The 1,153,433-nt window shown below is 37.5% G+C and overlaps 5 protein-coding genes across 18 annotated transcripts; 2 read left to right on the forward strand and 3 right to left on the reverse strand.

The window, feature by feature from the left end:
• Positions 1-12,318: 12,318 nt before the first annotated feature.
• On the forward strand, positions 12,319-49,444 carry RAB23 (RAB23, member RAS oncogene family). Of its 4 annotated transcripts, none has more exons than XM_036766133.1 (8): positions 12,319-12,443; positions 17,698-17,859; positions 22,980-23,199; positions 25,672-25,757; positions 37,724-37,880; positions 40,123-40,205; positions 45,964-46,056; positions 46,831-49,444. In XM_036766133.1, the coding sequence occupies exons 3-8, from the start codon at positions 23,045-23,047 to the stop codon at positions 46,968-46,970; spliced, it is 714 nt and encodes a 237-aa protein (XP_036622028.1). In that variant the 5' UTR covers positions 12,319-12,443; positions 17,698-17,859; positions 22,980-23,044; the 3' UTR covers positions 46,971-49,444. The 4 variants fall into 4 exon arrangements, with proteins under 4 accessions (XP_036622028.1, XP_036622029.1, XP_036622026.1 ...); XM_036766134.1 differs by having other exon boundaries at positions 12,351-12,557; XM_036766131.1 differs by lacking the exon at positions 12,319-12,443 and having other exon boundaries at positions 17,756-17,859; positions 23,044-23,199; positions 46,831-47,711.
• Positions 49,445-50,712: 1,268 nt separating this feature from the next.
• BAG2 (BAG cochaperone 2) lies at positions 50,713-93,325 on the reverse strand. The gene is made up of 4 exons (XM_036766136.1): positions 93,288-93,325; positions 92,863-92,996; positions 59,579-59,688; positions 50,713-54,893 (listed from the first exon to the last, which is right to left on the reverse strand). The coding sequence occupies exons 1-4, from the start codon at positions 93,291-93,293 to the stop codon at positions 54,484-54,486; spliced, it is 660 nt and encodes a 219-aa protein (XP_036622031.1). The 5' UTR covers positions 93,294-93,325; the 3' UTR covers positions 50,713-54,483.
• Positions 93,326-111,632: 18,307 nt separating this feature from the next.
• On the reverse strand, positions 111,633-217,734 carry ZNF451 (zinc finger protein 451). 7 transcript variants are annotated; one of them, XR_005010871.1, is made up of 17 exons: positions 217,166-217,716; positions 216,457-216,534; positions 189,340-189,420; positions 157,152-157,277; positions 154,583-154,694; positions 148,825-148,975; positions 147,020-147,146; positions 142,821-142,974; positions 141,702-141,846; positions 135,943-137,567; positions 134,310-134,453; positions 132,146-132,276; positions 128,809-128,995; positions 121,684-121,761; positions 115,339-115,406; positions 114,737-114,773; positions 112,366-112,408 (listed from the first exon to the last, which is right to left on the reverse strand). XR_005010871.1 is itself a non-coding variant. In XM_036766854.1 (16 exons), the coding sequence occupies exons 1-16, from the start codon at positions 217,283-217,285 to the stop codon at positions 112,339-112,341; spliced, it is 2,979 nt and encodes a 992-aa protein (XP_036622749.1). In that variant the 5' UTR covers positions 217,286-217,716; the 3' UTR covers positions 111,633-112,338. The 7 variants fall into 7 exon arrangements, 6 of the variants coding, with proteins under 6 accessions (XP_036622749.1, XP_036622745.1, XP_036622751.1 ...); XM_036766854.1 differs by lacking the exon at positions 115,339-115,406 and having other exon boundaries at positions 111,633-112,408; positions 136,330-137,567; XM_036766850.1 differs by lacking the exon at positions 115,339-115,406 and having other exon boundaries at positions 111,633-112,408.
• A 23,091-nt stretch (positions 217,735-240,825) lies between these two features.
• On the reverse strand, positions 240,826-355,334 carry BEND6 (BEN domain containing 6). Its single transcript, XM_036767664.1, has 9 exons — positions 355,176-355,334; positions 300,359-300,592; positions 300,096-300,235; positions 292,896-292,994; positions 290,289-290,466; positions 268,453-268,670; positions 267,449-267,641; positions 265,178-265,316; positions 240,826-242,855 (listed from the first exon to the last, which is right to left on the reverse strand). Coding segments are annotated over exons 2-9 (1,164 nt in total). The 5' UTR covers positions 300,555-300,592; positions 355,176-355,334; the 3' UTR covers positions 240,826-242,854.
• Positions 355,335-355,825: 491 nt separating this feature from the next.
• Positions 355,826-967,061, forward strand: DST (dystonin). Of its 5 annotated transcripts, XM_036768011.1 has the most exons (103): positions 355,826-356,190; positions 356,764-356,825; positions 453,891-454,079; positions 521,211-521,418; positions 637,989-638,050; positions 678,753-678,842; positions 679,369-679,467; positions 681,157-681,234; positions 688,656-688,748; positions 714,024-714,190; positions 743,550-743,662; positions 743,764-743,870; positions 746,961-747,080; positions 750,871-750,966; positions 751,061-751,188; positions 754,160-754,253; positions 755,260-755,414; positions 755,906-756,368; positions 756,456-756,584; positions 757,492-757,569; positions 757,720-757,881; positions 757,986-758,090; positions 760,706-760,801; positions 761,474-761,599; positions 762,108-762,260; positions 762,493-762,647; positions 762,870-762,996; positions 764,020-764,203; positions 765,621-765,778; positions 767,568-767,746; positions 769,443-769,581; positions 770,637-770,830; positions 773,394-773,556; positions 775,389-775,472; positions 776,251-776,358; positions 776,668-776,766; positions 787,514-787,642; positions 792,666-792,754; positions 794,065-794,197; positions 795,522-800,912; positions 801,323-801,472; positions 801,640-801,855; positions 802,016-802,162; positions 803,910-804,143; positions 805,168-805,320; positions 807,301-807,534; positions 808,242-808,508; positions 814,295-814,819; positions 818,312-818,488; positions 820,469-820,592; positions 823,374-823,582; positions 824,201-824,518; positions 825,034-825,200; positions 829,747-829,903; positions 831,078-831,204; positions 832,805-832,867; positions 835,681-835,916; positions 836,796-836,925; positions 840,979-841,178; positions 843,151-843,646; positions 845,634-847,105; positions 865,976-866,137; positions 867,841-868,011; positions 873,027-873,193; positions 875,923-876,082; positions 877,609-877,935; positions 878,337-878,421; positions 879,231-879,472; positions 880,493-880,699; positions 893,215-893,334; positions 893,519-893,626; positions 897,626-897,844; positions 900,802-901,005; positions 902,797-903,028; positions 904,386-904,612; positions 906,201-906,323; positions 906,423-906,524; positions 910,080-910,181; positions 911,918-912,091; positions 912,990-913,145; positions 915,829-916,026; positions 916,355-916,483; positions 917,903-918,073; positions 919,285-919,440; positions 919,659-919,865; positions 923,131-923,250; positions 928,343-928,512; positions 931,659-931,818; positions 936,241-936,435; positions 936,974-937,102; positions 943,135-943,278; positions 944,076-944,264; positions 945,584-945,713; positions 947,623-947,786; positions 951,540-951,702; positions 952,410-952,564; positions 952,738-952,812; positions 954,329-954,346; positions 957,307-957,424; positions 959,357-959,562; positions 959,937-960,047; positions 964,358-964,481; positions 965,952-967,061. In XM_036768011.1, exons 1-103 carry the CDS (start codon positions 356,010-356,012, stop codon positions 966,212-966,214), a joined length of 23,271 nt encoding a protein of 7,756 aa, XP_036623906.1. In that variant the 5' UTR covers positions 355,826-356,009; the 3' UTR covers positions 966,215-967,061. The 5 variants fall into 5 exon arrangements, with proteins under 5 accessions (XP_036623906.1, XP_036623907.1, XP_036623908.1 ...); XM_036768012.1 differs by lacking the exons at positions 355,826-356,190; positions 356,764-356,825; positions 453,891-454,079; ... (5 more) ...; positions 802,016-802,162; positions 803,910-804,143 and adding an exon at positions 528,693-528,800; XM_036768013.1 differs by lacking the exons at positions 355,826-356,190; positions 356,764-356,825; positions 453,891-454,079; ... (7 more) ...; positions 877,609-877,935; positions 959,937-960,047 and adding exons at positions 528,693-528,800; positions 958,389-958,460.
• Positions 967,062-1,153,433: the final 186,372 nt, after the last annotated feature.

Consider the following 1,153,433-nt stretch of genomic DNA (forward strand, 5'->3'; position numbering starts at 1 on the left):
GTAAGGGGAAAGAGAACAAGGTTGGGCAGGGGGAGTAAGGTGACAGAAGGGAGGGCTGGTTGGGGAAAGGGGCAATCAGAATATGTGCCATCTTGGGGTGGGAGGGGAGGGTATAAATGGGAAGAAAATTTGTAACTCAAAATCTTGTGGAAATCAATGTTGAGAACCAAAAATATTAAATAATAAAAAATAAATTTAAAAAATAATGTAACTCCTTGGGGCCCCTGCTCCCTCACAACAAGAAGTGATAATGCTCTCAGGGCCCCTGCTCCCTGCTGAAGGAAAGTGTTCCTCTCCACCCTATTGGTGATAGAGTTGCCAAACAGCATCTGATCCTATGTCTAGTGCTGTCACAGGGGTCCCCTGTAATCTCTTTCTAACCAGTTGCCAGAATCTCTTACCATCTCTGTCTTGAGAGCTCCAAAGCTGCTGCTGCTGCTGCTGCTTTTGTTACAGTTATCTAGTCCCACCACTGATGCTGTATGCACTTGGGCTCCACACCCATGTCACAGATTACTTTTTCTGACCTCCTAAGTTGTCTTGGGCTGGAAGAATATCTCTTCCTGATATTTTGTACCTCTGCCACTCCAGAATTCACAATTTGAGGCATTTTTTAAAGTTGTTTGAAGAGGAAAGATGGGGAGAGCTCAGCACTTCCTCTACTCTGTCATCATGGCTCCTCTCCCTCAGATGAATCTAACCTAAATAATGAAACTAGTTCCCACAGACATAGTCTAGAAGGCAGAGTTTTCATAAATGGTTGTCATAAATTCTCATAGGAGGTCAAAGGGAAAACTGGGATACAGTCACAGTATTAATTACATTGTTAAGCACAGTATCAATGAACGAATGTTAACCTTTCTGTGGTTCAGTTTTCTCATCCCTAAATAGGGGAATAGACTAGCCCAGTGGCTGTCAGTGATAGAATCCTTCAGTGTAAATAAAACTTTGACAGAATGCTTGTAGTAAAATCCTCTAAAATTATTTTTAATATTTATTAATACCACAAGGTTCATTTTAAAATAAGGTGCTTCAGGGTGCCTTATAGCACAATTTGAAAAACACTGAACTTGATGATCTTCACAGAAATTCACAAAAAAGACAAAAAATAAAATGGCTTTGTTCAGCAACCAATGTAGAGCTGCTACCTGAGGAACAGAACTACACCAATATTAACTTTCTCCCTAAATATGCGACCAGAAGAAATAAAGAAAGTGCATGGAAGAATTACTCACATATTCTCTTCAAAAAGGCAAATAAAATACTTAATTACTTTCTTTCCGTTCACACAGCCTCTACCTTAGTTCAAGCTGTCATCATCACAATAGCCATCTAATTTAGGTGCCTGCCTCTACTCCCTCCCTTCTTCAATTCACCTTCCACAGCAATGCTAAACTGACATTCCTGAAACACAGATCTGACCATGTTACCTGCTTTTTTTGAAAATCTTTTATGCTTTCCTTTTACTTCTAAGATAAAATTCAAAATCTTCAATCGGTTATTTTGAAGCCCTTAACAATTCAGTTCCCTCTTCCCTTTCCCATCTTATTTCATATTTTTTTCCTTTTCACACACTTTGGCCTGATAGATGTTCCTTAATGTATTCAACATTCCATTTCTTCCTCCATGCCTTTGCATAAGTGATTCTCCCATATCTGAAATGCACTCCCTTCTTGCCTTTCCCTCCCAGGGTACCTAGCTTTCTTAAAAGCACAATTCAGGACCTACTTACATGAGACCTTTCTTGATCTCTCCCCTTCATACGCAGTTGTTGGCACTCTCTCCCTCCTAAAATTATTTTATATTACTTTGAATATATTTTGCAATTACTTGTCTATGTGCATGTTTTTTCTTTCCATAGAATGTAAAAAGCTCTTTAAAGTTGGGGGCTGCTTTGTTTTTTGTCTTTATATGCCCAGTGGCAAGCATAGTGCCTTGCACATATAATAGGTGTTGATAAGTGTTTGTTTAATTGAGTTGCTTTCGTTATGTGCTCAAAGGCAACATGAATCATAATTTTATATATAAAACAATTAATGGGTCCAGGAACCTAAGGTACTTTATTTACTCCTTTCTCTACTAAGGACCCCCTCTCAGCCACATACATCATCTTCGGGTTCAGTCTTAGGAGAACCTAGGCATGTAGAAGAAGGAGTGAAATTCCTTTTTCTCATACTTATTGGCTCCTTACCTCCCCTATCTGGCACCTCAGGAAAAAATGCCTAAGGCTTACATATTGGCTCATGTCTATGGTCTCCCCATCATGAAGAGTACAAAGTACATTTGAAAATAAGGTGCTTCAGGGTGCCTTCACAATTTGAAAAACACTGAACTTGATGATCTTCACAGAAATTCACAAAAAAGACAAAAAATAAAATGGCTTTGTTCAGCAACCAATGTAGAGCTGCTACCTGAGGAACAGAACTACACCGATGTTAACTTTCTCCCTAAATATGCGACCAGAAGAAATAAGTAATAAGAAATAAAATATGGGTCAAGTATGAAACAAGTCTTTATTATCTGCCCACAAACAGAACTGCTTAACAACAACAACAACATCGAGATGGGCTGAGTGCCATTTTGCCACTTAGGACCAGGTTGATGGCCACACATGTTACTTGGTGGTCCATCTGACCTAAGGAGCCCAATTGGTCAGGAATAGTTGCATCATCCTTAGAGAGGTAATATAGTGCCTCACCTAGAACAAAATAGCATTACCAACTCCATTATACAGATTGGCAATGGACCCGCCCCCTAATCTATACAGTTCTTATAATGGTTCCAACCTTGTTGTTTAATTCAATGGAAAGCATATATCTTTGATGGGTACTGCAATGTTTACAAACACTGTGAAGTATTGTTAAAATTCCTTGATGGGTTTTGATCCCAAAAAGAAGAGCCTTTGATTGTCCAGGCCTATTCTTTCCAGAACCCCTCCCACATTGCTGTGCTCTCACACAAGTGTGTTCCTAGATACACTTGACCCCTAGGGCACTGCCTAGGAATAAATAATGATTAAGATCTTCTCTATCTTATCCCTGAAGACTCTCTCACATGTTAGTCAAACAACCCAGAGTTAAACTTATGGGGAGGAATTGCCAGGATTCCTATACCGTAGAGGGTATCTTCTATAACCAGATTAGAGACTAATGAAATTCAGCAGCCTACATCTCTCTCATAGTAGATGAATCTGTTGGTTAACTAGGCAAAATGATATTCTTCAGGACCCAGGTCCTTATAGGTGGGGGCCTATTGGGCTAGCAGAAGAGACAGGGTTCCAAGGGCTTCAATTATAGGCCTCAGATTATGAATGACATTAACACCAAAGGAATATAGTGAAACATGATTTTGTTTGCACTTTATCCACTTAAGAAGCCTCTTGCGACCTTCAATCTTCCTCCACTTAGCCATTTGCTGTTAGTTAGAGAAAAGTTTGTGAGGTGAAAGTTGAGGTGAAATATCTTGAAGCCTGGTCTGCTTCCCAACAATGCTACCTTCAGGGCCTGTCAATTCGGTGGAGTCGACCTGGAGATGTCCATGCTTCACTCAGGCCAAACCTCAACCCCCAGAGATCCTGTCTTTTCTAAAGTCCTTGCTAGTTATTCTGGGAGGACAACTGCTTTACCCCTTTATTTTTGCTCCTCTACATTCATTTTGTGGAGATTTTCTGTCTGTGGATGAAATTTGGAGAGCCTGGAAATTTCTGACTGTGAGAGATGATCTCTCAGAAGGTGAAGCCTCCTCAAAGAGTTAATGATTTCTTGTGTTCCCTGTTCTAATAAAATGTACTCCCTTATACAACACAATACCTGCAGCAAGCTAACTTTGGAAAAACATGCTCTGAGCAATGAGGGGCTGAACCCTTTCTCACAAGAAAGTAATAAACTTCTTTCTGCTTTCAAGGTATCCAAGTCTTTGTCTTGATTAATTTGAGTAGTGGTCTTTATCCCACACATGACCTTCTCTGCCATTTTCCCAGACCTCCCATCTTGTTACAGGGGCCATCTTGCATCATCCAAATGGGTGATTTCTTGCTTTCTGGTTGAACCTTATAGTTTGAAAGCAGAGAGAGGAATTTATACTTTCCTATATGAACTGCTCTTCTAACTACAAGTCTCAGAATCCCTCATGCATTGGAAAGGTTAGGAATGAAGTATAAAACAAGAGAAATTCCTAGAAATAACAGTAGAAACCATAGTGATTCTTGTGATGAAGGACTCAAAGCTCCAAAAGGCAATAATGATCTGAAATGAAATAAAACATAGATAGGGCTAGTTTTAGTGGGAAATAAACAGTTGTGATTCCATGTACAAATATAAACTAAAGGAAGAAACAGGAAGCAAAAGGACAGAAATCAGTCCTCCAGTTTTCCAAACTGTTCAAAGCTTCTGGCATATCATGATGATGAAAAAAATCTGCTGCCAAATACACTGCACGATAGTTCATCATCAAAAGAGAATATGCTAATGACCATTAGCAGGAAATAGTTTTTAAAAAGAAACAAAGCCTAATGGGAATGTTTGTACTTCAATATCTAATTCTTCTCTTTCCCAAAAACCAGGCTTAATGCCTGAACCGAAAAAAATGGGAGTTAGCAAAATGAATTAGTCTATTTATAAAATGTCTGAAGATAGGTTGATTCGTTAGAACAAAATTACGCCCTTGATTGAATAAAGTCATATTAAGATGAACAATAAAACAGTTATGAAACAGTCAACCATTAGATACAATTTCTAAATTAAAATATTAGACTGTTTATCACCCCCCAAGATTTTCGAGATTAGATATCTGCAATAAAAGAGAATGTATGTATGTATGTATGTGAAGGGTGTGGAAATAATTGCTTTACAAAATTGTACATGCTCGATGAAATTACACTTCCAGGCTGACTGGGGGGCCATTGTACAAGTTGATGCTAGGACATTATCCAAGCGTCCAATATAGCTTGTTTAGAGATAGAAGAGGGGACAGCTAGGTGGTGCAGTTAGTAGAACACTGGCCCTGGAGTCAGGAGAACTTGAGTTCAGATGTGGCCTCAGACACTTGACATACTTACTAGCTGTATGACCTTGGGCAAGTCACTTAACCCCAACTGCCTTGCCTTCTTCCCTCCAAAAAAAAAATAAAGAAATAGAAGAGAGATGGTAACATTTTGTTTGAAAAGGATTTGGACTACAAACTTCTAAGCCTAAGTGTGATATAGCTGCCAAGAAGATGAAAGCAGATTTTAGGTTGCATTAAAAATGAGGTAGCTTTCAGGCATAAGGAAGGGATAGTTCTGGGGTACTCTGTTCTTATCAGACCACATATGTATTACTGCGTCTAGAACTGGATTCCACATTTTAGGAAGGATGTTTTTGATTCTGTAACTATACCCACAACAGTTGCAGCCCTTACCAAACTATTCGGTTAACTAGCATTTATTAAATGCCTACCATGTGCTAGGTATTGTGCTAAGCACTGATACAAAGAAAGATAAAATTGATTTGAAGCAGCTCACAGTCTAATGGGCATATAACCTGTAAACTATGCACAAAAAAGATATATACAGTATAACTGTAATGGAATATTATTGTGCCTTAAGACATGACAAACAGTATGGTTTCAGAAAAACTTGGAAAGACTTACATGATGATGCAAAGTGAAATAAACAGAACCAGTAGAACACTGTACACAGTAACAGCAATACTGTTCAATGAGGAATGACGAATGACTTAGCTATTCTCAGCAATACAACGATTCAAGGCAACCCCAAAGGACTCATGATGAAGCATACTATCTGGTGCCAGAGAAAGAAGTGATATTGTTTGAACACAGACTGAAGCAGGCTATTTTTCACTTTCTTTTTCTTTTATTTGAATATTTTTATACAAAATGACTAATATGAAAATGTTTTACATGATTGCACATGTGTAACCTAAATCTTATTCTCTCAGGGAGAGGGGAGGAGAGAAAGAGGAATAGAATTTGGAACTCAAAACTTTTTTTTAAAAAGTTTAAAATTGTTTTAACATGTAATTGGGGGAAAATAATATGTATATATATTTAAAGATACAAGATAAATTGGGGGTGGTCTCAGAAGACATAAAGATTAAGAAAGACTTCTTGCAGAAAGTGAGACTTTAGTTAAGACTTGAAGGAAGCCGATGAATGTAGGAGAGAGAGCATTCTAGGAATAGGAGACAGCCAGTAAAAAAAGAGTCAGGGTCTGGAGATGGAGTGTCTTGTTGCAGGAATAGCAAGAAGGACAGTATCACTGGATAACAGAGTATATGGAAGGAAATAGAAGACTGGAAAGCTATGAACAACCAGGTTATTAAAAGGCCTTAAAAGCCCAACAGAGGATTTTATATTTGATCCTGGAAATAATAGGTAGCCACTAGAGTTTATTGAATATTATTTTTATTAAATTATTGAACCATGTGTAATGGGGGATGTCCCCCCACCAAATGCAGCATTGGAGTCTCACTGTGTGGCTTTAAGGAAGCAGAATTGACATCTCTAGCATATTTCTTCTTCAAGGGAGACTTTATTTCCTCCCAGAAGGGAATGTAGGAGGTTGGAGCCAGAAGCTTGACCATTCTATTGTCCTCAGACAGAAGGGAGTACTGGGCTCTATCTAATCACTAAAATGTTATTCATCGAGGGCAGAGTTTCTTAAACTTTTCCCATTGGCATGAAGCCTTAAGCACTTCTTAAACTGTGGGTCGCGACCCCACATAGGGTCACGACCCACAGTTTATGAAGCACTGAGTAGGGCATGTGCTTTTTCAGGTTCAAATTAAATTTCTGATCACTATTGCTCATAGGGCAAGCAAGATTCCCAAGCTCTATATCTAAAGGTTGACTCCTTTCCCATCAAATACCAGTTCTACAATGAAGACATATACAGAAAGTAGCCAACAAACAAAAATGAAACCCCCCCATAAAAACAACCCCGACCTATTTATCCAAGTTGATAGCAAAACAGAAATCAAAGAAAGTATACATAGGAGTATACAGATAATACAGAGTGAAGGAGCTCTTCCATCGAGACTGAGGAAACAGCTCAGTCCAAGGGGAAGTTCCACGTGTCTCTAGTGTAGCAAGTTGGGGATAGTGACATGATGAAGACTGCCAGCTCCTCTCTTGCTGGCTTCTTCCTAGAGTCTTTTCTTTTAGCATCCTTCAATGGGATTGGCATCTTCCATCTTCCCTCTTGAAGGCAGAAGCCAGAAGCCTTGGATGAGACAACAGAACTCAAAGAAGACTTGAACAGACCAAGAGCCTGGGGCTCTCTTATCTCTTGCTCTTACCAATTCTGCCCCGCCCCCATCATGCAGTCACAGGTTGCTGATCTCCACCAATGAGAAGGGAGTCTCATACCAACGGACTTCGGGACTCAGGTTACACATTTCGGTTGAAAAGTTAAAAAATAATCTAGGACCAATTTAGAACATCAAATCATAAGTTTAGAGCTGGAAGGTACCTCAGAGATTATTAAATCTATCTCCTACATTTTATAGATGAAGAAACTGAGGCCCAATCAGGTTAAGCAACTCGCTCGTTGCCATATAATTTACAGGTGTCTGACATAGGATTCAAACTAAGAACTTCCTCCCTTGGAGTCCAATCCCTTATAGCTATACCGCATGCACTGAGTTAATTAGATGAAATTTTCTTTTAGTGACAATTCATTTCCAAAGAACTTTAAAACCATTCTTTTTTGGTAATATTGTTCATAATTTTTAAAAAGGGAAACCATATTGAACCAGTTTTTGCTGCAAAGTAGAGAACATAGAAAAACAAAAGCAATTGAGCATATTTAATGGCAGTACATCATATCTATTCACAAGAAGTGAGAAAAAGCATTCAATGAATATAAAAATATGAAGTATTCATATTAATTCAAACTAAAAGTCTAGATTTAACTAGTCTTGGCAAGATAACTTTTAAGCATTTAAAAATTGTGCTTATCCTATCTTTAAAGCAAATATTTGGACATTTTTAATTTGGAAGAAACGTTGTTGATTATTCTATAGTTTTCTTAACCTTAAGGTTTGAATTAAATTACTTTGCTATGATGTCCCAATGACCTCAGTTCAAAAAATTAAAATATTTCTCACTTCTTAGCTAATCTTATCCTTATTTTAAAATGCTACCTGAAAAGCAATTTAATTAAGGTAAAAAGATTGTGAAGAATGGTGAAAAACAGATAATATATCTGGTCACCCAGCCTGATTATTGCATCTCCTTAAAATGACAAATTTGTGACCATAAGTTTTATATCTGTGGTGGTTAGTTTTTCTCATTTAGACAAGATATTTTTCAGTTAAAAAGTTTTGTTTTTAAAGTTCTCATTTTTGAATTACAAAAAATTTCTTTCATTGTTTGATTCACATGAAATATTCTCTCTGCCCCAAGATACCGTAAGAATGAATAAATAATTCACTTTCAAAGCTCTGAGTCCTCAGCCAGAGGGCAAAACACTACAATTTTAAACTTCCCTTCCTCTCTACTGTTCTCCAGTTGCTTCTCTCTACTACACTCAAACAATGATACATAGTTTAGCAATGCTTTTAAGAAGCAGGCTTTTTGTAAACCTAGGGGAAAGATCTCAGGCTTTCTAGTCTCCAGAAAGGGGGAGAGGGAGGAAAAGGGGAGAAAGGAATGAGCAATCCCCAAGAGTTTCCCCAACAATTCCCTTGGGTCAACACTCTGTGTGTAAGGGATGGGGGGTATTGTTTTCAGTGAGACAGGAGCCACTTTGACACTCTCTGAGCTCACTGCTACCTTGGATTTGGAATCTGACACTGATGACTTCATGTATACAGCCCCTTTGCAACTTTCATGGCAGCTGCACGTCTCTTCAGTTTCCCTTCCTGAGCTCTAAAGGGCTTCTCTTTTCCCCGCAGCCCCTTAGGATGACAGAAATAGATGTAAGAATTATATCAGCCCCTTCTTGTAGTCCAAAGGTCTACAGGAGTTAAAGAGGAGTAGGAAGCCGAGAAAGAGCTTTTTTCTCCTCTCTCCCCTGCCATCTTCAACCCCGCCCCCCATCAAGCATTTGGTTTGTAGCCTCCTGATCTTTTTGGCCTAATATGGGGATTGTTTATTTCCTTCTCCCCTTTTCATCCACCTCCCCCTTTCTGAAGAGGATGAAAGCCTGAGATCCTAGGTTTAAGAAAAGTTTGTTTCTTAAAAGCACTGCTTAACAAGGCTAAAGGAAGGCAAAAATAATGAGGTGATTCTAACGAGATAAAAGTCAATAAAGATAAATGTAGTATCTTCTTTTAAAATCATTACCATTATAACCTGAGCACTTTCCCAAAACTTTGGCCAATTTTTTACCCTGGGTTTTGTTTGAGAAGAAAGACGCTCCAAGGAGGGAGGGGCCAGAGGAGAAAATCATGCCCAAGGTGAGGAATAGCTTGGCCCACAAAAGAAAAAAGTGGGATTGAGTAAGAGTAACTGACAGCCCTGACTACTCACCAGCTAGCTACCACTGCTAGAATAATAGTAATTACCATTTATTTATATAGCACTTTAAAGTTTGCAATTCATTTTATGTATATTGTCTAATTTAAGTCTCACAACAACCCTGTAAGAGAGACATTGATAGTATTATCTCCATTTTGCCAGTGAGGAAAATGAGGCCCAGAGAAACTGAGTCCCTTGTCCATGATCTGAAGATCAGAAGTAGGATATAAATTCAGGTTTTCCTGACTCTGAATCTAAACTCTTTTGCTTTGTGCCATATTGCCTCTCCTGAGAAATCATATGGATTCTAAACTGATAATCCAGCAAGTCACACATCATCTGTACATTTGATAAGCAGGTCATTATATTATCAACCAAGCATAGCTCCAAAGAAGAAATAGAAGAAGACACCCTCACTCCATTGCTTTGCAGAGGTGGGAGGGCCAAAGGTGATATAAATTTCAGACTTTTTTCAACATACTATTCAGTTTTACTGATTTTGTCTTTTCCTCTGTTTCTTTTTCAATTTATTTTATTTTTCATTTATGGAATATATCAAGCATTTTCATAACATAGTATAATAAAAAAAGATTGCACATGAAACTATAAATCTCTTATGTACAACTTGCTATTCTTTTTAAATATATAACAAAGTTATCATGTAGATTTCTTTTTTTTCTTCCCTTTCCCCTCTTGCCCCACCCTAGCGATGCCTAACATTAGACACAAATAGGTGTGTATATATATATATATACACACATACATATACATATATATATACACATAAATATGTAAAATTATTCTATACATACTTCCACTTATCAGTTCTTTCTCTGGATGCAGATAGCATCTTTTACAGTTAATTTGGGTATTTATAACAGACAAAATGACTTATTCGCTTAATGTTGTTCTTAAAACAATATACCATATACAATATTCTCTTGGTTCTTCTCATTTCACTCTTTATTTCATGCAAATCATTCCATGCTTTCCTGAGATCACTGAGCTCATCATTTCTTCTAGCACAGTAGTACTCCATCACAATCACATACCACAACTTATTCAGCCATTCCCCAATTGATGGGCATCCCTGCAATTTCTAGTTCTTTGCCACCACAAAGAGAGCTGCTATAAACATTTTAAAGCATATAGGTTCTTTTCCTTTTTCACTAATCATTCCTGAAAATAGGCCTAGCAGTGCTATTGCTGGGTGGAAGGGTATAGGCAGTTTAATAACTCTTTTGGCATAATTCCAGATTGCTCTAAAAATGGCTGGATCAGTTCACAATTCCACCAACAATGAATTAGTGTCCCATCCCCTTTTCCTTTTAAAATATTAATTGTTATACAGATAACTCTGGGAGGGGAAAGAGGGAGACATACCAAGAGAAATTCTGTTGACATATGAAAGAAATTAATAAAAAATTTTGTTTAAAAAAGTGTGGTTAGTTCTTCCTTAAGACTGCTTCTTCCACCACTAAAATCCTACTTGAAGGTTTCATTTGAGGGTAGAGGTGACCTTGAGTTCTCCCAGGCTATACTAGCAGAGTGAATGGTTTTGCACTTGGATCCCAATGGAGAAGATGGCTACATGATGAGTCATTCCTCTGAGGACCATCCCGGCTAAATTCAGAAGGCTTGGGAACAGATTTGTACCGGAATGATGAATTTTTCTGCCACAACTCTTAAGAACTATCTACCATGTTAACTTAGAGGGATTGCAGTCTCCACAGGTGAAAGAAATACCCACACAACTGAAACAATGTTCCCTTGAAATGTGGAAGTAGTGATTTTTTTTATACCATTCCTTCTCATTTAGCTACCTTCTGTGATCCTAAATAGTGCTAGAACAGAAAGAGTCAACAGAAATCTCTGCTGGGCCAGGCTTAGAGAGCAGTAATGTTGAATAATTAGTTTAATTATCTCAAATTGACCTTTCCCCGCACATTTTTTCCAGAAGTAATTTGGAATATCTCATTATTGGGGACAGCATTCTTTCAAGAGCACGGATACAGATTCTTTGCACATTTTAGTTGCAGTGTAAATAGAATTCAGATGACATTCTCTTTGTAGATTTGCTTGGTCTCTACAGAGTACACAAAGAGCATTTCTGCAGGGAAACAGAACTGAGGCAAACGAAGAGCCATCTTAATTACCGTAAAGTGATTAACATCGCCACGGAAAAGAAGAAAAAAGTTGGGGGAAGGCGAGAAGGGAGATTTTCCCCCCAAAGGCAAATATCCACTGTGTCCAAGTACAGAAGTTCTGACGTTAATGGACCTAAACATCCATTAGTGTAGCATCTTCCTGGGATAAACCTATCCCAACTCCACCTTAACCCTGCAATGGACAAAATTTATCTTTTGTATATATCCCCACAAAAGAAACTCTGACAAGTCAAAACCAAAAATAAACAAACCCACATTTTGGCCTGAAATATCCCGGCAACCAAGCAGAATGTTTATTTTGTTTTGTTAGGGCTTCTCTGCCTCTGTGTTTAGACAGGGCCACACTTTCCACTTTCTTGTTGGGTGTTGCTGGTCAGAGCTCCACTCTGTGTTTGGAAAGAAGGTGTCTTGTTATGCCTTCCTCTAGAGAGCGAGTTACCCCTCTGGGGATTTGGGCAAAGCCTGTCTCAGCTGAAGCTTCTACCACCTTTTCCGCAGCCCTTCTCAGTTCCTTGCCATTTTCCACTCTCGGCCTGTCTCGCATTCTTTTTACTCCCTCTCCACACCCCAAACCCGGGAAGAGGAATCCTGGCTTCCCGGGTTCCTCCCCAACAACGCCTCTTAGGGAATGGGGGATGGGAAGGGGGGAACACGGCAGGGGGTAGAGAATGAGCAACCTCATTCTGAGCATGCGCGAGCGATGATTCGCGCATGCTCTGGAGTACGGGCAGGTTTGCCGATGGCGAGGAGTAGGTACTGCCGCTCCCGCCGCCGCAGCTGGAGCAGCCCCTGAACATCTCTGTTCACATTCCCGAGGTATTAATAAAGTTATCGTTAAACATTTTTTTTCAAGTAGGGGGCGCGAGGAGGCGGCGGCGGCGGTGGTTGCGCCGCGACCACGACTGAGAGAAGCTGGTCTCGCTGGGGCGGGTGAGTCCACAGCTGATGGGTGAGGGAGCGGGGGGCGGCCCATTTCTCCGTGGGGGCAGCTTCCTCCACTTGGGCCTCCTTCCCTGACTGGGCTTCCCGCGTCCCCCGAGCTTGGCAGCTCTCGCGGGGCTCCAGGGAAGGGACCGATCTTCCAGGAGAGGGAAGCCGAGGTGGCGACCACGGCCCAGCCGCCGCCCCCAAGGGCCCCCCAGGGCGCCCGGGCTGGAGGCAGCCGCAGTCCCGCCCCCGATCCCCGCGCCCTGCGCTGCCTAGCAGCCGGGCTTCTCGCGGCTCCCGCGCCTGCCTGGTCCTCCCTGCGGCGGCTCCCGGCATCCACTTAAAGTGCCCTCTGGGCGGGGGCTGCCAGCCGCGGATTTCGGTCCTACCCCCCCCCCCCCAGCATCTTTCGCACCCGAGCCTGGCGTGCCACCCAGAAAGGAGCGGGCACTCCTGGCGTCTTTAACGCGGTTCCCAAGCCCCGGCTGGTCTTCTGGGCTTTGCCTCCTTCACCCCAGGCCCGCCCCTGCCTCTCCCTGGCCCCCTCACCCTCCTGCGGCTTCGTGCAGCTTGAAGAATTTGAATGAGCACCCGAGGCCGGCCCTCCCTCCGGACCTGGGTGTGAAAAATGCTGCCCGGCGGTCAGTGGAGGGGGCTGCCGGCTGGCAGATGACTGCGGTGCCCTCCAGCCGGCGGGACTACCTTCACTTCCCAGTGACTGGGGAACTGAGGGTGAACAAAGATTAAATGTAACTGCTTGGCAGAGTTTCATCAGTGTAACTATCTGTGTAGCTGCTCAGGACTGTGGCTTCTCGGTTTAATATAACTTCAGCCATATTCTGGGCAGTCGGTAAATGTGGCTGTGGAGGATGCTTTTAAGATCAATCTCTTCCACAAGACAGGCCAGTGGTTTTATGGATGCCGATGTTTAATCCTTAGAAATATTTTGACACCTCCCCCAACTATAAATCTGTCTGCATTCATAACGACACTACCTGATTTTGGGCAGCCTGGTCTAATGCTAAGTGTAGCGCTAGAAATCAAGCAGTCTGTGGCACCTCACGTAGGTGATCTGCCTTCCCTTACTAATTCACTGGTCCATAAAATGGGAATATCCTGATCTTTCTTTGTAAAGATTAATAAACTAGAAAACTAGATTGTGTAAATAATTGTCACTGTCATCCTAGGAACTTTGATTATTTAATTTTTCTGTTGTTTTGACATAACATTTTTATACGGTATTCAACACTGAAGACAACAAATATTATTACTCCACACAGTAAGTAATTTTCCTAAAGCAGAGGTTTGACCATCATAATCCTTTACTCAAACTTAAGGGACTATTACCTCCAGCATCAAATAAACCCTCTGGCGTTTAAAGCCCTTGTCAACAGGCTTCCAACCTATCTTTCTAGCTATCTTATATAATAATCTTTGTGGTCAAGCTAAAGTGGCCTTTCCTCTCTGGTACTTTCAAGTGCTCTTCTCACCTCTCCTTCTTAGGATTCTGTTTCCTCTGCTCTGCTCAAACACTACCTCCTACTTGAGTCCTTTCCTGATTTCTCTCTCTCTCTCTCTCTCTCTCTCTCTCTCTCTCTCTCTCTCTCTCTCTCTCTCTCACTCACACACACACACACACACACACACTACTGCATTACCTTGTATTTATTTTGTATGTACTTGTACATATACATATTTTCTCTCCTTATAGAGTGTCAGCTCCTTGAGAGCAGGAACTGTTTCATTTTTGTGTTTGTTCTAGCATGGTTTCTAGCATGGACGTGCTTTTAGAAATGCTTGTTGATTGGTTGCTACTTAATTTGGAATTGTAAGTGTCCACCATTTGGAAAACATGGTATTAATGTTAGAGATGCAAAGATAAAAACAATCTCTACTTTTCAATCTTATATATAGAATAAGACATGTACAAAAGGTAGAATGTAATAGCTAAGAAAGGATAGAGGTGTAATAATGTATTGCAAAAAAGGAGACATTCCTTTCAATTAGGGGATCTGGAAAGGCTTAATGAAGGAGGTAGCATCTAAGTTGGACCTTTAAAGAAGAGAATTCTCTGTAGGTCAATGCAAAGTAAAAAAAAAAAAAAGCAGAACAAGAAAAAGAGGGTATAATAACTAAGATCATAGACAGTAATAGAAAAAAATGATGGAGAATAATATTTGGACAAAAGAATAAAAATAAAGACTTAAGAGTGACAGAACCATTCCTATGATTCTTTGTAATTGAAATTAAAGCTTAGTTGGTTACATTGATAGAATTGTTTTTAATAAAGCACTTAGTTGTTTTTTTTTCTTAGGACTCTCAACAAGTAGGGATGTGGAGAAAATATTTTCCGGACATGGGACTTTCTTGTGAAAATATTGGGGCAGGAGAATGTAACATGAGATTAGGGAACAATTTTGTAGTCCATTTGGCTGGAAGGTAATAAATGTGAAAAAGGGATTGGATGAAAGGAAAAGTAGGTCATAGCTAGACTGTGGGGCACCTAAAGTCCAAAGCTAAGGTGTATGTGCTTTATCCTCTAGTCTAGACAGTGAAAGGCAGCTGGGTGGTGCAGTGGATGGAGAGCTGGGCCAGGATCAGGAAGAACTAAATTCAAATCCCACCTCAGATGCTTTCTGGTTGTATAAACTTGAGCAAGTCACTTAGCCTCTGTTTCCCTCAGTTTCCTCAAATGTAAAATGGAGATAATAGTACTTACCTCCTAGTGTTGTTGTGAAGAACAAATGAGACAATATTTGTAAAGAGCTTAGCACATAACAGGTGCTATATAAGTGCTAGCTAGTATTAGTGAGTGAGGAAGTGGAATGTGAACAGTAGGGAAGTTGGCTTGGAGAAGGGAGAGGCCCAGAAACAAAGAGAAAAGTAAAGAGTCAGGGAAGCTGTAACGATCCAAGATAAGGATGGTGGCAGTGTGTTTGTGTGTGAGAGAGAAAGGATGTGAGAAAGTTTGTGAAAGTAGAGGCTGTAGAATTTAGCAGCTATTTAGATTCGAGAAGCTGGGGTGCGAGTAGGGGGAGAGAAAAGGAAGAGCTAAAGAGGACTTAGATTTCAAACCTGAGTAACATCTTAAAAATGGGAAAGCATAGGAAAGAGGGCAGATTTTTTTTAAAAAAGAAGATAAATTCAGTTTAATTTATCATTTAAGGTTGATTTGCCAATATGAAATCCAGGTTGAGGGAGATAGCCATTGAGAAGTTAAAGATGCGGAACTGGACTCCAGAAGACAAATTAAGACTTGCTTTATAGTTTTTTTTTGTTTGTTTTTGGCAGGGCAATTGGGGTTAAGTGACTTGCCCAAGGTCACACAGCTAGTACATGTGTCAAGTGTCTAGGGCCTGATTTGAACTCACTGCACCACCTAGCTGCCCCTTGCTTTATAGTTTTAGAAATCATCTGAGGGATAATAATTAAACCCATGAGAGTAGATGATACCACTAAGATGGACAAGATCTAGGGGATACCTCCATTTAGAGCAGTCGTGAGATAATGACCATAAAGGAGATTTTACAATAGTTCAGGATATTGTGGGACAGTTTGGAATGTTGGTGAGATCCTCAGTCCTCTTTGTTACCTGAGGTGGAATGAAGACATAAGCCATGTGAGTTGAAGAGGTTAATGGACTGGGAACCCAAGGAGTTCAAGAGATTATCAGGGTGTTTATTGAAGCCCATAAATATGAGGTCAGGAGTGAGGGTGGAAAAGAAGACTTGTGAACTAGGCACTGAAATACTTAAGAAGGGAGGAAGAACAACCTGGAAGAACCTATGTTAACAGCAACAAGGATCTGGGCCAAGTAGCTGAATAGGATGAGCCTGAAATGAGGAGAGACTATTTAGTGATAAAAGCAGAGGGAGGATCTGACAGGGACTGTAAGGAACAAGGAATATTCTTTCTACTCTTCCTGGCTCTGGCTTAGTATTCTAAGGGCATGAAAGGAACAAAAAGCTTTGTAGAGGGTGACCAGGAAAATTGTGGGAGACAAAGACTTTGGTTGAAGAGAAATCTGTTAATTACGGGTGGGGTTAGAGAGGAAGTTTTCAGAGGTTCAGTGGAAGAGAGAGGGCAGAAGACTATAGGGACAGGGAATGAGGTGGGGTAGGATTGGATGAGGGTGCAGAGAGTAGTTATAGGATCATAGATTTAGAGCTAGAAAGGACCTTAGAGATCATTTACTCCCACTTCTTCATTTTATAATGAAATTATGACTCAGAGATGATTTATCGAAGAGCTACACAGATGTTAAGTAGGAAAGCCCAGATTGAATCCAGGTCCTTTGACACTAAATTTAGTGTTCTTTTGAATAAGACCTCAGAAATTAAAATGTTCCTAATATTTTCATTCAGTATATATTCAATGTCTTATGTACAAAACACTGTACTAGGCCCTGAGGATAAAATGACAAAAAAAATTTGTCCTTGCCTTCAGGGAGCTTACCTTGGGGGGGGGGGGGGCCGGGGATGCTAGGGAATGGAACCAAAGGTAAGTAGTGCTAAGGATGTTCGTGCTAGAATAAAACAAAGAAAATGTTTTTGAGATATGTTGTAAAGGTAGGGGGGAAAGGTAGAAATGGCAGGAGTTGACAAGTGATTGGTAATGTGAGGTGAGAGCGAGGAATATAGAATGACATCTAAGTTATGAGCCTGGGTGTCTGAAAGGATGGTGGTACCCTCAGCAGTAAAATAGGGAAGTTTGGAAAAAAGGGAGGTTTGAGGGAAAAGACAGTGAATTCAGTTTTCAACATGTTGAGTTTAAAATATCCGTAGGACATCCAGTTCAAGATGTCTAATACGAAGCTGGAATTACAAGATTAGAGATTGGGACAGAGGTTAGGGCTAGGCAAGTAGATCTGAGAATCATCTGTATAGAGGTAATAGTTGAAATCATGGGAGCTGATGAGATTACCAAGTAAAATATAGAGTTGAAGAGGACTAGAAATGGGAAAGTTTAGGATGAGTGGAGAAAGGGGGACAGATGTGGGAGATGTTGGGTTAGGATTGAAGTTATTTGGCAATTTAATGCGTTAAAGGTTCCATTTAAAGTGTAAGTGCTTGGCTTCTGTTAGAAGGCTCTTACGTCTCAGTTTTCTGACCCAGTTTTATGGCTTTTTTTTCCCCTGTCTCAGGCTTGGAACAGTGGTATTTCAGTTCAATTCAACAGACATTTATTAAGCATCAACTATTTGCAAGGCACTATACTAGGTGCTGGGAAAACAAAGACAAACAATGAAACAGTCCCTGTCCTCAAGGAGCCTTCATTCTACTGGGGGGATACAACACATGCACAAGTAAGTAAATGCAAAGCATGTACAAAATAATCCAAAGCTATTTCAAGAGGAGTAGAGTTTCTAATGAGGTCAGGAGTCAGGAAAAGTTTATGGAGAAAATAGTCCTTGAGCTGTGCTTTGAAAGAGCTAAGGATTATAGGAGGTTGCAGTAGAGAAGTACACTCCAAGAATAGGAATCCCCATTTCAGTGGGAAAACTTCTAACTTGCCTAAGTGCTTTAAAGGTTGTAAATCTGAAGGATTATTATAGATGTATGAAATGTATTAAATGTAAAATTAAGTTACTCTCTAACATAATTTCTGGTTTAAAGAATATCTAAATTGAAACAATAGATTTTTAAATATCTGTGATTATTATTGCAAAATATCTATGCCTACAAGTCTTCAGGAATCCATCTCTTTCCATAAAATCAGACCTTCCTAAAGTTCTGCTAAAGCCTTACTGCTACATGAGTTGATGCTGGCTATTCCAGTAGTGTGAAAGTTCTGAACAGTAATAGCATCCTAGATGTTGAGGTATAAAGGACAGTAGAGGTCTTCTAGTCTCATCCTCTTATATTACAGATGAAAATACTGAGGTATAAAGAGTTAATGCTTGGAGTAAACCAAGCTGGAAAGGATTCAAAGACAGGCTAGAAAGACTATATGTGTTTTGTCTGAGGAACATCTTAGTTGAATTCCAAGAGGCTCCATGACCATTTTGGCTCTATGGTGAAGAATTTTTCAGAAACAGCATCCCCCACCCCTACAGATCTGTTAAGTTATAGAAAGATTATGATCTATTTGGGTGGAGGGAGTTTTCATATCAGTGAATTACAGATCCTCAATATGGTGAAATGAGCTACTTGAGGCATCTATCCTGTGGTTCTGCTACCCAAAACTTCAGCCGCTTCATATATTCATCAGCTTTATTGAGAATTTGCAACAGGCTTAATAGGTACTGTGGAGAATATTTCTTAAATACTTGAAGTATTGGTGATTTTGTTTTTATGTGAATTCCTTCCAGTTACACAAATCACACCCTTCCTATAACTCAGTATAATTGTTTTTTGAGGTTTTTGTGGCTGAAAAATTCATTATGCTGTGACTATTCTGGTGATCAGTTTCTCCTTCCAGGCTGTCCCAGTATGACCAGTATAGTCTATCACCTGGGCCATTTTTGAAGCTTTTGCAGCTTGGTGTGAGGCATTACAGGGTATGGGGTTTTGAGGAAGGAATAGCATCTCTGGTATGAGTGCTTGCTGAGGACTTTTCAGGGCTGCTCATCCACCTTTGGTGTCCACCTGGCACTTAACTCTCACATGTGGTTCCAAGAAGCCACACCCTCATAAACCATCTTGGCAGAGAGACTAAACCAGGTTGAGGGTAACTGACAGACCATAAACCACTCGGTGAATTAGGGGAGCATCTACCCCAAGCGTGTGAAGACTTCGCCTGATGATATGGGTGGATGAGAACAATTTGTTCCAAGGGCCATGAAGGTGGCTGAAGCAGGTGCTGTGGAGCACTTAGAGCTTGATCAGGTATTGAAGACACCAAGGTCAATTTACTGCATCCCAGGCCTTTGCCAGTAGTTCTGACTTTTGGCTTGCCCCAAGACCAATATGACTTAGGAAGACAGAGTGATGCTGATGACTTTGTGAGGCTTAAATCCAGTTCATGTATGAGTCAAGACATCACCATGATGCCATTGGTCCTCTTCAAAAATGAAGGACAAACAACAAGAACAATAAGGCATGCCAGAGCTTGACCTTTGAGAATTTAGGATTACTTTCATCCCAGAATTAAACATTAAAGGAGGAACTAGGCTATTGACTTGTCTCTCAAGTCATGTACTAATTGCTGTTTTATTCCAGTTGTTGGGCTTTATGATACTATACTATCCCCTTTTTGTCTATCTCTATAGAATATATATTTTGTGTATCCATTTTCCATATTTTCAAAACCTTTTTGTCCATCATTTCCTCTCCATGATCAACTTTTAATTCTGTTAAACAAACATTATGAAACACTATTTGAACAAAGATGACATGCAAATTAGTGATTTTCATATTTTACTTTCCTTTTTCCTACAGATATGACCATAGCTCCCTTATCTTTAAGAAACTTTCACTTGATCCTGTCATAACTTCAAACTATCATCAAATACATGTATCTCTTTTCCCATCCATAGCAGTCTCTTAGGGAAAAAAAAGTCCATTTCTTCCTCCCCCTTCACTTTTCATCTCTTTGCAATCTGGCTTATGACTTCACCATTTGATTGCTCTGACGTTACCAAATGACTCCAGTTTCTAAATCAAATAGCCTTTTTTCATACATTAACCTTCTTAACTTTTATGCATCCTTTTATACTCTTAATCACCCCTTCCTCCACTATTCTCTTGCTTTCCTGGGTTTTTCTGATACCACCTTCTCCTAGTTTTCCTCCTACCTGTGTGACTGCTCTTCAGCCATCTTTGTTGGCTCATCATCTGTGTCCAACACTTGGTAATACTATAGGAAAATGTCCTGGGTCCTCTTCACTAACAAAAGATATAAAGGGAGGGCTTGTCGGCTGAGTTCACTTATCTCTTTGTAGATGATATGATGGTATTTGTAGATGAATCTACCAATTCAGCCCTCTCTTCTCTGGGATTCAGTTATACATCTGCTTGTTGGATATTTATATCTGGATATCGCAAGGTTTTTTATACTAGACATGTACAAAATGGAGCGTGTTTTCTTTCCTCCATTCCCACCCCTATTTTGAACTTCCATTTTCTTTTAAGGCACCACCATCCTGACATTCACCTAGGTTTGCAGTCCTAAAGTCATCTTCAACTCTTTCTTCCTCAGCCCCTTATAATCAACTAAGTGCCAAGTCTTTTTTGAGTCCCCTTTGCAACATCTCTTTATATATCCCCTCCTTTCCACACAAGCAGTAATAACTTTAGTTCAGGCCCTCATGCCTCTCTATTGGACTGTAACAGTCTCCAGATAGGTATCCTTCCTTCCGGTATCTCCCCTGTCCAGTCTTTCATCCACATAGCTACCAAAGTGAGAATCATAAAGCATAGGTTTGACCATATCACTTTCCTTAGAACTTGATTGCTTTTAGGATGAAATATAAACTCTTTTGGTATTTAAAACCTCTCATAATCTTTTACCTATTTTTCTAGATTGATTTTATATTACTCTATTTTGTGCATTTTACATTCTAGCCAACCTGTGCTACTTGTCATTCCCTGAACTTGGCCTCTGCACAGGCTGTGCATGTGCACTGCTCACCCACTACTGGAATGTTCTTCCCTTCTCTCTTTCTTAGAATCCTTAGCTCCCTTGAAGGCTCAGCTGATACTTCCTATAAGAGATCCGTTACTTATGCCCTAGTTGTTAACACTTCCCCCCCTCCATCCCACCTATTTGATATTTATGTTATACACTAATCTGTTATGAGTTATAGTTCCCAGAGAGCATGGGGTGTTTTGTTCCTTGCATCATCTGAATCTTCAGTGCATTGAATGGAATTGGCACTTAATAAATACTTACTCAATTGAATTCATAAGGCATTGTGAACTCTCTTCTCTCTGTATTCTATTATCTGTCATCTGCTGCTAAAGTTAACCTGACTTCTCATATAGGGTTTTACACATCTATACGTATATGGGGGAACGTGTGTGTTCATATATCCACACATAGTGAACAAATTTTATTTTTTAAATATTTATTTTTCTCCCTCCCATCTCCTTCCCCACTAGGGGTAAAAAAACTCTTGTAAAAATATGCATAGTCAAGCAAAACAAATTCTCATATTGACCATGTGTAAAAATATATCTCATTTTGCACATTTAGTCCATCAACTCTCTATGAGAAGGTTTATAGCATGCTTTATCCTAGGTGCTCTGGAATTCTGGAATCACTGCATTGATGAAAGTTCTTAAGTGTTTCATAACTGTTTACTTTTTTTTGCAATTTTTTAATAGTATAAATTATTCTCTTGGTTCTATTCACTTCACTCTGTATCAGTTCAATACGGGTCTCCTGAGATTCTCTGAAATCATGTCCTTAATTATTTCTTGTGGCATAATAGTATAGTAGTACATAAAGCCAGGATGCTATATAGATTCTTCTGTCCACTCTCTGTATATTTTATATATTCTTTCTCTATACTTATAAAAACTATTTTCTTTAATGCATATATGCACACTATTTTGAACATATATGAAACTTTGGGTGTCTATGGCAACATTTTAAAAGTTATTAAATTTTAAAATTATTATATGATGTGGGTAAAAATAATTATATAGAGTTTGCCTGGTGACTGTATTACTGAAATAAACTTTTATATTAAATGCATTCATTGCCTCAAATAACTACAAGACTTTAAGATGAAATATAGTTTATTACATTGAATTAGTAAAGTGGGGAGAAAAGTACTTTGAATTCATTGTGGGAATTAGGGGGTTGTCATCTGCTTTGTATCTCCATTCCTTTTAAGTTTTAGAATCATTTGTTTTATGTAGTGGTGAGTTTTATTGACTGGTTTTGTAATTTGGTTAAGTTTTTCCAGTAGTGGTTACTTGAATATTTGATTAGGGGAGAGGGAATTAAAGAGTCACTTTAACTTTGTAGAAAGACAGAAGAAGCTGAGTTTAGATTTCTTCTTTTCCTTGCCAGTTAAGTAATACAAAATCAGGTTATACAGAGTGATCATTACTTGCTTGGCTTAGGACTGGAGAAAGCACTTTGCGTGGATTATTCTTTGTAGAAAATTCATTTCATTGAAGCTAAATTAGCAAAGAAGGATTATTAACAGCTAATCACCAGCAGATGGATATAATTTTATTTTACAGAATCTTTCTTGGTAGTAATATTATTCTAATGGAATTTCAGCAGCATTGATTTTAGGATTTTCAGAAATTGCTCTTATTTCCTGTGCTTGTTTCCAGTATCGCAAAATATGGAATAATTATTGGATTTCATCTAAAAACTGAGTAGGATCTACCTTATGGTATTGCACGATAAAGCCAAGTAATATTTTTGTGTCAGTAAATTTTGACAAACAAGTTGGAATTATTTTCCTTTGTGGACTTTTTAGTAGCTTTCTCTAACCTCATGATGAACATAATTTTTTTATTACAGATTTGAGAGAAAAAATCTAAGTATCTGAAATTAGTGTTGATACAAAAATTTATCTTCAACTCAGAATGTTGGAAGAGGATGTGGAAGTGGCCATCAAGGTGGTGGTTGTTGGGAACGGAGCTGTTGGGAAATCAAGTATGATTCAACGATATTGCAAAGGCATTTTTACAAAAGACTACAAGAAAACAATTGGAGTTGATTTTTTGGAGCGACAAGTCCAGTATGTACTTGATTTTTTTCCTATTGGTTTTGGCATGTGATGTAAGTCTGGGAGATCTATAGGGATATCCTTATAAATAGGCAGTATGAGGTGGGAGCATTGAACTTAAAGTTGAAATATGTCTGAGTTGGAACATCTGACCCATAGTAGCTGTGTGGTCATGGGCAAATAACAACCCTGCTGAGCCAGAATTTCTTTATCTGTAAAATGAAGAAAATGTCTATGATATCTACCTTACTAGGTAGTTGTAAGAATAAAATGAAATAATTTATGTTAGGTGTTTTTATAACTTTAAAGTGCCGTGTATATAGGTCAGCTGTTACTGTAACACTAATTTCACAAACTTGTTCGCAAGCAGGTTTCCTATGACACAGGTCTGAGTTAATGGCACATGAGGCGATTATTGATGCTGTACTATTTATTATCTGTATGTGCCTCTTTCTTTTCTATTCCTATTCTTTCTTTATACTTTTTTTCTCTTCCCTTTTTTCCCCTCTCTGACTTTCCTTCCTTTCCTTTCTTTTTTTTTTCTTTTCCCCTACCAGCAGCACATTCACTGGTGACACTTGACTTACTCTAGTTAATTTTTGGCTCTCAGAAAAATGAATTTATAGCTTGTATTAAGAAGTCTTATCTGCACCAACACAGGATGTCCTTTTGTTGGCAGAGAACACATTGATGTTAAGGATTTGATAGCAGAAAACAGATTTGGAGAGGATTAAAGACTTGTTGGTAAGAGAATAGTTAATTTAATTGAGTCTTAGGAGAACAGGCTTGCTCACAATTAAAAACTGAATTTTAAGAAAAGACAAAATAATACTTTTTGTTGGTCCTACCCAGTTTTGAGTAGGGCAACAAGGACAGGGGTGGAGATCCCATGTGAATAAAGGAAACCTTCCTTCCCTGGGCGTCCCCAAGGGCTAATAGCAACCAGCTGGTTATAACTAATCATATAGAGATCCAGTCAACAAGCAGTTAAATACCTGCTATGTATAAGGAACCATAGTAGGCAATAGGTATAACAAGAAATAGTTTAAGTCTTCAGGGAGCATATAATCAAATAGTGTGACAAAATATGTATTATAATAATTTGTCTTCACGGAATGGTGTGATAAGTATACAGGAGAGATCTAAACAAAGTTCTATAAGAAGTTCAAGAAGGGAAAAGTTACTTCTAGCTGGGGAGATCAGAGAAACCTTCATGGAGCAGGACAGCACATTAATTGGGCCTTAAAGTAAGAAAAATATTTGAGTAGAGATGTGGAAGGAGTGTTTTCAGGTCTGTTGATACAAAAGAATTCATTGTGAAATCAGAGAATAACTAGTAGTTCAGTTTTCTGGGAAGGTAGAATGTGCAGAATATTAAATAGGATAGAAAGCTAAGTCAGAACCAGAGTGTGGGGGGAGCCTTATATTCCAGACCATGGAGTTTGTATTTTAATCCTGTAGGCAGTGAAGCAGCAGAGTGAGAAGAGAAATGTGTGGTAGATGTATTGGGGAGGGTTAGAAACTAGATGCAGAGCAATAATTAAGAGGCTATTAACGGTGGTTTAGGCAAACTGAAATGAGAACTTCAATAAAGGTGGTAGCAGTGTGAAGTAGAAAAGAGAGGAAGGATTTGAAAGAGGTTGTGCTCGTACAGGTGGGAAGACATGGCAATTAACTCTGTAGGAAGTGAGAAAAGAATTAAAGAGGACTCTGAGGAAAAGGAAAAATTCTTTGCTATGGCTCTCTAGGAGGGAGAGAGGAGGTCAGATAAGGGGGAAAGTTCAATGAAGCAAAAACAAAAGATATCAGTAATTTTTTAAAAAGAATTCTAGAGGAGCAGCTAGGTAGTGCAGTGAGTAGAGCACCGGCCCTGAATTCAGGAGGACCTGAGTTCAAATCTAGCCTCAGACGCTTGACACAGTTACTAGCTGTGTGACCTTGGGCAAGTCACTTAACCCCAATTGCCCTGCCTTCCTCCCTAAAAAGAAAGAATTCTGGAATTTCATGCTTGGTTAATGGGTAAGGTAGCAGTACCATGAACCCATATAAATAAGCTTGGAGGAGAAGGACAAGCTTTGGGAGGGATGGGAGTGGTGAAGAAGGTGAGTGTTCAAGGCAAGGGAAGAGAAAAAAATAAAGGCAAGAAAGGGATTCTTAATGAGAGACTTAATGTTAAAGCAACACTGCCAAAGCCTATCTAAAAAGGTAGTTTATTTATTTATTTACTATGTATTTTCTCCCTTTACTCATTCCTTTTTATGTAACAAAGGATTAATTGGAAGCAAAAAATACATATTTGTTAACACATAGTATTAAAAGTGCTCTAAAACTTGTTTAACCTTGACAAGTCTAATTTTACTTTCTAAGTTGGCCGATAGTAAAAACAAGTAATGTTTAAAGAACTTCAGTTTTAAAAAAATCAAAATATTAAATGTCATTGGATTTTTCCACTTAAAATTTGAAATAGCATGTCTTTTATTTCAGAGTTAATGATGAAGATGTCAGGCTAATGTTATGGGATACAGCAGGTCAAGAAGAGTTTGATGCAATAACAAAGGCTTACTACCGAGGTAAATTTTGGTTTTGTTCTTGTTTTGTCCTGTTCTTAAGGATAAATAAGAAAATTCAGTTTTGTTGCCTAATATTTTCTCTTAAGAAATAGTTATAATTTCAAAATACTTTAGAAACCCAAGTTCCTAATATTCTTCATACCTAAGTAGGTGACTAATAGTGCCTCATTTTATAGTAAAAATCATATGAACATCCTGAAGTAATTTTATCTAAATTTTGTAAATCTTAGAAAATCTGTGAATTTTTATTCAAGAAATCAGGACAAAATTTATTTGTCTTTTCCTAAGATATTGGTTCTTACTTAGTAAAAGTAATAGCTAATTATAAGGATACCATCTATCTTTCTCCTCTGCCTTGAAAATATGGGATCCTTTATAAGACCTAGTCTAGTTGTCAAAGTGAATCTTCTGAGGGCAGGAAGTTTCAGAACTGTCTTACCATTAAATACTTAGTGAGGGTCTACTGTTTATTCAATATTATCCAAGGCATTGTGGAAAATACAATAAAAGTATAAGATATTCCCTTTCTACTTGAGAAGATAAGCCTAGTATTCTTGAAATAACTGCAAAAAAAAGGAGAGAGAATATAACTAAGTATTAAATTATATAATATAGACTATAAATAATAAATTCTGAGAAGAGGAAGATAAAAGAGGGTGGAAGGAGCAATAACTACAAGATTAGAGCTTCAAAATAGAGTCAGGAGCTAGTAATAAAACCTTCAGGTCTCTAAATGAGGCTGAGGTGAATGATAATTTCCTGGAAAAATAACCCTTTTATTGTTAGAATTTTAAAATGTTATTTTCTTGGATTAGTATGACTCAACAGTGACTATAATGTGTTTGTAATAACATAGCACTAAGTAAATTTATTTAGCACATAGTATAGTGTAATGCAGTCTATTAACACTAAGTAAATTCTTCAGTCTATCTGTGATTTCATCTCCTCTGTTTGGATACTCCTATCAACTTTTCAGATTTCAGCACATAGTTGTTCTCTTATCCCTTACAGCTCTTGTTCATGTCCTGCCAGCATGTTAGAGGCAGACTGCTTGGTCTTTTAATAATGTTTGTGTACCAGTGTACCATCAAATTGTCTTATCTGTTATGTCTTGTCCTAGCTATATGACTGACTCACCTTGTTTTCTGGGCAGACAGTTCTTGACTTACATCTCTGCTACCACTTCTTGGTGGTGCAGACTTAAAGAATCTCAGAGTTGGAAGGCACCTCAATGGCCATCAAATCCAAAACATCTACAAAAGCAGTCCTTTCTGTAACATACCAGATATGTTCATTCAGTCTCTGCTTGAAGACCCCAAGGAATGGGAGCCCACCACCTCTTTATGGCTTGCTCCATTGCTTCTTTCTCTATTTCTTGTTCCTATATAGTAGAGGTATTCTTTATTTCTGTAAATACTCAATCCATTTCATCTCAGTGATCAATTTTGTTGGTTTATAATTGGGCAAAATTATTTTGAATAATTTCATCTTTATTTGTTCCGAATTCTCCTTTACTTCATTTTTGATTCTGACAGTTTCATTTTTCTCTACTTTTCTGATTGTTTTAGCTAATGTTTTATATTTTGTTAGTTTGTTTAGCTCTTAGTTTTATTTATCAGTTCAGTTGAGGTTTTTTTGTTTGTTTTAATTGTATCTCTACTTTGATTGCACAATTTCCCTTTTTGTGTTTGGTTGGGTTTTTTGATTTGTTGCCATCTTTTTTAGCTCTGTGCCCAATTTAATGACCTATTTTTTTCTTTCTTTGATGAAGTATTTAGAGATATATATTTTCCCCTAAGGAGTGTTTTGGCTGCATGCTGAATGTTTTGGTAGATTGTCTCATCATTGTAATTTTCTTTGATGATGTAATTATCTGTTGTTTCTGATTTGTTCTTTGACCTGCAGATTCTTGAAGATGCTATTTAGTCTCCATTTAAATTTGTATAATTTTTTCAAGTACTCTTTATTGACTGTGCTTTTTATTACATTATGATCATAAATGGGGATTTTTAATATTTCTCCTTTTTTCATTTTTATGTATGAGATTTTTATGCTATAATGCGTGGTCAGTTTTTGTAGATACACCATGCACACCTGAGAAATATGTATACTCTTTTTACCAGAGATCTATCTGATCTAACTTTTATAAAATTCTCTGTATGTCCCTAACTTTTTTGTTGTTTATCCTTTTGTTAGATTTATCTAGTTCTGAAAAGGGTGTATTGAGGTCCCCAACTATAGTTTTGCAGAGCTTTCCCCCCTATAATTCAGTTAGCTTTTTCTTCAGATACTTAGATGCCATGCCATTTGGTACATATAAAGTGTTGGTATTGTTTCATTATTTGTGGTGTCTGTAAGCATAATGTAGTTTCCTGTCTTTTAGCCCATGTCTGTTTTTTACTATTGCCTTGCTACCTTTGCTTTTTAGAATTCATCTCAGGTAAAATCAATTCTGCCCAAGTCCTTCATTTTAACTATTTGATTTTTTAATATTTCAAGTATGTTTCTTATAAACACTTTGTTGTTGGATTCTTCTTTCTAATTCATCCTGCTACTTTCATCTGTTTTATAGGTAAGTTCATCCCATTCACATTCATGGTTACATTGTTAATTGTGTTTTTCACTCCGTCATATCCTCTTCCACTTTTTAATCTTTCTTTACCCTCCTCTTTGCAGAGAAGATGTAAAAGACTTATCCCATTCCTCTATTCTTGTTCCCATCATCTCACCTGGACTTCATATATTGGTTCTTATGCTTTTTCTGTTCTCTTGATTTCTCTTTTATGATGATCCACCCTCCAGAGTTGAAGTTTGGAAGTTTGTGACTGTTCTTCCTCTAGTAACTCTCTTTCTTAAACTTCTTGTCTACTCACCACATGTTTTTCTACACCAAATTCTCCTTTGCCTAGCTCAGATAAGAATGGACGTTCATTAGTTTTCCGCTCCTTTATGTTTATACTTTTCTTGAGCACCCCAGTTATAAGATATAAATTCTCTTTTCTTCATTTCTTCCCTCCTGTATTCTCTTTCTTTCCTTTTTCTTTTCTCTCTTAAAACCAATAAGAAGAAACAAAACTAATCCTCAGATCCTGTGTTTTTCTTTCTTTCTCTGTGGCCTCTGAAGACAGAGCCATTCCAAAAGGATACCAGTCTTTTCTGTCTCTAATAGAATCTAAGCGCTTCTTCATCATTAAATGTATTTACCTTTTGAAGTTTCTCTTATTTTTTTTCTATTTCTTCTTCTATCCAGCCTCAGTTTCTGGATTAGGACTTTTAACTAAAGACCGACTTCACCCCCTTCTTATGCTCTTGGATGGGGCAAGTAGGTTCTGTTTATTCTATACCTTCCAAAGTCTGGATATAGCTGTTCTGGATGTCTTCACTTTTACTTGGCTCCATCCTCTACTTCATTACCTGCCTTCTGGCTCTCTTTTCCATTAGCCCAATGCAAGTCCAATCTCTGTCTACTTCTTGCACAGTACACAATCAGGAATTTACTTTATCCCTTGCATTGGCCTTGCCAGTCTTGATTTGAGGATAGAGATTGGGATGATCTTGGACCTCTTGGAAGGCTCCCTATTGTATACCTTATTGTTAAATTGGCTGTGCCTCTTGCTGCTGCCCTGAGAGTAGAGGGATAAAGTCCTACATGTTGGTGTGGCTTCAGACCTCTCTTTATAGGTCCCTGTTAAGAGCTCCAGTTGGCTTCAGACCCTTTTTTACTAGAACTTGCACTGGCTTCTGATTCCCACATTATTGTCCTTCTCTAAGTGCCTTCCAGCTTCTAATTATCTACGTTTGAAGTCCTGTACTGAATGGTGGAGTTCATGTTGTTTCCCTTCTTTCATCTGGTGTTTGTTAAGTTGGTGCCCTTTTAGATCTGTGCTGGCATGTGTGTGAGCTGGAGTCTTCTAGGGGCTTCCATGTTACAGTCTTAAAAGGAGGTCCGCTACCTTATTAAATTTCATCTTATGGCTTCAGCCCAATTCAGTGGTCTGTCAAAATCCTTTTGGATCCTGAGTATCATCAATTTGTTAGCTTTACGATATCTTAAAATTATCTGAGCTTGCTATCTATGTCTTTATTCAAGTCATGTATGAGTACATTAAACTGCACAGGGCCAAGCATAGATATTTCAGGATGCTCCTTTACAGACCTCCTACTTTTAACCATTAACAATTTCCTTTTGAGTCCTGCCATCTAATCGTCTCAGAATCTATCTCTAATCCACATCTCTCCATTTTGTCCACTAATAATTGTATGATGTGCTTAGCAAGAGCTTGGTTAACATCTGGGCAAACTATATTCACTGCATTCTCATCTACTGGTTGACCAGTCTTGTCAAAAAAGATTAGTATAAACTGGCATAGCCCATTCTTGGTGAAATTGTGCTGGCTCTTTACAATCACTATCTCTCTTTCTAAATGTTTGCCAGCTGTCCTTTCTTTAATAATCATTCATTGCAGGACAAACAGGTGCTTCCTACTCAGAGCATCTAGCTCCTTCCCCTTCAGGTACAATCTCAAATCTTTTTGTAAGCTCTAATTATATAGCTCTCCTTTTCTTTCTTTTCTGTTGTATGCTGTCTCCTCTGCTCATTCTCAGATTCCCTTCTTTGCTGTATTAAAGCTTCATTTCTCTTTACTTTAGAAACCCTCCATTCTCTCTGACAACCTGAAGTATGTTGCGGCATTTTGAGTCCCTGCATATTCTCCAGGAAGATCATCCTACACTTGGAATACAAATAACAGTCACTTGACTGTGGCAGAATTACAAATATTGCGCATTTGATTCAAGGCATTGCACAATTTTCCCTTTCCTCCATGATGATTGAGATTTTCAGCCTTTTTTTTTTTAAACTACTTGTGGGTGTTTACACCTCAATCCTAAGTACCTGGTTAAAACTTTTATAGCTAATTAATACCTCCCTCAACTTGACTGGCCCACTCACCTTCCTTTACTTAGTCTAGATAACAATTTCACATCCACATCTACCTCTCTTACAGCCTGTTATCTCTCACCAATTTGTCCCACCCACCAATCCACTCTCATCAATTTGTTTTATCCTCTTAATTTTCCTTTTCTTATTTACTGTGCCTTTCCAACTGCCTTCTCCTTTTCCATCTTGAATCTACTGTTTCAGGTTCTACTCCCTAGTCTATTTTGATTTGCCTTAATTCTCTTCTTCTGCTCCTTCTCCCATAATCTCCTATAGGAGCTGAAAATAAAATCAAAATTGTAAAAAAAAATTGTAGACTTTATTAATAACTGTTAAAGGTACTGATATCACCAAATTCTCGCTGACGTATGTCTGTATACACTTACTTTTTTTCTTTACTGTGTTTTCGTTGACCTTCAGTTTTGGTTCCTTGGAGTTGTAGCCATATAGCATCTCTGTAAGGGCAGCTAGAAGGCACAGTGGATAGAGCACTGGCCTTGGAATCAGAAAGACTCATGTTCATGAGTTCAAGTCCTGCCTCAGACACTTCTCATTATGTGACCCTGGGCAAGTCACTTAACCCTGTTTGCCTAAGTTTCCTCATCTGTAAAATGAGCTAGAGAAGGAATGGCAAACCACTCTATTATCTTTGCCCAGAAAACCCCCCAAAAAGAGGTCATGAAGAGTGGGACACAACTGAATAACGAAAAGCATCTCTGTAAGAATATGTATACTAAAAGATGGGTTTCAGTTTAATGGAAAAGCTTGGTGTCATTGAAAGTGATGCATAATTTTCTAAATGCAGTCTAAACTATCATCTTCTTATTCAATTTTGCCCTCATCTTAGTGTTCATCTACATTGTATATCAAAACAATATGGAAAAAACAAGCTGTTCATATCCAGCATTATATCAAAGCTTGAAAAAAGGTTATTCTTTGTTAGCTTCCTTTTTCTATGAGGATCATTAGACTAAATTCTTTTTTAAGTTGTTATAAATCTTACTTAGGAAGCTTTATAATGTTCTGGGACTTGATGTAGTCAATACATTATCATCTGTAAACAGGAGTATCTGCAGGGATATTCCACCAACTATAGATAATCCCTTTTCCATTTATACCTTGTGGTCCGATATCGAATATCATTTGTGGAAGTCAGTCTTTTCAGGTATAATCTTTTCTCAGAAGTGAATATGATATAAAAACAAAAGACATCAATAAAACACGTAACAGTTTTTAAGAAAAATAATCTACTTGTCATTGATGAAGAAATTAGTTTTTTATAAAAATATTGATATCAGATTTACCATTATTTTTCCAATGAGTTCATGTGGAAGGGAAAAAGGATTATATAAAAAACATTTTAGAGCATCACCTCTCTTGTTTTCATTTTTACTTTATTCTAGAAAGAAGCTGTTGGTCTGCTATGATTTTCTTTTCACAAGGTGGTGTACATTGTTCTCCCTCATCTTATATTTTTCTAAGTTATAGCAAATTAATTGTTTTAGGTGGATGATAGAACCTTAAATTACAAAGGACCCTGGTGATTATGAAAGTCAAAATGATGCTGATGAGAAAAAGAAGATGGAAGTTAAGTGACTTATCCAAGATTTTACAGCTAGTTATTTGCAGTAGGCATTCATGATTCATTTTATTAAAGTTAATCATGAATTTAAATTTTATAAACTCAATTGTTTACTTTCAGGCCAATACTTTCAGCTACCATAATTAAACTTCATATAAGTAGTATGGAGAAAAGAAAAATTATGTGTAAGTACATAATTTTTGGGACTCAACAAAATCAGGACAGAGGCTAGATCTTACTCCTGAATCAAATTTTTTTCTGATACTTTTGGAAATCAAATCACCTTGTTGGGGTACAAGATGAATCTTTTGTTATTATTAAATTCCATATAATTTGAGATTGTGTTATGGTGGTGTTCTAGAGTTTAGTGTGGTTTTTGAAGGGTTTTTGATACTGCATAATAATTTAAACTATATACAGTTCATAATAGTAGCTAACATTTAGATGTTGCTTTTAAGTTAGCAAAATCCTGCCTCTGACATAGACTAGCTATGTAATCTAGAGCAAGGCACTTAGCCTTTCAGTAACTGAACCAACTTTTTTTTTTAATTTATTTTTTATTACTATGTTATTTTCCCCCAGTTACACATAAAAACAATTTTTAACAGTCCTTTTTAAAACATTGAGTTCCAAATTCTTCCTTCTCCCCTGCCCCCTCATCTTGAGAAGGCAAGCAATTTGATATAGGTTATACAGGTGTAGTCATGCAAAATGTATACATAATAGTCATGTTGTAAAAGAACACATAGGCAAGGAAAAAAAACCTCAAGAAAAATAAAGTTAAAAAAAAGTATGCTTCAATCTGTGTTCAGATACCATCAGTTATTTCTCTGGGGATGGATGCATTTTTTCATCAAAAATCCTTTAGCATTATCTTGGATCATTGTATTGCTGAGAATAGCTGAGTTATTCACAGCTGATTATCTTACAATATTGCTGTTACTTTGTACACAGTACATTTCACTTTGCATCAGCCCATGCAAGTCTTTCCAGGTTTATTCTGAGAGCATCCTGCTCATCATTTCTTATAGTACCTTAGTGTTCCATCATAATCACATACCACAACTTGTTCAGCCATTCCCCAACTGATAGGCTTCCCCTCAACTTCTAATTCATTACCCCCAGAAAAGAGTTGCTATAAATATTTTTGTACATATACATCTTTTTTGTTTTATCTCTTTTGGGGTGCAGACCTAGCAAATGGTATTGCTAGGTCAAAGGGTATGCATGGTTTTGTAGCCCTTTGGGCATAGTTCCGAATTGCTCTACAGAATGATTGAATCAGTTCACAATTCCACCAATAGTGCATTAAAGTCTCATTTTTCCCACCTCCCCTCCAACATTTATTTGTCATTTACCTTTTCTGTCCTATTAGCCAATCTAATAGGTATGAAGTAGTACCTCAGAATTGTTTTAATTAGCACTTCTCCAATCAATACTGAGTTAGAGTATTTTTTTCATATGGCTTTGATTTTCATATAGCTTTGATCACTTCATCTGAAAACTGATTGTATCATTTGATCATTTATCAGTTGTAGAATGGCTCTTGTTTTTATAAATGTGACTCAGTTCTCTATATATTTGAGAAAAGAGGCCTTTATCAGAGAAACTTGCTTCAAAATTTTTTTCATAGTTACTGTTGCTAACTGTATTTCTCTCCATCCTATTCCCTTCCCCATTTATTCTGTTCTCTCTCTCCCTTCACCCTGTCCCTCCTCAAAAGTGTTTTGCTTCTGATTGCCCCCTCCCCCAGTCTGCCCTCCTACTATCACCCCCTCCCCACCCCTGCCACTTTCTCCTATCCCCTTCCTCTCCTTTTTTCCTATAGGGTAAGTAAGATAGATTTCTATACCCAATTGAGTACATGTTATTCCCTCTTTGAGCCAGTTCTGATGAGATGAAGGTTCTCTTCTCCCCCTCATCTTTCCCTCCTCTGGGAAAAGCTTTTTCTTGTCTCTTTTATGTGAGATAATTTATCCTATTCTACCTCTCCCTTTCTCTTTTCCCCCCATATATTCCTCGTTCACCCCTTAATTGTATTTTTTAAGATATCATCTCTTCATATTCAACTCACACTGGTGCCCTCTGTCTATATATACTCTTTCTAACTATTCTAATAATGAGAAAAGTCTTATGAGTTACAAATATCATCTTCCCATGCAGGAATGTAAACTTAATCTTATTAAAAGTCCCTTATGATTTCCCTTTCCTGTTCACCTTTTATGCTTCTCCTGAGTCTTGTATTTCAAAGTCACATTTTCTATTCAGCTCTGATCTTTTCATCAAGAATGCTTGAAAATTGTCTGTCTCGTTGAATGTCATTTTTACCCCTGAAGGATTATACTCAGTCTTGCTGGGTAGGTGATTCTTGGTTGTAATTCTAGCTCCTTTGATCTCTGGAATATATTCCAAGCTCTCTGGTCTTTTTACATAGAAGTTGCTAAATCTTGTGTTATCCTGGTTATGGCTCCATGATACTTGAATTGTTTCTTTCTGGCTGCTTGCAGTATTTTCTCTTTGACCTGGGAACTCTGGAATTCAGCTATAATATTCCTGGAAGTTTTCATTTTGGGATCTCTTTCAGGAGGTGATTAGTAGATCCTTTCAATTTCTAGAATATCAAGACAGTTTTCCTTGTTAAGTTCTTGAAAGATGATGTCTAGGATTTTTTTTATCATGGCTTTCAGATAGTCCAATAATTTTTAAATTATCTCTTCTGGACCTATTTTCCAGATGAGTTGTTGTTCCAATGAGATATTTCACAGTCTTCTATTTTTTTCATTCTTTTGGTTTTGTTTTATTGTTCTTGAATAAAGTCATTAGCTTCCATTTTCTCCATGCTAATTTTTAAGGAATTATTTTCTTCAGTGAGCTTTTGCACCTCCTTTTTCGTTCTCCTCATTGACTTTTTGGACTTCTTTTGCCATTTAGGTTCGTCTATTTTTTAAGGTGTTATTTTCTTCAGTATTTTTTGTGTGTGTCTCCTTTAGCAATCTGTTGATTCATTTTTCATTATTTTCTTGCATCACTCTCATTTCTCTTCACAATTTCTCCTCTACCTATTTTACTTGATTTTCGAAATCTTTTTTAAACTCTTCCATGGCCTGGAACCAATTCATATTTTTCTTGGAGGCTTTGGATGTAGGAGCTTTGACTTTGTTGTCTTCTTCTGGGTGTATTTTGATCTTCCTTGTCACCATAGTAACTTTCGGTAGTCAGAGGTTTTAGTTTTTGGTTTTTTTTTTTTCTGCTATTTGCTCAGTTTCCCAGTCTATGATTTGACTTCTAACTTGTTAAAGTAGAGCTCTGCTTCCAGGGTGGAGGGTACAGTGTCCCAAGCTTCAGAGGGTTCGTGCAGCTATTTTCAGAGATACTTCTAGGCACCTGTAAGTTTTCAGTTCTTCCAAGGTGGTGTGATCTAAGGAGAGGTGTGTTTACTACTCTCCTGGCCCGTGCTCTGGTCTCTGAGTGACCACAAGCACTCTTTTCGTCCTGAAACTGTGAGGAGAGTCCCCGCTCCACTGCTGTCACATGTTCTGCTATGGTGTTGCTCCTTCTCTCCCTGGGACTGCCGCCCAGGACTGTGACCTGGATCCAAGTATTGGCAAAACAAGAGAGTCCTGCCTCAGTACTAGCAAAAAGACCCCATAATTTCCTTCTGGCCAGTTGTTTAACCCCCTTACCGTCTGTAGGCTGAGAGCTCCAGAAGCAGCCACTGCCACTACCACTGCTGATTGAGTGGCTTCTAAGGTATGCTCCTGGTTTGCTGGGATGCAGGTCTATTCTGTGTCTTTGGCATCTGTGGGCTGAGAGGTCTGGAAACCACAGCTGCTGCCAGTGATTTAGTTGCCTCACGGCCTGCTCCAGGTTTGCTGGGGCCTGGTCTGCACTGGGCAGCCTGCACTGGACTGCTCTCTTCTCTTACCCTGGTGCAACAGACCTTTCCTGCTAATTCTCAAGTTGTCTTAGGCTGGAAATTTGTTACATTCTGTCTTTTTGTGGGTTCTGATGCTCTAGAATTTGTTTAGAGTCATTTTTAAAGGTATTTGGAGGGGTTTTTGGGAGAGCTCAGGTGAGTCCCTGCCTTTACTCTGCCATCTTGGCTCTACCTCCCCCAGCTTTCTAAGTTACAGAGAAAACACTGACCTGCATTGGTAGAGGGAGGTATCCATAAAATTTCAGCTCTTCCTGTTCTATCCCCATTCCTTGTTTTTGCCCATAGTTATTAAATATACATCTTGAGCTTCTTAGGAATTTAATTGCTTGTCAGGGGTTAGTATTTTTTTGTTTGTTTTTCAAGGTATATTTACTATTTGCTGAGCTTTAGTAATTTTCCATTTCATTCTAGGTAATTAAAAGTACATGTTAGGAAATCTAACAGTGTTTGGAATTCTTGCAAGTCATTTGTATTCTTTAAACTATATTGTACTTTTAGGAAGATTGAAGAAGCCTACCTAGAGATTTTTTTTCCTACCTAGAGATTTTAATGTTAGCTGAAATATTATCTTTCTACAGTCATGAAATATGTGCATACTTCTGTGGAAACAGGAGGATGAGCTGGCTCACTTGTGACTTCATGATTCCAAGAAGTGATACACTAACACAATTTTTTCTCCACATTATTTATATGAATTTTAATTTTAGTAGCTGTTAATGTATAAACAAGCAAGTGGTTTATTGAATTTAAATCATGGTTAATCTTAAAATAAATTATGAATGCCTATTAAAAATAATTGTATATATCTACTTATACTTATTTGTCACATGTATTTCTCCTAATTTTGTAGGAATACTTTTTCTTTGCATAATTTCCTCATCTTTCCTTGACAACCATTCAGCCTTCCACTGTAGTAGGTAATAGTTTCACTGCTGAAGCTTCCATTTCTACAATCTAATTCCTCTTATTATTATTTTCCATCCCTTTGCTTTATTCATGTTTCTCTAGTGAAACAGAAGCCCCTTTTCTTGTAGCATGTTAAATAGTCAGATTAAAGTTTTGGCTACTAATAGGAAGCTTGGAATGATTCTAAGAAAATGTCTTGGTTTCTAGAAAAAATATTTTTCTTCCACTAGCGGAGCTTTTCTCTCTTCTTGCGTAGCTTCAGTTGTAAAACCCTCTTTTCCCTAGAGGTAGATCGCCCAGTTTTCTGCCCAGTTGTTTTCTTTCTTAAGTGGAGGAGGAGTGAGTTAAGTTTGTACAGGTAAACATGATCTAGACTAATTAGATCATTTGAATGTTTTCCCATAATATAACTCTTGAAATGGAGTTCAGGGCTTGTTAGATTGGGGAGTGGGGGCAGAACAACCCTTTCAACTTTTCTCTTACAAGTATAACCCACTTAAAACATTTTTAATAAGCAAACTTTAGTACAAGTGAAATAAAATCTCCTTTTCCGTGATGATTTCAGTAGTTTTAACAACAGTTTCTGTTTTTGGTATTTGTAGGAGCCCAAGCTTGTGTACTTGTGTTTTCTACTATAGACAGGGAATCTTTTGAAGCAATTTCCAGTTGGAGAGAGAAAGTAGTAACTGAAGTTGGCGATATCCCAACAGTACTTGTACAGAACAAGATTGACCTCTTGGATGATTCTTGTATAAAGAAGTAAGATGGCTGCCCTCTTTTAATTTTACAGAAGTCAAGCATTAATTAAATTTGGTATTACTTATCATTATAAAATTTAGGAAAACTGATTTTAAAGACTACATTACACCAGAAATCAATGTGGACTATTCTCTGTGAATAGCTTGTATAGATACGTCAGTGCTGAATTTAAAAGGGGAGAAAAATTAAATATGTTTTAAGGGGTCTTTTTGCGTTCAGATGTTAGATCCTTTTTTTCCAATCCTTTCTATTTATGGAATTCAAGTAGTGGTAGCTTGAATTTATATTCAATTCATTTTTAATTCAGTAAACATTTATTAAGTACCTATTATGTGCCAGGTACTATGCTAAGTACTGGGAATACAAATAAGAAAAGATAGTCCCTGCCTACAAGGAGTTTCAGTCTAACGGAGGAAGACAACATACCAAAGGGAGCAGGGAGGGATCACCTGGAGATACCCAGCACAAGGGCATGTTGTTCTGTGGAGTCAAAGCCAAGCTATGCAGATGATGGAAAATGGAGTTACCAGGAAGGTTGTGAGCACTAAATAAAGGAAGGCTTTTATATAGTACTTTAAGGTTTGCAGAGCACTCTGTTTGCCAGTAGGCAAGGATAATATGGTTAATATCCTTAGGTTGAAGACATTTTAAAAATGTATTGATATCTTTAGTTTTTATACCACCTTGATTTCTGAATATGAATCTCCTCTACCCAGTGAGTAACCCTGTAACACATAATAGGGGCAGGGGTGGGGAAGCAGTTAAGCCAAATTATTCAACCTATCACCAGTCCGAGGCCAAATTAGTTTCACACCCATAGTGCTCATTTCTGCAAAGAGAAAAGCAAACATATTTTCTCAGTTCTTCTGGGCCAAGCCTTTTCATTATGATTATGTAGCTTCCAGTAGTTGAAGACATTTGAGATACCACAGATTCTATAATACTTTTACTAGATGTTGAAATATTCAATTATTTCAAATGTTTTTAATTCTCAAAACAGTCACTTATTGTTTATTGTGTTTGGTAAGTAAATGAAAGGCAGTATGGCTTAGTGAAAAAATTATTCTGCTCTAACACTTACTAAGTGTATGACCAGATAATTCCATCTTGGCCAAAGTTTCCTTAGCTGGATAATAGAGATAGTGATACCTTTAGTACTTACCTCGTAGAGTGGTTTTGAGGATCAAATAAAACAATATAGGTAAAGTACTTTGCAAACCTTAAAGCACTATCGAAATATCAGAAGTTTTTTTTTGATAAGGCATCTTTCTATGCAGTTTAGAACTATAGAATTCAAATCCACAAATGGAATTTAGCAATCAGCTTGATCCTACCATTAAATAGATTTGCAGAGTATAACTTGTGGTTATTGATAATTCTGAAAAAATCTTGGCTTTGTTTTCTTTTTAAAACAGTTCCCAGTAAAATAAAAATTGGAAGTCCATGTTGGTATCTTTGTTCACGTTGTAATGAAGATGCCAACTTTACCTTTTGCCAAGCAGTATGCTTTTGTGGCCAGAATGAGTATAAGAAATAATTTGAAGCTTTCAGTTTAGTGTGTTGCCTTTTTTCAGAGTGGAAAGAGTTGCTAGTAAGAGTCTCACATAAAATGAAGTGGTACCATACCAGCTATAATGACTTTAGGGTCACAGACATACAGGGTGATGGCTTTGTAGAATTGTTGTTGCTACTGGGGATGGAGAGTGGTGGGTTATACACAAACTTTTGTTTAGGGCTAGCAAAGAGTGAAGAAAGGTGTTACTACTAAAAATTCTGACCCCCATCACTAAAAGTGTAGTTACTCAATTTATTTCATTTAATTGGGTTTCAAGAATCAAACTCTTCTAAAATCTAAAGAGTAAAATAAGATCTTGGTCTGGTCATTTTTCGCAAGTTATATTCAGCAAGTAGTATAAATTTGATAGAGCAGCTAGGTGTTGCAGTGGATAGAACCCCAATACTGGAGTCAAGAAGACCTGAGTTCAAATGCGTCCTCACACTCTTACTAGCTTATGTGACCCTGGGCAAATCACTTAATCTTGTTTGCCTCAGTTTCCTTATCTGTAAAATGAGCTGGAGAAGGAAATGGCAAACGACTCCACTATCTTTGCCAAGAAAACCCCCAAAATAGGGTCATAAAGAGTCATGCACAACTAAAAACAGCAAAAATAAATTTAATAATAATTGTCATATTATAAAATGATGTCTTTGTAAACATTTTCTTTTCTGAATTTATGTGCAGTGAAGAAGCTGAGGCATTGGCAAAAAAATTAAAGTTAAGATTCTACAGAGCTTCAGTGAAAGAGGACCTAAATGTAACTGAAGGTAAATTGCTTTTTAAAAAATTCATTGTAGGGTGTTGATGTTGTTTCATCCTTCCTGTCACTATTCATTAATGTACCTGTCTTTTCACAACTCCTTCAACCTGAATTATAGTATCACTATTGTTAAATATGAAATGTTTTAGTCATATAATCATATTGACCTAATATTTTTTTATTTTGGTGCTTATTTAGCCATAACATATCTGTTTTTTCTTTAAACAAACCAGATATTTTAAACAAACCATGTTTTCTCTTTAGTTTTGTAGTTAGCATACAGCATACATCATTAAACAATATTTGAAAACAAATGTTGGTTCTTTTAGTTGGTGGTAGATTGATATTATAAATGCATATTGCAGTGTATATAATGTATATTTCTTCTGAACATGTACCTTTTGTGGACTTTTGTACCAAAGATTACTGAACTGCTTTAAATTCCCACCTAGTTATTTGCTGCCACATCAATTTCTTATAAGTAAATGGCATTCAAGAAAAGTAATAGAATTAGCATAGCGGATTCATTATGTATTCCCGAACTTGTCCTTCACTTGGATAGCTCTCTAGGGTAGGTTTAGTCTTCAGTCTGGACAGTTTTCACATATTTAAAGCAAATACTTAAGAGTGAATCCATTTTGAGATCGTAAATATCAGTTGTGTAAATACTTAAAGAAAAGGGTTAAATGTATGCCAGTTTGTACTCTAACCAATGCAATTATAAAGATTTGAAGTCCTGTCCAGGTGTTTTGTATACCTTAGCTGTAAATATTTCAAGACAGTTAACCTCCTCTCCATTCCTGCAAGTCCTGTTCACCCCCACCTTAGCTCCAAGGCTCTACTTCTCTAGGTTAACTGTCCCAACTGATACTCAGTTTGATGGCAGATCGTGGAGGGGGGGAGGTTAGAAAAGATTTGTAGTCTAGATTGAAATTTTATTTATATCCTAAACTCATCAGGCAGGGGTTTGTTATGAACTAAAAATATGATGCAATAAGCATTTATTAAAGGACTTATATATACAGAAGACTCTATTAGACAATGAGATAAGTTTAGAAAAGACATGGAGAAGGAAATGGCAAACCATTCAGATAAGACGTGGCTCCTACATTTGGTGAGCTTAGTCTAGTAGGAGGATTAGCCATAGATATAGCTATACACAATAGAAAATGATGAACATGTTAGAAAGGAACAAAATAAATTGCTACAAGAGAACTGAAGGAAAAGGTCATTGTCAACCAGGGAAAATTAAGTAAGGCTTCTTGGAGGTGGAAATATTTAAGTTGGATTTAAGTGCTTAATCAATAAGCATCTATTAAGCTTCTCCTACATGCTAGGCACTGGGGATGCAAAACCAAAAATGCCCCTCAAGGAGATTATATTCTATTTGGGGAAAACTTGTAACACATATAAGCATATACAAAATAGTTGGGTTTTTTTTTAATCAAAGCTGTGATTTTATCAGTATAAGGAATTTCTGATGAGAAAAAATCTCACACACACACACACACACACACACACACACGTGTGCGCGTGCGCGCGCGCACACTTGTTGAGTATGTGTCAGAGATGGGATTTTGAACCCAGATCTTCCTACCTCAGAGGTTGACTCTACTCCTTCCTAAACCAGATTGCTTCTGTTGTGAATAAATACTTACAAAAAAGTGGAGGTGAGGGCATAGTTTCAAAAGCTGTGGAGATGAGGAAAGGACTCATATACAAGGTGGTACTTGAACTGAGCTTTCAAAAAATTGAGAGAGTCTAAGATGAGGAATCCTCTAAAAGCATGGAGGCAAGGATGTGAGGAATAGGAAAAAAATGTCACTTTGATTGGACTATATTAATTTTAGAAAGTGGGATAGTGAGTAGCTTAGAAAAGCAAGTTGGAGCTACATTGTAGAAGGCATGTGGTACTACTTCAGCTCCCAGCACTCATCGCCTCAATGAACTGCCTAAGCCCCTGAGAGAAGTTCTCTCTGAAACCTCTTTGGATAATGAAAACCTAGCTGAACTCATTGCTCATTAATTAACATAGCCCACCCCAGGTCATACCTTCCTCATCTCTGTGATTCTATACCCCTAGATTGTCATCGTTCAAACCCTGTCCTCCGTCACCTAGTCACCTAATCCCTCATTCCCATTCCCCTCATCCCAACTCCCACAACATCCCACTCTAAAGCTATCCTCCCCTTCTGCTATGTCCAACAAACTTACTTTCATCTTAAATTTTTTTTCTTTTCCCACTCCTTCCATCTTCTGAGTCTCACAGAGACCTGGCCACCTCCTATTTACACAGTCTCCCCTTCTAGCACAATCTACACTTTAATTTATTTCTTCTGACTCACTGGTCGAGGTAGGGGAGTTGGACCACTCCTAGCTCCCCATCGCTACTTTCAGCTGCACCCTCTACCACATCACTCAGTAACCTCCCCTTGTTTAAGGTTCACTCAATCTGTATCTGGCACTCAAACAAAATGCCGGTAACTGTTGCCTACTGACCTCCAGGACCCTTTTCCTCTTTCCTCAGAGTTTAGTACTTGGCCCATGGTCTTTCTCTCATCCTCAGCTCCTGCCCTCATACTAGGAGACTTCAACATACATATTGATACTTCCTTAAAAACCCTAACCCAGGGGTGGGGAACCTGTAGCCTCGAAGCCACATGTGACCCTTTAGGTCCTCCTCAAGTGTGGCCCTTTGACTGAATCCAAATTTCACAAAACAAATCCCCTTAATAAAAGGATTTGTTCTATAAAACTTGGACTCAGTCAAAAGGCCACACCTGAGGACCTAGAGGGCCACATGTGGCCTAGAGGCCAAAGGTTCCCCCCACCTGCCCTAACCTCATGGTTCTTCAGCTTACTCATTTCATATGACCTACTCCTCCACCCCTACCTCAACCACATACAAAGGTGGCCATGCCCTTAGTCTTGCCATCATTCACAAATGCACCACTTCCTTGTTTATGAAATCCCCTTATCAAGTCACAATCTATTGTCATTCTACTTCTTCCTCTGCCTTGAAATCCCAAACTCTGTTCTTCTATACTATTACTTCCATTCCTTCAACCCTTCAGTTCTTTCCCAGGTTATGCCTGTCAGTAGCTATACTTTTCCTCCCTTCCTCATTTTGAGCCCTTGACTGTCTAGACTGTCCTCTTGTGTCCCTTGCCCCTTTATTCCCAGTCTTCCCCTGCCAAGCTTCAGCCCGGGATTACTCTCACCATCCACTTCCTTTGCACCTAGACACATGTTTCTGAATAAAGCTAAAGAAAATCATGAAACCATGCTGACTAGGTCCATTGCAGGTTTATGTTACATAACCTCAACGGAGCCCTCATTTATTTTCCAAGGCACTACCTCCCTAATGAACTCACTATCCCATTCACCATAGCAGATCTTCCAAACCTTTTCATCTCTCCTTAAGTCTATCATAGTTCCCCCTAAGCTCAGAACTTTATCTCATATTTTTGGGGGAAAAAATGATACCATTCTCCAAGAGTTCCCTCTTCTTTTCTCCCCCTCATCTCACATCACCCAGATGCCTTCTACCTCTCTCTGTTCTTTCAACTTATCTCCCATGAAAAGTTGGTCCTTCTCCTTGCCAAGGCATACTCTTCTACATGAACAAGTGATCTTATTCCAGCCCTTCTTCTCCAGCAGGCTGTTCTTTCTGTCATCCCCACTCTCACTTTTCTTCAATCTGTGTTTACCGGCTGCTTCTCTACTGCCTTCAGATATTCCCATGTCACCTCTGTCCTCAAAAACCTTCACTTGATCCATCCATCCCCTCTAGCTTTTGTCTCATATCTCTTCTCCCTTTTATGGCTAAACTCCCTGAGCAGGCCATCTACAATAGCTACCTCTACTTCCTTTCTTCCCACACTCTTTTTAACTCTACCATCTGCCTTATAACCTCATCATTCAACTGAAATTGCTCTCTCCAAAGTTACCAATCTTTTAATTGCCAAATCTAGTGACCTTTTCCCAATCCTCATTCTTCTTGAACTCTCTGTAGCCTTTGACGCTGTTACCCTCTTGATACTTTCTTCTTTCCACATTCTGTCACTCCATACAGATATGGCATAATTGGGATCTTTCGTTTTTAAAAAAGTGGAACTATTTAGAGACATCAAGAAATAATTATGAGCCCTCATAGTAATGTTTGTTATCCACTCTTGCTTAATAATATGGAATAATTGCATAACAAGAGAATACTTCACTTCTTGATGGGTGACCATAGTTATTGTCTTCTGGACTCAGTCTCTTCTAAAATCTCCAAAAGTTGTTTGATCCAGACCAAATACAGAGGTACTCACTTATATTAAGCTTGCGCTCATCGCCAGAGCCCTAGTGTAGTAAATTATCATAGAATCATATGTTTAGAGCTGAAAGTTACCTCAAATTATCAGATCTAATCTCTTCATTTTACATATGAGGAATCTGAGGCCCACAGAATTGAAGTAACTTGCTCAGCGTCAAAAGAGAGGATTTAAAAATCCCCAGATTTTCTTGACTCCCAAGTCCAGTGTTCTACCCACATACTACATTGACTCTCTAAAATATGCATCAAGAAATAGAGATAAGAGGGAAGCAACTACCATGTGCCAGGCCTTCTGCTAAGTGCTTTACAGTTATTTGATTCTTACAGTCACCTTGGGCTGTTATCATCCCCATCTTACAGTTCAGGAAAAACTTAGGCAGACAGGTTAAGTGACTTGCCAAGGGTCAGATTTGAACTCAGGTCTCCCAGACTCCAGGCCCAGCATTCTATCCACTGTGCCTCAAGCTTCCTGTAAGGACCTGGGATTTCACAGATCTAAGGATGTCTCATGAGAAACTATCATTTCAGGTTGGCACCTTGTCTATGATTTACAGCCTTTGTTGCCCAGAGTAGTAAAAGGTTAAGTGATTTTTCCAGGGTCACACAATGGATATGTTCTGTTTCACACTCAGGTACCCTGCTTCTGCAAAGAAGTTGGGGTGAGGGTAGGCAGTTGTCTTCTTAAATCTCTTCTATGAGACCGATTTTTATTGCTGTAGTTTTTCAGCATTGATTTGTCATCATTGTATACATTATATGACACTGTCTTTCCATGCTTCTCTGTATTCTCTGTATAAATGTAATGACATTTATAATTTCTCATAGCATAATAATATTCCATTACATTCATGGACCATAATTTTTGTGGCCATTCTATAATTTAATCAAGTAAGCATTTACTGTAGTTCTTTACCACAAATCGTGCCACTATAAATATTTTGGTATGTATGGGGTCTTTTTTTTTTGTCATTAATGTCCTTGGTATACATAGCTGGGTGGCACAGTTGATGGAGTACTGGGCTTGGAGTCAGAAAGACCTGATTTCAAATTTGACCTCAGATGTTTACTAGCTATGTGACACTGGCAAGTCACTTAACTTCTGTTTGCCTTAATCTACCACAGAAGGAAATGGCAAACCAGTCCACTATCTTTGCCCAGGGAACCTCATGGACAATATGGTCCGCAAGGTCATGAAACATCAGACACGACTAAACAACAAAATACATACCTAACAGTGGAACCACTTGGTCAAACTATCTCACCATTTTATTCCCTTTGTACAATTCCACATTCACAATGGTTGGTTGGATCTATTCACTGCTTTACCAGAAGTGAATTGGTGTGCCCCTTCTTCTACAACTACTCCTCTGCTGACTGTAATATTATTGTACATGTGAAATATTTTATTCATATAATATTGACTGAATTTTTTTTTGCATTTTAGTTTTTAAATATTTAGCAGAAAAATATCTTCAGAAGCTCAAACAACAAATAGCTGAAGACCCAGAATTAATGCATAGAAGTAGTAACAAAATTGGTAAGTGCTAAACATGAAATACCAGATTTCATAACCTTATTTTCCATCTTGTTTCTTCATTTAAGTGACCATTTACCTTTTTTAAAAATAGGTTCATTTTCCCTTTGTAAAATGTAAGTAGGAAAGTACAGACTTAGTGGTGTTTAAGTGTAAGATAAAGACATAGATTCCGTGAATTACATATATTATGCAGTTAGCTGGATTTTATTTCTTTGGATTTCTTAACACATTTGAAATGTGAACAGTAGAGATATGTGAAATAGCTCAACTTTATTAAAGAACCTTCATATAATCTTAATTGTCTTTTTGCAGGTAAGAACTTTACTGCTAACCCATTTTAAAATTATTTTATCTAAGACAGTAGAAATTAGGCCACTTGAATTTTTTTTCAGTCTATCCCCCAGTTTCCTATCACGTACATGTTATGTAAGCAATTTTGTATCCACTGTTTAGTTTTTGTGGGAATAGTTTATATTGAAACCAAGTTTTAGATCCATAGTATCTTTCCTAATGTTCAAGTAAAATTAAAAACAAAAGCTATCACTAACATTTTATAAAGTTAAACTCTCCAAACATATTTTAATCTAATCAACTGCCCTTCAAAACTAGCACCTGAAGTTTGGGGATAGAAAAGATAATTCAGAATATTAGAATTAGCATTTTTGAAAATCACATTTACTAATAATAACAGTCTGAGCTTTTTTTAGTCGGATGATCAGCGTGCCGCCTAGCTGGCCCAGAATAATCTGTGCATTTTCCCTTCACTTTATATAGGTGTCTTTAATACAGCTGCTGGAAGTCACTCTGGCCAGAATTCTAGCACACTTAATGGTGGAGATGTCATCAATCTTAGACCTAACAAACAGAGGACCAAGAAAAACAGGAGCCCTTTTAGCAGCTGCAATATACCCTAAAGCCATTTTGGGGACCAAGGAGGGAAAAATTGGATTAGGCTGTGCAATGAAGGTATGCACTCAGCTGTAATGGTATGTTAATGCGTTTTCTAGCAGACTTTGCACCTACTGGATCTCTGATAGAAGTTGAATATTAAATATTGCTGCGGCAATGTTCTTTAGTGTGTACAGGGAGACCTCTGGTGGCAAAATGGGAATCATTGCTACCCCTGTACACTCATTTTAATTTTTATATAGATATATATACATACACACAGACACACACACACACACACACACACATATATATATATAATTAGACGATGCTTCTCCTGTTTTGAAGGGACATTTTAAAAATATGAAAAACAGGTTTTGCTGAATTTCAAAGGATATTAAAAACACAATGTATAATAAACATTGGTACAGATCTTCATATTAAATATGGACCAAATGATGCAGCATTTTTTAATGGAATTGATCAGTCAGCCTTTAGGGAAAAGTAGTATTGAATCTTGATATCTTGGATCTAAAGTAATACTGAGGGGCAAATTTTAAATCTTGCCTGGACAGCATTAGTGTATTGGCAACTTTACTCGTGCAATATCTGTATAATATGTGAATGTTATCAGAGGTATGCATGTAGATATCTGGTACTAAAGTTAAGCTGAATATAAGTACAGTATTTCACTTAAAGACACTAAGTTTCTGATCAACATGCATAAAACACTGCTACTACTGCTACACACACACACACACACACACACACACACACACACACACACTCTCTCTCTCTCTCTCTCTCTCTCTCTCTCTCTCTCTCTCTCTCTCTCTCTCTCTCTCTCTCTCTCACACACACACACACAAGTAAGAAATTCCAAGCCTGTACTCTGCAAAATGAAATCCCTTCTTCCTGTACTTGGGTCTAAAAAATTCATTGTGCCAAAAAAAAAAAATGTTTTCTTGAGGGGAAAGCTTCAAACTATCTTACTTTTTATTGACTGATGATGTCTTTTAAAAAGTTTTCCAGTCTAAAAAGTTGTATAAAAAGAGGAACATAATTCAGTAATACTGAGCTTATTTCAGGCTAATAGTATTGCTTTTTAAAATGTGTAATAACTAAATTTTTCACATGATCATCTGTAATAGTGATGCACTTATACCATCACAGGTTGGCAGAGTATCTATTAAGATTCATGAATATCTGTAGTTATCCATAAGATTCTGCAAAATTATATGCCATGTCTAGCATATTTAGCTTCTGGCCAAGTTCCAAATTAAAAACTTTGAATTTATGAGCATATAAGCATATGAGCATATATGAGCAAATAAATCTCAGCTTAAAAAATTTTAATTCCACAAAAGGTATCTTTTTTTTTACAGATTCTTTTTTAATGGCCAACATCTCAGAACCATCCCTTTATTTATACAGTTTGTAAGATGTTTTAAGCTTATCCCTTGAGAATTTGTATAGTAAAATCTCAAATTTATATAGCACCTTTCTTCTGGAAAGCTCCATTGGCAGAAAATGCAAAAATAATTTCCTGTAAGAAATATTTTAATATTGTAAGCAGTAAGTGCCAGAGTATAAAAATTGTGAGTAGAGACTATTTACTTAGATAATGTATATATCCTATTAATATTTGTCATTATAAGTTAATGACAAATGTTAACAGGCTTGTTTACTCTGTCTGTATACCATTTTAACATAGTCAGATGTTAGAGGATTCTACAGTGGTACTAGGAAAGAAGGTTTCTTGAAAAATGTAAATGTCCTGAAATCATTTTACATTTACTTGTACTTTGTATTTGATTTTTTTTTTAAGAGAACTTACTGTCCCAGGTTTTCATATGGTATGTTTGATATTTTAAGGCAGCATGGTATGTTAAGATAGAGAACTAGCCTTGGAGTCTGGAAGGTCTCAGTTCAAGTCCTGCCTATGCCACAAGTTGTTTCTATGACCCTCAGCAAATCATTTAACCTCTCAAAGCCCCAGGCAGTTCTCTAAGATCATAAATTACAGAACAATTACAGACCTGCTTTGATAGAGGGTATTTGCTAGCTGGGAGTGCTAAACTGGAAGTATCATACTCTGCCTGCAACATTGCAGGGTGGGCTCCCTCTCCCCAATCAGATAATAATGTAATTGGGATATTTAACAAATAAAAATACAGTAAAACGTAGACAGTGTTAATTTGTGGTTTTCTAAGTCATTTTGCAGCCAGCAGGAATCCTTTTCTATTAGAATTTGACACCTCTTCCCTAAAACCAATGAAATCCTAGACTAACAGTTTGGAATTTTCGTGGGCATCCTTTTGCCAAGTGGTTATCTGCTCTACAAACACTAAAATAATCTGGAGTTTGTCAATTAACATAGTAATAAAATACTTAATTCTTGTAATTGTAGTTGTCAATAATACATAGCCCATTGCTGGCAGTGGGACATGCATTGAAGAAAACCTCAGTCCCCAACATTAAACATTTCATATTTGCTACAGTGTTTTGTCTTTCCTTATATAATTTCTTAGATCAGAGTCTTTTATTTTTTTGTGGGAAATTATCTCAGTTTAATAAAATCATTCATCATATATGTATGTACACACACACACACACACACACACGTGAAAACATCATATTGAATTTGTTTCAGGTAGCAGCAATTGAGTATATGTGTTCTTTTTTACTCTGCTATATAGTAAATGCACATGCTGATGAGGGTTCCAGTTTATCCATAGTCTTTTTGTAATAAGATTTGATGCATTTTTTTTTTTTACCAAAACAGAAGAGCATTCATTTGTACTACTATACTTTTGTCTTACTATATCAGTCATCACTTCAAAATGCAATCTTGGCTTCAATTTTGTAATAGGATAAAAACTGCTTAAATCAGATTGTGAAAACATTTCCCAATTTAATTGAGCTTTAAAATCTTTAACATATATTTTGTTTTCTTTAAGTTTATTTTAAAACTTCAAATTAAAGCACAGATAATAAATAAAACAGCCCTTTTCAGGTTCCAGGTTATTGTACAATTGTGCTGCTAATCTAATTTTTAAATTAAAGTTAACTAATAATTCTTAGCATGCTGACATGCTGAGGAAAAATTGCCATATTTGAGAGTTCCTCAGGTACTCATTTTCCTTGTCAGGAATAGTCTGTCTACTGTTAAATAACATATAGAATGGTCTGTATAGGACAAATACAGTTTAAGCGAAGCCTCATTCAAATGGGCTGCTTTTTATCTACTCCAAATTTATAGCACGCTTGTATTTTGGAAAAACTAAAATACAAGGTAACACTAACAAAAAGAGAGTGACACATTCCATATTTATGGGATGAAAAAATGTGGTTGTCTTTTAGAAGCTGGGCAATTTTAGTGCTCAAATAGAAATTTCTCTCATTAATGTACTCCATTGTGCCTCTGAATTTTAGGAATCATGATCTTTCTAGATCTCCAAATAGTAATTTGGCCTTAGGAGTTAATTCTCCCACTTAAAAGTGTTGTACTACTTTAAGTGAACACTTCGGTGTACTACAGTAATACCAGTGATTGTTGGCCTCAGTTTCTGAACCTCTGAAATAGTTGTTTACTTGCTGAAAATGCTGCCATTGATATGATGTTAGGATATCCATTTTCTCCAAAAATAAAATGAATTAGCTGGGTAGAAACATTCAAAATAATTGTGAAACACTGCATAATGGTCTAATAAATATGTAGATCAAATACTATTAATTGTTGATTGAACTGAATACCATTTGCACTGGAGAAGATGTCAACATTTAGATGTTTATTTTCAAAACATTTAAGCCTATCATACATTTGAGTTATTTCCATCAACAAAATTTTTAAATGTCATTAAACTTCAATCACCACTACTGAAATAATTTGGCCATCCCTTTTCATCTTGAGAGATGTGTAGTGGGATGTTGATTAATGGTCATTAAAATTTAGTAGTGTCAGAATTAAAAGGAAAATTGAGCCCCTTTTATAATTTTGTTATTTGAACATGAATCTTGTGCATTTGAATGGAAAAACCATTGTATGTAACTTTGGATTACAATTATGGCCTCAAAATTAATTTGAAGTGTATTGTGTGAAATAATTTCATAACAAATCTGAAGAAGTAAAAAATAAATTAATTTAAAAACTGACTTTCTGTTAGTCCATTATTTCACCAACGTTGAATTGGAACTTTTTTCCCCAAAGTGATAAAAAGAGTGACATACTAGTGAAAAAAGTTTAAAAGAGCCCAAGAATATCCACACTTGCCATACAATGACAGTGCTTAACCTATCAATATTTAAAATAAAATTTAATGTCACTTGGTTGAAATAGTTTTATTTGCAGCAGTACAATCACTTAAAAGCTTGTTTGTCAGTATTTATCTTTTTTTTTTAGGGGAATGGTGCTTTGAAAAGGCTGAAGCTACTATCCTACAATAATGACTTTATAGATGGCCTTATGGTTTCATTAAGTCGAAATTGTATTCTGTACAATGTTGGGCCAGTTTTAGGCTTAGACCTTATTTGTTACCAGTATTGCTGCATGGAAGTAAAACATGGAATTTATCAGTCTCTGCAGAATTAAAAACGTGTCTGAGATGTGCATGATGGGTGTGAGCAGGCTGCAACATAGAATCAATGGGGAATTCTAATGGATCAGAGAACGGATTAAAAGACGTCAAGCAATTGCATAATAGGAAGAGAAAATGGACTGGGCACATAGTGACAATGAGAGAGGGCAGGTGGGCAGCCTGAGTGCTCCACTGGTACTCTCAGAATGTCAGGAGAAAAGGAGGTAGGTCTCTAGCACATTCAGACACACCCATGACAGATTTAAGGGAAGACATGGAAAATAGTCGTGCAGGATAGGCAGGCATGGATGGGTTGCGATCTGCATTGCTGGAGAGAATTTCTGAGTTGATGAGATCAGAGATGTGTTTGATTACCTGAAGTCAGGTCAGGCCCCATCATCTTGAGAAATATGTAGTAGCATGTTTGTTAATAGTAATTTTAAAAAATAGTACTGTCAGCACTTAAGGTGAAGTTGAGCACCTTTAATAATTGCTATTAAAACATTTTTGTGAATTTGAATGGAAAAATCATTATATAACTTTTTGGATTGCAATTATGACCTCAATAAGTACTTTTAAAAATGTCAAAACATGAGGGCTTTTGGGGGGTTTCCCCCACATTAATATAATTTATAGCTTGCCAAATAGTTGCACATTTATTTGCACATTTATTGTCAATATTTATTCCATATGGTCATAGGTTTGATAAATGTGTTTGATACCCAAGTAAAATAGAGGTTCCCAACTCCTTGATCTCAAAGCTTGATCAAGCCCTTGTGAAACGAGAGTTGCACCTATGCTTACTCTTCCCCTTCCTCTCAACAAGTCTTACTTATTTATTAACTTTTCAAGCTGGGAGGGGGTACATACTTGGAAACCACCCTTAGGCTTCTCTATGGCCAGAATAACTGAGCCTCCTGTGATTTTACTGTCATCCTCTCTTCTCCCTCACCCCCTACTCTTTAAAAAAGATGTATTTTTCCCCTACAAAAGTTGAAGGATCCCTTAGCTTTTGTAATAAAGCCAAACATTCAGCATTGTCTTGTTGAACTTTAAACTGAATACTCTTTCAGACTGTCATCCATTTGGATCTATTTTCTACCTTAGTGTTGACTCAGCAGTTTCAATCTGGAGAGCAAAGGATGGAAATGGAAGAAATAAGGCTAAATAAGGCTAGGGTAAGCAGGGGGAGAAAAGGTATTGAGATGGGGCTCAAGATCCCAGAAAGTAAAATATTTTGAAATGTGTAAAGATAGCAGACTTAGAGTGTGGTGGTGGTGGTGGTTGTCTGTTCTCAGAGTACCAAAATGACATCACATCAGTCTGAGCTTCAGTGTTTTAATATGTGAAATAAAAATGATACCTGTGCTATCCTTCCTCCTGAGGTTGTTGAAAAGATCAAATGAATGGGTAAAGCATATGATTAGCCTTATAAACAGCACATAAATGTCCACTGTTACTATCCAATAAACATTTATTGTATATTATGTGCTAGATGTTAAGGACACAAAGATTAAAGGAAAAAAAAGTCTCTTCCCTCAAGGAGCTTACAATCTAGTAAGAGTATAAAAGTGTATGCCAAAACATGTAATAAAGTTAGAATATACTAAGTACATAGGAAAAGTCAAACAGGCATAAGAAATTCTAGGCGAGTGGGACCACTTCTAGCTTGGGCTATCAGGGAAGACTTCATGGAGACCATATCACCAGAGCTGGGTTTTAAGAACAAAGGAAACAAGGAATAATCAATAACATCTATACCTGTGAAGAGGACCTGAAGTATGGAGAACAACCCCAAACTACAGAGCCCAAATCGTATTTATCTTCAGAATGTTGTATGTCCATTAGATTTAACTTCCAACCAAATAAAATTCAATTTTTAAGGGCACACTTGCTGGATTTAGGAATAGGGAGGTAAAAGCTAAGCGTTTGCTGAACATTGGGAAGATGCCAAACTAGCATTAGCAATTTGTGTTAGGTTACAATTCTATACCGAAGATAATTCATATAAATTAGAATAAAGTCACATTGGTGGTTCCCCACCCCACCCCAACACATGATTCTAGTTTAGGAAATTTCATTCTTTGGAATTTCCTCAAATTATCTTTAGAATGAAAGCAAACTGTTCAGAACCCAACATAGATTAGGGAGAGCCATATATCTCCAGGAATAAGTCAACCTTTAAGATAAAGATCCTCGAGAGCAAGGATCGTGCTTTACTCATTTTTGTCTGCATAATAGTATGTACCATCATGTCTTAAGCTTAGAAGACGCTCCACAAATATCTGTAAAATTAATTAAAGTCACTTTTCTACAGCCAGGTATTCTGGTAGAAGCTCCATCAGGGCAAGGACCATATCTTGGATTTCTCTTAAGGCACTCAGTGTTGATTGACTTAGGGTCTCATGGTCAACTTAATAGGTATTTAATAAGTAAGTGTTGAATGAATGAATTTGCTTCCATGCTGTTGTACACCAGACAGAACCTAGGACTGGTCTGTGTTCTAGCAGGAGGAGTCAGAAGTACATCAGCCAGCTGTTGCATATACCCTAACCTATATGACAGATTTTAGATGAAAAAATTTTGGTTCATAAATTTGCCAAGTTGACTTGTACTGCAAGATAGATGGTACAAGGGAGGAAACAGTACTGATGAATACTGCTACCATCTGCACACTTTTTATTATCACATAGTTGCGCGTTTTTACCCAAAATATAGTCAAAAGTAATGGTGTACCAGATAATAAGACAAACATTTACTTAAAAAATAGAGCTATAGTTAATATTTTCTATTTATAAATGTCTCCATGGTGAGAACAATGACACTTGGAATATTTTTATCAGCTGAAACAGAATGAATGGGTCTGCCCAACATTTACAAGGGAACACATATTATCTATCACTTGAAATAGTACTTATCTTTACATGGAAACTCATTTGCGCCTTTAAGTTGCCCAAGCTATTTAAATTTGCTTTAAGCTAGTTGGCTTCAAAGCTTTTGAACCAGCTCCTTTAGAATGCTCCAGCAACCTGATAGCTTTATCAGAGTTTTCAATATTTCTAAGCAAAGTCTCTAATCTCCTCTTAATTTTCTTCTGATCTTCAAGAGCACATCCAATTACTATGGATTGAAATTTCTGATCAATTGGTCCAGGTGGTACCTCAGATGAACAAGCCCCATACAGTGACATTAAGTGACTCTTGGCATTTCCCAAATCATCGAGAAACTTATTGACCACTTCATCTATGATCATTGTGGCATGCCTAAGCGATTCTTGTTGCTGGGGATTTCTAATTGTTTCTACGGAAACTTCAACAGTGAGGGTTCTTCCCATCAGACGATTTGCCGTTAGACTTAATTCTTCTCTTTCTCCTGAATAGAAAGAAAATGTTTTGTATAGTTAGCCGATACCAACAAGAAACATGTCACAACTACTTTGGTTGCATTAATGTGGTGTTATGTATGGAGAACTCTGTTGCTTTTCTTTCTATACTCTATCTTCACAAAAGTAAGAGGAAATGTAATTAAAATGAAGTATAAGGAATTTACTAAGAGGCAAACAGGATCAAACTCTTGTGGCCATGGCATAAAATACAGGAATGATGAGCTCTTCTTCAGAGATTGAGTATAACCAACAATGGCGGGAAAGAATGTATTTTCTTGGAGACTGACTGAAGGAAAGATTGAGTCCATGAAAGGCCTCTGCATTTCTAGCCTGAGATAGGGACAGTCAAGCTCAGAAAGAAAAAAAGAATAGCAGTAGATATACCAGTGGGATACAATAAAAATGAAAGTGGGAAAAGTATCTTTAGGTTTAGGTATGTAACTGTGCAGGGAGTATATAACAGTGTGAACTAGAAATCTTGGTAATCAGAAGTAAGTGTGTCACTGAGTCCTAGTGAGCCTTATGAGCTGCAGCTCATAAATGGAATATGGCAACGGGACAGTACACCTTATTCAAGAGACCAGCATAGGCAGAAGGGGAGAAAGTATCGTACTGTACATCAAGAGGATGATTCATCTATGTGGAGATCCGCATCTGAGATGAGGGAGGCATAGTAAAGAACGTTTCAGTATGGATCAAAGGACTGAGAAACAGATACTATGAAGATGGGAGTCTGCTACAAGTATTTTGGCTAACTGAAAGGATTAGATGATGAGTTTATGACCTGAATCAAAAAACTGGCTGAGATGAGATATATTTGTGATGAGGCACTTCAGCTATCCAAGACATTGAATTTAGAGCCAAGATAAATTAGCCTATCCCAGCTCTGACACTTCCTGCGATCCTGGGTAAGTCACAGCCTCTTTTGGAAGTCTGTTTCCACATGTGTAAAATGAGGGGATTCAACTTGATGGCTTTTCCAGCTCTAAATTTAGGATTTGTTGTTTAGTCATTTCAGTCATGTTCAATTCTTCATGATCCCATTTGGGGTTTTCATGACAAAGAGATTACAGCGATTTGCCATTTCCTTCTCCAGCTCATTTTATAGATGAGGAAACTGAGACAAACAGGGTTCAGTGACTTGCCCAGGGTCACAGAGCTAGGAAGTGTCTGAGGACAGATCTGAATTCAGGAAGATGAGTCTTCCTGACTACAGGCCCAGCACTCCATCCACCGCGCCACCTAGCTTCCCCCAAATTTAGAATACATATGACAGTATCTTCACTTTCCAGATAAAGAAAAGCTGTGACTTATCCACAGGCTGTAAGTGGGAAAGCCAGGATGTGAACCCCAGATCCAGTGCACTTAACACTCTACCAGGTTACCCTGCATGGTGTAACAACACTTTGGCTAGCAGCTGCTGCTGAGGTGTAAGACCCAACACAAGCTGCCAGCACAGGTTCTGCCTTACTAAGGAAAGTAACTGTAAGGGGTTAGCAATCTCACTTTAATTAAACATACAAATATCATTCACTTAGTTCAGGAAGAAAAGTCAACACTCTGAACTCCAAAACAAATACAAATAGAATTTACAAACATCAACAGACAGCCCTTGTCTGATTCAAATTTCAATTCATAGTTACCAGGGTTTAACAAAGTCCCAACATCTGAGTTTACAAGCCGGGGGACTCAACAATGGCTGACCAGAGTCTCTTCAAGTCACATGACACTCTTCCAGTGAGTGAGAGCCCCAAGGAAAAATGCCAACCTGTGAGTTTATATATCCTGTTCAGGGTCTAAGGGTGTCACAACATGCGCCTCAAACCCACATGACCTAAAAGCTTCTGGCGTCACAAACATGTGACTCAAACCCATTTAAACTAGGCTGTCCCTTGAGGCAAGCAACTCATCAAAGATGTTGATCCCTAGTGTTTTATAACATATTCATAAAAAGAGGGTGTGTGAGCCCTTAGGAAATATGGAAGTCATTAAGAACAGTCATGTCAAACTTACACTATATCCTTTTTTAAAGAGTAACCATACTAGTAGATCAGGAGAAGATCATGAACTGAGGATCTGTAAGTTACAGCATATGTCTTAAAATATGTTCAAGGAAAAGACGAGGCTAGTTAGATTAGTAACCCATTAGTGGAGGTCTTCACGCAGCAACTGAATATGTCTACTTGCTGAGATACTGTAGATGAGATTCATGATTTAGGTAGGGTTAGATTCACTTATCTCTGAAATCCTGTACAAGTCTTAAGGGTCTGTGAGATGTTAAATGAAATGGTTTACAAAAGGAGGTCACAGGAAATTGGAATAAGTTCTCTGGAATAATTTATTAATAAATTTTACCTGAAAATAACAAGATAAACCTAATAGCCTCCCAAGGTTCTAGATTGAGTGGGTAATTGAACCTGAAGCATATTTACTCAAAACAAGGATATGATATTTATAGCAATACTTTTTGTCATAGCAAAGAATAGGAAACTACTGGGGTGCCCATCAATGGAGGAAGAGCTGAACAAATTATGGCATATAAATATAATAGAATATTATTGTGCCTTAAGAAATAACGGAAGGGATGGATTCAGAGAAACCTAGAAAGACTTGTATGAAACTGATGCAAAGTGCAGTAAGTAGACAATAACTTACACAATGACTACAACATTGTAAGGAAAAGCAACTTTTAAAGACTTGAGAATTCTGTCTAGGGCAGTGATCAAACATGATGCCAGAGAACTAATGATGAAATATTCCAGCCTCCTTTCAGAGGAGGATTAAAGTTGTTAAATGAGATATACTCATTAGACATGGCCATTGTATAAATTTGTCTTGCTTTACTATGATTCGTTGTTATAAGGGAGGTCTTTTTTAAAAATTGGGAAGGTAGGGCAGAGGAAAAAGAGGTTACTGATAATGATGCCCCCCCAAAAAGTGAAGCATTTTTAAAGCTACAGAAGAGAACAGAGAGGTTCAGAGGGAAATAGACAAACAAGACAACTTTTAAACCAATGTATTAAATTTATTATATAGTTTTAGAAAAAGGAAACAAGTTGGATATAGTGGAGATTAATGGTTTCATATGTAATCTTTTTCTGTTTTTTTACTTGAAAAAGATATGTTTGTTGGTATTTGTCAAGTTCATAATAACAAAAAAATTAAATTAAACAACTTGATAAATGGGAGAGGGGAGGAAAGGCTAACTAACCAAAGGGATCTTAATATCGTAGGAGATAGGCACGGACCATTGTGTACAATTGAAGGGTTCAGAATTTGCTGGAAAAATTACAGCATGTGGGTAAAGGGGAAATCATACTGTCCAGAAAGTCACCCTATTATTTCCAGATAGAAGATCAAAGAAAGAAACGAGCAATTTAGCCAAGTCTAGTAGATAGACTATAGGCTAGGTGAGTGGCAGGAGTAATAGTGAGGAAATAATCTAGCGCATAATTACTCACAAGGAAATAATGGGCTTTCTGTCTCTATTCTACAACTTTATTTCAGTATTCTCTTATTAACTGCTAGTCGATTAATATATAAAATACATTTGAGACCAAAGCTGATGTTTGTATGATTCAATTCACTTGGTCTGCATACCTAACCCTCATTTTTGAGCTCACCAATGTATATTTACCATTGGCTATAAGAGGGATTGAGTCAGGTTACCCAGTTCTTTTTGAAAAACAAGTCAAACCAAAGTCCCATCATATTTTTTATACTAAGGGAACATTAATACATCAATTGTTCTTTTTCTTTCCCACCTCATAATTGATCTAAGTTTCTTTGGGTTTTTTTTTCTCCTTCCTTTCTTTTTTGATATTTACTTATTTTTTGTATATTACTTCTGAGCATCTAATCTCTAAACTTTATTCTTTATTTTCTTTTATTATGAGCTTCACAAATATTAACACAAAATTCTAATATGCAGAACCCCCAAAAGATTGTATATGAAACTAAACTTCTCTTATGTATAGTTTGTTGTTTAAAAGTGCTTACAGAATTTAACATGGTAATAACAAAATTGCCCTGTTTGTGTCCCCCTTCTGAATTTTTAGTTCTTTGTATTTTTTTATTGATGCTCTTTTGGGGCATCTATCTCTTCCCAAAACAGAAACCCTGATAAGTATAGTCAATTAAAACAGATGAACACACTCCAATTTCATGTTAAGGTTTGTATTTTAAATTAGGAAAGAGACATGGGAGAGTCTTAAGAGGAGAGTGTGGGGGAGGGGAAGCCTCAGGCCTTTTTCAATTAATTCCAATTCAAGATCTTAAAGTTTGACTTTGATTGAAGACTAACCATCACATAAATGAAGGTCTTAACATAATACAGTGTTGGAGCTCACATTTTCTACTGAAACCTAATACGCTTCCACCAAATGTCAAGCAGTGTATTTCTGGTGTGGCCCTCTTCCCAGGCTGAGACTTCCCTCGCTGGTTTTAACTGTTGTATTGACTTACATTTCTACAGCAAATCAACTGGTAGAGAAAAATCTGGCATTAAAAGTACAAATAGCCACATTTAGCTTAAGTTCCTTAGTTAAATCAGAACTCCATGTGAAAGATAAATGTATTTTTTAAAATATTAAGATACACATAAAAGGAACTACTCACACACTGCAAGTGTTTAATAAATATTGATGATGTAGCTTTGGGAAAGAATTCTTACCATCACTGATCTGTCTCATTTCTTGGCTGTTTTGTATAGAATGGATCATTTCTAGGAGAATTTCTTTTTCTTGCTCTACAGCAGATGCTGCTTCTCTCAAAGCTTCAACCCTATGTAAATTGGAGGAGAAAATCTGTTACCATATGAAAAATACTCATGCTGTTTTATTGTTCATGTTTGAATCATTAAATCTAATTCAGAATTGAAGATAATGAAGAAAGCTAGTCTTTAACTTCTTCATGTCATTTATCATTTCTTCTTGTTCAAAAGGGCTGTATATAGTACAGCCAGAATGAACAGTAAAAAAGTTAGTTCCCCTCTCCCCAGTCAGGTGCACAAATAAACTGTTATCTCCTTTGCAGACTCACAATCCTTCTTCCCATTCATTAGGGAACAACTGAAGGTCAGTGTGAAGGAAGACCAGCTCTAGGTTATGGAATTATAAATGTAAGCAAGAGAAAAATATCCTGTACTTTTGAATGTTTTATTTCCTAATCATGTAAACATTTCTAGGATCACCCCTCTATTATAACTGGGTAAAACCAGTACCTTCCTATAGCTGCCCTCATTGAACAGGTAATTCTGGAAGCAGGAATTGTACGAGTACCTTTCATCTCTTGCTCATTATCTAAAATAAACATACAAACAAATTCAATACAATTTTGTACTCACTCCCTTGGCCTTATGTGTTTTTTTAACTACACTCTTTTGACTCTCTCCAATCATCCACCCGCCTACCTGTTACAAGCTAACGGTGTTATCCACAAAGTGGTTACGTATAGTCCCAGTGTCCCTTATTCATTCCCAGATAGCTCCAAACATAATTTTAATCCAGTCTTCTTCAAGACCAGGCCACAAAAACTGATTTTTAAAAAAGCATCCCCTGTAACCTAGACAGGCAGGAAAACACTATAGCCTTAGGTAATAATAATTCATATTATATCACATTTTAAGGTTTTCCATATGCATTCTCACAACAATCCTGTGAAGCAAGTTATGGAAGTAGTATTCCCATTTTGGAAATGAATTAAATTGAGGCTCTGAGGTGAAGAGATCTGCCCAGCTGTGTCTGAGGTGGGATTCAAACCCATATAATGATGGCAGCCACTGAGGTTTTCTAACTTTAACCAGTTATGATCACCAAGGTGAAGCTAGAAGGGCTTTTAGAGGTCATTTAATCTAATACCCTCACTTTTTGGAGGGAAAAGCTGAGCCCAGAGAGATTAAGTAATTTGCCTAAGGTCACATACTAAGTAGCAAAGGCAGTATTTAAATTTAAGTTCTGCACCTCCAAGTTCATGCTTTCTCCCTGTACCATGCTTCTTCCATATAGTGGTGGACATGCCTTTAACAACATATGTGACATTTTAGAAAGCAGTTTGGAATTATGCAAAGCAAGTGGTTAAAATGCCCATATCTTTTCACCCAAAGATTTGACTGGCACATACGCAAAGGAAGCAACTGATCAAAAAAAAAAGGGCAGAGGAGCTGCCACATACACCAAAATATTGATAGCAGCACTTTTTTGTGGTAGCAAAGAACTGGAAGCGAAGCAGATTGCCCAGCAACTGAGGAATGGCTAAACATATTAAGGTACATAAACAGAGTATTACTGTTCTGTAAAATTGGACAAACTTGAGGAATACAGAGGAGCATGAGAAGACACATGACTGATGCAAAGTGAAGTAAGCAGAAGTAGGATTATAATAAACACAATGACTACAACAATGTAGGTATAAAGAACAACTGCCACAAAACAAATTGACAATGAATGCTGCTAAATTATAAAGAATAAGCTTAGCCCCATTAAGAGATAACAAGATTTTCCATACCAATGAATCCCCTCTACCTTCCTACCAACTCTTTTGCGGAAGTGGAGGAGTGGAGAAGTCCCTGGGTATGAAACATTACATATATTAGATTTTTTAAATGTATTAATTGGTATTGCTGATTTTTTTTTAATTCTTTGTTACAGATGATAGTTCCCTAGGAGTGAGTGAAAAGAGGGAGGAATACGGGGAGAAATCTAGACATATAAAGACAAAATGTATCAAAAATAAAGAATGAGAGAAATTAAATATATCTGATAGCTATGTCTAGGGGCTGAGTTCTTAACCAAACAAGACACAGAGGTGATTATGAAAGATAAAATGGATAATTATTATTACCAAATTGTTAATATAATAATAATACCAGCTTGAGTTTGTATAATGCCTAATATGTGCCGGGCATTGTGCTAAGTACTTTTTGCAAGTCTCTCGTCTGATCCTCAAAACAACCCTGTGAGGTAGGCAAGCTTATCATCATTATTTCACAGTTGAGGACACTGGGGCAAACAAATGATTTGCCCGAGCTTACACAAATATAAATTGTCTGAAGTGTTATTTGAACTTGGGTCTTCTGACTCCAAGTCCAACATTCCATCCACTGCACCACCTCGCTGCCTAATTATGTGAAATTGGAAAGCTTTTGCACAGACGAAATTAATAGAGCTAGGACATGAAGGGAAACAGTTGACTGTGAAAATAAAAATCTTCATATCAAATATCTCTTATAAAGGCTTACCTAATATCCAAGATGCCTAGGCAACTAATAGGAATTTAATGGATATGAACAAACAGTTCTCAAAGGAAGAATTGCAAACTATTAAAAACCACAAAATACTCTAAATCGCTAATAATAAGAGAAGCAACTCTGAGGTTTTGCTTCACAACCACCAAATTGGCCAAGATGACAAAAGATGGGAAGTCAATGTCAGAGAGTTTCTGAAAAAATGCACACGCTAATGCACCGTTGGGAGAGCTATCAGGTTTAATCCTTCTGGAAAGCAATATGGAATTATGTGAAGAACGAAATTAAAACATGCTTATTCCTTGACCCTGAGGTTCAGCTGCTATATAAGTAGCTCTACGCATACACCAAAATATTTAAAGCAATACTTTTTGTAGTAGCAAAGCACTAGAAACAAAGTAAATGCCCACTGATGTTAGGAATGATTAGTTTTGGTATATAAGAAATGGAATATTACTGGGTTGTAAGAAACAGTGACTATGATGAATACAGGGAAACATGGATATATGAAATAGATAAAATAAGATAAAACACCATCCACACTGCTATATGTGTACATGGACATGTAAATGGAAAGAAGAATAAAATAATCAAAATTAAAAGTTAGAAAGTTAAAAATGAAAGCTTGGCCCCAAAGAACAGATAGGAAAATATCCCTTTCCCAACTTCTTTGCAGAGGTGAAACACTACATACAAACTCAAACTTTTTTGATATATTGGTTTTGCTGAACCCTGCTCCCCCTGCCATACACATACAAACTCACCTTTTTGTATTGTTTGTTTTAAGAGATGATTCTCTGGGAAGAGGAGGGAGGATGGAAAAGGGGATGGGTTGGGAACTATAAGTGATGTAAAAACAAAAATATTTCAATAATAACTTATTTTTAAAAACAAAAATGTATGTGATACCCTGCATTATATATTATTATTCTTACATTCACTCACAGATAAAATTAAAGTCCAAAGCGTATGAGAAATACTACAGTTCACCATGAAAAATTCATGCTACGAACAAAAACTTCTGAATCTAATTCCTTGGTGTTGACACAGATAACGAACATAACTGATGAGTAAATGAGGAGGTGCTGAAGGAAAAGATTAATTTTTCAGTACACCTTTTGAGTTCATGTTCAAACGGAATACAGTGAAGGTAGAACAAAACATTACTTGTCCTAAAAGTGGTGATGTAATTTACCACTATAAACTGGTGGAACTACTACTAAGAAAATAGATGAAAGAAAGTACTCAAGAATGAACATGTGGTTTATGTGATGCATCCCTTGTCATCATGGAAACTGAAAGCAAATATTATAGAAAAGGATTTTTTGAATAGAAAGGAATGATTAAAGATCTCCCACAAGATTCTCCCACAAGAAATAAAAGATCATAGATTTAGTCAGATAGGACCTTAATTTTACAGAGGAGGAAACTGAGGGACAGAAATTATGTGAATTGCCCAGGGTCACGCCCAGCCAAGGTCTGTGGCAGAATTTGAACCCAGGCATTTTATACTTTCAAAACTCTTTATTTAAAATTTTAACATGGTTATAAAAATTAAACATAAAGTATGTTATTTTACATAGCTTAAAGATTCCAAAAGCTAGCTCATTTTATTTTATGCCACAGTTATGTTACCTTTTGATATGCTTATTGAATCTAAATTACCTACAAATTTCTAATCTTTCTTATCAATCAAATTTAGGAACGAACAAATATTCTAAGTAAGGAAAAACTGTTGTATCCGAAGTGTAAAACTTCTAATCTGTGACGGCAATCTGTCCTTTATCTTAATCTCTCAGATGTTAGTGAACTGACTGTGGTAGCAGGTGGCTTCTTCTGATTCCTGCCCTGCCCCTCAAGGGTTTTTTTGGGCTATGGAGAATTTTGCAGACACTGGGAGCAAAGTAATTAATTCCATTTTCTTTTAAATTTTCTATTGATATCACTTTTTATAGTATCTTAATGCCTAAATATATGCCTCCCCCTCCCCCGCACCCACCAGGCAAGTCATCCCCTTAAAAGGAAGAGTAACAAGAGAAAAAGCAATTCAGTGAAAATTACCAACACATTAAATAATATAACAGTATATGTAATGTCCCATTACTCTGTCCCCTGTCCAACAAGAGAGAAAGTGTGTTTTCTTTAGGGCTAAGCTTGATTATTATAATTACACGGTGTTCAGTTTCTTTTTGTTTTTATTTGTTATTCGAACGACTGGAGATGACCCAGGATGCAACCGGAGACCTTGCCCTTTTAGGCTAAGGCCTTTTCAAGTACTCAGACTGTGGTGAAATTCAGTGAATAGGCCTCTTTAAGAAGTGAGTCAAGGGATGGCCCCTTAGAAAAAAAGAAAAAAAAAAACTCAAGCTAGGAGGGGAAGAGCCTCAGGGTTGCTGTAGCAAAGAGAAACAGTTACCACTGACATTCACTCTAAGCCAGGAGAGCCCAAAATACAGCCATTAAGTAGAGCTTGGGCAGGGACCTACCGTGGTAGGTGAATATAGACAAATATATACAAAGCAAGTTATCTACAGGATAAATAGCAAATTTGGGAAGGGTTCCAGTAAAAGATGGGATTTTAGTTGAGATCCAAAGGAAGCCAACAAAGTCAGTAAACCAAACAGAGGAGAGAGAGTATTCCAGGCTTGGGAGACAGCCCAGAAAAATGCCTGGAACTAAGAGATGTAGTGTCTTGTTGTTCCTGGAACAGCCAGGTTAGGCCACTGTCACTGGATCAGAGTCATAGGTGTATCGGTATAAAGAGTTTATATACGTTTTCCCATGCTTCAGTGAATGGAAAGTACAAACTGAGGGTCAAGTGAGATAGCATATAAAGAGCTCTGCAAATCCTCAAGTGCTATGTAAATGCTAGCTATTACTATTATTGTGATTGTCAGCAACCACAATATTTCCCATTTTGTAAGATATTTGGATGGAAATTTTCTACATTCATTGTCTTTAAAATATGAATAAATCTAATACTTTTAGGTTCTCAGCCCCATCAAGTACCAATTTCCAAAATTCTAATAGTCTTTAGTGAGAGTACTAAGTTTGACATTTGAATAATATGCCTTAATTTAAAATATTCAAATCATTGTATTTGTACATTCCCTTAATTCTCAACTATTTCCTAGTGAGTGTGATACCATTTCTAATCGTTTGATCCTGACAGTTAGTGAACTATGGCCAAACTGTGACATCTTGTGAATTTAAGCCTGATGAAAAACATTTTGTCCTACTAGTTCGTTTAAGCCATAAATAAATAAATAAAATGCATCTTTATATTTACATTTTATATGCACTTATTACCACAGATTTGAATGTGGATTCCATTTTATCCAAATGTATATTTTTATATTTTCATGCTTTTTTCCCTTAAGGAAAAACTACTTTTAAATTAGGCTTCTACTAATATCTAACTTGTTATTCATGAGACCTCAGTATTAGGGTAGCTGAAGGGAATATGCATATATATATATATGTGTGTATATATATATATATATATATATATATGTGTGTGTGTGTGTGTGTATGTGTGTGTGTGTGTGTGTGTGTGTATGTGTATATATATAGAGAGAGAAAGACAGAGACAGAGAGAGAGAGAGAGAGGGCACAGGGTGAGTTGAAGGTGAAGGGATGATATCTAAAAGAAATAAAATCAAATTAAGGGATGAGAGAGGAATATATTGAGAGAGGGAGAAAGGGAGAGATAGAATGGGGTAAATTATCTCGCATAAAAGTGGCAAGAAAAAGCAGTTCTGTAGGAAGAGAAAGAAGGCAGGTGAGGGGAAATGAGTGAATCTTGCTCTCATCAGATTTGACCTGAGAAGGGAATACCATACACACTCAACTGGGTATCTTACCCCACAGGAAAGAAGGAGGAAGAAGATAAAAAGGGGGGATGATAGAAGGGAGGGCAGATGGGGGTGGAGGTAATCAAAAACAAACACTTTCGAAAAGGGACAGGGTCAAGGGAGAAAATTCAATAAAGGGGGATAGGTTAGAAAGGAGCAAAATATAGTTAGTCTTTCACAACATGAGTATTGTGGAAGGGTTTTACATAATGATACACATGTGGCCTATGTTGAATTGCTTGACTTCTTGGGGAGGGTGGGTGGGAAGGGAAGAGGGAAGAGAATTTGAAACTCAAAGTTTTAAAAACAGATGTTCAAAAACAAAAAAAGAAGTTTTCGAATGCAACTAGAAAATATGATACACAGGCAATGGGGCATAAAAATTTATCTTGCCCTACAAGAAATGAAGGGAAAAGGGGATGGGAGGGGAGTGGGGTGACAGAAGAGAGGGCTGACTGGGGAACAGGGCACCCAGAATATACGCCATCTTGGAGTGGGGGGGAGGGTAGAAATGGGGAGAAAATTTATAATTCAAACTCTTGTGAAAATCAATGCTGAAAACTAAATATATTAAATTAAATAAAATTTTAAAAAAAGAAGAAGAAATATCTAACTTGTTAACTCCTTTATGTAATCTTAAAATTGCTTGTAAGTGGTAAGAATTATGTCAGAACATTTTCACTGGATTAGTTTCATATCTGATCTTGAAGACAATTACATATCTAGAATGCAGAAGGGCATGTACATTTAGTAAGCACCAGACCTTGCTTTTAGTCAAAAGAAAAGATGGATCATCCAGAAAATTTGCTCTAATGTATGTCTTCATGAAATCACAACAGAGATGTTATAATAAAAAGTAACTGAATCTTTTATTCACCTCTGGTCTTTTAATTAGAAATGCTTGAAAGTTTTCTACTTCATTATCCTTTTATTCCCTGAAAGATTACATTCAGTTTTGCTGGGTAAGTGATCCTTGGTTGTAATCCTAATTCCTTTGCCTTCTGGTGTAATATATTCCAAGCCCTCCCATTCTTTAATGTGAAAGCTACCAAATCCTGTGTAATCCTGACTGTAGTGCCACCATGTTTTAATTGTTTCTTCTTGGCTGCTTACAATGCTTTCTCCTTGATCTGTGAGCTCTGGAATTTGGCTATGATGTTCCTGGGAGTTTTCATTTTGGGATCTCTTTCAGGCAATGATTGGTGGATTCTTTCAATTTCCGATTTGCCTGCTCGTTCTCATATGTCAGTTTTCTTTGATAATTTCTTGAAAGATGTTATCTAGGCCTTTTTTCCCCCATCATGGCTTTCAGGTAGTCTAATAATTCTTATATTATCTCTCCTGGATCTGTTTTCTAGGTCAGTTGTTATTCCAATGAAAAATTTAACATTTTCTTCTTTATTTTTTTTTTACTTTTTAAATTTTGTTTTATGTCTCACAGAGACATTATTTTCTACTTGTTCAATTCTAATTTTAAGGAATCATTTTCTTTAGTGCACTTTTGTACTTTCTTTTCCATGTGACCAAATCGATTTTTAGGGAGTTATTTTCCTTGGTAAATTTTTGTATATCTTTTCCCATTGCTATTGACTCTTTTTTCATGTTTCTCTTGCATTTCTCTCATTTTTTCCCCAATTTTTCTCCCACTTTTCTAATTTGCTTTTAAAAATCTTTTTAAAGTTCTTCCAGGAATTCTTTCTGGGCCTGAGGCCAAATTACATTTTTCTTTGAGGCCTCACATGTAGTGATTTTGACACTACTGTCCTCTTCTCAATTTATGCCTTGATCCTCCCTGTCACCATAGTAACTTTCTATAGTCAAGCTCTTTTTTTTTGTTTTTTGCTAATTTTTTCTGTCTTTTTTTTGTGACTTGTTCTTTTTATGTGAGAGTTGGGCTCTAGTCTTGCACTATCCCAGGCTTTTTTTGCTGGGGCTCTGGGTCTTACTGCTGGCTTTCACTAGGCTTCAGGATTCTACTTATTTTCTGTAGAGGGTAGGCTTTCCTTCTAGCTTGTACTGGGGGGTGGGATCTCCCTGTTGGCCTCCCCTGGGTATAGGATTTAGCTACTGTCCTGCTCCAAGAGTGGGGCCTTGCTGCTGGGTTGTTATGGTAACAGTCCTTCTAGTGGCTAGCCCAGGGGGAGGGATTTTGTTGTTGGTCTACCCCAGGGCTGGGGCCCTGCTGCTGGGTTGCTACAGAAACAGGATCTCTCTGTTGGTAGGCCCCAACCCTGGCGCAGGGCTTTACTATTGGTCAGCAGAGGGGTCAAGGTCTGGCCGATGGTTTGTGCTGGGGGTGGGGCCTTACTGTGTTGCACAGATTGCTCACTTGTCAAGGGAGCTGCTGGCTTGCAGGAGGGTGGGGCCTTGCTGGTGGGTTGCTCCAGGCTTGGAGCCTTACAGCAGGGCCCCTGCAGTGAGGCTTGCTGCTGCTGTTGCTGTTGCTGCTGCTGCTGCTGCTACCACAGCTTCTTGGACCTCCATCCCCTCCCACCCCTGTGAGACAGACCTTTCCAGCTGGGCTGGTAAGTTGCTTCACTGTTCCTACATCAATTCTGAGGCAGTTTTCTAGTTGTTTGGAGGGGAATTTAGGAAAGCTTCAGAGGGCTCCTTCCTCACTTCACCATCTTGGCACCAGAAGTCCCCCTCTCCTCTTAATACAGTAGCTAATGACATCATCGTAAAGAAACACAGGCAATCCCACAGTCTCTTTTCCATGGATGATAATTAGCCTTAGGCAGACTGGTACTGACGTACAATCTCATATGACTGTATTGTCCTATTCTTACTGTTCCTCATTTCAGCTCCTGTCATGCTTGTAAGAGGGTTGTGTGAGGGTCAGACTTAGTACTCCTATTTCTGTACCAGCCCATATTTTGTCCAGATGCCAGGTTGTTTTCATCTCTGATATCACCTCATGGCTGGATCTCCTCTTATGTCTCTGAAATCTTGGCAGCTAACACCAGCACACCTTCTACTCTTTTAAGACCAACTTTTACCCCGTAACAACTACTCCTCTCACACACTGATGAGAAGCAATTCACAAAAACTAGCGTTGTTAAAAAGTATTTTCATGAACTCTCTTTGCTATATCTTTTAGAGGGTTTCCTTCAGTAAAGAGTACTCAATTATACATTTCTTTGATGACAACTCTTACATCACTTCTTCATAAATTCTGCAGTGTTGTATATTGCTCCCTGCTCATGCCTGCTATGGGCTTTTTCATTGCCCCACTGGGGAATTCTCAATATCATGTCTTCACAGATCATAGTGTTCTATGACACAAAGTCCCACAACGTAACTAGAAGAATACTGGTATTAAAATATGGGCCATTATTTCAAGGATAAGCTTAAGGCCATTGAAAAGAACTTGGAAGTATCTCAGTCAAATTATTCCATTCTGTTCAATTCTGGGCCCAGCTTATTGTCTGTTTACACGTATAAATACAAACATGTACGTATGTATACTTTCACAGAGAGAGAATGAGACAATATTAGTGTTTTAGTCCTATGAACAATGACTGTCTCAAAGAAGAGAGGAAGAAAGGATTGTAGAATCACAGAATTATGGGGTTTTGGAGATAAAATGAGTCACTTAGTAAATTCTTCCTAGCCTACCCCACCTCAGTCCAATCTCATTTTACAGAAGAGGAAATTTGAAGCCCACAAAGCTGAAATGACTTGTCCAAGGTCACTCAGAAAAGTGGAAAAGCTGGGATTCAAGCCCAGAACTTCTGATTCTAAAGCCATCATACCATGTGAAGGAAGATACAGGGGTAGTCTAGTACTGAACAATAAGCGGGAATTTTAGAGAAAGCCAGTTTCACAGTTCTGGAAATTCTCCCTTCCCTGTCCTTCACAGGAAATGCCGCATCCATCTTCAAAATCATCAGGAGAATTCTAGAAAATACCCAAACCTGTTCTGAACTTGGGCAAAGGAGCCTATGTAATTCAGTGAAACCATGGTGCCTCTTTCCCCTTCATGTCTGCATGTGAACATCTTTTCTTCAGTGCTGTCATTGTCTTCCAATCATCAAAAAGACACGTGCAAAAGCAAAGGGAATTAAGCATTCCAGGGAAGAAATGCTTACTAGATCAGTAGTGCTACAGATTTATTGACATGGCTGCAGTCTGATCTCTAACAGGTTCTCTTTCCCTCCTGTTTTGCCCCATTTAACTGACTTAATGATGGTAAAAGTTCATTTTCTTCCACCCCGCCCCCATTGTCATATTAATTTCCATACCTAAGTCTCCAAAGGTTTCAATGATGGAACTTCCTAGGACTGCATAAAGTCATGTAGCCTTGGTAACAAGTTGTTGGATTCTGATCTCGAGAGCCGCCTGGTGTCGTAAGTGTGTCACAGATACACCCCAAATTCCTAAGAGCCATTCCTTTTGTCAGCCACCCTCCTCATGCAGATGCCATTTAGTCATGTTGCTATGTGCAAATGTCGTCTGTGGATGAAAAGTTTTTCCCACACTCACTAATTGGTATAGCCTGAATAGTTCAGTGAGTGAGTGAATGAATGAATGAAAAAGCATTTATTAAATACTGTATGCAAAGGGCACTGTGCTAAGTGCTGGGGATAAAAATAGAACACTGAGACAATCTCTGCTTTCAAAAGCTCACATTCTAACAGAGGGAGACAGCACAAATAGGAACATTTTTTCAGCAGGGTGGATAGAAAGCTTAACGGTCCTTACTGCAGATGGGAAGGTATATTGTTCTGGATGGCAAGTAATCCAGTTCTGCTGGAGTAGAGAGGAAAAAGATAAGGCTGATATACAAACACAACTTTAGTGTCCTTCTAGTTGATACAACTATATTCCTTTTTTGTTCATGTTTGCCTCCTCCTCCTCCTCCTTCATCTTGATAATATCAAGGATTTTAGTGATAGGAATCTTTGTTTTCTGGGACTTCAGAAAAGGTGACTACAGAGGAGGTGTGGAGGCCAAATCTCACTCACAGATCTAGTTACCCAGTCACATCTCCACTGGGCCTGCTCCTCCGGACAATGCTGGTGGAGGCAGGGCCAGTTGCCTGAAGACAGTGCTACTCATGGGGCTCTTGGTCCTGTACTGCAGATAATAATCCATGCAAAATAGGGACGAAAACAGAGTGGCCTCAATCAACAGCTAAACTAACAATAATGATGACGATAATAATAACGAATATTTATAAAGCACTTCCTATGTGCCAGGCACTGTACTAAGCATTTTACAATTATTATCTCATTTGCTTCTTCCAACCGTCATGGGAGGTAGGTGCTATTTTTTTATCCCCATTTTACACGTGACAAAATTGAGGCAGAGATTAAGTGTCTTGCCCAGGGTCACACAGCCAGTGTCTGAGGCTGGATTTGAACTCAAGTCTTCTCGACTCCTAGCCCAGTGCTCTATCTACTGGGCCACCTATGTCAAATGTTAACATAGAACCTTTTTAAAGCATTAAAGAAGAAATCAAGAAAAAAAGGACAAATATCATATTTTAATATATAGGATACATAATACCATAGAGATACAGCTAGAAGCGACCTAGAAGGCATCTGGTCTAACCCTCTCATTTTGCAGATGGTGAAACTAAGGCCCAGAGAGATTAGACTTACCAAAGGTCGCAGGTAATAAGTGTCAGGGGTGGAATTCAGCCCAAGTTCCCTGACTTCAGAAACAATGTCCTCTTTTCCGCTGTGTCAAGATACAGATATCTATCTGTCTGTCTGTCTACGTGTCTATCTACCTACTACTAAACTGCAATAGATCATTGATCTAGAACTGAAAAGAACCCTAGAGATCACTAATCTAATAACCCCCTTATTTTGCAGAGGATAAAACTGAGACATAAAAAGGTTAAAAGACTTGCCCAAGGTCACATAGCTAGTAAGTGGCAGAGCAAGGATTCAAAGTCAGGTCTTGTGATTTCATGTTCAGTGCCCTTTTCCTCATGTCTTATTCCTCTTCATTTCTTTTATAATTAAAGAATTATAGTATGCTCATCATTTTAAAATGTTCTCTATTTTTACTGGTTAAAACTCAGATTGGTATACTCATGAAGTAAATCATAAGTATATACATGTCTTAAATGAGGAAACAAGTTTAAGAATAAGGTGAATGACTAGTTGACTTCCAGTGTCCTATTCAATCTTCATTTGTCTCCTTTCTAACTTACCAGCTAACTTTCTTACTAGTAATTCCTTACTAGTAATTATCTTCTGAAAAAGCCTACAGATTCAAAATCCCTTTGTTGACTTACATGTTTGATCTCAACAACATTAACTTCTCTGTCTACTGAATCCAGGAGTCACAGTTCTAGAGTCAGTTCTGCTACTAATAAGCAATGTAACTATGGGCAAGTCACTGCTGTATTGTGCCTCAGTATCCTTATCCATTAAACGGAGATAATGAAGCCTGTTCAACCTATCTCAAAGCCTTGCTGTGGGGATCAAATGAGATAATTAAGAGATAGGTTTGCCTTTAAAGTTTTTTCTTAAAACTCCCACTTTAATCCTGTGCATATGAAACAAGTCTATGCATGTATTTACTGTTGTTGTTCAGTTGTATCCAACTCTTTCATGACCTTGAAGATGACCATGAACATGCCTGAATGGTTCAGAATTGTGAAGCATAAGAAATTCTCTAGATAGAAGGCAAAGAAAGTATAACATTTATTTAGACATAAGAGAATCCAATCCTAGGACCAATAATTCCAATTCCATACAGTAGCAATTATATTCCAAAACCAGTAAGCCCACCTCAGTATAGCAACGAGGAAATTATAACAAAGTATTATAGCAATGAGCCAAGCCATACTGTAACCTCTTTCCTCCTGCTAGGGCCTTCCTGTAAACAATCACTTAGGAATCCTAACTCTAGGCTCAGCTCTCTCTCCCGAAGCTCTGCTGACTCCAAGTTCCTTGATCTCCGCAACTCACTCCTGTTCTGCACTCTCCACTCTCTCTCAATGCTGGCTCTCCCTCATTGTCTGCTGCCTCAATGTCTTCTTGATGTCTGCTTCTGAATCCTGCCACCCTCCATTCTGCTGCGCCCAATTCTGGGCTCTCTTTTTATACAGTCCTAGCTGGCATCTGATTGGCTAGAATTCAGGTCTCTGGCTGAATTCATGATTGACTAGAACTCAGTGCACATACCATTGGCTCTGGTCTTAGCAACTCCCCTTAGGGTCTTGAGGGCTTCACACCCACATCTGGGCTTAGCATCTAGTAAGTAGGGGCTTTAGGCCTACTTACAAACAGATATAATCAGGCTTTTCCACCTATGCACACCTGAGGCCTATTGAATGGGTGGAGAAGATCTTCAATCACATTAATACTATACCTAGTGCGTGGGCCATACAGTCCAAGGGGTTTTCTTGGCAAAGACAATGGAATGGTTTGCCATTTCCTCCTCCAATAGATTAAGTCAAACAGAGGTTAAATGACTTGCCCAGGGCCACATCGCTAGTAAATGTCCGAAGCTGGATTTAAACTCAGATCTTCCTGACTTCAGGCCCAGTTCTCTATCCACTGAGCCAGCTAGCTATCCCTACAGGTTTACTATACTGTGTCAAATATTATAAATAAGCACATTGAACTTCTTTATCTGTAAGGTCCTGCTATAAAGTTTCCAATACAAACAAAAGGAAATCCTCTAATTTTGCTTTTACAGTTTTCTGGTCTGACTGAGCCAACTATTCCAATAGGACTATTATTCAAGGTTCAGGTTGGAGCCAAGGAAGAAGTCATCACTTTCCACTTGCCTGAGTCAGGCTGTTAATTGATCATGTTTAAGAGGAACAGGTGTACTTTTACTGTAATCACTCTGGGCCCCTGGATTTCCAATCACAGTGCAAGTCGTTATGGCATAGCAACTGTTGTGGGAGTTTTATTTCTTATGAATGGAAGTGAAATGAGCATGTTTGTAGGCAGTAGGGAAGCAGCTGATAAACAAGGAGAGATTGAAAATAAGTAAGAGGCTGGGGATGATGAAAGGGGCAATCTGCTGGAGAAGATGTGATGAAATGGGGTGCAATGTAAAAATCTGCCACCTCAGCACAATGCCTATTGCGTACAAAGCACTATTCTAGGCACTTGAAGAGACATAAATTTTAGAAACTATATTATTCCTGACCATGTGGAACACAGAGTCTAGTAAGGGAATAAGACCCATATATAGACAATCATAATAGATAATAATACATCATAAATGTATTATTTGTAATACATTTATAATATATAATACATATTTATAATATATAATATGTATGCATATATTATATTTATATTTATAATATATTTGTTATTTATTTATAGCATACATTTTTATATTTATATTTATTTATATTTGTATTTATTTATATTTATAATCTATAATACATATAAGACATGTGCCAAAGTGCCAAATGACATTCATGGAGGAAAGCTGTTACTGACAGTGGGGAATGAGGGAGGATTCATGGATGTGGCAGATGACCTAGCAATAACTCACATAATAATAATTAGGAGTAATTATTTTTATGTGTTCATGTTTGGGAATTCAATATATTTCGTGTGTGTGTGTGTGTGTGTGTGAGATATGTTCACATATATACGTGAATTAGATATATTTTATCCTAAAAATGTACGTGCAAATTAACATATACATATTAAATATGAAAGTAAGCATGGTGTAACGGATAGAAGGCTGGCCTTGAAGTTAAGGAGACTTGAGTTCTAGTCCTGTTTCTGACATATACTAGCTGTTTGTTCTTGTACAAGTCATTTAACTTCTTAGTAGCTCATGCAGCTAAGACTAGAAGTTACAGATGTATTGCCAATCTGCATCAGTGGCTGGAGTTTCCACACTAGGAGTTCCAAATAAATCTACACTTAACTAAACAATGTGCAATTACTCTAATGAGATAATATTTGCAAAGTGCTTATCACTGTGCCTGGCAAATAGTAGACATGTAATAAATGCTTGTTCCCTTACCTCTTCTCTGCTCAAATGCACTAATGAAATCATAGTCCCAGAACCTACTTATATACCTACATATCTCTATCTACCTACCTATCCACAAATCTGCTTTTCTTTCTTCCTTTCTCTTTCCCTTCCTTCCTTCCTTTTTCTTTTTCTTTCTTTCCATTCATAGGTATCAAAAAATTAAATGTTTACCTCTTATTTAGGACATCGTTATAACTTAGCACCAGTTTCCCACAATCCTACACTTTTCATATAAAATATTATTTGTACATTGACCCTCAAACCTGTAGTCCCAAATACCTGGTAATCCAGATCACGTTTGAGTCAAAGCTAGTGCTTTTTTGTAATGAAAAAAAGAGAGAAGAGGAATGGAAAGAGGAGAGAATCTATAATGAGGGTCACTGGCCACTGAACAATGTAAGCTATGTGTGTTCAGCTCCTAGCCCAGTGCCTTGCACATAGGAGACAATAAATGATGCCATAATAATATGCCATTCAAGAAGAAACAGAAACAAGTTAAGAAAAGGAGCTGTAATTTATAGCATTACCTACATAGAATAATCCCAGATCATATAGATAAAGATATTGTGTCTGCCACTTAGTACTCTGAATTTTACTAGCTCATTTGAATCCTCATCTCCCCCCACCCCCACCCCCACCAAGAAATTCTGGACAGATGGCAGTCTGTTAATGTCACATTCAAGGATTTTAATTTACAGACAAGTAATAATACAGCATGCACCACAACTAGATATTAAGTGTGGCAGCCTGACATAGTGGATACAGACCAGGCCTCAACATCAGGAAGATCAAAGTTCAAGTTTTGCCTCTGAAGCATACTGGCCACGTAACCCCCGAACAAGTCACTTAAGCTCTTAGTGCCCCCATATAACACTCTATAAAATTACACGTTTCAAATCAGTTGTTGATCTGTATCCACAGAGGGCATTTCTTCACCAGTGGCTCCCTATAGTGATGAAATTAGCAGTCTAGATGAAAAAAAAGTGAATTTTTAAAGTTTCTGACAATTTCAAGGAAGATAAATACTGAACAAATCCAGTCTATTACCTGATTTTATAAAGTCGTGGACATATATTTTAAGTTTTAATCATAGTACTAAAAAGGTTGAAACATGTTCAGTTTTAACAGTGGGGTACAAGCTGGGGTTCTGGAGCACATGTAAGAACTCCTTTAATTCTCTCAAGCAATGTTGCATTAGCTCTTAATGCTAAAAAGGTATGCGGACACAAAGGAGAAAACAGGTTTTGTGAAGTCACATAGGCCAACAATAAGCCTCCAGTTAACTAAACAATGTGAGATTACTCAGATCCACAGGTATGTCCTTTTTATACAGAACAGTTTATGAGTCTCTGACGACAATCAGTTTCAATACTTTAGGCTCACATGTCGTTTTTCATTCCAACTTCTCCAAACCAAAAATGGCATTAGACAAGCTTGATCATCCACTTTCTTCACCAGACTTGGCTGGATGACTTTTGTTTCTCTCCAAAACTCAAATTCAACCTCAGAGGATTAAGCCTGTCCAAAACAAAGTGGCCCTGACTCTGAAGGCAATTCCAAAAGAGGAATTCCAAACTTGTTTGCAGTGGTGGCAGCACTACTGGAATGTGTGTGTGTGTGTGTATGTGTGTGTGTGTGTGTGTGTGTATGTGTGTATATGTTTCTAAGTGAACTCCTTTAAAGTGGAACCCTTAGATGTTTATGTTCTGATGTATATGTGTGCTTATTTTTTAAAAAGTTCTAAAAGCACATACTAATGTACTTGGTAGATATATTAGCTTTTCTAAACTTTTTTCCCTCCTTTAAAATACTAATTTGTTATGAGAGATGACTGTCTGGTTGAGGGAAGGGAGGAGAATATACTAGGAAATGAATGTGATCTAAAAAAAACTTATGTAGCTTTATGGTCTACGCCAACAAACATATATAATAGCTAGAGTATTATAAATACATATAAACAAAACATATTAAAAGAAAAAACTAAAGTCTAGTACATATATGTGTGTGTGTATATATACATATGTATATGTATATGTACGTGTATGTATATATATACGTGTATATGCATATATACACTATGTGTACTACATATATGCATACCTTTGTGCGTGCGTGCGTGTGTGTAATTCAGCTACAACAATGGCTTGTAGATTTAGAGCTAGAAGGGACCTTGGGGGCCATCTAGCCCAGTCTTTTCATTTTACAGATGAGAGATTGAGTCTTTGAGAGGTTAGCTGATTTGCCCAGCTCACACAGATGACACTGGGCAGCTCCTTTGAATCCAAATCCAGTGATCTTTCTACTACACCAGTCTCCCCCAACACTCATAAAATATAACCTATTTCTCTCGGAAATCTTGTTTAATGGTAAAATTTCACTAAACAGAGGCAATGGGATCAGGGACAAGAGGAAATGCAATGACCCGTACATATCTCCTGATTCAACTCCTTCATTTTTTAGATGAGAAAACTGAGTCTCAGAGAGAAGAAACTGAAGCCAAGAAAAGTAAGTTGTTCAAGGTGATCTTGGCTGAGCTGGGACTAGCAGACAGGCTCCAAGACCCTAGGTAGTATGCTCCTTCATTACACCAAGGAGCTTAAAGTAGCCATGTAGAGGAAGAGGCCAAAGACCAAATCCTGTCATTGGTTCATGCTTTTTGTTGACCTTATGAGCATTAATTCTGCTACTAATATCAAACCTTTGTTATTTTTATGTTCTGCAGACTTCTGAACAGCTGACTAAATTTTCTTTGGTTAATTAAAGTATTGAGATATAAAATTAATTTCTGTAGGCTCACTAAAAATATCTTCTGGACAACTCTTAAACTCCCCATTCTTCAAGTATTTTTACTCTTAGCTAATGCAGGAAAGTGGATAGGGGGAAGGGTATGAAGGGCAGGGAAAATGGTAAAGGGAAGTGGAAATCAGAGAGAAAGGGAAGACATAAGTCAGCAGAAAGGGGAACTGGGGACGCAGGATTGTAGCAGCCAAGCAGCTAGAGCAACACAGAAAGGAATTACCTCAAAAGTTCCTGCTTTCAATTTTAGTGCCAGAGCTGCTACAATATGCTAGAGGGAAGAAGCTACTGTAACTTCTTCTCAAACTTTTGTTTTTTGACCTGAAGGTCTAAGGTTGCCAAACACAGTTCCAGGAACAAAAAATAAAACTTACCTCCCTCCTCTTAGCAATGAGGTGCATAAATTGTCAAGACAAGGTCACTTTATCTGTTGTTTTTGCCTAACTATTGGTTTTGAGGTTTGTATGTTTTTTTGTTTTCCTATAGAAGAGAGTTCAAGGGTGGGAGGTAGGTGGAAAGCACATCCAAAAATAATGGTGTGATATAAAAACAAAAGCTATCAAAACATTAAAAACAAACAAACAACAAAAACAAAAACAGAAACTCCAAGGGTTCACTGACCAAAGTTTCTTGTAGAAGCACAACCCTGGGTGAGGGGTATTGGCAGTAGCCCTGATGCTATTGTTGATGAAACTAACTGCCACTGTTCTGGGCACTTCCAGGCAGTCCCAGGCAGCTCCTTCCTTGCCTCCAGCCCAGACTGCGTGCTCTACAGCAGCTTTGACTAAAATAGGAATTAGAGCCAGAAGGAGAATGGCCAGTTCCAGGCACCACCTGCCATGACATATGCCTCCTCCTTCCCTCCCCGCAAAGGCTGCAAACAGTGGAACTTGGCAGGTGGAGCCTAGTGAAGACAGAAAAGTGGATGGCATGTGCTTGCCGACCATTTAAAAATTTTCTCCTCAAGGCAAACCCACAGGGGCACATGGAATATGTGTGAGAAACACTGCTCCAGTTGGCCCAAAGTATTTCAGCTCAAACCTTTCCCATCACTCTTTCTCACTATGTTCTATAGAGCTCAAACTTTGTAAACAATTCAAGAAACTGCTGTGAAAGAATATATTGTGCTAGGAAAAAAGCAATCAGATGAACAACCACTGACCTAGGAATCCAACCAACTTACTTGGGCAGGAACACCTAAGTTCAAATACTGCCTCAGCAACTACTGCTACTAGCTATGTTAACATACTAAATATGTTAATATAGCAGCTAGCTTTGTTACTCTAAGTAAGGCACATCCCTTGGCCTCAGTTTTATCATCTGTAAAATGGAGATACTACCTACCTCACAAGGTTGTTGTGAAAATCAAAATAGATAATATATGTAGAGTGATTTGCAAACTTTAAAAAGGTATTTGTGTATACATACATAATACATATACATATGTATTGTGTATATATACACACACACAAACATATTTTTTACATTCATGCTTAGCTAGGTAGTACAGTGGATAGGGCACTGGGTGTGGAGTGGGAAAGACCTGAGCTCAAACCTGGAATCAGACACTTACCAACCATGTGACCTTGGGCAAGTCACTTAACTTCTGTTTGCCTTGTCTGTAAAATGGGGATAATAATGGCAGCTACCTCCCAGGGGGTTGTTGTAATAGTCAAACAAGATAATAACTGTAAAGCCCTTAGCACAGTTCCTGGCACATAATAAGTGCTATGTAAATTGTTAGCTATTATATTCCATATATATATATATATATGTGTGTGTGTATATACATATATATATATATATATATATATATATATATAGTGGCTACTATTACTATGCCAAATGAAATGATTCAACAGCAATGGACAATTGTTCAAAAGCTAATTTAAAATGCATTAGCATTTCAATAAAGATATCAGCACAGGGGCTGGAACACAGCAAGTGGTTAATAAATGCTTGTTGAACTGAAGAAAACATGAGACGTGTGAGCTGGACTCAGTGGGGAATTTGAATGTACTGCCCTTACTAGGCCTTACTGGAAATCTTCTTTGATAGCCATTACTCACATTTTTAGAGTCTCCATAGACATTCCTGGTATTCCATTCGTACAAAATTTCTGTAAAATTCCTGACTGTGGGTTATAAAGTTATAATGCATCTTATACTGAACTTTAGGAAAATTTTCTGATCAAATAAAAACACAGAGTCTGGTTGGAATTAAAGTAGAAATTCACAGCTAGAAGATGCTATTCTTGAAAATTGGAACAGAAAAGAAAAAACATTACTGAAGAAAACACTTAAAGAGTCAGTCTAAAGAAAAAGGTTGTCATCACAATGAAGGCCTATTAATAAAAAACAAACCAAAATATTTATCATAACTTTTCAGCATGCCACAATCATGATTTAGAACATTATAAACTTTAAAGCAGGGCTTACGACAATATAAGCTACAGTTCATAAAATACTTGACATAATATTGCCTTCATGTTACATAAGGAAGAATTTTTTACATTAAAGAATATAAAAAACAGATGGTAGAACAGATTGATTGTGGAACACTTGAGAACATTTTACACTTATGAGTATAAACTATAATATTATAGTATTCTTAAACTTACTACAGAGTCTTATATGAGACCTAATATTATATTAGAGCTGGAAATGGCCTTGGAGGCTATGAAGTCCAACCACCTCCTCATTTTATGGATGAATCTCAAAGAGAGTAAGTGGCTTGCACAGGGTTACACTGGTAATAAGTGGCTGAATCAGAATTCAAACTAAGATCCTTTGATTCCAAATATAACACTTGCCACTACATTATACTGCCTCCCTCTTCAATACTTTATTCAATGGGTCTGTGATGTCACTGACCTCCTCCATATCAAACATTTGCCAAGTCCTGTTGTTTTAACAACTAAAGTACACATGACATACTTCTAAGTTCAATCTGGAATATTAACATTTTCTTCAATGCTTTCTTAATTCTAGACAATCAACAGAATTCTTAATTAATTAATTAATTCTAGACAATCAAGCCCAGATTTGCAGCTTTCCAACTGTTGAGGTGTAAATGGTCACAATGAAAATTTGACAACTGGCTCTCTTAACATACCCCTGGTTTCTATCTCCAATATGCCCTCTAATTCTCTGATACTGCCACCAGCCTGCTCCAGGTCTTCATCACCTCATGGTCTGCATTATTGCTATAGTGTGCTGGTTGGTCTCCTTGCCCCAAGTCTCTCTCCACTCCAGCCCATCTTCCAGTCAGCTGTCAAATTAATCTTCCTAAAGCACAGGTATGACCGTGTCACTCCCATATTCAATCAATTCCAGTGGCTTCCTATTACTTTCAGGATCAAATATAAAATCCTGTTTGGCTTTTAAAGCCCATCACAACCTAGACCCTTCTTCCCTTTCCAGTCTTCTTACCCCTTACTCTCCTTCACATATCCCATGAGTGACACTGCTTTGTCTCCTTGTGTTCCTCCTATATCACATTTTATCTCCCAACTCTTTCACTGGCTGTCATGATATGCCTGGAATACCTGCCTCCTTATCTCCCTCTTCCTGGTTTCCTTCAGGTCTCACATTCTGCAAGAAGCCTTTTCCTAACCTTAATGCCTTCCCTTTGAATTTATCTCCAATTTCTTCTCCGTAAATCTAATTTGTATGTAGTTGTTTGCATGTTGTCTCACCTATTAGACTGTGAACTCCTTGCAAAATGAGACTACATTTTGTCTTTATGTGTATGCCCAGCACTTAGCATGAAATGTTGAGGGATGAGGAAGATGAGGTCCAGGAACCCCAAGCCTGGAGATCCCAGACCGGCTCATTGAGAGGGTGTGCACCTCAAAGACCCAAGGACTTGGAGAGAGTCGGGGCCAACTGGAATGAATTCACGATCCCAAACATTCTTCAAGTCAAGGTGGCAAAGATTTGTTACACTTTACAGTGGGCAAGAGTTCTTAGGGAACCTGCAACCTTACAGGGCTATAGGGAAAGTTTAATTATGAGATTTGGGGGTTAAACCTGTCAATTAGGTGTTTTGGGGTGGCATTAGGGAGTGGTTAAGGGGTGGTCAGTTCTTAAAGGAACATGCATTTATTGTATCTACTGCGTAGGTATCTTACCCAGAGTTCACTGGGAAATAGCCCAAGGGGAGGCTACCTGGGGGTGTGGTTTTGACTGTGAAACATCACTAAATCACCCATCAGTCACAGCTGACTGTAATATCCAGGTTGCTTCCATCAAATGTCTTGTTAGACAAGATGAATGTAAGGGAGTATACATTTGACTATGTCTAGGATACATATCAGGAAGGTCAGTAAGTAGTAAATATTGTTATGTCCCAGTGCACAGCCAATTAGCACGTAAACAAGGAGTTGGACCAATAAATTCTCTATATGCAGCTGGCCACTGTATCAGTGTGTTGGTAAGCAAAATGGGCTACTTAGAACTTAGTTCAACAAGTGCCCTTGAATAGTTTGGCTTTTGTTCCCTTTGAGTAATTTAGTGTATTTCATTGAGCCTTACTAGGTGCTAAGCCCCAGGCCCAAACCCCTATTAGGTGTAAAACCTTAGTGGGTGTGGATTGGCAACTAAGGTGGGGCTCAAGGTGGGGCTAACTCCAGGGAGGGCCTAGTTTACATATCTGGGAGAACAGAGGCTCTTAGACCACGTGGGTTTGAGTCACCTCTTTGTGAGGACTCTAGGTCACGTGGGTGAGTCGCATGTGTGACTCACCTCTGATGCTGAAAAAGATATAAAAAAAAGGGGTTGGCCTTCTCTTCCTTGGAGCTCATTCCCGCAGCAGTGGTGGTGCGCGTGACTCTGGGCCAGCCCTTGTTCTGAGCTCCCGGGCTGAACCTAGATGTTGGTAACTATGAATCTCTATTGGATCTGTCTGTTGATGTTTGTAATTTGTTTGTATTTTGTTCTGAAGTTCAGCGTGCTGGCTTTTTCCTCTGAACTAAGTGAATGATATTTGTATGCTGAATTAAAGTAAGCTTGTTAACCCCTTCACTTTGCTTTCCTTAGTTAAGCAGATCAAAAGAACCTGTGCTGTTGGCAGCTTTCTGGGTGCTGGCTGTGGGTGGATCTTACACCCCCACAGAAGCTGCTAGCCGGATTGTTGAAACAATCAGGAAGTGAGATAAGTGTTCTGCTAAAGCATGCTGCCCTTGAACTGGAGAGGAACTGCTAGGGCCAATGCTTTGAAGCTAGGGAGAGATGTGATTTTAGAACTGGGGTCCAGGCACAGGCACTCAAGCAGAGACTAAGGAGAAATGTGATGTTAGAGTTAGGGTCCAAGCACAAGCACCCCATCAAAAGGAGTCCATGACACAGAAAAGGTTAAGAACCCCTGACCTGGAGGAACATGTCCAGCATATTGGGTGGATTCTACATGGGCAAGAAATCACAGGATGAGATGACATAAATGGATTGCCATCTGTACCAATGGAGGGAATCCATCCAACATCTGTCATGGACCCCTTTGGCAGTCTAGTAAAGCCTATGGTCTTATTCTCAGAAGAGTGTTTTTAAATACAAAGTATTACAAAGGAAGCCAATTATATTAAAATAAAGATATAATTTTCCCCATTTTTCCCATGGACCCCCTGAAATTTATCCACAGACCACCATATTAAGAACTCTCAACCCATCCTTTTTGGTAGAAAGCAGCAGAACAATCAATTAATGAACATGTACATTAAATGCCTACTATAGTATATGCCAAGCACTATGCTAGACAATGGGGAAAGTTCTTGTCCTCAGGGAGCTTATAGTCTATTGAAGGATACATATACATATATGTATATGTGTATACGTATACATGATATGTAATTTAAAATACTTCTATGGCAGAGGTATGTGTAGATGGATAGTGTCAACCTGAAAGTTTGGTTAAAGGAGGCAAACAAGCTGGGTGGTATGTAAATTCATTATGCTTATTCCCTTAAAGCTAGCAAAGCTATCTTACTTGTATGCACAAGGAGCCAGAACATAAGTTCTGATTGCCTGAACAAAGGAATGAGGTTTAAATACATTTTTAGTCCCAACTCAGCATGCCTGTGTTACTCAATTTTATGATCCCCATGTATGTTTAACCATGATACAAGAAAAGGACTTCTCTTAATTGAATAGGTTGTACATACAATAAGATAAGAGAGTTGACAAAGTGCCCATCGAAATTACAACCCAGGATCTCTATGTTTAATTTACCATTAACATGCTATAATATAGTATATGCCCATAAAATATTAAGATAAGAAAAAGTCACATTATTCAAGATAGTGTCTCAGGTTAAGGGTCTCATCCTTAATGGCCGCAGACAGAGGAAAGACTGCTCTTAAGTCAGCCTGTTCTGGCCTTGTTGACATAGGAAGGGATATTCTCTGAGTAAACTCAGAGAACAAAGAAGCTTAGGTCCAGGCTCTTCTTCTGGTTGATTATTAGTTCAGGCTCTCGTGCTTATTGAAGTTACTAAATTGATATTAAATGATTATCTTTAGATAAGAAAACACCACCCCCCTAGCTTTGTTCACGGTTCTCGTTCACAGTTTTGTTTCATTTTTTTTTTCTTGAATGGAATCAGGCACTATGGTAACCACTCATATGTTTTCAAATTCACTCATTCACATTTGTACAATGCTTCAAAGTTTACTGTGCACTTTCATCACAATGAAGCTATGAAGTAAGGAGCACAAGTATTACCATTCCCATTTTACAGATAAGCAAAGCTCAGAGAAATGAAGTGAATTGCTCTTAATCAGAGCTAGGATTGGACCTCAATTTCCTGATTCTGGAGCAAGTGCTCTTTTATACTACTCTGTTTCTAGTTCAACCTAGCTTGGTTATTTATTTCAAATTGAATTAAATTTACTTTTTTAAAGTCACCTTAACTTAGTCTTTTTGGATCAAAACATCAAACTGCTTTTATATCTTACTTATTCCATGGATCTGAAAGTCTTCTGACTTCGTTCTCCAGTGAATTTTCAGAAGGAAAACTAAAACTTGCAATATTCCTGAATTAATGAAAAATTCCTTGAACCAACTGATTAGGCATAGTGCTAATCAGCAGTTTTTCTCAACTCAAGTACTAAATCAAGCATGATTTGTAGGCTAATCTTTTATGTTTAAATAATCATGCCATGGTTTGCATTGATCAAACATTTGAATACAATGAAGGATTAGTACTAATGACTCTCTTTTTTAAAAAGAACAAGACTTTTAGAATTGCAAAAAATGTTGGCTCCTATTCTCCTAATTAGAAAATAATCAAACAGCACACAGTTAACCCCACTTTGAATAAGCCTTATCCCTCTAGAAAGAATTAAAATAGCTTACTTTTTGAAGATATATAAATTTTCAGGCTATAGATGAGAATTTATGCATGTGTGTACATATGTATATGTAACATACTAAGTCCTAGAAGAATTAGTAGACATTTTAAAATAAGTAAATTTTTCTTTTACTGGCAAGTTCAAGAGAAAATATTTTAAGTGTATTAGAAAGAGTTCCAGACCTGGGTTAGAACTCTAGCTCTGTGTTTCAACAATTCAGCTAGCAGCTACTGTAGCTGTGTAAAACCAACAACAACCAGCACACCAAATGCTGCAAGCCCAGGTTCTTTTGATCTGCTTTACTAAGGAAAGCAACGTTAAGGGGTTAACAAGCTTACTTTAATCCAGCATACAAATACCATTCACTTAGTTCAGGGGAAAAAGCCAGAACCCTGAGCTTCAGAGCAAATACAAATAAATTACAAACATCAACAGACAGACCTTGTCTGATTCAAATCTCAATGCAGAGTTACCAGAGTTTGACAAAGTCCAAACAGCCGGGTTTACAAGCTGGAGGGCTCTTAACTACAGCTGCCCAGAGTCTCCACATCAGCACACCACCAAGAGTGAGAGCCCTAAGCAAATACCTCTGTCTTCTCTTTTTTATGAACTCTTTAGCTGTCATCAAATGTCATCTGAGTTACCAGAACTTAAGCTCTTACTGTTGGTTCTGGTCTTAGCAACTCCCCTTAGGACCCTGGGGGCTTCACACCCACATCCATTTAGCATCTAGTATTTAGGGATTTTGGGCCTACTTGGGAGCGAAGATATAATCAGACCTCCCTTCACTGACCCCACCTGGAGCCCCACCTTAGTTACCAATGCACTCTGATACTTTTTTTTTAGGACAGCATCTGTGATTTCATTGGTGGAAGGAAGTCCCTTTACCAATGCAGATAAGAACCTGCTTTGCAACTAACAGTCTTCTGTTGAGATACTGTGACATGCCTGGGGTCACAGTCAATATTAATCAATCAACAAGCATTTGTCAATGATCCACCAGGTGGTAAATGCTGGGGATACAAAGATAAAAGTAAAACAGTCCCTGACTTGAGACATATACATAAACAAATATGTCCACACATCATATGTTTATATAGTACAGATATGTCTATTTATATACACACATATATGTGTATGGGAATACGTGTGTATAAAATGTATGCATATACATACACAGCTGTACACCCACACATACATTTTAGTCTTCTTGACTCAAGTCTCTCCCCACCCAAATCATCCACTATACAGGTGGCAAAGCAGTTTTCCTAAATTGCAGGTCTGATCAAGTTTTCAGACTATCTCAAATATAAACCTCTCTGGCACTTAAAGCCTTTTCCAATCTGACCCCACACTACCTTTGAATTCTCCTTATTCATTAACCCCCTACATGAGCACTGCTGTCCTCCAAACCCACAAGGCATTCCACCCTCACTTCCACTTCTTATAATTCCTAACTTGCTTCAAGGTTCAGTTCAAGCACCACCTTCCACATGAAGTCATTCCTGGATTACCTTCCCCCCTCCACTGCTCATTCCTTCCCTCCAAAATGATCCGGTCTCTACCAAAAAAAATTTATAGAGCTAGAAAAAATAATAACAAAATTCATCTAGAAGAATAAAAGGTATAGAAATAATATCAAGGGAATTAATGAAAAGAAATGCAAGGGAAGGTAGCCTAACCATACCAGATATCAAACTGTATTATAAAGCAGCAATCATCAGAACTACTTGGTGCTGGCTAAGAAATCGAGTAGTAGATCAGTGGAATAGGTTAGGTACACAAGACACAGTAGTCAATGACTATAGTAATCTACTGTGTGATAAACCCAAAGGCTCCAGCTTCTGGGATAGGAACTCACTATTTGACAAAAACGCCTGGGAAAATTCAGAAACTAGGCATAGACCAACATCTTACACCATATTGATAATATATTTTTGTTAATTTGAAGATCTTCCCCATCCATTAATAGGCCCCTATGACCTGCTTATGTGACAGTAAGCCTAAGTCACAAGTGGTAGGAGGATACATTATCAATACATACACCATATACCAAGATAAGGTGAAAATTGGATACACAATTTAGACATTAAGGCTGATACTATAAGCAAATTAGTTTACCTGTCACATCTATGGAGAAAGGAAGAATTTATGACCAAATAAGAAATAAAAACATTATGAAATGCAAAATGGATAATTTTGATTACATTAAATTTAAAAGTTTTTGCACAAAGCCAATGCAATCAAGATTAGAAGGGAAGCAGAAAGCTAAGAAAAAATTTTTATAGCCAGTGTCTCTATAAAGGCCTCATTTCTAAAATATATAGAAAACTGAATCAAATTTATAAGAATACAAGTCATTCCCCAATTGATAAATGGTCAGTGGATATTATGAATAGGCAATTTTCAGATGAAGAAATTAAAGTTATCTACAGACATATGAAAAAATGCTCTAAATCACTATTGATTAAAGAAATGCAAATTAAAACTGATAGACTAACATGACAAAATGGGAAAATGATAAATGCTGGAAAAGATGTGGGAAAATTGGAACCCTAATGTATTGTTGGTAGAGTTGTGAACTGATCCAATCATTCTGGAGAACAGTTTGGCACTATACGCAAAGGGCTATAAAACTGTGTATACCCTTTGACCTAGCAATACCACTACTAGGTCTGTATCCCAATGAGATCATAAAAAAGAGAAAAGGATCCACATGTACAAAAATATTTGTAGCAGCTCTTTTTGTGGTGGCAAAGAATTGGAAATTAAGGGGATGCCCATTGACTGGGGAATGGCTGAACAAGTTGTAGTATATGGATGTAATGGAATACTATTGTTCCATAAGAAATGATGAGCAGGTGGATTTCAGAAAAACCTGGAAAGATTTACATGAACTGATGCTGAGTGAAGTGAGCAGAAGCAGGAGAACATTGTATACAGTAATAGCAACACTGTGTGATAACCAACTTTTTTAGACTTAGCTCTTCTCAGCAATGCAATGATCTAAGACAATTCCAAATGACTAATGATGGAAAATGCTATCCACATCCAGAGAAAGAACTATGGAGTCTAAATGTAGATCAAAGCATACTATTTTCTCTCTCTTTTTTTTTGTTTATTCTTTCTCGGGGTTTTTCCTTTTTGTTCTGATTCTTCTTTTACAACATGACTAATGTGGAAATATGTTTAATATGATTGTACATGTATAGCCTATATCAGATTTCATGCCATCTTGGGCAGGGGAAAGGGGAAAAATTTAGAGTTACTTTTTAAAAACCCCAAATGATCAGGTTTCTATCTTGTATATACATATATAGAGGACAGCCTGTACAAAGCCACAGTTATATGAGATGGAGTGCTGTATATGATGAAGGCCAGTTTGGCTAGACCACAGTGTTCATGAAGAACAGTAATACATATACAAGATGGTTGGAGAGGTAAAGTGGGACCAGACTGTGAAGGGTTTTACATGCCAAACAGAGGAATTTCTACTTAGTGCTATTTTAACTATTAAAGCTTTAGCTGCATTAAATCACTTTGCCACCTGGGTGGAGGATGGTTAGAGTGGGGAGGGACTTGAAGTGGGGGACCAATGAGAAGGCTATTGCAATGGTGTGGGAGACAAATGATGCCTGAACTAGGACGGTATCTGTAGGAGTAGAGAGAGGAGAATGCGGTCTAGAGGTAGATCATCTTGACTGAGGCATGCTGCCTTTCTCTGTTGCCTACATAACCATGAGTATGTCACTTTATTTCTACAGGCCTTAGTTTCCTCTTCTGTGAAATGGGGGTAATAACACTGTTGGGAGGGAAGTTCTTTAAACTTTAAAAAGCACAATGAGTTACTGTAATGCATGTGGTGGTGATATTCTGAGTACACCCATTACATTATTATTAGTCATAAAATATGTCTCCCGAAAATTCCTTAACCACAATGTACAAGAGACATTGGAGAAGACTTTTGAAATCATCCAGTCCATGAAAGTATCCAAGGGAAAATCAATTTTTCAAATTCTGTCATACAATTAGCTATTAGTATGTTGAGTAGCTGGATAAGATTTTTGTTAGTGATGAAACCAGTTGCTGATTAAGATAATTCTCACAAAAACAGTTCAAATATGAGGTTGTGAATATTTAATTAGGGCTTGTACCTTATAATAAAGAGTAAACCCTTTAATCTAGTCTGTGAAACTTCCAAAGGCTGCAACAGCACATACAGGTTAGTACAGGATTAGACTGCATATCAGACGTAATGTAAGTAGGTTTTCATTATGTAGGGAGCATCCACCACATTTTAAGAGTTAATTAAAACAATACTATTTATTTTTAAAAGTCTAAGTTTGGAGAGAATGACTCAGCATGCAGAAACAGGGACATAGAAAGGATGGGTTTTCAGTAATGCTATTAAAAATACTCTTACCACCTTTTTTTTTTAAAAGCATCTTTTGTTTCTCAGTCTAGAATAAAGGGCTCTTAAAACTGTTGAAAGGATATCCCCAACTTTTTGCCAAACAGAGGAGGTGTCAAGGTTATTTGATACATAAGGATACATATAATCAGAGCAATAAGTACCAGTTTTGGTGCTGAGGCAAACTGAACTTGGTTGTGTGTACGTGGGCAAGGGGCAGGTTGTTTAGAGACCCTAGGACACTGCAAGGTCATCATTGATAGAGAAGGCTGTCTGAAGGGGATGGGAACATGAGGCCAGGACTGGAAGCAGCAAACCTGGAATGCTCACTAGGAAGCACAGCCATCTGGTAACTTCCTACCTGAACTAATTAATTATTCTTGTTAATTAGGTGCTAACGTCTACACTACCACTGAAGGACTACAAGCATTGGCAGCACCCTCCGAATTTTAATACCAAGAAATGGTGGTCTCAGTCTAGTTACAGCTCTGCATATAATTCTATTGATAGAAAACAAGGAGACCAAGTTGGAAGAACTCTGATTTTAAATCTTCTTTAGTCAATTATTAGAATTAGGATTGCCCGTTCTGTAGAGCCCCCAATAGAAAACTGTTAACTAATCCAATATTTATTTTGTTAATTCTCTAACCTTTTAATTTTCAATTCCTGGGGTGTTTCATCCTGAGCAAAGATGGAAGAAAAGTAAAGACCTAGAAATAGCGGTTTCTGCTATTTCATCTTTTGCTTTTGCCATTAAAATTGTGAATAGAAAATCAGTTCCTCTCCCTTTCTGGCTCATTGCTACTTGGGTTAGCAATGCCACAAGCCTCAGTTTCTAGGAGAATACATTCATTAATCCTATACATCTTTTTATAAATGAAAGATTTATCCCTTGCTACATAGTAGGCAGCTAGGTGACACAGCGGATAATGTTGGACTTTGCAGTCAGGAAGGGAATAAGCATTTATATAGCACCTACTGTATGTTGGGCACTGGGCTAAGCACCCCAGCAAGACAGGTGCTGTTATTATTCCTGTTTTACAGCTGAAGCAACTGAAGTGATTTGTCCAGGGTCACAAAAGTGGGTAGTATCAGGACAGATTTGAATTCAAGTCTTCCTGACTCCAGGTCCAGCATTTCTATCCACTATGCCACTCAGCTGCAAGAAGGAAGACCTGGTTTCAAATCCTGCCTCAGATATTAGTTATGTGACCCAGAGCAAATCAGTCTCACTCAACCTCAGTTCCCTCATCTGTAAAAGGGATAATAATAGGACCCACTTTACAAGATAATTGTGAGAATCAAATAAGATAATGTATGCAAAGTGCTTTGCAAACCTTGAAAACTGCTATGCAAATGTTAGTTTCTATTACTTTGAAAATAGCTTACATTTTTGGTACTTTAAGATCTGCATGTCATTTTATGTACACTTTATCTTGTTTCATCAATGACAAAGTAAAAATATATTAAAAAGTGAATATATAATATATATTTATATATTATATATAATAAAATAAATTTGTTATATATAATAAAATAAAATGTATACTTATATTATAATAAATAATATATAAAAACATATATTTAAAAAGTAAACATATTTAAAAACTATAACTGCTCATGATTAAAGTTTATACCACGCTTTTAAAAAATCACCAAGGACATTATAATAAATATACATTATTCCTCTTATAGAAAACGTTATTATTGGCTAACAGTTTAAAATTTTTATATAAATCTATTCCTAAGTGTTAGAGAAGACTATAGCAATTAGAAAAGTACACACACACACACACACACACACACACACACACACACTGAATAAACTTTCTACACTATCTGGCCAGAATGGCAGATTATGAATAAAAGGCCCAAATAGTACAAAGTGGTGCTACATTAGCATGAGAAAAGTAGCATTAATCTGTTTATTCCACAAAACCTTCCAGCTGTCATTCTTCTCTCCACCCATTGTTACTAGTCCCAGTGGAAGCTATTCCACAAGTTTTTTTGGATAACCTTCTATTTTGAGGGAATAAACCCTTAGCAGTTAAGAAGATAACCAATCTATTGGGTGTTACGAAAGTTTTAGTGCAGTTCTAAGCTATTAAAAGATTAAAATTGCAGTAAGACTTTTGGGACACCCTCTATCAGTGACTATGTAAACTCCTCTAAAGAAGAACCAGCAGAAGCCAAGTTAATATAAAAGACATTAAAAGAGCACTTCAGAATCAGATGCTGAAGCCTATAATCAGATGATGTCACAGATTTTGCCATCTGTTTTTTTTTTTCTAAATACCATATTCAGATGTCCAAAAGGATCATGGGAATGGGACTGTAAAAGTGGCCAAACCACCCGAAAGAATGCTCAGACAATGAAGTTACTCAGATTTTATCTGGCATAAGCATTCACCAAGACAGACAGCAGTGGCATACAGGATACAGGGTTGGCCTTGGAGTACGGAAAATCTGGGTTTAAGTCCATAGACAAAAGTCGTTTAACTTCTCAGTGACCCTCTTGTATATCTGAGTTGTATATCTGTATGGTGGAAGGTGGGAATATTTCCACACCAAGAGATGCCACTGACGAAAACATAGGTTTCGGTTCCTAACCAACCTTTGATCTCATGAAATGTGGCGAAATAGTCTTAGTGAGTTGCATATGGCACTGAGATTGGATATTTTTGTGAGTCAGTCAGCAAGCATTTACTTATTAAGCACTTATTTTGTACCAGGCATTGTGCTGAACGCTGAGGATACACAGAATGGCTAAAAGAAAAATATATATACACGTGGTTCCTGCCCTAAAAGAAAACACATTTTAATGGAGGAGGCAACATACACAAAGACTGTACGTAAAAACTAAGCCCCTGGTCGAATATTATATATGAGTGACAAGGCTTGAACCCAAGTCTTACAGCCTTGAAAATCCGCTCTCTATTCACCAGGCCACACCGCCTCATTATAGATATGGACCCCCAAAGGGATGCACCAGCCAACCAAAGGGCAAAAAAGTGCCAGAGATGCTCCACTTCTTCGTTCTCCTCCCACCCCCGGCCCGGTCTCTTTCTCTTTTCCCTAAAGTCTGCCCTCTCTCCTCTAAATGTTCAAGTGTCCTAGGAGCGCCTGCCTCGCACCTTGCCCCCCAGCTCCACAACCACCCCCGCTCCCTGCCCTAGCACGCCGTCCCTGCAACCGGCCACGAGGGCGACCCGGCTCCAGCTCCGGCCCTGGGAGGGCTCCCGGGTTCCGGGGCGGCCAGCAGGGACCGCGTGCATGGGACAGGACCTGTCCGGACGCGGGGCGGGCTTCGCTTCCCCCCTGCCCGGCTCACCTGAGCTCCAGCTGGTCCAGGCTCTCGAGCAGGCGGCTGGAGCGGTCGGCCATGGAGGAGGAGCGGCAGAATCTCCCCTCGTTGGCTTTCGCGTTGATCTTCGCCTGGGCCATGGGGCAGCTCGGCAGCGGTGGCTGCAGGGACAGCGGCGGGAGGAAGGAGGAGTAAGGGATTACGCGGCCGGCTGCGGTGGTGCCACCTCCCTCTTTTCCTCCCTCCCTCCTTCCCCCCCGGGCAGCCGCGCGCTAGTGGCAGCTCCGGACACCTCCTCCCTCTGACGCCTACAATGAGAGGCCGCGGGCTGGCGGGCAGGACCCGCTGACAACATGGCCAAAGAAGGACACAGGCGCCGCCCGCCCGCCCCGGCGACCCCCACCCTCTCCTCCTCCCGGAGAGGGCAGCCCCCCACCCCCACCAGCATTCACCTCCATACCCCCAGCCCCGGCAGCAGAGGTGATTGACCCCTGAGCTTCCTTCCCAGCCGTCCCGGCGAGGTTCTAAGCAGGGGAGGAGGGAGCCTGCCTTGTCCCTGGGAAGGGCACGGGTGGGAGGCCCAGGGGCCAGCCAGCCCTCTTTAGCCCAGGAAGTGAGAGGACGTGACAGCTGCCAAACTGGGATTGTCTCATTCCAGTGGGGATGGCAGTTGGGCGAATTCAGGGGGCGGGGGGGTGGGGGGGGTCAGCTGCCTTGTTCTCGTAGGAGCCACCCACAGAAGTAAGGAAAAGTCCGTGGAAATCACCTTCAGTGCTGTCTGGGGTTAAAGGCGAAAATTAATAGGGTTTGAAAGAGCAAAGATTTAAATAAGCCACTCAAAGCTGTGCCATGAATTTAAGCATCTCGTAGAGTTCCCCATCCTTCAAGAGTCTTCGTGAAACTAACTCCCCAAAGGGAAGCTATCTAAGCCCGATCTGAACTTTAAAGAGTTAAACCAATTGTTTAGGATCCTTGAATGATACTAAGTCAATAAGAAGGAAAAGGTCATTTCATCTTATATTATTTGGCTTAGAGGTGCGGGAAAAGGTGTGAGGAGATGGGAAGGACAGAAAAAGTCTAAAAATCATTGTATCTTTATTAGTTGTCCCCCACCACCACCACTTTCTTCTCCCCCTCCCAATATTTGGAACCTCCACCTCAGCTCAAATACGGCTTATTGAAAGAGGCCTTTATCAGTGTCCACTATCCATCTAGAATGAAAAAGAATTGTTTGTATGTTGTCACCCGGTTAGAACGTGAACTCCTTGCGAGCAAAGGTCGTGTTTGTGTCTTTCTTTGTTTAGCACAGTGAGTAGAATAAATTATTCTTCAGTCTTATCTGACTCTCCATGACTCCATTTGGGGTTTTCTTGGCAAAGATACTTGAGTGGTTGGCCGTTTCCTTCTCCAGCTCATTTTAAAAATGAGAAACTGAGGCAAAAAAGGGTTAAGTGACTTGTCCAGGGTCACACAGCATAGTAAATGTCTGAGGCCATATTTGAACTCAAAATAGGAGTCTTCCTCACTCCAGGTCCAGCACTCTCTTCACTGAGCCACCTAACTGCCCTGACTAGAACGTTGTAAGCCCTTAACAAATGCTACAGACTTGATTCCAATTTACCTGCCGCAGGAAATCATTCTGTTCTCTAATTCCCAGAGGTGAGCAATGGTGCCAAAATATCAGGAATGACTGACTGGGGCCCTGAGAAGGATGGGAGTGAAAAGAGGGAGGAGATACGAAAAACTCCCTAAGGTTACCTTATTCGATGGTTTTGTAAACCTCAATACTAAGAATTTGCTTCAGATCCATTCATTCTCATTGAAGTAATTTTAATTACTAATTCTTTCTAGTAAGAAAAGTAATATGAATGAATGCAAGAGCTAACACAGTTTAATGGAGATGCCTGGTGACTTGTCTTGACTATCCAACAACGTGTCATGTTTCAACAAAATTCAGATAGCCTATATACTAGCCATAGAAATTCCTCTGCTTAAAGAAACAAAAGCTTTGCACATTGTCCCTTCACTTTTTTTTCATTACCTAACTATGAACTTAACCTTAAGTATCAACAGAATCCATTAAAACATGGTTTATGACTATTTATGCTATAAAAAAGCATTTTGTAATGGTAATTAAGGTGGGACTTTTTTACTGTTTTCCCTTTTGGAGCTGAATTACTGAAGTAATCAAGTGCCTTTGATGAGTCTGGCCTTTGTTTCTTTGATTAAATCAGGAGTCTTTGATGACCTGCTTAAGAAACAAGAAAGTCTAGTTCACATAGGTTTGAGTCATATGGTTGTGATGCCCTTTGACCCTGAATAGGGTATATAAACTCAGAGGTTAACCTTTTGTTTGGGGCTCTCACTTACTGGAAGTGTTGTGTGATTTGACCAGATGAGACTCTGGGTAGCCACTGGAGCTCCCTAGCTTTGAAAACCCTGATATTGCTGCCTCTCTCTCTGGTAACTGTAATTCTTTGGTCAGATAGCTAGAGGCCTGTCTGTTGATAACTGTGTGTGTTGGCTCTGTTTATATTGTCTCTGTTTATAATTTCTGTTTGTATTTGCTCTGAAATTCAGGGTGCTGGCTTTTCCCCCTGAATTAAGTGAATGATATATGTATATTTAATTAGAGTAAGATTGTTAACCCCTTAAAGTTTAGTAGAAAAGCAGATCAAAGAACCTGTGCTAGCAGCCCTCCTGTGTGCTGGTGTTATTGGCCTTACGTAGCCACAGCAGCTGCAAACAGCATTGTTGCTAAACCTTTCAACAAATAAACTGTCCATACCAGTTACTCCCTATGGCCCTTCTGGTTTTGCTAATCCATGTATGCCTTTTGGAGGCAGCTGGCGGTACAGTAGATAGAGCAGGGCCTGGAGTCAGAACAGATCTGAAATCCAGCTTCAGATAATTACTAACTATATGACCATAAGCAAATCACTTAATCACTGTTTGCCTCAGTTTTCTTTACTGTAAAATGGGGATAATAATAGTACCTGCTGTGGAGTACTGTTGGGAAGATCAAATGAGATATTTGTAAAAGTACTTAGCCCAATGCTTGAGACACCACAGGTGCCATATAAATACCTATTCCTTTTCCTTCTTATTCCCCCTTATTCCTATCCCTTCCTATTTCTCTTTATACATTTTTTTGGTTACATATAATCTAAGTGTATATACTATTTTTAACTTCCATGTTATTTTAACTTTCCATATTTGTATTCTTCAAACTTACTGATTTTAATTGCATCATGGTATTATATTGACATACTCATTTGTTAAGTTATTTCCCCTTTGTTTGACATTTAGGTTTTTGCCAGTTTTCACAATTATAAATAATGCTGCAATAAATACCTTTGAACTAACGGCTCACTTTTCTTTTCAATAATATTCTATTTTCCCAATAAAGATAATATTAAATCAGAATGATTTTTTTTATAACTCCCATAGTGTAATTCTAGATTACTCTCTGAGAGATTGAAGTATCAACAATTTGGAATTCCATCAGTATGAATATACTTCGCGACACAGTTGAGCCAGTATTGTATTGTTACTTTTGTCAGATTGAGATTGGGGTGGTACCTCAAAATTGTTTGATTGCATTTTTTTTATTAGTGAGGTTAAGCATTAAGTGATTGCCATTTGTATTTCCTCTTAAAAATTGTCTATTCCCATTTGCTGGATATTGAATGTTGGCCGTTTTGGTCCATGTTATAAAATTTAGGTATTGTTTTTAATCTGTTGTATTGACCATGATTATTTTCCCCAATCTATCACTTTTATTTTATTCCTATATTTTAATATACATTTTACTGACGCCTTTTGTCATTACATTAGCCATTTTTTGATACTCCTTCTATAATGAACCTTCCCTTGCGTAAAAGAAAAGTAATCAAAAACTTCTGATAAAGACCCCTTTCTGGCATTGTATGTTGTATTCTTTTCTAGTGGTCCCCTATTTCTCTACAGTGAGGATGTATATTTCATTTTATCTTCTCTGGGGCCTTCAATGGCTTTTCTGTTGCTCAAAGTTCAACTTCTTTTTAATTATTTGTTGATTTGTGTTTTTCTAAGTTCTGCATATTTTGTTCTGTTTCAGTTCCTACAAGTTTTCCCACCTTTCTCTGAATTCCTGTCATCATTTTACTATACAATAATTTTCCATCGTACTCATATGACTTAGGGTTGTTGTTGTTTAAGTTACTTAATTAATGAACACCCATATTATTTCTAGTTCTTTGCTACCAGAAATAATTTTACTATGAATATTTTGTTACATATTGAAACTTCCTTTCTGCTTTTGCAATCTATAAGGGTGTATTCCCAAAAGTGTGATTGCTGGGTCAAACGGTGTGGAAGGTTTAGTTGCTTTGCTTTAAAAAAAAAAAAACAAAACCTCTTTATTGATAACATTTCTTTTTATATCACCTTCATCTAATATCTGTCCCTTTATTTTCCACTCTGAGAGCCATCCCGTTTAACAAAGAATAAAAAAAGTTCAGCATAATTAACCAATAGGTCACTTTAGTCCAACCATATGTGATATTCCATATCCCTAACCTCCAATTTTTGCTTAAGGATATGTGTGTGCATGTGTGTATGTGCATGTATGTGTGTGTGCATTTTCATATCTCTTCTTTTGGATCATTTGATCATTATAATTACATAACATTCAGTTTTAATTTTTGTTGTTGTGTTCTGTTTACTTTATTGTAGTCATGTTTAGTTAGCAAGTATCTATTCTAGTCCAACTAGGAGTGATTTGGTAAATATTTAATAACTGGCTACCTGAAGAAAAAAATGTATGGAAGACATTTTAAAGTTTAATCTGCATTATTAACAATTTCTCCATCACTTTCATAAGACTCGACAATCAACAAAAAACTAATCGAGCTCTGATTTGAAGAATTTGCAGATTTCTGAGGTGTAAATGCTCACACTAAAAATTTAACCATTGGCTAACAATTGGAGCCAGCTGGCTCCAGCACATACTTGAATCCAACTCATATACAAAAGGAAATCTCCACTATAACATACTTGACAAGTGATCATCCAGCCTGTGATTGAAGACCTCCAAGGAAGGGCAACTGTCCACCTCTTGAGGGAGAGCAAGTAAGCTCTGCTGTTAGGAACTGATGTGGATACAAACAGTGCCCTAACGGTTAAAAATATCAAGGTGTTGCTTTTCCAGTACTTTGTGAAGTCCCTAGTTTGTTCTGTAACCTGAAGGTGTCCTGAAGTCCACTTACCCCTTATCTTGAATCTGTACCAAAAGAATTGCTTTTGTCTCCCTTATGCTGTGTTCCCTGGGTCCTTTAATTTTTAACCTGTGTGTCCTCCTGCCCCGTCCTTAAATCCTTAAACCATAAAACTTCCCCTTATCCTGGACCATAAAATTCCTTGTCTCCTTTATCTTGTCCTTATAAAAACAAGCCCCTGTCCCTCTGAAAATTGCTAGTCCTTCTTCCATGGCTAGCCTGCTGCTTCTGCCTCAGTAAAGCTCCCCTTGGCTAGGAGAAAATCGTCTAAGTGAATTCTTTCACATCTGAACCAGCTCTCCCAACTGGCACCTTAACACTCTTAGTGCAGCTTAATATCACATTAGCTTTTTTTTTGGTCTGCTGCTCATTTTCACATTAGTCCACTAAAATTCCCTACCTTTGAAAGAACTGCTGTTGAAATGTGTCTCCCATATTATACTTGTAATTTTTTCTTAATCCAAGTGCAAGATTTTACATTTATCCCTATTCAATTTCATCTTATTACATTTAGTCCAATTCTTAGCCTGTCAAGATCCATTTGGATACTGACTCTGTCATTCACTGTGTTAGCTATCCCTCCCTGCTTTGTGTCAACTGTACATTTGATGTGTACTATCTATGCCTTTATCTAAGTCATTGAGAAAAATTGTCAGATATGACAGGGCCAAGCACAGATCCCTGGGAGTATCCACTGAAAATCTTCTGCCACGTAAACATCAGTAACTGAGTCCAGCTGTTTAACCAGTTATACAGTAATATGCCATTACATTCATATGTAATTAGTTGCTTAGCCATCCCCCAATTTAGGGATATCTAATTTGTTGCCAATGTTATAAAATGTGCTGCTATATTTTGGTGTATATGGAAACTTTGCTTCCATTTTTTAATTCCATGGACTATATATCAGGCAGTATAGGTCAACTGGTAGAGACATTTTAGTTCCTCTCTTAGCATAATTCCAAATTTGTTTTTCAGAATGTTTGGGCCAATTCACAGCTCTGCTAACAGTGTATTAGTGTGCCTGTCTGCACAGCTCTCTAATATTGACTATTCCCATCCTTTGTCATCTTTTTCAGTTTCCTAGATGTGAAGCCTCAACAGTGTTTCGATATGAATATTATTATTAGTGAATTGGAACAATCTTTCCCATGAACAGTCACTTTTTTTTTTTGCATAACTCCCAACTGAAATCTGTAACAGTTGGACCATTTCATAGATCCACTAACGGTATATCACTCTATCTACACCCTCTCCAACATTGACTGCTTCCATCTTTTTTCATCTCTGTCAAGTGGCATGGTGCAAAGTGAAGTCTGAGTTATTTTAATTATTTTTGTGTCAGTGATTTGGAATATCTTTTACATAGCCATTTATAGTTCATAATTCTTTTGAAACTTAGTATCTTTTGACTGCTTATTGCTTCGAAATATTCTTTTTGTTGTGCCAATTCCCTGATTACATTTTTGAGGCACTTTTTGTTTTGTAATTGAGTACATCTCTGTTTGCCTAACAGATAAAAATGTAGCTACCCTCCACAATTAAGATAAATGTATTATTACATTTTTTGATTTTATGATTTTTAATATTTAAGAAGTCCATGATCCAGCTGGAACTTATGGTAAATGGTATGGTAAATTTATTTTATGTGTGTGTATGTATATATACTTCATTTATACATATATATATATATATATATATAATATATGAGTTTTTTTTTAAACATAACTCCTTTTCTCAGTTTTTGTTTTACAGAAATTTACCAGATACTAGCCTCTTTATACATGCTTGGTTCTATTTTGGAATCTCTATTTTGTTTCATTGATCTGCCAAAAGCAAAGAAGGGTTATGATATAGATCAGTGGAAGGAGTACTACACCAACAAAATCACAGATCTTAGGAAATAGTGGAGAAAATACACACACACACACAATGTATGTATGTGTATATGTCTGTTAGATCATAAGCTCAATGATGGCAGGGATTGTCTTTCTTTTTATTGTGTCCCCAACACAGCACAATGTCTGGCACTTAATAAATGTTGACTGGATTGGATATACACCATATATATACACATACATGTATATACGTATATATGCATAAGTACATATATACATATATTTCTGGAAACTCATGTGACCTTGATCTGTTCTGCTTAACACTATGTGACTAGACAGCTAGGTGTTGCAATGCATAGAATGCTGAGAAGATGCGAATTCAAATTTGGCCTCAGACACTTACAAACTGGAAGAACCTTGGGCAACTCATTGATCCTGTTCAGCTCAGTTTCTTCATCTGTAATAGCCCTACCTCCCAGGGTTGTTGTGAGGATCAAGTTAAGATAATATTTGTAAAGTACTTAGCATAATGCCTGGCACATAGTAGGCTTTACATAAATGCTATTACGTTGTCATCACTGCTGTTGTATATGTATATGCTGAATATTATATGTCACATAAAACTGATATATTGTGTATTTTAAAGTCTGGAAAAACAAATCAATCCTCATCAGTCCCTTTGATATTTTTCCATGTAAATTTCATTTTGCTTTAATATAATTCTTTAAAGAAATCTGATGGTATTACTATTAGCATTAACTATAGCTAGTATTTTTATGAGGCTTGAGGTTGTCCATAGGCATATGTACATTATCTCATTTGAAACTCACAACAACCCTATGAAGGTATAGGCTTTATCTCCATCTTACAGATGAAGAAGCTGAGGCTCATAAGTTAAATGTTGGAATCAAGATTTAACCTCGGTCTTGACAGACTTCAAGTCTATCAATCTTTCCACTACACAACACTGATTATTGCATTAAGCATATAGGTAATTTGAAAAGATCATTATTTTCACCTAACAAGCATTTATTACCGTAAAGGTAATCAGTGAATAGGAAGATCCTTCCCGCCCATTTGAATGGGCTTCGGGGGCGGGGCTCTCAGGGTCCTGGAGGGGAGTGGCTAGGACTGGAGCCAATGGTAGGGGCCGGAGTTCTGGTCCACGTGATGACATGAAGCCTGTGGTGGGAGGAGCTTGCTGAAAGGTTGGAGCAGAGCTGAGAGGCAGTTGGTGAGAGCAGTTAATTGCTGAAGGAGAGAAGCAGCAGTCAGCTAGCTGCAACACAGCTTGGAGATTGCGGCAATGGCGGCAGGCACTACAAAAAAGCAGGACTGACCCTCGTGGAGACACAAGAGTGCTGAGCAGGGGCTTGAGGCCAGTGGGTGGTCTTCTTGCTGGAGGGCCCTGGCATTGGGGGGGGGGGGGCGGGAAGCACCAGTATGGCATGGCTTGCTGCCATAATGTTTTTCTGTGGCCTCCTGGTCACTATTGTGAGATGGGCATACTGGTTTTGGAAGGTTCTTTCTAGGATGTCAAATTGGGGACACTGGTCCGTGGGTCTGCTACTTTTGAGTTTCAATAATTGCTTTAACTCCTCTGCCTTCTACTTAGAGAATTCCTTATATCCTGCGATTCTGGACCATTCAGGCACATTCATGGTTATCTTTGAAGTCATGAATTCTGCCTTAATGATATAATTACATGCAAGACAATCCTCAGAAGCTGGGAATGCCAGGACAAAAATGAACCCATCTCTGCCCTCAAGCTGATTATATTCTACTCTATATAAAAGTACAAATATGGGTTTCATGCTGTTAGGCCTTGTTGACTCAATTTATACTGTATCAATTAGTTCTTTTGTTGAAGTCTTCGGATTTTCTAGCTACACTACCATGTTTTTTATAGATATTTTCACCCTTTTCCCATTAATCTCTTTTGATACCTATGTTTTCCAATTAAATTAATGATGGGTCTGCCTTCATCAAGTCTCTCCTTACTCCAATCCATCCTCCATTCAGTCATCAGTGATTTTCCTAATACACAAGTCTGACCACATCACTTTCCTGACTCAATCAACTTCAGTGGCTCCCTATTACCTCCATGACCAAATACAAAATCCTCATGTTTGGTATTCACAGCCCTTCATCACCATGCTTCCTATTATCTTTCTAGTCTTCTTATACCTTACTCCCCTCTACGTACTCTTGAATTCAGTGAAACTGGTCTCTTATTCCCTGAGTAAGATACTCTTGTCTACTCAGGGAATTTTCTCTGGCCACCCCCCATGGCTGAAATGCTCTTCTTCCACATCTCCACTTCCTGGCTTCCTTAAAGTCTCAATTAATCTTATCTTCTACAGGAATTATTTCATTTTAGTTATTTCCTATTTAGCCTATACGTAGCTTGTTTGTACATAGTTGTTTGCTTGTTGTCTCCTTTGGGGCAGGGGCTGTCAGTTGCCTCTTTTTGTATTCCCAGCTCTTAGCAGAGTGCCTGGCACATAATAAGTGCTTAATAAATGCTTATTGAGTGACTGCTAGCATTTCTAATGATATGCCAAATAGAAATACTCAAACTGAACACCTTTTGCTTCCTATGTTTCTACTTTAGAATACTGCTGCTTCACCATTAGATAAAATATTGATTTCAAGTGTGCAGGTTTAAGATGAGGAAAACCAAATAGCAGTGCAGGCCACACTGAAGGGCCAGCAGTGGGCCTTAAATGGGAATCATATAACTGATCAGAAGGAGACTGCAGGGGACCCTTTTCTGGTGCTGGGTTCACGACCTTGTTGCACTGCCCACATGTGGCTCAGGGCCACAGTCCCAGGGCCAAAAGAGGGAACTGCACCTGTGGCCATAGGGAAACAGGGTTCTAGGGCAAAAAGGAATGCTTGGGGTCACTCATATAGAAGTAGGCACCCTAGTCTTAATTCCAAGACAAGAAGCAAGCATCAGCAATTGAGGCTACAAGAGAACAGGGGAGCCTGGTCACAATTCCAGTGCTGGGAGGAGTGTGAGCATTGGTGGCTAGCTCTGAAAACAGCATCACAAGAAACTCAAAGCTTGGGACAATGCCCCTTCTACCTTAGGAGTGGAACCCAACTTTAACAGAAAGTTAAAAGTCAAGAAATAGGCTGGCAAAATGAGTGAATAACAACCTGACCATAACAAGTTATGGTGACAGGGAAGATCACGACACAAACCAAAAAGATAACAGTGCTAAAGGAGCTAATAAGACAAGCCTCAAAGAAAAATGTGAATTAGACACAAGCCCAACAAGAATTCCTGAAAGAGCTTAAAATGGATTTTAAAAATCAGAGAGGTAGAGGAAAAATTGGGAAAAGAAATGAGGATGACGAAAGAAAACTATGAAAAGAGAGTCAATGGCTTGGTAAAAGAGGCTCAAAAAAATAATTAAGAAAATAGCACCTTAAAAAATGGAATTGGCCAAGTGGAAAGAGATACAAAAGCTCTCTGAAGGAAATAATTCCTTAAAAATTACAATTAAGCAAGTGGAAGCTAATGACTCCATGAGATGCCAAGAAACAATAAAACAATTAAAAGAATGAAAAAATAGACGAAAATGTGAAATATCTCACTGGAAAAACAAGTGACCTGGAAAATAGACTGAGGAAAGATAATTTAAGAATTAGTAGATGGCATGAAAGCCATGATTAAAAAAGAACCAAGACATTATAGTTCAATAAATCATAAAGGAAAACTGCCCTGATATCATAGAACCAGAGGGTAAAATAGAAATTGAAACAATCCACTGCTCAACTCTGAAAGCGATCTCAAAATGAAAAGTCCCAGGAAAATTATAGCCAAATTCCAGAGCTCCAAGTCAAGGAGAAAATATTGCAAGGAGCCATAAAGAAAGAATTCAAATATCGTGGAGCCACAGTCTGAATTATACAAGATTTAGTAGTTTCCATATTAAAGAATCAGAAGGCTTTTACTACGACATTCCAGAAGGCAAAGGAGCTAGGATTACAACCAATAACCTATCCAGAAAAATTGAGTATAATCCTTCAGGTGGGGAAAAAATGGACATTTAATGAAATAGTTTTTAAATATGCCTGATGAAAAGACCAGAACTGAAGCGAAAATTTGACTTTCAACTATATTATACACTTATTTAAAAAAAAATGATTCTTGCATACTGAAACATCCTACAAAATGTAAATACTGAGAACCTTAGAAAGCTAGTCCAACTCCATCATTTTAAAGAAAAGGAACTTTAAGAAGTTTCCCTAGGGTCACATAACTATTTTAGCTAGGACTAGAACCCAAGACTTCTGAATCGAAATTAGTGTTCTTTCCATTACATCAGGCTAACTTCTGCTTGGTAACAAAAATTTTAAAATGTATTGTTATAGTCTCATAGTGAATACTGTATTTGTATTTTTACATGTGTTGATAAAGAAACTGGTCTACACCTTTATTTTCAAGTGTTCCATTTACTAGGTTTTAAACACCAAACTCACATTTGTCTCACAAGAGGAATGATATCTGAATTTTTATCTTCCCTTGTATTTATGAATAATCTTATGCAATGTTATTTGTTCTTATATTTGGAAAAATTAACATGTGATCCGCTTTGGACTAGAGGTCTTTTATTCTGTTCTCTGTAATGGGTCTGTTGAAGTCACTTATTGACAGCTTTAACAATTCATATTTTTGCAAATTATCACACATTTCACTCCTTTATTAGCATATCACTATACATACTAACCAATCATCTTTTGTAGTTTTGTCTTATTTAGTGTCTAGGTGTTGATAATGTTGGTTAATCTAAAAATCAGTTTTATTGGTCTTTTAGCAAAAGGTTCTTTCATTCTTGGTTTTCTAAAAAAATATTTTCTATTCTATTTTTGAGCTAGTTACCTTCTGCTCTTTTGGATATGTTTTTCCTTTTCTAATGATTTTACATGGATGATTAATATTTAATATTTTAAAAGTTCAGACATGTTCAATTCATGCTATTGTACTTACTTTTAATTATGTCAGAAAGTATCATGTAAAATATCTTCCTTTTAGAACTTATAAAGGGATTACACAAAAATAAAAAGATGTTGCATAAACACCAATGCAGCCAAAATTAGAAGAGAAATAGGACAATGATGAAACAAATCTTTGTGGCAAATTTCTCTAAGAAAGGTATAATTTCTAGGATATTTAGGGGAATGAATCAAATTTATAACTATAAAAGCCATTCCCCAATTGAAAAATGGTCATAGAATATGAAGAGGCAGTTTTTAGAGAAAGAAATCCAAGCTGTCAATAGTCATATGAAAAGAATGCTCTAAATCACTATTAGAGAAATTATAACTATCTCACATGATGGTGCTGTGACCTGACCCAAAGATTCTGGAAAGCAGTTTGGAACTAAGGCCAAACAACTATTAAACTGTGCCATACTCTGTGCTTTGACTCAGTGATACTGCAACAAGGTCCATACCCCAATAGGTCCAAAAGAGGAAAAGACCCACACAAAGAAAAATATTTATAGTAGCTCTTTTTGTTGTGGCAGAGAATTGGAAAGTGAGAATAACCCACAATAATGGGCAAATGGCTGAACAAGTTATGGTATACGAATTTGTCAGAATACTGTATTGCTGTAAGAAATTAGGAAGGGGGCAGTTTCAGAAAAACCTGGGAAGACATGAAATTATGCAACATGAAGTGAACAGAACCAGAACAACAATTTATACAATAGTAATTTTGTAAAGATGACCAATTCTGAAAGGCTATGATCCACACAATGACCAACCACAATTCCAGATTCATGATGAAACATGCTATCCACCTCTGGCTAGAGAAGAGACCCAAAGTAAAGATTCTCCTTTCTTCCTACCTTTCTTTCTTTTTGGACATGGCTAATAAGAGTTTTTTGCATGACCATACATATTTTTAATGTTATTTTTCTTGATTTCTCAATGGGCAGGGGAGGGAGGAGGGAGAGAAATTGGAACTGAAAATTAGATTTGAAAAAAACCAAAACTTAGCATGGCTATCATTCATTCAGGAATAGATAGATGGTAATCCTCCTGGATGAACCATCACAATGGCCACCCAAGGAAAATGCCAAGTTTAGTTAAAACTTTTTAATAATTGTTCATGACGGAGATATTGAAAAAAAAATTTGTAAAACATCACCTGACTGGTGAATTCGAGATGTACTTACCTAGGGTATTGATGTCCATCCCCTTGTGTTCCATACAAATAAATGTCTTATTAAATTCCATGTATGGGATTCAGCTGGCTAAGAGAAATTTGGTGGTCTAAGAAATGGTTTTTATATCCAGGCCTAGTATAACATTATCTTTAATGTAACATTGAGAATTACATATGTGGAAGTGCCCAACTAGTATAGAGATCTGGTACTATTAGTATGTGAAAATATCCTTTTAAGTGCTGTGTGACAAAGTGATATTAAAGGCAGAAAAATCAAGGCCCAATCAATTGTATTGCAGAAGAAACATCTCCAGGACTATGACATTTCATCCAAAAGAAACAACTTTAAGAAGTCTCTCCTTTGGCTTGCAAGAAAACTAATTGGAGACTCTCATTTGGAGTTTATTACCATTATTACTAGAGTATCTCCAAAGGTCGTCAAAGACCCAATACTGGCAGTGGCAGCACAAGACAACTAAGATTTCTATTTTTCTCCGACAACTGCATTTATTGACAATAGATGACCTTTCAGGGAATAAAGCTAAAACCTAGCATCAGAGATCTAAGTTTACAAGCAACTGTCATTATGGTAGAAGTAGAGCATGTTTACTGCTTTATTACGTAGCAAAGCAGAACATATGTTTATATTTAAGTAGATAAACAACCTTCTGAATTAATGTGGCAGTTAAAAATGATTCATATTTCAGACTTGCACACATAGCTCTTTTGAAATACAATTACGTTCTCCTTGAGTTGAAAACCTGAGTGTTGCAATCCCATCACAATATTCAGTCATAGACCCTGTTACTGTCATTTCCATTCTTTTGCTTTGTTTAGATACTATATGTATTTCAATTAAAAAAAAAAATAAAGGCCCTCTTTGTGACCAGGTATGGGATCAACTTTTTGAGTAGTGTTCACTTGAATACATTCCTTGCTTCTGTTAACTTGCCCCTGTATTTCCAGTTTAATAGTTTGTATCTGATTTCTTTCTGATACCTTCACAGTGGATGCGGCAGTCTGATAATTACTAATTCCCTACTATTAAGTTTGTTCTCTGTGAACCTAACCACTGAATTGGTCCTTATGTATTTAAAAGTTTTAATATTCACTAGTGTTCCTTTTACCATTATCCTGTATAGCACCCTTGTCTACCTCTTGTGTTCTCTGATTTGAATTCAACATTTTTATTTCATTTGTGCCAGACCTACTAAATTGTGATTAACTCTTAGTAGTAATAAGTTTAAATAATACTGGCTGATCTCCCTGCCTCAAGCTTCTTCCCATTCTAGATCACACTCCACTCACCTGTCAAATTAATCTTTCCAAAGTGTCTATTTGATCAAGACATGCACACACACAATCTCTCTCTAAACTCCAGCACAGATGGGGAACCTGTGGTCTTAAGGCCACACTAGGTCTTCAAGTACAGCCCTTTGCCAGAATCCAAACTTCACAAAACAAATCCCCTTAATAAAAGGATTTGTTCTGAAAAAGTTGGATTCGGTCCAAGGCCACACCCAAGGAACCAGAAGGCCACATGTGGCCTTGAGGCCATAGGTTCCTGACCCCTGACCTAAAGGATCAAACGTAAAGTCCCTTTTGGCATTTAAAGCACTTCATTTAAAGCACTTCACAATCTACCATCCCTTTTCCTTTCCAATCTTTCCAAACCTTGCTTCCTTCCTCCTTCACATCAAGTACTCTGCGGAGCAAGTGACACTGGCCTCCTGGTTATTCTTCAAATACAATCTTCAGATTCTGGGTGTTTTCACTGTTCCCCATGCCCTAATCATTCTTCCTTCCTCATCTCTAGCTCTAGCTCTTGGCTTCTCTGGCTTCCTTCAAGTTCCAGTTAAAATCCCATCTTTAAAAGAGAAGCCTTTCCATATCTTCATTAATCCTAGTACCTTCTACTACCTTCAACTTAGTAAAAAACAAAAGCAAAAAGATATATACAGGATAAATATCTCCAACTGTCTCCAAGTAACCACTATAGCAAGGACCTCCAGTGCTTAGCATACCTAGCATATAGTAGGCGCTTAATACCTTTCAACTGACTGATAACAGACTAATGAAATTTCCTACAATTATGTTTGTGTTTTATGAATCTAATTACCAAAACGTTTAGTGTAAATAAATTCACAATCATTTCAATATTCATTCACTAGTATTCTTTTAAACATTATATAGTATTGTATACTTTGTTTTCTGATTTGAGTTGAATTTTATGTCATTACTGATACTTTATTCTAAAATTGAAAATAGGTTATTTTGTGATAAACAAAAGTGGTAACAAGTATAAGTACAAACACATTTAATACTGCTGTTGAAATCTTATCTGTACATCATGAATGACAGCCCAGACCACTTATGAAGTTCTTTACAGTTCTGGGGTTTTTGCTGATTAAGTCCTTAAGGGTTTGTTGATTTCTGAATAACAGTATGTTCAAAGTTTGTAAGGAAGGTAGTTTGCATATGTCAATTTTTTCCAGCTTTGTCATGTTTCCTGTTATAGCTAAAAAATTACAATCTAATTGTTTTTAATAGGTAATTGCTTTTGCAATTTCAAAGTTTGCTAATTATATGAATAGAACTCTTTTACCTCCACTTGTGAATTGCTGCCTGTTTTCGTGCACTCCAGAAAACTTTTCCCAATTAGTTCATTAAGTATTTATATTTTGTTGTCAACAAAATTCAAAATCATGATTAAAGGTTTAAACTTTTTTTGTTGTTTTTTTGAGGGGGGAAGGCAGGGCAGTTGGGGTTAAGTGACTTGCCCAAGGTCATACAGCTAGTAAGGTGTCAAGTGTCTGAGGCTAGATTTGAACTCACGTCCTCCTGACTCCAGGGCTGGTGCTCTACTCACTGCGCCACCTAGCAGCCCCTAAGATTTAAACTTCTTAACGTTTTTATAAGCTTGTTCTTTTGCCTGCAAAGGCCTTTTTAAGTTGTATTCTAAAATTACTCAATTTTATTTCCATTCTTTTCGTTTTTTACTTATTTAGTGGGGTTCTGCTGCTTCCCATTGACGGTTTCATTCTACAGTGTTGCTTCACATTATTTCATATTCTTCTTTGAATTTGACATCCAATTTATTCATACTCACTTCACTTCTAGCATGGTTTTCCTTTGGTTCTTTCAAATAGTAAAACTGTATTAGTTTTTCTTCATCCTTTGGATATTTTATTTTCTCTTGTTCTGATGGATTTACTTTTACTCTCTTTTCCCATTTAAAAAAAGTTTTGCACAGAGGTCATGATCATTGACAACTTAAGATGTCTGTCACTTCTGCAGAAGCAAAGGTGACCCATTAGCGTAGTGTCACTTCTGAACAAAGAAGGTTGCAGCAATTTCTGGGGGTGATACTTAAAGTGTGTTTTATTGCTGACCTCTCTCTTGCTGTTTCCATCACTTACCCTACCCTTAACTTCCTAGGGCAAATTCAATGTGGAAAGGCTGCTTTTGCCACGTGCTCAGTGAGCTAGACCTCAATGTACTCCCCTATTTGTTAACCCCATTCCAAATTTGCTATAATTTGGTCTACAGATGGTAGCATCAGTGATGACCTAAGCTGGAAAAAAAGGTTGGACTAGGCTGAGGGCACTGGCTGTAGGAATGAGTTGATCTGGAGAAAAGGAGCAACAGGTCCATCCCTCATCTGTTTTTAATAGATTTCTAGACTGCAGTTCCTCTGCCCCTTGTCATTCCCCAGCATTTTTCTACTATTAAGATATTAGTCCGAGCTGATTTCCTTGCTTTTTAACTTCCACATATTACTGTAAGTCCTTAATTTAGTGTTTATTTTGCAAAGATGTAAAGCCTGTTTATGATATATAAATCACAGGTAAACAATACCTTTAATCCTTTAATCCAAGGAGATAAATGTTTTATATATACATCAAAGAATGGAACTATAAAATCCTTAAATCTAGAACTATTTCATCAGGTTGTAAATGACATCCACTATATATTAAGTCACAATAAAGGTTAAAAATACACCTTCTGACATAAGAGCTACAGCTAAATGCTGGAGTAACCATTTGTACCCAGGTTTTAAAACCATTTTCAGCACTACTGAATACAATAATCAATGGGTGACGTATGTGAATTAGCAAGCAATGAATGAAAGAATGAAAAGAAAGCTGGCAGTTAACCAACCTAACAAATGACAAGTCTTTCAGTTATGGCAAGCGGTTGGGGGTTCCATCACAGGAGGAATCTCCTTAATTCCTAGGGTTATGCATAGAATTATATCCTTGCAACCAGGTGAATTCAATCCTTATGACACTTCATATGAAATAGTTTAAAACATGAATTTTGGCGAGTAAGCAGTAGATTGATCAAGTGACAATTATCTGTTAAAAATATGGAAGAAAAAATAACCCCCATCAACAAATATCTACAATAAGAGACTTGAGAAAACTGCTTTCTTCTCAATCAAAATAATCTTTCAGTGATTATACTATATAGAAGGCTAAATATAACTTCCTCCTAAACTTTTATCTCTGTGCATGGAACCTGTGACGCTCATCTCTCCCTCTATACTTTTGGTTGCACAGCTCTCCATGTGTAGTCCTTTCCAATAATCTCCCCTTCCTACGAAGGCAATACATACCTATGCTTGAGGTTGAGCTCAATTACCATTCTCCATGACAAGGCCCACTCATAATGATCTCTCCCTCCTCTGAATTCATAGCATTTTAAAATTTGTAATACTCGAGATAGCCCAGAACTGAGGGTGGTGGCACCCACTTCCCTCTCTCCCCTCCCTCAAGGGGCTGGACTCAGGTTAGTTTGGAGGTAGGGGTGGAGGATCAAGGTTGGGGGGCCTCCTGCACTTTGGCCCTGGGTCGGCGGGGGGGCAGGGCAGGGTGCACCCCTTTCCTCCTTACCTGCTCCCCCACCAGGCTGTACTTTCTAAGAAGGCAATTTCCCTGTCCCCCCACCCCCACCCCTGGAACAATACATGTTGATCATGTGCAATATTTCTTACTGTGCCGAGAAGCCTCGAAGACCGAGATTAAAGCTGTTTTAACACACACACACACACACACAAAAAAATTTGTAATACTCATAAAGCACTAATATAAGGCCATAAAACATCTCTTGCATTATTCCACATTTAATTTCTTGTGTATATGCCTGTTTTCTTGTTTTAGATTATTACATTTATTGAAACAACTTTATGTTTTTTAAGGCTACTAATATTAAAAAACATAGGGTTTTGTTCCATTACTAGTCAAATTTTGCTAGCCATGTAAAAACACAAGAGCAAATTCTTTCATTGTATTTCCAATATCCAAAGAGGGGTCTCAGAACTTTAAAAATTAAATGACTATTATAGAGAGAATATTGAAAGCTTATTCTGTTTATTAATCTAGAATGAGAAAGACCTGCATATAAATCTCAAGCCAAGATCATATGGAATATTGCAGAAAAAGGTTTTAATGGGAAGTTTTGTTTAAAAACAGGTTATTTCTAGGAAATAACATATATAAAAAATCAGGACCCAACTTATTTAGAATAAATTTAATTCTACTCAAATACTTTAATAATACCTCTTTTAAACAAAAGAGCATAAATGTATATAACATTCTATGTAAAATAAATGGAAAAAAGAACGCTTTAAATCATTTCCTTAGAAAAAATAAAGTTGCCTTTTTTATGCATCAACAATGAGTTACCTGAAGACATGGACATAAATTCATGTGCAACACAAGGGACAAAGCAAGTAACATAATTTTATTATCTCTCCAACTAATTATTAAGAACATTTTAAAAAGACATCAGAAAGACAGTAAGAGATCACACTCTCTATGCTACATGGACTTTAGGAAAATTAGAACAGAGTAGAGCTTATGTCTGTAAAAAACAAAGGCCCAAAATAAGATGCATGATTAAAAGTCAAAAAAGATTAATAAGGAGAATACAAAACCATAGAGAAGAGCTTACTTTCTTTAACTATATACAGCCATATGGCTAATTGAGAGATTACAGCAACTATATTAGAACATGGCAATTCAGATTTATATTAAACATTTATTCTCTTCCTTCTGTACATTTTATAAATCCACATTAGTACAAGAACATAAATGACATCATCTTTCAAGTCTAACAAGTAAATGCATAAGCATGTTTTCAAATATATCTTTGCTATTACGGTTTTTGACTGAAGTAGAACTCAAGATTCTACTATTGTGAGCACCTTCAATGACAGCTGTTATTGTGCAGGAGACTCTTCAATTACACCTCTTCCAGACTCCTTTTGAGAACTTCCTGCAATTCCACATCTGTATAAAAAAGATTAGAATTGCAAAGTTAGGGGCTGAAACAAACACATACGCTTTATGTCAGTATAAGTCAGCAGGGTGACGATCATGTTTTCAATATCACAGTATATAAAATCTTGTTCATCCTTGCAAGCAGGGAAAAAAAAATAAGTGGGGTAGGGAGAATGTGTGAAGGGAGGGCAAGGGTATAAGAGCCTGAGGAGAAATAACATAGCGTTTTAATAATCATGATATTCATACAGCATTTTTGAAATATGGTAATTTAGAGATCATAACCTATAAATTCATGATGATTTATTTAAACTGCTCTGTTTTACAGATAGTCACTTTCTTCTTCAACTGAGGGTACTTTAGACAGGGGTATGTGTAAAGACAACATGGCAAATTATTATTTAGGATTTTAGTGGTGTTTCCATAGCTACATAGTGGCCTCAGCATTTAAAGATTTAATACTTGACACTATACAAAGGAAATAGGACAAAAATCAATGACTTCATTTAGAATGAAGGGACTCTCATTTCAACAAACATTTATGAAATAAGGGCCTGTTATGTCCAAGGTCCTAGACGTGTAACTCAAACTTGACATTTATAGGGAAGATGTTTTGGTTTTTGGTAGTAGAAAAAACATGGATAATGGATAGAACACATCAGGAGTCCTTGACCTAAGCTCTTTCGTGAACTTTGGCAAGTCATTACCTAAGCCTCAGATTCCCTAACCGTTAAAATAAGGGGTTATGACTATCTATTGTCTTTTAAGGTCCCTCCATTTTAAATTTTTTTTTAAGTGAAAAAATTCTATACAGGTGAAGAATTTCTCCTGATCGGATGGCAGCAATGTTATCTGTTAAAGTCCTTCTCCAATGCCTCAATCATGGCATGAAGGTGACTCAGGGTTCTCAAAAGCTTTGCCAGTTGAGCACAAGCTATGGCACATATCCTGCCAAGCTGGAAAGGCTTATAGAACTGGCAACAGACTGTGTATTTGTTGGCCAAGGAACATTCTAAGTTCAGAAATATTCATCACCATGAGGTTGGCCACCAGGTGATGAATTTTATTGGCCACAGCAACTCATAGAGACCATCCAGAGGCCTGAAAGCGTTGCAATCAGTGTCGGTGAAGGGAATGCCTACACCAAAGAAGCCACAAATCTTTGAAGTCAGAAAAGCACATGGACTGATTGCAGGAATGGCAGACAAGTAACACATATATACATATATATATATATGCTTTTCAAGCTGCATCCCTGCAACAAAGTAAATAAAACTGTATCTGATGCCGGCAATGTGCGTCCTAGAGTGGCTGGGCCAGTGACACTTGGCCCAGGCTAGAGCCGGTGGAAACTGCTGTACCAGGAAGCCTAGCACTCCTCCTGCTACCAATGATCCCTTCCGGGAAGCAGGGTGGAGGGGTGAAATGGCCATTGGCTGAACTAAACCAGCACACCTGGAGGTCCTGTGAGAAGGGCTCATTGGTCTCCAGTAGCATAAAGCATTACTGAGGGCCAGCAACCCGAGTGATTTGCTGCCATTTTTACCAAACAAAAAAACACCAATTTAAGAAATAATGATAACCTGTTGGCAAACATAATATCACTACTAGTATTTGGTAGTTCTATGATCTAGTCATGATGAATGACCTATTCAAATGGAATAGAATGGAATACAACTGATATGTTTTGGGACAAGGTCATCATGAATCTGATAAAGACTGAAAAGAGGCTAACCCTTGTTAAGCTAACGTTTTTTAAAAAAAATTGTACTACAAATATCTAAAGAACCAGCCGTATCAGTTAGTCCCATAGTTTTAAGTATGAGTTATTTTTCACATGAATTAACACATTAAGAGATGACTAAAATAATGATGGTGATAATTTATCATCACTACAGAATGCACTTTTTGTGCTGATCTTTTCATATATTTATGTCTGTGACTTAAGGTACAAATTTTCAAGGCAATTAACTTGGATTACCCTTGCAATCTATTATCAATAAGTAGTGAAGCTATTTCGTCTGTGGGGGGAATCAAACTTACTATAGCTTGGAAGCATTAGCATTGTAAAATTAACATTAAGTGAATACATATGCAAAACAACTGGGAGTTTCTGCTACTATAGCTACTACGATAAATTCACATAAATACAGGGTTTCAATCTCCAATGCCATATAACTCAAGGATAAGTTATGAAGGTTTTGTGTAAATTCCAATAGTACAATTGTTTTTTTGTAAATTTAATAGCCATCAAGAATAGTCTAAAATATAAACAAACGGATTAAATAACTGGAAATATGTTAAATGACCAACCCACATCAAAATCCCAAGTTTTACCTGGCCATTTGATTCTGTATTTCACAGCTAAAGAGAACTTGAGTAAATGAGAAAAAACAATTAGCACATTCATAAATTAGGGTCATATCAATTCATTTCATTTCAAGTCCATTAAAAAACACATAATTAGCACCTACTATATGTGTGTATATGTATGTGTGTATACATGTGTAAATATGAATATACACACAACACTATTTGAAAAGTAACATGTAACTCAGTTTCTGCTCTCAAGGAGCTTACACTCTAGTTATGGAGAGGGAACATAAACATGATATGTTTAAATTACAATACAAAAAATGAGCAGTCCTTTCCAAACGTACATGACTTCTTGCTATTATGTCTTTCTTCAATTTCATTACTTCTGGCCAAAGGCAATATTAGAAGACTAATAGCAAAGAAAAAATACAATGTGAAAACATTTAGAATTATAAAACTAAACAAAATTAAGATTTTTGAGCACAGTGGTAAAACACTTCACACTGAAATATCATGTTTTCTTAACTGTGGTATCTAATAAAGTTTAAGTCTGAAGCTTGAGGCGCCTAACAAAAAAGGGACCTTACAATTATTCATGCGTTCAAAGACAATAGGTAACTTACCTTTTTTATAGCATTATTTTAGAGTGGATACTTGTTAAAAATATGCCCAGGAAAGTCTTGGCATGGTACTATAAATAAATGGAATAATAAAAGGTAATGTGGAATGTCCTCTATTTCAGAAACAGGTTAGATAGCATAGGTGGGGGAGAAGGAAGCCTGAGAGATATACAGAAATGCTTTCTACCTTTGAGTATGGTAATAGGCATTTTTTAGAAATAAATGTTCATAGAGGCAATTAAAGAGCAGGAAGGATAAGAATGACCAGATAAAGTGTTCTGAGAATCAATTACTTTTTAATTATACCATAAGGTTGAGGAAAGTTTCTATTCAAATAACCAGCCAATTGAATATGGTATTTTGACTGAACATTGTAGAAATAGGCCATTTCAGAAATGAAAGGTTCATATATTTTGAGCTCTCATTTCAAAAAACAAAAAAAAGATTCCCAGAGAGGAAAAGTATCTTAACTCAAGGTCAGAGAGCTGATGGGTTATTAGGACTAGAACCCATGTCTCTTGACTTTCAGTCCAAAAATATTTTTGGGGGTGGGAGGGCGGGGGTGGGACTAGACCTGAGATTAATTAGTGTGGGGCATTCTCTCTACCAGTAAAGACTGGCAACTGGTATGCAACTTCCAGACTTAGAGAGTTGTCTTGAGCACCAGGAGAGTTGCCTGGAGCACCAAGAGATTAGAAGACTTGCCTAGTAGGGTCTCCATGGTCAGTAAAAGTATATGTCAGAGGTAAAACTTGAACTCAGAACTTCCTAACTTCCAAGATAGCTTTTTATCCACTACACACTGCAGAGCCTTTATTCCAGGTACACTTCCTACTTTATCACATATCTTGAAGTCACAAAAATTAATCCTGCCTAAACCTGTGAATTTGAAGGGCTTCAAGAGAGGCAAGGCAGCATGATAAATTAAGATTTCCCTTGAGGACCAACTGTCAAGACTATAAGGACTAGTTTTCATCAAGTATTTCACAGAATCACAAATTCTGAGTTAGATGGTAACCAAGAAGTCATCAAATCCAGTCTATACCAGTATAGCAATCCCCTTTGAAAATCTTGACATGTCTCTGAAACTTTCTAATTGGGGTGGGGGTGGTCAAACTGCCTTCATGAGGCAGCCCATTTCATTCTTAGATAGCTCTAATCTTTAGGAAGTTTTTCGTGACAGAGGTGAAATTCTCTCCCCAATTTCTACTCACTGCTTCTAGTTCTGTCTCATGGGTCTGTAGCAAAACAAGTCTAATCCTCTTTTTTTCCACCTGATGTCTTCAAATATTTAAAGATAGCAATCAAGTTCCCTCTAAGTCTTCTCCATGCTATATATCCCCATTTTCTTCAATCAATCCTTGTATGGCATCATCTTCAGGACCATTCCATGCCTTCTCACTGGCTGCCTTTTTGGACTTGAATCAGATGTGAGCTAAGAAAGAACAAAGTGAAACTACCGCCTCCCTTGTTCTTGGTATTAACTCTACTGATGTCTTAAATCACACTAGTTTTTTCAATGCTGTGTCCCACTTATGTTTATGAATAAGGAGCTTATAAGCCTAATAAAAGTCTCAGATCACTCAAACAAATCATATTCTATCAACACTACCCAAGTGCTTTGTAAATAGAAAGAGCAGAACATTACATATATTCCCCATTAATTCTGAACAACAAAGTACCAAGGAAAGATACCCTGGTCCCTCCCTATATAAGTTAACTGATCTGTTTCCAGACTGTGTTGCCTCCTCTCCAGCCTGGTTGCTCAACTCCCTCCCTCTGGAACCTGGGTTCTGCTCCATAGGACCCTGAATGAGTTTATGTGTCAATTCCTGATCATTTCCAAAATGTGCCCCGCCTCTCCAGCCCGTTGGAGTTGTCTTCCCTCCCACTCTTTTAGAGTGTAAGCTCCTTGACATCGTTTGTACTTGTATCTGCACCATTTAGCACAGCGTCAGGAATGTAACGCTTTAGTTGATACAGTGCTGGACCCAGAATGAGGGATACCTTTGTTCAAATCTCACTTCAGATGCTTTCTAGTTGTGTGACCCCAGTCAAGTCACTTAATCTGTAAAATGGGAATAATACTAGCACCTACTTTAAAGTTGCTGATAAGATCAGGTGAGATTGTATTTGTAAAGTGCTTGACACAGTGTGTGGCACAAAAGAGGAGCTAGCTATACAGAAATATAAATGCTGCTTCCTCCCCCTTATCACCAATCCTAAATCCATCTATCTGCACGGTTGTTTTAGTCTATATGTCTTCCTCTTATCCACAAGGATTGCACGACAGTCATTGTGAAATATCTATAGCATTTCCTTGATCCATCGCCTAATAACATGTAAAGGAATCATAAAGTTAATCTGGCAAAATCTGTTGTTGGTGAAGCCATGTTAGTTACTGTGGATTTGATTTTAGACAACACGGCCATGAGCTGTAACTAAAAGGATGCCAATTTCAGCCCATATTAGAGAACAGAGATGCTGGGGAGAAGGAGCTTCCAAGTTTTCATTCCATACCTTGTCTTAGCTCTATACTTTTGTTCAACCAAGGAATCAGGCCACTACTTTACTATGTAAGATCATTCAAGCTGGAAGGAACCTCACAGTCCAATCTCCCTCATTTTACAGGTACAGAACTGAGGGCAACAAAGCTTAAAGTGACTTGCTCAGGGTTATATAGTATTAAGTGTCTAAGGTAGGATTTGAACCTAAGGCTTCCTGACTCCACGTCCAACACTCTAAATACTGTATCATGTTAGTTCTAGAGTTTTAGGAAAGGAGCAGGTGGCCACTTTTTATACACTAGTTTTTATACAGAGTTTTAGGCCTATAATACATTGCTGGTAGATGATTTTTAGGTGTGTTTCATTTGAAAAGATCCCTAGATATTGAAATGTTATTTATTATCAGAAAATTACAATCTACCAAAAGTTGTTAGTCTCCCACTATAAACCATTACTTGGCTACGTGTGAGTAGTAGCTATCAGCTGTGTGATCTTAGGTAAGTCTTCTATAAGCCTCTATGTCTATGGAGATAATGAAACCTGAACTATCTGTCAAGAGAATAATTTGTGGAAAAAGTGCTTTATAAAAACAAAATATCACATAAGTGTGTGCTACAATTTCTTTGGAAGATAAGGACATTAACATTAATGGATTCTTCTTTGCAATAGGCACAAAAAGTTAATAATACAAAGCATTAATCATAAAAAGCAAATCAGTCCTCCTCTTCAGGCCTCATTTTTTCATCTGTAAAATGAATATGACCTAAATGATCTCAAAAGCTCCTCACACAATTCTAAATCCTATGACTTTGCTTAGGAGAAATAAATAACTGTGCTTAGATTCTACAATATCCCTTTATTCTTCAGGTTCACTCAATATTTTAAAAAGAAAACAGAAGTAAATCAAAGCATGGTATTTTACTTAAGGTTACTATGCTTTAAGATAGAACTATAAATATAATCTTAATTAATGAACATACAAAATAAGCCTCCATTCCCTTTTATGGCCATTAAGCCCTGATAAGTCTTAGCCCAACGATATAAAAAAATTAATATGTGAATTATAAACAAATCTAAAAGTGAATGAATATGCATTTTAATATATTGTAGTATAAAGTAAAGATTTGCTAGTTTTCTCATACTTTTCTCTTTTGGACATTCAAATGAGATGAGATGTCAAAATATTCCAAATTTAAGTGGGTAAACTGGGGTCACTCAACATGTGAAAAAATGATTTTATACCAACTTGATTTATCATTTTGTCTGGTTATTATACATAGAAAGGGGTTAATTTCTTTAAACTTAAAGTTATGTGGGAAGCTTTATGATTATTTTCTTTACAAAAATTATATATCACAAACATTTTTCCTACTTTTTTTTAAAACAAGAGGGCAGTAGAGAAACATGTTTGTTTTTAAGGTTAAACAGTAAAATAAATGTTCTCACTTTTAAAAGCAAAAGGTCTAGAAATGCTACAAAGTATATGGTACTATAACTTTTTTTTAAGCTAAGAAAGTTTTAAATCTTCAAACTATAACCCTAATGTGGATAAGGAAATACTAAATATTATATAGAAGATGATTTCCTTGAGTTCCCTCCTGAGCTCAAACTCCTCAAAACAGGGTAGTAGAGGAGGATTGGGAAAGCACAGAGGGTATGGTCACTTGAAATGACCACTTGCCCAGACATTTTCAATGAGATGAGTCACAAACTGGTGTAATGAGAGCTTGCTAAGTCAGAATTTCTTGGATGTTTAATCATCTTCATTTTTTATTAGTTTCTTTAATGAGCAATGACTTCGTCAGCTGCTTTTGTTTGAATTTCAAAATTTGTCCCCATTCTTTTAATGAAATATTATGTGGCTACTAGGCACTGACTTGGACCTTATCTGATCATGCTGTAACAAAAAATAGTCTTAAAAAAACACACAAACAAAAAACTGTCTCTAAGTTATAAATTATCTAGTCAATTTAGTCAGCCACAGTAAACTTCAATAATAAAAGATAAATTTTAAGTTTTCTACTTCATTAAATACATTCTGCTGCTATAATCAACCTCCCCATATCACAAAGCCTTCGTAGGTCTTAATCAATTGTGATATATGTGAGAACAAGATTACATATTAAGTTCTAACAGTTGTCTTTCTCTTGCGTGTTTAAGTGCGGGCCTCATTTACTTAGCTCTTCACTCCAAAAGCAACTATTGTCAATGTCAACTGTACTTTTGAACCCACATAAGTGCCTGGACAAGACAGATTATGACAAGTTCTTCCTTCTGGCAAGTTCAAAGCACTTGGACACATAAGAATCAAAATATATGTTCTATCAAAACTATGTATAAGATATAGGTACAGATGATGGAAAATGAAGCATAAGTAAGATTAACCATCTTCACAGTTACGGGGGAGAGGAAGGGGAAAGGCAGGGAGAAGAGACTTAGACCTGAGGATTCCATGGTATAGGGAACGCCTAATTAAGAGAACACCTAATGGCAACTATTCTAGAAAGTTACACGGGGCACTGAGAGTTGAAATAACTTGCTCAAGGTAACACAGCCAGAATGAGTCAAAAGCAAAGAGTCTTCCCAACTCCAACGTACCCTCTAAAGACATTTAATGTAAATATAATGGGAAAGATAATACTTGCGCTACCTACCTAGTGGGGTTACTTTGAGGAAAGCACTTTGAAAACATTAAAGGGCTTTATCTAAATATGATTTATGTTATTGTTGCTGTTATACTTCAAAGATCCATGAATACATTTCCACGGGTGATTCCTCCACCAATGCAAACTGCAACCCCACCACACATTAGTAGGAAGCTGAAAGTACTTGTGGCCAAAATAAATCAATCACACAGTGCCAACCCTCTGGTGATTCTCACTTCCCAAAAATTAGCTAGGATGATAACTAGATGACAATCTGTCATCACACTTTACTCAGAGCTTCTCCAGCTTGACAGGACTGCCAGAGTTTGAGCTATGCCAGCATACTCTTTGAGAATCCAGGGTCATTTCCACACCATGATTTGGTAAAAGAAAAGACATCTCTAGGAGATAAAAGCTTATTTGGTAGAAATGGTCTATTAACTACCCATGTAAAAGTACATACTTGTCTAATTCCATTACAAAGCTTTTAAGGATAGTAGTTGACTAAATTACTTTGAATTTTTCAGATGAAAATCTGAAAGTAAAAAACACGTCTATTTTAACATTAAGTGAAATGGAAATGGTATTTTAGGGATCTAGAATCTTGATTACAAAAAGAACCAAAAACTTAGGTCAGAGTCTTAAATTTGCCATCAATTTGCTGTGTGATTCTGGAAAAGTCAATTTCACTCTCTCTATGCCTATCTTCTTATCTATAAAAACAGGAATAATACAAATGTCTTAGCTCTACTTCACAGTACTTTATGACCAAAAGCAAACAAAGCCCACAACCACAAAGCAGATAACATCTCTGTGAAAACTGTTTTATAAGCCATAAAGCTACATGTAAGTGCAAACATAAATGATGCAAGAATCAGATATCTATTATAAAAATTTTTGCCAAAATCCCAATTTACATATTTCTTCTAGGGTACTTGTATTACTTTTCAAATTGAAGACTACTTTTTGAGCAAAATGATATTTGTACACCATCACGAATCACTGTTATACAGGTATAATCAAGTGGCCCTTGAAGTTTTCAGACTATGTCTGTGATACAAAATGGCTTTATCAAGTCTTTTATTTTCCTTAAAAATATTTGCTAATATTCTGCGAGTCTATCTAAATTAACTACACACTCCATAGAGTTGTGTTTTCATTTCATTGGAACAAAAAAAGGGAAAACTCAACGATACCTTCTCTGGACTTGATTTCCTCTTCTTCTACAGTATTTCTGCTTGTTCTTGTTCGATCACTTTCACTACTGTCACTGTCTGTAAAGCAGCAATATGTCAATAAATGTAAGTTAGCTTACTAATTATTCCACTTCATTGATGTTTTTAATGGTCTTGATATCTAATTTTGCTACAGTGTCAGAAATTTAGTAATTTTCCTATCACCCTACCCACACACCAAGAAATATCAGATTAACTCTATAAATCTTAGGTTTTTTAGAGTAATACTACCCAAACCACTAACTCAATTTTATGTGCTTCCTTTAAGATATGTATATCCTATATTTAAAACAGGGTCTTCCACTTAAAGGCCTGTTCTAATTCCTATTGTGATATGGGCGTTGACTCTCCTCTTTCTGAAAATTTACACTAAGCAAAAGTTCTGGCTGGTCTTGCCAAGTTAGAAAGGCTTTGAACAGAGGCCTAGTGACGGATTAACCCTGTTAACCAAGGTTCACACTGCCTAAGTTTGAAAAGGCTCATTATCAGAAAAATTGTCCATTAAGTGATTTTACAACAACTCACAAAAACTTATCTACTAGTGTCAAGTGGCTGTGATTTTGTGTCAACGGAAAGTCACTCACATTGATGCATTCATGGAATCTTGTACTGAAATAAGTGGTAAGAAACATATACCTGGACACTTAGTTAAAGGTAAGCACTAAATAAAAAGAGAGAATTACAGCTTTTAGAAAAACCTAGAAACATGAAAGTTATATATATATATACTTGACCACAGGCAATAAAATCTGAGGATTTCATCAATTAACAAAAACATTTTTCCTGTCTTGAATAATATGTAGACCCATTTCTAAGGGATTCCCCCAGAAAAGTATCAAAAATAGACATATTCTAATAACTTTTTTCTTATTACAACTACATCTCTCTTAGAACTGTTGCAAGATTTCATTATTAGAATGTTTTGCAATTACTTTATGAAAAACAAATTTATTTAAATCTTTGTAATTCCAATACCTAGTTCTTCTCCAGATAAGGTTTAATTTTTCAAAATTTGAGAACAGAATGCTTTTCACATGAAAGTCTTCTCAAATGGCCAAATTCAAGGTATATTTTAACATGCTTCCTTACATGTAAACATGTCAATATCTGCTGAAATATTCAAACCAATAAATGACAGCTAAAGAAATCAAGCTAATATATCTGATATTATAGTTTACTTTTACCTGTTTTTGAGAAGTGTGCAAAAACTTATTATTTTAGAAAACATTCAATCTATATCTACTTCAAATTAAACTCAAACAAAATCAAAAGTTGGTGGAAATAATTATGCCTTTTATTATAGCCTAAAAAAAAAAGTGGTCTTTTGAAAACAGTGGAATTTAAAACCTCCATCTGTCAGGAAAAGCACCTTAAATAAGCTCAACTATCATAGGAACAAAAAAAAATGCAAGATGAGATTATAACGGAATTAAGAGCTGTGCAAAAACACCAAGTTGTGATGACTTTGAAAAGTGCCTTGCTCCACAAAACAAGGCAAAGCTTGTGGATGAATAATTAGAATAACTAGTATTAAGTTACCATATTTTCACTACTTTTGTGGAGTACCACCAAAATATCATTAATAAAACCATCAGACTGACTTCTATAATCTAATGTAGTTATTAAGTGTATGAAATCCTTAATAAAGGCATTGTGATATTACTTGGAAATAGTAACTCACAGCAGCTGTGCTATAGAATATCTATAGCATAAACATTCCTTCATTGCTATGAGTTACTAAGACAACTCAATATGAAAATCTTTGGTATCTACCTTTACATCCTGAATAAAACTTTAACGACTTTAAAAGATCAGTGATTTTATCACTATGGCTTATTCTCTTTCTTCCAAAGAAATCATAAGCCTTACTTATTTTAGCAAGCTGTTTCATGATGGGCCTTGCTGGAGTGTGATCCTTAGATGTCGGTCTGTTGTTCAGAATCAGAACCTTTCCAATTTGTGCAATTTAAAAGAATTTCTTACAGAGGTTGTGTATTTTGTTGGCCTAGCCTTTCAGAATCCCAGGTCACATGCTATATATATATATGTATATATGTGTGTGTGTGTGTGTATGTATGTATGTGTATGTATGTATATGTATGTATGTACGTATGTATATGCATGTATGTATAAAGCATCAGAGGAGAAGACAGAAACACAAGCCACAGCAACACTAATACCACAGAGTTCAAGAGATTTCATGCAGACCATGAAGTTACCTCTTCCTAAAAAAGAATTTTGAATTACAATAAACCTTTTAAAATTCGACATTGTTAATTCTGAACAAGTGTTAATTCAGTCACGGGTAGTATTTATGTGAACTTATATTGAAGTTGACATTTGGTTAGCTAAGAATGAAAGATGAGTAAAATTAATGGTATAAAAAGACTACAAGGTAACTCCTTTACTTACTTAAGAACTGAAAAGTAAACTTGTTTTCTTATAAACAAAAACAAAACTTAAAACAAAAAAGCCTTCCCCCCAAATTAGTCCAAAATAATGAGTTTATACTTTATAAACTAGATCTGTTCCTATGCCAATTTTTCCTGTACTCCTCAATAAGGGAAACTACTTAAACATATGGAAAATATTAAATGAGCAAAAAGGCACAGCTCAGGCTACTTGACATAGGAATCAGCAACACCTAGGATCTAGTCTTGGGCCTGCCAAAACTAGCTCTGCAAGCTTAGGCAAGTCCCTTCCCCTTTCCAAACTTCAGTTTCTTCATTTAAGTGGTTTTGGATCTGTTAAAGTCCTTTCCTGGCTCTCAAGTTCTACGATTCCAAAAATTTAAATTAAAAAAAAAAAAAAAAGGAATTATCTGGTATCTCCAAGTAATCAAGGCTGGTAAACGGTAGAGTAGTGCCTCTTCCCTTCTAGAAGCTTAACATGTGATCATCCACATTCAATATCACAATTTCCCTGAAGATGGAAACAGCAATCAAATACCAAAGTCTATACGAAGCAGATGTTGAAACAAAATGAAGAAAATCCTAAAGGTATTAACTTCCAGTTATAACGAAGTAGGTTTAAAATTTTCGTCAGTCTCTGTGAAAGGCAGATCTTTCTAAAAGAACACAGTAAACCAGAAATTATTGGTGGAAAAAGAGCTTAATAGAGTTACAGGCTCATCATTCCATGTTCCAAATTATAGTAGTTTTTCAGATATGATATAATTTTGGTAATGTGGCTGTTAACAATTGTTAATAAAAAGATGATTTAAAAAAAAAGTTGAAATACTATTTTGCTTTTTCTTGGCCATCTAACAGGTACATAAACAATGACAGAGAAATCTATAAAATCTATAGTTCTTCAGCCAGTGTACTATCTTGTGACTATCATCTACTGATCTTTCTTACCAGCAGGAAATTTATGTACTTCTCTAGGTTTTAAGTAAGTACCTACTTTTGGTCCATATATTTTTCACATATTATCCTGATTACTTCTTCCCTCCAAAATGGGTATGGACCAATAATCAGTGGTGGCTAGACAGTTATACAAAGGGACAGTAGGTACACCCACAAGTGAAAAAATTAGCCATGGGAATTTTAAAAATACTACATTCTGAGAATGCTGCTTAAAAGATGACGGAGAGTAAAAGTGACACAAATTTAAGGTTAGAATAAGGTTGGGTGTATCCACATGGGCACATTTGTGAAGCAAACAGAAAGGGACCAGAAGGGCAAAAGTCTATTTGTGCTGCATTGTTTGGGTATTGCTAGAGGGGTTTATTCTACTGTGTTAGCAACAAAATGTGCAGATAAGAAGGATAGCAAGGAAAATAAAAGTAACAGAGGATAAAAGTCTAAGGAAAGTTCTAATAAGGGCATATATAAGTAAATGCAAGTGTAGAATAGATTCTGAAAAATAATTCACTAGTATTCTCTGGTTAAGCTAAATATTGGTGGTCTGATCTTGATGATTTAAAATTTTTTCATAATCAACTTGATATTTTTAAGCAGCTCTACATGCTGATGTTATAGAAGTAGTGATAATAAAGAATCAAAACTACCCCACTTCTGTAGCTATATCCTCCAAAAAGGTTTACTGAGAGCAAGAAAATACTCATTTCTAACACGCAGAGACAAGTAATTACCTCATAGCAGCATTAGTTGTGATTAAAAAAAAAAATCATGTACCAAATGCCTGGGGACTGGGGATGGCTAAAAAAAATTCTGGCATATGAATATAAGGGGACGTATTTGTATTCAAAAGCCTTCAAAAGAATGATAATGTGTATAACATAGAGAGCAAAGAAGGCAAAGCCAAAAATAAAAGCAGAAAAAAAGTTAAATATACATCCTTTCTATTAAGAGTCCAAAAGTACAAATTAGGGTGTACTATCAGTTGCAACCACATGATTAGATGGTTTGGCTTGACTGTTTTGGGAGACTGCCCCCTGGAGGTGGAAAGATTAGATGGGATAGGAAGATATTTGTGTCTGGAAGTGTCTTCAATATCAAAACAGTCTGGAAGACTACTTATACCTTAAATTACAAACTCATCACTTTACAAATAAGGGAAGTAGAAAACATTAAGCAACTTACTCAAAGTCAAAGACCAAAATAATGGCAGAACTATGAACTTTTTCACATCTTCCTCTACCTCACAAAACTATACTCAAATAGCTCCTAAAATTTCAATAGGCCAGTATTACAGGTGTCAAGCCACAAATTCCACAGATCCCTGTGCTTCTCTAACTCTGTATCTGCACTGAGGTGAGTGCTTTCTGAAATGACAGATTTAACATTGCTTCCCTGAAAGTTAGAAAAGACTGAATTCCCTACTGATCAATGTACAATGTTACTGAAGATTTCTTTCAGTTTATCCAGGAAGCAGTACCTAGAAAGACAGATTCTACCTCCCCAATACTACCCAGTATTTCAGCTGTCTAGAAGGAGAAACAAGAGCTACGGTTTAATTTTAAGCTATGTGGAAATAAAGGATGAAAAAGTTACACAATAAACAATGACAAATGTCTGAGTTAGTGTACAGTTCTAAACTCCATTCTCTTCCCTACCCCACCCCAGTATCACAAAAACCTAAAAATGACAGCGATGATACAGATCTCAGTTCAAGTAGTTATTTGGACTCAAGTAGCACCTGGAGTCCTCTTCCAAGGTATCGTTAATATGACTGAAGTGAAAATAGAATAAAGATGCTAAAAGTAAAAAATTGTCCATAGCTCTGGAATAAAGATACTTATCCTGTACACAGGAATCACAGCTACCTAAAACCTCAGCTAAAATTACATCCCTTTTGATTAATGTTATAGGGAATAATAATAAGAATAAGAGCCTCTTAGATAGCTGGTATCTAATTCAAGTGAATCTAATCAATTCAAGTAATAATATGATTCCTTTTTAAAAATGAGCAAGTAAACGTAGCTTTCAAACGTGACAAAGATGACTACTCTGATTAAAGTTGCTGTTAAGACAATACATTTTGTTCTCATCCGAGATCCAAAAAGATACTGATCCCAACATATAAAATGTTCAAGGGCAACACTGAGAAATCATTACTATGGTTAACACCTTTAGGTATGCTTGTATTTAAATTATCAGCAGTTTGGAGTTTTTCAAACAATTTATCAGATGATACACATTATATATAACATAGTGATGTTTCTTCAGCAAGTATCATTAATAACATGTTGAGATACACTCCTTGTACTGCCATTATGTGATAACTTCACTGCTTTCAAAGGCCAGAAAAATAAGCATAATGATGCGCTGTGTGTGCCAAAGGCACACAAATATCCCCAAACAGATCATTAAATAGGGGAGGATGAGAGGAAGGATGAGATAAATTGACACTCAGATACAAGAAAATCATATTTTAGGGGCCATCTAGTATGACGGACAGTTACCAGCCCTTTTCCTTACAGCCCCCTCATCTTCATGTCTTGGCTACTGATTTTCCTACAGTATCCCATCCAGCACTCAATCCAGGCAACACAGTACTGAAATGCATGGGACCAAATCCCATTCACATTCCTTAAAAGTGCTTAGTATAGCAATGAAAAAGGAAAAACTGAGACAGGCACAGATGAGGTGGCAGAAGTAAAAATAAAGGCATATAATTTTGAGAATCAGTAACAAGGATGAAAAAAATGGCAAAGAAGTTAATAAAAGTAAAAATAAATTGAAAGAAGAAAAAAAGTAAAGATTGGGCAGGTAAATTGGGGGGAAATACCTATTAGAAAGAATAAAAATTGTAAAATAAAATGTAAAAAGAATTCAATATAAATATAGGAGAATAACTATGTTTAATCTGTTTGACTATTCTTTTAGTGTTCAGACTTGAGACAATAAATCCTTTGAAATGATCATGTTTAAAAAGTCATTGTTAGTCTAGAAAAATAACTAAGTGGAGCAGTGAACATATTTAACCCCTCAGGCTTTACTCCTCGATTCAAGTAGCAAATATATTGTGTTTTCCTCTTTTTCTTCTGTCCTTTTTTCCTTCTTTCTTTTAAAGAACATTAGCGACTTTAAGGTAATCTTTAGCCTTAGATTTTTTTCTTTAAACATGATGTGGAAAAGGGGCAACATAATGTAATTAACAAATCCTTTCACTTAATTCTTATACAATTCAGATAATATTGATGGTCTTCAATAAGCTTATAAAACAGAGAGCTAAACATACTTAAACAAATGATTCCTACACATACTCAGACCACTCATACTAGTCAAGAGTAAGTGAATCACGTCTTCTGTAATGTTTGCTATCTACTGTTGGGAAAATTGTAATTGTGTTTTTTCTCCATATAATTTTCAAGTGGATCTATGAAATGCAACTGAAGTTTCTTATCTACAAAACTGCATTCATAAGATATCCAACCTATCAATCACCCAATAACTATGAACTGTTGTACCACACGGCAGACTCAAGAAAATTACAGTAAATCAATCCTCCTTCTATATGTTTGCCAAAGAGAGGGGAAAAAAAGATGCAAATAAGATATAATTATGATGGTTTAGTAACTGGGGAAACAGTTTCCTTGTGGACAGCCATTTATTGGTTTCTTTCAGCAATGAAGTCTCCTCCTCTTTGGCATTCTGTATGGTATCTCCAGCTGCGTACCTTTGGTTGTATCAGATATACTATTTAATAAAGCACACATCATATCCCCTTCTAAGTGATGAGGGTTTAGGATGTGAGCTGGTCTCTGAGTCTTCTTAAATTGATTCTGTAGCTCCAGAAAACCTTGATCTCCCGAGAGAATAGTGAAAGGAATTTGCTTAGGTAGCTGTTCATCTAGACGGCCAGCCTGTAGGACAAAATGTAAAAGTCGGGAAAATAAAAGACATACTGAGTTACAATTTATACAACATTCTTTCAGCAAATACTTATCAGCTATGTGCACAAACACAATCATCGGTGCATTATGGATAGAAAAGTATGAAGACAAACTCCCTGTACTCAAAACATCTTCTGGTAAGGAAATAAGGCACATTTATGCAAATAACATGATACAAACAATTTCAGTATATTATTATGTAGTGAGGCATTTGGGAAAGCTTATTAAGGTAATGAGAGCTTCAAACAGAATAGTTGGACAATGAGTATGAGAAGGAAATCCAACTCAAATACTAGAGTACTACTGGGGCTTAGTGATTATTAGAGATAGAGGGGGGAAAAAAGAAAGGACCTAAAACAACTTTGAGATATTGAGTGAGGTTATTAGAGGACGAATTTAGTAGAAATAGGGAAGTCAGTCAAAACTTGATTATCTTGTAGAGAAAATAATGAGTTTGGGATACTAAGGTCAGCTGGACCAGGATGAGGATCAGGTACTAGACGTGATATTAACAGAAATGGAAACGCCTGTGAGACACAACTCTATCAATATAGATTGGCACCTTTTCCAAAACTTCTATTTGTAGAGAGATGTATGTATCAGAAATGAAACTCGAATACAACAGGTGTTTTCTCACACTGCCCTCTTCAGTCTATAAGTAACTGGAAATGGTCAAAAATTGAAGAGAAGTTGAAGCTGGTTTTGGAGACCTCTTCATAAAGGTATAATTAAAGCTGTGAGAATAGATGAGCATAAAGAAAAGTATATAGAAAGAAGAGGGACATGCCTATATCCTGGGATAGTAGTAAGAAGAGCCAAAAAATGGTCAGAGATGAAAGAAATCAGACAGTACAGAGTCATAAATGTGAATGTTTTAAGAAGGGTGATGGGGGAGGGAGGAAAAGAAGGTGTATTGACCCAGGAATGGACCCTGTCCATCCCCAAAATATCATAAAAAGGACAAATACAAAAATATTCTACACAAAAATACAAATACAAAAATATTCACAGACACTCTCCTTATAATAACAAACAACCCCAGGAAATTTATATGTTTAAGAGAACAGATAAATTATGGAACACTGATGTAATCAAAATATTAACGTGCCATTAAAAACAATAAATATCTGAAGCATATAAGAGCTATATGAGGTAATACAGTGCAAAATCAGTAAAACTAGAATTTTTGCACAGTAAAACTGGAATTTTTACACACATTGACTATAGCTAGATTAGAAAGAAGAAAAAGTCAGACAAATAAGACCAAAGGTGGTAGAACTATGAGCAAGACCTAGAAAAGGGGACAAAACATAAAATATTTTCTTTATTGTTTTGTTTTTTATTTGTTTTGTTCTGCATTTTAAAAAGTTAAAGGTAAGGACAGTTCTTCTGGGGGGCAGGAGAAGAAGGGATACAGAGGAAAAATCTAGATAATATAGCATGTATTAATAAAAATCAATTTTTTAAAGCTAAGGGTTTTACAGTAAGATTTTACTATTTATTTTCCATGTTACTTTGTTTTTTTTAAGTAATTTGAGGGGGATAGCGGGGTAGGGTAAAAATGGTTAGCAATGTAAAATTCCACGAAAAGTAGAAAAAAATAATACTGAAAAGACTAGACTGGACAACAGGCAATTTTTAAGAAAAGATTTTGGCAGAATAGAAGATGGGGAAAAACCAGATTTTGTAAAGCGTGCTGTAGTGACAGAATAGTGAAACAATGAGAACATCCAACATCCAAGGTAGATCATTCTTTCCAAAAGATGGACAGAGATAAGAGAGATCCATGAGACATAAAGGGTGGTGGTGGTGGAGTCAAAGAAAGGATGGTTTAGGAGAAATTTGAGCATATTTTCTAGGCCAAAAGTAAGTTGCTAATGTAAATGCAGAGTCTTAACAAGAGAGTTGATTAGATATGGTACTAGAGAAAAAAGGAAGGAACAGGACCCAAAGGCATATATACATATATACATACATATATACATATATACATATATACATACAGTAGCTCAGTCTTAGACAAAGTGGGAGAGAAACAAAATAAAAATATAAATATACTGCAAGTAGAAAAGTGAGGAACGGAAAGGACAGAAATTAAGGGAGAACTCAGGTATCTACAATGAACAATTTTAAAACCTACTGTGAAAAATGATAGGAAACCAAATGGAGATAAATAAAAGAACTGCTAACCACTCCAAATGAAAATAAATCTATGAAAGCATTAAGCTTAGAAAACTATCAGTGAAGTTTGGTGTGGAAAAATTTTCCTATAAATGAAATGTGTGTAACATTGTATTCACCTGAGTCCACAATATCAAATATTTTTTGTTTGTTTAAAAAAACTCTAGATAAAGCTATAAAGAACTGAGCTGCACTAGTGGTTGGTACATAAACTTTCATATATTTCAAGCACTCTTATCAATGACAGCTATTAGTGACAGTATGGCTTGCTCAACTTGAAGGCAGGAGGGTGTGAGGTTGACTCAAAACTTCAGAGAGACACTGACTAAAAGCAGGTCATAACTTCTCAGAACATTAATTTTCTTCTCTGTAAAACATATTACCTACATCAACAGCTTATGTGAGAAAAGCATTCTGAAAACCTTAAAACATTATGTACATGTGAGTTTTCCTTTTATTATTAGAGAAAAACCACGTACTTAAATTAAGTCAAGAATGATGTACTTACTGCTCTTGATCTGTATAAATGGATCATTCTGCAGGCCTCCATATAAAACAATTTTATGTAATGTCAATTTGCCCAGACATGGGGAAGGAAAGGAGTGATTCTAGTAGGAGTGTGGGTGGTCTCTTTGTAGACCATTCTGCTTCACTTAGAGGGTTTGTTTTTTGGTGGGGCAGTGGGAAGCTGCAGAGTGCCGGGTTGAGAGGTATGAGTTGCAGGAGTAGACAGGGAGCACAGTACTGTATTGTAAAATTAACATCGACATCTTTTTTGGAATGCAGAATTCTTTAAGTAAAGTCAAATTTGTGTAATGTGAATTCACATAAAGTGAGAACTGCCTTTCTTTCCTTTAAATTTAAATGGAACCAATACGTCAACACAGAATCAAGTGAGCTGTAGATACCAAATGTACTTTAAGTCCAATTATAACTTACATGCATACAGATGGCAAAGTCAGCAGCATCTTTTCTCTTACTGCATCGTGGATGAAGGAAGAAGCATCCAATCCTATTAAGGTAATTAAAGATCTTGCAATTGACTGGAGGCTTCCAATTGGTATTTCCTCCTAAGATTTCAATATTAAAAATGCAAAAAATGATAGTCAAATTGGAGAAGAAAATGGCTGAAAAGTTCCACTAAATTATTTTTAAATCAAATCTTATATAAAAAACTAAAATTAATTATATTGTATCTGTTCTTACTAAACTGTCATTTCTTTACTTTGGTGGAAGAAATTATATTCCATATTTTAAAAGTACAAAGGATTCCAAATTCTATTTTTCAGCTTTGACATATTATTAACGCTATAAATACAATAGTAAATAATAGGTTTCATAAAATTCTTTGAGGGAGGAAATCAGATATTAAAATAACTTCTCCTTGAAGATCAGGGCAGTAGATGTAGAGATACTTTTAACAGAATGAAGGTAGACCCATTAGCCCTGAGGTTTTATGGGAGGTTTGTTTATATAACAAACAAGTAGCAAAACTCAAACTTTTAGGTGTTTCGGTACTAAACGCATAAAATGAATTTTGAGCTATGATTATGTCAGAACCAAGCAAATGATCTCTAGATTCCCAAATACAGTTGATGATAAAAGAGAAATTACCAAGACTCTAAGAGACTTTAGGGATCAACAAATTTGAATACAGCTAAGATTATTAAATATCGAATGATTCTCAAAACACATAGAGATACTGAAGGCTACGATAAAGAAGATTTCAAAACAAATTGCTTATTTATGTAATCCTATTAATAATTGGAAATATTTTTATAAATTCCTCAATAAAATATGTACCACTAGCAAAAACCAAGACATTTTAATAATTCAATGTCAAAATGTTCCTATACAATAAACACAGAATATATTCAGTATGCAGCTGTGATTGCAATCAATACAGAGCAAGTAGTAAATCATCAACTTTAAAACACTGACAAGACTAATTTGTATTTGCCATTTTGAAAGAACACTGCCTTTCAGTATATCAGAAAGACCACATGAGCATAACTTTAGAGTTGAAAGGGACCTCTCTGAGGTCATATACTCCAACACTTTCATTTCACAGATGAGGAAACTGAGAGGAAAGGGATTAAGTGATTTGCCCAAGATAAGACAGTTTGGTAAGGATTTGGTGAGCTAGGATTTGAACCCATATTTTTTGACTTCCAAATCCAGCACACATTCCACTATATTAGCACTGTATCATCAGACTCAAGAGTCCTAAGAATTAAATTCTAGTCCTGGTTTCTCCAATTCAGCAAGTCACGCAGTCTCTCCTAGACTTAACTTTATCAGTATAATGGGCATTCTCTTTCCTTGCTTGCCTCAAAGGGTTTTACATGTATTTACATGTGCTTATTAAACTCAAATGCGCTATATATATATATATATATATATATATATGATGTAAATTACTAGAAGGCAGCCTCAGTAGTGGCTGATGACCATGATGGATGGGGCAGGGTGGTAAGAAGGGGTAAGATGATCCTAGAGCACCTCATTTGTGCTCAAATTCCCCAGAACTTTCAGGTTCCTCCTGGGAAAATCTACTGGTTAGCCTGTAATAACATGTTGTGGTGCTTTAATTCCTTGTTTTATCCTTGATCCAGAGCCTTTGAGTTCTTTCAACCAATTGTAAAATCTTTAAGAAGCTCATACACTAAAGCCAGATTCTCTAATTAGCAAATAATTAAATCAAGTGCCTCTAGAAACGTTGAGAACTTTACTATTAATAAACACTTGGTTCTTATTGTCATAATATACATTCTAAATAATGCTCCTAAGATTTTGAGAGCATTACTATTTTATTTTACATATCTAAATGAAACTCCTTAACTTTGGAAAGCATTACTATTTCTCTACACTTCAAGGAAATTTCTTATATGTATGTAATCAAAAAACTCATGGTTAACACTTTTCAAAAATAAATTTATAAAGTAAGGGTTCAAATGTGAAATGTGGAGAAATAATCATTACACAATGTATCATTTCAATCATGTAGCTGAGTTCCATTACAGGAGAGTTCAAAAGCAGTTCTGTTTAAGTGGGCCACATTATATTTAAAAGGGAGACATATCCAACTCATTGTTAACTTTACCTTGAAATCCCCAGACAAAGGTTCCCTGATTAAGGAATCCTGGTAGATGACCAAAAAAATTTGACCAGTTATCAAAATCCACAAAGACTATATGAGTCATGGTTCGCAAGTAGTCCAAATCTGGTAGCTCAACATCTCCTTCATCTGGTAAAAGACACATAGACACGGTTGCTGTCAGTAAGAATTTCTCTAAAACTTTTAAATTTCTTAGTATGAAATCTTGGCAAACAAAGACCAAAAAAAAAAAAAAGGGTACATATATATATATATATATGCATGTGCGCGCGCACACACACACTTTCCCCATATCTACCTAAGAGAAGTAGCTGCAACATTTGTTGTACACAGTACAACAAAATAATGGCAATTAAATTCTTAGGTATGCAACATGGGTTAATATGCCAAGTCAGAATCTGATTTCATAACAATCATGTATTACTTTTTTGGCAGTGTAACAATTTTTTAACCCCATCCTCATTTTTCCGCTTTGCCTTGTCCTAGGGTCACAGGGCTTTTATTTTTACTAAAAGCCTCCAGGGCTAAAGAGTTCGTTAATGCCTTTCGTAAAGCAAACCTTGTGAACCAGTTAAGATGAGGAACGGGAGCGCAATGGAAAGATATAGTGTGCTTTGAGGTTAAAGAACTTGGGTTCAAATTTTTACTGACAATTACTACTTACTTAATCTTGGGGTTTTATCTGTAAAATGAAGGGTGTGAATGAGATGACTTCTAAGGTCTCTTCCAGTTTTAAATCTATGCTATTATCTGAAAGAAGGCACTTAAGAATGAATGGAGGGAAAATGTATATACAATAGGTGGCAGTATGTCACTAATTTTAACTTTCTGTTTTATACTCTTACAATATGGGATCCATTGGATGCTTCATCAATGGGACCAAAACATTTATGCTCCTTTCCTTGCTATCATTTTAAATCCCATCACTAAGTCATTTTTTTTAACATGCAGAAGTTTTCCCTCCACATTAAACATTATGGAAACATACCCACCAGATTACATGAAGGGTACTCGTACTTTTAAAAATGACTTCTTTATAGCCAAAAATTGAAACCAAAACAATAGCTCCTAAAAGGCCTTTCAAAAATCAACTGGCTCATTTTTGAGGGTGCTTGGATGCTGTTAAAAATGACAGCAATAACATCCAACAAAAGAAATTTTACACTGTCTAAGAACAGGGACAAAAATCCCAAACTAACTTCCTTTACTGAAGAATTTCCTGTGCCATATGAGAACCATGCCAATGTTGGGAAGAAGAAAATGCTCTATGATAATACTCACTCTCTTTTAAAAAACCAATATGTACAATTCTAAGTCCCTTAAGTTTGGACTTTGGCTAAGAAAAACAAGTAAATGGGAGATAACAAAGGAAGCCCAGTTACTATAACCTGGTTGGATCTATTAACTGAAAGCTTTAATTTTTTTCGTCACATTTCTGGTTTAAAACAGATGAGCTATGGTTTAGCTTTCATTACAGATCTTATTATAATTCAGTTAAGCCACTTATTATATACTGTCTTAGTGGAGACACGCTGATTATTGCTGGATCTATACGTTAAGTTTCTACACAACTGTATGAGATTTGCATAGACATTAAATCATAATTTTAAGGTCATACCTATCTTTTGACAGCCTATGTCATTCTTAGCTCCTGAATCCATGTTTAGTAGTCTATTTGAAGGAGATTCTGAAATTTTTGGGTGGCTTATGGGATGTTTCAGTTTTCTGTCTACACGTGCACCACTGGCAGTAAACTTGAATGGGCTTAATTTTTCTGGTCCAAAGTGAGCTATGTTGGGTTTTTGTAAGAAGCAATGTTTTGTGTGAAAATGTTGCTGAGCACTCTCAGCATCGTGAAAGTTTTTGCTGCAGACGGCGCACTTCACAAAGTACTGCTCTTCTTTATGATCGCTCTCTCCCTTGTGACGTTTAAGAACATGGGCATTCATGTCTGCTACATTCTGGGCTGTGGCCGAACACCAACCGCAACGAAACCACAGATTACCTTTGTCAAGCAAGATCTGTAGACATCTACTGTGATCATCCTTCCTGTTAGTTTTGCAGATGTAACTCTCCCGGCAGCCACATGTTAACAAGTTACTTTTCTCCAATACTGGGAAGTCATCCTCATTTTTAATTGAAGTTTCAGGCTTTTCTGATACAAACACATAGTCTATGCTGTGGACATCCTTATAATGACTCAAAAATGCTTCCTCCGCATCGAAAGTCAGATCACAGAGCCCACAGAAATATTTAATTTTTATGTCATTGTCATGCTGATCTTGGCAGTGTCGGTATAGTGTCTCTATCTTGTGAAAGGACTTTTTGCAATGGTCACAGCTGTACCTATGAAACTGATGACTTGTTAAACACATACAGTGATGTTTAACACTTTCCTGGGAGTCAAACATATCTTCACAAATTCGGCACTGCCATTTCCCCCGTGGAGGGCTTTTTGGAGGACTTTTTGGAGGGGACTGAAGAACAGGCATAATAGTTGAAAGACTACTCCTATTAACAGGGCTACTCATCAATGTCTTAGAAGAGGATGGCAAAGGTTCCTCTTCTCCAGCATCTTGCTCATAAAAATAAGTGTGTCCACGATGATATTCAGTCACATGAGCCATAATAGTCTCTTTTCTCCGTAATTCCTTTTTGCACGTCCGACACCAAAAAAGAAAATTATTTAAATGCGCCCCTCCATGAAACCGGCTCATGTGCAAACGCATAACACCTGCATCTTCAGATACTTTCCCACAGACTACACATTTATGGCACATTGTATTTGCTGAGAATACATGCTTTTCTGCTGCATCTTCACTTAGGAACTTTTGTTGACATTCACAAAACCAGACTGACTTATTTTGTTTTGTATGTACTACACCTTCACTATTTTGATCATCTGAGTTTTTCTTCTTCTTTGGAGTAGTGCTGCATGTCCTTGAATCTTTATTGGATAACATCCTTTTAAGTGATGAAAATTTTGAATGTTCTAGCAGGAGGCGCAGGTCAGAGGGAGGTTTGTTGCCTCCATTGACATGACAATACATCAAGATGGATTCTTCCATTGAGGCAATGACTCGGACTTTGTGTCCCGAATTCTGCTTGTGATTACTGGTACTGCTCTCATCCACAAAGAGTTCATTGCAATTTAGACAATAACCTCTTGCTTTGAATCTCTCTGCAACCTGGGAGACACTCTTCTCAGCTACTGCTACAGGACCAGCATTTCGACAATGGACTCTGAATTAGACACAAAAAATAAAACATCTTCATACACTAAATCTTTCTAAAATTCCGTAATTATGCATGAACAAATAAACACAAATACTTTTTAATAATGGTAAAAGGTACAATGACATCAAAACACCTCAAAATACTTGTGTATGGCTTATATCTTGCCCGTTTGCAATTTCCATGGAAGAGGTCAAAGAGAATGGAGGTGGCTGACACATATTAGAGAACTGTAAATAGTATCAAATAGTATATATGTAAAATATATAAATATAATATATATTGTTATATATAATATAAATAACACATAAATATGATATATAAATACTAGATATATAAAAATAGATATCCTATAGGGTATAAACTATTCCTGAAGAATAAATAGCTTAATATGTGAGTATTTTCTTGGGCAACGAGATGGCTTATTTTGAAGAATATAGGCTAGAATGATGGTCTGAATCAAGAAAAATGAAACTTAACAATGTTAAGTTTAAAGTCCAAAACTTACAGGAAAAAACCCCAAAATAAATAAGGACATGGCTGCTCAGGAGAAATGGTTAAACTGATGTATGTATGTATATTTGCATATATAGATAAATATATTTCATATTTCTACTACTTCCTTACCACTAATTTTTTATTTAACTTCTCCAATATGGATTTTACCTCTCCTGTCCCTATTGTAATGATAATGAATTATCTAATGACTTTTTCTTGATTTTCATTCCCTTTTACCATTCCCCAAGTATTTTTTCATACTATTCTGTTCTCACCCTATTTTTTTTCCCAATTAAAATCTTCACATTTTAATGAGAGGTGAACTTCCTAAGACTCTGACCAATTCTGATTCTCTGAATGTAAATAACCGAAAGGGTTCAGTCTTCAACCCTTTGAATGCTTTTTCCCTTCTTATAAATCTTATCCATTCTCTTTGCTTTAAGCTTTAATTTACCCTTATCAATATTCGCCAAATGTCCATCTGCATACTTGATTTTTCTCTGTAAGTTCCATAATAACACTCCTCCTACCATCCTCTTGTGGGATACACATTTCCACTTGGCTATCTTGCTACAAACTTCAAGCTTCGAGCCTCTTCCCCCAACTCCACACTCCCAAAATAATTTTGCGATATTTGCCAAATCTCTCTCCTTTCCTTTTCCATTCTCCCCAGAACCGTTTTATGATAGGACTTACCCTATTAAACAAGGACCACTTAGAAAACCCTGATAAAAGATCTCCCAGGTTCTAGACTCTCCCAACTTTCAATTTACCACAGTGTCATACAATCTTTCTAAAAGACTTCTTGGACAGGGAACTTTCTCAACTCATAAACCTTAAATGATTTTCCATTGTCTGCAATATATATATATAAAGTTCACATTCTTTAGGCCTGACATTTATCTTCACATTCACCTGCCCCAAATATTTCTTGCACTGTTACTTAACTTTTTACATATTTATGCTTCAGCAAATAAATATAATCAATCAAGACAAGATTGTACACAGTCACTGAAAATTTTCTAACTTGGGCATTAACCAAAAAGTAAAAAATAAACTTCCCAAAACTGAATTAAATCAGTACTTCTACTATAAAGTATGGCTCAAAGGAAAGAAATGAGAACACATTCCCAACACCTCATTTCTTCGTAGAGGTGGAAGGTATACAAATGTGGTACACTGCACACTTTCAGACTTTTTAAGCATATCAATCAGTTATGTAATTTATTCCTACTTCATTTTCCTGTCTTGCTATGGGAAAAAGTAATTAAGATTTATGGGGGAAAAAATGATGCACTGTGATTTTTATCAGTGTATAATGGACTATCTATAAATATTAGTTCATCATTCAGAACATGATAAATAATTTGCTTTCCAGCTTTGCTGATAAATAAAAAAATACCACAAAATTTCTTATTCATGAAAGCTTTGAAAAAATATATTCCTATTTCACACATCTCATTCTAATATTTGCTCAGTCAGGAGGTGATATCTACAAATTGTTAATCTTGGCTATCTCAACACAAGTACATAATAATAGGGTTGAGAGTAACTTTGGAGAGATCATTAAGTCTAATTCCAAACCCAACAACAGATAAGAATTGACCTCATATCCCTGGCAAAGCTTTGCCGAAGGTACCTCATGAATATTCCTTCCTAACAAATAATCTAATTAAGGTCATGGTTTTTAAGGCCCATTTTTCTAAGAAATAAAACAACTGTTGGTGTCACTATCCTCTGTACAATATAATAATAAATCACATTAAATAACCCATCACATGCTTTAAGAACTCAAGTTTCAATACAGTTTTCTTTTCTTCAGGTAGAATAATCTACATTCTTTTAATCTTTCTTCAAAGGTTTTACTTTCCAATCTTTAATTATTACTATGGCTGGTCTAGCCAAATATCCTGTTTCTGAAATAAGACCAGAATGGAGACTCTGCTGAAACCTAAACGATTCCTTCCTTCCTTCCCCCTTCTCTCTCTCCTTCTCTCCCCCTTCCATGTTTTACTTCCCCCCTCCCTCCCGCAAAGGCTTTTTGTTCTTTCAGGAGGACCGGAGTTCAAATCCCACCTCAGACACTTGACATACTTACTTGCTGTGTGACCCTGGCCAAGTCACTTAACCCCAATTGCCCTGCCTATCCCCTTCAAGAAAAAAATAAGAAATGCATGGTGTTTTCAGTAGATGTATGCTCTAACGCTTCCTTCTCTAAGTATACTGAACTCTTTTAGGCAGACTTTTATTTATAATCTTGGAAAGAAAAACTTTCTTAAAAAGGGATATTATTATATAACTGCTAACAAATTGTTTACTGTCTCAGGAAAGGGAAAGGGGGGGAGGAAGAGAGAAAATCTGAAACTGAAAATTTTACATAAAAAACAAATGTTAAAAATTGTCTTTACATGTAATTGCAAAAAATAAAATACTACATAAAAAAGGAAAGAACTGATAAATGTATAGAACGATTTTACATATATATATATATATGTGTGTGTGTGTGTATGCACACACACAATATTTGTGTCTAATGGTAGCCATCTTTAGGGTGGGGGAAGAAATGAAAAGAAATTTATATGATAATTTTATTATATATTTTAAAGGAATGGCAAGTTGTATATAAAAGATTTGCAGCTTCATGTGCAATCTTTTTTATTATATTAAGTTATAGAAATGGAAATTTTTTAAAAAGGGGATGTTATTTAGCTTCATATGATACGAAATGGAGACACAGAAAGATGATCAATCCCTCACCCATTTCAAAAACTTCCTCTGGAATTGATGCTGTCTGAATACAAACTGAAGCCTACTCTTTTTTTACTTTCTTTTTCTTTTTGGTCTATTTTTTCATGTACAACATGACTATTATGGATGTTTTCCATGATTACACATATATAACCTATATTGAACTGCTTGCCTTCTCAATGAGGGGGTGGGAGTGGGGAGGGAAGGGAGATTTTTTTACATGTAATTGAGGAAAAAATAAGAATAAGATTCCTCTGATACTTTAGTTCACAGTAATGTTGCCTGTTCTACTTACTAATGTCATTATATAGTTGTTTCATTTTCTACATGTATATGTTTTTAAAGGTCCTGGAAGAGAACAACTGGTCTTACACTTCTTCCTATCTCCCATGACATCTAGCAAAAAGTGATAAAAACATAACAACCTAGCATTTATTAAAAATATTCTTACATTTTATCTTCACGACTACCCTTGAAGACAGTGTCTTCATTTTAACAGAGGAAACTTAGGTAGCAGAGGTTAAGTGACTTTCCCAGAGTCACACAGCTAGTAAAGCGTGAAGCTGAATTTAAACTCAGGTATTCTTAGAGCCCAGATTCAAAGTATTTTTATCCTCTGGACGCTACCCTAGAGTGCTTCTAAGTAAAACTAGTAACTTAATAGTTCAATTGCTTTAGAGTACTTTAAATATGTAAGACATATTAAAAGACATGAAATTTAAGAATTAAACTAGCTCCTTTATACAGGCAAAAACTTAAAAATATTCAGTTTCACCATTCTTCTCCCAACTTGCCAGGTTATTCTACTTATAATGTGTCTATTCAGAAGCACATCTTCATTAGCATTGGCAGTTAAAACCATAATTGAAACTTTTCTATTACTTGAGTCATACTTACCTGAAATGGGCCGTGAGATCCATGTGAGAACGTAATGTTTTGTGGCAGGCCATGCATTTCACTTGAAAGGGGACTTCTTTACAGAGAGATATCAAAAGTTTCTTTGCAAAAGATGGAAATGGTATAGGACATATTTCCTTGTCATCTGGGGGAAAACAGGCAAAATAAATTAAAAATATTCCTCAAATCCTCAACCCATATAAAACATAAACTAATGATATTTTAAGGAAGTCACTTTTCAGCTTATATAGGAAGAGACATTCTTACAGGAATGTGAGGCACTTCACTAGAAGTAAACCTAATTAGGTTCAAGTATTACAGATACAAAAATAGAGACCAAGTAGTTTCCTTTGACTCCCAAGAGTAAATTTATTTTATTCGCTGAAAACTGAAATTTTCCTCTAACTTTCAGAATTCTCAAAATGTTGCAGTGTTAAAAGCAGTCTATAATTCTCTTCTGAACTGGAGGTTATCTAAGAAGATTCATGAAACACAAATAAATTGGTCTTGTGAGAAAATTTTAAAAGAAGATCAATAATAGTTGAGTATCAAACCTCAGACACTATAAAGAGCTCATGTGACAAATGGGTGTAAGTCAAAACACGTGAGTCTCAAGTTCATCATTAGTAAAATGGGGATAAAAATACTTCTTACACATAGTGGAAAAATATACCTGGCCACACGGATTCTGCCCTAGAGGGCTAAGTCTGGCTCTCACCCAAACAAGAAAAAATATGTTTTTGTACAGTATATAATAGTTACATGCATATACACTGGAATAAAGTAACAAAGCTACTTTAACTGCGTTGACCTTAGAAGCACTAATTCGTTTCCCTTTCTGAGGCTCAATTTCCTCATTTATAAAATGAGGGTGGGGGAGGGGGGTAGGGGATGGGGGTAGGTGGGGGGGAACAAGGGAGTTTGGACTAGTTTATATCTAAAATCCCTTCTAGCTCTAACATTTTATGAGTTTGTTTTAGTAATCTTTACAACTTCCCTGATCCTGCTCACCTCCCCCAACCTGCCCCCACAGGGCTATTGTACATACTAGACCCTCAAAAGAAGCTTGCTGAACTAAATTAAATATTGGGAAAAAATATAAAAACAATATAAACATACCACCCAGTTTAAAACTCTGAAGGAAATGATTTTTTCCAGACATATGCCGCAAACATTCATCCTTGTTGCTAAAAAGGAGGAAGCAATTTGGACATGCAAAGCACTGAATAAGCTGGGGAAGAAGACTGGTTTTATGTCCATCAGCTGCAGCTGCCTAAAATAAGACAAAATAGTTTATAGATATGCAACCAATTGTCAAGTTCAAGGATTTAATAGTTAAAAGACAACTGCATAAAATTATTTTAGTTAGCTTTCTGCAAGTTTTATGACATAAGCAATTTATAAGTACACACATATATCAGACAAATACATCTTCATTTATATAACCTGATTTAATCTGAAACAAGAAACTAAAATTTAGCAATGTATTACCACACTGTATTTATGTTAACATTGTAGCAGAATTTTCAATAGTTACTCCTACTAGTCAATTTAATTCTAGACACATTAATGCCACTGTGCAGTTTTATCAATTGCTTAACATTTTCAACACTGAAGTGAATATTAACATATATAACAATTACAACAGTCCTTTTTTCCCACAAAGCAATTTTGTATTTTAAAGATTCCTTAAAGTAAATATCTCATAGAATTAAGGCATCTGACAAGTGTTACTATATTCATCAATGTGTGATTTTAGTCTCTTCCCTAGCTTTGGGCCTCAGTTTTCTCACTTGTAAAAAGAACAGGGGTTGGAGTAGCTCTCCAAAATCTTTTCCAGCTCTAGATCTGTGTTCTATATGAGTACTTAGGCATGAGATGACAGCTTGTATTAAAAAACAAAACAAAAAAAACCAAACCAACAACCCAGAAAACACCACAGAAATGGGAAATGAAATGTACTGAACAAGGAACAGCAAAAGTTTGGCTGGAACAGAATTTTTCGAGGGAGAGTAACGTGAAATAAATAATCGCAGAAAAGTTAAGCTTAGATCCAGGTTGTAGACGGCACTAGAAAAGCCAGAGTAATTGGCATGTTATCCTTTATGCAATAGTCACTGCAACTTCTGGAGAATGACATGGTTCAATACACACTTTTAAGATTAGTGAGTCAGTACAGTAGTCTTACTTGGAGAAAAAGGCTGGACACAGGAAAATCAATCAGGATCCTGACCCTACATTCTAAGTATACACTCTGCTGTCATAGTTATGTTCACATACTGTTTTTTTAGTAAACCGAAATATGTTTAAACGTTTAAGGGAAGTTATTCATTAAAAATTTTTTCCCATTGACACTCAGGAAAATTCAGACCTAAAGCTACATCTATTTGTAGTTGCTTTAATGGCCAGAAGAGGTCACTAGAGGGTTTTCTGAAAGTTCACTTTTCCCAACTATAAAATCAATTTTGCATCTGATGGTCTCTTCTGTTTCAACAATCCAGCTAGCAGCTTCTGTGGGGGTGTAAGATCCCCCCACAGCCAGCACCCAGAAAGCTGCCAACAGCACAGGTTCTTTTGATCTGCTTAACTAAGGAAAACAAGGTGAAGGGGTTGGCAAGCTTACTTTAATTCAGCACACAAATATCATTCACTTAGTTCAGGGGGAAAAACCAGCACACTGAACTTCAGGACAAAGTACAAACAAATTACGAACATCAACAGACAGACCTTGTCTGATTCAAATCCCAATACACAGTTACCAGGGTTCAACAGTCTCAGCATCCGGGTTTACAAGCTGGAGGGCTCCTTAGCTACAGCTGCCCAGAGTCTCCTCATCAACACCATCTCCAGAGCCCCGCACAAATGGCTCTGTCCTCCCTTCTTATAGGGCTTCAGACATCATCAAACGTCATCTGAATGACCACAGCTTAGGCTCTGGTGATTGGTTCTTGAGTTGGCCCCTCCCCTTAGGACCCAGGGAAGTTCACATCCACATAGATTAGGTTAACACCTAGTAGGGCATGGCTCTGGAGTTAGCACCTCCCCTTAGCCAGCCCCACCTTGGCCCCCTCACCAATCCACACCCACATAGGTTCCACACCTAATAGGGGTTTGGGCCTGGGGCTTAGCACCAAGTAAGACTCAATGAAATACACTGGATTACTCAAAGCAAACAAGAGCCAAACTCTTCAAGGGCACCAAGTGCTAAGGAACCCATTTTGCTTACCAACACATCTTCTCAGCCTCAAAGAAAGTGAACTCATTCCAAACACTGATAAGATAGGTATCCTTATACAGCGTAGGAGTTTAAGCTCACTTGGGCAGCTTCTTTCAGTTACCAATGCCTACTTACCTTATTTGCTGCCTTTCAATTGTGTTTAAGACAATAAGGATCATTTAATTAACTCAAGATGAGAAGCACTAAGAATATTCTATTGTTGCCATTGCTTTAGGATGTCTTTGGCAAGACATCATCTTGCTCTCCAGAATTACTGCTGCTTCTGTTTCCTGATTTTGGAGATTTCAAGAAATGTTAAGTGCATACTCTACACAAGGTGCCATGCTAAGTTCCTCCTTCCAAGGAATTTATTATAATCTAGTAAGAGGCAGATCTAAGATATATACATACGATTGATGAGGTCAGAATACGGGGCAGCTAGAAAAAGACAGAAAAGTGCTCTAGGAAAATTTAAGATGGGAGCTTACTTTTTGAGGCGTGGTTAAAGAAGAACTTTATTGAGAAATGGTAGCACACTATCTAAGCTCTGAAGAAGAGCGCCTTCATAGGACAAGGACAGAGAGGTTTACACATTTATAAAGTAAAATCAATGAAAGGATAGCTGTTTCTGTAATGTTAGGGCTTTACAGAAGAAATGTACTTCCTAAATCTTTTTAAAGTAGTTATCCCAAAATAATTTTAAAAGTATTAAAGCACTAATTTGATTGATTTTATAGTTTAGTCAGTTGGGGTTCCCCCCCAACAAGTTATCTTCTCATGCCTAAATACTCATAATAGAACACAGATCCAGAGCTGGAAAGAATTCTGGAGAACTACTCCAACCGTCCTCATTTTACAAGTGAGAAAACTCAGGCCCAGAGCTAAGGAAAGAGACTAAGCAAGTTAAAAAAAGCTTTTAAAGGTACAGTGAGAAGAGAAGGGGCATGTGAGGTGTCATGAGAAACAAAGCTTCTCTGTGCAACGGAGACCGAAACATTCAAGGAAAAGTGTAAATAGAGTTGCTATGGCACTGTTTCCCTGTGATAGTTATTTTCAGGAAACCAGTTATGTTTGAATACCTATACTTTTGTATTCCCCGGTCAGATATGCCCTTGGTACCCACCGTGTCTTCTAGTGCTCACAAGAATAATTCAATAGAACTAAGTATGGTCAATCTTGTCCATGAAGATTATGAGAAGTTTACATAACATGTACTCAACTAAATTCTAAATTCCCTTGCTCTGCTGGCCCTCGTGTTGCTATCTATCTGATGAGACAAAGGCACAAAACTTTGTATTTGCCTTAAGGTTCTGAAGTGGCTAATAAAAACTATACAGTTGGTCCCCTTTCCCTGAAAAGGAAACCTCCAACCACAATATTCTGAACCTACATCAACAATCCATCAGTTACTATTCACTATCACTTTCTAAAATTAGTTATGTATATCAAGTGTTGGGTAGAAATAAAAACCCTATCTACCATGATGTGATGAATTATATAATTTTCTATCATTTCAAAGCTCAGTTTCAAGTATGGTAAAAACACCACAATCTTGCTCATTGTTACACAGATTTCACTAGTCAAATCATATCCCAATGCCACATAAATAAAATACAATATTGCCTTTTTTTTTAGACCAGCCTAAATAAAAGGTACAGAACATTCTTTCATGGCCCATGAGATTGCAAAGGATGTATGACAGTGGGTAGAGAACATTGGATTTGTTGTGAAATGAATCCAAGACCCCAGAGTCAGGAGGCCTGAGTCCTTGGTCCCATTTCTGCTGGCAATCTCACTTTCAACTAAGGAAATGTGCTTAATGCTCCCCTGCCACCCCCACCCCTGCCTTCAGTTTCTTCACCCGCAGATCTGTGATATAAGGGGACTGGAACAGATCATTATTTTATGACTATGATAATGCTCTACAACTATTGTTCCTGTTCATTACTATTCTAACCATCCATAAAAGTTCACATTTTTGATGCCCAAGGCTTTAGATTTTAGAAATGAAAAATTAAGAATTATGAGGAAAGATACTCAACTCCATATATTTCAGACAAAACAGAATACATGCCCTTCCTTACCTTATAAGGGTTCTTACCTTAGCAAAAAGGTGATCGCTATATTGCTGTTGGGTAGCAAATTTTTTATAACATATTACACATGCAAAGGAATTGGTGAGAGGTCCATGCAGTGTAATTGTTGGATCACATGGAGAATGATCAAACCTGCAAGGTAGCAGAGATTGGTATAAAAGTTTAAGTTTCACACTCAATCATTCAAGAAGGATTTATTAAATACCTACTATGCTATATGCCTGTGCTAAGGATAGCTATAATCACAAAATGAAAGTATTTGCCCTCAAGATTACCTTTTAAGCATGGAGGGGAAGAGAAGCAACATTTCAAAGTCAACATAAACATACACAAAGTAAAAACAGTTTAACTTTGAAATTTCACAGGAGACATACTAAAATGTGACTGGGGTGATCTCAGGAAAGCTTTTTCATAGGTTGTGATATGAGATGTTCCCCAAACTAAGCTGTCTATAATCTATAGCAATAAAGGGAATTTTGTAAAAGCTATCTGCCACTATAAAATTACTTTCTTACTGAATATCATTTAAACTAGAGGCCCAGTATCAAATTAACAATTCAAAGCAGTTCACTAGCCTTCCCATTTTTTTTTCCAGATGAGGGAAGGGGCAAGGCAATTGGGGTTAAGTGACTTGCCCAAGGTCACACAGCTAGTTCTGGGGCTGGATCTGAACTCAGGCCCTCCTGACTTCAGGGTCAGTGCTCTATTTACTGTACCACCTAGCTGCCCCAGCCTTCCCATTCTTTACCAAGATCCAAGGGAAGTAGCATCTAAGGGCTGTTGTGACTTAGCTTTTATACAGAATCTGGAGGTCCAATATGTAGAATTTCATTCCTATAAAACAGATGATGAATACAACTACTTTGTATATACTGACTAAAGACACAAAAGTATACAAAATTCCTTAATTCTCTCCAGATTTCCCTGAGTTTGTTTATACCAGAATAGTCCCTCAGTCTACAGTGAAGCACTAGGATCTGGTACATAATGGTCCTGGACTCATCTTTTTCTGGTTTCCTCCTTCAGAGCAAACTCTAGACCTGGAACCCCTACCCTGATAGTAAGGGATCTCGGTTCTGTCATTACTAAGAACAGGTCTGTATTGTTACACCTTTTTTGAGTTTGAGAGAAATCAAGAGAGAGAGGGAAGGAGAGGCTCTACATAAATTTACTTTGCCACTGTCTAGGGGTACAACACACTATTAAGGGCCTATCTAACCTAACCAATGTCTAACAAGGCGGCTACTTAGGTCTTGTGTTTTGGTAGCAAATAACAATGGCTCTTACAATGATCACATTTTTTGGCAGTGGTGTGGTTAGAAAGTCTTACAGGCTTGTCTACAACCCCCTGATTTAAGTCCCTCTACACCTCAGTCATCTCACGTTGAAATCACTGAGAAAACTAGGCTTGAAATATGGAGAGTTCTATAGCTTTCCTTTCAGGAATTTTTTATTGAGTATCAAAGGCTATATCCTTTAATTTGGTTCTCAATAGAAAAAGGATAAAAACCCAAGACAGCTTTTTAAGACTAATTTTAAAACTCTTTAAATCATCCTTGAGTTAAATATGAAGAGTTTGGGTTAAGTTTTCAAAATATCATTGTAAAAAAAAAATCTATGAATTTATCAATTATCTAAATATTTGAAAATAAAGATGTACTATTTTAAAGCCACAACACAAGCACATAAAATTAAATATTTGACTACCTCAAATATATATTAGAAAAGAATTAATATTGCAACAACGAAAACTCGATGTAACACAATTATTTGTATATTTATTCTAAATCCTGAGAAATGTCACACTGACCTTTTCAAATGACCTAAGAGAAGGTGTCCGTTGTCAAACTCTTTGTTACAATACATTATGGGGCATGAAAGAGGTTTGTTGGACATTGGCATCTGGCCTGCTCTTCGAATTGGACCTCTTCTTCCAGAATTAATTGTGCCTGTTTTGAGTCCTGCAATGGAAAGGCAAAGTACAGATGCCTGTCATCAGTGACAGCAATTACTGAATTTACAAGAAAACAGTCATTAAATATTTCCATATTGTGCACAAAACTTTACAAATAAAATAAAAACTGCTAAAAAAAATTTTTCACCCAGCAACAGACAGCAGATAATCCCTTATTTAAAGAAAGGAAACAGTTTTAATAGTTTCAAAAGTACCCTGATATTTTATACTTAAAATTTTTGTCTGAGATCTTCTGCAGAGTTGTAATTTTAATAAAAGGCCTCAATCTTCCATTCAACATTTAAAAATCCAAAATAAAAAATGTTAGGGTTTTCAAAAATGCTTACAATTCCAATGAAACCCCTTATTAAAGTATAGAGGATAAGCACAAACACACACACAATAGATCTTTAGTCTCTATGATAACTTTTAAAAGAGAAAAACTGTTAGTAAAGGGTTTTTTGTCTTTCCTACTGCTTTCCTCTTAACAAATTAGGCATTTAGCAAGTTTTTAAGATTCAGCTCTTTTAGAAGGCCTAGGTTTCCAGGAAAAAATAAATCTTCAGAGCACAACTATCCAAAAACCTTTACAACAATACAGACAATCCAAGCCAAACAAGAAAAGCTACTCTTCCAGAGAATCATGCCAACCCTGCTTGTCAAACAAACTGTATCTCATAACTATCAAATTAAATTCCAGAGAAGATCAGTAGTCTTCCACTATTTTATATACCAAAACTTGCATTATCAGCACGGTACCAGTTGGAAAAAGCACTAGCTCTGGCCTAAGGGTCAAGGGGATCCAGGTTCAAAAGTAGCCTCAGATAATATATATCACCTGTGTGACATCAGACAAATTACATACCCTCCAAGTCTAAAATTTTAAGGTTTCCTCATCTGGAAAACGAAAGGGGTTGGACTAGATGGTCTCTGGTATCCTTTCCAGTTCTAAATCTATCATCACAGGGCTAAGCTTCATGAAAGCCAAATTGGAGAAAAGTTCTATTTTCCTATTTCTCTTCTTAATTAGTTCCTTTACCTTTCTTTTCCTACCCATTCTTTCAACCAATCTTCTCCTCGAGCCCATACCTCTCTCCAAGAGTATAAGAATATAATACAAAATTTCTGCTCATAATTGTGCCAACTTCTAACATATTAAATGTCATTAAAATCCAGATATGCTTCCAGATATCACAGAACATACAGAATTGTGAAACTGAAATGTTTGAATTAAAGAGCTATATGTACATAGCCTATCACTATGTATCAAATAATAAAAATGGCTTTATGAGATCACTAAACACTATCTTTATTTTTGTGTTCTTCAAAACTTATCAATTAAAAGACAACTGGGTGGCACAGTGGACAGAACTGGACCTGGAGTCTGGAAAGACCCGAGTTCAAATATGGCTTCAGATACTACTACTGGAGCAACTTTGAGCTTAGGGAAGTTCACTTTTTAAGTTACTGCTTTTCCCTGGACCGGATCCCCATAGGTTGAAACTTAATGGCCTCTAAAATCCTATTCCAGTTCTAAATCTTTGGATCTATGTGAAAGTAACTTGACGAGCTTCTAATATTTTATAGATAAGAACAGTATTCCCTCCTAGAAACTTAGATCACAAGTAACAAATCTTATAGACTGTTAGAGCTAGAAGGGATCAATGAAATTTTCTAAATCAACTCCCCCTATTGATAATTGTGGTATAGAATGAGATGAAATTATTTGCCTAAATTCATATATGTCAGCAAATAGCATTAAGCAGAATCTCAATCCAGGTCATCTTCGGATTCTAGATACACTACCTCTCTTCCAATAAGCTTGCAATGTCACCTCCTGTTCTCATAATTTGGGCCAAGTTTCTTTGTTTCACTTATACAGTGCTCATGGGGTCCTAGAGAGATGAAAATGACCTTTGTTTTACAGAAGAGGAAACTAAGGCCCAGAGAAGTTAAGTGACTTAAACACTGTCATATAGCATCTAGCCAGGTCTTCCTCTTGAACTTTGACTGTTACTGCACTGTCCTCCAGGCAAATAATAAGTATCATGAGTTTTTAGCTAGAACTACACTTACTAAACTTGGATATCCACAAAGTAGAAATGGTAGTGTGCAATTCAATAATTTATTAAGCACCTACCACGTACAGAGTACAAAGCAAAAATGAAAAAGGCCCTACCTTCAGAAAGCTTACACTGTTAATTTCTTCCCACTGATTTTTAAGACAGAGAAAATACAGTAAATACAAGACACTAAAATGAGCTCTAAAAAGTTTATTTTGTTAATGTCATTGTTCATTTCATCTCTATGATTTTAATTTTTGAGACAACTAAACTATGACAAGAATAAGCTCCCCCTTTCTACATTGCCTTTCCAACCAAATAAATACCAGTGAAATTCTGAAATATGACCATATATGATATTAACTAAAATAAATACAAAGTAGAGATAGTGTGCAATTCAAGTCACTTATTAAAAAGCATCTATTATATATGCAAGCACAAAGTCAAAAATGATATCTGCCCTTTAGGATGCTTAAGTTTTATAATTTTTCCACTGATATTTTTAACATTGGAAATAAATTACTTGACACTAAATGAGCTCTGAAAAGCTTACTTTGTTAACATGTTCATCAGTTTATCTTAGGTTTTTTAATTTTTCTCTTAAGTACACATAATAGGCTCAAGATTATGACATAACATTCATTATTGCTCAGTCATGTAATGCTGATTATGTTTCCCATGAGGAGACTCTACCAGTAGTAACACCTTTGTAGATGAAATTGCAGGAAAATAACCGGGGAAAAGTCAACCAAAAAGATGATCACTCCCCACGAAACAATAACAAATGACACGCAGTTCAGCACCACAACCCCTCTCTTCACAACTCAGAGGTTTAATTCAAGGTATATGAGTCCAATGGAAGTAAGAGTGCTGTAATTTAAAACCTATAAGGGGAATTATGGTGACCTATTAATGATATTCTCCCATAAAGAGGCCATAAGACTAGCATAAGCATTACTCATAATAGCTACAGACTTTTAAAAAAAGAAAATCTTTTAGCTACTGAGAAGTGGGATTTTTCTCAATTAAAATAGGTCATTTAACTCTAGCCACTCAAAGAACAGTTTCAACTATATAAACTTGGTCCCTTCTTTCGTATAACATCATCATGCAAATGGCAAATAAAAAATATAGGGTAGTGTGCAGCTCATTATGTATAATATGTAGCAATAGCCCCCAAAACCCATTTTCACAATGCAGATAAGGACTGAGAAACATGTTTGATGTGAAGATGATGGACTGGAAATTAAAAAAAGAAAAAAAAAAAGGCAAAGTACTAACCTTAACCCCCAGGCTCATGCTTCTCAGTACCCGATCAGCCATCAATGAGCTAGGTACAACCTGATCCTATATAAAGCACCAGGTCTTGCATGCATCATAAAGCATGGCTAAATGACACATTTGCTCCCACTTGTCTGCTCAATGAAGGATATATTATAGTCAGGTGTAACTTAATCATGCCAATGCATTAATAAAGTTGTAAAAATCTAGATGCAAAGAACACTTACTTACTGTATGTACCATTATAACCTAAGACATCAAAATAAGCACCAAGAATTGGGTGCATGCCTAGATATTAGGTTTTTGAATGAAGTTAGATTTAAGAAGCCATAATGCATAACTCCACAACATCTAATACTGTTCAAAATATTAAATCTTTAGAGCCTGTCACGGATGATGATTGCTCTGAAAATAATCTTACTTTTGAATTCAAGTATCCGACATCTTGTGCAATAGTATATCCGAATTCTCTTTCAAATAAATGAAAATACAAGGAGTCAACAATGCATCATCCTGAATGCCACCAGTAAAGCTAAGCAGTAACTCTGAGTAGCATTCCAGCTGTCAGCAAGTTGTCTCCCCTGCACAAAGTCGCCTTTACAAACACAATGTATTCTACTTATTAGAATAATTTTGGCCTGGGGTGATCTGATTTTTTGAAAAAGACATTTGTGAAAAGCTAGGCTTCTTCCTTATTACCATTTCCCTAATTCTAAACTTTAGATCTACAGCAGATACAACCTCAAAGTTCAATGAAAAAAGGCACTGTATAAAGAAACGGTTGATAATTGCTCGCAATCACCTTGTTGAATTATTTAACCCACACATGTAACTTATGACTTCCTGGTACCTGGGGATCTTGAGCTCCTTGCCCAACTTAGTTGAAATAAGTACTCCATGTTAAAAAAAAAAAGTGTGCTCCACATGTCAGACCTTTGAAAATTACCCAAGGTATCTGGGCCAGCCTCTGTTTTTATCAACTATCCGTAGTAACCACTTAGGGGATGACTCTATGGAACAGTGTTGCTTTATCCCAAAATTAAAAGATGTTACTTAAGCTGGTCCCTTTGTAGATAGTTATTTACATACAACATTTCCAGAAGAAGTTAACTATAAAGATACACAACAAAATCTGGATGCAAACACTAATTATCTCAATGATGGCATATAAAAGACATTTCTGTTTGTATTTCAAAAAACTTCAAAATTTGGCTCCAAACCTACCCCCTCTCCAGATTTATTAGGCATTATTCTCCTGCATAAACTCACCTATCTCTGGTTCAATTTAGCTGGCTTTGCTGTTTCACATAGATGATATTCTACCTTGCGTCTCCATGTCTTTGCACAGGCTGCCTGTCACCTATGTCTGGAATGTACATCCTAAACAGCATTTCTCAGAATCACTTTAAAGCTTTCGGTCTCTAGCCAAAATTACCTAGTATTTACTTTATATGTACTTAAAACATACACATATACATACATATATATACATATGTGTGTGTGTGTGTGTGTATGGGGGGAAGGATCTCAGTACCATCGAATGAATTAAAAAAATAAGAAAATCACAATTATGAGACATACATTGAAAATATACAGTTTTGTCTTTTTCAGGTGGTGCTAACAAGTAGCTTTATTAAGTATTAAACATCTAGGTAAAATGACTATGTCAATAAATTATTCTGTGTACATACTGTGGACAAAGTACTATCAGCAATCTTTCTATATGAACCACTGATAGGGTCAGTACTTTAATGACTAAAGAAACCATTACTAAGGGATAGAAGACTTATTTCTCCAAAACCACATTATTTTACCTCATGACGGATATCAAGTCAAACTTGAATTAGGATTATAAAATGTGAGCATTCAAAGGACAACGCATATAGCATCTAGCATTTCCCTCCCAACTACTAAAACTCTTCCTAAGGTATTATACCAGCAACTTTTTAATATGAAATTTATCTTCCAGATAGAGTTTAACAATATGACACAGACATTTTGATAGCTTTATGATAGTGCAACAAATATGTGGGACACATTTGAGATTCACAAATATGAACTATATACAAGTAGTCTGTACTTCAAAGGGGATTTTACAAATGGGAAAAAAAATGCTGTTTGTGTGTGTGTGAAGCCATTATGAGGTTTTACTTAAACTGGCTTTCAGTGCCATATATGATTAACAAGAGCACAAACATACTAGTTTACCAAAAATAAGTATGGTTCACAAAACCTTAATAGTCCTTGCTTTTCTCATTCTGAAAAAGTACCTGGCATTTTAAGCCATTGGTCCACACACAATCTTGCTGCTTCTGTGTCACTACGGCCTCGAATAAACTCCAGTTCCTGTAATCCATGAGCATGCTGAAAATCTATTTTTTCCTAAAGATTTAAAAAAAAAATCAGATCAATGAATGATTATTATGCCCTAGGTGCACAAGAAAGAATGCTATATATCATTCCTAAAAACCAATGATTTCTTTATCAGTCATTGTTACTACTATGCTAAGCACTTTCGAGACAATTTTTAATAGGTAAATCTTTGATCTCAAATGTTCCTTTCTTAAAAGAGTTATATTAAAGTCATGGTCAGTCATAAACAGTGATCAGCAAATTAAGGGGAAAAAACCTAACTTAGGGTGCTGGATGGGTATTGGTTGATTGAATAACTGATCTTCTAATTGGTGGGGTTTAAAAGAGTCTGGAGAAAAAAGATATACTTCTAAGTAGGATCTTTTTCAGAAGGCCTGCTGAAAATTGTCAATAATTATGAACTTTAATATCAGACCAATTTCTATTTTTTTTAAAAATACATTTTAAAGTCAGGATAAAATACACATGTTGGCATGTCTCTGTCTCCATAATATTCAGTCAAAAAGAATGGAAGCATTTTTTAAGTCCAGACACTCCAAGTAAGCTACAGCTAAAAGATATTTTCTAAAGTGAAAAGTACAATCATAGGTCACATTGTCTTATAACAATAAATCCATAATGAAAAGCCTATTAAGTCATATATGATAGTCTAGTATCAAACAAAATAAAATAGTACAAAATCTCAGACTCATACATGGACATTCCTTGAAATGCCTTATAATGGAATTTGATCTCTGTTGACTCAATCTAAGTTGCCATTTTTGCGTTATCAAGGAATCTCTTCCATTAATAATAGACTGACAGTGTATTACTTGCAAGTTGAGGATTCCATCTGCTGGAATGTCAATGAACAAAGCTGGTCAAATTCATGATGTTCTCCCATCATAACTCGATCTTCATTAAGATGATTTATCCACTCTGAATGTTAATTTTTTCATTAAAAACTCCCCATGAGAAAGAGGAAACTTCATTTTGAAGTTAACCAAGTTAAGTGAACTTGGAATAATTCAGAAGATTTTCCCCAGGTTATCTTATTACTGCCATTACACATGGACATGCTAAAATTCTTGATGTTCCACTGCTCTTTCACTGTCCATTTGCTTTTGTTTTTGGTGGTCTGGTACATCTGAGATAGAAATGGTCCATAACAGAAGTCAAGGTCTGGAGGAAAAATGATGGTTGGCGATAGAGAACAAATAGACTGAGGCATCTCTGTAGAATTTAGTGAGATCTGATCTAGTAAAAAAACATCTTTTTTTAATAGTTTGACTAATAAAGGCTTCCTGAACAGAAAACTAAAGTGAACTCCTGATTTCAGATCCAATGTATGATCCTCTCCATGGGTGGAGGCTGAAACTACCCTTGGGCAAACCCTAGTTGTCATAGCGACAGTAAGATTCTCAACGACATCACAACAGCCTCATTATCCATGTGGGCATTGACTTTACTTGGGAAAAGAAGCCAGTATTAGTCAGGAAATGTAGGGGGAAAGAAGACAGCTCAAAAACTCTTCCTCCCAAATAAGATTTCTTTCATGACTATGGCAAAGGCCTACTTAAAATCTAGTTTTGGAATAGCATCAATCTAAAAACTGATGCAACACCCCTTTTCTAATTTAAGGAAATGAGGATATTTTGCTAGATTTATACTGCACTCTAGTTTTAATTATACACTAAGGTTAAGTTTCAATAACTTTTCTCCAGAAATTTTTGACAGAAAAAATAATGATTTACATTAGACTAAAGTGATAACCATATAAAATAAGAATATGAAAAAAAATAGAAATGAGAAGTTTCAGTGTAAGATCTAATTAGCCAAAGAATATAAAATATTACAGAATATGTACCATTAAAAAGTGACAGTACCCAGTTTATTATTTTAAATAAAATAACTTCATTTGGGGATTTACAAAGTTCACTAAGAGACATGCCCACAAATATTTCCTAGCTTTTAAGTTGGGCTCAAATTTGTTACAGTGTTTCTCCTACACATTTGTGCATAGCATCTTCTTCCTGATGATGGAGCTGCTTCTAAAAGAGAAGTTTATCAAGCTTCTAGAATTCTTTGAACTTTGGCATGAAAAGACAACATCTAAGAAGTTTAATGCTATGTAGACTCCAATATACTCTTCCATCCAGTTTAATCTGCTTCTAGTCACTGGAAGTATCCCTTTAATTTCTTCTACAATGACTAATCTCATGAATCTCTAACCCTAACTCTTAACACAAATAAAATCCAAGGCCAATTCACCTTTATTTTCTTTCTCTTTCTATAAATATAAAAATGCTCAAATATTCACAAGCTAATAACCTAGAAGTAAAAGGCTAATGAAAAACATAAACTGATGATCCAGCTATGCTTGAATTCAGTTAGATTTTTTTTTCTGTCCTAAGTTTCTCCCTTACAACATAAAACTCAAAAAGATTCTAGATTTTAGTTAAAGAACATATGAAATAATCACATTACCCTGAAAGCTTTATTCTTCTCTTCTTTCTGCTGTTTGTCTACCTCCACATGGCGAGCTAGACGAGCCAGAGTTAAAGCAACTCTGTCCTTCTCCTGGTCAACATAGTCTTTCCTTTTCACTTTTTCCTGTAATATAAAGGGCAATGATTCATTTAGATTTTTTTTTAAGTGCAGCTATAGTTAAAGAGCTTAATTTACTTTTAGCAGTAGCAATAACAAATTTCTCATTGGCTCCTACATGCGTGGCAGTATATTAAAATCTATGATAACTTTTAGAGAACAATCATTAATAGTAAAAATTTGAAGTTATCTACCTGTATCATCTTTAGTTCTCTGAAGGGGAATATTAACAAGCTAGCAAGTAAAAAAGTTATCTTTAGCTACTTCAAGGTTCTAGAAATAGGGAAGTTTTAAGCTGCTTTTTGCCACAGGGTGACCTGGCAATATCATCAAACAGAATTCCGTAGGAGAGTCTTCTTGTATAAAGGTCCCCTCACCTGTAGCTTCTCAACTGTTGCCAGGAAGTGAAATGAAGTTAGATATAGAACATAAATCTCAGAAATTCTTTATAAAAAAGCCTTTTTCAAACTGACAAAAGTTCACTCAGAAAGTCAGTTTTGAATGACAAAGTTATTTAACTTACAGTCCTTCAAGTGACAAATTGCACACTTCCAATACTACAGATCAAAGATCAAACTGTATAGTAAGGCAAGGAAGAGGTACAATCTATATAAAAGCTAAGCATTACTATGCTTTCCTATGGTCTTTAATATAAGTTCTTAGAATAATTTTATCTAAAAGGACTCTTACACAAAAAAAGACTGGACATGAAAGTCTGGTTCTTGTTAATGTACTTGCCAAACAAATAAAGCTGTCCAGGTTAGAAATTCTTGTAGTCAACTACAATCAGAAATTGGAAGGGTATTGTTATATGAGGGTTATAGGTTGCTCTTATTGGGGTTTTAATTTGAAAACAAAGAAAAAAAGTAGAAGTATGCTTATAACTTTGTCATCTATGAGGCAAATTAAAGCCTAAAACTGCTATTGATGATTTTGAAAGATCAAAAAGAACTAAGTATCATAATACTGGGTCAGTTAATCTCTTATCATTAGCTAGACTTTCTGTTTTCAAATCTTTTAGGAAGCAACAGACCAGGCAGGAGCAGATGGGGCTGAACAGGCTTCAGGGCCCTGAATCACTGAGCTGTGGCAGTTTCCAGACTTCTTAACCCACAAATGTCAAAGACAACAGCAGTTTTCCCACTGACCTGCTCTGTTGTCTTTGACATTTGTGGGTTAAGAAGTCTGGAAACTCTGCTTGGATCTGGGTTGCGGTCCTGATTGGCAGTTCTTGGGAGAGGAGGAGCACTGGTATGGAAGAGCTTCCAGTGACTGTGGAGAGAGAGTCCTCCTGGTAGTTATATGGCAGAGAAAGGAGTGCCTACACTCACAGACCAGAGCACAGGCCAGGAGGGGAGTACCAGTATCATACCACCTCAGAATAGAAGTAGCTCTGAAAACAGCAACACATAACCCCAGAAACATGGGACAAAGCACTCTCCACTCTGAAAGCAGTCATATCCTGACAAAAAGTTCAAAAGTCAAGTAACTGGCTGGGAAAATGAGCAAGCAGCATAAAAGGACCCAGACTCAGACTACAGAATCTTTTTTTGCTGACAAAGAAGCCAGAAGAAGTTAACAAAGTCCAAGATCCTACATCAAAAGCCTCCAAGAAAAATATGAAATTGGTCTCAGGCCATGGAAGGGCTCAAAAAGGATTTGGAAAATCAAGTAAGAGAAGTAGAGGAAACACTGGGAAGAGAAATGAGAGTGATGAGAGAAAACCATGAAGAACAAGTCAATGACTTGCTAAAGGAGACCCGAAAAATACTAAAGAAAATAATACCTTAAAAAATAGACTAACCCAAATGGTAAAAGAACTCCAAAAAACCAATGAGGAGAAGAATGCCTCAAAAGGCAGAATTACCCAAATGGAAAAGGAGGTCCAAAAGACCACAAATATCACCTTAAAAAATAGTCTGGAGCAAGAGGAAGCTAGTGACTTTATGAGAAATCAAGAAATTATAAAACAGAACCAAAACAAAGAAAAAATGGAAGACAATGTGAAATATCTCACTGGAAAAACCACTGACCTAGAGAATAGATCCAGGAGAGATAATTTTAAAATTACTGGACTCCCTGAAAGCCATGATCAAAAAAAGAGCCTAGATATCATCTTTCAAGAAATTATCAAGGAAAACTGCCCTGATATTCTAGAACCAGAAGGTAAAATAGAAATTGAAAGAATCCACTGACTGCCTTCTGAAAAAGATTCCATAAAGAAAACTCCTAGGAATATTGTAGCCAAATTCCAGAGTTCCCAGGTCAAGGAGAAAATATTGCAAGCAGCCAGAAACAATTCAAGTATTGTGGAAACACGATCAGGATAACACAGATTCTAGCAGCTTCTACATTAAGGCATCAAAAGGCTTAGAATATGATATTCTACAGGTCAAAGGAGCTAGGATTAAAACCAAGAATCACCTACCCAGCAAAACTGAGTATAATACTCCAGGGCAAAATATGGACTTTTCAATAGAATAGAGGATTTTCAAGCCTTCTCGATGAAAAGACCAGAGCTGAATGGAAAATATGACTTTCAAAAAAGAAGGTGCTTCAGGCTAACTATTTCTTCTTTTCCCATCTGGCTGAATTCTTCTGGACTTCTCCATCATGTCCTTCAGTGGGGGAAATACACCCCCTTTCAGCTCTCTTTTGTGTGTTGTTTTCTCCCATTGGACTGTAAGCTCCTTTAGGGCAGGCACTCTTTTTTGTCCGTCCCCCCCCTTCTGTATACCCAGTGCTTAGCACAATGCCTGGCACTTAATACTTATTAACATGAAAAAAAAAAAAGAAAATTTGACTTTCAAATACAAGAATCAAGAGAAGCATGAAAAGGTAAACAAGAAAGAGAAATCATAAGGGACTTACTAAAGCTGAACTGTTTTGTCTACATGCCTACATGGAAAGATGATGTGTGTAATTCATGAGATCTTTCTAAGTATTAGGGTAGTTGAAGGGAATATACACATATATAGACAGAGGGCACAAGGTGAGTTGAATATGAAGGGATGATATCTAAAAAAACATAAAATTAAGGGGTGAGAGAGGAATATATTCGGAGAAGGAGAAAGGGAGAGATAGAATGGGGCAAATCATCTTACATAAAAGTGGCAAGAAAAAGCAGTTATAATGGAAGGGAAGAGGGGGCAGGTGAAAGGGAAGGAGTGAATCTTGCTCTCATCAGATCTGACTTAAGGAGGGAATAACATACACACTCAATTGGGTATCTTACCCTACAGGAAAGTAGGGGGGAAGGGGATAAAAGTGTGTATGTGGCGGGGGAAGGATGATAGAAGGGAGGGCAGATTGGGGGAGGAGGTAATCAAAAGCAAACACTTTTGACAAGGGACAGGGTTAAGGGAGAAAAGTGAATAAAGGGGGACAGGACAGAATGGAGGGAAATATAGTTAGTCTTTCACAACATGACTATTATGAAAGTGTTTTGCATAATGATACATGTATGGCCTATGCTGAATTGCTTGCCTTCTCAAGGAGGGTGGGTGGGGAGGGAAGAAAGGAGAGAATTTGGAACTCAAAGATATAAAAACAAATGCTCAAAAAAAAGTTGTTTTTACATGCAACTGGGAAATAAACATACAGGCAATGGGGTATAGAAATCTGTCTTGCCCTACAAAAAAGTACCGGGAAAGGGGATGGGGGGTGGGGGGAGTAGAGTGACAGAATGGAGGGCAGACTGGGGAAAGGGACAATCAGAATATATGCCATCTTGGGGTTGGGGGGAGGGTAGAAATGGGGAGAAAATTTGTAACTCAAAATCTTGTGGAAATCAATGTTGAAAACTACAAATACTAAATAACAAAAAATAAATTAAAAAAAGACCAACCTTTTACTTGTATCACACTTAAACCTTTTACACCTCCTTCCCCTTCCCAGCTGGCAGATGACCTACCTAGCCGTCTACTTTCATGGCCATTCACAAAGAGTTTCTCCTTCACCTTCATTCCAAATTTGTGTTACCATCTTTAAAAAGAAATTTCATAATGAATGGCTTGTCAATTTTATTTTTGAAAGCCAACCTGGGATTTTGGCTATTCTTTCCATTTTTTTTCTATTTCATAGTCTAATAATTTCTTAGATTTTATGTGTAATGTATTTTATTTTAAATATTTTGTTGTTAAGGATTTCTTAAGAGGCAGATAGGTGGCTTAAGTGGAGGAAGTTTTGGCCTGGAGTCAAGAAGAACTGAGTTCAAATCCTGTCACAGACACTTTCTAGCTCTGTGACCCTGGGAAAATTATTTAATCTATCTGCCTCAGTAGCTTCAATTATAAATTGGTATAATAATAGAGCCTGTCTTTCAGGGTGGTTGTGGGGATTAAACAAGATAATATTTGTAAAGTATTTAGCATATAGTAGGTAATAAAAATAATTAAAGGAAAAATCACTCAAAAATTTTAAAAATTAAGACTATGAAGATTACTAACAGCGACAGCTAATAAATTTGGAAACCTGAAAAACAGTTTAACATGAATAAAAATTTAAAAAGCCAAAATTAAACAACAGGAAAAAACCAACTTTGCGGGAGGGCAAAATCAGGCAGACCATTAGGTATCTGTCCAATTTTTAAAAAAAGTTAAATCAGACAAATTCTTAAATTGCTTTTTCCAAACCTTTTAAGAACAAACAATCCCTATGCCACGTGGACGGAAGCAGCAGAAGTCAGGCAAAGAAGAGGATTCACATCATCATATAAATGTCTCAACTAAATTGAAGAGATATTAAGTCTCAGGGTGCTAAAGACACTAGAGAGCCTATAGTTCCCAAGACTCAAGAGAACAGAAACTGAGTGCTATTCCATATGTGGAATGAATTATAAGTATGCCTTATCCCCTTGCCATTTTAGAATTTGTCAAATCCCGGGAGTGTGGGGTAAGAGTAAAGAATTAACGATGACACTGAATTTGCAAGACTGAGTGACCAAAATGATAGAGCTGTCTTCAGCAGTAAAAGGGAAGTCTGGAAGAGAGAAGGGAGTTCTACTTTAGATAATAGACCTCAAGACACCTCTAAGGTTGTTTCCATTTTCTCTTTTGTCTTAGTGTATGGAGAAAAGGTAGCACTTCTTACTTGTGTTCTTGACCCATCCCTTCTGGTCCAGGAAATCACACCGAATCACCAAATTTCAGAATCTGAAAGGACTTCATTAGTCATTAGTTCAATTGTACCTGAAAAAGAATGCCCACTATAACCTACCCAAAAAGTGGCCATTCGGCATTTGCTTGAAAACCTGCAATAAGGAGCAAATTATCACTTCCTGAGGCAATATATTCCACTTCTAGATAGCTGAAATTATATAAGAAGGCTTCCCTTACATCAAATCTAACACTTGCTTACTTTCAACTTCCATGCGCTGCTCTTCTTTTGGCCCTCTGGAGCTAAGAACAGGTTAAATCCCTCTTTTCACAGAACAGTCCTTGAAATAGTGGAAGACAGCTACCATACTTCCCTCCCTCTTTCACTCCCTCCCACCCACCAAATCTTCTCTACAAGCTATATATCTCTAGTTCTTTCATCAAGCTTCATAAGACACAAACTGGGGATACTTTAGAACCCCCTTGGTTACTCTCCTCTTGATAGTTTGCCTACTGGCCATATTCATTTTGACTAACTTTCCAGTACAAAGTCCATCCTACTTGAAAAAGAAAATTAAAGCAAAATAAGAACTAGAGAACTCTGCCTTCCCTCTGTCACCTGTTGTCACTATCCTATCCTATCTACCTTAAAAAGCAGTCCTTTGATTCTCTATGTTCTCCTAACACAGACTAAAAAAAAAACAACTATCTCCTTTTTAATTTTTGGCTTTAACAGCCAAACTCATTCTGAGTTTTAGCACTTTCGAAACAATCTTTACAAAAGGTTATCTGTCCTTGCTTCCATTTTTTAAATGTCTTTTAGAAAACTTAAGTTGGCTGGTGAGTTCCCCATTTACTCAATATAGATCCCTTTAGAAAATTCATGAATTACCCTTTTTCCTACTCATGAGAATTGTCTTTGTCTTCAAAATTTCAGTTTTTGGAATTTCTCATTCTCCCTGAATTGACTTCCCTTGTAAAATTTTAGGCCATTGGATCCTAACTACCATTACTTCTGAGCCCTGTAAAATCTGTTCTCAATATTTAGGGTTCATGTCACCAGATGAAATGTTGTTCCCTTCTCTAAGGTATTCACCACTTCCAGTACCATAAAAACATCTCCGTTGGTGAAAATCAAATCATATTCCCTGCTCCCTCTGACCCTCAATTTGTCTTTTACTTGTTCCTTCCCAGTCATCTAAAAAATATGCCCAAGTCTCTCCCCATACTGAAAAAACCTTCAATCGGCTCTGCCAGGCCACTGTCCTGTATCCCTTTTCCTTTTTATGGACAAATTCCTAGAAATAGTACTCTGTATTCATGACCTTATTTCTTCACCCCTCTCTCATTTCTCGACTCCTTGTAAAGTAGTTTCTGACCCCACTACTGAACTGAAAATTTTCTCCCCAGGTATCAATCATTTCAACTGTAAAATGATTACTTTTCTTTAATCCTCATTCTAAATAACCGCTCTGAAGCTTCTGACACTGCAGATTTTTTCCTCCCTTGGATTCCCTGATACTGTTTCCCATTCCCATCTCGGGCCTCATTCTTTTAACTGTCTGGATGCTGGATCATCATCCATCTGTCCCACCCACTAAGGATCAGTGTCACCCTAAAGCTCTGTCTTGGGTTCTCTTCTATCTTTGGGTGTCTAAGTAAATGATGTAAAATTCTACATACCTATTATAAAGTTTTATTGATTCTACCTCTATAACCTCAAGTCTTTCCTCATCTCTCTATTCACAAAGATATTACCATCATTCAGCCATTTATCATATCTTGCCTTAATTGTTTCAACAAATGGTACTTCCACTTAGAATCTTTCACCTCTCTAATCCACCCTTCACAAAGCTGACAGGCGTTCTAAGACACCAGTCTGACCATATCATTCTCCCGCTCAAAAACTTTGAAGATAAAATATAGACTCTTCAGCCAGACACTTAAAGCCACTTAAAGTAGGCTCCCACCTACTTTTCAACATATTTCATGTTATTCAACTCATGCATTATATGATCAAAGCAAACTAACCTACTAGCAATTCTTTGGACTTAACATTCTAATTCCTGGCTCCATGGCTCTGTGTAGGTCCTCATAATGAGAATGCCTTCACTTCTGCCCATTTAAATGTGGATTTTTTCTTTGAGGTTCTGTTAAAGTACTATACGTGTCCTTCATAAAGCCTTTCCTAAACCCTCTCCTCACCCAGTTATTATAATGCATTCCATTCTCAAATTATTCTTTATTTACTTATTTGTGTATAAGTCAGATTCTTCAAAGGTCTCTGTATCACCAGCAACAAGAACAGTGCCTTGCATATAGTCATAGCTTTTTAATAAAATTCTATTGAATTTTTTTAACACATGTAGAAAAAAGAAAATAGGCCACTCAGTTCTCTTTACGAAACAATTAGGCTATCTGTTCTAAAACATGATAATAAAAACAAAAATTGTAAGACTACCTCACTAATCAACAGGAACACAAAAATATTAAACAAAGAACTGATTAACTGAATAGAACAAAATGAAAAAATTCATCCTAACTCAGTAGGATATGAGGAACGCAGAGATGCTTAAATATAAGGAAAGAAATTTTAAAATTACAAAAGTAGTATGATGATATTGGTAATTCGGCCAACAGCTTTGCTGAAATACAAGATCCATTCATGATGCTATTGAAAAGTCAGTCAGCTAACAAGCATTTACTATATGTAAATGTGCCAAGCAGTGGAAATAAAAATGTAAGCAGAAAGACAGTCCCTGTGTCTCCAAGAAGCTTTAGATTCCAATGAAGAAAGACAATGTATAAAATGAAGCTGAAAAGCAGGGGGAAAAAAAGTCCAGAGTTCAGCCTGGAGAAAAATGAGAACCTGAAGAAGTCTAGAAAGATATTCTATAGAAACACAACAGAGTCAAGCTAAACCATTCTGGAGAGCAATCTGGAACTATGCCCAAAGGGCTTTAAAAATGTGCATACCCTTTGATCCAGCAATACCACCAATAGGTCTGTATCCCAAAAAGATCATAAAAAAGGGAAAAGAAGCCACATGTACAAAAATAGTTATAGCAGCTCTTTTTGTGATGGCAAAGAATTGGAAATTGAGGGGATGTCCATCAACTGGGGAATGGTGAACAAGTTGTGGTATATGAATGTAATGGAATGCTATTGTTCCATAAGAAATGATGAGCAGGTGGATTTCAGAAAAACCTGGAAAGACTTACATGAACTGATGCTGAGTGAACTGAGCAGAACCAGGAGATCATTGTACACAGTGAGAGAAATATTTTGCGATGACTAACTTTGACAGACTTAGCTCTTCTAAACAATGCAATGATCTAAGACAATTCCAAAAGATTCATGCTGGAAAATCCAGAGAAAGAACTATGGAGTCTAATGCAGATCGAAGCATATTATTTTCTTTTTCTTTCTTGTGGTTTGTCCCTTTTGTTCTGATTCTTCTTTTCACAACATTACTAATGTGGAAATATATTTAATATGATTGTATGTGTATAGCCTTTATCAAATTGCATGCCATCTTGGTGAATTTAGAATTCAAAATCTTATAAAAGTGAATATTGAAAACTATAAATTAATTAATTTTTTAAAAACAGGAACATAACTTTCTTGAGGGCAGGAACTGCAGTAATAGTAGTAGTAGTAGTAGTAGTAGTAGTAGTAGTAGTAGTAGTAGTTGTAGCAGTAATTAAAAAGTGGCATAGCAAGGCAGCTGGTAAAGGTAACCTTTAGCATCTGTAAGCCTCCACCTTTCTACTAAAGAAGAAAAGCATGTTTCCACCGTTTTCTCAAGGGACAATATTGGTATTTCTTTTCACTTACATAATTTACATTTACATTTACATAAATTACATTTAATTTACATTATTAGGTTCTGCTTTCTTGCTATTTTTCAGAGCGTACAAGTCTCACATTTCTGATTTTCTCAATTTGTAGTTTTATATGATCTAATAAAATTCCATTATATTTACGCTGCATGATGTAAATTATGTAAATTCCCTAATGAATGGGTACCCACTTTTTTTCCAGATTTTTTGCTACCATAAAGTGTTATAAATATTTTAATATACATAGTACATTTTCTTCTTTGAACTCCTTGGGGTACATACATGTCCCATAATGGGGATAGCTGGGTCAAAAAATATGAAGTTCAGTAATTTTAAAAAAAGTTCCAAGACAGACTTGCTTTCCAATTTTAAAAAAACAACTATGACATGGCCAGGCTTGGTCCAACCACAGGCAACCTGGGGTGACATCATCCCATACAAGTCTTATTGAGTAGTTTCTTGCTCCTCCAGACATTCATCTATTCTGAGGCACAGGTCAAAATATGAAATCAAGGAGCAGGATTTAGTTTAGAAGCATGTTATGTGGAGAAAGAATTTTTCAGGCTGAGCATATAATTTTTACGTGAAATTCTGCTATGGCCAAAAAGATGGCACAATTATCTTGGCTATATGAAATGTAACTTCAGAGACACTGCTCAGGGGTATGAATTGTTGTTTGTTCACATATGGTAGGGCTAGAAGTAAGGGTGAAGTATAGCTCAACTTGTTATACAGTGAAGAAGACTGTCTCAAAGTGATAAACTATGGTCTATGATGTAAAAATGTGCTCAGGAAGGCTGTAGAAGCTAAAAAATCTCTCATATAAAATGTAATTGACTTCTAAAGCCTTGGGATATTTGACATAGGGGACATAGTGGGCCATTTTTTTCCCTGAGTGCATACTATTTTTTATTGCTTTTATAAGAAGAACCTTTGAGTCATCCTTCCATTCATCTGTGGCTTCTTTATGTCCTCCAGTTTCATTTACAGTAAGATTGTCAACATGGAAATGATTCGGTTCTTCTAACAGCATATTATCTTGCTGATCAATAAAAAAAGAATATTAAAATACCCAACAGAAAATATTTGTAGATGACCTAAAAACTAATTGGAATTGACAACATGTTGTACTGGATAAAATGCTGTGCTTGAATTTTGCCAAGGGCAATTTACAAGTTTTATGACCACTGGCAAGTCATTTAATCTCTCAGTGCCTCAGTTTCCTCAGCTGTAAAGTGGGTATAATAGCAAATATGGCACACAGCACCTCACAGGGACACTTCAACAGTTTACATGCCAATATGCATTACAGAGGATGAAATGGCAAGAGTTTTAAAAGAACTTGTGAAGATCCACAAAACAAGCCAACATACACCTTGATGCAGAGGGCTTCTTGTTGCTCCAGGGAGTAGAATCAAGGGCTGTAAAAAATAACACCAGGGAACAAGCTGATATAATTCAGGCACAAGAAAGATGGAGAATACTATGCTAGAAAATGTGAATCAGTATCAAGAAATTAAAGAAACCAAGGACATCCAAACTACTAAAAAGATCCATGCCTGTATACGATGAGTATGTTCATCAAGAAAAGAGTCAGTTATGAGAAGCACTAAATGTCTTCATAGAAAAATGAATTACAGAAATTCAGAGTTAAAAGGGAATTCAAGTCATCTATTCTAACCCCGAAGTAGGAAAGAATGCTCTATATCACATAACCAACAAACAGTTATCTAGCCTCTGTTTAAAGACCTTGTGAAGAAGAAAACACTATCTCCTGAAATTTGTTCCTCTTTTGGATTCCTTTAAGTATAAGAAAAACTTCCTTAACAGTAATACAAATTTTACCTCTTTGCATCTTCCACTCACTGTCTATCCTCCTGCTTTTGTTTTTTAAATCACTGGTCATTACAGATTCTAAATCTCATTCCTTGAACTTCAATGCTCCACAATGATTTTCATTCCTATAATTATTTTCATCTTTACATTAAAAAGAAACTTACTAGATTACTGTCATTTGGCCTTTCAGGTATTAGAATCTGAAAATTAGGGGCAGCTAGGTGGTGCAGTGAGTAGAGCACCAGTCCTGAAGTCAGGAGGACCTGAGTTCAAATCTGGCCTCAGACACTAGACACACTTACTAGCTGTGTGACCTCGGGCAAGTCACTTAACCCCAATTGCCCTGCCTTCCCCCCCTGCAAAAAAAGAAAAAAATCTGAAAATTAATTTCATTATATTAGTAAAATTCATAATATCACTTCAGGGATAATATAACACTTTCTGTTAATTATTTCTTTGTGGAATTTTAGAATTTAAAGCTAAGATACTTAGGCTTTTCAATTTGTACCAATAACTTCAGTGTGACTTGATAATTCTTGCAAACCCACTATTGGTTTTTATAATTCTATTGCCAACAACAGTAAAAAAAAAAATCGGACTACAAATAAATGCTAAATAAATATGCCATTCAGCAAAGAAGTCACTCATTTCACTGTCCAACAAATGTAGTTTTGATGTGAATGGTAGTTGATATTTTTGTTATTGTTAATGAGTAAGACAAGGTAAAACAATGAAGATACATGTTAAAGCTTTACTTGTTCATAAATGATGTAAGCAACTTCTTTGCTGAATGAGGCAATAGTTTCAAAAACTGGAAGACTTATTTCCACAATTTTTTGTGATACTCAAAATGTAATGGCAACTGACACTACATACTTTTAAGTTTAATGTGCATTATTATAACACTTTTTCCATTACTTTCTTAAGTCTAGACAATCAACAAAACAATAAATCAAGCCCTGGTTTGTAGCGTTTTAGCAATTTCCTTGGTGTAAATACTTCCACTACACATGATTTCAGCCTACCAACATTGCTGATGCCATTGAATGCGAAGCAAGAAAGAGACATACAGTAATAAAATCATTATATAGTATTTCCACTATATAGAAACAATAGGCATAAATAACCTTGATAGCATATTAATAGAAAAATTATTAAACAATGAGTTTAGGGTTATTTATGTTTGTTTTCCATATGACATGTTTAATTATAAATATATAGAGAGCGAAGCTTGTTTATAACAATGGCTATTTAACAAGCAGAATACAAATTCCCTGAAAACTTAACAAACTGGCTCCAGTGAGCTAGTAGAAGCCACCTCCAGCAAACCACTGTGGGGTAGGCAAGAGGGTGGAAAATTGTTGTCTTCTAATTCTTCTTTCAAGCCATGCTTGGTTCATCATTTTCCAACATATTTGTGTGTGTGTGCCTGTGTGGGTAGGTGTGGTTCTTCACGATACTGTGTATATTATTTTCTCAGCTAAGGTTGTTTTACTTTCCATCAGATCATCTAAGCCGTTCCATACTTCTTTGTGTTCATCACATCTTTTCTTATAGCACCGTAATATATTTTTTTAGTTTTTTTTTCCCCTTTGGCAGGGCAACTGGGGTTAAAGTGACATGCCCAAGGTCACACAGCTAAATGTGTCAAGTGTCTGAGGCCAAATTTGAACTCAGGTCCCCCTGACTCCAGGGCAGGTGCTCTACTCACTGTGCCACCTAGCTGCCACACAGTAATACTTTCTTACTTTTATGTGTCATGATTTGCTTAGCCATTTCCCAATCCATGGGTTCCACTTTGTTTCCAATTGTTTATTATCACAAAAAGTATTGCTATAAATATTTTGACATACATGAGGAACTTATCACTGGCCTCCTTATGGTATAGGTCTGGTATTGGATTCTCTAGATCAAAGCATAGAGACATTTTAGTCACTTACTTGCCTTATTTGAAACTTGCTTTCCATAATGGTTACAGTGATTCACAATGGTTACATTATCTCCACCAACAATGCATTGGTGTGCCTATTTTCCCCATTAATCCTGAAAACTGTTCATACTATTTGACCATTATCTACTGGAGAAGGGCTTTTGGTTATATTGTTTAAAAACATTGTTTACATATCTTAAATAAACCCTTAGGGAAATCGGATACAAATATTTTTGCCCCATTTGACCATTTTCCTTCTTATTCCAGGTACATTAACTTCACATATACAGAATATTTTCAGTATTATGTAATGTTATACATTTGATCTTTTAAAATTGCCTCAACCCCTTGTTTGGTTAAGAGTACATCTAGTCACAGCTTTAAGACATATACAATCTGTTTCTCTTTTTGGGGGGGAGTGGGGGCCATAAATATTAATGTCACACATTCATTGAAAATACACTGTAGAAATGGTATACGGCATTAGTCTATGTCTAATTTCTGTCAGACTACTTGCCAGTTTTCCTAATCATTTTTATCAAGGAGAGAATTATTTCCTAATTTATGTTTTCTGGTCTATTAAAACACTAGGCGTTACTGAATTCCATTGTTTTTGATTATCCCTTGCCTAGTCTGTTCCACTGATTTAACTCAAATATTTATTATAACATAATACTTATAACACAATTTAAGGTCTAGAGGTACTATTCGCCCTCTTTCTCTACCATCTTTCTTTACTTCCCTTGATATTCTAGACCTTTGTTTTTCCAAATGAATTTTGCTACTATTTTATTGTTCATAAAATATACCCTCGATAATTTGATTGGCATAACATTAATGTATGAATTAACTTTGATAGTATTGTCATCTTTATTATACTGGCTGAGTATATCAATGAGCTGTAGCTATTTAAGTTGTTCTTTATTTCTTTTGATATTTTATTTCTTTGTAATTGAACCTATACAAATATTTTATCTGCTTTGATGATTGCTGCCCAGGTATTTTATGCTTTTTATAGTTATTTGGAATGGGATTTCCCTTCAATTACTGCCTCTTGGAGTTTGTTATTCATATATAGAAATGCTGTTGATTTGCAGAGTTTATTTTGTAGTATAAAATGTTGCTGAAGCTAGTCTCAATCTTCGCTGATTCTCTAAAATTTTCTAAGCAAATCATCAGCATGGATGCTTCTATCACCTCTTATCCCCATCCCTTTACTTTCTTTCTTTTGTTTTGTTATTGCTAGCATTTTCAGCATTATTTGAAATAGTGAGAATCTTCGCTTTACTCCTATATTTATTGGGGAAATTGATATTCATTAATATGTTCTATAATTCTCCTTCTGTGCTTTATCTTTCTCTGCTTTAGGTATCAGGATATTTGTCTCATAAAAAAAATCTGGTAAGACACTTTCTTTTTCAACTTTTGAGAATTATTTATGTAATATAGACTGTTCTTTAAAAGTTTGATAGAATTTTCCTATGAATCTACCAGGAATAGAAGACTTTTTTCCTTTAGTAGTTCCTGCTTTTCTGATACTGGGTTACATAAGATCTCTACTTGGTCTTTTGTCAGTTTGGAAATTTTATATTTTAAAAGATATTTCCTCTCTTTTTTATTCTAATTTTAGTTTGGAAGTAACTATGTAGGAACTAATAATTATTTTTATTTCTTCTGATTATTTCACCTTGTTCCTTTTCTATTTTGTTGTTTTTGTTTTTAAGATTAGCTAAAAGTTTATCAAATACTTTATTAGTCTTTTCAAATAACTAGTTTTTATTTTTCATTTTCATTTCTAGTGTTTTTTTAGTTTCCACTTTATTTCTCCTCTGATTATTAAAATTGACTCTTTTGTGTTTATTTTATGTTTATTTGTTGGCATTCTGATTTTTATGTGTATTAAGTTCATGAATCCTCTATTTTGTTCAAGCATGCTTATAGTGATATTTTTTAAAATGAGGACTATATCAGCTATATCCTAGAAATACTATTTTTTTCATCATTATAATTCTTTTCACATGATTATTGTTTCTACAATTTGTTCTAACCTACTTAGTGGTGAGAAATGTGTGTTCATTTGCAGTCTTTTTGAGAAGTCATCACAAGTCTTTTCACTCATTTCTTCAGCAATTTGTTCGGTTCTATATTTCCCTTGTGTTTATCATTCTGTAAGACTTACCCTTGGTAAAGTCCCCATGTCTCCTTATAGACTTTCTCATCCCCCATGGGAACATTCCTCAGTGGCACCCTCTTCCACAACTTAACAAGATTTCCCCCTTTACTTTCCCCTGTTTCAATCCCTCCCTTGTCTTCTTGCCCATTCTCTTGTAGGCTCTCTTTCTACCTGAAAGATCACAAGAGTTACTTGATTATATTACATCACAATCTTTTCGATCTTCTTCTTCCCCTCCCACCCTTTGTGCAGTCTCCCATTTTATAATTTATTCCCATCAAAAAATTTGATTCCAGGGGTGCTGTGATATTTAGTCCATGGTATCTCAGGCCTGTTTCTCCACCTTCATTTTATTTTACTTCTCCTTTCACTCATCTCCCTTTGTGTACTTTTAGAAACAAATATCTTAAAGGTCTTCTTGTGGTTATTTTGTTGTTTTCCTTGGTTGCTGCATTTGTTTCTCTTACTATTTCTATGGTCTGGAGTGTTTCAAAAAGCAAATAATTTGTCTTGGTTTGATTTTCTTTCAAGAAAGTGTCACCTGCTACTTTTTATTCGAAGTCTATCTTCTTTCATTATGATTAAATTTTGCAGAGTAGGTCACCTTGAATTATATCTTGAGCACCTTTCTTTTCCAAAACACATTAATCAGTCCTTCCTGTGGCTTCTCATGAGTGCAGAACAGTACTGTGTCATTTGAATTTCCTTTCCTTTATATTTGAAGGTTTTCTTGGTTGCTTACAGAATTTTTTGTCATTGAAATTGTTCAACGTAACCACTGTATATTTGGAAGTTTGTAGCATAGGTCTTTACTCCACTTTTCTAGAGGTGATCTGTGAATTCTTTCAATTGGTACGGTTTAGTTTAGAAATTGAGTAGTTTCCTTATATTGCAGTATACAGAATTTTTGACTTGTAGTCTTCTTGAAGATCTAAAATTCTTAAGTTGTCTTTACTCATACTGTACTGGAGATCAATATATTTTGCTTGTATGGAGAACATGTTTTCTTTTAACATTGTTTTTTTTCTTTAGACTGAGAATGCAAATACACAGAAATGGAGGACAATCAGTTACTTTCCTTTGTTTCTTTGGTGAGAATTGTCACAGTAAACTTAAGTCTTCCTATTCTACCCCCATTATTTCTGCTGTGCAGATCATAAATTATGCTTTTACCATTCTTATCTCGTCTTTCAAATCATTCAGAAAACTACTGCTGTGGTTGCATCCCCTCTTGAAACTCACTCAACAGAATCCTCTGTCTCATCAGGTATTGATTTATTTTCAAATTCTTCTTGCAATATTTATTCACAGATACCAGAATTCTTTTACCTAATTTGGATATAAACTTTCTGCTATTTATATCTTCTCTGTTGGTTTATCTGCTTATGTTCAAAGTATTTAACTGAGTTTTCCACCCCTTGAGATCTTTGGTAACTTCAGTCTTTCTTTACACCTTATATTCATTCCCCTATCGCTCACTTTTTAACTTCTTTCCCCTTTGAAGGCAATCTCCCTTCTCCCACACTGGGTAATTTAGGTTGCACCAGCTTTGCTTTTCACCCCAAGTAACAAGGAGACAGAACTCTTTGGTTGCTGTAACTGTTCCCCTCAGGCCTAGCAAAGTGCTATGCATACACATGTTCTATGGCTCAGTTGTCTGGTTGAGCTCTGCTGTAACATAGAGCACTGGCATGTTGCTGTTCTAGTTTGAGCAAGCTTTTGCCTTCTGGTTTTCCACGGTGCTAGAAGGTGGAAATAGGATAAAAGGAAATTTTATCACAAGCTTACGGTCAGCTTATGCAGCCCTGCCACTTGAGAGTGGTTAACAGAGAAAGAAATGGTACAAAGTGAGCACATTAGGGGTTAGAGATCAGCCTTTTCTGTTCTTAGTTCGTTAAATTGTTACTCCATTAGGGTTTTTCATGTCCTAAGCCATGGAGACAGCTAAAACTGATTATTTATCTGTTGGATATAATTCCTATTTCAGAGAGATCTGTGAAGACATGAGAATTAGAGAAAGTGTCTAGTCCTCTGTCTTGTTGGTCAGAAACCAGCAAACATCATCTTACATAATCTTCTTTGGGGAGGGTGGGGGTGGGGTCACTTGACTTGTCCAGGGTCACACTGCAATTAAGTATCTGAGGCTGGATTTGAACTCAGATCCTCCCAACTCCAGGGCCACTGCTCTATCCACTGTACAATCTAGCTGTATCAGCAAGATAATCTTAAAGGCACTAATGAACTGATTATGAAACTATCTTAAAGAGAAGTTTCCAAAAGAACTTAAAAGATCATGGATAGGGGGGCAGAGCCAAGGAGGTGGCTGGAAAGCAGGGATTTGCCTAGGGCTATCCCCCAGGATCCTCCAAACACCTATAAAAATGGCTCTGAACAAGTTCTGCAGAACCCACAGAATAGCAGAGGGAAGCAGGGCTCCAGCCCAGGACAGCCTGGATGGTCACTGGGTAAGGTCTATCACACGGAGATGGGAGCAGGGCCGAGCAGAGCCCAGCACGGGACACACCCAGACCAACCAGACTTGGAGCCAGGTGGAACAGGCCCTACCACCCTGAATCAATGAACTGTGGCAGTTTCTCAACCCACAAACACCAAAGATAACAGAAAAGGTTAGTGGGAAAAACTGCGGGGACAGAGTGAAGGGAGTTCGCAGTTCAGCCACTGTCCCGGGGGGCAGCGGAGGTGGTGCAGCTACAGAACTACAGCCGCAGTTGCTTCTGGCCCCAGGTCTACCTGGTGGGAGGAATTAAGTGGAAGATCAGAGCAGGAGTGCAGAGTCTGCTCAGATCTGAGTCATGGTCCAGGTTGGTGGTTCTTGGGGTAGGAGGAGCACTGGTGTGGCAGAGCTTGCTGTGTAGAAATAGCTCTGAAAACAAGAGCGCAGCCCCTCAAGCTTGGGACAAAGTACTTTCTACTCTACAAGCAATCATACCCTGACCAAAAATTCAAGGGTCAAGTAGTTGGCTGGGAACATGGCCAGGCAGCAAAAACACACTCAGATTCAGACTCAGATTTTGGAATCTTTCTTTGGTGACAAAGAAGACCAAAACATACAGCCAGAAGAAGTCAACAAAGTCGAAGGGCCTACAGCAAAAGCCTCCAAGATAAACATGAACTGGTCTCAGGCCATGGAAGAACTCAAAAAAGGATTTGGAAAAGCAAGTTAGAGAAGTAGAGGAAAAATTGGGAAAAGAAATGAGAGTGATGAGAGAAAACCATGAAAAACAAGTCAATGACTTGCGAAAGGAGACCCCAAAAAATACTGAAAAATATACTGAAGAAAACAATGCCTTAAAAAATAGACTAACCCAAATGGCAAAAGAGCTCCAAAAAGCCAGAGGAGAAGAATGCCTTGAAGAGCAGAATTAGCCAAATGGAAAAGAAGGTCCAAAAGACCACTGAAGAAAATACTACCTTAAAAATTAGATTGGAGCAAGTGGAAGCTAGTGATTTTAGGAGAAATCAAGATATTATAAAACAGAACCAAAGGAATGAAAAAATGGAAGACAATGGGAAATATCTCCTTGGAAAAACCACTGACCTGGAAAATAGATCCAAGAGAGATAATTTTAAAATTATTGGACTACCTGAAAGCCATGATCAAAAAAAGAGCCTAGATATCATCTTTCAAGAAATCAAGGAGAACTGCCCTGATATTCTGGAGCCAGAGGGTAAAATATAAATTGAAGGAATCCAATGTTCGCCTCCTCAAAAAGATCCCAAAAAGAAAACTCCTAGGAATACTGTGGCCAAATTCCAGAGCTCCCAGATCAAGGAGAAAATAGTGGAAGCAGCCAGAAAGAAACAATTTGAGTATTGTGGAAACACAATCAGGATAACACAAGATCTAGCAACTTCTAAATTAAGGGATCAAAGGGCTTGGATATGATATTCTGGAGGTCAATGGAGCTAGGATTAAAACCAAGAATCACCTACCCAGCAAATATGAGTATCATGCTCCAAGGAAAAATACAGACTTTCAACAAAATAGAGGACTTTCAAGCTTTCTCAGTGAAAAGACCAGAGCTGAATAGGAAATCTGACTTTCAAACACAAGAATCAAGAGAAGCATGAAAAGGTAAACAAGAAAGAGAAATCACAAGGGACTTACTAAAGTTGAACTGTTTTGTTTATATTCCTACATGGAAAGATGATGTGTATTATACATGAGACCTCAGTATTAGGGTAGCTGAAGGGAATATACGTATATCTACATCTATATCTATATATAGACAGAAGGCACAGGGTGAGTTGAATATGAAGGGATGATATCTAAAAAAATAAAATCAAGTTAAGGGACGAGAGAGGAATATAATGAGAGAGGGAGAAAGGGAGAGATAGAAAGGGGTAAATTATGGGGATAGAAAGGGGTAAAAAATATGGCAAGAAAAAGCAGTTCTGTAGGAAGGGAAGAGGAGGCAGGTGAGGGGGAGTGAGTGAATCGTGCTCTCATCGCATTTGACCTGAGGAGGGAAGGAGGGAATAACATACACACTCAACTGGGTATCTTACCCCACAGGAAAGAAGAAGGAAGGAGATTAAAAAGGGGGGACAATAGAAGGGAGGGTAGATGGGGGAGGAGGTAATCAAAAGCAAACACTTTTGAAAACGGACAGGGTCAAGGGAGAAAATTGAATAAAGGGGGATAGGATAGGAAGGAGCAAAACATAGTTAGTCTTTCATAACATGAGTACTGTGGAAGGGTTTTACATAATGATATGCACGTGGCCTATGTAGAATTGATTGCCTTCTTAGGGAGGGAGTATGGGGAGGGAAGAGGGGAGAGAATTTGGAACTCAAAGTTTTAAAAGCAGATGTTCGAAAAAAAAAAAGTTTTTGCAAGCAACTAGGAAATAAGATATACAGACAATGGAGCATAGAAATCTATCTTGCCCTACAACAAAGTAAGGGAAAAGAGGTTGGGGGGGAGTGGGGTGACACAAGGGAGGGCTGACTGGGGAACGGGGCAATCAGAATATATGCTATCTTGGAGTGAGGGGGAGGGTAGCAATGGGGAGAAAATCTGTAATTCAAACTCTTGTGAAAATCAATGCTGAAAACTAAAAATATTAAATAAATAATAATTTAAAGAAAAATATCATGGATAATGTTTTTTACAAAAAAAGAGTGGGAAGAATGAACCAAGATGTAATCAAGCACTAACAACTCAAACTGATCAACAGGCATTTATTAAACACCTATTATGTGCCAGTCTTTCTCTTTTACCTCTGTGAAAAAATCTTTCTAAGAATCATCTAAGAACATATCCAGGACATCCTTGAAGAAAACATAAAAGAGGAGGCTTTTGCAAATGATTTTGGATAGCCTATCACATCTTCATAGTAGCACAACTTAAAGATGTGAATATAAGATCCAACTTTTTTTTATTCACATTAGAGACTGAGACCTTAGAGGTCACTGAATCCAATCCCCTCAATTTACAGAAGAATTTGACGCACAGAGGAGTTCAGCGCCTTTACAGTGGTCACCTAGCTAGTAAGTGCTGCTAGCTCCAAGTCCAATGCTCTATCCACTATGCTAGTTAGCTGTTGACTGACACAAAGAGAGCACTTGACTCAGAAGAGTAAAATGTACCCTTCTAATACTAACCTCAGACAAGATGTCTCCAACAACTAAATCAAAATCATGCAAATGTAATTGCAAAGCTATTTTTCAACAATTGCTTTTCATGTGCATCAAGTGTTAAATGTGTTCCAATACACTTTGCAGCATAATGGAAAATGTCCAAACAAAATATTAATGTTTTATTGATGGCAAGGTAATCAAAACGTTTCTATTCAGATAACAATGCAATAATAAATCAAGCCCGCAAAACTTCCAAATTACTCTGACATCTACTTAGGCCAAAGTAAACGAAAAATGCACGCTGCACAGACTATACAGTTAGAGAAAAAGCCCATAGAACTAGTACACCAGTATGTACCTCTTAGATATTGTATGCAAATGAACAATGATCTCAGCCTAAAATTTAAGAGATCAGGCTAGACAGAATTTGACAAATCACTCAGTCTTCAAGAATTCCAAGTTGTTTACTATTGTTAAAGCCCATCTTTTTAACACAAATCATCTCCTTGTGACTCTACTAGGCCATGACACATGGAATACCATAATTTCAGAAAAGCTCAAATGGAAATAAGGCAAAAGGGGAGGGGAAAGACATACGATGGGCATAAGAATACTGTAGCATATTAGTCAATAAAATTTGCATGCAAGATATGGAATAAAAGACCCTATCTAGGGCATTTATAACTAGAAAAGGTAATTCAGTGAAAATAAAATGATAATACATGAATAGCACAAATGTTAACACCAAAGTTAATATCCCTGAAATAGTAAAAGAATGAGACAAAGACCTCTGTAATATCAAGTTGATCTTCTATGGAAAGTTTATAACAAAAATATACATAAATCACACAAAATGAAAATGCATAGAGTGGTTATGATTTATATTGGTGAGAAGTACCCATACTGATAAAATCACTGATCCACCAAATGACCACCACCACTATGATTAAACATTGGACCTGGGATGGAGAGAGAGGTACAGTAAAATACAGAGATATTGGCAATCAAGGTTGTAATACATCAGAGCAGGTAATAGAAGCCTTGGAGACTTCCTGCCTGAGGCCTTAGTCTGAAGAGAAAATTTCACAGGTGTTGGTGTCCTAGATCAGGGAAGATGGGGTCATGAGTAGAAAAAGTTCAAGAAGCCCTGTCCTAGATCATCTTATCATACATCTACAAAACAACAGAAGTCCCAGGAGCAAAGCTAAGCTTAGCTCTCTTCTACACAATTCCCCCAGGAATATATACAGGCAGAAGCTGTATGGTGGACCGTTAGCCAGGAATTTCCCTCTTAGGGAAGGAGTAGAAAGAAGTTTTGTCAATCTGGATACATGCATCCCACTGCTCATATTGATAAAAGTGCTTAATCACTGTTTTTATAACATTTTTGGCTACAGTATTACTTGAGCTCGTATACTAAATCCAAAAATACAGGGTTTTGTGACAGAGCCATCAACCTAAACAGATCCTGTCACCTAGGCCATAATATGTGTATGTGTGTGTGTAAAATTAAAAAAAAAAGTTAGAGGGGAGGTGGAAAGGGCCCACTTGACTTGTTGCTTGGCTGACTATAAGTGCCTCCACACCACAGTGTGGTTTGCAAGCATCATGTTAAGATGCTGGCTAAATACTTTACTTCAGGTGCAAGTACTTTACTTCTCCCATACCATATAACTGAATTTTGCTGTGGATATTATGAGAAAAGAAATGTACATTGTCAATGGAAAAGAATGACCCCCCCAATAGCAACACTGGAAACATTCTCTCTACCACAAAGGGGTAACATGGTATAGGTAGTCTTCAAGGGAACACAATGGTGTAATGTTCTTGAAATATCTGCTTATCCAACTACAATCAGCTGTATAAGGTTATAGACTACGTATGCTACTAAGAGGCTGATAAAACTCTGTTAACAAGTTAATGTTCAAAGGTTTTTTTTTTTCTTAAAAGAGGTAACATCATTAAGTTTGACAAAATAATTACAATACATAAAAGAAAAGAAAAAAAACTTAAAGAACTGCACTTTGTGATTGGGCAAAACTTTTGATACCATTATCATAATCACATCATAATCATAATCATTTTATTCTCATAGACGTAGAGCATGTATACATCAACACCTCTGCAAACAGCAAAGAGAAATCAGAGCTCAAAATCCAGACATTTTAAGACAACATACATATTGTCAAGCTATGTGAATCCCCAAAACATCTATAGGCCCCTTTAAGTGACAGATGTTGATAATGAAAACAAAAGTGAGTATTAAATGTTGGACAAAGAATCACACCTCCAGTATAAATGCCATGGAAACTAGATGCTACTTTTTTACCAGGGATAGATGTGTTAAGAATAGTAGATACAACTAATGGAAGTAAAAGGAATGCCTTTAAAGTTCAGCAAATGAAGAAAACTAGGGAAATATAAAATAGAATCCCTACTCATGAGAGACAAGAACCAAGAACAAGGCCTCAGAATTCATCACAGGAATGGAAAATTCACAAAAGGAAATTTTGAACTGTTAAAAAACCTTGGTACATCTGGAAAAACAGCAAAAAGATTTGTGCTGAATAGTGACATTAGTTACAAGGGGTGAAATATTAAAATCAATTCATAACCCCATTTTAGTCAAATAATTAGATCATGATATACATATATATGTAACGAATCTGGAAAAGTAGATATGACACGTATTACCTAAATAAAACAAAAGTAGTAGCTGTATAAATAACCACTAGCTAGAACTAAATCATAGAAAAATAAACTTTAAAGACCTGAAAAAGGAAATTAAGTATCTGGAGGAGATGGTGCTTCATTTTACACAAGATATTAAAATATCTATTATAGCACTACTAATATATTTTAACTTATTTATATAAAGATGACTATATTTGTTAATAGAACTTTTAATTCATTTTGTCCCCATTATTATGATTATGTCATTTTACTAGACAGTCGTTCAGGCTGAAAAAACATTGAGTATCTAATCTGGATTTAGAAAAATCATCAGTTCAAACTCTTATTTACAGTATCACACAGGCTGCCCTAAATAAATTAAGCTGCTTGGGAAATACACTAACAAGTTCATGCCACACTAAAGTACCACGTAAGAAACGTTATGGGTGCCATTTAGTATATTAATAAAGTGGTCAAAGAGTCAGCACCTCTTCCAAAGTGCCTCATACAATACGACTAAAACACTTAGAATTACAGTGATAAGTAAGATTTCATAAGCTCAAAACAATATTCTTTCTAGCAAACTTTTCCCCTCTAAATTTCTTTTTTCTTAGTAAATAAACAAAGTTACTTACCAGTAATCTAAGAATTCAAGATAATGTTATTACCCCAATAGAGGATAATGTTTAACTTGTAAACCAAGTGAATGAGTTAGGCAAATTGGTGCATACTGATATTTTTTAAAAGCTGCCTTGAATGTCCAAATAATTGTGCCAATTAAATAGCTCAAGGATCTATCATAATTTAATAAGAAAAAAACCCCACTAAATCCTACTTAAGTTAAACAGGGCAGAGCATGTATGACAGCAAAACAGTGAAGGAAAACTCTAGATCTAAAAATTCTTTGGGAGACTTGTAGGCAAATTCTTAAATATCAAAGATTAGCCCATGGAGTTTAACATAAATACAAGCAATTCAAACTACATTAAACTCTTAACTGAGTGGAACTTGAAAAGGCAATAATATAATCACTGTTTCTGCACACAATATGTGCAAGAGCTCAAACTGGTTTTATATACATTTTTTATCTGTCATGAAAAAAATCTCTTTAAAGGAATTGCAGGGCCCTTAAAGATAATTCTCTCAGGAATAATACATCTAAGGTTATTGTTAATCTACTCACTTTCGGAAGATGTTGAGTTATAGGGCTTAAGAGGCTAACCTTGTAGAGCCCTACTCTGGGTGACTGCATACAGTGGCCAATAAACACTTCAAACATATTTACTTATTGACCAACTACAATCCCCACATACTAGCCTATGCAAATCTAACTCTCATTTCTAAGTTTCTGAACACAGCTTAATTCAACAGAAAGAAAGAAGAGGAAAAAGCTGTTTTGGTAACATGAAAGTAATAATGCTATTGGCTTCACAGATGGATAAGGATGTTTGGGGGTATGGGTATGATAACTGAACTTTGTCCAAGCACCTTTGGAGAAGTGTATCTACAAGCATCTATAATAGGAATTTAGATTTGAAGATCTTTCCCACTCATTAATAGGCCATGTGACCTACCTACATCACAGGAAGCCTAAGTCATATGTGGTAGGAGGAGCTTGCTAAGAGGAAAAGGAAATTGTGTCACAAGAAATGCTGAGGGAGCAGTTACAACAGTTAGAGTTGAGGGAAAGAGCAGGTGTGTGGTAGCTGTTTTTGGGAAGGTCCCAGCAGGGGGGGCAGATGGTTTGGGATGGTGAGGCTCCATGCTATGATATTGTGTTTTAAGTTCCTTGCTATTATGATAAAGTGTGCTTACTGGCTACGGGAGTTGGCTGCTTGGTTATGGGATCTGGTCCTCTGGTCTCTGAATAAATGGTTTACTTCTTCTACCTTTTATATGCAGAGTCTCTCATATTTTGTGATACAGAACTACATAGGCATATTCATGTTTATCATCCATGTCGTGTTTATTGCCTTGCTGATACACCTTACCTTTTTCAAAAGATAATGAGGACACGTCATCAAGTTAGTGAAGACAGGATTCCTAAATTTTGGGGGGTGAGGGGGTAGGGATGGGCAGAGTATATGTGTTACATACACTGGAAATAATTGCTGGAATACATAAAGACTCCATGTAGCAAAAATACATACTATAAAAACATGGCAAGTTTTAGTCTGCGTCAGGCCTGTACAACTTGCAGCCCTTGGGCTGCTTATGATACTCTGTCCTTCTGGGTGCCAGGCCACTTGCGGTACGCAAAAGGATTTCAGGAGGCTCTAGAAAAATGTAGAGGAAAACATCCTTTGTATGTAGAGGAAATCTTTGGCATGCTGCAAGTGGCTCAAGGGTCATAAGCAGCAGCAGGCTGTGCAGACCCCGTCTCTGTAGACTCTCTTCCTTAAGCAAAACACTTAAATGTAGTCACAAAGGAATGAGTCATGGCTTTTCCTTCCAGGTAAAAATTGGGTCTTTTCAGAGCAAAGACTTGGATGGATGGATGGATGGATGGATGGATGGATGGATGGATGGTATAATGGCAAGCAAAATGGGACTTTTCACTGTTCTTTGTTTAAATGGGGCAGGTAGGATGGGATCTTTTTTGTCTTGGAGTGTTTCTCAGCACTGAGACAACTGAGAGTCATTGAATTGTATATGATGTAGTGCTGGTGGTTGGAGCTTTCCCACATTGATTTCTCACACTCTAAATGGTGAGCCTCAAGTGCCCCAGGGCACTGAGACAGGTATATAAGCTCCAAGGTTGGCGTTTGACTTTTGGGGGTACACTCACTGAAAGAATGTGTGTGATGAGACTCTGGGCAAGCCATTGAACCTGACCCCCCCCCCCCCGCCCCAGCTTTGCAACCCGGATAGATGTTGGTGCTTCTCTGGTAACTACGAATTGTGATTTGATCAGACAAGGTCTGTTGATGCTTGTAATTTCTGTCTGTATTTGCCTTGAAGTTCAGGGGGCTGATCTTTTCCCCCAGAACTAAGTGAATGATATATGTATGTTTGATTAAACTGAGATTGTTAACCCTTTCAAGTTGCTTTCCTCAGAAAAGCAGATCAAACAACCTGTGTTAGCAGCCCTTCTGTGTGCTGGTTGGGACTATTTGGGAAAATAGGTGAAGGAGGAGTCCCACCAAATTCTTTTTATGACACAAACATGGTACTAATACCCAAACCAGGTAGAGTCAAAACAGAGAAAGAAAATTATAGACCAATTTCCCTAATGAATATTGAGGCAAAAATTTTAAATAAAATATTAGCAAAAAGACTGCAGCAACTTATCACGAGAATAATACACTATGACCAGGTAAGATTTATTCCAGGAATGCAAGGCTGGTTCAATATCAGGAAAACAATTAGCATAATTGACCATATCAACAACAAAACTAGCAGAAACCATATGATCATCTCAACAGACGCAGAAAAAGCCTCTGACAAAATACAACACCCATTCCTATTAAAAACACTAGAAAGCATAGGAATAAATGGAGCCTTCCTTAAAATTTTAAATAGCATCTACCTAAAACCATCAACAAGCATTATTTGTAATGGGGATAAGCTAGATGCATTCCCAATAAGATCAGGGGTGAAACAAGGAATTAGAACAGGAAAAGAAGAAACTAAATTATCACTTTTTGCAGATGGTATGATGATTTACTTAGAGAATCCTAGAGAATCAAGTAAAAAACTACTTGAAATAATAAACAACTTTAGCAAAGTTGCAAGATATAAAATAAACCCACATAAATCCTCAGCATTCCTATACATTACTAACAAAGCCCAACAGCAAGAGATAGAAAGAGAAATTCCATTCAAAGTTACTGTAGACACTTTAAAATATTTGGGAGTCTATCTGCCAAGACAAACCCAGGGCCTATATGAACATAATTATGAAACACTCTTCACGCGAATAAAGTCAGATCTAAATAAATGGAAAAGTATCAGTTGCTCATGGTTAGGCCGAGCTAATATAATAAAAACGACAATTTTACCTAAATTAATCTATCTATTCAGGGCCATACCAATTGAACTACCAAAAAATTATTTTACAGAGCAGGATAAAATAATAACAAAATTCATCTGGAAGAACAAGAGGTCTAGAATATCTAAGGTATTGATGAAAAGAAATGCTAGAGAAGGTGACCAAGCCATACCAGATATTAAGCTGTACTACAGAGCAGCAGTCATCAAAACTACCTGGTACTGGCTAAGAAACAGAGTTGTGGATCAGTGGAATAGGATAGGAATACAAGATGGAGAAGTCAACAACTATAGCAATCTACTCTTTGATAAACCCAGAGGCCAGCTTGTGGGCTAATAATTCACTATTTCACAAAAACTGTTGGGAAAATTGGAAAGTGGTAGGGCAGAGACTGGGCATAGACCAATATCTTACACCATATACCAAAATAAAGTCAAAATAGGTTCATGATTTAGGAGTAAAGGCTGATACTACAAGTAATTTGGGGAAGCAAGGAATAGTTTACTTATCAGATTTATGGAAAAGAAAAGAATTCATGACCCAACAAGAGATAGAGAGCATTACAAAATGCAAAATGGATAATTTTGATTATGTTAAATTGAAATATTTTTGTACAAAAAAAGCCAATGCAACAAAAATTAGGAGGGAAGCAGAAAATTGGGAGAAAATCTTTACAACCAGTGTCTCTGATAAAGGCCTCATTTCTAAAATATACAGGGAACTGAGCAAAATATATAGGAATAAAAGTCACTCCCCAATGAGAAATGGTCAAAGGATATGAACAGGCAGTTTTCAGAGGAAGAAATTAAAGCTATCTATAGGCATATGAAAAAATGCTCTAAATCACTACTGATTAGAGAAATGCAAATCAAAACAACTCTTAGATACCACGTCTCTCCTGTCAGATTGGCTAAAATAACAAAACAGGAAAATGATAAATGCTGGAAAGGATGTGGGGAAATTGGAACATTGTTACATTGCTGGTGGAGTTCTGAGCTGATCCAGCCATTTTGGAGAGCAATTTGGAACTATGCCCAAAGGGCTATAAAAATGTTCATACCCTTTGACCCAGCAATACCACTTCTAGGGTTGTATCCCAAAGAAATCACACAAGCGGGAACAGGAGCCATATGTACAAGGCCATTTATAGCAGCTCTTTTTGTGGTAGCCAAGAATTGGAAATCAAAGGGATGCCCATCAATTGGGGAATGGCTGAACAACCTGTGGTATATGAAGGTAATGGAATACTATTGTGCTATAAGAAATGGGGATGATACGGACTTCATAACAACCTGGAAAAACCTACATGACATAATGCTGAGTGAGCAGAGCACAGCCAGGAGAACATTATACACAACCACAGATATTTGGATTCTGTGAGGACCAACCCCGACAGACTTTGCTCTTCTCAGCAACACAAGGTGCAAAGACAACTCCAAAGGACTCATGATCGAGAATGCTATCTACAACCAGAGAAAGAACTATGAAGTATGAATGCAGATTGAGGCACACTTCATGCTAGCCTTCCCCACCCCCCTTTTTTTTCTTTTTCTCTCTTTTGTTTTTGGGTTGTTTTTTTTTTTGGTCCTGTTTCTTCTTTCGCATGATTCATTTCATTGATCACAGTTCTTCTCCATAACTTGACTAGTGTGTAAATTAATTCAATGTGAGTTATACGTGGAAGCTATATGGGATTCCATGCCGTTTTGGGGAAGGAGGGAAGAAAATCTGGAACTCAAAATTATGTAGAACTGAATGTTGCAAACTAAAAATAAAAAAAAGAAAAGAAAACAAAGCATGAATCTTCCAAGCACTGCATTTCATTCTAAATCTAGGCAACAGCAAACTAATACTTAAGCTATATTATATTTAGAATTCAGCCATCGGCTGTGTCATTGCTCAAAATCCTACATAAAACTGGGATGGAGAAATAGGATAGGGGTTTAAAACCTCCACTGAGGATGTTCCTGAACTTAGGGTTCTTGTGCCCATAGTGCTTATGAAACTCTGTATTAGACAATTTTGAATCTCCTGTGATGTGCTTTATTATCACGGTTACGGTAGAATTGAAGGCTGTTAGAAATAAATCTACAGTTTACCATAATCTTCTTTGGTAATACAATACCATCATCTAATTCATAATGATAGTATTATACCAACAAAAAGCTACACGTGAGATCTTTTGTATTCCCTTGCAGAGTAATACAGATTAGAGCCAAATCTGTCATCTATAGCTTCCAACAGTCCAAAGAATTCGTTGCAACTTTGATCGTACAAAGTTACCGAGAGTCATCCTCCATCTATTCTGTCAGCAATGATTTCTTTCTTTTTTGTCTCAATAAGTTCTGGGTCTAGTACCACGTCCTCCTACCGTATGAAGTCACACGGGTCATATAGTTAAGAGGATGTCTCAATGAAAGCAGCTTCATTAGAACCTGTAGCCCATGCCATCCATTTCTTTTGAGGTAGAATCTAGCTTGAAGATCATGTTCCTTTATTTGTTGTCCATGAACATCTCTACAATCAAGCCCTTTGTTGAAGGGTCAGCTTGGAAAAATGAAGTTCTTGGCCATAGGGTGGGTATATATATATATATATATATATATATACACAGTGCTTCATAATGCAGGACAACAGGTGTATTCTTAAAGGAGTATTCTTAAAGATCTGATTGATGTTTCTTAGAATAGATAGGATAGGGTATCCAAAAACTTGTTGATGGCAAATTCTGAACTCCGATAATTTGACTTCGGGTCATATAGGTCATATGTACATCTTTAGGTTCTTAGATCCATTCTCTTTATTCAATGCATTTGCAAAATTAGAAGGGTACAGGGAAAATAATTAGCCTTCATCATCACAGTAAAGGAATTTTTAATAGGTCTGAATTTCCATTTCATTTTATTTTTTCCTCCATGAAAAGTGATGTTCCAGCAAACCAAAGGAATCTCTCAATTTCTAAACATGGAAAACTTAAATTCCTTCTAAGCTTGAGTTCATGATCTAGGACAACTTAGCCATTTATATCCAAATACGACAAATGAATTTTGTTGTTTTTGTAAGGTTCTAAAGAGTAGATCTCCAACCCCCTGTACCCCCTGTTGGTTTCTAGTGGATCTAAAGGTTCTTGTGAAGTAAGGTGCATAGAGGAAGATAGGACCCTCATAACCTAATGATGATTTATATATGCCTTAGCTGCGGCTAAGTCCATTTCTGAATTCCTTTACTGACTGACTTTCTAGCACTTGAGGCTCTCAAAGAAAGGTGACTAGTGTAGTTTCCTACAACAGTTCCTGGGATAGAAGCAATTATGTTTAATAGGGGTGAGGACAACTATAGCTGGAGAAAATTCCTGGGTGCTCAAAGAGGATGACACTCTGTATTCAAGCATTCTTTAGCACAGTCACCCAAAGGAGGGAAAGAAAATGATTTTACTACTATATTAAGTTTCAGATACAGAGATGCATGTCCAGTGACTGAACAGATACCTTAACTTGATAAAGAATTATTAATACTAAAAGATGAAATTCCCTTGGCAAAGAGATTATGAAGCCCAGTTCAATGATTCAGTCCCCCACACCTGGTTTTCACTATTAACTGTTAACCAGGGGCCCTATCTCTTTGAGAAGGGAGGGAGAAACAAAGACAGGCTGCTAAGTTCCATATGTTTGTGTCTATACTACACATCACTTTTTGTTTGCCAGGTATAGATCAAAAAGGGCAATTTCTTGGCCCACCACTACGTTGGTCCCATGTTGGGAACAGGTGAAGCAGAAAAGCCACTGGCACCCAGAAAAAAAAAAACAGCTCCTTTGCTAAAAATGGGGGAAATGGCAATAGAAAAGACTGCTTGGGGAAGGGCCTACTTGAAATAAAATATCTCATCACTATTTAAGGCCACTTTTGCTTTCTTTTTTTTTCCGTTAAAAAATAAGCGGGGAGGGTATGGCCAGCTGTTCAGTCCTATGGAAGAAGTGGGAGCGGAGAGCTTTCTGTTTACTACTGTAGGATACTAACAATTTACATTTAGTTGGTGCATTCTTCCCATGAGGTAGGTAGTACAAGCAGTGAAGATTCATTCCATTTTATGGATGAGGAAACTGGGGCTCAGAGAGGTGAAATGACTTGTACAGGTTATACAATAGTTCTCTCCTCAATCCACAAAAAAAGGGAGCAGCTGGTTTAAAGAACAGAGCACAGAGCTAAGATACAGGTTAGCTCCTTAGCTCATTATGGAAATCTACCTGGTAAAGTTAACACTTGGGTCTTGCTAGTCTGCTTCCCCACAGTGGGGGCTGAGTGACATAATTAGGAAGTCATAATTAATGACTGACTAATACTTACATTTGGGAGGGGGAATTTATAGGATTGTTGGTTAATCATGTTGTTAGGGAATGAATAACAATTTATGGAACCCCACTTCCTAAAGAAAACGTAGGTCCTTTCCTTCTTTACCAAGAATAAATAGGTGGAATGTGTCCCCCGCCCAAAAAAATAATTTCTGATGTTCTAGGACTGGAGGTCTCAGTCTTATAACATGTCTGATGAAAACAATGAAGAAAGAGATGAATAGGAATCAAGAGGGTTTAAATCTTCCATTTTCCCATTATTCATACCAACTTCAAGACCGTCAGGTAGGACTTACCTTAATCATTCTGAAGTCTTCTCATATCCTTACTGGAAGGGTGGCAGAGGAAAACTAGAAATAGAAGTTTAGTCTCTAGAGAAGATTCTGGATGTACTCCTCTCTAATTAGCCCACCTGAGTGAGCTACACAGGCAAATCTCTGAAGGTTTCTATCACCAAATCCTCCAAAGCAGAAAAAGTATTAACTAGCTTAACTAGGATCTGCCCTTATTCTTGGAAAATGCCATTTTAATTGAAGAACTGGAAAATGTAATAAATAAAATGCAATGTACTTACATTAGCATGAGAAGTACTAGGTCCTTCATCATCACTACTAACCAGATCGATGTATTCAAGGACAGGTCTCAATGGTCCTTCCTAAAAAAAAAAGGAAAAAAAAGAAAAGAAAAAATTTACAAATCACTGAACAGTTCTTCAAATCACAACTTCCACCATTAACCAAATGCTTTTTGGCTGAAAGGAGCAAGACGACAGCATTAAGAAGGAAAACCCATAGATGCTATGCAAGTCCCCAGGAAGAGCTCAAGAACAAAAAGATATTATATAAAACCCAAGGAGAATAAGTAGAATCTTTATGGAATAAACTGAAGCCACACTGATCCCTTTCGAAGATGGGAAGAAATTGGTACCAAATTATTATGTGGATATATTTTTTCATTGGGCATGAAAAGCTGTTTTGTATTGGAGGCCTATCTTTGATACCACCATTCTCAATCATTCAGGATCTAAACCTTAAGAGTCATCTTCAAATCACCCTTTCTGTCACAAAATCTGTACAACAGGGGTGGAGGTGAGTTGGACTATATAGCCACTGAAGTTTTTGTAGTTCTAAATCTATGACCAACCTATATCTTTTTTTTCCAGCTTATTTGCAACACTTATTCTCAACTCTTAAAATGACTTACCAAGGTTGATTAATCAGCCTCATTATAAGAAACACTGTGAGAAAACTGGTTCCTAAGGCTTGGGGTCAACATGTAATTTCCATTACTGAAGGGAGAAATTACTATGGAGAAGAGCTACGACCATAGGTACTAAAGACCCAAAAGAGAAATTTCTTATCACCAAAGTCCTTGGGACAGTTAAATGGTTCAACATCACAAATTGATAGGACTTTATCAGTGGAACTGGTATTAAAGAAGAGGCATTACCATCTGCTTTACCACGCACCCTAAGGACCACTGGACCTATCCATCTGACTTGCAACTGAAACCTTCCATATGTATTATCTCCCTCATTTGAACATATAAGTGCATAGTAAGCTCTTAATAAATAAATGATTCATTCAGTCATTCCAACTCCACTAGAATGGCAGCAAGTCACAAATGATAACAATTCATAACTCTTTCCAGCCCCCTGAGAAAATGCTAAAAAGTCTTTAGATAGATACCAGAAGCCTGGCCTTTTAATATCCTATGGAGACCTGATTAAGGACCACTGAATTAAACCACAAGTTCACAAGTGTCAAGTCAGCAGGAGAACCACACTTTACCAAGAATTTCTCCAAAAAGCAGTTAACCTATCCTGCCACTCCACTATATTGCCTCCGCTCCAATCTACCCTATGTACCACTGCTAAACTAATTCTTCTCAGAACAATGCTTTAATCGTTTAGTTGGTCTACTTGAAAAGCTATAATGACTTGTTGAGCAAAGCTAGCTCTACTGTATCCAACTTTACTTTCGACTACTCCATGATACCCTCCGTTCCTGTCAAGATAATGTGTTCACTGTGGTGCATGTATGTATTCTTATTTCTGCTTTCTGTGCTGTTGTTTCATGAATAATATCTTCTTTTCCATCCAACTATCCAAATCCTACTCACTTCAGAGTCCAATACTAAGTACTAACTCCTACCCTCTTTCCTAACCACTCCCAGGTACACTGTTCTCCCTCTTTTCTGAATTCCTCTAACAACTGTGGCTTATGCCATACAATTTGTGCAACAAAATACTTTGCTTCATGGGGTCTTTTATTCATTCATAGTGCATGAGGTCCCTGAAAATCAGGCAGACAGGCTTGTATTTGATTTGGTAGGTGGTAGGGAAGCATTCTAGGTTTCTGAAGAGATGAACAACATAAGAGCATTCATTAAGCCCCTAATACGGGCCAGCCATGTGCTAAATTTTGGGGATACAAAGACAAAAGCCAAGCAGTAACTACCTTCAAGGAGCCTAATATATTCAATTCGGAGGAAACAACACTGACATAAAAATAAGTAAATACAAAATGTTTACAAAGTAAATTTGGGAGAGAAATCAATCACTTCAGTTGAGCCTAGAAGGAAGCAAGTAAGCAAGTGAATGGCTTTAAGACCCAAGGCTTTATTTTATCCTAGAGATAATAGGGAGCCACTTCCTGAACAAGGGAGCAGCAATATAGCCCAATTTGTAATATTTAAATGTCAGAATATCTATTTAGCAGCTATGTTACCAATGGAGTTAAGAGGAGAGACTCCTAAGACAGTGAAACAAAAGAGGATGCTATTTCAATTGTCCAAGCAAGAAGTGCTGAGAATCTGAGCTAGGGCAGTGGCTGGATGAGTGAAAAGAAAGGAAAGGGAGAGTACTGAGAGAGGTGGAAATGTTAGGACTTGGCAACTGACTAGATTTAAGGATGTGAGTAAGTAGATTTTAAACCTGGGTTACTAGAAAATCATATTTAGATTGAACTTTAGGGTTTGCAGAGCACTTACATCCTTTGTCACAAAACTCTGCAAGGTAGGTGCTATTATTACAGTCATCTCATTTGTCACAACTACTGGGTAATGGAGGTGCTATTATTGTCATCTCTGTTTTAAAGGTAAGAAAACTGAGGCTAGACAGGTTTGACTAATTTGCCAGGGCTCATGCAGCTAGAGTCAGAGAAGAGATTTGAACTCATTTCTTTCCCAACTTGAAATCCAGGATTCTATCCACTATACCATTCAAGGGAAATTGTGTCTTCAACAGAAACAAAAGGAGAATGGGGTGGATAATGAGTTTTGTTTCAGATATGTTAACTTCAAGATGCTTCAAGACAGTCATTGGAAATAGTCTATTGGTGAACTGGGGCAGGAAGGCAAGAGAGGCTATAAGAAATGATGAGCAGGATGCTTCCAGAAAAACCTGGAAAGTCTCACATGAACTAATGTGAAGTGAGCGGAGGCAGAACACTGTACAAAGTAACAGCAATAATGTACAATGGATCAATTGTGAATGACTCTGCTATTTTCAGCAATACAACGATCCAGGGCAATTTCCAAAGGAATTATGATGCAAAATGCTATCCATCTCCAGAGCGAGAACTGATGGAGTCTGAATGCAGACTGAAGCATTCGGTTTTTTTACTTTTATTTTTGGGTTTTTTGATCTGTGTTTTCTTTTGCAACATAGCTAATATGGATATGGTTCCCATGACTACATATATATATATATATAATCTATATAAAAATTCTTCCCTTCTCAAGGAAGGAGAAAGAGAGGGAAGGCCAAAGAGAATTTGGAACTCAGAACTTTAAAAAAAATGAAAGTTAAAATTTGTTTACATCTAATTGGAAAAAAGAAAATTGTAGGTAAATATAAATAAATAAAAGGATAGAGTAACAGACTCTGATGTGTATCTCCACCAAGCTACAGTGAAGGAAATCTGGTTTAAGGCACCTAAAAACACACAGGAGACAAAATCCAAGAAAAAAGCCAGTAGAATAAAGCCCATAGCTTCAAACGTCATACACAAATGGCCAAAGTTTAGGCAACAAGCAAAAAGAACAAGTTGTTCTAATGAAAGAAGGCAAATGCAAAGTCTTGATGGGATCAAACTTACAGTCAGAACATGGGTATAGCTTATTAAGAAAAAACAGGGAAGGGAAAATGGAATCTGAGGGTACTAGACAGACTTGTGAAGAAAACCAGGAGTCAAAACAGGAAAGCATGGTGGGAAGCACTTGGTTAAAAATCAATGATGGGGAAAAAAGAAATGATTCTGTCATCAGAGTACACTGAAGACCAAGGAGGGAGAAAGAGATAATAGTTAAATAATTAAAGATACATTTTAAGCCTGCTATAGAGAAAGAATCTAGACATCTTATGGCACCCCCTCTTTGCCAAAACCAAAATTTCTAGTAACTTTGTGACATAATAATTTTATCCTCCTAAAGGCAGAGAAACGAACCCAGCAAAATTCTAAACTGAATCAGATGCTTACCCAAAGGGAGGAACGAGTTGCCGCAGTGGAAATGATAGACCCTTGGGGGAAAGTGACCACTCTCTGCTAGGGTGCATGATGGAGGATTTGTGTGACATACACTTTAGATTTCGGAAAAAGTAACAGGAAAATTGGAAAGAGGATTTGGGAGAAAAAATGTATTCTGATTTGAATATGCTGAGTGTGAGATACCCCAGAGACTTCAAATTCAGTATGTTCTCTGCCTTGAGTTGATATCATATGATTATCAATTTAAGGACCTGGGGTTGTTTAGCCTGGCAAAATGGTCTTCAAGAATTTGAAGGCTATCAAGTGAAAGAAGAATTAGACTTGTTATTAATTTCAGAAAGCAGAACCAGGAACAATAAATGGAAGTTATGAAAAGGTGAAGTTAGGCATGATTATCAGGGCAAATTTTCTTAATACTTCTAGCTGCCCCTGTTGGTGAAGTTGTGAACTGGTGGAACTATGCCCAAAGGAATATAAAATACTGCATACTTTTTATCCAGAAATACCACTACTAGGCCTGTACCCCAAAAAGATCAAAGAAAAGGGAAAAGGATCTATTTATACAAAAATATTTATAGTAGCTCTTTTTGTAGTGGCAAAGAATTGGAAATTGAGGGCATACCCATCAAATGGGGAATGACTAAACAAGCTGTGGTATATGATTTTGATGGAATATGATTGTGCTATTAGAAATGACAAGCAGGATGGTTTCAGAAAAACCTGGGAAGATTCACAAGAACTCATGCAAAGTGAAGTGAGCAGAACCAAAAGAGGACTGTATGCACTAATAGCAATACTTTTAGTGAAAGACTTAGCTACTCTGATCAAGATAACGATCCCAAGACAATTCAAAAGGACCCATGATGAAAAATGCTCTCCAAAGATAGAGCTGATGAATTCTTGAGTGTACACTGAAGCATACTTTTTGCACTTTATTTTTCTTGGTTTTAATGTGTATATTTTCTTTTGCAACATGGTTAATATGGAAATGTTTTTCATGACTTCACATGTATAACTGATATACTGAGCAGGAGAAAAGGAAAGAATATGGAACTCAAAATTTTTAAGACTAATGTTAAATTTTTTAATGTAATAGGAAATATTTAACAAAATAAATAAAAGTATATTTAAAAATAAACAGAACTGTCCAAAAGTAGACTAGAGAATGGCATGGCTCAGAGTGGGATTTCAGTCTCAGCGTGTAGCCCAGCCTGAAGAGGAATGACAGAGTCAGGAATCCCAGATATCAAGAGCAATTCTGCAATTCTGTCATGCCGAACCAGTGGAAATTCCCAGCTGGCTGACAGGGGCTTAGCTCAGCAGCATTCTATGACTGTTCTAACTAAAACCCAGATCAGGAACTTGAAGAGTTCAGAGCAGGAGGGGAGCAATGGATCAGACACGCCCCACCAAGGACACTGAAAATGCTTAACAGTTCCCCAATCTATTCCTAAGATCTTGGAATAACACTATACTCAATACTCCAAAAAAGTAGCAACAGGATCAACTCAGACCTTCTCTTTAGAAGTGTGGCAAAACCTAGTCCTAACATCAAATCCAAAGTCAGGAAGTAGACTAGAAGTTCAAGCAAACAAAAAAAAAAGATGTCAACGTAATAAAAGAGCTATTACAGAGGCAAGGAAACTCAAGACACAAACACAGAATAACTCCAAAACATCTATAAGCAAAGCCTCAGAGGAAAACACAACTTGGGCACAAACTCAACTAGAATTCCTGGAAGAGATAAAGAGTTTAAAAATTATTTTAAAATGTTTTTATAAACGAAATGGGAGGTTTTGAGGAAAAAAAAATGGAAAATGAGAGTGATGCAGGAAAAAACTGGAAAGGGAATTAAAGGTTTAGCTTTGAATTAAAAGCTTAGGTTTTAACTAAAAGCTTAGAGGTGCAAAAACTTGCTGAAGCAACAAACTCCCTGAAAATTAGAATGGACCAAACAGAAGGCAATGATTCCATGAGTCAATAAGAAATATTAAAACAAAGGCAAAAGACTGAAGAAAAAAAAAAGATGTAAGGTATCTCACAGCAAAAACAGAACAAATCGAAAATTGAAGAATCATTAGAGGATGTGAATGCCATAACCAAAAAAACGGGTCTAGATATCATATTAAGAAATCTTAAAAAAAAAAAAATAACTGTCCAGATCTCTTAGAACTAAAGGGCAAAGTAAACATGGAAAGAATCTACTAGTTGCCTCCTGAAACTCCAAAATGAAAACTCCCAGGATCGCAGTTAAAACTCAAAGATTCCAGGTCAAAGAAAATACTGCAAAGCAGCCAGAAAGAATGAATTCAAGTACCAAGGAGCCACAATCAGGATCACACATGATTTAGCAGTCAACATCATAAAGAGTATAAAGCTTAGAAGCAAAGGGCATAGACTTAGCACCAAGAAAAACTTACAAAACAAAAATGAATATAATGCAAAGGCATTATATTACGGGGGGGCCCACGCGGGCAATAGATCTTTAACGAAGGAGTATTCTGATTATTCTTGCTGAAAAGACCACAGTTGCATAGAAGCTTTGAAGTTCCAACACAAGAAAAGAACCATAAATGAACAATGCAAAGGGACTAAACAAGAATAAACTGCACAGATTCTGTTAAGAATATAACTAAACATGACTACTAACAGACCTCATGGAAAGTATATATTGGCTCTTTGGCAGAAAGTATACACAATAAACTTGTCCTGTGTCTTATTCCACCTTAAGAACAAACAGCATGAAAAAAAAATTAAAAAACAACAAGAGATAGAGAGCATTACAAAATGCAAAATGGATAATTTTGATTATGTTAAATTGAAATATTTTTGTACAAAAAAAGCCAATGCAACAAGAATTAGGAGGGAAGCAGAAAATTGGGAGAAAATCTTTGCAACTAGTATCTCTGATAAAGGCCTCATCTCTAAAATATACAGGGAGCTAAGCCAAATATATAGGAATACAAGCCATTCCCCAATTGAGAAATGGTCAAGGGATATGAACAGGCAGTTTTCAGAGGAAGAAATTAAAGCTATCTACAGGCATATGAAAAAATGCTCTGGATCGCTGCTGATTAGAGAAATCAAAACAACTCTTAGATACCACATCTCTCCTGTCAGATTGGCTAAAATAACAAATCAGGAGAATGATAAATGCTGGAAAGGATGTGGGGAAATTGGAACATTGTTGCATTGCTGGTGGAGTTGCGAGCTGATCCAGCCATTTTGGAGGGCGGTGTGGAACTATGCCCAAAGGGCTATAGAAATGTTCATACCCTTTGACCCAGTAATACCACTTCTAGGGTTGTATCCCAAAGAAATCATGCAAGCGGGAAAAGGACCCATATGTACAAGAATATTTATAGCAGCTCTCTTTGTGGTAGCCAAGAATTGGAAAGCAAAGGGATGCCCATCAATTGGGGAATGGCTGAACAAGCTGTGGTATATGAAGGTGATGGAATACTATTGTGCCATAAGAAATGGGGATGATGCAGACTTCATAACAACCTGGAAAAACCTACACGACATAATGCTGAGTGAGCGGAGCAGAGCCAGGAGAACGTTGTGCACAGCCACAGATATGTGGATTCCGTGAGGACCAACCCTGACATACTGCGCTTCTTTCAGCAACCTAAAGGGGCAAGGACAATTCCAGGGGACTCACGATGGAGAATGCTATCTTCATTCAGAGAAAGAACTGCGAAGTTTGAATACAGACTGAGACACACTACATGCTCGCCTTTTCTGCTTCTCTTTTGTTTTTGTTTATGGGGTTTTTTTTTTCTTGTTTGTTTTGTTTTTTTTTTTGGTTCTGTTTCTTCTTTCTCATGATTCATTCCATTGGTCAAAATTCTTCTCCACGACTTGACTAGAGCATAAATTAATTCAATGCGAAGTTATATATGACAGTTATATGAGACTTCATGCCGTCTTGGGGAGGGAGGGGGGAGGGAGGGGAGAAAAACTGGAACTCAAAACTATGTAGAACCATGTGTGGTAAACTAAAAATAAATAAAACACCTTTAAAAAAAAAAAAAAACAACAGTATGGTCACCAAAAGTGCTTTTAGACAAGCCAATGAAAAATGGTGCCAAGAGATAGTTATACTTCTCCCAAAGAATCAGTATTAAGTCCCTATATTTCCTCTATAAAATGTGGGGGGTGAAAAAGGGCTGAACTTGGTACTGATTGTAGCAGTAGACATCAATCAAGTGTTCATTAAATAAAGCTTCTGGCATCAACCAAATTGGGTCAACTGAACCACCATTTTCTTAGTGATACAGTAAAGAACAGAATCAAATATAACTCTCAGCTGAAGAAGGCTTTTCTATTTATTTAAATGGTCCCACAAAAGAATAATTTGGAAATAAGGGCACAGTATCATCTGGTCTGGTTAAAAGTCAAGTAACTAGCTGTAAAAACAAGCAAGCAACAGAAAAAAATTCTGACCATAAAAAGTTACTATAGTGACAAGGAAGATCAAAACATACAATGAGAAGAAGATAACAAAGTCTAAGCTCCTACATCCAAAGCCTCCAAGAAAAATATGAATTGGTCTCAGGACATGGAAGTGCTCAAAAAGGATTTTGAAAACCAAGTAAGAGAAGTAGAGAAAAAAATGGGAAGAGAAATGGGGGTGATGATGCTTCCACAATCTGGCTGTTGTGGGGGTGAAAGACCAACACAAGACCAACAACAGGAATGCTGCCAAAGGCCAGGTTCTTTTGATCTGCTTTACTAAGGAAAGCAACGTTAAGGGGTTAACAAGCTTACTTTAATTCAGCATACAAATACCATTCACTCAGTTCAGGGGAAAAAGCCAGCACCCTGAACTTCAGAGCAAATAAATACAAACAAATTACAAACATCGACAGACCAAATACAATTCATAGTTACCAACATCTAGGTTCAGTTAATGACAAGGGCTGGCCCAGTGGCACGTGCACCACCATGGCTGTGGGTAAGAGCTCCAAAAATGAGAAAGCCAATCCCTGATTTTGTATCTTTTTCAGGGTCAAGGGTGAGTCACACATGCGACTCACCCACGTGGCCTAAAATTGTCACAAAGAGGTGACTTAAACCCACGTGGTCTAAAAGCCTCTGATGTCCCAAACATGTCACTCAAACTCATGTGTAAACTAGGCCCTCCCCCGAGGCAAGGAGGCACCAAGGACTCTCAATCTAATCAAGGAAACAAAGGCCAAACTCTTCAAGGGCACTTGGTTGAACTGAGTGCTAAGAGCCCATTTTGTTTACCAACACAGATGCAAGAAAATTATGAAAAACAAGTCAACAGCTTGGTAAAGGAAACAAAAAAAAAATTGAAGAAAATAACACCTTAAAAAATAGACTAGGGGGGCGGAGCCAAGATGGCGGCTGGAAAGCAGGGACCAGCCTGAGCTCCTGCCGAGCCCCTCCAAAAACCTATAAAAAATGGCTCTGAACCAATTCTAGAACGGCAGAACCCACAGAACAGCAGAGGGAAGCAGGGCTCCAGCCCAGGACAGCCTGGATGGTCTCTGGGTGAGGTCTATCCCGCACGGAGCTGGGAGCTGGGAACGGAGTGGAGCAGAGCCCAGACTGAGCGACTTGGACCATCCAGACCAGAAGCCGGGCGGAACAGGCCCTAGCGCCCTGATTCAGTGAGCTGCAGCAGTTACGAGACTTCTCAACCCACAAACACCAGACTGCTGAGAAGGTTAGTGGGAAAAGCTGCGGGAGTGGAAGGAGTTCGCGGTTCGAAGCCCCGGGGGCAGCGGAGGTGGGGCAGCTACGGCTGCTGCTGCTTCTGGCTCCAGGCCCACCTGGTGGGAGGAATTAAGTGGCGGATCAGAGCAGGGGTGCACAGCCTGCCAAAGATCTGAGCCCAGTTAGGGTTGGGGGTCCTTGGGGAAGGAGCAGTGCTGGTGCGGCAGAGCTGGCACCTCCCCCCCAAACGTGGAACATAGAACTCTGTAGTCTACAAGCAGTCACACCCCACTGAAAAACTCAAAGTTCAAGTTAGCTGGCTGGGATTATGGCCAGGCAGCGAAAACGCACCGAGACTCAGTCTCAGACTCTGCATTCTTTCTTTGCTGACAAAGAAGGCCAAAACATACAGACAGAAGAAATTAATAAAGTCAAAGAGCCTACAACAGAAACCTCCAAGAAAAACATGAACTGGTCCCAGGCCATGGAAGAGCTCAAAAAGGATTTGGAAAAGCAAGTTAGAGAAGTAGAGGAAAAATTGGGAAGAGAAGTGAGAAGGATGCGAGAAAACCATGAAAAACAAGTCAATGACTTGCTAAAGGAGACCCAAAAAAATACTGAAAAATACACTGAAGAAAACAACACCTTAAAAAACAGATTAACTCAAATGGCAAAAGAGCTCCAAAAAGCCAATGAGGAGAAGAATGCCTTGAAAGGCAGAATTAGCCAAATGGAAAAGGAGGTCCAAAAGACCACTGAAGAAAATACTACTTTAAAAATTAGACTGGAGCAAGTGGAAGCTAGTGACTTGATGAGAAACCAGGATCTTATAAAACAGAACCAATGGAATGAAAAAATGGAAGACAATGGGAAATATCTCCTTGGAAAAACCACTGACCTGGAAAATAGATCCAGAAGAGATAATTTAAAAATAATTGGACTACCTGAAAGCCATGATCAAAAAAAGAGCCTAGATATCATCTTTCAAGAAATTATGAAGGAGAACTGCCCTGATATTCTAGAGCCACAGGGCAAAATAGAAATTGAAAGAATCCATCGATCGCCTCCTCAAATAGATCCAAAAAAGAAATCTCCTAGGAATATTGTCGCCAAATTCCAGAGCTCCCAGATCAAGGAGAAAATACTGCAAGCAGCCAGAAAGAAACAATTTGAGTATTGTGGAAACCCAATCAGAATAACCCAGGATCTGGCAGCTTCTACATTAAGAGATCGAAGGGCTTGGAATGCGATATTCCGGAGGTCAATGGAGCTAGGATTAAAACCTTGAATCACCTACCCAGAAAAACTGAGTATCATGCTCCAAGGCAAAATATGGATTTTCAATAAAATTGAGGACTTTCAAGCTTTCTCAGTGAAAAGACCAGAACTGAATAGAAAATTTGACTTTCAAACATAAGAATCAAGAGAAGCATGAAAAGGTAATCAAGAAACAGAAATTGCAAGGGACTTACTAAAGTTGAACTGTTTTGTTTACATTCCTACATGGAAAGAGGACATGGATGATTCATGAGACCTCAGTATTAGGGTAGCTGAAGGGAATATGCATATATATATATATATATGTTTATGTATATATATAAGTGAATGTGTATGTATGTATATATCTATGTGTATATATATGTGTGACACAGGGTGAGTTGAAGATAAAGGGAAGATATCTAAAAGAAATAAAATGAAATTAAGGGATGAGAGAGCATCATACTGAGAGAGGGAGATAGGGAGAGATAGAATGGGGTGGATTATCTCACATAAAGGTGGCAGGAGGAAGCAGTTCTGTGGGAGGAGGGGAGAGGGCAGGTGAGGGGGGAATGAGTGAACATTGCTCTCATCAGATTTGGCCTGAAGAGGGAATACCATACATACTCAGTTGTGTATCTTACCCCACAGGAAAGAAGAGGGAGGAAGAAAAAAAAATAAAAGGGGGGGGATGATGGAGGGGAGGGCAGATGGGGGTGAAGGTAATCAAAAACAAACACTTTGGAAAGGGGACAGGGTCAAGGGAGAAAATTCAATAAAGCGGGATGGGTTGGGAAGGAGCAAAATGTAGTTAGTCTTTCACAACATGAGTATTATGGAAGGGTTATACATAATGATACACATGTGGCCTAGATTAAATTGCTCGACTTCTTAGGGAGGGTGGGTGGGAAGGGAAGAGGGAAGAGAATTTGGAACTCAAAGTTTTAAAATCAGATGTTCAAAAACAAAAAAAAAAAGTTTTTGCATGCAATTAAAAAATAAGATACACAGGCAATGGGGCGTAGAAATTTATCTTGCCCTACAAGAAAGGAAGGGAAAAGGAGATGAGAGGGGAGGGGGGTGATAGAGGGGAGGGCTGACTGGGGAACAGGGCAACCAGAATATATGCCATCTTGGAGTGGGGGGGGGAGGGTAGAAATGGGGAGAAAATTTGTAATTCAAACTATTGTGAAAATCAATGCTGAAAACTAAATATGTCAAATAAATAAATTTAAATTATTAAAAAAAAAATAGACTAGGTCAAATTGTAAAAGAGGTCCAAAAGGCCAATGAGGAGAAGAATGCCCTAAAAAGCAAAACTGGCCAAATGGATTAAGAGGCATAAAAGTTCACTGAAGAAAATCACTCCTTAGAAAGTAGAATTGACCAAATAGAAAAGGAGGTACAAAAGTCCATTGAAGAAATTAATTCCTTAAAAATTAGAATGGAGCAAACAGAAGCCAACAACTTTATGAGAACTCAAAAGACAATAAAACAAAACCAAAAGAATGAAAAAATAAAAGACAATGTGAAATATCTCACTGGAAACACAAATGATCTGGAAAACAGATCCAGGAGAGAGAATTTAAAAATTCCTGGACTACCTGAAAGCCATGATTAAAAAAAAAAAGCCTACACATTATCTTTCAAGAAATTATCAAGGAAAACTGCCCTGATATTCTAGAACCAGAGGGTAAAATAGAAATTGAAAGAATCTACTAATCATCTCCTGAAAGAGAGCCCAAAATGAAAACTCCCAGTAATATTATAGCCAAATTCCAGAGCTCCCAAGTGAAGAAGAAAATATTACAAGCAGTCAGAAAGAAACAATTCAAGTATCGTGGAGCCACAGTCAGGATAACACAAGATTTAGCAACTTCCAACTTAAAGAATCAGAAGGCTTGTACTATGACATTCCAGAAGGCAAAGGAGCTAGGATTACAATCAAGAATCTACCTACCCAGCAAAACTGAATACAATCCTTCAGGGTGGAAAAAAAGGGCATTTAATGAAAGAGTACTTTCAAGCATTCTTGATGAAAAGATCAGAGCTAAATAGAAAATCTGACTTTCAAATACAAGACTCAAGAGAAGCATAAAAAGGTAAAACAGGAAAGGGAAATCATAAGGGACTTAAGGTTAAACTGTTTACATTCCTACATGGGAAGATGATATTTGTAAGTCATGAGACCTTTCTCATTAGGGTAGTTAGAGTATATACAGACAGAGGACACAGGTGTGAGCTGAATATGAAGGGATGATATCTAAAAAATAAAATTAAGGGGAGAGAGAGGAATGTAAATGGGAGAAAGGGAAAGGTACAATGGGGTAAATGATCTCATATAAAAGAGGCATATAAAAAAGCTTTTACAATGAAGGGGAAGAAGGGGTGAGTGAACCTTCATCTCATCAGAACTGGCTCAAAGAGAAAATAACATACACACTCAATAGGGCATAGAGATCTATCTTACCCAATAGGAAAGTAGGAGGGGAACAGGATAAGAAAAGACAGGGGGTGTCTGTAATAGAAGGGAGGGCAGATTGGGGAAGAGGGTAGACAGAAGCAAAACACTTTTGAGGAGGGACAGGGTGAAAGGAGAGAGAGAATAGAATAAATGGAATGGGGAGAAATAGGATAGATGGAAATACAGTTAGAAATAAATAGTAACTGTAGAAAAATTTTGAAGCAAGTTTCTCTGATAAGGCCCTATTTCTCAAACATATAGAACTGAATCAAATTTATAAAAATGAAAGCTATTTTCCAAATGACAAATATTCAAAAGAAATTATCAGTTTTCAGATGAAGTAATCAAAGTTATCTACAACCATAGGAAAAAATGCTCTCACTATTGATCAGAGAAATGCAAATTAAAACAATTCTGAGGTACTACCTCGTATCTATTACATTGGCTGATAGGACAAGGAAAATGACAAACGGTGGAGGGGATGTAGGGCAAAAAAGGAGACATTAATGCATTGCTGGTGGAGTTGTGAATTGATTCAACCAACTGATTCAACAATTTGGAACTATGCCCAAAGGCTAGAAAACCATGCATACATACCCTTTGACCTAGTAATACCACTACTAAGGCCTATATTCCAAAAGAGATAAAAAACAAAAAGTAAAAGGACCTAGTTGTACAAAAATATTTATAATAGCCCTTTCCTGGGGGCAAAGAATTAGAAATTGAGGGAATGCCTATCAAATGAGGAATGGCTGAACAAATTGTGGTATGTGACTATGATAGAATACTATTGCGCTATAAGAAATGATGAGCAGGACACTCAGAAAAACCTAGAAAGACTTACAAGAGCTGATGCAAAATGAAATGTACTGTGTACAAAGTAACACCCATATTGTAGGATGATCAGCTGTGAATGACTGAGTTATTCTCAGCAATATAATGATCCAAGACAACTCTGAAGGACTTATAATGAGAAATGCTTTCCATTCCCAGGAAAAGAACTGATGGTGTCTGAATACATATTGAAGCTTACTTTTTTTACTTCATTTTTCTTGAGGATTTTTTTTTGGTCTATGTTTTCTTTCACAACATGACTAATACAGAAATGTTTTGCATGACTATACATGTAGAACATATATTGAATTGCTTGCCTTCTCAATGGGGGTGGGGAGAGGGTGGGGAGAGAGGAAGGGAGAGGATCTGGAACTCAAAAGTTTTAAAAACAAATGTTAAAAATTGTTTTTACATGCAACTGGGAAAAAATACTAAATAAATTTTCAAAAAAGAAAATATTCTGCCTTCTAATCAGCTAGAGGTAGCAAAATCAGAAATATCAGATAGTTTTGAAGCAATTGTTCTGGAAGGCTAGAATATATTGCAACATGCTGATAGTGAAGGTCCTAGGAGGATAAGATCCACTATACTACCTAAATTAAAGATCAGTCTGAAGCATGCTTGTGTGATAAAGAATGTGATGGTACGGGACTCATCAGATGGAGCAGAGACATACATATTAAAATATAACAGGAGTAAAGCAGTACACAGAATGAAATCTTGAGAAGAATATGTTGAAAAGTGAATGAATTAACTTATTAATTTATATACAATGTTCTGTTTCTTTGCGATCTAGTTTATGATCTAAAGACACATATCTATATTTAACTCTTGATTTTATAGTGCACATTTACTATTATCAGGTATTTGATTGTTTAACCTTATAAAATGTGTGTGTATGTATACACACACACACACACACACCCATCTATATTTTTCCAAGCACAAAAAATCTGCCATCTTATCCTCCCTCACCCAACTCCCTTCCCTCTTCACTTAAACATTAGTTGAATAAAGTAAAAATATCTCTTCTTATAAGCTGATGATACATGTATAGCTTTCGAACTATACTATCATCTCAGGTCAAAGAGAAAGTCTAAGCCTAAATTAGACAAGACCTGGGAGTGCTTCTATTGTTTTGAAGCTCTAAAGAGAAGAAAGGAAAGAAGAAGAGGGAATACGTTGTGGGGCTGGGAGGAGAGACGACAAAGCAAAGCTGTGGAAAATAATTCACATAATCAGGATAGCAAGCAGACATCTATTCAAACAAAGGGACGGGAGAGCAGCTGACACTTCGACTTTACTCATACCTGAATTGACTGAAGAAAGGAAAAACACGCACAGACACACAGACATAGAATGGGGTACAGAAATACATTTCACTGAAAAGGAAATAGGAGGAAAATGGGGATAGAAGGAAGAGGCAGAATTAAGAGGGTAGATAGATTAAGGAAAGAAATTAGTCTTAATTAAAACAAGCTCCAAGGATGTACAAAAATATAGCTCTTATTGAAGTGGCAAAGAAGGAGAACCTGAGCAGGAACATATAAATTGAGAAATGGGTGAAAGGATGAAAGAGTTGTGGAATATAAATGTAACAGAATACTAAGGTACTGGAAGAAATGAAGACAAGGCGATGGTTTCTGAGAAACCTGGAAAAACTTGTCTGAACTTATATGATACATCGTGAACAAAACCAGGAGAATTTATACAATAACAATATTGTAAAGGCAAACAACTTTGAAAGTATTAAGAACTCTTATCAGAGTAATGACCAGCTATGATTCCAGAGCTAATAATGAAACATGCTACCCACTTCATGATAGAAAGACTCAGAGTGCAGAATGAGACAAAATATTTTTTAGACAGAAACAATGTAGATATCTGTTTTGACTGACAATACATAATGGGTTTTTTCTTTACTTTTCAATAGGGGAAAGGAATTGGGTAAGGGAGGATATGATGGCAGATTTGTGTGCTCTGAAAAATAAATATAGATGTGATACAAGCACACATATTTAATTTTTTAAAAGTGGACTAGGATGTCTAACAGGATGTGGTGGGTTCCTCCTAATGAAAGATCTTCAAGGAGAGGTTGGATTACCACTTGTTCAGATACAGAATCAACCATGTTTGCCTAAGCCCCTTCCGACTCTCCAATTCTTTGATTATACATCTTATAGTAGATTTAAAGAGCAGGTCATGGAAGCTGAAGTTGATGAACTAAAAAGCCAGAATACTTAAGAGAAAGTCAACATATATACTGAAGTCTACAAATGTAAAAGTAGGGGATAAAATGGAGAGAAAGACTGAGTCAAGTACTGAACTCTTCTAAGGAAGGATGGAGAGTGAAATTGGTGCTAACAGGTAATTGCCACCATGATCTGATTAAGGTGATATAGGCAAAATCTCAAAGGAGAGTTCTACCAATGCCAGAACAGAAAAGAAACGCAGGAATACAAAAGAGAGAGATTCAAAAGGGCACAAAGGGTAGAACAGAATTGGATGGAGACTGGAAGAGAAATAGCAGAGGTAGTTAAGAGATGAATTTTGTCATCCTTGATCATCAGCCTATTGGCGTTTATAATCTTTATGTTTAGCTAAATTGGGTTTCATGTGGTCTGTTGCTGGGAATGTAACTGAAGCCTTTTTAGCATGGCAGAACCTGAAAAGGCTAGCACTCTGTCCACAAGAGAGTTACATGTTACAATGTAGCTTTGGAATAGGGCTTTTGTTGAACTACTCATCTCTAGGGTTTAAGAGTCAGAGGACTTTGGTTTGTATGCCTACTATCAGTGTAATTTTGGACAAGTTCACTGATTTCTTTCTTGATCTCAGTTTCATCATTTGTAAAATGAAGGAATTAGACTGATTTCAAAGGTCTCTTCTAGCTCTAAACCTATTAATCCTATGATCTCAGTCTCCCAGGGAGCTGTAAGTTGAAGTAGAAAAGGTATTCAAGAAAACAAAGATAGGAAGAAGAGCTAGACCAAAGCAAGTACAAACGGAGTTCCATGCAGGAAATAATAATTTTAAGGGCACTAAAAGGTTAATTCTCAAGATATCTTGAGAGAAAGATGCTGAATGACAGGGAGAATCATGACCACTACCAACTAACCCAAAAAAGCGACAGAGAGGACCTCATTAACTACCAACCCATACGCCTCCTTTCTCATGGCTAGAAAATTACAAAAGTGTTTTACATATGATAAAAATATGAAAAGCAAGCTTTTGTAAAAGAGAGTCTACATCAGAAGCCCATCTTTATTGTCCCATAACCTCTAGAGAAGTACAGAGAAAACAAGTTGTTATTGTGTTTATGTTGACTATAAAAAGTAATTATTCAATAGAACAAAATGCAGACTTAAAGGCTCTCCTCTAAAAGGAGCTACTCATATAAATTTCATTGACACCTTCAACAAGAGATTAACTTTAACGATAAATATTAATAACAACTACAGCATAAACATAAAGTACAGATATACAGAGGTATATATGTATGTATATTCATCATCAAACATGTTTGTCATTTTCATGGAGGACGTCCAGCACAAAGTATAAATGGAAAAGGGATTCTTTATAAGTCCTTTAGATGCCATTGTGCTCATTATAAGTACCACTGAATATCTTAAATAAGATTCAAAAACACTAATTCAGTCAAAAAATCCACAGCAGAAAAAAACACGTGGATAAAGAATGCCTACCGTCCAGACTCTGATATGCAGCTGGAAGACTAGTTCACTTAGCTGATCCTCTAATAAGTGTATAGACACTACTAATAGACAATGAATTGGGCCTAGAATTAAACTGGAGGAAGAAACAGAAATAGATGACATTTGGAAAATTGTGCGATGTTTTAATGAACCCAAGGTTCTTTCTAAAGAAAAAAAAAAACACCACTATTATTCCAGTCTTATGGCTACAAATTATGGAACATTATAATCTGGTAGGCCTAATAGGCTGCAGCATATTATTACTATAAATGATTTGTACTAAAGATAGGGGGCATTGAAGACATTATCTATGTGTTTTATGACTACAGAAGAGGTTGGGACCAGTTACACAGTGAAGTGGGAGATAGGCAGCCCAAGTGTTTCACAAGTGTTACCTATGTATGTATGACCTTGAAGAAAGTTTTCTGTGTGTTGGGTGGACCCCCTATGAAAGATTAACATGGACGAAAGTCACTCCAGATGAGGAGTAGGTAACCTGTGAAGTTGGCAGGAGTACTCACACTGATAAGATCCTATATTTGCTGATGCACTGAAGCAATTATGTTGTTTTGTACTGTCAATAGTTTCATGGTATTAGTCCTATCTCTATCTCCTTAGCTAATCTGTAAGCTCCTTAAAAACGGAGACCCAATTTTGTACTTCTCCTCGATTATCATAAGCACTTAGAAAAGGGCTAGACACTCCATAAAAAACTCTTACTTCAACTGAATTAAAAACCTTTTCATTCAATTTCTCTTGCTCTAGGAACCCAACCAAAACATTAGAATCAAAAGAAAGCAGTGTAGCCCAGATGCCCCAACAATTAGTAATCCAAAAAAGATTTCAGAGAAACATCAGCCTGAATAGCAAAATCCAAGGAAAAACCAATGGGTCGTCTTTTCAACAAAAGATCACAAATTAGACCTGGCAAGTGATAAAGGCAAGAACTGTAGAAAGGGATGGTCCAGGATATTCAAGCTAGTCACATTCCTCCCAAAAACTATTAATATCAACCAGGGGAACTTGAAGCCAAATCTGTGGGCAGGAAAGGGGCCATGGTGATATCCTCTAAACTAAACTCAGAGCTAAACATCACAGCAGCAGAAGGTTGTAGAGCTGCAACTCTACAGCAGCACAAACACCAGATAAGACAGGCCAGGATGATGTAAGACCATTACAATCCCACCAGAATTGCACAAAACCTAACCAAACACAAAAGTCCCAATCCATGAAGAAAGGCTGAGAAAATGAGAAAATAAAAAAAGACAGTGCCAGGAGAATAATTTCAAAATTCCTACAATTCAAAACACAAAACAAGATCAATTAAAATTCCTAACAGAAATGATGCATGAGTGTTTTAAAAGTTTAAAAAATGATTATAATAAAGAGCCAGAGGAAAGAAGTGAAAAATAAATGAGAGCTGTACCAGAAAGACCTAGAAAGAGAATTGACTGACAGGCACAAAAGGTATACTTAGCCAAGTAACAGATTCTCTGAAAATCAGAATGAGGCAAACACAAGTCACTGATTCCATAAGGCAACAAGAAACATTTTTAAAATTCAAAAGACTGAAAAAAGTGAAGTAAATGTAAGACAGACAATATTTTTCTTTTTAATTTTAATTTTCAGTTCCAAATTCTCTCTCCCTTCCCTCCTCCACACATTGAGAAGGCAAGAAATACAATACCTGTTACACATATGAAGTCATGCAAAACATTGAGCAATGTTGTGATCAAAAATGGAGAAAAAATATACTTCAACTGCACTGATTAATTCTCTATCTGAAGGTGGATGGCAATTTTCAGGTAGATAAAAAAAACAACAACTTGACCTGGGAAACAGATCAAGTTAAGGAAATTTTTAAAAATCACTGGACCACCTGAAAGCTACAACTAAAAAATAGCATAAGGCATCATACTTCAAGAAATCATGAAAGGAAAACACCGAAACATATTATTAGAATAAGAAGGCAAAGTAAAAAAGGAAAGAATACACTGATAACTTACTGAAAGAAACACAAAAATGAAAACTAGAAGAAGTGATTGACTGTAAATTACTTTTAACTCATGACTACACAAATCTAGACCAAAAAATAAGCAAGGAGTTAAGACAAAGAATTTTAGAAGAGTGAGGCATTAAAGACTTCTAACAATTTTGAATGCAAATAAAGGGTATAAATATTTCTTAGTTGTGCTTTTTCATGAGTTTAGCTGAGAAAGGAAAAAGAACTTATTGGGTCATGGCTTAAGGGAGTTACAGGGTCTAGTGAAGGTTTTTTAAGGATAGTGGAAAGTTGGGCATGTTTGAAGGCAATAGAAATGGAACCAGTTGAAGGGGAAAGATTAAAGGATTGGAGAGATAGAGGATAAGATCAAGCATAAAACTTTTTAGGAACATGCTTTATAAAGCAAGGTATACCTGTACTAGAGATTACAATGATACATTAATTAGCAAGTTATAAAAAGTAAAAGTTTTAAAAATCAATATTCATTACACAAATCACAAAAGTAGACACTGTTTCTGCCTAGGAAAAGGATCTTCCTTTTCTAGTCCTTAACATTAGAAGAGTGATTTGCTATTAAGTAAAGAAATATTTTAAAAACAGGGAAAAAAATTTTTTTCAACTTGCTTAAAAAATCATCCTTAAATGGGAGCACCTGTCAATATTACAAGTTACCTAAAAGGTAGGTATTGTCCCCACTTCATAAACTATTATTTATCATTTGCTCTGGGCCTTCCATTTGCAAAGTAAAACAATATGGTATGTAAATTCCTCACGGGCAGGGATGATTTGTTCTTTGTATCCCCAGTGACAGAGGTTCCTAAAGTGGGTGATACTGTCCCCTGGGGAGCGCTGGAATGATGGGAGGGGGATTATCTCGGGTGCATTTGGGGGGCACTGAATAAAAATAAGGGCATGGTGGAAGCATAAGTCAAGAAGAGAAGAAAATTTTGAAAAACTATTCGTATGTTTCATCTATTGTATAACAGAGTTAAAGTCACAGTGATTACATTATTTTCCAAATAAACACACAAAATGCAAGTTATAACCCATTGGTGGTCAAGTCCACCAAGAGGTCTTAACAAGCAGGTGAGCATGTCGAGCATTGTTGGGAAGTCCAGCCTGCATCTGCAAGAATACGTGCACATAATGACTTGTTTACAATACGATACTATAGGGTTACATGATGCAATGTTGTGTCATCAAAATTTCAATGCAGGAAAAACCCCACAAATGTACAATAAATTATTAAATTTAAGATGTCATTTAAAAAAATATATTTTATATATTTTTGAAATGATGCAAATTTCCAAAAAAAAAAAACATTAAAGAAAGCAGATTTCCAGGGGGGTACTGAGTAATTTTTTTTTAAGGGGGCAGTAGGCCAAATAAGTTTGGGAACCTCTGGTCTAGTACATTACCTGGTACAAAATAGGTATTTAGTGTTTTTTGAGTTAAAAGTGCTTTATAATCAATCATTTTTATTAAAAATTCCTGTACTATTTGAATATAAGCCAATATTCTTACTTCACTGCATGTATGAGAAAATAAACTGTTACAGGGCTCAGATGACTTGGAAGTAGAGATATATTACATAGATTGTTAAAGGAGAATATTCTAATGTTTTCTAAAGTTTTAATGAAATGAAAGGTTTTATGTCCTCTACACTAGATTAGAATTTCTTGAGAAAAGATGTTAAATCAATGCATCACATTACTGCTTCAACAATTTGGGGAAACTATCAATATATTAGTCAGAAATATTAATCAAAGAAGAAAATAACTTATCATATCTTGAGGGAATTACAGTATCTAGTCTGAAGAGCTCTTATTAAAGAGCATTTAGTTCAAGCTTTTCATTTCTCATAGGAAAACCAAGGTCCAGAGCAGTTAAGTGACTCTCCTAATAGGGTCACTCAGATAGTAAAGATTCAAACTAAGACCCATTATCTCAAAATCCATTGTACCACACTAATACTAGGGCCATTTATGAATTTATGAAAAGAACATGGAGGTGAAAGCAAACACAAGAAAGCAAATGTTGCATATACACTTTTGTGCATACAGTCTAAAATGTCCAGTAATCAAAACTTTTTTCTTAAAAACAAACAAAAAAACCCTGTCCTATTCTAAGTCAGAGTACTTAAGGCCAGGAACAGGAAGGGCCCTTGGTTTTCTCACGCTGATCTCCATAGTTCAACTGAGAATCATGAAATTCTGTATTCTTTAATCTCTCACTTTCAGTTACAATGATTGTGTGACTGGCTGCAGAAGTCTCACACATGTACTCCAACAAAGATCTAAAAAGGATCAAAAGACCAAATAATGGTAAAAAAAAAAAAATCCAAGAGTAAGCACCTTCATCCAGCCCACAACCGCACAAAGGGGTCCAGTGCAAGACAAGTACTTCCTGGTTGATCAGAGAATTCAGAAGCACCCGAAACCTCTCTACCCAGAAGGCAAGAAAAGAAGAATGCTTGAAGAAGCTATGTACAGGATGAGAAGCTGAGGGCAACAGGGCAGGAAACCAGCAGTGCTCGCTCAGAGACAGAAGCACTTCACAGCATGCTGATCTGACCGAGTTAATCCAGTGGGTCCTAAAGACCAAGGGCTCTGAAACCAGACAATGCAAGGGGGTCTGAAACCTGCCCGGGCTTTTTAAAGAGACATAGTAGAAAAAGTAGAAGCCAGCAGCAAGAAATCAAGGTTGGACTCAAAGACTAACCACCCATCCAAAAATGCAAGGAGGGCGTAGAGCCTAGTCCTGGCACAAAGGTCCAAAACAGCAACTGAGTACACAGGAGACAGAGAACACTAATGAAAAAAAGTCACAGATCTAGGTGTCCAAGAGACAAACTTAAGAAAGAATAACTCCACAAAAATGACAAAGCAGAGGCTTAGAGAAAAAAAATGGCTTGGGCATAAAGACTATTAAAGAATACCTGGAAGAAAAGAAGCAAAAAATAAAAAGTTGAAATTATAAGTGATATTAGAAAGCTCCAGAGAAAAGAATCAGGAGAATAAATAACTTAGAATAGAATTAGAAAACTTTACTCAAGTATTAGACTATCTGAAAATTAAAGTGAACCAAAGAGAAATCAATGACTCCACAACAAGAGAAATAGAACAAAATCAGGGCAGCTAGGTGGCACAGTGAGTAGGGCACTGGCCCTGGAGTCAGGAGGACCTGAGTTCAAATATGGCCTCAGACACTTGACACATGTACTAGCTGTGTGACCTTGGGCAAGTCACTTAACCCCAACTGCCCTGACAAAAAGCCAAAAAAAAACAAACCAAGAGAAATACAACAAAGTCATTACAGTGGAAAAAAATAGAAGCAAATGTAAATTACCTACTACCAAAAATAACTGACCTGGAAAATAGGTCAAGGAGTTAAATTTAAGAAATCTTCAAACTCCCTGAAAATCAAGACCCAAAAATAATTAAATACATAAAAATACAGTTAGATAAAATCCTAAATACACTATGTCCTTTAAGTTGTTCTTAAAACAGCCTCTCTCTCTATAAAACTCCCTTGACTATATGCCTACAATTTCAGAAAATTCATTCCAAGCTATAGTAGAAAACTGCAATATTTATCAAGACAAAAAAAAAAATCAACAGGCTAAATGTGCTAGTCACTCTTGAAAATAAGTAACATCCAGACTTCATCCAACAAACAGCCTAATTTTCATGCTTTCTAGAGTGGAAATGTAAACAATCATATCACACCTACTCTTAATTTGGGAGATAAAGATATTCAAGATATATATGACTCTTAGAAAACTACCATAACGATATCCCAACAAGGGTGCAGCTCACCCTCCTGATTGGTGCGTCTCTACCTGGGCCACCACTTTATGAGGGGCCTCAGCCACAGTGACTTCACTCCCTCCTGGACTTCCTCTCTGAAATTCCTTTCTAGCTCATCAGTAGCCTTATCTTCCCAACAAGTTCCCCTTTATATGTTGTTTTCCCCCCAGCCCAGAATCTAAGCTCATTGAAGGTAGAGGAGGATCTTCTTTTCACATTAAGTGCTTCCTTACTTAATGCTTGTTTTATAACGCAGATATAAGCTGGGAAAATCTACAAAAGCTTCTCAAGCTTGTTCAATTCATCTTTTAATATGAGTGTTTTAGCTTTTTTAGATTCTTATCTCATTGATGGTGAGTAGTTTTCTCTATGAGCCCATTTGGGGTTTTCTTGGCTAAGATACTAGAATGTTTGCCATTCCCTTCTCCAGCTCATTTTACAAATGAAGAACTGAGGCAAAAAGGATTAAGACTTGCCCAGGGTCACACAACTATAAAGTATTTAAGTCTTAGGGTTTTACTTTTTCCTTTAATTCTCACCTCTAGGGCTAAGAATAAAAGATGCTAAGAGTTTAGAAGTATACTGTCTCTGGCAAGCATTCTTGCTCACTTGAGTAAAAAAGGAATTATGATGCAACAACCGCTTGTTTTGTTTTTTTAAAAGCTACTACCTCGTAAGAAGACAAGCTAAAAATACTAACTCCTCCGCACGTTCAGAAGTCCTACTTGTCTCTCAGATATGAGCAAATTTGTACATATTCTGCTTAATATTAATTTGGTCCCACACGTATGTTCCCATCATTCATAGTAACAGCATAAATTTTACTTCTAGAAGCTCTTAGAGAGATCAGCTAGGCCAAGCCACTATTTATACAGACGAGAAACTGAAGCTCAGAGAGGGTGATACATGATGCTGACTATAAATTAGCAGGGCTGCAATTCAAACCTAGACCCTTATGACTACAAATTTAATATTCTTCCCACTGTACCAAACACAATTTACATTTCCAAGTATTAGGGACAGAGTACCCATTCTGCCACTAATTAGTAAGAAAACAAGAGGTTTGTTTTAGTGAAAATTTTCCAAACAATCCTACTAAATTACTTGAATGTAACAATGTGACTAGATAACGGCCTAAATATTTCATAACCAGTGGTTTACTTAGTAGGCCTTAACCATGTGCCAACCAAGATAAACAAGGGATACTCTAGGTCTTACAGGACCTAGGAGAACCTGTGACCTTGGGGCCACATGTGGCCTTCTAGGTCCTCAAGTGCAGCCTTTGACTAAATCCAAACTTCACCAAACAAATCCTTTTATTAAGGGGATTTGTTCTGCGAAGTTTGGATTCAGTCAAAGGGCCTCACTTGAGGGGAGGTAGAGGGTCTTGTGGTCTTGAGGCCACAGGTTCCCTACCCCTACTCTAGGACAAACAGAATTACTATAAAATCTTAACCAAATCAAGTTGTTCTGGATGGCTGAGGATTTAATATAGTAACAGTCATAGCAGGATAGTTTTCCTTACAACTTGAGAGGTAGCATAACTAATAGGTGGCAGAGCTTTAACTTGAACTTAGGTCTTCTAAATCCAAATCCTGTGCTCTTTCCACTATATGATAATGACTATTTTGAGACACTAAAACTCTCATCTTATCCTCTTTGGATGTAAATATTGTCTAAAATATATACTCAACATAATTAAACATTCTTGATAGCACAGGATTATTGACTGTAAGGGGAATTTTGCCCCAACAGTAAATGATCCTAACACAAGCTGTGCTTTTGGAAGATTTGGGGTCTGCTTTCTATTTGCTGAAGATGCTGTCTTTGTGTTTAACTACATTCTACAGCAGCTCCTTTCCAGTCCAGTTGACTGTGAACTTAAGAGATCACTAATATTTGTTAGTGTGCCTAAAACAATAGCAAACAGGCTATGATCCCGAAACTCAATATGCCCAAATCACATTCCCCAAACCTTCCACCCCTCTACTTTACTATTTCTTTTACCTTTTTTGTTCTCTATTGATGGTACCATCAACCTCCTGGGTCACCTAGCCTCATCAACTCCATGTCATTTTTGACTCTTTCTTCTCCCTCACATCCAAACCGTTGCCAAGATCTGCGTCTATTTTACCTCTGCAATATTTCATCTATATTCTCTTCTCAATTCCTACTGCAACTACCCTAGCTCATATCTTCACTACCTCTCTTGAACTTGGAACTACTATAAAGAAAAGGTTTCATTATCTGGTCTTCCTGTCTCCAATCTATCCCTTCTCCAAATCATCCAATGTACAAACTTCCTATCACACTGCTCTCATCATGTTATTTCTCTCCTCAAAAAACCATTGGTGGCCCCTGCAACTACCTATAAGTATAAAATAAGTTCCTGTCCTTGGTATTTTCAAGGCCATCTATAAATTCTCTCAAACCTACCTTTCTAGCTTTCTCTCTAGCCATTATTCTCATTCTGATCTCTATCTTACCTATCTCTGTCTGGGCTTTTTACTCATTCTGTTACCCCACCTCTAGCTGCTAAAATTCCACTCTGGAAAATCACACGGCTCAACTCAGGTTTCACCTCCTCCATGAAGCCCTGGGGACCACTCTTCTTCTACCTGAAACTCTAATTCCTCACAGCACTTTGGCCTTATGTATTTCACTTTGTATATGCTTATTTGTGTATATGTTTTACGTCCATCGTCAGGTGGTTAACTTTGGAGAGAGAAATTGCTTTGTTTCATCTTTGTACGTCTAGCACCTAATAGTGTCTTTCAAATAACAAATGGATGACAAATGTTTGGTGAACTGAAGTGTGTGGACTTTGTTACATACTCTGGCTTCTTGAATGCTTCTATGCTTCTCAACCGCCATGCCTCTTCCAGCAAGGTGAAGCTGATTAACAGCTGAATTCCAAACTGGTGAGGCATTACGGTGTAGGAAAAACAGCAAGGCACACAAAGAAGGCAGCATACAGAGGAAAAGGCATGTGGGCTGGGTTCCCCACTCTGCCATTTCCAAATTGTGTTACCTTGAACAAGTCACTTATCTTTTCTAAGCCTCACTTTGAGTAAGTTGGGTCAGATGACCTCTCCAAGGTCACTTCTTGTTCAAAATAGATTTCATATGGTGCTAGGCTTGGAGTTAGGGAAAAAAAAAAACAACCCTAGAATCCTGCATCTGACAATTCCGTGCTGCTGCTCAAGCAGAAAGTCCCATTATCAACCTCTCTGGTGCCTCAGTTCCTTCATCTGTAAAATGGGGATAATAATTTTAACATAAACCTCACTGGCTTGTTTGTGGCTCAAAATAAGTAAATGGCTGAAAATGCTTTGAAACCCCAACAGAAATGCTAGCTATTATCATTACCGTGTAATGACGGGTTAAAGGCATCAGTTACTATGGTAAAACTGAATGCAGTAGCTACTTACACTAACAAATTGAATGTCATCTTCAGTGTCTTCCTTTGGTGACTCAGTCTCAGAGTCAGTTGAAGATAATTCCATTATCTGCACAACACAAACCAAAACATTCTTTATTAACTCTATTGCAAGGTAGTTCTTCACGCCACTTTTTTTCACTCCCTCAAGATGTACGCTGCAGAAGCAACCGGAACTAATAGCAAAGGGAGGAAACCCAGTAGAGTACTCAGGGGAGCCCGATGTTAAGATGCAAATCAAACTAAAGAACAAGGAGGGCAGAGGCATGCCCCGATATTTTCATGCAGACTGGGGGCGCAGTGAGGGGGTCGAGACAAGAAAGTGAGGTGGGTTTCCCCATCGCCCGAGTCACCGGGTTCCAAATACCTCCCCAAATAAGGAGAGAGGCGCGCGCGGCAGCCTATCTCACAATGCTCGTCTCCTCCTCCTTCACAATGCAGCCGCGGGCAACAACAGAGCCGCTTAACAGCTGCAGAAAAACTCCGGACTCGGTGCAAGGCGGCCGAGGCTTAGCCCCACCGCCGGCCATTGTTGCTGAAGCAACAGCCCGGCTTGCACCAGGTAGGCCCCCTTCCACTGCACGCCACGCCACCCTGCAGCGGGCCCCACGGGCTCCTGCCAGCAGCTCTCCCGCTACTGCCCCCCTCCTCCACCACCCCCACCCAGGCCCCTCCAGCAACCGAAGGGAAACCGAACTCACTCCTCCGCCGTCTTCTCCGCTGGGCGGCCGCAGCCTCGGGGCGGTCACGGTCACGGGCTTGTGCTTTTCATCCACCTCGGAGCCCGGCTCTCTCTTTTTTCTCGGCTGTTCCTCTGACATCTTCCCGTCTCAGTCACCGCCGCCGCTGTTCCTGCTGCTACTATAAGAGTGCCTGTAGCTGTCGGCACCCCTCGCGGCCCGGGCTCGCTTTCCTTCCCCGGTCCCTTCCCGCTTCTCCGCGCCACCGCCACCCACCGTGGACCCGCCCCCGCGTGACCGCCTACCCGCAGGGGGGCGGGGAGGCGGCCGGCAAAGGGGGGAGGGAAAGGAAGGGACGGGAGCTTCCAGTTCAAAAGTAGTCACAGGCCGAGGCGCTGGCTGGCCTCCTGCTGCCGCCGCGGCGGAAAGAAACCAGTCCCAAGGAAGTCCTTATCCTTCTCCGCCCTCCCGTAACGGCCAGGTTCTATCTCCCGGGCCACCGCACGCGCTTCTGGGATTTGTTGTTCTCCCCGAGTCCGAAGCGGGCGCCGGAGGAGACGGGCTAAGAAAGACCGCGGCCGGGAAAACCTAGAAGCGAGCGAAGCGCGGAGGAGCATGCGTAGTCTGTCCCGCTGACAGGGCATGTTTGGTGGGAGGGGTGAGCAGGAGGTGGAGGAAAGGGGTGGTTTGAAGCGGGCCGCGGAGTGGGGAGGAGTTTTAGAGTTTTTTGTATTAACTTTAAAGTAACAGGCTCTTCCTCCTCCTTGTAGTTTAGGCGCACCCTTCCCCCTCCTTGTTGTGCCTTGACAACCCTCCCTTTTGGTGCCCATTCTCATACCCTGCACCCACCTGGACTCTCCCCACCCCACCACCCTCCTGTGGTGTGGGGAGAAGCAGGGCCCCTTTCAGGAAGGCTAATGTGACTGGAAGGAGGCAACTGAATATGAAATATGTACATCCTCTTATGATTTCCACCTTAGGCCTTCCTTCCTGTCCCCAGTAAACATTGGCCTGGAAATCACTTTGACCCAGCCTAACGCTTTTTCCTACACTCCTATTCCACTCTTTCCCCATCCCCTGCTAGCACTGGAAGAGCAGTCCATAACTCCGTGCAGCTCCCTCAACAAACTCTGCAGGGATGATGGGCCTTCAATTATGGCAAATGGAAGAAGCCTCTCAATTCGTGCGGCCAATAGCCCAGGCATTTCCAGGACAAAGATGGTGAAAGAAGGGGGATCATAAGGATGTGTCATTAGATAGGTAATAAGGGGATTTGGGGCCTTCATGGGCCTTTCAAAGTAACTGTGGTGACACACAAGGCCAAATCACATAGATTATCCTGTCAACCATAAGCCAGTGGTCTGATTATTTGGATTTGGGAGCCTAACAAAGCTTTCTCTACTCTATATCCAGGATTAGCTAACAAATAGTCATACCTAGTAGTATCCAATCCTAGATGTCCAGTGACAGTCTTCTGGCTATTTGTAGGCTGCTTTGGCCTATTCTCATAAGTCTCATAGTAGCAGAAGTGAATGTATATAAAAGTGAGGTGGAGAACAGACTATATCCCTCTAGCACCCTGGGAAAGGTGGCCTCAAACAGTCGTGGTGTCCTGTATAAATTCATCCAATTATATTTGCCTTAAAGACACTTGATAGGATAACCACCAACCAGCCTCTCACCATTTTTAGCCCTTTAGCTCTTGGGCCAAGAATAATTCTAGGGATGAGAGAAGACTTGAGAAGAGACTATGAAGTAGGGAATACTGTTAGTAGTGCTAAAGGGTCTTTTCCAGCCCTAACATTCAGTAACTTTATGAATTAAATACACTCTGACACTGTCCCACGTGGAGTAGCACATTGTAAACACAAACCTCCCGGGCTCCCCAAAAGCCACACCCCCACTTGAGGACACGTGGGGAACTGACTGTCAAACTGTAGGGGAACAGAGAATACACTGTAGCCACAGAATGAATGACTCAATGGCGGGGTGGGCGGGAGTAAAGAGAAATAGCTGTAATTGCGCCCAATAGTTTTTACTCTAGTTTTCATTCGCTGACTCTGTAGCCAATAAGCATGAGCAGCAGGCACCCCGTGATTTGTGTAGCTGTTTAACAGCACCCTTCAACCACGTGTCTTTGCGCAGGGGTGTGGCTTCCAGGGAGTCCATGTGGTTGTGTTTACTTTCCGTCCAAGAACCACGTGTGGGAAAATGTGGCAGCCAACCAAAGCAGAGGGTAAGACACGTCACTTTTCAGAAGCCCAGCCCCCAAATCTTGCTTCCGCAGCCAATATTCAAAAACATTTCCGCCCCAAAACTAATCAGTCTCCAAACTGTAATTCCTGGGGGGTAAGACGGAAAAAATGTGGATGATGGGGAGAAGCAATGCTTAAAGTTATGATACTTTTCAGTAAGTTACCTGTGGGCCTTTCCAGTTTGGACTGAGCAACACAAATTCACCGATATTAAGCTTGGTTCGGTTCGCGATACTTGCCAAAACGTAACCTGTAGGCAAAGGCAATTTTAGGTCAACTGCCCTACAACAGAAGAGACTCCATTCCATTAAACAACTAGGTGAAGGATGACTTCCTCTGGGACCATCTTAGTAACTTTTTATCCAGCAGCAGCAGCAGCAGCAGCAGGGGAGGGTGAGGAGAGGGGGAAGGGAAAGCGGTGTCAGCCGTGAGTTCTGATTGGTGGGTAAGAGAGAAAAGAAGGACTCGGAATTCCTTTTGTTTTCCTATTGGAAAATCCACAGGGTTCCCATCCTCCTTTGATTGCGACTTTCAAATTAGGAACCTGGGCCTGGGGCGAATATCTTACCTGAGATGGGGGAGGAGTGGTTCCCTTCAAAAGGGGAAAGGAAGAAGGGGAATTTAAGGAAGCAATAGAAGAAGATAATAGCTAACAGTTAAACCTTAAGGCTCACAAAGCATTTTATTTGCATGCAATAGAAGAGCTACTATTGGGGCCTGATACATTTGCTCTCTAGTGATGCAGCCTGTAGTTTTACTTAACTCAGACATCAAATGGATAAGGTGCCTGAACTGATCTGATTTGAGCTGCAGATAGCTCAGGCAGAAGTTCTAGTGCATACTCTGATCAGTAGAAAGGACGATGATTTTATTGAAACCCTGGTCAAGTAGTGTAGGGTAAAGGGAATTTCAGTCTGCTGGCAGAAATATTTGGAGGCTCACACAACCAAATACTTTTCTTCCGTTGGAAAAAAAATATTACTACAGACAAAAAAAAAGGCAAAAAAAAAAAAACAGTTCGAGGGAGGTAAAGATGTTGACAGGTTCCCAACTGATATTCTTATTTCCCTATAATGCCCACTCAAAAATTTGAAATTTCAGCTAACTTTAAATGAAATTCCACTTCTCAAGTCAAATCTGGAAAATAGAGCAGTTCAATTAGATTGTCGAGGAAGTGATATTCCCTGCATCTATCTATTGTGGAGTCAGGAGAAACATTCATGGAAAGGCAAGTGATACTCAGAGGAAGAAAAAAGATATAAAAATTAAGGCACTGGAGTAGTTTACAGGGAAAATACATCTCACTAGTCAGGACTAGAAGCAAATTGGAGCTTTCCGTTATCTCCATAGTATAATATGTAAATTGTAGAAAAGTTACTTTGATCAAAGCACTAACTTGTGAGTACAACAAACCTCACTATCAGCTATTTATTTACACTCTGGATAAATTATATCTAATGCCTTCCTATATTGACTTTCACTGATATGTCTCAATGTCCTTGTGACCTCATTGAGTCCCTTTTCCAGCTACATTGAAAGATGTGGCTTATCCATATGTAATGGCCTATATGAGGGACACCGGTCACACAGAAACTGAAGGCAAGTATTTGAATTGGGGGAAGGATATCTGCTGGAAATAATCTGTATTTGCAAAATCAATTGCTAGACTCAATTATAAAAAGTCATAATGGTGAGTTTTTAGTAGAATGGTATGACATATGAAAGGTAATTGTGACTATGCTTTTATTTCACTTGGATTGAAACAGGTTCTTTGCTTTTTTTGTGTCATAAGTCTGGTGAAGCCTATGGACTCCTCAAAATAATAATACTTGTCCTTTTCTGCTGGCAAAGAATTGGAAATTGAAGGGATGCCCATCAATTGGGGAATAGCTAAACAAGCTATGGTATATGATTGTGATGGAATACTATTGTGCTATAAGAAACGATGAGCAAGATCCAACCATTGTGGAGAACAATTTGGAACTATGTCCAAAGGGCTCTAAAAATGTGCATACCCTTTGACTCAGTGTAAGAAATGGGAGGAGGAGTTTTGTTTCCACAGAACTAAAAGTGTACTTCCCCCCTCCCCCACCCCAGCTTTAGCAGAAACCAGGCCTCAAGGTCGGTCAGGTGAGAGGTCAGAGGCATGCTTTTTGAGAAGGCAGTCTGGGGAATTAGAGAGACCAAACCCGCTTGAACCAGTTCAAGCTTATTTAGGGTCTGGTCTTGGTCAAGAATCCAGGCCTACTGATTTGCATAATTTGCATATGTTAAAGAGGGAAAGTAGGGGAAGTAAAAGAATATAGTTTAATCCTAAACTAAGACAAGGAAAATCTAATTAACTTCACTTTTGCTTCTGTATCCTTATTATCCTACCTGTATAAACTGTGTAACCTAGGAAAACTATGTAAAAAAAATAAAGATTGTAAACTAACCGTAACTCCAGCAGGAGTGGAGGGAATGGTTACCCGTGTTCCTGCAGCTATACCAGTGTGAGTGTTCCAGTGAGCACTACACCTGCTCTCTGGAGGAGCATAATAAAATGCCTTCCTCTGCCCACTCTGGTCTTGAGTTCTTTGGGTGAGAATGGGCAAATCACTAAGGTCAAGTGAAGGGAAGCATGGGTTTACTCCTGGATCTTGCCTTGGGGTGTCCTGTGATTGCCACTTGAGTGTTAAGAGGGCTACCACTCCAGATTCCCTTGGGGAACCTTGTGGTCTGCACAGCCATCTTAAGGGGACATCACTTGGGACTTCTGGCCCTGTCTCAGGAGCCTTGTGATTTTACTGCCATCCTAAGGGGCCATCACTTGGGTCCTCCTTAGGGTCTGACCCCTAGGAGGCCCTGTGATCCCCACAGATTAAGGGGGGGCTACCACTTAGTCTTCCTCTGGGAGTCCTGTGGTCTGTACAGCCTTCCCTAGGAATTATCACAGGATTCTTCCTCAGGACTTTGGCCCTGCCTAGGAAGTCCAATGATCCCCAAAGCCGCATGGTTCTCACAATTTGGGGAAGTCCAGTGATCCCCAAAACCATGTTTCTCACACCCAGCAACACCACTTCTGGGCTGTATCCCAAAGAAATCATAAAAATAGGGAAAGGACCCACATGTACAAAAGTATTTATAGCTCCTCTTTTCATGGTGGCCAAGAACTAGAAAGTGAGGGGATGCCCATCAATTGGAGAATGGCTAAACAAGTTGTGGTATATGAATGTAATGGAATACTATTGTGCTATAAGAAATGATGAACAGGCAGAGTTCAGAAAACCTGGAAAGACTTATGTGAACTGATGCTGAGTGAAGTGAGCAGAACCAGGAGAACACTGTACACAGTAACAGCCACACTGTGCAAGGACTGATTTTTGATAGACAACCCTTTTCAGCAATGCAAGGACCTAAATCAATTCTGATGAGGGCACAGTCTCTGGGAACCCCTTTGAACCTGGAGTACCGTCTCTGGGAGCCTGCTTGAACTCTCCTTGAGTCTTCCAACTGGATCTGGCCTTCCCCTATGGCCATGGGCATTGCATTATCATTGGGCCCAAGTCTCTGCCTAGCCTAGCCCTCTATTGTCCAGCTGTTTCCCACACTTAATCCTGATCAAAATATCTATACCCTAGCTCTGTTACCCTAGCCGTCTAGTGTCTGTCATCTCCATGTAGCCTTCAGCTATTTCCCACCCTGGAGTCTGACCTCATCTCAGTCCCATCAAGCTCCTCCTTAGACTCCTCTTCAAGTCCCTCCCTAAATCCCTCCTCTAGTCACCCCAGACCACCCCTCAATCCCTCTCACAATCTTTATGTATATAATCTCGATCTTGCCTCCATGAAGGCGCTCAGATTCAATTGAGTTTAGTAGATTGAATCTGGCCCGCTTGTGAAAACAGGCGTCACAAAGGGTGGGATTTCTTAAGACAACCCATTATGGCAAACCCTTGATAAACTTTGTCTTTTCCCTTGGCTGAGAAGGCTTGATTCAGCAGGACCCCGCATGTCGGTACTTTGGGGAGTCAAGCACCCCTCAACCCCAAACCTCTTCAATTCCAAAGGACACATGATGGAAGATGTCATCCACATCTAGAGAAAGAACTATAGGATCTGAATGCAGAGCAAAGCAGAGTATTTTCTTTTTTGTTTTGTTTTTCTTTCCCATGGTTTCTCCCACTCATTATAATTCTTCTATGCAACATGAGTAATATGCAAATGTGTTTAATAGGAATGTATGTGTAGAGCCCATATGAGATTGCATGCAGTCTTGGGAGAGGGAAGGGAGAGAGAGGAAGAAAATTAAAAACTTATGGAAGTAAATGTTGAAAACTAAAAATAAATTAATTTTAAAAAAAGAAATGATGAGCAAGATGCTCTCAGAAAAACCTGGAAATGCTTACATGGAATGATGCAAAGTGAAATGAGTAGAACCAGGAGCACATTGTACACAGGAATAGCAAGACTGTAAGAAGATCAACCATGAATGACTTAGCTATTCTCAGCAGTCCAATGATCTAAGACAGCTCTGAAGGACTTATGATGAAAAATGCTGTCCATCCCCAGAGAAAGAACTGATGGAATCTGAACACAGATCAAAGTGTACTTTTTTTTTTACTTTATTTTTCTTGGGGTTTTTATTTTGCTCTTTTTTTTTTTTACAACATGACTGCTATGGAAATATGTTTTGCATCACTACATTTATTTATTATTGTCCAACTTATTGTTGTTCAGTCATTTTTCAGTTGTGTCCAACTCTTCCTCACCCTATTTTTTGGGTTTTCCTTGGTAAAGATACTGGAAATTGTTTGCCATTCCTTCTCCAGCTCATTTTACAAATGAGAGAAACTGAGGCAAACTGTGAGTTGCCTGGGGTCACACAACTACTAAGTGTCTGAGGCCAGATTTGAACTCAGGAAGATCAGTCTTCCTGACTACAGGCGCAGCACTCTATCTACTGCACCATCTAGCTGTCCCTAATTCCCCCAATATCTCTAGGCAATACTGTTACTTTGGTTTCTGGAGGAAGAGACTCAAAATTTAACTCAGATTCTACTAAGTTCATATCCAAAGGCAGTCTTGCTATCAGATGAGCCTTGGGGTGGGTCCAGAAAGTTGCTTCCAAAAATGCCCCTTGCCCCTCCAGGCATTGATATTGGCCTGGCTGCAACAGTCAGATTGGGACCCAAACTCTAGAATGCTAGGACTCCAGAGCATCTTCATGATGACGTTTCAAACTCACTAAGTCATATAGCTCTACTCTGGTCATCTCTAACAGAAAAAGAACAAGCAATAGGCTCAAGGATCAAGGCTCATTTCGTGGGGCCTACTGCTTCCCTTGTAGCATGGTTTCTCACTAGAAATTATGAACAGAATTGTCACTGAGCTCTCCTCCAGATATGAATGAAAGCAAAGAGGCTGACTCAAACCTTTTTGAAGACTCCAACAGACAGTTCCACCTACATGCCCAATCAAAAAAGCCTCCTACCCAACCCATGGTTAGCCAACCAGAATCAGTTACAGAACATCCCTCTGTTTTCAAGGCTCTCAACCTCTTTGCTGGAAAGGTCTAATTAGTTAAGCAAGCTAATGAGATGCCCTAGATGCACATGCACCAGACTTTCATTGCATACATACGTATATCCATACATATATACATGCACACATACACACAGACACAAATATAAACATTGCATATATATAGCATATGCATAGTATATGCAAGATAAATACAAAGTAGGTTTGGGAGGGAATATAAAAGCAGATAGGGGAATCAGGAAAAGCTTCATCTAGAAAATGATGCTTGAGCTAAGTCTTGAAGGAAATAAGGGATTCAGAATAGTGCAGGGAAATAAGAAATGCTTTCCAGGCATGGGGGTCAGACAGTAAAAAGGCATGAGGATCAACCCCATTGTAATAATTCCATAGGCCTCCAAGATTCCCTGCCTCTTGGGCTAGAAACCATGTGCCCTACAGCCTTAGATCACTTCCAGCACCTGTTATCTTTGTTCCTACACAGGTGATAGTGAATGAAGGTGGAAAAAATTTAAGTTCACTGCAAATTTATTGTTTCACAACCTTAACTCATACCTCACTGCTGCTAGGCAGTCCTACCATGCTGCCTCAGCTCACTATCCCGTTCTCCACAGCAGCTCTTCCAAACCTTTTCATCCATCTTCACACTTCCCATAGCTCCTCTGCCTATCATCTACTCAGCTAAGAACCTTGTCTCAAATTTTACAGGAAAAAAAAAAAACGAAGCTTTTGCCACGAGCACCCTCCTCTCCCTTCTTCCTAATTTCATACCACCGATATGCCTCTTGCCACTTTCTCCTCCTTCACCTCTCTCTCACAGGATGAGGGAACCTCACTCCTTACCAAGGCTTAACCTAAGCTGTCTGTCTAACTGCTCAGTTGGTCTCATTACATATCGCCCTGTCCAACAGACTGCCCCTTCTGTCATTCCCCACTCTATCACTTTATTTATGTTCATCTCTCACTTTCTACTGGTTCATTCCCTACAGCCTACAAACATGCCCTGTTTCTTCTTCTTCTTCTCCATCCTCAAAAAACTTCCAACCTCCCCCACCTCACCCCCACCAACTATTATCCTCTTCTCTTCTGACCTTTGGGGCTGAAGTTCTTTAAAAAGCCATCTACATAAAGTGCCTCCATTTTCTCTCCTTTTACTCTTTTCTTAACCCCCTATAACCTGACTTCCAACCTCATCATTTCTGCTCTCTCCAAAGTTACTGGTGGTCTCTTAGATGCCAAATCTTAGATACCAAATCCAGCAGCCTTTTCTCAATCCTAATTCTCCTCTACATCACTGCAGACTATTGATCTGTGTTGAACAGTGTTGACACTGCTGATCACCTTCTTTTGCTTGAAACTCTCTTCTCTCTAGATTTCTGGGATACCTTTCTCTTCTGTTTCTCCTCCTACCTAACTTATAATCTTTCCCTCTAAAACATCCCCACCTCCTATTATTTCCTATTATATTCCTATTCCCTATTCCCTTTCCTATTATTGTAGAGGGCAACACTGTCCTCCCAGTGAGTCCCTTAGGCTCAAAACCTAAGTGTCATCCTCAACTCTTCACTCTCTTTCACTTTTCATATCCAATCTGTCACCAAGGCCTGTTGATTTTGCTTTTGTAATATTTCTCGAATACACCCCTTTTAATCCCCTAACACTGCTACCACTCTGGTACAGACTCATCACCTCCCACCTGAACTATTGTGATAGCCTTCTGATGGGTCTCCCTGCCTTAAGTCTCTTCTCACTCCGTTCCATCCTCCATTCAGTCACCACAGTCATTTTCCTAAAGGGCAGGTCTGACCATGTCACTCCCTTACTCAGTAAACTCTAAGGGCTTCCTATCACCTCCAGGATCAAAATTTTAAAATCTCTGATATTCAAAGCCCTTTATAAGTAACCTCCTCCTACCTTTTCAGTTTTCTTACTCTTATTCCTTACCATATTCTTTTTGATACAGTGACATTGCCCTCCTTGCTGTTCCACGAACAGTACACTCCATCTTTTGGCTCTAGACAGTTTCTCTGACTGCCCCCATTCCCCAGAATGCTCTCTTTCTTCATCTCCACTTACTGGTTTCCCTAACCTCCTTTTAAGTCGCAACTAAAGGAAGGCTTTCCCAATCTCTTAATTCTAGTGCCTTCTTTCTCAGTTATTGCTTATTTATCTTGTAAATAGCTGGTTTATACATATTTATTTGATTGTTATCTCTCCCATTGTGAGCTCTTTGAGGGCAAGGACTACCTTTTGCCTTTTTATTTTTCATCTCCAGAGCTTAGCAAAATATCTGGCACCATAGTAAGCACTTAATGTTTTTTGACTGACTGATTGACTTTGTCAAATCATTTTATCATCTTCAATCCAAATATACTATTCCCATAATTGCTGTTTTGGTAGCAATTTTCTGCCTTGGTCTATAGATCTTTCATCTAGGTTATCTTCCAGATAACTATGAATATTGCTCTTCTTTTGGGAGTAGCTCAAATTTGAATATTTCTAATTTTTTCTATCCCTTGGAAAAGGTTTACTTGCTCTTTTACCATTCTGGGTATCATCACTTAGAATCAAATTGTCTGGTTTTGTTTATTTACGTCATCCATTTTGTCACATTATTTCCATATCATTTGTCACATTTTATTTCACATTATTATCATTTTGTATTATTTATTTGAGTTCATCCCACTTGATCTTCTTACTTATTCTACTCTTGCACAGGTAATGTGTTAGCATCTTCAGAAGCAATTATTTTTTTAGCAGGCGCTTCTTAAACTAATAAGCAGATCTGATCATTTCTTCTCTGTTATATTTTTCGTGTTAAAAGGCATAATAGAAATGTTAGAACTGAACATAGGTCTCACTGTGTTTTATGCAACAGGTAATGGAATGATAAAGAAAAGAGGAGAATTAGGGAGACTAGAAAAGTAAATAATTTCAAATTTGATTTGGATTTCATGTATGGATTTAAAGCTTATATGAGCCTATTCATACATAAAAATCCACCTAATTTTGAAATGACCGGTTTTCTAGTTTTGAACATTTTAAACTTATCTTAGGTTCTGTTCACTTTTTTTTAAACCAGAGTTGTACTTTCATTTTTATAGGGAATTCCCATTGAGGAAATTCCAATACAGAACAACAACAACAGCTCTACAGTTAATAGTCTGGGAGACTTGCCTGGGTCACTGACAGCTTAAGTGACCTGGCCAGGGTCATATAGCCATTATACCTACAAGGGAGTGCTGTGCTGCAGTCAGCTTATGCTGGTGGAATAATTGTTAAGCATTTGCACCTTGGAAATCAGCAAATCCTGCAAATCAGGGCTTGATTTATTGTTTTGTTGATTGTCTAGACTTAGAAAAATGATGGAGAAAATATCAATTATGTAGATGATTGAAAAATGGTAAAACAAATTATGGTCTGTGAATGTAATGGAATATCATTGTGAACCATAAATATGAGTAATTAGAGAAACAGAAAGAATTGAACAAAGTGATGCAAAGTGAAGAAGGCAGAACCAAAAGAACAATATACAAAATTACAACAATATAAATGGCAACAAAACTTGAGTCAAATGCAGTGAACAATCTTGGTAGAAATAATTGCTATCCAATATCTCACACCATATACTAAGATAAGGTCAAGATGGGTACATGATTTAGACATAAAGGATGATGACATAAGCAAATTAGGGGAACATGGAAAATTTTACCTGTCAGATCTATGGATAAGAAAGAGTTTATGACCAAAGAAGAGATAGACAGCATTGTGGGAGGTAAAATGGATAATTGTGACCACATCAAATTAAAAAGGTTTTGCCCAAACAAAGCTAATGCAGCCAAGATTAGAAGGAATGCAGGACACTTGGGGGAGGGGGTGATTTACGGCAGGTTTTGCTAGTAAATATAAGGATATAAAAATATAAGGAACTAAGTCAAATTTATATCAAATTTATAATACAAGATATTCCCCAATCAATAAATTGTCAAAGGAGATGAACAGGAACTTTTCAGAAGAAGAAATCAAAACTATCTATAATCATATGAAAAAATATCCTAAATCATTATAGATCAGAGAAATGAAAATTAAAACAGCTCTGAGGCACCACCTTGCACCTGTCAGATTGGCTAATATAACAGAAAAGGAAAAAGAATAATATTGGAGAACATGTGAGAAAATTGGGAAACTAATAAATTGTTGGAGTTGTGAACTGATCTAATCATTCTGGAGAGCAATTTGGAACTATGCCCAAATAACTATAAAACTCTGCATACACTTCGATCCAGCAATACCACTACTCAACCTGTATGCCCAAGAGATCAAAAAAAGGGGAAAGGATCTATTAATACAAAAATATTTATAGTAGGTCTTTTTGTGGCGGCAAAAAATTGGAAATTGAGAGGATGCCCATCAATTGGGGAATGGGTGAAAAAGTTGTGATATATGATTATAATGGAATACTATTGTGCTATAAGAAATGATGAGCCAGACAGTTTCAGAAAAACCTGGCAAGATTTACATGAACTCATGCAAAGTGAAATGAGCAAACCAGGAGAACATTGTGCACAGTAACAGCAATATCAGTCAATTTTGAATTACTTAGCTATTCTCAGCAATACAGTGATCCAAGACAATTCCAAAGGACTAATGGTGAAAAATACTATGCACCTCTAGAGAAAGAACTGACAGAGTCTGAATGTAGAATGAAGTATAATTATTTTTACTTTATTTTTCTTGTTTTCCTTTTTATTTATTTATTTTTGCGACATGGCTAACATGGAAATACGTCTTGCATAATTTCACATGTATAGTTGATATCACATTTCTTCCCTTCACAATGGGAGGGAGGGAGAGAATTCAGAATTCGAAAGCTTTTTTTAAAAGTAATGTTAAATATAAATAAATAATATTTTTTTAAATGAAAAGAAATTATTGGTACCTCCTAGATTCTCTATTTTCCTTCAAAGCTCAGCTCAAATTCTTCTTTGTAAATATGAAAGAAGCATTTCTTGATCTCCCCAGCTTCTCGTCCCTTTTCCCAAAAAATTACCATGAATTCCTTGTGTGTATATAAATATAAATACATACAGGGCAGCTAGGTGGTACAGTGGATAGAGTGCCAGGCCTAGAGTCAGGAAGACACATTGTGAGTTCAAATCTGGCCTCAGATACTTACTAGCTACGTGACCCTGGGCAAGTAATTTAACCCTATTTGCCTCAGTTTCCTCATCTGTAAAATGAGCTGGAGAAGGCAAACTATCCCAGTATCTTTTCAAGAAAATCCCAAAAAAGGTGGCCATGAAGAGCTGGACATGACTGAACAACAACAAGCATAAATAAATGTACATGTTGTCTTCTCTGATAAAATGTAAACTTCTTGAGTGCAAGGACTGTTTTATTTTTGTCCTTGTATCAGCAGTGCCTAAAATAATGCCTCACATATAATAGGTGTTTAACAAATGCTTGTTGATCAGTTATTGAAGCAAAAGCACACTTCCTCCTTTCTAATAACAAACGATGATCTACAAAGGTGGAAAATGACATGCACCATCAACCACACTCACTCTTCTAACCATTTTTGCTTAAGTGTTTTGGGGCAATATACTTCGTGGGAAGCTTATTGGTGTTTTTGTTGGAATCTATTTGCTGTGACAAAACAAAATGTATTAGTTGAAAGGAAGAAAGAGAAAAGGAAGGAAGGAAGGAAAGAAGGAAGAAAGGAAGGAAAGAGGGAAGGAAGGAGGGAAGGAAGAAAGAAAGAAAGAGAGAAAGAAAGAAGGAAAGAAAAAGAAAAAAGAAAGGGTATGTGCTTGTACTTCATCCAGAATCTGACAATGATTTATGAACTTTGTCTTCTACTTTAATGAAATTTTTTATTATCATAGATTTAACCTCAAAGGGACCTAAGAGTCTGTTTAATCCAACCCTAACATTTTTTAGAGGAGGAAACTAATGCCCAGAGAGAAAGTTATGTGCCCAAGGTTACACAGATAAAAGTGGCAGAGCTAGGGTTTGAATAAAAGTGCTCTGACGCCAAATCCAGCCTTTTTTTTTTTAGTGTCCCATAGTACATCTATCTACCTCAGAAAATGAAAATGATTAGAAATGGAAGAAGTATTTGTATTCAAGTGATTTATAAACATGTCTCTAAATATTCTTTTAAAAAAAATCCTAGCCATTAAAAACCTTGTCTCTATGTCTACAATTTGCTCAGAGAGGATGATGATGTTGGTGCTTTTGTGTCATAGATCTGGCCAATACATACCCAAATGTGAGTATCCCAGAGATAAGAGAATTGTTTAAAGTGCAAAATTTTAACTCTCCCTTTTCTATAGCCTTTTGTTCAGTGTGGCTTACATCTGCATGGAATTTACCTGCCCAAAGATTTAGGCCATGGCTCCTGATTTATAGGATCATAGATTTAGAGCTGGAAGTGACCTCAAAGGCTGTTTTTTCAGAAGAGGAAACTGGGGTCCAAGGAGATCAAGTGATATGTTGAAGCTAACACAGGAAATATCTGAAGTTAGATTTTTAACCAAGGACTCCAGAGCCAGTTTTCCTTCCTTGAACTACACTGTTCATTTGCACAAAATATTCTCTTTTCTTTCGGAGGGACAGGAAGTCAGTGTGCCCAGCTTCTCCCCATCCTATCTGATGGCAACACCCCTGTAAAACTCTGCATATGGTTCTTCAGTGTACCCTGTGCCCAAACCATACCATCCTAACTACCTTTGAATTAGCTGATAATTCCAGAGAAGCTTTGGGAATTCGAGGGTTAAAAATTAATCTCTCCCCTCCCTCATACTTGCAAATTTGTTATTCTATTAACATGCTATGTAGGTTTTCTCTTTCACTACCCATTTTCTTATCTGGGTGGTAACAATAGCTTCTCCAGCACTAATGAAATTCTGGAAGAAGAAAGACTGGTAATAAAAATTGGGGAATACAATTGCCGTAGAGAAAAGCAAGGAAATGGACAGTCATGTGGTCACAAGATCAGTCAACTGTGGTCATAGGGACAATTGAAGTAGGGCCAGGATTTGGAGTAAGCTGGGTTAGATAGACATTTGGATCACAAGAGGGGGGCTTAAGAAATTAGCACTATCCTAAGGAGATGTCATTTGATGGTTCATCAAAAATGGTAGAACAGGGCTAGAGAAATTCTTGGTGTTAGGTTGCCATGGTACCTAGAAATTTTATCACACAGCTTAATATTTTGTGTCCAGTATTACCTGAAATAACAGCTGCCATGGTGTCATTGCCTCAGGCTCGAAATCTATTCCCTCCATTGCAAGAAGGGAGGGAATGGAAGAAGCTATTGGCCACAGAGGCTTCTAATTTCAAGGCTGCATAATTTAGTAAAAAAAATACTGGGCTTGTGGTTAGAATGCTTGGATTTGAAGCCTAGCTATGACAATACATTGTGATTGAAGGAAGAGGCACAGTCCACTCACAGGGAACTCACATAGTCAGGAGTTATTGATGAGAAAAACAAAGAATACATCAAAGCTATGTGTCAGCCTTTGACATGGTCACTCAGGTCCCTTTTGTCCTGATCTGGGACATGCCACAGGGCATGAGATCCAAATAGCAGCTATTCAGGTCTCCTAGGACTACCAACTGACATGTGTAGCTCCTGAACATTGAGACTTAAGCTGTTTTATACTAAGGGAGCTGGAGCCCTTTAATGGATTACTCTAGGTACTTTTGAATACACCAGTAACTTTGTACATATATATAACTTATATCAAATTGCTTGTCTCAGGGAGGGGGAAGGGGAAAGAAAGGGAGGGAGGGAACTTGGGACTCAAAATTTTTAAAAATGAATATTTAAAATTGTTTTTACATGCAATTGGGGAAAAAATAAGATATTTTTAAAGTTAAAAAAAAAATATACCAATCATGAGTAAGCTAAATAAGGATCTATTGCGGGCAGGCTAGACTAGTTTTTCTCTAGTCTAGGAAATTCCCCAGACAGTGAAACTGTCCTTGTGTTTTAACTGGTCTAGGAGGCTAGAACCATTGAAATCACTTTACAGTTGCCTAAGTAACCCAATACAAGAATGGGGAAACTCCTCAGATGTGATATACAACTACTGCCTGGGTACACCACTGTGGCAAATAGAGAAGCAGGAGAATTGTGACCAGCTGAATAAATGCTGTGTCCTTGCTAAATATCCTTTCCATGCTATTAAGTAAACTTCCTTTTGCTAAATGTTAGATGATCTATGAGTACAGGCATGCTGGAGCCAGCTCAAACCAGTCAATTATTAAATTTTCAGTGTGAGTATTTATACTTCAAAAATCAGCAATGCTACAAATCAGGGTTTGATTCATTGTTTTGTGGATTAAGCCTTAAGAAAGTGATGGGGAAAAGTTAATAATGCAGGTTAAATTTAAAAGTGTGTCATGGGCATATTCCCCCCACCAGGGAACTGGTTGATAAATATTTACCAGCACAGGTCTGTCTACAAGTGACTCATTTTTTTCCAGTTCCAAGTCTAAACTTCCATTCCAGCCTGAGTCAGGCTTTGCCCAGATCAAACACACAGAGGTTAGTCAGGCAACAGGCATTTTTCAAGTGTTGATACTATGTATCAGGCTCTGTGCTAAGTGCTGGGAATAGTAAAATTCCTTTTCTCAAAGGTTACATTTAAGTAATCACCATATGTTACACACAGGGATTCACCCCATAATAGCTGTTTGTCTATGGGTTCCCCGTGCTGGATCTGGGGAAAGAGGCCTAATCTACTAGATTTCCTACCCTACATATGTGTCCTTGGATTCTACTGAAAGGAAACATCAAAGTATTGTAAATTGAATGCTGAATTTAAGGAAGGAAAACCCAGTTAAAATCCTGCTTCTAAGTTACTTAGCCTTCATGATCTTCAGTTTCCTCATCTATAATATGTCAAGAATAATACCAACAATAACTACTTGGCAATACTGTTGAGAGTCTCAAACAACAATATATATAAGCCAATTTTTATAAACTTTAAAGCACTACATAAGTGTCAGTTTCATTATGAAGAGTACACTAACGCAGCACTGTGTCCTGGAGGTGATGCTGATTTTTCAAAGGCTACATCAGAAAAGCCGTTAGAAATTTGGGTAGGGCCCAGTGATGGAGTGTTTTTCTGTTATCCAACACAGCAGTCCTGGCTAATTTTAGAGAGAAGCTCAAAAGGTAGGACCCAGCAATGCGTAAAGTCTGCCTACTAAAATACAGATGGGTAGAAATCCACATTGGGTAGAATAAAACAGAATTTAGTCATGTAAAAATTACTTTCTATGTTAGTTGACAGCAAAGATTCTGTTATTTTTTTATTTAGAGCCACAGCACCAAGCCCATTGCTTGGTACACAGTAGGCAATTAATAAATGTTTGTTGATTGAGGTAATATCCATATTGATAAAATCAATGATCCTTTAATTAATACAGTATAAATAAGTCTCAGTTTTCTAATCTGTAAAATGATGCATTAATACCTGAGGTAATTGTCTCACAGGGTTGACGTGAGGAAATAACGAACCATAAAGTGCTATATAAATGAGATTTACTACTGTTATTGTCAGAAAACTGTCACTCTCTGAATAAGTTATAAGGCACCACATATCACCTTACCCTCTCTGGGCATTCCTCCCAAAACAGCCTAGACAAAAATAAGAAAAAGCTCGATTTATATATCTGGCATGTGACCAAAATTGATCAACAGCCTGTCTTCACTGCTGTTCTGTGCTGGACTAAATACTATATACTGTATGTGGGAAGAGGAAGGAGAGAAAAAAAAAAACTATTACCAAATTGATTCACTTACAATCTTGTACACAGACCATCTTAAACTAGTGCTTAATCTAGAACCCAGCTCCTCACTTTCCTAGAACTCTCTTTTCCATACCATTCACTAAATTAAAATGTGATAACATATGTCAGCTATTATTATAAATAATTACAGTTCTCTATTCTTATACCTGATTCTACCTCATTCTACAGTCTTCTTTTTCCACTCACCTCTCTCAAAGCCCTGTCCTTTTCCCCAACCTCTTACAGTTATTAGCTGGAAAATATGTATAATAATAATTTTATAACCTACTTTGTTCTGAAGATCAAATAAGATAAATGTGTAAAATGGTTTGTGACCATAGAGTTCTGTATAAATGCAAGCTGTTATTATTTTTACTTTTATCTGGCTCAGAAAGAACTGCAGAATGGTTTTATATATGTGTGTGTATACATATATGTGTATGTATATACATGTATGCATATACATATATGTACACACACATACACACATACATATTTATGACTAATTATAGCCATTTCTAGGGTGAGAGGAGGAAGAGAGATGAAAAAAAGGGAAAAAAGAAAGTTACAGATAATTTTTATTATATATTTAAAAGGAATAGCAATTTGTATATAATAGATTTGCAGTTTCGTGTACATCTTCCCCCCCATTCTACTATGATATAGAAATGCTTGTTTTATTTGAGTTTTAAATAAAATAAGTAAACTTTTTAAAAAATAACTTTAGTAGGTATGCTCAGCTCCCCCATTTGAGTTTCCAGATGATTCTTTGACACCTTTCTATGGATCTTAGTCACCCTTAATTTGGGTTTCAATTTGAGACTGAGTTGCAAAACAGTTGATGATATGCATTGGTAGAGGGAAACCATAGGACAGTACCAGAAAAAAAAGTGTTATAGATATTTGAGCATCTTGCTATACCTCACACATGTGAGGTATTTATTAAGTGCCTATTATGTTCCAGCCTTTGCCTAGGCTGTCCCTCATACCTGGAATGTACTTCCTCCTCCCCTGCACAGCTTAGAATCCCTCACTTCCATCAAAGCTCAGTTCAGGCATCACCTCCTTCTACAAGAGGCCTTTCTTCTTCCCTAGCTACTAGTGCTTCCCTATCCTTCCCATATACTGAGACATACACACACACACACACACACACACACACACAGAGAGAGAGAGGGGGAGGGGAGAAGGAGGGAGGGAGGGAGGGAGAAGGGAGAATGTTTATATGTGTATATACAGGAGTATGTTAGACCCAGCTTGAACATGAGCCTAGAGACATTTGTTAAATTTTTAGTGTGAGCACCTACATCTTAGAAATCAGCAAAACCTACAAATCATGGCTTGATTGTTTCATTGATTGTCTAGACTTAAGAAAGCTTTGGAGAAAATGTTAATAAAACAGATTAAACTTTAAAATGTGTCAAGTTAATTTTGGGAGGTTGAGTTGGTTGTTAAACACTTATACAATGCATTGGTGTCTCCCCTGATAAAATGTAAGTTTCTTAAGGGCAGAAATGTTGGGTTTCTTTTTTTTTAGTTTATATCTCCTGTGCCTAGCATAATGTCTGGCACATAGTAGGTAATTAATGTTGTTCTTCCTTCATTTTCAAAGAGAACCAATGACATCACAGGACAATGTCTTGACTCACTCATGAATTGGATTTAAGTGAAGCAGAGTTGCTTCATCAGCCTCACTTTCTCTTCCAGAGTTATCGAAGTTCAGGGGCAAGACAAAAGTCAAGCTGGCCCTGGATATAGTAGATGGTCAACCTCTAAGTGTTCCACAGTACCTGCTTTAGCTGTCTTCATGACTGTTGGAATAAATTGTTCTTGTCTGCCCATGCAGCCAGGGGAATCAGACTGAGGTAGTTAATAAATGCTTGTTGATTGTTCCACTTGTGATCAAAAAGCAGTGGCAGTTACCAGACTTCTCAACCCACTAACACTAAAGACAACTGAGCAGGTCAGGGGGAAAACTGCTGGATCTGGGTGAGGAGAGTGCTTGGTCAGGCCACAGCCCCTGGGCAGCAGCAGCAGTAGCAACAGCAGCAGCCAGCAGCTGCTTCCGGCCCCAGGCCCACACAGTGGGAAGAATCAAAAGGTGGATCAAAGTAGGAGTGCAGGGAACACTTTGCTGGCACTGAGGTAAGGTTCTCTTGCTTTGCCCTGCTTGGATCTGGGTCTTGGTTCTGGTTGGTGGTTCTTGGGGGTAAAAGAGCACTGGTGTGGCAGAGCTTTGTGGTGACTGTGGAGAGGGAGTCCTCCTAGTGGTTATACAGCAGAAAAGAGTGCCTGTGCTCACAGACCAGAGCACAGGTCAGGAGAGGAGCATCATACCACCTCAGAACAGAAGTAACTGAAAACAGCAGTGCAAAACCCCTGAAGCTTGGGACAAAGCACTTTTAACTCTGAAAGCAGTCCTACCCTGACAAAAAGCTCAAAAGTCAAGTAATTGGCTGGGGAAATGAGCAAGCAGCATAAAAGGACTCAGACTCTAGAATCTTTTTTTGGTGACAAAGAAGATCAAAACATATAACCAGAAGTCAACAAAGTCAAAGATTTTACATCAAAAGCCTCCAAGAAAAATATGAGTTGGTCTCAGGCCATGGAAGTGCTCAAAAAGGATTTGGAAAATCAAGTAAGAGAAGCAGAAGAAAAATTAGGAAGACAAATGAGAGTGATGCAAGAAAATGATGAAAAAGAAGTCAATGACTTGCTAAAGGAGACCCAAAAAATACTGAAGAAAATAACACCTTAAAAAATAGACTAACCCAAATGGCAAAGGAGCTCCAAAAAAACAATGAGGAGAAGAATGACTTAAAAGGCAGAATTAGCCAAATGGAGAAGGAGGTCCAAAAGACCACTAAAGAAAAAACTACCTTAAAAATTAGAATGGAGCAAGAGGAAGCTAGTGACTTAATGAGAAATCAAGAAATTATAAAACAGAACCAAAAGAATGAAAAAATGGAAGACAATGTAAAATATCTCATTGGAAAAACCGCTGACCTGAAAAATAGATCCAGGAGAGATAATTTTAAGATTATTGGACTACCTGAAAGCCATGATCAAAAAAAGAACCTAGACATCATCTTTCAAGAAATTATCAAGGAAAACTGCCCTGATATTCTAGAACCAGAGGGTAAAATAGAAATTAAAAGAATCCACAGATCGCCTCCTCAAAAAGATCCCAAAAAGAAAACTTCTAGGAATATTGTAGCCAAATTCCAGAATTCCCAGGTCAAAGAGAAAATGTTGCAAGCAGCCAGAAAGAAACAATTTGAGTATTGTGGAAACATAATCAGGATAATACAAGATCTAGCATCTTCTACATTAAGGGAGTGAAGGGCTTGGAGTATGATATTCCAGAGGTCAAAAGAGCTAGGATTAAAACCAAGAATCACCTACCCAGCAAAAGTGAGTATAATACTCCAGGGCAAAATATGGATTTTCAATAAAATAGAGGACTTTCAAGTATTCTTGATGAAAAGACCAGAGCTGAATAGAAAATTTGACTTTCATATACAAGAATCAAGAGAAGCATGAAAAGGTAAACAGGAAAGTGGAATCATAAGGGACTTACTAAAGTTGAACTGTTTTGTCTACATTCCTACATGGAATGATGATATTTATAACTCATGAGACCTTCCTCAGTATTAGGGTAGTTGAAGAGAATATACATATATATAGATATAGATACAGATATGGATATAGATATAGACAGAGGGCACAGGATGAGTTGAATAGGAAGGGATGATATCTAAAAAATAAAAATTAAGGGGTGAGGGAGGAATATATTGGGAGAAGGAGAAAGGGAAAGATAGAATAGGGTAAATTATCTCAAATAAAAGTGGTAAGAAAAAGCAATTATAATTGAAGGGAAGAGGGGCCAGGTGAAAGGGAATGAATGAATCTTGCTGTCATTGGATTTGACTTAAGGAAGGAATAACATACACACTCAATTGGGTGTCTTACCCAACAGGAAAGCAGGAGAGAAGGCAGGGAGCGATGATAGAAGGTAGTCAAAAGCAAACACTTTTGACAAGGGACAGGGTCAAGGGAGAAAACTGAATAAAGGGGGACAGGATAGGATGGAGGGAAATATAGTTAGTCTTTTACAACATGACTATTATGGAAGTGTTTTGTATAATGACACATGTGTGGCCTATGTTGAATTGTTTGCCTTCTCAAGGAGGATGGGTGGGGAGGGAAGAAGAGAGAGAATTTGGAACTCAAAGTTCTAAAAACAAATTTTTTTTCAAGTTGTTTTTACATGCAACTGGGAAATAAGATATACAGGCAATGGAGTATAGAAATCTATCTTGCCCTACAAGAAAGTAAGGAGAAAGGGGATCAGGGCTGGGGGGAGTGGGGTGATAGAAGGGAAGGCAGACTAGAAAAAGGGGCAATCAGAATTTATGCCATATTAGGGTGGGGGGAGTGTAGAAATGGAGAGAACATTTGTAACTCAAAATCTTGTGGAAATCAATGTTGAAAACTAAAAATATTAAATAACTAACTAACTAAATGAATGAATGAATGAATGAATGAATGAATGAATAAAAAAAGAAAGCAATCTACCACTCCTGATAAGTAACCTTATGTCTTCAGTGCCTCCCTTCCTCCCTTCTTTATCTTTGAGTTGGTGATCTCTCTATGGTCCACTCAGAATCCCATGGCTAGTACATCATTATCAATTCAACCATACTAACACTGTTCTGTCAGCTTAGGTTGGTGGCAGGGAGCACTCAATTCTCAAGACAAGATATGAAGTTCAGGCAAAAGTCAGTGACCTAAGAGCAAGAACTCCTTTAGAGCTATAGCATCTCAAAATCATTAGAAAAGTCAATAATGCATCCAGATCTGGCATGTGCAGCTGTAATAGCTGAATTGCAAGAAAGACACAGTAGGTAAAAAATGTTCATTCCTTGCCTACCTTGCAGAACTGTTGTACTGATCAAATTAGCTGCTGCTTGCAAAAGCTTGACACAATCCTTTGCACTCACTTTCTGGATGAATTCTGCTGTAACCTAAATCACAGAACTAATGGTCCCTGAGCTCAGTATGTGTCAATGCTTAGCCTCACTACCTTGGGCCTCCTCCTAGAGGAGATCCTGGCACTCATATCTAGTTTCCCTCCTCCAACAAATAAAGAAGGCTTTCTGCCTATATCCTCTGTGAGCTATTTGGTTTTATTTTATTTTTCAGAGTTCACAGTTAGGATATTACCTTTATGAGCTCTTAGGTATTTTTCAGAGTTAACAGTGGTTGCATAACATCTGTGCCTCCTTGGTCATTTATTTTCAGAGCTGACACTAGTTTTATAGAGTTGTCTAGAGCGTTGAAAAGTTCAGTAACTTGTTCCATGGTTACACATCTAGTATCTATCAGAAGCAGGACTTGAATCATGTCTTCCTAGCAATGAAGCAGTCACTGTATCCACTATGCTATGCTACCTCTCTCATTGGGCTTACACCATTAAAAATTATGGCTTTTATCTCTCCCCCTTCCCCTCATCACTTCACAAAATGACAAAATTTCAGAGATCGGAAGTCCAACTCATACCCCCCCCCAAAAAAACCAACCCCTCCACAACCTAACAAACAAGTGTTCATCCAGCCCTTGCTTGAAGACCTCCAATGAAGAGGAAACAATGCATAAGGCAAGCACATTTCATTTTTAGTTAACTATAGATGTTGGGAAGGTTTTTATTACCTCAATCCTAATTTACCTCTTTATAACTTCCAAGAAGTGCTCCTAGTTCAGAACAAACCTAATTCCCCTTTCAAGGAATGGCCCATCAAACACTTCAATATGATTATCATGTCCTCCTCCTTAGTCTTTTTTCCTCTAGGCTACGCATCCTCAGTTTCTTAAAGTAATCTTCGTATGGCATGACCTTGAGGCCATTTGCCATCCTTGTCACCCTCCTCTGGACACTCTCCAGCTTGTTACTCTCCTTTCTAAAATGTAGAAAATCCATTTTCTTAATTTGGCTGCAGTAAAGCCAACATATTAAACCAAAATATTAAATAAAAAAATAAGTAAGCCGAATCTGAAGATTTTTAGCCCACAGAGAATCCAACTGAACAATAAAGTTTTTTTTAAAAGCAATTTATTTAAATTGTGATACAATGATATTTCTGATATCAGTAGCCACTTTAAAAAGCAAACAGGATGAGTGTCACTATTATGAGAGAGAGAGATTAATACTGTCTTTAAGAAAATGTCATTAGAGGTATACATTTTGACAGGCACTATGGTTTAATTGAAAGTGACAAATATTAGAGTTTTTAAAGTGCTAAAAGCAGAGATAAAATCAATACATTTTAAAAACATGATAATTATACTTGACACCATTTTAAAAAAAACCCAGATTTGTTTACCTTTCTTGATAGTTTTTTTTTAAATCTCATGTGGTTCATAGCTCCAGATTGAACCCCCCCCAAAAAAAATCTTATTAATGCATCTTGGAGTGAGTAACAAACATCAGTCTAAAAAGCCTTTACTGTACATTAAAAAAATACATTATCTTTATTATAGATCCTTTTAAATGTCAAAGCCTTATTCCCCAACCAAACTTGCATAATTCATTCTCTCTAAACAGAGGTTTTTTTTCATTGGCACAGAAACTTGCGAATGTTTACTGTATAATCATACTGTCATCATCAAGAAACTTTTATTAAATTTCTATAGAGTACATGGCAGTAGGCTCGTATTTATATAACTCACAAACTGTAAGCTTAAAGCAGTAACCTTGCACATGAAAGAGTTTGGGAATTAGCATAATTAGGTGTGAAAAGCATAAATAAAGTGATTAAGCTTCTATTGAAAAATGTACCATTTTTCTATAAACTTTGTTATATCAGTTTTCAAAATGGTGTTCATCCCCATATGGGATCCCCAAATAAATTCATGCTACTTTTGTGTTCTTGTCCTCTTTTTTAAAAACAAAAGATTTAAAACTTTTTCTTCTGGCACAGTTAAGATAAATTAATTAATATTGAGTATAGTTATATAGCAAGACTGAAATATAACAGATGGAAAACTCAGATGTTATGCTGGTATTCATGAACACAGTGGAAGATCTCAAGCACATTTGAAGGTCTTCAGCCTCTATGTCAAATTCATGGAAGGACATGGACAAGAATCACAGAAGAGAAAAAGGCCTGGATGGGGTGAAATCTGCACCAGTGGAAGAATGAGCTCCTAGATTCATCCAAGTAAAAATACAATAACTATGAAACTGATCATGCTGATATACATTAGGTTTGTATTTTTTGGACCCATTTAAAATTTAGAAAGTGAAAAGTCAATGTAAAAATCATGACCAGTAAATATTTTAAAGTTTATGTTGAAAGTTGATGCTATATTTCTAATATTAACAAAAAAGGTTAACTTTCTTCATTGTCAGGATAAAATAAACACAAAATATTTGAAAACAACAGTGTAATATTTCTACCACTCTTCTGTTCCAACTTTTTATTTTATGTATTTTAAATAGCTATGAATAATTTTGTAATCAAAATGCCCCAATGACATTTCTCCATAACACACATTATCTTTCTAATATTATCTTTAATTAATTCATGAAGCATTAAAGATAGCCCAATACAGACTTTCTTTGCTTAGTGAGAGAGTATAAATCTAAATTCCAGGGTAGAAAACTCTAAATAAGGAGACTTTTATATGAGGAGTAAATATCAGAATGCTTAGTTTTGCCATGGCGATAATTTTTCAAATACTTTAAATCAGCAACCTAATTTTTTTTAAAATTTTTACTTAAGGAATCCTTGTCATTAAAGGTTCTTAGAGTAAGTAATAATATAGTAATAATTGTGCTCACAGTCACTAGCAAATGAGTTGAACAGAGACATATATGCACATATATTAAGAAATATAAATATTCCAGAGTAACCTGTACTACATATTTATTCTTATTTGAACAAGTTACATTTCTCCAAATTCTCTGGCTTGACGATCTGGGGTACAACATTGAGTTCTTTCTGTAACTTGTGTTTCTTCATCAGAAAGGCCCAGGTCATACTGTAGCTGTTCCATACCGGATCACTTCGTATATGTTTCCATACAAATACTGTATGTGTAGTTGTCGGTTTTTCCATATTACCAATTGTTCTGTAATGGAAAGTGATTTTTTTTTCTAGTTTAGAATTTTTTAAATCAATTTTTTTTGTTAAACATTTAAAAAAAATAATTGTGTAAGGGTTGACTTCCTTTGATTATCCCACTTACTTAAAAATAATTGAATCTATCAATCAGACCTGAGTGTGAACAGGGCCTGTTACACCTCTCTCTTAACTCTAAGGAATTTGAATAAAAGGGAGGAGCTACCTTTGAGCCAGATAGATATTCTGAGCTCAGGAAGAGGACAGGAGGGGGTGGGTTGGGGATGGGGTATCACACAAAGCTGAGTCAAGAACTGGCAGGCCTTAGGCAACCAGCAAAAGGAGATAAAGAAGGTGGGACTGGTCTCTGTCTGAGAAGAGAGATAGGGCATCTCTAAGCAGAAGACCTGCCAGTGTGCCCACTGACTCAGGGACCTAGGAAAACCCCATTAAAATGTCTGCTTCTTTTCCAATTTGCCCTCCTGGTGCCTATCTATCCACATACACTAAAATATAATCTCCTCTTTCACCAAACATTTCAAGAAATCTGAATATTGTCTCAACCACAGAGGGGTCAGGGATTAGATAGAACTAGATCTAAATATGAACCATACAGAGAGCCCAACCTCCATCTAAAAGTTATGAATTTTCCTAATTAAGGGTTTAGAACAATTGTGATTGAACTCTTAGCTTTTCATCTAAAATAAATTCCCTTAAGCATCAGAGAGAACCATGTATACCTTAGAGGCCATTGAATTTATCCTAGGCTTAAAATAAGCTAATTATTGTAATAGAATGTTACAAATGTAAGATCCAGATAGTAGTTAGTCATTATAAATGAGCAGTATGTGATTTGTTTTCATATGTGTGACATTTTTTAAAGTTAGAAAATAGAAATTTATGTTACTAAAGTTCAAAACATTGTTGTGATGGTAAATGAAATATTTAGAGATAACATTCAAACTGGTATCAAGAGAACTGAGGTGATGGTGTCCTAACTGCCACTAATGGAGAGATAATTGAGTAGTAATAAATGGGACTTTGGCTGCATTGAGAAGGTGAAATATTGATCCCAGAGGTATGGAGGGAGTAACTATGAGTCCAGAATTTGGCAGGGGATGGGAAAGGAGTATGACTGCTAAAACTGCAGGTAATGCCCTTCAGTCAGGATCTAAAGGATATCTCCCATCTAAGCAAGCTACTGAGGACAAGCTTGTCTGAGCATAAGGGAAAAAAGAAAAAAGGACCAGAGAACTGTTGAATTACCCCATTCCCCAGTAGGGAGCTCTAGGAGAATTTTAGCTACCTTTAAACCTGCTCGTCTGGTTGCCCTCCTCAGGTGGATCAGATTCAGAACAAACTTTCACCCTCTCCTGTTTCTCAAGGATTTGATCATGAAAACTGTGAGCTGCTGCCTATTATGGGGTTGTACTATTCCTTAAAGAGAAAAAAAATTTTCAACTGTTGCCAACTTGTGCATGAATCAAGACCCTCTGGGCTAATATTGTTTTTTACTTGTTCCTGTCCTGCTTAGGTTCTATTAGTAATCAAAATGGGAGACAACTAGGGACTAGGTTTTCCAAATAGTCAGTAGTCCTGTATCCACTCTTGATAGATCCTGAGGGCCCCAGGATGAAATAGTCTTTAGCCCTTGAAAATCAAAGGAACAAGGAAAGAGCTCCAGTTGTCTGAACCTAAGGCAAATTGGAATGAGATGTGCTATGTAGGACGATTAGTAGGAAAAGAAAGCAACTAGATGAAATGCCTCTAGCCCCTGTGAGTGAGTAGCTTAATGTGTGCCCAAATTATTCTCCAATATGATATGGAATCTTAGGAATATCCCTTTTTCACTTCCCAACATATGCAGAACATGGAAAAGAAAAAAAAACAATTGGCAAGTGGCCCCCCAAAATATAACTTGAGTGGGAAAAAAATCCCTCAGTGTATAGAAAAGAGAGAATTAATTGTTTCAGTGACAGAATCCAAAGATTCCTCAATTTGGTGATAAGAACCTGCAAAGGTAATTTGGAATGCCAAGACAAACTGAAAGATAATCTCTGTATTTTATTCCTATCCAGGAAATGGGTAAAGGAGCAAGTTATGGATCTTGCTAACCGGAGGAGAAAGTGAGGCTGGTGACCTTGCACAGCCCTCCCTCACTCAAGTCAAAGTCAACTGCGAGTCATGTCATCATTTCCCTGATGTCATGGTCCTCTTTGAGAATGAAAGACAAAAACACACAAAAACAACAACAATATATGCATATATATGTAAAGCTCGTCAGTAAGAATGGGAAATAACCCCTAAGAAAATCAGAGTCAGCAAAAAGAGAAATATGAGTTAGTTATCCAATTTTTTAAAACTTCCAAACTATGTAGCCAGGATTAGAATCTGATCTGAATTGTGATTTTGCTTCATTTTATCTAATCTATTTTCCTCTTGGTCTGGCCAATCAGGAAGGAAACAGTGAAAAGATAAAGAAATATATAGAAAAAGACTCCCTTACTCCCTAGATTTGTTGAACTAAAACAAACAAACAAGAAAAAAAAATCCCTAAATTCATGACTCATAGATCTAGACCTGAAAGGGATCTTAGAGGCCATCTAGTACAACCACTTCATCACTTTATTTTAAATGAGGAAACTGGGACCCAGGCAAGTTAAATGACTTGCCCAAGGTCATACAGGTAGTAGGCATCAGAGGTGGGATATGAACTCAGATTCTCTAAATCCAGCCAATTCTCTTTCTACGATATAACAAGCATCCCCTTCCCCTTCTCAAGCATTTATTTGAAGTCCTAAAGCTACAATTATGAAATTAGAAAGTAGTCCCTATGATATAAATCAGTCTCCATGTACCTCTATAAATGTACAAAAGGAAACAAGACAGAGATGGGCCTAATGTTTTGAAATATAATATTGTCATAACCAATGGGCTTGGATAATTTGGAACCTTGATATTGTGCAAAAAGTTTTTTTTTAATTCCTAGCCCAGCTAAAGGAAACAAAATAAACACGACCCAAGACCTTGAAAAGTATGTCCCAATAATTCTAGCTGTTAAAAGCTAACAGTTTTGACCTTGAAAATTTGGCCACTGGGCAGCCTCCCTCCCTAATTGTTTACGTGAAATGATTGCTCTGGACTTAGATTCAAGAAACATCTGGAATCAGGCCTTGCCTATAATACTCACAAAGGCTTTCAGTTCCCTTTTCTGTAGCTTATAGTGCTTCTCTCACAGGGTTGTTGGGAGGACCGAGTAATATATGTAAAGTGTCTTACCTATCCTCAAGGCACTATATCAGTGTCATTTATATTATCTTGTTTGTTTTTTTATGAAACCACCCCTAGAGAATTTTGAAGATTGCTAATGATTTTATACTTGATTTCACAGATGCTAAAGTCCTGTTGTGGATCTGGAAAAGATAGATGGAATCTTGTTAGAACATTAAGTAATGGAGACATTTGTCCTTCAGACAAAAGTCCCCCTCTCCTGGAATGATCTCCCTCCTGATCTCTGCCTCCTAACTTCCCAGGCTTCCTTCAAGTCCCAACTAAAGTCTCAATTTTTATAGGAAGCTTTTTCCAATCCCTCTTAATTCTAGTGCTTTCCCTCTGTTGATTATTTCCAATTTATCCTATATATAAAACTTGTTTGTAGGTAGTTCAGTAGAGAGAGCTCTGAACCTGGAGTCAGGAAGACCTGAGTTCAAATCTGGCTTCAGAAACCTACTAGCTGGGTGACACTGGGCAAGTCACTTAGCCTCTATTTGCTTCAGTTTCCTCATCCTTAAAATGGGGATAATAATAGAACTTACCTCCCAGAGTTGTTGTGAGAATTAAATAAGATAATAATAATTGTAACATGTTTAGCACTGTGCCTAGTACATAGTAAGTACTACATAAAGGTTATCTATTATTGTTGCTGTTGGTATTATGTATCAGTAAGGCAATAAACACAACATCAATGATAATCGTGAATATGCCTATGTAGTTGTGTATTGCAAAGGATGAGAGACTCTCCATATAGAAGTAAAAGAAGTATAACATTTATTCAGACACCAGAGAATCATACCCTATAACCAAATGTTCAGCTCGCACAGCCGGTTAGCCCACTTCATCATAACAGCAAGGAACACAAAACACGATGTCACAACATGGAGCACTGCCATCCCAAAATCTCTCTGAAGCCCCTGCTTGGGTCTTCCCGAAACAAACTCACAGTACAGCTAAGTCAGCCTGTTCAGTTCTAACTATCACAATGGCGGCCATTAGCAGCCATAACTGCTATCTCTCTCTCTCTCTCTCTCTCTCTCTCTCTCTCTCTCTCTGCGTTTCATGTGACATAACTTCCTTTTCCTGCCAGGAAGCTCCTCCTACCACATGTGTCTTAGGCTTCCTGTGATATAAGCAGGTCACGTGGCCTATTAATAGGTGGGAAAGATCTTCATGTCTAAATTGCTACTACACATTATTATAATTGTACATAGTTTGCATTTTGTGACCTCCATTAGACTGTAAGTGCCTTGGGAGCAAGGATTGTCTTTTATGTTTCTGTGTATCCCTACTTAGGTAACAGTGCCTGGCATGTAAGAAATGTTTTATGACTGATGTAGTTTCCTCCCTTTGGCAAAGAAGTATTGTAAAAGCTTTCATAGTATATGTATACATTTAGGTGTATACCAGTGCATCATGAATTAATCTGAACTGGGGAAAACATTCCTCTAGGAAGTTACAAAGAACAAGAGACCTTGAGAACTTAGAAATCATATCAGGTTGTTGGCAGCTTCAGTCAGAAAAAAAAGTCTTCATGAAATTTCAGCTGCCTGAGAAAGATAATATTAAAAAAAAAGCTGGAATAGCTACATATTTAAATGTAAATTCAATGGTTCTCCAATATAACCATTAAAAAACTGGTTTTTGGATTCAAAAATTTCAAATTGATTGTGAATAAAGGCTACTTAAATTTTGAATATTTTACATTAGGAGATGTTTCTTTTAATGAGAGAAAGAATTGCATAAGGAGTAGAGTGCTGGCCATGGGTCACAGAAGAACTCTGTTCAAGTAACACCTCAGATACCTACTGGCTCCATGTGCCCTGGGACAAGTTATTTAATCTTCAGTGCCTTAGGCACCTAGTGCTATAAATTAAAGCAAGTCTGTCAATTTGTATTGATGGAGGGAGTTTCCTTGTTAGAAGCATCTTATACTAAGGAAATCGTAGATACAATCCCATCCCATACACTAGGGTTTTAACTTGTCTGTATCTTCTTATATACCTTCTTGTATATCATCTAAATAGGAAACATAATGGTAGCTGACCACTTCTCTCAGATAGGAGAATGGAAATTTTGGTAAGGGTTGCTTTGATCTTAAATTCATTTCTGATCTTGTAATAACTTTTTGAAAGAATAGGCAGACATTACAGTACCTCTTCCTTGGGAAGAAACAAACACAAAAGCACAGAACGGAATGATCCCTTTTGAAAACAACGTAAATCACTTGGAAAGACTTATATGAACTGATGCAAAGTGAAGTAGGCAGAACCAAGAGAACACTGTACACAGTAACAGCAATATTGTATGATGATCGACTGTGAATGACTTAGCTATTCTCAGCAACACAATGATCCAAGACAATTCCAAAGGACTTACAATAAAAAATACTATCCACCTCCTGAGGAAGAATTGATGTAGTCAGAATGCAAATCTGAGCATATTTTTTGACTTAATTTTTCTTGAGGTTTTTTTTTTGGTCTGTGTTTTCTTTCATAACATGACTAATATGGAAATATGTTTCGTATGACTGCACAAGTATAATATATATTAAATTGCTTGCTTTCTCAAAGAAGAGAGAGGAGAGGGAGAGGAGAGAATTTGAACTCAAAAATTCAAAAAACAAATATTAAAAATTGTTTTTACATGGAATTAGAAAAATATGTAATTTAAAAAAAAGAAAACTATGTAAATCATAAGAATTGAAATCAAATACAAAATTGCGCAGATTATATACTTCTTAAAAGAAGTTTTTGATGCACCATCAATGTTCAACTGTGTAAATTGCTTTGTTCACAATGGTTTGAAGTGAGGTCATTCCCAGGGAAGGCCCAGGAGACCACTATGCATATTTTCTCCCAGGTAGCAAGCATTAAAGCAGTTCAGAATGTTCACTTAACCTCCTATCTATTGTCAAGCACCTCTTTACTACAAAGAAGTCCAAATATTGTGGACAGGATTCTGACCCTGGGAGGTGCTACCTACATTATGTCCTAAAACAGGCATTCTTCACCTTCTTTGTGTCATGAACCCCTTTGGCAGGTAGTAAAGCCTATGAGCCCCTTCTTAGAATAATTTATAAGTGCATAAAATAAAATACATCGGGTTACAAAGTAAGCCAATTATATTGGAATATAGTTATTAAACTGTATTAAAAATAAAAGTTCACAGACATCATATTAAGAGACTCTGCTTTACAGCATACCAAGGTCTGAGTAATAGCACAGAATAGGTTCCTTTTTCTAAACAGGGGCACCCTAACTGCACAGTGGGAAACAATTGTACTTTAAATCCACCTTGTCCCTGAAGATAAGAACTAATTTCTACTATTTAGGAGAGACCAGGGCCTGTGGGGACCTGGACAGTTTCCTCATTTGGGCAATAACAATGCCGTTGTACATTTAAAAGTACCAGTAAGGCATGCAAATATTAGCATATCAAACTACCTTCCAAGTTCCTGAGTATGGATGCAGCTCACTCATTTTCTATGCTAACTCTGTTCTCTAATGAACTTTACAGTGTGGCGAACACTCTGGGACAGATGGAAGGGAGTCATGGACTTTGTATGCTATGTCATGCTTCTCATCATAAGGTTAATTTCACTTAGTTTTTCTTGAAACAGTTTCCTTTCTGAGTTAAACAGTATAGTATATTTAAAGCAGAGACCTGGAGGGTTGTTCACCAGGTTCTTTTACCTGAAGACAGAACTTCTGCACCTGAATATTAAGCCTAAAGGGAGCAAATGGAAAACAGAGAGCCATGAATCATGTTCGGGTAGTAAACACAAATTGGCTGTCAGTAGATAGCAGTGGATAGAGTGCTGGGCAGAGTTGGAAGAAGAACTGTGTTCATACCCAGCCTCACTAGCTGTATGATCCTGGGCAAGTCACTTAACTTCTGTCTGCCTCAATTTCATCTGATCTGTAAAGTAGAGATAATCATAACACCTATTTCTCAGAGTTGTTGTAGGTGCATAATGAGATATTATTTATCAAGTGTTTTACAAACCTTTGAGTGCTACATAAAAGCTAACTATTATTATTGTTTGTCTAATCTCCTCCACACCTACAGGGACATGGCTTCCCCCTTCAAGATGCACATCTCCCTGATCCAACAGATTTCTGTAATCTCCCTCAGCCAGGGGTAATCCTTGTTAGAAACTGCCTACACCATTCCTGAAATGTAAACCATAATGAAATTTGTGATTTGTTCATTCCCTAGAAATGTGAACCCCTTTGCTGTAACTTCTTCAATTTGGGCTCATCAGAATGAGTGAATGGATTCCTCTTATTCTTTCTATGCAAAATCATATAATCCTATTGATTTATTTGCTCTCTTATTAATTTGCCCCCATACTATTTGCTTCATACTGTGTTTTTATGATTATATGGTGTTGTATGCACTTAAATAAGATGTGGGTATGCCCCAGCACTTTATCTTGGGTCCTTTTCACTCCACTCTAACTTGCTAACCTCATTGGCTATCATGTGCAAACAGCTCCAAAATCTGCATATCCACCCTAGTCTCTCTCCTGAGCTCCAGTCCTATGTAACTGCCTATTGAACATCTTGCATGGAATGTCTCTTAGGGAATCACAAATTCAGTATGTCTAAAACAGAACACATTATCTTTCTTCCCAAACCCACCCCTCTTGCGAACCTACCTATTACTATTAAGAGGGCAGCCACCACCTTTCCAATCCGCCAGGGTCACAATATTGGAGTCATCCGCAACTTCTCACTTTTATTAATCCCACATACCTAGTTAGTTGCCAAATCTTATTTTTCTGCCTCTATAATATCTCTTGCATAGGTTCCCTAGGTAATACTGGAAAAACTAGGAACCCCTGAGAAACCCCTAGCTACTGACAAGCACCCCCAGAAAGAATGGACTCAGGTCTCTTTGGCATTTAGCAGATATCCCTGGGGCCCTGCGACTCCTCCAAGGAATGTCAATAGATACGACCATCCCACTGAAGGATAACCTGGCAGACCCTTTCTGTCTAGCAGATATCCCTGGGGCTCCGTGACTCCACCAAGGAATATCAATAAGATTATCCCACTTAACGATAACCTGACTGGATCTTTTGATCAGCCAGGACCTTTGTTGCTCTTCCCCCACCCCCTCAACCCTGTGACCTGGCCTGTAGGTTCCAGGAGATAATTAACCACTGTACCCCCGCATGTCCTATATAAGTCAAACTGTTACCCCAACACGGGGCCATTGATTTAGGTAGCAAGACCCCGATGGCCGCTGGCTAATAAATTCTCCATTTAAAACTTACTCTGTGGCGTGTCTCACTTGCTTCTGGTACAACACCTACTCTCCACTCATATAGCCAGCATTCTAGTTCAAGCCCTACTGTTCTCTGTCTGGGACTATTTCAATCACCTCCTGATTTTTCTTCCTGACTTAAATCTTTTCCCACTATAGATGTTCATCAATTGGGGAACGGCTGAACAAGTTGTGGCATGTGATTGTAATGCAATACCATTCAGCTGTAAGAAATGACAAGCAGGGTGATTTTAGAAAAACTTGGAAAGACTTACACAAATTGATACTAAGTAAAGTAAGCAGAACCAGGAGAATATTGTACACAGTAACAGCAATATTGTACAATGATCATCAGTGAATACCTCAACTATTCTCAGCAATACAATGATCCAAGACAATTCCAAAGGACTCATGATGATAAATGTTATCCACATCCAGATAAAGTCTGAACACAGATCAAAGCATACCATTTTTCTCTGTGTGTGTGTGTGTGTGTGTGTGTGTGTGTGTGTGTATGCGTTTGCGTGTTTGGGCAGTTGTATCTTCTTCCACAACATGACTAATACAGAAATGTTTCACATGATTGCACATGTTAACCTATATTAAATTGCTTACTGTCTCAGAGAGGAAGAGGAAGGAGGGAAGGAGAGAATTTGGAACTAAAAAATTTTTAAAAAATGTTAAAAATTGTTTTTACATGTAATTGGGGAAAAATAAAATATTATTTAAATTTTTTAAAAGCTTCCCCCACTCTAATTAATGCTCCTTACAGCCTGTCAAAATGATTTTCCTAAAAGGCAGGTTGGATCTTGTCACTTTCCCCTAATCAATAAACTCCAGTGGCTCCCTGTTCCCTATTATCTCTAGAATCAGTGAGAAACAAAAGAAGGAATTCTGTTTCCACAGGATCAACACTACTCCCAGCTTTGCAGGAGTGATAACAGGATGTAAGAGGTGACTGGTTCTAATCGGAACTGTGACCAAGCAGAACCAGGTTTCTGATCAAGTAAAAGATCAGAAGCTTGTAAGCATGCTTAACAAGCTGTTTAATATTATCCAACTCACTCCCAGGGTAGAGCAAGCTAATTTAAATGCACATGGTATGCAGGACAAGGGAGGGGGAACACATCTATAAGCAGAACATGGAATAGGTGGTTCAGGAAGTTGCTTCCAGCCAATGGAGAATAGCAGGGAAAATTTGAATTGGTCACAGGAAATAAATAACCTTGTATTAGCCTTAGCAGGTGTGCTCCTTTAGGGAGTTACCCAATCACGATGAATGTAAAATAAAATAAGAGCTTTCCTGGCTTCAAAATGAGTATTATTCTTTCTAGAGCAAGCACATTTCTCACAGATCAGATAGAAAATACTCTGAAATTTAAAGCTCTTTAAAAGCTGACCCCTTTATACCTTCCCAGTCTTTTTGTACATTGACTCATTTCTGTACTCTCTGCTCCAGCCATATTGGCCTATTTGCTTTTCCTCACACATACAACTCTCCATCACTCATTTCCATGCCTTTGCACTTGCTGACCCCCTTGTCTAGAAGTTTCTCTCTCATTTGTACCTCATGAGATTCCTGGTTTCCTTCAAAACTCAGTTTAAACACCACTTTATACATGAAGCCTTTCATAATTCTCCAGCAGCTAGCATTCTCCCCCCTCCCCAAATTACCTTATATTCATTTTTAATATATTCTGTATATACCTATAGAAAGTATGTATATGTTGTCTTCCTCATTTAAATGTAAGCTTCTTGAAACCAGGGACTATTTCAATTCTGCCATTGTGTCTACAGATTTCAACATGTATGAATTGATTCAGGGGTTCATTAAAGGATGGACATATGAAATGATTGTTACATATTTTCTCTGTGTAATATTTATCCAACACCATAGTATTTGGAGAACCAAATCTCATGCATATTGTCATGTCATGAAACCAGAAGATAATAACAGCTAAATGGAAAGATGACTTTCACTTTCTTCTCAAAGAAGGTAAGCAGGGGGATTGGCACAGGTGGTTTCACTATGTGTCCAGAAATAACTGAAAGCAGTACATACAGTGAAGTCAAGCAAACAGAACAAATTTTTTAAAAAAATTACAATTTCATAAAGGATAAAGTAATAGAGAAATTAAAGTTTGTATTATAAAAGTCTCATATCTAAGATATTGAGAGAAATTATTATTTTGCTATTATATTAACAACCATTTATTAAATTAGGATCAAGGCTTTTTTCTCCTTTATTTCCTCATTTAGGGCACACCCCCTATAGAAGGTTAGTTAGTCTCTGAAGAACATGGCTGATTGATCAGATGTCCCTAACCCTTGTTGAATATACTCCTTGGGCTTAGACCACCTGCACCCTACCCATCCAGGATAGGGGGGCATATAAACAGAATCGAGTCTGGATGTGTTCTAGCCCCAAGCAAAACAGCCCAATCCTTGTACCTCTCCATTAGAATTTAAGGTGACCCTTGGTCATAATTCTTCTCCACAACTTGACTAGTGTATAAATTAATTCAATGCGAAGTTATACATGGTAGTTATATGAGATTCCATGCCGTCTTGGGGAGGGGGGGAGGGGAGAAAATCTGGAACACAAAATTATGTAGAACCGTGTGTTGTAAACTAAAAATAAAAATTAAAAAAAAAAAAGAATTTAAGGTGACCCAGCTCATGAAGGAGAAAACCAGAGTGGTCTGGATGGAAATGGATTCCTCTGTCCAGATTGCTGGAGGGAGCTGAGTCTCATAATCAAGCCACATTTTCAGTAGGAAGAGCTGAAGACTTTTAGCCCACCTCCTTATTTAATGTCCACTGATCAAGGTTGATTTTCACTTGCAAGGGCATACCCTTTTACAAAGATATTTAAAGCATTGTGTCTGCATTGGAGGTCTTTGATTTTCAGAGAGAAACCACTGACCATTAATTTATTGATTATTAGCTGGCTTAATTAATAAATTGATTATTAATTATCCAGAAACTCTGTCTCTCCAGTTTTTCATTTGTCACAATATGTAAGAAACTAATTCAAGTATATAAGAATAAGGGCCATTCTTGAATAGACTTATGGTCAAAGGATATGAACAGATAGTTCTTGAAGGAAGAAATATAAGTTTTAAACAACTATATGAAAAAATGTTCCAAATCACTGAAAAACTAGGGAAAATAAAATTAAAATAACTTTTGAGGTTCTACTTCCTAGGCATCAGATTGGCAAATATGACAAAAATGGGAAAAAATGACAATTGCTGAGGGTCGGGGGGAAACGGGCATATTGATATATTATTGTTGAAGCTGTGAATGGGTATAGAAATTCTGGAAAACAATTTAGAATTATTCTTCCAAAGTCACTAACTATTAGTACCCTTGCCTGTTGTGAAAGCAAATTTTTAAGTCTCCTTTTTTAGTTTCTCTAGAAATATTAAATAATATTTCTTTGGCTCCAAACCCTTTCCAGACTTTTCCCTTTCTCCCACATTAGAAAGTAAGCTCCTTGAGACAAAGACTGTTTTTACTTTTCCCTTGTATCATCAGCACAGTGTCTGGAATATAGTAAGCACTTAACAATGCTTGTTGATATATTAATTGATAGTAAAAAAAAAATTAGTGTACCAACTCATTCATGGTTGTGAGACTTCTAGCAGCTCAGAAGTAGGAGGAGAAAAGGTCAGTGGTGGGCAGTCGTCCAAATTTTGTGTTGGGAAAGGCATGAGGCAATAAAACAAAGGGTCAAAGTATTCAAGGGTAGAGTACTTTTGTTAAGTGGAACTGACTAATAATAGCATGAACATTTCAATGAGAGAAAAAGTGGGTCAAGACAGGGGTAATAGACTGGGAAAGCTGGGAGGAGTGAAATGATTAGAAGAACAATAGATTTGGGACAGGCTAGGCAAGGAAAACGTAAGGAAAGAGAAGAGAATATTAGAATATTGGATTCTAAGAATATTAGAATTTTGGATTGTGAACTTGGAAGTCTAGGGTGTGACTATCTTTTTTGTGTGTTTCTGTAGTTAATGTGCTCTGAAGTTGCAGGTCATGAAAGCTGAGGAGGTTGACAAACTGGAAGGCCAATGTTTGAAGGAATGTCAACTTGTACACTGAATTCTCTAAGTATAAGGACTGAGCTAGAGAAGAAGCCTATGAGCCAGGTATTGAACTCTTTGAAAAGGGAGGGGAGATAACCTGGCGGTAGTGGATAGCCGTCTCATTGATATCCTGGCTCTGGAGAGGGTGCTAAATCTGGATGGAGTGAACCTCAAAAAAGGGTAGGTTGCTGAATGATGGTGACTTGAAGAGGGAGAATGTAAAAGTGTCAGCAAAAAATAGGCTTGTGCCTCTTCCTGGCCCTCTGTATTAAGGAGCAAGAGAAAAGGATGCCCTAGCATGCCCTAGGAAGCTTCTGTGGTTATTAGGAGATAGAAGGCATGTATGATAAGAATACAAGTAAGGTAAAGGGAAGTTTGTTAAGGAGAGATTGAATTTCCTGAGGACACAATTGAAGGGCAAAGGCAGATCCAGAGGGGCAAGGCTTAAGTGGATGGGCTGAAGTAATTGGGAGTGCTACAGGGAAGTGAGTTTTCATCTTATCTAAACAGCCTCACCTCAGAATTACACTTATTTTAGGGTTTCTGAGTAGAGTAAAAAAGTTTTGTAGCCCTAGATCAGGGTGGATTCCTACTTTATATTCAGCCAGGAAGAATAGGTCTGTCTATCTTCAGCCCTAACTCTTTTGTTCTGTGTTTTGCCTACTCCCACACCACCAAGATGGGAAACCTGTTTCTGGTTCTGGATTGTATATCTGGTCCTGGACTATGGACCTTCCCTAGTTATTGGGCAGGAGCTTCACTTATTTTAATTAGTCAGCAAGAAGAGGATCCAACTCCAATGCTGTTTGGATGAGAGAAACAGAAAGAGAAAGAGAAAGAGAGAAATAGAAAGACACGGAGGAAAAAAGACAGAGACAGAAAGACACAGGGAGGCAGAGAGAGACAGAGACAGAAAGATACAGAAAAAAGAATGACATGGAGTGAAACACACAGACACACAGAGAAAGAGACAGAAAAGTAAGGGAAAAAATGGAATACCTTTGGAATGGAACTTACTGGGGTTTTCTTTTTTAATATGGGCACTACAAAAGAAAATTATACAATCACAGAGGAAAAGATGTTAACAGTGAGGATATTACGGTTTACTTAGAGAACCCTGAAATTCAACTAGACATTAATTGAAGTAATTAGTAACTTAAGTAGCAGGATATAAAATATATCAATAAAATTAATTAGTCTTTACAAATATTACTGTTGCAACCCAACAGAAATCTATAGAAAAAGAAATTCCACTGAAAGTAACTATAAAATGCATGAAATATCTGGAAGTTAAATGCCCAACACACACAAGATGTAAACAGTTACAAAATAACCTTTACAGAAATAAAAAAAGACATAAATATTTGGAGATATGTTTGTTGATTGTGATTAGGTCACGTCAATATTTTAAACTTAAAAACAACCTCAACAAATAAAAAACCCCAACAAAATAAAGTACAGTATCCCAAATAAAATTATGGTCTGAACTGTTTATATTTTCTTAAAAGAAAAAAAAAAGCTTTTCTAAAACATTTATTCTGTGTACTTTTCCAATCTTATTTCCATGTTTCCTTAGTTACTGCATTTCTTATGCCCTTAGAACCAATGTGTATTTTCTTCTAATTTTGTTTGCTTTACATAATTTTATATAAATCTTTGCAATTTTTTAATTTGTTATATTATGTTTTATGGCACGAAAAATGAAAACAAAAACCCTTACATTAATAATACTTATGATTTCATCAATATGAGAATTCCCTTGCTGAGGCAGATCACAACTCACATATAAGGCATAGGTTTAGAGAGTTGCCTGAAGCTCAGAAAAAAATAATACAAAAATCTTGCTTTTACCAAAACAAACAGAAGACATCAGGAATTTTTGAAACATAATTTTTTTCTCATTACTTTAAATTCTTTATGAAAATCATATCTATTGCATGACATACAGTATGTATTATATTATAATAATGTACATATTGGGGCATCAAAGTGTTTATGTACATATTTAGCATATGAAATGAGACAACTTGCAGAGCACTTAGAAATCCTTAAAGTGTTAAATCAATACTATTACCATTATTATAGGAAAGCTCCTTGTATAGGTCCACTACTGGATAAGTCAGGAAAATACCGATAAGTATTGCATACAATAAGAATGTGGATAGTTCTGAGATTTCTAGCTAAAAAATGTTAAAATTCATCTAATCATGGGATCATACAGCTGAAGAAACCTCAGAAGCTATTTAGTCCAACTTCTTCTTTTTACATATTAGAAATCAGAGGCCCACTGACTTGCCTAAGTTCTCACATCTACTATCACATCACGGGTAGAATTTGAACCCAGGTCCTCAGAATCCAGGGCCAGGGTTCTTTCCTCCATGTTATGCTGCCTATTCTCCTCATTTTACAAATGAGGAACCTGAAGCCTAGAAAAATAAATGTTTTGCCTCAGTTTGCATAAGTAACATAGCAGCAGAATCAGAATTTGAACTCAGGTCCTCTGACTAAATCCTGTGTCTTTCCCACCATTCCACAATTCTGTAAGTGTAGAAAATGCTCATATTGATTAAATTTCACAGTTTTTAAGAGAATATAAGTTCCTTGAGGATAGGCTTGGTTTTCTCTTTATAGTCTCTCAAAGTCTCAATGCAGGGCTTTGTATACAAGATTCTTAATAAATGTTTTTAAAATTAAATTGCAAACTAAGTATCAAAGTTATAATCAAATAATTACATAATTTTGAAAGACATGTACAGTAAGGCAAGGATCTCTAAGTTCCCTCACAGTTCAATCTATAAAGTAAGAAAATACTGATTCCTATGACCTTTATCAAAGGTAGAACAAAGGCCTGCCAAACATGATGGGTCTGGGAGCTTCCGGCAACTTGGAAAGCATAGGAGTGAGAAGGAATAGTATTAGAAAAGAGAGAGAAGTAAACTCTCCTTGTGGAAGAGGATCATACCTGAGACAGAATAGGCACTTTGTAAATGGTTATTGACTGACTGACTGACCTTAGGGAAATTATATTGAAGAAGTTTGCCAGTTATAGCAGCTGGGCATCGCCAAATGGAAATTGCTTGCTACTGGGGCATAGCTGTTTTGGGCATCTCAGTTAACAGTGATATGCACAGTTGTGGACGATAGTTTGTCCTAATAGCAACACCTTGAAAGTTTCTTTTCCATAAATACAAATTTTACATGATACTACTATCCTTGGCCTGAATGAATAGGCTCAATTTCTGTTTCTGGTCTGTTAAATTCCCCAGAGTGGGTGAAACAAGCAAATAGTATTCTACCAGATGGTGCTGTATCTAGACTAGAAATTAAAGATTTATCTAGCCTAAATACCAAAAGGACATTTTCCCCAAACCATTTCTTCTATTCTCTCAGAAAAAGATATAATTCAGTCAGAAAATTCAGATATCTAATAATTGGCAAAACATTTAGGTTTTATTTCAAAACCAGATTTGTCCTCCAACTTTCCTTTCATTTGAGAACTGAAAGCAGGTGCTCTGTGACAGCATAAAACTCATACCTGGGTTATGGTATCTATTACTGAACAGGTGTCCTGATGCAATGACGGAGTTAATCTCTTTTGGTTTTAACGTACTAAAGAATGGGGGAGGCCTAAGTGAGAACATAATCTCCTGCCCTAAACTAGGAAGAACATAGAGCTGACCTGTAGTACATTTCTGATGCATTCAAATATGCAAATAAATACATTTGTAATTTTGCGCTTAGCCTTGAGAGGTTAAAAAAGGCAGAGGTCCAAACAATAGACACTCAAAACATTTTTGGATTACATTGATATGATTATATATGTGACATGAGAACCTTTCCTATGTCAGTAGTCAATACTCAATGAGTATTTATTAAACACCTACTATGTGCTGAGCACTGTGCTAAACTCTGGGGATACAAAAAGAGACTAAAGATAGTCCCTACTGTCAAAGAACCCACAATCTAATAGGGGAGACGACAAGCAAACAAAATATGCATAGACAAGTTTTATACAGGAAAAATGGGATATAATTAGAAGAGAGAAGGCACTAGAATTAAGAGAGTTGGGAAAGGCTTCCTGTAGAAGATGGGGTTTTAATTGGGACTTGAGGGAAGCCAATAGACCAAGATGAAGAAGAGCATTCCAGGCAAGGGGAAAGCCAGAGAAAAGGCTCAGAACCAAGGAGATAGAGTCTTGCTTGTGGAACAGGAAGTCATTGTCACTGGATTGAAGAACATATGGCAGAGTGTAAGAAGATTGGAAAGGCAGGAGGTGGCCAGGTTATAAAGGACTTTGAATACCAAATAAAGGAATTTTATATTTTATCCTATAAATGATAGAGAACCACTAGAGTTGACTGAGTAGCATGGTGACATGGATGGATCTGTGCTTTACAAAAACTTTGGCGGTAGAATGGAGGAGAATAGGAATGAGGAGAGACTTGAGGCAGGCAGACCCACCAGCAGGGTATTACCATTGTCCAGGCATGAGGTGATGAGGGCCTCTACTAGAGTGGTGACGGTATCACAGAAGAGAAAGGGGACATATTCTAGAGATGTTCCAAAGGGGAAATGGACAGGCCTCAGCCATGGACTGGATATTGGATATGGGGTGTGTGTGTGTGTGTGTGTGTGTGTGTCTGTGTCTGTGTCTGTGTCTGTGTGTCTGTGTCTGTGTCTGTGTCTGTGTCTGTGTGTCTGTGTCTGTGTCTGTGTGTCTGTGTGTCTATGTGAAAGATAGTAAGGAGTTGAGGATGACACCAAGGTTTCAAGCTGAAGGGACTAGGAGAATGGTGGTGTTCTCTATAGTTATAGGGAAGTTTGGAGATGGGGAGGGTCTAGAAGAAAAGCTAATGAGTCTGGTGTTGGATAGGTTTAGGTTAATATGTCTCCTGGAAGTAGTACATAAAAGCATATAAAAGATAGTTGATGATGCCAGGTCAGCAGGGAGGTTAGGACAGTAGAGGTAGGTTTGAGAGTCATCAGCATAGAGATGGAAAGTGAACATATGGATGCTGATGAGATCAGTGTAGAGAGAGTAGAGAAGAGGGCCCAGGAGAGAACCCTGGGGGACATTTATGGTTTAGAAGGATCTGAATGAGAATCCATCAATGGAGATTGAGAAGGAGTGGTCAGATAAGTAGGAGCAGGACCAGGAGAGAATGGTATCCCGAAAACCTAGAGATGAAAGAGTATCAAGGAGAAGAGGGTGATCAGCAGTGTCTAAGTCTGTAGAGACATCAAAGAGAATGAGGATAAAGAAAAGGCCATTGGATTTGGCAACTAAGAGATCATTGGGAACTTTGGAGAGAACCATTTTGATAGAAGAATGAGGTCAGAAGTTGTATTGTAAGAGGTTAAGAAAAGAGTGAGAGGAGAAAAAGCAGAGTAACTATTGTAGAGAGCCCTTTCAAAGAATTTAGCATCAAAGGGCAGAAAAGATAGAGGAGGATAAGAGAAACAGGCATGTTTGTAGGCAGTATAGAAGGAGCTAGTAGACAGGGAGAGACTGAAAATAAGTGATAGAGTGGGAATGATAGAGGGGTAAATCTGTTGGAGGGGACAAGCTGGAATGGGATTTCTTGAGCAGGTAAAGGTAATATACTAGGAAAGTCACTTTTTATTCTGAGGTTAAGCAGAAAAACACAAAATCAACTAAACAACAAGCATCTATTAAGTTCCTATTATATGCTAGGTGGGCAGCTAGGCGGCACAGTGGATAGAGTGCCAGGCCTGAAGTTAGGAAGACTCATTTTTGTAATTTCAAAATCTGTCCTCTGAAACTTACTAGGTGTGTGACCCTGGGCAAGTCACTTAATTCTGCTTCAGTTTCCTCATCCGTGAAACAAGCTGAAGAAGAAAATGGCAACGTACTCCAGTGTCTGCCAAGAAAACCCTAAATGGAGTCATGAAGAATTAGGCATGACTGAAATGACTGAACATCAAAAATATGCTAGGTAGGCACTGGTGATACAGACATTAAAAAAAAAACCCATAACTTAAAAAAGACCTAAATTTTTCCATATTCTTCTCCTTTCCCTCTCCAAGGAGCCATCCCACATAAAAATGAATTTTACATCCTAACTTTCTAGATATGGTAGTCTACACTGCATTTCTTTACTACGCACTTATTCCTCAACCTTTTATAATCTGTCTTCTGCTCCCCACACTATACTGAAACTGCTTTCTCCAGGGTCATTAATAACCTTTTACTAACAGTGTACAAAGACATTTTCATAGTCCTTATTCCTCTTGGCCTCTTTGGAACAAATCACACTGCTGGCAATGCTCTCCTTTGGGATATTCTTTCCTCTCTTGGTTTCTATAATATTGTATTCTCTTGGTTCTCTAAGATAGCTACATTGCCTCTTTCACTGAATCTGATCCCTTCCCTTACCCACCCCACCCCCAGGCCCCAGAAGGAGGGGTGATGTCAGAAAGGCTGCTCATCTTTGATCCAGGGTATTTATAGCATCATGCCACCAAAGGAAGCATAGTAAGCAGAAAGAGCTTTGGCTCTGAAATCAGAGGATGAGTGTTCATAATCCTGCCTCTGATTTTTGCTACTTCTATGACTATGAGTTCGAGTCAAAGTTGTAGCCACATCATAAAACACCTCCTTATTGAAAAGGTACATTCAAGGTATTACTCTTGGTAGGTAGTCCACAATTATGTACATTCTTATTACCTCACATGCCCAGAATATCTGAGACCTAGTAGCAAGTAGTTAAGCTCTCTGGGTTTCGGTTTCATCTGTAAAATGAGGGTTTTGGATTAGATAGTCTCTTAGACCTCCTACAGCTTTAGACTGATCTTTTATATTCCAGTAGTGACCTATAAAGGATTAATTAATATATTCTAACTTTGTAAAATCTATAAGAATATGAGTCATTCACCAATTGACAAATGGTCAAAGGATATGAACAGGCAGTTTTCTGATGAAGAAATGCTCTAAACCATTATTAATTAGAGAAATGCAAATGAAAACAACCTTAAGGTATAATTTTACGCACATCAGTTTGGCTAAAATGGTTGAAGGGAAAGTGACAAATGTTGGAGGGGATATGGAAAAATTAGGATACTAATTCATTGTTGATGGAATTGTGAACTGATCCAACCATTTTAGAGAGCAATCTGGAATTATGCCCAAAGAGTTATTAAACTACCTTATACTCTTTAACCCAGCAATACCACAACTGGGTCTATTTCCTGAGATGATTAGGGAAAAAGGTAAAGAACCTGTATGTTCTAAAGTATTTATAGTAGCTCTCTTTGTGGCAGCAAAGAACTGAAAATTGTGGAGATACCCATCAATTGGGAAATGACTGAACAAGCCATGGTACATGGTTGTGATGTTCTATAAGAAATAATGAACTTGATGATCTCAGAAAAACCTGGATAAACTTGCAGGAAATAATGAAGAATAAAATGAGCAGAACCAAGAGAAAATTGTGTATTGTAACAGTAATACTGTTTTAAAAACAACTTTGAGTGAATAAGTCATTTTGACTATTGTAAATACCTAAATTGATATCTGCATCCAGAGAAAGAACTGATAAATGGAAGTATATTTAGGATGATTTTATGTATATATGCATACATATTTGTGTCTAATGGTAACCATCTTTAGGGTAGGGGTGAAGGGAAGGAAAAAAAAGGAAAAAAATTTACATGATAAATTTATTATATATTTAAAATGAATAGCAAGTTTTACATAATAAATTTACAGTTTCATGTGCAATCATCTTTTAAAAAATTATACTGTGTTATGGAAATGCTTATTTTATTCCACAAACTAAAAATAAATAAAAGTTTTTCAAAAAACAAAAACAATTAATATTCTGTGCAGATGTGTGGGAATTCTAGTTGTCTTAGCAAATATTGGAAAAAATGAAAAAAAAAACCCATACCCTAATCATTTCAGGCAAGTAGATTAATAGCCAGTGGCAAAATAGCAGTGTCACAGTCAAGTGAGAACATATGGGAAAACCCTGGTGGGTTTGGGTTTTTTTGGCATGACATCAGTCACTTTGTTCATATCTGCTGCAAACCTTTAAATTGCTATGTTAAGGTATGCTCTGATTTGTCTTATGCTTATCATTAATAGCTAATAATAATAGGTAACTTTTATGTAGCACTTACTATGTGCCAGGTGCTACAATGATTATTATCTCATTCGACCCTCACAACAACACTGTGAAGTAAGTGCTATTGTTATCCCCATTTTAAGGATGAAGAAACTGAGGCAAATAGGCTAAGTGACTTGCCCAGGGTCATATAGCTGGTATGTATCAGAGGCCATATTTGAACTTAGGCCTTCCTGATTCCAGGTCCAGAGCTCTATCTACTGCACCACCTAGTTGCCCATGCTTTGTGCATGGGAACAAATGACCTGCTCTACCTGATTCATAGGGTTCCTTTCACGTCTTCCTTTCTGGGGACGCCCCTTATACTTTTGAGCCCACAGCTATTTCTGTAATTAGAGAATTTCTGCAATTGCCAGGGTTGGGGTGATGAGTCAATAAATGTGAGAATTTGGGAGCCTACTTCCACTATCAAGAAGTAAGGAAACCCCAGCGATGAACCCATTACAAGTCTATGGCAATTCTGGGCACAGAGCAGAAAGGGGTGGATACACATACACACAAAGACACAGAGAAAGACAAAAAAGCAGAGACATAGAGAGACAGGGATGCAGCAACAGAGCTGTATAGACAAGCTACAAATATAGGCCAGGGATTAAGGACCTGGTACCTTCAGAGCACTAAGCCTATCTTATCTTTCCAGCTGTTCTTTTGAGGGGGAGAGTTCTAGTCACATCCTCTCATTAGCTCAGTAGGCCCCAGCAGCAATTGTAGGTGTTTGTGAACCATAACATTTAGACATATGTGTATTTGAAGTAGGCCCTCTTCCCTCAACACACATTTATGTAAAAGGGTTATAGAGTCAGAAATATTACTCTATAGTAATATATAGTGTATGTTGTATATATACTCTGTGCATATATAACTTATGTACATATATAGGATACATCCCACATATACACAGAGTAGGCAATTTTTGTAGATTATTGATTTTATATCTGTATAGATCTATTGATAGAGGGTTTCTGATCAAATGCAATTCCTGCTGGCTTCACTGAGCTGAATAGGAAGATGTGACTCATACCAGATCAAAAGGACTTATGGAAAGAGGAGCCCTTGGCATGAGAAATTGTTAATCTCTGACCTTTAATCCAGTTCTCTTCAGATTTCTTGGCTGTTATGGTTGGTTATATGGTTATATGTATGTGTATGTATGTGTGTATGAATGTATGTATGTATATGTCTGTCTGTCTACCTATCTATATCTATGGGCCCTGATTTAACCTAAGGTCTTCTCTGAGGTTTGTTTGCTGCTTTATGGTTGAACTGCCACACCCAGTGAAGAAGTTAGTCTCCATTACTATCTCACAATTCTTAGTTGATTTTTGACTGTTCTGATCCATGGCTTCATTCTGATAAGTCTCTTTTTGCCTCTGTTCCCGGGGCATTGTCTTGAAGCTCCCCCTCACTGACTCCTTTCCTTTCCCGTTCCTCTGTGTACCCCAAAGAATATTCTGTCCAGAACAATATTCAGATTCCTTGCCCATCTGGTTCTATTCCCAGTTGTGGCTGGGTAGAACAGGGTAATGCCATAGATTTAGAAGACTTACCAAAAGGCATGCTTCCTAAAAACATGGAGATTAAGATCTTGGCTTAAAATTGGCCTCTTAGTACAGTTATTTAACTTTTGACCCATCATTCTCCTAATTAAAGCATCATCTGTGTTGGGAAATAACTCTTTTGTGACCCCTATAAAATTTAAAAAAGAAAGAAAGCATTTATAAGGTACCTTGATTGCAAAGAATGAGTCATAATAACAATAATGCATATTTATACAGCTCTATTTTAATAAAGCACATCATATACATTGTTTCATTTGATTCTTACTTACTAGGGAGTTTGATAGTAGAAGAATTATCATCCCTACTTTACAGATGAAAAAATTTAACCTCAGTGAGATAGCTATTAACCAACAGAGTAAGAAATTCTTCTAATCTATGTACTCTTCCCTAAAAACTCTGCTATCCCTACAAGTAGGTGAATTAACCACCTTCCTCATTATAAATTATCTCACCTCTCTAATTTTCTAAAGAAAACCCCCAAATAGGGAAGAGTTTAGCAGAATCATTTAAGGAGATGAAAAAAATGGCTGGTTTTGCAAAAAGGAATCAGTAAATACAAGAGATGTTAACTTACTAGTTTTATAACTAAGGTATATAAATCCATTTGCCTCAAAGATGAGGCTCTTTTGTACCTGTTTCTAGCAAATCCTGGTCAATGTTTATCAGTCAGCTGGAAGGGAGGGAATAAATTGTATGCAGGACACACTTTAAAGTTCAATTTTCTTTATTAACATTTTCTCCATAGCTCTCTTAAGCCTATTCAATCAATAAAACAACAAATCAAATGCAGATTTGTAGCTTTTGCTGATTTCTGAAGTATAAATGCTTAAACTGAAAATTTAACAATCACACTCATGACCAGTTAGGAGCTAGCTCCAGCACAGACCTGCTTATTTCCAGTATCTGATGAAACAACTGATTGACATTCCACCAATTAAAAACCCATATGCTGGTGAAAAATGCATAACATATGAAGGAGAAAATTCCAAAACTGACCAAACCTTTGTATTATGATCCCATATGTTTATATTGACGTTCACAATTGAAGTGGGCCCCCCATTCTCAAGTGCTTAAATGGATTCTTTATAGATGAAGGATTAATAATATTTTTTTAAAAAAGGGCTAATTTAATCTTTCTCTGGGCTCTATTAGAGGTGAATAAAAATTCAAAAATAGTTATGACAAGCTATAAAATGGCTCACTGAATTTTTTATTTCACATTTTGAACAATTAAAGCTTTTAAGAATTTCAAATTGTGGCACTTCTGGTTAATAGGGTGGTGTGTAAGCTCCCAAGGATGCCCAGGTCTACCACATGTACTTCAGCAAAAGTCAACACCCAATTGGAAAAAGATCAAGAAATGCATACAGGAACTATAGCAAATGTCGTAATCCAGACCAGGACTATATAGAAAGACACCTGTGGAGCCAGGCATCATTTTGACCACTCTACCCTAGGGTAGCTGAAAGTCAGTCTTTAGCTTTCTGACCTAGGAGGCACGAGAGGGCACTGAAACCTGTAGAACTTGGTATTGGGGAGACAGCGAAGTCCTGGGGTAGGGGTTAGAAAACCACAGCACCTTGTTCTGACTGCAGATTGAGCCAGGAGCCAGCGGTTCTCTTTTTGGGACAGGAAGGCAAGTCTGCAGAAATGTAACCTGAGATACTCAAAGGCCTTCTAGACTGCAGGGTTTTAAAACCAAAACATGAGGGGAGACCTGAAACCTGTCAGCCCTTTGAGCACAGACACATTAGGAGAAGTGACTATGGCAGAAGGAGCCCAGGTAATTGAGGTCAGGACAAATAAGGCCCAACCATCTCATCTAAGAGTGTGGGAAAGGGTAGACACTGGCTTGGCACAAAGTGTCAAATCAATAACTAGGGCTTGAGATATGAGTAAACAGAAGACACTAAACACTATGAAGAAATATAATGGATAAAGAGACACTCAAGACACAGAGACAGAAGTGACTCCATAATTACACACAAAGACTCAGAATAAAAAAAAATGACTTGACCTCAAGTACTATAAGAGTACCTGGAAGAAATGAAGCAAGTGACAAAAGTGAAATTATAAGTGAAATAAGATCTTTAAGACAAAGAAATTTTTTTAAAAAAATCTAATAATAAAAAGTAACAATAAATTTGAAATTTAAAGACCACAAAAGAATAAGTAATAAGTGATTAGATCATAGCTACAAAGAGTTTGTAAAATATTACATTGAATTTTAGTGTGAGAATATTGAAAACTTATTGTCACCTATGATTTCCTGGACTTCATTTTGATTCATAGCTGGCTTTGCTGCTCTCTCCTTAGAGGAAGAGGATTTTGCCCCTGTTAAGCTATGTGTTGCCATATATTCGTTGGTATAAAGTGCTTGCATTATATCATTTATAAATTTCTGAGGCTTGCTCTTGTTGCAAAGGGCAATCTGCCATTTTTCAATCTTGAACTGAAAAATAAAACAATGTATAGATATTAATATTTAATGAAATTCAACAAAACAATCATTTCCCTTTGACTGAATCTTTATTTTTCTTAATAACGCTTACTTTATTTTTCTCCTTGGGTACAGAACAAAGGCTGAACCTTTGATTTCATTGGAAGAGAGTCCTGGTATGGGAAGTTCCTTCACCAATGAAGATCAATGTAACTGATAGTCTTGGGGTTGCCAGGGGAACTGACAAGTTGACTCTTAGCTAAGAGACACATGTTCATAGAGCCAGTATATGTCAGAGGCAAACTTCTGGACTCCAAAGCTGTCCCTCTATCCACAATACCTATTGTGGTTATTTGTACTATATGAAGTAACAACATCATTTTAAAAGTATTACATTTGACAGGCTAGGGACTGGACATGTGATTTTCATTGGTATAGAGAATTCCCAGATGAAGAAACTCCCTCTGTCCATTGAGATCTGCAGGCATCTCCTTTGCTACTTACAGCCTAAGAGAGCTATCGAGTACATTTAAAGGGTACCCGGGGTCATAAAGCCAGTATGTGTCAGAGCCAAGACTTGGTCCCAGGTCTTCATGGCTTCAAAGCTGGCTCTACAGTTACCATGTCATACTACTTCCCATACTATATTTAACATATTTATGGATGGATAAAAACAGGAGACAGTTGAGGTAGTTATAGAGGCTCACAATATTAATCAAATGGTTAAATGTCAATTTGTCATTTGAGTTGTAAAGAATGCTCTATCCAATAATTTTCATATTTTACTATCCCAGAGATCGACAATTCATATCACTTAACTAACCTCTTTGTCAACGGTCTGCTCATCCTCCTCCACCGTCGAGGAGAGAAATGATGTGGAATTACTGTCCAGTGTCGAATAAGAATCTGGTATCGAATTTCCTGTAGCCTTCCAGATGCCTTGGGATTGAAGGCCGGATGCAGAAGGGGCTCCTCCCCTTTTAAGCAGCGATTCTGCCATGCCCACTAGCTCTTCAAAGTGGGTAACTGCCTGGGGTAACACTAAAACCAAAAGAGAAATACAGGTGATGTGTAACCTTATTTGGATTCATAACTGCTTCCATTCCCAAGCTCCTTGCATGAGCATGAGATCACATTAGGCCATTTTCAGGTCTACCACACGATGACCTGTAATCTCTGATAGAAGATGATTTTCCCATGGCCTATTTATGAGTTTTTAAATAAGGCAAAAAATGAAAGGAATGAACATTTATTAACCATATGTTGGACACTGTACTAAGTACTTTACAAATATTACTTCATTTGATTCTCTTAATAACCATGCTATTATGATCCCAATTTTACAGTTAAGGAAACTGAGGCAGGGGTTAAGTGACTTGCCCATGGTCACACAGCTAGGAGGTATCTGAAGCCAGATTGGAACTTAAGTCTTCCTTGCTGAAGGCCCAGTGCTTTATACACCACACCACCAAGCTTCCTGCTTTTCATAAGGAATAGGGACTGGACCTGTGATCTCATTGATGCAGGAAGCTCCAGGTGAGATAGAGAATACAATACAGCTTTTAGACCCACTCTATGCTTTTTTCTTTTTATTATGGTAACAGAAATATTCAGTGTTCTGCCTCTTATAGTATTTTGTGGTAGCTCAAAATAGAGTGGTCTTGAACCTACATCTAGCTCACTTTTCCCCCACATTAACCAATCAATGAATGCTTTAGTAGGTGTTTAACCTACTAAAAGCCAATTAGTCAATAAACATTTATTAAGTGTAATGCTGGCTGATGGAGAACCTGTGCTTTCTTGGTGTTGTTAGGCCAAAATTAGCACAAGCAGCAGAGAATCAATTCATATTTTGTTACAGTTCAGCATCAGAAGTCGCACTGAGTGCACAGTCATCTGCAAACAAAAAATCATGCACCAACTCTCCCTCCACTTTAGTCTTGGTTTGTAGCATTTTCAAGTTAAATAATTTACCATCAGCAGTAGCTGATTTTGATGCCGTGTTCCTTGGCGGTATACTTTCCAGGGATGTACACATAGATGATGATATCGATGCTTGCATTGCCAGAGCTAGCTTAGTGTTTGGAAGACTCCAGAGGAAAGTGTGGGAAAGAATTGGTATTAGACTGCTAACCAAACTGAAAGTCTACAGAGGCATTGTGCTCTGACCTCATCATTGTAAGCCTGTGAAACCTAGACAGTCTACCAGCACTATACTAGGAAATTGAATCATTTCCATTTGAATTGTCTTAGGAAGATTCTGAAGATCACCTGGCAGGATAAGGTACCAGACACTGAGGTCTTTTCTTGTGCCAAACTGCCAAGCATTCAGCCTCTACTTCAGAAAGTGCAACTCCAATTGGCTGGCCACGTTGTTTCAATGCCAAATGTACATTTGCCTAACAGACTATTTTAGAGGGAAATACGCAGGCATTTACATGGAGGTCTAAAGAAGCAATACAAGGATACTCTCAAGGTCTCTCTGAAGAACTTTGGAATTGATTCTATGATGTGGGAGACACTGGCAAAGGATTGCCTAGCATGGCATGCCAGCATCCAAAAAAGCACTGTGCTCTATGAGGGAAGCATAATTGTAGTAGCTCAAAAGAAATTTAAAGACATCTCCACTCCAAATGGTCACATGGACTATTTGTGCCCGACATGTGGTAGAGCATTCTGAATTCATATTGGTCTGATCAACCACAATTAGACATACTGTAACTTGACTCCAACACAGTGATTTTGGTCCTCTTTGAGAACCAAGAACAACTACCACCATCACCATGAAATGTGAGGTGATAAGGGTCTCTACCTTGGGATACCACTCTCTTTTGGTTCTCCTACCTGGCAGATTAAGTACCTACTATGTACCAGGGACCTACTATGTTCCCCTCCTGTCATGTTGGAGGAGCTTGTGTAGCTCAGGAAAACTATGAGCTATGGTTAACTTGGACAGACTTCAGGAGAAAGTGGAGGACAGAAAGGCCTGCCCATGGGGTCATGTGCCAGGCACTGTGTTTAACCTGGGAATACAGAGAGAGTCCCTGTTCTCAAGGATCTCACAGTCTATTGGGGAAGACAACATACAAACAAAAATGTACGAACTAGATATATACAAGACAAATTGGAGATGATCCTGGAAGTAATAGAGAAATCACTGGAGTGGATTGAATAGGGGAGGTGCGGTGCCTAAACTTTAAATTTAGTAAGATCAGACTTATAGATGAGTGAATAGAAGGTGGACTGGAATGGGGAGAGACTTGAGGTAGGGACTAACTATGAGGCTATTGCAGTTATCTAGATTTGAAGTGATGAGGGCCTAGACCAGTGTGATGAGGTCAGAGGAGACAAAGGAGTATATCTACAAGATGTTGTGAAGAAAGAAATAAAGAATTTGGCACCTGATTGGATTTGGGGGATGAATGAGAGGAAGGCCTGATGTAATTGAAAGGAAAATTCTTTGTTTGGACTTTTGCCCTGATTTATAAGGCAAAGCTCAGGACTGAGAGAACAAAAAAGAGTTTATTATAAGTAAGTAAAGATAGCAATAAGTTGTTGGGCTGACCAACAGAGATCGCCAATGGCTTCAAGATGGAGCCAGCTTTTATGGGTAACTTTCCTAATGAGATAAAGACAATTCAAGTAAATCCATTTAGAAAAAGGGGTTGGGTCTTTGCATCTCAGTTCCTCCCCCAGGTAGCAAGTACTTAACAACTTCCTACATCAGTACAGAGAGCAGAGGACTAGGTGACTGATGCCCCCACGCCCCTAACTGAGCCTCTCCCCATACTGATTGACAAGCAGGGTCACTGACTAAACAAAACTTTCAATAATGCTTAGGTTGTAAGCCTGGATTACTGGGAGGACTTCGGTACCTTCTATAGTAGTAGGGAAATTAGGAAGAGGGAAGGGTTTGGGGGGAAAGGTGATGAGTTTTGGACGTGTTTAGTTTAAGATGTCTATGAGACATTCAGTTTGAAATATCCAATAGGCACATGGAAATTTGAGAATGGAGGCCAGGAGAGCAGTTAGGGCTGGACAAATAAATCTAATAATCATCTGTATAGAGATGATTATCGAAACTACAGGAGTTGATGAGATTACCAAGTGAAATGATATAGAGGGAGAAGAAAAAAAAGGCCCAAGAGATTGGTATTGTGGACATGAGCTCTGTCATGACTATATTATGTGTTAGAACTTCCCTTCTTTATAGGAGAGTAGGACAAATATACAATAACCAGCCAATTAGAAGGATTTCTGAGGCTCAGAGCTGTTTGGCATACCAGTGATCCTATGTGAAGTGAACTTTAGATGAACTTGGAGGATGGCTGCAGAGGCCAGACTAGCCTTGAAAGGCTCAAGGGCAACCTTGAGCAGCAGCTGCAGACTTGGGACTTTCCAAATACCTTACTTCCTGGCTTATTGTATCTACAGATGTCTTCTCCCATAAATCCCCCCACCCTTCTGAAAGCCTCTAGAAAGTATATTATTTCACCTATTTTCTCTCTCCTTTGAGCATATATAAGAACTCTCTCTCTGCTCCCTTGTAGGATCTTCTCTCCCTGACAAGCCTTTTCTCAGACAACAAATGCATTTAATTGGTGTATTGGACTCTGTTTCATTTCAGGTCCCTTTATGGGGCTGAGGAACATTTGCTAATGGTAAACTATTGGTGAAAGAGATCACCAAGTGAAATAGTACAAAGAGTGAAGAAAAGACGTTCCCCATTGAGGACACCTGTAGTTAAATGGCGTAATCTGGATGAAGAGCCAACAAAAGGGACTAAGAAAGAATGGTCAGACAGGTAGGATGGCAAACCAGAGCAGAAAGCAGTATCATGAAAACCCTGAAGAGAATATCAAGGAGAAGGGGATAGACAGTACCAAAGACTACAGAGAGGTCAGGAAGGATAGGCCAGGCCTGGTGCCAAATGTTGGAAATAAAAAGACAAAAGTGAAACAGTTCTTACTCTCAAGGAATTTACATTCTGATATGGGAAATAATGTGTGTGTCAATAAATATACCCAGAATAAAAATGAGAATAACTTGATGCTTTGGGGGGATTAGCAGGAAAGGGTATTTCACTGGAATGTATTTCTTGCAAGATTATGAAGCACTTATTTTGACAACTTCTGTGAAATGTTCCCTGATCTGAGAGCCAGAGTGGCAACAGGCCACTCAAGTTGAAACCCTGTTCTACCATTTACTGGCTGTGTGAGGTTGGACAAAATCACAACCTTTCTGGTTAAGTTTTCTCATGGATAAAATGAAGGGGTTGGACTGGATCAATGGTGTTAAAAAGAAACAGGGGCCATTAAAGCATACATAAGGATCTCTGTGGGCCACATATAGACCTTAAAAATGTAATCTTACATATGTGTCATTGTATTTTTATTTATTTTGTTAATTTTCCCAGTTATATTTTAATCTGATTTGGGTTACACTCAGGAGTGTTGTGGGCCTCATGCATCCTGATACCTCTGGATTAGATGATCTCTTAAAGTCCTTTAAGCTCAGGATCAAATTACCCATTACAATTTAGTATTAGGTAGATGGATACACTTCTATGATCTATGATCCTAAGTGGCTTTTCTTTCTCTCTTGGATATTGTATGTGGTGCCTTGAACATGCTTTGTTCTCTCTTTAAGGTGTTCATTCCATATTACATTTGTATTCTAGTTCTTGGTATGTCATCTCCCTCAGGTAGGGTTAAACTTTGTAGGGACTGAGCCCAAACACAGGGTTTTGTACAGAGTATGGAATTTAATGAATGTTGTGTTGAATTGAATTCAATCAATAAACTTTTATTAAGCGCCTACTATGTGCTAGGCATTCATCTTCCTTAGACATTCATATTAAGTTTTAGATTACTTTAAATGCCCGCCTCCCATTGGTTTGATAATCTGAAGATCTCAAATGTAGTTTGGCTTTGTTTTCAAAAGGAAAGAAATTGTAAAATTAACAAAAACATATTCTATTGAGTGTAACAGTCCAGTCTTCGTCCAGTGACTTTGGACATTAGAATAAGGGAGTTAAACAGCTCCCAGCTCCCTTAGCTTTTGACCTTTGGAGCGTCACAGTTTATGTTAATAGCCCTGTAATTGACATGCAGTTATTTCTTAGCCACCTGCTTCCTGACTTTTTTTTTTTCTGGACTTGTCTCCAGCCACGAGCTCTTCAGAATTTGCTAAAAGGTTTAGAGCAAAGCTTTTTAAAACAGAAAAAAATAACCCAAGCAGGTTTCAAAACAGATTCTCTCCTCTCCTCCCTCCTCCCCCTCTCACCCCTGCCCTTTTCCTCCAAACCTCCAACTCTGCCTCCCTATGAAGCTGGTTTGAGAGAGGTTTGCTACAGTCAGAGCATGTGGTTCTGCCAGTTCAGGTAGTGAATAGAGCTCCAAGTCCTCACCTGTCCCCTACCCCTGGGTGCCAACCTAAAAACAAATCTGCCTCTCACATGTGAATATAAAACAAGTTACTGCATCACAGACACTCAAGAGTCAGCATGGACCTCAGAGGGCACTTAAAATACAGAGAAATTTTATCTACCTCACTCCCCATCTACCTATTTAATGACTCTGTCACAAGGGATAAGATAAACTTGGCGTGACTGGTTCTTGATGAAGCCAACGTTGATATTTTGTGGTTACCGTTTCTTTTTCTAGACGTTCACTAACCATCCCATTAATAAACATATCTTGGAATTTTGCAAACAAAGCTATTGGCTAAAATTACATACAGGTAGCCAAACTATAGGTAAGTGGCCACAAAAGGAAATAACAAAATTAAGGGCATGAATCTATAGGGTAAAATTCAGTAGGAAAAAACTTTGAATTATACCAAAAAATCAAGCTACAGTAAAGGTGAAAAAAATAAAGTAAGGAAGTGATTGCTATTTGGTACTTTGCCAGAAGAATCCTGTGCTGGATCCAATAAATTGGATGCTTTTAAAATTATCATCCCTACACTGATGTCTTTCAAATCTATCTGTTTTGTCCTAACTGCTACTGACCATTAGTCTCAAATTTCCAATTGTCTTTCAGACATTTCAAGTGGATGTCCAGGAGACATCTTAAACTCAGAATGCTGGTAAGTGAACTCATCTTTCCCCCTAAACCCACCCCACCTCCAAATTTCTCTATTGCTATCCTCCTCCCAGGCCCCTAGGCTTGCAATCTATGTGTCATCCTTGACTCTTCATTTTCTCTCATTCTCCCCTGCCCCCCAATTTGTTGCCAAGGCCTGTTAATTTTTACCTTTGCAACATCTCTGGAATAACCCCACTTCTCTGCTCTGATACTGCCACTACCCTGATACAGGCCTTCATTATCTCACACTTGGACTGTTGCAATAGGCTGCTGGCGGGTCTGCCTACCTCAAATCTCTCTCCACTCCAATCCATTCAGCTGCCAACACGATTTTCCTAAATTGAAGATTCTCCCCACCCCTCACTCAATAAATTCTAGTTTCAAATACAAAACGCTCTATTTGCCATTTAAAACCCTTTATAAGCTAACCCCCACAAATGCCTCACTTTTCCAGTCTTCTTACACCTTATTCTTCACCACATACTCTTCAATCCAGTGACAGTGGCCTCCTTGCTGCTTCATGGGGGAAAAAATAAAAAACAACTCCACCTCTTGGCTTTGAACATTTTTTCTGGCTGCCACCCATGCCTGAAATGCTCTTCCTTCTCATCTCTGCCTACTGACTTACCTGGCTTTCTTCAAGTCCCCTATTCTAGAGGAAGCCCTTGCCATCCCTCTTAATTCTAGTGCTTTCCCTCTGTTGATTATTTCCTATTTCGATTGTACATAGCTTGTTTGTACATGCTTATTTGCTTGTTGTCTCTCTCATTTACTCGTGAGTTCCTTAAGGGGAAGGACTGCCTTTTGCATCTTTATATATTCCCAGAATACCTGGCACATAGTAGTGATGGGGATGGGATATGGACCCCAAAAAGCCCCTGGACTTTTCCACATGGCCCAGGTCCCTAGCATTTGCTTGGGACATCGGGCCCTTCCCAATTAATAATCCTTTCATTGTGGCTCTCATAGTCTGCACCTGGTCCCACCCTAGACCTCCACTCCTTATAATCCCATCTAGACCCCTTCTCTGTTCCCAGACTACTTGGCTACTCCCACAGTTTTACTGTATAAAAGGTCCATCTTGCCATTGCTCAGAAGCTGTAAGAGTCTAGCTAATGGCTCAGATTCAATCTGGCCCACTCGTCAATATAAGCACCACAAATGCTCAGATTCTTCAAATCTCGCCCCACCCCATTCAAGGCAAGACCTGTGTCGCTATTTTGGGGTTGCAGCACCCCTAGATCTCACAGTAGGAGCTTAATAAATGCTTATTGACTAACAGACTCCTTTAACGGAACTTTTTCTTGTTCAAATTCTGTGATCTGTTAGTATTATCTGTCTAAAGGTTTTATTAATGCCTTTTTTTTTAAAAAAAAGGTATCATTTCTTGATATCTGTACCCTCAACACTCATTTAAATCTCCCTAAAGAAAGAAGTTACACAAAACTGAACAGTTAAACAAAATAGATATGCAATATTTACTTCCCAATGAGGATACTCTGTTTTGTAATCTATTCTTGGATATTATGATTGCTCATTGAAATTAATCTGAGTTTGGGTGCCTTTTAGAGTTGTTTTTGTTTTACATTACTGCTATGGGCTATGCCTGACTCAAATCAGTTCCCTGATAGTTTAGGTTTGGAGCAAAATGAGAACTCATAGGTCATTCAAACCTTAACAAAAGGAGATTTGCTCAGCCATAGCAGGAGAAGGCTATTATTGAAGATAACTATTGAGAACAAACACCTTGAGATTATTCAGCTAAACAAAATTCCTGCTGGGATTCAACAGCTGAATATCTTAGAGCCCTTTTAATTCCTTGTTGCTGCTTTGTATTTAGTTGTTGAGGAAATGATATCAGTAATCTGAGCCCTTAGTCCCCTGAACTAACCAAGTCTCAAGGAATATTTCAGTACCTTATAAGGAAAAACTGGTCTAACTCTGAATGGAAAGGTAAGGTTATTGCTTTATTAATCCTCCCACAGTCCACCTCTTCATAGTAAGCTCCTTAAGCTTTATTAAACTGTTAATAAATACAAGTTTACTGACTAACCTCCACCAGTTGAACGACTTTATGACTGTTACCAGTCAATACTGACCTCTGATATTCAAGATGCCTGATATAACACAAAAGGAGGAAGATTAAAAACAAAAACCAAAGGAATATAATGGAAAAAAAACACAATATAATAGTTTCCTGAAGGAGTGACTAAATCAGGAAGAGTTCCAGGAAGGACCATGTGAGGTCTAAATGATCAGGTCCATGTGGTTAGTGATGCAAAATCTTTGTATTTCTTCGTGGGTCTCAATGTAAAAAGGTAATACAAATGGAAGAAGCACCATCAAGGTTACAGTGAAAATTATGATACTTCCTGTCTAGTCATGGATCTTCATCACACATTGGGGAGAACTGGTCTGTATCATCACCTTAGTCTACCAGGAGTTCCCCTTTCTTGGGAGGTCCACAGGGTTAATTCTTCGATTTATGAGAGACACCTTTGAAAGACAACTTGTGTGTGTGTGTGTGTGTGTGTGTGTGTGTGTGTGTTATACACTTTTACTTGGCCTTTGTGGCCAAGAATAAGCTCCCTCTCCAAAATGCCACCCCTTGGTCCCCTAGCCCCTCCCTCTAAGGAGCTACACAAGGATTGCTGGGTGTTGTACGGGTAGTAATGTCAAAGTTCCAGTCAATTTTACATTGTAGTAAGCAATGGGCTATAGTGGGTCTGCCTTTAGCCACTGCAAATGCCAGGGACTACTTTCCTGCCACTGCATCTGGGAACTGATCTGCCATCTACTACCACTGAGGCCCACATCTTTGCCTGCTGATCTTAGGCCAGCACTACAACTAGGTGGAGCAGTGGATAGAAGGGTAACCCTGGAGGCATGAGGATGTGAGCTCAAGTCAAGCTATGTGATCCTGGGAAAATCACTTAGCCTATATCTTCAGTTTCCTCAACTATAAGGTGGGGATAATAATAGTACCTACCTCCTAAAGTTGTCCTGAGGATCAAATAAGATCATATCTGTAGAGTGTTTAGCATAATGCCTGGTACATACTAGGCACTTAATAAGTGTTTATTCGTTGCTCCCTTCCCTTCCCTAAGCCTGCTGTCTACTCTAGCTATTCCCTGTGCCCAGACAGAACAACTGCTTTTGGTAGGGCTTGAGTTCTTCCACCTTAGGCTTGGACAGCTGTATACATTACTATATCCTTATTCTTAAGCCTTATTCTTACTGGGGCTTATCCTTATCTTACTGGGGCTTAACTAGGCCCTCCTGTGTTAGGGAAAAGATACAGAGCAACATAATAACCAATAAAGCCAGAGATTACTGAAGGCAAGTCATTTCTGATGCAGTTGGGAAATGCTTCTGGAGTCTGAGTTCTGCACTCTTTAGGGGCTCTTCATTGGAAGCTCCAGCAAGAATATTATAATTCAAAGTTTATAGTTCAGAGGTTAAACTGGAAACATTTTAAAACTGATGCAGCACTCTGCTTGTCCCCAGATAATTAAATGGAGTCCAAATTTTCCATATCCCTAATTCCAGAAATGTCTCTAGTTCCCTGGGAAGAATTTAGCACTGTGGTTTCAAGTACCTAGTCCAAAGAATCACCACAAAATCAATTTGGGAAAATTGTGATTGGTCTCTTAAATTCCAAATTTAAAACCAAACCAAACAAAAAACCCCACCTCAAACAGTTTCCAAAATTCTAAAATTCCATAGTTCTCACTGTTGAATTCTCTCCTACTACTCTTCAATGGTTTGGCTATGTCCACATTTGCTTCGTAGGACTGAGTGATGGGGTGCTTGGGTGCCTGTGCTTTGACCCCAGTTCCAAAATCACATCTCTCCCTAGCTGCAAAACACTGTCCCTAGCAGTTTCTCACTAGCAAAACAGGACGGCATGCCCTAGCAAAACGTTTATCTCTCTTCCTGATACAGTGGCCAGCTGCACCTATAGAATTTATTAGCTTGAGCCAGCTGTGCACTGGCTGAACTGGCTATGTACTGGGTCATAGAGATATTCACTGCTCACTGACCTATCCTAGATTTAGATATATGTATACTCCCTAATATTTATCTTGTCTAACAAGACATTGGCAGGAGCAGCCTGGGTATTTCCCAGTCAGCCCTGACCATTAGTTGACTTAGTGACATTTCAGGCATAAAACCACCCCTTCATGTAGCTCCCCCCTCCCCCTGGGCTATTTCCCAGTGAACTCTGGGTAAAATACCTGTGAAGTAGATACAAAAAGTGCATATTCCTTTAAGAACTGACCACTCCTTAACCACTCCCTAATCCTGCCATGAGTCTCCTAATTAGCATATTTGGCACATGTTTTACTATAGAATAACCTATATAAATGTCACCTGCACCCCTCCAAGGTTGCAGGTTCCCTAAGAACTCTTGCCTGCTGAAAAACATAAAAATAAATCTTTGCCACCTTGACTTAAAGAATGCTTGAGATGGTGAATTCATTCCAGATGGCCCCTACCCCCTCCAGTACTCTGGTCCTTGAGGGTATCGTATCCCCCCCTCAATAACCCTGTCTGGGAACTCCAGTCTTGGTGTTCCTGGAGTTCGTCTCAACCTCAACATGAGGACTGCTGGTTCAGCTGTACTGGTATTTCCAAAAATCAATTCAAAATGGAACAGTTTACACAAACTTAAGTCTCTTAAAGCTGCAAGGCCTTCTTTTAGGAGGCTTCCTATAAGCAATTGGGTGATGATGACATTAGCCATATAAAACATCCCCTCCTGGCCAGGACTCAGCACTACTACTACTTATTCTGAATTTGTCCTTTTCTTTCTTTTTTTTTTTGGCAGGGCAACTGGGGTTAAGTGACTTGCCCAAGGTCACACAGCTAGTACATGTGTCAAGTATCTGAGGCCGGATTTGAACTCAGGTCCTCCTGTCTCCAGGGCCGGTGCTCTACTCACTGAGCCACCTAGCTGCCCCAATTTGTCCTTTTCTAATGAAAAAAAAATCTCTTTCTTGATGCCCAAAATTTTATCTTCTCTAGGTTGCTTTGAAGGCAAACTGAATTTTGAAGAGATATACCTATTTTCTAACTTAATTTACCTAACTTAAATTACCAGGTTGGCAAGGTCCAATAGAGCTGGAGGGTCTAAAACACAGTTTACCTCAATTATCTTCAAGGTACAGTTCTTAAGTACAAGGCATATTCACATTGTTTTCTTCTTGTGAATGGCCACAGTTTACTCTCTAATCTTCCAGGAGCCTGGAGTACCTCACAGTTAGCAAACAGATTTCTAGGGACATCACTAAAACCACCATCAGATTCATGAAGGCCATGACTAACTCATTTTCCTTTGTACTGCCCATCCCCCACTTCAATGATTTCATCATGTTCCAATGCTATAATATTACGCCCATTGTTCTGGGCAGAGCCTAACTCAGACTAGTCCCCTGGTAGTTTAAGTCTGATATTGAAACATCATTCCTAATTGTAGAATGTTACAGTTAAAATGAGACTTACTTAGGCATGGTGACAAGGTATTCATCAAAGATAGACACTGAGAACCCCTTGATTTGATTCAATTGGGCAATTCAACAGCCAAGCATCAGGTGATGAGGATGTAATTTGAACAGTCTGAGCCCTTCAATCCCCAGAGCCAACCAGGTCTTAAGGAATGTCTCAGTACCTTTTAAGGAAAGCTTAGCCTAACTTGCGTGAGGAGAGGGATTAGTATATTGCTCCTACCACAGTTACTTTAGTCATTTTTGTTTTGCTCTGCATTAGTTCAGACTGGTCTTCTCATACTTATGTGAATTCCTCATTCTTCATTTCTTTTGGCCCAATAATATTCCAACATTCCTTTAAAAGAGGTAGCATAGCATAGTAGACAGAGGGTTGGTCTTTGAACCATTAAGAACTAGACTCAGGTTTTACCTCTCACATATACCAGTTTTATGACCCTCATCAAGTCATTTAACCTCTTATCAATTTAAGCAGTTTTCTAAGACTGTATGTTAAAGAGGAGTCTTTGAAACTGCATTAGTAAAAGGGGTTTTCTGATCCAGGGAGTTCCCTATAGGAGTGAAATCCTATATTCATTTACAGTTTGTTTAGCCATTCCTCAATTGATGTATATCCAATTTCTTTTAAGTTTGTTACTATCTTTTAAAAGTGCTACTATAGATATTTTGGTATATTTAGGACCTTTCTGTCTTTATGATTGAAGATATCCACTATGGATGCCTAGTAGTGGGACCTCTAGGGCAAAGGCTGTGAAGAGTTTAATAACTTTTCTGATAATGCCAAATTGTTTTCTCAAACAGTTGTGTGTTTATGTGTTTGTCTTCCCACAATCATTCCAAACATTAAGTAATTCTGTGTTATCACATTTACCTGTATGATGGATGTGAGGTAAAACCTAAGAGTACTGTAGTTTTCATTTGTTTTTTTCTTATTATTAGCCAGTCAGTCAATAAACATGTAATGTCTACTATGTGATAGGCACTTAGACCAGTTTTTCACATATTTGTTTATAGTTTACATTTCTCCTTTGAAAAATTTTTCTTATCCTGACCCCATTTATCTATTAGTGTGGAATAAATCTTGGTCTCATATATTTGTATCAATTTTCTATATAACCTATATGTCAGACTGATTCGAGATATTTGATGTAAGGCTTCCCCCCCCCCCCCCGCCCCCAGCCTGACTTGGTTTCTTTTCTTGTCTTCCGTTTTTTTCACTGACTCTCCACCATACCTTGGAACATTTCCCTTCAACTTTGAGAATTCCTGGCTTCTTTCAATACTTAGGGCAAAAGTCACTTTCTGTAGAAGGCCCTTCCTGGTCTTCCCAATGCTAATATCTTCCCCTCTAACTTTACTTTCCTCCATTCCATGCTATATATCTTGTTTATATCTAATTATGTATATATTGTCTCTTCCATTAGATATTGTAAGATCCCTGAAGTCAAAAATTGGTTTATTTCTTTTTGAAAGAACTGTTTTTGTTATTTCTTTTCATTCTTGCAGCTTAGCTCAGTGCCTGGCGCATACTAGCTACTAAATACATGTTTGTTTATTGATTATTCCAGCTCCATTGATTTTGTTTATGTCAGAGCTTTTAAATTTCATCTTGTTGAAGTTTTCTGTTTTGTCTTTTATGGTCACCTCATTTCTCCCCTGTTTGGTTAAGGATCTACTCTCTAACCATAAATCATATTGTGGCAGTAAGCTTCAGTTGTATTATAAAAACATTAAGAAATAATATTATGAGCAGTATACTGGTTTAAAGTTCTTGGTCTGACTTGAATAAAAGACCTGATTAATCCATGAGCAGAAGAATTAATCAGTTTCTGGGAGGGATATTAATTACCTGAGATTAAGATCATTAGAGAATTTTTCTGGTTTGTAATTGAAAGGTATCTCTTTGTTCTCCTTTGACAAGATTGAAACAGGGAGTCTTTAAAAGGAGTGGTTAAAGAGGTAGTAATTGGATTCAGGAAGAACATTACTATTGTTCTGTTTGGGAAAAGCTCCAAATCCTAAATGAAAACTATCCTTGTTTGACTTTCCTCAGAAATTTTATCTGGTTTAATTTTTACTATGAAATATAATTTGGAAGTTGTTTGGAATCCAAAGAGAATTCAGATTATTAGGCAGAACCCTGTCTGTCTGGACCTCCCATGTAACAGAAATGCTTGTATGTTAATAAATTGTTTTTGACAATTGCAGAGTATGGAATTTTTCTTCCATAATTCAAAGGTGCCAGAATTCAGATTCTAATGCATAATAACAGTCCCCATGACTGAATCACAACTCTTCAAAATATACTCCAGTTAACAAATATAGGTAAGGGGTCCTTCTGGTAATCCTAAGGATAATGCCTATCCTTGAAGAATATCCTTCTATGGCTAAATAAATCTTTAAAAAAAATTAGAATGGGTTTTTTGTAGAGGGGCAGAGCCAAGAGTAGAAGCAGGGACCTGATTGAGCTCTCCCCCCAAAACCCCTCAAAATACTTGTAAAAAATGACTCTAAACAAATTCTAGAGCAGCAGAAGCCACAAAATGACATGGTGAAGCAGATTTCTAGCCCAAGACAATCAGGAAGGCTGACAGGAAGGGTCTATTGCACAGTGCTTGGAGCACAGCACAGTGCAGCCTGGGCTGTGCTGGCATAGATGGGACTGGAGCAGGCCTCAGGGCACTGAATCACTGGCAGTTGCAGTGGTTTCCAGACCTCCCAACCCACAAACACCAAAGACAGCTTCAAAATGACAAGGAAGATCAAGGTATGCAGCCAGAGAAAGACAACAAGGTTAAGGCTCCTACATCCAAAGCCTCCAAGAAAAATATAAAATAGTCTCAGGCCATGGAAGAGCTCAAAAAGGATTTTGAAAATCAAGTAAGAGAAGTGGAGGAAAAATTGGGAAGAGAAATGAGAGTGATGCAAGAAAATCATGAAAAATGACTCAACAGCTTGCTAAAGGAGACCCAAAAAAATGCTGAAGAAAATAACACCTTTAAAAATAGACTAACTCAAATGGCAAAAGAAGTCCAAAAAGCCAATGAGGAGAAGAATGCCTTGAAAGGCAGAATTACCCAAATGGAAAAGGAGGTCCAAAAGACCACTGAAGAAAATACTACTTTAAAAATTAGAATGGAGCAAATGGAAGCTAGTGACTTTATAAGAAATCAAGAGATTATAAAACAAAACCAAAAGAATGAAAAAATCGAAGACAATGTAAAATATCTCATTGGAAAAACAACTGACCTGGAAAATACATCCAGGAGAGATAATTTAAAAATTACTGGACTACCTGAAAACTATGATTAAAAAAAAAAGTTTAGACATCATTTTTCAAGAAATTATCAAGGAAAACTGCCCTTGTATTCTAGAACCAGAGGGTAAAATAGAAATGGAAAGAATCCACTGATTGCCTCCTGAAAAAGATCCCAAAAGGAAAACTCCTAGGAATATTGTAGCCAAATTCCAGAGTTCCCAGTTCAAGGAGAAAATATTACAAGCAGCCAGAAAGAAACAATTAGAGTATTGTGAAAACACAATCAGGATAACACAAGCTTTAGCAGCTTCTACACTAAGAGATCAGAGGGCTTTGAGTATGATATTCCAGAAGTCAAAGGAGATAGGAGTAAAACCAAGAATCATCTATCCAGCAAAACTGAGTTTAATATTTCAGGGGAAAAAATGGAATTTCAACGAAATAGAGGACTTCCAAGCATTCTTGCTGAAAAAACCAGAGCTGAATAGAAAATTTGACTTTCAAATACAAGAATCAAGAGAAAAATGAAAAGGTAAATAGAAAAGAGAAGCCATAAGGGACTTATTAAAGTTGAACTGTTTACATTCCTACCTGGAAAGATGCTCAAGAGACCTTTCTCAGTATTAGAGGGAATATATGTATATATACATATATATGTACATATATACACACATACATACACACATGTGTGTATGTGTATGCATGTGTGTATATATGCATATGTATATGTACATATGTGTACATATGTGTGTATGTGTATATGTGTGTATATATGTAGACAGAGGGCACAGAGTGAGCTGAATGTGAAGGGATGATACCTAAAAAATAAAAATTAAGTGTTGAGAGAAAGGGAAAGGTAAAACATGGTAAATTATCTCACATAAAGGAGGCAAGAATGAGCTTTTACAATGGAGGGGAAGAGGGGAGAGGTGAGAGGGAATAAGTAAGCCTGACTCTCATTGGATCTGGCTTAAGGAGGCAATAACATACACACTCAATTGGGTATGGAAATCTATTTTACCCTACAGGAAAGCAAGGGGGAAGGGGATAAGAGAGGGGAGATAATGGATTAGCGACCCCTATTTCTATTTGAGTTTGACTCCACTGGTCCAGACAAAGATCTGGTAAGGACTACAAGAAATGCTGCAGAGCCAGAACAAGAAAAAAAGCTTTAGGAATGACCAGGGAATCTATTCATGAGTTAGGCTTAGTCTAGATTCCTGCCAGAAAGTAAAGTCATAACCCAGATTTCCTGAGTTGGTAAGGTTTGAATCAGGCTCCTGAGAATTGATGAACATTGAGGTCAGATGCCCCACTATTGAGGAGAAGTCAGAATGAAATGTCTAAAGAAAAAAAATAGAAGGAACCTCAAAGATGGGAAACAGTGTTTAAGGATAAGAATAGCTGTCCCGGAAAAAGGCCAGCATTTTATTTTTTTTAATTCTGTGCTCAACAAATATCAACTTCAACGAGTCCTTCCATATATAGCAAAATAGTAGTGTTGTACATGAAACTATCATTTCTGTTATTAAACTATTAAATGTTATTATTGTACTAATTATTATCTTGAATATTAAATTGTACACCTCTATTTTTCAAAAAGGTTGATTTTCTTTTTAAAGATCAACATGTAACTTTCAAAGCTGTCCTGTTTCTGTTTTATATTTCACAAGTTACAGAAACAAAATTTCTAACAAAAGGAATTGATACATTACAGATGGTCAGGTTAAAAAGTTTCAAAAGAAATATCTTTTGTTCTAACTGTGCATTCAAAGAGTTTTTAAAAAATTGATTCAATGAGTGGTTACCAGCAAAGAAGTGTTATTTTTGTCCTCTATTTATTTAATGAAACTGGTTCAGTAAGAAAGATGTTTAGTCCCTGACAGAATCAAAAACAACTTGTGTGTGTGTGTGTGTGTGTGTGTGTGTGTATGTGTGTGTGTGACAACAAAAGAAAAGAATCCTCTAACTAAGCAGTTTTATAAAGCAGTCTTACAGTTACATTCTACCCTGCATGTCTTTTTCTTGTCTTCAACTTAGAGCAGGAATTTATCTTTTTAGAGATAGGAAGCAGATTTGTGATTTAAGTATATTTAGTATATAGGATTTCCATCTGGTGAAACTTCATCTACTGGTCACCTTCTCTGCAATTTATAGTGTTGGAGAGTTGTCCAGAGCACTGGGAGGTCCTGTAACTTGCCTCTAAATTTTGGTCAAAGGAGGGAATTGAACTCAACAACTGCTTGACTCTTAACATATCCTTAAGGAAATAAAGTGCCTCAGGAAAAAAAAAAAGATAAATACTTTTGGAGAAAAGGCAATACTTCTTTTCCCATCAGGCAGTTTGATTTCCCAGTAGGCCTGACTAGCTGGGCAAATTCGGATGATTTGACAGAATTTAATTGTCAAGTATATTGAAAGCAAAGTCACCTAAAAGAAATTAGATAGAAAAAATTAGAACAGATCATGCAATTGCAGGTACTTAACTAAATTAGAAAATGAAGTAACCTAAGTGCTTCAAGGCTATAGAGAACTGTCTAGCAGGATTGGAAGTTCAGGGCATTAGAATGGATCATCTGGGAATGCAATGGCAAAACCAAACTTCTTGATTCAGGATGAGTTGGAGCAGCTGGGCTTGAGATTAGTTTCCATTTCTGGAAGTAACAGTGGTGGCATCTACCAGGGTTGTGGAGTGGTTGTGGTGTCCACAGGTAGTAATTTTTTTTTTTGAAAGTAGCAAGTGTGGAGGCAAAATGTTGTGCTATTACTATGGTTGGGCAGAGAAGCCTCAGCAAGCATTTTGTGATAAGATCAGACTAGAATCTGAATATGTCAGGCTTGGCTCCAGGAGCCAGCCTTCTGCTCTTTAGAACAAAGAGTTCTAATGGAAGTGGCAGAAATAGACTGACATCGATGGCAATGATAGATCCTTTGGGTCAAGGAGAAGCCAATAAAAGTTTAACTCCCTTTTCTGAGGTCTGGTGTGGGCAGGTGCATTGCACTTGATTTTCTTCTATCTCATGATTTTTGTCTCCTATAAATCATAACCAGTCATAAGTGATTTGTGATTCATGTATATTAATTAACTGGATGGTGGTAGTCGTGCCTGGGGTGGGGCAGAGGAGGTAATGCAATGGAGGACCCCAGGGACTTGTGTTGTGGTTTGTCCTTCATTCTTGAAGAGGACCATGACATCAGGGAGATGATGACATGACTTGCAATTAAATTTGATTTGAGTGAGGACGGGCTATGCAAAGTCACCAGCCTCTCTTTCTCCTCCAGAGCAATCTGTGTCCAATGGCTAGATATCGATCAGAACAACTGGAGATGGCCCAGGATGCAATGGGAGACCTTGGCCTTTTTAAGCTAAGGTCTTTTCAAGTTCTCACTTTGAGTGAAGCAATGCCTATTCAGTGAATAGACCAAAGAACTAACTAGATCAAAGGTTTTGACTTCTATCCAGAATACTAAGGTTTTCCCTCCCTAAATGGTAGTTGAGGCAATTGAGACAAGAATTTTAGGGTTTTAATTTTCATAATTTTTGTAAGTTCGTAAGTAGCAGAGATGGATGAACTACATATCAATAGATGATGGACCACTCCCTCTCCTCCCAGGAAAATGGAGTCACTGGTAAGCCAGAGTCATGTGTCTTAGACTGGTAAATGTCTTAGGGAAGCTTTTTGTCTCTAGAGTAAAGGCTGGAGTAAAGGTGTAAAACCTCCTGGGCAACTCAGGAGAAAGGTGTGATTTGGAAAGAATTTTCCCATTCACATTCCTAAGATGGAGGTGTAACCTAGGAAACTGAGTAGTCTTCATTTTGGGTTGTCAGTCAGTCAGGCAATAAGCATTTATTAAGGGCCTATTACATACTGTTCTTAGTGCTTTTTCTTTCCACCCTAAGTCTTCAAATGCTCTTTGTGTATAACTTTAATTTTTCTCAATGAACAGAAATCTATTTTCTCTTCTCATCTCTTCCCCCTCTCCACCATGGAAAGGAGTGGGGTGGGCAGGACAAACACTTGTACACATATGCATAATCACATAAAACTAATTCCTATACTGACCATGTAAAAAAAAGTCTACCCCGCTTTGTATCCTAAGTCCATCACCTATCTCTCTGTGAGGAGGTAGGGAGCAGGTTTCATCAGGAGTCCCATGGAACTGTGCTAAATTTCCAAACATTGACAAACAAAGACACCTTCTGCTTACAGAGATTTACATGGCAATATGAGAAACTGATTGTAAACCTAGACATTTCACTTCTCACTCAGTAGCAAAAGTGTATAATGAATTTCAGATATTTTGTTCAACCCCTCTTCTAGGGCTACCTTCCCAACTTGCACTAGAACTTGAGGGTTGGATCCCCCAGAAGGTGAATGGGTGACTACTCTAGGGTTCTAGAGTAGGAGTAGAATGATGAAACTTCACTTCTAGCACTGTGGCTCCTGAGCCCTCACCGGTGTGCTTCTTAACAATCAACCAGCAGTCTCAATTAGCTCTTATCAAAGGCATTTACTGAGATGGCATAGTAAGAACAGTTATTATAAAGCATTCTCCCCAGAACCTGGGTACTTCCACAAATAAACACAGCATTCATAAGGAGAGTGGGCTCAGACTTAGAGGGAAGAGAGGAACACATGTAGGGAACATGTGTGGCAAAGGGACAACTCACTATTCTTAGTTCAGGAAGGCCTTTCCTGAGTCCATAGCCAGCATTCATCTCTGGTACAAGGAGTCATACTTCCTGATGCTACCTCCTTCCTTGATGTGTCTCTTCACTCCCAGCTGGATGCATTGTCTCTCATTTGTCCGGTGTCTCTGGTGACATGGTCAATGGTGGGGGTGAGGGTGGGGGGTGGGAGGGGGAATAGTTAAACCACCCCTTCTATGTTTGCTTCTCTCCCCCTCTTCTGCACAAGGGTCTGACTTCACAAATTATTTCCAAGCCTGAATCTTCCCTCAATGGATTGCTTTATTCCATTATTGGTGTTTTTCTACATCCACCCTAGAGTTGGGACTGATCCTTTTCAGCCAATCATATTGCTTTCTTTCTTTGCCCAATTGGAGACAAATTTGCATTTGATACAGTGATTAGGGCTTAATCCTATCATGTTTACTCATTAAAATCTGATCATATGTGACTACATTGTTGTAGATTTATAGGAAAATCCCTTAATACCCATCTAATTTTTAGGTTTATTGATTGATTGATTCTATGGTGCAGTCAAAGAGGCTTTGGCACCTAATTAAGCTATCAGTGCTTAGGCATATCTTATTTATAGATTTATTATGGAAGCACTAACCTCTGTCCTCATTTAAGTTGAGCTTTTTTTTTCCCTAAAAGTTATTGAAACCATCCTTAGACTTGGTTCAGAAGACTAAAAGTCCAGGCTGTGGACATTACTTCCCTGTCACCTGAGCACCCATCAGCCACTAGGAGCTCTAAGAGTTCTCTGATGCTTGTTTGGCAACCTTAAAAATTGAATGCTTTAAAGTTTAGATTTATATTAGATAGATGACTTAGGGGCAAGTAGTCTGTGCAAGACATAGTTGCCCTGTGTTCTGGATAGTAATTGATAGGCAATGGTGTCACACCTTTGTATCTGTGAGATTGAAAGTGAAAATTTGTGTTTTTCTCTGAAAGCAAACAGCCAAAATTGAGGGGGTGAGGGAAAGTAATATGATTAGAAGCATGAAATTCTGACTATCTGAACCTTGATCCAAGTAGAAATACTCGTATGCCAATGGGTTGTTTTTGATAGACTCTAGCTAAAGTATAGTATAGAATTTTTCTTTTATTTTTGGAAGGTACCTTTTCATATTCTCCTCTAATTCTTTTTATGATGTGAACCATTATGTAACCTTTATGTAAATGTTGTTTATCCACTTGAAGTTTATTGTGGCATATTGTATAAGATGTTGGCCTAAACCTATTTTCTGCCAAATTATTTTTATTACTTATTTAATCTGCTGTACTTATCTTTTTTTTTTTTTTGCCTTTTAACCAGCATCAAATAGTTTTGATGATTACTTCTTTATAATCTCCTTTGAGATCTGGTTTTGCTAGGCCTCCTTCATTCCTACTTTTTAATATTATTTCCCTTGAGATTATCAATTTTTGTTCCTACCAATGAATTTTGTTATTATTGTGATTAGTAATCCCTTGTCAATTTGTCATGACACATGATCTGAGAATTAATTGAAGTCATTTTCTTATTTTTATTATTTTGGCCAAAACCCAACCAAAAATAATCTTGAATTATTTTTCTTCTTTTGTTTCTGTAAAGAGTCTTTTGCTCTGGAACTCAGATGTACTGTGTGTGAGTCTGGCCTCTGACACATAATGACGTTGTGACCCTGGGTAAGCCACTTAATTTCTCAGTACTGGAGGCCACTCTCAAAAACATTAAATTACATATAGTTGCTGATATTCAGTGGTAGAGGGGGCTTTCTCACCAGGACTTTTGACATCAAAGAAATCACAAAATCTTATGTAACTTATGCATTTAAGTCCTCAGTATTTCTTGGTAGGTTAACATCGAAATATTTTATACATTTGGTAGTTATCTTGATGGGAATTTCTCTTTCAATTATTTTCTCCTGATTTTTGATAGTATCATGTAGAAGCGCTGAAGATTTTTTGTAGATTTACTTTTTTATCTTGCTACTTTACTGCTTATATGATTTTGTCAAATTATTCATAACATTGAATGGTTTTGTTATTCCTAAAGTACTCTTTACATTATTTTTCATTCCTATTAGGCTTTCCCATTCATCCAAAATGTCAAGTTCTCTCAGATTTTACCTTGAAGTGTGACCAGTGACTGCCGAAGACGGCAGTTTTCTGTCATGGTGTCAGAGAGTTTCTGTTTCAGATTTTTTATTTTGGCACACAATTCCACTTTCGATAACTGGATTAAAGACTCTTCATCATCACTGCTGCTTTCAGTGGGCAGAAAGGCAGTTCCAGAAGAAGGTTCTTGCTTTCAAAAAAAAAAAGAAAGAAAGAAAGGAAAGTGAATCAAAGGAGCACATGACATATTTTTAGGTTTTATCAAAATATGCCAATGCTTCATGTCCCTATTCCCATAATCTGTGAAATTACTTTTCACCCTTCTCTTACTAGCTGTGTGACCATAGGTAAATCTCTTAACTTCTCTAAGTCTTATTGTATAAATGCAGATAAAACTTACAGTACTTACCTCATAGGACAATTGTGAGGATCAGATAGAACATGTAAAATGCTTTCCAAACTTTAAAACAAAATACAAGACTTAGTTATTGGTTTTTATATCAGAAATAGACCAATGGTATAACTATCTGCACAACTCAACCTTTTGTTTTTAGTGTAATAGCAATATACATGTAGCTGACAGACCCATACCAATTTCTTAAATCCCAAAGAAGTGGTGCTTCCTATAATTCTTTACTGATGCATATCCTGTTACTGTGGATACTCCCTCCACCAACACATGTAGCAACCCCACTTAAAGCTTTTGATAGGTAGTGTTCAAGAACTGGTCAGTGGTTAACTGGTAATGAGTCTTTCCCAATTTACCTAGGTCATTTCTTGTATGACAGACATAAACACCATTCCCTAGCCCATTTTATGTTAAGAGGGAAAAATAATAAATATAAACATAAGCATAGATCCCCCTAGTCTCTGTTTCATTTAAAGACTAGCAAGCAGGTTCTGAAGAAATGAGCCACTCTTACTAACCACTTTGGGTATGAATCTCAGTAAAAGCATATGTGGCCTATGCATTCTGGAAATCTTCCATCCAGCTCCAAAAACATTAATAATAGAACTTGAGTTTATATTTCCTAGGCTGAGGAAAAGAGTTTCTAGGCTGAAAGGATGAAAGAATCAGAAAAAGGAAAGTAGAGAGGAATTATAAATGTACTGCATACTATAGCTATGTCAGTCCATTTAGCTTTACAAATGGATTAAAAAAACCCTAAAGTTATCTCTTCTGCATCATGGTGGTTAGAGGAGCAGCACCTCTATGATCTGGAAAATCCATGTAAAATTTTTTGGCCTCCCTTCATACCAGAAAAGAAGTCTTCCAACTTCATGGATTTTTTTCTCTTTTTTTCTTGATATTATGCAATGCTATACATATACTTTATGCATTTTTGAGTTTCTAAACTTTTTCTGTGTTATCTGCTGGCCTTTGTGTGTCATCTGCAGCTTCTGCAAAACTCCCAAAATTCCCATTTAATTTCTTATGCTAACCTGTGATTTATCGAAACCACAATGAGGAAAGTTGGGGATAACTGTACTTTCAATTGCTTCATATAGATGAAAGTTAGAAGTGTTGGATGAGTCAGAGAATTGGATAAGGCTCTGGTAAAAATGAATGATTGGTTATTAGGAAAAATGCAACAGAAAGAGGGAGGAATAAGTAAAAAGAAGGAAATAAAAGGGAGGAGACTGGTTACTTTCCTTTTAACTTAATTTTTTTGCTCCTTCCATCAGGGACTAGAAAAGTGTGTGCCTCTTCCATTTACTAGTATACTATTGGATGGGCATGGTTATTTGAATTTTTTTCCTTCCCTGTCGGTGATTTCATTAATGTGGAGAAAGATGTAGAGTGAGAAAACTCTCTCCTATTATAGTTTAGCAGCTTTTCTGCAATTTATAGTGTTAGAAAATTGCCTGGGGCACTGAAAGGTTATGTGACCTACCCAAAATCATATAGTCAGTGTGTCAGAGGCTGGATTTTGAATTCAGGTCTTCATGTTTTGAAGGTCAGCTTGCTATCTAAGCTTCCTCTCACATCTATAAATTTAAAATATTTTTAGATTTAAAAAAAATTACAAGCATTCTTTTCTGCCCTTTCCACACACCCCCAACTAAAAAGAGAAAAGAAAAAGGAAAACCTTGTAAGACAAATTGCCTCTATATTTTAAAATAATACACAGGGTGTGGATTGGTTAGCTGTGATATTGCCAGGAAGTGTCTTTAAAGATACAGTAAATAGTATGCAGGTTGGTGAGTATTTGGGCAGGCTGACAGGTTTTTCAAATCTGTAAGGTTCACACAAGTAGTCATCAAATAATGAGGATGGCCACAGTGAAGATCATATAATTATTTCTTCTCTTCGTCTAGCATAATACTGATGCACGTCTGTTAGAATGTTAACTCCTATAGGCCTGGGATTATTACTCATCTTCATCTTGAATGAATTAATAAATGAAGAGATGTATAGGTCTACTGAACAGTCACCATGAAAGCTTTGAAACTATGAATGATATGTAATTATTGAACTCATAAATACAAATCTTTAAAATATCCACATATTTGCAAACCACAAATCTTTCCAGTACCCCTCTGATGCTCTATGCTCAGGACAATAGCTTCTGATTTTTCACATTTATTGCTGAAGACTGTGGAAGATGAAGGATTTACCAGTTTGTCCATCACAGGTGTTTCCATTTGATTCAATATGTTGGCAGGAGAAGAATCTTGTAGGGACTTTTTTCTTTTTGCATTCTCTGTTATCTGATCCTGAAAGATGTATTTTAACAGTGTTTATTACATTTAATTTCATAGCTCACATGATGTCTAGAAACAAGGGGGAAAATTTTTTAAATTTCATTAAATTACTTTGAAAAACTAAGTAACCTAAATTCCAAATTTTAGAAAATTTATGTCACTATCTATAATCCTTATTTAATTTTGTGTTCATGTATCCCCAGCATCTACTAGGTGCTTGCAACATAGTAGGCAGCTTAAAACGTGCTTGTTGATTGATTGATTGTCTGAATCTAGCTTTTACTATATGATAACATATAGACAGTGCAATGTTAAAAAAAATGAATGTAGAGTCAGTAAACATGGGTTTGGGTTTTGACTTGACTATTTTGTAGCTGTATGATAATGGGTCATTTGTTTATTATGTGTATGCTTCTTTCTCTGAAGTGGATACAAACACCTGCTCTGACTATGTCACAGGGAGAGTAAGAAGAAAGCAGTTGGTAAACCATAAAGTCGTATTTATATTTGAGTTTCTCTTAGGGACAGTTCTTATTTTAACAAAGACTCAGGCTCAGTATTTTCACATATTGATGCTTAAATGTCTTATGGCACTAACGGCCAAGTGGATGGATAGAGAACTGGTCCTAGAGTCAGGAAGACCTGAATTCAAACCCAGTCTCAGATACTTACTAGCTGTGTGACCCTGGGCCCAAAATGGGGATAATAATAGCCCTTACCTCAGAAGGTTATTATGAGAATCAAATGAAGTAATCTCTGTAAAAAGCATTTGGAACAATGCCTGGTACATAAGTAGGTGCTATGTAAATGCTTATTCTCTCCTCACCCCTCTCTTTTGCCTATAGCAAATAAATGAATTTCTTTATCAATCAACCAATAAGCATTCATTAAGCACCTGCTGTATTCCAGGGATGCTGCTAGGTGCTGGAGGTAATAATAGCTAATATAAATAATGATAATAGCTAACATTTACACAGCACTTACTACAGGTGGGGCATTGTGCTAAGTACTTTGCAATTATCATCTCATTTCATCCTCACAACAACCTTGGGAGGCAGAAGCTATTATTATCCTCATTCTACATTGAGGAAACTGAGGCAAAAAGAGGTTAAGTGACTTGCCCAGACTCACACATGTAGTAAGTGTCTGAGGCTTGATTTGAATTCTTCCTGACTCCAGGCCAGCGCTATCCACTGCAACACCTAGCTGATTTCCAAATACAAAAGTGAATAAATAAGTCTTTGCCATCAAAGACCTTACATTCTATTAGGGGAATGTATGTTCTCAGGTAAGGAAATAAGGATATATGCAGCAATACATACTGATTTAGTGGGGATGGGGGACACTAACGTCTGGGGGAATCAGGATAAGCCTCTTGAAGGAGATGATTCTAAAGTTAACCTCAAAGGTAGTTAGGATTTTTTTTTAATTTTATCATTTTTATTTAATATTTTAGTTTTCAACATTGATTTCCACAAGATTTGGAATTACGAATTTTCTCCCCATTTCTACCCTCCCCCCATTCCAAGATGGCATATATTCTGATTGTCTCATTTCCCAGTCAGCCCTCCCTTCTGTCACCCCACTCCCCCTGCCCCAACCTCTTTCCCCTTACCTTCTTGTAGGGCAGGATAGATTTCTATGCCCCATTCCCTGTATATCTTATTTCCCAGCTGCATGCAAAAACAACCTTTTTTTTTTTGAGCACATGCTTTTAAAACTTTGAGTTCCAAATTCTCTCCCCTCTTCCCTTCCCACCCATCCTCTCTAGGAAGGCAAGCAATTCAACATAGATCACACATGTATCATTATGTAAAACACTTCCACAATGGTCATGTTGTGAAAGGCTAACTATATTTCCTTCCATCCTATCCTGTCCCCTTTTATTCAATTATCTCCCTTGACCCTGTCCCTTTTCAAAAGTGTTTGCTTTTGATTACCTCCTCCCCCTATCTGCCCTCCCTTCTATCATCCCCCCTTTTTTATCCCCTTCCCCTTACTTTCCTGTGGAGTAAGATAACCAATTGAGTGTGTATGTTATTCCCTCCTCAAGTTGAATCCTTTGAGAGCAAGATTACTCATTCCCCCTCACCTGCCCTCTCTTCCCTTCCAACAGAACTGTTTTTTCTTGCCACTTTTATGTGAGATAATTTACCCCATTCTATCTCTCCCTTTCTCCCTCTCTCAATATATTCCTCTCTTACCCCTTAAGTTTATTTCATTTTTTTAGATATCATCCCTTCACATTCAACTTACCCTATGCCCTCTGTCTATATATATATATATATATATATATATATATATATATATATATGTATATTCCCTTCAACTGCCCTAATACTGAGAAAAGTCTCATGAATTACACACATCATCATTCCATGTAGGAATGATTTTTAAAGAGGCAGGTGAAGAGGAAGATCATTCAAGACCTCAGGAATAGCCTGTACAAAGGCATGAAATCAAGAGCAGGAATGTTATGTTTGAGGAAAGCAACAAGAAGTTCATTTTGGTTGTGAGGAGGAAGTAATGGGTATCAGCCTGAAAGATAGGTTTAAGCAGTTCTGGGAACAGTTTTCAAAGCCAAAGGAAGGAGTTTGTATTTTAATTTTAAGACAATGGGGAGCTATTGAAGTTTATTGGCATGAGGAGTGACATAGTGAGACCTGAACTTTGCAAAAATCACTTTGTTGGAATATGGTTTGGAGAGGGGAGGGGCTAGCTGTAGGGGGTCAATTGGAAAGCTATTATAATAGTCCAGGTGAAAGGTAGACTAGGATGGTTGTGGCGGTCAGTCAGTGTTACTTGGTTACTACATACAAGGCACCCTGCTAAGCCCTGGAAATATAAAGAAAGGCAAAAGAGAATTTCTGCTCTTTAGGAGTTCATAGTCTAATTGGGGAGAGAAAAAGCAAAGAACTATGTACAATCTATATATATGAAAAACTGGAGATGATCCAGAGAGAAATTTTAGTTGTGTCTGACTCCGATCCCACTTGGGGTTTTCTTGGTAAAGATAATGGAGTGGTTTGCCATTACTCATTTTACAGATGAGAAACTGAGGCAAACAGAATTAAGTGACTTGCCCAGGGTCACACAGCTAGTAAGTGTCTGAGGCCAGATTTAGAACTCAGGTCTTCCTGTCCCCAGGTCCAGCGCTCTATCCACTGTGCCACCTAGCTGCTCCAATGGAGGGAAGGCACTAGAATTAAAGGAAATTAGGAAAGCTTCTTGTAGAAGGTGGTATATTAGCTGGAATTTGAAGGAATCCAGGGACATTAGGAGGCTGAGATGAGGAGGGAAAGAATTCCAGGAATGGGGGACAGCCAGTGAAAATGCTTATTCAGGAGGTGGAGTGTTTTGTTCTATGAGCAGCAAGGAGACCAGTGTGAATGCATTGCAGAGACTTGAGGGAGTAGAAGATGTAAGGTATAAGAGAACTGGAAAGGTGGAGAGGGGATAGGTTTTAAAGAGCTTTGAATGCCAAACAGATGATTTTATATTTGATTTTGGAAGTGATAGAAACCCACTTGAGTTTATTGAGTGGGTGACATGGTCAGACCTGCAGTTTAGGAAGATCACTTTGGTAGCTGAGTGGAGGATAGCCTGGAGTGGACAAAGATGGGAATGACTGGGAGACCAACCAGGAGGCTATTTCAATAATCTAGACTTGAGGTAATAAGGGCTGCCATCAGGGTAGTGGCTGCATCAGAAAAGAGAAGAGAAGATATATGAAATATTATGAAGGTAATATTGATAGGTCTTGGCAATAGACAGAGGGTGGGGATGGGGTGAGAGATAGTGAAGAGTTGAGGATGACACTTAGGTTGTGAGCCTAGGTGATGAGAGGATGGTAGTACCCTCAATAGTAATAGGAAAGTTAGGAAAAGGGGAGGGTTTAGGAGGAAAGTTAGTAAGTTCTTTGGGATATGTTGAGTTTTAGATGTCTACAAGATATCTAATTCAATAAGTCTACAAGATGTCCAGTTAAAGATGTCCAATAAGTAGTTAGAGATACAAGATATGGAGGTTAGCAGAGAAGTTAGGGCTAGATAAAAAGATTTGAGAATCATCAGCATACAGAGGATAATTGAATCAATGGGAGCTGATGAGGTCATGAAGTGAAGTAGTATAGAGGGAGAAGGGAAAAGGGCCCAGGACAGAACCCTTTGGGATACCTATGGTTAGTAGGCATGACTAAGATGAAGCCTGACGAAAGAGTCTGAGGAAGAATGGTTAAACAAGTAGTCTGACAATGCCAGACAAGTCAGACAATGGTCAGACAAGAACCAGAAGAGAACAATGCCATGAAACCTAGAGAGAAGAGAGTAGCAAGAAGGTAATTAGTAATTAAGGGACAGCTAGGTGGTGCAGTGAGTAGAGCACTGACCATGGAGTCAGGAGGACCTGAGTTCAAATGCAGCCTCAGACACTTGACACTTTTACTAGCTGTGTGACCTTGTGTGTGACCACTCAACCCCAATTGTCCTGCCTTCCCCCCTCAAAAAAAAAAAACAGTAATTAAGAGATTAAAGAGAGATCAAGAAGGTCATTAGATTTGGCAATTCAGCACTTAGTAGAGTGCCAGGCACATAGTAGGTACCTAATAAATGTTAATTGACAGATTGAAAAGGAGAAAAGGAGGGAAGGAGGGAAGAGAAGAAAGAAGGAAGGAAGGAAGGAAGAATGAAAGAAGGAAGGAAGGAAGGAAGGAGCTGCATTGCCCAACTGGAACTGGTCAGTTGAGTCCCCACTGGGACAGCTACTAATACTCACAGATTGTTGATTGTTGTTTGTTCTTGAAGAGGACCACAACATGGGGAAGGTGATGTCACAACTCGCAAGTGAATTGGATTTAAGTGAGGCAGTGTTGTGCAAAGTCACCAGCCTCACTCTCTCCTCTAGAGCCATCTGGGTCCAGTGGGAAGATACAGATCAGGATGACTGGCGATGGCCCCAGATGCAGTAGGAGACCTTGGACTTTTTAAGCTTAAGGTCTTTCCCAGGTCTCAATTTGTCTGAGGCAATGCCCCTTCAGGGATTAAGGCTAGGTAAGAAATGAGGCAAAGAATGGCCTCTTTTACCTAGTCCAAAAAAAAAAAATCAATCTGGGAGGGGAAGACCCTCAGTGATTTTGGCCAAAACAGATACAATTGCTATTTACACTCAGTCTGTTGTCATACCACCTCCTTCTGCCCTGCATCCCCAAACTCTGTTCTTTATCTTCACCACGACCTCTAATCCCTCAACCCCTTAGTTCTTTCCAGGTTACCTTCCCTCTCTTCCCCATCTTGACTGCTTAGTGAACCAACTGAATTCTATGCGGTCCCCTTCTCATAACCCCTTCATCCTTTGTCCTATTTCCAATCCTTGTCCTGTCAAACTTTAGCCCTGGATTACCATCTGCTACCTTTGCTCCTACTCACATGCTATTGCATGAAGCTGGAAAAAAAAAATCACAAAACTGCTGACATTCTTCTACAAATTATGATACAGAATTTCAACTGGACCCTCACTGCATGGTAATCTTTCTGTACCTTACTAATTGCCTCACTGTCCACTTACCACAGCAGCTATTTCAAACCTTTCCATCCCTCCTCGAATCTTCCATATCCCCTTCTCTCCCCACCCTCTAGCTGAGAGCCTTGTCTCATACTTACAGAGAAAAATAGAGACCATTTTTCATGAACCCCTCCTTCTCCCCTCTCCCTCAGCTCATATCAGTCAGATGCCTGAACCCCTCCTTCTCCCTTCTCCCTCAGCTCATATCAGTCAGATGCCTTCTGCCACTATCTTCTTCTTCACCACCTGTCACACAAAGAATGGTCCTGCTTCTTACCAAGGCAAACACCTCTACGTGCACAAGTGATCCCATTCCATCCCTTCTTCTCCAGCAAATTTTCCCCCTTTTTACCCCTTTGCTTTTTTTCTTCAATCTCTATCTGTATACTGTCTCTTTCCCTACTGCCTGCAAACATGCCCATGACTCCCCCATCCTCAGAAAACCATCACTTGATTCATCCATCCACACAGCCATCATCCCATGACTCTTCACCCTTTTGTAACTAAACTCCTTGAGAAGGCCATCTGTCGTAAGGGACTCTATTTCCTTTCCTGTCACTGTCTTCTTACTCCTCTACAGTCTCCAACCAAAACTGCTATCTCCAAAGTTACTAACAATCTCTTAATTCGGTCAATCTGTCAATTGTTATTGTTTGTTTGTTTGTTGTGGTGGTTTGTCCTTAGCTCTTGAAGAAGACCGTGACATGGGGAAGTGATGTCATGACTTGAAAGTGAATTTCATAGTTCATAAACATAAAAGCGGAGCATTTGTGGATGATAACAAAATCAAGGGTATGGCCAGCTCTGTGAGTGGCTGAAGTGAGGTAGAGGAGTAGTTCATGGGAAATGAGCAAGTTGAATAACTGAGATAAGATTGTTTGGGGAAATATCAATATGTATTTTGAAGTTCCCTAGTATGATGGCAGAAGTTGAGGAGAAAGGAAAAGACAGTGAGGCAGTCACTGAACTCATTGAGGAAAGAAGGGGAATGTCCTGGAGGTTGTTACACAATAGCTACCAGAATTTAGATTGGGTAATAGACATGGATTGAATGAACTTCAAAGACAGAGACCTTCCTGAATGATGGTGGTAGAGAGAGAACCTGGAAGTGGTGATGGAGAGCAAGGAATATTCTAATTTCCCCTCCTAGATCAGTGGGTCAGGGAAAATAAGAGAATGTGCAACCAGTGCAGGAAAGGGTGGTCAGGGAGGTTGCTTCACCAGAAAAGAGTTTGTTCTCACTGAGGAGAAAGAAGCGTATGTATGCTAGAGAGATTGATGAAATGGAATTGATATGACTGGGCTCTAATTTATGAATTTGCTAACAATTCCTCTCTGTTGTCAGTCCATTATTAATAATAGCCAAAGGGTCCACTTGTTCATAAAACCACCCATCCATACAAGTGGTTTTGGTACCTAGTGTAAGAAAATAGCTCTTTGAAATCAATGCCTCTGCCATGTTCATATACCACCATGAACAGCTAATCAGGCAGGATGAGTTCATTGATAAACTGCTGCAGAATTAAAATTTTATCAAAATGAACAGAAACCAACCTGCTCTTGATCAGTTTCCTTCTCTTCATTGTTTGCTGTTTCAGTTTGTTTCCTTTTTCCTCTTTGAAGTCCTTGTATTTCTGTCTTTTCATTTGCTTCTAAGATCTTCTGAATAATCTCGACCAGCTCTTGAGGGTCATCTGAAATGGGATTGTGGGGAAAGGGAAATGGCGAGTGCGGATGATGCTATCTGTGGATAGTCAAACTCACCAAAATATTTGTGGGAAGAAAAAAGTGAAACAATGCTTCATAATGTCACTCACCACTCATGGAAATTACTTTCGCTAACTGTTTCTCTGTCTGTTTCTCTTTCACTGGCCAGCTTACTAACACATTTTCATTTGCGTTTAGTAGACTGGCAACTTCTGTGTCATCACTGGGAAGGTCCTGTATCCATGAAGTCTCTCCCACACGGAGGGAGTTGTCATTTGTGAAATCAAAGAGTGTAAACTTTTTCATCTTCGTAAATTTCTTTTGTCAGAGAGTTGTGTATAGGTCTAAAAAAAAATAGAAAGAAACAGCACACATTTATGTATTCCTAGTGACTTGGGAGATATTTTCCCAGCCTTCAGGAAAATATAAAATGAATCATAGCAGATCTGGCTAAGAGCAAGATTTGCAATATGAGGTACCAATCAATAATAACTCTTCTGAGGTTTATTGCTTAGCAACACTGAAGTCTTGGTTTTAAGGAATTTTCCTATGGGGAGAAAAAAAGCAATGAATCATACTGGAGGAAACTAAGAAAGAAACTGTTTACACCAAGAGTCTGTTTCATGACATTCTTAAGGAATTCCCAAGTTTGTATTGTTGTTGTTCAGTCATGTCCAATTCTTTGTGATCTCATTTGGGGTTTTCTTGGCAAAGCTTCTGGAGAGGTTTGCCATTTCCTTCTCCAGTTCATTTTACAGATGAGGAAACTGAGGCAAACAAGGTTAAGTGATTTGCCTACGATCACACAGTTAAGTGTCTGAGACAAGCTTTAGAGACTGATAAAATGGTAACTGTAGACAGGAACTGCTCTTTGTGGAAATAGTTAAGGGAACTGGAGGGAAGAGTGAATGACTTTGTGAAGCTAGTGCCCTGTATAGCATTGCTCAGAAGGAAGTGATCTTGGCTCTTTTCACTAAAAAGTCCTTTTAAGAGATTTGGGTTCCACATAAATGTTTAGAAGGTGATTGTGTGTATGTGTGTGTGTGTGTGTGTGTGTGTGTGTGTGTGTGTGCGCGTGCGTGTGTGTATTATGTACATAAATGTTTTAGGGATATTCTTGCCAAAATTGCTTGTCAGTCTTTCTTAAAAATAGATTTTAGGTTTTCATATACAGAGATAGAGGCAGCTAGGTGGTACAGTGGTTAGAGCACTGGGCTTGGAATCAGGAAGACTCATGTTTATGAGTTCAAAGCTGGCCTCAGACTACTTACAAGCTGTATAACCCTGGGCAAGTCACTTAATCCTGTTTACCTCAGTTCCTCAATCTGTAAAATGAGCTAGAGAAGGAAATGGCAAACCACTCCAATATTTTGTGCCAAGAAAACCCCAAAATGGGGCCACAAAGAGTTGGACACAACTGAAATGACTCAACAACAAAAATATATAATAATACCTCAGAGAATGTAATGTTTGGGCCCTTATAAAATAGAGCTGGCAAGACAACCTCCAATGTCCTAGAAGAATATTTCCTATGTTTGCTGAATTCACAGCTCTTTACATAAAGGCACTTATTAAAAAGTCCAGTAATGAAGACCTAATAGGATCATAGATTTAAGAGCTGGAATTGTAGAGGTCATCTAGTCATACCCACCTCACTATACAGATGTTGAAACAAAGACCATGCAGGGATGAATTCCCTATCCCAAACTCAACATTGGCAGAGGTGCCTCTAGATGCAATCTTGTTTCTACTGTACCACATTTTTTCTACAAGTCCAAGGTAACTGATTATCTATGGTATCAATTCCCTAGGGATACCTCCTAGCATCACTCCTTTACTGTAGTGTTTCTTCCATCTCACAGTATAACTACTGAGCAGAATGAGAAGATGGCCCTCTCCCACTTTATAGACATTGAAAGGGAATACAGTATAATGGGGGACAGCTAGATGGCTTAGTTGATAGAGTGCTGGTCCTTAGAATCAGAATAGACCTGAGTTCAAATCCAGCCTCAGATACTTACTAGTGTGTGACCTTGGGCAAATCACTTAACCTCTGTTTGCCTTTAGCCATTGGAGAAGGAAATGGCAAACCATTTCAGTATCTTTGCTGAGAAAACTCCATGGACCATATGGTTCATGGGGTCATAAAGAGTAGTAGGACACTACTGAATGACTGAACGACCAACATTATAATGGAAAATGTGCTGGACTTGGAGTCCTTGCAGACCTCGGTTCAAATCCTCCCTTTGACCTCTCCCAGCTGTTGTAGCCACGGGAAGGTCACTTAACTTTTCCAAGCAATCATTTTCATATCTCTAAAATGAGAATAATATCTTTAATACTTACCTTACTGGCATTGTTGTGAGAATCACATGAGATAATGCATACAAAGTGCTATACAAATGTCAGCTACTATCATATAAAGTGAGTTTATACTTTATAGTTTGTTGTTTCCAAGTTAGACACATTTAGTGTTGTTGTTGAATGGGATGGATAATTGTGAAGATTTCACAGGGTATGTCTAAGGGACTAGGAGAGGTTTGGGATTTGGCCTTGCGATTCGATTCTGGAAGGTCAGGGCCTGGAGCTGTGGGCATGCCCTACCCCCCTCTCAGATGTTAGAAGATAATGAACTTCCTGTGAGCTATTTGTTCCTGGAGGAAGGTCTCTTTTCCCCTCCCCACCCCATTTCTTCTCCTAGACTTTCCGTCCCCAGGCCAGCAGTTAAGTTCCCTTAGGGAAAACCTGAACAGACCCGATCAACCTTGGGTCCTCTGTGTAGTTTTTGGGCCTAGACTGTAAGCCCACCTCCCAGCCAAAGGTGAGAATGGATAGAGGTAGGTGGGAATCTTTTCATTAAGAGTATAAATTAAGGTGGGTTCCCTTTTACCTCGCCTCCTCCATTATGGAGGTGTGCCCAAATCTTGCAAGGTTTGTAAAATAAATTTACTTTGTTTCTCCTAAAGATGTCTCTCCTATTATTTGAAAATTCTGTCCTGCACATTGTGAAGGAAGCTAAATATGAGCTATTATTTGAGTATTATTAGGTCTTTGGGTTTTACTCTTAGCATTAAAGCTCCTAAAGTTAGATTTTAAAAGAAGTCTTTATTACCACTCCCTTTTTAAAATAGATCTGACCCCGTCACCCCTTCCCCCATTCAATAAACAACAGTGCCTCTCTGTTGCTTCCACGAACAAATATAAAATCCTCTGCTTGTTGTTCAAAGCTCTTCACAACCTGCCCCCTCCTACCTTTTTAGTCTTTTTGTACCTTACTCTCCTCCACATACTATGAGATCTACTGACATTGGCTTCCTTGCTGTTCCTCACACAAAACACTCATCTCCCGACTCCTGGCATTTTCACTGGCTTTCCTCCATGGCTGAAATGCTCTCAGTCCTCATCTTTGCCTCCTGGCTTCCCTGGCTTCCTTCAAGTCCCATCTTCTACAGAAAGCCCCTCCCAATCCCTTTTTAATTCTAGTGCCTTCCCTCTTAGTTATTTCCCATTTATCCAGGACATAGCTTGTTTGTATATATTTATTTGTTTATTGTCTTCCCCATTAGATTGTGAGCTCCTTGAGGGCATTTTGCCTCTTTTTATATCCCCAGAGTTTGGCTCAGTGCCTGGCATATAAAGAGAGGCACTTAGTAAATGTTTATTGACTGACTGCCCCAGGGAGGTAGCAGTGACTGGGTGTGGGCCCTGGAAACCCCCCTCCCACTTTGAACTTCCCAAGTAGTCCCGGCATTTGCCTGAGGCCCCTCTCAGTATAATCCTTTCAACTGTCCTTGCTTTATGCTTTGACCCTGCCCCAATCTCTCTTCTCTATTACCACTAACTTAGCCCAGCCCTTCATTGTCTGTTACCTCCCAGTCACCCCAAGCTGTTTGTTGATCACATCCAGATCTTTCCACAGTGTTTCTGTGTATAAAGTCCATCTTGCCCCTCTCACTAAATTGCTCAGATTGCTTAAGAGTCTGATCAATAGTTCAGTTTCCTTAAGAGTTTGGTATACCTGTGTAATGGCAAGCAAAAAGGGACTTTTCATTGTTCTTTGTTTGAATGGGGCAGGGACAGTTGGATCTTTTTTGTCTTGGGGTGTTTCTCAGCACTAAGACAATGGAGAGTCATTGAATTGTATATGATGTGGTACTGGTGGTTAGATCTTTCCCACATTTTTGGTGTTAGTGATTGGTGAGACTTGAGTCCTTAGGGCCCCTGAGAAAGGTATATAAGATCTGAGGTTGGCAGTTGACTTTGTAAGAAATGGGAGGAGGAGTTTTGTTTCCACAGAACTAAAGGTGTGCTTCCCTGCCCTCCCCCACCCCAGCTTTAGCAGAGACCAGGCCTCAAGGTCGGTCAGGTGGGAGGTCAGAGGCTTCTAAGCATGTGCATGCTTTTTGAGAAGGCAGTCTGGGGAATTAGAGAGGCCAAACCCACTTGAACCAGTTCAAGCTTATCTAGGGTCTGGTCTTGGTCAAGAATCCAGGCCTAATTTGCATATGTTAAAGAGGGAAAGTAGGGGAAGTAAAAGAATATAGTTTAATCCTAAACTAAGACAAGGAAAATCTAATTAACTTCACTTTTACTTCTGTATCCATATTATCCTATTTATATAAACTGTATAACCTAGGAAAACTATGTAAAAAACAAAGATTGTAAACTAACCATGACACTAGCAGGAGTGGAGGGAATGGTTACCCCTGCTCCTGCAACTGTATCAGTGTGAGTGTTCCTGCGAGCACTATACCCACTCCTCGGGAGCTTAATAAAATGCCTTCTTCTGCCCACTCTGGTCCTGAGCTCTTTGGGTGAGAATGGGCAAATCACATGGATCTTCCTAAGGTCAAGTGAAGGGAAGCATGGGCTTATTCCTGGATCTTGCCTTGGGGTGTCCTGTGAACCCCACTGTAGTGTTAAGAGGGCTACCACTCTGGATTTCTTTGGGGAACCCTGTGGTCTGCACAGCCTTCTTAAGGGGACACCACTTGGGACTTCTGGCCCTGTCTCGGGAGCCTTGTGATCTTATTGCTGTCCTAAGGGGCCATCACTTGGGTCCTCCTTAGGGTCTGACCCCTAGGAGGCCCTGTGATCCCCACAGATTAAGGGATGGCTACCACTTGGTCTTCCTCTGGGAGTCCTGTGGTCTGTACAGCCTTCCCTAGGGATTATCACAGGGTTCTTCTTCAGGACTTTGGCCCTGCCTAGGAAGTCCAGTGATCGCCAAAACCACGTTTCTCACAACTTTTTGGGGGTACACTCACTGAAAGAATGTGGGTGATGAGACTCTGGGCAAGCCATTGAACCCACCCCACCTTGTAACCCACATAAATGTTGGTACTTCTCTGATAACTATGAATTGTGATTTGATCAGACAAGGTCTGTCTGTTGATGTTTGTAATTTCTATTTGTATTGGCCTTGAAGTTCAGGGGGCTGATCTTTTCCCCCTGAACTAAGTGAATGATATATGTATGTTTGATTAAACTGAGACTATTAACCCCTTAAAGTTGCTTTCCTTAGAAAAGCAGATCAAAGAACCTGTGTTAGCAGCCTTCTGTGTGCTAGTTGTTGTTGGTCTTACACAGCCACAGTAGCTGCTAGCCATGTTGTTCCTACAACCTGTCAATACAAGCATCATAAGCTTGTCTCTGAAAGACTTGAGTCGAATTCTTTTACCTGCGTCTTTTGCGCTTGAATTTTGGTGTTCCCAGCACCCCTAGACCGCGACAGCACTGTCAGAGGAGAAAAGGAGGCATATTCAAGAGATGTTGCAAAGGTGAAATTTATAGACCTTGGCCACACACTGGATATGGAGGGTGAGAGACAGTGGGGAGTTGAGGATGACAACTAGGTTTGAACTTGGGAGATTGGGAAGATGATGCCCCTGACAATATTAGGCAAGTTTGGAGGGAGAGAATTTGGGAGAGATTTAATGAGTTCAGTTTTGTACATGTTGGCTTTAACACGTCTGTTGGGCATCTAGTTTGAGATGTCTGAAAGGCAAGATGTAAGGCTGGAGGTAAGCAAAGAGATTAGGGCAGTGTAGGTAGATTTAGAGCATCAGCAGCATAGAGATGGTAATGAAATCCATTGGAGCTAATGAGGTCACCAAGTGAAATTGTATAAAGGGAAAAGAAAAGAGGGCCTTAGGACAGAGGCCTGGGGGACACCTGTGGTTAGAGAATATAACCTGGATAAGGATTTGGCAAAGGAAAATGAGGACTGGTCTGATAGTAGGAGAACCAGGAGAGTGTGGGGTCCTGAAAACCTCAAGAGAAAAAGAATAGCAAGGAGAAGAGAGGAAATCAATATTGTCAGTGCAGAGAGGTCTAGGAGAATGAGGATTGAGTATAGGCCATTGGATCTGGCAATTAGGAGACCGTTGGTAATAATGGAGAAAGCATTTTTGGTGGAATGATGAAACCAGAAGCTACAATTGTAGGGGTTTAAGAAGAGACCTAGGGGAGAAAAAATGGAAGCACCTATTGTAGATGGTCTTCTCAAGGAGTTTAGCCACAAAGGGCAGAAGAGTTACAGGACAGTAGTTAGCAGGAATGGAAGGATCAAATGAAGAGGGTGAGGATTGAATGAGATGGTGAAGCCCTCTCGTGAAATCTGGGTCTCAGCCTTTCTGTGAATTGAGTGGGATGAACGGAGGTGGGGACGCAGGGCTTCTGATTAACAGCTAGGCCTAAGTCTTTAGGTACTAAGAAATCACCTGAACTGCGTCCTCGCCAAATAAGGGAAAAAGTGTCTTTAAGAGTTTGGCATTGGCTAAAATCGTACCTGGGGTAGTAGATTTCTGTGAAATTGTGAGCCTGTACTCTACCAATGAGAGTAAAAGACCAGTGGTGGTGGGGCGGGGACTTATTTAGTTAGAGTATGAGGCTGGGTTTTGCCCTTTGGGCCCCACCTCTCCCTACAGATCCTCTATTGGGTTCGGAGACCACCCTTTCCCTGCGAGATCATAATAAAGAAGTTTTTCTGTTTCTGAATTTGAGAGCCTTCTGATTTTTTTAATTAATTGCTGGCAGGTGGTCTCACCCCACACAGGATGGAGGAGATGTGGGCATAATGTAGGGAGTAAGGAGGGAGCCAGTTAACAGGGAGAAATTGAATATTGAAGTGAGAGTAGGGATGACAGCTACAGCAATCTGTTGGAGGAGATGGAATGGAAGATAGTGACAATGTCTTCATTACAATACAATAGTTGGTTAATGACGTCAATCTGAAACAAAGAATACTACCAAAGTAGTAAAAACTAGGATGTTTGATGGAGTGAGGGGATCGAGATCTACAGCCATCACCATAGCAGCAGCAGCAGTAGAGTACAGGGATTCCCCAAGAGGAGTACAGGGGGAGACAGGGTTAAATACATTTCTCAAAGGAAAGTCCCCTTAGAGAGGGCTGGGGGAGTCTTGGGGGTAACAGCACCAAGAGGATCAAGTAAAGTTTGTTTTACAAAATAGTTAGGGGAGTGTTCCTTTCTTTCTTCAATTGGAACTGGTTTTGACTGCCCTTGGGCAATTCATAGCTCTGAGGACAGCCAAGTTCAGTTCTTACTTGCATGTAACTATGACCTTTGTGTAATATCAGCCCCTTCGGATTTCTGATTGGAATGAATTGGTGTCCATCTCATAGAAATCGCCATTATAATTTGCAATCTCACGAGCAGTTTGATTGGAGAAATTAAAATCTTGATCACGATGAATGATCAATCAAAAAATCGACAAGTGTTTATCAAGCACTCTCTATGTGCCAGGGACTTTGGTAAGCACTAGGAATGGGATAGGATGGGACCGACTTGTGATTTCATTAGTACAGAAACTTCCTCATGAAACTCTTGAAAACTGTAAGTTGTGCATGTACACCATTTCTGCAGCTAGGTGGGCAGTGTTGTGAGGGCACACGAAATAGAGAGCAGGCTTGGAGTCAGGAAAACCTGAGTTCAAATCTGGCCTTAGACACTAGCTGTGGCAAGCCTGGATAAGTGACCTAACCCCTGTTTGCCTCAGTTTCCTGATCTGTAAAATGAGGGAAATAATAGCATTTACCTCCCAGGGTTGTTGTGAGCATCAAATGAGATAACAATTAATTGAAAAGTGCCTGGCACTTTGTAGGCACTATAAAAATATTATCTTATTGACAAACACAGTTAACTAAGAACTCAAGCTGACCTTACCTCCACTCCCAAGCCAATGACCTGCCTGACCAGACACTGTCACTTCCAGCCTTGTAGGTCTCCCAAATCCTCCCCTCCAGAGATTCCCAAGCTTTCTTTAAGGACTTTTGCTTGTTATGCGAAACAACTTACCTAGTGAAACTGTGAGATGCCTGACCCTTGCCACCTGCAGCCCAGTCATTTTCTCTGCCTTAGAACCCCATATAAACCCTGTTCCCAGCCCCCTCCTATGTAGCCCAGTATTTGCTGTGTGGCACCCTAAGCTGCAATTCACCTGTCCTGATTAAAGACCTTGCTAGATGCAGAGCCCCAGGTCCATATCCTTTTGCCAATCAGATGTGAAGCTTTGGGGCCCTGAACAGGGTATATAAACTCAGAGGTTAGCATTTTGTTTGGGGCTCACTCATTGGAAGAGTGTTGGTGTGGAGACTCTGGGCAGCTATTGTTAAGAGGCCCCTCCCCCCAACCTCTCCCACCCCCTCCACCCGTCACCCCAGATGTTGGTGCTTCTCTGGTAATTATGTATTGCTTGGACAGACAAATAGAAGCTTGCCTGCAGATTAGTGTTTATTTGCCCTGTTTATATAATGTATGCTTGTAATCTGTTAGTATTTGCTCTGAAGTTCAGGGTGCTGGCTTTTCCCCCTGAACCCAGCGAATGATATATGTAAGTTAGATTAAAGTGAGATTGTTAACCCCTTAAGGTTGCTTTCCTTAGTAAAGCAGATCAAAGAGTCTGTGCTGGCAGCTCTCCTTGCTGGTCTTGTTGGGCCTTACGCCCCCACAGCAGCTTCTAGCCACATTGTTGTTACAACTGGGAAGAAACTCTGGTGTCAATCAATAAACTTACTAAGCATTTACTAAATGTGCGTTATCTCCCAGGCATTAGGATTAAAAAGATAAAAGTAAAAAACGTGCCTGCCTTCAAGGAGCTTTCATTCTAATGTGAGATACAACATGTACATATGTAAATGTGCACAGAATACGTACAAAATGAATACAAAGTAATTTTGGGAGGGAGGGCACTAACGGCTGGGAAAGGTGAGTCAGGAAAAGCTTCATTTAGAAAGTGGTATTTGAGATAAGTTTTTAAGAAAACCAGGGATTCGGATAGGTAGAGGGGAAGAGGAAAAACATTTCAAGTATGAAGGACAGCTGCTGAAATTTATTGAAGTGGCAAGAAAGCTGATGTAAGACATGGTTAGGCATGCACTTTAAGAAAATGGATTGGGGAGAAATGAGGCATGGAAACCAAATACAAGCCTTGCAATAATCTAAGCTACAGATGACAGAAACCTGAATTTAAGGTGGTGCTATATAAATTGAGAGAAAGGGTCATATATGAAGGTAGTGAGGAGATAAAAATGATAAGATATGATAACTGACTTGATATGTGAGGTAATGGAGAGAGTGTTGAGGACGATTCTAAGGTTATGAACCCGGGTGGCTGGAGTGATGGCTGTATGTTTGACAGCAATAGATAAATTTGGGAGAGAGGTGGCTTTAGTGGGGAAAGACACTAAGTTCTCTTTTGGACATGTTCACTTTGAGATTTCATCCAGTTCAAAATATCTAATAGGCAGTTGGTTAAATGGGACTTAAAACTCTGGAGTGAGATAAAGGTTGGTGAAAGTAGATCAAGATTACCATATTTGGTAGGTGGAGAGGAAGAGGAAGAGGAGGGAAGTCAAGAGTGAAGTCACTGAGACAGTTAGAATAGGGGAAAAGGACACTATGGAAATAGGTTCTGTGGCTCCCATACAATTTAAATACAGTTATGAAGCATTTGTTATGTAAAAGTATGCAAGGTGTTGGAGATACAAAAATAAAAAATGATACAGTCCTTGCCTTCAAAGATCTTATAATATACATGGGTACAAATAAGCATAACATGAGGCAGACTATGGTGGGGTAAAGGGGAGCTCCAATCCACATATCTTGGGAAAACTTTAAAAGGGAACATTACTTTCACCTGGGGAATGAAGGAAAGTGATACATGATTTAAGCCTCAGAGGAAGAGAAGAGGGAAGGGAATAAACATTAATTAAGCACCTATCATGTGTCAGGTACTGTGCTAAGTGCTGAGGATACAAATATGAAAAGAGAAAAATCATTCCTACCCTCAAGGAGCTTACAATCTGATAGGGGATGACAAAAGACACAAATGGTAAAGTGGGTGAGGGGGCAGAAAGAATGTACCCAATCTAGGGGCATGATGGAGAAATTAGGCGGTGAAGACCCAAGATGAGAAATGAAATGTCTGAGCTGAGCCCTTTCCTGAAATGGAGATTTGGAGTTCATGGCCCCATCCTCCAATCAGAAAGGCAGATGGTGGTGATGAGTTGGAGTCTGAAGGTACACAAAATCTTGGGACAATGGGATTATCCCAATAATTAACTTTCCAGAGCTTGGTAGAGAAGTGAATGAGAGCAGTTCCAAGGTAGTGCAGCCAGATGAGAAATGAAGAACTTAAATTTAACTTTGTTAAAGTCTAGAATTTGTGTTTAGATGGACTTTAGGATTTCATCAGTACAGGTTCTTCCATTCTGGGATAGATCAAACCCTGTCATTCTTTCCTATGCTTTGTAATTCTTATCCATATTCTTATGGAAATCCTGAAAACTCCTTAGTAAGGGATTCAGCCAATGTGCTGGAGGTCTTCTCTTGGATCTTTTAATATTTCAAGGGTATTTTTGAAGGTAGCACTCTAGCTGTTTAAATATCATCTCTCATTCTTGATGCACTGACAGATTCACCTCCCTTTCTGGTTATTCACATCCTTAATGATGTCTCTCATGTCAGCTAATAAGCAGCAACCAAAACACCCCTCAAGCATCTTTTGATTACCCTTTGGATTACTTGACATGCCACATTTTTTTAGGTTGTGCTGTTCCATTATTCATGGCCCTCTATTATCAAGAAGAGAATATTATATGTGTGTATGTACATATATACACACAGTATTCTCTATTCTATAATATTCTCTATTACACATACACACATACATATATAATATTCTCTAGCTGTCTATGTTTATAGAAGGTAGACTTTTGAGGCAGCAAGTATATTGGGATCACTGAAAATGCTATGTACTTTCCAAATTCTGTTTGGTTCAATCATATCCTTTGTTTCAACTTTGGGCTGAGCTCATTTCCCACCTACAAAAATTTTTTTATTTTTGTTTTTGTTTTTTTGGCAGGGCAATTGGGGTTAAGTGACTTGCCCAAGGTCACACAGCTAGTAAATGTGTCAAGTGTCTGAGGCTGGATTTGAACTTAGGTCCTCCTGACTCCAGGGCCAGTGCTCTACTCACTGCACCCACCTACAAAAACTTTAAGATAAAAAGTGATGGAAAAGGACAAGAGAGAGTGTGGTGTTTGAGTGTCTGTTATGAAAAGTTCTCAGGGACATGATGATGGGTAAACTTAGATTATGAAACTTATAGCTTACCTACAAAGGTGAACTAAGAAAAGAGCTTCAATTTTGACAGAATCCAATAATTTTGAAGAGTTAATTTATATTTCTTTGGCCACTTGTCTATTTTTTTCCTAGATCTCAGATGTAATTTGATAGATCAAAGAACTTTGGTTATTGGGACCCCTTGGGTGAAGATCAGCTCTGAATAACCAGGATTTCTAGAAAGGTTAGATTTTATCCCTTTAGACTCATGGTCATCATTAGGAAAGTTAATTTTTATACTCTGTTGTTATAAAATAATGCTTTCAAGACCTATTGGCATATTTGTTGATATGCAACATGGCCCAAGACTTCTGTGCTTCTTAAATTCTTGTGTCTGCTCTTTGTAGTTCTTCTGCCTCCTATCTGTCAGATTAGCAGTTAGCACATCTCTGAGTGAAAACCTGAAGAGATCGTCTGTAAATAAGAAGCCTGAGCTTCAGTGCATGAACTGTGTGGCATCCATTTAGGGCTCAGAGACTTTTTTCTTTACCTATATCTCTGTTTTGTTCTGGATAGACAATATTGCTGGATAATTAAGTCTGAGATAAGGTTGGTATATTAGAAAGAACACTGAATGTAGAGTCAGGAGAGATTTCAATGTAACCCTGGCCCTACTACTTATTACCTGTGTGACTTTGATCATGTCACTTACTCTCTCTGGAGTAAATGTCTTCAACAATAAAATGGGAAAATAATATTAAAATATATGTGATATATATTACACATATAATATATATATTTATATATGTAATTTATAATAACAATTATATAATAATACTTCCTGTCTCAAAGGATTGTTGATAGGAAGAAACCTTAAAGTGATGTACAAATGAAAGTTGTTATTATTACCATAATCAGCTTGTACAGTCAAGTATAAATTTTTTTTGTAGGATTATAATCTAAATATAACCAGAGTTTTGAAAGCACCTTGGTAACTATTTACCAATTACTCTGCCTTTAAAATGAAAATGTGATCCTTATGAAAATATTTTAACTCAAACTTGTTCTTTTTCTTGGCCACTGAAACCAGAGTGCCTATGAGAAAAGACAAAAGGAAGTAACCAGTTATATGGTGAACAGAAGAAATAAAAATAAATAAATTATTATTCAGGATAGTAAACTAGATAGGTACTAGATAGGCAGCAAATACACGTGAGCCCAAATGACATTAACTTATTACAAGCTACATTTTAGGAGAAATTAAATTCTTGTAAAAATAATTTCCTTGTGGGTGACCACTGATATATAAAATTCCATTTTGTTTGAAAGCTAAATACATGAATAGCTAAAAGAAATGAAATGAGATTTAAAAATGAAATAAAAGCTTTGTAGGGAAGAATTGGAAGGAGAATAAATAACTTAGAAGAGAAATGGGAAACTTTACCAAGTAAAAGACTACCTGAAAATTAGAATAGATTAAACAGAAATTAATGACTCTATGAGATAGCAAGAAATATTAGAACAAAATAAAAAGATTGAAAAAACCAAGAAAATGCAAGCTATCTGATGTAAAAAACAACTCACCTGGTAAAAAGGACAAGGAAAAAGAATTTAAGAATCATTAGACTACGTGAAAACTATGATTAAAAAAATTTGTGGATACTATATTTCAGGAATTCATAAATGAAAATTGTTCAGATCTGTTTGGACCAGAAGGCAAAGTAAAGACAGAATCTATTGATCACCTACTGAAAGAAACTCCCAAAAGGTAAGTCACAGAAATGTCATAGCCAAAATGCGGAGCTCCTATGTCAAACAAAAATATTATGGCAAGTATCTAGAAAAAGTACCAAGGAACCACAGTCAGGATTACAACAGACATGGCAGTTTCTACTACATATGAAAGGAGATCTTGGAATACAATATTCCAAAAGGCAAAAGATATAGAATTACAACCGAGAAAACTTATTCTACAGGGGTGAATAGTTTACAGGAAAAAAAAATGGATCTTTAATGGAATAGAAAGCTTTCAAGCATTTCTGATTTAAAAAAAAAACAGAGCTGAATAGGAATGCTAAAAAATAGAATAAAAAGAAGCTTAGAAAGGTAAATTTATATGAAAAATTACAAGGGAATTTTAGCATTCTAATAGGAGGAAAAGAAAGAAATAAGAAAAGAAATGTTACATGCTTCAGGTATTTAATGTCTTCAAAGGGTATTGAGGGAGTCAAATAAGAAAGATAGAGGACCTGGGAGTGGATTTATTCTGTTCTGAGGGTTTGAAGAGGGGAAAGAGAAGGGTGAGTTAAAGGAATATGATAATAAAGAAAGTAGGGGTGGAACTTGCTATTTCTGATATTTGGAATATGACAGAACAATATATAAACTTAGAGGAAGGGGTGGAGGAATAAGCACCAAGTGAACCTCACTTATTTCAGATGGAAAAAGGAAGGTTCAATACAAACACACAGACACACAAATAGTTTAGTGTAGAAATAGGAAAAACTCAATAGGGAAACAATGGGCAGGGCTGGTTAAGAAAGAAGATAATACCTGCCAGGGAGGGAAGGTATGAAAAAGGTCTGGAAAAGTATGAAAGTGCAAGCTATGAAAGGCTTAAAAGCCAGAAGATTTTATATCTTATCTTGGAAGTAATAGAGAACCAGAGTAATATATTGAATGAAGGGTGGGGGATAACATGGTTAGATTTGTACCTTAGTTACATCACATAGTTGAGTGTAGGAAGGAGTGGACAGGGAGAAACTTAAGGAAGGAAGCTGACCAGCAATCGGGCTATTACAATAGTCCAGGTGAGAGGTGATAAGCATCTACATTAGGATGATGGAAATGTCAGAGGAGGAAAGGGGGAATATATGAGGGATGATCTAAGGGTAGAATTGACAAGGTTTGGCAAAAGGTTTTTAATGGGAGGTAGGAGAGAGAAATTAAGGATAATAGAGGGGTCAATCTGCTGGAGAAGACAAGATGGAATGGGATTAAGGGTGCACATAGAGCGGTTTGCCTTGGAGAGAAAGGCTACCTCTATCTGTGAGACATAGGTAAAGGGAGAGTTAATGTGTGTGTTTGCGGGGGGTGGGGGGGCACAAGTTTAGGCATATGAGTTTTATGAGATAAGGAAGAGGGGAAAAGAAGGAGCACTTAATCAATGGCTTTAATTTTTTTCAGTGAAATGAGAGGTGAGATTCTTAGCTGAGAGACTGAGAAACGGGGAAACCATGGAATGTTTTACAAATGATAAAAATGTTTGGAGAAGCTGCTGTGGTGAACTGGATAGTGAATCAGTTAGGGAGGTATAAAAGGACTGTCTTGCTGTAGTGAGGGCCCAGTTAAGGTTATGTAACACATATTTATAGTGGACTCAGCATAGTTTCATGATTTTCTCTGGCTTTATTCAGCAACATTGTGAGCAGGTGTGAAGGCAGTGAGTTCTGGGGGTGATCTAAAGGTGGGATTTGGCGGAGCAAGCTTCTTAACAAGACACAAAGGATTTGAGAAAAGAGTTTAGTGTAGAGTTGAACTGGTTTAGCAAGGGATCAAGATGGGAAATGGAGGAGAATATAGGCTGCTAGGTAGTGAAGTGGATAAAGTACTGGGTCTGCAGTCGGAAAGACTCTTCTTCCTAAGTTCAAATCTGATCTCAGACACTAACTAGCTGTGTGACCCTGGGCAAATCACTTAACTATGTTTGCCTCTATTTCCCCATCCGTAAAAATGAGCTAGAGAAGGAAATGGCAAACCATTGCAGCATTTTTGTTAAGAAAACACCAAATAGGGTCATAAAGAGTCAGACAGGGCTGAATCAAGTGAAGAACAAACAACACAGGCAGTGCAGGGTTGATGGCCTGGGAAAAAACTGAATAAAAGGGATTGGAGGATGAAAAACAGGATGAAGAACAATGGGGAAACACATTAGGAAGAATTGTATTGGTGCAAGTAAGTGGTAGCATATATCCAAATGATCTATGTGAAGAGGTGAGAAAAAAATCGAGGGACTATATGTTGGGAAAGAAAGGGCTCATACATTAAGAATAAGGATAACAGATGTAGAGCTTAAGTGTTTCATTCACACCCACACAATGTAAAAACCCCTGTAGAAAGTCCTCCAGCCTATTGGATGGCTCCTTGGAAGTCTTATGGGAGAGCACAGTCAAGGACTGCACAAGATGAGAATGCTTGGGTGTGTATTATCTGCACTGGTGGGGGGATCAAAAACCCATTCAAATATTGAAGATGTCTCAAAAACGCTCTCCAATAAATTTAGGACATTCAAATATAATTGACTATCCATACAACTTTAGAATCACTTAAATGGAAGGTAATAGAAGAATTTACCCTGTCTCCTCTGCTTCAGGTAGTATAATGCCAGATATTGGGTAGCATTTGGACAAAGCAGAAGACCAGGACAAGTTCAAGAAGGAACATCTCATTGTCTGGCTCCCAACTTCTCATTTAGAGATAAAAGAGAACATGACTGGAATTCTTTAGCCCACTATTAAAAGGAAGCTGTGCAGCTCAAAAGTTCATTCCTTCTCCATTTTATTCTCTTGTACTGCTCCTCCAGTATTCTATTTCAATCAAAATTTTAAAAAGAGGAAGTATGGTATAATGGACAAGAGCCAGATGGAAGATTATGACACCCTGGGTTCAAGTCCTACTTCCTGCATAAGAGGCTACGGCTTAACTCCATGGTATTCCAGGCATCTCTCCAAGACTGAGTAACAATGCTCATATAGAACTACATTGGTGTAGGTAGTTTCCTACAACAAAGAAATCATAGATCTGTTAAAACTTATTTTTTCCAAAAATTCTTTGTTCCCTGTTCTTGAGCTTTCTTCAGTTCTATTTCTGACTTCCAACTTGATCTTTGACAAAGCTTTAGGGTTCTTGAAATTTCCTTTTTTAATGTTCCTTCAACTTGGCAGTTTAAAAAAAAAGTCATTTAAAAACAAGTATTGTTTATTTGGCTTTTGTTAAAAATAAGCAAAAGATTTTGGTGGACTAGCTGGGTGGCACAGTGGATAGAGCACCAGCCCTGGATTCAGGAGGACCTGAGTTCAAATCTGACCTCAGACGCTTACTAGCTGTTTGACCCTGGGCAAGTCACTTAGCCCTGATTTCCTAAAAAGCAACAGCAATTTTTTTAAAGGAAGGAACTGGTTTTAAAACACAAACATTCAGTCATTTCAGAAGATCACATGGGAGAATGGCACTTGGTTGCCTCCTTCAGGCTGAGAGGCATAGTTCACCTGCTGGCAGACTATCTCTTAGTATCTTCAGTTGCAAAAAGCTTTTATCAAAGTGAGAAAAAGGAAAATGACACTTGTTGGAAGAGTGGTAGTACGATAGGCACACTAATGCACTCACTGTTAGTATGGCTATGAATTATTACAGCCATTCTGGAAAACCATTTTGGAACTACACCCAAAAAGTCACTAAATTGTACATATCCTCTGACCCAGTGATATCAGTTCTAGGCCTATACCACAGAGAAATAAAAGAAAGAGGAATAGGACTCGTGTGTGTGTGTGTGTGTGTATGTGTGTGTGTGTGTGTGTGTTTAAGAGTGTAAGAAATGGGAGAAGGAGTTTTGTTTCCACAGAACTAAAGGTGTGCTTCCCCGCCCTCCCCCACCCCAGCTTTAGCAGAGTTCAGGCTTCAAGATCGGTCAGGTGAGAGGTCAGAGGCTTGTACACATGTGCATGCTTTTTGAGAAGGCAGTCTGGGGAATTAGAGAGGCCAAACCCACTTGAACCAGTTCAAGCTTATCTAGGGTCTGGTCTTGATCAAGAATCCAGGCCTACTGATTTGCATAATTTGCATATGTTAAAGAGGGAAAGTAGGGGAAATAAAAGAATATAGTTTAATCCTAAACTAAGACAAGGAAAATCTAACTTCACTTTTGCTTCTGTATCCTTATTATCCTATTTATGTAAACTGTATAACCTAGGAAAATTATGTAAAAAAATAAAGATTGTAAACTAACCATAACTCTAGCAGGAGTGGAGGGAATGGTTACCCCTGCTCCTGCAGCTGTATCAGTGTGAGTGTTCCCGTGAGCACTACACCCACTCCTTGGGAGCATAATAAAATGCCTTCCTCTGCTCACTCTGGTCCTGAGTTCTTTGGGTGAGAATGGGCAAATCACAGGGATTTTCCTAAGATCAAATGAAGGGAAGCAATAGGCAGTGGAAGCTTGCCAGGCTTACTCCTGAATCTTGCCTTGGGGTGTCCTGTGAATCCCACTGTGGTGTTAAGAGGCCAGGTTTACTCCTGAATCTTGCCTTGGGGTGTCCTGTGATTGCCACTTGAGTGTTAAGAGGGCTACCACTCCAGATTCCCTTGGGGAACCCTGTGGTCTGCACAGCCTTCTTAAGGGGACACCACTTGGGACTTCCGGCCCTGTCTAGGGAGCCTTGTGATTTTACTGCTGTCCTAAGGGGCCATCACTTGGGTCCTCCTTAGGGTCTGACCCCTAGGAGGCCCTGTGATCCCCACAGATTAAGGGGTGGCTACCACTTGGTCTTCCTCTGGGAGTCCTGTGGTCTGTACAGCCTTCCCTAGGGATTATCACAGGGTTCTTCCTCAGGACTTTAGCCCTGCCTAGGAAGTCCAATGATCCCCAAAGCCACATGTTCTCACAATTTGGGGAAGTCCAGTGATTCCCAAAACCACGTTTCTCACAGAGAGCTCCTTTTGTTGTAGCAAAGATCTGGAAACAAAGAGGGTGCCTATCGTGGGGAATGGCTGGACAAATTATGGTATATGAATGTAATGGAATATTATTGCATTGTAAAAAAATAATAAAAGGAATAGTTTCAGAGAAACCTTGGAAGATTTATTTGAATAGATGTGGAGTGAAGCAAGCAAAACCAGAACAATTTATAAAATAACAACAACATCGTTGTGAAAACAATTTTGAAAGACTTAAGAAATCTGATTATTTCAATGATCAGTCACACCTCCAGAGGACCAATGATGAAATAAATATGCTTATCACCTCTTGACAGAAAGGTGATGAACTTGAGGTAAAGAATGAGACATACCTTTTTGGAAATGGCCAATGTGTAGATTTTCTTTTGCTTGACTATGATTATTTGCTACAAAAGCTTTGTTTTTCTTTTTCTTTTTTCAGTGGTGGAGTGGGTAGGAGGTGAGAAAGATTTGGGTAGGAGAGAGGAGCTATTGATAATGTTGTCAGAAAAAAGAAGACAGAACAGAGGGTCATTGAAGCTTTTAAAACAAAATGCACAGAAGGGAACATCAGGAGGATCAGAAAGAAATAAAGACTAGCAGGACAGCTTTGAAAGTAATATGTAGAATTTACTGTATTTTTTTTTAAAAAAACAATCTGTATGTAATAGAGATTCATGGTTTATTGAAAAATCATCTATTTTGTTTTTACTTTGTAGGTGGAAATACTTTTTTGGGTATTTGTTAAATGTACAATTAAAGTTTAATTTAATTTTTAAAAAATCTTTTGTCAACACTTCCAGATCTTTGTATGTTAAGTCTAACTCTTTAACTGTAGCCTAAGAAATAGTTCTGCCTCTATCAGTCCTGGATAGCTGTTTTGGACTGTTGACTTACTGCCACCTAGTGGTAGGATATGTTAAATACTGCATATCAAGGTAAGGAGCCAGTTGGAATTCAAGGAAATGGGAGAAATAAGATGGGTAGAGGATAGCACTTCAGATTAGATAAAGTTGGCCAAATTCAAGGTGAAGAAAACTAGTGACATTACAGAAGCATAGGCTAGTACTGTCCGTCCACAGAGACAAGTAGATTCCTGGAAGAGGAAAGTCAATAAAGGCAGAGAAGACCAGGCAATTCAGGAAGTTCAGAGAGAATAACTTGTGTTGTGATTTTTGATTTTAAGCAAAGGCACTTTTGCCCTGTACTCTGATTTACATTCCCTGCTCTACTTGTCCAGCAAGGACTCTCAGGAATGTGTTTGCCTCCAGGGAGTGTCGAAGCCCTATAGCTACAATGTATCTTCTAATGTAGGTCTGGTGAAAGGTTTGTATCTTTGCAAGCTTATAAATTTACAGCATAGATCCCCATGATTGGTGGTCCCTGGTCCATAGAGCTGATGATTCATTAGATGATAGAGGTACCTTCAGACGCTTCTGACACGAATGATTTAATGGACCTCATTTTTTAGTTCTCACCCTGTGTTCACAGCTGATAGCAGCAGGAACCAATGAGGAACTTGGAATGATGGAATGAGTGCAGGAGTAAAAGCCAGGAAGTGTATAAAAGTTGCAATGTTGTCAGGAGGCATTAGGGCCACTGCCAGGGGAGTAATCTTTGCAAGTTAATAGAGTGAGTTGTCCTACTGTTACTCTGGGTAACACCTAAGGCATTTTCTCAGGTTTCTCCTTTCCCCTGTGTTGTATAGTGGGAATCTGAAGAGACTTGAAATTTGAATTCTGCTTCATACACAAACTACCTGGGTGACCATGAGACAATTCTGTCTCAGTTTACTCATCTATAAAATCAACCAATAAAAAAGCATCCATAAAGCATCTAACACCTACGGTACACTGTGCTAGGTACTAGGAATACTTAGGGTTGTTGTGAGGATCAAATGAGATGATGTATATAAATTGCTGAATAAAACTTAAATTGCTGTATAAATGCCTTCTTTTTTTCTTATTAATTATCTTCTGATGAGTATATGCTGGGAAAAGTTAAATGTAGATTTCTGATAGATCTATAAGGATACTGCAGAGATGGTGAGGGGAGAGTGGTGTAAGTGATGGCGTGCTTGGGTGCTTGTGCTTGGACCCTAATTCTAACATTTCTCCTAAGCCTCTGCTTGAGGGCTTGTGCCTGGACCCCAATTCCAAAACCATATCCAGTTCCAAAATCACATCTCTCCCTAGCCTCAAAATATTGTCTCAGGCAGTTCCTCTCCAGTTCAAGAGCAGCATGCTTTAGCAAAACACTTATCTCTGCTCTTATACTGTGGCCAGCTGAATCTATAGAATTTATCGGACTCCCTGTGTACATGCTAATTGGCTGTGCACTGGGCCATAATGAAATTTACTACTTACTGACCTTACTGATATGTATCCTAGACATAGTCAAATGTATACTCCCTTACATTCATCTTGTCTAACAAGACATTTGATGAGAGCCACCTGGATATTTCCAGGCAGCCCTGACTGTTAGTTGACTTAGTGACATTTCATGGTCAAAACCATACCTCCAGGTTGCCCCCCCCGGGGGGGTGCTATTTCCCAGTGAAGGTAAGATACCTGCGCACTAGATACAAAAAGTGCATGTTCATTTAGGAACTGAGCATTCCCTAATCCCACCCCAAAACACCTAATTGACATGTTTCACCCCCAAATCTCATATAAAAACTTTTCCTGCAGCCCTGTAAGGTTGCAGGTTCCCTAAGAACTCTTGCCTGCTGTAAAGCATAATAAATCTTTGCCACCTTGACTTAAAGAATGCTTGAGATAGTGAATTCGTTCTAGATGGTCCCGACCCTCTCTAGTACTCGGGTCTTTGAGGAGTACTCCCCCTCAATGACCCAGTCTGGGAACTCTAGTTTTGGGGTTCCTGGACCTCGTCTCCCTCAACCTTCAACATAAGGACTTTTGCAATATGGAGATAACTGTGCAAATAAAAACCATGGTCCAAGATGACCTGTGGTTTATGGAATGCAAGATAGGGAGGCAGCTAGGTGGCTCAGTGGATAGAACTCTGGGCCTGGAGTCAGGAAGACCCAATTCAAATCAAATACTCACTAGCTATGTGACCCTAAGCAAGTCACTTGATTGGGGAAGGAAATGGTAAACCACTCCAGTATCTTTGCCAAGAAAACCCCATGGATAGTGTGGTTTACAGGGTTAAGAAGAGTTGGACGTGACCTAACAATAACAGCAAAAGATAGAGACCAGACCAAAATGACCGTACAGATATAAGATGGGGACAGACTGATCACAGGATTTAAGTTTATTGAGGGTAAAGACTATTTTGCTTGTCTTTGCATCTCCAATGCCTGGCACATATTAGGTGCTTAATAAAAGCTTATTAACTGACTGATTAATCATGAAGTTAAAGGGTATATTGTTTCAAGGCCTTTAGCAATTTTAGACCCTTAGAACAGGATATTTGTGGAGAGGCAGTGTAGTATAGTGGAATAAGTGCTGGCCTTAGAGTTGGGAGACCTGGGTTTGAATCTTTATTTAGTCCTGTATGACCAGAGGCAAGTGATCCTTGTGTAGTTTTTTCCAGCTCTAAGTCTATGAACTAAATCTCAGTTTCATTATCTATAAAATGAGAATAATATTTATACTGTATAACTCATAAGGGTCATATAGGGAAGTTCTCATAGTGTTTTGTATACTTTGTGCATATTTATTACATAAACATAAATTATGTACCATTTATATTATTTATGTGTTATTAATGCAGATTGTGTCACACATTCTAGTCTTTGACATCTTTTCAGCCAGTTGACCATCAGAAAGTCTAGTATATTAGATGTAGGATTTTTCATCAGTCCCATTACCCTACCATGGATAATTTAGAATTATAGTATAGCTATAAAGCTTGCAATCAGAGAGGTCTAGGCCCAGGGGAAATATGTGTTCTTCATGATGAACTAATACCCTAAATGGGACAGAAAAGACAGCTTACCCTAAGGTTCCTTCCTAGGTGAAACTGAATGGTGCAAAGAATGGGACCTACCAGATCTGGCAGAATTAGTAGCATTTCATGACTGAGATATTCCATGTCCTGGTGAACTGTGAAGAACTGCCCTGGAAGATGAACAATCTTGAACAAATGTTGACACTTTCCAAAGGTAGCCTTAAAGATCAAGGAGGCCTCCATCTCAAAATACTCAGATTCTACCCTGCAGATGTCAGTTGTTGGGAGAAGAAGGTGCCTCAGCAGAGCGAAACCTGTGCTCTCTGTCACTGAAATAGGCCTGCCTAAAGGTGTCTGCCTTGGTCATAAATGGTTGGATGGGATCTAGGTGAAGTAAAACTGGAGCTGCAGGTGAGAACCACCCCATGTAGTCAAGGCTCATGGGAATCAGGTGCTTTAAAAAAATAAAGCTACCATAGTTGGCCTTTTGCCAGTGTTAACTTTTTTCAGACTCTTTATTCCTTTAGTGGTTTCCACTGTCCTACTTTCTCTCTCTCTCTCTCTCTCTCTCTCTCTCTCTCTCTCTCTCTCTCTCTCTCTCTCTCTCTCCTATTATATGCCAGGCACTGTGCCTTTACAAATATTATCTCATTGGATCCTTACAAAAACCATGGGAAGTAGATATTATTACTATCCCCATTTTACAGTAGTGGAAATTGAGGCAGATAGAGGTTAAATGACTCACCCAGGGGCACAGAGCTAGTAAGTGACTGAATCTGGATTTGAATTCAGGTCTTCCTGACTCCAGGCCCAGCATTCTGCTCTATCAACTGCAGTGCCTAGGTGCCTAATTATCTTTCCTCCCAAACTCGCTGCTCTTCTGAGATGCTTTCTCTGTTAAGAGCATCACCATCCTTTCAGTCACCCAAGTTCACAACCTTGTGGTTATCCTTTGCTCTTCTCTCTCTCTCCCCACCTATCCAACCAGTTGCCAAATCTTATTACTTCTTCCTCTGTGTCTCCTCACTCTTCTCCCCACCTCTTCATTTTACTATCTCCCCCTTTACCTCTGACTCACATGAAGAGATGGTGTTTTTCCTTGCCCAGGCAAACCTCTTTACATGCACAACTGATTTCATTCCATCTCATCTTCTCTAGAAGATTGTGTCTTTTATCATCTTCACTTTATCACCCATCTTCAGGATTCCTTGTCTCCTGGATGCTTTATGATGCCCATCTCTCCCTTATCTTAAAAAAAACCCTCAAATGATCCAACCATCCCCACTAGCTATAGTCCTTGACCTCTCTTCCCTTTCATGGATAAACTACTTGAGAAGGCTGACTACAATCAGTACCTTCACTTCTATTACTCTTATTCATTCTCTGCAGTCTGTTTTTTAATCTCATCCTTCAGTTGAAACTGTTCTCTTTAATTTTACCAGCTATCTCTTAATTGCCAAATGTAGTGGCTTTTTTACAGTCCTCATCCTTTTTGACTTCTCTTTAGCCACTGACGCTGCTGAACATCCTCTCTTCCTTGATACTCTTTCTCCCTAGATTTTTGTGACACTGTTCTCTCCTACTTCTTCTCTCTGACCATTCCTTTTCAGTCTCCATTGCTGGGTTTTCATCCAGTACTCATTTACTAAATGTGGGTGTGTAATGTTAATGGGATAGGAAGATCTTCCTTGTCCATTAATAGGCCTATGTGACCTGCTTTGAGCTCTGGCCCAGCTCACAGCTGTGATTGTAATGGGTAATCAGGGCAGGATTTTTTTGCTGTCAAGAGCCTTTGATGAATCTGGACTTTGTTTGAATGGGGAAGGTAAAGTGGGATCTTCTGTCTTGGAATGCTTCTCAGCACGGGGCAGTGGAGAGTCATTGATTTGTATATGATGTTTGAGGAGGCTGGTGGCTGAGGAGCTTTCCCACACTCTAAATGCTAAGTTGGTCCCAGCCCTCAGGGTCCTGAACAGGGTATATGTATTGGAAGGTTGGGGTTTCACTTTTGGAGGTACACTCATTGAAAGGGTGACAAGACTCTGGGCAAGCCGTTGTAACAGTACCCCGCCCCCCCACCCCCATAACCCAGATGTTGGTGCTTCTCTGGTAACTGCGAATTGTGATTTGAATCAGACAAGGTCTGTCTGTTGATATTTGTAATTTCTGTTTGTATTTGCCCTGGAGTTCAGGGGGCTGATCTTTTCCCCCTCAACTAAGTAAATGATATATATGTTTAATTAAACTGAGATTGTTTACCCCTTAAAGTCGCTTTCCTTAGAAAATCAGATCAAAGAACCTGTGTTGGCAGCCCTTCTGTGTGCTGATGTTATTGGTCTTACGCAGCCATAGTAACTGCTATCCACATTGTTATTACACTGAAACATCCTGAGTCACATAGAGGCCATTGGGGAAGGAACCTTCCTAAGGAGAAACTTGCTTAAAGGGGAAGCTTGCTTACTGGGAGGCTTGCTTGTAGGAAGGCTTTCACATCTGTTGGTACTAAGCTAATTAGGCACTGAGTCATGAGGGTTGTGATGCCTTCTGGCTCTGAGTGTATTAGCCAAAAGTGTATATGTAATCTGAGGTGAGACTTTGCTTTGGGGGCTCACTTATGAGAAGGATCTTTTGATTCCCTGGTCAAGACTCTGAGCAGCCATATGTTCAGAGCTCCCTGACTGCTCAGATGTAAAGGCTCTCTTGATCCAGTGGTGTATGTAAAGTGTATAGCAATATTGCTTTGGTTCAGGCAGTTAAGAGCCCTGTCTGTTGGTCTTTGTGTTAATTTCTCTGCTTGTATTTTCTCTGATGTTCGGGGGGCTGAACCTTCCCCTGAACTAGTGAATCCAATTAAAAGTAGGATTATTAACCCCTTTTTGAGCAGTCTTTCCTAGAAAAGAAGATTTAAGAACCTGTGCCAGCAGCCATCCTGGGTGTGCCAGCGTGGTTACCCCTACAGGGTGTCTCCCAAGGTTCTGTCCTAGGCTTTCTTTTCTTCTCCTTCTATACTATTTCACTTGGTGATTTCATCAGCCCCTATCAATTCAATTATCATGTCTATGCAGGTGATTCTCAGATCTACTTATACAGTTCTAGCTTCTTTCCTAATCTCTAGTCTCACATCCTCAACTGTGTATTGAATATCTCAAACCAGATGTCCTCTTATTAAACTCAACATATCCCAAATGGAACTTATGATTCTTTCCCTTCAAATCCTCCCCTCTTTCTAAATTCTGTATTATTGTAAAGAGCACCACCACGTATCTGATCATGCAGGCGCACAACCTAAGTGTCATCCTTGACTCCTCACTCTCTCACCTTGTTGTCTAATTTGTTGTCAAGTCCTATCAAGTCAACCTTCACAACATCTTTTATATATACTCCCTACTCTTCTCTGATACTGCCACCACCCTAATGCAGGACCTTATCACTTCAGTCCGTCAACAAACATTTATTATGTACCCACTTTGTGCTAGGCACTGTGCTAAGTACTAGGGATATGAAGAATAATGTGAGAGACAACATGCAAATAACTATGGACAAACAAGCTATCTACACACCTTGTATAAACTATTTATATATACTTCATGGCTGGACTATTCCAATAGCTTATGGTTGGTCTCCCTCCCTTAATTCTTTTCTCTCTCCAGTCCATCCTCCATTTAGCTATCAAAGCAATCTTCCTAAATGCAGATTTGACTATGTCTCCTTTCTGTTCAATAAACTCCAATGGGTCCCCTGTGACCTCTAAGATTAAATATAAAATCTTCTATTTGGCTTTTAAAGCCCTTAAAACCCAGCTACTTCTTATCTTTCCATGCTTCTTATATCTTCTTCCTGTCCACATACTCTGTAGTCCAGAGACACTGGTATCCTTGCTATTCCTTGCACACACCACTCCGTCTCCTGACTCCAAGCATTTTCCCTGGCCATCCCTCATGCTTAGAATTCTCTCCTTCATTTCTACCTCCCAGCTTCCTTGGATTTCTTCAAATCTCAGCTAAAATCCTACCTTCTATGAGAAGGTTCCCCTTAGTGCTAAGATCATCTCCAATTTATCCTGTATCTTGTTTGTATGAAGGATCATATGATTGTAAAGTCCTTAACGAAGTGTTTGGCATAGAGCAAGTGCTATATAAATGCTAACTTATTATTATTTCTTGAATTAGATGTAATTGCTTCAAACCTGATAACTTTACATGGGGTTTTAGATGTGATCAGTGTACAGTGACAATGGTGATGAGATGAACGATTTTCTGCATAAGGTAATTTAGAAATGCATTCAACTGAATGAGACCATGTAATGGGTTTTGGGTTTTGTTTCAAATATATAATATTGTTTATGGTATCGTTGTGTTTCTAAATTTTCTTATAATGTAAAATCCAGTAACGCTATTTTAAAAACTATTATAGCAGATGCTGTTAGAAAAGCAATTTCTTTCATAATCTGGATGTTGTTAGATTATAAATTTGTACTGTTAAAAGAAGGTAAAAAAGTTTGAAAATTGTTATATCATTTTATCATCCCAGCTGACCATGTGTCATAACATTCTGAAGTACTATAATTTAAGAAATTATAAACTCTCAAATTTGCCTGTATTCAAGAAAAGGCACTTAAAATTATTTGACTATCACTTATTAAAATTATGAGATTATTGGTTAAATTATTAGGGATTATTATGAGAAGGTTAATTTAATTGGGTATATTTTTGGCATTGATTCACTTAGAAAACTGAATCTCCTCTGCATTGCAAATACTTTTTGATGACAAGGGAATGGCAATCGGAATTTATTTGTGGTAATTATGAATTTATTTCATCTGTAATTTGGAATTTATTTCTGATACTCGGGATTTAAAAAAAAACAATTTAAGTCTTAAACTCCAATTACTTTTAAAAAATTAATTTAATTTTAGTTTTCAACATTCACTTCCATAAGCTTTTGAGTTTTAAATTTTCTCTGCCTCCCTCCCCTAGATGGCATGTAATCTAATAAAGGCTCTAAATATACATTCTCATTAAACATATTTTCACATTAACCATGTTGTAAAGAAAAATTAGAATGAATGGGAGAAACCACAAGAAAGAAAAAAACAAAACAAAAAAAAGAGAGATCAAAGAGTATGCTTTGATCTGCATTCAGACTCCATAGTTCTTTATCTGGATGTGGACAGCATTTTCCATCACGAGTCTTTTGAAATTGTCTCAGATCCTTGCATTGCTGAGGAGAGCTAAATCTATCAAAGTTAGTCATCATACAGTGTGGCTGTTGCTGTGTACAATGTTCTGTTGTTTCTGCTCATTTCACTCAGCATCAGTTCATTTAAGTCTTTCTAAGTTGTTCTGAAGTCTGCCTGCTCATAATTTCTTATAGCACAATACTGCTATACATTCATATACATTACATTCATATACCACAACCTGTTCAGCCATTCCCCAATTGATGGGCATCCCCTCAATTTCCAATTCTTGGCCACCACAAAAAGAGCTGCTATACATATTTTTGTACATCTGGGTCCTTTTCCCATTTTTGTGATCTCTTTGGGATATAGCCCTAGAAGTGGTATTGCTGGGTCAAAGGATAAAGGATATGCACATTAAACTCCAATTTTAAAGATTTATTTGTGCATTAAGAATTGAATAGGAGATATCTGTCAGTTTAGAAGTTTCCATCTATATTACTCTGTTGGGTGCTTATAACTGCCTTTTTACATCAGGATAAATTTTAAGCTGTTTTCAAGAGAAATACTTTTAGAAAGGAATGTTTAAGAAAAAATCTTTTGTATGATTCTTAGAAGGCCTGATAAATTTTGTTAGTTAAATTATTGCAATAACCTGGTAATATTGATAACAATTATGTTCAGTCCTACTGTGATTAGTGAGTTTTTACTCTTTGAGGTGAAACATTTTTTGGCACACTGGATATTCTTTTTGAATTTCATTCTTAGGTTTGTTGTGTCTTGTGAGTGCTTCAAGAAAGATGTCATCAATCAGTAACTCAATGGAAATAATATCTGAGACCTAAGGCTAGTGGATATCTGACCCTGGGAATAAGGTTATGTTGGGAAGACTAAGGTTGGACTCTCTTAATTAATTTTCATTGGACTCTCTTTAATTCATTTTCGACAAGTCATCCTTCTACCTGGTTCCATATACTTGGTTACTTATGGTGGTCTAGTTAAATGTGTCAAGTGTCTGAGGCTGGGTTTGAACTCAGGTCCTCCTAACTCCAGGGCCACTGCTCTACTCACTGAGCCACGTAGCTGCCCCTATCCCTCTTCTTTTATGGCAAAGTTTGATAATTATATTAGGTGATCAGTATAAACACAATATTATATCTTTTAGGCTAAGACTGGAGTACATCTGTTACCATAGTAAAATGTAGGTATAAGAATTGAGCTATTTGGCTTAGAATTTTAATCCTTTCTGAACAAGAATCCTATTCTGAACAAATAAATAAATAGGCATTTAGCCTTGTCATCTGTCTGTTACTAGTTATACATTCATGTGTATGATACGGTCCTTTAATTTCTCACAATGGTATGGGGACATTCACGATGATGTAAAGACTTGTGGAACCCAGGCTGTAATTCTATCATTTAGCGAGGTTAATATCATAACTGTCTTAGTTCTGGGTTAGTGAAAAGAATATCAGCACAATTACTTAACTCAAAAGAATACTGCCTTAGCTTTTAAATGCCTTAAAGAGACATCTACTTAAAGAGATATCCACTTTTACTAGGGGTTATTCATTTGAACATGGCTAAGAATTGAAAATGTTTTATCACAAAGAACTTATTTAATAAGCATTATTTTAAAATTATGTATTTATGTATTACATTCCAACATCTTTTGTTACACTTGTATTAACATGGCAACCATTAAAAGAATTCATTCTTTCATTAGAGTTCATCTTCTTATAAAAAGTGCTCTACTATTAGTTCCTTAGCAGAATCTCATCTTCATAATGGGAGGTGGGGTGAAGATGAACAATGCCAGGTATGAAAACTGGAGTCAGAGTTCTCTAATTTTTCGGTTTGTATTTGAGTTTCTTGACTATATCAACATGACAATTGGCTAACCTAAAAATGTAAATTCTCTGGTCAAAAAGATTCCCTAGTTCGATTTTCTTATTAGTAGAGACAAAGTTTGAGTTAACTCTCACTGATTGACCTGGTTATTGGCAAAACAAATTTAAAATTGCGTTACGTTGTGTGATGATCAACTATGAATGACTCAGCTCTTCTCAGCAACAATGATCCAAGACAAATACAAATCCAAGACTCATGAAGGAAAATGCTCTCCATATCCACATAAAGAATCGATGGACTCTGGATGCAGATCAAAGCATATTTTTTTTCACTTTATTCTTTCTCATGGTTTTAAAAATCTGTTTCTTCTTTCACAACTGTGATTAATATAGAAATACTTTTTTATATGATAGTACATGTGTAAACTATATATACCATTTTCCAAAGAGGGGAGGGGAGAGAGGGAGAAAATTTTGGACTTCAAAATCTTGCAAAAATGAATGCTAAAAATTTTCCTGACATGTAACTAGGGAAAGAATAAAATACTATAAAAATAAAATTGTGTTAAGACCAATTTTGGAAGAGATTCTTAGCAGAGAAGGGCATCTCTGCCAGTGACCTGAACTAGAGAAGCTAGTCAGCTGGAAACTGTTCTAAGACCCCACCCAGACCAGAGGGCTGCATCAGGAGATATTTCCAAAGAACCAAAAAGCTGTATGAGATGAGACATCTGAGCCTTAAGATTTGATGGACTTATGAAATGGACAATTTCTTTTTTACTATTTACTTTTTCCTTATACACCTTTTATCTGTAAGGTCTGCTTACCAAAGGGGACTGGCCGCAATGGGTCATGTCAATACATCAGTCAGTATCTGCCTTTTCTCCTCACATTGTTTTCCCATCATAAGCCTCATAGTTAAAAACCTTTAAAGAAGAGTTTGTCATATCAATTAGTGATTCATTGAGGAAACTGTGGCTCTCAAAAGAATCAAACGGGGGAATGAAAGAAATGATTATTTCTCTCATATTAATAACCAGTTATTAAGTTAAGATTAAGGTTTTCCCATCCTATTTCCTCATTCAGAAACCAACTCCTGTATGTTATTCAGTCAGTTTCTGAAGGACGTTGCTAATAGATGAGATTGCCCAAATCCTCAGGGTATGTGCTTTTTGATCTTGGGTGGGACCCCACCCAACTAGAAGTTCTTACAAATAGAATCCAGTCCTGGTGAGATCTTGCCCTTAGGAAATCAGTCCCTGTCCTTGGCACCTTCCATTAGAACTTAGGGTGACCCAGCTTATGAAGGGAGAAACCAGTCAGAGTCATCTGAGTAGAGATAGATTCTTTTGTCCAGATGGCTGGAGGTGGCTGAGTCTCATGATTAGGTCATGTTCTCAGCAAGAGGAGCGGAACACTTTTTGTCCACCTCCTCATTAATATGCCCACCCCCTCATTGATTGTTAACCAGTCAGAGTTGATTTTCACCCTCAGGTACGCCACCTTTTCCAAAGACTCTTTAAGCATTTCAATCTTCTCCAGGTTGGGGGTCTCTGGTTTATGAAAAAAAGCCACTGACTTCAATCTATTAATTATTTGCTAGCCATAATTAATAAGTTGGATATTAATTACTTAGAAATTATGTCTCTCAGACTTTTCATTTGTCACAGTACAAAACATTTTGTGACACACTTTTTCACAAGAACATACTGAGTTTGGGGTAAAAGAAGCTCAAGTTTAGAGAGAATATGAGGCAAATATAGTAACCTACAGTTCTTGATTGTTGAAAGTCCTTTTCTCCCATTGGTGGGTGCTCAAACAGTTCCTCTCAAGTATGGTATAGTTTTGTTTATTTGTTTTCTTTGGCTGGGCTCTGTGTGGAGCAGTGAATTGATGTCCAGTCTGTCCTCAATTTCCAATGCAGACACTGCCTGATGGCAATGAAGTGGGATGGCAGTGTATGGATGGCTGAACCAAGATGCCACTAGAAAACCAATAGGAAAGTGGGAACCTTTCCAGCCAAGTATAAAATTGAAGCTTCCCCTTACTGTCTCTTCCCCAGGCAGTTCCTTCTTGGGAGGTGTTGCTAGAACCTCCTGATCACTCTAGTTTCTGGAGTGACTCTCTTTTCAACTTATTTGATAAGTTGTAGTTGACCCCCTAGGGTGTGGAAAGGTTTCTTCTGCCTAATCAAACATGATTCTTGTGTAACAACACAACTTTCAACTTTGTTCAAAGCCTATGACTGATTGATTGATTGAGGCATGTTCTCATCTGATTAAGGTATTTAACTGAAAATGAGATAGGGGTGATTGCAATTCTACCCTTAAACTTATATGTGTACCTATTATCTCCTTGGATAAAATGGAACCTCCCTGACAGTGAGGACTATTTCATTTTTATGTCTGTATCTCCAGCACTTAGAGTGCTGGCAATACAAAAAATTGCATATTGATTATTTGTCTTCTGAGGGTTCTAGAGAATGCTTCTCTGGTACCACTGGTGTGGGTTTGATTAGCTGGCCACTGAGATCTCTTGTAGCTTTCAGACTCTATGATTCTGTAATTATCTCCATCGCTTTTCCTGCTTGGGCTTCATTGCTCATATTCTCTTGTGGAAAAGTATCCAGATATCTAATGTTATCCCTCTCTTCTTCTGTCTCTGATATAAGCATAAAATCTTTCTATAACTTTCCTATTTCTGGCATGTAGGGGGACCAGCCAAGTGTTTAAAATAACAAGCAGAAAAGTAGTTATAAAATTGCAAGTCTTAAAATCCTATCCTAGGAGTGGAAGCCATGGTGTGGTGGCTAGAGCTCAAGGTCAAGGTCAAGAAAGATCAAGGAAACTTGCATTCAAGTCCCACCTTTACATGTACTTGCTGTGTGACCCTGTGTTGTCAACTCTCTAAGGCTGTCATATGCAGAGAAGGCATCAGATTTATGTTAGTAGAGGAAGGCCCTCACTGGGAGCTCACTGCACTATGAATTAAATTACAATTCTAGGAAAAAAAAGATATCTGCACCTATCTATCTCTATGCTAACCTTCAATGAAACAGAATGGAGACAGGGCTGTTTTTTTAAGTTCTTTCTTCTGTTTTTGACTCATCTTTTGTATCTGACTGCAATTCACCCTGTTGCCTGCACTTGAACCTTTAAGGTATCTCATACAGCACCAATAGGGTCTAAACAATTTGCTAGGGCAAGGAATACTGCCACTCAGCTGGCCACATTAAAAGTGGTGCCCCATCCCAGTGCCAATCATTGTCAAAGTTAAGCATTTGAAGGCAGCCACAGACTACAAACCTGTTGAATATGGCACTCCTTCACCCACCTGCATGGTGCAGTCACTATAATAACTAATGAGAAAGAATTCTCCTTGGCTATTACATCCAGATGTCCAGGGCCCAAAGCTCCCCACAGTTGGCTGGATTGCTTCCATTGCACACAATGTATGGGTACTGACCCTTGGATTGCTTCTGGAAGAGAAGGAAGGACATTATTAAAGAATTTGTGGATCAAGCTAGGGTTCATTTGGCATTCTATCCTCCACTATCCTCGCCTATAAATCTGTTTGACTTCCCCGGGAGGTTAGAAGCTTTGGTCACTAGCTTAGAACAGAGTTGTCTTTTTATATTTTGGTGCTAGTTTTTGTGTGTTACTAGCTCACATATTAGCAGGAGCTAGCTGTCATCCAAACTAGGATAAGCATTTGAATGGCTCACTTTTACAGCCAGTCCATCAGTATATATACATGTATGTGAGTATGCATGTATACATATATATGTAAAGTGCTTTGTAAACCTTAAAGAATACATAAAGTGATTATTTTTATTACTCATAACTATTATAGTATAAACTATTATCATTATTATTTTTAGTGACTTACATTTACAATGAAGAAAGTTCAGTTTTTTAAACTCATCTACAAATGTTGATTAAGTGCCAGCTATGTTCCAGGCATCGTCCTGGACGCTAGGGATAAAAGTAAAAAAGAAAGAAAGAAAGAAACAATGCCTATTTGTTTATGTTGTATTCTAATGTGGATGACAAGTAGATGTATAAGTACCTACAGGATAAATATATAGAAAATAAATACAAATAAATAAAAAGTAGTTAAATATAAGTTAGTTTGAGAATGAGAGCACTAGCAGTTGAGGGGACTGGGAAAGGCTAGGTTTCATGACATAGGTTCTTGACCTGAGTTCTGTGAATCTGTGTTTAAAAAAATATTATCGTAACTGTATTTGGATGAAATTGGTTTCCTTTATAATCCAATATGCTTTTATGCATTTGAAAAAACTTATTCTGGAAGGATCCATAGGCTTCACTAGACTGCCAAAGGAATCAATAACACAACAAAGATTAAGAGCCTCTGATGAAAAAAAAAATGTGGGGCTGGAGTTATATCTTGAAGGAAGAGGAATTCTGAGGCAGAGGTGAGAGGGAAGAGTATTCCAGGCATGGAGGATGGCCAGTGGAAAGGTACAGAGATACGAGATAGAATGTAGAATATCAGAAAGAGAGAGAAAACCTGTTTGGCTGGATTGAAGAAAGTGGGAGGAGGACTACAATGATGCTGGAAAGAAAGGGTAGGACAAGATTTTAAAGGTCTTTAAAAATGAAACAGTTTATATTTTATCCCAGAAGCAACAGGAGCCACTGGAATTTATTTAGTAGGGGAATAACATCCAAATCTGCACTTAAGAAAATTTACTTTGGCAACCATATATGAAATTCAAGCTGAAGGCTCCAGGTAGTTCACAAAACACCCGAGTGCCTCCAAACCGGGTGAAAATGTAATTAAGAGATGTTTAACAAAATGAATTAAAATGAATAAAGCAATGTTAATCTGTGGTTTCCTAAGTCAATATGTGGCCCACAGGGTTTGTTATTGTCTGGTTGTTTCAGTTGTGTCTGACTCTTCATGACGCCATTTGAGGTTTTCTTGACAGAGATACTGGAGTGATTTTCCATTTCCTTCTCCAACTCATTTTACAAACGAGGAAACTGAGGCAAACACAGTTAAGTGACTTGTCCAGGGTCATACAGCTAGTAAGTGCCTGAGGCCAGATTTGAAACTCAGGAAGATGAATCTCCCTGACTCCAGGCCTGGCACTCATTGTGCCACCTCACTACCCTTCCACTTTTATTTAAGGGACATTAACATAACGCCAACAAGTTGGGCATTTGCAAACTTAGCATTTTCTGTACTAGGTAATATTTATAGTAAAAAAAAAAACTTGCTTGCTTTGTGATCCTGGGTAAGCCACTTTTGGTTTTTCTGGCTGAATTCAGGTTGTGACATCCATGTAGTATTTCCTCTGAGATGTAAATAAATTTTACTTGGGCTTTTGTGAGTTATTTGAACTGACATCTAACACCTAACTCTCCCCTCCTAGGGACCATTAATTGGGAATTTTGTAATGGGTAGGAGTCCTCCATCTGCTTCCTGTTCAAAGAAAGTGGGGAAATTTAGGAAGACCAATTCCAGGAATAAAAGGAGAGGATGGAGAGTTGAGTAGACTAAAATATAAGGACCCTAGGAAAGATTGAAGAACTGTAATCAACATTATGATCAACCACAGTTTTAGAGACCACGAAACGTGCTACCCCTCTCCTTTGCTGAGAAGTGATGAGTCAGTATGCAATGAGACACACACCTTTTTGGACATTGCCAATATGGAAATTTTGTTGTGCTTGATTATGCATATTTATTATGAGGGTTTGTTTTTCTTTTCTATTTCTGGGGGGAACAGGGAGAGGTGGATTTGATTAATGAAAAAAAATTTAATTAAAAAAATAAAAACAAGGCCCTTAGCTATTCTTCTAAATAAAGTGGAATCCCAGATTAACTCTGTCTTGGGCAATCTGTGAGCCAAGCTTGCTCACTGACCATAGACTAGTGTTAGATCATCACCGTGGGTACTTTCGGTTTTTTTTTTTTGGAGGGGGGAAGGCAGGGCAATTGGGGCTAAGTAACTCGCCCAAGGTCACACAGCTAGTAAATGTGTCAAGTGTCTGAAGTCGGATTTGAACTCAGGTCCTCCTGACTCCAGGGCTGGTGCTCTACTTATTGTGGGTACTTAGAGATAAATCATAATCCTTCATTATCTAGTTCCTCTGAGAGAAGCCTTGCTTTTGGAAAGAATATTTTTTTTCTTTTTGCTTACACTTGTTTTCTAGAAATTATTTAATAATTTGTCTACAAAAATAGAATTTCCTCTTGAATTTACATGCCTTTCCCATTTTGCTTTTCATGTTCTCAATTTAGTTTCAAAAATGAGTTTATTTTCTTATTACTACGGATATTTATTAAATGCTATCCTAGACAACATAGCAAAAGTCATTTAAACATCCTGGTACAGCAGAAAGATCTCTGATTTGGGAATCAGAGGACCTGAGTTAAAACCTTGCCTTTCCAATGTGCAACCTTAGGCAAGTCATTCAATTTCCTGGGCCCCAGTTTCCTTATCTGTAAAGTGGGGAAGTTGGATTCAGTAGCCTCTGAGGTCTCTTCTTCCTGAAAAATATTCTATCCTATAATCCATCCATGCATTCTCACCCTTTAAGACATTTTTCCATGTCTTCCCATAAGCCCTTCACAGAAAGTCCGCCCGGCATTTTGGGGCCTCTAACTTTCTTGATACTATGTATAAACCAGGGGAGCACAGAGGCAGTCTGTCTTCTTAGTAGCCATACATTTTTTTGCCTTTTTTGTATCCCTAGTGCTTACCACAATGGTGGATATGCAGGAAGTACTTCATAAAGTTCATCAATCGACATACCTTTGATTACATCCTTTACTCAGGATTTTCTTACACAATTCTTGACTGGTCATGCATTATGTCTTACTTATAACTTCCAAACTTCTCTCCTTTGTCTTTTGGGTGACTTGCAACTTTGATTCTTCAGATACTCTACATAACTCATCCACAAAACAACTCTGAAAGAACATTATCCTTTAAAAAAGAAGGGCCTTTGTTTCATGGAGAAACATGAGGTCATTATAAGCACTGTAGTTTTGCAAAGGCAATCTAGCTTACTCTCCTTCTTTTCCATTCTGGGCTCAGATCATCCATCCACAGAGCTTATGTAAGATACATACAGACAATTCTCCCTGGAGGTAGACTTCTATTTACAAGGTTTGCCTCAGATTGGAGAAGGGAGGGAGGCAGGAAAGGGGCTGTAGGAAGTGGAGGGAGGGGGCGGCACACCGTTTAAGGCCATGTAGTAGGGCAGAGGCAGAGATGCTCTACTGGAGCCTGCGTTAACCTAGAGGAAGAAGAGGAGGAGGCAGGGCAGCCATGTGGGGACTTGACACTAATAGAAACAGGAGAGAATTGGAGACAGGCAGGGCAGAGACAGACAGTCAGAAGATAGACATAGACCTGGGGCAGGTGGGTGGAGCAAGGCAAAGGTCTCTTTTCTCTGTGCTAGGGGTCTCAAGCCAAGCCCCCTTCTCCGCTCCCCCAGACAGCTCATCCTGGCCCAGTGATAGTGGTCTCTCCTTTAGTCAGTTCTGCTTTCACTTGGATTTTTGGAGGGGGGAAGGTGTGTTGGAGGCTGGGAATACCTAGCTGAAGAGCAGGAACTGAGAGAAAGCACAGTTTAATGTTGTTTGGTTGTTTCAATTGTGTCCACAACTCTTCATGACCCCATTTGGGGTTTTCTTGGCAAAGTAGTTTGCAATTTCCTTCTCTAGCTCATTTTGCAGATCAGGAAACTGAGGCAAACAGGGTCACTTAGACTTGCACAGGGTCATACAGCTAGTAAGGGTCTGAGGCCAGATTCAAATTCATGCACTGAACCCACCTAGCTGCCCAGAGAACACAGTATGGAACAGTAAAATTAATCTAGGTGTTTTTTTCTAAATTCTTTACATAAAGTAAAATTTGCATAATGTGAATTTATGTAAAGCAAGAATTGTGTCCACACAAACACACACACATATGTATGTATATACATATGTACGAATGTATGTATATAATGTCATCTGAGCCTCACAACAGGTAAGGTCAAGTAAGTATTATAGGTATTATCCCTGTTTTATAGATAAGAAAATTGAGGCTAAAGAACCCAAGTGATATGTCTATAATTACGTATATAGGAATTGTCATTTTGAGTTTTGAGATCACAGATCTAGAATTGGAAGGAATTTTAGAGGCCATCTATTCAAATTCCTTCATTTTTACATATGAGGAATCTGAAACCCAGAGCTGCGACATGCCCAGAGTCAAACAGTAGTGTGAGAGGTAGGATTTGAAACCATGCACTTACATTGATTCTAGAGCCAGTGTTCTTCGTACTAGATTATGACACATTGGATCTTCAGATGTAACTGTGTTGTGTGATATCTTTGTAACCACTATTTGTAATAGTTCTATGGTTTCTGGAACCTAAAAAATTTTATTGCAGTTAAAATCTGATTTTTTTGTGTTCCTGAATTTCATATGATCATAAGAGCTAAAGCCTGAAGGGCCATCTGAGGCTATTTAGTCCAATCTCTTCATTTTACAGATAATAAAACTGAGGTTCAAGAAGGTTGAGTGATTTCCTACTTATTTTCTTCACTAATTCTTGCCTACTCTGTATTATATATCAAATTCATCTCCTTAATTTTTTTTAGGCCTAAAAAGTTTGATGCCTATGTCCCTAATTTGAATGGCTAGGTGGCACAGTGGATAGAGTTGGACTTGAAGGCAGAAAGACCTGAATTCAAACCCTGCTTCAGTCACTGAGTAATTGTGACCCTGCACAAACCACTTCACCTCACTCTGCCTTAGTTTCCTCATCTGTAAAATGTGGATAATACCAGTCCCACAAGATTGTTGTAAGGATCAAAGCAGATGATGGATGTAAAGTGAAAACCTTGAAGTGCTATATAAATGTTAGCTCTTAATTACGCTGTATTAGTTTAATAGAGAGCAGTCTAAATTTCTTTCTGAGACTACTGGAATATCATTCATGGTTATGAATCAAAATGCATTAATATCATATTAATCAGACTACCATAAATCTCTCTGAAAATTTGTTCCTTCTCCACTGTAGAATGGAGAGATTGTTTTTACTTCAACTGAGTCTCATCTCTAAAGCTAACCTCTTCAGCTTTCAAACTCAATTTGTTAATTTTCCATTCTTAAATGGAACAGTCATTTTACAATATCTGAATGAGGAGAAAAACCAAATGGTAACTTACAGTTCTAAAGGTTCTGGCTACTCCTCACATTTTCTGTTGGCAGCTAATTCAACTCTGAGTAAATTTCCTGGAACAATGACTCAGTATTTTGTTATATGACTAATCTCACATTAAATTCAAATCTTGTATCCATCAATTCCATTTGCTTATGGATAGTAAATGATTACTTTCTAAAACTGCCTTTGAAGCACTGTGTGATGATATAGTATGAATACTGTAGAACGAGATTTTATTGACAAAAACACAATAACAAAAAAAACCCCTTTTAAAGCAACGCAGATTGTCTGTGAAACTCACGAGAGACTGATTAATTTCTCAACAATACTATTGACTCAAGATCTGGTAATCCAAAGGACAATCATAAGCTTCTAAACATACTAAAATATAAAATGGAATAAAATGGCATTTAGCTATCAGTGATAACTGATTATCTTTGGCTACAGTTATTCCTGTAGTCAAAGGACTAAACAACTTTCTTTTAAAGTCTTTAATATAACAAAAATTAATCTCCAATAAGTCCAACATTAGTGTTTCATTGTCATATGAAGGTGGTCTTAGGTTCTCGAAGGTTCTCTCTATACCAGCAGAGCACAAGCTTTGCCAGTTCCTAGAAAATGGGAAAGATTATGAGTGAATGGCAGCAAACTGACTGTACACTTGTTGTTGGTGGAGTAGTCTAGCTAAGTTCTGAGAGGGTCACCACTAAAATGCTGGATACTGAGCTCTGAATTTTTGTTTCCCCTACAGTCACTAATAAAGATAATCTTTAACCCTAACATAGACTTGTTAGTTCCCTCTCCCGCAAATCACTTTGTATTTATTTTTTATACATTCTGTTGTAACATGTATGCTCTGATCTCTCTTTCTTAGGGTCAGTCTTATTATCTCTCCCCCCAACCCCTTTCAGCGTTCTTGAGGTACTCTGAGAGGGTTAGAGCATTCCTCTTCTCCAGTGCCATTAGCTTGAGCCTCCAGTGACAATGTACCCCCTCCTTAAGGTTCAATATTAGCACCCTCATTTCCTTTTAACCATTTAACATTGGAACAGCTTTTACAAAGGGATATTTACTTCACAAATATACAACAAATGAACAAAGTTTTCCTTCAAAACCTGGGTCAAAATCCATCGTATGCCACCTGGAGCCTGTCTCTGGGAGTTGGAGGGGGAGAGGATTGGGTTAAAAATTTAGCTCACATGTGTAATTGGGAAAAAATGAAATACTATTTAAAAAAACTTGGCTCACTTCCTATAGAGCATTGATCCTACCAAGTTCATGTCTTGATTTACCATGATTGCTAGGTAAGCCTTTGTCCCACCGAAGGTCATTCCCCAATATTATTCCTCACCTCTCAGGGCCTTAAAGCTATGCTACCAGCAAAACCTGGGCTCTGGAATCACTGAGGAAGTCTCTGTTTTTTCATACCTTGAGGCATTGATGTGTTTTGACTGAAAACGCAAACCTGGAATATAGGATGCTGAGGAACTTTCTGGACATTTTGAATTTGGGTTCCACTCTTTTCACTAAGGGCTGAGCTCCTCCAGTAGCACTGAGGCTGAGATACATCTGAGGCTGACAGGTGTTTTTTTTAAGGCTTTTATAGCCTTAAATGGCCTTGTCTTCATCAGGTGGCTAGCTGACTTGAGACAGTTATAGAATTCCTATGCATGCTTCACAGCCTATCTCTCCAAGGCACTTCTTGCTCACATTATCACAATTCTCCTGGAAGAAGTTCCCTGGCGTCCTTAGGTACATGCCATTGTAGCAAGCTGATAGGGCCTTCACAGATGCCAGACCCTAATTACACTGTATTTGATTGTGATCATGTTGTCTCACCTTAATAAAATGTGAGCTCCTTGAGGGTAGGAATTCAGTTTTGAATTTGTATCTCTAGAACCTATAATATTCTATTTTTCAGCCTAAACCTTTGATTTCATCAGCATAGGGATCTCCCTACTCAAGAAACTGTCTCTACAAATGCAGATCAACAACTCTTCTACAAATTAGATAGTCTTAGAGAGTCATCCGAGGTCACTTAGAGGTTAAGAAACTTCCCCAGGATCTCATAGCCCATGTGTATGTGGAAATGGGGGACTTTGATACAGGTCAAAGACTACCTTTCTATCCACAGTATTGTACTTCCTCTGTAGCACATAGTAGGTGTTTAATAATAGGCATTTAAATCCTTGTTGCTTTGTTTATTGATAATAGGCTTGCAATCTAATGGTGAAAGGAATAATTACACAGATGAATATGGATAATAGGATCAAGTAATAGAAAAGACCTCAGAACTTATCTAGTCCAACTCCCACATTTTACAGGTGACAAAGCTAAGGCTATTCCAGGTTATATGACTTATCACAATCACAAAATTAGCAAATAGCAAATAAAATATGATGGAAGAAATGGAAACTCATTTTCAGGAAATATTGTCAAGAAACTGTATTTGTATTGTTTATAACTTCAATATTTGTTCTTATTGCTTTTTTTGTTAAGAAATCAAAGCAGCAAAAATGGTGAAAAAAATATATTCCTCAAATAACTTTACTAATTCAAAGGGTTGGCTATCCTTATCATGTTTGTATTGCATTAGTAAAATATCCAAATCAGGATCACACTGATGAGTATGTGGGTTCCTGAATAAAGATGCTCTATTTGGCTTTCTACATCAGTGCACTCATGGGTTCCTGGCACTAAGCCTAGTCTCAAACTAACGTGACAAACAGTCTGGCAATAAATAGGCCATGGAACATACATTATCCCAGATTTACCTCAATTCCTTCTGAAGTCAGTCATTTTGAAGAATGTCTTCAAAATAATAGGTTCTCAATAGTGTTGTTAAATGAATGAAGGAATTGGCAAAATTCACCCAGAAACAAGTGCTAGATAGCCTATCTAAGCAGAGAAGCAGTCAAAAGTTAGTGGCACTTAATAATTCAGCTATAGACCCACTCCTGACTATAATTTTGGGTCTCCTAAAATAAAGCTTTTAGTATTTCACACTGATGTCACCCATTGGACAATTTGCCTGACTTTGTATGGGTCAGTAACAGAAAGTTAGAAGGGCTGGCCAAATTATACTCCAAGGTCTTCTCTGTCCTTTATATTCAACAAAAAAGTCTTCTGGCCAAGGTCCATACTAAGTTATTCATAGCCAGGGGCTAATGGAAAGAACCCCAGCTACAATCTGTGAAATAACTAAGGTTAAGTCACAAAAGTAGATTTTTTTTTTTGGAGGGAGGAATGTCAGGTCCTGTGATTTTTATTGGTGCAGCTCTACCTCTTCCAGCACACATCAGCAGCTGTTTAGAAATTTATAGTCTCAGAAAACTGCCCAAGGCAGTGAAAGGTTAAGGTACTTGCCCAAGGTGCCACAGCAAGTATTTGTCAGAAGAGAAACTGGAATCCAGGTTTTTCTGACTGTAACCAGCTTCACAGAGTCACTGCATTTCCCTGTCTCACCACAAGATGGATTTTAACCCTGCATATTCAACTAGTAACCTAAGTAGTCTATATGGGAGAATGTTACATGAATTATAGGATCATAGATCCGGACCCGGAAGAGGCCTCAGAGTCCATTTGGTGTAGCCTTTTAAATAAAAGGATTTGTTCTGTAAAAAGCCATAGGTTTCCCATCCCCATTCTAACCCATTTGCTTAACATTTGAGGAGACTAAGGCCCAGGAAATTAAGTGATTAGTCCAAGATCACACAGATTATCTAAATGTCAGAGGCAGAAAAATAAATAAAACATTGGACCACCAAATCACTATGTTTGGGGATATGATAAAATCAAGCAAGAATTTACTCCTTGCTTTAGAAAAAATAAACTATCTCAAATTCCTGCCAATGCTCCATCTTTTGGGGGTAATATGTTATGAGCAGAAGGTAATTCTGGACTAGAAATGCAGTTGTTATTTGTTGTCTAGTGAGGCATTTCTCTCTTATGTTAATAACCAGTTAATATTGGAGGGGATCCAGATTTTTTTTTTTCCTTGTTATTTCCTCATTCAGAAATTAAACCCCTGTAGGTTATTCGGATATTGATAGATGAGATTGCCCAAATCCTCTGAGTACATGCTTCTCATTCCACCCAACTAGAAGACCTCACAAGAAGAATCTAATCTAGGTGGAATTCTTACCCTACCATCTTTTATTGTTCACTGATGGGGTGGAGGATAGATCTTGGAAGGGTGCCCTTGAGGATATAATATTTTTCAGACTATCCCAAGGAAAGATGTGTCAGGGGCCAGACAATTACATGGGGCATCTGGGGTCCAGGATGAAACGTGTTGATTGAATGGATATTGGAAAGGAGTACTACATTGCAGGAAGACTTAATGCTTGTTAATATCGTTGCCCATTGTTGTATGCCTTTGGCTTTTATTTTCTGTATCTGTACCCTACATTCTCTCCATTATCTTGATGTTGATTAGTTTTCCCCTTTGAATTAATGCCCAACCTTGGTCATTTTTACTATTGCTTGTACTGTGCTTGTTGATGATTCTGATCTCACTTTGTAATTGTAGCTGTTCCCAGTAGTATCCACAGTCCTGTTTTACTCAGTGGTCATTGGTGTACTCAGAGGTTGCCTTTGACCAATGGCGGGGTATTAAGGACTGTTAAGAAGTCCTTTGAACTTGTCTTTTTAAGTTGCCATATTATCCAGAAACTCTGGACCCAGAGTATGCAAAAGGCTCTGAATGTGTCAAGGATGAAGCCATTCCCTCCCCCACTGCCCCTTCCCAGATGACATAATTTGTTCTCTGCATCCCAAAGTAGATTCCCTGTGTGTCCTTGGGAGTCAAGACAGGTTCCAATAAGTCTGCACTAAACTGGGAAACTGCTTGTGAAGCTGAGACCCTTGTAGATAAGCAGACCACCTTCACATAAGCACAGAGGTGGGGAACCTGCAGTCTTAAGGCCACGCGTGCCCTTCTAGGTCTAAATGGGGCCTTTTGGCCTAATCCAAATTTTACAGAACAAATCCTTTTATTTTTATTAATATCTTTTTGTTTGTCTTTTATATTTTATTTTTAAAATGAACAAACTTAAAATACCAAAGAATAAAATAAGTTTCAATGAAATAATCCTCCCAGATTGACCAACACAATTAGAACATTAGTAAGCCTTAAGGGTTAAATTGACAGCTGCTAGATCATTGTTTAGTACTAACTTCCCCTGCCCCACTGGTGCCACTATTGCACGAGGCTGGTTGGGGAGAGTTTATGGGGGTTGAGTATGCCAGTCTGTTAACAGCTTTTGACAATGGTGCACTGTGTTTCTGTGTGAAGTGGAATTTGTGAATAGTTGCACAGTTAGACAGTATTTTTTAATTCTGTCTGCCTAACAGCCCATCATGTCAAAGAAGACCAAGAGAACGCTGATGGAAGAAAACAGATTTTCAAATGAGGATTGGGAATTGCAATATTATCTTGTTTCTACTAAGGATAAGATGGTTTTCTTGCTTTGTGATACTGCAATATCAACATTAAAGAAATTCAATGCTCATCAGCATTATAACACTCATAAAGACCACAAATATTTTAAATTAGAGGGAGAGGCATGACAGGTTGCATTGCAGAAATTAAAAGATGAAAAGGAAAAGCAAAGACAATTCTTTCAAACAGCAGTAAGACTTGAAAATAATGCCACTGAAGCAACTTGTAGGGTAGCTTATATACTCAGGAAAAACGGGAAGCCATTCAGTGATGTAGAAATTGTGAAAGAATGCATTGTCAAAGGTGTAGGATGCTTAGACTTTGATAACATTTCAAAGTACAAACAACTGCCTCCTTCAAGGAAAACCATAAGATTTCTATAGGAATGCTTCATTTTTATGGGATATGTCAAATCAAGGCAACTTAACTATTTCTTTACAAGGTAAAACCAAGTCTAAATATATATGTATAATATGATATGTGGTCAAAAATCCAAGCATTTAAAAAATTATCTTTTTTCAAAACACTTCTTCTTCAAAAGGAAATTTTGGATGAATATTTTCCCCAGTTAGCAAAAGTCACTGATGAGCAGGATGATCTATGGGAATCATTGTAATGGCAAGTAAAGTGGGACTTTTTGCTGTCTTTTGTTTTGAAGTGCTTTTCAGCACTAAAGCAATCAAGCGCCTTTGAGTCTTGCCTTTTCAATCAAGTGTCTTTGATTGAATTGGGAGTCTTTGATGACCTGCTTAAGTCATGGGAAGGCTTAGGTCACATGGGTTTGAGTCCCATGGTTGTGATGCCCTCTGACCCTGAAGAAGTGTTTAAATGCTCTGAGGTTAGCATTTTCCTTGGGGATCACTCACTGGAAGAGTGTCATATGATTTGACCAGATGAGACTGTAGGTAGCTGTTAAGAAGCCCTCTGGCTTTGAAAACCTAGATGTTGGTGCTTTTCTCTCTGGTAACTATATATGGTCAGATATAAGCCTGTCTGTTGATTGGTATTTATTTTGCTCTGTTCATAATTTTTGCTTGTAATTTCTGTTTGTATTCTTTCTGAAGTCCAGGGTGCTGGCTTTTCCCCCTGAACTAAGTGAATGGTACATGTATGTTTAATTAAAGTAAGATTGTTAACCCCTTAAAGTTGCTTTCCTTAGAAAAGCAGATCAAAGAACCTGTGCTAGCAGCCCTCCTATGTGCTGGTGTTGTTGGTCTTATGCCTCCACAGCAGCAGCTAATAACATTGGTGATACAGCCTGTCCCCTCCCATGCCATGTCCCTTTAGGTAGATATTTCTGGTATCTCCTCTTTCCTTTGTACTGCTGTTATAAAAATGCAAACTTCTATATGGATTGTGAATTCTCTGGGTTCCATATGCATGTTCATTTCTCTTGTAATAAACCTAGTTTTCACATAAGTTTCATGAAGTTTTGCTTGCCTGTTGACAATCCTTTTGTACAGATTTCCTGGGGCAGGAGTAGTCTCTCTTTTTCAGGAGTGACATGATCAGAGTCACATATCCAGCTCCTCATTAGAATAGGCCCAGGTCTCATAATATTCATTCTCATTAATTGTTAACCAATCAGAGTTGATTCCTGCCTGTTGGAAATACCCAGTCTTCCAAGGGCATATAAACATTGAGATGCCTCCATGATTTGTCTTTGGTTTATGAGAGAAAGCCAAACGAACATCATTTTATTAATTATTCCTTAGCCACAACTAATAAAATGATTAATTACCCAGAAATTATGTCCTTCAGACTTTTCATATGTCACTCTAGTAAGAGGCAGTGGTGTATAGTGGGTAGAGATCTGGCCTTGGAATTTGGAAGACCAGAGTTGAAGTCTTGCTTCTGACACATGCTGGCTATATGATACTGGGTAATTTGGTAATTTACTTAAACTCTCACTGCCCCCAGACGACTCTCTATAATTATAAACTGCAAAGCAGATATAAATTTCCTCACCAAGGCATTATGTAACCTGATGAAATCACAGGTCTAAACAAAAAAGAATGTTATCTGGGAATGGAGAACTGTAAGCCAGTGTCATTAATCAACACTTTCCCTGAACACTTTAGCATAACATAATCTATTAGATTAACTGATAAAGAATAAGCCCTGATAGCATGGGAAAAAATAATTGATATCTTCCTGAGTTCAAATCAGGCCTCAGATGCTTATGAGCTCTGTGACCCTGGGCAAGTTACTTAACCTTGTTTGCCTCAGTTCATCATCCACAACATGAGCAGGAGAGGTAAATGGCAAACCACTCCAGTACCTTTGCCAAGAAAACTCCAAAATGGGGTCATGAAAAGTCAGACATTACTGAACAACAACAACAAACTTCTATAGCCCTAATCCAGTGAAATACATAGCAATGTGAAAACTTTTAATCTAATCATCCACATTACAAAAACAAAGTAGGTGGAAAATACATTGCGCTCAGATTATGGACATAAAGCTATTTGATTAGTTCATCAAATATATCTTAGGTAGTGGCTGTAAATGGACAATAAGTTAGGTCCAGAATTAAGTAAGAGGAAATACAGTTGGATATCATTTGCAAAACTATACAGTGGTTTTTTTTTAATGGTCCCCAATTGCTTGCTGTGGCAAAAACTCATCGCTATTGCTATCAGGGGCACCTAAATTCTTTCAGCCATTCACAACCATAGTGTTATCCTCAATTACACTCTTGCTCACTTCACATATCCAATCAATTGATCTTGGAATTACTTTCTCTACATTTCTTGCATAAATTCTCTTATTCCACTCACCATAGCCAGCATTTCAATTCAAGCCCTTACTATCTTTTGTCTGGACTATTGCAACAACTTTCAAATTATACTTCTTGACTCATATCTCTCCCTACTCCAATCAATCCTTTATACAACTGCCAAAGTTATTTTCCTGAAACAGGTCTGACCACGTCATCTTCTACTTGTGATCCAGCGACAGTGGCCTCTTTGCTGTTTCTCATAAAAGACACTTCATCTTCCAACTCTAGGCATTTTCAGTGGTTGTCCTCCTTGTCTGGAATTCTTTGCCTCCTTACCTTAGTCAATAAACATTTATTAAGCACTCTTTATGTGTCAGGCACTATGTTAAATGCTAGGGATGCAAAAAGAGGCAAAAGACAGTACCTGTCCACAAGGAGCTCACAATCTAATCTAATGAGAGAGACACCAAGAAAACAAATACATACAAATAAGCAATATACAGGATAAATAGGAAATAATTAAGAGAAGGAAGGCCCTAAAATTAAGAGAAGTTGTGAAAGGCTTCCTGTAGAAGATGGTATTTTAATTGGGATTTAAAGGAAGCAGGAAGGCAGAAGGTGGAAATGAGGAGGGAAAGCATTCCAAACATAGGTGACGGTAAAAAAAAATTGCATGGAGCCGAGAGATATAGTATTTTGTTCATTGAATAGGAAGAGGTGAGCATCACTGCGTTGAAGAGTATGTGGTGGGGAAGAAAGTATAAAAAAACTGGAAAGGTGGAAGGGGGCTAGGTTGTGAAGGGCTTTGAATGCAAACAGATGCTAGAGGAGGTAGGAAGCCAGTGAAATTTACTGAATAGAAGGGTGATCTGCACTTTAGGAAAATCACTTTGTTGGCTGGAGGATGGATTGGAGTGGGGAAGAGACTTGAAGCAGGCAGACCCAACACTATGCTATAACAGTATCTAGGTATGAGATGTTGAGGGCCTGCACCAGAGTGGTGGCAGTATTAGAGGAGAGAAGGGGATATATTTAAGAGATATTGAAAGGTGAAACCAGCAGGCCTTGGCAATAGACTGGACACAGAGGGTAAGAGATAGTGAGGTATTTAGGATGACACCAAGGCTGCAAACCTAGAAGGATGGTAGCATTCACTACAGTTAAGGGAAGTTTGGAGGAAGGGAAGGTTTAGAGGGAAAGATAAGAAATTTAGTTTTGGTCATGTTTAGTTTAAAATGTCTCTTGGATGTCCAGTTTGAAATTTCTGAAAGGCAGTTGAAGATTTGAGACTGGAAGTCAGCAGAGAGATTATGGCAGGATAGGGAGATTTGAGAGTTGTCAACATAGACATGATAATTAAAGCCATGGGGGTGACGAGATCACCAAATGAGGTAGTCTAGAGGGAAAAAGAAAAAGGGCTCAGGACAGAGTCCTGTGGGACACCTACTGTTAGAGAGTATAATCTGGATAAGGATCCAACAAAGGAGACTGAGAAGAAGCAATCAGATAGCTAGGAGACCCAGGAGAACCAGTGGTGTCCTGAAAACCTAGAAGAGAAGAGGAAAGGGTGATCTATAGTGTCAAAGACTACAAGGGTATTGAGGAGAATGAGAATCAAAAAAGGCTATTGGTTTTGGCAATTAAGAGATCATTAGTTACTTTGGAAAGAGCTGTTCTGGCAGGATGATGAGGTCAGAAGCTGTATTGTAAGGTATTAAGGAGTGAGAGGAAAGAATGTGGAGGAATATATTGTAAAAAGGTGTTTAGCTGCAACAGCCAGAAGACATACAGGATGACAGTTAATGGGGATGGAAGGACCAAGTGAAGGTTTTTTTCAGGATGAGGAAGACATGGGTATGTTTGTAGGTAGTAGGGAATGAGCCAGTAGGCAAGGAGAGATTGAAAATAGTGCACTTTAAAAAAATAGTGGAGATGACAAGAGGGTGCAGTTTGTTGGAGGAGATGGGATATAATAGGATTGTTTGAGCAGGTAGAGATCTTAGTCTTTGTAAGAAATAAGGCCACCTTATCTCGTGAGATAAGAGTGAAGAAGATAGTAGCAGAAGGCATATGAGTGATATGAAATGAGGAAGAGGGGAGAAGTGGGAGGATGGCCATGATTTTTTTTTCTGTAAAATGTGAGGCGATGTTTTGAGTTGAGAGTATGGGGTAAGGGGGAGCTATCAGAGGTTGAGGAGGGCTGAAAAGGTTTGGAAGACCCACTGTGGAAAGTGACATAGTGAGTTGATGAGGGAGGTAGCATAGGCTTGCCTAGTAGTAGTGAAGGCCCACTTGAGATTGTGTAATATAAATCTTACTCCTGATTTCCCTGAGGAAGTGAGCTAAAATCCCACCTTCTGCAAGAAGGCTTTTCTGATCCACCTTAATGTTAGTGCTTTCTCTCTAAGATTTAGCTCAAATTTATCCCAAATATATCTTGTGTATACATGTTGTTTGCATGTTGTCTACCTTATTAGATTGTGAGCTCCTTGAGGAGACAGGTTTTTTTTTTGTCTTTATACTTTAGGTACAGTCAATAGTCAATAAACATTTATTAAGTGTCTATTATGTAACAGGTACAGTGCTTAAAACACAGTGAGTGCTTAATAAATGCTTGGTGATTTGATTATTCAATAAACTCCAATTTCTCTCTATTACATCTAGGATCAAATATAAACTCTATTTGGCAAGTAGAGCTCTTTACAAGGTGGCCTGTTCCTAACTTTTCCAGTTTTTTTAAAAAAAACAACACATTTTTCTCTGGTATAAACTCTATGATCCAAACATACTAGAGAACTATTCCTCACACAGGATGCTCTATCTCTCTTGTCCCATCTCCAGGCTTTTGCAATGGTGGCCCCCCACTTCTAGAATGCTCTCCTAGCTAACTTCTGACTGAGAATTCTTGGCTTCCTTTAAGATAATCTGATTTTGCCTTCTTACGGGAAGTTAAGGGGCACAATGGATGGAGTGACAGGCCTGGAGTCAGGAAGACATTTTTGTGAGTTCAAATCTGGCCTCAGACACTTAGGAACTGTGTGACCCTGGACAAGTCACTCAATTCTGTTTGCTTCAGTTCCTCATCAGTAAAATGAGCTGGAGAAGAAAATAGCAAACCACTGACAAGAAAACCCTAAATGGAGCCAGGAAGAAAAGGCTATCTTTGATCTAATCTGTATGCTGTCTTTCCCATTAGAATGTAAGTCCCCTGAGGAAAGCACTTGTTCGTTCGTTTTGTATCCCTAGTGCTTAGAATAATGTCTGGCACATATAATTAAGTTCTTAACAAGAGTCTGTAGATTGATAGACCTTTAACACCAATACATTCCTATGGTACCTTATGAAAATGAAAGAATATTATCATCTCTGAAGAATTAAAAAATAAAAGGTAATGAAAAGACTAACGGTAGGTATAAATAAGAAGTGATGAAAAGACATTATAAAGGATATTTATGACTAGAGACAGGTAAGCTGGTCATATAGAGTGAGAAATAATAGACTAATAGTGCTCTACTCACTGTGCCACCTAGCTGCCCCTGTCACAGTGCTTTCACCAATTTCCATGTGTTATCTTTTCTAAGCACATGGTTCTCAGGTCTTTATGCCAGTTCTAACCAAGCTCTTGACCTCCACTCTCATATTATCAGCTGTTTGCTGGTTATGTCTGAAATGGAACTACATATATTTGCCATTGATTAAATTTTTTTAATATAATATTTTACATATATAAATATTTGAAAAACCTGCTGCTATACCTTTCTCTAACTCCCTCCTAAACTGGGGATGGGGAAAAGAAAATCCTTGCAAGAAATAAGCGTAGTAGACAAGCAAACCAAGTTCTCACATTAACTGTGTCTGAAAATGTATGTCTGTGCACCTTGAGGAAGATAGAATGCTTCATCATCCATACCTTGGAGTTGTGATTGCTTATTGCATTGAACAGAACTCCTGTATCCCTTCAAATCCATCCCCCTTTCTCGACTAGCCTATCTCTATTGAGGGTATGGCAATCTTTCTAGCCACCCATATTCAAAATCTGAGTCATTCTTACTTTTTTCTCTCCCTCACCTCCCACATCCAATCAGTTGCCAAGTCTGTTTGCACGTCATCACCTCCGTTAGATTGTGGAACGCAGGGAGCAACTTTTGGTGTATCCCTAGCCCTTAATTCAGTGTCTGACACATAGCATGTATTTAATAAATGCTTATTGGTTGCCTTTTAACCTCCTCTTCACAACTGATTTATGAGAGATTCCCAGAACTCATTTTGCTATCTAACATCTCTGCCTTAGGCTGTTCCCTTGTGCCTAGAATGAAACCTCTCTTTACCTTTACCTCTTAAAATCTCTATTTTCGTTTTAGAGATCAACTTAGGTTCCATTTCCAATTGGAAATCTTTCCTGTTCCCTCCATCATTAGTGCTGCCTCCCTCCTGAAATTTCTTTGTATTACTTTAAAAAAAATTGTATCTCTCTAGTAGAATGTGACTTCTGGAGGGCAGGACTTTTTGCTTATTCTTTGTGTCCAGAGTGCAATGTATGTGGTAGACCCTTAATCAACTGTTGTTTTTTTTACTCCAAATGGATTGTTTTTAGATAGCAAATTTACAAAGACTTTCTCATGCTAAGCAACATAATTTAATCTCACTTTTTAAGAAAATGTATGTTATAGCTCTTTTTATAGTGGCAAAGAATTGGAAACTGAGAGGATGCCTATCAGTTGGGGAATGGCTGAACGAGTTGTGGCACATATATGTGATGAAATGCTATTGTGCTATAAGAAATGAAGAAGACGATGGTTTCAAAAAACACTGGCAAGACTTTTATGAACTGATGCAAAGTGAAGTGAGAAGAACCAGGAGAACAATTTATACAATAACAGCAAAATTCAAAAGATAATCAATTTTCAAAGACTTACTAACTTTGATCAACACAATGACCAATCACAATTTCTGAGATCTCATGATGAAACATGCTAACCATCTCCAGATAGAGAACTGATGGATTTAAAGTAGAGACTGAAGCACATTTTCTTCTGTTTCTTTCCTTTTTAGGACATGGCTAATGTAGGAATTACTTTTGCATGACTATGTATATTAGTGATGGATTTTGTTTTTCTTTCCTTCTCAATGGGTGAAGGAGGAGAAAGAATATAGAGAATTCAAAACTGAAAATAAAATAAAATTGAATTAAAGATGAAGTACATAACAACAATTAAATAAATGTATGTGCTATAAACACAAGTTGGGGGTTAATTTTATTGAAAAATGTTTAATGACAGAAGTCAAGGGTATTTCCAACCTAGGGAACTAATGACGGGCAATTATTTTAATTAAGTTTGGACTCAATCAGTAAATTAACATAGCTTTCAAATTCTAACATAATAGTCTCGAAATTCTCTGCATAGTATATTTCTTGCCATTTCCTCACTAATCTGTGAATCTGTCACAATGTTTTAAAATCTTTGCCTTTTTTTGCATCCAACATTATGAAATGGAGTGAGCGTAGAAGCTAAATTAACTCTAAAAGGATTAATTGGCTAAAATAATTTTTATGGAATATCCACAAGTGGGCTAGGAATTATACAGAAATAGAAACATACTTAAAAGAAACAATAACATGCTATTATTTGAAGGAAGAAATTATAAATTAGCCTCAAAAACTAGTAGGAAAATGCAAGAAATGTAGATTTTTCACTAAATGCAATATACCTTCAGTGATTTAATTCACCTGTTCTTGGTGCATCAGTTGGTCATAACCAATGTAAGAGGGAAATTAAATTAATTTTCTGAGAAGTATGCATAATCCTCTTTGAGTGCCAGCCAGCTCTGTATTTGCTAATACAGGAAGATAAATGCTGTTCTCTTATGCACCTGAAACAAATAAAGGATGCAGCAAAATTTATGGAGCTGGTAAATTGCTTTAAAGATATCAAATTATAGCTAAAAATTTAGTTTGGAAACAAATTAGTTCTATATTGCATTCACAAAATGTGGTATCTTTTTGTCCAAGGATGTTTTAGACTATTTTATCACAAATCAGCTTTAAGTGAAAAAAATGTTTTCTCAAATGTATCAGAAGAATTCATCTTCACATACAATATGTATTAAGTTCCTTTAAAACTTTCCTGTTACTGCAACATAACATTGTGATAAACTGAATCAGAAAATGATTTTGTTGCAAAGTGTTTTACAGTGTTTGGCCATATGTTGCAAACTACCAGGATGCTTTTTAATAATCTCCATTACTGCATTAATATTATTCTGCCTTACTGCAGTCTACTGCGGTATCAGGAAACATTCAGGAGTACTAGATCACATGATGCAGTGCTATTTGATAGCATCTGTCAGTTGCTAGAGATACTGGTAATGCCTGTGATACTATAAAATTCTACTTTTCTAATTACATAGCCTTTCCAGGTGTTCATTCACAGCAGACATAGGGCATCTTCAATTCTAAAACAATAAAATGAAATACCAATGCAGATCAGTACTCTGTATATAACATGGAGTCTTAGAGTCAACATACATTTAAAGAATTTTCTGGGGGCTCTGAAATATTAGGTGACTTGCCCATAGTCAAGGAAGATCTATTCTTAGGTCAAATCTTATCCTTTATCCACTAAGCCATGCGGTTGCTCTTCATCTTCCTCTACTGTAGAGTTATTTACTGAACCCATTTATTACCTGTGCGAACTGGGACAAATCACTTAACCTCTTCTTGACTTCAATTTCCTTTTCTGTCAATTGAGAAGGTTGGCCTAAATGACCTCCAAAGTCCCTTCCAGCTCTAAATCTATGCTGTATGAACAATATATTAAAGCTGTTCCTACAGTTCATTTCTTTTGACTGTGTAAGTATCCCCCAAAAGCGCTTTTTTGGGGGGCACTGCCAAATTGTTGTATCAAAAAAGTTAAACAGGTTTTCAAGGAGTCTTGGCATTTTGTTGGGTTCTAAATTTAAGTCATGTGCAAATCTGCTTTCTGGAATACTACTTTCCAAAAGAAACAATTTCTTATAAAAAAAATCTGTGAAATATTCTCAATTTAATACTTGTGCGACCTAGGGCAAGTTATTTAACTCCCATGGGTCTGGATTTCCTTATCTGTCAAACAGATATTTGGACTAGAATGATTTCTAAGGTCTCTTCCAGCTCTAAAGCAAAGATCCCATAGGACAGCAAGGGTGGTTAAAAAGAAAGCCATGCGTGTCATTATAATTGCCCTTACGGATAAAATATTTAAACTAGAATTGTCTAGCAGCTTTCTAGTTACTGAATTCTGAGCCATCCTTTTGGGATGACAGCTCATGAGGAGGTTCACTCACGCAGTAGTTATTGCTGCAGCAAGCTGCAGTTTACTGCAGGAGAGTAATGTATCTCCTCGCTGTGGATACAATGCAACAGTCAGCCCCTGAGCTTGGCTAATGCCTAAGGAGCCTTAGATGTCATAACGTAATAAATCGTAGCTTCCATAGTTTATTCAACAAGCGTTTCACAACTGCGATAACATAAAAATCCATCCACTCTAAACTGCCATAGCCTTCTTGGTGACATGTGGGTCTACAACGGAGCAATGAATGCTACTGCTTCCCAGTCTTCCCCAGGCCTTTATAAAAAAGAGAATCAACCCCTACCCCTCCCGTTTCCCCCACTAAGGAAAAAAAAAATCAATCAATTCAATTCCCAAGCAAATCCTTAAATCCCTTGAGGCATCAGGCCAAAGAGTTTGAAATAGTTGTTTCCATCAGGTTCACTAAATGAGACAAAATTTAGTACCCATAACACTAGACTAACCGCCCTCCTTTTTATCGCGGACCCTCCAAGCACGAATTCAAGCTAAATTCGAGGGAAAAGGGGGGATGATGCAGTTCACACCTCCTGTCCATCAACAGAAGCTTGGCGAGTCAGGGAGGGCTCTGTAGATAAAGGGGTTGCAGGGGGGACAGTTTCCTCTTCCACCCCACCCCCACCCCCACCCACCCCAGCTTTGGAAGCCGCCGAACTTCCTCAGTTTTCCGCGCATGTGAGCACTTGATTCTCCTTCCCTATCCCTATCTCATCCCTAACTTCAGAAGCTCCGGGTGCAGTGTACTAGGCAGGGTAGAACCTACTGGAGGCTAGGCAATACTTCATCATCTTACTTCTCTCCCACGCCCCCGCCTTCCCCTCTCCCCTATGTCTTACTCCAACGCAGCTTTGGACAGTGAGGAGAGCTGGGGAGCCACAGACTATTCAAAACCAGAGGAAAACCATCGGTGTGTGGACAGTCAGCTTCCCCTCCATCCCCCACTCCTTACCCCCTCCACCCCCCACTGCCTCATCCGCTTTACCAGGGCCGGATCCTTCCTGCCTGAGGGGCTTGCAGCAAAGCCCAAGCCTCCTGGCCGCGGGCAGGGCCCCCCCAGAGGGGCTTCCGAAAGCCTTTCGAAGTCGTGCGCTGCTCAGGACTCAGTGTACCTCCCTTGAAGCAGCCATGTTCGCTCTCCCCCTCTGCAGCATCCCCAACCTGTGATGTCATCAGCCAGCAAGCCAAGTCAAAACCACCCCCCTCTTTTCCCTCCTCCTCTCCTCCCCCCTCCCGGGGAGCCGCCGGCAGCAGGGAACTCGGGGATGCGCTCGCGCGCCCCACCCCCACGGCTCCTTCCACGCCAACCCCTTCTCCAGTCCTGGGGTCAGCATTTAAATTGGGCGCTGCTGGGATGCTGGAGCTGGAGGCGTCTACTGGGCAATGCGGCGGGCTCGACCGGAGCAGGGGCTCCCCTCTCTCGGTTTCCATGCAGCGCTGCCGCTGGGGGCTGAGCCGCACCAACGCGGGAGGCTGGGGGAGGGGAAGGGTGAGGGCAAGGAGGGAGGTAGGGAAAAAAAATCCCCGGCTGCCGGGTCGCTTCCCCGTCGCCGTCTGCTGAGTCATGCATTGAGCTCCCCCCCAGCATTCAATCATCAGCTCAGATCTGCTCGGTGTCTGCAGCCATTGGGGAGCCTCCTCGCGGGATCAGCAGCCCCGAGAATGACGCCGCCGCCGCCGCCGCTCTAGAGCCAACACACATTCTGCCATCCATCCATCCATCCTGCGTCGCTCGTGTCTGCGTGTGCGTGTCCCCAGGTGCTTGTGCATGTGTCTCCGTGTCCTTCCAGCCTAGCCTGAGCATCCCCCACTTCTCACCATGATTGCCGCAGCCTTCTTGGTGCTGCTGAGACCTTACAGCATTCAATGTGCCCTCTTCCTCTTGCTGCTCCTGCTGGGCACCATCGCCACCATCCTCTTCTTCTGCTGCTGGCACCGCAGGCTGCAGAAGGGGAGGCATCCCATGAAATCTGTCTTTTCGGGTCGTTCCAGGAGCCGAGGTAAGAGATGCACTGCCTACGTTTACCTGGACAGGAGAGATGTTTGGAGCCGATAGAGGAAGGGATGCAAAAGCGCTCCCTCTTCTCCTCCACTATCTCCCACCCTCAGTTACCCACTCCCCACATGACTCCGATTATTTACCCCCATCTTAGATGATCTAGACATTGCAGAGAGGGAGAAGAAGGAGGAGTGAGGGACCCACATTTTAACCTTAGTTTGCTAAAACCTGAAGGGATTCCAAGCAGAGTCCAGGACTGCGGCAGCCTGGTCCCCACCCATCCTTCTCCTCAGGAGCTCAGCCAGGGGGTAGGAAGAAAGTCAGGGATGCGAGAGCTAGGGTTCCCCATAACTCCCCGATAACTTTGGCGGGACCTTACCTCGGATAGAGCACGGAAGGGGTGATGGCTTTATATTCTCTCACGATCTCCCCAACTAGATAAGACGGTGTGTGTGGGGGTGGTGGGGATTGCCTGACCTGGACCGAGGTCACCTAGTATAAGTTATTAATTATGATTCACCTGGTGCTGAAATCAGGGTCCGATACAGTTCTGGCTTTTCTGTTTTCTCTCCAGATGCGGTCGTGAGATCTCACCACTTGCGTTCAGAGGTAATTTATTTAGCCCGCACTCTCAAGGTCAGAAGAAGTTCTATTTCCTGAGTACCAATATTCATTGTGTTCATGTTATGAAATCACTAGGTCACTGAGTTTCTAGCATGTCGGTCCAACTTAGGTTGGTATTGAAGCAAATCTTTCCAGGCGATTTCCCAAACAGCACTGCTCAACCAGCTCAAGAAGGCTCGGCAAGCAGATTTAAGAGACTTTGCTTATGTATTTATTTATTGAAAAGGGGGCTAGTTAAAAAAAAAAAGAAATATCACAGAGGCAGAGAACAGCTAGCTGTAGAGTAGATGTGAGTTTACTTTTTAGTCTGCAAGGTATAATTTACTGGTAGATGTTTCCTACATGTGGTTAGCTCACTGTTGTTGCCAAGTTGTTCACTTGGATGAGAGACACAGAGAGGAGAGGCCACTTTAAAATGAATTAGGAGAGGGATTGGATACAACTGCCTTTCATTTTCAGCACTGGCAAATTTATTTTCATAGGATTATAAATCTAGAGCTGGAAGGAAGCTCAGAATCCATCGCCAACTCTCCTCATTAGCAGATAAGAAAAGACTTGGTTCTTTGAAGAAGATGTTATATTTAGGAGTTTTTGATAATACTTGCAGAATGATGATAGCTCTGATTGGGTTGAACAACGAGAGTGTTTAAATTCGTTTGTTGATCTCCTAATATTTGGAACCATACCTTTCATTCTGATGCAGGTGATGTAGTAACAGTGGTTAGGTGGAGCTTTTTAAATTCAGTTATAGAAATAAATGATACTTTTCTTCAAGTAGCACAACAGTTTTATATTGACATTTTAGCCAACCACTACTGGAAGTTCACCATTGTCACTCTAAGTCCATTCAGATATTAAGCTTTCAGATGAGGTGGCTCTTTTCTTCCTAAAAGTGTATTCACATAGCCAGTCTTGAAGCATGGTGGTGGAGATATTTGTGCAACTGAGAAAGGACATCACAGAGTTGTGGGAAAGAATTGTTATTTTATTTAAAGCGAAAGCACACAATGAACTTCAGTTAAATGAAGAACTGCATTTTTGCTCTCTGTCCTATATGCGAATTCATTTTGCCTGAAAAAATATATTTCATCAAGTTCTTGGTTAATAGAAATTCCATTTTTTGGACCCTACATTATATTCTGACCTTTGCTGCTTATAATTGTATTATGTTATAACAATACTTTGGTGTAATATAATTAGTGATATCTCTATAAATAGAAAGGGTAGAAGCATTCTCTCTTCAATTTAAGATGATGGAGGACAATGGTCCACCAACCAAGTAGTATGAAATGGCTTGAAGCATGTACAAAAATGAATGTTTTATTTCTGAAAAATTTAAAAGTCATTAATCTGCTGAATTGCAATGTCTAGTAAAGAACTAGTATACTACTTGAACAATGTTACAAAAACACATTATGGATTTCTTTCTGTAGTAATACAAAATATCGGGCTTTATTTTTCTTTCCTTCTCAGTGATTGAGGAAGGCAGAGCAAGAGAATTTGGAACTGAAAATAAAATGAAATTGAATTTTAAAGCAACCCCAAAGTAATACAAAATAGATTTGAGGATCTTAATATAGCAGTCTCTTGGATGTAATAGAGTGCATATGGAAATGCTGCAAAAACTAAAGTTGGCTGAACTTTTTTGTCCGAGAAATAAACCATTCATCATGAAGAAATGAATGCTACCATTAAAAGTGTTTTTAGGTCCTGTAATAGATGATTTCTACTGATGATTAGTCATTTAGTCTAAAATTACACATGATCTTATGGAAGAAAAGCGTCTGTGGTAAGTACAGTCATTGGATGGTTTATCCCTTAGTAAACATAGTTTCCTCTGAGATGTTTGTTAAGTACAGTGACTTTATCCATTGACTCATTCATTGAGACCCAGGTCCAATTTACATGTGAGTATGTGTTTGGTAATCTGAAAAGTCTCTCTGTGGATATTGCTTGTCAGATTTGCTTGTTAGTTAGTTGCTCATATAATCGGTTGCTTGTAATCAGGTCACATGCCTGCAGAAATTCGATTTTGTATTGATAAGGATGATGTAAATTTGCAGACAAGACTGCAGGAGGAAGCTTATTCAGTACTTACCTTTGTTGAGTGCTAACATTCCTCTTCTTTCCCAATATCTAGAAGCTTAGTTTTAAAAATATATGTGTATATATATGTATATTTATACACCCATATGTATGTATACACTCATAATATATAAAATACGTCTATATAAAGTGCATCCAGGTGTATGTATGTATATATATATACACACATATATGTATACATGTGATTTTTACTATCTTTTGTTTTCATATCACCTTCATTTCCCAAAATATCCCTTCCTCTTCTCCACTCAGTGAGTCATCCCCTGTTAATAAGGAAAAATAAAGAGATAGAGAGAGAGAGAGATAAGAAAAAAAAACCACTTAAATAAAATTAACTAACCTATCAGTCAAGTGCGATAATATATGTAGTGTTCCACCCTCATAGTGGCCCGTTAAGAACCGGAAGTACATTTCTTCTTTGGGGGCCAAGCTTCATCATTTTAGTGACAAAGTGTTCATTTTTTCTTTTCCATTTACATTGCTGTAGTTGTTGTGGTTATTTTCCCCCTGGATCTGCTTACTTCACTCTGCATCAATTCATCTAAGTCTTCCCATGCTTCTCTGAGTTCTTCACCTTCATCATTTCTTATGGTACAGTGATATTCCATTACCACAGATTGTTTAGCCACTCTTCCTTCTATAGCCCTGATCCATGCAATTAAACAAGAACACAAACTTCAACTCAGTGAGTGTTGGGGCAACTAGGTGGTGTAATGGATAGAGCACTGGACTTAGAATTAGTAAGACTCATCTTCTTGAGTTCAAATCCAGCCACAGAAACATATTAGTTGTGTGACCCTGGGTAAATTATTTAACCCTGTTTGCCTCAGTTCCTTATCTGCAAAATGAGCTGCTGAAGAAAATGGCAAACTACTCCTGTATCTTTGCCAAGAAAACCCCAAAATGGGGTCATGAAGAGTCAGACATGACTGACTGAACAACAACAAAAAACTTCTATAGCCTGAATCCATGCAACTAAACAACAACAAATTTCAACTCAATAAGTACAGCAGAATGGACAGTATTAGACAATTTATGCCTCTTGGACATTTATCTGAACTTGATATGAAATGAATATGATTTTTTATACCTAGTTCAGTTGCACAGTCTAATGATACATTCAAAAAATGAATTAATTCATTTCATATGGAAATAAATTAAAATGTTATCTTGTGTAGATTTTTTTAAGATAAAAGTTCCACTAAATTCACAAGTAACCAAACACATTTTAAAAATTGGGATTGGAACAGATACAGGTTTTAAAAAATTGGCTGCTGTTTAAAAGCAATCAAGTATCTAAGAAAGTATTCTGATTTTCTGAGAGTTTATAAGTACCCTGAGCTAGGACTTCCAATATTGTATTTCTTTGTTTCAAGTTAAGTAATTAAATACTTGACATTTACCATTTCTATCTTGGTCAAAAGAGGGAGATGAATTTAGAATTTGCCAGTTCACTTTGCCTTATGGTCTACAAACATTTTTTGTTATGCCTCCTCATTAACAAATTTGTTAGCATGATGCTTCTATTATGTGTATATTATTTATTTTCATGTTGCATACGTGCCCTACTCTACTAATACTATATTATGCATATTATGAAACATACACTAAAATTAAAAGAGGATAAAGATGATTTAAATATTTTAAAAATTCTTTTAATGGTACAAAATCTTTTTCTTAAACTACTAATTAGTAATATTAAGATTAATAACAGTTAATTAATTAGTAATAACCATTTTCTGTGGGAACAGTGTGATTCAATATGCTGTGTTATTTTAGAAAATCTTGGCATTACATTGTGATATGCCCATTCAAAATCCAAAAATGTGGTTCTAAGTTCAATTGATTTAGTTACTTGGCTGTCGTTCTTGGTGGAAAAAAAGAACCTCACAAAGATAGGTAGATTCAAATTGAAGAAGTGCATCCATCATTTACTAAATTTGACTAAATGATCACATCACTTTTTCAATCTTATCCAGCAATTATATGTATAAAGATATTTTTGGAAAAAAAATTTGGCTGATTAGTTTTGCCTTCCCTGATGTCAATCAAGGTTCTTGTAAACTAGTTGGAAGATGCTGCCTTTCTATATTTTTAGCAAATGAATTCAAAACCCACTGAACCTCTTAGTTTGGAAAATTTTCAAATAGGTTAAAAATTTTGTTAGCATGTTTTTAAAGTATTTTAAAGTTTTTAAAGAGTTTTTATAAGTCGCATGCATAATTTCCATCTATAGAAGCTTGGATTTTTAAATGTCTTGCTAACTGATGGCTTCATACTATCATTGGCACAGTATCTCAAGGCATAATATGAGAGTGAGGTAATCATTAACAACAATAGATGTAAATATTTCAAATAATCTTCTTGATAATTTAGACTTTTTGACTTCTTGTGAGAAGAGATTAGATTATCATTGGCTATGCCTTGTAATCTAATTGATGAAGAGCTAGTACCAGGATTACAGGTGCCTGTTCTGTCATTTTCTAGTTTGAGTTCTCATTATTAATTTTATCGTCAAGATATCTGCAGAAATCTGCTGATTTTTAGCTAAAACTAGACGACACAATTGGGAAATTCAGTTAATCAGGCACATATAAACTGCAATATAATATTTTGATATCAAATGAATGAATGTGGGTGCCTTGTCAACCCTTTCAAGCTGTGGAACTCCTGGGGTACTAATATGTGACTGTGTGAATGACCAGAATGACCATTGGACACCCAGAGTGAAGGTACCAGTGTCAATATATTAAATGTTAGTAAATCTTAATCCCTTCGTTATTCTTAGATAAAAATACACCCAAATAGAAGTTTTAATATTTTCTTCTTACATCCCAACTAATCATCATCCCATTTCCTCGTACATAGACATCCCACTTTTCTTTTTTTCAAAACATTATTTAATATTTTATTCCGCCTCCCAAGTTATATGTAAAAACAATTTTTACAATTTTTTTAAAAAAAATTTGAGTTCCAAATTCTCTGACTCCCTACCTTCCTCCCCATTGAGAAGGCAAGCAATTTCATAAAGGTTATACATGTGCAGTTGTGCAAAGCATATTTCCATGTTAGTCATATTGTAAAAATGTAAAAGAAAACACAGACCAAAAAAAAAACCACTCAAGAAAAATAAAGTAAAAAGAATAAAGAAAATAAAAAGAAAAGTATGCTTTGCTCTGCATTCAGGCTCCTTCTCTGGAAACATTTTTCATTATACATCTTACGGAATTGTCTTGGATCATTGTATTGCTGTGCATAGCTAATTCATTCATATTTGATCATTGTACAGTATTGCTGTTACTATGTACAATATTCTCCCTGGTTCTGCTCATTTCACTTTGCATTAGTTCATGTAAGTCTTTCCAGGTTTTTCTGAGAGCATCCTACTCATCAATTCTTATAGCATATTAGTATTCCATCATAATCATATACCACAACTTTTTCATGCATTCCCCAACTGAAGGGCATCCCCTCAATTTCCAATTCTTTGCTACTCCAAAAAGAACTATTTTAAATATTTTTGTACATATAGATCATTTTCCTTTTTGTTTTTTATCTCTTTGGGATACAAAATCTGCTAGTGGTATTGTTGGGCCAAAGGGTTTGCATGGTTTTATAGCCTTTTGGCATACTTCCAAATTGTTCTGCTTAGTGGTTGAATCAGTATACAACTCCACTAATCTTGCATTAGTGTCTCAATTAATCGTACTTTTCTTAAGGCAAGTGTTTGAATGGATAAGGAGAGGGACTGTAAGCACTTTGCCCCTTTGCCTAGCAATGAATGATCTGCCCTATTCATGGCCTACTCTACCTAGTTTACTTGGAATGATTCCTATTTGTCAGGGGATCAAAATGGGTTCCTAAGCAATTTCAACTTTGACAGAAATATTTCAGTGAAGTATAGAGCCATGCCACTAGGAACTAGTTTACTTCAAGAAAGTCCTACGACAGTGAAGAACTAAATAAGGAGGCCTAGAATAATTTTGTTGACCAAGTAGGTATATAATCATAGTACTTCAACTTGATTTCCTTATTTGTAAAATGAAAATAAATAATAAATAAATATAAAATGAACTAGCACTTCTGATTTCTTATTTCCTTGTTCTAAGCTAAGTAATCAAATAATTCACTTTTACATTTCTATCTTAGTTAAAAGAGGGAGATGAGTTTAGATTCTACTAGTTCACTTTGCGCTATGAAAGACCTTTATAGAGATGTTCTACAAATATGGTTTTTTAAATCACATACCCTTATTAATAATTTTTTAGTCTGATGCATCTATTACACAAATATTTATTTTCATGTTATGTACATGACTTACTCATATTGTATACACTATAAAATATATATTAAAAAGAAATTAAAAGGAGGTAAAGATGATTTAAATATTTAAAAATTATGTGATGGTACAAAAATCCTTTTCTCAAATGAATATTAATTATTAATCATATGCATGTAATTTAAATTCTATTTAAAATAATAAATCTTCTAAAATAATAATCCTTCTAATTTTAATAATAATTCATGAAGACAAGAAAGTGTTAGCTCATCCAACAAATCTTGAATGGTGTATCTTTATCTTGTTCATACATTATCTTTATCTTATTGATCTATTATGTCATAAGTTATTAGGGTTTTTTTGTATGTATTTAAGAATTAATTTTTATAGTAGCTACTTTTTTTTCTTTGTGCTGAAGAAAATTCTCTGTTGATCTAGGGCAAGAGTTCTTAACCTTTTTTGTGTCATGGATCACTTTGGCAATCTGGTGAAGCCCATGGGCCCCTTTTCAGAACAATATTTTTAAAAGTATATAAAATACAAAGTAAAACAATTATACTGAAATAAAGATTTTTTTTCTCTTCCAAGTTCATGGACCCCATGAAATCTATGCATGGATCCTTTGTATACCCCAATATAAGAACCCTTGATCTAGCACATAGTTTCTAGTTAAAAATCTTATCTTTGTAATCTTAGAAGACAGATCAGTATTCCCAAATTTACAATGCCATTTACATTGTGACTTTATATAAATGATAAATGATTGCCATAATCTCCCCTGGTGAAAATAAGACTGGTGACAATATTTACTTTATGGAAGTTTCAGAAAACAACTCAAAGGGACTTAGCTAATTGCACTGTGATTAGATTGCGGGTAATCTTTTCCAGAGCCCTGTAATAGAATGACAGTTATAAAGTCCATTGAGAGTCTACTAAATGAATACTGTTAAATGATCCCTATTCCCTAGTCCAACCATAAATAAAGGAAATTTTGTTTTCTGCTTTTTTGCTTTCTGTTGTCTTAAATTTATGAAGATTTTACGAAGTTCCCTTAATTTCCTGACCAAGGAATAAAAATAGTTAATTTGGGCAGCTGGGGCAAAGCAATTCCTCTGGAGTCACAGGTTAAATAAGGGGTAGAGATCTATGAAAAGGTATCAGCCAAATTTTCAGGCTGCTGTTTCTATCTTGCAGTCTCCTTTTTTAGTTCACAGCTAGTGACAGCACAGTAATATTTCTACAATACTCAAATTACAGGAAAATAAAGAAATTGAATGATTTTTTAAAACATCCATTTCTCATAATCTGACACCAGATGCTGTCTTCAGATAAGCATCAATACTACTAAACTACAACTCAATACTAAGTCAGCTCCAGATAAAGGATGTTTCAAATGTATGGTACTATTGTGTTCCCTAGGTTATTCTTAACCAAACACTAGGAGGAAAGCCTGCAAAATGATCACAGCTCCCCAAAGCTACCATATGATTTGCCCAGTTTTGTGATCTATGTATACTTCAGTCCGGTGCATCTCAAAATTTCTTTTTTCTTTTTTGCTCATGGCACGCTATTTTTGTCATGAGGAGTTGAAGCACAATGAACATTTAAGTTGGCTGCACTACAAGAGGCTGATCCATGTGATTGTAAACTCCATGCAGTTTGTAGCACACCTTCCCAGTAAAACTTGGAGCACATTTATTTCATGGTATATACTTTCAGAAATCACTAGTCTAGTAGATTAGAAAAAATAGTTATTTGTGCCATGGTTGTTTATATCCATTACAATTAGTTTAGCTGTCCAAATGAATTTTTTAATGACATTATGATCTCAGCATTAATTTTTTTGTATTTTATTTTTTCCAATTACATGTAAAGATAGTTTTCAACATTCATCTTTAATAAGATTTTGAGTTCCAAATCTTTCTTTCTCCCTTTCTCCTCTCCATCTTTCCCAAGATAGCAAACAATCTGATATAGGTTATACATGTGCAATCGTGTTAAACACATTTTCACATTAGTCATGTTGTGAAAGAAGAATCAGAACAAAAAGGAAAAACCATTTTTAATAAGATTTTGAGCTCCAAATTTTTCTTTCTCCTTCCCTCCTCTCTCTCTTTCCCAAGATAGCAAACAATCTGATATAGGTTATACATGTGCACTTGTGTTAAACATATTTTCACATTAGTCATGTTGTGAAAGAAGAATCAGAACAAAAAGAAAAAAAAACCAAAAAAGTGAAAATAGTGTGCTTTGATCCGCATTCAGACTCCATAGAGCTTTCTTTGGATGTGAATAGCATTTTCCATTAAGAATCTTTTAGAATTGTCTTGGATCATTGTTTTGCTGAGAAGAACTAAGTCTATCATCACTGGGTCTTTGCAAAATAACATTACATTTCTTTATGATATTGCTTATCCTCTGACATTGTACAAATATTATTATACTAACCTTAGCCTAAGATAGCATTGTTATCAACAAAAAATTTAGTGTCTACTTTGTTCAGGTCAATATTTCAGATGCTAAGGATACAGAAAGACTTAAGACAATCCTTATCTTCAAGGTTTAGATTGTGAGCTCCTTGAGGGCAGGGAATATCTTTGGTCTCTTTTTGTATACCTAGCAATTAGGATAGTGCCTGGCATATAGTAGGAACTTACTAAATGTTTTTTGACTAACGTTATATCAACACCAGTCAGAGCTTCAATTTCTGACATTTTCTCATTGCTTCTCTCTTTGAAATCTTAGTGGATTTGTAACCTCATTCATGTGAGTTTCCCCTTCGCTTGCAGATTGCATCCCATTCACGACTTTTCATCTTATACAACTTTTGTCATAGATTCATGAAATTTTAGAGTTGGAAGTGTTCCAGTGATCATCCAGTCCAACCTATAGAAGCAATTCCTGTAACAACATTCTCCACAAGTGATCATACAGTGTTTGCTTAAAGACCTCCAGGGAGGGGGACCTCATTACTTCCCAAGGCAACCCATTCCATTTTTGGATAGCTCTAGTTTATTAGTGCTTGGGGTGACCACCTTGCTGCTCTAGGAAGTTAAGTAGGGAAGTGCAAAAGCGTCAAACATGTGGCCCGCAACACTCCTGAGTGCTGCCTAAACTAGAGTAAAATGTAATTGGAAACACAATAAAAATACAATGAAACACAGATAGTATTAATATGTATGGTTTTTTAAAATCAGTATGTGCCTGGCAGGGATACTTACGTATCATTAGTGGCCCCGTTTCTATTTGAGTTTGACGCCACTGGTGTAGTGGATAGAGGGCTGGACAGGGACTCAGGAAGAGTTGTGTTTGCATGACCTTGGGCAAATCACTTACCTGATTTCATTCTCAGTTTTCTCACCTATAAAATGAGGATAAGAATAGCAACTTCTTCACAGGTATGTTGGGATAAAATATGTAAAATCTTTTGCAAACCATAAAGCACTATGTAAATGCTATTACTGTTACTTTGCCATAATTGAACTGCTCTTTCCTGTTGTTAATAAATAATGTGACTGATGTCAGGGTTTATGACACATAATTGCACTTGGCATCTCTGTGCATCAAATCAAATGGCACCATATTTGTCAAAGTGTTTAGCATAGCATCTGGTACATAGTAGGTGCTTAATAAATGCTTGTTCCCCATTCTCTTTCCACCTACATACAGTAATTAGGCTCATAGATTTGAATAGGGAATCGATCTTGGTGATCATCTGGTGCACCCTCTTCCTTTGATAGATGAGGAAATTGAGACACAGTGGGGGTTAAGTGTTTCGTCCAAGATCAGGTGGTAGAGCTGGGTTTGGAATCTTCAAAGCCGGGACACTTTTATCCAAACTAAGTTTTCTCTCGTTTATAGCATCGAAGTAATGCTACCATATAATTACCATCATCCACTGCCTAATTCCATGGCAATGAAGAAAACAAGTAGATTACTGAGAGCAAAAAATTTTTTTCCCAAGAAAATACATCAGTTGATTCACAAATATAAACCAACACATGTATAATATTGCCTGATGTTACTCTGAGGTTAAACCAAGACTTTGACCCAGACATTTATTTCACCTATAAGATTTGAGAACAAGGGTCAAATATCCCTCAAAGTCAGGGCAGGTAGATACTGTAATAGATAGAATGTCAGACCTGGAATCAAGAAGATTCGTCTTACTGAGTTCAAATCCAGCTTCAGACACTTACTAGCTGTGTGACCCTGGGAAAGTCACCTAATCCTGTTTGCCTCAGTTTCCTCATCTGTAAAATGAGCTGGAGAAGGAAATGGTAAACTACTCCACTTTCTTTGCCAAGAAAATCCCAAATGGGGTCACTAAGAGTTGGGCACTGTGGAAATGACTGAACAACAATTCCTTCAAGATTTGAATTACATATTGAGTGCAATTCAAATCCAGTAAACAATTACGTCCTACAGTTAACTTAAATTCATCATGTCCAAAATAGATCTGGAATTGATCTGTTTATTGAGTACTCCCAAATGAAATTCATTATCTTTTCCCATGAGTCCCCACTTCTTTCTAACCTACCTACTCCTATTGAGGGAATCATCTTTCTCAGCCATCCAGGTTTGCAACCTTGGAGTCTTCCTGGATATTCCACTTTCCATTGAGGTTGTTGGTAGCACAGTGGACTAGTGTGAGGCCTGAAGTCAGGAAGTCCCAAGTTCACATTTACCCTCAGGCACTTACTAGCTGTGTGGTCCTGGGAAAGTCATTTAATCTCTGTTTTCCTCAGTTTCCTCAGCTATAAAAGGGGATAATAATAGCACCTACCCTAAGGGGTTGTTGTGAAGATAAAATGAGTTAATATTTGTAAAAGCATTTATAACAGTGCCTGGAACATAATAGGCTCTATATAAGTCCTTTGTCTCCCACATCCAGTCAATTTCCAAATCTTGTTTCGAATTCCACAATATCTGTCAAATATGTCTGTTCATTCAATTACCACCCTAGTTCAGGTCCTCAGTATCTCTTATCTGGATTATAGCAATAACCTCCTAATTGGGGCTGGGGCGTGGAGGGCAGCTAAATGGTGCAGTGGATAGAGCACTGGGCTTGGAATCAGGAAGACTCATCTTCGTGAGTTCAAATCCAGCCTTATACACTTACTAACTGTGCGACCCCAGGTAAATCACAACTCTATTTGCCTCAGTTCCTCATCTGCAAAATGAGCTGGAGAAGGAAATGGCAAACCACTCCAGTATCTTTGCCAAGCAAACCCCAAATGGAGTTACCAAGAGTTGGACATGACTGAAATGACTGAACAACCAACTCTCAACTGGAATTGTCCTTGCCTTCAATCACCCTCTTCCAGTTTACCATCCACACAGCTGCCAAACTGATATCCCTAAAACACAGGTATGACCATATCACTCCCCTGTTCAAACAGCTTCAGTGACTTCTTATTGCCTCTAGGATGAAGCAAAAACTTGTCTATTTAACACTTAAAGCTCTTAGTAATCTGGTTCCCATCCATCTTTCCAGACTAACATTATTCACTTTCATGTATTCTATGTTCCAGCCATACTGGACTATTTATTACTTGCCGTTTCATCACCTGCCTTTGTTACCTTTGTTACCTGAGAAGCATCTCAGGTGCTACCTACAGCAGGCCTCTTCTCATCTCTTCCCCCAAATATTTTGTATTTATTTTACACATATTTACATATATTTACCTATATGTGTACAAGTTGTTCTTCCCTTCCTCCCATGAATATAATATTGAGAAAAAGATGCAGGTAGCTGGTACTATGTTTAGTCACCGAGAAAACTAGGAAGGATTAGACAGAATCCCAGTCAAAAATCCAGGAGTTTCTATTCCATTTGAAATGACAAGAAACATAGAAAAATAATGAAGACTTCCAGGCAATAAGTGATAAATGAGTGGCACTGCTCTTTACTTTTGTAATCTCTGGCCCCCCACTCCCTCCCTATTCTTCTATAATTGCTATAGGAGCTCAGAAAAGGGTGAGATTGTTTCCAGCTGGGATGATCAGGAAAGCCTTTGGTGAGAAGGTGAGATGTCATCTGAATCTTGAAGGATAGAGAGGGGAAGGGGATGTGAAGAAAGGGACAAAGGCAGGATAACATAGGTCATAGTCAAGGAATGATGAGTAGTGTGGTCTGATGGGAGTGGAGGCTTAGGGGAAAAAAGCCTCAAAAGGTCAGTTGAGATCAAATTGTGGAGTCCCTGAATGCCAAGCCAGTTTGTGCTTAGGTCATTCAACAGGTATTCTTTCTAGTAGAAACAAAAATGGATTAGAAATGTCACCCTGACTTCCTTTCCAGATGCTCTGCTAAAAGTGCCCACTGACATAATCAGAATATGATGCCAATATATGCCAGTATACTACTATGTTAGTATATTACTATGCCTAATAGATGGAAAGCACTGTGATGAGCTCTGGCCATATAAAGAGGGCAAAAAGACAGTCTGCCTTGGAGGAGCTCATAATCTGATGGGAGAGCCAACATGAAAACAAACTATGTACAGACAAGCTATATACAGGATAAGTAGAAGGTAATCTCAGAAGGAGGGCAGTAGAATTAAGAAGGATTGGGACCTTCATGTAGAAGATGGGATCTTAGCTGGGACTGGAAGGAAGCCAGAAAACTAGGAGGCAGAGATGAGGGAGAGTGTTCCAGGCATGGGAGACAGCCAGTGAAAATGCCCAGAGCTGAGAGATGGAGTGTCTGGTTCGTGGAACAATGAGGTCAATATTACTGAATCAAAGAGTACATGGTAGGGGATGTAAGGTGTAGGACTGGAAAGGTGTGTGTAGTTGGGTTTTAAAGGACTTTGAATACTAGAAGGTTTTATATTTCATAATGGAAGCATTAGGAAACCAGTGGATTCTATTAGATGTGTGAGGGCCTGTTATGGTCAGACTTGCCCTTTAGAAAAATCACTTTGAAAAAAAAAATAAAATAAAAACAAAAAAAAAAAGAAAAATCACTTTGGAGGCTGAGTGGAGGTTGAACTGGGGTCGGGGGAGCTTTGGAGCATGCAGACCTGCCAGGAGACTGTTGCAATAGTCCAGGTGTGAGATGAGGGTCTGCACCAGGGTGCTGGCAGTATCAGAGGTGAGAAGAGGGCATATCTGAGAGATGCTGCAAAGGTAAAACTGGTGGATGGTAAGAGATAGTGAGGAGTTGAGGATGACACCCAGGTTGCCAACCTGGGGAACTGGAAGGATGATGGTGTGTTCAGTAGTAATAGGGAAGTTTGGAAGGGGGAGGGAGATGGGGAGAAGATAATGATTTTAATTTTGTACATCTGTTTACATCCAGTTTGAGATATCTAATAGGCAATTATGAAGTAGATTTTCCTAATTTTGCCTCTTTCAGTCTTTCTAATATTCCTAAATTTGATAAATTCTCACTGTATCCTTTTCATTGTTTTGGAGATTTTTGAGTATTTGATAGAATGGAAACTCTTTGAGGGCAGGAATTGTTTCTTTTTTTGTCTTTCTCTCTTTTGCACCTAGCATGATGTGTAGCTGTATCACGGATACAATATTCACAGTGCCAAGGGTGATTATGAGTATGCTGGCATAGTTCTGAATCACAGAATATAACAGACTCTCTATATGGAAGATAGAATCAAAACATTTATTCAAACACCAGAAAGACAGATCCCGACACCAGAAAACCAAATCCATCACAGCAACAAAGAAATCCATACACAATAACAATGCAGGGGGCACTGCCATTCCCAAGCCTTCCCCCTGTTAGGGCCTTCCCACAAACAAAAACTCACAGCTAGCTGCTTCCTCGCTCTCCCTCAGCTCTAACTGCTCTGACCAACTTCTGCTCCACCCTTTCCTGCTCCACCCTTCAGCAAGCTTCCCCCACCACAGGCTTCATGTAACTTAGGCTTCCATGTGACTTAAACAGGTCATATGGGCCTATTAATGGATGGGAAGATCTTCAAATTTACATTATCATTACACTAGCACATGTTTACTTCTTAATAAATTGTTTTTTTATTGATTGAAAATACACGTTTTCTGTTGTTTTGAAGAAAAAGGACTATTAGACATAATCCCAATTTATTTATCCAGGGGTTTATATTATGTTTGAACAGGTAAGACATGTAGAAAGAAAATAAGCAATCCCAGTCAGTGAATAATAAATGAATGGCACTGAAGAAGAACAAAGGATCATAGATCTAGAGCTGCAAGACCCTTTAGAGGGTACCTAATCTAAGTCTCTTGTTTTACACATGAGGAAACTGAATCCCATAGAGTTTAAATGACTTATCAAAGAGTCAGAGCCAACATTTGCATTTGAATTCAGGAGTTCTTTTTTTTTTTTTTTTTGCTTTTTGGCAGGGCAATTGGGGTTAAGTGACTTGCCCAAGGTCTCACAGCTAGTACTTGTGTCAGGTGTCTGAGGCACATTGGAACTCAGGTCCTCCTGACTCCAGGGCTGGTGCTTTACTCACTGCACCACCTAGCTGCCCCTGAATTCAGGAGTTCTGATTCCAAATCTAGCACTCTTCCCACCATACCATACTGTACTTAGTATAGAATGGATGTGACAATGACTTTGCAGTAGCATGATTGGCCACTAGATCTAGGGTTACGCTTTATAGTCCTCAGTCACAGTCAGGGTGGTCACAAAACCTGCAGGTAGCATCGGCCTAAAAAGTATAAAACTTGCTCTTTTACTCAGTGCTGGGGAACTAGACACATTGGTCACTAGAAAACATATCGCAAAATGGATTATTATGGAAATATAACGTACCATATATAGCCATATGCAGTCATTTATATTGGTGTATATTGTATACTAACACTAAGGCCATGTTGTGTAGTGGATGGAGTCAGAAGGACTTGGGTTCAAGTCCTTCTTCTGAATCACACTGCCTATGTGACCTTGGGACAAATCACTTAAACTAGCTGTGTCTCAGTTTCTTTTTAAAAATACAAATGCAATTTTTAGGAACATTTGCATAACATGCGACTATTTTTCTAAAATAAAAATTGCTCATCATAGAAATAGTCTCATTATGTAATGAGATACAATTCTTTCCTAATTCATACAGAAAAGAACTCGAACAACCATTTATTGTTTGTTTTCTATGGTGTGTGTTAGAAATACCTCCTGTAGAGCAACAGGTGACATAAATTCAAATGGTGGTACTATGAGGTCAATCATTATGTAGATATCAGTCTATTATAGCATTAATAGTTGCATCTTATTTACATATAGAGATCAACCTTGGTCCGTTAACATATATAATAGAGTACTGCAGCTAGGAGTCTTTCAGTCAACGTACCTAGCTGGCAGGATCAATAATTACTCTTTTCATTGTGTTCTGTAGGCTAGTCCTTTATCTATAGAAATCTGACAGCAATTAAATTCTGATATTTTCCAGTTACTGGATGAACAAAGTGCCAAAGGCCGCCATCATACATCATACTGCTACATAAGGACTTTTTTGTTCAACAGTTTTGGCACAATTCTAAAGTACACCAAACTGTCCATTTTTATTTTGGCTGGAGATGAAAATCAGAGAGATATATGTATAGGTAAACATAAGCAGCAAGATTATTGTTGTTAGGCTCTGAAAGTCGAAAATAGCAGACAGTGACACCTCCATACCCCCAGCCACATCACCTTTCTAGGGCATTGGGTAGAAGAGGCCTCTTAAGTTTTTGCATCTGTAAGATGAGAGGCTTACACTAGCTGGCCTCTAACTCTCAGAGAAAGTATTAATCAAAATTAGTAGAGGGGGTTTCCTCATTAGGTATTCCCTATAATATTGGAATCATGCCATCTCTAGGGGAGGCTGGGGGGAGGGAAGAAAAAAAAAGAAAAGGAAAAAAATTTACATGATAACTTTATTGTATATTTAAAAAGAGTAGCAAATTGCACATAGTAGATTTGCAGTTCCATATGCAATCATCTTTTTTATTATACTGTGTTATGGAAATGCTTGTTTTATTCCATCAATTAAAAATAAAATTAAAAAAGAAATCACAAATTCAATCCCATCTTTCTAATCTCCTGTGTATAGTGCATGACTAGTATTTAGGGTAAATTTGTTTTAAAATTTTTCTGGGACCATTTGAAATTTCCTTTAAGACAGTTTGATTCTCTTCAATTGTTATAAAATCTATAAATATGCCCATTTCCCAATGGAATTATGAAGGGAAGGACACAGATGCTTTTCATTTGTGACTTCAAATATACTCATAATTATGTCTAAATTAAAATTCACAGTTTATACATTTATTCAGAAACAGAGAAATGTGTACTGTAAATATCTATTAAATCCTCCAATATTTTAGCTACTAAAATGATGCCCAAGGATATTGCCATTTTATTTGGTTCTATATGGAAATATAACGTAATCTTTCTTATCCAATAACTCTGGTATATAGCCTTTGTCTTAGAAAATAGATTAAGGCATTGAAATGAGCAGAGTATGCCAAGAGAGTCTTAGATGTGAAGAGACTGTAAAATTTTACATATTTTTTCTTTACTATGTCAGAAGATAAGTGATTTCTTTTTTTAAAAATTTACTTATTTTCAGTTTTCAACATTCACTTCCATAAGTTTTAAATTTTCTTTTTTTTTCATAAGTTTTAAATTTTCTCCCTTTCCCTCCCCCTCTTTCCCCAAGATGGCATGCAGATATGGCTCTACACATACATTCCTATTAAACACATTTTCACATTAGTCATGTTGCATAGAAGAGTTATAACAAATGGGAGAAACAACGAGAAAAAACAAAACAAGAGGGAAAATAGTCTGCATTCCAACTCCATAGTTCTTTCTCTGGATGTGGATGGCATTTTCCATCACAAGTCCTTTGGAAAAGTTTTAGGTCCTTGCATTGCTGAGAAGGGCTTAAATCTATCAAAATTAGTCCTCACACAGTGTGGTTGTTACTGTGTACAATGTTCTTTTGGTTCTGCTCACTTCACTGAGCATCACTTCATATAAGTCCAGGTTTTTCTGAAGTTTGCCTGTTCATCATTTCTTATAGCACAATAGTATTCCGCTACATTCATATACTACAGCTTGTTTAGCCATTCCCCAATTGATGGGCATCCCCTTGATTTCCAGTTCTTGGCCACCACAAAAAAGAGCTGCTATAATATTTTTGTAATGTGGGTCCTTTCCCCATTTTTATGACCTCTTTAGGATACAGCCCTAGAAGTGGTATTGCAGGATCAAAGGGCATGCACATTTTCATAGCCCTTTGGGCGTAGTTCCAAATTGCTATCCAGAATGGTCAGATCAGCTCACAGTCCCACTAACAATGAATTAGTATTCTAACTTTCCCTCATCTTCTCCAGCATTTATCATTTTCCTGTTTTGTCATGTTAGCCAATCTGGCAGGTGTGATATGGTACCTCAGAGTTGTTTTGATTTGCATCTTTCTAATCAATAGTGATTTAGAGCATCATATGACTATAGATAATTTTAATTTTTTCCTCTGAAAATTGCCTGTTTATATCATTTGACCATTTGTCAATTGGGGAATGACTTGGATTCTTGTAAATTTGACTCAGTTCTCTATATATTTTAGAAATGAGGTCTTTATCAGAGACAATAGTTGTAAAAATTCTTTCCCAGTTTTCTGCTTCCCTCCTAATATTGGTTGCATTGGCTTTGTTTGTGCAAAAACTTTTCAATTTAATGTAATCAAAATTATCATTTCATAATGTTTGCTATCTCTTGTTTTGTCATAAATTCCTCCATTCTCCATAAATCTGACAGATAAACTATTCCTTGCTCCCCTAATTTGTTTATAGTATCAGCCTTTATACCTAGATACCTTTATACCAACCTTTATACCTATACCAAAAACAATTTGGACTTTATTCTGGTGTGTGGTGTCAGACATTGCTCTATGTCCAGTTTCTGCCATACTATTTTCCAGTTTTCCCAGAAGTTTTTTGTCAGACAGTGAGTTCTTATCCTAGAAGCTGGGGTCTTTGGGTTTCGCAAACAGTAGATTTCTGTAATCATTGACTACTGTTTCTTGTGTACCTAACCTATTTTGCTGATCTACCCCTCTATTTCTTAGCCAGTACCAAGTGGTTTTGATGATTGCTGCTTTATAATACAATTAAGATAAGTGATTTCATCCATTGGAATACTCCCTCTATTTCCAGGAGATCACATGCTTTAGTTAATAATTTTCCTGAGTTTTCATGGCCAAAATTAAATCACCTGGGGGCAGTGTCAATTTTTTGGTGATAAGCTTCTCTGAATTTAGGTGGGTTGGCCCTTGGAAAAATGTTGATGCCTGGACCCATAATTGAAATTTCTTTTTTTTTTTTTCTGGCAGGGCAGTTGGGGTTAAGTGACTTGCTCAAGGGCACACAGCTAGCACATGTGTCAAGTGTCTGAGGCCAGATTTGAACTCAGATCCTCCTGACTCCAGGGCCGGTGGTCTACTCACTGTGCCATCTAGCTGCCCCATAATTGAAATTTCTGTGATCTGGAAAGATGCACTTTTGCTTAAGCTTTGTTGACAGTGCTTTTGAGAATCCAAGGTCATCTCCATGCCATGATGAGCCTTCTGAGTATCACTTTGGTGGAAGATAATACATTCATGTATGCATATTCAAGCATATATATTTATTGCATACATACATGATATATACATACAAATTAAATTACCTTCAGCTTTATTTCTCTTCAGTCTTTCATAAGCACTACCACATGACCTCATTATCACTTGAAACTGTTCTTCCAGGATCTTGAACTCTGTAAAGTCCCTTCTCTGATGGAAACCTACTATTCTTCCATTTCTAAGACTCCCTTATTCCTGCTGCTTTTTTTCTTTATCATTTTATATGTGCATTGCACCCAATTTCCTGACCCCTCCCTCTTCTGCCAGTCCATCAGGCACAATCTGGATGCATTGAAATTCTTACCCATCCTGGTTTTCATGGTCAGTTGTTTAAATATTGCTGTTATAATCTTAAAATCTTTTTCCTTCTTTTTTTTCCTGTCATAGCTACCGTTGTCAAGGGACAAGGGAACAGTAGTCCCCCTTTCCCCTCTGCTTTCTCTTTTCCTGCTATTAGACTGCTGATCATTGCTAGAAAAAGTAATAGACATGGGACAATCAGCTCCATTATAAAGTAGTACAATTTGATTCATCTGGGCCCTAATGATGCTCAGCATTATTGCATTTCTTGGTGTGGTTATTCTTTTTTTTTTTTTTTTTTTTGCTTTTTTTGGCAGGGCAGTTGGGGTTAAGTGACTTGCCCAAGGTCACACAGCTAGTACATGTGTCAAGTGTCTGAGGCCGGATTTGAACTCAGGTCCTCCTGACTCCAGGGCCGGTGCTCTACTGACTGCGCCACCTAGCTGCCCCGGGTGTGGTTATTCTAAAGCTTTTCCACTTTCCTCAGTTCTATCCTTATTCCTTTTAATTTTCTGCAGATGACTCTTCACCTTTCATGTAAACTTCCTCAACTATCTCAACATTTCCCTCTCTCTTTTTATTTTGGTCTTTAGCTATATTCTCTTTATCCCCTTCTGTCCCAGAAGAAAGTGTGCTTCATTTCCAAGACTAACTTCTTTACTTATGTCCTCAATAACATCTCTCAATTCTTTCAGGCTTTTATTTCCTTATCCTTTTTTCTTTTATGTTTTCAATCTTCTCTGACTAAAAATAAACTTCTATACCTTGCACCTAATTCTTTAACAACAGGCATTTTTTTCCTCAGGCAGTAATACTACTCTAGGCCCTACTCTGCCATTCGGGTAGCCACAGACAGACATTCCATATTTAGTGGAATTCCTAGATTCCATTTTCTCAAGGAATGTAGACATAGTATATATCCCCTGGGTGTCCAATTGAACCTCCAGAAACCAACAAAAACTCACTTATGAGAGCCAGAATCAAATCTGAGATTGTGTTCACTTTTACTCCCTTTTACCTTTTTTTCTTTTGCTATTCCTTTTCTTTTTTTTACATTCATATATATATATATATATATTTATATATATATTTCCCCCAATTACATGTTAAAATAATTTTCTGACCTTTTTTTTAAGTTTTGAGTTCCAGATTCTATTTCTTCCTTCCTATCCTCCCTCTTCCCTGAGACAGTAAGCAATCAGATACGTTCTACATGTGCAATCATGTAAAACACTTCCATATTAGTAATTTTGTACAAGAAGACTTGAATAAAAGAAAAAGAAAGAAAGTGAAAAATAGCATGCTTCAGTTTGTATTCAAGCAATATCTTTTCTTTTTCTGGAGGTGGATAGTATGCTTCATTATTAGTCCTTTGAGATTGTCCTGGATCATCGTATTGCTGAGTTTGCATTCACAGTTTGCACTCCCTTTCACACTGATCACTTGATGCTCTTTCGTGACAGAATTGATGGTGGTCAGTCTTAAAATCACCAGTCATCACTTGTTGCTGAAGTCTTCATGAAATGTCTAGCATATTATTATTTTTTGTTTTTTAAACAGTATCTTTTTCCAATTATATGTAAAGGCAATTTTCAGCATTCATTTTTACAAAATTTCAAGTTCCAAAAATTTCCCCTCCCTTTTTTCCTAAACTGTAAGCAATTTGATATATATCTATGCAATCATTAAAACATATTTCCATATTATGACTAAAGTTGTGAAAGAAAAAACAGATCAAAAGGAAAAAACCATGAAAAGAATAAAGAAAGTGAAAATAGTGTGCTTCTGTCTCCTGTATATTATTGTAATGTCCTCTAAGGAAGAATTCCCTGCAAGCACTCTTCACCAGTTATGGTTTTGTTCTGTACATTCCCTTTTCTATCCTGGACCTGGGTTTGATTGTCCCTTGTCCCTTCTGCTGATATACTTCCATAAGGAATTTCCTTTGATCTTCTGAGAAAAAAATAATTTCTTTGTCTTCTGAAGTCATGTAGTACTTTATACCTCTTTTCCCCCTCTACTTTCACATTCTACTTTATGTTAATGCTAATAAAAAGGTAATGTGGTATGTTGGACAGGAAATGTGGTATGTTGGACAGGAAAGACCTAAGATTGAATCTCATCTCCAATACTTACTAGCTGTGTGATTATAGCTAAGTTGATTTGACCTCTGAGCCTTAGTTTTCCTACCTAAAAATGGGAATAATATCTGTCTTACAATACTGTTGTACAGATCAAATGAAATAAAATGTTTCACAAATATTAAATTGCAAATTAATTTACAAATAAAATTAAATTGCAAATATTAAAGTACGTGAGCTAATATAATTACTTGTGTATGCATCATTTTCCCAGCTATACTCTAAATCCACAAGGACAGGGGTATGTGTCCTTTTTTGTCATGTGGTAATAGGTGCTTAATAAATGTTTATTGACTAACCGATTTTTCATCTTTCTATCTCTAGGTTCCTAGTATAGAGCCTTACATGTAGTTAGAGCTTAACAAATATTTATTCAATGAAATTGCATTAAATCTGTATACAAAGAATGTGTACATATATAATACACACAGGTAAATATACACATATGTGTCTGATGACTCTCCTTTCCTGTCACTGATACCACTATCCTTCTAGTCTCCCAAGTTTACAGCCCTGGTCTTATTCTTGAGTCGTATTTCCTTATCTGTTCTCAATCCTTATTTTCTTATAAGATTCACTTGCTCGATCTTGTCATTTCTCCCTCCCCAAAATCTCTTACAACTGACCCCTTCTCTCTACTCACTCAGCCATCATGCTAGTGCAGACCCTCATCACCTTTCTATAGCCTCTTAATTATGCTGATATCTCTCTCTTCTCCAATATAACTTCCACATAAGTACTAAAGTGATTTTCCGAAAGCACAGGTCTGACCAAGTTACTTCACTGTTTCATGTTTCCTCTAGAACAAAATGTGAACTTCTCTGGCTTTTAAAGCCCTGTGCAACCAGGGCCTAATCTACCTTTCTAACCTTATTACTCTGCAGTCCAACCAAACTGGCCTTCTTAATAATAACTAATAATTAATAATAATGTTCTTATATATAGTGCTTTAAGGAGGTTGTTTTGCTTTTGTCTTTATATATTCAGTCCCTGGCACAGTATCTGGTACTTAATAAATCCTTATTGATTAGTTGGTTTAATTATCATCCTTTTGTGTGAAAAGTAGCAGAGTTTGAAGGAGAAAAAGTGAGAGTGAGGTATCTTAGAAGCATCTGTTTTTTAATAACAAGTCAGAGAAAATGTAGATTGTTTGTGTCAATGTTGTTGTGTTTGTCCTTTGTTCTTGAAGAGGACCGTGACATTAGGGAAATGATGACATGACTTGCATTTGACTTTGATTTGAGTGAGGGAGGGCTGTGCAAGGTCACCAGCCTCACTTTCTCCTCCAGAACCATCTGGGTCCAGGTGAGTGAATATGATATTTACACACACACACACACACACACACACACACACACACACACACACACACACACACACACACACACACACAATGATGGTCAATATGTCCAGCACAGAACAGTAGAAGGTTTATGATCAGCAGCATCATTTTCCTTTCCTTTCTAAACTAGTTAAATAAAAGAAGAGTATAGTCCCCCACCCCCTTATACCACTTTGGCCTTGGGGGAGAGAAGAGAGATTAGGTTCACATCTTAACTAAATTCCTAACTGGCAAGGTCCCACCAAATTCTAAGCCCAAAGCCTGCCTGGACTCTTGGCCTCCAGCACTTTGTCTTCTTGTGGTTTCTGGGCTATCAGGAAAGTCTGGCCTGAAATTCTATCTCCAAGTTCACCATTGCTTGAGCTCTTGGGTTCAAGGACTCCAGCATCTGTGCATAGAATTGTAAAGGACAAACAAAATAGACAAAAACATAGGGTCACAGGGCCTAAAAATCTGGATGTGTAGAGAAAGCATATTCTAGGTCCCCATGTTGTGGGTGAACAAGATCTTCACCCCCTTGACACTGCTGGGAAGAAAAAGAGAGACACAGAGAGATAGAGACAGAGACAGAAAGAGACAGAGAGACATTTTTTCAGTCAGCCTACCTGCTCCCACCCATGTGGTAAAGGAAAACTGTCTTCTCCCAGAAATAGTTCCCTACCATCTCCTGTATGTATTTTTCCACCTTAGGTGATCTGGGTATGTGCAAAGCCCTATTATAAGAGTAAGAGGCTGCAGAGGCAGATTGAACAGGCTGAGAGGGTGAAGGTTGGAATGAACTTCCAGGGTAAGGAGGACCAGAGGGGACAATAAGTTAAATTTCCAGGGTGGGAAGGCTGTTGTGGTGTGGTTGATAAAATATAGAGAATTAGGATACTGTGTACTGATGTACTAATTCAATGGGCTGCTCATTCAGTTGCAAATTATGACTTGGGCAATATGTCTTTTCCTGTGTAGGTTATTAGACTGAACTCTTTGAGGGGCTATTTGCATTCAGCATGATGTCTTATGCAAACAGAAGCATATGGAGAACCTCATCATCCGTAGGGCATTCCCTTTTCACTAGGACCGTGCATAGCACATCCTCCATTGCAAAGTAAAATAGCTTTGTTGAGCCTATGACTCCTTGTTTTACTTTTTGTTTGATATGGTTAATCAGAGGATCAATAAATAAAGTTATCTGTACAATTGCATCAGTCAAGTTTCTTGTATGAATTTAACATATGCATGGGAGACACCTTGTTGGAGGAGAACCTCTAAGATTGCATTTTGCTTTTACTTAATCAAATATTTAAAATAAGTGAATATAGTAGGATCTTTTATTATCTGGACCTCTCATTGTTATGTAACAAAGAATATAAGGCCTACTTCAGAAAATCATCTGCAAAACCCTATAAAAGCCTCATATTTTCATCAAGGATACTCCTAATTCATTCATAGACAATTCCCACAAAGATGTTAGACAGACGAAAAAATAGGCATAGAGTTAGTAGTTACTAATAATTTTTAATTGTCTTTTTTGGTTAATAATACTACATGATTTTTTTCATTCTTCTTTGCCATATATTTCTTTCTCTACAAATGCTTTTAGGACTATTTGGCTTATAAGGTTTTGCTCTAAAAAGGTCCATTCTGCCCTTCAATTGCTTTATGCAGTGACACTGCTTAAAATCGTTCTGCCTCTTCCTTCATAATGTTTTACATTAGTAAATTTGTGCTCTGAACCTGTTTAGGAGATCAAATGTTCTTTGACTGAGGCCATTTCTGGTGTTTAAAAGAGACTCCTTGGAGTGCTTCATAAACTTCCCTTTAAGTGATCATAATCAAAGACAATGTCTTTATCTTTATTTCCAGCTTTTCAGCATCAACAGCTTGTTAAATAGATTGGATTGGAGCTATAATGATTGCATCCAGTATCTTCTCATCTTTTACCTTTCTAATAATTTATTAATTTTGAATTTTGCTCTACCTTGTTTATGATCTGACAGTATAAAGAAATACATTGACTTGGTTTTGAGGGTCTTGTTGATTTCTTTGTAGAATCCTCTATTTTTTCATTTTCTACAACAGACACTGTCTACAAATTCAAATTATCTTCATAGTGCTTTTTGGTTTATGCATCTCGAGAATGGCAACAAACTAGTCAAATAATAAGTACTTATTTAGCACCTAATATGTGTAAGAACTCTGCTAGGTACTGGAGATGCAAAGACAAAAATGAAACTTTCCATTCTTGTAAGGCTCTTGTATTCTACCAGGGGAGGTCACACAGACGTGCATAAATAGATATACAACTAATATAAAATAAATACAAGGCAGTTAGGGAGGGAGAATATTAGCAGTTGGGGAATCAGGAAAGGTTTTGTGCATAAGATGGTGTTTGAGTGAGTATCCTATGAAATTATATCCCTTGTTGTTTTGGGCCAAAATCAATCAGCCAATAAGCATTTTTAAAAATAAAATTTTGTTTTTTCAATTATCAAACATTCATTCTTTATCTTCCTATCTTCTCCTTACTTGAAAAGAAAAAGAAACCCCTTGTAACAAATAAGTGTAGTCAAACAAAACAAATTTCCATATTGGCCATGGCCAAAAACATATGTTTTATTCCGTTTATTTAATTCATCACCTCTCCGACACGTGGTGGGTAGCATTCTTCATCATGGGACCTCTGGAATCATAGTTGATCATTATACTGATCAGAACTTTGAAGTCTTTCAAAAAAATTTTTCCTCCTAATCAATAAGCACTTACTAAGACAAAAATGAAAGTGTTCCTGCCCTTAAGGAGCTTGCATTTTAATGGAGGAGACAAAACATGTGGATAAATATATAAACCAGTACATATACATACAATATATATACATACATATATATGTATATATGCAAATGACCATAAATGAAATAAAAAATGTCAACTCCTTTATTCACTTTTCTGGGGATAACTTGTGAGTTCTATTTAACTTTAACCTCTTTATGTCTTTGGGTTTCAAATATTGCTGTGGATCGGTTCTTCCGTTAGTGTATCAATTTGTTGGTTATTGGAACAGGATCAACAATTAAATGTTCACAGGTGATCTTTTCTTTCACTATCTTTGTGGAACTGGAAGGGAATTGATTGCATAGGACTGAGGTTCTATTTCATATTTTTTTTTTCCTTTCATGAGATTCTTTCATCTCCTTGTGGCCAAGCTGCTATTGAATGCACCTCACAGCTAGGCTGGTCTTTGGACAGCTAGTGTAATTTGTTGTTGGGGCCTTACTTGAAGACTTTCTTGGTCTAATTGGATATCACATATTAGTTACCTATTAGATATTAGATACCAGTTATTAGAACCTTTTCTTTTAAGGTCATCTTCCATCTCTGCTGTATTGTGTATGTACCAATTTATATACATTGCTCTCTGATTAGAATGTAATTTCCTTGAAAACAGGAACATTTTTGCTTTTTTTTGGTACCTCCAGTGCACAGTGCAGTGCCCAGTGCTTAGTAAACAATAATAAATGCTTATTGACTAACAGCTTACTGAATTTCCAGCCTGTGAGAACCTATCAGAGTTTAAACTCTGCTGATACAGCCTTTAAGAATCTCAGGTACTCATTCTGATGCAATGTGGTATTGGGGGAACAATCATGGGGCCAGTTTTCAGCTCAGATAATTTTGTCTTTATTCAGAATAGTGCTGAAAGCTGCTCAGCAAACAGCTGCGACATTGACAATTTGGAACTGTTTGCTTAGTATTAGATGTTGTAACAGAAACATTATTACTACATATCAGTTACCAATACTGAAATAAATGTTTGCTACCACCCAAGGCATTTTTTTTACTTCATTTTTTTTTCCTTTAAAGGGAGGGAGAATATGAATAATGGGTGGGTGAATGTAAGGCTCAGTTTAAGCAGATAAATAAATTATTATTTGCCGTTTCTCTTATGAATGGGTAGTCCTGTAGTTAGTTTAGAAATGAAAAAAATGCTGCTAGGAATAAAGGCTAGTTTAATTTCATCCATCCTGTTGGTCTCATCAAGTCAGGAGAATTCAGTAAATATTTGTTAAATGCCTACTATGTGAACCCTGTACTGGGTTCTAAGGGTGGGTATGTGTAGGGTAAAGGAGTAGAAGGTATGATAGTGATACAGTTGATCTTCAGCTTTCATGGGGTCATGGTCCTAGAAAATGGTGCCAAAGTAAAAACATGAATGTTGATACATGGGACCTATGGGAAATAGAGGGTTAGGTTCCCATGATCACCAAAAACTATAATATTTCCCTAGATTGCTGAAAAGATACTTTTCTGCATACAGTTCTGGTAATAGGCACTTTTCCTAACATAGCAACAATGAAATAACCCATAAGGTGTAGGGTAGAGGAAGGGGGCTGACATCAGAAGAACACTGAGTTTAAAAAAAGAAAAAAGGAAAGGGGCAATACCTACCATCTCAAATCTCCCTTTTGGCTCAGTGGTTGAACTGTTCCCTCTCGAAAAGCACATGCCTTGAGGTAAATCCTGGGCCCCATTAGAGCTCAGATCTCCTGCCTGGGGCTGCTCCACTCGTATTGTGCCTCTCACGGTGTTTTCTCTACTGAACATAGCCACAAAAGTGAAAATGAGGTCACCAATCAGGGGAACCCTTGAAGTCCAGAAAGTTAAATGTGCAGATGTTGAGGACTGCCTGTATGTGAAGCATTGTCCCTACCTGCAAAGAGCTTGACAATGAAAATAAATGAGATGTGAGAAAGCAGATGTGACCCATAATGTCTGTTTCCTATCGGCAAAATTTTGTAGGGACACTCACGCACACTTGCAAATATAGCCTGGCTACGAAAAGGTTACAAGCACTGTGTGTCTTCTTTTTCTGATTCATTGTTACCATTTTTATGTCCTACAAGTCAGTAATTAAATAGTCCTTTGCCATGGCACACATACCTAGAAAAGATTTAGAGTAGGAATATACATCTTCAACTTAGCCCCTCATTAGAAGAGTTTTACAGGAAACTTCAGCATAATACATGAATGATGGGAGGATTCTCAGGATGCCAATTACTACTGAAGTGACTGTTTTTGTGACACAGCTGGGCAGTATCTGTTTCCTCTAAAGTATTGGTCTTTCCTAATAATGGCGGGACTAAGGATTTCTGCCCAGAAGTTTGCCTCAGGGAAGACATTCTTTATTGGCCCCAGAACAGTAAACTGGCTGTCCGAGTTACAGTGTCCTCACAGTACCAGGGGCTAATAATTTTGTGCACAGATGATCCGCTTCTCCCAAGGGACAAATGAGGCTTATGTTCTGGGCAGCAATTAGAATATATGGGAAGGCTCTCTATTTTCAATTGCAGGGGACAGGGAGAGAGAGAAATTAAATGCTTGTTAATTTAAAAAATCAAAGTTTTTTTTTTAAGAAAGAAAAGCTCCTTGCCAGCAGTAATTTATGATACTGTCTTTAGTTCTTTTCCAGTGTTTAATTCTCTTTAATTCAATTTAAGTCTTTAATTCTCCTCTTTCCCCCTTGTCTTTTGCTTTTCTTTTATTAATTTTCCTCTTTTTCTCTTGAACTGAATTAGTATTGCTTTTTCCCTTTTCCCTTTTCTGTATCAGTGTTCTCATCAGTGTGGGTGCTTCCTCCACTGTGGCAGGTCATAATCCCCTTTTACTTTCTTATTAGGTATGATTCTTGTCCATTTCATTCCACAAATCCTCTATAGATGAGCTTCCCAATGCACTAGATACTTCCTTTAGATCTTTTAATATTCTATAGATACTCCTCTTCCTATCTCAAGACAGCAAACAACTTGATATAAGTTATATAAGTATAATCATGCTAAACATATCTCCACATTAGTTGTGTTATAAAAGAAGAAACAGAACAAGAGTAAAATAACTATGAAAAAGTTAAGTGAAAATAGTATATGCTTCGATCTGCTTTAAGACTCCATCAGTTCTTTCTCTGGATATGGATAACATTTTCCTTCATGAGTCTCAGATCATTATACTGCTGAGAAGAATTAAGTCAGTCATAGTTGATTATTGAACAGTGTTGCTGTTACTGTGTACAGTGTTCTCCTGGTTGTTCTCACTTCACTTAGCATCAGTTCATGTAAGTCTTTCCAGGTTTTTCTGAAATTCTCCTGCTCATCATTTTTATAGCACAATAGTATTCCATTACAATCATATACCACAACTTGTTCAGCCATTCCCCAGTTGATGGCCATCCCTTCAGTTATATGGAGTCATTTAAAATGCTTAGCCAGTTTGTTAACACTGTAGAGCCCCAGATCCCTTCACAGAAAAATGTGGAAGAAAGGACCTCTCCCAGGCCCTCAGGCTTCAGATTGCTCTGCAGGTGGTAAATTTCATATTCAGTGAGATTTTGGGACCAGGGAACCCTTCGCTGGAGTTCTTCTCTGTCTGTTCCCTTAACTATTATGGGTCAGAATTTTTGCACTATGTGGAAATTTAAAAGTCCAGTCATTCAACCATTATTTCTGGAGTTCCTGCATGTGTGAGATACTTTTTTAAGGTTTTACTTTTCTGTCCCTCACTTCATAGTCAGAGATACTATGTAGTCACTTTATCTCACAAACTCTTATGATAACCTGCTTACTTGTGCCAGAAAAGATATATGTTATTTCAGGAAGCAGGATAGTTTATTGATCATGTGAGGTGAAAAGAAAAAGGCAGCTACATGATTTCAGGGTCTTTGGAAAAGAAGAGAGACAGCATCTTCCATCATCCTGTCCCATCCTTCTAGATATGTGAGAAATGAGGAAGCTGGTCTGAATAATAGCCAGAGTACAGCTAGCATTAATACATTTTCCCCAAGGTTTTACAGTCTTTTTATGACTATTTCTTAAACTTGAATGTTACTAATGAGCTTTGTGTTAAAATGGCTTTAAGATAGCAATAATTGCCGTCGAAAGGGACTGTCAGACATAAAGGAGTTGGATTAGCTTTAACTGAGAATCTGGATCCAATGGTGTCTTTTCTGAAATTAGCCTTTCAAAAAGGAATTTGCATTAATTTGTTTTCTTTTTCCTTTATGTAAAAGAGAGATTTATATTTCGGAACATGTTGGGAGAATTCTTCAACATTTTTTAGTTGCTAGTAAATGTGGAGCTGTTTGAAAATCATAACTATATAGGAACAATGAATTTTACCCATTAGTAATGGTCAGAAAAAAATGTGCTTACTTTTTCTTTAAAAGCAGATTCCTACTTTGTCAAGCTGGTGTGCTAGAAAAGAAGAAGAAATTGAAAGGTGAAAAACCTTCCAAAACATGGAAACTGACAGTTTTTCATTTTGTCTTCATATCCCTAGCATCTAGCAAAGTGTCTTGCCCATACTGAGCACTTAATAAATGCTTACTGAATTGAAGTCTAGAAACCAGTGTTTTTTTAAGACTACCTTAAAATCTTGTAGAATAATTATAGGCCGGAACCATATGGGCTGTCTTTGGTAGAAGATAAAATTTTTTAAATTGAGTTTTTCTATTGCTATATTATCACTTCTCCCAAGATCTCAAGAAAAGAATGGTTTTTTGAGAAACTATGGCAACATGTATTTTCGTTAAAGTAGTATGAGTTGCCAGCTGCTATAGAGAAGATACTATAATAATCTGAATCGATGAATTATTAAAAATGCTTCTGTATACATACATTTAGCTGTAAGTTATCCACTCAAGTGAAATAAGCTATGCAAAATGAGAATACATTTCTTGTGCACGCATTGCCTGATAGCTGAAGGAATCTGCCCCAAAGCATGCTGAGTTATAGGAGGAAGACAAAATAGATCATGGACGTCAGAGAATTAGAAATGAAGGAGTCATTTAGGCCAAACCTCTCATTTTATAGGTGGGGAAACAGAAGTTCATAGAGGTTAAGTAACTTGCCCAAAGTTACACAGGTGGTAAGTAGCAAAGGTGGCATTTGAACCCAGGACCCTTCAGTCTATCTTTCTTTCTATGGTACTATTAAGACTCTATGAAAATATATGAATCTTTGTGCTTATATTTGAGAATTTAACTGCGCGTATACTGTAGCTAAAGTACACCAACTGGCATCAAAAAATTAGAAGTAGCCTCTTTTTGGGTTAATGGGACAGCTTTTATCAACAAAATAATGGTTTATTTATGCAACTTTTATTTTTAGGTATTAACAGAAGTAACTTATATTTATAGATTTCTTTAAAGTTTACAAAACACCTTTCTTAAAACAACCCAGTGAGGCTGGTAGTTATCATTAAATCTACTTTATTATTATTATTATTGTTAGCAGCAACCATAATAATAATAGCTAATATTTGTAAAGGAGCAGCTAAGTGTCAAAGTAGATAGAGTGCCAGGCTTGGAGGCAGGAAAATTCATCTTCCCCAGTTTAAATCTGGCCTCAGACACTTACTAGCTGTGTTACTCTGGGTAAATAATTAACACTATTTGCCTCAGTTTCCTCATCTTTAAAATGAGCTAGAAAAGGAAATGGTGAACCACTCCAGTATCTTTGCCAAGAAAACCCTAATGAGGTCACAAAGAGTCAGGCACGACTGAAAAATGACTGAATAAATTCTTTTGTGAGGGAAGGAAAAAAAGAGACAAAGACGGAGACAGAGAAAGAGAACCCTTTATCACTATTCTGTCATACCTTCGTGCTATGCTTATGATCTACTCCTCTAATTCTACATCTATTTTTTATTCTGGAGGAGAATAAATTCCGTTGGCAAAATTGCTTGTGTTTCTCTCTGGCTAATCTTCAACCAGATACATTTTCACCATGTTTCCCTCTTCTGGAGTTCTTCACATGAGTGTATCTTCCTATAATATTTAGGGAGATTTAGAGGTTTTTCATTGGCCAAAATATAGCATCGAAGCCAGAGGAATCCCTCCCCCCACCCCCCAAAGATAATGTGTATGTGTGGGGAGGTATCTTGTAGCTGGAAGAGAATAATGTACTTGTCTCCATAGCCTAGCTTTTGTTTGAGTTTAAATTATTTGCAAACCAAATGTGAGAGGATCTTGGGAATTTCAAACCCTAAGTCTGAAGCAAAGATTTGTTTTGCCCCGGACACTGAGGTTAAGAAATATAAATGTTAATTGAACGGCTGTCTGTCTTTTGTTATTTGAGTTTGGTCCTTTCTAGCCTCAGGCTATGGCCAAAGAGCTATCTTACTGTTCTCATTATGGAGATTTTCTAGTTGGCAGGGCCTCTTGGTAGAGAGGAAGTGAGATAGCCAACTAGAAGCCCTGAACGGAGCAATGACCTAACAGTGGCCAAGTGATTAGCAGTGCACCATACTCATGAAAAATTAGAGAATCCCAGGAGGCAGAAAGATGTGGGAGTCAGCAGACATGTAGTGCCCAGTGAGGACATAAATTGCTACCCATTGTTAGGCCCAACATAGAGCAGAAAACAGAAGGGAGCAGGCTGAGAGAGCAGTGCAGTAACGTCATCAGTGTCCATGTTGTGTTGAAGTGTAAAGTGCCCCTGACTGTGCGTTGATCACTGATGTTCCCTACGTGTGTGATTCCCATACATGTCCACTTTCTCTGATGATGGTACCCTAAGTTTATGGAGTAGAATTTTATTGCTTCTTATTAATTTCATTAAATCCCTTCATTTTGAGTTATATCCTCACACTGATTATAAAAGTAAGTACATCATCAATTGGGGCTCATGAGCTATAGTTTTGAGGGGATATGAAACTACAGAGTGCTTAGAATTTGGGGTAGCTTTTTGAGGGGCACTGTGAGTGAGAAGGGGCTGCTCCCGGTGCTAGAAATACAGCGCTACTCTTCTCCCTCTCTCCCTCCTTTTATCTGTCCTGTTCCTTTTTAAATGAAGTATACTCTTCCAGGGTCATATTTCAGTTATGAGACATATCTCAATAGCAGTTTTGGATGAAAATCTTTTTAAAATGTATTAAACACTTCCCTGCTTTCTTAAACAGAGCATAATGAACATGCATTAACCTTTTCATGATGCCTCACAGGCTCATCGTTATGAACATCAGATATTGTTCTGTGCTGAAATAAAGCAATGTCCTTAGGGGTTATTGGGGCATGGTGGACTCTTTGTTGCTACATTAAATGATTCAAGACTGCTGTAATTTTTTAATTCTTCTCTCTGCTTTTTGTTGTTTTTGTGATTCACCTCTCCTGATCAGGCTCATTTATTTATTTATTTTTACTGCTATCGGTGTGCTTCCAACAGTCCCTCTTATAATTTGCCATTTCTAATCTTCTGCAGACTGAGAAATCAGATAAACAAGGTTGTTAAAATTTTGTTCACAATCAGAATAAATGAATTTTAAGTGGGAGTCTGGGACCTTTTGAGTGAAGCATGTCAACTTTGTTTTGTACATGGATTTCTGATGTCAGTTTTGGTTGTTGAAAGGCAGCATCGAAACTATGCCTAGCATCTAGTTAGTTAGCAAGAGCAATTAACTAAAAGTGGAAGATTCCCAGACAGCAACTTCCTCTCCTGTCCCTCTCTCCATTCCCTATACCCCAGGTTATTTCATAGCCTTGCCCACTCCTGCTCTCCATTCTGCTTGATGACAGCCTTCTCAGCAGTGGCCTTGAAGCAAAGCAGAGTCTCTGCTGCTCCCATCCCAGATGTATTAAGGGTACATTTTGTGCCATTTGCCCTGGTTGAAAAAATTGCTTAATACAATGTGGATTAGCAGCTAATATGTTAATACCATCCACCGATGTATAGCATTGTTGTTGTTTGGTAGCTTCAGTAGTGTCCAACTCTTTATGGCCCCATTTGGGGTTTTCTTGGCAAAGATACTGGAGTGGTTTACAATTTCCTACTCCAGCCCTTTTTTGGATGAGGAAACTGAGACAAACAAGGTTAAGTGACTTGCCCATGGTGACACAGCTACTAAGTGTCTGAGGCCAGATTTGAACTCAATTAGATGTCTTCCTGACTTCAGGCCCAGCACTCTACTGTGCCACCTAGCTGCCCCATATTTGATTTTTTTCCTCTTTCTTTTCTAATTAAAGGGGCCACCCCTTGACTCACTTCTTAAAGAGGGCTATTCACTGAATGGGCATTACCTCACTCAAAGTGAGAACCTGAAAAGGCCTTAGCCTGAAAGGGCCAGGGTCTCCCAGTGCATCCTGGGCCATCTCTAGTTGTTCGGATGAACATCAGGCCACTGGACCCAGATGGCTCCGGAGGAGAAAGTGAGGCTGGTGACCTTGCACAGCCCACAGCCCTCCCTCACTCAAATCCAAGTCAATTGCAAGTCCTGTCATCATCTCCCTGGTGTCATGGTTCTCTTTGAAAACAAAGGATGAACACAATACAACCTAAAGATTAAATGGTTGCCAATATGGTGTGAGTTGAAAGGCACTGAAATTTTAGGTTTCCCTTTGTCGCGAAGTATCACCCTAAGCAACTCTTGTCATTTAACCATTAAGAATTCATTCCTTTTAGTTCCGAAGGGGCTGCAGAAATTCAAGGTAGTGTTGGAACTACAATGCTAAATTTGAAATTCAACCCCCCACCCCAAACCCAAACCTAACTCAAGATGTTCTACTAAGACAATGTAGGTAAATGTTTTGCAAAGTTTAAAGCATTACTTAGCTATTGTTAGTTTCCAATGCAGGCCTCTTATTTTGTTCTTCTTTTGTAGAGAGAAATGTTCATGTCTGTCAAATTCATAATGATAAAAAAGAAAATTTAAATTAAAAATGCATTCCTTTGAGTCTGAAAGCTGTCTGGTTTAAAAAAAATAAGGGAAATGTTTTATTTTTGTGTAACACTCATTTCACAATATATTCATCTCTCCTCTCCTACCCAGAAAACCATCCTTTATAACAAAGAATAAAAAGGAGGGAAAAAGTTCAGCCAAATTAACATATTAACTGAGTCTGTCATATATTCGGCCATTCACAGAGCTTTCTCCTTTAAAGAGTCCCTTATTAATATGCAAATTGGTACCACTTTGGTTGCTGCAGGGGGACCAAAGTTGTTTTGTTTTTGCTGCCATCCCTTTCATTATCCATGTCCCTTTTCTCCTGGGTACACATGCTGTTCTCTGGCTGGCCAAAGCCATTCCATTCACACTGTATCCATACCTGACATCCTCAATATATCCAAATGTAATCTGCCCATTCCCTCCATGCAAGATCTCAGTTAGGTGGGAGGGGATTAAATAACTCATTTTAAGATGACTGATAGATGTAATATTTCGGTGATGTTGTAGTTTGAAGGAACTTATTAAAAACTTAAATAGAAGTAACCACACAAAAAAATAAAAAATGAATGCAACAAAATTACATATAAAATTTAAACATGACTCAAAAGAAGAAATGAGAAGATTCCTCTACCTACCTGTTGGTGGAGGTGGAAGGTCTATAGGTGTTGCACATTGCACATGTTTGGATTTTTTCAGAGTATTGATCAGTTGTACAAAATGTTCCTCTTTTTCTTTGTCTTTTAAAAATGCTACTTGTTATATGAGATTGCTTTCTGGGCATGAGAAGGGGAAGAAAACTGGTGATACTGGAGTAAACTATAATGACGTAAAAAATCAATAAAAACATTAAAAAAATCCAAAGTGAATGTTCCAAAATTACAAAGAATAAGCATGGCTCAAAGGAAGAGATATGGGAAGACACTCCCACCCTATCTTATTCTGAGCTGGGAGGTCCAGGAGTGCTGTATATTGCACATATTTTCTTATTGTTCCAATGTATTTGTCAGCTATGCTGATTTTCCTCTTCTATTTTTGTCATTAAATAAATAATTTTTCTTATGTCAGGGCACGGGGGAAATTATAGTGACTTTAAAAAAAGAGATATAAATAAAAGCTTATTTTTTAAAAAAGAAAATAATTGATAAGATATGAAATGCCACCAGAGATTAGCAACTTTTTTTTTGAAAACTAACAAGGTCTTCCTTTATTGGGGGTGTGTGTGTATGGAGAGGTTGGATCAAAGATCCAGAACTGGAAGGGACCTGAGAGGACTTCTGTAATGGCAAGTAAAGTGGGACTTTTTGTTGTCTTTTGTTTTAGAGTGCTTTTCAGCACTAAGGCAATCAAATGCCTCTGAGTCTTGTTTTTGTTTCAATCAAGAGTCTTTGATGACCTGCTTAAGTCACCAGAAAACCTAGGTCACATGGGTTTGAGTCCCATGGTTGTGACACCCTCTGACCCTGAAGAAGTGTTTATATACTCTGAGGTTAGCATTTTGCTTGGGGCTCCCTCTCTGGAAGAGTGTCATGTGATTTGACCAGACGAGACTCTGGGTAGCCATTGTTAAGGAGCCCTCCAGCTTTGAAAAACCCAGATGTTGGTGCTTCTCTCTCTGGTAACTATCTATGTATGTATTGCTATGGACAGACAGAAGCTCTGTCTGCTGGTTTGTGTTATTTTCTCTGTTTGTATAATCTCTTTTTGTAATTTCTGTTTGTGTTTTCCCTGAAGTTCAGAGTGCTGAATTTTTCCCCTGAACTAAGTGAATGATGTATGTATGTTTAATTAAAGTGAGATTGTAAACCCCTTGAAGTTTCTTTCCTTAGAAAAAGCAGATCAAAGAACCTGTGCTAGCAGCCCTCCTGTGTGCTGGCGTTATTGGTTTTACACAGCCACAGTAGCAGCAAGTAGCATTGTTGTTATAACTTCTAATCCAGCTTCCTATTTTAAGATGAGGAAACTGAGTTGATAGTAGTTGTGGCATTTCTCTTATTATTAGTGAATTCTAGCATTTTTAATGGTTGCTAATAGTTTATAGTTCTCTTGAGAAAACTACTTATTCATATCCTTTGGCCACTTGTCTATTGAGGAATGGTTTTTGGTCTTATGTATATCCGTTACTCTTCATCAGCTATTTTCAATAGGAAATAATTGCAGATACGATGACTATCCAGTTTCCCCCTTTTTATACTTTAAGGCTGACAGCAAGTTCATCTGACATAATTCAGATAATTTGTGGTAGCCTGGATATGACTACTTAATCTATTGATCAATCAAAGGCATTCATTAATGTGCTAGTTGTTGTTCAGACATTTCAGGAAGATGAGTTTTTTTGGCTTCAGGTTTGGCACTCTATCCACTGGTGCTAAATGCTGGAAATTGAAAGAAAAAGCAAAAACAGTCTGTGTCCTCAAGGAACTCACATTCAATGGGTCCTGTGGTAGTAAAAGCCATGAACCTGGTCTCTAGGCATGCACAGACTGGGGGCCAGGTATGCTGGTTGTGCCTGGATGCACTTGAACATCCTGGTAAGGAATACCATTGGCACTTCCCCTTAGTAAAAGTGCTTTACTCTGGCCCATATTCAAGGCATGCCTCTAACCTGGGCCGACAAACATCTATAAATACCTTTCCTTCTCCCCACCTCTCTCAACAATAGTGACACCACATTAGGGAGAAGAGTCAAAGACCAAACAGCCTGAGTATGGCAATTGATTGTCTCTTACCTTTTAGCCTCTTGATATCTTTCCCATTCCTCATTTCTTGGATTGAACAAATGTGTCTTCATTACCACATTATCTCATCACCAAGGTAACCACTTATGCACCAGCAACCTTCCAAGTATCCTGGTACCTTTAAAAAATATAGCAGAAGTTCTTAGGCCATCAGCTTCCACTTGCTCCGTTCTTCTTAGCAACAGTGAAAGAGCCTTTCCCACATCGTGTGACTTTTTCCCACACTTACTCACAGCAGCTTGATCTATAGGATGGCAGAGAGGAAGCATGGTGTAGCATTCTGAGCTTGGAGTCAGAACTACCTGTGTTCAAATTCTGCCTTTTATGCTTAGTAGTTGGGTGAACCTTGAACTAGTTACTTAACCTTATAAGCCTCAGTTTCTTAGAATATAAAATGAGGAGGTTGGACTCGTTGACCTCTAAAGGCCCTTTCCAGCTCCAAACCTATGATTCTATATCCTGTGATCTGACAGTTGAAAATATTGATGAATTGCACGTGGCTATGCGGATCCTGATGGAAATGCCATTATATCACACCCCTAATGATAAATTATGTTACAATTAATCCACTGAATTTGGAAGGAAAATAATACAGTATTTTCATGCAGGGCGAATTTTTAATGTTCTCCATTCAGATTGCAGACATTTTTTTCTGTCAGGATATTTTTTTCCTAACTTGCTTTCTCTGAGAGACACACCCATGAGCATGAAAATGAAAAAATTGCTTTCACTGCTTTCAAATCTAAAATCCTCTGGTGGCTTATAGTAATTTGGCCTTTGTTGTCAGGAAAACTGCTTAGCTCCTGCTTCAGGAAATTAGGTCCTGTTTCAGGAAATGATGATAGTAGAGACAAGAAAGAAAAATAAAAAAAATGTTAAAAAGCATAAAGAATTTGAAAGTCTAGGCTAGGTTTTGGTAAATGACATTGAATATAAGTCTGACTGTTAATTTAAAAATTCCCCTTCTATTGCTTTTAAAAAATGTTGGGAGGAGAAAAAACCTGACCACAAAATATTGGATGGGGAAAGAGAAGAGAAAAATAAAATAAAAAGCTATTTTCATTATGTCCCCACCTGAAAAATAAAAAAACAGCATTAAATTATGTTTTGCTTTCATGCTTTTCCATTGTGGTTCCTTGGAAAATTTTTAAATTCAGTTTATATTTAGAGGCAGGTGGGTGGCACACAGTGGATAGAATGCTGGGCCTTTAGTCAGGAATACATGACTTCAAATCTGGCCCTAGATGCAAATCATCTGTCTGACCCTAGGTAAGTCATAACTTTATGACCTCTGTTTGCCTCATTTTCCTCAAATATTAATTGGGGATAATAATAGCACTTACCTCCCAGGGCTGATGCGAGGGTAAAGTAAGATAATAATATTTATAAAGTGCTTTGCAAACTTTAAAGTGTTATATAAATATATTAGCTATAAATGATAGCTATAAACAGGCAGGCTGGATGACATATGAAGATATAAATTTCCTTTTAACCATTTCAGCCATAATCGGAATGCAGGACTATTGAATCATCTTTATTTTTATTCTGTTATTTATGCTGACTAAGTCATGTTACCCAAAGTAAGTATTAATTCTTTACTCTTATCTTTTTATTATACTTTTTCCAAGTAGAGCTCTTTTCTATACTTTTGTTGTATTGAATCTGGTGGGGGTAGGACCACTTCGGAACTTTAATGTGTGTACATTACTCTAAGAATCTGTGATTCAATTATTGTGAGTAGCCCCTTTACTGACAATAGATCATAACTTTTCAGTACCTATAGGGTTCTTAACCTGGGATTCAGAACTATAAAAATATTTTTTCTTTATAACTATTTTAGTATAATTGGTTTTCTTTGTAAGCCTGTATATTTTATTTTATACATTTAAAAACATTGTCTTGAGAAGTGGTCCATAGTCTTTACCAAATAGCTAAAGGGGTCCAGGAGAATAAAAATTTCTTCCATTTTAATTTTTTAGTTTTTGAAACTGGGTCTCCCTATCTTGTCTAGGCTGGAAGTGCAGCAGCTGCTCCTGAGCCTGATCCCAAGAATGATCAGCATGGAAGTTTTAACTTACTCTTCCCCCTCCTCCCCAACCTGGATGAGTTTACCCCTTCATAGGCAGCCTGGTGGTATTCTGCTACCTGGAGCTTATGCTATTGGTGCCAGATATAGTGCAGTCACCCAATTGACTTTGGCCGTATGAAAGTTCAGAACCCCCAGGTTTAAGAGATCCACCAACCTCAGCCTCATTCCCCTAAGGAGCAGGACCTGGAGACACATGCTATCCTGCTCAGCCAAAAAAGGATACAAACCCCTCCTATGTTGATGTTTTATAAGAGGTGTGATAGCTGAAAATTCATTGCCCTATGGCTGTCCTAGTGATAAGCTTCTCCATCTTAAGCTTGACTAGTTCTTTGATCATGGACATATTGCTCATCACTAGACTCACATTTTAAATCTTTCTAATTTTGGTACAGCTTTTAAGAGCTTATGTTCTGCTAGCATTACCCACCATGCTGAGGCATTGCAATGAAACTAAAGTGAAGGATGTGTACAATACTATACCTAAGGCAACATGGGGTCATAGAGAAAGGACTGACCTCAGAGTTAGGAAGACCTGGCTTGTTTGTTTCTTTCTCCTTCCTTCTTTCCTCCCTTCTTTCTTTTCCTTCCTTCTCATTTGCCCTTTTCTTCCTCCCTCTTCCCTTTAATTTTCTTTTGCACTTCTGTTCCATCATTTATCTAGTAAGAAGTGGGAAACATAAGCTTTATCATTGGGGAAGTTTCAAGTTCTTCCTCTGACACATGGTGAGTGGTGTTGTGACCATGGATGAATTACATAACCTTAGTATCTCAGGCAACTCTCTGAAACTAAAAGTTTCAGAGGAATTTCTGATCTGCATGGGTATCCATAATAAGAACCCCCTGCATTAATGAGTCATGAGTCCTTCTTACCCCCCCCCCCCCAAAACTCTCTACAAAAACAAAAATGACAACCCTGAGCCTAGTTGGATTAATAAAGATATATTTAAGTTTTCACATCTCAGTAAGGAGAAAAGGCACATGTCTGAAATCGTAGAGGCAGCAGAGAGTAGTAGAAAAAGCACTGGTCTTGGAGTCAGTGAGTCAATCAACAAACACACACAGATATATCTATATCTATATGTATCTACATATACATACATACATATATACATATGAATGTGATATATACATATATATGTATATCTATCTATCTATCATCTCTCTATCTATCTATATCCTTGAGGCTGGGATATTGCACTCATTTTCTGTTTTCCATAGAAGCATGTGGTTTGGATCAGGTTCAGTATTGAGGACCTTGACCTTTAATAAGAGAGGACTGAGCTCTCTATTTTCATAGTTTTTGGCTCATTAAATCCTCCTCCCCAGGACCCTGGAGACAATCTTATTTACAGCTTAATTTGTGGGTCATGTTTAGATTTTTTCCTCAAAGGGGAAACTAAAAAGATACTCAATGTATAATGTGGATTGGGACAAGTAATTTATTCCTACACTCAAAAGAATCACTAAACACATGAAATTCACAATTTGACCAAAATAAACTTAAAATAGGATTTAGTAACAATTTATAACTACAATTTCAATCTGCTAGGAGGCCTGTCTTTAAAACTCATCAGAACATAGAGCGGTCTGCTGAACATTTTGTCTGTTTGTAAAATGGTCTGACACTGCCCAGTCCTCTTGGTGGCTATGTCCTACAAGAGCATTGAAATAGTTACCAACAACTTCTTCCTTGCCACCATTTAGCTCTGACCCACTGGAGCTTCCAGATTTCTCAGATTCACAAGGTTACCCTGAAGCCTGGATATTTCTGTCTTGAATTTTTTCCTCCTTTTTTTAAATGAAATTTTTTTTCCAATAAAAAATTGACATTTCTCTCTCTTCCATGTGCTCACCATTAAAAAGAAGGAAAACAAAAACTCTTGTAACAAATATGAATAGACAAACAAAACAAATTCCCACATTGCTCATGTGCAAATAAATGTCTCAATCTGCACTTTGAATTCATCACATATTTCATTATGAGTCCTTTAAAACAGCATCAGTGGGTTGATCAGAGTTTTCAAGTCTTTTAAAGTTGTTTTTACAATATTGCTATTATATAAATTGTTCTCCTGGTTCTATTTACTGCACTCTCCATTAGTTCATAAAGTCTTCCCACATTTTTTGAAATCATCCTCTTCATAATTTCTTGTAGCCCAATAGTATTTCATCACATTCATATGCCATAACTTTTGTTCAGTCACTCCTAAGTTTGTGGGCCTCCCCTCAAGTTTCTAGTTCTTTCCCACTCTGACAAGAGGTGCTATAAATATTTTTGTACTTATTGGCTCTTTTCTTCTTTGATTTCTTTGTGATGTAGACCTAGTAGCAGAATCACTAGGTCAAAAGTTAAATAATTATGCACGATTTCATAGCTTTTTGGGTACAATTCCAAATTGCTTTTGAGAATGGCTGGACTAGTGCATAGCTCCACCAACAATGTCTATTTTCCCAAAATCCTTCTGGCATTTATTATTTTCCTTTTTTGTCAACTTTGATAATTTGGTGGGTATGAGGTAGAATCTCAAAGTTGTTTTTAATGTGCATTTCTCTAATTATTAGAGATTTAGAATCTTTCTTTCATATAACTATTAATAGCTTGGATTTCTTCCTCTAATAACTACCTCTTCATTCCCTTTTATCAGTTGGAGTCAAGTGTAATTTCTACCATACTGTGCTTCCATTTCTACACACCCTCAATTTAGTCTGGTCATTCTCTCTCTCTCTCTCCCTCCCTCCCTCTCCCTCTCTCTCTCTCTCTCTCTCTCTCTCTCTCTCTCTCTCTCTCTCTCTCTCTCTCTCTCTGTCTCTCTTCCCAAGGCAACTCATTTCACTCTGAAGAGTAGCTGGTATTGATTTTTCTTATACTAAACTGAAATCAACCCATTGTTTCTAGTTTAACCCTCTGGGACCAAGCAAAGTCTATTCTCCTGGCTAGCCCTCTGAGTACAAGTACTTGAAGATAGCAGTTATTTGAGTTTTCACTTTAACAAATAAATGCTTCTTTTATCCCTAGTTCTTTCTACTGATTGAATCTGTGGCATTATCCCCAGTCCTCTGACCATCATGGTCATCTTCCTTTGGACAGTTCTAATTTGGCAATATCCTTTCTAAAACGTTTTTCTGTAAAAGTCTTTGTGTGCTTACATTTCCCCTGTGCTCTTTATTCTTATTTCCCTTGTTTTCTTCCTAAGCTGAACTCTCTGTTTCCTTTCCTCTGTCACTACTTTAATCCTTGCCCTTATCATCTGATGCTAAGACTACTGAAATAGACACCTTCCTTGTTTTGCTGCCTTAACTTAACCACCCTCTAGTCTATTAGAAGCAAGTCCAGGCTGATCTTCTTAGAACTCTGCTTTCATTCTGTCACTGCCTATTCAAAAAACCTTTAGTGGCTCCACTGTCTACTGAATCAATTCCAAAACCCTTAAACTTTTATTAAAAACACTTTATAATCTGTATCTAACACTTTTTCCCCTTGGAACATAGATCTTATGTTTAGAAAAATATATCCTTATAAAAACTAATGAAAGTCCCTTAGAAGAGACAATGCAGCATACCTCCTTCCTTCAGAGTTAAGAGATGACAAGGACAGAATATAAGTATACATTCTCAGATAAAATCTCTGTAGATGTTTTTGCGTATCTTTTAAAATTTGTTTCAAGGGAGGTGTAATGGCAAGTAGGGTGGGACTTTTTGCTGTTTTTTGTTTTGGAGTGCTTCTCAGCTCTAACTAGATGGATGATATATTTATGTTTAATTAAAGTGAGATTATAAACCCCTAAAAGTTTCTTTCCTTAGAAAAAGCAGATCATAGAACCTGTGCTAGCAGCCCTCCTGTGTGCTGGTGTTATTGGCTACAAGTAACATTGTTGTTACAGGAGGGTTCAATCTTTAGGAGGTGGATGGGAAACAAATGTTATATAAAGACAAAAAATATTAATAAAATATATGGTCCTTGCCCTTGAGTTTATAAGTCTATTTCTTTTTGACAGTTTTCATAGTCTATTTCTAATAAATATTTAAACTTAATTAATAAAACTATTACTTTGTAAAACCACACACCCCTTCCAATTTCCTACTAGCCTCTTAATTTATTTGCTTTGGTTGTCCATGCCATTTAAATGGGTACCACTGAATCAATTATGTTTCCACAGTGCAGAAAGATTCTTTGCAGTTATCAAGTGTGTAATTTTTTTCTTCCTACCTCCCCCTTCCCTTGGGAAAAAAGTAAAAACAAAAGCCTTATAACAAATAAACACAATCAATCAAAACACATTCATAAATTGTCCATGTCCAAATATGTGTCTCTTTCTGCATATGTGTCCATCACCTCTCTGTCAAGAGCTAGCTAGTAATACTTCATCATTGGTTCTCTGGAATCATTATTGATCATTGATTTATTAGAATTCTTAAGTCTTTCAAAAATTTTCCCCATTACAGTGTTAATATTATAGTATAAATTGAAGCAGGGAGCTTTGTTAATGAATGCCCTTCCTCTTAATCTCTGCTTGTCCAAGTCCTACCCATTTTTCAATGCCTGGATCAAATGCCATCTCTTCCATGAAGCCTTATCTGATCCTGCTATCCTGTGCTCTATTTGGGTCCTTTAATGAAGGACCTTTTGGTATAATTGTATATTTGTCTTATTTCCCTTTGCTTGATGGGCAGCTCTGAGGGCTGACCTTGGATGCTGTGTTTTTTGTATTCTCCATTGCCTAATTTTGCACATAGGTTCACAAACATTTATTGAATTGGTGCTTTCTTTTCCCAACATACATAATTAATGGATCTTTTTGCCTTTTGCCTAATACTCCTGAGAAATGTTACAATAGGTGGTAAATACATTAGCAAAGCAAGAAATAGGAGTTTGAACTTTTTCAGAAGATCATTTTAAAAAAGCATTTATAAAAAGTTTAGCTTCATTCACTTTAATTCCTTCATATTCCACTACTGCAAAAGTAGAAGTTCCAGGATTTCAGTGCTCTATGAAGAAAAGCAACTCAGAATGTCTTGATAAGATGCCTTCCCTGCTCTCCCTTCTCCCTCAGTCTCAGTACCATCTGATGACTATGCACAGAATCACAGAGTCTCAGATTGAAGGGATCTAAGTTGCCCTTTAGTCCAACCCATGCCTATAAAAGAATGCCTTCTACAACATATCTAATAAAGGACTATTTGAACTTTGCTTGAAGACTTCCTAGGTCCAGCAAGGGTGGGGAACTTGTGGCCTCCTAGGTCCTTGGGTGCAGTCTTTTGACTGAGTCCAAGTTTTACAGAACAAATCTTTTTATTAAGGGGATTTGTTCTGTGAAGTTTGGGTTCAGTCAAAGGGCTGCACTTGAGGATCTAGAGGGCCACATGTGGCCTCGAGGTCACAGGTTCTTCACCCCTGTCTAGAGGAGCAAGAAACCAAGTACTTCCTGAGGCAGCTTATTTCTCTTTTGGGTAGCTCCAATTGTTAGTAAGTTTTTCCTTATATCAAGCCTAATCAATCAATGAAACAACAAAAAGTTATTAAGTTCCTCTTATGTGCTAGGAACTATACTAGGTATTAGAATTATACAGAAACAAAAGTAAAGTAATCCTTGGCCTCAAGGAGTTTATATTCTTTTGGGATGTGTGTGAATATACATACATACATATACATACATATGTACATGTAATACAGTCATTTTTCAGTTGTGTATGACTCTTCCTGGCCCCTTTTGGGTATTTTTTTTGGGCAGAGATACTGGAATGGTTTACCATTTCTTTCTCCAGCTCATTTTACAGATGAGGAAACTGAGGCAAACAGGGTTAAGTGACTTGTCCAGGTTCACACAGCTAGTAAATGTCTGAGGCCAGATTTGAACTCATCGTCCTGAGTCCAGGTCTGGCACTCTATCCACTGTGCTACCTAACTGCCCTTGAACTAGGATGGTGGTTGTCTAAATGGAGATAAGGGGTTAGATGTGAGAGATATGGAAGTAGATTCAATAAAGCTTGACAACTGACTGGAGATATGAGATGAGGAATCAAGGATGACTCTGAAGTTGTAAACTTGGATTATTGGAAGGATGGTGGTACCCTTGACAGAAATGTAGACGTTTGGAAAGGGGTGCTTTATTCGGAGGGGCAACAATAAGTTCCAGTTTGGATGTGTTGAATTTGAGGTACCCATGGGAGATCCGAATCCATGTCTAATAGGAAGTTGGTGGTGTGGGAGCAGAGCTCAGTAGAGAGACCAGGGCCAGATGTGCAGATTTGGAAATCGTATGCTTAGAGATAGTGATTGAATGGTTGGGATATCTTGAAATCTCCAAGACAGAATTTAGAGAGAGAAGAAAGGACCCAAGACATTGTTTCAGGGTATATCTCCAGTTAAGGGACAGGCCATGAATGATCATCCATGTACAAAGATAGAGAAGGAGCATTTAGGGGTTCTTAACCCATTTTTTATGTGTCATTGATTCCTTTGGAATTCAAACCTATGGACACCTCAGAATAATGTTTCAAAATACGTGAAATAAAATACAGAAGATTATAAAGGAAACCAATTATATTGAAATACAGTTACCAAAATATGTGAAAAAAACTAATCTTAGGTCCAAGGTTAAGAACGCCTCGATCTCTTGTCCATGTTGCAGTCCTTCAAGTACTTGAATATACCTATTGTGTCCCTAAGTCTTCTTTAAGCTAAATACTCCCATTTCCTTCAATTGGTCCTTATATTAATACGAGCCCCTTGGGGGCAGAAACATTCATCTATTGTCTTTGTATCAACTAAGTGCATAGTAAAATGTCTATAAATGTTTGCTGAATTGAGAATGAAATGAGTTTGAGGCCCTCTGTAATCCTAATTATTTTCCTTCAGATGCTCTCTAGCTTAACATGTCCTTCTAAAATGTGGCACCTAGAACTAAACACAGTACTCAAGCTATGGTCCTGTCATAAAAGATACGGATCACAAACCAAACAGAACTGTCTCCATATTGGTGAACTGAGCACAACTCCCTCTATCTTGTGTTAAGCATTAGTTCACCAATTAAAGCACCTTCTTGCCATACTCCCTACCCAATGACCCCTTCACAAGAGCATCCTGTGTGATAACATCTGTTCAGGAAGACTTTGAAGGTTCCTTGATTTCAGGGATCAGCTTGTATCATATCTAATCAGCCAGTTCTTGCAACATCTCCCAATCTCCTTTTGCTTGAAGCCTTCCCCCGCCTTTGTGGTTTACTCATATGTAGACAGTTCGTGCTTTATGTAAGTGGACTGTTCCCCCAGACCAGATGTGGAGAAGGGAGGGAGGCAGGAGTGGGGCCATGTGTGTGTGGAGGAAGACTTACACAGAGTTCAAGGACACATGGAGGCCAGGGACAGAGAAATGAGAGCAGGAAGAGGAGCATATGGGCAGGAGAGTAAAGCAACACCTGATCTTGAAAGGAAGACAGTCCCGCAGGGGCCAGACATGCTGGTAGGTAGATGGAATGGGCAAAGGAATCCTCTCTCGGTGCTAGATGTCTCAAGTCAAGCCCCACATCTGGCAGTGGCAATGGCAGTGGTAGTAGTTTCTCTCTGAGCCTCACTTGACTTTTTTTTAGGGTTTTCTTTTTTTTAGGGTTTTCTTTTTTTTAGGGTTTTTTTTTTTGGTGGAGGAGTGTGGGAGGCCCTGGTGCACTGAGCCTACCTTAGAGGCAGGAGTGGAGAGAGAGAGCACAGAACCTTACAGTAGAGTTAACATAAGGTGTTTTTGGAATGCGGATTTCTTTCCTAATTCTTTACATAAAGTTGAATTTCCATAATGTGAATTTATGTAAAGTGAGAATTATCTGTATGGGGGAGTAGGGATCCCTTGCCTATGAACTTAATAAACCTCCAGATAAATTTGATACTCCGGGGTCTGGTTATTCTTATGTCATCCTTACAGAATACAGCAACACTATTCTATTTGAGCATGGTAAGACTGGCTTCTACTGATTAACATTTATAGTTAGAGTTTATTTTCAGGGAGTTTCTACACTGGGCATTCCTTATACCAATGAAATCATAGGACTTGTTGAAATAGAGGAAGGAAGGAAGGAAGGAAGGAAGAAACAAAGAAACAAAGAAAAAGAAATGGCTCTAAGATTGTCATTAGTGGAAAACAAACCAGATAGCAGTTAGATTCTTTTTTTTTTGGTGTAATATAAAATTTATTCATGCAGCATTTAGATTCTTAACAGGTGACATCATACAGCCTGATAGTTTAACAAAAACTAAGGAGAATCAAGTTCTCACAGTTGAGCATTTGTCAGTGATAAACTACAGCACTTGGTTTTAAAAGTGCTTTTAAGACTGCTTTAAGAATGCTTTTGAAATCAGTGGAGCTTAGAACATTCTGCTGGTGGAGGTCAACAGGAACCATGTGACAGGGATTATGTAATTCATAGATCAGGTTGCACAAGTATCTGCAAGGAATGAGACAAGGTGATAGAATATCACCAAAGCTTTTAGCTGATGCTTCAGGCTTTTTCTTTAATGATGTCATCTTGGGAAAGAGAATCAGCTCATATTGACTTCTAATGCAGAGAAATCCTTGCTGATGATTATGTAATATTTTCCAGTAGGAGAATAGAAGTGAAAGCATAAGTAGTGGTGGTAAAAAATGGATGTGGGGTGAACACTGCCCATAATAAGTTTTTGCACATTGGTGGTTAAGTATAAAGGTATAAACATGATTCTAATCAATTTATTTGTTAAAAGAGCTCCTGGGTTTACAAAGATTGATCCAAATTCTTTGCCCATTGCACCAAGATAGAGCTACCTGTCAATTGACATCAAAGCCTTTCCTCATCCTCTGCTTCGTTAGTGTTTTCCTTCCTTGAGTCTTTATTTCAGTCCGCTATTTGTTAAATTATTTGAAAATGTGTTCTATATCTTAACACCCCCCTCCCTGCCCCGCCCCTGTAGCATGTAATATCTTTCAGATCGAGAGCTGTTTTCTATTTTGTCCTTGTATCCCTTGGATCTAGTACAATTCCTCTCCTAGAGGAGGCAATTACTAAGTGTTGAATAGAAAGCAGCTGTTTATTTAAAGTCTCCTTAATTCAAGGATTCAGTGAATGGAGGTAAGATAGGGAAGATGGAATGGAAAGTTGGTTTTGGCAGGCCCTAGGGGTAGAGGACAAGATAACCCAAACAAGAGGAAAAACTAGAGAATCTTTAATAACTCATTGGATTATAATTTCCAGAATAATCTACTCCTGACTGGCATCATCTGTGCAGCTGAGCTACCTGCCCTAGATCTGGGCAGTACATCAGACCCCTATGAGAAAGTGTTTCTATTGCTTAATAACTAGATATTTGAGACAAAGGTGTACACAAAGACCCTTAATCATGTCTTCTATGAGCAATTTACTTTTGTGGGGAAGATTACCACATGGATGGTCTTCTAGTCTGGGTTTACATTATTTACCCTTCAAGCTCCGCTTTCATTTTTCCCTGGGAAGAGGAATTAGAGGAGGTGGTACCAAGGCTTTGTCATTTAGGGAAGATTTTTTTTTCTGCAGCAATAGCTATAAAGATTTTGGTAATGAGAGATTAGAAGCATGTGTGGTAGAGTCATTCAGAACAACAGTATCTCTTCTTACAAGTTAACCAGTAGATATAAATCTAGGCACAAGAGTTCATTATTTTAAGGTAACTAGTGAGGTTGGTGCCAGAGGCAGGATCCAGAAGCACAACTTAGTAAGATAAAGATCTATAGGAAGAAGCAGGCAAGCATTGTCCAAGGCAAAGGTCCTTAATCAGAGGTCCAGGGACACTACCCCCACCCCACTCCAAACTCCCAAAAAGAGGGCCAATGGGTAGATTTCAGAGGGGTATGTTAACTTGGATGGAAAAATTTACATCTTTACTTTCATTAACACCTATCTGAAATTTACTATTTCTTTCAATTATTTAAAAACATTATTCTGAGAAGGGGTCCATAGGCTTCAAAAGACTGCCAGAGAGGTCCAAGACATAAAAAAAGGTTAAGGACCCTTGGTCTAAGATGTCAGGCAAAAGTCGCAGAAACTAGGTATTCATATTAGTTTGAGCTTACATAAAAGATGCATTTTCTGCTCTAAATGACTATTGATTAGAGAAATGCAAATTAAAACAACTTTGGGGTATTATAAGAAATGATGAGCATGCAGATTTCATAAAAACCTGGACTTACATGAACTGATGTAAAGTGAAGTGAGCAGAACCAGGAGAACACTGTATACAGTAACAGCAATATTGGATGATGTTCAACTATGAATGACTTAGCAGTTCTCAGCAATGTACTGATCCAAGACGATTCCAAAAGTCTCATGATGAAAAATGCTATCCACATCCAGAGAAAGAACTGATGGAGTCTGAATACAGATTGAAACATATTATTTTTCACTTTATTTTTTTCATGTTTTTTTTCTTTTGGTCCATTTCTTCTTTTACAACAGTACTAATATGGAAATATGTTTTACATGATTGCACATATATAATCTATATCAAATTGCTTACTTTTTGGGGAGGAGGTGAGAGAGAGAGGGGGAAAATTTGGAACTCAAAATAAAAAATGAATGTTAAAGATTGTCTTTACATGTAATTGGGAAAAATAAAGTACTATATTTTAAAAGAGGCATATTTTCTAATTTGATTTGTTTAAAGTGGTGTTTGATAGGCAATGTGGGATAGTGGATAGAGAATCAGTCTTGGAGTGAGGAAGACCTGGTTTCAATCCCACCTCTTACATGTATTAGTTGAGTGACTTTGGGTAGGTTACTTATCACTACCCCAGAAAACTTTCTAAGTGTATTAGTTGTTAAGTGGATGCTGATTTACATTTGTAGAGGGAGTTTTTTACACCTGTGCAATGACAGGTCTGGACCAAAAAAATGTGGTGATCGTCTTATGTCCTTTTTGTTTCTACCATTTGGGGCTAACCTTGCTCTCCTTGATTTTCTGAATGAGCCTCAGCTGCAGATAGTTGCCCCCTTCTGTTAGTGTTTCCTGCACGTAAAACAGTTGTATTCCAATAGGAGTGGACAGAGAAGAGCCAACAGATAAAGCAGAAGAGTAGGTCTTGGGATTTAGAGCTGCAAGAAACCTTAGAAGTCTCTAGTCCAACCTTATTTTGCAGGTGAGGAAACTGAAGCCCAGAGAGATGATTTGTTCGGTGTTACACAGACTGTAAGTATCAAAGCTGGGGTTGGGACCCAGGTCATTTGACTCCAGTTCCAGTGATTTTCCAATATATTGTGCTTCCAGATAAAGCTCCCAAATCAACCAAGACTAAGGGAGGAAAGTTTTTAAGAATGAAAGGGTGGTCATTACTGTTCAATAACAAAAAGTGTCCAGGAGAGTGGCAATTAAGAAAAGGCCATTGTATTGAGAGATACAGTAATTCATTTGAGAGAGAAGTTTTAGTGCAGCAGTGGTGAAAGTCACATTATTGTGGGCTCAGGAAGGATTTAATGGTGAGAAAATGAACAAAGTAGATGTAAACTTGTAATGGAGGAGCTCAGCTCCAGGCAGTTTCACACTGGATTCAGCCAAACCTAAGACAGACAATGGAGCAACAGACAGGGAATTCATACCAGTTTATTACTGCAAGAGGCTGCCAGCAAGGAGAAGTGAGGAAAAGGCACTTGCACCACTTAGCCAATGCCTATTTGATTTACAGGGTTACTAATAGAGAAAGAGTAGCTTCATAAGATTACATTAACTTTTAGCAATATCATGTTAATTCAGCATAGTGCACATGCAGTACATGGTTTGGTTTTTTTGTTGTTTTTTTTTTTGGCAGGGCAATTGGGGTTAAGTGACTTGCACAAGGTCACACAGCTAGTACATGTTTGACTTTAAGCACAAATGTTTATATTTGGCAAGGTTATATAATGATGTGCAAGCATAGTAAAACTGTTTTTCAGGCCAGGAGCCTGGGAAAAATTATCTGAAAAAGAATACACCTTACATACACTAAAATCCATCGTATATACATTCCACCACTCCAGGATCCTGGCCCTTACAATCTAAGTAGAAAATACCTTTCAGGGTCCTCAAGCCAGGAAACTGGAACATTGCATCCATAATCCATGGCAACAATATAAACTACAACAACAAACTACCAAAGTGGCCACAAGGCCTAAAAAAGGCAAGAGGGTGGTTTTCCATATTCAGGAAGCACTGGCCCACCACTCAGCAACAGGGTCTTGAGAAAGGGCAGTGATTTGAGAAGATTCCTGTTGCAATTCTTTAAGGGCCACAGAGACATTGTGTTGGGCATCAGGTATATAAACACAGCATTCAGTATGTAGCATAGCACACACTCCTTGAGATGCAGTAAGGAGGTCTAGGGCCATACAGTTTTGCAAGACTACAGTATGTAGTTGTCCAACTTCATTATTAAGTAATGAGAAGGCCCTATAAGTAGAATTCAGTGCTTTAGCCGTGTGCACCTCTAGAGCAGTAAGCTCATTTTGGGTCACAATAAAAGCTGCTTGTGGGGAGAAAAGGGCCAAAGGATAGTACCACCATGCAGTACATGGGGCACAGTGTTTGTGCCTGTACGTGTCCCAATTAGCAGGTGTATCTGGCAACGTTTTCAGAATACGGCCCGGTACATATGGCTTTCCCCAAGTGTAATGACCAGTCCAATTAAAGGGAAGATATAGCCAACCATACTGACCACAAATCTACAGGTTGCCCTAAGGAAGTATATGGGTACCAGTTTTAAGATATTTTGGGGTTTTTTTTTTTTGGTTTTTTGGAGGGGGAGGGCAGGGCAATTGGGGTTAAGTGACTTGCCCAAGGTCACACAGCTACTAAGTGTGTCATGTGTGAGGCCAGATTTGAACTCAGGTCCTCCTGACTCCAGGGCTGTTGCTCTACTCACTGCTCCACCTAGCTGCCCCCATACCAGTTTTAATACTTGGATTTTGGTTATGCCGGCCTTTGGATTAATTGTATTCAGAGTACTGAGAATCTTTATGGTGTGACATAGAGAAATAGGTGTCCACCCCATTGCCGTAGTATCCAGCCTATCAGTACATTCTATACAGAGTTCAGCAGTGACCACCAATTCTACCATAGTGGCAGTGGTCCATCCCAGCCCAGACCACCCCAAGTAACCTAAAGGGGGGTGAGTTTGGTTAATCTGCTCCTTGATAATAGGTTTCAAGTGCTGTGTTGTCTTATTTCTTCACCCCTCTGGGTCAATCCAAGTAGAGTTCCATGAATGAATTCAACACACCAAGCCAAACGCCATACTAGTTGAGATCTCAGTGTAGACCCAACAAGCCAATTTATTGGTCACCCCGGCCAGCACATGGGCCCAGTCCATGACCAAGTTGGGTTCTGTGTATCTTAAGGATAAGACAAATGGCACAAAGTCACTAACAAAGACAAATACTGACCATTAGGAAGTACACATGCAAATGATTTATCTTGTGATAATACTATGGCTGGAATAGGGCTCCGGCCTGGTTTTGTGTATCAGACTTTTAGCCCTTCTGCAATGGGAGTTACACAAGGGTCAATGTGGAGAGCCACAAGGGATGTGTGGAAAATCCACCAAGTCAGTACAAATGTCCACTCAAAATAACTTTCCCCTCCTCTGTGTGAGATATACCACTATCAGGGTTGGCAGCCACATGGCCATCACAGATGGCACACAAAGAAGTCTTGCTTGTAGTTCTGCCCCCCAAGGGGCCGACAGAATCAGCCAACAAGCATTGGCTTGCTTGAAAGTCCATGGCCATGTCCAGACCTTTGTATCTCCTAGGTTCAGTGCTGTTGGTGCTGGCAAAAGAATGTTATTTTGCTGTCCCAAACCTGGTTTCAACAACTCATCTTTAGTCTGCCCTTGTAGCTGTATTGGGGAAGCAACATACTGCAGAAGGGCATCTGCTGGGGCCACCCGTCCTTGCTGAGGCCATTCATTAAGGGCTCGAATAACAGTCCATAAACGAGTGGCCCACCCCTTCATAGTCCCTTGTTCCACTTTTAGGGCTTACTTCAGCTGCCCACTGTATCACTCTATGATGCCAGCCCCTTGTGGGTTGTAGGCTGCATGAAAATACCAGTCTATGCCCTGGTCCTTTGCGCAGGATTGTATAGCATGACCAGAAAAGTGAGTACCCTGGTCACTTTCCACCACTTCAAGGCACCTATATGCAACCTACAATTGCTCATGTCCCTTCTTTGTATGGGCTTGATCAGCATGCTGGGTGGGAAATCTCACTAACAGTCTGGTAGCCATGTTGACACATGTCAAAACATACTGATACTCCTGTGAAAGTGGGAGAGACCCAATATAGTCAATTTGCCACCTTGCTAGGGATTAGAGTCCCTGTGCCACAGAACTGTCCACCTGTGGTATGTGCTGGGGGTCCTGTTTAGAACAGGCTACACAGTCACATTTGGCGGCAACAACAACTTCTTCATAGATTAGGGGCAAGCCCCATTCCTTAACAACCTCCCACGTTGCGTGGGGCCCAGCATGTTGCAATCTACAACATAACCATTGTGCCACATCTGAGGCCAGGGCATCTTGAAGCCACCATACTCATGCTAATGCATTGGCTTCATCATTCCCTGGTGAAGCCAGGGGAGCATGACCAGTTACATGATACATGGTTACCACCTTCTGCTGTACAGGACCACAAGTCCTTCCACTTGTCCATGCCTGACAATGGTCGATGACTCATTAACCATTGGGAAGAATACCAGATGGCTAATCATCTTGTTTGGCCTTGGAATACAGCCTGACAGTACATATGGTTCAAGGGCCTTTCTCATGGCTTATAATTCAACCTGCTGACTGCTTTACCCTTCTCCTGCCTCCATCCACATAATCTCAGTCTCTGGGTGGAAGGCCATAGCCTCCCACTTTGGACCCATCCGTATACCAAGCTATAGGAGATATAGGTCCCTTGCCCTCTTTAAAGGGGCTTTCCAACACAGTCAAATCAATAGCCTCCTCTGCCTTATCAGACACATATGTAACAGGTCCTAAAACTGCCTGAAGCTCAGCACTCAGTGGACTAGTGAACACTGAGCTTCACTTTTGTAGGTAGCAACCCCATCTAGCCAGATTTGGGGTCTGTGCTACACTATTTCTTGGTTTTTGAGTCCAATCATGCACCCATCCTCCTATGGGGTGAGTTGTACCCACTGTTACTGGTGCCCCTTCTGTGATAGGCTCTGTTGCAAGGAGGGCGTGGTACACAGCACATAACTGCTTTTCAAAGAGTAACACACCTCTGCTCCCTTCTATAATTGTGACCAGAACCCTATTGGTTGCTGGGTTCTTTCCATTTTTTTTTTTGCCAAAGTCCCCATCCATATCCCTCTGGGGTTACATGAACACCCAATTCACAAGCACATGAAGGATCAGATACCTAAATCCCGCACAGCCTTAATGGCCACCTTGGCAACACTAAAGGCTCAGGTATACTCCTCATCCAGTCCCACTGACCCCCTTTAAGTGTCATACCATGTAGGGGCTTCAGGATCTGAGCTAGGTGAGGGATGAACATTCTCCAATATCCTAATAAATCTAAAATTTTCTGCAGTTGCTTTTCAGTTATAGGGGTGGGGTAGGCTTATATCTTATCAATAACTGCAGAAGGCATAACTTCATCTTACCTGACCAATCAACACCCAAGAATTTGACAGATAAGCCAGGCCCTTGGACCTTGTCTTGATTGACCACCCATCCCCTCTCATGTAGGTGAGCCACCAAGGTAGGGGCAGTGGCTTCCAAGTATGCAAGAGAGTTAATAGTTAATATAATATCATCAGTATAGTAATACAATTTCACAGGTTCTAGCCTGGTTCATTCAGCCAAGTCATCAGTCACCAGGCCATGACACAAAGTGGAGCTGTGCAAATAACCTTAGGGTAACACTTGAAATGTCCACAGTAGCCCCTTCTACGAAAAGGTAAACTGTTCTTGACTTTCCAGGGCAATAGGGATAGAGAAAAAAGCATTTGCCAAATCTAAAATGTAATGATAAGTTCCTAGCTCATGGGTCAATTGGTACATGAGGGCCATTACAGAAGGTACCGCTGCATGCAAGAGGGGTAAAACTTTATTCAGTTCCCTGTAATCTACAGTCATATGCCATGAGCCATCAGGCTTTCTCACTAACCACACTGGGAAGTTATAAGGACTATGGGTTGGTAGAACTATGCCAACCTTCTCAAGTTCTAAAAGTCTCACCAATTTCCTTATGCCCTCCAGGTAAATGATACTGCTTTGTATTAGTAATCCAGTGAGGGGTCAGAGAAGCCACAGGGGTGTATGCTTCACATAACCCCTGGTGACTGCCTTCACCACACTGACACTCAAGTGAAACACACCCATTGAAGTCAGTGATCACAAACCTTTCAGTATATCGATACCTAGAATATATTTTGGAATGTGGAAGATATATGCCTCATATTCTTTAGGGAGTAGCCTTCCTATTCCCAGGGGAATAGCTGCTTTCTTAACCCAAACTGATCCTCCCCCATATTCATTTCTCATAGCGGCCTCCCCAGGAAACTGCTCAGGATTACCATACCCCAAAGAACATTCTGCTCCAATATTAACCAATGCTAACAACCTTTGTACATTTTTGGGGGACCAATAAATTGCAAATTCAACATAAGACCTCCAGTCCCCACCTGGTCCTGAAAGATGGGTCCCTTGACCTTCCCCTCAGTCAAAGCAAAGAAGCCAGTCTTCCTCCTGGTGAGAGTCATTTTGGGCATGAGCTGTGTCCTTCATGAAATCCGGCAATGACACTGCCCTTGCCCTTGATCTTGAACCCTCTTTGGCTGGCACCTCAGGGCTCTTTTCATACAATGGCTTGAACCTTTGTTCAGGTTTCAACTATTGCCACAATTCCAACAACACCTTATTTGTCTGCCCATCTAACTTGCTCCTGTCTCCCCAGCATCTATCAGGTCCGTCCACATCTGATTACGGGTAACTCTGACAGGTCCCTTCTGGGCTCCTTTCTCTTTATTTTCCTTGGCAACTGCAGTACATACTCTCCTTTTGCTGCATATGTTTTTAGCCTTTCCTAGATTCGCAACAGTGTGGGTCACCACATTGATAGACTGTCCCACATATGGGGCTGATATAGCCAATAAGGATCCAAAATGGTGAGAGGGTGCCATCTGCAGCACTAGGTCTCTCATGCCTACTGTAAAAATCTCCTCATCAGGGCTTCTGGTGTTCAAATTATATATAGCTTTCTTCATATCCAGTTCCCTTATCACCTGCTGTAGGTCAGCACAACTCTGCCATTGGCTAGAGGCTGAAGCCAAATCCCCCTGATTTGGCCAAGCTTCCCCAGTAGCTGCCATTACCCATTCCAGCAGGGAATGATTCCCTTGGGTGTGGTGGGCTACCTGCAAACACTGGCTCGGGGAGGAGTGAGTAGTTACAGAAGCTAATTTAGCTGTCTCTATTCCAGACAGCAAAATCCCATCCATCCCCACATTCCACAATCTCAACTACCAAGCAGCCATCAGCTTAGAGCTCCACTGGTGAAAGCGGGTACCTAAACCCACCAATTCTGACTGGGTGTAAGGGCTAAATATAGAATGCTCCACCACTTGTGTGTGCATGTGTGGGGGCTAGGAGGTGGGGTTTGTGGCTGTCCCTCAGGGACTTGTGGCTGTTGAATTTTTATTGTTTGCTGCACAACGGGCTGCGCTTTAACATAAGAAAATTCAAAAAAGGTTTTTCCTCTTCCTCCACTACAATATATCCAGGCTTTTCCTCCTCTTAGTCATCCTCCGAGGAATCTGCCTTGGGAATGGAAGTGGAGGGAGCATCAACCACCCGAGCTCTAAGAACTCTAGTTTCAGTTTCTAACATTTTTCTGGGTTTTTCCCATATCTCCCTTTCCTCCTGCTCTTGAAATAAATCAGCTTGAACCTCCCCAAGCCAGGCTTCCACTGACAACAGCTTGTCATTACATTCTTTACAACATTTAGCATCAACCAACAACCCCCAGCCTCCACTGCACTTCCAGTTCCCTTGATGTAGGGGGCACATCCTCCCATTCCTGCAGGGGAGTCCAATTTTCTAGGACCTATACCATATGCCAGTCGAGGGCCACCTCGAGACCCCTTCCCATTCCCCATTTTTTCCATGCTTTCTTTTATTTGGGCTCATCCTTATCGACTATGCCAAGTGTAACACAGGAGCTCAGCTCCAGGCAGGTTCACGCTGGATTCAGCCAAATCAAAGAAAGACAATAGAGCAACAGACAGAGGATTCATACCAGTTTATTAGTCCAAGTGGTGGCCAGCAAGGAGAACTGAGGAAAAGACATTTGCACCACTTAGCCAGTTCCCACTTGATTTATAGGGTAACAAACAAACAAGGCATTTTGCCAAGGAGTAGCTTCATAAGGTTATATGAACTTTTAACAATATCATGTTAATTCAGCATAGCGCAGGCGCAGTACATGTTTATGACTTTAAGCACAAATATTTATATTTTGCAAGGTTATATAATGATGTGCAAGCATAGTAAAACTGTTTTTCAGGTCAGGAGCCTGGGAAAAATTATCTGAAAAAGAATAACAAAAATCTACCTTACATACACTAAAATCCACCTTACATAGAAAACTGTTTTTTAGAAGTTTGGCAATGGATAGGAGAGGAATAGAATAGTAACTAGAAAGAATAGAATGCTTACTATCTCATAGACATTTAGATGTATATACATGGTTTTTCCTATTTGCGGTGTAGGGAAATATTTTCTCATGTTGTTTAGAAAACCTTATTAATATTGTTTGGACTTAGCTTTATGTGGCTAGAAATTGTCTAACCCCAAAGTTTACAGTAGGGGTCAGGCTGACCTCGGAAGCCCTTTGGGAATCTGGATGACTGCAAGGAATGCTTGGATTCCACCCAGGTCTTGGGAGGTCTTGGGTCCACCCAATGTTTGTGTTTTGGGTTCCTCAAATTTGAGTGTTTATACCTACATCTCTGTGTACCTTAATTAGAATGTTTTTGGTTACTGATACTTCATTGGACTTTTTCTGGGAACTGCCTGTCTTACCAGCTTGCTTAGCAGCTTGTTGGTGCTGAGACTTCTCTGAACCATATATAGGGAAAACTAGACTGGACAGGAGCCTTCTTCTACCTTTCCTCTTCTACCAGATGACCAGTAAATTTCTTTCTAAAACTATTTCAGAATTTGGAGTTCCTTCTCATCACTAATAGTGGATATAGCTGCAGGTGGTGATCCTATCAATGTATCTTAAAGACCCATATATCTAAAAGGCTCCCTGTGAGAACCTTTAGCAGTTACAGCTCCCATTTCTAGAATGCTTTAGAGTTTATAAAGCATTTTCTTCACAAAAACCCTCTGAAGTAATTTATATAGCCAGCATTTATATAGCACTTCAAGGTTTGGAAAGGGCTTCACAAATATCTCATTTTATCCTCGCCACAACTCTTGTGGGAGGTAGGAGCTATTATTATTCTGATTTTATAAATGAGGACACTGAGGCAGACACCTTAAGGAACTTGCTTAATATCATATAGCTCATGGGTATTAGGCAGGATTTGAACTCAGGTCTTCCTGACTCCAGATCCAATGTGCTATGCATTTCACCCCCTGAGCTAGGTAGGACAAATGCTGTTTCTTTTTGGAGGGGGAGTGGTGTTCAGACCTGTGATTTTCATTGTAGTGGGGAACTCCCAGTCCTTAAACTTCCTTCACTAATGCAGGTTGGAAATCCAGCTGTAACTTATACAACTCTTAGAGAATTCCATGGGGTTCTGAGAGGGTAGATCCCTTGGCTTATGGTCACATAGCTAGTGTGGGTCAAAGGCAGGTCCCAAACCCAGGTCTTTCTGACTTCAGGGCTGGTAAGTCCTTTATCTACTTAGTAATTCTAAACCTTTTTTTTCATGGACTCCTTTGATAGTGTGATGAGGCCTTATTCTAATGGCTTATTGTAAGCCATTCTTAGAATAATGTTTTTAAATGCATAAAATTAAATAGCTAAGATTATAAAGGGAACCAATCATATTGAAATGTAGTTACCAAAATATATATTTTTTAAAGTTCACAAACTTCATATTAACTCCTGCACTATGTATGGCACGTTGCCTCTGCTTATGTCTTCATTTCCATCTAGTCTGCACACCTGACTCTTTAGACTTTCTCTACCATGTTTACTCTGACTTCTCTGCCCTACCCCAAGCCAGTACAATACCTTTATGTCTTCCCATTGAGCCCTGGGCAACTTTCTAAAATTGTAAGTGGTTGAGCAGGTTTTAAAAATTTTTTTAAATAATTTTTTTTCCTATTACATGTAAAGACAGCTTTAAAAATTCATTAAAAATTTTTTGAGTTCCATATTCTCTCTTTCCCTCCCTCCTCCCTGAGATGGTAAGCAATTTGGTATAGGTTATATATGTGGGATCAGCAAAACATATTTCCATATTAGTCATGTTGTGAAAGAAAACACAGACCAAAAAAGAAAAAAAAACATGAAAAAATAAAGAAAGTGAAAAACAGTGTGTTTCAATCTGCATTCCTTCTCCAGAGCATTTTTCATCATAGGTTCTTCAGAATTGTGTACAAGGTTCTCCTGGTTCTGTTCACTTCATTTTGCATCAGTTTGTATAAGTCTTTCCAGGTTTTTCTGAAATCATCCTGCTCACCATTTCTTATAGCACAATAGTATTCCATCATAATCTTATACCACAACTTCTTCAGCCATTCCCCAATTGATGGCTATCCCCTCAATTTGTCACCACGAAAAGAACTGTTATAAATATTTTTGTACATATAGGTCCTTCCCCTTGTTTTTGGATCTCTTTGGGATATAGACCTCATAGTGGTATTACTGCATTAAAGTGTATATACAGTTTTATAGCCCTTTGAGATAGTTCTAAATGAATATTAATAACCAATATTAATAACCAACTATTAATTGAGATTAAGATTTTCTTTTTTCTATTTCCTAATTCAGAAATCAGCCAGAGGTAGGTTATTCAGCCAGCATCTGAAGGACATTGCTGATATATGAGACATGCTTTTTGTTCTCAGGTAGGACTCCATCCAACCAGGAGACCTTGCAAACAGAACATAGTATAAATGAGATCTTGCCCTTAGGAAATAAGCCCCTGTCTGTCTTTTGAACCTTCCATTAGATTTTAGGGTGACCTAGCTTATGAAGGAGAATGGAGGTCATGTTCTCAACAGGAGAAGCTGAACACTTTTTGCCCACCCCTTCATTAATATGTCTGCTCCCTCACTGATTGTTAAGCAGTCAAAGTTGATTTCCACCCTCAGGTGCACCTCTTTTTCCCAAGGCTTTTTAGAAATTTGTTTTTTTATAATTAATTTATTTTTAGTTTTCAACATTCATTTCCATAAGATTTTGAGTTTTAAATTTTCTCCCCCTTCTTCTCCTCCCCCCTCCCCAAGGTGGCATGCAATCTGATATCAGCTCTACTTATACATTCATATTAAAAATGTTTTCACATTAGTCATTCTGTAAAGAAGAATTAGAACTAATGGAAGGAGCTAAGAGAAAGGAGAAACAAAACAGAACAACAAAAGAAAGGGAGAACTAATGGCATACTTTCATCTGCATTCACACTCCAAAATTCTTTCTCTGGGTGTGGATAGCATTTTCCATCATGAGTCTTGTGGAATTGTCTTAGATCCCTGCATTGCTGAGAAGAGCTAAATCTATCAAGGTCAGTCATCACACAATGTGGCTGTTGCTATGTATGATGTTCTCCTGGTTCTGCTTATTTCACTCAGCATCAGTCCATATAAGTCTTCTAGTTTTTCTGAAGTCTGCCTGCTCATCATTTCTTATAGCACAATAATATTCCATTACATTCACATACCACAGTTGTCCAGCCATTCCCTAATTGATGGAAATCCCCTCAATTTCCAATTCTTTGCCATCACAAAAAGAGCTGCTATAAATATTTTTGTACATGTGGGTCCTTTTCCTGTTTTTATGATCTCTTTGGGATATAGGTGTAGAAGTGTAGAAGGCCCCCAAGATTTGTCCTTGGTTACAAGAGAAAGCCAAATGACCGTCCTTTTATTAATTATTCACTAGCAATAATTAATAAAATGATCAGTTACCCAGAAATAATGTCTCTTGGATTTTTCATGCATCACACAATTTAATCTCCAGAATGGTTTGATCAATTCACAACCCCACTAAAAGTGCATTAGTGTCAATTTTCCCACATGCCCTCTAACGTTTGTCATTTTCCTTTTCTGTCATACTTGCCAATCTGATAGGTGTGAGGTGGTACTTCAGAATTGTTTTAATTTTAATTTCTCTAATCAACAGTGATTTAAAGCATTTTTATGTGAGTATAGATAGTTTTGATTTCTTTGTGTCTCAGAGCTGCCTGTTCATATCCTTTGACCATTTATCAATGGGGGGAATGATTTGTATTCTTACAAATTTGACTCAGTTCTCTATATATTTGGAAATGAAGCTTTTATCAGAGATACTTGCTGTAAAAATTGTTTCCTATCTTTCTGCTTTCCTTCCCATCTTGGTTGCATTGATTTTGTTTATGCTAAACTTTAAAAAAATTTAATATAATCAAATATATCCATTTTACATCTCATAATGCTCTCCGTCTCTTTTTTGGTCCTAAATTCTTCCCTTCACCATAAATCTGACAGACAAACTATTTCTTGCTCTACTATTTTATTTATACTATCACCCTTTATGTTTAAAGTTTAAAAAATATGCTTTAATTTGCACTCAGAATTTATTAGTTTTCTCTCTGGAGGTGGACAGAACTTGTTTTTTATGAGTCCTTTAAAATTGTCATAGATCATTGTATTGATCAGAATAGCTAAGTATTGCTTTTATTATGTATGCTGTTCTCCTGTTTCTGCTCACTTCACTTTGTATCAGTTCATATAAGTCTTCCTAAGTTTTTCTGGAACCATCTCTTTTGTTTTTTAACAGCATAATATATTCCATCACAATTGTAAACCATAACTTGTTCAGTCATTTCCAATTGATAGGTATCCCCATAATTTCCAGTTCTTTGCCACCACAAAAAGAAGTGCTATAAATATTTTCGTATGCATGTCCTTTTCCTTTTTCTTCAATCTCTTTGGGATGTAGACCCATTGCTGGGTCAAAGTAACTAAGGTTGTTTTAGGTTGTTTCGAATTCTTTGTTATAGTAACTGATTTATACTGGTTAGATTTCTATGTGAAATCATGGTAGTCTGTGTCTATGTCCTTCTTCCCTATGTCCAATGGTTGATCATAAATAATTTATTTACATTGGTCCAGATTGGAGTTGTCCAAATGTGGAATAGGTTGTCTTGGGAGGTGAGTTCTTGTTTTTTGGAATCTTTAAGTGGGCATTGTTCAGTTACTTGCCAGAGATATTGTAGTAGAGATTTCTGTTCAGGTATGTGTCACACCAGATGGCCTTTGGCGTCCTGTCCAATTCTGTGATTCTGAGAATAAAAGCTGTATTGCCAGATAACTAGGTGCCCACAAATTCCTTTGTCATGCCAGCTTCGATATTCAATACTGAATAGTTATCTACTTTACTCAAAAAAGAAAAGCTACCTATAATCCTACTCCCCTCAAAAAAGGTTATGGAGTGGCTAATGTTTAAAATCCTGTTTTACAGTAACATCCTAAATGCAGATATTTATTTTTTTTTTATCATTTTTATAACCATATGATGTGACTCTTAGAAAGGTAATTCATGTACCTTACCTCCCAGCGGCAGCATGGCGCATTGGAAAAAGTACTGAATTGAAGACATGGGACTTGAGTTGAATCCCCTGTTTGCTACTTACTACCTGTATAATCTTGGACAGGTCAATTAACCTCTCTGGGCTTCATTTTCCTTATCTCTTAAAATGACTGGGTTGGATTATGTGGCGTATACAGTCCCTTACAGCTCTAGATCTGTGGTCCTACGAAGGGTAGTAGTTTAGTAATATCATTTGTGATGTCAAAGATAGCATATAACAGATGCCATCCAATCTGCTTATGAAACCAGGAACATATGGTTATGACGTTCAATCTACCATCAAGAAAGCATTGTGTGACCTTTCATTTTGAGCATAGTTTATGGATTAAAAGCATTCTCTCAATAGATCCCAAATCTGTCAGGTTAAATAACTGACAAAGCCTTTTTGATCTGTTATGCAAGTATATGAATACCTTAAGGATCTGTGATTGAATCAGCTGAGGAACTTCTGGTGTGGAAACTCCTGCCACCAATATAGATCACAATCCATTTATAATTCAGTGGGTAAATCCTAGGAAGTTGGTGAAGTGTAGAAGTCAAATGACCTGTCCAGGGGCACACAGGTAACAGGGAGGATTTAACTCAACATGTAGCAGGAAGTCAGAGGCAAGATTTGGATTCAGATCTTCCCTATTCCAAACTTAACATTCTATCCACGAAGACACTCTGCTTCTACTTAATGGAAGTAACAAGAGTATAAGTAGTTGAAAATTAATAACATGCAGGGGCAGCTAGGTGTTTTGGTGGATAAAGTGCTGGACCTGGAGTCAGGAAGAGCTGAATTCAAATCTGGCCTCAGACACTTACTGCTGTGTGACCCTGAGCAAGTAACTTATTCCTTTTGCCTCAGTTTCCTCATCTGTAAAATGAACTGGAGAAGAAATGGCAAACCACTTCAGTATCTTTGCCAAGAAAACCCTAAATGGGGTCACAAAGAGTTGGACACAGCTTAAACAACTAAACAACAACAACAAATTAAAAGAACGCTTTCACAAACATCTCTTTTGCTTAACAGTCTATGAGATAATCAGGGCAGGCATCATTAGCTCTATTTAATGAAACTGATATTCAGAAAAGTTAAGTGAGTTACTCAAGGTCCTAAAGCTAGGAAGTAATTGAATTAGGACAAGAACAGAGATCTTCCAATCCCAAGTCAAAGTCTAGTGTTCTTTCTACTACATAATACAACTCTCTAGCAGGGTCCCTTAACTTGGGGTCTGTGGATCCATGCCAAAGAGTCTATCAATCTATTTTATGGAGTCTTCAAGCTTGGATGAGAAAAATATTTCTATTTTCCCTAATGTTGGACTGAAATTTAGCATTTTCTTTAATTATTTAAAAATATTTTTCCTGAGAAAGTATCCATAGGCTTCATTAGACTTCCACAGGGGTCCATGACATAAAAAAGTTCAAGAAGCCCCATTGTTTAGGAATATATACAAAATGAAGGACCACAAAGTTATGTATAATAGAGTTTTTGCTAATCTACATGTAGCTATTCCATGGGGTGTGGTAAACGGCATAATACTACACAAGTGGTCTTGGGAACAGAGACTTCAAACCCCCTACCCCTCAGATTGCTACATGACTCATTACCTATTCATTCTCCCAGATCACATTTCAAGGCAATAAAGGGTTATGTTCTAATATTTCCTCAAAAGAAATCCTAAAAATGTAACAACTCTGTCAATAATGATTGATTCATTAGGTCTGAACCTCTTCTACAGTTTAGAAAAACTGGACAAACCTCCTTTTCCTTAAACTTTCTCCCTTTTAATATTAAATTGGTCTCCAAGACTTAGATATTAATGTTGCCGGCCGTATGATTTAACAGTAATATAACACCATGAGGTATGTACGCACGTATCAATGGTGTGAGGAAAATCGTACCTAGAGTTGCTGATAGTCATTGACTGCAATTGCTGATTCTTCTACATACACTGAAACCATAGTCCAACAATTTAGTTCCTTCAGGATATCTGCCCTATAAAATGTTTTATTCACAGATATGAGTTAAATATAGTTGCTTCAGATTTATTGTCTTTCCAGATTAAAAAATATGACATTGAACTCTCATAGACTTTTCCTCCCTGACAGTTAACTTACTCAGTGTCTTCAGGAGAAAAGTTCTTCCCTCTTCTTTATCCCTACAATTTAAATGTCACTCAGCAAGATTCTATTTCCTCTTTCTTAAAAATACAGTAATTAAAGTTTCTGTGACAAGGGCTAGTCATTCAGTCGACAAGCACTTACTATGTGTCAGGCACTGTGCTAATCTCTGGGGATATAAAGAAAGGTGAAAGCATGCTCCTTGTCCTTGAGGAGCTCACATTTCAATGGGGGGGACAACATGCAAACAACTATGGACAGGCATATATACATATACACACACACACACATATATACACACACATACATATGTGTGTATGACATATTTCAGTCTGAGTACCTACCATATGTCTATACCTATAAAACTGTGAATGCCCTTTGACCTAGCAATCAAGACACCCATGGTTACTGGGCACAACCTGGAGGAGGAAACTGGGAAGGAACAGTTGGACAGGTAGGAGGAAATTCAGGAGAAAGCAGTGATATGAAAATCTTCTAGAAGAGGAGGATGATTATTGAACTACAGAGAGGTCAAGAAAGATGAGAAAAGGTTGTTAGATTTGGCAATTGACATCACTGGTAACTTTGTAGAGAATAATTTCACTTGAATGATGAGGTTGGAAGTAAGACTACAGAGAGTTAAGAATCAACAAAACCAATGCAGCCAAAATTAGAAGGAAAGCTGGGAAATGGGAAAAACAAATTAGAGTAAGTTTCTCTGCAAAAAGCCTCATTTCTCAAATGTATAGGCAACTAAGACATATTTACAAAAAAGAGCCATCTCCAAATTAAAAATGGTCAAAAGATATGAATAGGAAGTTTTTAGAAAAAGAAATCAAAGCTATCAATAGTTACATGAAAAAATGCTCTAAATCAATATTAATTAGAGAATTACAAAATAAACCAACTCTGAGGTACTGCCACATGCCTAACATGACAGAAAAGGAAAATGACAAATGCTGGAGAGGATGTGGAAAAAATAGATATACTAGTGAAATGCTGTGAGTGTGTGTGTGTATTTATATTTATATGTTCCAGAGAAAAGTGAGGTCAAGATTGGAGACCAGGTGTGGCAATTTCTGGAAGTCCTTTTTTCTGTAGTCCCCAAGATACTCCCCTTAGGTAGAGTGTACCTTTTCTTCTTGACTCTTTGTGAAGCACTGGTGGGGGGCTGGTTGGTGACATGCTCTATGCTAGAGATTCTTGCCTTGCTAATTCCTTGAGCTGACATTTCTGAGATCCTTAGGGCATGTCTATATCTGGGGTTAGGTGATTGCATGAGCAGAGAAGATGAAGTAATAATAAACTAGGTTAATACTTGAAAAGGGCTAGACATATGGTAGGTGCTCAGACTGAAAGATGTCATATCTAAATTTAAGGATTATTAATTATAAAGTCTCCCTGAAGAATCAAAATGTTACATCATATTTTACCCACTGATTCCCTGTGCATTAGGGTATGCTTATTTTCTTAACACAAAGAATTTTTGTACCTCTTTAACCACATTTCTTCCTTATTCCACAGTCTAGGTGGCTTCCACCTCTAATACTTTTTACATTATTCCTATAGCTACATATTAAAGTGTTATTAGGAGGGCACAGGAACTACTGAATGTAGGGTGGTAGCTACAAATGTAGACAGCCTCCTATGTTTGCAATGTGGGAGTAGCGTGGTATGACTAAAGCTATTCAATTCTCATATAGCTGGGAATGAGGAAGAAGTAGAAATTCTCTCCTCTCCCCTCCCCTCCCCTTTTCTCTCTCCCCCCACACATATATTTATATAAAATACATACATACATACATACATACACACGCACACGTGTGTGTGTGTGTGTGTGTGTGTGTTTGGAATAGGGATCTATATTTTCTAATTTTCATTGCATGAGGGACTCTGGGTTAGGAAACTCCCACTACTAGGGCATATCCATACTTTCTCTGCAACTTCTAGTTCTGGAGAATTTCCGGGGGCACTAAGAGGTTAAGTTACTTTGCTAGGGTCACATAGCTAGGGTGTGTCAGAAGTAGAACTTGAGTCTAGATCTTACTGACTCTTATAAACCATATAAGAGGTAATTGAGTTTTTCAGGTGTAGGAACTAGCAGAAACATGGTTGAGAAAATTATAAACATGACTCAGATGTCATCAGTTTACACACTGTTCCAGTTAGTAGAACACAATGCTATTCATCAGTAAACCTAATCAGAATTTCACCTTGCTATGTGACTAAAATTCTTATTGTGTAAACATCTGAAAAAATAATTTCTCAAGTTACTATGGTGTGATGTTTAAAAAGTTTGAGAACCAGTAGAACATTGTACACAGTAACAGCAACATTGCGCAGTGACTAACTTTGATAGACTTATCTCTTCTTAGCAATGCAGCGATCTAAGACAACTCCAAAAGACTCATGATGCTGTCCACATCCAGAAAAAGAACTATGGAGTCTGAATGCAGATTGAAGCATACTACTTGCGTGCTCTCTCTCTCTTATTTTGTTCCTTCTTTCTAGTGGTTCCTCCCATTGGTTCTAATTCTTCTTTACAACATGATTAATGTTAAAATATGTTTAATATGAATGTATATGTAGACCTGATATCAGATTGCATGCCTTAGGGGTAGGGGAGGGAGGGGGAGAAAATTTGGAACTCAAAATCTTATGGAAGTGAATGTTGGAAACTAAAAATAAATAAATAAATTTTAAAAGTTCAAGAGATATAGTTTCTGGGTAATTAGTCATTTTATTAATAATGCTAGCATTTTATTAATAAAAGAGGTCATTGGCATCTCAAATGCCAAAGATCCCTCATGGGAGTGGGCTCACAGTTTATATGCCCTTGGAAGAGTGGGTGTTCCTGAGGATAGCAATCATCTCTGATTGGTTAATAAGTAATGAGAGATTTAATATTATAATGGAAGGTGGGCTATATTACAATGAAGGTCTTGAGGTATGTGACATAGCACCCAAATCTTGATCATAAGATTTCAATTTCTATCAATTTCTAGAGATTCTTGCCTTGCTAATTCCTTGAGCTGACATTTCTGAGATCCTTAGGGCATGTCTACATCTGCGGTTAGGTGATTGCATGAGCAGAGAAGATGAAGTAATAAAAACTAGGTAATATCACCTATCTGACAAAAGGGAGAATCTTGACCTGTCTGAGTGAACACAGTGAGCAGGAATCCATCCAATACCCTCAACTTAGAATTTTTTTTACTGTCTTTGATTAAATCTTAGCCTGGATTAAGTCTTTACCTAAGATTTCCCACACTGGTTGATTTCTGGATGAGGAAGTAGAAAAAGTGAAAAACCTAGGTCCTAATTCAATAATTAGTTATTAATACAAGAGAGAAATAATCATTTCTCTCAATGGTTCTGCCCTATTTAATCATATTGTTTATACCGACCTCCAGCAGAATATGAGCTCCTTGACATCAGATAGTGTTATCATTTTGTCTTTTCTTAGTGCCTGGCATAGTGTCTGGCACACAGCAGTCAACTAAATAGTTTTTGAATCGAATTGTATTTTCTTTTATTCTGGTTTGGGTGTTACCTGGGTTAGAACCTCAATTTCTTCCGGCTGAAATTTTTGTCTTAATCCTTTATTTGTTGAATGCCCAACACTATGCTAGGCACCATGGGGGTGGAGGGCAGAGAGGTTATCCTGTATAGTCTCTGGTCACCTCCGCTTTGATGCCAGCCCTACAAAGCTAGGCAGGCTCCATTATCTCTGGCACAAGATGAAGATAGAACAAAAGAACTGAAAACAAACTGCAGAAAGGCTTTGGGGTAATGGACATTTACTAGCCAAAGGATACCTGGTCAACATTGAATGTTAAGGATCATAGATTTAGAGTTGAAGAAACTTTAGAGCACACCCAGAAGAGTAATGCCAGATCTAAAAATTATAATCCCTCCTGAAGAGTATAGCACCACCTACTGGTCTAAAATAAAAATTTTCAGACATAAAGGGAGTGTATTTTTAAACTATTTGTCAAATAGATGTGACAAACCAAATGACAATAGCTCCATGTAGGGGTTTGATGAGGATTAGAGGTTGAGAAGTCAGGGACTACAAGGTGTTTGTAGTGCCTGCAAACCTTAGTCAGACTTGAGAGCACAGGAAGGAGCAGCTGCTGTAGCTAGAAGGAGTAGAGTAAAAAATCTGCAGTGAAAACTCAAATCTTCTGTAGCAGGAGTCAAGGCATTTATCTCTAATAACCTGGGGGTTGTTTGAAGTGCCTACACGATTCTTTTGGAGCTGAAGTCACTCTCCAAGAGGACTTTAAGAGAGGATCTTGCCAGTGTAGTGCATATTTGGTGAAGAAAATATATCTGGCACTTTGATTCCCATTCTCCTCAAGGTCTGATTAATAACACATTTTTATCTTGACATTCTCTGTCACTTTCAGAAAATATGATTTTATTTTCTCTAAGTATTTTAAAATTTGTGGACAACTGGGGACTACTCAGAGAGATAAAGAGTTCCATGAAATTCAATTATGTATTTCTCACACATGACTGTGACATACATTTTGACTAAAGGAACCCATCTGGCTTCCCTGTTACAACAGCAATGATTTTACCTGAAATTGCTGGGCTATTCGATCTATCAGTTATACAAATATGGTGTTAAAACATGGTTTGACACATTGGGTGGCGAGGCAAGACTATATAAGTGAATGATGTCTAGTAGATGGAAGTTGAATTTTGAAGGCAGTCTAGGAAGCCATTCGCTCTGTTATCCCAATGCGGCGTGATCATCCATTCCTCCTTCCTTGTCTTTGTTCATGCTGTGTCTACTTCCTGGAATGAGTTCCACCTTTTTTTTTCCTAATCCAAATCCTACCCAGCTTTCAAGGTCTAATTCAAGTCCTACCTCTTCCATAAAGCCTTCTCTGAATGATTTAAATCCGCAATGATCTCTATTTTCTTTGACTTTCAGTTGCAATACCCGTTCTGACACTGTGTCACATACTATCTATGTTGTGCTTTATGTGGGTTATGTTTTGTCTCTCCAATCATATCATTCACTCCTTCAGGCGAGGGACTATGTCCTACTTATTTTCTATGCCCCAGAGTACCTAACAGTGTCAATAAAATACTCGTTTATTGATTAATTGATATACTATCGTGATTTTTCTCCTACTATTTCAGCTGATTCCTTTCTCATAGAGTCCTCTTTCTTCTGTCTTTCTAATTCTGGATATTTCCCAAGGATCAGCTCTTGGCTTTCTGCTCTTTTCTCTCCAAACTTTCATCCTTAGAGATCATCTATTCCCATGACTTCAACTATGACCTCTCTTCTGATTTGTTGTTGTTCAGTCATGTCTGACTCTTAGTGACCCTATGGACCACACTGTCCATGAGGTTTTCTTTTGCACAGAAACTGGAATGGTTTGTAATTTCCTTCTCCAGTGGATTTAGGCAAACAGAGGTTAAGTGACTTGCCTAGGGTCACACAGCTAGTAAGTGTCTGAGACTGGACTTGAACTTAGGTCTTCCTGACTCCAGGCCCAGAGCTCTATCCACTGAACCAACTAGCTGCTTCCTGTTCTGATTACTTCCGTATTTTTATCTCCAGCCTTGTCCTCCCACTGAAATTCTCTATTTAACTGCTTACTCTGTATTTCCAACTTGAAGTCTTGCTGTCACCCTAAATTCAATTTATTTTTGCCCCCTGGAATTGCAGGTTTCCTTAAGATTCAGCTGAAACACCTCCTTCAGCAAGAGGCCTTTCCTGACTCTCTCAGCAGCTAGTACCTTCTGTTGCAAGGCTGCCTCACATTTGCTTTGTATGTGTTTTGTACATACCTAAATTTGTATATACCTGTTATATTTTGTATGTACACGTTTTGTCCTCTATTGGACAATAAGTTCTTTAAAGCCATTGTCTAGTGCAGAGCCTGGCATATAGCAGGTGCTTAATAAATACTCAATTGCTTGATATCCCAAGATGAACTTCTCTTTCTCTTCAAAGCAGCTCCCCTTTCAGCGTTGCTCTTCAACTTTATGTCTCCGCCAAGGATACCATCATGAGACCTTGGAGTCATCCTTGCAATCTACTTCATTTTCTTTATTCAATTAGCAAGTCCTATTACTTTTTCTTTCAGAATGTCACCTTTATCCATGGAGAGACAGTGTAGTGCAGAAAGAGTGCTAGATTTGGAGTCAGAGGACATAGTTTCAAATTATGCCCCTACTACTCAATACCTTGGGTATGTCATTTTCCTTCTTCAGGCTTTAGTTCCCTTATCTGTAAAAATGAGGGAGTTGGACTATCAGAGATGTCAAACTGGGCTGCTACAAAACTCCCAAGCGTGACAGAACCAGATTAAATTTAATTGGGAAATGTTTAACAAAATAAATAAAAATACAATACAGCATAGATAATATTAATTTGTGGTTTTCTTGGTCAATGTGTAAGGGCAGCTAGTTGGAGCAGTAGATAGGCACTGGGCCTGGAGTCAGGAAGACTTGAGTTCAAATATGACCTCAGGCACTTACTAGCTGTGTGACCCTGGGCACGTCACTTAACCTTGTTTGCATCAATTTCCACATCTGTAAAATGAGCTGGAGAAGGAAACGGCGGTATCTTTGCCAAGAAAATCCCAAATGGGGTCATAAAGAGGTGGACGTGACTGAAACAACTGAACAGCCACAACAAAAGTCAGTATGTAGCCCAAAAGGACCACAGGGATTCGAGGTGATCTTTAAGGTGCCTTCCAGCTCTAAATCTAGGAGCCAGTGACCCTTATAAATCTCATAACTAGCTTCCTTGACTCCAATCTGATCCCTTCAGCTTACTTCTATTAGATTAATAGTCTTTATACACTGCTTTTACCATGTCACTCCTTTCTCAAAAAAACTTAGTAGGTTCGTCCTAAACTCATCAACTCTAAAATCCTGTGCTGGTCTTTAAATATCTTCGATAATTTGGCTTCACCTTCTCTATCCACTAATTTTGCTCTGTTCTCCAACACCTGAGAGGCAGCTTGGCATAATGGATAGGGAGCTAGCCTTAGAGTCATTGACACCTGGATTCAAAACCTGCCTCTGCCTCAGAATGACTGTGTGACTCTGGTTAAGTCAACCTCTCAGTGTTCCCAGCAACTTCTCATTATGCAGGGTGTCCCCCTTGATAGCTTGAAACTGAACTAAGACTTTGGGGACATACCCTGTAAGTTGCCCAACAGGTACTAATTTGTGTTGGAAGAAGTCCTTCTCTGGCAGCTCCTCATTCTAATGAAATTACAGGTTGAGTTTAATGTCTCCAGCAATACTTTCTGCTATGCTTAGGCCACTCTCTTTGATAACTCATACGTATCCCAGTCTCCAATCATACTATTATTTTTGCTAACCAGCTCCAGTGTCATCTCTGCTTTGAAACCTCATATGACTAAAGTCACCATTGATTTACCCTTTCTCTTAACCTCTATAGCACTTTTAATCTATGCCAAGGACAATTCAAAGAATAATTATAATTAACAGTGCAAGACTTTGGATGACCTGTTCCCTTCAACTTGAATGCTGAAGTCAAACTACATGAATATTTAGAAGTGAAACGCGAAATAAAAATGAAATCATAGGAAAAGAATTAGAAGGAAAATAAATAACTTAGAAGAGAAATTGATTGACCTTGCCCAAGAAGTGGAATAACTGAAAACTAGAATAGAACAAACAGAAATCAATAACTCCATGAGACAGCAAGAAATATTAGAATGAAATAAAAAGATTGAAAAAATACAAGAAAATGCAAGATATTTGAAATAAAAAAGAACTTCCCTGATTAAAAAAAAAGGTCAAAGAGAGATAACTTAAGAATCATTGAACTTCCTGAAAACCATGATAAGAAAAAAGCTTAACCATTATATTTCAACACATAATAAATGAGAATAGCCTAGATCTATTTGAACCAAAAAATAGAATCTTTTGGTCACCTCCTAGAAGAATGCCAGAAGGAAAAGTCCCAGGAATGTTGCAGCCAAAAGATAAAGCTCCCTTATCAAAGAAAAAATACTGTAAGCATTCAGAAGGAAGGATGGACCCACGAACTCCAGGACCACACCAGACCTGGCAGCTTCTATTTAAAACAAAAGTCATTTATTTCACAGATATAACAAGAACAAATATACAAACACTTTCCCTAATACCTGTGGGGCATAATTTCTCCTATACCACCTCAGACCCTGGTTGGGCAATAGGTTTAAAACTTAACTTAGTTTATATATAACATCGGTCCCACCAAATGTGGCATTGCTGCCAAATGAGTCCTTTCACTAGGCTGGAGTCCTGAAAATCAACCCCAGAGATGACTCCTTCCCCTGGGCACAAATGCTGTCCTGGATGTAAAATGCAGCTTGGGTTCTGACTTCCAGGTTCCTGTGGCTTGCTTTTTCAAGGTCAGAGACTCTACTACCTTCACCATGAGTGAAGGAGTTATCTAGGTCTCTCAAAAGTAAATGAAGCAAAGAGACAAAGTAACAAAGTAGACGAAACTGGCAGGCCTCTTGTCCTTTGCAACCAATTAAAGATACTTGTCTTCAACAAAGAATGATTTACCATCCTCATGCCATCCATTGTCTTTCCAAGGCAATACCCTTATGTAACATCATGATTCTGCTGGAAGCAGCTCCCTATCTTCCTCCAAATGGAAAGATGCCATCTTCTCCTTAGGTTCTCCATGAGGAGATGCCATCTGAGGCATTCAGTGAATGTGCCAGACCTTCAATATACCCAGAATACACACCCTCCTTAACTCTGCTTTGGAGACCTTCTTTTCCTTTTAAGATGCATCTCAAGTACTGTTATACATAAAGTTTTTCCTGATCCCCTCAACTGCTAGTGCCCTCCCTCTCAAACTACTTTTGAACTTCTTTGAATGTATTTGTATAGAATTCTTTGTATATATTTGTATTTATTCACTTTGTTTTTATGCTGTATACACACATACATAAACATGCACATGTATATGTATAGACACACATTGTCTATACACATGTATATGTGGGTATACGCACATATTATTTGCTTTTTTCTCCCCGATTATAATATAACCTCATCATTAGGAGAGATTCTTTCATTCTTTTTATCTATATCCCCAGCATCAAGCACAGTGCCTGGGGTATCTAAGTATGTTATATAATATATTATAATCATATAATAATAATTTTATATGTAATGTAATATACAAGTAGGCTCTTATATGTTGTTGATTGATCACCAGAAGGCAACTATAGAAAGATCAATCTTTCCTCATTAAAAGAGAGAAAAAGGATCAATAGATATTCTTAGCATGTAATTAAACAGTTTGATAGCTTCAGGAGATGCTCTCCCTCTCTCCTTAAAGGAATAGCACAGTTCATCTTTCGTCATTATATAAAGCAGGGCTGTCCAACCTTAGGTTTTTATTGAAACAATAGATAATCTATCTTGATTTTCCATTTTAGTGAGAGCTCTGCGGTAGCTGGGCTTCATTTACTAAGGCATTTATGTAAATTTCTATGCTTGCAGGCGGGCTGCATAAATTGCGTTGTGGGCAGCATGCTTTTGGACATCCCTGATATAAAGCACTGAATAAGATGCCCCTAAAAGGAGAAATTAAGGAGTTAGAGGAATTAAGGAGAAAGAATCTCTAGGCACATATGGCAAGGGTATAATATATGGAACCCGTGAAAATCCAGTTTACCAATACTTATGCTAAATAGTGTGATGGAAACCTTAATTAAACTTAACACTCCTCAATGCTAGCAATCAATATTTATTAATCAAATGCACGTAAACAGTTATTTATATTGTAAACATTAACCTCACTAGGAACAAACCCTGATTTCCTAGGGCTATCCAGCAAGAATGACTTGTGCAGTACTTAATGACAAGGTTTCCTCTCTGCCTAGCTGGAGGCCTTGTGTCTCTCTCCAAGGTGATGAAGTGGTAAGTCAGAAAATCTCTTTCTGTCAGCCAGTCAGTACTGCCCTCAAGCTAACGTGGGGGATGCTTGAATCTCAAGTGCTGGGTAATGCAGATGACAGTTTCAGTCACAATCCAAGATCAAGAGGAAGCCTTGGGGTCTGCAGTGGGTTTTTTATAGGGCATTAACTGGTTGCCCGAGTTCTGACTGGTGATTGATTATCTAAGCTTATGATGAAAGGAAACGATCAATCAAAGCTGACATCTTTAGCAAGTGTTTGTCAGTTATTTACCAAATTTTGCAGTTACACATATCATTAGTAGTTGTTTGCCAAATATGGGGGACTCAGATGCCATTGTCAAGACCTTATCTCATTACAGAAAAAACAACTCATAACTATTCAGTCACAAAATGCAAGCTTAAAATAAAATGGAGTCAGTTATTTCAAGGCATCCAACTTATTCTCACTTCAAAGAGGGTACAAACACAAGCTTGCTTTTAGTGACATGAATGCATGGTGCAATGTATGTGGGCCCAGTAGTTTGGTAGCTTCTCAACAATGACTCCTACTGCCCTGCTTGCCACTTATATAAAACAAGCACAATTCCTACCACTGACTACAAACATACTGACTTCTTGTTCCTTAAAAAACCATCACTGGATGATACCATCTTCATTAGCTCTTCTCTCCTCAGCTATATTTCTTGAAAAAGTAATTATTCACTTAGACCTTTACTTCCTCTCCTTTCCCCTCCCCTCCCTCCGATCCCCTCCCCTCTTATCTCCTCTTCTTTCCTTCTTCCTGTAAAGCATCTCCTTTTATTTGAACTAGTCTTAAGTGACTGTACAGGCAAAGTTCCTCCCCTCTTCCAAGAACTGGCACCAATCGCCTGGAACTCCTGGAGAGACTACAAAAAGCCTTTCTTCACATTTGTGTTTGGAAGCATGGAGGGAAAGAAGGGGGAAGTTATGGCTCTGATAATTAAAAAATGGAGTGAGTATTAAGGCAGAAGATACAAAAAGTCCTTTTTTTTAAAGGATTACATAATTTACATATAAGCAATACTACTGCCTCCTCACCTCCCCCTCCCTTGTCTGGATTTATGTTAAGTAGCTTTTTTGTGTAGAGCAGAGCAGCCTTCATAGAGGCAAGCAACTCCCTGTAACAATGCATTACACAATATTTGGAATGACTATTAAAAAACCAAAACAAAGGTACAATCAGAATCCTAAAGACTCACTGTAGAACGCTGGGGATATTTGCCTCCAACATAGTTAGACTGCTTGTTAGTTTTACCATTCCAATTTTTAAATATCGAGTTAAGTCCTAGAAACTCTAATTAAAGTCATGCCAGTCTGATGTGCGCTCTCTCTGTCTCTCTCAGCAATTATCATGTCACACCCTTTGACAAACAAATCCCCTACAACAGTTCTTTTAGAACCATTTGTGGTGGACAGCAGAGGCCCAGATTGGTCATATTCCTTCCTGCTTGCTGATCCACATCTACTAGAAAGTGAAAAGGGAGGCCAGGATGGAGCCTCCATTTCAGACAGACTGTTCGTGCACAGGTGGAGCAATGAATCTCCTTCTGCCACCTGTCAGCAATGCCTGGGTACATGGTGGTGCCACCAGATAATATGGTATTGGCATACAGATCCTTGTGGATGTCAACATTAAACTTCATGATTGAGTTGAAGTTAATTTCATGCATTTCACAGGATTCTATACCTAAGAAAGATGGTTGGAAGAGAGCTTCTGGGCACAACCTTTTCTTGTCAATGGTGATAGCCTGATCATCAAATGGCTCATAGCTCTTTTCCAGGGAAAAGCTAGATGCAGCAGTGGCCAACTCCTGCTCCAAGCCTAGGGCAATATAACACAGCTTCTTCTTGATATCATGCATGATTTCCCTCTCAACTGTGGTCATGAAACTGTGATCCCTCTCAGTCAGGATCTTTGTGAGCTAGTCCATCAGGTCATGGCCAGCCAGATTTAGATCGAAGATGGCATAACCTTCATAGATGGGGACTGGTCACGCCATCACCAGAGTCCAACATACAGATCTGGAATGTTAAAGGTCTCAAACACAATCTGTCATTTTTTTCTCTATGGGCTTTGAGTTTCAGGGGGTCTTCTGTGAGCAGCACTGGGTGTTCTTCAGGGGTCACAAGGAGCTCATTGTAGAAAGTATGGTGCCAGACTTATTTCATCCCAGTTAGCTGGCAGTGCCATGTTCATTGGGGTACTTCAGGGTCAGAATACCTCTCTTCCTCTTGGCCTCATCCCCCACTTAACTACCCACTATCATACCCTGATGTATGGGGTACCCAACAACAGAGGAGATGACAGCCCCCTACAATATGACAGGAGGATCATCTCCTGCAAAGCCAGCTTTGCACATCCTAGAGCCATTGTCAACAACAAAGGCGACAATATTGTCATCCATGGCAAACTTTGAAATGCCAAGTTTAAACCCTTAAGAGAGAGTGGGAGGTGATGCTGTACCTGCAGGCAGGGGGGAAGCAAGTACATGCAGGGTAGAAGAGCTCACAGCTCCAATCACTCTTTCCTAAATCCGCTGTAGTCTGGCTTCCTCAAAACTTGATTGAAACAGCTTCAAAATTACTTCTGATCACTTAATTGCCAAATCTAATGGCCTTTTCTCAGTCCTTATTCTTTTTGAGCTTCCTGCAGGATTTGGCATTAATGACCATTGCCGCTTCCTGGATACTTTCTTATTTCTAGGTTTTCTTGACATTGATTTCTCTTCGTTCTTCTCCTCTCTTTCTGACTACTTCTCAGTTTCTTTTGCTAGATCTTTATCCATGTCATACTTTCTAATTGTGTCTGTACCTTGAGGTCTGTTCTAGACTCTTTTCTTTCTTCTCTATTTTCTCACTTGAAGATCATATCAGTTCCCATGATCTTAATTATCATCACTTTGATGATAATGTCACGATCTGAGTATCCCATCCTAGTCTCAGATCCAATCACAGACTGACTATTTTACATTCTAAACTGGATGTCTCTTAGATTTTTTAATCTCTATATGTCCAAAATTGAACTTATATTGTTTCAATAAAATATTCCAAACTATCCTGTTGCTGCCAAGTGCACCACTAACCTTCTAGTCACTGAGGTTTACAAACATGGTATTATTCACTTCCTTGCTCTCATTCACCTAAATATCTAATTAATTTCTAAATCTTATTATTTCTTTCTCCACAACATCCCTCACTTATGTCACCTCTTCAGTCACACAGCCACCACTCCAATTTAGGCCCTCATCATTTCTTGCCTAGACTCTTGAAGTAGCCTCTTAATTAGTTTCCCTGCCTCAGATCTCTCCCCGTTCCAATCTGTCCTCCACAAAGCTGCCAAAATGATTTTCTTAAATTCTGGGTCAGATTGTGCTCCTCTCTTCTAACCCTCAATAAATTCTAGTGGCTTCATATTGCTTTTAGGATAAAATATAAACTCATCTATCTGGAGTTCAAAGCTTTTCGTGGCACCTTCCTACTTTTCCAGTCTTCTTATACATGATTCCCTCCAGGTATCCTAGGCCCAGTCATACCGGGCTACTTAATATTTTCACACAAGATGCTCCATCTTCCATCTCCATACTTGGAATGATCTTACTTTCTTCAAGACTCAATTCGAGGGTCCCCTGTAGGAGATTTTTCTTAGTCTCCCTTTCTCTGTTAGTGTCAGTGCTACATCTCTAAGGTCATCTTGCCTCTACTTTGTATGTAGCTTGTATATTTCTGTGTCTGTACATAATGTGCATATATACATTAGGATCAAACTCTTTGTGTATAGGTACTTTTGCCACTTTTTCTTTGTAACCGGTACTTAGCCTGACATATTAGTGAATTATAAATGCTTGACAGTTAGTTGATAAATATCTGTCTCTGTCTTATGACATCAAATCTGGCATTAGTTAGGATATAGGTCAATGGATGATGTTCTTCACTGAAAGTTTTTGGTCGCAGTTTACTTCAGGGCTAAAGCTTCTAACCTGTCATTGAATCCCTTGCTAGCAATTACAGTTGGCTTCTGGTAGTCATCAGTTTTCTGATTTAAAATCCTTCCAGTCTGGCACCTGTGTGTAACCCAGAGGGCTTATTTAGATTAGCAAAAGTCAATACCTTTGAAATTATGAGGCTAATAATTAGGTCCTTACAGACTTGATTACATTTCTCACTCGAGTAGTCTCCAAAGGGCACCAAAGGCTCATGTCTGTACTTTCCCCCTTTATGGGGATGCCAGAAATTTCTGAACCTCCCTTCTACCTTTCTACTTGTGATTCCTTTCAACAAGATAGTCATAGGTGAGATGGCTTTGTTATGATTAAATTTTTTTCCAATAATAACCCATAAGAAATGTCTTTAGTTTTTGATAATTCTTTGGAGGCAGCTAGGAATTTAGTGCTCCCAATTAAGATTCTATGTAGACTATACATTTTATAGGTGCTCTTCAAAACTGAACTTTGTCGCTAGACCTTTTAGACTAGCAAGTCTTTAGTCTAACATCCTTCAGTAATTTTTCCTCATTTCATTCCAACAGCTTCCCAAAAACAATGTAAGCCATTTAGGTAGACCAACACTTACAAGTATTTTGTGATGTCCATTACGTTATATATATATATATATATATATATATATATATATATATATATATATATATATATATATATATATATATATATATAGTATATAATGTGCACGTGTGTATATAAATATAATATGTATGCGCGCACATACACATATACACATAAAATATTAGTATATATATGTATGTAACATGTATGTGTGTATATATGTGTATATGTGTGTATGTATATCTTCCTATCTCACCCAGGCTAGAAGTGCAGTGCCTACTCATAGGTCCCATCCCACTACTCACTGAGGTGAGAGCTTTCACCTACCGTATATCTGACTTGGGCTGGTTTACCTGGTGGCCCCTTGCTTCTAAGGATTCATCATATTGATGCCAAACTTAGGGGTGACTGTTGCTCAGCTTAGCCCATTGGAGTTCAGCACCATCAAGCTCAAGAGACCCCCTAGCTTCAGCTTCACTGGTAGCAGAGTTTATAGGTGTTTGCCATCATACCTTGTCTACCATATTCTTCAAGAATTACTTACTGGTGTCCTGGAAATCCTTTGTGATGTGGCAAGCACTCAAATAAGCAGAACTCTACTGGGCTTACGATGGTAGTCTTGTTCTCTTACAAAGCTGGAAAGTGATACTGATTGCCTTGTGGGCAATCCAGAGTTATTTTGAACACGATGGGATAGCGTAATGATCCATTCAAGTTTTTCTAGTAAAAGTTTAGTTTTCTACAAACATTCTGATGTTCCCGTTCTTTTGCTTCACTGCTATGGGTGAAGCATAAAGAGTATGATGTAGTAATGACAAATAGTCTTGCAGGTGTTTCTTTTGTCTTCTATCTCAGAGAGACCAATTCCTTGGGTCTATTTCCGGAATGGTCTGGAGTTACATAGGTAGTGTTTAGTTTTCTGATACTCTGCATCCCACATTCACTATTTCTTTTATATTCATCCCCTTTTTTATTCTCATATAAACACTTCTCTAATTTGAGTCCGTATCATCTTCTGTCTGGACTATAGCAATGGTCTGCTTATTAGTCTCATCACCTTAAGTCTTTACCCTTTCCAATCTCCTCTCTAAATAGCTCCCAAAGTGATTTTCTTAAAGCACAGATCTGATCACATTATTCCCTTACTGAACAAACCCTACTGGTTTCCTATTAGGATCAAATATGAACTCCACTGTTTGTTATTTAAAACTCTTCACATTTTGACCCCAATTTATCTTTCCTGCATTATTGCTCATTAGCCCCCTTTACTAATTCTATGGTCCAGCCTTATTGGCCTTTTTTCTGTTCTTCTGCACAACATTCCATTTCTTTTCTATGTACTTCTGTGTGTGCATGTAATGTACCTTATTTATGTATACACTGCCCACCCTCTTAGAATATGAGCTTTTTGAGGCCAGGGACTGTGGCATCTTTGTCTTGGTGTCTTTAAGCTGTGGTGATTACATGAAGTATCTTCCCATCTTTTTAATTTGCTCTTATTTGGTATTAATTTAGCTTTTGCTGATGAACTACTATACACAGAAAGCTGATTTGGAAATAATTTTCCCTTGTTCAAAACTAGTCCATTAAGACATATACATATTATATATGTATGCATAACACTTCTTTTATCTGTGACAATTTTCATGTCCTTTCTGTGTCCTGCATCTTATAACTCTCTCCTTGAAGTAAGAATTTATGGCATGTTGCCATAAGACTTCTGAGTAATATATACACCTCTGGCTTCTTTTGTTTCTTGATGTTGAACCATATTTCTCAACATTCTTTACAAGGTACTAAACTGTGCCCTTTTTTACATGGAAGTAACTGAATATCACAGCATATATTGATTTAGTTTGGTGGAATCTTGTCAATTTAATTTAATTCAATTCACTTTAGTAAGTGGTTTGCTAAGAACTTTATGCCTGGTAAAAATGAACTAGTCTCTGTTCTCTGGTAAGTTCTTTATAGACATTTTCTACCTCTTGACAACTTCATCATTTCCAGGGACTTCATCTTCCATTTGGGTCTTGTGTGTAACATCCTCCATTATAATGGTGAAAATCTTTGGTAAGCATTAATCTCTCTATTTTGCGCCTTAGTTGACATTAGGAATTAGAAGATCCTTGAATAAACTTACCTGTCTGAATTTTTCAAGGAATCATAAAAAATCTTCACATATGAATGAGAGAGCCATTGTAATCAGCCACAAACATAGGGAATCCCATATTCTCTGAATTTCTCAGTTAGCTATGTGACTATAAAGAACGGTCAGCTTTAGAGGATCATCTGGAAAAGCCTGTGTCTTGCCTTCTCATATTTCATCAAAAATATCTTCAATGTATAAATAGAGCATTCACTTAAATATTTTATAAAGACAAGCATCTAGGCATTTGTTTCTTTAGTTGTTTATCTCCTCTCAGTTGCCTTTTTATGTAGCACATGCTGTGGAATTACTCTAGACATCTTTGATCATACTGGCATGTTGTATCCCTAAAGGGTTTGCTGCTATGTCTCCCTTCAGGGTTTTAGGGAACCCAAGGAGTTGGGGGTGGTTTTTTCTTTTAACTTCTTTTAAAAATTTTCAATTAACAAACATTTTTCTCCCCCTTACAGTTTAAAAGAAAAAAAAGGCAAAAGCCAAAACCTTTGTCACAAATATCCATAGTCATAAACAAAGCAAAACAAAACCAACCATTCCTATGTTATCCATGTCCACAAAGATGTGTCTCATTCTTAATTATGAATCCATCACTACTCTGTCAGAAGGTGGATGGCATAGTTCATCATGAGTCCTCTGGAATTGTGGTTGGTCATTGCATTTATCAGAGTTCTTAAGTCTTTCAACGCTGTGTGTTATTGTATAAGTTGTTCTCTGGGTTCTGTTTACTTCACTTTGCATTAGTTCATACAAGACTTTTCAGGTTCTCTGAACCCATCTGTTTCATAATTTCTTGTGGCTACAGCTATATTCCATTATATTCATATACCATAATTTGTTTAGTCATTCCTTAATTAATGGGTACCCTCCCCCCTCCAGTTTCTAGTTATTTGCTATAACAAAAAGTGCTGCTATGATAGTTTGTATATATGCAACTTTTTCTTCTTTCTTTGATCATTTTGCAGTATAGATTTGATAGAGGTATTACTAGATCAAAGGGTATATACAGTTTAGCGACTTTTAGGGCAAAGTTATTTCCCCCCTTTACATTAGTTTTATTATTATTATTAAATTTTATTTTATTTTTAGTTACAAATTCTCTCCTCCCCTTTCCCTCCCCACCCATTGAGAAGTCAATAAAAAACAAAACCCATTACAAATATGTATAGTCATGCAAAATAAATTCCCATATTAGCCATGTCCAAAAAAAAAGAGAAAAAGAAAGAAAAGAAAATATGTTTCATCTGTATTCTAAGTCCATTAGCTCTCTATTTTGTTTCAACATGAGTCCTTTGCAATTATGGTTGGTCATTGTGTTAATTGGAGTTCCCAAGTCTTTCAAAATTGATTATCTTTACAATATTGTTGTTATTGTATAAATTGTTCTCCTGCTTCTGCTCACTTTACTTTGTAGCAGTTCATCCACATCTTCCCAGGTTTTTATGAAGCCATCTCCTTCATCATTTCTTATGGAACAGTAGTATTCCATCACATTCATAGTCTATAAATTGTTTAACCATTCCCTAATCAATGAATATACACTGAGTTTCTAATTCTTTGCTGTCACAAAAAAGAAGTGCTATATATTTGTACTTCTTTCTTCGATCTCTTTTGGGTATAGACTGGTAGCAGTGTCCCTGGGTCAAAGAATATTCACAATTTAATAGATTTTGGGGACACGGTCCATATTGTTTTCCAGAATGGGCAGACCAGTTCACATTTCAATGAACAGTACATTAATGTTCCGGATGTCTCACAGCAACCTCAATATTTATCATTTTTCTTTTTAAAAAATCATCTTTGTCAATCTGATGAGAGATTAATTAGGCAGAAACCAACCTTGTAATGAGTCTTCACATACTAGGCTGGTCCTAAGACATTACTCTCCATTTTCCCAATATTGGGACCATACCCAAAGGCTTACCATTGTGTTAGAACTCATGAGAACTTACCTTCCACTGTCATAGCCTTTGAGAATACAAGGTCATCTCTACACCATTATGAGGTATTAGATGGAACTATGGATCTCATTGCTAAGGTTTACTTCATCTGTACCTGCTTATCTTGTGCTACTCTTGCTTGCTGTCTCAGAAGAGGTTAGCTAAAGATGGAGAGACTCATCACCAATAGGTTGGCCACTTGGTGATGAATTCTTTGGACATGACAACTCATGAAACAGACAGACATGTACAGAATAATGCTTGGTACTATTTAACATCATTCCATTTCAGTAGTGACAAGGTCAGTGGCAGGGAGGAAGACAGAGGATATAGCCTAATAGTTAGCACTTACATAACACTTTAAGATTTACACAGTGTTTTACAAATATTATCTCATTTTATCCTCACTGCAACCCTGGGAGGGAGTCATTATTATTATCCTCATTTTACAGGTGAGGAAACTGAGACTACCAGATGTGAAATGACTTTACCCAGGGTTATACAGCTCTGACTTCAGGTCTAGTAGTCTTATCTATTGTTGCATCTAACTGCCCTGGCTAAGAACCACACATTTGGAATACAAATAGTTAAATTAATGTTTGGAAATCTTCTAAAACTGTTTTCTTCATCAGTTCCTTTTTCCTCTTCTAAGCCTTCTACAATACCATCCCCCCCTCCCACCGGTGAGGATATACTTTAACCTCCTCAGTTACTCAGAATGGATAGGGAAGGGGAAAGGAAAAATATACCAGCATTTGCTGTAAATATAATTTTTAAAAAAGTGATCCATGCCCAAGAGAATTGAAAGTGGTGTGCCTTAAGAAATCTAAGAGAGGGAAAGATTCCATACCTAACAGTTATGTTACAGTGACTACTCTGGTCTCTCCTATCTGAGAGCCTGGAGTATGACATTTCCAGCCTTCTCTTGGGTTCTCTGGTACTCTTAAGAGAGTTAGGAAATATCTAATCTTTGCCGTTGGCTCAAACCCCTACCGGTTGTGTCACCCAATTTTATGGATCCATTTATTTACTTTAACAGTCAGAGTAGTTTTTTACAATCAAAGATATAACAAGAACAAACATATAAACATTCACTCAACATCTGGGGCCATAACATCCCCTTTACCTCTTCAGCTTCTGGGGAGGGGGATTAGGCTCACAGCTTAGCTCTGTTCCTATGTAGCATTAATCCCACCAAATTCCAAATCCAAAGCTCCCTTGAGTTTATGTCTTAGCACCCTGGCTTCTCAGGGCTTCTCTACTGGTCTAGCAATTCTTATCCAGACTGGAATCCCAGCTCCGAGTTTGCCATGGTATGAGCTTCCAAGTCCAGGACTCCACAACTTGCACCTTGAACTGAAAAGAACAACCCAAACAAGTCCAACTTGTTTCTTGGGATCTTGGGATATAAGGAAAAGGGAAAGATGGTCCTTCTCCTCACCTAGCTTAGTGCCCATCCACTGGGTGAACATAACCTTCACCTTTAGACGCCACCAGAAAGAAAGGCACTACTGTGCCTCAGTCAGGTAGATTTAACTATACAGTCAGTTCCAGAAACACAGACAATGGAAAGAGCCTACTCTCACTCACATAGTAGGGGAACACAGAATGTCTTCTCCCAGAAGAGCAATGGCATCTACTATGTGAATTCTTCCACATTTGATGATTTGGGCATGTGTCAAAGCCCCATTATAGGGAGAACCATGGGAGATCATTTATAAGGTAGCTTTTCAGCTGGGCTTCAAAGGAGACAAAGGATTTCAATAGACCTGAGGAGTAGTACTGGAGGGATGGTGTGTGGAAAAGCATGGAAAAGGTCACTGCAGACCTATGGAATAGAATGAGCAAAGGGACATAGATGAGAAAGCAGGGACAGTAATGTGATATTGGCCTGACAATAATGTGATGGATGAGTTAAAGAGAGGGAGAGTGGGGGTGGGAAGACCTATTAGGTGGCTGTTGCAGTTGTACAGGTGAGTGTTAGCATAGGGTGGTATAAGGATGGAAAGGACAGAAAGAGGATGAATCAAGGCAATATTGGGAGGGATCACACAATTTAGCACAATCTAGCATTTTCTTATTAGATAATTATTTCATATGTTTTAGCTTTATCCCCCTATGAAACAAACTAACGAATATTAAGAAACAATTTTCTGTGATCCTTTGTATCCCCCAGAGATCTAGCGTATAGCCATGCAGAATAAATATTGAGTAATTAATTCATTAGTTGTTTGCATAGAGTCTTTCTCAGATCTATACTAGGTAGAATCTCTTTCATTTGTGGCTGTGGTTGCCTGTTCTAAGAGCCTTATTTTAGTTTTAGATATTGACTGTATATTATTTTGTAGTGCTGTTGAAAACAGATCAATTATATTATTGAAAAACCTAACTTTTCATTCTTCCTTTTTTGCCCTTTAAAAAGACACAATCTTCAAGGATGCAGAATGGCACTGTGAAATTAGATGAATTAACTTTAGGGCTATGCCTAACTAGCCCAGGACTAGTATGAAGTAGCATATGCAGCATGAAGTAGTATCTTACGTACTTCTCCGCTCAATTCTGACTATTGACAGATTTGTCGATTTATTCATGGAGTTCAGCTTTGTTTCTCAAAAGGAGATCGTAGATCCAGGGCTGAAAAAGACCTCATAGAACATAGTCCAATTCCATCATTTTACAGATGAAAAAAAAAGCCTCAGAGAACTTGGTGTCTTGCTCAGGATCACATAGACAGTAAGTGGCAGAGCTAGGATTTGAACATAAATCCTCCAACATCAAATTCCGCGTTCTTTCCACTTTTTTGCTCTGAGCTAAAAGGTCTTTTTCTTCACCTTTCCCTCCTTCCCCACAAACAAACAAAACAAACGAGTGAACAAATAATTAACATTTAATAAAAGTTAGGAGTCTGATAAATGTGTGTGGAATTAACTAAAGGGAACAAGAAAAGGCAGCTAGGTGGCTCAGTGGATAGAGCCAGGAAGAACTGAGTTCAAATGTGGCCTCAGACACTTCCTAACTGTGTGACCCTGGGCAAGTAATTAACCCTGTTTGCCTCAGTCTCCTCATCTGTAAAATGAGCTGGAGGAGGAAATGGCAAATCACTCGGTTATCTCATAACGTTAATTCTTTGAAGACTATGCTATTCTAAAGCTCAGCTGTAGAGGACACAACATATTTTGTTGAATTATGCAAAATGCAAATTAATCTGTGTTTAAGTACCTTAATGGATCTATGCTCTCGTCAATGTAGATACTCCCTCCATAGGTGGAGATTGCAGCCTATCCATAACTGCCCATTCTAGATGACTTTTGTCCAAATATTTCTTTCTGTAAGTCCTTTGTAAGATTCTACCAATGTGCTAAGTAGTTTTTCTAGATCACTTGGCATTCTAGAGGGTACAAATGGGATTTTTCATTCATTATCCTGAACCCTCAGTACACGACCAACCCACCTCCTCTGCCATTTATACATCTCTTTGGTGATATCTTTTATGCCATTTCTCCTGCATAATTCATTATTAATAATGTACTTATACCCTTAATATGCTTCTCCGTTGCTTTTTGAGTAACTCACAACCTTTATTTCTTTGGAGACTGACATTTCATCACTTACAATCAAAAAGCAACACTAGAAAAGTGTTGATGTTAAATGTGTTTTTATGGTAGAAGTTTGTTGTTGTTGTTGAGTCATTTCAGTCAAGTCTGACTCTGTGACCTCATCTGGGCAAAAGATACTAAAGTGGTTTGTCGTTTCCTTCTCCAGCTCATTTTACAGATGAGGAAACTGAGGCCAACAGGGTTAAGTGACTTGTCCAGGATCACACAGCTAGTCTGAGGCTGGATTTGAACTCAGGTCTTACTGACTCCAGGCCCTGCTCTCTATCCACTATACCATATGAAAAACACTGCATAATTTTCCAATGTAATCCTGTCCATTTCCTTCCTAGTCAATTGTGGGCCCAGTTCATTGTTCATCTAAAATGTCTGCCTAATATACATGTACTGATGAACCAGCACTGTGGGATATACAGCCAACTGCATATCAATCATAGCCTTTTCCTGTATGTGTTATTAAGGTTGAGCTTTTTTTGTGTGTGATTGTGTATCTTGTTTAGAAGGCTCTGCAATCTTCTGGGACAATCAGTGGAATATCATAATAAAATGTAAAAATCTGGAAGGCCTGACCATTCTAGGGAATTAATAAATCGATCGACCAAGAAGCATTTATTAAATGCCAATTATGTACCAGCCACTGTGCTAGGTGCTAGGAATAAATAAACAAAAATGAGATAGTCCCTGTCCTCAAAGACCTTACATTCTTTTGGGGGTGGGGTGGTGGTGGAGATAACATATACAGATGACTAGATGAAGAAAATATTTATTAAGTGATTACTCTGTGTCAGACAATTTTCTAAGTCCTGGGGGATACAGATACAGTCAAGCAAGACAGTCTCTGCCTTCAAGGAATATACATTCTAATAGGGAAGATAAAGAGTAGCTGGAAAAGAGATATACAGGGGTGGGTGGAGTACACATATGATGGGGCTTGACTGGGAAGTGGAGCCCTGGTCCTAGGCAAGGTAGAGCAAATATCGTCTATGAAAGCTGAGGGACCTATAGGTTACCAGTTGGTAGGAGGTGGAGGTCTTTGTAGAGAAAGCTTGATGTGTGGTCGACAAAGTCTTCAGCGAGGTAATTTTAAGGAGGTGCTAGATTTGAAGGAGTAAGTAAAGGCCTCCTGTCAGTGGTGGTTCACTCAAGTTTTGAAGGAATCTAGATATTCTAAGAGCAGAGGAGAGGAGGCAGTGCATTCTAGGAGTGGTAACACTGAGGACAGAAGATAGAGTATCTTGTATAAGGAATAGTAAGAATGCCAGTTTTGCTTGACTTGCTGGTTCTTGTCCTTCATTCTCGAAGAAGACCAAAGTGACATCACTATGCTACAGTCACGTTTCAATGTATCTGACTATGGTCAATCAGACAATACAAGCTCTACCACCGGTTTTGTTCTCTAACTTGACTTGCTACATGCTTTTAGAGTACATGAAGGGGAGTATTGTACATAATAAACTTAGAAAGGAAGGCTAGAGCCAGTTTATGAAGGGTTTTAAATGCAATAGAGAATCTCTGGAGTAGGAGATCAATCGATTTATTAATTCCCTAGAATGGTCAGACCTTCCAGATTTTCACATTATATTATGATATTCCACTGATTGTCTTAAGTCCCAAAAGATTGCAGAGCCTTCTAAACAAGATACACAATCACACACAGAAAAAGTTCAACCTTGATAACACATACAGGAAAAGACCGTGTATAGAGTAAGAGAGTGAGTGAGTTGGTCATAACTATATTGTTGTGGCATTGGTGTGGAGGACGGATTGTCCGAGGTTTGAGACTTAAGCAGGAATCCCTCTTTGATTTAGACTCTGTGTTGGACATCCTTCCATTCCAGTGGCAAAAACCTTTAGTTAGCAAATAACTTCCTATTTGTTTTTTATGTAAATAAATAGAACAAAGAGATCAAAAGAACCTAGAAACTTTCTCATCCAGCCAATGCTTGATCTCCTCACCAAGAAGAGAAATATAGTAGTCAAAGGCAACAGTGGCTTAAATTAAAAACATTTTTGTAAAAGCCTATAGAAGTTGATGGTAAAAGATTATGAAGAGTAATGCTTCATTAAATAGTGAGAAGCGATGGAGGAAAAAAAATTCCAGCAACAACTTGGCATTGATTAGGCCAGATTATTCTGAGTGCATTTAAAGATGAAACTGGAAGGAAGAGATAGACAGAAAGGGAAATAACCAGTCTCGTTTTCTGTAACAAATTTTTTCCCCTCAATCATAGTGGAGCCACACTGAATTTATATTTATATCACTGTCCCTGATGTCCTATGTCAGGAAATAGAAATGGCATTTAAGAAAACAAAGATATAAAGAGCAGCAGATTAGACTAAGAATATACAGAGGATGCCCATCCTGGATGTGACACATTTTGAGGGTATGGAGGGATTGATTTTTATCTCGCTGGAAGATGGGAGACTTCCACATGCTTGGGGAAAAACTTATAACTTTGATTATTCCTCTCCCTTACATATTGAAGTAATTTATTATCTTTAAATTTTTTTCAAAATTAATTTTTATTTTCAACATAAGACAACAAAAGCAAAACGCATTACAAATATGTGTAGTCATTTGTAAAACAGATTCCCTGAATCACCCATGGCGAAGTGACCATGTGGATAGAGTTTAGACCTGGAATCAGAAAGACCTGAGTTCTAATTTAGCCTCATATACCTACTGACTCTGTGACCCTGAATGAGTCATTTAACCTCTGTTTGCCTCAGTTTCCTCATCTGGTCAGTGGGGATAATAACAGCACCTATCTCCCAGCGTTGTCAGTGAAGATCAAATGAGATAACAACCATAAAGCACTTAGTACAATGCTTGGCACATAGTAAGTGCTATATAAATGTTAACTATTATGAGTGATGTCCCCCTCAAAAATTTAGAAAAAAAAGAAAATATACCTCAGTCTATACTCTGAGTCCATCAGCTCTCCAGTTTCTGCTCACTGCACTTTGCATCAGTTCATACACAACTTAGTTATTAGCAATAATCACTGATCCATTTGTCTGTGTTCTCATTTCTACAAAATTTGAGAACAGTTTACGCATACACCCACAACATGTATCCTTGATGAGGATATGAAAAGGGAACAGGCAGTTGTTCACAAACCATATTCTGTAGGGGACTCTCTCTTCACAGTCACACAATTGACTATAAGGAGCAGAAAACATAAGACCTCATTGTGCTTATTTGTTGTTTGTTCTCCACTGAAAAAAGAAGGTTTTATTTGAAAGATCAAAATAATACCTTAGAGACTGTACTTACAAGGTATCTCCCCTGTGCCTGTCAAAATCATGTGAGATTCTTTGAAACATTTGATAAGAGAGCTAACTGATGACATTATGCTTATTATGAAATTGAATTTGTTGTTGTGGTTCAATCATTTCATCCTGTTTGATTCTTTGTGACCTCATTTTGGGGTTTTCTTGGCAAAGATATTGGAGTGGTTTGCCATTTACATATGCATCTCATTTTACAAATGAGGACCTGAGGTAAATAGGGTTAAATGACTCGCCCAGGGTCACACAGCTAGTAAGTGTCTGAGACAGGATTTGAATTGATGATCTAAGCCTAGGGCTCTATCCACTGTGCCACCCAGCTGCCCAAATTGAATTTTTACTAAATGCAAATTATACATATTATTTATTTCTAGTCTTATTGAGATTTTGCTCATTTTATGCCAATATGAAATGAAGCAATTTATTTAGTCCTTAAATTAAATTAGTGGAATGAGCATTGACTTTGTAGTCAAAGGTCCTAGGTTCAAATTCTGCCTTTGACACTTAGTACCTAAATAGCCTAAGTGCATATGCCATATATTTATATATAAATTATCCATCTATCTGTCTATCTATCACTATCTAGTCTAACTTTCCATCTAATTGGTTTTCTTTGTAGTCCTACCCCTTTTATGCATTAAAAAAATTATTCTGTGAAGGGATCCATAGGCTTCACTGGACTGCCAGGGGCTCCATGACATAAACAAGATAAAGAACTGATCTGGCTTGATCTTTTACATATGGAGAACCTTTGAAAGGAAATTGCCTTATCTCTAGGTTATACCTATGGTAGTAAGTTATTAAGAGAACCAGGATTTGAACCCAGGTTTTCTTACTCCAAATTTAATCAGTCAGTCTGCATTTATTAAACACCTGTTGTGTTTATTACTGCTGGGCTAGTCCCTGGGGCTATAAAGACAGAAAAACAACAAAACCCTGTTCTCAAAGAGTAAAAACAAAACCCTGTTCTCAAGGAGTTTACTATCAAGGGAGATGTATGCATGTAGTGGTAGATACAAAATATATGCAGAAAAAAATATGAGGGTTTTTTTTTGAAGAGACCTTAGCAGCTTTTGGGGATCAAGAAAAGTTTTCTACAGAAAATATCGCTTGAGCTGAGTTTTAAAGAAAACTAGGGAATTGCTTTTTCCAATATCTATATCTATAGTCTACCATTACTAAGTTCGTCCTTAGAAAGACAGAAAAAATTAGGCTGAATATGAATGTTTGGTTCTCTCGAAGCTTGTGGAACATGCAAATAGAGATACACATAGGAGTTCCTCGTAAGACAATGAATTCAAGGCTGGATAGACGAAGCAGACCTTTTATCTTTAGAGCAATTTCCTCTCACTCTTCCCTCCCTCCCTGGCTCAGGATGCCTATGTCAGTCAGAATTATAGTCTCTATATGGGTTAACCATGATATGAGAAAGGAATTTCTTAAGTGAATAGGTTGTAAATACAAGAAGATAGGAGAATGTCAAAGTGTCAATTGAAATTATAATCCGAGAATATCTATGTTTCCCCTACGTTGCATATGTCCATAAAATACCAAGATGAGAAGTTCCCATCATTCACAATAGTGTCTGGGTTAAGGCACCTTGTGTTGTAAACAGAAGAATGCTCCTGGTCAGCTTCATCTGGCCTTGTAGTGTTGACACAGGAAGGGTCATTTTGAGTTCACTTAGAGAGCAAAGCATATCTGTTATGCCAGAGCATTGCAAAGCATTATGGTAGACTAAGCTTAGAGTGGGACACAATGCCTCTCCTGATTGGCCAATCCAGGTTTTAGGCCTTTCTCAGGTCTTGGGGGTTCAAAATGGTTTGGGGAGGGGTCTACACTATTTATCTATCTGTCCATAGCTTTTGTGGAAAAAAGAAACCTGTTTACAGGCATTGGTTGGTTGCTAATACAATTTAATATTTTAATACATTGAAGCATTTTAAAATCTTTCTTTGAATATTATTTAATTTTTTCTGAATTACATGTAAAAACAATTTTGAACATTTCATTTTTTAAAATTTTGAGTTCCAAATTCTCTCTCTGCCTCTCTCCCCTTCTCTCTCTCTGATATGATAAGCAAGTTGATATAGGTTGCACATGTACAATCATGTAAAACATATTTCCATATAAGTCATTTTGTGAAAGGCCAGTTAATCTTTAAAAAAATAAATGAAATGTATGTGCTTGTTTTTGTCCTTAGATTTTTTTTATTAGCTATTGCAGCAAATTTTATTTTAAGCAACAATTTTTCAAACTTTCATTATGCTGAGAGAAGCTTCTTTTATTTCTAATTCTCAGTGTGTAGTAAGTCTATAGACTCACTGAGTTTTTTTTTCTGCTTCATAAAAAAAGAATCACATTTGTCTATTCTACTCCCAACCCTAATAAAGCATACTGGTGAATTTAAAATATTTCTTACTTCTACTACTGATAAAACATACAAGTGTAAAGAAAAGAACCATTGAACCTCAATTTAATTTCCCCAAGCCTGTGGTGGTCTTTTCATATCAAAAATTGATACTCATTTTGGTGAGGTGAAGACTGCTATAAGGTTTCAGTACAAGTAACATACTGCACTTTGTTGAGTTTCCATAGCAACTGACTGGATAGTCTCTTCTGTTTTGCTTTGGTCTTTATGAACTGGTATAGGAGTCTCTTCAGCCATTCAGAGATCTGTAATTTCATTAAAGTGGGTGCTCCCTTGAATGACACAGATCATAACCCCTTTTTAGCTTAGGGGATGGTTTTTGAGAGCTGTGGTGGCCAAAAAACCCATACCTCTGTCCCCCACTAGTAAAGAGTTTCTTCGAATTTAGCCGGGCTGATCCTCAGGCTCTAGACACAAACACAGCCCCTTATTAATCAGTGTTTGAAGCCTTTTAAGTTTAGGTAGAACCCTCCAGTACTTCCACTCCCCTGGTCTGGCCTCCGAGTGCTTAGAGTCACCTGTGGCAATGTAGTCAATCTTTTACATACTCCAAAATAAAGAGGGATAGGAATGGGATTGTAAAGCATTTCTTATCTAAAATAATACATTCTTTTTAGGCCATTGTTAGATGATACACAGTAGGCGCTGGAGGCTTCGGACTCCAGCCTCTAACAAGTTCACTCTTGATCTGGTCGGACAGGAGAGACAGCTTCAAAGGGGTTAATAATAAGCTTTATTCTAGTCTAGTCTTCTCTAACACAGCATTGCTGATAACGGAAGCACCACAAATCCTACACTATTCCCTAATCACCCTTCTTGCAGGGGCCAGCAAGAAGAGGGGCGCAACTACCCTTACATCTCAATGGGGTCAATCGAGACAGGCGCAACTTGTGTATTCAACCCTAAAGGATTCCCTTAAATCCCCTCAAACCTCGATGGGGAGCCGGTTGAGGCAAACACAAATTACCCCCTCCCAAGCCTTGATGGAAGCCGATCAAGGCACACAGCATTCCAGTTTGTGCATTCAACCATAAAGGTTCCCCAACTCACTAACCACTGACCACTTGTTTTATAGGGCATCAGACAAAGAAGGCATATTGCCAGCAATAGCCTCACAAGTTTACATCACCTCATTCCTATACTCACTGCGCAGTTGCAGTGGATTATTTATCCTTATATGATGCTGTGCAAGCATGGTGGAGATGTTTTGAACCATGAGTTTGGGAACTCATATCTAATACCTGGGAAACTGAGATTGTTATGGTCATAGATCTTGGGAAACTGAACTCTAAGAAATAATAACAAAAATCCACTTTGCACACACTAAAATCTACCTTACAAATATTTTTGCAAATATTTGGTTCAGAGTTAGCCTTATGAGTGGACAAAGTAGGCAGCAGCCTATATGTTGTGATTTCAGGGGTTCTCTGAATGTATGTTCCCCATTTCTACCTCTTACACTCAGGTCCTTGTGTCTGAAATGCCATTAGTTTATATATTCCTTAGGTTTAATACATCTGTTAAAATACCAAGTACCCCTAGGAGAAGTAACAAATTAATCTTTGTCAGCCTTTAATTTTTTTTATTTAATCTAATTTTATCCATGTTTACTTTGAAGTAGAGAATATATCATTCAGTAAAAATATACAGTCATTACAACATATCTTACCATATGCAACCTTTAACCTACAATGATGATGTATCCTAATTATGTTATTGCATGCATCTAACATTACAATAAAAACTGGAAACAATTAAAACTTTGTAATTTTTCCTTGCAGATAGAAACAATACTTATAAAATACAAATTTTTATATGCCATTTTTATACTGGGGTCTCTGAACTTTTTTTTTATTTTCATGGCTGTATTTCAATATAATTGGTTTCTTTTGTAATTCTGCATACTTTATTTTATGCATTTAAAACATTATTCTGTGAAAGGGTGCATAGGCTTCACCAGACTGTTAATGGGGTCCATAACATCGAAAAAGTTAAGAACCCCTGCTATATATGGTGAATACTTTACTTTTAATGAACTTCAATTAAATTGAATATATGGACAGCTTCAGAATAAGGTGGCATTGTATTTAGCTAGGCAGGTGTCTTAACACAGGCTAAAAAACCTAGTATAAGGAAACAGACAATCACAACAGTAGTAAAGCAAGCCAGCTTTATTGAAGGGAGATACAAAATGAAGGACAATCAAGGAGAGTGACTGAAGCAGGGCAGGTCTGCTGGACCTCAGGGTGGAATTGGATACCCCTCCCCAGATAGAAAAGTCTGGTGAGTTTTTATAGGGTTCACGTCTGAGTCTACCAGGACCAGGCTTTGGGGGAAGGGAACAAGGTGTCCAGGTCTAGGGACTGGGGAGGAAAAACTTCTAGGGAAAGAGAAGGTAGTTGATTATTTTCATAATATTATCTCATTTGATCCTCACAACAAAGCTGTGAGGTTGGGGCCATTATTATCATTCCTGTTTATAGATGAGGTTAAGGGATTTACCCAGGGACATACATCTAGTAAACATCTGAGGTGGTATTTGAACTCAAGCCTTTCTGACTGGCTACTTTGGAAACAGAAACCTGCTTATTAAGCCTGCATGATCATTTCTATGTCTTTTTGTATAACTATTCTCTGGTAATTTACATGTTAATAATACACATGTGGGGTTTTTATTTTAGGGCTACAGGGATTTAGTGTCAGGTATGGGGGAGAAAGGGACTTTGGCTCAATTTACTGCTGGTCCTATTCTGACAGAATGACTAGGGTTTTTGAGTTTCCAGGTTTTCCTTTAGGAGGTTACTGTCTACCTTGCAATGGGTAACAAACTATAGTTTTATATATTTATATTCATTTATTTATATATTTATATTTACATATTATTGGCAAATATCTTAGTTTTGAAATTTAACTTTCTGTAAGTTAGAGAAACTATGCTGATTTGCTAAAATAAACAAGACGTGGAGTTTTAACACTTTTCTCTAAAGAATGTATGCCAGAACATTTATAAAGAGTGATTCTTATCAAGAAGTTGCTACAATTACACTAGCTAAAATAGTGTTTGTTGTAAAGCATTATGGATGGTATATGTTTTGCCATATACTTGTTATCTTGAAGAAGATAACACATGTTAGATTTGGCATTCATTTTTGGCTGCTGTTGATATCATGTGTTTTAAGAAATACAATATAAAAAGCTTGAAAATACTCTTGAGTAAAAAAAAGTTTTAAGAAAAACTCCAGATACTTTGTTAGCCTTTTACACCTTAATGTAAATGAATTTATGGGGGTGATTGGCACCATCAAAGGGAAGAAAAATCAAGAGGCCCTCTGGGTCCTTCTAGGTAAATTATGGGCAGTTTCTGGTCTCTGACACTTGCTAGACCCTGGGCAAGTCACTTAACTTTGTTTGCCTGGGTTTCCTCATCTTTAAAATGAGCTGGAGAAGGAAATGGCAGACCATTCCCGCATCTTTGCCAAGAAAACTCTAAGTGAGGTCATGAAGAGTCAGATACAACTGAAAAACAGCTAAACAGGATGGTATCCAGTGTGACTAATTTTAAGAAACAAGGGTGTCTTGTACATTGAGCCTGCTTTTAATATAATCACTTTAAGTTTTGCATGTTATTATGTTTTTTGATCAGCACAACAAAACTGTGAGGCTGGGACCGTTTTTATCATGCCCATCTTACAGATGAGGTTAAGAGATTTACCCAGGGACACACATCTAGTAAATGTTTGAGGTGGCGTTTGAACTCATGCCTTTCTGACTCCAAATCTAGCACTCATCCTTTGTGCCTCATAGATGGCTACTTTGGAAATAGAAACCTGCTTGTTAAGCCTGCATGATTGTTTCTATGACTTTTTGTATAACCATTCTTTGGTAATTTTCACATTAATAATACACCTGTGGGGTTTTTATTTTGGGGCTACAGGGATTTAGAGCAAGTCCTCGCCATACCAGAAGAAGGGTACCAGCCCGCCTAGAAGAAACTGAGCCTTTAGCAGAAGTGCACCATCAGAGCGAACAAGAAACGTCAGTGAGAAAAAGAAAACTCAAGAAAAGCAGCCGAGTTCAGCCAGAATTTTACCACTCTGTTCAAGTTCCTTCAACTAGAAAACCTGTGAGTATAAATCATCTTTTAAGAAAATGTGAAATTCACCATCCAGTCATATCTTATTTTTACTTAGAATGTTTAAAATTAATGTCAGACGTGGTCACATAGCCTAGCAGAACGTGCCTAGTGATAATGAGTTTGTTTCCTTGACACTTCTGGATTTGGGAAATTTGGCTCTGGGAAAGTTAGAAAATAAAACTTCTATGTTTTTATTTAGTACTTTATGATGATGGTAACTTTAAAAAGGTTTTTAAAAATTAAAAAATTTTTTGTGGCTCAGTACAGGTTATATTATCATCATTCATGAATCATGCTAATGTAAGGGTGTGCCATTGATTTGATGAGATAAATAATTTTAAATTATGAAAATAGCATTGACCTAGAGTGATCATGTACAGAGTTTAGTGGTGTCTGAGTCATAGAGTCATTTTTTCCAAAGAAAGGAAGAATTTATGTCTATTGGAGAAGGAAAAAACAGGCAGCTGGAAAAATGTCTCTCCGAATCTAGTTTCCTCTCCTTTGCTTTTTTTTTTTTCTCATTATGGCCATGTGGACCAGTGACACAGAGTAATTAACTCTGAAGCCTAATCCCTGATCTTTCACAAACTTTACAAGTTTATAAGATTTAACTGAAGTGTGTGTTTGTAAATGCACTTATAATAGGGACTTAGACATCTCTGATAACTCAAGTTTTTGTTGGAGAGTCTTGGAACCAGGAAGACTCAGATTCAAGTCCTAATTCTCACATATGCTGGCTTTGTGACCCTGGGCAAAACACTCATCTCCTCCCTGCCTGTGGTTCTCAAAGTGTGGTCCATCTCAAGACCAGTAAGAGGACCCTTGAGATCAAAACTGTTTTCATAACAATATTAAATCATTGTTTGCCTATTAAAATATTCATCCCTTTTCCAACTAAGTATCCGTGTGAGGCAGGATTTTCTTCATACACTTCAACCAAAACAACACAACATGTTGAAGACAAAAGCAAATAAGAGATTTCAGCTGTTTTCTATTAAGAGAAACGTTAAAGAGTTTTGCAAAAACATGTAAAACAATATTATTTTTTTTACTAACATTTTTGGTTTTGGAAAAGATAGTTAATGTTAATAAAACATTATTTACATTAACATATACTTGACTTCATTATTTAAATTAATTGATATACACATTTTAAATTATCTCAATTTTAATGTTTAATATGAGATGATAATATGAGATATCAATAGATATCCAGGAGTGTGCTGGTTTAGCAACTAGCTCTCTGGGAGGAAAAAAGTGCTCAGGACATGCTTATAAGTTTGACCTAACAAATCAAGCCCTGATTTGTAGCATCTGTCAATTTCTGAGATGTAAATATTCATACTGAAAATTTAATAATGGAGCAGAGCTGATGTACTGGCTCTAGTATATGGGTCCCTGGGTCATATATAACCCACTTAAACAAAAGATCTTTGGGGTCCTCAATAAATTTTAAGAACGTAAAGGGGTCCTGAGGCCAAAAAGTTTGAGAACCTCTCCTCTAGGCAGCTCTCTAATACTGAATAGTGGAGAAGGTGTCCACCTGCACTAGTAGAGGGAGGGGGTCCCCTATATCAGTGAAATCATAAATCTAGCCCTATCCTAATCTTTAGTTGAATAACCAAGACATCCTGCACCACTGTGGATTCTGGGAAGTTCTTTGGAGTCCCTTCAGTCTTAAGACCTTCAAGCCTTTTATGAACTGCTCAGCTTATTGAGATTATAGACATGAACATCAGTTTTGTGTGCTATTGCTAAGTTTGTGTCTGCTGCCAAGGATATCTGGCATCCTGCTGGTTTCTGTCTGGAGTGATCTCTCTTGTTGGCTGCAATATAATGATTGCAGTTGAGTATACCCACCCATCTACTAGGCAAAATTCAAACCAAAGCTAGGCTTGGGGCAAAGAATCAGAGAGAATGCCCTCACAAAAGCTAATTTCCATGACATCCGTCTGAGAGAGTTTTAAAAATCATAGGCTATTTATCCCACAAACAAGTGGATAAATGCTTGATTTCCTTCCGGGGCTTCCTTCACTTGGGTGTGGCTCTATTTATTGAATTATCTTTTAGAGAAAAATCTTTTTCAGTTGAAAGAGGCTGTATCATGAGGGGCAAACAGTTCCTCTATAGGCTGTGTGTTGTAGTGGAAAGAGCCCTGTATTTTTAATCCTGCTACTGTTCCTTACTCCCCAGCAGACTTTGGGCAGGTTGCTTTCCTCTCTGGGACTTACCTGTTAAATGAAGGGGTTGGATTGGATGACCTCCAAGGCCCCTTGCTGCTCTAAACCTTTTGATCCTGAGAGCAGGGATCTATCCACAAAGTAGAATCCTGGCAAGAGCAGGATATAGAGTGCAAGCCATCAGTGAGACATTGTCCCTCATTGTACAAGAAAATATCCTTTGATAATCCTCTCCTTTCCAGTCCTCACTTATTTTTATCTTTCTACTCCGGTGATTTAAAATACTGTTTTAAAAGAAGATCTTCACTGCCATCTAGAGTCTTTTGATTTCCTTTTCATCAAGATGTAGTCAGTTACTCACACTATCTACTGCTTAGCAAAGGTGAAAGCGTTTGGGTTTACGTCAGTGGAGGCCCTGCAGTGAGTGTGAGCACCCCTGCCCTGAAAGGTCCCGGAAGGCCTTATGTGGGTGTTTTAAACCATAGACTCCTTTGGAAGTCTGGGGAAGTCTCTAGACCTCTTCTCAAAATAATCTTTTAAAAAATTCGTAATGAAAGGAAATCCTAAATTTTAGTTAGCAGTTAGTAAAAATAAAGATGTAATTTTTTTCCCCATGCAAGTTCATGGACTCCTTGAAATCTATTTATAGTTTATGGACCCAGGTTTAGAACACTTACTTGCCTTATTGTATCTGGATTTAAGCCATGAAATTTGCGGGTGCTATAGTCACTGATTAATCAAAATCTATTTATTCAGTAGCCTCTGGTATGATGAAAAGAACACTGATTTTGGAGTCAGAAGATATGGATTAAAATCTGGCCTCTGATGAATTCTACCTATGTGACCTTGGGCAAGTCACTTACCTTCTGTAGGACTTGGTTTCCTCATCTGTACAATAAGGGGGTTGATTTGAGGGGTTCTCAGGTCCCTTCTAGTTCTAAATCTATTATCTTACTGCTTACAAAGCATAAATATAAGACATAAGAGAAGAAAGAATAAATACAAATTCACAGTCGACTCTTTAGTCTCATTATTATCTAGTTGGGAAGATAAGATATACATGGTGTTGTAGAGGTAACTAAGTAGGAGGTAACTAAGTAGGAGGTAACCAATGGGCCTCAAAGCCATTGGTGAGTTAGGGGAGTGTCTACCTCAAGCATGTGAAGGCTTCCCCTGGCAGAGTGGGTGGACGAGAACAATTTGTTCCAATGGCCATGAAGGTGGCTGATCTTGATCAGACATCAAAACTGCAAAGTCATCCACTGCATCTTAGGCCATCACCAGTCGTCTTGACTTTTATCTTGCCCCTGGATTTGAGGAGCTTATTGTCAGTTCAATAATAGGGAATTATATTGGGAATCAAATAGGTGCAATAGAACATAAAATACAAGAGAGAAACAAAGTACTATAAAAATGTGTCAAATGCTACAGAAGCTCAGGAGAGGGAGGTCATTTTCATTTGGGATGCCAGGAAAAGCTTGGCAGAGTAGATACAATCTGAGCTGGGTCTTGAAAAATGAATATGTTTAGAATAATTAGACCAAAAGGATGCAGGAAATTGTAGGAACTGCGTGAGCGTTGGTTCACAGGTAGGAAAAATATGAAGTGTGTTTGGAGGGATACTGAATAGAACAGTTTGGCTGTAGCAGCTTTAATACAATTAGTTGTATGATTAATTAGCACCTTCCTCACAAATTTGTTGTGAGGATCAAATGTTTAGTGTTTTGCAAACTTTAAAGAGATATATAAATGTTAGTTGGTGTTCTGAGAATTAAGGTTGGCTGGTTCACATCGTGGAGGAACTTGAAACCAGGTTAAAGAGTTTGGAATCTATTCTATAGGCAACGCACAGCCATTGAATGTTTTTGAGCAGGGGAATGATGTGATGAAAACAGTGCATTAAGAATATTAGCCTAGATGCAGCATTCACAGATGCTCAGGGGGAAAGACTGGAAGGAGTGAACTAGATGTCATGTTTACTCACTTGCTTTGGGAAAGAGATTTCGGAATGGCTATTTTGCCCCTTCCCCTCTTCTTGATATTGTCTCTGCCAGTTCTATTGGAGACAGAAACTTCCAGGAGTAGCCTATTGTAGTCCTAAAGACATTGTTCTTGACAGTACTACTATTGCTTCTATAAAGGGCATGTCAGTTTACTTCCCTATACCTTCACTTATATTTTCCTGGTTACCAATCTTGTTATTTGTATTATCTTTCCCTAAGTAAGCTTTTTGAAGGCAGGGACTGTTTCTCTTTTGTATTTATACTCCCCTCCCGCTTTGTACCACTTCAGTCTCGGGGGAGGGGAAGGGTATTAGGTTCGTAGTTCAGCTCGGTTTCCATAGAGCACAGTCATACTTCCAAGTCGCAGACACTCTGGCTTCTCAAGGCTTTCCTGCCAGGCTATTGGGCTGCACCATTCTGCCTGCGAACCTGACTCCAAGATTGTCATGGTTCAAACTCCTGGCTCCCATGAGGCTCATCTCTGGCACAAACTGAGGAAGATGAACAATATGGAACAAAAACAAGTATGCTGTCACCCCCAACCCACCCCGTACCCCATCCCCTCTCCTGCCAAGGCCCATTTTTTTAGAGCTGGAGCCAGGGCAAAAGAGAGGGAGCAGGGAAAGGAAACTCCTTTACCTCTCACCGGTTCAGTTCATGGAGCCCATGCATTGAGTGAGCCCTAATCTTTACTCTCTGAATATAGCAGATAAAAGTGTCTGAAAGAGAGTCGGAAAAAATATATCCCTATCTCTTAGCACAGTACCTGACAAAAAGGAAGCACTTAGCAATGCCCATCCATCCATCCAGCCATTCATTCACTCATTCACTTTCAGTCTTCTGGAGTGAACAGTTATTACTGATCATTTCCCAATTTTTAGTCTAGGTATGAGCTTATGCAGATTGATGTCTCATGGTTCTGTGCTGGACTGTGTAAGGACCAGTTAGTGACTACAAGAGTCTTTTTTGTGCAGATAAGGTAATATATGAGAAAGCCTTGCCAGCAACCTTCCTAGGCTTCATTTTCCTTAACTGTAAAATGAGGCAAGGGGTTGAATTAAGTGGCCTCTTTGGTCCCTTCTAGCCTTATAGATCTATATGGTCTTATGGCATTGTATATGACCTTAAAGCACTATATGAATATGAGCTATTATTATTGTTTATCTTATGTGTAGACAGTGTACACAAGCAAAGCCAAAATAAAAAAGTGACAGGATCCATTTGGAGTAGGAAAGACACCAACGTGGAAACTTTGAGGCAAAATAAAAATGAATCATCTGTGATGACTCAGCTTTTTATATTAGAGACTCCACATTTCTGGTAGAGAAGTTGGGGCCCAAGGTGTGAATGATTTATCTGATAATGGCTCAGCTTAGAAAGAGTAAAAGGATGTTGGTAAAAAGCGCAGCATCGGAAGATCTGACAGTGTATTTTCAGCTCTCTTATGTTTTGTATATCCTCTTAGTGAAGGGGCTATGGGTTGCAAAGAACTCATTATATTTTTGCTTCTATGGCTGCACCGATCTCTTTGTTCTTTGAGTATTCAGTTGTGCTATCAGGAAATTCATAATTTATACTTCAGAGGTACTCACTGACATTTATAATGGATGTGGCCTATTACAAACTCAATAAATAATAAGCACATGGATAATTGAATCCCTTCGGGGAGTTAAATATTCAAGTCAGCTAATACTTTTTGTTATTCAGTGGTTTTTAGTCGTGTCCGGTTCTTCATAACCTCATTTGGGGTTTTCTTGGCAAAGATACCAGATAGGTTTGCCACTCATTTTACAGGTGAGGAAACCGAGGCTAACAGAGTTACATGACTTGCCCAGGGTCACGAAACCAGTAAGGGTCTGAGGTCAGATTTGAAGTCAAGAAGATGAGTCTTTTTAACTCAAGAACCCGCACTCTATTTGCTGTGTTACCTAGCTGTCCTACTACTTATTGAGCCCCTACTTTGTGCAAACTACAATGTTAGGTGTTTTGGTGTGTATGAGATGCTATCCCTGCCAACAGGGAGCTTATAATCTAGCAGGAGATGACACACATGCAAAGAGAACATAAGGAATAATGCCATACCTGCTCTAAGATAAATACTAAGTGTCATGGACACTCAGAGGAGGGAGGTACAAGTTGCTTTTGGCTGGTGGTGATCACTTTGGCAGAGGAGACATCTAAGTGGGACCTTGAATAATGGGTGAGACACGGTCTGGAGGAGAAATGGAAGAAGGACATTCCAGGTAAAGGGAAGATTATGTGAGCGAAGTAATGAAGTCAAAAAGGACAAAAAGTGTATTCAAGGAATGGTATATAGTCCAATTTGGTTACAGCATAAATAGAGGAGATGAAAATGTGTCCTTTAATGGTTCCCTCCCACCTATAGAACAGAATACCAAACTCTTTACTCTGATATTCGAGGTAACCTGAGAATAGAGAATATAGGTAATCTATTCCCATGCTAAAGATTTTGGACTTAATTCTGTGTAGAGTCCCTGTAAGTTTCTGAGCCTTAAATACTGTATTGATCTGAACTTAGACCACTCTAGAGGCAGGTAGGTGGTGCAAGTAGACAGAGCTCTGGACTTGGAGTCAGGAAGACCTGAATTCAAATGTGGCCTCAAATACTTATTAGCTGGGAGACTCTGGGCAAATCTGCCTCAGTTTCCATACTTGTAAAATGGGGACAATAATAACATCTATCTCTGAAGATTATTGTGAGGATAAAATAAGAAAACCTTTGTAAAATGCTTAGCACAGTGCCTGGTATATTTTTATTGTTCAGTGCCTGGTACATTTTTATTGTTCAGTCATTTCAATTGTGTCTGACTCTTCATGATCCCATTTGGGGTTTTCTTGGCAAAGATACTGGAGTGGTTTGCTAGTTTCTTCTCTAGCTCATTTTACAGATGAGGAAACTGAGGCAAACAGGGTTAAGTTACTTGCCCCAGGTCACACCACTAGTAAGTGTCTAAGGCCAGATTTCAACTCATGAAGATGAGTCTTCCTGACCCCAGGCCCATCAGTCTCTCCACTGTGCCACCTAGCTGCCCCTGCCTGGTACATAGTAGGTGCTTAATAAATGTTTGTCTAAAAAAAAGCCTTTTATCCTGCCATACCCTCAATATAGCTCATATGAAATTTGTATGTGATCTGTGATCAGTGATTTTCCCCCATTAATGTCTGTTTATTTTTCTTTTTCAAGAAATCTCGTTTTAATGAGTATAGCCCATATTTGAAGATAGCTTATATTCATAGTCATATGATATGTGCTGAGCCTCAAGTCAATGGGTCGATCAGCAAGCACATATTGAGTGCTTCCTTCTTGACAGACACTGTGCTAAGTGTTAGGGATAAAAAGAAAGTCTCTAGGAGCTTGTATTCTTTCCTTTTTTTTAAACATTCATTTTAAAAAAACTGAGTTCCAAATTCTCTCTCTCCCTCCAGGCCTTCTCTCCCTCTCCCTCCCCCCCATTTAAAAGGCAAGCAACATGATATCCATTATACATGTGAAGTCATGCAAAACATATTTCCATATTAGCCATATTGCAAGAAATACAAGAAAAATAAAATAAAGCAATTATGCTTCAATTTGTGCTCAGAGTTCATTAGTTCTTTCTCTGGAGGTGGATAGCATTTTTCATCATGAGTCTTTAGGAATTATCTTGAATCATTGTATAAATCAGAGTAGCTGCACAGTTGATCATCATTACAATGTTGCTGCTTTTGTGTACAATGTTTACTTCACTTTGTTTCAATTTATATGTCCTCCCAAGTTTTTCTGAAACCATTTAGCTCATCATTTCTTATATTACAATAATATTCCATCACAATCATATGCTACAACTTGTTCAGCTATTCCCTAATTGATAGTATTTCCAATTTCCAATTCTCTGCTTCCACAAAAAGAGCTGCTATAAATATTTCAGTATTTATACGTACTTTTCCTTTTCTTTTGATGTCTCTAGGTTGCAGACCTAGGGTGTTGCTGAGTTAAAGGATGTAGATAGTTTGATAGCTCTGTGGGCATATTTCCAATTGATCTAAGAGCCTACGGTCTAATGGGAGAGACAACATTCAAATATCTATGTACATATAAGATCTCTACAAAGCAGATAGAAGGTAATCTCAGAGGAAAGAGGAACGTGTGTGTGTGTGTGTGTGTGTGTGTGTGTGTGTGTGTGTGTGTACACGTACCTGGAAAAGCCTCCTACAAAAGATGGATTTTAAGTTGAGTCTTGAAGGAAACTAGGGAAGCCAGGACACAGAGAAGAAAAGGGAAAGTATGCCAGATATAGGGATAGCCATTGAATAAACAGAGAGTCAGGAGATGGTGTTCCTATTCAAGGAACATCAAGAATGTTGATGTTGCTGGGTCATAAAATATGTGGGGGTGGGGGGAAGTAAGGTACAAGAAGACGGGAAAGATAATGATCATCCCTAATATATATCAAAATTGTTTTAAAACCTTACTTTTTTAGTACTTCAAAAGATATGCTTTTATTTGCTTGGGCATTCCCTCAGCCATTCCAATTCACACCAGCTCCATACATTAGCATACAGTTAAGAAAAAGTTGTATTGATGTGTTTTTTTTTTTTAAAAATCACAAATGAACCTTCCACTGTGACAAAGAAAAACAGAAAAGCGAAAACAACTGCTGTAATTTCCTTATCTGACAGCTGAAAATTTTCCTCTTTCATATGCTTTTTAATAGACAGTTTCATAACCTTCTGTGGTCAAAAAAGCCTTAAGGATCTGGGGCTCACTTTTCTAGCTTGGTCCTTAGTAGACCATATTGTACTGATGCTTGAAGTGTTGGTGTGATCTGCCAGATTTTGAAATCACTGGCATAGCTGCTGAGAAACCAGTTAGGGTCATTTTCACATGCCAAGGAGGTATCAGATAAGTACTACAGTGGTTTTCAAAACTATGGAGCTGAGGATAGAAATGATCCCTAGGCTCCTATCTGATGCCAATGTTTTTGCCTTTATGTATTTTTTTTTTGCTTTTTTTTTTGGCAGGGCAATTGGGGTTAAGTGACTTGCCCAAGGTCACACAGCTAGTACTTGCGTCAAGTGTCTGAGGTCGGATTTGAACTCAGGTCCTCCTGACTCCAGGGCCAGTGCTCTACTGACTGCGCCACCTAGCCGCCCCCTTTATGTATTTTTTTAAAAATAAAATGCCTATATTTGAAGGAGTTTTTAAAAAAATTGTTAACTAGATTGATTTCCAAATGCTGAATTTGAAGACATAAATTCTACTTTCAGCTATCTGGCTTATTTAACCTGTACCAGCCCATTCAGAACCTCTTTGAATCTCAGTTTCCCTGTAAAACATAGCTATTATGAGAACAGATGAGTGCCTTAAAGCTCTTCAAGAGAATGTTACATTTAAATTTAATGTATTAAACTTTTGTGGGAGTTACTGAAATCCACAGACAATCCTCAAACCTCATTTTAGCCATCATTTTCAACCTTTCTCATCATACCTTAGCAGAGGAAAGAGCATAATTTTTTTTCATGTCCTTGGACGCCCTCTGCTGGAGATACGGATGAATAGTAAAATGACTTGAAGGTAGGCCACAGTAGAGGAGAGAACCAACATTTTTGCTTTTATTTTTTTGTTGTTGTTGTTAAGTCGTTTCAATCACGTCCAACTTTCTGTGATCCCATTTGGGGTTATCTTGGCAAAGATACTGGAATGGTTTGCCCTTTCCTTTTCCAGCTCATTTTACAGATGGGGAACTGAGGCAATAGAGTTAAGTGACTTGCCCAGAGTCACGCAGCTAGTAAGTGCCTGAGGTCACATTTGAACTCAGAACCTCCTGACTCAAGGCCCAGCTCTCTATCCATTATGCCAACATTTTTATATCATCTGTAAATAATTATGTATTGAATATACATATGTAAATATGACATACATACACACTATATATATATACATGCATATGTGCGGGTGCATATATATGTATATATATATTTATCAGACCTATGATTTCATCAGTTTAAGGAGCTCCAAGGAGAAACTCCTTGTACCAATGCAAATCAGCACTTACTCTGCAACTTACAGTGTTAGAGAGTGTGTTGCTTGCGTCCCCAAGAGGTTAAGTGACTTGCTTGGCATCACACAGCCTGTGTCAGAGGCAGAATTTGAACCTAGATCTTACTGCCTCCGAAGTCAGCTATCTGCCTCCTATTTCAGACTGCCTTTCATGATGTTATTGTTATGTCTTCCTTCCTTCCTGCGGTATTTAAGGCAACAAATTTAAAACATTATGTCAATACAGGCATTTATCATTTATCACTTATTGTTTATCACCAGGAGACCTAGAAAACATGGCTCAGAGATCCTTTAGAGGTTGCCTCTATGTACAGGTGTTATGGCAAAGCAACTTAGCTTTACGGGCTAAGACAATTTCCTATTTTCCCCATAAATAAGTGAAAAGGTACTGGAGGTGTCTCTATGTGCCTTCTGTCCCAGTTCCTCCAAAGAACTTAGAGCAAAGAACTCCCTTGAAAGTTAAGGACACCAGAGACATAGATTATGTGACATCCACAGGTGAGACACTGTTAATTGAGTATAACTCGACCCCATGTCAAATGCTCACATTTGCCTTTAACGACCTCAGGCCCTAAGGCCATGGATCATTGATTTTCCAAGGTGTCATGGTAGAAGAATATGATCAGGTTAGTGTAATAAATAACTTAAAAAAATTATTTATGCTGGAGGCAATATTACCTCAGCAATCATTTAATATGCAGGCCCTAAACTATTTTATTCCTAAACAGACCTTTGATTTCATTGGGAATACCCATGAAACTCTCAACCACTGAATGGGAAATACCAATGAGAACTCTCACCATACAAGACTTAATTTATAGATTGTTTGAGAGGCACGAGGGAAGGCACATGAAAGGGCAATACTTCAGCTTTCCCAAGTCACTATAAAGTTATCCAGAGACAGTCCAGTAAGGAAACTCCCTCTGTCACAGTGCTCTGCAACTTATGGACAGCTGGGTGGTACAGTGGACAGATCATGTGCTTGGAATCAGGAATACTTGTCTTCCTGAGATCAAATTTGGACTCAGATATATAATCCTGGGCAAGTCATTTAAATAAATGGCAAGCCACTCTAGTATCTTTGCCAAGGAAAACTCCAAATGGAGTCACAAAGAATTGGGCGTGACTGAAACAGCCGAATAACAACTTCTACTTTAACTTCAACTTAGTCTTAGAGAGTAGCTTTGGGACAATGAGAACTTAGATGACTTACCCACAATCACATAGCCAGTATGTATAAGAGATAGGTCAGTCTTCTTGATTCAAAAGGAAGTCAGTTCTTGATTTCCTGACCAGTATTCAGTTCACTGGACAGCCAGGTGGTGCAGTGGTTAGAGTGCCAGACCTGGAGTCAGAAAGACTGAAGACACTTAGCTGTGTGACCCTGGGCAAGTCATTTAACTCTGTTTGCCTCAGTTTCCTCATCTGTAAAATGAGGTAGAGAAGGAAAGGGCAAACCACTCCAGTATCTTTGCCAAGAAAACCCCTAAAGGGGTCACAAACAGTCAGACGCAACTAAAATGACTTGTTCACTAAGCCACATCATCCGTCAGGGACCAACTTATGAGTTTACGTGTTTATTTGTAAACTAGTTGTTTGGAATTTGGAATTAATACGACTATGGAAACTTTATTATTAATGGTAGTTCCCAGGCCAGTCCCAGACATCTCTTTAACCTAAAACAGGGGTTCTAAAACTTTTTTGTGTCATGGACCCCTTTGGAAGTCTGGAGAGCCTGCGGACCTTTTTTCAGAATATTTTTAAATGCATAAAATAGAATGAATAGGATTAGAAAGGAAAGCAATTGTATCAAAATAGATAGAATTTATTCTCATCTAAGTTTAGAAATCTACCCATAAACCCCAGGTTAAGATACCCCTGACCTAGAATGTACCACAAGCATCTACATCGAACTATTATTGATGACTTTGTTTCTATGGGAAAATACATTATGAGTTCCGACTTTGCATTTCAAGGACGAGTCTCTAGCCTCCTTGGCGGCAGAGTCCCTGGCAGACATTCAACGTAGGGAGTCGAGAGCACAGTCAACTAAAAGCCTTAGTCTTTTTCACAGTAATTACTTTTAAGGCCAGCCTCTCTTTTGAGGTTTTTGACCTTATTGCTAAAGTTGAGCAGTTAAGGGCTTGTAATAAATGTCTGCCCACACCCTGGGCTGGGACTAACCATTCCCTATGCTATCCCACCCCCACAGCTGAGATCACACAGATTGTTCCTGGTAGGTAGGTAGATAGGTAGGTAGGCAGGCAGGCCCTGGTAGGTCTTGTGATGTACTAAGTATTGCCTGGATGATCCAGTCCCTACCTTTTAGATGGGAGGTACAGCTCATTTTATAACCTATATCTTACTCACTTTATTAGTCATATGCAGCTGGTAAAGTTACTAACTTCTTGTTTTTTTGCTTTTTGTTTTTGGAGGGGGAAAGGCAGGGCAATTGAGGTTAAGTGACTTGCCCAAGGTCACACAGCTAGTAAATGTGTCAAGTGTCTGAGGCTGGATTTGAATTCAGGTCCTGAAGTTACTAACTTCTTAAGACTTCTTATGTTACTTCCATGTAAAATTGATTACTAAGCCTCATTCCTTGGGCCCAGGAGCTTCACACAAACCCTCAGTGGGAGGATCCCCATAGGTTTTGTGGGATGGGCTTTGTGTTCCTTACATAGGAATAGAGTTTATCTCCTGGGACCATGCTAATGGAGTACTTCTGTTCATGTCTCTCAGTAGCACATGTATAATTGCCCAAGGCAAAGCTTTGGCCTAAGGGTCCTGTATAATGATGCTTGTCAGTGTGGACAGAAGCACCACTCAGGGTCTGAGGGCCTGGGTTAAATCCTGGTGCTCTTCCTTGGGACCATCTTTGGTTCCTCATTTAACACAAGTCATAGTTTTAGAGATGGAAGGGAATTTACTAGTCTTATATTCTAATGCCCCCATTTTATAGATGAGGAAACCAAAGTCTAGAATGGTGAAGTGATTTATCCAAGGTCACACAGCACATTTTCCCCTCATCTGTCAACCTAGAAGATCATACTAGCTGTTCTCTAAGGCCCCTCTTAATCTCAAATCCTTTTTTTCTGTCTCACAGAAGAGAATCTAGGAATGGAACCAAGGGAGGGTTTTTTGCACAGCACAGCTCATGAATGTACATTATACTTTGAGCCAAGGCTGTTACTGGCATGAGGGTAAATTGGGCTTTGCTCAGGCTACTGACATCCTGGGGGGAGGGTGGCAAACTTCCTCCCTAGGTGAAAACCATCCCTTGTACCTTGACTCTGGTCCTTTGAAGGGCTGTACCACCATATGGCCATATGGGATAGCTGCCACTACTACCCACTGGAATATGCCATTACTTGGGCTATATTTCTGCCAGTATCTTCCTTCCTGGGAGAGAGAGCAGGACCATACCCTCATTCAGACTCTCCTTGGTGCCACTGCCTCATCTCATCTCCAACTATTTTTTCCAGGTGAAAAAATTCACAGCTCTGCTGTGTGCATAAGAGAACCCAGCAGGATGAAGCTTAGGTACTCCTCCCCTTCCCTTCCTTGCCCTCTTCCCTACTCCAGGCCTTCCTTTTCACCTCAGGAACCCTTCCCTCCCATCCTTGGTTTTTGTTTCTGAGTCTCAGAGACCTTCAGCCTAACTCGATTCTAGCTAAAATTAGTATCTGGCCCCAAGGAGTTTCATGTTGTCGATTATTTTCCTTTTCTTTCCATCAAGATGCCTTTAGATAATCTGCTTAGTTTGAAGTTTGCTGGAGTTTGGGGAAAGCTAGGAAACACACCCTTAAAATCATGGCTGAATGTTTTTCTTTGCCTTTCCTGCTTATTTAATTAAGGACTCTTCCGTCCCCCTTTCCTTTTCAAGTATGTAAGAACAGATCATTCAGTAGAACTCCTTTATTTAAATGACTCCAGCAAACTTCCTCTCTTGAGAGTGGTTTTGGATTTACTGTGAAACTGTAACTTTTATTCAATTAAATGGTGACCACAGAGTTGAGGGAGGAGGGGAGAAAACATTTGTTTCCTTTCCCCGTCAGAGTTGTGAAGCACTAAGCAAAAGGGGAAAGGGATTTGGTATATTGGTTTGCACACTGGTTTAGGAGTTAGAGGACTAGGGTTCAAACCTTAGAAATTTATTATCTGTGTGACTTTTGGGCCTCAGTTTCCTCATTTGTTAAATGAGGAGTCTTGGCCTAGAAGGCCTGTTAGCTCTCTCGTCCTGCTCTGCATTTTCGTTGTTGTTCAGTCATTTCTGACTCTTTGTGACCTGATTTGGGTTTTTCTTGGCAAAGATACTGGAGTGGTTTGCCATTTTCTTCTCCAGCTCATTTTGCAGATGAGGAAACTGAGGCCAAGAGGGTTAAGTCACTTACCCAGGGTCACACAGCTAATAGTGTCTGAGATTTGAGATCAAGACAATGAGTCTTCCTGATTCCAAGCCCAGTGATCTATCTACTGCACCACCTAGTTACCCAAGAACAGGGATGGAGATAGGGTTAGATTTTGGGCCTGTGATTTTGTTAATATAGAGAACTACTGAGTGGGGAAATTCCCTCTACCGATGCAAATTATGGTTTTAGAGAGTTTCTTAGAGAACTGAAAATTTAAGTGACTTGCCCAGGACCATAAAACTACTGGATGTCTGGGATAGGGCTTGAACTCAGGTCTTCCAGGTTTTGAGGCTGACTCTCTATACATTGTTTAAGGTCAATGGAGAGGAGATGACAGTATTGGATTGGGTGCAGGCTTTAGAACTAGGTGCATATTGCTATACTTTAATTTGCAGTTTCTAAATTCACACTTAAAAAATATTTCTTCCTTTCTTTTTTTCTTCCTTTCTTTCTTCATTCTTCCCTTCCTCCATTCCTTCCTTCCCTCCCTCCATTCCTTCCTTCCTTCTTTCCTTTTTTCCTTCCTTCCTTCCTTCCATCCTCCTTGCTTTCTTCTTTCCTTCCTTCCTTCCTTCCTCCTTCCTTCCTTCCTTCCTTCCTTCCTTCCTTCCTTCCTTCCTTCCTTTTTTTTAAAAACAAGTTTGCTATTAATGTAATTTCTTTGGATTTGCTGTCTGTACTTTTGAACACATTTTTTGGGAGGTCAGCCGTTTCCCCAGAACTCATTTAGTTTATCAGTTTCAAAGCAGTATTGTCCCTTCCCAGAAAGGCTGTTATAAAGTTCTTTATTTTAAGATGTGCTTGCCACAGGCTTCCCTTGGCTTTCTGTTAGTGTTTAACATACTTCACTGTCTGCATCTTTCCTCTAAACTCTAGCTTATGTCTTTTGTGGCAATTTAAGTCCACTCCCCCTTTTCTGTTCTCAATGGAAAAGGAAGAGCAGCTGGTGACTGGCTTCTGTTGCTGAAAATAATAGACTTTTTTGGGCATGATCCAATCTGACAGCTGGAAGGGACCCTTGAGGTCATCTAGTCAAACCACCCTCCCAATGTAGGAGTCCTGACAGATGGTCACTCAACCTCTGCTTAAACATTTCCAGTGATGGGCAATTCATGATATCCTGAGATAATGTAGAACCAACTTTGGAGGTTGGGATTATATGCAGAAAGAAAATGTCCCTTGCTGGGCTTGCCTTATGTACATGAAAATAGCAAAACAAACAAGCAAATAATCAAAGCCCTGGAAACAAAAAACATAAAGCACTTTAAAATAATAGTGATAATGACAACAATAATAACAGCTTCATAAAAACCTAATGCTAGTTTCCCAGGAGTTCTCTCCCAGCTCTCCTATTCTAGGGATATGGTCCCTGAGGTGGTGTAATAGCAAGCAAATTGGAACTTTTTGCTGTTTTTTCTTTTGAAGTGCTTCTCAGCTCTGAGGCAATTAAGTGCCTTTGAGTCTTGCCTTTGTTTCAGTCAAGAGTCTTTGATTGAATCAAGAGTCTTTGATTGGGGCAGCTTGGTGGTGCAGTGAGTAGAGCATGGGCCCTGGAGTCAGGAGGACCTGAGTTCAAATCAGGCTTCAGACACTTGACATACTTACTGGCTGTGTGACCTTGGGCAAGTCACTTAACCCCAATTGCCCTACCTTCCCCCTGCAAAAAAAAAAAATTTAAAAAGAAAAGTCTTTGATGACCTGCTTGGGTCACAAGAAAGCCTAAGTCACATGAGTCTGAGTCACATGGTTGTGATGCTCTCTGACCCTGAAGAAGTATGTGTGTGTGTGTGTGTGTGTGTATATGTATATGTATATATATATGTATGTGTGTGTGTATATGTGTATATATATATGTGTGTGTGTATATACACACATACACACATGTGTGTATATATGTATGTATATGTGTGTGTATATGTGTATACACACACGCACGCGCGCGCACACACACACACATATATATATGTATGTATGTGTGCATATATATATATATAAACTCTGAGGTTAGCATTTTGCTTTGGGGCTCACTCATTGGAAGAGTGTTTGTGTGATTTGACCAGATGGGACTCTCACCCCTACCCCCCTACCCCTCCTTTGAAAACCTAGATGCTGGTGCTTCTTCCTCTCTGGTAACTATGTATGTGTTGCTATGGACAGATGGTCAGAAGCTCTGTCTGCTGATTTGTGTTATTTGTTCTGTTTATATAACTTATTTTTTTTTGAAACAACCGATTTTTTAATTATTTGCATGGTTTTTCAGACATACTACTATTGCACACTTAACACACTACAGTTTAATGTGAACATAATTTTATATGCACTGAGAAACCAAAAACCTTCATGGGACTTGCTTTGTTGCAATTTTCCCTTTATTGCAGTGATCTGGAAATGAACCCGCAACATCTCCAAGATATGCCTGTCTGTAGAGCTGGGATCTAGGATTCTATTTCCCATCTAAATTGGACAGTGAACATTCATTCATTCAACAAACACTCAGCACCTATGGAGGCTGGCTGAGCAGAAAGCGTGCCTGGCACATGATAAACACTATATGTTTATATAACTTATAATTTCTGCTTGTGTTTTCTCTAAAGTTCAGGGTACTGACTTTTTCCCCTGAACTAAGTGAATGATATATGTATGTTTAATTAAAGTGAGACTGTAAACCCCTTAAAGTTGCTTTCCTTAGAAAAGCAGATCAAAGAACCTGTGCTAGCAGCCCTCCTGTGTGCTGGTGTTGTTGGTCTTACATTCCCACAGCAGCTTCTAGCAGCATTGTTGTTACAGGTAGTAGTATGGTGTAATAGCTGGGGCACTGGACGTGGGATAGAGATGAGGGCCGGAGTAAGGCCCCGTTTCAATTACTTTACTAGCTGTGTGACCTTAGTCCAGTGACTTGTCCTCTCTGTGCTTTAATTTTCTTGTTCACATAACGAGAGGGATGGAATCAATTACCCTCCCCACTCTAGATCTATGAACCTCTTATTTACGATACTTTGTGCCCCACGCATTAGGACAAGAGTATTGAGCCAGCTGCTCTATTTGTGCGACACAGGCCTCCCATATATTGAGAAATTTGGCTTCTAGTCACCTCCCCCCACCCCAACCTGCTCTGTGACTGCTATAAAAAGGATCTTTTCTCCTTTCCCTCAATCCTCATCTAATGAATGGCTCTGTGGTGAGGTGTATTGGGTAGTGCCAGGGTTACTACGTATGGCAAACCCAAAGTGTATAACCAGATGTTTTTCAGTTATGGAAAACTTGCAGGGAATCATAGTTCCTAGGTAAAATATAAGTCTTCATTTGTATCTCAGTTTTGGCTTTTTCTCTTAATGCCGAGGAACTTTATTGCTTTTTCTCTGTAGCTAGGTGGTCGAGAGGGTAGAGTAATAAACTTGAGTTCAAATTTGGCCTTACCAGCTGTGTGATGCTAGGCAAACCATAGCCTCTGTTTGTCTCATGTATAAAAGGGGGCAATAATAGCACCTACCTCCCAGGGTTGTTGTGAGGATCAAGTGAGATGGCAATTATAAAGTGTTTAGCACAACGACTGGCACATAGTAACTCTTTCAAAATGGCAGTTATTATTATTACCATCTAACTTTAGACACTTATTGACTGTGTGACCCTGGGCAAGTAATTTAATTTCTACCTGCATCAGTTTCCTCATATGTAAAATGAAATGAGATAAAATTTGAAAGCATTTAGTACAGTCCCTGGCACATAGCAGACTCTAAATAAATGCTGTTTCCAGTCTTTTCGTTCTTTCATGTTGAAACCAAATTCTCTCCTCTCTTCCTGCATCCATCCATGGCCATTATAGCAGGTGGCTTCCTTTCTAGCTCTCTAACATGAAGGTAGATTGGATGGTGTATCAAAGATTGGACCAGACCTTGGGTATATTATCAGTCTCATTAAAAAGAAAAAAGAGGGCTCTGGAAGGGGGTAGGAGAAATCAGATCCTCTCACTGTCAGATGCATAAGGAACACTCCAAATCCTTCACCAGATGGATAGAGGGCATCTCAGGATTTCTAGACCAATCCACATTGTTCATGGACTGCCATCCTTGAGAGATTCCCACAACCTGGACTAGTGTGGATTTCATTGTATTATGCTTGATGGGACGGGCTAGTCTGATGGATCAGACAATGTAGACATAGTATATTTTAGGATGTGTTCTATATCTGGTTTTGGTCTGAAGTTGGCACACTTCTGATTTATTGTGTTTGAAAGGAGCAAGGGACCATAGTAGACTATACCAGTTCCTTTCAGGGTCTGAGACAGCACAGAATCTTCTCAGAACAGAGTATTTCTCCTTTCCTGGTTCAATTGGTTACTGGATTAGTTGTCTTAGGTCAAAGAAAAAGAAGTCTCCTTGAGGGTAAGGACTATCTTTTTGTATCCCCAGTGTCTAGCCCAGATTCTGGCGTACAGTAAATGCTTAATAAATACTTTTTCATTCATTAAAAAACAAAAGTTTGCCCACCTGCAATGACTTAGTGTGAATAGAGGTCATCAAATCTTACCTTCAATCCTGGAGAGACTTGTGGCAGTTCTTCTGTCTTCACTTTGGTCATGCATTTGCAGTTCATTATGACACTGGGATCAGTATTTACTATGAGAGGCACTCTGTCCACTCCTACCATGTCACCCATACTCTACCATAGGTTCCCAAAGTCAGCGATACTGTCCCCTGGGGGGGCGCTGGAATGATGGGGGGGGGCAGGGCAGGTAGTAGCCTTAGGTGATGCAAATTAAAAAAAAACATTAAAGGGTTAAATAAAGTAGATTTCCAGGGGGGCAGTGAATACATTTTTTTTTCAAAAGGTATTAGTAGGCCAAATAAGTTTGGGAACCTCTGCTAGGCACTATCCAGGCATGAGACCATCCATGGACTAGCCCTACTTATCACCATGGATAAGGAAATATTGACAGTACCCCCTTCCCCATGCATCCCTACTCTGACCAGTTTTCATAGCCCAATTTGTGGCTATTTGTTTTTGACCCTTGAAATTCACCTTCTAATTCATCAAGTATTATAGATCTCAGCTATGGTGGACTCAAGGGACTTTGCAGATTTTTTTGAACTCAAGTTTTCATTCCAACACAGCAAATGTTGGTGTAATCCTGTGCCTCTCCAATCATAGTGGGAACACCCATAGTTAATGGGTATTCACTCTAGTCCAGACAGGTCACCTAGGAGATGCTGCCTAGGTTCAAGTAGGCAGAAGCATTGTCAAGTACCCACCCTAAACATAATCCTTTCCTCCCTCTTCCCAATGGTTCTTTGGATTAGAAGGATTTCATTGCATAATTTAGCCTGAAATTGCCTTATCTCTGGTGCATAATTCCTATTTTGGAAAGGTTGGAGAAGTCATAAGGATTGGAAAAAATCCCTAGTTTTCCATCTTGTTGATCACTTCTCTCTATAGCCTCAGTATCATTTATTAAGAAGAAGAAAATGGAACTATAACTCTGCCACAACCACAGAATCTAAAATATTATCACCATCTGGTATCAATATCCCCAGTGTTTGATATTCAGGCCTCCTTTATAAGCTGATGAGGCAGTAATATTTTCCATGTTAGTCCATTGTGGGGTGTATCATTTGATCTAAATATGGGAAAGTAACAGATGGAAGATAGTCTCCTAGCTATGGCATGTCCTATATTAATACTGCTTCTGGTAGAGAGAATATTATAGTAATAAAACTGAAACAATGGAAGGCCATATGAATTTGTTAAAAAAGTGCTATAGGCAAAGAGGTGATGGAATCGAGATGCCAGAAAAGACATACATTTTTGGACATGGCTACTATGTTGGATTCATTTTGCCTGAGGAAAGCCATTGAAACATTTAAAAAAAATGCACCCAAGAGAATAGAAAGAAGTTTAGAAGGAAGCACAGACAACCAGCACAGTTTTCAAAGTAATGTATAGGATGTATTATATACTCTTCAAAAACAACAGGTGTGAAATGGAAATTCATGGTTTCATATAGAATCTTTTTTTGCTCTCTATATGGGAATTTTTTTCTCTTTAAATTCAAAATAAAAACAAAACAAAACAATGTATTACATAATTTTCCACAAATGTTTTGTTGGCTGTGCATATGATATGATGTTGTTGAAGATGTCTGGTCTTGTAGCATATTGGCTCAGGCCAAAGACTCTGTAGGAGAGACTAGTGGGCTTATTGTAACCCCTGCTACTTCATCTCCATTCCTGAGGGAAGAATTAACACTGGACTCCATCATGGATCCTGACAAGATGATTCATATCCTCCCCACTGTTGCCAATTGCTGTTACTGCTGCTGAAAGGACTTTTCTGTCTCTGTGGTCTTCTCTGATCAAGGTTCCCAGATTATCTTTCATTTTAAGATGGCATTATTTGTGGCCCTCCAAGGCAAAGGGTCACCTTTCCATGGTACATCATCCTAATTCCATTGAGAGAAAAGAACACATTGAGAGAAATGATTGTTTTGTTCTTATATTAATAACCAGTTACTATTGGAGAGATCTAGGATTTTTTTTTCCTTCCTATTTCCTCATTCTCTATTAGGTCAAATTAGCTTCTGAAGAATAGGGTTGATAATGAGATTGGATTTAACATTGTCCTCAATCTTGTTCAGACCCCACCCAACTGAAGAAGCTTAGTTTTGATTAAAGAGTAAAAAGAACCTAATCTAGGTGAATTCTGGCCCATTGTGTTCTACTCAGGCTTGAGGTGGGGCAGGGTAGATCCTTTGTCTAGGTTGCCTGAGGCAGGGGTACTCTGGAAGTAAAAGTGACAATCAAAGTCATGTCCGCCAGCCTCTCATTAGAATAGGCCTACCTCTCATTATAATATTCATTTTATCATTAATTGTTAACTAATCAGAGTTGATTGCTCCCTGTTGGGAATGCCCGCTCTTCTAAGGGTATATAACCATCAAGAGGCCTCCAGGAGGGGGTCTTGGATTCATGAGAGACAGCCGAATGACTCTCCTTTTATTAATTATTTCCTAGCCATAAAATGATAAAACCCAGAAATTCTGTCTCTTGAACTTTTTATTCATCACAACATGAACCAGACTCTTGAACAGGGTCTAAAATACTATCATTTATTCTTTTAAGATGAGTGGGTTGCCCTGCCATTGTGGTATGCTACTGATGTATGAGGATAGTTCACTTGTTCATCTAGGAATTTCATTTTTATGTGAACTATGGATTTCCTCCCCATTTTTTCTCCGCCTTCCTTGGTTACTTGCTGCCTGGGTAAATTGGGAGCTTCCCAGTCCAACTTGCAATGTGCAGCAACACCACTGTACCTTTTGGTACATATAAAGGAGATTGGGTCTGGCTGTCATCTCTGAATCTGTCCACCAATAGACCTTCCCATCAAATGGAGGATGGGGTGATAGTCCTATCTTCATCACTTAGGTGGTGATCCTAGTGGCCTAGTCTTGGGATTAAATTAAGCCTCCTTGTGACAAATCTGCCCTCATTCCTTGTGATGGGTCTAACTCAACCCTGAATTGTGTCTATTGAATTCTTCCCTTCTCTTGGCATGGAAGCCTGATTGAAGCCTTTCCTGAACTCCCAATTATTGCTTTTTCTACTCCTCAAATTAGCATGTATATACTTGTCTAATTATATGTTCTAACTCTTCTCCCTCTCCCCACCCCAGTATAACATAAGCTCCCTGAGGAGTTTTCTCCAAGGACTATTTTTCATTTCCTCTTTTTATCATCTATACTTAGAAAAGTATTTTACATATAGTAGGGGCCTCATCAATATTTGTAAAGTTGGATATATTGGAAGAGTAGTAATTAAAAAAGAGGAATAGACAGTCCAGAAAGTTCTAAGCTCCCAATCATAGGCAAAACACCAGAACTAGGTATGGAGAAGTAGAAAGAATGCTGCATGTGGAATTGGCACATGTGGACTCCAGTCTTGGCTCTGTCACTTGTGATCTTGAGCCAGTCACTTAAATTTCCTGAGACTGAGTTTCCTTATCTGTGAAATGAGAGACTTGGGTCTAGATGATCTCTGAAGTCCCATGTAGCTTTAAAAATTTAAAAAACAAAACCAAAAAACTCTAAGGTTATAGAACTGAGTAATACCTTCCTAACAGGTCAAGGTGGAATTCCTAGGGAGCATTCTAGGAGGAAAGATGACTTTTCAGCTCATGGAAATATTGGTTCCACTATGCAAGGAAGGCATATAGCTTGCACACTGACATGATGAAAAAATGTTATTTTGGGTAAGGAATGCATATGGGAACAAAGCATCATATTGGGATTGTTTTGATTACTCCTGTGTTAATACTTTCAACCTATGCCCTTTAGGAAACTTAACTTTTCCAGCTTTGGAATGAGATTGCTGTATATAATAGTGAGGAATTTAATTTCCTTCCTACCTTATCTTTATGAATGCAGTGCTTCCATATGGATGCAATGCCTACGGTTCAACCTCAAATGAATTTTGCAACTCAGACTTTCAATTTGGTTCCCTTCCCCAGGAGGGTCTTTCCCATGTGTTCTCTTAGAATGGGATGATATAGGATGGGACTGAATCTGTGATTTCATTAGTGTAGGGGAATTCCTAGGGTGTGTCAACCTGAAAGTTTGGTTAAAGGAGGGAAACAAGCTAGGTGATATCTAAATTCATGATATTTATTCCCTTAAAACTAGCAGAGCTAGCTTACTTGTACATACAAGGAGCCAGAGCTTAAGTTCTGACTGCTTGAACAAAGGAATGAAAAAGTTTAAATACATTTTTAGTCCCAACTCAGCATGCCTGTGTTACTCAATTTTATGATCCCCATGTTTGTTTAACCATGATACAAGAAAAGGACTTTTCTTAATTGAATAGGTTGTAAATACAGTAAGATAAGAGAGTTGACAAAGTGTCCATTGAAATTATAACCCAGGATCTCTGTGTTTAATTTACCATTAACATGCCATAACATAGTATATGCCCATAAAATATTAAGATAAGAAAAAGTCACATTATTCAAGATAGTTTCTTGGGTTAAGGGTCTCATCCTTAATGGCTAATAGGCAGAGGAAAGAATGCCCTTACGTCAGCCCTGTCTGGCCTTGTTGACATAGGAAGAGGTATTCTCTGAGTTTACTCAGAGAACAAAGAAGTTGCTAGATTCAGACTCTTCTTCTAGTTGATTATTGGTTCAGGCTCTGGCCCTTATTGAAGTCACTAAATTGATATTAAATGATTGTCACATGGAAACACTTTCTACCAATGATTTAAAAATATTTTTAAAAAATTATGAACTTAACAAACACTAAATAAGATAAATGCTTCTATATTCAAAATAGGGCGGAAAAAAGATCGCATATGAAACTGAGAATTCTCTATGTAGCTTGCTTTTCCTTTATGACACTGTTCTCTCTCGATTCTCTTACCTGTTTGACCACTCCTCAGAATCTTTTGCTGGCTCTTCATCCAGGTGACTCCCAGTAACTCTGAATTTCCCCAAAACTCTGTCTTGGGCCCTCTTCTTTTTTCCCTCTATACCATTTCATTTGGTGGTTTCATCATTTCTCATGGGTTCAATTATCATCTCTATACTATTGATTCCCAGACATATACAATCAGTTGTAGTCTGTCTCCTGAACTCTAGTCTTTTTTTAATAATATTTTCTTTTTTCCAATTACAGATAAAGATAATTTTTAACATTCATTTAAAAAAATTTTGAGTTCTCAATTTTCTCTCTCCCTTCCCACCTCCCTACAAAGGTAAAAATTTCACATAGGTTATATGTGTGCAATCATATTAAACATATTTCCATATTAGTTACTTTGTGAAAGGAGAAACAGATGAAGAGGAATAAAAACCATGAAAAAAAATAAAGTGAAAATAGTATGCTTCAATCTGCATTTAGACTCCATCAGTTATTTCTCTGGATGTGGATAGCATTTTCCATCATGAGTTCTTTGGAATTATCTTGGATCATTGTATGACTAAGAAAACCTAAGTTATCCATAGTTGATCATCACACAACATTACTTTTACTGTGTACAATGTTCACTCTCCTGTGAGTTCTGCTCACTTCACTTTTCATCAGTTCATGTAAGTCTTTCCAGGTTTTTCTGAAATCTGCCTAGTGAGCTCTGGTCTTGCATCATTAACTCTCTTGGACATCTTGAACTGGATGTCCCATGTACACCTCAAACTCAACATGCCTAAAACAGAACTAATTATTCTCCCCCTCAAATCCTCCCTTCTTCCCAATTTTCCTATTGGTGTTAAAGGTACTACCATCCTTTCAATCATCTAGACTCATCACGTCAGTGTCATCCATGTTTCCTTATTGACACTTTTCTCAACTCATATGGCCATCACCCTGGCACAGGCCTTTATCATCTCACATCTGGACTATTGTAATTAATAGCTGTATGATGGTCTTCCTGTACCAAGTCTTTCCCCTCTCCAGTCCATTCTCCACTTAGCTGCAAAAGTGATTTTCCTAAAGAGTAGGTCAGCCCCTGTCACCCCTGCCCCCCCCACCAATTAAATAAATGCCAGTGTCTTCCTGTTATCTACAGGACCAAATAAAAAATCCTCTGTTTGGCTTTTAAAGATCTTCACAACCTGGCCCTTCCTACTTTCAGGCCTTCATACAGTTTACTCACTTCCACACAATCTACAATCCAGCCATACCACCCTTCTTGCTGTTCTTGGATCCATCCTCTAACTCTATGCCTTTTCATTGGCTGCACTCCCCTCCCCCCCCATGCCTGGAATTCTCTCTCTCTTTACTTCTGCTTCCTGGCTTCCTCAGCTTCCTTCAGGACTTAGTTTTTAGATCCCACCTCTGCAGAATGATTTTCCTAGGACCTTTTTCCTCTTATTGCTAGTTCCTTCCCTCTAGTACATAGTTTTTGCATGTGGTCTCTTCCATTACAGTGTAAGTTCCTTGAAGGCAGGGTCCATGTTTTTAACTTTCTTTGCTTCTCCAGTGCTGAGCATCCTGGTGCAGGATGACTTGACTTTAGCTATATAAAAAATTAAAAGCGTAACTTCCAAAGATGGCTTGCTTGTCTATGTTTCCTTCTGGCCTTCCTTTAAAAGATGCTCCAAAGACTTGTCTTTCTTTTCTTTTTCTTGGCAGCCCTATGATTAGCTCCTATCTTCCTCCCATCTCATCATCTGGAAAAAAAGAAAAAAAAACATTGTAACAAATATTCATAGTCAACAAAACAAATCCCCCCCAGTCTTCACTAATGCTGATTAGCATATGTACTGCACTTATTGTTTTTGAAAAGTGCCTGGGGGCATTGAGAAGATAATGATTTGGCTAATTCAGATAGCCAGTATCAGAAGTGGGACTGGAAACCACATCTTCCTGACTCTTTGGCCATCTCTTAATCCATTAGGCCAAGTTGTCTTTCCCAGTGTCTTGCCCAAGGACATACAGTTACTAAGTGTCACAATTGGGACTTGAACCCAGGATCTTTGCCCCCAAACCCAGGTCTATTTCTGTTGCATTATGCTGATGGAAAAGAGGAGAGGAAGTATGTCTCAAGTGTGGTCAGGTAATATAGACTGTTATTCATATTGTGTAAATCAGATTCTGGTTTACCTACTTGTTGAGGCAAACTTTCCTGAAGTATAAATTCCCTCACAGTAAGTTAGGCCCTTTTTGAAGCTGTGTCCATTTTTTTTGGAACTGCATGTATGCTAGAAGGGGAAGAAATCAGATAGTTTCACAAACCTGGACTTGCAGTAAAACGATCTGGATTCAAATTCTGGCTCTGATACTTAGTAGCTGTATGACTGGTCATCAACAGAAGGAACCATGTCATATTCATTATCAAAGGGTACAGTGAGATCCTTGGCATTAGAGATGGTAAATATTGCCAGTTCATTGGCACTGAAGCTGCATTGGATACAGCCCAGCCTTTCCAGGTTGGATGACAGCAGGACACTTAAGAATTTTTTCATGTCAAGTTAAATCACAAATGAGTATAAGCAGGGTGCTCAGAGGAGTAACTGAGAGACTCAAGAAGAGCCAAGCAGTTTAGGGCAAAGCAGGCATTAATTATTGGCAGTGTAAAATGACAGAATTCAAGGAGATGGTTGTAGCTCTAGCATTTGATGAGTCTGAAGTTTAAAAGTGACTTATTTTAAGCATAGGGGTCATGCCTCAGATGGAACAAAAAAGCAAGGATACAGAATTACAAACAGCCAATAGAGCAAGGTTTGAATGACTATTCAGTGGACAAATTATTAACATCACCAGGAAAATGATTGTGGGTTAGTGTCAGACTTCAATTTAATAAGCATTTATTGTATCTGAGGTACTTACCAAATCCAGATCTAGAGTCCTGTTCTATTTGCCAGGCATCATTCTGGGCCCTGAGGACAGAAAGAAAAAAAAATTCATATTCATGGGAAATAATAGCATTGACAGTGTTTTCTTTAATAGAATAGATCTTTGGGCTGTAAAATATCAGTCTGGGTCTTAAGAATTATTAATAATCTAAAAAATTTGGAATTGAGTAGGAACATTCTGCTCTTAAATCAAATTAACTTAATACAACCTCTGTCTGCTTTGATTTAAGAGAACTTAAATCTGTCTGTTCTTGAATTTTTATTTTACAAAATATTTAAACTTAAAAAAATGTTAGTTTACAGTGCCAACACCCTGTTTTCCAAATACCAGTTCTGGCTTCCCTGGGAGGTAGCATTGTGTAGTGAATAGGGAATGACATTTGGAGTCAACAAGACATCAGTTTGAATCTTTTCTCAGAAGTTTGCTAGTTTGTGATCTTGAGCAAATCACTCTCTTAGTCTCAGTTTTCTCTTTTGAAAAACAGGCATAACAATAGCACCTAACTCACGGGCTAGTATAAGGAACAATTGAATCAATGTATGTATTGCACTTTAAACTGGTATGTAAAATGTTAGCAATTAGTATTATTTCCTTTGATTAATTCTAATTTCTTATTCATTCTCAGTTCCAGATTTTAGAGAGGCATTCATTGTCTGAAGTTTGAGGGATTTTTCCATAGCTGTATGTAATGTTTTTTTTTCTTTAAAAAAAATCAACAGAGGAATTGCTTTATTTACTTAGGGCTGCCATTCTCTACAGACCTAAGACCATTTCAGAGGCTTCTTGAGGTCAAAACGTTTTTTCATAATAATAAGTACCACGTTGAGTGCCTATTAAAATACTCCTCTCTTTCCCAACTACATATCCATGCAAATCTGGATTTTCTTCATAAACCTCAACCAAAACAACATATTTCAACAGAATACAGAAGCAGTTAGGAAAATCCTTTGTTGTTGTTCAGTCATTTTCAGTCATGTCCAACTCTTTGTGACCCCATTTGGGGTATTCTTGGCAAAAATACTGGAGTAATTTGTCATTTCCTTTTCCAGCTGATTTTACAGATGAGGAAGCTGAGGCAAACAGGATTAATTGACTTGTCCAGGATCACACAGCTAGTAAGTGTCTGAGGCCAGATTTGAACTCATAAAGATGAGTCTTCCTGACTCCAGCCCTGGTACTCTTTTATGCTACCTAGCTGCCTAAGAGATTCCAGCTGTCTTCTATTAAGCCAGACATTAAAGGCTTTTGCAAAAATATGTAAAAAATGCCACTCTTCCCACTAAATTATTTTGTTTTGGAAATAGTTATTTTTATAAAATGTTATTCATGTTAACATGTTAACAGTTTGTTATTATTTAAATTTATCAATTTTAATTTTTAATACAAGAACTCAATAATTTTAAGGAGTATTAATGGAGTACTGAGACCAAAAAGTTTAAGAATTGTTGACTCAAGGTATTTGGTGATGCCATAGCTATCAAGGATTCTTGTTTTTCCTCTTTTTAAATTAATTAATTTATTTTTAGTTTTCAACATTCACTTCCACAAGATTTTAAGTTCCAAATTTTCTCCTCGTCTCTCCCCTCCCCCACCCCAAGACAGCATGCATTCTAATTACCCCTTCCCCCAATCTGCCCTCCCTTCCATCACCACCCCCCCTTCTCTTCTCCCCTTCCCCTTCTATTTTCCTAAAGGGCAAGATAGGTTTCTATACTCCATTGCCTGTATATCTTATTTCCCAGTTGCATGTAAAAACAATTTTCAGCATTCGTTTTTAAAACTTTGAGTTTCAAATTCTCTCCCCTCTTTCCTCCCCGCCCACCCTCATTGCGAAGGCAAGCAATTCAATATGTTATACATTTGTAGTCATGGATAATACTTCAATAATAGTCATATTGTGAAAGACTAACAATATTTCCCTCCATCCTATCCCACCCCCCATTTATTTCTATTCTCTCCTTTGACGCTGTCCCTCCTCAAAATGGTTTGCTTCTGCCCTCCCTTCTATCATTGCCCCTTCTCTTATTCCTACTTTCCTGTAGGGTAAGATAGATTTCCATACCCAGTTGAGTTATTCCCTCCTTAAGCCAAGTCCAACGAGAGTAAGATTCACTCATTCCCTCTCACTTCCTCCCTCTTTCCCTCCATTGTAAAAGCTTTTTCTTGCCTCTTTTATGTGAGATAATTTATCCCATTCTACCTCTCCCTTTCTTCTCCCCTTACATTACTCTCTTACCCCTTAATTTTATTTTTTAGATATCATCCCTTCATATTCAACTCATCCTGTGCCCTCTGTCTATATATATAAATATGTTCCCTCCAACTCCCCTAATACTGAGAAAGGTCTTATGAGTTACAAATATTATCTTCCCATGTAGGAATGTAAACAGTTCAACTTTAATAAGTCCCTTGTGATTTCTCTTTCCTGTTCACCTTTTCATGCTTCTCTTGAATCTTGTATTTGAAAGTCACATTTTCTATTCAGCTCTGGTCTTTTCATCAAAAATGCTTCAAAGTCTTCTATTTCATTGAATGTCCATTTCCCTCCTGAAGGATTATACTCAGTTTTGCTGAATAGGTGATTCTTGGTTTTAATCCTAGTTCCTTTGACCTCCGGAATATCATATTCCAAGCCCTCTGATCCCTTATTGTAGAAGCTGCTAAATCTTGTGTTGTCCTGATTACGTTTACATGATACTTAGATTGTTTCTTTCTGGCTGCTTGCAATATTTTCTCCTTGACCTGGGAACTCTGCAATTTGACTACAATATTCCTAGGAGTTTTCCTTTTGGGATCTCTTTTAGAAGGTGACCAATGGATCCTTTCAATTTCTATTTTACCCTCTGGTTGTAGAATATCTGGGCAGTTTTCCTTGATAATTTCTTGAAAGATAATGTCTAGGCTCTTTTTTTGATCATGGCTTTCAGATAGTCCAATAATTTTAAAATTATCTGTCCTGGATCTATTTTCCAGGTCAGTTGCCTTTCCAGTGAGATGTTTCACATTGTCTTCTTTTTTTTTATGCTTTTGGTTTTGTTTTTATAATTTCTTGATTTCTGATAAAGTCATTAGCTCCCATTTGATCCATTCTAATTTTTAAGGAATTATTTTCTTCAGTGATCTTTTGGACCTCCTGTTCCATTTGGTCAAATCTGCTTTTCAAGGCATTCTTCTCCTTATTGGTTTTTTGGACCTCTTTTGCCATTTGGGTTAGTCTACTTTTTAAGGTGTTACTTTCTTCTGTATTTTTTGAGGTCTCTTTTAGCAAGATGTTGACTTGCTTTTCATGATTTTCTTACATCACTCTCATTTCTCTTCCCAATTTTTCCTCTACTTTTCTTACTTGATTTTCAGAATCCTTTTTTGAGCTCTTCCATGACCTATAACCAATTCATATTTTTCTTGGAGACTTTGGATGTAGGAGTTTTGACTTTGTTATCTTCTTCTGGTTGTATGTTTTGATCTTCTTTGTCACCAAAGTAAGATTGTATAGTTTGATTTTTTTTTCTGCTGTTCGCTCATTTTCCCAGCCAATTACTTGACTTTTCAACTCTTTGTTAAGGTAGGACTCTGCTCCTAGTGTGGAAAGTGTACTGTCCCAAGCTTCAGGGGTTTTGTGCAACTGTTTTCAGAGATATTTCTAGGGACCGGTAAGTTTTCAGTTCTTCCAAGGTGGTATGATCTAAAGAGAGGTGTTTATTTCTCTCCTGGCCTGTGCTCTGGTCTGTGAATGACAATAAGCACTCTTTTCTGCCTTGGAACTGTGAGGAGGATCCCCTCTCCACTGCTACCACAAGTTCTGCCAAGCCAGCACTCCTAGCCCCAGGATTGCCACTCAGATCCAAGCAAGGGCAAAGCAAGAGAAACCTGCCTCAGTGCCAGCAAAGAGATCCCTGTAATCCCCCTCTGATTAGCTGCTGGATCCTCCCACTGTCTGTGGGCTGAGAACTCCAGAAGCAGTCACTGCAGCCATCACCACTGCCCTGGGGCTGGGGCCAGACTACGCTTCTCTCACCCAGGTCTGATAGACCTTTCCTACTGACCTTCTACTTTCTCTTTGGTGTTAGTGGGTTGAGAAGTCTGGAAACCACCACAGCTGCCAATGATTCAGTCACCTGAGGCATGCTCTGGGTGGGGCAGGTTTGTGCTGGCATGGCCCATGCTGGACTGTGCTCCTCTCTCAGGCTGGTGCAACAGGCCTTTCCTGTCAACCTTCCAGGTTGTTTTGGGCTGGAAATTTGTTTCACTTTGTGATTTCGTGGGTTCAGCTGCTCTAGAATTTGTTTAGAGTCATTTTTACAGGTATTTGGAGGGGTTTGGGGGAGAGCTCAAGCAAGTCCCTGCTTTTACTTTGCTGTCTTGGCTCCACCCTCCCCACCCTCCATCAAGGATTCTTTAAGATAATAACTTTTTTTAAGGTCATCATATTTAGATCTGGAAGAGACTTTAGATATAATCCAGTTGCAAGCCTTTATTTTACAGATGAGGAAAATATGACACAGAGAAGTAAAGTATTTTGCCTATGGTCACATAGGTAGTGGTTAGATCTAGAAATTTTAGAGATGGGGAAACTTAGGCTGAGAGGTTATGACTTTCTAAGAGTCACAGAGTTCATAAGTGTCTAAGGTAGAACTTGAACTCAAGTCTCCCTTACTCCAAGTCTAGCTCCCTATCCACTGTGCCACCTGTCTTTTTAAAAATTAATTTCTGAAAGTTTATTTCTTCTTGTATCATTTTTTCTTTATGTATGTATTGAATCTGAAATTGAATACTAAAAGAACAAAGAAGGGCAGGATTCAATCTGCTTGGCTGTGTCTTTCCAAAATTGTGACATGAAGGCTTAATATTATTTTTTTTTTAGTGTAGAGAAACGCCTTCGATTCCCAATATTGCTTTATTGTACTACAATGAATGGAATCCAATATTTCTGACAAAGGTCATGAAATTTTGATGACAACTACGAGTTACTGGATCTTCCTGAGTTAATTAGTAATGCTGACATCATTGCAATTTTATACCTAACTCTTCATTATGCAAGCAAGCATAAGTTATCTGGTTTGTGGATTATTCTCTTCTTTTCTTTTGCAGCTTACACTTTTACCGTCATCCTGATCTGTATCTGGCTACTGGACCCATGTGGCTCCAGAGGAGAAAGTGAGGCTGGTGACTTTGCACAGCCCTCCCTCACTTAAATCCAATTCACTTGCAAGTCATGGCATCACCTTCTTGATGTCATGGTCCTCTTTGAGAATGAAGGACAAACAATAACAACTACATGTTTACTTATCATCGCTAATTAGGAACAAGAGTTTGTCAATTTATGCTTTACTACCACAGGTAGAAGGTTCAGTTGGTCAGTATGATGCTTTAGGATAGTCGGATACATTAGTAGAGTACTGCCTCAGCACTTATCTGGTCTGGGTTTGAATCTTGGCTCTGCTACTTACTTACCTATATTATCTTGAGCAAGTGATTTCCTCTCTCTAGGTTTCATTTTCCTCATTTGTAAAAGGAGGGAGGCATTAGATGTCCTCTGAGACCCCTTCCAGTTCTAAATATGTGTTCTGTGTATTTCCTTTAAATACCAGGGACTGGCATACATAATTATGAATTGGTTGTAATAAAATTTTTTTCCAAGGGTGACAAAACATAAAATTTGACTTTTGTACAACTGGTTTATTGTCTTTTAGAAACCATGAGGTCTTTATTGATCAGCCGCTGTTAATCTGTTAATATGCAAACCCTGTAAAGAAAAAGTAATAAATACCTTAAACGTGCCAAGCACAAGTTTTGAAAATAGAGTCCTTTTTCTTTGTTGAATGAATGAAAAAGCATTCATTATGTACTTCCCAAGCTCCTGACACAATACTTAAGTGCTAGACAAAGTCTTTGTGCCCTAGGAGCTTGCATTTAAATTTGGGGAAGATTATAACATAGAAAGAAGTGAAGACCAGCTAAGGGAGCTTTAGTCTGGGGAGTTACAGGGGTAGGGTCCTTTCCAGAAACAATGGTACTATTTATTTGATTAAATTCTCAGAGTAAGTGGAAGTGGAAAGGGGGAAGGTAGGTTGTGGGATTAAGTGTGTAAATGACCAGATAGCCTGAGTTGTCTGCAGGAGGCAGACTGGAATGTGAAGGTAAAGCATGGTATAAAGTTTAGGGCCAGCTCTATCTAATGAACCAAGTAATGTAGTTTGAACTCAATCACCAGTTTGTCTGGGATTGGGTCAGACATTACAATGATTAGTTATCACAGAATTGCCATTCTCTTTGAACTATGATAACATACAATTCTGTCATCTAAATACTTTAGACTGCTTCTTGTATTTCCACATTCTAAGGGGGTTAAACATTATTGAGCATTAACTCCTTGTCCCAGGAATTCAAGGGCTAGGAAGTTTGCTTTATCCTGGTAGCCAATGTGAATATATCCTTAAAAAAGTAAAGCTTCATGATTCAATTTAATTCAACAAGTATTTATTAAGCAACAATTATATGCAAGGCATTGTGCTAGCCAGGGGTGGGGAACCTGTGGCCTCAAGGCCACATGTGGCCCTCTAGGTCCTCAAGTGCAGCTCTTTGACTGAAAGGATTCCCCATCCCTGTAGCTAAGCAGTGTAGATGCAAAGACAAATAGAAGACTTTTCCTGATCTCCAGGATTTTATGTCCGACTAAGGCATTTAATAGTTAAATAGATTAGTAAATATACAGTAATTTGAAGGAGAAAGCACTAAGGTGGGCAAAGTATGTTATACTGGTGGATGAAGGAGATCAGGAAAGCCATTAGGCAGGAGAAATCATTTGGATTTCTGGAATTTTTAAAAACTAGGTTTTATAAACAATGTGGAGTTTTGAAACACAAGAAAAGAACATATGGCTTCTAGTAGCCAATTATCAGTATTAATTTTTTCATCTTTTAAATTTTTTGGTTCTTCTAACCTCTGTGAAGCATAATTGACTGGAATTGGACAAGTTAGCTTCATCCTGACCGATTATGTGTGGTAAAAATGGCAGTCCTGGTTTGATGTGGAGAAAAAACTGGTTTCAAATGTCTGAATTAATACTCTTTATTTTTCTGTGTTATTGTGGATAAAGCGAGGTAGAGGGTTATATATATAGAGAGGTTTGAAACTCCATTATCCATTAATTAGGCTCAGCTTGTTTATCTTTTTCCTCAATGTAAAATTTAATTGTTAAAACTGAGACTTATGTACCTATTAGAATGAAAAAGGTGACTGTATCAAATGATTTAAGTATTTTTTTTCTTAAGTGGCTCTATCAAGTGAGGGTACATTGAACCTGAGGCACAAAGGAGATTTTAAAAACACATTGTATATTTAATTTATGTTTCCTCTTCACTTTTGTCATTTTAAGATAAATAGGTCAAGTAATTGAGAGTTATTTTCTAAGCTTATTCTCACTTTCACGCTCCAAAGTGATCCTTGCTCTGAAGTTTTTTTAACATAGTGTCTCTACCATTCATTTGACACTTGGATTGATACTTATCTTTTCATATATATGTATATATATTTATGTGTGTATATATTGCATACACACACATACACATATATACACACATACACATATGTTCTCCCCAATTGTTCTGTAAGCCCCCTAAGGGCTGGAAAATATTTAGTATTTTTAAAAATCTCATAATGCTTTATGTTATATAGATAAATACTAAAAAAATTGCTAATTGATTCTTCAAGATAATTAATTTGCCTGATAAGCCTATTAACAATAATTGGTTAAAATTTGATGTTAAGTAGAAAAATACCACAAGTAAATATTGAAATCAGCAATGAGGAAAGAAGTTGGGATAGAGAGGTAGACTGTGAGCCAGTCATTGAAGTTCTCAAGAAACAAAGGCAACTGAACTAGAAGCCGTTAATGACAATAAAAACGATATATAGATGGATGTATTGAACCTCAAAAGAGAAAGGTTGCTGAGTGATTGTGGCAGAAGGAATGTCTGGAAGTGATAGGAGCAAGGAATGTTCTAATTTTTCCTCTTGGCTCAATGTGTCAGGGATATGAGTAATGGAGGAAATAATATTGGAGACATCAATTTGGGATATAGCCAGATTTCCTAATACACAAGAAAATAGGAATGTGAGAAGAAAAAAGCTAAGATGAAGGGTAGTTGGTTAACAATAGAATATGAATGTACATATCCTCTGACAGAGAAAGTTAATATATTTGCAAAAATTTCATATTTATAAGATATTTATAACACTTTTTGTTGAATCAAAGAACTGGAACAGAGTTGGTCCTTATTGTGGTATATAAATATGATGGAACATTTCATTGTGATTTAAGAAATGAAAAATGCAGAGAAATGGGACAACTTACAGGAACTAATGCACAGTGGATTTTACAGAACCAGGAGAACCATTTAAATAGTGACCACAGTAATGCAACAGAAAATAATATTGAAAGGTATTAAATCTTCAATCAAGGCAGTGACTAATTGTGATATCAGCGAACTATTGATAAAGTATACCTCCTTCCTCTCAGAGGAGAGGTTGTAGACTATTTGTATGGAATGAGGCACATGTTAGATAGGACTTTAATAGATTAATTTTACTTAGCTGTATTTCTTTGTTTCTAGAAGAGTAATATTAGAAACTAGGGGTGGGGATAGGAAAGGGGGTAGGCTATTGGAAAGTGAGAGAAATGTAAAAAGTGTCAATAAAATGTTTAATTGAAAACATTCATTTTTGGAGGGGCTGTGAAGAAAAAAAAAACTATACTAGTTTACTGCTAATGAATCTAAATTGGTCCAACCATTCTGACAATTTAAAATTATGTAAGCAAAGTTACTAAATTGTTTATAGGTAAGAATTCCTAGTTATGTCTCTGAGAAGTAGAGAAAGGTATTGAGGAGACATCTGATATTGACTTCAAATCAGAGATTTGAGAAGTAGAAGGTAGAAGTATGCTAACCATAGGACAAGGGAAATTGATCAAGTTACTCAGTTGACTAGACCAAGGAATAGGAGGGTTGATGGTAATGGAGTTCAAAAAGTCATGTTATAGAGAATTCTTGTTCAGGTATGGGTTGAACTAGATCAATGACTCTCAAACTTTTTGGTTGTGAGACCTCTTTAAAATCTTAAAAATTATTGAGGACCTTTGGTTTATGTGACTTATATTTATCAATATTTATTATGTTAGAAATTAAAACATCTCAATATTATTATGAAATAATTTTGACACCAAGGACCCTCCGAAAAGGTTTTAGGAACCCCCTCCCACTCCCCAGGATCCTCAGGCTACATTTTGAGATCCGCTGGTCTAGATTGTCTCTGATGTCTCTTCAAATTTTTAAGAATTATCACGTTTTGCTTTTGGTATCTGTTAGTGTTCAGAACTCAGTAAAGGAGTTAAATAATTTTTGTGATGAGCTGGAAACAATAAAGAAGGTTTGTTACACAATATCACTGTGCTGCTTAGGTATATAGAAGAGTATTCCTCATTTTAGCAACTAACTAACAAATATTTATAACACTTTTTGTTGAATCAAAGACTGGAAAGTTATGCAAAGATATGTCTCTCAATTCTTTTATATCCAGTATAATTTCAGTTGAAAGTACCATATGGAACAATCAACCTATTTCCTTGTCTCTTGTTCTTAATGTAGATAGGAGTAAGAGACTAGAGTAATTTTGTTTCCTGCAGAGCCAGATTCATGTTCACGTCATTGAAAAGTAATTGTGGTAACCATTGAATATTTAATTAATTCATTTTTCAAACTCAGATGTAAACTAATTTTAATTTTCCTTTGGCAGATAAATCCCCCCCCGCCAATAGAGCAGGAGACAAACTTGGTTTGTATTTTTTTTAGGTTAAACTAAGCATATCTCCTTGTTGAACATTCAATCCATCCATCCAACATTGATTAAGACTTTATGTAGTGCAAAGTACTCTTCTAAGCATTTAAGGAAATGAATAAGGTACAAACCTATTTCTCTGATACTTTACTGTCCAATTTGTCCTATTGATTGTACAATGGATGATGAAAACCCCTAATGGTAGGTAGGTGCTCAAAAAAAGTCAGCTTACCTATCCACCCTGGAAAAAATGAAGTGGATAAAGAACGTTTATTGCCCAGACTCAGATATGCATTTGGATGCACAGACACCTTGAATGGATAGTAAAGGTTTAGAATTGAATAGAAAGAGGAGAGGGGAATGAATTGCCTTTAGGAAACAGTGCTGTGATTTCTGGGATCCTAAGCTTCTCCCTGAAATGAAGATGTATTTTTAAACATTGGTATTAATAGTAATAGCTAACACTTCTATAGTGATTTAAGCTTTTCATTTTATCCTCATAACAACCCTACATTGGTGCTGTTATTATCCCCGTTTTACAGATGAGGGAACTGAAGCAGACAGAGATTAAAATACTTGACCAGGGTCCCACATCTAGTAAGTGTCTAAGGTGGAATTTATATAAAATCTTCCTAACTCCAAGACCAGAACTCTATCCGTTAATGCCACCTAGTATTCTTCCAGTGATATTATTTAGCTGTGAGTGGTGGAATAACACACAATTCTTCTCTGAAGAATTTAACTTGCATTATGAATATGTCTGTAACATGTCACCAATGCATAGTCTGTAACACAACGCAAATGAGGTGTTATGATGCAGGAGAAGAAGGATATGGGATATAGTTAGAGAGATGTGTGACTCTAAGGGAACAATCTTTATGTTTCATTTGTATCAACTCAATGCCTAGAGGAAAGCCTGAATGTATTGGGTGGACCCTCTGTGGATGATTTATGGGAGGTTATGAACAGGAGTCATAGGCTCATAGGGACCTTAAAGGTCATCAAGTACAATGTCCTCACTTTATAGATAAGGAAACTGAGACCCAGAGAGGTTAAGTGGTTTGCCCAGGGTCATACAGTTAGTAAAAGATTTCAACCTAGGTCTTCCTGAATATACCCTGCATACGGGATGAGAAAATGTTTGTAGGTTATGATCTGCATGACTGGAAGAAATTCCACATTGGTAAGATCATAAATTGACTGATGTTTGAATTTTAAATGTGGGTAGGAGTTAATCAGGCCGACCTAGGAGAAAAGATACTATAGGAACAGAAGCAATAGTTTAAGCGGAAGCAGGGAAGTCAGGATAGGATCCATTTAAGGAAGTGTAAGTATATAGTTTGATGGGAATATAGCATACATGAAGGGGGATAATGCTAGATAAAGCTACAGAGGAAGACTGGAACCAGATTGGGGAGAGTCTTAAATGCCATGCTTACGATTTTGCTTAGTAAGTGATATGGAACTATTGAAGATATTTGAGAAGGGGAGGGTTGTGATCAACGTGAGATTTCCTCTACCACATTAGTCCTATGACCTTCTGACGTAGGGGTGCCTAGGTAATATGGAAGGGCTTAGAAGGTATTGTCAAGGATACAACTGTTAATGACCTCATAACACAGCTTCATCATGCCATGCCCTCTGGTATATTCTATGCCTATGATTTCAGGCAGCTTCCAGCATGGCTTGACTTACACCAGGGTTACCAGGCCAGCAAAGCCATGCTATTCCATCATGACCAGTTATCACTTGACTGTATTTCTCAACCTCTTCCCAGGCATTCGGCTCTGCAACTAGAGTACAGTGGACCAGCCTGAAAGCATTAGTGTAGGGCAAAATTTTTAAAATTTTTCTATATTGCATACCCTTTTAGCAGTCTGATAAAGGCTATAGAATTTTCAGAATGATTTTTTTGTTTGTTTTCAGAATTCATAATTGAAGGAAATGCTGAGTCTCCATTAGAGGTTAGTGAAAATAAAGATGTATTTTTTTCCTTTCCCACTTTGTAGAACCCCTTAAACCTATCCATGGACTCCTCTGTGGCCTAGATTGTGTATTCCTGCCTGGATTTACTTGCTATTGATAGGCAGCCATAGAGTAGAAGAGATTGATTTAGTCCTCAAGGCTTGTGTCCACACCTGCTTCTGGCTAGATCCTCAGCTCAGATGTCTTGTTTTTCCTAATATGGTAAGAGTATTTCCCCTCTAAGATTTTTATTCCTCACTTTTCCTTGATGATGTAGGTGTGCTCCTGCCTTTCCACATTTGCCTATGACCACAAAAAGCCCTCTTTGTGCTCTAGCCTACTGTTGGCTTCCTTCTCCTGGTTTGGTGATTCTGCATGAGTAAAGGCCTATATAGTATTTCTCAGTGAATCCCTGTCCAGCATCCTCTGAACCTTCTTTTAGAGGGCTGGGTTGTGTTAAGAGCCACTCTTATTATTTCTTTTCTTTGTACTTTTTGAATTATTCCTTCTTTATATCCCCAGTGCATATCCCAGTGGCTTGCACATAGTAGGTTCTTACTCAATACTGGTTGACTTGACTGGACTTGAAGAGGCATGAATAGATAGTTCCTGTATTTATTTTCCTCTTTTTGTCTCTGAACTTGAATAGAGGCTTAAACTCAAAGGTTTTATCCCTGAGGAATTCTCCTTATCCCAGAACTCAAAGTCTGTTGTACCAAAAAACATTGGGTTTAGAGCCAAACAGCTTGGGTTTGAATCACTACTATGCTCCTCTGTCCCTGAAATTCAATTCACTTCCCTTCCAGTAAGATGCAGCAGTAAGGTTACTGCCTTTGGAGTCAGGAGCTGTGTTCAAATGCCAGCCCTGCCACTACCTGTAAGATTTTGGACACATCACTTACCTTTTCTGAGACTATTTCTTCAACTTTAAAATGTGAAGATTGGATGAGATTAGCAGATCATCAATTTTGACCTGGAAGGGACCTCAGAGGCTATCTAGGTCAAATCCTATAATTTTACAGATGAGGAAACTGAGGCCCAGGAAGATTCAGTGACTTGGCCAAGATTACACTGGTAATAAGGGTCAAAATTGGAATTTGAATCTAGGTCCTCTGATATTTCTTTACTGTATCACACTGCCTCTTCTAAGATCCTTTCCAGTTTGAAGTCTGTAATAAGGAAGCACAAATGGGAAATATTGTTGGTTTTAGACATTGGATTTATGGAAAACATCTACACAGTTTTAAGTAGCAGTTGGAAGGCCCATGAGCCTTCATAGGCACCTTTATGGGATATTCCTACCGTAGCACGAACTGAGAAACTACCTCCTGTACTTCCTAGAGCTATTTCCTTAACCCATGTATCATTTATTTCAGATGGTCTAGGACTACCGGGGGTGGGGGGCAGGGCAGGGAATGAGTAGCAGGAAGGAAATAGTCTTTATGATGCTGCTGTTATTCTCTTGGTCCCTTAACCTATGACAGTATTGTACACTCCCCAGCCATGGAGCAGACGCGTGCCTGTGATTATGACAAACGTAAGGTTTGGGGTAATTCCCTGCTAGGGAAAGAGTGACAGGGTCCAAATAAAGATACAAAAGAGTAATAATCCAAAGGCCAGGATGGGTTGGGACAAGTGCTTTTTCTGAAACGCTCAAAATCTAATGGGTTGAGAAGGAAGTGGAAAGCTACATGCGGAAATTGCAATTTAAAATCCAGGAGGTCAACATCAGATCAGGAAGCAAGATGTAAGGAGTTTGGGCAGGCTGATTGTGCCTGACTCAGCCCTCCTTTAATAAGTTCTGGCCTTTGTTTCATAGTGTTATGTATTTTCTATCCCCACCTGGCTTTATATACAGGTTTGTGTTTGTATTGGCACACAGGGCAGGGCCCTGTTTGGTTGTATTGGAAAATCTGTAAGCTTGGTTACCATCCTTTAACAGTCTTTGTAAAATGTTGTCTTCTTGAAACTGGACTACAGAGCAAGATAGATCTTAGCAATGTCATCTTCAAAGTTATTTAAAATTTTTTTAATACTTTATTAAAATGTCCTTTAGGTATACAAGATTTAATTTTTTTTTCATTTGGGCAGAATGTTTTAAATAGTTTAAATTTTTTTTAGTATTTTTTAATCTATTTTTGCAAATATTCTTTTCTTTTTAAAATTTGAATTCCAAATTCTCTCCCTTCCTCCCATCTTCCCCCTCCCACTGAGAAGGCAAGCAACATGATATCAATTATACTTGTGAAATCATACAAAACATATTTCCATATTAGCCATGTTTCAAAACAAAACCAAGGAAAGTAGGGAAAGTAAGAAAGTTATACTTCAGTTTGCACTCAGAGTTTATCAGTTCTCTCTGTGGAGGGGGGAGAGCATGTTTTCATCATGAGTCCTTTAGAATTGTCTTGGATCAGTGTGTTGATCAGAGTAGCCAAGTCTTTCACAGTTGATCATCATTACAACATTGCTGTTACTACGTCCAACAATCTCTTGGTTCTTCTCACTTCGCTTTGCATCGGTTCTTATAGGTCTCGCCATGTTTTTCTGAAACCACTGCCCTAGTCATTTCCCATAGCATTTCAATACTCCATCTCAATCATATGTGACAACTTGTTCAGCCATTCCCCAATTGATGAGCATCCCTTCAATTTCCAATTCTTTGCCACCACAAAAAGTGCCACTATAAATATTTTTGTACATGTAAATCCTTTTTCTTTTTTCTTTGATCTCTTTGGGATACGGGCCTATATTGCTGGGGGAAAGGGTATGCACAGTTTTGTAGCCCTTTTGGCCTAGTTCCAAATTGTTCTCCAGAATGATTGGACTAGTTCACTACTCCACCAACAGTACATTAGGGTACCTATTTTTCCCTCATTTCTTCAGTATGGGGAACTCCCTTTACCAATGCACATTTGCAACTCATCTACAACTCTTAGAGAATTTGTTCAGGGCACTTAGGTGTTAAGTGTCTTGCCTATCACCTTTCTAGACCTGTCAAAGGTGGGACTTGAATCCACGTCTATGTAACTCCAATACTGCTCCTCTAGTCATTTATGTCAGGCTGCCTCTCTTACTAAATATGTCTGTGTGTGTTTATATATATGCATATGTACATATATACACATAAATACATATATACACACATACATATGTATATATACACATATACAAACATGCATGTTCCCCACAATTCAAAAAGTCTTTAAATGGAACCAAAAGACTTCTTTTAAGCATTTAAAAATGAATTAGGGTTAAAAGATACTTTTGAAAAATAACATAATAATGCTATAGTCCTTAAAGTAGATATTCTTGGCCTTTTTGTGTCATAGACCCTTTTGGCAGTCTGGTTAAGCCGTAGATCCCTTCTCAGGAAAAAGCTTTTTTAAAAAATCAAAATCAAAGAAAATGTTAACTTTCCATTAGATGTTAGTGAAAATAGAAATGTAATTTTTTTCATCCATGTTCATAGATAACCTAAAATCTATCCATGGACCTCAAATTAAAAACTCACTCTAGAGAATGTTGCTCAGAGCAGAGAATTTTCAAGTTTACTTTCTGAAACGTGACATCTCCATGACTCCAAGTACTTTCCCATGTTTATTGGAGAGGAATCAGGAAGTCTGAGACCTCGGTTTTCAGGATCCTAGGGAAAGAAGAAAATAGCTTCTCCTCAAACTTAGGAAGGCTATTCTTTATGAAGAAATGACAATCATTGTTTCCTGTTTTTTAATCTTAGTAAGAACAGTTTGGAATTTTATCAAAACACATGTATAATTTAAACATTCCATGGGACTGAATACTAAAAATTGAGGAAATTATATGGCTGAAGTTGTCTGTGTCCTTAAATTAGAGAGGCCACAAAAAGGGCTAGAGTTGTTCCAAAATGCTCACTGTTCTGAATTCCCTATCACAGGGCAATCCTCTTTCTGAGGGCTGCACTATCCTTTATTATGTTTCTCTCTTAACTTCTTCCAACCTAAGTAACCTTGGAGTCCCAGTTGTTTAATAGGTGCTCACATCAGCTTTACAGTTAACACCATAATTGCAGACATAACAGATGGCATTAACAGGAAAAATCAAGCCAACCCTAGGTAAAATTATGATTTAGGTTTGGTTTTCACTTATGGTTCTCACACTTTCTTGTACCTTTTCCAGGACAAGGAATACCTAACTTAGAGTCAGAAAATCTCTGTAACTTTGAGCCAGATACTGCCTCTCTGGACCTCTTTCCAAGCCTGTTTTTTTTAAAAGGTATAATTGAGATGATCTCTAATGCTCCTTTAAGTTCTGATATTCATAGAATCACAGGATCTTAGATTTGGAAGGGATTTCAGAAGCTGTTTGGTCCAACTTGTATCCAAACAAGAATCCCCTATATATCACACCTGACATGTAGCCATCACTACTTTACCTTAAGACCTCCAGTGAGGGGGAACCCACTATGTCCTGAAGCAGTCCAACATTCTTTGAAACACTTCTAATTGTTAAGATTTTTTTTTAACATCAGGCCAAAATGTACTTCTTTGAAACTTTCACCCATTGCTCCAAGTTCTCTCTGTGAATCTATGTGGGCCTCCTCTTTCTCTAGTATCCTTAGGCTCTGGAAAACCCATCCTTCCTGTTAGAGAGAATTAATTTAATGTGTCAGCCCTCCTAAGATTATTTTAATTTTTAAAAAGGATCATAGGGACAAAAGAATTATCAAGAAGAAATATCTAATGGTGGGATTTAGGAAACCATAGTGTGTGAATGAAGGGAATTTAAACATTTTATTTTTATATTTTTTTTTGAGGGAGGAGCTGTTGGACCTCTTGGTGTCCTCTGAATCTTAGGAATCCAGCCACTGCCTCAACTGTTCCTCATTTCTCACCTGGGAGTCCCTTCTCTCACTTGTGAGTTCTTCTCAGAACCTCCATTTTGGGGAAGGACCCAGAGCAGCCATTCCTCATTCTCTGGATTTAGTCACTATGTCCCTCCTCTTCCTTCTCCTCCTTTTCAGTTTCCTTTTTATGTCTTATCTTCCCTAGTTAGAATGTAAACTTCTTGAAAGAAGGGACTACCTTTTTTTTAACTTTTTTTGTTTATTACGATCTCTTAGCACAGTGCCTTGCTCATAGCAGGGGCTTAATAAATTCTTGTTGACACCCTGCCTGAGTCCACATAAAATGGTGAACAAACCATCAGATGCAGAGCGTAAAGATTATGCTAACACTAGAGTAACTAGAAGGTAGGTAAGACAATAAACATTTCTATTTACATTGGTTATCAGTGAGGAAAACAATACAAACTTCTTTGTGCTATTAAAAAGTGGAAAATTGCTAAATTCATATTCAAAGTTTGTTCTCCAGGAAGTGTAAATTACTGGGTAATCCCCTAATCCTACCTTGGATTTATGGTCAGGTTGTTTTTCATTTGTTCCTACTGAGTTAATTTGGGTGTTGAGGATGCTCAAAACACTGTCACTAAGGTTAAACAAAATCAAGGAAAAATTAATAGTCAATTGTTTATAAAAACACTTCTTAAGTTTTAGACTTGTGTTTTGACATCCCTTAAGGATGAATTATCAAGTCTTATCCAAGGTAATATTATAATTTGTAAAAAGGAAAAGTTTGTCCACCTGTACCCATAGGTATAGTGGATAGAGTGCTGGGCCTGAAGTTAGGAAGACTCATCTCTCTGAGTTCAAATATGGCCTCAGACACTTACTACCTATGTTCCCCTGGGCAAGTCACTTAACCTCATTTGCCTCAGTTTCCTCATCTGTAAAACGAGCTAGAGAAGGAAATGGCAAACTACTTCAGTATCTCTGCCAAGAAAACCCCAAAGAATTGGACATAACTGAAAATGACTGAACAACAACCAAAGTCTAAAACTCTCTTCTTCTCTACAATAATTGCTTTGAATAAAATTTATTCACACTATGGTATAGATGCTATAAAGGTTTGAATTTTAATAGAAGGTAAAATAATTTTTTCCTTACTAGTATTTTTTCCCCAACTACACGTAAACATAGTTTTCAAGATTCATTTTTGGAAGCTTTTGAGTTCCAAATTTTTCTCCCTCCCCACTTCGCTCCCCTCTCCCTAAGCTGTCATGTTAAACATATTTGCACATTAGTCATGTTGTGAAAGAAGAATCATAACAAAAGGGAAAAACCACAAGAAAGAAAAAACTAAAACTAAAACAAGTGAAAATAGTATGCTTTGATTTCATTCAGTCTCCATAGTTCTTTTTCTGGCTGTGGTTAGCATTTTCCATCATGACTCTTTTGGAATTGTCTTGGATCATTGTATTGCTGAGAAGAGCTAAGTTTGTCATAGTTGATTATCATACAGTGTTGCTGTTACTGTGTACAATGTTCTCCTGGTTCAAAGATAAAATATTTAAACCAAAAGGAATTAATTTCTAATGGTGAAAATCCAGGGGTTATTGAGTCAGTCATTATGGGGAGCTCAGTGCTCCCAAACCACAGATTTGCCTAGCTTTAACTTTAATTTTTCTAAGTATTTTCCATAGGAAGCCTCATTTTATCTTCATAACACATGTACAAAGATATATTTTAAAGGTATAATTATTCCATGTTAAAGATTTAAATGGGGGAGGGGGGCAGAGCCAAGATGGTGGCAGGAAAGCAGGAACTTGCTTAAGCTCGCCCCCAAATCCCTCCAAACACCTGTAAAAAAATGGCTCTGAACAAATTCTAGAGCTGCAGAACCTGCGAAATAGTAGAGGGAAACAGATCCCCAGCCCAGGAGAGCCTGGATGGTCACCTGGAAGGGTCTATCACACTGCTGAGAGCGGAGGGTAGCCCAGTGTGGGCAGACCAGACCCGGAGTCAGCCAGCCAGAAGAGACCTTGGGGCCATGAAACAGTGAGCTGTGGCAGTTACCAGACTTCTCAACCCACAAACGCCAAAGAGCAGGTTGGGGGAAACTGAGGGATCGAGTTCAGAGTGGTCCAGCCGCCAGCTGTGGGGGTGGAGGTGCAGTAGTGGCGGCAGCAGCAGCAGGAAGTTCCTAAGGCTGCCTCCAGAGTGCCAGCATCAGCAGCTTACCAAGTCCGTGGCTCACAAGGTGGGAAGAATCTAGCAGCAGATCAGAGCGGGAATGCAAGGAGCGCTTTGTGGCCACAAAGGCAGATTTTCTTGATGTGTCCTGCTTGTATCTGAATTGTGGTCCTAGTTGGCAGTTCTTGGGGGATGAGGAGTGCCGCTATGACAGAGCCTGGGGTAACAGTGGAGTAGAAGGAGCTCTGAAAACAGCAATGCATGGACCCTAAACCTTGGGACAAAATACTCTCTACTCTAAAAGCAGTCATATCCTGGCAAAAAGCTCAAGGGTCAAGTAGTTGGCTGGGAACATGAACAGGCAGCAAAAAGGGACTCAGACTCAGACTCAGACTCAAACTCAAACTCTAGATTCCTTTTTCGGTGACAAAGAAGATTAAATCATACAGTCGTAAGAACTCAACAAAGTCAAAGAGCCTACATCAAAAGCCTCCAAGAAAGATATGAATTAGGCTCAGGCCATAGAAGAGCTCAAAAAACATTTGGCAAAGCAAGTAAGAGAAGTAGAGGAAAAATTGGGAAGAGAAATGAGAGTAATGCAAGAAAAACACGAAAAACAAGTCAATGACTTGCTAAAGGAGACCCAAAAAAATACTGAAGAAAATAACACCTTAAAGAATAGACTAACCCAAATGTCAAAAGAGCTCCAAAAAGCCAATGAGGAGAAGAATGCCTTGAAAGGCAGAATTAGCCAAATGGAAAAGGAGGTCCAAAAGGCCACTGAAGAAAATAACACCTTAACAATTAGATTGGAGCAAGTGGAAGCTAGTGACTTTATGAGAAACCAAGATATTGTAAAACAGAACCAAAGGAATGAAAAAATGGAAGACAATGTGAAATATCTCATTGGGAAAAGCACTGACCTGGAGAATAGATCCAGGAGACATAATTTAAAAATTATTGGACTACCTGAAAGCCATGATCAAAAAAAGAGCCTTGACATCATCTTTCAAGAAATTATCAAGGAAAATTGCCCTGATATTCTAGAACCAAAGGGTAAAATAGAAATTGAAAGAATCGGGGTGAAGCCAAGATGGCAGCTGGAAAGCAAGAACTTGCCTAGGGCTCTCCCCCAGGACCCTCCAAACACCAATACAAAATGGCTCTGAACAAATTCTAGAACTGCAGAACCCACGAAATACCAGAGGGAAGCAGGGCTCCAGCCCAGGACAGCCTGGATGGTCACTGGGTAGGGTCTATCGCAGGGAGCTGAGAGCAGAACGGAGCAGAGCCCAGTGTGGGCTGCGCCTGGACCAACCAGACCAGGAGCTGAGCAGAACAGGCCCTAGCGCCCTGAATCAGTGAGCTGTGGCAGTTATCAGACTTCTCAACCCACAAGCACCAAAGACAACAGAGAAGGTTAGTGGGGAAAACTGTGGGGACAGAGTGAAGGGAGTTCGTGGTTTAGCCACTGCCCTGGGGGCAGCAGAAGTGGCAAAAGAGCTCCAAAAAGCCAATGAGGAGAAGAATGCCTTGAAAGGCAGAATTAGCCAAATGGAAAAGGAGGTCCAAAAGACCACTGAAGAAAATACTACCTTAAAAATGAGACCGGAGGTAGTAGAAGCTAGTGACTTTATGAGAAATCAAGATATTATAAAACAGAACCAAAGGAGTGAAAAAATGGAAGACAATGTGAAATATCTCATTGGGAAAACCACTGACCTGGAGAATAGATCCAGGAGACATAATTTAAAAATTATTGGACTACCTGAAAGCCATGATCAAAAAAAGAGCCTACATATCATCTTTCAAGAAATTATCAAGGAGAACTGCCCTGATATTCTAGAGCTGGAGGGTGAAATAGAAATTGAAAGAATCCGCCAATCGCCTCCTGAAAAAGATCCTTCATAGGAATATTGTCGCTAAATTCCAGAGTTTCCAGATCAAGGAGAAAATACTGAAAGCAGCCAGAAAGAAACAATTTGATTTTTGTGGAAACACAATCAGGATAACCTAAGATCTAGCAGCTTCTACATTAAGGGATTGAAGGGCTTGGAATATGATATTCTGGAGGTCAATGGAGTTAGGATTAATACCAAGAATAACCTACCCAGCAAAACTGAGTATAATGCTCCAAGGCAAAATATGGATTTTCAACAATATAGAGGACTTTGAAGCTTTCTCAATGAAAAGACCAGAGCTGAATAGAAAATTTAACTTTCAAATATAAGAATCAAGAGAAGCATGAAAACTGTGGCTGCTGACAAGAGGGGAGCTTCACCACCTATTATAAAAGCAGCTTCCAGTTTGTACTTCCATAAGAGCTAATCTGGATGGCTCTGAGGTCTGGATCTGGAGGACTCTGTGAGGACAAGGAAACAGAGTGACCAAGAAGGAACCCTGTGCTATGCGCCAAGAGATCTGGATTCTATTCACTATGGCTTTACCTGAGGTACATCACCTTTCTGGCTATCAGCTTCCTTTCCTGTAAAAGAAGTGGACTAGATATAATTCAGTTCAATTCAACAAACATTTATTCAGCACCCACTTTGTACAAAGCACTAGTGCTAAGCACTGAGGACACAGATCCTGTACTGTACTATATTTCATGGAACCATCACTGTGGATATCCACAGAGCTTCACTTCCTGCTTCTAGATGGCCACCTGTACTAGCCCAGAGCTTGGGCATTTGGGGGACAATGAAACCCCTGGCTGGTTTTGGCTGGCTATGTGTTTGTTCCATACATGATTTATACTACACATCGAGTACCTTTCTACTTCCTCTTTTTGGGAAGATTTTAGACATGAGGCAAAACCTAAGCTTTAAGTAAATCGTCTCCAGGGCACTGGGGTGGAAGCATAATGAGCCAAAGAATGTGAGAAAAGGGAGCCTAATCCCTCTAATTAGAGGCCAAGATCCCCTAGGACTGAACCTGGTCAGGATCATGTGCCCAGGTCCAGCACAGAGGGGTCCCTTAGTGGAGCTAGGAAAGGAAAATTGCACCAGGTTCCGAGTGTTTGGGGCAGTGGGGTTGTTTTTAGAATCATAAGGTGCCTTTAAGATCTAACATTCCCTACATCTAGGAGGTAAAATTTTGCAATGGGATGATCAGGGAAGGGGTCATGAAGTAGGTGACTGGAACTGGCAAATATGATGAAATTAGGGGAACCAGTACAATACTGCTCTCTCATATAACTGCTCCAGAAAATATCAAGGAATAGCACAAAACCTTTTTCCAGCCAAGGTCAGCTCAGAGAAATAGCCAAAATCCTGAGAGACCTAGGGAGGGCGTTTAGCCAGTCAAACCCATGCAGATGCATTCCAGCTGTGTGCTGAGGCTAGGGTCTGCACTTGTGTATCCAAGGTAGCGAGCACAAATTAGAAGTGAGCCTGCAGTTACTATGTGACTATGTCACTATGACCCTGAACCAGAGGCTAGGGCCTGTACTTGTCTACTTTATCTTCAACAAGGCCTGAGCCTGTAGCTTTGTTGTCCAGGCTCTGAACTGGGGTTCTGACCCCAGGCTTAGCTTTTAAAGCTAAGACCAGGAGGGCAGAAATCAGACTATAACCTAGATCAGATCACTTGGGGTATTGAAAATTTTCATCTCACTGATTTTAGCCACCCCTGAGGCCTTTGAAGGGCACAGACTTCAATATACAGAGTAGGCAATAAAGAATTCTAGATAATATAGAATATATCAGGACTAAACAAGACTTCACCATTCCCTCCAGGAGTATGCAAAGTCTTGCCCTAACACAGTCACAATTTAGCACACAAGGCTAGGAAAAATGAGTGAACAAAAGAAATATTATGGATTTAGGGACCCTCAAGAAACAAACCTAGGACAAGAAAACAACTCTACAGCACTTTAAGCAAAGAATCAAATAAAAAACTAAGTTTGGCCACAAGGTCAACTAGAATTGCTAGAAGAAATGAGGTTTTTTTTTATTATATTAAAAATTAAGTGAGAGCTTTAAAAGAAATAATCGGAAAAGAAATGAGACTTCTAGTGAAAAGACTTGAAAGGGATATTGTAATACAGGAAGTACAAAACCTCACCTAAGTAAAAGACTCCTTGAAAATTAGAATTAACTAAACAGAAATCAATGATGCTGTGAGATAAAAACAAATATTAAAATAAAGTCCAAAGGTGGAAAAAAAAAATAAATTGAAAGAATACACCGATTGCTCTTGAAAAAGATCCCAAAAAGAAAACTCGTAGGAATTTTGTTGCCAAATTCCAGAGTTTCCAGATCAAGGAGAAAATACTGAAAGCAGCCAGAAAGAAACAATTTGAATATTGTGGAAATATAATCAGAATAATACAAGATCTAGCAGCTTCGACATCAAGGGATCGAAGGGCTTGGACTATGATATTCTGGAGGTCAAAGGAACTAGGATTAAAACCAAGAATCACCTACCCCGCAAAACTGAGTATAATGCTCCAAGGCAAAATATGGATTTTCAATAAAATAGAGGACTTTGAAGCTTTCCCAATGAAAAGACCAGAGCTGAATAGAAAATTTGACTTTTAAATACAAGAATCAAGAGAAGCATGAAAAGTTAAACAAGAAAGAGAATTCATATGAGACTTACTAAAGCTGAACTGTTATGTTTACATTCCTACATGGAAAGATGATGTGTGTAATTCATGAGACCTTTCTCAGTATTAGGGGAATTGAAGGGAATATAGACAGAGGGCACAGGATGAGTTGAATCTGAAGGGATGATATCTAAAAAATGAAATAAATTTAAGGGGTGAGAGAGGAATATATTGAGAGAGGGAGAAAGACAGAGATAGAATGGGGTAAATTATCTCACATAAAAGTGGCAAGAAAAAGCAGTTCTGTTGTTGTAAGGGAAGAGGGGGCAAGTGAGGGTGAATGAGCTAATCTTACTCTCATTGGATTCAGCTTGAGGAGGGAATAACATACACACCCAATTGGGTATCTTGCTCCACAGGAAAGTAAAGGGAAGGAGAAAAAGGGGGGGGGATGATGGAAGGGAGGGCAGATAGGGGGAGGAGGTAATAAAAAACAAACACTTTCGAAAAGGGACAGGGTCAAGGGAGAAAATTGAATAAAGGGGGACAGGATAGGATGGAAGGAAATATAGTTAGCCTTTCACAACATGAGCATTGTGGAAGTGTTTTATATAATTATACATGTGTGATCTGTGTTGAATTGCTTGCCTTCCTAGAGAGGATGGGTGGGAAGGGAAGAGGGGAGAGAATTTGGAACTCAAAGTTTTAAAAGCAGATGCTTAAAAAATTAAAAAAAAATTTTGTATGCATTCCCATATAGGGAATGGGGCACAGAAATCTATCCTGCCCTACAAGATAGTAAGGGGAAAGGGGATAGGGGAGGAAATAGGGTGAAAGAGGGGACGGCTGACTGGGGAACGAGGCAATCAGAATATATGCCATCTTGGATGGGGGGGGAGGGTAGAAATAGGGCGAAAATCTGTAACTCAAAATCTTGTGAAAATCAATGTTGAAAACTAAAATATTAAATAAAATATATGCAGAGGAATAAAATAAAATAAAATAAAAGAATTTAAATGATTGGCTCTGTGTAGGTAGGAAGACCACATCTTACAGATCATTACTTTTTTGTACATCAAGAGTCAGCAGAGTGCTTCACATATAGTAGTTGATCAGTAAGTTTCCTGGAATCTTGAAAATGTTATCAAAAAGGCTTTAAACTGAAAAGGGAGGATAGAGAAAACAGCTTATGTATGTTGGTCAATCTAGATATAATTCTATACAATCGCTACAATGTAGAAAAGAATAACACAAGAGATACTGAGTAACTCAAAAGAGTCTAATAGAACCCAAGTGAAGAAGCAGCAGTAGAACACAAGGCTTCAAATTTCTATGCACATCTGCACAAAATATGGATAACAAGCAAGGTGAATGAAAAATCCTAACATTGACACAAATTCAATTTCATAGGTATCTCTGAGACTTGATAGGATGGGACCTATGACTAGAATATGACTTTGAAAGGATATGCATTATTCAGAAGGAACAGAATAGATAAAGGGAAGGGGGTGGTGAAGGAAGGTTGTATATTAAGAAGATAACATGTGAAGAAATTCAAGATCCATAGAGGGGGTTCAGTCTGGTGAGTTTTCTAGATCTATCAGAGGAGTTTTTGTAGGGAAACTTACGGTACTGCTTGCTACGTCTGTGCCATCTGCACTCACCTGTGATTTAAAAAAAAACACAACCAAAACACTTTTAAAAATCAGTGATGAATGAACACATAGATGATATCTTTATAAAATGTGTAGAATGAAGCTGAGGGGGAAAGTTAACATGTTGGGTCACAGAATCAGGATCCAAAAGGAGCTGAATAGTTGGACCAAATCTAGTAAGATGAAATGTACTAGGAATGAATGTAAAGTCCTACAGCTGACTTTCTCCTCCAAATCAAATTCACAAGTAAAAGAGGGTCAAAGCATGGCTAGATAGATGTTTGTGTGAGAATGATTTGGAAGTTACAATTGACCGCAAGTTTAGTTGTGAGATGTGGCAGCCAAAAAAAGTTTATGATAGCAGACTTCCTTGAGATACATAGTGTTAAGAACCAGGATGGTTATAGTTCACCGTACTATGCCCTGTTCAGACCACATCTGAGGGAGCTGTACTAGGTGACCTTTGAGATACTTGCCAACTCAGAGATTCCGGGAAAACCTTTCGGATTGACTGAAATTGCACTAATAAGATGTTAAGTAACTCTGAGTAATATTTTAGTAGCCACATATTTAGGTTATAGAGCTTAGAGTCCAAGTGAGGAAACTGAGGCTCAGAGAAATTAAAGTAAATTTCTCATTTAAAATGCTTGCCTTTCTTAACTCATGTGGGGATCGAATGGAAATAATGAACTTGAAAGCATTTTGAAAATTGTGAATACTATGCAAATACTATTCAATAAACCTTTTATTAGTTTTGTGAGCTCATTGTTTTGGGCACACCATTTGTGTTGTTTCTTGCTTCCATAAACAGTCCAAGAAGTTTTCCCTGATTCACTTGAGGCCTTCCTTTCAGTAATTCATGGGTGCCAATGCAACACTCAGATTGTCCCTCTGCTATCTGTCTTTTTAAATACACGTCCAAGAAAATTTGAATTGGAGGCTTTCTTTTCTCGGAATAACTTCCCTTGTAGCAAGCAAAGACATTTAAAATCATTTCATTGAAGATTTTTTTCTTTAAAAATTCAATATTAACAGCTAAATATTTGAACGATTTAAGTTGGGAAGTTTTTGAGAGTCTATTCATTTTGGGTCCCTGTTTAAGGTTCTTATTGCTGCTGTTTTTCCTCCTCCTTCTTTGTCCCTTCCCAATATTCAAACTCCATCCCTTAAATAACAACGTGCAGGGGGAATCCTGAAAAAAAAAATCACAAAAGGAACATTCTGAGGTGGACAGATGGAATGGAGGAAGGATAGGCAACCATATTCCTCCTTGGAGATCAGGCTTTTTTATATACTACTTGGCAGAGCTCGGCCTTCTTTAATCTGTTCACTCCCTGAGTCCACGAACAGAACCCAGTGACCATGTGGATGGAAGGTTGAGAAATGAAGTAAAGGTGCTAATTAGGCAAGGTCGAATGAACATAGCAGTGACAGGCAAAGAAGCATGCTGTGTGTACCTACAGAAAAGTGTTACATACATATCAATATATACATATATATTTATATATATATATGTGTATATATATATGTATATATATGTGTATATATATGTATATATATATATGTATATATATATATATATATGTATATGTATATGTATATATCATATAGCTGTCCCAATGGAGAACATCAACTTCCTTTATCAGTCATTTTCTGACAGGTCCAGGGAGAAGCCAGTACCAAATAGGAATTTTCCAGGAAAGCAGAGCAAATTTACAATGCACATCTATCATTGAGATCTCTGAATTGATGACTTCAGTAAGGAGCTGGAGTTAGGCCATTTTTGCTGTTTTCTCCTTACTGCTTATTCTATTCATGCACGCATTTGCTCCAAGGAGATACTCTGATTATGGGATTTAGGGCTGGAAGTGATTCCTGATCTGAGATACTCATACCCCTGCAGGATATGAGAAGCTTGTCAAGGAGGTACAGGGAATATTTGGTGGATATTATCTTATTGAACTACTTCAAAACTAGCAATATTCATGAAAAAAATTGTGGGTCAGAGAGGGGATGATGAAGAGGTAGGGGTAGAGAAGGAGAGTGAGAGAGAGAGCGAGTAAGAAAGAGTGAGAGTGAGTGAGAGAACATTGAGTGCAATTGAAAAAACTTACACGGCAAAAGAAATAAGTCCTGACCAAAACCAAATAAATGAGATTTGACTCTAAACTGAGTTCCAGCCAGCAAAGTTACAAAATGTTTGGTGTACTTTTGAAGAAGTATCTCCTATTCTTACTAAATATGTGCAAGGTTTTAATGAAATTTATAGCTATCTCCATAAATCAAGATTCTCAGTCTTATTGCTAATCAAATCAAAGCAAGAAACAAATATATGCAGGTATCTCCTTCAAAAAGGATACTGCACATAAAACTGTTGGATGACAAACAGCAGAACCAGGGAGTCTTAGTCATTTATTTGATTAGGTTCTGATAAGTATTGAAAAATTTTATGATATTAAAATGTTTTTATGTGCCAAATGTCTTTATGTAAAAAATAATCTACTTTATATGCACATATATGGTAAATGCTCGATTTTATTTCATTTATACTTATATTAATAAGAGATATAGGGAGGTTTCATGAAAATCAAGGAGTACAGAGACTAAAAAAAAATTGAGAACCCCTGCTCTAGTCTCACCCCCCTCATTTAAAAATTATTTATTTTAATTTGTGGAATAAAATAAGCATTTCCGTAACATAGTACAATAAAAAGATAATTGCACATGAAACCACAAATTTCACTATGTATAACTTGCTATTCTTTTTAAATATACAACAAAGTTATCATGTAAATTTCCTTCCCCCTTTTTTCTTTCCCTCCCACCTCGTTAGACACAAATATAAATATATATGTACATGTAAAATTATTCTATACATACTTCTATTTATCAATTCTTTCTCTGGATGTGAATATAGTCCCACCCCCTCATTTTACAGAGGAGGAGACTATGTCTTAGGTACTTAACCTTCCTCACTCACACAACATAAGCATCATAGTAGGGATTTAAACTGTAAGTCAGTGCTTTTTCCTAATATACTTATACATACATACACACACACATATATAGAAACATGCATATACGTATCTCTCTATGATAAATGTATGTATAAAGACACACATTTTTCTAACCAATCTTTTATCTCCTTCATTTGTGTCTCTTCTTCCAAGACACTTGCTGTCTACAGTCATTCCCCCAAAGTACTATCTTATGTTCCCTTTCCTTCTTTGACCTTTCATTCTATTCTACTGCTCTCTCTATACATACTTTGTTATTGGGTAATCTTACTGATTCCCATGACTTCAGCCATCAGCTTTTTGTAAATAACAATTAAATCTAAATCTGTCTCTTATTTCTTTTCTGAGATCCTTTAGCTGCTTCTGCTGTTTTCTACTGTTCAAGTAGATGTGTGGCTTTACCTGGGTTCCCTCAGGGTTGTGGCCATGGTGGACTGGCCAGGGTCTATAGCTGAGAATCCTCCATGCTGCTGGTCCATGGGTACAGTACTGGAGTGGAAAGTCATAAATAGTAAGATTACAGTTCATGAGAGGCCAGATTTTAAGAGGCAGGCTGTCTGGAACCAGATGGTCATTTATAGGAATAGAGCTCAAAAAATAGAAAGCAGGTTGCTAACTAAAACAGATAACATATCTGGAAGTAGAAGAATTGGTTGGCAATAAAGTAAACATAACTGCCCACTTTTGAGGGTATGTGATAGTCTAACTCTGCCCTACTTATTCCTCTTTAGGGTTACCATCACTCATCTAGGCTCACATTTCCAGGAGATTGAGATGTTAGGACCTACTTGGAGTTTTGTACATATGGCAATGTACTCATGTACTCATGCTTTTGCTACTGACTGTGTCCTCTATTTCTGGAATGTTCTTTCTCCTCCCTTCTGCCTCTTAGAATCCCTGACTTCCTTTGAACCTCAGCTCAAACACCACTTTCAGTGGTAGGCCTCTTTTGGTGTTCCATAGCTGCTAAAACCTCTCCTCTAATGCTACCTTCCACCCACTCTCTATATATCTTGCATGTGCCTATTTATATACATGCTTTCTCACCCATTATAATGTCAACTCTTTGTGGGGAAGGACTGTTTTTACCTGTCTTTATATCTCTAACACTTAGCATAGTTCCTAGCACATAGTAAGCATCAAATAAAAGCTTGTTAATTGATTAATGCAGAAAGATCCCCAATACGATTTTCACTGCTGTAGAAGTGAATGTGGAGGGAAATGATTAATTGCAATTCCATGAGGGTGGTTGGATTAGGGAGTAAGTAGAGGAATCAGGAAATAGGCAGATTGTTGGTATATAGAAAAAGATGGTAAAATCTTTTTCACCCTTGCTACAGAAGATAGTAGAGCAGCAGTAAGAGGGTCAGCGATCATGGTAACCTATGTGTTACCTGGATTGAGCATATTTAGTGAGTGTCTGGAGGGAGCAGGAGGGAGAAGTTTTCATGGACATTCTTCCTTGGTATTATTCACTATGGTGTATTAATAGGTATTTATCTCAATTTAATTCAGTTCAATAAGCATTTCTTAAGCACCAGTCACTGAGAATACAAAGACAAAGATGAATGAGTTCCTATCCTCAATGAGCTTATATTCTACTCAGATCAACTTTGTGACCTAGTTTGGTCTAGTTCTCCCATATAGGATGTACCAGTGTAGAGCAAGCAGTCTTGAAAAATGTAAGATCATATTATATCTACCATATTATATAATAATATAGCTTAACTTGTCTCCACTTCTCATTCCCAAAGAAGAGTGTGTGGAAGAGTCACTGACAACCTTTTGGTATCTTTGGTACTGTGTTGGATTCCTTTGTCCTTCACCTGTTTTATTCAATCAGTTATAAAATATGTTTTTAATTCTAATTCTGACATATGTCTTGTCATCTTTAGTCCCACTTGTGCCACCCTTATATAGATTCTTATTATCATCTTTGTAAATAAGTGTGAACAGCCTTTTATTAGGTTTTCTCACCTCTGCTCTTTCTAACCATCCTTCACATGGAAGAGTTATATCACTTCTCCGCTTAAAAACCTTCAAAAACCTCTCCACTGCTTTATGGAATAAATTTCAAATTGCTTAGCATAGCTTTTCCCAATGTAACTCAACCTTGCCTTTTACTATTTCAATTGACACATAGCCACTTCATATATCACATACGCATGGAACATTTTCTTGGCCCTTGACTTTGCTTTTGCTGTTCCCCATCTCTGGAATGCACTCCTTCTCTTTGTGTCTCCTGAAATCCTACCAATTCTTTAAAGTCTTTCACATCTCAAATGTAACCTCCCTCATTTTCTCTGATTTCCCATAAGTATCTAATCTTTTCTGCTCCAAACCCTTTTCTCTTTACTTTCTATCTTCCGTCTCCCCTCCCCTCCCCTCCTGTCCTCTTCTCTCATCTTGTCTTGTTCTCTCTGTCTCTGTCTCTCTCTCTCCCTCCCTCCCTCCTTCCCTCCCTCTCCCCCGTATACATCTAGTTCAAGCTCTCATCACCTCTTGCTTAGACCCTTGTAGTAGCCTTCTCATTGGTTTCCTTGCATCATATCTCTTCCCTCTCCATAATGCCAAAGCGATGATCCTAAAATAGAAGTCTATGACACTCTCCTGCTCACTAACTTCCAGTGGTTCCCTGTTACTTTGAGGATTACATACAAATTCCTCTGATATTTTAAACTCTTTACAATCTAGCTCTAATCTACACTTCCAGCCTTATTACATACTGCTCCCCTTCACACTCTACAGTCTGGCCCAGTTGGTCTTGTTGCTGTTCCTCAAACATGACGCTCTACTTCCTGTCTCGTACTTTTGTAGAAGCGGTCTTCAATGCCCAAAATACATTCACTCCTCACTTCCAGCTCTTCAGATGGCTCCCTAGGCTTTATCCGCTGTTGTTGACAAGGTGTATGTAGTCTGCCTTAGTAGAGAGAGAGATTGCACACCAGGAGTTCTCCAAGACTCTAATGGATCTGTGATCGCCATACTGTGGGTATTCTGTCCTATGATGAAGAGCTTGTGTGGAGCTCTTGCCAATACACTTCCATACATTCCCCATATGGAGGACAACCAAAATCTGGGGATTTTCCTCACAATTTCTTCATATTATGTGGCTATCAATGGAGCGCACAAGCTGTCAATCAGTTATCCTTGCTCTGGCTAGATCACAAATCCATTTTTTTCTGGTTGTGCATTTCTCTAATAGTATTGTTTACATTATTTTTTCCCTTATATTTTCTCTTTTGTAATGTGCTACACCCTATGTATTCTCTGTCACCCAAATAAGTGATCCTTTAACTGACTCTTTGGAGATGCGTTATTTCATGTCTCTCAATCAGACAGCAGTTTGGAAAGAATGCTAGTGTTAAAAAGAGGAGCTTTCCTGCAGACTATTGTCTGATGTCATAAAAGGCTTCTCTGAAGTCCATAAGAGGAAGAAAAGGGAACAAGCATTTATTAAGCACCTAATATGTGACAGGCACTGTGCTAAGTGCTTTACAAATATTATCTCATTTAATCCTCACAATAACTAGGAAGCAGATGCTATTATTATCCTCATCTAACAGATGAGAAACCTCAGAGAGGTTAAGTGACTTGCCCAGGGTCACAGAGTTAGTGCCTGAGGCTGGATTTTAATTTAGGTCTTCCTGACTCCAGGTCCAGTGCCCTATCCACTGTGCTACCTAACTGCTTCTATAAGCCTTTGACATCTCTCATTCCTTACTTCTGGACTATATTTTCCAACCTATTTTTCATGATCTTTATCTATGCCTGTCTTTCCATTGAAGTGACTATCAATGGTGATTTATTTTGGAAGGTCTTATCGGATTCTCTGTGGAGTTTTTCTAACTCTGTATAGTCTGTGATAGATGTTGATGCATAAGGTACAATTATTTTCATTGTGATCTTTTTTGCAAATACTTATCATGAACACTGAACACTAGATGAACAAATGCCCCATGAAATCATATTTCTTGTTGCTTTTGGATGCAGGATAAAACCAGCTCCTCCAGTTCCTTTATTTGTCTCTCCAAGGAGAACCTATGAGCAATTCTTCCATTTAGTTTCTACTTCTTTCTATGTTCTGGATTAGTTCAAAGTGAAAATGTCAAGATTGATATAACTTAGCAATTAAATGTTAATGATTAATATAATTCAGTTCCTCAAGTAGTATGTGCATTTATTGGTCTCTCAATAGGGAGTTCTTATTTAGAGGGATAACAGCTAAGTTGATATTTATAGACAGTTCAGAAGCTTGGATTCTTATTATCCTCTACCTAATTTTCCACCACTCTGCCACCACTGATATAGGAATGGAACAAAACCCACTCAGGACTTCGGGTCATTTTGTATTTTTCTTTATTTTGGGGGCTATCATGCACAAAAATTTCATCACTTAACTATCAATCCTTTTCGTGATGAGTAAGCATCACTGTGCTTAGCTAGACAGTTGCAAATTCCTCTTTCCACCTTGAAATTACCCTCCATTTACTTTGAATATATTCATATTTAGTTTTAGTAATACATATTATTTCCTTTGAAAGGATATAAGTTCTTTGAGGGTAGGGGCTATTTTTTGTCTTTGTATTCCCAGCACAGTGCCTTACTGATTATAGGCATTTAATAAGTGCTTTTTAATGGATTAAGTGATGTGCCCAGGGTCACACAGCTAGTAAGTGTCTGAGGCTGGATTCGAACTCAGGTCTTCCTGATTCCAGGGTTGGTGCTCTATCCAGTGTGCCACCTAGCTGCCCCTCTTGATGGATTAATTGACTCTTTCTTGGAAGACAGACATAGTCTCTTGATCAGTCCATTTTTAAAAATATTCCATCATGGCAGAACCAGCTAGAATTTGTGCTTTGGGGACATAACTTCTAGAATCCAGGGTCCCTGTTATGACATGATAAGGCATCTTAGTAGGATTTTGTGGAAGAAAAACAAAAATTTTCTTTAACTTTTCTAAATTCTGAAGTTCTGTATTAAAGTGAGTAGTAAGAAAATTTTAAATTAGGTAATACTGAATTGCATTTTTCTATATGTTAAAGTGAACATGCATTACCTTCATGTACAGAAGAAAGGAATATATATCCCTTCAAGGAATTTTGCTTAGATCTGGGGCAGGATCATTCACTATTGTATGGTGAGAAAGATATGTAAACTTTTGAGTCTGACACTTCATACTTAGAGTTGACAGGGGTCTAATCTATCCCCCTCATTTTATAGAAGAAACATTTCAGGTCCAGAAATGTTAGGTAAATTTCCCAGGATCACAAAGAGTCAGTAACAGAGCTTGGCTTAGAACTCAGTCAATCTTTCTGACTCTTTCCCATTGCAGCAAGTTTCTTTGGAAGGTGTTCCTTATTAAGAGATACATAGAGAAATGACCCGACAGTAGGTTGGGGTGATCACACTGCTGCTGAAATAATTCCTGGCATGTATATACTTAAAAAACATATAAGTGGAAGGCTTCACTCCATAAAGATGGGTATGGATTCTCTCCTACAGAACACACTGAAAAAAGAAATAAAACAGGCTTGTTTTTATGGGTTTATGACAGTCCATCCTCCAGTCTCTGGATTGGATAATTAGATTTTCTAAGGTCTGGATATTTGACAAACACTAAGAGTTCTTTCTTATCTCTGTTATTGTTTCTCATTTTCTTTTATAGAATGCCTGTGGTCAAAGCCAATTTCCTGGCACCTTTAGAAAGACTAGGGTGCTAATGCTGGTCAAATTCCAATTTAGGCAGTTCTATTGTACTTATCCCAAATTCCCCACAGGGGTTTCAATTAGAGAAGTTATTGTTCACTTCCTCTTCTAAAAGTATTGCATGATGTAATGATCTCAACATAGAAAGATCCCTACTGTTTTTTATATAATGTGACTGAATTGGCTCTTAGTTCAACGCTTTTAGCCATTTTTGAGACCAGCCAGCCATGGCTTACTTATTTTTGCTGCACTGACCCAGCTTCAGTCTAGACATTGCAGACTTATGCCATGACTAGAGTTGCAAAATATAAAAAAAGTTTGGGGGCACAGTTAGCTTCACTGGCCTCATCTATATTCACTCTTCTTTTCCTCTCATAGGAAGAGATGGATCCTCTAGAATTTAAGGTCTCTGCTAAATTGAAATCTATGATCCTTTGACCTCTGATAAAAGACTGATACATAAGATATGTAGGAAATTAACACAAATTATTTAGAAAAATCTGTGAAGTATGGGGAAATTGTCTTTATTTTCCTCTTGTCTTCTATAAATGCTTCCATTCAACCCCTCCCACTCTCTTCCACCCTGCCAACCCTAGATACTCTATGTTCCCAAACTCTTTTTTTGGCCCATTCCCCACTTTTTGTAGTAAATGTTTATTGATATTTTAAAATTTTACATCATAATAATATCTGGATATCTCCTCCCCACACTCCCTCCCATTCCGCTCTCATAAATCTCTCCCTTGTCTTAAATAAAAATAGGTAAGCAAAATCACTTGACAGTGATCACGTCTGACAATCTGTACAATATCTTGTACCCAGTAATGTTCCCCATCACACTAACCAATGCAGAGAGGTGCATTCCATTCTTTTTCTCCAGGCCCCAGATTGGTCATCTTGGTTACTCAGATCTTGTTTGGCTTCCTTTTCATGTTCTTTCCCCTTATTTTGTTATAGGCACTGTGCTTAGCATAGTAGGTGCTTAATAAATGTTTACTGATTATGTTGTTCTCTTGTTTCCGCTTGCTTTTACTCTGCCAATTCAAATAATTTTCCATGTTTCATGGAATTCCTCATAATTGCCATTTCTCACTATGCAATAGTATTTTGTTCCAATTCCAGAATGGATTCAGTCATTCCTTCATCTAAGGGGAGGTAATATTGTTCTAGATTGTTTTTCTTTTTGGCAACCACAGAAGGTATTTTATTATATTTGGAACTTTTTTGTCTTTGTCCTCCTTGGATTCTTTCCTTAGTAGTGAGATCATTTGGAAAAATGCCATGAACATGTTAGTTACATTTCTTGTATCATTTCAGCCAGTCAGTCAACTAGCATTTATTAAGTTCCTACTTTATGCTAGGCATTGAACTAAGCTGGGGATTCAAAGAATGGCAAAACCAAAACAAAACAAAACAGGCCTGCTCTCAAGGAGTTCATAGTCTAATGGGGGAAATAACATGAAGACAACTACATACAAACAAGATAAATACAAGGTAATCTCAGAGAAAAAGTACTAAGATTAAGGAGAAATGGAAAGGGCTCCTTGTAGAGGACAGGATTTTAAATCAGACTTGAAGCCAGGGAAGCTATGAGGATGGTCAGGTGGTTTGCTATAATAATTGGGCCAATTCACAGATCCATCAACCACATTAGAATGCCTGTCTTCCCCCAGCCCTTTCAGTTTTTTTTTTTTACTACTTCTGTCTTTTTTTTTTCTTTGCAAGTGTGATGCATGTGAAGCAAAACCTCGGTGTTGTTTTAATTTATGTTTTCTTACTTTTCTTTATTTGCAGCATTTTTTTTATATGGCTGTTGATATTTTGCAGTTGTTTTGAAAACTATTCATATCTTTTAGCCATTTTATCTATAATAGGGAACAGTTATTGGTTCTCTTACAAATTTGTTTCAATTTCCTATATATTTTATATTACAGACTTTTATCAGAGATCAAAAGACCGTAGGTTTCAGTTTAGAAGAGACCTTAGATTCTAGAGCAGTGGTATCAAACTCAAATAGAATGGGCCCACTAATCCATACATAGTTGTATGTATGCAAGGCTGCATATTGACTTACTTTTAAAATTTAATGTTATGTATGTTTTATTGCATTTTTACTTATTTTGTAAATATTTCCCAATTATATTTTAATCTGATTCCACTAGATGGGAGTGTTTTGGTGACACCTGTGGTCTAGAAGGTAGTCCAACAACCTCATTTTACACATGAAGAAGAAACTGAATCATAAAGAGGTTATCTGCCTACTTCACAGGGTTATTCTAAGATTCAAATGAAATCTTGTTCTTGAAAACATTTTGCAAAGTGTCAAGTGCTACATAGATGTAAGATATTGTTGCTCCTGCTACTAAACTATACCTGGGAAGTTGTATGTAAAGAAGTTATGATGAACCCTTTTGTAAAGTTTTTTTAAACTACTCACAATTTATATCCACTAGGCTTAGATTTTGATATATTAAATTAGATTCTCTCTAAAAATGTGAGTTGCTCAGGGCCGCAAAGGTAGTAAGTGGCATAGCTGGAATTTGAACTAAGTTTCTGTAATGTTTATTTCAACACTTCAAGTTCAGTTCTCTTTTTATTGTATCACAAAAATTTTCCACTTGACAATTTCTCTTTTTGTGCTAGCTGCATTGATTTTGTTTGTATAAAAGCTTTTTTCATTTTGCCTAATGGAGATTATCTATTAAGTAACCGTTTGGTAATCTGATTGTTACAACACTAAATTTGTAAGTTAATTTAAATATTATCATCATTTTTATTATATTGGTATGGATCAACCATCAGCAAAAAATATCTCTTCGATAATTAAATGACTTCCTTTTGTCTACAAAGGGTGTTTAGTAATTATATTTATGTATGTATGTAAAAGTGGCCATCTCATGGAAAATGCATGAGAATTGGCCAGGGTCCTGACCACTTTTAGTGACATATGAATTCTGGAAAGGGTTAGCCTCCTTTTCCTTTAGCTCTCTGGCTCTTTATGTCCCCATCCCACATTCCTGGGAAAAATTACTTAAAACAGGTTTGTCTCATGTCTAGGTCTCTTTTCAAAAGAGAGACAATGTGGATCAGGTATAGGTCAGAGAGAGAGGTGGTTTGATGGTATGTGCTCTGTGTGTATAAATGGTACCATTTGAGCTTACTTTTGGTGTTCTAGCCCTAGAGGACATCTCTGAGAACACTGGGAAGAGGCCTCACTAGAGTATTTTTTTAAGGAGGATCAACCACTCAAGCTAAAGGAAAGAGGAAGCTCCAACAGTAGAATTCCTGGCATTTGAAGGTTTGGGGTTTTGGAGGTAGTTTTGTGAAGACCCCTGTATCCAGTACTGTGATAGTAAATGTTGTTAAAAACCTGGGGGGAAAAAAGAGTACTCACAATATACTTTTAAATTTTATCTGCATATTAAGCATTTTCTCCCTTACTTTCTTAAGTCTAGATAATCAATAAAACAATAAATAAAGCTCAGATTTGTAGCATTTCTTAATTTCCAAAGTGTAAATGCTCACACTGAAAATTTAATAATTGTCGCTCCTGCCTTTATTTACAATTAGTAAAATAGATGATTGCTTCCCCCCTCCCCTGCCCCAGGCATTATGATCAGCCCCAGAGAAATGACATGGTATATTGACAAGAGAATTGGCCATTGAGTCAGGAGGACCTGAATTCAGATTTCCCTTCTGATGTACACTGGTTATATGACCTTAGGAAAATCACTTAACTTCTCAGAGCCCCAGGCACCTGTAACTATAAGTTACAAAGAAGGTGACACTTTGTATTAGCAGAAGAAATTCCTCACCTAGAGCTCCCTTCACTGATGAAATCACAGGCTCAGTCTAAGAAGTGATGGGATGTAGCCAGACATTCTTCCTTGGTCTTCCAGGTTATCAATATTATGCATTTTAGAGATGTTATAAATGAATAAAGATTATAATAGTTTTACTCAGCCTGCTTTAGAGTTGTCTCTTTTAAAGCCTTGCACCAGTCTGGAGGCATAGAATGTGTGATTTTAAATGCTCTGTACTATTGACTCTTTTTGTTGCTATGATGTGTTCTAAATAAGCATCTTGGAAACTTTGTGTGTGTGTGTATATGTGTATATACATACATGCAAAAATGTACATATACATGTTCAAAAGTCTCTTAGTGATTTCCTTCTGAGAAGTCTTTTTTGGCTCTTGTGTTTTGTTTTGTTTTCTTTCCTTCTCTTATCTGTATATCATTGACATGATTAGGTCTGCTGTGGCTGGCACCCCTGGGTCTAGTGGTAGTAATTCTGTAACCATCTGGTTGTATGTGATTAATGTTCATGTAAAAGCATAATGGGAATTCCATTGTTCACCCAGTTGTGACAACAGTTTATTTTCTTTTTCATTTAGTTAAAAAAGAGGGCTGGCAATAAATAGTTGTTTTGGAAAAGAATTACTTTTTTGCTACTAATTCTCCCATCTATATCTATCTACAAATATACTCAGTCAAATTACTCTGTTTACAAAAATAGTTCATGCAACAATAAGAAATGTAATCTCACAGATAAAATGTGTCCTTAAGTAAGGGCAGGTATGAAGTCATTTTAAGGAAGGAGAAAAAGGCTCTCAAAGAAATCCAATACCCTTTTAAGAGTCCCTAAGAATGTCACCCCTTTCCAGTGATTCAACAAACAACAGAACCTTAGGGAGCTCAAGATGATTTTTAGAAAAGCAGAAAAAATAAATTAGATTGGTAATAGCATACTGTGACTAATTTACAGTTCTTTGTGGGCTGTGACCACATGATACAGAAAATCAATATAATCTATTTAAAATGATGGAAAATGCATAAAATAAAATTTATTATATTTACGTAAGTGACAGTTCCTATGAAATGAAATAGGCAGAAAACTACTTTGTAGGAGAAAAAACCGCCAGAGATAAACCTTAAATTCCATGTAATGCAATATATTGTACATAATTTAAAATTATGAATTTGGCCTTATTTCTTCACATATGTGCATATGGGATTGGATAGACTGGTTGGTATCCAGTTTTCCTATTCCTGCTGAGTTTCTGTCACCTGTGTTTTGGGTAGGTGGTTCTGGGCAGAGCTCTCAGAGCCCATTGTTTGCTGCTTGAGCAACCATCTCTACTTGGTGGGCAGCGTAATGTTTTTGCTCAGATTGGAGCCTGCCTACCTGATTCCTCGATGCTAATTGCTTCCTAAAAATTGATGACCCTGCAAGGTTTCTTTGCATGACTTCAAGTTTTTCCAGTCTTGCATTCTAACTCTCTGCTTCACTAAAGTGGGGATCTGGATTCAGGGCTGAAGACTCTCCCCCTCCCACTGACCATTGTTTCATTTATAGTCCTGCTGGGGATCGAAGATTGTAGTCATTGTCCGTGTCATGGTGGTTTGCACCAGTAAATATAATATAACCTGGTCAGTAAATTTTGTTCTGCAAAACAAGAAGGAATAAGTAACATCATATGTCATTTTCCTGTGTACAAGGACTGACTCTGAAGACTTGCACATAATAGATGAAGACACTACCAACCTTTCATCTAAAAGGCTCTTGTAAAAGCATCACATTTCCCATTTCACTGTGTAATGATCAGCAGCTCAGAAATGGCTCTATTTCCTGTCAATGCCTGCATCATTCTCATTTGCATTATTGGATTTGGCTACTTTGCTGAAAGTGTAAAGTATTTCAAGGACTCCAAACTTGGTTCAGACATTTGTTTATGGGAGCTGCCTTGGCAAAGGACTTAAGAAAATGGCCTTTTGTGCTCTCTCTGTCTTGAGAAGGGCTGTTCTGAGAAACGGCCCATCCTCCCTCCTTGCTGTGCCTTCCAGACACTTTTTCTGATAACCTGCTATGGAGAAAATTCAAGGGAAAAAAAGGGGGTGATTAGAGGAAGCCTTTTAAGAAAGGCTTCCATTGGTTTGGCTTCACTGATCATGAAGGATCCTACGTTTGTGTTTTGTTTTTTAAACTTAGAGACAGTTGCATTAATGAATTAACCAGCAACCTAGTACCGGAAAATGTTTCCTTTGTCCTGGTGGGGGAGCCAGATACTACAGATTTGTAATCAGGAAGGCTGTTGATCCTGGCTTCATTGTTGGGCCAGTCATTTGCGAGCTAGTCGCTTGACCACAGGCCACACACACACTTCTTCCGTGTGAATCTCTCATGTATTTTTACTGTCAGGATTATCGTTATCATCTGAGAGCTACCTGAGCGGGGAAATGGTGAGCCCTGTATTTGCTTTGATTGTATTTATCTCCCCTAGCCAAGGGAGGATGATGCAGAGTACCAGAGCTGCCTCGGTGTGCTGAAATCGAAGGACATCTGTGTGTGAGTGTAGTTGCTAATGCTCTCTGTGTCATTCTCCTCAGAGCTCTGGGAACGCTTCCTATCGCTGCTCTATGTCTTCCTCTGCGGATTTTTCTGATGAAGATGATTTCAGCCAGAAATCAGGCTCTGCATCTCCAGCTCCAGGGGACACATTACCCTGGAATCTCCCTAAGCACGAGAGATCCAAAAGAAAGATTCAAGGAGGTTCTGTGCTGGACCCTGCGGAGAGAGCTGTGCTGAGGATAGCAGGTAAGGGAAGCCGGGAGAAAGAAGGGGGAGGGGTGCAGGGGGAGGGGCGGTGAGTGTCATGGAGATTCATCAATTCGTTTTCTCCAAGGGAGGTCAAATGATCGAGAGAATGCACATTGCAGAGATTTTGTGCCAAAAATGGGGGAGGGTGCCAGCGGTGAAATGATTTTGTTTACCTTCTTTATCGAGGGAACGGTCTTCCATGCCTTGAGTAGTGACTAAGCTATTTGGTTCTGTTTTCTGGTTGGATGAATCAATGCATCTTAAATGAAAGGAAATATCGACAGGCATCTGCATTAAACTTTCATATCCAAATGCATTAGACAGTGCGACAATTTAAAAGTATTAACTCGGGTGGTTTCTCAGTGTGTGTTTGCTAGCTATGTAACTCAGAGAAAGAGAGCATCCCAAATTGGTATTTGCATCTAGATAGAGGTCTATGTACAGGTCTGGGTTTGTATATTTGCCTGAATGAAAGATTCAGGGTCATCCGAACCATTTCACTTTACCTTTTCGGAAGCACTTCTGGCAGAACCTGTGTCTCTAGTAGCTTTTGAACATTATACACTGCTCAGGGCTCAACAGTCCAGAGGCCCTGATTAATTAATATAAGGGAGGGACTGCTGGCCCTCAGTCGCACTTGTTTTCCCTTGCCTGGGTGGTAAAAGCTGAAGCAGGAGAGAGATCTTGTTTTGCCCAGCTGAAAGCTGATAAGAGTGTGTAAATTAATACTATAACACAATGATGAGTGTGTCACTGGGTGTTGCTAGTTGAGGTTATTGTTCCCTCACTTTATTTCCAAAGCATCATGCTAATAATGTATTGGGGGTTGGCTTGTGTGTGCCCTTCGTGGCTCTTTCCCTAAGAGGCCTTTTGAGTTGGTGTTGCAGCATTCAGTTTTTACCTCTTTTTTTGCCCCTCCTCTTCCCCTTTCCCAGCCCCCAACTCCAACTCTTGTGACCCCTCCCACACCCTCTTTTAAAAGAGGCTCTTGCCTTTTCACTACAATGCAAAGTTGGTACTTTGCTTTCTTGCAGGGGGGCCTACAGGGGACTAACCAAGATGCCTGTATCTAGGATCCAGGCCAGTGCTGTAGCAGACAGGGAATGAAGCAGAGTCTCCCCCTTAAGTCCCCCTATGAGCATTTTCATGATTACAGGAAAAGCAAACAATCCAGAGCCAGTAGCTTCCTAGTCCAGGTTTCTGGGGCAACAGCTTTTGGCTTGTATTATGAGATGCTGGCCTGTCTCCCTTGACTGAGAGGAAAGGGGAAGAGGGCTGGGAAAGGGGAAAAGGATCAAGGGTGTTTTGAAAGAAAATGAGAGATCGAAGGAAAGGCTGAGAGAACCAAAAAAAAGAAAGGATCTGTACAAGTCTGCTAAATGTGTTTAGCCACCTAGCAATGTCATTTCCTTGTTAAAAAAGAATCCTGCTGTATGAGGTAGTGGGGAGGAGGGAATTGTTCCTGGGACCAGATGTAAATAGCACAGTAGGAAGAAAAAGAAGGAAAAAAAGACTATGTTGATGAAAAGAAGCCCTTGGAGCCTGTACATGTTAGACAAGGGTCTGGAGAACACAGATGTATGTGGCATTTACTGTGAGTGTTTATCAGCGGGATATGGTATTGACCTAAGTGTTTAGGCATGATGGTGGTGATATACATTCTGCTTTTGGTGGTTACAGAACTGGCGTCATAGGAGTGTGGTGCAGGTGACGAGTGTGGGTGAGAGAAAAAAGAGATTACTGTAGACATTGAATACAAAATAAGTGAGAAGTATCGCATAGTAGGCAATAAGGGATGAATCTGATCAATGAATCAAACAAGCATTTATTCAGCACCTACTATATGCCAGGCATTGTCCTAGAGGATGAAGATACAAAGACAAAAATGAAAAACTCCCTGCCGTCGAGGAGCTTACATTCTATCAGGAGCATGAGCATGTATACAAATAAGTACAAAATGAGGTAATTTTGGTATCGGGAAGGCACTAGGCAGGAGTTCTGGTCTCCTGATTCTGGATAGGCCTGGACTGGATTAGTGAGGGAAACCAGGAAAGGTCTTACACCACCTTAAAAGAAGCTAGGGAATTCTAAAATGTGGGGGGAAGGAAAGGATGCATTTTAACATTAAGCCCACATAGTAGGCGCTTAATATATGTTTATTGATTGATTCTAGGCATGGGAGACAACTTAGGCAAAGGAATGGGAATGTGAAATAGAATGTGTGCATGTATATATTAAAGGTAGAAAAATTATGAAAAGTGTATTACATAACATTACATATATAGCACTTTTGGTTTATAAAGCAATATATATATATAGATATAGATCTCTGTGTGTGTGTGTATGTGGAGAGAGGGAGAGGAAGAGGGAGAGGGAGGGCGAGAGAGAGAGAGAGAGAGAGAGAGAGAGAGAGAGAGAGAGAGAGAGTCAGTCATAATTGGTCAGATTGGTAGCATTTATATGCCTTAAGACCTTAGAGCATACTAACATACTTTAAAATTATACAGGTAAAATATTTTCAAAAAACAGTTGTAGTCTTTCATCTAACAGCTGACTTGTGTTCCAAAAGTTTACACACACCCAGAATGTCAGAGCTGGAAAGGATCTTAGAGATACTCTATTCCAATTTCCTCATTTTACAGATTGGGAAATGGAGGCCCAGAGAGCATAAGTGACTTTCCTGAGATGACCAGAATTCTGACTGTCATTACTCTAAGTACAGTTGTTAACTTTTAAGTTGGTTGTTGGGCCCCTAGAATGCCTTTTTGCCACAGAAACTATCTTATAAATGGTAGTTTGTTCCTAGGCCAGCTCGGTATAATTAAATGACAATGGGTAGTTATATTAAATCCAGCAAACATTTCTTAAGTGGTTCCTATGGCTAAAAACACTGTACTGGCACGGAGGATACAAAAATAAAAAAATGACTCAGTCCTTACTTTAAATGAAAGAGGCTTCTGGACATGGGTCAGGATAATAAGGAAATATGGTGACTGCATGAACACTCTTTACTCTCTTGGGGGAGCCAAGAGGCACAGTTCAAGCCAGCTGTTCAATATGCCTAGGACATGTATAAGTAGGGTATTTGCAGTCAAGGAGTGTTTGGTATAGATGCAAAGCCTATCTTTGAATATGCTGCCTGAAAAGATGGATTTTGTAATATTCAAAAAACCCAGATGTAAACTCTTGGTTCTAGAGATATAGACATTGTGGATGAATTGTTGGGTCTTTGAAATCATAAATAGAAAATATTAGGAGTTTGATCCATTGTTACTGGGTCAGGTATGCATAAAGCCCAATCAAACTATTTAATATGTTGTTGAGTCATTTTAAGTTGTGTCTGACTCTTTGTGACCCCTTTTGGGGTGTTCTTGGCAAAGATACTAGAGTGGTTTGCTCTTTCCTTCTCCGGCTCATTTTATTGATGAGGAAACTGAGGTAAAGAGGGTTAAGTGACTTGCCTAGGGTAGCACAGCTAGTAAGTGTCTGAAGTCATATTTGAACTCAGGTGTTCCTGATTACAGGCCCAGCATTCTATCCACTGTGCCACCCAGATGAGCTTAATGTTATGTACATATCACTATTTTAGGTATGATTTGTCTTACTGTGTCTGTATAGAGGAGGAGAATAGCACTTGCTCCGGAACTGGGTATGTGTGCTTTGGTTCCATTGGGAGGGACATGAGCTCTGGCCTCTTACTAAAGGACATGCTCCACCACTGGTTTCTGGTAGGTTTTCATGTGTCTCCATGATTAAGGGGTGACCACGTTTCCTTCCTCACCAGGCAAAGCATAAATGCTCAGTTCCAGGATAAGTACTCCAGTCTAATTTCCCTGCTACACAAGTAAGGTGAAAAATTGGATCCTGATCTCAAAGACCTTATAAGCTTAATGGAGACAAGACCAAATGACACACCTACAACTTCATATATTCAAGCCAACAAACATTTATTAAATACTTACTGGGTGTGAAAGGCACTGTGCTAGGTGCTGGAAATATGAAGATAAAATAAAAAATAGTTCTTGTCCTCAAGTAGCTTACATTTTAGTACATGTGGACTAAACTGTCAATTGAAGTATCATAAGGGATCTACAGTCCTTGGATTTAGAGCTGCAAGAGATCTAGAAATCATTTAGACTTTCCAACCATTTTCAAAGCATTCAGTCTGCTCTCTGGCCATCCTCATCATTTCCCTATCACTGGAACCTGGATTTTGCCATTACAGCTTTTCACTCTAATAGGTGAACTATTGTCTTATTTTGACAAGGATTAGGTCTTCATACCACTTTCTACAAATTTCTAAGCCATGATGTTGCCAGGTCTGTCTGTCTGTCTCTCTCCTTCCAATCTCTTCATTCTCCTATATATGTTGTCTCCCTCAATTAGACTATAAGCTCCTCAATGCAGAAACTGCCTTGCTTGCTTGTAGCCCTTGTGCTTAGCACAGCCCTTGGCACACAGTAAATGCTTTCAAATTAATTTACTCATTCATATAGTTCACCTCCTCATTTTGCAGAGGAGAAAACTGAAGCCCAGGGAGGGGGAAATGACTTCTCCCAGGTCACAATGTAAGAATAGCCCACTCGTAAGTTATCTCATAAGCATGACAATGCAGAGGGATAGGATGTTGTCATAGAAAGAATACTTTGGCCTGGGAGTGAAAGACTTGAATCCAGAGATTCAGGTCCTATCTCTGACACATAATGGTTTTCGATCCTGGGCAAGGCACTTAATATATCAGTATTCCCAAACAACTCTCTAAGATTTAAGTTGTAGAGAAATTACCAGTCTGCTTTGGTAGAGTGAATTTCCTCACAATGGTTTCCCTATGCCAATGAAAACACAGGTCAGCCCACCCCCCCAAAAAAAGACAGTACATCAAAATTCTGTACAATGCATATATAGCAATGAGTGACAAATGGGGAACTATCCTTGGAGAATAAAAGCTCTTCTTTTTATTTTCAATATCTTTTTCAGTTACTAAAAATCTATTTTCTTCCTCTCCTAACTTTCTCTCCAATATCTGGGAAAAAAGAAAAAAACCCCTTGTATCAAATATTAATAGTCAAGCAAAACAAATTTCATTGGTCATGTCTAAAACATGTCTGACTTTGCAACCTGAATCCATCATCACCTCTCTGCCCAGAGGCAGAGAGCATGCTTCTTCACTGGCTCTCTGGAATCCTGGTGGTCATTCGCATGGATCAGTTACGTTTATCCAACTTGTTTGTTTTTGCAGTGTTATGGTTGTATAAATTATTCTCCTTCTGCCCACTTCATTCTCTATTATTTCATACTGGTCTTTCCAGGTTTCTCTGAAAGTTCCCTTTGCTATTATGGTATAATAGTATTCCAGTCATATTCCTTAATTTGTTCAGCCATTCTTTAATTGATGGGCACCTCTTTAGGTTCAAGTGTTTTGCCTCTACAGAAAGAGCAGCTATAAATTTTATTTGTATATATACATCCTTTGCCTCTTTTCTTTGATTCTTTGGGGGCATATAGGCCTTGAAGTGGTATCCTTGGGAACATAGTTCCAACTTATTTCTCAGAATGACAGGACCAATTCACAGCTGTACCAGTGCATCAATGTGCCTGTTTTCCTGATGCCCCCCAGCATTTGTCATTTTCCTTTTTTTGGTCAGCTTTGCCAATTTGATGAGTGTGTGTGTGGGGGGGTGTGGAACCTCTGAGTTGTTTTTAACTTATGTTTTTCTAATGATTAGTGAGTTAGAGGATTTTTATATGGCTACTGATAGCTTGGATTTCTTCCTCTCAAAATTGCCTGCTCATATCCTTTGACCACTTATCAATTGTGGAGTGGATCTAAGGGGAACCAGTAAGGGCTTAGTAGGCTTTGTAGGATATTAACATGAAACCCATGTTAGTCTGTTAGGTGGTGGTGATGATGAAAAGGATGGAAAGGTCAGTTTAATTAGCTACAGGGAAATGGAAGCCTGCATTCAAGACTGAAGGGAAGGGTGCCTCGCACTTTCTCCTAGTTACAAAATGACTTCGAATAATCATGAAGAAAGAAGGGGAACCGGAAGAAATCTAGGGTGGTGCTGATGCTGTAGCTGCTCGAACTGTACGTGTGAGACAAACAGGGAGCACGAGCGATTCTGAAGGCGGGGTGGGGGGAGGAGGAGGAAGAACCTGGAAGGCCTGACGGGCCCTCAGTGGGGCGGGTACTGGGATGGGCCATCGGTAGACAGCTGGGGCGCAGGCGCCGCTCCCGCTGTCACAGCTCTGAGCTGTGGGGCCACCTGCAGAGGCAATTCGCCCCTGGGAAGCTGCTCAGTGCCACCCAGGCCTTGCGCTGACCAAGCAGATGCTGCAGACTACACGAAGGCAGAGACGACCCCCTTATTTCACTGGGCTGGGAAAAAATATTTCCCACCCCTTTCTCCTCCTCCTCCTGGGAGGGCGAATGCAGCCGCCCTCGCTTGCCCCTTTACAGGGCTGGGTTTCCAGGACACCTGTTGTGGGTCCCAAATAGCAACCTCGCCTTTTGGGTTCCGGGGCCGGCCTGCCGGTCTCCGGGAGTGGGCGTGCTCAGACGAGGTGATAAACCAGGGTGGAAAGCCTGGGCTGCAGAGGGAGACGGGGAGAGCCGTCCGAGCCGGGGGGCCCTGCAGCACTGCATTGAAGGGAGAGGTCAGAGCCCCAGCTGACCTCGTGCTCTACCCCTTTCCATCTCCCTTCCCTCGAACTCATCCTCCGCTGGAGCACCCACCCAGCCGCTGCCTCTGCGGCTGCTCGAAATGCCGCAGCTGAAAAGCGCATCCCAGAGCTCAGGCAGGATCTTCCTCCTCTCGCACGAAACCCGGCGTCTTTGCGCTACTCCCTCCGCAGGGTGTGGAAGAAAAGAAGAGTGAGTGGGCACCCCTCACGACCCTTCCCTCCGCTAGCATCCTGCAGTAGGGTGCAGTGATCACCCCACCTTCGCTCCGCTAGTCTGGCTCCTGGCGTCCGCGTTGCCCCTGTGCGGACACGAGCCCGGCGGCTCCCTTAAGTCACCGCCCCCTGGCGCACAGTCGGGTTCCCATTGGAAGCCAGGCCAAGTGCTCCAGCAGCCAGGCTGGGGAGGGGGCCTGGGCGTGTCCTTGGACCGCTCGGGGCTCATACTGGCCTCAGGCTCCGAGCTTTCTCCCCCTTTTGCAGTTTTCTTCCCCTTGCCCTTCCCCTTTTCTAGGCCCCGAAGCTGCGTGTGGACTCCAGCCTTGGGGGCCGGTGGGGAGGGGAGAGGGGAGAGCTGAATCTTTCAGCTTTGAAAAGAACTTGAGCCATGGCTGGTTACCTATCCCCGGCTGCATACCTCTACGTGGAGGAGCAAGAGTACCTCCAGGCTTACGAAGATGTTCTGGAACGATACAAAGGTATCGTAACCCCTCCGGTTCCGGACCTGCTTAGGCACTGCCCTGTAATCCTTTCCTGGGACAGCTGAGTTTATTTTACATTATTAAAAAAAAAAACCTTAGAATTTTTGGTTACAAGTAAACAGGTGTTAGGACCAGTAATGGTGCTGATGGTGGGGCGGGGGTGGGTGGGTGGAAATCCCTCCCCTACTTTTGGATGTAATACCATCAGTCCAAGAGCACAGCCAGCAGGGTGGGGGTGGCGGCTTCGGAGACGCCCTTAGATTGACCATGGTGCCTTATTGTGGGGGCTTTATTACCAGAGAGGAGTCTGATGCTTTCCTTTTTCTAAAAGCTCTTAAGCTGCGCATAATTCTTCCGGGCGTCTCAGATACCTCGGACAGCCCAATGAGATTACCCTGAGACACTGCAGCTCTAGCTTACACTGCGATGTTAGTTCATATCATAGAAAATTAGACCACGGGTTCTGAAATTGATTAAACAAACCTTCACTTTTGGAAAGATCACTAGATCATTTCCCTTTGAAATGAACAGTTATTTATTTTTAATCTGGTATAATGCTTACGCATTCCTGTGTGACAAGAGAATGATTAAATAGGTTGATATATAAAGAGACTTTAATTACTGAAGAAATCTTTCTAATTTAAATGCATCTAGTTCATCTTACGTGTGGTGCTTTCTGTCCTGAGCTTTATGCTTAACATATATATGTAAATACATATATATACATATACACAAATACATAAAAATATGTGGTAAACATTGATTTTCAGGATTGTGTTAATGTTAAATCTTAACTGTGAAGTTGAAGTGAATACAGATTACTGGATAAGACAAAATTTCTCGTCTTAAAAGTGTTTTTGGCACTGGAATATACATATCACAGCGTAGCTAAAACATATCATTGTGGAGTTTCTTATAACAGTTGAAAAAATTCAATAGTTGGTGGCTGAAGGGTGGGTTACCGAGAATTTCAGCATTAGCAATGTTTTTATGTTTCCTGGGTAAAATTCAGACGGTATTATATCTTTCCAAATGTCTGCCTGGGGCTGAGCCATAGACCTTCCATACACTGGACAGAAACCAGGTAGTTAAAATGGAACACAACTCTTCACTCATTAATGGTTTTAATATTTAATTGTTAATGGTTTTAGGCTAGTGGGAAAAATTAACAGGAAAAACTGAAAAACACAGAATATCTTCTTTCTGGTGGTCTGGGTAAAATATAAACAGTGTAGTAACTCATGATTCCTTTGTGCCAAGTGCAGCTGCTGAGCAGGTGTAACAATATGTTAAACTAATTTGGTAGCATTTTAAAAAGTTAATGTAGTTATCTGAGTCCCTTCAATTTTTATATGAAGCCATGTCATTACTTTTCTAACAGTCTCACAAAAATAACACTGCATTATAGGCCAATACATTTGATTTGGAAAAAAATCAAATATCTTTTAAAATTTACAACTTTCTTATTGGCATATTGAAGTCCCCAAATAAATTTCATTGTTCTATAGATGTAGTTGCAAAACTTTACTGAGATTCTAGCAAAGTGTTATTTTATTTACCAACCTAATTCCCTCTGTGAACCATGGTAAATACTTGTATGCAAGATGAATTGTGGATCTTAAGCAGAAATAGTTGAAATTCTGACTAAGTTATGACAAATAGATTTTCAAAAAGCATAGACAATATTGTCCTTTTTCACATGAAATTCGTGATCAGAAAATACCATTGCATTTGATCACGTCTGATTAATCATTCACAATTCTCAGCATTTTAATATAATGTATTTTAAAATACATGTTTAGTATTTAAATTAGATACTTTCAGTGAAGCTCATTGTCTTCTTTTTTGCTTACTTATTCCTTTTGCATTAAAGGAATATAAATAGATACCTGGTTTGATCTTTTCTCTATTATATTACTTTTGGTCATTGGAAAGAAGATAGAAATATTGGCTAGTGGACAACATAAAAAATTGGAGTCCTGGAAAACACATTATTTTCCAATGTGTTTTTAAGCCAGTTATGATTTCCCATCAGTGTCCCAATAGGATGACCTCACTACAGTGCTTATTCTACTGATGACTTGCTGTGGGAGCTGATCTAATCAGAAAAGAATTGTAAGCTTTGACTAGGGAGTGCCAGTTTACTAAACTTTAAAAAGTACCATTGGTGATCCTTTGAAAACATGTGTTACAGCAAGCATTTTGAGCTCCCATTTGAACCCAGAAAGGCTTTACTTTCTTGATTGTCTGTCTCTGTGTCTCTGTCTCTCTCTCTCTCCCCCTCCCCCTCCCCTTCCCTTTCTCCCCCTCTCCCCACATACACATATTCCCTTGTTACAGAGTAGCTTTGTGTTCACATAGAATGTTTTTGGGTCGCTAAGTTATTGTATGTGCCTCAGCTGTTGTATGGTGTAAGAGGTAGAGTCAGCTGTAACCAATTCAAAATTTGCCTGAAACACGGAAGTGTTTGGGAGTAACTGAAGCCACATGAGGAGGAATTATTGGGGAGTTGAGGCAAGTCAAAGTTCTTAGATAGTCTTGGACTGTTTTCAACGTTCTAGAACATTGTGGAAAAACAAGAATAAGGGCAAACGAGCCCTAAATAATTTGTATTGTCTTCCCACTCTTATCTTTCTGTCTTGGTTCTTTAATTCTGACTGTAAATGGGCAGCTGTGTACTAAATTAGGGGAAGCACAGAACACTTGCTTGCTACACAAAGCACGGTGCAGTGTTCTGATTCATAGTCTACTACTGATGCTTATAAAACTGATTCATAGCCAGAATATCCATGGTCTCTGATTTTTTTTAAAAGCAATAACATAAAATCACATTACCTCAGCCACTGCCAAAATTGGATTGAATAAAGCCAGTTATTCATGAAGAAAAAAATTGCTTCTTTGTTATTATTTATTCTAGGGTTGTCAGGGGCAATGCCTCTGTTTTGATATCTGTAATAAATTATCCAGCACATTTGCTTTATAGCATAAAATATGTTATTTTTGTTTATAACTCAGCATGGGAGACACACAGAATGATTTGCACAAAGGAGTAGCTGAACATCTAATAGCATTGTTTTACTTTGAAGAGTTAGACTAGCCTAAAGCATTGGTTACATTAAAGACATGCTGTTTAAATCTGTATCAGTCAGCTACTAGACTGTTATGGTGAAGTTTTATATTTTCTCATCTTATTTGTTTGGTTTTTTAAAGGCAGACCTGTGATTTCATAGTTTTAAGCATCTCCTGGTGAGGAAATTTCTATACCAATGCAGAATGGTACCTTTTACGCAACTCATACTCTTTGAGAGTTGCCTGGAGGCCCACCTGGTTAAGTAACTTTTCTCAGGGTACCTGGGACTTGAACCTAGATCCTTTGGATTCCAAGATTGACTCTGTCATGCTGCCTCTTCCTCTCCATCCCCTTATTGCCTTATTTCATTCATCGTAATGACATTCACTCAAACTTTGTCACTGTAAATAAGCAAAATTATATATGGTGCTATAGTTGATAGAACTCCATTGTGAGAGATGGAAGATACATGTTCAGGTCTCTGCTGGACTATTTGCTGAATGACATTGGATAAGTCACTTAATTTCTTTAGGCTTTAGTTTCATCTTTGGTAAAATTGAAGCAGGATGGGGGGCAGTTTGAAATGGAGGACAGGATTGATCCCTAACGATCAATACATTTTTTAATATTCTGGCCTCAGAGTCATAAGACTTGGGTTTAAGTTCTCACTATCACATTCTGGTTGTGTGACTTTGGGCAAAATACTCCCCACCTCACGCCTCTGACAATTCTCTAAGACTGTTGGCTAACAGAGTAGTTATTGATGTGCACTGGTAGAGGGGTTCTTCCTTAAGAGTTCCTTAGACCAGTGAAATCGTAGGTCTTGTCCTCCATTTTTTAAATCCACAAATTAGTTAATTAGGGGAATTGTCCTAATATCAATAGACTTCATAAAAAGTTGGGCCAGCTGATTTTTGAGGTTCCGTCTAACTAAAGGTTAATGCCATTTCCCCCTAAATCTTTTAAAATATAAAATCATAATGTTCCAAGAGTCAAAGCAAAGTCATAGATGATGGCAGTTGCCTTCAAAATTAAATTAATTTTCTTAAGATAATTGTTTCAAAGGTAGTTTTTGTCCTGGGTGTTTTGAATCACCCTCTTGCTCTGCTGCTTCACCAAAGCCACATCCACTTGTATGCTGACAGCCTGCCTCTGAGGACTGTTCCCAATACAATTTTCATTTAAATGGATCGCTGTAGTCTGGCTTGATCCAGGCATGGTTGGCAAAGATCCAAAAATACTGGTTTCTCCCAATTATTTCTTTGTGTAGGCAGACTACTAAGATCACTCTGACCCAAATTTGCAGGTCAAATGTTTTACATAGCTCCTCTACGGTTTGTATAGACATAGGACCAGTCTGTAGTTAGGCCTGAGATGTATTGTGCCATCTCCATCTTTAGCTACTCCACTCTGTTCGGCAGAGACCAAGAAGTATCAGTGACGATGCAGGATCTACAACTATAGGATTGGCCATGGTGATGTTATAAAAATTATTCACATACTGTTGAGAGATCTGGATGATCGTTTCATCCATACTACTAATTCAGACATTTAATAGGCTTTGATTAGAGGTCTCTCCCAGTCTAAGCCAATTCAACATTTATTTACCAAGTGCCTGCTATGAGCAAGGGACTGTGGTAGGCAGTGAGAATCCAAGACAAAAACAATCCTTTCACTACAGGAGCCTTACACTCTTTAGGGGTGGGGAATGAAAGAGTAATTATTTTTCATTTTGGGTTGTATAACTGGTAAATTTTTGGGAAAATTCTTTTTCTCGTGATGGCAGTGTTAGGAAGAAAAGACACACGAAAAGATCTGATGACATGAGTGTATCAGCTTGTATTTGTGGCACAAGTTGTAAAAGCAGAAATTTTTAAAGAAGCTACTATTTAATTTGTGCATGCCTTGGAAGGCCATGAATCCAGCCTCTCTGGGGAACTGGAATATTTTCCAAAAGGTCATCTTGAAATGAGAGACTGTAATAAAATCTAACAGATCTAAAGCCAAACTCTTCAGAGCTGGCTGGGAAGAAGATCCTGGCAGCCATAGTCTCACCATCAGGTGACTCTTATCATTTAAATCTTACTTTAAGGATTTGTGCCATTGACTGTTACAAATGGAAGGGTACACAGGCATCATCATTCTATAGGACTCCATATCTACTGAAGGAGGAGAAGGGAATATTAAAAATAAGTACTATTGCTTAGAGCAACCCTCTATTTTTGTTTAGGCTTTGTAGAAAAATACGAGGATCTTCCATATTTATTTTTGCTGAGATGTTTCATGGGGTATGAAATCAATTGAGCAGGTCTTTATTAAGCATCTAATGTATGCTTGGGCACTGTGAATACAAAGCCAAAAATGAAAAATTCCTAATTTCAAGGAAATTACATTCTACTCTAGAGTAATATATGTACATGGATGAGTAAATATAATAACAAAGTAAATGCAAAATAAATTTGGTTGGGGAATCATTAACACCTAGGGAATGGTGGTAATCACTAAAGACTTGTGGTATTTGATTTGAGCTTTGAATAGAGCTAGGGATTCCAAGAGATGGAGGTGAAGAGAGAGAACATTACAGACATTGGAGATAGCTTTTGCAAAGGTATGTAACTAGCCTAGAAAGATTGGTTGGAATCAAATTGTAGGGAACTTTAAATAACAAACAGAGGAGTGTGTATTTTATTCCCTAGGTAATAGGGAGCCATTCAAATCTCTTGAGGAAGGAAAGTGATATGATTAGACCTGTGCTTTCAATTTGGCAGCTGTGTGGAGGATGGATTGGAGGAGTGAGATACTGGAGTTAGGGAATTTGATTAGGAAACTATTGTACTAATCTAGGCTAGAGGTGAGGAGGGCCTGAACTAGGATGGTGGCCATATGAATGGAGAGAAGGAGGACAGATGGTGAATGTTGCAGAATTAGAAATGTTAAAATTTGGCTATTAATTTGACATGGGGTGGGAGTGAGGGAAAATAAAAATTTGATTGGGTTCGTAGTTTGGTTAGCCATGTAACATTGTAAGGCCAGAGCAAAATCAGCTACTTCTTTCCCCCTGGGGTTGGAAGTATCTTTAATGTTATTAACTGAAGCCATCATTCTAGTCTGATCCTCCAGTTGTTTTGCTGCCTGTGATTAGTGTTCCTCTTTGATTTAACCAATTAACATTAATTAGCGTTTCAAAGGATTTTTACTTTGATTTTGTAACAAGGACTGAAATACCTACATCTCTTGACCACATCTGAGGATATGCCCTCGGTCCGTAACACCTTGTTTCCTAGGGAGAAGGGACTCAGACTTAACACAGTTTTTATGTAACACTCATTCTACCAAGTTCGCTTCCAGATGCAGCGCTTCCAAATGATAAGTGAGTCCCCATCTCATCTGACTCTTAGGCTCTAGTTTCTTAATCTGGGACTGGCCGGAAATCCAGCTTGGCCTCTAATCATGGACCTTGAGTCCTTGCTTTTTTGAACTTTCAGAGCTTACTTGGCAGCGGCTACCTCCCATCTTCTTCACCTGGAAGCACGAAAAAAAATGGACCCAGTAGAAAAGAAGCAATAGTAGGGCCTTATGTTCTCAGCTTCATTCTAGATCCAGGTAATGGAAGGCCTGAGTTCCCTTCCCCACTTGAAGGGCAGCTATCATTCCTTCTTCTCTAATTCTGGCAGGTCTAGAAATAGCCTACACCAAGAAATTGGCCTTAGATAACTAGGGCTTTTTGGAATAAATCCCAGTTCCTCATGGATGTATAGCCAAATGAAAAGTTCCTTTCACTGAAGGGATGGCAAACTGAAAACAGTATGGCATTTTTGTACATGCTCCAAATATCTCTAAGGCACTTCTCTTATATGTCATTGTACCTTTTCCAAGCGGGGGATTGTATCAACCAAACCTTCTGAGTATAACCATAAGGACTGGGTTTATTGGCCAATCCTTTTTATATAGGTTTATATAGGTTCTTTAAAATTGCTGACTTCTAGTCAAGATGGTCTCCTGAAGTAGAGATTGATTTCTCAGTGCCCACATACCTTTTCCAGCAAAACCCTGAATTTCATATCATACTAAGTGAGGATCAATAACTCAGACGAGAAACTATAGTGACTCCTTTCACAATCCAGAACTGTACAAGACTCTATCCATAAGCCTAAGGGAATTAAGGAAGAGGTCCTCCAGGAAGCCAATGCAAGATTGCCTCTCAGTATGGCCAGAGATGGGCCAGGGAAATGTATAGCTTCTTTGAGTTGGTGTCTAGAGTCAGCTAGAGTGGAAGCCCCCATATAAAACTTCATCATGGTCAGAAAGCCTCAGAGCAGGGACTTTGGAAACCCTGGGGAACATCAGCACAGCAACAAGTATAGCAACTTAGTTCTCAGGCCAGGTTCATTCTGTTTGGGATGCCAGGTTGTACACTGAGGATCCAGACCTCTGAACCTCAAAGCTCTTATAGGGCCCAGTATATAGCCCCATTTCAGGAAGTAAAACTGGAGAGATGAGCAAATCAAAGAAAAAAAGCAAAAAACTGTCAAAAATCATTATAACTCTAGAGATCCCCAAAAGAAGGAACTACTAACTCAGTAATAACTACAAGCTGTGACTCAAAGGAAAAAATGGATTTTTCATAAGACACACATGATGACCTAGAAGAAATGAAGCAAGAGATTAAAATAAAATAAAATTTCTTAAGGAAAGAATTGAAGGCAGAATAAAGAGCTTAGAAGAGAGAGTGGTAGACCTTACCTAAGTAATGGATTCTTTGGAAACCAGAATGGACCCAGCAAAAATCAGTACTCTATGAGAGATAATAGCAAGAAATTTTGGGGAAAAAAAGCAGATTGAAAAGATAGAAAAAATGTTAGATATCTGATATAAAAAAAACTCATCTGGAAAACAGATCAAGGAGAGGTAATTTCAGAATCATTGAGCACCTTGAAAATGACAGTGAAAAAGGACAAAAAAAGGTTTGGACATGATATTTCAAGAAATCACTAATAGAACTTCCCAGATCTATTAGAACCAGAGAGCAAAGTAAAAATAGAAAGAACCCACTGCCCACCCCTTGAAGAAAATCCCAAAAGGAAAAATCTAGGAATGTCATAGCTAAAACAAAGAACTCCCATATTAAATTAAAAACACTGCAAGCTTATGGAAAGAAGCAGCTAAAGTACTAACAGAATCACATAAGACTTGACAGCTTCTACACTAAATGAGAAGAGACTGTAGACTGCATTATTAATAAAGGCAAAAGATGAAGGCTTACAAACAAGAATGTAGCCTGCAAAGTTGCATATAATCCTTTCAGGGAAAAATGGATCTTTAATGGAATAGAGGACTTTTAATTGTTTCTAATTAAAAGAACTGAGTAGGAACTTTTAAATATAAATGCACAAATCTGGAAAAACCTACAAAGGAAAATTTATGTGACCATTTGGAAGGAGCTGAATGATGATGTAGTGCTAGCATTCAAAAGGTGGAAAAGAAGGAAATGTCCCTTCAGAACATGTCTTCAAAAAGTGTGGAGGGAGTTAAAAACAGAGGTCTTGGTGGGGTGGGGTGGATTTGGTTCTTTTCTGAGGGTTTGAATAGGGGAAAGAGAAGGGAGGGTAAAAGGAGCAACACACTAGTAAAGAGGAGGAAGGAAGGAATAGAATTTGCTATTTCTCAACATTGGAATCTATGAAAATATACAAAAATTGAGTAAGGGGTATAGGAAATGAGCATCACATGAGTCTCACTCTCACTTTAAATGGACAAAAAGAGGGTTGAACCCAGACAGACACATGCAGTTGATTGTAGAAATATATCAGACTCAGGGATGGGGTGCAGTTAAGAGGGATGATAAAACTGGGGAAGAAATAGCTACAAGCCACTGCCCTGGTCCTGATGGAGACAGGTATTAGGAGGAAAAAAAGAAAAGTAAAGAGCTGGCATCTAAGGGGTGGCAGTCAATTGGCTGAACAAATTATGGTATATGAATGTTATGAAATATTATTGTGATCTAAAAATGCCTTGAGACAATTTCTGAGAATCCTGGGTAATATGAATTGATGTAGTGAAGTGAGCAGAACCAGGAAAACACTTTATACAAGGACAATTACATAAATTAAAACAACTTTGAGAGACATGAAAACTCTGATCAAAGTGATGAGCAGCTGTGTCTTTGGGGTTTCTGTGGAGAAACATTTTACATATATGCATGCACATAAACATGCGCACATGCAAACACAGGTGTAGAAATGTATTACATAATAGAGAATCAAGTGGTGATGGATTAAGAGGGGAAAAACACAGGAGAGAGGAGTCACAAGCAACATACACATCCAGTATACACAAGTAATTCAGAAGGAAGCAAAAAGGGGGAAAAGCAAGTGGTAGGAAAGGGTGATACATAATTCTACATAGAATCCACTTCTACTCTGTATATGGAGATACCCCTTTTTGGGATGTTTGGAATTTTAAAAATCCTATGTACTTTGCTATGAAAAGAAGAAAAGAATGAAGTCACTAGAATCTAGATACCCTCTTAGACAATTGAGGAATGGTTGAACAAACTGTGGTATATGAATATAATGAATATTATTATGTGGTAAGAAATTATGAAGGAGAGGATTTAGAGTCCTGAATAGTATGAATTGGAATCATGAAGTGAGCAGAACCAAAAAAAAAACAATTTTATACAAAGCCAACAACATTATAAAGAACAACAGTTTTGAAAAACAAAACATAAGAATCCTGGTCCATGCAATGATGTTTTACTTCTAGATGACCCTAAATGCTACTTATTTCCTGACAGAGAATAGATGTATACAAGGTGCAAAAAATTACATTTTTATATGTGGCTGCTGTGTGGATTCATTTTACTTGAGTATACATATTTGTTGCAAGGGTTTTTCTCTTTCTCTTGGTTTTTAATTGGGGGCTTGGGGAAGGGAGGGTTAGTGATGCCTCTTCCCCAAAAGTGGGCCATTGAAACTTTTTTTTTAAAAAAACGCACAGAATGCACACTGCATATGTGTAAAGTTATAAGAATAACCAAGAGAGCCTTAAACCAATTTGACCCCCCCCCCCATTAATTTATTGCTATTTCTGGTAATGTGATGAGTTTATAAAAAATGCAATTTATTTTTTCAGAGTTTGATAATATAAACATGCTGATGTAGCAGAAATTTATTGCCAGCTTAAAATTGTTTCCCATAAATTTTCAGTCCTGACTTGCATATAAAGATGATTTGCATTTCCGTGATGCTTTAAAGCTTTACAAAATACTTTTCTTAAACAGCCTTGAAGTAAGAAGTGTCTGTAGATCCCCTTCCCTCAAATTGTACTCAAAGAAATTGAGACTAAGAGGGATTAATGAGTAGGTGTGTGATCTTGGTAAGTAAATGGCAGAACAGGGATTAGAACCCAGGACTCCAAATTTCTCAATTAAATCAGGTTAAAGTTCTGCCTCTGACACCAGCTGTCATTTTATGCAAGTTGCTTAGCCTTTTTGTGTCCCAATAAACTCTTTAGGACTTACTGTTTCAGCCAGATAGTAGTCTGGATTGGATAAGGCATTTCTTAGACTGATGAAACTACAGATCTTTTTTGAATATGTGTATATAAAGAAGGTGCTTATCATTCCATTCAACTAACTTTTATTGAGCACTTACTACATACAAAGTACCTTGCTCAGGGCTATGTGGATTCTGAGGAAGAATTATATGGTACCTGAAGCCAAGGAACTTAGTCTGGTGGGAGTGGGAAAGTATAATATGAAGTAGAAAAGCTCACAAGAGAGATATAAAGGAAATGTTAGGGGAATTTAGAAGAGAAAAGGACTATTTCTAATTGGGGCATCAGAAAGGATTTTGTGGGTAAGGATTTCAGCATTTGAAGATGTATATATCCCCTCTCTTAATACTTCCTCCACACAACTGCTCACCAATTCTTTTCCAGCCTGCTTGTGCCACTGTGCTCCTCAAAAGTCTTCAGTGATTCCCAAATCAAGTTTAAACTCCTGAGGGTGGCCTTTTTGGATTTATCCTCTGCTTCTCTCTTCAATTTATTCTCTGTTCCAGCGAAACTGGACTATTTTCCATCTCCTGTTTTTGGTCTTGACCTCTCATATCTCTAAGATTTAGCTTACCAAGCTTTATGCCTCCTAGGAACTACCCCTCCCCTATCTCCATCTCCTAAATTTTCATTCCTTAAAGCCAGCTAGATGGAGTAGTGGATAGAGTAAAGGGCTTGGAGTCTGGATGACTTGAGTCCCAATGTGGTTTAAGACACTAACTGGATGACCTTGGGCAAGTCACTTAACCTGTTTGCCTCACTTTCCTTAACTGTGAAATGGGGACAATAGCACCTATCCCCTAGAGTTATTGTGAGGATCATATTTGTAAAGTGCTTAGCACAGTGCCTAGCACATAATAATTGCTATATAAATGTTAACAACAATAATTATCATTAATTATTGTTATCCCAACTCGGATGCCATTACCTCTATGAAGCCCTCTTTTCTTTTCTTCAACCCCCTCTCTCCTCAACCAGGTAGAAGTGATTTTTTCCCTCCTCACTTTTCTTGCTGTGCTTTGCACATCTCTGACTTCCTTATGTCATAGTTATTTATATCTTGTCTCTCCCTCCCACCACCTTTCCCAACCAACTAGATTGAAATTATTTGAGAGCAAGGCTTTGCCTTCTTATCTATATCAGCAAATGCCTAGCATAATACTTTGCTTATAGAATGTATTTAATGGACGTTTGAACAAGTGATATATGTGTGCTAGTGGGATGGAGTGGGAAATAGATGTGTGCATAGGTATATGAGGGGGTTATGTAGCCTTGTATGATAGGGGAATGTGGCAAATCTAGCTTTTCTAACAATTAGATTTCTGACTAGGGTAGCCATCAAGACCTTTAGCATTATGCTATATCACCATCATCATAATCATCAGTATTATTAGTATTTTGTCTGTAGCCATAATTTTATCATGGAGGAGTGTTTGGTATGGAAGCTATCTCCACTTGTGTAGATTTTAGAGTATTATCTGAAAGTTAATTGACTTTCCTATGGTTCTTTAGCTAGGATGTGTCAGACTTGAAACTATATCTTCCTGATTATAAAACTATCCTCCTTCCAAGCCATCAAATTATTACATGGAACAAAATTAATATTGTTAAGAAATCTGTAACTATTTTGAATAGAATCTTTCATTGATAATTTGTTGTAGCTTAACTAGGTTGACTTGTAATAATAACTAAGACTATGAAAGGAAAATATATTTCAATAAAGGTATTTTCAATGTGAATTTAGAGTCATAGACCCATTAATCTTTGAGCTAGCATTATGTTAAGTGCCTATTATGTGCCAGGTACTATGCTTAAAAGCTAGACTCTTAGAATTTTAGAGCTTAAAAAGACCTTAAGGACTATCTACTTCAGTGTGCCATCCCCCCATTTACAGATGAGGAAACTGAGGCTTGTGAGAGTTCAAAGCAAGCTTTATAAATGCCAGCTATGAATGTGGCTGTCTTATTGCATGCTTGAAATGTTTCTTGAAAAGAATTGACAAAGGATACAGAGTTGACAAAGCCTTGCTTTTTCTCTAGTGGGTGAAAATATTTCACAGTGAATGCTGGTAGTCAACAGAATATTTAAACAAGTGAAACAAAAGTCTTACTGAATTAAAGCATTACCCCATAGCCAGTCTTACTGTGAAGCTAAATATGTCTACATGTCAATTTATGTACTTTATTTTACATTATAATATTCATATTCCAATTTAGATTGGAATCTTTAGAAATATTACTCATTTTAAACAGTTATGGGCTGACTTTTATGTAGACACTTCAAAGTGCAACATAAATATAAGTTATTGTTGTTTTGGCAGTGGTTAAAAATAGGTCGTTTAAATAGTGTAAAGTTTGTTTTAGAGTTTATATGAATGAAGATATTTTATCTATTGAGTATGGTTGCTTAAGGATTCGCAGAACTCAGCTGCCCAATCCTAGCTTTAAGTGGAGAATATCAGACTGTTTCCGTACACTTTTTAGCTACTGAGTCTGAGACTCAGGTGTCCAGTTGTTTGTTAGCTCTGACATTTTACACCACTTAGGGCTAAAATTAGTTGAGCTGCTCTATTTTAAGAAGAGACAGAAATTAGTCCATGTCCTGCAATTACATGTGAAAGTCAGGCTCTTGGAGGGCTTTTTGTACAATGTTTATTGAATTGTTGAATTAAATTTGCTACTTCTCCCCTGCCTCCCCCAAAACAGCAATTAAGGTAATTGGACAGAAAATAACATAAAACCAGTCAATGTATTTCTTTCATTTTGCTGGATATCCATTATTATAGTGATTTGTTCACAGAATTCTAGAGTGGAGAGACATCAACTATCCTAGTCAATCCCACACATGAAAGAAATCCATACTATGACATAGTCAACAAATGTTCATCTGGCTTCTCCTTGATGGCGTCCACTTGTGCGGAACCCGCCCCTTTCAGTAGTACCTTCTACTTTTGGGTAGCTTTTAATGGTTTGGTGGCTTCCCTCATCATCAAGCCTAAATTTAAGTCTTTGTGTCTTCTCCATGTAAATTCCTGATTCTATCCCCTGGGGTCAAACAGGAAAAAGTAAAACCTCTTTGGAGCCAAACAGAACACTTTTTCGCCACCAGCCCTTTAAATACTTGACGACTACTAAATTATTTTGTTAATCTTGAGTGTACTTGTCTATTGACTAGACATCTCCAATTCCATTGATCTTTACTCATGTGACATAAACTAAGGGACCTTTATCATCCTCATTGTCCTTAAACGGGGTGTCCCCAAAGTCTGGACACTAGGAAGATTGATGGCAATGTGGAGTTATTGCATCGAGTTCTCATGAATCTTGCAAAGCACATCAACCTTTGCATCACAAATGATGGAATCATATTGAAGATGTTATTTGTTAATATTCCAATTAAATAAAATGTGGTTGAAAATTTCATTCATTTCATTTCTTGAAAATACACATTTTTGCCTGTGTCCAGACTTTAGGAACACCCTCTAGAACATAAAACAATATGCCAGATGTTTTCTGACCAAGGTAAGGTATAGAGGGGCTATCATTTCCTTATTATTGGAAACTATGTATCTCTTAATGAAGCTCAAGGTTATACTAGCTTTTTTTGGACTGGCATAAAACTGCTGACGTATATTGATTTTGCAGTCCACTAAAACCTCCATATCCTTTTAAAGAAATCTGCTGCTGTCTAACTATGCTCCCATCCAATATTTGTTACAACTTGCATCTTCCATTAGGGATGACATTTTCTTAGTAGTCTCAACAACGCAACTACTCTGAGTGCCAGAGCGTATTGCTATCCAAAAAAAAAAAAAGAGACGACTAGAGAATACTTCAATCATTTAGTGGTTAAGTAATTGCCTCATTGGAGTCTGATCTGTTTGAATTCAATAAAGTACTAGAATATAATAGGACCCTACAGACCTATGCACTGCACCTGACCAGATTTGAACTCAGGTCCTCCTGAATCCAAGGCCAGTGCTCTACTCATTGCACCACCTAGCTACCCCTGTACTCTACATTTTAACAATAACACTATAATAATCATAGCTAGCATTGCTATAATACATTAAGGTTAGAAAAACATTTTATACATATGATTTCATTAGAATATTTTCATCAGATTCAATATATTCAGTCTATTTAAGTGCCTCCTGTGTGCCAGGCATTATGCTAGTGGCTGAGGATAAACAGATTTAAAATGACATGGGCCTTGCTTGTAAGGAGGTTTCATAATCCAGGAGGGTACGTGATATATAAGTGAATAAGTATAGAACAAGATAGAGAACGATAAGGTCAAAAGAGAGACCCAGACAGTGTTCTAGGAAAGTATGAGAAGAAATATAAGTAACTCTGCCCAACTTCAAAACTGATTTTGTGAAAATCAGAATATGACTATATGGTTCTTTCTCCAGTTTTAATTTCTAAAGATTCTGTGATTTAAAATTCTTCCTCCTCATGTACTTTCACCTCTGGGAAATTTGTATTTCTTTGTTCAAGGTCTGGTGGCATCTAGAAGAAAAGTCTTCTACTTAGCTTATCATTATCTTATACTACAGATAAATCTCATGTGTTCTAAAATGATATGGGAAGCTATAATATTTTGCAATTCTTTCTTGGTGATTTATGGCATTTTAATTTTTATTTAAAAATTTTTTTGTTTTTATGTTATTTAGATATCCCAGTATCCCCCATCTTTCTCTTTCCATACCAGAGAGCTATTCCTTGTAACAAGCAAAAAAGAGGGGGAAAAAGTTAGGCAAAATTAATCAACACATCAACCAAGTGTGACATTGTATGTTTACATCACAGCCATAGCCTCCCACCTCTGCGAAAGGGAGTAGGCATGTTCTCAAACCTTTCTTTGAAACCAAACTTGGATATTATTTCACAGCCTTCATTTTCAAATTGTTGCTGCTTCCATTTACATTGTTGTAGTCGTTATATACATTGTTTTCCTGATTCTCCTTATTTTGTAAAAACTCATTTAGTTCTTCCAGTGATTCTCTGTATCCTTACTATTCATTGTTTCTTCAGTGTAGCAATGTTTCGGTACCTGCATATATCTCAATTTGTGTTACTGTTACCCAGTTGATGGGTATTCACTCTGTATTCAGGGTTTTTTTTATTACTGTGAAAAGTACTATTAAATTTTGGTGTATATGAGATCTCTATTTTTTTATGATTGACTTGCTTGGGATATATGACTGTCAGCATCATCTCTGAGTCAAAGGGTGTGAACCATTAAATCATTTTGTATAAATTCATTTTAAAATAAGAATTTTGTATCAATTGGTGGAAAATTCTGAATTGTAGATGGCAGAATTTAAATGATGTTTTTGTTATTTTTGGTAGGAAAGAAATTTCAGTTCTTGGTTTCATGATATCTATTCAAATTTAATAATTTTCTATGATCCAATAAAATCTTATTCTCATATCTTTTGTTGGAGGTCTTAAACTGGATTTTGAAGGTTAGAATAGGTGACTGGAAACTCTGGTAGGTTCTGAACAGAAAGATTTTGAACATGAGTATTATGATTGCTTGATCAGAAATACACTAGCTTACATTTGGAGAGATTTGACATTAGAAGACTGGCAAAGAAAAATAGGTTTTATTGGGTCATCTAGTTAATCTTTATAAAGTGTAGATCTGACCCTGTCACCTCCTATTCAGTAAACTCCAGTGACTCCCTATCACCTTCAGAATCAATTGCAGAATTCTCTGTTTGGTGTTCAAAGTTCCTGATAACCCTCCTCTCCCTTCCCTCCAACCATGCATGTGTTCTTCATCTGGTGATACTGGCCTCTTTGATGTTGTTTCCACGTGGCATTGCATTTCCAAACTCTGGGCATTTTTCTTTTTCTTTCTTTTTCTTATGTTTTTTATACTTAATAGTATTTTTTTCAATTACATGTAAAGATAGTTTTCAACATTCATTTTTGCAAGATTTTGAGTTCCATTTTTTCTCTTTCTCTCCTCCCTCCCCAAGATAGCAGTCAGTCTGATATAGGTTATACATGTACAATCATGTTAATTTCCACATTAGTCATGTTGTGAAAGAAGAACCAGGACAAAAAAGAAAAACCACAAGAAAGAAAAAACAAACAACAACAAAAAATGAAAATAGAATGCTTCCATCTGCATTCAGACTCTATAGTTCTTTCTCTGGTTGTAGAAAGCATTTTCTGTCATGAGTCTTTTGGAATTGTCTTAGATCATTGTATTGCCGAGAAGAGCTAAGTCTATCATAATAGGGCATCACACAATGAATGTTGCTGTTACTTTGCACAGTGTTCTCCTGGTTCTGCTCATTTCATTCACATCAATTCATGTAAGTCTTTCCACTTTGGGCATTTTTAACTTGCCATTTCCTGTCTGCAATGCTATCCCTTTTCATCTGTATTTCTTCTTTTCCTAAATTCCTTCAAGCCCCATCTAAAATCCTATCTTCTATAGGAAGTCTTTCCTGATCATCTTAATGGTAATGCCTTCCTTCTGTTGATTGTTTCCAATTTACCTTATCTTGTTGGTACATGGTTGTTTTCATGTTGTCTCCCCCTTTCAATTGTGAGCACCTTGAGAGCAAGGTTGGTCTTAAGTCTTCCTTTGTATCTCCATAGTAATATAGTACCTGGTGCATAGGAGGCACTTGGTAAATGCTTACCGACTCACTTGTCTTACAACTATTAAAATATAGAGAGATTCTTGCATCAGTGAAGGGAATAACTACAACAAAATCAGAGATCTTTTGAGATGTTGAAATACAAATTTATATTTGCTGTATGGGAATTTTGTGGATTGCATAGATTTGGTAGTATTGTCATTAATAGAACTGTTTATCTTCTGTCCACAGCTTTATAATTTTTGAGGCATATTTATACATTGTCTCATTTGATCCTCATGATAGCTCTCTGAGGAAATGTTACTATACTCATTTTGCATATAAGAAAACAGGGTGAAAAGGGTTATGGTTTTCCTGTTACAGTTAGTGGCAGAGCTGGGACTTGAACCCAGATCTAGTTACTGACTGTTAATCCAGTCTTCTTTCCACTAGAGGTCTTGATCATCTTCTTTAAGTTCACTTAAACTTACTGAAAGTTATTTAGATATTCCTTCCGTTCACACATTTTATTTGCCACTGACAATAAAATGTCTACAAAGGGTTATGGTGAGAGATGTGTAAATGCTCTTAATGGTTGAGTTAAGGAAAAAAAAAGATTGATGTATATCCGCTTCAACTACTTGTAAACATATGTTTTTTCAAGGAGACAGGTATATATTTTACTTAGATTTTTATTTGTATTAACATGGTATCACAAAGGCTTTCAACTTGGGTGGTTTCCTTGTGATGAATTTCAAAGATGGATGAGAATTATATAGAATGAGTAGGCTTGAATGGATTGCAACTGTCATTGGATGAGTCACCCTTATTGATACATTCACAAAACTATCAGGATGTTATCAACTTATTAATCTTTAATGCTAAACTTGGTGTCATTGTAGTACAGTGGAATTGGCTTTGGACAAGAGAACTGGTTTGAATTCTAGTTTGGTATTTACTACTCTAGCTTATAACATTTCGCTTAATTGCAGAGCCTTTTTCTTTATCCATAAAATTGAAGAAATAATTCTTGTACTACTTACCTCATGGGACTGTTGAGAGTATCAGATTAGAAAATGTATGAAATGCTTTACAAACTTTAACACTGCATTAATGTGAGCAGCTACCCTGATTTTTTGGGGAAATTTCCAGCATAACTGATTAGAGTAGGCTTAGCTGCCGCAGAAGAGCTCTTTCTCTGTTTAATTTCCACTGGTAATTGAAACAACTATTAAATTACAGGTTGTACATTAAGATTATGATAGTAATGAGAAACAAATACTCTGGCTACCAAAAGCCTAGTTTATATAGGCTTCAATGGAAAAGTTTTCCGTGTAAGTGCCTGAGGCATATTGGAAGGATGCTTTTCAAACTATATTCTTTTTGTCTGACTTTTAAAAAAGCATCTTTTTATTAAGAACCTCCCCCTGCCCCAACACATTTAGGAATGTGAGAAATGCAGTAATGATATACTATAATGAATATAGTCTTTGGCTTCCAGGGGGTCACCATTTTTTACCTTTTGATTTGTAGAAAAGTTGTAAACTAAAAATGCACAATTCACATGGATTTTATATGGGAAAATTCCTTAGTTTATATTACCCAGAGGCAGTCAGTCGATGCTAACAGAACTTCACACAGTTTCATACAATCTCTCTTTATTAAGTTCTCACAGTCATCAAACAGATAAGGAGATAGAAGAAGGAAATCAAATGACTTATTTAACTCTCTTAGCAATTCAAAGCAAAAACTAAAACTGAGGTTAAAAGTGTACATCGTCAGTTTCAGTCTACCAGACTTTTCTCTTCATTTAGCCTTTTAACATTTAAAGTTACACAGTGGTGCAAATTGTAAGATGGGTTTAGATCATGCAGTAACTTGAGTTATGTCTTTTTTGGTGGTTCAAGGGGAAAGGCTAAGAAATGTATCTTTGGTTGATGGGTGGGAGTATTTTACCTCTGCCAATAAAGCCTTGATTGATTTTATATGCATCTGCCATTTTACCTATGACTTTCTTATTCAGTGCAGTAGCAAATGAAATATAAATTTTTATTATTATTGTTTTCTTTAATTTTGGAAGCCCAGATTTCTCATATAAAGCAACTTAGCTACTTTAAAATTATTTTAAGAATTAGGAACTTGGAAAACATAAACAAATATGAATGTTTCCCTTCAAAAAATAGCAGAAAAGGAAACTTGTTTATGAAATTGTTAATGTCTGTCACATACAGCATGGTTTTTAAAGTATGTATTAAATTTAATATGATGGTGCTAATGTTGTCCTCCTTATATGTGTTGCATTCTGATCTTTCTTCTGCTCTCTTTTGTGTATTTTAAAAATTTTTCTTTGACACATTTTTTGTATTACTATTCCTACCCCACTACCTCTCATAACTCTCCTGTTCCTCAAACAAAAGCTCCCCCTTTCATAACATATATTTTACTGTACTTATATATTTATATAACTATATTATATAACTCATGAATTGGTCTTATTTGTCTTCTTCTGCACCCACAACTTTCCTCTTCTCTGCTAAGAGGTAGGAAACATGCTTCAGTTACTGCATTGATCATGGTTTCTAAGTCTTTCAAAGTTGTTTTTCTTTATGTTGTATATATTTTTCCTCCTATGTATTTTCCCTCCTTGTTCTGCTCACTTCACTCTGTATCGGTTCACAAAGGCCTTCCCAGGTTTCTTTCTTCATTCTTATGGCACAGTAATAATCTCTTATATTGATATGCCATAATTTTTCAGCCATTCTACAATTGAAAGGTACCCATTTTGTAGTTCTTTGCTACAGCAAAAAGTACTGCTAAAATACTTTTTTAACCATATGGGTTCTTTCGATTAGGTATATACCTAGTAGTGGTATTACTAAATAAACTAGGTGTTATTAAGAAGAAAGGTCACATGAGTTTGCTAACTATTTTTAATGTTGGATTTGTCTCAGCTGGGAGCTACAGATAATTGCATGTAGGGGACATTAATAAATGTTTGTCAAATTGAGTTGACTTTTTTGAAATATGAATAATTCTGATTCTAGTGAAAGTCTTAGGGCAGAGACAATCACTAAAAAAATGAAGGAAGCAAATCAAAGGAACATTATCCATTATGGCTAGAAATTGAAAAATGAAATAGCTCCTTTCTCTCACCACCACCAAAATGAAACATAAAAGCATATGCATGCATACATATATAGGAATTTTAAAATAACAATAAATTTATATACTTATTGAAATACTTCCCAATTTCTATATGAAGTATGTATAGACATAGCTTATATACATATATGTGATGTGATTATGTGTGTTTGATTGGAGATTCCTTTCATGTATGGGTTAGATTATATAGTTATCGATATATGTTTATCTAAATATGTACATAAACAATATATGAATTATTTTAGAATTCTCTCATTCTCATTATTAAAACAAGAAAAGACCTCCTAAAACACGCTTTCTGGGAAGTTGATCCCCAATGAGGGCATACCAAAGTAGTTCACTTAAACATAGCAGAATCCTTTTAATAAAAACTTTGGTGATGGTTAAAATAATGGGAATAGTATACTTTCTATGTTACAGCAAGGGCCATATATATATATGTAAACATCTGCAGCATAACTGAATCTATAACATAGTGAGTTTTTTTAAAAAGCTAGCTCACTTTCATAAGTTTATTATTTCTTTCTTTGTCTTAAAATACAGAAAAGAAGCTTCTTTGATGCTACCAAAATATGGAAATGCCTTGTTTTAGGAAATTAATTCAATATTTATTGAGTGCCTACATGCACAAAAGATAAACTTATGAAGCAAATAAATTTGGGAATGGTTAATTTTATGGAACTCATCAGTTTATAGAACTCAAAGTTTTCCTTTATAGAGCTCATAGGTTTTCTTTAAATACTTCTAGAGCTTTTAAAATATGATCCATTAACAAATTTCAATTTACACAATTTTTAAGGCAAATATACTGCATATACTAAGACAAGTATATGAGACCAAAAGATAAGGTATCTTTTTTAAAAGCTCTTTTTCCATTTAAAAAAATTAAATGCTGGAGCCTTTTTGAAAATTTAAAATTAATCTCTTTACTTAGAAAGTTAAAACACTATTAATTAAGCAGTGATGTTCAGTTTAGTAAAGAAAAGAGACCTGTCATATTGTCTTTAGGAATGCAAATCCATCAATGGCAAGTATTAAAGAAACCTAGTAAAAAGGGTTTAAAAAGGATATATTAGAAAAAATACATTCCTTTGAAGTAAATGGGAAAAAAATAGACCTTATCATTCTCTCTTCACCTGAGGATGCCTCACCTCTGCCTCTTAGAATCTCCAACTTTTTTCAAGGTTCAGCCTTCTACACAAAACCTTTCTGGTATCCCTCTCCCTGTTAGTGTGTCCCTCTGGTATCCCTCTCCCATGTTAGTGTGCGCTTCTTCAGATCATCTGGAAATTACTTACTACATTATGTCCACCCAGTAGAATTGCTGCTCCTCAAAGGCAGGATTTTTGCTTTTGTCTTTGCTAGCATGATGCCTAGCATGTAGTAGACATTTATAGAAGTTGGTTGACTTAAATATTTGAGAAGCAATAAAGGAAAGCACATGAAGCTTAGATAGCACATTCAGGTTTTCAAGGAAATACAAAGAGGGAAAAAATACCCCACTCCTCAAATATATTCTTTGTGGTTTACATATATTTATATTAGACCATGCATCTCTCCACAGCAGTCTTTTTTTCCCTCCCTCCCTTCTTTCCCCCTCCCTACGAAGGTAACCAGTTTGATATAGGTCATATATGTGAAGTCAAGTAAAACCTATTTCTATATTAGTCATGTTGTGAAAGAAGTAGTTTGCAAAAAATTACATTTTGCAAAAGGAAAAAAACCATGAAAAAAATAAATGAAAATAGTATACTTTGATCTGCATTCAGACTCCATCAGTTCTTTCTCTGGATGTGGATAGCATTTTCTATCACGAATCTTTTGAAATTGCCCGAGTATATTCTTTAAAAACTGAAGAACCTACTCCAAACACTTGAATTCTAACTCTCTAGACATCAGTCTGTTATGGTGTGAATTTGGGTAAACAGCATCACTTGTCTGGGCCTCAGTTTCCTCATTTTTTAAAATGAGAGGATTAGATGATTTCTGTGACTCCTTCCAGCTCTAAATAGTATGCATGATAGATTGTAGGAAAGCTAGTAGTCTCTTTTGTTTCAAATGAGACTAGTTTTTTTTTTAAAGAATTCTAAATATTTTATGAGCAGGATTTCTATTACAGAAGCTGTGAGGTGTGAACATATCAGTTTATGCCGATATTATCTGTCTTGTTATCCTTGTCTTTATTACTGACAAACTTTCCATTTGCAATTTATGTGGTAAGCCTCAACTTCTCTTTTGGAAATAAGCATCATTTTGTCAGCTTTGTAGTTTCTGCTGTGTGTGCGTGTGTGTGTGTGTGTGTGTGTGTGTAACTCTTCCTCATAGTTCCTCTACATCACTAGGATAAATATTTTAGTAATTTATCGCAATGATATTTCTTTACTAGTGTACTTTTCTACTTTAAAAAATTATGCATAGTAAATGATATACATATCAATTTTGCAGATGCCACAAGGCTAGGAAAGATAGCTAATACATTGAATGATAGATTCAGGATTCAAAGATCCAGTTGGAAAAGTAGAAATTTAATATATAGGTTTTTCACTTTGATTAAAAAATCAGTGATGTGATCAAAGCATATAGCTATATGACTTTTCAAGCAACCTCATTAAGTGTGATATGAAAGCCAAGAAAGAGAAAGAGATCTTTAGCTGGATTATAGAAAGTTATAGCATCTAAGAGAGGAAGAGATAGTCCCATCCTGCTCTGCCCTGATCAGACCTCAAGTATAGTATCATGTTCAGTTTTGGGTGCCACATTTAGGAAGAACATTGGTAAACTTGAGAGGATTCAGAACAGGCCAAGCAAGACAATGAAGGGCCTCAAATCAATGCCAAATGATGCTCTCTTGAAGGATTCTTCTCATTTTCTCCCTTCTGATAGTCTATTAATTACTACTCCCTGTCAATTTCACATCTGCAATATATCTTGCATTTCTTTCCTCCTTTCTAATCTCACTGGCATCAGCCTCATGCAGCACCTTAATCCTATTTACCTAACAACTGAGAGTCTGTTTATAGGTTCTTTTCCTGCTAACAGCACTTACTCTCCTTTCCAAACCATCTTTCGTAGCATTGCCAGAATGATGTTTTTGACTCATCCATGTGGTCATGTCACTCCTGATCAAAAAATCTTCTGTGGCTCTTTAGTGCCTACCGAGCAAATTTCAAACTCATCTGTAAAACTCCCCCACAGTCTGGTACCATTGTCTTTTCCCAGATTAGTCTTCTGTTACTCAGTACCATATACTATAGTTATCCCTTCCACATCATGACTTTCCCCATCATAGTTTTATCATATCCTGGGTTGGCATAAGAAATTAAATGAGAATTTTTGGGGGGTTTATGGGAGCCACAGACAACACTCAGAGGCCAGCAGATGACACAGGAAAAATCAGAAACTCAGAAATGCATAAAATACATGCATAGTGTTGCATAATATCAATATATTTTATCTTTTAATATCATAATAATTCAGACTTCTCTGGTACAAAGGACCGCCAAAAAATTGTATGTGAATTTTCCAGATTACAGAGGGAGCTGTGCCCCTAACCCCCAAGATGTGGAAGGGATAATAGTGAAGATTCCAGTTAAACTGGACTGCCTTCTGCTTCCTGAATATATGCAGTGAGCTCTCCTGACTTTGGGCCTTTGTTCATATGGTTTTCTTTGCTTGGGATGCCCTTCCTTTTGCTTGCCCTATTCCTACCTGTCCTTTCAAGCCCATGTCAAATGTTCTCTCCCTCAGGAAATCTTCTCTGACTTCCCTATTTTCCTTTCCTACTGATTGCTTATGACCTCTGTCCTCAGATTTCACTTTGTCTTTTTTTAGCTCTCTCATCTATTAATGATATATAATAGCATTTATTAAAGTTATCTCTTTATTGATCTGTTATCTCCCTCCTGAAAAGGATGTTCCATAAGAGTAAGCACTGTGTCTTATTTCCTCCAGTGCTTGGCACTCAGTAGGTTCGGAATAAATATTTGTTATTGTGGTAGCAGTTTATTGTTGTTCCACAATTCAGAGTCTCAACTTAACTCAGAATCTTATCCTGACCCTCCACCCCATCCCTGCTTATTTGCTTTTGTGAGGTGGGCATTCTTTGTACTACGATCCTGGATTTCCTACCTTAGAAGTCCTAACTCAGCATCTCACCCATTGCAATCATTTTATTTTGTTTTGGTACTATTCTATTACTTTAAAAGAACATATGAAAATCTGTCACCAGTTTTTGGAGAGCACAGGATCCTGTCAATGTATGTCTAAGTGGCTTTTTGCAAACACTCAAATCCACTGCTTTTTCTCCTCTGCTCTTTTTTCATTGGATAATTCCAGCTCTACTCTGATTTGGTTAACATATTTTCATCATGGGTGTGGGTTGGATAAGAAGAATCCTATAGAAAAGAGAGTCATTCTGAATCTCTGGATCCTGAGGTGGAAGGGGATGGGTGCTGTATAAGAAGGAGAGAGAGGAGTTTAAGCCTTTCCAGGATGCCCTCCTAAAAGACTGACATTCCTATGGAGGCTTAGAAACTTTGCTTTGCTCTAGACAGAGTGGTTATTCTCTCTCAGTACTCTACCATAGTGCCAAAAATGCTTCCATTAAAGATTCATCCCATTAAGCTCAGTATTGCTTCTCCAAAAATATCCTGTTTAAAAGGCAAATGTTCCTGGTGAAAAATACAATAAGTCATTTGATCGGCCATTAGAGGTAGCTGGTGGTACAGTGGGTAGAGTTGTGGGCCTAGAGTCAGGAAGAACTGAGTTCAAATGTGGCCTTTGATCCTTACTAACTTGTGACCCTGGACAAATCACTTGTCCTCTGTTTGCCTCAGTTTCCAAAGCTGTAGAATGGGGATAATTATACTCTCTACCTCAGAGCACTCTCGTGAAGATTGATGAGATAATATTTGTAAAAGTGCTTAACTAATTCTTGGCACATCGTAGACTCTATGTAAATGTTTATTCTCTTCCCCCCACCCTTTATTGTAAGATTTTTAAGCCACCTAGCAGAGTCCTAAAGGAGTGGAACAGAAGATGGTTAAGTTTTTGGGGGGACAAAAGAGGTCTATCCACAGAATAAGGTGATATTTAGACTAATTTGGCATCATGATGCATTATTAAAAAGGGATACGAGGACTTATGGGTGGTGCTGGGGGTAAGAATAGGTGAAGGCAGGAAAATGAATGTGAGAGGTGTGGAAAGAAGTTCCAAGACTATTACTTTTTAATCAATTAGTAATAACAGTTCATGGTGATCACTGACTAGAACAAGACTTCTTGCTTCAGGGGTCCTCTGCCCATGACTTCGCCTACCTAGCCTTAGAGAGGGTCCCATTGGCAGCCTCGGGTTCTGTGGAATCTGATTCATGTGTAAGGTTCTTAAACGTTTCTGTCAATTTAACAGTTTCCTGAGTTACCTCACATTTTGGAGAAAGGTATCTTCTGTTTGGCATTATCCACGCAATAGTGTGAACGCCATTAAACTTTACATCACTTTATGGTGGGAGGAAGAAATAACACTAGGAAATGAGGAGAAATTTGGAGAAATTGCTGCTTCTCGTAGAGGGAATGAAATGCATCCATGTAGTAAATGTGACAATGGCATCAGTGAAACAAAGATCATACTCTTCAGAGTTTTTTTAGGGTGATTGGTACCTTGGTCAAAGGGAGGATTTGTTAATTTAAAATATTCCAGTTCTCCAATACACACAAAAAGTTAGGTTCACCCTGTTTGCAGAGCAGTGTACTAGTGCTGGGGAGATACATAGTTTAGATAAGACATTGTCTCTGTCCTCAACTGAGCAAACACCTATTAAATACTGTGTGAGTCCAAGAGGCAGCCCAGCATAATGGATAGACAGCTGGCCTCTGAGTCAGAAAGACTTGAGTTTAGGTCCTACTTCTGACACATATGTCTGTGTGACCCATCCCAAGTCTGTATGACCCTGGACAAATCACTTAGCTTCTCACTGCTTCCAGGAAACTCTCTAAGACTATGTTGCAGAGCAGGTGCTGATAAGCATTGGTAGAGGGAGTTTCATCACTGGAGGTTCCTATAACAATGAAATTACAGATCCAGACTCCTCTTCCATTCCCCAAAGTCAAAGGAATTGTACAAAGGTATTGTAATTTAGTGCTAGGTACGGGATTACAAAGACAAAAGCAAAGCCGTCCCTGTTCTCAAGGAGCTTACATTCTACTGGGCAGATACATGTTCATGGCTACATGAATACTGGGTAATTTGAAGTGAGACTAACACCTGGAAGTGTTCAGAAAAGGCTTCCAATGTCTACTGAGCTGAATCCTGAAGGAAGCTATCTTAAGAGGTGGAGGTGAAGTGGAATACATTTTTGGTGTGAGGCACAACTCATGGAAAGGCATTGAAGGGAGAGGTGGAATGTCACTTTTTGGTAATATCTAGTAAGTCATTTTATACTCCTGAATGCATGAAGGACACTACAGTGGTGCTAAGGTCCTTGAGCAATTCTTGTGTCTGGACTTACAAATATCCAACCTCAGGGTATTCCATACATGCAAATGACTGGATTGCACCATGTGCAGGTCTGAGAGCCTTTGGAATGAGATGTGTTCCTTTATTCAGTAGTCTCATACTCAAATTTCATGTTTGTTTTAAGTTTATAGCACTCATCTATTTATACTACTACTATCCAGATCTGCTAATCCAGTTACTTACTTCTCTGAACAAAAGGATAAAGGATTGAATAATCTACTTTGACAGGTTATAAGTAGCCTGTTGTGACTTTGAGGTTTGAGATCCCTACCCTAAGTAACTATGTTCCCTGCCTGCTAGGCAACCATACTATGGTGGGGAGCAGGGTGAGAGATTGTTCAAAGAAAGGAGGTGGAAGGGAGAAGGTTAATGTATTCTGCTTCGGTGGAGTATGGGTCCTGAGAGTGTGGCATTAAGTTGGTGTGGGTGATTGTCATTTGGTGGGTGAATGGAAGCTGTTCCTCCCCCATTATTCCTCAGTGCTACCCATTACCTTAGACACCTTGCTCTTTCTAGTAGTACCCTTGCCCCATTCAGTGGTGGTGTGTGTACATGGGTTTTGATCTTCATATTCCTATTCACCATTCACCATCACACATAGCTTCCCACAGAAACAATTTTATAAATTGTAGTTAATTAAGACTCCAGGCTAGCTCTTAAACATAATATTGAATGTGTAATGTTGTTTGAACAAACAGCACAGCATAAGGGCTAGCCTCAGAGTTAAGTAAGTTGGGTTCAAACCTTATCTTTACCATATACTATTTGTGGGATGCTGGACAAATTACCTAACCTCTTCATTTACCAGGCAACTCTGTAAGACTGTCTTTTTTAAAAAACATTTGTAATATATATTTTATTTCCCTCACAATTACATGTTAAAACAATTTTTAACATTAAAAAAGTTTTGAGTTCCAAATTCTAACTCTCCCTCCCCTCTCCCTTCCCTGAGATGGTAAGCAATCAAATATAGGTTATAAAAGGGCAGTTATATTTCCATATTGAAGACTCAGATAAAAGAAAAAGAAAGAAAGAAAGTGAAAATAGCATGCTTCAGTTTGCATTCAAACAATATCAGTTCTTTCTTTGGAGGTGGATAGAATGCTTCGTTATTAGTCCTTTGGGATTGTCTTAGCTCTTCATATTGCTGATAATAGCTAAGTCATTCACAGTTCTTCATCAAACAATATTGCTATTACTATGTAGAGCTTCCTTCTGGTTCAGCTCAATTCACTATGCATCAGTTTGTGTAAGTCTTTCCAGGTTTTTCTGAAATCATCCTGTTTGTCATTTCTTATAGCATAATAATATTCCATTGCAGTCATATACCACAGCCATTCCCCAATTGATGGGCATCCTTCTGATTTCCAGACTGTTGAGCCTTAAAAACTAGAAATTTCCTCATTGAGAATTCCATAGTTTTTTCCTCCAATCCTACCTCCTGCTAAAATGTATACTGACATTGTATATATTATATATAATATAGTTTTTCACTATATTTTATTGTAAATTCTTTGCATTTTGTCTATATTGTGAGTTGAACAGACTTTTGTGAAATAGCCTGAAAGCCTAACCACTCCTTATTATCAAACTCAAAATAAACATGTTTCCACTTCAGGAGTGCCTGTAGTAGATTGGTAATTGTGGATAAGTTTAAAAAAAATCACATAACTTTTAGAAGTCATTTGCTGATAAAATAGAGACTCATTTCAAGTGTTTAGAAATACATATTTTAAGTCACAAAATTGGAGGAACTCAAAGTAAAAATGAAGAGACAAGTAGAAAAAAATGGAAAAAATAACTGATATTTAATGCAGAGGATGTTTAATGCAGCTTTGAGGTTTTCATAATGCTTGACACTTTTTAGCTTGAGTCTCACAACCACCTATTTGAAGGAAGGACCCCCATTTTACAGATGCCGAAGCTGAGGCTTAGAGGAGTTAAATGGCTTGCCAGTGGTCAATTGGCTAAGTATCTGAGGCAAGATTTGAATCGAGGTTTCTACTGATTCCAAGGACAGTGCTGCTTTCATAAACTATTAAGACGTTTAGAGATATAGAATGAGTTTGTTCTATGGAGAGTGGAAGAGTGAAGATTCAGTAGCCAGTTTTTGTTTCATTAGCATCATCAGATGGCATTTATTGAGCTGGGCTAACATTTTTCAATACAACAGCTACCAGCAATGCTGTTAATTGTATTATAGGATTTAAAATGTTGTGATCTATGAATTATTTTGGATTTATTTAACAGAGAACCTTAGGGTTTAGAAAGGTCAAGAGTCTTATAGTTCAAACCCTACTCAAGCCATGGATCCTCTCAATGACATCACCAACAAATGGTCATCCAGATTTTGCTTGAAAAATCCATTGACAAGGAACTCACTATCATATGAGGAAACCAATTCTACTGTTGTATAACTATTGTGTTGTTATATGTCTTTGTGGTGAGGCCAAATCTGTTTCCTTTTAACTTCACCCCCCCATTTTAATTCTGTCTCCTGGGACCAAGCAGAATAAATATAATCTGTCTTCCATAGAATGGTTTTTAACCCCCTTTTTAATCCAACCTTTATATTATGCTCATACTCTCAGGATCCAGACTCCAAGCAATTCCCCACTAGAATTACAAATATTTCCTTTCTCCCTGCCACCTCTTTCCCTGACCCATCAACCTCACCTCTTTCAATAGCCATAACAGCTGCTGGTATTTAAAAAAATTTCAGCTAATGGTTAGTGTGGAAGTTTTATGGATGAATGGATCCCCTGTGGCATTAGCTATCATTTTTCATTGCTCTCTTTTAATCATACACTTTACAGACTTACATTGTCTTCACGGGCAAAGCCAAAATAGGGAAAAGCATTTATTGGAAAAGGCAGGTAAAGCCCTAATGGCCTCTAAGGAGGATATTTCCAGGCAGAAGTAGCTTTACTGGATCTATCTCAATAATTGCTTGTTCTGTGGTGTAATGCTGCCTAATGACAATCTACTACCATTTGAGAGATAGGGATAAAAAATACACATAGTAGGACCTTGCTATGAGCTTTAGCTCATTACTGTATAGATTCAGATATACTTCAGGCCAAATGAAATCATGCTCCCTGCAGCATAAAAGTTACAGGGAGAAAAAGCCCATGAATAACATGATTATCATCTAAAGGGTTGCTCATCCTTTCTCCCCTATCCACCCCCTTCCCCCAACATAAATTAGACTCAGAGTACTTCACGCACAGTAAGTGATGAAATTAAGGAAGAGTAGGTGTGCCTATTTGGTTATGACCTAGATGAAGAAAGAAGATGAAAAATATTTTTGAGGCATGGAAAATTAAGTTGGGAAAAGCACTAAAATGTGTATTTTAAGTATTATTATCAGCCCTTCTCTTCTTACAGAGGGATGGGTCAGATATCCCATTTGTTTTTCAATTTCTAAATTCAATTTCTAAATTCTAAATTTAAACCCTGTTAAAAGTGTTTTGCTAGTTAGTCACTCTCGAAAATACTAACAGATTTACCTCCAGATCATAACTCTATGTGAGTGCATCTCAACATTACAAGTTAAGCATGGATTCCCAACTTTAGCTTTTCCACAGTTAGCTCCAGAGCAGACAGAGAAATATGTGAAAGAGTTTCTAGTAGCATTGCTCCAAGTGGAAAGACTTGCTAACTCTGAGGTGGAATGATTCCCCATGACCAGAATAGTTCAAGTCCTAAAATAGGGCGAGGTACCACAATATGGTGAGTGACTGGAGAAATGACAGGAGTTATAGGGTGAGGATAAGAGTCAGTTTGGGTTTATGTAACATAACATTTGGTGTGGGTAGAGCGATCCCTAAGCCAAGGTTCACATTGAGAGTGTTCAGCTAAGAGAACACTAACACCCAGAAGATTGAGCAAAAAACAGATAACAAATGTGTTATGAGGCCAGAGCATGATGATGTCAGTAAGACCAGTGTTTTTGAAAGTATCACATATTACTTCTGAGGAAGAGTGAAAACATGGTGCAGCTCCTGTTTGTGTATGTTTGGAATGCTGTTTACAATTCATCTTCAATTAAAAAGGACTAGACTAGAAGAATATAGCCAAAAGCAGCATAAATAAAGCAGCTTCATGTAGCAGGCGTATACAAATTATGCAGAAAATTCTTCAATCTGGATGGTTTGGCTAGGACATTTCTGGGATTTTTTATTTTGGGGTTTCATTCAGGAGGTAACTGGTGGGTTCTTTCCATTTTCAATTTATAATTCTCAATCCGGGTAGTTATCATTTATGATTTTTGAAATAATGGTATCCAGAATTTTTTTGGTTGTGGTTTTCAGAGAGTCCAATGATTCTTACATTATCTCTCCTTGACTGTTTTCCAGGTCTATTTAAAAAATAGTAGATTCCTTAGCTTTTCTTCTTTTTTCAATTTTTATTTTAATATTTTTAATTGTGTCATGAAAGCATTGAGTTCTGTTGGGTCCAATTTAATTTTCAGGGAGACTGATACTTGGGCAAAAGTTTCCACCTTCTGGTCTAAGCTCTTTTAACGCTTAATTTTTTTTTCCTCAAGAGTTCTTATTAAACTTTTAAATCTCTTCATTCCTTCTCAGGTATGCTTGTAGCCCTGGTGGTCAAGAAATTTTTTTTCCCTTGAATCTCTGCTTATGCTTGTTATGGAGTTACTTTCTTCTGGGTTTTCCTTTTGGACATCTCTTGAACCATATAGTTTCTTCATAGTGTTTGGTTTCTTCTGTTTACTCACATATCCAGCTTCAGTTCTTGACTTAGTACTTTGTTCTAGGGCCGGGCTCTGCCTCTTCTTGCATTCTTCTTTTCTTTTTAGCTTTCAGCATTCACTTTTATAAGATTTTGAATTCCAATTTTTTTTTCTCTCTCTCTTCTTCCCCAGGACTGCAAGCAATCTGACATATGTTACACATATACAGCCATATTAGACGTATTTCCGCATTAGTTATGTTGTGAAAGAAGAATCAGAACAAAAGGGAAAAATCACAAAAAAGAAAAAGAAAAAAAAGTGAAAATAGTACAATTCAATTTGCATTTAGACTCCATAGTTATTTCTCTGGATGTGGATATCATTTTCTATCATGAGTCTTTTGAAATTGTCTTGGATCATTGTATTGCTGAGAAGAGCTTAGTCTATCATATTGATCATCACACAATGTTGCTGTTACTGCATACAATGTTCTCCTGGTTCTGCTCACTTCACTCAGTACCAGATCATTCCAGGTTTTTTTGAAATCTGCCTGCTCATCATTTCTTTTTTTTCTCCATAACTAATAATTTTATTGTAACTTGATGTGCTGAAATGCAAAAATATTTTCAGCCACAAGATAGAAAAAGTTTCTGAGTGTTAACATCAGCTGATTGAAAAAAGAGGTTGGCTGGTTTGATGCAAGTGTTTAAACATATATTACAAATTTTCTAAATCATACCTGTCCCAATACTGGTCTATAAATAATTATAATGATGTGTTTATTTCCAAAACGAGACTCATTTAAGTTAAGCCTTCATCCTTCACCAAATACAGAATTAACTGGACTGCTGTGTATGATGATGAAGTCAAACATCTAAAGAATTCCCACAAATTCCCTTTCAAATATAAAGTCCATTTACTGCAAACAAGAAGTAGTCTGAGTCTAATTCAATTCAGCACATATTTAATAAGCACTTACTATGTGCACAGCACTGGTTAAACTAGTTTGATCTTGGTAGTTTATAAGGAAGCTCCGTGTGTGTCCATGTGGGTGTGTATCTTTCCAGTACATTAAAACCAGTGATCAATATTACTGAGTCAATTTCAAATAAATGAAGTTAATTCCCAAAATTTGGATATACACTTCAATCTGGACTGAAATGTTGATTTCAAACTATGAAACACATTTACAGGGAAATAACGGACTCTTGAAATTTCATTCTTAAAATATTTATTTTAGATCATGAGAATGCAAATATAAATATCTGACATGTTTGAATTAGGAACAAGCCCCCAAAACTCCTCCCGTTCGTGAATACTGTATAGGACTGCTTGCATTAGATTTTTTAAAAAATCCGAATAAAGGACTTGATTAGATTTGAGGAATGTTGTTCTCAATTACACATCAGCAAAGGACATTTGCTCTCATATTTCAATTGGAAGCTTACTACAGTGTCAAAAAGGGAAGTAAATTAATCCAATCTTTTCATAATTTATTTTCAGTCTAGTTTACATATACATCAGTAGTAATTGAGAAAACTTAAGATATTTTAATCATCATTTCTTTTGGAACAATAGCATTCCATTACCCACTACATTCATATACTGCAATTTGGTTAGCCATTCCCCAATTGATAGGCATCGCCTCAATTTCTAACTCTTTGCCACCACAAAAAGAACTGTTACAAATGTTTTGTTGCATGTGGGTCCTTTTCCCATTTTTATGATCTTTTTGGGATACAGACCTAGTAGTATTGATGCTGGATCAAAATGAGAAGAAAGGTAATGCATATGAGAGATGTTAAGGCAGGTAAAATAGACTGGACTTAGTAAGTGATTGGGTAATGGGAGGGAAGTGAGAGGGTGTGAGAAGTCAAGGATGACATCTAGATCATGAGCCTATTTCAGTTCACAAAATGTTTATTTTAATATTTGGAATTTTATAAAACTCTAGCAGGTAAGGCAGACAAAGAGGAAAAATGTGTATTTTTTCTAGACCTAATAGAATGAATGAACAAATGAAAAAGTATTTTTAAAGCACTTCCCTATGTAATTCATTGTGCTAATTAAGCACATTGTGCTGTGTGGAGTATACGGATAGATAAGCAACACTCTCTCTGAGCTATGGAGCTCACATTCTAATGAGACTAGATATAACATATCTAGGAAGATTTGCTTCCTTTTTCTTAATTTTTTTTTTAAAATTTTGAGGATTCATTTCCAAGTTAAGTAGAAAGATGCAAGTCTTTAGGATGCAGCTGCAAAGCAAATGGTAATGAATATTCTTTAATGTAATTTATTTTAAAAATTTTGTTTTATTTTTACTTTATGGAATAAAACAAGCATTTCCTTAACAGTACAATAAAAAAGATGATTACACATGAAAATGCAAATCTATTATGTACAACTTGCTGTTCCTTTTAAATATACAATAAAATTAACACATTTTTTCTTTTCCCCACTCTAGAGGTGGCTGCTTTTAGACACAAATAGGTATATATATATATATATATATAGGTATATATATATACACACACACATATATGTATAATTATTCTATACATGCTTCCGTTTATCAGTTCTTTCTCTGTATGCAGATAGCATCTTTCTTCGTATGACCTTTATTTTTAATTTGCGTGTTTATAATAGTCAAAATAACCTAGTCACTCATTCTTAAAACAAAATTGCTGTTATTTCATCCATTTCCAACAGTAAATCATACCTGTTGTTACTGTTGAACCATTTGAAAGTTCCAAGGGCAAGAGAATCATGTATTTGGATTCATTGTCAATGATTACTTAGCTCACAAATGAACATTCTGGTGTAAAAATTGTTTGAGTTTTGAGGTTTATTGAGAATTTCGGACTCCAAAGACTTTTAGTTCATAAGTGCAAGTATTGAGCTGTCCATGTCTTTAGTTCTATCCATAATGCCAGCATTTGCAGTGTGTAATTGGAGTACAGAATATTCGATCATGGGAGAGTTCATATTTGTGCTTCATCCAGAACAGTGCTCCTTAAACTTTTTCCATTTGTGACCCCTTCAGCACTTTTCAAACTGTGGGTCATGAACCCATATGGGACCCCATAATGAAGAATGACCATGGACTAGTCTGATACTGACTTGAGTTGCTAAGTAATATCAGAAAGTCAGAACAGTTTTAAAATCTGTGTGGGATATACTTGAAAATCTTTCATCTGTGTAGAGAGACCTCCTTTTTGAAACATGGATGGTTGGCTTGTTATTTTAAAGGAGCACTGACTTTGTCTGTGGGGCTTTGCGCATATTTATGCTATTAAAGTTTAAAATGGCAATAAGAATTTTGGGACACCTTGTCTACTTGACTTCCAATTAACAGTGTAGAGTCAAACGTATGTGCTTTCTTTGGGTCGTAGTTTTCAAAGGGAACTGAACTAAGTGGTCAGATTTGTGGGCAAAATCATGTATTGTCATGTTTACTAATAGAATCAAGAGAGAATCTAGATGTTGGCAAGTTTCAAGGTTTGCTGCTGTTCATGAACTTTCCAAATTTTGTTACCTGGCTGAAAAAAAATGAATTAGAATTAGAAGATGTGGAAAAGTTGGCAATTGTGAATATGAGATTCAAATAAAATACTCAGATATGGCATTTTTTCTTTTTGCAATTTATCATTTTGAGAATGATGGGATAATTGTACATTGTTGCTCAAACTTAAATTTATTCATTGGACTTCCATAGTATTTCCGTCACTAATAGGCATAGTAGATGAAATTCTAGAGAAGCAGTTTTACTTCTGTTTTTATAGTAGCAGTTACATCATAAAGCTGTCATACAGAAGGGGCAATTTCTTCTCTTTTTTCAAAAATTATGGAACTGATTATTTTCTAATGGAAGTCTCCTTTAATAGGGCCCTGATGACTTAGGATTATCTTGCTTGACTGGTCAGCCAGCCAATTAAATGTCCCCATGCTTATTTGCTTGTGCAATTCTTCACTTGAATGTAGTAGCATGGCATAGGTCAAGGAACCCAGAAGGCCTTGGAGTTAAGAGAATTTACTTATAGTCTTGTGACTGCCACCACCTGGCTGTGTGACCTTGTGCAAATCATTTAACCTCTCTAAGCCTTAGTGACCTTATCAGTCAATGGAGCAGATGGACTGAGATCATTGTTAAGATTCTTTCTAGTTCTGTGATCCAGTATTTAAAATTTCATAGTTGGAGGCTCCCGAAAATGCTTCTAGTCAGTCCACATTTATATTTACCTGTTCATTTTCTGTAAAGAGCAGCACTTCATTCATTAGAATGCTACTAACCTGGAATTTATGATAATTCAGATATATTAGAATTGACCTTTGTTTAATTTGGAGAGAATGGGTTTCCCTTAAGGTCCCTTCCAGCCCTGACTAGGAGATCTTTGTCAAATTCTTTTAAAAATATTTATTTATTCTGAATTTAAGAGATAAAACAAACATTTCCATAACATAGTAAAATAGAAAAAGATGATTGTACATGAAACTGTGAATCTATTATGTGCAACACTTGCTATTCCTTTTAAATATATAATAAAGTTATCATGTAACTTTTTTCTTTTTTTCTTCCCTTCCCCCTACCCCTGCCTTAGAGAGGGCTACCATTAGACACAAATAGCTATATACCTGTACAGCTATTCTTTTCATACTTCTACTTATCTCTTCTTTCTCTGGCTGCAGATAGTATATTCCTTCATATGTCCTTTGTAGTTAATTTGGGTATTTATAATAGTTAAAATGACTAAGTCATTCAAAGTTGTTCTTAAAATATTGTCTCTGTCGCTGTGTACAATGGTCTCTTGGTTCTGCTCATTTCACCCTTCATTATTTCATGCAAGTCTATCCGTGTTTTTCTGAGATCATCGAACTCATCATTCTTTTTTATTAAATTTTTTTATTTTTATTTTTCAACATTCACTTTTAAAGATTGAGTCCTAAATTTTTCCCCTTCCCTTCCCTTTACCCTCCCCAAGAAGGCATGCAATCTGATAGGCTATACATGTATAATCATATTTAAATATATTTCTACATTAGTCATGTTGTGAAAGGAGAATTGGAACAAAAAATAAAAACCACGAGAAAGAAAAAACAACAAGAAAAGAGAAAATAGTATTCTTCAATCTGCATTCAGAATGCGTAGTTCTTTCTCTGGATGTGGACAGCATTTTCCACCATGAGTCTTTTGGGATTGTCTTAGATCGCTGCATTGTTGAGAAGAGCTAGGTCTATCAAAGTTGGTCATCACAAAATGTTGCTCTTACTGTGTGCAATGTTCTCCTGGTTCTGCTCACTTCACTCAGCATTAGTTCATGTAAGTCTTTCCAGGTTTTTCTGAAATCTGCCTGCTCATTATAACTCATCATTTCTTATACCACAGCAGTATTCCATCACAATTATACCCACAACTTGTTCAGCCATTCCCCAATTCTAATAGGAATATTTGAAGAATTCTTTTATTCCCCCATGGGTTCTATTCTTTAAAAAGTTTTCAAAGAAAATTTCAAGTTCTAAATTCTCTCTCTCCCACCCCTCTCTTACCCACTGAGAAGGCGAACAACATGATATCAGTTATATATGTGAAGTCATGCAAAACATATTTCCATATTAGCTGTGTTGCAAAAAAGGAAGAAAAATAAAGTAAAAAATAGATACTTAAATTTGCACTCGAGTTCTTTAGTTCTCTCTCTTGAGGTGGATAGCTTTTTTCATTGTGAGTCCTTTGGAATTGTCTTGGATCATTGTATTGATCAGAGCAGTTAAGTCTTTCACAGTTGACCACTATTATAATATTGCTGTTATTGTATATAATGATCTGGTTCTGCTCACTTCACTCTGCATCGGTTCATGTAAGTCTTTGTAGGTTTCTCTGAAACCCTCCTCTTTGTCATTTCTTATAGCACCATAGTACTCCATTACAGTCATATATCATAACTAATTTAGCCATTTCCCAATGGATGGGCATCCCCTTATGAATATTTAAACATTTTTTGAATGAATCTGTTTTCTAACACATGTAAGAATAGTAGGTTTTAGATTTTCATCAAAATGGTTAATGTCATTTTGGTGCTCAAAGGATTACACTTCCATAATTTGTACTATTCATTAATATGGCAATGCTGAATAATTAAGTGTTATTACTTAATATTGAGAGAGACAGGGTGCCATAGTGAATAGAGAGTCTTGTTAGTCGTGAAGGTAGTAGCTGGTGAAGGGCATGGACCATTGGAGTTTGTGGTAGGAAAACCCGAGTTCTAATTCTACTTCAAATACTTACAAGCTACATAATTCTGGCAAATCATTTAATCTCCTATGTAAAATGGGGGGTAATAATAGTATCCAACCCTCAGTGTTGTTGTGGGGATTCAATGATATAATATTGCAAAGTGCTTTGTAAACCTTAAAGTGCAATATAAATGACAGATAGCGCCATTGCTGTCGTTGTCGATGTTACTGGTATTGCTGTTAGTATAACCATCGTGAAAACCTGAGTTGGATTCTGACCTCTAACACATACTGGTCTTATGACATAGAGGAAGCAACTTAACCTCTGACTGCTGCAGCCAACTCTCTAAGACTGTGAGTGGTAGAGTAGTGGTATATCTACATTGGTGGAGGAACTGCTTTCACAGGGTGTTCCTACACCAGTGAAATCACAGGTTTGATATAAAAACTGTAGAGCACTTAGGTTTTTTTTGCAAAATACCTTTTTTTTTCTTTTGCCTCAGTGGAGTTTTTGTAGGAAATGGTCTGTTCTACTTTGTCCTATATTCAGCATCTTGGTTTGAGATTACCAGACAGTTGAAGACTTATTATTTTTTTTTTGGAGGGGGAAGGCAGGGCAATTGGGGTTAAGTGACTTGCCCAAGGGCACACAGCTAGTAAGTGTCAAGTGTCTGAGGTCTGATTTGAACTCAGGTCCTCCTGACTCTGGGGCCAGTTCTCTATTCACTGCACCATGTAGCTGCCCCTTCTGGTCTACTTTGATTATTTTCAATCTATGAATTAGTGTATCCAGATTATCACTGTTAAGATAGCATCATAAGGCCCATCTAACTTTAAACCAACCTAGCTAGATTAAGATAATATTAAAATATCCAAGGAGCCAAATTTTATACTCACAATAACAACATATATCATTGGTACTTTGGGCTGATGTAAGAGTGTATTTGAGTTTACCACAGTTTTGGCATGCCTTCAGTAAGTAAGTTTGTAATAAGAAATGATTTCAGGATTGATGTAATGGCCTATGTTAGAATAAATCTATATATTTTTTTAAAAAGAATGTATGCCTCCTACCTATCTGCTTGTGTAAATGCCAGCTGATTGTCAGGAGCCCAGATGAAGGCCTGTCTGCAGTCTGTCCTTTGTGAACTCAATTCCCTTTGACCTAGCTCATAGGGATTTTTCCTGCTTCTGAACTTCTATAACACTTACAGTCTCTGCTACTTATTTGGCAATTTTTTTTCTGTGCAGCTGTCCTAGACTCCAGTCTGTCTGTCTCTGGAAATGCTGTCACTTTCACATCAGTTGGATCTCAAGGCCAGGCGCTGCACAGGCTAGTGACCTCTATGAGCAGCTTCACCAGGCTGACACAGAACTAAATTCTTATGGTCTTCCTGGAAGCAGTAGCAAAATCCATATGGCTTTTTAAAATCTCTTCTCACATTACTCAGTTATTGACACAGTTAATACAGTGTTCATGGAAGATTTATCTGGTCAAGTTGGACCAGTCAACTGTAGGATCTCCTGGTGCTAGACCCTGGGCCATTGAGAGGGAAAATGTGGGTGGGAATTCCCCCACTGGACAAATGGATTGTTTGAGTGTTACAATCCTAGCAGTGGGAACAAGGATTTAAAAGATAATTAAAAAAACTAATTCAGTAAACCTTCTGACATCAAGGACAAAGTGCAATTGGATATGAATCATCTATGGACAAGAGTTAGCCATATGGGCTTTTTTGATTGCTCATACTGACTATATATATATATATATATATATATATATTTTTTTTAGCTTTCTTATGTGTTCATAGAATCTTAGAACTGGGAAGACTGCCAGAGGTCATCTAGTCCAGCTCCATAAGTCCTCTTTATCACATCTTAGTCAAGCCTGTATGTGAACACCTTTAGTGACCAAGAACTCTCTACTACCCAGAGCAGCCTATTCAATTTTTTTGACACCTATAATTGTTAAGAAGTTGTTCCTAATGCTGAATTAAAATTTTCCCTATTACTTCCATCACATATTGCTAATTCTCTCTGGGGTTAAACAAAACAAAATGAGGAACTCAGGAATATAGGTGGTGTTTTCATTACCACTATTAATTAAAAATGGTAGAGGGGAAGGTCCATTTATGATAAGACCTGGGTTCAGACCCCAGCTTTGCTCTTATTACTACATGCAACTTTGAGCAAGCCACTTCCTTACATGGGGCTTCAGCCTCCCCATCAGCAAAATGTGGGGACTGGACTAGAATATAAGACCTCTTATAATAGCATAATATAATCCTATAATATAAGACCTCTTATACTACTAAATCTCATAATCATAGCATCATAAATCTCCTTGGGTTAGCATTGGAAAGAACTTTAGCAGTCATCAATTTCAGTTCCCTCCTTTTAAAGATTAGATGTATTGGGCAAATTAACATCTGGCCAAGAATACTTTGAGAACTATATCTGGATTTCTGGATCATATAAAAGAATGAGGGGCTTTTGCCTGGAGATGAAATGTACCTAATGAAGGAAAGTAACAATATATTCACCTGCAAATTTTTTTTGAGCCATTTCAAGAATAGAAATAAAAATTGCCCCATTCAATAGGCAAGGCATCACACAGTGTATCAGGTACAGTGAAGGAAGACTAGCAGGGGGAGACCGTATCTGAAGAAATTAGTAATAATATGCACGATTCCTTTTTCACTTGGTTTATGTTAAACTAGCCTATGTTCCAGATAAAATCCATTAGTCGTACTCCAGTGTTCTCAATGTATTCTCAGTATTCGACATATCTGTTGTCTGGGTGACATGGATAAGTATCTTGAATTGGAAGGAGATTCATAGAATCTCATATTTTGTAGTGGAACACAAAGCATTGTCACACAAGGACTGGTCTCGGGTGAAACTGAGAATAAGTGAAGTTTGTCTTGTGGCCATTGATCCCTTTAGGGTTGCCTTTTCTGTAACATATCAGGTAGATTCTTTTCATTATCACCTGTGTGACACTTGGACCAAGATCCTTAATTCCTCCCAGCCTCCCTCTCCTTATCTGTAAAATGAATGGGTTGAACTAGGTGATTGTTTTTTACTGTAAATCTTAAGAGCCTGTGAAATCCGCTGTCTTCATAATCCCAATCCTCATATTTATAAATGTGTATTGATATATTTATGAAAAATATGCAGTTCATTCACACTAAGATTTAGCTTGTAGTAATGCATATACTGAATAGTAGTTTATACTTCCTGGGAAGACTTGCCTTAATATAGGCCAAAAGATGATTTATTATATGTCTCTTTATGGTTATGATACTGCAAAGTAGCATGAAATAGTAAAAAGAACTTTTTTTAAGGTCCAGAAACTTGAGGTAGAGCCCTGGCTTTGCCATTTCATTAGGCATTTTTAGTAGACATTTACCTCTCTGGGCTTCTGCCTGCTCGTCTGTAAAATGAGGGGGTTGGATGAGATGTCTTCTAAGGACCCTTCCCGCTATATTCTATTCTTTTACTTTAATTCTTAAATTAGGTTGTCACCGGAGTGTAACAATTTCAATAAAAGCCATTTTGCCTAATTATAGTGGAAAACACCAAAATATTTTTCACTGGCATTTTTTTGTGGGGATAATAAGAAATATTGATAAATTTGAATTTGGGAACCATAGGATACCAGACTTCTTTATTTCTTATTCAATAAATCTTGTTTTAATGTGAAAGTTTCAGAATTGAAAAGTAATGATATTTTGTTGCTTTGAGTCATTTTGGGTCTTTTGTATAGGAAGAAACAATCTACTCTGGAGTATTCAGAGACTAATGAGTTACTTTGGGATTTATCCAGTATCCTTGCTTTTTCCCTCCTCCCTCCTTTTGGATTTATATTTTGGTCACTTCAGAGTTTATTGATACTTTCCATGCAGAGCAGGAAATGGCAGGGAGAGATGCTGAAACATTTAATCTGTCAGCAGCTCTAGTTTGATGGTTGAGAAGGTTGGATTTCTGTAGTGCTTAAAAGAGGAAATTTAGATTTTGTCTTTTTTTTAACCTATGATATCCTGATCTCACCCCTTAATATAGATAATCAAGAGTTGGCTGACAATAATATACTAGATATGGGAAAGTCAAGCACTGTTGAATATTTCTTATTCTACGGTTGGCCAAATGATCAGAGGAAGACTCCATTTCGTGGAGTTGTTATATTATTTCAGATAGCTCTCTCCATTATGGATTCCCTTTTTGTTTTTGATAAAATTATCAGTTATTGAAAAAGCAGTGATTTTGGAAAATGCTTTTCTGTCCTTTGCCAAAATCCTGTGAGTAGTAAAATCTCTCTCACATCCCACATGAATACACAGAACAATCCTCTGGTAACCCTGTGCTTACTTTTCCATAATTGCACTACTATGTTCCAACTTCCACAGTTATTCAAATGAAGATTTTCACCACGGGATATTGGAAATACCTATTTCTAGAACATTCTGCTCAATAAGATGAATGAAGATAATTTATTATGTACTGTGTGTGAAGCACTATGCTAGGTATGTTATGGAAATGCCATGTAACATAGGCTTTAGTGCATTAATTGATTATCATAGCTTACACTTATCAAGTGTACAGATTGCTTTATATAAATTATCTTATTAATCACGAGTTACGTACAGATTTTGTTCTCATTTAAAGAGAAAAATATCATGAAATTTCCATTAGACAATTAAATATAAATTGTATTTTTCTAATGGGAAATATGACTTTAAAATGATTAATTTTTGTTACATCACAAATTGAGCAACAGACACACTTCTATAAAATTGCTTTTCTGTCAGAGGCGTGTTTTTAGTTATTTGTTTTTTGAAAATTTGACCTCTGAGAAATTTCCATGAGCACTTTATAGGAGGATGTATTAACTTCTTGGTTAATTTAAGTTGGAAAGTTGAATGTGAAACTGCATAAATTTTCCTAAAATTTATAGCTAAATAAAATATTTAAGTCAATACAGATGTATGAAGAAGGAAACTCACTCAACATGGTGAGGATAAAAGTGAGAAACTCGATAGTGAAAAGTGATAGCCCCATGGAACCAGGTGTTTGGGACCCTACGTTTGCTGTCATCTCTTACAGAATCTAGAATAGCATCTTTTTTTAAAAAATCAACTTCAGGCTGTTCCCCTCCCCCCACCTCCATTCCAAAATCAAAAGTTAAAATTTAGTGAGAGATTGTAGAGGAACTTGAAGTTAGACCAACATTGCTATTAGAAATTGCATTTCGTAAATTAAAGAGTTAAATAAAGTGTAAAGACACCAAGACATGGAAAAACGACAACCAACAATTTAATTTATTACTAAATCAATGCTAGAGATAATTTATTTTTAAATTAATTAAATTTTAGATTTTATAATGCTGTTTTGTGGTTCCCTACTGGCACAAAAATTTCATTGTTGGAGAGGGCCTCAGAAATGGGCAAGTTCAAAGTCATATTTAATAAATATATAACTTATAAAATAGCTTTGACAAAATGATCATTCATGTTCTGCTTGAGAAAAGTTTCTTCGTTTGTTCCTAACTTCCTTTGCTCCCTCCTTCCTACAATAAGCATTTATTAAGCATTTACTGGGTATGGCATTGTGCTAAGTACCCGCTGTATAAAGACAAAAATGAAACATTTTCTGCTCTCAAGAAGCTTAAATTCTTTTGGGGGAGGGGAAGAGGACAGAATGATATCTTTTAGTCAACAAACATTTATTAAGCATTTACACAAAAAAATAAATACAGAGTGATTTTTTTCGGGGGAGGCAAGACACTAGGGAGGATCAGGAAAGGCCTCAAGCAGAAGTTGCTTGAAATGAGACTTGAAAACCAAGGGTTCCCAGAGGCACAATTGAGGAGGCAGTTTATTCCACGCAGAGGGAGTAGCCAATCAGAAGGCACAGGAGGTTAGTTTGGAAGGAATTTAGATGAATGAAAGATAGGTGGGATACAGGTTAGTGAGTCGGTCAATAAGCATTTATTAAGCGCTTACTATGTACTAAGTACTTACTCTGTACTAAAACTGAATGTAAATAAAATCTTTAAAAGATAATTCCTGCTCTGAAGGAGCTCATAGTCCAATGAGGGAAACAACATGAAAGCAGCTATGCACCAACAAGATATGGACAGGATAAATTAAATGGAGGGAAAGCATTAGCATTAAGGGGGATTGGGAAAGGTTTTCTGTACAAAGTGGGATTTTAATTGGGGCTTGAAAGAAGGCAGGGAAGCTGGAGGAGGAGATGAAGAGGGAGAACATTCCAGGTATGGGGAACAGCCGGTGAAAATGCCCAGTATGGATACATATATCTCATTTGAGGAATGTTTCACTGAACTAATGTTAAGGGTAGAAGGTACAAGAAGACTGGAAAGGTAGGAGGGGTTCAAGTTTGAAATGCTCTGAATGTTAAACAGGATTTTATAGTTTATCCTGGAGATGATAGGGAGTCCCTGGGGCTCCTTGAAGAGTCAATTAACATTAAAGGTCACGCCATCACACTCCCATATTTTGTAAATGAGGGAATTGAGAACTGGCCACCTGGTTGTTCCATGAACAGAGTATTCCATCTTTTGACTGGATATTTTCTCTGGCTGTCCCCCATTCCTGGAACATTCTCCCTCCTCTGCTTTGGTATTGACTTTTCTGACTTCCTTTGAATCCCAACTAAAATCCCACCCTCTACAGGAAGTCTTCCCCAACTCATCTTAATTCCAGCGCCTTTCTTATGTTTATTATCTCCTATTTATTGTGTGCATAGCTCACTTTGCTTATAGTTAATTGCTTGTTGTCTCCTCCATTGGGTTTTAACTTCATTGAGGGCAGGAACTGTCTTTTGTGTCTTTCCTGGCACATCATAGGTACTTAATATTTATGGATTGATTGATCCAGAGAAATGAAATGAATTGCCTAACACTACATACATAGTAGTAGAACAGGGAATCAGGTCCCAGAGATCCAATGCTCATTCTTAGTATGTTTTTGGACAACTTTAATTGTTAGAAAACTAAATTGACTTGATTCACATTTTTCTGCAAATAGGGAATTTGAAATTAGTGGAAGCTTAGAGACCTAGCAGTAAAGTTTATTAGACTGGGAATCCCGTGGGCTGTTGTGAATCTTTCGCTTTTAGCTTCTCACTCTTAATCATCTTAGATTCCATCTACTGGTTCAATGCTACTTCTGCTATAGTTCATTCCATAATAACTAACTATATGTAAATTACCCACGTGGTTATAATGATCCCCCAAGAGAGATTAATGGAGTACTTTGTTGTTATATAGTTGATACAGAAGCTCACAATGATGCATAAGGGAAAAAGACATGTATGGCTATAAATTCCCTAAGTCTTTCTAGTGGAATCAGTGTTGGTATTTTCTCTGCAAGTCCCATAACAAGAAAGTAGCTTCCTAATATGTACTTTGACTGGAAGATGAGTTTTTAAAAAGTCATCTTTGTCCCTCTTCCGATTCCAGCAGGGGCTTTATGCAATACTACATTACTTTTCTTCAAATAATTTTTAGTTACTGGATACATATTGCAGTGATAAGGAGGGCATAAATTGGCATTTATTAACTTAATTGTGGTGATGGGCACATCACTAACCATCTTTGTAGCTTGTCTAAAAATTGGCCTTGTCTCTAGTACCCTGAAAAATGGAGAAACAGTGCTAAACCTCTGCTCTTCTAGTTCTTTTGCAATCTCAAGCTTTATTTATTAAGAATGTATTTGTACTTCAGAAAGACCTGGACTAGAAGGGAAAAGGACACACTAGTGGGATTGGGATCACCCACTTTAGCGCCTTTCCATGCTGGAGTTGCCTCTATTTTTACTTTTGGGGCCAAGTCCTAGAAAAACTAAGGAGAAACAATAGAAAGTAAAATAAGACTTGAAACCTGATTTATTTTAGAATTATTAAATTAGGTTACTTGCATTTTCTTTGTTGGAAGGTAGTGTGTTGTAGTGGAGAGAATATTGGTCTTTAAAGATCTGGCTACAAATCTTTCTTGACTTTGAGATTTGGCTAGTGGGAAAAACCACTTAAACTTTTCTGTCTTAGTTTCTTCATCTTGTAAAATGAAGATGATACTAACATGCATTACTTCATAGTATGGTGAGAAAAGTGCTTTGTAAACCTTGAAGTATCATTTCAATGTGTACTGTTGTTACTATAGACAAAAAAATCTAGTCCAGTCCTTTGTTTTTGTAAATAATTTTTCAAATGGTAATAAATTAGATATTAAATTTTTTTATACAAATGTACTTTAGTACCAGCCACAGAAGGCTCATATTTAGGCAAATGTTTTGGTAGTTGAGAACTGATTGGCTTTTTATTTCTCTAGGGCTAGCTTTGATGGGGCTTTTGTCTATTGTAGTCAAGTTTCCCCTTCTGAAAATCACAGCTGAAGCTATTGCTTTGCCAAATGTGGTTAAGGGAAATTCTGTGCTGCTTTGTGGCTAGGGATAAAGAGAGGCACCTCTATTAAGAGTTTTCTTCTGGTTGGCTGCAGACATAGTAAGGGGGCAGAATCTCACTTTGAAGGATTATTAGTGGCAGGTGCTATTTTTTTTTTTTACAGATGATTACATGTCATCATGAAGGGCCATTCTGTTTTTTAAAATACAGACTCACAAATTCTTCCATCCATGTATTGTTTTCAAACCATTTTTTCTTATTATCCAAAACTCTGGCTTTTTTTTTATCAAAGAAAGATAATTTTTATTTATATAATGGTGTATGCAAGGTAACATAAAAATTCTTTTGTTTAATAACTCATAGAAAACACATACAGTAGAAAATGTGCTATGTGTTTTGATAATGGTTCAAGTGTTACGCAAATACATAATATGCAAAAATACTCATTCTGATAAAAAATGTCATGGGAAAAACCAGTGAAAGTATGCTGAAAATATTCAATTCGTACTTCAAGATGATAGAGTAGCTATTCCTAATGTTCCCTGCTGCTCTAAGATTCAGTGATACTTAGGTCTAATATTATCCATATGAAAGAATTTGACTTGATGATTCCTAAGTTTTTTCCAGTTGTAAATCTTACAGTACAGATCATTAACATTCATGCTTTTATAGTAATTATAATAGTAGCAATAATAATTTCTGTAGCATGTTAAGGTTTGTGAAGCACCTTACATAAATTATCTCATTTGATCCTTATAACAACCTTGGAAGATAGATGTTGCTGTCATCCCTATGTTACAGAAAAGGAAACTGAAGCACAGTGGGGTTAAGTGACTTGCCCAGGGCAACTTGCTGGTAATTGTCCAAGGGCAAATTTGAACTCTGGTCTTCCTGACTCCAAGTCTAAAACTCTGCAATGTACCACCTAGCTGCCTGATAATGAAATGTCATTTAGCATATATTTTAGAGACTTCTTAATTATGTCTGTCCTATCTTAAATATTGTCAACATGCAGACTGGCTAGTGGCCTTTTCTTAAACTAAGCAGTCATATAAATCTGAATAGTAATAAATGAAGATGAGGAATAATTTGTTTTCATTGAGTGATAAAGGATGCTCATTTATGATTTTTGAAAGGAAAGGTGATTTGACATAAAGAAAATGATTGCTGGATAAGTCCTTATTTTCAAGTTGGCTTTAAGGAAATACACATTTGGTCATATTTGCTTTTCCCCCTAGAGATAAGGGAAGGAACAAGAGAGGCAGCTTGGAATAGTGATTAGAGAATTGGTTTCAGAGTCAGAAAGATCTGGGTTTCAGTCTTGCCTCTGTCACAGATTGGCTGTGTGATTCTGGTCAAGTCACTTAACCTCTTGACCTCCCAGGAAATTTTTTTAAGTCTGTAAGATGCAGAAGTCACTGATGTTCATTGTAAGAAAGAGTTATGTACTGGGAACTTCTTATACTGTTAAAATCACTGGTCTAGGAGTGAAAAAAAGGAAAGAAAATGAATGAATGAATGAATGAATGAACACTAGAATATTTGAAACCTAGATTCCACCTTCAGTTTTACCACTAATTGGTTGTGTGACCTTGGGCCAGGTTCTCCACCCCTACTTTAGGCAAATCACAGAAATCTTTGGGTTAGTTTCCTCATTTACAAAAAATATTTTGACTAGATGAAGTCTGAGGTCTCTTCTTCCAGAATTCCATGATTCTGTTTATTTCACAAGCAAACATTACTTTTAAAAGACTAAAAGAGAAACAATTACATCCAACTTTGCTAAGTTAAATAAATGTTGTTCTGTGATTATGAAGGTCATACAATATGCACAGGTTTTCATCCAGTATTTCCAATGGAAAAGCACTTCACTTTGGAAATGTTTCCAGAAATTATTAACATACACATGTTTGAAAATATAAAATATTTATGGGTATTTGTCACTTGTGTGCTTCAGTTTAGATCCTATAAATTGTACTGGGCATCACACTCAGTAAAAGGAGATGTTCGATAAGTGTTTGTTGCATTGTGTTATGTTGAATTTCAAATATATCCAGCCTCTGTCAATGCTTCACTTACCACTGTAAACATTTCCTTAATTTATTCTTTTTTTTTAGAATATTGCTAGTATTTCAGGTTTGTTTTTCCTTATTCATTTAGTTATCTTTCCATGAAAGTTTTTCATCTTGGTTTCATAACTAAGTATGACTGTTCTCAGAGTCAGCTTTTCTAATAAAATTAATCATAATTAAATTAAGATTCTGCTTTTTAAAGGTAATTTTGGGCTCTGAGAAGCTAAAAATATATTGCCTAATTTTATTATTAGGTAAAATCATATCAGACAAACCTTTGATTAAAACAGAAGCTGAGTTAGCTATTTAATGGATTGCTTCATTTCTGCCTTTTGTGCAATTATTTTATGATGACAGGTGCTATGCAAATAAATACAGGACTGCTAATAATTATTGTTTAGTTTATAAAAATTAAGGGGTGATTTATTAGAATCAGAATAAATGGCAATTCCAACATACACACGTTTTGTTAACATCAGAATATACTTTTAATTTCTTAATTTCAACAGATCTTTTGACAGTGATGTCACCATTTTGGATTGCTAGAAATGAGGATCTTTTACACCTAATCATATGCCTATTCAGCAGTGGTGAAAACAGTTGTCCTAAGAGGGTTTTGTTGTCAGCTGGTAGTTAATTTTAGTTTCTTTTCCTAATAGGCAGAGTCAAAACTAGGGTGGGGCAATTAATGATTTGCCTTAGAGTGCTGAAACTTAGAGGGGTGGTGATAACAGTTGTATTTCAGCAACATTAAAAAATTGAGCTTAGCATCTAGTTAGAATATTTTGCTAACAGAAATTCAAATATGTGGTTATTAGGTGTCAAGGCAGGCCTACATACTTTCTCACTGTTTTATGGGAAAATGTACCCCAGGTTTTAACCGGAGGAAAAAAAAGGAAGTCAGACAATACACTTCTCATCTAGCTTTTCCTGTGCAACTACAGTCACATGTTTTATGACCTTTTCTATTGCTCTTGTGTTGAGAGAGCCTTCTGTTTGCCCCTCCTTTCTATAGATATTTCTTTTCTCTCCACCCAATAACAGGATTGCAGAGTAATTACCTCTTCCCCATCCTCTCCTCTTTCTTCCCTTCCTCTGCTTCCTTTCTCCTTTTTTATCCTAACCATAGAGAGAGGGGATTTCTTTCTGTCCACCACCAACTGCCTTGCCTTCTCCCTCCCCGCCCCCACCTCAGCAGCAATAACAATAAAAGACTCCCTTGTTCCTTGGTAGCACTGAATGGCAGCATCCAGTGGTAGCGTCAAGAAGAGTTGAAGATTTCCTGATGTGGCCGCTGTCTGCATTTTAAGTGATGTTCTTAAGTTGGGTATTCATATTTCAGGAGTACCTGTATTCTATTGATTATAGATGGTGTGGTATGGTTGGATAAGTTGGCTGGGGACTGTTCCAAGAAGTGTGGATAATGCATTCCCCTTCTCATCTTCCAAATGTTCCCATTGCTACCAGGAACTGAAGACTTATTTGAAATTCCTATCAACCTTAACGGAGTCCAGAACAGGGAAATGCTGGAGCAATAGCTAAATGAGATAGCTGACCGAATGACTCAACATCTCAACCTCACAGAAAATATATACTGCCAGTGGAGGGGCTAAATATAATGCCAACATTCAGATCCAACCAGGTCTACCCAACTGTCAATTACTCTGTTATTTAGGGTCATTGAAAGCCTTGTCTTGGATTATCATTCCTCTGCCCCCCCCCCCCAAAAAAACCAAACGAACAAGCCAACAACTCAGCAACATAGACAACCAACATAATGTTCAAGTTAGTAGAAACTCAACAAGAGAGTCTTTGTGGTATGGTGGATAGAATAGTCTTTAAGAATCATGAAGAACCAGGTTCAAGTCGTATTACAAGGCAATTCCTGATGTGGTTTGATAGAGGGTGTTTTGGCATTGCCACACTGAGCACTGGGTAATCCCAATACTGACAAAATCAGAAAATCATGGGTCCAGACTTATTTGAAGTAATCTTGCCTCCCCCAAATCAAGAATCCATCATTGGAGGAAGTCTACTCAGCTCTCCATGAAAAAACGTATCTTTTTCATTAATTGTGAACATATCACTGTTTAAAATATTATTTTTAATATATTAACTTGAAGACTGCCAGTGAAAAATAAAGTATGTTCTTGTCCACTGTGGTGAATTAAATTTCATTTTCCTCTTGATATGTTCAGTGTGGTCATTTTAAAAATATTTCATTTTTTTCCAATTACATGTAAGAATTTTTAACATTCATTTTTAAAAATTCTGAATTCCGAATTCTCTTCCTTTTTCCTTTCCCTCCCCTCTCATTGAGAAGGCAGGCAGTTTGATTTAGCTTATACATGTGCAGTCATGCAAAACCTATTGCCATTTTAGTTATAATGTGGAAGTAAATAGACAAAAAAGGCCCCAAGAAAAATAAAGTAAAAAAAAAGAAGTATGCTTCAATCTGCATTCAGATTCCATTAGTTCTTTCTCTGGAGGGAGATAGCATTGTTCATCATGAGTCCTTTGGAATTGTCTTGGATCATTGTATTGCTGAGAATAGCCAAGTCATTCACAGTTGTTTATCATACAAATATTGCTGTTACTGTGTACCCTGTTCTTTTGGTTCTGCTCGCAACTTCATTGTGGTCATTTTAAGCATACATGTTGCTAAACTTCAAAGCTTTGGTTAGTTTTAGTTTAGTATACTTTTGAAAATAATGTAATTCCATTTAATGCCATGCATACAGAGGAACATAAATTAGAGTAAATGAATGACAGCATCCCCACCCACACCCATATATATGTGTGTGTGTGTGCATGTATATATATATGTATATGTATATACATGTATATGTGTATATACATGTATACATATATGCATATATGTGTGTATGTGTGTGTATATGTATATATATGTATATATATGTATATATATATATGTACAGATAGATAAATGCAAAGTTATTCACACACACACCAGATCTTTGATTTTACCTGTGTAGGGAACTCCTAGTGTGTAAAAACCAACCTTAGGGGTAGCTAGATCATGCAGTGGTGAGAGCACTGACCCTGGAGTCAGGAGGACCTGAGCTCAGGTCTGCCCTTAGACTCTTACTAGCAGTGTGACCCTGGGCAAGTCACTTAATCCTGATTGCCTCCACAAGAAACAAGACAAATGAACAGAAACAACCCAACACATGCAGGGGCTTTTTAATGCAATTGCTTACTTTCAAAAACTTTATTTAAACATAAAGTGTCAGAGAGTTGCCTAGGGGCACTGAGTGACCAAATGAAAACATGCTGAAAAGCCACTATGTATCAGAGGCAGTTTTTGAACCTCCATTGTCATGAATCCTTGGACTATGTACAATTATTTTTAAAAGCATTTTGTGACCTTATTTATATTTGATTATAATAATGAGTTTTTTCTCCCTTGCTGTGTCTACCAAACATTGCTAATCCATGACTGTTTTCTTTGTTTTCACTTTTAGCCACTGGCATCCTTTTGTTCTCAGGCTTTAATTTTTACTGGTGGATTTAGGAGCAAATGTTTAAACCTTGTGCGGCCTGCTTTTGTTTCTTTGAAGAATAAACACATTCAGTATGTGGAACCTCATGTTGCATCTTAACCATGAATTGAATTTAGAAAGAGGCATTCATTCATATAGACTAGGTGGCAGTTATTCATGATACAGGAATGTATTTTTTATGTATTGTCTAGTTTTTAATGCACAAAAGTCCTACTTTGATGCATCATCATAGAATGGAGGCTGCCTGGATTTTTGAAGGCTATGCCAGCAAAATGCAAAGTCTCTCTGTTTGTACAGAGCTGGAAAGGCTTCTGGTACACTCCCAGTCAGAGATTGTGGATCAGCCTAGCTGAGTGTGGAGAGGCTTGTTGTCAATAGGATAGTTATTCGATGATTAAGTTTTTCACTGTGCTACCCTATGACACTGAAACAAAATGCTCCCAATATATGTGCCTTTTTGTTCTTACAATGCTTGTTATGGAGTGATGGAAAGGAGCCAGAGTTTTTACAGCATCTATTACTCTTCCAAAATATTTTATTATACCTATATAATATGAATATGTATTTCAAATACATACACATACATATACATAACTATTATAAAAATGGGAAAAACCAGAGTAAACTGCCTGGTACAATAGCTGAATTCCCATTTCCAGGTTGTTGTATCTAGAGTTATGGGAGTTATATTATATCTATCCCCTATTGTATTTTCTTCCCCTGAAAACCCAGGCCAAATGCTTTATGATGGAAAGAGAACCACACTGGGAATCAGTGGCCCTGGATTCTAGTCTTGGTTCTATTAGTTGCATTTTTGATTTTTGCAAAGCACTTTGCTTCTCTTGGCCTCATTTGAATAATTTGCAAAATGATAAGGTTGATCTCTAAGTGCTTTTACAATTCCAAAATTCTATTTTACATCAGTAATCTCCCTCTATTTTCTTCTAAAAAAAGTTATTTTCAATGAAAGGAAATTAGATCTTTCCAGAGAAAAGACCAGTGACTTCTGTCTTACACTTGTCACATCTGTCGTGCTATGTAGTGAGTGATAAAAGAAGTTACTAATAATGATCCTGAAGCACTGAAAGTGCCTTCTGGAATCTTAGGTGGGCAGTTGAATTAAGTCATTCAAATGAAAATTTACTTGTATTCTATTTTTTTGAAAATTGGCAACCTATGCTTAATAGAATAGAAAGTTAATCAGCATAGCAATTCTTCAATTATTCTGGATAAGTCATTGTTATTAGATTAAGAATTTAGATGAGTCTGCCTGTTTCCTTGGAGGATCTGGTGTAGTTATGTTAGTAGCTTAAAAGATGGGTTTTCCACTTCATGTCCAAGCAGCTGCTGATATAACTATATTCATATGTGGCATATTGTGGCACAAAAAAGTAATTTTTCTCCAAATTTTTTCAAGAACCTATGTTTCACTTCTTTTTTATGTAAATAAGGAAAGCAGTGCACTAATAGTCATATAGTAATGAAAATGAAGTTCTTTGTTTCTGGTGCCTGACCATTTTAACTGGTTTAATTCCCTCAGAAATGGCATGGTATGCCAAATGTGGTGGCACACAACTACAATGTCTGGTAGTGGGGAAGCTGAGGATGATGCATTATTTGAATTTGAGTCTGTTTCACAGATAACACAGGAGGCACTGGAGCTGGACACCAGCCTCCAACAGGTTCACTCTTGATCTGGTCAGACAGGAAGGACAGGAAGACAGTTTCAGAGGGGTTAATAATCTTACTTTATTCCAGTATAGTCTTCTCAAGAGGGAGTTCCTGATAATGGGAGCATTCTCTAATCACCCTTCTCGCAGGGGCTGGTGAGAAGGGGGGACAGCTAACCCTATGTCTTATTGGGGTCAGTCGAGACAGGCACAGCTTGTGCACTCCCCTAAATCCCCTCAAGCTTCAATGGGGGCCGGTTGAGGCACATACAGCATTACACTGTCATATTCCCCTATGGGTTCCCCCATGGATTCTCCTCTCACTGACCAGTGTCCACTTACTTTATAGGGCAACAGACAGAAGGCATCTTGCCAACATTAAGCTCACAGGTTAACTTTAGCCATCATTCTGTGCAAGTGTAGTAAATATCAATTATGTCACCCCCATATCTCATGGTGCAGTTGCAGTAGAACTGTCTATCACTATGATTCTAGGAATTACTATCTGGAATCCTTGGGGCTATTCTGGGAGTTATTATCTAACACCTGGAAACTAGATATTGCCATGGCCATGGATCCTGAGAAACTGAATTGTAAAAAGGATAACAAAATCCTCCTTACTTAAGAGTCTCAAACTATAGAACAGCTAAAGCCATTCAGGTGCCCTCATTAAATCTGTTACCAATATAGGAAGTCTATAGTAGCAGAAAACTACCAGGCTACCTAAAGAGTGATGAACTAACCGCAGTCAGAAATGGAACTGGTCAAAACTTCTATTCTGATCAGCAGTACCTTCCAAGCCTGAGAAAGATAGGGAGATCCAGTCTGAAAAAAGAAAAAGAAATAATATGATGCAAAGGACTTATTAGCTTACAAAATAATATAACATTAACAGAACATCATCGGGCATTATGTGAGTCATTTTAAAGACCATTAAAAGAAATAATGGCGTAATTAATTGTAGTGCACAATTGTCAAACCATTTTTGAAAAAAATGTACATTTTAGAATTTGAATTCAGTAAAAATGTACTAAACACTTATGATGTGCTGAGACACTAGGGCAGAATTTTTAATCTTTTTTGTGCTATGGATCCCTTTGGCAATCTGGCAGAAACTGTGGACCCTTTCTCAGAATATTGTTTTTAAATTAATAAAATAAAACACATAGAATTAAAAAGGAAATGAATTATGTTGAAATGCACTTATTGAAATATTTTTTAAAAGCTTACAGCCTCAGGTTAAGAGCCCTCACTAAGGAAAGCTGTAAGATTTTTAAACATATAGTCCCTGTCTTTATGGAGCTTGTAAGCTAGTAAGAAGGTATGACATATTCACAAATAACTGCAATATATAGTGAGACTAAAGTAATCATAAAAATGTAAAATATCATATGACTTTGAAAGAAGGAAAATATTTCTGATTAGGGAGATCATGAAACGATACATGGAGGAGGTCATATTTGAATTGATTTGAATTGATCTTTAGGGATAGGTAAAATTTCAGTCAAGACATAGAGCAGCCAGGAGGATATACCAAGTGAATACATTTAAAATAAAATGAAAAGAATTGTTAAAATCCAATATGGTAGCTTTCTTCCATGGAGATTAGAAATTCATAAATTTGAATGTGAAAGGAAATTTGATCTATGAAAGTAAAAAAAAAATCATAGGATTTGGAAATGAAAGACACCGTAGGGAACATCTATTCCAGCTTCCTAATTTGATAGATGAGGAAACTGACACCCAGATACCTAGAATGACTGACCCAAAGTCATATAGGTAGTAAGTAGTGGACCCAAACTTGAACCTAGGCCCTTTGAATCCAAATGCAATCTTTTTTCTCCACTACTTCTCAAACCTCTCCTGTAATGGTAGCCAGTATAGTTTCATCACATGAATGAAGATGAATGCTAAAGTCAGTCTATGATAAAAATGGGAAATGACAGATCAACTTTATTTGAAATCTAAGAATAATCTAGAAAGGTGAGACACAATTTAGCATGATTGTGTCTTCAAGACTACTTCAAATGGAGTAAAAATAATATAAGACAACATAGAGTAGTGAATAGGATTCTAAACTTGGAATAAGAAGAACCTGGGTTCCAGTCTTATCAATGTATTAGTTGTGTGACCTTTGGGAAAATTGTTATCTAAAAGCCTTAGTTTCCTCATCTTTAAAATGAGGATAATATTTGAATACAACTAATCTGAAGGTGGTATTATCTCCAATGGTATTATTCAATTATCTCATCTCAAATTAGAACATGCATGTAATGAAATTGCTTTGTGAACTTTAAGGCACTTGGAAATATCTATCAGTTATTATTACCATAATGAAAAAGGAATGACAAATACTAAAAGATAAATAAAAGGTAAAATAAATATTAAACCACACTTGGAGACATCTTAGTAATATTAGCAGATTGTGGGAAAATGGTCTTCCTCTGTCAGGGATTTTTGGCCATCACTGTTGAAATCTTGAAATCTTGACCATCACAATGAAACTTTGCTAGAATACTATAAATGCCTTCCTTCATTAGAATGTAAGCTTCTTGAGGGCAGAAATGGTTTCATTTTTGTCTTCGTATCCCCAGCACCTACCACAGTTCCTTGTGCTTAATGAGTGTGTGATTGATTAATCGATACATGAGTCACATCTTGCATCTACGAGTGTTCTCCCTTCAAACTATCTTGCATTTTACTATTTTTAAAATTTGTATCCACTTTAAATTTATTCTGTACATACTTATACAAGGAGATGTCTCCTCAAAATCTTAGAAGTTTAAAACTGCGTAAGACTTTGAGGAGATACCTGGTATGAGTACTTGTTGTCTTCCCCATTAGCCTATTAGGTCCTTGCAAGTAGAGCTTGTTTCATTCTTTGTAGTCCTATCCCCAGAGCTTAGCACAGTGCCTGGAACATAGTAGTCGCCTGTTTTTTAGTCAATTCATTGTGTCCAGCTTTTCATGACCCCATTTGGGGTTTTCTTGGCAGGGATGCCAATTGGTTTGCCATTTCCTTCTCCAGCTCATTTTACAGATAAGTAAACCGAGACAAACAGGGTTAAGTAACTTGCCTAGCTTCACACTGGTAGGAAGTATCTGAAGTTGGATTTGAACTCAGGTCCTTCTGACTCCAGGCCTGACACTCTATCCACTATACCACCTAACTGCCCCAGTAGCCACTTAATAAATGCCTTTGGATTGATTGAATAACTGAATAGAGATTTCAGAATTGAATGAATACCTGTCTCAAATTTGAGAATTGGAGTTACAGACCTATTTGATTACTATGCATTTCATTTGATATTAGTGAAGTAATATTTATTGCTCTTCAGAGTGTTTTGTGTTTTCTTCTTGGTAGGCACACATACTTCAGTCTGTCTAACCTGTTAGTCTAGTTTCATGCATTACCAAAATTTTCTTAAATGATTTTTATCAAATATAGGCGGTAAAAGAACTAGCTAGGTTGCAGTAATTAGGGAATCTTGATTTTGGTCGTGCTGTTATTCCTCTGGATGATTTAGGTGATTGCATGAAATAGAGTCCTAGCCCTTTTGGCTTTCATCATTATTCATGTGATAGGGATCGCCTTACTGGCTCAGACACTATAAATCGTGTATTGGGAGACAGGGCTTCATAAGGATTCTCTCACTACTTCACTTAAGGAAGATTTCACTTAAGTCTTCTCTTCACCAGGTCACAGCCCCTCTTTACATGAGTAAACAGTCTTCAAGAGTATGACCAAAAAGTTCAGCACCGTGAATCTAACTTGGTCATGAGCCTCTCTGAAACTTAAGTTGGTCCTTAGACAAAGGACATTTCTCATTATCAGATTAATGCTTTGATCTTTTCCTGCTTGGTAGAATCCCATATTTAGAGCTGAAAGGGACCTCAGAGTCCAATTCTCTCATCTTTACAGTTGAGGAAACGGAAACCTAGGGATGTTAAGTGACCTACCCAAAATCAAACTGGTAGTAAGCATCAGAATCTGGATTTCTGAATGCAGGCGCTCTGACTCTAGAGTAGATTGTAACAGTTTATACTCTACTGGCCACAGCTTTTGAGAATCTTGGATTACTTTTATACCACAATGAGACATGGATAAAAAGTTGTTTGGAGGTCGAATTTTATATTTAAAAAAAGGGCATGGATCAGTTCATATGGAATTGTAAATCTTCGGTCTAGGTCTGTACTTGTCTTGTGTATTTTCTTAAAATTACATTCAGTAGTGTCACCAGCATTTGAGAATAAAGGTATGATTAAAAAAAAAACGTAGGGCCCCTGTAGAGTCTTTGAAAACACATTTTCTGAGAGGCAAAAAGAAATCAGTTCTATCAAGTAAGATTGTAGCATCAACATGAAAAGCTGTTTCTGAAGGGACTTGTTATTTCCAACACATGTTTAATGTCACAGCTCATATCATAGAGATTTTTTAAACACAGATTTTTACATTAGCTCAAGTATGGTATTGTGAACTAGTATTGTGGAACAATCTTCGACAATTCTGTACTATGCTATAGGGCATCGTTACATGTGCTAAATTTCTACATGGATAATGATTTTCCTATTCTCAAGTTGAATTTTGACCTTTTTCAAAAGTCTGGAATTCATTGTGAAAGATGAATTATCCAACACGTCATGAATGGGGGTTTATATCCTGGGCTGGCAGGGAGCCAGGTGGCAAGCAACATTAAAGAGCATACACACATTTTCCTTCTGCTAGGGCCACGTGGTGCCCCTTTCCTGCCTCTGACTTCCATGCTTGTCAATGGGAGTTATGTGTAGAGATAAAGGGAAGGACGTGGCCTCTAAAAAATAGGGAAATGAGATGTATGAGATAAATATGAAAGCATGCTCCCATGAGCTCATATTTCAACCCACACAGTATCTTTGTGTTGATTTCCTGTTAGTAGCAAATTAGTAGTAGTTACTTGTATAATTTTCAGTTGTAGTTTGCTTTTTCTTGTACGAATTTTGCTAAAGATTATACTGTTGTCACAAAGTGCTAGTTACAGATTCTCCTATCCCCCCCAAAAAAGTTGTGAAATAAAATGACACACTTTTAAAAGCAAATTTGAGGCAATTGTTCATGTATTTCCAGGTTCTTAATCCTCAAACAATACTACCAGTTTACATTTTGGGAGAAGTTATTCTATTCTTGAGGGTGCTAAGCAAGATTTCATATAGGAGGTAGCATTTGAGTTAAGCCTTAAAGGTTATGTGGGATGTGTGGGACAGGGGCAGGGGCAAATAAAGGAACTGTGAACAAGTTTTGAATTTGATTCAATATAAGTGCATTAAGCATCCCCAATTTTATCTATGTGGGTTCTCTCAGATCACAGCACATCTCTGAGTAAACATTTTATAGCTGTTGTCATGATTGTAGTAGATAGCTGAACAAAAACCATTCGTGTACCAGATACCTGCTATGTCAGATTGATTCCATTTGTGTGTCGTTCTCAATTCAATAAGCTTATATTTAAGTACTTCTTATGTGCTAGGTGTTTGGGATACAAAGACAAAAATGAAAAAGGCCCTGCCCTCAAGGAGTTTACATTCTAATGGTGCTTCCAGTTTCCTAATTTGCTTCATCATCCGATCAGAATGCATTTATTAAGTTCCTTCTATGTGTTAGACACTGTTCACAATATATACAAGGAATAGGAAATATATTGACAGGAGATCATTATTAGAAATAGAAATCAATTAAGAAGATATATATCATCTTAGCTTCTTGTGCTCCAGGAGTTAGTTTTTGAATATTTGAAATAGAGGAAACATTTTTAAATGGATACAATAATTCTTACATCATTATGTATTTGGATATACTGATTATATTTTTTTCTAGATGTATTGCATTTCATTTTAAACTCTGCTTTGTTCAAAGCTCGCTAGAACAAATCAGATTCTGATTTTCCTTTTTCATGTATTAGAAATGATTCAGTCTGCAGAAATATTTCATCTTGATTTCCTTTCTGAACATTGTATTTTAAGAAGACTTCTTTTTGAAAGTTGGCTAACTATGGTTAAATAAATAAAACATTGCCTGTGTGCATTAAGTATGAATTGAGAATTTATAGAATGAAGCAGCTATATCAGAACCATAATATTCTATGACATGTACTAGTCCCCACAAAATGATACGTTTTTCACTAAGTGAAGAAAGCTACTAATAAATGAAAGAAAATAATTAAGCAGCAGTGATATAATCATCATAATATCACTGTTGATAATTATCCTAACCCAGGGGTCAGCAAACTATGGGGCCTGTTTTTGTACATGTGATCTAAGAATAATTTTTGCATTTTTAAATAGTTTGTTGTATTTGGCCTAAGGTTTCTAATTTGATGGCCCCTGGACTACCAGTCAGTTCAAATTCTCCCCATGATGATCTGATAGGGACAGAACTAGAATTCAGTTTGTGAAACCAAGGCATATCTAAATTACCTACTATGTAGGATACAATAATGAAAAACTATATATTTCTCACTCTCAAAGGGGATGAGACATACAGAAATAGCTACAAGTTTGAAGATGAATAAATACAAAAGAGATATCAGATAGGAAAGGTGTAATGGTAATCAGGGCAGGACTTTTTGCTGTTCTTCTCTTTTAAAAGTATGTCATTTTATTTCACAACTTTTTTGGGGGGTAGGGGAATCTGTAACTCGCACTTTGTGACAATAGTATAATGCAAAGGCTATTGGGTGCCTTTAATAAGTTTGCCCTTTGTTTGAATGGGACGGGTAAAGTGGAATCTTTTGTCTTGGAATGCTTCTCAGCACTGAGGCATTGATTTGTATATGATGTTGTGTTAGTGGTTGAGGAACTTTCCCACACCCTAGTTTCCCACACCCTAAATGCTAAATTGGCCCCAGTCCTCAGGGTCCTGAACACCATATATGTATTGGAAGGTTAGTGTTTGACTTTTGGGGGCACACTCATTGAAAGGCTGTGGGTGACAAGACTCTGGGCAAGCCGTTGAAACAGCTCCCTCCTGGATTTGATAACCCAGTGCTATGGATAGACTGGTTTGTGTTATTTGCTCTGTTTATAATATATGCTTGTAATTTCTGTTTGTATTTGCCCTGAAGTTCAGGGGGCTGATCTTTTCCCCTGAATTAAGTGAATGATATATGTATGTTTAATTAAACGGAGGTTGTTAACCTCTTAAAGTTGCTTTCCTTAGAAAAGTAGATCAAAGAACCTGTGTTGGCAGCCCTTCTGTGTGCTGGTATTATTGGTCTTAACACAGCCACAGTAGTGGCAAGCCACATTGTTGTTACCAAAGGGTAATACAAAGTTAGAGAATAGTGAGATTGAACAGTAAATAAACATAAAGGATGTAATGGAGAGTAGAGTGAAATAAGCTAGGAAAGGTAGTTTGGATTGTAGCTATGCCTTGAATTTCAGGCTAAAGGGGTTTTTCCCCTTTATAGGCAGTATGGAGCTATGGTTAATTTTTGAGTGGGGGAGTGTTGTCCTCACATTTATGTCTTACAAACTTTGGCAGTGGTGCAAAGGACCAATTAATGGTAAAAGGGAAAAAGTGGTGGCAGAGAGGTCAGCTCATGTTTCATGTCAGTCAGTCACTGGTCCTTTTTGAAAATGAAGGACAAACAAAAACAACAATACCCAAGGAGAGAATGGGTGACAGAGAAGTTTTGGAGGTAGAATTGATAGGAGTTGGCAACTAATTGGATATGGAGGAAAAGCGGAGAAGAGAGTCAAGGATGATCATAGAATGATCCTAGATGATTAGGAAAATGAGGAAGTTAGGATGACCAGGGTTAGGAGAGAAGATGGTTAGTTCAGGTTTGGATATATTATGTTTGACGTGTTATTTGGATATAGATATGTCTAAGACGCAGTAGGAAATACAGAACTGGAGTTCAGGGGAGTGGTTTGCATTGGAGGTATATACTGAAAGTGTAACAACAATGTTGCTAGCAGCTTCTGGGTGGGGGGGGAAGACCAACAATAGCGGCACACAGGAAGGCTGCTAAGCATGGGATTTTTGATCTGCTTTTCTAAGGAAAGCAACTTGAAGGGATTTACAATCTCACTTCCATCAAACATACATATATTATTCACTAAGTTCAGGGGGAAAAGCCAGCATGCTGAACTTCAGAGCAAATACAAACAGAGACAATATAAACAGAGCAAACACACACAGTTAAAAACAGACAGGCCTCCCTCTAGCTGCCTGACCAAAGAATTACATAGTTATCAGAGAGAGAGGCACCAACATCTGGGTTTTCAAAGCCGGGGGACTCCAGCGGCTACACAGAGTCTCGTCTGGTCAAATCATAGGACACTCTTCCGGTGAGTGAGAGCCCCCAAACAAAATGCTAACCTCTGAGTTTATGTACCCTGTTCAGGGTCTGAGGGCATCACAACCAGGGGACTCAAAACCATGTGAACTAGGCTTTCTTGTTTCTTAAGCAGGTCATCAAAGACCCCTGGATATGATCAAAGAAAACAAAGGCCAGACTCATCAAAGGCACTTGATTACTTCAATGCTCCAAAAGGAAAAACAGTAAAAAAAAAAAAGTCCCACGTTAATTAGCAATACAGAAAGTTGTCTGCATAAAAGTGATAACTGAAATCGTGAAAGTGCAGAAGGTTTTCAAATGAAAAAAGAGAAGAGAAGAGGGCTGAGGGCACTGGAACAATGCTTCGAAATACGGGACTACTATAAACCCTGGGAACCAAGAACGATTTATAAGAGAGGTTAGAAGACCCAGGAGATAGTAATACCATGGGAATAAAAGTAAAAGCAGCAAAGCAGATCTTGTCCTGAGAGAGATGAGGGTGGGAATGGAAATATATTGAAGAAAGAGGTTTGAAGAAAGATGATGTTTTAAATAGGTGCTCTGGGGAATGTGATGAGGATTTGATAAGAGGTGAGTAAAATGATAGCATTTCACCAGGGAGAGACTAGTTGAGTTTAGATAGCAGGAATTTGTAATGGAACTGGTTAGCATGGTTTTATATCTTTATCCCAAAGCTTTCTAGCAATTAGGAGTAGGAACAAACGATGTGGATGACAGGGGTTATCCAGGATTGAGAATTAAGGTTTCTGGGAAAACTGTAAGGTAAAAGGGGCTAATTCAATGATAGAAAAGTGTGTACCATTGAAATATCTGACTGACAAAGATTGTGAAGGATCAAAAGTAAAGCCAGAGCAGAGTTAATTGTCTGGGAGGAAAATATTAGAGGGACCTCCCAGGAGGAACCTCACAGAATGGAGCTCAGCAATTAGCTAGCTTGAGTAATATTTAAATATGGAAAAGTTCTCAGTACCACATTGCTGCCATGTACATATTGTAACCTGTTAACAAAACTAATCTAAAAACCCTGAACTAAGAATCCTATTCACCTTATTCAATTGCATCGATACTATTTTATTTACCCTAAGTCCCTCTCCAAGACAGTTATTGACTAAGTTGTTGAAAGAAATCTCTCTTTCCAAAAGGAATCACTTATTTTGTTACAGTAATTCTGAATTTTGAATTGATCAAATGATCGATGATCTCCAAGTAATGCATTAGAAAATATCTGGTCATGTACCCTCATCAGTAATCTTTCAAGTTATTGATCCTAGCATAGCAGTAGTCAATTTAGGACCTTTGGTGGTAAGTGTAGCTCTATTATTCTGGTAGATATTTCTAAGCATCCAGATAATTGTTCTCTATCATAGATTTGGAAAGCTTGTAAGACAGCCTTAACTTTTTGTATAGTACTGAATAGAGAATTACATAAAAAAACCTTTCACCCTAAGATTCCATGTATTTCTTTTTCTTATTAAATTCAGAGTTATTTAGAGAAGCAGTGAGAGACCCTAGTTCAGGGGAAGCTATTAGAAGCTTTTACTCCCTGTGACAGCCACTTCAGTTGTTTGGGCATTGGTCTCTTCACTTACAAACCAAGTAATGTGGCCTAGATGGTTACTAACATCCTTTCCTGCTCTAAACTTTATGATTCTCTGTATCATTTGAGATTACAAATCTGCCAGGATAATTAAAATTGGAAATGAGACCTCTTATTAATGATCTGACCATTCCACGCTTTTTTTTCCTAGTGCCTGGACAAAACAAGTAACAAATGTGAATTAAGTGCCTCATCTGCAACCCATTATGATGATAGTTTATGCTGAGTGAGGCTCATGAGCAAGAGACTCATAAATATCTGGAGATGATACTGGGAAAAGCATATTATGATAGGGATGGGTTCTTATGATTTATTTTTGCCTCTGTCCTCTGTGTCCTCTGTAAGCACTCAAGATAGCCATTAGAAGGTTCAAAATATTTCAGTCAATTCCACTTTTTTATGGGTTGAAAAATCGAGATTTGCGGTATTTAATCTATCTCCTTCCTGTCATATTCTGATTTTATTTCTAAGTGCTGTCCCTTTAGTCTGTGAAGTCTGAGAATCTTTAATACTGAATTCCATAATTAACAAGCTCCTTCTGATCACTAGGGGTCAGTCATACATGATGTGTCATAGGAAAGATGTTAGAAAGATTGCACATTGGCATGGAATAATTTTATGTATTGACTTTATTTATAATCAAAATTCAGGTTAACCAGAATTATAAATCTGATGATCATGTCTTATGAGTTGAGCCTTAGGAAACAGAAAGCAAGATATTTTCTTCTGGACTTCCCCCCAGCCCCCAATATTTTACTCTTAAAGTACCTCTACTTTTTCATTAGTTTTTATTATGATACTTTTACAATTTTAGTGTATGATTTTTTAAAAATTAGGCCAATGACCAGATTCAGCTTGTTTGCCTCAAGTATTGAATTGCCAGAGGCCTACTTCCAGGTGAATATTGGGCCCTAGATGTCAGGCCTTACTATGATGCATCAGCTCCCATTGTATCTCTGTTACTTCTTTTTGTCCCTTGAAGTATGTATTCAGGGAATAAAATACTAGAAAAAGGGCACCAAGGAAAAAAAAAATCAGGAACTGGTAGATATGGGATTAACTTGACCAGAATCAGAAGAGAATTCAACTACTTATATCAGCCACAGATCAGGAAGAGAATTAGAGCAGAAACTAGCAAGAAGTCTGGTGTTGAATTCTCTTGTTATCTGGCTGACTCTTCACAAGAGAGAGATTCACCCATTGCCAGAGGCCAGGAGGAGAGAGAAGCTTAAAGGCTGGTGTCTGGTAGCTAAAGAACCACACAGACCTTGTTAGTATTAATGATGAGGGAAAGAGACTGGGCCAGAAGACCCACATGGGTTTTGACAGGGTCAATGGCTTTTTTAAGAGTCAGGAAGTGAGGCAAAGGAAAGGTCAGGAAGCTAGGCTCACCCTTATCCTGAGTCTTCCTTTTTTTTTATTTTTGAATTTGGTAGATGAAAATGCCCCAGGTGGGAGTGCATCTTGAGTTCATCAAGGCATTCAAGAGTCCCTGGTGATATCCTCCTGGATAAGATGGGGAAATGAGGACTTGGATAAGGGCACAAGCAAGAGGATTTATAGTTGATTGAATGGTCTTGCCTAAAGAGTGTTGCTTGTAATTTCTGAAATTAATTTGAAATGGATCAACGTTAATCTGAGGAGACATATCCAGTTCTGTACCATAGTGTCTTTTGCTGTTTCCTACTCAACATTTTTAATATCAACTACTTAGATAAGATATAAAGTTTGTTCTATGCATTGCTAAAAACATTAACAACAAACAATAAAAGCTAGCATGTATATGTATGTAACACTTTAAGGTTTGCATAGTGCTTTTGAAATATCTCATTTAATTCTTATAACAACCCTGGGAGGTAGGTGCTATTATTCTCCATTATTCAGATGAAGAAACTGAGACAAACAGAGGTTAAGTAACTTCCCCCAAGGTTACACAGCCCATAATTATCTGTGGCTGAATTTGAACTCAGGTCTTTTCGCCTCCAGGCCCTGTGCTCTATCCATTGTACCATGTAGTTGCATTAAGCAGAACAGTAATTGTTAAGACTTTCTAGTATATGTTCCAAACGATATGTTATAATACCTAAAATACTTGGATATTTTAAAGTACACCCACTGGGTAGAAAATTTTACTTTAATGAAATGAAAATTTTTTTGAGGCTCAAAATTAAATACCTAATTAAAATGTTGAATGTTTAAAAACCAAAATCCAAAGAACATTTTTTTTCCTCATGCTGAAGACAGTAAAATCTTTTTTTGAAATGTCTAATATCCTTTCCAGTTTTATGGTCATTGCTTTGACTAAGATTTTCATTGCTGTAGAATTGTTTTCAGTTAATGAACAAATATTTATAAAGCACCTACTATGTGGTGTTTGGGGGATGCAAAGATAAGAGCCCTCATATTAAGTAGGATACAGTCTTATTGGGCTCTCCAATCATCTTTCTATGCTCTCTACCTTGGTAACCTCATTAGCTCATGGATTCCATTACCTTTATAAAGATGACTTTCAAGTGTATATATCTAGCCCCAATTTCTCTCTTGAAAACTAATCCAATATTACCAATTACCTGCTGGATACTTCTACCAGGATATCCTATGGGCATCTCAAATTCAACGTGTCTAAAGTGTAACTCCTATTTCCCCCATTCCTTCTCTAGTCTCCCCTTTCCTCTCTGTTGATGTCACCACCATCTTTCCAGTCACTCAGGTTTGTAACCTTAGAGTCAACCTTGACTGTCACCTCAAACCACCCATCTCTTTTTGTTCAGTCTTATCGATCTGACCTCCATTTGTTTCTTTCTCTTTATTTGCAAATCCTCTACCTTCCTTTAGGCCCTCATATCTTCTAATCTGGGCTATTAGAATAACCCCTCCCTACATCCGTTCTCTGACCTCCAGTCTCTTCCCTCTTCAATCCATCCTTTACAACGGTTCCAAAGTGGCATTTCTAAAATATAGTACAATGTTCATCTTTAGGTATCTGTTCAAGAGAAATATTGATAGATCAGTTCAATAACCAACTACATAGCCTGCTCTGGATAGTAGGTGTTCTTCATCCACTTGGATTTTCATGTGTGGATTGTTAGGACAAGTTCTTTTAAATGGTAACATCTCTTTTCTGTGACATTCTGCGATTTGATGCAATCAGTACAATGCTATCTGGAAAGCTTCACCATCTGCAAGGTATCCTCCCAATTCAAACTCTGCTGGATCATAATAGTAGCAAATACATTTGGATCAGCATCAGTTTAGAGCTGATAGGAATCTTAGAGGTCAACTAGTACAGCGATGGCATTTTAAATCTTAAAAGCTGAGGCCCAGAAAGGTGATATGACTTTTTTGGGGTTATATAGGTACCAAATAGCAGAGTAACAATGCTGACCCAGGTCCTCTGACTCTAAATTCGCTTATCTTTCCATGTATGTTTTATGTTTCAATTAATATTGATAATCAGGGCTTAATTTAACAAAGTTTGTTCTTTTATAAAATCTATTAAGCAATCTTTTATGAGCTTAACATAGGCAAAGACAACTCCTTGTTGGAGGACAGCTTTATAAAAGTTACATTTTGCTCTTTCAAATTAATTTTTTATAAAATAATAAACCACAGACAAAATGGGATCATGTATTCTCTACAGCTTTTTGTCAGTTGTATAACTATAAAGATGTAGCTTTTGTAGAATATAAAAGCTTGCCTGATTCCTCATCAAATATGACCTTAATATGTATTCAGTTATTCTCACCAAGACTTTGTAGATGTGATAGAATAGGCATATGGGTCAGTCATTGTTGATGTCCTCACAGTTGGCTTGTGTGTGTTTATACCATTTGTGACTGTTCCCCTCCATTGTTCAGTATATAAACATTAACATTTATGTGGTTATATATTCATTGGTTTTTATATGTTTCACTTTAATTTTATGCCATCAGACTTGCAGAGAAAGCATTACATAACAACTAAATGCTTGTAAAAGAGAAATATGTTCATCTGTATATGTCAACTTAATTTTTAGTTTGTATTGGCATATCAATTCTAGTGTTTAAAGCAGTACAGGGTTCAAAGGACCAATGCATTATTATTTCTGAATTTCTATTTCTCTGTCTTTTTTGGAATGCAATTAACTGACAAGGATAGTATTACCCTGGTTGCTTATTGGTAAAAACCCCACATTTTCTATTTTTATACCATTTTGTTTATGAGGCTAGTGCAAAAAGTTATTGGATATTTTATGCATTCTTTGACAAGTGGAATTTTTAACCTTTAGACATTGTTTTGTTCTTAGTTAATGACTGAAATTCACCTGATTCATAAACAGAATATATTTCTGTTAAATTAGAGCAGGAAAATAGTATCACAATTACCCAAAATCATAAATGACTTAGTAAGAATTAGAACATTTTTCTTCTGACTTCTGTTCATACATCAAAAGTCAGCTTCATTATGTTTTAAGGTTGACATTCATACCTTTTTAAAAAGTCATTTTAGTTTTTTATTCACTTAAGCATTTATCTTCCTTTCTATCCTGCTCCCTCTTCCTCCACCCAGGGGGAAAAAACCCTTTCTGGTCAAGCAAAACATATTCCATGTGTCTGGTCAGCTTTAGTGTTTTCTGTGTGATCGTTCCTTTAGAAGTGGTAGAAATGACTTTCAAGTTAAAATATGAACCATCTTTTGTTTTTATAAGGTTTTGTTTCTTATATACACTTCAACCAATACATGAATTTAGTGTCTCCTTAAATGACACAACATTCCTTTACTATTACATTACAGACAGATACAGAATGCTGGTCAGACAACTGCTCTTTGCAGACAATTTTAGTCACATACCAGTGAGCGGATTAGCTTAGCCTAAATTGGTGGACCCGTGTAAAAGAGAGCTGTAATTCTAAGGCAATACAGTTTTTTTTCTAAGCTAATGTTTATAATTCCAATCTCATTTGAACTCATTCTAAATTAGCCTCAAGGAGAAGAGTTAAGATACCTCCTATAAATTTTTAGATCACAGTTATTTTAAAAGGTGAGTTACTTGGGGTCATGGTACCCCTGAAGCATGTGTGAAACTATTTATGTGCTACTGTTTAAAAATAGAACACTCCCCTCCTCATCAGAACAGGCCCATTGCTCTTTCTGGCTTATATTTTTTAAAAAGGTAAACTTATACTTATAAATGGCTTATTTTAAAAGCTGCAGGTTTCATTATTAAATTCGTATTCTAAAGCATGGTACAGATTATTCTCATGACACATAGGGAGAGACTTTGGATCACTTGCTTTCAGCTCCTTTCATTCTGCTGCATATTTGAGAATATACTTAGAGTGTTAGAAACATGCTCCACACAGCTGTGGAATGGAATCTCTAGCTGAACAAAAGGGCATCCCCCAAATGCCTATGGGTTTATGTTTATTAACAAGGATTCAAGTATAGTAGTAATAGCTACCCTTGTCTGAGTGAGCCATGGTAAATAGGAATGATTTATTGAGAGCTCAACCAGCCTTCACTTTAATGTTCTATTTGCCAAATTGTCCCCCCACCCCTCTCCTTTTTAAAGGGAAACTTTTGAAATGATGTTTGCTTTTTGGACTTTATTCATTTCACAACAACTCTGTGCCCTCTGTATACTCAGTGCATGTGTATGTGTGTGTAAAACAAACAACAATCATAAACAAGATTGCAAATAGGGTGAATGACTAAAACTGAAGAGTGTGGCAGAAGATACTATGATGTGAAATTCAAAAATGGGAATAAAAACGATACTAAGAGATGTATGAAATCAGATTAAATACAATGACCAAGTGTTGGTTCCAGAGGACTATTGATGAAACACAATATCTTTGTTTCTTTTCCTTCCTTTCTTAAAGCATTTTATTGCAATAATGAAACTTGAAACTCATATATAGTTGAGGGAGAAAGGGTGGTGGCACTTTCTTTTATCAAATCACTACACAAGACAACAAAAGGGGGATGGGGTGAGAGAAGGAAGATGGGAGTAGAGAGAGAGGTATCAGCAATAGGGTTGCTGGGCATCAAAAAATAAGAGATGTTGAAGGTGCAGTGACCAGCGTCAGTTTTGTTTTTATGTAAGAAGAACCTCAATGATTTCTTGTGATGATGATTTGGCTTTCATTGTGTTGAAAGTTTCTACAAACAGCACCTTTAAGTTCTTGGAATTTAGGTAGTTGTGGAGTTTTGATAGCCACTGGAGATTTTGAAAGTCCTTTAAGTCCATTAGAAAACCACGAGATGGAAAAAAGTCAGGCATCAACAAAGTAGGTTTATATTGACCTGAGTTGTCCTGTAGATAAGATGCCAAGTGGCGTGGTCAAAACAGCATCAGAATATCTACTTTCAAAAGGCAGAGGTTAAGAGAGGAGGGAGAAAGGAGGGCTCCTTCCCCACCTTCATTTTGGACAGGGTAACTGATATCAACACGGAGAATATGTCAGCCCTCAATAGCGTGTTGATCTGCTATGGCTTTACAGTAGTAGAAAAAAAATTTTTTTTTGAAAAACATAATAGATCTATTTCATCCAAAAAACTAAAAGAACTGACAAAGATCTCTCTGTCTAAAAAATTTCTATTCTAAGGTTAACTCATCTAGGTGCTGTTAATGCTTGATCTTAAATCTATACCCAAAAGATTTCAATTTAAATCTAGACCCCAAAAGCAAAAAAACCAAACAATCCACAATTCCTTTCAATTGGATTGAATTCAACAGATGTATATGTATATATATACATATACACATATATATGTATATATGTACATGTAAATATTCATATACACAATTAACTAAATCCTCTTCCTTGTGCCACTATTCAAGTCCTTACTTCCTCATCTTATCCAGTAGAATACAATAAGGGACTCTCAACTGCCTTGATGATCTCAAGATGCACTCCCATCTGTGGCTTTCTCATCTATGAATCTAACCAAAAAATAAAAAAAGGAAGACTCGGGATTAGGGTCTGCCTTGCTTCCTGACCTTTCCTTAGCCTTACTTCCTGACTCTTAAAAAAGCCTTGACCCTGTCAAAACCCATGTGGGTCTTCTGACTCATCTTTAATACTAACAAGGTGTGTGTGGTTCTTTAGTTAGCAGAACCAGCCTTTAAGCTTCTTCCTGCTCTCCTGGCCTCTGGCAATTGGTGAATCTCTCTTTTGTGAAGAGAGAGTGAGCCAGAGAATAGGAGAATTCAACCCAAATTTCCTGACACGCACACACACACTGAATTCAATTGAATTGTTTTTAGACTGATTTAAGTCGACTTGTTTGTGTTTCCATTTCATGTTTATATATATATATATATATATATATATATATATATATACATATATATACACACATACATACACGTATATATGTATATATACATATATATGTATAGTGCATAGGGAGCATAGAGTTATTGCAGAATTGTGAATGTAAACACACAGTGTGTATATATGTGTTATACATATTATACACATGCATATGTGTATATATATGTATATGTGTGTATGTGTGTATATATATATATATATATATATAAAAACATATGCATGCATACATGCATGTATCACAAAGAAAAACAGTTAAGCAAAATGAACCACCTTGTCCCCCATATACATGTCATGCCAGTGGTCTTCCACCTTTCCGCTAAGTCAGAGTGGCCTACTTGGTTTTTCTCTGTATCTGACATTCATCTCCTAATTCTGTGCTTTTACACAAGTGGAACACTGTGCCTGAGACGCACTCCCTCCTCACTTTGCCTTTTAGAGTTCCTACTTGTTTTAAAGGACCACTCAAGTGCCACTTTCTGTGATGTGCCTTTCTTGACTCTTTCTCCTATAATTAGCCTTTGTTCCTTCTTCAAATCACTATTACATACTTTGTACTTACTTGCTTGTGTATATGTTGAATCTCCCCTAATAGAGTGTAAGCCCTTTGAAGGCAGGAAATATTTCATTTTTATCGTTGTGCCTCCAATGCCTTCTACGGGTGCCTTGCTCATAATAGGTGCTTAGTAAATGTTGAATTCAATTAAATTGAAAGGAGTTGGATTTCATCATTGGTTCTTGGGAACCAAAGATTGGTCATTGTATTTAATTGGATTTTACATGTCACCTAGTGCTGTTTGCATTCACATTATTGAGTTTTGCATTATAATCTATTCTGCAACTCTTCCTTTGTTTTATAGGCTCATTCATCCTGTTTGTAGTCTTGTTTATTACTGTTAAATTTATTTTCTCTTTCATCAAATCCTGTTGCTATATTTTCTCTCCCCTACCCCTATTCCATTATTTCAGAAGAAACAAAGAAATCAGTACTAGTTTTCTGCAGTTTTTTTCCTTGGACCATGTCAGTCCCTTTGTTTCCTGGCCCTACCCCTCCCTTCTACTGTGCCCTTCTCTCCTCTTGTTCTCTCTCTGTTCTCTACTGTACTATTACTGCTGTACATTTTTTTTAAACTTTCCTAGATCAGATAAGAGTGAGGTCCATGAAATCCCTATTCTCATTCCCATAAAAACCTTTTCCTGTGGTAACCTGTTTATGAAAAGTACTAAGTCCTTTGCCTGTTTTCCCGTACAGTGTTATCTTTTTTGATTTTAGAAAACTCAAGACAATAGCTTATTTCTCTTTTTTCATCACTCACTCTTAGAGATTGGTGTGACCCTAAAAGGTATTACATTCTTTCCTCTCCCTTTTAGAATTTAGGCATTGGATTATCTCTCAGACTCAGAGTTGTTCATGTTTGTTTACCTTTCTTAAATTTGCTTTGACTTCTGCTGCAATTGCCTTGCAAAGACTGGCCAACTTTAGTTTCTTCAACAAGAATATTCAAATGTTATCAATTCTGTTAAAGGCTTACTTTTACCTTTAGGGTCATGTTCAGCTTTACAGGGCAGGTTATTCTTGAGTTCAAGCCATTGTCTTTTGCTTGCGAATTATGTTTCTGTGTGTGTTGTACCTGGGATTTCCCCAGTAGATTCTATCCATGCTTTATACTCTAATCACAGTATTTTTGGGCAATTAAAAAATAATTTCTTTGAGTATGGTATTTACATTTTATGTTTTGTCATGTTGTTCTGAGAACTCAGTGATTCTTAGGTGAACTTTCTTGTATGGGGTATTCAGGGAGGACTAGAACTTGTGGTGTAAGGGCCTCCTGAGCCCTTTTTTAGGGCTACTCATCTGCCTTTGGTGTCTACCTGTCACTCAGCTATGACTCCAAGAAATTGTAGTATTTGAAGTGGCCACACCCTGGGAAAACCATCTTAGCAGAAGGGCTAAACCAGGTTGAAGTTGACTGATAGGCATCAAATCCGTTGGTCAGTTATGGGGATGTCTGCTTCAAGTGTGTGAAGATTTCCCTTGGTGCAGTGGTTGATAAGAACAGTTTGTTCCATTGGCCGCGAAGGCAGCTGAAATGGCTGTGGAGTGCTTAGAATTTGGAAGATATGAAGATGCCAAAGTTATTCACTGCATCCTGGGCCATTGCCAGTCATCCTGACTTTTGTCTTGCCATAGGATTTCAAAAAGCCAGGGAGTTGACTACTCCAAAGCCTTTGACTGTGAGGATCACAGCAAAATATGTCAAGTTGTCCAAGAAATGGGAGTACCAGATCATATTATTCTCCTGAGAATCCTCTATGTGGGCAAAGATGCAACTGTTAGAACCAAACATACATTGGTTTAAGATTGGAAAAGGAGTACAACAAGGCTGAATATTGTCACCGTATTTATTAAACTTATATGTGGAGCACATCATGCAGAATATCAGACTGGATGAATCGAAAGCCAGAATAAAGGTTGCCAGGAGAAATATCAACAATCTCAGATGTGCAGATGATACTACTCTGAATGGAAGAAAGTGAAGAGGAATTAAGAAGCTCCTTGATGAGGGTGAAAGAGTATAAAAGCTGGTTTGAAGCTTATAAAAAAAACCCTTAAGTTCTTGATAACTGGTCCCATCACTTCTTGGCAAATAGAGGGCGAACAAATGGAAGCAGTGTCTTTTTTTTTTATATCCTTGGGCTCAACTTTCCCTTTAGACAAGTGTCTGCAGTCATAAAATTAAAAGATGTTTGATCCTTGGAAGGAGAGCTATGGCAAGATCTGTATGATGAAAGCTATGATTTTTCCAGTAACATTGTATGAGTGTGAGAGCTGGATTGTAATGAAAGTTGAATGCCACAGAATTGATGCTTTGGAATTGTGGTGCTGGAGAAGACTTTTGAGGGTTCCTTGGAGAATGAGGAGATCAAATAAATCCATACTTAAAGAAATTAATCTGACTATTCACTGGAGGGTCAAATACAGAAGCTAAAGCTTAAATACTTTGGCCACATAGTGAGAAGACAGGAGTCATTGGAAAAGATTGAGGGCAAAAAGAAAAAGGGACAGCAGAGAATGAGATAGATAGTGTCATGCAAGCAATTAATATGAGCTTGGAAGACTTTGGTAGATAGTGGAGGGTAGAAGAACCTATTTTTCTATGAACCATGGGGTCATGAAGAGTTGGACATGACTGAATGAACAACAAAATTGCAGATGCTTCTCAGATCTATGTGTCCAATCCTAGTCTGTCTTCTGATCTCCAGTAACACATAATCAACAGTTTCTTGGGCATTTTGAATTAGATGTCCCAATAGGTATCTCAAATTCAGCAGAGTTTATCAACTTTCTCTCCAAAACTTCCTCTTATTCCCAACTTGTCTTTTAGTGTTGAGGGCATCATTACCTTTCTAATCACCCAGTATCTTGACCTCAGTGTCATCCTTGCTTAATCACTCTCCATCACCCCATATTCTAATCAGTTGCTAAAATCTTATCTTTTCTCTCTCCACAACCTCTTTTGTGCATGTTTCTTTTTCTTTATTCGTGTAGCTACTACCTTAGTTTAGGCCCTCATCCCTTCCCCTCTGCACTATTGCAGTGACCTTCTAATTGATCTCTTCCTGTTTTAAGTTATCCTCTGTATCACTACCAAAGTGATTTTCCTAATGATTAAGTCTTACCGTACTACCTCCCCAATACAAGTCTTGTGGACTATTTATTTTTTATATTTTTATTTATTTTTATTTTAAAACTTTTATTATTTTAAAATTTATTTTATTTAATATGTATTTGTTTAATTTATTTAAAATATTTTATCTATTTTATTATTTTATACTTATAAAAGTACTTTAAAACATGGTCTCTTACCACCTTTATAGTCTTTTTTTACATTTTACTGTCTTCTACACACTTTGAGATCCAAGTATACTGCCCTACTTATTGTGTCTCAACACAATACTCAATCTTCATAATTATGTCTCTTTCCTTTTTTCCTAGTCTATCCATGTCTAAAATGTTTTTTCTGTTCCCTTCCACTTCTTATAATCCCTGGCTTCCTTTAAAGAGTTCGTGTATACCCCACATCTACAAGGAAGCCTTTCCCATCCTCCCAGGTTCTAGCTCCTTCCCTTTTATGACTGTTACCTTCCATTTCCTCTGTGTTTATCTTGTATGTACTTAAATATTTACAAATTGTTAGAATGTAAGCTCCTTGAGGGTAAGGATTGTTTTTGCTTTTGTTGTATCCCCTGTGCTTAACAGTGTACCTGTCAAAATTCTTGTTGATTGATTAGTTGAGACCACACATATAAGAGTGTGAAGTTTTAGGGGCATTGGAAAAACAGCGTAAGAGCAGGTACTTAGGATACATCAGTAGGGTAGATGGCAATTTTCTGGTGTCTGGAGGGTATAGTGGCAGGGACAGTGTTGAAGTTATAGCTGCAGGGCCTGGCAGTGCTCCATTTTACTAAAAGGATTGTACTTGACTCCTTGGTTACTGAGGCAGTTTGACAGGCCATGTCTGCCCTGTAGTCAGAATTCTGGTCCATGACAACTATTAAGGACATATTACTGGGGTATTTGGGTTTTTCGTGAGAGTGGATAAGGGCCTTGAGGTAGAGCTATTTGAGCTATTCATGGAGGAGGTTACATCTGAGGTTGGCCTCAAAGGATAATTAAGATTTAGTCATGTAACTTTAGTGGTAACGAGGACCTTAAAGATCATTTAATTCAGCCCTTCTGTTTTATTGATTAAGAAACTGAGGTACCAAGAAGCTAAATGGGTTGCCTAAGGTCAGAAAGGCAGTAAGAAGGAGAGCTGAGACTAGAACCTAGATTTTCTCCAACTCCAGTTGTCTTTCCATTATACTCTGCTACCTTTCCCATAGCATTGTGTTATACTTTTTTTCTGATATCTCCACATAATATAAATGTTATAACAGATAAATGTCCTTACAGCTTTCCCAAAGTCAGGCAATTCCACAGTTAATGAAAATGACTTAATTAGAACCAAGTCCTCTTAAGAATCTCCCTCCAAAGCTCACAAGGTATCAACAGTTAACTAAAGAAATTGCAAGACTAAAATGGTTTAACTACATTCTTCATCCATAAAATAAAGGGATTGGAGTAGATGATCCCTAAAAGTCTTCTGTAGTTCTAGATTCTGTGAAAAATTACATGATTTGAGAAATGTTGTAATCACTTTATTGCTTGGTGATTTACATTTTTTAGTTTGATGTCTAGTGTATGCTGGTAGGCTCTGCTGGTCAGGCCTAGCAACTACATGCTTCTGACATGATGGATGAGAGGCCCTGGATGGCCACTAAGTGCATGGGCAAAAGAGGATGAATTGGCTTGTCTTTCAGCAGATGGATGGGTAGTGTGATGCTAATTAGCTCTGCATGAGATGATTTCGCTTTGTCCTTTACTTTGCCAGCTGCCATTTACTACAGGCCACTTTAGCAGTTACTCTGCCTCATTCCAACAAGGACAAGGGGTTGGGCGGGTGGCTGAAATGCTGGCCAACACGAAAAGGGGACACCTTTTGGTTTTTGGAAGCTGAGATAAAATGGCTATATAGAAGATCATTCATTAGTTGGCTAGGTTTTAGCATTAGAAATTTCCAAACATATATTGCAAGAACTGCCCTGAAATGTTATTTTTCATAGCTATTAGATTGGATTGGTTTGGTATATTTTTAGGTCAAATTCCTTAACCTCTGTATTGAGTGATAAAAAGGGTTCCAAAGTTCTAGCTGAAGACAGCATACATTTTTCTAGTAATTTTGATTTTGTTGAAATTCCATACAATTAAAGAATCTGGGTACAAGTTTGAAATTTTTATGGGGTTGGGCATGAATTTACCTTAGGTAGTGTAATTCTTACCTATTTCTTTATAATTTTTATTAAAGAATCAATTTAATTTGGATGAAAGCCTTGATTCCTTGAGCTAGCTTACAAATCAAAGGGAACCAATGTGATGACTAAAATAAGAAGTGATCAGGGGAAAAAAATGAATGACACAGTGTATTGGCAAAGATTTAAGCAGAAAACTGAGGGCAGGTATCCATAAAAGAAAAATAATTTACTTTTATGTATCATATTTAAAAATATATTATATCCATTTTACTTGGCATATTTGTTATACAAATGTAGGTTCATGTTTTTCAGGGTCATTTGGTTTTCATGTTTGTGTATTAGTCTAGTAGCAGAAATACTTGGAAGTCTAGTTCAATACTAAAAGTCAACCTGACATTTAACCTATTGAGTCTTTTTGACTCTTCAGTTGTAGTGTGTGTTACAGTTAAAGACCAAATACCAGCTAATGCCTTTGGCATAGTAAACTCATGAATCAGATTTCTGTTTATAATTCTCTTGCAAGGGCTGATTATGTATCAGATAAGGCCACACACTTTAATTACACATGTTAATAAATGGACATGTCGACTGAGACTGTCATTATGCTGTCAAAAATGAAAACATGTCAAATACAAACACATTTGTGAATTTCTAAATACATTTTTGTTTACTACTGGGCACTGATGACTTTGATGAAAGGAGAATATCTTGTTTAAATAGTTGATAATAAAGTTGATAGGACCCAATTTTATGAATCTGCTTTGGAAGTAAGCTAAGGAGAAGTAGCTCATAACAGATAGAATATTGGACCTGAAAGGGATTGTGGAGATGATTTAGTTCAACCTTTTGTATTTACAGATGATAAACCTGAGGGATTCAATGTCTTGCTTATTAAGTTCATATAGCTACTTAGTGGCAGAGATGTGTCTAGAATCCTTATCTAATGACTGAGCTGTTTTTTTCTTTAGGTAGATAATAGTGTATATTGTGTTTGTATGATATGCATTTGCTTTTTGGAAATATTTATCTTTATTTGGAAATAATTTCTGAACCTATAATTGTACATACCTATTGAACACAGTCTTCAGATTTTTAAAGGTATATTTTTTAAGGGCAGCAGTGACAAAATGGATAAAGATGCATCCTTAGAGTTAGGAAACCCTAGGTTCAAATTCTGTATGTTGGCTGACTGGGCAACTCACTTAACTTCTCAGAGCTTTAAGTAACTCCCTAAGACTGGAAATTACAGAGAAGTTGTGCATTGGTAGAGGGAATTTCCTTACTGGGAGTTCTTTATATCAATGAAATCACTGATTAGTTCTGGACCCCCATTCCCTTTCCCCACCAATACCAAGTATAATTTCCAAAGTAGCTTTGGATATGGCAAATGTGAATTTCCTTAAATATTGAATGTGCGCATATTGTACAAGCATAATGTGAATTTATCACAGCTGACAGAAGGAAATACATGCTCTGGTATTCCTGGGTGTAGCTACTTGGCAAGCAGTAAATAAACCCATATGTGTTCACATAAAAACATGCCCACCATGTAATTATAGTTAGCGGAGATGGCCATCACAGTGGAGAGACCAAGAGAGAACCAGGTTTCAGACACATGGGAGGGGAGGAGTAGATTTACAGACAGAATAGATTGACTGGTCTTTTCAGTAACTTCGAGTCCTACTGGAGACAGACTGGCTCTATTATTATCAGGCTCAGAAATTCTGATGCTGCAGATCTGATCAGCCACCTTTCTCCAATGGGTTATTACAGAGCAAAAATTGGACCTTCCCAGCCAAGACACTCCTACAGGAACGTGAGTCCCAGGGAATTCTGCTGCCAGGGCTCCTGAAATCCCATTATCAACTGGCTTTTTATGTGAGTTCATAGTTGTCCTTATAGATCAGCCAATTTGGAACTGGCAGGGGAGATGTGTTCTGTCTTTCTGGTCCTGGGAGAACAGGGATCGTTGCCTGGTACTTTTTTTCTCCCATGTGTAGTCTGTGGTAGTTTGCTACTGGTTGTGGATGATGAGAAGGAACTGGGAAACTGGCCTGAATTGCTAATGATGGATGCTTCTCAGAAGTGGCCCCATAATGTTATGTCAGACAGTCTTATTCTGAAGTTCCCCCTGTATAGCTTTCTTTTCACAGGAAAGAAGGTGATATGTCTTTCTTGGGTGAGCGAATTCATGGATATAATTTCTTAAAAATTGACAATTTTTTTTATATCATCTGATTTCCCAATGTATCCTACCTCCCACCTCTTCTCAGAGAACATTCCTATAACAAGGAATAAAAGAGGAAAAAAAGCAGTTCAGTAAAAATAACCAACATATCAAACAAGTCTTGACATCATGCAGCATTCCACATCCACAGTTCTCTGCTTCTTCAAAGAAATAGGAGGAGATGCCTTGTCATCTTACTTAAAACAGATGTGAACACAACTTCTTGACAATGAATAGTTATGGAGAACCACTAATGGCAATAGAAGCTATGGAGTATAATTGAAAAAATCATTTATCAGCTTCTCTACTCTCACACCCTCCCTCCCCAGTCCCAACTGATAAATACTTAAAAACTTGTGTACTCTTTTCTCTTTACACATGAACATTATACCAGAAACCTAGAAGCCCAAGCTCCAGCTGTAACTTTGCAACCAACTAGGTATTTTATTTTAAACAAGTCACATAACCTCTCTATGGCCACTGTTTCCTCACTTGCAAAATATGTGATTTGGAGTAGATGATCAAGATTCCACGATAACACCTTTCAGAAAATTCAGAGATTAAAGCTTTTGATCAGCATCTGGTTATATTAATAGTTAGCTGATTAGGTAGAGATTAAAGGCCTTCTTGTGATAGTCTAATTATGACTTCAAGGAAGCATGGTACACGCAGAGATTGAGCCAAACTTTCTTATACTATACAAAGCCTATTAGGAGATTGGAACTACTTTGTTAATGATAAGGAATATTTAATTCCCTAGACTGGGATAACTCATTTCAAGGCTTTTTTTCCTGATCAATATCTATCAGCTAAAAGAGATCTGGGTGCAGTTCCATTTGCCATTTAGCAAATACCTTAGGGAAACTATAAATATGTCAGCATATTGTACAGAGAACTAGGAGCAGGATAATACTATTTTTCCATCCTCCCTTTTATTAAATGAAAAAGCTTCCATATATGCCCCTCATTAGAATGTGAGTTTCTTTTTTTAAATTTTTTTTGAAGAGGGAAGGCAGGGCAATTGGGGTTAAGTGACTCGCCCAAGGTCACATAGCTAGTAAGTGTGTCAAGTGTGTGAGGCCAGTTTTGAGCACAGGTCCTCCTGACTCCAGGACTAGTGCTTAATTCACTGCGCCACCTAACTGCCCCAGAATGTGAGTTTCTTGAGAGCAGTGACAGTATTACTTTCCTGTTTGTATCTCCAGCACTTAATATAATGCTTTGAACATAGTAAGTTATGAATAAATGTTTTCATTCATTTATACATTAATAATATGTTTTAAACAGGATACAACCTGTAAGATAGTCTATATAATTAAACACCTTAGAGTATAGTTTTATAAACCCCTTGGATTCACATAATCTCAAGGAATGTACAGTCAGGTTACAGGTTACTGTAACTTGTATTTTGATTTTGTTACTGTATCTTGATTTCTATGGGAATTTGAAAGATTCTTAAAGCTATTTTAATCAACTGCCTTATCCTGTTGTGAATATTCTTTAAGAAATTGTTCTGAGACTAAATGATTTACATAAAGTGAAGATTAATTTTTCTTTAGCACCGTATTCTTAAGTGAATTCTCTCTTCGAGGTCAATAAAGACTAAGTTCTCTCCATAGGGTCAGGTGGTTTATTTCTAAAGAGTAATTAACCCATATTGATTAGCAATGGCAATTTGTATTCTGGATTCTTGGGGTGTTTGCGATAAGTTAATAAGCTATTTGTTCTGTTTGTGTTTCCTTACAAGTAGATACCCTCTCTTTGGAGGGGTAGTAATATTTTAAAAGATAATCTGACAGGATAAACTTTTTATACAAAAGCACCATTATGACATGGTTCATTAGTAGATGGAATTGGATATACATGGGATCAAATCAGAGGAAACATGAAGTATTGTCCAGAGTTGGTCTGAGAGTCAGGATTCAATTCCTACTTTTGATACATATTGGCTGTGTGACCCTAAGCAAGGCACGTACCTTTCAGTGCCCCAGGTAACTCTCCAAGACTAAATCATATATCTGCATTAGAATAAAGGAATTTCTTCACTGGGATTTCCCTCTTACAGTAAAATTAGTGAAATCAGAGGCCCAGAACCTCCCTTTCCATGAGTCAAATTATTTCTCCAGAAAATAATTTCATAGAGTAAAAGCTTGCCTTTATATGAAAATGACTTTTGTTTAGATGCTAGGTATGTTTCCTGACACCAGCAACTCATGGAGAAATCACTATGTTTAAGGTCACTGTATAAAAACATGTATTTTAATCACTTAGCCATACACATAGTGTGTTGGCAAATTTGAGATCATTAATACTTTAGGAAAAGCCAATAATTTTTACATTTTATTTCTGCTCTTTGTTTAGTTTTGAAGAGAGAAAATTTCACTGCAATTCAAGGATATTTATAGAGGGTGATTATAAATGTGCCACATTTCTATAGTGCCAATCAGTCCATACTGTATATGTACTTGGCTTGAGATTCAAAATAAGTGCCTCTCTTCTGGAATCCATCCTGATTTATAACCACGAATACAGTTTTACATATGAAGGTTTTCTTCCCCTCCCCCTCCTCTGCAATTCCTATAGGTTAATGGGTTTAATGTAGTATGTTTTAAAAATAGATGTTATTCCATTAGCATGAATACTGGCTCTGTATTAGATTACAAAAAGAAAGATTTCTTCAAGTATAAAAACACCTCAGGACAGGATTTTGAAAAAATAAGAAAATTATTTTCAGTAAGTAAAATGAGCTTAAAAATATACATTGGTAAATTTTTTGAGCTCAGGGGGTTTCATCAGATCAATGATTAGCCTAACAATCCACCTAGGAAAAAAATAAACTAACAAAGACTTTCCATTGTTTAGAACTTCTAATATTTAGTTGGATGGTTAATTCATTTAAGATATCAATACAAATATCTAGAATAGGCACTGCATCTGGATGATGAGTTGGGCCTAGAATTGAAAAGGAGAAATAGGATGTTGGAAAATCACATAGTGCTTTTAATGATCTCAAGCTGTTCCCTTGGCAAAAACAAACCCATCAAAAACCTTTAAACACAAATGTCCTCCCAATTATTGCTGCATGCTTGTGAATCTAGGACATATATAAAATCTCTGAAAAACTGAAGTTCTAAGTTACCTAAAGGATAATGGACATAGGTTTAGAGCTGCAAGGGACATTAGGGGCCATCCCCAACATTTTTCAGTTGAGGAAGCTGAGTTCCAGAGAGGGTAAGAAACTTGCCCCAAGGTCATAAAGGTAGTAAGCTTTGGAGAAGTGCAGGGTGGGTCCAGGTAGGCTGGAGAGTATTTCTACTTATGACCTATGTGCAAGAAAGAGTAAAGTGTGCCCTTGAGGATATGTATAATCAAAAGGATGGATGGGGCTCATTATGTAGTGATTATGGATCGGTCATATCCAGAGGATCTATGGGAGAATGTGGACTAGCATTACAGAAGATTAAAGGTGTGGAATTTTTAGGATCTCAAATCTTTATCAAAAGAATACTTCAGTTAGAACACAGACACATTAGAATGTAAAGGTCTTAGAACTCTCCCAGTTGCTGGCTTGGAATTCTCCTAATCTCCCTAAATATATTGACAAATCTTTTTGATTTACAAATATTTCTTTTTCTTAGTATTCTTTCAAATCTTTTTTTTTTGGGTGCAGGGAAAGGCAGGGTAACTGGCCAAGTGACTTGCCCAAGGTCGCATAACTAGTAAATGTGTCAAGTGTCTAAGGCCGAATTTGAACTCAGGTCCTCCTGACTCCAGGGCTGGTACTCTACTCACTGCGCCACCTAGCTACCCCTATTCTTTCAAATCTTACTAGATCTGGGGAAAATATTCAGTTAGGTATTAAGGAGTTTATATAAGAAACCAGAAATCTTAAATCCTGTGATGATAATATTTATAGGAAATCATTGACCGGACCAAAAAAAAATCTAGTGAATCGTTGTCATAGGGCATGGATCCCAGTGTCTAAGCCTCTTATTTTATAGGTGAGAAAACTGAGTCAGAGAGAAGCAGATTGATTTGGTTCCAAAGCTGGCATTTGAATTCAGCTCTTCTGAGGTAGTCCTTCCATACCATTCCATGGACAAGTCTGTGAGGTTAATGGAGAGATGCCATCAGCTTCTGAATTATTAAGAAGGCAGTCTATAATTAAGAAAACAGACCTAGAAACTTTAATAGTGCTGTGTCTTTGAATAATAGATTTGGGGGATAGAAATAATTTTATCTCCTAGGCCATATTTTCTTTTTTCCTGTCTTTCTTGGATATTATTCCCTGGTACAACTTTGAGTGTCTTTCATTTTTATCAACATTTTACTCATTTGGAATCCCTGTCTTTTAGAATGTGAGCTCCTTGAGGTCTGAAATTATCTTTGCTTTTGCAGTTGTATCATCAGTGTTTTGCACAGCGTCTGGCACATAGTAAAAGCTTATTCTGTTTTTTAAATTCACTTTTAAAATGGCCTTATTAAAGAACTTTCTCTGTTTAAAGGCAGCAACAGACCTAGAAATTTTGTTGACCTTGCAATGCTTTTTTTCTCTAGCACTCAATGATTTTTAATAATATGACTGTTTTTGTATAATTACTAGCTTCATTAATGTTCTAGTAAAGGAAACATTTCCCGCAGAAGGATTTTTTAAAAAAGAATTTCTTAGGGACAGTTTTTTATTAGCGTCTGTCAGTGATTTATTTGCTTCATGTGGAGTAAGTTTATAAATATTTATAAGTAAACAGATGCACATGTGTTTGAAACATTTACAATAATAAAAAAATTCTTTTAGGCACAGTGGGTAATTCACTAAGCATCTTGTAAGAATAGCTTTCCTGACGTGTTTGTTGGCTTGCGAAAGGGTTAAAATTGTACATAAGTCATTTTTGTGGGTTAGCATTTTACTAATGGCCTATTTATAGGATCCGATTTTGTAGGTCAAATGATAACAAATTTTCCAAACCTCTGGGCTTATTACACATCTTTGTAGTAGATCTTTGTTTATGAAACTAAAAACAGATAAAGGAATTTGTGTACTATAAGGAGAATTAAATCATGGCTTTGGTTTCAGTGTGGGATGGTGGGGGTGTGGTGGTAGTGGTGGTGGTAGTGGTGGTAGTATTATATGTGTATTGTTTCCTTCAGAAGCAACTTGCCCAGGGTCACATATCTAGGGAGTGTCTCAGGCTAGATTTGGACTTAGGTCTTCTTGACTGAAGACCCAGTGCTCGATCCACTTTACCACCTAGCTGCCTCTGACATATTAATTATCCCTTCCCTTTTTATCCAAATTGCATTAATTTTTTCAAAAGCTTTTCAATTTCGTGTAATTGAAAGTAATTTATCTTTTGTAGTTCAATCCTTACATTAAAAATTAATCCCCTACCCTTAGTCATAAAAGGTACTGATCTGCTTTTCTTTATTTTGGGGGTATAATATTTAATATTTAGGACAATTTTTAGCTTATTGTAGCATGTAGTATAAATTGTTGGTCTAAGCCTAATTAATTTCTATTAGTCTGCTTTTTAGCTTTCCCAGCAATTCTCATCAAAGAGGAAATTCTTTCCTAGGTAATTTATGTTTTTAGATTTATTAGACACTGAGTTTTTGGAGTTCACTTATTTCTGATTCTTTCTTGTTTGGGCTGTTTCATTGGTCTAATTTTATGTTTTTTAAACCAGTACCAAATAGTTTTTTTAAAGTTTTTTTTGTTTGTTTTTGGCAGGGCAGTTGGGATTAAGTGACTTGCCCAAGGTCACACAGCTAGTAAATGTGTCAAGTGTCTGAGGCCGAATTTGAACTCAGGTCCTCCTGACTCCAGGGCAGGTGCTCCACTCACTGTGCCACCTAGCTGCCCGCCAAATAGTTTTAATGGTTAAAAGTAGTTATAGTGACATGTTGCTAAAGACCTTTATATTAAGAAGCATTTACAAATGGGAAACTGGATCCCATTTTATTTCCAAAGCCCACCTCACCGACATTTCTATCAGCATGCCATTTCAGCTCAAAACCAGTGGAAAATCTGGGAATTTTTTCAAGAAAATCAAGTAGACATATGATTATTGCGAGTGTGTTTACTTTTACCTTAGTTGATGTGAAGCCTGAACTAAAACTAAGGATTTCTGGTATCAACTCCAACACTCTGTCAACTATAGTGAAAGATAAAATTGACATGGGTTAGATGCCTCTCTTTTTCTTGGGAAGTTCTTACTGTGGAATATTTTGTGTTTTAATGCCATTCTGACAAAAAGCTGGTGAAGTAGGCTTTAAAGTCTGGCTTCCCATAAATCACTGAGAAGGCCCTGTGCTGGCTGTGTTCCAAAAAATCATTTATGAGTCATTTGTCTGGAATTTGAAATTCATTTCCACCTTGAAACATATTTCTAGCTGGTAGTTTGGTTGTCAGGTGAGGCTATAAGAGCCTAGTTAATCTATAATGTCATAAGTATACCATGGACTCTGGATGGCATGGGGAAGTAGAGGCTGTATTTTGGTGACTGAGCTGCACTTGTAACATGTGAGATGATTTCCAAGATAAGGAGGTGGTGAAGGGTATGAATAGTAGTGCCAGAGGCTCCCGTGTTTGCAGGAGAAGGCATCAGCCCAGTCCATTCTTAAGCATTTCTGTTGTCTGTAGGTTGTTCCTAAATGGAACATTGATAAATGAATGACTGCCTGAATTTGCTATGTACTGTATCTTGCCAGCAATCCATCAGTCAGCATGGTGTATTGAATACCTTCCATGTGCACAGCATGGTGGTGTTAGACTCTTTTGGCGATACAAAAAAGCGTAAGACTCCGTGACTATACCCAAGGAGTTTACAGTATCACTTGGAGAATTATGACATTCATATATAAATAGTAACATAGTGATATGAAGTATGTATGGTGGAGCACCACATGAATAGTTGATACAGTAAGTATTGTAGGAGTTCCCCAGAGGAAGAGATTTAGGAGGAGGAGAGTTCATGGAGGACATAGGACTGGAGAGGGGACCTTAAGGATGGGTGGGTTTGTAGGTAGGGAAAAGGGAGGAAGGAGGCTTTTTTTGGTGGGGGGAGATAGTGGGGGATGGCCACAGAGTAGCTACAAAAGCAAAGGAACTCATTCTGTGGTCATAATTCTGTAATTGATTTGAACTTGAACAAACCATATGTGCTTTTGCGTGCACACCTGCATCCCCGTGATACTCTGTGTGTGTGTGTGTGTGTGTGTGTGTGTGTGTGGCTGCGGACAGTTAACCTATAGATAGCGGTTTAATGATGTATAAATATGATCTGTTATTTTAAAATTTGACAGGTAGGTAATCACTAGGAGCATAGAGATATAAATAATGAGCAATAGCACCAATTTTACTGAGTCATTCAATAATTCTGTGTTGTTGGTGAAACTTGCTTGATGTTGGTTTTGGTGATTCCAAAATGATACTTTGAGGTATAGTGTCTACTTACTTCCCAGATAATTTATTGTAAAGGGAATCCTGGATTATAGGGCCATATATTTAGAATTAGGAGGGACCTTAGAAATTATCTAGTTAAACCCTCTCATTTTTCATATGAAGGAACAGAGGACTGGAGAGGTTGTCACTTGCCCAAGGCTACAGAGAGAGTAGTCGTAGATCACACAGGTAGTGGTAGAATCTTAGACCCTTGACCCTAAATTCAGCACTTCCCCCACTGTTCTGTGCTGCTAGGGGCCAGAACACCCAAACAGATTCATCTTGCTCTAATAAAGGAATTTGTCAATTGTTTTTTATTCATGTCTAACTCTTCATGACCCTATTTGGAGTTTTCTTGGCAAAGATACTGGAGTGGTTTGCCATTTCCTTCTCCAGCTCATTTGACAGATGAGGAAACTAAGGCAAATAGGGTTAAGTGACTTGCCCAGGGTCACACAGCCAGTAAGTGTCTCTGGCCATTTGCACTCAGGACAATGAGTCTTCATCACTCAAGGCTCAGTGCTCTACTCACCGTGTCACCTGCTGATTCCTAGGACACGGATGACACTCTTAACCTTTACTAGGGCTGTAACTTTGTGAGAGAGAACAAATTCATCACCATTCTTAGGAAATGCAACTCAAAACACACCTCAGGGTGTGAGTGTATCATCACGTAAGAATAGTTGCATTATTGTAGTAGTTTTACTGTACCCATAACTATATTTACTTTCATTTGTTTTCTTTTGACAGCCTTACAGTCTGCTGTCTGATGCCATGAATAGAAAGCATTAGAGTAATCCATTTTGGAGGCTATGGAGGTCATTAATCACCATGCCTGCTCTGCATTAGTCTGCAGCTAAAGTAGCATTAGGTTATGCCAAGCAATATTCCCTAGTTTCTTGAACAGAGATAATGAAGAGAAAAACATGGGTGTGTCAAGATTCTCTCTGGTATCTGACCCTTGTACTCCCTAGAAGTATCTGCCATTGAAATAACTCAGAGGTTAGAACATCAGTCCATTAAACAAAATTTCTTCTGGGTTTTGTTCTATGGAATATTGTTTCTATTTACATAGCACACTAATTCAGATAGTATTCCCCTCGTATTTTGTTTTATAGGATCATAGCTCTAGAGCTGGAAGTCACCTCAAAGGCCAACTAGTCCAACCCTTTCATTTTATAGATGAGGAACCTGAGAAGGCCCATGGAGCTTAAGTGTCTTCCCTGAGGTCATCCAGGTAGTAAATCACAGAAGTAGGATTTGAAGCCAATGCCCCTGATCACAGCCATGATATTATGATGCCTCGCTATATAAATCCTGCCCAAATAGGAATGTGAATCTTGGACCCTCAGATTAAAAGTGTGATCTATTGTTTGGGCATAACATCATCTTTGTAAGGTGAAGTTCAAGGTGGATCTTTGAAATATGAGAGGAGGGGAGAGGAAAAGAGGAGAGGGAGGGGAAGAGGAGAGTTGTCAGGTCAAGGCAAGTGAACAAGCATCCATGAAGCCTATGCTGAGCCACAGTCAACTACTGAGCTGATGAAAGAGCTGGTCCTGAGACCTAGGGTTCCTAACTCCAAATTCATAGAGAGCATATAGGGATTATAAGATTTATATCTGGAAGAGGTTTTACAGATTATGAAATCCAATCCAATTAAATTCCACATATGTTTACTAAGTGCCTACCATGTGTCAAGAACGTGGGGACAAGCGCAGGGAATAAAAAGACAAACAGATACAATTTTCTGTTTGTGGGTGGAGTTTGTGGTGGGAGGTGGGGGGGGGAATACAAAGGGTGCTCAGATAAGTGCCTACAGAGTAACAAAGCAACTTCTAGAAGGGAAGCAAGTGGGGGCAATCAAAAGAGCACTCCCTTAGTAGGTAGTACCTGAGCTGTGTTTTGAAGGAAGCTAGAGACTTTGTGAGGCAGAGGTGCTCAGAGGGAGTGTGTTCCAGCTAGGATTTAAACTCAAGCCCTCTGATCCTGTCTGGTGTTCCTTCTTCTATTCTTCACTCTCTTAAAATTAGAGCTCTTATTTTCAATGACTATGGATAGGCAGACACCCTGACCTTTAATGGTTATCTAATCTTTCGGATTTCTCTTTTAAGGAAAGCAATTTGGTTTTGAGCTTTGTAGCGCTCAAAAAATAATGCAGACTCAGCACTATGTCATTAAGAGCCCTGATTCTAATCAGAAGATCCTGTGTTCAAGATATAAGATGAGATCTTAGCTTGCTACTTATCTGTGTCATCTTAAGTTAAGTCATTAGGTTAAGTCATCTTACCTTCATCCTTCAGTTTCCTCATCTACAAAGTCAAGGATACTAGAATGCCACTGAAACCCCTTGTGGCTCTAGATTCTATGATCACATTAGATCCCCAATTAAGGAGTTTATTTGAAGGGGAGTAGTGCAGTGTGATAACTTCTAGGCCACAAGTCATGTCAGATATTTGGGTTATGCTGTCTTTTGCAAAGATAGCTGGTGGCAAAGTGGATAGATTGCTAGGCTTAGAATCAAGCACTTAAGTTCAAATCCAACTTCAGATACTTAACAGCTGTGTGACCCCAGGGAAGTCACTTAACATCTGTTTGCTTCAGTTTCCTCAACTATAAAGTGGGGATAATAATAGCACTTACCTTGCCAGGTTGTTGCGAGGATCAAATGAAATAATACTTGTAAAAAGCATTTAGAAAACAGTAGGCACTATATAAATGCTTACTCCTTTCCCTTCTCTTTCCTTCCCTTTTCTAGGGGGCACTTATATTTCTCTGTGTTACCAGTTATATTGTTGACACTGAGAAACATTTTGGTGTGCTGAGACAGGAAGGAACTTTTTTATTAGGTTGCATAGATATGTTATAAAATGTGATTTTTGGCATGATTTTTATTTAGTAGCTACGATCTTCATGCAAAAGAAAATTAAACAAACCGTGACAGTAGTTATTAAAGACCTCCTTTTTGGGCAAGGATACTAATGATACAACCTGTTTCTAGTGCATGTAATCCAGAATTTTAGAAATATTTCGTTACTGCTTGAGATGGTATAAAGTGAAATGGAGTTTGGTAATTATCTAGTTAGTAATTATCAATACTGATAAAAAAATCTGGCAATTCAGATTTCAAAGTGAAATTTTAGTCTGAAGTTTCCTGTTGAATCACATTAACTGGATAATTTCTTACATTCTTACATATTTACTTTACTTTGTCTTGTAATACACCAAGGATATATCATTTTCCATTTATTTCTAAAGAAGTTGAAGCATAGCTGTTCTTATTTATATTTACACAGGAGCCAATCAGCAGCCCAAAGGCCCATCAGGAGTGCCTGCCTCACCAGTGAGTTAGAGACCTTTCCCTTTCTTGCTCCACTTTTCATCCTAATTTTCACCAGGTGCAGGATGCTTACTCACAGTTGGATGCTGACCCCATCCTACCTCTCCCTGAGCAGATGAGAATCCCTAGAAAAACACTCCACTTCATTTCAACCCACGGACCCATCATCACCTTCCTTCTCAATAGTCAGTGATAAGGGAGCACCTTGATGTTGCTCCCCAAGTTTCACCAGATCTTGCCATCTGTCCTGTTATTTGGCTCATTGGACCCCAAGTCCCACCTGGCCTTTCCATCTGCTCTGAAGCTGAACGCTCCTATATGGCTTGTCTCCTAACATTAGAAGGTCAGCTCTTCCAAACCAGGGATTCTTACTTTTCTGTTTGTTTCCACGATGCTTGGCACACATTAGGTTCTGAATTGCTTTTCCAGTCCATTTCACTTAAAAGTTTGCAGAATGCTTTACATAAAGTACTCATTCGCTTTTTATAGTTACCATGTCAGGTGGGTGTTATTATTACCCATTTTTTTTTTACAGATGAGGATACTGACTCTGAGAGAAATTACTTGACTTGCCTTGAGTCACACAGACAACAAGTATCTAAGGTGGGGTTTCAGTTTGAGTCTTCCTGGCTCCAAGTCTGTCGCTCTATTTCATATGCCAAGCTATTTCTGTAATGAGTTGTTCCTGCTGGAAAGCTTTTGGTAGCAGGAACCTTAGAAAATATATTACTGTAATCAAAGATTATTGACCTTGTTAAAATGAATTTATCCTGTTTGATGTTTAAATGCTAGACAAAATGGAAAGGAAATTAAAAATACGAGTTTCAAATATCATAAGGATATTGTGTTATTGTAGAGCACAGCTGAATCTACAATAAAAATTCATTATATATTTTATACTTGATGTTCAAAGAGGTTGCTACTGATGGTAATTACTTTGTGGGTGTGGCTGAAAGATTGATGTATTCAGTGACTTGAAGGCAGGGACTGTTTCTTTTTCCTTTCCTTATATCCCCTGCATTTAGTACAGTGCCTGATTTGTAGTAGAGATGGAGATTAGATGTGGGGTTTCATTGGTATAGGGAATTTCCAGATGGGGAAACTCTCTCTACCAATGCAGGTCAGCACGTTATCTGTAATTTGTAGTCTTAGTTGTGTAGAACACTCGGAAGTTTAATGACTTTCCCAGAGTAGTAGTATGTGTCAGAAGCTGAACCTGAACCCAGGTTTTCCTTGCTCCAAGGACAACTCTGTCCGTTGTAGCATGCTTCCTCTAGCCACATTAAGTGATTAATAAATGTTTTTTTTGATCCATTGATGGTAGTAAGTTTAAGTGCTATAGGTGGGCTAGTTGCTATTCATGTGGTTTTTTTTTTCTTAAATAAGACTGAGAGATAATAGATGAACATATTAATGGTTGCAGAGACAAACAGAGGCAGAGACAACGCTTGGTTGTCTGTTAAACAACCATCATTGTTGATGGTTTAACTTCAGGACTAATGATAAGGTCCCATGGTCCTTAGGGCATACCAACAAGGCAGATGTTAAGATATGAGCCAGAATTATGTAGGATGAGGGGGCATGAGTGGCTTGCAATCTTTAATGGTGGAGAGAACACTTAAATTGAGGAGGTCCATTAAAGTATTATGCAAGAATTAATGACGTCCTCTCATTGAGTCAATTAAACATTCTCAAACCTGCTGTACACTGCTCAAGGGTACACAAAAACAAATTAAATAGTTATAGCCCTATACTTTGAGAGCCCAGTCCAAAATCGATAAGAGCAGTGTAAGACCATGAAGACAAATATATAAACAGAAGCACATAGAGGAAATTGTACAAAGGCAAAGAAAATTAAACAAAAATATACTTGCTGTCCCAGGCATTAGGGCAGATAGTTTTTTGTGGTGTTGAAGAAGTGAGTTGAATTGTAGAAATTGCCTATAAAAAAGAAAATCATCTAAAACTGTATGCTTCTCTGCCTTAGTTATTAACATGAAATAATTTTATCCTATTGGAATAGAAAGCATCATAGGGTAGTAGAATGAACACTGGATATAGGTTCTGGGAAGACCTGGATTCAAATCCAGATTTTGACACTAACTAGTTAATTCCAGCACTATAAGCTTCAGTTACCTCATCTTTAAAAGGAGGATAATAATGGTCCCTGAGTCACAAAGTTGTAAATTAAGTGAAATAATATATATGAAGCATTCTGCAAGCTGTAAAACATGATTTAAATCAGGGCTGTCCAAAATGCAGCCGCAGCCCGCGGTGCGATTTATGCGGCCAGTCTACAAGCATAGAAATTTACATAAATGCCTTAGAAAATGAAGCCGAGCTACCACAGAGCTCTCACTAAAATGGCAAATGAAAATATTGTCTGTTGTTTCAATAAATACCTAAGGTTGGACCTGCTTTAAATGGTAGCTTTGTTCAGTGGACAGAGGACTAGATTTGGAATCAGAGGACTAGGGTTCATATTGGGTCTGCCATTTATTACCTATGGGACCTTGGGAAACTTCTGTTACCTCTTTGGTCACCATCTACATTTCCTCATCTACAAGATAATGGAGTTGGAGTGCGTGGTCATTGTTAAGGTCCTTTCCAGAGCAGAATCTGTGATTGTTATTTACTAGAGAGATGAAACCTACCAGCAGAGGGCACCTGAAGTATTACTATAGAGCGATTCGCTGCATCACCATCACTGTGTATATGTCAGAACACATCAGAGCTGAGTGCAAACTATTTCAGTAGTGGTGTTTCAGGATTTGGCCTGAATAGTCAATATTATTATCTAGTAAGAAAAATGAAGGCACGAACTTAGTTATTGTTCAGTCATTTCAATCACATCCACCTCTTCTTGACCCCATTTGGGGTTTTCTTGGCAAAGATACTGGAGTGGTTTGCCATTTCCTTCTCCAGCTCATTTTGCAGATGATGAACTGAGGCAACAGTGACTTACCTTGAACAGAGGGTTAACTATTTAGTGCCAATAAAAATACTATTAGGGTTCAGGGGAGGAAGACAGCTCTTCTAGCTAGGATGATCTGGGAATCAATAAATCAGTGAGCGTTTATTAAGCACCAAATGCATGCCAAGAGGCAGCACCGTGTACTGGATAGGGAGTTGGTCTTGCAGCTACAAGGACCTGGATTTTAATCCTACCTTGACACATACTGTCCATGTAACACTAAACAAGTCATTTAACTTCTCTGTGCTCTAGGCAACTCTTTGAGAATATAAATTGCAGAAATGTTAACCTGCCTTGGTAGGGATTTTCTCATCAGGAAGTTCCCTATCCCTAATTTACAGAGTATCCCAAAAGACTTAGTGCAGTTTTAAACTACCAAAGCTTCAACAGATTAAAACCACACTAAGACTTTTGGGACATCCTGTATTCTAGGCCCTTTCAGGTACTGGGGACACAAAGACAAAACAGTCCATGTCTTTAAGGAGTTTACCTTCTACTGCGGCAGGTGACACATAAAACACGTATGCCTATAAACATAGACATAAGGCAATTTAGCGTATAGAGGCACTAGGGGAAATGCTATTTGAGCTAGACCTTAAAAGTGAGATAGGATTTCAAAGAATAGAGAAGGGAATTAAAAAAAACCCCATACTAAATAAAGGGGTTTTTGTTAGAAAAAGCATAGAGGCAGGAGTCCTGTTTGGGGAAAAGTAGGAGGATTACTCTAAGTAGAATAAGATATATTCTCAAAATTATAAAATTACGATTATCAATATTCCACAAAAATGTAATCATAAAGGAGTCGTTTTCGGTCATGCCCAACTCTTGGTGACCCCATTTGAGTTTTTTTTTTGGCAAAGATACTGGAGTGGTTTGCCATTTCCTTCTCCAGCTCATTTTACAGATGAAGAAACTGAGACCAACAAAGTTAAGTGACTTGCCTAGTGTCACATAAATATTAAGTGTCTGAGGCTGGACTTGGACTCAGTAAGAGTCTTCCTGACTCCAGGCCTAGTACTCTATCCACTGTACCACCAAGCTGCCCTCATATAATAGCAATAGCTCTCATTTATATATTGCTTACTATGTGCCAGGCACTATCCTAAGCAGTTTACAATTATTATCTCATTCGATCCTCACAACAACCCTGGATGGTAGGTGCTATTATTATCCCAATTTTACAGATGAGGAAACTGAGGCAAACAGAAATTAAGTGACTTACCCAGGGCCACACAGCTAGTATGTATCTGAAGCTGGATTTGAACTCAGGTCTTCCTGACTCCAGGCCCAGTGTTCTATCCACAGTGTCACCTAGCTGCCTCCTAGCTTTGTTTTGTGGGCTGTGGAGCTATGTAAAATGAAAGTTGGATAATCTTTTCAATCATGAGTCATTGTAAATGCTTAATTAACACATGCAGTTACTTGTCATCTAGAAAGGGGATTGATTGGGTTGAGGAATTAGTGGGAATATGAGAGCAAAAGCCTTCTCAGGAAAGTCAAAGAAGTTTCATAAATCTCTATGACATTTCTCTGCTATAGGTCAGGAAAAGTTAGAAAGCCAGGGGAAGCAGGCGTAGCCACGATATGCAGCTATGGTAGTAGCCCAGAGCAGCTTCTCCCAGTCATTTCCCCTTAGGGTGCATGGTGATGGGAATCAGTGCATAGAAGTTTTAGCATCAGGACATTTGCTGACACTGAAGATTTGTGTTAAACTGGTAAATTTTTAAAGGAGAGTATTTGCATTATTCCTGAGGTTAATTTCACGGGTGGCACATTGGGAACACACCAAGAAGTCAGGGCTCACCTATAGTTACAGAGGCGCCGGGTTCCTTTCTCCTCATTTCCTTTTGAATGAGTTAATGATGTTTCTTACCTTGGGATTTAGACATGAGGGAGTCGGTGCTATCCTCTGTGTTCCCTGCTTGAAGGCAGGAAAAATGAGCTGGGGACATAACCTGACCTTGTCAGGTCAAAACAGGAAACTCCTTTGGATGCTATTTGTCCCAGGATCCTCTCAGCTCAATTCATAGCTAGAAGTATCTCTCTGAGGTTACCAGTAGGACTTAGTTTAAAAAAAGGAAAGGAAGTTGTTTTTGATAGTAAATTTCTCAAACTATTAAATATTTTCCCTATTGGAAATTATTTAACTTCTAATTTAGTTTAGTTCCCTATCAAGCCTGGAGTCAGGAAGTCTCTTCTTCCTGAGTTCAAATCTGGTCTCAGAGACTTCACTGTGTGATCCTGAGCAAGTCACTTAACCCTGTTTGCCTCAGGAAATGGCAAACCACTACAGTATTTTTTGCAAAAAAAAAAAAAACAAAAACCAAACAAACAAACCCCAAACCAAAACCAACCAAGTGGGGTTATGAAGAGTCAGACTGAAATGACTCAACAGTAACAAAGACCCCCAAGCAAGGCACTTAATTTCTCAATGCCCCAGCCAACTTCGTAAGTTATAGAAAGGATGCAAATCTATATTGACACGAATGTCCTCCTTAGGAGCTCCCCATACTGATGAAATATAGATTCAATGCCATCCCATACTATGCTATCCCACTCTTCAGAAATAGGAGGGAAAAAAGAAGGGAGGGGAAGGGAGTAGGAAAAAAAAGGGAGGAGAGGGGGAAAATGTGTTCTACTGTAAATGGAAATTGGAAAAATCTCCCTATTTAAGGCTAACACTAGGCACAGAGCAGTTAATGCAAGTCAACCCAGAGTTGGGATAAGAAGTTAAGAGTCCTTCACTTCACCTAGTGCTTTGCTACATTCCCTAGGTTACAGAATGACTAAGTGTCACAGGTATGCTTCCTTTTACTTAGGACTCAGCTCACTATGATTATGAGAACTTTTCTGAATGGTTTTAGGCTGATACTATGAATTTGCTATAGGACTTATAAGCAATTACAGTTGGGTTGATGGCCACACTTTAAACATGTTTAATTCATAAAGTGGGGTGCAATAGTATCCTCACCAACTTCTCTTTAAAGAAATGTGTTCTACTTCTGTTTAACACTATTTTTCCTATTTGAGAGGCCCCACCTTCTCAAGTGAGTGGAAATCATAGACATGATTCATTTTCAGAACAAATTTCCATTCCTATAATACAAGTAGGCTAGTCAAATAATGAGTCAGCACCAGGAATAAAAGGGTGGGGATCTCTAAGGACCTAATCAACTATTCAGACTGGATTAGTTTCTTAACTAGTTTACCTTTAACACATTAAGAATACAATTAAAATACAATTTTTGCTTAGTGTGGGTAATTACTTCAGTAAGTAAACCACCAACATTTCCTATATGCCCTGTGGCCCCATACTCCTGAGCTGACCCCCAATCCTATCACAGCCCATATGAGAGCCCTTCCCATATCTCACTCCTAACAAAGGGATTCAATATCTAAAGGAATTAAGGAAACACAAGGTTACTGTGTAACCTTGGCAAAAGCACTTCACTTTTCTGCATCTCATTTTCCTCATCTGCAATATGGGGAGGTTGGAGTGGATGATGACTAAGGTACGGCTCTATGACGCTAACATTGTTTAACAGTATAAAACAAATTTTACAAAGAGAAAATGTGTTTCCAGACACATAGCTATCGTTTGCCTTTTTTCACTCTTCCTTAATTTAAGGGATGATATGGGTTGTTTTGCTGCTACAAATTATGAATCTGTAGCATAGAAGCAGCTAGGTGGATAGAGCTGTAGCCCTGGAGTCAGGAAGACCTGAGTTCAAATCCAGCCTCAGACACTTGCTAGTTGTGTGACCCTGGGCAAGTTATTTAACCCTGTTTGCCTCAGAGTCCTCATTTCTAAAATGAGATGGAGAAGGAAATGGCAAACTACTCTAGTATCTTTGCCAAGAAAACCACAAATGGGGCAAGGAGAGCTGGACACAACTGAAAATACTGAACAATGACAAAGTGTAGTAGTGAAACAAACCTAATACATTTAAAAGCTCTTAAATGAAAGAGGGCATGAAAAGACAAGGCAGTGCTTAAAAAAATAAAAGGCTCCTATAAACAGTTCCCACCAACAAAGGGCATGCATCAATAGGTGAAGCTTTTAGAAAGAGACCATTCTAGTCTGTTTTGCTGAAATGCAGGTATTTTTAACCTTTCTGTATCATGGATCCTTTTGGCAATTGCACAAAGCCTGTAGAACCCTTCTCAGAATAAGTTTTTAAATGCGCAAAATAAAATACAAAGGAAACTGATTATGTTGAAATAGATTTTTTTTTAAATCCACGTTCTTAAACTCTGAAATTTACTTTGGACCTCCAGTTAAGAACTCCTGCTCTAAATGAGCAGTAGTTTAGAAGTGGGAGGGACTTTTAGAGATCCTTTAATCCAAACTTCCTCATTTTACAAATAATTATAACAATAACAAAATACTTAACATTTTATAAAATTTATAAATTTTGAAATTTGCGAAGTACTTTATATAAATTATCTCATTAGGTCCTCACAACAACCTGTAAAGTAGGTGCTACCATTTTAAGGATGAGGAAATAACACCCAGAGAGGCAATAATTAGCCCAGGGTTACACAGGTAGTAAATGACTCAGTCAGCATTAGAATTCAGGACCTATTACTCTAAGTCCACCCTTTCCACTGTACCACATTGGCTCATAATGCTTAATGAAGTGGAAATTTTGTGTTGAAGGGATATAAAATCTGAGCCCTGGAAGTAAATAACTGCCTTTCTCAATATAGGTCATAAACTGTTTCCTTGCAGCATCAAGTGTTAGGAGAACCTGCCAATGCCAAGAGAGAACCTGCCAATGCCAAAGTCCAACCTAGAGAAAGAATAGTGTTTATTGTTATGTCATCTCATTGCATTCCATAGACCTGATTTTTTTTTTGGTAAATGTTCAGGTGACTAAGCTATTATGGAAAATTAATTTTACTTGAAGTAATGAATTAAATTGTACATAATTGTTGTCAAAAACATTTTTCGCTTGTGAGTGCTCAGAAATGTTATGAGGATTCATATTTTAGGAACATTGCATTTCTATTGAGTAGCTCAGCATCATGAAATCTCATAGAATGGAGAGAGGGTGGCTGCATCTGATAGAGATCTGTAATAGAGCTTCCTTCTGTCTCCAAAAGTAAATGGGCATGTCTCACCTTTGGTAGGATATCCATCATTTACCTTAGACTGATGCTGACCTGAAATTTCACCTAGTCATACTTAGCCTGAAGAAAAGAACTCATTTCTTTGATAACGGAGTTTGTGCTTCTGGCATCAAGAAAGACTGTGTCTCTTGAAGGCTATTGTAGTATCTGGCTGATAAGACATAGCAATAAATAATTGAACTGTTTTGATTTAATTCATAGGATTCATTGAATAAACCTGGAGGAGGTATAACATATGCTTTGGATATAGATGAATAATTTAAAGATTATAAACAACCACTATATATGGCAGCAGGGTGTAGGGGAAACAGTGCTGGGTTTTGAGGTAAGACAACCAGCTGTGTGACACCCTTTCTGTCACCTTGGGCAAGTCATTTAATCTTTCAGTTTCTTCATCTGTAAAATGAGAGTGATTGGACTTGAATGCTTCTAAAGGTCTCTTCCAGTTTAAAATCTATGATCCAATATGGTTATTTTCGAATGCAAAGGAAAAGCATTAGAACTCTTCAGTAGAATCCAGTAAGATCCATGGTGTTAATGATAAATGTAAAAAAAGATTTGTAAATGTAGACTGCACAGTAGTTTGTGGCCACTGGTGGAACATTACTATGGCTTTAAATTCTATCATTCTGCCCCTTAGAATGATTTCTTTTTTGCTACTTCCCGGCTCCTTGAAAATAAATGGAAATGGTTTTCTTCTGTGTTGTTGCCTTTCACCCGGCAGCCACACCTGTTGTCCTCAGGCAAGCCTATTTGTTTACTTTCTTTTGCTGGCTAGCTTTGGAGTGTGGGAGAATGTGGGACAAAGTGTTGCATGAGAATGTTTGCTCTACCACGGATGGTTCTAATGAAGCAAAGGAACAGTTTTCCCTTGACTTCTCTTCCTTGAAAGTGCCTTTTCTGCTGCTTCTCCACTTCTTTTGGTCATAGGTCCAGAGCATCAAAGCCTTAGTTATAGCATCCACAATAGCATTTTGAGGAGAGCTTGCTTCTTTCTAAGACACCTGCAGTTGCACATCTGTCTTATGCTTAGATATTGGATGCTGGGAGATTGGCAAAATGTTTTTATATTTTGATATTCTAAAAAATATATGACTTTAAACATGTGGGTTACATTGCAAAAAAAAATCTCCATGGCATTTCTCTTTTATTTGAGATCATTGCTATTAGGGCTCACTTAATACTTGGTTTAGTTTCCTAGCTTTCTATGCAGATGAGCATTCATTAAGTTCCAAGTGCTCGCTAGGCACAGGGAGTAGAGACATGAAAGTCCTCCCCGAAGGATGTTACATTCCGTAGGGGAAAACTGTATACAAAACATATGCAAGAGTCAATACAAGGTAATCTGAGGAGACCAGCTCCAGCAGGTAGGGATTCAGGAAAAGCTTCATTCATGAAGCAGTGTGATGGGAAGACCAAAGCTGATAAATAGGTACAAAGGTGTGGGTAAGTGATGGGTTTGCAACTAAGGGTAGGTTTACCTTAGAATCAATGTTATCAATAGTGATTAGGCCAGTCCAAACATGGCAGTCACTTAAGAAACAACAACAGTCACATAAAAATATTTAATGAAGTATGATACTAATAACACTATTTCAATTATTGGCAATTTCAACTACATCTAACTATTTTTGCTTACTTTGGTTCTGTGGGAAAATACATTAAAAATTAATAGGATTTAGGGCTGGAAATGACCTTAGAGATTATTTATTGAGTCTAAGACTTCCATATACTGATGAAGAAACTGAGTCTCAGAGAAAAGAAGTTACTTGATCAAAGTTACATAACTCATAAGTGACAGAATCTAAGTCACTGTCTCCAAGTCTCATTTTATGGATAAAGAAACTGAAACCCGAAGGAGTTAAGTGACTTGTCCAAGAAAAATAGAGGTAATAAGCAGCAGAACGTAATTTAAATTCAGGTTCTCTTACTTCAAGTGTAGTGCTTTTTATCATGACTAATAAAAATTAACAATAGATATTTATGTAATGCCTACAGTGTGCAAGGCATTGTACTAAACACTTTACAATTATATCATTTGATCCTCACAACCCTGGGAGGTAGGTGCTATGATTTACCCCCATTTTACTTTTGAGAAGACTGAGGCCCACAAAGGCCAAATGACTTATCCACAGTTGCAGAGCTGGTAAGTGCCTGTGGCTAGATTTGTACTTAGGTCTTCCGGACTCTAGAACCAGCACCCAATCTACTCTGTTGTCTAGCTGTGAATGTTAGTGACACTCCCTGGCATCTGCATTTGGAGATGGTGGCTCTGTTGGCAAGGGTAAGAGAGATAAAGGAGTATGTATTTTTGCACCTAAGTAACTTGTTAACTTTGTACCCTTACATGAGAGGTTTTTGTTTGTACACTTCCATAAGAGAAAATACTTCTACACAATTAAAGTCACACCCCTTTTGTGAATTGGGTGATCAGGGTCATTTATCTCTCAGCAATCTCACCCTCTCCCTCCTGCCAGGTTTGTGGAAGAGAATGGGAAACCAGCCAGAGACTCCTAATCACTGCCTTCCTTTCCACCTGTTCGTGTGCATAGGGAGCAAGTTCGGTTGCTCCATAAAGATTGCTAGATATGAATGAGATGTGTCCTACCTGCACAATAATCTCTTTCACTTTACTTTCATTGATTTCAGACTCAATAGGCTTGGGTTAAACCAGTTGGGTGGATCCCGACTATTTTATTCCAGAGAATTTTTGCCTGGGGTGTTAGAAGAGAGGGGGAAAAAAAAGATGAACTACTTACACGGTGGAATGTAATTTGTTTTGTTGGTCTGTTAGTAAGGAAGGAGCTCTGCCTATACATACTGGAGGTTTCTGAATAGCATAAAACTTCTTTTTAAAAGAAGAGCATTCCCATTTATATGCACACATTTAAGATTACAAGAAGAAATGTGGTTTAGTCACATTCTTTAATTATAAATCATACCTCTGCTTGCTGGAAAAGCAGAGGAGATAGAGCAAAGCTTCATGTTTATTTAAAAGGGGGAGTTACTTCTTTCTCTTCGCCAGCCAGGAGGAGTGTCTGCTCAGTGCTTGCCTTCTGCAAGAAAGTAACCTTGTGTATAGTAAGTAATACCTTAAGTTTGGATGTCAGGAGTGAAGGACAACCTGTCAGCCAACTTCCCTGAAGAATGATGGGGCAGCTAATTAAAAATGATCGAGAGTGGAATGCAAAGCTGGTGGAACAGATGTGCTGTATGGGTCAGTAGCGTGATGTGTATACAACCTCCCATGTTTTTAGGATTGGATAAATTGTAGTGTGTGTGTTTGTTTGTCCAGTGGAATTTGCAGACGATAGGGCACCTTTCAGAATACCAGACAGTCTAGCACTGCAACTTTTTCAAGGCTCTCTGGAGAAGCTGCATTTTATTTTTCTGTTTTAATATTTCAAGAATTTTTTTCTTGTGGTATTAAAAGCACTTAAGTTTGATTGGATTTTGTACTGAAGATAAACCAGTGTAGTTTTCAATGATCAGTAATGCTTTGCACAGACATTTATTTCCTTGATTTTTTTCCTTTTTCTTTAAGTATTAATTAATAAAATGCTTTATAAATTGCTTCTCTTCCTACTATAATACATCTTTTTTTTAAACTACATTTGGAAATTTATTAATCATTGATTTGGAAAGTTATGTTGTCATTGTTATAATGATGATTGGTTTGTTCTTTAAATCAGATATTTTATATAGAAATGTATTACTAAACTGTACTCCCTGAAAACTGATTTGTTAGTAAAACCTGTAGACTCTGTGAAAGTATAGGAACTCCTTCCCTCATTGTTGTCATGGTAGCATTGCCCAAAATATAACCTTGGTGGCAGACATCACTGTCTAAACTAACAGAAAGGACCATTATGCAAGTACAGATTGGAAAATTAGATGGTGTAATCTGGACTACTCCCTTTTTGTGGAACCAGTTTAAAAAAGTGACAGATCTTAAAACTTTTTTTCCCCAAGACTTTCATTACTTTCCAGTAGTAAGCCTGGAACACTGAAATTCATATTAACCCTTCCAGTTTGGTGTAAGATGATATGGGAGTTCTTTGTAAAAGGTCCTTTACTTCCAAATGAATTCTCACCAGTTAGGCTTAGTAAGTTTTATGAATAAATTATAAAAAAATTTTTATGGAAGTTAGGATTCTTGCTAACTGCTGTAAAGCACTAACATTAGAAGTTTTGAATGACATGTTTTATTAATTTATAATGGGCTATATAAAGTGTCTGTTAAGCACATACTATGTGCTATACACTATCCTACGTGCTTGGGAGATAAAGGAGAAAATGAAACTGTTCCTGCTTTCAAGGAGTTCTAGGTAAGTATATATATGTATATACAGTATACATAATTTGAGTTATAATTTTATGCCTTCGTTATAACTCATAGTGATCAGATGCAGCATTAGATTAGCTGCATGTTATTATCTTAATTTTGCACAGGTTTCTACCACCAATATAATAGAAACGTGATGTTTTATTTTTAATTTTATTTACATGATTGGTTATTTTTCATAGGTCATATTGTTTTCTTGCTATTCATACCTAGACAGGAAATAATTAAAAGTAGAATGGTGCATAGAGTTCTTTACTCCTTCATACTGATTCCATATATAAATTCCAATAAAATTACATTTTATATTATCTCTGTAATTCAGAATTCTGACAGCCTAGTGGTGAAGAGGTGAAAGGTGGAGAGGTGCTCGACACCCCAAAATATCGACGCACCGGGTCCTGCCGAAAGAATTCGACTCAAGCCTTCTTAGCCAAAGAAAAAGACAAAGTTTATTAGGGAACAGTTACAGTGGCCAGATCCTCCAGCAGCCCCGCCATAGGCTAGACTCCTAAAGAATCTGAGCGCCTTGTGAAGGCAGGATGGGATTTAAATACATAAAAGATTATGGGAAAGATTGAGGGGTTGTCTGGGGTGACTGGTGGGGGGCTTTTGGGATGGTCCTGAGGGGAAGTCTAAGGAAGATAAGGTGGAGCCAGAGTCCAGGATCCAAGAGAATGGGATCAAGGGCAGGAAGTTCCTGAAGGAATATCAAGGTTGGGAAGTAACTGAAGGCATGCATGTCTAAAGTAACAATAGAGGGAGAGATTTGGGCCTAAGAAGAATGCGAGGCTATAGCCTCAGGCTAAAACCGAATCAAGCAGGGAAGAGTCTAAAGACAAACTGGCTTTTTTTGGGAGTTAGGAAGAAAAGGTTTCTGGGCCTGTACCCCATCAGTGGTAACATACTGCTGACATCTTGTACACGTTCATTTTGTATACTTAGAAAAGGAAAGACAAAGCCCATATGATAAGCATAATGTATTTTTCTTCCTTTTTAGATTATGTTATTTTTATGTATTGTGGTGTTCAGTTGTTTTTCAGTCCTGTCCTACTCTTTTTGACCACATTTGGGGTTTTCTTTTCAGAGATACTTAAGTGGTTTGCTGTTTCCTTCTCCAGCTTATTTTATAGATGAGGAAACTTAGGCAAACAAGGTTAAGTGACTTGCCCAGGGTCATTCAACTAGTAAGTGTCTGACTCCAGATTTAAACTCAGGAAAGTGAGTTTTCCTGAATCCAGGCCCAACACTCTAATCCACTTCACCACCTAGTTGCCCTTTCTGTCGATTTGTAAAATCCAAATGCAAATCATTCTGCAAGTTTAGTATAGGGTAAATGAGATGGCTCCGCGAATAGAGTGCTGGGCCTGGAGTCAGGAAGACTCATCTTTGCAAGTTCAAATCCTGCCTCAGACACTTACTAGTTATGTAACCCTAGGAAAGTCACTTAACCTCTGCCTTAAGCCACTGGAGATGGAAATGGCAAACCACTCCCAGTATCTTTGCGAAGAAAATCCCACGAACATTATGGTCCATGGGTTCATGAAAAGTTGGACACAACTGCACAATAACAAATTTAGGTATGTTGATGAGATAGTTGGGATAATAATCTGATTACCTAGCCCTAATATCTTACATAATAGCATTCGGTTATTGGCTTAAAAATTTCAGGTAATTATTCTGAATTTTAATTTCATATGCTTTTCCTTTCTATAGTGTAACTTCCAAAATCCTTCTCTCTTTCCCTGCTCCATCCTCTCTCCTATTTCAGTTTCTCTCCCCTTTCCACTTTTTTCTCCATAAAACTGTTAGCCTTTCTGAGGGCATTTGGTTTCTACCCTAGAGCCTTTCTACCCTAGAAGACTTTCTATGTACAATAGGCACTTAATGGTATTTGATTAAAGATCTTTTTCAACATTCAGCTTCCAATTGATAATGTCCAATTAATAATATACCCAAGTATGTTAGAAAAGATGAACTCAGTAATCGTTTTTTCCCTTAGATTTAGATGAATTGGAAAAAAAAGTTTTAATCTTTTTTTTTTTTTACTGAATATAGTACATGTATAGAAATCCCTTCCTCCTGGATGATAAAGTTTTAAGGTCATAATACATTTTAGTGTATTTCCGTGTAAATTTCACATCTCCTTTAAATTGAAAATTATAATAGAAGGGAATAAATCCTAATCCTTGCAAGTTAATATTGATTTTGTACATCATATGTCTAGGTTTTAGAGCCCTAGAAAAGAAATGCTGAACCTTTTTCCAAGTGGTGAGGCAGGATGTGAGAGTGGACTGAGTAGGTCCCTTGAGAACCTGCGTTCAAGTCTTGGCCATGCTACTTACTTGGGCAAATTGTTTAGCGCCTCCCCCCTTTACTCAGTTTCCTCATCTGTAAAATGAAGTTAGACGGAAACAAGGTTCTCCCCTCACCCAAGTTGATGGCAAGCTTCTGTTCAACCTTCAAATGCTACCAGGTTGATCTTCAAGCTCGTGGATCCGCTCGAGAATGCACATTCTTCTACATACGTGCTCTGTTCTGCCGCCATGTTTCCCTTCTAACAGGGAATTCCAACAGCAAGGCTTGTGCTGAATTTCTCTGCCATTCTGTTTCTCCACATCTTAAGTGGAGGACATACACACACACACAAACCCCGCCCCAAAACCCAGAACCAAACAAAAAATGAAAAACAAAACAAAACCCAACACCTCCTGGAATTAAGAGACCCACATTCAAGTCCAGGCTTTATGATTTCTTCCTATTTTTGTGAGCTTGGGCAAAAGTCTTTACTAACATTTATATAATTATTAATATATACGAGGCGTTGTGTTAAGCACTTTACAAATATCATCTCATTTGATCCTCACAAGAACCCTGGGAGAGGTAGGTGCTATTGTCAAGCCCATTTTACAGATGAGGAAACAGAGGCAAACAGAGGTTAAGAGACTTGTCTAGGGTTACAAAACTGGCTAGTGTCTGAGGCCAGATTTGAACTGAGATATCCTCGACTTCAGTTCAGTGCTCTGTCCACTCCACTGCGCCACCTAGCTGCCCTTCTTGAAGTCTCTCTATAACTTTAAAATGGGAATGATCATGTTGCATAATTTCCCTCGCAGTGTTATTTTTTAAAGGTACCAGAGGGGGAAAGCAACAAGCATTTATTAGGCACCTAATGTATGCCAGGTACTATGCTTAATGTTTTACAAATATCATTTGATTCCTCCTAGCAGCTCTGTGAGGTAGGGGCCATTATTATTTTCATTTTACAGTTGAGGAAATAGAAGTTAAGATACTTGACTAAGTTCACAAACCTAGTGTGTGAGGGTAGATTTGAATTAAGGCCTTCCTAATTCCAGGCACAGTGCTCTAGCTACTGTACCATCTAGCTCCTTTAACTTAAAGCAATGAATTTGAAACTTTAAAGTGCTGTAAACGTGTTATTGTTATTTTTGTTATTGCTGGTCACTCTTCCTTTGCTTAGGCCAGTGACTAGCATTCTCAGCCTTTCCCTTCCCTGCCCCCATCACTGAGCTTAATACTTTGGAGCAAAGGCTTCAGAAAAAAGTCTGGAAACATCTGGAATAGAAGATCTTTAAGGACTTTTCCAACTTTTAAATCCTATGAACCTAAAAATATTTTCTAGGTATATTCCTTAGGTCCACCCCCCCAAATTTGATTTCATCTGAGTAATGAGAAATTCTAACATTTAAGCTTCTAATACAAAAAGTAAAGCAAATAAAACTGTTCTTTCCTGGGTCCTGAACTCTACTTAAAGTTCAGTTTAGAGTTGAGTTAATTTATAGGAAACCATAGAACACGAGAGCTAGAAAAGACCAAAGACATCCTCTAGTCTAACTTCCTTATTTTATGGGTAAGGAAAACAAGCATTTCCTTCATTTAAAGGACTCCTCCCCGCCCCCAACCTTGTGATGACTAGCAGCAGTTTGGAGTAGAGGCTTTCAGAAATGTGTGTCACCCGGCATAGAGGCCAATTTTACAAGAGTTCCTGAGGTTGACCCAATGAAGAACTCAACATTAGTGATTTTTAGAAAGATGAAGCTGACTGTTGATACCTTCTTGAACTTTTAATCCGCATTCTCCTTGGAGCCTCTCTCATCCTCAGGAACAAGGATATCCTTCCCCTGTTCTGCTTGAGTTGGAGCTGGGGTTACATTGGTAAAATAAGTTATGAAGCATTTGTAAAGTTCTCAGATAACTTCAATTGAACAGAACTAAAGAAATGTTTGTAGTGAAGCAGGAATGTCTGCAATTGATACAGATTATGATTTTCTAGGCCAGAAAAACTATAAAAGCAGACAGAAAAACTCTTACAAGTTGGAGTCTAAACTGTACTATAAACCCAAATTATTATACGGTTTTTGATGACTTGCTACTTGAAAGATATTGGTTTAATATGAAAAGTTGAGAAGCATGAGAAACAAAAAACTAATATCTAAAAAAATGGGCTGCTTAGATTTCCATTAATGCCAGTCATTGTCACCCTTCAAGAGCCATCTTTTGGTGTTTGGTTTCTGAGAAGGAGCAGCATTATCATTGACTATATGTAGAATATTATATTCACTTTAGATAAAAAATGGCCCAGTGATTTGGACAGCATAGAATATTAATCACAGGAGTTGGCTCCACACAACTGTGGCTCCTGCACATAGGAGATCAGACGGCACCAGATCCATGATGGCCTTCGCATTTAAGCATCAGAGATCTTTTGGGATTCAGCTTATACAAATCAAAAGTGACTCTTGATATTCTTGCCTTTCTTGTCTGCTAAGCTAGTACATATCTAGGATGTAGTGTTCCCATCTGTCCTTTTTCCAAAGTCATGAAAAGTTTTATCTTCTAGGGTCTAAAAGAATCTCCCCCGGGATGCTGCTGTGCTGTCTTCCTCTAGCATTAATCAGTCCAACAGCAGTTAAACCAGGACATTTTGGAGCTTGCTAGCAGTTTTTTTTAAGAGTGCTGACTGTTAAGCCCATGTTGTTTGATCATGTCATGGTTTGAGAACTGGAGAGAGTGAGATGAATGCAGGAAGGATGGTAATAGAACTCAGTTGGTCTGTAATCCCATGAAAAACCAGGGCTCTTGCATAATTCCTTGTGATGTCTATAGTACCTTGTGGGTGTCAGTGGCAAAGTGACCTTTTGCAATGGAGCCTCAGGCAAGAGTGGGCAGTGGTGGAGCTGACAGTACTTGTTTTATAACTGATTTGATACTTCAGCTTCCCTTAACACTTTGGAGGCAGCAAATACGAGATATAGGCATTAGGAAAAAGCATTTTCGTTAATGTTATATAGCTTTAAGATGTGAAAACTAGAGATGTTACTATTCTGAGGGTGACTGTTTTTCTTAAGACCTCTTAGGTGTTGATGTTCAGTAAATGTTAAGTGATATCAGTGTACTTGACAGTGTAAAGTCACAGGCAAAGGACGGACTACTCTATAATTTTATCATTGGGATCATGTATCAATTACATCACCATATTAGGAAATAATAATTATAAGGAATAGTGTGTGTTTATGTATGTTATATGTATGTAACTTGAGGGGCTTTAAATTGACTTTTAAGTTTGTTGAGACTGAGGCTGTGTATCTACAGACAACTCTTTGTAAAAGGGGTGTTGAATTTTATCTTCCGTGAGGGGGATTGTCTGCAAGACACTCTTCTGGGCTGGGTTTCTGTGATCGTAATTTCAGTGAGAATCCCACCTCTGATAACATACTGGCTGTGGGACCTTGGGCATATCACTTAACTTCTCATTTCCCTAGGTAATTATCTAAGATTATAAAATGTAGATAAGGTGCCAACCTGCATTGGTAGGTGAAAATTCTTCATTTATGTGTTCCTGATGCCTATAATATTCTATATGTTAGAAGGGAGATGAATGCCTTCAGCTTCATTGAAGAGTGATAAATTTCATGGGAAGAGATTCCAAGGGAGAAGAAAAGACTGTAGTACTATTACACTAAAATTTTGGTTTTATTTATATTTGGCTATTGGTGACCATTCTCTTTTAAAAAATATTTAATTTATTTTCAGTTTTCAACATTCATTTCCATAAGTGTTAAATTTTCTCCCCCTCCTTCCCCAAGATGGCATGCAGTCTGATATGCACTCTTCACATACATTCCTGTTAAATACATTTTCACATTAGTCATGTTGCATAGAAGAATTATAACAAATGGGAGAAACCAATGGGAGAAAGAAAACAAAGCAAAAGAGAAAAGAGTCTGCTTCACTCTGCATTTTGACTCTACAGTTCTTTCTCTGGATGTGGATGGCATTTTCCGTCTTGAGTCCTTTGGAAAAGTTTTATGACTATTCTCTTTTTATTGGGCAGGCTTTTGAATAAGATACAATTATTGAAAGGCTTTGAAAAGGATTCAGTCTGGATGTAGAATTGAAGAGTGGTGGAGATTATAGAAAGTGATTGTTTCTCTATAGAGGGAAGTGGGGGGGGTGGGAGAGAGGGAGACTGGAGAGAGAGAAGAGAGAAAAAGAGGGAGGAGGTGGAGAGAGAGAGAGAGAGAGAGAGAGAGAGAGAGAGAGAGAGAGAGAGAGAGAGAGAGATTGATTTGTGATCCTCTGAAAAACCAAGGCTCTTGCATAATTCTTGGTGGTATTTAGAGCACCGTGTGTGGGTGTCAGTGGCAAAGTGACCTTTGCTATGGAGCCTCAGGGAAGAATAGGTGGGGATGGAGCTGACAGTATCTTATAACTGATTTGCTACTTCAGCTTCCTTTATTTGACACTTTGGAGGTAGTAAGTATAACCTTCACTCCCCATATGAGCATGGGCCAGATTTGGATTATCTGGGAAATGGGCCACCACCTCTCCTGTTACGACTGTTCTCTGTGCAACTACCTCCCTGCTATATCAACTGTGTTTGACCCAGTTGAAAAAATTTTGGTTATGGCTCTTAATGTGATAAACAGCATCCTTTGAACCACCATTTTTGTGTATGCATAGACTCACATAGACTCAGTATGCGAAGAAATACAGTTGGATTATTTCTACATATTATTATAAACTTTCAAGTAGTTATGTGTTTATTAGTAGTCACAACTCTACCTTTTTTTTTTTAGATGAACGGGACAAAGTTCAAAAGAAAACTTTCACCAAGTGGATAAATCAGCATCTCATGAAGGTCAGTTTGTATTTCTTGCAGTTTCTGTCTTCTTTGAGTAATTGAAGGCATGCAAACGAGATACCTTGACTTCTAGAAAATGGTACATGTATCTAGACACATAATTATTTAGTGTGTGGTCTTTGTATAATGTATATCTAAGATTGCAGTTAGCAGCATGCTGTTAGCAAGATATATGTTATTACTTTGTTTTGAGGGGTATTCAGAGTTAAAATGATGCTTTGGTGAATTGTCATCTCAGCTTCTCAGGTCTCATCTTCTGTAAGAAAGCTTTTCCCTATCTCCCTTAATGCTAGTTCTAGCTCTCTCTGAATTATTTTGCGTATATATCTTGTTTGTAAGTAGTAAGACTACTTATGTATATGTCTAGTTGTTTGCATGTTGTTTCTCCGTTAGACTGATCTGCTTGAGAGCAGGGACTGTCTTTTTCCTGTCTTTGTAATCCCACTTAGCAGGGTGCCTGATACTAAGAGCTTAATAAATGCTGCTTAACCCATGGAATGTATGTCAAAATGCTGCCATTTAATTCTGTTGGAGATTTCTCTTTCAGCATTCAAAATGATTTCCATAATTAGGTGTGTGATTGACTTTGTGGATCTAAAAAAATATATAGTTGGTATAGACACAATTTGTGAGTTTCTCGAGATTTAGTTTCATTCAAGTTGGTATGATTCAGGGAGTGAGTGACTCTCACCGTCTTATGTTTCAGTTTTACCAAATAGTTATAGAACTCCCCAAGTAAAGTAGTTATTTTTTAGCCAGCATTCAACTTGGAAAGAGATTATATTCCAAATGTTTACCTGTAAGTCAGTTGGTAAGTAAGACACCATTTTCCCTTAGAAAATAATGTTCCAAATAAGTTCTTATAGAATCCCGTTTAACCTGAAATGTATATGAATAGGCTTCAAAGAATTGCGGGTTAAAAAGGTGCTTTAAGGATGATACTGAATCCCCAGTTTTATAGATTAGGAACTACCGGACTAGAAATTTGAATTGACTAGCTCAATATTATACATTAGGATTTGAACCAAGGTCCTTTGACTCCACACTCAATGTTCTTTTCACCTCTCCAGTAATATTATTTGTACTGTCTTTACCTGTGTATATGCTGCATTCTCCCAGTAGAATGTGAGCTCCTTGAGGGAGGAGGCTGTTCTGTCTTAGCATAATACTTTGAACATAGATGTTAAAAATTTTGAAATAATCATTACAGTAGTTTCTTACTGTGTATTATAAACTCTGGAAAGGCTCTGAGTAAAGGCGCAATAGGAAATCATACATCTCTTGTTCAAGAAATAGCCTAGCTAAATATAGTGAGACTTGTTACCAGAAGGTTGGCTACTACAGTAGTTGGTGAATTTTCTTGGTCTTGGCAATTCATAAACTGGAAAAAAGGCAAAATAGTTTTTAGCATTTTGACCCCTTCTCCTTCTCCAGTCACAGTGGCAAGGCATCAGAAAAGGGAGCAGAGCTGATAAGAAAAGAATCATGTAGTTCCTAAATGGTCTATGTGAATGAAATGTGGTTTTATTGGGCTTAAGAGCTCTATTCGAGGGCTCTGTCCACAAATACAGATTTCATATACTCTTAGATTTGGTAGCTGAAATCTAGAGAATTGTCTTGAGACTCAGAGAGGTCAGCTGACTTATCTGGAGTCACACAGTTATTTAGTATCAAGAGACAGGTTTTGAATCTATGTAATTCATGTTAAATCCGCTATACTCAGTGTCTTATGCTGCCTTTTCCTAGCTTGTCTGCTAACTTTACTTTTGATGTTGGCATTTTGAATGTGAAAATCCCATCGAATGTTGAACATTTTGGCATCTACTGAAGAAATCAAGTCATATCCGTATTGACAAACCTGAAGCAAATGAAACATAATGAGGTCATAAGCAGTTAGATGGATGACTTACAGATTCTTGGTCTTGGAAGAGATGAATAAAGGAATTTGCAGTTAGTTTGATCACATAGTCAAAGGTGAGGAGAAGTATTTTGATGGAAAGCTAGAAAACCACTTTGAAGATAATTGCAGCTTAGTCACCAACGTCAGATGCAGAGTATGAACAAATACTGAAGTCCTATGAAGAGCCTGACAAAATCTGAAATTAAGTCAGCATATGCTTGATATTTTGGTGACTTCAATGTGAAAGTGAGCACAGGGGAGGGTGGTGAAAATTCAATTTGATGATAGGCTTTGGGATCAAGGAATTCAAGTAAGCAAAGGCTTGTCAACTATTCAGAAGCCTCATTCCTGCAAATAATGAATGCCTGCTCAAAAAGAGAGTCAGATGGCATTGCTTGTGGTGAGAGACGGATGATTTGAAAAATCTTACGGAGGAGAAGCAACTGATTACAGGAGTGGGCCTGGGGCCATCACTCTCAGTTCAGGTTCTATGCTGGGACAAAATGAGGCACTCCCAAGTCACTGAACAGTTAACAAGAGGAGGTTTACTTTGCTCTAACACAAGAAGATTATGCAGCAAAGGTACACTGGTACTTAGCTTCTCCAGTCAGTGTTCTTTTAAATGTAAAACATATTGACTTAAGTCAGTAGGCTTTTAAGTATGGCATATTTAATCTCCCCACCCACAAAAACATCAATATAAGAAAAATGTTTGCAAATCTTATCGTTAAGCTTCCTGTATGTAATATTCTTAATTTTATATAATTATATTAACTTGATATTTAAAAATACAGTCTTAACACATGAAAAAAGACTAGTGATGATTATGTAATAAGCTCAGATTACTTCTGAGTGCATAGTTTACAACCCGAGAGTAAAGAGAATCATGTAAGAAGTGACATTAACTTTTTCAGGACATGTTAAATATATTTAAAGACAGTTTTAGTAAAAAAAAATTGTATAGAAAATCAGGCAAATAGTGTTTCTTTTTTTAAAAAAAATAGTGTTTCAGTATAACCATAGATTACTTGTCTTCTGTATTCAACATTTATTTATTAGGCCTGTGTAATTATCTTAACATTTTTGTTGTCATTTAAGTGTTTTTTAATTTGTAAGATGACTATAATAAAAATATTAGCAAAGTGAAAATCCCAAAAAATTCTGTTCCAAGATAAACATCAACATAAGAGTAGAACTGATATTGCATTCTCAGAATATCTTACATGCACAAAATTTTTCTTAGAATAGCTTCAGTGGGTAAACCAGTGAATAATTTCCAACCTCTTCACTGTTCAATCAGCACAACAGATGGGCAGATTCTTTAGTAGCTGACCTTTGCAGATTTAGTGGTTGAAAGCATACTAATGTTATTGTTAGTTTCCTATATTTGGTAACAAGTGACAAAAAAAATTTGTAGCTTATGAGAAGGACGAGATGAAAGGGGAAAGCTGTCTTTGCATATGTCTTTGATATTTATATGTAGAATTCTTTCTGGTCCTATTATTTATTTCTGTTTGTTTTTTTTTTCTTTTTCACAAAGGAATATCAATCTGTTGAAATATGTAAACTGAGGTGTGTGGTAGGAATACATGACATTGGAGTACAACTAAAATGCACAAGGGATGGGAAAATAATTTTCCCTTATTTTAAGTCTATTCTGTGTGAATCCATTTGAACATTTGCATCTTAGACCAAATTGGAAACGGAATATTAAAGTCCAGGCATCAGGACTGGGAAATTAGGACAAGTGGTTTCTCCATCTATCCATCCCTCTTTTTAATTTTCTTTTTTTTTTAAAAATTTTTCTGTTTTTCATTCTGTTAGGAAGAGTCATTTGAACAGTAATGATAAGTTAGTTGGAGACATGTCAACTTAGTTACTTAGATCAATGAGTACTAAAGTGATATAACTTTTGAGTCAGAGACTCAAATAATAATTGATAGTAATAAAATAATAGTAATAAAAATAGTAATAAATAATAAATAATATAATAAACAAATAAAAATAAAATAAAAATAAATAAAAATAATAAAATAATAGTAATAAAATAGTAATAGTAATAAAATAATAGTAATAAAAATAGTAATGATAGATGTTTTGTAGTCCTTTAAGTTGTTCAATGAGCTTTACTACATTATCTCTGAGTATCACAATAATCCTGTGAATTAAATACTTAAAGGTCTTAGCCCCACTTAACAGATGAAGAAACTGAGACCCAGTGAGATCAAATATTTTGCCCATGATCACATAGCTAGCAAGTGTTGCAGCTGGGATTTGAACCCAGGTTTTTCCTCATGCCAAGACCACTACTCTACATTCTGTCACATCTCAGTTGGGATAGGTGTAGGGATTTTTTTGTTCTCTTGGTTCATATCCCCTTTTAGGAAATGTGGCAAAATGGATGGTGCTAGTAAGTATATAGAGACTGACTTAAGACGTGCTTTTGACTTCAAACAGGAAATTTATAATATTATAGAAGAAAATTGTATTAAATGGAGAAAAACAAAATGGAGACCCTCAAATGAGCAACCATTAGTCCAAAAGTTTTATATATATATATATGTATATATTTATATATATTTATTTTTATTACTTGTATCACTTACAGTATGAATATGAAGGTATCTTCAATAGACAACCTCAACAGATCTTATCTTGGCTCCCTTCTAGCAGAAGTGGGAGACTGTAGGATACTCCTTTCTTTTCTCCTTCCTCTCTTCATTCCTCCAGCATATTGATATTTCTTATGAAATATTGTGGCCTGATTACTCTATCACTTCTGCAGGCCAGGGAAATATGAGTAAGTAGAAGTCTCCTTTTTCTGATGCCATCTTCTGTGTGGAGTGGGGGGGAAGGACCAAACTTCTAGAGTCTTTTTCCTCTACCTTTCTTTGACTCTCCATTTCCTTCTCCAGGGTCCATGAGTTACCCCAACCCATTGCATTGGACACCTTCAGATGAGAACTATATTAGAAGGAAATGCTTTTGCCAATATTATCTCATTAGATACTCACAACAACACTGTGAGCAGGTGCTGTTATTATCCCCATTTTAATAATAATAGTAACCGCTAAAATTTATATAGTGCTTACTATGTGCCTGGCATTGTGCTGAACACTTTATAAGTATTATCTCATTTGATCCTTGCAACAACCTGGGCGGCAGGTGCTATTATTATCATCCCCATTGTTTAGCTGAGGAAACTGAGGCTGAGAGATGTTAAATGACCTGCCTAGCATCACACAGCTAGTGTTGAGGACAGATTTGCACTCGTATCTTTCTGACTCCAGGATCAGCACTCTCTCCACTGCACCACCTCCCTACCTCTAGTCAGCTCCTCTCTGTTGAAGAGATAGGGGAAGAGATAAAAGCATCAGAACTGGCTATGGTAATACATGGGCAAGAATTTAGAATTATTTAGAATGTTCAATTCGGTGACCTACTTTTTACCTGGCACTGTGCTAAGTTCTGGGGATATAAAAGCAATAAAAAATGAAGTAGCCCTTGCCCAAGGAGCTCATGTTCTGTTGGTGGGGGTGAGGTAGGGTGGGTATAATAACATGCACACAGATTGAAATACACACACAGAGAAGGTAATTTTGAGCAGGGGTATAGGAATCTTGAAAGGAGCTAGTGATTCTAGGCACAAGAAAGATTTAGCACAGGAAAATAGACAGAATATGGTATAGTTTGTGTGGGGAATAGCGGGATGAATTTGCCTGGACCATAAAGTACATGAATGAGAGAAATCAAAAATCAATCTGGAAAGAAAATTGGAAGACAGAAAGTGGAGGGCTCTAAGTACCACCAAAGAGTTTCTCTTTTTTTCCTCTGGGTATTAGGGAGCTGTTGAAGGCTGTTGAGCAGGACACGGGCAGACTGTGCTTTATGACTATCAGCTTGCCAGGAGGGTTAGAGAGGGGAGAGACTCGAAGTAGAGATCTCATTAGGAGGCTACTCTGTTAATGCAGAGTATGGGTGATAAAGGCTGGATTGATGGTGGAGGTCATCAGATTGATGTGGAAAATGTGGCAATTGAATTGATAGAACTTAGCAAACTGATTTAATGTGGAGGGAAGGAGTGAGGAATTATTGATGATTATAGTTAAGAACTGTGGTGACTGAATGGATGGTAATGTCTTCAACATAAGGAAATTATGAAGAGGCTTGGGTTTTTTGGGAGGAAATGGCTTGTTCTCCTTTGGACGTAATAAGTTGGAGATGGTTATTGGATAACCAGTGAAATGGCCATCAGACCAGAACCAGGAGAGAGAGACTGGAGGTCTGGATTTTATACATGTATATGTGTGTGTATGTGTATGTATATATTTATGTGCACACACATATATGTGTGTATACATACATATGTGTGTATGTATGTGTGTATTTGGGCCTCATATTGATAAAGATGATAATTGAATCCAGAGAATCCTATGAGATCAGATAGAGTATGTAGAGAAAGAGCAGAAGTGGAACTAGGACAGAGACATAGGATACACACACACAAGGGGGAGGGGCTTAGATGATGCTCCAACAAAGGGAACTGAGGAGTAAAGGTCATATAGGTAAGAGGAGAATCAAGAGAGCAGTGTCACAAAAGCAGAGGCAGGGGAGTATACCCAAGAGAACAGGTTAGACAGAGTCAAATGATGCAGAGGTCAAGAGGAAAAAAAAACCTTTGGATTTAGCAATTAAGCAATCCTTGTTAGCCTTGGAGAGAGGGAGAGCAGTTTTAGTTGAGCAGTAGAGTTAGAAATCAAGGTAGTGAATTGTTGATATGTAAATGGGATGTGAAGAAATGAAACCTGTAAGTGGTGACAGCTGTTTTCTAGGTGTTTGGAATCATAGCAAGTGGGAGATTTAGTTGACAGAATCTTGAAAGTTGGAAGAGAGTTACTGCAATCTCTGATCCCATTCAAGAATCCCCTTTATGGCCTCCTTGAGGTAGTATTGTCCTTAAACATTTCCAGAGATGAAAAGTTTAATGATGTTACAAAGGAGGGCACTACATTTTTGTAGTATAAAAGTCCTTTCTTTTCTGATGCTTATTTTCATGCATTATGAACTTGTGGTAAAATAACTTGTTGTGCCTTCACTTCTCAGTAATTCTTCTGCTCTCCTTTTATTAGCTCTGTTTTTCTGTCTTCTCAGGCCCTTCTTCTACCCAACAATGCCCTGTCCCCTTCTTAAGCTTCTTTTTATGTGTTGCATCCCCCCATTTGAATGTAAGCTCCGTGGAGGGCAGGGGCTGTCTTTATTTCTGCTTGCAGTTGTATTCCCAGTGCTTAACACAATGTCTAGCACCAAGTAAGGATTTAAAAAAAATGCTTGTTGACTTGATTGAACCATACTTCTCATTCCCCTGAAATATTTAAAGTAGTTGGCAGCTTTCTACTTCCCTGAGAAGATTGAAGGCTTCTAACTGGAGCTTCCTTAACTCTTTTCATCTACTCACTTCTTCATACTCTCATGACTTCTTCTTGCCTTTTCATATCCTGTTTTGGGAAGAGATGTCCCTACTGCTTGCCAAGGCTAATGCTGTTAGCTGCTCCATTGATCACATCCCTTTCAGCTCTCACCAAGGTCTTGCTCCATCTATCGTCCTTTTGCCACCTTTCTACCTCTTCACTCAGCTTACAATCTCACACAGGTCTCCTTCAGTCTTTCCCTTGTTTTATCTTGTCATTCAAGGCCCTTGTCATTCAAGTTTATCTCACTGATCTTCCCTTTGATCCTCAAACACACCATGCACCCTCCAAGCCAGGAGTGGGGAACCTGTGGCCTTGAAGCCACATGTGGCCCCTAGGCCCCTCTAGGTCCCCAAATGGAGTCCCTTCACTGAATCCAAACTTCACAGAACAAATCCCCTTAATAAAAGGATTTATTCTGTAAAACTTGGACTCAGTCAAAAAGCCCCACCCAAGGACCTAGAAGGCCACATGTAGCTTCGAGGTCACAGGTTCTCCACCCCTGCTCCAAACAGTCTCTGTTCCCTGGCTGCAATAAGGTGGTCTCCCATATGTTGAATTGCAATCCACTTTTAAAGTCCTTTTCTAAGGTCCTTACTAGCAAGTAGGGACAGAGAAAGCAGGGAATATGTCTTATCTAAACTCTTCCTCTCTCTGGGTGCCTAGAACACACAGTAGGTGCTTAATATTTGCTGAATTTAATTGAATAGGGTTGAACCCTGCCTCTTCCTAGCTTTTTTCCATTCGTTTTAGTTCCACTCCTGAGATACACAAACTAAATATGCTTCTTTCACAATTTGATAAGCTCTTAAGTAGTTGAAGACCATAATCTAAGTCTTTTCCAGGCTATATATTCATTCTTTGGTTCTTTCAACCCATCTTGATATGACATGGTTTTGAGAGTACTTCCTATCCTGTTGGACTATCTCTGTACATATTTCTGTTTTTCCATATGTCTTTTATTTTTTAAAAATGTTTTTATTGATATCTTTTGTTTCTTATGTCATCGTAGTTATCCCCAATCTCCTCCATCCATCTCCCAAGAGCCATCCCATATAACAAATAATATTTTTTAAAGAGGAAAAAAATCAGCACAACTGATTGATACATTGAAAAAATCTGGAAAATGTGCATTGTGTAACACCTGTGGACTTCTCCCTCTCCATTAAGGGGTGGGTTGGGGCTGTCTTCTCATAGTTCATTTGATTCATGCTTTTCTTATATTCACTTTTGATTTTGAAGGGTGTGTTTTTCCAATTTACATTTTTGTAGTTATTGTTTTCTTTGCTGACTTTATTTTGCATCAGTTCATATAAATCTATCCATGTTTCTCTTATACTTCGTATATATCATTTCTGTATATCATATAGCACAGTAATATTCCATTATATTAATGTACCACAATGGGTTTAGCTATTCTCCAATCAATGGATGTCTACTTTGTTTGCAGGTCTTTGTTATCACAAAAAGTGCTGCTATACATGTATATGGATTTTCTTCTTATCAATAGCTTCTTTGGAGTAGAAGCCCAGTAATGGAGTCTCTGGTTCAAAGGGTATTGACATCATAGTCACTTTATTTGCGTAATTCCAAATTGCTTTCCTATATCGTTGTACCACTTCACAGCTTCTTCAGTAATATATCTGTTGTCCAACAAAGCCATGTCCGACAACATGCATGTGTACATGCGTGTTCAACACATTTTTTGTTTGAACAAGAAACTATTTTGTTACTATTGGTGCTAAGAATTTTTTATACATAGCACTAAAACAGAAGGCTACCTCTTAAGAGCTAAAATTTTTTGGCATTAAAGCATCAAGATGTTTTCTTATCAAATAACCCCTCTGATTATCATTTTTGAGTTCAGGAGTTGTAGGGATTGTTCTAAAAATAACTATACATATTATACAAGTTTGGCTGTATTGATGATCATTTCCAAGGTTATTTCATGTGACCCAGAGCTTAGCACAGTGCCTGGCACATACTAGGCACTTAATAAATGTTTATTGTTTTATTGTTAAGAGAAAATGTATCATCCATACTGTTGTCTTTATCATAGTTGATTGGAGGACTGTGGAGTGCCAGACTTTATACTCAACTTTTGGTTTTGCCTCAAGAAAATAGGGAATGCAGGTCAATTTTATAGGATGCAATTAAGTTCTAGTAATAAAGAAAATAAGAAATCTGACTTGAAAAATCTCAGTTTTTAAACCTAGGAGTAGATATTGCTCTTTCATTGAACTCAACAGGTTGACCTTTAAATTCTGATACATCAGAAATATTCAAACACATAGAGGAGCAATTATTAGTATTTGTTTCTTTTCATTTTTCTTTATAAAGTTATATTATTTGAGTTTTCTCTTCTTTTTTGGGGGGGAAATGTCATTTTAATCGTTTCTCAAGTTTATAGGCAGAGGGGTGAAAAATGGAAAGAGAGAGCTATTATCAGTATTATTCCACTGGTCCATGTGGCAGCAAAGTAAGTATAAAAAATCTGAAGTCCTGAGTTTACATTCTGTCTTGACTGATTCCAAAGTATGTGACTTTGGTCACTGTAACTTAGGAGTCAGAGGACTCCATATCTCATCTAACAACTTTGTGATCTTGGGACAGTCGCTTAACTTTCTTGGGCCTCAATTTCCTCCCTCATCTGTAAAATGAAGGGGTGGACTAGATAGCCCCTGATGTCCTTTCTAGCTCTAGAGCTATGACCCCATTGCCTGTCTAGGCTTCTCTTTTCATAACTGAAGATAATTTTTCTTCCCTTCTAGTTCTAAAAGTAAGAGTCTGTGCTGCTGTGGTGCTATAGCAGTGAACTCTAATTTGTAGAGTTCAGCTAGGTGGTTCAGTGGGTAGCATGCTGTGCCTAAAATCAGGAAGACACTTCTTCTTGAGTTCAGCTTTGACCTCAGACACTTACTAGCTGTGTGACCCTGGGTAAGTCACTTAACCCTGTTTGCTTCAGTTTCCTCATCTGTAAAATGAGCTGCTGGAGAAGGAAATGACAGAATCACTCTAGTATCTCTGCCAAGAAAACCCTAAATGGGGTCACTAAGAGTAGGACAGAACTGAAAAACAACTGAACTACAACTGCTATTATAGAAGTTTATTAGGGTTATTTAATTTCATGAATACTTTTTTCTAACAATTTGGGGAAGGAATTTATGTCTTAAAATTTGAATTTTTAGAAAGTGGTCACCAATCTGTGACAAGTTACGTGTGAAATGATTTTGAGTGACACAGCTAAGCTGGCCATAGGAAAAACTGAAATGGAGTTGTTAGTGACTTCTTCCTTCCCATCTTTAGTGCCCCTTTCCATTCTCCTGGCATCTCTGCTTGCTAGAGGTAGAGGGATTCTTCAATACTTTATGCACTAGCCTGAGTATTTTTGGTCTCAATTGTGAGTTCATTTCTACTGTTAATTGATAATTAAACCACTTAAGTCATGTTGCTCAGTCATTTTATTCATGTCTGACTCTTCATTACCCCCATTTGGGGTTTTCTTCTCAGAGGTACTAGAGTGGTTTGTCATTTCCTTCTCTAACTCATTTTACAGATGATGAAACTGCAGCAAACAGGGTTAAATGACTTGCCCAGGGTCACAGAGATAGTGAATATCTGAGGTGTGATTTGAACTTAGGAAGATGAGTCTTCTAGAATCCGTGCCTGGGACTCTATGCACTGTGCCACCTAGCTTAAGTCATGGCCTGTCCCATAGAATCACAGAGGTACAAGGTATTCTAGGATTAATTTCATGCGATACTTTTACTTTATAGATGAAGCAACTGAGGACTAGGTGTATTTGAATTTAAAAAGGGAACTGAAGGTGATGGGAGAGTAACAGGTGAGGGAATTGATACTCTGGGGTCAGGGCAGTACTAATCATAAAGGTAGCCCTGGATATCAGCAGCCAGTGTTGTAAGAGAATTGCCAGTGGATAGAGGAGCAGGTTGGGAAAGGCCTACAACTCTCCTCCGTCTCCCTGTTCATTTGCTCTACCACCAGGAGTCTGAGGGGATATTATAGTGGGTTATCCACAACTGCTGTTGTATCTTATCAGCGCCCATTTGTAGGGGTGCCTTAGAAAAGGCCACTATTCCCTTCCTTTCCCTCAAATCGGATGGGAGTGAATAAATGAAGCCTTAGTACTCCATCTATCAATACTATATACCAATTATCTTTTTGTACACTTTGTACATTTTCTTTACATTCAAGGTCATGGGGTATTCCATGCAGATGAAAATACCAACCAGAACGATTGGGGTTGGATCTTTTGTTCCTCTAGTCATTCAGCAAATATTTAAGTACTTGCTATGTGCATTGCTCTGTGGTAGGTGCTGTGTGAGAGATAATGATAAATTTTAATAAGACATGTTCCCTGCTGTCAAAGAGCTCACATGCTGTTCCTTTTCTGTGAGCGTCATGAAAACGTCCCAGGACCTCTTAACACTGTACTCTTTGGCTGTAAGACTATTTTCATTTTTCTTGGTCTTGTGATTTTCAGTATCTGTTACCTCCAGTTACTTATGGGACTATTTTCAGCAACTGCACAGGATTGTAATCTTTTTACAGAGAATGATTTCAATACAGTAAAATTTAAAAATATCATAGAATCTTTTGATTGCACTATTGATTAAGAAAAATGTTATTTTGGTTCAAGTTGCCACTTAATTTAAATTTAAAAAATCTTTGTAGGTTTTTCCCCTTAAAAATACTGAATGGGTTATTTCATGTTTTTTAAGAGAATTTATTTTAATTTAGTTATACTTTAATTTATGACCATAGCAAAAAAGGTAACTTTAAGGTAAACACACTTGTTCCTGTTTCACTTCTCTCTGATAATATTCACTTCAGAAATACCTGGATTTTACCAAATAGAAAAAGTTGTTGGTTTTCTAAATTAATTTTACTTGAGTAGTAAAGTTTGTCCATATTGATTGTCTTGGTGAGAATGCTTTCGTATTGACTCATCTTCACTCAAAAGACTTTAAGAATAAAATCCAGAGTATATCCACCATTGGCTGCCCTCACATTGCCTAGCTGTTGAATGAATGAGTTTATTTGCTCCTTTATGGTTTCCATGTAGTGACTAGCGTTTGAAACACATATTGCTCTATACATAATTATTTATATAGAATTTATAGTTAAGACATGCTCTGTTTTCAGAAGCACATCTGGCTTCATGAGGTTATTGTTCACCAGTAGAGTTGATGTGAGATGGATAATTTGCATCATTACTGTCAGATTTTCATTATTATCATTGCTATATTTATTGCCTCTCTGTTATGTGTTTAGTGATAAATGGCTACCTTGTGGAACCCAGAGACAGTCTTTGCTGTCTAAGAAGTAAGAGAGCAGCAGCAAACAATGGTAGCATAAGTTAAAGCATCATACAATTAAACTGAGCAAGTATTTATTGAGGCCTAGTATGGAAGATTCTAGGGTGATAAGAGCAATACTCCCAACTCTCCTTGCTCTCCTGAGTGTGAACATTGGTGTGTTCCAGTGGACCTAGTGCTGAAAGTGGAATTGAAGGTCCTGCATTTTAATCCTGACCCTGTCACTTCCTACCTGTGTGATTCTGGGCAACACACCTAGGCTTTTTGAATCTCAGTTTTCTTGTCTGAAAAATGAGGGTGTAAGAACACTGGCATAGCTCCTTCATTGCGGGGAGAATCTGGAAAAAAGGGAATAGTACCTTTGCTAAAGTTTGTCCCCTTTACATTTAAATTCTAACTCAGCATTTAATTTTATGTCACGGTTGAGGGGGTATGTGTGTAAATATGAGAGTTTAAAGATAGTAAATAATTTGTGAGAAGCAGGAAACACAGAGGAAAAGGGAAGAATGTGGCAAATCGTATAGTCTCTTTCATTTGTAGATTATCACTGTCATCGCTGTTGTCATCATCTCATGGCGAGCACTTAGAGGGCATTTTTACATTTGCAGAATACTTTGTGTTGACTCATTTGATCCTCACAAAAACCTTGAGGAGGCAGATGCTGTTATTATCCCTATTTTACAGATAAGGAAACTGAGGTAGAAGGAGGTTAAGTGATTTGCCCAGGGTCAGACAACTAGTAAGTGTCTGAGGCTGGATGTGAACTCAGGCCTTCCTGACTCCAGGCCCAGTGTTCTATGTGTTGTACCACCTAAGTGCCTCTACTAGAGGAATAGAAATAACATGTTCTTATTTATATAGAGCATGAAAGTTTTTGAGGCACTTTATGTGTATTCTCCATTGTTCCTTACAGCAATCATGTAAGGTTGATCCTCCTATTTATAGATGAAGAAACAGGCTCAACTAGGTTTTGTAATTTACCCAAGTTCTAATAAGAAACAGGATTTGAACCCAGCGGTTTCTACACTCTGAGCATATTGGTCTGTTCCACTGTACCACTGTTAGCACTATGGTGATTCATAGTGGAGTGCCAAATGTCCTGCTAGGTTAAACATTCTGTGTTTATTTATTTTTTGTTAGTATTTATTTAATAATATTTTTCCTGGCTTTTACTTACATCATTAGTACGCACATGCACTAGGTTGTAAACGTATTCTGGATTTAAGGATCTGACCACACCCTGTTGTTTCCTGTCTTACGTGGTTACCATGTGGGAGACACCTAGCTTATAAGACAGCATCATTCTATCATGTCCATGGAAAACATTCACTCATGGCATATATCACTTCTCTACATAGGCAGTGACTTACTTCATGGCAGCATTACATCAGTCATAGCTTCTTTTGTTTTTTTTTTTTTTTACTAGGTACCTGAAAGGGAAGGTACCTCCCCAAAGTAAACAGAACAGTAGAGTACAGTACATTTTAGAGAATAGAAGCTCTACTTTGTATCATTAACAATTGCCCATCCATTTAGTCTGTGCCTCTCCTGTGACACACTATCACAGATGAGAAGAGAAAAATTGTGAAGGAAAGATTTCTTAAGAAGAATTAGTAGTTGATGAATAATGAAAACCTTTGTCAAGGTAATTAGTAGATTATAATAAAGGAATTAGTTGTTAATTTTTTAAGAGGTAATGGAAGCCGGTAGAGAGAGTGCTGGACTTGGAGTCAGAAGTCCTGAGTTCAAATCCAGCCTTACTGGATTTTGAATACTTGATAGTTCTGTGGCCCAGGGCATGTCACTTAACCTCTGTCTGGCTCAGTTTCCCCATCTGTACAAGGGAGGTATACTAACACCCACTGTTAGGGTAAAATGATGTATTTGTAAAGTGCTTTGCTAGCCTTTATTATTACTAGTAGTAATATTCATAATAACAATTATTGGAGATCTTTGTTGCTGATTCTGGACTATGCTTGCTCAGACCTTCTATCCTTGGCTGAATATAGGAAGTTAAATGGATAAAAGTTTCACTTATGGCCTACTCTAGTAGGATAGCAGGTAAGAAATTGAAACCTTTTTGTGGTTAGAGAATTGAAATATTTAGATCACAGAGTAGTGAAACTGCCACAAATCAAATGGTCAGAATGGGCAAGTAGAGATATTTCCTTGATGTAATAATCATAGCATTTTAAAGTGCTTTAAGGGGTACAGAATTGCTCTATGGACAAAACAACAGGATAGGATTGATTCTAGATATCAGATCTCTTTATGAAGAAAATCTTTAGGGAGACAAGTCTTGACTTGGCATGATGGGGAGGTACTTTCAGTTTATTCATTGAGCAACTATTATGTGCTGGTACTTGCAAACATTAGTGGTGAAATACCAAATGAATTTCAAGGTCTCATGCCCTCTGACTATTCTCAGAGAATAGCATCTGCGTTTAGCAGATGCTTTCAACAACATCAGCCTCATGACACAAATTGATCAGTGCTCAAATCTTTCTGAGTCCTTCATGTCTCATACCATAGGCAAATTGCATGCAACTTGGCATTGGAAGCCACACTACACTAGAAAAGTCACTTAGCAATGCTGCATTACTCCAGATCTACATGACACTGGTCTGCCCTAGGGAGGTCCCATCTGGATTTCTTGTTCTCTCTCCTCCTGATGCACAATTCTGTAATTGCTATGTGGTGTATTAGCCTAAACACTAGTTCAGAGGTTCAGTCTATCCTTCCCTGCTTTTATTTTGAAAAATTGATATCATTTATCTTTACCTAAATTTCCCCAGGTCCCTCCTCCTTCTCTCTCCCAGAGAGCCAACACCCATAACAAAGATTGTTTTAAAATGAAAATGAGGGGGAAAATAAAAAAAAAAACAGCAAAACTGGTGAATACATCTAAAACAATCTGAAAATATATGGCCTGTTTCACACCCACAGATATCCCATCTTTGCAAAAGAGTTGGGGGAGATGTATTCTTATATTCCTTCTTTGGGGCCATGCTTGTTCTTTTGTAATTTGTTTTAGTTGTGCGTGTGCGTGCGTGTGTGCGTGCACCGGTTTTATCTAGTTACATTTTTTAGTCATATATATTATTTTCTTTCCTGTGCTTGTTTCATTTTACATCAATTCATGCAAGCTTTTCCATCCTTTATTCATCACATTCATTGTTTCTTACAGCACAGTAATATTCCATTGCATTAGTGTATCACAGTTTATTTAGCTATTCCCCAAATGATGATGATTTTTTTACTTTTCTATCACCAAGTTGCTGCTATAAATATTTTGTTGTATATGGGGATTTTATTTTTGACAACCTCCTTGGAGGTATATGCATAGCAGTGGAATTTCTGGGTCAAAGAGTATGGACATTTTGGTGATTTTATAGCCATATTCTAAATTGCTTTCCAACTTGTTTATATTAAACCACATAGTACACAACAAGGTACTGATGGGCTTATCTTTCCACAAATCCTTCATAGAATGTATAGAAATTGACTATCGCTATCTATTTTCATTATTGCTAATTTTCTGAGTTTGAGGTTAAAACTCAGGGGTTGGCTTGATTTACCTTTCTCTTATTAGTGATTTGATTATGGTTATTAATAGTTTTAAATTCTTTGTTTTTTTGAGAACAATTAGTTCATATTCTTTGACCACTTATCTCTTGTGAATGGCTTTTGTCCATAATTGTTAGCTGTTTTTGATATTAAATCCATATTAATTGGATATTAAATCCATATATAAGAAATTTGATATGAAGATTTTTCCCCAATCACTTCCTTTTTTATTCTAATGCATTAATATAGTGCAATAAGCCTTTCAATTTCATGTAATCAAATTATCTATTTTATATTCATAATATTTCTATTCCTCATTTGATTAAAAATATACCTGCCAATAGCTGTGAAAGGTAGATGGCCTATTCCTATTCTAATTTTTGAAAAGTATGATCAGTAATTTAATCTTATTTATTTACCCATTTTGAATTTATTGTGGAATGTGGCATAAGATATTGATCTGTCCAAATTTCTGCTAGACTACTTTCCAAGTTTTTATCCACAGTTCTTAGCAAATAGGGATTTCTTTCCTAAGTACTTAATGTTTTTGGATTTTATTGAACAATGAGCTGACTATTATTATTCCTGATTCTCCCTTGTCTGGTTTGTTCCATTGATCCATATATCTATTTTTAACTAGTACCAAATGGTTTTGATGATTGCTACTTTATAATGTATTTGGAGGTCTGGAAGTGTATTTCCCCTTCATTCCCATTTGTCATTATTTCTTGTGATGTAGATATTTTCTTACTCTATAGGAATTTCCCTCCTTTCTCACCTTTCTTTCGCATTATTTTCTTTGATGTTCTAGATCTTTTGTAACTCCAAATGAATTTTGTTATCGTTTATCAAATTCTCTAAAGTATCTTTTTAATACCTTGACTGGCATATCACCAAAACCTTAAACTAATTTTGCTAGTATATTACTTTTTATCTTATTAGTGTGGCCCAGATATGAGCTCTGAATATTCCTCCAACTTTTTAAATTGTTCTCTTTGTAATTGAATCTATACAAGTGTTTTGTATTCTTTGGTAGATTGACCCACAAAGGTTTTATTTTTGAAGTTTTTTGAATGAGATTTTCCTATTATTCCCTATTAGGTTTTATTTTTATTGTACAGATATGCTGTTGATTTTTATGGGATTACTTTGTAGCCTGAAACTTTGCTGAAGCTGTTGTTTCACTAAGTATCTTTGCTAATTTCCTAGGATTTTTCTAAGTAAACCATCATGTCATCAGCAAATCAAGATATTTTTATCTACTCTTTGCCCAGTTTTATACCGTTAATTTCTTTTCTGTGTAATTGCTATTTATGACATTATTAGAACTTTTCCCAAAAAATACTGGCTCTTCCTTGCTTTATTCTTATGTTTATTTGAAAAGCTTGCAGTGTATCCCTGGTGCATATGATGCTTGCTTTTCATTTAAGATAGATAATCTCTATGGTATTTAATCTATACATATATTTTGTTGGATTTTTAGCATGAATGAGTGTTGTACTTTGTCAAAGGCAACTTCTTCCCTTCCTGCAACTTCTTCCATGCTCTTAATACCCCGTGCCTTCTCATGTTGCTTTCTGGCTATTCTTTTCTCCTCATTTCACATAGTTCTCTAATTAGGAATGTCCTCTCAAGTTAGCATCCCATATTCTGTGGTCTTTTTCCTTTCGCTCTCTGTATTATCAGAGATTAATTTTCTGCTTCATTCCCTTTAGACCTGCGGTATCAAACTCAGATCTAAATGGCAGTGCTCTAAACTGTACGTAAGGATCCTTTTGGCCCCATATTGACTTAGAAAACCACATTAATATTATTTTTTATTATATGTGTATTTATTTTGTTAAACATTTCCCAATTACAGTTTAATTGGGTTCGGATATTAGGTATTAACTGACTGTACATACAAAACCTTCATCCAGAAGATTATGAAATTGGACTTAAGGGAAATTTGGAGTTAAGGGAAATCTGGGCTTGAATCTTACTAAAATTAACCAGCTGTTTGACCAGGGACAAATCACAACCTTTTTAAGCCTCATTTTATTATCCGTAAAATAAAAAAAATGAGAGTACCTATAGTAGGTATGGCCTAGAGTTGTCGAGAGACTTAAATGAGATAATGTAGGCAAGAAAGATTTTATAAACCTCATGGCACTATTTCAAAGCAAGATTAGTATGCTTTGATGATAGAATTTAGGCATTTCTGGTAGGAACTTATGCCAGGCATTGGACATATTTTTGATCACGGATGAAATAAAACAAATAATGAAGATTGCTCTTATATAAGGACAGCATTGCCTTCATGAAGGCACTCATTGTGAAGCAATTTTTCTAAGTCAGTATTTTATCTTCTACTGTTAAAAAAAATGGCCCTTAGGTATAGCTCCTTTTCAGTGATAAGCCTCTTTGAGAGACATGGAAAGAGGGAAAAGCCTCATTCTTCATTCTTTTGGGTTGGTACTGGTACTAAGTATTATTTTGTTTTCCCTCATAGCTTAATTTGATTGATAATCCTTTAAGACAAAGATGAGCTCTTATTTTAACAGCCACTCCAAATATGTTATTTGTTGGAAGTCTCAGTACTTCTGACCAGACTAATGAAAGGCTGTGGAAATTTCCCATGTGCCAGTTAAATTAGACCTGCTAAGTAATTGTTTTTTTTTAATAAACATTTAGAAATAGAAGTTCTTCCGTGTCCTTATTCTCAGGGGGATTCTTTTAAAATCCATTATCAATTTTACTGTTCCAAAACTATATGTTAATGTCAGTCTTTAGTAGGTGTGAATTGTTCTTAACATTGCTTCATTAATATTATACTACTACAGATATTATAATATTAATAACAAAATAATCTTATCTTTTTACAGTGTTAAGACAAATCACTATATTTAATATTCTATGGTCTGTTCACAGGCAGATAACATAGCTGTTTTTAATAGCTGAATTAAAGTATTAGGATGTGAGGTCATCCATCTGTAGAAACATTGCAAGAATCCTCAGTACAATTCTAGTAGCTAAGAAGACAGCAGGGATCTGTATTTTATCCCTCCCCGTGTAATTTTGTTCTCTTCTATAAGGTCCCATTTCATGTAGCTTGAATATTATGAGTATTTGGTATAGTAGTATTTATTAAACATGTTCTTAAATTACTATGGATCACTGTCATACCTGGGTTTTTCTGGACAGCAGTTGAGTCAGAGAGAATGAACTGGAACCAGCCCAGCTTACTGTTTTAGCTCAATAGTGTATTGTATTCACTATGGCGATTTGTCATCTGTTAGTACATGAAATATATCAAGCTTCTAATGTACAATTCTAGCCACCAGGTCTTACTTGCTACTAAGTGTTAGAGTATTGTATAGTTTCTATCATTCCCTTGCATAATCTACAGTAATTACTAAATATATTCTCCTTAAGGATAACACTTCTATAATTTCTGGTGGCAACGACCTGTTCCTGAATTGCCATAATTAACTCACCATTCCCACAAACACATCTATGTTACCAGATATTTGTTGGATATTTCTTTGTTGGATGTCATTAGCTGAATAATGCAGATATTTCTTATGGAGGGCCTTTTAAAATTCTTGAATCTTAGCTGTTTTATAGGCTATTATTGCTCAATAAAGCAATATCTCTTTGTTCTAAAAGTATTTCTCTAGTTTTCTGGCTTTAAAAAAATCAATTATCCTTCATTTTGGTGAGGAAATATTTATAGAGCTGCTTTAGGGTAATGGACCCTAGGCTTCATTAATATTGCATGGGTATAGGGATGATGGAGGTGGGATAGAGAAATAAATAAATGCTTGATAATTTAAAAATAAAATTTAATTTAAAAAACGAATGGGATATTATGCCAGTAGCAGGATGCAGAAAAGAGTAGATGTGGTTATGATTGTCCAAGCAGAAGTATCACATTTGTAAGGCAAGGACTTTTGATCTTATATTGCCTTTAAGTTCATGGGAAGAGCATTTGACTCTAAGAGATCTAGAATAACTTTCAGGAAAACATTCTGATCAACGCTTGTGAGTGAGAGTAGAGATTGGAATAACTTGGTAATAATTAAGATTAGTGAGAAAAGTATCCTATTGTCCCCAGATATTTACTTATTTTAAAGTGTATTCTCTAAGGAACTCTGTTGTTCAATTTAATATTTATATTCGGATGTTTTAATAAAGGGTTCTATTTAAAAATGTTATATGGGTGTTTGTTAGGATACTTTAAACATCTTTTATGGTTCATTTTACATTTCTAATAACTATTTTAAATTTTGACTTGGTTTAGGTTGCCAGTCTCATATGGCATTCAGACATAGCCTTCTCCTTGATATATTTATGCTAAATGTGTCTTAATTAGAGGAGACCCAGGCATTTGTATTACCTTCAATTGACTCATCATGGCCTCTAGATTTAATCTTGAAACCTGTCTGTATTTTTCCTTGTCATACAGTAAGAATTTTACACTTAGTGCCTCCAAGCAACACTGTGATAACACTGGAGAAGGATTTCATGAGGGGAAAGAGCTTGTTTATTATGTTTTGTGGTGGAGCCATATAGCTAGATATTGTATATCAAATGCTTGATAAGTTGCTTTGGATCTAGTCTGTGTTTAATTTGAAAGCCATATTTGGTTCTCTATAGGGGAAATGATAATGGATGTAAGATCTATGGAACCAATAATCAATTTTAACCTTCTCTTTGAAAAAAAAATGCACAAATTCCCCTTGACTTTATTGTGTTTGAAACATGTTTCAAATAGAACATAAATGCTCTAGCTCTCTCACGGTACTTGGGCTTGTTTGCAGAACGTAAATAAGCCACATGTCTGGGACAGAATTAAAGGCTTTCTGATAACCAAAGCAATAAAAATGTTATTGCCCTTTTTCAGCAGCTTGTTTGGTAATTACCAGATAAATAATATCTTGCTCCTTACACCCCTGGGACTTTTTGACTCCTTGGTCAACATATTGTATTCTGGTATTTATGGAATTTTTAAAAAAGTGTACAAGTTGTGAACATTTGATATAAAGTATACATACCTACCCAATAAATTCAAGTGATCCCTTGTTTACTCTAGGATAGAATATAATCTCTGTGTAGCTTTTAAAATTCTTCACAATCTGGCCCTCACCTATCTTTATAGTCTCATTGTACATTACTGTTCTTTTTGCATGCTACAATCCAGGCAAATTGGCCTTCTTGAGACAGCGAGCGGCATTGTTGATGGAGCCACTAGGCCAGGAGTCAGGAAGACCCGAGATCCAGTTTGGCCCTAGACACTATCTGTGTGACCTTGGGCAAGTCACTTAGTCTCTGCCTCAGTTTCCTCAGTTGTAAGTGGGGATCATAACAGCACCTACCTACCAGAGTTGTTGTGAAGATCAAATGAGATAATATTTGTAAAGTACTTAGCACAGTGCCTGAGGCATAATAGGCTATTAATAAATGTTTGTTCCCTTGATCCACCCCCCTTTTCTCTGTTTCTCACATGACACTCTACTTCCTGTTCCCTCCTTGTCTCAGTGCCTTTCTACCAGCCCTCCCCAATTCATGAAATTCATGCCCATCTCATTTTTGCCTCATAGGATCTTTATCTTCCTTTAAAATACATGTGGAATCCTCCAACTGCTAGTGCCCTCCTTCCGTCTTTCATTTTTAATTGATTTTTTATTTACATATTCTCTCTCTATTTTGTTATATATGTGTGTGTATATATGTATGTGTAACAGCAACCACACTGTCATACTCAGGATAACTGCTAGTGCAGGTTCTTTGATCTGCTTTACTAAGGAAAGATAGCTGTTTCAGTGGTCAACAATCTTTAACTAAATGTACCTATATCATTCACTTAGTTCAGGGGAAAAAGTCAGCACCCTGAACTTCAGAGAAAATACATAGAAAATAAACACAAATCAACAGACATGGCTTCTGTCTGACAAAGACACTACATACATAGTTACCAGAGAGAGAGAGAGAGAAAAACACCAATGTCTGGGTTTTCAAAGCTGGAGGGCCCTTACTAACGGCTATCCAGAGTCTCATCTGGCCAAATCACATGAACACTCTTCCAGTGAGTAAGCCCCAAAGCAAAATGCTAACCTCAGAGTATATATAATATTTCCAATCAAGGATTCTTGATTCAATCAGAGACTCCTGATTCAAACAAAGGCAAGACTCAGTCAAAGGCACCTGATTGCCTTAGTGCTGAGAAGCACTCCAAAAGAAAAAAACAGCAAAAAGTCCTACTTTGCTTGCCATTACAGTATGTCTGTCTATGTATCTGTCTAATCTGTCTTTCTGTCTGTCTAATCTGTCTGTCTAATCTATCTATATCTATCTTGTCTCCTAAAAAGTAAATTCCTTCAGAGTAGGACCACTTTCATTCTTTATATTTTTTTGATTTCCAGTGCTTAGTACAATGTTTGGTGAATGATAGATCTACATTTGGATGGTATAGATCTTTTGGTATAGATATTTGATGCCTTCTGTTGAGGAAGGAAGGATCATGCTTGCCTCTGAGAGGAAGCTGGTAAAGTGACTTGTTCGTAGTTCATGTGCCACTGGGAAGTGTTCAGCCACTAGTCTGTTGCTTTACAGTTTTGCAGAGAACTTCAAATTTCAGTCACTTCTTAACTTGTAATTGCATGTTGATCATTTTATTAACAGCGTGTGAGCCTTTTGTCTCTACTTTGATCCAACTTGTGTATTTGTTTTGTGGGTCTTCTCCAGACTATATGGATGACTAGAAACTTTCCGCATCGTTCTTCTACAGGATTTTTTTCCTGCCTCTGATTCCTCTTATTTCTCAAGCTTCTGTAATAAAGGTTTTGATTGATATTGAATTATTTTGCTCTTTGCTTTGCCTTGAAGTATCATTCTTGGCTTTTGACTTCTGCTTTTAGTTGTTAATTATGGAAATCTAGAATTTCTCATATGGTCCTGTTTTTTTGAATTCTTTCCCACATGTTTCTTTTTCATTTCCTTTAGTTAGGTGGTAGGGCATCCAAGTTTTCTACTGTGTTCACTAGCTTTATACTGATGTAATCTAATGCCTTTCTATAGATCTTAAGTAACTTTCATAAGTATTTTCTGCCATGGTTTTTGAAGTCTCTCCTATCAATGTATACTATGATGGTTCCATCTTTTTGTGGTTCTTACTATGTTAACAGCTACTACATATACTGCTGTGTGCAGGTTCTGAAATTTTTTTATACTTTTTGTCAAACACTGTGTGGGAATATGTTGATTCATGATGGTTATAATAGTTATCAGCTTCTTTGAATTATTCTCTTTTGGCATAATTGATTTGTTATTTGGATTTATCCTGTCAATTTACAAAAGGGCCTTCAGAATTCTAGTCTTAGTATCGTTAACCAAAACCAATACCACAAGTCCATGAGGCATTGTGTTGCAACTAGATTTATTACAAGAGAAATGAATATGCATGTGGAACCCTAAGCCAGGGCAAAGAATTCGCCATCCAAACAGAAGCTTGCATATTTATGAAATTGTGACAAAGGAAGGAGGAGAAACAGAAATTTCTGCCTAAGTGGGAGTGGCAGGGGAGGAGAAATCATGAATAATTAATATGGCAAAAGCCTTATTCTTTTCCCTTGGGAACTACTATACTATGAAGATATGATGGTCTGCTTGTCTTCAAGGGTCCCAGCTGCACAAGCAGTTTTCCAGTCTCATGTAGATTGACTGGCACCTGTCTCGACTCCCAAGACAGATACTCAGGGAGTCCAGCTTGGGGTGCAAACAACAAATTATGTCAGTTTGGGGTGGGGGTGGTGCTTTGTCGTTGACACATTCAGGGTCTCCTGCATACTCAGAGTCCAGTGTCTCTGGAAAAATATGGCAACTCAAAAAGACAAGTTCAGCGGACCCCTTAACATTCCTTGACAGTGTGCCCATCTGCTTTTCAAAAATATTTGAAACTCCAGTACTATTTTTATCATTTGTATTGTTGTTAGGTGTGATTTCATGAAGTAAGTGAAGATTTTTTTGTAAGCTCAGATTCTTCAACTTTCCGCTTTTCAGATTGAAGCTATTCCTCCATTTCATTTCTTATTTTTAGTATTTGCGGTATTGCTATTTTTGTTTTGTCTTGCTTTTGTGATGTAGCTTGCCTTCTTGTAGTACTAGAAAATGAAGGATTGATCTGATATTCTTTCTGTCAAGTTGGTGGTCACAATTGTTTGAAGTGGGGAAGTTGAGGAAGTTCAAAGCCAGCCTGGCTGTCTAGAAGATAGGGACTTTGCGAGGTGCTTGAACAGTACTGATAGGAGGTTGAAGAAAAGGCTGAAATGTTTGGAACAGCTGCTATGGTGGGTGGAATAACCTTGCTGTCATAAAAGAATTCTCTTCCATCATTGTTGAGCCCCTATGGGATTAGCAAACAAGAATTGGTAGTGGACCTAAGTGAGCCAAAGTATGTTATTCCCTCCAGGTTCCATCAGCAGCATGTGGGTAGGAGCAAAGGAGGAATATGATAGGAGTAATCCAATACCGGGGTTTGACAAGGTGTGATTGGTGATAGGAAAAGGAAACAAGGGAACCACTGGTAGAAGACAGTATAGAGTTGAACTGTTTCACCAAGAAGTCAAGACTGGTAAGGGAGAAAAGTGGAGCCAGAGCAGGGAAAAGTTCTGAAGGACTTAGGGCTTGGATGTCACAGAGAGAATAAAGAATTAAGGCATAGGGAGAGACTGAAAGATAAAGAATTATGATCACATAAAGGGACTTGGGACTTATTGACACAGTCTAACAACATATATGCAAGGTTCTATATTCTTATTACTACTACAGTTCCCCTTGGTCACATAACCAGTGAGTACAGAGGCAGGATTTGAACTCATTTGTCTTTTGATTGTAATGGCTGGTTAAATGCTTTTAGATGGGCTTTAGATGGGTTTCTCATTAGTGTGAATACAGCAAGCATTCAGAAGGAAGGGATATTGCAAGCCCCCTGTGCCTCTTTAGTCTGTGTTATTTCTGTCCATATTTTTCTAGAAATCATTTTTCCATGGTCTAGTGATAATAATATGATAATATAATAGCAGATAATTGTTTATAATTTTTCAGTTTCCAAAGTGGAGGTATACAGAGTTATTGAGGAAAGAACACTGGATTTGTAGTCAAAAGACTTATGTTTGAATCCTGGTTCTTCTACTTACTGACTTTGCAACCTTGGGCGAGTACAAACTTCTCTGGGCTTCAGTTTCCTCTTCTGTAAAATGGGGGAGGGGCAGGTCAGACTAGATTCTTTCTAAGGTCTCTTTCAGCTTTAAACCCAATTCAAGCCTTTGATATTATACCTAACACAGGTTATCTCATAGGCTCAATTTTGGGCTATTCCAATAGTGTGGGTGAACAAGTTTGAAAGGCAGAGTTGGAAATTAGAGACTTCAAAAATGCATGTTCAAGCTTTTATTTTGAGACTTAAGCTATCTATTTCTGACATTTGTCTAGCCCCTGGGGTGGAAGCTAAGTGTTAGTGCTGCGAGAAAGAGGAGGAGGAAGACGGATGTATCTTAAAAATTCTAAATAAACCTTATTTCACCCTCAGAAATTTCCCATGTGGGTCAGATCTGATCAACTAACAGGTAGTGAAAATCTAAATAAAAGCAATTTGCCACAACTGAGAGCTCTTGATTGGTCCAAGGCTCATCCTACATAATGCCAGGCTGTGGAAAGTTAGCAAAACATATGGTGCATGAGCTGGAGGAGAAAATTGTTCTGTATGTAATTTGGACTGTGAGTATGAGCCATGGATGAATGGATTTTATCTGTAGTTCTGGAAGCACACAGCTGAGATCAAGGACGCAGGTATCTAGTTGCTAGGCATTTGCTTCCTTACTAAACAGAATTTATGACAGTGAGGTAGACTGTTGTTTCAAATTGAGCAAAAATTGAAATCTCATTTGGTTAATTACTTGTGTTGAGGATACTGTGGTATCTTGGAAGTTTTAATCTAATTCTGGATGATGAGCAGTTTGCTTTCTGAGTTTAATCCCTCTCTCCCCCCTCTTCACCATCCATCCTAAAAGTCATCACCTTTTATAATTAAAACCTATACATACATACATACATACACACACACACACACACACACACACACACACACACACACACACACATATATATATATATATATATATATATATATATATATATATATATATATATATATAGGTAGATAGATAGATATATTTAACTTCTTTCCTGGGCATTTTATTTCCTAGTAAGTGAGGAGTAGAAAATGTACCCATTCATCATTTCTTTCTTATGATTCATGTGAAAGTTTTTCAGAAGTTTAAGTTTAGGAGGGAATGTGTCTAGGTATGGAGGACCTAGGTAATGTGAGAATTTAGATCTGATTGAAGAAAAATTTCACAAGCAATAAGGAGTTTTTAAGCAAAGAAATGAGATTATTAGGTAAGCTATGGAATCCTACTACTTGGATTTTCTTTAAAATGTTAGATGCTCATTTACCTGGGTTAGTTTTTATGTAATTATTGCAGTCATTAGATATAGAATGGAAGTTAGGAAAGTCTGGATTCTAATCCTGTTTCAGCTGCACAGTCCTGGATAAAGCACCTACCTAATCTTAGCAGTAGCACCTCCCTCACAGGGTTGTTGTGAGGGTCAAATGGGATAAGAGACAGAAATGCTTTGCAAACTTAAAATGTTAGCTATTATTATCTCCCAAGATTATTATTATCCTATAAAATGTTACTTATTTATTATCCCCTCCCAATTTGATCCTGGTTCTTCTACTTACTAACTTTACAACCTTGGGCAAGTACAAACTTCTCTGGGCTTCATTTCCCTCTCCCGCCAAGAAAACCACCTCTTTAACAATGAATAAGAAAAAAAAATCAGTTCAGCAAAACTAAGCAAAATATCAACTAGGTTAAATTACAGACACACACACACACACACACACACACACACACATATATATATTTATATACACATACACAGTATTCCATATATATATCCACTTAGTACTACAAAGAAAGGATCAAAGTGTGTATATATGTGTATATGTATGACCAAGCTTGGCTCAAAGAAGTGAGAGAGATATCTGTCTCACTTCTTTGGGCCAAGCTTGGTCAGTATAATTACAAAGTACTCAATTTCAATTTTATTATTTTTGTTACTTCCATTTACAGGTTGTGGTCAGTGTTTAATCTATTTTTCCTGGTTCTCCTAACCTACTTGGCCTCAGTTCAGATGTGTTCTTGTGCCTTTCTGTATTATTATTCCATTATATTTATGTACTACAGCTTATTTAGCTGTTCTGTGGTAGACAGACATCTGCTTTACTTCTGGTTTTTTGATACTACAAAAAAGTTCAATAAGCATTTATTAAATGCTTACTATGTGTCAGGCACTATGTTAGGTGCTGTGGATAAAAAATAGGAAAACCTCCCAAACCATTGTTGCCCTTTAGGAGCCAATATTCTGCTGGGGGGTTAGGGAAGAGATACATCATATACACAACTAAGTGAGTATAAATTATATCCAGAGTATGCAGAAAGTAATTTGGTTTAGGAGGGAACGCTAATAGCTTTGTGGAGATCAAGAAAGGCTTTTTGTAGGAGATGGTACTTTCAGAGAAGGACAGGCCTGGGTAAGATATTATAGTTTATGTTGGATGGGGAATAGTTTCAGTTAGAAGGTATTTTTGTGTCTGTGGGCTTTTTGGGGATGGGAAGATTGTACTCTAGAAGACAATGAAGAGGTGCTAAAATAGAGGGAGAAAGATACCAAAGAAAAATTTTGTCTACTTTGCAGTCTTAATAGGGTCTTTATGGCAATAATTGGTGAATTATGTCTATGCTGTCTTTTGCAAATATTACATATTTACTGCCCTATATCATATTATGATCCAGCAATTTAATAAATGAACAAAATAACAATCTCGTGCTCTTCTTCAAGCCTGATTTCTAGACTATTTTCGTTAAAAAAAAGTCTAGACATGTGGTTTCATTGGCGTAGGGAATTCCTGGTGAGGGGATACCTACTGTCAGTGCATATTGGCATCTCGGAAGGGAACGAAAGAAGCATAAATGTAAATTTATGGTATTATACCTATGGTTTCCATTAAAGTTTTGGTGTTCACCAACTTTGTTGGGAGAAGGTCGCCACATTCACTACTATGGAGGTTAGTAGGCAGTTTATTGCTGGGAAAATCTGTTCAAGTCAAATTTCAGATTGGTAAAGAAAGAGTTTCTAATAGAAACAGGGTTCTAAGAGAGGAAAAACCATGTCTACTTACTTTTAATCCTCCCTTGGAAGTGAAACTGGCAAATAGTGATAGTGCCATGTGGTCTTGCATGTAAGCCAGGTTTAGATGATTCTGCAGAAAGTCTTATATATACACCATTCCCACCCCCCTCCACTCCACCTATGAATCCCTAAAGCCAAGAGTAGAGCACAGATGCATTGACCAAACATTAGTTACATCATGACCAAAGATTTATTATGATTACTGTTTAGTAAATTGTCAGCAACATAGGCACACTATTAGACAACATGGCAAACTTGATTTTTTAACCTAGTGTCATTGACTATCTTTACTACTCATTTTTCAACTAATCTTATAGTTCCTTGTTGTGCCTCTTTCATTATCTCAGTTCTGAAGTTATTAACTTTTTATCCACTTGTTATACCTCTCCATTTAGATTTTAAGCTCCTCAATGGAAGGGAAACACCATTTTTTTTTTGTATTTTCCTCAGCATCTAGCAGGGTGCCTTGAACAAGACAAGCTTGTTAGTTGGCTAATTGAGTCTGGTAAATCAAACATTATGGTTAATAGAACTATAGTCTATACCTCTTATAATGTTATCATTTTTCAGTGAAAAAAAGTACATTGAAACTTATCAGCACTGAAATATATACTAATTATAATTCATTCTTTGACAATTTGGAAGATTAGATGTTTATGTAATGCCACAAGGGCATCATTGTACATGCAATTACAGCGTACTTGATATGTGTGTGTGTGTGTGTATTTATATATAACATATATATATATTTATATATATATAATATATATATGTATATATGGGGGAGGGAGGGAGGGAGGGAGGGAGGGAGAGAGAGAGAGAGAGAGAGAGAGAGAGAGAGAGAGAGAGAGAGATGTGGCGGTTATTAGAAATTTCTGAATGACAGAAAGCAAGGTGACAGTGAATTTCATGTATATACATTAATTTTCCACTGTCGAGAAGCTATCCTGGTTGGGTCAGTTCTGAAGGTACATCTATTATTCCACTTAATTCAGCTAGGGAAAGATTCCTGATGTAAGAAGAACAACGCTGGTCTTACAGTTATAAGACATGGGTTGAACTTTTAGCTTTGATGATAACTGACTCTGTGACCTCTTGGTAAGTCAGTTAACCTCCCAGAGCCTCAGTTTCTTGGTCTGTGAAATGGGAAGAATGATACTTACATTGCCTACTCCATAGGTTGTTATGAGGAAAGCACTTTGTAAACCTTAAAGCACTAGATGGTGATGATGATGATGATGATGATGATTATTGCCATTCCTTGAGGAACTGGATTGTAAGATGGGGATATAAAGGTAGAAGTTATATGGCTTGACAGATGGTGAGGAGAAAGCTATTCTCAGTGTGAGGTATGATGTAGACATAAGGAAGAACGATTTGGGAGGATTAGGTAGGCTGCCTGGAACAGCGGAAGTCAGCCAGGCAGTATGGCAGGAGAAAAGCAGAATAAGGTAATAATTCATGGACTGAAAAATTTGAAATTCATAATTAGTATTCAGAATATTATTCAAGAGGCTGGAAACTGCTAAAGTTTTAAGATAGAGATTTATTTGGTGACATAAATATTTTTGAACTAGCCATAAATTCTGGTAGACTTGCTAAATAATTCAAGATGAAAAGAAATGATTTCACACACTTGTCTTTAATAACTATCTTACAAATTTTATTTAAAAATAATTTTATTAAGAGAATGAAATTAATCCAAGAGTCAACCCTTCTCTTTCTTACCTGTTTCAGTGAAACCTAAAATTGTGTTGTGAAACCTCATTTTAGTTAGGGGGTAAGAATAAAGCTATTGTCCCACATGTTCTGTGTCTATTCAGATTTTTGCTTTATGTATTATTATAGGTTGGAAGGTATGATTTGGCTAGCAGCTTGTCTCAGTCCATGTAATAAGTTCTGTTACACTGGGATTTCTACTCTATCTGCCATAGTTCTGTTGTTGTTTCATTGTTTTCACTTGTGTCTGAATCCTCATGACCCATTTTTGGGGTTTTCTTGGTAAAGATACTGGAGGGGTTTGCTGTTTCTGTCCCTAGTTTGTTTTACAGATGAGGAAACTGAGGCAAACAGGGTTAAGTGACTTGCCTAGGGTCACATAGCTAGTTAAGTGTCCGAGACTGGATTTGAACTCATATCTTGTTTACTCCCAACCTGGCCCTCTCTCTACTGTGCTGCCTAGCTTCCATTCTCCCCTCACCCCCATCTTTTGTAGTAACATCAAACTTCACTTTCATTGGTTAGCCTAAAACTACTCATTTTACTTTGCATAGCTTTTTTCCCCTCATGTTTTCCAGCTGCTTTTTGGTTCTTTTAAGTTCACATACCAAGATTTTGAAGGGGAAAAAGGACATTTTTGAGAAGTCCCAGTGATTGTCCTTGTCTACTTCCTTTATGTTTTTATTGAATATAGATTTTTAATTCTGAGCATGTCATCCTGAATAGATTAAAGAGGTATTTAAACATATGAGTAGATGTTGGACATGTTCAAGCAATGCTTTTAATTTGCTAGGATGATAGAGGCAGCATAGTAGGGCACTAGATTTGGGATCAGGAAGACCTGGGTTTGCACTCTACCTCAGACACTCTCTGTGGGACCCTGAGTAAGTTACTTAACTGCTTTTTGCTTTGGAATTTTCCAGCTCTCAAATGAGTAGGTTGGATTTAATGCACTCCAAGGAACCTTCCAGCTCAAAATATATGCCATACTCTCTGACAACATGCTTTAGGAATAGTGCTACTAAACAGTGGGCTAAGCCCATTAGCTTAATTCAGAATGGATCGTCTCTTAGGTTCTTACGGCTCAAAGGAGATAATATGCAGGGAAGAAAACACAAATATCGCTGGATGCTGCAGAGGGCAAGAACTAGGAATGAGCATCATGAAATGAAATATTTCTGTTTCTTGACTGTATAGTTCCACCCAGTGGTGAGAAAGTAGAACAGAATTTTTCTCTTTGAAAACCTGCTAACTTCAAAGGTTTTTTTTTTTTTAAATCCTCGCTGGTGTTGCTTGTCTGTTAAATTTCATGTGAATCAAGAAGTTTATTTATTCCTTATAATGTGAAAAAGTATTTATTTCTCATTCCTCTACTATTTTTTTTTGTTATCTTTAATACCTTAAGTCTATTATCTTTATTATCTTTACTGTATAGACAGAGATTGATTTGAGTATTCAGGGTTCAACATATAAGAGAAAACATTATAAAATCTTAACTATAGTCCAGGTGTGTGTGTGTGCGCGTGCGCGCGTGCGTGTGCAAGTGCAAACCTTATTCATTTTGGCTATTCTTATTCAGAATCTATGGCCATTTAGACAGGATAAGACAGATGTTTACAATTGCATTATCTTTCCAGAATGGTTTACTAACCAAATTATAATTGTATAAATAGGATCGCTAAATTAACACTCCAGTCACTAAAGAACAATTTCTTTTGAAGCACCCTTTTACCTAGGAATGATTTTAAAAAAATTAAAATTGATATGCTAAAATGTTAATTACAGTTGATTTTTTTCATTACAAGTTGACTTGTAAGGACTTCTACAAAGAAACTCTTGGTTATCAGATTTTGCTTTATAATATGTACTTTACATAAGCATTGGGATTTGGTCTATACTTTTGATTTCATAGATAAGAGGGAATTCCAGGATGATTGATGCAGGTTGGCCCCTTCTCTATAATTTATAATCTTCCAGAGTTGCCTAGAGCACTGAGAAGACTGGTAGTCTGCCCATGGTCTCTTAGTATGTTAGAGGTAGGATTTGAACCCAGGTTTTCTATGAACTCTATCCATTAAGCAACACTCACTTAATTTCTACAAAGGTATCATAAATCAGATTTTTAATTAATCTAGACCATATTTCCCTTCCTAATTAGGCTCAAAGATAGTGACATTGATTGTTTCATTTTGTACATACTATCATTGACCATATAATTAATTTCTGAAGATAGAAGAAAATACTAGATACTTAATTCCTTCACCAGGCTTGAGTCATATTTTGTAAAGACTTTTTTTTTATTGGTAAGAAATCAGTTCACCATATGGTAGAGATATATTTTGAGAAAGAATAATGTAGGAAGTGTAATTTGGCTAGGGTGAATTCTCCTAGCACTTTGTACTTCTCCAATGCAGTTAAGATCACAGAAATGATCACAGAGATTGTGTTCTCCTTCGCATTCATCTTACTGTAATTCACAGAATCAGACAATTCTTAGAATTGCAAGGGACTTTCCAGACTTTCCTATTTGAATCCATGCCTGAACATGAATTCCTCCCCCACCCCAAACATCCCCAACAAGTGCCATTCACTTGAAAAGTCCTTTAGAGAGAGAAAGCCCATTCCCTCCTGAGGCAGCTCATTCCAATTTTGGTGTAGCTCTACCTGTTAAATTTCTCTTTACATTGAGCCTCAATCTGCCTTTCCACAGCTTCTAAATGCTGGCCACAATGCTAGTTCTGATGTCTGGGTACAAGCCTAGCAGATCTGATTCCTCTTCTATATGACAGCCTTTCACATAGGACTGCTGCCAGGGCCCACTCAAGGTTTCATTTCTCCAGTGGAAGTTCTTTCAGTTAGTCTTTAGGTAACAGGATTAGGCCCTTCTCAAAATCTTAGCCACTAACCCAACTGTTGTCCAATTGTCCTAAAATATGGTACCTAGAACTGGGCATACATTTAAGATGTGACTTCATCGGGCCCATCTTCAAGTTCCGTGTTTTTTTCTGCTCCATCGTATAACTTTTCATTGACCATACTCTATTTTATATTGTAATTATTTATGTACCTTATCTTGTAAGTTAAATGAGGGTAGGGAACATGTCTTATTTGTCTTCCTTTCTTCCTTTCCTTATAATGTGAAAAAGTATTTATTTCTCATTTCTCTACAATCTTTTTTGTTATCATTAATACCTTAAGTCTTTTGTCTTTATTCTAGAGACAGAGATTGATTTGAGTATTCAGGGTTCAACATATAAGAGAAAACATTATAAAATTTTAACAATAGTCCAGGTCCTTCCTCCCTTCCTCCCTCCCTTCCTTCCTCCCTTCCTTCCTTCCTTCCTCCCTTCCTCCCTCCCTTTCCTCTTTCCCCCTTCCCTCTGTCCCTGCCTCCCTTCCTCCCATCCTTCCCTCCTTCCCTCCTTCCTTCCTCCCTCCCTCCCTTCCTCCCTCCCTTTCTTCTTTCCTCCCTTCCTTCCCTCCTTCTCCCCTCCCTCCCTTCCTTCCTCTCATCCTTCCTTCCTCTCATCCTTCCCTCCTCCCTCCCTCCCTCCCTTCCTTCCTCTCATCCTTCCTTCCTCTCATCCTTCCCTCCTCCCTCCCTCCCTCCCTCTCTCCCTTCCTTCCTATCATCTATCACTGATAGCAACTTATTGACTCTTGAAAATGAAAGCCCATTTTAACCATTAAAAAGGACATAAACTGTCATGCTATGACCATTTTCTTTACTTTGAATCAGTGTAGTAATCAAATATGATGTCAAACTTTGAGTTAACAGAACTCTTCTAGGTCATTTCAGAAATTCACCTCTTGTGGACATTTGGCGAATCTACTGGATTTTCTCTCTTGAAAATATATAGAAAGCAGCTTTCCCTTTCTTCTGTTTCTAGTATCCGGGATTGTTCCTTTTGGATTATTTTTTGTTGGGTTTGTGACTTATTTTTGTTCCCTAAGATGTCTGATGGGTAGTTATTCTCTGTAAATGAAAAGATTAGTGCCCTCTAGTGGTGTTATATGGGCAATGCAAGAAGAAATAGGGCTCCACGAATTTGACAGTGAATTGTGTGGGATAAAAAAAAAATATGGTGTCAAAATACTATTACATAATCTTTGTTATGCAATTTAATCCCAGAGGATTCTTAAAGTGCATTTTTCCACCCACCACTCTATCCATTACTACCATGTAATCACATTTCTGTCCTGAAGGAGAAAAAAAAATTAGAGTGAATAGCTTGTTTTAATAAAATTCACAAGGGTAAAAAGTACAGTCCATCAACCCTTAACATCACTATTTACAGGAGAATCAGAGAGTCAGATGTCTTGAGCTAGGTAATATTCACACTTATAGTTAAAATAAGAAGCACTTAATTGTGATTTTGCTGACTCAACTGCACAACTCCCCTCATTTTCTCTTTCCCAAATGATTCATCTGACCATTTGCTTCTCTAGAATGCCATTAATATCTGTAAGCTCTACCCCCTCCAACTCCTGCATATGTTGCCTTCTTTTTTATTTATTAACTTTAAAGTCTTGTCTCACAAGTCACCTTTGTTTTCTACATGTTTATTACAAGATTTTATATAAATGTGAGTTATTGTATTAAATAAAGGCTGCATTAATATTTTTAGTCACTACAGAAATGAATAGAAAGTGTTCTTTGAGCCCTCTCTTTCTGAAGCCCTAAGAATGTTCAAAGACAAACCATCTATTAATATAGGCACAGAGGCGCTCTTTATGGCTTATGGGGCTTCATCTCATTGGTAGGGAAGGCAATTAGTCCTTTCTAATTAGCAACTCTTAGTAGTTAGGATTGTGGGGAGTATTTAAATGGACCATCTTTTATTTAAATTACGGCCTAATTTGAATTCACATGGGATCATTGATTTAGAGCTGCGAAAGACATTAGAGTTCGTATAGTCCAAACTCCTCATTTTTCGTATGGGAAAACTGAGGCCTAAAGGGAGCAGGAACAAACATTTACTTACGTTTGTAACAAGTGCTTACTATGTGCCAGGCACTGTGCTAAGTGCTTTAACAATATTATCTCATTTGGTCTTTATAACACCGTGGAAGGTAGGTGCTATTATTAGCACCATTAGTAATTAAGTGACATGGCTAGGATCAAACAACTAGAAAGTGGCTGAGACTTGGATTAGAACGCAGGACTTTCTGACTCCAAGCCCAGTACTCTATCCACCGTGCCACCTAGCAGCTAAAGAAGCACTATGATGGGACTTGGACAAGGTCATACAGGGAGTAATGACAGTGGGATTTGAACCCCGATCTTCTGAATCTAAAGCTGGTGCTTTCCCCACTGTCACACAAAAGTTACCATTCTTCTAACCTGCTCACACTAATTTTAATTTTCTTTATTGCTTTCTAAGACCTAGTTAGGAACAAAAGATAAATGCTTTCTGTATTTGCTAAAAGCTTTTCTGATTTGGACAATATTCAGTTTGCTATGACATTGCAAACAATTGTGAGAGTGTTTGGTGTTCCTGTCTGGACACCAGCACCATCATTTGCCACTGTCTCTTAGTGAGAGGGATTTACAAATGAAACATGAAAAAAGAAATAGGAACATTTTTGGCAGAGCTTCAGCACGATGCAGTGGAAGATCTAAAAATTCTGGTAGCACTATCATAGACAACTCCCTCCTCATTATTGCTTCCATGTGCTGGTGGTGCCAGACACATATAACAAAGTCATTTATTGGGAGAGGGCAGGCAGCTGAGGAAGGCTAGGATCTGCATAATGTTATTGAAATGTGAGATCATCTACTGATAGTTGGGTTCAGTTTGATCCTTTATAAGGAGGCTTTATTGCTGCAGTCAAGAAAAGACAGATGAGAAAACTGAATTGGATGCATTCATATGTATTAAATTTGTTAACTTAGATTTCCTTTCCTTTTATTTTTAGAAAGATGTTAAAATGGTAGATTTAGATTCATGGTTTGGAGTAATCCAATGCTTTTATTTAAAAAAATTACTTTAACATATGATTAGAGAATTGTTGAGTTAATCTCATAGTAATCATGAAAAGTGGAGCAGCTGGGTGGTGCAGTGGATAGAGTGTCAGCCCCAGAGTCAGGAGAACCTGCGTTCAAATCCGATCTCATACACTTACTAGAAGTGTGAACCCCAGTCAGATCAATTAATTCTGTTTGCCTTAGTTTCCTCATTTGTAAAATGAACTGGAGAAGGAAATGACAAACTACTCCAGTATCTTTGCCAAGAAAATCCCAAATTGGGTCACAAAGAGTCAGACATGACTGAAAAACAACTGAACAACAAAAAATCATGAGAAGCAGCTTGGTGTAGGGTAGATAAAGAGCCAGGCTGCCCTCACACCAAGTCCTGCCTTTGAGATACACACACATACACACACACACACTCTCACAACAGCGCAGTCACTTGACCTCTAGGTGCCTGTGTCAGCTCTTTAGGACTTAAGATTCCACAACAAATGCAGATTTGTATTGGTTGGGGAAGTTCCTACCTGGAACCTACCTACACCACACTATTAGCCACTGTGCTGCCTCTGTCCGTCTTAACTTCCTCCACCTCAGAGAGGCTTTGGCAACACTTATTCCACTGGGGCTTCACCCTAGGTCAAGTCTGTATATACACCCCTTCTCTCTCCACCTTCCCCTCCCCCCACCCCAAAGTTTAAGCCTGTCCATTATCTAGGTGTAAAAACCCCTAATTGCAGCTCTGGTGGTACAGGAACTGAGTTCAAAACTAGGGCTTATGAGTTATAGTTCGTGATGGGTAAGTAGGTAATTGAATCTTAAAGGGCATTGTGGTTTTGATCAAAAGTTAAAAGCTATTTGACATCAGATATCAAGCACAAACTGCCAAACAAAAGCGATTTTCTTTTTTACTCATGAAAAAAGCATATTAAATAATAGTGATGTTAGGTAATATTGTATACAGCCATTAAGGGGGTTAGAGACTAGAGCTATGGTTTTTTTTAGTATAGGGAACTCCCATGTGATGAAACTCTATCTACCAATGCAGGTTGTCACATTCTCTTAAAGTCATAGTCTTAGAGAGTTGACCAGAGCAGTGATGTCAAGCTCAAACACAAACAGGGACTACTAAATAAAGATCCCTTTGGGCTGCATGTTGACTTAGAAAATCACGTATTAACATTATCTAGGTTTTATTCTATTTTTATTTTGTTAAATATCTATCAATTACATTATCATAAGGTTTGGCCTGCATTTGGGAATGTTGCTCGCTTTGGGGTGGTTGTTTTATACCTCTGGACTACAGCATTGAAAAGTTAAGTGACTTAACCAGAATCATACTGCCATTATGTGTCAGAGGCAGGACTTGAACGCAGATCTTCTGGGTTCCAAGGTCAGATCTAGACACCATGTCATACTGTCTCTCCTCCTACCTATCTTCTAAGTCTCCTTTTCTGAGTCTTTGTGCCCCCAAGTCTCAAAGCCATAAAATATACTTATATTTAGGCTGCCATTACTCTTCCACATAAAGATAAGACTGCTTCTCTTATGTCTCATGCTAACCCTTTTCTTTCTGTTTCTGCTTGGTTCGGTACCTTCTGACATATTTTAGGTCTCTATTTACATGAAGTCTACATTTCTCTGAAAGTTTTGAAGAGTTGGACTTTGGCATATAAATTTTCTGATAGCTTTAGAGAGTGTGAGGTGTATGCAGACTCTTTTTTTCTCATTTCTACCATTGCTTTGGTTGCTTATGTGGCAGGGTAGCCTATGTGATGCAACATAGAATCTGTAAAATCATTTGTATCAGAAGTCGAGTGTATTTAATTTAGTGCTTGTTTGAAGTCTTTCTTTTTGGTGTCAGCCAGTTTTGTTGGGCAGAGACCCAAGAGCCTGGAACATAGTAAATGTTTAATAAGTTCTTATTGATTGAGTGAATAGAGTTTTCTTTGTTTTAAAAAAAATTATTAAGATTTTTTATTTTAAGTTTACAGCACTCAGTTCTACGTGATTTTGAGTTTCAGATTTTCTTCCCCCCTCCCTTCTCCTTCCCCAAGATGGCATGGAATCTGATATATCTTCTACATATAACTTCACTTGAACTTATTTACACAATAGTCAAGTTGCAAAGAAGAATTATGACCAATGGAATGAATCATGAGAAAGAAGAAACAGAACCAAAAAATGAAAGAAAAAAAAAGGAGAGCAAACAGTTTGCCTCAATCTTCATTCAGACTCCATAGTTCTTTTTCTGGATGTAGATAGCTCTCTCCATCATGAGTCCTTTGGAATTGTCTTTGAACCTTGTATTGCTGAGAAGAGCTAAGTCTATCAAGGTTAGCCATCACAGAATCCGTATATCTGCGGTTGTGTACAATATTCTCCTACTTCTGCTCTGCTCACTCAGCAAATCCCTTAATAAAAGGATATGTTCTGTAAAACCTGGACTCAGTCAAAGGGCTGCACCCAAGAACCTAGAGAGTCACATGGGGCCTCGAGGCTGCAGGTTCCCTACCCCAAAGTCCTTTTTAGAACTTAGCAGCACTTTAATAAAACTTGCCTTTGGGTCACCCTTCTAGCTTTGTTGCTGCCAAACTATCAAAATATTATCATGCTTGGGAATTGTCTGGCTCCTAGGTCTTAGCTTTCTACTCTTGGAACTTCCCAGCGTGTAATAGAGTTACACTTTTATGCTTTGTCGATAATTGCTACTTATTCCCACTTTGTAGGCAATGTGGTTTATTGTACAGGATGAGTCAGAAGATATGAGTTTGAAGGCTGGTTTTGTCACTTATGTACCATGTGATTTTGGGGCAGGTCATTTAATATCTCAAAGAGATTAATTTACCCATCTATAATTTGAGGAGGTTGGCCTAGACCTCTAGATGATCTTTAAGATTCCTTTTTTTTCTCTCAGTTTCTATGGTTCTATAATATAATTTTCTTTGAAAATCCCTTAGTTTTGAGGCCCTGAATTACATAAAATTATTTAATTTCTTCAGCAATTAAGTAAGAGTTTCTACATTAACTTTATTTAAAAAAAATGAACCAGTTATGGAATGACTATTTGGGTGGTCTGTAAGGGGATTGACTTTTTAATATACAAAGAACTGGTTGACTAAAGACTGTTGTTAGTCTGTAGACACAGCCATTCTCACTTGGGAGATTCTCTTCCTTCCTTTGGTAACTTGAACAAGGTGTTTTGAAGTTTGGTAGTATTTAGATTGTCTAGGTTTATATTATTCCTCTGGAATGAGGAAAATAATGGTAGGTTGAATCCTCATTACATGCTTCTGTTAGGTTGTTTTAAAAACCTTTTCTCAGAAAAAGTCATATCATGCAGAGAAAGATTTGGATAGATTCCTGCTACCCTAATATCCAGAGAGCTTTCCTGGCAGGATGTAAGCCTCAGGTTCACTTGAGATGCTGTTATGCTATTAGAGAATAGGTATGGGAATTGGGGGTGGGGATTACAGGAGAATAAATGATAGATAAGAACTGAACCTTTCTCTGTTTCTATAAACTATGTCAGAAGTCCTGTTTAAGGTCATAATGGGCTAAATTAAGACAAATTAATCCTAGATGGTTGCCTTAATCTACTGTATATGTCTTATAATAAGCATTAAAAGTAGAAGTTCATTTTCCTTTTTTTAAAGGAACTTTTTTTGTTGTTAAAGGATACGAGCCCAGTAATTCCCATTGGAGAAATTCTCTCCCAGGACAGATCTGCACCTGCCCTGTGACTTAATGGTTTTAAAGAATTCCTTGTCTCAGCGAGATGTTAAATGATTTTCCTAAGGTCACACAGCCAATATGAGTCAGAGGTGGGATTTGAACCAGGTCTGGCCCTCTATTCGCTATATTAGGCTGCCGCTTGAGTTTTCTGATTATCTTTAATTTCCTTCCTTGTTCATTTTTAATTGCTTGAGAAGGATTTCTGATTTTATTGGTGCTGTCATCTTTTTACTACAAAAGCTTGCAATCCCTTAATATTTATTAGTTGATCTAGTTTCTGTGAGCTGCTAGGCTAATCTGCTGCAGGCCAGCCTACTGGTGGCTTGTGTCTGAGTACTTAATGTAAAAATGAGTAGCCTTGAACATTTTTTAAAAGTTAAACCAAGCCATATTGGCTAATGGAAGATATCGACAATAGCCATTATAAAAGCAGAAGTAGGGGCATCTAGTTGGCATAATGGATAGAGCACTGGCCCTGGTGTCAGGAGGACTTGAGTTCAAATCTGGCCTAAGGCACTTACTAGCTGTGCGAGCATGGGCAAGTCACTTTACCCTGACCGCCTCCAAAAAAAAAGGACAAGTATCTTGTTTTTGTTGTCTTCAGGTATTACTCAAGAATGTTTAACGTTAACATTTAACATTGAGTTTTCACATTTAACATCACTTAAAAGGCCAAATAATTTAAAGGTTTCTCTCTGCATAGGTTCGAAAGCATGTGAATGACCTCTATGAAGACCTAAGGGATGGACACAACTTGATCTCTCTCTTAGAAGTTCTTTCAGGTGATACCTTGGTGAGTTTTGAATCTCATCTCTCTTCTGTGAATATGTTGTCCCTTTCATATCTGATCAGTATGCTTTAGTACAAGCGATTCAGATTCATCTCCCAGAATGTGACTAGTAGCACCAAAGGAACAAGTTGGTTTACATAGATGTGCATGGATTCATAACTTCAACCACTGAATATTAGGAATTCAGAACACTTTTATTATATGTCTGATATGTAGTCAAGATGTCGTTTATAATTTTAAGGGTAACATTTCTGTTTTTTCCTGCTATTTTCCTTTTGGATTTTGCTTAGCAAAAGTTGGATGCATAATATAACTTCATATTAAAAGACTCACAAATAGTAAGGAAATAAATATTCTTATCTAAAAATGGTCTAACCTACTCCTCAGGTATCATTTCCTTTTTTTTTTTTAAACATTACTTCCCTTTCTTGGTTACCTGTTCTCTTCATTATGTTCTTTTCATGCTCTTTTCATTTCTGGTCTGTCTTGTGTCTTTGCTGTCCTATCTTCTGTCTGTTATATTCATTAGCCAAGAGAGCGAGATTTTTTGAAGACCTTACGGTTGGTGAGTTCAACAGAAGCATGCGAGTATGAACAGCATGAGGATGTGGAGGATGAGGATAAGGGGGTAGGTGTCGACCCCCATAACTCTACTAACTTAGTGTTTCAAGTGTGGTGACTGCTACTAGATAAGTAACCCACAGGTTTGGAACCATTAATGGATAGGTAGGAAGAATCAAAAACACATTACACAAAGTGGGTATTCACGTACTGGAGAATTTGGTAACCAGAGAAATCTTTTCACTTTTAGCACATTTTCAAATTGTTAAACAATTAAAGTTTAGACACCTGCTGGTTTATGCTTGTTCTGCACTGCATAGTAACTGTACAAATCGGATAAACCATGCATGACAACAATATAATCAAAATCAAGAATTTTCTATGAAATATTGAAATCTAGCAATTAGAATGCTAAAATGTTAACACAATGCATTTTGCTTTTGGGATTGAGATTTTGATAATGGCAATTATATCCTTATGCAAATCATTATATATAGTAGTTCCGCCGGTAACTATATCTTAACTGTTCTCAAACCACACATATTTGACAGCTGCTGTTTGACATATTCTCTACATCTGTCATGCTATTTAGAGGGGAAAAACTTTGAATTGTGAAACACTGTATTTTGATGAGGCTAATTTATGTGGAGTTTACTCAAATTTAACATACGTATGAGGCAGTTCCAATTCTTCCAAAGACATCTTCACCCAGTTACTTTGATTTCAGTGAAAACTATGCATTTTTTATTGGAGTGAATTTAACTCATATTCTTCATCCAATTACACAGAAAGTGATTTTTCTCTTCTGTGGTCTGCTATTTGTTATATTATGACACCTTTAGCTTCAGCAAACTTTTCATATTTGAGAAGCTAAGTTGTCAGTCTTTCTTTTTTTTAATTTTTTACCTTTGAAGGCTTCACATGATGAATTTCAACTTGGTTCATCATTTTTGTTGTTATTATGCTTTATTCCAATTGCACATTTCCCCATATTTTCCTCTTGGCAACATAATCATATTCCATAAGGGAAACTGCCAATAAAAAAAATCCATTTCTGTTTGTCAGATTCATAATGATGGAGACAGTAATCATGTCCTTTCTGAAGTAACACAAATAATCATAGTGTCCTTTTCAGCTTTTTGAATTCATGAAAAATCCAAAAATAAGAAAGAAGCATATTATTCAGGTTAGAGGTCATCAACTTAACTGCTTTTCCTCTCTTGCTCTATTTTTGCTGTTAATTTTTCATCTCATTCTTTCACTTGGTGATTTTATACTAATTGCATGCTGTTTTGCCACATTTCCATTAACTTGCCATTTATAATTAAAAAGAAGCCAAAACTCTTCTTTTTAAATTTTGGTATTTTTAAGAAGGTAAGGGATATAATATTTAATTATCTTAATGCATCCTTTTATTATCAAATGAATATGAACCAGACTCTAGTCAACTTGAATATTCTATGGTATACTCTGAGAGAAAAACAGATTTCCTTTCCTTTTCAAATTATTCCAATTTTTTCCTCTTATTTTCCTCTCATTGTACAAAGAAAGGAATGTTTGAAAAGGGCCAGTATGTATATTTGTATTTATAAATTAGTCAACTTGTTGAAACCACAGCAGTAAATATCACTTTGTTTTCAATCCTTATGTAACTTATATTGTTTGGATTCAGTGAGAGAAATATTCAGTAAGAGAAACATATCCCATCAGGGAGAAACTATATCTTTTTTCACAGCCCATATTTTTCCATTTTTAGCCCCGGGAGAAAGGTCGGATGCGTTTTCACAGACTACAGAATGTACAAATTGCACTTGACTATTTGAAAAAACGCCAGGTATGATATTTTTTAAAACCTACAATATTATAAACACTGGATGTTAATGAATGAATATGTAGAATTGTATCAGGAAAAGAAAGAGTTAAAATATTTCGGTATTGAAGTATTTTAACTATTAAGCTTGTACTCTAGTTATAAGTATTTTAAGTTTTTTTTTAACACTTACCAAAAGAATATTGATAGGAAAGAATAAATTAATACAAAAAAGCAGTTATTAAGCATTTCTATATGCTAAGTACAAAAGATACAAATGAAATATACAACAATCCCTGTCCTCAAAAAGCTTGCATACTAATAAGGGAAGGCACTACATTTTAGAGTAGTGATGGCTGGGGGAGAGCATGTTTCAGACTTAGAATTCATAGTGTAGGGAATGGGACAGTAAAGTAATCAGCTAACATGCCCCAAGACAGAGATTTAGAGAAATTATAGGTGTCTCCATCTCTATTGGTATTAAGATCTTAAAGGAAGGAATGGATATCACTAGCTAGAGATAAGAGTTTGTCCATTAAGTTACTAAGACTTTTTCTTTTACTGTTTTTTGTTTTTTAAAATTTATTTTATTTTTAATTTATGGAATAAAACAAGCATTTCCATAACATAGTATAATAAAAAGATGACTGCACAGCACATGAAACTTTGCTATTCCTTTTAAATACGTAATAAAGTTATCATGTAAATTTCCTTTTTCCTTTTTTCTCCCCCATAGTATTAGACATAAATGTGTATATGTATAATATACAAATTAGACATAAATGGATACCATTAGACATAAATATGTATATACATATGTGTATATATTTGGATAGGTATAATCATTCTACACATACTTCTGCTTATCAGTTCCTTCTCTGGACCTTTTCTTAAACAAGTTTAACCAGTAATAAAAAGTTATTTGCAAGGCAGCATAGCACAATACATAAAGAACCAGTCTCAGAATCTGGAAGACAGGTTCAAGACCTCAACTCCTGCCTTTCACACAGTCAGTAAACAAGCATTTAAACTTCTATTTTCTGTAGGTACTGTGCTAAGCACTGGAGATACAAAGAAAACCAAAAAGCAGTTTCTGCCCTCAAGGAGCTCGCATTCTAATGAGGGAGATAACATCTATATAACTAGATACATATGGAATAGGTGAAGGTGATCTGAAAGGGGAAGGCATTGGCAGTTGGAGAGGGAGTACTAGGAAAGGGGCAGCTAGGTGGTGCAGTGGAGAGTGTTCTGATCCTGGAGTCAAGAAGACTCATCTTTGGGAGTTCAAATCCAGCCTCAGACACTTACTAGCTGTGTGACCCTGAGCAAGTCACTTTACCTTGTTTGCCTCAGAGCTAGAGAAGGAAATGGCAAACTACTCCATTTTCTCTGCCAAGAAAAACCCAAATGGAGAGTTGGACACAACTGAAATGATTGAACAAGAAGCTCTGCTGCAGAAGGTGAGTTTGAGCTGAGCCTTGGAGGAAGCCAGGGAATATATATGGTAGAAGTGAGAAAGTAGAACATTCTGGTCATGGAAGACAGCCACTTTGAAGGTACAGAGATAGGAAATGGAGTGTTGTGTTCAAAGAACTACAAATAAGTTTGAGCTGAGCCTTGGAGGAAGCCAAGGAATATACGTGGTAGAAGTGAGGGTACCTATATCATAGAGTTTGTGAAGCAAAGTAAGGTATAAAGATTGGAAAGTTATGAAACCTGATTGTGAAGAACTTTAAATTCCAAACTTTGAATGTCAGGAGATCCTGGAGGTAATAGAGAGCTATTAGAGCCCATTGTATTTGACATGGTTAGTCCTATGCTTTAGAAAAATCACCTTGTCAGCTGAGTGGAGGGTGGATTGAGTGGGGAAGATTTGAGGCAGGGAGACTCATTAGAAGGCTTATTGTAGTAGTCCAGGTGAGATGCAATGAGGGTCTGAAGCATGGTTGGATCAATATGAGTGGAGAGAAGGCGATAAATACAAGAGATGTCATGAGGGTAGAAATTACAATATTTGGCAGAGTATTGATATGTGGGGTATTAGTAAAGAATAGAGGACAAGGGGTTGTGAACGTGGGTGATTAAGAGGATAGTAATACCCTCAACACTAATAGGAAAGTTGTAAAAAGGTGAAGATTTGGGGGGGGGAGGGGGAGGAAAGGCTCTTGAATTCTGTCTTGAATATGCTTTTTCACTTTCTTTTGACTCACCTCTCCTCCCAACTCTATCCTACCTTGGTAAAGTTCTGTTATTTCTATCTTTTTAACATCTTTCACATTTGTCTCCTCTGCTTTGACACCAAAACCACCCTGGTGCAGGCCCTCATGGCTTCATGCCTGGATTATTTCAATAGCCTGCTGGTTAGTCTCTCTGACACAAATCTCTCCCCGCCCCAATCTATCCTACTCAGCTGTTGTTTCAACAATCTGGCTGGCAGCTGTTGTGGGGGTGAAAGACCAGTTCAAGCCCAACAACAAGCACACTGCCAGCACGCTGCAAAAGCCTAGGTTATTTTGATCTGCTTTAGTAAGGAAACCAACGTTAATTGGTTAACAAGCTTATTTTAATCCAGCATACCAATATCACTCACTTAGTTCAGGGGAAAAAGCCAGCACCTTGAACTTCAGAGCAAAATACAAATAAAGTACAAACATCGACAGACAGACCTTGTCTGATTCAAATCCCAATACACAGTTACCAGAGTTTAACAAAGTCCCAACATCCAGGTTACGAGCTGGAGGGCTCTTAGCTACAGCTGCCCGAAGTCTACGCATGCACCACCACGAGTGAGAGCCCTGCGCAAATGGCTCAGTCTTCTCTTCTTTTAGCATTTCAGACATCATCTGAATGACCAGAACTTAGGCTCCTATGATTGGCTCTTGAGTTAGCACCTCCCCTTAGTACCCTGGGAGCTTCACACCCACATAGGCTTAGCACATAATAGGGGTTTGGGCCTGGGGCTTGGTACCTAGTAAGACTCAATGAAATACACTGAATTACTCAAAGGAAACAAAAACCAAACTCTTCAAGGGCACTTGGTTGAACTGAGTGCTAAGAGCCCATTTTGCTTACCAACACAGCTGTCAAACCGATCTTCCTAAAATACAGATCTGACCATAATAATTCCCCCCCTCCCAATTCAGTAAAGTCCAGTGATTCCTTTTTACCTCCCGGATCAAATATAAAATCTACTGTTTGACATTCAAAGCCCTTTATAACCTGCCCCACCCCTTTCCCGTCTTCTTACATCTTACACCTTGTCTCCAACCCCCCACATAATGATCCAGTGACACTGGCCTCCTTTTTGTTTCTTGAACACTTCACTCTGTTTCTGAGCATTTTCATTGGCTGTCTTGCAAGATTGGAACTCCCTCCTCATCTCTACCTCCTAGCTTCCCTGACTTTCTTCAGGTTCCAGCTAAAATCCTACCATCTACAGGAAGTCTCTCCTGATCCTGTGTAATGCTAATGTCCCTTTCTTGATCATTGCCCATTTATCCTACATAAAGCTTGTTTTTACATTGTTGTTTGCATGTAGTCTCTCTCATTAACCTGGGAGTTTCTTGAACGTAGGGAATATCTTTTGCTTTACTTTGTATTCCTGGCACTCAACACAATGTCTAGCATATAGTGGGTGCTAAATGAATGTTTATTGATGAACTTTGGGGCATTTCTTTTTAAGATGTCCAGGAGGCAGTTGGAGATGTGTGACTGACGCTCAGGAGAAAGATTAGGGTTGGATATAGAGATCTGGGAAACTTGTGCATAGAGTTGATAACTGAGCCCACAGAAGCTAATGAGATCACCAAGTGGGATAGCATAGAGTGAAAAGAAAAGGGGGTCCAAGGCAGAGTCCAAGGGACAGCCATGGTTAGGGTGTGTGACATGGATGAAGAATGAGTTAAAGTGGTTAGACTGATGGGAGGAGAATCAAGACAAAGCAGTATCTAGAAACCTAGAGAGAAGAGAATATCCAGAAGAAGGTGATCAACAGTGTCAAAGCTACATAGATGTCAAGGAGGATCAAGATTGAGAAGAGGTCATTATATCTGGCAATAAAGAGACCATTGATAAGCTTGGAGAGGTCAGTTTTCATTTAATGATTAACTGCCAGTTGCAGACAGTTTAGAAGAGAGTGAGAGGTAAAGAAGTGAAGGCACTGATTGTAAACTGATTTCTCAAGGAATTTGGCCACAAAGTAAGGAGAGATGTAGGAATATAAGTGAGTGGGGATGATAGTGGTGGCAGTTTGCTGGAGAACTCAGGACGGGATGGGATCAAGATTGTAAGTAGAGGGATTTGCCTTGGTGAAGACAAGGGCCACATCTTCCTCTGTGACTAGAATGAAAGTGAAGATGGTGAAGGGAGATGTCTAGATGTCTGAGGGAGGTAGGGAGAGAAGAAGGCCTCTCAGTGAATGGTCTCAACTTTTTGGGGTTAAGTCAAGGGTGAGGTATTTGATTGAGGTGGTAGGGAAAAGGTGACATGAAGATAGATGAGAAGGTTGTGGTGTGCAGGGTAACTGTGAATGCTCAGTTGAGATAAAATGACATAAATTTGTAGTGGGTCCAGTTTGAATGGTTTCATTGATTTCATCTGGCTCTGTTCAGTGTAAAGTGAATAGGAGCAAAGAAGGCAGATGGTAAGGGTAATTCAGGTTTGAGGCTTGGCAAGGCATGATAGGCCTAAAGTAGGCAAAGGATTAAGAGGCAAGGAAATTGAAGGTGGACAATAGTGTAGAGTTGAGTTGGATCACCAGAGGGTTAAAATAGGGAGGAGAGGAAAATGTAGCGAGAGCAGGAGTTATGGTCTGGGAAAGAACTGAAGGGAAGAGGGAATGGAAGTCATGATGAAGATAAAACAGGATTAGGGGTCATAGGGCATAGGGAAATATGCAGTGACATGTGGCATAGCCTTCAAAGCGCCAGGCCTGGAGTCATGAAAACCAGAATTCAAATCCTTCCTCAGACACTTAATGGCTGTGTTACCTCGGGCAAGACACTTAACCTCTATTTGCCTCAGTTTCCTCATCTGTTAAGTGGAGATAATGATAGCATCTGCCTTCAAGGGTTGTTATGAGGATAAATAAGGCAATGATTGTAAAGAACTTAGCATAGTTCCAGGCATAAAAGTGCTATAGAAATATTAGCGATGATGATGATGAAGATGATGATGATAAGATAAAGGAACTTGGAAATTCTTGAAGATGGAAGTGGAACACTTACAAGTGTGGTGAGGACAAGGTTGTCACAATTTTTGTGGTGATCTGAGAAGGAATGGAAGAGTGCATGGGAATTGAGTAGCTTGAGGAACTGGGACATTAGTGTATTTTAGGGCATACTAATATATATACATAAACACACGTATGTATACACATATACACACACATATATACATATGTACACGTGTGTGTGTGTGTGTGTGTGTGTATTTAAAGTCACTAATATGAAGACACGGGGGTGGGGAGGAGATTCTGTGAACCAGGCATTGAACTCATTGAAGAATGAAGGAGAAAGTTCTGTGGATCTATAGAAAATAGCCACTGGGATCTGAATTGGGTAATAAATTTAGATATCCTGAATTTTGTATAGGAGAAGTTGCTTGGTGAAGGTGTTCAAGGGAGAATGTGGAAATGGTGATGGGGAGCAAAGAGTACTTCAGCTCTTTTACCATGAGAGAATGAGAGAAGGTATAGCCAGTAATACTAACAGTGTCAGGGGATACAATATCATTAGGAAGGAGCCATGTCTCAGTGAGGGCCAGAAGATGGAAGATGCGAAAAAGTTTAAAATGACAAGAAGTTTATTGGTTATGGAACAGATCTTTCCTAGGCACAGTGAAGGGGCAGCTAGCTCTAGAAAAGAACATTATGGAGTAGGGTTAAGGTGAATAGGCTTGAGGATAGGGAATGTGGTTTGTACATCTTTCATACATTTCAGGATTATTGGGATGAAGTGAGTATGAGGGGATAGGGGTATGCTAACAATGGTTAGTAGCAAGTCTAGACTGACTATCAGTAGTTTGAAAGAAATTTGTTGAAGTAGGCATGAGATTAGACTATTGGAGGTCCTCCTCGGAGGAGGCCTTAACCTTCTGACAGAAGAAGGTGTCATGTCTTGTGAGACCCAAGGAGTCCTCCTTCCCCGAAGGTATGAGCACATGAGATATGGCTTGGTTAGGAGGTCAGGGTATTTTGCTCTTCCAGGAAAAGGCTCTGGGAGGGGAGGAGAAAAACAAGTCTTCAGGGAAGCAGTGACCTGTGCTAGTCTATTAACCTTTCAATGCCCCAGGCAAATCTCTACAACTCTAAATTGCAGAGAAATTTCCTGTAAGCCTTGGCAGAGCGTTTTCTAAGGGAGAATTCCCCTCACACCAATGAAATCACAGGCCTGGACCGAAACACCAATAACAAATAATTTTACAAAGAACCTAGAAGTCACCTTCTATGGGCAGTGAGGTGGGGCAGTGGATAGAGCACTGGGCTTGGGATCAGGAAGACTCATCTTCCTGAGTTCAGATCCAGCCTCAGACAGATACTAGTTGTATGATCCTGGGCAAGTCACTTAACCCTGTTTGCCTCAGGTTGTCATCTGTAAAATGATCTGGAGAAGGAAGCAGCAAACCACTCCAGTGTCTTTGCCAAGAAAACCCCCAAATGGGATCATGGAGGGTTGGGCGCGACTGAAATGACTGAACAACCACAGAAGCCCCCTATGCTTTCACGAATGATACTGTATATTGTGGTGTCTTAAGCCAAAAGGAGAATAATGTTGAGATTTCCAGAAGGGAAAAGCAGATATGGGCAGATTTCAAAGTGGAGAAAACTTCATTCTTGAGTTGATTGTAGATCAAAGATCCCTATGATTCTGTTTTGAGACAGTTAATTTAGCAAGGATGACAAGAAATGGGGAAGAAAAAATGGGAATAAAATGAGATATTAGTAATAAAACAGGTAGTATCTGTTTCTTATTGTCTTTATTTCAAATAATTTAAATGCCTTTACTTAAAATGTTTTTAAATGTGAAAAGGTTAATTTGTTTAAGATGAAATCATTACACTTGGTTATTCTTCACTTGAATAAATGTTCTTAATAGTAATACTAAAGGAAGAATTCAGCTATAGTATAAGCATATACTATATGCACTTCTTTCTAGGCATCAGTTTCTTCATTTATAAAATGACAGTTTGGACTCGTAATTTCATGAATTGCACACAGAAGAAAGAGGGAGAAGAGGAGGAACTCAAATTAGTGGGTTGCTCAGTAACTCGGGGCCCAAGATAACTAAACAGGATAATAGTTTTAGATTAGGTGTTTATTTAAAGCGTCCGTGTGTTCTATGGAAACTTTGAAACTGATTTTATGTTGATAAAAGATCAGGGCGTGGACTTGTCTTAGGAAGCATTTTATGTAACATTGTTTTATCTCTCTTTTTTTTGAATCACAGGTGAAACTAGTGAATATTAGGAATGATGATATAACAGATGGGAATCCCAAATTGACTTTGGGATTAATATGGACAATAATTTTGCACTTTCAGGTGAGCTTTTTTATTTTTTTTGAATCCCATAATTTCCATTGCTTATTCTCTGGCCTATCACTATCATGTTTTCATTTGTCTCACGAGAATAATTTAGATGCATTAGTGTGCTTTGAAAAAATTGAAATACAAGAAATATATTCGTTAAATAATATATCTTTATACTTTGTTGCTTTATTCTTTCAAGGAAAGGAAAGCAATCATTTTGGCCACTAGTAGCACCACTTATTACTTTGACATTTCTTTTTCATTTGTAAATAAGATCACAAATGAAGCTTCTTTTTTTGTTTTACAAACAAAGCTTATTGTCTTTGTTTCAGAGTCTAAAAGGGTCCTGTTTTATTGTGTAGAACAAACTTCATCTGTTAATTAGACTTTTTTGTGAATCGTTACTTATAGCTAGTTTCCATATTGAATTTTGGTAAGTGTTCCTTAGCATAGCTTAATAATACTGTACAAACCATTTTCTAATTTGGCTAACACTAGATGGCACAGTAATTTTAATGTTGCAACCTGCCCTGAATTAGGAACAATTTAATTGATGTTTGTGTAGGGCTGTGCTTTCTGGGAATAACTACAAAGGATATCACCTACAAATACTATGCTAATTTAGAGTAAATTTTGATTCTTACTTTATAATTGCCTAATCATATTTTAACATATATGCTGATTTTACTCTTTTGTCTATTGGACATTTGGTCATGTAATTTTGAAGTTTGGTTTAATTTTCCTAAGTACTGTGTTACTGACTCAAAGAAAATCACAATTTGAATTGCTTATATGATAGTTAAAATTTTTAAACTTTTGTTTAAGAAGAAATAATAGTTACTAGTTACTGACTTGAAGAAAGCATTTGACTTCATTGGGCAACCTACAGCCTCTTCTTCAAACAGTAACAGAAATAGCTTGACTTCTGTAGAGGGCTTTAGGATTTGCAGAATGTCTTGTACACATTATCTCATTTGATACTCATAACTCTGTGAGGTCAGTGTTGTAGCTGCCATCATTTCCACTATACTTATGAAGTACCTGAAACTGAGAGAGCTTAAATCATTTCAATAGAACCTTGCAGTCTTCCACAAAGCACCTCCTACTCATACATCAAAAATTATGACTGAGATAACTTTCTTCACTCTTCCAGTAGAATGTAAACTTCTAGAGAGTGTGGACCATTTTACTTTAGTTTCATATCCCCTAGCACACAGCAGGTACTTAATAAATGTGTATTGATTGAGCTACTGAGAGTGGCTATTGGTTCAATTGTGAAAGGGAGCTGTGTTCCTCAAAGGTATTTGCCAGTGTCATGGAAAGTGGCATGAATTCAAACAAAAGAAGCATCCCCTTTTATTGGTGAAATTTTCTACTCCTTTCTCCAAATGATTTTATATTAATTATGTTGAATCTGAGGATGTTATATAGCCTTCCAGAAAAATCCATAAGTGTGTGAAAGAGATTGGTATAACCATCCACACTGATAAGCCAAAATAAATTCAAAATGTATATTGCCCAGAATACAATGTACAGCTGGAGAAGCAGATCATTGAGTTAATCAATACGCCTCTCTTAGATGGATGCTGCAGATGGGTAATGTCCCTTGCCCTGAATTGACTAGGAGGCAGTTAAGCTGATTTTGAAAGTTGCATAAATGCTTTCAGTGATGCCAAACTGCCCAATGCTTGCAAAACCAATTTTTTTGTCAACATGGTGCTATGTTTCTTTGGCTCAGAGAACACCATAGTCATGGAAGTATTTAATAGATGGGACAGTATGAGGAGTATATTGGTACCCTAATATTAGAGGAAGCCAGGAGGCTTAGTGGATGGAGCACTGGGCATGGATTCAGGGAGACCTTAGTTCAAAATCAAGTCTCAGATACTTACTAGCTGTATGACCTTGGACAAGTTACTCAACCTTTCTCTTCCATAGTTTTGTCAACTATAAAGTGGAAACAATGGGAGCACCTTCCTCCCAAAGTTGTGAGGATCAGATGAGATTAAATTTGTAAATGGCTTAGCACAGTGCCCAGCACACAGTGAACACTTAATAAATGCTTGTTTCCTTTCTTTCTATTAAAAGAATGAGGTCTCCAATTTGTTGGATAGATCCTCGATATAGAATGTATGGAGATATTAGTGGAGGGAGTATTTGCATGGATAAAATGATTGGTCTGAGTACTCTAGTAAAGCTTGAGGAAGAAGAAAGGCTTGGGAATAAAAGTCATCCTGGAAACTCTAGTTTCTAAAGCCATTATGAATACTTGCCTTCTCTTGTCAGAGGAAGAGCAGTAGATGAGAAGTCAGGAAATTGAGGTTCTAGTTCTGGCTCTGCTATAAGGCATCTCACCTCCCAAGGCCTCAGAGAAACAGAGATATATTTTCAAGGGGGAGGGAAGGGAAGGCCAAAGCTTGGTTGACTCATTAATTAGCAAGACTGAGAGGATGATTCTGTTGAAGACATATCTAGTTTAAATGATTTCTCTAAGATGTTGGTTAACATGGGAATCTTCCCATGATACTATCAAGAATCATAGATTTAGAACTGTAAGGGACTTCAGAAATCGTATAATAAAAGCTAATGCTTTGAGATTTACAAAGAGCTTAACAAATATCTCATTTTATTCTCAGAACACTGAGAGGTAGGTACTATTACTATCTCCATCTTACAGATGGGGAAACTGAGGCAAATAGGTTAAGTGACTTGTCCATGATCATTAAGCTAGTATCTGAGGCTGGATTTGGTCAGGAAGATTATCTTCCCAAATTCAAATCCTGCCTTAGATACTCACTAGGTGTGTGACTCTGTGCAAGTCACTTAACCCCGTTTTCCTCCATTCCACATCTGTAAAATGAGCTGGAGAAGGAAATGGCAAACCACTCCAGTATCTTTGCCAAGAAAATCCCAGATGTTTTCATGAAGAGTTGAACAAGACTGAAACGACTGAACAAACAACAACTTCCTGACCCTGGGTCCCATGCACTGTGCACTGCGTCACTTAGTAACCAGTCTCTTCTTTATGGAGAAGGAAGCAGGGCCAGAGAACTTAAGTGGCTTGCCCCAGGTTGTAAGTTCAGAGTCAGGATTTGAAGCCAGGGCTTGGCCTTTCTAAAACGGAGTCCTCTTTTTCTGGACTATACTACAGTGAACACTATATGCATTTGTGAGAAATAGATGGAGTAGATCATGTTCCATCAGTGATGGCAGGGAGAAGATGCTAGATCTGGGATGAGAAAAACTTTCTTCAGGGTTTTAAGGGAAGAGATCATCTCCTTGCTAGATTTCATGATTGAGATAAATTCTGAATTCATAGCTCTAAAGACATAGTACCTTGACTCCCTTTAGGGATTATAGATTGAGAGGTGGAAGGATCACCTAGATCAGTCCTACCATTTTACAGATGATGAAACTGAAGTTCAGAGAGGTGGTAACACTGCCCTAAGGTCACATAGGTAATAATTTGCAAAGGCAGAATTTGAATCCTGGTCCTCTTACTCCAAATCATGTTACCAGTGTAACACAACACAATTTGTTTTAATAAGTCTTTTCCAGGAGTGAATGTGTACTTTTTGTAGGGGAAAATCCTGATTCAATCGAGAAAGTAACCTTATTTATCGACAGTTTCTAGACACCTAAGAAGTGATTGAAGGTAAAGATAATTGATATAATTAGTTGCAATAATTTTTTTAAAAATTCAATGCTTCTTTACTTTTCAATAAGAAATGTTGATATGGTGAGAAAACTGTTTATTCATGCGTATGTTTCACACACATTTATATCTACATCTATACAATGTACATATGTGTATCTATATGTATGCACACATGTAATACATAGTATCTGCATGAATTCATATGTGGATACATATGGATTAGAGTTGCAGAGGATGAGAAGACATGGATGAATTGTGCTCCAGATTAGTGTAGGGAATACTGACATTGTTAAGATCATAGATTTTTGAAGTGACAAAGAAATTTTACATTTGTTTTTCTTTGGAATTCCTTTAATTTTAATGAATCATATGCATTAGAAATCAGTGTAAAGGAAAGCTGTCTGGTAGGTTTATCTATGGAAAGTTAATCATGAAAGAATCAAAAAGACCTTGATGTGAATTTGAATTGGCTATAAGGAAGGGAGCCCAATGGCACATACTTGATGAAGGTGTTATATAGGAAATCTCTAATGTATTTTTAGTGTCTGGAATTAGAAGCCGTTATGGATCTTTCCTCATCGCCCCCATATTAGCCAATATTAAAAATAATTCATTAATAATAATAATGATAATAACTGACACTTATAGAGTGCTTTAAGGTTTTCAAATGCTTTATATATATTTAAGCCTCATAACATCCTCTTAGGTGGTACAGTGGATAGAGTACTGAGCCTGAATTCAGGAAGACCTGAGTTCAAATCCAGTTCCAGACCGTGTGACGCTGGGCAAGCCACTTAAATTCCACTTCAGTTTTCTCAACTATAAAATAGGGATAATAAAAGTACCTTACAAGATTGTAGTAAGGATCTAAAATAAGATAATATTTGCAGAAGTGCTTAGTGCAGTTCTTGGCACATAGTAGGCACTTGTATTCCCTTCATTCTCTCCCCTATGTGATTTAAGTACTACAGATGTCTTTATTTTACAATTGAGGAAACTGAGGCTCAGCGATGCGAAGTGCCTGGTCCACTATTACACAACTGGTAAATATCAGATTTGGAATTTGAACCCAGCCCTCTTTCCAATAGATCACATTGTGTACCAAGACATATTTATAATGGAACGCTGCAATATTTTCTCATCTTTAAGTAAAATGGTATGCTTCTGAGTATTTTGGTTGATTTTTTTAATTTTTGGATTGAATATGCCAAGATTTATCACTAAGTATAACAGTGGTAATATTCCCTTAATGGGACTTGACTGCTTATCTAATACTATTGATACCAAAAAGAAAGCATTGATTTCAGAAAGGTAAAAGAAAATTTTATGTAGTATTTATAGACTTTTTTGTCTTATTTGTATCACATATAAATCTGTACAAATATGCAGTTTATTTTTTAGGTACTTTATCTCAGGAAAAGCATAATCTATCAATATTTTTACCTTTGTTGTGTAACTGAATCCATACAGCATCATATGATTGTAGATTTAGAGTGGAAAGTACCCTTTGTTCAATTTAGTTCAATCCTATGATTTTACTGTAACAACAATGTTGCTACTTGCTATTACTGTGGCTATGTCAGGCCAATAACACCAGCACACAGGAGGGCTACTAGCACAAGTTCTTTGATCTGCTTTTCTAAGGAAAACAACTTTAAGGGGTTTACAGTCTCACTTTAATTAAACACACACACACACACACACACACATACCATTCACGTATTTCAGGTGGAAAAGTCAGCACCATGAACTTCAGAGAAAACACAAACAGAAATTACAAGCAGAAATTATATAAACAGAGCAAATAACACAAATCAACAGACAGGCTTCTAGCCATCTGACCAAGACATTACATGCATAGTTACCAGAGACAGAAGCACTAACATCTGGGTTTTTCAAAGCTGGGGGTGGGGCGGGGGGGAGAGGGACTCTTTAACAGCTACCCACAGTATTCACAAGAACACTCTTCCAATGATTGAGCCCCCAAAGCAAAACCTCTCCTCCCACAGTTCTGAGAGTTCTATCTTAAAGTCTACCCTCAGAGTATATATACCCTTCACACCTCTTGACCCAATTAGCAAAAGGGTATGGGCCTTCCTAGAAACAAAGGCAAGACTTATTCAAAGACACTTGATTGCCTCAGTCCTGAGAAGCACTCTAAAAGAAAAAAAATAGTAAAATGTCCCACTTTGCTAGTCCTTACATTTACATATGAGCAAATTAAATCTCAGAGAATTTATGTGACTTGATTAAGATCACACAGGTAGTAAGTGGCAGAGCTCAGTTTTGGACCCAGGTTCTTTGATCACATCCAGGATCCCCTCCCCCCCCCCACTGCACCAGAGTTAATACTGCTAATTGCCTTGTCACTAGTCATTTGTCATTCAACAAGTTTATCCCTCCACTGCACCAGAGTTAATACTACTAATTGCCTTATCACTAGTCATTTGCCATTCAACAAGTTTATCCCTCCCTATCTACCTTCAGTTTTTTCTTTATCATTACAGGAGGCCCAGCATTTTATTTCACTGAATTTCGAAAAGAAATTTAAAAAATTAATTCCTTTACTGGAATGGAAGTACATTATAACAAGTGTGCCTGTTCTGCATGTATTTTTGGATTCTTTTAGCAGTATAAAAACAGGGAGCACGTATACCTAAATTTTGTTTGTACTGTACCTACACAGCTTTTAGATATCAGGAAATAAAGTAGGTTGCTATTTTGGAAAGAGAATGAGGCTTAGTTTGAGGAGACTTGGATGTAAATCTGGAAGTGATGATATTCAGCTGTGTGACTAAAGTCACTAAAACTCTCTGAACCTTGGTTTTCCTCATTTGTAAAATGTAGAATTTAACAAGGTTGTTGTGAAGATGCTTTTCATTCTAAAGGACTATAGAAGTGTGTGCTTTTATTCTAAAAGAGTTATTTTTTGAGGTTTCTTTTGTTTGTTCATGGAAAAAAATAGAGGTATCATAGAAGGTTATAGTGGGAAGGGACTTAACGTGAACATGTAGTTTTAACAGCTGCATTTTACGGATGAAGAAATGAAACCTGTGTTTGAAAGGCACATTGCTAAATCATTCTTAGCTGGCTGGTATCTGCTTTGTTATTTGCTCTCAAGTTTGTAGTGCTGGCAAATAGTTTCAAAGGTTGTTGCAAACTTTGACAGTGTGTGCACATTATGTTAAATAGCAGAGAAAACCGAAAGTTAAGATGTAAGGCTCTCCGGACGCTGTCAAATTCCACGTATACTGGGAAAGCTCCTTGGCATTACATTTTGACAGCAGTAATGTTTGTATAAGAGGATTGGTGGCCAGAAATAAGCCACAGTGTCTAATCAGACACAGAGGCCTGCCTGGGCAGTATGCCATGACATTTCTTGTGAGTGTATTGCTCATAAGCAAAATGGCCTCATGCTGAAGAGGATGGACATGAAGTCTGAGAGGAATTATAATTCAAAGAGGAATTTCAAACTCCCTGGAAAGGACATCAATGTGTAGAGGATTTGGAAATGAGTGAATCTGTGGAGCTCTGATTGCTTGCAAATCAAATGGGGAATATCTGTGGATGTGTAAGAGCAGAGAAAGAAGAACAGTATTTAAATCCTGCCAGAGCTCCCTTGAATCCTGAAAAGTATTCCCCTGGAAGAAAATATTTCAGAAGGAAACCGAAGAAACGAGTTGTAGAAGAAACTGATTCAGGCCAAGTTCATGAAAATGATGGAAGAAAGCAGAGAGATACTCATATTTCAGAAAAGGAAGAGATTTTCCCCAGTGGCTTGGTATTGGAGAAACCCTCTGTACCGAAGGTTACACTGGGTGGTGACATTCTGAGACTGACTCCAGAAGTTTCAGTTGACAGCATTAAGCAGAAACCTTTGCTGAGTGCTGCAAACAGGGAATTTTTTAAGGTGAAAACTTCTCTAGCTAAATCTGATGAAACAGGAGGAGAAGTAAGTAAACTGAAGGAAAACAGTTTAGAAAAAGACAGTACTCCATATTGTGCAGAGAGAAAGAAACACTTAGATGATGTCAACACAAGAGAATTAACATTCCAGAGGAAAACTGGTGTTTTTTATTTTCAAAAAGCAGCCAGCCCGAACTCTCTTCGTTACAGTCTAGAAAGATCATCTGAAGAAAGTCAAAACCTATCAGGTCATTTTAGCAATGTCAAAGAATCACAAAGCTTGGAAAGACTTCTTCCTCAGGCAAAAGACAGCCCTCATGTTGGAAAAAAGAGAAGTTATTCTTCTTGTACCAATTTGTCCTTTGCTTCCAGGGGCCCAGAACTTGCTACCCTTTCAACAGTTGGAAATGAGGTAAGTAGGACTTGGGGTTTGATAATGGAAAGTGTAAGTCCTAGTGTCCATGTTTGGTTTAGATTCTGCAGTTGCATCTTTCAATTATGGGGATTTTTCTTAAAAAGGAGCAAACAGTCCACCAGCTTTAGGCAATAAAAACTCTATGATCACCACTGATGATGGCAACGGTATCAGCAATTGACAGTTGCTTTAGATCGTTGCTTTTCTAGAGGCCCCTGTTTTAAGACTATAAATCGCAGAGCAGTTGCAGATTTGAATTGGTAGTGGGAGTTTTCCTTACTTGGGAGCTTCTTATATGGATGAAATCATACGTTTGGACCAACTGTCATTTATACAGTGCTTTAAAGTTTGCACAAAGCTTTATATGGACTATTTTGTTTGACCCTCAGGACAACCTGCTGAGATGGTATTAGAAGTATAAGTGTTATTATCCCCATTTTACAGATGAGGTTTACTGATAAGGAAACTGAGGCCCATACTTGGCCATGGTCAAAGTGTCAGTCAGAGGTGAGATTTTGACCCAGATCTTTTAACTCCAAGTCCAGTACATTTCTCACTATGCAACACTGCCCCTTCTTTTAAAGGGGGTTTAGAAAAGTGTGTATGTGGTTTTTCTTTAATTGAGAAGGATAGATATTTTTTATTCCTCTAGTTCAAATTACTTAGAGCTATTTATATAAACATCCTTCCATTGCAGGTGTTAAAAATTCTTTTCTCCAATGAGATAATGAATGGTAAAGTGCTTTGCAAATGTTAAAACCCTAAATGCTAATTGTTAGTATCATTATGGTTTATCATTATCTCTCATCTCATTAGATGAAGGTCAGTTAGAAACAGTCCTGGACAAGTCATTACCCTGCTCTATTCTTTACCTTGGAATGGTAGATTGACAGTTTGGTCCAGAGTCAAGGAAGACTGGCCCAGTTCCTGCTTTAGACACTGTGTGACCCTGGACAAGTCACTTAACTTCTTAGTACTCTCTTTAGTCAGCTCTCTAAGACTATAGAATTACATTGGTAGAGGGAATTTCCTCACTAGGAAATTTCCTATACTAAATAAATCCCTACCTAATGTTCTGTGGACAATTGCATAGGTGATCAAATAACTGCTTTTTTTGTAGTACAATAAAAGTAGTAAAATGTAAGCTCATTTTTTATTTGTATTCTCACTGAAAGCATCTTAAGGAGAATTCTTGTCATAGGCAAGATGGCAGGAATAATATGTACCTTATCCTCATTCCCACGTGATTTTAATTTCTTCTGCTAGTTAAAAAAGTTTTTTGACTGTTTTTCATTTCGATTGGTTTGGAAATTGCGAGAATTTGCTATAACAATATGTATTTAAATCTGAGTATTAAGCTTTTATGCACCGATGCTCTGTCTTTGCTGTGGTGGTTGTGAGTCACAGTTGGTTGATTTCTCAAGGATGTTTTGAGGACTGTATTTGAACTCTGAGGATTTGCTGTGTACAAATCCATGAAAGAGAGCCAGCTTTATTATTATTCTGTTCTTCTCATCTTTTCTTTATTATTATTATTATTAGTTCAGCTCAGTTAGTAGTAGTGACATCATTCATAGCTTTTTGACAGAATGTGGCATATTTATTAAAACATATTTATCCACTGAAAAATTCCAAATTTCCATCCATTTTTCATTTATATGCAAACATTATGTACATGCTTACTACCAAGACATTGTGTTATCTTAATCTATCCTATCTGGCTGTTGCCTAGATAGAAATTACTTTTTATGGCTCAGCCTAAAATATAAATTAGTAGTGCCACATAATTTAGAGATCCCAGCATTTCACCATTGGCTTGGGTCCATTTGTTGACAAAATTACTCCATCATGGTTTTAATTTCCGAAAAATGGAGATGGTGGTAATTAAATTTGTCTTCCTAAAAACTTTGGCAGCCTCAAATAATCTGTGTATGCCTTCTGTCTTCTGTTGGTAGGAAGGAATTGGCAATTTTATCTTATAGCTTTTTGGTCATTGAAAGAAAAACTTTATTTCATGAATATAAATGACAAGTGTTAATCAAATTGAAACAGTCTGGAATTCTGAGCAAGGAGAATTCATTTTTCATTGCCTCAGGGCAGAGGTAATTTGTCCAGAGACAAATGGCGGCTTTATTGGTGGCTTTGGTGTGCATAGTCATTGTTTACATTAGCAAATGAAGTCGGGAAAAAGTAGCTGGTTCTAAAGTCCCACCACACCTTGCCAGCATCATGTCATTCCATCTGTTTACATTTTATTGAGGTGAAGTGCAAAAACTTACATACAATCTATTTTTATGTCTTTCTAAGGCTGGCATAGAGGTCAATGGAAAGGGAAATCTACTTGATCCTACCTGCTTATGTCTGAAATTCTCTTTTTCCTTCAAACACAACCTTAGTCTGGTCTTTTGAGTAATTTTGATGTGAGGATGAGGTAAAAATAAAATTTATTTTCTTCCATCAATGGAAATCTTCCACCTGTAGCTTTTGATGCTGCTACATGAGAATTACCCTGAATTTGTTTCCTCATTGTTGTGCCTGGCCTTTTTTTTTTAAATCTGCCTTTAAAAGTACTGAATGACTTCTGGGTGATTCATCTATTCAGCTCCATAACTTATCTGGAGAATTCCTGTGAAAATAATCAAAAAGCCTGCAACCTGAATTGCTTTTGGATAATTGTTTCTTTCCTGTTTTCTGCTTATCTGCTTTATCTGATCCCCCCCTTTTTTTAAACTTCCTCATTCTTCATGATGTACTTGATCACCATTTTTCCCTCCTTCCCTTTTATTTCCAAGCCTTGGACTTCATTGCACTATAAAATTATAATATCATGCCAGTGACAGCATCTCTGCCAGAAACATTTGCTATTAGCATGGAAGAATCTTTTTCCTATCATGTTCTTCCCTACTTTCAAATCTAGGGGAATGAAAAACAGCAAAAATGTAGGTGGTTTTTTCTCTGCTGTAAAATGCCACGAAATAGAACAAATTGTAATTTGTGATTATATAAGTATTTTCTATTTCCTGTCAAATGTGTCACTATTTAATGGGAAGAAGGAAGAAAGGTAATTAACTGTTTCTACTTGTTATGTATGTTCTTTAAACCCATAATGGGTATATAGAAGCGCAAAATTATGGAATAGTAAGGGAACAAAAAGGACATTTAGTCTAAACCATGCAAGGTCACATGTCCACCAAGTAACTGTATTCCTTCAGGCTGTGCTTACCTTTCTTTAGCAGAGTACATATTTGTTCTTGGCCAGGACAGTTTTCTTTGGACTCATGTCCATTTTGGTATAAATCCCTGACTTCCTGTCTACTTTGCAGCCAGATCCCTGGCCTTTGGTTCAGTTGAGGACAGATTGCTGGCCTCCTGCTCTTAATCATACCACTCTGTGTGTCATCCTCTAGGATCATTTGCCCTGGATTTTTTTGGTCATTTCACTTTACCCATGTGGTTACTTGACCATTGACCAACTGCACATAGGTTGCTTTGGTTTTATCTTTATTACCCCACTTTGCCAAATAGCTTTTAAAAAGCTAATGAAAAATTTAAGAAAAATGAGAGAAATATACATATACCAGAAAGAGACAGGTAGAAAGATACACACAATACACAGATACAGATGTAAGTGTGAGGTATGGAAAGTTCAATTCAGGCCTGATAGGAAACAAGAACCTTAGGGACAAAGGGAGATGGAGGTAAGTGCTATTAAGAGAGACAATATCTTGAATCTTGGTTAATCTCCTTTATATGCTTGAGGACCACAACTCTATGTGACTAGCAATCTTTATCCCAGTAACACATTGGGTACCTGCTGTCCACACCGTGTGAAATTGTTTCTGCAGATTCTGTTCATCCTTTAGCAGAATATACATATACATACATATATATTATATATATACACACACACTTGTGTTTACAGATGTATGTATTTCTAGTATGTTGTCATTTTTGGTATATATTTTTAGTTCTCTATTATACTGTAAGCTTCATGAGGGCAGTCACCGTATCAACTTAGACTAGGCACTTAATTTTTGTTGAATTAAATTGTTGAGGGAATGCAAGTAAATGCCCCACTTTCCAATTATCTTCTAACTCCTATGTGGACCAAATAATCCTGTCAACATTTTTCTTGCCTCACAGAACTTAGTGTGCCCACTCTCCCTACATGTAGATAATACTTCTCAGTTTTATTGAGATAAAAGTGCTAGCATTGAATGCTACTCTGCTGAGGCCATGCTGGTATTAAGGCCTGGGTTTTAGAAGGCTATGCCAGCAGAGAAATAGCCCTGTTGGGTTCTCATCCGCTGGAAAAACTTTCATCTACAGATGTTAATTAAGCGCCCATTATGTTCTAGGCAGGGTGCTCTAGGTTAAGGAGATGAAAAGACAAAAGTTCAGAACTCCTGCCCTCCAGGAACTTACAGAGTGAGAGAGACAAAATGTACATATGTAGGTATATGCAAAATATATACAAGGTGAGTTTGGGGGTGATGCTAGCAGCTGGATGTTTCAGGAAAGGCTTTATTTAGAAGGTAACTCTTGAGCTAATAAGCCTTGAGGCCAGTGAGAGTTGTGAGAGATGGAAGTGAGGAGGGGCAGTATATTTTAAATACAAGATAGAAGTTCTTAACTTTTTGTGTCATGGATCCCTTTGGCAGTTTGGAGAAGCTTATTGACACCTTCACAGGATAATATTTTTAAATGCATAAAATAAAATATATAGGATTACAAAAGAAATCAATTATATTGAGATACAGTTATCAAAGTTGATGTTGTTTTAAAAGAAGTTCATAATTGCTAGATTAAAAATCTTTGGTATAAGGGAAAGAACACTAGCTTTTGAATCAGAGGATGTGACTTTAAATCCCACCTGTAATGATCACTACCTGTGTGGCCTTGGCCAAGTCACTTAACTTCCCTGTGCCTTGCTTTCTTCTGTGAAATGGAGGGGTTGGACTAGATGGCTTATGACGTACATTTTAGCCTTAGGTTGCGATCCTGTGAGCTAGTGTGTGTGAAGTACTCTGCTTTGTGCTAGGGATACAGTGATTAAAAAAAAATAAATCTTAATCTCTGCCCTCAAAGAGCTTGCACTCTAGTTGGAGAATAAACATACATAAATAAGGTTGATATAAGATAGGTTCTGATAAGACATAGAAGACAGAGCCGGACAAAGTTTTAAGAAAATCTGAGTAAGGACAGCCTCACTTCCATCAGAGGGGATCATGGAAGGCACCATAGAGAAAGAACACACCTGAACAGGACATTTACAAAAAGAAAGATTTCAGTGAGCAGTGATATGGAAAGAATATGGTTCACACAGTGGCCCACGTAATTGCATAGATGCCAGAAAAGGAAGAATGAGATTGAGAACAACTTGTAGCCTAATTTGCCTGGAACCTAGAGTACTCAAAGGAGAGTAGTATAAAAAGTGATGGGAAGGTAAATTGAAACCAAATTGTGAAGGCTTGAATGACAGATTAAAAATTTTGTAGTGTTGGCAGGAGAGAGTCAAGTAATTGTCAAGTTGGCATTACATTTCTACATTTTTACCCCATGTGGCATATAGGGTGAAACCAGAGAATTGGGGTATAAATAGGAATCATTTTATCTCCACATTAAGACTTTTTCCTTCAGCTTTAATGATCTGTCTAAACTATCATTTCTATAAAAATGACTCTCAAGACTATTTATCTAGCCCTAGTCACCTTTCCTAAGTGTCAGTCTCACACCAGTAAATGCCTTTTGGGCAATTACTTAGTCTGTCCAAACGGAACTCATCATCTTTACCCCCAAACTTATCCTTCTTCCACGTTTCCCCAATTTCTTCCAGACACTCAGGTTCCCTGAATCATTACTGTTTCCTCACTGTCCCTCACCCTACGTATACAATCAGTTGACAAGTCTTGTCAATTCTATTTCTACAACATATTCTGCATCTGTCCTGTCTCTCAACTCATATGGCCACCATCTTAGTTCAGGCTCTTTTTACTCTTTTATTGGGCTACTGCCATGGCTAACAAAGTGGTTTTCCTGCTTAATGTCTCTTCTGTCCATTCCATCATACTACCACACAGTTACCAAAAGTATATTTCTAAAGCACATGCTTAAGAAACTCAAATGGATGCCTATGATTTCTAGGATCCAATACAAACTCATCTGTTTGGCATTTAAAATCCTTTCAACCTGGCAACACTCTGCTGTTCCATCCTGATTGCATGTTATATCTCTTCCCTCTGCTTTATTCTAGTCAAACTGGCCTTGCTGTCTCACACATTATATTGCATCTCCCTTCTTTGTGTCTTTGCATTAGCTTGCTCCCTGAGCTGATAGGCATGCTTTCTTTCCCTCTGCCTTTTCAAATCCTTCGTTTCTTTTTTTAATCTTTTTTTTAGGTTTTTTGGGGGAGCAGGGCAATCGGGGTTAAGTAACTTGCCCAAGGTCACACAGCTAGTAAATGTGTCAAGTGTCTGAGGCTGGATTTGAACTCAGGTCCGCCTGACTCCAGGGCCGGTGCTCTACTCTCTGCGCCACCTAGCTTCCCCCCTTAGTTTCTTTCAAAGCTCAGTTCAAGACCTCTTAGATGAGGCCTTTATGGATCTCCTGAGCTGCTTGTGCCACTTTGCCCCCTAAATTACCTTGTACTTGTTTCAAAATATTTTCTGTATACTTATTGGGATATAGTTATATGTATGCATCTTATGCCCTTCAATAGGCTTTAAGATCCTTGAGGTCCATTCCATTTTTGTCTTCGAATTTCCAGTGGCTGGCAAAAATGCTTGTTGTGATTGACTGAAATTTTTTCATTGAAAATACTCCATATAGTTGAAATCCGTAAGTCAGAAGTCACCTTTTAATCTGTAATCTAGATCACAACTCATTTACATCTTTTTAGCCTATGTTATTCATGTCCAGGTTTTTCCTTAATTTTTCCCCTTCCTTCAGATAGCATAAAATTAAGTAGATGAGATAAAGTATTAATATACACAAGAAGTTAAATAGCCATATAAGAATGAAATAGCCATATAAGAATGAAATAGCCATGAAAGACCATTCTAGTAGAGACACCCCTTGGAGACATTTGGATTAATTTCCAAATAAGTGGCATTGACAATAAATCTGTGCTGAGTTCATAGAGGAGAAAGATCAGAAGATCACCATGGGTTGACATAGCGTGTGAGTTGTCAGTGCAGTGATTTGATCTGGGGTTTGAAAATTAGTAGGACTTGGATAGATGGACAACAACAGTGAAAGACTCACATTGTAGGAGGAATGGTATAAGCAAAGTCTTGGAGGTGGGAAAGTACAAGGCATATTTTAGGAGCAGATTGTAAGACATGTGGAAAAGGCAGTCTTCCACTTCTGTCTTTCTATTTGTCCTTAGTATCTCCTCCAAATCCTTTATGATAGGCACCGCACTCCAATCCTTGGGTCTTATTAACCCAAGTAATATTTAGTCAAAGAGGATCATTCCGTTTCCTTACATTCTTAAAAAAGCCCAGGATTTTCTAATATATGGCAGCATGAAGTATAGGTATCAGTGTAACAGAGGTCATGTAGTATAATAGCAAGTTGGCAGAGGGAATTTCTTCCTCTGGGAGTTCCCTATAGCAGTGAAATCATGGTCTCTATCCTCCTAGGAATAAGTAATAATGAATGCAAGGGGATAAAGTAGGTGATTTCTTAAAATTTCTCGTACTCTCTCTTGTTTCTGTGATACAGATCTATTAATTGAATTGGTTCAAGGCATAACAATTTAGCATTGTTTTAAACTCTCACCACTTCCTACCACACTTAAACAGAAGCTAATTCCATACTGCTTATGTCAACACAGATAAGTGTTTCCAAGGGATTTAAAAGAGAAAATGTTTGCTTCTGAACAGTTTTCTCACAAATGTTTCAACCATTTTGGCAGAAATAAATGTTTTGAAAATATTTTTAATGTTTGCATGGAGATTTGAAAATGTGAGAAAATGTTCAAAATCTTGTAATTGTAAAGAAATCTAGAGTATTTGAAAATTATCTCCAGGCACATATTTGCAGCCTTAAAAGTCAAGTCAACAATTATTAATTAAGCTCTTGTCATTTGCTAGGAACTTTGTTAAGCTATAGGTATACACAAAGGAAAGCAAAAAAAGAGCCTCAGTTCTCAAGGATCTCATATTTTAATGGGGGAGACAACATGCAAACAACTGTGTATACATATGAAATATGTACAAAGCAAATTGGAGGTAATCTCAGAGAGAAGGAACTGGCATTGAGAGAGACCAGGAAAGATCTCTTGTAGGAAGTGGGATTTGAGCTGAGACTTAAGTCTGAAAGCCAGGAGGTAAGGATGATGAGAAAGAGCATCCTAGGCATGAAAGACAGAAATGGAGTGTTGTATGATAAGAAAAGAAAGAAGGGCAGTGTCTCTGGATCATAGAGTTTGTGGAGAATAATAAAGTATAAGACTGGAAAGGTAGGAAGGGTCCAGCTTCAAAAGGATTTTAAATGCCAGAGGGAAAGATTTTTTATTTGATCCCGGGAGTATGAGGGAGCCCCTGGAGTTTACTGAGATCACTTTGGCAGCTGGGTGGAGGATGGAGTGAGGAAAGGCTTGAGGTAGGGAGACCAATGAGAAGGCTATTGCAGTAGTCTAGGAGCCATGACCTATAGTTTAAGCAGTGTGGTCTCAAGTGGAAAAAGTTTAAGAAGCCCTGGTCTAGGCGTGAGATAATGAGGGCTTGCGCCATGGTGGCAGCTATTTTAGAGATGAGAAGGGAGCATATGCTAGAGATGTTGGTTGTGAAGGTAGGCAACTTGGAAACAAATTGAATATGTGAGAGTGAGGAGTCCAGGATGACACCTAGGGTGGGAATCTAGGGGATTGGGAGAATGGTGGTGCCTTTGATATGGGAAAATGGAAGGGTTCTGGGGGAAAGAAACTGAGTTCAGTTTTGGACATGTTGATTTTATGATGTCTATGGAGTATCAAGTTTGAGATACGCAATAGGCAGTTGGAGCTGAGGGACTGGAGGTCAGGAGGGAGGTTAGGACTGAACAGATCTGAGAATTGACTTCATAAAAATGATAATTGAATCTATGGAAACTGCTGTGATCATTAAGGGAGCTAAGCTAATACAGAGGAATAAGAGAAGAGATCCCAGGACAGACTCTCGGAAGGGATAGCTATGCTTAGTGGGAATGAAGCGTATGAAAATTCAGCAAAGGAGATTGAGAGCTGTGGGCAGGAGGAGAACTGAGAGTAGTGGAAATGAAAGACTAGAAAAGAGACCATATCAAGGAGACATGTGTGATCAATACCATCTGACATTTCACAGTGGTCCAGAAGGCTAGAATTGAGAGAAGACCACTAGATTTGGCAATTAAGAGGTCACTGGTAATTTTGGAGGGAGAAATTTCGGTTAAATAATGAAAGCTAGACTTTAGAGAATTAGGAAGAGAGCGAGAGGAAAGCAAATGTAGGCATGGGTTGTAGATGGTCTTATCAAGGAATTTAACTATGAAACGGCAGACTTTATTCAGATAAAGTGAAGTTTTTCTTGAGGATGGAGGAGACATGGCTATGTTTGTAGGTAACGGTGAAGTAGTCATTTGTCAGTGAGAGATTAAAGATTAATGAGAAAGTTGGATTGATGAGGCAATCTGTTGGATAAGGTAGAATGGAATGGGATCACTTGTACATGCAGAAGAGTTTGCCTTTGCCAAAGAGAAGGGCTACCCCTTCATGTGAGATAGGAGTGAAGGAAGAGATTGCAGGGAAGACATCTGTATGATGTGAGATGTGGAAGAGGGAAGAAGAAGGAACTCATGGTGACTGGTCTCAATTACTTTCAATTTAATGTGAGGCAAGATTTTTAGCTGACAGGATTGGGAAAGGAGGGTGGGAGTTCCTAGGGACATATGAGGAACTATATGCCAGTGAATATGATGGTGAATTGATTAGAGAAATGTAAAAGGATTGCCTTGCTGCTGTGAGGGCCCAGCTGAGATTATGTAACATAAATTTGTAGTGGACATAGTCAGCATTTGTTTTTTGTAATTTTCTTCTACTGTTGAGCATCATATGAATAGGAGCCAGTAGAGTGGATGGTGGATTTTACCCAAGAATGGGGCTTGGCAAAGCATTATTGACAATAGGATGGAGGGGCAAGGAGATCAAGTTCAAAGGATAGTGTAGAGTTGAATTGGTTCCCCAGGGGGTTGAGATGGTAAGAGAAGGTAATGTAGCCAGGTGCAGGGGTGATGGTAGAATTGAAAAAAAAATTATCAGGATTAATCAGTCCCTCAACAAGTATTTACTAAATGTCTGTTTTGTGCCAGGCACTGTACTAAATGCTTAGGATAAAAACAAAAAAATGCTTGCCCTCAGGGAACTTACCTGTCTAATGAGGGAAACAACAAAAAATAAATCAATGAATATAAAATAGATATAAAGGCATTACTTCTGGGAACATTAGGAAAAGATTCCACTAGGAGGTGGCACATTGACTGAATCTGGACTGAAAATAAAGAGACTATGATTTTAAGCCCACTGTGGATACTGATGAGCTGTTTCTCCCGTTCATTACTGTGGGCCTCAGATTCCTCTGAGGGGGCCTAGACTATCGAGAACCGCTAAAGTTCCTATTCTAAAATTCAATGATTCTTAAATTCGCCTTTACTTTACTTTTCTTTTTCCCCAAGGTAAATCATGTTAATTCTCTCTTTCCGGTATTATGCATAATAGACTAAATTATTTAAGAGAAGCTGGAGAAAACATGTCAGTTTGACAATGTAAACTTGAATTATTTTTCTTCAAAGAGTGTTACTTTCCTTATTCTTTTTTAATCATAGAAATATATATACATATATTACATACATATGTATGTGTATTACATATATATGATCTATCATAGGTATATTTTGAAAACGAATAAAGTACTAGGAAGTGTCAGGAGATTTTTCTGGTTTTGTGTACTCTCAGTAGATACCATAGCCATGACAACAGCTGTAAAAATAGGGCATTACAGTTGCCCAGTTGTCTGGTAACATTGACTTTTGTTCAGAGGACACTTACTTTTACAGCTTCAGCTGACTGGGAGAGGCTGTGGCAATTCAGTTTCAGGAAGTGGGTCAACATTACTGTCAATGAGAATCATCTATTATAAGCTGTAATATATGGAGACTGCTCTTCATTCTCAAAAGTCATTTGTTGGCTTTTAAACAAATGAAAGAAAGGTGCTTGTTGGAAGTTATAGGAATGTAAAAAAAAGATTCAGATGGAGTTTTAGTTTCCCCTTATGACACCAGGTTCTTAACAAAGAATCTGTGGGCATGAATCCCATGGCTGGGATACTTCTTCTTATAGCCTGGTTATTCTGTTATGAAGAAAAACAGTGACTATGTTGAAATACCCAAAGCTTAGGGAAGCCTGAGGATCATCCTTTCAGAATAGATTTAAAACAAAACAAAGCAAAATTCTTTTCACCCTGAACTTGTGTTTGTGATTATTTCCATATTCAGAGATTTTAGAATTGTTAAGATGGTCAGTACAGCCATGGAAATAAGCAGTTGACTGCTAATTAAATGAGTATAAAAACGAGTGAAAGTATGCTTTACCAGGGAAGTAAACAGTTATGGCACTAGCTCAGCAGGGACAAGGTCACCAGCCTCATGATCTGAAAAGATGGGAACAAGATCTGTGGTTCTAGGAGTTAAGAAAGGAAACTTGCTTCTTGTACTCAGGTGTTTATAATGGCTTTCAGCTGTTTTTGGAAATGTGGCTTAAATGGTTTCATGTTGCTTGCCCAATCCTAGCAGAAATAGGATTTGGCTCTTTTTAAGCCTAGTTGCTTAACCAAGAGTCATGGAGTGTGGGTTTCTGTCCTTCCAGAACTACTTGATTTTTCCTTCCTCCTCTTCCTCTCTTCTTACCCCTTTATTGCTTTTCCTTGGTCCATTATGTGTCTGTCTCTCTCCCTTCCATCTTTCCTCCCTTCCCTCCATCTCTGTATCCCTTCCTCCCTCCCATTCTTCCTTCCATGTTATTGGAACCAGCCTACCTAACTTTGATGAATCTTTTCCATCCAAAGCCTCATTCTAGCAGTGGAGGATTCATTCAGTCACCATTTTCTTCCTTGGCCACTGTCCCAGGATTATCAAATATACAAGAAAAGCATGGGGGATACAGTATATGTTGGCAAGATGTAGTAGGGGTGAAGTGTGAGATATTATTCATTTTTTTCTTTTAAGAAAAGAGGTGTTTCAGTGTGAAGCCATTTTATTTCTATTACTCACAAGGGAGGAATGGAATGAATAGGTGAAAGATGTGATAATATTATCTTTTCATTTGTAAAATACACAATTGTGAATAGTAAACATGAGTTATAAGCATTTGATTACTTTCTTGGCCCATATACAGGGTACAATATAGTTATATTAAAAAAATCTAGTTACCATTGAAATTTATAGTTAGCCAGCTCTATGATGTATAATTCAAAAATCTCAGTTTTATAGCTTCTTCCATGAAAGGCTAGACTTTCTGTTCATAAATTATATTTCTCATAGAGGTAATGCATTTGATATTTGCATTTAGGGGCTTTCTTCCCCACAAGGCCACAAATGACTTACTTAAATACATTACATGTTAAAGTAATTTGCACTTGAAAATATTTCACTGTACTTTTACAGAGCAGTCTTGTTTTAAGCATATAAACTTTATATGTAAGGGTTCTGGGGGAAAAATGCATGAACTTGACCAAAAAAAAAAAAAAAACCAACATCAATATCCAGGTGAATCAAATCTCTCTGATAATTATCTTTAACTAAGAGGAATCTTTGGTATCAGCAATCACTATAATTGAGATGATTTTCTTGTCTTCAGTTATTTTAAGTGGAATTTCTCTTTTTATCTCTTGTTGCTGGGCTTTGTTGGTAATGTATAGAAATACTGATGGTAATTTAGATGATTTTCTGATCTAGGTTTGAGTAACACCTCTGCTAGTTAACTTGCTAGCTCTGTGACCATAGGGAAATCACTTCTTTCTGGAATTTAATTTTCTCATCTGTAAAATAAGGAGAGTGGGAATAGATAGCTTCTAAGATTCCTTCCTGTTTTAACAGCTTATGATTCATACTCAGTGAAAACGTGGCATGCTTAAAATGACATCTATGCAATATGAAGTGAATTACACATCTTCCTTGCTAATTTGCTTTGATCGATATAGTACCTACATATTTTATTTTGTACCTACATATTTTAAAAAGTTTTTTTAATAGCTGCATATTTGTGAGAGCATAATAAATAATTAATGATACTGATTTATTGGGATTTAATCAGAATTTACCACTCAAAACAGGTGAATACAAAAGAGGACAATGAGTTTTTGTGACTTTGAAAAGTAAATTAAAAACAGATCAGGAAAATGGTTTTTATTGTATTTTTTGGATTTCCTGACAAGCAGGTAGAAAGCTAGAAGGTTATATCCTTTCATATAGTTAAACCTATGAAAATAAGTGCTAGTGAAGGAATTAGAATGAACAATAACACACATGTTACAGTGAAAATTCTTGGACTTGAATCTCACCAATGTGACATTTGCCAGCTGCATGATGCTGGACACGTCCCTTGGCTTCCTCTGATACCCAGGTTACTTTTCCATAAAATGGAATCTAAGATACTTGCATTATTTTCACCATGGGTTTTTTTATGTTTTGTAAACCTTAAAGTATGCTGTAAAAGTGAATTATCATTAGTTACATAAGTGAGCTGCGTTTGCAAACTTTGGTGGACCCTAAAGTCTATGTGAGACTTTAAGAACAACCTTCAAGTCACAGTTGTGGGACTACATTTGTAGTCACCTTACCTACTTATAATTTAAAATAAAGGATTCTGCTTTATTAGTTTATCGTAACTTTCAGCGACATTATAGACCTTTCACAGCCTCTTTAATATTGCATTTATAATTTATACTGCCATTAACTGAACTCACTAAACTTGAGGTAGTAGAGACATTTGCTGAAAATCAGTTATTCAGCTTACTGAGACTTAATTATTTATATGAATGGACTCTATGGGCAATAGAAAACCATCCAACTTTATAGTACGGCAGGCTACTGCAAAGGGATTTCTATTTTTTTCCTGCTTAAATGTCAAATATCATTCAAAAAGCTCCTATATTATAAGGAGCCCAAAGTCAGTGTTTTTTATTTTTCAGTGTTATTTATTTTTTATTTATCCAAAAATGAAGGGCCCTTTTCATCTCTGCCAAAATTTCTACTGAGAGCCTTAGCAATGCCATTCCTAAGTTGGTTTATGAAAGACTTTTTTCATGGTTTCTATAAAAGAGATTTTTTGAGTGTTATTTTAAAACCTTTCTTTTTGTTGTTTCGTTTATTATTCTGGGTTGTCCCTTTATATAAATGTTCTATAATTATTCACCTCTTCTACATAGTGGGAGTAACCCTCATGTGTCTTTCTTTTCCTGGGCATGCCTATGACTAGACTCCTAGGGAGAATTTTCCCTTCCATTTAGCTTTTTGGGCATCATATAGCCATCATTTTAATAGAGGAAGGATGCGTTTTATGAGAATGGTAATGAATTCCATTTTGAATATGTAATGTTTGAGATACTATGGGACTTCCAAATAGAGATATCAAATAAGCAGTTGGTGATGTGGGCTGAAATCCAGGAGACTGAACCATGAATCATCTCCATTAGAAATATTAATCGAACCCGTGGGCACTGATCAGTTCCCCAAGAGGGATGGTATATATAGAGAAAGTAACTGAGAGTAGAGCCTTGGGAAGTTCTCAGAGTTAGGGAGAGGAATACAGCTGCTGATCCAGCAAAGGAGACTGAAGAGGAGTAGCCACACAAATAAGATGAGAGCAGTGTCATGAAAAATAAGGAAGGAGAGAATAGTTGGGTGGAGGGAATGGTCAGCAATGTTAGAAGTTTCTGAGATGTCAAGAAAGATAAAGGCTGAGAAAAGGTCATTGAATTTTTAGCGGTTGAAATTATTAGTAACCTTGAAGCAAGCAGTTAGGATAAGGTTGGAAATCAGCTGGCAAGGGTTAAGTGAGTAGAAGTTGAAAAGGTGTAACAATAAGTGTGGATGATTTTTTTCTATGAGTTTTTCCTGTGAAAGGAAAGAGGGATGGCCTGAGGGGCAAGTGAAATTTATTTAGAGGTGAAGGTAAACTGGATATATTTGTAGGCAGCATGAAAGGACTTGGTAGAGATCAAAGAAGTGAATAGGAATAATCTAAAAGACAAGCCTCTAGGATAGACCAGAGGAGATGAATCCCAGGGTACAAACAATGGGTTTGGCCTAGACAAAAAAGTCAATTTTTTATCAAAGACTGGATCAAAGAATGACTAGAGGGTGATATAGAGTAGTTTTAAAGTAAAGAGTAAGGGAAAAGGAGGAGTTTATGACAGCTGGCCTTACTTGGTTCTTTGTGGAAGCAGAGGAGGAGAAGGAGAAAGAGGTGGCATAGCAAGCCTGAGGGAAGCAGAGAAGGTTTAGAGTAGCCATTTGGGTAATGTCATAGTCAGGGAAGAATAAATAGGTTACTGTACAGCAGTGAGAACACAGTTGAAATAAGGTAATGTATTGTAATGATTTCCTCCAGTTGGTGTTTGAGCAGAATGTGAGTAAGTGTGAAAAAGGTAATTGCAGGGGAATCTAGAATTGGGAATTGGCATGACATGAGCAGCAAGCAGTAGATCAGTGGGGCAAAGGATTCAAGGGGAAAGGACAGAGTATGTGGTTGAACTATTTAACTATGGGGCCAGGACTGCAAAGGAAATAAAATAGAGCAGGGGTGATGGACTGGCAGAGCAATGGGAGGTAGAAGGGTGGGGACTGATGATGTAAATAAAAGCAATTATAGTTATCAAGAGGCAATTTTCATACAGTGAATAGAATTTTAGGATCAGAAGAACTCAAGTTAAAAAAGGCCCTTAAAAAGACAGAGAAGTACTATTATTATATTTCTGGAACCCTTATTTTTTCATAAAGAGAGAAAAATATTTACACATTACATTGTCTAAACACAGTAATAATAACAACCATTTATATGCTGCTTTAAGATTTGTATCATCTGTATATAATATGGTAATTAATTTCTATAACCAAGAGTTGTGCAGATTCATAAAAACACAATTTTAATCATGCTGCCATTTTGGGAAGTATTCAAACCTCTGATAAAGAATCTCTTGATATGGTTTATGTCAAGTATAATTAGAAGGGTAATGGTGTGTGAAGTCTATTAACGTATTCCATAGTCATTGGAATCTGTTAGATTTCATCAGTTCTTTCAATGCTGCTGCCTTGGAGCCTGAGCTGGCCACATCATTGGATCCAGAAGGATCCAATATAAATCCAATATCAATAAAGATCCAAGAATAAAGATCATCCTCTATCTAGGTCTTCTGTGTGATAACTTGAACAAGGGCTTTTTGTGTCTTCTGCTTCCAGATGGAGTACCTAACTTTGACCTTTCCTCCCATGTTTTGTCACATCTCCTGCCCTCTGGGTCCTTACAGATTACTTGTCTTTCTATTTTCCACACTTTCTTGACCTCTAGATTTTATGTACTTACTAGGCATGAACACCACAACTGGTTCCTGCATTTCCTTTCCAGGATTGGCTCTCTGAATTCCAGCTTTCGGCCCAGGCTATGCATAGCCCAGGATGACGCAAGGGCTTGGTTAACAGTCATTTCATGAGTGCTAATCACAGCTTCATTACAGACTTAGGTGACCCTAGTCAAGTTACTCAGTCACTTAGCACCTCTATCAGTAAATCAGAGATGGCCTTTGTCAAAGGAGTATTGTTTGGGACAAGTAAATCATAATGTGAATACCTGTGTATTGTATTACCATGGGGGAGAAGTTTTTAACAATTAAAAGAATGAAAGTGAAACATGACAGTAAAATCAGCTGCTAACAGTATTAGTTTACCATTCTAAGAAAGGTCTGTCTGTATTTCCTATTTCCTCATGAAAAGCCTAAAGATACTTCAAGCCTATCTTGTTTGTGATATAATAATATTCTTTCTTTGGTCCCTATTGGACTAAAACCTCTCAAATTTGTAGGATTTGGTCCTACAGAGGTTCTATACAAGGAATTTGTTACTTTTTAACCACTCATGAATGAAGGTTTAAAAGCATTTAAGGTCTAATTTTGTTTCATTAGCTAAATGATAAATTTTGTGTTAGGAAATCTGTCAAGTAAAAGGAATACATAATTTAGCACTTTTTATCCTTGTACATGCAAATAATCATGCAACATTCCCCCTGATTGTGTTGTAGATATCTGATATCCATGTCACTGGAGAGTCAGAAGATATGTCTGCTAAAGAAAGATTGTTATTATGGACACAGCAGACAACTGAAGGCTATGCTGGAATTCGTTGTGAAAATTTCACTACCTGCTGGAGAGATGGAAAATTATTTAATGCCATCATTCATAAATACAGGTATGAAATAATTTTTTTCAGCTACGTGACTAGAAGACATTTGATTGATTTAAATTTCCATTTGTTAAAAAAGTGAATCAAGACAATGATAAAGCTCTGCGCCTTTTAGCCAGTGAGGCTCTTTTCCTGTGTAACCCAAACCTGAGTATATGTGGAAAAGTCCCAAGATTATAGACTTAGATCTGGAAGTTACCTTAGAGTCTAATGGGTGGGGAACCTGTGGCCTTTGAGGTCCTTGGTTACAGCCTTTTGATTGAATCCAAATTTCATAGAACAAATCCTCTTGATAAAAGAATTTGTTCTGTAAAACTTGAACTCAGTCAAAGGCTGCACCCAAGGACCTCGAAGGCCATATGTGACCTTGAGGCCACAGGTTCCCCACCCCTGGATTCTTTCATTTTACAATGGAAGAGACTGAAGCCTAGAGATGATAAGAAAGTTGCCTAAGACTTTAACTCAAATTATTTAATTCCTAACTCAATACTTTCCCCCCTTAACCACCTGTCTTACATTGTTTTATGATTGCAAAATTGTCTTTGACACACATCTGCTACATTTTCTAGTCTTACTGTTCATAGAGGATTCTGTTTTTTTTTTTTAAGAAGAGTTATATTGAAAAGATCATTACAGTTGTCTTGGTGAGATGAAAAGCAGTTTTTAACCCCTGGTATCAGCCTCAGGACTCTGATTATATGATTTTCACTTAAAAGAGGAATGGAAATTTTGACATTAATTAAAAGCATTAAAGGATTTGGGTTTTAAGATTTCACCAATGTACATTCAACTATATTCTCTAAATACTTCACTCAGCTTGTATGTTTTTGTACAGGGAAAATTGTGAAATGTATCTAGTTTCTTAATGTGCCTATTAATTATACTGTTTAAATTTTTTGGGGGGCATTGCCTGTCATTTTGATCCTGGGCTTCCAGATAAGTATTCTTAAATAGCCTCTAGGTTTTCTGTGGATTTTTGACTTTTTTTTTTTGCTGTTGTTCCCTAGCAAATAAATGTCTGCGTTTACCTTTTCTAAAATTTCATAGAGACAAACTTGTAACATAAAAATTTCAGAGTTAGACCATATTTAAGTTTGTACATGATAGATTTGTGTTGGCAAACCTTCAGTATTTTATTCTTTCTGGAATCAGTTTCCTGTAAACTTAATGTTGCAGAGATAAGGATTTGGAGACTGTTAGGCTACTGGATTCTATGCTGAACACTCCTTCACCCCAGTGAGTCCTACTCCTCAACTTCTTGGCTATTGGGAATAGTCACCTTCTTTATCCTAGACTACCAGACTATAAAGCTGGCATTGTAATGTTTATGTACCTGACTCCTTATCTTGTATTCAGTGAGCCCTCCCCAGGCTTCAAGCTTCCTGTCCTGAAGTGGTAGCTAGACTTTATCTTATTATAGTTGACAATGGCTTCTTAATTCCCAGGCTTGACTTTAAGCGGTCCACTCTATCTGGGTTGGTTTAGATTAAGAAAATCCTCAGCCATATTGTAGCATCTGGTTTCCCTATTTTTAAAAAAGGTGCTCCCTCCCCTTATTGTCCTAGACTGGTATTTAGGTTCCCTTTCTCTCTGCAGTGCATATGGCTTAGGACCATGGGGCCAATTGAGATGCATTGAAAATAATTGTGTAAAAGCTGTTTTGGGGAAACTTTATGACCCTTCCCCATGGAAACAAAAATAACAAGGATATTTAGATTTCCAGGCTAATGGAAGAAGTGTGGTACACTGGAAAAATACTGCCTCTGAAGTCTGAAGACCTTGGTTCCAATCCCACTTCTGACTCTACTACCCATGTGACCTTGAGCAAGTCACTGTACTTTCCTGGGCTTCAGTTTACAAACATTAAAATTAGGGAGCTGGCCAGTTGGCTTCTAAGGTCCCTTCTAGCCCTAAACATATGACTTTCTGTTTTCCCTTTGCCTTGTGTCTTCTTGCTGCTCCCAAGACACTCCTACCAGACTGACCTTCCTTTTCTATACCTTGGATCCCCCCAGGCTCATTGTAAGAATTGAAAAGACTGGCCGGACTTTGGGATCTTTTGAGGGGGCACGTTTCCTTGGCTCAGCTGCTGGCTCTAACCATCCCTTGCTCTCACTTTGCTGAGTCACAGGTCATACCTCATTCCCTAAGTTCACTATCAGGAAATGACTTAGCATATATAGAGTATAAACAGAACATTCTCCTCTACCACCAAGGATAAAGAATGGTACCCTACACACACAGACACACGCAATATTGAGAAGTGGAAAATTTTAGTGGCTTTTCCCAGGCCACTGACTAGAACTACAGTAGTTTCTGAATCATAGCTCTCTAGCTTGTCTGGTGAATTGCTTGGTTTAATACAGTTCTTTTTTAGGGAGAGTGCCATTTTCTAATCTAATACAGAATTTTTAAGTGCCAATTGTGTACCTAACAGTGTTAGATTCTAGGAGAGATAAAAGTACATAGTTTAGATAAAACACTGTATGTCCCCTCAAAGAACTTAGAGTCTAGTAGGGAATGACATTATCAACACAGAGAAGCTATAACTTCATTATAAGTGTTTTAGAGAAGAACAGGACAAAGTACTATGTGAGGTCCAAGGATAAAAGGTTTTTATCTAAGTTAATGTGCATCCTAGATGATTTGAAGTAAATACAATGACTTTATTAGCTACTGAAAAATTCTTTGAATCTACTTTTTTGAATATATATTCGAACTGTTTTCATAATGAGACCCATTCCTAAAATAGATGGAGTCCAATCCATTAGGTAGTCAAACTATTAATTATGCGTAGGAAGAAAAAGATAAGTGATGGCTGTGATCCACTAAATAAAGAAGAATAATCACGATAAACTTGGTTCTAATACCTTCTGCTATCTATCCCATTCCCCCACCCTTCCACAAATTAAATAACTGCAATAACAGTTGGATTTTTCTTGGTCCCGAACAATCCAGAGATTCATGTTTAGTAACCACAGGGCATCTCAGCCACAGCTATGCCCCTTTTGGGTGAGTGGAAGTATGACACCATCAGAAGCATGTGTTGCGATGAGTGTACTTTATTTAGGAAATAAAGAGCTTTTTATCCTTTGATTTGGATTATCTTACACAAAAGGATTTATTTCATAGTGCACATTCAGAGTGTGCTTGGTTTACTTCTTTGAAGTTTGTTTTAGCTAGAAGCAAAGTGCTTAGAAGGAAACCATTCCTTCAGAATTTTTCAGAACAACAATCCTTGGGCATTGTCTCTTCACAGTCATTGTAAAGATATAATAGCATGTGTCTTGAATAACTTTGCTCCCAAATACCATAATTGATAGTTATATGGGGAAGCAGGAAGATTGGGGAAGAGTATTAGGTTTGTGTTTTCAGGCTCCCCCCCCCCAACTTTGGGCACAATTCTTTGCTCAAGTTTAATGTTTCAGCTGCTATTATTTTGAGGGAGTTTTTCTGAGTGTAGGAGGGAAGAGATTGGATCCTTCTGAATGCTGTTTGTTTGGGACTTTGTCATTGACTAATACGGTAGCAGAATGTGCTCTTGAAATCTTTCAGCTTTACTTTTGAATTTTCTCTGTGTTCCATACTGGTTTTGGTTTTCTTTGCTAGAGTTCACAGTAAAAATACAGTGGGTCAAGTTTTACATGTTTTGGAGACTTACAAATAAGCTAATTTTCCTATAGTTTACATTGCTGACTTTTCCTCATGAGCTAAAACTTTCTTTACCTAGTAAATATATTCTCAGTGGCTTTCTTCTAGTAAAATGTTGAGTCCTATTCCCACTCTGATTTGTAGAGGTATGTTTATTTAAAAAAAGAGAAATCCCCCCTTTTTTCCTACATAAGTTACCACTACTAATATTATTAAAAATGGTAATAACATTTGTGTAACACCTGTGATATGCCAGGGACTGTGCTAAGCACTTTACAAATATTCTTTCATTTGATCCTCACAACAACCCTGCGAAGTGGTTCAGTTATTATCGTCTTTTTACAGTTGAGATTGCTGAGGCATAGGTTAAATGACTTGGCTAAAGCCACTAAGCTAGTGTCTGAGGTCATATTTGAACTCGGGTCTTCTGCCTCCGGACACAGCTCTCTATCTACTGAATTATCTAATTGCCTCCTAATATATGTATGATTACATGTACAAAGAGAGGGTTATGTGTACATGGGAAATTAATCCATGCCTTTTTTTCAGTTATAAATGGTCTTTCTAAAAAAATTTAAAAAGGCAGTAAAAATGTTGTGAAATGGTGAAAAGTCACCAAATGTGGACTTATGATGTGTCCTTTGTTTATCCAGATTGAGATATTTTCTTTGACAGTGATGTCATATGTAAATGGGTTGTTTTTTTTCTTTGCTTGGAAGTTACAATTTTTTAGTTTGGGGCCATGTGGTCAGTAAATGCCATGGATATCTATTTGTTCTGGCAGCCGTTTATATTTGGACTTATGCAATCTGTAGACATTTCTTAGGTTTTCTCTTGTTCCAATGTTACAAATAGAAAAAGAAAGTATTTTCCCATAGGTTAACATATTCAACCTAGTATCTGAAGTAAATGTGACTTTTAAAAGTGAAATCGTGATACTGACACGGGTTCCTTTGGTCCAAATATGATGATAATTTTCTATGAAAGTTACTCTTAGAGACTTTGAAATAATCTGAAATGTCTGCTATCATGTACTGTTTTATATTAAAATAGGCACTTTTCTCAAAGTGCCTAGATTTTATATTGCACATTATTATGAAAATACATTTTTATTAAGATTCTACTTTAATCTTTTGATGGATACAAGATTTCACCAGGATGTACATAGTTCTCATATGATTCTTTCTAGAATACTGAGAAAATACTTCCCATAAATTCTCCATAGAGAATATATTCAATACCATTCAGTAAAAGATTGAATAAATTATGAAAGTGCTTAACAATAATACCTATAACAATGCAGGAAGACTGATAAAAATATCAAAGGAACATTTCAATTTGTCACTGTAATCAGTATTTAAAATACAAAAATGCTTTTCTTGTTTTCCTTCAGTATATCATTTCATGTTGTCTTTAAAGAGAGAAAATCAGTAAGAAAGGTTAAGAGGGGTGTGTGTGTGTGTGTGAATTAGCCATATCTAACTCTTCATGACCCCATTTGGGGCTTTCTTGGCAGAGAAACTGCAGTGGTTTGCCATTTATTTCTCCAGCTCATTTTACAGATGAGGAAACTGAGGCAAAAAGGGTCAAGTGGGTTGACCAGGGTCACACACCCAGTAAGTGTTTGAGGCCAAATTTGAACTCAGGTCCTTCTGACACAGGCTCAATGTTCTATTACTGCCATCTAGCTGCTCCGATTAATATATTACTCAGTTTAAATTGAAAGGTCCCTAATGAAGAAGGTAGGAGGCCATATGACAAGAAATGGATAATTTAGTAGAACAGTGGTGCCCAGGAAATGTAAGAAGTTTAACACAGAAATTGAGGAATACTGAATATGAGCTTGGAAGCTGACCAAATGAGTAATATCATATAGTTGCAGTGTCAGGGATTTGTCCCTTGTGAAACTTTAACAAGGGACAAAAAGTAATTTCTTAGCTTAAGATATTATATTCAGTAAAAGAATTACAACTCAGAATGTGTGGAGGGAGGATACAGATTAGGTAAAGACATGAGAATAAATACCTCATGGAGAATCGAGTAAGACCTCTTATTAACTATTGCGCTGTTTTTTTTTTTTACACCATCATTACAGAAAGGTTTATGAAGAAATTGGAAAGTGAAGATAAAGTACTTTGGTTGATTAATAAGAGGTTGGGAGAAAGAGATTTATAGTTTATATAAAATAGGTACTAATTAAATATGCAAAATTTTTTTGCCTAAGGGTTAAAAAAAGTCTCCATATAAATAAATCCCTAGCTAGTAAATGCTGCTGCTGAAAGCATACAGCCTTTGGCCTGGCAGAGAGATCTTATCTAAATCAAGGGCACCCCTTTCCTCTTATTTGTCTTTTTTCCAGGGAAAGAACTCAAGGATTAGGTTTTGATGGATTTAAAGTAAGTCCTTGTCACACAAGTATTTGATAGGGTAAGTGGCTTAAAAGCAAGAGGATGAAAGAATTAACCTAGACAGTGACTTAGGGAATCTGAGTGGATTAAAAAGATGCAATATAGTCACCAAAAAAAAAAAACCAAATTGGACAGGATATAGAGAAGAAAAAATTTTTGATGGCATTCCAGATTCTTGAGGGAAGTAAATAGCCAAGCCACAGACAGCCTGGCCACTTGATAGCTTTCTGCCCTGAAGCCTTCCTATTTAAGAATGTGTTCAGGAAACCCTGTCAATGTTTGTTTGTTTGTTTATGTATTCACTTATGATAAAGATAAAACTAGACTTGAAGTTTCCAGATTCCAGTCCAACCCCAGGTTTGTTTAGCCTTATCCACCTCCCCAAATAAAGGGCTACCCTAGATGCTCTGATGAAAGCACGAGTTTCAGAACATTGAGGCACGTGGCTGCACCAAGTGTACAAACATGTTCTGCCTGATCAGGCATAGACATGAATGAATATGTTCCTGGAGGCGAGAAAAAAAGAGGTAAAAATGCCAGGAATTGCAATAACAACGGTGAGAACCTCATGTAACAAAATGGAAAGAAAGGAAACATGTCAATATGTTGGGTAGGGGAGGGGTGATGGTGGTATTTTCAAAAAGAATTTATAATTGCTAGTTTCTACTTGCTCTGCTCTCATAGTTTCCCCCATTCATTTGTTTAAGTTGGAATTAATTTCTATGATATGTTGCTTTCTAGTCCATAGAAAAACTATAAACTTCCATTCAGATATATTGCCTCATTAAAATGTCACTTTTGGGAGTGGGGGAGGGGAGGAACAGGTTTGGAGGATGTTATTTGAACCTTTTCTAATTAAAGTATTAGGTTTCTCTCCCCTCCCCTCCGTATAAGAATATAGTTGCATGACATTAGGTTCCTTGTTTTGCATTGAAATCTAATTGGGCTTTCATATATTTTTTTTTGTCACAGTATTAACTTTTCACAGGTGTTGTAGTTGAGGAGGTTAGAATGTACAGATGCTATCTTAGTCATCTAGGATAATAGTATGTATGACCTACAGCCATGTGATTCAGTTGCATGCTTTGATTCAGTCATACCTCACTCTGGGTTGGTTTAATGCTGGGGAGGAGGCCCTTATGGACTCACATTGTTCCTGCAGGAAGTAGGATGGGTGATTCATTAAATAGCCTATTTCTTTCTGAGTCAGTTCTGTCCCAGGGCTCTAGCAAGGAGTGTATAGTTTGGGTGTAAATGTGAATAGGGAAGCTGAGCCAGACATTGGGCATGACTTACCAGGGTGTTGAGAACACAAGCAATTATGTGACATATAAATGATGAAAAAAATTAAGGTACCCCAAAAGATTGATTTCACGATTATTTCAGTTTGTGGTCAGATACCATTTTTTCTTTTTTAAAATTGAATCATACATACTAAAAAGATATGAGCTCTACAAAAGAAAAAAAAATGTGAATTCTCTTACCTCATGTTAGCCGTAAACAAAGCTATGCCCCTTGAGTGCCTGTGTGCAATTGTGATTAGATCTTGTTATGATTAGAGTGTTGTATAGGTCGTACATGGTAACAGGATCAATTCTGGTTTTGCCTGTTTTGGGTTAGTGTAGTTTTGTTCAAACTCATTGAGTTCAGTTGTTTCATCTATGAGGAGTGGGTTAGTCCTTGAAAAATGACAGCTTATGGTTTCAGTTTTTGTGAGACGCAAAATAAGATGTGGTTTCAGTAATATTTATATCTTAAGGGGAAAATCCTTAAAAATGAACCTTGTTAAAATGCACATGAAAGTTAAATGGTTATATTTTAGAAGCAGTTTGGTATAGTAGAAAGAGGACTGGATGGGGAGAAATGAGATGCAGATTTCATGTTTGGTCTGTCACCAGCTAGATGTAACCAGGATTAACTTAACCTTTCCGACTGTTCAAAATGAGTTGGTTTGTATGATGTATGAGATTCTTTTTAGTGCTAAGACTATGACTCTAATTGGTAATAATCATGAAAGGAGATTAAACACTAAAAGTTAACAAGTCAAATTATTTGGAGTCTAATAACAGGGAGTGTGGAGGGTTGATGAAGTTCTGGGAATATGGAGGAGAGTTGTTGGAGGAGTGATTTTTTTTTGTATTAAAAAAAGGTCCTGGAATTATTAGTATGCGTATTTTAAACACCAGCAGTGTATGTAGTATTTCTAAGAAGATAAGGCTGTATAGTCAGATCAAAAGAGATTGATCTGGCTATCCACTGGGGAAAAAAGTTGGTAAAAATGTATTTCCCTCAGATTATTACATGTACTTAGATACAAAACTCAGTAATAGATGTCCTCAGCAAGACCTTGACTATTGAACTGGTGTTAGAACTGAATAGGAGGTAAAGGTAGGTCAGATTACATTGGGGAAATGCCACAGTGTTTTCCAAAATTCTTGTTATTGCAAAAATCCATCACTATATAACCAGTATTTTCTTAGTGGTTTTATGTGATTATAAATCATAGAACCCAACCGTCTGAAAAAGATTAAAAATGAAAGACATCCAAAGGGTAGTGCATACACATGGTTGGCATAAAGTGGCTTCTTTATTTTGTCAGTGATGACTTGCATGAAAGATGTGACTTAAAACACATTATTGGATTTCCAGACAAGGATATGAGTTAGTTATATAGTGAGAATGAAAGACAGCAGATGGACAAAGCAAATGGTGCATTGACACCCATGGGTTATTAAAAGAAGGAAAGGATTCTAGGGTATTGAATGGATAATCTGTGGAAGATTTGTGGTAAAACATGAATAGGGCAAGAATTGCAGAGGATGAGAAAGTATGGAAGGTTTTTATATGTGCCAGTGGAAGATGTACCTATACCAATGAAACCACACATCTTTCCCAGTATCCCTTATAGTACTAGCGTCCCTAGTAATTGCTCAGTAAGTATTGATTGAATGAATGTATTAATGAATGATTTTGTAAGTAATCATAAGAACATAGAATCTTAGATCTAGAACTTAAAGGGACTTAAGCTATGTAGGCTAATATCCAGCAGATGAATAAATGGGGACCTACAGAGAATAAATGAGTTGTCCTTGGTCGTGTAAGTCTCAGAAGCAGGATTTAAAACCAAGTCACCTGATTCCAGTTCTTTGCTACTACAAAGAGCGCTGCGATGAATATTTTGATATATGCTAGATCTTAAACAATTTTCAAAAAATTTACCCTGGGGTATATTTGCAGTTGTGAGCTATTTGGAGCAGAGGGTATGGACAGTTTACAGTCACATTTCTTTCTTAATTCCAATTTAAAACCCAGAAATTGGCTGACTTCACAATTCTGCCCAAGGTGCTGCATCTTTGGCTGTTCTTATATTTTTTATCTTTCCTTTTTATTGCAGGATGTGAGGCAAAAACTCAGAGTTTTTTTCAATTTGTGTTTTGCGTACTATTAATGAAGCATGTTTTCGTGTAGTCATTTATAGTTTGTGATTCTTCTGAAAACTCTTCCTATCATTTAACCACATATAGTTGGGGAATGGATTTGGTGCTAAAAAAATTACATCAATTCTCTGTATGTTTTGAATATTGGACTTCTTTGAGAGGTATTTGAGGCAAACATTTCCCCCCATAGTACTGATTTTTTTCCTAATCTAATCTTTTAAAATTCTGATTCAGTGTAGTCAAATTTAATCTGCTTTATGACTTAATGTCATCTTTATCCCTTATCAGCCAGTTAGTCACCAAGCATTTGAAGTGCTTATTATATGCTGGGAGCTATGCTAAATGCTAATGTGAAAACACCATCTTTGCCCTCAAGAAACCTACATTCTCATAAATTATGAATAACTAAGTGTACAGAGCAAATGGAAAGTAATCTCAGAGAGAAAGCACTATTGGGGGGCATGTATGGGAGGACTGGGAAAGGCCTCTTGTAGAAGTGAGATGTTGAAGGAAGCTAGGGATGCTAAGAAAAAAAAAACATGAGGAGGAAGAGCATTCAGGGTGTGGAGGACAGCTAAAGGCATGCATGCATTTGGTATGCAAAGAGAAATATCATGTAGGCCAGGGAGGCTGGATCTTTGAGTAAGTGGAGGGGGTTAAAATGTAAAGCTGGAAATACAGAAAAGGGAAAGGTTGCAAAGGACTTTAAATACCTAATAGGATTTTATATTTGATAATCGAGTGAATAGGGAACCACTGGAGTTTATTGAGTAGGGTTAGGGTAGGGATGTGATCAGAACTGAGCCTTAAGACGATCATTTTGGTAGCTGAGTGGAGGGACTTGAGATTGGCATACTACTAGTGTAGTAGTCTAGGTGAGATGTGATACAACCCTGACCTTTGGTAGTGGGCATGAGAAGGTAGAAATTAAAAGACATGACAAGGTGGGTTGCATATGAGTAAAGAGTCAAAGATGGCACTGAGATAGATACCTGTGAACCTGGAAAGATGGTGGCACCTTCAACAGTAATGGGAGAGTTGGAAAGAGGAGAGGATTTGGGAGGAAGATAATGAGTTCTCTTTTGGATATATTAAGTCTGAAATACCTGTGGGACTTCCGGTTTGAGGTGTTCAAAAGGCAGTTGATGATGTGGGACAGAATATAAGGGGAAGGACTGGGATTTGATATATAGATTGGGAAATCATCTGCTGGAACTATGGAAGCAAATGAGATAGTTGAGAGATACCCATCGTTAGTGGTTATGACATGGATGGAGATTCAGCAAACAAGACTGTGAGGTCGCATAGGTAGGAGGAGGAACCAGGAGATAGCAATGTCAGAAAAACTTACAATGTAGAGAATATCCAGGAGGAGGTGGTGATCAAAAATGTTAAAGATGCATAGTGGTTAAGAAGGATAGTCCCACCTCCCATACTATAGTTGTAAAAGATACTTCATTTTGTTCTCTTCTGCTTTAAAATCACATTACCTTTTATATTTAGCTTGTAAGTATATTAATTTTCTAGATTTAATTCAGAGAAGTCATGCTTACAGGGTATAGCTTGTAGACTTCCCTTTTCTGAAAATCATTGTAATATTTATTCATTTCCAGTCTGATGACACCCCAACCATCCTTAAAGGTTTAAGGATAACTGACAACAGTTAGCAATAATTAACAAATTAAGTACATATTAGGTTCAATTCTATGCGCTATATTTTTGAAAGGACAAGTTATGGCATAACCATGATTGTGAGGACTGAAGACCATTCCATTCAGGCTTAAATTGAAGGAATGAGAGATGTTTAACCTGGAGAAGAGAAACCTTAGGGTGAGAGGGCACAGTATAGCTATCAACAAGTATTGAAGTCTTAGAGAGGGATTAGCTTTGTTCTGCTTTGTCTCTAAGTGCAGAATTTACCTATATGCAGATTTTACCTTGGTGGAAAAACCAAACCAAACCTTCCTATCAATTAGGGCTACCCCAAAATAGAATGAGCTTCCTCAGAAAATAGTGACCATCACTGCAAGTCATCAACCAGAGGTTTAATAGATATTTTTACTAACCTATAGATAATTAATTCAGAATTGGAAGAGACCTTTAAGGTCATCTAGACCAATTTTTCCCTGAGGGACTGTGGGGTTTAATGAAAAAAGTACTGGATTTGTTTTAGGAGAAATGAGTCCACATCCTGTGCGATCATGGGCAAGTCACCTAATAATGATAATAAAACTTGTGCTAACTACCTCAGGATTATTGCGAAAAAAAAAAGCAATTTTGGAAATGTCAAAGCATATATAATAAGTATCATTTTCATAATTATTGTAAGGAATTCATTTTTTATAAGTAGAAGTTGAACTGGACAACTGAAGTCCTTTCTATCTTTGAGATTCTGTGGTTTTGTGTTTCTATATTATCAACCGTGTTCCCACTCTTAGGGCTTGTCTAATGAGACTCGTATGAAACTTGATGATGATAGGGATCAGAGGGGGCACGTGTATTATCTTCTCATATTAGAATGTCAGCATTTCGTCCTTGTTTAGTCCTTTATCGTTGTTGATTCATGTTTACCTTTTTATCTCTCTCTCCACTTTGGTACTTGAACTTCAGAGTTTCTCTGAAGCTCCAGTCTTTTCTTCAGGAATGCTTGCCAGAACTCGATTTCATTAAAGGTCCATTCCCCTCCCCGCCCCCATTGTGGCATTATGTTTAGTTTTTCTGGGTAAGTTATACTTTGCTATAAGCCCGTATCTTTTGCCTTCTGGAATATCATATTCAAAGCTCTTTCCTCATTTTTAGTGACAGCTGCTAAATAGTATATAATTCTGAGTGTGGCTGCTTAACATTTGAATTCTTTTTTCCTGGCTGCTTTAAATATTATTTCATTGATCTGGAAGTTCTGGATTATTCTTTCTATTTCTACTTTGACCTCTGATTCTAAGAGGTCTGGATAGTTGTCTGTTAAGATTTCTTGAACTAAGATGCCTAGGTTATTATTTTTTTGTCATGCTATTCAGATAGTCCAATGATTCTTAATCATTTTTCTCCTTGATCTATTTTCTAGGTCATTTGTTTTTGCTATGAGATACCTTAAATTTTCCTTTTTTCCCCAGCCTTTTGACTTTTAGTATTTCTTGTTGTTTAATGGAGTCAATGGCTTCTATCTGGTCCATTTTAATTTTCAGAGAATTTGTTGGTTTGGCAAGGTTTTGTACCTGTTATGCCAAACTGTTAATTACCTTTCCAATTCTTTCTTCTATAGTTCTCCCCCCCCCCAATTTTTCCTTAAGCACTTTCATTCCATTTATAAAACATTTTTAAACTTTTTTTTAAACTCTTGCTTCACCTCTTCCAGCAATTCCAATTTAGGTTATATCTAAATAAGATGTATTTTTTTTTCTCTGAGGCATTGCTTCTAGATATTTTTGATTTCTACATGTTCTGCTTTTGTGCCTCAAGCTTTCTGCTGCCATAATAGCTCATTATTGGTGGGTTTGGGTTTTTTTTTGTTGTTTGTTTACCCATTCTTTCAGCCTACTTCCTGACTTTAGACTAGATCAAGGGTGGGAAACCTGCGGCCTTGAGGCCACATGTGGCCCTCTAGGTCCTCAAGTGTGGCCCTTTGGCTGAATCCAAACTTGAAGGCCACATGTGGCCTTGAGGCTGCAAGTTCCCCACCTCTAGACCAGTTGTTAGGGCTGAACTATGACTTACTCCTGGAGGGAAGGTCTGAGCTGGTCCTGTTACCGCTTTCTTGGAGTATGGTGTAGTATGTTATTCCAGGACCTCAGGGATAGACTGAGGACCTGCAGTAGTGCTGTCTGATCTGGGACAAATTCTGATTGCTGACCCCCTGGTCTGAGCTCTTAAAGTTCCTGACCTGTGTTTGGGTCTGAGCAAGAGCAGCCTGATTCTGGACTGTGTGTTATCAACCAGCTGCAAAGTTCTAAAGCTCTGTTGGCTTAGAGCAGCAGAATTGTAGATTCCCCTTTTTGTCTAATATTCCTGCCGTGGTTATTCCTCTGCAAGCTGGGCTAGATGCTGGAAGAGAGACCCTGCTTCCCCTGTGTTCTGAGCCATGCTGGTGCTGCTGCTCATGTGTCTGCTAACTTCTAAACTTCCTCCTTTTTTCTGTATACAACCCAGGACCTCCCTACCTGGGAATGCTTCTTCCTTGCACAAGCCCCCTTTCTTAGTCCACCCTGCATCTATGACCTGGGACTGGATAGTACTAAAAAAGTTGTTTGCACCTGTTTTTGTTGCAGTGCTCCCCTATAGCCATGGGGTTGCCTCGTTATGGAATCTCCCCCAGATCAGGTTCATAACCTCTTCCTAGGTGCTGGAATGTTTCACCTAGTATGTTTCTGACATCCCCAGCACCCACATATCCCTCTCTGTCTGGCTCCTTATGCCAGCATAGGCTGGATGAAAGACTAACTGAATTTTTTTTTCAGATTTCCCCATTAGGAACTGGTCTTGAGCATTTTCTAGACCTGTCTAGAGAGCCATGCAGATGCTGTGTCTCACTGCACTGTGTCCCATCACTCTTCCATCTTGGCTTTGCCCTCAGGCATGTAATTTGAAGAAAATTTATTGACTTGTGTATATGAAGTGGGTTGGCCAAGTTCATGGATTTGATAAATTACTTCAAAAACTTTTATAGATACTAGGAAGATACTTGTTGGGAAGATAATCTTTCTCGAGTGCAGGGATTATTTCATTTTTGCTTTTATATTCTCTGTGATTAGCATATAGTAGGTGCTCCAAAATGCTTGATTTCATTAAAGAGGATGGTGATTGATTTTTATCACTATTCAAAAAACTCAAGAATACAACATTTGTTGATCACAGCCTCCCAAAAGTGATACCTTTGGCGTACCCAGATTCTAATACGTGAGCTAATGGGTGGAAAAGTTGATGATTAGGAATAGCGTGGGGACAAGCTCTGCCTCAGCTTGTCTGATTGTCCTTAATCACGAAAACCTTACAGTACTCCTTTAGTAATTTTTCAGCAGCATTTGCTTTTTGGCACATGTTTTTAACCTTTTGTCACATGAATAAATTGACTTTTTGGGGTAGCTAAATCTTCATACCTTTAAGCATTTTGCCCTAACTCCAATAAGTTAAAACTTCATGAATTTTTTCTTACATTTCTCTCTTATTTTTTCCCACATTCTTTTGTGTGGCCTTGTAGCTGGTTTTGTTCAGCTCTTCACAATATCTGATGCCAAATAACAGACAAAAATTTGTGCCAGTCTTCTTTTCTTGTTGTGAAGCACTACCAGTGTAAAGATACCTTTTGGAAAAATGGGGGAAAATGACAAAATAATGTCAATGAATCCCACAGCAGTGTGGTCATTGAAAGGTGAGTTAATAATAATAATAATAATGATAATAATGCCACCTTTTTCATGTAAAAAGATGATGCCACCGAACCGTGATCAGTTAGGTATGTGCTTTGATATTTCATGGAAAAGGTGATTGACTGTGGTTAAGCAAACTTCTTACTTTGACATCTGACATTACGTACTTGATGACTTCCCTCCTCCTTTACTATTTAGAAAAATAGATTCCTTATTAAGAAGACAGAATTGCAAGAGATTAAGCAGTTGGCAGTTTCTATTTAACTATAAAAAGTTTTATTTTTACTTCCTCTGTTACTTTTATTTAAGCCCATCTTCTTTGCTGAGTATAGGTCTCTCTTATGGACCTTTGGACTACTTTTATATTTCTTTTTATGCATTTTAACTCAAGCCACTAAAGGTCATTTAATGAACTGTTTTGCTAGTTTACCAAATAACTCTACATTGGAACCCTTCAGTGAGGTTCTTCAGATTCTTGTTTGCTGATAACAGTATGTTGGTTTTATCAAGCTCTGAATATGGCTAAACCTCCAAAATAGAATCTATGATAATGCAAAAGAGTGGGTTTATAATTGTCCACAAAGGAAAAGCCAAATGGCTGAAGAATGCCTACTGTCTGGATTATGATATCCAGCCGGATGGCCAAACCGTAATTCTTGTCTCTTTAGGGCGTATATTTTGGACTGACAGCAGATAATCAATAATGAATTGGACCCACAATTGATTAGGAAGAGGAGGGTGGGGTAGATTACCCCTTTTTTTAAATGTCCCTAAGCTTCTCCTTGAAGCAAGAGGTAGAAGGTGGTGGGGAGGGAGAGCAGTATTCCTGTGGTGGGCAGATACAGAGTCTCTGGCCTTTTATTGATGGTTAAACCAGTGGTTGGCGGAGTCTTGGGCCCTGGTTACCCAGCCTTAGGTCAGTTTTGCCTGGGGAGGGGGCGGAGGGAGGGAAGGAGGGAGAAGGAGAGAGAGAGAGAGAGAGAGAGAGAGAGAGAGAGAGAGAGAGAGAGAGAGAGAGAGAGAGAGAGAGAGAGAGAAACTTAGGAGAGAGAGAGAGGAGGAGGGAAAGACAGAGAGACAGAGACAGTGTCCATGTGTGTCTGTGTGTATAAAAGGGTATTAAGGACAGATGGCCCTGCCTGACAGGCATATTGGATGGATGTCTTATGGAAAATTATGTGAGGCCATGGACAGAAAGATAAAAGATAAGAGGGTGGATGAGTTGTAACCTGTATCTGTGCCACTGGAGAGAGTACTTACATCAGTGAACTTGTAAGATTCATCAGGGAACTGAAATAATAAACAAGACCTTAGGTCCTGAAAAAAGCTATTGTAACAGCTAAATAAGTTCTGGGTTTGTGAGATACTCAAGCTGTTAGACCCCAATTTCTATGTATCTGTATAACAGATAGCAGTTTATGTGATAGAACTTCTGTTTCTTTTTTTCTTTATTTCTGGAATTTCTGTGTATTTGTCTCTGTCCCCTGTTGTTGGTCATTAAACAATCTTGTGAGGATTTCTTCCTTTCCACCCCTTAAAATATGAAATATGCTGCATAGGTACTTAGGTCTGTGCTCATAGTTAGCATGTGCACTTGGGCACACATGCGCGCACACACACACACACACGGCTTCCTAGGAGTTTTGAGTTAGTGTCTTACCACAGTGTGTGCCCAAATTTGAGCACAACAGGGATGCATCCACCCACTGACGTAAGAATTGGTTCATCTTCCCTATGTTCCTCTTCAATTGCTGGGGAAAACATTACATTTGCTGCTTAGAGGATGGTACTTTTTTAAATATCTCACCAGCTTGCTAAGCCTGAACATGTTTGAATCCAGTAGAAGTCAGAGCATTCATTTTGAGGCATGTGTTTGAATGTTGTTATGGTAACCCTATTGCTATTACAGGGAATCTGAGGTGTACTTTGGAGGAACCTTCCTCATTCTAAAGCCCTGAAAGTCCTTTTGAAGTTCAGAGGCTGTCTGTGAAACACAGATGGTGTTTCTGTTTTGAAAAGTGCTTCTTTTTATACTTCATTCTTTTTGCTAAAGAAAGGTTTCAGGCTTTATTTTCAATTCTGTATGAATAGCTTTGTGTATATGTGGCTTCTCAGTGAGTTGTTTTGCAATCACGCCATTTCCCTGGGCTGTTTCTCTCCTGCAATGCCTGTATTGTCTTTATAGTCACAGTTCCTTCCTTTAACTCCCCCTTTTAGAGCTCCAGATGCCCACCTGTGCAGAATCCTCTCTACTTTCTGTAAAAACCTAGATGATTCAAACTAATGAGGGAGATGGATAGCAAAGAGAGAGAGGCCTGAATGAATGAATGTGATGAATTACAGAGTTGTTCTAAAGAAATTATATTGTGTTAAAGTATATCCAGTCATTGCAATTGGGGTAACGAGGTTTCTGAGTAGATACCCTGAGAAAATTGCTGTCTTCTGAATGAGCTACCCTTCCTTGTGTTTCTGTTTTTGTCAGTGGTACCACCATTCTGCTCCTATCTGTTTTCTGTTTCAAATTAGAACTCCTCCGTCTTGTTCTTTTGACCATCCGTAAACCTGCCTTACCTTACTTGATGAACCTTCTTAGTATAAAATGGCCTATCTTCTGATATAGTAGAAAGGGCACAGGGTTAAGAGTCAGAAAATGCAGATTTAAATCCTAGTTCTTCCACTTACTACTACTACTTGTGTGACCCCTGGGCTTCAGTGTTTTCATCTATAAAGTTATGGGATTGCATGGGATAATTCTTAAATTTCCTTGGATTCTGAGTTCCACTATTTCACAAAGAGCCCAGGCCATCCTGGTGGTATAGAAAGTGGATAGAGCACCAAGCATAGAGTCAGGAAAATCCAAGTTCAAATCCAGCCTTAGTAGCTGCGTGACCCTGGGCAGATAACTTAACTTGTTTGCCCCAGTTTCCGCAACTGTAAAATGGGGGATAATAATAGTAACTACCTCACGGGGTTGTTGTGAATCTTAAATGAGATAATATTTGAAAAAAGCACTTAACACAGTGCCTGGCACTTAGTAGGTGCTATATAAAAATGCTTATTGTCTTTCCAGTCCCGTTCTCCTTCTCCATCCTAACTTCTCTCCTAGCTCTACTACTGACTTTCAGAATTTTTTCCATACCTTGCCCTCTCTAGGATCCTCCTCTCTCCTTCCTCCACCCTTCCAGTCCTTCTCCCCTTTCCCATTTCTCTTTTGTTTGTCATTTTCTTCCATTAGAATGTAAACTTCTTGAAGGTAGGGCCTGTCTTTTGGGGGAAAGGGTTGGAATGAGGTGTGATGGTAGGTAGGGGAATTTTTATTTGTATCCACAGTGTTTAGTTGTCTTAAGTTCTTGGAACGTAGCACTTAATAAATGCTTTATCTCTTTATTCCTTCCAGATCCAGATCTATGATCTATGCACCATTGATTCTAGACAGTCCAGGCTCCAGTTTTATTCTGTGTATCAGTCAATTAATCAACAAGAATTTATTAAGTACTCATTATATGCCAGATACTGTGCTTGGTGATGGGGAGACAAAGTAAAAAAGGAAACACTCTCTTGCCCCCAAGGAGCTTATATTCTGTCGGGGAAAAGATAACATGTATCTAAGGCATGTTGACTCTTGCTCCTGCTTTTGTCGAGGCTCTTTTCTAGATCTGTCCTAATTCTCCACTCTACCCAGATAACTCTCTTTGATCATTTTTTGGACTTGGATTTTTCTATGCTTATTTGGATTGTACCTGGCTTAGTTGCTGCTTAGTTTTTTGCCCTTTAGTGTCTATTCAAAGATTATTTTCATATTTATTAAAAAATTGTAAATGAATTTTTAAAATGAGAATAAATTACAAAAAAGAAAATTTAAGTTATTTCAGCTATCACACAGATACTTTTTCTTTAATTATGATAATCTGAATGCCATGTACCTTTTACTTTATTCAGTTGTTGCCAATTACTAAAATCCTTTAAAAAAAACTTGTTTGTGTTTCTAGTGTGTATAAAATGAATTACATAAAAACTTTTTTGTAGCTCCTGCTGAATTCTGGATCCTTAGTTTCTGTTTCTTTCTTAATTTGTATTGAAAAGAAAAGGATGACTCTCATGATCAGCAATAACAGAAACAGTAGCGACATCGTCTCCTTTTCGTATGGCATCAGCTGTCAACTTTGAGAAATGTTACACATCATGAATTATTAGACCAGGCCTGCACAATCTGTGGCCCGCCAAAGGATTTCGGGCAGCCTTGACCTGCGAAAAACGTAGAGGAAAACTTCCTCTATATTTTTCACTGGCGGCCCGAAATCCTTTGGTGGGCCACAGGATGTATAGGCTTGTATTAGACACTTCCATTGTATGAGTATCTGGTTCTGTTTCTACCTTTTTGTCCTTTCCTCCTCAGTTTGCTTTGCAGACTCATCATCCTGAACCACATGTGGATATCTCCCACCATCTTTGTGTGCATATTCACCCCACCTTTCTGTAGGTGTCCCCCAAATGCTGTCCTTGGCTTGTTTTTCTTCTCTCTTTACACTCTTCCTTGGCAGTTGTATTTGCTTTCATGGCCTCATTGATCGTCTCTGCAGACTATTTCTATGTCTGAAAGTCAGTTCCTGATCTCCCATTTTCCATTTTTCAGTTGTCTGCTCTGCATTTGTTTCATGTCCTGTTGGCATCTCAAATTTAGCATGTCTAAAACTGAACTCATAATCTTCTGAAAAAAAAAAACCTTGTCCTGTCTCTCAACTTCCCTATTTTTCAGGGGACTGCCATTCTTCCAGTCACTGAGTCTTACTTTTTTCCTTCAACCACTGTAGCCAATCATTCACTAATTCAGTTTCCTTCAACCACTGTAGCCAATCATTCACCTTTTGGGCTACCAGATTAGTATTTCTTGCTTCCTTCCTCTCCCAAGTTTTCATTACTTCTTGCCCGGACTATTTTGATAGCCTCAAAACTGGTCTGTCCTCTTAGTAATAATTACAGCTAACTCTGACAAAAAGCCTACTATGGGGCAGGCAGTGTGATGAGCACTTTAGGAATATTATCTCATTTGAACCTCTCAACAACCTTGGGAGGTGGTGCTATTATTATCCTCATTTTTTCAGTTGAGGAAACTGAGGCAGATAGAAATGAAATAACTTGTCCAGGGTCACACAGCTAGTAAATGATTGAGGCTGAATTTGAACTCGGATCTTCCCGACTCCATGTTGTATCCACTGCTCCACCTAGCTGCCTCACACAGCTTCAAAAATAGCCTTCGTAATGTATAGATCAGATGATGTCACTCCTATTTTTAGTGCTTCCTCATTGCTTAAAGACATAAAATACATCTTTAAAATGTCCCCATGACATTCAGGGCCCTCAGTACAGTGTTCTGGTTCCTCTGCTTTATTGCACTTTAGGTCCTTTGCTGAGTGCATGGTTTCTTGGCTGTCAGCCTAGTCCAGGTGAGAAGAATTTAAGCTAATTTATGATAATTGCAACCTAGGTTAACAAGCATTCATTGAGATCTTGCTGTGTATGAGGAACTGTACTAGATAGTAGGGATAACTACAACAAAGACAACAACAAGTCCCTGAACCGGAAGGTGCTTAGAAAGGAGAGTCAGTAGCGCAGGAGTCCAGAATTCTTCATAGGGTTACTAGGGCAGGTACCGCTTATCTGAACCACTCACTTTCCTATGAATGTAGTAGCAACAGCAATACTTACTGACCATTTTTATAGTGTTTTAATATTCACAAGGGCAGTCAGGTGGTGAAGTGGATAGAGTGCCGGGCCTGGAGTCACACCGACTCATCTTCTGACCTCAGACACTTACTAGCTGGGTGTGCCTGGGCAAGTCACTTAACCTTGCTTGCTTCAGTTTCCTCATCTATAAAATGAGCTGGAAGGGGAGATGGCAAACCACTCCAATATCTTTGCCAAGGGTCAGGAAGCAGCTAACAGGACAGAAAATGACAGCAGAACAACGTCATTTATGAAGCACTTTACATATATTGTCTCATTCGACCTTCAGGGCTCTGTGAGTTAGGTACGTTTGCATTTGTAGATAATGAAACTGAGCCTCACAGAGGATGAGTGATTAGTATCAAGGGAGCAAAGGTGGCATGTCAGAAGCAGGATTCAAAATTTGCTCTTCCGGGCTCTATGACATGGTGAATTATTCCTTTATTCCTCTCCGCATCTCCATGAATAAAAGAAGCAGTGTAGACTTGGGGTCAGAAAGACCCTATACCGAGAAATTAGCTCTGTGATCATTGTCGGGTCACTTAACCTCTCAGTGGCCCAGCCAATTCTCTAAAACTATAAGTTAAAGATGAGTTACTAATTGTCATGGAAGGAAGGTGTTTCCATATCAGCTCAGTCCTTACACTTACGAAATCATAGCTCCTGATCAAATCAAGGAAATGTCAATAGGCATGAGTGGGAAAAATGAAGAATATTTCTCTAGGTACAAGTAATAAGAGAACCAGAACCTCCATTTTAAGGAAGATGCTCAGACCAGCTGTATCTTCCTTATTCTACAAGATTGTACTTCTGACTTAATGGACTTTCTCTACCATGCCACAGAAACCTATTTCCTCTGTAGGTTGACTTTGTCACTGGAGTTCTCACACTGAAAGTACAGCCCACCCCTGTGGCTTCATCTTCTGATTAGCTGGGTCTTCCAGAACCTCCGCTTTAAGGAGGTTGCCCAGACCGGCCATCTTGTCTCCAGCATCCTCCTGTCGTTTTCAGCTTCCTTTCATGTGTTGTCTTCCTCTATTAGAATGTAAGCTCCTTGAGGACAAGGACTGTTTTTCCTTCTGCTTGATTTTGCATTCCCAGCACTTAGCACCAGTGCCTGGCACAGTGCTTAATAAAATTTTGATGATTTGTTAAGTCACTGTGATGACACTGTTAGTTGTCTCTGGGGAAGTGAGGGGAATTAGGTTGATGGCTTAGTTTGTGTATAGAATAGTTCCACCAAGCTCCAAGTCCAAATCCTGTTTTGGGCTCTAGTCCCGGGCACCCTGGCTTCTCAGAGTTTCCCTGCTGGGCTTCAGCAACATCCATCCTGGAGTACTGCCTCCCAGGTAGTCATGGCTAGAGTTTCCAGCTCCAGGGCACTTCACTGTCTGTGCCTAGAACTGAAAAGGACAAATGAAACAGACCAAAATTACAAGCCCTATTCTTAAGACCACAAGATCTAAAGGGTGTGTGTGTGTGTGTGTGTGTGTCCATCTGTCTGTCTTTCTGTCTGTGGAGAAGGCCCTTCCCCCATATCCAGCTCAGTGAGTGGTGCCCATGCTTTCGGTGACCTTTACAAACCCTTTGGATGCTGATGGAGAGAGAATGTCCCAGTCTGATAGTCTAAAAATGCAGCCTATTCTGGCTACAAAATTGGAAATTTGGATATTCCCCTCCACAGGATAGGGAACACAGAATATCTTTTCCCAGTAGCCTGTTGCTGCCATCTTCTGCATGGGTGCCTCCACCTTAGGTCATCTGAGCCAACGCCAGGTAGCGTAAGTGTCTGTTTATTCTGACTTGTTTTTAATGATGATAACTAAAACTCTTAGACAAAAAAAAAATCTCTGCATTTCTAATACAACCTTCTGCGCAGAGTTGTTGATTTAAACTAAGAAATTGAATTATCTTCCATCATCTGGGATATGCTTTATTGGCCTTTGGATCAGCAGTATTTCCGTGATCTCTCCCTCTTTTTCAACTCCCACTGTCAAATTTCTAGGGCAAGATTTGGTTATCATCAATTTTAGTGTCTATCTTAGTATCTATAATCTTCTAGGCTAATACCTGTTCTTTCACCATTTAATCTTGTTCCAAAAGATATTGCCCAAAAAACCCCCAGAACTCCTGTTCCTTTTTTAGATATTTTGATCCTGTTGAAAGCCTTCCACTGGTTTTCTACCATAACCTGGAGTCTAGGGACCAGATCTCACTGAGCCAATTCTGGCAAAAGGAGGGTGTTGCCATTCTATAGGATGTCTTGGAGCTGGCAGAGTGTGGAAATGTTCAGCTTAACCATTGGTGGGTTTGCTGATTCAAACCATAGGGTAATAGTTAAACACTCTTGTAAGTGCCAAGGAAGTGTAATCCTTTATTCTCTTCCACACACTCTGTGATTCAGTTTCTAGCCTCTCTTTGGTTACTCACCCATGCTATTCCAATTTCTGAAGCTGTGCCTTTTTATTGGCTGCACCTCCCCCCTCTCCTTGACCCCTCTGCTTGGAATACTCTTCCTTCTTATCTCTTTCTCTTAGCTTTCTTGGATTTCTTCCATTCTCAGCTCAGATTCCATCTCTTGCAGAAGGACTTACCTAGTCTTGTATTCCCACCCTCATCTGCTGTCTGAGATTACTATCCTCAATATTTCTTGTATATACCTCTTTTTTTACAATGTTATTTCCGCATTAGAATGTGAGCTTCCTGAGGTCAGGAATTTTTTTTAATGTCCTAGGTAAGCACTAAATAGCTGCTTTTGCCAGACTGTTTATGCAGAAGTACTTGAACATCTGAAATATTGATCTTGGTGACTCGATGAGAGCCTAGTTAGATATAAGCTAGGAATTAGGCTAATCATTGATTCAACCAAAACAAACAGGAGGAAAACTAATTGATCAGGGGATCAAATTAGGATCATGGTCCGAACTGAGAGAAGCAAAGTGGTAGAAGTGAATTACCTCTTAAAAGGCGCCTGTCCATATGTGTAGGGGGTGACCCTTTTGTCCAATTGGGACAGTGTAGCTGTCACATTCTTAAGGGTGGGCTGCCCATCAGTTCCTGAGTTTGAATATAAGCTCTTCCACTTAGTACCTTGGGTAACTTACTTAACTTCTCTAGACCTCAGTTGCCTCATTTATAAGATGAAGGGGTTGGAGTAGATGTAATAAGAATAATCATAATTAATAATTTTAATAATCATAATTAATAATTTTACAGTGCTATACATATGTTCATATATAATCCCCATAACCCCCCTATGAGGTAGGTGCTATTATTTCTCCCATTTTGCAAATGAGGAAACTGAGACTGAAAGAGGTTAAATGACTTGTCCAGAGTCATACAGCTAGTAAATGAATTGAGAGTCAAAAGATCTGAGTTTAAATCTGAGTAAATCACATATTTGTCCTCTTTGGACCTTAGTTTCCTCATCTGTAAAACGACAAATTTGGACCAGTTGATTTTTAGTGTCCTCTCCATTTCCAAATCTATGACCTATGTGTTTTTATAAAGGCCAGCATATCCTTGGTTCAGCCTAAATGAAGCGCATAACGCCTTCCTTTCATTGATTCATTCATTATATACATATATATTTTCCCTCAAATCCTATGTAATTTTCTAATATATTTACAATTTCTAATAATATGTGATCTAATATATTTAGTGAAATATTTGTGCACCGGGAAGCTGAGCAGCTCATTTGGGTGTGGTTATACCACAGGCATCTCCTTTGGAAAAGGAATGTTCAGCCAGATTTGTCTGTGTGCGAGTTTGGGATGTTTGCGTATGACTTTCAAGGGCAGAGATCCAGCTTCATCAAAAGCCTAACAAGTCTACTAATTCTCTTGAATACTTGGGGTCAATAAACTTTGGGGGCTTTATAACTTGATAGCTTTTATTGAATCCTTGTCATGACACTGAGTGAAAAACTTCAAGCAGAATGTGACCGTCCTTTCTCCATTTGTACTAAAACGTCAGTGAGAGTTTCTTGGATTTTGTTTATAATGTATACATTTAAGCCACATTTAGACAACATGCAATGTAACTACTCAAATAACAAAATGTACATTCGGCGCTTGGCAAATGTTAGAGCTGTATAAATGATAGTAATTATTGTTATGGTGGAGGTGGTGACTATTACTCTTGAACTGAAGGTAGGAAATTTAACTTTGCAGAACAGAGCAAAGCTATGCCATTTATGGAGACAATGAGAGAATGCAATTACTATAAAACCTGGGTGAGCCAGAGATGAGCTTTCTGGCAACTTCATATGTTTACAACTGCTCTTGGTAGAGGGTCAAACAAAGAAGACATCTTTGCCAGGAAAGAAGCTGTTTCTGAGAATCTAGAAATCCAAGAGCAAAAGATTACATTTAATTTACTTTGATTGATGGGTTTGTTTGCCTAAATGCTTTCGGGTGGGCTGCCAATGTCTATAAAAGACCAGCCATTTTCTGCAAAAGGCTAGAATCAAAAAAGGGCAGGAGATAGAAGAAGGAAGAGAGAACAACAATGGAGAGAAATGGAAGGAAGAGAGAGGCAAAGACAAGAAGCAGTGGCCATTACAGTGTTAGCAGAGATGTAAGAGATTAAAAGCTCTAACTAAGCTGACTGTTGAGCAGCAAATAGCTGAGATCAGCAGTGAAGAGTCAGAAGAGAAGAGCCCTACAGGCAGTTAGGCAGGTGGGAACAATGAAACAGCCTATCCCTTGAAGACAAGCAATTTTGCTGTGTATCAGTTTGTTTATATGGTTCTGGTAGGAATGATATAAGGGTCGGACAGTACAGCCTGTGAGAGTCACTAGTCCCTGAAGTTTTAGTAGTCACAAGGGCATTACCCATTTGTCACATTGAAGGCACATCAATCATTATTGAAAATGACTCTAATGTACTTTTTCAGATCTATTTCGTATTATACTTATTTATAAACATTATATTTCAGGAAGACTGAAATATAAAACAAACTAATTCTTATATTCTCTCTGTGATATTATCCTTTTTCTTTTCTACCTTTTTAAATTAAACTCAAATATTGCTATTGACACCTGTACATTTTGTCTGCCATTGCTGCAACCTTCATGTTTGGTTTTCTCATTTGTAAGTAAGTAATCTTTTGGTCTGACTAATCCCTGACAAAATACTATATTTTATATATGAAATTGTTTATATGAGATTCTTGATTTCCCCAAAGCTCAACAGACCATTCTCTATTTTTAAGTTAATTAAAAAAATGAACAAGCATTTATTTTCTCTCTGTCCTTCCTCTACCCCACCCCCAACTGAGAAAGAAAAATAAAAGTGTAGTAACATGTGCAGAACAAATATGCCAAGCAAAACAAATTCTTTCTATATCGGCTATTTCTAAAAATATGTTTTATTCTGCGTATTAATTCCATCACTTCTTTGTCAGGCAGTGAGTCGTATTGTCCATCATGGATCCTCTGGAATCATGCTGGGTCATATTGTTGGTTAGAGTTAAGTCTTTAAAATTGTTCATTTTTACATTGCTGTCGTATCATTCCCTTGGTTCTGTTCACTTCACTCTAAGTCAATTCATACAAGTCTTCCCAGGTTTCTCTGGGAAATAATTTTCCCAGTGGAAAAATTATCATAAAAAATAGTTTTTTATGGTATCATAAGATTCCACTACATTCATAGGGAATAAATATTTAGCCATTCCCTATTGGCTACATGGCACAGTGTTTGATAAAGTTCTGTATCTGGTGTTAGGAAGACTTGTGTTCCGATATGGACTCAGACACTTTCCCTTCTCTCAATTGTTACCTCCCTTATGAAACCTTTTTTGAACCCCCCTCCCAGTTGTTAGTGTTTTTTTTCCCTCCCCAAATTACATTGTATCGAAAGAGATAACTATTCTGTTTTGATGTTGTAAGACCATAATCACAGATTTTGAGGTGGAAGAGACCTTAGAAAATTATCTAGTATGATTTTTTTACACCGGATACAAAATCTCAATTTATAAATGAGAAAACTGAGGCCCAGAAAGAAGAAGTCATGCAAATGGTACGTAACAAGGATGTGATTTAAACATAGTTGCTTTAACTTTTAACTCCAGTGATCAGTCTTCCCAGAGGACTTTTTGAATCCCTAGCTCTACTACTTACTACTTGTGTGACTTTGGGCAAGCCAACTTCCCCCAATTTGCCTTAGTTCTGTTTCTGCTTCACTCCCCACCCCTGCCCCCCCGAAATGAGTAGTTGGATTAGATATCATTCCATGTTTCTTCTAGCTCTAAGACTTTATGATTCTATCTCACTGGGACCAAGTAGAAGAAAGAAGAGCAGCTGACCCAAGGCATGGCCCCAGTGCATGTTGAAAATCAGTGGAAAAGTGGGAAGAAAAAAGTATTTTGGAAACTCTGTATTGCTTTTTTTTCACACCTTAAGAATACCCTTCCCCATGCCAAGTTTTCCAAGTTTATAATTTTTCCATATTGCCCAGGGTGCTTTAAAAGAAAAAACAAAGAAAAGTAAGAAAGAAAAAAAGATAGATTCTATTTAGGTGATGTAAAGTATTTTTTTCATTATATTAAAATGTTGTGTCATATTCTAATTTTGATTCATGGGAAATGAGATATAAACTGCTTTTGTGCTAAAATCGTAGTGCACATGGAAGAAAATGTTTCCCTCTTACCTTAGCTGAAAACTTTATTCTTCAATGACTTTATTTATTGTGGCTGGGATTACTCAGTGTTTGCTTTTCTTTGGTAATGGCAGGGTTTATATAACAACTTGTCCTTTCTTGTTCAGAAAGTTGGCAGTCTGAGTATTTCTGATCCATATTTCACCAGAAAGTATGGATTTTTGGGAAACAATACTACATTTTACACAAAAACTTTACATATTTGTTCTTGTCTAGATGATGACACAAACTTGCTTAGGTCTCCGCAATATAATCTTACTGTAGACCTCCTCTACACAGAATAATTTCACATGAAATAATAAGGGATGTCTTGGAGGATACTTAGTTTGACACAAGAAATTACATTTTTCAGTGGACTTGTCAGTGGGAGGGGCACAAGATTGGTCAAATTTCTCATTCATTGCGGTGATATTTTTGAAAACTTGTGAGACACATAGTGCAAACATCATTGCCGTTTTACAGTTTAGGACTCTGAGGTTCAGAGACAGTGGCTGCAAGTAAAGCCATAACCAGGGCATATAAATAAGATGACCAGGACTTTTCTCTGGGATGACAGATTTAGAGGGTGTTGATAGCATTTGCAACCATTCAGTAGTTTAGAAGAAATGGGCAGCTAGGTGGCACAGTGAATAGAGCACTGGCCCTGGGGTCAGGAGGACCTGAGTTCAAATCCGGCTTCAGACACTTGACACTTACTAGCTGTATGACCTTGGGCAAGTCACTTAACCCCAATTGCCCTGACTTCTCCCCTCCAAAAATAAAAAAAAATAAGAAGAAATAGAATTCAGCACCTAGTTGGAAGGATTATTAGTTTAAAAAGGAATGGTAGACCAGATGGTGGAGCAGAGATAAATGCCCTCCTCCCCAAAACAAACAAAAACAAACCTTACACATGCTTTATGTCCTTGGAAAAGGAACAGTTTGTAGCATTGCCTCAGGGGCAGACATTGATAGCTACAGTCATACCTAAATGGATGCGTGATGTGCACGGGTCTCTAACAGGGCATCCTCTCTCCCCCTCCCAAATAAATATACTTTTTCCACCTTAAAACCTTTAACGGCTGCTGTACTAATCAGGAAGATGCAAAATAACTATAGGAAAAAAAATCTTTCTGCTATAGGGACTTGTAGTTTTATTGGGAACAAACACTCATGATGAAAAGTAGCATATGTTTTTATGTACCAAGATGAGTTTCATAACCACTGAATGATGTCAAGTTCAGAGAAGAGTTGGAATGATGAGGAAAAGCTTCATAGAGGACAGGAAACTTAAGTGGTACACTTCAGGATGGATAGGACTAGGACTGAGAAGAAGGGGAGGCTGGGAGGGAAGAAGAGCATGAGCAGAGGCATTCTAAAGTTAGTACCGAGCACTGTTTATCAAACAGTCATGAGAGTTCTTGGCAGTGGAGAGTTTTCAAGTTGGAGAGATTAATGGAAAATGATTTCTGATTGATGAATGTTCACCATGCCTACTAGATCTGAGACCTACCACTCTGCACTCTGGCCTTACTTCCTACTCTATGCTTTGGGAGCAATGATTAAATCAAATGAACACTAACCATTCTTGGAAAGGATGTGTAAATCAGAGCCCAATGACTCTGCTCACCATCCGCATGACTTACCTGACCAAAACATCTCTCCCTGGTCAACATTTCCCTATATAGATTATCGTCCTCTACTAAAACGTAAGCTTCTTAAAGGCAAGGGACCATCTTGCTTTTTGTATTTGCACCCCCAGCATTTAGCACAATGCCTAGCATCAAGTAGGTCCTTAATAAATACCTTATGATTGGAATAAAATAATAAAATATAATTAATAAATACTTTTTCATTCATGTAAAACTTTGGATACATACTTGCCTACATTTTCAAGGATGAGCTAAGTCTGTGAAAATTTAAATTTCTAAATTCTGTTATATAAATACAAATTTCTGTGTTGTGCCTGTTTTTCCTACTCTCCGTAGAAAAATGAAGTTATTCAAGAGACTGTAAATTCCCATTGACTTTGCAGAGTCAGTTTTAATGGAATTTCTTACGTGCGTGTGTGTGTGTGTATGTGTAAGTGTAATATAGTCTAGATTGGAATATAGTAAATATAATGTGTTTTTTTCCTTTCTAGGCCGGACCTGATAGACATGAATACCGTTGCTGTTCAAAGCAACCTTGCAAATTTAGAACATGCTTTTTATGTAGCAGAAAAAATTGGTGTCATAAGACTTCTTGACCCTGAAGGTGAGTAGTTGTTTTGTCTCTGTTGCATCATACCATTATGAAAGTTTGACCCAACTCAGCCAATCAACATGGTGAAATAATCAATTCCTTTTGCCACTTAGATGTTGACGTCTCCTCACCTGATGAAAAGTCAGTGATAACCTATGTGTCATCACTCTATGATGCATTTCCCAAGGTACCAGAAGGTGGTGAAGGCATAAGTGCTAATGTAAGTAGGAGAGTACATCAGCTTAATCAGTTTCAAATTCATTTTCTGTGCTTCTGTTGATCACTGGCCAGGTGACTGACTGGGTTCTTCATTAACTGGCAATAGCTAGATAAAGAATATTAACTTGCCATTTTAATTTAATGAGTCATTGCTTTAATTTTGAACATTTGCTAAATAATTCTTGTTAAAACATTTAATTCAGATGCAGAATATAATTGGATAATATTATATAAGTATCTTGCTAACATTATTCATTCAACAAACATTTATTAAGCACCTACTATATAGAAGCTTCCGTGAATATAGAGACAGAAATGAAATGGTTCTTTCCCTTAAGGTGCTTATACTTTGTTGGGGGAGCCATCACATAGACAAATATGTAAATATGAAATAGATACCTATAGATATAAAGATAGAGATAGTAAATACGAAGTAGTTTCAGAGGGGCAGGCATTGGCCATGGAAGAGATCAGGATTAGCCTTATAGAGGAGGTAATGCTTTAGCCAAACCTTGAAGGTTACTAGATCCCCTTTAGTATTTTGGTGTACAAATTATCAGAGTAATTTTTATCTCAAAATAATCTTGTTTTACGCAGTATATAGTACTACTCTGTTACCTTTAAATTTGGAGACTTCAGCATTTTAGCTTAATGTCTCTCCACTGAACTCCCCTCTCCTCTTAAACTACTCTTTTGATGCCTCATAGAGTCATGGAGGAGACACTAGACTTTCAAAGGTCATGCCGTCATAGCGTAAATTCTGTCAGACCCAGCCAAAGTAGAAACACTTCAAATATGTCCTTGCCAACAGACTATGTATCTGTTGTCTGAGAAATAGGTTAGTTGTCCCCAAAGAGTCTCATAAGAATAGTGACTGCCGGGTGATAATTTATTTTTATTGACTAAAAGTCAGTGCAAACTATCAAGGGGTAGAAGGGCACTGACCTTCATGTTCTAAGGTTAATGACGATACCTTTGAAATCACAGATCCTTGAGGTATACATCTAATATAATCTCAGCTCTCTCTGTCAACTGCTTTTCATTTAATTAATAATACAGCTAGCTAGGGCATTGGATAGAGCCCTGGATTTGGAATCAGATCTGAGTTTGAATCCTGTCCCACACACTTATTAATTCTGTGACCATGGGCAAAGACTTAATGTCTCTTAGCTTCAGTTTCAACATCTGTAAAAGAGGGATAATGTACCTTATAGTGTTGTTGTGACGATCAAATGAGGTAACATGTGTGAGGCTTTATGCAAACAGAGTGCTTTATAATTACTAGCTATTTGTGTATATATTATAGCCACGTGCATACATGTGTGTGTGTATCTGTGTGTGTGTCTATAAAAATGTTTCCCCTTGTTTTTTGGTCTGGACATATAATTTATTTCATCAGTGTGGAAACTCTGTCCACCAACCATAGACGCTTGGAATTTAAAGGGATCTCAGAGGCCATCTATTCCAATTTATATCCAGATGTGAATCCTCCCTACAAAAGCTCTGTTTATCCAGTCTTTGCTTGAAGCCCTCCTTTTGAAGTTTTGCTTTGAATCGTGTCTTCATATGCCTCACTGAAACTTTTGCCCATTGCTCCTTTGGGCACAAGTGAAATAAATCTCTACCTTCTTACATGTGAGGGCCATTTAAATACTTCAGTACAGCCATCCTACCAAGTCTTATCTTTCCCAAGCTAACTTCATGTCTTCTTATGGTATAAACTTGAGGCCTGTCCCCATCTTGTTAACTCTTCTCTGGATACATTCCACCCTGTCTATGTACTTTCTGAAACGTGGTGCCTAGAACTGAGTGTGATACTCTACGTGTGGTCTGACCAAAGTGGAGAACAGTAGTATTATAATCTCCTTTGTTTCAGAAAAGAGAAGAGATGTTTCTCTTAATGAAATTTAAGATCGTATTAGGATTCATGGCTGTCTCATTGCATTGTTGACTCATTAAATTTTCAATATATTGAAACCCCTAGATATTTCTCAGATAATCTCTTCTAATCATACCTCTACCCATTTGTACTTACAAAGTTTATTTTTTTAAGCCCAGTTGTAAGACATGATGCACATCTCAATTTAATGTCATCTTTTTAGGTTCAAGCCAAGGTTCTAGCCTGCAGTAAACTCTTTGAATATGAACACTTTCGTGCTTTGTGTTAGCTATTTCTCCCAGTTTTGTGTCATAAGCATGCTGTTTAAACCTTTAAGTCATTGATAAAAATATTACGTAGGACAAGACAAAAACATCCCAGGAGCACTCCATTAGATTCCCTCTTCTATGCCGAAAGTGATTGTTAATGACTACTCTTCAGGTCTTGTCACTTAGCCAGTTTTGAATTTACCCACCTTCCATGTTTCCCATATCTCAACCATTTTCTCTGTGTGATAGCATGAAAGGATTTGACTAATGCTTTTTCAAAAATGTGGGTAAATTGTATTAGACTCTCCTTTGCTCCATTGCTTCTGTTTCTCTAAGATAAAATATAAATATCTTTGGTACTGAAAACCCTTCATAATCTGGTTCCAGAGTACCTTTCCAGGTTTATTGTATGTTGTTTCTCTTCGCACATTTAATATTCCAGCCAAAATTGCCTACCTGCTGTTTTCCATATATGACATGTCCTCACTTATGTGCCTTTCCACGATTTGTACCCCGTAGCTAGGATGTCTGTCTCCCAAAGCTGAAATGAATACTCTCCTCACCTCTGACTTTTAGAATCTCTAGCTTCTTCCAGGACTCAGTTGAGATGCCGTCTCCTACAAAAGGCCTTTTTGGATCACCTTAATTGTGGGTGATCCTACTATGATCCTATTATGATACCAATTTGTATTTACTTTCTATATTTTTGTGTACATCCATTGTGTATATCCATGTGTACATTTTTTCTCTTTTTGGAGAATGTAAGCTCCTTTGAAAGACTGGGGTATTTTCATTTTTGTCTTTATATCCCTCCATGCCTAGTACAATTGTTGGCACAGTTGGTGCTTAATAAATGCTTATTAAGAGAAATAATTAAATTCAGAATAGTGATGCAAATTTGATTGTGTACATACTCCTTTTAATTATTTGCGTTGTATTCTAGGATGTTGAAGTTAAGTGGATCGAATACCAGAATATGGTGAACTACCTCATCCAGTGGATCAGGCACCATGTGACCATAATGTCTGACAGAACATTTCCCAACAATCCTGTAGAACTAAAGGTCAGTGTCATAAGTGATTATACTGTTCTCATTCAATAGATGGTGTTTTTGTGAGCTCAGTTACATCCAATTTGTTGTTAGTTTTTGAATATTATAATAATTTCATAGTTTGTAGAAGTCCAGAAAAACTCAAACAAGTTATTCTGGGTCAGTCCTAACGTAGACCTGTCTAGTGGTCCAAGCTTAAGGGTTAACATGCAGTGCAACACCAATAGACCATAAAATGTAATAAAACCAATATTATTGGTAAGAGATTGGAAAAATCAATTAAAAATGATACTAACTTAAAACACTATACCTTTCTACCTCTGAATGCTTTGACCAGATGGTAGCATGAGCTTAATTCTAACAGTTTTCTCCCAGCTTAAATTTCTCACACTTTAATAGAAAAAATGCCAAAGGGCCCCTCATCCCATTATTGGATCATCTTCTTAAACTTGCTGCTGGTGAAACCATCCAATCATCCACAGAAAAAAAGGTCAGGAAGACTTAGAGATGAGGGTAAAAGGAAAAGGAGTAAGAAGCAGTTCTGGCTCTACCTAATATTATCTCAGTGACATCATTGTCAAGATGCCAAAGTCTAGTCACCATTCTGAGGATGAAAATGACTCTGTAGCTTGCTGAGGGGCATATTGTCCTTAGAACTTTGTTAGTATGGCTGAGATTCTCAGAGTCCCATTTGTGTGAAGGGGAATGGGATTATGGAAGGTTTTCATTAAATTTCCATAGATGTAATGTGGAGTTTGGCTTGCTGGGTATACTAAGATTAAAGAGAAAAAAAAGCCAACACCAAATATAAAACTCGACAGTTCTTACCCTCACATAATACAGAGTTCAGCATGCAGTAGTATCTAATTAAAAAACTTCGGTCAAAAGAAAAGATTCTTGCTTAGAGGCTCTTGTTTTAATCAGGCTATATTTATTATATATGTTTATACATGTATCCTCATATATACATGTGTATATAAGCAGATATGTGCACATATAGACACATGTACATATGTACACAATACACATATACATGTACAGACATATCCACCCATCCATACACATTTATACATATACACACATATAATATAGTATGTGCGTGATTTTACTCCTAGACTGCCTAACTACATGGTATAGTTAACCACTCAGTAATTACTATCTTAATATGTTTCTATTGAATTCTTTTGAAGCCAAAGCAGCATATAAGTAAATACAAACAAAGACAGAAATAGAAAATGTTCATTTTTTATGATTTGTTGGTAGGCTAAATAAGAGAATGTTATAATATTTTATTTTTAAAAATTAATAATCCAGATATTACTTAAGGGATCCAGTTTGATTTTTAGTCTATATATTTCAGTGGTTAAATCAAGACAATATAAATTCAGATAACTTGAGCTCAACACCTGAGAATTAATCAGTATGTTCATGTATCCACCCTGACCTTCTTTGATATAAATCTTAACCTTACTATGAGAGATGTGTTACTTTATATGAAATGACTTGATACTTGTTGGTATGTTGCTTTGTCTCTAAACTTATTGTACCTGTAGTTTTCTCTAGCTGGAGTATGTTTCTTGAAATCGTGGGTCACTTCTTCATTTTCTGGTATATCATTTGACATTGCTTCATAAAATGCTCTCTGAGAAGAAGGCCTTCAGTAAATACATGTGGACAAGAGTTCAAGTCCACTGAAAATATGTGATTGAGATTTCACATTCAAACAGTTCTCTGTATATCCAGCTATTGCCTCTTGATTGATAGAAATCTGTAGGTAACTGGAATAACCTTGAGGGAATACTGGGGTTGCAAATTCGGAAGTGACATGATGCATCTGGGAAGATAACATAGTTTTCATTTATATAGTGCTCTTCAGCAGTAAAGTATTCCACATACATAGTGCCACTGCATCCTTACAGCTGAGGCCTGTAGTAGAAGTGCTGTTACTATTTTATAGGTGAGAAAACTAAGACTCAGAAAAGCTTTAGTATCTTGGCCAGGATCACAAATAGTATCAGAACCGGGATTGAAATGTAGGCCTTAAGATTCCAACTCTGGTGGCCTTTTTTCAATACCATGATATCTTTAGAACTGGCCTCTGTTCATGTTATAGTCAGTAAACATTTGTTAAGTGCCTACTGTGTGCCAAGTACTTTACTAAGCCCTGGAGATATAAATATAAAAAAAGATAGTCGCTTCCCTCAAGGATCTTACAACCTTTTGGCAGAAGACAACACACAGAAAAGAAAGCTGAAAAGCAGTGAGGCAGAATGGAGGGAGGTGGGTGGAAAAGGAAGGGAATTCACTTGGCATGGGAGTGTGATAAAGAAGTGTAAAGCAGCATATCCAGATAGGAAATGAAGAGATGGCTTTCTTTAAATGGATGTTTTTGGGAGGAGTTCCCCATTCCACCCTCCATTCAAAGAGTGCCCAGGAGCAGAGGGTGCTGATGAGAAGCAAGTACCAAGTCTCAAATGATCTTGCAAGATGATATATTATGATATTATGTCCGCAAAATACAGAACAAAGTCCACCAGAACTTTTTTGTCTTAGGGTTGAATTAAAATTTGATATCCGTGTAGCTGGGACACTCATTTATCAATATTCATCTATTTAAGCATGGGGGACTTGCTTTAACATAATTTTGAGATTGAAGTCACTTAAAATATTAATAATTGTTTATTATTGCTAAATGACCTGAGGAAATGTATATAATTTTATTTGAATAGCCTCTTAGAGCAGTAAACTGGATAATAATTTAATTACATGATTGAAGCTGCTGGAATAACATTGAAACTCAGTAACTTCAGTTTAATTTTCTCTCCACTTTATTTTACTTGCCCATTGGAACAATAAATTAAAATCTGGCTCTCATAGTTATAGGTAGCAAAAATTTACATTTTGCTTATATGTATTAATGAGCTAAAAAAGTATAAAATGATTATTATAGCTCACATTTGGATAGCACCTAAAGTTTTAAAAGTACTTTATTAACTTCAGTCCCGGAGAGTAGGTAGTTTAAATATCCATTTCCTTTGTAGACAATGGAACTGAGGTCCAAAAAGGTGAAATAAGTTACCTGCCATCATATGATGAATTTAAATGGCCAAAACTGGGGCTCAAATTGTGACTCTCTGACTCAGAACCCGTTGTTCTTGATTAGAAGCTATATCTAACTATTTTTTGTAAAGGAGCTGGGTGGCACAGTGCTGGTCCTGGAGAGAGGAGGACCTGAGTTCAAATGTGGCCTCGGACACATACTAGCTGTGTGACCCTGGGCAAGTTACTTAACCCCATTCGCCTCAGTTTCCTCATCCGTAAAACGAGGTGGAGAAAGAAATGGCAAAGCACTACAGTAACTTTGCCAAGAAAACCCAAAAGGGGTCACAGAGTCAGACATGACTAATAGACAAAAAAACAAAACAAGAATACCCTATAATTGATCTTTTTTTCGTGTTTTTGCTAACCGCTATTTTCTTGCTTGTTTGGTGACATAATTTGTGTGGTAAACCGTAATTGTTATAGTATAACCCTTTTAAAACACAATCCTTTATTGTGTGGATTTGAATCTAACAAAAGTGAAATGATCCCATATGTAACTCCATGAGAAACAATATGGTATATCATGCCTCCCCTGAATGTGGGTATTAGCCTTGCCCTTTTTTAGTACCAGTGCTATAAAGGACTTCCACTAATGTACATAAGACAGAGTAGTTGGTGTTCAAAGTGGTAAAGTTGGAGAGTAGTGAAAATAGAGCTTTGAAGTCTTGTCCCTACTGTTACCTTTTCTGTTTTATTTCAGGCACTTTATAATCAATATTTACAATTTAAAGAAACAGAAATTCCACCAAAGGAAATAGAAAAGTCAAAAATTAAACGTCTTTATAAATTACTAGAGGTAAGTATACAACTATCTTTTGACTATATCAGTTTCAATTTTTCATCCTTTTTTGGGATATATGTTTTAAGTTGCTCTTTTGTATTTTTTCAAGATTTGGATAGAGTTTGGACGCATCAAACTCCTTCAGGGCTACCATCCAAATGATATAGAAAAAGAGTGGGGGAAACTCATTATTGCCATGCTTGAGCGGGAGAAGACTCTACGGCCAGAAGTGGAGAGGTAAAAAAAAAATTAATGTTTTCAGGTGGATATTGTCATGAATATTATCTTTCAGACATATTCCAAGAGATACCTAATATCTCTAGGCTTTTCACGCCGAGTCTCAGAATCTAGAATTATTCCAGTTTGCATTTCAGTTTCAGAAATCATTGTTTTCAAAAATTGTTTGACTCTGAGCAATTACCAGATTTATCCTTCACCTTCGTAATTGGATACACAGGCTTATTTGTCCTTTTCATCAGTTAATGGAGGACTGTACTTTGAAGGAATACTAAGGCTCTCCGTCAGTGTCTACAATACGAAAAGACCTTAGAGGCCTCTATCTGTAAGAATTTCAGAGGCCTGCAGCAAATCTGGAATTCCATGAAAAAAATATAAAAAGGGATGAAGAAGGGAGGTGGAATCTTTATTCAGCTTCCTGACCGATTCCTCATCAGGTCCTTAATTTCTTTTTGTTTTTAGTTAAGATCACTATTTCCCATATTAGACCTTCCAATTTGGGACATAGCAGAATTAGACATGGGACATAGAAAGGGAGGTGGGAATGGTGTTTTTATTATTAGCAAAGCTTTTTGCAACATGACATTAATCAAATCTTTTCATAGCCCTTCTGCTTGCCTGTACTCTCTTATCTAGATTTGGAAAAATTGGCTTGATTCATAAGTAAGACAAGGAGGTGGGGAAGGTAGAAAATCATTATTACATTTTTATTGGTTGAAAATCATGCCGCATCTTTCTTGAAAAACACAAAGAGTATGTCAGTTGGAAAGTTTATAGCCTAATATGATACCCGTGTTTCTGGGTCATTAGGATCAAAATCATGTTAAATCATTTGTCATATGGCTTCCACGTTGATATTCTAGGTAATCAAAACTAGACAGCATATTTGTTTACTAAACCAGTGGAAAAATTCACCTAAGAATTGTAGTTTGGGAAGTGAAAGACAGTGATCATAATATCATAGCCTTAAGAGTTGGAAAGGATCTTAGAGGCCATCTAGTTCAACCATTTATAGATAAGGAAACTGAGTCACAGAAAAGTTAAGTGGTTTGCCCAAGGTCCCATGAGTAGTAAGTGGCAAAGCTGAGGTTTGAATCCAGATCTTTTAACTTCCAAATCTAGTAGGCTTCTCAGTGTTCTGTATTGCAACCTACATGATAATGACTGGTTTTAAAAATTATATCTTAAGGAGCTGTTTGACGACAAGATTTTCAGTTAGCTGTGTTTGGCATAAAAAAACCTGACGTTTCTTCTTACTTCCTAAGAGAAGAATCAAAGGGTCAGAAATTTAGAGCTAGGTATAACCTTAGAAATTATTCATTCCTACTACTTTTGTTCTTGGAGAGAGAACTGAGACCCAAAGGGAGAAATCTCTCCTTTATCAGCAGAATTGAAAAGAAGTCCTGCGATTTAGATATGAATGTGCTTTTATATTATCGGGAGGCAAGCATGAAAATCTATGGATAATGGGTTGGGCAAATGCCTTCGTTTTCTTGACACAACAAGTTTGTTGGCATTACCTGGTCATTTCAAATAATCACTACCTGGCATGGAGTGGGGAAGAGGTGGAGTGAAGGAAGAGTTTGCATACCAGAAGAGGGGAAAAAAATAAGCGAAGACAAAATCTGTGAGTTTTGTCTTTGCTGTCATAGAGGTTTGGCTTTAAAAAAAAACCCTACGAAAAACAAGCACAAAATGTAGTTGGAAGTGAACTTACAAAGGGCACATTGGGTCTTGCTGTAAAGCTCCTGGCCTAGAGTCAGGAAGACCTGAGTTCAAATGTGGTCTAAGTTACTTACAAGCTGTGTGATCCTGGGCAAGTCACATAACCCTGTTTGCCTCAGTTTCCTCATCTGTAAAATGAGCTGGAGAAGGAAGTGGCAAACTACTCCAGTGTCTTTGACAAGAAAACCCCAAATGGGGACATGAAGGGTGGGACATGATTGAAAAAATGTCTGAACAACAATAAAATATACCATAAAGTAAAATAATGAATTTGAAAATTATTTGATTACTTCAGTCTGCATAGATAAGATAACTTTCTGTAGTTTAGAAATAAAAAAATCTACTGAATTTCATGTGTAATGAAATTTGTCACTATACCCTGCATAATTGTAGTTCTCTCCTTCACATTTTACAGTGCAGACCTGTCCTTTTAACATAATGTTATAGCTAAATACTTGTATTCCTTTAATTGAAGATCAGTTTTCAAAGAATGACCCTTAGAGTGGTCCAGTTGTTAGGATTTATCATTCTGTGAAGGGAGAGAAAAGATAATTGATATATATTTTATAGTGAGCCACTTTTTGGAAACCGTGTTGTTTTTTTACCTAGTTTAAATGCTGTGACTCTTAGTAAAAGAATTTGGCATTATCTTTGTCAGTGACGCCCCAATCAGACTGATTAGTCTGTACTTGTAGAGATTTAATGCAGGCTACAAAAGGCAAACCTCAACTGGCATATGCCTTGCTTTAGGCTAGATCCTTTTGAATAGTTATCAGAATATTATTTGCTGCGTGTTGAATATGCATGTTGAAGCCTATTTAAAGGAGGCCACTATGCTCAGACATTCACAATCTACTTTTCCCCCTGGAAGCTGTACTTTTTGTGGAGTTTCTTGACTTGCTTTTGCTTTGAATTGGTTTTAATGGACCGAGAGTGAAGACTATTCTGAGAATAAAAAATGCAGAGCAGTAGCTATAGTTACCATAGCAGCGACTCTGTTGTGAGTAATACCACCAGCACCCGCACTAGCATCGACTCAAATGAAAATTTTCTTTCCGTCCATTGTGGGCCAACTTTGATCAATTCTTGCATAAGCTTTGGCAATGAATCCTTTGATGGACACAGGTACTGTATTTTTTGGGTGGGACTTTCTTCTTCTCTTTTCTAAAGTTTTGATTGTGTTTTCTATAGAGATAGCTAGAGAGTCAAGAGAGTAAAAAAACATTAATATTCTGTATCCCTTCAGGTTGGAAGTGTTGCAGCAGATTGCAAGCCGAGTTCAGAGGGACAGTATAGTCTGTGAAGACAAATTGATACTTGCTCGAAAGGCTCTGCAGGCTGTAAGTCAGTGTTCAGGCAATGGAGGGTTGGTGGGTAGTATAACCCTTGATTCATTGAAATATTCATTTGTTGGTTATTGGATTATTAGTTATTTGCCTTTTCGGAATTTTTAGATCTGCCTGTTTTTTTTTTTTTTTAAAGAAAGCTGGTTTTTTTTTTTTTTTTTTGCATTGCGTATTGATATTTGCACTTTTTTTAAGGGTGTGGGCAGTCATCCAAAAGGAAGAAAAACAGAATCTATAAGCAGATTTAAGTATTTAAGATTTTGTTAGTCTAGTCTGCACCTGTGATAAAAAAACAAAACTATTTTTATTCATTCATTTGTGTGGGATTTTTATTCATTCATTTCTCTATTCATTTCTCTCTTTCCTCCCTGCCCCCCCCCCAAATCTCTCTCTCTCTCTGTCTCTCTCTCTCTCTCTCTCTCTTTAGTAGGGAGCTCCTTCTACCAATGTAGGTCAGCCCTCGTTCCCCCAGTTACAGTTTTAGAGAGTTGCCTGGGGCACCAAGAAGTTAAAAGCTTGCCTAGCTTTTACCCAGCCAATATGTATTAGAGATGGTGCTTGAACCCAAGGTCATCTTGACTGTGAAATGAACCCTCTATCCATTATGCCATTAAAAATTCATGGAGTGTTTATTTTTAGTTTAGTTTTAAAATGTATTTTTTTCATATTATGAATGGCAGCATTGTTTTATGGAAAGAAACCAGAGCTTGGAAATCAGAGACCAAATCTCATTTAATATCAATAGCTTGTGTGACCTTGGGCAAGTCACTGAACTGTGCCTCATTTTTTTATTTTTCATGTATGAAATAGACATAATATTGCCTAGAGAAATGATGTCACATAATTGCTGTGAGGATTAAATAAAAGTATACATAAAGCCCTTTGCAATTCTTAAATTGCTAGAAAAATGTTATTTATGACATTTGTTGATATTGTTTGTCAGTGTGTGTCAATCGCATGTCAATTATGACATATTGTTAATATTTTTCTTAAAATATAGGATTCTAAAAGATTAGAATCAGGGCTGCAGTTCCAGAATGAAGCAGAAATTGCTGGATATATACTTGAAAGTGAGAATCTTTTACGCCAGCATGTAATAGATGTCCAAATTCTCATTGATGGAAAATACTATCAGGCTGATCAGCTGGTACAGAGGTAAATAAGCTCTATTGATTTAGGCTGCATGTGTGTGTGTATGCATGTGTGCCATATATGTAAAATATGCTGAGTTCAGAGTTAACCATCTTAGGAAGAGAGAATACATTTGGTTGATACGTCTTCTATAACATTCATCTTTCCTTATGTTGAGTGAATGTCACCTTGGTTATTATATTATATCTTTCTATATGCATTGATTTACATAAAGAAATTCCACATTTACCATGATGGATAGAAACAAATGACTAGCTTTCAAATACATATAGATATTATCCCATTAGTTTCCTCATCTTTAAAATGAAGAAACTGGGTTAAATTTCTTTTCTAGCCATAATATTTAATCATTCTGTTTAACACAAGTGGAAAAAGCATTAAAATTCTTAAAATTCAAATGTAAAACAGTTTTGAAAAAAGATGCACGTAGAGGAAAAAATGCTCTTCTGTCTACAGTAATGAGATTTTAAAAAGCAAATGTAATTGTTTTTTAGGGTTGCAAAACTACGTGATGAAATTATGGCCTTAAGAAGCGAATGTTCTTCCGTGTATAGCAAAGGACGCTCCCTAACAACAGAACAGACAAAGCTTGTGATATCAGGAATAACACAAAGTTTAAACTCAGGATTTGCACAGACCTTAAATCCCTGTTTAAACTCAGGGCTGACTCAGAGTTTAACGCCTTCACTTACCCCTTCCAGTATGACATCAGGCCTGTCATCAGGTCTGACTTCCAGACTGACTCCATCTGTCACTCCTGCCTATACACCTGGCTTTCCATCAGGATTAATTCCAAATTTTGGATCAGGAGTGGACACCAATTCGTTGCAAACACTCAAGCTGATGCAAATCCGAAAACCACTTCTGAAATCCTCTTTGTTAGATCAGAATTTAACAGAAGAGGAAATCAACATGAAGTTTGTTCAGGATCTCTTGAATTGGGTGGATGAAATGCAGGTAAACATCTTGACTTCAGCCATCTCAGCTCTGCCTTTGTTTCTAGCAATTCCTTGTTAACTCTGGGGCTCTTGTTGCTCTTTTAAGGTGCAACTGGATCGAACTGAATGGGGTTCCGATTTGCCAAGTGTTGAAAGCCATTTAGAAAATCACAAAAACGTTCATAGAGCTATTGAAGAATTTGAATCTAGCCTTAAAGAAGCTAAAATCAGTGAGGTATGTATATTGAAAAACATTACTTTTGTATTTCATTTAAAATACATTTATTTTCTTTTCCCTCTGAATAGCCTATAAATCAAATAATTGGTAAATATACCAGGCACATCCTAATTCAGCTCTTCATCACTTCTCACCTAGACGATTAAAATAGTTTCCCAATGGTCTCACTTCTTCAAGTCTTTCTTTCGAGTTCATTCTTCATCCGACTGCCAAAGTGATTTATTTAAAGCACAAGTCTGACCATGTCACTTCTTTATCCAGTAAATTCCAGTGGCTGCCTGTAAGCCCTAGAAGCAAATATAAACTGTTTTGTTTGGCATTTAAATCTCTTCAAAATATGGTTCCCAATTACTTTTCCAGGCTTATTACATATTACTCTCCCCCACTCACTCTATGGTCCAGTCAAATTGGCCTTCCTAGTGTTTCTCATATGTGGTACTCATTACTTGTATCTGTGCCTTTGCAGTGGCTCTCTCCCATGCTTAAGACGCACTCCCTCTTTACCTTTGCTTCTCAAAATTCTTAATTCCCCTTCAAAACTCAGCTTAAGTACCATTTCTCATGTCAACTCTGACCAAACTTCCATAGCTACTAGTATCCTCTTCCTCCCCATCAATCACTTCATATCTGTTTTTATAGATTCTGCATATATCTAGACATGTACATATCTCTCCCAATAAAATGGAAACTTCTTTATGGAAGAGACTCTTTTGCTTTAGTTTTTGTAACCCTAATACTGAGCACAGTGCCTGACACATGGAAGGCCCTCAAATGCTTGATGATTGGTTGCCTTGTACATGGTAACTGCTTAATAAATGTTGAATTGAGTTAAAATGAATAATTTTATTTAACTCAAGATACTTAATTCTTAAAATGTTTATTTTGGTGCTTCCATTTCACATAGATCCAAATGACTGCTCCCCTCAAACTCACATATGCAGAAAAGTTGCATAGATTGGAGAGTCAGTATGCAAAACTCTTGGTAAGCTAAATCACAGCTTTCAGTCTTCTGGTGTGTGTGTGTGTGTGTGTGTGTGTGTGTGTGTGTGTGTGTGTGTGTGTGTGTACACATGTGCACGTGTATGCAATTGGCAAAGACATCATTTGTAATCTGTAATATTCCCTTTAAAAGAATACATCCAGGAATCAGGAGCGACATCTAGATACCCTTCACAACTTTGTGTCTCGAGCCACTAGTGAACTTATTTGGTTGAATGAAAAAGAGGAGGAGGAAGTTGCTTATGACTGGAGTGAAAGAAATTCAAACATTTCCAGGAAAAAGGAATACCATTCAGTAAGCAAACACTAGCACTTGACTAGAGAAACTATACTTCATTTTAAAATATCTATCTAATAAAGTTCTTCTTGTTCTCTCTATTTCCCCTTCAATACTGTTAGGAATTAATGAGAGAACTTGATCAAAAGGAAGAAGTGATTAAATCAGTTCAGGAAATAGCAGAGCAGCTGCTTCTAGAAAACCATCCTGCCCGGCTAACTATTGAGGTAAGTCAGTTAATGAATTCTGGCTTTTAATTAACCGTTGCTACCACTGGGAAATAAATGTATAAATTCGAACAATCTAAGGACCAAAATTTTTTCCAACTTATTTAATTTTAACAAAGCAGTAATCTTGAAACCAAGTTATATTGACTCTTACATCCAGCTATCAATAGCATCCATATTAGAACCCTGTTATCGCTTGACCTTATATAAAGTATACTTTGTTATGATGAGGTCATTCTTAATTTCATAAACGGGAGTTTATTTTTTAGAGTTACCAGGAAACTTTCATTTTAACAGATTTACCTACAACATGTTTCTCTGGCATAAACTGGGACATTGTTGTGGCAAGTTTCCAAGGTAATTTCCACATTTCAAGTACAGAAGTAGCGAGAATGTTTTGGGATGGAATCAAGTTACATAGGTTGTTGAGTCCTGCAGGTTGATGACAGATACAGTGGTTGACTTACAAGATGCCAAAGGAGAGTGGGCAGGAAACTGGCAGGTGAGCTTTGTGTGTGGGCAAGAGTACAAGGAGTTCAGACTATACTCTAAGTGATGTGCACTTAATTATCAGCTATTGTGCAAGAAAGGAGATTGGATCTAGGACTCTCTTTACTGAAGATTTCAGCCTTGTATGCTACTGTGACCAAAAAGATAAAACAGCATCATTAGAAAGGGTATTAGAAGTGCTTCTTTTGTATGAAATGTGATTGGTGCCTGGGGGCCACCTCTAGTCATCCTCATCTATGTCTGGCCATTGGATCCAGATGGCCCCAGAGGAGAAAGTGAGGCTGGTGACCTTACACAGTCCTCTGTCACTTATATCCAGTTCAAGTCATGGCATCACCTTCCTGATGTCATGGTCATCTTTGAGAACAAAGCACAAACAACAACGATTGGTGCCTATTTGAAATATAGCTTACAGTTTTGGTTACACATTAAGAAATATGTAACAGAGCTGAAAAAGATCTAGAGAAAGGCAATTAAAATTATTAACAGGATTAATGAGTTTCTGTGTGAGAAGAAACTGTAACAAAAAATAAAAGGGGAAAAAGAATTTTTCATTGACAGAAATATGAAAGCTAATAGAATATATTATCATAGTTTGACAATAATCGTATGGATAATCTTAATTTAGCAACATTAACCATTACCAAACTAGTATTTGATGTAAAGAATGACCACCCACCCACCCAATGGACAAACACAGAGTATGTGTCTCTATCTGTGTATCTATATATATCTCTCTCTCTCTTTCTCTGTATCACAATTTATTATCTTTAAATCATCCAAAATGCTCTATGAAAAAAATCACATTGCTGTCTTATTATTTTTAAAGCAAGTTATTTTGAATGAGAAATTAATTATAATTGTGTCGAATGTATAACACACTCCAAGTTGAATCACACCAGGTGTACATAAACATTTTCCCTCTTCACTGTGACCTCTACTGTGCCAATGCACAATCAAGTCCTATAAACTTACTTTGAGGGTAGTAAAAACAATGACAACACAGTCATTCTGTATAACATGTAAGTACTATGTCTTCATAAAAGGAACAAGTTTTCACAGTTGAAAATTGTTATAGACTTTGCTTAAGGTAATCATTAGAACATTTTGAGCACCCCCTGCTGGAAAACATTATATTGTAAATTGAAATAGTTGTAATTTGATGTCAGTTTCTCTAATGGAAGGTCATATCCTTTTTAATGTACCACTGATGGTTCTGCAAAAACTCACAAAATGCATTAGGTTTTTGGAGCATAATTTAAGTTAAAAAATTTGTTAATTGCCTGATAGAGTGTCAAAAACTATGCTTAGGTGCTAAAGAGGCTACCAAAAGGGAGAAGAGGTTTCCCTCCTTAAAGAGTTTGCAGCCTCATTGGAGTGATTAAAAAGTGACTAAAGAATCATCTAGTACAATAATATAACCTGTACCATGGAAATTCAGAGAATGAAAACACCATAAAAAGCACATAATGTGAAGTGCACAAATAACATTACAAGGAGGAGGTGGGATTTGTGAAGGTTCTTCAAAAGAATAGAGAAAGAGGGAGGAAATTTGGGTATCTGAGATGAGGGGCAATGAAAGGAGATTATGTAAAAAAAAATCAGAATGTCCTGATATTTTAAGTAGTTATTTTCCAGGAAGAAAAAGTGTACATTTGCTGATGTACTTAGGAAGAAATTTAAAGTATCGAATTCAAATTTATATAAATATGTAGGCATATTTATATAAAGTTTATATAAAATAATTTATATTCTATCTAAAATGTGGTCTTAATCCTCTCTTTTATTGCTGCTTCTCTTTTGTAACTTTGGGAGAAAGTTCTGAGCAGATAGGGATATTTGGGTCAGATTGATGTTTAATCACCCTAATTTTTAAAAGTCCTATCCTGTACATTTATTTTTTATTACTTTGTTAGAAATAAAGGAGTAAAAGTGTACTGTGCTCATGGATTAGTATGTACCCATTAAATGTTATGGTGTCCCAAAATGCATAGTGTGATTATAAAATATCTCTTTTAGGATACTAGCATATCTCATCTTATAAAAACACTTTCTAGATGATTTTATTTGTTTCTGACCTTACTATAACTGTGATTCATTTAAAGGCATATCGAGCAGCAATGCAGACACAGTGGAGTTGGATTTTACAACTTTGCCACTGTGTGGAACAACACATAAAGGAGAACAGCACCTATTTTGAGGTATATTAATAATACTACGAGTAAAACTGGTTGTGATTTAATGTCATTATAAATAATTAGTTTGACTTAGAATAAAATCCTGTTGTGTTTTACTATTAAATTATATTTTAATTAATTAGAAATAATCATCTTTAGTGTAATAGCACAATTTATGATAGAAAAGCTTTCCTGTGTGGCTCAATGCTTAATTTAATGTCTTGTATATGAGGAATTATTTGTAGAAAAATAGTTTTAAAATATGCAAGTCCTTGAAGAGTTGAGTAATATTTACTTTTTGCATAAATATATCTTAAGGAAAAGTATACTCCAAAGATGTAAAATAAAATTGTACTGTTAGCAGAGCTTAAAAAATATTCTTGATATTTGTACCTGTATTTTAATGTCTGAACACTGATATAAAACAGAACCTCCCACCATGATAGTATATGTTCAAAATTCAGTGAACAGTAGGCATGAGGTATAAACTAGAATTAAAAATATGCATATGGCATAGTAAAGTATCACATTTTCTGTGATGACCCAGTAAATATTGATTTACTTTTACCCCAGGTATCAGTATTTAATGTCTTCTTGTATTTGTTTGTAAAGTCTGATGGTCCCACAAAGAATTTTAACTTGACAGCAAAGTTCTTTATTGCTATTGTTTACCTCTCTATATCATCTCTTCCCTAGTTTTTCAATGATGCCAAAGAAGCCACAGACTACTTAAAGAATTTAAAAGATGCCATTCAGCGGAAATACAGCTGTGACAGGTCCAGCAGCATTCATAAGCTGGAAGACCTTGTCCAGGAGTCAATGGTAGGAATGGAAAATGCCATGTGGATTTAAAAACATTGAGCTTATTTTACAGGAAACAGTATAAATTATCGAGTACTGTTAAGTTTTGGTACTCTGACATTTATTTGCGGGGGCAGGGGTGGTTTGGACTTAGGAGTTCATCGATTTGGGCTACTTCTTGGTATGCATACTTCTTTCACTAGATCAATCACTTCCATGGGGTCAGAGGGGTTAAGTGATTTGCCCATGGTTACACAGATAGCAGGTGTCAGAGGCAGGGCTTGAACTTTCCTACTTCCAAGGCTGTTCCTCTATTTACTACGCCATATTGCTTCTCATTCTTGCTATATGTCTTTCAAATTACATGACCTTTTTTGGGTCATTGAATTATTGCTTTTTAGAGGTTAAATATAGTGATTTTTTAAAAAAAAATCATCTTTTTAAGGTATTTTTATTTGTATGAAATGAACTGCTTCAAAAATTTACTTGTTTATGTGTACATTCTTAAACTTTCTTAATTAATATATAGGAAGAGAAAGAAGAACTTTTGCAATATAAGAGCACAATAGCAAGTCTAGTGGGCAGGGCTAAGACAATAATTCAGCTAAAGCCCAGGAATCCTGATAATCTACTCAAGACATCCATTCCAATTAAAGCCATTTGCGACTACAGACAAATTGAGGTAAGAGCCTTGAATCTCCCTGTGATTGAGTTAATCACGAACATTGAAAGTTGACCAGGGAATGTATGAAAATGGTGCATTCAATATTTTCTTTCTATTTGTGATTTGTCATTTGATTGCTTATTTGTGGGATGAAGGATTGCCCCCCTGCCCCCTTCCCCTTTCAAATATGTTCTTTCAAAGGGTCTCCTAATTTTGACCTCATTATGTTTGGTTCTTTGTTTAAAACTAGATAACCATTTACAAAGATGATGAATGTGTATTAGCAAGCAATTCCCATCGTGCTAAATGGAAGGTCATTAGTCCAACTGGGAATGAAGCCATGGTCCCATCAGTGTGCTTTACTGTTCCTCCACCAAACAAAGAAGCCATTGACACTGCAAACAGGTATGTGCCAGCTAAGAGCTAGAATAATGACCCACTTTAATGTTTCAAATATTAGAGAGAAAAATAAATGGATTATGTAAAGGGAAAACTTGTCATTGCTGCCAGAGGAATTTCAATTCTTTAAAACCCATCATGTCCCAATCCATTACATGTTATTACAAGAGGAGTATGTCTTTAGGCACTCTTATATCATTAACTTTTAGATTCTTTCCTTTGTTTCAGAATTGAACAGCAATTTCAGAATGTTCTGGCCCTTTGGCATGAGTCTCACATAAACATGAAGAGTGTAGTTTCCTGGCATTATCTGGTTAATGAAATTGATACGATTCGGGCTAGTAATGTTGCCTCGGTAAGTGCAACAGTATAAACCATCCTCAGCATTTAAATTATTTGGGACAGCTATAACCTAGAATATGGACATAGTACCTTGCCTTGAAGAAGAAGATGGAACCTGGTTTATATGTTTTGATCTTTACATTTAGAGATTTGAAATGTCATCTATTATTATTTATTTCTCATTTATAATCTTACAGCTTCCAAAAATATTTGAGATTAGTGGCACCTGGTATAAAATGTTTTGTATTTACAAAAAGCCCTTTTGTGAACATTATCTCATTTGATTCCACTTCAGTCCTGAATTCTCCTTATTTTACACATGAGGAAATAAGTTCACAGAGGTTAAATTGACTTGCTTAAGAGAATAGGGCAGCAAATTAGGACTCAGATCCAGAATTTTTTTAGGTCAGATCCAATGTGTTTTTTCACTGTTCCATACTGAATTAGCTGAACTGCAGTATAGTGGGCTGCATTTTGATTATTGCCTATTAATTTTAAATATTTAGTATGTGTTCATTTGGAGTATCAGAATGTGGGGCTCAAGTCCTGTTTCTGCCATTCACTAACTAGTTGTTCTTAGAGCAGTGTCAGTGCACCATTTTGAAAAGGGCTCTGAATCTGGAGTCACAGAATCTGGGTTTGAATTCTGATACATTTTCACTACTCTTTGGCCCTTTCTTCATATGTAAAAAGTGGTTTTGTTGTATGACCTGTTAGGTCTTTTCCAGCTCAAAGTCTGTGATTCTATAAGTTGATTTAACATCTGAGTGTTACCTTCCTCATCTGGGAATAATACTTTCATTATTTATCTCACAATGGTGGTTACAGAGGTGTACTGTATAAATATCAGCTCTTATTCTTATCATTATTTGATGAGATGGAGAAAAGCACCTCTAGGTGACTTAACTATTCATGATTAGCAATCTTAAATTCTTGGAATTTCTTTTGGAAAGTCCTTTAGTTGTCTAGGATAGCCCTTGAAATTTTATTTTATTTCTGTAACTATTTACTTATATGGGTTGATGATTTCCTTCAGATAAAGACAATGTTACCTGGTGAGCATCAACAGGTCCTGAGTAATCTAGAATCTCGTTTTGAAGACTTCCTGGAAGATAGCCAGGAATCCCAAATATTTTCAGGCTCAGATATAACACAACTGGAAAAGGAGGTTAATGTATGCAAACAGTACTATCAAGAACTTCTTAAATCAGCAGAACGAGGTAAGACTGTTTCTTAAAATGACGCAGCATTATCTTTCCCTGAAAGCATCGATTCTCTAATTTTATGATGTCCCATGATTATTTCACCATCATACTTAATAAGTGTGTAACCCAGAAAGTCACTCTCTAAATATCAGTCTCTTTGTATGTGAAATACGATTTAGTTAAACTTATACTATTTATCTTTGTAGGGTGGTGTGAGAAAAATAAATAAATTTATACATAAATGCTACATAACTGTTACTATGTAAAAGAGATGCCACTATTTTGCCCATGCTAGTTGTTCAATTTAACATACACATCTATGGTTTTTTGTAGGTGGGATGCTAGTGTATAGATATGTTGTTAAATCAAAATATGATAAGGTGTTCAAGTTGTCCTTAAAATTTAATGGAGCTTAATTTACTATCATTATTAGACCGCCAGTTTGTGTGTGTGTGTGTGCGTGCGTGTGCACATGCGCATATGTGTGTAGCAATACAATATAATTTTGTAATCATACTTAATGCTTTTAATTTACAATACTAACTCTGTCTTTTGATCAGACAGTACCTAGCTGTTCTGCGATAATTTTATGTTACCTGAAGAGAGAATGAATCAGTTTCAAATGTGTGTCAGATATTCTTCGTGCTCCTACCACTCGATAAAAGAATAAACCACTTTAAAATACATTTCCCTCTTATTTAAAATTCTTTATTCATTTAGTTTTTGTTTTTCTTTTTTTTCAGTAGTGGGAGGAGAAAATAAATGGTTCTTAATAGAAAAAAATAAAATTCATTAAAAACAGAAAATCTTATAAATATATAAAAGCTTGAATTTTCAGCTAATAATTTTAACCGTACTCAAATTTCAATAGGACAAAAATTGTCTTCCTAAGAGAATCACATCTTTATGATAAAGTAAATTCTAGGACATTTCTTGGAGGTTGTATAACAATTTTTCTTTATTCAGAAATAGTCATTTCATATTTTTAGTTATATCTTTCCAAATTATTTAAAGATTTCTTAATTTATATATAGAGTTAGTACTTCCTGCTTCATCAGACGATTGAGAGACACTCCTTTATCTTGAAGCACATAGAAATAGGACTAACCATTATTATTGTTCTTCTTAGAAAAGTATTTAGCAATATTGGAAAATTATGTTCACATTTTTTATAAACAGCAATACTCTATTATAACCTAAATTTTATGACTATAATGAATAACAGGGAAATTCTGATACTATATTAACAAATTTTAGAAAGAATAGCTAATTTTGCTTCTTGTAAGAAAATGGAATCTTAACCTTGGTTTGGAGAGTGCAAAGCTAGTGTCATTTCAGGAAGTTATTGTTGATTGTTATATTAACATATAAGCGAAAATTCCTAGAAGAGGGAAAAATGTATACGTTGAATGTTATTTGTTTATATCCACAGAGGAGCAAGAAGAATCTGTTTACAATCTTTACATCTCAGAAGTCCGAAATATCAGACTTCGCTTGGAAAACTGTGAAGACCGGTTGATTAGACAGATCCGAACTCCACTAGAAAGAGATGATCTTCATGAAAGCGTGTTCAGGATCACAGAGCAGGAGGTGAGTTTTAGAAAGACACTTGTCTTTAAAGTAAAGTCTTAATTCTATTAATTTACCTGATAGAGTTAATTCCTATTATTTTTTTTTAAATGAGCTTAGTTTTCTCTTTATATTTTGGGTTTACTTATATGTAATCATATTGATTCCCACCCCCTGCCCCCAACCCAGTAGAATGTAAGCTCTTTGAGGGAAGGAATGATCTCATTTTTGTCCTCATAGAGTCTTAATAAATGTTGATTGATTGATTGAGGCAGCTAGGTGGTACAGTAGATAGAGCTCTGGACCTGAAGTCAGGAAGACCTGAGTTGAGATCTGACTGCAGACATTTGCTAACTGTGACTCTGGTCAAGTCACTTAACCTCTGTGTTTTCTCTTTTTTCCTTTTCCTTTTCCTTTTTTTGGAGGGGGGAAGGCAGGGCAATTGGGATTAAGTGACTTGCCCAAAGTCACACAGCTAGTAAGTGTGTCAAGTGTTTGAGGCCGGATTTGAACTCAGGTGTTCCTGACTCCAGGGCTGGTACTCTACTCACTGCACCACCTAGCTGCTCCAACCTCTGTGTTTTCTCATCTGTAAAATGGGGATAATAATAGCACCTATGTCTGTGGGTTGTGAAGATCAAATGAAGTTATATTTGTAAAGGGCTTCGCACAGTGCCTGGCATATAGTAGGTATAAATGCTCATTCCTTCCCTCTCCCCCTCATTCCCCAAAGAAATGATGTTTACAGAGAACTTCTCTTTATTATCATCCTTGAGTGCTTACCATTGAAGAAATGATTGATGGCAAAACTCGATGATCATGACTCAGCTTTCCTCCCCAAAATTCTTTTAGAGAAAAAGTGAATAATGATTATTTAATGAGGAAACAGTTATATTCTTTTGTTGTTTTTGTTTGTCCTTCATTTGTGAAGAGGACCATGACATCATATAGTGATGTCTTGACTTGTACATAAACTGGATTTAAGTAAGGCAGAGTTTCACAAAGTTGTCAACCTCACTCTGTCTTCCTGAGTCAGCAAAGTTCAGTGGCAAGACAAAAGTCAGGATGACTGGCAATGGCTTGGGATGTAGTGGATGACCTCGGCATCTTCTATGTCTGACCAAACTCTGAGTGCTCCACAGTGTCTACTTCAGCTGTCTTCATGGCTGTTGGAACAAGTTCTCATCCATCCATTCTATAGGGGGAGGTCTTCACATGCTTGGGGTAGATACCGCCCCCCCCCCCCCCAAGTCACTGATAGGTTTGAGGCTCTTCAGTTGTGCTCATTGTGGTTTAGCCTGTCTGCTGAGATGGTTTACTGGGATGTGGCTGCAGGGCTTTATCTTATTTGTTTTTGTATCTTCCTTTGTGCTTTGCACAATGAAACGACGACATTAAAAAAATTCTTTAGGAAAAGTGCCCATAGTTATAGATATAATTCAGGCATATGTTTATAGACATGGGCAATGTATTGATTTGTTTTGCTCGACTGTAATTATTAAACATGGAGGACAGAGAGAGGAAAAGGGAGCCTTTGGCAAGTGACAGTGTTGTAAAAAGTTGGATCATAGGTTTAGAGGTAGGAGGAATGACCATAGAGATTATCAAATCCAATTCCCTTATTTTTATAGGTGAGCATATAGGCCTAACAGAGATTGACTTGCTTAAGGTCGTATAGCTAGTAACTAAGGTGGGATTTTTGCCCAGCACTTTATCTACTCTGCTACCTAACTGTGCCCATAGTCATGTTCCTATCCTTAGTAACTTATTTAGAGTGTATACATGATTGACATAGGTTTTTTTTTCACAGAAACTCAAAAAAGAGTTGGATCGACTCAAAGATGACTTGGCAACCATCACAGACAAATGTGAAGAATTTTTCAGTCAAGCTGCGGCATCACCATCCACCCCAACTTTGCGCTCGGAGCTCAACGTCATCATTCAGAACATGAATCAAGTCTATTCCATGTCTTCCATTTACATAGATAAGTATGTCGCTCTTGTGCACACATCAGGGCCTCTTTTCTTTGGTACTTTGAAAAATCCGACATTTTTGTTGTGTTGTCACTCCCTTGAGCTGTGAAGATTTCATCGTTCAACTTTTCATACATTTCATAGTTTTATAGATTTAATACTTAGAAGTCATTTTACAGGTGAAGAAGCCGAGGCATATATACATTAAGTGACTTTCCCAAGGTAATAAAGTAGGAAATAGAATAGCTTGGATTTGAAACCCAAGTCCTCTGATTCCAAAGCCAGCATTCTGCTGTACTCCCCGCCCCACTTTTGTGTTTACATCAGTACGTGATCACACTTTACTACAGCACACATTTGCATAAATACTTGAAATAGATTTTTCTTCTGCGTTGGAAGCTTTGAGAACATCTGGCCAACTATAACTGAAAAATTCATCACCTTGTGGCTAACCTTGTGTTACTGAGCCTTCTTGATTTAATTAAGCTCATTGTTGGATGGCACATGAACTCGTGAATAGAAACATACACATACACAGAATATATTTATTTATTGCCAGATCTCATTCTGGGAAGGATCCGAGGGGGACTTTAATGTCAGCATACATCTTTTACATGTTTTATAGGCAAGGTAAAGTGAAGGAGATTCATATGTTAGGGCTAACTCTCATCTTCTATGATTCTAATTTGAATGGAAATGTAATATATTTCATAAGTATAAATATTAATTTTATTTATTCTGAATTATAGTCATTCTTAAGAAGTAAATTAAACCTTTAGGATGATTTTTATGGTTTTCTTGTGGGAGAGTTTCATGGAAAGCCATGGGCCAACATAAATTGGGTAATAAGGAGGTAAAGCTGATGTATCATTTTTCCACATCAGGGACCCCATAGCTTAGCTGTTAACCTTCTGATTTATGGGGATTACCTTTTCGAGTCTTTTTATAATATCATTTGTGTAATGATGTATCAAATAGGCACATTCTAGGTTTGTAGTGTGAACTGGACTCTATAGGTTTTGACTAGAGTGTGACTAGTACATGATGAATGAACGACAAGATCATTTATTAAGTGCTTACCATGTGCGAAGAACTAGAAATACAAATATTAAAGCAAAGGAGTCAGTACTCTCAAGTAGCTCATATTCTAATAGGGGAGATAACCCATATAAAGATTGTCTCAATGGCAGGACAGATGGAAAGACCCACAGTCCTTAGGCGGATACAGCAAGGCAGATAGTGATGCATTTTCTTTAGTCATTTCCATAGATAAAACCATGCAATCTCTGCTGATACATCACTTGATGATGCTAAGAACTTTATATTTGAAAGAGTAACTCTTAGATCTGGAGTCAAAGTTTCTGGGCTATAGTCCCAGCTGTGCTGCTTAATACTGAATGACATTATGCAAATTACTTGACCTGTCTTGGCCTTAATTTCTTCATCTGTAAAATGAGGATTTTGGAATATAGGATTTCCAAGGTCTTTTATAGTTCCAAGTCTTTCTTACTCCTTGTAACAGATGATATCCAAGCTCTCGTCTACTTCTGAATCCTGTGAGTCTGAGACTAATCTACTTATAAATAAAAGTGTTATAAAATCACTAGCTTATCAAATATCTCATGTCTTCTTGGGAGTGAAAATATTCTGGGTAAATAGGCATTTTATTGTAGTAAGGTGATTACCTAACAAAAAATAATTCTTTTTTCAGGTTGAAAACTGTTAATTTGGTATTAAAAAATACCCAGGGGGCAGAAGCACTTGTAAAACTTTATGAAACTAAACTGTGTGAGGAAGAAGCAGTGACAGCTGATAAGAATAATATTGAAAATCTTATGAGTACACTAAAGGTATGTAGGACTCATATATACAAATACATGTCTTTGGGGATTCAGATCAATATCTCTTTCACCCGTGTAAATGAAATTGATATATCTGCATGTGCATGTATTTTTGTTTATATATGAATACATGTACAAATATCCTGTGTATGTGTGTATGTATGCAATACACATAAAGGACAGACATTTGGATCCCAACATATAGACCCATGTGCATCTCTGAACGTAATGCGTATGTCTATATGCTCTACTATACTTCTTAATAATAATTGACCGCTGCATAAAATTAATTTATTATAAAGAACCAAATTAGCTCCAACTCTCTCTGTTGCCCTATAAAGTCCCTAAATATCTCACTATAGTATGTTGACTTCAAAGTTACTATCTTTGGAATAAGGAGAATCTTTATTTAAAAAAATAATTAAATACCCTCATTATTCTCGAGCACAGAGAGTACTTTGTGGTTCTGTGTTGGTGTTGAGGTGTGGTAGGAATAAGTAAAAAAGCAAAGTAAAATAATCTTCTGATTACCTGTTATTTACAAGGGGAGTGTTCCACAGATTGCTTAGAGTATGAAGTATGATTCTAAAAAATTTAGGAAAAGGAACAAATTACAGAATTGTTTGTGTATGGTTGTATACACTGTTCTATGATTTGTTCCATAGCAATTATCTCCTTACCTCTACTTCATAAGGCTCAACTCTTTCAAGGTGTGTCTCAAGAACCACTGTCTTCATAAAGCATTTCCTGAACCCACCTTTCCAAATTATATTGTATTCAACTGTTTCCTATTTATATTTATTGTAGCTAGTATTTATATGGTGCCTTAAGATTTGCAAAGTGCTTTGTGTATGTTATCTGATATATTCACTCATGCCAACATAGAACCCCAAAGTACTCTCAGTGAATGGGACTTTAAGCATTATATAAAAGCTAGCTACTTTCACTCCCTGTATGAGTAAACGAATTATATGTGATCAAGAAGATAAATGTATCGAGTTTTATCACTTAATAGTTGACATGTTTTAGAATTATTTTAATAATCATTCTTATTTTTTTTAAAGCAATGGAGATCTGAAGTAGATGAAAAACGGGAAGTATTTCATGCTTTAGAGGATGAATTGCAGAAAGCCAAAGCAATCAGTGATCAGATGTTTATAACCTACAAAGAACGTGATCTTGACTTTGACTGGCATAAAGAGAAAGCAGATCAGTTAGCTGAAAGATGGCAAAATGTTCACACTCAGATTGAAAACAGGTTGGTATGGTTTTGTTTTGTGGTGTCTTTCAAACATACTAAATGTCTGATTTAATTTTTGCGATCTACACACACACACACACACACACACTCAATACACTATGGTCAATATACTAAAGTCAGTATATTAAAATCTGTATACACATATATTCACATATCTCTTATAACCACACCCATACATATGTAAATATAAACATATATACATATACCTATTTCATGCACACATGTGTGAAAGAGATATTGATACAAATCCCCATAGAGATTTATTTGTATATGTGAGTCCTCTATGTACAAACAGTTAATATACACTACAGTCAAAATATGCATGCAGTATACACACATGCATACAAATATACATGAATATATGTATATACACAGACTTGTATCTGCATATAAGCTATATCTGTATGTTCGTATATATATGAGTGTACATGTGTATATTTATGTATGCATGTATGTATACATAGAAAAATAAGACTGGCTAGTCTATATACTAGTTGATGAAAATGTGCAAAATCCTTAGAGAAGCAGTTTTGTCTTCGTGGTGGATATCTCTGAAAAGATTGTATGTATTTCAAGAGGTTGTTAATGTAACTTTTAGACACTCTTCTAAATATGTTTTTATTCTGTGTTATGTGTGATTTGTCCCCTCTACTATTCTGCTTCTTTGGAATATAATTTTCTATTTAACACTTAAAATATGCACTTTGTCTCATGAAGATAACATTATTATCCTGGTACTATTGTTGTTTGTCCTTCATTCTTGAAGAGGACCATGATATGAGGAAGGAAATGTCATACTTGCATGTGAATTGGATTTAAGCGAGTCAGGGCTGTGCAAAGTCACCAGCCTCACTTTCTCCTCTGGAGTTGTCTTGGTCAGTGGCAAAATATAGATCAACATGGCTGGAGATGGCGCCAGATGCAGTGGGGGACCTTGGCCTTTTTAAGTTAAAGTCTTTCCCAGGTCTCAGTTCAGGTTTCAGTGACTAAGGCTAGGTAAAAATGAGGCAAAGAATGGCCTCTTGTACCTGGTTAAAAAAATAAAATCAATCTGGGAGAGGAAGACCCTCAGGGTTTCTGGCTGAAACAGAAACAATTGCTATTTATACTCACTCTGAGCCATCAGAATCCAAATAATGACCATGTGAGTCTTGGGCTGGGACCTATTGTTGGCCAATCAATGAGAACCCGAGTGATTTGGGTTTAAGGTACAGTTCACAAAAAAAGAAATATAGCCTATAAACCCCAAGTTATCTTGTTAGGTTTCAATGATCAAAATTTATAATCCTTTGGGTAGAGCACCCGCAGGTAAGGGTATGAGTATGTGGACAGAAGAAGAAGAGGGAGAGGAAGGAAAGAAGGAAGGATGGAAGGAATGAGCCGTGTTGCCTAACTGGAATTGGCCAGTTGAGTCCCCAGTGGGGCAGCTACTACTACTCACAGGTTGTTGTTTGTCCTTCATTCTCAAAGAGGACCATGACATCAGGAAGAGATGTGTTGACTTCCAAGTGAACTGGATTTAAGTGAGGGAGGGCTGTGCAAAGTCACCAGCCTCACTCTCTCATCTAGAGCCATCTGGGTCCAGTGGCAAGATATAGATCAGGATGACTGAAGATGGCCCTGGATGCAGTGGGAGGCCTTGGCTATTACACATTTGATATATGACTGCGTAACAGTAGAGACCTTTTCCTTAGTTAGATGATGCATGATCTAATCTATTGTTTAGCAATAGTTGAGGTAACAGAAGGAAAAGAAATAGTATAGGTTGTGTATAATTTCAGTTAAAGAGATGAAATAAGATATCTAGTTTTTGAGTAATTTAAATAATCAAGATAGCATTTTCCCTCATCCTCCTCTAAATCAATCAGCCAATAAGGATTTGTTAGGTAACTACTATAATTACTAATAGCTAGTATTTATAGTGCTTTAAGATTTGTAAAGAGTTTACGTGTATTATCTCATTTTTGAAAACAGGTAATATATGAGACCCTGTGTTAAAAAGACTATAATGACAAATCCTTTCCCTCAAGGAGCTAACATTCTATGAGGGAGACAAAATATGCATGTATAACTATATACAAAACATGTACAAGGTATTTTGGGGGGCAAAGGGGAATGCTGGCTGGAGGGAGTGAGTCAGTAAAGCCTTCATATACTGATAATATGATCTAAATTCCCTGGAAGAATACTACCACAAAAATTAAAATAATTTTTATTTGTAAGGCATATAAATGTGGGAATTATCTTTTTTAAAGCTGTGAAAACTGAAGCACAGTTGACTATGATTTGCTTAAAGTAACAAAGTTCTTGTATTGGAACCCATCATTATTTATCCTCCTTTCAGTGAATTAGGCACTGAACCATGTCAGTGTTAACAAAGCTAATTGGTTATGCCATGCTTGTGGCATGTATTCAGTAAATACTAATTAATGATAATGGCCCAAAGCTATAGTTTTGACTTTTTTCTCTCAAAAAGCTTTAAATGTTATTACTCAGGGATATCTTTGGAAGTTCCAAGTTAATTTCCCACTGATAATTCTTTTTCTCAAATGCAACCAAGATTACGTGACTTGGAAACTATTGGCAAGTCTTTGAAGTACTACAGAGACACGTATCATCCTCTGGATGATTGGATTCAGCATGTCGAAGATACTCAGAGAAAGATTCAGGAAAACCAACCTGAGAATAGTAAAACATTGGCAACACAACTGAATCAACAGAAGGTATGAAAAATACTTCCTTATACCAAGTCTGTGACTACTATATTCTCTCCATCATCCTCCAATCCCCTGAAGAAACACAATTTTGCATGCCCATAAATAATAGATTGGTCAGTAAATTAAAATAGAGTCTATTCACACGTATCATCCATTTTATTTAATTTTAAATTTTCAAATCTGTTGCTAGATTACACAGAAAATTAGGCAGCACGTTTGGATGGCTTTCAAATAGAAACAGACATGTAAGTCACACATGCTGAACTCATTTGCTTTTGTGCTTTTCCTGTGTTATATACAGGGACCAGGCATTTGATAAATAGGCCTTTGATAAACAAGAGCGATGAGTGGCAAGAAACTAAACAGTACAGTTGGAGAGATTAGTGTCTTTGCCTCATCCTTGAAAATTGATCAGTTCTCCTTAGTCTTGGGTAGGAGGAGAGCAAGGGCAACTCAGATGGGGTCTGTTCAAAGAAGATGAATAATGTATAGTCTAGAAAATTCTTGAGGTTGTGTTAGCACCAGGGCAAATCTTGCAGTTTGGATCTTCAGTGGCTTGGAACTGTTGATCCTGGCCTAAGTTAGACTTCTCATCTTTCCTCAGCTTGGTACATTTTCCCTTTTCTTACCCAAAATTTGGCTTAGTTATCTCAACAGAACATTTTCTTTTTGGTGATATGCTTTGACCAAAAGACATTTTCCTTGGTTTGTGTGCATATGGATCCTTGAGTTAGAGAAAAGTACTAGAATTACTGGTGCCATGGTGTATTAGGAGGGCAGAGTTTATAATCTCAAAGAGGATCATATATATGTCTGAAAGGTTCGGAACCGCTGGATATAAGAAATTCTCAAGATAAGAGGCAGAAGAATCAAAGCATATATTTAGGCTCCACAGTAACCAACCTATGAACCAGCATCCCCATTTTGACATATTGATCAACAGCTTCCAGGCCCAATAAGTACACCTTACAAGAGTAACCAGGAGGCTACAGAGAAGCATGATGGTGTAAAGCAAAATCATGCTTCCCCCTCTATGGTAAAAAGATTACCCACTGGCCTGAAGTCCTTGTTCAGCTTCCTTCCGTAGATCAGCTCTGCTACTGGCAGCTCCTGCTTCAGCTTCGGCTGTGGCTGTAGCTGTAGCAGCCTCTGGCTCCAGCGGAAGCTGTTTTTAACCATCTGGCTTCTGCGGGGGTGTAAGGTACGCTAGGGAAAGCACAGGTTCTTTCAATCTGCTTAAGCAAGGTGAAGGGGTTGACCGGGAAAGCACAGGTTATTTCGATCAGCTTAAGCAAGGGAAGCAAGGTGAAGGGGCCGACAAGCTTACTCCAACCCAATATACAAACAGCATTCAGTTCAGGGGAAAAAGCCAAACTAGTCAAGGGCACTTGTTGACTAAGTGCTAAGGAGCCCATTTTTGGTTACCAACACACATGGCTCTGTAGATGTAGATTATAATGGGCCCTATACCAATAATATTCAACTTGTCTTCCTTTGTGTGCCCTGTTTGAAGTGAGGAGATGGGATGAGGAGTTACCGAAGGAAGGATGATCTCGTGCTCCAGTGCATATGTTGTTTTCACAAGTTCCCTTCCTTCAGGACCAGGGAAAACAAACGTCGTTTTTAAGTTCTCTAAGAGATCATCAGCTTTACCCATATATAAAATCACATGTAAATTACTATGAAGTAGGGAGCTAGAGTATTAAATTAAGAGGTTATAGCAGCCACTGATTTGGCATTATTCCAACAAATTGGAAAGAAGTTTTTATGTTAACTTTCTTGTTTTAATTATCTCTGTTAAATGATTGTTTTCTCTTAAATTATATCTTTGCTTATAGATATTGGTATCTGAAATAGAAATGAAACAGAACAAAATGGATGAGTGCCAAAAATATTCAGAACAGTATGCAGCTGCTGTGAAGGTAAGGAATACTGTAGCATTACTGAGTCAAATTTGGTATCAGTTGTGTGATTCATTACAATATCCTGAAGGGTGGTATGAGTCTTTTCTTCTTTATGTAAGAAAGGGATACCCATTTTTAGACATAGGTCCTGTATTCTGTGCCATTGTTTCCATTTGATTCAGAAGATTAATTGCTCCAATGTGTTGGTTCTTTCCACCAAGGTTGACTTCAAAGTTTAGGAGGTGGAATCTTCTTTTTGTCATGTTATCTTTGCTTTTCTGTCTCAACACAGTTGAAGAATTCCAGAAGGTGCCACTGACTTATAAAATAATTCTAATGCTTTTTCTTCCCTAATGGCCTAGTTCCAGTCTTAGAGCAAAGGAGAGATTGTGGCCAAGTACAGGGTATCCCAAAGTCTTAGTGCAGATATAAGTTAATTAATGGTAGTTATTAAGGTAAAAACTGCATTAAAACTTTTGTGACCCATATAATTTCAGAAACTTGTGTGTAATGGGCCTGTTTCCCTCCGGAATTTCCCCAATACCTTGAAGACTTCACTGATTGCATGACCAGGACTATGTTGCCACAGAAGGAGCAACTCTTAGATTAGACCCCATAAAAAAGTACATTTTGGTAACATATTTTTTACTCAAAACTTAGCAGCTACACTACAGTTTATTTCTGGTGCGCTTAATAAATCGTAGAACCATGTTTCTGAGAATTCCTTTAGTTAATTCAAAGGCCTACCAACTTAGCTTGCCTTTTGTAAACTTAATTGCTTGACTTCATTATACAGGACTATGAATTACAGACAATGACCTATCGGGCTATGGTAGACTCACAGCAGAAATCCCCAGTGAAACGCAGAAGGATGCAGAGCTCAGCTGACCTCATCATACAAGAGGTAATAGAGATGCTTTTTAAATAGACTCATTCATGCTAATAGATGTTAAATCTTAAAGGAAGCACAGAGATGACTTTTGTATTAATTGAAGATTCGTTAACAGTAATGGATTTGAAAAAATCCACAGGAAATTGCACAATTGTATTTGAAAGATATCAAACATCAGCACTGAGTAAATTCTTGTGAGTTAGCCTGCTGTAAGGGAATTATCTGAAAGTTGGGCTAATATTTTATAACATTACTTTAATGTTAAAATTATTAAGAATAGTTGTAACTTTACATTTTTGTGTCTGTGGTTATTTTTGACAGTTCATGGACTTAAGAACCCGCTACACAGCTCTGGTTACCCTAATGACTCAATATATTAAATTTGCTGGCGACTCTTTGAAAAGACTGGAAGAAGAGGAGGTAACCCTTAAATTTAATAGGAAATTGTTTTCAAAAGAGAAAAAAATGGTCATGAGTCTCCATGTGAGTTTAATAAAAATTGAACATTAATTTCCTTGCATTAAAAGCTTCAGTGTAAATAGATGATTACAAATAGTAGTTAGGTTTTTTAAAGAAAGTTCGAAAAATTAATTATGGTGAAAGTTAAGGGTATGTATCAGAAAAAAAAATGATGACAGTGATTTTTGAACTGGATGTGATTTTATACCAACATGGTTTTACATTAGTAGGCACATACCTCCAACACAGACTTGTTGAGTTTTTGTAGTTAATTTTTTTAAAAGCCAGTATTGGATATAGTAGTTCTTCCAAATGTTTTTCATATATAGAATTCTTAGTTCTCAGAATTTATTTGTGGTTCAGCTTTAGGTCTTTCTTAAAAAGTTTAATTTTCTATTAATTATATTTATAACTATTTTAATCTGATAGTAAGAGGTTGGCCTCGACTTAAATATGACAAACATAGTAAAATATTTTAAGAAAAATGATAGAGATAGATGTTGAGATATTTATAGAGATAAATGTAGAGATGAACATTGAAAATATTGGGACTACAGATATTTACTATTTATTCCTCACCATGATATTACTAAGACTGGGAACTAAACTATTAGCCCACTCATGTTTTTTAAGGCAAGAAGAGTAATTTATCCCATGGTATGGCTGGCATGATATGAGTAATCATTGAACAATAGTAGAAATAAAAGGAGGCTTAGCTGTTTCTGGACACTTTATCAGGCACAAAATAATCCTCTTTAGTTTAGGGTTGGGGTTTGTTGAACTTAATTTATATATATATGTATATATATAAATATAACTGTGGTTAAAGTTTAAGTATTGTTGCAGATTTTTTCCCTTCTACTTTCTCATGGCAAATTTTCTTTGAAGTCTAGGATGCATTTACAGTTACTACAGTGTCTCAGTAAAATAATAGACAGAGATATTTGTGTGTGTGTTTTTAAATCATAGTTCTTTGTGAAGTCAGAGCTTCAAAGGAAAAAAACCCATACATACAAACCATTGATTTTGGAAAAAAACAGGTGGTGGTATAAAACAATTCTGTGCTATTTTTTAAGAACTGTTAGACCGTTTTTCTAGAGGGCATTTGATGCAGTATGAGATAAATAGACTTTTTGATAACTACACCAAAGCGAATGACTTCAACTATAGAGTTGCATTTTTAATATCTATGCATATAGAAAAAGTATATAATTTTAAAAGTCTATTTGTCCCTTGTGTCTTTCTTTCTGGGTATTCTTGTTCTCACTCATCTCAGAACAGACAAAGATAGTATGATAATAGCTGAATTTCAAAAACAAATATGTGTGGTATTAGTTGTTCTTAATAAGTTCTCTCAAATTGGCTTTATTGTTCAAATTCTAATTTTCTGATTTTATGCTGTAAAGTCCATTTTTTTGGCTTGCTATCACCTAACAGAACAAAAAGGAAATTTTAATAGTAATGAATTTCTGGTAGAGGGAGTTTCTTCCTAAGAGTGTGACAACCTTCATAACTATTTTGGTCTGTTCTGAGTTAACAGGTTTCTTCTGCACCAATATTACTAACAAGTCTAACTGCAAAACAGTATAATTAGCTTTACTTTATAGTCAAATTAACTAAGTGACTTTTCTAATCTCCATAATAAAACATTAATAATTTTGTCCCAGTTTTTTCATTTTTAAGATCCTGCTTCATTTCAAATATTGCCTATATATCTTGATTGTATTAATAATTCCTCACATAAAATTAAGATAATTTAATTCTCCTTTCCCTGTTTATTAAATACATCTGATTTCAGATATTTGCCATTATCCCATTCTCCTTAGAGCTTATATGATGCAGTCTTTAATGTTTCTAAAATGTCATTAAATTATGCATTGTATCTACAGATATGCTCATTTTAAATTCAGAAAGCATTTTAAAGGTAAAGAAGCAGTGTGGTTTAGTGGAAGGAACATGTACCATATTTAAATTTTTGGAAACCTACATTCATATCTCACCTCTACTTCTCACTGTGTCACTCTCTAAGCCTCAGCTTTCTTATTTGTAAAATCAGGGAGTTGAACTATATAGTTTCTGAGGTCCTTTACAGCATGAATAATCTATAATTTTCTTTGAACTTGCTATAGATAACTGGGTGAATCTAAAGCAAGTTTGTTTCCACTTCTACTGTCCTCCCCCCTGCGATGAGATTTTTTTTTTCACTTAGAATATGAACTAGTGAAAAAGTAGATGAAAAAATGAGGAGCAAGATGTTAAAGGCATTTTTTAACTAGAACCATGAAAAATTGCACTTAGGATAGGTCTTTTTGCTGGAACACGGAATTTTTAGACTGAAATATTTGTTTTGCAAATGAAGGCAGTCATTGCTACTGCTGTAAAATCGATTAGTAGACTACTCCAGAGCTTTGTTTCATGTGAACAGTACTTAAAATATTTAGAAAAAAAATCTCATGTTTGCAAATTTCCCAAGATGTGGCCTTTAATGGGTTGATAGTCTTTATGAGTTGTTGGAAGTGAAATAAGGCATTAACTGGAAACTAGTCTGATAATACGCCTCCCAGCACTTAACTGGGCTGGTCCCAGAATAGCAGCCGTAGAGTATCATCAGGCCTATACTCAAAGTTGCAAGCCTGGAATGGTCTCCCAGTGCTTTGGTTTAATTGATGTAGCTTTTGAGAAGTCATGGTCACTTCCATGCCACAATGACACATCTAGATCTACTAGAATTATTTAATGGAGGCTGTTAAGATGCCATTGGAGAATATGGAAATATTAAACTGATAAAGAGAAAAACTGTAAGATGTACAGTCTACCAGGCAAATAAAAATTACCGAAAGCTCCAGTCTAGATGAGTTTTTAAATCTCTAATCAAGTTTAATATGCATGGCTAATTTGTTTTAAAATGATTTAAGTTAATTGAGTAAAATTAACAGGACTGTGGCACATAATGAATATTAATGAAATTTCAATGATCAAGCAATTCTAATTCGCTTCACTTTGTGTTTCATATATTATGTAAATGTCAGATGATTCCTGCATTATTTAAACTATGATTATGTAACAGAACTTAATATACTTATCTCTTATCATACTTTGGAGCTGAAACCATAGGTACATTTTTAAAAATCCTGATCTTATCGCATAAAAAAGAATGGCAAAAATACCTGAATTCAGAATGGATTAGAATTTATGTGCATCACAGAAGAGAATCTCTGAGTATATAAAAGACGAACATGTTTATTCAAAAAAATAAAGCAACCGTCAGGGAATATAACTGCCTTTGCATTAGCAAATTTATTGAGATGAGGAGCATATCTGGTAAAGAATTTAGGCTTTAGAAGTTGCATATTTCTTTATTCCTTTTCTTCTCCCTACCCAGGTTTAGCCGAGTCTGGATTAGTTTGAACAATGAATCTCCAGAAATATTCACAGATAATCAGATTCTCACCATTCAAAGTTATAATTGTGTAACACATGGTCATTCCTTCCACTCCAATGGAAATATTCCATGCAAATTCAACTAATGTGACCACTTTTGGGGATTCATTATTCACAGCAATCTGGACTTAGCTATATTTCATGAGTATTTACTAATTTGTAGATTACTTTTAAATCTCTGTATTTTGTTTAATTTTAAAAAATTTCACATCACAAGACATATGTTTTACTTTTCGTAGGGTTGGCCAATAAACACTGAATTGTTCATATTTATTTTATTTCTGCGTGTTATGTTCTTTGTATTTAGCACAACCTGTGTTGTTAACAGATGAATAGTGTGGTATATAACAAGAACACCGGACTGTGGATCAGGAGGCTAACTCTGAGCCATGGGCAAGTTACTTCTTAACCCCTTGAGACCTCACTCATTGTCATTATTTGTAAAATGAGTTTAGATTAAATGTTCATTAAGATCCCTCCATTCTTATATGTTTTAAGAAAATCATTCCTTAGAAACAAAAAAGATTATTCACATTTTTTGTGTGTATTATGAATTCCTCTTATGAAGGGTGTTTTCTGCTTGCAACTAATGGTTACTTTATGAAGCTTCCTATCTGGAGAAGGTGGTGGTGGTGGTGGTAGTGGTGGTGGTGGTGTTGGCTTACTCTGCACTTTGGCATCCTTGGTTTGTAAGTACTTTGATGAGCTTTGCTTCAGATATTCTGGACTACAATTGTAGCAGAACAGACTTGATATTTTTAATAAATTTCTTATAGATTAAAAGATGTAAGGAGACATCTGAACATGGAGCCTATTCAGAGCTGCTTCAGCAACAGAAAGCAACAGTGGTGGAGAACAACAAACTCACAGGAAAGATTAGTGAGCTAGAGAAGATGTTAGATGAGCTAAGAAAGCAGAAGTTCCAGGTAGAGCAAGAACTTCCCAAAGTAAAGGCAGCTGCAGAAAATGAGCTGAGGAAGCAACAGAGAAATGTGGAAGATATTGCATTGAAGAAAATAAGGGCTGAGAGTGAAGCCAAGCAATATCGCTGTGAGCTTGAGAACATTGTGAAGGAGAAGATAGCAGCAGAGCAAGAGTTAGAGCGTGTGAAGCGGCTGACGTCAGAGGCAGAAGCTAAGAGAGCTGTGGTTGAAGAAAACCTCCGAAATTTCCGGCAGCAGTTAGAGGAGCACACAATTACTCGAAGGACCTTGGAAGACCGTCTTAAAAGAAAAGACACAAGCCTCAGTGACTTGGAGCATCAGAAAAGCATGTTGATGGCAGAACTAAGAAGAAAAAAGGAGAGTGAGGAAGAACTCTTAAAACTGATAAAGCAGATGGAAGGAGATCTTGAATTTCAAAAGAAAGTTGCAGAGAAACAGTTGCAAGAAAAGCAAAAAATTGAAACTGAAGCCAGGAGAAAAATAACAGAAATCCAGCTCTCTAGTGGAGAAAGCACATTGCCAACCTGCGTGACCATACAGGATACACATGGAAAGCAGAAAGCTGATGAACTGAAGCATCAGGTCCATGAACTAACTCTTGCCAACAAAAAGGCTGAAAAGGAGGTAGGGGAGCTAAAATATGAGCTGAATGCCCTTCAACTTCAAAAGACGTCATCTGAGGAAAAGGCTCGTTTGCTAAAAGAAAAGTTAGATGAAACAAATAATACGTTAAGGTGCCTCAAGTTGGAGTTGGAGAAGAAAGACCAGGTAGAGCAGGGCTACTCTCGACAGTTAAGAGACCTTAATAGGCAGTTGAACCAGACGACGGATAGAGCTCAAGAGGTAATGCAGGAAGCTAATGATCTGAAGAAAATGAAACATCATTATCAAGTGGAGTTGGAATCTCTCCACCAGGAAAAGGGGAAGCTGAAAAGAGAAGTGGACCAAATCACTCAAGCTCAGGCACTAGCTGAAATGAACATTCAGCATTTGAATTCCAAGGTCTCCACTCTTCAGCATGAGAAGGCATTAGCTGATGAAAGGGCAAGATCCTGCCTAGGGAGATCAGAACATATCTTGACAGAAGCATTTGATAAAAGCCATGAACAATTACTTCAAAATATCAAAGCAGAAAAAGAAAACAATGAAAAAATCCAGAAACTTAATGAAGACTTGGAAAAAAGCAATGAATGGGCAGAGATGTTAAAACAGAAAGTGGATGAGCTCACCAGACAAAATAATGAAACCAAATTGATGATGCAGAGAATTCAGTCAGACTCGGAGAAGATCGTGCTGGAGAAACAAACTATTCAGCAAAAATGTGACATCCTAAAAACTCAGGCAGACGGTTTTAAAGAACAGCTCCGTAACACAAATGAACACTTGCACAAGCAGACAAAAACAGAACAAGATTTCCTCAGGAAAATCAAATGTCTGGAAGAAGACTTGGCCAGAACTCAAAGTCTGGTTAATGAATTTAAACAGAAGTGTGACCAGCAGGACATTATTATCCAGAATACTGAGAAGGAGGTTAGAAATCTGAATGCAGAGCTGAATGCATCCAAAGAGGAAAAGAGACTCGGTGAGAAGAAGGTAAAGATCCAGGAAGCCCAAGTGCAGGAATTAAATAATAGGTTGAAGAAGGTCCAAGATGAATTGCACCTAAAGACTATAGAGGAGCAGATGGCACACCAAAAGATGGTTCTATTTCAGGAAGAATCTGCTAAGTTCAAACGCTCTGCAGAGGAATTTAGGAAGAAGGTAGAAAAATTAATGGACTCCAAAGTCATCACTGAAAATGATCTTTCAGGCATAAAACTTGATTTTGTATCTCTTCAGCGAGAAAACTGTATAGCCCAAGAGAATGCTAAGTTATATGAAACAGATATTAAAGAATTAGAAGGAAGGCTTCAGCAGTATCGAGAACAAATGCAACAAGGAAAGAATGTGGAAGCACATCATTACCAAAAATGTTGTAAACTTGAAGAGGAGCTGATGGCACAGAAACGTGAAGTTGCGAACTTGAAGCAAAAAATGGACCAGCAGGTAAAGGAGCATGAACACCAGTTAGTTTTGCTTCAGAGTGAGATCCAGAGAAAGAATTTGACTAAAGATTGCAGCTTCAAACCAGACTTTGAAAGGAAAGTAAATGAGTATAAATACTATGGTGACCTCTCCTCTAGGGGAATGGAGCAACTTCAACAAAAGGCACAATCTCCTCTGTTGAGATGGGAATCAAAAGGGTTTCTGAGTGAGCAACTAGATGAAAAAAGGCTCCATAAGGGTGCTGAACAGACAGCCAAGGAAGTCCAATTCCAGCTACCAAGAGCTACACTGGAGGATGAAAAAAGCCAGCAATGCTATTCTGAGTATTTTTCTCAGACAAGTACTGAGTTGCAGATAACTTTTGATGAAACAAACCCAATTACAAGACTTTCAGAAATAGAAAAGATAAGAGATAAAGCTCTATACAATTCCCTATCACCTGTTAGATATCAAGATGACACCTCTGAAATGGAACTGGTGAAACTCATGAAGCCTTTGGAGGTATACTCTACTTTCTGTCAACCATTAGCATTTTCAGGCCAGTTTCCTGTTTTTTTCCCTGTTTTCTTTAGTGCTCTATTGATTATTTTAAAATATTAATTTATTCATTTAGCACACATTTAATTATTATAATTATTGCTTTATAGTTTTAGTTGGGAAAATAATGCTGCTACACTTTCCCAGTATGTGGTAGATTTGTTTGCATCTTAGATGTTATATCTTTAAAAGTATTGAGATTAAACATGTACAGATATATAATGAATTTCCACAGGGCTTTAAGAATTGATATTTTGTACAATGTGGAGGCAAGGAGAAACATAGAAGAATTAACCAAAAGTAATTCCTAATTTGCAGCGTAACAGATTTAATTTTAGTCATTTAATCTCAAAAGTTGAGATAATGAGAAAATTTCAGAGTTTTTATTTCTGTAAAGCCTTTTCTATAAGGGAAGTAAGGTGCAGTGAAAAGATCATGGGCTCTGGAATCATATTCTTCCTTTTATACTTATTATGTGTGTGACTTTCAGTAAGTCACTTAACCTCCTCGAGCCTCAGTTCCTCATCCGTATGAAGGGATTGGACTAGATATCTTTTAAGGATGCTTGCAATTCTTAGATCTATGATTCTAGTCATAACTGTCTTCTTTACAATTTCTACTCTCTGTTCTTTGAGGCATGATATTTGGGTTAAGGGTGGATGCAGTTCTTCAGATCAATTCCTTATCATTTTATAAATTCCTGTTTACAGATAGCTAAGAACAAGCAGTATGATATGCATGTTGAAGTCACAACATTAAAGCAAGAAAAAGACTTAGTTCCAGATCATGAAGAGCGAATACTCGAAGTATTCAGAACCTCAGATGGATTCAAGAGAGGAGAATTGCCTAAGTTGAATTCTACCAATTTAGAACAAGACAACTTCCAGAGTGTTAGCAGAAGTTATTCCGTCACAGATGACGAATTTAAATTTCAGGGTCTCAGACACATGGTCACGGCCAGGCAGTTGGTTGAGGTGAAGCTTCTAGACATGGGCACTGTTGAGCAGCTGCGTCTTGGTCTCAAGTCTGTGGAAGACATACAGAAAAGTCTTAGCAAGTTTTTGACTAAATCCACTGCAATTGCAGGGTTATACCTGGAGTCTACCAAAGAAAGAATGACATTCACCTTAGCAGCCAAGAAAATAATTATAGATAAAGCCCTGGCCTTAGCATTTTTAGAAGCTCAAGCAGCAACAGGCTTTATTATTGATCCTATCTCAGGGCAGAAATATTCTGTGGAGGATGCACTTATTAAGGGGGTTGTTGATAATGAATTCAAAAGTCGGCTTCTTGAAGCTGAGAAGGCAGTCCTAGGATATTCACATGGTTCAAAGAAGTTGTCAGTATTTCAAGCTATTGAGAGCAGGCTGCTCGAAAGAAGAAAAGGAAAGCATATCTTGGAGGCCCAGGTTGCATGCGGGGGAGTCATTGATTCTGTGAGAAGTGTTCGAGTACCTCCAGAAATAGCTGTGCAGCTGGGCTTGCTGAATAATGCCATTTTACAATTCTTACACGAACCATCAAGCAACACCAGAGCTTTCCCTAACCCCAATAACAAACAAGTTCTCTATTACTCAGAACTGCTGAGAATGTGTGTCTTTGACATAGACAGTAGATGCTTCTTGCTTCCATTTGGAGAAAGGAAAATTTCCAATCTCTCTGTGGAAAAGGCTCAGAAAATTTCTGTAGTAGACATAAAGACGGGAGCAGAACTGACTGCATTTGAAGCTTTCCAAAGGAGTCTTATTGAGAAAAACACCTATCTTGAGCTCTCCAGACAGCAGTACGAGTGGAAGGAAGCCACATTCTTTGATTCCTGTGGAAAGGCTTCTCACCTGCTGACTGATGTTAAAACAGGATTGCAGTTTAGTATCAGTGAGGCAGTAGAACAAGGAGTGATTGATAAGGCCCTGGTTAAGAAATGTCAGGAAGGTATCATCACACCCACTGAGCTTGCTGATACTTTGCTGAGTAAGTTAGTTCCAAAGAAGGATTTAAACAGCCCAATTGCAGGGTACTGGCTATCTGATTCTGGTGAAAGGATCTCAGTTCTCAAAGCTTCACGCAGAAATTTGATTGATCGGATTACTGCCCTGAGATGCCTTGAAGCTCAAGTCAGTACGGGTGGTATCATTGATCCACTTACAGGCAAAAAGTTCAGGGTGACTGAAGCTTTGCATAGAGGGTTAATTGATGAGTCATGTGCCCAACAACTACGGCAATGTGAGGTGGTATTCAGGGGGATTACTCATCCGGTCACTAACAAGACTATGTCGGTGGTTGAAGCTGTGAGCACAAGTGTTCTGAGCATAGAACTTGGGATTCGATGTTTGGAGTTCCAGCACTTGACAGGTGGGTTAATCCATCCACAGTCTAACATGAGGTTATCAATAGAAGAAGCTCTCAAAGAAGGGATCCTTGATGTCCTCACTGCTTCAAAGCTCAAAGATCAAAAGTGCCATGTTAGAGATATAATTTGCCCCAAAACTAAGAGGAAGTTGACCTACAAAGAAGCCTTAGAGAAAGCAGATTTTGATTTTCACACAGGACTAAGACTCCTAGAAGCATCAGAACCCCTCATGTCTGGGATTTCCAGTCTCTACTACTCTTCATAAAATTCAGTGACATTACAGTAGTGCTTAGTATATTACCTCCTTTTAGTCATTCAGTTATAAGAAATTCTTTATGTACTCACTATTGGTTTCTTGTTGGGTTGGAAACTGCTGGCTTCTAAGAGTGTTTGTTATATTTGAAACAGCATAAGCATGGCTGAAGAAGGATTGAAATGGTTTCATTTAGCTTTGAGATTAGTTCGGTAAACCTGATTAGGATAAATCATCTTCTGTATCCAAACGTGGCCAGCAGGAGCTCAATCAAGTTCGTGATGTCCTCTCACTCCTTCAGAGCTATTCTAATCTTTACCAGCCAGCCCTGGCCTTTGGTGAGGGGCCCCCATTTCCTGAATGATGCAGTACTCTGAGATCAACCATAAGGTGATTTTGGAGCAGAACCAAGAACAGAAAAGAGAGAAAGATCTGCAGCTGGCCTAGTGTATCTAGGTCTTCTGAATTTCAGACTGTATTGAAAAATAAAATCATTTTGAGTTTTCTTGTACATACTACACCTCCAGACATGTCAAAACAGTTCATAAAAGTTGCATTTATTTTCAAGACCATGAATTAAAATGCTAAGCAATTTAAAATATATTTGTGGTAGTAAGGGGGTGGGTGGAAGTGTTGGCTCATTGTTATTTGATTAGATATTGCTGGAAATCTTAATATTTTCTGTGTATTTTACTTCTGTGATTATGTTCTATATTCCTCTGACTTGATAACCTATTCAAGACTCTTCTATATCAGTGACTCTTGACTTGTAATGCTAATGCAAAGGCAGCAATTCAAAGATTTTTTTAGATCTTGAATAAAGCCATAATTTATGCTTTGTCATGTTGAACAACCACCAGAAAGTTAGATTGATCTTTCTGCAAATTTTTGGTGTGACTTGAAGCATTGATCCACAGCTTTGGTTGCCATTGCAAACATTTGGTGCCCCCTTTCCAGAGAAAGCGTGGATCTTTATCACAGCAGAGTACCATGTGGTATGTGTGGTTATGTCAATGAATAAAACATTTCACTAGCCCTGGTATTGATAATGCTGTTTTTCACACGTTTGTTTGCTAAGCAGGATCTAACACCTCAACAACTTTTAATATATTTTTTTTTACAACTCATGCTTGCCAGAAATCACTGGAAGAAGAAAAGAAAGAACATGTTGAAAAAGCCAAAGAGATACAGAAATGGGTGTCAAATATTAGCAAGACATTAAAAGAAGGCGAGAAGGCTGGCAAATCATCCTTCTCAAAGCAGCAGGTACTCACTCATGGTGTCTGTCTGGGGTTACACCTGCTTCCTGGATTATACTAAGAAACTAAAGTCACTCTATTTCCTTTCCAAAATAAAAAAATGGACTATTAATAAGATAGCTTCGTCATGTTTAGGATATGAATAGGATATGAATTCTTGTTCTTAGAGATTTCTGAACATGAAAAGACTAAAAAAAATTTTAAAGCAAAAGTAGGAAAAAATCAACAAGCATTTATTTAGTGTACATTATGTGCCAGGCACTGTACTAAGGAGTAGAGATACAAAAGAAAGACACAAAAGTCCCTGTCCTCCAGGAGTTTACATTGTAATTGGGGAGACAACATGTAAATAAATAGTTGCATGCAACATACATACCTACAGAACAGATGGAAGATAACCTTAGAGGAAAGGTTCTAGAAGCCTGAAGAAGGTGACACTTTAGATAAGTCTTGAAGGAAGCTGATGATTCCTCAAGGCAGAGATGAGGAAGCAAAGTATACCAGACATGCACAGCCAGGTACAAAGATGAGATGAGAGATAACAGATCATGTGCAAATTAGTTCAAAGAGTGTAAAGTAATTTTGAGTATGTAAATCAGTTGACGTACTTTTCATAAGCATCTTAAATATAGAGGGAATGTAGATGTCAGATTGGTTACTAGAAAGTTTATATCTTACCTTCCCAAATGCTAGATCTTCTCTGTCCTGCAAGATACAACATGGAGTTGGAAAAACACTGAATTGGGAATTAGGAGAGCCGCGAGTTCAAATCCTGCCTCTGGTATTCTGGCCAAGTCATAAGATCATAGATTTAGAGCTGGGAGAGTCCTTAGATGCCATCTAGTCCTAATCCCCCATTTTACAGATGAGACTGAGGCCAAGGGAGGTTAAGTGATGTTACAAAGGTCATAAAAGCAGTAATCTTCAGAGGTGGAATTTGAACCCAGGTCCTCTGACTATACATCCATTGCTCTTTTCACTGGAACTTTATGACCTTCAGGTCCTGATCTATTAATATGGAGATAATAATAACCACAGGGATACATACTTTGAAGGATTATTGTGAGGATCCAGTAAGATAATACGTGTAAAGCACTTTGAAAACCTTAAAGCATGATATAAATTGCTATTTTTGTTGCTTAAATAAAGCAATTACTTCTTATGTATTTTTATCCTAGATGGACTTTTTAATTAAACTTTAACAAAAGAGTTGTTTGTTCCATTCCTACTTGGGATCATCATATCGGTGAGGTCTTTGTGCTCCACTAGCATCTATTGTAATTTGCTGCATAAACTCTGGTGGAGCAGTGAGGGTATCTTCTCTTCCTGCTGCTCATCACTCAGGCCGCCATTCCTACTGCTCATTCTATATTTTTTTCCTTGCTGAGTAAGGAGCGTTTTCTGGCTCTGACACTTACTAGATATGTGACCCTAGGCATGAAGACTTTAAGTCTTGGAGCCTCAGTGAGAGTGATCTTCATTGTGAGAGTTAGTCCTCTAAACCTACTTCCCTGAGGATTGTTTTCTTAGCAATAATTCCATCAGTCAGGCAGTTCAAGAGCACTCATAAATCTAGTATGCTAAGTCCTAGGAATAAAAAGAAAATGAATGAATGCAACAACAGTCCTTACTCTCACAGAGCTTGCATTTTAATGGGTGACACCATATGTAAACAAAAAGATACACATAAGATATAGTAGAAAAGGGATACTTAACCTGAAGTTTACAGACACCTTGGGGGTCTTTTTAAATATATATTTTATTCCCCCCAATTACATGTTAAAAACAATTTTTTAACTTTTTTTAAAGTTTTGAGTTCCAAATTTTATGCCTTCCTCCTTCCCTCTCTCCTCCCTGAGGTGGTACGCAATCAGATATAGGTTATATGTGTGCAATCACGTAAAACGTTTCCACATTACTTTCTTGGGGGTCTTTAGGGAAGCTCTGAATTTGGATGGAAAAAAATTACATCTTTATTTTCACTAACTTCTAAGTGAAAATTATATTTCCTTCAATTATTTTAAAAGAAAAGATACTGAGAAAGGGTTTATAGGTTTCACCAGACTTCCATGACACAAAAATGGATAAGAATTCCTGGAAGAGAAGAATGAGAGAGAGAGACAGAGAGAGAGAGACAGAGAGACGAAGGCTCATATGGCTGGGGCGGTAGGTGTAGGGGACCAAGAAAGACTGTTTGCCAAAGGTGGCTTTTGAACTGAGACTTAAAAGAAGCTGGGGATATTAGGAGATAGAACTAAAGAGGGTTAAGATTTCAGGCGTTAGAGATAGCCAGTATAAAGGTATGGAAAGTAGAGACAGAGGAACCACATAGCTCACATTTATATGGTGCTTTATAGTTTACAAAGGCACTACAAATGTTCCTGAGCTGATGCATAGACATCTTACAAATAAACAAAATGCTTTTTAAACTAAAGTGCTGTATAAATGTGATCTGTTGTTTTACCCTCTCTTTCAGTGTTAGAGAACCACTGTCAGGGAAGCGAGCATGGGCACCTAAATCTTGTTGTACAGATCTTCCTTCCAGCTAGGCACTGCTATACACATGCCACCAAATGACCCCTTTTTCTCCCACATTGTCTAAATATGATAGTGAAACTCCCTTATAACGTTAGAGATTTTACAGATAGGACTATGAAGCTTAGGTAAGTTAAATGTCTTGCCCGAGGTTATGCAGGCAGGAAGAATCAGAGATAGGATTTGAACCCACATTTTCTGATGATAGAAGCACTCCTTACTCCACTATACCACACTCCCCTGATAGAGAATGACAGCCCTTCTGTAATCTGTAATTTTAGAGAGTTATCCAGGACACTAAGAGATACCCATGTTCATGTAGTTATGTCAGAGATAGGACTTGAACCCAGATCTTCATTATTCTAAAGTGATTATCTACTCTACCATGTTGCTTCTCATAAGTATAATAATAACCTATGAAGCTTTCAAAACATACTACATGCATTATCTTACTTGAGTCTTATAGTCCTCACTAGGGAAGGGGAAGCACTGCAGCGATTCTATCCATTGTACCGATGAGGGGAAACAAACTTAGAGAAGTACTGTGACTTGGAAAGGCAATGGTTAAACCCAAGTTTTCCTGATGCCAAGCCTGGCCTGCTATCATCTATATCACGCTATTGCAATTCTATGTATTATTGTTTTAATCGAATTAAAAGTATACAATAGTACAGGCTCCTTTTCCTAGATCATCTTTGTTATAAAATCACAATATTTCCCCCTCTTCTTTCTTTATAAAGAATTCTTAAAAATAAAGCTACGAGCATACCCTTCCCATGGCCCTTTAGAATAGGTCCGTTCCTTATTTAATACTCCTCAGGAAAACGCCGCTTTTGTATATAAGCGTGTAAACCTTTTCCTGTTTCATGATGATATTTCACTGCAAAGTGAGCCACAAGATAGTGGTACTCTTGATGTGACAATGATCATTAATAATAAGAAGCAGAATTTATGTAGCACTTTAAGGTTTACAAAACACTTTACAAATATTGTCACATTTTATCTTCATAACAACCCTGGGAGTTGGGCTATTATTACAGGTAGGTTCTATTATTATCCCTATTTTACGAATGAGAAAACTGGGGTAGGCAGAGGGTGAGTGACTTGCCAGGGTCACACATTAACAGTGTCTGAGGCTGTATTTGCACGTAGTTTTTCCTAATTCCAGGTCCAGTGCTCTGTCCGTTACAGTTCCCTGTAAAAGTAGGTTAACTGAGGTTCAGCGTGCTTCTGGTTGATACAGTAAGGAATCACATCTCAAATTAAGCAGGTAGCAGCATAGTATGGAGGAGATAAAATTGGTCTTGGAGTCGGAAGCCTTGGAATTGAACGCTGGCTTTGGTGCTCATTAGCTATGTGACTTTGGGCTCACCTACTCGGCCTCAGTTTCATCATCTGTAAACTTAGGAGATCAGACTGAGCGATCTCCAAGATCCTGTCAGCTTTGCTAGTTTTGCAGTGTGAGACATGGGAATGCTTACCTGTGAGTGAATGACTATCCTTAGTCATTTAAGAGATGAAATTGATCAAAGAGTAAAATAGAAATAGCTGAAAATGAAAATAGAGAGCTGAAAGCTTTAAGAGGGATATTTTGGTTACTATTACGTAGAATGTGGCTTAAGTCATAAAACATGTAAGAATGCCCAATATGCTTTGTCTTAAAACAAATTTAAGGTTAGTGAGAAGACTTGTGTACTTCTAAAGTTACTGTGGCATCGTGTTTGAGTCTATTTTTCTTAGGACATTAAGTGAAAAAATTTATGATCTCACAGTAGTGAAACATTTCATTTAGTTGGCTTCACATCACAACATTTCCAGTGTATTTTTGCTGATGAAAGGTAGCACCTGACAAATAGTAAACACTTAGTAAATGCATGTTGATTGATTGGCCCAGTGGAAAGTTGTTGTCAGAAACAAGTTAATTAAGAAGTAATTTGGTGAGGAAATATGAAAGGATGGGACAAAATCTTGGTCTTTTAAGAATAGGTTAACTTCACTATTTATTTCAGGTTGGCTGATTTTTCTTTTTTTGGCAGGGAGGAAGAAAGGGGAAGTATCTAGTTCTATGCTTTCACTAAAGTAGGGAGCTCCCAGAGTTAGAAGACTCCCCATAATGGGGAAAAAATTTACTCTGCTTTCAGAGGACCTTGGGTGCAAATCCCAGCTCTTATGCATACTACCAGGGTGACTTGGGCAAATAATTAACCTCCCTTTGCCTCAGTTTCCTCATCTGCAAAATGAAAGGGTTGAACTAGTAGCCTCTGAGGTTCTGTCTGGTTCTAAATACATCTTGTGAATGCAGGTTTGTGGTAGGTGAGGGCTACTCCCGAAACATGGAATTCAGAAAAAAAGTATCATTGCCTCCACACTGACTACCAAAGCAAATAGCTTAGATCTGTTTGAGGGTAAGCCTCTTTCTACTTGTAAGGCAATGAAAAAATGCATTATTGGTCATTAATGACTGGAAGACTTAATTGTATTTTTTTCCCTTTCAGATTTCCAGTGAGGAAATTGCCACAAGGAAGGAGCAGTTATCCGAAGCCCTTCAAACCATACAGTTGTTTCTCGCTAAACATGGTGATAAGTATGTTGGGTTTTATTAGCTGCTTTATAATTATTTGAGGTAAAGGAAAATGGGGTTAGCATAGCAAAGAAGAGAGGACAGCTGAGCTACTAAGTCAGAAGATAGTTGCTGCTGTGATAAGTACACCAGCTTTACGTCTGTGCTGGAGCTATTTGTAGCATGGTGATATGGGGTTTCTACTCCTAGTGACTGGAAAGTAACCCCCATAAAACTACTTTTGCAGAGCCCTATAATGATATGGGAAGAAGGGAGATAAGTAGGAATTTTGAGTGACACAGGACAGTTACAGGTGATCAAGGATTCCTAGGTAACATTCTCTCTCCTTGTGACTTCTTTGTCTTATGGTTATGTAATACATTCTAAGAGATGAAAAGGTGAAAGAAAAGTTCTTATTGGTTTCCTTTGCACTATCTTCAAATTCCTCAATTTTGTTGCGTGGTTGTGGAAAACTATGTTATTATTGTTAATATTAAAGAGAAGCACACAGAAGTCATGTGACTTGACCAAGGTGATATAGCCTGTAAGTATCCTGACATGGTATTTGAACCCATGTTTTCCTGATTTAAAATCCAAATACCCTATCTACTATACTATTCTGCCTCTTGTATTTTAGTTGTCATGTTCTTTGAGAGTGAGGTTAATAAATGATATTTCTCCGTACCCTCTAATAGGTCAGAGTACATTTAAAAAAATTGTACATGTGCAAATGAGGTCCCAGTGTGTGAAAGTTTATATTGTGACAACCCTAAACTCCCTTATAGGCTGACACTGAGTCTTAAAAGTCTTTTTTATGGATGGTCTTTGATTTTTCTATATGGTATATAGATTATGGCAATTTAGTGAGCCTAGAAAGAAAATAGTAATTTGTTTTGTGAGCGTGTGCTCATTTAAAGAAATGTTATTTTACAGTATACTGAGAAATATAGTGACAAAGAAGATAAAGAGAGCTGGCCTTGGTGCCATGAAGACCCAGGTTCAAGTCTTGACTGACTCATACTGACTATGTGACCCTGGGCAAGTCACTTAACCTTCTGCCGCCATAGACAATTCTCTAAGAGTATTAAGTTGCAGAGGTGCTGACTTGCATTTTAGAGGGAGTTGCTTACCTGGAAATTCCCTATACCAGTGAAATCACAGGTCCCTAAAATTGTCACAGGATTATAGAAATTTACCTCTTCACCTTTCAGTAGTTGGTCTTTATTTCTATTTTTTAAAAGTTACTCTTATTTTAAAAGTTTTAAAAATGTACTTAAATCATTCCTTTATTTAAAAATTTCTTATTTATTTTAAAAACCATACTCTTGTCTTAGATTGACTGATGAAGAAAGAAATGAAATGGAAAAACAAGTGAAATCTCTTCAAGAAGGTTACAACTTGTTCAGTGACTCTCTGAAGCAACTTCAGGAATCACACATTCTAAGAGATGAAAAGGTGGAAGAGAAGGTAATATTACAGGAAAACTTTCATTAGTTTACTTTGTACTGCCTTTTCAAATTCCTTGGTTTTATTGCATGGTTGTGGAAAACAATGTTAATATTGGTCAAATTCCACTGGATTTTGTATGTAATAAAAATCTTGAAGGAAGTACAATTAAGTGCTTGCAGGTTTCAAAAGTGGTATATAGCAAATGCATCTTACCTATGCTGATCATCAACTTTCGTAAAGTCTTAATCTCTGCCTTGCATGATGAAAGATATAAGAAGCATTCATTTTCTAACTCCATGTCTTTAAAAACTATTCTAATATGAAATAAGGCTCTGTATTATTTTTAAAAAATGACACTATGTAATGACCCATGGTGGTCTGGGGTTTATAATCTTCATAGAAGAAGTTATTAACCTGGGGTCTGCAAACTTAAAAGATAAAAATTTTTATAACTATTTCAATGTATTGATTTCATTTGAAATCCTATGCATTTTACTTTAGGCATTCAAATGTATTCTAAGAATGGGTCCACAGTCTTTGCCGGAAATTCCAAAGGGAGTGAGAACACAAAAAAGGTTAAGAACTCTTGCTTTTAAGGGATTCTCTAAGAATACCTAAGAGTGTCTTTTAGGATTTATTTCCAAAGTTTCCATGGAAATATTATTTTAATACTTTCAGGCTGAATAATGAGAATTAACTCTTCTTATATGGAAATTCAGGTTTAAATTTCACATATTTAAATTTGAATCACATCTTAAGTATTTGTACTTGGAATTCAGTGCCGTATTTTGGCACATCCAAACAGAAAAGTCCAGTAAAACTAAACATTGCATTCTAATTGACATTTTCCAAACTTGTGAAAGGTCTCCACAAAAATTAATTGCAGGTTTTTTTTGGAGGGGGGTCCTGTTTGACTACGTAGAAGTGTTGTATGCTGTAAACATGAATAGCATGGTGTTTGGTCTCTTCTGTGTTCATACAATCTAACCTGACCAAGATGCAGAAAGCATGACTTGCCTTCTAAGTATAGATTCTGTTTTCTCGCTGTCATCATCTACTCTACTGTCTTCACTAACCCTGTTTATATACACAGAGATAAGTTTTCAATTCACAGATGCATGTTGATTTTAAAGCTTTTATCACATCCTGTGCTGTTGAATAGATCACTGACATAGATCACTTGTGCATTTGAGCTGCCTAACATTCACAACATTGCTACAGCCCTGGTAAGTAGAGGATTTTATGTTGAAATGGATTATTAAAAACCCAATCAAGTTTCATAAAAATTATTCCTACTTACGTGAAATCAACTAAAACTAGACATTTTGTATTTCCCTTTTAGCTGGATAAAGTCATTGCAGGTACCATTGATCAAACAACTGGAGAAGTCCTTTCAGTCTTTCATTCAATTTTAAAAGGCCTTGTTGATTATGAAACTGGAATCAGGTTGCTGGAGACGCAGCTAATTCTGTCTGGTCTAATTTCACCAGAGCTAAGAAAATGTTTTGATCTTCGGGAGGCTGAAAATCATGGCCTTATTGATGGACAGATTCTGTTTCAACTTGAGGAACTAGGTAACGCTAAGGAAATTATTTCATCAGTATCATCTACAACAATCCCAGTTCTAGATGCTTTTGACAAAGGTATGATTTCAGAATCTATGGCCATCAGGATTCTTGAGATACAGCTTTCTACAGGGTTTCTGATCATTCCATCCACAGGAGAGTGCCTGACTTTACAGAAGGCTTTTCAAAGAAACTTGATTTCTTCAGCATTGTTTTCTAAACTCTTGGAAAGGCAAAGCATATACAAAGACCTTATTGATCCGAATACTTCAGAGAAGGTCTCCTTAGTAGATATGGTTCAAAGAAGTATCCTGCATGAAAATACTGGAATGCGACTTCTCCCTATAAAACCACAAGAAGGAGGTAGAATAACACTAAAATGTGGAAGGAGGATCAGTATTTTAAGGGCAGCTCATGAAGGTCTCATAGATCGTGAAACCATGTTTAGACTGATAGGAGCACAGCTTATTTCAGGTGGTTTGATTGATTCTGCTTCTGGGCAAAGAATGACCATTGAGGAAGCCATGCAGGAAGGGGCAATTGACTTAGGTACAGCTAACTGTGTTCTCACTCATCAGGTGCAAACAGGTGGGATCATAAGTTCAAATCCACCCAAACGCTTAACAGTAGATGAAGCAGTCCAGTGCAATTTAATATCGTCTAGTAGTGCACTTTTGATACTAGAGGCACAAAAGGGCTTTGTTGGCCTCATTTGGCCTCATTCTGGTGAAATATTTCCTGCATCTTCCTCATTGCAGCAAGAGCTGATTACAAATGAATTGGCATACAAAATACTCAATGGCCGACAAAAAATAGCTGCTCTTTATATTCCCGAGACTTCCCAAGTCATTGGTCTGGATGCTGCTGCACAGTTAGGTGTTATAGATCATAATACAGCATCTATTTTGAAAAGTGTCATACTGCCTGATAAAATGCCTGACGTGGGAGACCTGAACACTTCCTGCAAAACTGCTAGACGATGGTTATCCTCTTGTGAGTTTCAACCATCAACCATATTCCATGAATATACACAGCAAGAAGATATTTCAGATGGAGGAGAGCATATGGAAACTCAGACCTTAGAACAATCACAGAATTTATTCCTGTCTTATTTGATGATAAATAGCTATATGGATGCAAATACAGGGGAAAGACTTTTGCTATATGATGGAGACTTGGATGAAGCTATCAGTATGTTATTGGAAAATGATAACACAGCATTTGGTGTAATGTCAGCAAAAAAAGAATCGATTGGCACAAATTTAAGACAATTTGGGGATCTTTTATTTAATAGTACTGCAGATAAAAAGAAGGATGATTGCTCACCAAGTAGTTTTGATGGGACTTGTTTCAAAGAGCCTGAAAATGGAATAACTCTTCGGAATAGGCAAAGTGCAGTCAGTGAAGGAATTAATGATTTAGTACAACCTGGAAAGACAGATAATGGAATGCTTAGTAGTGATTATGAAAATGTATTTAAAAGTTGCAAAGATGGAAATCAGGTAGGAACTAGTGCCAATGTAGATAAATGCATGTATTCTGAAAATATTGCAAATGATTTTCCAAGTGATAAAACCAAAAATTTTATTGGAGTCTCCACCAGTGGAAGACTTTGTGCTCTGGATGAAACAGACAACCAAGATATCAGGATCAAGGACCCCAGTATCCTTGAAAATTCTTCAAGTGGAAATCACTTATTCCATTTAGATCAAATGGGAGTCCACCAGGGAAGTAGTTGTAATGTGTTTACTTCAGATAGCTGCTTTCAGAAATCCCTCGTTTCTTCTTTGCCATTTAGTGATGAAGTTGTATTACTTGATCCAGAAACTGAAGAGAGTTTTCAAGGTAGACTTCTGGACAATATAGATAGTAGCATCAGTTTGCCAAGAAGATCATCTGAATCTAAGTCATTAAATGTTGATTGTAATGCTCCCCAACTTCAGTGTCAGAGGGATAATTTTGACAGTTCAGAATATTTAGGGAATCAGAGTGAGGTTGACTTTCACACAGAATCCAAAAGCCATGAGGCTGACTCTGAGCTTGAAGAATGCTCTGTCAACTCAACTCTGAGCAGTGATACTGAGAGTGCTGATACCCCTGATACTTGTGGAATCCAACAGCCTGAGGGAACTAACAGGGCTAAAGATTATCAAGACTCTCAGCTAGAGGACAGGGAAAGTGATACAGAGAGTGATGATGATTCTTATAGTACTCCATTGTTGGAAGACGATGACCATGATTCTCTACTTCTTGAAGACGACGATTATGATTGTTTGGAACCTGAAGACTTTGATATGCTGCAGCGTGAAGCAGATGACACCCCTCATCGTGGATGTGTTTGTGCTGGCATTTCAGTGGGGAACAAAAGCCACATAGTTACCCAAGGGGAAAGACCAGATCTGATAACTATGAAAGAGGAAACACAGTCTTTTCCAGAATTTTTCAAGATATCTAAAGCAAATGAATTACATTCTGATCAGAGATTAAACTCACATTCTGTTGACGTAGAGGTGGCAAATGGCAGGTTACTGGACACTATATCAGAAGAGGAAAGCACGAGTAATTTTGAAGATGATGTGCCTGGGACAATAACTTCAAAAAGTACAGAAAAAAAGGAGAACTTCGAAGCTTCATCAGAAGCAGGTGAAACTGGACATTTGGTAGGTAGAAGAGAACAAGATGAATTTGGGCACGAAGTTAGATTTGATGATCAAAATGATCAGTGCATGCAAAAGGAGGACAGTTATAGACGTAGGAAGCATCTATCTGCTATTAATGATCTGATTGAATGTGATAGGGATAGGGTGCTTGAAATGTCTACATCTCAGGATAAGGATGGAAGCCTCATGGATGTACAGGTGTCAGCTACTTCACATGAAAAGAAAGGTAGTGATGAAATTGTTGGGAATAGTATGATGAAGATAAAATCTACCAAGGAAACTCAGAAGTTTCCTGGTGTTAATGTTCTACAGCTAGAATCAGCCAGTGAAACCGATTTAGTTACCAAAGGAGTCACCCTTCCAGAATCTATGTCTGAGATTGTTGGTCAAAGCAGAGAAAGTCAACTTAATATTGAAAGGGACCTTGAGGGACAGTCTGCAGAAAACAAACTTACATTACAGGCCCTCATTCATGATAAAGAATCGGGAAAAAGTGTTGGTGCTGATAGTGTTTTATGTAATAGTGGTAACAATTCTATCTCTCAAATGGATAATAGTGATTCAGGGGACACTGAGACTAAGATAATGCAACCAGGTTCAGACTCCCTTTTTCTAGTGAAAGGTGGAAGTCATCATACTGAGAGCTTGACATGTGCAACTGAAAACAGATGTTCTGATGGTGATGTAGAAGAAAAACCTTCCCAAACAAACCATCCACGGATAATGACAGACTCCAGTGATCAAGATCACCAAAGAAATGAAACAAATGATCAAATTCAGAAGAGAGATGGTGAGAGGAAAATGCTTATAAAAGAGGACATATCGATTCCATCCGAGGTTAAGCTGCTTGAGAAAAGTGTGGGAGCATGCGACAAAAATTTGAACTGTTTTCCTAGAGAAAGTACTTGCCTATTTCCAGAAATCACAAGCAATGAAGAATACAATCAGACAGAGAAAGTGAAGGAAGCAAGTACTGATCTTGCAAATGAACCAAAGGATCTACAAATCTTAACAGATAAAAATCCTGTTCACTTGGAGAACCTTGGAGAAATATTTGACCTATCTTCTTCCAAGATGGTCAGTGGAATTGATATCATATCTGTAGAAAATTCAAATAAGGAACCTGAAGGCCATTCTGACAAGTTTCTCAGTGAGCCTGAGGAAGAACTGGATTTATTCTCTTACTTGAAAAAATGTGCAAAACATATAACATTAAATGAGAACTTGAACCCAGACAAAATTGATTCCTGTACCACTGGGGAAAGTAAAATGATAGAGAATGATGTACAAACAGAACCCTTTGCTGAATTAAATTCAGATACCCACATCCCTATTTTAACTGATAAACAGTTACAATCAGGAGTTAGTGGTGCCAGAGAAAAGAAGATAGGCGTTACACCGGAAGATACATGTATGAATGAGATAGCTTTAAGTCTTGCTACTAAACAACCAGACTTGGGAAAAGAATCTTTGAATACTCAAGTTACTTCAGAAGAGGAGACATTTACATTTTCAGATTTGCCTCTTAGAACCCTAGACGATGTAAGTAAAAATGCTGCTATGCAGACTGAACTTGAGACACCTGTGTGTGAAACGGAGCTAAGAAACAAGGCCAATGATGTTTCTGGCATTGAAATCTCTTCCCTGGAAATGAATAATAAGAAAGAAGCCACTGAACAACAGCCACTGAAAGAACAGACTGTGCCTCCAGTATCACGTGCAACAGAACCCCAGACTCCTGAATTATCTTATTTCTTAGTTGATGACTTGAAGGATATTTTAAAAAGCAGGTTGAAAGAAGGCCATATACTCTTTGGGGAAGAAGGTGAATTTTCATCCTATTCAGAAAGGAAAGTTTTAATGCAGAACTTACTTAAAATGGTTGGCCTCACACACTTGGTAAAAAAATCATCCAATAAGTTCAGTGACTCTAAAACAAGTGATTACAGTACAGTTTCACAGATGACTGACTCTCCAGAAGTAAAACCAGAGATCCATGAAAATCCATCTCCCCTTTGGCCTGTAAATCTTGGTCCTGAACTGCTCCTTGACATTTTGAAACAGAGCCAAAAGATTTCAGGGGCATTTGAAATGATGAAAGAAATAGCCCTGAATGAGAATGAGTCAGAGAGAAATGATATTGCATCAAAAGTTCTCCCATTACAGCTTGAAAATATCTTCCACATCCTCCTTGCTGATGAACATTCCCCCAAATCAGAACTTGTTGGAGATTTGAACAGAAATCTGCCTGCTAGTTTTCAGACTGAAGGTGGACAGATATATGGCCCTGATGAAAGTCCTGAAATCAAAGAAGGCCACTGTTCCTTTAACTCAGAAAAAATGCCAGAAACTGACGTAATAGCATCAACACCAAGCGAATCATTGGGCCACAAAATAGGTTTCCAAAGTGAGCAGCCACTTGAGACATTACACAATATTTCCCCAAATCAATTGGAATATACTTTGGATCCAAAAGAAGTTGCTTCTGGAAATGATCCCTTGGCAAAAGTAAGTAACATTTCATTGCTAATATTTTATGTTGAAGCATCAATCTTTTGAAAGCAGTTCTATATTGCAACTTGGCGCGGGTAAGGCAGTGTTATAGTGAAAAGTACACTGGCCCTGGGGTTAACAAACCTGAGTTTGACTCTTGCTTTTCTACATATTATCTGTGTGGTGTTAGGCATACCACAGCATTCTCCAGGCCTCGACTTCCCTCATCAGTAAATGGTGGTGGTTGGTAAAGGGGTGAAGAGAGTAGAAACTTTGATCTCTAAGGATTGCTTCAAATCCTGTGTATGCAGGGAGGATTATACTATAAAGATCTAAAATTTCCACTTATAGTACAAATCAGATTGTTACTATTTTTCATTTGTGAGAAAAGCTATTGATTTAGAAATGTCCAAACTCACTTTCAGTTTCCTAGTATATTACAGCTGTGTTTGCAGCACACTGAAAAAATGCATGGATATTTGACTATGCTTCAAGACATGAAACTTCCTTTGGACAACCAGCAGCCCCTTGATAACAATCTAGAAACTTTGAAAAACCAGCTCCAGCAATTAGAGGTAAGAATTTTGTGCTGACTGCTCAGGAAGGATATTAAATGAAAGGTGGCTTTGGAGAATGAGCAGTGTTCTGTGCAGCTTTTTTTTTTTATTTCAGGTTAATAAATTACCGGCATGTGTATGGCATTGTAACATATTAATTTGTTCTTTCCATGTTCTCTTTATAGTCATTTGAATTGGGATTAGCTCCGTTTTCTGCCCTTGTAAGAAAGGACATGAAGTTGGCTGAAGAATTCCTGAATTCTCAAACAAGCAATATTCCCAAAGAACATCTTGAGGACTTAATTATAAGCCACAAGAAACTGCAAACTGCCTTGTTGTCCCTATATGATTTATCTTCAAAAAGAACTAAACAGATTACATTAGCTATAGATTCTGAAATGGTAGGCATTCATATTTTTTATTAATTGAATTCTCATACCTTTGAATTATACCTCATACCTAAATACACTGAATTCTTATACCTTTTAAAATTTTTGGCTGAGAATTTTAAATGAAAGTATTTGGAATTTTTAGTAACAAATGAAAAATTTTATTTTCTAGTCCAAACTAACAGCTTCCCATGAAAAATTTCTGCATAATCTTCAGAAGTTTTCAGATTGGATTACAGAGAGGAGAAGGACTGTGAACGATCTTGTGGCAGACACTGGTGATAGGAAAAATGTAAAGGAAACCCTGGAATTGCTCAAGGCAAGTGCCACTTCATAAGTATGATGAGATATAATTGAAAATTACAAAATTTCACAGGATAATTAAGGGATTGGTGCTGGATATGTGATTTCCTTGGTATAGGGAACTTCCAGATGTAGAAATACCCACTACTGATGCAGTTCAGCCCTTTTCCTACAACTTATTGTCTTAGGGAGTTTATTGGAGCGCTGGGACGTTAAGTAATTCACTCAAAATGACACAGTCAGGATATATATGAAATGGGATTTATCTTCCTGGCTCCAAGTCCAGAGAGTCAGCAGTGGAGCCTGGAGAGTTATGAAGACTTGGCTGGTCTGGACAGTGTTCCTTAAAATAAAGGTTCTGAGCAGAATCTCAATCAGAGAATGGAGCCACCGAAACTGAGTGAACTTGCAGGGTGAGAAGGACAGTCATGTTTCCCACAGTTCTTTGTATGTTTCTTGAGGGCAGGGACAGCTTCATTTTTGCCATTGTTTCTGTAGCACATAGACTTGTAATAAATAATTGTTGACTGAGACAAACAGAAAACCTGACCATAGCTGGTGCTACAAAGGAAAATCACCGTTGCTTCATAGGCAGTGGATCCTCTAATGCCCTAAGTTCTGCTATATTTTGTCTCTCCCATATATTCTCTTACAATTTTTTTGAACTTTATGGTTCAGGAGACAAAAACTTCATTACCTGTCTTTTGGCATATGATCTTTTGAACCAATAATGGTCCATGGACAAACACTTTTATTTTCATGTTCAGAAGACATATATTTCAGAGACTTTGTACCATATCTTTAATTGAAGGACAACACTGTACTATGGCCTTGGGGTAAAGCTTTCCTTTGACTTCTTACCTTTGAACTTCCCCCTGCTTGTTTCCTAAGCAGTCCATTGTTGCTGAGTCTTTTCAGTTGTGCCCAACCCTTTGTGACTCCATATGGGGTTTTCTTGGCAAAGATATTGGAGTGGTTTGCCATTTCCTTTTTTCTAGCTCATTTTATAGGTGGGGAAACTGAGGCAGAGTGAAGCAACTTGCCCGGGGGTCATACAGCAGGTACATGTGTGAGGCAGGATTTGAACTCAGATCTTGGTGCTGTGTCTCTGCTACCGCTGGCCTCTTATGCAGTGGGCTCAGCTAATTACTGAAATGGCTGATGTGTTACCAACCAGACATGATTTAGTGGATAGAGAACTAGATTTGAAGGCTGGAAGACCTCAGTTCAAAGCCTATGTGTATGACATAAGGTGTGAACAAGTCATTTAAATTCTCTAGGTCTTCATTTGCTCATCTCTGAGACAGGGACAGTAACATCTATATCACCCTACCATGTGTTGCCATTATGTTATACAAATTATATAATGCCTGCAAGGTACTTTCAAGCCTCAAAACACTAAGTAAATGTTATTGTTAGCAAAAGAATAATTGCTTAACATGTGTGGGCCCTTTATGTGTTTTAAATATAGAGAAATAAGGCCTTTACTTTTTGTATTTACAGCTTAAATTCAACAAATAGAGAACAAACATAATACTAGGAGGGGAATGTTTTCCATCTATCTCTTTATTTACATCATGTTTCTCATTATAGAGCTTAGGTGAAATATCCCACTTAGAGAAAGTATGGGAATTAGTAAACACCCTTAACTTTTCTGGAACTAATATCATGAGGAAGGGAATATTTAATAAACATGATATTATTAAAATGTACTTTATCCAGACCTGCATTCTTGGTGATAATTTTTACTACTCTCTTCACAGACTGCATTAAAAGAACTTGGTCATAGCAAAATTCAGCTGGAGACTACAGCCTTTGATGTACAATTCTTCATTTCTGAATATGCCCAAGATCTCTCTCCTAACCAAAGCAAGCAGCTGTTGAGGCTTTTAAATACAACTCAGAAATGTTTTCATGATGTACAGGAATCAATAACTGCTGAAATGGAAATTTTAGAGGCTCATTTGCATATAGAACAAGATCTCAGTGATCAGAAGGTTTGCTTTTCTATGTGGAGTTTGTCTTTTCTGTTTTAAGGTCCTTAGTATGACATTATAATGTGGATATCAGTGAATTATGTAATATTAGGAAAGAAGTGCTAGAAGGCCACTGGTCTATTGGTTATAAATGAGTGTTCATTGTAAATAATCTGAAATATGATGCTTGCCTTCATGATGCTATAAATACATTTGGGATTGATTTATATGCCAATAACTTTCCATGCATGCCAGAAACTTCCTTCTCTAGTTGAGATGGTTCATTTTGGAAAGAGTGGGAATTTTTTATGTATACTGAGAGATATGAAGTATGATTGTCTGTCATATCACTGGGCAACATTTCTTTAAGGAAATTGGAGAATACTTTTTCATGGCTTTTAAAAAATGGAACACATTTTTTCCTATATATAGTAGGAAAGGAATAGAACCCCATATTTATCAATTATATACTTAAATGTTATATAAGGCGGCCACCAGTTTGTGCTAGAGTGCCACAATAGAAATTATGTAATAGAGAAAGGAAAAAGGAATGAATAAGAACTTTGAACTAGGGAATTGCAGAGAGTGAGGAAGTCAAAATGTTGCATTTGGTGTCCCTTCTCTTCTTGCTTAAAACACACAAACATTTTCTCTACCAAATATGCTAACAGCCAAGTCACAACTAACTTCTGTTTTGATGTCCTTTTGCAGAATTAATAGTGTGTATCGCAGGTTTCAAGAGCTTAAGAAAATTGGATGTTTTCCTCCTGTTGGTCAGAAGTTCCATCTCTCATACATATGCATGGCCAGTATTCTTTGGGCAATTCCATCCAAACATGATTCCTTTACTTACAGCATATGTGAGATGTATCCATAACTCCTATATTCACCTTGCTCCAACTGTATTCCACTGCTATCATGTTTACAGCATACTTTTAAAAGCTTCTCTGTAGGAACCTTATAAGACTGTGTTTTATGAAGGAGGTTGTTGGTCTGTACTTTTGTCACTACACATTTAACGAGTTTTGGTTCTGCTCTGCTGTAGATTGTGGCAGAACGGCAGCAGGAGTATAAGGAAACGCTCCAGGGAATATGTGATCTCCTCACCCAGACGGAAAACCGGTTGATTGGTCACCAAGAAGCTGCTGTGATTGGAGATAGCAAGGATGAATTAAAGCTATACCAAACCAAACAAGAGGTAGAGTCGGGCTTTACTTCCTGAGCTGTAGTAGCCTCATTGACATGGTTGGTCTCTGTCCCATTAATTGCAAAGCAGTAAGGTGGGACTTGTGCATGTGTTAGTGGTGCTGAACAGCTGTTTTAGTTTTAGGTCTTGAAGAGGGGGGAAGTGAAAACTGGATGAGCCATGGGACAGTCTGAGTGGTTAGAGGCCTGTTTTCAGGCATTGATTTTCATTGGATCTGTGAACATTTAGCCTGGGGTTGGGTATATGATGTGAATTTCTTGCGAGGTCAGCGCAAGGAAGAGGCATGATATGGAAATAACCTATTCCATGAAGTAAAATTTTGGTCCATTTGGAATCCGGATTGCTAACAGAGAGAGACTTGAGGATTTTTCTTTGACTGATGCGTATACGTTTCTGATCTTATCACCCCTTTTCCTGTTCTATCAGTTCTTCTCAGGCCTTTCATATATTTTATCCCCATTTCATTCTCTTTCACTTATATCAAGTCGAAATGGCCTTTGTCGGGGGTGGTGTGGGAATAAAAAAAATGCTACTATAGAACAATGTACTGACTATTGGAGATAACTATATACATACTTAACATCTTTAGCTAAGAGTTTGAAAAGCAACCCAACTGAGAACTAAAACTCAATCCACTAAGCTTTTATCTTGAAATCTAATTTTTAACATTCCTGCATCAGTCTCTTTAATACATTGCTCCTTTCTCTTATACCATTTGTCCGTGACGAACTCATCTGCCAGCTGAGATTTTGCTTTTCTTTGGTTCATTTGCAAAAAAAAAAAAAAAAAGAAAGGCCAAAAGCAGTGAATCATTGGGTTTGATTGTAAGCATCACAGCAAATGAACTTAGAGGTCTTCTATTCTGACCTTTCTCCCTTTGGCAACATTCCTGGCTGATGAGCACCCAACCTTTGGTTGATATTCTAGTGACATGGAATTTGGCATCTCACAAGGTGCCTAGTCTATTGCTAGATGTTTCTGATTAGAAAGCTCTACTTTGTAGGTCTATCTTGTGACTTCTCTTTATTGATTCTAGTTTTGATCATTGGAGCCTAAGAAATACAAGTACTTTGCCTAATTTTTTTAAAAAAAATTTGAGGTTATTTTGTTTTTTTGTTTGTTGGTTGATTGGTTTTAGAATGCCTAGTCCCACTTAAAGCCAGAACTAGAAAACATGTGGGTTTTTTTGGGGGGTGGGATGCAAGTGATATGACTAGTGGGTAGAGAGGACATTGTGACCACAGGTATAATAATGCTTGGAGATGGGGTGGTTTGACTCTTGTGCCTGTGGGAGCTAGTGGGAAGGTAGACCCAGGAAAATGGACACCATGGCATTGGGATCCTGGGGGTGACAGTAAAGGCTGATGGAAGTCCTGTGAGCCAAAGTTTGGGAATGATGGTTGTTGAGAGGGGAAAATACTCCTCCTTCCCTGGACCCCTGACATTACATTGGTACCCTGGGGGCAGTGCTGCATTCACCCCGTATTACTTATAGCTCTGGTCACTTTCTTATTAACTTGCTAAGACCTGGGCTTATCCAGAAGCCCTTCTGTTTACTAAGGTCTCCCACTTCCTGCTGCAAAGCTACTTGGTTCTCTTAAGCAGACCACAAATCTGTTCTTTAATGCCCTACTGAGGTGGCACCTACTCTATGAAAGTTTCTTCATCCCTGTTATGCAGGGATTCCCTTCCTGCCCCACCTCTAATCTCAGCATTTTGTTTCGTAATTCTCTGATGTACTTATCATGTAATGCATATTATGATTATACACATTTGTGTCATATCTCCCTGCCTAGTCTGTGAGCTCCGGAAAGACAGGAATTGTATCTTATTTAAATATTCTATCTTCCCAGCTTCTCGTACAGGGCTATATATGCTTGATACATATTTGTTGAACAGCAGCTTATTGAACAGGCAGTGATTTAATCATTTTACCTTTTTCTACCCTTCTTCTTTTATCCTCCTAACAAGGAGCTACAGAAGGAGATGCGGAAAAGTGCGCAGGCATTGTCAGAGAAAGTGAAAAAGACTGAGAAGTTCCTGATGGAGAATGGAGAAAATCTATCACAAGAAGACAAAGCACTAATCGAACAGAAACTCAGGGAAGCTAAGATGAAGTGTGAGCAACTGAACCAGAAGGCTGAACAGTCAAAAAAGGAACTAGATAAGGCAGTAACCACAGCAATTAAGCAGGAAACCGAAAAGGTATTTATGCAAATACTAATATTGTTTACTATTAGTTAGAAAGGGCAATGCTAAAAGAAGTGTCTTCTTAGTGATTTTGTGGAAGGGCGTTATTCTGATCTCAGAGCAAAAGATGGGAATTCTAGATTTTAGGGAAGAACATAAACTTCATAAAAAGCCTGAAGATGTCAGAGCCTCCCTGCTAATTTTCTCTCACAAGTTTCGTTGAAATGAGTATAATGAGAATGGAGTTGTGAGATGTCACATTTTGACATTTTTTTATCTCTTAGAAAAACTAATGTTGGAAGTGGTTATTAAGATTTCATGAAACGTTACTTTTTAAAGGTTTTTATTTTTAGTTCCAAATGCTCTTCTTCCCTCCATCATCAATTGAGAAGGCAAGAAATACAATACCCAATATACATCTGAAATCATGCAAAACCCATTTCCAGCAGTTATCAGCTCTTTGGAGAGGTGGATAGGATTTTACATATGAGTCCTTTGGAGCTGTGGCGGATTATTATATAGATATGACACATTATTTGAACAGATATCAAAGTAACTGGCTTCTAAAAATAAATGCATAGTTACAATATATCCATCACTCAGTAGATGTTGGGATTAAAGTATTGCTTTCGCAACTTTAAGATAGTCTAAGTATTCAGTGTTGAATGACTTAAAGTGATGATTTGGAACATACAATTCCATCTCCTAATTTTTTTGCTCAGGTTGCAGCAGTGGCACAGCTGGAAGAGAGTAAAAACAAAATAGAAGATCTGTTGGATTGGTTATCAAATGTAGATAAGGAAGGAGAAAGGGCAGGGAAGAAATCTCACCAGGAGATTGAACAAAATGGAACTCATTTTCAAGAAGGTGACCTCAATTCCATGGTTGGAGAGGAGGATGAAGTTAATGGTAACTTGATGGAAATGGACGTTGATGGACCAGTAAGAACCACGGAGGAAAATCTGAACCAACAATACCAGAAAGTAAAGGTATATATATATGTGAATATTTGTGAATATTGATACAGTTAAATGTATATCTTAATTGAAATAGATGGGATCAGGCTTATCATAACATGTGTCATCTTTATAGAAAACCTAGACTAGAGGAAAGTCTCTTTTTCTATATGAGATTATATGTGTGTACATATATATATGCGCACATATATATATATATATATATATATACACATATATATTATAGATATATACACATACACACGTGTGTGTGCATGTGCATGCACACACAGCTAGGTGGTTCAGTGGATAGAGCACTGGGCTTGGAATCAGTAAAACCTGAGTTCAAATCCAGTGTTAGACATTTACTAGTTGTGTGACTTTGGGTAATCCTGTTTACTTCAGTTTCCTCATCTATGAAATGAGCTGGAGAAGGAATTGGCAAACCGCTCCAGTATATTTGCCAAGAAAACCCCAAAATGAGGTGATGAATAGTTGAAAATGACTGAACAATTATGTATATGTATACATATACATATATATATACACACACATACACATGTATATTATGCATATAATATGTAATGCAAATGTACGTACACAAATATACATATATATATACACACATGCATATATGAATTTATTTGCAATAGGGCAATTCTATTTGTATAAGGGACTCCCATGTGGGGAAACTCCTCTTCTAATATAGGTTGGCACCTCCTCTGCAATTTATACTTTCAGAGAGTTGCCTAGAGCTGTGGTCTCAAATAGGGACACTGCAGGCCACATATTGACTTAGAAAAACACAAATTATCTATTGTTATTTTATTTATTTAAAAAATATTTTCCAATTACATTTTAGTTCAGTTCCTGCCGTACTCCAGGAGTTTTGAGGGCTGAGGGTCATGGATTTGATACATCTGGCTTAGAGCACTGAGAAGTTCAGTTCCTCGAGGGTGATCATAGGTGGTATATATATCAAGACTGGGACTCAAAATGCAGTTTCTCCTGGCTTTGAGGCTACCTCTCTATCCATTATACCATAGTGCCTCTTTGTCATGTTGCTGTATGTAAATGCTTGAATGGATTTCATAAATGGTGGATTCTCTCTACAGTCAGTGCAGATTGCTACCCACCTTTGTAACCATATGCAATTCTCGTCTATGTCATGTAAGTTATTTCGCTATTCATTTCCCCAAACAAGAAATAAGCTGGAAAATATAGTGACCTTCAGAATTTGGAGCCATTATTATAAGGAAGAAGAACTGTATTATGATCCAGAAGAAGGGCACATTGGCTGGAGTTGGAAGACCAGGCTTCCAATGTCAGCTGTGCCATTAAATTATTCAGATGACCCTAGTCAAGTCATGGACTCTCTCTATATCTCAGTTTCCTTATGTACAAAATGACGGCACTAATATCTCACCCACATACATCAAAGCATTCTTGTGGAGATAAACATAAGGTAATACATATGAGATCAGATGGCAGAGTTTAAAAGCCAATAATCAGTATATTTTATCATCATTGCTCTGAAAAATGGTTAAGTACAATGTAAGAAAATGTAATTTAATTTAAGGCCACATGATCTTGGGCAAATCATTGCACTTGTTTTGGGCCTCAGTTTCCTTATCTGAAAACAAGGGGGTTGAACTAGATGAACCTTAAGATACCTTCTGGTTCCATATCTATGACCCTGAGATTACATGATGGCTAATTAAACCAGTCTGTGACTCTGTGTGGTTGCATCAGTGGAGAAACAGTGCTCCCTCTGGAGTCAGTGGACCTGAGTTCAAATCCTCACTCTGTTGCTTCCTATCTGTGTGACCTTGGGTGGCTCTCTCAACCATCATGAGTTTGCTTATCTAGAAAATGTGCAGGTCGGATTACATGGTCCTTTTCTGTTCTGGATCTAGGATTCCATGACGTTACCTCAGGATTCCTTAGGATCATAGGTTGAAAGCTAGAAGGCCATCTAGTTTAGTTTCCTCTCAGCAGAGATGAGCATGTTGAGGCCCAGAGGTCTGACTTGTCCATGGTCAGACATGTAAAACATTGAAGAGCCAGGATACAACCTCAAATTCTGCCTGTGTTTCCACTCTTTGCATTGTGTCAAGTCCTAACCACCCCCTTTTTGTTTAAAGAATGCTTTGTTAAGGACTTCTGTCATAGGATTCTACATTAAATCAAATGGTCATCTAATTTAATTAATATAATTAATTATTAATAATTTAATAATTAAATCTAATGGTGATATGTTTGAAGAGCTTTCTTTTGTTCCCCTATCTGATCTCCCACCCTTTTTACTCACATATCTCATAGAATGATAGCATTGGGGGAGGAAAGAGTATTTTATAGATTTCCTGGAATTTAAAATTGGAAGGGAAAGTTAGGTGAAGCGTTGCCCAAGGTCACCCAGGTGGCAAACAGCACAGCCTGTTTCTGAGTGTGAAAAAGACAAAATGCTAAGTCAGTAGAGGATTCCCCTGAAATCAATGAAGTAAGTAAAGGAATTTGAAGAGTCATTTGGTCTTACCCAAAAGAGCATTGGGATAGGGGCCAGGAGACTTGACTTTAAGTTCTTACTCTGGGTCAGCTTGAGCAAGTAACCTTTCTATGCCTCAGTTTCCTCCTCTGTAAAATGAAAGTGTTGGATGAGGTTATGTCTAATACTCCTTCCAGCATTGAGTCCAAGAGTGGAGATTAAGTTTTAAAAACAAGCTAGCTTTACTGTATGTTAAATGGACTGGAAATAACTAGTCTATTAAAATAACTTTTGATGTTATTTTAAAGTGAGCCATGACTATAGCATTTGCTTTCTTTTAATTCCAAAAATATTTTGAGGGAAAAGTGATGCTATTTTCATTAAACTTTATAGAGCACTATTCTCAGGTATATAAAAATTCATTAGCTTGACTAAAAGTGTTTAATATAAACTACCTATAAGCTGCATAAATTTGCATATGTTATTTCCCTTTTTTGGTTATAATTTATAGGCTTTGATTTTTAGCATTTTCCTCATTAATTGACCTAGATCCTTCTTAAGAAAATTTACTTTCAGAGGGGCTGAGGGAAGAAGAGAGAAAAGGGTGTGGGCAAGTAAGAAGCAAGAGATGTCCTATAGGTATTTCAAATTCAGCATCATCTAAATAAAACTCATTTTCTTCCCCTCCAAACCCATCCTTCTTCCCAATTTATTTACTCTGAAATGACCATCCTTATAGTTGCTCAGATTCACAATCTCAGCATTTTCTTTGACTTTTTACTGTTTTTCACTCCACCATGTCCAATCAGTGTTTTCTAACTTCACAGCATCTCTCTTATTTGAATCCTTCCTACTTAAACAGCCCCTACCCACGCTCAGGCCCTCATTGCTCCCATCTGGACTATTACAATAGCCTCCTAATTGGTCTTCCTTCCTCCAGTGTCTCCTTACTCCAATGTGTCCTCCATGAAGCTGCTAGAATTATTTTTCTTGAGCATAGCCTGACCACATCATTCCGCTAAATCAGTGGCTTCCTATTGCCTTTGAAATGAAATATGAACTCCTCTGTGTGGTTATGAAAGATCTTCAAAACCTGCTTCCAACTTAACCTTTCTAGAGTTCCTGCATCTGTGATTCAAGCATATTGGCCTTTTTTTTTTTGCTGCTCCTCACACATGACATTCCATCTTTAGTCTCCAGTCTTTGATCTGCTCTCCATATGTAGAATGTACATCTTCCTCCCCTTAATCTCCCAGAATCCATGGTTTCTTTACTCTGCTCATGTGCTGCCTTCTTCATGAAGCTTTCCCTGATCCCCACCATGGTCTCTGCCTTGACTTGATGCCACTGCTTCTGGTTCACAGGGAATTCTGTTCATATTTCTCATCCGAGCCTCTTACTTTATTTTGCTACCAAGCATTGAAATGTCCTACTAGAATTTTGTGATTTATAAAAACCAATGTAAGATGTATGTGTATGTATGTGTATGTATGTATGTGTATATACACGTATATGCATACGCATACACATACATACATACCCTTGAGCAGCTTTCACATGACACTAAATATCTACATATTCTTTGAGACACTTTCATTTCTCTGGGTCACTGGGCCCACCCAGGTAAACTGGGAACCTTACTGTTTGATACCATTCATATTGTTGTCCCTAGTTGCTCTTAAAATGTAAGGCTCAAAATGTCTAAGAAGTAAAAGTGTACTTATGTGGCTGTTAAATTACATAAAATCTGTATGAGTCCACAGAAATGATATCTCCCAATAAACAACCCTCTCTCTGTAACTTGTTAACCTTGCATTCTTATGAACTCCAGTTCATTACTTTTAAAATTATTTTTGTTACCTTATTATTTTTAAGATCTTATATAAATTCCTTTGTTTTCCTTTTAAAATCCTCTGCACTCTGGCTCCAATATGCCTCTTCTACCTTGTTATGTCCTCTATACTCTGAGGTCCAGCTACATTATCTTGATATTTCTTGTACATAACACTCCCATCTCCATGCCTAACTAAACCAAACCAAAACCAAAGCTCTTCTCAAGCACAATCTTCTACACGAAACCTTTCTTCTTCAATACAGTTGTATATTATGTCCACCTCCCAGCAGCATCTCTTCTATGTAGCTTCTCAGTATTTTGTCTCCTACTAAAGGTTCTCCTTGCTTCCCCCCTCCAGTTTCTCTGGCTCTTAGCTCATTCTGACTTGCCATTCTCCTTAAAGTTCTCTATGGTTCCTGTTTGACACATCTCATCATGATTCTGTAGTTGTCTCTGTTGCCCTCTGCCTCAGACCTCAGTAGGCATTGTCTCAGATAATGTACAACTCCTCTATTTGGTCTGGAGACTCATACTCACTATGTCTAGTGACAGTGCAATGCCAAAGAAAGTACCTGGCTTTGTATTACTCCTTTGCAGTAATTCTCCCAATCTCCGGGCTCATAGAAAAATGTCCATCCATTAAACACACTTCATTAACCTCCTAATTGTCCCTTAAAGCCCACAGACAACTTTGCAGGTTCATTCCTCCCAGTTCTCCATACCTTGCTATGGAGATAGGTCAGAGAAGCCAAGTGTAATCCCAGGCAGCTTCCTGCTATATCCATGATAGAGGAAATGAATGGACCCTTACCTAGACGGAGAGGGGTAAAATTTTATAGTCTCACTACACATTTGTTTTATAATAGTGTTAAAAATTGTTCTAGAAATGATACAGTCATCTGTTGGAGAAATTAAGAAACTCTCTTAATTCTCAATGCATTGTTATTTTTCAAAGTTTTATTAAATGCCTTTTGTATTTAATATTGTATTTCCTGTTATGTCCTGTTCCATTGAGCCCTCTTTGTGACAACAAAAATATAAAAGCAAAATTGACCATTTGACTGCATATGCAACATTTAACTTCCGTAGGCCTCAACCGCTTTTTCAAGAGGAAGGAATTGTGTTTTCCACTTTTCCCAGCAGTTTTTGTCAAATGATGAGTTTTCATTCCAAAAGCTTGGATCTTTGAGTTTATCAAACACAAAATTATTGTGGTCTATTATTCTCATTTTAAAGATATGGAAACTGAAGCTGAGAAGTTAAATGACTTGTCAAGGGTTGAAAAGCAAGTGTCTGAGGGAACATTTGAACTTGGGTCTTCCTTCCCTTTAGTGGAATATTTAACTACCTCTGAATATTTTTAGAACTTGAAAATTGATAATTTTGGGGAGGGGTACAAATCCTTGAAATTGATATGATAGAAAACTTTGAATAAATGCAGATCTTCACTTTAAGGATGCTGGTTTTGAAGCGAACTTAGATTTTCCTGTTTCCTTCTAGGCGCAGCATGAGAAGATTGCTTCTCAGCACCAGGCAGTTATTATAGCTACCCAGTCTGCACAAGCTTTACTTGAGAAACAAGGTCACTACCTGTCTTCAGAAGAGAAAGAGAAACTACAGAGGAACTTGAAGGAATTGAAGACTCAGTATGAGACAGCCTTGGCAGAGTCAGAGAAGAAAGTGAAATTGACCAACTCTCTACAAGAAGAATTAGAAAAGTTTGACACAGACTACAGTGAGTTTGACAGTTGGCTGCAGCAGTCAGAGCAAGAACTGGAGAACTTAGAGGCTGGTGCTGATGATTTCAGTGGAATAATGACCAAGCTAAAGAGGCAGAAGAGTTTTTCAGAAGATGTCATTTCACACAAAGGTGACTTAAGGTACATTACAATTTCTGGACACCGGGTCTTAGAGGCTGCCAAGTCTTGCAGCAACAAGGATAATTTTGACACTTCTGCAACATACAAGGAAGTACAGGGGAAATTGGACCTTGCCAATGAACGTTTCAAATCTCTCTATGCTAAGGTAAGTTTTTCTTTTAATTCTGGGAGAAAGGGATGGAGAATAGGTTATATTTTTATAGAGTAAATTTATTTATATTATTATATTTATTTATTATATGATGAAAGCCGACTTGGCTTTCATTACAGATGTTAAAGAAGCCCAAAATTGAAAGTGGAAGAAAAAAGCATTTTTTTTAGCCTAGACTTTCTTTCATCTTTCCCTTCTTCTGAATTTGTGTATGAAACTCATAATGAGAATGATTTTTAAAATAAAATTTTAATTGATATTTTCTTAAATGACCCCCATTTCTTAACAGATCTTCCCCATAGTCATCCATTATCACAGAAAATGAAAAAGAGAGGAAAAAAAAGTTCAGCAAAAGTAACCAACATTAAAAAAGTCTGACATCATATTCATTGTTCTAGACATGTAGTTCTTTACCTCTGAAAATAAAGGGTCTCTGTAGGGGGAAGGACATTCTCATATCTCTTCCTTGGCGCCCAATTTGCTTATTATAATTTCACAGCTTTCAGTTTCAAATCTTTTTTGGTTGTCTTTTCCACTTAGATCATTTTAGTCGTTTTCTTGGTTCTACTTGCGTTATTTATGTAAGTTCGCATCTTCCCCTGCTTCTCTATATTCATCATCATCATAAGTTCTTAAAACACATTAATATTTTATTACCTTCATGTGCCACAACATTTTTAGTCGCTCTTTAGTTGATAGACATCTACTTTTGTTTCTAATTCTTTGCTGTTACAAAAAAAATTGCTGTTATAAATATTTTGGTGCCTATTGTGCAAATATGCTTAGTAGTGGAATGTCTGAGTCATAGGATAAGGACATTTTAATCACTCTGCATGATTCCAAGTTGCTTTCCACAATTGGGTCAATAATTATATTTTTATACCTATATTTCCACAGTCGCTCCTATTCGGACTTTTCTCATATTTGACCATTTTCTGGGTGTACAGTGAAACCTCAGAGTTGTTTTAATTTGTAAAGGCTATAACTTTTTTAAAAAAACAGTATGATTCCAAGGTGTGACAAGCAGCACCAAGTTTTGCTCTAATATAGGTCTGTACCTGGGTTAATACTTGGCCACTAGGGGGAGACTATGTATCAGTTGTAAGCAGAAAGAACATCCCATCTCTTTGATACCTCTTTTAGTCTGAAAGTGATTATGAATTGTCTCTACAAACAGTTTCTCTTGTAAACATGTTCACTCAGTGTAAATATTTTAACACCTAATGAACTGGGAACTCTTTAGTCTTTATTATCTTTTTTGACAGGGAGAGAGATCTCATTTTTCAAACACCTCAGGAAACATTAAGAGATGCTTTTAGAATCCTTAGCAAGGCCAGACTGACTAAGCAAGCCAAATAAAACCTGAGGCCTCCCTTCCCCTTTTGCTTAACTTCTAGGGTCTTTGCTTTTCTCATGAGCATTCCCCTGTAGAAAAATAACGATAGTAACCCTCTAGAAGTGTAGGCTTTTTGGCATTTTAATAATAAACAACCTGAGTGGGTGGAGGGAGGCCGAGAAAAAAACAAGGTAGTTACTGTATTCCTGTCCTGAAGAGCAAAAGCATGCCTCCTACAAAGGTTCTTTTCTAAGTTAAAACCCATAGAATCAAAATTTTAGAGGCAGGAGTTCAACTCTTTCATATTATAGATAAGGAAAAATAGTTGAAAGCTGTTTTTAGGGCTTGTAAAAATAGGCCAGTGATTTAGCCAATGCTAAATTTTTAATGAGAGATAATTCATAGAGTCCTTAATAAAATGATATGTATTCTTTAATCAATCTGTTTCATTGCAAGTAATTTTTAAAAACAGTCCAATAAATGCTGTTCATTTTCAATAAGCATTATAATGATATATGGAGGAATGTACAGATACCAAGCAATTCCTGTTTCACCTTTTCTAATTCTATATGTAACTGCTGTCTATTTTTAACTGGACTTTTTATATCATTAGTGGAGATATTGTGGTGAGGAACTTCCTGTACTAAACAGATTATCACTTCTGCCACCCAATATGTAACTTTTTTTCCCCCAGAGAATAGAGTAGTCACTCATCTCTGGGCTCAAGCTCCCACCCAGAAATATGAGAATGTCCTTTACCCAAACTATGCTGGAACCAGAAGTTCACAAGGATGTAGACTTAGAAGGGCCATTAGACATCTAGTGTCAAATCTTCAATTTCATACGTATGTACTCTCTATTCTTTTAAGGGAATTTTACTAATAGAGGAATGAAATAAGGGAATACTAAAGTTCTCCAATTGAAAATCTGTTTTTCTTAACTGCCACATGAAATATTCTCTCTTTGTTCTAGTACAAAGGTTTCTTTTGGGCTCCTTTTTGTGACAGATTGTTGTTCTCTTCTCTTTGATGGCCCTTAGCTACTGCCCATAACTGGAATAGTCTCTCATATCTTCTCAGGGCTCTCTGTAGCATTTTCTGGTAGCATCTTCTCAAAATATCCATTAGTAAGAATTTTCTCATGGCCAAGTGGAGATCTACTCTCCCAAGCTGCCCTAGGGTAACCCTAAAAGATTCCTCTTGTGATTTGGCTGAAATTATTATACCTGTTCACAGCAGAGCTCATTGCTCTGCCAGCAAAGCAAAGATCCCAAATTCACCCTTAGTGCAACAGCTCAACCAGGAGGATTATATTAGTGTCATTTCTGAGGAAACAACATATTCTCTAACCTTGAAGCCCTTTCCCCTCAGATTCAGAAACATGGAAGTTTCTAGTGTAGATTTCACACTCAAGTAGAATAAATAAAAATCTGAAGATCCTTTTAAATTCTAATACAAGGTTGGGTATTTGCTACCCAAGAGACTATAATCACTTTGTTATGCTCCTAGAAAGCAACCCAATTGTTACTCAGTTTCCATTATTAACCACTAGGTTAAAGCTATTCGAATCACTCAAGGTATTAACTACCTGCTCTGGTTTGTCAAATCCTCATTTAAAGCCAGTCTTCAGTAGTTCTTAAAGACATTTATGTCTTCAGGCTAAGCTCATATATGTGAAAATGTTGCTAAGCTTTGATTTCTCTGATTATAGCGATTTTATCATATCTACTGAACTGTCATTCATGTATTACTTAACCTCCTTTATTATTTTGGTGACTGAGAGTAATTAAAAACATCAAAAAAATGGTAACAGATAGTAGTTACTTTTTCTGTAGTCTAGGTTTCTACCCTGAAACTCACCGATGTTTAAAATTTACATAGGTATGTTTTTGAATGGGTTAAAACCATAACTGTCTCTTGTCATGCTTCGACTTGCTTGAAGAAGTATTGAGATGAACTGACTCTAAAGTAAGTTAAGCCATGTGGAATGCAATCTTACCCATCTGGGGTGTTTCAATCACTTTGGCTAATTCTTGAATGAAGTTTTTAAAAACTACATTATCCAAGGTGTTGCCTTCTGAAAGCTGCTTTGGTACAGATGTCAGCAATCATATATAAGGTATTCTTAAACATTCCCTTTTCATCATTCAGTGCAGTGTCCTTGGAAATAATCTGAAAGACCTGGTAGATAAATATCAGCGCTATGAAGACGCCTCTTCTGGACTTCTCTCTGGGCTCCAGTCCTGTGAGACAGCAGCAAACAAACACTTGTTGGAACCCATAGCTACAGATCCAAAAAATCTCCAGCGCCAACTGGAAGAAACTAAGGTAAAAGAAGCAAGCAAGGAAGGAAGGGAAGGAAATAATAAGAAAAAATATCCATTCCTATATATGAATCCATAAACCTGGAGGATATTTTGTTTCTAAGTCCTGCATTTATAAATATGTACAGCCTGGTGTCATGGAGGAGGAGAATATAATAGCGACAGGAAGACAGAACGTCCGAAGCAAAAGGTCAAGGAAGATGGAGACTAATAAGGGTCATCAATTGGGAGATTGTAGTTGGAGAGAGCATTCTCCAAATGATAGGGATAGAAGCTACGAGGTTGAGGAGTAAATGAATAAATGGTGAGGAAATGAAGTCAATGAGTGCAGTACTCAAGGGCATTTAAAGAAAAATGAGGGAGACCTGAATATGTTTGCTTACTGATAAGAAGAAGCTAGTAGAGAGGAAATATTTTGTGATGCAAGATTATGGTAGTAATAAGCCACAAGATTTTTGATTGAGCCAATGTACCTATGCATTATGAGATTTCCTTGGATTTTGAAACTTTGTTGAGGAAATTTTCATCATTGGGTATCTACAAATTTAGTTCAGAAAACCAACAGGATCTCCACTGGGATCTCCAGGCTAATTTTCTGAGAATGTAGAAACAGCTAGAAAAGGCACATGAAGAAAAAATGCGTTTTTGGATCACTAATAGCTTGTCCAGTGGAGAGGATTGTGACTGCTTTTTAATTAAAAAAATCAAACCAGTAGTTTAAAATATCTCTAAGCTTACCTAACAACACAGAAAATACACAAAGTAGGTTAAAAATGTAAAATCAAGCAGGTGCTACACAAGTCTTTTGCAAAGAACTTGTAAATAAGAAACTAGAGCAGCGTGACTCAAGTAGAAAATATAAGCATGTGTGAAGAAATACAAATTTGTGTTGAAAAAACAAGGTGCAAATTGCTGAAGATCTGACTTCATTAATATTTTTGGGTTTTCCCACAAAGAATAGTTAGAGGAAAAACTTTTTATAATGGCTATTATATCTGGGGTTCAGAAATGGCCAGGTAAAGGAAGTGTAGCCTTGGGTATTTATAAGTAGGGAGGGAGACTGGTCATCTAAACATAGGCTAAGGGAGAAAACTTATAATTGTCATGTGGGGACACCGATTCTGAAAGTAGATTTGGGACTTTTGTCGTTGTGTAGTTTCAGTTGCGTCCAACCCTTTGTGACCCTATTTGGGGTTTTCTTGGCAAAAATACTCGAATGGTTTGCCATTTCCTTCTCCAGCTCATTTTAAGATGAGGAAACTGAAGCAAACAGTGCTAAGTGACTTGCCCAGGGTCACACAGCTAGTAAGGGTCTGAGGCCAGAATTGAACTCAGGTCCTCCTTACTCCAGGCCTGTCACTTTATCTACTGCACTTGAGGGGAAAGTTCACAAACCAAGATGAAAACCAAGTTATCAATTTAGGTAAAGGAGAATGGGATTGGGTCATCCGTAGTAATCCAAATGGCAGGTGATAGGTGCAGGCCTTACACAGTCAGAATTAGGACCTGTATGTGTCAACATTCCCTCGGGAGAACTGGGGGTCAAGTGTAAGACTTGCAGCCACTATGTAGATCACCAAGGTCAAAGCAGCATCAGCAGCAAAACTGACCCCATAGCAATGTTAAGTAGAGCTCTGTATCTGTATACCCCTTGTCTAGGACCAGGATTAATCCTGCTGTTCAGAGTGAGGGCTCTCCTGTATCTACTTGCTGTTTTTGTATACCAGAACGAGGGAAGGCAGAGAGCCAGGAAGACCATTATAGACACATTCAAGTTCATATTTGAAAAAGAGATTCCTAATATTCTGGCTCTCTGAGTCTTTTACTAATGGTTGCCTTCTATTAACTTCTAGTCTAAAAATAGATTTGTGATAATGAAAAGTTCCACTGTTCCCACTTCACTGAGGTTTCCCTTATATACTGTGAAGCTATTGTTTGGCCCTACTGAGTGCTATCTAAGTGAAAAAATCATCCAATTCCGCAGGTCCTTCAAGGGCAAGTATCCAGCCACCAGGTTGCTGTAGAGAAACTGAAAAAAACAGCAGAAGTGCTTTTAGACACCAGGGGAGCTTTATTGCCAGACAAGAATGATATACAGAAAACACTTGGTAAGCTTATTAACTTCCTCATCTCTTGATTCACTAGCTAAATGCAGCCAATTTAATAACTGTTGTAGGATTTTTTCCACTATTACGTTCCTTACGTTCTGTGAAACCGTGTCTCTTTCCTCCTTCAGAATGCTGCTCATGTTTACTGTCAGATCTTGCCAGCAATACCCCAATTTAGTCCAGCCACCCTGGCTTACTCAGCAATCCCAGGAACTTGTCTTTAGTTGTGATTGCACATATGTATTTAAATAGATGCTTTCCTCTCTGATAAGATTAGTGAGCTCTATAAGGATGGAATTCATTCCTTTTGTTGTCTACCCTCAGCCTAGTGTAGTGATGTGTATTTATCCAAGGGTTGTTCCGTAAATATTGCAGAGTGAATAAACATACGGGTTTTTTAACTTTAGCTTTCTTGTTTCCATAGCACTGTGTGTGTGTGTGTGTGTGTGTGTGTGTGTGTGTATGTATTCCTAAGTATAAATTAAAACACTTCAATAGCAGATGGTTAAACACATTTCAAAACAAGCATAACCTGGATAATTCTAATAGCACATTTTAGACAGAAGGTAAGATGGGACTTTTGCTTTGTGGAAGAATATTTAACTCTCTTGCAGTTTTATACACTGTAAGAAATTGTCCATGGGGCTACAATATTTTTTTTCTTCTTTTAAAAATATTTTCTTTTAGACTCAAATGCCAGAATGTAAATACAGAATAGAGAAAACAAAAAACATGACATAACCTTAAATAGTAGAACTTAAATACAAAGTAAGAAAGAAAAAAAGCATGTCATGTGCATAGCAGAACATAAGAGAAGATTCAAAAGATGTAACAATAAAATTTTCGTTTCAAGAAAGCCTGTATGAGGCGCTACAGTATTTGAGAGAGACCCATGGAAGCCCTATACCTCAGGGTTATTTTTTTTTGTTGTTGTTTTAGTTTTCTTGCATATGTTTACTAGCTGATAAATGATTACTGGAGAAGTTTTAACCCATAAAATGTAACATAAATTAGAAATTATAAGGCCCTAAAGCATACTTCAGTGATGTGATATATATATATATATATATATATATATATACCTTTTAATGGCAATATTTGAATATTGACTTGCTGGCTGTGTCGCTAGGTTGCATTTTTCTTTGCTTAAAATAATACTTTGAGATCTTTGACTAGTTTAATACTTTAACCATCCTAAAACATTTCAGGCTTTCAAAAACAATGACGACCATAATAATAACCACCTAAAACCACTGAGGGTCTTGCAGATTCTTTGTTTTGAGGATTGTCATAATGGAGAATGGTGAGGGGCAGGGGGGAGTGTTTTAAACTGTATTTTATTTTCTAAAAATAAAAAAATTCCCACCCTATTTCTTGACATAAAGTGTTGCTGTTAAAGAATAAGTATATAAGATGATAGGTCTAGAGCTAGAAAAGACCCTTGAGGTCATGTAACCTACCTGGAGCCTTCAAAAAATGTTCATTATGCTAAAATGATTGAATAGCTTTCTTAGGTTAGATAGGCTTACATTTACATAATGTTTATAAGGGAGTTCCTGTTTTACAAAGATGTTCTAGAGGCAAAAATCATTTGCTGAAGTACTATAGAATATCCAGTTATTAAAAGTGCAAGGACATAAAGCTAACTTTACATCCTGAAATAATTATGAGTACTCTTGGTCAGTGAGTGATAAAATACTTGATTAAAAACAGATAACTTGGCTTTTCAAAACTAGGGAGAGATGGTGAATACATTAAAAGTTAATGTCTTTGAACTTTTTAGTAGTCTAAGATCTATGATGTAATAATGTTATATGTGTTAGTATTGAAATTCAAAGCTCCCTGCCTCAGTGAAATCCGCGTGCATATTTACATCTCTAAACTATGCTTTAAGTCCTTATAGCTGAGAATATATTTTAATTTATAGCATATGGGTTAAAATTTCTCTAGTAACCACTGCTTGCCTCCCTTATCTGCTGGTAAACATATGCAGAAAAACCTGAGTGTGATACTTCATTGAAATCATAATATGATCTTGGGAAAATCTACATAGTAATATTTGATATTTTCTTGGTATTTTCAGCGAATTTTTTCTGCTTTTCTATTTTTCCTCAAATCCTCTTACGAACGTATACATACTGTGAGTACTTAGCAGGTGAAAAATGTCCAAGTCTTTGGTTGAACACTTATCAAGGGCAGAGCTTGATAAATCTTGACAACTTTGTTTACTGTTTCTTATAAGCAGCTGTCTCTGGCTGGAACCTTTTTCCAAACAGTTTTCAATAACTATAGTTAATTTGAAGTGACAGATTTGAGAGTCAACCTTAACTTCAGATGTTTGCTGCTCTGATCTCTAAACAGTACTACATTAATTCTGTCATGGGGGGAGGTATGGGTGCATCTATGGCTACAAATTAAATTGCAAATGCAGACAGAGTGTCCTAAAATTCTTAGTGAAGTTTTAAGTTTTTATAGTTTAAAAATTTTAAAGTTTTATAGCTTAAAACCACACTAAGGCTGTTGCGATATCGTGTGTGTGTGTGTGTGTGTGTGTATGTATATAGAGAGAGTAACTCTTATAGATTTGTCTTACATTTTCCATTTTACAGTTTGACATAATTAAATTTTAGTTTCTGTGGTGCTATGTAGGATTTGTCATGTGACATGTTGCTTTTTCCATCAAATTTTCAAATGTTTGAAATGCTATTCGGCATTTTCCTTAAAAAGTGAAAAAGCAGGGAAAGAATTTTGATAAATCTTCTCCTGCTTTTTTCGTATCAGATGATATCATTGGGAGATATGATAATTTGTCTAAGTCTGTTAATGAGCGGAATGAAAAACTCCAGATTACCTTAACCCGATCCCTCAGTGTGCAGGATGGTTTAGATGAAATGTTGGATTGGATGGGAAGTGTTGAAAATTCTCTGAAGGAGCAAGGTCAAGTGCCCTTAAACTCTGCTGCTATTCAAGACGTCATCAGTAAAAATATGGTAAGTGTTATTAAATACAACATAAAAGTAATCTTTCTTCTTATGGATGGAAAAAAGAGGCCATATGCTTATATGAGAATGAGATTTAAGAAGAATTTAAGACAAACAGAAAAATAGGAGTTGTTATAACTAAATGTTGAAAAAATATTGCTTTTAAACACACATGTGCACTGTCATCAAAAAGGCAAAATCATTTCTCTTGACAGCCATATGCACATTTTCATGAATTTTACATAACTTTCAATGCTTACAAGGTGTTCTACCTTGTTTATCTCTGCTCCAACCAGCTGCACGTAGGTCAATCAGATCAACCTTTTTGTCGTCTATCCTTTTAAGACTTCTGACCATGGATAATCCCTAGGCTCCATTGGATCCTGGGGTTCGTTGAATGGCGGTTCCTTCCCTTGTCTTTCATGCAACATGCCAGCTGTTCTCTTCTTTCCCTTAAAAAGAGATATGGGGATGGAGTTCCTTAGGGGAAAGTTTAGACTTGTAATTCAATCCCAGCTGTTACTGTTCTGTAGTCTCAGGTTATTTAAGCTTGAAATGTTAAGAATGTCAATTTCTTAAGCTCTCTGTGATTTTATTTGTAAATATGCAATATATGGTTTGTTTTAGATGTTGGAGCAAGATATTGCAGGTCGCCAGAGCAGTATGAAAGCCATGAATGAAAAAGTGAAGAAATTTATGGATACAACAGACCCGTCGACTGCATCTTCTCTGCAAGCCAAAATGAAGGATCTATCAGTGCGATTTTCAGAAGCCAGTAAAAAACACAGAGAAAAACTTGATAACCTGGACAAACTGAAAACCAAAGTAGAATCATTTGAAAGACTTTCAGAAAAACTTCAGTCATTTTTTGAAACAAAAGCTCAGGCTCTTATTGAAATGGATGGTCCAGGAAAAGATGTTAATGAATTATCTCAGAATATTGAAGTAGGTCTTCTGACACCTAAGAACCCATGCTCATTTAGTGAATTGGGATCATTTACAAGTGTACAAATTCATAATTTGTGAATAGCACAATATAGAGTCACATTTTAAGTGCTCTTAAGTCACTTTGTAGCCAAAAAGTCTTTTAAAGCTTTTTTTAAAATTACCTTCATTTGAAGTCTCTTATCAAAATGTAGTAAATGTGGCTACTCAGCACACTGTTAATGACATCCTTTATATCTAATGTACCAAAAGTAATATTGGCATAGAATATGAAAAAAATTACAAAATAAGCAAAATGTAAATGATGTATTTTGATATTTGTTCATTTGAAAATACTCCATTTCAGGCATCTTACTTATTTGCATACCTATTTTGTATATATGGATCTTCATTGGGGTGGGAGGCAGGATTCCTGCCTTTTGAGTATTGGTTTTTGGAACTTATTTGCCAAGAGCATCTGGGAATAGGTTATAATAACAATAATAAAATTAATTCAGTATCTCATTGTGTTACAGGAGTCTAGTAATGAAGTCTTAGAATGCAAAAAAGATCTTGAAACTTTGCAAAACCTCCTGAAGGAACTGTCTATTCATGGTTTCCCTGGGGATAAAGCTTTACTTTTGGAAAAAACAAATACTTTGTCAAAGAAGTTCAAGGAATTGGAGGATACCATTAAGGAAAAGTAAGTGTGGTTTTCTCACTTGAACTTTATTACGTCTCATAGAGATTGAATGATTTCTGAACCAACTGTATATGCATAAGTATTGGAATGAGTTTTACACATTTCTGAATAGCCTTAATACTACTTAACTTGATGTTTTAATTAAAATTTTTTTATTCTATTAAAACTGATTACACTGTAAACATTTTTGTGAGTCATTACTTCTTACACATAAATAGTATAAATTAGTTGAAATTATTCTAATATTAGAAGAATAATTTCTTCTAAATTAGAAGAAATTATTCAAAAGGAATTTTGCAGTAATCCATGGTATCTTTTAAGAAGTTATTATTAGTCTCTAAAGCTTTTTGCATATACATTATTTTTGTTTGCCAGTGTGGATATGACATTGATATCAGAAATCCATCTAGTGACAGTCAAGAGCAGTGAATTCATCTAAGAAGCTATTTTAAATTGTGTTCACTTCTTAAAGATACCTGCTATTTTAAAGATGCCTTTTTCAACAATTGTGTTTATGGGACAAATAAGGTATATGAATACTTCAGAGGATGAATTTTAAATTGAGATGAAGGAATGATTAAACTTCATCAAAATTAATTAGACTTTCATATGAAAGCCCACAGAATATCTTTTCTTTCGTTTTTAGAAGAATTTTGCCCCTTCAAAGAGTGTGTTGAAATTGAGGCTAAAGTCTAAACAGATAAATGTTACTTTTTAAACACATATGAAAAAGAAAAATTTAGCTGATCTTACCTATATCTTGAGGAAGCTTTCTGCTTTGAAACTTGAGAGTACTTTCTGTCCTACCCGCAGTGATATCTTTTCTACCATGTCACATCATATACTTCTCTCCCATCAGATCACACACAAAATGAACTCGATTTTGTTGTATAATCCCATCAAGCTATTTCTCCTTTCAAACTGGGCCAATTTATAAGCTCTGCAGTTGTTACTAATTAGTACAACTTCAGGAATTCCTTATGTTCCAATATTCCATATACTTGTACAAAAGCACATGTCACCCATATGCTGAATGTCACCATACTGCCCTTTGCTCATGATCTGGGTAGATGTATTTTATCCATATATCTAATCATACTAAAAATGTCACAGATTCTTAGTCTTCTTCTGTTAAAAAAAAGAACCAAGGTGTACGTAGCCATTAAGCAATATTTTACTTTTTAGAGATTATAGCAGCATTTTCTATAATGTTCGTTTTTGTCCTGTGTCTTTAGCATGAAAGTCAGTGAGTTTTATTTTGCTTTTTTTACCTCACTTATTAAAGTTCTTTTCTTGTTTTTAATACCTCCTGGCACATTATGTCACATAAAGTGTATAGAGTGGGGCTTGTCTCCATTGCCTCTGAAAGAAATGTTAAACAATTTACATACAGTCATTCTCCCTTGAAACCCTTTTATATTTGTTTTCTTAACTGCTCAAGTTTTATTGGTATACTTAGTATATTACGACTAAACTTTAATTGTCATATGGAACAAGTCACCTTGTAAAATGATGAAGCAAAATCTTAAATAAGGTTGCCTGATGTCGAGTAGCTAGTTCTGTTTCTATTGTATTAAGGATGCCTACTGGTTCTGTATTTGATGAATTATGCATTACTTAATACATGACCAACCCTATCTTTTCCCCTGCCCAGGTAATAATATGTTTTGTATTATTTGAACTAAAATCTGGCAACCTTATAAGTAATACCTTTCATACCATGTACACTAGCTAACATTCATAATGATTATATAAAAGAATAGCATTTTAAAAATTCTTGATTTTCAACTTTTCTAGTGCTTGTTAAAGTCATTTTCCATACTTGATTGGCTCTATGATCTTATTATTTTGGGTTCTCTTTCCTCACAGATGCAGATTACTGTCAATCCATGTCTTATCATTATGTGTTATACTTGTCCATGTGTTTCCAGAAATCCTCCACATAGGATGTACTCAATATATTAGAAATATAATGTATAATACTGCAGTGCCCAAGTTGCCCATCTATTATTCTTTGCACTAGATGGATACACAACTAGCCTACCTCCTTTTCCATTTTTTTTCTTGAGTGATAATCTTTTCTGTTCCTTGAGCATGCCACACATGGTAATATGGTTCAGCCTATGATTCATTAACTCAATTGTCCTTTGCATTATTCACCATTTTGATTCTTTGGAGATTGTAGTCTTCCATGATATGTAGCCATATGCCATCATTGGGGGAATATGGATATTTATTAAGAAGGTTTGTTTTAAACCTTGAGATTGTTGAAAATCCTGCAGATTCCCAAGTCCTTTTTAGCCTGTTCTCTTCATGTAATTCAAATTTGTACCCAGCTCATTGTCCGTATCTAGAATCTGTTCAAGAGAAATGTGTGGATGCAGTAACTCAAAAGGTTGCCCATTCAACTGAATGTCATAATCTGAGCAATATCAGCATTGTTTATCCACATGGTTTTCCCCATGTGGATTGTTTATTGGTCTTCTTTGAGTGACTATGGATCTTACTGAGAAAACTTGATAATTAAATATTTGGGGGCTTGATGCACAAAGTCCTTCACAGAAGACAGGAGTATTTGGAGGACCTCATTGTCTATAGGGAGTCCCTCTTCCATTTGAACTCTGTGCAAGATATTCTGGATGACAGTGCTGGATACCCTTAGTAATTAAGCATTTTTTATGCTTCACTTGATACTGATAGAGGATGCTAGAATAAAGTAATTCCCATTATTGCCTCTATCCAGGAGCCTTTTATGCTTTTAACTGACACATGGCAAACATGATTGAAAGTTTCCTTGTTGAAAGAAACCCTTTACAGCTGTGTTTTGCTCTACCACATAAAACGCTTGGTAGAGGCCAAGTGTGTTGCATTAAAAATGAAGACAGTTCACTATAGAAACACTGGTAGATCTGTTCTATTTTCCATCACTTTGTTGTTTTCACCCAGGGGGAGGGCATATTGGGTTATAAATGTAGGATTTTATTCGGTTACAGGGAGGGTATGGACAATAGTTATACAAGTTAGGTAAATATATTTGATTTATGGACTGTACTCTCTGAGGGAGTACCCACGTTGCTTAGAACATGGTTACATAGACGTACTGTCTTCTTAATTCTGTCCCTAAATTCTTTTGAGAAGGACTGGCTCCTATACCATGCCTTCTGGAGACTTATTTTTCTACCCCATTTCTTTTCATTGTTTTATTAAGTGATATATGAAGACTAGGAGAATGTTGATATTAAAATTGTGGGGTTTTATATCAGGGAACAATTTGAGATCTCTGAATGTATTATATAGCCTTTTCATATTCTATCTAGTCTGCTCTCTTCTTCCTGTTCAAATCTGAACAAGTTTTTATGTTGTAAATGAATTTCTATTTTAAACTGTTGGTTGCCCTTTGATGATACATCTTTCCACTTGTCAAAGAGATCAGATACTTATTAACCAAGGTTGTTTATGAGCAATTTTGAACCTATTGTTAAGGTGATTGCTTTACGTTGGTTAAATTTCTATAAGAAATAGTGACAGAGTTGATGTCTTTGCCTTTATATGTTCTCATTTTTCATAGTCAACAGCTTGTTTAGATAGACTGAATTAGAGCTTTTATGGCGATTTTCCCCCTTTTTCCTTGTCCTTTTATTTGTTGTTAATTTAGACATTTGATCTATCCAGCCAATGGTCTGACTTCACAAAGACAGCTGACTAGGCAGGACAGACCAAAATGTATAGTTTTCTTGTGCCCTGTTAGCATACCTATTTCTAATATTCCTGTAAATTAAATTTAGATTGCTGATCAGTCTATTCCTGCTTTTTTAGCTTTTACAAATAGGTACCTCAGTTTACATAATAGCAATAATGTTTTTCTATTTAAGAGAAAATGAAATGAAACCTATTTGTTTTTGCAAAGAATGAATAATTAATAATTTCTGTGTAGGTAGGTAGATTTTATTTATGGCATAGAGTTTACCTAATCACTACTAAAGTCTATACTTTATCCAGCTTGTGAAATAGACAAATACGAGTATGACTAGACTAACTTCCTACACAACTGAAATGGTCAAGGAAGTACTACTATTCCTTCTATTAACTGGACCACAATTATAGCTGCAATCATCATCTATAGGGGGGAATGGTTGCTTATCTCCTATACCTTTTAAACTGTGATCCTCAATCTTATGGAAATCCCAAGATTCGTCTGTCTCATTATGGCCTTACTGCATTTATATTTTACATATTTTTCTCTTCCTTGAGATTGAGATGCTGCTGCTTAAGTATTGCTTTTCACTTCTTGTTTCCCCAAGGAAATCCTGGACCAGACAGATAATGCTGATCAGAAAATTCACAATGTTGAGTGGAATAGGACCGAGAATTTAGGCAGCTGAACAGCTGTTTGTTCTGCTCTATTTGACTTATCATTTGCTAACGACTTAACCCTTTTCCCTTCAGTGATACCTGTTGTCAGTGATGTTGCTGATAAAGGCCATGCATATTCATCTGGAATCTTGTTATTTTTGTTGAAATTATTTTGTGACTTTTGTTTGTATAGAAAAGAAGCAATATCTTCTTGTCAAGAACAAACAGAAGCCTTTCAGCTCCTTGTCAAATACCTAAAGACATGGATGGAAGAAGCCACAGAAAAAATTCCCATCATGCAACCCTCAATGGGTGCAGAGGATTTAAAGAAATCTTTGGAAGAAGCCAAGGTAAATTAATGCATGTTGGATGGAATGATATCATTTTTACATCTACAGTGCTTGATCCTGATGAGTGCTTTGGTTTGAATCATGTCTTCAGACTGTGTATAGCACATTCTTATGTTTAAAATAATTATTTTAGACTAATTTGTTCTGTTCAGAAGAAATAGCAGATTTTCAGCTTTTAAGTTGAGAGCAGTTTGCATCTGGATGGATGATTGGAATGGATGAAATAATGGATCTTTGAAAGAAACATTAAGAACTGCCTCCTAATCTAAAACCTCGGTCTGTCTACCATCAAATCTTGATATAGTAGTAGTTTTTTTTTATCCTGACCCGTGATTTCATCAGTGTAGGAAATTTTTTTTTGTAGAAACTCTCTGTCTCCATTAATGAAGACCAACAAGTTTTTTGTAATTTAACATCTTACATCACTGATTGCTAGGGATCCTTTGGAATTAAGTAACTAGCTTATGGTCCCATTGCTAGTATGTGTCAGAGGCAGGATCTGAACCCAGACCTTGATGACTGTGATTCCAAGTCATCAACTTTACGAAATACCTCTCAGTTATATTTTTCTTTTCATTTTTAAAAATGTGTTACTCTCAGGTATATCTGTTACCAACTCTGCATCATCCCATAGCATACATGTAAGCCATAAAGAAGTCATTTGGAGATAACGGTTTCTATATCTTCTGGCATAATTATTACATGCTCTTGTCACTGGATTATCTAAATAAATTTTCCTATACCGGCCTCTGAAAAATTAAAATTAATTTTTATTTCCTTTTTCTCTTTTTATCAATTTTAGAAAGCTCACTAATGAGTGTTCCTCTGACACTTGTTTCATTTTTTTTAACTCAGTATCATTTTCCCTAGTAAGGTGGCTGTTAGCTAGTACAGTTTGCTAGATTTACAGTTGACAGTTATTTTGGAATGCAGTGGCAGCTAGTGTAAGTAGAGTTTCTCTTCCATGTATTAGAGCACAATGATAGGATGTGTTGTGACTCCTCTCTCACTGCTCACAGTGAGACTGTCAGAAAGAATTGGGATGCTGCCTCATTTTCCCATCCACCCCATCAAACCAGGGCCCATCCTGCTATGCACTTAATACATTGAAAAGGGATGTACAACTTTGACACTATAACAAAGGTGAAAAAATAATGTGTTTTTACATTTCAAGAAATTACAAGGGGAGTGGAGCTCGAAAGCACCAGAGATTCAGAAAGTAAACAATAAAGGAGCATCATTATGTAACTTAATAAGTGCTATGACTTCCCCTACGAAGGCAGTAGCAGTGATTAAATCAGGTATGTATTTTGCAGTTATGAACTAAACCAAGAGCTGATTTCTCTTTGCCATGCTATTTTTGTCGTCCTGCATATTAGGACATAAAAATAACTTTAGAGATGTGAACAGAAAGTTAACAACACAAAAGAATATACCAGTATATACATCAATCTTTTACAAAAGCATTTTTGCTAGTTAGCAATATAACAAAACAGATAGGCTTTGAAAATAAAGCTTTTTAAAAATATTCATTTTATTGATGGGTACCATTAAAAGTGGTTCAGTGAATTTATTTATGTAAGCAATAAAGAGAGACAAATATTTTTTCAATTAAAAAAAAATTAGGACAGACTTTATAGTAGGCAAGCTGATAGGTCAGAATGCTGTTTGAATTAGATTTTGGCCTTTGTTGGAAGGTTTCATAAAGAAAAAAAATTCTGGTCTCCTCAGGAAAAGGGGAAGAAAGGGAGAAAACAGCTACTTTTGTTTAAAGTGTAGGTTTCTTGTTTTCTTCTAGTCTGTCTGAGTCTGTGTGGCATAACCACAGTAAACAATTACATAGTGCCTTAGACATCTGTGAGTTATATAGCTCAAAATTAAGCCAATTTTTCAACAAAAAGTTACTTTTAACCATTCTTTAAAAAAGCTATTCATGTAATTTTTAGATTTATGTTGTATTTAAGGCAAAATACATTTATTTCATTATCAACACCAGAAAATGCAGGAATTAGTGAGAAGGAAAGTTCTATATCTTTATTTTGAAGGTTACTAAATTTCTTCTGTGATTTATCTAATTTGTCCATCCTCCAGCTGTCACTGTTGTGACACTAACTCTCCAGCTGGACTTCTCCAAGGCAACCATTAATTATGCTCCATTAAACCTATAGCAAGGAAGATTCATCTTATATTTTGGTGTGATAATTTCTCTTTCCCCTCCTGGTCAGATTCTATTCATACAATTTAGGACTAAGGTTTTTTTTTTTAATACTTCTGATTTATTTTAATACGTGTATGCTTTACATTAAATAATAAAATTTTAATTCTATTTCTTGTCAGTTTCTAACTAAGGCAAAAATTAATCTTGTATATCCACATTGTAGTTTTACTCCTTGTGAAACATCTGTGGCATTTTCAGTTAAAAACAAAAATTTTACTAGAACCTTTTCATCTTATAGATGAGGAAAAAGAAGCCCATAGCAGAGAAGTCACATGCCCAAAGTTACACAATTGTAAGCTGAGCAGGGATGTCAAGCCAATTGAGAGGCCATTGAAAAGGGCTAGACAAGTGTCGTTACTTTATATGTTGCCAATGTGCAGTTCTTTTGTTAGTATATTATAAGCCATTCTTTCCATAATCTGCTTTTAATGTGCCATATACCGTGTAATTTTGTGATTTAAAATCATTATCAGTTTAATGTTCTAAGTGCACACAATACAGTGATCTTGAATCTTTGTTCCTCACTTTGACTTATCAGAGATGACATTTCACATTCTTAAATATTAATTCTTTAAAAATGCCTCTTGAGAACATAGAAATTTTTTAAGGTGGTCCGTATTAATTTCTACTGTGAAATTATGAATTTTTCTTTAAAAACTGGCATATTCCTGTTTTTCTGTCAGGTGGAACAATCTTAAATGGTGAAGGGACAACCTCAGATACTCAGGAATTCTTGACAAATAAAGGTGAGTAATAATTTAAACTACATATTTGTTATAGAATTTTTGAAAGGTTACGTGATTAGAAGACAAAAACCAGTTTGTATTCATAAATAGTAATAATTGTGTTTCCAACTATTGCATGCTATTTGAATATTTAACTTTTCTACAGAAGAATATGCCAGATGATTTTGATAGGGTTTCATAAAGCTGTACTGATTCATTTTCCTGGCTGGCTCCACTGTCTTCTCCCTACAAAAAACTTCAATGGTTTACCTCTGCCTACTGAATAAATTGAACCCCTTAATCTTTTTTGTGTTTTGTGCTCCGAGATATGCTTGTTGTACTTTCTTGCTTCCTCACCATTGCCTGTACTATTTTAAACACTTTTGAATGTCCTTTCCCAATTTTATTTTTTATTAATTGAAATCCTACACGTTCTTTCTGGCTCAACTCTGTCAAGTCCTGAAATAAATCAAAATCATGAGTTGAGGAATAAAGCATCTTTAATTGAGATAACAGGGAAGCAAACCTGCAACTCTGGGGGATGTCCTGTGAGTGCAGAGCACAGTGGATTTCCCAACCAAGAGAGCTATGAAAATTTCTTTATACTTTTAGGAGGGAACAGGGAAGAGGCAGTATGAGGTAGCAAGCCCTAGTCATGAGACCCCAGTGGCCCTTGGCAATCCAGGCAAGGAAAACCACTTCATTCTGGCTGTTTTGCCCTTCATGTTGTAAATTCCAATGGGAGGGGGCAAAGAAGTTAGAAGCTGAGATCCAGCTTAAGCTTGGTTCCTTTACAAGGTAAATCTCTGAGTGGCGGGGACTTAGGGTATGTTTCAGCTCAATCTAATAAAATGTAAATTTCTTAAGGGTAGGAATGTAAAGACATTATGAAAATTCTGACACTACTAGGATCATTAAGGGAGTGGCAATCTATATTACATTTGGTATTAACAATTTCTTGTCATCATATTAACAATTTTTCTGTTAACTCAAACATCAGCTTCTCATTGTTGCTTTTCCATTTTCCAAGTGAGAAGTGAGTCCTTCCTCTTCCAAAATCTCAGAACAGTTTAATTTTTACCTTTTTTTCAGTTCAGTCCAATGAAACTGTTCTTTATTAAGTACCTAGTATGTGTGTAAGGTAGAGAGGCAGCATGATGTGTTAGATATAGAGCCAGTCTCCAGGTCAGGGTTCAGGTTCTCCTCTGATAAATATTAGCTGTTTAACTCTGGGCAAGTCCCTTGACCTTTCAGTGTCCCACACCCCCAAACTGTCTAAGACTATAAGTTATAAATGGGTTGCTGATGTTCATTAAGTGGATGAAGTTTCCATACTGGAAGTTCCCCTCACAAACGAATTTCCAGGCTCTGAAAATCACCCCCCTAAAATTTGCATGTCTGTGTGTGCGTTGGCAGGGGTGGGAAGGGAGGAAGAGAGAGAGAAGGGGGGTGTGGGGGGAGGGAGATGGAGAGAAAGAGAGGAGGAAGGGGAGCTGGAGAAGGAGGAGAGAGATCACTTTAAGGGTCTTCAAAATGTTTTACATACATTATTTCATCCGATCCTCACAATGACCCCATGAAGTAAGTGCAGTAGATTATAGAATCATAGATTTAGTACAAGAAGGGAGGTTTAGAGATCATCAACTCTAACCCCTTCGAACCCCTTCAATTTATGGATAAAGAAGCTAAGAGAGGTTACCTGTCTTACTTAGAGTTGCACAGTTAATGTCTGATATGGGATTTGAAACTAGATCTGACTCCAAGTACAGCACTCTACCCACTACATCCCTGGGAGGTCTCAGATATATGATTACTGACATGGTTTAGAGGTGCTGACACAGTTTAGGAGTGCTGGAACCCCCAAATGTCAGGGCACAGGGCACTGTCAACTGGAATGAATTCACACATTCAAACTATCCTCCAGTCAGGTGGCAAAGCTTATTGTGATGTCAACAGAAGAGGGTGGAGTTCCTTAGGGAACTTTCAAACTAATGAAGATGGTGCTGATGCTTACATACAAAAGGGACAGTGAAAAGATCTGGGTGGGATTAAGGAGTGATAAGTAGTCTGTGGTGGGCCAGGTGCCAGTGGTCTGCACTGCTGGAATGTATGGGAAAATTCAGGGAGTCAACAAAAATTGCTTTGTTGAAGGGACAAGATAGAAAGGTTGCCAGAGTATGATCCTTGGGGATCAGGTGCCAGGGAAGAGTCCTTGAGCCAGGCATTCCTGAGATAGCTTTTATCTGAGGAATTACAGGGTCAGGTCTGCATGTGTCTGCAATAGGGAAAGATTTTCTCACAGGAAACTGGGTTGCTTCCAGAGACATGGTCTTAGCCTTTTGGGGTCCAGGTCCCACCACTCCATCAGCACTATGCACTTTAGTACATATTTATGGCTACATGTCTACATATAGATACATAGATATACATGGAGAGAGAGAGAGAGAGAGAGAGAGAGAGAGAGAGAGAGAGAGAGAGAGAGAGAGAGAGAGAGAAGGAGAGTGAGGGGTAGGAACAGAGAGGAGAGAGGAATATTTATGTCTTTACAACAATCCTGTGAGAGAGGTATATACCATATATACCATGCAGGTGAAACTGAGAGAGAAATCATGTGAATTATGCAGGGTCAAACCTAAAAGTAAATTGTAGAGTTGGCATTTTGTAAAGGTCATCTGGCTTGAAGTCTAGTATTCTCTCCACTACATCATTCTTGTATTAGCAAATGGTAATATAGAGAAAATTGCAGCATGTCTCACATTTTATTTCAACTAATTTCACTCCAGTGACTCTAAATATATTGGGGAGCCTTAATATATCCTTTTAAAAATTCCTAGAACTGACATCCATCAAAATGAAAATGGCTGACATAAATCACAATTATGAAAATCTTGGAGTCACACTGAAGGATAAGATCTTTGAACTGGATGCCAAACTCACAATATTGCAAAAGGCTCAGGAAGAATCAAGTTCAATGCTGCAATGGTTAGATAAAATGGACAAAAAGGCAACAGGATGGGATGCAACCCCTACAGATAGTGAAGGTGTGAAGACACAAGTTGAGCGGAATAAGGTAATTCATTTCAATGAAATAAGAAGTTCATTGGTTAGTTTTCAGAAGAGACTTTGGCAGGCATTTTGTGTCTTCCAACCCTCTGATTTCAGAACTAATAAGTAATATAATCACTTCATTGTGCTTTATAGTGGAGAGTGTTTATGATAATTACTGCTTCTTACAAAAGGATGGTATAAAGATGAATGAGCTGATAGTAATAAGATACTTTGAGAACTTTATGCGTAGTTCCAATCAACTATAGGAATCTTGACTTATTTGGAGCTAAATCTATTAATAGGTCCCCTCTTATATGAAATAGCTTTAGCTTTGCCTATAATTTTTCAGTGAGCAGTTTGCCTACCATGGGCATGCTCTGAAAACTATTAGAACAAAGTTTTACCTTTTTGTGATGCTGGTAGCAAAAATCTACACAAGATCAAAATATTGTATTTGTTGTCTCTATGATGTATTTTTTAATCTAATAGTGAAAACATTTTTGACAGAGTAAAGATCCCACTCTTTCGGAATACTTGGAGCATTCAGCAAACCTACTACTTTTTTCCCATTTTAAATAATTGATTGATTAGTATTCGCCACAGTAGATGGCAAGGCCCTTGAGTTCAGGGATTCTTTCATATTTGTGGTAGTCTTCCTGCATACCTTCCAGTTAATAAACACATAAGAAATAGTTGTTTGGTATCGTTGACAGTGTCCTTCTCATTTTTGTTTAAATCTGTATACCCTTCTTTTGAGCCTTTACCAATGGCACTAGGCCACCTGTTGAATGGTGATTTCTTCCTGTAGGTCATATTACAGAATTAAGTTATTCAATTATATTTTCATATGTATTTTGATTTAAAAATAATTTCACAATGACTTTTATCTCCGCTTTGGCAGACAATTGAAACAGAACTGAAGCAGAATATGAATAAAGTGCAGGAGCTGAAAGACAAATTGACAGATTTGTTGGAACAGAATCCAGACTCTTCCGAGGCACCCAAATGGAGACAGATGTTGGCAGAGATAGGTATGGTGTAGGTGGAGGACTTGTATTGTTAGTGTGAAGATACCAACCAGAGAGTTTTGTATTTTCAACATTATCAGAAAACATATGCACAGCCTGCATAAATAGTCTTTAATGTTTTCTTTCATGCTTAATTTGTTTTCCTATCTTTAGAAGGGTCACTTTAAATGAAATTGGGATGAAAATTAGCAGATCATTGTCATATCAAATTCAACAGCTCCCTTGGTCTAAAAACCAATGGGTATCAATTAGGAAGATGTACAGGATGGAGTATATTTTTGTCAATGATAAAAATTTTTGGTGGTGTCAAGTTCTCTTTTCCCTAGCTTTTTGACGTTTAGAAAAATGTTTATGTGCTAATTGAAGATGTTTCCAGAGATACTCTTTTTTCATTTTCTTATTTATAGCATCCTGTGATTTAATGGGGCATTTCTATCATAACACCCATGATTAATTCAAAGATAATTTTTAAAATTTATTTATTTAGACTATAATTTATTTATTTAAATTATTTCAGTAATATAGGCCAGTAGATGGTGGACAGGTTTCTGAAGACCAGATGATCTTTAATAACAGGGTGTGGGTTTGTATTTTACAAAATTTTAGCTATACATTTCACTTCACATAATATTTTTCTGAAAATGCAGCTAGGAGGTGTAATGGACTTAGGAGTCAGAAAGATCTGAGTTCAAATACCACCTCATATACTGGCTTTGTGGTGTCACTTAGCATGATTCACTTAACCTCTCACAGCTTCTGTTTACTTATCTGTAAAATGGGAATAACACCTATCTTCCAGGGTTGTTGTGAAGATCAAATGAGATAATTTATGTGAAACATTTTGCAAACCTTAAAGTGCTACATAAATTCAAGCTATCACTACTATCAAATTTTACCTATGTGTATATATATCATATATATATATATATATAATGTATATATACACATATATATTTAACATGACCCTATATTTACACTTCACTTGGGCAGTATTTCCCAGGCACTTTGTATACTTTAAGGTTAAGAAGAACTTAATAAGGAGGCATGGCAAGGTGAACCTTCTACCTTCTCTGGATCCAGCTTCTGCCTTGTTCCTGTTATGCCTTTGTGCTTCTTTTAATGGCCGGCATCTGTATGGAACTTGAAAGTTTACAAATTTCTTTACAAGTATTATTTTGTTTTCACAACAACCCTGATAGGTAGGTGCTATTATCATCATACTCACCTTACAGTTGGGGAAACTAAGGCAGGCAAAGGTTAAGTGACTTGAGCAGTGTCACATATGGTAAGTGTCTGTTAACTCAGTCTTCTGACTTCAGGTCCAGCGCACTATCCATGTGACTTCTGTTATTCTGAATCAAAACCAACATCAGGGTCTCATTTAAGATATAATTTTGGCCTCTGGTCTAAGATTGTATTCCTGTAATAATTAAGAAACTACTCATTATTGCAAAATTACAGATCTTAGCATGGGGAAGGGACTTAAGTCATTGTAGCACATCTTCCTATTAATACTGCTAAGTCTGCTACAATGTCTCTGATAAACCTTGACTCTGCTCGAACGCTGACTGTGACAGAGAACTTCACTACCCTCACAGAGGATCTTGTTTCATTTTTGTACAGCTTTCATTGTTAGGAAGTCCTTGTTTTGAAACAAAATCTGCCTTTACATGAGTTCTGCACACAGACCTCCCTTGTCTCTTGTTTTCTCTCTAAACATACATACATTTCATAAGTGTCTGTTACCTTCTAGTATCTTTAGTTAATTGATAAAGGTACCAGTCTACTTTGGAAAGAAAAGGTTCCTGCCCTATGAGATCCCGTTCTTAGGTAGTACTGTGTAGTGAGTCTTTTGTTAGACCATTGATCTTTTTTGCTTTAAATATAAAGAAGAGTCAGTAAGCAGGGGTATTTTAATGTATTTTCAAGATTATGCTTATTTTAGAAAAAGACAAAAATGTGGGCTAGTTTGTATATCAGAAAATGAGTCTTATGAATTGAACAGAATAATGAGGATATGAAGTGACACACATATGTTATAGGTAAATAAGGCCATGAAAAATGAAAATTTAACTTGCTAATGGACTTACCATCAGCCACAAATTTATCTATTGTCTTTGTCAGATTATTTCTTGTGCCTTGTTGGTCTCTGTTAAAAAGAGAACATAAGAATATAGAATTTAGATACTGGAGATGAACAATTCTAGTGGAACATTTCTTTTAAAATCCCCACCCTCCAATGTTCAGTTAATTCAATTTTGGATATTTCAAGAGCTGGGATTTTAGTGTTATCTAATTATTTGTAAATTTTCTCCCATTATTGAGGCCATTCCATTTCCTTGTTCTAATTATATGTTATTTTGGTTTTATTTAAATTCTATAGTACAAAACTGACTTTTAATCCTTATAATGTCAACTTCTGGAGGTTGTTTCATTTCTTTTAAGTATTTGTCACGTGCCTTATATATGAAAGCATTCAAATAATATCATGTAGCCATTACAATAACAACAATAAACAGAACCCAGCTAACCCCATGTTTACTGAGTGTACATTGAGCTCTTTTTCTCTTCTGAAAGAAATAAAATCCATGTGAAACCCATGGGTTAATACTCTTTTTCTTAAATGGCATAATTTAACATGTTGCAGTTTAAGAATGCATTCAGCACTTGCAAGAACAACTCTGGCTGTTTTGTACCGATCAAAGAAGCTCAACATACTGAAATTTTCAAAATGTTTGCTAGGTGCAGGGTACTGTGATAGGTGATTTTTGAGCTTATGACTGGCATGATTATAAGAAGGCCACATACAAAATGATAACTTTTGAGAGTTCAAGGATGTTTGATAGTTATCAAATGGATGATTCAGATTCAGGCACCAAGGCTGTTACTTTAGAGGAAGCGATCATTCTGGGCTGGCCTGGCCTGGTCAGAAAAATACTTTTTGGAGGAAGCCCTGGGACTTGAGCCATTGAAAAGAGGCCTTCCTAGTTCCTTTCTTCTCCATAGCCATTGATCCTTTTCCCTCTGGAAGTTACCTAAAGGAACACAGATAACAATAATAATAGCCTGTGTTTATAGAACACTCAGGCTTAAAAAAAATCTTTCCTCCCAACAATCACGTGTGGGCTATGTGGCAAGTATTATTATCATTGTTTAACAGATAAGAAAACTAAGGATGAGAGATTAAGTGGCTTGCCCTTGAAACCGTGGTCTGTATGCATCAGAATCAGGAGTTCTTTTTCTTTTTTTTTTCCTTCCTTCCTTCCCTCCTTTCTTCCTTCCTTTTCTCTATTTCTTTCTTTCTCTCTCTTTCTCCCTTCCTTCCTTCCTCCCTTCCTCCCCCTGTGCTCTTTCTCCTATATCTTGTTGAGTTGGTGACTGGTGACTGATTGGAATTGAGAAATGAGGGAAAAGAACAGCCAGAGATGGTTCTGAAGTTTCCAAGTGGAGTGAATGGAAACATGGAAGTTATATTGAGAGAAATAGGAATGTTAGTCATGGAAACCAGTGTTGGGAAAATTAGACTGATTTTAGGCATGTGGAGTTTGAGATGATACTGGGTCATCTAAATAGAAATTTCCAGCAGGCTGTTGAAGATGTAAGGTTCAGGCTTGCACAATAGGTCAGGTTAGAAAATCTTTTGTAGCAGGGTGCTAGTTGAAACCATGAGTTTAAAGAAAAAAATTTGTATGTTTAAAGCACAAATAGGAATTCTCATGCTTATTTTTTTGGAAGGAAAAGTCTTAAAACTTTCTTTGAACTGAGTATCTTTTATACCTTGTGATCTCTGCAAAATCAGCTCAATGTTTTCTTCTCTTTTACTTCAGATAATGTAATTGACATGGAACCAAAAGGGACCTTGAAACCTACATTGTAAAAATGCCTTATGTTTCAGTAGTTAAGATCTTGGTTCAACTGTAAAAGTGAACATGAGGCCAAAGGCAGATTTCAGTTGTACATCTTTTCAGTCATTTTATAGCATCACATAATATGCATACCATGTGGTATTAACAGGGTAAGTGAAAATGTTGACTTAATACTTTGCTTTTTTTTTAGATTCCAAGTGGAAACAACTCAATCAGTTAACAGCTGATAGACAACAAAAGCTGGAGGAATCCTCAAATAACCTAACCCAGTTCCAGACTGTGGAAGCTCAGTTAAAGCAGTGGCTTGTAGAAAAAGAACTGATGGTCAGTGTGCTTGGGCCTTTATCAATTGACCCAAATATGCTTAATACCCAGAAGCAGCAGGTCCAGGTAAATATTACCTAATAACTCCTTGCTGTTGTAGTAGCATTTGTTCAAAATAAAAATCCCTCCATTGTGAACACATTAGCTTGGCACTGCAAATGTTATAACTTCTCTGGGAGATGAGTGTAATGTCTAGAACAACCCCAAGAAATGAGTGGAATCCTGAAAGAATGGAAATTGGACGATTCTTGGCCTGGGAGAAATCTTACCTGATTATCTGAGTATGCTAAGTAATGCTGTTGTTTCAATTATATTGTTGTTTATTCATATTCCATTTAAGTGAACTCCTTTGAAGTTTTATTAATCTGAGCATGTAAACAGCTAATAACATTTTTACGTGGAGCTGAAGTACACAGTTTTTACTGTTTAGAAATTGCCTCTTTGAGGTTATATTCATTTGATTGTGGTGGTGGATAAAACTGTTCTTAAAACCAATGTAATGTCGTACTGAGAAGAGATGAACAGAATGAGAAGGGAAGGGAAAATTTTTAAGATTGGAAAGGAAGGACTTCTGGAACACAGCTGGTTAGAGTTAGACAAATCAAAAGACACATAAATCCGCAAGCAAAAGACATTAAAGTTAGGTCAGACAGAATAGCAGAAGCACATTTTGTGGAAGTGAGTACATCTGCGTGTAGAAAGTTGGATTGTGAAGCAGTGAGCCCTATTCTGTAAGGCACAGAGGCAAAATGGCATCCTCATGAGTCATACCTCATGATTACACTTAGTCTGAATAGAGGGAAAATATTAGAAGATAAAAACTTGGATTATTGGGCTGTTCTAATTTAAACATGCAGTCAACCGCATGTAGCCATCTCTTGGAGCTAAATGGTGTTTTGAAGCTAAACTTGACAGTACTTGAAGGAAGAAATCATTGGAGTGGTCTGCAAAGTGAAATTGTCATATTGGTCTTTTTCTCTATGAGCAGCATGACTTAGGGCCCCCCCCAACATTGGGGCCCAGGGACACTGATAGAAATGAGTTTTACCACATGTATGTGTCCATACGCATATATGCTTATATGCATGTGAATACGCACAACAGGATAAGGACTACACCTTGTGATTCATTGGTATAGGAAACTGCAGATGAGGAAACTTCCTGTATCAATACATTATGGTGCCATCTCTGAAACTTAAGAGTTGTAGAGAGTTGTTTAAAAAACAGAACATTTAGGGGCAGCTAGGTGGTGCAGTGAGTAGAGCATCGACCCTGGAATCAGGAGGCCCTGAGTTCAAATCTGGCTTCAGACACTTGACACACTTACCAGCTGTGTGACCTTGGGCAAGTCACTTAACCCCAATTGCCCTGCCTTCCCCCCCTCCAAAAAAAATTTAAAAAAAATACAGAAAATTTAAGTGACTTGCCTAGAGCCACACAGCCAGTGTATGTCGGAGGAGGGGCTTTTGAACTCAAGTCTTCTTGGCTCCAAGGGCAGCTCTTTATCTACTTTGTTTGCCACAGTGTCTCTCATACATACATCTAATACTTTGTAAATCAATCCAAATGTTAGAATGTATTAAAATACATTTCAAAATTGTCACTGCGTATTTTTATGATGAACTTTCAGAGATTTTTTAAATGCCTTAAATAATGTCACTGGAAATATATTGATGGTTTACTTTATAATTATAACATCAACTCTACCCAATGCCCTATTTTCTTTGCAACTATTAATTTTTCCATATTGATTTAATAGATAAAAATTCACATTCTGGTTTTTTTCTCTTTTTACAAAGAGCAAAATGTATAATTGAGTTTTATTTTCGTGTTTTCATGAGAGTCAAAGTATATTGAGTGATGCTGTCAATCATTGATTTAAAGATACACTCTGATGATGGAGTATTCAGAGAGAAAAAAAAACCTTAAAACCACATACAGAAATGTTTAATTATTAGTAGAATTGCTTATTAGCTTAGAAATTTGATTTTCTATTTACATACTAAATCAGGTTTTTTTTCCTCTTCCATTATCCCAGATCCTACAAAAAGAATTTGATACCCGAAAGCCTCAGTATGAACAGTTAACAACAACTGGTCAGAGTATTCTAAGCAAACCAGGTGAACACCATCCTCTGCATGGAACTGTGAAAGAACAGCTGACAGTTGTGTCCCAAAAGTGGGATAGCCTGACAGGTCAACTGAGCGACAGATGTGACCGAATTGACCAAGCCATTGTTAAAAGCACCCAGTATCAAAGTCTGCTGAGAAACCTTTCTGATAAGCTAAGTGACTTGGATAATAAACTCAGCATCAGTCTGGCTGTGAGCACACACCCCGATGCCATGGAACAGCAGCTGGAGACAGCCCAAAAAATGAAGCAGGAAGTAGAAAAGGAAATGAAGAATATAAAAGTGGCCCAGACCCTCTGTGAAGAGTTGTCAGCACTGGTTGGAGAGGAATACTTAAAAGCAGAACTCAGTCGGCAGCTAGAAGGAATCTTAAAAGCATTTAAAAATATTGAACAAAAATCAGGTTTGTGGGTTTTAATCAAATATATGTATACCTCTATGTTTCTGCCATCTCTTTGCTGGGGATGGGAAGAAGGGAGAAAGATAAGAAAACATACTATGTATATTGCCTATTTCTCTTGCCACTCATTCCTGGGCAGTAAAAAGAACTTGTGGGGCAGCAGAATGGTGCTGTGGATAGAGCACTGGCCTCTGGAGTCAGGAGGACCTGATTCTAAAACCAGCCTCAGACACTTACTCTCTCAAATAAATAAATAAATAAGTGTGTGTGTGTGTATGTGTATGTGTGTGTATATGTATATATGTGTATATATGTATATATACATGTATATGCATATATACATGTATATATGTATACATGTATATATATACACACACACACCCACACATTATACTTTGTAAATCACCCTAAATGTTAGAATGTATTAAAATACATTTCAAAATTGTCACTGTGTATTTTTATGATGTGAACTTTCAGAGATTTTTTAAATGCCTCAAACAATGTCAATAGAAGCATATTGATGGTTTACTTTATAATTGTAACATCATCCCTAGGCAAGTCACTTAACCCTGATTGCCTCCAAAAAACCCCCAAACAATAAAACCCCCAAAAGAACTTGCTCAACCATTACAGTAAGAGAGAAGACAAATTATATAAAACATATTGTCTGTATATCAGTGTAATGCCTAATATCCTCAGGGCCTGTCTTCTTTCACTACAGAACACAGTCTTGGTCTATCACTAACTATATCGGCATGATTTAAAAATATGTATGTTGGTAATATACTTTTTGTTGATTGTTGCTTCTGAGACGGTTGTAAAACACCTGTGTTTTCTGATAAAACCACTCACAACAGAAAACAACAAAAACAACGGACTCTGCCTACAAAAGGACCCACTTCCTAACTTTGTGTGCTGTTGTCTTAGCCTAGTTATTATCAAAGAATACTCTTGCATAGGAATATCTTGAATAAAGCATTTTTTGTTTTGTTTTGACATTTTTGTGCTCACTTGCTCCTATCTGCTGGTAGTAAGAACATATCTAGGTTTTCCCTGGGGCAAGCGGAAGTGAGCTCTCGGCAGAAAGGCTAGTGGAACAGCAAAAGAAAAATAAAATTTCACTCTACATTTATTTAGCCTCTATGTAAGGCATCCCAGGGTTTATTGCTTAACATTAGTAGCCATTTCTCCATTGTGACAGTGACTTAAACATTCTTAAAAATTAATCAATAGGCTAAGTATAATTTAAATGTTGATTGTTTTCCACACAGTATCAGAGGATTGTTTATTCTCCTTTATCAGTCATAGGTGATTAATTTAGAACAGTAGGTGGTGCAGTGAACAGAACACTGGGCCTTGGGTTAGGAAGACCTGAGTTAAAATCCAGTCTTAGACACTTGCTCTGTGACCCTGGGCAAGTCACTTAACTGTTTGCCTCAGTTTCTTCATCTGTAAAATGGAGATGGTAATAGCACACCTACCTTCCAGGGTTGTTGTGGGGATCAAAAGAGATAATTGAAAGTGCTTTAGCACACTGCTTGGCACATAGTAAGCGTTATATAAATATTTGCTTAAAAAAAACCCAACAAAACCAAAATCCAGACTAAAACAACAACAAAGAATGCAGCCTTGGTCCTAAGTTACAGGAATTGAGTGGCATTTGAGGCAGTTCTGCTACTTTGTCATTTCACACACATCTTCTCTCCTCCTTTACCTGTCACTCCCCTACATTCTTCTGCCTTTGTCATCTCTGTGTCATATTTCAAGACCCCTTTTCCTTCTTTTTTCTCCCTTGCATTAGGCCTATTCCTAGTAGGTTTCCATGGGTAATGGTGGCATTCAATGATAAAATAGCTTCAGAGCCCCATTTTAGGGTATTCTGGACATTCATCCCATTTGTTATTTTTTTTCTTTGATTCAGATTTTAATTTTTACACATTCGGTCAATATCTTATGACAAAAGAAAATTAATCTGTAATATTCTTTGCAGGAAATCATGTTCAGCAACTTCAGTCAGCTTGTGCAAGCTCACATCAGTTCCAGCAAATGTCTAAAGACTTTCAGGCTTGGCTGGGCACAAAGAAAGAGAAACAAAACCAATTTCACCCTGTATCAGCCAAACTTGATGTCTTACAGGAATTAATTAAAGACCAGAAAGAATTTAAGAAAGCTGTGACTGACCATTATGATTCTTATGAAAAAATTATTGCAGAAGGTGAAAATTTGTTATTAAAAACCCAGGAGACTGAGAAGGCTGACTTGCAGTCGCAGCTTAACACAATTAAAACCAATTGGGATGGCCTTGTTAAACAGATGACAGAAAGACAAGAGAAACTGAATGATTGTTTGGAGAAAGCCCTTAAGTACAGAGAGCATGTAGACAACCTTAGGCCGTGGATAGATAAATGCCAAAGCAGCTTGATGGAAATAAAGGTTTGCCCAGATCCTGAGGAAACAGAGAAGTTGATCAGTAAGGTGAAGGCTTTGCAGAAAGAAATGGACCAACACTTCGGAATGGTGGAATTATTAAATAATGCTGCAAATAGCTTGCTCAGTGCCAGTGAGACAGACCAAGAGGTCATTAGGGAAGAGAACAAGACATTGATCCAGAAAGTGGACGTGGTCACTGAACAACTCCATAGTAAGAAACATTCTCTGGAGAACATGGCCCAGCAGCTTAGAGAGTTCCAAGAGAACATCAGAGAAGCCCACCGGCAACTTAAGTGTGCCAAGGAGCAGCTGGAAGTTCATAATTCCTTAGGACCTCAGGCTTGCAGTAACAAACACTTGACAGTTATGCAGGCCCAGCAGAAATCACTTCAGGCCTTGAAACCCCAGATAGAGTCAGCCAAAAAGTTTGCCCAAGATGTGGTACTGGAAGCTTCCGATTCAAAGGGAACCTCAGATCTCTTGTTAGAGGTAGAATCTTTAGAACAAGAGCACAGTGAAGTCAGCCAGCAAGTTGAAGAAAAATGTTCTTTCTTAGAGACAAAGCTTCAGGGCATTGGTCATTTCCAGAACACCATCCGAGAAATGTTTTCTCAGTTTGCAGAATTTGATGATGAGCTGGATAGCATGGCTTCAGTGGGGAGAGATAGAGACATACTGCAAAGGCAGAAGAGTGATATCAAGAACTTTCTAAAGAAACTAGAAGACCTTATAACTGACAATGAAAATGCCAATAAAACCTGCAAAATGATGTTAACCACAGAGGAAACATCTCCTGATCTTGTTGGAATCAAGAGAGACTTGGAAGCTTTGAGCAAACAGTGCAATAAATTATTGGACAGAGCAAAGGCCAGAGAGGAAGAAGTTGAAGGGACTATTTCCCGGCTTGAAGAATTTTACAATAAATTAGAGAAAATTTATAATCTCCTCCAGAAAGCTGAAGAACATGAGGAGTCACAGGGTACTGTTGGAATGGAAACAGAAACAATCAACCAGCAACTTAATGTGTTCAAGGTAGGCACATTTTTATTTTATGGATCTTTTTATTATTACAAGAAGCAATTTCTAGTAATTGTGAACATGGGATTCCATTTTTTGTATGAATTTTAAGTGCAGCTAATAGTTGAATGTGAATAGTGATGGGGTGTATTTTGCTTGGGTGAAGTAGTTTATCTGACATAGAGAAGGGAGTAGGTGGTTGAATGGCTGGTGTAGAAGTCTGGATGGAGTGAACCCAGTGAATCTGTGTTGGCCTGGGGTAGCCCAGTAGAACACAATTTACCTGGATTCTGAGTCACTTTCAGGGCTGCCCTAGGAATTTGAGTTCTCATTAGAGACAGGCCTGAGGCAAGTTTAGGAAGTTCTGGGTACTAGAAAATACTGGGAAATTCATGGCAGTCATGAAAACAACCCGATCTTCTTGGTGTCTTTGACTCTGATAAGATCGTAGCCAGATTTCAGTCAGCTGCTCTGGTTCTCCTTATGTCCTGGTTCACATCTGTAATCCATTCTCTAGTCCTATAGCAAACCAGTTTGATTTTCTTAACTTTTTTCATTTCTCCACATTCTCTTCTGGAATAAACTGTGGCTCCTCCTGAACTTTTCACTCCCTTTTCATTTTATTTTGCGCCATCCTCTCATTCTTCTTGATTTTGTTTCTCCAATATCCTTCCTATTCCCTCCCTTTATTGAGTTCATATATTTGGAACTCCAAGTAACCTGCTTATCCCTTGCTTCACTGAGTTAGTCCTTGATTGACATTACATTTGATGGTGATAGGAGAAGTGCACCCTCAGCAGTGTGAAGGCTATAGACTAATGAGGTCACTGGGCATGAGAGAGAGGGCACTAATGATTACACATTTATCTTGTGGGAATGGAGAATACCATTTCAGATATCATGTATACTAGTAGAGTCTCAAGATGTAAATACCATGTCCTTGTAAGGACACTTGAAGGTGTATTACACCATTTCTGTATAAAGAGGAAGAAAATGAAAAGCACAGGGTGAAAAAGCCCATTTCTTTCCCATCAGAAAAGAACATTGATGGAATGAATAGGGTTCCAAATATATTCACTAAATCAAATCCCTTGTAGCAATATTTCAGTTTCTTTTTCTCAGTAGCACTATCGCATGGCCTTATAGGTCAGGACACATTGAGGCTATACTTATTTCTTTTTCTCTGTAGGCTATTTTTCCCTCTTTTGTGGCGCCAATTTTTTTGGTATGATATGTTTAGTAATTCAAAATAGTTCAACCAGCATCAAAGAACTTAGCAGTAATGGACAGGATAACAATAGTTTGTCTTAAAGAACATTCAGTTTTCCAGATACATGCCATAAATATCCCTCTTTCTTAGCCACAATATTCCTGTTATTTTAAAAGTGGAGTCCCTTTTAGGAAACAACATGCTGTCCACAACATATTTTTTCCAAACTGTTAACAGTTTTATAAAGCAGGCGAATGTGAAATCTGTGGAAACTCGTATTTTCTCCTTTCATCCTGCTTATAGAAAACTAGCCTCTGGGCCAGGAAGACCTGGCTTTTAAGCGTCTCCTCTCACATACACTGGTTGTGACCCTGGGCAAATGGCTTAATCTCTCAGTGCTCTAGTCTACTTAAAGACAGGAAAGTGCCAAACTGCATTATTTCCATTCATCTGGGAGTTCCCTATATACAAAATCACAAATCTAGTTCCTATCCCAGTCCTATCTTGCTCATGTAATTTGACCTTGGGGAAGTCACATCACCCCTTTTAGGTCCGATTTGTGTATCCATAAAATGAAGAGTATTTGACAAATGATCTCTTAAGATGTTCTTTGGTGCTGACATTCTTTGATTCTTAGGACCCTTCATCTGCATAGGAGTAAGGTACTACTTACCTATTGTACTATTCTCAGCACTATGCAGGTTTGAATATCTCATATTTGATCTAGATTTTGTAGGAAGGTTTTTATAAAAAAAGGGAGTTTTTGATGCAACTCTGAAGCTATTGCTTCAGTTTTGGTTGCAGGGCAATACTAACAATTTTTTTTGTTTTAATTGTAAAAATCAACATGATGAAGCAACTTAAATTTATTCAGGTATTCTTTGAACTTGTGTTTGAAAAGGTAACTCATTTTGTTGTTAAAGGCCACTCTTTAAGCTGTATGTAATAAAAATACACAACTGAATGAAGGTGGTATTATATGTAGTGAATCTTTCCCCAACTGTACACAAAGATTTTCCTGGTTTCCAGAGTGATTCCAGAGAAAAAAAGTGGCTTCTTCCTTTGGGAAATTAGTTTTGAAAGCTGTTAGTGGAAGTAGCATGAGGTTTTTGTTTTTACCAAGTCAATTGTACAGGTTATCGATCATTTGTTAAGAGGTTCTAAAAAATTAAATGGATTGGTTAGCATTTTGTGTCTTCCTGTATTACTGTTAATTTTAGGATAGTAGGAATTGACTAATTTCAATGGGTCTTGATATCAAAAATAGCTTTCAATATATGCTTTAAGTTTGGTTTGTGGTCCAGTGTAACATGTTAAAACAAAACAGCCAATTGTTTTCAAATTCTTATATCTTCTGTAATTTTTTTTTAACACATTTCAGCGAAATTTGAAACATTAGCAAAGGTTATGACAGGGGTATAAAATTATCTCAAGTGAGGTCAGAAGTTCATAGAAGCATCAGTTTATTTATAATTAGCCCCGGAGAAAGAAAGTAATGTAATGTTTAAAGTCATTGTTTTTTAGTGTTCATATCTTATTTCTTTTTTTTTCCCATGGAAAATTTCCCACAGCAAATAACCTTTTTCTTCTCATTCTCCCTCTTATACTTGTAAAGGGACACCATATCATTTGCCTAACTGAATGTTGTTTGTAGATATGGCACTTTAGATCCAATCTTTCCCTCAATACTTTAATAGTAGAACTTGACCGGAAAATATTCCATAGCTGTGTTAAGTCTAAGCAGTAATTGAGGTACTGGTTCATGTGAATTGTGAACTAAAACAACACGAACGATGGTATTGGGATGTGAACAAAGTTTGGATTTTATGATAATATCTTTCTGAATTCATCTGAATTCAACTGGCAAGCTGGTTAGCTCACAACTCAGATGTGCATTTTAAACATTTCTAGGCATTTTAAACATGAACTACAATACATACATTTTTAGGAAGCCATTTATGTCTTGTGGAGAACTTCTTAGCAATGAGACTGAAGCATTTGGAATTCTTGGTAAACCAGGGACCTAGATGTGCACATACTCATGAACTGGTTATTAATTGGCCTAGCATAGGAAGTATGATGTGAAACAAATATGTGAGTATTATGAGGGAAAACACCCAGTCTCCTGTTGCTTCAATGACTTTCTAATATAATACACTTTTGACCCTTAACTGTTCCAATAGCTTTAGTTTCCCCTAAATTAACCATGAACAATTTTCCTTAGTATGAAATGAAGTCATTTTCTTCTGGGGAATACTGAAATGGTATAGGAGTAATTACTCTGGCACCCAACAGAGGGTGCTTTTCACTCAGTAGGACTATGGTATACTACTGAAACTAGGTAATCTAAGGTGTAAATGTATGCTTTGACTTTTCCTAAAGTATACAGCTAGAGACTTGTAGATTCTTTAAAATCTTATGTTTTTAGAAGAGTAAAAAAAAATTAAATGTCTGAAACTGGAACTTAGAATGCAATGATTAAAAACACATGCAATTCCGAACTAAATATTCTGATATTTATAAAAATGGGAAGCTTTTATTGTGAAGTGGAGAGGCCCTAATTTACTGTTAGTAGAACTATCTAGAATATGCCAAAAACTTGTTAATCTCCAAGTTATTGCCTTGTCTATTGCCTACCGAGACCGATTTCATTGTGTGAGTTGTGCTTTTCACAGTTTGCTTTCAAATATCATAGCCATTGAAGCAGCATCTCACAGGATTCACTTAAGCTCCAATTCTTTCTAACACACCTGACATCTCAAGCATCAATTTTGTAGCTATTTATATTGTTACTTCTCACTGTAACAACTAAATTCTACATATAATATCACACACTGAGCATTTTGCCAATGGGGAGGTGTGACTAGCTCACCAGGTGGGTTTTGAGAATGTAGGTCATGGGTGAAAAACCATACTCCTTCCTGGACTGTGTACTTCATTTAACCTCATTTCCTGCCTGTTCTGTGGCTGTTCTGCCCATGCTGGGATTCAGATACTCCCCAATAAACAAATTCCAGTACTAATGCACTCATTTTCTTGTAGGCGGTGTTCTATAGTTTGCAGAACACTTTCCCATTCATTTTCTCGTTTGAATTTCACAAAAGTAACAGAACATCAGAGTTAAAATGGATGTCAGAGGCCAGTTGGTCCAACTCGTATCTAACCAAAAATCCCCTCCACAATTTTCCTGAGAACTATAATTGTAATCCTATGATGCTGCCTTTGCTTCAAGATTTCAACCCCCCAAAACAATAAGGTTTATATATGATATTTGCATAGCACTTTAAGGTTTTCAGTATACCTTATAAAACCCTATTATACATTTGAGGAAGTTGAAGCTTGGAGAGATTAAGTGATGTGCTTACGATCAAGCCATAGCTAGTAAGTATCAGAGGCCGAATTAGAACTTGAAGTTTTCTGAATTCACCTGTCCAGCACCCTGTCCACTAGGAAGGAAGGAAAAGAGGAAAGAAAGGAGCCAAAATTTATTAAACACCTACTGTATGGTGGACCTTTTTTTGAGCACTTTACAAATATATCCCATATGATCCTTGCAAAAACCCAGTGACATAGGTGCTATTATGATGTCTATTTTACAGTTGAGGAACGGAGGTAAAGTGACTTGCCCAGGGTTACACAGCTAGTAAGTGTCTGAAGCTGGATTTGAATTCAGGTCTTTCTAATTCCAAGTCTGGTATTCTATTCTCCATGCCGCCTAGTTGACCCTAATTCTTCTTTGGATTCTCTCTTATAACCTGTGGCATAAATTCAAATAAGAAGAGCAAGCAGATTTTCTAAGCAAATTTGAAATAAAACAGCCACATACTTTTTCAGTTTACAAGTCCCTGGACCATGTATTTTGCCATATCATTCTATCCTAAAATTTTCCCCCTTGAGATTTGTTGTTGTTGTGTTTGTCCTTCATTCTCAAAGAGGACTGTGACATCAGGGAATGATGACATGATTAGAAATTGTTTAGCCAGCTCCCCTGTATCTGAACTGTTACACCAACTGTAGGACTAGCTTGTGGTCCAATAGGATTAAAGCAGACTACTACTCTGAATGTTGTTCAAATCATCATCTTTCCAAAGTTATGTGGCTTACTCTTATTTTAAATAAAAAAGAATTAATTAATTGGTTAAAAGAATGAGTCTATAGAGGTTTCCAAGTATGGAATCAATCAAAAGGTATTAAGCTTGTAAAATGTGACAGGCATTGGGCTGGGTGGTAGGGATAAAAGGACAAGGAATGAAACAATGCTTACTTTCAAGGAGTCTAGATTTTAATGGGGGAAACAACAAGTATAGATATAAGTTTATACAGCATATAAGTGTGTGCATTAAATAGATGTATGTGCGTATTTATAGTGAATAATTTCAAAGTAGTAAAATAGTGAGGCAGCTAGGTGGTGCAGTGGATAAAGTTCTGCATCTGGAGTCAGGAAAACCTGAGTTCAAATCCAGCCTTGGATGCTTACTAGCTGTGTGACCCTGGGCAAGTCACTTAACCCTGTTTGCCTCAGTTTCCTCATCTGTAAAATGAGCTAGAGAAGGAAAGGGCAAACCATTCCAGTGTCTTTGCTAAAGAAACAACAAATGGGGTCATGAAGAGTCAGACATGATTGAACAACAATGGAAGTAAAATAGAAAGATTGGGAGGGATGGCACTATCAGTGAGTTGGATGGATCAGGAAAGACTTTATACAGAAGATGATACTTACGCTGTATCTTAAAAGAAGAGAGAGATTCTGTGAGGCAGAAGTAAGGAGGAAGTTTATTCCAGATATGTGGGATGGCCAAAGGAAAATGTTATTATTTAATATCATGGGTCATGGCAGGAACATTAGACTAGATTGGTAGGCAGCATCCTGCAATTCTAGTTCCTGTGCTGTCATCTACAGTCTCTGTAACTTTGGGTGAATTATTTAACTTTTGTGAGCCTCATTTTCCTTTCTATTAAATTGTGGGAGGTTGGTTGGACTAAACAAGCTATTAAGACCCATTTTGATTGGTGATTTCTAATTCCATGATTGGCCATTCTCCCATCTTTACTGCCAATAAGGGGGAAATTAATTTAAGAGACAGCAAGAGAGTAGACTGGAGGAAGAAGAGCAAGTAATGGAGGAAGAATCTAAAAGCATGATATAGTTCTGCAAGAGTAGGGCCATGAGCACTAAAGTTTGGAGTGATACACACACACACGTATGTACGTATGTATCTCCATTGTTCTGAGTAGAAGTGAAATGGTAAGAGAGGACAATAAAAATTGGAACTATTTATTTCTTGTGTTTCTCTTTCCTTGGTGAAAGAGGCTTATGTTAAAAGGGCTAATGTCAAATTGAAATTCAGGATACATGAATAGGGAGATTGTAATAGTGCACCTGAAGTCACCAGACCCATATGATATACATCTCAGGGTACAGAAACAATTGGGACACGTAGAGTCATCTTTGGAATCTGATTCATGGAATATGGGAGAGGTCCTGCAATTAATGGAGAAGGGCAAGTATTGTTGTATCAGTTAAAAAAGGGGGAATCTTCACATTTTGAACAAGTAAGTTTGACCTTGATTTCTGTCAAAATTCGAAATGCCAGATAATGTGCTGGAGGTATGGTTAGTGATTCCTAAGAGCTAGATCAAGAGTAGGTCAATCGAGACTAACTTCAGTTCCTTTTATGGGGGACAGGATTACTAGAATTTAGTAGATTTTAGCAAAACATTTGTTGAAGTGTGTTATGCTTTGGTAAGAATATATTTGGACTATTAGTTTCAGTGCTGGGCATCACATTTTAGGAAGACTTGTTTTGTTGTTCATCCTTTGTTCTTGAAGAGGACCAATGGCACCATGGGGGATAAACTGAGGAGCATGTATACAAAGTTGATAAGAATGGTTAAACAGCTTTGAGATCACACCACATGAGGATTGGTTGGAGGAGCTGGAGCTGATTGGCATAACAGAGAGAAAATTTAGGAGGGACATAATATCTGTTTTCAAGTGTTTCAAAGGCCTGCTCTGTGGAAGCAGGCTTAGATTTGTTCTGCTTCGCCTCAGTACAGCACTAAAAGCAATTGATAGAATGTCAAAGAGACAGATTGAGGTTCACTGTAAGGAAAAGACTTCATAAGGATTAGACTTATTCAAAAGTAACGTATATTGTTTTGTGAGAGTAGTGAGTTTCTACTCTAGGAATTTTAAGCAAAGGCAAAAGATGGCCATTTGTCAGGCATACTCTGGATTATATGACCTAAAGTCATTTCCAATTCTGAATTTCTTTGAGTTTTTGAAGAATTACCTAGTAATTATGATTCTGGTAAAAAAAAAACAATTTTTTAAAAAGGAATGAATTACCAAAGGATATATTTCAAAATGAGATATTCTTAGTTTTCTTTTGCTGTTTTTGGGGACAGTTTTTGATCAGTGTCTGGAGTGAACATGAGGATGGGATCATGTCCCCAGCTTCTCATATTTAGTCTCTTTATTCTCTTTATAAAATTCAATAGGTGCTGAATTTCTGTAGTCAGAGCAGTTTATATGTTAAAAAAATAATTCCTCACATGTACTTCACCTTGGCCCCACGTGTTTAGGAGAATGTCCATTTTAAATTCCAGACATTCCAAATCACAACTGATTACAGTTTATCCATTTCACAGTGTTGCCATACATGCCTCAGAAAATACCAAACTATGTTGTACCATAGCCACTGTATTCTTGTACTGTAAGTAACACACTGAGAACTGACCTTGGAAAATTATTTTTCCACCAACTTGTATGAGCGCAGTCTAGTGTCTTTTTCATTACACTACACTAAAGAAAGTAGTATGGTATATCAGAGAGGGCATTGGGGTGGGAGCATTGTGAACTTGGAAAAGACAATGAATTTCTATGGGCTTTCCTTGTATTTATAAAGTGTGAAGATCAGATGAGACAATTTGTATAATGTGGGATTATTAGGCCATTTACCAAATTCACCTACAGGCAAGAAAATCAGTTGACAAATATTTATTAAGCACCTGTTATGTGCCAGGTACTGTGTTAGGTGTGACGATCGAAAGATAAAGACAAGACAGTCCCTGCCCTCAAGTAGTTTTGTTCTGTCACTATCTAGGTCACACTTTAAGAAAGGATTTAGTTTAACACATGATTAGTCAGCATGCCTCTACTCTATTTCACTCCATGTGAAGCTTCTGTTGCAGGTGCCATCAGTGATTGTTTCTGTTGTGTTTCTGATACCATCAGAAATGATTGTTTCTTTGATCTATGTGAATGAAAATATGGGTTACATATGTCTTATTTAATGTGAATTTTTTTCTTTATTGTGTGGGGGAAGGGGATTTTCTTGGGGATGTATGGGAAGATACAGAAACTGTATGAAGTAATTTCTTGCCTAGATATTCAGTCCAAGACTGATAATAACATTTAGCCTTTATCTAGCCTTCTCAGTGTTACTGTACATAACATTGGTAGCTATAGTAAGTATAAATTAAGTTGATTGATTTCCATGTTAAAATATATCCAAGACATGGAAAATGGTTCAGTGTTTTCTCTTCAGTCTTCTTTGACTCTCTTTGTTATAAGAATGAAATTTTTAACATTCTTTCAATCTGATGAGTATTGGCAGAAATGTTTCCTAAAGGAAACTCATATTGAGTGGGCTCAGTAAAAATGGATTTCAATGACCCTAATTTATTTTATTTAAAATGAATGGCTTTTATGTATTTCATATTAAGAAAGCCTTGGGTAATAACCAAATGCCAAGATCATGTTTACTTTCTTACTTGGATTATTTTAAATTTGACATTTTATAGACATTATGTCAAGTAACTTCATAGCACAGACTTCATGGATACCATAACATAGGAATATAACAAGATAGCCCACACTTGGCATAATATTACCCAAGATTCCTTAACAAAAGGCATGTATGAATAGTTTCAGGTTAAAAAGGGGCAGACTGTTATTAGAAAGGCTTTCACAGTCCATGGAATTGACTTTATCGTGGGTGTTGGGCTATAGAATGTAAAGCCTTTTCCATTGAGAAACAAAGGTACTCTTTTGAAATGACAGCTTGAGGTCGTATGAAAACTGTTCAGTCTTTTCTCTAAGGAATCTTTCCAGTTTTAAAATACAAAATATAAGAAGTTGTCCTTTTATCAGCTAATGCTTCCTTTGTTTCCTGAAGGACAATGGAAATTGATACTGTTAAGGTCTAATCTTTGTACTCAGATTGCAAAATACATACCTAAAGAGACAAGCTTCATATCTGGACTTCATAAGAAACTGTGCCAGGCAGAGATTTCTGTCATTGAGCTTGAACAAAATTGCAATTCACCACATAGATGTTTGTTCTTCTGAGATGACTAAAGATAAGAGCATCCTGTTGTCTCTGGACAACACTGCATTCTTGACGTTTCTGATACAGTTTTGCAAGTATTTTCCCATCCACAGTTTCTAATTTATCTTTAAAAACTAACAAAGTTAAAAAGCAAGGAAAATACCACGTTTAAAAATGTTTTATTGGAAATAACAAGCCGTTTTTGTTTCTTGATCAGTGTTATGTTCATCTTTCTAAAATAATCTGGCCTCAGAAATCACCTGCCACTGATTGGCATATGCTGGGAGAAACTAATAGCAGCCTCTTAATACAATAAGGCTTTTAACAAGATCTAATTATTTTTTTCTGTATAGATTAAGAAATAGTATTGACTGATCTGTAAAAGAATGCCTTGTTCATCCTCACTGTTGTGTTTGTTTCATTTGATACCCCAGATCTTGAGATTACTATCTATTTGACACAGTTTAATGTGTAATGACTGGGTCTGATTTATTAAATGCTAAAGGCTTTACATTTCTAAGCACTTGTAACAGCCAACAATAGAGGAAAATATAGGTAAGATTAAGGAAGGAGAATATAAATATTATTGGATATATTGATGGGGGTATCATCTTCAGATAAAATATAGGTACATATATTCAGCTATATCAAAATTGGGGGCATCAGTTCTAGTATAATTCTAGTAAGTACAAATTTTGACTGGTAAGAATTTAATGAAATCATAAAAATAGGCATTTGCATACATAAAATATTTAACATATGCAGTCACATTTTTCCTTTGGTTTCCGTTCTCTAGTTATGATAGCTGCTTTGGTAGGTGCCATGTACTTTAATGCTGAAAGATAGGAAATTTCAATAGAAAAGACTCAATTTTCAATAATGAACATTTTTTCCCTAGAGTGTTTTGTCTAAATTCCTTCTTTCCACTCATATACATGTCATACGCCCTCCCCTCACAATATATAAACTTATTAAGGCAGCTCTGTGGCCTAGGGTGGAATCACTCAGCTTGCTGTCAGGAAGGCCTGAGTCTGAATTCTGCCTCAGATGCCTACTAAGTTTGTTACCCTACACAAGTCACTCTCAGCCTCAGTTTCTTCATCTGAAAAATGGGGATAACTATTTCAAAAAGTTGTTGTGAGGATCAAATAAAATAACACGTGGAATGTTTTGTAAATCATAATACTGCATACATGCTTGCTGTTATTAGCTACTGTCATGGGTGTGAATCATTTTTTAAAAAAAATTATTATCTCTAGCACCTAGCAGAATGCTTTGAATATAGTAGGTGTTTGATCAGTGCTCTTAAAAGAATGAAAATTAGTATTTTAATAGATGTGCTATTGGTCTTTCTTCTTTCACTTTGTACTTTCCTTCTTCCTTCTTTCCTTTCCTTCCTTTACTATTGAACTGTCTAAATGTGACTCTTTTAACTCAGAGTAACCATATGCTGTCACATATCAAAATTGCTAAAATTTGCATGAAAAAGGAACTAAATGTAAAATAGGAGAAATAGTGCTGGAATTGGAATTGTAAGACCTGGATTTGAATCCTGGTTCTGCCCCTTACTGTCTTTGTAATGTTGAGCAAATAAATTTATTCTGTCTTTATTTCTTCATCTGTAAAATGGTGGTGTTGAATTTCATGACCTCTTTTGCCTCTTCAGTCTGTGATTCAATACTAGCATTAGTAAATTTAATTGGAAATATCCTTTTTAAACTAGACATGCAAAGTTTCAAATTTTCCCAACCTCAGTTGTCTTCTATAAAATTGCAAGAGAATATCCCTGTTAACTTTAGCTTTGGCCTTTTATATGTAATTTTTAATGAAATTCAGATGTCTATATATATATATACACACACACACACACATTTACATACTTGAGACTGGTTGCTTCTGTGGCAATGTACTTTCTCAAATTAAAAATATATAATTATATAGAATCCAGTTTACTTCGTGGATTTATGGAATTTCTCTTCAATTAAAATGTAAATTTGTCCCATGTAGCCAAACTTTTGCTTTCTGTTTCCCAATTATAAATTTTTTTTGCTGATGAAATTTCTATGGTGTGCTCAGTTTTTTTTGTATCTAACATTATTACTGCCCTTGCTCTTTCTTCTGACTTTTAAGAGAAGCATAGAGTCTTAGAAAGTAATGACAAGTAAGTCTGTGATGCTGAGGAAGCTGTTTGTATGGGGCTGATTTACTTAAGATTTTTTTTTTCTTCATATGCTGGCTTTTAAAAAGGGCTTAAGTGTGCCAAAACATTTCCAAAATTTTGCTCTATACACTTCATTGCAAAGCCCTGCTTGAATAGTAAGGATTCTTAATATGATGAGAGTTTGAATTCCTCTAAAGGTTAGGGCTCTTTGTAATTCTTGACTGTTTTTATATACACTTTACTGTGATCTTTAGATGTTTCAAATTGTTATGGAAAATAGGTGGAGTTTCTTGAGTCGGGTTGCCTGCTTCAGCTGATCTTTTCACATTTTTAAACAAATAAACAGTGTTTCAGTGGTCTCCCAAACACTGCCTGCCCACCTGCCCGCCCTAAATCCAAGAATTCTCTGATTGGTATGATAGAATTCTGTGATTGGCATGATGTCACCACCACTTACTTTGTTGCTCTTCTGTGGCTTGAGCCTTTAAGTACCTCCCCCTGAAATAGTTCTAACTTTCTCAGAAAAGACCAATGGTAAACGTGAAAAGATGACTAAAAAGTTAAGTCATGATAAGTGATTTGAGAGAGCTGAGAGGTCAGGCACCTACTAAGGAGAGCTTGGAAAGAATAATACTCTGCACGAATGGGATAGTAGCAGATGTTGCCTAACGAATAAAAAAGGGCGTTTCTTTAAGCTCACTGTTGGGAAGCTGCCTGCCGGGTTCCTAGGGCTTGCTGTAAGAAGCCAGAAGAGAGCTGAAAGGCTTATCTATCACATTGGATGCTACTTGCGGCCGCTGTTCCTTGCTTGGGTGCCTTTTCTGCCTTCTTTGCTACAGCTGCGGTTCAAAATGACGGGGAAACCAGGAGCAGTTTGTTAGCTACAGAATGTGGAGAAGTGTAGCATCTAAACTGGATGGGAATTATGCTGTGCCTTAGAGGAAAAAACAAAACCACTTGTTTTTCAGCTCTGCAGTTGCCTTAGGTAGCAAAAGCCTTCTCAAGGAGAATACTTTGAATAAGGATCTTTTCCGAGGAATGATTATCATCTTGTTACACAGCAGCTTTTTTTGCTTTAACGAGCTGCTCGATTGTACTGGCCTGGCTGCCCAGAAACCTGCATTTTTCTTTGGAAGTTCTGAATACGCCACAAAGAAGCTGACTATGGGAAAGAAGAAAAACTGCCCTTTGAATCAAGGTTATTTATAGCTACTGCCAAAAAAAAGTAAAAGACATTTTTATTTTTCTTACAACATTAGATTTAACTTATTTTTCCTGAAGATTTGTTCTGTGCCTTGATCTGAACTGTACACAGCTACTGTGTTTTTCTTTTACGTGTCCGAGCCATGTTTTATTTATAAAGGAGATGGAAGTTTTCAAGCCATTTAAATGGATTACAGTTAATCAGACCTCTACAGGAGCTAATCCACAGCTTGCTATGATGCTTATTCATTTGGAGGGTTAAGCCGGATCTCTCAGATGCAAATTTTGACCTAAAACAGAAATGGACCGGCTGTGGAATGTTCTGAGTATTTGAGCCACTGTTTGTTTGTCAGTGAGTGTGTGTGTGTGACTGTGTGTATGTGTGTGACTTTGATTTTGGGGTGGGAATTTCTGTTTTCAATGCACTTTATATCTTAAAATAACTGTAAAGAAAAAAGTAAGCAGGTAATATGATAAGTTGCATTTCCACTGATGCACTGCTGATGACCTCAAACACCTCATAAATTATGACATGTATAATGTGCATACATGGCTGTCCTTTTGGTAAAGTAGTTCAATTGAAAAGTGCAATTTTTAAAACACTTGTGCTTTACCTTACTTCTCACTTTTTGGATTAAAAGCCACATTCTACATTTTAAATATCTCCATAATGGGGAAGCCACTCAGCAGACCAGACTGTTTACGTCAGAATCCACCATGTGTTGGGAAGGGTGAAGAGGAGGAGGATCTGAATATTGAGGACTGTTATGTCCCACAGAGGTCAATCTATGATACTGTCAGGCTGAATGAACAGATCGACTCTGGCTCTAAAGGTAGCCTGTCTTCTAGGCATTTTACAGACCGGACCTTACCTTACAGTCACAGAACACTGGATGTTGGTTCTTTGTGCTCTAATGGTGCCCCAACTTCTTCCAGTGCATTTGAGCTTAGAGGTCGGGAAGCTAACAAGTTAGATGAAAAAATGATCTTCGATGGGCTCAAACTAAACAGTGATATTATCCGAACCACAGCATTGCCCAAGGCAAAATCTCACACAGAAAAGAAAGAGAATAGGCGCTCCTGGAGAATGTTTGTCCCACCCAATTTTACAGACTATGCCAACAAAAGTGAAAACTCATTTGTCGATTCTGCTGACTTGTCAAGTATCACTAAAGCAAGCAAATGCAGATGGGGCACTAATTCTCTAACTTCTGAAGAAGATGACTCTGGTTTGTGCAGCCCTCCAGCAGAGAGGGAAGAGAAACAGGACATTTTGACTGGGACCCAAACTAGAATCAGAAGCTTGTCCTCAGCTGAAGAGATCCATGTTACAGAACAGTACAGACCCTTTATTTCTGTTAATTCCACCAGTGAACAAAAAATCCCATTGCTTTCCTGTAGTAGTGACCATGTAGATGAAAGCCACAAATTGATTTTGCATGCTGTTCCTCAACTAGAAACAACAGAATTATGTGAGCCACAGAAATGTGAAAAGCACCAGAGAGAGATCCAAGGTGAATATTGCCACGTACAGAATGGTCTGAAAGAGAGCATCATGAGGCAAGACACACTGCTTCTGCCAAGAAATGGAGAGGGCAACCATGATTCTGACCATAGAGAAGGGGAAAAGACATGTGAGGTTTGTGAATCAGGAGGACCACAAATTATAAAACATGATAGGGAATTTGTGAGTGAGTCTCCTCAGGCTTTAGACTCCCAGTTCACAGATGTGGTGATGAATAATGTGGATTGTGGCAGCACAACTTTGTTAGGAAATATGATACTCTACGATTTAGAAAAGTCCGATGTTACACCTCCGGAAGAATTTGAGGTACAGCTTTCTGATCAGGATATGGAGTCAGACCACACAAAGTCTTCTCCAGAATCTACTCCTCTAAGTAATAATGCAATCTCTTGGAAAATAAGCACAAACTCAGATGCGTTGGAGTCAATATGCAATGGCTTTCCATCAGTCGAGGTAATTAATTGAAATGTGAAACTCAGAATTGCTGCCCCCAAAACCCAAGAAAGTTTGTTGTTTTGCCCCTACCAAAGTGTCACCAGTATCTCTGATAGATAACTATCAAATCCAGGCTTTTGTTGGAGGTTGCGGGTGGGGTAGGGGGGGAAGTTTTTTAACAAGATATTGCAAGATGTTAGAAAACTGATAAGTTGGTCATTTTAACAAATTAATTAGGGGCAATTTTTGACAGTGGTGATTATTCCCAGCTGTTTAGGGCCCTGCTATTGATTGTCCAGATGGTGCCTGCTTTCCTTTTTTTGAGTGCTTCCACTGTGAATTTATGTTCACATGAAGCTTTTACACAAATTGTGGCTACAGGCACTACCATTCAAGGGCAGTTATACTGAATTTATTCAGCTTAAACAGTCTGAGTCATAAATTTCCGTATTGTGGTGGTAGACAAGGTACAGTACACAAATTAAAGAATTGTTGCCTGTTACTGACTTTTTTCTCATAAGCTATACATCAGAAAGTGGATTTCTAAGCTTGTATTGTGCAAACAGTGTCTCCTCAGTTTTTAAGGGTGGTGAGTAGTGAAGTTAGAAAGTAAAGAGTGCAGCTTTGTAATAAGTAGAGGTTGTTTGTGGAGTCTGTAATTTTTGTTCTCCTACTCAGATGGGAGTTTAGCTATTTTGGTATTTTTTACTAAGCTCTTCTGGTAAACTTTGCCTCAGAGATCATTTTAATTTATTTTAAGCTTCTCTTTGAGAAGTTTTTGGGTTAGATTGCAGAAAGAAACCTTGTCATCTTTGGTATCATGTTACTACAGAACGATAAGGAATCTGGACAATATTAGGAGAGTTCTTGTTAGTACTGTGAAATGATGGTCCTGAAGCAATGCCAGGTGCTCTTCCTATTAGGGCAGGAGAGGAGAGAGGAGACTGCTAGCTAGCAAGACAAGTTTTTTAAGGACTCTGTGAACTTTTTCTGCAAAGAATTTGCCACTTTTTGTGGTAATTAAGCTCTTAGCATTAAGACTTTGCAGCATTTTCTCCTTTAATGTTTGGTGCCATTTAGGGATAACTTCAGGAAGAGGATAAAGACTCTAAAAGTTGTTTAGTTCCCCAGCTAAATGTAACCTTAACATATATTTCTTTAGAGCCAGGATCAGAGCTTTTCTCTCCTACAGAGAGTTCCCTAAGGGGAAAAAATAGAACTTTGCCCTCATCATACAGAGCTCTGGGGTCAAGAGTTTAGTAGTCTTTCCACTCTCCTTTGTTTTTCTGGAGTCCTTACACTTAAATAGATCTATTACTAGAAGTTGTGATTTAAATAATATTTCAGCAAAAAAAAATAGAATCGTAGTATCGAATTCTACCTTTCTTTCCTTGCTCCTTGTTTTTACAAACTGCCTGGATTTTTTATAACCTTCTATTTCCAATGCATACTCCTCTCCCCCTCCCGCTCCCTGCATGTTTTTTCTTTGTTTTAATGCAAGTGATTTTTATATTCAGTGTAATTATATTGAAATATAAGATATTTTTACATAAAATTATTTATAGGTTATTGGGAAGATTTCGAGTTGGATTTGGAACCTTAGGGAGTGCAAGTCAGATTTGGTCTTAAGCTCATAAGATGACAATTTGTACCACTGATTTTATCACCTTTATATTTTTCAAAGTTATTTTCCATACTTCCAGTAATATCTTACCTCACTACTACACTAATATTTGCTCTGATTTGCTCTTAGTATTTCTTCATATGGTCTGTGGAACTGACTACTCTATAGTCTGACATTTTTATATACTGTTTGTCATTATATAAATGTATTTCTCGTTGAAACCTAGGTTTGCCAAAGTTTTCTGGTTCAAAATTTTCTTTTCCAAGCATTTTCCTTTTGTTGTCTTCTAAACCAGTGAATAATTTTTGTCCCCTATTTGATTTTGTTATATTAAAGGCATTTTTGAAAATACCTTTAATATCTATATAACTGTATCTAAATCATCTAGATATTGACAAAGCTACATAACCTGTTTGCCTTAGCTTCCCCATCTGTAAAATGGGAAAAATATTAGCACCTACTTTCCACAGTTGTTATGAGGACAATGATACTTGTAAAGCACTTTGCAAACTATGAAGCACTATATAAATGTTAGCTATTATTATTAATATAAACATATCTAATGTAACATTTTTACATTATGTTACAGGCTGAGGAAGAATTGGTAGCCTATAGGAGGCACCACAAAAGTCTCAGTGCAGTTTTAAACTTTAAAAAGCTTTTGGAATACTTCATATATTAGTCTGTCTTCTCTCTCTTCGATGCTACTCTCTATCTCCTCCCAGCATCCCTCCCCCCCACCCACCCCCCATAGAGATAAGGGGAAATATTAAGTTCTATGGATCTAGGAGGAGTGGGATCATTGTGGTGGTAAAGAAGAGTTGGGATAAAACCAGTGGTTGCCAGTGTGCCTGGATGATTTGTTTACTCACTGATCCATAGACCATCATTTCAGATAGAGAAATGAATATAGGTTGAAGTAAATTGGCCAGTCTACTGTAATTCACCTGTCGGTCAGTATCTTGGAGGTTTGTCTCTGTCTCTATTTTTGTCTCTGTTTCTGGCTCTATCTCCATCTATGTCTGTGCCTCTGTGTCTCTGTTTCTCTTGTCTCTGTTTATCTCTCTCTCTCTCTCTCTCTCTGCCTCCCCCCCACCACACACACACACACACACACACACATTTTGTTTAGGATCATTCCAAATATTTGTCTACCTTTCTTTGCCTTTTTTTTGTGGGCCAGCACAGTGGAATGTATTAGCTGTGTGATGATACACAAGTCACTAAAACCTCTGTTGAGTTTTGGTTTACTCAGCTGCAAAATGGGGAGAATATCTGTCCTGCCAACCTCACATGGTTGAATATGAGGCTCAAATGAATCAATGAATGCAAAGTACTTTGACAATGTATTTGGCTGTTGGGGCAGCCACATGCTGAATCTTGTGATTGATCTTAGAATCTTATGTGGCTCTTCTCCTTCAATTTGGCCTCAATTTCTGTCGAAAGTCATTTTTGGCCATGGTTAGGAAGTTGTATTTAACCAGTCTTAAATTTTGTTTTTTCAGTTATTTCAGTTTTGTCTGATGGGTTTTCCTTAGCGAGGATATTGGAGTGGTTAGTCATTTCCTTCTCCTGCTCATTTTACAGATGAGGAAACTGAGGCAGACAGGGTTAAGTGACTTGCCCAGGGTCACCCAGCTAGTAAATGTCTGAGGCTAGATTTGAATTCAGGTCTCCATGACTCCAGGTTTGGTGCTCTATTCACTATGCCATCTAGCAGTCCTAGGTGTACCTTTTCTCAGAACTCTCCACTATGACCTGTCCATCTTAGGTAACCCTGCACTGCATAACTCATAATTTCATTGAGCTACACAAGCCCTTCTGCCATGACAAGGCAGTGATTGATTGTGTGTGTGTATGTATGTAGGATTTTATTAGTGCTAACTTTCTAAATATCATTTTGGTGCCCCTTCTTATCATTCAACTTTTAATCTCCCCCCCCCAAAACTAGTAACCATTCTGTTTTTTAGTCATTTAATTCTACTTATAGGATCATAGGCCTAGAAATAGGCCCAGTTCCTCTGAATCTTACCTGGTTATGCAATATCATATATCCTTCACTCTCTAGAAAACTTGCAGTGCAAGGCTAATGGGATAGAAAGATGACTTTTCCTCCCTTTACAATGAATGATACTCACTCTCTCTCTCTCTTTCTCTCTCTCTCTCGCTTAATTTTCCCAAGTTGTTCTGGTAAAATACTAATCTTACATTTAATTCAGCTTCCATGGCATTTAATTGGTTTTTTGTGAATGGGTTGTTATCTGCACCATCCACATTGATGGGATCTTTTGAGAGTTAACTTTGCAATTGTATTAAGTGGTTTATAACACTTAAAAAAGGTGGACACTGATTTTATGTGCATTGTAATGTGTACTGTTAATGTTGTACCAACAGGCTTTCCAGAAAGAAGAGATTGAACCTTTGCAGGTTAAACTACAAGAGGTCAATTGGTTGGGTCAAGGCCTTATTCAGAGTGCTGCAAAAAGTACTAGTACTGAGAACTTGGAGCATGATCTCGAAGATGTTAATGTACGCTGGAAGACCCTTAATAAGAAGGTACTTTTATTATTTCTTTACTTAGATTCTTAATAACAAGACAATTTTTCCTTTTATAGGAATTTTTGAAAAATCTTAATACCTTAGTTTTTGTTTATTTCACTTATATTTTTGGTGACTATAAGAAAGCAGAGAGGCAGTGTTCATTAGTGCATAGAATGTTAGGAAAACCTGGGTCCAAATTTAACCTCTGACGTAAAATGGCTTGTGACTTTGAGCAAGTCATTTAACCTCTCTTAGTTTCAGACAACTCTCTAGGACTATAAATTTGAGAGCATTGGGCTCTATGTAGGCAGAAGGAGTTCCCCCACTATTGAAATCACAGCTCCCTGATTTATTATCATATGGAATAGGTTAATGATGAGTTAATCCATGTCCTCATAAGCTCTCAAATTGTACAATTCGTGTCTTTCTATTCCTAAGAAATCACCAAATTTAAGCCTTATTTGAAAAGCCACAGGTGCTTCCGATATTATTCTGGAAATTATTCTCCAGAAATCCCTAAGATAATTTATCTTGCTGTAATAAATATAAGAAAAAATGACAATAATAACAAAGCTTTCAGTACAGTGACATCTCTGTGTAAAAAAGCTGGCTAGTCCACAGGGGGACAAACATGGCAAAAAATTTAATTCTAAGTGAAATTTTCTTATAACAGCCCCATACCATCTACTTTTCACCCTCATCAGGACTTCCAGCAATCATAAATTTGGCCTAATTTTTCTCCCCATTATTTCTGCCTGAAATGCACTGAACAGTTTCTTAAAATATAATTAGAATCTACTATAAGATTTTAAATATATCTAAATATAAAATATATAAATTTTAACTTAAAATATGTTTCAAATATATTTACATCTAAATATAAACATATTCCAAATATATTTGCATCTAAATAGAAATATATTTCAAATATATTTACATCTAAATATAAATATATTTCAGATATATTTACATTCAAAAATAAATGTATTTCAAATATATTTACATTTAAAATAAATATAAATACATTTCAAATACATTTATATTCAAAATATAGATTTAGATTTAAACTTTGAAAAACATTTTCAATGACCTTTTCAGATATAAAAACAAATTAGTAGATTTTTTCTCTTAGAGATGAAATGGCCTCATAAGGAAAGGGCAGGAACTAGTGGTATCTGGATTGCTTGGGAACTCTACTGGATATCTTTCCGAAGAAAGAACTATTTTACTTAGTGTAAGATAATGCTGCTACATTGTAGTTTCCTTGGGACTTTTTGTTTACTTAGAAATCCATGTTTCCTTTACTTATATTGCTATGTGGGAAATAACTAATCTTGTGATAACTAAGATGTGATATTGCTAACAATGTAACAAAAATTCAGCTGTCTTCAGTGCCTCTAGGATGTCTGAATGTTAGCTAACTATAAACTTATTTAGAATTCCTAAGTTCTTGATTTAAATATCTTATTTCTTTAAATCTTAATTTTGTTAAATATTTGAATATTGCAAATATATTAAATTATAAGATTTCATTTACTAATCTTGAAAACCATCATTTCATGATTTTTTTATACTGAAATAGATAAATATTCCTCTTCCAAATATCAACAAAAATCAGAGACAATTTAAAAATATACATGAAAAGTGGAAGAAAATGAAAAATTCTGTTGTTTCCTCAAAATAAAGAAATAAATGATTGCACCTCTTGTCCTGCTTAGGTTGCTGAGCGAGCAGCTCAGCTTCAGGAAGCTCTGCTCCACTGTGGGAGGTTCCAAGATGCCCTGGAATCTCTGCTTAGCTGGCTAGTTGACACTGAAGATCTTGTAGCCAATCAGAAACCTCCATCTGCTGAGTTCAAGGTAGTGAAGGCTCAGATACAAGAGCAAAAAGTAAGTAACCATTTTTTATTTCCTTTTCCCTTTTCTATTTCAACGAGAGTAGATTTTGAAATGTACGTGCCATATATTGGTATTTGCATATTGTTTTCTGTCTGAGACCTTGAGTAATGTAATGCTTAACCTATGCGACAGATGCCCTGTCCCTAAATGTTACATTGTATTTCTTTTGCCTCACTTGAAAGAATATAAAGTCTTTGACAGCAGGAACTGTTTGGTTTTTGTCTTTGTATCCCTTGTTCATAGCATAATGCCAGGTACATAATAAGTGATTCACAAATGCTTGTTGATAATTTATCGAATTGAAAAAATACTACAAATGTTTAGCCTAGAGAAGAAAAAAAATAGAGGGGACACAACTATCTAGTATTTGAAGGGCTAGTATGTGGAAAAGGAATTAGACTTCTGTTTGGTCCCAGAGTGTAATCAGTCAGTCAACACAGGTTTATTAAGTGTCTGCTCTTTGCCAGACACTATGGGATGTGACTTCTAGAGATATGACAAAAATAAATTAGGGTCTTTCCTCAAAGAATTTCTATTCTTTATTGGAAATGGCATATTCACAGGTAAGTAAATAGTAAACACATGCAATAAGTGGAAAGTAATTTGGAAAGTGGGCACTAGCAACCAGGCAGGGAGGAGAGGACAGGAACCCTCCCAAATCTGTGATTCTGGAATTTTCAAAATGTATCATAAAATTCTCAAAATAAAATGGATTTTAATATATTCCTTTAATATCAAAGCAAATGCCATGCAGCATTTTGGTGGGTGAAGGGAAGATGAGCAATAATTGCATTTCACAGTTTCACAAGGGATCATGGCATATGTGAATCTTTATAAGGGAAAAAAATGTTGATCTTGATGTACTAAGGATTTTTAAATTTTGGATTAAATATCTTGCTGTTACTGCTGCCCTTTAGGGTTGAATTAGCTAGGTACATTCTCTAGAAACAGGATAATTGGTCCTTGAGGACTCCTCCACAATTCTTTCACCTGATGATATAGTGTTCTCTATAGCATATATGGGGCCAGGGATTTAAATCACTTGGTCTGAGCCCTTTCTGTGAAAAGAAATTTTAATTTGAAAACACAATATGTTTGGAATTCTTTTTTTTAGAGAGATAACACAACTACTCATAGTAGCAAAGATTAATGAAACAGAATGGCCTAGATATCTTGGGGTTCTTTTTTCTATCTAATTAGACCATTATCACTTACTTTATTTACTTGAATTTGGGCTTCTTACCAGACCTAATAAGGATTCACCTTGAAGTTCCCTTGCATGATAAAATAATGTCAGGCCTTAGCCTAAGTGTAGCACATGAAAACAGTTTACCTGATTCAGCTGTATAACCTCCTCAACTTAGCTCAGTCCTTCCGCTTTAACCACATCTGTCACTAGTTTCACCAGATAATTGCCTTTAATGCATTTTCTCTCTGAGCTACGAGTATTCCTTTCCTACCTCATTTTGACTTTTTTCATAATGTGACATTTTAAGGGACTTGCTTTTTTTCTTTTTTTGGAGGGGGGCAGTTAGGCAGTACAGTGGATAGAGCATTGGGCCTAAAGTCAAGAAAACTTGAGTTCAGATATAGCCTTAGACCCTTAGCTGTTTGACCCTGAGAAAGTCACTTAACTTTGCCTTACCCAGTTTCCTCATCTATGAAATGAGGATAAAAATTGTACCTATTTCCTAAAGTTGTTGTGAGGATCAGATGAGATAACATTTGTAAAACATTTAGCATAGTAGCTGCTATGTAAATGTTAGCTATTATTAGTGGTGGTGGTGGTGGTGGTGGTGGTGGTAGTATTAGTAGTAGTAGTGGTAGTAGTAGGGCATTTAGTATAGTGACTGGCACATAGTAGGAACCTCAGAGGTCAGCTAGTTTAACCCGTCTCTACCTGAACAGATATCTGCTTTACATTATCCCTGATAAGTGGTCATTCCTGAACAGGAATCTACTTTACAATATTCTTGACAAGTGTGTCTTGATCTGTAGTGAAAGAGGGAAACCTACTATCAATTAATTACTATATCAACAAGCACTTATTAAACACTTCATATATGTCAAGGCTTATGCTATATGCTGGAGGATACAAAGAAAGAGCAAAAGTAGTTGTAGCCCTCAAGGAACTTATTATATTCTAATGGAGGAGACAACATGTAAATAAAGAGGCACATACACATAGAATAGAGGGAAGGTAACATTAGAGGTAGAGAGACTAGCAGCCAGGGGATAGGGAAAATCCTTTTGGAGAATGTGGTCTTTGAGATGAGTCTTAAAGGATGGTAGGGATTCTAAGATGAAGAGAAGAGAGAGCATTCTAGTTATGGGGAACAGCCAATGCAAAGGCATGGAAAACTAGAGATAGAGCATCCTGTGTGAGAGACAGCAAGGAGGTCACTATGGCTGGACCATAGATTGGGTGCATGGGGAATAAGGTATACGTAGACTTAAGAGGACTGGGAGCCAAATTGGAAATTCTAAAAAGAGGAATGTCTAGTGGCATTTGTTGATCTAGGAAAAGAGCTCAAAAGATATACTAGGGCTGGTTATATAGAAGTGTGACCCATCTGTGTAGAGATGACAAACTGATGGAGTTGATCAGGAGATCATCAAGTAAAAGTGTTCAGAGAGGGAAGAGAGAGCCTAGGACAGAGACTTGGGAGACACTCACACCATAAGCGAAGATTCCAGCAAAAAAGACCAGAGACAAGTGAGACAAGTAGGAGGAGAACCAAGAGAACAGTGTTAAAAAGAAGCCTAGAGTTGAGAACATACAGGAACAGGTGACCAACAATATGAAATGCAGATAAGCCAAGAAGGATGAGGGTTGAGAAAAAGCCATTATATTAGTTATTAGATCATTGGTAACTTTGGAGAGAGTAGTTTCAGCTGAATGATGAGGTTGGAATTCCAATTGTATAGGTTTCAGAAGAGAATGAGAGGAAAGGAAGTGAAGGCCCTGAATATGTATAGCTTTTACAAGGAATTTACAAGTTATGGGGTGATGGTTGGAAGACATGGTAAGATCTTTTAAATCTTTTTAAAGAGGATTTTTAAAAGGATGGCAGCGCCTTGGATGTGTTTATGGGCAGCTAGAAAAGAGCCAGTAGATAGTGATTGAAGATTCATGCACGTGCATGTGAGAGAGAGTGGAGGATAATGGGAGAGGTCTCCTTAAGAAGATCAAGGGGTTAAAGATTTGTATATAGATGTTGGTCTTGAGAAGGAGAAGAGGCATCTCTTGATGAAAGAGTGGAATGAAGGAGGAGAAAGAGAGGGGAATGATGCCAGAGAGATGGGAGTAGAAGAGAAAGGGGAAAGAGGCTTTCATGGTGAATGGTCTTAGGATGTTTGGCAAAGTATGAGAAGAGATCCTCAGCTGAGATGGTAGAAGAGGGAAGTGCATATCATGGGAGCCAGAGGAGAGAAGAAAATGTCTGGACCGACCACTGTAGTGAGTGGGATATAGAGACAAAGGAGTAGAAGCATTGCCTTACTGCATTGACATTTATATAACAAATTTATAGTGGGTAAGTCAGTGTGATTTTGTGACTTACTCCAGCTCTGTTCAGCAGCATATGAATAGAAGACTCAAGGAGTAGAATGGTGAGGATAATTCTTATTTGGGTTTTGGCAAGGCATGATCAGCAGTAGGATCTTGGAGCAAGGGATCCAAGAATAGAGGACAGAGTTGAACTAGTTCACCAAGGGATTGAAATTGGAAAGGAAAGAGAGTGTAGCCAGAGCAATGGAACCTGGAAAAGTTCTGAGAGGTTGGAGGGATTGGAAGTTATAATGAGGATGAAGAATAGAGTTAGGGGAGAGATGGAATAATAAAAGAAGATGAAGGGAATTCAGAGTTCTCCAACATGGAAGTGGAAGACTTGTTGGATGGCAAAAATCAAGGCCATAATGAAAGAGAGGGTGGTGGGTGGGGGGAGGAGGGGGGGGAAGAGAGAGAGAGAGAGAGAGAGAGAGAGAGAGAGAGAGAGAGAGAGAGAGAGAGAGAGAGAGAATGTCTAAAGGAAGAGTTTTCTGAGTAATGGAAACAGAGGAGAGTCCAGAAGTGTCCAAGAGTCTTCTGAATTGCTCATTGAGGCTAGTGCTTCAGAGAGTATTAGAGAAAGCTCAGCCAGTACTGGAAAAAGTGCCAGAGAATTCCCTGTCATTTGGAAGAAGCCAGGTCCAAGTTTGTGCTAGAAAGTGGAAGAAATGAAAAAATAAGAGGTTTAAAATGAAGGAAAATTTGTTAATAATAGAGTGGGAATTAGTTATAGATTAGGTTGAATTGGTGCACCACTATTTTTTAATAAGTTAAGAACTTATTGTTTTCTGAATGCCACTTAGCAAAGAATTTGAGTTTTGCTGAAGCTTAGTCCAGAAATAAGAGGATTTAGAGATGGCAGAGATTTCATTTATAGATAAAAGAACTGGGTGACAGTTTGTTAAATGACTTATTCAAGGTCACACAGCTAATAAGTGGCAGAACTGAGATTTGAGCAGAGGAACTATGGCTCCAACCCCAGCATTTTCCCATGGTACCTGCCTGGTTTCTGGGCAGAGATCATGTTAAAAAGAATAAAGTATATTTATTTTTTATTTTTAGCATCACAAGCATAAAAAAACAATTTTCAATTATTTGGAATATTGCAGGTTCTTAACAGCCAAATTCTAAATTTTTCCCACTTTCAAAAAATTCAGAAATCATGTATAGAATCTTCTAGCCTTTTTATTAAATCAGAAGTCAATGGAGAATAGTATGGTGAAGTAATTTATCAACATGTAATTCAACCATGAATTTTTATTCAGTTATCTACGATGTATTAAAAATAATAGGTTAGCCTTGAAAACAGCTCTCTTCTATCTCTTTTCACTGTCCTCTGTAAAATATAAGATAAAAAACCTAGAATCATTAGGGATATAGTTTCCTTTTTATCTCTGTAGCTTAGTGTTGATAGTTGTTTCCTGGTTATTTAGTTATTTAATTGCTTTGCTCTAAGCTTCTCCAGAGATTGTTGGATGACCGGAAGCCTACTATTGAAGGAATCAAGACAGAAGGAGAAAAAATTGCAGCAACAGCAGAACCAGCAGATAAAGTAAAGATTTTGAAACAGCTGAGCCTCTTGGACAGTAGATGGGATGCATTGCTTAATAAGGCTGAAACAAGGTATTTGGAACTATTTTAGTATATTTGAGTTAATAGTAATATTCATAGTAAATAGTGAAAGTTTGCCATTTTTGGTGTATGTTGTTATTTAGATACTTAATTATTTTATATATTCACTTTATTCTTTTTAGCAATGTAAGGAATGATGGTCCTACAAAAATGAAGAATTATATTCCCCCCCCATTATTCCATATTTCTTCCTTATTATTTCAGGTAATGTTGAAGCCTTGTAACCATCTGAAAAGCTCTAGTCTTCTAAGCTGTAGAAAGCCATCTCCTTTCCCTGGGGATGATGAACTTTGGAGGGGGGGTGGTATCCAGGGAGGTGAGAGATATTTATTATCCCATCTTAGAATTCTGAAGCTTTCTCCAGAAGACTTTTTCTTTCTGTTCTTTTAAAAAGTCCTTTGGAAATGTCAAAGAATTCCTTATCTTCCTCCATACTTAGGCAAGGCTATAGGACTTTGATCCCTAGGATGAAATCTACTTCTCTAACTTGGTTTGTAGCTGGGGGGTGCTATGCTAGAGCTAAAATCCCCAAGAATTTGTAGGTGAGGGATTTAAGTTGAGCTTCATTTTTCTTGAAATGAGAATACTACTGTGATCCCCCATTGCCAGGTAGAAGATTTGGAAGGTTGCAACCGGGGCCGTTGTGTGATATCTCACATCTCTTTAGTGATTTACAGAATCCTTTCTTCACCAAATCCCCCTTATCTATGTAAGATAGATAGTTTTATTATCTCCATTTTTCATATGGGGAAAGTGAAGGCCAAGTGGTGAAATAGCTAGCCCAAGGTCATATACTTGGTAAATATCAGAGTTAGGACCTTAACCCAGCATTTTTTCCTTCTCTAACATTTCCTCTCCACTCCAGACAGGTCCTACCTTAGTCATAAAGGCAACCACAGGCAATCAGAAAACTGAAAATACTCCCAGTTAGATGAAGACATTTGGACTATATGTGGAGGGGGAAGGGGAAAGTGATTGCAATAGTGAAAACTGGAAGCGTCCTTTAAACTTCTAACTTCTCTTTTAGCCTTCTCTGTTCACTATCCCCACACCAAATCTGCATGTGTCTTGACCTTATTTCTAGGAATATGAGTGGAAAGCCATGGCTGATCTTGAATCATGTGACCTTAATGTTAGGGTTGGAGGAGAACTATGGGAAGATGTGGCACTTAGGTCAACTGAAAGTCTCATATATCCCCATAGCTCTTCTGGGTCATGTCCGCATTGCTCAGCATTTCCCTTATATGCTTTCACTTGCCTTTGTGACATCTTCCTCATGCTCATACAACATAAAAATACATAGGTGCTCTTTATAGGTAAATAATCCTCTGTCCTGTAATTCAGTAGATTTGTGATTTCATTGTATGAGTAATCCCATTATTGACCTAGATAACACACCTTTCAGGCCTACCCACCCTGTGTGATTCTTCTCTACGTCATCCTATAAAGTCTTTCCCAGGGGATCTACTGAATATGCTTGGAGCATCTTCCTGTAGGTTGTCTTGACATTATGCAGCTAGCAGTGTGCATGTGGGCAGTCCATCCATTTCTCTCACTGTGTGACTTGATTCATATCTTTTTTTTTCTGGGTATACATTTATTTCTCTGATGACAATCTCCAATGTATATTTTTTACCAATCAGCTAGAATTATTGAGTCCCACCTATGTGTTTCACAAAAGTGAAAACTTGTGATTCACAAATTTTACTATATATTATTTTTACTCCCCAATCTGGTAACAGTTATTTCTAAGTCATATTATAGATCTTTTTGGTCTTTGATTTTTATAACCCAGTAGATGCAAGCTTCTAGATGCCTGTTAACAAATATATGATACTATAAAGTAATTAGCTTTTATAAATATAAATGCAAACTATCTGGTAGCTGAGGTTACATTTTCAATTTTATATGTGCAAAAATGAGGGAATATGGAGAAGCAAACCAAAAATGCAGATCTAGGCAGAAGTTCTGTTTCTGCCATTTCACAGGGTACTAGCAAAAGAAATTAATTTCAGTTGGAGGTTTCTTGGATGATATGTTTGAAGCAAAAAAAAAATAATTAGATTTTTTCTAACCTCCTGTTCTCCTAATGTCACTTGTCAATATTTCATAGTTGCCTTTGATCTGTTAGAGGGACAGTCTCTCATCCTATATAATTCTCTGAGATTACAAGAGGATTATCAGGATACAAAATTGCCCTAGGCAGAGATACTCAAGCAGGTGTGAACTGAGCCACTGAGATGAATTTCTGTCCATTTTCTATAGGCCAGTGAAATTACTTGCCTTTCCTAAAAATTTAGTTACAGTGGGTCAGTTTTTAATTGACATGGATGTATTCTGAAATAGCAACTACAGCTACAACATAACCTCAAGCTGAATTTATAAACAAAAGAATACTTTAATGCTCATAAAAATTTAAATTATAAAAGTGATTGTCTTAAATCTGGGTAATATATCCCATCCTTCACTGTTAGTTTTTTTTGATTGGGAAGAAGCTAAAAGTTTTATCTAAAAATTGAGCTCAGTGACTGTTTGATTAATTGTGTATTTATTTTAGGTTCATGTGAATTCCTGTAAGATACTTGGGACAAGAATCATACAGGATGGGCAGCCTGAATGGACTATCTTACTTGGCTTATAATTGGGTTGGCTTATACTGAATTTTCATAACTAAAAATTTACATTGAGCATGATTTTAACCTTGCTTGGCATTTTTGTAGGAATCGTCAGCTGGAAGGGATCTCTGTGGTGGCACAACAGTTCCACGAAACATTAGAACCATTGACAGAGTGGCTCACAACCACCGAAAAGAAGCTTACAAACTGGGAACCCATAGGAACCCAAGCTTCTAAGCTTGAGGAACAGATTGCTCAGCACAAAGTAAGAAGGAAACCACACAGTAGAAGGAATAAGTTTTCAACTTTCTGATTTTATGATACTAAGGAACCCCATAAATTTGATTGATGCGACGTTGATCTATCCCATTATTTGCCAAGTTCTGTTCTTTCTACCTTGGTGTCCTCTGGAATTCTAAGATCTTTCTCTTTCTCTCTGCTCCTGTGACCACAAATCTAATTAAGATTTTTATCCTCTCTACCTTGGACTACTGAGATAAGTACTTGGGTCCCCATCTTTCTTTAGTCTGATTCATCCTCTGTACTACCACCAAAAGCATCTTCCTAAAGCAAGGCCCTACCTTGTCACTCCTCTACTCAGAAATCTTCCCTGTTGCCTCTAGAACAAACTACAAACTCCTCTGCTTGGTGTTTAAATCAGCCCATCACAATTTGACTTCTGTCTTACTTTTTTTTAACTGAATTCACTTTCTTGCCCTTCACACATATTTAGACTAGCTTGGTTTACCTGCTGTTCGCTGAACTAAGCATCAACATGTACCTCCATACCTTTACATAGTCTGTCCCTTTTCCTAGAAAGTGCTGCCATCCTTTGAGAATCCTTCCCTAAATTCCCCTGGTTGTTAGTGTTCTCTCCTTCCTCAGTTAATCTTATGTTTGGTTGCCTTTGTATATTTTGTATGCCTCAGTAGAATGTAAGTGTCTTTAAGGAAGGCATTTATAAAACATCTTTGTATCTGAATTGCTGAAAAAGTCACAGCAGATCTGAACTACTCCAGCAGGCCTTTTGTAATGCTCAGATTTTTGGTGAAATTGAGGTGGAATCTGAATCTGAATCCACTCAAGTCAGAAAGTATTTATTAAGTGCTTACTTTGTGCCAGATACCATGCCAAGCACTGGGAATACAAATACAAGCAAAAAGAAGACTAAATGTAGGAAGACAAATAAAGGGGGAGCTAAAAGCAGAGTGTGGTAGAAGGTACCTATATGGTGGGAAAAATGCAGAGTGTGGTAGAAGTTACCTGCATGGTGGGAAGAATGGTAAAGTCTGGAGGGTCAGAAGCTAAATGTAGGAAGACAAATGAAGGGGGAGCTAAAAAGCAGAGAGTGTGGTAGAAGGTACCTACATGGTGGGAAAAATGCAGAGTGTGGTAGAAGTTACCTGCATGGTGGGAAGAGTGGTAAAGACTGGAGGGTGACAAGCAAAGCCAGGAGATAAATAAACGATGGATTGTGCCCTCAAAATGCTGTTTTCTGTGAGGAACTCCCCAATGAAAGAAGGAGATCCCCGAGCCTAGAGGGAACTTCCAGGTGGAAAAGGCAAGCGTGAGCAATGGTGCTGAGATCTGTATACTCATAAGCAGAGCAAGGAGAGGGGAATTAAGTCCCTTACATAGCTGTAGATAATGAATGTTTGTTGGATTTTATTAAGTGTTTTATGCAGAACTTAAAATTCTTTCAACATCTTATTATTTGGTTATTTTCTGTTTTCATTTTTATTTGTCCATTTTTTGGTTATTTCTGTTTTCTTTTCTTTAAACTCCACTTAGGCCTTAGAAGATGACATCATCAATCACAATAAAACTTTACACCAGGCTCTTAGCATTGGCCAGTCTTTAAAGATTTTGAGCTCCAGGGAGGATAAAGATATGTTGCAGGAAAAACTAGACTCCTTTCAAGTTTGGTACATTGAGATTCAAGGAAAAAGTCACAGCAGGTCTGAACTACTCCAGCAGGCCTTTTGTAATGCTCAGATCTTTGGCGAAGATGAAGTGGAATTGATAACCTGGCTGAATGAAGTTCATGACAAACTCAGCAAATTGTCAGTCCAAGATTACAACATTGATGGGCTATCAAAGCAACAATCTGAACTTCTGGTATTTTGGTTTCTTTTTTTTTCTTTTTAAATTCATTTAATTTCCTGTTTCCATTATTTCTGTTGTTATTTTATTTTATATTTCTTTCTGATCCTTATGAACATATTTACCTGTGGATACATATGCTTATGTATATTGTCTGTGCACACAGTGCATATGGTTATCAGTCACTCCAGTGAATAAGGGTTGCATAAAAAGGGAGTATAACAAAATATGGGGTAGAGTGCTGTTTATGGTGGATTAAACCATACCAGAGAAAAGGTGGTCATGAAGGGAGAAAACAAGTCACCATCATGAATTGTACTTTTGTACAATGTGCTAGTTCTCCGAAAGAAACTAAAATTTACTCAATTTACTCAATAAAATTTACTCAAATTAAAATGCTACTTACCTGTCTTTAGGCTCTACAAGAGGACATCCTACTCAGGAAACAAAATGTTGATCAGGCATTGCAGAATGGTTTAGAGCTCCTGAAACAAGCAACAGGTGAGAACTTTAAAGAAGCAACAGAAATGCAGCTGCCGTTTTTTTTCCAGGAGTCAGTAAAGGACTTGAGAAAAAAATAAGATTAACTTTATGATACTGGACCCACTTCAAACTTCCCCTTCCTTATTTTGTGGTGAATTCTTTGAGGAACATTCAAGGGTTTTTGGAATATGGTACCATTTTGGTTCCCATGATCTCAATTCAGTTCTCAGGACAAGCTGTGTGTATTACTCGGGATATAGCACTCTTTGTTACAGTAGTTGTAGAAGGCCAGTACTGAGTTGGATTCCTTTTCCTATTGTGAAGATAGTTGCTCCAGACAAGACCATAGCACAGAGATATTTTTTTAAGTTTAGTTGTGATACAGTTCTAATACAAATACTGTGGTGAAGCCAGTTGATCAATAAAAGTTAGAATAATGTTTCTGTTGATGTATACATGAACCCTCTAAAGAAAATTACTCAGGTGTAGCTCAGTGAGGTGATAGCATTGTAATAAAATGTAAACTTCTGTTAGAACTATTGGCTGGTTATAGGAAAGTTAGCTTTGACACTGATGCTGTCTCTGGTTCAAATATTTTTATTCTACCTATCAGTCCTTAACTGGTTTGGCATTTGAATTTTTAACCATACATTTGCTCTCTAAGAAAATATTGCATTTAAAGGAGTCTAATTATATTTGACTCAAGTTCATTTACATCTTCAGAAGAAAGAAAAAAACTGCCCAGTACTCCTATCAACACCAGAAAATCTAAAACTTTTTTCTTTGCATCTTATTTCACTAGAAATAATACACCTTTGAATTTTTAGGTGATGAAGTCTTGATAATTCAAGATAAATTGGAAGGCATTAAAGCAAGGTACAAAGACATAACTAAGTTGAGTTCTGATGTATCTAAGACTCTGGAGCAGGCCTTGCAGCTTTCAGGAAAGCTACAGTCCACCCATGAAGAGCTTTGTACGTGGCTTGACAAAGTAGAATTGGAATTACTTTCATATGAAACTCAGGACCTGAAGGGAGAAGAATTAAGCCGAGCACAAGAAAGACAAAAAGTATGTTCAATTCATATATTTTTTTCTGTCTGTTATCTTTTACATATTTGCTTTGTAATTAAATAATAATAGTTATCTGGCTTAGTTAATGATATGTCTCCTGGAAAGAAAAATGCACAAATTGGCAGCAGACCAACTGTCTAAACATTCAGAGGCCTAGACTTAGGATAGCTCTTTTTAGAGTCATGTGGTACACTTAAAAGTTTGGGGATGATTTTTACTAATAGTATAAGAGAAGAGGACTTACATGTTATTCCTATTCAGTAAGATGTTTCATGCTGACAGACTTCAAAATGGTTACTAGTTTGTTCTGTGAGATTTCAGTAAAGATAGTCATGTCCTTTTATGGAAATACCCAGTATTTAAAAAAAAACACTATTAATCTGAGGCTAATAAAAATGCCTTTGGGGATTCTAAAGGATATCCCCAATGAAACAGACTTCTGTTAGACCAAACAGACTTCTTGTCAAAATGCAGGCTATGATTTTTTTTTCCATTAGCAAAGTGTGGTTTCATGTAGGCAGAAAGGAGGCATAGCACATTTCTCTTTCCATGAATGTGATTTTATTTGGATGATTGAATTATTGGATGAATGCTGGGCATCTCAGATGGTTACTTAATTTGGGCACTAGTTTTCTTTTTGGCAGTGATCAACAAAATGGAGAAATAGACTTCTAGCATATTAAGAATATGTTAGTTTACTATTTTTAAGTTCCTAAAGCTAAATACTGACACCTTGGAATTTATGTTGAATTTTGAAGGATTAAGGGATAGCTGTACTGACAGAGGGAATGCATTTAAATACCACTAAATAGAAGCTTCTCTTAAGAAATCTGATTTTCTGTCTCACAGCTTTCAGTAACAAAAACTTATGTTACTGAAGTGAAACCAAGTGGGACCAATGTAGCAAATAGCTAGAGTACAAAATTCTTCAGCCACATAGAAGAGAATGGAAACCATGTGGAAGCTGTGTTAGTTTAGTTCATATATTTGTATATTTAGCTTAAATTCTCTCTTCAGGAATTGAAAAAAGAAGCCAAGAGCAACAAAGACTTAGTAGATGCCCTTAATGAAGTCAGCAGTGCCCTGTTGGAACTGGTGCCATGGAGAGCAAGAGAAGGACTGGACAAAATGGTGACAGAGGACAATGAGCGCTACAGATTAGTAATGGACACCTTAGCTCAGAAGGTGGATGAGATCGATGCAGCCATACTGAGATCCCAGCAGGTATCTATTAAAAAAGTTCTTTGGGCAATTAACCAAAGTGTACCCTGGAACTTCTACTTGGAACAGAGGTTTTGGTTAATATTTCCATTCATTTGTTATACTTCAATATAACAAAAGAAGGGTGGATTTAAAAAGAATTTGACTTAGCTACTCAGACACCAGAATGCCATAACAAAGCTAATCTGTACATTGTTGCAGCCATCTGTCTCATTGTTGAGTGGCTTATCCTTTGTGACACAGAAGCTGGAAAGATCCACCCAGCTTTTCAGATTCCATACTGTTTGTCTTTATGTACTGTTAACCTTGTGCTTTTTCATTCTCAAATGTAATTTCTGTTGAAGAAAACTCATTTTGAATTAGAATATATGATTTAACCTTTCATTTACATGCAGAGTTTGCGAAGAAGTTCCTAAACATGATAAAAATTGATGCATTGATGTGGGCTTTTGCTAGGGAGGGCTATGGGCGATAGGAGAGTAGGTGGAAATTTATAATCATTTCTGATTTGTCTGGAAAATGATTCAGTAGGGCACCTAGAGAGATAATCTGTTAGCATTTCATGGTCCTCAAATGCACCCAGGTAGTAGTACTGAGAGAATTTTAGGCAGTGTGCAGGACCCTAGAAAGATAAGCAATTTTTAAATGTTTTGATGAACTTTTATTGGATTCTGTGTGAATATTTACATTATGTCATCAGACTCTTACAAACATTCTGTGTGGGAGCCAGAATGATATTGCAGTGTGCTTAAGAGAAGAGAGCTTTCAGAGAGTGTACAACTAAGCTTTTGCTAACATTTCTAGATTTTATTTGCTGGGCACTTCCTTTCAAAGCCACTAGAATCATATCTTAGCTGAGCTGGTCAAATGGGAAAAAGGAAAATCTGAATGAATTCTGTAGAGATAGAACTTATATTCTACAGCTGACTTATAGTTCTCAATAGGATGAGTCAAATCTCATTTTAATGTTAATGGGCTTATGGTCATAAGCACATGAATATGCTGACAGAAAAAGGCACTGTAGAACAAAAATTTTTGTCAAGAATGTTTATGCCACCTCATTCATGCATGAGGAATTTATGTCCATATTGTCTTTGAATACCCTGAGTATTTTGATTATGTATGCCTGATTATTGTGGAAAATTAAGTTTGTTTATTTGTGAGGTTCATTCAGCTTTTGAAAAATATGAAATCTCTATGTTTTGTATATTAAAAAGCTTTTCTTCCCGATTAGTGCTAGAGCTTGAAGAGACTTTAGAGGCCATGTAGGATAACCCTCTCATTTTGCAGATGACTAAACTGCGGTTTTTCTGTAGGATTGGAATTGAAAAGCCTCCATAAAAAGCAGTGCAGGTATTCACTTTAAGAAACAGATATTTCCCTGCACAATGGGCTAGAGATGATTAGCTCAAGTCAATGAGGGCAAGGCTAAGTGGGTTTCAAATCATACTGGTCCATTAGCTTTGGATTTTGCTTAATCCATCGTCAAAGTCGTACAGTTCATTCTTTTTTTTTTTTTTTTGAGGGGGAAAGGCAGGGCAATTGAGGTTAAGTGACTTGCTCAAAGTCACACAGTAAGTGTGTCAAGTATCTGAGGCCGAATTTGAACTCAAGTCCTCCTGGCTCCAGGGCCGATGCTCTATTCACTGTGCCACCCAGCTGCCCCTGTACAGTACATTCTTAAACCCTTAAAGAAACCCTTAATGCAGATATTTTACCCATGATTCTCATGTAAAGAGAGTATCGATGGTTTGGTAAAAATACATTACCACTCTTAAAAAGAAACTAACTGAAAACGTATCCTGCTCGTGATTAAGTCTTGTCTATATAGAATTGATAGCATTTTGGCTGTGATGTGGTTATTTGAAATCCCATTGACTTTCAATTTGAAATTGATGATATTTCTGAGTAGGCAAGGAGAAGCTAAAATATAGTGCCTACACTGTGCCAGGCATTGTGCTAAGGGCTTTATAAATATTGTCTCACTTGATCCTCACAATAGCCATCCTGTGGCTCAGGGTAGGTGTTGAGGAAGCCGAGGCAAACAGTAACCAAGAATAAGTGTCTGAGTCTGGATTTGAATTCAGGTCTTCCTAACTCTAGGCATAGTGCTCTTTCCAGTGCACCACCTAGCTGCCTCCATGCCCAAATGTCCAGATGCCAGGATAGAGGTAAGAGACTAACCAACTGACCAAGTTGTACATCTTGTAGAAGCATTGTATGAATGTATTCCCTGCCGTATAAGAAGTGCTTTCCAAACTTTGAAGCTACATTATCATCCTCCCTCCCTTCTGAAATTTCCTAGCCCTTAGCAGTTTTGTCTGTGCCCTCGCTTTGTCCTTAAAGCTTCCAAAATGTAGAATAAAAGGAGAGAGGAGGACATCAAAAGTGATCAAAAGAAAATGATCAGAAGTGTAAAATACTGCAAAGAGGTTGAGAAGGACAAGGGTTGAGAAAAGGCTACTAGATATGACAATTAAAAAGATCTTTGGTCATATTGGAGTGGGCAATTTCATCTGGATGATAACAGTTTGAAGTCAGATTGCAAAGGGTTTAAAAGACAGAAGAAAGGATGTTGTGGTACTCACGTAGATTCCTTTCTCAAGCAATTTAGCCACAAGAGGGAGGAGAAAGGGAGGACAAAGCTATTAGTGATACTGTGTGTGTGTGTGTGTGTGTGTGTGTGTAGGTGAGACTTGGGAATACTTGAGGGAGAGATCAGACATTAGAGATAAACTTGGGATAATAAGGGATAGCAATCTGCTAGAAAAGATGGGAAGGGGATGGGGTCAAAAATACATTGGAAAGGAGAAGGGTTGCATCTTCTTCTGAGTCTGAAATAAAGGTGGATATATTAGGCAGAAATGTCTGAATAATGTGACATAAGTAGGAAGAAATAAGGAAGATCTCTTGGTGAATAGCCTCAAAAGGCTTAAGAGCAAAAGAGCCAGGTATGCCAATTAAAACAAGATGATATAATTTTACTTTGAAATAAAAATTTTCACCCTATTTTTTTCCTTTGCCTTATGGTTAAAAATATTCACTGCATCACTTGACAAAATTGACATGGTATGCTGAAGGAAGTATAATGCTGTCGTTATCCTCTAAGTTCTGGCAAAGCTCTAGTCATTCCTCTCAAGTTATGCCCTAGGTGAACATATTAATATTTTTTACATAAGAACCATAGGATTTTGAGCTGGTTGGGATCTTGAGATCGTCACCTTGTAATTTGGTAGGGGAGTTGGATGACTAGAGAGAAAAAGTGACTGGATTAGAATTACACAGATATTATAATGTAATATAGTAAATTCAAACCCATGCAGATCCTTTGACTCAGCCAAGTGCTTTCAGCTATAACATATTGCCTAGGTTCTCATAGATCAACAGAAAATCAAGGTATTCTTTAATTTAGAAAACAAAAAAATATTTAGAGCTTAAATTATGTCTGTAACAATTCCCTCCTCCCCCCAAATATGTCAGGGTTTGGAGATTAAATTGAGAAGCAAAATGTACGAATTAATGAAACTTCTAATTTCTTGCTTCTTAAAACTTTGCCCATGTTTGTAGCATTAGGTCTAAATTCCCAATTTTGGGATATTGGAATACAGCCATGGCCCTGGGTTCTTAAAGCCTCTGCCTGCAGAGAAGAAGCTCTGGAAAGTCTTACTAGATTGAAAAGTTTCTGAGTATCAGTGGGCCTAATGATCAGTTGCTTCTCTGTTGTCTGAAGACCAGTCTAGAAATCTGGAGATGATTATCAGGTTCGCCACAACCTGATACAAAGGTGGTGAAATTTTGGGCCACAGCCACCCTTGAAGATTGTTGACTTAGAAGAGTTGCTATCTGCATTAATGCATTAATGAGGGAGTACTGAGACAGACAAAACACAGGTTTTGTATTAAAGTGTTAGAAAATTTAAATAAGTAATGTATCTTTTCCTTGTTTATTGTAGGTTGGGCCAAAAATTATTCTTGGGTTACAAATTCCAAGATGTTGAGGTAGTTTTTGAAAAGAAAGCTTCTAAATATTTGTACATACACACTTGCATATATTTAAAGTTGTGTTACTTTGGACTAACTATGCAACTTTGAACATAAATACCATTAGAAGAGGCTAAAGTAAGTGATTTGTTTATTCCAAGATGTAAAAGGCTGAGGAAGGGAACTTATTAATTATTTCTTTTCCAAGGGTGTGAAGGTTTAGGGTAATGGACAGTGGAGAAAAAGACTTGACAAAATGGTTTAAATAGCATCAGAATGGAACTACTACTCATGGGATGGACAAACTAGCACTGGGTTTGTGGAAGACCATTTATGTCAGACAGAAGACAGATACTTTTGCTTGAGTAATGAACAAAACTTGTACGTAGAATATAGTCTGTTATACTTTTCAGAAAACTTCTTGACTCCTTATCGGCCTCAATGCTATCATCAGTGTGCTATTGTCGGTGGAAAATCATGCCGTGGAAAATAATTTTTTTTAAGGATTAAAAAGCAAAACTTGCCGGCAAGAGAACAAGGATTGCATGATAAGACCATGTACATGAAATAACTAATCAACTGGCTGGAGTCTGATTCAGCAGATTTATAAAGGTTCCTACTCTGAAACTGTTTCTAAGGATAGTTATTACCTGAATAAGGGCAAAATAATGTAAATGATAGTGGAGAGCTTTCTAGAGATATCTGCTCCTTCTCATCCCCTCAGGGCTAGGAAATGTTAGTAATTTTGTATTCAAAACCTAAACAAAACAAGGCTGTGTGGAATAGAGGGGGATCACTTTTCCTTGAAGGATGAATAAAAAAGGAACTCAGTTTGTAAAGCCACAATTCTCTTTAAGATGCTGGTTTATTACCTGAAGCCTTCTTATAAATATATATTGTTGTTTTTAAATGGTATGTATGTGCCACATAGGCGTCAGACATCTTGGATCCATTTTTTCCATGATCAGATTACTTAGATCACAGGTGAATCCAAACTTCACAGAACAAATCCCCTTAATAAAAAGATTTGTTCTGTAAAACTTGGACTCAGTCAAAAGGCTGCACCCAAGGACCTAGAAGGTCACATGTGGCCTTGAGGCTGCAGGTTCCCCACTGCTGGCTTAGATTATTTACACATCTTCACATAACTCTGAATATAGTCCTCAAAGTAAGTGGTCCTGGAGTGGATTTTAACAAACAGCAGATAAGCAGTTTATTATATCTCTGGGAATCAGACTAGGAGTAAAAGGCAATGAGGTAAAATTTAGAGAGCGATGGAGTTGGAGAGATCTGGGTTCAGTTCTTAGCTTTTTGCCTCTTATCACCAGGCTGACACTGGGCTCATCTTTCTCCTTCCCAGAGCCATAGTTTCCTCACCTAGTTCCCTTCCACTTCTCAGTTACTTGTGATTCTATAAAAAGAGTGCATGTTGATATATCTGAAGGGAATAGAGTGAAACTTCAAGGCATTCAAGGAAAGATGTACTTTGATCCAGAAAGGTCAGTGAAAGAAAGTGAATTATAATGTCAGTAACAAGAAACAAAGAGGAAGGAAATTCTAATGAAAATAAAGAAAAACTTTGACTAAAGGAAAAGGGAATTGAAAGGATGTCCTGTCCTGACATAAATGTACCTGTAAACACTTGAAGATTGATGGATCTATAGTTCTCTTCAAATTTGTTTGTTTAAAGAAACTATTTTGGGGATAGATGTTAAAGTGATTAGCAAAACTGTGAGGAAATGTTGATTGAGAATCTTTGAATATGTTCTGAATAATTAAAGAAAGCATGCTATTTTTCTTTCTTTTCTTTTGTAAATTTTAAATTACATTTAAATGTATTTTACCTTATATTGCTTCTGAAATTCAGAACTCAGGGATCACAAAACAGCTTTGTGTGAGAAATTAATATATAGGTATCAACTACAGGTTTTAGGAATCACCTACAGGTATTTAGCTATATCCACCATAGGTATTTCACTATAACACTTTCAGATATTTTCAGTGAACTATTTATACAGGTCTAAGGCTAGTTATAACAACCTATCAGGAATAAAGTAGCTTTTATTTATTTATTTTTACAAAAATAATAAATGAACTATAAAATGGTCTTTAGAATAATTTTCCAAGATATCACTTCAGATGCTGAGATAAGTTAGGCTATGAAGGATTTTGAGTGCCAAACAGAGAATTTTGTATTTTATCCTTGGAGATGACAGGGAGCCACTGGAGTTTATTAAAGAGGTGGAGTTGGTTAGACTTGTGCTTTAGTAAATCACTCTGAAAGCTGAATGGAGAATGGAATGGAGAGTCTTGTGTCAAGCCCTGTCCTGCTCACACCACCACTACTATGTTATATCCAATTCTGGGTGGCATATTTTAGGAGGGATCTTGACAAAGCAAATCTTATAAAATCTTAGGTGCCTTATTGTGGCATTGAGGTCACTCTGGGTTTTCAAAGGCCATCAAAATATAACACAAGATCTGTGAAGTTCCTCAGTGCTAAATGCCTTCAAGTAATGCCACATTCCCCCAGGCTCTGTATGTATTTTTTGGGAACTGTGCCCCTAGTTTAGAGGGATTTTTTTTGTACCAACTGCTGTTACTATACCACCTTAGTAAATACCTATTTCTAAAAGCTAGTTAAATCTGAGTATCTAATTGGTGTCAACTGATAATAATTGATGGAAGCATACCAGTGGGGGCTCAAGTCATATGGTATTAGAAAACACCCCACAACCCCCTACGGTTACCCTAAAGAGCTGGGGATAAGAAGTAGAAAGTAGTAAATACTGCCTTTGGACCTTAGCTTGCCCGTGCTAGTAGGAGTTGGGGATAGTAGCCCCTGAGTATGTGCTAGGCTGGTAGAGCAGTAAATAAGCCTCCTGAATAAGCCTACCAAGTAGGGTTTAAGTATAGAGAACACAGGGTCACGAGTATGTTCAACATCCCCTGTTGCCTTTGAAGAATGGTTTAATAGGAGTTGCATCAAGGAGATGTATGACAAAAAGCGGAGGTAGGCTGGTCATGTAGCGACAGTGAGGGATAACCATTAAGATTTTACAAGAGATCTAAGCCCTCAGAATATTGAGTAGATACCCTGTGGAGAGTTTATAGGAGGACATATACAAGAGTCACAGGAAAGAAGTCATGGGTGAGCTACACAATGGGGATCACAACATGGAGATCATCAAAGTGTTGAGAAGCCATAGTGTGCACAGAGGAGAACAGTGAGGATGGTGAGTGAATCTGAAATAATGTTAATAGGAGTAGTTGAAGGACACAGAAATGTTTTACCTTGGAGAAGAATTAGTTTTTGGAAGAAGGAGATAGTAACTATCTTCAAATATTTATGGGTTTGTCTGTGAAAAGTTGTATTTATTCTGTTTGCTCCTTATTGGGGGGGAACTAGGTACATTGGGTGGAATTTGTGGATAAATAAATTTCAGCTCAGTATAATGAAAAATTTCTTAATTGAGATAGATGATAGCACAGTGGATAGAGTACTGGTCTTAAAGTCAGGAAGACTTGAGTAAAATCTTGCTTCAGACCCTTGCTAGCTGTGTGACCCTGAACAAATCACTTTAAATCTATTTTACCTCAGTTTCCTCAACTGTAAAATAGAGAAAATAATAGCATCTACCTTACCAGGTTCTTATGAAGGTCATTGAAACAGTAATTTGTAAAAGGTACTTAGCCTGGTACATAGTAGGCAACTATATAAATGTTTATTCCCTTTCCTTCCCCCCTAACATTTAGAACTGTCCCAAAATGGTGAAAGTTGACCCTTGCCTATGACTTGTGTTGTGCAGGCAAGACTAATAATAACCACTTGTTGATGATGTTGTGGAGGGGAGTAATTCCTTAGGTAGGAGTTGGGCTAGGTGATTTCATACATCCCTTCCAACCCTGATTCTCTCATTCCATGATTTTAGTTCACCAGTAGTTGGTTTGTACCACTGAGAGAAATGTTGCTCACATTTAAAGGACTCATTCCTTTAATCCATTAGGAATACAGTTTCACAAGTCACACAAGCAAGTCATATATTCTAAAATAGTTGGTTTTATATGAATTGCATAAAGTAGGCACTGTTTCACATTACCCTTCTTTCTCTTTACCACCCATGGCTTTCATAATTTAATGGTAAAACATATGTGGTAATTTAATTAACATTTCCCAAGATATATAGGTAGGACAGTTTTTTTTAAACTAATATATTTGGTGTTTTCTTTCTCTACAACCTATAATTACTTTAGCAAAAGAAACATTTTCTCCCCTGAACCTTCTATTGTGGGCAGTTTGGATTATATTAGTTTATCATTCTCCTTGGGCTAGTCCTTAACAAAGCTAGCGGATATTAAATAAGCATTAATATTTAGAGCTTACTATTATTAAGACTCCAAGATACAATAATACTAAAAATCACTGAGGAATAATAGCAGACTTAGATAAGTTTTCTTTTGATTTCCTTAGAAAGAAAGAATGTAGCCAAGATTTTACATGGAAGGGACTTATTAAGTAGAATTGCATTGTGGAATTACCTGGGAATATAAATATAAAACCATTTCTTTTCATGCCTTACACTGAAGAAAATGTAATCCACTGGAAGCTTATGTTACTGTTGCCATGGATCAACCTTTTTATCTCCTTTTGTAGCCATCATATTATACCATAATAGTCATCACTCAATAAATGGATAATAGATTAGGAATTAGAAAGTGACCTTAGAAATCTAGTTCAACCTATTCATCTTATAGATCTCTGGAAGTGACTTGGCCAGTGTCATTCAAGAAGCAAATAGAAGAGCCCAGGTTTAAACTCAAGTCCTCCTAAACACATATGCTTTCTGTGATACCATCCTGTCCATATTTAGCTGCTTATTAAAAACATCTCTAATTTTGTATTGGGGCAGCAAATAAGCAATTTCATTTAAAGCTATTAATATCAGAATAATTTGTGAGTCATCCTAAATTGGGATGTTTGCATTGAGTGTCTGTGATCCATTCCAGAGTCTAAATTGTTTCCAGTCATTGCTAATGGTTGTTACTGACTCATTCTCTTTCTACATTTATTGAGTAGGCATTGCATACAGGGCGGTTTTTGGAGAAGTTAAAGCAGAAGACCAGCTCTCTACTACTATATAGCACATAGTATAATGAGACATAGAGGCAAGCATAAATGTAAACATGCGTAAAACAGATATGGAAACATTATTAATTAAACATAATTAATTAAAACAAATATTAAAATAAATGTTTATTTTAAAAAGTACTTTAATTGAAAATAGAATCAAATCTCATGGCTTCAGGTAGCATTATATGCAGATATTTTCCAGATCACAACATCTTATATATGGGGCATGTAAAGTTCTTAAGCTTCCATTTGAACACTTCCATCTATAGGAAATTCAAGGCTGTATAAGACAACCAAGTCTCTTTTTGAACTGCTCTGTTAGAAAGTTCTGTCTTCTAATAGCTGAAATCTAGCTCCTGTAAGCACACTTCTTTGTTCATTTTCTGCTCTCTGGGCAGCATAGAATATATCTTTGTGCTAGCCTTCATGACCTTCTACATTGTATTTGAAGACGATTTTCATACTCTTTTGAATGTTCTGTTTCCCAAGATATATTCATAGTTCTCACAATTGCTTCTCATGTACCATGGAATCCAAACCCTTCCCTCCACCTCCCCATCCGAGTGACTTCCTTTGAACCACTGATTTAGCAGTGAGCCTTCTAAAGTGTGTTTCTCATAACCAGACACAATATTCCATATGTGATCTAATCAGTACAGTGAATAAAGAATGGGTAGCCTATTTCTGGGCAACATATTTCTGTTAACTGTCTAAGATGATGTTAGCTTTTTTTAGTTGCCATGTCACCCTTTGGGCTTATAGTAAATTGGTGGTCAACATTATTTTCCCCAGGTCTTGCGAAACATTTTCAAGACAGTTCTCCCTATCTTACACTTGTGTATTTGATTTTTGACCTTATTTATGAGTTTTTAGTTGCACTTGTTAAATTTCATCTTTTTTCACCAAAGTTTTACTACAGTGCTGCATGGTATTGCACATGTGACATTGGACTTTGTGCCTGACCCAGAGCCAGGAATACTCTTCTTCCTGAGTTTAACTCTGGTCTTAGACACTTATTAGCTGTGTGAACCTGGACAAGTCACTTTAATCCCATTTGCCTCAGTTTCCATATCTGTAAAATGAGCTAGCAAACAACTCCAGTTCCTTTGCCAAGAAAACCCCAAGTGGGGTCACAAAGACTCAGACATGACTGAAAAAGGATTGAGTTAACAACAACAGCAACAACAAAACAGTGGAGTTACAAACTCTACTAGATCCTGCTGATTCTCATATATATGTTTCAGTTTACACTCTATGTTGTTTCTCTGAGGATCAGCCTCCCTAAATCCAGAATCACTGGCGGTGGTGTTCAGGCAAGATTAATAACCATTTGTTGATGATGTTGTGGAGGGGAGTAAATTCTTTAGGTAGGAATTGGAGGAGTTGTGTTCTGTGGTCCCTAAATTCAGAAAGAATCGTTGCCAGAAGGTTTGCAGTCTGATCATTGACTTTTGGCTCATGAAGGTGATCTAGAGAGCTATGTTGGTAGAGGAAGTACCCACATGGGTGTAACCACTAATCCTTAATGTAAAAGTACCAAAATAATTAAATGTCACCTTGTTGGTTATGATTCACTGTGAAAAATTAGCAAGAATTTAAAAAACAGAATCTGTCAACTATATTTTCTATCTTTCTCAACTTCTAGCTATCACCATATTTGATATATATATATATCCTTCTGTCTTTATCAGAATCATTGATAACCAAATAGTTGAAATGTAAATTTCATAGTCATAAGGTGAATAAATCTAAAGGAACAGTAAGCTTAAGGTTTTGTAAAAAAAATTAGAAAACAAAAAAATTCCCTTTGATTAAAAAGTTTTAAGTGTTAAAGTGACTTGAAGGTGATTTAAAAAAAAAAGAACAACATAAAACTCTAAGAACTGTCGAGTGAAGTATATATGAGGCAGATTATCATGCTACCAGTCTTGAATACTGCACTATATTTTTCACTTCTAAAATTGTTATTTAGTTACTTTGAGCATGTGAAAATTGTGTTGTTAAAAACATTTATAATATAATAAAATATTATTAGAAAGTTATTACTTCTATTAAATAAGTTATTTGAAATGTTTGTTGCCTAGTAGTATCACACACCATTTCCTTCCAGTGGAATGCATCTTTAATTTTATAATAAAAATTGATGAGAAAATAGGATTCACTGAATGAAAAAATATTTTGAAAGCAAATTTCAAAGGGAGGGATAATCATAAAACCACACAGAAATATATGTACACAGGGGATACTGCACTTCAGCCTTTGGACATTGTACTAATCTTATCTGAAGAATGTACCTACTTTAGGTAGCTTAGATCTTAACAGAACTCCTAAAGAAAAAAAAATCTTAACCACTCAAACCCTTTAGGAACCTATTAAGCTACCAGGTGCTGTTCTAAGCACCTGGGGACAAAATGACAAAAGCATTGTAATATTTGTCTTTGAGGAGCTTATGTTCTAATTAGGGAAACAAACATGTATAGATATTGGCAAATATGAAACATGTATAGATAACTTTAAAAACATATAAAGCAGATACATGAGTATGTTTTCTGGGGGAGGGCAGAAGGAGAGAGATGAGAAAAAAATCATGCAGGAGACCTTTGATCTAATTTTTAAAGAAAATCAGAGATTCCAAAACGCACAGGTGAGGGAGATGAGGATTCCAGGCATGGGAAATTTTGTTTTTCTTGCCTTCTCCATGGTAGGAGGGAGAGTTAAGAGGAGGGAGAGTTTGGAACTAAAAACCAAAACCAAAACAAACCAAACAAAAAAAAAACCAAAACAAAAAAAATCAGAAAAACAAAACAAAAACCAAGCATTGGGAGAGATAACCAGAGCAAAGGTATAGAAACAGGAATGTTGTGTGAGGAATAACAAATCAGTCTGTATATCTGAAATATAAACTACATGAAGGGGAATAGAACATAAGAAGCTAGAAAGATAGGGTAGGGCCACATTGTGAAGAACTTTATGTGGCAAACAGGGGAGTTTACATTTTTTTACCCCTAGAGGTAATAGGGAGCCACTGGAAATTATTGAATTAGGGTAGTTGTTACGTTCAGACCTGCACTTTAGGGAAATCACTTTGACAGCTCTGGGGAGGATAGATTACAAACAGACTTAAGACACATAGACTAATTCTTAAGAGAGGATGAAAGACTGAACTAAGATGCTGCTTGTGTAAATGAGGAGAAGAGGGCATGTGCCTGAGGTGGTGTGGAGACAAACACCTCTTTGCATACAGAACTCTAAAGAAATTACCAACCATTATTTAACCTTTCATTATGCTGAGTCTGATTTTTTGTCTTACTGCATAAATTATAAGAAAGAAAATTTCTTTAAAAGTATAAACAGTGATTATTCTGGAATTATGTGTGACTGAAGTAATTTGTGTCTCCCTGATTTAGTTTGATCAAGCCGCTGATGCTGAATTATCCTGGATTGCAGAAACTGAAAAGAAACTTAGGTCTCTGGGTGATATTAGACTTGAGCAAGACCAGACCTCTGCTCAGCTTCAAGTTCAAAAGGTAAAATAAAATGTATTTCTAACTATCATTTTAATGACTGGTCAGTGTTCTTCCAGGCTAGAAAACATACTACTCTTGTAATTTGCTTTTCAAGATATGCCAATGCTATTCAGTAGTTTACCTGGCTTGTATTTTTTTATTCTTTTTAGTAACCCTCCCCTGCCCCTTTTTCTCCTTATACCAGGCATTTACCATGGATATTTTGAGACACAAGGATATTATTGATGAGCTTGTTAAATCTGGGGATAAAATCATGAACAGTTGCAGTGAAGAGGAGAAACAGTCTATGAAGGTAAACTCCTGGAACATGATGCTTGTAGCTTGACTAATAGTGTGTACGCAGCCTTCGGGCATCCATTTCTTTTTCTATCACCACCATTAAAGTAGCTAAACTCTTTTATGCCAAATCATATTTTGGATCAAGCAAATGAACAGAAGGGTTTTTTAAAAGAGTTCTGAACCTTTAAACTGTCTCTTGGAGACATAGCTCCTGCTTGGAGTTTCTGACTGATGACTTCTCTTGTTTTTTATACTTCAAGGGGAATTGAGTTTCTTCAGCAAAAGTGTTATCAAAAATTTATCTTTTCAATAACATAGAAAAGCTTCATGAGGAACATACTCATACTCTTCTAATAATAATGGAGTTCAGACATGGCTTACATGGGCCCAATCAACTGACTGCTTAGAAAAGGAAGCCCTTTGTCTTTTAGTGACTGCTCTTTTTAAATAAAAAAAGGAAAGTTGTTTAAAAAAGAGGATTACAAAATTGGCCCCAAGTGTGTTTAAAACTGACATTCAGTTAAAATGAGATAAAATCTGGGTGGTCTGACAAAAATAAGTATTTTATTTCTTCTGGCATAAAATACTGTAAAAAAATTAACAAATGAATCTCTAAAATGAGACTTTCTCTGTTATATTTGTCTTCTCTGATGAATTTATATAGCAGTTATAATAATATGCAGACTTTTATTGTATTATCCCATGCCTTCTTATCCAAAAACTAAAGATTCCCCCCACCTTTTTTTAAAATTAAATTGGTTCTTTGTTCTTTTAAAGGCTCATTTTTGAGTATTTTAGAAATCTTTCCAGAGGAGGGCTCTTAGCATGTTCATCTTCTGTAATTTCCTTTTGATAAACAGCGCTGTGTGTTTGAACCTTGGCTCTTACAAATTGTGTAACCATGATCAGATCCTTCATTTGTAAAATAATACTTACCTGTAGGATGAGGAAGGATCAAACAAAGTTATATATGTGAAAAAAATACTTCAGAAATTTAAAAATACTTTATACATATATCATTTTTATTTGTCCAGAATTTTGGGTATTTGTATTTTTGTAGTATAGCTTTAAGTAGTATTTTTATATCATGACCTCATTTCAACTATTGTACAATGGATAGAGAATCTACCTCAAAACTAGGTTCCAGGCCCAGGTTCAAGTTCTAATTCTGATTTATACTGTCTGTATGACTGAGCAAGTCACTTAAATGCCTTGTGGTTTAGACTACTCTCTAAGGCTGTAAGTTGTGGAGAAGGTGGCAGAGATGAATTCCCGACCTGGGAGTTTCCTGTGCCAGTCAAACCACGAGTCTTGTCCATATACCTGTCTCTGTGGTTATACGAGAGATGCAGTATGTCATAATGGTTAAAGAGTTAGTCTTGAAGTATGGAAGACCTAGGTTCAAATCTCCCCTCTGGCACATACATGCTTTGTGGACCTAGGCAAATCATTTAATCCCTTAGTGCCCAAGGGAATTCTCCTAAGACTTTAAGTAGCAGAAAAGATGCTGACCTGCAGTGGCAGAGGGACATCAGAGGAGTTCTCTGTATGAATGAAATCACAAGTCCAGTCACTGTCTTCATTACCACACATTGTTTTTTGTTTTTTAAAGTCTTCAGTGACCTCCTCAGTCCAGTGACTTTTTTAAAAGTAGAGATTCAGGGTTTTTTGTTATTAATATTTAGAAAAAATTAAAAATAACTAGGACAGGATAGGAATAAATGAATCTATTGACCATGCAGATATTTCCATTTATGTAGCATCAAGTCATTATTACCACTTACTAGAGTATTTTGGGATTTCTTTTAGGCTTTATTTATTTCTAATATGTTCTAAAGTATAGATTGGAATTTGAATCGAAATACGCTTTATATCTAACAATATCGCAGAAAACTTTTCATGGGGGAAAATCTTTATCCTAATGTCTTATCTTGAATTTTATGTCTTTAATAAATTCTTCCAAGCAGTGCTTACTCTTAGAATTTGCCTTTAAAAATGATTTATACATTTCTCAAGAAGCAGTAGATATTGCTGCAGGTGTTATATGACCATCATTTTCTAGGCCATAAATGAAAGATATTTTAAAATATAGGTGGAAGATTTTCAACCAACCTAATTCAACCTATTTAAGCACCTCAATCAATATTTATTAAATGCCGCTATGTGCCAGGCACTGTGCTAAGTGCTGGGGATACAAAAAAGAGCAAAAGAAAATCCCTACTATCAAGGATCCCACTGTCTAGTGAGAGAAACAACAAACCAAAATGTGTACAAACAAGCTATAATCAAGATAAGTAAGAAATAATTAATGAGAGGAAGGACTTAGAATTAAGAGAGGCTGGGAAAGTCTTCCTGTAGAAGGTAGAATTTTAGTTATGACTTAAAGGAAGCCAAGAAAGTCAGTAGATGGAGTTGAGGAGGGAGAATGTTCCAGGCATGAGGAGAAGCTAGAAAAAATGCCCAGAGCAGAGAAATGGAATGTCTTATTCATGGAGCAGCTGTGGAGGTGGGGTGGCAGGCAGTGACAGTAGATTTAAGTGTATGTAATGGGAGAGTAAGATGTAAGAGGTCAGGAAAGATAAGAGGAGACTAGGTTATAAGGGGCTTTGAATCCCAAACAGAGGAATTTATATTTGATGGTGTAGATGGTAGAGAGACACTAGGGTTTATACAGGATAGTGGTGGATTGAGGGGATGGCATAGTCAGATATGGGCTTTAGGAAAAGCACTTTGGTGACTGAAAGGAAGGATGGCTTTGAGTGTGAAGAGGCTTGAGGCAGAGGGCCTGGGCAGTAGGCTTTTGCAATAGTCCAGGTATCAGATGATATGATATGGGCCTTATCAGGGTGGTGGCAGTGTTTGAAAAGAGGAAGGGATATATTCCAGAGGTGTTGTAAAGATGAAATTGATAGGACTTGGCAACAGATTGTATATGGCAGGGGAGAGGGAAAGGGAGGAAGAGGGGGAAGAGAGAGAGAGAGAGAGAGAGAGGTTTGATATGATTATACACGTACAGCCTATATGAGATTGCATGCTGTCTTGGAGAAGGGGAAGCAGAAGCAGAGAGAGGGAAAAATTTAACACTCAAAATTTTATAAAAGCGAATGTTGAAAACTAAAAATAAATACATTTTAAAAAAAGAAATAAAATTTAAGGAATTGTGTTAGTACCTCAGGATACAGAGATATCATTAACTACTGAGGATAGCAGCATAGAGATATAGCATACTGAACCTTTTTTCTTTCAAGTTTACAGTCTCCTAATAGTAGGACTAGGCAAGTAAAGTAGCTACATAAATACAGAAGGGGGGGGTAGTGTGAAGAATTGAAGTACAGTGATTTGCTTTGGGAAATTTGTGGAGGGAGATAGTGATTTCATCTAGTGGTGGGGTGGTCACTGGAGACCTTAAAAGGATACGATGCAAGTTTGGTCTCTGATGACCAAAAAAATACCAATGAGTGCAGTTAGGGGAATCACTTCCAGGTATGAATGACATCAACAAAAGAATGGAGATGGCAAAGGAGAGGATATGTGCTTCATCGAGAGTGGTTCGATTTTGGTGAAGGTAATGTGATGTAGAAGAGAGTTGGGGTTGAGTGAAACATGAGGTAAGACTGGAAAAGTAATTTGGGACCAGATTAGCGTGGATCTTGAAGTCGATTAGGCTTTTGTTTTTCAGGTTTGCAAAGCACTTTGCAACCTTCCTTAAAAAAAGACAAATGGCATATGCAGTAGAGAGCACTGAATTTGGAGTCAGAATGCCTGAGTCTAGTGTAGATTTTCGTCGCATAATCTATGTATGAACCTAGGCAAATCATTTCCTTTTTCTGAGTCTCGGGCTTTTCATCTGTAAATTGGAGGCTGGACTATGTGATAGCTGAAGTATTTTCTAGCTTTAAAATATTACATTACAAATTAAATACAAATTCGAAGTTTTGTCAAGTGAAAAAACCACTAATTACTCTTAAGTCCTGGCTAGTTAAGCACGTGATTTCACAATTTTGTTTTCTAGAAAAAATTGGATAATGTGTTGAAGAACTATGATGATATCTGCCAAATCAACTCAGAGCGGTACCTTCAGCTGGAACAGGCACAATCCTTGGTCAACCAGTTTTGGGAAACATATGAAGAACTTTGGCCATGGCTGACAGAAATACAAAGGGTCATCTCTCAGCTCCCAGCTCCAGCTCTTGAATACGAAACTTTAAAACAACAGCAAGAAGAACATCGGGTAAATATAGTATAATTAATAATATTAACAGTAACACCATTTGCTTACTTTGCTTTCTATGTGCCAGGCACTGTGCTAATTGCATTATAATTATTATCTAATTTGAGATACTAACAAGGTAAGAGAATATTGCCTTTTCTTTTTAAGGAGAATGTTGCTTTTTCATGATGTTTCTTATCCTGTATACCCTACATGATGAGGATGTAGATGTTCTTAACTTTATGATGACGTATATGCCCATATTAATTTGTCTGCTACCTTGTAATTAATATATTGAACAGATTAGCTTGAGTAGGATGCTCTTTCTGGGTCATTTCAGTACAGCCTTTATCGAGTGGAATGCAAAATAAATCAAGTATTTTAGCAGAAAAAAATGGATTTCCATTGTGTTCCTGAAAAACAAAATTCTTATTTATATACTTGGATTTTTTTTTCATTTTGTACATAATCATTAATTAGGTACATCTAGAACAGTAAGTGAAGATTAGAAATGGATGAAAGAGATGATGCACTGGTAAGGCTGTTGATCTTGGAAAGATTTTAAAGGATCATTTTAATGGTTAGATCTCAGTGTCGAAACAAATTCAAAACAGAGAACATTAATGAAAACAAATTTATGGGGAAAGATAATCAAGATGGTTGAAAATAGAGTAGCAGAGTATAAACAGAGGGCATACTTGGGGGAGGAAGAGATCTTTTTGTGGATCATAGAGCTAATAGAAGTATAGAATGTTCTTTGAAGTCTTGTGCCCTTGAAGAAGAATATAGCAAGATAAAAATGAACATAAACTTATAAATGATGGTTTAATTTACAAGTTAATAAAATCCCTTTTTTATATACATATAAAACTACATTGTACTTCCTGCATATATTTGAAATATTGTCTGTAAACACATTTCAATTACCCAGAAATTACAATGACATAATAGAGTAGGAAGAGAGAGATAGTACTTATGCAGAGAGGGCTGGATAATTCAAATTCTACAGAATTTGAACCTTAAATGTTCTTGTTGCTTTTTCCAGTCTTGTGTGTCCATTTCTCCAAGATCTGTACAGCATATACTGCTTAGGATGAATGACAGTCTTGAAAAATTAAACTCTATATTATGTCATAGTTTAAAGATATGACATTAATTTTGTTTTTGTATTTTAAAAAATAAGCTACACATCAGCAATGAGAAGTTTCTAGGGAGAAGTTACCTTGTTAGAAGTCGAAAGACTTTAAAGTACAGTTTGACTGACAGTTGAATACAAACTTAATGAAATTGTTCCCAGATAGCTTAGCAGGACTACAAAATATGCAAAGTTTATTTATGGAGATAAAATATTTGGATGACTGGCAATTCAACATGTTTCATATGCACATATTTTAGACAACTTTTACTTGATACTTGATAGCTTAGTTCTCTAGAATAACTGTTGAGAGACAACTACTTTGTAAAGGTAATATATGGTATTAGAGGGAGCACTGGGCTTGGTATTGTGGGGACCTAAGTATAGAACTACCAGCCCTGGCTCCTACTAGTAATATAAATTTGGAGATGTTTAATTTTTCAGTCTTAGATTCCTGAAACACCCATGTGATTCTACTAAAGTGAGGACAGTATCTTCCATATCTGTTTCACAAGGTTGTGATAGGAAATTAATGAGAACTGTTTATATGAAAAGCATTTTTAGTTATTTGGTCAGTAAACATTTATTATGCACCTGCTGTGTACTGAGCACTATGCTAAATTCTAGAGATACAAAGAAAGGCAAAAGATAGTCCTTGCCATTGAGGAGCTCACAATCTAATGGGAGAGACAACCTGGAATTATGTACAAAGAAACTATATTTAGAAAAGTTGTACTTCTTGTTGCGTTTGTCTTTTGTACTCTAAGAGGACCATGACATCAGGGAAATGATGACATGACTTGTAGTTGACTCTAATTTGAGTGAGGGAGGGCTGTGCAAGGTCACCAGCCTCAATTTCTCCTCCAGAGCTGACTGGAGATGGACCAGGATGAAATCGGAGACAGGAAATAATCAATGGAGGGAAGGCACTAGAATTGAGAAATTTTTGGGAAAACTTCCAGTAGAGGGTGAGATTTTAGCTGTGACTTGAAGAAAGCCGGGAAACGAGGAGATGCAGATGAGGAGGGAGAGCATGCTGGGCATAGGGGACAGCCAGTTAAAATGCTTGGAGTAGTGAGATGGGAGGGTCTTGATTCAAGGAATAAGGCAGCCAGTGTCACTGGTTTGCAGAGGACTTGTAGTGGACAGAATGAGAAGTGGCCAGGGGGGAGTAAGTTGTTAGAAGTCTAGAAAGTTGGGGGGGGGTACATTGTGAAGGTATCTGAACCCCAAACAATGGATTTATATTTGTTTTTCTAAAATAAAAAGTAACAAATGCAAGTTATTATGAATCCCAGAAAGTTAGTATTAAATTTGAAATACATTTTTACTGAGACTTTTTTTCTCTATTCATAAATTTCTTTAAGTATTTGCATTAAGTTATGCCAAGATATTAAGATGACCTAGAGAGAGGTAGAACTCCACTAATTGACATACTCCCTGCTTCCATTTGTGATGATGAGGTGAAGGTCTTGAGGAAAGGAAGACACTTCTTCCCTCCCTGAAATTTTTGGTGCATTTTTTTCTTACAACCCTTAAAAATATCAAGGGCTGAAACTTTTAATGTTTTTGGTATGAAGTAGATAACTGGTATTCCTTATCTCCCTAAACATTTTATTTTATTTCCAAAAAAATGGCTTTCCATTGACCAGACTTGTTTAAACTTCATTTTAGGCTTGTCAGTCCCTGCCTGGGAGTTACATGAAACATAATTTGTAAAATGCCTTGTGATGGGAGGGTATTTGTTTAGAATGATTTGCCAGTTGGATGTGTTGGGAGTGCAGACAGCTGTATTGTGGAGGTGTAAGCCTAAGATACTGATAAGTTCTTTGGTTTGTTATAGCAACTGCGAGAGTTGATTGCTGAACACAAGCCTCATATAGATAAGATGAACAAAACTGGGCCCCAGTTACTGGAATTGAGCCCAGGAGAAGGCTTTTTAATCCAAGAGAAATACACGGCAGCTGACGCCCTTTACAGTCAAATTAAGGAAGATGTCAAAAAGAGAGCTGTGGCCCTGGATGAAGCCATTTCTCAATCTACCCAGGTAACCATTTACCTTGGAAATGTTATTGAGTTCCTTCAAACATCAGAGAATGGAAGCACATCTTCCTGTATAGATAAAGTATAAATTGAAATTTTTTCTACTTCGTCATCTCCAAATGCTGATGTCCTTGGAATACAATTTCCCTTTTATTCCAACCTTCTTATATTTTGCCTACTTTCATAGATAAGAATTATTTTAAGTCACTGATTTCAGTAGTATGTTATAATCATGATCAAAATATTATTCAAAATCTATCTATTCAAAATATATTGACCCCTGGGAGAGTTTAAATACATGTAACTTTTTAAGAACAAAACTCAAATTTTAATAAAAATAATAAAAGAAGGGTTTCACTCATCTGTGAGAAGGTTAGGTAGAAAAAGTAAAATAAGGAATACTTATTTTAAGCTGACATATTTGAAAATATCCATACATATTTAATAGTCTGTTTTTATTTCTTATATAATTAGGGCACAGTGAAAATATTTTTATTCAATCACTTATTAAGTTTTTTTGACCCTGAGAGAAACCCCAAACTGATGAATGATGAAATTTATAGATGTGTTGAATTGTATGTGATCAAAATTGATACAAAATATTCTATATATTTATTGTAAAAAGTGCTTTATGAACCACAAAGCTTCAAAAATAGATTAGAAAAAATCCTATTCCTATCATGTACACACATTAGCAAGCAATTTTTAGCCTTTTCCAGGTTAGGAAATGCAGAATTGGAGGTATTTCCATCATCTTTAAAAAAGATCAAAACTGGACATATGTAAATTATCATGTTTAATGAAATATTTTTGTTTATATAATACCGAAATAACCTATTAGTAGAATACCACAATCAAAGACTTGAAAGTATAGTAGACATAATTAGATACTGAATGTACTTTCTTCCAAAATTTTATTTCTACAATAAAACAAACAGGTAAATAAATGACCTATTAGGAAGCATCATTTGTGTATCTTGTCAATTTCCTTAGCTGACTGTAGAAAAGCTTGTGATAATAGAGTGGGGTAATCAGATTCACTCTATCTGGACCAGATTAAGGTGTAACTGGGAAATGTTTAACAAAATAGATAAAAATAAAATACACCATAGATGGTGTTAATTTACGGTTTTCGAAGTCAATATGTGGCCTGCAGGGATCTTTTCTATTTGAGTTTGATACCACTGCCCTAGGGGATGCATCCAGTTCTCAAAATGGGGACAAAAGCTGTGCAAAGCGAGAGCTGCACAATTGTCTGGTGACCTAGTACTTCTCAAGAATATAAACCAAGTAAAGGAAAATATATACACCTGATATCTCATAGTGGCATAGATTTGGCCCCGGGTTTTTGAAGGCCATTCATAAATTCTGACAGGTTTTTGCTTGTTGGAAAGACTTCAAGTCCCAGCAACAAACTGAGCCTGCTATTTAAAGACCTATTTAGCAAAGCATGGAGAAGTTTATTTCCAGTAGGTTAACTCATAGGGTGATGGCTGTGGCAACACACACACACACACACACACACACACACACACACACACACAGCATTTTACTTGCATTCAGTAGGGGCATTCTTAGAATGTGTTAAATTACAATGGTAGGGCGTCAACTTGAGATCTATCATCCTGTGAGATAGGGATGGATTGCTTTTTTTTAAAGTTGTTTTGATTGATCTTTTCTTACTGTGTTTATGTGAGCTAAAAGAAGTAAGAAATAAAATTATTTTATATTTGATATTTGCCTGATCATTTTCTCTCTATCCAACTTCATTATTTCATGCTCTTTCTTCCAAAAGTTCCATGATAAAATAGATCAGACCCTTGAGAGCCTAAAGCGCATTGTTGACCGCTTGAGACAACCACCTTCAATCTCAGCTGAGGTTGAGAAGATTAAAGAACAAATCAGTGAAAATAAGAATGTGTCAGTAGATATGGAGAAACTACAGCCAGTATATGAAACACTCAAACAGCGTGGAGAGGACATGATTGCTCGGTCTGAGGGTACAGACAAAGATATATCTGCCAAAGGTACTACTTTGTAAAATTTGCTGTAGTAAACCTTAATTTACAAACGGTCTTCTCTTTGGCCACTTAGCAGGTTAACAGTCTTTTTGCATGACAAATACTGGTCTTAATATGTTACTGTCTTGAAAAAGAGGTTTTAGTGAACATAGAGCCTCTGTACACACATAGGTCCTGTGTTTAAATTCAATTGTTGCAAAGTCTAATAAATCCTAAGAATTTCTCTTACAAAGACAGTGTCTCTGGATCATGTAACTCATTAGGTTAAAATATGGTGCTAACAAGGCCAAGTCTGAAAATTTATTTCCTTGATAGCCCATATAGCATTTGCAAAACTTAACTCAAATTCCGTGGCTTATAGCCTTCACATAGAACTAATTAGCTGACTTATAAATATTACTTTTGGCCAAAAGAAAGAGATTGTAATCTAGGTGACCTGAAACCCCAAACCACCTACCATTTTACCTTTTAGAGAGTATATAGTATCATTACATTTTTATAAGATAATAAAGATTAGGATATATTAATTAAATGACTCTTTGACTTACTATGTGGCTAAATCTGCTATAGTTCCAAGTAAATGTAGTGGCTTCATCCTGAACTGATGTAGCCCTGGATGTCTTGTTTGTCCCATAACCTGGCACCAGTCTGCCTTTTCATCCTCATCATACCTTATTCACCTTGCTTGCATTTTAACCAGACTGGCCTTGCTGTCCTTCACATAAAACATTCCATTCTCCCTCTGTCTTTGCATATATTATCTTCCATGCCTAGAACGCACTCATTTCTCAATCTGCCTCTTAGAATAGCTTGTTTTCTTCAAAGCTCAGCTCAAGCACTACCTCCTACATGAAGCTTTTCCTGGTCTGCCCTATCTACTAATACTTCTTCCCTAAAATACTTTTATTACCTATATTACAAAATGTGCTTATTTATATGTGCATGTTAGTGTTGACCATTCTGATAGAATATAAATTTCCTGAGGACTAGGACTGTTTGGCACTGCTTCCCCAGTGCCCAGCTTGGTTCCTGGCATGTGTTTGGTAGGCACTTAATAAATGCTTATGGATTCAGCAGGAGAAGCCTGGATCTGGACAAGCAATAGTAATCCTATGGAGACATGAGTTCCACAGTGTTGTTGGTTCATTGGATCATTGTTTAATGAGCTCTGTGACCCAGGATTTCTACTGGACCAATTAAGATTCACCTGGTTCTAGACAAGGTTTAGATACACAGAGAGTTCAGTAACTGCTTAATTTGCCACATTTTTTCTTTTACTATGAGTTTAAGTTAAGTAATATTACTATGGAGTTAAGTCTATGAATTTCTAGCTTGTAACTACTACCAATTTTTTTCTCTATAGCTGTTCAGGATAAACTTGATCAAATGATCCATGTCTGGGAGGAAATACACACTTTGGCAGAGGAACGGGAGGCTAAGCTGTTGGATGTGATGGAACTAGCTGAAAAATTCTGGTGTGATCACATGTCACTGGTAGTTACAACTAAAGACACCCAAGATTTTATCCGGGAACTGGAAGGACCTGGTATTGACCCCTCAGTAGTGAAACAACAGCAAGAAGCTGCAGAGGTAAAACATTCATGTGTGAAGGAGGAAGAATTTAGGGAACTGAATTTAAATATATTTGAGAAAAAATTACATGAGCAGTAAGTGAATCTGGTTAATATTTGCAACCATTATGATAGGTTGGGATTTGATATTGATCCTACAGCAATGGATATCACCAACGATTTCAAATTCAGGAAATGGATCATATATTTAATATGAAAATGATACTGCAACATATCCAAGATGTTGGCTTTTTGTTCTCTTCTGTCGATGTAAACTACCGTTTTGTAGATTTGTTTTTCATTTACCTAATTGTTAATTTCCTGCAGTTTATGCATTATAGGATAGTGAACTTTAAAAAGAACACCACTTAGCTATGTAATCCAAAAGTCTCTGTGTGTTACATTATTTTTTTAATGTTGTACCATTGAATTCATGCAGGTATGAAACTCATACCTCAAAAACCCTTTCCCCTTGGGTTCTTTCCTCCATCTGATTGAAGAGGGTGGAGGATAGACAACAGGGAATTCTTCCCAGATCCTCTTTTTAAGAAGGTGGTCCAGGGCAAACACATCATAATTACCCCCACCCCGTTTTTCAGCTCTCTTTTATGTGTTATATTGTGAGCTCTTTAAAGGTCAGGGATTTTCTTTTGCCTTTTTTTTTATACCTGGCACTTCATCTGGAACATGGCAAAAACTTAATAAATGTTTATTCCCCCACTGAAAATTATCTAAAAGCTATGCATATTTTCTTTTCCACATGTCCCCCAAATTCTTTCCAAATTTTGACTACAATTATACACATGCACATATTAAAGCAGAACATTTCCTTAAGATAGAATGGAAGGCAAATAATGAGGAATTAAAATCATGCAACAAATACTCTGAACTCCATACTTCTCCCAACTACTTCCCTGTTGTTAATCAGCAGGAGCTGTGTAGAATTCATTCACAGCAGGAAGTGAAAAATCATCATTGGAACAGTATTTCTGTCTGGCTTATCCGTGTAGTGTCAGACTAAAGAGCCTGAGGAAGAAGTCTGGGTTATTGGAACAGCAGCAGCAGAAGCATCTAGGTTTCCCTGTGTTAGTGTAATTGAAAGATCATTGAAACTCTGGGCAGGCTTTGAGAATGTTTTTTCTCATCATCATCTTCTTAGTACAAATGGGATACCAGAGCTCCAGTTACAAATGCCGTTTAGTTCTATAGCCTCCCATTTATCTTGTTCAGATCTTCCCAAGTTCCCGCTGTCTCAAGACCACATCCAACTTCCTACTGAGCATGTGTTGCTAATGCTGCCAGCTAGCCAAGGTCCATGTTTAGTGTTACCGTCTTTATTTTTTTGCACATGCTCGTGAGTGTTCAAGGCCCTCTCGTATGCTTTAAGCATTTCCATCCACCCAGATTCCACTTTGGGGTAATGCTTTGTACGGGCTTATGCGGGGTGAAGTTTCCCTTACATATAGAATCAATTCATGTTGATTTTATCTCATGTATATTAATTGAAGTCCTTATTCATGTCAATATACATTGAAAAACTATATCTTTCTAGCCCTCTTCAGCAATGCCTTGCCTAAAAATTCAGGGTTTTTAATTTCTCTTTCTAGGTGATAAGAGAAGAAATAGATGGATTGCAAGAAGAGCTTGATATGGTTGTGAACCTTGGTTCTGAGCTGATAGCTGCCTGTGGAGAACCTGATAAACCTATTGTCAACAAGAGTATAGATGAGGTATCTTGCTTGGCATATTTTCTATTCTTACATTAGACTATTTTTAGAATCATGTGTACCAAAATTATGGTTAAAACCATTCCAAATTTTATATTATAGTTGAATTCAGCCTGGGATTCTCTGAACAAAGCATGGAAGGACCGGGTGGACAGACTGGATGATGCAATGCAGACTGCTGTGCAGTACCAAGATGGACTTCAGGTAAAGTGATTGGAGCACATCTGCTAAGCCACAGCTGTGGGGAATCCTATTTGTTTATCTACAGATCATCATGCTGGAATAGCCCACAAGTGTGTGTGTATGCGTGGGGTGTGTGTGTGTGTGTGTCTGTGTGTGCCTGTGTACATGTGTGTGTGAGAGAGAAGATGTTACTTGTGCTTGTCTCTGTTACTTTATTCCATCTGTTTCTACCTTTGAACAGCTATTTTTTGAGAATTCAAATACCAGATTCAGTTTGTGTTATGACAAACACATCTATCCATACGTAATTGAACTTATTTACAGGACAGATATTTTCAAAAATTAAAAAATGCCTTCTTACAGTGTGGCATTTGAAAATGTAATTTAATATCAGACAATAGAATTGGAAATTAATGATTTTTTTTACTTTAGGCAAAATAAAATATGATGAATAGGTAATATCTAATAAATAATAATGCAAAATTGAATTAAAGGTGAGGAAATTTGATGTTGAAAGGAATGGTTTTTTGTACATTGAAATATATTTTCTTCTGTTACTTCAAAGCTAAGCTTGTTCGAATCTTGTATTTTTTTAAATTTTTTTTATAGGATCTTGTATTTTTTAAAAAGCATAGTTCTTCTCTTCCCTGTAGCGATATAGCTGTTGAACTAGACTGTTGGTGTCCTCATTTTAGAGAACTCTCAGTAAGGAAACTCTTTCTACTAATGCAGGCTGCTACCTGTTTTGCAGCCCTTAAGAGGGTAACCTGGAGCATTGAAAAATTAAGTGACTCGTCAAGGATGACACAGCCAGTGTGTTGTCAAAGATGGAACTTGAATCTCGGTCTTGCTCACTCACAGTTCTATATTTTGGTTATTTCTTGCACATTTAATGATTCCTCATCCATTTTTGGTAATTACTTCCAAGTCACTTCCTTATTCCAAAAGCTTTCCATGTGATTTCCAAACAACTCTCTTTAGGCCCATGCCCACCCCTTTACTTCAGGTGGTTTCCTGATGGTTTGTCAATAATTCAGTTCCCCCATCTTGGCTTTTTGGATGTGTTGATATTATCAAATAGCTATTGTTTTAAAAGCACAGATGAGAACAATCAGTTCTCTTTATGCCTTGTACTTTTCCAGTTTGTTTTTTCAAAAGTAATTTTGAGATAAAGCAAGTGTAGGAAGAAAAAATCTGAGAAATAAAATTCCATGAATGCCCTGACTAGTTAACTCTGGCTCAGTGCTAGTGAAGCTAGTGACAGAGGTTTCATCTCATATAATTGTCAGAGACTATAAGTTTGTCTTTTATATATAACTGGATACAAAGGGAACTGGGAAAGAGTGCATACAGTTACACAGTGCAATAAAAGAACAGTATCACAAAAAAATTCCTTAAATGACTTTCTTGTGTATAGTTTTGTTCTAGGACTTGGAGGAGGTATCAGGCTTAATGTGATTAAAAGATAATGTCTCTGGAGGGCAGTTTGGCTGGAGCATAAAGTGCATGGAGTATAATGAAGTAGGGTGGTTCTAGGCTATTAAAAGGCCTAGAATGCTAAGCAGAGAGTTAGTGAAGATTTTTGGACCTAGAAGTGACATGACCAAATCTACGTATGAGAAAAGTTTTTACTATCAGCATTATGAAAGATAGATTGTAGGTGGAAAAGTGGAGAGGCAAAAAAAAAATGTTGAGAAGATATTCCAGTAATTTTGGTAGGTCCTAGAATGGTGGGCAACGTCATGGCACAGGGCTTGGAATCAAGAAGACGTATCTTCTTGAGCTCAAATCTGCCTCAGACAGGAGCTGTGTGACCCTGGGCAGGCATTTAACCCTGTTTCTTTCAGTTTCCTCATCTGTAAAGTGAGCTGGAGAAGGAAATGGCAAACTACTCTAGTATCTCTGCCAAGAAAATCCCAAATGGGGTCTGAAAGAATCGGACACAACTGAAACAACTGAACAACACATGAGAATGGTAGTAATCAGAACAATGTGCTTTGGTGGTTGCAGAATGAATAGAGGAGAGGAGGGTGATTAAAGAAGGTGTTACAGAAATGGAGTTAACAAGAACCAATAGATGATCATACTTGAATTGTGAGGTAGAGGATAGAAAAAAATGACCATGAAAGATAGTGAATAGTAATAATAATAATAGGAATACTGAGCTAAAGAAAGTATCATGAGCTTGGCTTCAGGCATATTGAGTTTGACATGCCAAAGGGATGTCAATGTGGACACCATAAACGGCAGGCCATGAAGATCTTAATCTCAGATGAAAACTATGTAAATTTGGAATCCATCTGTATAGGAAAAGTATTTAAGGCACTAACTTAGAGGAATTGGAAGAAGTTGAAGAGGCAGAAAAGGAGCATTTGAGAGGTAGAAAGAAAACCAAAAGATTGTGGTGTAGGGTCAGCAATGTAAAAAACTGCAGAACTGTCAAGAAGGGTAGCAGCTTAAAAAAGGAATTGGATTTGATATTTAAAGAATCACTGGTGATCTTTGAGAAATCAATTTCAGTAGTAGGGCAGGGTCCTAAGTCACATTGCAAAGGGTTGAGATAGTCAGGAAGAAGAGACATTGTATACTGATAAATTTTTCCAAAAAATTTAGGAATAAAGGAAAGGAGAAAGATGGCATCATAGCTGGATAGGTTAGAGGGTCCAAGAAGTGGTGTTCTTTTTTTCAGATTGAACATCTGGGTGACCTTAGGTGAAGTGGTTTTTCCACTTTTTTATCCATCTTTTTAGGCATATGGGAAGAAGCCAACAAAGAGTAACGGTGACTAACGTATGTTATTGCCAATTTTGTTAAAAGTGCAGAGTTCTCTTACTCTTAATTCGCCACTCATAATAGCACATGAGTTCATCTTTTTATTCAGTGTTTATATGAGGGAGAAAGAAAAAAGAAAAAAAAACCAGAAGATTTTGGGTGCTATTTGTTGCAATTCAAATGCTTTTAATGCTGATTGTTCATATGTGCTAGATTTTGACATTATCCCAGATAACAAATGTGGGCTGTAACTGTGACAGAGCGTGTTTTTTCTCAGTGCTGTTTGAACTCATCAGTAAAACTCTTGCCCATGACTGACTCATTTGAAAAATGTGTTATTCAGCTATCTGTTGACTTTAAAAATTGGACTTTAAACATATTTCAACAGATTGCTCTTGAAGCAGACAAGTATGATATATAGCATATACATCTTTCTTGTTGAACTTGGAAAAACTTCTCTTTTTAAAAAATTTGCATTTCAAAAGAAACTCTTCATCAGATTATAGGGACCTGTTTAGTAACAAACTTCCAATTAAAATGATGCATGATATGGATGCAGAATTGCTGATTTCATGATAGTCATAGTCACTTAAATATATTAGTATTCTTAATGATTGTTGATTAAAAATATTTTAAATAAAAAAACAAACTTTTTATAGAGTTTTGCAACTTGCAGAGGACTTTCCTCATTTAGTAGTAGTCTTGGTAGACCTATATTAAACTTCTTAATAATTAATGGGAGCACCCAATGTTGTAGCAGTTTCACATGCACCAATAACAATATATGTGCAATGTATTTTTCAGGCAATATTTGACTGGGTAGATATTGCTGGTGGTAAATTGGCTTCAATGTCACCCATTGGAACTGATCTGGAAACTGTGAAGCAACAAATTGATGAACTCAAGGTATGACTTAGGTCTCCATATTTTAGCAAAAGATGCTTTGCATTTGAAAACTATGCCTCAGGGGTATGCTGGTATAAATTGAAACTGGCTCCTGAGAGCCAATTGTTAAAATTTCATTGTGAGCATTTATACCTCAAAAATTGGTAAATGCCACAAATCAAGGTTTAATTTGTTGTTTTGTTCATTGGCTAGACTTATGAAGGTGGTGGAGAAAACGTTAATAATTCAGATTAAGTTTAAAAGTGTGAAAATGTGTGAATCCCCTCCCCCCGGACAAAGAAATGGTTAAAACATTTACCAGCATGCCCCTGCTTATACCCTAGATTTCTGTAAAATGAATTTCTTTCAGTTAGTCGATCTATTGATAGTTGGTTTTGGGGGAAGCAGGGTTCTAAAGTAGCCCTTGAGTTTGTAATAGCAGTGCTGCCCTTCCCTACCCCCAACCACCATGATTATTCTTTCTAGTCTATTGCCTCAGTGATTCCAGATGTCCACTTGAGAGGGTGATTTGGCAATTTCAGCTAAAGCTTTTCAATTGCTTTTTATCACAGCTTAGTTTTAAAAGGACAGCAACTCTCTTGATCTTTGGTCCTTCCGTATATGCAGCACACAGTTTTCAGTGAAGTACAAAGGATTTCAGTGATAATCTTTAAAACTTGCATACTCTAGCATGGAAATGTGCCACAAAAGGATTTCAATATGAATGTAAAATTTGGATTTTCTGGTTCCATTTTAAGTGAAATTGTTTAAATTCAGACATTATTAATGCTTTATGTAGTGATATGCTAAATGCATGATTTTTTTTTCCAGGAACAATTAAATGGAATCAAAGAAAATCACTTTTGTGGATGATTTTGAATTTATAGTCTATTTGCTACTAAACAACGAAGAACATGTAGGGCTAGTCATCCATTGATTTATTGCAGTCACTTTTTTCCCTAAGTTTTAAAAACTAACAGGACAATAGAATAAATTATTGAGGAATTCTTTCCTTTACACAGCCAACATTTTGTTAGCCTGGTTACTGTAAAAACTTAAAATTGGGGACATGTCACTACCAAGAGCACTGTGATGTTTCCTGAACAGAGAGCTCAGTGAAATAAAATTATAACATACCATTCCTGATACAGAAAAGTATGTGAATAAATTTAATTGAAGATACCATATCTCCAAAAGGCACATGAAAATATCAGTAAAAACCAGTTTCATTTCTCTAATGCTAGAAATTAATCTGGGTAAAATTCTACATTCCCAGAGGAAATCCTCTATTAGCTTCACATGCCCAGGGTAGCTCAGTTTCTTATCTGCAGCATCCCTAATGTCACATCATAGTCTTAAAAAAACTTTTTATGTGTGTAATTGTATGTGTAATATGTGTAATTGGACCTAGTAGAAAATTATATAGAGTCTAGAAATATACTTACTCAGTAAAGAACAACATTGAGATGTTGATATGGGGAATAAAAACAGCAATCTAGCCATTATGAAAAAATATAGGATGAGGAGGAAAAAGGGGCCAGATCCTTTCACTCTGTAAGTTTTTTCATGAGCCTTAGAATTTCTCCTTACTGCCTTTTACAAAAGAGATTAAAAAGAGTACGTATGCACCAAGAATATCTGGCCTAGAGGAGCAGTTCATTTTGTTATTCTTTGCTTTTTAAAACTTAACTCGTCACACAGGGTACAATAAAGTTGTTATCTTTTATCTGTTTGTTTCTGTGTTGTTTTAAAAATAGCAATTTAAATCAGAGGCCTATCAGCAGCAAATAGAAATGGAAAGACTAAACCATCAAGCAGACCTCTTACTGAAGAAAGTTACAGAAGAAAGTGATAAGCATACTGTCCAAGATCCCTTGATGGAACTCAAATTGATTTGGGACAGCTTAGATGAGCGTATTATCAATAGACAGGTAAATGAAAAGGCATTTTGTATGTGTATGTGTCTCCAACCTGGAATGTTTAATTCCATTTTCTCTGGTTATAACAGGTTTTATTATGTTCAGACCAAGAGACATTGGACAGACTTTCTCTAGGGGGAGTCTTCCCCTCCTCTGCATTTACCCCTGCTCCCAGCATATTAGATAAATTCTGCTTTGACATTAAGGAGAATCGGGATGACAGTTAAACAGGATGTATTGTTACCTGCATCATTTGTGGGAATATCCACATTGATGATGTCACAAATCTCAGTATAGAAGCATACTAGGTTTTAATTTTCTTGCTGCCTAGATAGGTTTCTAAAATGTCATTTAAATATTAAAATTATTAATGCTTGATGTTGACACAATTATGCCTCTCTACCACTCTTGTTTCATTTAAACTCTTACGTACCTAAGTAATATCTGTTTTCAGTTAAGAGAAATGATACTCAGAAATTTGAATTCAATATGTAAAAGATTTATTTATGTTCAAGCTGCCTCCATAGATTTACCGGTGTCTAGTACATTGACTTCTATTATAGAAACAAGCATCAGAGGTAACTAGGTGGTGAAGTGGCTAGAGTGTTGTGCCTAGAGTTAAGAAGAACTGAGTTCAAATCCAGCCTCAAATACCTGCTAGCTATTAGACTCTGGCTAAGCCACTTACTTTGCCTCAATTTCTTCAACTGTAAAATGAGTTTAATACTAGTAGTTACCTCTCAGGGTTGTTAGGAGAATCAAATTAGATGACATTTGCTAAGGGCTTAGCACAGTGCTTGACATACAGTAGGTGCTACATAAATGCTAGTTAGGTGTAATTGTTTTTTAATGTAAATCAATCATAAAGACTTCATTGTTGCTTTTTTTTCCTTTTTCTTTTTTCCTAAAGCATAAACTTGAGGGTGCTCTTTTAGCTCTGGGCCAGTTCCAACATGCTCTGGATGAGTTAATGACATGGCTGACACATACTGAGGATTTACTAAATGAACAGAAACCAGTTGGTGGAGATCCCAAAGCCATTGAAATTGAACTTGCCAAGCATCATGTGAGTGAATGCTTTAAATGACTGGTGCATTTTTATTGATATTTATTTAGAAGCATTGTATAATTATGCTGATTTCAACACAAGTTAATGTTAAAATAAAGGAAGGAATGCTGCCATATAAAAATACACACGAGTAGTATATTTATATGAGTTTTCTATTTATTTTTCTTTAAACAGAGAGGATGAGTGGAAAGTTTATATTGATGTCAAAAAAAGTCAAGAAAATTAAGTTACTGTTTATGTAGCTCATGATTGATTTTTCCTCCCTGTGGATCATTGTTAATTAGTAGAAAAAAAGGTTCCTTAACCTTAGATGATTCCTGATATCCACCAGTCTCTTAGATTTTCATACTTGGATGAAATGCCAGTTCTTCAGTAAGTGTCCTGAATTCTATCCTTTGGGAAAATGAACCTTGGCTATTCAGTAGAGCAGCTTTTCTCTCTGTTGATTAGGGTTATGAATATTCATTTAGCTTCCAGCACTTTTAGACAGTTTGATACATTCATCAGGAAATGCCTATATGGATAGATGCCGTCCTAGTTCCAAATGATCTCAGAAGGCTGCTGCTTTTCACTTAAAACTTGCCTCTCTATTCCTCCTCTAGATCTGTATTGTCTGACATAAAACAGAAAAGGATCTTTTTATTAGTCATTACCAACTGTGGTTCTGTGAATGTAGGGTACTATCATGATGATCTCTTACAAAAGTAGAGAGAAGTTTAATGTTTTAGCTTTTGCCAAAAGTCAAAGTAGCCTTTCCTGGCACACAAACATTACTAACTTTGTGTTCACTTCTTGAAACCTTCTTAGTAAGAAACTGCTTTCTCATCTACTTGGTATTATATTTTCCACTTGCCTCTTGATAAATATACCATCTGTCCTATGAAGGAGTACTAACCAGTAGTTGGTTTTTTTGCTGTTTTAAAAGGAAGGACACAAACAAGTGTTATTTTTTTTTGTATAAAAGTCATCTAGCACATGAAATACTAAGTTTCTAAATTCCCAACTTATTAAGGTCTCTCAAATAAAAGTAGAGGGGCAGCTAGGTGGCAGAGTGGATAGAGTGCCAGACCTGGAGTAAGGAAGGTTCATCTTCCTGAGTTCAAATCTGGCCTAAGGCACCTACCAGCTGTGTGACCCTGGGCAAGTCACTGAACCATATTTGCCCCAGGTTCTTCACTTGTAAAATGAGCTGAAGAAGGAAATGACAAACAACTTTGGCATCTTTACCAAGAAAACCCCAAATGTGGTCACAAAGAGTCAGATTCTACTGAAATGACTGAACAACAACAAAAATGGCTGCCCCACTTAAGGCACTAACCTTTCTGTTCCAAACATTAAACCTCTTATCCCCTTCCCATCATTTAAAGAGATGTTCAGGAACACAATATTAAGGTGATGACTGATCAGTTTTTAGAAAGGAAATTAGTGATCACTACAAATTAGCATAGTTTAATTGTGAGCCATTCTGACTTCATTTGTCATGCCATACTAACTTCATTTGGATCTTTTTTTTGTGACAAAATAGCCACACAGTCAGGGGCACACTATAGAAATGGCATAATGAGATTGCAGGGAACTTAATGACAAAGTCATTCATGCTTTTGGACCAGATGGAAAAATGTTTCCTAAATAATACAGTTAGTTGGATTAAGAACTGTTTGAATGATCAGACAAAAAAGTCATAAAAGGGTTATTAACTTGGAGGGTGTTCTGTAGGGAGGTACTCCAGAGAGCTGTCTCCAGCTCTTTACTACTCAGTATTTTATTAGTGACTTGGATGACTTGGTTGAAACAATATGTGGCAGATTTGTAGACGATAGGAAGTTGGGAGTAATTGCTAATACTCTTTCTTTCTATCTCTGATGAAGATGTAGCCCTTCTCTCTCTATGATCCTTTGATCCTATCCACTCTCATCTTCCTCAGTAGATTACCTTCACTGTTGTATTCATATTCTCTCTCTCTCTCTCTCCCCCTCTCCCTCTCTCTCCCCCCTCCCCCTCCCCCTCTCTCCCCTCTCTCCCTCCCTTTTACTTTCCGTCTCCTCTCATTCTCTTATGTCTATATTTCCCTATCTATTTACTCCCATTTTCCACAGTAGATTGCCTTCACTGTCCTTTCTGTATAGAAATATATGACACTAAAACAAAATTTTTGTTTTATATTCTTGAGCTACTGGGCTAAGACTTGAATGTCAGCAGGGGTCCAATTAATAGCACCTACCTCAGCGTTGTGTGAGGATCAAGTGATACAGTAATTGTAAAGCATTTATCACAGTGCTTGGCACATAATAAGAGTTACATAAATGTTAGTTATTATTATCATTATTATAATTCTTAGCAAATTGATGAATCTAATGTAAAAGAAGTAATATTCAGCCCCATTCTGCATACTTTCTCATTAGGTATGTGTGATACTTATCAAGTTGGAAGAAAATTTTTAGCTGATCATTTTGGTGGGTGATGTTATCAAATGTCTGTGTTTATACAAACATGCACATATGTATGTACACACATGCATACACACAGGGCAACTTGTTGCAGTCTTAAGACGAACCCAGCCTCATAATGTTGTTAACTATGCACACTTTGCTTATTGTATATGTCACTCTTAGAAGTAAATTAAAAGTAATGCTAAGGAGTGTAACTGACAGATACCTTGGTGGTATTTTAATATTTGAAGGTGCTCCAAAATGATGTGTTAGCTCATCAGTCTACAGTGGAAGCTGTTAAGAAAGCAGGAAATGACCTAATTGAATCAAGTGCAGGAGAAGAAGCAAGTAATCTCCAAACTAAGCTGGAAGTTTTAAATCAACGCTGGCAAAATGTATTGGAAAAAACACAACAAAGGAAAAAACAGCTGGATACTGCTTTGCACCAGGTGAGCGGGAAAAGAAGCTTGGACACTTCAGCATAGTATTCAAAACCAAAAATAGCACGGAGTAGTTAAAGTTGTTTTTAGACTCCTCTTTATCAGAAATCTCTTGCTCTGTCCTGCAGGACTGAACATTGGGAGCACAAATATCCTAGTTCTTGTCTCAGGACTCTGTTTTGCCTTTCCCAGATATGACTAGTGAGGGAAAAATTTGTGAGGCTCTGACATTTCTAATAGCAGAGATAGATTTAGGGGGCTGGGATTACTTAAGCATTGTCTTTTATTTTCATTAGAGAATTTTCACCTCCCAAACCTAAAGCTTGTTTGAATTTAGGCACAAGGGTTCCATGGAGAAGTTGAAGATTTACATCAGTGGCTGACTGACACTGAGCGTCACTTGTTGGCATCAAAACCTGTTGGAGGATTACCAGAAACAGCCCGGGAACAGCTTAATACCCATATGGTAAGTGCATCATTTCAAAAAGCTCTCTAGTTAGCCTGGGATTAGGAGATTAACTTTTGTAAGAACTTCTAGTGATTGGAAACTGTTTACAATGCATAAGCTTTATAAAATGTTAAAAAATTTATAGCAGAAACAGTTATTCAATTTGTGGAAATACACAGTTAGCTAATTATATGCCTGAAGGTTAACACAGCTGTACTTGTGAAAGGATGGTGTTTCCATGTACATAAAATGATAGTTCATCTCGATGAGTGTGACTTTTAGCAACTAGGAAATTGAATTTTTTATATTTTAGTCCAATTTTTTCCCACATAAGGGATTAAAATTTATATAAACAATGCTACCATTGTATGACTAATACAATATTATATCCCTTAGGTGGAAAAAAAACAAAGTGCAGAGGAATGGCCATATTGCCCTTTTGGCAGTCATTTATTGATATCAAGTAACTGTCATGGTTTCTTGGAAAACATATTCCTAATTGCTTAAATGAGGAAAGAAACAAATCATCTGGGGTTTTTTTTATAATGGCCTTTGAGTTTTATCATCCTTAGTTAGCTTCATGTGAAAGACCATCAAGAGGGGCTTTTGCTTAATGATAAATACAGGGCATGGCACCTGTGTGCCGTCTCCTTCCATGTTTCCATATTAGGAGGAAAATTATGACATGGGGCTTGTTAATGGGTTGGTTTAATTGTTTGTTGTTGTTTTTGCTAAGATGTTTATTTCTAATAAATTAGAGGTGAAACTATCTTGGATTCACTGATATTTCCGTTACACACCTTTGTTAGAAGACAGTTTGGTGATGTGGGAAAAAGCACTGGATTTGGTGCCGGATGATTGGGTTCAAATCTTGGCTTAGCTGCTTATTACCTGTAGGGAAGTCATTTAACCTTTACGGGCCTCATTTAATAACTGGGTCCCTTCCGGAAGTAAACCTGTGATCCTTGGTTTGAAGTTCACAGAGCATTTTATGTTTCCTGTAGTGCCCAACTATTTATTTGTTGGAAGGATTTGCTTTTTCTAATTATTTTCAAGTGCAAGGAACTGTTTTACATTGGTGGCATGTCCACATCAAGAGTGTTCCCATGTCAGTGAAATCTCAGGTCAAGTTAAAAGCAAACATCCATGCAAACAAACAAGTGTGATTTGTGAGTGGCTATTTAGGCTTATTTTCCAATACCAAATAAAAACATAAATCTCACAAATGGAAATTAGGAACTTAGAATATATTATCTGTTAAATTGTGCTTGATATTTTCTATTCTTAAGGACTTATGGAAGGGTGCACATCTGGATATGAACTATACTCTGCATGTAGAGATTATGTAATTCAGAACTCTGGATTTGATGACTTGGGGGAAAAATAGAACTCTTGAATTTACTTCTTTACAATACTCTTCTTGATATCTTAATTTAGGAACTCTGTGCTGCCTTTGAAGTTAAAGAAGAAACATATAAGTGCCTCATGCAAAAGGGCCAGCAGATGCTTGCAAGATGCCCAGAATCTGCAGATACAAATGTTGACCAAGACATAAATAACTTGAAAGAAAAATGGGAATCCATAGAAGCTAAACTCAGTGAAAGAAAAGTATGTGCATTGGTCAAAACAAAAGATAATGAATTTTATCAGTTGTCTTTCCTAGATATGAATTATTTTCTTTGTAGATATATCTTGGGAGCCTGAGAGTTTTTAATATTTTATACTTATAGACCTATTAGGAAAAAAATTAAACTTATGAGTTCTAAAGGGTTTATGGAATAAAATTCTATCTCCACACATAAGAAAATAATCAGCAAAAATGGAACAATAACATTTGTCATTATATTTATGTGTTGTGAGTAGCTGTTTTTAATTATAGAATTATATAAGAGCCTCTTTGATTGAACGAATAAATAAAAAAATCATTTATTAAGCACTTATGGTGAATAAGCATTGTGCTAAGTCCCAGAGATACAAATAGGAAAGTTTAACAGTCCTCTCTGTCAAGGAACTCATATTCTAATTATGGATGGCAACACATAAATGAGAGGTTGCTTGCAGGGAAAATGGGAAAGATTGGTGGTCCCTAAGAGAGCAACATCTAGGCCGATGGCAAGACCCAGGGCTCTTTGGAATGCATCAGCAATGCTTCTCAGATGGTGATGCCCTGGCATTGAGCAGGTATAGCAGCAGGGCAAATGGTAAGGCCTGGCAAGCTAGAAGTAGTAGTGGAAGGGCTGGTGCTGAGCAGAGTTTTTGTAGGATTTGGACTTAGTCATAATTGTATAGAAGTTTAAGAAAGTATTGAATAACCCACATAAAAGTTAAATGCCAAAATAGCAAATAAAGGGTTCTAAGTAAGGAGATAAAAAGTTCATGTTAAATTAAAAATACACTTTTTTCTCTTTTTGTTACAGTTTGAAACTGCTACGGTGAATGAGAATTGTTGATGGTGCTTCTTTACTATAAGAAAAATGTTAGAATAGTAGGATACTAGATACAATCTGCCATTTAAGTGACCAAACATGTTGAATTTTTTTTTTATAATTTATGCTATTTTTGGCAATTCATATTGACAATATGACTATAAACTTGCTGTTTTTAATAGTCCAGTTGTCAAATAACAGGATATATTATAATGTAACGCAGTGGCCTAGAATACGATTCTCAAGTACTTTTTAATATTTTCCACTCTGGACTTAATTTCATTTAAAAAAGAATGAATGCAAATCAGGCAGAGGAAGACTGCCAAAGGATGACCAAACTGAAAAAAGAACCTCTGAAATAGCATCAAGTACTAAATAATCCCTTTTTTTCAGGCTAAACTCGAAGATGCCCTTAATTTGGCCATGGAGTTCCACAATTCTCTTCAGGACTTCATCAACTGGCTTACCCAGGCTGAACAAACATTGAATATAGCTTCTCGGCCAAGTCTTATCTTAGACACTGTCTTGTTTCAAATTGATGAACACAAGGTATGTAGTCAGTCAGACAGTTAGGATTTTCATTTCTCCTTGCCAAGATACTGGGAGGTTTCGTTTCTAGAAACCTGCATTTTAGGGTTTTTTTTTGCATTATAGGTTTGCTTCCCTAAAGTTTATTGTAATTTTTTGTAGTTATTATAATTTATGTAGTTATATATTATGTAAACATAGAAAAAACTGATTTCTATATAATGCTTTTCTTTGGAAAGGTCTTTGCCAATGAAGTAAATTCTCATCGTGATCAGATCATAGAGCTGGACAAAAATGGAACCCACCTGAAATATTTTAGCCAAAAACAAGATGTTGTCATTATTAAAAATCTCTTGATTAGTGTACAGAGTCGATGGGAAAAAGTTGTCCAACGATTAGTGGAAAGAGGACGAGCTCTTGATGATGCCCGGAAGAGAGCGAAGCAGGTAATTCAGTAGCTTGTGTGAAACTGTAAATTTAGCAATAACTCATACCTGACTGTTAAAAAAATCATTGTGTTATTAAATTTTTTATTGCAGATTGAAATAGAGATAACAAATCATTGCTGTGAGCCTAGGAAGTTATTTCTTTAGTTAAAGGGCAGTACTCTGAGTACTGACATCTTTACTTTCTGCCTTTATATTGGCTTTTAGTCGTATGGAATAATTTGAAAAGAATGATTATAGTCTATCTCCACAAGGGCTATTATTATCATCTCTAAGGACAAAACAAGGTTTTATTTGGTTTTGGTTGTTAAGTTTTTTTCCCCTTAAACTCTGCTCATGACCTACTTAATATACGTAGTTATTTATGGGGCTACATTTTGCTAAGTCATAAGGATGAAATTTCTGCAAAGAGATGGATGTCTATCCTTCAAGACAAGGTCCTTTGAGGACTATTCAATATGTCTAATGATTTACCTTCTTAAGACTTTTCTTCTCTCTGAATTTTATTGGAAGTCCTATCTATATCTGTTTGCCAAATCTATATTTCCCCTTTAGCATTATAAGAGTTCTATCTCATAACCACTTGCTAAACCGTTCTAATGTTTTAAACTAGCCCTTTATGTTTGGTTAGATTTTTCTGGATAAAATGCTGGGATAACATCATATATATCCTTTTGTGTATTAAAAAAAGTCAAGGCATCTTCCTCTTATCTTTTCACAATCCATACTATTTCTATTTATAAGAGAAAATAGCTAGCTCTTGTCTTCTGATAGGAAGATAGCTACCTTGGCTGGTTGGGGGGAATAATTTATTCTTTCTAAGGGCGTTCTTTATTATGGAGACTGAATTGTAGAATTGCCACTGTTGTACTTTATGTGCCCTATTCAGTCACATTTCACTTATGTCTGTATGGATCCTTTGAGTACTCTCCTTCAATTTTAGTGTCATGGGAGTGTAGACTGTGGTGGCTTATGCATGAAACTTTATAATACAAAAGAAGGGATTCCTTTAACCAGGACCTCTCCACCCCAACAAATATAAAGGGTAGAATTTGGTACAGAACACAACGTTTTTTTTTATCATAGGCATTTTGCGAGTTATGATTACTCACATTAAAAATGTCTCTTACATAGAGCTTGTTACATAATACTATGAATTCCTTTCAACCAAGCTGTCCTAGGCTAAAGTTACTGTCTTTGGTAAGCATAGGGAATTCCCTGATTGAGGTCTTTCCCAAGGCCAGTTTCTTCTACCCCCTCCTATAAATACACAACATTTATTTTCTTAGCTAATTCTGTGTGCAGGCAATAACTATCTATCCTATATATGTGCATACACATGCAAACACACATATTTCTTTAAATTCATTTTCCCTTTCCCTTCAATTTTTGCCTGGGTAACCCATTAAAAAGGCCAAAAAACCTCTTCCTCTCTGTTCTCAAGAAGTACCTAAGTCGTGATGATAAGGGTATGGGTAATGCGGCTAATTGAAGAAGGAAATGGCCAACCATTCTAGTATGTTTGCCAAGAAAACCCCATGGACAGTATGGTCCATAGGGTCACAAAGATTCAGACATGAGTGACTCAAATGAACAACAACTAACAGTACTGCTAGTAGCAAACTGTTACCAGAGAAAAACAAAATTTTGAAGTAAAATTAGACAAGGGAAAGAAAATCACCTTTTTCAACCTGTAAAGATCCTGAAAAAGCAGGAATTCTTCTTCAGAATCTCTTCAGTGCCCCTCTTGTAGTTAAGTCTGGTTTTACCTAAATGCCTGGATTCAACATGAATAAAAAGTGATTTCTTAATTGACTAGAATGGCACAATGCAGAGAAAGCTGGTTTCAAAACTAGGAAAATGGTTATGTCCTGGTTATGTCACGCTCTGCCTATGTGACCCTGCGTACCTGTGTGACTCACTTAATCTCTCAGTACTTTGGGCAACTCTCTAAGACCACAAGTTGCCAGCATTGGTAGAAGGAGTGCCCTAACTTAGAAGTTTCCTACACCAATTAAATTGCAGGTCTAGTTGTTTATCCCTGTTAACACTACTAGTGTTAAAACAGTTTTGATTTCTCTCTCTCTCTCTCCTCTCTCTCTCTCTCTCTCTCTCTCTCTCTCTCTCTCACCCTCTTCCCCTCCCCCCTTTCTCTCTCTCTCTCCCCTCCTCTTTCTCTGTGCTCTCTCTTTTTCACTTTTCCACCCCCTCTTTACATTGCAAACTTGCAGTATTTAGCGGTAGTAGGATTTTTTTTTTTTGCCTAGCCTGGAAACTTACCTACCATTTACAATGCCTTTTATATGAAGAAATAGTTCTGAATTTCCAACTATCGGCTTACCAGCCATATATTTTGATTTTGATGTGTGAATACTATGCTTCTACACACTGTAAACTATAGACTCTCTATAAAGGTGTTTCTACGTACAGCGTCAGTGACTGTATTTCCTGTAAGTATGAATGCGGTAGTCTGGAAAGAGCTCTAAACTCTAGAACCAAGAGAACTAGGTTTTAGTTCTGATGTTAACAATGACTGTATAAAAGCTCTAATACCTTATGGAAGCCTCTTCAATTCTGTGAGCCTGTTTCTCAGCTATAAGAAGAGGGGAATAGACTAAATAACTAAAATTCCATGCCCGTATTACAGCTGTTATTACTAAATAGTTCAAGTAAATTATCTAAGATAATTGCATTTAGTTGTGTGACCTTGGGAACAAGTTCCTTAGTCTTTCTGTGCCTCATTTTCTTTGTTTGTAAAATGAGTGTGTTGGACTAGAAGATTTCAAAGTTCCTTCCGTCTCCGATTCTATGCAAATTTGTCTACCCTTCCCGTGTATCCCTTGTACGATCAGGAATGAAAAAACTCCCAATTCCCTAAAGAATACCAAACCTTTTCAGGGTGAAAAAGTGGTGGGGAGGAGGGGGAATTCCCTTAGACACTAATTTAATTATTTAGCTAAAACAACTAGTAGTAGCTCTTGTTATTGTAGCTCCTTTTATAGCGCCTTTCAGCTTTCTCAAGTTTTTGGTTCACATTTATGTATTTCAGACATGAAACTCTTGGTCATTGTTAAACCCTTTTTATCTTTCAGAGGACGTACTAGATTTAATTTAAATCATTCAAAAATATAAACCCTCCTTTGGTATTCATTTGTGGAATGTGGAAAGATCGCAGATTCTATATATGTAGTTCTTTTAGTTACTTTTTATCTTATATAAATTTATATAATGTAAAAATAATGTTGTTGTTATTGTCTTTTGGTAGTTCCATGAAGCTTGGAGCAAACTCATGGAATGGCTAGAAGAATCAGAGAAATCTTTGGATTCAGAGCTTGAAATTGCCAATGATCCAGATAAAATAAAGACACAACTTACACAACACAAAGTGAGTCCAATATTGAAAAAAGGAAGCTATTTCATTGCATTGTGATGTCATTTTCCAACCTCAACTCGTCAAGTTTTGTCTGAATCAATAGAGAAAAGAACTATTCAATGTAAACTAGTGCCAGATTAAATACGGTGGTGTCAGATTCCAAACTAGATATCTGAACTAGATGACTTCTGAAGACCTTTCCAATTCCATATGTCTAAAATAAAAAGCTGTTTTCCAGATTGTTCAAATAGCAATAATATACCCTCCACACAGAAACCTTTTTTAAGATAGAATATTCATTAGGATCTCTGAAATTAGTTGTTATATAGAAAGACAATTCAACATGCTAACACATAGGGTTTCTTCATGTTAGAAAATGGAATTGTCTACAAACAAAAGAGAAAAATATGTAAAGAATTTGCAGTGGTTAAACCATTGTTTTTAATTGGCCACTGTAATTATTTAGATTTATGGTTTGTGAATAAGTGGAGACAATTAAAATTTCCACTCTATTTAGAATTATGGTTTGTGAATTAAGTGGAGACAATTAAAATTACTATCAAGATTTGGAATAATTCTTGAATAAATAATACTTATATCTTTCCATACTATATATTTTCTACCTGGAAAAAATTTTCCCCTTAAAACCAATCAAAAAGGGAAAAATTTGCCCTGCCCAAAATGGTGTTTTTGATATTTGAACTCAGAAATATGATTGTTGCTTTGCATAGGTTAGAGTCTATCTGCAATATTGATGTAAATTTGGTTATACATAACGCTAAATTTCCTTCTTAGGCTGATTCTAGCACAATCAATGTATTTAGGTGTCCTTTCTAAGTAGTTTAAAAAATGTAGCAACAGGTTAAATTTTTTTTTATTTTTGGTTTACAGCACTCAGTTCTACAAGTTTTGAGTTCCAAATTTTCTTCCCCTCTCCCCTCTCCCCAAGACAGCATGGAATCTGATATATGTTTTACATATACCTTCACATTAAACATATTTATACAATAGTCGAGTCTTAAGGAAGAACCATGATCAATGGAGTGAATCATGAGAAAGAAGAAACAAAACCAAAAAAGAAGAGACAAGTAAAAAAGAGAGAGCAGATAGTTTGCCTCAATCCATATTCTGACTCCATAGTTCTTTCTCAGGATGTAGATAGCTCCTTCCATCATGAGTCCTTTGGAGCTGTCTTTGAATCTTGTATTGCTGAGAAGAGCCAAATCTATCACAGTCAGTCATCACAGAGTCAATATGTCTGTGGTTGTGTACAATGATCTCCTGGTTCTGCTTGTCTCACTCAGCATCAGATCATGTAGCTCTTTCTAGGTTATTATGAAGTTTGTGTCTTCCCCATTTCTTACAGCACAATAATATTCCATTACATTCACACACCACAACTTGTTTAGCCATTCCCCAATTGATGGGCATCCCCTTGATTTCCAGTTCTTTGCTACCACAGAAAGAGCTGCTATAAATATTTTTTTGTATATATGGGTCCCTTTCCCCCTTGTGTGATCTCTTTGGGATACAGCCCTAGAAGTGGTATTGTTGGGTCAAAGGGTATGCACATTTTATAGCCCTTTGGGCATAGTTCCAAATTGTAGCAACATTTTTATAAGCTTTGAAAACTGAGTTAAGAATATATCATATTTATGAATTGCTCATTAGCATACTAGGGCTTATAGAAGTTACCAAGTAGAGTGGTAGCTATAAGAACTGTCCTGCAGGGCATGCAGTCCTTTTGTGCGGTGTTCTTGATATGTTGAGTTTGAGATGCTTATGGCATAGATTGGTCTATGCCTAATGTCTATGTCTAACAGGTAGCTGAAGATGTGGGATTAAAGTTCAGTAGAGAGAGATGATGTCTGGGTATTTGGACTGGGATTCATCCTCATAGAAAACAGTAACCAAATCCATGGAAGCCAAAAACATCACTGAGAGAGTATAAAAAGAAGGGCCAAAGACCAAGGAAAGTGCTGTAGAGCAGAGATGTCAAGCACATGCCCGTGTGACCAGCAACATTCCTGAGTATAGCCTAAACCCGATTAAAATGTAATTAGAAACTATCAAACAAAATAAATATATAATAGAACTTAGATAATATGTGCTTTTTAAAGTTAACATGTGCCCACAGGGATGGTTTATGTATGGGGATCCTTATGTATGGTTTAGTGGCCCCTATTTCTATTTGAGTTTGTTACTACTGCTCTATATTATACCCAAACTTAGTGGGCAAGTTGATGAATGATAATCCAGGAGAGGAGACTAAGAAGGAACAGTCACCCAGGTAGGCTAACTAGAATGAAAATTCAGAGCGAAGACAGCAGTGAAGGAGGAGAGAGTGACCAACAGTGTCAAATGCTTCACAGATGTCAAGAAGGATGGGGCCCAAGAAAAGGGCATTGAATTTAATGATTAAGACATAAGCAGAAATCTTGGAAAAAATAGTTTCACGTAAGCGATGAGGTCAGAAGCCACATTGTAAAATGTTGAGAAATCCATGGGAGGTGAGGATTTTTAAAGCAAATACCAATATCTAGATAAATATGCTTTGATTTCACTTCTTTTAAAAATTTAAGGGCCTTTCAAATGAATACATTGTATCTCAGAAAAGTTACATAAAATGTCACAGAAGGTGATACTGATTTTTCTTGTTATTGGACTTGATATTCCTAAATTTGATTATTGTATGGTGCCTCTCTATTAAATTGAATATTTGCTACAACGAAGATAGATTTTTCAAACTTAATACAAGATCAACACTGAAGATAGTTTCAAAAAGTTTGTTAATCTGTATGATTTTTACCATTTCTTTCCATGCTTGGCATCGTGCATATGAAGCAGGAAACATTGATAGACTGAATAAGGATAATATTTCTGAATCATATCATTTATTTATTAAAATTCTTAGATGATGACAGCAGCCTAGTTGCTCCTGTCTCTTAGCCTTCTTCCTAAAGGGACCAAAGGCTTCCTTAGATTTATGTGATGAAATCAATAGAAGGTCTTCTGTAATGCCACCTATGAGGTGATGGTACTCTGCAGGCATTTATTGCTTGAGTCAATGATCCCACCAATTAAACATCTTTCTATACCATATGGAAATGGCAAAATAGATTACCCCTTTTTTTCCATGGTAGGCCTACTAAAATAGTACAAATATGAAAATCCCTGCATGTTTTATATTTAACATTTAATGGTCAATCAGATTTATTGGATTGGCTTTAGTGGTGAAGTAGTAAAGTAGCATAGGAAATAACCAAAGCATCCGAATGATTTATGAGGTTACTGGCCAGTCTATAAAAAGGGAGGGATGCTAAATGACAGACAGGAAACATCAGATAAGTGGAGTAGTGAAGCTTCTCAAGTTTGTTAACTTCCACGTACTGCTAGAATCTAGTTTGGAATTTGGAAAATTATTTGTAACATTAGTGATTGTTCTCAACCACCATGTGTTTCCTTCCTCATTTATTTATCAGTAAAATGAATCTGTGCCCTTCCCTTTAACACTTTTCACTAGGAAATAATGTCTAAAACAGGCAGAGTAAGCAAGCTACACAACTACAAAGTACAATGCACATTGTTTGTGTTCTCTATCTTTGATCCTGCACAGCAAATTTCTTATCCTATTTTCAGATGAATCATGTAATATGATATTGTGACTTTTTGTGAAAGGCTTCATTAGGGTCACCCAGCTGTAGCATCAGTTTGAGGTATGGCCAAGTTCTTGCAGTTGTAATTCATTGTTTTTAGGGAGTGATCCCACTTCTAACAGATAATATTTTGAACAATAAATGGTTATAGCTACAAGGGACATGGAGTGTTTACTCAGAGTGGGAACATCATGAATGGTAATATTAATTATTATTATAGCTAATATTTATGTAGTACTTAAAATGTGCCCAGTACCATGCTATATGCTTATGTCCTCTGGCTGGTGTCACATGCACATTCTCTATCCCTAGAGTGGTTTTGTGTTTTTCTAAGAGTAAGTCAACTCTCCCTCACATTTCTTAAGCTTGTCCTCCCTGACTCCTTCAACCACATACCAGCAGTACCCTATGGCCTTCCTAAATTATCTAATGTGGTCAGTAAACACTTTTTTGGAGCAAATACCTTATAACTTACATGAGTTATTAGGCATACACACATGAAAAAGAAATGCCAAATTACTTATGCAAGTATATGTTTTTCTTATCCAGTACTATCACTATCCCACAGTCCCACATGTGCTGTCCCTACTCTGGGCATTGAAGAACCACCATGATAATGAACACACAGAATGAATGGTGGAGAATCTGAAGTTTTAAGAAAAAAATTTGTTGAAGTGAGAGGTGTGCATACCACATCTACTTAAAAAGTTCCTGAGGAATCAGAAATTAAAAAAATTAACCATCTTCCAAATTCATTGAAATTTTTAAAAATTATAAATCAGAAGTTCTGTTTTATACATGCTGTATCACTATAGTTTTACATTTTCACCAGATTCATATTTTCTTAAATTACTTCTTTCAAGACTATAGAAACTTTAAGAAATTTTGCTTATAAATGAATAGATAGCCTTTAAAATTACAAATATATATACACATACATACACAGATGTGTATGTATATATACATATATGTATGTGTGTAAATATATAAACATATACATATATGTATGAATATATGTGTACGTGTGTAAATATATATATAAATATGTACATACACATATATGCATATATATGAGTATATATATACATATATATGTATATATACATACATATGGAGCCTCAACACTCCTGTTATGCCATTGTTTAAAATTGATGTGCTTCATTATCTTCTGAGCTCATTAATCATTTGTGGTCCCAATTATTGTGATTAAGTTTTTTCTTTTTTTTTTGGAGGGGGAAGGCAAGACAATTGGGGTTAAGTGACTTGCCAGGGTCACACAGCTAGTAAGTGTGTCAAGTGTCCGGGGCCGGATTTGAACTCAGGTCCTCCTGACTCCAGGGCGGGTGCTCTATTCACTTGCATCACCTAGCTGCCCAGATTAAGTTTTTTCTAATGCATTTCTCTCACGCCTTTATTAATCATATATCTTTTCCACTTCTAATATGCAGGAGTTCCAGAAAGCACTTGGAGCAAAACACTCTGTCTATGACACCACAAACAGAACTGGACGTTCTCTGAAAGAGAAAACCTCTCTGACTGATGACAATTTGAAACTGGATGATATGTTAAGTGAGCTCAGAGATAAATGGGACACTATATGTGGGAAATCTGTGGAAAGGTAAAATGAATTTCTTAAAATAGTTTCAAAATTTAAAAAAAAATACAACAAATTGAGTGTAATTTAAATTAAATGAATGAACTAATTAGAAAACATCCAAGAACTAAATTGTTTAAGAGATTACCACAGTGACAGTGCCAAATACTGTGATAAACCCTGGGCATGCCAACAGAAAATAAAAATAGTCCTTGCCAACAAGGAGTAGGCATTCTAATAGGATGAGATTGGTTGGTTGGTAGGTTGTTGTCCTTCGTTCCCAAAGAGGACCAAAATGACATAACTATGCTAGAGTCAAGTTTCAGTGTGACTGATCAGACCAATATGAGTTCTACCACAGGTCGGGCACAAATAGTCCATGTGAACATTTGGGGTGGATTCCCTAAATTTAAGCATCCTGCATTTTCTTTGAGCTCTTTGCTCATTGAGCACAGCACCTTATCTGATGTGGGCATGCTATGCTGAGCAGTCCTGTACCGATGTCTCCCATGTCATATAGCCAATTCCGAAGTTCTTAAGAGAGACTTTGAGAGTGTCCTTGTATCGCTTCTTCTGACCACCATGTGAGCACTTGCCCTGTGTGAGTTCTCCATAAAACAATCCTTTTGGCAAGCAGACGGTTTTCATTTGAACAACCGTGGCCAGCCCATCAGAGTTGCGCTCTCTAAAGCAGAATTTGAATGTTTGGCAGTTTAGTTCAAGAAAAGACCTCAGTGTCTGGTGTCTCATCCTGCCAGGGGATCTTCAGAATCTTCCTAAGACAATTCAAATGGAAGCGATTCAGTTTCCTGGCGTGGCACTGGTAGACTGTCCAGGTTTCACAGGCATACAACAATGAGGTCAGCACAATGGCTCTGTAGACATTTTGGTATGATTTGACAGGACAATTTGGTAGTCAGTCTAATACCTCTTCTCTCCCATACTTTTCTTCAGAGCCTCCCAAACACTGAGCTAGCTCTGTAAGAGCTAACACACATAGAAGAGGTTAGTTACTAGGTTCTTAGGGCATAGTGTTAGGCTAGATGGCAACACCCAGAAAACTTAAGGCTTTAACAAAAAGGCAGATAGTTTTAATAACAATAACAACAACGCTAAATAAAATTTGTGTAGCACTTTAAAGTTTCCGATGTGCTTTACAGGTATACTATCTCATTTGTTCTTTATAACATCTCTATTAGATAAGTGGGAATGTTATTGCCATTTTATTTGCAGTAAGATTTTTTAAAATACATTGGTAAATTTTCTTTTGACACATTTGACACTCAGTAAACATCTAAACCAACATCCCTGTAAGTTAATTTTCTCAAATTTCCCAAAACAGTTAAGCAAAGCCTTTTTTTTTTTTACTACTGATGCTACCTTACTTCCTACTCTTGTAGTTTACCAGGTGTTTTTTGGTAGTTTAACAAATATTAACAGAATTGAGTGGTGAGCACTTTAACTTCAGTATACAGTACCAACATTGCCCGTTATATTTGGCCTAAATTTTGCTATCTCTTGTCTCTTAGTATTCACTTGATAATGAAATTTTATTTTATCTAACTCTATTGTTGGAATAACATAAAATCTATCTTCTATTTCAAAAAGTGACTTTTAACAATAAGCAGATTGTGAATTGACTACATTATTTTAAGCATTAATAGCTCCATAGAATTAAGGCATTCTTCTCAATAAATATTTATGGAGTGCTTACTATGTGTGGGAGGCGATATATACTAGGCATTGCATTCATAATTGAAACATAATTTAGCAGTCACGAAGGAAAGAAGCTTTAGTAATAGTTTTAGATTATGCAAAATGACATGGTATTCATATTGTAAATATCTTGCATATACTCATATTGTTTTCCCAGCAGGTAAGCTCCATGAAGGCAGTAATTGTTTAATTTTTGTCTTTGTGTCCCTAGGCTGCCATAACAAAAAAGTTTTCCTATGTCAATAAATCAAAAGACATTTATCAAGTACCTAGCTGCTAGGTGCCAGACACTGTACTAGGCACCAGGGACAAGACAAGGAAAAATGAAATAGCCCTTGCCCTCAAGGAGCTTGCTTTCTATTAGGAGAGACAATGTATACATATATAAGGATATGAAACATTTCTACAAAACAAATACGTAAATACCAGGTCATTTTGCATAATCTAAAAGGATTGCTAAGATTACTTTCCTTTGTGGTGGCTGTTCATCTGTGTGTGTATGTTTGTATACATGTGTATACCCCAATCCATTTTTTTTTCCTTTTCAAGCATTTACCAAGGAGATGTTAAAGCCAGGAGGCTTCCCAAAATCTGAATTCATGAAAAATAACCATAGAAAAACTGGAATTTTCTTTCGTTGGTGAAGATTCTCTCATTTTAAAAGTTGCATGAGGGAGACCAGGAGAGCTTAAGGGGAAAAGAAAGCAGATTTCTAGATCAACTACCTTCTTTCTTTAGTAGTACTTTTCCCCCCATGGGGGCAACATTTGGATTGGTGTTAGAAGTGTTTTCTTGTCCAATACCAAAATCAATGAAGAACATCTTAGGGTTTGGAAAGATGAAGCTATCTAGAGTAGACAGAGGAAGAAGCCTCTGTTACTCCATTAGGGGGTTTGCATGGGTGTATGTAGAATGATGACCCAAGAGAAAACTCACTTTGCTATTTCTTCTGCTTCGTCCTTGAGCTTTTTCTTCCTCTCCTTACTAAAACCTTTCACCCTAGACCTGGTAACCCCTATTGTCATCATTCTGTTTGGTGAACTTCACAGTCAGCATGTTCACAGTATTTTGAAGGGAAATGCAGATTTCTGGGAAGGCCAGAGTTAATTGGAGCTAAAAGAACTTCTGTGTGTATGCATATATGTGTGTGTGTGTGTGTGTGTGTGTGTGTGTGTGTGTGTGTGTGTGAATTTTTTTGACAAATGTTAATGTAGTAATTTGCCTTACATAGTATGTTTAAGGAAAAGAGGACAATATTGGAAGGATACATGAAGAAAAACCAATTACATTTCAAATTTTGGCATTCAACTGTTCTTTTGTTTATATCAGCACTCTTAAGATTTTTCTTTCCTCTTGGTCACTATTAAAGTTTCCTAAGAGGTTAGTTCAGATGTGTCTTACTGCTTTAAAAAAATAAATAAGATTAATTGTTTTCACTTGACATTTTTTTCCAGGCAAAACAAATTGGAAGAAGCCCTGCTATTTTCTGGACAATTCACAGATGCCTTGCAGGCTCTCATTGATTGGCTGTATAGAGTTGAACCTCAATTGGCAGAAGATCAGCCAGTTCATGGAGACATGGATTTAGTGATGAATTTGATAGATAATCACAAGGTATTGATAAATACTTCATACTGCCTTCTTAGTGTAACTTTCTATGTTATCTTGTTTACTTATCCTGGTAGGAATAGAAAGAGGGAAAAAATACAATTGAATGTAGGCCAACCTTGACAATTTTTATAAACAGCATTGTAAGGTTGCTCTTAAGAAAACATTCAATAAGACTACAAGTGCTATATAAAAGTGAATTATTAATGACCATATTAATCCTTGGGTATTAGTGATAGAATCACCATATTTATGGGAAAAAATGTGATATAACTTGAAAGTGTGATACTAAGAGGGCTTTAAAAATCACTGAGCACATTGTACATTTTAAACTACTGGAAAAAAGCAGAAGAAGGAAATTTATAATGCTTTTAAAACTGTATACAATACATTTTAGTGAAATGGACCCTAATGCTGTTTCTCTTAGAATCTGACTGAAGTTGTCAGTAAACTATCTTTTTGAAAAGTCATGGAGGGTTGGTGACTGGAAAAGGAAAAAGTTCAGTATGCTATCTTATTTTTTACAAAAGTATCTGTCATGATGTGCTTTTAAACTTCACGGATGGCATAGTGGTTAAAGAGCTGGCCTCAGAACAAAGAAGGACTTGGGTTGAAGTTCTACTTCTAACATATGACTTTTAGTGCTGTGGGTGGCTTTGTAAGATTGTAAGTTGTAGAAGAGGTGACAACCTGCATTAGTACAATGAATATCCTCATATGGAAGTTACTTATACCAATTAAATTACAGGTCTAATCTCTGTCAGTTAAAATGTGAACCAGTCACCCAAACCATTTTGTTTTTAACATTGACCAAATATTGTAGCCAATCATTAAAAAATGGATTTGCGTAACACAAAATCAGAAATTTAATTTTCTTATAGATTTTGAGGAAAGAGGGGAAATTAATACATGGGACATGTTTTGACTTAATGAAGACTTTGACTGTTTAACATTATCTATTCCTAAACAAGCTAGGATAATATAATCATTCATTAGAGTATACAGCTGACTAGTAGGTCACATGAGCAAAGTGGTTTGGACTTAACACTTAACAAATTGATGTCTCAGTATTGATCTGGAGACAACTCCCCCAAACATCTATTTGTCTTGGGTTAAGTGCTTTTAAATCACTTTATCAGGAAACAGAGAGCTAGTTGTTTAAATTGATGGATAAAATTATGTATTAAGGTTGGGTGGCTTGCATGATGAAAGATAGTATTGGAATTTGTAAAGAATGACCTTTGGGAAGCTGTTTAAAAATACAAATGATAAAATCCATTTATACAAACAAAAGAAGTTTAATAATGTCTAAATATAAATATACTTTGAAAACTCAAGACCTTTTTACTGAAATAAAGTGTTGACTGTGGGTGAAAGTATTAGAAAAAACTTAATATAAATTTTCTTTATTGGGCAAATGATAATTGAAATGTATTGTGCAATTTGGTTAATTTTAAAGGGGTTTGCCTTTCTAACAATCCCGAACTTCTTTTTAGTGAAAAGCCCTGAAACCTATATAATGCTGTGTTTCTTCTTTAAAACTTAAACATTTTTCCTTGAAAAAATACTTTATTAAGATTTCATCATATTGCATCTTAATTTAAGCTATTGTATGGTAAAACTAAAGATCATTCTATGTGTGACCTCAAATGAGGATGTTATATAAATATGTGAAATATGACATGAACCATGAAGCTAATGTCCAGGTCAATAGATGGATTTCCTTTCATTCCTTAAAAAAGTCTCTTGACCCTGCACTTTGAACGATAGCACTTTATTAGACAATGACATTTATTATGAAAGATTCAGCCATTAATCATTGCAAGAAGATCATTTTGCCATAGATCTTTTGAGCATCCTTATTAAAATGTTCTACCAGTTAGAGGTCATTTTCAATGCATCCAATTCATATTAAGTTTTTGGTATTCTTTTTATGTATAGGTAAAGGCCAAATGAGATATTATAAATGATTGTATTATCCAAAAGTCTAAACCATATGTAAACATAAAAATGGTGGTATCAAAATGGCTTGGGTTTTTTTTCCTGTGGATAGTCTAATTTGAGATAGATTTTTTTCACTTTTTTAAAGTCTCACTTTACATTTTATATGTCAGAAAATCCAAAATAATTTATGTAAGCAAAAATGCTTGGTCTGTATTTCATTATAATTAATTCTTTCACCTGTTATTTTGCCCCATATGGATACTCATCAGAAATAATAAGATAAGGGATAATTCTTTTTTTCCATGAATAAAATACATGCCAGATAAACTGTATATGTTAGATCTGCAACAAATTTCAAGACTGTAATTTATATTAATCCCACTTATTTCTATCCATAGTAGGCCCTAAGTAAATATTTGTTGAATTTAATTGTTAAGAACAATTTTCTATGTACTCTTGCTTACTCAACTTATAAATTTAGTGATGGTAAAGAACCTGTAATGTTCCTTTTTTGGTAGGAATATAGTTTTCTCATTGCCCAAATATTTACCAACCCATCCAATTTTTAGGTATCTATTTTATTTTCAAGATCAGGAAAAAGGAACTAATATCAAGGGAAAAAGTTAATGCATTAATAATAACTTGGAAATTCTCATATGGATATGGCACTGAGTTATTCAAGGACTGTGTTCGTATAACAGAGGTAGTATCTTTCACAACCATATCTACCATTAGATTAACCAGTTTAGTCAAACTAGTTATTTGGCTGAGAAGAATGATTTTTAAGTGATTTTATTATCATAACAAAATATAAGCAGTGTAGCGTAGAACCAGATTTGTGCAAAAATATATAATAGGTTGGAGATCACACAGATTTCTGATTATTTCTTAAAAATAACTAATCTGCATCTTCGTAGAGTATTCTATATTGATTGAGACATCTAGTCTTGTATGCTAAATTTTAGGCTGTGCCCAAGAAAATCTAGGGTCTATTTCCAGACCTCCTACTTACTCTATGCCCACAAAAAAAAATCCTTTCTCTGCCATGTTAATTCAATCCACAAATATTTACTGAATGCCCATTGAACACTAGCTATTATGCCATGGTGTGAATGGGTGTCTAAGCAAAGATTATGGTAGAAAATGATTTAATAAGGCATTGCTAAAATAAATACTGTACCAGTAAGGATAAATGAAAGAAAAATGTTAATTAAAATTTATATTTTATGATAATTTATACTTTAAAGGTAAATAACTTATTATTTAAATAATTCTAAAGCAAAACACACCCTATGCCTGAAGTTGAGCAAAATGAAAACTTTGCTACGGCTTCTGAAGCATGGCAAGAAAAGGATGTAAACTGCCATGTTTGGAAAAAAAAATGTTGCAAAGAAAAAGAAATGTATAAATGTAATACAATAGACATTTTCTAAAAATACAACTGTGGGAACTTTCTTAAGATTCCCCCATGGTCCTACTTGGACATACCATTAATATGAATCAAGATCAGTAGAGATTTTTCTTAAAAACACCTTCAAATTAAGGGATTCAGCTTGAGATACAGAGATTATGTTGGGTACCTTCTCCCTGTTCTCACAATCACAAGATCACCAGCCTACTGTAATGATGATGATGATGATGATGATAGCAGCATTTACATAGCTCTTTAAGGTCTGCAAAGCACTTTATAGATATCATCTCATTTTATCCTCAAAACCCTGGGAAGTAGGTACTATTTTTAACCTTATTTCACATATTATAAAAACTGAAGCAGAGATTAAGTGACTTGCCTACAGTTACACACCCAGTAAGTGTCTAAGGTTGGATCTGAACTCAGGTCCTCCTGATTCCAGACCCAGCACTCTGCCCAAGGTACCACCTAGCTGCCTTTTAATCATTAGGCTTTCTTTGAAAGAAATTGTAGCACTTTGACCTGTGTATATACATGTGTATATGTATATAAATGCACCCCAGTGTACACATACACACATATATTGGTTAAATTGTACTGAATTGAAGCAGTGATTACTATTGAACAAAGTAAAGATGATACTGTCAAACAATTAAAATATTTATTAAGCACTTATTTTATGCTACATGTTAGGGATTTAAAAAAAAAGAAAATCTGCTTTTAAGGAGTTTACATTCTATTAGAGAGGACATAAAATGGATATAAATCAGAAGGTACAAAATGCTGACAGAGTTGTTGGAGGGTACTCTTAGAGGGTCAGATACTAGCAGCCAGAGGGATGGGGAAAGGCCTCTTACAGAAGATGTCCTATGAACTGAGTGTGGAAGGAAGCCAGGGATTCTAAGAAGCAGAGGTGTGAAGGGAGAATCTCCCTCCCCTATGAGGAGACTGTGAAGAGGAATGAGAATGATGTGTTGAGCTATGAGGTCTTCTGAAAAATCACTACTGAAACATTGTGCCATTTGGAAAGGATTGTTTGTGAAGATTTATTTATGAAACTCTGGTGGTCTTAGGTCTTCCAGAAGGAGCTGGGGAAAAGGACAAGCAGTGTGCAGGCGCTGAAGCGGTCAGCTCGGGAACTTATTGAAGGCAGCCGTGATGACTCCTCGTGGGTTAAAGTGCAGATGCAGGAATTAAGTACTCGGTGGGAGACAGTTTGTGCATTATCAGTATCAAAACAGACCCGTTTAGAAGAAGCCTTGCGCCAGGTAAACGTGGTTTGTTTGTTTTTTTTTTTATTGCCGCGAAGAGAATGCCAGAAAGTTTAATTGTGTTAGAGATAGATGCTGCCTGGGAATTTTTTAAAGAGGAAATAGTCTGAAAAGGGGATTGGTGATTTACAAAATTATTATACCATCATTATATATTTTAAGTTAATGATGTTTTTTAAAGAGGATCTCTCAGACTTAGATCAAAGGGGCTACTTGCTCCATTTTTCAACCTGAATGGATGACAGAGTCTAAGTCAAGCTTCCTATCAACTCTAAATGAGGTGGTTGAAAGCAGGAATAAGCTTTTAGTCTTCCTGAACTGCAGACTACAAAGATACATTTGATGTCTTTTTACACTTATTGAAATACAGCACCACAGATCATTGACTTTTAAAATGAAAAGGCAGTACATACAATTAATCTAAAGCTAAAGCTAGTTTTCTTATTGTGGGAAAGTATCATCTCTTGATACAGTATTTGTCAGATTTCCTTTCATGAGTCCTTTTTTATTTTCTCTCCCACATGTGACGTGTTAGGCAGAAGAATTTCACTCTGTGGTGCACGTCCTGCTAGAATGGTTGGCAGAGGCCGAGCAAACACTTCGGTTCCATGGCGTGCTCCCAGATGATGAAGAAGCACTTCGGAACCTCATTGATCAGCATAAAGTGAGTAAAATTTAACTGGGTACGTAAGTGTTGTAGGAAGAAGCAATATATTGGTTTTTGAAATAACCATTTTCCCCACTACTTTTGATCTTGAAATGAAAGTTTAAAATTGGGTACTTTTTTACCCCCAGCAAACAATACGTACGTGACCATATGTCTGCATGCAAAAATGTCCACATGTAAGACATGGAAGCCAGGAGTCCACTTTATTAACCCAAGACCCATTCCCAACTGGAGTTTTCTTTTATTTGATCTTTCTTGGGCCTCCACCCATAATTGTTTATGTTGGCATCTGCCAACAGTCCACACATGGCAGATCTTTCCTCTCTACAAGATCATTAAAAACTAATCTTTATCCAGATCCTTTTTCTCCTTCAATCTCTTATCTCTCTTCTCCCCCATGTTGATGCTGGTGTTGGTTGTTCTGCATCATTTGGCCATGTTGACTGCTTCCCTTCTTCTCAATAACCTCTCCTCCTTTGTTTTCTATGACAGTTCACTCTTATGTTCCTGCCTCTATTTTATGACTACTATTTACCTTTCTCCTTTCTTAGATCTTCATGGTCTTTCATTACTTATACATGAGTGTCCCTCAAATATCCATCTTTGGACCGTTTCTTTTTTCTCTCCACATTTCCTAACTTGGCAGTCTTATTCATTCCCATGGTTTCAACTGTCAGGCTTCAAAATCTTTATTTCTGCCAACAATTTACATTATTTAAATCTGTTCCATAATCTCCATTCCTTATTTTTCCAGACCCTGCTGGATGTTTCTCCTGAGCATTACAAATTCAACATACAAAGGATGAATTTTTTTAATTCCCTCAAAACCTGTCCTTCTTATAAACTTTTCCATTTCTATTGATGGTACCACCCAAACCTCTCATTTCTTAATGCTCATAACCTCCTAAGTATTTTTGACTTTCCTTCTCCTTCACTCCCTACATCAATTCAGTGGACTGATGTTAGGTATCTATTTCTGCAGTTTCTCTTACATCCTTCCTCTCCTTTACAGCACCCAGTGCAATTATCCTCATTCTGATATGTCCTGCAAAATGAAAACTATACGACTATTTCATTTTTGTCTTTGTAGCGTTAGTGCCTTTGCACCCATTAGGCACTTAACATTGTTAATTGTGGTTGAACCTGTTCCCCACTTCTATAAAGAACATGAATTGTATTTTGCAAGCAAGTTGTTTTTATTCTGGACTTTTTTGTGCTAAATCACTCGGAAGTTTCTTTTCAAGTCATAACAGTAGATACTTCACAAATATCTTTTAAATTTATCAAAGCAATTTTCTGAAAGTCTGACTATTTTCTTTTATTTAGTGGACTTACATGTCTCTTTAAATGAACTTTCTTCATCCAGAGTTTGGAACAGTTTTAATTTTATAAACAGGATTGTAAATGGATTGATCTTTTACTTTAGTAATGCAAGCAGATAATTACATTACTAGACACAATAGATAAGTATGAAAAAGAAAAGTAAGTATGACAGTGTGTTTACAGGGTTGGTATTTTCAGCAAAAATTAATGGACCTTGCCAATCTCCTAAAGAGAATGGTCCACATGTTTCTTAACAGATGGCTTTTCACCTTTGACTGTAAAAGTGAGGAATTCTCAATGCAAACAAGACATGTACTGCTGATGACAGCATTTGTAATTAGCTCAGATAGTTTTCAACACAACCCTGTCCTCGAAGGTCATGTAGGAAACACATCATTAATTACAATAATAGTGGGAATACATCATCAATACGATGGCTTCTCACTTTAACTAATGTGCCAGTACTGTTGACATTCCTTCCAAGCCTTTAACAGTGAAGAATTGCATTGTTGACAATAAAGTAGATAATAATTTGTAGTGTGTCATCTAAAGAAATGAGATGCTAAAATATTAGAACTATCAGTATAATAAGAGAGACATAACATAAATATTATTAGAAAGTATTCAGGTTCAATATTTTGAACATGAAGGTTAGAGCATATTGCCATGGATAGATCTTACTTTAGGAGGCTATCTTAATATAGTTTGAGTAAGGTGTGGTATCCCATGGTGATGTACAAGGAAGGGGCATCAGTTTCTCTTAGTTGCCACTTATATTGTCAAGGGGAAGAACTCAGGGGCATGTGGTTCTGGGCTTGCTCCTAGTCACATTCCTGGTATCAGAGAGAAGGGGCCAGGTCTCACACTGTAGGCACAGGCTTTGTGGTCTTAACCATTACTTTCTATTTTCCTCAGTTTTATCATGTGAAGTAGAGGTAATTGCCAAGACTGTTGGTCCCAGCATTGGACAATGGCTCTTGCTTGTAAAGGAGAAAACTGTTGTGACCAGGAGGCTGAGTACCACTAGACAGAACACAGCCAGTAGTGAGAAGTAAAGCAGTAATTCTTTGTTGCGGGGAAATGTAGTAGGAGGAACAGTCAGGGTGGATGGAAACGCCTGGTAGAATAAGGCACCCAAACTGATAGAGTCCAAAGAATTTTTAGAGGCTCTTATTTGGTTCAAGCAGGACCAGACATTGTGTGTGTGTACATGCAGGTGTGTGCAAGGAGCAGGGTTCCTGAACTTAGTGTACCCACTCTAGTTCAGGGATTGGTGCTGATTCAAGCTAGAGGAGACTTCCTCTTGGAAATTTCCTCTATCTTGAGAAAATGGGCTTTTAGACATCACCACAGACTTCATGTTGGGGCAATTCAGGAGATTTGGGCTTCTTGGCTTCTTTATTTAGCAAGGGGTGTGTGGGGGGGGCAGGCAGAGGGGTTAGGAGGGCTACTGAGGTCCTTACAGAGGACTCCACATAGCTGAATTTAGGAGTTTTCTTTGTTCCGCATTAGTGCAGATGACTCAGTAAATGACTCAGTAAACCTCAGATGACTTAGTAAATATTCATAGGGGGCACTGTCCAGAAGGGGCTCTTTTATTGCTTCACCAAACCTCAAAGCAGTACCTAGAGACCTTGAGTATACTAAATAACAGATCTAGGATGTCCTTGGAGGATATGTATTGGGTGGGCAAAGTAGTTATGTGACTTCCTATAGTGGTTCTGAGAATGCTGAGTTATTTTAAAGAGTTCTTTGAAGTTCTAACTCAATTCAGATGCCCTGACTTCAAAGGACACTTTAGACTAGATTAGCATTCTCAGAAGGACCCAAAATCTTTCTATTAGGAGAAATAAAAGTCCTATCTTTAATGAGTCATTTGAATATCAAACTCAAATATTTGTGTTTTTAAGCAGGTGAAAAGGTTTAATCCTTTTTATGTAATTATGTAAAGTTGACAGCCACTGACCAGAGTGACATTTTGTTGACACTTTCCATTATCTTTTGTGGCAGGCATGTTGTTTCTTCATAGTAACACAATAACTTTCTTAACCACAAATTATTTGTTAATATTAGCTTTATGAGATGGTGATTAAAGGAGAAAGTCAGCTGTAATACTTATAAGTCCCATGATTTTGTTGATGTGGAAACTCCCACCACTGACAAAAAATATACAACTCTTCTTAATGGAGGATCTTTCTGAATTACTGCCCCACCTCCACCCACAGCCCATATTCGTCACCTGTAGCCAGCCTTCTGGTGAATAGCCTCTTTGATTTTTTTTTAACTGGACTTCATATGACAGACATTGTAGGATCCAAAGCCTCTTCTGCTTGGTGTCAGACCTGCCACACCTTTCATTATGCTGCTTCTAAGGTGATTTTCCTAAAGCTCAAATGCGTCTATGTTATTGCCCTTGCTCAGTTAGCTTTACGACCCCCTTATTGCATCTAGGATCAAATATAAACTGCTGTTTGGAATCGAAAGCCCTTCCTTCTGAACTTAGTCCCATCCTCCTGTCCAACTTCCCTTCACGCATTCTGTGGTCCCACTAAAATGGCCATGCCGTGCCTCATACATGCTACTCTAACCACTTGTTTAGGTACTTCCACATTGGCTGTCTGTCCCCCTTGCCTGGAATGGTCTCCCTCCCGACCTCTGCCCTCTGGTTTCCTTGAGATCTCCTTCAAGATTTAGCTCAAATCCTACCCTCTACACGAAGCCTTTCCCTGTATCAACTGCTACTAGTGCCTTCTCTCTCAATTACTTTCCACTTCCACTCATATGTTTGCATGTTGTTTGTTCCATTAGAAATGTGAGCTTCTAGGCAGCAAGGTAGCATAATGGACAGAGCAATGGGCCTGGAGCAAGGAAGACCTGAGTTCAAATCCTGCCTTAGACAGTTACTAGCTTAGTGACCCTGGGCAAGTAATTTAACCTCTGCCTCAGTTTTCCCATCTGCAAAATGCAAGTAAGAGCGTCTAACTCCCAGGTTATTGTGTGGACCAAATGGCAGTATTTGTAAACCACTTAGCAAAGTGCCTGGCCCATAGTAGGAGATTAATAAAAGCTTGTTTTCCTTTTCCTTCACCTTCCCCCTTGAAAGCAGAGACTGTTTTGGCCCCTCTTTGTATCTCTAGCCTTAGTAAGGTGTCTGGCACGTTGCAGGAGCTTAATTAATTCTTGTCAGCTGGCTGGCTATGAGTTTGATTTGCTTTGTTTTGTGGGGAGGGAGTTGTAGGGGAGCATGTGGGTCAGGACCTTTAATTTTATCAAAGCAGGAAACTCCCATAGAGAAAACTTTGCCTTCTACCAGAAGCGATCAGCAGGTGTTTGTGTAACCGGTAATCTTGATAGCGTTGCCTAGGGTGCTGAAAGGACCCGAACAGCTTGAACTCTGGTCTTTCTGACCCTGAGACAAGCTTTATCTATTATACTGTGTTATCTCCAGTAAACTATGTTTGTAGTAGGCTGTGATAAAGTAGTGCTATCACTGTTCCCCATAAGCTTCATTTGGGGTGTTAACTGTGTTGGGAGCGGGGGAGGGACTGACTGCCTAGGGAAAGCTTCATAAATCTGAGCTATTGCTTGACTGTAGCTAAATGACAAAAATAACTTGGTTTATATTTTTTCCATTTGAAGGTAAACAGGGATGAACCATGGTTAAAGTTAGGAATTTATTCAATTTTGTCATCTATCTTGACCTTCTCCTTTCTGTACCCCATCCCCATTCAGTGGCAGTCTCTGTCTTCAAGACTCCAACACCAGTCATCTGTACTTGTTGGTCTGTTGACTATAAGTCCCCCTGCCATTATCTCAGCAAAACATTCACATTTTAAGCCTTTTATCTCTAGTTATGGAATAAAAAGCTCTTGGAGGGCTTTTTGGATTGATTGGTGCTTGATGAATGTTACTGGAATTGAAAGGATTTCTCTGTAACCTTATTAAGGCCCAATAAGGTGATTGGGATGTTTGAGGTGGTGGAGTGATGGTAGAAATGTATAGAGGGGCTGCTAAAACCACTCTAGACCTATTTGGTTGACCCTGAAGGTAAACTGGAGATAATCCTTTTAGCCTGACTTGGGACCAGGGCCTTGAAGGAATGCTCACAGCTGAGAATATGTTGTCTTGGGAACTGCTAGGGGGCCAAGGAGCCCGGGTCACTTATTTCTAATCTTACAAGACTTGGCTTCTGGCCTGAGGCTAGCATGCCTTCTCCCTCCCAATCTTATTATTTCCTGTAACTTCTCCCTTCTCTGCTTCAAGACTCACAGATTTTATTTCCTATTAATATCTAGTGATTTCTTTAAAAAAGTGTAGCTATAACCTCCCTTATCTGACATCTTCAGAGTCAGCTTTCAGTTCTCCATATTACTTCTATTTCTGGTTATGAAGCTTTTGACAAATTTATGACATTAGAATACATCCTCTTCATAGATAGTATTCCCAAATTAATTTTTGTTGTAGCGCATAAGATAGAATTCATTTTCAAATCATTCTCTACTAGTTCCTTTAAACTAAAATTAGATGTGACTTGATTATTTTTTTCCTGGCAGTGTGAATCAATTCAAACTCCAAATGAACCACTGGATTTTTTTTTTCCGTAACCTGCTGGAATCAATGCAGTTAGCTAGGAAAAAAATATGGTTTTGCGCAACTTCTTTTCAAGTAGTGCCAGTGACTAATTGAAATAATTGTTTCTACTCTAGGAATTCATGAAGAAACTGGAAGAGAAAAGAGCTGAACTAAATAAAGCAACAGGTATGGGAGAAGCTGTCCTGGCCATCTGTCACCCTGATTCTATCACCACCATCAAACACTGGATTACCATCATTAGAGCCAGGTTTGAGGAGGTCAGTATGGCACAAAGAATCAGCACAATGCTTGACAATCTTTTATAAATTGGAGACCAATTAAAATGCAGTTAATAACTGTGGGAAAATAATACATTTCTGTAGAGTTTATTTTGGCTGGGGAAGGTTGAGGGAGGAAAGAGGTGTTGTGGAGTTAATGATACCTACAATTGGACTGGGCCAACATCTTAACCCATTATCAGCCTCTATATTTCACTTTGTTTAAAGTAGAATTCCTGTGGTTGTTGGCTCTGAACATTTATAGACAAAAGTTTGGCACTCTGTACTTCATTCCAGCTTTTGGGGCCATATTAACTGGGTTAAGTAAACCAGAAGTTCAGTGTTATTCCAATTGTGGTATGTTTCCTAAGTGAGTTTATTGATATGTAAAAAGGTAAAATATTCTATATTGGAGGTGATGACTATCTAGATTTGCAGATTGGGTTGTACAGAGTTGAAGTGTGTTGTAGAGACTGCACCGGCCTTCTAAGGAAATGTGTACTTTAACTTAAATTAGAAAGTAAAGGAAAGCTGAGGTTTTTGTAGTGCTTAACTTCTTGAAACATATTTTAGAGGACTCATGGTTGTGACATGCTGTGGTCTGTCTTACCTCCTTCTGAAGACTTGTTGGTTCAAATTCCTTGTGTTAAATCAATGGGTAGGCATAGCCAACTATATGGAGGTGAGTTTGAATGACAGGGGGGTAGAATAATGAAACAATACAAGAAATAGCAGGAATGGGATTGCTGTTTTACAAATTCAGAGCTTCAGAAAACAGATCTCTACTTTGATAACAGGTCCTGGCATGGGCAAAGCAGCATCAGCAGAGACTGGCCAGTGCCCTGGCTGGTCTTATCGCTAAACAGGAATTGTTGGAAGCTTTGCTGGCTTGGTTGCAATGGGCAGAGACCACACTCAGTGAGAAAGACAAAGAAGTCCTCCCCCAGGAGATTGAAGAGGTGAAAACCCTCATAGCAGAACACCAGGTAAAAATGGACTTTATTTTAGTTGTGTTCAGACATCTGGGAAGAACAAGAAGTGAGGGTATTTCAGTTGAAATCTCCTCTTCAATGGAAATTGAGAAAATGGGCTGGGAAATACATGTTCCATGGTTTAAAGCAGGGGCGGGGAACCTGTGGCCTTGAGACCACATATGGCCCTTCAGGTCCTCAAGTTCGGCCCTTTGATCCCAAACTTCACAGAACAAATCCCTTTAACAAAAGGAACTCATGGCACCAGTCCTCCTTGGACTCACTCAAAAGGCTTCACCCAAGGACCTAGAATGCTGCATGTAACCCCAAGGTTGCAGGTTCTCCACCCCTGGTTTAAAGGCAGGGCCTCCAAAATCTGACTACTTACATTCACTTTCCCAACCAAATGAATGTCCAGCTAGATTTTGGGACTTGTGATATGTTCTTGGACCAAACTTAATGATTTAAAGTCATTGTTATGAAGAATCTCACTATTATCAATCCGCCTTGTTTAAGAGAGGATCTTAAGAAAATGTGGCAAAACCCCCAAAGGTCAAAAATACATAATAATTTTTAAGGCTGACGATCGTTATTTGGATCCTTGAAGTGATTGACGTAAGCCTTTATTTGTTTTTGTTTATCCATCATGTGCTCTAGGATCCTTCCCCAACTGGCTTACTTCTTGTTACTTGTACATGATATGCTATCTCCAACCTCTGTTCCTTTGCACAGAGGGTGTCCCCCCATCCTTGAATCTACTCCCTCCTTACCTCCGCATCTTAGAAGCCCCAGCTCCCTTCAAAGCTCTGTTGAAGTGCCATCTCCTTCATAAGGTCTTCCCTGATTTCTCCAAGTTATATATAGTGTATTTACCTCTATGTGTACATATTGCCCCTCCCCCCAAAAAAACCACCCCAGAGCAATAGAATGTAAGCTCCCTGAGGCCTGGGAATGTTTCATTTTTTCCTTTGTGATCATTGTGCCTGGCAAAACTACAGTATGTTGTGTGGTGATTGCGACTGTCTGAAGTCATAAATTGCAGAGAAGGAGTTTCTTCCTAGAGAGTACTTCATGTCAATGAAATCATAGATCTGGTCCAAAAACAAACAAAAAATCATAGATGGGTATTTTTTAATTTTTTTTTCAGAGAACCAAATGTCTATGCTATTTATTTGTTACAAGGGTCAGATAATTTCAGAGAAAAACCAAAATTTCTCAGTTAGAAACAGTGGCACATTAATTAAAACTAGCTTTGTATTTTTTCTTTTTAACCCATTTCTGTTTTATTTATTTACTTTGGCATATCCTTAAAGCAGCTGTCCTTTTCATTACAGTCCTTCATGGAGGAAATGACCAGAAAACAACCTGATGTGGATAAGGTTACTAAGACCTACAAGCGAAGAGCAGCTGATCCGTCTCCTTTACAATCACATATTCCTGTCCTAGATAAAGGGAGAGCAGGAAGTAAGCAATGACATAATTTGGAACAATCAAAACTGCTTTTCCCCCCTAGTAAAAATGACTGGTTTCTAATGAACTAAGATGGTCAGGCCAGCAAAGTCAATTTACTTTTGCTTCCCATGCACAATTAGATACTAGTATAATAGTTATATTAAAAATGATTTCGTTAGCTAGTCTATCTTAAAATGTTTTCACGAAAAAGCACAGGCCTGAGAACTCATGGCACCAGTCCTCCAAAAGATACCTGAACTCTCATGTGTGTAACTACAATGTGTAAACTGAAAGAATTAACCCTTTATGAATTAGTGTCCTTATGTTATTTTTATAGTGATGAAGCATAATGTGTAGTGTGACATAAAAGGATTATTGCATGATTAAAGTGTGCTCATTTGCTAATGTTTATTAATGATTAGAAAAGGGCCAGGTTTACATATTATTTCTCCATCAAATGCTTTGTTTCCCTTCTCCAGGTACCTAACATGAAACTCTGTTGCTAAACTGCCCACAGAAAAATATTTAGCCTTAGTGACAGGAATAAACCGATACAATGTATACCTTTCATTTTTTGTTGTTCAAACGTTTCGGTCACGTCCAGGTATTTGTGACCCCAATTGATGTTTTATTTGGCAAAGACACTGGAGTGGCTTGCCATTTCCTTCTCCATTTCATTTTTCAGATGAAGTACTGAAGTAAACAGGGTTAAGTGACTTGCCCAGGGTCACATAGGTAGTAAGTGTCTGAGGACAGATTTGAGCTCAGGAGGATAGGTCTTCCTGACTACAGATCCAGCACTCTATCCATCGTGCTACTGAGCTGCCTTGTATTATGATAGCGGAAAGGGTGCTGACTTTATAGTACAGACCTGGATTCTACTTGTAATTTTCACTAGTTAATTCTGTGACCTCAAATGTGTCAGTTAACTTTGCTAGGCTCTAATGTCCTCAGTTGTCAGGGAATGATATGATCTACTCACCCTACCTACCATATTTTGCCTGTCCTGGTGAAGACTATTTTGACGTTTTAGTGACACCAGTCGGTGGGTGAATAATAATAATTCATACTTATAATAGCCAAAGCATATATATAATATATGTGTTTTATACACACACACACACACACACACACACACACACACACACACATATATATATATATATATATATATATGTTTTGCAGAGTGCTTTATAAACTGAATGTTGTTATCCATATTTCATAGATGAGGAAATTAAGGCTCTAAGAGTAAATAACTTGCCCAGTTACTTGTAGATAGAGGTACATTGCCCCATTTAGCCTGGACTGTGTTTTGAATGTTCTTCATTCAAAACAAGTGAAAATACTTATCATGTTTTCCCAAGGGGTCATTCGAGAAAAAGACTTCCCACGTGGCAACACATTAGAAGTTGAAGTTGGCTTTTTAAACTTTTCAAATCCACCTGTTAAGCATTTGATAAAAAATATTAACTGAACTAATGTCACTTAGGCTCACTAGGGTGGCTACTCAGTTCATAATCTTGTTTTGAGCTAGAGTTGGTGCAATACTATTCTTGTTTTTGCCTCTTCTTTTTCCTTTTCCTCTCCATTGTCCTTACAATGATGGTGGGTGACTGAGGAAATTCAGTTGCTTGGCCACATGGAGGAGGAAGGTGCCGTCTTGGATCATTTAAATGATAGGATTCCTGTTTTGATCAAGAGTGTCATCAGCAGGTCCTACAGTATTTAAGTGCATACAAGATCATAAAACATGAATTTTAACTCTCACATAGCAAAGAACGTCTCTACTGACCATGCTGAGCTATTGAGTCAATTCAGCACTGGGTTAGAAGGGAAAGGGCTAAATTTTAATATAATGGTGAGCCCCATTTGAGGACTTGGGCATTTGTGCCGTACTAATTTGAATTATATCTTCTAATAGGGAAGCGTTCCCCAACATCAAGCTTGTATCCTTCTGGATCACAGACACAAATTGAAACAAAGAATCCCAGGGTAAACTTATTAGTGAGTAAATGGCAGCAAGTCTGGCTTCTAGCTTTGGAAAGAAGAAGAAAACTTAATGATGCCTTGGACAGACTGGAAGAGGTTAGCTGATTGTGTTTTTCATAAACTTATCACATTTCATCATGATATATTTAAACATCTGATTGTTTACTTATATAGTTGAACAAATTATAGATGTTCATGTGCAAAATTTTTATTTTTATTAAAACCTAAAAATAATTACCTCTTTTTACAGAAAATGTATATAATTTAACATTTAAAAACTAATAATGTTGGAACTGGTTTGTTTTATGTGCAACAAAATAATTATTAGTCTAAAGTATGTATTTTAAAGGTATATATTTGAGATATTTTGCAACTCTAGGGCATTTTTTTAGATGTCAATATCCTAGCAGAAGTAGAGAATGTTTCTGAAAACACCAAATGTGGGGTCAGGAATTTTATGTATGAGAAAATATCCTGTGATCCAGAGAAGATCTGGGAGAAGGTCAGACCATAGAGAAGGGATCCTAGTACTAGTAAAAGAAAAGTTACTTGTTAGATAGAAACTTCTAGCAGTCATGGTATTCTTTTTTTTAAATTTTTTAATTTATTTAATATATTTAGTTTTCAGCATTGATTTTCACAAGAGTTTGAATTACAAATTTTCTCCCCATTTCTACCCCCCCCTCCACTCCAAGATGGCGTATATTCTGGTTGCCCTGTTCCCCAGTCAGCCCTACCTTCTGTCACCCCACTCCCCTCCCATCCCCTTTTCCCTTCCTTTCTTGTAGGGCAAGATAAATTTCTACGCCCCATTGCCTGTGTATATCTTATTTTCTAGTTGCATGCAAAAACTTTTTTTTTTTTGTTTTTGAACATCTGTTTTTAAACCTTTGAGTTCCAAATTCTCTCCCCTCTTCCCTTCCCACCCACCCTCCCTAAGAAGTCAAGCAATTCAGCATAGGCCACATGTGTATCATTATGTATAACCCTTCCACAATACTCATGTTGTGAAAGCCTAACTATGTTTTGCTCCTTCCTAACCTATCCTCCTTTATTGAATTTTCTCCCTTGACCCTGTCCCCTTTAGAAAGTGTTTGTTTTTGATTACCTCCACCCCCATCTGCCTTCCCTTCTATCATCACCCCCCTTTTTTTTATCTTCTTCCTTCTTCTTTTCTGTGGGGTAAGATACCCAACTGAGTATGTATGGTATTCCCTCCTCAGGTCAAATCTGATGAGAGCAAGATTCACTCATTCCCCCTCACCTGCCTTGTCTTCTCTTCCTACAGAACTGCTTTTTCTTGCTGCTTTTATGCGAGATAGTTTACCCCATTCTATCTCTCCCTTTCTCCCTCTCTCAATATATTCCTCTCTCATCCCTTAATTTGATTTTATTTCTTTTAGATATCTTCTCTTCATCTTCAACTCACCCTGTGCCCACACACTCACTCACTCACTCTCTCTCTCTCTCTATATATATATATAATATATATATATACACATAGATATATACATACATACACATTCACTTATACATATACATAAACATATATATATATGTGTATATATATATATATATATATATGCATATTCCCTTCAGCTACCCTAATACTGAGGTCTCATGAATCATACACATCATCTTTCCATGTAGGAATGTAAACAAAGCAGTTCAACTTTAGTAAGTCCCTTGCAATTTCTTTTTCTTGTTCTTTTTCTTGATTACCTTTTCATGCTTCTTTTGATTCTTGTGTTTGAAAGTCAAATTTTCTATTCAGCTCTGGTCTTTTCATTGAGAAAGCTTGAAAGTCCTCTATTTTATTGAAAATCTATATTTTGCCTTGGAGCACGATACTCAGTTTTGCTGAGTAGGTGATTCTTGGTTTTAATCCTAGCTCCATTGACCTCCGGAATATCATATTCCAAGCCCTTCGATCTCTTAATGTAGAGGCTGCCAGATCTTGGGTTATTCTGATTGTGTTTGCACAGTACTCAAAATATTTCCTTCTGGCTGCTCGCAGTATTTTCTCCTTGATCTGGGAGCTCTGGAATTTGGCGATAATATTCCTAGGAGATTTCTTTTTGGGATCTATTTGAGGAGGCGATCGATGGATTCTTTCAATTTCTATTTTGCCCTGTGGCTCTAGAATATCAGGGCACTTCTCCTTGATAATTTCTTGAAAGATGATATCTAGGCTCTTTTTTTGATCATGGCTTTCAGGTAGTCCAATAATTTTTAAATTATCTCTCCTGGATCTATTTTCCAGGTCAGTGGTTTTTCCAGTGAGATATTTCACATTGTCTTCCATTTTTTCATTTTGGTTCTGTTTTATAATATCTTGATTTCTCATCAAGTCACTAGCTTCCACTGGCTCCAATCTCATTTTTAAGGTGTTATTTTCTTCAGTGGTCTTTTGGACCTCCTTTTCCATTTGGCTAATTCTGCCTTTCAAGGCATTCTTCTCCTCATTGGTTTTTTGGAGCTCTTTTGCCATTTGAGTTAGTCTATTTTTTAAGGTGTTGTTTTCTTCAGTATATTTTTCAGTATTTTTTGGTGTCTCCTTTAGCAAGTCATTGACTTGTTTTTCATGGTTTTCTCGCATCCTTCTCATTTCTCTTCCCAATTTTTCCTCTACTTCTCTACCTTGCTTTTCCAAATCCTTTTTGAGCTGTTCCATGGCCTGGGACCAGTTCATGTTTTTCTTGGAGGCTTTTGATGTAGGCTCTTGGACTTTGTTAACTTCTTCTGTCTGTGTATTTTGATCTTCTTTGTCACCAAAGAAAGAATCCAAAGTCTGAGACTGAATCTGGGTGCGTTTTCGCTGCCTGGCCATATCCCCAGCCAACTAACTTGACCCTTGAGTTTTTCAGTGGGGTATGCCTGCTTTTAGAGTTTAGAGAACTATGTTCCAAGCTTGGGCAGATGCGCTGCCACACCAGCACTCCTCCTTTCCCAAGAACCCCCAACCTGGACTGGACTTAGATCTTCAGCAGGCTCTTCACTCCTGCTCTGATCCACCACTTAATTCCTCCCACCAGGTGGGCCTGGGGCTGGAAGCAACTGTAGCTGTAGTTCTGTAGCTGCCCCACCTCCACGGCCCCTGGGGTGGTAGCCTAACCACCAACTCCTTCCACTCCCGCAGCTTTTCCCACTAACCTTCTCTGTTGTCTTTGGTGTTTGTGGGTTGAGAAGTCTGGTAACTGGTGCAGCTCACTGATTCAGGGCGCTAGGGCACATTCCGCCCAACTCCTAGTCTGGTTGGTCCGTGCCGCTCCTGCTGGGCTCTGCTCTGCTCCCAGCTCCGTGTGGGATAGACCTCACCCAGAGACCATCCAGGCTGTCCTGGGCTGGAGCCCTGCTTCCCTCTGCTGTTCTGTGGGTTCTGCAGTTTTAGAATTGGTTCAGAGCCATTTTTTTATAGGTTTTTGGAGGGACTCAGCGGGGAGGTCACGCTAGTCCCTGCTTTCCAGTCGCCATCTTGGCTCCACCCCCTCCAGTCGTGGTATTCTTGCTAGACAGATTATAGTGTTCAGCATGATGACTGCAACCTTGACTAAATCATTATCAAAAGTTTTCAACTACATTTTGGGAGATTTTTAAAATTTTGTGAGAAGGGGTTGGCAGTTTTATAAAGGACAAATCTTAATAAGCTTTATAGAAATTTGTTTTACAAGAACTCATTCAGGAGCATTTTTTTTCTCTGAAATGAGTTATAACAGTGTTTAGACTAAAAGTATCCTCTTACAGGACTTTTCTATCAGCTTCATTAGTAGACTACAGATTAATATGATTAAAGCTTAACTTATCATCTTAATATGAAAACAAACACCAAATTATTTTTCCCCTCTACAGCTGAAAGAATTTGCCAACTTTGATTTTGATATCTGGCGTAAAAAATACATGCGTTGGATGAATCATAAGAAATCTCGAGTAATGGACTTCTTCAGGAGGATCGATAAAGATCAGGATGGAAAAATAACACGACAAGAATTTATTGATGGAATTCTCTCCTCCAGTAAGTGAGGCTGTTATTAAAATAGTACTTTAGATACACATTGAATTGAAATATTTTTATGTACCTGTTATTAAAAATTATTGCCTTTATAGTTTCTAGTAAAATCAGTTCCCTTCTAAGGAAAATGACATTTTATAAATAGTACCTGAATTTATTAGACCACTTCTTTACATTCTTATCTCCTATATCTTATAATCACATCAGGATTAGAAACTATAATCTACTCCTGTCACCTACTAAAATAAATATTATAAAAAGTCTAAAAATATATCTCCTATAATCCCTCTTAAGCATATTTGTGTGATTTTATTTTCTGTAAACAATTGAGTTAGTGAAATGCCTAACCCATGGATGTTATTCATATTGTTTAAGATCCATGTAAGTTATTACATTGACTTAGGAAATCAATTAAGTTATTTTGAATTAAGCTAGGCATGCATTTATGATAAATTAATTTATGGTGGTTGAATTTCAAAAATCAATGAACGTTCATTAAGCACTTACTAGGTGACAGTTTTAGTCTTAGGTCCTGGGCATACAAAGACAAAAATGAAACAGTCCTTATCCTCATGGAGCAAAATGATGGTCACCTGGTTTTAACATTAATTTGGCCATCACAGCAAGTCATCTAGTGGCGTAGAGAGTGCCAAAATTAAATGGCAAATCAATTTGAAGCATGTTTCTATTGTATGTGTTCTCATGGATAGAATTCCCAACCAGTCGCCTGGAAATGAGCGCAGTTGCTGATATCTTTGACAGAGATGGTGATGGCTACATTGACTACTACGAATTTGTTGCAGCACTTCATCCCAATAAGGATGCTTATAAGCCTCTGACAGATGCAGACAAAATTGAAGATGAGGTACCCATTCTATTTCCATCATATACAGTCTTGTACAGCATCCTGCCAAGATCACCCGCACAACTCATTCTGTCATTTTATTTGCTTCCATGTTTTGTGGTTGTGCCAAATTTTTGCAGTCTCGAAGTGCAATGTTGGCATTGAAATGAATGTTTCAATCATGTTTTTGGCAGGTGACAAGGCAGGTAGCTAAATGTAAATGTGCAAAACGATTCCAAGTGGAACAGATTGGAGATAACAAATACAGGGTAAGTTTCCCTAAATAGCATCTTGGTTATTTGATGTAAAATGTGACCAACAGTTTATCTATATTTTCCCAGCATTTTACACATTTATTTTTACACCATTACAATATTATATAGCAGTAATCTTTCCTAGTTTCAGACCTAGGAAATTCCTAGATTTTATATTTTCTGGACAGATTTCTTCAAAATATCCACGGAACTCCTGATGACTTTATGAGTGGGGGAAAATATATGTTATAATATATATTATATGTATGTATGTATATATATATATATATACATACATACATACATACATTTGGAAAATATATAAATATATGATTATATCCATATATTATATATTACCATATAGATCTGTATACACATATTTATGTGTGTACATATAATCATTCATTCATTCATTCATGGTATTCTTTTGTACTTCAAGTATCAGTGACTTGAGTGGTATGGGTACATATTTCCTCAATGAGGAACTGAGATGGTTTAGCAGGTATTCTCATCATCTGAAGGCAATCTGCCATCAAAAATCTTGTCCTGAGAAGGCAAATTCTGGTCTGTCACCAGACCCATATCAGAGCTTTGCAATTTGGTAGGAGCTACCAACACTTGCTCACCTCTGATGTAGCCATTAAGAATAGAAGATCACCTTCACATCATGATGATGCATTGGAACATAACTTTAGTAGAGGATTTGTATTGCATAATAAGGCCTTAATCTGTATAATTTTCTTGTTTCCTGACCTTTTTTCTGAATTTAAGTGTGTTAAAGATGACCAAAGTCAGATCTATAAAATTATTCTTGAATTGTCTAACTTAGAGTCAGTATAGTATAGTGAAAAGGACAGAAGGTGTGGGTTGGGTTGGAATTCCAGCTCTTCCACTTATTAGCAGTGTGACCTTGGGAAATCTCTGATGAAGTGATCTGAGCCTCAGCTTCCTCCTCCATAAAATGGGGATAATCATACTGACTCTATTTCATAGGATCAATGAGATTTTTTGAAAGTACTATATAAAAGGCATTATTGTGTACAGTATGGAAATGATTACAATGTGTATGGGTGAAATAGAATTTTTCTCAATTGTTGAGAATTATTTTGTATTCTTTCAGAATCAGAGAAATTAGGGATATCTTCTGTATAATTCCATTAAGGAATACTGTCATCATCATCCATTTTCTTTCTCTCCCTCTTTTAAAAATTAGAGTGTGTATTCATTTAGTAGCTAGAAAAGAAATATACTAGATTTCCCCCAAATAGTTAACTTCCAAATGGAACAGAATAATTTTTACATATAAAACAGTGAACATATTTATGTTACAATTTAAAGAACTACTGATGGAGAAAAATTCAAGATTAATTCATATTTAGTATTTGGACAGTTGGATATCCGCCCATCTCTAAGCTAGATACTATATTTAGAAGCCTAGAGTGTGACAGTGTGTTTATGTTCTTTTGGAGTCATGTAGTAAGTTTCCTATTAAACTAATTGTGTCTTTCTTCCATTTTTCATTTCTTATCAGTTCTTCCTGGGAAATCAGGTATAAACCAGTGAAATGTATTCTTGAGTTCCCAATGGTGTTTTCTATTTTTTTTTAATCCATAGTCATTAAAGCTTGCCATGGCTCATCTTTCCCCATGCTGTTTATTAGCTGTGGTGTTTTTGTAACTACTCAAAGGGTCCCTGGTCTGGGATCCCTTTTTCTGCCTTTTGTCTCAGTGAGGAGATTACTTTTAAGGGAACCAGATAATGGACAGCAACTTGGCACTTGTTTTTGGTCTCCTAAACATAACCTGTAGCTTCTTTTTCATTAATATTATTAGTATATCTTACGGGGATGGGCACTGGCTAATGTAAATTATATAATGTTCCATTAGTTTCAGGAATCTTAAAATATGGTATCTAGGAATTAGGAAAGGATAAACATCAAGCCAATTAGTCAGGAAGATATAATTGCAGAGAAATAAAAATCCTTTAAAATACCTGACAAAACACACACAATTTTATGTATACTACTGCTACTTTCCATCTAGGCCAAAGTGCTAATTTGTTTTTACCCAATGGCGAAAGTGACATTTTAATTCACTATAGGTTTGGAGTAATACCAAACATACTGGAGTCATCAGATTAATTTTCTTGAAATTCATATGGACAATTAGACTAGATGTTTCTATGCTAAAGACGTATTTCTTAACTTTATATTTGTTTTAGTTCATATGTGACTTAGAATAATAACTCAAGTAATTCTAGAACCAATGAGTAGTTTTTCGCTGTGCATTTTGGAAAGCACAATATACTGTGACTAGAGAGATGGCTCAAAATTTTTATAAATAGCACATGTGATATTCTTTAGTCATTCAGATTTAATAATGCTTTCCATTATAGTTATTTAACTACTTATACTTCCCTCTTATGGCAGGTGAAATAAGTTATTTAAAATGTTTCTGGAAAACTTTTAATAGATTTGCTTAACCCATAATTAATGTTAGATACTATCTTTGTCTCATATTACCCGGGTCAGTGAAGGAGGGTATTACTGAAGCAAAGTATTTCATCATGTAAGAGAAAAAGACATTCATGTCATTAAGGTTCAGCACCAACCATACTGACAAAAGCAGCAGATTCTACAGGAGATCCTATCAAGAGATAGGATCTCTTGGCTTACCATCTGGTAATTGTAATGCTTTTGAATAAAAATAGAAGAAACAAAGTTAGGGGGATTCTAAGCAAAATAAGAACCCAATTCTTTAGTATAGGCTATGTCTTGCCTATAAATTATTTGTATTTTAAACTTTTCCCAAAATGCTTGATTTGATTATAAATTATGGACCAAAAAGCCTCCATGTTGTCTGGTTCTCCAAGGTAATATTCCTTCACTCCCCCTCCTTACCCTTTGCTTATCAGCACTGAAGGTCTTCTAACAAAAAGAAATGTGTGTTTTTGCTTTCAAATATTAATTTATATTTCAGGATCACATACTTTAGAAGTGTTGTTAAGTTCCCAAGGTTAAAATAATGGTTTCAGCGGCAACAAATTGAAACTATTAGAAGGTTAAAGGCATCGGACCTTGAGCTGGAGCTTTGTGTATACTTGTGATGCCCTTCAGAATTTTCAGAATCTTAAATGAGATCTGTTTGAATTTTGCTTTGAGGCCTTTTTCAATTTGAAATTAAAACATGTAAAGTTGTAGGGTTTTTTTTTCTATTGGAAACAATATTTCCTAATTCATACATCATGAACTATCTGTACTTAAACATCTTAAATGTATTTCATTTGATTTACTGAAACTAGTTCAGTTTGTTTAATTCTTCAGTTTATACTGAGCTTTGCTGGAAAGGCACCTATGCATATTGGCATGGGAATTTTCATATATCAGACATAAATCTTTTAGAAATGGACTTAGTCATGAAACCCTTACTAATGGGTAGTGAGTAAACATTACTCGCTAGCAACTTGATTCCAGGAACTTGAGAGAATTTGTAACATTGCCTAGTAAATATATGTTGGAAGGACGTATGAAAGTTGCAAATTTATAGGGCAGCTAGGTGGTGTAGTGAATAGAATATAAAACTGGGAGTGAAGCCCTGAGTTTGAATTTTGCTGCAGACACTCACTAGCTGTGTGACCTAGGCAAGTCATTTAACTGCTCTGTGTCTTAGTTTCCTCATTTCAAAAATGGGGATAATTAATAGCACCTACCTCACAAGGGTTAGGGTGAGGATCAAAGAAGGTAATACATCTAAAGTGCTTTGGAAACCTTAAAGCAATATACAATCGGTAGCTATTGTCAGTATCATGTTAGAGCAAAACCCAATTGATCATGTTAATCTAGTCTTGCAAATTTAGTTTAAAAGATCATCCTAGTAGTAGGCATTCTATATTACCTTAAAAAATTGCAATCACTCCCTCTTCCCCCACCCCTATTTACCATTGATACTGTTTTCTAGCTTAATGCTAGAAGCTGTCCTCTCAGCTCCTCACTAGATGAAAAAGAATGAAAAATACAAACAAATTTCTCCTATATTTCTAGACAAAACTAAGTTTAATTAGACTGGAAAGAAAAGTCAGTGTATATTAATTTTTTTCTTCAGTCATATTTCTTTGAGGACAATTCTTATTCATTTTAAACTCAGAGAACATGGGCCAGAGCTTATTTGCAAGGTTGCTTCAACCTCTAGAAATGACTAAATATAATTTAAAAATAGTTTTCTTACTAATGGCTTCCTATAATAAGAAAGAAATAATCTTCAAGAAGCAAAATGATTCTTAGTAGCATTTTTTTCTTTTGCTATGCTTTTCTTGTCATCTAAATCAGCATGCAACAGTCTAATGCAGATCATTTATTATGCAAATCATTTTCTGAAATTTTACTAATAACTGTGAATTAAAACAAGAAATTGAAATTGGTCGCTTAAGCTGTTGGAGCCTAAATATCATGTTTTTAATGAGAGGAACTATTAAAAACCATAGCTTGCTCTTTTTTTTTTTAAACTTGTACAGTTTGGTGATTCTCAACAACTTCGTCTTGTTCGCATCTTGCGGAGTACTGTGATGGTTCGTGTTGGAGGTGGATGGATGGCACTTGATGAGTTCTTAGTGAAAAATGATCCTTGTAGGGGTAAGGCAATCCTCATGTAATGTATGATGAAAACTTATGAGAAATTATCGTTACTCTTAAAATTACATGAAGTATTCTGTGGGTATAGCCTCAGTTGTTTATTGATTCCAACAGTGAATGTTTCACATTGGTCTTTCTTTGTCAGCCTAAAGTTCCCAAAAGAACTCGTGGCAGTCATGTAAACCATACTCTTTCCATTGTTTTGACCTCTTATGGCTAATCACACAATAGATCTACTAGAATAGGTCTTTTTAAAGAGACACGCATCCCTCTCCCCTTTCAGAAATTTTCGGTAGGAACAAAAAAGTTAACTAGAGGCAATGAGTTTTTTTTTTAATAAAAAAAATCATCAAAATTCCTCAATAAAATAGTTGACAGTATTGTTTTCCTGTCTCTCTTGATATTTTAATCTGACAGATCATTTTTTATCCCAAGTTTAAAACTTGCTGCCAACAGTACCATATCTTCACCAGTTGGAGAAACTTAGAGCATGCTTATTATTGTGCTTTCACCTGGGTAAAACCCTTTGCAGAGTAAATTCAATTAAAATAGTTAGGAACTCAGTGCAGGAAAAATTTATGTTAGCACATGGAGTAAAGTGAGGTTCAAACAATTGTGAATAAAATATTCACTCCGTCCTTTTTACTCTCTCATTCACCTTTCTCTTTCTCTGTCTTTAAATAATTCAGATTAATGTGGCCCCTGTTACAAAAACCAACTGTTAACATCTATTACCTTTTATGGTGTTGGTTGTTAAAAAGCCAATTGTAGAGTAACTGCAGGTAATTCTTTTCCCCTCAAAGGGAGAGAGAGAGTTTTTTCATTACTAAGGGAACTCTTATTCTAAATGTGTCCTAACAGCCCAGAAGTAGAAGTCCTTTGCATATTCAACTGCTATACTTGTTTTCTTCTCCTGCTAACGAGATTCTTTAATGTGATTGGTATCCTATGTCATTTTTTCTAGTTCATCATCATGGGAGTAAAATGTTACGTTCGGAATCAAACTCTTCAATTACTACTACTCAGCCTACTATAGGTTGGCAACCTCTCCCTTTGCCTCTCCCCTCTTTCTTTATCTCTTTCCTTCTTTCACATTCTTGCTTTGATCATTTTTTTTAAATAACATGCTTTGTTCATTGTGTATGGCTTAACACATATCCGACTGGGCTGGTGCTTTTAAGTTCAGAATCCAAAAATTTGACACGCTTAAAGGTGCGTTACAAATACGACGATCATCTACACTGATGAAATACAGTGCTAACACGTTGCTCATCCAGTTCTCGTGGAATGTTTTCTGTGTGCATATGTGTTTGTATAAGTGGTGCACCACTGATTATTTCGTTGAAGTTTAGATCTGGTGTTTGTTACTGCATGTTGGTAAAGCTTACTTTTTCCAAGGTGCCAAGTGAAAATATTGCTCTTTTTCCTGAATGTAGAAAAACCTGTAACTTAATTTTATGTGATGGCTTCAATTAACAAGCCACTTCTCATTCTTTTGGAATATTGTGGGATAAATGAAATATTTTTAAAAACTGCTACTGGCAATTTCTTTACCCTATATGGGACATGCAAGACACAGTCCTTGACTAATGGACTAGCCAACCAAGTATGGTGAAACAGGTAATGAAATCTACGCATCAGTGACTGATGGATTAAGGATATTTTAGCATGTGGGCTTTTTCATTTTCATGCTGACTCTTAAATAGTGAGTTGTTCTTGCTGGTGTGAAGTGTTAGAATAAGCACGCTCTCCTTTTGTACTTGCCTATGTCCAAAAGGAATGCATTATAGAGTGATGCATTTGACTTTTTGTTGAGCTGGGTTGGAGCTAGCATGGCAAAAAAGAATTTTCTTGAAATGTGTTGACCAATGGCCTCATTGAATTTCTCCTCTTCAATTAAATCCCTTTTTTCCCCTGACATGTGTACTTTAGCTAAAGGAAGAACAAACATGGAACTCCGTGAAAAGTTCATTCTAGCAGATGGTGGTGCCAGTCAGACAGCCATGGCAGCTTTCCGACCCAGGGGACGGAGATCACGACCATCATCCAGAGGAGCTTCTCCTAATAGATCGACTTCAATGTCCAGCCCAGCTGGTCAGGTGGCCTCACCTCCGGCCCCCGTGATGAGCACCCCTAAGGTAGGAGTCAATTCAGGAAATGTTTTCTTTCTGTAGAATAACTAAATTCATCATGACCTCAAATGATCTTCTCAGAGTCAAACTAGATTGGTCAGTATTTCACAGTTTCTCCTGTGAAATGGCAAACAAAAAAATGTTATTCTTATGGTGCCCTTGGAGCTACAAAGAAAGCTGTTTACTTAGGTGCTACGTTTACAGTTACTTGAATTCACTTTTTAAAATTTCATTTTCGTGTATGATTTGCCATCTGACTTTTCTGCTTTTTTAAATTATGTCCACATTATGAAATGTGATCTCTTTGCTTTAGTGATCTTTTTTATAGTTTTGCTTTTTTCTTCTGTCCTTTATATTTGATTTGCCATTGTTTCATACAGATAGTCCAGCCTTTAATACGCAATTATGGTAAACCATGGTTGACAAACAGCAAAACGTCAACTCCTTCTAAACCAGCAGAATCCTCAGACTTTCAAGTGTCATCTGCAGAGGTATAGTAAGGACCTAGACTCTAGACTGACCAACTTTTGTAAAACTAACAGGACACTAACTAACATGCACTGTCTTTCTGGTTTGTATATATGGAATCACAACTCCCTCCATTTTAAACTTCTAAATAATGAATATCTTTTTTCCTCTGCCTTTTTTCTGTCTTCAGTTCTTCTTTCCTTGTACCAAAATGTTTAGCGTTATGGTTTCATGCCCAAAGCTTCTTCTCCATCCCATTTTCCAGAAATTCGTCACCTTTGAAATTATTACTGTATTTCTGTGAGCTTACAAACATAATATTGTAGGAGGGGCTACCAGTGAGAAGAGTTAGAATCAGCATTTCTTGCACCTCGTGGCATCTGTGATGCAGGCCACCTTTATATTGAAGTACCATGGCAGTTGTGAATATGTATTTCCCTTGAAGGCCAAAGGTGATTCAAAATCCCTTTAACAATGGTGTCTTTTTTCTTAAGAAACATGCAGCCTGTGAATTAACTGAAAATAAAATTTATACCCAGAGATGTATAGTTTTGGACATGAAAATCTTCTCACCTGAAGTTTTTCCCTTGTTTTCCTGCCCAGTTTCAGTGCTGACAACCAGTTCTAGCAGACAAAAAAACTGCTTGTTCTGATAATGAGCTAGAAAAGTTGCCACCCAGAATAACTTAAAGACAAATGCTATGTAATAGCACTTTTCTCTCAAGGAGAAATTGGGGAGAAGTAAAAAGGCAGGTTCTCCATCTAGTAGATCATTTCTGCTCCTTGACCTTTACTCCAATTACATAACAGGAACGTTGTATTTCATGTCTTCAAAGACATCTGTGACTTATAGAGTGAATGGAGTAGGTTTGAAATTATTGCAAAGTCAACTCTCCATTATTCACAACACATAAGGGGAATAGTGTCTTATGGGAAGAGGGGGAAAAAAGTCATCTGACATTGACGGAACCAATCATTTACATGATTCAGTTATTGGGGAGCCTTCCCCCATGTGAAAATTTGTTAGCAAAACCTACACAACCTATAGATTTCATTCAGATAATAGGGAGTTGACTGCATATGAATTCTTACAAGACTAAAAAGCATGAATAAACTAACATTTCTTAATGACAAAATGAGAAATAATACATACTTTTCTGTGGGGAAAAGAGAGGTCCATCCTTGGAATTTTATTAGAGTGGGAGAGCTCCCAGGATGGAAACTCTTTCCACCATTGGAAGCAGTAGATCATTTGTTACTTGGTTTCAGAAAGTTGCTTAGAGCACAGAGAGGTTAACTGGCTTGCCCATTTTCACACAGATTGAATTTTTCAGAGGCAGGACTTGAATCCAGGTCTTACTGACTCTAAAGCCAGCCATCCATCCACTAAGTTAACTCTCGTCTTACAAACTTGGGCAGCAGTTAATCACATGACCATGGAAACATACGGTTTAGAAAATTCTCATAACTTTTGTGTTTGGCAGTTCATGAAAAGGACTATATAGAATTATTTCCTTATTTTCATGCAGAATCACTGCATTTCAAAAATTACTTCTTTCAACAGAGGTCTCAGCAGTCATACCCAAACTCACACTATATTCAAAAAAAAATAACTGTACTACAACATACCTAATAAATGTCTATTCAGTCTTTGCTTCAAGATCTTAATGAAAAGAAGCTCCCACACATTGAGGCAGCCTGTTCCACTTTGGGACAGTTCTCATGTGAGGAAGGTTTTTCCTCAGTTTGCCTCTTGGCAACTTCCACAGATCTGCTTTCTGGGGCTCAATTTAATAACTAATATTTTTCTTCATATAACAGCCTTTAAGGTACTCAAAGATGAATTTGGTTCCCCTCCACTCCCACTAAAATATTATCTTCCACTTGCTAAAAACCCCAGTTCTTTCAAAGGATACTAATATTGTGTGACCACTAATGTACATCCTGCACCTTATCCTTCCTAGAATGTGGTGCCAGAAACTAAAAACAATATTTCAGGTGTTATCTGATCAGGGCAGAGTACCATGGGGTGATTACCCCCTCTTTTAGAGTTAGAAGGAATTTAGAAACAATCTAGTCAGACTGCCCATTGTTACTGTTGAAGAAATAAAATCCAATAGAGGTGAAATCACTTGTCAGATTTGTACAGTGCTTTATAGATTTTCAAAGTGTCTGATTTATTTCACTGTCATAACAACCTTGTAAAATGGGTAATTTGATAGATGACAGAATCTGCAAACATCTAGTTTGAGTGAGTTGTCCAAAATCACATAGCTAACTGCAGGTAAGGCTGCTCTTTCTGATACTACACCATAAACTTTGAGCATGTCTGTTTATAATATCCACCATTATTCCTAATACTTTTAAATATATGCAGTTTCATTCACGTGGGTGCACCCTTCGCTTACACAGATTGCATTGCACCTCCATGTTTCATAAGTTGATATAGCCCTCCACCTCCCACACAAAAAATCATTACTTTAATGGCCAACATTCCCCTGATGAGTCCCTCAGAACTTAAGTAACTAGTCCTTAGACAACTGCGAGCCACACTCAAAACCTTAGAGCATGCTAGAGCTTACACCTCATTGGTATAGCCTTGGAAGCTGGACCGTTACTATCATAATGAGAAATGGGATTTTAGGGAAGTATCTTGCTAATAGGGAGGCAGCATGGTGTGATGGAGAGAATACTAGATTTGGGCTTGACCTTAGTCCAAATTTCAAGCTCTGCTGCCTACTACTGATGAGAATTCTGATAAGTCAGTTAGTCTCTCTCGGGACCTTAGTTTCTTTATCTAAAAAATGAAAGGTTTGGATTTGATCTCTAAGGTCCCTTTCAACCTGAAATTCTATGATGCAATATTGAGTAAAATTCACTTAGAACTATAGGGTGTGTTTGGGGAAAATGCTTTTATTACCAACAATCTTTTATTACAAAGAGGCAGAATGGTTTAGTGGAAGAAAAATCTGTATTTGGAGGCAGAGAGCCTATTTTTGAACTCAGTTCTCTGCTACTTAGTATTTATGTAACTTTGAGAAATTCAATTCATCTCTGTAGGCCTCAGTTTCCTCCCTTTTAAATTTACATGAAGGGGTGCAGTTGTTAAGTTCTCTTACACCACCAAGTCTGTGATCTCAAGATCCTATTGTGGCATAAATTAAGGAATTACTTAAAATTTCTTAAATGGTTACATATATATGTATATATAATTACATTCTTAAATAGTTACATTTTATTGCCATATTATACCAAATGTCACATCATTTTAATTGATATGACATCATCTAAAACATAATATTCCCATTCTAATTTTTGAAAATACCAGAAAAGAAGTTCATTAGGCTAATAAAAATATTACATTTCCTCACCAGAAAAGAAAATCCAGGAAACCCTGGACTCCAAGAATCTTTTCTGTGCCATGTAGAACTTTGTAAATGTGTTTTATAAAGAGAGAAATATAACCAGCACCCGTAACTATTTGTAGCGATTAGCTCACTTTGAACAAATCACTGCATGTAAATAAATTCTTACACTTCTAAGAAGCTTGTTTGTTTGTCTTAACTATATGGCTGGGTAGTGTGATTCTGGGAAGAGACACTGAAACCTGTCCAATATCCAGGGGAAAAATGGGCTTAAAAGGTTTAGTTTTGTTTTTTTTTTTAACTTTGCACTAAAAGCAATTGTAGTTGCAACATTTTTTCCATTTGGGTTTTCTGCAAACTCCAGTGTGAACCTTAAAAGAAGCCTCACTTTTGCCAGGGTAGAGACCATAGTTACATTAAATTCTGAATTAAACTTTAAGTATCAAGTGTGAAAATCTCAGCATGATCAGGCCATTGCCGCAGAAGTGCTCTGTCCACATACCCAAGTATGGCAGTGTCATTTCATGGATTTCCAAACAAACTACAAGAGGCTGGTTGCCTAGCATTTATATACGTGTGGATGAACCTTTAATTTCTCTTTAAAACTCTGCCATAAATGCATGCATCCATATTTTGAGACATTTAATGGGATATGCAGCTTCCATGGCTGTACTCACAGATTGACTTGGACTTCTTGTTATAGCTGGCTTGGCCATTATGATCAGGCTTTACTCTCTCAATTCCTGTTTTTTTTTTCCTTCACCAAAATCATATTTTGTCCAGACGTTTCTCACTGAATTGAGGGAAGAGGCGTGAAAATCCAGCACTTGGTTTAGATGAAACTGGCTGTTTATTTTTCTTTCCTTCTGCCATGAAATCTGTGGAAACTATATGGGAAAGAGAACTGTGAAATAAAAGGTATTGGTGTTGGACTGGTATCATGAAATACTTTCTGTTGGTCACCACAGGGAACACCGATACAAGGAAGTAAACTTCGACTTCCGGGATATTTATCAGGGAAAGGCTTCCAGTCAGGGGAGGACAGTGGATTGATAACAACTGCAGCTACCCGAGTCCGAACACAGTTTGCAGGTGAGTGCTCTTGAGTCATTGAGGTTCAGTGGCCCTTGTCGAAGTGATGATAATTTTTGGAAGAGTAAAGTCCTATTAAGTGAATGAAGGATTGAGATATCTTGCTATGGCACAGCAGCAAGGCAAACCAATTTCTATCCATGTATTAAGGCTTGAACTCCAAAACTACCCAGGGTATCTTTTTCTCACTGCTGAGGAAACAGTTTACATTTTCACTGTGATACGATACATTATTAAGCTGGGACTATCAAATGGTTGTCACTGGTAAAACCCATTTAACCTCACTTTTACAGATTGTAAAGGACTTGTTTTGAGCCTCATTGATCAACTATTAAATTGTGCTGAGGTTCAGAGGAATCCATTATGCTATTGAATTTGCATATGCAAATTATGATAGGACTGAAGAGTATCTTTAACTCTGAGGGACTGGAATGGAGTAAAAAAAAAAATAGAAGACTGGTCAGGAAGACCAGGATTCAAATCCTGCTTCCAACACATACTGGTTTTGTAATGATAAGCAAAATATTTAAACTCTCCATTCCTTAGCCAAGAATCCAAAGTACTGTGATGTCCTTAGACTCTTGAAATCATAGTTTAAAAAACAAAACTCTTAACTCCATATTTTCTTTTATTGTTGATTCTTTGTGTGTGCGTATATATAAAAGAATTCTATGCTGTGTGTAAATAGGATTTTAGAATTATTTATGTCAATATTTAGGATGGCAAAAGGGCTTAGAAATTTTTTTTAAGCAGTTTAATAATAACACAGTAAAGTAGTTTACAAATGTTTTTTGGAAGTACATAGCAAGTTATTTCCTCTGGGCATTTGGCCATTTGCCAAAAATTCTCCTGGCAGCAAATTTTTTTAAGTGGCATTTTTATTGAGGCTGCATTGGCACTCATTTTTCACCTTCATTGTGATCATAGGACCAGTGCTGCTAATGAAGGTAGAAAGACCATTGTGACAAAGGCAAATGACTAGATTGATTCTGATCTAGAGTACCTAGGGAGGTCACAGCTAGGTGACAGATTTCTCCTAGTGTGAGGAATGGCAACTCTTCTGTCTGCTTTGGGTTTGTATTGAGCTCTTTGGGGGGCAGCTAGTGAATTACCCTGCTTTTTTAAAGTGGTATCTAGATTAGATTCTGGTCATCGGAATCATACTTTTAAAATGCACTAGGATAGCTTGCCCAATGAATCTGTTAATAACTTAATTATGACTCTTTGATGTCATAGTTATCTTTTTATAAAACCAGATTCTCGTTTGTTATGTCTGTTTAATGTCAAATATACTTATAAATAATAGAACTATGAAGAAGAGGGTGGGGAAAAAGGGAAGCACTGAACTTCAATGTATGTACTGGACATCCTGCTTTGAGCTCCCATATGTTTGAAATCAGATACAACAGACCTCCATACAGGAAGCTGACAGAGTATGATAGGACTAATGTTTCTTCTCTTTGCTCTCAGATACCAAGAGAACCCCTAGCAGACCTGGAAGCCGAGCTGGGAGCAAAGCTGGGAGCAGGTCAAGCAGTCGCCGAGGTAGCGATGCCTCCGACTTTGATATTTCAGAAATCCAGTCTGTGTGCTCAGATGTGGAGACTGTACCTCAGACCACCAGACCAACCCCCCGAGCAGGTTCTCGACCAACCCCAGCCAAGCCTTCCAGAATTCCCACTCCCCAGAGGAAATCCCCTGCCAGCAAACTGGACAAGTCCACAAAAAGATAGTGCGATTGGTTCTGCTATGGGCCTTCCTTGTGCATTTACTATTTAAGTTTGTAAGATGTAAAATATGATGTAGAGATTATTGTGAACTATTGCAAGAGGTGAGTTTTAAATTCTGCAGATGGCCTTATTTTGTGTTTTTATCTTGTTCTTTTACCTGTATAATTTTTTTGTTGGATATTTTTGGGGGTTATACCACATCACATGTGAAGGGAAAGAGTTTTTAACAAAGACTAACATTTGTACACAACAATGTGTAGAACTTACATGTGAAAGTCAATTCCTGTATGTACAGGTAAGTCTGTGACCTGACTGAGAAGGGCCGCATCACTGCATCATTAGCTAACAGCTAGGGATACCTCATGACATATCTTTTTTTTTTAAACAAAAATGACTGTCAAAAGCCAAAAGACACAAAATGATCTATTTTGAGATTATTAAAATGAACTTCAAAAGATGGGCGATAAAAAGAAAAAAAAACCATCATGCATACACACATACACATACCAAAAAACCAACAACACGAAGAAGTAAACACATTCACATTACTGGTATTTAAACAGAATCTGTCAGAGAGCTCATTTCTCTGGAAGTAACTTCAAGCACTTGCCAGTTCTATAAAACTCCAATACCTTGCAGCATTTCTGTGCCGTTGCTTTAAAGGAGGCCAGAGACCTTCTGGATATTAGAACTATTATCCTGTAAGAATATCAATACAAAGTGCATTCATTTCAATGTGAGGTTTTCTTTTGCTTGACTGGATGGTAGCACTGTATCATTGAATTCATTTTGTATCAAAGCAACTTTGCTTGCAGAAAACCATGAAATAAAACATATCCCTTAACTACAATGCTATGAAATTAATTTTTCCCCCAGGGAAAAATCAGTACTACAGTATTTTTATGGGTAATAATAATTTGGAGTGACCAAAAGAGACTTTTAAAAAATGGGTTGGTCTTAATTTCCCACCTTAAAAAAATTACATTCTGATATCATGTCTATATTTAATATATATACGTTTTAATTTATTATGTATATTCACATATATAGAAAATGTTAGTATGCATTTAATAAAACATATTCACTTGTACACGTCATGGCATACCTGATTATTTGGAACTTATTTTGTGTTAGTCATTGACTTTATTAGAGTGATAAATTTGGAGGTAGGATAATAGGCGTGAGTACTGCATCTGCCATTCAGTATCTGTGTCACCTTGGACAAGTCCCTGTTCTCCTCTGAACCTCAGTTTTCATGTCTTTATGTAAAATGAGGGCATCGGATTCTGTGAGATTGACAAAGTTGCTTTCCAGATCTAAGTCTATGATCCTGTTACAAAATGATCTGTTTTTGTACTGGTAAAATTGGTTAGATTTGAGAGAGGTCCTAAACTTAGAATTATAGAAAAAATATCAATAGGACATTTTCATACACACCTTCTCACGCCTGGCAGGATAGACTTAATTAGATTTTTCTTTGTTCAATTAGATTTTTCCTTGTTCCTTAACAGGTATTAGTGGTTAATGACCAGAATGATAGTTAAACCTCAGTTCACATCCTACCACTGATTCTCACTCACTTAATCTCTTGTAGCTTTAGTTGCCTCATGTATAAAGATAGGGACAACGATACCTGCAGCACCTACCTCCTCACAGGTCTCTGGCAAGGCTCAAAGGGAGAGCATTTGCAAAATACTTTGCAAACTTTAAGTGTTAGCAGTGTTAGGCAATTATTATCATTTTTAATGGAAATCATTTATTCACAAGTCCCAGATGTAAGGTAAGAACCCTCTATTGAAATGACAACTCTCAACTATGAAACTGTTTTCACTTTTCCCAATGGGGTAATGGTGATTGTATAATCTCCATTGGCCAATGGAGTTTGTTAAAGTGCCTAAGGGGATGTCCCTTTGTGGGAATAGCATATACCAGCAAAGATATTTCAAAAATAAATGTAAGTGAACTAATATAATAATATCATGGACATATCTCACTCAATTTTGAATGCTTCCTCTTTTAAAGAGATATGTTTTATTCCTCATGGTAAAGTTTGGTTTTAATAAGAATAGTAATGATTTAAAATGTTCCAAGGTGGTCTTTGAGAACTGTTTCTAGTCATAAAGGTTTATCTCTAATGAGAAAGGTTTAATTTAAAAAAAAACTTGGCTTTGTTCCTCATTTTGATCTTAGCCCCCATGAACTGTCCTAAAAAACAAAACAAAACAAAAAAAAAACATCAGTTCTTCATATTGGGCCCTTGTGTTTTAAGTTTCATTTGATGCAACAAGAGTCCATTTTTCCATCATTTAATTCCTAGCACATAATGTCAGTTTCCAAATATAAATGAATCAACCACCATTCATTAAGTGCTCATTATGTACCAGATTCCATGATTAACATTGGGACAAAGGCAAAGTAGTCAGTCCCTTGTTCTCAAGAAGTGTATGTTCTAACAGGGAAGACAACATGCACATACAGTTATCCCTTCCACATTGTGACTTTCCCCATTACAGTTTTGATATATTGTGGGTCAGCATAAGAAATTAAATGGGAATTTTGTGGAAGCCACAGACCACATTGTGAAGGCCATAAGAAAACACAGAAAAAGTTTAGAAACTCAGAAATGCATAAAATCTAGGCATAGTATTGTATACTATCAACATATTTTATCTTTTAGTACCATAGTAATTCAAACTTCTCTGGTACAAAGAGAGGGCCAAAAAATTTTACACAGATTTTCCAGATTCCAGGGGTGCTGCGCCCCTAACCCTTGGGATATGGAAGGGATAACCTTATTTACATGTATAATAAAAAAGTAAATTTTTTTTTGTGGGGAAGGCACTAACAGGGTAGTGTTGGGAAAGGCTTCTTATATATGTGAAGACCATTGTAAATCTAAAAGCATTATATAAATGTTGGCTATTATTAGGTAGAAGGTGACTCTTATATCTTAAAGGAAATCAGTCCAACATCAGTGGACGCTCGAATATAGATTCCATTAAGGCTAGTGAAGTGTTGAAGAGGCCTCATGACTCTTACTCAAAAACGACCATCTTCTTTTGAAATGAAATTCTTTTATATCAGAATACACTTTGGGGTATTAGAATAGGCAATGAGGAAATACCATATTTCCCCATATATAAGATGCACCTTAATTTTGGGGCCTGAAATTTGAAAAAAAATGTATTACATAAAGTTGTTGAACTCAGGTTTTATTCATCTGCTCATAGCTTCCAGGCATCTTTTGGGCAAGTCTGTTGTGTGTACACATGCTTAGTCCATTCCTTTTCATGAACCTGAAGCACCAACTGTGTCCTCCTTTGAAATCAGTAACTTCTTTTTCATCAACAATTCTTCTTGCCTCATGCTGAACCATCTTTGTGGACACAGGAATTCCAATTGCCCTTTGCTCTTCAATCCATATCTTCAATTCCCTCTCTAAATCAGGCCATTTTGCTGACTTGCCTCTCATGGCCTTCTTCTGCTGTGGTGTTTTCAGTAGGGTTTCTTCTTCCCATAGCCAGTCTCGGATTGTTTTCTCAGTTGGAGGAGGACCAAACTTATATTCAGCATCATGATTTCCATTCACTTTTGCAAACAGGATCACTTTTAACTTGAATTCAGCACTGTACAAAAATCTTTTCTGAGCCATTTCTGGGCAGAATGTGGCAAAACGTAACCTAATATACCGGTAACAAATGTGAAACAATGAGCGCAAATACAACAAGCATGAGAAAGGGAGAAATGCAAGTAAAAAAATCTACAACAATGAGCACAAAAACAAGCATGAAAAAGCAGGAAATGCAAGTAAAAAACTACAACCACTGTATAAGACACACCCAGTTTTTAGACTCCAAATTTTTCAAAAAAGGGTGCATCTTATACATGGGGACATATGGTAAAACTATCACTCTTTGCACACAATATGGTGGTATACTTTGAGAATCCTAGAGAATCAACTAAAAACTAGTTGAAATAATTACTTCACCAAAGTTGTGAGATATAAAATAAACCCTCATAAATCATCAACATTTCTATTTATTACCAAGAAAGTCCATGAGGAGGAGGTAGAAAGAGCAATTCCATTTAAAATAACTGTGGACAATAAAAAATTCTGCCAAAAAAAAAAAGGTTGCCGGGGATTAGCAGTACAAGATCTCAAACTAATACTACAAAATTGTAATTGTCAAAACAATTTGGTATTGGGTAAGAAATAGAAAAATTGGTCAGTGGAATAGATTAATCACCCAAAGCAAATAACCAGAGTAATGCAGTGTTTGATAAACTGAAAGATCCCAGATATTGGGGCAAGAACTCAGTATTCAACAAAAATTGTTGGCAAAGCTGGGAAAGTAGTCTGGCAGAAACTAGGTGTAGACTAACATCTCATACCATATACAAAATAAGCCCCAAATGAGTATATGACTTAGATATACAAAGGGACACCATAAGCAAATTAGTGGAACATGGAAGAAATTACCTGTCAGGTCTACGGATAAGTGAAGAGTTAATGACCAAACAAGAAACAGAGAAGTTTATAGGAGGTAAAATGGATTATTCTGGCTACATGAAGCTAATTTTTAATTTTGCACAAACAAAACTAATACAACTAGAAAAAAACAAGGGGGGAAATATTTGCAGCAAATTTCCATGATAAAAGTCTCTTCTAAAACATATAGGGACTGAGTCATATTTACAAGAATAAGAGCCATTCTCCATTGACAAATGATCAAAAGATAAAGGCAGATTTCAGAGGAAGCAATCAAGCTATCAGCTATATGAAAAATGTTCTAATTCACTAATAGAGAAATGCAAATAAAATGAAAATAGATACAAGTAAAGTGAGAACAATTTATACAATAACAATTTTGTAAAGACAATCAACTTTGAAAGAGTAGCTGATCAACACATGGCCAATGGCAATTCCAAATGGTGCATGATGAAACATTCTATCCACCACCACTTAGAGTTATGGACTCAACAAATTGGAAAATATTCTTCCTTCTTTCCTTCCTTCCTTTCTTCCTTCCTTTCCCTCCTCCCCATCCTTCCCCCTACAAATGCCAGAATTCATTTTGCATGACTTTACATATTTGTAATGGATATATTTTTCTTTTTCAATGGGTGGAGGAGGCGAGGAAAGAGGGAGAGAATTCAGAATTAAAAATAAAATTGAATCTGAAAAATAAATTAACATAAAATAAAAAAATATGTAAAGCCTTTTGCAAATCTTACGGTGCTATATAAATATTAGATATTACTATTATCATTCTCTTTTATCTAGATAGCCTATGGTATGTGCCTTCTCTATAATTTACTGGCCTCCAGGTCACTCTTTTTTTTCAAGTCATTTAATACCTGTCTCAGTATTTCCATATATCCTGTTGCTTGTCCTTCTATTTAAGGACTTTAATATACACAATGAAATCCCTTTGTGCACCCAGCTCATCTCATGTTTATTCCTATCAGTGATCTACTTCCTCCCTTCACTTCAGTCACCCATTGAGATGATCCTAAATCCCATTATCATTCATAATTTTGCACTGGTATGATTTTAAAACTGAAATTTCTGTCACATTCTGTCTTCGTATTTCTATCTGCCTTATTCCTCCTACACCTATTTATTCCTTCTCAGCACAACCTCTGGTTTCTCCATCCTTCTATATACTTCCAGATAATAACTTTTGCTTTGTCCTCGGTGTCCTCCTTTTAAAATATTTTTGCCAGATAAAGATACTGCTTTTATTGCATTCTGGGCATTTACTTAAATGAGTAACCTATAGTATGGTGGACAAAGGAATCAGCGGACAAATAGCCTCGAGAGCTCCCTTCCTCCCCTCTCCATCTCCTTCCTCTGTGTCTCCATCTTTTTCCCTCTCCTTCCCTTCCCCCTCTTCTCAACACAAAGAGGGGATTTACCTGTCTTGGCCTGAGTGACAAGCTCCCAAGTGGAACTGCTTCAACAACCAAGTTGTTGCCAAACAATCCTGCTGCTTCTATAGGAACAAAAATCACTTGTTTCCTGGATCTACAGTTTGAATAGAACTTTTGACTATGCTGCTGTCAGCACAATTTCATTAATTTTGTTTGTTGTCTGAAAGTATCATTTATAATAAGACAATCAGAATAAAGTGTGGAAGAGAAGGTCATCACTTCACATACAAGTTTGGTATAGTGAAAAAGAAGGATGAATTTGAAATCAGAGGACCTGAGTTCAAATTCTGACTGCCACTTATTGCCTATATAACCTTGGGGAAGTGACTTCACTTCTTTGGGCCTTAGTTTTCTCATCTGTAGAATGAGATTGGACTACATGACTTCTAAGGTCCTTTCTAACTCCACAATACTAAACCCATTCAGCTTTTCTGACTTTCTATTTGACCATTTGGATGGCAGTAGAACTCCATGGTTCCATTGGAACCAGCCCAGTGATCTCCTTTGATATTTGCCCTGATCACTGATTAATTTGTAATGAGCTGCTCGTGGCAGCAGCCTGAACCATAAAGCAGGAGAATGTCAATCACTAAGCAGTCAGATCCTTACAGCTATTTAACTGAGTTCTTATGTCTAGGCGTCCCTTTCAATTATGAAGTGACACAGCCTCATCTCTACCTAAAGATTACCATTCCTTCCAGATCCAGTGTTTGTTACTCTCCCCAAGGTAATGGTTAAAGTAATACTTTATACTTAATCGAAATGTGATAAAATCACAAAGAAGTAGCAACTTGTATAATAAAACGTGACATTCCAAATATTTTTGAGCTTGAACCCCAAGACCAACTGTATCTTCTCAGAGGCTAAACTTCATTTCTACTTTAACTTCTTAAGCAGACAGGTAGAGAAAGCAAGAAGTTAAACTTTTTAATATGTCCTTCCTTCTGCCTGGTAATGGGGACTCAGGATCTGGTGATAGCTATAATTCAAGATATTTACAAAGATAATAGGGGATAGGCTGTGCAGGGGATGATCATGGTTGCTTCAGAAGGACTTGGATTGGCGGTGCAGTAGGTAGAGCACTAGGTTCTATTAATAGGGAGACCTTAGTTAAAATCAGGCCTTAGACACCTATTAGCTGTGTAACCATGGACAGATCACTTAATTTCTGTTGCCTCAGTTTCCTCAACTGTAAAATGAAAATAATAATAGCACTCTACCTCCCAGGGTTATTGTGAAGCTCAGACGAGGTCATATTTCTAAAAGTGCAGTACAGACATTATATAAATGTTAGCTATTCTCGCTGTTGCTGAAAGGTCAGCTTTGCAGCCTCATGGGACCTCTAACTCTCCTAGGCAACGCAGGGAAAGATAAAAGTAGGAAGAGAAGCTGCTTTTACTGCTCCAGTGAGAAGTATCCTTTGAGTCTCATAGTTCAAGAGAATTTCTGGGAGACCGGATTCCTGCAAGACCCAATTGCCATTTCCCTCTACTTCTGTTTCTCAACTCATTGAAATTTGTGCCACTGCCTAAAATCACCTCTTCTATTGCCACTCTGGGTAACCAACCCTTTTAAGCCCACCCCAGATGCTATACATCTTGGGAGGAAAGGGAATAATGAATCACAGTACCGGGGAGAGTCTAGGAATATTCAGTAAACACATCAACAACCATTGTTTAGAATAATGCCAGACTCCATTGTCTCAGAGTCACAGAAACATTTTTAAACCACTTCATATGTGTCTGTAAGACCATAGCTTACGTTTGCTTTATTCTGAGGCCAGCTTTATAGGATCATAGATTTAGAGTTAGAAAGGACTTTAGAGGTAATCTAGTCCATTCCCAATCATTTTACAGATAAGGAAACTGAGTCCCAGGGATATAGAGACTTCCCCAAGATCACATGGGTAGTAAATGGTAGAGGAGGAATTTGAGTTCAGGTTTGTTTATATCCAATGCTCTTTATTCAGCATATTTCTTTATGTTAAATGTTATCATTATCTTAAGAGAGTGGAGGGATGATAGAGACATATAATTTCTTATTTGTGCTTATCTAGCCAATGGTCTTCAAGTAGGGTGGCAACTTTGTCAGAATTATAGAAGAGATTTATTATTCAGGTAGGAGTTGTATTAGGTGACATCTGAGGAGGTATCTTTTAACTTAAAGAAACTATGATTTCATAATTTATAATATGATTTTATAATTATCTGTAATACTTTTTAAGCCAAAAATTCTTGAGTTACTAAGGAGTTATATTAATGGTGTTTATATACTACTTTAATATTTGCAAAGTGTTTTTACATATTATCTCATTTGAATTATCCAACAACCTTGTCCTAAGATGAAGAGACTAATTTCAGAGGTTGGAGGAGTGATCAGGCATTCCTACTCAATCCCAATGATCTCTGTAATTGCACCTGCTCTCGAAGTGGATGGTTATATGAGAAATATTATCGATGTGTCATTAAAAATGAAAGCAGATACTAACCCATAACTTACATGTCCAAGTAGGGTTTGTTTAAGGATATAGCAGAGCTAGCAGAGACCCAAGAATGCTAGAATGTGATTGCCTTTGACATTACTCCCCATGCTGCTATGAGTTTACTTGCCTCCATGCACCAATTATGAATTCCTTTATTTGGGGAGGAAAGTTATTCTTGGTCATTTATAGGACAAAGTCTTTTCTAACATAGTTTATCAGTAAGGTCTCACTTTTGATCTGTCCTTGAAGGATTGCAGGACACTGATTGGTCAGAGTACAGGTGGCTAAGCTCTTTCCAAACTCCAGACTGGTATTTTGGGCAGCTTGGCCTTGGCAGGCATTCAGCAATGTCTAAAGGTGGCTGTTATTTCTGGGTGGGAAGCCTGCCCAGTGAAGGTTCTTATAATTATCCTGAGAATGACCTTGAAGGAGCTACAGATTGGAGTGATATTAGAAAGCTGAAACCTACACAGTAAGGTTCCATACAAAAGTTACGAAGATTTCATTGGTCAATATTTAACAGGTAAAACAAGAGGTTAAAAGTGGTTATAATAAACTTCACAAAAACACTATTAACCCTTAACATTCTTTATATGACTGTTTCTTCCACTGAGGAAAGAAATCTTCCAAAATAGGGGTTTGTGCTAGTGTTTTCAATATATAGTAAGTAATATTATCTCAGACCATCTCAGACAGTGATTTGGTTCATCATTTAATGTTACTTCTATAGGCAGGAATTCATCAGTGAATGAATAGTGAAGTGGTACCGTCACATAAAGCACTGACTATCGAAGACCAAATTGAGACCTTGTAAAATTTGATATTCCATGATTTCCAGACATAGAGTACTACCACAAAAATAATTCTAAAACATTTAAATAGGCACCATCTCACTGATTTGGATTATTTCTCCATTGGTGCAGATCACTGCCCATATATAACTTCTTAGCCTGTTATTCTTGCCTTCTTGCTGTTCCTTTCACAACATACTACATCTCCTGGCTCTTATGTCTTTTCATTGGCTGTCCATGCCTAGAATGTTCTCCCTCCTATATTCCTCCTGGTTTCCTTCAAGACTCAGCTCAAATGTCACCCTCTGCAGGACCTCTTTCCTGTCCTGTCCTGTCCTGACTTCCCTTTGAAATTACCTCCTGTCCCCATCTTTAAACTGTGCAAAGAATATTTGTTCCTTTCTTTATATTTCTAGCTCATAGTCCAATGCTTGGCTCATATTAAGTGCTAAATAAATGCTTTTGGATAACTCGAGTTGTCCATATTTTTCCATGGATATGCCACAAAGGATCTCCCTAACATGCTGGAGACCTTTCAATGCATCTTACTTTTCATTATAGGCAATCCATCAGCAGTCTTTCATGCTTGTTACACGACTGGCCCATTTCCTTTTCTAATGTTACACTACCTAGTTGATACCCTTCTCATCACTTATACATAGGTCTTATATAAATAGGTAATCAAAAATGTGTGATGGCTTATTTATAGCCACATTGAGAGTCTTTGTTATGATAAATCAGAACTTTGATTTCTGGAGACTATTCCATTCCAAAATTCATAGTCATATGGCATCATCTGGAGAACACTGGTGTCAAAAAAGTTGGACTTCTAAATTAGAGCATATTAGGAATACTCCCATAATTACGGATCATTAAAAACAACATAGCTTGCTTGATGCATAAAACTGGCTAAATCACTTAATTTCTGTATCTCATTTTCTTCACTTGTAAAATGAAGGAGTTGGACTCGATGACCTCTGTGGTAACTTTCAGCTCTAAATCTATGATCCTGATCCTGACAAAATCATAAATATTTCTCTTCTCCTTTCTTTTAATGTATATATAGATCATTGCGATTTGACTTAAGTATTACACAGTGTACTTGTGTTGAAGTAAATTAAGTAAAATTACATTAAATTGTAGAGATTGCCTTGTAATCTTTTCCAGAAGCTAAATTTTTTCAGTATCACACTCGTGGATATCATTGTCTGGGGAAAGTGGATGAATGAATTTTGAGAGACACCTAGTAGTGTGGAGGTAACAGATCTTGGGGTCAGAAGAACAGAGTTTGAGTAGTGACTCTGACACCTAATGTACCATGTGACCCATGACAAGCCATTTAATCCAAGTGAAGCCAGATTCCTCATGGGTAAAATGAGGGTCCTAATTTGTCCTACCTATCTCAGAGAAATGTCATGAGGAAAATGCTTTGTCAATTTTACTGAACCATAAGAATGTGAGCAATCCTTGCATCCTTTACAGATAGCTATTATTATACTATGGGTAAGATGATGACTAAAGTCTCTTAGAGCTCTAAAATTCTCAGAGTCTAAGTAGGAAAATCATGGGCAAGGATATTGCAACATGACTTTATTACAGTGGTCTGGGAGGGACATATTTCCAAATCTTTTGTAAACAGCCAAAAGTCAACATTTCCATATCCTGCACATTGGCCAGATTTACAAAACAGCACTCGATTCTTCCTTTTGTTTTTGAGACCTGAAGAAAGTGAAAGAATGTTTACACCCAGAATTATGGCCTTCTGGCTTCAAGGCTAGGCCTGTATCTTCCACATCATGTTGTATCTCATAATGTATTTGAAATCATAATAGACAGTATGTATTCTTTGACTGAATTCATGGAGCTTTAAGGACCTCATCTCATCCTGTGCATTTATCTTCTCTCCATATCCTCTTTTAAGGCTGGAGTAATTATACCTCTGGCTATTTGCTTTACTGGAAATCTCTACTTATCATTCAAGCTTTATTTTCCAGTCATTCTGAGAATGTTTGTTTCCAAAGTGGGAATTCTCTTAAGGATCACCAAGGATACCAGACTAATAATAGGGGTTGATGTCAACAGTTAGCCTAGGCTTTCCTCATTATTGGGCCCCAAAGATAGTGTTTCTTCAATAATCCATTAGTAAGTATAAAGGGCACATTTATTTCCTCTATCCAGAAGCATTTGCCTTACATGGGCATTGATATGAAATATAGGTGGGTGAGTAGACCCTGCCTACTTGCCTTTCAGGGAGAGACTGGAAGGTGGTCTATACAGGTTACAATCTCTGAATAAGCACACTACTGGAACTCAGAGCTGGAGTTTGCTACCAATCCAACCCTTCTTTAATCAATTTCCACATACGGAAAACAAAGCAACCTGGGTTTCTGACTTCTCTCACCTCCCCCAAAGGCTCATAGCCTCCTCATGCCTTGACCTAATTGTGAATTATCTTTTTTTTAAGTCTAGGGTTAAAAATGAATAGCAAATTCTTGGATATTTCATAAATTTAATCAAATTATCTCAGCCTCCACTTAAATTAAGAATTTTATCTTCCCAACTTCCCATGTCCTAAAGGAATGTATAACTCACATTATGAATTACTGTATATCTAATGAACTAAATTGGAAATTTTAGAGTATGAAATTCAAAGTCCTGGCCATTCTGTCAAAGATCTAAATTCTCCACTTTGCCCATCTCAGTCTTTGGCTGGGTAGTCCTAGGGACATTAGAATGATTATTTAGTGAAGCACCTTTAAGCTTTCCTTTCAAAGTTTTATGCGGGAAAGGAAAGAGTTATCGCAGGAACATCTACTGTTGTTCCCAGTACTTTCATAAGAAAGTAATCAGAGTACCATGTAATCATAAATCTAGAGCTAGAGGGGACACCCCAGAGGCCATTTAATCAAATCTCTTCTTTTTACAGATGAGGAAACTGAGGCTCAGGGAGGTTAAATAACTTATCAAGGTCATATTTATTTATTAAGGTCATACAGGTAGTATCAGAGGTAAGATCTGAAACTCTGACTCTTGAGTCAGTGTTCTTTCCATTGTATTACACTGTCTACCCCTTGCTTTAAACAAAATTAGAAGACAAAAGAAAGTAGAAGGAAAGCCCATAGGTTTTCTTTGAAGATAAAAATAAAGGAGTTGAAGGAGCTTGGTCAGGGGCCATCCAGTCTTCTCCCTGGGGACCGTTTCTGCACACCATGCCCACAGCCACATGGCTCAGTGCATACGTCAATGGATTTAGATTCAGGAAGACTTCAAATCCAATCTTGCTCAGATGTTTGTTAGCTATGGGATCTTCAGCATGTCTCTTAGCCTATCTGTGTTTTAGTTTCCTCTTCTGCAAACTGAATTTGGTGGTCGCTAAGGCCCCTCCATTCTAATTCTATTCCCCTATAATGCCTGCTCAGGACCCCACCATGTATTATCTCTGCCTTCTCTTGCCCTCACCTGACATGCTTGCCAGCATGTGTGGATTCACTGTCAGTCCAAAGTTCAATCCCAGGGATGCTTGGGGAAGGGAAGATGAAGGATGTAGTTCCCCTCTTTAGTAGTTAGAATGACACACCTTCCCCACTACTCCCTTTTACTTTGTAGCTAGCTCACTGTCCTCATGTCAGCTCTCTTTCCAGCATGTTTGCCTTGGCTAATGTAAAGCAGGCCCTAGTCTCTGTCTTTAAAAACTCATTCAACATTATATTCATGGCCTTACAAAACTCCCATCCTTTACATTTCTGATTTCCTTTGGTGGCCAGACATCTAGGAAATTACTGGAGTAAGAACCCAAGCTCTTTCCAAACATGGGTTACCATAAGTCTTTTTTGAGCACCCAATATATATTCAGCACTGTGGTAGGTACCATGAGAAACCTAAGAGAAGAGGAATAGTCCTTGTCCTTAAGAAGAAGAAGGAATGGATTTTTTTGTATAGGTCATTTCTCGTATAGCCTTTTTTGCCCTCCAAAATTTGTCCTCCTGTGGCCATTCTTTCCTATTTGTTAGCACCTCTAGGGAGCTGAGGAAGCAGAGGAAGTGATATTTTAAGGGATTCATTCTATACTTTGTTAGGAGATCTTGTAAAGCTTTTTTGACCATTGACTAATGTAAGAAACCAGACAGAGATTAGGAAGGTGTTCTGAAGTTCTTACTGTCAAAATATAGTAGGACTGGTAACTTCTTTCCTCCTGAAAGAATACTACAGTGTTACAGCATGCTCTCAGTGGGATGTAAATTTCTTTAAGGCAGTAACTTTTTTTTTCATTTTATCTTTCTACCCCCAGTGCTTACCAAAGCGCCTTGTTCATAGTACGTATAGAGGCAAGAAGTGGATTAAAAGATTTCTGGATGACCCCTCTGGTCCTTTTCCTATGGTAGTAGTAGTAATAATAATAAAAATAATATTATACAGATATATATTATCTGCAATAGGTAATATATAAATAAGTAAATAATGATAGATTCTCTATCTACTTAAAGCAAAGCAGCTTTGTCCTGGGGACAAAGTCCTGAGACAACTGAATGATAGGATCATAGATCTGAAACTGGAGCAAGCCTCAGAGGCTTCTAATCCAACCCCCCAATAATACTAAAATTAATAACAATAATAATAGCTAACATTTATATAGTACTTAATGTGTCAGGTACTCTGCTTTATAATTAGTAATAATAGTCATCATCATCATCATAATAGCTAGTATTTATGTAGCACCTACTATGTGCCAGACCCTATGCTAAGCATTTAAAATTATTATCTTATTTGATCCTCACAACAATCCTAGGAGGTAGATGCTATTATTATCCCCATCTTATAGATAAGGAAACTGAGACAAACAGGCTAAGTGATTTGCCCAGGGTCACACAGCAAGTAAAGTGTCTGAAGCTGGATTTGAACTCAAGTCCTCTTGACTCCAGACTCAATGCTGTATCCACTGTGCCACCTAGCTGCCCCTCAATAAGAGGGGAGAAGGAGAAACTTACTTTAGAGATGAAGAAATGAAATCTTCATCTACATCACTAAAGGGGGAGCGAGAACCATCAGAAAACCTGTTTCACAGTAGGTATTCTTAAAGCTTGTGGCATTTTGTAAATGGTCATGAAAGAACCCCATGAAACTGGGGGTCCACACTAGACTGCCAGTGAGACTTGACATACAAAGAAAGTTCAGTCAGAGTCCTCTTAAAATTTAGTTTCTCCCACACCAAGCGTGATCTGTTTACTAGAGATTGTTGTTATGACTGTAAATACAGTCTATCTCTAGGTGATGGATTGGAGCAAGAAATGGAGAAAGGACAAGCAATGTCAGAGCACTGGAGCTTGCTATATTTCTGTCGATGTATTTATAGGTTATATTATTGAGAAACACTCAAAAATACCCTAGAGAAGAAGGGATCAGAGCCAGGGGTGCTTTTATGAAATGTATAAATAGTTTTTTAAAGCCCGACCACATAAGAATGTTGAAAAAAAAAAAAACTTTAACTAGTGGATCAGTAAAGAGATTCTGCTAGGTCTTTGCGCTGAGATTTTCCCCAAGTGCATCTGCCTCATTGAAACCCATGATTCCTCCAAAACCAGTCTGACACATGCTTCTCTGTATGGAGTCAGGAGAATAGATTAAATGGCCAGTACAAGACTGTTCCAGATTTTTTCTTTGATTTCAAGATAATAGTAAAGGTTTAATTTGATTTTTCTAAGAAACTCTAACCAGCATGTGCCAATGCTGGAGACACATATGCAGCTGGAAAAGAATCAAAGAACTAAGAAGCTTTTCCTGTTGAAGCAAGGGGATGAAACTAGCAGCAGAACAACCCAGCTGAATGCTTGGAAAGAAAGTTGGCTTGAGAACTTCTAGGAACTTCTGTATCCCTCTACCATTTGGTCAATAAATATGGATTCTCATTTTGTAACAAATGCAGCCAGCTTTTGTTTGGTACCTAATGGATGCAGCTCTGTGTGCTAGATACCAAGATAGCATCATCAAGATATGACCCCTGCCTTCATGTTGTTTACAGACTAGTAGCAGGGAGTGAGACCTTAACACAAGATACTATACAAATAGTTGTTAGATCAAGAGAAACTGATTAACCTGATGAGTGTACAGAGGGATGAGCTTCTCCCCACAACTCTCAACCCACTATTCCCAATAAGGTCTTGCTTTGTCTTCCTGTGGAGAACGTGGATATGCCCGCTGATATCTCACGTGTCATTGAGAATGACCCTAAGCAGTTAGGGATTATTTGGTGGCCTAAGCAATTGTGGGTCATTCTCTCCATTGTGCTGAACTTATTAAAGGATCTCAACAGATATGTAGAGGTCCTTTTTGAGCAATCTTAAGCACAGACTAGAGAGCTACAGCAGATATAAGGTCTGAGTGGTCCTGGAAGGGAGGTGTGAAGGGCATAGGAAGTCTGTGCATCTCCACAGACTTCCCACAGGGAGCCACAAATGGCAGGAAGAGGAAAATGCTTGAGCTCCTCAAACACTTGGACCTCATGGGAAAGTGAACTGAGTTTTAAAGGATAGATAAGAATTCAATAGGAAAAAAGGGAAGGCATTCCAGTTCTCTCTGATGATTCCATCCTTGGATTTTGACTCTTATCAGAAGGGAAATGAACTCTTAGGTACTAAAGGGACAATCCTCAGATTTTCCAGTGAGTCCTACCTCCACTGCAGGGATTTATACATTATATTAAGTACACTATACATTATATATAGGCTTCCATTTCTATAGCTATTTCCTAAAGGTTTGGACTCTTCTTGGAAGGAAATGAATTTGGGGTTTTTAATGGCCAACTCCTCACAATCCATAATGAGTAGAACCAAAGTACCAGAGGTGTAAAAGCCTAGGGAGCAGAGAGTTTGGGAGCAGAGAGTAATCCAGTTTGGTTTGGGCTCGATGGAGAAGTAATATGGGATAAGAGCAGAAAGATAGGGTGCCAAAGATTTTGAAGGGCTTTGAGTGACAGTTAAATTTAGTATCTTACTGTGAGATCCTGAGCAAATTGCTTAACTTCTCTGAACCTCAGTTTTCTAATTCCTAAATTGGGGATAATAATAGTACCTACCTCACAGAGTTGTTGTGAGGGAACAAGTAGGAAAATACATGTAAAACACTTTGAAAAGCTGAAAAAACTTTGCAAATTTTGGCTATCCTCATTATTGTTCAAAAAAAGGCAATGTGGTATGATTGCCAGTTGATAAAAAGAACAGATTGAGGGAGAGATGGTTAAGGTTGAAAACCTAAGGAGTCTAAAGCAATAATCCAGGTCTGTGGGAATATAGGTCTATGCCAGGGCTGTGGCAATGGAGATAACAAAGAAGGGACAAATGCTAGAGGTATTATAGAGATTGAATTTATAAGACTTTGCAACAGATTGGATAAGAGAGATTATAGAGTAAGACCATCAAGTATAACTGCAAGATTGTCATTAGAGGATACTGGGTAAATGGTGGTACCACAGAAACAATGGATTTAGAAGGAAGAATAGTTCTAGAGAGAAAGATACTTGTAGTAGCAATTAGATTTGAAGATCTTTCCCACCCATTAATAGGCCATGTGACCTACTTACGGCACAGGAAGCCTAAGTTACATGGTGGGAGGAGCTTCCTGACAGGAAAAGGAAGTTATATCACAGAAAAATGCTCAGAGAAAGAGAGAAAGATGTTATGGGTGCTGGTGGCTTCTGATGGCTGCCCTTGTGATTGTTAGAACTGAACAGGCTGACTTAGCTGTACTGTGAGTTTGTTTTGGGGAAGACCCCAGCAGGAGGTTAGAGAGGTTTTGGGATGGCGAGGCTCCATGTTGTGATATTCTGTATTGAATGTTTTGGGTTCCTTGCTGTTATGATGAAGCGGACTGACTGGCTGTGGGAGCTGAGCATTTGGTTACGGGTTATGGTTCTCTGGTGTCTGAATAAATGGTTTACTTCTTCCTTCTATGTGGAAAATCTCGTATACTTTGCGATACAGAACTACATAGGCATTTTGACAATTATCATCTACGTTGTTATTATTGCCTTACTGTTTCAATACTGAACACTATTTTAGATATGTTGAGTTTGAAGTGTTGGGGGGAGGCATCTAAGTGGAGATATCCCATAAGCAGCTGTAAATGATGTTCTCGGAGAATAGGAATTTTTCCATTGTATTTGTATTTCCTGTGCCTGACATAATTTCAAGTATCTCCTGACTTTAGGATTGCAAGTCCTTCTCATTCCATACTAAATGCCTCCAATTTCCAGGTTCTTAATTGTTTAGGCACAGCTGATAAAATACACAAAACCCAGTTCTTTAGATAACTACCAAGGCAATCTGAATGAGGGCAAAAAGTCAAGGCAAACCCCATTTAATGACCAAGAGAAAGGTAGAAATGGAGTTCCAAGAAAGCTAACTAGCTTTGGAAGTATATCAGAATCAATGGAGTAATTTCTGTGGAAGTGGTTTGATAGTCTTGGCTGAAGCATACTTATAGCAAGGAGTATGTGTGACCTCATTGCCTTTCTTCCCTATCTACTTAGAGCACAGAGATAGTTGAATAATCAAAATCTTACATCTGAAATTGGAACAGGCTTGAGAGACTTCTAATCCAATCACCTTACCCCAATTTTGCAGATGAGGAAACTCAGGCCCAGGGAGTAGATGAGGGACTTACCCAAGTTCATAGAAATAGTAAAAATCAGAAGTGGGATTCCAACTCACGACCTCTCACTCTAAAGTTTGTGTTCTTTCCATTGTATCAACGCTGACAACCTATTCGATCAGAATTTTTAGTATTTCTTTTCTCCCTTTTGTCAACCTTCTTCCCTACCCATCTATCCAGAGGAGGCTAGCATGTCTGTAAGTTTTGCAGAGGCTGTTTGCATGGTAGGTTTCATCCATGAATTGAGCAAGGCTGAAGTCTGCCATGGATTGTTTAAAGCATTAGGAATTGGGAATGCAAGCCCTAAATTAAATCTTAAAAAAAAATACATAAAATTTCTCTACCCTTACTGAAAGAGTATGCTTAGCTCAGCTTTAAAAATTCCAGGATCAAAACAAATTGATAACCACCCCCAGATGTTAATCCACTGTACCCCCTCTATTATGCCATCAAACAGCATAAACTTAAAAATTGGGTGGCCAACAAGGGGTTTATGTTTCAAATCTTCCACTGACCATGCCCTGACTCCAACTCTGAGCCAACAGTTGGAGTCATCCAGCTACTTTTGGGTGCTTTTTCTGTTAGACTACTTTATAACACTCTATGGAAAGGGGGAAAAAGTAATAAACACCTTGAACTATACCCAGAAGTGAATGTGAGGTACTTCAGAACTTGGAGCTGTAGTATCACTTCCAAGATCTGGCTCCATCCATATGAATAGTTGGAAATCTGTAGGCAAACTTGATGAGATACCCCCAAAAGAACACAAAACAGCAGCCTGTGTATGACCATCTTAGCATATGACTCACAACTTCATCCTCCAACAATCTGAGTTGGGGTAGTTTTATCGTCACTCATTTTAAAAAAAATCCCTTAAATTTAGTTTCATAAAAGAAAGACTTAGTTTCATACGATGACTCAGTTTTAGATAAAAAAAAAACAGCAGTGGGCCCTATTTCTGATTTTCTTCCTTTCTCTTTTCCTCTTACATTGTTCTCTGACTCCTCCACTTTCCTTACATTGTCATGACTCCTGTTTCCTGAAGAATAATGCACCCCCTATCAAAAAAGGATTTTCATAAGTCAACCCCATGATTCACTCAGTCTTTTTTTTCCATTTCTTTTTAAAGATTAATTAGTTTTTAGTTTTCAACATTCACTTCCACAAGATTTTGAGTTCCAAATTTTCTCCCCATCTCTCCCCTCCCCCCACCCAAGATGGTATGCATTCTGATTACCCCTTCTCCCAATCTGTCCTCCCTTCTATCACCACTCCCCCCCTTCTCTTATCTCCTTCCCTTCTATTTTCCTGTAGGGCAAGATAGATTTCTATATGCCATTGCCTGTATATCTTATTTCCTACTTACATGTAAAAACAATTTTTAACATTCATTTTTAAAACTTTGAGTTCCACATTCTCTCTCTTCTTTCTACACCCACCCTCATTGAGAAGGCAAGCAATTCGATATAGGTTATACATGTGTAGTCATGGAAAACACTTCCATAATAGTCATGCCCCTACCATTTATTCTATTCTCTCCTTTGACCCTGTCTGTCCTCAAAAGTGTTTGCTTCTGATTACCCCCTCCTCCCATTTGCCCTCTGTTCTATCATCCCCTCCTCTCTTATCCACTTCCCCCCTACTTTCCTGTAGGATAAGATAGATCTTCATACCTAATTGAGTGTGTATATTATTCCCTCCTTAAGCCAAATCCAATGAGAGTAAGGTTCACTCATTCTCTCTCACCTTCCCCTTCTTCTCCTCCATTGTAAAAGCTTTTTCTTGCCTCTTTTATGTGAGATAATTTACTCCATTCTCCCTCTCCCTTTTTCCTTCTCCCAGTACATTCCTCTCTCACCCCTTATCACTCACAGTCTTAAGGGAGGTTGGGGGATGCTCATCCAAAAAGATTCAAACCAAAGAATGACAACTATAAGACAAAAAGAAAGTGATGGAGTCAAAACATCAAATCCTACCTCTGGGACTTACTGTGTGCGTGACCTTGAGCAAGTCATTTTTACTTACACTAAATGGCCTGTGAAGTCCCTTATAACTCTAGGTCTAGGATTATGTATGATTCATCAGGTTCCTAGTAGGTAGTAATATATGAGACTTGTATTTTTTCTTGTCCAAACCAATCATTCAGTCAGTAAGTCAATAAACACTTATACGGTGGTTAGTTTGCTAAGTGCTTAGGATATTAAAAAAAAGACAAAAGACAGTCAGTCCCTGCTCTCAAAGAACTTATGGTCTAGTGGGGCAGACAACGTGCAAATAAAAAAAATCTACAAATAAGATCTCTAGAAAAAAAATTCATATAATCAACAGAGGGAAGGCATTAGCTTTAAGGAGGGGATCAGGAAAGACTTCTCATAGTCTTTAAGATTCTAGGATCAGAAAAGCAATAACTACACCATGATGCTAATCAATTGTACCCCTATCATTCTATCAACAGCATAAAGCTGAAATTTTAGTTGCAGCTTGAAGTAAACCAGAGGAATTAGCAGGCAGAGAAGAGGAGAGAGTTCCAGGCATGGTGGATAACCAGTGAAAATGCATGTTGTTGGGAGATGTTGTATCTAATTTGAGGAGTGGACATGCTAGTGTCATTGGATCTCAAACTATTTTGGGGTAAGATACAGGAAAAGTAGAAAGTTCAGAAGGAAATGAGAGAAAAAGAAGTAGAGGCATTAATGTCACATGGCCTTAGGAAGGGGTCAGGCTATCAAATGTTTTGAACACCAAAAAACAGTCAGTGGAGTTGATTGAAAAAGGGTGATGGCATGGTCAGGCTTGCATTTAGGATGGTCAACTTGAAAAATGAGTGGAGGATGGACCAGGGTGGACAGAAACTTGAGGAAGGGAGACCAACCAGCAAGCTATTGCAATAGACAAGGCATGAAGTGAGGAGAGCTTGTAGTAAGGTAAGGGATGTAGTAAGAGAGGAAGGGATGTATAAAAGAAATGTTGCAAAGATAAAAGTGGCATAATTGGGCAACTGTTTGGATATGATGGGTGTGAGAGAGTGAGGAGTTGAAGATGACATCTCTTTGTAAACCTGAGTCATTGGGAGAATGGTAGTGTCTTCCATGGTAATAGAGAAGTAAGGAAGAGGGAAGGGTTAGGAGGCAAAGATAATATGTTCCGTTTTTGGTAGGTTGAATTTAAGATGCTTACATGACATACAGTTTGAAATGTTTAATAGGAAATTGGAGATGCAAAATGAGAGGTCAGGAGAGAAGTTAAGTCTGGAGGTCACCAAGTAAAACAGTATAGAGGGAGAAAAGAAGAGGTCCCAGAGTCTTCGGGAACACCCACAGTTAACAGGAATGACCTAGATGAAGATCCAGAAAAAGAAACTGAGAAGAAATGGTCAGATACATAAGGGGAGAAATGGGAGAGATCAGTGTCATGAAGACAGGTAGAAAATAAAGGAGAAAGGGGTGACTAACTGTCAAAAATTGCAGAAAGTCCAAGAAGGATAAGGATTGAAAAAAGGCTTTAGATTTGGCAATGAGATAATTGGTAACTTTGGAGAGAGAAGTTGAGTGATGAGGTTGGAAGCCAGACTTCAAAAAATTCAGAAGGGAATGAGAGGAAAGGAAGTGGAGGCATTAATTGTAGATGGCCTTACCTGCAAGTTTGAACACAAAAGTGAGAAGAAATCTAAAATGATAGCCAGCAGGGATGGATGGATCAACTGAAGTTTTGAGGATGAGGAAGAATTGGGCGTGTTGGTTAGACAGTAGGGAAGTAGCCAATAGACAGGGAAAGCTTGAATGATAGAGGGAACTCAAAAAAGAAATGCAATCACTTGTGCATCTAGAAAGGTGTGCCTTGTCCAGAAGAAAGGCCACCTCTTCATGTGATGTAAGAGTGAAGGAGGAGATAGTGGAGGAAAGGCATTTGAGTAATTAGAAATGAAGAGGAGGGGAAAAGAGAGAGCTTATGGTGAGTGGCCTAATGTTTTTTTCATTAAACTATGAAGAAAATTTCTCAGCTGAGAAAGTGCAGGGAGGGAGAACCATGGGTGATATGAGAAGGGATGAAAAGATTTGAAAAAGCTGCTCTGGTGAGTGGGATAATGAGTCAATTAGGGAGATTTAAAAGGGCTCTTTTTATAAATTCCTTTCTCTTTCTCAACAAAAACTACTCCCAGACTGTTTCTCTTCTTTTAGTTTAGTTTTAGTTGGAGGTTAGTTATCAGGCTCAGCCATGACTTTTTTTTTCTTATCTGTTCATTTGTTTTTAACAGTACCTTAATTTTCTAATATATCCCTTTTTCCCCACCCAGAAAACCATTCTTTGAAAATGGCAGTTTAGCAGTACTAATCAACACATTAGGTCCCACAGTATATAGTGTGTTGTCAGTCACCCTGATTTATATCTTGCCACTGGACCCAGAGGGTTCCAGAGGAGAAAGTGAGGCTGGTGACTTTGCACAGCCCTCCCTCACTTAAATCCAATTCACTTGCAAGTCATGGCATCACCTTCCTGATGCCATGGTTCCCTTCTAGAACAAAGGACAACAACAACTGGGGACCCAACTGACCAGTTCCAGTTGGGCAATGCAGCTTCACTTCCCTTCCACCTTCCTTTTCCTTAACCTTCCTCTCCCTCTCTTCACATAGGGTATCATATTCTTACCTGTAGGTGCTTGTGTTTTTAAGCAAAATGAGCTCTTAGCACTCAGTTCGACCAAGTGCCCTTGAAGAGTTTGGCTTTTGTTTCCTTTGAGTAATTCCGTGTATTTCATTGAGTCTTACTAGGTGCTAAGCCCCAGGCTGAAACACCTATTAGGTGTAAAACCTATGTGGGTGTGGATTGGTAACTAAGGTGGGGCCCAAGGTGGGGCTAACTAAGGGGAGGTGCTAACTCCAGAGCCAATCATAGGAGCCTAAGTTCTGGTCATTGAAGACATCTGAAATGCTTTAAGAAGAGAAGACAGAGCCATTTGCGCAGAGGTGCTGGTGCACTGAGGCGGAGACTCTGGGCAACTGTAGCTAAGAGCCTTCCAGCTTGTAAAGCGGATGTTGGGACTTTGCTAAATTCTGGTAATTATGTATTGGGATTTGAATCAGACAAGGTCTGTCTGTCATTGTTTGTACTTTGTTTGTATTTTGCTCTGAAGTTCAAGGTGCTGGTTTTTTCCCCTCAACTAAGTGAGTGATATTTGTATGCTGAATTAAAGTAAGCTTGTCAACCCCTTAACGTTGCTTTCCTTACTAAAGCAGATTAAAAGAACCTGTGCTTTTGCAGCGTGCTGGTAGTGTTCTTGTTGTTGGGCTTGTGTTGGTCTTTCACCCCTGTTGCAGGCCGAGTTAGAGCTGAGCCCTGTCCTCCTCGGACCTCCAGGCCCAGGGGCCTGCTGAGATAGACTCGGGGCTTTGGGATGTGGGTGGAGCCAGGAGGAGGGGTCTCGCCTTTGTTGCCTCCCTGGCAATTCCAGGTCTTTGCCCGGACCTGCCTGACCACATGGAACTTCTGGCTCTCTGTCTGGGCTTGCCAGAGCACGTGGAACTTCCGGTTCTTTGCCTGGACTGCCTGCCCGCAGGGAGCTTTGGGTTAGTGCGGGAAGAGAAGGGGAGGAGAGTAGGCGGAGTCGGGGCAGTCTTAGTACCCAGGTGTATTGATTTTTACCTGTCTTTCACCCACGTAACCAAAGAATGTACCTACGTCACTAAAGATGTAAAGGTGCTGCTTGCTGAAATAAAATTCGGAGTCATTCATCATTCTTTGTCTGTGAGATCAGGTCCTTTGCTAGGCAAAGGCCTGGGGCTTGGGGGGAACCCCGAGCATAGTTGTGAGGCTTCGGGAGCCTGTAACACACCCCCACAACAGCTGCTAGCTGGATTGTGGAAACAGTGCTCTGCCCAAAGAAATGTAAATTTTGATCTATGAAATCTCACATGATATTTTGGGTTTCCTGGGCCAGATTTCTTTCTTAAGGACCATGCCCTAAACCTAATTCACTTGGCTATCATTAATTGGACAACAATAGGTCCCAGCCTCAGCCCACTCAGTGGTCTTTGTTTGGGCCCTGATGGCTCAGGGTGAATGTAAATAGCAATTTTTTTTTTCTGTTTTGGCCAGAAACCCTGAGGGTCTTCCCCTCCTAGATAGTTGTTGTGTGTGTGTGTGTGACTAGGTAAAACAGTCTCATTTCTTACCTAGCCTTAATCACTGAATGGGTGGGGTGTTGCCTCAGTCAAATTGAGACCCGGGAAAGACCTTAGCTTAAAAAGGCCAAGGTCTCCCACTGCATCCAGGGCCATCTCCAGTTGTCCTGATTTATATCTTGCCACTAGACCAAAATGGCTCTGGTGGAGGAAGTGAGGCAGGTGACTTTGCACAGCCCTCCCTCACTTAAATCCAATTCACTTGCAAGTCATGACATCCTCTTCCTGATGTCATGGTCCTTTTTAAGAATGAAGGATACACAATAACAGTGTATGAACACCTTCATATCCTGCCTCCCCTCCATCCCCCCCACAGCTCTGCAAAGAGAGGAGGGAGATGCATTCCTCTGTTTCTTCTTGTGTGCCGAGTTTGGTTGTTATAATTAGGCAGCATTCAGTTCCCGTTGTTGTTCTTTCTATTTATATTATTGTGGTCATTATGCTTATTTGCTTTCTTGGTTCTTATTACTTTATTTTGCATCAGTTCTTATGTCTTTCTACTCCTCCCTGTCTTCTTTATATTTGATATTTTTTATGGGACAGTAACATTGAATGGAATGGAAAAACAGTTAAATATTTCCTATTTGTCAAGCACTGTGCTAAATGCTGAAGACATAAATAGAAAATTGAGACAATGCCTGCTCTCGAGGAGCTCACATTCTAATTGGGGGATATACTTTATAAATGGTGGCTTATGTTCCTGTACAGGAAAGCAGAAAGGCCAGTTTGGGTAGGTAAAGAAGCAGAGCAGATGGCAGGATCCTGAGGACCTTGGGGAATAGTGACAGGACAGGTGGTCCCCAAATAAGAGGATAGTGGGTCCAGGGGTCAGAGAGCAGTGTGGCTTTGAATTACCTCCAGTAGAGATGGGGATGTGGGCACCTGGTAGTGGGCACTCTGGTTTTCAAGCCATTCCTCAGTCCATGGGCATCTACTTTGTTTCCAATTCTTTGCTACTGCATAAAGTTCTACTACAAATATTTTAGAATACTTGGAACCTTCTATCTTTGACTTCCTTGAGGCATATCAGCCATGATTTCCCAATGAGGCATCCATTAATTCTGTTGCTTCCACATATGCACAATACCAAGTTGATGTTGTATATTCCAAGAGCTGCCAGACCTCGATTAGTAGCTCTAATGAAAGGGAGCAAAGGTATAACCAGTCTTAAAATTATTGCTATTTGAGTTTGTAAGGTTTTTATTGGCTTTGCATTTTAATATGGCTACTCTTGTGAAAGTATACTGGACTTGGAGACAAGAGGACTTGGGTTCAAATCTCAACTCTGACATCTATTAATCATGTGGCTGTGAGCAAATCACTTAGATTCTCTGAGCCTCAATTTCCTCATCTGCAAATTGCAAATGATGACATTTGACTTCTACTTCATTGAGGCCTCAAGAAGAAAGTACTTAGTAAGCATACCATGTTATATACATACATATACATGTATGTATAATAAGATTATTTTTACTGACCAAAAAAATGAAAACATATTGTGAAGAGTCTCAGGAGAAACTGAAAAGCTCTCCAGTTTTGTCAATTTTTCTCTCATTCCCCATTATATTTAGGGATAGATGTGCCTCTCTTACACTAATGAAAAGTTAATGTTTCACTCTGTTTTAAAGAAGCAGAGAAATTGGTTAAGAGTTTTGGTTTCAAAAGGTCTGGTATGAAAGGTAAATAGAAGGAAGTACAGATGTCACTAAACAAATTACTTAAATGGATTAAATATCATCAATAAATGTAAAAGCAAATTTGTGTCAGCTTCAGGAAGGATCTGAGCTTAAAGACTATTGCCAATTCCCTTTGAAATACACGTATCCTATTTGGGGTGAGCAACAAAAGCCTGGCTTGGGTTGATTTCTGCCAATGGCATCTTCTTTGAATGAAGAATATCATGTATCTCTAAGGCTTGCCCCTGGGTCCAAGGAGACCCTATTCCTTAGAGACTGTACTAATGAAGTCAATTAATCTTTCAACTACTATCAAAAGAAAAAATGTTGGCTCTACTCAGCACCATGAGAAAAAAAAAATCTGAGTAGAGTATGAAGTCTCATTTCATCAGTTTATATTATACTTTGTGGATAGACGTCCATGTGGATCCTGTCTGAACAATGGCTGTTGCTATAGTGAAGCTTAGTCTTGGCTGGAAGCCTGGGCAGCCATCAGAGCAGCCCTGAGACTCCAAGATGAAAGCATGGAGCTCTTCAAGGAGCACTGAATTCAATCCATTCATCTGGAGCTCAGCCTTGTTCACTCAGGACTTCAGTTCTAACCTGGCAATTTGGCAACATCCATCAGGCCTTCTGAAGTTCTCTTGGTGACACCTATTTAGGCCTACACAAACTTATTTTATCATGTTTCAAGGAAATATTTTTAAAAATTATATTCAGGAAACCATTAAGTGCAAAATAACTTCAAAGGATTCCTACAGAGATTAAATTAACTGAGACTCAAGACCACTCCTGCTTCCTTCTTGGTGGGAGAATTGGCAGATTGCCAGACAGTTAATTGGCAAACAATTTTTTGAAAGTTTTGTTGTTGTTGGAGTCTGGAGGTTCAAGAACTCCTTTATAAATGTTGCTCTCTTTCTATCAGAGAATATAAGATTACCCAGTAGAAAAAATAGAGTTGTCTTGCTTTCCCTTCCATTTTTGCTGAAAGTCTCCAAAGAAGGGGAAAAAGAGAGAGGGTTCAGAACCACACCTCTTAAAGTCTACCGAGTGAGCTCAGTGGTCAATCCTCTGATACAGCCTCTAGTCACAGGGACCTTCTTAAGGATCATGTCCTTAAGAGAGGGGCCACATGTTCTCTTTGGGGTGGCTCTAGTTCAGAAGACCAGCAGGGCTACCCTGATTATTCTCCTTATACATGTAAAGCACTTTGCAAACCTTAAAGCATTATATTAGTGCTGGCTATTTGTTGTTCTTATTATTCAGATTAATATTCTAGCCTGTTGACATTTTTTTGCGTGTGTATGTGTGTGCGTGTATGTGTGCGTGCGTGTGTGTGTGTTTTGGACATTATCATCTAAAATGTTAGCTATCCTTTCCAGTTACAACATTTCTCTGTAAATGTTGCAAGCATGTCATCAGTGGCTTTATCCACATTACTGATAAAAATGTTGAACATATAATGAAGGAGAGATGTCTGGGGCACACCCTTGGACACCCTAGAGGCCTCTCTCCAAATTGATTCAAATGGACTGTGATTTGAAGTGCTAGCATTTCTCTAGTTAATAATTTCCAAGTAAAGAAGTGTACTGAATCCAGAGTCTAGGTTCCAGTCACAGACCTGTTTATGTTTGAGAACATGAAGTTGTTTAACCCCTTAAACCACATTTACTTAATCTTTATATCTGTAAACAGAGAGAGCTGGACTAGAAAATCATTAAGGTCCTTTTCTGCTGCAGCCTTTAATGTTTCCATAATTCTAAGCCCACAAAGATTTTTTAAGGACTAGAACACCAAAGCTGTGAATGATCTCACTAGGAAAGCAGCATTTAGATTGACTCTTGGTTGACTCTGTATTATGTCTACCTTCCTTATCATGGAAGCTATAGAACCTTTTCTTCGTTAAGTATTTTTGACTCAATGTTTTCTCTGCTGGACCTGGGGAAAAAAGTCAGATTTGTGCCTCTTTAGATCAGTTAAGTGGCCCTTCAACAGACCACAGAATCAAGACTGAAAGTAAAGTCACATGCTGACAGCCTTAGTACCCAAATTCTAATAATAAGACATTCATTCTTTTATAAGAACATTCCCTATCAATTTAAAAAGATCATAGCAGAACTTAATGTAGACCTACATAAGGCCACAAACATTTATTAAGCACTTGCCAGATGCCAGGCAATGTGCCAAGCACTAGGGCTACAAATACAATACAGTCCCTGCCTTCATAGAGATTCTAATGGAGGAAAATACCATACAAAGGGGACCTGAAAAGGGAGAGGGGTGCAAGGGAGGGGAAAATGTACAGAAGAAGGTTAGGTGTTGAAGTCCAGAAAGTCAGAAACAGTGCTGGGAGGGGAATGAAGTTTGGCTGGCCTGGAATCTTCCCCAAAATGGAGGTCTGGGGAGGAATTCACCAGCTGGAGAAGGGAGGGGTAGGGGTGGTACTTCAAGAGGAATGCTCCAGGGTGAGGAGGTCCCACACACTGAGGAAAGCTTCAGGATAACACAGGAGCTGAGACTTAACTGTGAGAAGCAGAGCTAGGAGGGGAATATCAAGTCAAAAATCGGGGAGAATTTAGCTATCACGTAGTCTAAACTTTTTTTTTAACAGATATGGAAAATGAATTTCTAAACTTATTCAGTGTCAAGCAATTAATCAGTGATTGTCTATTTGTTTTTTGTTTCCCTGTTCTAAGAGAATTCTTTTTTTTTATTTTTAGTTTACAACACACAATTCTACATAATTTTGAGTTCCAGATTTTTCTCCCCTCCCTCCCCCCTCCCTCCCCAAGACGGCATGGAATCTCATAACTACCACGTATAACTTCGCATTGAATTAATTTATACACTAGTCAAGTTGTGGATAAGAATTATGACCAATAGAATGAATCATGAGAAAGAAGAAACAGAGCCCCCCGCCCCCAAAAACCCAAAAACAAAAACAAAAGAGAAGAAAAAAAAGGCGAGCATGAAGTGTGCCTCAATCTGCATTCAAACTTCATTTTGAATTAAGCTTGTAATTAAGCACCTATTATGAGCCAGGCCCTATATTGGGCACTGGGGATACGAAGTCCCTACCCCAAGGAGCTTATATTCTCTAAGGGAAGACAGTACAAATACATATAAGAAGGCAGCTTGATAGTACAGTAGGCTTCAAGTCAGCAAGACCTGAGTTCAAATCTCACTTCAGATAATTATAAGCTGTGTGACCCTGGGCCAGCCACTTTACCTCTCTTGTCATCAGTTTCTCCATCTATAAAAGATTACAAAAATGCCTACTTGCTGCTGTGAAGATCAAATGATAAAACATACATACGCATATGTATGTGTGTATTATACATATATACACATATATAATGGGTGTGTGTGTGTGTATATCCTTGCTTCTCAATGGAGTACACAATATGCAGACAGGTATATACAAATAAGAGGTTAATAATAATAGATAGCATTTATATTATACCTACTATGTGCCAGGCACTATGCCAAGCACATTACAATTATTATCTCATTCGATTCTCACAATACTGGGGAGGTAAGTGCTATTATCATCCCTAATTTACAGATGAGGAAATTGAGGCAAATAGATGTTAAGTGATTTGCCCAGGATGGCACAGCTATTAAGTGTCTAAAGCTGGATTTGACTCCCAGCACTTTATGTACTTCCCTTATTCCAGAATAAATTAAAGATAAGCAACAGAGCAAAGGCCCTAGCATTAAGGGGGAATCTGAAAAGACTTCTCATGGAGGTGGGATTTTAGCTGAGACCTGAAGGATGCTGGGGAGGTCAAGAGGCAGAGATGAAGAGAATTTCAAGTATGGAGAACAGCCAGGGAAAATGTGCAGAGTTCAGAGATATAGTGTCTTGTTCAAGGACGAGCAAGGAGGTCAGGGTCTGGATCACAGAGTGCATGGGGGAATAAGGTGCTGAGATGACTAGAAAGGTGAAAGAAGGCAAGCATGTGAAGGCCTTTGAACACCAAACAGAGGGCTTTATATTTGTTCCTAGAGTCAATAGGGAGCTACTGTAGTTTATTGAATGGGATGTTGACATGGTCAGACCTGTACTTTAGGAAGCTCACTTGAACAACTGAAATAAGGCTGGACTTGAATGAGGGGATATCTGAGGCAAAGAGGACAACTGGAAAGTTACTGAAATAGTCCAGGCATGAGATAACGAGGGCCTGCACCTAGGTAGTGCCAGTTACAGAGGAGATAAGGGGGTACGTAAAAGAGATATCACCAAGGTAGAAACAACAGGCCTTCAAAATGATTAGATGTGGAAGATGAGAGACTGAGGAGTAGAAAAAGACATCTAGGTTGTGAGCCAGAGTGACTGGAAGGAAGGTGATGTCCTTATTCCTGCTCTCTGTCAGTATCTATTTAATCCATGGCTTCTGCTGGTCCACAGATCCTGGCCATGATACTAGTAATCCTGGGCTGGGTAGGGACCCCAGTGTATTGTGCTCTGCCCATGTGGAGTGGTTTTTATCATCTCAGCAGTCCAGGTCTGATCTCTGTGCACTGGACTGCCCATGTGATCAAAGACTTCTACAATGCCATAGTAGTTCAGGGTCAGAAACAGGAGTTGGGGCTATCCCTGAAGCTGAGTTGGGCAGCTGCAGAGCTTTTTCTGCTAGGTCTGGAGGGTGAGGAAATTGCTGGGCTGGGCTCTTACATCAGGCAACTCAAGGGTGAGAGGCCATGATGTGTTCAAATACTCTGCTTCCACCCCTCCCTCCAGGACCTCTTGGGGTCCTTTGGAGTACCCAACAAAGAAATATATATGAATACAGAAGGCAATGTGAGCAAATGACCCCCTGAAATAAGGGGAGCCTTCTTCTTCCTACCTTCCTCTTAGCAGATAAAGCCCCAGGTGACCCATAGCAGCTCTGATACTTTTTTCTTTCTTTGAAAAATACCTTTGGAATAACTGAACCAACAGGATAACTCCACCTAGCCTTTCTAGTCTTTCCTGCCGCTATTATTGCTCATATCTAGATATCTCCCTTGGATACTCAAGAACTTCAGCATGCTTCCACAGTAGAAGAAATTTCTCTGGAATATGATAGAACTAACCTCCTATTTGGTGATGGAACTGAATACTCCTTCCTCAATATAAAACATAAAGTTCTCCACTATGCCATGCCCCTTACCTCATGCTCATCTCCCAGACAAACAGCACCACTAAGATTCCCCCAACCATTCTCATCCTCCATGGAAACTCTGACAATGTACTTTTATACCATAGCCTCCAGAAGGGCTTCAGATGAACTTCCTGCTGGCTCCGATACCATGTTTAACCTATTCTTTTCTTCCTAATCCAGAATTCAAGATTTCACAGCAGTTTCCTTGCCTTCCCCCAAAATCTCCTTGCTTTCTCTCCCTGCCTCTCTTCATAAAGATTGCGTGGTTTTTAAAGAATAAAGAGTATCTTGCAAAAAAAATTATAGAGAAATTTGGAAGGGGAAGGCTGGGAGAAGATTATGAATTCAATGTCAGACATACTGAACTTAAGATTGCCATGGGACATCCAGTTGGAGATATCTAATGGCAGTGAGAGATATGAGTCTGGAAGTTTGGAGAGAACTTATAGTTATATAAGAAGATCTGAGAAGCATAAAGATAAAGATGATATTTGAAACCATGGGAGCATCAAGTAAAATAATATAGAGGGTAAAGGGCTCAGGACAGAGCCTTGAGAGGTACCTATGGGAGGTACCTATGTGATATAATATGATTCAGCAAAGGAGGCTGAGAAGGAGCAACTAGACAGAGAAAAGTAGATCTAGGATAGAACAGTGTCATAAAAAAACTAGAGAGAAGAGAGTATTCTGGAAAAAGTGTAGTTGACAGTGTCAAAGGCTGAAGAGAGGTCAGGGATGAGGATTGAGAAAAGACAACTAGATTTGGCAATTAAAAGATTTTTGTAACAGTAAAGCAATTATAGTTGAGTGATAAAGCTACAAACCAGGGTGTAGAGAGTTAAAAAAAAGTGAAAGGAAAGGAAATGCAGATAGCAATGTTAGACAACCTTATCAAGATGCTTAGCCACAAAAGGGAGGAGAGCTATGAGAGGACAGTTAGTGAGCATTGATGGATCACTGAGGACTTTTTGAAGATGGGGGAAACATGGGCATGTTTGTAGGCAGCCAAGAGGTAGTCAGGGTAGACGGGAAGAGAGTGAAGATAGAGAGATAAGTAAGATGACAGAGGAGGAAATCTGGAGAAGACAAGATGGCATGGAAACAGTTTTGCACATACAGGGGTTTGCCTTAGCTAGGAGAAGGGCCTCTTTGTGTGCTGCTGGGGCAAAGGAAGAGGTGAGGAGGGAGGCATCTTCTTTTGATGTGAGACTGAAGAAAGGGAAAAGAGGGAGCTCTCAGTTGATAGCATCAATGTTTTAAGAGGAATATGAGATAAATTTCTCAGCTGAAAGAGTTGAGGAAGGGGGAGCTTTAAGAGATTTAAAGAGGAATCTAAAGTTTTGAAAAAGGCTGGAGCAGGAGCCAAGATGGTGGAGTAAGCAGGAAGTTGCCTTAACTCTCCCATATTCACCTCCAAACAACTCGAAAAGAGCACCCCAAATTGAATCCTGGAATAGCAGAACCAGCAAAAAGATGGGGTAAAATAATCTTAAGATTGTTTCAGTCTAAGAAATGTGGAAGGCTGGCAAGAAAGGTCTGCCTCATTTGGGTAAAAGGGGAGCACAGTTCAAGACAGAAAGCCAGCCACAAGGTCAGCCTCAGCAAGTCAGCAGGAGGTCCTGAGCCCAAGTGCAGCCAAGTAGGCAAATACCAATACTGGGACCTCCCATATGTCTCAGCATAGCCAGGTAATGGGCAGATGCCAGTGATGGGACCCACCACACACCTCAGTGTAGCCCTGGGAAACCAGGCAGATGCTAACACCTGGACTTCCCACATACCTCATACAGGTACCTCTTGGCAGATGACAACACTGGGACCTGCAAATGCATCAGCAAATAGGTAGATGCCAGTGCAGGGACCCCTCAATACTTCAGCATAACCAGGTAAATCTGCAGAAGCCAGTGCCAGGACCCTCCACAAGTCTCATTGTAGCCCCAGATAGACAGGTGTCAGCACTGGGACTCCTCACCCCCACCATGTGCCTCTACTCAGCACCAGGTAAGCCGCCAGACCCCTACAGCGGCATCAGCCACTCCCTCCTTCCCTCAGCACAGCACCAGATATGAGGGTCCCCCATGGGCCTCAGGGCAATGCCAATGGAGAATAAGTCAAACAGCCAGGTCCTGCAGCCCCTGGCATAAGAAGATTGGGACAGTGTCCCTTCCATCCTAGGAGCAGAGCTCAAATTTAAAAATAAGAAAAAAGTCTGGAAAAGAGGAGCAATAAACAAACAAACAAAAAGAATCTGACCACCGAAAGTAATTATGGTGAAAGGGAAGATCAAGACATAAACTCAGAAGAGGAAAACAATGTCAAAATACCTGTGGACAAGGCCCTAAAGAAAAATGGGAATTGGTCTTAAACACAGAAAGAGTGCATGGAAGAGCTCAAAAAGGAGTTAAAAAATCAAACAAGAGAGGTAGAAGAAAAATTGGGAAAATAAATAAGAGTAAAGAGTGATACAAGAGAATCATGAAAAAAGAGCCAGAATGTCTTGGAAAAAGAAAATACCTCCTCAGAAAGTAGAATTGGCCAAATAGAAAAAGAGGTACAAAAAACCACTGAAGAAAACAACCCTTTAAAAAGTAGAATTGGCCAAATGGAAAAAAGGAGATACAAAAGCTAACTGAAGAAAATAACGTATTTCCCCATGTATAAGATGCACCTTTTTCCAAAAAATTTGGGGTCTAAAAACTGGGTGCGTCTTATACAGTGGTTGTGGATTTTTTTTACTTGCATTTCCTGCTTTTTCATGCTTGTTGTCTTTGTGCTCGTTGTTTCACATTTGTTACCGGTAATATTAGGTTACGTTTTGCCACGTTCTGCCCAGAAATGGCTCAGAAAAGATTTTTGTACAATGCTGAATTCAAGTTAAAAGTGATCCTGTTTGCAAAAGTGAATGGAAATCGTGCTGCTGAACATAAGTTTGGTCCTCCTTCAACTGAGAAAACAATCTAAGACTGGCTATGGGAAGAAGAAACCCTACTGAAAATGCCACGGCAGAAGGCCATGAGAGGCAAGTCAGCAAAATGGCCTGAATTAGAGAGGGAATTGAAGGTATGGGTTGAAGAGCAAAGGGCAATTGGAATTCCTGTGTCCACAAAGATGGTTCCAGCATGAGGCAAGAAGAATTGCTGATGAAAAAGAAGTTACTGATTCCAAAGGAGGACACAATTGGTGCTTCAGGTTCATGAAATGGAATGGAATAAGCATGGATACATGCACCAGACTTGCCCAAAAGATGCCTGAAAGCAATGAGCAGAAGGTCCTTGAATTTCATTGTATTATTGTATGCATTTTATGATGAATAAATCTTGAGTTCAATAAATTTATATAATACATTTTTTTTCAAATGTCAGGCCCCAAAATTAAGGTACATCTTATATGTGGGGAAATATGGTAAGTCCTTAAAAATTAGAATTGGCAGACCTGGAAAATAGATCCAGAAGAGATAATTTTAAAATTATTGGACTACCTGAAAACCATGATCAAAAAAAGAGCCTAGACATCATCTTTAAAAAGAATTATTGAGGAAAACTGCCCTGATATTCTAGGACCAGAGGGTAAAATAGAAATGGAAAGAATCCATTGATCACCTCCTGAAAGAGATCCTAAAAGGAAAACTTGTAGGAATATTGTCAAATTCCAGAGTTCCCAGGTCAAAGAGAAAATAATACAAGCAGCCAGAAACAATTCAAGTACTATGGAAACATAATCAGGATAACACAAGATTTAGCAGCTTCCACGTTAAGTTAAGGGATTGGGGGCTTGGAATATGAGATTCCAGAGGTCAAAGGAGATGGGATTAAAATCAAGAATCACTTACCTGGAAAAACTGAGTATAATATTTCAGAGAATTTCAATGAAATAGAGGAATTCCAAGCATTCTTGTTGAAAAGACCAGAGCTGAATAGAAAATCTGACTTTCAAATACAAGAATCAAGAGATACATGAAAAGGCAAACAGGAAAGAGAATAAGGGACTTATTAAAGTTGAACTGTTTACATTCCTACATGGAAAGAAGATATCTATAACTCAAGAGACCTTTTTCAGTATTATATATTTATATATATATGTGTGTGTGTATGTGTGTGTATGTACATATGCATGTATGTATATATGTATGTATATGTAGACAGAGGGCATAAAGTGAGCTGAATATGAAGGGATGATGCCTAAAAAATAAAATTAAGTGTTGAGAGGAATGTATTGGGAGAAAGAGAAAGGGAGAGGTAGAATGTAGTAAATCATCTCACATAAAAGAGGCAAGAAAGAGCTTTTACAATGGAGGGGAAGAGGGAGGAGATGAGAGGGAATAAATGAGTCTTAACTTTCATCAGATATGAGTTTAGGAGGCAATAACATACATACTCAATTGGGTATGGAAATCTATCTTACCCTACAGGAAAGCAGGAGGGAAGGGGATAAGAGAGGGGAGATTATAGAAGGGATGGCAGATTGGGGAAGGGGCAATCAGAAGCAAACACCTTTGTGGAGGGACAGGTCAAAGAAGAGAATAGAATAAATGGAGGGTGGGACAGGATAGAGGGTAATATAGTTAATCTTTCACAATATGACTGTTATGGAAGTGTTTTGCATGACTACACGTGTATAACCTATATCAAATTGTTTGCTTTCTTAATGAGGGTGGGGAGGGAGGAAGGAAGAGAATGTGGAACTCAAGGCTTTAAAAATGAATGTTAAAAATTGCTTTTACATGTAAGTAGGAAATAAGATATACAGGCAATGGGGTATGGAAATCTATCTTGCCCTAAAAGAAAATAGAAGGGAAGGAGATACCTTTTAGGATCATAATGAAATAAAAATTACATTCAACAAAGGTCAGCAGAAAGATCCATTCAAAATTAATTGGAAACTAATAATCTAATCCTAAAGAACAAGTGGATTAAGGAATAAATCATAGAAACAATCAATAATGTCATTAAAGGCAATGAACATTGATACAACATACCAAAATTTATGGGATGCAGTCAAAGCAGTACTTACAGGAAAAATTTATTTCTCCAAATTCTTTAACCAGCAATGAAGAAGAAATTAAAGAAATCAGTAGGAAATATTTTGCTCAATTATATGCCCATTAAACTGACAATCTGAGTGAAATCAATGAGTATTTATGAAAATATAAATTACCTAGACTAACGGATGAGGAAATAGAATACTTAAATAACCCCATCTTAGAAAAAGAAATTGAACAAATTCTCAATGAACTACCTAAGAAAAAATCCCTAGGGCCAGATTGGTTCACAAGCAAATTCTATCAAACATTCAAAGAACAATTAATTCCAATACTATATAAACAATTTGGAAAAATAGGTGAAGGAGTCCTCCCAAATTCCTTTTATGGCACAAATATGGTGCTGATACTTAAACTAGGAAGAGCTTAAACAGAGAAAGAAAATTATAGACCAATTTCCCTAATGAATATCAGAGAAAAATTTTAAATAAAATAAGATCAAGGAGATTACAGCAATAGATCACAAGGATCATACCAGGTAGGATTTAAGCCAAGAATGCAGTATCAGGAAAACTATTAGTATCACTGACCATATCAATAATAAAACCAACAGAAATCATATGATTATCTCAATAAATGCTGAAAAAGCTTTTGACAAAACACAGCACCCATTCCTATTAAAAACACTAGAGCATAGGAATAAAAGGAGCTTTCCTTAAAATGATAAGCAATATCTATTTAAAACCATCAACTTTCTCTGTAACGGAGATAAGCTAAAAGATTTCCCAATAGGATCAGGGTGAAGCAAAGGTGCTCATCATCACTGCTATTATTCACTACTGTACCCGAAAAGTTAGCTATCACAATAAAAAAGAAAAAAAGAAATTGAAGGAATTAGAATAGGGAATGAGGAAACAAAACTATCACTTTTTTCAGATGATATGATAGCATCCCTGGAGAGTCCTAGAAAATAACTTAAAAATCATCATAATAATTAACAACTTTAGCAAAGTTACAGGATATAAAACAAAGCCACATAAATTATCAGCACTTTCTTTATCTGACCAATAAAGCACAGCAACAAGAGATAGAAGGAAAAATTGCATTTAAAATAACTGAAAATAACATAAAATACTTGGGAGTCTATCTGCCAAGACAAACTATCTGAACACAATTATAAAACTTTTTTTTCACATAAATAAGGTCAGATCTAAACAATTGGAAAAATATCAATTGCTCACGTTTAGGCTGAACCAACATAATAAAGTGACAATTCCACCTAAACTAATTTACTTATTCAGTGCCATTCCAGTCAAACTACTAAAAAAACTTTTAGGGAGCTAGAAAAAATAACAACAAAATTCATCAAAGGATATAAACAGGCAGTTTTCAGATGGAGAAATCAAAGCTATCTCTAGTGGTACGAAGGAGAGCTCTAAACCACTTTCGATTAGAGAATGCAAATTAAAGCAACTCTGAGGTGCCACCTCACACCTATACGATTGGCTAATATGACAAAAACAGTAAAATGATAAATGTTGGAGAGGATGTCGGAAAATTGGGACACTAATGCACTGTTGGTGAAGTTATGAACTGATCCAACAATTCTGGAGAGCAGTTTGGAACTATGCTCAAAGAGCAACCAAACTGTTCATACCCTTTGATACAGCAATGCCACCCCTAGGTCTGTATCTCAAAGAGATCACAAAAACAGGAAAAGGGCCTACGTGTACAAAATATTTATAGCAGCTCTTTTTGTTTGTGGCAAAAAATTTGAAATTGAGGGGATGTACTTTGATTGGTGCATGGTTGAACAAGCTATGTTATATGAATGTAGTGGAATACTATTGTGCAACAAGAAATGATGAGCAGGCAGATTTCAGAAAAACCTGGAAAGACTTGTATGGAGTGATGCAAAGTGAAATGAACAGAACCAGGAAAACACTGTACACAGTAACAGCAACAATGTGTGATGATCAACTATTATTGACTTTGCTCTTCTCAGCAATACAATCATCCAAGACAATTACAAAGGACTCATGATGGAAAATGCTATCTACATCCAAAGAAAGAACTGATGGACTCTGAATGCATATTCACTCTCTTTATCTTTTTTCATGGTTTTTCCTTTTGGTCTATTTCTACTTTCACAAGTGCAACTAATATGGAAATATGTTTTACATCATTGCACATGTATAACCTATATCAAATTGCTTACCGTTTTAGGAAGAGAGGAAGGGAAGGAAGGGGGGAGAAAAATTTGGAACTTAAAATTTTGTAAAAATGAATGCTAAAAACTGTCTTTATATATAATTTAAAAATACAACACTATTAAAAAGTTTTGGAAAAATTGCATGGTAAGAGGGATAATAAGCCAGTTAGGGAGGTATAAAAAGATTGCTTTACTGTAATGAGGATCCAGGTGAGGTTATATATAAATTTGGAGTGGAACCAATCAGCACAGTTACATGATTTTCTTCAGCTTCATCTAGCAGTGTGCAAGTAGGAGTAAAGGCAGCAAATGGGAGTAATCCAGTGCTGAGGCTTGGTAGGGCAAGATCAGCAAAAGGATTAGAGAGAAAGGGTATCAAGTAGACAATGTAAAGTTGAACTAGTTCATTAATGGGTCAAGATGTGCAAGAGAGGAGAGTATAGTCAGTGAAGGGGTATGACCTGAGAAAGAACAATGGGTATAAGGGATACTCAGGGAATGTAGCAACAAGGAAATTATAACACAGTGTATAGGATTTATATCAGGAATTCAGAGCTTGTTCAACATTAGGAAAACTATAAACATAATTGCTCACATCAATAATAAAAATGACAAAAATCATATTGTTACATGGATAGATATAGAATAGGTAGCCATGTCTTGGAGGGGTTGTGCGAAAGGAAGAAAAAAAGAAACATATGGAAAATTTATTATATATTTAAAAGGAATAGCAACTTATACATAATAGATTTGCAGTTTTATACGCAAACATCTTTTTTTTACTCTGCTATGGAAATGCTTGTTTTATTTCATAAATTAAAAATATGAACAAAAATTTTAAAAATAGATGCAGAAAAAGCTTTTAACAAAATGCAACACTCATTCCTATTATAAACACTAGGAACCATAGGAATAAATGGACTTTTTCTTAAAATGATAAGTAATATTTATCTAACTCCAAGAGCAAGTATTCTTTCCAATAAGCACGGTGAAGCCAGGCTGTCCATTATTGACATTACTATTTAATATTGTGCTAGAAATGCTAGATATAAAGAATAGACAAGAAAAGAAATAGAAGGAATAAGCAAAGGCAATAAGGAAACAAAACTATCACTTTTTCCAGATGATATGAGAGGACTCTAGCTAGTCAACTAAAAAAACTCATCAAACAATTAACAATTTTGGCAAAGTTACAGGATATAAAATAAACCTAAAAAAAAGTAACCCTTGATTTAGTGCTAATTTAACAGTTGAGTAAACTGAAGCTTAAGCAGACAAAGTAACTTTCCATGATTATACAGTTAGTCAGTGTCAGAGGAAGAATTCAAACCAAGTGTTCCTGACTCCAAGTCTAGCACTTGACCAAATATTTCTCGTATATCCTTTTGTTTTTATATCATGTCACCATCATTTCCAAATATATCACTTAATTCTTCTCTCCTCAGAGAGCCTTCTGAAGGACACTTTTAATTGTATTCATTATATTACTCACTTTGGCCAAAGAATCTATCTGCCCATGACTAACCTCATGGTGAAAGTCTTTCCATATTTCATTGTATCAGCCTTCAGACAGCAAACACAGTGTGTCAGTAGGCTAATATTTAACTTTTTCAGACTCTGTGGAGATTTTCTTTCTGCCTGTTAAAAGAACTCAAGTGTCACCTCTACACTATAGTGAGACATAAAAAAATGGCTGTGTTATTATCATTTATAACCGACTTCTGCAGCAGCATGATTGGAAATTTGGGACTCTACTAAATATTCAGAAAGGACCATCCATCTTCCAGCCGTGGGACCCAATCTCATGGGGTCACTACCACCTCATTTTTGCAGCTTAGGGTCATCACTATAGCCCCAAATAGCTCTAACATAGAAGCTCATGCCTTTAAGATACCAGGCAACTATACTCAAAAGAGCATGAAGTATGTGATTATTCACATAGAACTTTATTATGAAGTTCTCTACTACAATTATCATATAATGTGAATTTTAGTCTCTATGTTTGTACATAATGATCCCTAGACTGTAGGCTTAATGAGGACAGGGACTATGTTTATCCAAATTTTGCATCTCCCCAAATGCCTAGCTCTCTACACATTGAATACATACTTGCCAAATGAATGAGGACAAATAGTAATATAGGAAAGTTCCAGTGCCTAGAGGGTGATACAGGGAAAAATAGGTTTAGTCAGATTTACTCTGTATTTTTCTCACTTCTTCCCTACCTTAATCTTTCTTGAAAGTCTGGACTTTCTTGTCCTGCTAGTGACCAGGGCTCAAGAAAAGATGCTATAAGAAAGGAAAGGGAGTGGGAAGTTAGCTATTTTCCCAGAGTCCTTTGCTTAATATGCAGTTCTTTGCTGCCATCCTTGGGTTATGTTTTTCTAATCCATGGTTTACAATGGGTGATTGCTGTATCTATTCTGGCCCAAAGAATGATGTCATTTGGTTTAGAAGTTATTTAAACTGGATACTGTGAATCATGCTTATAATCTCTGCTCTTGGGAAGGTCATGGCTGGGGGAATCACTTGAGGTCCGGAGTTCTGAGCTACAGTTGGGGAGTAAAGCTAAATAGGTGTCTGTACTAGTGTGGTAGCACCAATATGGTAAGTGTGCCTGGAAGTGGAGGAGCCACAAGGTTGCCTAAGGAAGGACAAACCAATCCCAGTTAGAAATAGAGCAGGTCAGCTTCTGTACCAATCAGAACAGAACTAGGATAGGCCTGTGAGAGACCATTGCACTTCTAGCCTTGACAAAATAGGGAAACCAGGTCCCCCACCCAAAAAAAAGAGTCATGAGGCTTGCAAAGTTGGTCATCCTTCTTCATCTCAGTGAGACAATGGCTAATGAACAGTTTATTGTTTTAACTGAATTTCTAGTATTTTGTGCTTTCTGCTTAAGATCAATTGATGTTTTTGCATAGATCTGGAAATTGGGTTGACTAGTTCATTGCTTGGGTAGAACCCCTGAGACAAATTTTGGGGAGGACATAGTCAAAAAATAAGCTGACCCTGATGGGTTACAATCCTACCCTTGGAGGGCATACCCACATCAATGAGTCTTTAAATCTACTGGTATTGGAGTTCATTCCAACTATAGACACAATTTTTTTTAATTGAATCTTTCACAAAATCTAGATATGTCAGTGTACAAGTTATTTTTATTTCCTTATATTCAGTATATTTAATATTTTAGAATGAGTGGAGGGCAGCCACAGATTTTTCATAGAAATAAATATGCCTAAGGATGCCACTACAAAAATATAGAAAGTCAACAAATTCTTGACAGTACTGTTGGGGTTAGGAATGAGGCGAGGGTGAGATGGTTTGCTGAAGCTTTGTCAGTGTTAGGTGGTGCCTAAAGTGTAGTGTAGTTTAAGCCGTTTAAAAAAAAGAAATTCCCAAAAAGATTCATTTTGGGTGTGTGTAGACAAATCTGGGAGACAGGCCAGATAAGATAATGCCCTGGTGAAGGCCATGATGACCTACTATTATGGGTAAGTTGGGGTACTAAAGAAGCCATGAGTAGGAGTTTTATACTTAGTTTGCTGGTTTAGATGAAGAGGTGAATTAGAAGGGGAAAATCCCATGTAGGCATAACATATCAAGCAAATTTTAACCAGTTGCACTAGTTGGTCAAAATGAAGAAGCACAATCATCATTTCATCAAATGGTTTGATAATGTCTTCAGTCACAAGCCTCATTTTTGTTATCCAGTTGAGATTTTCATGTGACCCATAAGTACTTTAATAATTTTCTTTTACAATCATATAGTGATTACATTAATGCTGCCACTGTAGAGTTTAAAAGTAAGATGCAAATGATACCTGGGGTTCAATCTTGCTCTGTGGGAGATGAGCAAGAAAGGAAAAAATAAAACCTTTCTATTTAGAGGTACATTTCAATGTCTATTAAGTACTTTTCTCATAGCAGCCCTGTCAGGTATCCTTCAGAGCTTTCAAAACTATTTTCAAACCTCCAAAACTGTTTCCAACCCTTTCATTTTACAAAGGAGGAAACTGAGTTACAAAGAGGAAAAACAGTTTGCTCAAGGCCAAACAGTCAGCATGCTTCAGAGCCAGAACTTCAACAAAGGTCTCTTGACTCCAGGTTTAGAGCTTTCCATTTCACCGATTCCGAGTGGACAGAAGGGAGATGGGAGGTGTCCAGAAAGAAATTTAAGGTCGGGGGAATCTGTCCCTTAGTGTGGAATTGGAGAAGAAGAGTCAAGAATGATTTAGACTTTAAGGCCTTTTTCAACTTGGTCCCACTCTACTTATTTCAAACTTCTTTCCCACTGTTCCCCTCATTTTTTTTGAAGCCAGGGAAACTCCTATGTTATTTTACATTCTTGTGAATGGGTAACTCCCTAAAGAAACACACTTGCTAAAACTGATACAAGGCTATCTATTCCCTGTTCCTGATTCACATTTCCCTCCCCTGTTCTCCATTGGCTGGATACAACTTCTCAAACTGCCTATTCCATGTTTTTCTCCTAGATGTGTTCCCCCTCCCTTGTCTGCTTCCTTCGTTTTTGCTAGGGTGACATTTTTTACAGATTCCTTAACATGTGTTGTTAGCATGTTATTTAAAACATTTCAAGTTTTTTCCTCAGCTCCTTGAGGTTAAGGACCATATCATATAGAGGCTACCCAATAACCTGTTAAGGATCCTGTGGAAGTGAGGAATAGGGATTCCTGAATGGGGTAGGAAATTGAACTAGACATCTACTATGCTTGCTTCTAATTCTTAAGATTATTATTTGGTGATCTACTAAATACTTAAATGGATCCTTAATTTATCAATTTAGATTCGCCCCCCCCCCCAAAGATGCAGATTGCAACTCATCCATGGATATCCACCCATCCTGTGTAACTTTTGTCCATATCCTCCCATAAGCTTATTCCAGGTATTCCACTCAGTGTGCTGGTCAAGGGAGATTCCTCAAATTCTTCTCACATCTTGAATGTTCCAGTTAATCCCTGGTTTCATGTAACCCAGGAAATAAAAATAATCTACCAAAGTTCTATCTAAATGTGAGTTATGATTATTATTGTCATTGTTTTTATGTTAGATTGTAAATTAAAACTAATCAATGGATTGCCTTTTGAAAGAATTGGACCAATGATCCAGCTGTTTCAACATCAGCTAGAAACAGCCCAAGTTAATTTCTTTAGGTTGGTTTGCTGCGTTAGAGTGGAGTGCCTTGAGATCACATTTGTTGCCTATAGCCAAGAAACTGAAGGATTGATTCTATATTGATGCCGCTTAATTGATAGAGAGCAGACAGAAACGACTCACCGAGGAAGTTCAGCTATAGACTATATTTTAAATGAATATGTTAAAGCATAGATATTTCTCTTCTGCCTGAAGGTATTTCCATGACGAAGGGAAATTCCAATGCCTATGAGGTGGTTTCAATTTTTTAAAAGCACTCCTTCCTAAGCATCTAAATACAACAGTATTTTTACTCAAATTCCTGAAGTAGAGGCAACAACAAAAGACTCTGAAGAAGGGCTTGTTGATTTAATTGTGCTATTTACTTAGTGTCCTTTAAGACAAACTGAGTTTTAGCTGTTGAAAAATGGTTCTTGTACTGTAAGTAGAAAGGAGGATATTCCAATCAAATTCCCCATGTCAGTGAACCAAGACACAGAACAGTATCCTTAAATTTTAATGGCACCTCTTCTTTCTTACTTAAAAACAAAAACAAAGAATGCTAGAACTCCAGAGTATGACGCACAGCCTTTGTGACATGGGTCATGTTTCCCCTCCAGAAACAATTTCATGGATTACTGGATTGTCTGTGGTTGACTAGAAAGTAAATGAATTGCTCAGGAAGAATCAATTTCTCTGTGCCTGTAAATTTGAGAAAGCTGCCCTGACATTTCAATAATCCTGTACATTTTGACTTAACTAAATGCTTATTTATGGATGCTTTTAGTTTGACATCTCAGCTCATCTTCCTTCCAATGAACTGTCCATTTCAATATTTTCATCTTGTTCTTATGTTGCTTGTTTATTATGGAGACCCTTTAAACATGAGACAGCGTGTTTAATTTTCTGAGGCTCATGGTCGTCTCTTAATGAAAACATACAGTAAGCTTTCCACAAATAGCCTGTAATGAGGTTGAGTGAACTGCGCAGCTCTTGACCTTCTACTGAACTCTGCAAAATCAGAATGACTTCACTATGTTTGCCAAGGCTAGATGCCTGTTAGGCCTAGATCTGTGGCATGAGGTTAAAAAAAAACAAAGAGGGTCGGGCTTCCAAATACTACCTGTTTCCAAAGGATCATTACCCTGACCATAATTCTTTCATGGGTGCGGGAAGGGAGGGGGTTGGAGGGGGAAGGGGAAGTAGGAAGGTAATAAGCATTTATATAATACCTACTATGTGCCATGGAGTGTATTAAACACTTTTACCAATATCTCACTTGCTCTTGACAGAAATTTTGAAAGGTAGGTGCTTTTATTATCTCCAGTTTGCAGCTGAGGAAACTGAGACAAACAGAAATTTAAGTGACTTGTCCAGGGTCACACAGCTAGTCATTTACCCATAGGTTTTTCTGATAGGGTTATAATCAGAGACAGATTCTTGGGATCAAAAGACTCAGAGCCTCAGAGTTGAAAGGAATCTCCGAAGTCATGTAGTTCAGTATGTCCAACAGGAAACCCATCTAATGACATCTACAACAGGTGATCATCAGGCTCCACTTGATGGTATGTGAAAGATGGGATTGTTTTTCCCTATTTATGTTGCTACTACAAAGAAGTCTCAGTCTCATCCATGGGGGGTATATCCTCCAACAGCTCAAGTAACAGTCTATCCAGGCCCACTTTTCCTCCTTAATATATTTCCTCTTATAAATACTCAATAAAAAACCTAGCCAAATTCTAAATGGCTTCTTTTGAGTCCTTTTATTTGTTATGGATACCAGAACAACCCTCCGGTTATCCATTTGCTATCCCTCACCTTCACTAAATTACTGGCCCACACATTTCCAAGGCACTTCTGGTCCTCAGTGGTGTCTTCTGTATTATTTCTTATCTTCAAAGCATTGCTGGTAATATGCTGTGATCCATTTACCCCAGTCACGGGGATTTCATTGCCCTCTGGGTCACTTGAAAATTTGATTCTTGTGAAATTGTAGCATAGAACGTCACTAGAGGGAACATTTTTACTGGACCTATGATTTCACTGGTCTAGGTAGCTCCTGGTGAAGAAACTCTCTCTAGCAATGAAAGTCAGCACCTGCTCTCCAATTTGTAGTCCTCAGAGAGTTGCCTGCAGGTACTGAAAGGTAATGTGACTTACCTGGTGTTATACAATGCCTGGCACATCCTGGGTGCTTCATAAATGTTTATTGGATTACATTAGATACAACCAGTGTGTATCATAGATGAAACTTGAACCCAAATCTTCCTGACTCTGAAACTAGCTCTATATTTGCTTGCTATACCAGACTACCTCTCCACTGGGAAAACACTGCTTAAAAAAAAAGATGTGCTTTGGTGGTAGCAAGCAAATTGAGATCAGTAAAGTTCTTTCAGGAGTGATCCATAACAAGGTGATCCAGCCAGCTCTCTTTCCATTTGATTTTTGGCCCATACTGCTGTCTAGTTTCAGCATCTATATGAGATATTACTCAATGGACTGCCTATCCAACCTCATGTTGTGATTTGGGTAATATTCATTCCTCATCTACTTGGTCCTTATAATCACACCTTAGATCTTCCCCTGCAAATTTCACTTGTTACTCCTAGCTAATTCTGCCTTTTGGGTCAAAATAGAATACCCTTAATCACTCCTTTACATTCTGCGCTTGAAAACAGGTATCATATTTATTATAAGTTCTTTTCTAACTGGAAGACCCCGATTCTTCCAACTAATCCTCATTTGTCATGGTCTCTCCTATCCTCTCCATCTCGACCACCATTTTCTGTACTGATTCAGTTGTGTGTTCTTTCTAGAAAGCAGCAGTGGTGACTGAACATGCTATTTCAGATGTAGTTTGTCTAAGGCAGGGTACAGTAAGAGGAGAAGTACATCTGTTTTGGACACTACCTGTCTGAATGTAACCTAAATGTGTTGTTTAGGCTACCATGACCTACTATGTATTAACCTTGCACTACTCAAACTCCCAGACTATTTGCAAGGCAAGGAGGGTCTTAGCATCTGTATTTTGGGGCCTAGACCATGACTGGTGGGAGTATTAAAAAAACTTCTAAGACTGATCTATAACTTCGTTTTTACTATTTAAAACAAAACACCTACTAAGATATTCTAGAGAAGTAGCATGATATAGCGGATACTTTTAGGAATTGGAAAACTAGATACTTTTGGAATTGGGTTCAAACTCTGCCTTTGACATGTTAGCTGTGTGGCCTTAGGTGAATCATTTACTTTCAAGGCCCCAGTCAACTTTTTTTGACTCTAGTAGAGGAGTTGTTCATCCATATTAATGGAAGGAATTTTTACCCCAGGAGTTCCCCAAAACAATTGAATTTCAGGCCTGGACTCCTATTACCCATCCTCACTCTCACCCCGTAGCCAAAGGAAGGAAAAAGATCCTCTGAACTTTATTTGATTCTCAATACTCTTGTAGACCTGAGGAAAACAAAATGGGATTTTCACATTCACTCTGCTTGTTTTTCTTCTCTGGTTATCCTTTGCTATTTACACAAATAAATTGGGTTTGTAGGACTGGCAGAATTCCATGCCTGCTTTTCAAGGTTATCAATGTGATTCCTTTTAGAAGGAACCATGATTACAAGGGTTTCAACTTGCTCTCCCTTATTCAGCCTCACTGAACACTGCACGTTTAAAATACTTACTGAGCACACACTTGGATACTTTGTCTTCTGTAACCAAAGCAGAGCTTATCTTAGCCTTCCTCTTTCAGGGAAGCAAAAGAAATATATGCAAGCCAGGAGTCTGACTGAAGCCAAGTGCTCAAGTTACAGGGAAGACTCCAACTCCAAATATATCAGCCTTTAGGTCAACTCAATCATAAAGACTTCTGACTATCCCTGGGGAACTAGGAGTGGACTGCTGGGTATGGCATATGTTCAATCCTGGAAAAGTTTAGAGCTAGCTAGGGCTGAGGAAAACTACTTTTTCTTAATCCATTTTTTGGTCAGTAATGACTATGACATGGAGGGATCACAGGATCTTAGACTGTAAGTTAGAAGGAAACATCAAAGCCATATAGTTTAACAACCTCATCGGACGAATGAGGGAAAAGACCCACAGAGGTTAATTATTTTGTCCAAGGTCACATTGGTAGAGATGGAATTTGAATCCAGTACCCTTAACTCTGAAATCCAATTCTTTCCACTGCATTATGCTGCCTCCTCATGAAGTTTATATAAACGTAAATTTGGCCGATGGTTTTGGAGGTCTGTTTTCAGTAGATTTCTTTACCTGAGAAAAACTCTCGATAAGTTATTCAAACTCCAAAAGAATCTGAGAAATGTTCTTCATATTATTTGAGGAGAGCCACCTAAAGCACTGAAGGCTAGAATTCCAATGGACTAGGATTTCATTTCTCCCAGAGAAATGATTCAACAGTTAAAATGAAAAATTGAAAATTATAATGGCAGACTCTCAGTTGCTCTTACAAAGTTGTTCTGTGAGTTTTAGAAGAGAAGGAAGAGCTAAACATTAAGCCATTATAAATTGTAGAGATTAAACCACAGGTGGAGAACCTGCGGCCTCGAGGCCACATGTGGCCCTCTAGGTCCTCAAGTGCAGCCCTTTGACTGAATCCAGACTTCACAGAACAAATCCCTTTAATAAAAGAATTTTTTTCTGTAAAACTCGGACTCACTCAAAAGGCCTCACTCAAGGACCTAGAAGGCCATATGTGGCCCAGAGGCCGCAGGTTCTCCACCCCTGGACTAAAGTCACCATTTAGAATACTCTTGGAAAGGAACGTCTTTTACTGTTGCTCAAATTCCCCTGCCCTTCAACATATCCCATTTCCTCCTATTCTGCTTATAGGCGTGGGTTAGCTCTGTAAGAGGCAGGGAATAAGCCAAATACAATTCCTAAGGCAACTTCATTTGGGGCTGCTGGTGATATATGTGACTGTAGCACAGAGGATAGCCAGGTATAGATGTGGAGGGTGGTAGCACAAAGAACTACCCCACTGTGGGTGTAGTCGTGCTGTGAGAGGACAGAGTCCTGAGGGAGGTGAAGGACTGTGGGGCAGGGATTTCTGCAACCATGGAGAACAACTGTGGAAGCCCTCCCTCTTGGGGAGGATCAGTCCTTGGCTCTCAGATGCTGGTGCCTTAGGACAAAGCCCTGTTTGTTCTTTGCTAACTGTGGGATTGTGGTCAAACTCCTTCTAGCTTTGCCATTGGGCATTTCTGCTTCTAATTTATCTATCAAGTAAAACTTATCTTTGCCATGTCCTTGCCTTTTCATGGCCCCGTTATCTCTATGAATAAGTGTTTGTTAAATGAAGAAATCCCAGTTCATCTCACTGTTCACCTTAGAAGTTACCTATCAGTCAATCATTAGACAACATTAATTATCCAGCCTGACATTGCCCAATGCAGAATGTTTGGTCCTTTTCTAACAGTAGTTTTTCAGCTTCTTTCTTTCAAAGGCAGTTAGGTGACACAGTGCATAGTGCACTTGTAGCAAGGAAGATCTGAGTTCAAATCCCACCTCATCTACTTACTAGCTATGTGACTTTTGGCAAGCCACCTCTGTCTGCCTCAGTTCTTCAGTTGCAAAATGGAGGTTATACATCTACCTCAAAGGACTCTTGTGAGAATTAAAGGAGATAATATCTGTAAAGTACTTAGCATACTATGTACCTAACACGTAGTAGGTGCTTAATAACTGCTTGTTTCCTTCTGCTTGAATACATTATGGGTATGAGCAACTTATTCTTTAGGCAATAGCTCATTCATATTTCAAACTGGCTAATTATCCTGTGCTAAAGTGTATGTTAAGTGGATGGGGTACCATCGTTTTTCTCCTATAGTGACAATGCCCCATTTTGACAATCTAATGCGGTGGAATGATACTTCATTAGGACTTTTGAATCAGGATGGAGGGAACCATTGAGAGTGAGGAAAACATTTTTGAACAGCCAGGATCTTGTGACTTCTCAGATCATCACGCAAAGGTAGGTAACATCTTTAGAAAGGCCGTAGTATGATAGAGAGCTGGCCTGTGAGTGATTCAGGTAGACCTGGGTACAAATCCCACCTGGCACATGCTGCATGAGAATGGAAAGTTATTTAACCTTTTCATGTCCTGGATAACACTAAGTTATACAACAACTGACAACCTGCACTGGTGAAAAGCAATGCCCAACACCTGGTGCCTTCCTACCTTTCCAGTCTTCTTATACCTTATTGCCCTCCATGTACACTGTGATCCATGACACTGGCCTCCTTGCTCATGCTCTCTCCTACTCTGGGTGTTGTCACTTTAAGGCTGGCTATCCCAACAGTTCTGGAACTCTCTCCCCTTATCTCTACCTACTGGCTTCCCTATCTTCCTTCAAGTTTCAGCTCAAATCCTTCTTTCTGAAAGCATCCAGCCCTTCTGAATCTTAGAGCCTTCCCTCTGAGACTACTGCCAATTTATCCTGTTTATCTTGTTTGTATGTAGTTGTTTTCCTGTTGTCTCCCCCATTAGACTGAGCTCTTTGAGAGCAGGGAATGCTTTTTGCCTTTCTTTGAATCCCCAGCACCTAGCACAATGCCTGGCACATAGCAGATATAGTACTTAATAAATGCGACCTGAGTCACTGCACCAACTCACAGATGGAGACTAAGAGAGGCTAGAAAAGGTCAGCCCTCTTTGGAGGCACCACTTTTCATACTCTCTAATTATGATTCACATTTATATGAGTGGCCCTGTGTGGGCATGGCTCTAACATCAGCATCCTCTTACTTCAGGTTCCATGTTGAGATGAAATGAGGCACTCAAAAGTAATTGAACATTTAACAAAGGCAGATTACTTGGCCCTAACATAACAAGAATAGCAACAAGGATGCAATGGCACTTGGTAAGAATATGCAACAAGGACATGGTGGCATCTAGCTTTTCTGGACCTGGGGGACCCCCTCATCACCATCTCCACAGGCATCAGATCCTTAGGTTATCAGTGTTCGGAAACTTAAGCGCCTACCAAGTCTGAGTGGCCCAGATTTCACCTGGCTGGGGCATTGTATGAACCTAGATGAGCCAGAAGATGGTCAGGGAAGTGGGGGCCAATCAGGAAGTCCCAGGGGCAGCTTCGTTCTGGGCCTACCCCAGATTTTCTGAGGATGTGAGGAAGGAGGCTCAATCTGGGAAGGTGAGGTCGATCAGCTGGGGCAGCTTTGTCCTATCATAGGCAGCTTGGGCTAGTATTATTACCTTCTATTTTTAGCTGAGAAAATTGAGGGCCAAAAATGTTATGACTTACCCAAGGTCATAGGAGTTCCTCAGAACCAGTGTTGTAACATAGGTTTCTATTCCAAGTCCAGTGCTCTTTCCAAAGACACCAGGGTTCTTTCTCTGCTGGGTCAATAGTAAACAAAAATGGTTTTGTTGGGAAAACCTCTGCACAAATAATCTTTGCAAGGTTTACTCTATTTTTTCAAATGAAATGCATGCTGAGTTTCTAAAGAAATAAAATCTCCTTGAAGTTTGAATAGAATTCAGAAAGTCAAATGTGAGAGAATTTAACTTTTCTGACTAATTTTGTGTGTAGCACTTGTATTTGAAACTAAATAGATTTGTTTTGCAAGTACCTAGCAAATGGCTTATGGGCATAAGACAGATGCCAGTCTCTCACTTTATAACAACTTTCTAAACAAATGATTTGATCTTTTTGCAGAGGAGCGGAAAAGACAAACATAGAACTGTGTTCCAATACAGCTTTGAATGAAGATTTTCTTTAAAGCTCTCTTATTTTCAGAATTGAATGGCTTCTCTGGTTTGCTCAGTCTTTGGTAGAGATGCCTTTAATCCAAGCCAAAAGCCAGGTCCCTGCTTTTAGGAAGATTGTAGGCTAGTTGGGAAGATAAGAGAGAAACCTGTGAAAAGATAACTAACAAGAATTTTGTTGTTGTTAGGCAACAAATGCTAACTATCAAAGGAATAGTTTGGACAAGGAATGTTTCTGAGGACTCTGTAGAGAGGAAAAACTGTCAGACCACTGCTTCAATCTTGTAAATTTGCCTACTGCTAGTTTTATGACCCTGGGGAAGTAACTTACCCTTGGAACTCATGTGGCCTTCTCTGACCCCACCCTCTTCACAACCTCACTTTTACTATATAACTGACAGGCCTTTGTCTCTGCCCGTGTGTCCATGATGATGCATTTGATTCCACTGTTAAGGTGCAAATCATTTTGGCAGTAAGTCATAAGCTACTTACAGCCCTCATGCATCTTTCCATTCCCTTTTTGCTCAACTACTATTCTAATATTAACATCATTCAATCATCAATAGGCATTTATTAAGGGCCTACCATGTGCTGGGCACTGTACCAGACACTGGAGATTATATACAATGAATAAAACAATTTCTACTTGCAAGGAGTAATCATTAAGGGGCCCGCCTCCCTCATCAGCAACAGATGCTGGATAACTAACACCAATGAGCTGAGTAGATTCTAGGCATGAGGAGCGGATGTGCAAAGACAAGTAGTTAGGAGACAGTGTTGGGTTTCAGAATCAGAGAGAAGGCCTTTTTGGCGGAATGGCAGAGTGTGAGATGTGGAGTAATGTACAATGAGGTTGGAAAGATAGACTGGAGCAAGGTTGTGTTTTAAAAGCTAAACAGAGGAGTCTAGAGGCACCATGAAGCCATGTAGTTTATTTAGTATGAGAGTAGCATGGTCAGGTTTGAAATTAAGAAAAACTACTTGGGCAGAACACAATTTTGTATAATAAATTTATTTGAGGAGAGACTTAAGTCAGGGAGACCGATTAGGAGGTTGTTGAACTAATTCAAAGAAGAAGCAATGACAGCCTGAACTAAAGTGGATGCTATGTGAGGAGAGGGAAAGGTTGAAAAAGATATTGTCAAAAAGGTAGAAATGGCAAAATTTAGCAATAGATTTGCTATGTGGAACAAGATATTTTTGTTGACACCAAGAGAATTTTGGTGTCAATAAGACAGGCTTTTGCAGTGGCAAAAGTAACATCATTTAAAGTGCAACAATATTTTGCAAATATGATCAAGCTTTTTCTTGGCAGCTAGGTGGCTCACAGAGTCCTGACCTTGATTTAAGGAAGACCACAGTTGGAATCCTGCCTCACTTGCTACCTGTATGACCCTGGGAAAATCATTTAAACTCTCATCTTCTATAAAATGGGGATAATAATACACCTACCTGCAGGACTGTTGAAAGGATCATATGAAATACCATGTGTAAAGTACTTTACAAACCTTAAAGTACTGTAATTGCTAAACTCTTGATCCAGTTCACTGTCTGTCATGAGTGCCTGTACATGATACAGGTGCCATTCAACTGGACTGCCCATCCGTTCTTTGTTTATTCATTTATTCCTGAGTGACTATGACTCTCACCGAAAAACCATAGCATTCTAAAGTTCAATGCTATTAGCACATCATCTGCAAACAGGAACATCTGGAAAATCTCACCTTCAATAGGGAATCCCTCTTCCATTGGGATTCTGTATAGGGTATTTTCATTGGCAATGATGAATATCTTTGTGGAGCATATGTTTTCCTGTTTAATGCCTCACTTGATGTTATTACTGACAGAATCATTAAAGTATATATCCATGATTACATCTATCATGGTTCTTGCATTATCTTAACACAAGCATGGTTTGAGAGGAGCCTCTAAGGCTGCTGCTTCCTCCATTAAATCATTTGTTTTTCTTTTTGTTATCAATAAATGTTTAACACAGCAAGGTCTTGCTTGCTGACGTATTAGTCAGCTTAGTAACTGTGAAGACATAGTCTGATAGAGAAAATAACTTGTGAATTCTTTTCTCTTCTCTTCTCACGTTTTTATAATTACATGTTTAAATTTTCCCATATTTCACACAAATAAAGACAGATCTAAATAGAGAAATATTAGTTGCTCATGACTGGGCCGAGTCAATATAATAAAAATTACAATGCTACCTAAATTAATTTACTTATTCAGTGCTAAACTGATCAAGTTACCCAAGAATTACTTAATAGAGCCATTGCTTTATAGTGCTAGAAAAAAATGATAAAATTCATCTAGAAGGACAAAAGGCTAAGCATATCAAGGGAACCAATAAAAAATGTGAAGGAAGGAGGCCTAGGAATCCCAGTTCTTGAACTATATTACAAAGTTGTAACCAGCAAAACAATTTGGTACTAGATGAGAAATTGAATGATTGACCAATGAAATAGATTAGGCAAACAATATACAGAAGCAAATGTGCAAAGAAGCCTAGAATTTGATAAACTCGAAGATCCCAGCTATTGGGGCAAGAACTCACTATTTTGACAAAAAGTGCTGGAAAAACTGGAAAGTAGCCTGGCAGAAATAGCTATAGACCAGTAGCTAATAGACCAATATCTCACACTGTATTAAAAATAAGTTCAAATGGGTATATTATTTAGACATAAAGGATGACATCATGACTAAATTAGGGGAGCATGAAAAAAATTACCTGTCAGCTCTATGGGTAGGGAAAAGTTTGTGATTAAACAAGCAATAGAGAGGTTGACAAGAGGCAAAATGGATAATTGTTGACAAAATTAAAAAAGTTTTCCACAATCAAACCTAATACCAGCCAAAAATTAGAAGAAAAGCAGGAAACTAGGGGTAGGGAAGGGAAGGGGGAGAATTTACAGTTTCCCTGATGAAGGTCTCATTTCTCAGATATAGAAGGAACTGAACCATATTTATAAAAATAAGCACCATTCTCCAATTGGGAAATGGCAAAAGGATATGAACAGGCAATTTTCAGAGAAAGAAATCAAAACTATCAAAATCATATAACTAAATGCCCTAAATCACTAGTAATTAGAGAAATAAAGATTAAAACAACTATGAGCTACCACCTTGTACCTATCATATTGGCTAAGATGATAGAAAAGGAAAATGAGGGGATGTGGGATGCTGGAGGGGATGTGGGAAAACAGGCATACTAACACACTGCTGGTAGAGTTGTAAACTAGTCTGCTCATTCTGGAGAGCAATTTGGAACTATGCCTGAAGGTTAATAAAACTGCATACTCTTTGATGCACCAATACCATTACTAGGTCTATACTCCAAAGGGATCAAAGAAAAAGGAAAAGGATTCATATGTCCAAAAATATGTATAGTGTATTTTTGTGGTGACAAAAAATTGGAAACTTAGGGGATGCCCCTCAACTGGGGAATGGATGAACAAGTTATGGAATATGAATGTGATGGAATACTGCTGTGCTGTTAAAAATGATGAAGAGGAGAGCTTTAGAAAAACCTAGGAGGATCTATGTGAACTGATGCAAAGTGAAATGAACAGAATCAGGATGACAATCTAAATAGTGACAACATTGTAAGGAAAATCAATTAGAGCCTTAGTAGCTCTGATCGTACGATGATCAAAGGATCATTGCTACAAAGGATTCATGATGAAACATGCTATCCACCTCCAGATAGAGAACTGATGGACTCAGAGTTCAAATTGAAACATATTTTCTTTTTTTCTTTCTTTTTTCTCAAGACTTGGCTAATGAGTGACTATGTTTTACATGACTTTGTATTTATAAAGGATGTCATATTTCTTGCTTTCTCAATAGATAAGGGTTAGAATTAGAGTGAAAGAGGAGATTTGGGGAAGGGAAAGAATTTGGAACTGAAAAGAAAATAAAAATTAAAAACTGTTTTCATAAAGATTTTATAAAAATAAGAATGAAGGCATATGGGTCAATAGTTGTGATATTTTCTTGGTCACATTTTTGGTAGGCTATTTTGGTAATATATCTGTGATGATTTCTCTTCTTTTAGAATCTTTCCCTCTGAGATATTTTGAGGACCATATGCTAACTGCCTTTAAAATTATGGGGTTTGAAGTCACATGTGTTTCTTCTGTATCTTTTGGGTCAAATTCAAATGTTCTTGACTAATCTTCTTAAATGCTATCACCACTTCCTGACATAGTATAACAAATATTGAAATGATGTAACCCAGTTAGTGATGATGATTGTAGATTGCTATAGAAAATGCTGGCAGATCTGTTTCACTTCACATTTGTTTTCTTCCAGTTTCATCTATAAATACTTTCAGGTTAGAGACCTCCCTCTAGATGGATATTGACCTCTTAATCAATCTTCTGGAGCCACTCTCCAGTTCTGATCTCAGTTTTGTGTACTCCTATCTAGTCTGTATCTTTCCATCTTCTCTACAGTGATGTGGTGCAAGATACTAAAAAAAATCCCTTGTTAGAAAGTAGATATGATGTTGCGATTGTTCAGTTAGGTCATGTCCAACTCTTTGTGACCCTGTGGATTTTAGAATGCTGTCCATGGGGTTTTCTTGGCAAAATATACTGAAATGGTTTGCCATTTCTTCCTCCAGGAGATTGAGGCAAACAGGAGTTAAATGACTTGCTCAGAGTCACACAGCTAGTAAGTGTCTCAGGCCAAATTTGAACTCAGGTCTTCCTGATTCTGGGCCCACCCAGTGATCTATCCAATGAAGCACCTAGCTGTATCAATTTAGAAATAGCATGTTCCTAATATTCCTATCATATATTAGTATAGTAACTTAGTAAGAATACGAAAGAGAAAATAAGATCCTTGTGGGAAGTAGCTTTTTATCTTTTTTTTTTGTATCTTCAGAACCTGGCGCATTTTGCCTAGCACTTAGTACACTCTCAAATGCTTATCCAGCTAAGAAAAAGTAAAGCATAACCCCATGGCAAAGAACACTTTCTGGAGTCATATTGCAAGGGTTGCAACGTGGAATACAGACTAAGTTTACTCTACTGGGCATCAGGAAGCAGAGCTAGTCTCAAAAGGTGAAAGTTATAGAGAGACAGGGTTTTGCTCAGTAGGAGGAAAGACTTTCTAATAATTTAAACTTTCCCCAAATACAAAGGTTTGCTTCAAGGAATAATTGATTTCCCATTGTGTGTTCAAACAGAGACTAGATGAGCACCTACCAAGGCATTTGTTATTAGGAGGTAGACCAGATCATCTCTGAGATTCCTCCCACCTTTATGTTCCTATAATTTTATAATCTGAATTTGTTTCCCAGAGGATGTTTCCTTCCTGTGAAGAGCTGACCAGCTGACAAGAAAATCTGGCCTGTTGGGCAGTTACGTTCCTTAGTGCAAATAAACAAATTGGCCTTCTGGTCTAACTCAATTTTATATGAGTTTAGTAGTTAACATGAGTCACTTTTCCCTGGACCTGATGTCTTCCTCTCCATGCCTCACTGCCTCTTCAGCCCTGCCTCACAACCCCCATAAACTGATCCACAAGGCTGAGACACCACACCAAATATTCAGTGATGTAATAAGATATCTTTAGGTCCATTCAAATTGACTAATAACTTTGGGGAAAGATTTGGTAGCAATCAGATGGGTGCTGGAAGTATATGCCAATCATTTATTGTGTGTTTATTCCCTACCATGTCAATAATATCCACTAAAACAACAGCATAGGATGATCAACTGTGAGTGACTTAGCTAGTCCCAGAAATACAATGATTCAAGACAATTCCATAGGACTTATGATGAAAAATGCTTTCTAACTCCAGAGAAAGAACTAATGGAGTCTGAATACAGATCAAAGCACACTTTTTGAAGACTTTCTTTTTCTTTTTTCTTTTGGACTGTGTTCTCTTTTGCAATATGACTAATATTGAAATATGTTTTGCATGATTTCACAAATATAATCTATATCAATATGCTTGCCTTCTCAAGGAGGTGGAAGTAATTTGGAACTCAACGATTATATAAAACTAATGTTAAAAATGTTTTTTACATATAATTGAGAAAAAAATAAAAATATTCTTTAAAAATAACATCCACTGAATATATTCACACATATTTCCATGTTCTAGCTACTTTGTGAGGTCAGTGAAATTAATCGAGCAATAAGCATTTATTAATGCTTTTTATTAAAGCACCTGTTTTGTGCCAGGCACAATGCTATTGGCTGAGGATAAATAGACAAGAGTAAAAATAATTGCTCTTGTCAAAAATCTCATGTTGTAATGGGGGAGGCAACATGCACAGATACGGTTATAAACAAAACACATGCAAAAAAAGATATGAGGAAACTTGATGGGGTGGGAAAAGTACTAGGAACTGGGGGAAACCAGAAACAGCTTCATAGTGAAGGTAGAACCTGAACTGAGTCTAGAAGGAAAACCAGTGATTCCATGAGGCAGAGGTAGGGATGGGGGAGCATTCCAGACATGGGAACCAGCCTGTAGAGAGATGTGGAAAAGGGACATGGAGTGTCATTTGTGAGGAACAGCAAGAACATTAGTTTAACTAGACCACACAGTGTGCGAAGAAGAGTAAGTTTGAAAGGTAGGATGGGGCCAGGTTGTGAAGAGCTTTAAATGTTCTCAAAAGGATTTTATATTTTATCTTAGAGAAAGTAGGTGTGGGAAAAATGATCTATTATATTGTTTGAGAAAAAATTATTATGCTGTTTAAATCCAACCCTATGTGATTAAAGGTTGTCTGCATCCAGAATGTCGCCTGCTCCCAGTAACTCTCTAGGAATGCTGGAGATGGCTACAAGGTATTTTGGGTTACCACAGGTCCTGGATCCACCCAAAGAATTCTTGTAAGGTTACCATACCCCAGGCTTGGGTTTTTGCGTTCTCTTGTGTTTTAGCTTCACACAAATTTTGTTAAATGTTTACAGTTACTTATATCTATCTCAATCTACCTAACTGTCAAGTTGCCCTCTCAGAAACTTTAACTGCATATGTGTGGGCACATTTGTTTAAATCCTATATTATATAAACCTTCAATAGACCGAATGTGAAGGAGCCACACCTTTCTGGCTTGATCTCTTCTATCAAATGATCTAATAAATTTATTTCTAAAATAATTTCAGATTTTGGGGTTTGTTATTGCAAACAGCATAGGTAATAGGGAGTGAAGAGAAGGTAATGTGGTCAGGCTTGTTCTCTAGGAAAATTACTTAGGGTCTTGGAGGATTAAGAAGAGTGAAATAGACTTGAAGCAGAGAGAAAATGCCCTTCTGATGAATCATGTGATGTTTGGGTAGCTCATCTCCAGTTAAATAAGTGAGTTCTATAGAAGAATGGGGGCAGCTAGGTGTCACAGTAGATAGAATGCCAGGCCTGGAGTCAGGAAGACATCTTCCTGAGTTCAAATCTGGCTTCAGGCACTTACTAGCAGTCCCTGGGAAAGTCACTTACCCCTGTTTACCTCAGTTTTCTCACCTGTAAAATGAGCTGGAAAAGGAAAACAATCAATGGCATACACTGAAAGGTATAGCATTAAAATGATTTCCTAATCAGCTTGGCGCTATTTGAAGACACTTATGTTTGAGTAGGTAAAATTGTTTTAGGACTAGAAGGACTAAATGTGTCAGTTACCATAATTTTTAAAGAAATATAATTTGTTATAATTTCTCTCACCTGTGCAAATGCATTTCAAATACATATAGTTATAAGCAAATATTATAATTTTATTTTGAAATAAAAATTTTCATTCTGCTACCTCTGTTTTTTTCCTTTTTGCCCTATGAATGAAAAAAATGCACTAGGTCCATTTGAGGTATTTGACACCTAGTTGCCCCCATCCTTCTATAGAACTCAGTTATTTAAATTTAAATTTAAAAAAATCATCCCTAAACCAAAATAAGGCAGACTAAAAGGGGAAACCTATAAGTTACTAAAATCTGAAAAGAAAAAGTAGAACAGTTTAGTATTAATGCTCAACTCCAGGCATTTTCACAGGCTGTGCCACATGCTTGGAATGCGCCCCTTCCTAGCTTCTCTGGTTTCCTTCAATTATCAACTAAAATCTTATCTTCTGCCAGAAATCTTTCCTGATCCCTCTTAATGTTAGTGCCTTCTGTCTGTTGATTATTTCTAATTTGTCATATTATATATACATATATTTTTATAAATAGATGTTTCATGTTGTTTACCTCATTAGACTGTGAGCTCGTTGATATCAGAGTTTGTTTTTGCTTTTCTATCCTTAGGGCTTGGTAGAGCACCTGGTACATAGTAGGCACTTATATGCTCCTTGAAAGATTGACCACTCATTTTTTTCAGTGGGGTCCGGATAGAAACAGTCTTGAGACAAATTACTTTTCTCCTATTATTCTTTTATATTTAATGTTCCATAGATTATTTTGCAAATTAAAATAACTGCTCTTTTTAGTTGTACTATCTCTCATCGAAGTGGTATCTGTTCTATGAGCATTTCAGGAAGTTTTTTAACCTGTTTATCATGTGCTCTAAGAATTTCAATCAATCCTTGACCTCCTTAATGAGAAAGTACCATTCTTTCTATAGCTTTCTTTTGGTTATCAGCCCCTTATTAGTCAGTCAGTCAATTAAAATTTGTTAAGTACCTACTATATGCCAGGCACTATCCTAAGCACTAGGAATACAAAGAAATGTGTACACACACACACACACACACACACACACACACACACACAAAGGAGCTTCCAGTCTAATAGGGTATCAGGGGAGAAACAACATGTACATAATACCGTACAAATAGATTTATACAGGATAAACTGAAGATAATCAGTGGAGGGAAGGCATTAATATTAAGGGAAATCAGGAAAGACATCTGGCAGAGGATGAGACTAACTGCGACTTGAAGGAAGACAGGGAAGCTGGGAAGTAAAGAGGAGGAGGGAGAGCACCCTAGGCATAGGGGAAAGTCAATGAAAATGCCAGGAATTGGGCATTAATATTATATAGGTTCTTTTTAGGATAATCATATGAGATGTTAGTGTTACATTTGTTATCTACTTTCTTATTAGCTATAATTTCTAGAGTTTGCATTAAAGATTTCCATTTACATCTGATTCTTCCATTTTTCCCTTTTCAGGTTTTAATAGTTGATAGATTTCTTCTTTTAGTCCATCTAATTTTGGCTTGTGGATGATTTTTTAAGAAATTACTCCAGACTTATGCACCATATACTTTTCTGTGACTTGGAGCTGAGGCTATCAGTGACAAAAGGCAGTATGAGATCCTTGCTTATCACTGGGGAGATCTGTTTCTAATTTTGCTGTGATATAGTACTGGTGCATAATGAAAATAATCACATGTTAAGTCCATTTCATGTGCAATCATAGATTGGCTACTTTAGAAATCAGTGCCATCTGCGTTGAAGTATTTCCAGAAAGTAGAGTATTGGCATTTCTGATTTCTTCTCAGATATCCTGCCTTCTAGTGGTACCAGAGCACAAAATAGTGGTACTTGCTCTGCTGTCCTCTGAATCAAGGTGATCATAATAACAATGATGATTTTCACCATGTGCTAGAAAGTGGAAAGGATCAATATGTGCAAAAATGTTTATAGCAGCATTTGTTGTAGCCAAGAACAGGAAACAAGGTGTCCATCAATTGGGAAATGGTTAGACAGATTATTATATATAAATGTATCAGAATATTATTGTGCCATAAGAAATGACAAAAAGGCAGATTCAGAGAGATCTGGGAAGACTTGAATGAACTGATACAGAGTAAAGTGAGCAGAACCAGGACAACAATTTATACAATACTACAGCATTGCAAAGTAAAACCATTTTGAAAAACTTAAAAAATCTGTTCAGTGCAATGATCAACAGTGACTCCAAAAGATAGGAGATAAATTTTGTGTCTTACCTCTTGACATATAGAAGATATAGATAGATACAAAAGAAGACATATTTTTAGACGTGATCAAGGGGTGTCTTTGTTTTGCTTTACTATATTTATCTGATTTAAGGGAAGGATTTTATTTGGGGGAGAATTGTGGGAAAAAATGTGTCAGGTTGTGATAATAATGACAAAAAAAAGAATAGAATGCTTAGAACATTTCCAAAACGTTGGAAGTTCAGAGGGAGGTATAGACAAGAAGAACAGTGTTGGAACTACTATGTTGAATTTATAATGTTTTGAAAAAGAGCAAGTTGTATGTAACAGAGATTTGTTTTCATGTTCTTCTCTTCTTTGTTTATGGAAATGATGATGTTTGCTGATGTTTGTCAACTTCATAATAATAAAATAAAAGAAATAAAGAAAACATTGTAATAGGGAAGAACGGCAGGAATTTTCTGAAACTATGATTTAAGATCAATAGATGAGAGAGGTCAAAAATTTGTAGACTCCAAAAAAGTTTTATGCCATGATACACATCAAAGTATCAGTAATGTTGCAAGAAAGGAATTGGAAGGTGCTGGACATGATGAATACCCTATAGCATCATCAGAAAATGAAACTGGTTGTATTTTTTCCAGATAGAAATGACTCACTGATGTGGGAGTCATTGCTGAGTCAACTATCTATATTAGACTACTGTTAGACCACTGGCTTATAGCCAATATCAACTTTTACAAAGTAAAAGAAAGAATGAAAATTTTTTGAAAATTGTATGTTATTAAAAACAACTCATTTAAACAAGATATTGAAATAAAAATTGGTAAGTAGCTGGAGGAAAGGATATAGTCATCAACTGTAATACTTTCATACAGAAGTTTGATAGATATAAATCAATTGCCATAATGAGATCAACAAAGCCTAAAAACCTAAAAACCACACTGGTCAGCAAATATAATTTCCTTGCCATGTGCAGAAACATGGAAGGCAAGGATAACACTGATTTGAGAAAGGATCAGTTTAAATAAAGATTTTGAGAGAAAGAATTTAAGGATGAACCTGGAAGGAAAGCAATGAACAAATGAAAGAAAGAAATTATCTTCCTTCCTTCCTTTCTTCCTTCCTTTTTCTTTCTCAAACCCAGTTTACTCTGAAGCTCATAGATTGGATAGGTCCCTGCCCAAGTTCCACTTAATCCCTGTATTCTGGGCCTTCCTGACTTAGAGTGAATGTCAATGGTAACTGTTTCCTCTTTGAAACAGCAACCCTGAGGGTCTTCCCCTCCCAGATTGACTTTTTTTTTATTTTTCTAATTAAAGGAGACATTCCTTGACTCACTTCTGAAAGAGGCCTATTCACTGAATGGGCATTACCTCACTCTAAGTGAGTACCTGAAAAGGCCTTAGCCTAAAAGGGCCAGGGTATCCCACTGCATCCTGGGCCATCTCCAGTCATCCAGATGAATATCTGGTCACTGGATCCAGATGGCTCTGGAGGAGAAATGGAGGCTGGTGACCTTGCACAGCCCTCCCTCACTCAAATCAAATTCAACTGCAAGTTATGTCATCATTTCCCTGATGCCATGGTCCTCTTAGAAAACAAAGGACAAACACAACAAAACAATGTGTATGTGTACACACACACACACACACACACACACACACACACACACACACACACACCTCTTTCTACCATTGTGAACTCTCTTTCTCTTCCCCCGCACTGAAAACCTCTGTAAATGGACAATGAGTTGGGTTCAGAGTCGAATAGAAGGAATAAAGCAGGTTGAATTGTTTGGGGGAAACTTCAGTTATTTTAATGACTTAAAACTTCTTCCTAAGGAATAGGTCTGAGATCTTAATACAGATATTAAAATGATGTGGTATGGCTGCATATCATGAAACACTACCCTCTCTGAAGAATTAGATCGAAAATCATCATCACGGTCAGGAGAAGGTTACAATACATTAAAAACAAAGAATTACAAAGAAGCAGCACAATAAAAGATGCCATCAAAGAAATGTCTAATTGACAAAGATGAGCTGGGCATGTGGTAAGAGTGAGAGATAGATAATCCTTAGACAACTTGTATGTTCTAGGTAACTTTGTGATGTCAAGAGAAAGAGAACAAGACTTTTAGTATGTGAATGGACCCCCTGTAGTAATTCTTATGGGAGGACTTGAACAAAAATCTTGCAGGATGAGGACTGGTTGTGATGTGTATCTTTGAATGGCACATCTACAGTGATAAGATCATATTTGAGAGTAATCAATGGAAAAGTTTCAGATTTTGTACTGAGCACTTAAATGGATTACCATTAGGAATGGATTTTATTTTTAATCAATGGAAGAAACTTAAAATATGCATTGCCAACTGCTTTGCTACTGAACCCTAAAAAGTATTTAATCTTCACATCTGACTTGTAGCTCAAACCTCCTTATACATTGCCTCCTGTTATTAGCATTGAGCCCCTAGAACACAGGGACTGTCCTGCTTTTCTATTTGTAACCTCGGCACAGGTGTTATTTATAGTAAGCACTCAAATGCTGTTTTTTATTCAATCATCCATTCATTCTTTGACTCATTAATTAATAATTTCATTTGTGATTTCTCATTGTGGTATTACTATGGGAGAATATTTTGACATGGAAAATGTATTTCAAAGTTATCATTGTAGGAACTTGGGGACATTTCATATTTCTTCTTCATGTTTTAAAGGCAAGAAAAGTTCTTAGGGAACACATGATGAAATTCAGTAGAGTGCTAAATAAAGAAAACACTTTAAAATTGACATTTTCCCCATTTTTCTTCCTTTGTTTTTCTGCCCTGCCCCCTTTCTTCATGGTAGCTGGCACACAGTCTGATCCTTTTCTTTATTTTCCTTCCTTCCTTCCTTCCTTCCTTCCTTCCTTCCTTCCTTCCTTCCTTCCTTCCTTCCTTCCTTCCTTCCTTCCTTCCTCCCTCCTTCCCTTCCTTCCTTCCTTCCCTCCTTTACTCTTTCCTTCCTTTCTTTCTCTTCCTGTCTTTTTTCCTTCCTTTCTCCTCCTTCCTTTCTTTCTCCCTTCACCCTGTCTCACTTCCTGCTTTCTCTCCCCTCTCTTCTTTCTCTCTTTTGCCTTGTACCCATACAATTGGTGGGTGTTATAATGGAAGAGTCTGCTTAAAAGGTAAAAGTGCTTTTTCTTTGCTATTAGTGCCTGGCAAGGTTTATTTAATTTTTTTCTCTCTCTCTGGTGGGGAGCTCTGCCAACACGAGGACAGAGAGGCTTAAATTTTCTACTATATCTTGCAACTGCCATTATTTGGCATTATTTTAATCTGGCAGCTGACAGCAAATGACTAACAGCTTACTGAGGAGGGTGATCAGTAAAACATCCTCATCAACAGATAGACATTCTATCACTGTAAAAAACTTTCCTTCGTTCCAAGCTGTACCAAACTAGTATATTCTTTATCTGGTGCTTCTTAATATAGTTCTCTCCAAGCACGTCTTCTCTAATATTTCTTAAAACTCCAAGCTGGGAATCTGGAAAATATGACTCCCTGGCCAATTCTGGTTTGCTTCAATAGTGTTTTGATGGTTTCCTATGCTGACTTCAAGCAGAAATGTAACAAATTCCACTTGACTTTCATCATTTTTAACATACAAAAGATCTGAATTTTGTTGTCTTTGCTCTTTGACAAAATTGGGTGCAGAAAACGTAATGGTGTGCCCACATTTTTTTCACCAAACCACTAATTTTTTGACTCATGGAGAGAAAATTTGTCAAGACCCTGTGTGGTAAAATCTCCAAATGATGTCCTCACTGTAACTGTTCCTTAACCACAGAGAAGCCATTTCAATTCAATTTAATACACATGTATTAAAAGTGCAAGGCGCTGTGTCATTTGTTGAGGAGGAGACAAAGGTATATACACATTTTTAGGATCTTTGAGTGCAAATGTATTTTATAAGTCTAGAGAAATTAACTTGCTTGGCCAACATCACACAACAGTTTGATGGTAAACTTAGGACTAGAATTCATGCTCCTCAATTCACAGTCCAGGATTCTTTTTGTACCACCCCCATATTGTTTCCGTCATTATCCTCAAGGAACTTATAATATAGCAGAGAATTAGGATGGGAGTGAGACATGTATGTAACCAATATAGTTCAAAGTAGACGATAAAGGAACATGAGAGCAAAGTATTGTCACTATTCTAGAGAGGAAGAGATGGGAATATTTATATGATGTCTACTATGTGCCATGCACTGTGCTGTATGTCATTTGATCCTTACAACAACCCTGAGGGGTAGGTGCAGTTATTCTGCTCATTTTGCAGTTAAGGAAACTGAAGGAAGCAGTTAAGTGACTTGCCCAGGGTTACACAGCTAATAAATGTCTGAGATTGGATACGAATACAAGTCTTATTAACTCTAGTCCCAGTACTCCATTGTGCCACCAACCCTCCGAGGTGTTCTAACGTAGAAGAAATCACGTCAGATTTATTTAAATGAATGATAAGCACATCTCCATGGGAACAGGATACCTAGGGACAGCTGGAAATTTCTCAGGGACTCCAACTTCTTTAATTTGAGAACTTTTTCCTAGGTGGCTCCGTGACTAGAGTGCTGGACCTGAAGGCAGGAGGACCCGAGTTTAAATTTGGCCTCAGACCCTAGCTGTGTGAGCCTGGGCAAGTCATTGTTTCCACATCTGTGAAATACAGATAGCAACAGCAACTACCCCCCAGACTTGTGAGGAAAAAATGATATATTTGTAAAATGCATTGAAAACTTTAATGTACTACACAAATGCTAGCTGCTACTACTACTGCTGCTACTATTGTTACTGCTGCTGCTACTACTATTGCTTTTACTACTACTACTACTATGCTACTGCTATTACTACTACTACTACTACTGCTACTGCTACTACTACTGCTACTACTACTACTGCTACTACTACTGCTACTACTACTGCTACTACTACTACTGCTACTACTACTGCTACTACTACTACTACTACTACTACTACTGCTACTGCTACTACTACTGCTACTGCTACTACTACTATTACAACTGCTACTACTACTACTGCTACTACTACTACTGCTATTACTACTACTGCTACTATTACCACTACAACTACTATTATTACTGCTACTACTACTACTACTACTGCTACTGCTACTACTACTACTGCTACTGCTACTACTACTATTACAACTGCTACTACTACTACTACTGCTATTACTACTACTGCTACTATTACCACTACAACTACTACTGTTACTGCTACTACTACTACTACTACTGCTACTGCTACTACTACTGCTACTGCTACTACTACTACTACTACTGCTACTACTACTACTGCTACTGCTACTACTACTACTGCTACTGCTACTACTACTATTACAACTGCTACTACTACTACTGCTACTACTACTATTACTACTACTGCTACTATTACCACTACAACTACTACTATTACTGCTACTACTACTACTACTGCTACTGCTACTACTACTGCTGCTACTATTGTTACTGCTACTGCTACTACTACTACTACTACTACTACTATCCTTCTGCAAAGATACTTTTGAAAAAGGAACTCCCAATTTTTGCTCTGGCAAATTTAAATTTATTATTGTAGAGTTATAGCTGGAGATAACTTTTACAGGTTATCTCATCTAAACCCCTCATTTTATAGATGAGGATATATTGATGCCCAGAGAAGTGAAATGATTTGCTCAAGATTACAATAGATTTATTGGTCGTAAATAAGAAAATCCCATTTTCATGACCAACTTTAAGGGCCATTTCTAGCTTTAATTTTATCCTTTTGTGATAAACTTTTTGGTAAATGTGAATTTGTACTGCTTATGCATGAGGAAATTCAGAAAAGCATAATACTTTCTATGCATGTTGGTTGGTAGAATTCTTTTTACAATCTTCCCCTGTGATTTAATTTAGCACCAATAGCTCAAAGGGGAATTTCAGACAACATGAGAGAATGGACAGTCCATCAAGCAGCCAGATGCTGGCTATGGGGATACTTTTAGCATAAAAACAGCTAAAAAATGTGTCTGGTGTATTTCTAATGTTCCGGCGTATGCAAATTAGATTTGATATAAAACAACTCACCAAGCCAGTTATAATAGAGTGAAATTAAGCTTTAATTGAATGCAGAGCAAGAGGGAAGCTTGGATCGAGAAGCACTATTTCCAGCTCCTACCAAATGCCATTTCCACTAAGTATTAAGAATAGGGCATGATTTAAAACTAAATCAGAAAGAAATCCATTGCAAGAAATTTATTTGAAAGAATAAGAGCAAAATTGGAGAAAGGGAATAAAAATCTGGTGTGGTTAGTGTTATTCAATGAAATTGAAGGAAATCATTTTATATAATTTTTTAAAGGAACTGCTATCTAATAATATACTAAGTAGTAAGTACAAAGATTTGTGCTATCATTGGTATGAGCATGGTATGGTAGAAAGAGACTTGGAAACAGAGTCCAGGAGACGTTGGTTTTAATTCTACCTCTGACACATACTAGCTATGTGACTATGGGTAAGTCACCTAACTTTTCCAAACCTCAGTTTCCTAATCTCTAAAATGGGGATAATAAAACCTAAAGTGCGTCCCTCACAAGGTTATTGTGAGGCTCAAATGACAAAAGTACTATATAAATGTCATTTATCCTCCCCTAAAATACTATGTTTTTTATTCTTCCTCAATCTGGAAGGAAGTGACATTATTTATCTCAAACTCAACACGTCCAGAGTTTATTAACTATTCTCCAAAGTGTTCTCTCCTTTGAACTTCCCTATTACTTTCAAAGGCATCACCATCCTCTCAGAAACCCAGGTTTGCCATTGTCTTCAATTCTTCACTCTCACTCATAACATTGTAGCTTCATATTGACAGTGGCAGTAACTGGGGAAATGATCCTTTAAAGCAGACCCCACTACTGATACTAGGCTAAATTCCCCAATGGCTCCTGCTGCCAATAATGGGCTATACCTATATCTAACCAATTGCCAGATCTTGACATTTTTACTTCCTTGTCATCCATCTCTCCACTCACAGAGCTACCAACCTCATTCAGACCTTCACCATCTCTTGCCTCGGCTATTACTTTAGCTTCCTAATTGGTGTACTTGCTCTGTCTCTCTCCATTCTAATTCATCCTCCAGACAGTTGCTAAAGGGAATTTTTTTTCCTAAAGTGTGGGTCTAACCATATAGCCTCCTTAGTTAACTCCAGTGACTCTCTATTACCTCTGAGATAAAATTTAAAGTCCTTTGTTTTTTATTTAAATCTCTTCACACCTGGCCCTTTCTACTAAAGGTTGTTGTGCAGTCATTTCAATCATGTCTGACTCTTTGTGGCCCCACTGGAGTTTCCTTGGCAAAGATACCCAAGTGGTTTGCCATTTTCTTTTCCAACTCATTTTATAGATGAGGAAACTGAGGCAAATGAGGTTAAGTGAGTTGCCTGAGGTCACACAGCTGCTAAGTGTCTGAGGCCAGATTTGCCCTGTGCTTTTGTACTGACTGTCCCCATATGTTTTGTGTTTGTTCTTCATTTTCTTTTTTGTGTGTGTGTGTTTTTCATTTTCGAAGAGGACCATGACACCAGGGAAATGATGACATGACTTGCAGTTGACTTGGATTTGAGTGAGGGAGGGCTGTGCAAGGTCACCAGCCTCACTTTCTCCTCCAGAGCCATCTGGATCCAGTGACCTGATATTCATCTGGATGACTGGAGATGACCCAGGATGCAATGGAAGACCCTGGCCCTTTTAGGCTGTCCTTTTCATAGACTCACTTAGAGTAAGGTAATTCCCATTCAGTGAATAGGCCTATTTAAGAAGTGAGTGAAGGGATGGCCCTTTTAATTAGAAAAAAAGAACAAAAATCAGTCTGGGAGGGGAAGACCCTCAGGGTTGCTGTTCCTAAGAGAAAGTTACCATTGACATTCACTCTAACCCAGGGGGTCCCCAAATACAGTCATTAAGTGGATCTTGGGCAGGGACCTATTGTGGGCCTTCCTCCTAGAATCACTCTATTCTAAGCTCAAATTCTACCTTCTATAAGAGGCTTTTCCTGGTTTCCCCCTGCACCTCCCCACTTCTAGTGCCTCCCCTTCTAAGGTTACCTGCCATCCACTCTATAATGTGTATGTACTTATTTACTTACGTCACCTCTCTCATTAGAATGTGAGTGTATTGAAATCAAGGACTATTTAACCTTTCTTTACTGCCCCAACACTTAGAACAGTACCTGCCATAGAGTAAGCACTTAAGCAATCAAGAAATCAATAAACATTGATTATGTGCCTACTATTGCCAGGCAATTCACTAAACACTGAGGATATAAACAGGGGCAAAAAAACAGTTTCTGCCCTCAAGTAGCTTACGATTTAATGGGGAGAGACAAGATTCAAACAAATATATAGAAAGCAAACCATAAATAGTTTAAATAAATAGATAAATAGAAAATAGGTAATAGAGAGGAGGCACTGGATTTAGAGTTATTGGAGAAAGCTTTCTACAGAAGGTGGGATTTTCATTGGGACTTAATGGAAGCCAGGGCTGTTGTTCATTGATTAATTCTGTATATACTGTATATCATGGGATCATATGTTTGTAGCAAGAAGAAATAAAGACATCCTTTCATCCAATGCCCTTATTTTAAAGAAGAGGAAACTGAGGTTCAAGAAAGTTAAGTGGTTTGCTCAAAACTTACAGGTAAGAATTAGAAGAGTCAGAATTTGAACATTATCCTGTTATCTGACTCAAAATACTGCTCTTTTCCCACCATTCTATTTAGTCTCCCCAGAATGAATGTAACCTTCCTGAGAGCTCGTGTCATTTCGTTTTTGTTTTTGTCATTCCATGTTGTCTTCTCAGTTCAAATGTAAACTTCTTGAGAACAAGGATTATTTCATTTTATTTTTATATTCCCAAGGCCTAATACCTAGAATATAGTAGGCGATGAATAAATGCTTTTGGGTCGATTGGTTGGTTGATTATCATTTTTGTTACCAAAGCTGTTCACAATGCTTCCAGGTTTAAACAGATTCATGAGTAATTTTGGCTAAAAAAAGTCACCAGCTGATGGCTTATCTTCTGATAGTAAGCTTCTCTGACCTTCAACAATCTAGTCTTCTGGAGATCACCCAGTCTGTTCCTGGCTCATCTTTGAAGACCTTACTGTTTGATAGGACCTTCCAGAGGTTGCACTGGTATATAGCTTTCTAAAAGCCAGGGTTGTAGTGACGCCACAAGGAAACACTGGGGTAAGTAGCAATGTAGTATCATAGAAAGAACACCTGCTCAAGTCAGAAGACCCAGTCCATCTTTGGAACTTCCCTGAATGATCTTGAGCAAATCACTTAACTTTCTTTGACTCAGTTTCATCAACTGGAAAGTCAGATGGTTAAACTAGATGGCCTTTGAGGTCCCTTTCAGCTATAGATTTGAGATCCTATGATCTATGATCTCATAAATATGGATACTCTTATAATTAGTATACAAAAAGAAAAACAAATAGCATACATTATCTCACTTGAGACCTACCTAGAACTTCCCATTTATTTTATCCATGTCCATGTCCATGTCCTCCCATAAATCTTCCAAAGAGGATCTAGCCAGCTCACCAAAAGCCATCTGTTGGGTCTTTCAACATTTCATATGTGCAAGTATGGCACTGGATCTTTCCATATGTCATGCCTTTTCAGAGTCAAAACCTTCCATTTTCACCTAAGAGCTCAATTGGGGAGCCATGAAGTTATCTGCTGCCAAAGGCTCAGCTGCCAAAAAGAAGAGTGCCCTGGAATGAGGCTATTGCCACAGCCACCAGGGACAAAGCCAAGTAGGAAAGGAAGTGTTCTCCTACAAGTTTCTCCTAGATACATTCATTTCTACTCCCCTGGGTGAGGGCCAGCTGGCATCACCTTAGTCATGGCTCTGTGCCTCAGTCTTGCTACATCACTAGCCATCCTCCTTGTACGGATTATATATTGTCCAACTGATTGTTTTGCTTCACTTCTTGGGTTCAGATCATGATAATACATTCACATTTCTCAGAATCCACATGCATAATCTGAATATGTAAAGTATGTTTTGTTTTACCCTGTATAGGAAAGATCAGTATTGTAGCTATTTACTGCAATCAGCTTACATTAAGAAGGTTCTGCTGTGACTTCACGAATGTGGTTTGGGGGAAAAAGTCATGGAAAATGGATTTCATCAGTCTAGACAGCACATTAAAATGAAGGAGGCAAATATGTACGTGGAAATGTGGCATTCATGTCTTGAGTTCCATGAGAGGTGTCATTCAGCAGCTAATTTTAGAATTAAGTGTTTAGTGTTTTAGTTTTTTAATATTAAAGTAAAAGCAAAGAATTGTTTTACCTTGAAAAGGTAGAAAAAATTGACTAGTTTTATCCCAGGGTAAGGAAATTGTTTATAAGAAAGTGTGGTGTGAGTCAGCATTATTAACTCTAGTAGCATTTCAATGTATTCTGGTTACAAATAAGCAAACTATGAATAACAAAATGATGCATGAAGTGACACTCAACTCTATTATCAATTCTCATGGAGCACCAGAGAGTAGGGATAACAGACATTCAGCTATAATCCTTAAACTTAGTTATTGGTTCCATCCTTTGTCCCCTCAACTCCCCGGAAAATTTGATTTAGTAATACCTCAGTTATCCAACATGGTAGCAGAATGAGCTGTTCTGGGTATATGAGGTTTCCAGATAACTGAATTTTAGATAAAAATTTGTCAGGGATCTGAGGGAATTTTTGACCAGTTACGATGAACTAAATGGCTTCTAAGGTTCCTTTCAACTCTGAGTTTCTGAAAATTAAAACTTTAAATAACCTAACTTTGATTTTTTTTGTATTTAAGTCTTTCCAAGTTATATTATTTTATTCTTTGTGTATGCAGATTGTCATTAGATTGGCTTAATCTTCACTTGATGTTTCATTGTTATTATTATAAATATCAGCTATGGTACCATGCTTACATAAGTCATGTCCTCAGAGATTTATTAAGGTGCATGGAGCTATTTGAATCTACTCTAAAATGACCTCAAACTGCTTACTTTTCTAATTCTCATGTCTTCTGCTTCTCTCTCCTTCCCTAGCCCTTATAATGTTATTTGTTTCTACCCTGAATGTTCTTGAATGATGATGATACTTTAGTTTCTTCTCTCTTCTAATCTTTGCTACTTCTTTCTGCTGTTGCTTGTACTGGCTACTACCATTTCCATTGCTACTGACAGACTTTATTCTTTTTTTCATTCCTCTGCCTTCTTTTCTGCTGAGCTTCATGATGTTACTGCTGCCGCCGTTCGTCTTTTAGGTCCAATAAAAGAGATCATTTATTACAGTTGACAAAGCAGCCACTCATTACCTCCTCAATAATTGTAACATCTTTTCTTCTCATATGTTATTACCATTATTGGTGCTTATATCTTGTAATTACTTCTGAGGTTTTTGATATTTTCTGGTGGCTGAATGGACCAGATATCTGAATGCCATATAGATAGAGTTTTACTGTCCAAAAAATAATAAGGGAAAAATTGGCTTGTATTTTACTTCATTTATACTTTACAAAATAAACCATGTAAAGGTCTAGATTAGAACAAAACCCTTGCTTGTAGCCCCTGACATTATCCTCATAGAAACTCTCTCTTCTCTCTCTCTCTCCCTCCCTCTCTCTCTGTCTCTCTTTGTCTCTCTCTGTGTCTCTGTCTTTGTCTCTCTGTCTCTCTCTCGCTTTCTCAGAAGAGTGACGACCATAACAACATAATATATTTACTTGAGTTCTTACTATGTACCAGACACTGTACTGAGCACTTGATACAAATAAAGGCAAAAGCACAGTCTCTGCCTTCAGAGAAATCACATTCTAATGTGGGAGACAAAATGCAAGCACACATATATTCACTTGTTATATCCAGTGTAAATAGGAGATAATCTCAGAAAGAAGGCACTAGCTATGGTGGTAGTGGGGCCAGGAAAGGTTTCTTGCAGAAGGTGGCATTTAAACTTAGTTTTAAAGGAAGCCAGCAGGCAGAAGTATGGAGAGACAGCATTATAGGCATGGGGGATAGCCAGTGCCAACATACAAAGTGGGAGATGAAGTATCTGTATGTGCTCACTTTTCTTCTATTGGGGGAACATCCCATTCCTATGTGACAGAAGTTCTGAAAACTTCTTTGCAGCCTCCAATAATCTGTTTAATCCCCATGATGCCTTTTGGGATAGAATAAGTAGCTGGGTGGGGCCAAGATAGGAGGAAGGGACTACTGGGAGTAAGATGTGAGTCTGAGAGGCATGAATAGGTAGAAGTCATGGACATATGCAGAGATAACCAACCTGTTGACTAGTAAAAGCTACCAAGATTGTCAGCATTTAGGGTGTAGATCATGGCATTTGTTAACCCTTTTCTGCCAAAATCCCAATTTAGTCTTCAAGAAGAAATGAAATATTGTTAAAATAGTAAAATACAAAGTCTACTATCTATCCAACTCAGAGCCTCCATCCCATAGGGGTTTTCTATTCTCTCAGGCTACTTCCTGTGGCACTTCAATTAAGACAATAAAGCATCTTGTGATGACATGAGGTTTTTTTTTTGTTAGTAACATGAAATTAAATTCAAAGAAATGTATGAAAAATCATCCCACCTATCCTTCTTTTGGGATTTTCTGTGCAAAAGGCAAATCCACCCAATATATACACACTTGATACTCATAAAGTGGTGATGAGTAGAGTCTTGAATTCCCCCCATCTCAGTCTCCTGGGTTGAAGAAAATACTGCAGGAAGAAATTTCCATTCACTTATATATGATGCTATGTGAATTAACTGAGACAAAATAAAATAATGAAATTTATTGAATTATGCAATAAACCTTATACATTTTTTACATCTCTAAAAATGTTTAACATATAACATGTCCCCTTTTTGCTATAGTCATTTGTTTTATTTTAGCTGGGATAGAGTTCACAAGATTTTTGAGAGATTCTTTAATTCTTCATCATGAAACCATATTTTTATTGCATTTGATATTAAATATGTCTTTGGAAAAAATTGATTTTTCCAAGTCTAACCTTGATCATACTGGATAGCTTTTAACTGTCTTGCCTCAATCACTGAGACATTAAGTGACTTGCCCAAGATCATACAAAGTATGTCAGAGGGGTGACTTGATCCTACTTTGGCTTTGTCTTCAAAGTGAGCTCTGTATCTACTACATCAGATTGTATTTTGTTAAAAAATGTATATTTTGCATGTCTCATAAATACTTATGAAATAAGTACAAAATAAATAATATGTACATAAATAATATGTAATATGAAATAAGTACAAAATAAAATGAAATAACCAAATAAATATAAGTACAAAATAAATAGGAAGGGAGGGCACAAGCATTTGGCTGGAGAATGAAAAATGCTTAATGTAGAAAGTGGTATTGAACTTTTTTGTAGGAAGGAAGGGTTTTACACAGAGATAAAAGGATGAACAGAGGCACGCACCAGACCATATATAAAGGTCAATGATTAGTATGATGGTGAAGGTGATGGTGATGATGAGGAGGGTGAGGATGAAGATGACCTGATTCCTAGGAATCAAGGGACTAGTTGGGGCATTTCTTATGTAACAGGGACAAAAAGACTCCCTCATGTGGAAGAAGCTAGGGAGCTTGATTCCAGAAAGTCATCATGATATGTAATAGAAGGGCCCCAGTCCCTGATTTGGAGCATGAGCAGATATTCTGTTTCTGAGTCTGCTAACCATGTGATAAATGGAAAAACTTGTTTGGGGGTATAAACAGAACTTGGCCTTTTTGGGTATAACTTTTCTGGAATGGCTACTTAATAACTGTGTGACTTTGGCTAAGTCTTCTACTCTTTTATTAAATTTTCTTATCCTTATTTTCTGATGAATAAATGGCTCCAACTAGATGAACTCTAAAACACCTTCCAGTTCTAAATGTTACATTTCATGAATTGTCCCATGTTATAATCTTCTAGGGACTGCATTTGTTGATTGAGAAATAGACCCCTTTCTAGCATGCATCAAAAGTAGAAATCCTGTCTGAGAAAGCAAGTAAAAACCTGAAATTACAATTTTCCACTGGCATACTTTAGAGCTTGTCTCAGTCCTGAAATATCTCCATTAAGAGAAAACACTCCTCATGTGACAGTGACACTTGTTTAGTCCTGTGGCTTCACAGATATTTGTATTCTGAGGTTAGAAAACATGGCCCGGAGATAAGGATGCTCATTCACAACTTTCGCTGGAGCCAAGATGTGGTTTTTAAATGGTTCCATGAACCCAAATGAACTCCTCTCTGATCTAAGTTTCAGTTGATGTTAAGCGTACATTGAGCAGAAGAATGAGATTGAGTTGGTCTTGACTTTAGAGTATTTACTGTATAGATCTTGTACTTTGAAGTTTGCAGATGGCTTCATAGGAAGCACACATAAACACCTACAACACCACCAATGCCAACCCCCTTTCTTGAGACACATCAGGATGTTTTATTTAGACCAAAGTAAGCTGTCCAATGATTTTTAAATTCTTGCTGTAATACACTGATGCCAAGAGAAGAATGCTGGGAAGAAAACAAATGCCTTTGCTCAATCTGTTTCAGATGTCCCTCCAATACAAAGAAAATGACAAACATTCTTTGGAGCTTTCTGGCTATTAGTACTATTGTTACAGTGAGTGTTTGGTTGGTGCTGACATTTCTTTTTTGTTCCCACCTCAAATAGGGCAGTTGAACATGGTGAGGAGGCTACATTTGTTTTTTTTTTTAAATGCTCTGTGTGAAAGCAGATCTAGATCTGCATCAAGTTTCAGTAAGAGTGGGCAGCTCTGGTAATAACCATCAAAAGTGTGTTCTGCATTACAGCCTCAGGATACAGGACTGTGAGAAGTAAAAACAAGAGACTGAAATCTATCTTTGCTTTTGCAACCCTGGAATGTCTCTGCTTTAATACTGTTTGATAAAAAAAAAATAATAAAGCCCACAGGGGCACTGGTTCCCAGCATTGCTATAAATAGAAGGCACTGGCAGCCCTTTTATGGCAGAGTTAGTGTTCACAACAATGCAAAACAGACTGGGCAGCCACCCTGTGACCAAATATTACCAACTTACCCATCAATCACTGGCAGAATTTTCTTTTTTCATGTCCTGAAATCATGAAAATATGGGAATAAAAGCTAGGCCTTAACTACCCCACAAAAGCCTAGTCAGAACTTCAGTCAGTGTCCCTTGAGTAACAAGTATTTTTTTTTCCTACTTTAGATTAGACCCAAATAGGTCATGACCCACAGTTTAAGAAATGCTAAAGCAGCCATGAGAGGAAAAGGTTTAAGAAGTGCTGGATTAGAGACATGCTGATTTGGACAATGCTACCTAATGACCTGGCATCAAGGGAGTTTTCCTAACCTGACTTATGGACATCATCCAACCTTAGTGGTGACCCTCAATATATGGTTTTTAAAAAGACATTGATACATACTATGGTGATGTAAGATACAGAAAATATCAATAAGTATATTTAAATGCATAAAATAAAATACAAAAGATTACAAAAGCAACCAAAAGTTAGTGAAAATAAAGATGAAGATTTTGTTCCCTATCCAAGTTCACGGATGCTCTAAAATCTCTCTATGGACCCCTTGTTAGGAAGTGGGTTAAGATTTAGGGAATATGTGAACTTGGATGGGTATTTTCACTACTCTCTAACTGAAATTTAGTATTAGTATTAGTACTATCATACTGAGGAATCCATAGAGCTCAATTAACTGCCACAGTGGTCCATGACATTCTAAAAACCTTAAGAATACGGGCTTTGATTAATATATGTATATTAATATATGTATATATATAGAGAGACAGAGAGAAAGAGAGAGAGAGAGAAATAGCTATTCCCCAGGAGATAAATGGTCAAAGGATATGAACAAAGAGCTCTCAAAAGAACTGCAAAGTATTCACAACCTCATGATAAAATGCTCCATATCACTAATAGTGAGAGAAATGCACATTGAAACAACTTTGAGTTTATACTTCATGTACTGTAAATTGGCAAAAATGACAAAAAATGCTAACAGTTAATCTTGGAGTGGTTGTGGGAATATAGGCACACTAATATATTATTGGTGGCACTATGAAATGGTATACACATTTTGGAAAGCAATTTGGAATTATGGATATAAAATGACTGAAATATCTATACCCTTTGAACCAGATTCTCTTACTTTAGCTTATACTCCAAGGAAGCCATAGATAAAAAAGGCCTCATATACTCCAAAATATTTATAGCAGTACTTTTTTGTGATAGCTAAGAATTGGAAACAAAGAGATGCCCATCAATTGGGGAATGGCTAAGCAAATTGTGGTATATGCATGTTATGGAATATTACTGTGCTGCAAGAAATAATGTATGTAATAAATACAGAGAAGCAAGCAAAGATCTACATGAACTAGTGCTGAATAAAGTAAGCAGAACCAAGATAAAAATACACAATTTAACTACAATATAAATGGGAAAAATGACATAAAAATTAAAATAAGTGTAACAAATTATAAAAATCAAATGAGACTTGAATGAATAAATGCAAGAAGACATCTCCAATCTACCCCTTGGTGGAGGTGGGAGACCTATAGATTTTACATATTGCATGTGTTTTTGGACTTTCATGATGTAGTGATTAGTTGGGCTGACTTTTTTTCCCCTCTCTTAAAAAAGAAAACACTTCATCATATGGGGTGGCTATTGGGGAAGGAGAAGGTGAGGGATTATAAGAAAACATAAAATGGCAATAAAAACTATATATATATATGTATATATTATATATGTTATACATATTTGTGTATATACATAGATATATACATTTACAATGTACATATATACATACATCCACCTACACAGATATATAAAATCTTGTTAATATGTATGTATGCATGTATGTATGCATCTCACATCTACTTTACAACATCCTGTCTTGTGATTACCCAAGCTCTCAAGCATCACCTCCTGTAACAGCACATTGTGCTTTGGGGGTAGCTTTGTTATGAAGTCGTTCCCAAGTTTGCAACTTTGAATTCAACTAATATTAAGCACCTACACATGTGCAAGACTTTGCTAGGTGCTGAGGATTCAAAGACAAAAATTAAACAGTCCTTGCCCTCAAGGAGTGTACATTCCACTGTGGGTTAAAAATAATCAAGGATTCCTTATACACGTACTGCGTGCTAAACATTGGGGATATACAAAGAAAGGCAAAAACAGCCCCTTCCTTTAAGAGTCTTACAGGCTAATGAGAAAGACAATGTGTAAATAAATAGGTACGTAGAAAATATTGTATATACAGAGTAACTAGAAGGTAACCTTAGAGGAGAAAGCTTTAGTACCTTGACGACCAGGAGAAGCTTCCTGAAGAAGGTAGCATTTGAACTAAGTCTTGAAGCAAGCCAGGGACTCTAAAAGGCAGAGGGAAGGAGAGATAACATTCCAGGTATGGGAGACAGCTCATGTAAAGTTACATATATAAGCAAATACAACATATGTACAAAATAGTCCAGATGAATTTTAGGGGAGAGGGTAGTAACAACTGAGGGAATCAGAAGCTTTTACCTGAGTTGTGTCCAGAAGGAAACTAGTGATTCCAAAATGTGAAGGTGAAGAGTGAGTACATTCTAGATATGGGGGGAGGGGCACCTTTCAAAGGCAAAGATGTGGACACTGGAACACCACGCATGAATAACAGCTAGGAGGTCAGTTGGACTGGAATGGAGATTATATGAAAGAATTATATGCAATAAGACCAGAAAAGTAGCTGGGATCCAGAATGTGAAGGACCCTAAATGACAGGCAGAGCATTTTGCATTTTATCTTAGACACAATTGTGAGCCATTTTCAATTTTTGAGTTGGGATCTGGTCAGATTTGTTTAGATAACGAAATGTAGAAGGGAAAGACTGGAAGAACAGTGACCAATTATGAGGCAATTCCAATAAGATAATAATAGAGAGATGAATTTGTTGGTTCTGGATTCATATTCTTTGGAGGTATTTCTTTTTTTAAAAGAAGAAAAAAAATAAAATCTTTCATGGATATCAACTATTGAAGTTTTAAAACTAGCTGTTTTATAGACTTGAAGACTCTCTACTTTAGGACTCAAACTGTAACCCGTAAATAACTACAGTTCTCTAATTTGATAGCAATTGCCTGGGTTATCACTGTCTTTAGGTAGCCCAACTTTTATGAAATTTTTCCTTCTCTATTTGCTACTTTAATTGGAAGAAATTTCCAGTTGTAAAACCAACACAACATAGAAAGGGATCATTGTGTTTATTGTTGTTGTTTAACTTTTTATGAATAATTTATAAATTTATAAAAAGTTATAAATAAAGGTAAGAAGTGATGAGGAATTTAATTTGGGTAGAGGCTTGTTAGAAGAGAGGAAGGGATGAAAGTTTGGAGAAATGTGGAAGTTAAGCCGATGATATTGAAGAATGGTGGTGTCCTCATCAGGAATAGGGAAATCTGAAGAAAAGATGGTTTGAAGAGAGATACGATGAATTTAGTTTTATACGTGCTGAGTTTGTTCTTACTTATTACCTTATAAAATCCTCTGTAACATTTTTAAGTGATCCCATAGGTTCGAGTTTATAACACTAGTATCTCAAAGGCTATTTACATCTTCCTGAAATACTTGGCTTACAATTAGGGTAAACTAGGTTTGACTTCTCACTTTAGATACTTACTAGCACTTTCACCCTGGGCAAGTCTCCTGAAGTCTTGGAACCCCAATATCGGTATCTGTAAATGGGAATAATGATAGCATGTACCTAATAGTGTTGGGAAGATCAAATGAGATTATGTATGTAAAGCATTTTGTGAGCTCTAAACTGTCACGTAAATGCAAGCTATCGTCATAATCATCATCACATCTTTTTCAGTGGGATTCAGATAAAAATGGTCCTGGGAAAATTCATTATTGTTCTTTTATGTTCTGTGTTCTAAAGACTATTACACAGGTGGATGAAATAACTGCTTTTGTCATTGAAAACAAATGTTAAGATATAAACTCATCCTTTCTACAAAAATATGCTTGATACACCTCAGTAGCAGGTAGGACAATAAAGATGCTAAATACCCCATTCTATTCTACATGATTTTAATTTCCTTGATCAGATCTTTATACTTTGAAAGTCTATCATTCCATGTAGCTTGGTTGTTATTAGGATTTGAGATGGCAACATTTATTAAAACATTGTTCTTAAGCTTTTCAATGTGATGCAGTTGTTGATTTTTTAAAAACATTTTTAAAGATTTATTTATTTTCAGTTTTCAGCATTCACTTCCACAAGATTTTGAATTCCAAAATTTTCTCCACATCTCCCCCCCCCCCCCACTCCAGGACAGTGTGCATTCTGATTATCCCTTTTTCCAATCTGCCCTCCCTTCTATCACATCCCCCCTATCCCTTTCCCTTCTATATTCCTGTAGGGCAAGATAGATTTCTATACCCCATTATGTGTATATCTTATTTCCCAGTTGCATATATAAATAATTTTAACATTCAATTTTAAAGCTTTGAATTCCAGATTCTCTCCCTTTCTCCCTCCCCAGCCCCACTCATTGAGAAAGTAAGCAATTTGATATAGGTTATACATGTGTTGTCATGCAAAACACTTCTGTAACAGTCATGTTGTGAAGGACTTAACTATACTTCCCTCTATCCTGTCCCACTCTTCATTTATTCTATTCTCTCCTTTGACCTGTCCCTCCACAAAAATGTTTGCTTCTGATTACCCCTCCTCCAATCTGCCATCCCTTCTATTACCCCCCTCTCTTATCTCCTTCCCCCTGCTTTCCTGTAGGGTAAGACAGATTTCCATACTCAATTGAGTGTGTATGTTATTTCCTCCTTAAGCCAAATCCAATGAGAGTAAGGCTCACTTATTCTTTCTCATCCCCCCCTTCCCCTCCATTGTAAAAGCTCTTTCTTGCCTCTTTTATGTGAGATGATTTACTACATTCTACCTCTCCCTTTCTCTTTCTCCTAGTACATTCCTCTCAACACTTAATTTTATTTTTTAGGTATCCTCTCTTCATATTTAGCTCATCCTGTGCCCTCTGTCTATACACATACACACACATATACATACATATATACACATACATACATACACATACTAACTCTAACTCCTCTAACTACCCTAATACTGAGAAATGTCTCATGATTTACAAATACCATCTTTCCATGTAGGAATGTAAACAGTTCAACTTTAATAAGTCCCTTATGTCTTCTCTTTCTTGTTTATCTTTTCATGTTTCTCTTGATTCTTGTATTCAAAAGTCAAATTTTCTATTCAGATCTGGTCTTTTCAACAAGAATGCTTGGAAGTCCTCTATTTTGTTGAAATTCCATTTTTCCCCCTGAAGTATTATACTCAGTTTTGCTGGGTAAGCAATTCTTGGTTTTAATCCTAGCTCCTTTGGCCTCTGGAATATCATATTCCAAGCCCTGTGATCCCTAAATGTAGAAGCTGCTAAATCTTGTGTTATCCTGATCGTGTTTCCACAATACTTGAATAGTTTCTTTCTGGCTGCTTGTATTATTTTCTCCTTGACTGGGAACTCTGGAATTTGGCTACAATATTCCTAGTTTTCCTTTTGGGATGTCTTTAAGGAGGTGGCCAGGTGGTGGATTCTTTCCCCTTTCTATTTTACCTTCTGGTTCTAGAATATCAGGGCAGTTTTCCTTGATAATTTCTTGAAAGATGATGTCTTAGCTTTTTTTTTTTTTTTGATCATGGCTTTAAGGTAGTCCAATAATTTTTAAATTATCTCTCCTGGATCTATTTTCCAGGTCACTTGTTTTTCCAATGAGATATTTCACATTGTCTTCCATTTTTTCATCCATTTAGTTTTGTTTTATAATTTATTGATTTCTCATAGAGTCATTAGCTTCCATGTGCTCCATTCTAATTTTAAGAAATTATTTTCTTCAGTGAGATTTTGGACCACCTGTTCCATTTGTCCAATTCTGTTTTTTAAGGCATTCTTCTCCTCATTGGCTTTTTGGAGCAATTTTGCCATTTGGGTTAGTCTATTTTTAAAGGTGTTATTTTCTTCAGCATTTTTGGGGTCTCCTTTAGCAAGCTGTTGACTCATTTTTCAGGATTTTCTTGCATCACTCTCATTTTTCTTCCCAATTTTTCCTCTATTTCTCTTACTTGATTTTCAAAATTGTTTTTGAGCTGTTCTATGACCTGAGACCATTTCATATTTTTTTTTGGAGGCTCTGGATATAGGAGCTTTGATTTTGTTGTCTTTCTATGGTTGTATGCTTTTATCTTCCTCATCACCAAGGACATAAGAAAATACCTTTTCACTAAGAAAGTAACCTTCTGTAGTGATATTTTCCCTGTTTGCTCATTTTCCCAGCCAATTACTTGACTTTTGAGCTCTTTGTTAGGTGGAGGGTGTATTGCCCCATGTTTCAGGAGTTTTGTGCAGCTGTTTTCAGAGATATTTCTAAGTACTTGTAAATTTTCCGTTCTTCCAAAGTGGTATGATTAAAGGAGAGGTGTTTACTCCTCTCCTGGCCTCTGCTCTTGTCTATGAGCAACCACAAGCACTCTTTTCTGCCTTGGAAATGTGGGGAAGATTCCTTCCACAGTTGCCACAAACTCTGCCACACCAGTGCTCCTCTTTGCCCCAGGACCACCACCCAGGACTGCAACCCATGTCAAATGCTTGATTCCGCCACTGTCTGTAGGCCAAGAGCTCCAGAAGTAGCTGGGACTGGGGCTGTGGCTGGGGCCGGAACAAGTTCCTCTCTCACCCAGGTTAGAGACCCTTCCCACTAATCTTAGAAGCGGTGTTTAGTGTTTGTGGGTTTAGAAGTCTGGAAATGGCCACAGCTGCCAGTAATTTAGTGCCCTGAGCTTGCTCCAGCCTGTCTATGCTCATACAGCCCGTGCTGGGCTGTGCTCTGCTCCAAGCCCAGTGCAATATACCCTTCCTGTCAGCCTTCCAGATTCTTGGGCTGGAAATTTGTTTCACTCTGTCATTTTGTGGCTTCTGCTGCTCTAGGATTTCTTTAGAGTCATTTTTTACAGGTATTTTGAGGAGTTTGCTGGGAGAGCTCATGCAGGTCCTTGCTTCTGCTCGCCATTTTGGCTCTGCCCCGCACAGTTGTTGATAATGGCCTGGTTTCAGAACAGTATTTTGGCTGAGTTCCCTGGGATGTTTTTGAGGTCTATATTTGTATTACAGGGATTTATTGGTACATAAAGGAGGATTTTTGATGTATAATTCTAACCACCAAAACATGACTTTCTAAGTTTTCAGTAGGTGATATATTTGCTATAGCTTTGAAGGAGATTACATATTTTCAACCATTTTCATGTATAATCTGTGTTGATCACTACCTATAGGTTCTTAAAGGATGACAAGTATCTCTTCTGTAGTTTCTGGTGACAATGATCTGGCTCTAAATGGCCGTCGTAAACTCCTTCATTACTGCATTGACTTTGCTAACTAAAATAAATTTATGAATTTAATGCCAAGTCAATCAAACTACTGAGGAGAAGTTTTGCAAAGTCAGACAAAATAATAACATTCATCTGGAAGGATAAAAAATCTGAAATATCAAGGAAAATAATGGGGAAAAGTAGCAATGAAGGAAGAACAACACTCCTGATCTCAAATTACATTACATAGTAATAATCATCAAAATATTTATTACTGCCTAAAAATAGAAATGTAGTTAAGTCAAACAGATGAAACAAGGGAGAATCAGTGATAATTGAACTTGGTAATCTCAAAGTACTGTTTGATGAACCTGAGCACATAAATTACTTAGGAAAGAATTCCCTTTTGGACAAGTATCAGGAAATTAAAAAGCAGTCAGGCATAAATTAGGCTTAGAATACTCTGATACACCAGAAACTACAAGGAACTCAAAATGCATATGGTATATGACTTGGCTTAAAGATTATATAGTAGACAACCATATCAGGTACCTTTCATACTATGGCCAGGACATAAATTCTTAATCTATCAAGGGATAGACATAATTACTAAAGACAAAATAAATAATTTTGATTATATGAAATTGAAAAGCTAAGGCATAAACAAAATTAATGGAACTAGGATAAGAAGGGAAGTACTAAGTTAGGGGGAAACTTTATATCAAATATCTCTGATAAAGGTCAGAAATCTAAGATAGTTAACTAATAGACATATATGTCATCTCCAAAATAGAATGGTCAATATAGTTGAACAAATAGTTCTCAAAAGAAGAATTGCAAAACTATTAATATCATATTACAGAATGCTCTAAATCACTGATAAGAAAAATGCTAGTCAAAACACCTCTGAGGTTTCCCTTCACACTTAGCAAATTGGGAAAGATGGAAAAAAATGGGAATAGATAGTATTGTGAAAAGATGAGAACACTCTATTGATAGAGCTGTGAAACTGTTTAACTCAGGGGTGGGGAACCTGCGGCCTTGAGGCCACATGTGGCCCTCTAGGTCCTCAGGTGTGGTCCTTTGACTGAATCCAAACTTCGAAGAACAAATCCCCCTAGTAAAAAGATTTATTCTGTAAAACTTGGACTCAAGTCAAAAGGCTGCACCCAAGCACCTAGAAGGCCAAATGTGACCTTGAGGCCAAAAGTTCCCCACCCCTAACTTAAACAAATTATGGTACATGAATACAATACAATATTACTGACATAAAAGTGATGAATATGATAAATACAGAGAATGATGGGAAAACATACGCATCACTGCAAAATGAAGCAAGCAAACCTGGCAAACAATACGTACAATAATTTGTTATTGTTGCATCTATAATGACTAAACTTTGTTTCAAAGCAGGAACTTGAGAGTTCACCTTTTCCCACTTCTTTTCAGAGCTGTCCTGTCAGACTTTTTTAATATCTTAATTTAAATTGCTGAAAATTTTCCTCTTTTTTATTAAAAGAGGTCACACAGGTAGGGGGAGCAACCAGGGCAACATTGAGGAATATATATGATATAAGTATAAAGTTTTATTTAAAAAAACCCAAACAACAAAAAGGAGGTCACCCTACATCCAGCTGAGACTTCTCTTCTGAGCCAATCATCTTAGGAAGAAAGTTAGCTATTATTCTATTTTTAGGATTCAAGGATGGGAATTTTAAAATCTCCTCCAGAAGACCATTCAAGTGTTTAATAAATTTTATTTTAAGAAAATTCCCCCAAGCTAACTCCAGATTGTTTCAATTGAATTACACTTCCTTTGGTTGTGTAAGTAGAAACAAGGAAGGGCTGGTTCTCATTTTCCATGCACTGCTCCTAATTCTGCTTGTGGGCACTTATTAAGTTATACTTTTGTTGTCTTTTCACTCAGTCCTTTTCCTCATGGGTCCTAATGGCCAACCCTTAACCATAATTACATCTTTTCTAAGAAACTCTTAATGAAAATGATTTCATGATTCAGTTGAGTTTGTGAAAAAACATACATCTCATAAATCATAGGGAATGTAATTGAGAATATATATATATATATATATGTGTGTGTGTGTGTGTGTGTATTACTTGGTAAAAAAGTAATTCAATTTAATAGTTGAATGGAATGTGGGCAGTGAAGACTGCTAAGCTATGAGGAAATAATAAATGATTATGAATGAATTGTGAAGAAACATGAGAAAAATGAACAAATGAAGAAATTGCGATGGACAAAACATTCAATTATTTTGCTATCTATCTAAAAGTGAAGCAAGGCAAAAGCTTAATCAAGACCTTTAAGAGATTAGTTAATTTATATTGATTGGTTGGAAATTAACATGAATGTATCACCATTTTCATAATCTTTATCATATATGCTATTTATTTAGCACTTCATGTTTTGCAAAGTGCTTTACCTACATTGTCTCATTTGATACTACAGCCACCCAGTGAGGTAAATGCTACGGATGTCATTATTTGTGTTTTACAGATGACAAAACTGAGACTGTTAAAGGTTAAGTAATCTCTCTATAGTCACATAACTAGTAAGAATCATAGGAAGGATTCAGACCCTGACTTCTCTTGCCATGAAATCCATTGATATAGATTGGGAACCTAAGTTCAGTAATTTAATTCATCCTGTCGCTCTATGTATCAATGTGTGTAAATAATAAGATAAGTTACAACAAGATTCTAATGTATTTTCTTTCCTCTTCTTCTTTTCTTTTAACCTAATTTTGTTTCTCCTTTCTTTCCTCTTCCTCTAGAACTCTTTAGGATCACCGAATTTAGAAGGCAATCAATTTAGAAGGCCAAAGAATTCAGAGGCAATCGTCAAACGCCCTTATTTTACAGATGAAGAAACTGAGGGCTGAGAGGTTAAATGACTCATCCAAGGACAAAAAGGCACAGCCCATATTTGAATCTGAATTCAAATTTAGTGTTCTCATTTCACAGTGCTGCTTTAGTGGAAGATATCACATAAGACTCCAAGAACTCTCAAATAGACCAAGAGAAAATTCAAGAGGCAGACTCACTTTCAAACACAATTCATACATATAGTATACTATTCTGAGGCTTGATCATCTGCAAACAGGAGCATCTGGAGGATTTCATCACTGATAGAGAATATGGCTTCAACTTGGACCATTTACTCATTCTTCTCTAAGATAGTAGTGAATACCTTTGGCAAACCTCCATCTCCATGTTTTATTCTGTGCCTGAAATTATCAGGGAATCCTTGAACAAGGCTCTCTGTTAGGTCTTTCAAGGAACCTTGAATAATTTTCTTGTATGGATAAAAGACCACTTGATTAGTTGAGTTTATAGTATAACACATGTGATGTCTCTGCCAAATCACTAATCACGTCCTTGTCAACAAATCTCATGAATTTTTTAAAAAAATTCATCATTCTTAGGAGGGAAGCAGAAAATTGGGAGAAAATCTTTGCAACTAGTATCTCTGATAAAGGCCTCATTTCTAAAATATACAGGGAGCTGAGCCAAATATATAGGAATACAAGCCATTCCCCAATTGAGAAATGGTCAAAGGATATGAACAGGCAGTTTTCAGAGGAAGAAATTAAAGCTATCTATAGGCATATGAAAAAATGCTCTGGATCACTACTGATTAGAGAAATGCAAATCAAAACAACTCTTAGATACCACATCTCTCCTGTCAGATTGGCTAAAATAACAAAACAGGAAAATGATAAATGCTGGAAAGGATGTGGTGAAATTGGAACATTGTTGCATTGCTAGTGGAGTTGTGAGCTGATCCAGCCATTTTGGAGAGCAGTTTGGAACTATGCCCAAAGGGCTATATAAATGTTCATACCCTTTGACCCAGCAATACCACTTCTAGAGTTGTATCCCAAAGAAATCACACAAGCGGGAAAAGGACCCATATGTACAAGAATATTTATAGCAGCTCTCTTTGTGGTAGCCAAGAATTGGAAATCAAAGGGATGCCCATCAATTGGGGAATGGCTGAACAAGCTGTGGTATATGAAGGTGATGGAATACTATTGTGCCATAAGAAATGGGGATGATGCAGTCTTCGTAACAACCTGGAAAAACCTACACGACATAATGCTGAGTGAGCGGAGCAGAGCCAGGAGAACATTGTGCACAGCCACAGATATATGGATTCCGTGAGGACCAACCCTGACATATTGCGCTCTTCTCAGCAACCTAAGGGGCAAGGACAACTCCAGGGGACTCACGATGGAGAATGCTATCTTCATCCAGAGAAAGAACTGTGAAGTTTGAATACAGATCGAGGCGCACTACATGCTCGCCTTTTTTTTGCTTCTCTTTTGTTTTTGTTTTTGGGTTTTTTTTTTTTTTGGTTCTGTTTCTTCTTTCTCATGATCCATTCCATTGGTCAAAATTCTTCTCCACAACTTGACTAGTGCATAAATTAATTCAATGCGAAGTTATACATGACAGTTATATGAGATTCCATGCCATCTTGGGGAGGGAGGGGGGAGGGAGGGGAGAAAATCTGGAACTCAAAACTATGTAGAACCGTGTGTGGTAAACTAAAAATAAATAAATAAATTAAAAAAAATTCATCATTCTCCCTTGACTTCTAGGAAGCGTCTGGCACCTTTAGCCATCCTATGTCTTGATATACTTTTTCTTCCTTTAGGTTCTGTGCCAACGTATCCTCCTGGTTCTCATTCTACCTCTCTGACCCTTCTCCTCTATTGCTTCCTTTTCCTTTTTCTTCCCACTAAATGTGTGCACTTTTCAAGCCTCTATCCTTGGCTCTCCTTTCATTTGCAGTCACATTCTCTCCATTGGTGATGTCATCCACTCCCATGGCTTCAATTATCACTTCTATATGGACAACTTCCAAACTTTTTTCTCTAGTCCAACCCCTCCCCTGAATTCCATCCTTGCCTTTCATTTCCAACTTTCTTCTAAATATGCCCACGCAGATGTCCCATCATCATCTTAAACTCAGTGTATAAGAAAATGATCACATCGTCTTCCCCACCAAATCTTCTCCCTCCTCCAAAGTAAATGACACTGTCAATCATTGTCACAATTTCAGAGCCAGCTTTATTTCTTTTTTTCCCTCATATTCCCACATCAAATCATTTGCTAAGCTTTATCTATTTCTGTAATAACTGTTGGATTTAACAGATAATTTCTGTCCTAACTTGAAACTGCCCTAATATAGACTGTCTTTACCTCTTGGACTTTTGCAATAGCTGCCTAATTGGTCACCTTGCTACTAATCACTCCTTGTCTTTAATCTGCCAACCAAATAATTTTCCTAATTCACTCTCCTGATGACTTTGCTTTTCTGCTGAAAAAATGTTCAGTGGTCTCCTATCATCTGAACTCCATATCCCTGTATTCAAAACTTTCTATTATCTGACTCTAAACTTCAACCTGTCTTTCTGGCCATATTTAGTCAAACTTCATTAATATATTCATTGTTCCCCATTCTCATCCTGCCCTTTTTTGCCCCTATATCTTTGCTTCTATTATCCCCCATGTTTGGAAAAGATTTCTGTATTCCATTTTCATATACCGAAATCCCTTCTCTCCTTCAAGTATCTCTAAGCAATCAATCAAATTAATAGGTATTTATTAAGCACTTAATGTGTGTATTAGGCTCTGGGGGTAGGCACTGCGGGGGTGTATAGGGTGTTAAAGGAGGACTAGAGCCTCTGGTGTGAGGGCTTGCCAAACCCTTTTCAGGGCTGCTCAGCGGGTATCCTCCTGGTTCCAAGAAACTGTAGCATGAGCAGTGGACACACCCTAGTAAAACTATCAAGGCAGGCAGGCCAAACCAGGTTGAGGATAAATGACAGGCCTCAAACCCATTTGGTGAGTTAGGGGATGTCTACCACAAGCATGTGAAGACTTCCCCTGGAGGAAGGGGCAGATGAGAATAACTTGTTCCAGTGGCCATGAAAGCAGCTGAAGCCGGCACTGTGGAATGCTTAGAGCTTGGTCAGACATTAAAGATGCCAAATTAGCCACTTCATCCTGAGTCATCACCGGCCATCTTGATTTTTGTCTTGCCACTGGACTTTGGTGACTCTGAAAGAGAGAGTGAGGCTGACAAACTCTGCCTCACTTACATCCAATTATACACAAGTGAAGACATCCATCATTTTACTACAACTACAACATCATGATGTTATGAAGGATGAATAACAAGGATAGCTGCAGATAGAAGTCCAAAGAGCTAAATGATCCCTAATCTGAAGGAGTTTACCTTCTAATGAGGGAGAAAACAAGGCATATATAAATAAAGAGTGAATTCATACAAATATTTACAAAGTAGTTAAATATAGGGTAATTTGGGAGGGAAAGTAGGAGAAGTTGGGAAGATAAAGAAAGGTTCATGCAGAAGATGGTGCCTGATCTCCGTGTAAGAGAGAAAGACTCTTTGGGGTGGAGGGAATGAGCCAATTTGTTCCAAGCATGTGGGATAGCTAGAGCAAAGGCATAAAGAAAGAAGATGGAGTTTAGCATATGAGGCACAAAGGGAAGGACAGTTTTGCTGGCTGGTATAATGTGGAAAGGAGAGTAATGTATGAGGAGGCTGGAAAGGTAGGTTGGGGCCAGGTTACGCAGGGCTTCAAAAGCTAATTAGAAGAATTTATATTATATTCCAAAGGCAATAAGACACCCATGGAGTTGGTTTAATAGGGGAGTCACATGGTTAGATCTATACTTAAGGAAAATTACTTTGGGAGCAGCATATAGAATGGACTGGAATAGTAAGATACTTGAAGGCCTGAACTAAGGTGGTAGCTGTGTGAAGTGAGAGGAATTGATTACAGGAAAGATTTGGAAACTAATTGGATATGTGGAATTGATGAGGTCAGGGAACCATATGTTTTAGGGGTGCTTGAGACCCCAGAATACCAACATGCTGGGTCCTGCTCGAATGAATTAGACTCAAGCCTTCTCACAGCCAAAGAGAAAAACAAAGTTTATTAAAGGTTCACCATAATGCATAGTCTTAAGAAATCTCACCATCTGTGAGGCTTGTTTCACAAGTAGGGCCAGATTCATTCTGAGGTAGATTGAATCTGAGCGCCTTCATGGAGGCAAGATGAAACTTATATACAGAAAGATTGTGGGAGGGATCTAGGGTGGTTCTGGGGTGATGGGAAGAGGGGTTTCGGGGGGGGGGGGGTCTTGAGGAGGAGTCTAAGGAGGAGCTTGATGGGACTAGGGTGAGGTCAGACTCCAGGAACCAAGGGAATGGAATTAAGGGTGGGAAGTAGCTAAAGGCTACCTGGAGATAACAGACAATGTAGGGCTAAGCTAGTTTAAGGGTAACAGATTTGGGCATAGCCATTTTGATAGGATCAAGGAGGGAAACTGGCCAGACAATGGAGGGCTAGGCTAGGTTGAAATTTGGGCCTAGTGATAATGAAAGGCTTATGGCCTCAAGGCAAACGCTTCATCTAGATTCAAGGAGAGTTCAAGGTGGCTCCCATAGTCTAAGAAAGAATGAATAGTCTAGCACCATTCTGAGGCTACAAAACTGGGAGAGCAGCTGAAGTGGCTGGGATGATGGTGCCTGTGCCAGAAATAGGGAAATTTGGAAAAGGGAAGGACTTAAGGCAGTAATTCTGAGTATTTGTTGTTACTGTTGCTATTTCTTGTTGTCTGGAAGCAGCTCTGTAGAGCCTGCAGTTTCAAGTCAGGAAGACCTGATTTCAAAATATTTCCTTAGATGCGTGATTTATGTGACCCCAGGTAAGTCACTTAATGTCTCAGCCTCAGTTTCCTTATCTGTAAAATGAAATTAATAATAATGACTACCTCACAGGGTTGTTGGGAGAAGCTGATGAGTTAATTTAGGTAAAGTACTTTGAAAGCCTAAAATGCATATGTGATTGGTTGCCTTTTTTTGTTGAAACCTTTGGATCTATTCTTGGAATTTTTTTAAATGTATAAAACAAAATACATAGCATTATATTGAATTATAGTTATCAAAATGTTAAAAATCTATGTATTACAGTTTCAGAACATGTGTGTGTATGTGTATATGTGTGTGTGTGTGTGAGAGAGAGAGGGAGAGGGAGAGAGAGAGAGAGAGAGATTGAGAGAGGAGAGAGATTGATTTTTCAGGCGTGGAAAAATAGATTACTCATCCCCCCTCATCTGGGATTGAGATCATCTCTTTAGCAGTAAGTGCTGAAGCCAACATGATTATGATAAAAGACAAAAGGACAATATCTGTTTGATGTGCTCTTCTTTTCACTTTTCTCTTCCTTTGTTCTTTTGACAGGGTCTTCTGGAGGGAATTATTATGCCAGAGGCAGAGATAGAAACTGTGGTGGTATCAGCACTGAGTGTGATTGGGACATACTAGTGAAATTAGGAGGATCAGAGTCAGAAACAGAGAGAGAGAGACACACACAGAGTGATAGAGACACAGAGGCAATGAGAAAGAGGTGAAGAAGAGGGAGGAAGAAAGAAAAGAAAAGAGATAGGGAGGTGGAAGGAAAGAGAAAGAGAGAGAGGGAGAGAAAAGATGAGAGAGAAGAGAAGAGGGCCTAGTGAAGAGTCTTGGAGAACGGTTGTAGTTGGGGGTATATAAGCCATCAAAAGAGACTGAGAAGAAGCAGAGATAAGGAAACCCAGGAGAGTAGTGTTACAAAAACACAGAGAGGAGAGAGTATCCAGGAGGAGAGGATGATTAGCAATCTCAAACATAGCAGACAGGTGCAAAAGGATAAAGACTAAGAAAAGGTCATCAGATTTTCAAATTAAGAAATCTCTGGCAACCTGGGAGAGAGCAGTTTTAGTTGAATGGTGAAGTTAGAAGTCAGGTTATAAAGGATTGGTTGGGGCGTGAGGGGAGAGGAAGTGAAGGCAGTGAATGAAGACTTTTTTTCCTAGGACTTTAGCTTAGAAATGGAGAGGAGATAAAAGACTTGAGGGAATGGTGAACTATATAAGTGCTAGCTATTATTATATAAAGGTATTGGCCTTGGAAGGAGAAAGACTACCTCTCTGTCTGACACTTCGTCCAACAGAGAGAGCATGAGATGATGTCAAGGAGGTTTGACGTTAGAGATAAAGTTAGCTTAACCCTGAAAGGCTTCCCTGATTCTACATTGGAAGCAAACATTCTCTCCTGCAAGTTCTCATAGCACTTTAATCCTCTCGTTTGCATTTTACAAAATCACAGAATCCGTAAGTTGGAATCTATCTCAAGGGGCTGTATAGTACAACTGTATTTAGGACCTCCTGATTGAGAATCCTCTCTATGTTTCTGAAAAGTGATTAGTTAGCTCTTATTTGGAGATCTTTAATTAGAGAGAACATACTCCATCTTGAGGCAGCCCATTTCATATTTCGGCAAGCTTAAGAGATGAGATAGGCAGATAGGCAGATAGAGAGACAACAGACAGACAGATAGATGGATGGATGGATGGATGGATAGTGTCAGACACTGCAGTAAGTTCTGGGGTTATATATTCAAGATAGTGAGATAATCCCTAGTCCTCAAGGAGGTTATCATCTAATGAGAGAAGACAAAACATAAAGGCGACTGGAGATGGCTAGGAAATGGCTAGGAAGCCTGGTCTTTGGCAAGATAAGTGAAAGCTTACCTATCAGAGCCAGGCAGATCCAAGTGAAAGTCCAAGGTCATGGTGGTGGGAGATAAGGATATTGTCCAGAATGTGGCAGCATGATGAAGATATTGTCAGGGCCAGGAAGTGGTGTGGTGTACTGATTCCTGGAAATATAAGGTAAAATAAGTAGGTAGATAGATAGATAGACCGACAGACAGACATGTCTCAAAGCTTTAGTCAGCTTACTCTGGTGTGATAGCATCAGATTTATACTGCTTGTACATCTTTCTCCCTAAAATAATTTCCATCACAATTTTAAAAAGTTTTAGTTTAAACATGTCTATTGACTTGTTGGATCACATAAAGCCTTTCATAATTTCCCCAGGGAAAATCAATATTTCCCTCTTCTTCTCATAGCACTTTGTCTGGACCCTCTTCTTTGTACCTATCACATTGTACCTTGTGTTACAGTTAATGGTGTATATGTTGTATTCCTCCTTATTAGAATGGAAGCTCCATTATTAGACTGTAAGCTCCCGGGGACTGTCTTATTTTAATGTTTCTATCTTATCTAATCTTTCCATCCCCTGTGCTTGGTAAGCACTCACTACATGCTTGTTGAATTAAATTATATTCATAGACAAACAACTAATGTCTGGAATCTGTGTAAGTAAAATATACAATGTGCTTTATCCGAGGTGCCTGATGTTTATATGGCAATGCTGAGTGCTTATTTACACAGGAGAGATTACATTGAATACTCACTTTGCAAGACAAAACAAAACAAAACCCACACTTACTGATGGTAGGGTAAAAATTACAGTGAATTGGGGAGGTGGATGGGTATATGTTTCTATTTACAGCTAGTGTTTTGAGCTGATAGAATAGGCAGCCTCTTACTAAGGTGTAATTTGAAGGATGCCAGAAAGAAATCCTGCTCACAATAACTCTTCCACTAGCCTGCCATAGTACCTATAAATCTGGTATTATTTATCACTTTGAGACAAGACATTGTATGACCATTTAGGAATGTCATATGCTATCTGGAAAGGAGGACACATTAACCATTGACTGGCATCCGTTAACTTCTCAGATTAGTTAACTAGTTGTCTGTAAGGGTCCTTAAGGGATAATGTACAGTGTAGAGATATTTTGACTGAGGTGGGAGTGATGGGAAATGCAACTGCTTAAGTCAGGTCTCACATTGATATACAGAGAGTAGGATGAAGACATGTCTTATAACAAGGATAGTAGCACCATATGAGCATTGGACTGGTTGGTCACTATGATTCCTTATAGCTCTATAGAGGCTCTTTGAGCCTATGAATAATAGGGCTTAAATATAAGCTTTATATACTTCGTAATTTTGTCTATGGCCAGCCCTGTTTCTATGATTGCCTTTCTTGCTGATGAAACTTAGTGTTCCTAAGAGAACATTAGGTATGCGAAGACAATATTGAGCTTTTTTTTGGGGGGGGGGAGGTGTTGGAGGTAGATAAGAATTATTTGAAGAGAAATGGCAAGAATGGCTTGAAATTTTAGTCCTGGAATGTCCAGATGCTCAGTGTACAATCGCTTAGAATACAAATGACTTAATTCAGGGCTGTCGAAAATATGGCCCTTGGGCCACATGCGGCCCACAGTGCAATTTTATGCGGCCTGCCTGTGGGTTTTAATTTTCATTAAGCGGAAAAAATAAAATAATAATTTGCTTGGAATGTGTATTAGATTTTTTAATTCCATCACAAACAATCTCATTGATGTTAATTTTCTTTGGTATCTTTAAGCAGTATTATGGTTGGAATATATCACATGGAATTTTCAATCAATCTGTGGGATGTGTTCCCTCTGTATGATGATGCAGACTAGTCAGTATGCACCTTCCTTTATACTGTTGTGTTGTTGCTTTGTTGTTTTGTGTTTGCTTTCGTGCTTCGGGCCTTTGCCTGTCTTATTGATGACACGCATTCCCCCACTTTCTATTAGTGTACTGTATTTTTTATTCTGGGTGTGGCCCTCGAATAATTATTTTATTTTAATGTGGCCCTAAGATAACCTAAGGTTGGACAGTCCTCACTTAATTCATTAAGACTAAGTAAATAACTCCATTTTCATCAGGGAGACCAGTGAACAGGTGGCTTCTTTGAAAGTAATAAATATCAGTGTTTCACTAACACTTTTGTGACTTATTTTTTTGTTTCCATGGAACAAAATACTTCAGGGAGGTGACAAGACACATGCTCATCTATTTGGGTTCATTTGTTGAGTTTTTCTTTTAAGTCCAGAATCATGTGATCAGATAAATTTGCATGCAGGTCATATAACCCTTCTTGAAGTCAAGGATGTGGCAAAGGATATTATGGTTAAGAGGCATGTTATTTTTTTTTCCAGGTTGAATTGCACAGAGTTGTTGCTATCATAGCTAGAAAAACAGCTATCACTTACAATTTGTCAACTGCAGGTGCTGGCAGTGTGACTTCCAAATGAGAATTTGATGCTTTCAGTTTTAGGACAGACCAATATTTTAAACTGAGAACTAACAGTGTTTTTTACAGAAAGTAGTTCCTCTGTCTATGAGGTAAGCTAACTCAAGGTTGGTCAAGTGAAAACAACCCCTTCAGAATTAATGTGACACCAAAACATCTAATGGTGTTCCTATCACGAACATTGCCTCTTAGGAGGCCTCTGTGGGAATTCCATCCAGTGAAGCACTGGAATGAAGTGATGCATCTCTTGGCCATATATCTAAATGATTATACTTTCCTTGTACCCTTCGGGAATATTTTGAGGAAAAGTGAGATAATATGGAAGACAGTAAGGTGAATTATTTGGAAGAAAGTGTCCCCACAAAATGAAGGTTCATTGCTATTTTTATGGTTAAGATAGTACAAACTTATTCTTTTTGGTCCTGGATGGCAGAGGAAAGGCTAATGGGTGAAAGTTATGGGGAGGGAGAATTTGGCTTGAATAACTAGAGCTGGTCTAAATTAAAATAGGATGTCGTGGAAAAGTAATGAGTGCTTTTTTCTGGATGTTTTCAAGTTGAAGATGTTTGACCACTTATGAGGACAGGTTATAAATGGGTTTCCTGTTCCACCTGTGGGTTAGATTGAATGGATTTCCAATACTAAATTTCACATTCTATGATCTTTATCTTGCTTCTTTTCTATAGCAAAAGGGATGCACATTTATAAACGTTTTTCTCTGCCAGCATCTTGTGAATACTGTGTCATGCCAGCATACGGACAGAATGGGGTCACGGTACAGCACCACTATGCCTGTTAATCCAAGATAAGCATTTTAGAGTTATTCATTTTGGCAGGATTCTTTCTAACTCCATTAGTGAATACAATTTTCCTAAGAGAGTGATTTTACTTTATTCATTACCTAATATTCATGCTTCCCACCCTTGGATCACACTATTCTCAGCTAGAGGGTGTAGGGTAACAGTGACCTCTGTCCATCTGCAGTGTTGAATCTATTCATTATGGCTGTCCCAAGCAGTTTTATAATTTATACAAAGTTTCTTTTTATAAGCAGAGTCAATGGTTGAATTCCCACTGGTAACTCATGGCAGGAATTCAATTAAATCAGTTCTCTGTCTCAGAATATTCTCTATAATAACTGACATTAATATGGTGTTTGAAAGTTTGCGAAATGCTTTCCATAGCATTACCTCATTTGAGCTTTACATCTACCCTGTGACAAAGATATTCCAAGTAGTATTGGCCCCATTTTACAGATGAAGAAACTAAGGCTCAGAAGTAATTTGATTAGATGTCAGAGGTGGGAACTGAATTTAGGTCTTCCTGACTTCAAGTTCAGCCCTCTCTCCCTATGTCATACTGTGCTACCCACATTCTCTTCTACTTGTAATGATTTTCCTCTTCTTGGGATACTGAACTATGTTCCTTGACACAGTCTCCTTATTCCATGAAAATCACCTATTTGTGAAGTGACCCATCATGACCTCCCTACTTTTCAAGCATCTCTATCTAATGTGACTGACAACACTAACTACCCAGAAAGCTGATACCATTGAAGCCCTTGGGGAATAGCACAAGTGAATAAGTCTTATAGCAGAGATTAAAGGGGTAGTTGAAATAGAAAATTTAGGACAGTCAGAAAAAGGACACTCTTTGGGATAAAGAGGAAATTAGTTTCATTTTTTGGCCATATAAAAATTGACCTAATCACTAATAAAAACAGTAATGTAAATCCACAAAATTCTGTGGTTTCAACTTTTAGCAAATTGGCAAAGATGACAAGAGATGGTAATAATCAACAGTAGAGGAATTGTAAAAAGATGATTATCACTAATAAACCATTGGTGGAACTGTGAATTGGTTCAACCATTCAGGAAAACAATTTGGAAATATGCTAACAAAGTGACCCCAAAATCTGAAATAGTTTTAGAAATATATTTATTAGGTCATTTGGTAGAAAGTGAGAGCCAGAAAGAAGGGGTAGCTCCCTCTCATCCAGGCTCTGGAAGGTTTACATTATATAGAATTTAGACAGTAATGCCCATACATTAACTAAATGTATTGCTGAAAGGGCAACTTGAAAAGTTGATTGAAAGATTGAGACAGATATCAATAAATATAAACATTCAATAAAATATGGATGAAGGCAAGACACAAGGAAATCCAAAACACAAACTTGGGTGGACCCAAAATAAGACCTGAGTGTAGAGACCCAAAGCAAGAATGTTTTGAAAGGATCCAGGATATGGGGAAACTGAAAATTCCTTGTAACTATCTCTGCCATTCCTGGAGAATTACTGAGGTCAGGGTGACATTCTGGGTTCAAACAATCTCTAGTCACATAAAATTATGTTCAAATAATATTATTAAATGATAAAAAACAATCCACAATCCATTCTTTGGAACTGTGAATTGGCCTAACCATTCTGAAAAAACAATTTGGAAATATGCTAACAAAAAGACTAATATGTTCATTTCCTTTGAGCCATAAATCCCACTTCTTGGTGCATACCCCCAAGGAAGTCAGTGATAAAAGGAAACATCTAAAATATTGAAAAATATTCATTGGGATATTTTTGTAGTAATAAAAATCTAGAAATAAAGTAGATGCTCATCAATTGGGGAATGGTAACCAAATTGTTTTACATGAATGTAATAGACTAATGTGCTATAAGAAAAAATGAATATTGTGAATGCAGAGCTTCATGGGAAGATTATAGGAACTCATGCCAAGGGAGGTAAAGAGAATCAGGAAAAATTTGCATAATGACTACAACAATTTAAATGCAAAAAATAGCAAAATATTAAAACTGAAAGCTATGAAATTATAATGAGCAAATTGTAGGAGTAATCCCACAAAGGAGATAATTCATTTTGCTCCTTTCTTTGCACAGGTGAGATACTTCATTGTGGAACATGGCATATGTCAGTCTTGTCCTATGTATTGGTCAGTTTTGTTAATCTCTGATGCATAAACCACATATATATATGTATATATATATATACATATATATATATATATATATATATATATATATATATATATATATATTTAAAGCAACAAGTGTGTTATAACCAGAGGTGTAAAGGTGTGCTGGTAAATGCTTAAAAACTGACTGTCAAAAAAAAATGTACACATAACATAACAAAACACATAAAGTTTTAAGTTTAATCTGCAAGCACTAATTTGTATGTTTACATTTTTTTGAGACATAAATGCTCACAATTAAATTTTAACAACTGGCCTTTGTCAGCCAGTTCAAGCTGACTTTAATACCTACATAGTTATAACTAAAATGGTAATTATAATAGAACAATGGTTAATGTAAATGACATTCTAATAAATTTTACTAAATTAAAAACTAATATTATCATTTCCCTCAAAAATAAAATAAAAATTAGTGCCCAGAATTGAACACAATAATTAAGATATTTTCTGATTAGGAAAAAATACATTAACACTACAATCTCCTTTGCTCTCTGTTTGTGCTATATCTCTCTAAAAGCAATATTATCTTTTTTTGACTGCATTATCTCATTGTTGAATTTTCGATCTACTAAAATACTCAAATCTTATCGAATCAAAGTGCTATCTTACCCATCTTATACAGTTAAATTATACAGTTGGATTTTTGAACCCAATTATAGGACTTTACATTTTTCCTTACTAATTTGCATCTTATTAGAATAAGTCAATTACTCTGGCCTATTAAGATCTTTTAGCATATTGACTCAGCCATCTAGTAACTTAGCTATCTGTAATGGCAAGCAATGTGGGACTTTTCTCTGTTTTTTCTTTTGAAGTATGTCTCAGCACTAAGGTAATCAAGTGCCTTTGATTGAGTTTTTGATTGAATTAAGAGTCTTTGATGACCTGCTTAAGTCACAAGAAAGCCTAAGTTACATGAGTTTGAGTCATATGGTTGTGATGCCCTCTGACCCTGAAGAAGCATATATATATATATACTTGGAGGTTAGCATTTTGCTTTGGGGAAGAGTGTTCATGTGATTTGGCCAGAAAAGACTCTGGGTAACTGTTAAGGAATACCCCCTCCCCCCCCAGCTTTGAAAACCCCGATGTTGGTGCTTCTCTCTCTCTGGTAACTATGTACGTATTGCTATGGACAATTAGAAGCCCTGTCTGCTGATTTGTGTTATTTGCTCTGTTTATATGATTTCTGTTAGTAATTTCTGTTTGTGTTTCCTCTGCATTTCAGCGTGCTGAATTTTTACCCTGAACAAAGTGAATGATATATGTATGTCTAATTAAAGTGAGATTATAAACAACTTGAAGTTGCTTTCCTTAGAAAATCAGATCAAAGAACCTGTGCTAGCAGCCCTCTTGTATGCTGGTGTTGTTGGCCTTACACCTCCACAGCAGCTGCTAGTAGCACTGTTGTTACTTACAGCTTTGTGTGATCTGCAAATCTGATGAAGTCATTTATATGATCATCTAAGACATTAGTAAAAATATCCAACAGCACAAAGTCAGGACCACAACTCTGGGCTATTTCAGTTGAGACAACACTCCAGGTTGACACTGATTTATTAATCATTACTTTTGGTCCCATGATTCAACCAGTTCTAGATCTTCTTAAGCCATCAGAGTTAGCATGGGATTCTATCAAACATTTCACAAAAATTTAGATATACATTATTCATACCTTTCTCATGCTTACTAATCTATTCACTTTATAAGAAAAAGGAAATGAGGTTAGTCTGGCATGATATCATGTGATCATAGATTTATAACTAGAAGAAACCTAAGAGAACATATAGTGGTCTAACTCCCTCATTTTCCAGATGAGGAAACTGAGGCTGGGAAGAGAGAAAACAAGTAATGATCCAGTTAAAACAGGTACTAAGCATTAGAGACAAGAACAAACACAAATATTCTGATTCCGAATCCATTGTTTCTTATGCTACTTCTCCCTGACTCTATGATTGTATAATTTTTTTTTAACTTGGAAAACAGGGACAAAATCTGTTCCCCTTTAGTTCTACATGGCTTCCCATCAATTCCTTATGATATTTCAAAGACCACTGACATAGTTGCAGCAATCCTGTCAGCTTTCCTCTACTCCAGGTAGCCATGTAGTTTTGTTGATTCAAAGTTCATCTAGTAAGTTTCTTACCATTTCCTTACTTATCTTGTGTTTCGACTTCATCTTAACCATTTTTTTTCTGTCTTTTTTAAGCCCAAGGTAATTTTCTGTGACAGAGAATTAAAACTTTAAACATAACATTTCTGTCTTTGTTATGCCATTAGTTATTGTTGTCTCATCTACCCAAAGCATGACTCTTATTCCTTCTCTGATCTTCCTCTTGCACCCAACCTAGTTTACAGATGAGCTTTTCTATTGTCCTTCTCATTAATCACAAGTTTCAGGTCATTCTAAGGTTTACCACTCATGACACTTTTTTATTTTTTTAAAAATAAATTTATTTTTTATTTTTAGTTTACAACACTCAATTCCACAAATTTTTGGGTTCTCTCCTCCCTCTTCCCCTTCCCCCCAAGATGGCATGTAATCCAATGTAGGTTCTACATATACCTTCACATTGAGCTTATTTACATAATAGTCCAGTTGTAAGGAAGAATTATAACCAATGGAATGAATCATGAGAAAGAAGAAATGAAACCAAAAAAGGAAGGAAAAAAAAGAGAGCAAATAGTTTGCCTCAATCTGCATTCAGACTTCATAATTCTTTCTCTGGATGTGCATAGCTTTTCCCGTCATGTGTATTTTTGGAGCTGTCTTTGAGCCTTGTATTGTTGAGGAGATCCAAGTCTATCAAAGTTAGTCATTATAGAATCAATATGCCTGTGGTTGTGTACAATGTTCTCCTGGTTCTGCTTCCCTCACTCAGCACCATATCACATAGGTCTTTCCAGGTTATTATGAAGTCCGTATCTTCCCCATTTCTTATAGCACAATAGTATTCCATTATGTTCATATACCATAACTTGTTCAGCCATTCCCCAATTGATGGGCATCCCCTTGATTTCCAATTCTTTGCCACCACAAAAAGAGCTGCTATAAATATTTTTGTACATACGGGTCCCTTTCCCAAGTGTGTGATCTCTTTGGGATATAGCCCTAGGAGTGGTATTGCTGGGTAAAAGGGTATGCACATTTTTATTGCCCTTTGGGCATGGTTCCAATTTTCAGAATGGTTAGATCAGTCCACAACTCCAGCAACAATGTAACAATGTTCCAATTTTCCCACACCCTCTCCAGAATTTATCATTTTCCTGTTTTGTATGACACTATTTCTTTATAGGATTGTGGATTTTATTTGTACAAATCCTCTATTATCTGGCCTTGGGTCTACCTTCTCCATATGTCTTTAAAAAATCTAAGCTGTTTATTGAATTTCCTGTCCATTTACATTAGTCTTTTTAGACAGCTCTCTTCTCTGTTCCATTGTATTTTTTTTGTATCTTCAGAATTTCGTTCTCGATAATTACCCATTCCTCTTCAGCCAATTTGCTCTATACAATTTTAGGCAATTGGATCCTCTTTATTCTTTCTTTGAGTTCTTTGAAATATGTTCTTCCAAAGTTTTGGGGGCATGTATACTTGACTTTCATAGAATCACATGATTTCAGAGTTGGAAAGGACCCTAGAGGCCATTTTATTTGCTTCTTCCCTAAAAGAAAAATCACTCCCACAACCCACTGGACAAGTAATCATTCAACCATTGCTTAAATACTTCTAATGTGGGATAAACCACTTCCTCCTGCAGTAGCCCATTTCACTTTCAGACAGCTACAATTGTTAGGAATTTACACTCATCTTATTGAAACTTCCACCAACTGTTCCAACTTCTGTCATCAGGAGGAAGGGATTGTCTTAGATATCAACTAATCTAGAACATCAAATTCCTTAACTCCCAGAGAGACTTGTGATTTTTCACCTTTGGTTGAAGTAGGAAGGGAGCTATGGCTGAGGATTCATTTCTTCATTCTTCCATCTCCAAATTGGATATTGGGCTAAAAGTATATTTATCTAATATGGATCCGATATTTACAATATCAGGGAATGGTGCTCTTTTACTGGTTCAGAATAAAAGTCACTTACCTTTGTCTTTCTAGATGGGAGGGAAACAGCTTCTTTTCTGTGAGCTTAGATCTCTCTTATGAAATGCTTCTCAGACAAAAGACAATCATTAATAGCAAGCAAACATATGTATAAAAGTCTCTTAAAATGATAATTGAGGAGGTTATACAGACTGGGTTAGATGATAGAACACAGAAGGATAGATGAGCATTTTGACTTGGAGCAATATGAAATCTCACTGAGAAAATTATCTTACCCAAGAAATTCATTTTTAGTAGTCTCTGGGGGTATAGGCACCGAGAATCAAGGGCTATATTGGGGGGCCATCTCTGTCCACTTTCCTATGGCTAAGCTGGAGAGGAAAGGTGGGAGACAGTGCCTCAATGACTATTCACACAGCTCACCTCACTTCCTTTCTTTTCCTCTACTTCTCTCTGTGTATTTCTGTCTGTCTCTCATTATCTCATCTCCTATCTTACTACTACACAGAATCACAGGAATGTCCATCAGAGATCTACCCTAAGCCCACCTGGGGCAAAGATTTTACACTGTCTTCCACATATCAGTTTTTTTACTGACCTGAAGATAGCTGGTAAGCATCCTCAGTTCCTTCAATGAAGCTTCTTAAGGCATAATATTTATCCGGGATAAACTCTCATAACGTGGTACAAAGAACTGAACACAATGCTCCTTATATGGTCTGGTCACTTCCTTATTCCTGGAAGTTATTCCTATATTAATTATGCCAAAAAAATTTGGATTTTTGTATGCCATGTCCCATTATTGATTCATATTGAGCTTACAATCTACTAGAATTCTCAGAATTGTTGAAGATTAATTGCTATTTAATTATATATATCATACTTGTGAAGTTAATGCCTTGTTCCTAAGTGTATGTGTTTAAATTTATCGATCTTAAAGCTCATTTAGTTAGATTCACTCCAATATTTTAGCCTATCTCTTGTTTTTGGAAACCAGCTCTGTCATCTTGTATGGTATCTATCCCTCCTAGATTTGTGTCAACTACAAATTTGGTAAGGATTTTTAGATCCATGTCAATGATAAAAGTGTTGTAATAGGTTTGTGAATGAGACCCTATATATAGTCTAGTTATGGGAATGCTTTTGGTTTGTGTTATTCAATAACCACATAAACTTTTGTCCTTTTCAATCAGCTACTGCCTTATTTCCTCATTAATTTACCAATCGGATTCTAAATCAACAAAGAAATATCTGTGATATTTCCTTATAAATTAATGGAAAGGCAAAATCATTTATTAATTAGTTAATTGGCTCTGAGCCCTCCACCTCAGTTTATAAATAGACTAGAGAGTTTTTTTACAAGCTTTCCTTCTTTTCCCAAAATCTCAAACCCTTTGGTTGTATAGGTTTAAATAACACTCGAAAATTACAGCAAATCTTCTATGAGAGAGATTTTTTAAAGCCGGGATATGATGCTAAATAGCATAAGGCAAAGCACAGATTCCTGTAGTATTCCAGCAGAGATCTCCTTCTAAATTGATATGGATTACTTAATCCATTAATGACTACATTTAGAATATGGTCATCCTATAAGCTCTGAATCCCTCTAATATTATGATCCTTTAATAAAGATTTGATTTATTATGTCAAACAATATATGCATGCCCCTTAGCAAGAGGCCAGTGCTCATGCTAGTCCTCATTATCCTTGTAATACATTATGTATTTACATATACATTACAAAATAATTTTATATATTCAATTATAAAATATTCCTTAAAGAAATAAAGAAAAAAATAAATATTTGGAGGAATATTCAGTTCTATTGGCAGGGATGGGCCAATAAAACAAAATTAGCATTATTATCAACACATACATACATATGTGCTTTTTATTGCTATCATTTATCTTTGCATTGCCCAAATTTTTTTTCTGTATCTCTCTTCTTTTCCCAGATATCTACTCGATCTAATAAATAATATTTTTAAAAGAAATTTTGGAGAAGAAGAGAAAATCAACTAATAAAATTTGTCAATACATAAAAAAATCCAAAAACACACAGTGTTCTATATCTGTGGACCTCAAACCTCTAGAAAACGGTATGTGTGTGTAGGGGTTGGGAGGGTGTATTCTCAAAGCTCTCCTTTGTAGTCATGCTTGATCATTGTAATTTTGCAGCATTCACATTTGCTTTGTGGTTATTGTTTTTTTTTTCATTTATATTATTGCAGACACTGAGTTTATTGATTTCTTGGCTCTGTTTACTTCACTGCATTAGTTCATGTAAGGTTTTTATGCTTTTCTTTATTCATCATAGTTGTCATTTCTTATAGTATAGACATATTCTACAATATTCATGTGTAATTTCTTTACTCATTCCTCAATTGACATCTGTTTTGTTTCTAGTTTTTTGCTACCAGAAGAAAAATGATACTATAAATATTTTAGCTTATATGGAGACATCAGTGACCTCCAATCATGTCAATGAAATATGCCTAGTTATGGACTCTTTGGGTCAAATGATAATGACAGCTTATTTGAACTAGCTCAAATTTACCAAAGCATACAAAATACTTGTACATATTCAATTATGAAATACTCCTTAAAGAAATACAGAAAAAAATGAAATGATTGAAGGAAAATTCAGTTTTCTTGGCTAAGATGTGCCAATATAATAAAAATAGCATTATTATCAAAGTTAATTTATAGTTTTTATATCATATCAACCAAATACCCCATAGAACTTGATAAAAATAATAATAAAATTTATTTGGAGGAACAGAATGTCTAAAATATTAAAGGGGCAGTAAAAAAAAGATACGAATGAGGGAGGAAAAGCAATTATAGCCTTCAACTATATTTTAAGGAAATTAAAATATGAAAAAGTCAAAATAATTTGCTATTAGTTAAAAAATAGAGAAGTAGAGCAATGGAACATTTTATACTAGAAAAAATCAGAAACAATGGAAGACAGCACCCAGTCCAATAAGACTGAAATCATTAAATAGGAAAGAACTCTTTTCGATAAGAACTGAGGGAAAATCTTGAAAATAGTTTGGCAGAAAATAGGTTTAGACCAACATCTTATACTACATTCCACAATAAATTCAAAATGGATATGACTTGAATATTAATACCATAATATAAAAGAAATGAGATGAGAAGCAGATTATATACCTTTTACAGTTACGAGTAGGGCATACTTTCTCAAGCAAAGAAGGGATACAGGTAATTATATAAGACAAAATATGTAATTTTGATTATATGCAATTGTAAAGCTCTTGCACAGACAAAATTAATGCATCTAGGATGAGAACAGAAGTTTCAAATAAGAAAAAATTATCTTAGCATCAAATTTCTCAGAAAAAGGCTTAGTATTTTATACACACACATATAAAAACATACAGCATACTACATATGTATATAGACACATATATACATGTCTAACCAAAAGCATAATAGAGTTAAATAAAATCAATAGGTACATAGCTAATATATATGTATATTAAATAATAAAAAATAAATGCATTTTTTAAAAACTCTGAGGTTTCACCATGCATCCTGTAAATTAACAAAGATGACAAAGTTGAGGACAGCCAATATTGAAGCTGTTATGGGAAGATATACACTAGTGAAACTGTACACTTGGGAAGACATACATAAGGTCACATTATTATATTGGTGGAACTGTGAATTAATACAAACTTTTTGGAAAGTAATTTGTATGTAAGCAACTAGGTAGTACAGTGAATAGACTGCTAGAATTTGAGTCAGGAAGACCTGAGTTCAAATCCAGCCTTAGATACCTACTTAATTGTGTAAGTTTCTAGGCAAGTCAGCCTCATCTCTCAGCCTCAGCTTACTTATTTGTGAAATGTAGATAATAATAACACCTACTTCATGGAGTTGTTGTGAGGATCAAATGGGATAACCTATATAAAGGACTTTGCAAATCTTAAAGTGCCATAAAAGTACTAGATATTACATATACTTATAAGTGTACATGTTGCTTCCTACTCTAAAGCATAAGCTCCTTGAGGACAAGAACTGTTTCATTTTTATGTGTGTGCATATATATATGTTTGTATGCATACAAATACATTTCTATTTAAGGTATTCTGTTGTCCATGTAATTTATGTATATCTACCTGGGTTGTCTAAATGCAGATTTGCAGGGAAGCATGGATAAATATCTCTGTAATCTTTCTCACTGTCTCTGAGGAGACTGCTAATCCTAACCTGAAAGGTTAAGAGAAGGGGTTGTTAGGCTCACTCTTTTCTTCTATTCTGAGAGAAAGAGGCACCAGACTAATATTATATTTATATGCTCCCCTAAATATTACTATTCTAAGGTTATTTTGGTTTTTGGTTCAAGACAGAAAGTTGCTTCTACAGTATCTATCTCATAAAGAGAGAGGGTATTTGATGCTTTAATCCACAGGACCTACCAAATGCTAGCTACATAAAAGATCATCACAAGTAATGAATAGTGAGTATATATCTAAGAAGACAGCACAGAAAAATCCAAAAATATTTTATAGATTTGAATATGCCAGAAAATATACAAATATAAATGATCTCTTTAGATTAGAGTGATATGAGGGCTCAGAAACTGAGAGGCACCATAATATAACCCAAGGGGAAATTCCCCCAAAGTCTGTTGGGAAACAAGTTGGAAACCAATCATGTAAAGAAGCCATCTTTCCCTACAGATCTGTTTTCTGAAGTCTATTGTTTTCTCCATGTGTCTGGAGTTAGTCTCTAGGAAAGTTTAAAAAATACATATGTCCTTTCTCAAAAAAGAAATGAAAAAGTCTTCCATTTCCAAAGTTCTTGGACCTACTCCAGTCTTCTCACAGGATCATGTCAGCAGTCTCTCCACCAATCTAGAATCATACTACACAGGCAGCATGCAGGACAGTGCTACCCTTTACCTACCTAGTTTGGTTGAGATTAGGCTTATAAATGGAACCATGATTTCATTCAATGGAATCTTTTGCCTTGGAATGTTTCTCAGCAATAAGATAATCAGGAGTCATTGACTTGTATATGATGTGATACTGGGGATGGGGAACTTTCACACACCCATTCTGTCTGTTGATGTTTGTAACTTCTGTTTGTATTTGCCTTGAAGTTCAGGGTGCTGATCTTTTCCCCCTGAACTAAATGAATGATATATGTATGTTTGATTAAACTGAGATTGTTAATCCCTTCAAGTTACTTTCCTTAGAAAAGCAGATCAAAGAACCTGTGTTAGTGGCCTTCTCTGTGCTGGTTGTTGTTGGTCTTACACAGCCACACTAGCTGCTAGGAAGATTGTTGCTACATCCTTATATGTTCTTCCTGCTTTTTTCTCCTCCTTCTACCTTTTTTCTCTTCCTTCTTCTCCTATTTTTCTAGTTCAGGTTGTGCTCCTATTCCTTTGGCTTTTGCTTCTGCCTTCGGCTCTTTCTTTCTCTTGTTTTCCTTAATTCTGATACCTCAGTAAGTTAGCGATTTCTCAGCTCCTTTGCTCTTGACAGGGAATGAACATGAAAGAGAATTGTAGTGGACACCAGGACAGTACAAGTCCCTCATTACTGCTATTTCAGATTTTCTTGCTAGGTTTGTGATGTTCCAGTCTACAATTTGCCAGGTGCCTGAACTCCCCATCTCTTCCATTCTCTTGTCTGGAGATAGTCTGTATCACTTCTCTTTCTCCCTCCATTGATCCTCATTCAAATATTCTTGATGGTGTTTTCTCACTTTGCTTCCAGAATTTCCTCACATGAATATATTCTTTAATTAGTTTATTTTTAGTTTTCAACATTCACTTCCATAAGCTTTTGAGTTTTGAAATTTCTATGCCTCCCTTCCCTACCTCTGTAATAGTAATTAAGGTGGGACTTTTTGCTGTTGACCTTTAATGATTCTGGCCTTTGTTTGAATGGGGCAGATAAAATGGGATATTTTTGTATTTCTGTACTGAGACAATTAGGAGCCATTGATTTGTATCTGATGTGATATTGGGGGTGGGGAAATTCTCCACACCCAGCCTAGATGAAGTCAGGCCCTCTGGCCCTGAACAGGATACATAAGCACAAAGGTTAGCATTCTAACTCGGATCTCTGAGCCACAGCAGGAGTGGTGTGTGACTCTGGGCCAGCCGTTCTAATGAGCTCCCTGGCTATACACTCAGATGTTGATAACTACGAATTGTATTTGGTCTGTAATTCAGGGTGCTGGCTTTTTCCCCTGAACTAGGTGGATGTTATTTGTATGTTTGATTAAAGTAAGATTGTTAACCCCTTAACGTTGCTTAAGTAAAGCAGATCAAAAGGACCTGTGTTGGCAGCTTTCTGGGTGCTGGTTGTTGGTGGATCTTACACCCTCACAGAAGCTGCTAGCTGGATTGTTGATACAACCTCCTCCCCAAAATGGCATGCAATCTGTTATAGGTTCCACATATACATTCGTTTCAAACATATTTTCACATTAGTCATGTTGAAAGAAGAATCATAACCAATGGGGGGAACCATGAGAAAGAAGAAACAAAACAAAACAAAAAAAGAGAGAGAGCAAACAATATGCTTCAATCTGCATTCAGACTCCATAGTTCTTTTTCTGGATGTGGACAGCATTTCCCATCATGAATCTTTTGGAGTTGTGTTAGATCTTTACATGGCTGAGAAAAGCTAGATCTATCAAAGTTGGTGATCGAACAATGTGGCTGTTACTGTGTACAATGTTCACCTGGTTCTGCTCACTTCACTCAGCATCAGTTCATATAAGCATGAATATATTTTAAAGAATAAAAATGGCATTCCATTTCTCCTTTTGCCTATTCTATTCCTTTGGAGTAATGTATACATAGTCATATTTTATATGCTAGCATATTTTATATACTAGTCTTGTCCTAGCAAGGCATGATTCCTTTGAGGTCAATTCTGTCTCCTTTTGTTAGCATCTCTAGTTCCCATTGTTTATTGCCCATTTGTATATAGACATATAAGGCCATGAGTTTTATTGATGACTCTCTTCTTGGATGTCTCCTGTGAATAACTGGTTTTCTCAAGTGCTATTTTTCTTTCTGTGTTGTGCTTACAACTCTCTATGGTATCTGGTTTGGCAGACATATGTAGACAGTTTTCTCCTCTCTTTTCAGTTTAAAATCTTCTTGATTATGTTTGTAAAACTTTAGGCAATTATATTTTTAACAGTATTAAATAAGGTGTTATCCTTCCCTAAACTTTATTGATGGTTTTCAAATAATCTTAGACACAAACCTTTTTAACCACTTGATCACTTTGCAGAGTGTTCTTTCTCTTCTGAAGCCCACACTGGCCATTGGAAATACTCAAGAAAATATCCCCTATTCCCCCAAGATCTTCAGTTTCTTATGTAGGATTTTGTAACTCCTAATAAAGCTTTTTAGCTTCTTTCTCACAGAATCATCTGTCCCCACAAGATTCACTAGGAGTGGCTTATGATACTTAGTTTCATCAAGTCTGACAAGGTTCTCCAACAAGTCACTAGCTGTGTGACTGGGCAAATCACATAAGCCTCTGTCTTTCTCTCTTAATTTCCTCATCTGCAAAGTGGAGGTACTAATAACATCAACCGGCCAGGGTTGTTGCAAGAAGGAAATGAGATGATTGTGCTTTGCAAACCTTAAAATGGTATATAAATACTGTTCTTCTTCTTCATTATTATTATTATTAATTATTATTACTATGGCTACATGCTCCAGAAAAAAGGATACTATTATTTCTGTCAGTTTAACAAATAGCCACTTTGGTAGTGCTGAGCAGGGAACCACAGACCGCCCTTGCTTGTTTCTTTTTCCTTTGCCCACTACTGGACCGTCTTTCTCTGTATCCTATGATCCACATCATCCATCCCTGGGGAATAAGAAGAAAATTCTTTTCCTGAGAGACTCTAGGTCCCTCCTGTAGTGGATGAACCTCCTACCTATGATATAGCCCTAGATATTCAATCATTCTTTTTTTTTAATCACATTCTTCTACTCCACAACTTCCTGAAACTCCCTGCCTTTTCAGATCCTTTTTCTTTGTTTACTCTTTGGAACACTTCTTGAATTCTTTATTGGAACACTGTTCCCCCAGAGAATAGAGCATTGTGACATTCCCAAAGTCCTTTAGGCATAGGTAGGGAGACCAACCCATATTTTATGCATAAATAGTGGCAGACATAAAAACATAGGACACTGCAAAATTCTCTGACTTCTGCATACTTGTGGGAAGGAAGATCCTTTATCCTCTTTTCCTATTGATAGCTCTTCTTTTTCATCCTGGAAGATCCTTCTACCCCTGGGGTCCCTTTTTCTACTTGGTCATTTCTTCCCAGGAACTCCTTTTTAAGAAAGGGCTCTGGTCAGCCATGTTCACTTCTTCATTCCCTCACTCCTGACTGTACATGTTTCTCTATCCTATCCCAGCAGCCTTCTCTACGTGGAAGATCTGTCTACCTCTTTGGCCCCTTCTCTAGGTTGTTTTGCCCAAGTTCACACAGGAAACTGAAAATCAAAGTTCATTGGACATCATATCTTAGAAAATAAGATGGAATGCCTATAATAAGTTGTTGTAGCCTCACAAGGACTCCCCAACGCTTCTGCCAATGAGTCATTATTACAATGAATAGACTTGTTAACTTGGGAGCTACCATAGCAGTTTGACATGGCTGACCAGAGCCCTCCCTTAAAAAGGAGTTCATGCGAAGAAAGGACCTAGTAGAAGAAGGGGCTCCAGGGAATGAGGAATGGTGGAGAAAGAAGTCTGGAGAGTTAGGAGTGGAAGCCAGAGAGCAACGAATAAGAGGCATAAATTTTCAGGAACATAAGATGTTGTATAAAATGAGACACCTCTACACCAATACCTTGCCAGAGCAATTCAGCATGAGAATTGATCGGAAGAACTACTTAGAAAAAAACCAAATGGCTGAAGATCTTTCTTATATGATCATCAAGTTATGTTAATTTTCACGTACATAAATATTATATTACATTATATTATATTGTATTGTATTGTATTGCGTTGTATTGCATTACATTGCATTATATTATATTATATACATATGTATGATATGTAACATCATACATAACATTATATAAGCACATACGTAATATTGTCAGTGTTTTAGTTCAGGAAAAATCCGATTTTGTGGTATATCAGGGATTGGCCTCAGGACATGACATTTACTCTAGAGCCTTTTAACAACCCTTTTAGTTGGCTGGGTAGATTTCCATTAATATTACAAAGTATCTCAGGAGTGACCTAGCTCCACATCTTTCTGTCTAGTTTTGCTGCTCTTTCTGACCCAAGTTTTAAAATTCTAGTTTTGCACTTTCAGGCGTCCCACTTGGCTTGGTCTTCACCTCTTGGGAACCTCATTCACTTGATCCAGCTTGTACTTGGCTTCGACTTATGTCTGTTCCCTTGGTTCCCTCACAGTTACTCTGAATGACTTCCCGAGGATAATCTTGACTCATGCTAACCTAATAATTATGCTCACATATCCTAGCCTTGGCCATATCTGCTACAGCTGGACTCTGAAAATTGGCAATCTATAGCAGCATTCTGAATAGAGCAATGAGATTTCTTTTTTCTATCACAGTGACACAGTGAGCTCTACATTCACCAGTGGCCCAGACAAGCTAGGTTAGGTTTGTCTTTGGTGCTTTGTCATCTTCTTTTCTCTGCCTCCTTCCACAGGCACTCAAAAGCATTTTCCCCGCCACATTGCGCCTGCATATTTGCCAAAGACTAATGAAACCCAAAGATTTTTTTTTGTGCCTCTAGTTAAGGGTTTCTAGTTGCTTTGTGGTTTTCTGGAATTATTCCACTTTGTAACCTGGGGTTCAGTCGTAGGAGACCTTCACACATCATCTCATTCGGATCTCACATCAATATTGTGACGCAAGTAGGGCAGGTATAATTATTCCCAGTCTACCAAAGAGGAAACATACTTTGAGAGATCAAGGGACTTGACTAAGGCTACACTGAGTGATTCATGGGAAGGGCTGGGATTAGAGCCCAGGAGTCTGAGTTTTTGCACAGTGCAGTTTCCATCACATCATACCAACTATTCCTCATTAGAACATGTGACTATTGTTGTGTCCTGGTTAGGTGGCTTTATACATGGTATGACTTCAAGTACATGTATATGACCACTGCCCCATTGTGAAAATGCCTTCCCTTAATTTTAGCAATGATAACTGAAATTACACTACTCATTATATTAGGCTAGGGCATTTTTTTTCCTTCTAAATTACAAATATCCCAGATTGAGGGAGGTAACACATGATCATGCAGTCTCTGACAGCAAAAAAAGTGTGTTGAATCTTCCTATGTAGTGGTAGTATGGATGAAACTGGAACACCTCTTCCTCCTGACTCTCAGCTTGGAAATATGAAGAAAGCATCTTTCCGGTATCCTAGTCTAAAGCCTTTGGATTAATCTAAAAGAGAATCCCTCATTCGTCTTTCTCTATCAATTCTGAAAGAATGTCCTGCTCCCCTCTCTCTGATCAGCCAAGGAAGGACTCATCCTTTGAGGTAATCAAGGTGGTAACTAAACAAGGACAAGGACGATGGCAAGGACATCTTGGTTGATCCACCTAAGAGTAGCAGCTTTTTTCCCAGTGCTCTGAACAATGGTCAATTAATAAACATTGTTTCTGGAAGACTAGTGCCTACGGCATAGTGCACAATATACTCTTTTTTCTCCAACAGTAGGATAAATTTAGAGCTCTCCAGATTTCAAGAAATTAATATTTACTGAATAAAGGTCATTATTCTTTTTTTAAATTAAGATTTTTATTTTTAGTTTACAACACTCCATTCTGCATGATTTTGAGTTCCAGATTTTCTTCCTCCCCCTCCAGTCTCCTCCCTCAGACAGCATGGAATTTGATATATCTTCTACATATAACTTCGCATTAAACTTATTTACACAATAATCAAGTTGTAAAGAAGAATTATGACCAATGAAAAGAATCATGAGAAAGAAGAAACAAACAAAAAAAAAAACCAAAAACAAAAACAAAAGAGAAAAAAAAAAGGAGAGCAAACAGTTTGCCTCAATCTGCATTTAGACTCCATAGTTCTTTCTCTGGATGTAGATAGCTCTCTCCATCATAAGTCCTTTGGAGTTGTCTTTGAACCTTGTATTGCTGAAAAGAGTGAAGCCTATCAGGGTTAGTCATCACAGAATCAATACATCTGTGGTTGTGTATAATGTTCTCCTAGTTCTGTTCCGCTCACTCAGCATTATATTGTGTAGGTTTTTCCAGGTTATTATGAAATCTGTGTCTTCCCCATTTCTTATCGCACAATATTCCATTACATTCATATACCACATCTTGTTCAGCCATTCCCCAATTGATAGGCATCCCCTTGATTTCCAAGTCTTTGCTATTACAAAAAGAGCCGCTATAAATATTTTTGCACATATGGGTCTTTTTCCCACTTATGTGATCTCTTTGGGCTACAGCCCTAATTTTGATTATGTTAAATTGAAAAGTTTTTGTATAAAAAAAAGCCAATGCAACAAAGATTAGGAGGGAAGCAGAAAATTGGGAGAAAATCTTTATGACTAGTGTCTCCGATAAAGGCCTCGTTTCTAAAATATACAGGAACTGAGCCAAATTTATAGGAATACAAGTCATTCCCCAATTGAGAAATGGTCAAAGGAGATGAACAGGTAGTTTTCAGAGGAAGAAATTAAAGATATCCATAGGCATATGAAAAAATGTCCTAAATCACTACTGATTAGAGAAATGCAAATCAAAACAACTCTTAGGTACCACATCTCTCCTGTCAGATTGGCTAAAATGACAAAACAGGAAATTGATAAATGCTGGAGAGGATGTGGAAAAATTGGAACACTGTTACATTGCTGGTGGAGTTGTGAAATGATCCAGCGGTTCTGGAGAGCAATTTGGAACTATACCCAAAGGGCTATAAAAATGTGCATACCCTTTGACCCAGCACAGATCATTATTCAAGGAAATACTAGACAATTCATGGTGGAAAGAGTGCTAGATTTAGAATCAGAGGACAGAGTTTGAATCCATGTTCTGCCAAATACTATCTGTGAGTAGTAATTACCTAGTAGTACTTATTAATTCTAATGTTGTATGGAAAAATATATACGTATATGTGTGTGTGTGTGTGTGCGTGTGCGTGTGTGTGTGTGTGTGTCTGTATTCTATTTGCTTAACATTCTGTACCTCCATTTCCTCACCTGTAAAATGAGAGGTTTGGATTACATGACCTCTAAGGTCTCTAAGTCTATGAGTTTATATAGCAAACAAAAATAATGGATAAAGATAGGGCATCTGATTAAAAGATTGGGTTCCATGGGAACACAAATAGCTGACTAGGAAGCTGAAAACTCCATGGAATGAGCCGGTGATTTGACTTTTGAACTGAGAAGGAAATAGGGAATAAGGGATCATTAGTATTTTATTGATTTGTGTCATCTTATTAAACAGCAAAAGTATGAAATTATTTATCAGGTACTTCCCAAATTGAGAGCAGATCTTGATAAATAGGAGAGACAAAAGAAAGATTTAGAATATTGGATGCTATTAGGGAAGAGCAGACTTTTGGGAGAAGCCCTGGGCAGTCAGAAGGCAAAAAGATAGTGGGCATCATTAGAAAGTACAAGTGAAAAGCACTGAAAGGAAACCTAGGTGGTAGCAATACAAGGCAGACGTTGCATAATTAGGGAAGCAGAACAGTCGTAGAGAGAGGTCAGGAAGGCAATATCACCTTTAATTATTTTGAGGCTGCCTGTAGGCAACAGACAAAAGCAAAAAGAGACAGAACCTCGGGTGTGGCATTCTAGGCTGGCTCATCACACATCTATTTTCAGAGGTGGTTGCTTTTGAAAAATTAAAGTGAGACCCTTTCACACTGGAGCAATGCAACTGTGAGAAACTAGCTTTCCTTGTATGTCTGTGTTTGCATTCTTGTGTGTTGTATGGGTCTCTGTGGAAGTCTTGTATGCCAGGCTGTACTGTAATCTGCCTGAAGTCTCAGAGGGGTGTAAGAATGATAATTCTGCATCCTAAGGCGACCTATAGCTACGTTCTTGACAATACCTTCTGAGCCATTCTTTGTCCTTATAGTTGTGCCTGTCAGATACTGCAGGAACTTTGCAGTCAGAGGCTGGAGGGCATTGACACTTGGTCCCCTTCACAGTTTTGCTCCACGTCAGGCTTAGTCTTATCAAAGCTCTTTTCCCCCCCACTGTGGCTGTAGGGGTGGAGTGTACTGAGGGTACTAATAGAGTACCAAGGTTGATGCAATCTTGCAGGATACTAAGTTTCCTGATGATGATCATGATGGAGTGCGGTCCAAACCAAAGTGAGGAAGTCTTTCTGAGACAGTATTTCTATATTTGGATATTTGACAAAGGGGTATTAAATACTTTGTATAATTTGTCATAAATTATGGTGAGAAACCTCCTGCTTTTTAATGTTACTTTCTTCTACAGGGCTTATTGATTCTTAAGCACAAGAAGAATTCACTTAAGATTTGTTGTTGCTTTTGGTAAAGCTTTATGATATGACAATATGCTGATAAAACATAAAGATAATTATGACATCACAGTCTTAGCTCTAATTATATCTGGTTTGTTTCTGTTCCTGTTTGGAAGGAGAACAGCTTTTCTGAAACCAGACAACCCATAAGCCATCTCTTATCTTACCCCTGACTCTGTTTAGACATTAAATCTCTTTTTAACATTTGGTTTCATGCTGAGTCTGTTGAGTAAATAGCAGATGTTAAAGAACTGACTGATGGTGCATCTCTAACTTTGCAAACAGAAACACTGAAGGCATTTAACTTCCCTTGAAGTTTTGGGAAGCCTGGTATATGTCACACACATTGGGTAGATTTTTCCTTTGAACCTGGGGTATTCTTTTGCAGACAATTCAATCCCTGGCAAACAGAGCATTCATGGTTAGCAGTACTGCGTAAGCCCCTAGAGGAAGTGAAAACAGATGAAGAAAATGACCCTTCTGCTGTTAAAGGCACTTCTTTTCCTCATTAAAAAAAAGTATATTAACCTGATTGAGCATATGTAAATTAAGATACCTCCTTCCTATTCTCTTTCATCACCGGCCCTCTAAAATCAGCTCTTTCTCTGGAAATGGAAGGAACTGATGTAATTGTTCTATATCTAGTACAATGAAGGGCAGCCGGATCCCTGCCAACAGCATTTCCTGCCAGTCTGCTCCTCCAATCAGTTTAATTATGAGCAATTGTTTGGGCTGAGCTATGAAGAAATATTAGAGAATGGAAAAAAGAGCATACTTGGGGCCATTATTTTGCATCTGATTCATGCTTTGGCAGGAACGGCTAAGTGGATTTTTATGCTTTGCAGCATTGTAATCCTATCATAGGAGATCAACCTTGCCTTATAAGCACATAGAACAGAATTATACAGTTTATTTTGAAAAGATTCAAGGAGAAGTATTTGAAAAATGCAGAAATAACATCAGCTATTGGCTGAAGGATTGTGCTAATCATGAGCCCTATTCCTCTCTCTCTTATCCAGGAGATCAAAGTTACTTAAAACTGACTGTTAACACCTCCTATATTTAGCTTATGTGTCAAATTGTTCTGCTTGCTTTTCATGTATTTGACAAACCTCACATCTTACAAAAAGCCTCTGATTAATTCTCACTCTATGTGACCAGGGATGTTAGAGATATTAAGCCAACTAAGACAAATACATTTTTTCTCTATTTAACCTAAAAACAAAAATAAAAACTAGGAGGCAGTGTGGTATAGCAGATAAAGTGCTATACTTGGAGTCAGGAAGACAGGTTCAAATATCACCCTAGATACTTACTAGCTATGTGACCCTGGGAAAGTCATTTATCCCCTCAGAGTTTCTTCATATGTAAAATGAGGGTGTTGGATTTTTCTTCTAAGGTCTTTTCCAGTTTGAAATCAATAACTATGATTTATAGATGTTTATCAAGCACTTACTGTGTGCCAGACACTGTACTAAGCATTGGGGGTACAAATAGGAAAAATGAAATAGTCCCTGCTCTCAAGGAACTCACAGTCTAATTGGGAAGATGATACAGGGAGAGATACACAGTGCAGGAACATGATTGCAATGAATTCAGTCCAAACAGGTGTAGCCAGGTGGGAAATTGAGAAGTGGTTGTCCTGGGAGCCCTCTTTAAATGGAGGCTTTGGATGGAGTTCTTTGCTCTGCCCTTCCAACGCTCCAAACAGAGGGGTAGAGTGTATTGAGGGTACTGATGAGGTGTGAGTACCAAGGTTGATGTAATCTTACAGGATGAAAAGTTTCCTGATGATGATCATGATGGAGTCCAGTCCAAAGGAGTTAAGCCAGGTGGGACTATGACTATGATTAGATAAAGAAGGATAATTATATAGACAGAATGACTTTTAGATTTAGGAGGCCTAAGTATACATGAAAATAATGAATCAAAAATAGGAGTGGTATCTTCAAGAAGATACCATTAAGAAACATAGCCTGGTTTTGAAAAAAGTTGGATCCATTACTCATTGACATGGGGAGTACCTTTAATGAAGCCAATTGAAATCTACCCATACCTGATCTTCCTGGGCTATCTCCTCCCATACATTTACCTTAAACTTATACTCAAGGTTTTTCTCTATCGCTTGACATTGAATGGATAGCAGTGCTATACAGAGGCTATCCATTAGGTTACCCACACTTTTTTCCAGTCAGTATTTCTCTGATGGTATTCTTTACTAGCCAAGAGAGATGAATGTGTATTTTTTTTAAATTTCCTGCTTCTTCTGTTGCCATCACTTAATTATGGGCATGCTCCCAAGGGTTTAGCCCCCTTCTCCCTCTCTACTCTCTCTTGGCAGTCCCATCCACTCCAATTGCTTTAGTTATGAACTCTATTCAGATAACTCCTAAATCTATATATCATCCCCAACCTACTCTCTAAGCTCCAGTTTCTCACTTCCAGGTGCCTGCGGGACAGCCATCTCTACCTGGAGGTCCTACTAGCACTGCAAGCTTAACACATGTTGAACTGAATTTATTTTCTTTGCCTCACAACCTACCCCTCCTCAGATTATCACAAATTTAGAGCTGAAAGGCATCTTGGAGCCCTTCCAATTCAACATCCTAATTTTACATGTAAGGAAATGGAGGCGCAATACAGTTAAGTGACTTGCCAGGGTCATATAGTTGGTAATTATTAGCATTAGGATTTGACCCAGGTCTACTTGGCTCTTAGTCTAGTGCTTTATCCAGTACTCCATGTTTCTTCTACTGTGTCTCTTATTCTTTATTTCTATTGATGGTTCCAGAATTATAAAAGTGATCCAGGCTCAAATTTTTGGATGGAGAAAGCACAGATTTAGATAGCCAAGTGAAAAATCCCCTAAATGCTAGAACATAATGTCCAATGAGCTTATGTTTTACAAATATTAAGGAGTTAAGGCAGGTGGTAATTAACCTTCTTAAGGACTTCTCCACTAATTCCTATATGCCATTCATTCTCTCTTTCCCTGACCCTCCCTCTCTCCCTCTCCCTGTCCCTCTCCCTGTCCCTCCCCCTCCCTCTCCCTCTCCCCCTCTCTCTCCCTCTCTCTCTCTCTCTCTCTCTCTCTCTCTCTCTCTCTCTCTCTCTCTCTCTCTCTCTCTCTCTCTCTCTTCTTGCAATGACTGTATATAAGGCCCTCATTTCCTCTCACCTGCACTACTACAACAGCTTTCTCTTTCACCCTTTACTCTGCTGCAAGAATAACTTTTATAATATGTAATCTTTATAAGTACATACCCCTGTTTCTTCACAAAGTAGCAAAAATCCTTCAGTGGGTCTTCATTGCCTACCAAAGAAATTGTAGAACTCTTAGCTTAGCATTCAAGGTTTTTCACAATCTGATTCCCAACTTACTTTTACTTTTTTCTAGCTATATTTCATAGCATTGCCCTTCACACCTTCTATACTCCAATTAAACCACAATATTTCCACTCTCCCGATCTCCTTATTGCTTCTTTAGCCTTGGTAAATTTGCATTTGACAAGCATCATGCCGAAAACATTCTCCCAGCATCACTTCTTAAAGTTCTTTTCTTCCTTCAAAATTTACTTCAGATTCTACTGCTCCTTGAAGGCTTACCTGAATACTCCCAACTAGAAGTGTTCCCTCTTCACATTTCTTGCCACTGCTTCTTTGGCCTCTCTTGTGCACTTAATTGTATTGTAACTTGTATTAGAGTTTTTAGTGTAACATAACTTACAAGTTAATTGCAACATTAACTTGTATTAGAGTTATGAGTGTAAATTTCTCATCCCTCTTACTAGATTGTAAATGCCTTGGAGGCAAGGAGTAGTTCTTTTCAATCTTTACACAATAAAATGTCTCACAAAGGCATATAGTAGGCCCTTAATAAATGTTTGTTAAATTGAACTGAACTTGTAAAAACAGTTTATATTCACAGTACTACAATATTCCAACTGCTCATAACATAGTACAAATTCCTTCTTTACATTTGAAGCCTAGTGGTATGAATTTAATTGCTCTTCAGGCACTTATGCTCAGAGAAAGAAACACAAAATAGAAGAAGCAGCCAAAGATTTGTAGCCTAGCCTTAGACTCACCTAGGCAATATCTGAAGCTACCATAACTGTCCGGGGGTTGGGGATGATATGCCTTTCTGGCCACTCAAAGAAAATATTCCATGACATGACTTCCAGAGGGAAGAAGAACATCAGAGAGTGGGATCGTTCCTTTTTAAGGTTTAGTCGGTAGAAGGCCAACTCTTCTTGGATCTTCTGAAAAATTTTTCTTATTGAAGACATATCATTTTCCATTGTTCATGTAAGTCTTCCAATATCTGGCTAGAGTACACTATGGAATTCAACGAGAAACCTTGGTTACCTATGTATTTTATCAATGGATCTACTAGAAATGGCCAAGAGAAATGAGTTATCAGAAGGGGCTCAGCTCTAAGGACAGCACATGTATCACTGAAAGGGGCCCATCTTCAGGCATTCTCTAGGGCAGGCCTGCACAACATACGGCCTATAGACTGCTTGCAGCCTGCCAAAGGATTTTGGGAAGCCCGCAAAAAATGTAGGGTTGCCACTGTGCACTCTCCTGTTTGTCACATGACCTGTGGTAACACATAATTGTCAGTCTGTCTGTAGTCTAACCTATCTGCTGCCTGAAGAAGTTCACAAGTTGTGAAGGTTGCTCTAAAGGTATAATCTAGCTAGACCAATGTGGGAGGTTAACCTGATTACATCCATCATATATGAAATTCAAAAATTTTGATGATGGATATTTTTCAAAATTATACCTGACAGACAGTTTTTAATATCTTAAATATTTTAAAGTGTGTTGGTTGAAAAAAAACCCAACAACAAGCTGAGGCTGTGTCTATACCACCTGCAAATATCAATGTAAAGTGAAAAACTGGATTAGTCAAGCAGTTGTTGATACCACATAATGCCTCCAAATTGTTTGGTGGACTTGCTTATTTGGCTTAATGGTGCTTGGACCAAGTGGACTGGTCTAAGTTCTGAGAAAAGGTAGCAGTGGCAGTGTGTGGTACAATAGTTTATTGTCAAAATTGGGGGTTCAGACATAGGATTATAGGCTCACACTTTGTACTTTTTTGAATTGATTACAAAGCCAACTAAGCCCATTGAGTCTGTTCCAAAGTTGAGAAGTAGAGGTATCAATACAATACTGTGCCTCTTACTAAAATCTTCTGGGGAAAAACATTTGCAAGATGAGAATCTTTGTAATAGGGGAACTGCATAAGGCTCTTGTCATAAAAATGGGTGGAAAAATATCATGGGTCACAGACTTCCAATACAGTTTCAACCCTGGAAAAAAGCTTAAAAATAACAAACTATTTAGAATTTCTCTTCTTCAGCAGAATTGAAAATTAACAGGAAATGCCCCCAAAATGACACACATTAACAAGGAATTAATAGTAGGAAGTGACCTTGAAACTCTTCTCTTAAGAAAACACAAATAAACCTTCTCTCCCAGCTAAAGAAAGGTCATCCTAAAGCAAAGATAAGTACAAATGAATTTTAATGGGACTTTTGGTTAAAACTTAGAGAACAAGCAATTGTAATATCTAGATAGCCAGACTCAATGTTCCATAGCAGGTGTTCAACCCATTTTCTCTGAATTTGGAGCAAAATAACCAAATTAGCTAACTTATCTCATTGGACCTACTGAACTAATGGGCTAAGACAACATCCAACTCTAAAATCATTTGGAAAAAGTCCTTGCAAAGCTTCTTAATTTTTTGCCCATCTTCTGTTAAAAAGTAAAGTCCTTCGAAAAGCAGTGAGAATTAGGGGAAAGAGTACTATACTTAGAGGAGAGGGTTTGAATCCTGGTTTCATAGTGTGTTTAGACAAGTCACTTTCCCTTTCTAGGCCTCAATTTCTTCTTCTATAAATTGAGGGGTTTAGACTTCCCTTGAGGTTTATGATTCTACATTTGTACATGTAGAATCTTTTTAAGTGACTATCACAAATGTCTAACCCACAATTCACAGAATGCACATCAACAAATGTGAGAATTACTTTGTGAAGCAGAAATCCTTCAGAGCTGTTGAATGCACTCTGGAAAGACTATGCAAACAAAATTCCTCTTTGGATTGTAAAGAAAGTAAATCAAAGCAGGTGATTTTAAGCAACTAATTCTAGTTTAAGTAATGACTTGGGTTCAATCTATATTCTATACGTGTTTTTATTCTTTGTGTAGTTTACTCAGTGCAAGTTCAGATTAAAAAACAAAACAAACAAAAAAAAACTAATCATGGGAGATTATACCACCTTAGAAAGTAATCTCAAGATGAATATTGCTTATTCATTTAAATTTTGTAGTGTACCTTCTCCAGATTCTGTACTCATGCACACAATTTGGACTAGTTTCAGTCCTAGACAGAGAGTAGGGGGTAGAGGCAGGAGTGTATGTGTGTGTGTGTGTGTGTGTGTGTGTGTGTGTATGTATGTGTGTGTGTGTGAGAGAGAGAGAGAGAGAGAGAGAGAGAGAGAGAGAGAGCAACAGAGAGAGAGAGAGAGCCCTTTGGTAAAGTGACACCAGTTCTTCCAGTTCCACAGATAGTAAGGAAATTCTTTGTCACTTCAATGTGTAAGCCCTTCATCAATAAGTCACAAATGGAAGGAAAGAGGACCTTCAAAGTCCATCAGTCAATAAGCACTTATTAAACACTTATTATATGCCAGGCAGACACTGTACTAAACACTGAGGATATGAATATGAAAAAGAAACAGTTCTTGTTATCAAGGAGATTATGATCTAGTGGGGTGAGATGACACACCAAAGGAAGCTGAAAAGGAATAAGGGTTTTTTTGTGGGGGGGAGTGATGGAGAAATTCAAAGAAATCTGGTGGGAATTAAAGATGACTAACCTTGACACCCTTCTCAAATGGAGCCTTAGGGAGGAACTTTTCACTCCTTCCTCCAATCAGAGGGTTCCCAGGGCCAGAGGGCATTGATACAATATGAATACCAAGGCTAATGTGATCTTACAGAATGATGAGGTTCCTGGGGCATGATAGAGGAGTACAAAGGAATGGAGCCAGTTGAAAAATTCACAATGTCACGTGTGGAAGGATGCCAGACTCTCTAAGATTCCATGTGATTGACTAGAATCAAGAATGGTAACTCTGAGCATGCTCTGAAGTAGGGAATGGCCTCCTCTAAGTACACTTTGTGAATCAGGAAATCTCAGATGAGTTGAATACGCTCAGTAAAGCTGTATCAAATTCGAGGCTACTAACAATTCTTTTTCAGGTAATGACTTAGACTTAGTCTTTATCCTGTATGTATCTTTATTCTTTATCTAGTTTACTCTCTCAGTGCAAGTTCAAATGAAATGTATGGCTAAACAAAGATGGAGAAAACTATGCAACCATTTTCACTGGATCCATTACAAATTTAAGTTATATAGCCTCAACTTTGTTGTTGTTGTTCAGTTGTATTTCAGTTGTGTCCAACTCTTTATGACTCCATTCGGGGTTTTCTTGGCAAAGATAATGGAGTAGTTTGCCAGTTCCTTCTCTAGCTCATTTTACAAATTGAGGAACTGAAGCAAACAGGGTTAAGTGACTTGTCAAGGGTCAAACAACTAGTACGTGTCTGGGGTGAGATTTGAACTCAAGAAGAAGTGTCTTCCTGACTCCGGGCCCAGCTCTCTATCCACTCCAATTTTACTCTGCCTCCCTTATCAGCTCATTATCCCATTCTTGGAAGTGGCTCTTCCAAACCTTTTCATCACTCCTTAAACCTCCCATGGCTTCCCTCCTGCACTCTTAGATGAGAATTTTGCTTCACATTTTACAGAAAATATTATAGCCACACTTTCATGGAATGTCCTCTTCTCCCTTCTTCTTCATCTCCTATCATCCAGGTGCCTTCTACCACATTCTCCTTCTTCACCTCGGCCTCACATTATAAAATAGCCCTATTCCTTCCCAAAGGTAACCCTTGTACCTGTTCAAGAGATCCCATTCCATACCATCTCTTCCACCTATCATCTCCACTCTTTAACTTGTTTTCAATCTTTCCCTGTCCACTGACTCATTCCCTACTGCCTACAAACATGTCCATCTCCCCTTTTACTGAAAAAAAAACCAACAAAAACCCCCATTCTTCCATTTTGCTAACTATTGTCCTATATCTCCTCTGTCCTTTATGGCTAAAATCCTTGATAAAGTCCGCCTCCAATTGTTGCTTTTACTTGATTTGTTCCCACTTTCTTCTAACCCTAATTATCTGGCTTCTCACCTTATCACTCCACTGAAACCACTGTTTCCAAAGTTAGTGATATCTAGACATTTCTCATTCTTCATTCTCCTTGAAGTCTCTGCAGTCTGTGACGTTACTCGCTCACTCTTTCTTAATAGTCTCTTCCCTCTAGGTTTTTAGGACACTGCTCTCTCCTAGTTTTCCCTACTTGTCTGAAAGTACCTTCTCTGTCTCTTTTGCTAGATCTTCTTCTAGATGATGCCCTTGACTCATAGGTGTCCCTCAGAGTTCTGCCCTAGGACCTCTTCTCAAAAGTGACTGAATGAGAAAATCAGCTGGGGGAACCCTAGCTTCTACACAATATCAGAATTGGTAGGAGACTTAGAGATCATCTGGTTCAACACTTTTTTTTTACACAAAAGGAAACTGAGGCCCTTGTGGCAAGGAGATCAACTAGCAGGCTATTTACATAGTATAGGTATAAGTTGATGAGGGCCTACCAGGGTGGTAGCAGTGTCAGGGGTGTATGGAGTGTTCAGGGAGGACTAGCACCTTTGATGTGAGGGCTTGCTGAGCCCTTTCCAGGGCTGTTCATTAACCTTTGGTGTTCACCTTCATCTCTCACCTGTGGTTTCAAGAAGCTATAGCATGCACAGTGGCCACACCTCAGTGAACCATCTTGGAAGATGGGCTAAACCAGGTTGAAGGTTACTTACAAACCTCAAACCTATCAGTGAGTTAAAGGGATGTCTACCCTAAGTACATGAAGACTTCCCCCAGAGGAATGGGTGGATGAGAACAATTTGTTCCAACTGTCATGAAAATAGCTGAAGCAAGCATTGTGGAGCACTTAGAGCTTGGTCAGATATCAAAGGCACCAAGATCATCCACTGCATTCTAGGTCATTGCCAGGTCTCCTGACTTTTGTCTTGCCACTGGATTTTGATGACTCTGAGTGAGGCTGACAACTTTGTGCAACTCTGCTTCATTCAAATCCAATTCATGAGTAAGTCAAGACATTACCCTATGATGTCACTGGTCCTCTTCAAAACAGAGGACAAAGTTCTCCCCCTTCTTATCAGAAAGTACCTTCTCTGTCTCTTTCACTAGATCCTCTTCCAGATCACACCCTCTAACCATAGGTGTCATTCAGGATTCTGTCCTAGGCCCTCTTCTCTGTCCCTCTATGCTTCACTTGGTAATCTCATCAGCTCCCATGGATTTAAAATTTCACATACAAGAGCTGGAGCTAGGTGCTGAAAAATGACCCTTTGTATTTCTGTCAGTCATGGCTAAAGTTTTTCACGTTTCCCAAAACTGGTTGACCAGAAATTGTTCCTGTTCCAGTTGAAGGGACCCCTCTGAGTTGATTTGGCAGTTCACAGTTTCTCAATACATTACCCATTTTTTTTTTACTAAAAAGCAAAACTGTGAAACCATGTACTTAACTAGTCAGGACTTAGGAGTAAGAAGGATTTTTCTTACTTGCTAAAGCTTAGAAGAATTCATATTAATTTGCAATGTACTATTTTATAGCTAGAAACTACTTCAGCTATTTTGTAGATTTACCCTGATTTAGAAATGGAGAGCCTAAGACTGAGAAAAAGGAAATGATTTGCCCAAGTTCATACTTAAAGAGGTAGAAATCTACACTAGACCCAGTCATTCTGACTCTAAATTCAGTGCTTTCCACCACATATTCCACATGTCTTTTCTTAAGGGATGGGTAAGATGCTTTGCAAACCTGAAAAACAAAAGCCTAGTCCTAACTTCAAGATCCACTCTAATCTGGTCCCAAATTATCTTTCCAGTCTTATCTCATGTTCTCCTCAACTCCAACTCTCTCCTACATCACCTTACCTTCCAACAAAATTGGACCACTCTCCATATTCTCCTTTGCCATCTCTGTTCTTTTATTGATATCATTCATACTTGGAAGTGATTCCCCTAAGTGCACTCATGATTTTTTTTTTCATTTCTTTAAGGACCATTGCAAGTTTGGTCTCTGATGACCACCCCCCCCCATAAAGTGAAATCAATATCTCGCTCCACAAATTTCCCAAAGCACATCACTGTACTTCATCACATCACACTCTCCTCTAGTTTATATTTATAGTGTATATGCCTTATCTCCTTAGCCCCACTATCAGGGGACTGTAAACTTGAAAGAAAAAAGGTTCCATATGCTAAATCTTTGTGTTGTTATCAGTAGGTGATGATACCTTTGTATCCTGAGGTGCTAACCTACTTCCTTAAGTTTAATCTCTATGCTGATGATTCTCATATCTGTCTATCTGGCCACAATCTCTCTGCTGACCTCTGATTTCATGTCTAACTGCCTTTCAAGATATATCAGACTAGATGTCCAGTAGACATCTTAAACTTGATATGTCTAAAATTGAACTCATTGTCTCTCCTCCTAAACTGTCCTCTCCCCCTGTCTTTCTTTCCCTATTACTGTAAAGGGCAATACCATTCTCCCAGTCTCTCAGACTCAAAACCTAGGAGTCATCCTGGACTCCTTGTTATCTCTCACCAACACTCTCCTTATCCAATTTGCTACAAAGACCTCTCAATTGCAAAGGCCTTGTCAACCTTTGCAAAATCTCTGGAATATGCTCCCTTCTCTCCTCTGACATTACCACAGCTCTGGTGCTGGCCCTCAAAAACTCAGGCCTTGATTACTGCAATAATCTGCCTCAGATTTCTCCCCATTCCAGTCCATCTTCCTTTCAGGAACCAAAGTGATTTTTCTAAAATGCAGATCTGATTGTGTTACCCCCACCCCACTACTGAATAATCTCCAATGGTTCCCTATTGCCTCCAGGATCAAATATAAAATATTCTCTTTGACATTCAAAGCCCTTCATAACCTAGCTCCATCTCTAACTTTCTAGTCTTCTTACACCTTGTGACCCAGCACATACTCTTAGATCTAGTGATACTGGCCCCCTGACTGTTCCAAGAACAAGACACTTCAACTCTGGGCTTCAGAAATTTTCTCTGCCTGTACTTCATGCCTAGAACACTCTCCATCCATCAGACCACTGACCTTCCTGGCTTCCTTTAAGTTCCAACAGAAATCTTATCTTTTATTGGAAGCCTCCCCAACCTCTATTAACTCCCTCTGTGAATTGCTTCTTATTTATCCTATATATAGCTTGCTTTGTATATATTTGTTTACATACTGTCTCCTCTATTAGATTGTAAGCTCTTTAAGGGCTTCTTTTTGTATCCTCAAAAGCTTAGCACAGTATCTGGCACACATTAGGCGCTTAATGTTTACCGATCGATAAAAATGAATTACTGCAGTAAAATATACCATTTTTAAAAAGAATCTACTCACACTGGATGTTATCTAGTCATTGATTTTTTTTGGTGGAGGGGACAAGTGGGGTTAAGTGACTTATCCAGGGTAACACAGATACTAAATGTGTCTGAGGCCACATTTGAACTCAGGTCCTGCTGACTCCAGGGCTGGTGATGCTCTATACAATATGCCACCTAGCTGCCTTGTAGTCACTGATTTTTAAAATTTTAAACTAGGGCTACACCTAAGACAGCAATAACAGCAAGATTCTGAGTCAATTGATCCTTATGGATCTCTGAAATCGTTGGCTGAGAACACTCTCCGCCAAAGCAGATCAACTGCCAAGTATGACAAGGAATTAAGTTTTAGAGAGTACCCCAAGGTACTCTAAGGTGAGGGCTTGCCTTTGGTTACATGGTGTCAGAGATTAGATTTAAAGTCAAGTCTTCCTGACTCTACCTCTGGCATTCTATCCACCAGACACACTGCCTATCTACTGACTATAAACAAAGAAATACTACTGATCATGGTTTATATTATTCAGCACCATTGTTTTACCAATCTGGTGAGGCAGGTGATATTATTACTCCCATTTTACAGGTGGGGAAACTGAGGCTCAGAGAATGTTAAATAACCTGCCCAGAGCCATGCAGCTATTTAGTGTCTGAGGAGAAATTTGAATCACGTCTTCCTGACTTTAAGACAGTGTTTAAAGAATACTAGAAATTTCATTCATTTGTGTAAAATTGCAAAGGTCTACTAGGTTTCTAATCTGTATCTGAATTACTCTACCTGGTTGACTAGTTTTCCATTTTCCCCTTCAAATGTCCTAGTGAGGATGAAATTCTCCTATCAGGGTATTGCTTCATCAGCTTCTGAAAACACTGTTTTTTTTTTTTTTTTTTTTTTTGCTATGAAACAATTTTCCACTAGTTGAATTGTGGAAACATTCTCCTGGAAGAAACCCATATTTGTCCTTCTGAGGGATGTTGGCTGATAGTTCAAAATCAAACTTCTCCTCATCAACTTAAATTCTTTTTGCTATTTGGCTTTGTGAGTGAAGAATTCTCCCTTTGTTTGCAACCTGTTGGCTGGACTGAGCTGTGCAAGATATATTGGATGCAAGAGAAATAAGAAATATGCCTTTACATGACACCTTCCTTCCCCCTCGTTGCTTTTTGGGCAACATTTTGGCTGCACATTTGGGCTTTGCTGTGTTTAAAGAAACATATTTCTTTTCAAAAGCAAGAGGCCCATATGTACTCCCAGTGCCTGGCTTCTGTGAATTTATATGATCTCAACCAGACACTCATCAAACTTTCCTGCTTTCTGTCCGGCCAATCCTAAAGCCAAAGCCAACTTATGTTCCAACATCTCCGCCCTTCCCCCATTGCAGGCTATTATTGAAAGGAGTGTCAGTCTACCTCTGGAAGAGATCCCAGGAATTGAGTCTTAACTCTAGGGAGTAGAGGGTAGGGAGAGTGTAGGAGAACCTAAGAGAGAGTACTACAGTGACACCAGGATCTAAATAAAGATGGGAAATAAGTTTGTCTTTGTAGACTATATCAGGAGAGGCTCGCTGGTGTGGTGGGAAGAGTACTAGGTCAGGAGTCAGAGGATCTTCATTTGAATTCCACCTCTTCTACTTCCTAGGCTGTGTGATCTTGGACAAGCCATTTACTCTCTATGGGTCTTAATGCCTACTCTATAAAATGAGGCTATTGGACTAGATGATCTCTGAAGTGCTTTTCATTTCTAAGTCAATGATGCTATTATCTCCTTTCGGTCCTTTTCTGTGTTCCATGGCACCTCTGTGCCATGTGGTCAATGGTCAGTGGCTTCACAGTATCTGTCCCATCCCCTCTTCTAAACTTCTGATCTCCCAAAAGCAGGAAGTGATATGAAAATTCATTCATAATAAGATGTTAGTGACTGATGCGCCTTAATGTCTTAACTCTCCCAGAAGTATTTGAACTTCATAAAAGATAAAACCTTAGGCCAATGCAATAACTTTCCATTTGTGTCATTTGCTGTTGCCATACATATTTGACAGAAGGTAAGGCTTTAAATGGATGAACTCAGGCCTGAAAACAGATGCAAAGTAAAATCCGGAACATGATGGTGGTAGTAGGCTTCTTGCTGGTCAGCCATTAATCTGATTACCCTGCTTGGGGTGTGCACTTGTCAGATATCGTTTCTAGTGACAAGTCATTAGGGATCTACATGCATACCCCAAATGAGCTGAGATCCCAAGTCTAACTGGATTCTGAGTCCATCCCTGATACCCTGACTCCTACAGAATTTCCATAGAGTTTCTGCCTCTTTGATTTTGAGCTGAGCATCAAAGAAGGAGAGCAGTGACAGGAAACTAAAACTCTGTGTGTGTGTGTGTGTGTACATACATACATACATCTACATACAAAACAAATATATATAATATAGATATACATTATATACAAATATGTATTTGTATGTATACGAATATATATTTTATATACAAATATATACTATATATAATTGTAAGGGCAAGCAAAGTGGGACTTTTTGTTGTCTTTTGTTTTAGAGTGCCTCTCAGCACTAAAGCAATCAAGTGCCTTTGATTGAGTCTTGCCTTTGTTTGTTGCTAGTTAGGTCAGGAGAGGTGTGAAACCCTCAAGAGATGTGAAGACCTCGAGAGGTGTGAAACCCTCTGACCCTGAAGTAGTATATATATATATATGTATGTATGTATGTATATATGCTCTGAGATTAGCATTTTGTTTGGGGCTCACTCATTGGAAGTGTGTTGGTGTGGAGACTGTGGGTAGCTGTTGGAGCCACCCCTCCCATCCCCAGCTTTGGAAAACCCAGATGTTGGTGCTTCTATCTCTGGTAGCTATGTATGTAATGTCTTGCTCAGACATCTAGAAGCCCTGTCTGTGGATTTGTGCTTATTTGCTCTGTTTATATAATTTCTGCTTGTAATTTCTGTTTGTGTTTTCTCTGAAGTTTAGGATGCTGACTTTTTTCCCCTGAACTAAGTGAATGATTTATATATGTTTAATTAAACTGAGATTGTAGACCCCTTAAAGTTGTTTTTATTTAGAAAAGCAGATCAAAGAACCTGTGATAGCAACCCTCCTGTGTGCTGGTGTTATTGGTCTTACAAAGCCAAAGTAGCAGCAAGCAGAATTGTTGTTACAATAATAACTAAACAAACTCTTCCTAGATATATATCTGTGTCTAGATATATATCTATATATAGACAGAGTTTGAGTTTGGTGTGTGTGTGTGTGTGTGTAGAATTCCTCCATCTTATCCTTCATGTCTGAAGGATTTATGAGTTAAAGGTAAAGGGTTTGTAATCAATTGGTTGTTTTGAAGTTTTTTTGTGCATTATGTGCTATGTATTATGTGCTATTTATTTGTTTATTTATTATATGCTAAAAGGAAACACTATGCAGTATCCAAATGTATGTTTTCTTTGCAGAGTGTCAATGCCATTATGCCAAGGTCATGTGAATAGTGCCTCACTGAATTATAGCACATCCAGAGAAGAAGGTGGAATGTCACCTTTGGGTGGAAGTTCAGAGTTAAGTTCTAATTGGGTGAATTCACAAAACCACAAAGACACAGAAAGAGACAAAGATGGAGAAACACAGAGAAATAGAGGGAAACAGAGCAACAGTTGAGTGGTAAAAAGTCAATCTCCCTTTGGTATCCACAGAGTCTACAGCAGTTACTCAACGTTTCTACCCATTAGCATATAAAAATCACCATGGTGGGCACAGGACTTTCTACTGAGTGTCTTTTAAGCCACCAGGTCTTTAAGTACCTCAGGAACTTGCAGAAGGCTGAAAGGGGTTAAATGACTTTCCCACAGTCACACAGATACTAAGCTTCTCAGGCAGGATTTGAAACCAGATCTTCCTGACTCTATATCCACTCTACCTATCATATCATGTTACCTCTTTTTTTTTTAAAGGCTGAGCAAAATCCAGTATTTTTAGAATCTATCTCTCACTTAAAAAAAAAACAAACCTGAGAGATACTGTACTTTAGTTAAAAACAAAACCAACAACCACAATAAAAAAATCAACCCAAAGCATTGGCTACAAAACTTACTACCCATGTGATATCCCTCTAAGTCTCAATTTCCTCGTGTGTAAATTTGAGAATAATACTATATGTACTCCATACTTCATAGGGTCGTTGTAAAGAATGTGCTTTATAAACTCTAAAAGCTATATATTTGGTTATTATTATACATCAAAAAGACTTTAGATTTAGAAATAGAGTATTGCTTGCTTAAGAAAAGGATTTATAATAAGACTTCCTTCATCAACTATTATTGAAAACCTACTGGGCACCCCCTACTGTGATTAAGATACAAACATTTTTATTGAGCCACATGAGGTACTTGAGATTATTTCGGGCAAGGACAGAATTTGGCTTAGAAGGCTATTTTAAAATGATTAAATAAATTTGAGTGAAGACATTGAAGAGAGCTTATTTGTTTTCTTGTCTACTAAGAAATTTGATGGATTCCTTGGAGAAGATGAAGGAGACTAAATCCACAAAGTAAAACTTTTTTTTGTTATTTTAGTGATAACTTTCATTTTTCCCTTTAGCTACTAATGCTCTTCTTCCCACAAATTATTTGCTTAAGAAAAGCATTTATAATGAGGTTTCCTTCACCAACTATTTATTGAAAATCTACTGTGTACCCCTTATTGCAATTAAGATACAAATGTTTTTATATGAGGCACAAATATTATTATATTGTATAGGATATATTATATTGTGTTATTTTTCTCTATATTTTTGTACATGTTGTCTCTTTCAAAAGAATGTAAACCCCTTGTGGGCAGGGACTCTTTCATTTTCATTTTTGTATTCCTAGAATCTTTCAGAGTGTGTGGCTCATAATAGGTACTGAATAAATATTTCTTGATTGATTTTTAATATCACTTTTCTTCCTAGATATATTCTTCTACCCTCTCCTTCCCAAAGAGCTATCACTTGTGAAAAATAAAGAGCAAATAAGGGGGGAAATCAGTTCAACAGAATTAACTTATCGCTAGATCTGATGGTATATGAAATGTTCTACAACCACTGGTTCTCAAACATTTTAGTTTTCATATCCCTTCACATTATTAAATATTATTGAGAACCTCCTAAATAGATTTTGTCTGAGGTAAATCTAGTGATATTTAGTATATTAGAAACATAAGTGTCTTAGTTATTATTATAAAAATAGTTTTGATCTGAAATGGTTTTGAGGACCCCCAGAGGTTCCTGAACCACACTTTGAAAATCACTGTTCTATGCTTATAGTCCCCCACCACTGAAAAGCAGGAAAAAAGTGTATTTTCTTCTCTCTTCTTTAGGACAAATTTTGATCATCATAATTATACCCAGCATTCAATATATTTTCTATTCTTTATTCTTTCCACTTATGTTCTTATAGCATTATATATATGCATAATATATTATAACATATATTATGATTTTATAATTATGGTTTTATATATTATAATAACTGATACATATTATATTTAAATAATATATGATTAATATTATATATACATATATTCTCATATATTCATATGGAAATTCATTCCCGTATATACATATATTCCCATATATTCCCTCAAAGCCCATTGATGTGGAACTCTTTCCTTATTGGAATGATCTGCACCAGGGAGAAGAGCAGGACAGAATTGGTAAGAGCAAGAGAGAGGAGAGATCCTCTTCAGTTTCTTTGGTTTTCTTGAGTCTCTTTGGGTTCTGTAGTTGTCTTTTGGCTTCAAAAGAGAAGATGAATGGTGTCAAGACCACTTCACATTGCTGAAGGGAGAATAAGACTCTGAGAAGAAGCTGTCATGAGAGAAACTAGCAGCCTTCATCATATCCCTACTCCAGCTTGCTATACTGGAGATTTCAGGAAATTTCCCCTTTGGGTGAAATGTGAGACTCTCTAAGTTAGCTAAGTTACTTTACTCCCAATAGGAATGCCCCTTCAGCTTGCATTGTCTGGTGTATATTCTCTTTTGTATACTTTTGCTTTTGTCTGTTTGGATATTCACTTGGATAAAAATGTTTCTTTGTTTTTTGCTACATGTGTGTTCATTGTAGAACTAGTGTTTTGTGGGAAGGGAGTCAATTCTTGGACATAAAATTTTTCCCCGTTAGTGAAAAGTGATTAGAGGCTTAGCTTTAACTTGAAAATTATATCCCCTGGACTAATAATGTTTAAAGAAACATCTAGATATAATTTCAGCCTGTCTCCCTCTCTCTGAGGAGAGCAAAGTGGTCAAACTTCTCATCCTAATCTCCTGCTTTTCCTCTTCGGAAAAATAAAGTCTTTATTGGAGAAGCAGGGGGGTAAGGAGAAAGATGCTAGAGATGTCTATTCTGCTGCCCTTTGAGCCACATGTATGAGACATGTAAAGCCTCAATATATATGTACATACATATACGTGTCTATTTCCTTGTTCTGCTTACTTTACTTCAGAACAATTTTCTTGTCCAGCTTACTTCAGTTTTGTATCAGTTCAGCTATCTTCTCAGGCTTCTCTATAGTTTCCATGCTCATCATTTCTTATAGGTCAGTAATACTGCATTATATCCCAAAGCCCAATTTGTTTAGTCTCTCTCTAGTCAATGGACATCTACTTTGTTTTAAGGAAACCTTTTAAAAATGGGTCAAAAAGATACAAATCAACTTCCAAGAGCCAAGATGGCAGAGTAAGAAATAAATCAGTGTCACTCTCCCATACTCACCTTTGAAAAAACAGAAAATAGTGCCCCAGGAAAAATCCTGGAGCAGTGGAGCCACCAGAAAGATGGATTAGAGAAGTGTTTTAACCCAAAGTATCAGAGGATTAGCAAAAAAGATCCATCTCACTTGAGTAAAAAGGGAGCACATTCCAGGACAGGAAGTGTCCCAGCAAGCCAGCAGCAAGCCCCACCTCAGCAAACCAGTGGGAGATCCTGAGCCTCAATGTGTAATAATATGTGGAATAGGTAAATGCCAACATCAGGATGTCCATATGCTTTAGCATAGCTAGAGGAACTGGCAGACTCCTGCTCAGGGGAACTACCTCATGTTTCAGTATCCTCTAGTGGACAGACCTCTATATGCTTCAGCACAGCCCAGGGTGGGCAGGTGTCCTCCAGTGGCTAAACCTCCACATGCTTCAGTGTAGCTCCAAGGAAACACAGAAAAACCCCACCTAGCCTCAGCAGATGCCAGACACCACCACCAGGACCCCAGCTCAGCACTAGGTGAGGTGCTAGATCCCTGGAGCCTCCAGCTTCCAGCACCTGTGTCCACAGCACACAAAGGCAATGACTAGGTCCCTGGACCCCAGCACAAGAACCTTTAGATAGTGCCCTCTGTGCTCCAGCAGGAGAGTTCAACTTTAAAATCCAGGAAATAGGCAAACAACATGAGCAAAAAGCAGAAATGAACACTGACCACAGAGAGTTTCAATGGGGAAAGGGAAAATTAAAACACAAACTCAGAAGAGGACAACATTGTCAATATACCTACATTTGAAACCTCAAAGGGGAATATGAATTGGTCTCAAGCCCAAAATGCCTTCTTGGAAAAGCTCAAGAAGGATTTTAAAAGTCAAATAAGAGAAGTAGAAGAAAAATTGCAAAAAGAAGTGAAAGGTATACAAAAGAGAGTCAACAGCTTGTAAAAGGAAGGAGAAAAATTGACTGCAGAAAGCATTCCTTAATAAATGCAGTTGGCCAAATGGAATAGGAGATACAAAAATTCACTGAAGAGAACTCCTTAAAAAGTAGAATTGGCCAAATGGAAAAGGAGGTACAAAAGCTAACTGAAGAAAATAATTTGCTAAAAATTAGAATTGGGCAAGTGGAAGCTAATGACTATGTGACATCAAGAGTTAAACAAAATCAAAAAAATGAAAAAAAATAGAAGAGAAATTCCTCATTGGAAGACTAATCTGGAAAACAGATCCAGCAGAGATTAATAGTTTAATTACAATACATTAATCTACCTGGACAGTATCTTTCAAGAAATTATCAAGGAAAACTACCCTGATATCCTAGAACCAGAGGGGAAAATAGCCATTGAACAAATCTACCAATCATCTCCTGAAAGAGATCCCAAAATGAAAACTCCAAGAAATATTGTAGTCAAATTCCAGAAATACCAGGTCAAAGAGAAAATACTGCAAGCAGCGAGAAAGAAACAATTTAAATATTGTTGAACCACAGTCAAGGTTATGCAGGATTTATCAGCTTCTACATTACAGGCTTGGAAGGCTTGGAATGTGATATTCTGGAAGGCAAAAAAGCCTGGATTACAACCAAGAATCAACTACCCAGGAAAACAGCATAATCTTTTCAGGGAATGCACATCCAATGAAACAGGGGACTTCCAAACTTTCCTGATGAAAAAAAAAACAGAGCTGAACAGAAAATTCAATGTTCAAATACAAGACTAAAGAGAAGCATAAAAAGGTGAACGGAAAGAAAAAAACAACCATATTATTCAATATATGTAAACTGCTTACATCCCTACATGGGAAGATGATACTTATAACTCTTAAGAACTATATTTTTATTACAACATTTAGAAGGGGTATACATAGACAGAGGGTATGAGTTTAAGTTGACTTTGATGTGATGATAAAAAAATAATTAAGGGGTAAAAAAAGGATTGTACTGGGAGAAGAAGAAAGAAGGAGGCAGAAAAGGGCAAGTTACATCACATGAAGAGGTGCAAAGATCTATTACAAAGAAAGAAGGGAGGGAGGCAAGCATTGTTTGAACCTTACTCTTATAGGATTTGGCTCAAAGATGGAATAACATACACATTCAATGGGGTACAGAAATCTATCTTACCTTATAGGAAGTAGGAGAGTAATGGGGAAAGAAAAGGGTGGGGGTAGATAGAAGGGAGGGAAGAAGTAATTGGGGAAAAGGGAAAGAAAATGGAGGGGGCTGATAGAAGGGAGGGCAGATTGAAGGAGGCAGTGTTCAAAAGCAAAACACTAGTGTGGAGGGAAAGGGAGAAAGGAGAGAGAAAAGCATAAATGGGGGGGAAATAAGATGGAGAAAACTGTGAATGTGAATGGGATGAACTCTTTCATAAAAACAGAAGCGGATTGTAGAGTGGATTAAAAAACAAAATCCTACAATATGGTGTTTAGAAGAAACATATCTGCAACAGAGGTATACACACAGAATAAAGCTAAAAGGCTGGAGTAAAATATATTGTGCTTCAGCTGAAGTAAATAAAAGGCAGGGGTAGCAATTCTGATCTCAGACAAAGTAAAAGCAAAAATAGATCTAAATAAAAGAGATAAGGAAGGAAACTACATCTTGCTAAAAGGTACCATAGACAATGAAGTAATATCATTACTAAACATATATGGCCCAAGTGGTATAGTGTCCAAATTCTAAGAGGAAAACTAAAGGGAGTGACAGGAAGAAATAGAAAACAAGACTATACTACTGGGGGACCTCAACCTTCCCTTCTCAGAACAAGATAAATCTAACCACAAAATAAACAAGAAAGAAGTTTAGGAAATGAATAGAATTGTAGAAAAGTTAGATATGGTAGCTCTCTGGAGAAAACTGTGAATGGGAATAGAAAGGAATATTTGTTTTTCTCAGTGGTACATGACAACTACACAAAAATTGACCATGTAGAAGGGCATAAAACTTCACAAATAAATAATTTAATCCTTTGGTATGTTGTCTCATTATTGTCATTCTCTTTGATGAAATTACTGATTGTTTCTATGATTTCGTGTTTGACCCACTGATTTTTAGGATTAAATTATTTAGTTTCCAATTAATATTTAGTCTATCTTTCCATGGCCCTTTATTTCATGTAATTTTTATTGCACCATGATCTGAAAAAGATGCATTTAACATTTCTGCCTTTCTACATTGTATTGTGAATAGATGCTGAAAAAGCTTTTGAAAAAAAATACAGTACCCATTCCTATTAAAAACGTTAGAGAGCATAAGAATAAATGGAGTTTTCCTTAAAATGATAAGTAGCCTCTATCTAAAACCATCAGCAAGCATCATATGTAATAGTGATAAACTAGAAGCATTCCCAGTAAGATCAGTGTGTCCATTATCACCACTGCTATTCAATATTACACTAAAAATGTTAGGTTTAGCAATAAGAGAAGAAATAGAAATGGAAGGAATTAGAATAGGCAATGAAGAAAGAAAGCTATCACTCTTTGCAGATAATATGATGGTATACTTAGAGAGTCCTACAGCATCAACTACAAAACTACTTGGAATAATTAACATCTTCAGCAAAGTTGCAGGATATAAAATAAACCCATATAAATCATCAGCATTTCCATATATTACTAACAAAGCAAAACAGTCAGAGATAGAAAGAGAAATTTCATTTTAATTACCTGTAGACAATACAAAATATTTGGGAGTCTACCTGACAAGACAAACCCAGGAATTATATGAACACAATTACCAAACACTTTTCACACAAACAAAGTCAGATCTAATTAATTGGAAAAACATCAGTTGCTCATGCTAATATAAACCATGCTAATATAAAAATGAGAATTCTACCTAAATTAATTTATTTATTCAGTGCCATACCAATCAAACTACCAAAAAATTATGTGATAGAGCTAGAAAAAATTACAACAAAATTCCTCTGGAAGACCAAAAGGTCAAGAATATTAAGGGAATGAATGCAAAGAGATACAAGGGAAGGTGGCCTAGTTGTATCAGATTTAAAAATGTATTATAAAGCAGCAATCATCAAAACAAATAGTGGATCAGTGGAATAAGTTAGGTACACAAGACACAGTAGTTGATGACTACAGTAATTGACTGTTTAATAAACCCAAAGACTCCAGCTCCTGGGATAAGAAATTGAAGGGATGTCCATCAGTTGGGGAATGACTGAACAAGTTGTGGTATATGAATGCAATGAAATACTATTGTTCCAGAAGAAATGATGAGCAGGAGGATTTCAGAAAAACCTGGGAAAATTAACATAAACTGATTTTGAGTGAAGTGAGCAGAACCAGGAGAACATTGTACACAGCAAAAGCAACATCATGCGATGATTAACTATGATAGACATAGCTCTTCTCAGCAATACAATGATCCAAAACAATTCCAAAAGACTCATGATGGAAAATGCTAACCACATCCAGACTAAGAACTATGGAATCTGAATGCAGATCAAAGCATACTATTTTCACTTTTTTTTGTTTTTTCTTTCTCATGGTTTCCCCCTTTTGTTCTGATTTTTCTTTCACAACATGACTAATGTGGAAATATATTTAATATGATTGTACAAGCATAGCCTATATCAGATTGCATGCTGTCTTGGGGGAGGGGGAAGAAGAGAAAGGAGAAAAATTTAGATTGCAAACTCTTATAAAAGTGAATGTTGAAAACCAAAAATAACTAAATAAATAAATTTTTAAAAATAGGTCTAACAGAGGCCAACAAAAATGAAATGTGGGGGGTGGCTTTGAGGTCAACTTGGGACCCTCCGGTCATCTAGTGCATCATTAGACCTGTTATACAATATCACGTGGCTTAGAGAATTCCATTCACCAGTGGCTCATAAAGAAGTAGAAAAAAACAATTAAAATTCTTTATTGAGACCCCAGAAGGCACTCTCAGAAAATCTTGAAAAGCCCCACTGTAATAGCTGTGGTAATGGAGATGATGCCCTCTAAAGTGGGAGACCAGACTACTTAAATTTCCACTTCTTTTGTCCTGTGTTCTTTAAAGAGAGGAGATAACATCAAGCCAATTGAATAAAGGTAGGAATTGCTCTTTCTGTGAGATCCTTAAAGGGGCAAAAGAAAATTGCACCCCTAAGGGCCACCTTTATGAAAAAAAAATACTAAAAGGAAACTTTTTTTTTAAGCCTGAGAACATAAACTATAGAGACCACTTGTGGGAAAATCCAAACAAAACAAAAACCTTTTCGCCAGTGGCTTCTGTATTTCAACTGAGCTGAGCTGGGTGGAGATAAGGGGCTTAAAGTTAGGCCTCTCCCCCAAAGCTCTCCCATCTCAGCCTAACAGGAAACCCCATTCAACTGTTCACTGTTAACAATAGAAAATGGCCCTTGAACTTGATACCTGTGAAAAAGCACTGTGTTCTGGTGAATGGAATCAAGGACTCTCTTTGTTTTCCTGAGAGTAGAGTCATAACTGAGCCTTCTAATTCATGTCTATAATTCCTGAAAGGCTTAAAGCCCCTTTTTCAGACTTCGATGCCCAGGCTGTGACAGGCCTGTCACCTGGAGCTGGGCTTACCTCTGTCTTCTGCCTCTACCCCTATGTTAAGTGTCAGGAATGACTAGAGGTGGGATATGTTAAAGATCACACTATCACCACTGGGAGGCATAAATGGGAGAAAGCAAATCCATTGTTAAAGACAAAGGTAGGTATTTTCTTCCCTCCTGATGAAGCCATGTAACCAGTAACCAAGTCAGAGCTGAAACCAGAAAGTTTTGTACATGGGACATGCATATGTGAGGAATGGTACCCTTCTGTAGGTACTTCAAAAACAAACTGTATGTAGCACAACTTCAAAATTAATATTAAATGTACTTTTCCTATTCTTTGTACATTAAATATTCATGTTTGATAGTATATGTGAAATTCATAACAAAATGATAATAATAAAAGAATAATTGCTTGTTATTTTACACATCATTTCCAAAAAGTCAGATAATTGGGGGGTAGGGTAGGTGGAGGAAGCAGCAAAGTAGTAAACTTTTCAGGAAACAGAGAAGTGCTTTTAGAAACAGAGATGATAAAAGGCTTGAAACTACCTTCTCCCTGTGATAGGAGCAGCATTCCCTGATATAGTTTCTTTCTCTCATCTACACATGGGGAAGATTTATTTTAAAAAAGACAAAGCAGGGGCGGAGCCAAGATGGCGGCTGGAAAGCAGGGACTTGCCTAGGGCTCTCCCCCAGGACCCTCGAAACACCCATAAAAAATGGCTCTGAACAAATTCTAGAACTGCAGAACCCACAAAATAGCAGAGGGAAGCAGGGCTCCAGCCCAGGACAACCTGGATGGTCCCAGGGTAAGGTTTATCATGCACTGAGCTGGGAGCGGAGTGGAGCAGAGCCCAGTGTGGGCTGCACCTGGACCAAACAGACCAGGAGCCAGGCAGAACAGGCCCTAGCACCCTGAATCAGTGGCTGTGGCAGTTACCAGACTTCTCAACCCACAAACACCAAAGACAATAGAGAAGGTTAGTGGGAAAAACTGCAGGGGACAGAGTGAAAGGAGTTTGTTATTTTGACACTGCCCCAGGGGCAGCGGAGGAGGAGCAGTTACAGAACCACAACTACAGTTGCTTGTGGCCCCAGGCCCACCTGGTGGGAGGAATTAAGTTGCAGATCAGAGCAGGAGAGCAGAGCCTGCTTAAGATCTGAGTCAGGTCTGGGTTGGCGGTTCTTGGGGGAGGAGGAGTGCTGGTGTGGCAGAACTGGCTGTGAGAAATAACTCTGAAAACAACAGCACAACCCCTCAAGCTTGGAACAAAGTACTCTCTACTCTACAAGCAATCATACCCCGACAAAAAACTCAAGGGTCAAGTAGCTGGCTGGGAACATGGCCAGGCAGTGAAAATGGACTCAGATTCAGACTCAGACTTTGGAATCTTTCTTTGGTGACAAAGAAGACCAAAACATACAGCCAGAAGAAGTCAACAAAGTCAAAGAGCCTATATCAAAAGCCTCCAAGAAAAACATGAACTGGTCTCAGGCCATGGAAGAGCTCAAAAAGGATTTGGAAAAGCAAGTTAGAGAAGTAGAGGAAAAATTGGGAAGAGAAATGAGAATGATGCAAGAAAACCATGAAAAACAAGTCAATGACTTGCTAAAGGAAACCCCAAAAAATACTGAAGAAAACAACACCTTAAAAACCAGACTAACTCAAATGGCAAAAGAGCTCCAAAAAGCCAATGAGGAGAAGAATGCCTTGAAAGGCAGAATTAGCCAAATGGAAAAGGAGGTCCAAAAGACCACTGAAGAAAATACTACCTTAAAAATTAGATTGGATCAAGTAGAAGCTAGTGACTTTATGAGAAACCAAGATATTATAAAACAGAACCAAAGGAATGAAAAAATGGAAGGCAATGTGAACTATCTCATTGGAAAAACTGCTGACCTGGAAAATAGATCCAGGAGAGATAATTTAAAAATTATTGGACTACCTGAAAGCCATGATCAAAAAAAGAGCCTAGATATCATCTTTCAAGAAATTATCAAGGAGAACTGCCCTGATATTCTAGAGCTAGGGGATAAAATAGAAATTGAAAGAATCCACCGATCGTCTCTTGAAAAAGATCCCCAAAAGAAAACTCCTAGAATATTGTTGCCAAATTCCAGAGCACCCAGATCAAGGAAAAAATACTGCAGGCAGCCAGAAAGAAACAATTTGAGTATTGTGGAAACACAATCAGAATAATACAAGATCTAGCAGCTTCTACATTAAGGGATCGAAGGGCTTGGAATATGATATTGCAATGGAGTTAGGATTAAAACCAAGAATCACCTACCCAGCAAAACTGAGTATCACGCTCCAAGGTAAAATATGGATTTTCAATAAAATAGAGGACTTTCAAGCTTTCTCAGTGAAGATTTGACTTTGAAACACAAGAATCAAGAGAAGCATGAATAGGTAAACAAGAAAATGAAATCACAAGGGACTTACTAAAGTTAAACTGTTTTGTTTACATTCCTACATGGAAAGATGATGTGTATAATTCATGAGACCTCAGTATTAAGGTAGCTGAAGGGAATATACATGTATATAGACAGAGGGCACAGGGTGAGTTGAATATGAAGGGATGGTATCTAAAAAAAATAAAAATCAAATTAAGGGATGAGAGAGGAACATATTGAAAGAGGGAGAAAGGGAGAGATAAAATGGGGTAAATTATCTCACATAAAAATGGCAAGAAGTGGCAGTTCTGTTGGGAGGGAAATGGGAGCAGGTGAGGGGGAATGAGTGAATCTTGCTCTCATTGGAATTGACTTGAGGAGGGAATAACATACACACTCAGTTGGGTATCTTACGACACAAGAAAGAAGGAGGAAGGAGATAAAAAAGGGGGGGATGATAGAAGGGAGAACAGATAGGGGGAGGAGGTAATCAAAAGCAACACTTTTGAAAAGGGACAGGGTCAAGGGAGAAAATTGGATAAAGGTGGATAGGTTAGGAAGGAGCAAAATATAGTTAGTCTTTCACAACATAAGTATTGTGGAAGGGTTTTGCATAATGATACACATGTGGCCTATGTTGAATTGCTTGCCTTCTTAGGGAGGGTGGGTGGGGAGGGAAGAGGAGAGAGAATTTGGAACACAAAGTTTTAAAAGAAGATGTTCAAAAAAAAGTTTTTGCATGCAACTAGGAAGTAAGATGTACAGGCAATGGGGCATAAACATCTATCTTGCCCTGCAAGAAAGTAAGGGAAAAGGGGATGGCGGGGGAGTGGGGTGACAGAAGGGAGGGCTTACTGGGGAATGGGGCGATCAGAATATATGCCATCTTGGAGTGGGGGGGGGAGGGTAGAAATGGGGAGAAAATTTGTAATTCAAACTCTTGTGAAAATGCTGAAAACTAAAAATATTAAATAAATAAATAATGACGAAAAAAAGACAAAGCTGCTCTGGGATTGACTTACATTATTGTCCCCTCCTTCTGTAACAACAGCTTACCTTCTCCTCCCCTCCCCCCACCCCCAACATGGGGAAGGCCTAGGATAGGGGTGGGGAACCTGTGGGCCTGAGGCCATATGTGGTCCCCTAGGTCCTTAAGTGTAGCCCTTCAACTGAATCCAAATTTCACAGAACCTGGCCTAGGACAACTCTGCCTCTGGCTTTCTTGATGTAGTTTCTTGGTCACAAAGCGACTTGCCCAGGGTTACACAGCTAGTGTCTGAAGCTGGATTAAAATTCAAGTCTTCCTGACTCCAAATCCCACATTCTATCTACTGTTCTACCTAGATGCCCTGTATGTTGATATTATTAATAATTATATAACAATAATAGTGCTGGTGATGATAATAATTGCATTCCAAGTAGGCCTCCTGTGCAAACCTTGGTCTTTTGATCTCAGCAAAGTTTCAGAAGCAGGGAGAGCAAAACTTCAGGGGGAAAGAAAAGGTCCCTGTCATTGGGCAGACAGGCCTTTCCTTCCCCAGGAAGCTGCAACTCTCCAGGCAACAACAGTGGGACAAGCACACACACGCACTCACACACACACACACACACACACACACACACACACACACACACACACACACACTCATGGAATGAAAATTCTTTCTGCAGGATGATTATGGGTAGGAAAAGCAGTATCTCCTTTCCAACCTTTGTTCTAAAGGCTGCCACCTTTCCCTGGGTGATGAGGCATGATGTGAGTTGGCCCCCGAAGTACCATCTACTCTCTGAACTGAGAAGATGGGCATCTTGGAGAAGGAGCCTGGCTCACTAAACTAGGGCCACAGTCAGGTCTTCCTCTCCACCCATAGGCCAGGCATAACTCGGGTCCCATTAGCTTCTTATGCCAAAGGAAGTTCCCTGAGAATATCAAGCTGCTTGCTCAGGGAGAGACTGTTTTGTCTCCACTATTATCATGTGGCCTACCTGAGCATAATTCCACCCTCCATGTCCCAGGTGCTACCTCCTACCCAACTATCAGACCCTACTTCAACAAAGGCTCTTCCAATCTATTTTATTTTATAGAGAATTGTTTTTTAAACACTATGTTCCAAATAAGACAAATTCTTCTCAAGCACTTATATTCTAATTAGGGGAACCAACATGTCAGAGAGAAGAGAACAATGAAGTCCTACCTATCCCAAAGTGTCTCCTTTGCTTGTCAAGGTGTTTGACATCTCCTTCGCCTGGCCTGAAGTTACTTTGTTAGAGTAACCAGCTAAATAGGTAACAAAGGCAGGTACTGTCTTCAGAATAGGGATAGAGACTAGACCTGGGATTTGATTGGTATAGGGAACTCCCAGGTGAATAAACTTCCTTCTACCAATGTAAGTCAGCACCTTCTCTGTAACTTAGTCTTAGAAAGTTACCCAGAGCACTTAGAGGTTAAATGTCTTTTATAGAGTCACATAAACTGTATATGTCCAAGGTGGGACTTGAACCCAAGTTTTTCTGGCTTTAAGGACAGTTCTCTATCCATTATACCTGCCTCTAGAATACCTCCATTAAGCCCTAGAGAGCCACAAAATGATATAATAGAAAGTTCACTGGACTTGGAAGAAACTTGGGTTCAAACCCTATTTCTGATACACACTTGTAGGAAATAAAGTAATTGGAGAACACGGGCCTTCCAGTTCTAAGTCTATCTATCTGTCTCTAGCCTATTTCCATTAGTTTGTAGCCATTCATTCTGTTAAATAGATACATTATATAAAGAAAGCAATGGTAGAATCAGAAAACTTCAGAGCCCTGGAGTAACTAAATAATATTTTATACAATATCTTCCTTTGGTAGATAAGAAAACCTGGATCTACAGAGGGGAAATGGATCATCCCAAATTTTATTGTTGCTGAATAGCAGAGCTAGGCCTAGAACCCAAATTACAGTCAGGTCCAGAATTTCCCATTCAGTGTTCTCTCTACTACACTGCAACTATATCTCAACTTGGGAGGGGATAGAAACTTCTTAAAAGCTCTTCTACCCTTCTCCCATTATTGTGACTTAATTTATTAAATTGGTTAATTTTACCTTGGAAGAGAGAGACAGAGAGAGACAGAGAGGGAGGGAGGAAGGGAGGGAGAAAGACAGAGAGACAGAGAGGGAGGGAGGGAGAGAGATAGAGAGACAGAGATAGAGAGAAAGAGACAGAGACAGAGAGAGAGACAGAGACAGAGAGATACATACACACACAGAGATTAAATAAATTTATTTTGGAAGCAAATAAAGAATAATAGCAAACCCCCCGCGTGCCCATATGGAACCCTAAATCTTCCAGGCAAAATTCTATGTCTGTCCTGCAGTAGCAGGAATTGACCAGCTTGGATTCCTCTCACCCTCAGACACTTGGGCCTTGGCCTTTGCTGTATTTAACCTTGGGTTTAAACTATATAGATTATTACACACAATTTTATAACTTTATAAAATGGTTCATACTTTCATTCTTATTGAGATTCTTATCTTATTCTCAATTTCCTGTTAATTAGAGGAATATAATCCTCTAATTAGAGATTAGAACATATTTGAATGGAATTAGAAATAAAAGATACAAAATCAAAACTGCCAAGTGGTTGGCAACCCAGTGGCTAAAGCCTCTGCCATTAAGATCTGTGGACTCAATCTCACTTTTGCCATGGGAAACATCATGCCCAGAGATTGTTTGCTGGGAAGAGTCAAAGTCATAAAGAAAGGAAATGGAAAGGTGGTGCAGTGAATAGTGCTGGCCTGAGAGTCAGGAAGACCTAATTTTCTCAGATGACCCCAGGCAAGTAACTTAACCTCTGCCTGCCTCAGTTTCTTTATAAAATGAGAGTAATAATAGAACAAGGTTGTGAAGATTGAATGAGACAACAGATGCAAAATACTTTGCAAACCTTAAAGCTCTAAAGAAATGCTAGTTATCATCATCATCATCATTAGTTGAGTGGCAGGGCAGGGCAGCTAGGTACTACAGTGGATAGAGTGATGGGCCTGAAGTCAAGAAAACTCATTTTCTTGGCTTCAAATCTGGCCTCAGATACTTACTGGCTGTGTGACCCTGAGCAAGTTACTTAACCACATTTGCCTCAGTTTCCTCATTTGTAAAATGAGCTGGAGAAGGAAATGACAAATCACTCCAAGTGTCTTTGCCAAGAAAACCCCAAGTGGGGTCACGAAGAGTAGGACATGACTGAAAATTACTGAACAACAACCCAATTCTAGCTCATATAAATAGCAGGTAAATGGGTTAACATCAGGTAAATGTCCTCTGCACCTCATATTAACTAATAGATTTCTCTGGTCTCTCCAACATCACTATAAGCCACCCTCATAGCCCCAGTTATTTTCATTGACTCACTTGGCAATCTCATTGTGGCTGGCTTCTCATGTGTTTTCATCTGGGCTTTTTCATCTGGGTGTGTTTTTCATTTGGGTGCGATTCCTAACCATGCAGCTGTGGTATCTTTAGCAATTTAAAAGCTTTGAAGTTCTCAAGAAAGTTCAGGAGGGAAGTGAGGTCCCCTATTTAACAGGCAAAGTTATCCCCGCCCTTTATCATATAGCAAGCTCACTATCTATGTTATAGTGGCATAACTCCCTGGCATAACTGAGGTGCTTATCATAATCTATTGCTTTTGTTTTAAATGCCCTACTAAAGTGCTACATTAATGACATTATCCTATTCCTTTTATGGTGAAAGACCCAAGCCACCTGTATTCCTGATTCTCTCTGAAACCTAGAGATAGTCAGAAGTTGCAAGTGAAAACAGCTAGGCTCATAGGATCCTAGATTTTAAGCGAGAAGAGACCTTGAAGATCATGAATCTAGTACCCTAATTTTACAGATAAGCAAACTGAGGTAGACAGGTTAAGTGACTTGGCCAGGGTCACATAGCTAGTGAGAGTCTAGGTGGGATTTAGATTCAGACCTTCCTAATTCCAGGCTATCTGTGGTTTGTTGTAAGATAAAGGGATTGAACTAGATGTTCCCTAAGGTACCTTCCAGATCTCAATTTATTTTATAGAAGGAAGGCTTCTTTGTGACACTTCAGTGGTGGTGGGGGATGGGGTGAGTCTTGGGTGTTAGTACAATCAGAATTTAAATTCAGAACTATAACTGAGACTGGGTGCTAGGATTTTGTTGTTTGTTGTTATTCAGTCATTTTCTTGTGTCTGATTCTTCATGACCCCATTTGGGGTTTTCTTGGCAAATATACTGGAGTGATTTGCCATTTCCTTCTCCAGCTCATTTTCACAGTTGAGAAAATTGATGCAAGCAAGGTTAAGTGACTTACCCAGATTCACACAACTAGGAAATGTCTAAGGCCATATTTGAACTTAGGAAGATGAGACTTTCTGACTCTAGGCTCGGCACTCTATCAATTTTGTACCAAGGTACATAGGTGTTCGTACCTTGTTGGGGGCTTGGGGCAGGGGAGAAGTGGTTGGGGAAGGGGGGAAATTTAATTCATATTAACAGAATAAGGGCCTTGTGATTCACTAATGGCTATTTCTATTCAGGGCAACCCTAATTTGGCTCTGTACCCTAGCCAGGTGTAATGTTAATGGAATAAGAAGATCTTCCCTGTCCATTAATAGACCTATGTGACCTGCTTTGAACTCTGGCCCACCTCACAGCTGTAATACATCCTGAGTCACATAGAACCTTTTGGGGGAGGAATTTGCCTGAGAGGAACTTGCTTAAAGGGAAAGCTTACTCATGGGGAGGCTTGCTTGTAGGAAGGCTTTCATACCTTTGGGCACTAAGCTAATTAGGCACTTGAGTCCTGAGGGTTGTGATGCCTTCTGGCTCTGAGCCTATATGAGAAGGACCTTGTGATTCCCTGGATGGGACTCTGAGTAGCTATATGCTCAGAGCCCCCCCCCCCCCACTACTCAGATGTATCTGTGCTCCCCTAATCTAGTGGTGTTTGTAGGTGGTCGTATTACCTTACTCAGGTAATACAAACAGAGCCCTGTCTTTTGGTCTTTGTGCTAATTTCTCTGCTTGTATTTTCTCCACCTTCAGGGTGCTGACTTTTCCCTCAACTAGAGAATGCAAATAAATGTGAGATTGTTAACCCCTTTAAAAGCACATCAAAGAACCTGTGCTAGGAGTCCATGCTGGATGTGCTAGGGTGCTTGCTGTTACATCAGGGAGCCACACCAAAGTGTGTTGGCATGAAGCTCCCTTCCTGAAGTCTGCCTTTCCCTCAACCCCTATAGGGGTGGGTTGCTTTTGGAAACTTGGAAGAAAGGTTTGCTTCGTTTCCTGATGTGATTGTACCTACATCCCATCCCATCCTTTCCCTCTTGGATGATTTTTTGTGCTACCAGCACAGCCCTCTCTTCTATTTCTCCACTTCTACAATAGTCTCTTTGTCCCGGGTGAAATATTACCTAGTTATGGCTATACCATCACATCTATAAAGCACTTTCAACTCGTCCAGACCTGTTGTTTCATCGATGTAGAGAATTCCTAGTTTGGAAATTCACTCTATTGATGCAGATCTGCCAATCCCTTTAAAAGTTGCTTGAGAGGGCACAGAGAGCATGAATGACTTGGCCATAGCCACGCAGTCAGTATGTATCAGAGGCAGTACTTAAACCCAGGGTTTCCAGATGCCAAGGCTAGCCTTCCATCAATCACATTATTCTGCTTCTTATAAATATAGCACTTTAAAGCCTGCAAAATATTTTCCTAATGTAACCTTGGTTTACAGCCTAGTATATTTTGCATGACATTTCCCTAATTGGTGGACAAAATCTTGCCGTGTGACTACTGTATGAGAGGAGACATATACTTGTTTTGCTTCCTTCTTTGCAAGTCATTCATGATTTTAGATTCTCTTCGAGACTGATTCTTGGGAAGAGGAAGAGGAAGAGGAAGACTACCTCCCCAGAAATATTGAGGAATTTTTCCTTGTGTTATATTAGGGCCTCTCTCAGTAGAGTGAGATTTTTATTTTCCTCCCATCTAAAGAGCTCATTCACTCATTTTTTGGCATATTCTCATCTGTATAATTTCTCTGATTTCTCTTTGCTTTTTACTTAGGTAATGAATTTACTTGATATTCACTATATGTATTGGTCTTTTGATTATCCAAGGTTTCACTGGAAAGAGCCAAGCTTGTGGGTATAAGCTTAGGGTATCCTCTCCCCTTAAGAACAATCAGGAAAGTGACTTTTTGTTATGAACCAATCATTTCCCTACCCTAGCAATATTTAGGGGTGCAGATAGATATGATTCTACTTTAGTACTCCTCTCTCAGAGGAGAATAGAGTGGAGCCTGGTGGCTCCATCTCCTGCTCCCCTCAAAGCAGAAACCACAATCTCCTTTGGAGATGGATAGGCAAGGTATGTATTTATGCCTTCCCTTGAGCTGTCTTTCTTTACATTTAGAAACCACCCCCCCCACCTCAACATGGATATATACATGACAGCACACATCTTACCCTAGTGACAATGTTAGAGAAGGTTGGAGTTGTCACAAGAGAGATGCTTCCAAAGGGAGGGTAAAGATGTTGAACAGAAGCTCCAGGGTCATGGAATGAAGTGGGGAAACCCAAAGTCAAAAGTAAATTTTACCCCAGGAGATCTACTCTTGTCTTATGGTCTAGACACAAAAATTTTGTCTGATTTCGGAATAATCTCTGAAAGAGGAGATCGTATTAAATGGTCTCAAATGTTTTTTCCAGCTTGCATATTCTACAATATCAGAAAAATGATCATTTCTTTCTGTCTTGAGTGATTCTAAATAATTGGTTAAACTGAATCCTTCACTTTTCACCTGATTGGCACCAGGTAGCTTCAACTAAAATGTGCCTTAAATGGGTGTGGGTTGGAAGAGTGGGAAGAAGACCGGCAGGAGTTTGCTTGGGTAGGCTGTCTTTGTGTTCAGTTAGCCTACTGACATGTGGCAGTTCTTTCATATCCCCTCTGTGACCAGTTGTTATTCTTGATGTGAAGCCAAGAGACAAGCTCATCCAAAGGAAAAAAGGATTACACCAGGCTGAAAACAATACGGAATATTCTGGTTGATGAACTGAGGACACATTGACCTCTTTTGCTTCTATGGGAGTTCAGAAGGGACTTTTTAGTTTGATTTTTGAGGAAGGAAGAGAATATTCATTTAATGAACTTGGACAAACAATGAATACATCTGTACAATTTATGGATTCCTTCTTCACTTTTCATGTCCCTCCACTAATCTTTCCAATAGAAAGAGATGAGAAAATCTGTTTTCCCTGGGTAAGTGCTCTGCCACTTACCCAGCTAAATTTTGGTTTCCATTTTCCTAGATAACAAATAAAGATAAGAAGTCCTATATTCTATCTGCTTTCCAGCCACTTCGTTCCCCGTGCTTGGAATTGTTCTCCCTTTTTCTCTCCCTCCCTCTTTCCACATCTCTAGTTGCTGAAATGCTACTGGAAACCCAACTCAAATATTACCTCCTCCATGAAGCCTTTTCTGATACTCCTAGCCAGAAATAATCATTCCTCCCTCAGACCTTGAAAGGCCCTTTTTAGACATTTCTTATACACTTACATTCTGTGTTAAAATATCACTATTCTGTGCAGATGTCATGTACTCTTTTATAAGATTATAAGCTTCTGGAAAACAGGGACTCCAATTTGGATCTTCTCCAGGGCTAACACAAAGCAATTCCCATGAGAGGTCCTTAAAACATATCTCTCTAATACAGTTTAATTTATGGGCATGTAGTGAGTACACTTAAATTATTACTCCAAAAGGCTTTCATTTGTTTCCAGAGTGGGGGAAAAGTAGCCTGAAACAACTTATAGGTATTTGCTACCTTCCCTTTTTTGCTTCCAAGACAACCAAAATAAACTTTTAAATTCATTCTGCCAAGTTTACTTTTTGGGTGTTTCTTTCCTGTGCCCTCTCACACTGTGGTTCCAACTAACTTTTCTTTAACACTTCCCATCTCCTGTTACTTTTTAAAAAAAATTTATTTGTTTTTTTTTTATTGTTTTTTTGTCACATCAGATCTGACCAAAAGTCTCAAGGTCTTAATATTTAGTGTTGCCTGATTTGGTTTTTTAATAGCTCCCTTTCAGAGTCTTTCATTGGTTTTGCAACAAGTTAAACATTACTGGATCCACAGCTTCTGCTCTCCCTGGCCTTGTAATTTTGAATTGCACCATTGTAAGATTTAAAATAGCTAGCATCACCATGTCAAGGTAAAGGAAGAGCAGATGATGTGATGTAGATAGCTTTACTTTTTATTTTTTTTTGCATTCATGACATTTTGCTGGGTCTCCCTTTTTGTTGTTGCTTGTCGTTCTTATTGCTCTGCCTTCTGCTTTCTCATTGCTCTCAGTGTCTCTAGAAAATTTCATTTCCAGAAGAATGATCTAAAATATCTTGAAAATTAATAATTTTTCATAAGTATTTCTACTCAGCCTTTGCTCCATCATTCTTTTAAGGACAATCTATAGAGGAATATTGATTACTTTAAAAAAAACATTTTATTGTTACCTTTTGCTTTTAGACCAGTTACTTCTCCTTTACTAGCCCCACCCATAAATCTTTTTAAAACAACAATATTTAAGCAAAGCTAGACACAGTAACAGAGACTGATAGTGTACCACACAGTCCCCACCTCTTTAAGGAGAAGAAAAGGTGGTGTTTCCTTGTCAAGCTTCTAGGCCAGGGCTGGGGAATCCAGGCCTCGAGGCCATATGTGGCCCTCTAGATCCTCAAGAGTGGCCCTTTGACTGAATCCAAACTTCACAGTGAAGTTTGGATTCAGTCAAAGGGCCTCCCTTGTGGCCTCAAGGCTGCAGGTTTCCCACCCCTGTATAGGCCATAAATTGTAGAAGCATGTCTCTTGCAATAAATAAAATAATTATTAGTAAATGATGCTCTGAGGCCGTCCTAGCTTATTTATTAATCATAATGATGCATGCAATGTTTGCCGAGCTCTTTACATCCATTATCTCCTTTGAGTGTTACAACATTCCAGTAAAGAATATTCTTCAGGTCTTATCCCCCTTTTATGTTGAGGAAGTTGAGACTGAAAAGTTGGCTTGCCTTTGGCCACATAGTAAGTATGAGGATATTTGCAATGAAATCACAACAGGGAAATATAAGTAGAGGTTCCCTATATGTTTGTGGGTGTTTCTGGAAGTGTAAGAACCTGTAATCTCACTGCTATAGGAAATTCCCAATGAACATATTACATTTACCAACCATTTTGTAGTTTGAACCCAGGTTTTTATTTCGTGGTCTGCTCTCTATCTACCATGTCATGCTGCCTTGTCATCATTGTGTCTCTCTTTTTCTGTGTATATGTCAGCCTCTCTGTCTCTTTTGGGGGCTGAGGGGAATAATTGCTGTTACAGACTGGCATAAAAGGATATTGGTCTTATAAAAGGGTAGTGAAGCAGGCAGATGGTACAGTGGGTAGAGCACTGGGTCTGGAGGCAGGAGGACCTGAGTTCAAATCCAGTATTACTAGCTGTGTAATACTGGGTGAGTTATTTAGCCTGTATCTGCTTCAGTTTTCTCAATTACGCAGATAATAATGGCACCCATTTTACAGACTTGTTGTGATGATCAAATGAGGTAAGATTGGTAAAGTATTTAGTGCAGAACTTGCCATACAATAACTGCTTAATAAATGCTTCTTCCCTTCCCCTACCCCATGCCTTAAGAACTCTGGGACAGAGCCATCAGATTTGATTTAAAAGGCTACTCTGTTAAGACTGAAAGTTACTCTTCCTTGTTCTATACTAATGTAGTAATTGTTTCAAAATTTTATGTCCTAATTACTCCTAAAAAAGGGTGGAGGAAAAGTATTCCTAATTACTTTTGGAAGGAAAAAGAATTCCCAGAAAATATCTTCCCAAGAGCAATGACTACACGATGCAAAGAATATATTCCTTAACAAAATTCTTTCCAGATTTGAAAATGGAACAAAACAGTTTATGACAGGATCATTTGCATCTAAATAGAAACATAAAACCTCACAGCCTAATTTGACAGTGGGTTGGAAAACCTAATGGACAGTGGACAGCAGTTTGTAAAATGCTTTGCTGACCTCTAGTGGCTAGATATTTCAAAAGCAGAAAAGACTAACGACTTCCTTTTTTGGGTGCATTCTTATAAAAAAATTCACTAGCTATGTGAAATTTATGTCATTTTAATTATATTTTGAAATGATTTTTTTGACATAATCAGGCACTTTCATTTACCAAACACTGGGATTACATGTTGATTACATTTTACTTGGAGGTAAAAACATGATCTTTGTTACTAGACATGCATTTAATAATTCTAATTCCATAATAAATTTAGAGGGGAATAAATATGTCATAATATTAATAGAAATATAGAAGGCATTTTAAACAAACTTGCTAGGATATGAACATTAAGTCTCCAAATATCAGTAAAAGTTATTTTAACATCATTCTCACTTATCCTCTCCTAGTTTCTGTTTCCTCACCTTTAAATGGGGGTAACAAGAGCACCTACCTCACGGGGTTTTTGTGAAGATCAAAACAGATAACGTAAATAAAATGCTTTGCAAACCTTAGTGCCTTACCTATCATTATAATTATTTGACAAACTTTTATTGACTGCCTGATACTCATAAACTGATATTTATGCCTCCCTAAAGTTGTATTATGACAATTAATCATGGCAGGGATGTCACCCCAGGCTCTTGGAAATGTTGATAGCAGAATGCAAATTCTGACTGCTTCTGCCATGCTAGGGGATTTAAAGCATGGTCGTGATATCCAATTCTGTCTGCTGTCTGGGGACCAACCTAGCTAAGTGCAGACAGGCTCATCACCAGCACATTGGCTACTAGGCCATGTTTTCTTTGGCCATAGCAAAACATGAAAGAAATAAAAATGCAGAATGACCCTAATCCCTATATGTCTACTCTCTACTTCTGCAGTTATTATAGCAAAATGGCAGAAAAGGAGGCAGAGGGGGTTAAGGATTACACCAACACTAAACATTAACTTAGCTACTGGTATCATAATTGTGACATCCTTGCCTAATGACCAATGAATTGATATGTTGTTATTCAGTCACTTTTAGCTGTGTCTGACTCTTTACAATCCCATTTTGGGTTTTCTTGGCAAAGATACTGGAGTAGTTTGCCATTTCCTTCTCCAGACAATTTTGCAGATGAGGAAACTAAGGCAAACAGGGTTAAGTGGCTTGTCCAGGATCACATAGCTGGTAAGTACCGGAGGCCAGTCTTCCTGAATTCAGACCTGGTACTCTACCCACTGTACCATTTAGCTGCCCAGATGAATTGATACATACTACTTTACCAAATAACTTGATAAGATTGAATCTTATTAATATCAACACCCTTGCTGTAAATGAAAGGTTGCATGACATAGGTATCATGCATCTAAATGGAGAGGTAGTTCATAGTTCCTCCTTGGATATGCAAACAAAGGAATAGATGGAGTTGATTTTGTCACCTGCTCAAAGGAAACAAGAAACATTTTGGATTATTTGGTACCTTGTTTTGCAGTGTTGCTGATAAATATTTGCAAAAGTACTCTGCTCCAGAACTGCACAAAAACTCAGTCAGATGTTCATAGGCAATAGGAAAGGGGGGCATCCCAGCAAAGTAGTGTTAGTGTGGCCAGAAACAAAACATTTGTAGCCTGCAAATTTCTGATTCCAGAGTCAACAAGATTGAAAGGTTCCTCTGAGAAAGTACCAAAGTTGGGACAGTGGAAGCTTCAAGAGCAGTATCAAGAAGTAGCCAATTGTCTTTCATAGTATTGACCAGTATGGTACCATTCTGTGTGGTGATTCACCTTTCAGTCCTCACAAAGGGACAGCCCAGGGCCAGGAATTCTAAGGACTCTTATGTGTGAGACACCCACAAAGTCCCTTAAAATCTAATGGAACCTCCAAGATTTAGAGGGTCCTATACCTGGGAGGTAGATATTAGCAGAAGCCCAAGGAAGGAGGGTGAGACCAAGTAGATCTAAAAGAGCTCATCCAAAAGCTCATTGGAGGTTAGACCCTGGTCCTGGCCCAGGTCCTGGTCCAGGAACTAAAGCTGAAGAAATAAGTAAATCAAAGAAAATACCAAGCAGGATCAAAATCTAGATCTGTAACAACTATAAGCAGGGATTCAAAGGAAAAGGTAGATTTTCCACAAAGATTACATGAATAGCTAGAAGAAATTAATCAAGACATTAAAAAAATGAAATAAAAATTTTGAGGAAAGAATTAGAAGAATAAGTAACTTAGAATAAAAAGTGGTAAACCTTACCCAAGAAGTGGTCTCCTGAAAACTAAAATAAGTCAAACAGAAATCAATGACTCTATGAGATAGCAACAAATAGCAAAACAAAAAAAAAAGAAAGAAAAAATAAAAAATTAAATTATCCTATGTAAAACACACACACACACACACACACACACACACACAAATAATAGAAAACAGATAAAGAAGAGATAATTTAAGAATCATCGGAGTCCCTGAAATCATGATTTAAAAAAAAACATCCTGGGTATTACATTACAAGAAATCATAAATGAAAACCACTTAGATATATTAGAACTGAGGTCAAAGAAAATACAGAAAAAAATCTGCTGATTACCTTGTGAAAGGAACTCTAAAAGAAAAAGCACCTGGAATGGTACAGCCAAAATCTAGAGCTTCTGTGTCAAAGAAAAAATTCTGTAAGCATCCAGAAAGAAGCATTTAAAGTATCAAAAAAAAAAAGAAAGAAAACAACACCACACCCCCATATTTAGGATCATGAAAGACACTTTCTAAAAATGAGAGTAGCTCTCATAATACAATATTCCAAAAGGCAAACTATATAGGCTTATAACCAAAAATAATTTATTCTAAAAAACTGAGTATTGTAGAGAGAAAAGGACCATTTCAAGCATTTCTAATGATAAGATCAGAGTTGAGTAGAACTTCAAAATACAAATGCAAAAATCCAAAGAAACCTAGAAAGGTAAGTTTATTTGAGCCTTTATTTGATTTATTGTTTTATCAATATTTTAATATCAACATAATAAAATAATGAAAAATATCAATAATGTAGATTAAGCTTTAAAAATATGCTGTGCCTATTTTTTTCAAGGAATTGATTGATTAACATTTACCAGCTGACCCCTATCCTGATGGACCAGTCACTAGGGATGTTGCTATTCACCAGATTGGACTTTTTGGTGGTATACAATTTGATACAGGTATTAGAAATTGATGAATAGAAAGAAGTCTTTTGGCTAGGTATGGCTATTGGACTATGTGATTGTGTATTGTTACCATTATAATAGTAGGATAAAAAAAGTATTGCTTAAACTATAATTATTTCAAAAGCTATTAAAGAAATTAAAGAAGAAAAGGGAAGATTCTGGGAGCAGATTGGATTAGTTCGAAGTTTAAAAAGAAGGTGAGTATGGAAGAATTATGCTAGTATATAAAAGAGGAGAGATGGAGTTAAACTTGTTATTTCTCGTAATTGTGGTGTGTGAGACGAATATTCCAAACTTAGAGGAAAGTTTTGGGGGAGTGGCAATGAGATGAACCTCACTTATGTAAAACAGACCACACACACACATACACACACATACACACGTACACCTCACTCACAATTTTGTGTAAAAACATACTGAATTCAATAGGAAAGAAAGCAGAGGGGTGTGTGTTAAAAGTGAGGATAATATTGAGAGTAAAACAAACTTCCTAATCCTTAAAAAAATGGAATAAAAGAGGGGACCATTAGAATTAGAATCTAAGGGAGTGAGTGCCTTGGTTTTCCTCTTAGACACTTGGGGAATGTTTGAACAAATTATAACATATAAGGCAATGGAATATCATTGAAATGTAAGAACTGATGAGCAACTAGGTGGTATGGTAGACAGAACACTGGGCTTAGAATCAAGAAGACTTATCTTCATGAGTTCAAATCCAGCCTCAGACATTTACTAGCTATGTGACCCTGGGCAAGTCACTTAACCCTGTTTGCCTCAGTTCCTCATCTGCAAAAATGAGCTGGAGAAATAAATGGCAAACCACTTTAGTATTTTTGCCAAGAAAATCCCAAAATGAGGTCATGAAGAGTTGGACATGACTGAAATGACCAAACAACAAGAAGAAATGATGAAAGGAATGAATTCAGAGAATTCCTGGGTAGTAAGAAATTACATAGAAGGAAGCAATCAGAACCAGAAGAATAATTTACAGAATGATAGTAATATTGCAAAGAAAAAAAGGAAATTTTGAAAGATTTAAAGAGTCAGTGCAATGACCAACTATATTTCTACGGGACCTGTGATGAAGCATGTTACCGACCTTCTGACAGAGAGCTGATAGACATAATGTACAGAGAAATATATTTTCAGACATAGACCCTGTGCAGATTTGTTTTGACTAACTATGCTTATCTGTTGCAAGTGTTCCCCCTGTCCTCCAGATATTAATTGGATGTGGTGTGGACATTAGCTATAGTGACCTCCACATAAAAAGGGAAAGTTGTTGTATTTTATCCCCTTAATGTAAAGTAGAAAACATAAAGAAGGAAGCAGAGACAATTAGAACAGTTTCAAAGTAATAAATAAAATACATCATATGTTTTTTTAAAAAGCAAGCAATATGTAATGAGACTCACAGTTTCGTATGGAGCCATCTTTTTTATGTTCTGCTCTATATTTAGCAATGTTATCTTTTTTTGATGGTTAAGTTCAGAATTTAAAAAAAAATGAACTCCATTAAAGAAGATGTGGGAAGAATTATGTCTTGACTACAACCATAGGATTCTGAATGCTATTATTTCTAAGACTCATACTCTTTTTTTGAGACCAGGAGTATGCTGCAGTTAACTTGTATCAGCTCTGAAAACCAATCGGTACATTTTCAGGGCAAACATTCACATCTTAGAAATAGGTAAATACTATAAATCTGGGCTTGATTTATTGTTTTGTTGATATTTTAGGCTTAATAAAATAATAAAGAAAATATTAATAATGATCATGCTTTAAAATATGCTGTGCCTATTTTTTTCAGGGAATTGATCGATTAACATTTACCAGCTGACTCCTACTCTGCTGGATGTTGCTATTCACCAGATTAGACTTTTTGCTGGTATACAATTTGATATAGGTATTAGAATAACCCAAGATCTGGCAGCTTCTACATTAAGAGATCGAAGGGCTTGGAATGCGATATTCCGGAGGTCAATGGAGCTAGGATTAAAACCTAGAATCACCTACCCAGCAAAACTGAGTATCATTTTCCAAGGCAAAATATGGAGTTTCAATAAAATAGAGGACTTTCAAGCTTTCTCAGTGAAAAGACCAGAACTGAATAGAAAATTTGACTTTCAAACACAAGAATCAAGAGAAGCATGAAAAGGTAATCAAGAAACGGAAATTGCAAGGGACTAACTAAAGTTGAACTGTTTTGTTTGCATTCCTACATGGAAAGATGATGAGTATGATTCATGAGACCTCAGTATTAGGGTAGTTGAAGGGAATATGCATATATATATATGTATATATAATATATATATATGTTTATGTATATATATAAGTGAATGTGTATGTATGTATGTATCTATGTGTATATGTATGTATGTGTATATATATTTATATGTGTTTATATATATATATATATATATATATGTAAAAGAGAGAGAGCAGACACAGGGTGAGTTGAAGATGAAGGGAAGATATCTAAAAGAAATAAAATGAAATTAAGGGATGAGAGAGTAACATACTGAGATAGGGAGAGATAGAATGGGGTGGATTATCTCCCATAAAGGTGGCAAGAGGAAGCAGTTCTATGGGAGGAGGGGAGAGGGCAGGTGAGGGGGGAATGAGTGAACCTTGCTCTCATCAGATTTGGCCCGAGGGGGAATACCATACATACTCAGTTGGGTATCTTACCCCACAGGAAAGAAGAGGGAGGAAGATAAAAAAAAATAAATAAAAGGGGGGGGATGATGGAGGGGAGGGCAGATGGGGGTGGAGGTAATCAAAACAAACACTTTGGAAAGGGGACAGGGTCAAGGGAGAAAATTCAATAAAGCAGGATGGGTTGGGAAGGAGCAAAATGTAGTTAGCCTTTCACAACATGAGTATTGTGGAAGGATTATACATAATAATACATGTGTGGCCTAGGTTGAATTGCTCAACTTCTTAGGGAGGGCGGGTGGGAAGGGAAGAGGGAAGAGAATTTGGAACTCAAAGTTTTAAAATCAGATGTTCAAAAACAAAAAAAGTTTTTGTATGCAACTAAAAAATAAGATACACAGGCAATGGGGCATAGAAATTTATCTTGCCCTACAAGAAAGGAAGGGAAAAGGGGATGAGAGGGGAGGGGGGTGAAAGAGGGGAGGGCTGACTGGGGAACAGGGCAACCAGAATATAAGCCATCTTGGAGTGGGGGGGAGGGTAGAAATGGGGAGAAAATTTGTAATTCAAAATGTTGTGAAAATCAATGCTGAAAACCAAATATGTTAAATAAATAAATTGCTTTAAAAAAAAGAAATTGATGAATAGATAGATTTCCAATAGATATCCTTTTGGATAGGTATGGCTATTGGACTATATTCTCCAGTTCATGCCCAAAGTGTTTCGGAGTGTAATGGCTGTGGTATTTCAAGATCTACTGGAAGCAGCATTGACGTGCTGGTTTATCTCCATAATACCTTTATCTTTTCTCAGGATCCCACTTCCCATTCCCAACTGGTCTTAGTCAAATCCTAGTTGATATATCATCAAAGGCAATTGGAGAAATGCCTATTTGAAAAAAAAGACATGGACTTACCCAGGGCACATGGATTTACTGGGGCAAATAATAGGCTGTTGGGGAGGGCTGAAGTAAGGTAAGGACCATGCTATAGTTGGGATCACTACATAAGCAAAATACCTGAACCAACTCTTTGGCTTTACAGGAATTACCACTCCTTAATCCCTATGCTTTCCTGTCTCTATAGTACCTCTGGGCTAGATGAAATGCCTTGAAAATCAACATCTCAAGCCCCAGTTTATCTTTAATCTCCGCTTAATCTTCCTAGACCCATGACTCACTTCCTCTCTTGTACTAGACTTCTGTGAAACAAACTGTGATACCATAGTTTTTGTGATATTGGTATTTATTTCACATTTCACTCCAGCCATTGTCTTGCCATTTGCATTGCATGTTCCCCCAGGAGCAGTATTCAAATCAATGCTGCCATTGCTGCTAGAAAGGGAATGGCAATCACCTCCCTTATGGCTCAAATCACCACCTCTGAGACTTCTCTCTCTTATATGTGTTGTCTCCCCTTATTAAATGGTAAGTTCCTTGATGGCAGAAATGGTCTCACTTTTGCATTTGTGTGCTAATACTAAGCACTTAATAAATGCTTTAGATTTATCCATTCACATATTCATTTTAAAAGAATTTCAATGTGGTCCGTTGTCTTGATAATACGGAGTAGAACAAGACTCAAGTCAGAAAAGGTCTCACCCACGTAGGATCACTGCTCTTTAGACTTCATGCATGTCTGAAGACCACACGAAGCACCACATCTTTCCCTGGCAACTAGATGCTATTCTATATGGAGATGTGGGACACTATGTTTACCAGAGCTAAGTTCTACCAGTGCTTAGCATAGTACCTAGCACACAGTGGGAGCTTAATAAATGTTTATTGACTGACTGACTACTACATATTTTTTTTCTACTACATGTTCTTGCTAAATTATGGCTAAGTAAACACCATGAGTGTCTCATTTCAACCTGACATTGAACCTGAACTAATAGGTTGCTGGCATTAGACCCTTATCTGACAATTAATCATATCAGAAATTTACTACTATATTACAATTTATTTATTTACTTAAAACATGACATTTACATCAACTATAGCTTCAATGCCAAGGTTTTCCCATATAATGCATGACTACCTGGGGGAAGTTAGAAGCTGTCCAGGCTGGCTTGCAATAAATCTTATGGGCAGCCAAGAGGTATAAACAGAAAGGCATAAAAAACAGGAATCCAAGCACTATTACAGCCTGGGGGTAGTGCTGTAGGTGGGGTTCTTGGGTATACAGGCCCCTGATTCTTCTAAATCTGAACACTGATATAATTTGTTAGAAGACTGGGTCACAGTCTACTTCCCCATTCCAAAGGCAGTGAGAACCATTGCCTACCAGCTATAGTTAACTTCCGTGCTACATATCTGCTTGTGTTCCATACATCCTTGTTATGATAGGTCCACCTTGTTGGATTACAGACACTGAATCTATGTCAACTTCAGTTAATTGTGGATGAATGAGAAAAACTGGAGATCCCAAATTCCCAGGGAGTGATAGGTCTATCTCTGGTAGCGTATAGACATAATGCTGCTGGCCAGAGGAGAGAATGACAGAACTACAGAGTGTCAGAGTTGGAAGGGATTGAAGTGATTATCCAGTCTGCTGCCTTAATACAATGACAACATAAGAGAAAAGAGGCTGATGGCCCAGTACGACTGTTCTTCCCAGACTCTGCCCTGCACTCCTGGCATTCACTTTCATTACATTTCTCTTTCTATTACAGAGAGGCATGTTTGATCCAGCATGTAGTGGTCCTCTTTCCCCATTGGGGAAAGTCACAGTGCCTTAGCCTCCATTCGGATCTTGCCTATAGTCCTGGAATTGCGTGAGCATTTCTAGGGAACTTCCCACAGGCCCTAAAAGATGCTGCCTGAAATCTTTCCTAACTCTGGGACCCATGATACCCCATTCTTCTTACTGTTTTGAGACAATAGGGGATTGACATGAGCAAATGTGTAGCAGTGAGAAAATAGTGTGCATGGTCAGTTGCTAGCAAGTAGTCAAGAGTATGCCTAGAGGGAAGTATGAGAGAAGGCTGAAAAATAAGGGGTTGGAACAGATCATTGAGGGCGTTGGAAGTGCAGCTAAAGAATGCAGATTATTCAATAGGTAATTGGGAGCCACTGAAAGTTTTTGAGCAATGGAGTGATATAATTAGACCAATGCATTGGAAGATTACTCTGGCAGTATTGTGTAGGATGTATTGAAATAGGACACACTGGACCTAGAAAAATCACTTACTAGGTCTTTCATTATACCAGGAAGGTGGTAAGAAGGGCATGAACATAGGTGGTACCAGTCTGAGTGGAAAGGAAGTGACAAGTGGGAATATAGCACTCTAGTGACTTCCTCACATATGCTCCCTCCCAGAAAAAAACAATAGCCCAGGTTCAAGGCTCTCTGTGGATCACCGTCCATTCTGAACCATAACTTACAAGCCCCTACTATTGTGTTTGCTTTTATCAGTCATGAAAGGGATTTAATAAAATAGCAAAGGAAAATAAAATAAGAAATGATCCTTCTGTCCCACAAGTTTGCCAACCAACCAGTCTGGGACAGTACACGCGAAGAGCACAAATGAATATATGTGAAGGGATACATGTAGCTGGGTCAGTGCACACTTCTGAGGCAGCAAAGCTACCATTGTCCTCCCATCACTCCCCAGTGTGAATTCTCTGCTACAAACCAAATGATTCTCCTCACTGTCCCCCAACACTTCTTTGCCCTTTCTCCTGCTTCTTTGTCTTTGCCAATGAGATTTTCCTCTAAGTTAAACTGCTCTCTCCTTCCTCGTCTGTATTTGCTAAATGTTACCTATTCTTTAAGGCCAGGCTGAACTTTTCTATCTTTCATGGAATTGATAAATTTGCAAAGTACTGGAGTCAGGAAGACCTGAGTTCAAATCCAGTTTCAGATACTTCATAGTTGTATGAACCTAGGCAAGTCACTTAACCTCTGTCTGTCTCAGTTTTCTCAATTGAAAAATAGAGGTAAGAACAGCACCTGCCTTGCTGCTTGTTGTAAGGATCTAATTAAGTAGTAATTGTAAAGTGCTTAGCACGGTGCCTGGCACATAGTATGTGCTATATAAATTCCAGGTATTATTACTATTGTTAATTATTTTTATCCCTTTCACTTGTGGACATTTTAGCTACTGAAAAGGGCAGAAAAAGAACGTCTGTTTCAGAAAAGTTTCTTGATAGTTCTGAGAACCTGAGGGAAAATAGTCCTTCAGAGAACCGTACTGATAGGCCCTGTCTGAAATCTGCTCAGAGACGGGAGCACTGTCTCCTGGAAACATGGCTGTCAGCACATTGACACTGGACTATTTTCAGGGTTTTGAAGGATATAAATGAAAAACTAAAAACAAAGAACTATTTGGAGGCTGTGGGAAACCTGTTGGTAGTCTGGATAGTGGATTATGAATTTGTTAGCCTGAGTTAGAGATAGATCACTAATTATGAGGGGGGAGGTCCTAATTCAGGGTATTAGTAGGGCAGATAAGAGCTGAAAGGCCAGAGATCAGTTAGTCAGTCAATAAGCATTTATTAAGCACCCATGAGGAGATACAACAGTTACCTCAAGAACTACAGTGGTGAGAAGTAGGAGTATGCTTCCCCCAATACTGTTACCACTAGGACCTAGAGAATGAGTGAGAGCAGCATGCTTGCTCCTCTAGGAAACCACCAGGTGCAGGAGGGCTATTAGGCCCGAGCTCAGGAAGAGATCCTGGAGAGAAATGGTGCTCAATGAATGAATGGATTGTACCACCAGCATGTTACCCTGTCCAAACTAAGCTGCCAGCATCAGTGGGCCCAAATGAAGGCTGGGCTACATAAATACCATCAAATTAGTGTTAGAATAGCAACTGGAAATGGATTCTTTATATTGAGCTGGACATTATAATGTCACTAAAGAGAGATTTTTATCTATAACATCAAACACTTGAAAACTTGATGATAAGATAATAATAGCTAGGACTGATAAAAGCACTTTAAGGTTTGAAAGGCACTTCCACAAATATTATCTCTTCTGATCCCCACAACAACTGCAGTGTAGGAATTATTATTATCCCCATTTTACAGATGAGGAAACTGAGGCAGACAGAAGTTAAGTGACTTGATCTGGGTTACATAGATGCTAAGTGATTACAGCCAGGTTGGATTTGGGGACTTCTTGACTCCTGGTCTGGCATTCTACCCATTGCTGCCTAGGAGATACTGCTTCAAATTTTTTTCATTCGCAAATGAACTGGTCTTTGAATTAATCTCCCTAGTATCCACAAGAGGTACACTTCTTCATTTTGTCAACAAAGAGACTAAGACTTATAGAAGTTACATGGTTTGGGGACTAGGGTGAGTATGAAGTCTATAAGGTAGTCACAGTGAGGACATACCAATTGATACTGGGACTCATTTAGAATGGCAAACTTTAGTTCTTCTCTGCCCTTTCTTTGGACCTAAGTATAAGAAATTAAATGATGGAAACTCCTTTTCAATATAACGGAAACTCCTCGAGGGTAGCAAAGACAGTTGATTTTTTTTTGTCTTTACATCCTAGTATGTAACACAGCACCTTGAACATAGTAAGTATTTAACAAATGTATGCCTAATGAATTGAATAAATAGTAAGAAGTCTAGGAATCCAATTCTGTCTAAGTTCAAGAGTATTAATCTCTCAAGATCAAGAAAACAGGTAATCATTAGGATAGCTTATATTAGATTTTGGACTTCTTTCACACAGTTCAGTGCAAGGCACACACAAAAAAGCTGTTCATATGTTCAATAGACTTTATTTAACTTAAATTTTGTTTGCTTTTATATCAAATACTAAGAAGACTCTTCAGCTTTTTGTAACATGGGCCTACTCCTAAATAATTTCCATGAAAAAAATATGCCTACCAATTTCCCGATTTTTTTTTAATTTCTCAGCAAGCTGTTTGTGGGATAGTGTATACAAAACTTTTCCATTTGAGAAGATTTTTTAGCATCTTATGTTTCTTTGGTTAGAAACCACTTGTTGACTAGAATATAATTTTAGGTAATTATGACTTTACGCTCTGATTTGTGGTTGTTAAAGTTTTTATTTTTATTTTGAAATGATATGTATTTCTTAAATGTTTTTCTCCCTGTCTGTTGTTTGTAAAAACTTTTTAAAATTACAAAGGAAGAGGAAATATAACACCACTTTTGGAATTTCTTAATCTCTGCTCTGCTGAAAATTTTCTGTAATAACCTTCTAGACACCTGGGGAGTTTTCCCAAGAAACTTTTAATGAGCTCAGTGGACTGATTTGACTCTCACTCTCTTCACACAATTTACTAAAGAATTTAGTTTTAGGAATTTTTAATTCCCTTACTCAGCAGGAGGACAGTTCACATGAGGAAGACTTGGGACAAATTTTTGTCTTCTCCCTTTCTTTTCTTTCTTTATCCCTACCTTCCAAGGGACCAACCTATATCTTATTTTTTTATCCAACAAACTAATTTTCTCATATAATTTTTACTCCTTTTGTGACTTGTACTCAAGAGTATCATAAATATGATTCTTTTAGTGACTTAAAATGCCAAATTTATTCTTTCAAAATTTGTAGAATTAAATCACCAGAATTCTCACACCAAATTTTGGTTTTAGCTTACTAAAGAAGAAATGTCTACAAAAGAGGAAATTATAGGGTTGGGGGAAACTGTCCTGTCTCTTGGCAAAACTGAATTGTTCGTGTTATATAATCCTATTGTAAAGTAGAGTTAGCTGTACTATACATTCTGAAGTGGGTCAAGGGTTTTTTTTTTCTTTTTCTTTTTGTTTGGTTTCACATGTGTGTGTCTTTCCCTCCTGAGCACTTCTTTCCTCTCTGACTCTTCCACAGCCTAGAAATGGAATATAGGGCCATGGGTTGAGAAATAGAAGGAACCTTAGAGATCATTTAGTTCAAAACCTTCATTCTATAAACTGAGGCTGAGGAGTTAAATGATTTGCTCAGAGTCACCCAGGTAGGTAGCAAAGACAACAGTGCTTCAGGATTTTTATTTTGGCTCCAAACCCCATACTTTAGGTGGATGTTCTACAATAATAAGTATGTCCATAGGCTTAGAACTAGAAGAAAACTTAGAGAGGATTTATGCCAACCTTTCCATTATAAAAATGAAAAAAAAAAACCTGAGGTGGAGAGACACTCAGTGATTTGCTCAAGGTCTTATAGATTGTATGTAGCAAAGCAGCTATATGAACCATGGTCTTCTGATTCCAAGCCCAGTGCTATTTCCATTATACTATTTTGAACTGTGCCTTCTGACTAATATGATCTCTCCACTTTGGTGTCTCACTCATGTCTGTTTACCCATGCCCTAAAATCATGCTCTTTACCTCCTCATTCATTAATCTATTTAGCAAGTTATGACATATAAAAAGTTCAAGTGACATTGTATCTGGGTAATTAATCATTTTATTAATTATTGCTAGTGGATAATTAATAAAAGGGGTCAGTGACACTCTCAAATGCCAAATTCCCTTCATGGAACCCACTTACCTCTTATATGCCCTTTAAAGAGTGGGTATTTCTGAGAGTAGAAATCAACTCTGATTGGTTAACAAATAATGAGAATGAATGTTATAATGAGAGATGGGCTTATTATAATGAGGGTCTGGGGGATGTGATTCTGATCACTGGGTCTTGGACAAAGAGACTTATCTCTTCCCAGACCACCCCAGCTTAGGGCAGTCTAAACAAAAGGGGAAATCAACTTCCATCATGACCTGTCTGACTAAAATACAATGGGCTGGAATCCACCAGTTCACCTAAACTGTAATTTATTTACCTTTTGATCAGACCTAAGTTTTCCCAGTTTCATCCAAGATTTCATCTCATTATTTGGCCTGTACTTCAAAGGCTGTCTGAATAGCCTACAGGCATTGATTTCTGAATGAGGAAACAGAAGATGAAAAAAAACAAAACCCAAACCTGGATCTCCCCAATAGTAAATGGTTATTTGTAAGAGAAAAATAATCATTTCTCTCAAAGTGGTTATTAAGCACTTAACACACAGAATTTAATAGGCTAGCTGCTATAAGGAATAGGAAGAAGTATAAGATATACTCTGTCTTCTTATGAAGCTTGAATTAAAGTATGAAGATAAGACAAAATTAGTTGTATATTAGCTATAATAAAAGGAAGAATGTAAGCACTCTAAGAAAAGTACAAAGTTCTACAGAGGTTCAGAATAGAGAAAAACCTTTGGTTGGAGGGAATAAGGGGAGAGAATCCATGGCATTTAAACTGGGACTTGGATGGTAGGTAGTTGATGATGTGGTATATGTAAACTGACTGAGCCAGCAGAAGGAGGCATAAGGCGTACCAACAAAGGGGAATATCATAACAAAAGGAACAGTGGCTCAGCTAAAATGGAGCATACATGAAGAAAGGTAGTGCCAGCTGGAAAGTTCTACTTGATGGGAGATTGTGGAGGATCTTGGAGACTATGAAACTTGGTAGGAAATGGGAAGGCATAAAATACCATGAGCAAAGAAGTACTCCTGAAAGATTGATCTGATAAAACAATGGATTGTGTGGGAGGGGCTGGAAGTACAGAGCCTAGTTAGGAAGCTATTAGAACAATACATACATGAGGCCAGGGTGGTGTGACAGAGCACTGAATTGGATTCAGAAGATCTAGGTTCAAATCTTGTTTCTGCCACTTCCCAGTTATGTAATCTCTAGACATCTAGGTAGCTGAGTGGATAAAGTACTGAAACTGAAGTTAGGAAGATGCCAGCTCAGATACAGCTGCAGATACTTATTAGCTGTGTGATCCTGGGCAAGTAACTTAACTTTTCTCACCCTCAGTTTCCTAATATGTAAAATGGAGATGATATTAATAGCACTTATCTCCCAGGGTTGTTGTGCAAATCCGGTGGGATAATATTTATAAAGCATCTTGGAAACCTTAAAGTGCTATATAAATGCTAACTATCATCATCATCATCTCAGACAAGTACTTTCACTTTTCTGGGCCTCAGTTTTCCCATATGTAAAATGAGGTTGTTGTATTAGATAATAGCCAATGCTTCTAATAGCACTGGATCCTATATGTAAGCTTTTAGGAACCCAACACCCATTCTCACAAAAGAGTCTTGGGGCCTGGAACAAGGTAACATCTACCCTTCAGAGAGTTATCCCTGAGGAGTTGGGGATGTTTTTCTAATTCCAATGGCTCGAGCTTTCCCAAGAGTGCTTCACCCCAAGATTATGGGTTAATAAGCATGTAGCAAGTCAACCTTAAGTAGATTTCAGTAAGAACAGTTGGTACAAAAGTCTTTGACACACTCTCCCACCAGAACCTATAAAACTCAGGGAAAAGTGGACTCATTCTCAATAAAAAATATTTGGCAAAAGGATAACAGGTCCTGATTGCTAGAACACTTTTCCTCTCATTTGTGAAGTTCTCACGAAGTTCCACTTGGGTGGTATACCTTCTTCTTGGCCTCCTTATGGATCCACAAATCTATCTCTAGTCTATTTTGGGCTCCCAGTGCATGCACTGCTATCAGCTAATATGAGGATGCCACTGAAATGATGGGAAGTCTAACATTCCTTGGGATGCTAACAAGGTCCTCTTCTGGACTAAGGTGGTGGGGAGGAGGCTTAGGCTAAAGACAAAGCTGAGTTTTCTCTTTCCCTTCCCTCCTCCCTCCCCCAGCTCTAACAGAGTTGATCTTTAGGGATTTGCTAGAACACTATTTCCTGGATTGCCATTTGCTGAAACTCCTTGATTCTACGTATCTAAATGTGTTTATGCAGGACCCAGAGCATCTCATGAAATTCCATAGCTAATTGCAATATTCTTCTTTTCTAGTGTCATTTCACTTTATCCAATGGCTTTCAAATACTTTTTACTTTAAATCTATATCCTATGATTGAGATAGGCTGAGTATCTTGTCACTTGTATGGAGTGGGGCAACGTGATTTATTCACTTAATAACTCTAACATTATAAAATAAATAATGAGGCTAAAGTAGGATTGTGTCATCCATGGAACTGCCAGGGAGTGGGTGGTTGCATGCTTCTATATACTTGAAAATCATCAGTTGGATTTAAAATTTCTGCCATTTGGGCATCATCTGTTGGATACCTCTTCCTTACTGGTGTTATAAAACTTATTAATTGGAGATAAATGGGTGATTTTTTTATTTTTGGGGGCAACTGGGGTTATGGGACTTGCCCAGGGTCACACAGTAAGTGTCTGAAGCTGGATTTGCACTCAGGTCCCTCTAACTCCAGGGCTGGTGTTCTATCTACTATATCACTTAGCTGCTCCTTAATTTTTTTTTTGTTTTTTAGAGATTATCTCATTATTTTGCTGGTTTTACTTAATTAGTTTCTGTTATCTCCTTATATGTATATTAGGGTATCACAGATACAGAGCTAGAAGAAATCCAAGAAAACTTGCAGTCCAACCTTCTCATTTTACAGATGAGGAAACTGAAGCCTAGGTAGGTTAAATGATTTACCCAAGGTCACATGGATAGTAAGGGTCAGAGGAGGATTTTGTATCTGTGTCCTCCAACTGCAGACCTAGGGTTTTTCCCACTGTCTCACATTGCTTTCTTATTTCAGACATTTTCTCTCCCTCTCTCCTTCCCTCTCTTAAATCTTCCATAATGGGTTTAACTAACACAATGTAGGCCTTTCTCTAGGTCTTAACGTTTTTGTGGTTCTGGCACAATGCTGTGTATCTGTTACCCCTCACCTCTACTACTTGGCCACATTTTCTGATCATGCTGTCTTTGATATCTAAAAGATGCCTCTTTTTCTGTATGAGCCATTACAGGTAGTGAGCTTCAACTTATACATGCAGCAAGCATCATTTCATTGACCTTTTTTGGGCCTTTGAAATTTTGATTCTTCAGAGATCATGAACAAAATTAACGAATGGAAAAATGCTGGCAGGAAACTGTGCCAAACACTAAGCTAAGCATTGGGCAGACAAATTAGGAAAAAAAGATGGTCCTTGCATTCAAGGAGTTTATATTCTAACAGAGGGAGATAGCTCATAGAGGAACATGCCAGCCAGGGAGAAGTGCTTGGTCCTGAAAGGTACAGAGATGATGAGTGGGCCTTTGGGAAATACAGAATGCTGAAATAGGGGGCCAGGAGAAACAGTCACCAATTAGGTGACAATCATGTGATTCACAGACATACAGAATCACTACAAGATTGTTCTTCAGTTGTTTCAGTCACATCTGACTCTTCATGACCCCACTGGGGTTTTCTTGGAAAAGATATTGAAGTGGTTTGCCATTTCCTTCTCCAGATCACTTTACAGATGAGGAACTAAGGCAAACAGAGTTATGTGACTTGCCCAGAGTCACACAGCTAGTAAGTATCTGAGACTGGATTCAAACTCAGGAAGATGACGTTAGGCCCTGCACTCTATACGTTGTTCTTCCTAGCAGCCTTTACTAGGAGATTATTAATGCTAAAAACAAAACAAAACAAAACAAAACCCTGTGTTTTTATATCTGAGAGCAGTTTGGATCATTGAAAGAACAATACAATTTTCTAAATGTTATTCAACTTGCTTTCTCCTTCCCATTCAATTTTGGGCTCAGTTCATTTACCACTGGCCATTCCTGTCCAACATAAATGCACTGATGAGCTAACTCAGTGGGCTAGCCATCCAACTGTATGTCACTCTCTGGAAAATATTCATCTATTTTTTTTCCCTGTGTGGATCTCTGTTAGCATCTTTTGAGTGACTGTGGAACCCATTAAGAAGGCCAAGAAACCTTGGGGCTTGATGTAATTGGTACAATGTCCCACATAAGCAGGAACATTTGAAAGACCTCACAATTTACAGGGAGTTTCTTTCCCTTTCGGGCTCTGGGCTGGCTATTTTCTATGACAGTGATGGCTTGCATACATCTTCCTGTTTATTCTTCATTTGATACATATAATCAGTCAAAAAACAAGCATTTATTAAATAATTGTTATGCGCCAGGCACTGTCCTAAGAGGTGCTGGAATACAAATAAAAATCTGAAACAAGGAACTTACATAACCAGAGGATCATTGTTTACTTTGTGGTTACATTTATCACAGAATCTTACATGCTTTTAACATTTGAACGAGAGACTATTGGAGCAGAGCTTCTAAGGCATTGTTGTGTTATTTGGAGTCATCCAAACTTTGGCCTCCTGCTTCTCATCACTGTGTACATTTACCTTTGATATTGCTCATGCCAAAGACTACAGTCCCACTATTGAAGTCTTATATATCATGATAGAGTGGCTATAGACAGAGAAATAGGCTTTCTTTGAGCCAATGGCCATTTTATCTTCCTCTGTCCCTGTCCTTTCTCCTTGAAAAGTCCTATGATCTGAATTGCATTCTATATCCCAGTGCCAGCCCCAATTTCTATCTGCTCCAGCATCACCTGAGCTTTGAACTTTTTGACAGAGCTAGCCGAAGGTATGCCTTTTAAATAAACTAGCACATAAATAAGAGCCAAATGAATAACTAGTATAAAATTCAGAGAGAGATCAATCTGGGTTGGGAATCAGGAGTATGATGCCAAATGTTTAACAACTGACTTAAAAAAATGCACACCTGACACACTTAAGTTTGATCTATGCCATTAGCCATTTCTTCCTTTCGTAAGTCTAGACATTCAACAAAGCAATGACTCAAACCCTGATTTTTAGTGATTGCCAATTCCTGAAGTATAAATGCTCACACTGAAAATTTAACAATCTGCTTTTTGGAGCCAATTCTAGCTGGCTCCAGCATACCCTTTGCTGGAATAGCTAGGAAAGACTTAATAGAAGATCTGGAAACCAGAGATCATAGATTTAGAAGTGGAAGGAACTTTAGAGGTCATTTCAAAAAAATCTGGGTGTTTAAGCATATTGCAAACTCAAAATGAGTCTCCAGTGCCACATGACAGTCAAAGAGGATAGCGTGATTTTCTTAGGGGATATTAAGAAAAACATAGGGTGCAGAAGGACGGAAATAACCGTCCTGTTCTATCTTGCTCGAGGCAGATCACCTTTGAACTAACATATTCAGTTCTGGTCTCCATATTTTAAAAAGGATATGGGAAAATTGGAATGTTCTCTTCACCCCAAAGAGATTGAGGGGACCAGAAATCATGACATAGAAAGATCAATTAAAAGAACAGGAGACATTTAGGCTTAAGAAGGTAAGACTTTGGTGGGGTGTGATAACTTTCTTCAAGCGTTTGAAGGGTTGTCGTGTGAGACTGAGACTAGACTTGGCTAACAGAGGTCTGATGCAATCAGGCTCCTTAGCATCCTCCACATGGAGAGGCTGGATTAATGGAACACGTTGCTGGGGGTCCACACATATTCCAAAACCTCATTATGCTTGTCTTCCTCATTCCCAGTGGACAGAACTAGAAGACTGGATCGAAAGATGTCGATTTTGGTTTTCTGTGAGGAAAACCATAGGGCAGGAAGGTGGTACGATGCCAGACCTAGATTCAGGAAGATTCATCTTCTCGAGTTCAAATTTGGCCTCAGACACTTACTAGCTGTGTGACCCTGAGGAAGTCACTTAACCCTGTTTGCCTCAGTTTCCTCATCTGTAAAATGAATAGGAAAAGGAAATGGCAAACCACTCCAGTATCTTTGTCAAGAAAACCCCAAATAGGATCACAATGAGTCAGACACAAATGAAAAACAACTCAACACCCAGGAAAACCTTCCTAACAATTAGAGTTGTCTCAAAGTATAATGGGTTGCCTCCATCCAGAGAGAGCGGATCCTCCACCACTGGAAGTTTTTAATGAAAGGCTGACTAACCACATGATTAGGAAGCAATGGACGGCATTCTTGTTCAAGTATGGGCTGAACCAGACAGCTTCTGAAGTCCCTTTTAATCCCTAGATCTGTGAAAACCTTCTTGAGCTTATAATACCTAGGGTCCTGGCTCTATTCCTATATGCCAAAGTTCAGTGACTGGCCTTATTTATTTCACTTAGAGTATTATAGTGCCTTATATACTATAATCTTTTTTTTTAAATGACTACAAAACAAAAGGAACCTGTGCCATAGACCGTGTAATGTAATAAATTCTAAATGAAATAACAAATGGTCTAATTAGAATTCCCAGAAAATTAATATAGAAATTAATGGAGATGATTAGTAGCTTCAGAAAAGTAATGATACAAAATAAATCCACAAAGAACATCTGCATTTTTGTACCATATTAATGAAAATTAGGAGGTAATTACAGAAAAAGAAATTCTATTCAAAATAATGACAAGAAGTATAAAATATCTGGGAACTAATATGTAAAAACACACAGAAGACTTACACAATACAACTACAAAACATTCTTTATAGAAATAAAGGAAGAATTAAATAATTGAAGAGATATTCATTATTCAGGGGTGGATGATGCCACTATAATAAAAATTAATCTACAAATTTAGTGTCATACCAATCCAAATATTGAGGCATTTCTTTAAAGAATTAGACAAAATTATGACAATATTTCTTCACTGTAATTTCAAGGAAAATAGTAAAAAAAAGTAGGAATGAGGCATAGCATTATACAATCATAAATAGCATAATCAAAATGATTTTATACTCATTTTAAAAATAACGGTATAGATCAATAAAGCAGATTAGATAAGTAAGATGTATAAGCAAATGAATTCAGTAATTTAGAAACCCAAATACACAAATTATTTGTGGGGGGGAAATCGTGGAGGGGGAATTGCCTATTCAGAAGAATTGTTATGAAAACTGAAAAAGAGCTTGGTAGGTGATGCTGTTCTAGACTAGCCTCTTACACAAAATAGTACAATGACATAAAAACATAAATGGGCACATCTTTTTTTTTTCAAAAAAAAATGAAAGGGGGTATCTTGTGGAATTATAAGAGGGAAAATTCACAACTAGATAAGACATAGAAATAAATGCAAAAAAAGAAAGTTGACTATTTCAATGATATGAAAATTGAAAAAGCTTTTGTACAAGCAAAACCAATACAGCCTAAATGGGAGAACTAGGAACTGAAAAAAGATCTTTATAGCAAGTAATTCTAATATGTCTCATGTCCAAGAGATATAGGGAACTGATACAAAATTTTAAGACCAAGAACCATTCCCCAGTAAACTAGTGGTCAAGAAAGATTACCAGATCATTCTCAAAAGAATTTCTATTAACCACAGGAAAAATGTTTCAAATCATTAATGATAAGAGAAATTAAAAATTTAAAAAATTCTTTAGTATCATATCCTACTCATAAAATTGGTAAGGATGATACATAACAAAAATGGTGTTAGAGAGATTTGGGGAAAAGAGGACCACTAATATACCATTGGTGGAGTTGGCAATTAATTCAATCATTCTGTAAATCAGTTGGAAATTATATGAGAAATGAAGAAAACTGTTCATACCCTTTGAATAATCAATCCCAGTATTGGGCATATATCCCAAAGGAAATAATGGCAGAAAGACTGTTTCCATTTATGGCAAGATATACATAGAAGCATTTTTGTAATAGCAATAATGTGTAAGTAAAGTAGCTTGCCCAGAGATTGGGGAATAGTTGAATGTAAAGGTATACGCCTATAATGGAATACTACACATTCAGTAAAGAATGACGAATATGAGGAATAAAAAGAAACATGGGAAAACATATGAACCAACCAATCAATATATAAGTTTGTGTATAGCCAACAAAGGAAAACTAGGAGATGCTATGTCCGATAATTACTGTTGCATAAAAGAAGGTAAAACTAAACTACAATAGATCTTGGACCAAATATAATTATAAATAATAGATCCAGATGCTGGAATATACTACCTTCTTCTTAGCAGAGTTATGATGAGGTATCTCATGAAATTTTATTTACTCTGTCAGTTATGATAACAAAATTGGATAGCCTTGATTTTTTCCCCTCATATAGGAAAGTACCACGGAGGATACTACTGAGATGTTAATGTAGTATACAAATCACAGTCATTAATAAAATCTAATAATGTAATAATAATAGCTCACATTTATGTGATATGTAAAGGTTTGTAAAGCTCCTTCCTTAAAACAATCCCCATTTTCAAATTCTCTAGAGGAACTGTGATGCCATACCAGCCTTTTTACTCATGTTAAAACTCTGGAGATGCTTCTCAGACGTCTGAGAAAGGGTGGTGTAATGGTAGTGTAAATTTGAAGATCTCCTCATCCATTAATAGGCCCATGGGACCTGCTTACATCACAGGAAGCCTAAGTCACATGTGGTGGACGGAGCTTGCTGAACAAGAGGAACAGAAAGGGAGGAGTAAGAAATGCTAACAGCAGTTAGAGCTGAGGGAGAGCGAGGAGGCGTGCTAGCTGTGCTGTGAGTGGGTTTGTCGGAAGGCTCCAGCAGCGGGGAAGGTTATAGGATGGAGAGGCTCTCTGCTGTGATATTGTATATTAACCCCTATGCTACTTGGATAGATTGGACTTACCGGTTTGGGGACTGGGTTTTCTGGTGTCTGAATTTTTTTTTTGCTTCTGTCTTCTATATGCGATTCAGAGCCATTCTGGCATACTCACAGCAATTGTAACTGTTGTGAATATTCCCTCAGCGATATAGGTGGTTCCCCATGTCCTCCTTTTTTCTCTCCTATAAACTCCAAGCCTCTTTCTGTCTGTTCCCTAGAGTACTTAGTTTTCTTCAGAGCCCTTATCCCAGTTTATGTGCAATTCTGGGTAAGGAAGAAGATGCCTCCCTATATGACTCTCAGAGATTCCTCACCTGGATTTCAGGCTGTCACAAGGTTGGCTTAGTGGGGTCTGTAGTTCTAGCTGGAAATTCATCATCAAGATTACATAGCTTTGGTATGCACATCTCATCAGTCCTTTCAGTTGGCTCTGACCCTCTGATTGGAAGGCTGAAGGGTGGAGCAGAAAAGCTCCTCCCAAAGTCTCTATTTAAACAGCAATCAGAACACCAGCCAACTCTTCATTGCCCACCAGTTGCACTTCTTTGACTCCACTGTCACCATGGTTCTATGCTAAGTAGGCACCTTCTCCCTTCCTACCCTCCAACCTCCCATTACTTTTCATCTTCCTTTTACGTGTCATCTCCCCCATTACAAGCAGGTCCCATTACAGGGACCATTTTTTTCTTATTTCTATCCCAAGTCCCTGGCGCAGAGTAGGCACTTAATAAATATTCCTTGTATTGTCCTATACTACAGCCCCTGGAAATCCTGGGCTCTCCAATGACCTATTTGTTTCATTAAGGGGTTGTTAAGCACAGTTCTAGTCTTGGGTGAAGCTTAGGATCTTTTAACTAGTGCTAAGACAATACCTGAACCATAGAGCCTGAATGATAGGACTCTTCATCCCCAGGGTTTGTTCAAAACACCTTAGTGCCCTCCAAAAGTCAGCAAAATGTTATGAGCCACAAGAAGTTTCACTAACTAAAGGCTTGAGTCAACAAGAGGAAACTCAAATCTAATGACTCAAAGTTAAATAATAAACCAATTAACAAGCATTGATTAATCTCCTTTGGTTCTAGGCAATGTACTAGGTAGTAGAGATACAAAGACAAAATTAGAATGGTCCCTGCCCTCAAGGAGCTTACGTTCTTTTGGAGAGATCTCAAGTACCCATCGGGCAGTGAGGTGGTGCAGTGGATAGAGTTCCAGGCCTCAAGACAGGAAGACTCATTTTTATGAGTTCAAATCTATCCTTATACACTTATTAGCTATGTGACTCTCGGCAAGTCACTTAACCCTGTTTGCCTCATTTCCTCAGACATAACTGAACAAGCACATGTATAAGTGAATCTCCCTTTTGTGCAGCCTAAGGGTTTACTATAAGCATGCTGTTCTTATTTTTTTCCCTTTCTTTAAAGTCAAGAATAAATGACCTCTCAGGTTCATCTTTTGTCCTTTCCCCACCCCCAGGTGTTTCCTCTTCCATAGCAATCCCTTGCTCAGAATGCAATAAAAGTCAGCTTATCTTTATCTGGATATAAAACCTATTATGAAAGAACAGGCAACAAATAAATATGGTTTTAAGAGAACAGGAAACTCCAAAGTGTAAGTGAAGCTAATTTCCAGTCAGCAATGAGGTGGAGGGAGGGAGAATGAAGTGGAGAGTAGAAAAATATACCAGACCTTTGTAGGGGTGAGGTAGGCTCATTCCAGGAAATGGCAAATTCTGTCCAGGCACATCACAGCTTCAGTGGATAAGCCAGTCAGACAAGGTTCCTACTGCTCACTATTATATTTAGTTTGGGCTAACAGTGCTTTTCAACAGCAATTAGCTCCTGGGGCCCCCTTCCTTCTCTATAAAACACCAAAAATTCCTGGGATTTCCTGTGTCTCCTTTTTAATTTCTTCATCTCTCTCTCTAGTAAAAACTACACTTCTCAGCAGCCTTCACTGCCGGTATGGCGTTACATGTTGTTCAGTTGGTTTCTTTTTTCGGTTGTGTCCAACTCTTCATAACTCCATTTGGGGTTTTCTTGGCAAAGAGTTTTTAGTGGTTTTCCATTTACTTCTCCAGATCATTTTATAGATGAGGAAACTGAGGCAAACAGAGTTAAGTGACTCGCCCAGGGTCACACAACTAGTAACTGTTTGAGGCCAGATTTGAACTCAGGAAAATGAATCTTCTGACTCTGGGCCTGGCACTCTATCCACTGCACCATCCAGCTCCCATGGGGTTACATAAGTATATCTAAAATATATGCCGTAAAAATAAAGATTGTTGTTGTGTTTGTCCTTTGTTTTTGAAGAAGACCATGACATCAGGGAAATGATGACACGATCTGCAGTTGACTTTGATTTGAGTGAGGGAGGGCTGTGTAAGGTCACCAGCCTCATTAATTACAGGAGGAGGCATCAGCCTCCTTCATCATGAGAGGTCTCATGTAAGTGGCAACATTTGAGCTTAGCTTTGTAGGGAATGAAGTCTTCAGAAAAGAGACAGTGGTAAGATGAGAATGCATTCCAGGCATGGGGGATCGATAGCCTGATGGCACAGAGATGGGGGATGTCATGTTATATGTTAGGAAAAGCAGTCTGGCTGGATTGTAGAGTCTAGGAAGGGGAGCAAAATATATACTAATATATATATATATATATATACTAATGTAAAGGCAGTTTGTAGCAATCTTTTTCAAGGGGGTTAAATGAAAAAAATACACACACACACACACACACACACACACACGCAATCCTAAAGGTAATAGGGAGATACTCAAACTTCTTGAGCAGGGGAGGGACTAAGTCAAACCTATACTTTATGAATATAACTTTATCTACTATGTAGAACATATATCGGAGAAAGGAGATAATCTACCTAGTATCTGAAAGGAAACTCTGAAGGCTGTTGTCCAATTCTTTTCTTGATTTCAGATTGGCAGGATATGTGGCTATAGTCTAAGGCCTAATGCTTGGTTATTTAGGGTGAGTTAGAGGGGAAAAATAGATAATGAGGAATAAATATTGCTACTGCTAGAGATGAGGCTAATAAAATATAGATGTGAGTTCAAATATGAACAGTACCTGATTGAAGTTGGCTCTTTCCCAGAGATAGGGGCAGGGGCTATGTTGGTATATGTTAATGACTACATAGAAAGGATAAACAACAATTAAGGCAAGATATGCAGGATGGATGATTGGGTGACATTTGGGAGAATGTAGGGGAGAAATAGCACCTGTGAACATCATGAAGATGGAAATGGGAGGAGTAGCTTAAGAAAAATGGTGACCCACTAATACACCCTGTAGAGCTGTGAACTTCATTCTGGAAAGTAATTTACTGTCTAAGAAAGTGACTAAAATGTTCATTTCCCTGGAATAATTACTAGGTATATATCCCAAGGAGGTGAAAGATAAGTTCTACATATACCAAAATATTTATAATCATACTTTCTTTAGTAGTAAAGTATGGGAAACACAGTAGATTCTCATAGATTAGAGAAATAGCAAAGTTAATTGTGGTATGTGAATGTAATTGAGTATTACTTTACCATAAAAATCTTCAATAACAATACCTCAACAGGGGAGGGCCACCATAGCAACCTGGGATTGTGATCTCAGGAATTCTCTTAATAGGGAAGGGAGACAATATCAGACTGAGGGCTTAGGGTACACACTGAGGAATTAATCTTTCCAGCTGCCACTGACTTTTCACATGCCCTTGCCACCAAGCCTGAGGTGTGACCATAACTCCCAAAGGCCAGGTTCTTCTCCTGGGGCAGTTGGCTTACCAGGTATTACACATTCTTGCTGTATCCCAAGGTCAAGGGAGACAATTGCCAAAGATTGCTATAACATCTCCATACCATTGATTTCTTGGGTACTTTTAGAAGGGAGTCAAGGTTCATGGACCATGTTGCAATGAGGGGAGCACAGGCCAGAGTGCTGGATATGAACCAACCTTTCCTGTGAACCTGTGACCAACTACATGAAAGATCTGTGGCATAATGAAGGTGAATGCTAGGTTCCCTTGATGCTAAAATAGGTGTCCTCATTCCTTCCTATACCCCAGGTAAGTTCATCCCCAAGCTGACCACACTCTACTCTCTTCCCACAGTTTACTTCAAGGTCATTCCTAGTTTATCAACTTTTCTTACTCCAGGTACCAAAATTTCTAGTTCTGGTTGTTCTGGACAGAATTCAGAAAAATAATAGTAAGAAGGACCTAAGGCCTGAGGCACCATTACCCACAGCTTGGAATTAAAACCTGATTACAACAATAAGCTGCTAAAAATAAAATAAAGCAACATAAAAATAAGTAAGGGAAGGAGAAAGAACCAGAATATAGATAGCCACTATAGAGTAAGTTTTGGAACATTATATTCTGAAGAGCAAAAGAGCTGGAGTTGCAACCAAAAATAACTTACCCAGCAAAGTTGAGTATAATCCTGAATGAAAAAAAATGGATATTTAATAAACTGAAAGATTTTCAGTTATTTGTGACAAAAAGACCACAACTCAATAGAAAATTCATACACACACACATATACATATATATATATATATACATATATACATATGTGTATATATATATACACATACATATATATATATACATACACACACACACACACACACACACACACACACACACACATATCCCAGAGGAATGTGAGGAAAACTTTAAAGACCAATTATAAGGGATTCATTAAGGTCAAACTGTTTACTTCTATGTGAAAATGCTATCAGTTTTCTTAAGACTGTGTCATCATTATTTAGGCAGTTTGAAAGAAAGGTTGGGGCTGAGTTGTGTATAGCGGGGTAACTCTAAAAATTATAATTGGGTAGAAAAAGGAGTAATTATCTCATACAAATGAAGTGTGAAAGGAAGAACTGACACATATCCCTTCTTTTCCCCCAAGGATATCCAGAATATTACTACTGTATTTTTATAATGGAAAAATGCTTTACACATTTGCCCATTTGCATAGAGTAGTATCAAAAAGAAGATCGAGTATACATATGATCAAAAACCAGTGACTTGACTGGATCAAAAGTGACAAATAACAGCTGGATATCCTGTGTGTTGTACTGGTATCCATAAAATTCTTGCAGGGCTAGAAGTGCATGGGCACATTAAGTGATGGTTTTGTATAAGATTTACAGAAAAACACGAGAATCATGATGAGAGGGCCTGGAATGGTAATGATCTGCACTGGTAGATGGGGTACCACTGCTGATAAGATTCAAAATCCATCAAAATACCATTGATGGAGGCTATCAAAAACAAAGCACATGCAGCAGAACAAAAGATCAGTGATGCTTAGAATTTTCCAGAAGATTAAACCTCAATTTAATATAAGTTACAGAAACAGATGATAATGCAAGAGAAGCCAGGAATGCAGAAAACAAAACAAAACAAAACATTATCTATCTGTAAATAACAGGCATTCTAGAGAAGCAGAATAATCCTACAATGGAGAAAATCATTTCAAGATATTTTCCTAAATGAAGGATCTCCTGTATCAAATCCTTACTTTCACATCAAATTTTCACCTTTAAATGAAAGATTCAATTTTATCAAATGCCAAAAGGATAGGGGAAAGAACATATAAAAAGGTGAAGATAAAAATGATTTTAGATCTCAGACTCAGACTCTAGAGACCAGTGGGGCTTAGGGGAGACATACAAAGCCAAGAGCAATAGCTATGGCTGGATCAATGGGGGTTATCACCCCTGAGCAGTTTCCCTGTGAATTAATTTTACTCTTTGCAAGCAGGATTGTCTTTGCACTTGGATGACCCGAGATGACTAGTCAAGAAAGTCCAACAGCTTCAAAGAAAAACGGGATCTGAGAGCCTATCAAAGTGACTTACAAGAAATAGATTAGAATGTTAATGAAGGGTGAGGTTAAAAGGAAAAAAAAAGTAAATTCAAGAAAAGTAGATAAGGTAGTGTGAGACTTTCTGGGCAAAAGGAGAGACTCCTATTGTGTTTCAGCCCAATCAGCCAGAAAAAAAAAAACGACATGTAGGTGGAGTTGAGGGTGGCCTGACTCCAAAGGCCAGACTCCATACTACCCTTGGGAGGCACTTCATGGTTTATTTAGTTAATAATAGAAACCAATAGTAGGAAATAATGAAAAGTCAAGTTCAAATATGTTGATATTAAAAATGTTTAGAAAAATAGAGTTGATAAGGTGACCTTCAAAAATTCAATTCAAGCTTTGATATGGTAGAAAGGAAAGTACAAAAAATAAAAGAAAATAAGTTTGAGGAGGAAGCAAGTAGACAGGAGATGAAATGTCTTGTGTAAGTAAGTAAAGGAAGAGAGAGGTGGGGATAGGTAGTGGTGGAAATGAGTTTTCATCATTTGAGAATTTGTTTTCTATTCCCTTAGCTCACATTGGGCGAGTAACCATAAGCTGCAATTGAGAAGCAGCATATTCTTTGTGGACAGAGAGTATCCTTGAAGCCAAGATGAGCTGGATTCAAGTCCTACCTCTTCCATATGATGGCTGAGTGACTCTAGGCAAGTCACTTAACTTCTCAATGCAACAGGTTACAAACTTCAGAGTAGATGCTGATCTGCTTTGATAGGTTTTCTTTATAAGGAATACCCCATACTAATGAAATTATAAGTTGAATCCCCTCTCCCCTAAAGGCCATTATGCTGCCACAACCCTAGGCCCAAACTACCCTAATTTGCCTAAGAAATTGTGATTCATTTATTTTTTTTCCAAAATTTAGTATCTTATTTTTTTCCAATTACATTTATCTTTTTAAATTTTAAGTTCTAAACTCTCTCTCCCCGCTTCCTCTTCCCACTCATTGGGAAGGCAAGCAATTTGCAGGCTATACATGAGCATCAGTCATGCAAAATATATTTCCATATTGGTCATGTTGTGAAAGGAAACACAGACAAAAAAAAACTCAAGTAAAAAAGTGTGCTTTGATCTACATTCAGACTCCATCAGTTCTTTCTCTGGCTATGGATATAATTTTTCATTGTTAAGTCCTTCAGAATTGTCTTAGATATTGTATTGCTGAGACTAGCTGAGCCATTTACAGTTAATCATCGTACAATATTTCTGTCACTCTGTACAATCTTGTCCTGGTTCTGCTCAGTTCACTTTGCATTAGTTTACGTGGGTCTTTCCAGGTTTCTATGAAAGCATCCTGCTCATCATTTCTTATAATGCAATAGTATTTCATTACAATCATATGCCACAATTTGTTCAGTCATTCCCCAATTAATGGGCATCCCGTCAACTTCCACTCTACTATCCACTTCCATTTTATGGATGAGTTTATCCCATTCACATTAACATTCATGATTACTGTGTATTTCCCTCCATCCCATTTCCCCTTGTTTATTCCATTCTCTCTCTTCTTTTACCCTGTCCCTCCTCAAAAGTGTTTTGCTTCTACGGCTGCCTCTCCCAATCTGCCTTCCCTTCTATTACCTTCCCTATCTTGTCCCCTTCCACTCCTACTTTATTGTAGGGTAAAATAGATTTCTATACCCAACTGAATGTGCTTGTTATTGACTTTGAGCCAATTCTGATGAGAGTAATGTTCAAGCATTGCCTGCCACTCCCATCCTCCCCCAAACTCCCCCTGCACTGTAAAAGCTCTTTAATGCCTCTTTTAGGTGAGAAAATTACTCCATTCTACCTCCCCCTGCCTCCTTCTCCCAGTGAATCCATCTTTCTCATCCCTTTCTGACTACTTTAAAATAAAATTTAGCCATACATAGACACTAATGCCTTCCCACTTTCACCCTTGCCCACTGACAGGAAACAGGCTTCCAATATAAATGTCCCTGAAAGTTTCATGGAATGCGCTTTGTGCCAAATGTTTTGACAAAGAACTATTAGTAGTATCACAGATGATGGTACTATCATAAACTTTGTTAACGATAAAACTTTGCTACTCAGATCTCATTTGAATTGAATCTGTAATGTGAAGATGGACTTTGGTTTTAAAAAACCTCACCCTTCTCAGTGACATGGCTATGTAAAGTGGCAGCCAGAGGGCATGAGGAAATCAATATGAAGCCTAGGGAAAATAGGTCGCCACTTATCTTGTATGATCTAGATCCCCTAAATCTGACTCTCCCACCAGTCCTCCAGAAGTGCCTGAAATCCCTCATTCAAGTCATTTGGTCAAACCCTTGAAAGGCTTGGTGATAAATATAAATGTTACAAGAGACAAATGTCACACTAACCCATTAGCAGAAATTGATGCATTGAGGTTACTTAGATGAGAGCATTACTGAAGGACTGATATATAGGAGAGTCAATTTTTGATGGGAAGAAAGGGGTCAGAAAAATTTTGCCAAGTCAGGGCAGACCCAGATGTGGCACTACTGAGGCAGGGTCTGGGAAATTAGAAGGCAACACAAGGACACCAGATGTCTTACATGGGAGAAGAAAGTTACTAATGGGTAACTTGAGAGATGCCAAGCACAAATGATATTTTGCTTAGGCTTGGTTAGGAAACAGGCAAGTCATATCAAATAAATGCTATATCTGGGAGAGGATAGGATGTAATATCAAATATCCATTTGTCTGCCAAGTCAAGATAAACAAGAAACGATGTATGTTAAAAGCACAGAATTTGAAAACAGGTAAATTAATAATTTCAAATATATTTTTAAGGTTAGTTACTAGCTCAATTTATTACAAGTGTTTGGTAAAATAAAATATGATAAATCAATTTACATGACATGTATATGTAATATACAGATTATATATTATATATAGACATAAACATATATACACATATAATATATATTATATACACAGATATTATATGTATATACACACATCTAATGGTGTGGGACTGGACCTGTGATTCCATTAGTAGAGGGAACTCTCTATAAGAAAACTCCCTCTATCAACGCAGGTCAGTGGCTGTTTTGCAACTTATAGTCTTAAGAGAGTTGCTTGGGACACTGAGATATTAAGTGACTTGCCCAGAATCCCATACCTAGTATGTGTCAAAAGTCAGATCTTTAGTCACTAGTCCCTCTGCCTTTCATAACCTGCTGTTATCACCCAGTAAAATTCAGAATAGGTGGGTTTTAATTCAGAATAATTTTGGAGCCTTGTGGACACTACTGTAGCTTATATGCAATATGTATAGATATATATTTATACGTAATTGATATATTATTTACTTGGTTCTTCAGTTGAAGAACTTTTTTCAATGCCTTTGTTGTATTTCTTTATAATACATTTTCCTATCTCTACTTTTTTCAGTTTGGAAAGTGGGAAAATATTTCTTTTTGATAAATTATTTCTGGGAACAGGGTTGTTATGGCACTTTAATAGTGAATGTAAAATGTAAATGGATTATTAAGCTCACAAAGTCAGACAACTGTGGGAAAATGAGTAGACAGCCAATGAATTCAGAGACTTATGATGTCAGTGGATGAAGGTTTATAGCTGTAATGGCCCCCTTTCTAACATCTGTTTCAGGATATTGCTTATTTTATTTTAATAACATGTAGGGCCAAAAAAAAATAGGGAAGCACTAACTTGGATAAAGGCAGATTTGGGCTTTGAAACCCAAGCTGTTCCTCATAATGAAGGCTGCCTGAGAAATACAGGCAAATACAAATAAAGTCGTCTTCCTTATCCTAACAGCTTTATCCCAGCAGTGACAAGAGGCTGTTGTCAAGGCCATTCATGTGATGAGGAGGAAATCAAGACAGCTGTTACAGGTGACAATGACTCCCCACCAGGAATCATATGCAAAGGCAGATGTGCATTTGCTCTCCCAGTAAGAAGGAATAATATGTGGATTAAAATAAAGTTAATTTTCATCATTTACATCTGGATGAAAGTTGGCAGTTATTGTTTCCACATGTACGGTGCTCTCATAAGTATCAACAAGGGATGAAAAACAAACTAAAAAACCCATTATTTTTTTCTTTGTTAGTTGGGTTCTGCTAATTCTTGGAAGGGGTTGGAGGCTAGGAGAGAGGAAAGGGAGATGAGTTTCTCCAGTTGATGCAAGGAGTGAGGGAATTATTAGCTTGCTTGGGTAAAATGCTTTTCGTTAAAGTACAAATCAAAATATAACTTCTATCTTTCCAATATGTTTTGGGGAGTGAATTAAAAAACCAGAAAAACAAGAATCTAAATTACTGCCCCTTTAGGATGTTTCTTCATCAAAACTTCGTAATATGGAGAACTTTTAGTTATCATTTCCCAAAGCAGAACTTTGATTGTAAATTGCAGGCAAGGAAGATCTTAATTTGCTGAAATGAGGTGCCCCAGTCCAACAAAACAGAAGTTCCCCAGGGCAGCTAGATGGTGCAGTGAGTAGACCACGGGCCCTGGAGTCAGGAGGACCTGAGTTCAAATCTGGCCTCAGACACTTGACACACTTACCGTACTATCTGTGTGACCTTGGGCAAGTCACTTAACCCCAATTACCTTGCCTTCCCCCCTCAAAAACAAAACAAAAAAACCAGGAGTTCCCCTGATCACCCACTGTATGTGTTTATACTCCAAGTCACCACTGCTGCTGGGGGTTAGGGACAGAGAAGAGAGAAATTCTCTCCCCACTATCTTCCTCCTCCTTAGCTAGAAACATTAGGGAGAGAAATTCTGTCCAAAGGAGGAGGGATATGATTTCTTCTCAATTCCTTTCACAAACTATGGGGAGGGTTTTCTTAACAAGAGTCTTTCCTCCTTGACATTCAGTTACCAATCATTTTCAGAGGGTCACCAGCAAACCATTCTGAAATTCCCTCTGTTGTTCCAGAAAGCTGTACGGTCCTTAGCAAGGAGCCAAAGCACAAGACCATAGTACCATGGGATGTGCCCCAATCTAGAAAATCAGAGCTTCTGCTGATTACCCTGATAATACAATATTTGGAAGTGCCTAACAAGTAGTTTGCTGTCCTCCCCAAGTGTTCTGAGGTTATAACATTCAAAGTAAAAGTAAACTCTGGCTGTCTTCAACATGGCAGCAGAACTGTCATGTGAAAGTCCTGACCTATAAATTCAGTGACACTGACTATCCATAAGTCACAAAATAAGAATCTCAGAGCATAAAGAGCACTAAGCGACCATTTAGTCCTAACGCATAACTGAACAAGAATCCTCCTCTTTCATATCCCTGTCCTGACTTGCTTTAACATATCCAGTGAAGAGCAAAACACTACTTCCAAAGACAATCCATTCTATTTTGGGATAGCTTTCTAACTGGGAGGAAATTTTCTCTTCTATCAGACCTAAAGTTGCCTCTTTGAAACTTCTTCACTTGGCTCTTATTTCTGCTCTTTGCGGTGGTAGTGGGAGAGTCAGAACAAATCTAATCCCTCTTCCACAAGAGAACCTTTCAAAGCTTGAAGACAGCTATCCTGTGCCTCTTGAGTCTTTTCCATTCTTAACATCCTTAGTAACTTCACCATGTAGCACTCTCTCTGGGCTTACTCCTCAATTCTTATTTGCATCTCTGGGACTACTACTCTTTTCTGCTCAGGGTTCTATGGGTAACCACGAAGGGTTGTAGTTTCCAGTATTGTCACTCATGGGCACCAATGTTTCCTGTTGATTATTAGTTAGTAGCCTCAATCAGCTTTTATGAAAAAAGGTATTAAGATGATATGAGCAGTTGGTATAAAACATTTCCCCTAACTGATGGTGCACTCTCCCTTTTGATACACAAGGTCCCTGGGGA

Source organism: Trichosurus vulpecula, chromosome 7 (assembly GCF_011100635.1).
Source record: "Trichosurus vulpecula isolate mTriVul1 chromosome 7, mTriVul1.pri, whole genome shotgun sequence".
NCBI classification, from domain to species: Eukaryota; Metazoa; Chordata; class Mammalia; order Diprotodontia; family Phalangeridae; genus Trichosurus; species Trichosurus vulpecula.

Excerpts from the sequence above, each read along its gene's own strand:
- DST (XM_036768011.1), top strand. The coding sequence starts at position 356,010 with ATGATTGCCGCAGCCTTCTTGGTGCTGCTGAGACCTTACAGCATTCAA. Across the intron at positions 847,106-865,975 it reads AGCAACTTAATGTGTTCAAG|GCTTTCCAGAAAGAAGAGAT; the intron begins GTAGGCACATTT and ends TTGTACCAACAG. Across the intron at positions 906,525-910,079 it reads AGTACCAAGATGGACTTCAG|GCAATATTTGACTGGGTAGA; the intron begins GTAAAGTGATTG and ends TGTATTTTTCAG.
- BEND6 (XM_036767664.1), bottom strand. The coding sequence starts at position 300,554 with ATGAAAAAGTTTACACTCTTTGATTTCACAAATGACAACTCCCTCCGT. Across the intron at positions 290,467-292,895 it reads CACCTGTGATGGACAAACTG|CAAGAACCTTCTTCTGGAAC; the intron begins GTAAATCCTTCA and ends TTTTTTTGAAAG. Across the intron at positions 268,671-290,288 it reads GTCACTGGTCACACTTCAAG|TGTTACCCCAGGCAGTTACC; the intron begins GTAAAATCTGAG and ends TTTTGGTTTTAG.
- BAG2 (XM_036766136.1), bottom strand. Across the intron at positions 59,689-92,862 it reads CTGGACCAGCTGGAGCTCAG|GGTTGAAGCTTTGAGAGAAG; the intron begins GTGAGCCGGGCA and ends CAATTTACATAG. Across the intron at positions 54,894-59,578 it reads AATGAGACAGATCAGTGATG|GAGAAAGAGAAGAATTAAGT; the intron begins GTAAGAATTCTT and ends CTTTCTATTCAG.
- ZNF451 (XM_036766850.1), bottom strand. The coding sequence starts at position 217,285 with ATGTCAGAGGAACAGCCGAGAAAAAAGAGAGAGCCGGGCTCCGAGGTG. Across the intron at positions 157,278-189,339 it reads CTAGTACTTCTCATGCTAAT|GAAAAAGTGAAAAGGAAAGA; the intron begins GTAAGTACATTG and ends TTTATATTACAG. Across the intron at positions 121,762-128,808 it reads TATATCTGATACAACCAAAG|ACAGTGACAGTAGTGAAAGT; the intron begins GTACGCAGCTGG and ends GCTGCTTTACAG.
- RAB23 (XM_036766131.1), top strand. The coding sequence starts at position 17,798 with ATGAAACAGTCCCTGTCCTCAAGGAGCCTTCATTCTACTGGGGGGATA. Across the intron at positions 17,860-23,043 it reads GGGATACAACACATGCACAA|AATGTTGGAAGAGGATGTGG; the intron begins GTAAGTAAATGC and ends TCTTCAACTCAG. Across the intron at positions 23,200-25,671 it reads TTTTTGGAGCGACAAGTCCA|AGTTAATGATGAAGATGTCA; the intron begins GTATGTACTTGA and ends CTTTTATTTCAG.